At 42.8% G+C, this 1,153,433-nt stretch overlaps 2 protein-coding genes across 5 annotated transcripts; one reads left to right on the top strand and one right to left on the bottom strand.

The window, feature by feature from the left end:
- Positions 1–344,950: 344,950 nt before the first annotated feature.
- TMEM167A (transmembrane protein 167A) lies at positions 344,951–397,551 on the bottom strand. Of its 2 annotated transcripts, none has more exons than XM_077462446.1 (4): positions 397,427–397,551; positions 378,706–378,815; positions 352,413–352,447; positions 344,951–345,331 (listed from the first exon to the last, which is right to left on the bottom strand). In XM_077462446.1, exons 1-4 carry the CDS (start codon positions 397,427–397,429, stop codon positions 345,261–345,263), a joined length of 219 nt encoding a protein of 72 aa, XP_077318572.1. In that variant the 5' UTR covers positions 397,430–397,551; the 3' UTR covers positions 344,951–345,260. The 2 variants fall into 2 exon arrangements, with proteins under 2 accessions (XP_077318572.1, XP_077318573.1); XM_077462447.1 differs by lacking the exon at positions 397,427–397,551 and adding an exon at positions 397,114–397,135.
- A 77-nt stretch (positions 397,552–397,628) lies between these two features.
- On the top strand, positions 397,629–974,830 carry XRCC4 (X-ray repair cross complementing 4). Of its 3 annotated transcripts, none has more exons than XM_077462443.1 (9): positions 397,629–397,777; positions 506,378–506,537; positions 509,451–509,641; positions 716,666–716,832; positions 723,255–723,398; positions 725,302–725,411; positions 820,649–820,802; positions 913,910–914,040; positions 974,484–974,830. In XM_077462443.1, exons 2-9 carry the CDS (start codon positions 506,399–506,401, stop codon positions 974,597–974,599), a joined length of 1,152 nt encoding a protein of 383 aa, XP_077318569.1. In that variant the 5' UTR covers positions 397,629–397,777; positions 506,378–506,398; the 3' UTR covers positions 974,600–974,830. The 3 variants fall into 3 exon arrangements, with proteins under 3 accessions (XP_077318569.1, XP_077318571.1, XP_077318570.1); XM_077462444.1 differs by lacking the exon at positions 397,629–397,777 and adding an exon at positions 494,231–494,250; XM_077462445.1 differs by lacking the exon at positions 913,910–914,040 and having other exon boundaries at positions 397,634–397,777.
- The last annotated feature ends 178,603 nt before the right edge of the window (positions 974,831–1,153,433 follow it).

The following is a 1,153,433-nucleotide window of genomic DNA, read 5'->3' as shown; positions in this document are numbered from 1 at the left end:
AGCCCTACTGGTCAATATTGTGTGTCTGGCTTCCTTGTGCTCCTTTCCTGTGTGTTCTATGTCTGATTCTTGTTACTCATCTTGGTTTGTTCCTGTCCTTGTCTGCCTCATATGCCGAACTTGGCGGGTTCCTTGACTATCCTTACCTGCTTGTTGCCTTGACCTTTGGCTAGCTCCTGACTATCCTTTGTTGTCGCAGTCTGCTGCTTCCTTTCTACCTTCCTGTAGTCTACCATGAGCATGAGCTGGGAGGCCTTGGGGGTCGCAACCTGGAGCCAGACTGCATCTAAATCCACCCCCACCACTAGGGGCCACTGGTGAACATCTGCATGCTCTTAGATTCCGCACCCTGGGAAATCTCATGTTCTAGCCCCCAGTGTCATCCGTTTTGGTGCTCCAGAATACCAGCTCTCCTGAATCTCCTAGAGCTCCATCCGCAGCATGGAGCTTTATGAGCTGAGACCGACAGACAGACAGTTCACTCCTCCAATGCACTCCACTAGGAAGGGATCACTCCATAATTCAACATATAGGTAATAGAGTTTTATTCATGCTTTTTTTTTTTCTATGCACATACACCTTTTCACACATTTGAATGGATGATTTTGGATTTCCTTTTTCGATCCATTTTCACTTATTGTAGACACATTTAGCTCTCTCCTATTTCCTAATCATTCTTGCATATCTCATTTACACACATTTTTCAGTAATTAGCCATATCCATGTAACACATTCAATCCAACACTCAGTGTTTTTTTTTTCTTTTTCACAGATTTGAGTAATACATATACATTCAGAACCTAGTGGACTAATGTTGAGGGCATCTGGGTCGGCCGGCTTCTGTTCCCTCTGGCCTGCCCTCTGACATTATTGGAACCCTGCCTCAACCCCGGATGAGACGGTTATATTTTAGATCATAACAGATCTCATTGCTGGAAGTTCTGCCCAATTGTTGGGCTATATTGTAAGTCATTTTTTTCAATCAAGTGGATCAATTTGATACTCTCTCTATTTAACCGAGGTTCCACATATATTAATACTTGTCATATTCATTTGTCTTTTTAGTAAAAACATACATCCCACCCCTGATGACTGGCAAGAAGCCAAGAAACGCGTTGGGTTCTCAAATTAAGGATGCCCAATTAAGCATATTTTAATCCTTGATAATATCAACGTTGTCCTATAGAGTTTGTACTCATTCATGTGATTTTATGATTTTGATTGGTAATTTATGTATTTCTGATATGAACTGCATTCATCTATGTCCATTGATTTGTCTGTACTCCACATTCTCTGTTTATTATTATGAAAATATATTCATTTATATTACTGTATTATTATTGTATGCATTCAGATCATGGACTACCCCTAGGGGTTATTGACTATAAATTAAATCTAACTAACTCATATTTATCTACTTCATTATTTTTATTTTCAATTGTCATGCTTCATTTAAAGTCCCACTTGCCCACTTTTTTCTTTATACCATTAACCCGGGATGGAAGCATGCCATTGCTACTTGGTACTGCGGCAGGTCACTTCTCTCAAATCTCCATCCGCAGAAGTCCGCCGTAGGCTCCACTACCTTGCAGTGCATTCTTGACCCCAATGGGGTGCATCTGTCACCTGGACTCAGGTGACCTGACACTACACTTATAGGAGTGTTGATCTTCTAGTTTTTTGCAGTGCATTCTAGTTTTTTTGCAGTGCATTCTTGACCCCAATGGGGTGCATCTGTCACCTGGACTCAGGTGACCTGACACTACACTTATAGGAGTGTTGATCTTCTAGTTCCATGCTGAGCTCAGTCATTCAAAGGGGTCAGAAGTAAGAATGATTAAGCACAGCATTCTCTACTTTAGAGCAGTGTTCAGTACAGTGCACAGCAGGAGAGGTATTCACATTCTTCTTGGCATGGAGCCTATAATCTATAATCACCTATAATCTCCTGTCCAGAAGACTTATAGAAGAATGGGCAGCACTCATGCTGACAGGAAAATGAATCAATCTGCATGTAATCTGAGTTGATGACCTATTAGTGATTTTTACTCCCTTATATGGACACGTTAACTGTACCTAGTTGGTACCTTAAAAAAAAAGATCTTTTATCAAAAATATCTCCTTAATAATAACAATGCACTTCCTGCTCTGAGATTTAGAGTGAGATTTGATGATGTTACTACTATGCTGCTCACTGTTCTCCTTGCTGGAGAGGAAGCTGTGATTAAACTACGTTACAAGATGAGATTTGATGATGTTACTACTATGCTGCTCACTGTTCTCCCTGCTGGAGAGGAAGCCGTGAGGACCTACGGTACAAAATTTTCCCTATTTCTGCCTCAATCAATCTACAGATCTGCGCTTTCTGCACCTCTCCTAATGCTTCCTGATCATTAACTCAACAGCCATCAGATGACCAGTCATCAGGAGGAAGCAAAGGCTACCAAGATGGCTGGCCCCCAACAGCGACACAGCACAAGAACAAGGCATGGTTAGTCAATAATTAGGAAAATATCAGTTTCAGGAAGTCTACAGTCAATACTGTTGACTAACTTCCACAGCTCCCCATTTAACTTGGTGTGACCTTCCTGGCTGTGCTGTGTGTATGAATCAAAGGTAGCTCGACAGAATTACAAATCTTTTAGCAAATTAAACTGTTTACATATGTGGATTTCAATTGTTTATTTAGTTCCCATTGAGAAGAGGCTGCGGCAAATAGGTCAATGTGTTTGTGCTAAATAAATTTTATATATATATATATATATATATATATATATATATATATATATATATATATATATATATATACATACACACACACACACACACACACACACACACATTCATCCATTGTTTGTGTTTATAACATGTTCTCCAGTACTTCTAATACTATAGTACTATACCCAATGGAAGCAAGCTGTAAAAGCAAATAGTGACAATTAGTTACAATTAGCTCTCTTGAAAAAAATAACTAAATTAATTGATAATGGGCTTCAAATAATTGGTTAACATTGAAATGTGTAGAAACTTAAAGGAAATAAATGTTTCTAGATTTCCTATTTAAACTACACACTGCGGAAAGTGCTGAACATTTGGCTCTGATTTATGAACAAGGAAATAATTTGCTAACTACTCTTTCATTAACTTTGACCAATACTGTACTACGTTGTTTGAGATCATCAATCAAACACAATCAAGAAGAAAATAGGCATATGTTGATCATTTTCTGCCATTTCCTTTTCCATCTGCTTCCATTCTGGCATCTCATAACGCTCTGAGGGGTATAGAACAGAAACGAAGCACTGCATATTATCTCACTAACACAAAAAGTAAACATGGGTCTTTGCTTTTGTAATCTGGTAGTACTAACCATGCAGAGGGTGCACAAGTTATATGTGATGACTAATTCAAGAGTAAAGTTAAACCACTTCAATAGAGCTACTGGGGCCTCAAGTTGCAATTACTATTTAGGAAAAAGTCCAAAATGTCCCATTCTTATTGCTTGTTCTCACAATATTTCTGCTGTAGTGCACATGTTACATGCACATGGGTTACTGGAGAGTGCCTCAATCCAGATTAGGTGCACTGGTGCAATCATGCCGACAGATGTGCATTGCAGAGAATCATGGGTTATTGCATTGACGTGCATTGCATATGAGAAACATGGTATGAACCGGCCCTTAAAGAACACTATGCTCCATTGCCATATTTTAAAACAACAAAATATTTATAATGTTACATTACCAATTTTTAATACACTGTAGATACTATTTTAATATACAGCAGTGAAGCCAGAAAGAGAGATATAATGAATAGAATACCAAGGACTTTTATGTTTCCAGCCTTGGATATAGCTGGCTTGTGAATTTGCAATCCTGTGCTGCCATATGAGACTTTTTCTTTCTTCCAGCTGAAGGAAAAAAGCAGAAAGCATTTTGAATCGCAAAGTATAAGCAAAAGTGTAACATACATATGGCTAAATTTAGATATCATCCTGTCCTACCATCCATACCTGAATGATGATAACTTTTTGTAAAGATCTTTCCCTTGTGTCATGTGTTTTATTTTTTTATAAAAATAAAATAAAATGATATAAGCCACGATTGGAAGTAGCATATATATTATATATATATATATATATATATATATAATTTATTTATTTAAATGTTGGACTACTTATCAACCATGTAGACTACTAAACATAAGAAAGGAGAGATTGTTTCATGTTTCCAGAGTCTTTTGCCTCCTTTTACCATGCATTATATCCATTTCTCTCTGTAGTTCTTTTGCTGAATTTATCTACAAATATCCAGAAGTGGACAAAATAAAGAGAAGTTTCACAGTTTAGAAATGTTATTGTTTAGTTTTCTCCCTTGTGATCCTAATGCTTTAGGCATTGAGTAAGGCTTATGGTATATATGGTTTTGGCCTTATGGAAGCCTCCATGGCAGCTTGCTATAACATTTTAATCCACAGGAAGCACGCAAATACATTATTGTGAATAAAAATCCTGTTGCATGCCTTGAGATGGAGACATTGAATATGATCAACCTGTACTACCCACATACATACTCCTGAAATACGAAAAAAACCTTCAGAGAAATATGTACAATGTATAAATGTCAAACCGTGCACAGTAATGCCTTGTACACATGGTCGGACATTCCGACAACAAAATCCGTCTGATTTTTTTCAGTCGGATTTTGTCCTAAACTGATGTTGCATACACACGGTCGTACAAATCGGGTCGTCCGGAACGTGATGATGTTGAGGCTAGTAGCCAATAGCTCTGGTCTCGTAATTTGATCTGAGCATGCGTGGCACTTTGTCCGATCGGAATTCTCTACAAACGATCAGAAAAAGTCAAATCTGATTTTTTGTCGTAAAATTTGAGATCCTGCTCTCAAATTTTTTCTGTCAGAATTTCCAAAGGAAAAAGTCTGATAGAGCCCACACACGATCAGATTTTTTGGCAATATAATCCGATCGGACCTGTTCCGTCTGAATTTCCGTGTGTACAAGGCATTAGACCCAAGAATCTTATAGTGGGTGATAATGCACTTAGTACAAACAGGGTAATACAATTATATTTTGCTGGTTTTAGGTGGATGTTATTTTAATGAAAATGTGTTAACGAAAAGTGGGTGTCTCAAAAGTCCACTTATTCTTTCCCCCCGAAGTGATTTCTGGAAGATGTCTACCTCCATATTGTGTTTGTTACACTCAAAACACTCGCTAGACATGCTGGACAGACAGTAAAAGTTTAGAGTGATGAAAGAAATCCCACCTTTGATGAGTGATTAAAAATAAAGAATATCAAGGTCATTAAAGTGGTTGTAAAAATACATTTTTTGTAAACCTTAATTTTTTTTTCCCTACAATAAAAAAAGATGTTATAGTTACCTGGTTTGTGCAATGATTTTGCATAGAGCATTCACTTAAGCGCTCTCTGTCCTCTTCTTCCAGTGATCCTATAGCAAGCTTTATGCTATGGGGACACTCATGTAGGTGCGCTCCTGAGCCGTGCTGTTTGTATTCATAAACATCCATAAACCTGCCCCTCTCTCCCTCACAGAGAATTTGATTGACAGCAGCAGGAGCCAATGGCTCCCACTGCCATCAGAGCAACATCTTGTGAAGTTTTTTTTACCTTAATGCAGAGCATACATTAAGACCTTTTTCCTTTATAACCACTTAAAAGTATTTTTTACTGTTAATGCCATGCTACCCAAACCCAGCATCCCTTTTACTGGCCTATTATGCTCCAGGGTTAGAAAGGTCTGCCTGATCACATGACCACTGAGATTGGTGGTCACATGATTGTGAGCCAGTCCTACTAGATCCCATTCATAACTAGAGACTGGGAACTATAATACAATGTTATTCCCACGCTACTAAATGTGTGCATTTTTTAACAATATGCTGCAACACTGAAGGAAATATCAGAACCCAGAGAATACACTATATAAAGTGAAGGTAGTGCTGCGCTATGAACCTAAATACTGTGCATAATAAAGTGCAAAGGTGCTCAATGAAAGATATGGTTGAAAGAGGCAATGTTCAAAGGTTAATATATATCCAGTCCTAGGCAGTATAAAAACGTGTTGCATGCCCTGCGATTTATTTGGATAAAAAATAAAAGTGTATCAATAAGACAATAAAAGTATATCAAACACTCAAATGATTCTTCGTAGAACAGTAATAGGAAATATATCCATAGGAAATTGCATGCCCTGCCACTTCTTCGGATAAAACAATAAAAGTGTATCAATAAGACAATAAAAGTTTATCAAACACTCAAAAGATTCTTCGTAGAACAGTGATAGGAATTATATCCATATGGTGTGCACATGATGTGAAAAAACGGTGCTCAAAAAGAAGGTGCACTATTATTGCAGTAAATCCTGAAGGATTAGGTAAAATCCCAAAAGGCATATAAAAGCATACAATAAGTTTCCTCCATATAGGTATATGCTGCAAATGTTCTTATAGGTGAAAGCAAAAAAGATAAGTAGTGTCAATATAAGGTGCAAGGTAGATAAATGGCTGTATATTAGCAGTGCTGGTGATGATGACAATCCTCTAGCATTAAAGTGCTGATGATAGGTGACTTCCTGGTTCCTGTGCAGAGTAATGTATAGATGTACCCTTACCTTACCGCTGTAAGGTAACAGCATGTGGGTATATCTCAATGTGTTTCTTGGCAGCCTCCCAGCATGGCGTATCCAGCTCCACTGTTGTGTGACTCTAGTCTGGAATCAGAGTTCCCCTATTGTCCCTGGTGTGTCCGCATCCAATGAAACTCGCAATGGGGCATGGGGGGATGTAAAGAGGGATGCACAATAGTGTAGTATTTCCAAATATTTATTGACAAAACAGTAAAAGTAAAATCAAGGTACTCACAATAAGAAGTATTAAACAGGCATATAACAAACGAGCTGCAAGCTCGCCCACGTCACTTCCGGTGCCTCGTGCTAAGAAACACATTGAGAGACTGGGAACTGTCTTTGGCAGCTTAATCTCTGTGTTGAGAGTGTGTAGTGAGTGCATTTTCATTTGTGGATGCAAATGTGTGACATGTGGGGGCATTTAAGCCCACCCATTTTGCCGCCACATATATGCTTTATGTTGTTGGCAAGAAATGCACTAAAAAGCAATAAAAAAATACAAATATAAAATGCATTAGTGTTCAGGTGTTGTTTTTTCCTAAATAACACATGGATCTTTGAAACACCTGGAGGTCCCCCATATCAGCACCATTGTTGTCTCTGCAAGGCATGTTCTATTAATTAAAATATATAGGGTGACATACTCTTAAAAATGTTATTAGAAATGCACTCCATTGTCCAAAGTGAGTGCAAATGTATAAATGCTTGGGAAATTACCTAGTAATCTAAACAAAGTAATTTTGAGCAGAAGAACTACTGCACCCAATATATAACATTATCCATAAATATATAGATGCATATGAGTATGGAAATAACATTTTATATAAGAAGAGATTAATAATAATACATATATCCAATGTACAAACAGATATTATGTGTTGGCCCTACTTCTTCTGGAGGACTGGCAAGCTGCAATATTTTAACATTTTATCATTGGGTTTAAAACCCATTTACATTATTAGTGAGGTTAAACCTTGTCTACAGCCACTCCACTCTTCATTGTGGGTACTCTTATTGGCCAATGAGGTACTATCCTTGGACAGTAGAATGGCAGTTAGCAGGGCTCAGACACAAAGTCAGGAAATAAGTGATAAGTGATTATATTTTAATTATTACACGTTGAGGATTAAAAGTTGACATATGAAAGTCCTAATTATAATAATTTTTCCACATGACCCATTTGTTCTGTTGTAAAAATAAGCTCCCTAATGCCGCGTACACACGATCGGACTTTCCAGCAAACTAGGTCCGACAGGATTAGTCCGCCGGACAATCCGATCGTGTGTGGGGTAATCTGTTCGTTTTTAGGGAGTAAAATCCGGTGGACCTAGAAACAGAACATGTTTCAAATCTATCCGACGGACTCAATTCCGACGGACTCAAATCGGGGAAACCATTCGTCTGTGTGCTGGTCCAACGGACCAAATACGACGCAAGGGAAGCTATTAGCTACTGCCTATTGAAATTTCTTTTTTAGTCCCATCTTACGTCATCAACGGACTTAGTCTGTTCGTTTGTAGCCAAGTCCGTTTGGAAAGTCTGTCGGAACTTCCGCCGAAAGTTCGTCGGGAAGACCGTCAGCCCTAGTTTGCCGAAAAGTCCGGTCGTGTGTACACGGCATTAGACTAATGAAACACATTGTTTTCAAAATTCAGTTTCCCATTTCTTTTTTTTCTTTTTTTCTCAGCTTTTAGCATTAGAAAAAAGAAAATCAACGGAGTACCTTAATATCTTTCTTCCTTTTTATATTGTAATTTTCTTTAAATGTAATTGTAGATGGAACATTTATTGCAATCTGCTTGCATAATATTTCATTTGCTTAAAATGTTGTCTGACATCATTCGGTCTGTAAACTATTAGCACAGTAAACCTCAAGCATAACCATCTTCATGCCCTCAGTTATAATAATAAACTCATTGCTGTAGGCAGAGCTTTCTGAGTGGTACATTAGGGCTCTGTGAAATTAAAAACGTAAATACTTCATAGAAGGATGTACAAGTTTTCTCTTGGGATTCAGAAAGGGATGTATAGGTGGGTACAGATCTTTTGAAAAATAGGACATTTGGTTGGCTAGTAAATATTTTTTGAACTGCTGATAACTGATTTGGCATGGGAGTTTTAGCACATTTCTTCATACAAATCTGCTGTACTAATAAACCCTAAAAAGTTTTGGTCATTTCCTGGTCCTTACCATCAACCAAAATCATAAGTTTGATCTCATAAACTCATAAACTCTGCTCCGGTGCCCTCTGCCGCTTACCGGAGCCATCGGCAGCGGAGGAGACAATCAGGTCCTTTCACTTTCTGTGCATGGAGACGAGTGAGGGTAAGATGGCCCCAGCCGTCTCCATGACATTGCAGAGCGGAATACGAAAAAGTGTATTTTTTTCTAAAAAAAGTGTGCTTGTAAGACTGCTGCGCAAATATGATGTGATAGAAAGTATTGCAATGGCCGTCATTTTATTCTCTATATAATGTTTGGGGGTTCTAAGTAATTTTCTAGCACAAAAAAAAACTGTTTTTAACTTGTTAACAACAAATCTCAGAAAGAGGCTCAGTTCTTAAGTGGTTAAAGCAAACCTGTTGCTTTGCCTTAAATAGACAAAGCAGAGGTTTGCTTTGACTTTACAGGAAAAGCCAAGATTTGTATATAACATCTTATAAATATAAAGTTTCTCTGTCCAAAATGCCGCATCCTCAAATACATGTAGAATAGAAACATTCTGGTAGCAATGAATGTTTTCTGGGCATATGGAAAATGGTGCCACAAAGTAAATTCATAAGATCATCATCAACATTTTCATCAGGAGCACATGTGAGCAGGATCTATATAGGAAAAGCCAGTAGTATAAAATCAAAAGTTTCCATACAGTTTGCTGGAGTGGAAATTCTCCAATCCAGAAAGGAACAGCCGAGGGACATGAAAACAGTTGTCCAAAAGGTGTAATAAAACTCCAGTATAGTCCTTCACTTTTTTACATCAAAAGCAAAGAGCTTCAAAGATAACTAGCAAGAATCCAAAATCAGTTCTGGTCTGGAGTTAAAACGGAGTTCCAGCCTGTATAAATACAAAATCAAAGTTAACAGCTACAAATACTGTAGCTGCTAACTTTCAATATAAGGACACTTACCTCTCCAGGGTTCCCACAATGTTGGCACCCCAAGTTGATTCGTCGGCTTCGGGTGCAGGTGCCAGCATTTTATATTTCTGAATACACGTAACAGGAATATTGCCTATGCTTGGGCTACTCCTAACCTGTACAGACACTCCTGGGTTGATCGATGTTGGCTGATTAAATCAAATGTCCAGAATGGATGTATTTGTTGATTGACGTTTTTTACAAAGATTAGATCAGCATTGGAATTGTCTGCATCAGTTATGCATGCCTGGACAACATATTTATAATGTGGCAGTGGAGTCTAATGCCCCATACACATGATCAGAACTTCCATCAGAAAAAACTTAGATGTTTTTTCCCGACGGAATTCCACTCAAGCTTGCCTTGCATACACACAGTTACACAAAAGTTCTCGAAACATTCCACTGTCAAGAACGCAGTGGTGTACAACACTACGACGAGCTGAGAAAATTAAGTTCAATGCTTCCGAGCATGCGTCAAATTGTTTCCGAGCATGCGTGATTTTTTTGCACGTCTGTATTGCATACAAACAAACGCATTTTTGCATAGGAACTTTTTCCGACTGAAAAATAGAGAATCTGCTCTCAGTCTTTTGCTGGCTGGAATTCTGGCAGCAAAAGCCAGATGGAGCATACACACAGTCGGAATTTCTGACCAAAAGCTCACATCCGACCTTTGCTGGCAGAATTTCTGATCGTGTGTATGAGGCATTATTCTTTCTTACCGCTGTGAATACATTTAGTCCACACCCTGTTCAGAGAACGTTTTAGAAATTACCGTTTTCAGCACTTTAGTGCAGTTCAAATGGATCCATTTATTTGCAGCAGAATACATTAACTCAGACTGAGTAAAGTCCAATGTAAATAATCTTATCTAAATGATGTATAAATGAAATCATCAAAGCAATATTCCAGCAGTTGGAAAGGACATGATCCAGGAAACTCTCATTTGTATCAACTGAACTCATTGCTTTTAAATTATGATTCACATTGCTTTAAGCAACAGCTGTAGCCAGAGCAACACAACTCACCAGAGTTCGCTTCCATGCACACTGAACTGACTGTCATGAAAGTGCAGCACAGAAATATGATGGAGGCCATTGGACTCTCCAAGATTGTGTGACTAAGCCTGAATATATTGATGTGATCTCCATCTCGCTCTGTTCACTTATTTATATTTTACTTGGGAAAGGATATTCCAAGTTAGAGTAGTGCTATCTCTTCTCATTTCGTGATAGTAGAATTTCCATTATATGAAGAGGATATGAATATTTATATAAATATTTTGGAAGGTTACAGAACGTTTACTGAAAACTGACCGTGTCCATAGTATATTACATACAGTACATACACAATACACTTAGATACATAATAAACAGAAGTCTGTGTGCATTGTTACTACACTGCTAATATGTATTACATTAAACATAAACAATAATTTTTACTTATTGAGCTCAAAGGGTTGACAGTGAAATTTATGCATACAGTACATCGCAGGTAAAATTAACAACACACAGGGATTGATTTGCTAAAACTGGAAAGTGCAAAATCTGGTGACGCTGTGCATGGTAGCCTGACAGCTTCCAGGTTTTTTTGTTTTTTTTTGTCAAAGCTTAATTGAACAAGCTGAAGTTAGAAGTTGATTGGCTATCATGCACAGCTGCACCAGATGTCGCACTCTCCAGTTTTAGTAAATCAACCCCACAGTCAACGTGGATGGTACATAATGTAGATCTTAACACTAAATGGATGGAATTTGGGGTTAATTTACTAAAACTGACGAGTGCAAAATCTGGTGCAGCTCTGCATAGAGGCCAATCATCTTCCGGGCTTAAAGCAGAGTTCCACACATTGTTTAGTTTATTAAAAGTCAGCAGCTACAAAAAGTGTAGCTGCTAACTTTTAATAAACACACACTCACCTGTCCCACGGTCCACCGATGTGGCCGCCCGAAGCATCGCTCCTCTCCCCCTCCTCTCCGCTGGTGCCATCATAGCCACTGTGGGCACTTGGCCGTAACAGCTTTCGTTTTCATGGCCAGCAGCGCACTGCGCATGCGCGAGACGCACTGCGCTCTGCTAGTGGCCAGGCAATCTTCTGGGACCTGTCACATGTCCCAGAAGATTGCTGGCAGGGAGGGGCCACCTCGGGGAAGAGGAGGAGTCGCCTAGGTGGCCAAGAGCAGGAAGAAGGAAGTGGGACAGGAAGTCCCACTCTAAACTAAGTACCCACTCCCCCCCCCCCCCAAAGAAAATTACATGCCAAATGTGGCATGTCACGGGGTGAGGAGTGCTTAAAGTGGAAGTTCCCCTTTTGGGTGGAACTCTGCTTTAATTTAACAAGCTAAAGTTGGAGGCTAATTGGCTCCCATGCATTTTGCAGTTCTAGTAAATCAACCTCTGTGTGTCATAAACATCTGACATACTATTTCTCTTCCCTCTTTTTTTCTTTTTATTTTAAAGAAAATACAATTTTCATCTCTTATTAACTCTTCTTGCTGTTATCTTGTTGTTGACCTCATTCAGCATCTTGGCAGCCACATTTTCTCTATATGCATGCACGCATACACTTGTATAGGTATTTGCAGTCTCCATGGAAGTAAATGTGACAGGGTGACTATATAGGAAAGCAATTGGAAAACAAAGACAGAGCATTGTCACCATAAAACAAGAAGTGCCTGGACAAGGACCTTCATTGCAGGATTGCCAGATATTATTTTAATGAAAGCTGTAGACTTAAAAAAGATTAAGGCTATGTTCACACTTGAGCATAGCATATTTAAGTGGTTTTAAATACTTTTTGTGCTTGTTTTTGCATGTTTTAAAAGTGATATGCTGCACATGAGCTTCTTTGGAACAGGATTATGCCCCATTTTTGCCACCATAGACTTATTATAGGAGTGCCTGAAAAACATTCATTACATAATTTTTCCAGCTGCTGCCAGTGAAGTCCGTAGAGCCAAAAACACCCAAATCTGCCTGAAAAGAAGCTCCTGTACTTTTTTCAAGTGACAGGTGCCTTAGTCTAAAACAATGGCATTTTTAATGGTGACCATTTTGTATCGTTGACCTTCAAGCTACAAAATGCTTAGGTGTGAATGGGGCTTAAAACCTATTTTTTTTAATTAAATTAACATGGTTAAAAATTGTATGAGATTTTGGTGGACGGATTTATTGTACTTTAGAGCACTCTCGTTAAGACATCCTGGATTCAAAGAGTTGCGTGTATCGCCTCTGGTAAGTATAGAAATACCAAGTACCATCATCCACAAATTTTAAGAATCAAAAGGTTTGGTATGGGGGTGTTGGGGTAGCCGTTCACGCTAACCTCATATAACCAACCCAAACCAACAAATAGTGTTTGAACTATACCGGTACTTTTTGTATAAAAAAGCAAAAAGAAATGAATAAAATTTACCAATGTTTAATAAATACAAAAAGAGAAAAAAAAAGGACAATACACAAAACATCATTAATAAAATCATAATATACCACAGAGCGTTTAGCATTTACAGATACTCAAAGAAGAGTTCAGTTCTGGTGGCGTACAAAGGTCTCCTCTACTAGTTTCGCGGACCATTCGCTTCTTCAGGAGGATATCTAAATAAGTTATAATAAACAATATACAGGCCATTAGCAATCAACCAATTGATATATAAAGAAAATGGAAACATAATTTAAACAAAAATGCATGATCACATAAGGAAAAATAAGGAGATCAACTCACCCAAAATTCAAAGAAAGGCAAAGTTAAAGAAATAACAGGTAGATGGACCCCTATTTTCCCCCTACGGCGGACATGGGGGATTGGTGAGAATAGCTCTGGTAAAAGTAATAAAATAAAGTAAATACCCAAACAATGGCAAGAGGAGAAAAAAAAAAGTAAAGAAAAAAGGGGAAAAAGGAAGGGGAGGGGGGGAGGGGGGATAGGGGAAGAGGAAACAAAAAGACATTTTTTTTTCCTCTTCCCCTATTCCCCCCACCCTTCTTTTTTTCTCTTTTTTCTTTACTTTTTTTTTTTCTTTACTTCTTTACTTTTTTGCTTTTTTATACAAAAAATATCGGTATAGTCCAAACACTATTTGTTAGTTTGGGTTGGTTATAGGAGGTTAGCGTGAACGGCTACCCCAACACCCCCATACCAAACCTTTTGATTCTTAAGACATCCTGGATGCTGCCATTCGGCCGCTCCTCTCCTGCCTGTTGCATTGTGTCACTCATTGATGTGCACTGTGTCATTTATTCTGAATGCACTGCCAACAAACATGAGCCTACCAAAAAATATAAATGCAGCATTTTTTTGATGCAGCACACCACAATGAATGGGAGTGCAATAGTAGGTTGTGGTGTGCTGTAATGCCATAATGCATCGGAGGTACATTTTCTTAGCTCTGACACACAACTGAATGACACTACAACACGCTAAAGCACATAACTTGCGCTAAGCCTGAACTATGGAATCTGTATCAGGGCTTACTAAGGTTCAGGGCAGGGTGACTCAACTGTGCCTCCCCCTGGTCTAGAAGATTGGAGGAACTTCTAGGATTAGAGGGTCGAGGTTAGGAGGAGCTGCCTTGACTATAGACATGGGCCCTGCCAGCAGTGGCAGTCTGGTGGAAGATGGAGATACATCGTTGAGGAGGCTGTCGGTGGCCCTCAGGGGTGCCCCCTAGACTGGGGGTGGGCAGGGTTTCCTGCCTTTTGCTGGGGCTCGGGTGCTGGAGGGATCCTGCCATAACACATGGGAGGAAGCTTTCCTGGAGGAACAGGAGCAAGAGAGAGGACAGAGTGAGTAGACAACACTGTGGGGATTATCGGGGAGACACATGTAGCCAGTCTCCCTTGAAAACAGCAGTGTGCTTAGGTCTTCAGCCTTTCCCTAGAGATCTCCTAAGAGTTAGCTGGGTGGGCTGGTGGAGAGTCAGCTGGGTGGGCTGGTGAAGATTCAGTCGGGTGGACTGGTGTTGAGAGTTAGACTGGAGGACTAGTGAATGGGGCAGCTGCAGGCAGACGGGTTGGCAGTGCCTGAAGAGGTGAAGAGTCCTGTGCGATTTTAGGTCCTGTTCAGGTGTGAATTCAAGTAAAAATTTGCACCTGAATTGTACCTGAACCGGTGAACAAAATTGCACCAGACTTTAATAAATGACTGCAAACCGCTGCCAGACATGTGTGAACCTAGCCCTAATCAGACTATCAACCACTACACATTATAAACCAGTGAAACAGAAATACAAGCTGTCTTGTTCAAAGTGAACATTTTCTTTTGGTGGTATTTAATCACCTCTTGGTTTTTTATTTTTTGTGCTATAAGAGAAAAAAGACCTACAATTCAGTAAAAAAAGATTTTTTCTTGATTTCTGTTATAAAATTTAGCAGATTAGTAATTTTTCTTCATAAATTTTGACCAGAATTTATACCACTAAATATCTTTGGTAAAAATAAGTACAAATTGGTGGATATTATTTTGTCTTTGTGAAAGTTCCACAAGCTGCAAATCTCTGAAAATTGATCACACCTGAAGGACTGACAGCCTATCTCATTTCTTAAGACCCTAACATGCCAGAAAAGTACAAATAACCCCCAAATGACCCCTTTTTGGAAAGAAGACATTCCAAGGTATTTAGTAAGAGGCATGATGAGTTTTTTGAAGTTGTAATTTTTTCCCACAATTCTTTGCAAAATCAAGATTTGTTTTCCTTTTTTTTTCCACAAAATTGTCATATTATCAGATTATTTCTCACACACAGCATACCACAAATTACACCCCAAAACACATTCGGCTATTACTCCCGAGTATGGCGATACCAGGTGTGAGACTTTTACACAGCGTGGACACATACAGAGGCCCAACATGCAGGGAGCACCATCAGGCGTTCTGGAGCATCCAGGCCAATTATGACATTTCTTTCCTACATGTAAAAAACATCATTTATTTGCTAGAAAATTACATAGAACCCCAAAACATTATATATTTTTTTAGCAAAGACCCTAGAGAATACAATGGTGGCCGTTGCAACTTTTTATCTTGCACGGTATTTGCGCAGCAATTTTTCAAACGCTTTTTTTGGGGGAAAAAACAGTTTTGTGCTTAAAAAAAAAAAAAACTGAAAATTTAGCCCAATGTTTTTTGCATAATGTGAAAGATGAAGTTATGCTGAGTAAATAGATACCTAACATGCCACTCTTCAAAATTGCAGACGCTCGTGAAATGGGGCCAAACGTTGCTACTTAAAAATCCCCGTAGGCGACGCTTTACATTTTTTTACTGGTTACATGTTTTGAGTTACAGAGGAGGTCTAGGGCCAACGTTCGCAGCGATACCTCACATGTGTGGTTTGAACACCGTTTTCATATGTGGGTGGGACTTACGTATGCGTTGGCTTCTGCATGCGAGCACATGGGGACAGGGGAGCTTTAGAAATGTATTTTTATTTTTTTATTGTTCATTTTACTTTATTTATTTTAGTTTGACATTTTGTTCCCCAAAAATACATTTTTTGATCACTTTTATTCCAATTACAAGGAATGTAAACATCTCTTGTAAAAGGAATATGGCATGACAGATCCTCTTTACAGTGAGATATGGGGGTCAATAAGACCCCACATCTCACCTCTAGGCTGGGAAGCCTGAAATAAAAAAAATAAAAAAAAATATTTTATACGTCACTGGGGAACCCCTGGCTCCCTTCACCAGCGTCAGAGGGGGCGGGGTCAGGTGACGGGTAGCCCCGCCCTCCTAATATAAGAAACGTCAGCGCTGGGATCTCCGCAGTGTCTCCACACTGGAGACAGAAGACGGATGTATGGACAGCGCTGGACTGAGAGATCCCCGTCGCTGAATATGTTCATCCATCGCTGGACCCCGGAGATTCGTCGCTGGATAGCAAGAGTGGATTAGCACCGCTGAAATCTTTTTTTTATTTTTTTTATTTTTAATAAATGAATTTTTCAAAAGTGTGTTTGTCTTATTTAACCATTTTTACACTTTCTTTGTGAAATGGTAGGGGTACTTTTGTACCCCCTTACCATTTTAAACAGGGGGGGCGGGATCTGGGGGTCCCCTTGTTAAAGGGGGCTTCCAGATTCTGATAAGCCCCCCGCCTGCAGACCCTCACAACCACCGGCCAGGGTTGTGAGGATGAGGCCCTTGTCCTCATCAACATGGTGCTTTGAGGGGTCACAGACCCCCAAAGCATCCTCCCAATGTTGAGGGTATGTGGCCTGGTATGGTTCAGGAGGGAGGGGGGGCGCTCTCTCATCCCCCCCCCCTCTTTTCCTGCGGCCTGCCAGGTTGCGTGCTCGGATAAAGGGTCTGGTATGGATATTTAGGGGGACCCCCACGTCAATTTTTTTTTTTAATTTGACACGGGGTTCCCCTTAATATCCATGTCAGACCTGAAGGGCCTGGTAATTGAATTTAGGGGAACCCCCACGCTTTTTTTTTTTTTATGAATGAATGAATGAATTGTCGGCTAATACAGAGAACACTCATTGAGTGTTCTCTGTATTACGGGGAGCCGACAGTTTAGCCGCAAGTGATTTTAAAAGACTTTTTTTCCTACACAAATGACACTTTGTGCAGGGACAGTTCTAAGCACCAGAAACATGCGCCCCTTCACAGGCATACTATAGATACCCCCAGCTACGAAATTTAAAGGAATATTACACTTTTATTGTTTCACTTTAATCATTATTAAAATCACTGCTCCTAAAAAAACGTCAGTCCCCAAACACTTTTTAGGACAGTAACTTGCATATTACCCTTTAAAATGAGCACTTTAGATTTCTCCCATAGACTTGTATAGGGTGTTCCGGCTTTTCGAATTTTCTGCGAACAGCCCAAATTTTTCACTGTTCGCTGAACAGGCGAACAGTCAATGTTCGAGTAGAACATGAGTTCGACTCGAACTCGAAGCTCATCCCTATTACAGAGTATGGCTGGGTATTGCAGGGTATCACCAAGTATGACTGAGCATGGCCGAATATGGCTGGGTATTGCAGGGTATCAGAGTATAGCTGAGCATGGCCGAGTATGGCTGGGTATTGCAGAGTATCACCGGGTATGGCTGGGTATTGCAGAGCATCACCGAGTATGGCTGGGTATTGCAGGGTATCATCGAGCATGGCTGGGTATTGCAGGGTATCACCGAGTATGACTGGGTATTGCAGGGTATCACCGAGTATGGCTGGGAATTGCAGAGTATAGCTGGGTATTGCAGGGTATCTCTGAGTATGGCTGGGTATCACCGAGTATGGCTGGGTATGGCAATTTATGGCATTGGCAGGGTATTGCAGGCTATTGCAGAGTATTGCAGGTTTTTGCTGGATATTGTAGAGTATTGGCAGGGCATTGCTGGGTATTGCAGATTGTTGGCAGGGCATTGCAGAGTATTGGCAGGGCATTGCTGGGTATTGCAGAGTATTGGCAGAGCATCGCAGAGTATTGGCAGGGCAGTGCTGGGTATTGCAGAGTATTGACCAGGTATTGCAGAGTATTGGCAGGGCATTGCTGGGTATTGGAGAGTATTGGCAGGGCATTGCTGGGTATTGCAGTGTATTGGCAGGGCATTGCTGGGTATTGCAGAGTATTGCAGAGTATTGGCAGGGCATTGCTGGGTATTGCAGAGTATTGGCAGGGCATTGCTGGGTATTGCAGAGTATCACCGACTATGGCTGTGTATTGCTGGGTATCACTGAGTATGGCTGGGTATTGCAGGGTATCACCGAGTATAGCTGGGTATCGCCGAGTATGGCTGGGTATTGCAGGGTATCTCCGAGTATGGCTGTGTATCGCCGAGTATGGCTGGGTATTGCAGGGTATCTCCGAGTATGGCTGGGTATCACTGAGTATGGCTGGGTATGGCAATTTATGACAGAGTATTGGCATGGTATTGCAGGCTATTGCAGAGTATTCAAGATTATTGCTGGGTATTGCAGAGTATTGGCAGGGCATTGCCGGGTATTGCAGAGTATTGGCAGGGCATCGCAGAGTATTGCCAGGGCATTGCTGGGTATTGCAGAGTATTGGCAGGGCATCACAGACTAATGGCAGGGCATCGCAGAGTATTGCCAGGGTATTACAGAGTATTGGCAGGGCATTGCTGGGTATTGCAGAGTATTGGCAGGGCATTGCTGGGTATTGCAGAGTATTGCAGAGTACTGGCAGGGCATTGCTGGGTATTGCAGAGTATTGGCAGGGCATTTCTGGGTATTGCAGAGTATTGGCAGGGCATTGCTGGGTATTGCAGAGTATCGGCAGGGCATTGCTGGGTATTGCAGAGTATCGGCAGGGCATTGCTGGGTATTGGAGAGTATTGGCAGGGCATTGCTGGGTATTGCAGTGTATTGGCAGGGCATTGCTGGGTATTGCAGAGTATTGGCAGGGCATTGCTGGGTATTGCAGAGTATTGGCAGGGCATTGCTGGGTATTGCAGAGTATCACCGACTATGGCTGTGTATTGCTGGGTATCACTGAGTATGGCTGGGTATTGCAGGGTATCACCGAGTATGGCTGGGTATCGCCGAGTATGGCTGGGTATTGCAGGGTATCTCCGAGTATGGCTGGGTATCGCCGAGTATGGCTGGGTATTGCAGGGTATCTCCGAGTATGGCTGGGTATCACTGAGTATGGCTGGGTATGGCAATTTATGACAGAGTATTGGCATGGTATTGCAGGCTATTGCAGAGTATTCAAGATTATTGCTGGGTATTGCAGAGTATTGGCAGGGCATTGCCGGGTATTGCAGAGTATTGGCAGGGCATCGCAGAGTATTGCCAGGGCATTGCTGGGTATTGCAGAGTATTGGCAGGGCATCACAGACTAATGGCAGGGCATCGCAGAGTATTGCCAGGGTATTACAGAGTATTGGCAGGGCATTGCTGGGTATTGCAGAGTATTGGCAGGGCATTGCTGGGTATTGCAGAGTATTGCAGAGTACTGGCAGGGCATTGCTGGGTATTGCAGAGTATTGGCAGGGCATTTCTGGGTATTGCAGAGTATTGGCAGGGCATTGCTGGGTATTGCAGAGTATCGGCAGGGCATTGCTGGGTATTGCAGAGTATCGGCAGGGCATTGCTGGGTATTGCAGAGTATCGGCAGGGCATTGCTGGGTATTGCAGAGTATCGGCAGGGCATTCCTGGGTATTGCAGAGTATTGGCAGGGAATTGAGGGGTTAATTGTCGGTGAGCAGCACTGTGGCACTGCAGATCCAGCCCACAATGCTGCTGACATGATCTTTCCACCTCCGCTGTACCAATCGGTATAGAGAGGGGAGGGAGGAACCGGTGTCATAACATGACGTTGGTTTGTTTACAAGTGATCGCTCCGTAATTTGGCGGAACGATCACGTGGTAAACGGCCAAGAGGAGCTGCCGTTTACCGTGATCCATGATGCGCCGGGCCCTGTGGACCCGGCAGTCACGGATGCTCTCGAGTGCGCGCCACAGGGAGGCCGTCATATGACGGCCTCCCAGAGTTAAGCGACCGCCCTGTAGCCGTCATTTGGCTATGGGCCGGTTGTTAAGTGGTTAAAGAATGTACATTTATAATTTCTTACAGTAAAATTTTAGCCCAAGAAGCATTGCTCCCATGATCAGTGCCTGCAATGCACAAGCTCCTGTAGACTCTTATGCCGTGTACACACGGCCGGACTTTTCGACAGCAAAGGTCTTACGGATTCGGACAATTTGATCGTGTGTGGGCTTCATCGGACCTTTGTTGTCCGAGGGACGAAAACCGACGCTAGGGCAGCTATTGGCTTCTGGCTATGAACTTCCTTACTCTAGTCCGATCATTACGGTCGAATCCATCAGACTTTGGTGTGATTGTGCGTGGCCAAGTCCGTTAGATCGGAGAGTCCGTCGGAAGTCCGCCGAAAGGCCGTCAGGGAAGACAGTCGGACCTAGTCTGTTAAAAAGTCTGGTCGTGTGTACACGGCATTATTCCTCGTACACACGATCGGATTCTTTGACAACAAATGTTGGATGTGAGCTTGTTGGCTGAAAGTCCGACCATGTGTATGCTCCATCTAACAAATGTGGGCAAGCAGGTTCTCAAATTTTCGCCAACAAAACTTTGTTGACGGAATTTCGGCTCATGTGTACACAAGTCCGACACACAAAAGTTCACGCATGCTCGGAATCAAGCAGAAGGAGCCGCACTGGCTATTGAACTTCCTTTTTCTCGGCTCATCGTACATCTTGTATGTCACCATGTTCCCACGTTCGTAATTGTTAACCAACATTTGTGTGACCGTTTGTATGCAAGACAAGTTGGAGCCAACAACCTTAAACAAAATTCCACTTTTTTTTTCCAATCGTGTGTACGGGGCATAAGTGTAGCTGCTGGTATGTACCTTGGTACAGACCTTGGATTACAGGGCTGCAGGAAGTGTCAATACACTATGAGTGCTGTGCAGTCACCTCACTTGTGTTACACTGAAAACTACAAGTTCCTCTACCAAAATGTTTTAATTTTCAACTTAAACAGAGCTGCACCAATTTCAAATTTGAGAGGAGCCAACAGAGGGAAAAGCCTTTGTCACCCATGTTGGGGGAGGGGGAGAGGGTCAAGGGTGGGGGTTGCAGATTCTGGCCATGCTTCATATTATACCCTAAATGTGGCTGTAACATAAAATATGGTCAGCATGATGGAGTTAACCTTTAAAAATACTATCTGTGATCAAGCATCCCAAGGTGCATGATATTACTATTGCCCAGAATACACTTTTTTGTTTTTTTGTTCACTTTCTTTTTTTTTGCTAAAGGCTCAGCTTCCCTGAAGGTATGACTAAACTACTCCCCAGAACTAAGCTTTGCCTACCTTCAGTGGTCAGTAAGGGTTTTCTGGTTTTCTTAATTGAGAAGGATTTGGATGGTGAGTTGGGTGTGGTGCTTAGCCTTAGTAACACAGTGCAATTACTGACATTATAAATGTCAGTAATTGCAATAGCTTTAAAGATGTCATCCATGTGAGAACGCTTTGACTAGTTGCTCAGGCACTACACAATTTTTCAGGGCATGTGGAAATGTCATGTGTGCTCTATATCAGATTAAGGTCACAGTCCCCACAGTCCAGTGTACAAAAAATGTGTACCCTTTCCCCCCTCCCCTAATATATATCAAACCCTTAATCTGAGCATGCAGCTTGGTAGCCCAGAAACCATAAAACTCCTGAGCCATACCAGGCTACAACATGGCATAACATATAAGAAGTCTTAGCCCCTGTACACATGGTCGGACATTCTCCCAACCAAATCGGTCGGATTTTGTCAGTCGGATTTTGCCCGTCGGATCTTGTCCGAAACTGTTGCATACACACGGTCGGACTAAGTTGTCGAAAAATCCGATCATTCAGAACGTGATGACATAATTTCGTTACGATGGGACTTGTAGCCAATAGCTTTGATGTAGGAATTTGATCTGAGCATGCGTGGCACTTGGTCCGATCAAAATTCTCTACACATGATCGGAGTATGTCCGATCAAACCAGTTGGTCGGAAAATATTTCCAACATGTTGGAAAATTGGGTCCAACGGAGATTCAGACGGAATCAGTCCGATGCATACCACACACAGTCGGATTATCCGACGACACGGTCCGATAAGACGCATTCCGACGGATTCTCCGACCATGTGTACAAGGCTTTATAAGAATCTAGAACATGCTTACACCTGCCAGCGTCATTAACAGCCATTGACAGTATGAAACTGTCATGTATAACAGCAGTAATAATACCATTATTTTATGTGATATTTAGCTCCTGCTGGATGGGTGAACGTTTGTGCACTTTCGGGAACAGTCAAGGTCATCCCTTAAGCTTATCCTGAATCACACAGTGTAAGTACTGTAGACTAAATTGTAGTCCCTGCATGCAAGGGTGGCTTTATAGGAAGCTGCAAGACAAAGGAGCCAGTATCAGCCCTTCTCCCCTCCCCAATACTTAGATTGCTTCTTTTTTGAATCAGTGCTGTGCATGAGAGCAATATCACTGTTTTCTCCCCCTCATAGGCACAAAGGCAGCAGTGGAAGTCATTGGCTCCTGCTGCTGTCAATCATATTACATGAGGAGGGAGTAAGCAGCAGGCGTAGCTTTGCTGTGCGTGTCTATGGCCACACATAGCCCAGCTCAGAAGCAAGCCTGGAAGTATGCACCCATAGCAAAATCTATATGGTTTACTACTGTTTTACCATCTTGTTATCTGTTATTAAAATGTTCTAATGGACTTCACATATGTAATTCCTATTTTATTGTCCAGCAGTTCAAGGCAGCTCAGTACTCACTCCCGGCTCACAATGGTTATCTTTTTTTTCGCTGGGGAGAAGTGCAGAAGCAGCCCTAGACCTGTCCTTTTTGGTCCACATATTGCCTAGCGGGTAGCCCAGACCAGACAGGCAGAGGAAGAAGCAGAATCGCTTTGAAATGCATCCTTGTCAGATATCCTGTGCATGCCAGTGATGTCAGGCGGTTTCCTGTTCTGGTTTCTGATCTCTGTTGGTGGCATCACATCCACAGCAGTGTACCTTCCTCCCTTGACGGTGGCCAAAGCAGGGAATGTCAATCTTGCTCATGCATATATCCGGTCCAGGCATCTGGGAGCCTGCCTCACTCTAGCACATGCTTACTAATCTTGTAAATGTGTTTTTTTTACTTTTTTTTAAGTAAACTCTTCTAACATCTACACTATGGAGTGTACGCTTTTCTCCCTCCCTTTTTGCATCTCTACAGATTTGCAGCACTCATCTATGCAGTATTAAAGCAGCACCCCCTCAGCTATAGTAGTTTATTAGTGTTAGAACCTTGGTCTACCCATTCTACTACTTAGTATTCAACTTTATGCTATTTCAATTCTTAGTGCCATCTTTGTTTTTATCACATTGTTTGTTGCCACTACTCTCACCATAAAAAAGCATTTGTTGGGAAGTTTATGTTTAGTTTTATACTAAGCCTGTTTTTCTGCAGTTTTTTAGGAGCAGAGAAATATTTTACTGGGGGTGAGCGCAGGGAATGGCCCTGTTGTGTATTGTTTCTCTTCTTTGACAGAAGAGGAGGAGTAAAGAGTGCCAGTGGGGGGCCCCGGAAGGGGAGGTTTAGGGTCAATACCATTGCACAGAGCAGATAAGTATAACAAGTTTATTATTTTATTAAACAGAAAGATAAACCTTTACAATCCATTTAGTAAATTATCTGCTAAAATTGCTTTGAAAATTGAGGGTTTAATATCACTTTAATATAAGGAGAATGAGAGAAAGTGTGGTTCCAGGAAAAGCATTGGCCCTGTGGACCATACGTGTGACAATCTCCTACTTTACTATATTTCAGATATTGACAATTTACAGACTTTTCATGTAACGCTCCCCACCAAACTTACTTTCAAGTGCTCCAGAGGCTCTTCTCATAGTAAGAAAAATATTCTTACTCTAAAAGGAGGCACTGTAATCAGTGGTGGCTGGTGCTCCATTTTTTGGGGGGGGGGGGGGGCGTGGCAAACAAACTCCCCTCCCCGCCAGCCTGGCTCGCTCACTCACCAGCCCCGCTCGCCAGCCCATCTCACCCAGCCCCACTTGCAAGCCCAGTCACCAGCCCCACTTGCCTGCCAGCCACGCACCTACCCCAACCAGGTCCCGGGTGGCTTTGGCTTCCCAGGTCTGCGCCCCGAGCCCTCCGTTTTTGAAGCCAATTAAAGCCGGAGGCTTTTGTTTCACAAAAAAGAAAAAACTGTAAAGCTCTTTAATTCTGGCACCCTACATGGAGATTAAGGGCGGGTTGCTAAAATATGCACCCCTTATGGATGGGCCACCACTGATTGTAATGCTTGCATATACATGCATTAAATGTTATTAACAATGACTTTTCTTTTTCGATCATTTTCTGTAAAATGTTATATGGCAACCTGGGGACCTTCTACACTTAGTTGGTGAACACACTGCTTGTGTGATTGGTTCACTGATTTTCCCAGAAGCCTGTGCTAAAATGCAGGTAAAATTTTAGGTATGGTCTACTGTACAATAGGAATATTTTCAGTGAGTTACTCTCTAAGGCCAGATTCCCACCTGAATCGCCCGGGAATGTGAAACATATTCCTGTGCCATTCCTGTACAATTCAGTGTAGCCAGTTTGCTGAAACTAGACAATGCTTTAGAACATTAGATTCAAAAAAGAAAAAAGAACAAAAAATATTGTACATTGGACAAGAAAGCATTGGGTACATTATACCAATAATAAGCGATAGCTGTCAGGTTTTTATACTTGTACTAGTCATATAAAAGCAGAGAAAAAAAGCAGTAAAGTCAAAATAACGCTGTTATGGTATGGCATAATCTAATAATAACTGGTTTAACCAGGAGTTAAGTAACTATAAGGTACCAAACAATGCAGTCAGATGTGATTTGCAGGAGTGTCACTAATTACATTTATAAGATTATAATATAAGGGGAAAAATGTGTGGCTTCTGTAGTTGGGTGATGGTCAGAAAAAAGAAAGTTATAACTGGAGAAAGAAGAATAAAAAAAGGAGAAGAGTGATATTTGGGCAGAGGGGATAATTATGCAGCATAATCATATTTGGTAAAGTTTGGAATGCCTAGACCAGGGGTAGGCAACCTTAAAGTGGTGGAAATCTACCTAAACAACATGGGAGAAGTCAAAGATCACCGGGCACAGTGTGGCTTCCTCACACCTGATTTAAACTTCTAATTGTCGTACTACCATGGCAATCATGGGTTTAAATCAGGTGGTGAGGAGGCCACATATCACCTCCTCACCACCTGTCAAACAAATTTTGATTGCCTTTCATAAGAGCAGCCGTGCCTGCTGCACTTGTGAATGAGCCCTTAGTTGCATTTGGCAGTGGCACCCTTGGGGCTCGTTCATACATAAAGTTGGTAAAACCCTGCGGTTGAGTTGTGCTTTTAAGCCCTCAGACGCTACCCCTTTAGCTGCTGAGGCAGCAGACAAAGGTGTGCATATGCTGCAGCAGGAATTAAGCCCCCTGTCTCTTTTCGTGGGTGCTACCTCCTGACAATCACGACCCATTCAAGTAAATGGGACTACTCTGCAAGTGCACCGCAACTACATGCTTCTGTGGGGTCCAAAGGGTTAAAGCACATGGTGTGACAGCAAAACAATGCTGCCTGCTTTAACCCCTTGTTTGCTGTACTGGACAAGGTTGCAGGACACTTGCTGAGTGGCTTCATTAACTTGAATGGGTCATGTTTGGCAGGTGCTACACTCACCATCCATGACAGAGCGTATAACTCCTGCTGTGGCTGCAACATTTGTACACCCCTGGCCACTGCAGCTAATGTGTGTGCATTGGTAAAACATGTCTTAATTATGGGGTTTTGCCACTCCCAAACTGCAAATGTAAATTAACCCTTACTGTTCTGGGCCCCCTAGGCTGCAGTGGCTTTTGCTCAATACTACAGCTCCAACTTTACATGTAGTCCCTCTGCATTGCACTGCATTTGATGCTCTGGAATGGCGGGTCAGCAAGCCTAGACTGTGATCTACCAGTCACCTGTCTGCAATCTACTGGTAGATCTGGATCTACAGGTTGCTGACCCCCAGCCTAGACCCCATTGTAGTTTGTGTCCAGAAATTCGGACGTGGGAGACATTCAGTGTATCCCAGATCTATGTTGAGATGTGCCACTGTAATTGACAGAGAAAATAAGCTGGTTTAGGGATAGGCAGAACTCAAAATAGATATTACATCCGGTAGGATGGTCTTCTTGACCGCTGTGATCCTACCCATTCAGGCTGGGGGTAAGGAGGGCCATCTAGCCATAAGATTAGAAAGATGTGCCAGCATAGGAGGGTAGTTTACGGAGAATAAATTGGGTGGATTTGCTGTTAGTTTTATACCTAGGTAAGTGATATAGGTAGGGGACCAAGTGAAAGAAAGACATTTTTCAGTTGGTTTAGGAGGGTAGAAGAAAGAAAAACGTCAAGAGCAGTCGATTGTGGGTATTAACTTGAAAGCCTGAATCTTGTCCACATTGGTGAAGTAAATTGTAGTTGAAATGAGAGGGAAGGACATGAAGATTAAGAAGACATTTGCAAAAAGACAAAGTTTGTGGCGATACGTGACAAGCACCCGACCATGAATATTAGGGTCAGTTTGAATCTAGTGGGCCAAGGGTCCAATGGCCAATGTGAATGGCAAAGGTAAGAATGGGCAACCTTGCCTTATGCCTTGACCCACAGGGGGAAAAAAATCAGATTTGTGGCCTGTGTAGCCAACATATGCTTTGGGTTTCATATAGATAGACAAGATCCAGGTAAGAAAGTGCAAGCCAAAGCTCCAACGGCATAATATCAAGTGCAGATAGGGCCAAGAGGCTGTATCAAACGCTCTTCTTATGTCTCAAGATACAAAGCAAGCAGGTATTTTATGAGTATGCACTAAGTGGACTAAAAGAACTGCTCGGTGAATATTATCTCTGGCTTGACGTGCAGGGATGAAATATACTTGATCTTTATGGATCAAAGAATCTATGATCGAGTTCAGGCGAGTAGAAGGATCTTCGCTAATAGTTTAATGTCGAGGTTGAGAAGGGAAATGGGTCTAAAGTTTGATCAAGATGTGTCATCAGTGTGGCGCTTGAGGAGCAGTTTCAGATCTCAAGGTCTGGCTATTTAAGACAGAGTTAAACGCGTTCACCAGTAACAGAGATAGGAGGTCGGCAAATTCTATTGTAGTAGGTGGCTGAGAGGCCATCTGGACCAGGACATTTATGAGGCTTTAGGGTTTTAATGGCTGCCAAGACCTCGGTACTAGGTATTGGTTTATCAATCTTCTCGTGTTTTTGAGTGGAGAGTGCTAGAAGAGATATAAGAGAGAATAAGGAGCCCGCTTGGGCATGATCAAAGTAGTCAAGAGAAGAGTAAAGTTGTGCTAGGTATGTGCGGAATTCCTGAACAACATTTAGCTGATTGCAAGTATAAGTATCTCTGGAAAGTTTTAAGCGGATCATCTTGGTTGCCTGGTCAGTCTTAAGCAGGGATAAGACCAGTAACATGACAGGTTTATTCACTTTGGTATAAATTTAGTGTCGGGTTCTGTGGAGTGTTTTCTTTGCAAAGTCAGTGAGGAAGAGATCAAGTTCAAGTCTGGAATTGTCTAGTTTTTGTCTGGCAAGAGGGGTTGAGTCAGCTTGGAACGCATCGTGGGCCCGATGAAAGGCATCATCTAGGCATTTCTGAAGAAGTTGTTTCTCTTTCTGAGGATGGGAGGCTTGGCTAATGCAGGTACCTCAGATTACTAGTTTGTGGGCTTCCCAAATCATCAGAGGAGAAACATCTGATATGGAGTGGTTATATAGTTTTTAAGTGCTATTGCTACATCCTGGCAATGAGCAGGGTTACATAGTATACTATAGTTGATACACTAGATTGGGTCTAGACGTAGGTACCATCAAAGATAATGTAGTGATTACAGAATTATGGTCGGGCCAATGGAATGGGTGAATAACTAAAGATAGAATTAAGGGGGAGGATCCAATAGTGAGGAATATTTGGTCTATTTGCAAAAAAACGTTTTATGAGACTATGAATAGTGAGTATATTGGCATCTAGCAGGATGGTGTTACCGCCAGGAGTTTGTCATGGATCCACAGTAATGGTTGTCTGTCAACTTACCTCTCCATGTGTTCAGCTTGAGAGATCAGCCACCCTTCACCTGGCTGCTTAAGTATTCTCTCCTCAAAGCATGGCTCCACCCCAGCCCCTATCAGGGAACTCTATATTAACCTGTGCACTAAAAGCCAGCCCTGCTGGTCAATATTGTGTGGCTTCTGTGTGCTCCTTGCTGTGTGTTCTACATCTGATTCTTGTTATCGATCTTGGCTTGTTCTTGACTGTCCTTGTCTGCTTCATATCCCGATTCTTACCTGCTTGTTGCCCTGACCTTTGGCTATCTCCTGACTATCCTTTATTGTCACAGTCTGCTGTTTCCTCTCTACCTTCCTGTAGTCTACTGTGAGAATGAGCTGGGAGGCCCTGGGGGTCACGACCTGGAGCCAGACTGCAGCTAAATCCATCCCCACCACGAGGGGCCTCTGTTGAACACCCGCTGGCTCTTAGATTCCGCGCCCTGGGAAATCTCATGCTCTAGCTCCTGGTGTCATTCATGTTGGTGCTCCAGAATACCTGTTCTCCTGAATCTCCTAGAGCTCCATCCGCAGCAGTCAGTCATAGGGTCTACTACCTTGCAATTCACTCCTGACCCCAACGGGGTGCATCTGTCACCTGGATTCAGATGATCTGACATTTTGATCAGCCATTGACCCGGCTGACATGCCACTACCCGCAGATGATCGATTGCAGGGCATAGTCTGCAGACTTGAGACCCAGGAATCAAATCAGACTCAGGTGATGCGATTCCTCCAGGATCTGGTTTCCCGCTTCAAGCAGCTTCAGGCCTCCTTGGGAACCCCAGTGTCAGCAAACTCAATTACAATTGGCGGCTGTACCTATTCCAGTTGCAATTGCAGCCACACATTCACTACAACTGCCAGCTCCATTCTGTTTCTCTGGGGACTCCAAGGCCTACAGGGGGTTCCTCAGCCAATGCACCATTCACTTTGAACTTCAGCCTCAAAACTTCTCGTTTGATCTCGCAAAGGTAGCCTATATTATTTTCCTCCTCTCCGGTGAAGCTTTAGCCTGGGCTGCTCCCTGTGGGAGAAGAATGATCCTGTGGTTTCCAGCCTGTACGACTTCTTGAAGCTCTTTCGAAACTTCATTGAGGAACCAGCTTGGGTTTCTTCAGTGGCCGGTGCTTTTTTACGTCTTTGTCAAGAATCTTCTTCAGTAGGACAATATGCTTTTCAGTTTCTTATCCTCACAACTGAGGAACAATGAGGCTCTAGTTGCAACCTTTTAACATGGCCTCTCTGACCAAGTCTAATAAAGATAAATGGTGTAAAAGTTGTTGGAAGGTTAAATTGGATGTATTAGAGGAGGAAAGCTGGGGATTTTCTCTAAGAAAGAATTTAGGCATGGAATGAGAAGTAAAATGAGTCTCCTGCGGGTATTACATGTGAGCTCTAAGGGAGGCAAATGACCAGGAGGCATTAATACATTTATGCAGGGAATTGAACCCTTGCACATTAATGGTAAGCATGTTTAGGGGACCCATAATGAGAAATAGATAGAGATTACAAGCATAAAGCCCATGGGAAGTTAATCTCTAGTTGAAGTGTGGGGGGAAATGGGAGAGAAAAAGGAGAGGGAAGAAAAGGGGGGATAGAAGGTAAAAAGAGAAGAGAAAAAAAGAAAATAGCAACCCAAACTTTAACACATTTGGCCACGGAGGGTTCAAACTGTGTCCAATGGATTGTGAAAAAGGGCACAGCCATGGGACAAAAATTTGCCTGTAGAGTGTCTGATATAGAGAACTCTTGGACTACTAGGTGGGCACCGAGACTCTCGCAAGGATCACACTGCCAAACATGGTAAGGTAACATGGTAACATATATAAATTGAAGATCAAATAGATCAGTACAATGCCTGGTGTAAAATGGGGTGCAAATTAAGGGTCCAAGTGACAAAATTAAGTAAAGAGGCAGGGGTGGGAGTGGGAAGGGTGGGGAAGGCACAGAAATCCATATTCAAACCCGGGTGTGAGCAGATAAAATCAGGGTAGTATGTCCAACATGAAAATTGTACTAGACACATGGGAAATCATATAACAGCCAAATACAACCTGCTACAGAGACTGGAAATTACTTTTAAGAAAGGGCAAGCGAAGTGAAACCTTTAAGAACAAAACATTAGAAAACAATAAGCCCTGTAATAAGGGTAGAGAAGAACCAAATAAAAAAACATTAATATGAGCATAGCTAACAGAGTATGAGCATCAAAACTTGTAGTTAAGACAGTAGGGTATGTTATTCACCTAATACCATGGGCACTTGGGGCAGTGAAGTGTCCAATATTGTAAAGGGGTTAACGTGAGGAAATAAACAACAGAGCTGTTAACATAGGAAGCACTCTGAGGGCTCATGGTGACTAGCCTACAGTAAAGAGGTGACATCCTAATATTCTACATAAAGTGGAAGGGGATAGGAAGGTAAAGGAGAAAAGTGGGAATGAGGTCAAGATAAAATGGGGGGAGGTTAATTGGATAGGGGGAAGGTAAAGGAATAGGTTGAGGGAAAAGGAGGAATGGGAGGGTAACAGGAGGGGTGGGGGGGAAGAAGACTATTGGGACACATTATCTTTGAGGTTAAAGCATAGATAGGTAGTGTCAGGGCTGGGCTCAGCCCTTCCTTCTCTGAGCTGGCCGCATAGCTGTCGGCTGATTGCCAGCTCCTATCTCTCCACAGTTACTCAGCTGTTGATGATATCCTCATCAGTCCTGCCTACTTAAGCCATCTGGCCCAGAGGATCTCTGCCTTCACTTTAGTCAACATCACAGAGACGCTCTCCTGCATTCCTGTTAAAAGACTTGTAAAAAGAAAAAACTGCGCTATTAGTGAACCCAATCCCTAAGCAGAAGCTCAAATCGTTATACAATCGTTATAAAAAACGCAGGTATATGCTCACATTATCCGGATAGTATAATGGCCATAAAAATACATACGAGCTGGCCGGCCCTCAACTACCGCCCGTTGCTTCCGGGACTGGCATAGAACGTGGTGACATCCGAACGTCACTCCTCCCTTCTGACGTCATCGCGTTCTACGCCAGTCCCGGAAGCAACGGGCGGTAGTGAGTGTATACCTGCATTTTTTATAATAAATAATAACTTTTATAATAAATCTAAAAGGTTTTTATGCTATGTGAGCATTTTCTTTTCTATATCTGAAACGGCTTATTGTTGCATGATACCCCGTGGGTGAGAGTGAGTGATCGTATTCCTGCCATCCTGTGTGACAATCTTGATGATTAACTATTGCGTTTCTGGGTCCTATCTAATAGGGATCTAGAGTTCTGGTAAGCAGCCAGAGATTCTATTGGTGGCGGTATTGGCTATACTTCACAGCACTTTTTCGAAAGGGTTTATCACAGAGATTCTGTTGACAAGTTTGCATGCATCTCTCCATTTTGGGATTGGACACTTTATATGGACTTTAATTTGTTTGGACTTAATAATAATAATTTTTTTCACAATTAATTAATTTAATAATTTTTAATTAATTTATTATTGCAAAGCTTTTATGTTGATTTTTTTCACTAAGGATTATGTTGCATAAACATGGGGAGTAATTAATTTATTAATGGAATTTTTTAACTAATTATCATGTTTAATAAAATTGTGGTTTATATTTGTTAGTTTGTTACACTATCAGGGTGTAGGTGACTTATACTATTTTTAAAATTATTGATTTTTCTGTTAAAAGACTTGCTTGGCTGACATTTCTTCTGGCTCCAGATCCTGCTTGCTGTTTTACTACGCTCTTCTCCGGCTCACCTGGAATTTCCCACTGTGGCTGCTCCGGTACAACCTGAGTTGCAGGCCATCCCTGCTGCTGTGCCACTCTCTGTGCAGGCACCTGCCTCGAGTATTACCTCTATAAGTGGTATGTCTGGTTCTGCTCCGCTTCCCCAGCGATTTGAGGTTTTCTCAACCAGGTTGAGATATACTTTGAGATGCTGCCCCAGGCGTTTCCCATGGACAGAAGCAAAGTAGGTTTCATGATATCTTTGCTTTCTGAGAGAGCCTTGGCCTGGGCAAACCCTCTATGGGAGACATAAAACCCTGTTGTCTTGAGTTATCCTGAGTTTGTGGCCTCCTTTAAAAGGGTATTTGACATTCCTACACGCTCTGCTTCTGCTGCCAAGTGCCTCATGTCCATCAGAGTGCGAGAACTGTTTCCGACTTCATGTTCCCTCACTGAAGTTTGCACCTCAGTTTATTGGACCTTTCCGTATACTTCGCAGGATTAACCCAGTGGCTTACGCATTAGACCTTCCTTCTACATGCGTATTTCAAATATATTTCATGTCTCCTTAATAAAACCTCTAGTCTGCAACCGCTTTCCCACCTCAGTGCCATGTTCCCATCCTGTACAGGTTGAGAACCATGAGGAGTATGAAATACAGTCCATTGTCTACTCCGTCTGCTCAGCCCTTCCTTCTAATTGCCAGCTCCTATCTCTCCACAGTTACTCAGCTGTTGATGATATCCTGCTCGTCAGTCCTGCCTACTTAAGCCGTCCAGCCCAGAGGATCTCTGCCTCCGCCTTAGTCAACATCACAGAGATGCTCTCCTGCATTCCTGTAAATAGACTTGCTTGGCTGACATCCCTTCTGTAAAAAAAAACAAGAGCCTGTTTTTGACCTTTATTGTAAAATATCTTTGAGCTGTTTTCTCCCCGAGCTGTCTCTCCTTGGGCGTCTCTACCACTGCCATCTACTCCTGCATCTGTCTCGCCTGGGGCTGTCTCTTCCACAGCCATCTTCTCCTGCCGCTGTCTCTCCTGGTGCTGTCTCTCCCGCAACCATCTTCTCCTGCTGCCTCTCCCGCCGCCATCTTCTCCGGCCACCATCTTTTCCCGCTGCTGGGTTCTTCCTCGCCGGCGGTTACTCGCTAAAAAAAAAAACACAAGCAGGGATCTCCCTGGATGATGTCATCAGATGGCCACGCCTCATGGCTAGATAAGAGATCCCAGACAGCAGGCGACAACCTAACGGCAATAATGTGCTTTCCATTTGCAAATATGCCCAGTTGAAGTCTTAATTGACTTTATTGGGCACTATTAAATGTAGAACGCCCAGTACTTCCTGGGAATCTAAATACATGACCCCCATTGTGTCTTTTGAGTGGTATAAATTATTTATGCTAATAAAGGGTACATTTTATATACCTGTATATCCTCAGGTGGATGGACTGTGTAAATGTTTTTTAATGTATTCTAGTTGTACATTTTCATATGAAGGAATCAGTCCCTGCTGATCAAATATCCTGCAAGTACATTTCCTGAATGATTTGATTGTTTTATGTTTAGCAATAAAATCTTGACAGAGGATATAACACACACTATATCCAAAACTTAAAAAAAAACTTTTCCTATATGAACCTTTAAAGTAGACCTGAAGTAACACACATTCACCTGTCCATCCTGCTGTCCTAAGGAATACTGTTAAAATATTTAGTTTCCTTTAGCTTCATTATTTTTACTATTTTAAATTCAACTATCTGCTATATGAGGTCCTATTACCTCCATTTGGTATTCACAAGCTTTTTTTTACACATTTAAATTACTTGCGGTTTCCACCTGTGCTTACCTCTATAATATAGAGTTTCTGTTCCATGTAATTAAAAGCAATCAAAACCAGTTGCTGAAACATGTATAAGATGTAATGAAGTTTAGGTTTATTTATGTACACACCTGTAAAACACAGTGCAACTGAACACAGAGAGTTCCTTCAAGACAGAGATTTAATTCTTCACTGCTGCATGAATACACAATTGGTAATTGTCAAACTGCTTTGACGTTACCTGTGATGAAGAAAACAGCTGGCTATGAAATAATAAAATATACGGTATGTAATTTATGGGTTTCAAAATAAGAATGAGCTCATGACTGATAGAAAAAGTACAATATATAAAGTATACCTTTAAAGGAAAAAAAATAAGTTTAATCAACAAACCAACAGGAATTTGGCATTTTGCCTCGATTCAATGACAGACCCATCTGGTTTGCTTTTGAAACAAATATAAGAGAACAGCTGTAGGAACAATCCATATAAATATTGATCCAAAATCGTGTAGCTGGGTTTATATTAGAAAGTCTCCAAGCGTGAGAGCAAATATATAATATTTAATATGTAGAACCAGCAATTGTTTCATCACATTTAAGTCCTGCAGTTCTTTTGAGAGCCTGTTTTAATAAGATTTGCATTGCCTTTTGCTACAAGTTCAATTAGCCTTTAATAAGCAAGAACAGAGTTTTCATTGAAAAGAGTAACAAATGATTCATTAAACATAGCCCATAGCAATTATCTGAAGATCTAAAAGGAAAAACCTACACCAAATATGGGTTTAGGACCATTGCAATTCATTTGTGGATATAGGCTTTAGCCTACACACTGTTCAGAGAAGGGATTGCCTCAAACATTTGTGTGCACAGGGACAATGGGACTTCCAAAACTCCAATTAGAGCTGCATTCTGTACTCAGTAAAATGTCTTATGCCCCGTGCACATGACTTTCCAACAACAAAACCATGGAATTTTGTTTGAAGGTTGTTGACTCCAACTTTTCTTGCATACACACGGTCACACAATTGTTGGCAAACAATTACGAACGTGGGAACGTGGTGATGTACAAGATGTACGACGAGTCGAGAAAAAGGAATTTCAATAGCCATAGCCAGTGTGGCTCCTTCTGCTTGATTCCGAGCATGCGTTAAATTTTGTACGTCGGACTTGTGTACACACGATCGAAAATTCAAACAACAAAGTTTTGTTGGCGGAAAATTTGAGAATCTGCTAGCCAACATTTGTTGGCGGAAAGTCCAACAACAAATGTTTGATGGAGCATACACACAGTCGGACTTTCAGCCAACAAGCTCACATCCAACATTTCTTGTCGGAAAATCCGATCATGTGTACAGGGGCATAAGAGTATTGATAGTTGAAAATCTATTGTTTTCATGATTTATAATTGGGACTACCAAGCCCGCAAGTGGTACTGTTAGAAACAGCCTGGAACCTGCAATTTATTTTCAAGGCCTCTAGAATTTATTTTCAAGGCCTAGAGATATTTTATTTAACTGTGGATGTGGTGTGCCCCTGGCATATTTTTGAGTAGCCAATGCTGTTGTATAATATAAGAATCAAGAAGAAATATACCAGCCTGGAGCTGAAAGTACATTGAGCTCTTTTCTATTTCACCTACTATTGAAGCACTAATTGCTAGGAATAATTAATAGATGTTGATATAATTAATAGTACATTTTCCTAATACAATTGTTTGCGCTGAAGACTTATAGCTACCTTGCTCAAGTAGTGTTGGCTGGCTTCACTCCTATGCTTTTTGGTAATTTTTTGATGCAGACCGTGGTAATGCACTGCTGGAAGATATAGATATGTATCTGTTGTGATGGGTTCAAATAGATTGGCTTCTTTAAATCAACACAACTGAACATGCAGCATTAAAGTAAAACACCAGACTGGAAAAGTTTGCTTTAAATTTCAAATTTAGTGAATGAGTAAGAAGTCCAAAAGACCCAATTTTCAATCCACCAGGATCAGAAGATAAAAAACTGCATAACCTCAATAACGCCATTTTCTGTGCATCTTTGTGCCAATATGCGCTTGCCAACAGGGCTTCTCTTATATTGCCCCCCCCCCCCCCCACCCCCACTGGGCAACCTCCTGATGCCTATTTGTAACATTTTATTAGGGTGAGCCTGGAAGAATGCCTGAATTAGTCTCTTGGCTTGGAGATTGGATTCTTGTTCCCAGGAGTTATCTTCTGGTCCGTAGCTGTACGTACTGGATGGTGTCCCTTCTTTTCCTACGGTCCACAATTGTCTCAACCTCATATTCCTCATTACCGCTGATTATTGTAGGCTCTGGTGGACCTGACTCATGACCAGGAAATGGATCTAGCTTTGTGTTTTTTAGTAAGGACACATGAAAGACAGGGTGGATCTTGTAAGTCTCTGGGAGTACAAGTTTGTAGGATGTTGGATTAATTTGTCTCTTAACTGGAAATGGACCAATATATCTAGGTCTGAGCTTTTTAGATGGACAATTTTAAGCTGGCAGTAGATAACTAAACCTTGTCTCCTATTTGAAGCTGCAGCTCTTCTTCAAATATTTTTTTATTGTCCCATTGAGCCTTGGAAATGTCATCTTGCAATACTTTGTTAATTGACTGAAGAACACTTATTCTTTCTTGGACTGCGGGAACCGATAAATCAGGCAGGATGTCAGGTATGAAGACTTGGAAGTACCCGTAATGCGCAAAAAACGGGGCTTGTCCCATAACTGAATGAACCGCATCATTGTATGCAAATTCTGCCACAGGTAGCAGTGATATCCAGTCATCTTGGACAAAGGATGAGAAGCACTGAAGGTACTGTTCCAGAGTCTGATTTGTTTGCTCTGTTTGGTCATTCATCTGTGGATGATAGGCTGACGAGAAACAAGTTTCAATCTTTAGTATCCTGCAAAGAACCCTTCAGAATCTGAAGGTGAATTGTACTCCTCGATCGGAAGTTATACTGCTGGGTACCCCATAAAGTCTAACCACTTCCTTCATGAAGGTATGAGCGGTTTTCATTGCTGAGAGGGTACCTAACACAGGAATGAAATGGGACATCTTCGTTAATCTGTCAATGATCACGAAAATGGTAGTGAACCCTTTGGATGGGGGAAGCTCAACAACAAAATCCATACTGATAATTTCCCAGCGTCTCATGGAAATAGGCAAAGGTCTTAACAGACCCCAAGATTTGGTCTTGTAATTTTTGTTTTGGATGCAGACTGCACAGGTGACGACATAATTCTTGCAATCGGACCTTAAACCTGGCCACCAAAAGGAACGTTGTACTAGTTATATTGTCTTGATTTCCCCAAAATGTCAGGCAGTGCATCAGGCTTGACCTTCTTGGAACCCTGTCTGTAGGTGATATGGAAGGAGAGGCGGGAGAAGAATAGTGCCCACTGGGGTGTGCTGCTCCTTCCAGCAAGTGACGCAATTCTTCTATAGCTGTCTTTATGGCCAGTAACTCCTGATCTCCCACATTGCAGTTTCTTTCTGCGGGGCTGAGTTTCCGAGAGAAGAAAGCAATGGGATGTAACAGAGACTTTGTTCCTTGGCGCTATGACAGGATGGAGAACGCACAGCATTTTCTGAAACATTCACATCGAGGACACACGGGGATGCAGGATATGGTTGTTGCAGGGTAGGTGCTGTATTAAACAGGGTCTTTAACTGACCAAATGCTGATTGTGCTGCAGGTGTCCACTGGAAATGGATATTCTGTTTTATCAGTTGAGTAACAGAAGAAATTATAGCAGAGAAATGTTTATAAACTTGCGGTAGAAAGTGGAAAATCCTATGAACTTCTGTGTGCTCTTTCTGTCTGTAGGAGTGGGCCATTCAAGGATAAATTTAACCTTCGGGGGATCCATGGAAATACCTGAGGTGGAAATGATAGGTCCCAATAATTTTAGCGTCTCTCCTTCAAATTCACACTTCTTTTCTTTGCGTATAGTCCACAATATGTTGATTGGCCGAGAACCATTTTAACGTGTTCATGGTGTGCTGTGATGGAAGTAGATATAAATTCAGGAAACGGTCAAGAAAGTCCCTGAAAATATCATTGATGAAATGCTGAAATGTTGCTGGAGCATTGCACAACCCAAAGGTAATAACGAGGTATTCATAATGTCCGAATCTAGTGCGGAAGGTCTTCTTCCATTCATCCTCTTCGCGGATCCGCACTAGATTATAGATGCCTCATAAGTCAAGCTTCATAAATAGAGTAGAAGCTTTTAAGCATTTAGATCCGGAATCAAGGATCTGTTTTTGACTGTAATTTTATTTAATTCCTGGTAATTGTTGTGATTAAAATGGTATTTCTATATACCTGACAAAGACCAGCTAGGTATAATTACGGCAATTACCACACTTATGGAACCCGTTCAGCACTGCAGTACTGAGGAGACAGCTTCATTCTGAACACAAGAAGAAAATTAGTCAAAGTTGATGTTCAAATCTTATCTGGTTTAATTCTGGGTGGGTATATAACTTATATACGCTATTATTAGCCAATGATTGCATAGAACATGGGTGTGGTTAATACAGAGGTGTACATTACATATCATTATATATCATTAATTATGCCATCTGCTTTCATGACTCATAGTCATGAGTCCTGCTTCCCCATGTCCCTATGTCATGTCTGGGGTGGCCCAGACATATTGAGACGCAATTTCTTTATTTAGACAGTACAGAATAAAACTGCTTATGCAAGCTATATTTTCTTATATGTATGCTTTATAGGAAACTGCTACAGTCTGTAAATACAGAACTTTAAACTAACTAGCAGATTAACCCAAGTTGATCTTATATGAACTTATAAAGATGGAGTCACTCCGGTTCAGCCCTATCACAACAATCCCCTCTTTAAAGCGGGAGTCCACCGGGACTCCGCGTTTTTTTTTTTTTTTAAAAGCCAGCAGCTACAAATACTGCAGCTGCTGACTTTTAAAATAGTGACACTTACCTGTCCAGCGCGCCTGCGATGTCGGCACCCGAAGCCCATCGCTAGGTCGTCTGTCGGGTCCTGCCGCCGCCATCTTGGGTATGGGAATCAGGAAATGGAGCCTTTCGGCTTCATTTCCCGGTTCCCTACTGCGCATGTGCGAGCCGCGCGGCGCAATCCGGACGGTCCCCGCTGCCTCTGGGAACTGTGTGTTTCCCAGCAGGCAGCGGGGCACTTGCGCAAAGGGGCGGGCAGTTGCGGAAAGGGGCGTAATCTACGCCCCTTTCCGCAGACAGCTATCCCGGAAGTGGGTGCAGTTACCTGGATTATCCAGGTAACTGCACCCCCCTGAAAGGTGCCAATTGTGGCGCCGGAGGGGAGGGGATTCCGATGAGCGGAGGTCCATTTTAGGGTGGACCTCCGCTTTAAGTTATGAAATCAAATCATGAACATGACTTATTTCTTCTCATTATGACATACTCATCCTGGTGACCACAGTAAAAGTTAAGATACATTCTATTAGCTGCAGCTGGGTCAGAAGGTCAAGTAACTCGGGAAATCATGCACATAATAAACTTGAAACAGGCATATAAAAGTAATAGCATAAGCAAAATCAGTACAACAAACATAGCAATATCCCTAATCCAGGATTAATCCAAGATCCAGCATTGAAGCCAAACCGCCCATGTTACCCAGGGTGCTCCCAAGCGATTATTTTGCCTTTTCATCATGTCAATACCCCCTTAGGCTCCTGAGGGGAACCATGCCCAGGTCATGTTCTTTTCCAGAAACAATGACCCAGCATAACAGTGTTTGAGGGGGATCCAGGATGAACACTAGCCTTGAGCAAGTGACGTTCCTCATTGTCCCCGAGAATCACCATTATCGGAACCAATGAGGCCAAGTAACACTATCCCTTGGAATCATTCAGAACCCATGGATGTCATGTCCTTTCACAACAAATGTATGTGCTGTTGCCCAAAGCCAGTGGCTGTCTGCTTAAGGACCCGTTGGGCACCTTCAGAGAATCCCGCAAGGGCAAGCTGTGAAAGTAGCTTAGCCATCTCAGTATGGGGGTCAGAGGTATGCATGAAGTGTGATTTAGGGCACAATCTAAGGTGTCAAACACTGTGGAGTTCCTGTAGAATCTGAATACACATCCCCTCTATGTCCAATGAGTGTGTTTTTTGTGGTGTTATCGGGTAGGCCATATATAAGGCTCCCCCTAGAACACAGAGCCAAGTAGATGACATGTGAACCAATACATATATAATACAGTGCCTATGCCAGCATCCCTTCAAACAGTATACACACTGAAATGGTTGAGCATGTCCTGGGCACACTACAACAACAATCCCAATATGCCCCCTGACCCTCACCTGGACTACCTTCTTAAACATGCAAAAACAGAAAACAACAAACACGTAATCTCAGCTGCATAGCAATTGTCCATGGAATGCAAAAGGGAGGAAGGGGTGTGACAGTTCGTAGAAACAAGTGGGAGGGGCATAACAGCCTTTAGGCCAAATAAAAATAGTCCCAAAGAAAAGCTCAAAAAGAAAAGTCTCTTGGATGGCTTCTGAATGTCCATTAAATTCGCAAAAAAGGAAGAAAAAAAGAAATGTCCACATTATAACTCTCATTCTACTCAACTTTTCCCAAAACCTTTTGGTTCAATTCTGTGATCACTCATATGTACAGACATGAGTTCTCTACCTCAAAACACTGCCTCTTTGTAAGGACAGAACTAGATATCCACAGACAGACTGGAACTGATGCGTTGGGTGAGACCGGGGACTTTGGGCTGGCACATCTGGATCTCTCTCATGTGGTGCTCATAGGAATTTTGTACCCTGGGTTTGCGTCATCTGGTTCCCCCTGAAGGTGTCATTCGCAGGAACATTTTCCAGCAGGAGTCCGCCTTTAGTCATCTGAGCATCTCCTATGGTATTTGAACAACAAAGATGAACAACGAAGATTTCCATGTTAAAGCTGTAGTCATCCAGATAGGGTATAGGGCAGGGTATGAATGGGGTATAGGGTATGACTGGGGTGGGCATTTTGCATAGGGCTGTGGGTGAATGCAGGCTGGCTGGGGCAGATACTCCTCATCTGACATGAGTAATCACAGAATCTATCTGATCAATTCAGGTCTTAAAGAGGAAGTAAACTCTCCCACTCTAATGCTTCTTTTCATTTAGTCCATTATAATAAGTAATTATCAGACTATAGCCACTGTAATCCAGCCCAAATAACATATTACTTACTGTTTAAAGAAACTTTAAAAAACTTGTTTCCAGGGGTTAGGCAGCACCATCTTAAGTATTGTTTTCTGAGTCCACAGTGGAGTGTATTTCCACCCTTACATGAGCACTTCCTGTACTGTTAACCAAGCCTCCTTCTCAATCCAACGTTTCTATGGCAACCCTGCTTCCCTGTTCATAGCTTACTTGTTTATTTCATAGTATTTACTTGTGCTGATGTCTAATGTTTTCCTTTGTCAGACTTATCAGCTTCAGCTGATAAGACTGCAGTAATGGCTAAGTGTAGACTGTATGTCATGTCACATGGTCGCATGGTGTGTAGGAGGAAGCTCTAAGTGATTAGCAGAGTTCATTGTTGTGCTGTAGGAAGTCCTGATAACAGATAGAAAGACATAGAGAGTGTGCCTTAAATCAGGGGAGATCTGGGCATGCTCAGTGACTTCATTCTACAGAACAACAAGGATTACAACAATACTAAGCAAGTAAGGAGATATCTACAAGCAGTGATCATTAGGGTTTTTTATGCTGATTTACATGGGACAAAGTTGTGGGGGAGAGTTTACAACCACTTTAACCATTGAAGGTATTAAAAATAATATTCTTCATTGGCTCAAACATAAGTAAAATATGCAGGAATGAAAATGTTTCTCAGCAAGAGTTGTCATTATATAGATTCAATATGTTTAACTAAACATTTTTCCAAATCCAGTATTATAGCAGAACTTCAACAAAACTTAAACCTCTTTAGTTTCTTCTACTCCCGGGACCCAAGTGGACCCAAGGGACTTAGGACAGAACATTTTACCCAAACACATATTCTGACCAACTTTGCAAATATGTCTGATCATCAGCAACAAACAAAACATTGATGGATAGAAAACATTTCATCATCAACACTTCATAACTGACACCCTGGGAATTCAGAAGGTAAATATCCAGAATAGTCATTCTGATTGCTTATTTCAAATAAATCCTTCCCATCACATTTTAGTACCCCATGGACTCAATATATGCAGCAATGTATCTTGATCCCAGTCATTTAATTTCAGTAACTTCTTCAAACGTTTTTTTCAAATTTCACCCTTCCGGTACCAAAATCCCTTTATCAATTCTTTTAATTCTTTTAATTTAATTTAACCTCAACCTTTTAGGGAAAATATAACATGGGCCTAAACACAATATGAGACAACATTCCAGACACACACTTAAAATACTTTACTAATCGAAATGATACCCTGTGTGTTCGTTAAACACAATACAACCACTCTCTCATTTCACAATCATTTGGTCATTCTATTCATCCTTCATTTATCCATAACACCTTCAAACCTTAATATTTTTCTCTCTAGTGTCCGGAATTACACAACACAGTTACTTCTCTTTTCTTTTTACTAACCACAATTCCTCTGGCGTAGCGCCTGGAATATACAACTTCCCTTTGTTTACTTTCGAATTCTGGACTCTTAATTATAATATTCTTAAATTTGTTAAAATCAACATTTTAAAATCCCCAATCATTGTTAATACAGCTTAAACACTATTAAAACAATTTGCACAAATATAGCACATTTGCTGTTATCAGAAAAAACACCTTTTAACTTCAATTATGTAAGGATAGGCAACTACAACCAAAACAGTCCTTAAAGTCAGACTCTAAAAATTTGTATCTGATCAGATTCCTCAAAAAAAAACATTTGGTACCAGCGAATACATATAATTTTATCAGTGACATGTCACATTCCCAATTTACTATGGACTGGGCATGGGCTTAATATGTGCCCAACACATTTCAGGAATAGACCGATACTAGTTGCAACATTTTAACAATAAACATGTACCTTCATAGATAACTTTTCTGAATCAAATCCTTCTTTGACATTCATTCTCCACCTCAGTAAGTCTCTCTGACTCGCTGACTATGGAATGCAAATATAGCAGTATGCTCCCCACAAAAGCGGTAATGAAGGCATGGTTAGTGGTTTGGTCCCCTCTTCCACCCGAAACAAAATAGCAGATCTCTGCGAGCAGATATGTACCTCCATGCATTGTGCTAAACAGTACTTTGGACAGGAGGGATCACTCAAATAGGAATCTGTCTTTGTCCAAATCCGCGATTCAATCCTCTTAAAGCACCACACACAGATGAGTACCCTACTCTGTCTCTCTCACCTGCCCACTTTAGCAACGCTCTCTGTCTTGGCAGGATCATAGAACATATATCAACTGCCCAACAATTTATCTGCATTCAGAAGACATAAACAATCTTATACTCTAAATTGGAATTCCAAGACAAGACAAAAATTCACATACACATAAAATTTCTCTCTATTAACAACTTTCCTCTACCTAGGTGTCCATCTTATGAAACTGTGAACAGCGGCGACCCCAAGGATTGCCACTGATCACAGTCCACAAACAGTCCGTGAAATAGAGACAGTCGTGGGAGAAGTGTTTAAACATGTTCTCCCTCCGATGATCGCTGCACTCTGAGAATCCTCACTGATCGACACAGAAATGGTCAGTCCATGAAGCTGCGACCCTAGCGCCTCACCAGAGATCCATGTCAGAATTCACACCCTCAAACCCACCAGCTCAGAGTTGGAGAATCGGGGAGCGATGAAGAAATCTGAGGGAATCCGAGGGGGAAGGAGGAAGATTCATAATCTCCCTCTACCTCATTCAGACCCCCCAAAACAGTAACCATGTCCCCCTGTCAGTGCATCCAACAGCAATTTAATCACTGCCCAATAAACCAACATCTTGGTGTCTATGAATCTCTGGTACCGTAATCCCGCAAAAGTCTCAATAGACCCCAGCATCAGGGGCTGCTCATTGCACGAGGTGGGGTGCTTTCAACAAGGGTTCTAGCCTCCCCACCAACTCTCTCTCTTTTTACCCTTGGTTGAACCTTTTCCCGTGCCTGTTGCCAAACAGTGATCTAGACTGATCTGCACATTCTACCGACCTACCTGTACCGACTCATTATAACTTCAGCAAACAACAATAAACAAATAATCAACAAACAAATGAACAAACAAATAAACAGACAAACAGGGTAACAGGGTAAGTCTACACAAAAAAATCCTTATTTTAACAACACCTTTTATCTGATAATCCAAATTAAACTAGCTGTGAGACTTTAAAAATCCTTATTTTAAACAAAACTCTCTCTGTGTTAATTTCCTTAACTGCTCAAAACCTCCTATCTCTGCTGTCCTTTAAAATCATTTCCTCAAAGATACTTCATAATCAATAAATGCATGACCACGAATATCTCCACATTGCTATAGGAAACATGAGAAAAAATCCCTCAAGCTCGGTATGTAATGCCAGTAAAATGTCCCCTTTAAATCTCAAAACAACTGACTGCTAACTTCCCGTTTTTAAAAGTACTTTCCTTCACTTTTTTTTTCTTTCTCTATGTGTCAGTTTTAAAACAGCTTTGAAATTGGATTGTCTAAAAAGAACAATGCATTGAAAAATCTTGCAAAATGTACACCTTCTTTTAATAAATAACTCAAATTTCTCTTTTTACCTTCTTATGCCACGTACACATGACTGGACTTTTTGACAGCAAAGGTCCGAAAGAACGAGTCCGTCGGACAAATCGATCTTGTGTGGTCTCCATCGGACCTTTGCTTGCCAAAAATCCGGCGGACTTTAGAAATAGAGCATGTTTTACATTTTTCCACCGGAACTCTGCCGGACCGACGCTAGGGCAGCTATTGGCTACTGGCTATGAACTTCCTTATTCTAGTCCAGTCGTACGTCATCACGTTCGAATCCGTTGGACTTTGGTGTGATTGTGTGTGGCCAAGTCCATTCATTTGGAAAGTCCATCAGAACTCCGCCGAATGTCCGTCGGAAAGACCGTCAGACCTAGTCTCTCGAAAAGTCCGGTCGTGTGTACGTGGCATTACTTAACTTACCTTACCCTCAACAATGTAGGATGTTCTTATTAACACCTTTACTAATCACTTACTAATCTCAAACCACTATTTTAGGGCATTTTCCAAAACACCCACTTACCTTTTCACAAACCCCCTCCCATCTAAACACATTCCTTCCACAAACTTCAAAAAATACCATTCCGATACCATTCCAAGAGTTACCAAAACACATGCTAAACATACCCAAACAAATTATGCACTTTTCAAGCAGAATCAAGCACCTATCATTCCAAAGCTCTATAACCAACATACTAGCAAAAGGGAGAAGTCATATTATTCATACACTATACCATTTTCTCTTCAAAGAAAACCTTAGCAAACTTATATGAACGTGCATATAACAGTACTTTCCACGATACCTGAACATAACAAGGGAAATTTACTTCACTCTAATCTAATTTGCCCCTTTTGGGACATCATATAACAGTGAAAACAGGGGCTGCCTTACCCCATACAGCCCTGTATCCCACACAACACAACAGATATCTTATTACTTTTATGCAAATGTGATAGACAAGAAAAGCCAGATAGAGCAAAAGTTGTGTGGGTCCCGGTAGTAATTGGTAATTGCCCTATTACCCTTATCTTATTCTCTTTACCAAAAAGAGTGCAATATTACGTTTTAAACTTCTCAACAGTCCCACAGGACACAGGCTTCCCAAGAGCCACTTCTTAACAGCCTGGTCCGTCTCACACTTCTCTTCTTAATTAAAATGTAACCGACCAAGGTTGTGTCAAAGCTAAGGCAATAAACAATTATTCGTTTACTTCACCAAAGTCAAAGTTTGACCACCCATTCCGTCAAGTCCTAAATCCAAATCTCAGCAGTGCCTTCAAAACTGTTGTGATTAAAATGGTATTTCTATATACCTGACAAAGGCCAGCTAGGTATAATTACGGCAATTACCACACTTACGGAACCCACTCAGCACTGCAGTACTGAGGAGACAGCTTTGTTCTGAACACAATAAGAAAATGAGTCAAAGTTGATGTTCAAAGCTTATCTGGTTTAATTCTGGGCGGGTATATAACTTATATACGCTATTATTAGCCAATCATTGCATAGAACATGGGTGTGGTTAATACAGAGGTGTACATTATATATCATTACATATCATTAATTATGCCATCTGCTTTCATGACTCATAGTCAATGAGTCCTGCTTCCCCATGTCCCTATGTCATGTCTGGGGTGGCCCAGACATATTGAGACACAATTTCTTTATTTAGATAGTACAGAATAAAACTGCATATGCAAGCTATATTTTCTTATATGTATGCTTTATAGGAAACTGCTACAGTCTGTAAATACAGAACTTTAAACTAACTAGCAAATTAACCCAAGTTAATCTTATATGAACTTATAAAGATGGAGTCACTCCGGTTCAGCCATATCATAACAACAGGGAGTGATGCAGTGTATGATCTTTTTTCTCTACAAAGAAGATTCCAGCGCCATGGAAGGCAGGATGATGCCATTTTCCAAGTTGTCTTTAATGTACTGGCGTAATGCTTTAAGTTCCACTTTGGAAAGAGGGAAGATGTGCCCGAAAGGTATTTCACGCCTGATAAAAGTTCAATTGGTCAGTCGTACGGTTGGTGAGGTAGCAGGATGTCAGATTTCTGTTTATCGAAGACCTCCAGATGATATGCTGCAGGTATGAGGTCCTGAAGTGACAGGAACAGGGTGACATGAGCAGATCCCTTTCTCGCAGAACAGTTGTCAATGTACATAGAGGGAATGGTCTTGGTCCTGGTGGGCCTTTGTGGGCAGTATACCACAGTATAAAAGTATTCTTTCAATGGCAGTCATTTTCAGTGTGATTTTGGTGTGGAGAGAGATAGAACAGGGCTCTGTTCAGTGCTGTTGGTTCGTTAGTGTGCTATACTGTGCTATTTTTCTTAAATTGTCAGTGTAGAATATTAGTTTAGTGTCAGTCTAGGAATAGTGTGAGTGTAGTGAGGAGGTCCAATGCCCTGCTTTACACTGCATGTGATGCCACATGGTCACATGGTAGGTAGGAGGAAGCTCTGAGTGATTATGCAGCCTCCTGGGAGTTCAGTGTGGTGTGCCGTAGGAAGTCCTGATAACAGATAGATAAGCACATAGAGAGTGTGCCGTAAATCAGGGAAGATCTGGGCATGCTCAGTGACGTCATTCTAAAGAACAAAAAGGATTATAACAATACTAAGCAAGTAAGGAGATATCTACAAGCAGTGTTCATTAGGGTTTTTTATGCTGATTTACATGGGACAAAGTTGTGGGGGAGGGTTTACAACCACTTTAACGCCATATAGTTCTGTGTACGTTACTGCCAGTTTAATGCCATATCATTTTGTGTGCATTACTGCCAGTTTAACGCCATATAGTTTTGGGTGCATTACTGCTAGTTTAATGTTGTGTCATTTTGTGTGCATTACTGCCAGTTTAACGCCATATAATTTTGCGTGTGTTACTGCCAGTTTAACGCAATATAGTTCTGTGTGCATTACTAACAGTTTAACATCATATAGTTCTGTGTGCATTACTGCCAGTATAACGCCATATAGTTCTGTGTGCTTTAATGCCAGTTTAACACCATATAGTTTTGCATGCATTACTGACAGTTTAACACCATATAGTTATGTGTGTGTTACTGCCAGTTTAACACCATATAGTTTTGTGCATTGCTGCCAGTTTAACACTATTTACTTCTGTGTGTTACTGCCAGTTTAACGCCATCGCTTTGCGTGTGTTACTGCCAGTTTAACGCTACATAGTTTTGCATGCATTACTGCCAGTTTAACGCCATATAGTTCTGTGTGTGTTACTGCCAGTTTAATGGCATATCGTTTTGTGTGCATTACTGACAGTTTAATGCCATATAGTTCTGTGTGCATCACTGTACTTTTAGCTTATTATATTGCAGTGTATTATAGCATATCAGTGGAGTGTGTCTGTGTAGTGTGAGTACTCAAATGAAAGTGCACCAAACACCTCTTTACATAGATTAAAGTGCATCTACGTACAGATTTCAACTTTTTCTTTATATTTGCTTATAAGCACTGCCCCCTCCCTCCCAGTAATGTCTGGGAGGACAACAAGGAGAAGCAGACGTTCCCTTGGCACTGTAAGGGGGCCAGCAACAAATGTGTCCATGGGCAAAGGTGGACGTGGTGGTCAGTCCTCAGGCAGGGCATTATTTCCTCTGTTTAGTGAGTTTGCCCATGCTATCCAGCCACAGCATGCAGAGGAGTTGGTGGACTGGCTTACTTTCTTACTTACTTCCTCATCCTCCTCATCCTCTATCACACAAACAGAGACAAGTGTGCATTCCCCTTCAGAGTAGATAAACCTGCTTCTGTGTCCACATCTATTCCTGACAAAGCCCCAACTTCAGCCATCAGCCACTTGCACCTTAATGATGCCCAGATTTACTGGATTCAGATGTTGGTTCTGAGGTTGACAATGACAGAAACATGAGCCTAGAGAGAGGGAGGAACACTGGTACACAAATTAGCATTCATGTTCCCCAAGCCACAGCGTATTGCCAAGCTGTCTCCAGTGGTAATGATGAAGATGATGAAGATGATGATGATGATGATGAGGTCACTAATGCATCTTGGGTGCCAGATAGAGCAGAGGAGGAAACTGAAGGTGAGGTGACACAACCCCAACAACTTCCTCATCCTCCTCATCCTCTATCACACAAACAGAGACAAGTGTGCATTCCCCTTCAGAGTAGATAAACCTGCTTCTGTGTCCACATCTATTCCTGACAAAGCCCCAACATCAGCCATCAGCCACTTGCACCTTAATGATGCCCAGCTTTACTGGATTCAGATGTTGGTTCTGAGGTTGACAATGACAGAAACATGAGCCTAGAGAGAGGGAGGAACACTGGTACACAAATTAGCATTCATGTTCCCCAAGCCACAGCGTATTGCCAAGTTGTCTCCAGTGGTAATGATGAAGATGATGAAGATGATGATGATGATGATGATGATGATGAGGTCACTAATGCATCTTGGGTGCCAGATAGAGCAGAGGAGGAAACTGAAGGTGAGGCGACACAACCCCAAGGAGGCCGACATCAAGAAAGAGTAAAGAGCAGCCACCCTATTCCATCACATTCTGCAGCTGTTATCTCCTGGCCCACTCCCCAAAGTTATCTGGGTCTTTTTCAGCGCATCTGCAGCAGATCGCACTGTTGCTATCTGCAAACTGTGTCTCAGGCACATAAATTGTGGTCAAAACACCAACCATTTGGGTACCACATGCTTAACAAGGCATTTAACGTCCAACCATTCAGCCTGTTGGCAAGAGCACCTAAAAGCCACACAAAAGGAGCACAAATCTGTCCCTCCTCCTCCTCCTTACCCACTTCAGTCTGCCCCTGCGATACTGAGTCATTACCTTTCAGCAACCTCCACTGACAGGGATGAGGGTATAGCACAGGGTGTCCCAGGTCTTTTAGCAGCACACCATCAGCTGTAGACTGTAGCTGGCAAATTTCTTTGCTCCATATGCTGAAGTGGAAAAAAAAATACAGTCTCTGCCACCCACGTGCCCAGCGTCTGAATGCAAGTTTGTCAAAACTGTTGGCTCTCCAACTTCAGCCTTTCAGCCTGGTGTATTCTGCCCCCTTCCGTGAATTCTCACAATGTGCTGTACCACAATGGCAGGTTCCTAGTCACTACTACTTTTCACATAAGTCCGTTCCATCTCTCTGCCATCACGTGGAAGAGAATGTTCTGGCATGTTGGGCAAGGCAGTCAGTCAGGTGCCATGCAGTGCCTCAGCTGGTGTGTTTAGGGGACAGGAACCACACTGGACTAGAGATTCTTGCAGCTATGCAGGGACAGGCCCAGAGGTGGTTCACACCATGCCAGCTGGAACCAGGAGTGGTGGTGTCCGATAATGGCTCAAACCCCCTGTCTCTCCTTAGACAGGGAAACTTGACACATGTGTCATGCCTGGCACATGTCCTCAATTTGGTGGTGCAGCATTTCCTAAGTAAGTACCCAGGGTTGCAAGATGTACTAAAGCAGGCCAGAAGAGTGTGTAGCCATTTCAGGTGGTAATACACAGCCAGTGCTCGGTTGGCTGAAATTCAGCGGGGATACCAGCTGCCCCTTAAACCACCTGATTTGTGACATGCCCACCAGGTGGAACTCAACTTTGGGAATTCTGCAGCGGCTATACATGCAGCAGAGGGACGTCAACTTGCACCTGTGCCAGTACGGAACGACGACAGGCTCAGGACACTTCCGCTTTTTTTCCCCATGCCAATGGCTAATCTTTAAGGATGCATGCACGGTATTGTCACCATTTGAGGAGGCCACAAGGATGGTGAGCAGTGGCAGTGCATGCATCAGTGACCCAATCCCTGTTGTGTTCCTGCTGGAGCAGACTCTGCGTGGCATTATGGACAGGGCACTGGAGGCAGAGCAGCAGGAGGAAGAGGAGGGCTTCCTTTCCTCTCAAGGCCCACTTTATCCAGACGCCATCATTCCTATGTCACAGAACACACAGGAGTAGAGAGGGGAGGAGGGTGAGGAAGAGTATTCTCACACCTTCATAGGCTTTGAAGAAGAGGAAGACATGCGTCAATCTGTAAGCGATGGCTTTCCAACCCCAGGACACTTGGGAGTAGCACGTGGCTGGGAGGAGGAAGTTCCAGATGCTGTCATCCTGAGTGACCCCAAGGAGTCTGCTTCTTCTTTTCAAAAGATTTCTGTTATTTCTTATGAAATGAATAAAATATTAATCAAACATATTAAGATAGAGGTAATGAAGCTCATTGACTTTAATGGGGTTCGTTATTCGGGTCTGAACTTTCGCAGTGTTCGAAGGTTCTGATGCGAATCGAACAGGGGTCCGTTCAGTCCATCCCTACTAAAGATGGGTCAGATTGCTGGAAAAGCAGATGCCAGCAGAGACAGCAGACCCGGATTGGGCAGACAGCAGGTGGCAGGTGCTTGACAGGCAGCTGGCAGTTAGAACAGGCAGCAGGCATATAGCAGGTGAAGAACTAGCAAAGACCAGGTAGCATGCAGGGCAGGACAGGTGGATAACTGGATGCAAGGTCAGGTAAGCCAGGTCAGCAACAGACAGTCAGATACAAGCATAGATGACAGGCAGAGAATGGTCAGGATACAAGCAGAAGTCAGCAATGTAGAATCAGGCAGATAAGCAGAAGGCAGAGCTGATCCAGAGACAGGCCAAGGTCAGGCCAGGTAGTGTTCAAGTGAGGTCAGGTCAAGCAGGGTCAGTCACAGAACTAACACAGGAACCAATACAGGAACAGGGGTAATAGCTGTAGATCAGACAGCACTGGCTAATAGAACTTCTGCAGTTTAACCACTTCACGCATAATCACATACCTGTACATGATTTTGCTGCAGTGGTTAACTGGGGCCATTTTTTAGTGCAGACGGACGGCTTTCTTGTAATAACAGCCAATGCGGCTAAGCAGTCACTGATCACATGTGAGGTATCACTGCAATTGTTAGGCCGCGTACACACGGGCGGATTGTCTGCCCAACTAAGTTCGTCAGACAATCCGACAGACAGTCCGTCCAAATTTTGAATGAACGGACTTGACCACACACGATGAACAGACAGTCCGCTGAAAACTTGCGCGATGACGTGTACAGCACGTACGACGGGACTAGAAAAACGACGTCCAATACACTGCAATGCAACCTTCGGCCCTGTAAATCCTTTCTGAGCATGCGCCATACTTAGTCCGTCCAACTTGCCTACACACGAGCGGACTGTCCGCTGAAACCAAGTTTGGACGGACAAAACCAAGTTTGGACGGACAAAACCAAGTTTGGACGGACAAAATTACGGAAATTCCGAAAGACAAAGTCCGTCAGACTGTCCGCTGAAAAAGTCAGCTGAAGCCCACACACGAGCGGATTGTCCGCTGAAACACGGTTCAGTGGACTAAGTTGGGCAGACAATCCGCCCGTGTGTACGCGGCCTTAGAGCGAGAACAATAATTCTAGTCCAAGACCTCCTTTGTAATTCTAAACTGGTAACCGTCAATTTTTTTAAAAGCATCCCCTATGGAGATTTATATTTCTTTACTCAGACTAACATCATCTTTCACATTATACAATAAAAATTGGGCTAACTTTACTGTTTAGTTTTTTTAATTCACTGAATTGTATTTTTCCTAAAAAAAAATTGCATTTGAAAGGCCGCTGCACAAATACAATGTGACATAAAATTTCGAAATGACCCCCGTTTGATTCTCTGGGGTCTCTGCTAAAAATATATATATCATTTTTGGGGGTTCGAAGTAATTTTTTAGCAAAAAAATACTGATTTTAACTTGTAAACAACAAATGCCAGAAATGGGTCTGGTCTTGAAGTGGTTAAATAGTCCCGTTGGCACCAATATTAGCACATATGTATTCATGAATGGTTAGGCACTCACAAACGGGCAACCACACATCTGAGAGGGGAGGAGTATAGTGGTGCTTGGAGAAAGATGGGTGGATGGGAAGCAAAACTATAGGTAAAGGTGATTATGATAATAAAATCAAGTGGTTGGGGGTAGCTTGGACCCTGGGGAGTTCAGTTCAGGCTAGAAGGGGTTAGGAAGAAGTTTGATGGGTTAAAGATGTATATAGTGCTCTAAAGGTGCAGCCAGCTGTGGAAGAGGAAGCAGCTCTGTAGAAATATAATGTGGAGAACAGTGGCGCTCATCTGAGTGCAGTATATTAAAATGAAGATAAAAAATTTCAATAAAAATTAACTAATAGGGTAAGGGTTAAAATGGCTAGTCACAAGGGGAGGCTCGCTGTGTAGTCCTGATCCAGATATCCAGGGGCATGGGGTGCTGCTGCTGTCTCGCTAGCTGCAGGGGTTTCCAAGGCTCTGAGTCAAGCTGGCAGTCGTCTCCCCATCAGCTGTGAGGTCACTGGATGTGGGGCAAAGGACCAGCAGGCACAGGTTATGAGCATGTGGGTATCTTCTTCAGGCTGCGATCAGCCCTTTCTGTGACAAGGGAAGACAGAGATCCTGTGTTTCTGCTAAGTAGGAACACAGATCTCTGTCTTCCCACAGTTAAGGCATCCCCCACACAGTTGGAAAGCACTCCCTATGGACACATTTAACCATTTTATCATGATGTTAACTCCTTCCCTGCCAGTGTCATTAGTACAGTGACAGTGCATATTTTTTTAGTACTGATCACTCTATTAGTGTCCCTGGTCCCCAAAAAAAGTGTCACAAGCATCACTTAGTGTCCGGTTTGTCTGCTGCAATGTCGCAGTCCCACTATAAGTAGCTGCTTACTGCCATTACTAGCAAAAATAAAATACAAATTCAATAAAAGTATCCCACAGTTTGCAGACACAATAACTTTTGTGCAAAACAATCAACATACACTTATTGGGATTTTTTTTCATTTTTTTTCCGTTGGATATGTTTTATAGCAGAAAGTAAAAAATATTGTTTTTTTTTTCTAAATTGTCTGCCTTTTTTTGTTTATAGAGCAAAAAATACTGCAGAGATGATCAAATACCACCAAAAATAAGCTGGGAAAAAAAGGACATCAACTTTATTGGTGTACAGCATCGCATGACTGCGCAATTGTCAGCTAAAGTAACACAGATGGATGTAAATAGAAGCCGGTTATCCGCACTCCTTTTCTCATGCTGACAGCAAGTGACATGTACACTGATAATCAGGGCACTGATTATTAGTGTCCTAATTATCAGAGCAGTGCCAACAGTGCCCACCAGTGCTGCCAATAAGTGCCCATAAGAGGCTGTATAAGTGCCCAGAAGAGGCTGTATTTTATAACGATGGGCAGAGCTGATAAGGACGGGTTACATATATAACACAAGCAATTTCAATACTTTCCAGAGTAAATTTTTATTATGCTTATATCTTAACCCCCTCTTCTGTAGGCATTCGCCCTTTACAGAGTTGCACGAGCATCGGGAGCATGCGGGAGCATGTGGCACAATGTAGTCTTAATTGCACAGGCGCTGTGTACAGCTGATCAACAGCTGTTCATGTTCGGAGACTTTCGACTGCTCCTTTATCCTCCGTACTGCACAAGCACTGCACCTGAACAGTACAGGGTGGGCATTATCCGACGGGGAACCTTTCTCGTCAGAACACCGGCACTTCATGAATATTAATGATTTCCCTGATAAAGATTTGCGCTTTCTCAGTAGCTGAGGGCATTCCTTTCATTGCGATGAAGTTTGCCATTTTGGATAGTCGGCCCACCACCGCAAAGATAGTGGTATGACCCTCTGCAGGGGGCAGCTCTACAATATAGTCTATGGATAACATCTTCCATGGTCTGTCCGGAACAGGGAATGATTTTAACAACCCCCGGGCCTTGGTTCTACTATTTCTGCTTCGAATGAAAGTGGTGCAGGATTCCACGTATCTTCTGTAATCTCCAGCTACTTGAGGCCATCAAAATGTGCGTTGCACAAGATCAGCAGTTTTAGTTATGCCAAAATGTCCAGCCAGTACATGGTCGTGACAGAGTTCCAATATAGTGACTCGTAGATTCTCAGGTATGAAGATCTTGTTTCTGAACCAGAATAGGCCAACTCTTGTTTGTAACTCTGTTTTAATGGGGGGTGCCAACCCCGCGGAGGCTTGTTTGATTTGCAAGAACAAATCTTCTTGTACCAAAAGAAAATTTCCTGGAGACAGAATGGTGTCTGGTGGAAAGATTTCTTTAGATTTATTGAAAATGCGAGACAATGCGTCAGGTTTCGTGTTTTTTGAGCCGGGCCAGTAGGTGACATTTAAAGAAAATATGGAGAAAAAAAATGCCCACTTGGCTTGACGTGGCCTTAATCTCATTGCAGATCTTAGATACTCCAGATTCTTATGATCTGTATAAATCAGGATTAGATGGAATACCCCTTCTAAGAGGTACCGCTATTCCTCCAGTTCGGACTTTATTGCCAACAGTTCTTGGCCTACAATGTCATAATTCCTCTCTGTTGCTGATAATTTAAGGGAGAAGAAAGCAACTGGGTGTAACAGGGCTCTGGTCCCCTGTCGTTGGGAAAGTACTGCTCCAACAGCAATTTCAGAGGCATCAACTTCCAAGACGAATGGCAGAGTAGAATCAGGATGCTTTAAGACAGAGGCAGAGATGAACAGTCTCTTAAGGGTTTCAAAAGCAACCTGAGCCTCTGGAAACCAATGGAAATGGATGCCCTGCTTGGTTAACTGAGTAATAGGAGCGATGGTTGAGAACCCTAAATTTCCAATAGAAATTAGAAAAACCTACAAAGCGTTGGATTCCTTTCTTATCCACGGAGAGTGGCCAGTCTAGGATTGCAGTAATTTTTTGAGGGTCCATCTTGATTCCTTCAATTGAGCTGATTAGTCACAGAAATTGGATACTTTGCTGCTCGAACTTTCACTTTTCGGGCTTAGCATACAGGCCATGTGGCTGAAACTGAGCCAACACACATTTGACATGCTTGCGGTGAGAGTCTAGGGAAGATGAAAATATCAGAATATTGTCTAGATAGAGATGACAAACAGATCCAGATAAGCTCAAAAGATATTGTTGATGAAGTACTGGAATGTAGCAGGAGTGTTACACAACCCGAAAGGCATTACCAGATATTCAAAGTGCCCGAATCGAGTGCGAAAAGCTGTCTACCACTCATCTCCTTCCCTGATGTGGACCGAGTTGTAGGCCCCTTGGAGATCAAGTTTGGTGAAAATAGTAGCAGCTCCCAGTCTTTGAACTAGATCAGGCACCAGGGAAAAAGGGTAGTGGTTCTTAACTGAGATTTTGTTAAGCTTGCGGTAGCCAATGCAAGGCCATAGTGTACCACCTTTCTTTTCTACAAAAAAAGATGCCTGCTCCTGCCGGAGAGGTGGAAGGGTGGATGAAACCCTTTTCCAAATTCTCATCAATGTACTCCTTTAATGTTCCCAGCTCCAGCTCTGTTAAAGGGAAGATTCTCCCAAAAGGAACTTCTGCTCCCGGAAGGAGCTCAGTAGGACAATCATAGGCTGGGTGGGGTGGAAGAGTCTCTGCTCCCTTTTTACTGAAAACGTCCATAAAATCATGATAAGCTTTCGGGACAGATTGGCATATCTTGTGGTCAGTGTCAAGCCACAACAGGGAAAGGTGTTTTTATGGAAACAGAACTCATGGCAATATGAAGAAGGAAATGTGATCTCTCCAGTGGCCTAATTGATATGAGGGTTGTGGGCTTACAGCCATGGCATGCCAAGGATGACTGGGAACAAGGGTGAGCAGATGATATCTAAGCGTAATAGCTCTTGGCGTAGGCTGGCAATGGTGACAGGTAGCGGAGTAGTTTCCTGAGTAAGTGGTTTACTAAGTATCTGCAAAAAATGAGTCCATGAAGCCGCTACAGGCTCCGGAGTCAATAATGGCGGAAACTTGTAAATTCCTTCCTGGAAGCTGTAACAAGATAGGGAGAACAAAGCGAGAAGAGGTGTTGGCCAAAGCAGATGCATGATCAGAGGAAATTGACAGACACTTACAAAGCTTGTTGGGATAGTCTGAGGTCCTGCTCAGGTTCTCCACAATACAGACACATGTTATTCAGCCAGCGATGTTGGGGTTCTTCCACTGTAAGTGAAGGACAGACCACAGCCAGTTGCATAGGTTCAGATGTGTCAGGTATGGAAGCTGGCTGTACTGGAGGAGCTGGATGAGAGAAACTGGGGAGTCTTGGTAACATCCAGGTAGGACGGGATGGTCCTGTTGCCCTCTCCTACCGTCGTTCCCTCAGAACCGGTCAATCTGTATGCGCAGGTTGACAAGTGTATCCAGGGTTTGAGGTATCCCAACACAGGCCAGCTTGTCTTTTAGAGGATCCAACAACCCCATATGGAACTGGTAGTGGAGGGCAGCATCATTTTAGTTAGTGTCCGCACTCCAATGTCTGAACTCAGCGATGTAGTCTTTTGCCGCCCTGCGTCTTTGCTGTAGAGTATGCAGTGCGGCTTCCGCGATTGTGGAAAGCTGAGGGTCCTCGTAAAGCTGGGCCATAGCATCAAAAAAGGTAGTCAGGTTAGTTAAAGCTGCTGCTTTCTGTTCCAGGAGGCAGTGTTCCCAGGTTTGGGGTCCTCCCAGCAGCAAGGGGACTACAAAGCCCAATAGCAGTGGCTTCTAGGGAAAAAGGTACGTGGCTGCAGAGCAAAATATAGTTTGCATGCATTGCGGAATTCCTGTGTTCTCAGGAAAACTTCAGGTGTAGGAACTCTTGGTTCAGGAGGAAGCATAACTATTGCAGGATGAGAGGCTGTACTGGCTGAAGAGGTAGAGTGATGTGGGTACCGGCTGGAGATGATAGTGCTTGAACACGTTCTTCCAATTGGGTATAGCCTTCTTGAAGATTTTTAACAGCCTGTGTTAGGCCTGCAAGATGTTGACATTGTTTCTCCAAAGGAGAGGCTCCTCGTTTGGGCTCAGACATGGCTGTCTGATACTGTCACATACCTAGTAGATGAGCCTAAACTGCAGAGGAAGGCCTCTCTTACGCCTCTGACTTAAGGTCCCTGCTAGAGTAAACAGGAGGCGCAGGAGTGTAGAGTAGCATGAGTGCCTAGAAGGATCAACAGCAAGGAGGTAAGTCCGGCATTCCAGATGGCACTTTGCGAGGTGGCCAGCAGACTGGAACAGCAGACTGGAGCAGCAGACCAGATGCTGGAACAGACTGGGACGAGATGCCCACAGGACTGGAACTCAGAAGGCTCAGACAAGCCGAGTCATACACAGACAGGTATACTGGAACAAGGCAGAGACAAGAGCCGTGTCACTAGAACAAGCCGGGTCAGTATCAGGCAGGCAACAGAAGGACCAGAGGAGCAGACAGGTGACAACGTCAAGTGAAGACAATCCTGGGTCAGATGCAGGCAGACAGTAGGAATAGTCAAAGGCAAGCCGGGTAATACACAGGAACAGATTCAGAATAGCAGGTAACACACGGGAATGCTGTAGATCAGACAGCAATGCTTCTGTGTGTCAGCCTGATTTAAATAGCCCGCTTGGTGTCAGGGATTGCGTTCACTCTCGCTCCTTTGTGCATGCGTGCACGCGCATTGGCACCCGCAATCACGCACCAGCTTGTCAAGATCTTCTGTTTCTGGCAGGCTCTTGCCGACATAAGGTTATTTGCGGTATAAGGTTCGGTGTTGGGACCCTTACTTTTTAATACATTTATAAATGGTATAGGGTCTGGAATTAGAAGAATCATTTCATTCTTTTCAGGTGACACCAAGCTATGCAGTGGAATAACGTCCTTACAGGATGTCTCCAACTTACAAGCCAACATCAATGCACTGTTTAATTGGGCAACTGTGTGGCAAATGAGGTTTAATGTGGATAAATGTAAAGTTATGCAATTGGATGCTTAACATATGCATGCCTCATACATACTAGAGCAAGTTGAGGAAGAATAGTAGATAGAGAAGAATCTGGGGTTTTGGTAAATCATAAGCCTAATAATGCGTTCAATGTCAAGCTGCGGTTTCCAAAGTAAGCAAAAACCTTTTCTTGCATTAAATGAGGTATGGACTGAGGAGAGAAAGATATCATTTTGGCCAGTACAAGTCAGTAATAACTCAGCTGGAATATACAGTTCAGTTTTGGGCAACAGCTTACACAAAAGTATATTAGGGAACTGAAGAAAGTACAGAGAAGTGAAACCAAACTGGTAAGAGGCATGGAGGACCTCTGCTATGAGGAAAGATTAACTGAACTGAATTTATTCTCTCTTGTGAAGATGAGATTAAGGGGGGATATGGTCAACATGTATAAATACATAGGTGGTCCATATAATGAACTTGGAGTTGAGTTATTCACTTTAAGGTCATCACAGAGGATAAAGGAGCACTCTTTACATATGGAGAAAAAAAGATTTAATCTTTAAATAGAAGGCTTCTTCACAGTCTATTACCTTCTGTACCACCACCCCTCCCTTTAGAATGTAAGCTCTACGAGCAGGATCCTCCTGTCCCTTCTGTATTGAACTGTACTGTAATTGTGCTGTCCCTCCTCTACGCTGTAAATCACTGCTTAAAATGTTGGCGCTATATAAATCATGTATAATCTTTATAATAATAAGTAAGATATGTGAAAATGTGGAATAGACTCCCTCAAGAGCTGGTTCTGGACAGCTCATTAAAAAAATTTTTTAAAACAAAATCCTGGATTATTTCATAAAAGCTGATAATATAAATAGATAGTAATATTTATAGGTAAAGTTGATCCAGGGAATATCTGATTGTCTCTTGGGGGATCTGAAAGGAAATTTTTCCTCTGCTGGAACAAATTGTATCATGCTTTATTGTTTGTTTGTTTTTTGCCTTTCTCTAGATCAGGGGTGCCCAACCAGTGGCCCGCGGAGCACTCTGATGTGGCCCGCGACCTCCTGCTCTGGGATAGAATAGAAAGAATACTGTTATTAAAGGTGTTTATTACTAAAATCAGTGTATGTATGGGCATGTTTTTTTCTGCAGTGGTTACTGGGCTGCTTTCAAACTGATCCACAGGTGCAGAGCAGTTTACCTGCAGGTTACCTGTACTGAGCCATAGAGTTCTATTATTACTTGCGAGTTTGGTGATCTTTCTGAAAGTGCACCAAACCTGCAGAATATAATAGAAGTCTATTGCAAACTGCAGGAAAGCCTAAAGGTACACTGTATTGCACACGTGGTGCGGGTAAACCGCAGCCCATTAGTGTGAAAGCAGCCTTGGACCCCTTTCACAGGGTCAGTCCGACCAATTGGACCCTCCATTCACCTCTAAGTAGTGGCAGACATAAACCGACTTGTGTTCTACCTCCAATACGATCCGTTAAAAAGTATTGTGGGCTGCGTCTGTGTCCGCTCTGCAAATGCAGAGTGGTCACGGACATGCCATCCACCCTTGTAGCCCGTGACTGATTACCAAGTCGCTTAAGTGGCCCTCGCTCTTCAAAAGGTTGGGCACCCCTGCTCTAGATCAACTGCAAGTATAGGATTGTGTATATAGAGGTTTTCTATTTGTGTGTGTTGTTATGTTTTTTTTTCTCTCTGTTGGTTAAACTGGATGGATTTGTGTCACTTTCAACCAGATTAAACACTTGTCTACCAGGCACCAACATCCCCTTCCTGTCCAGGCCATTTTTCAGCTTTCAGCGCTGTCGCACTTGTACCCAAACACATTTATTATCATTTACTTCACACATATAGAGCTTTTTTAGTGGTATTTAATCACTGCTGTTTTTTTTTATTTTTTACAAAAAAAAGACCAACAATTTGGGGAAAAAAATGTTTTTTTTACTTTTTTTCTGTCAGTAAATTTTGTAACTAAGTAATTTTTCGCCTTCACGGATGTGCGCTGATGAGGCTGCACCGATGGGCACTGATAGCCTGAACTGGTGGGCATTGATGAGGTGGCATTTTTGAGCACTGATGAGGAAGCACTAATATGCTGCACTTATGGGCACTGATAGGTTGCACTGATGAACACTGATAGGCAGCAGTGGTGGGCACTGATAGGCGGCACTGGTGGGCATGGGTAGGTGGTACAGATGGGCATTGTTGGGTGGCACTGATGGGCGACACTGATGGGTATTGATGGACAGCAGTGATGGGCATTGATGGATAGCACTGATAGGCAGCACTGATTGCCAGCACTGACTGGCATGGCTAATGGGAACTGATTTGTGGCACTTTGTGGGCAGTGGTGGGCACTGAATGCTGCCACTGGTGGGCAATGTATGCTGGCATTGGTGGGTACTATATTGTTACACTTTATTTCTTTATTGTAATCAGGGCACTGATGATCAGTGCCCTTATTACATCCCTAGATGTCCCCCTGTGAGAAGATGCCACTGATCTGCTCTCCTATCCTCACACTCTGTCAGTGTTAAGCGAGGAGAGCCAGTTACCGACATCTCCGTGTTTACATGTGACAGGCTGTGATTGGACATAGCCGATCACATGGTTAAAGAGCCACGCAAATGACTCCAAGCAACACAGTGTGGCCACTATCACTGTCCTGCGTGCCCATTCTTAGCCGCCGTCATGTGACGGCATCCCAGAACAAGAGCTGCACCGCCCCGCTGTCATTTAACAGTGGATGGGCGGCAAGCAGTTAAAGAGGTTGTAAACCCTTGTGTTATTTCACCTGAATACAACCTATGCATTAGGATGAAAAAACACTTGCCAGTGACTGGCCACCTAGCCCCCCCCCCCCCCCCATTTTACTTACCTGAGCCCTGTAATTCCCTCGGTGAGGACGTGCTTTCCCTCTCACCACAGGGTCCTGGCTCTTGATTGGATAGATTGATAGCAGTGCAGCCATTGGCTCATGCTGCTATCAATCAAATCCAATGATGCGGGTGCCAGGGGGCGGGGGCGAGTCCAGCTTTTGTGTCTATGGACACAAATGCTGGACTCCACGCCTACAAGGTAATCCCCCAGGAGAGAGCTTCTCCTACGGGGTTATCTGATGCAGAAAGGAGCTGCAAGAGCCACCACGGGACCCCAGAAATGAACGATCATGGTCACTCTGTGCAAAACGAGCTGCACAGTGGAGGTAAGTATGATATGTTTGTTATTTAAAAAAAATAAAAAAACTAGCCTTTACAATCACTTTTACTATGTAACTACGAAACATGAAAAGAGTCCAATAAATAGAACAAGGCTGTGTTTCAAGGGGGTGTAGAGTGGGGCATATTGGTGGGTGCTCAGGATGCAAGGTAATTGGAGATGCAGGGGCTGCAGAGTGAGGTTTAATGGGGGATGCAAAGGGATATGGGCCTCTGGCACATTCCCCAAGCTAAAGCAAAGCCCAGAAAGAGGTACACTCTATGCTGACATTCTCTCCAGGGAGAAGCTCAGGAGGTAGAGACCATTAGGAAGTTGCACAAAATATTCACCATCTCCCCAAACCATACCTCTGGACAAAGGCTTTCAGGAATTTGTTGGGTCAGAAAAATATTCCAAACTTAATTTTTGGGCTTTCCACTTTGATTTCTGGAGCACCATCAATAGTAACAGGCAGAGGTGATCAAAACACAAAAAATGTAAGCACTGCTCAGGCTGGTTACAGCTTAATTGCAGAACACATTGGATTCAATAAGGGACATCTCAGCTTACGGAAGGGTCCCTACATTTGGAAAACTTCCTAATGTATGAATGTGCCTGTATGCCCTTTTTAATGCATCCAAATAATTTTTGAGTCAGCTTTGGCCACAGTCAACAAGTACATTTCAGCTTTGCTCCAGCTCCTGATTTGTCAGTAAGTTAAAAGGAATAAAAAGACACCTAGGGGTCTATAAATGTTTTTATGCAGGACTCTAAAAACATTTACCCAGATTCACACATTTGAATATGTAGCGGTAACCCCACGGGGCTGCTGAGTTTATTCATTACCTTTTGTCAGATGGCTCCGCTCCCAGTTCCCCATGCAAGTACATGACACCAAACAGTCCAAACTCTGGATTTTATAATGCTTAATTCTGGGTATAAGTCTGTGAGCTAGGCAATAGAGTATATGATATGCCCCACCCAACCCCAGTTTTAGGTCAAAAGGGTACTAATCAGTAGTTGTAGCATTTGTTTGTTAAAATCTCTTTTAGCGATCCTTTCCTGGTTCCAATTTCTATCTTAGGTTGACTTCCAATATGGACAGATAAGCATCACTCTGAATAATGCTGTGGATGTTGACCCCAAAGTCACAGGCCACACTGCCTATTTCCATGACTTATCTTGTCAAACTTCCTTCAGTCCTGGAAAATTGCTTGATACTGTGGCTCTTGGATACACAGTATGAAGTTACAGGTTAGTCCTACTGGGTTGCACCCCCCTTTGCTCACTCCCAATCAACAGTTGATTGCCAGTTTTCTCCTTCCGCTTAGTTCCTACTTCTTCCTCCGCCTCCACGCTATCCGGTACATCCCCACATCGGATGCCCGGTCTTCCTCCAGCACTACATAATGACTTCTCCCTCAGGGGCCAGACTTCGGCCTCCCTGGACTTGCCTCCGGCTATCCGGCTCCTGGATCTCTGAACTCCCGGGCCTTTAAGCCTCCTTCCAGAGGATCCGGGATCTCTGAACTCCCAGGCCTCCGGTCCTGAATCTCTATGCCTCAAACTCCTCTCTCCCAGAGCATGTGACACCCCCTTTTTATGAGAGACCTCCCATTGACCATACAAATGAACCTTTGGTCAATTCTCTCACATGGGTTTCCTGCCACTCAGGTCTCAGCCCATCCTCTCTTTCCAGCAGAATCTACTGTGAGGCAGAGGAGGTATCCCTGAGCCCAAGTGTACACACCCCCTCCTACTCTGACACTCCCTTCCCCAAATAAAAACACAGCCCTAGTAAAGAGTAGGACCCTGGCTAAATTTACCTGTCTCTATATCCTACACTGTCAAAAAACACCACTAAACACCACCTAAAAGTAGAGGGTGCTACAAATACAATTACAAAAATGACATTAAATCTGTGTGAATCTTGGGTGAAAACATTTCTAAATAGACCCCCTGGTATTTCCAGCTCTTAGGAGTTAATATCAGTAAATAACTGGTTGCTTTACATAGACATTCAGATAATTTCATATACTGTCCATTTCATGAATATTGCCAATTTCAGGGTTTCCGATTCATTATTAGGTATAATTCACACATCCTACATTATCCTTTCAGTGTATTTAATATTAATGTTCACAGCTAGACTATGGGTAGATTAGCAAATTCATTAAAATAAATGACCCCTGATGTTAATGAGATGTCACAAGTAAAAGCATAATTAGGTATATTGGTTGCCTAAGGCTAGAATTATATAGCTTTGCTCAATAGCAATTTCCTCTGTTAATCTAAATGATAAGATGTGACCTGTACACTTGATCATCATCTCTCTTTCAAGAAAGTTAAAATGTAGTACTGCATATCTTGTGTCTTAGCCAATATCAGCTGTTTTCTTGGCCAACAATGATGAATTTAAACACGTGTTGTGTCATGTTTTATGGTTGAAACAGAACATATACAGTAATGCCGCAGTAAATAGAGCATTAAAAATCTCTAGACCTATTTAACCTTAAAAAAGAAAGATTCTCTTCATCTCCCAAGAAAATGGCATATGGTTTAATTTTTCTACTTTTTTTACATCCTTTGTACCAAGTTCAGGGCTTGTAGAGGTCTTCTGTTCTGTTGTATCTGATGGGTTTCTTCTGTTACAAATTATGTCCCAAGAATTTGATTGTGCACTTTCATAGAAAAAATTTAATTTTTAAAGCTTAAAGCGGGGTTCCACCTTAAACCACTTCTCCTTTAACTGTCCATTCAATTGCTGGGGCAGCTCCAAGAGGACCTGGGCTCAGAAGAAGTGGTTTGAATGATAGACTCAGAGAATCTACCAGCAGAAAAACAGTACTTCTGGTAAAATCTCTGGACTGAAACTAAATATTGCATCAACAGCTGTTTTCTTTTACATTTTTTAATGTACTGTCTTTTTTTATGTTGTTATTTTTGGCTAGAGTATTGTTTCTAATTTTTGTTAATTGTTTTCATGGTCAATAAAATTTCTAGTGTTAATGACAAATTCACACTATTTTTCCAGAGTATGTTACCAGTTCTAGGGACAGCTGTTATATCCACATCTTGTTATTGGAGAATTTGTACATAGTTGGTAAACTATCCCATAAAGGCAGGACTTTTAAGGATACACAGCTGACACTGAAGTGAGCACAAAGTTGCTTCAAAAAACAAGTTTAATTAATACAAAAGTTAAAAGTTACATACAGAGATATACACATCTCAAGATTGTAGCAATAGCATAACATGGTGTAAGCATTGATACTTAGTCCCAGTTATATGATAACAGTTCATATATATAAAATTATCCAACGCATTTCACAAAGTAATATCTCTGATTCTTCAGGGACATTCAAGGTCTAATTATCATTGATTTAAAGAAACACCATTACTATTCTAGCGCCACCCCCAAAGGAGTCCGTTTAAATTTTGAGTTCCCTGTTCTGCGTCTCGACTCCAAGAACAACCTCAGCCCCCCCGGTACACCTGGTTGAATAAAATGTCTACAAGCACAATTTACAACACAAGTGAGAAATACATTTTGCCTGGCTGTGGGATATGGCAATAAATACACACACCTGTTTAGTGGTAAATACCCTTAATCTATTGATTGATTATTATAGCCTAAGTAACAGTTAAACCGAATTGAACACACTCAGCAGGAGGGTTAGCAATAAACAACGCATATCAACTTTAAATGCAACAAGGGTACTTATAAATCCACACTAGGTTTTGAGTGAACTCAAATGAATAGACAGAGGTATAGTACCTCTTTTGAACTGGCCAGCAGATAGAGCTTCAAGGTAGTTACAACTAGAGGCAGTCCTTAGTCCTAAGTTACATTGGAGTTCGCTGACGCACATTGTAAGGCCTGCAGACAGTATTAGGGCTAAGGGGTCACTGGTTAAGTAGCTCCTAGTGACTTTATTCCCTAGCAGTGGTAGCAAGTATTGGCCCGCTCACCAGTCCCCGTCAAACTGATTTAGTTGTCCCTCTGATCAGGTGTCAACTCTCTTAGGTTGCTTAGGGTGGCTCTGGCAGGCAGCATGGCAAAGACAGCATCCCGGGAGTGGCTCCGTCTCTCCACAATCCGGTCCCAGAACTGCTTCCCCACACTGTAATAGCTTCCAGTGGCGCCTCGTCCTCTCTTCACACTGGCCCCGATAACTCGCTGCAGAATTAGATTTCCCAAATGGCTGTGGATTTCTGCCAACTCAGACTTTCCGTTTCTCTGGCTGACAATCTTGGGCACAGTTGTTCTCTCCTCACTGTCTTTGCACAGTCATGTCAGAGCCTTTTCTTTTCCTGGGCTCTTAGACTCTCTCTTTCTCTTCCTCTGAAATCACCTTGGCCTCTCCATCTCTTCCTGAAATTCCCCTTTTTCCCAGTGTCTGAGTTTTCTGGAAGGACAAGTCAGCACCTCCCTATCTCCATCTTGTGGCCAAAAGGAGAAATTGCATGCCAATAGTCTTTCATTGGTCCATGACAACATGCCTGCTATACACTATCATATTATGCCATATAGTTCATTCATTTATCACATATTCACTTATTTCATTTTCATAAAAATATACCACATTGAAGAAGTGCTCACCAATTTCATTGGTATGTAGCCCAATGCACTCCCACAGGCTCAACATAGATCGAGACAAGTATGCGCCAATGCCCACTCATATCTAACTGATCATTAGGATAGTCCCTAAGTTCCCTAAAGCTCTGACTGATTCAAAGCAATACCTTCCATAACAACTCCCATATAACTCAGTAATAACATCCCACTCTCACGACAGTAAATAAGTAGGGCCAATCATAGTTTATCCATTAACACATCCAAAAATCATTCACATACTTCAGCAATGGTGCCATCATTTACCTTTGAAGAAGAGACACTTCATCAGGCTTTAACGCATTACAGCATCATCTGTCTATGTCGGCCCATATACATCACTTCCTGTTGCCGGCGCCTGAATAGGGCGCATGCACGCGATCCCCACAGACCTGGGGAAAATTCTCCATATCCAAGTCGGCATAGAACACACATACAGTGGTGTGAAAAAGTGTTTGCCCCCTTCCTCATTTCCTGTTCCTTTGCATGTTTGTCACACTTAAGTGTTTCGGAACATCAAACCAATTTGAACAATAGTCAAGGACAACACAAGTAAACACAAAATGCAATTTGTAAATGAAGGTGTTTATTATTAAAGGTGAAAAAAAATCCAAACCATCATGGCCCTGTGTGAAAAAGTGATTGCCCCCTAAACCTAATAACTGGTTGGGCCACCCTTAGCAGCAACAACTGCAACCAAGCGTTTGCGATAACGTGCAATGAGGCTTTTACAGCGTCCTGGAGGAATTTTGGCCCACTCATCTTTGCAGAATTGTCCTAATTCAGTTACATTAGAGGGTTTTCGAGCATGAACTGCCTTTTTAAGGTCATACCACAACATCTCAATAGGATTCAGGTCAGGACTTTGGCTAGGCCACTCCAAAGTCTTCATTTTGTTTTTCTTCAGCCATTCGGTGGTGGACTTGCTGGTGTGTTTAGGATCATTGTCCTGCTGCAGAACCCAAGTTCGTTTCAGCTTAAGTAAACGAACAGATGGTCGGACATTCTCCTTCAGGATCTCTTGGTAGACAGCAGAATTCATAGTTCCTTTTATCACGGCAAGTCTTCCAGGTCCTGAAGCAGCAAAACAGCCCCAGACCATCACACTACCACCACCATATTTTACTGTTGGTGTAATGTTCTTTTTATGAAATGCAGTGTTCCTTCTACGCCAGATATACTTGGACACACACCTTCCAAAGAGTTCCACTTTTGTCTCATCGGTCCACAGAATGTTGTCTCAAAAGTCTTGGGGATCATCAAGATGTGTTGTGGAGAAATTGAGACGAGCTTTGATGTTCTTTTTGCTCAGCAGTGGTTTTCTCCTTGGAACTCTGCCATGCAGGCCATTTTTGCCCAGTCTTTTCCTGATGGTGGAGGCATGAACGCTGACCTTAACTGAGGCAAGTGAGGCCTGCAGTTCCTTGGACGTTGTTGTGGGGTCTTTTGTGACCTCTTGGATGAGTCGTCGCTGCGCTCTTGGGGTAATTTTGGGCGGCCGGCCACTCCTGGGAAGGTTCACCACTGTTCCATGTCTTCGCCATTTGTGGATAATGGCTCTCACTGTGGTTCGCTGGATTCCCAAAGCTTTGGAAATGGCTTTATAACCCTTTCCAGACTGATAGATCTCAATTACTTTCTTTCTCAATTGTTCCTGAATTTCTTTGGGTCTCGGCATGATGTGTAGCTTTTAAGGATCTTCTGGTGGACCTTACTGTGTCAAGCAGCTCCTATTTAAGTGATGCCTTGATTGTGAACAGGTGTGGCAATAATCAGGCCTGGGTGTGGCTAGAGAAATTGAACTCAGGTGTGGACAACCACAGTTATAGTATGTTTTAACAAGGGGGCAATCACTTTTTCACACAGGGCCATGATGGTTTGGATTTTTTTTCACCTTTAATAATAAACACCTTCATTTACAAATTGCATTTTGTGTTTACTTGTGTTGTCCTTGACTATTGTTTAAATTGGTTTGATGTTCCGAAACACTTAAGTGTGACAAACATGCAAAGGAACAGGAAATGAGGAAGGGGGCAAACACTTTTTCACACCACTGTAGCATCCTCTCCCAATTGGAGGAGAACTCCTATGGGAGATAGAAAACACCAGCATTTCGCATGAGCGCCCGAGTGTCCACAACATAACTTGGGCTAGAACAAACAGTCCAGATCCAGCAAAGCCAGGGGAGAGCATAGCCACACACCTAGAAGATCAATTGAAATACACTTAATCACATTTAATTCACTTAACAAATAACAAGCCTATATCCACTATTGGTCTAGTTGTATCTACATTTAGGAGCCTATGGAGAACGCACTTGCATATGGAATCCCATAAAGCCCAGATCTGACTGAGCCCATGTAGAAAGGATGCTGATTACACAAAGGGCTTAAAAGTAAGTATTGTGTTCAACCCCGGAGGTGAGGTCGCTTTTTGATTATATATCCACTTATATCCACTTAGTTTCCTGTTTTAGAATTTGTTTATCAAAATCACCTCCACGTGGGTTCTGGAAAATCCTCACCAGGACAAAGAAGGTGATTACTGAAGGGTCAAAATGATGTCCCACATGTTTAAAAATAGGTGTGTACAAAAGACCCACTTCAATGTAATAAAGGTGATCCTGTATCCGTCGACCAAGGGTGTGTTTTGTTTTACCTATGTAAAATGCTCCACAGGTACAAAGTGATTTATATACCACTCCCACTGATTGACAGTCTTCATATGATTTCGATTTTAAAGTGCCACCTCTTGGAAGAGAGAGGGTATTACCCTCCCTAACCCAGGTGCATTGATCACACTCCCCACACACTGGTAGGTGCCTACACCTCCCACAGCTCCTCCGTTAGAGTCTAGAGGTGAATAATGGCTATGAACCAAACTGTCTCTAACTGAGCAAGCTCGTCGAAACACCATCTCGAGTCTGTTGTTCACATATTTAGAAATAACACTGTCCTCAGACAGAAAGTGGCAATTGTGGGCCAAAATTTCTCTTGATGAGCACTACATTTTGTAATCACCTTGGTGGTGTTTTGAGTGGAGTGGGCCTTAGTTACAAATTAATTTCTCTCTCTGATTTGACTAGGCTCTTTGATACAATCATTGTCTCAAAATTCTCCTCCCTGGCACAATTCTTCCACAGCCTGAAGTATTGGCTGAAGGGGATGCTCTGCATTAGGGAGCAAGTATGAGCACCATTATACTCACTGTATTATGAGTTTATAATTTGAAGCATAACCAAATAAATATAACAAATTAAAGCAGGAGACCAGCATATGTCTGTTCTATCCAATTACTGTAGGCATTATACTTTATGAGCCATTTCTGTAAAATCCTGAAAATGGATTCTGGTAAAGGGAAACTAAGATTTTGGTTAAGATTTATGATAGTAAACTGATTAAATATATTTTGACTGCGTATATAAAATCAATAATCATTTAATACAAAACAAAGGATTTCAAAAGCACCACTGGTGATCTACAATAGTAAACAACAGAAGCGGTTTCATTTCAGGCACACTGTCACTCAGCCACAGAGAGACAGATGCCAAAAGAAGGGGAGGGATTGCCACTCAGCAGCAGTGGCACAGGGGCGTCGCCCCCTAATCCATGAGCCTGGCCCCTAATCTACATGCAGGGTGCCAAACGCATGGGTTCCAATGTTTTTTTTCCGATTTTCCAAAGCACATGATTAGAGCCTGAGGCTCCAATTGGCTAAAAAAAATGGTGGGCTCAGCGCAGAGAACTGCGCCCCCTGAGCCTACCCAGTTGTGTGACAATAGCGAATTAATATTGTCTTCCTGATTCTCCTCCCGGCCAGTCAGAAAACAGCTCCTGAGTCCCAATTGGCCAGGGGGTCTTAAGACTCCCAAACGGGTCTCAGGACACACTTCCTGTTCAGCCTGGAAGGGAACGGAGAGGAGAATGGCCCAGCTATTCATTCCCCCTGCCTCCTATATTAAGGTTAGTTAAGGTTTAACACCAGCCACCACTGCTCAGCAGTCTCCTTTTTTGTGTGTAAACTTCACCTTGAGCTATAGAGATCTGTAAACAACAACCTTTTTTTTAACAGGATCTAAAAGAACATTTTGAATAAACACATAAACATAAAAAACTGTTAAAAATCAATTTCATGTGTAAAAATGAGAATACTAAATATTCATATAAGAAAAAGTTAAATTGGCTGCTCTAATGTGCATTACCATCTTTTCTTTTCATTCAGTAATAATGAAGTAAGACCAGTAATCATTTTAATTCAAAGGAAAGAAAATTATTTTTAAAGAGTTAAATTGGAGTTTTTAACTTTGCTAATGTCATCTCCACATTTTGTTCCCTCAAAACAAGGATGCAGTGGCCTACCTTTAGCTTTGTACATACATCTTCTGTTCTCTCCCAGCATGTGTATATGGACTCCACACTCTGCACAGCAGGCTAACAGAGAATAAGCACAGGATTACAGATGTCCAAACAGGGAATTGTAGTTACATTTGAATTTACTTTTCACAACACAGAATTAGAAGCACATACAGCTGATAAAGTATTCCACAGTTTGTTTTCTCTCCTTCCCTCCTAAAACCATACCAAAGTAAATTTGCTATGAGAGATGTATGTGAGCTGCTATGAGTGACCAGGGATGAGTATACAGAAAAACTCTGGATAGCCGCACTCCGGGTTGAGTAAAAGGTGAAAAAGCCTTTATTTCTTCAAGTGAAAAAACTCCATATTACATAAATATCACAGCAAAGGGAAAAAATAGAACAAGATAACTGACGCGTTTCACGCTAAAACCAGCGCTTACTCATAGCTAACTTTTGTTCAAAATAAAAAGCAAATATATACCATACAGGTGTGGGCACGTGATAGTGAAATCAAGGGTAGAAAACAGTGACAGCTGATGCACCATCATCATGGAGTCTCCACACATGTGTCTCCTGCACTTAATCATGAAATGGCTAAAAGTAAATGAAAAACAATGTATAGTGTAAAATAATTAAATGAAACAAGATGTAAGTATATAAATAAAAGTGCCAGTGTTAAATAAAAAGGGATGACCAGGGATGAGGTTTGTGTTTGCCGCTATCATGGGTTTTGAAATGTTGCCTGAAAAATTTGCTGGTTCGCCACCAAAAATAAGGAACAACTTTTAATGAGGTACCTAGCCTCCCTCAACTCAAAGAACAAATAATTTGTAGGAATCGATAACCCAGCTCCCTTTCTGCAAAAGGGTGGATTTGTGTCAGCCATATTGTCAGTCTGTTTCAGTTTTGTTTTTTATAAATGTTGTCTTTGGTACATGTCCACCATGACAGTGCCTGGCTTCCTATGCATTTTGTTTGACAATAGCTTTGCGTCCCTCTAAACTTGGAAAGTTTGAAAACTATGAGCAAGGCAGATTGCTTATTCCTTCTGGTAATCTTCTTTTAAAATAATAGCTGCCTGGCAATTATGCAACCACTATCTTCAGTTGTGATGCTCCAAATAGCCTGTTTTACATTTTATATTTTCATGTTTTTGTTTGTTCCTCTGTATAGCTATGTCTTTCCTTTGAGACAGAACCTCGATACTCGCTGACCTGAGAGAAGTGTGGAGATAAGGAAACCTGGAGGGAAGTCAAGCTATTATTTCTATACTTGTTCTGGGTCAGTGACTCAAAGCGTTGAAGTCAGGGATCAAGCATGACAACCAGGAACTAGCATTTTCATAAAGGTTGGTCAGCTTTGATAGTCTTCATGCTTCTCTCTTGACAGGTTTTCTTAAAAGCTAACAAAATTACATATTACATTTTTTTTTATTTTGTATTCGATTTGCATGGTAGTTTTAAATAAATCTTTGTCTACTTTTACATTACTCAAATAACCAATGTGATAACTAGTGCCGAGTGCATTTGTCAGAATAAAATACTGACTAACACTGGGCCATAACTCATATTAGCTGGAATCAGGGAGCTTTGTATGTCCCTCTAAAATGTTCTAAGTTGTGTGTGTATTGAGATATATTTGATATTAAAGGCAAAAAAAAGAAACAATAACAAGCATGTCATACTTACCTGCTCTGTGCAGCAGTATTGCACAGAGCAGCTCCAATCCTCCTCTTCTCAGGTCCCCTGCCGGCGCTCCTGGCCCCTCCCTCCTGTTGAGTGCCCCCAGAGCAAGCAGCTTGTAATGGGGTCACCCAAGCAGGCACGTTTCCGAGCCGTTGTTCTATGCGTGCATCCAGACATGGAACCAGGATTCTAAAGAATATTTCAAAAATCTGATGTTAGGTAGATGTTATTGTTATAGTGTATATCATCATGAAAATGCATTAGGTTACTTCATTATATATTTCAATGTGTCTCAGACGAGGGGTTCCCAAGAGAAATATCAAGTATTCACCACAGGTAAAGCTTTTAGCCATGTGTGATAATTTATACACACAACATTTTTTTCTGTTGGCTTAAGGTGTACTTAAACAAAAAAACAAAAATGTATGCAGCTGACCAGTGGTTAGATGTGGCGACTGCACCCTCTACCTAGTGTAGGTGTTATGCCTTGTACACACGGTCGGAAATTCCAACCGAAAATGTCCGATCGGACCATGCTGTCGGAAAATCCAACCGTGTGTGGGCTCCATCTGACTTTTTCCGTCGGAATGTCCGACCAACAAAGTTTGAGATCTGGATCTAAAATTTTCTGACAACATGATCCGATCCGCGTCAATTCCGATCATCTGTAGCCTAGTCCGACGGACAAAGTGCCACGCATGCTCAGAATAAATTCTGAGATGGAAACGCTCCATCAGGTAAAACTAGCGTTTGTAATGGATATAGCACATTCGTCACGCAGCAATGTTAAAAATTGTTTAATGCAGTGCATTCTCTTTTTCTTTATAATGCTAGAAGAATGAAGTTGTTTTGCTGCTCATATTCACACAGACTTCTCCAAAACGTATTTCTTTATTCTTTTTCCGGATTTCATGAATAGAATATTTTTATTCGTCAGATCTCCCGAATCATTTTTTCTTTTTTTTGTTTAAAGTTTGTGGTTGGTTTTTTAATCAAGATCTCCTTGTTTTGACATTTTGCTCATCTCTTTTTTTGGTGTGTTTTGTGTGTCAACTTACCACAACACCATTATTATCTTTTTATTTTATTGTTTTATTTTTTAATCTCATGGCGGTTGTTTGGTGTTGGTGCCCCTTGTTAATTTGACTTTGTATTTTTGAAATGTATCTGCCTACTCACAAATAAACTGTCCTTTTTGAAGTAAAACACATAGGCAAGTATTTCTTGAACCAAAAAAAACCTTTATTAGGTGTCATAAACAAATAAAGAGGGAGGCAACGCTGGAGAAACTGGGGAAATTGGAAAAGCCTTTGGCCCCCAGGGCACACATCAATTATTTAAAGGCAAAAATTGGTGGCCTGAGGAGAACATATCTAAGGGAGAACAGTCTGGCCCAGTAGTCCAAGAGATCAGGAACAGCAGCAGATGACATCTATGTCCCCAGGGTGCAGTCATACAAGAATGTACAAGATATACAAGAAACCAACGGCAATTGGTCGGTGAAATGCGCCAGTAGTGGCATCAGCACGCTACAGCGGGACCACACGCTGCTTGAATCGAAGCTCTCTGCACACAGTGGTGATGGCGTTTGACCTGGATACTTTTGAATCAGGACTGTGGATGTGCATAGACGTGGAAATAAATGCTTATAATGCGCAATTTAAAGTCAAGTTAAGACGCAGCAGCGGTCTACACTCAGATACACCACGGGGTAGAGGAATTAGTCGGATGGACAGAAGTTTAATACGGTAGAGTTGGTGAGAGTATCATAAGCTGTGTGTGATATCATTTGAAAGTGGAAAGATATCGCTTACTTTTACTACTCCCCCGTTGACATTTATAATCAATTGGTGAATCTCTAGAGTCCTATGCATGTCACTATCTATAGAAGAGAAGTTCCCTTTTGTGTTACCAACACCAGCTGTACCTTGAAATTATAATTAAGCAGAGACCTTCTATGGAAGTGGATAATTACTTATTCATTTACTCATCTACTTAGTACACCTGTTATACCATTAGTTACTAGCTGAACTTACTGGTGAAAAATTCTCATGGACTTGAGAGGAGTCGGCGTAATTAGGTTTGGTATGTTGACTGTGGTATGAAAGTGATGTATGCAGCCATGGCCCCGTCTGTATGTTTTTAATATAATTGACAACGTTGTCAATGTTTTTTAAATGAGTTTGTGATATTTGTAAAACCTTTTTTTCATATGGTGTTGTAATAATTAAAATAGTAGGGCTTTTTGTAATAAAATCGATTTTGCACTAATCCCACTGTTCGTCAGTGACCTACTTTTGGAGATATTTTCTTTTCTCCAATTTTTTGTTTTTGTTTATGTGGTTATACAAGAGCCTGCATCTTCTGTCAGACCAGACTGGACCCAGGTCATCGCACTCTGGTTTTCCTTCCACACTTCCTTCCAGGCTGTGGCTGTGGTGCTTGAGGTGTGGCAGAAGGAGGAAGAGGAAGAGCATGGTCCAAGTCACACAAGTGTGTTTTTTGTTTCATTTTTTGTGTCATTTGGCCCAACAACCCCTTATTTAAAGTTTTCTTGCTGATTTCCTCACATATGAGGCGTTGCCCCTCCTCCATTTGGTGCAGTTTGCATGCAGCCAACTCGGCAAAGGCCTCTTGATATGTGGAGTTGGCTTTGAGGACCGCAGAAGCCTCCCCAATCAGCGCTGACTCCTCCACATTCCCCCCTTTCTGGCCCTTTTGGGTGGAAGGCGTGGGGGAGGGACCTGTGTCTTGGCTGCCACTTACCCCTGCCTCCTCCTGGCTGCCACATTCCACAGCCACCTCCTGGCTGTCCACATGTCCTCCTCCTGGCTGAGGTCTTCCCGTGTATGAAAAAGGGACATCGTTTTAGTTTTTGGTTCATCAAACACACACAATGTTCAGCTCTTGACTGTTGCAAATTGTTAACAAATAGAAAAGACTATCATTCTGTGCCCAGCATTTTTCATTCTTGTCCCAAATTTTTTGGCCACTACTGTCCATTGATATGTAAAACACTTTATAAAATCAGCAATTAGTGAGCATAAATCAAGTTAATATCATTAATTTTTACTCCAAAAATATGTAGAACAATACTATACCTGGCTCAAGCCGGGCTCCTCCACACCTTCCTGACTGGAATGCCCTGGTTGGGCGTTGGAAGCCTCAGCAAGGGCGGAATGAAGCGTAGGACGACGCGTAGAAGGAAGAGTGAAGAGTGATTCCCTGACCTCAGTCTGGTCTGACAGAAAATGCATCCTCTCATAGTACCACAGCCTGGGGACATAAACTTCATCTGCTGCGGCTCCAGATTTCATGGACTACTGCACCTTCTTGCACTCCCTCAGATATGTACTCCTCAGGCCACCAATTTTCGTTCTTAAATAGTTCATGTCTGCCCTGGGGACCACTGGCTTCACCAACTCCAGCAGTCTCCATCGCTGCCTGCCTCTTTAATTTGTTGCTGTAATGGGGATGTTTAGCTTGCCAGAGACAGGGCAGCTCCCTGTACTTGTCGATGAACAGGGGGAGGAAACTGTGGTCGTTGAACCCATCCATATTCTCTGCAAGACACAACACAAGACCAACCGTAATGTCAGGCTAAACTCTCCTAATCTTGTCCCAATATAGGCCTCAATCTAGAAGCAGTGTAGGCTAGTGATGTACCAAGTTAAAAATGTACCTTCGTTCTAACTATTGGTGCCTCAGTTCCTCCGCTCACAGATCGTACCTACGACACACACGTGTTGCGTTTTATATAAAGTGCGTATGCGTAAAACTCCGCCCGCCCCTGACATTCTTTCTAGTCTATTCCCCGCCCCTTCTCTTTCGGCGCAGTGGGGAGAGCACATTGCAGAGACACAGCAGGTGCACACTAAGTATACCAGTAATGAGGAGGAGGAGGACGAGGAAAGCCCAGAGCCAGAAACGTCCCGATCCCGGAGGAGAAGATTTAAGGCCTCAAATATGTCTTTTGGAGAGATGTTGGAGATGGTGGACATATTGAAGAAGAACGACTATGATGGGAAGTATGAACCTTACCCAAACCCAAATGTCAGAAAGGCCAAGATCATGACTAAAGTTGTGAAGAGTCTTCAGAAGAATTTTGGGGTACGACGATCCAAGGATCAACTGAGGAAATGCTGGTCAGACCTGAAACTTAGGGAGCACGATCAGTACAGAAGGATCAAGCGAGTTCTTCAAAAAAGTAAGTAGTTGTCGTGTGTTCATATTACTATTATTGCTTGCATACTGCTCCATGTGCTTTGATTTAATGCTGTACCATTTAAAATGGCCACTTTCATGTTCATGGGTTCAATCGTTCGTAATAAACATCGTTCGTTCGCTCACTCCAAAGACATGTTTTGGCAAGTTGCACTTGACTACATTTGTTCAGGCCTATCTATTTCTAGTAAAAGGAAGTTTGTTGTCTAGAGGGCTTTGTAATAGAATGAAATGCAAACTTGATTCAGTGTAAAGGAGAGGACACTCAGCAGCTGTTTACACATCTGGACTCAGGAGCACTAGTGTGGGACACCAGAACACCCTTTTTATTAGGATGTCCCACACACGTGGATACTATAGGGGTGTCTCCATCTGTCAAACTTTCACAAAGCAGGTAAGTATTCCAGCTTTAGTAAGTGTCAAAAATAATGTTTTCAGCTTTGAACTCTGCCAAAAAAGACAATTGTACGACACTTCCAAGCAATGTTTCATATTCCTATTTCTGCCCTCATATATCAGTGTGCTACGTATTCCTTTTTTCCAATCTCATAGGGGAGAGAAGACTCGGAACGTCTGAGGACACCAGGGACTCCATACCTCCCAAAGAAGGGGAAATACCAACACCAGAAGCAGAGGAGGAGGAGGAAGGAGAGATTGTAGAAAGTAGCGAAATTGGCACCACAACAGGTGAGTATCTGAGACCACAGCTTCAGGTAAGCTAATAAATGTATGCCTGCATATTTATAATACAGGTGATGTGGATATTGTGGTCGAAGAATCACATTTTACCAGTGGAAGTGCCCAGATCATAATGGGGTGCAATCGCCATTTAGATAATCTCAAGAAAAACATCAGTGATGTTCAACAAAAAATGAAGAACATCATTGATGTTTTAGGGAGAATCTGAAACACCCAAAACTAGCTAGCATCCATTTTCTTTTTTAAAAACGCCAAATTTGGAAGATGCACACAGTGTGTCAACATGTGTTGTCTCCCATCATGGGGGACCAATGTACGCGTTTTGTGGGTGCAACCCCTTCCTTGCTACTAAAGTGGCTGAGATGAAGGGGTTGTACCCCCAAAACACGTACATTGATCCCCCATGATGGGAGATAGCACATTTGATTCACAATTTGTGTGCATCTTCCAAATTTGGCTTTTCCAGGGGTGACACCCCATGTGATGAAGGCAATATCAACACAGTTTGTACATACTCATGTCTGATATTGTCTTCACTTTTCAAAGTTGAACTTTGTAAGTTCCTGTGTGATGTATGTTATGCTTTGATACATGCCTGTTTACACAAAAACGGCAAGTTATATTAATGTTACCAAAAATAATGCTATATACACCAAATATGTTGGTTTGTTGTAATACCCTTTTATAAACGCACATGTGAATGTGCTTTGAGTAAAAAGTTTAATTATCAACAAGGTGTGGCTTACTTTTTCAATGCGCAAAAGCAGTATTTGTAGTAAAGTTGTTCTTTTCTGTGGCAATGGGTGTTATTTACTAAAGGCAAATCCACTTTGCACTCCAAGTGAAGTTTCAGGTGCACTTTTGCAGTGCACTTGTAGTGCATAGTGGATTTGCCTTTAGTAAATAAAACCCACAGTGCTTTTTAATTTGCCCCAATCACGCCATTTTCATGACTCAACACATTTCTGTCATAGTGCTGAAAATGAGCAATATTTTTGTCAGTAATGCACTTGTTAGAAAAGTTTTAAATGTTTATTGTGTGACTATTAGAAAAACAATAGTCCTGAGACTGATTTGTTAAAAAGCTTACTTCTGAGCACATTATTGTATTAACTCATTGTATTGTTTTGTCATAATTAACTCCATAGTAAGTAGGATGATTAGATTTAACTAAATATGATAGCCTAAGAATGTACAGGAAACATAGCTAAAAGAATAAAGGTACTAGTTCGTACCATGACAACTTAATTTATGTTTCCTCAGCCAATAGAAGCATAGAGATGTTATTCTTATGGGTTATGTGAAGGCGGGACACAGTCTTTTGGCAGACATTTTTCTTCAGCTTTCGTGCTGTAAGCATGTCTCTCTGTTGTGGGCCACATCAGAAAATTTTTTTCCTGCTTCTCAAGAACACCTGAAGTTTTTACTGATCACAAGGGAAGTTCCTAACATTTTTGGTCTTTCGAGCCGGGAGCAACACGCTGGTTTTCAGATCAGATGGCCCGACAACACTTCGGTGAGTATTGGACTTTGAAGCTCACCGACCGATTATAAGTCCCCCCAATCAATGTTATTTGGTGAAAAAGGGGCGGGGCCATAGATCTGAATTCCACTGTCTGTTTCCGAACCTTGTGTGATCCAGTCCAGGTGTTTGAGAGGTAAGATAATTTAAATTATTCTTAATTCTTTCTGAGTCTTTTCTTCTCTTTCTCTTGCTTCTGGTTTAATGTGTTGTAATTGCCGACATTGGTATTGATTGTATAATATCTAGATGATCCAGTGCTCGTAGACAGAGACACTTGGGGACGTTGTCTAAGGTAAAAAATTACGTCGCCCGCTGTCCGGACAGATAACAAAAAGATTTGAGGTATACCGAATGTCAGAGGTTGATTGCCTGACTATTTTAAGCGCTGTTTAGTTAAGTGATCTACAAAGATCGCAAGGCTAATTTTCTTCTGTGTGTGTTTCATGTTTATGTTTATGTGTATGGTTCATGTTTAACCCTTTCTGATTCTCTCGATAGTGTGGGGAATGCTGATGTTTTTTTTTCTCTTGTATTGACATGGTTTTTGTGCTGCATATTTCTAAGCAGATAAGAAAACATTCTTTGCCTAAGCACTGCACTCCCCCTCCCCCTCCCCTCATGGAAGGATGTTTTCTTTAAGAAGTTGTAAAGTTAACCCTTGATTAGCTATGACAATACAGAAGGGTTATATTGTATATATTGAAACTTAGCATAAAAGAAAAAGAAGGTAGATGGCATTTTGGAGTAAATAGAATGTTGTAGAATTATCAGGTGGCTTGATGAATGTGAAAAGAAATGAAAAAAAAAAGGCTGAGGATGTTTTCATTGCTATGAAGGTCAAGAAGCTGTTTCTCAGAAACAAGAAAATGCAGATTGCCTGACAGAGGTTAATTTGTGCATCTGTGAAAATATTAGGACTTTTGGTGGGAAAAAGAGTTTGAAAAATAGTCTTAAAGTAAATATTTATATTGGATTGGAGTTATTTTTAGAATTCATAGACTTTCAACTGTGGAGTGTTAATGATGCAATGCTGTTTATATTTGGGTACATTTATAAAGTCAAAAGGCAAAGTTCAAAAAAAGTATAGGTTAAAAATGGCGGCGTATTGGCTTCAGCATGCTAAAATTAGGGTAGAAGGACAAAGGACAAAGGAAAAATGCAAAGCCCAATTGCCCCTAGTGGACAAAGAGGATGATCTCATCTGCTGTACCCAGAGACCACCTCCCTATGGTGGTCCTCCCCCTCAGGTGCAAGTAACTGCCCAGAGTAACACCTTCCCTGTAACATCCACCCCTGTCAAAGGAACCGCCTCTGAACAAAACCCCAACTCCACTTCCTCAATCTCTCCAGACAGTAGTTCAGTCCTGGAGATGAACAGATCGATCCTTGAAACATTAACTGACGCCATAACTCATGCACTGGGTGCCCCAGCAGGAGCCAAGAGACTAAGTAAACCTCCTATTAGGTATGGTGTGGAGGATGGTGAGGAATGCCCCTTGATAGAGGTCCCAAACCCAAGGGGAGGACAGAATGATGCACTGGGCCAGCCATATCCCTTGACTATCACTGTTTTTCGACCATGGACTGACAGTGATATACAAAAGGCTACAGAACACATAAAACATCCAAAATTAGGTCCAGCTGAATTCATTGAAAACATAGAGGGATTACGGAACAGTTATAAATTGAATGGGGTGGAAGTAGAGAGAGCCCTGAGGAGAGTATTAGGGTCAGATTGGGCTTCGGTAAAGGGGGATTGGGACCCCTGCGCCCCAGCAAATGCACATGGATGGGGGGATCCATTGCTTCCAGAAAGCCCAGACTTAGGAAACAGGTTGACTGCCCTACTGAACAGATGCCAGCTTAGATGGGTACAACGGACTGATTGGCAAAAAAATAAATAAATATGACAGTACAAGAAGACAAAGAAAGTGTCAGTGACTACCTAAATAAATTACGAGAGATTTTTAGAGTGTTCTCCGGGCTCCCCGAAGCTGAAGATGTGTATAGTGCATATTAGCAACAGCTAAAGATTGCTTTTTTTAAATGGATTGAAACAGGATCATAAGGATTACATTGTTTAAAACATGGTTACTTACCGAACTGCATCAGTTTTAGATGTTTTACAATATGCTAAGCATTCTGAGAAGTATTTGAAAGCGAAAGCAAAAAAGAATGTGAAAGTAAAGGTTCTTATGCAAGGTGATGAAAGGGAGGAGGATGCAGAAGAGTACACTGCTGAGGCAGAACTAGAGGGGTCTCATAGAGGAAGGATTACTCTACAGAAATAGACAGTGCAACGAGAGTACTTCCACCCTGTGTACAAGCACTGGTAGCATCAGCGGTGTAGTGGTTAGCACTCTCGCCTAGCAGTGAAGGGGGTCACTGGTTCGAATCCTAATCATGACGCTGCCTGCCTGGAGTTTGCATGTACTCCCTGTGCCTGTGTGGATTTCCTCCGGGTGCTCTGGTTTCCTCCCGCACTCCGGGGACATGCAGGTGGGTTGATTGGCTTCTGTTCCGGTTTGGCCCTGGTATATGAATGGGGACGTTGGATCCTTGGGGGTGGAGAACGATGTGGGTGTACAGGGGTAGAGGCTAGACACTCACTCAGGCTGAACCGGATGGACTGGTGTCTTTATTCAACTTTACTAACTGAAAAGGTACCACATGCAGTGTTTGTTATCCTGTTACAGCAAAAGATATCACATTTGAGCCCAGCACGACACCTTTCCTGTATGACAATACTCTTGACACAACCTCACTTAACAATACAGAGGTGTACTACATTAAAACCATCCATACTACCACTTCCTACTGACGGGTATAAACATGACTGCACTGTTGCCATCGCTGAAAAGGTACTGCCACGAAGTGATCTGAAAGATGTACCATTATCTAACCCTGACATGATACTTTTTGTTGATGGTTCTAGTAAGAAAAATCCAGATGGCACAAATGCAACAGGATATGCAGTAGTGACACAGGATGAGATTTTGGAAGCGGGGCCACTACCAAAACATTATTCAGCACAAGTTGCAGAACTTGTAGCACTGACAAGAGCATGTATACTGTCAGAAGGAAATCTGTAACCATATACACTGACAGTCAATATGCCTTTTCAACAGTGCATGTTTTTGCACAACAATGGAAAAACAGGGGGATGGTCACCTCCAGTGGTAAACCAATTTCACATACGGACTTCATTTTAGAACTCCTAGATGCAATACAGTTACCAAAAAAGCTTGCAATCTGTAAATGTCAAGCACACACAAAATATACGGACCCCATCTCAAAGGGAAATAAAAGGGCAGATGAAGCTGCACATAAAATAATGACGAGAAATCATACTGATAGATCATACAGTCCTTACTGATATGCAGCAAAATGCCCCCCCTGGGGAAAACAATATTGGAAAACAAAGGGTTGCACAATAATTGATGATATTTACACATCACCTGAAGGGAAACCGGTATTACCAAAATCTTTATTTAGGTATGCAGCAGTATTGACACATGGAGTAACGTATGTGTCAAACAGGGGGATGACTGAGATGTTAAATAAAGTATGTACAGCCTATGGATTCACAAATTATTAAAAAAAAAACTTTTTGCTCTCAATGTCTTATATGTGCAAGACACAATGCTCAGGGAGGTATAAGACCACAGAAAGGGAAGTTCCCTATACCACAATATCCATTCCAACACATTTGCATGGATTTTATTGAATTAGACAAATGTGAAAGGAAGAAATATTGTTTGGTACCCAGGCACCCTGACCAAATGGGTGGAGATATTCCCGACAGGAAGTGCAGATGCACAGACTGTAGCCAAAGCATTACTAAGAGATATTATTCCTAGATTTGGAATCCCTGAAAGGATTTACAGTGATAATGGACCCCATTTTGTAATTAAAAAATATACAACATTTGATAGAAGTGATGAGAATTAAAGGGAAATACCATTGTGCCTATCATTCCCAATCAGCTGGATTGGTAGAAAGACATAATGGCATTCTAAAAAGCAAACTGAGAAAAGTTATGGAAGAAATAGGTAAAAATAATTGGATGTATTGCCTACTAGTAGCTGTGACCAGTATGTATATCACACCCCCAAAAGAAGATGAAAAGGTGCATGTGGGAGATTGGGGTCTCAATAAAAAGTAATAAGAAAAAAGCAGTGGTACTCCCCAAGGTGGGATGGTCCTTTCAAAGTCCTTTTAACTACCCCTACTGTGATAAGGATTGTAGAGAGGTCTACCTGGATTCACCAGTCCCATTGTAAAAACGTTTTACAGGCAGAGTAGGGCCAGTTGGCTACAAGAGGTCCAGAAAGTCCGGCTACAAAGGGAGGTCTCACACAAGGTGGGACTTGTCTCAAACCGGTGAAGTCTCCCTCCCCTTCCAACTCCCCTATCCTATCCGCTGGAACTCTGTAGCTGGTTAGGATGAAAGGGACAGTAATTATCCTTGGGTTACTGGTGACTCTAGGAGAGGCATCCATAAGAGGGGGTAGGCGCTATGGAAGAGTAGAGGAACCTTTGGATTGGGAAAGAACAGGAAAAGCATTAAATCCAAAACTTTATAGAGGGAATAACTAGCACTATACTGGTAGACTTCTGTCAGATTGCAGATTGTGGGGATACAACTGGGGCTAGAGGACTTCTATGGGCAGATAAATATATCTGCTGGCTCTGGAATAAGGCAGGATGTCAAGCATGGGATCAGGCCCTGTGGACTACAGCGCATCAAGATTGGGGGTATAATCAACCAGGGGCTAAAAAGAGTGGTATAAAGGAGAGACTCGTAATCACAAAAGCGGCCAACTCCCCCTGCACAAATAGTAAGAACTGTAACCAACTATTAATAACATTAAAGGAGCCGAGGAAGGAAGATCAGCGGTTGTATTCCATGGGAGCATGGGTGTCAGGAACTGACCCCTCAGGAACATTTTTCCCTGAGGTATTACTACCTAATAAAATTAAACAACAGGAAAAAGTAGACTCAGAAGGGAAAGAAGTAGGCCATACTAAAATAGAAGTTCTGAGTATAACTATAAGATTCACTAACCTAACAATAGAAGATGCCATAGCTTTGGAGACGGGCTACCAAGAAAAAATGCGTGGTTAGAATGGTTGAGGTACACGGTTAGAACTCTGAAAAAGGAAAACTGTTTAGTTTGTGCCGGAGCCAGACTACATTTAGCAACAGTTCCTTTTCCTCTAGATCACAATACAGATCCAGAAGGTTTAAAATGTATGTTGCAATTGTATAAGAGCTATAAACCTGAAACAAATTCTACTTGTCACACATTGAGTTTGTTGTTTCCCCCAGTACAGAGACCTCAGATACCTCCAGCGGTTACCGCTTATCCGGGCAACTTTACTTGTTTTGCACTCCCAGGGAACCGTAGCGAGGTGGATCTTGGGTCACTACCTGATGACTACTGTGTGGAGAGGATTAACACGGACAACGGTGACTGGGTTGGACATGACATTCAGAGAGCTGATGTCTGGTGGATGTGTGGGGATAAGAAACTGCGAGCTAGACTACCGGCCAATGCCCAAGGGGATTGTGCTATGGTCCAGCTGGCTATGCCCCTGAGAATCCTGTCAGAATACCCGTGGACTAAGAGTCACCGACAGTATCGTAGGGACACCTCTCCCTTGGGGTCATTTGACTCTCAGATGTACATAGATGAGGTTGGGGTTCCTCGCGGGGTGCCGGACGAGTTTAAAGCCAGGAATCAGGTGACAGCTGGGTTTGAGTCTCTTCTCTGGTGGGTGACTATAAATAAAAATGCTGACTGGATTAATTATATATAATATAACCAACAACGATTTGTAAACTATACTAGGGATGCTGTGAAGGGCCTAGCAGAACAGTTGGCCCCCACATCTCTAATGGCCTGGCAGAACCGAATGGCTTTAGATATGGTCTTAGCTGAAAGAGGAGGGTATGCAAAATGTTTGGTAGCATGTGTTGTACCTTTATCCCCAACAATACAGCTCCTGGAGGGACCGTGACCAGAGCCTTGGAAGGACTGACTGCGCTATCGAATGAATTGGCGGAAAACTCAGGTATTAATGATCCATTCACAACTTGGCTTGAAGGACGGTTCGGTAAATGGACTGGATTTATTACATCATGTTTGATCTCAATCGCTGTGGCTTTGGCCGTTTTGGTCACTTGCGGATGCTGCTGCATTCCCTGTATTCGAGGACTTTCACAAAAACTCATTGCAGTCTCAAGAACAATGTATCAAACCCTCTCTACCTCTGAGGAGACCTATGTGGACATTGAAGCTCAACTTAATGACATACAGTCCGAAAGTGTATAACACAGGGACTTTCATCGAAATGTGTGGAGATAAAATAGTCACACAAAGAGGAGGGAATGTTAGAAAAGTTTTAAATGTTTATTGTGTGACTATTAGAAAAACAATAGTCCTGAGACTGATTTGTTAAAAAGCTTACTTCTGAGCACATTATTGTATTAACTCATTGTATTGTTTTGTCCTAATTAACTCCATAGTAAGTAGGATGATTAGATTTAACTAAATATGATAGCCTAAGAATGTACAGGAAACATAGCTAAAAGAATAAAGGTACTAGTTCGTACCATGACAACTTAATTTATGTTTCCTCAGCCAATAGAAGCATAGAGATGTTATTCTTATGGGTTATGTGAAGGCGGGACACAGTCTTTTGGCAGACATTTTTCTTCAGCTTTCGTGCTGTAAGCATGTCTCTCTGTTGTGGGCCACATCAGAAATAAATTTTCCTGCTTCTCAAGAACACCTGAAGTTTTTACTGATCACAAGGGAAGTTCCTAACAGCACTACATACATTAACAACAAAAACAAGGTGTGTGTGTAGCAGACCCACAACATAATAATAATATTATCTGAAGAAGAGACCTCATCTCGCACAGAAATTGGTTTTGCAATGCTGAAGAAAAAGCCCCCCAAAAAAAAAATATTATTGCAGTTTGAAAGTGAAATTTATTTAAAAAAAATGTCTCTCAGACATTGTCTGGCATATCAATGGCCCCCCTACCCCCAAAGTACTCCATATATTGGTTTCTGACCTTGCGGGAGCTTTGGAGGGGCAAGCCAGGATGGCCAGCTTCAAGGGCAGGTTCAGGTTGGCATGTTCTGGTAAGTCTGTGTCAGGCCCAACTGAGGTCACAAAGTTCGGTGAGTATTTCTTCAAAAAATAGTGCAGAATGCAGCACGAAAGCACAATATGATTGAGTTTATATTCCGACATATGGTTTAGAGTCAAAAATAGGCGGAACTGGCTGGCCATTATCCCGAATGTGTTCTCCACTACTCTTCTGGCTCTAGCCAGCCGGAAATTAAAGACCCTCAGGTCCGGGATGAGGGTCTTCTTCGGGAAAGGCCGCATCAGATGGTTTACCAGTGCAAACGCTTCATCCGTGATGAAGACAAAAGGGAGTCCTTCCACATTCTCCTCTGGAGGTGACAAGACCAGACTGCCACTCTGGAGACGCCAGTAGAACTCTGTCTGAGCGACCACTCCACCATCCGACATCCGGACATTTTTCCCCACGTTCACATACAGGAAGTCATATGTCGCTGACACCACTGCCAACATCACAATACTATTATACCCCTTGTAATTATTAGGTAGGACCCCGAGTTGGGGGGTGGGATGATGCGGACTGGTTTCCCATCAATTGCACCTCCACAATTGGGAAAGTCCCCACGGGTTGCAAAGTGGGAGGCCACGGTCTGCTATTTCTGTGGCGTTGAAGGAAACTGTGGAGTCAAACAAGAAAAATAAATTTGGCATTTTGCATATTAACATTGCAAGCAGATTAGACACAAACATTTTTGGTCAAGATCAGTATAACATTTTTGGAAATTAGTATTTAAAGCCAAAAGTATAAGGTCCCCTTATCAGATTCCTCACCCCCCTGTTTTGGACAGGTAACCCTCTCCACTTCATTGAGAGCTGAATGCATAAATAATGTGTGATACTTTGGCCAGACCCTCCTTACTTACACTATTGGCAGCCCATCGGACAGGTAAGAAGTGTCATAATACAAAAAAAAAAATAATGAACAAATGGAAGCACATTTTTACATTCTGCTATTACCTATCAAGATAATAATAAGAGAAAAAAAATTAAAACAGTAGCATTTGAAAGTATTGAGGCAGGCCCTTGCACTACATGCTTTGGGGAATTCATCCATAAATCTCACCACAAAAGAGGTAGTTATAGTGTTTATTGGGTTTGGCAAAGTCAGCAGATAGAGGATTGCAATCAGCTGACCTAGCAGTTGGGGGAGGGGGGTTCCTAATGAGATTGGCCCACCAAAAAAAATCCTCTGGCACTCTGCATGAATTTAAAGTGGTTCTGCACCTAAAAAAAGAAATATTAAAAGCCAGCAGCTACTAATATTGCAGCTGCTGACTTTTAATAAAATCACACTTACCTGTCCCAGAGTCCAGTGATGTCGGTGGCAGATGACGAGCGATCGCTCGTCTCGCTGCTGCCCCCGCCACCATCCTCTGTCAGGGAATCGGGAAATGAAGCATTGCGGCTTCACTGCCCGGTCCCCTACTGCGCATGCGCGAGTCGCGCTGCGCGTCTCTTCTGGTCCCCCGCTGTGTCCTGGGAACTGTGTGTTTCCCAGAACACAACGGGGGGGGTGTCTGCGGGGGTCTGCGGCGGTCTGCCCGGAAGTGGGTGCAGATACCTGGATTATCCAGGTAACTGCACCCCCTCCCCCCTGAAAGGTGCCGATTGTGGCACCGGAGGGAGGGGAGGAATTAGATTAGCGGAACTTCCCCTTTAGGGTGAAGAACCGCTTTAAGTACACACATAACATTTGTACACATTTTAGGGGAAAGCAGTACTATGGAGCTGACAAAATACATTGCTAAGTGACTAGGCTAGAGTTGTTTATGGGCCCAGAAGAGCATGCTGCAGAGGTTAGTGAAGGCAAATATGCATGAAGGACAAAAAAGGAACTTTAAAAGCTTCCAGCATGCATGAGGACAAAGGGGCACAGCATATCAATTACGGCATATTACAATCATGGTAATTAGGGAATGATGAAAGAAATACAATACATTAGCAAACATTAAATACATAGACTGGGATGTTAAAGGAGAAATCTTACCTTAATGTAGTCCTTTTGCAGGACCTGTATGATGGCAGAACAGGTCTCTTGAATAATGATCTCCAGAGCCTGGGGGGAGATGCCTGTGGAGAACTTGAGGTCCAGCAGGCTTCTCCCTGTCGCCAAGTACTGCAAAGTGGCAACTAGCCTCTGCTCCGGAGTGATGGCCTGCCGCATGCAGCTGTCCTGCCTGCTGATATAAGGGGACAGCAAAGCCAGCAGATGGTGAAAAGCGGGGTCCGTCATCCAGAAATAATTCCTGAAATCATCAGGATTATTCTCCCGGATCTCAGGAAGCAAAGGCATGTGTGAGAATTGGTCACGCTGGAGCAACCAATTCTTGCTCCATGAACCCCTCCTCGCCCTGTTCATGGACTGGGCTGGTGTCAAAGCTAAAAGCCCAACACAAAGCCCCTGCACAGCGCGAACTCTTCGACAAGTACGTACATGAAACATGGCTTCAAAAGGTCGGCTGGTCAGAACGGACTAACAGACAGCACAGATAAACAACATGGTCTGAAAGAACAAACTGAAAACCAGAAACAAGCAGACAATATGCACTGAAAATCAAAGAATACCACATAAAATATAGGCCACAATGACAAACAAATGCGAACTGATAGGGATGAAACGAACACCCCATCCTCCCACCCCGGTTCGGTTCGCACCAAAACTTTCAAACGGACCGAAAAATCGTACAAACTTTAGAACCCCATTAAAGTCTTGAACGTTCGAAATCAAAAGTGCTAATTGTAATGGCTAATATGCAAGATATTGTCCTAAAAAGGGTTTGGGGACCCGGCTCCTGCCCCAGGGGACATGGATCAATGCCAACATTTTTTTTAAAACGGCTGTTTTTTTGGGAGCACTGATTTTAATCACGATTAAAGTGAAAAAAAAAGTGAAATATTCCTTTAAATATCGTGCCTGGGGGGTGTCTATAGTATGCCTGTGAAGTGGCACGTATTTCCTGTGTTTAGAACAGTCCCTGCACAAAATTACATTTAACGGAAAAAAGTAATTTAAAACTGCTTTCGGTTTTAATGTAATGTCTGGTTCCGGCAATACGGATGAAAATCATTGAGAAAAATGGCATTGGTAGCCCCCCTTGCCCATTACCAGCCCCTTTGGGTCTTGTATGGATATTAAGGGGAACCCCGTACCCAAATTAAAAAACGTAAAGGCGTGGGGCCCCCAGGCCCTATGTACCGCAGTATACATACAGGTGGTGCAAACAAGACAGGGACTGTGTAGGTTTGTTGTGTTAAGTAGAATCTGTTTGTAATTTTGAACTGGTACATTTTTAAAGTGTAGCTCCAGTCAAAAAGATCTATTTTTAAGCTTTTTGGAAAACATAGGGAAGGGTTATCACCCCTGTATATATATTTTTTGCTATCTTGGATGTTTGAAAGTAGGGGCCTGCCTTATATGCTCTGCAGAAATGTGGGCAAAGGTGTTGGTGTTGCCACAACACTATAAGCCTCAAAGTGACTCTTGGTGGGCACTGGAGCACCCTGCTGTGAACGATTATATCAAGAATTGTAATTACATGCCATTGTTGAAGGAGGTGGTTCTGGTGCCACAACACTATAAGTCCTCATAGTTACTCTTGGTGGGCGCAGGTACGGTCCCTGTTGTGAAATATTATATCAAGAATTGGAATTACATGCCCCTGTTAAACAGGGCTGAAAAATTGGGCCTTAGGCACTGGTGCTGGTGCCACGACATGGCAACCTCTCCCAGATACTCTAGTTGGTGTGCAGGAATGAGCCCTGCTGCAAAGCATTGCATCAAAAATTTTAATTACATGCCCCTGTTAAACAGGGGCTGAAAAATTGGGCCTTAGCCACTGGTGGCGTCACCCAGAACCAAAAATGTTCTTCCAAGCTATCAGCAGGATCATTGAAGAGGAAGAGGATAGTCAGTCAACATAACAGGACAGTCACTCAGCATCAGCATAGGCAGTCTTGCAGGGATGTGACATTTCAAAAAAAATAATTATTTATCGTACATCATAGGACAAAGCGTCTCAAGTAATTACTTAGTGGGTTATAGGCCTACCTTCAGGTGTTGACACTGGTATAACCAATACAGGAAGTTGACTCCCCTATATAACCCCTCCTCCTTCCAGGAGCACTCAGTTTTTTGGCCAGTGTCTAAGGTGTTGGTCACGAGTGAAGATGTGCTCTAAAGGAGCTCCAGGAGGGATCCATGCTGGATTTAAAGAAACCTCCACAATCAGATCCATCCTCGCCACTGAGGCCATAGGATGGTACCTGGACCTTGATGCAAGAATGAGGTTTTGCCTGTAATGCTTCTCTTTGAGAGCTGGACCCTAGGAACCAGGACACTTTTTGGTCTTGCTTCATTTCCTAAAGTTGTCCTGAGGGGTGCTATACAGAACCCCTTTTAAAAGGGCCCCAGTCTTTGAGCGTGTTTAAACGCAGCCCGCCGTGATGGGTGAAAGTTGGATCTGTCTGTTAAATCAGCAGTATCCTGCAGCAAGGACAAGGTAAGGGAAGAAGCTTTGCTTTTTCCTTCAATATACCTTGTATGCGTTATAAATGTCTCCTCTATAAGGAGTAACTTACACTAACTATAATGTGTCTTGGTGCAGCTCTGTCTCAGAACATGTGTGGTCCCAGTGAGAGAGGGGGGGTTCTTACTATAGATCTTGTGGGATTTGGTAAAAAATACAGCAGTTACTAATACAGAGATGTGTATAAACTTCTATATGGGCAGTGGCTGATTGGTTGACGCAGCTGCTTAAGCTGCATGGTTTAATTACAACCCAGCACTTCCACCTAGTAACATTGGGAAACGCCCTATGCTTCTGTGGTTTAAAAAAAAAACTATAAATCTGCTGACAGGACCCCCCCCCCCCCTCCCCTTCCCCTCTTCCCCTGTCAGTCCTTAAAGGACCAGTTCACAGATGCTCGCAGATGAGCTCCCTGCACAAGAAGCACAGGAACTGGCCGAGCTACCTAAAGCCTTATGCTTTGTTGTAGACGCTATGAAGGATTCTAATCACCAGGCATCACGCCTTACGTTTTGTACTTGTACATATGCAAAGGACCCTTTAGTTAAAGGGTTGTTCAGCTGAGACGCCTTGTAAGAACCTTCTAACTAGTTTCCCCTTTAAGGGAGAACGATTATTTGACAATAGTTTGGATAAATACATTCAAACAATTTCCAGCGGAAATAGTACTCTTTTGCCAGTCAAAAGAAAATATAAGCGTCTTTCATTTAAACTGTTCGGCCTCTGCCATCAGACCAGGCATAAAGGAAGACCTGGGGCTACAAGTCTGCAAAGCAGAATACAAGACCTCCTTATGAAGAGGCATCTCCCCTCACCAAGGTGGGGGGGAGACTTCTGATGTACTCAGAAGTCTGGCAAAGGGAGATTCAGGACAAATGGACTCTGTCCACAGTGTCTCTAGGATACAAGCTAGAGCTTTGAGAGTTTCCACCATCTTGTTTTCTGAGATCAAACGTTCCCAAGGATCCAGGGAAAAGGCAATCCCTGTTGCAAGCATTAGACCGATTATTGGCTCAAGGGGTGATCAGACAGACTCCCAAACAAGAGCAAGGTTTGAGGTTTTACTCAAACCTAATTACGGTGTCAAAGCCAAATGGGGATATCAGACCAAGTCCAGATCTACATAATCTAAATCAGTTCCTGAAAATCCGCTCCATTTGCATGGAGTCAATCAAGTCAGTCGTTTCCATCCTGCAAGGAGAAAAACTTCTGGTGTCCATCGACATCAGAGATGCATAGCTGCTTGTCCATATATTTCCTCCTCACCAGAGGTTTCTGCGGTTATAAGTAGAACAGAAGCATTTTCAGTTAGTATCCTTGCCCTTCGGGCTTGCTACAGCATCTCGGGTATTCACTAAGATATTAGCCTCACCTCTAGTCAGGTTATGGGCACAGGGCATAACTGTCTTGGCTAACTTAGACGATCTATTGTTAATAGACCAGTCAGTGGCTTGCTTGAAGCAAGGTGTGCTTGTGATGGCTTGCTTGAAGCAAGGTGTAGCCATCACAAGCAGTTATCTGGAAGGTTTAGATTGGATTCTCAACCTAAAGAAATCCTCCTTTAAGCCACTAAGAAGGCTGGAGTATCTGGGCCTGATCATAGACACAGCCCAGAAAAGGGGTGTTCTTGCCTCCCGCAAGGATCAGCTCCATACAGGAGCTGGTGAGGATGATCAGGTTGAAGAGAAATCCTTCAATTCACCTTTGCATGAGGTTGTTAGGGAAGATGGTAGCTTCATTCGAAGCAGTTCCCTATGCTCAATTCCTTTTGAAACGGAAAGCAGTATTCTGTCTGCTTGGAACAAAACGATTCAATCTATGGACCTGCCAATGTGGCTGTCCCCATGAGTGTCCCAAAGCCTCAGTTGGTGATTACTATCTTGGAACCTGCTGAAGGGAAAGTCCTTCAGATCAATTATCTGGAAGGTAGTAACGATAGATGTCAGCCTTTCAGGCTGGGGAGTAGGAGCCTTGCCCATCGACATCCTAGAGATTCCGGCAGTGTATCTGGCTCTAGAAACCTGGACCTCCAGGTTAAAGAATTGTCCTGCCAGGATCCAGTCCGACAATGCCACGGCTTATATCTAAGGGGTCACCAAGAGTCTCTCAGCTCAGAGAGAGGTGAACCAGATTCTAACTTGGACAGAAGAGAATGTCCCATGCCTATCGGCAGTTTTCATTCCGGGAGTAGAGAATTGGCAGGTGGACTATGTCGCGGGCAGTTATTCCCAGGAGAATGGTCTCTTCACCCCAAGGTGTTTCAGGCTGTTTGCCAAAGATGCGGGACTCCGGACGTAGACCTTCTAGCATCCAGATTCAACACTAAGCTAGTCAACTTTGCATCCAGGGCAGGGGACTCACTCGCATACGGAAGAGATGCGTTGGCGACCTCGTGGGATCAGTTTTTATTGATCTATGCACTTTTCCGCGATTCAGTTGCTACCTCAAGTTCTTTGCAGGATCAAGCTGGAAAGAAAATCGGTAATACTGGTAGCACCAGCATGGCCCTTAAGGTCATGGTACACAGAGATCGTAAGGATGGCAGTGGAGGGTCCAGGGCTCTTCCCACTAAGGCCAGACCTGCTATCTCAGGGGCCGATATTTCATCCTACTTTATGAAAGCTAAATTTAACGGCTTGGCTATTGAGACCCACATTCTGAATAAACGTGGACTTTCCAGGTCAGTTATCTCTACTTTGATTAATGCTAGGAAGCCAGCTTTTAGAGCTATATATTATAGAGCCTGGAAAGCTTATGTTTCCTGCTGTGAGTCCAAGGGTTGGTAACCTCGGAGATATATCATAAGCAGAATTCTTACCTTTCTACAATTAAGCGTAGAGATGAAGTTGGCCCTGAGAACTATTAAGGGCCAAGTCTCAGCCTTATCAATTTTTTATTTCAAAGACTGCTTGCTATGCATTCTTTAGTTAAGGGTTTCATGCAAGGAGTGCTGTGGATTAATCCGCCAGTTAAATCACTCTTAAGCCCTTGGGACTTAAATTTAGTTTTGTCCGTGTTACAAAAACAGCCATTTGAACTGTTGCAGCATGTTCCCTTCGTCCTTCTGACTAGGAAGCTGATATTTTCGTTTGCTATATCCTCAGCAAGGAGGATTTCAGAATTGGCTGCTCTTTCTTGTAAGGAGTCATATTTGATTATTCATGAGGACAGAGTGGTGTTACGCCCTCGTCCAGGTTTTTTGCCAAAAGTGGTTTCAGGCTTTCATCTGAATGAAGATATTGTCCTGCCAGGGTTTTTTCCCAAGACCTTGTTCCAGGGAAGAAAGGTCACTACATTGTCTTGATGTAGTGAGAGCAGTGAAAATGTATTTAAGAAAACTGCTCAGATTCGTAAGACTGATGTCTTATTTCTTCTGCCAGAGGGTCCTAAGAAGGGACAGGCAGCGTCAAAATCCACTGACGCTAAGTGCATTTGGCAAGTTATAATTCAAACGTATGATTTAAAGGGAAAGATTCCCCCTTTTCAAATTAAGGCACACTCTACCAGAGCGGTTGGTGCTTCTTGGGCAGTGCATCACCAGGCCTCCAGGTCTCAAATCTGCAAGGCCGCGACTTGGCCTTAAGTACATACATTTGCAAAATGTTATCAAGTGCATGTAAGATGGAATGAGGATATCGCCTTCGGGCGCAGTGTGCTGCAGGCAGCAGTATAAGTCCTCAGGTCTGGGGGTTACCCTATGGGTTGTGCCTCCCTCCCCTCAAGTAGCATTGCTATGGGACATCCCACCAAGTAATTACTTGAGACTCTGTGTCCTATGATGTACGATAAAGAAAATAGGATTTTTAAAACAGCTTACCTGTGAAATCCTTTTCTTGGAGTACATCATAGGACACAGAACTCCCACCCCTCTGTTTTATGGGGTAAGAGTATATTACTTATATTGCTTGGCTACAAAAACTGAGTGCTCCTGGAAGGATGAGGGGTTATATAGGGGAGTCAGCTTCCTGAATTGGTTATACCAGTGTCAACACCTGAAGGTAGGCCTGTAACCCACCAAGTAATTACTTGAGACTCTGTGTCCTATGATGTACTCCAAGAAAAGTATTTTACAGGTAAGCTGTTTTAAAACTCCTATTATTCGGTTACATCAGCTAAAGGTGCTTGGTAGCTGGTGGTGATCCAAGACTGATTCATCTTTATGAAAGTCAGTCGATCAACCGAGTCGGTGGACAGGCGTACCCTGTGATCGGTTACAAAGCCTCCAGCAGCACTGAAGGTGTGTCCTGAAAGAACTCTGGATGCAGGACAGGCCAGAAGCTCAATTGCATACTGTGCAAGCTCTGGCCAGTGATCCATCCTCAAGACCCAGTAAGCCAGAGGATTTTCGGTGGGAAAGGTGTCCAAGTCTGACCTTGCCCCTAGGTATTCCTGCACCATGTAAATCAGACGTTGGCGATGGTTGCTGGAACCGATCATACCTTGGGGCTGCGGACTAAAAAATTGTCTGAACGCATCGGTAAAATGGCCACCTTCTCCACCGCTCCTTCTGTGACTGACCGAAACCTCAGCTACATGTTGTCCAGGACAAGGAGTTTGTAACCTCCCAGTCTCTGGGAACGCGTTGCACAGACCTTTCTGCAAAGCCTCCCGGAGATGTCTCATCCTCTGCTCCCTCTGCGACGGCAAGATAAGGTCTGCAACCTTATCCTTGTACCGTGAATCAAGGAGAGTGGCCAGCCAGTAATGGTCCCTCTCCTTGATCCGAAGAATACGAGGATCCTTCCACAGGCTTTGCATGATCAGGGAGGCTATGCAGCGAAGGTTAGCTGAGGCATTCGGTCCGGAGTCCTCTTGGTCACTAAGGACAACTTGATCCGCAGCCACCTCCTCCCAGCCACATACAAGTCCACGGGTTTCTTTGGACTGTAAATCATCCCTAAAAGACTGCTGATGCTGAGTGCCAGGCTCCACCTCCATGCTGACACAATCCTCCTCCTCTTCCTGTGTGAGGGGTGGGACAGCGGGAACACTGTCTGTATAAAGGGGGCCTTGAGAGGCAAGGAAGTCCTCCTCTTCCTGCTTCTGTTCTGCCTCCAGTGCCCTGTCCATTATTCCACGCAGTGTATGCTCCAACAGGTGGACAAGAGGTACAGTGTCACTGATGCATGCACTGTCACTGCTCACCATCCTTGTGGTCTCCTCAAACGGTGACAGGACAGTGCATGCATCCCTGATCATGCCCCACTGGCGTGGCGAAAAACCGAGCTCCCCTGACCCTGTCCTGTCCTGGTGCTGTAGTTGCACAGGTACTCATTGATGGCCCTCTGCTGAGTGTGCAGCTGCTGCAGCATGGCCAACGTTGAGTTCCACCTGGTGGGCATGTCACATATAAGGCGGTTCTTGGGCAGGTTCAAATCCTTTTGGAGCTCAGCCAGCTGAGCACTGGCATTATATGATCGGTGGAAATGCACACAGACTTTTCTGGCCTGCCTCAGGACATCCTGTAAGCCCGGGTACCTGCCCAAGAACCGCTGCACCATCAACAGGTTAAGGGCGTGAGCCACACAGGGCACATGGATCAGTTGTCCCTGTCGGAGGGTGGAGAGGTTGGTGCCATTGGCGCAAACCACCATTCCTGGCTTAAGTCGGCATGGTGTCAACCACCTCTCAGCCTCCCCCTGCAGAGCTGAGAAAATATCTGCCCCAGTGTGGCTCCTGTCCCCCAAACAAACCAGCGCAAGCACGGAATGCATCTTTTTCTCTGCGTACTTGCGTAGCCCATTGAACGCCTACGGAGCACCGCTGGTTCCATGGGCAAAGCACTGGAAGAGGCCATGGAGGAAAAGAAGAGGAGGAGGTGGAGGAGAGAGGTGTGTCACAACCAGTAGTAGCATTTTGGAGGCGTGGTGGCGGAACAACCTCCAACACTACTGCACCTTGTCCTGCATCCTTCCCAGCTGCCAGAAGAGTGACCCAATAGGCGGTGAAAGATAGGTAACGTCCCTGTCCATGCCTGCTGGACCATGAGTCAGCGGTAATATGCATCGCCCTGTCCAGCGAGGCATGGACATTGCCTTCCACATGCCGGTAGAGAGCCGGAATCGGCTTCCGTGAGAAAAAGAGTTTAGGAGTTTGGGAACCTGCCACTGAGGAACCGCACATTGCACAAACTCATGGAAGGGGGCCGAGTATACCAACTGAAAAGGCAGCAGTTGAAGTGCTAGCAATTTAGCCAAGCTAGCATTCAACCGCTGGGCATGTGGATGGCTGGGAGTGAACTTCTTTTGACGGTCCAGCAGCTGGGGCAGGGAAATTTGCTTGCTACAATCGGACATCGGTGTACTGTTAGCAGAGTGCCCGCAAGTACTTGGCTGTGACACACCTAATTCTACACCTTCATTCCTCTCAGTGCAGATTTCAGAGAGGACTGAAGGTTTAGTGGGGTTGGAGATCCCAGCTGATGAGGAGCAAGGAGAGGTCCGCTCTGTTCTTTGGTGTGGGTCTTTAACCACTTGCCGACCGCCGCACGACGATATACGTCGGCAGAATGGCACGGGCAGGCATATGGGCGTATATATAAGTCCCTGCCTTCCCGCGGGTGGGGGGCCCGATCGGGCCCCCCCGGTGCCTGCGGCGGTCGGCATTCGTTCGGGAGCGATCCGGGATGAGGGGGCAGCCATTCATTCATGGCCACCCCCTCGCGATCGCTCCCGACGAATAGAAATGCTCCATGACATCACTTCCTCTCCTCACAGGAGAGGAAGTGATGTAATCTCTCCTCCGTGTCGGTATTTTTCGTTCCGACACCGAGGAGAGAGGATCGGTGAGTTGCACCAACACACCACAAGTACAGTAGAACATGCCAGGCACACTCACACCCCCCCTTTACCCCCCGATCACCCCCCCAATTACCCCTGCCCCCCCCCCCAGTCACAGTGACACCAATTGCATTTTTTTTTTTTTTTTTGCATTGGTGTCATTTGTGACTGTAATAACTGTTAGGGCAGTTAGGGTTAGCCCCCTTTAGTTCTAATGTGCCCCCCTAACCCCCCCAATAAAGGTTTAACCCCGTGATCACCCCCCGTCGCCAGTGTCACTAAGGCTGGGTTCACATTGCAGCGGTTTATGAGAACGAATGTGATTCGCACCGCACTGCAGTGCAAATCACATCCGATCTCTGTGCGATTCGAGTTCAGCCATACAGATAGTATGGCTGAATTCGCGCCGCACCCGCTGCACCCGCCGCACCCGCCGCAAATTCGCACGGGACCCTTTTTTTGGTCCGCAGCAGAATCGGATCGCATGGGTGTTCACACCATGCGATCCGAGTTTGCAGATCGCACTGCGATATGCGAACTGATCTGGGGGTGTCATTAACATTTCACTGACACTCCCAGCAGTTCGCATAGGGCAGTGTGAACTGCCGCCGGGAGGCATGCGATGCGGGAACCCGCCGCGGATTTGTGGCGTTCCTGCATCGCTCCAGTGTGAACCCAGCCTAATAAGCGATCGTTTTTCTGATCGCTGTATTAGTGTCACAGGTGACGCTAGTTAGGCAGGTAGGTATTTAGGTTCGCCGCAGCTTTTTATAGCGCCAGGGACCCCCATATACTACCGCATAAAGCCCCCTGATTGCCCCCTAGTTAACCCTTTCACCAGTGATCACCATATAACGGTTACAGGTGACGCTGGTTGGTTAGTTATTTTTTTATAGTTTCCGGGCACCCGCCATTTATTACCTAGTCTCACTAGTGTACCCCTAAATTTAGGGGTGTCTACTTTCCAAAATGGGGTCATTTGGGGGGCGTTTGTGCCATCTTGGCATTTTATGGCCTTCAAAACTGTAACGCCCTTAGAAAGCCTGAAGGCGGTGCTTGGTTTTCGGGCCCCCGTACGCGGCTAGGCTCCCAAAAAGTCCCACATATGTGGTATCCCCGTACTCAGGAGAAGCAGCAGAATTTATTTTGGGGTGTCATTTCACGTATGCCCATGGCATGCGTGAGCAATATATCATTTAGTGACAACTTTGTGAAAAAAATAAATAAAAAAAAAAGTTTGTAATTTTCCCGCAACTTGTGGCAAAATATAAAATATTCCATGGACTCAACATGCCTCTCAGCAAATAGCTTGGGGTGTCTACTTTCTAAAATGGGGTCATTTGTGGGGGTTTTGTGCCATCTTGGCATTTTATGGCCTTCAAAACTGTAATAGGTAGTGAGGAGTGAAGTCAAATATTTACGCCCTTAGAAAACCTGAAGGCGGTTCTTGGCTTTCGGGGCCCCTTACACGGCTAGGCTCCCAAAAAATCCCACACATGTGGTATCCCCGTACTCAGGAGAAGCAGCAGAATTTATTTTGGGGTGTCATTTCACATATGCCCATAGCATGTGTGAGCAATATATCATTTAGTGACAACTTTGTGAAAAAAAAAAAATGTTTTTGTCATTATTCAATCGCTTGAGGCAAAAAAATAAAATATTCAATGGGCTCAACATGCCACTTATCAATTTCCTTAGGGGGTCTACTTTCCAAAATGGGGTCATTTGGGGGGGTTTTGTACTGCCCTGCCATTTTAGCACCTCAAGAAATGAGATAGGCAGTCGTAAACTAAAAGCTGCGTAAATTCCAGAAAACGTACCTTAGTTTGTAGATGTGACAACTTTTGCGCAAACCAATAAATATACAGTTATTGACTTTTTTTTTACCAAAGACATGTGGCTGAATACATTTTGGCCTAAATGTATGACTAAAATTGAGTTTATTGGATTTTTCTAATAACAAAAAGTAGAAAATATAATTTTTTTTCAAAATTTGCAGTCTTTTTCCATTTATATCGCAAAAAATAAAAATCGCAGAGGCAATCAAATACCATCAAAAGAAAGCTCTATTTGTGGGAAGAAAAGGACGCAAATTTTGTTTGGGTACAACATTGCATGACCGCGCAATTACCAGTTAAAGCAGCGCAGTGCCAAATTGTAAAAAGACCTCTGGTCATTTACCAGCAAAATGGTCCGGTCTGAAAGTGGTTAAGGTACGCTTGCCAACGAGCTGCATGGCAGGTCAACATATGTCTGGTCAAGCATGTGGTGTCCAAGTGGCTGATGTTTTGGCCACGCGAGATACGCTTGAGACATATTTTGCAAATAGCAGCATTGCGATCTGAAGTACTGGTCTCAAAAAAGGCCCACACCAAAGAACTTTTGGAATAACGCGGAGAGGCAGCGCCCTGCACAGGCGGAGCTCTGCGGTGTGATTCAGTCGGTGTGCTGCCCCTAAGCTGGCCCCCGGAGGGCATCCTGCCTCTTTGGAGATGTGCCTCCTCTTCCTCCTCCTCTCTCCTATCAGGCGCCCATGTGGAGTCAGTGACCTCATCATCCCCTCCCTCTTCATCACTGGAGCAAACCTGGCAGTATGCTGCAGCTGATGGAACATGACTGCAGATTGCTCTCCTTCTTGAGCATCAACTCTCTCACGCTACTGCCTTCCTCTAGCTGGGTATCATCAACAGAGCCTTCAAAACACTGGGCATCCTCCTGGAGCATTTACCCAACACTGTGCTCAAACAGTTCGGGGGACTCCTCAGGAGGACATGGTGGGTCTAGGGAAGGATTGACTGATGACATTGAGACGAGGGAAGAGGACGCATTGGCAGATGCTTTGCTAGTCCCCTGAGCCTGGGTGAGAGAGGATGAAGAGGATGAAGATGGCTTGGTCATCCACTACCAAGTCTTCAGCATGATGCAGCTCAACACGTCCAGCTGCTGAAAATAAGGACAAGCGTGCCCCGCGGGCACGTGCTGATGACGATGCACCGTGTCCACGACTAGCACTGTTGTCTCTAGACACAGAGACTGCTTGCCCTCTTTTATTGGCTCGTGACTGTCTGTCTCTCCTTGTTGGCCTTCCAGATATAGTAATGGCCTGCAGGGAGATGGGAAAACCAGCAATTGGGTAGCTTTAGGTGCACACTGAGCAGATGACACAGTACACTGACTGTAATTACTGCAGCTGCCTGCCTGTGTTACAGAAACAGAACAACACAAGCAGTAAGGGGTAGCCTCAGGTGCATACTGTGCAGGAGGCACAGAACACCCACTCTAATTTCTGCAGATGCCTGTATTACAGAAACAGAACACCAGCAATAAGGGGTATCTTCAGGTGTATACTGTGCAGGAGGCACACAACACCCACTCTAACTTCTGCAGATGCCTGTATTACAGAAACAGAACACAAGTAATAAAGGGTAGCTTCAAGTGTATACTGTGCAGGATGCACACAACACCCACTGTAAATGATGCAGCTGCCTGTATTACAGAAACAGAACACCAGTAATAAAGAGTAGCTTCGGGTGTATACTGTGCAGGAGGCACACAACACCTACTTTAACTGCTGCAGATGCCTGTATTACAGAACCAGAATGCCAGCAATAAGGGGTATCTTCAGGTGTATACTGTGCAGGAGGCACACAACACCCACTCTAACTTCTGCAGGTGCCTGTATTACAGAAAAATAACACCAATAATAAAGGGTAGCTTCAGGTGTATATTGTGCAGGAGGCACACAACACCCACTCTAAATGCTGAAGATGCCTTTATTACAGAAACAGAACACCAGCAATAAGGAGTATCTTCGGGTGTATACTGTGCAGGAAGCACACAACACCCACTCTAACTTCTGCAGATGCCTGTTTTACAGAAACAGAAAACCAGTAATAAAGGGTAACTTCAGGTGTACACTGTGCAGGAGGTACACATCACCCACTCTAACTTCTGAAGATGGCTGTATTACAGAAACAGAACACCAGTAATAAAGGGTAGCTTCGGGTGTATACTGTGCAGGAGGCACACAACACTCACTTTAACTGCTGCAGATGCCTGTATTACAGAAACAGAACACCAGCAATAAGGGGTATCTTCAGGTGTATACTGTGCAGGAGGCACACAACACCCACTCTAACTTCTGCAGATGCCTGTATTACAGAAACAGAACACCAGTAATAAAGGGTAGCTTCAGGTGTATACTTTGCAGGAGGCACATAACACCCACTGTAAATGCTGCAGATGCCTGTATTACAGAACCAAAACACCAGCAATAAGGGGTATCTTCAGGTGTATACTGTGCAGGAGGCACACAACACCCACTCTAACTTCTGCACTGCAGAGGCCTGTATTACAGAAACAGAACACCAGTAATAAAGGGTAGCTTCAGGTGTATACTGTGCAGGAGGCACACAACACCCACTGAACAAGCGCTAGGTTCCCAAGCAGTAAAGACACTGTCCCTGCCTATTGTGCTCTTTCCCTGACCGCCACAACATACTACACAAGGCTGCCGCGCTGGTGGCCTTTTATAGTGTGGGGCATGTACTAAACCCCCCTGAGCTATAATTGGCCACATCCTCCCTGTGGCCAATTATGGCTCTCCTCGCTGCCGTCGCTGTGATTGGCCAAGCATGCGGGGTCACAGTGCATGCCATGCTTGGTTAATCATGAGCCAGCAATGCACTGCGATGGCACAGTGCATTGTGGGCCATGAGCACCACACGAATATGGCACGAACGGCCCACAGAGTTCTGGCTTCACCGAACGGGTGAACATGCATTCGACTCGAACACCGAGCTCATCCCTATGAACTGACTACATGCACTGATAAGCAGATGTGCACCCACAAGCACAAACTGTAGGTCAGTAATGATCTGAAGTGCAAGTCTGAAAAGCGCAAATCATCTCCAACCAAACTTATTCTATCACGCGATAAACACAAGATCAGCAGAAGGTGCCAAAAGGGTGCAGCACGTGGTGCTGAACTTCCCTTTTATAGTCCTGTCATACGCAGCTTACGTCACAGCGTTCTCGGCGACCAGAAATTCCGACAACTTTGTCCAACCATGTGTAGACAACACCAGTTTCAGACAAAATCCGTCGGAAATTATCCGACAGATTTGGTGATTGGAATGTCCAACCGTGTGTACGGGAGCTTAGAGTGAGATTGTTTGGGAGAGCGGGTACATTTCATTGTCTTTGGATGTCAGTGCCTCTGACGCTTTTAACAAATCTTTTAAATGGGAGTACTGCACCATGAAGCCTCTTCTCCTTTTTATCTTGTGATACATCCCAATGTTGGAGATAATTAAGAAAGAGCTGCCATCACATTCGTAAGAAATATCATATGTGTATAAGAGCCTGCCGTATCAGAAGGGATACCTGCTTTGGAGGTGTCCCAGGAGGAGTATTCACGAGCTGAATGATCTTTGCTGAGCGAGCTTGATCTCTATAATCTGAGATCCACCGTATCCGGTAAGCAGCCTCTTTTATCATAATTTCCGAACAGAAGTTTCAAGCCTTATCAGGAGTGTTCAACATCATGGTTTATTTATTGGAGCACACCAGTGCACAATTTTACTTTATCCACAAATTTATGAGCTGAATATTCAGGCTATTTGAGTTGCAGCACCATGCACACGGTCACATTTGATTTTGTCATTTACATCTTAATCATTTTTCTTTTTGTTTACCATTTTTTTTTTCTTCACTATTTGTATATATTCATTTTCTTTTTTTAAGATCAGGGGCATCACAGATATTTTACCATACACTAGTCATAAACTAAAAGCTGCGTAAATTCCAAAAAATGTTCCCTAGTTTTTTGGTTTTTTTTACCCGAGATATGTGGCTAAAGGCTTTTTGGCCTAAATGTTTGACTAAAATTTAGTTTATTGTACAAAAAGTAGAAAATATTGGTTTTGTTCAAAATTTTTGGTATTTTTTCATTTATATTGTAAAAAATAAAAATCGCAGAGGTGATCAAATACCACCAAAAAAAAGCTCAATTTGTGGGAAAAAAAGGACATAAATTTTATTTCATTTCTGTGGCCTGGAATGTGTATACTAGGAGTACAATTGTTTATTTCTGTATTAGAGGCATTTATTAATCAACAATATCATACGGATAGGACATGGTTGTGTATATACAGTATCTCACAAAAGTGAACACCTCTCACATTTTTATAAATATTTTATATCTTTTCATGTGACAACACTGAAGAAATTACACTGTGCTATAATGTAAAGTAGTGAGTGTACAGCTTGTATAACAGTATACATTTTCTGTCCCCTCAAAATAACTCAACACACAGCCATTAATGTCTAAACTGTTGGCAAAAAAGTGAGTACACCCCAAAGTCCAAATTGGGAGCAATTAACCATTTTCCTTCCTGGGTGTCATGTCACTTGCTAGTGTTACAAGGTCTCAGGTGTGAATGGGGGGCAGGTGTGTTAAATTTGGCTCTCACTCTCTCATACTGGTCACTGGAAGTTAAACATGGCACCTCATGGCAAAGAACTCTCTGAGCATCTGAAAAAAAAGAATTGATGCTCTACATAGAGATGGCCAAGGCTATAAGAAAATTGCCCTAAAACTAAGCTGCAGCACATTGGCCAAGTCCATACAGCAGTTTACCAGGACAGGTTCCACTCAGAACAAGCCTCACAATGGTTGACTAAAGAAGTTGGGGGCACGTGCTCAGCATCATATCCAGAGGTTGTCTATGGGAAATAGACATATAAGTGCTGCCAGCACAATCTAAAGTTGATGCATAAGAAAGCCCTCAAACAGTTTGCTGAAGACATGCAGACTAAGCACATGGATTACTGAAACCATGTCCTGTGCTCTGATAAGAACAAGATAAACGTACTTGGTTCAGATGGTGTCAAACGTGTGCGGTGGCAATCAGGTGAGGAATACAAAGACAAATGTGTCTTGCCTACAATCAAGCATGGTGGTGGGAGTGTCATGGTCTGGGGCTGCATGAGTGCTGCCGGAAATGGCAAGCTACAGTTCATTGAAGGAACCATGAATGCCAACATGTACTGTGACATACTGAAGCAGAGCCTGATCCCCTCCCTTTGGGGACTGGGCTCCAGGGCAGTATTCAAACTTGATAACGACCCCAAACACACCTCCAAGACAAACACTGTCATGCTAAAGAAGCTGAGGGTAAAGGTGATGGACTGACCAAGCATGTCTCCAGTAGACATGTGCAGAGTAAAATATTTCGTTTCGGAATTTCGTTTTCGTCCGAAAACTTAATTTATTTAGTTATTCCCGAAATTCGTTTTTATTTATTTCGTTTTTCGTTCAAAAATTGCATTCGTCCGAAAATCCACATGAATTACAGTCGAATCTGTCTTTGAAGGCTTATGGTGTCTGTCGAATGTATAAAGAAGATTCGACGGAGCTAGTATATAGCATACTTTAGAACCCTATTAAAGTCTATGGGACTCCAACGTTCAAAATCTAAAGTGCTAATTTTAAAGGCTAATTTGCAAGTTACTGTCCTAAAAAGTGTTTGGGGACCCGGGTCCTGCCCCAGGGGACATGTATCAATGCAAAAAAAAGTTTTAAAAACGGCCGTTTTTTCAGGAGCAGTGATTTTAATAATGATTAAAGTGAAACAATAAAAGTGTAATATTCCTTTAAATTTCGTAGGGGGGGTTGTCTATAGTATGCCTGTGAAGGGGCTCATGTTTCTGGTGCTTAGAACTGTCCCTGCACAAAGTGTCATTTATGCAGGAAAAAAAGTCCTTTAAAATCACTCGCAGCTATTATGAATTGTCGGCTCCCGTAATACAGAGAACACTCATTGAAAGTCATTGATAAAAAAATAAATAAATAAAAAAGCGTGGGGGTCCCCCAAATTCAATTACCAGGCCCTTCAGGTCTGGTATGGATATTAAGGGGAACCCTGCCTCAAATTTAAGAAAAAATTTGACGTGGGGTTCCCCCTAAATATCCATAACCAGACCCTTCAGGTCTGGTATGGATATTAAGGGGAACCCCGCGTCAAATTTAAAAAAAAATTGACGTGGGGTTCCCCCTAAAAATCCATACCAAAAATCCATCCCAGACCCTTTATCCGAGCACCCAACCATTTTTTTATCAATGACTTTCAATGAGTGTTCTCTGTATTACGGAGCCGACAATTCATAATAGCTGCGAGTGATTTTAAAGGACTTTTTTTCCTGCATAAATGACACTTTGTGCAGGGACAGTTCTAAGCACCAGAAACATGAGCCCCTTCACAGGCATACTATAGACAACCCCCCCCCCCACGAAATTTAAAGGGATATTACACTTTTATTGTTTCACTTTAATCATTATTAAAATCACTGCTCCCGAAAAAACTGACGTTTTTAAAACTTTTTTTTGCATTGATACATGTCCCCTGGGGCAGGACCCGGGTCCCCAAACACTTTTTAGGACAGTAACTTGCAGAATCTTTTCTCTCTGTCAAATCTTTTTTCTCTGTCGAATATTTTCTCTATATAATCTTGGACTAATAGAGGTAAGGTTAGGCACATTCGACCACAGGTTCTATAGACAGATTGTTATTGTCAGAGTCATGTCGAATCTCCTATTCTATATCGAACTGTTGTAACAATGAAAACGAAAATAAAGCATTTATTTATGTCGGATATTTCGTTTTTCGGATTTTGTGCTTTCGTTATCGTTTGTCAAAACGAAAACGAAAATAGCTGAAATTCGGACGAAAATGCATTCGGACGAAAACGAATGCACATGTCTAGTCTCCAGACCTAAACCCTATTGAGCATCTGTGGGGCATCCTCAAACGGAAGGTGGAGGAGCGCAAGGTCTCTAACATCCACCATCTCCGTGATTTTGTCATAGAGGAGTGGAAGAGGACTCCAGTGGCAACCTGTGAATCTCTGGTAAACTCCATGCCCAAAAGAGTCAAGGCAATGCTGGAAAATAATGGTGGCCACACAAAGTATTGACACTTTGGGCCCAATTTGGACATTTTCACTTAGGGGTGTACTCACTTTTGTTGCCAGCGGTTTAGATGTTAATGGCTGTGTTTATTGCGTTATTTTGAGGGGACAGCAAATTTACACTGTTATACAAGCTGTACACTCACTGTTTTACATTGTAGCAAAGTGTAATTTCTTCAGTGTTGTCACATGAAAAGATATAATGAAATATTTACAAAAATGTGAGGGGTGTATTCACTCATTTTAAAATTATTTAATTTAGCTTCATAGAGCATGAATGGGTTGTTGAAACTGACCAAATCACTGAAGACTGTTGCAGGATCGAGATGGGAAGAAAAATATGTCTGTCATCAAAGGCAAATTATAAAACATTAAATATGTGTTAAGGTTGGTCAGTTGACAGACTGTGGAAGATAGAATTGAATGTTTTAATGAAATGAGGTTGTATGACACAGAGGACAAGCAGAACACTAGCCCTTCTTTGAAGGTAAATATGGAGGCTGCCAGCACTATTCTCCTTGTCAAAATGCTGTCCGTTGTGTTGACCCTCTGGCTTTAGTACTTTACTAACACATAACAAGTAGGCAGATCAGAAAACGCTGTGCAAAGTTAGACTTCTTTATCTGTATACCGTATTTATCGGCATATAACACACACAGGCTTATAACACGCACCTTCATTTTAGGAGAGAAGTTTCAGGGAAAAAAAACTTAAGTTTTAAATAAAGAACTTAGAAGCAAAATAAGGGTCAGTGCCTAACAATGCAGCCTCACCATTGTCCAATAGCAGCCTGATCAATGCCATCTGCAGCCTCACAATTGTCCATCAATGCAGCTTGATCATTGCCCATATGCAGCCTCATCATTGCCATGAATGCAGCCTGATCAGTGCCAATCTGCAGCCTCACCTCAGATTACTGCTGTCTCGGAGGGGATAGGGAGGGGGTCGGTACGAGTGCTGTCAGATCACATACAGTGAGAATATCCCTTTTACTTGGCGGCCTCTTTAATACAAAGTTCTATTATAGACAGAACATTGGTCCAATGCCAGGCAAGGAGACGGGACTTCCTATTACAGAGGCCACTGAGTAAACGGGAGATTCTTGCTGTGTGTAATCTGATGGCGCTTGTTCCGCCCCCCTCCATGTCCCCTCGTAGGCATCCCAAATTGTAGTATCGGCGTATAACACGCACACACTCTTTGCACCCGATTTTCATGGTAAATAATAAATACAGTATTTGCTCTGGATTAGTGACTTAAAGCATTACTAAATCCAAAAACATAAATATATTATATTACACCTTACAACTTAGTAACAGTCTCGGGCTTGTCTAAGCAAGGGAAGCTGTTACAGGTAAATAACATATATAAATACAAAAGAGGATCTTTAAAGTATAGGTGGCATCAATGACAGTCTACGTGTTTCTCTCAGGAAAGGTTTCCTTTAACTTTTTTTCTGGCTTCCTAAGGCTTCTTTTACTCGGGCGTCCATGTTTAACATTTTTAATATTGTTTTAACATGACTGTGTCGCAGAATTTATTGCCTTGTTTACGAAACACAAGTGGGTGGGACTAGGGAAAAGTTTGAAAAATGTTGGAAAGTGCCAGGTAACAGCCTCAACCCCATTATATTGGAGTGAAGTTAATGACCAAAATCCATTTAACGCAGTGAGAAATATGAGAGAGACGCTTACCCCCCCCCCCCCCGCAGGATCCTGATTGGGTCAAGGGATGAATCCAACACTCTGCAATCTCCATTAGGGTAAAACTTTACCCAAAATTATGAGATTGAATTCAGGACTGGTGAGGCCCTGTATTGGAATTTGGCAAGAATGACATAGAAGAGTCTCTTATGAAATCAGTAGAGAGTAAAGGATCTTCCTTCCTTACATTTCTTGCACAGAGTGTAGTAGTGAGGTTTTCATGTTCTGAACCTTGTCATATAATTTATTTCTATGTTGAGGGGCCCCTGAACTTGAAGTGCCCCAGGCCTCCCAAGATCGAAATCTGGCACTGGCTATAGCCACCGCAAATGTAACTTGCCCTGATGAGTTTGCCAAGTGGCAAGGGACCAGGGGATCCGAGGATCCGGCAGACAGGCAGCACTAATATTTCAAGTAAGCTTATATTGGATTGTCATAAATAACTATTGTTTGTGTTGCTATTACAATGCAGATGTTATAAAATGAGATTGTATGCTGTGACCATAGATCTCCTTTAAAGAAGATCTATCATTGTATATTTGTAACCAGTCTCTTCATTTCTTAATAGTGTGGTTGGACAAATCATTCTGTCCCCAACACCCCCCCCCCCCTTCCATCTGACAACACTGCAAGAAAGGAAATGGGTTTGTGATTGACAGCTCTGGCTTCTGACAGCAGGGTTGATCTAGATACCAGCACTGCCATTCATAAAAACAAATCACAAACCCTACAGCGCTGTGTGTCTTAGGGCTGCTTTTAAACACCCACAGCCCAACCAATGGATAACACACTGTGTGAGCTTTCGATTTGTTAAATGAGTGATCAGAAATGCTGGGCAGCACCAGCACAACATTGCTTATAGCTCATTCCTATATAGGGAAAGCTCACACAGCACTGCAGCACTTTGTGATTCATTTTCCATATTTTGTATATATACAAACTGCCCCAAAATATCACACAGAGAGCTGCAGCTCTGAGAGATCTGTCACTGTCAAGCGCTGCTTGTACATTCATAATAGTCAAAGATCATTCAGAATACGTAACATAGAGCCAAATCACTAAATGATCTATTACTATTAAGAATAAACATGCAGCACTGATTGTTAGTTCATAATAATGACTCAGCATAAAAGGGCAGGGCTCTATGCTGGCTGTAGCCCCTCCCCCAGGAACACCCATAATTTGGGCTTCAAAAGGGGGTGGGGCTACAGACAGCATATACATTTGTTTTAGGAGACTACAGGGCCAATGATCAGAATGGGACCAATTGCTATGGAAAGTTAAATAAATACAAATTAAAATGTTGATCATTTTGATCATAGGCTTCCCCTTGGGGAAAATGTGCAAAAAAAAATAATATTTCAACATACAGGTTAAAATGCAGATTTTAGTTCTAGATATTAATTAAAACACCAAAATATATTTTACGTATTTTATGAAAGCAAAGGACCTATAGAAAAAATAATAAAATAAAAAAAATAAAAATATTGCAAATTTTTATATTTATTTACTCTGGCGAGTGCAGTGGTCCCTAATGTGTCTGTTAGGGTATAAGACTGGCTCAGGAGTCCTGGCACATTTGCTAATATCCAGCATGGTCGCGGCTATTTGCGCAGAAATGCACACATGGAAATTAACTGGCACATGGTCATGCACGTTAGCCCATGCTTTGTGCACACTGGTGCACGCTGCGTTGGATAGAATCTGGTATGACCTGGTAAGGTCAGTTCTTCCATCCCTTGAGACTTTAAATGAAATTGTGGTCCGGTAAGGTCACACATTTCCATCCTTATACACGTCAAAAAAGGGGGGGGGGGGGGGGAAGCAAGAAGGTGGGACTTTAAATGAAGCATGTGGTTGCAATAGAATAGTTTGGTGATCATAATAGGAATTTATTGATTGCCAAAAAATACAGACAAGGTATAAAATGTAAAAATACATTGAAATATTGCATGGGTAGAACAATATATCTTGGTTATAGCTTGAATATACAAACAATGGCAAAACAATCATTTTCCAAAGTGCACCAAAAACAAATTTTAGATAAAACCATAATATATGATGATGCCTGCAAAGTCTCGGGCCTCTTGGATCCTTATATGGGGTATTAAAGGTTAGCTGGCGAAATATATAAAGGCATGGGGGGTGGGAGGTCTTCTTTCCTGATTGTAATGTTTAAAATTATAAACATAAGCTCTATAAGAAAATTTTATTAAAATAACTTTTATATTTTAAAATGCGTTTGTTTGTGTGAACAGTATTGATATATAAAAAATATTATGAACAAAATACATATGTAGATATAAAATACATATGAGAAAAATGTATGTATTAGAGGCATGATAGTATATGTGATAGTACAGTATTCAGCTACTGTACATAACTAGTTTATGTTTTTGCTTAACCTGACATAAAATTAATAGGAAAGGTTATGATGGCTACTGCCCTAGATAACTGAAATTATCTATATGTCATGGGAGTTTATGTGCACCATTTAGCTTATTAGGCTGAACATACTCTGACAAAGAACATGCAGCTTCTCATCTGCTTTCAAGCTCTTAGATTTTAAATAATATAAAAGCCACATGGAAAATAGTAGCACTGTATGGTAATAGGCTACTTCCTTTGTACAGTCATGATGTATTCTTTAAGATGACAACCATACATCTAATAAATCTTATTTTATTTACATCAAATGATTTCTCAATTTTTTCTATAATGACACAAAAACATTGCATTCCTATGAAAACAGGATGTCACAAAAAAACATGAAAAATTGTTTTCATTAGTAGATAATACTATAAATACAGTCACACAATAAAGTAAGGGCACCCTATGAAAATTGTTGAGTTTTTCAACTGTAGCCGGGCGCAGCCAGCTGTGTGAACCCTTGCTTATCCACCCTACATCCTGTGTGAGCAGTGACAGGAGTGAGCTTTGTGTGTGTGTGTGTGTGTGTGTGTGTGTGTGTGTGTGTGTATGTGTGTGTGTGTGTGTGTGTGTATGTGTGTGTGTGTGTGTGTGTGTATGTATGTGTAGAGTGAGATGGCTGAGATGGGAGATGGGAGATGGGAGATCCGCTGGAGAAGCGCTAGACTGTGTGTGTGTGTGTGTGTGTGGATTCCCTAGAATTCATTTTAATGCTGCAAAATCTAAGGACCTCTACATTATTTTTGTGATACAAACCTCGTTTTTCTATAGGGGTAGATAGTAAGTTGTTCTTAACATAATATTTGTGGTCTTTAATCCTACGCCAGAATTGGTTCTTGGTCTTACCCACATAAAACACTTTGCAGGAAGCTCATTGGATTTATTGTCTCAAAGCCACCTCAACTCCTGGCTTGAATGAGGCATTGAGCTTTAAACCATTTTTTTTAGGTCATCAGGTATTAGACATATTTTTATGACCATTTATTATTCATCTGTGATATAAACCTATTTTTTGTGCTATTAGCCTTGAATTTTCATATTGAGCTATGAGATATATAATCTTTACCTTTCTGTGTCTTATACACCATATCTCTGGATAACGAAATTTTGATAAAAGATTGGTATTCAATTTAATGTTGTTTACAGTTGTTGGATGTTTTTTCCTAATTCGAAGACATATGTATTGCTCCGTATCTGATCTTGTGGGGTCTAGTGGGGCTGGGGCTAGTCAGTAGGTGGGCATATGTGTCTCCCTTTGGTAGGGAATTTTTGTTAGCATCATGGTGCCTTTTGGCTCTGCCCTTGTCTCTGGATTGGGGCCTGGGGTCAATGTACATTTGCCACCAGTGCATGGGCCTCTTGGAGGCCTCTCTTCCAGTCTGGTCCCTGCGTCAGTGTGACTGAGCTGCCACATACAGCAATGCTAGATGCTACTGTGCAGGCGCGGCTGGTGGAACACATTTCAGGCAGCCTCCCTGGGTAGAGAAGACACATGGCGGAAATATTACAGGAGGTGGCAGATAGGGTAACTAATATGGCATCTGTGTATTATGGTCTTTGGAGTTTCTATAATTCTTAAGTGCTGGCATACTTATTTTTTTTTTGGGGGGGGGGGTTGTTATGGGTTTTAACCCTTTTAGAGGCAATGACCCGGGAGGCACATTTGTGAGTATTTGGGCCTCATTGACAGCTCTTTATTTGATTGTAAGGTAAGTCCTTTTAATACCCCCATTCTTTTTTATGTAGTTTTACTTAATGAATTCCTTTATAGTCATGGTCATTTCTGTTTTGTTACAGAGCGTACCCAGAGGTTGGGTACATTAGACAGTGCGGATATTATATCTAATAGAGGGTTTATATAAACAAGGTTGGCATTTGGGCATTCATAGAGCTCTTACAAGGCCCCATTTCCATGTGAGTGGCAATGCCATTAGTGGTCAATTTATGTGCTCTATATGTATCCTTGTTCAACAATAGATTATTAACATGCACTTTGGTTATTTTCTTAGATGGGTTATCCCTAACATGTATTGATGCTAGGTTCATGATCTGCCTTCTACCACACAGGATATGTGTAGTCCGAAATATGTGTAAGACGTTCCTGTAAGTAGCCTATTGCATATGAGGGATGGGATGACACAAGAAGGAGTTGATCAGCTGATTTCATTAGCACACACCCTGCATAATCAACCCTCAGCTGGTCAACTCCTTCCTGTGTCATGACCTATAGTCTGTCCAGGAAGTAAGGCAGAAGTAACCAAGCAGTGTTTTTAACCAGCTATGAAGAAAGTGAGGTAAGTGTGTGTAGAATAAATGGAAATCTGTTTTATTTTTTGCAAAAGAATCACACTAATGCTATATTGGTACATAGGGGAGCTGGAATTTTGAAAAAAAGGTGAATTTAACCTTTAAGCTTCAAGAAAATTTTGACAGACAGGCTGTAAACCCCACAGTAGTTTATGATAACTTTATGGAGGTAAGTCAGCTGTTAGAGTAGAGGGGTAGTGTAGATTAGCCCAGGGCTTGGGTAGAGTTACTAAAAGTTTAGTTACAATTTCACCTGTCCTTTTAGTAACGTAATTAGGTCTTATCCATGCCCTGTGAGTATTGTATACGTGAAAGAGAAGCAGCAGATGAGCACTGCAGATCTGCCATTCTGCTCTTTCTTCCAGTCTGCATGTTGCTGTTAGCCCATGAACATTACAGCACAACTGATTGCCTCCTTGTACATATTTTTACAAATTTTGTTTTATTTTTGGCCACAATAAATACATAGAAAAAAATGTTAAATACCATTAGCAGAAATCATTATAACTGAACCCATTAAAACTTGTATAATAATAGTTGTACTGCCAAATCTACTTTTATTAAAGTTTTCTTAACATCACTGTTTGAAATAATAATAATTATGGGATGGACTGAAACTGTAACAGTTTTAAAAAAAAAAAAAGAATAATATGAAGAAAAAGACTAAAGCAGCGTACACATTATCAGTTTCAGCGGGTTGAACAAAAAAAACTGACAGCTCAGGTCGAAGCTGCTGTACTAACAATCTGATGTAAGTACATCGATATACCCTGCTAAGCTATTGTGTTCTGACAGGGGGTGGCCTCCCCGGACCAGCTGCCATACACACAGGCTAAATGTTTTATTGAACCGGCCAATGACGCCTGGCATTCGGCGCATGTGTACTAGGCTTAATCATATTTTGGCTTTTGTTTTATAGCTTATACCAATAACATTAGGGAACTAGATTGGGCAACCATTTTCATTCAAGCTCCAATACATTCCATTGTATCTCTTTATGTTAACAGTTTTAGGTGTTCATTAAGAACAGATTGTAACGTCAATGAAATATTTATGGACTGCCTCATTTTGTATGTGACATTATGAAAGACTGACCAGGAATGTGGCTACTGTCAGGGAAATTCAAGACAGACCTAATTGCATTTTTGTAGCAGCAGTAGTTTCCCTAAAGTGGAAGTGCAGTAAAATTCTAACTACAGGTATACTTAGACCTGCTCCCAACCCTATTCTAAGCCTATTCGAAACTAACCTGTAAAAGAAAGATGTCTTCACTTATCTATTGTGAGGGCGCTCCAATCCAGTCACCTGATCGAATTCCAGCACAGGTTTCGGTGAAGAGAAGGGACAGTCAACAATGGACACTCCATAGTAAGCCTATGGGTTACATCACCGCATCTGCAGCCAATGTCAGCCATCTCTCCTCTTCCCTGAAGCCAGTTTCTAGATAGATCATGTGACCAGACCGGTAAAGTAAGTAGGACATTTTTTTCTTTACAGGGTAGTTAGTATACCAGTTTGGATTGGTATTCCACTTCAAGAACTACCTGTGCCTAAATCAGGCAAGCACTTGTGTGAGTGTCAGTACCATTGCTGACATGTGTCAAATTCAGGTAGTTCTTACTACCACCACTTTAAGAATCTGTCCCTATGGCAGTAACACATTGAAATACAATGATTAATTCTCAGATTAGGAATATGGTGGTAATTAAGACCACCTATTAAGTGCATGTGCTAGGAGGCTGTCATGTATGTGACAGCTTCCTGCACAGAGATGTATCCCCAGCCCCATTCAGCTGTCAGCTGCTGTAAATGGGGATACAGGTGATGTCATTACCATCATTTGTGAAAGTCTAATATTTGGAAAATGACTTGTCACTAAGTGGACAGTGCCTTATGGTCAGGGCTGGTGCAAGGATTTTTGACACCCTAGGCGAAACCTAATTTTGCCGCCTCCCTGGCTCCACCCCCTTTCCTCTGCCCATGTATACCACACCTTGTTAATGAAGCGCCCATCGATGCAGCCTCACCAGTGCCCATCGATGTAGCCTCACCAGCGCCCATCAATGCAGCCTACCAACGCCCATCAATGCAGCCTACCAATGCCCATCAATGAATGTTTACTTGCTTCCATTCATTCGGGAGTCAAGCTGCACCTCTGACACTATGTGCAAAGGTGTCTGCCTGCTGATGCTGAGACTTAGTTGCTTGCTGCAGAGAGAAGAGAGTAGGAACACCAATGGCCCGGTGCCCCCAGGCAGAAGTGCGCCCTAGGCGGCTGCCTAGTTTGCCTAGTGGTAGCACCGGCCCTGCTTATGGTGAACTGAGACACTAGTTTCCCCATCAGGTCAGATCTACTTTTGAGTACATGCAATGCACATATTTGAACTGAACTGAATAGGTGTTATCAGCCGTGCGCTTTCAGTCAAAAGTAAAGTGAACCTGATAAGGAACTAGGCTCTATACTCCCCATCAGTTTCTTCCACCCCCCCCCCCCCCACAAAATTCCTCAGCCATGCATCTATCAGTGTGATAGGCAAAGTAGCCAAGGAAGAAAAGACCAGTCTAGTCCAGTGTAGACAGTCCTTTTTCAGTGCAAACACAGATTTATGCACCTGTTTGCACCGATGTGTGTCTCTGGGTCTTGTTCAATCAGAAAAGTGAGAAAAATGCAAGCTTGAACCCCTGTGGTTACCATTCAGCCGCTTGGCATGACTACATTGCTACAGTAATAGCCTACTTTCAGAATTATCCCATAGGTGTAGCATATGCATACTTACATCAGTACAAGCTATAAAGAAAAAAACATACCTGGAGTTCAGCTTTAAATTATTACACCTATCAACAGACAGAATTGTGCAGTGCTGTCATTTCCTACCAGCAGTGTTTTGACAAAGTGTAACAAATTTTCAAAGTAATAAAATAAACTTTTCATATGTGTGGTTTAAAAAGTAGTCCCTATCCAGAGGAATGTGCAAGATCATGCAGTTTTCAGCTTCCATTCAACCTCAAAAATATTCTCCAATTTCTAAATGAGAAAAAAAACAGTCAACATTTCTGTAGCTGTCACATTTTTACATTGTACGGTAATGTTGAGGTTCAGTAACGCTGGTATGCTAAACATTGAGCAAAACAGGTCCAAAATAAACTCAAAGTCAGCAACTCTTGAGCAAGATCTTGTTTCCTAGATGGGTTTAAAATACCTAAAATAAAACTATATAATTATAGTGAATAAGACCCCTTTTACACCATTTCAATGGGCAGACTGGTTCGGGAGCGGTGTGCACTCAGGCTTTCACACTCAGGAGGCATGAGAGGCACTTTTCAAGCTTTACAGGTGCTATTTGTAGCGCTAAAATGCCTGAAAAGCGCCTCAGTGTGGGGTCTTATTGTTTACCTTGATCTAATTTTAATTTCTGGACCCAACAGTGGACCCTCCCTCATCCACATATTCATTGATGGTAAACATGAATGCAATTGCTGGAATGTGACATTTTATCTTCATTCTAGATACTTATGCAGCTCAGAATAAGCAAAAGAAATCCTAAAGTGTATGTAAAGCAGAGCATAGGGTAGGGTGAACCCCCCTCTAAGGTAATTTTTTTGCTGCTTGCGTGCTGCTGGGAAAATGAACCAAGCTCGTCATCCACCGTGGGTATACTGGGTCCGGCAAGGGAGCCCATCCATGTTCCTTATTCCAAAAATATAATGGAAAGCAGGCCACACTCCAATGACATTACCCCTTCATAAAAGCTTTACTGTACAACAAATAGTGTCCCCCCTTGACAACCGCCCCGCTTGACGCGTTTCACTATAACAGGCTTAAGATGGTACGATTTTCTTTCCTGCAACCCATAAAATGGCTTGATTCCCCATCAACACAGTTGTCCCTGCAGGGAGAACATGGGGATTATTTCTAGTTGCAAAATCCACTGGCAATAATCGCATCTTTAAATTCTGACATACTGATTGTACCCAAGTGGATCAGTGGATCATTGGATCAACTTTGGTGCAATCAGCCATACATGGTTGAAATCTTGGCTGATCCCTCCCAAACCAGCCAAGATACGAACCATCTATGGTTGGCCTTAGTTGTACTGTTTGTGGTACAATAAAGCTTTTGTGCAGTGGTGACATCATCAGTGCACAGCCTGCTTTCCGCTAGATTGCTCTATGACAGTTCTACTCTACTGATGCACCCAGCAATAGCGTTTCTCTTAAAGCATTGTGTTGTTATGAACTATTGTTATCTGCCATACATACATAACATACTCTGCTTATTAACATAACATTTTGTAAGGTTAATATGCACATATTAGAATAGAATACAAGTTGTTAAACATGTATGTTACAATGTATCAACAATTCTAAGGCATCAGGCATTACATTAAGTCCAAAACTGACAAAGTATGCTTTGACCAACTCTCCAAAAGGAAGGGAGCCTAGCATGGCAAAAGAATGCAAGTATAGACAACATGCTGACTAGGAGCAGAACTAATCATAAGAGAGAAAATCAAATGGAAAATCCTAAATCTGAAATTGGCAATGCCATTTCAGCCTCAGAGAATGCAGCAGCTCACACTCAGCTACAAACTGGTTGCCAGTAGCAGGATTGAAGGAGTTGCATGAATTGGAAGGAAAAACACCATTATCAAACAATACATTAGTATTAGTACATTAATGCTAGCCTACAAACAGACAGCAAAACACACTCCTGAGATATAAAGATCGAGCAGGGTCATCTGCCTACAGCATTTCAAAAGGTCAAAATTCACCAGTTCACAAGTCATAAATCACCTTTAAGACAAAATTTGCCAGTTCAAATCAGGTGAATAATTTAAAATGTAAGCTGGATAAATATCTTGTAAATATTACAAGAATTAAATAAATCTACATTCATTGAGCGATAAATAGATTGAATAATATGGTAAAGCAGTGTGCCCATTGAACAACAAATGTCTATGAAAAATGGGTGAAAACCACAGTCATAAATAGAGTGAACTGAATCTTGGTTAAAAAGGTCAAATCTTGGGTGAAAGTTGGATGAATTTATAATTATAATAGTATGTTGGGGGGGGGGGGAGATGTGGAAATGTTTCCCATCTATTGCCCCACCGCAGTTGGGGAAGTCCTACTGCTTGGGCAAACTGGGAAGCCACAGTCTGCCATTCCTGTGGGTTTGAAGGAAACTGTTGAGCTAAACAAGAAAAAATTTGTACATTGCAAGCAGATTAGACACAAAGTATAAGTATAAATTTATTTTAAGGAGTATTTAAAGTATAAGGTCCACTTATCAGATCCCCCCCTCCCCCCCATGGCCCAGTATAAAAATTTGAGGCTGGGGGAGATGTTTTGGACAGGTAACCATCTCCACTTCATTGAGAGCTGAATGCATAAATAATGTGTATTCTGCCCTGTACACACGGTCGGACTTTCCGACGTTAAAATCCGTCTGATTTTTTCCGACGGATTTTGGCCCAAACTTGTCTAGCATACACACAGTCGCACAAAGTTGTCAGAAAATCCGATCATTCTGAACGTGGTGACATAGAACATGTACGACGGGACTATAAATGGGCCAGTAGCCATTAGCTTTTGTCTCATAATTTATTCTGAGCATGCGTGGCACTTTGTCTGTCGGAATTGTCTACACATGATTGGATTTTGTTGTCAGAAAATTTTAGATCCAGCTCTAAAACTTTGTGTGTCGGAAATTCTGATGGAAAAAGTCAATTGGAGCCCAGACACGATCGAATTTTCCGACAACCCGATCCAATCGCACATTTTCCATTGGAAAGTCCGACCATGTGTACATGGCATTACTTCAGCCAGCCCTTCCTTACTTACACTATTGGCAGCCCACTGGACAGGTAAGCAGTGTCATAACCCAAAAATATGAATACATACTGTACAAATTGAAGCACATTTTTACATTCTGCAATTACCTATCAAGATAATAGGAGAAAAAAACTTTAAACAGTACCATTTGAAAGTATTCAGGCAGGCCCTTGCAATACATGCTTTGGTGAATTCATCCATAAATCTGACCACAAAAGAAGTAGGTATAGTGTGTATGCATTTGGCAAAGTCAGCAGATAGAGTATTGGTATTGGTTGACTTAGCGGTTGGGGGGGAGGAAGGGTTCAAAATGAGTTTGGGCCCACAAAAAAAAGTCTCTTGCACTCTGCCTAAATTTAATGGCAACAATAACATTTTTACACATTTTAGGGGGTGTTTAGGGTAAGCATTACAATGGAGCTGACAAAATACATTGTGAAGTGACTAGGCTAGGTGTGTATAGACCCAGGATAGCATGCTGGTGAGGTTAGTGAAGGCAAATATGCATGAAGGACAAAAAAGGAGCATTAAAAGCTTCCAGCATGCATGAGGACAAAGAGGACATTCACCGCATATTACAATCATGGTAATTATGGAATGATTAAATAAATACAATACATTAGCAAACATGAAATACATAGAATAGGATGTTAAAGGATTAAACTTACCTTAATATAGTCCTTCTGCACTTGTATGATGGCAGAACAGGTTTCTGAAATAATGATTCCCAGAGTCTGGGGGGAGATTCCAGACGTGAAAAGGCTTGAAAACGGTCGGCTGGTCAGAACGAACTGACAGAATACACTGAAAATCAGAAAGGTCCTGAGAAGAACGATCTGAAAATCAGAAACAAGCAGACAAGAGCGCACTGAAAAACAGAAGCAAATTATTAAATAGAAAGCACTGAAAGACAGGAAAGAACTGACAACACGCACTGAAGAACAGATACGAACCCACAAGCACAACATGAAAAGCAGAAACGAACTGAAAAGCACAAGATTAGCAGAAGGAGCCCAAAGGGTGGCACACCGGCTATTGAACTTCCTTTTTATAGTCCCATTGTACGTGTTGTACGTCACTGCTTTCTTGATGTTCTGAATTTCCGAAAACATTTGTGTGACCGTGTGTATGCAAGACAAGTTCGAGCCAACATGCTTCGGAAAAAAATCCACGGTTTTGTTGTCGGAATGTTTGATTGTGTGTATGCAGCTTTAGGCTTTTCCTCACCCAATGTCATGACTGTTAAACAGCTATTATGTTTTATTTAATGATTGTGTTCTAACTTACTAGTTATCTTATTGATCATTTAACATTGGTATGCTTGTTTAATCATGCATTGAAAGGTGTATTAGTTTAATCATGTACTGGATCATGTGCCTGCAAACTCCCTAAAGTTGTTCTAAAGGGTTATTGCATTCTCTGCATTAAGGTAAAAAAAACTTCCAATGTCTGTGCCTCCCTTTCCCACCCCTAAAAAATTTCCTAGTTTTTTTTAACCTTCCTCTGGATCAACATTGCAATAGGATTGTGTATATAGAGGATTTATATTTATTTTATCTTTTTCTCTGTTGGTTGAACTAGAATAATTTGTCTCTTATGTAGCATATGAGGACCCAAAATATGTTACTTATAGTGGCCTAGAGTTCCAGAGTTCCATATAGAGCGTTTTTGTACAGGCGTTTAGGAGAAACAGACAGAAAACTCTTCTCAAAAATGGAAACCAGAAGTTTTCTTTCTGTCTCTAAATGCTGAGCCTCCTGCAGAAGCAGCGTTTTTTTAAGCTCTGTGTGCATGGACCCGTTCACATCCACAGTATCCAGTTTGCTGCAATGAGTTTTTGGAAAAGGTGTAGGGAAATTTTTACATGCAGTACGGGGTATTGCTGGCTCCATAGACTTCAATATGACCACATCAAAAACGTATGCGTAAGCATTTTTTGTGTGTTTTGTGGTTAAACACCAGTTTCCTCCACCTACATTATTTATTTTATTTCAGTTACTTATATAGCGCCATCAATTTACGCAGCGCTTTACATATACATTGTACATTCACATCAGTCCCTACCCTCAAGGAGCTTACAATCTAAGGTCCCTAAAGCCCCATACACACTATTAGTTTTTCTGCTGAGTTTTTCCTTCAGATTTACCAAAACTATATAATAGGAGGTCAAACCTTAGGAGTTTACATTTGTATGCAATCAGGCAGGCCCTTGTACTACATGGTTTTGGTAAACCTGATGGAAAAACTCAGCAGAAAAACTGATAGTGTGTATGGGGCATAACTCACATTCATACATACTAGGGACAATTTAGACAGGATCCAATTAACCTACCAGCATGTCTTTGGACTGTGGGAGGAAACCGGAGTACCCGGAGGAAACCCACGCAGGCACAGGGAGAAAATATGCAAACTCCAGGCAGGTAGTGTCCTGTTTGGGATTCGAACCAGCAACCCTTCTTGCTGCTAGGCAAAAGTGCTACCCACTACAACACTACACCACTGTGCCGCCCATACATAAAAAATAAACACAGAAGCATGAAAATGCATTAAAGAATGCATCAGAAACATGCCAAAAAATGCATCAAAAAAGCATCTGATAAAAGTGCCTTGAAAAAGTATTAATTCCCCTTGAAATTTTGCACATTTTCTCATGTTACAACCAAAAACATAAATGCATTTTATTGGAATTTTATGTGATAGACCAACACAAAGTGGCACATAATTGTGAAGTGGGAGGAAAATGATAAATGGTTTTCAAAATTTTTACAAATAAATATCTGAAAAGTGTGGCGTGCATCTGTATTCAGTCCCTTTACTCTGATACCCCTAACTAAAATCTAGTGGAACCAATTGTCTTCAGAAGTCACCTAATTAGTAAATAGAGGCCACCTGTGTGTAATTTAATCTCAATATAAATACAGCTGTTCTGTGAAGCCTGCAGAGGTTTGTTAGAGAACCTAAGTGCCGGTTCACACTGAGGCAGCACGACTTGCAGCGTGACTGCCTCAGGCGACCTGGACACGACAGCAGTGGTGACTTGCAAAATGACTTCTGTACAGAAGTCAATGCAAGTCGCCCTCAAGTTGCCCCCAAAGTTGTACAGGAACCTTTTTTAAGTTGGAGTGACTTGAGTCACTCTGATTAGAACGGTTTCATAGTACAGAACGGGACGGGACTTGTCAAGCGGCTAAGTCACCTGACAAGTCGTCCCAGTGTGAACCAGCTCTTAGTGAACAAAGAGTATCACGAAGGCCAAGAAACACACCAGACAGGTCAGGGATAAAGTTGTGGAGAAGTTTAAAGCAGGGTTAGGTTATAAAAAAAATATCCCAAGCTTTGAACATCTCATGGAGCACTGTTCAATCCATCATCCCAAAATGGAAAGCGTATGGCACAACTGCAAACCTACCAAGACATGGCCTTCCACCTAAACTAACAGGCTGGGCAAGGAGAGCATTATTCAGAGAAGCAGCCAAGAGGCCCATGGTAACTAGGTAAAGGAGCTACAGAAATCCACAGCTCAGGTGGGAGAATCTGTCCACAGGACAACTATTAGTGATGCACTCCACAAATCTGGCTTTTATGGAAGAGTGGCAAGAAGAAAGCCATTGTTGAAAGAAAGCCAAAAGAAGTCTCATTTGCAGTGTGTGAGAAGCCATGTGGGGGAGGCATTCATATGGAAAAAGGTGCTCTGGTCAGATGAGACCAAAATTAAACTTTTTTGGCTTAAAAGCAAAACGCTATATGTGGCGGAAAACTAACACTGCACATCACCCTGAACAGACCATCACCACTGTGGAACATGGTGGTGGTAGCATCATGTTGTGAGGATGCTTTTTTTCAGCAGGGACAGGGAATCTGGTCAGAGTTGATGGGAAGATGGATAGAGCCAAATACAGGACAATCTTAGAAGAAAACCTGGAGTGGAAGTTCACCTTCCAGCATGACAATGACCCTAAACATACAGCCATAGCTACAATGGAATGGTTTAGATCAAAGAATATTCATGTGTTAGAATGGCCCAGCCCAGTCAAAGTCCAGACCTAAATCCAATTGAAACCATGTGGCAAGATTTGAAAATTACTGTTCACAGATGCTTTCTATCCAATCTGACAGAGCTTAAGCTATTTAGCAAAGAAGAATGGGCAAACATGTCACTCTCTATATGTACAAAGCTGGTAGAGACATACCCAAAAAGACCTGCAGCTGTAATTGCAGAGAAATGTGGTTCTACAAAGTGTTGACTCATGGGGACTGAATACAAATGCACGCCACATTTTTCAGATATTTATTTGTAAAAAAAAATTGAAAACCATTTATTTTCCTGTCACTTTGTGTTGGTCACATAAAATCCCAATAAAATACATTTACGTTTCTGGTTGTAACACGACAATATGTGGAAAATTTCAAGGGGTATGAATACTTTTTCCAAGGCACTGTATATAGTATACAGTTCAAGTATATGAAAGCAAATTTTACAATTTAATTATTGCATGAATGATTTTCTTTAATAATTTTAACCTTAAATTGGAAAGATTATCACAGAGCAGTCTGATATGATACATTTTAGAAATAAGTGGCTAAAGTCACAGCTGGTATTGGTATGTTTAATGACCACAAGGGTAGGCCGCAGACTACTCTAGGGGGTTAGAGACTTCCCTTACAATGTAGTGTCTGCCGCTAAGCATTTAATAAGCTCCCTTTGGGTTGTGATTTTTGGTCATCAATAGTGACTGCCTTATCCTGTATACATAACCGTCCTCTGGGTGAGAGCATCTGTTACATCTGCTCATTAGGATTAGGTGACAACTTGTCAGTATGTTCACAGCTGTAAAAAATCTCTGCAAATCTCACAGCTTTTTTCTCAATGATTTGTACTCCATCATGTGTTTATATATACATGTGGTTTAAAATGTGTCTGATGTATCTTACAGGAGCATTACTTATCTTCAGAATGATGCATACTTCCACGTTATGCTTACACCAACCATTGTTTTACAAGACATTGAAACATTTCCTACCAATAAGACATAAGGGTGTAATGAATTAGAGGAGAGAAAGAGTGGTATGCCACTATTCATACTCACCAATCAGAAGTCACTTTTGGGTTCCTGAGCTTTGTTCATTATTCTTTGCTTTAGTAAATAAGCCTGACTTTCACACATACCAGTATATAAAATTTGAAAGACAACATTCCTATCAAATCATCAATATTTGTACGGCACATTCCTCGGCATGTTTTATTTTACACTTTGAAGAAAACGGAGGCTGCCTTAAACCTTTAAAATCAAACAGAAAACTATGAATTCCTGGAAATAGTAGATTACACAGCAATATTCTGTCTATAAAGGAGTAAAAAGTATACCAGACCAAGAGACGAAATGCAGGTACTATGGACAGCCAGTTCTAGCTACACACAGTATGATTTTTCTAATACTGCAATATTGTAATTTTCAATGCAATATGGCAATCTGTACACTATATGTATCAAAGCAGTGCTATAGATCAAAGAAATATTTGCACATAATTAAATATGTAAATAAAAAAATATTTAAACATTCATGTTCCAATAAGAAACAGTAGATAAAGTGCCAGAGAGCGCAATATGGAACAGCATCCAATAAATTGCAAATATACAGTATATCCAACACCTTTAATAAAAATGACAACAAATGTGCAAACAAACATGGTGCATATATAAATGTCCTTATGTCATAATATAAACAAAATTGTGAAGTCCATATTGAGAACAAAGACTATTAGCATGTGTTCTTCTAACTCTGGTGTAAAGAGATCCACCACCATCTAGGAATAATCATCACGCCTCTTACCAGAAAAGATGGGCCAAAGGTATAATGGCCAAAAGCACATAAGATTTTAACACAGGCTGGGCAGTCAGCAGGGAAAACGATGGGCATCACTCCACAGTCAATCCCAGTGAAATGCCAAGGAAGAAATACTAATCTCCACCGTAAAGTCCATCATAAACCTCAAAGTTTATTGAAAGCTTATAGGGTTCACTGACAAGCTTCACAGCAGGGTGTATCAGCAGGCTGATAGTGTAGAGCAGGGAGCACTAGATGGTGCTTGATGACTAGTGCAGACAGACGCCGAGAGTAGCCAAACTCATACAAACAAACTCTGTACACTGTTGGTGAGCAGAACACATCCAAAAATGTCATTGGCTACCTTGGTGAAGAACTCTGCACTTAGGTAAGTCAGATTTTAGGCATCTGGTGCAACAAAATGTAATTTATGGTGAGACACTCCCTAAGGGCTAATTACTTCTAAAGGGATGCAGACACTGAAACTTTTTTCATCAGAAGACAGAAAGCTCACCAGGTGATTATAAGGAACCAGTCACACCCATTTAGAATCACTCTGCACGGTACATAGTCTATTAAAGAGCTATTTCTTCAGAGAAGAAAAAAAGTTTGCTAGAAATCATTGCAAAGTATATTGATCACCAGCAAAGAATCAAAACAACTGAGTTAATCTTTGATATGTATGTGCAGCCAAAATGTTTTGTTTTTGTTTTGGATAAGGTGGGGGGGGGGGGGGGGGGTTAAACAGTTTAGTTTATGCTGCCTATAATTCCTGTTTTGCAGATAAAACAGGAAATGAGGGGGGATCTCTTCAAAAGTCCCCAAACAGATGTCATTAGAATAAGTGACTCCACTGGAGATGTATCTGCACCTCACCTAAATTTTGGCATTTCCTATCACTTTCTGCTCTATGACAATGATTGCCAGGCCAAATACATATGGCAAGAACTTAGAGAGTAATACGAATCTGACAGGGATTCTAAACCTTTCCTACTCTATCCAAAATTAAAAAATAATTTTGACTTAATATACATTTTAATGCACTTAGTAATACTTGTATGCCCTGGATTATTTATAGATTATACATGTATTTATTTATTGTTGTACATGCTTCCTGTTTCAATATTTTTTTATTTATTTTAGCAAGATTTTAAATAGCAAAAAAAAACATTGTTGAGTAGCATAATCGAGTACAAAATAGAACTGTCATCATAGTATACAAAAAGGGAAATTGGTGACAATAATAGGTGGACAATGACGATGGGTTCGCTATGAACCCATGGAAAGTCCCTAAGTAGGCATGGACGCCCATTAATGGATATGATTCTGTCAGCATGCTATTTATACAGACACAGGTGCAACAACCATTCACCTACTGTATATTATACTGTATACACACAATTTCATTTGATTCATCAGAAAACCTACAAATACACTATACTGCTTATTACAAATATATATATATATATATATATATATATATATATATATATATATATATATATATATATACACAGTATCTCACAAAAGTGAGTACACCCCTAGCCTTTTTTAAATATTTTATTATATCTTTTCATGTGACAACCCTGAAGAAATTACACTTTGCTACAATGTAAAGTAGTGAGTGTACAGCTTGTAGACCTGTATAAATTTGCTGTCCCCTCCAAATAACTCAACACACAGCCATCAATGTCTAAACCGCTGGCAACAAAAGTGAGTACACCCCGAAGTGAAAAGTGAGCCCAAAGTGTCAATATTTTGTGTGGCCACCATTATTTTCCAGAACTTCTTTATCCCTCTTCACAGGTTGCCACTGGAATCCTCTTCTGTCCTGTTAGAGACCTTGCGCTCCTCCACCTTCCATTTGAGGCTGACCCCCCACCCCTTCAATCTCTGCTGCAATGCTAGTAGCACTCATACGTCTATTTCCCATAGACAACCTCTGGATATGACGCTGAGCATGTGCACTCAACTTCTTTGGTCGGCCGTGGCAAGGCCTGTTCTGGGAGAAACCTGTCCTGTTAAATCGCTGTATGGTTTTGGCCACTGTGCTGCAGCTCAGTTTCAGGGTCTTGGCAATCTTCTTATAGTCTAGGCTATCTTTATGTAGACAAAAGGATATATATAAGGCAAGGCTGGAGGTCATATTAATCTAGATAATGAAAAAAGTGCCACATCCCAGTTAAGAATTATTTCAAAAGAAGGGGGGAATTTAGAACAAGGGGGACTGGAGGGTAACCAACCCCCGGGACTTTATCAACGGCACCAAGTATAATCAATCAATATTTAAAATCAATTATGAATTTTATTAAATGTACAAAAAAAAAACATTATTTCAAACAAATGAGACAATTACATCCATTTTACATATACAGTACAAAGTGCGGATATACAAAAATAGGTATATGAGCCTATAAGACAAGTGATGGAAGCTGACGTGGGGAGCTGCTGAACGGGCGGATTGAAACCTTTATGACCACTCCATACTATTCAATTGAACAGAGATCAGCACTGAAGACCTTCTGTGCTTGAACTATACTCTATTTAATCGATATCTGACAATACATGGTGTGTGTTGATACTGGGCTTGTTGAACTGGTTCTAGTTTAAAATTACCATCAGGGTTCTATCAGATCCCTAGGGGGTTGATTGGGAGATCCCTAGTGGTGCCCTCACCGTGATCCGCTTATTTGATGACAGAAAGAACAAGACAATCTGTCTTCATTCTAACAATCGATATACATTTCAGATAAACAGTCACGATATTGAAGCATTTTAATCTATTAGACATATGGGAATACTGTATGCTGCAATTGTCCTGAGGAAGCTCTAACTGAGCGAAACATGTAGAAAGAAACAATGCAGTTTCAATTATACATAAATGTGGTAACTTATGTAGTCTTATAGGCTCATATACCTATTTTTGTATATCCGCACTTTGTACTGTATATGTAAAATGGATGTAATTGTCTCATTTGTTTGAAATAATGTTTTTTTTTTGTACATTTAATAAAATTCATAATTGATTTTAAATATTGATTGATTATACTTGGTGCCGTTGATAAAGTCCCGGGGTTGGTTACCCTCCAGTCCCCCTTGTTCTAAATTCCCCCCTTCTTTTGAAATATCTTTATGTAGAGCAACAATTATTTTTTTTCAGATCCTCAGAGAGTTCTTTGACATGAGGTGCCATGTTGAACTTCCAATGACCAGTATGAGAGAGTGAGAGTGATAACACCAAATTTAACACACCTGCTTCTCATTCACACCTGAGACCTTGTAACACTAATGAGTCACATGACATTGGGGAGGGAAAATGGCTAATTGGGCCCAATTTGAACATTTTCACTTAGAGGTGTACTCATGTTTGTTGCTAGTGATTTAGACAATTAATGGCTGTGTGTTGAGTTATTTTGAGGGGATAGCAAATGTACACTGTTATACAAGCTGTACACTCACTACATTACATTGTAGCAAAGTGCCATTTCTTCAGTGTTGTCACATGAAAAAATACAAAAATGTGAGGAGTGTACTCACTTTTGTGAGATACTGTTTATATATATAAAACCAGGGAAATAGGTTAACTTTTATTAGGTCAGTTCCATATTTTTGAATGGGTTGGTTTAACGCCAGCATTTTGACTCTATGCTGTCCTTGTTAATGGGCTCTTTGCCATAATGGTTGGGGTGATGCATTGTTGAATTCTAACTTTTTGATCAGAAAATGGCAAAACATAAAACTGTGATCTTCTCCAGTGACTGAATTGAGTATGACATTGAATGTAGCATAAAAGTGTTCTGAGTGTCCCTTGACACTGCTAATGCTTTGGTGCACATATTTGTGTGTGTATCATTTTCATGAAATTGCTCCTTTGATCTGACACAGGAAGCCTACCCCTGGTCACCTCTGATCTACACCATATTTGGTTCAAATTAGGAAAACATGTAGTAGTATGGGATTTAAATTTCAGTTTCTGTTGTACTTAAATGTACAATGCCTTATATATTCAGTGCTTGCTCTCATTGATGTATTTGTTAGTTCATAACCTTACTCCTGGCCCCTTAATTGACTTGCCCATATTGCATTTGGTTTTTACTGAAGTAATAGGATTAGTTGCTACCTTGTAGGAAGAGGGTCATTGAAAAAAGTGGTACTATTGATGTGCCATATAGGATTTTGACTAAAGTTTTAAAACATGTATTAGTTAGCATTAGAGTCATTTTTGGTAAAGTCCGGCTACCATAGATTTTTTTTCAATGATCCTCAAAAAAAAAAAAGAAAAACCTATCAGGATGCATTTATTGATCTAATTTACCTTAAAATGTTTATTGTATCTGAATTGTATAACTACAAACAATATAAATACATTTTGTAGGCAACAAATGCCTTTTCAAACACAATTATTAGCCTGTAAATGTAGCAGCGACATCATCACTATGCTGTACATAGCTGGTGAAAGCCTAGTGCACACGGGCCCAACGTCGGCTGGCATCGGCTGGTTCAATAGAAATCGGCATCCGGTCCATATGTATTGTAGCTAGTCCAACAGAAGCTGGCCTTTCAGCTGCCTTCTGTCAAAAGCTCATGACCGAAAAAGGTCTGCTGACCGGCTTCCAATCAGCGATCTGAGCTAATGGCGGAGGGCACTAACCAGAGTTTTCTGGCAGGGGCCTGTGTGTAGTAGGCTGAAGAGAACAGAGCTGAAAGAGGGCCAAGAGATCCTGGTGTCCATCAGCCTCTTTAAACCAGAGGTCGTCCTAGCCTCATTGCTGGATTGTGCTCAGTTCTGTTCTCTGTGTTCTGGGTGCCTAAAAACCTGCAGACCTTGCTACTGACCCAGCTGCATCTGGCATGTCTCTTTGGAATCCCCTTGCCTGTTATGTCTGCTACAGAACGGTGTTACTGACCCTGGCTTGCACTTTTTACTAAGATTCTTCCTGCTGACTTTGTGCCTCACTCTCAGCATGTTGCCAACCCCTGCACTTGGCTAGTGACCTGACTCCTAGCTTCTGTTCATCCAACCTCACCATCTCCAAGTTTAAGTTCGCTGAGCCAACTTCCTGGCATCTTTCCACTGCCCTAGTCATCCCCGTATCCACCATCAGGGGTGCTTGGACAGGAATTGTACAAGAGGCCACCTTCATCATCTTGGGCTCCTCAGTCAGGTATGTGATAGGGACGCAGCAGACCCAACCACTACATGCTCCCTGCAGAAAAGTACCAGAGGGAGACAGAGACAAGACCAGAGAGAGCAGCAGTGAATGGTCTTTATTACAGAAAGCTCCTATACAAGGATAACATATTATAATAGATTACTGCAAGGATCTGGAAGAAATGCACAAAACACCCAGATTCAATTAAGAATACGCATGGCTCTTGTATTTAAACAATATTTGCTTGTCCCTGGAGCTTATCTACAAAGCCCAATTGAACTTTCAGTTTAATTTAGCTAAATATATTCCAGTTATATAAAAAAAAAGGTGTGAAAAGACTTAGGGCAAAGACTTAGGGCCTTTTCATATGGGTGATCTGATCAGGTCCGCCTGTCAGTTTTTCAGGTGGACCCAATCGGACCCTCCAGTCTCCACTATGGAGCAGCGGATTTCAGAGGACACATGGCTGCTGACATCCACCGCTATCCAATCCTGCCCGCAAAATCCAGATGGATGGTGGTCCTATTTTCCATCCATCTGGCGGATTGGATAGGATCAGATGAAGACAAACTGGCAGTCCATTTCCACACGATTTCCCCATAGAGGAGAGCGGGACTGTGTCCGTGTCCGCTCTGCACAGTGAGCGGAGACAGACCTGTTATCTGCCTGCTCAGCGGCGAACTGCGGAGCAATCCCCCTGCTGAGCAAGCAGATTCTGCAAAACGGAGGCACCCGTGTGAAAGGGGCCTAATAGTTCATTTTTTTCAGAAAGTAGCCACACCCTGAGTAGAAAAGCCTGTCCTCTGCCAGCGTAATGCAGAGAAGTACTGGGAGCTGTGGACTTTGCTGAGGTCCAACATGCCCCTGCTGAATCAGTTCTACAGCTTTGCAAACAGCAAAGCTCATGCTCACTGCTGATTGGAGAGCTATATCTCTGAGTGAGCAGGGTGAGTGTTGGTCCTCTGCAGAGAGATAACTGCTTCCACACAGAAATAAAAAGTCTTTCTCTTCAGCATGCTAGCAGGAGGTAGGTTTTTCTACTCCTTGTAAAGAAAATGAGAATGTGTAAAGCCCCATACACACTATCAGTTTTTCTGATGATTTCATCCTTCAGATTTACCAAAACCATGTAGTGCAAGGGCCTGCCCGATTTCATTCAAATTGAAACTCCCAAGGTTTGACCTCATATTATATGGTTTTGGTAAATCTGAAGGAAAAAATCAGCAGAAAAACTGATAGTGTGTATGGGGCTTAAGACTTTGCACATATTTTGTTTTGATGCACCTGGAATATATTTAGCTGATTTAAACCAAAAGTTCAACTGAGTTTCAATTACAAGTTTTTTGTAATCTGTTTGAGTTTACATCACTTTTACTGTTTTAGAGTTTGTAATGAAAATCCATACAAATATATATTTATGGCATAAACCTAGCCCCTTTAGAATTTCACGTTTCTCTGTACATATTATTATTAAATGTAAAGTGCATTTATAGATTCCAATCCTGTGGTAGATTAAAGAAAAGTGATTGTTTTAGCACACTGAACAATTTACAAGAAGTATTTTTGAATAGATAAGATCTTTTGTTCTTTAAAAAAAAAAAATGGATACACCTGTTTGCTATTGAGAAAAATGTCAATTATTTGATCCATTTTGCAGTCAACATAATTGTGAAGAGAAAATGAGTGAGAAACTATGCAAGCCATTTTTTACAAAGTGTAACCTCCTGACCACAGAAAGAAGGAATGAATTATAGGAATCCATACTTTCATCTATATGTCTGTATGACAATCCCCCACCTTCATGAAATAAAGCTCACATTGAAGTATGGTGAATGTTCACAGAAAAGAGTACTGAAATCACTGATACTGATATTCACTGTTGTAATAACTTAAGGTAAGGTAACAATGGAGAAATATAGTCCTGCCATTTTTTTTAAAGAAAAATTTTACCACTAAAATGTATAATATTATGATTGTATAAAATACAAAACTATGTTAAATAATCCACACTCAGTGCTCACACTGTAAAACCGTGAGGGTGATAATTTACTTTGACATATTAAATACTTTGAGATGTTCGAGGATTAAAAGGGTGGGACCCTTGGCTGTCCATTTTTCGGTAATTTTCTCTTTTTTTAAGAGCTACACATATTGCTACATGACCTTTTCTCCTTTCCTTCTTTTTGACAAATTGATTTTGGAAGTAAAAATATAAAAAAGACAGACACAGACTTCTGTTTTAGAAGGGTGGGTTGGAAACTGAAAACATTTATTAAACCTGTTTCATTGAAGATTATAGGTCCAAGTGGAGCCCTCCATGAGGCACTGGAACTTTAATAATTATTGATTAAGAAAATTAAATGGAAAGAAGACAATCATTTGAAAAGCTCACTGGCTTTGGTTAGGTGGCTCACTTGCAGCCAGGGTTACCTTCTAATGAGCACCCAGAAAAGTCACTAATGCAGCGTACACACGATCAAAATTCTGGCCAGAAAAAGACAGATGAGAGCTTTTCATCGGAAAATGCGACTGTGTGTATGTATGCTCCATCGGAATTTAGCTGTCTGAATTTCCGCCAGCCAAAAATTGATCGCATGTTCTCAACTTTCTCGACGGAAACATTTTCTATCGGAAATTCTGATCGTGTGTATGCAATTTCGACACGCCAAAAATTATACATGCTCAGATTCAACTATGAGACAGAAGCTATTGGCTACTGGCTATTGAACTTCCTTTTTCTAGTCCCATCGTACGTGTTGTATGTCACCGCGTTATAAACAATCGGAATTTAGTGTGACCGTGTGTAGGAAAGACAGCTTGAGCCGAATTCCATTCAGAGCTTTTCCAGATGAGAATTCCAATCGTGTGTATGAGGCATTAGAGCTTAAACCATAAGGAGTACCAGACCAAAATAATAATGGAGTCCAAATAGCTTTAATGATGCATGAGATGGCCAATGCATTCCCGGGGGGCAAAACAGTCTCCCCTTTCATTAGGGCCACAAGACAAATCCAAAGATATGTGGAAGTGTATACTTATGTAAGTACTTTTTTAGCTACATACTTCTTGATCAATTATGAGAGACGCCAACTTCTCTTTTCACTAATATATCCTACTACGTGATATAAGGCTACTGCCCTTTTTATAGTGCAAAAAACACTACACAATAATACTATTCAAAACAAAGTAAGACACTGTCCTATTACCCAACGACAAATGTGTAAATGGTAGTGCACCTGCTAAATTTAAAACTTGTGAGAAAACAAATGTCAAAGCATAATTTCTTCAAATGATAGGTTCAAAAGTCCATATATAAATCATATGACCAATCAAGGTGCTCGTCTGAAAACGTATTAGTGCCCAAATCTTCAATATACAGTGCTCCACCGAATGTGAGAAATAAATATGCACTCACCAAAACCCTTTGGCCAACAGAGTGGCCAACAAGCAGATAATTGCCAAATCCACCTTTCAGGGGACCAGGAAAAATTCCAGCAGATTCCTCTCTCCCACTCTATACCACTGTAATAAAATGCTCCAGGATGGACCACAAGAGGGAAGTATATAGTCTAGTATATTTTAATAAAATATGGAGCTAAACAGAACAAAACATATGCAACCACATGTTTACATAGAAAAGCAGGCATTCAACATGTGCAGCTTCCTAGCTGGTGTATCCTGCACCATTACTCGCTGTGCCCAAGGCCAGTGTGCATTCCACCTGGTGGAGGGGTGCTTTAACTTTATTTTCAAAAGTGCCAAAAAGATTTGTACCTGCTATGACATGTATCTAAGAGAAGAGTATGAATTGACATTTATTAGTACTGAGAAATCATACATTCATCCAACTATTTACTGCACAATTATATCTGCTATGATATTGGTATCATAAAGTGATTGTAAACCTCAGACATGTCATATTAACAAAGTATTATTAAAAGCACTAAGTGTCATTTTTTTTCTGCTGCCTCGTTCCTCTGCTATCACCATGATTCACTTCTGACAAGTTTTCCTGACACCAAGAGAAAACCGGTGACAGGGGAGGGACCTCCAGCTGATTCACAGCCTCTGCTCTTTTCTTGTGTGCTGTGTGGAAGGAGGGGTGTGGTGTCCCTTCCCTCCAATCAGCTCTCAGAGCTCTCCTCACTGAGGTCTGCAGAGTGTAACTTAAACTCTTCACCAACCTTTATAATTCAGCACATTGAATGGCTGTAGACTGCAGATGGACAGGTACAACTTATGTAGGAGGATTTGCTTAATCTCTGTGTATCATCTGAGGCTAGTCAATTCATTGGGTATATGTAAGGGTTTACAAACACATTAAGGTACCAAGATAATAAGGCAAATCAATGGTTTAATTTGTGTTAAAATTAAGAGGGATTTTGCAAATAGCATTAAATGTTGACTTTACATTTTTCCTTATATAAATATATATTTTAAGTAAATTTTAGATGCAATACTAAATTGAATCTGTTCAATGCACTGTTCATCAACAGTGTTAAAAATGAATGTTTTGTCATATTCTAGTATGAAGCACACACAGATTTCATACAAGGGATTAAATAGGTGTGGTTAAACAGTGGGATATTCAAAATTAATATTTGGAAATTCGAACTACCAAATCATAACATATGGTTTGGCTGAGAAGATCCAGCCTTACTGCTCCTGGTGCCATGTAAATATTTATTTTATAATTGACACCACAATATGTACAATGTCATGTGAATAAAGCTGAAATTGGGAATAAAATGTGGCTAACAAATGTATAATGCATTCCTATTTGATATGATACAGGTTAAAACAGGTAAAGATTTGTTTAAGTGTCACTGACAATGCCCCCATTAGTGTATGAGGCATTTTAAATAACCTGCTACCTGGGCAGTCAGTCTGCAAACTCTGGTATTTTCCAGACAGGAAGTGAAGGGAAATCTCATATGCAGAAATACAAAAGAAAAAACTTTATTTAGCAGAGTAGAAAGGGTTCAGAATCTCTGCCGGGTTTTTATTGCTGCCTGTGCCTACATTAGGAAGATTTATTAGCACTTCCTGACAGGGAGTAAAAAAAAAACAAGTAGCGAAGAAGAAATTATACATGAGAAAGCATAATGCCTTGTACAAACGGTCGGACATTCCAACAACAAAATCTGACGAATTTTGTGCCAAACTTGTCTTGCATACACACGGTCGGACAAAGTTGTCGAACAATCCAATTGTTCGTAACGTGGTGACTTTCGTTGCGTACAATGGGACTACGTAGAGGCTAGTAGCCAATAGCTTTGGTCCTGTAATTTAATTTGAGTATGCGTGGCACTTTGTCCGTCGGAATTCTCTACAAACGAACGGAGATCAGTTTTTTTAGATCAGCTCTCAAATTTTTCCATCGGAATTTCTGACAGAAAAAGTCCGATAGAGCCCACACACGATCAGATTTTCCAACAATATAATCCGATTGGATATTTTCCGTCGGAATTTCCCATCGTGTGTACAGGGCATTATTCCCAGAGAACAATAAGTTAGCTGACAAGCCAACAAAGCAAATACTGCCTGCTTGGAGGTTTAACTTGTCTGACTGAAACTTTGCATTCAGTCCTCTGATAAGGAATTAACCACTGCAGGTCTGTGTGAAAATTTCACCTTGAGCTATTGAGGTATGTTAACATTGGGCTTTTTTTTCCAACAGCCTGTAAATAGATTAAAATGTGTGAAATGGAGCATAGAGATCTAATGCCGCATACACACAACCGGACTTTCCGGCAGAATAAGTCCGAAGGGATTAGTTGGTCGGACAATCCAATCGTGTGTGGGCTAGTCTGATCGTTTTACAAAAAAAAATCAGACGGACCTAAAAATAGAACATATTTCAAATCTATCTGACGGACTAAAATTGGGAAAACCGTTTGTCTGTGTGCTGGTCCGACGGACCAAATACGAAGCAAGGGAAGCTATTGGCTACTGGCTATTGTGTTAGTCCCGTTCACGTCATCATGTTCAAAATGAACAGACTTTCGAACAGACTTAGTCCGTTCATGTGTGGCCAAGTCCGTTCATTCGGAAAGTCCGTCGGAACTCCGCCGAAAGTCCTTCGGGAAGACCGTCGGACCTAGTCTGCCGGAAAGTCCGGTCATGTGTACGCGGCATAAGTGTTGTCTGAATAAAAGACAAAAATTGTTTAAAAATATGTTTTATAAATTTCTTTTAATAGCGCCCCTATCAGTGAACATTGGAGTAAAAGTTTTGCAGTAATGAGAAGAAAAAATTCCATTTACATTCTTCCAGGCTTCTATGACATCTTGTGTAAAAAGTTTCAGTTAAAGCAACTGTGCATTACATGACAGCCAGGTAGCCCAAAAGATTGCTTGTTTGTAGAATATTGATCAGACCTTGTATTATAAAAATAACACATAATAAACAGACATAGAAATAACCTCTTGGTAAGACATTGAACATAGTGGTTGGAGGAGATGACTCTGAGGTTCTGAACATAAGTTTTCAATGATCTTGAAATGCGCCTGATCAAAGGATTCGGACTCATACCTTGAGCCTACATTCTTACTTGTACTTTGCACATGCGTTATTAACAAGAATTGATATGGACTTTGGATTGGACATTGAGGCAGTTCAGTGCACTACATACAGTGTGTAGTTCAAAGCATTATGGGTGATAAAGTGACAGGTCAACAGATAGAGCCGTCATTTGTGCGCAGAATCAGGGCTGGTGCAAGGATTTTGGACACCCTAGGCGAAACCTTATTTTATGCCCCCCACCTGACTCCACCCTGACTCCACCCCCTTTGCCCTGCCCATGTATACCCCACCTTTTTGATGAAGTGCCTATCAAATACAGCCCACCAGCGCCCACCAAATGCAGCCTCAGCAGCACCCATCAAATTCAGCCTCACCAGCACCTATCAATGCAGCCTTACCAGTGTCCAGCCTCACCAGCGCCCATCAATGCAGCTTCACCAGCGCTCATCAAATGCAGCCTCACCTGCGCCCATCAATGCAGCCTCACCAGTGTCCAGCCTCACCGGCGCCTATCAATGCAGCCTCATCAGTGTCCATCAATGCAGCTTCATCAGCGCTCATCAAATGCAGCATCACCAGTACCCATCAAATGCAGCCCACCAGCATCCATCAATGCAGCCTCACCAGCGTCCATCCATGCAGCCTCACCAGCGTCCATCAATGGAGGCTCACCAGCACCCATCAATGCAACCTCATCAGCGCTCATCAATGCAGTCTCACCAGTGCCCATCAATGCAGCCTAAGAAATATAAATAGACAAAAAGTGCAGCACTAGGTAATAAACTAATAATGCAAGTGATTATGAATAGAAAACGGGATTTTACAAAGGTGTATTCTAAATAATCAAGTAATCAAAAAAAAATCATAATAGTCCATATGTGTTAATATGATCAATCCATAAGCAACAAACACTTGTATTAAACGCAAAAACAGTTCATGGGTGAAATAATCCAACAAAGTGTTCACAAACGAAATCCAAATGATACGTTTCCACCACTAGTGCAGCCCGTCATCTAGGAATAAGCAATGGAGGCTTACCAAAAAGCCAGCGACCACCCTTGTTCAGGGGGGGTCACATAAGGCTTAGTGGAGCAGCAGGCTTGCTGTTGACGTACCACCGAATGTCCTCACAGGTAACCGGCCAACGTCTGTGGAATAAAAGATAAAAAAGCTCTGCTAATCTCCAAAAAGATTTTTTTATCTTTTATCCTTGCAAGGAACGTTTTTATGTATTGTGAACCTGTTGGTACCTTTTTTTGAATAAATTAACCGGCCAACGTCTGTGGAAAGTGGTTTCAAAGGCGCTTCTGTCAGGAGATGATCACTGCGCATCAATGGACTTTTACTTCCACCAGTGTAGTCATCCAATGGATTTCCGCAAAAAGTTATAAAGAGAAAAAAAAAAAGACTCCAATAGTGCAGAGATACCTTTGACTAATTTATTTAAAAAAAGGTACCAACAGGTTCACAATATATAAAAACGTTCCTTGCAAGGATAAAAGATAAAAAAGCTTTTTGGAGATTAGCAGAGCTTTTTTATCTTTTATTCCACAGACGTTGGCCGGTTACCTGTGAGGACATTCGGTGGTACTTCAACAGCAAGCCTGCTGCTCTACAAAGCCTTATCTGACCCCCCTGAACAAGGGTGGCCGCTGTTTTTTTTGGTAAGCCTCCATTGCTTATTCCTAGGTGACAGGCTGCGCTAGTGGTGGAAACTTATCATTTGGATTTAGTTTGTGAGCACTTCTTTGCATGTTTTTGCATTTGATACACGTGTTTGTTGCTTATGGATTGATCATATTCACACATATGGACTATTATGATGTTTTTTTGATTACTTGATTATTTAGAACACACCTTTGTAAAAAAATTGTTTTTTATTCATAACAACTTGCATTATTAGTTTATTGCCCAGCGCTGCACTTTTTGTCTATTTATATTTCTTTGTGCCCTATATCGGGGTTATATTGCTTAGCTGCAGGGTATCCTTCACGATTTATTTATTCATTTAATTATGTATTGTTTATTCCACACCTAGCGCAATTCTTTTCTTTTTTTCATTTTTTACACATCATTGCAGCCTGCCAGTACCCAGCAATGCAGCCTACCAGTGCCCATCAATGCAGCCTACCAATGGCCATCAAATGCAGCCCACCAGCGCCCATCAAATGCAGCCTACCAGTGCCCATCAAATGCAGCCTCACCAGCGTCCATCAATGGAGCCTCACCAGCTCCCATCAATGCAGCCTCACCAGCGCCCATCAATGCAGCCTACCAGTGCCCATCAAATACAGCCCACCAGCGCCCATCAAATGCAGCCTACCAGTGCCCAGCAAATGCAGCCTCACCAGCGCCCATCAATGGAGCCTCACCAGCTCCCATCAATTCACCAGCGCCCATCAATGCAGCCTACCAGTGCCCATCAACGAATGTTTGCTGGCTGCCACTAATTCAGGAGTGGGGATACAGACAGTCCTCTGCCATTGCTGTGCCTCTGACACTATGTGCGAATGGAGCGGCGGCTGCCTGCTGATACTGAGACTTAGTTGCTTGCTGCAGAGAGAAGAGAGTAGAAACACCAGTGGCCAGGTGCCCTGGCAGCAGTGCACCCTAGGCAGCTGCCTAGTTTGACTAGTGGTAGCACTGGTCCTGAGCAAAATAATATCCAAGCATCACCGCACACCAATATGTATCCAAGAAGAGCACTGCTATATAGTGCTTTCCAGTTGTTGGTTTAAGTCACCATGTTGTGCTTTATAAAATTGTAGTGCATTTTTCTTTTTTCCTAAGCATCAGTATGATCATACCTCTACTTCTTAAATAAACCACGTACTTGCTCATCGAGTACTGAATTAATTTATGCCATTTTTAATGTCATCTTGCTGTCTGGACACATGTATAATGTTCTGAAACTGTGTATTGAGTTATTTAATTGACACACATTCATTATACATTTTGAGCTGAAGTATTTACTATATATTAAACATAATACAAAAGTGTTTATTAGTAGACAAGTTTCCAAATTTCCCTAATGCATAGCAATATTTGCTAATCATAACAGGACCTCACAGAATTTGTTATATTGCATTAGCCACTGGCAGCTGTAGAATTACTTAATCAATTATGTTGAAAAGGGGCACATGTTCATCAAATTCAACCACAACTCCCACAACTTTTGTATACAAACTTTTTCTTCAAAAGAGATGCAAGTTTCCTCCTTTCACCTAAAAGGCAGCTGGGTTAGTGTTCTTAGCGAATCTAATTTGTTGATTTGAATTTGAAGCATTCACCAGAGGACTATACATCAATTATATTAGGGATGCATCGATATCGATATTAGTATCGGTGCCGATACCAGGCGTTTGAACAAGTATTGGTACTCGCCCAAATGTTCCCGATACCGAAAGTGATACTTTGCATGCAATTTGAAATGGAACATGGAGCGGTTCCCATCCGAATCGCATTTGATTTGTCCTACTGTTCCTGTGTGTGTGTGTGTGTGTATCTGTGTATAGAAGCGTCATCTAGTGGGCAACTTAGATCTCACAAAATCCAGTAGAGGGAGCGCTGTTCCAGTATAGTAGGTAGAGACAGATTAGAAGTTTAAAGCAGCAATAATTTATTGGAAAATTGGAGCTCCTGGGGCGGGCGGCAACCCCAAGACATGCCAGATCGATGGATATCCTCGTTGGTTGCCCGCACAGTACTGTCTCCATAGTAGAGCACTTTCACCCACTTCTGGCATTTACCCTGGCTGGCGGTGACAAGCCCTGACCACAGCTATCATTTCCGGGTGCGCCCCTTGTAACTGGTTTCCGTCCATTTATCCAGCATCCATTGGGCTGACCCCCTGCCCCCAAGAGCTCCAAGGTTAGAGGCAGTCGTTCATTCCACCAGGCTCAGCAGAGTAAACTACATAACCCGTGAGTCACAGTGCCTCACTGGCACACTACCATCTCCCTGCATGGGCCTGTGATCGAGTTACTTCATGTCATCAGTCTGTTCGGTTTTCCAATAAATAATTAAACTTTTGCAGTGCGATTTTTGCAACAAAAATATGCGTTGACGCAAATCGCCCCTGCAAAGTATCGGTACTGGGTATTGGTGATTAGTCATAGCCATAAAAGCAATTATATTTATATACATACATATGCAGATACAAACCCTGCTCCTACCAACACAGGCCATAATAATTGAATAAGACAACTAAGTTCAGACCAAGAAGGCAGCTTAGCTTCTGTTGGGAGGAAAGAAAAAAGAAAAAGGGGAAAAGGAAAACAACAAAATAACAAAAAACAGTATATATATATATATATATATATATATATATATATATATATATATATATAGAGTGAGAGAGAGAGAGAAAATAAAAACTGTCAACTATTATGCAGGTGAAAACTGCAGGAAGATAGGACATCACAAATTTTTTTCTTTTACACAGTGAATTTCACACCAAAAAAACCCATACATATGCTCAATGCACTAAAAGGGTTAAGTGCAGGGCCGTTTTTAAGGCTGGGTAAAAGAGGCAGCTGCTCTGGGCCCTGTCATTATTGTGGGGCCCAACGCAGCTGCTTCATACTTGCCAACTATCCTCGTTTCAATTTCCTCGCCCCTTGAGATTTTAGTCCTGTGCTGTGTCCCGATATCTCAGTGTGAAGTGATGGTACTAATGCTGCCCAGCTCTGCCCTATTGTTGTGTACAGGTGACTCACCTGCAGACCCTGTGTTTACATGTAAATTACCGGCATTCATATGTAAATAGAGGCAGCCGTCGGCATTGATATGTATATCATGCCCCTCTGAGGTCATATCCACAGTAATCTCTAGCAACCAATCAACAAGCAGAAATCATGTGCGGTAACCTCTAGCAACTAACCAGTGAGCTGTAATGTGTTCTGTAACCTCTAGCAACCAGTCAGTGAGCAGTAATGATACACTATAACCTCTGGCAACCAATCGCAATAGCTGCCTGATCTGATTCAGTAAACTGATTTTGAGTCTAGCTGCTATTTATTGTATGTCTGAGAGCAGGTGGAGAGTGAAACTGCATGGAAGGGGGGCCCCCAATAAAAGTTTTGCCCAGGGTCCAATCAATATTAAAGACGGCCCTGGTTAAGTGGGTTCTTTGTCAGAAAGAGGTAAAATGAAAATGGAAATGATCAATGTACAATAATGCAGGATCAAACATGATGAACTAAATGTTTTAAGCGTATGTTCAGTTACTGAATTACGACAGTGGCAATCCAAAAGCAAAACTATTATAAAACATCTGGCAAAAATCAGGAGGTTAAAAAAAAAAAAGACATGTATCTAAAAAAAAGTCTACCTGAGGAAAAGGTCAACATCCCACCTTTGGTTCAAGCCCTGAAGCATGCACTAGAGGACTATACATCATTTATACTGTAACCTACAGAAAGATTGTCCATAGCCAAATTATAGAACTAGAGGGAAAGGTCACACGAAGCTAACCTCCCTGGCAGTATGATTATGTCAGGAATTTTGTACCAAAAGTGGTACAATTTTTTGCATGGAAATTTGGTGTTATGTATTATAGGCCTTCAATTCTTAGTAATTACATACTTAAACCTGACCAAACAAGACTCTAGTAGACATCCCAGAAAGATCTAATTATAATCTAATAAATTTTTGGTTGCACATGATCGGATGATAAAAATCAGCAGAGCTTCCACTCATTTCAGATCTTCCCCTCAGATCTACAGCGACTTAACTTCCAAGTGCACTTGCAGTGCACTTGGAGTGTATAATATATTTGCCTTTTGTAAATCAACCTCACAGTATATCATGCATCCAGTGTTCCGTGATATTGTAGCACAGCATAAATTACATGTTATATTAGATAGGGATACATTGCTAAAAGACCCATTTTTCTATAGAGCATGCTCATACACTGTATTACCTTGTGCCAATGGGCATGTTCTATTTTGAATTGAACGCACTACATATTGTATACACTTCACTGCATTCAGTGACTTGTCCGAAAGTCCAGAGTTAAAGTATATGCAAACCCTCAATATTTGTTTTTCTGATCATTGGAGGAGAGCAGGCTGAGTTCTCAACTAAGCTAGAGAACTGACCACGCTATGCTCTCATGCCTAGTGTGCTCAGTTTTTAAAAGGGAAAGCAGAGGAACTGGCAGCAACACCAGTGATTTCACACAAAGGAAGAAATACAAAGAGAGCAGGAAACTTTTTCATACAAATACACAGCTGTCACTCCCCACCAGCCTGGTCGGGTCGGTCAGTCGGTCAGTGCACTCACCTAAACCAGGTGGCTTCCCCGGCTCTCCTCCATGGGCATCACGAGTGGGCATCACCTTCCCCTGCTTGGTGGCTTCTGTCTCCTCCCTCCTCCTCAGCAGCCAATCAGAATGCTTCTCCTTTCGGCCAATCAGGAAACGTTCCTCACTCCCGTGTTTCCTGATTGGCGGAGAGTCGATTCAGCGTTAGAAAAATATGCAAATATTCATTCGCTATTCTAACACACCTGAGTGGGCTCTGACCGCAATGCTCTGCATCCGGAGCCCACCCTATTTTGAAGCCTAGTAGAGCCTCTGGCTCTAATCAGGTCCTTCAAAAAAAATATTCACATTTTAAAAATCATATGAAATAATGAACTAAAGATTTAAACTAATTTGAAGTTTCTTGTAAAATATTAACTTCTGCTTTGACTGACAATTTTCTGATTTATTTAAGGTATTTGCAGACCCTGAAGACTGTATTAATTCCCAGCAAGATTTTACTCAAAATGGGTTATTATGTAAATAGGTGAGGTATATGTCATAGCAACTAATCATAAATCAGTTTCTAGAAATCTAGAATTGCTATTAATAAATAAGTACTGTATACTTATGTTATTTACATTTCTGATTTCCAGTGCAAGACTATGTTATTTTTAAATATGGCACATATTAAGAGCTTATCTGAATTTTCTTGAGGATTGTTCTGTGTGAGTTAGGCCTTGGCTAATACTAAGCCATATGTTTTACATGTGGTTATTGGAGAAAAATGAGATTAAAGGATTCTGCATAGATCTGATCACTTTGATCTCTGGGTTTATCAGTTTTCTTGGTCAGGGACTGGCTAAATGTAATGTTGTTATATGACAAAAGCTACAAATGAAACAAAGTTGCAATGAAATCCATGTATGCATGTAACTGTATACAATGCAATAAGTAGATAATTTAATACACCTTCCTTACGGTATGCATTTCAGAGAATAAATCTGATTTCACACACTTCAAAAGACCTCTTTGAAGAATGAAGAATTCAGCAATCTTCTAACTTGTCAATAATATTTAAAGAACTTTAAGAGTTCATCTGAATTTGGCCCTTGATGAACATACCATACTGTCTTGAAAGGGCCCTTCTTTTTTGCTCCATAGAGAACAGTACATTCAAATGAATTATTCAAGAAGAAGTTGATGATTAAAGCAGAACTATAGTTCCATAATAGGAAAAAAAAAGCTAAAATATAGAGGGGTTTTTTGGGGGCAAAAGAGATATGCAAAGTTCTGCAAAAAATCACAACTGGAAGAAGGCACACTTGAGGGTAAGTGTGCCATAATGTGCAAGTAAGTGTAAGTGGTGCACTGAAAAAAAATGTCAATTAAAAGGTCAGTTGTACTTTGGCAACCTTTTCAGAATGAATAGGCTGCCTTACTGTAATGCTTGTTGATGTGCTACATGATGAACATTGAAGGTCTGAATATGGCCTAAAAGTTTAGGCTAATGGTTTAAGGCCATAGGTTGATTTTTGCACGTATTATTAAATGTGTTGTACCTTGGCTAACTACTTTAATACCAGGGACATTTACCCCCTTACTGCTCAGGCCACTTTTTCGCTTACAGCGCTGTCACACTTTGAATGACAATGGCACGGCCATGCAACACTGTAACCATTAGGAATTTTATCATATTTTTCACACAAATAGAGATTTCTTTTGGGGGTATTTAACCACTTCCCACCCGGCCAATGTATATATACGGCCGGGTGGGAGCCGCCTGCTCCTGATAGGACGTTCAGGAACGTCCTTCAGGAGCAGCGGGATCGCGCGCGCGCGCGCCCGCGCAGCGGCGCGATCCCGATGTGCTCGTGTCACCCGGACACTGCACATCTCAGATCGGCAGGAGGGCTCTGTGATTGGCCCTCCTGATCACATGACGGCCGTGTCCAATCACGGCCGTCATGTGATGTAAACAAACAGCCGGTTGCTAGGCAATCGGCTCTCCTCTCCTCACACGGAAGTCACCGCTGAGAAGAGGAGAGCAGAACGCTGCAGCCGGCTGATGATCAGTGAGTATGGGCTGCTTTTCACAGCTTTTTACTCACTGATCATCAGTGTAGTGTAAACACACAACACACCACACAGTGAAAACACAGTCCCCACATATGTCCCCAAAACACACATGTCCCCAAAACATACATGTCCCCAAATAATAAAAACACATGTCCCTAATAATAAAAACATGTCCCCCACATATGTCCCACTAAAATCACATGTCCCAATGATTATCTGCACACATATGTACGTGATCACCTGCACACATATGTACATGATCATTTGCGTACATATGTCCGTGATCACACAAACCAATTATTATACACTTAACGGAATTTTTTTTACCAAAAACATGTAGCAGAATACATTTTGGCTTAAATTTATGACAAAATTTGATTTTATTGGATTTCTTTTCAAATAGAAAAAAGAAAATATTGTTTTTTTCCCAAATTTCCGCTTTTTTTGCGCTTATATCGCAAAAAAAAAAAAAAAAACGGAGTCGTGAATAAATAACACCAAAATAAAGCTCTATTTGTGCGAACAAAATGATAACAATTTCATTTGGGTACAGTGTAGCATGACCGCGCAATTGTCACTGAAAGCGCTAGAGCGCTGAAAGCTGAAAATTGGGCTGGGAAGGAAGGGGGTGAAAGTGCCCTGTATTGAAGTGGTTAATCATCGCTGGGTGTTTTATTTTTTGCTAAATAAATGAAAAAATACAGGAAAAGTTTGCAAAGAAAACCCTGTTTTTCTTCATTTCTGTTATAAACTTTTGCAAATAAATTATCTTTTGTTCGTAAAGTTAGGTCAAAAATTAAAGCTATAGAGTCCACAAACTATAGTATATACAGTAGAACTGAAAATTGATCAATTCTCATTTCTTGAGGCCTGAAAATGCCAGGACAGTACAAACAGCCCCCAAAAGTACCCATTTTCGGAAAGTAAACAGTCCAAGGTATTTAGCAAGAGGCATGGTGAGTTTTTTGACGTTGTAATTTTTTGTCACAAAAATTTGGAAATTATGAAATAAAAAAATATATATTTTCACAGTTTTTTTTTACTTACTTTAGCCAGTAGACTCTGACTTTCAAACACACTGTGACTATAGCAATACAGTGTTAACATAGTAATATTGTACTACTCTGATCAGGATTTTTTTTTTGTACACATTATTATGGCTTATACCAATTCATTTTATTGGTAAAAGCAACCAGTTTTAATGAATGAAATTGGTTTATTCAGTGTCTTTTGTTGTGATTAACTGTGATTGGTGAAAGTTATTCACATTGTACAGATGGGCTGTGATTGGCTTGTCTGTACCATGTGTTCACTGTGACCAATCACAGCTAGCAACACAATTGTATTTAATTGATGGCATGAAAGGAAGCCATCCATTGTTTAAAATTGTCTCATGATCTGTTGTTATTGGTCACAGTAATCACATGGTACCAGCAATGGCCCCATGCAGTGATTAGTCATTGGCTGTGTCAGCAGTGTCCCCCCCCAGCTGTCATTTCACAATATGCCAGACGGGAAGGTGTTAAGTTGTACAACCGTATTTGATGCTTAACCACTTCAATACCAGGCACTTATACACCTTCCTGCCCAAGCCAATTTTCATCTTTCAGCTCTGTCGCAAATTGAATGACAATTGCGCGGTCATGCTACACTGTACCCAAACAATTTTTTTTTTCATTTTGTTCCCACAAATAGAGCTTTCTTTCGGTGGTATTTGATCACCTCTGCGATTTTTTTTTTTTTTTTTTTGCGCAACAAATAAAAAAAAGACAGATAATTTGGAAAAAAAAGTTATTCTTTGTTTCTGTTAAATTATTTTGTAAATAAGTATATTTTCTTCTTCAAAGATGGACACTGATATGGCTGCACTGACGGGCACTGATAAGGTGGCACGGATGGGCACCAATGAGGTGGCACTGATGGGCACCAATGAGGTGGTACTGATGAGGTGGCACTGATGATGGGCACTGTTAGGCGGCGCTGATGGGCACTAATAGGCGGCACTGATGGGTACTTAGGGTGGCACTGATAGGTGGCATGGATGGGCACTGATAGGTGGGCACTGATGGGCATGAATGGGCACTGATAGGTAGCACTGATGGGTGGCACTGACACTAATGGGTGGCATTGCTGGGCATCACTGTTTTTTATTGTGCCACAGAGGTGCCAGTCAGTGCATATTTGTGGGCACTGATTGGATTGATTGGACACGGCTGATCATGTGGTAAAGAGCCTCCGCCAAAGGCTCTTTACCGAGATTGGTGTAGTGGTGTGTCAGACTGACACAACGCACCACCAATCGCCATGATGCGTACCCCCACGGGTGCGCGGAAGCTGTTATCCTTCAGGGCGTCATATGACGCCCAGTCAGGATAACTGAACCACCGCCCGGCCATCATTCTGCTATAGGCTGGGCCGGAAGTGGTTAAAGACAGTTGGGTACACATATGGAAGATATTTTCCTGTTTAGGTAGGAGTTTTATCTTGTTAATAACAGGTATTAATTCTACTCTTTATATTTTATTATCCCCATACTAATTCTTACATGATGTAAGTAGATTATTTTTTTAGGTTCTTCTATGAACATTGTAGGTTTACTGTAACAAGCAAAGGAAAGGGATTCATTACCATTAGGTCCTTCTAGGCTCCTTGGGCTAAAATAAAGGAAATAGAAACCATAAGAAATGATATGGCTGCAGATGGCTTCGTTTACGGAGAGCTTGGTATGAAAAAGTCTAATAAATGACATCAGTTTGGCTTTACTCCAAGCCGGGTCTGTAATCTTAAACACAGGGATCTGAAGGCAGGAAGAGTTAATTGTTTAATTCCTCCTAATACATTATGTTTCTCTAGTAAAATATATACAGCTCAGATATAATTATTCCATGTTACGCTTTCTAGGATCTAGTTTTGCTCTGGGTTATATTAGCCTATACACTCTTCCAGGAACTATCTCTCAGATTTCTTAGAACTCCATTTTAGAAAAGCCATGCAGTAGGAATATGAGCAACCTGAATAATGTCAAAGAAATCTGAAAAACAAATTTGAATGTTTTGCTTATTCATCAATTCAGAAAGTCCTGTGTACAATTTTTGGATGCGCATTTTTAAATGTACTTTGCACAAACAATATGGCTCAAAAGGAAAATTAAAATAAATTTTAGGCGAGCATATATTTTAAATTGTTATTGTTTACGTAAAGTCATCCTATTGCCAGGCTATTGATTTTTAAGTGTTTACATATTTTTAGCAAGCTACAGGCACAGCAGGATCGCTCCACTAAAAAAATATATATAGAATATATAATTGCTGTACAGGCTATATCGAAATTGAATATTATTAAAAATGACCTTTCCTTTTCAATCTGAAGCTCTGTTATTTTCTGTAAAAGGCTATCTAATATGGCAACCTGGAGGCATTCTGTACACAGATGGTGTACAGAATGCCCACCAGAAATGTAATTTCCAGCTTGTGTAGTTGGCTTATTGATTTTCCCAGAAGTGTATCATAAAAGTCAGATTTTGAGCATCCCCTTGAACAAAAAGGTAATTTTTGGTGAGATACTCCCAAATGGAGGTGAGATACTCCCAAATGTTAATCATGTCTAAAGGGATACAGACTCTGCACCTTTCCTCAGTAGAACCTGCAGGTGATTGAACAATTATAAAATCACTCCCATTCACGTTCATTTTGCACATGGACACAGACAAATAAGCAGCTATTTTTTTCAGAATAAAAAAAAGGTAGGAATCCACAACAAAGTTATTTTTTTTTAAATTCTTTGCAATGTACATACTGTAAATGATCCAGAGGGGAATGTTAATTTTTTAACAAAAGTTGAGTTAATCTTTACCCCTTCCCACCGACAGTATGCATATATGCGGTCTCGGCTTTAGGGGGTTATCCTGGGGTGATGCATGCAGCTGCATACTTCATCCGGTACCGTTTTTTTCAGGGATAACAACTGATGCGGCTAAAGCTGCTCAGGGTCATTTGGGTAGTTTCTGTTGTCATTTATGATTTAAATTATATTTTAATTTTGAAATAGAAGTGCTGAATTTATATACATCATTATATGTGTTGCATGGTGAGTTCTGCACTAAGGCCAGCCATACACAGAGCAAATTTCTTTCCTGCATAGAAAGTGTTGATGCGGAAATCCCTCCTGCCAAGCCACTGTCTTCTCGTGATGGGGGGCGGGGGAAGCCATCCCCACAGAGAGAAGACAGTGAATATTGCTAGTGGCTATAACAGCCACTAGTGATAATTGCAGGTGAAACCCGGCAGGCTGGATATACCCAAGTTGATCAATCAATACACTCAGCCTGCCCATAAACAGTTCAAATCTCCACTGGTTCCTGCTGAACAGCCGAGATTCAAACTGTGTATGGCCTGCCTAAGTAGTGTGGCTGGCTAGTATTTTATAGGGGGTGTCTGAATTGCATTGTAGGGCAATAAAAATGAAAACCAAACTTAAGTTAATAAAGTCATTATCTCAGTGACTCGGCTCCCCCTGCTTCCTCTCCCAGTAGTGTCTCAGCAGCCTTCAAGCCTTCTAATCTCTAATGGAAGAGAGGGGGAGCAGGGGGGAGTTGAACTGCTGCAGCTACAAAGGATGGGGCATTTATTTCTTTTTAAGAATATCCAAATACTTGAATGTATGTTTGTTATGCAATCCCATTTACTCAGAAAGCCTAAAAGTCATTTTTAAAACAATCATTTATTTTTCTAGCTGTGTCTTTGGAGCAGGCATTTGGGCAAACTGCAAGCTACTTTGAACAAATTGAAAGTAAAGATAGAAAGGTATGGAGGGGGACAGGCTGAGTTTCTTCTCATTAATATATAATGCAGAATCCAAGCTTTTATATTTTAACCCTTAAAGGACAGACAGCGTTCAAATCTAGTTAATAACTGATAATGAGATCTGCAAGCACAATAGAGACAGTTTTAGACAGGTTAGCGCTCCAGCTCCCTTCTGAACATTACATAGAAGGTGAAAACCTCAGTAAAAGAAAAAGGTATGTGATTTGAAAGGAAAAATTTGACAAATACAAAGTAGGACGTATCCCAATTTGGCTAAAAAAGTGGAAGCACACTTTAACCCTGGAAATGAAAAGAAATGTCTGCACACCACAGTAATTATTATTATTATTATACAGGTTTTATATAGCGCCAACAGTTTGCGCAGCGCTTTACAACATGAGGGCAGACATTACAGTTACATTACAATTAGGTACAAGAGGAATCAGAGGGCCCTGCTCGTTAGAGCTTACAATCTAAAAATGATCCAAGATCCTTTATTGGGCATCCCAAGTGACACCATAGGACCAGATTGCCTGGTAGACACGTTTCACACAGTTCAGATGTGCTTAATCATAAAAGCGAAACTAGTAAATACACAGCTCGAATATGTGTGTGTGTGTGTGTGTGTGTGTGTGTGTGTGTGTGTGTGTGTGTGTGTGTGTGTGTGTGTGTGTGTGTGTGTGTGTGTGTGTGTGTGTGTGTGTGTGTGTGTGTGTGTGTGTGTGTGTGTGTGTGTGTGTTTGATGCGTGTACTCGACTTTCATCTATACTTTTTGCATGATCTGAAATGTGGTTGGTTGAGTAAAATCCCTGATAAATAGTTTTCATAATTCTTTATCTAAAACATTTTCTAGCTAAATGGGTGTCTAATCCTAAAAAAACTAAATAGTACTACATATGAGAGAAATTTAAGCAAAACAAAAAAACCAACAATAAATAAATAATAAATAAATAAAACTGTTTTAGTTAATTAATGGAAATCCTTTACTGCATGGAAATATCATTTGTCTTGTTAAAATGTGTATGGCTTGTATAAATGTGACGTGTATGATTGATTTGTTTGAATTATAATAGTTATAAAATAAAAGACCATGCAGGTGCCTTACTCTGTAAGGCTTGTTTGTTGTGACTCTCGGTAAAATATGAAACCGTGGTTTGTTTTTTCTCCTAAGACACATCTCTAAGGACCTGATTAGGTTCAGAGACAGTTTTTGTAGCTGCAGCATGCCAAGAGCGAGCCTGCAGTTAATATTCCTGGTAAGATGTGCCACACACACACAGGGGAGCATTTGCCAGCAGGTTGCCACCTGCCTTGAAGCAACATCAATGGACGGTGAAGACCCTTTCTGCTTAATTGGATCATTTAAATCCATAAGATAGCAACTGCGGCTTTCATCTCTGGAGCGATCATTTGACTTGTTTTAATGATGTTTAAAGATACAGTACCCACCACATAAATGTTAATAGAATTTCAACAGTATTGCATTTGTCTTGTATCTCACTCAGAGAAGCAAGATTTCCTTCTGTGTCCACTTCAATATACAGAAAGAAAGCGATTGTTCTGGGCTATGCTCTGCTTCTAAGATCTAGATGGCTTGAGGGGTATCATGTTTTAAATATGGGTATACTTCTGTTTGACGAGTGACAAAAAACAAAAGATTTTCTACATATAAATTGCTGCGCTAAATATAAAATAATACCAAAAATGCTTAAATAACAGGAATCATCCACAATCTACAAAATATGTGTGTCACCATGAAACAATATCATTATGGCATCAGTCCATTGTAACTAGTGATGGCCGAACGGTTCGCCCGGCGGTCGTTTCGCGGCGAATTTCCGACTTTCGCCGTCCGCGGGTTCGAACGCCTTTTTCCGTCGTTCGCCCCGGCGGACTTACGTGTTTAATGTATACAAGAACTTTAACCTTTCGTGACACGTTTATCATGTGTTACAGGACAACCAATTGAGACATGACAGCTCATGGACACTTGGACATTCCCCCTAACCTATAAATACACCCGATCCGGTGGCCATTTTACATTCTTTCTTCTGTCACTGTAGGGAAAGGATCCTGTGTGGAGTAGGGACAGAGAAAACGCTAGCTATTTGGTACACAAAAGTTCTTTTCAGGACTGGTATAGGTGTTAGGTCAGCAGCCTGAGTTTCTTTTGTCAGTTTAGATAAAGGGACAGAGCGCTGTATGCTGCTATTTTAGGGACAGCTCAGCCAGATTAGTCTTTCTTCATCATCATCATCATCATCATCATTAGCTGTTACTATCAGGTCCACAAAAGAGCTGTTCCAGCTAATCGTTCCAGCCTACTCTTTTCTGCCAATTTGTATAGGGACAGGCAGGAAGCAGTGTGTCAGGCAGTGAGGATAATTTTAAAGACTTGCTGTTACTATTAGTTCCACAAAGGTTCTTTTCAGGACTGGTATCAGTGGTACGGTAATAGGCTTGTACACGTATAATATTCTTTCTTCCAAATATAGAAAGAATATTATACTTGACTGCTGCCCTTCTGCTGCAGTCTGCTAATCATTCACAACTCACTTGTTCCACAAAGCTCTTTATCAGGACTGGTAACTTGGTCTGTCTAGGGTGCTACGGTACATAGGCTTGGGTGCGGTACAGTCTGCTGTTCTGTAAGGACCGCTATCGGTCCACAATACATAGGGTTGCCGTGCACTACTGCTGACCGCTGCCCTATACTGCAGCAGTCCTTCATTGGTATAGGGACTGACGTACAGTCTGCTAATCACTAACACACAACCTGCTTGGTCCACAAAAGTTCTTATAAGGACTGGTAACTTGGTATAGGGTGCTACGGTACATAGGCCTGAGTGCGTTACAGTCTGCTGTTCTGTAAGGACCGCTATCGGTCCACAATACATAGGGTTGCCGTGCACTACTGCTGACCGCTGCCCTATACTGCAGCAGTCCTTCAGCGGTATAGGGACTGACGCACAGTCTGCTAAACACTAACACACAACCTGCTTGGTCCACAAAAGTTTTTATAAGGACTGGTAACTTGGTATAGGGTGCTACGGTACATAGGCCTGAGTGCAGTACAGTCTGCTGTTCTGTAAGGACCGCTATCGGTCCACAATACATAGGGTTGCCGTGCACTACTGCTGACCGCTGCCCTATACTGCAGCAGTCCTTCATTGGTATAGGGACTGACGTACAGTCTGCTAATCACTAACACACAACCTGCTTGTTCCACAAAAGTTCTTATAAGGACTGGTAACTTGGTATAGGGTGCTACGGTACATAGGCTTGAGTGCGGTACAGTCTGCTGTTCTGTAAGGACCGCTATCGGTCCACAATAGATAGGGTTGACGTGCACCACTGCTGACCGCTGCCCTATACTGCAGCAGTCCTTCAGCGGTATAGGGACTGACGTACAGTCTGCTAAACACTAATACACAACCTGCTTGGTCCACAAAAGTTCTTATAAGGACTGGTAACTTGGTATAGGGTGCTACGGTACATAGGCTTGAGTGCGGTACAGTCTGCTGTTCTGTAAGGACCGCTATCGGTCCACAATAGATAGGGTTGACGTGCACCACTGCTGACCGCTGCCCTATACTGCAGCAGTCCTTCAGCGGTATAGGGACTGACGTACAGTCTGCTAAACACTAATACACAACCTGCTTGGTCCACAAAAGTTCTTATAAGGACTGGTAACTTGGTATAGGGTGCTACGGTACATAGGCTTGAGTGCGGTACAGTCTGCTGTTCTGTAAGGACCGCTATCGGTCCACAATAGATAGGGTTGACGTGCACCACTGCTGACCGCTGCCCTATACTGCAGCAGTCCTTCAGCGGTATAGGGACTGACGTACAGTCTGCTAAACACTAATACACAACCTGCTTGGTCCACAAAAGTTCTTATAAGGACTGGTAACTTGGTATAGGGTGCTACGGTACATAGGCTTGAGTGCGGTACAGTCTGCTGTTCTGTAAGGACCGCTATCGGTCCACAATAGATAGGGTTGACGTGCACCACTGCTGACCGCTCACCTATACTGCAGCAGTCCTTCAGCGGTATAGGGACTGACGTACAGTCTGCTAATCACTAACACACAACCTGCTTGTTCCACAAAAGTTCTTATAAGGACTGGTAACTTGGTATAGGGTGCTACGGTACATAGGCTTGAGTGCGGTACAGTCTGCTGTTCTGTAAGGACCGCTATCGGTCCACAATAGATAGGGTTGACGTGCACCACTGCTGACCGCTGCCCTATACTGCAGCAGTCCTTCAGCGGTATAGGGACTGACGTACAGTCTGCTAAACACTAATACACAACCTGCTTGGTCCACAAAAGTTCTTATAAGGACTGGTAACTTGGTATAGGGTGCTACGGTACATAGGCTTGAGTGCGGTACAGTCTGCTGTTCTGTAAGGACCGCTATCGGTCCACAATAGATAGGGTTGACGTGCACCACTGCTGACCGCTGCCCTATACTGCAGCAGTCCTTCAGCGGTATAGGGACTGACGTACAGTCTGCTAAACACTAATACACAACCTGCTTGGTCCACAAAAGTTCTTATAAGGACTGGTAACTTGGTATAGGGTGCTACGGTACATAGGCTTGAGTGCGGTACAGTCTGCTGTTCTGTAAGGACCGCTATAGGTCCACAATAGATAGGGTTGACGTGCACCACTGCTGACCGCTCACCTATACTGCAGCAGTCCTTCAGCGGTATAGGGACTAAGAGTTTTGTCACAGGGTCATTTAAAAAATGACATGCAGAGGAAGAGGCAGGCCCTTCCGCAGGGGTGGTAGGGGTAGGGCAGGAGCAACAGGCTTGAGCCAAAGTGGGAAGTTGCAGAAGGTGCGTTCAATTACTTTAAAGGATGCACCAGACTTGGTTGAGTGGCTCGCTCAGCCTTACTCTTCTGCACCCTCCTCATCCTCTCGATCTGCACCCTCTTCTTCACTCTCTGCTATGTGCACCCCCAAAGACACTACCACCAACAACACGACCACCACCACCACCACCACATACCTTCCGCTTGAGTCACTGGAATTATTTTCCGATCCATATCAAGAGGACATTTCTGATGCGCAGCCACTCTTGGTATTGGATCAGGAAGAGGAGGTAGCAACAAGCGCTACTCAGCAGTCTGACGCCAGTACCCAGATCAGCCCAAGGAGGAGGTTGGTCCCCGGTGTTGCTGCCTACTCTACTTATAGCGGTGGGGAAGGTGACGTTGATGATGACGTGTCTAGTGATGTCACGTGGGTGCCCACAAGAGAGGAAGAGGAGGGGAGTTCAGAGGGAGATATGGACCAGCAGATAGGGAGGAGAAGCAGCAATGACTTACATTGCACAGCAGGGACAAAGCAGACTGCAAATGTATCAGGAGCGAGTCATCGACCATGTACGGTCACATCTGGCGCTCCCAGGACACCGGCACATGGCTCCGCAGTGTGGGCTTTTTTTAACGTGTCCGCTGCTGACAATAGCGTTGCCATCTGCAATCTTTGCAGTCAACGCGTTAGTCGCGGTAAGCCCAATACTCACCTAGGGACGACCGCCTTAAGAAGGCACATGAGCAGCCATCACCGAGCCCAGTGGGAGCAACGGAACACACAAAGCCACACTGCAGGCTCTCACCGTCCAGCCTCGTCTTCTACTTCTCCTTCTCCTCTCTCCTCACAATTGTCCTCCACTCCACCTTCCATCACGCCAAGCTCACATTTTTCTGCAAAAAGGCAGGCTTCCGTGGGCCTAATGTTTGAGCGTAAAAAAATGATGACGCCGGATAACCCTCTTGCCCAACGGTTGGCGGCTGGCTTGTCAGAACTCATAGCCCGCCAACTACTGCCATATAAACTGGTGGACTCGGAGGCCTTTCGCAAATTTGTGGCCATTGGAACACCACAATGGAAGGTCCCAGGAAGGAAGTATTTCTCAGAGAAGGGCATCCCAGAGCTATATGGCCATGTTCAGCGGCAAGTGAATGTATCTCTGGCACACAGTGTCGGTGCCAAGATACATCTGACCACAGACACGTGGTCTAGCAAACACGGGCAGGGAAGGTATATCAGTTTTACTGCCCACTGGGTGAACCTTCTGACGGCCGTCAAGCATGTAACCCGTGGCACCCGTGTAGATTTGGTTTTACCGCCACGGATTGCATGCAGGCCTGACTCTTCTTCTCCTCCTCCTACTCCATCCTCCTCCCTCTCCTCCTCAGCTGCCTCCTCCTTTTCCGCTGCTAGCGTCTCTTCCACTGCACCGCCCAAGCTCCCCAGAACCTATTCCACATGCCAGGTGAGACGTTGCCATGCCGTGCTGCGTCTGTTGTGCCTGGAAGCAAAGAGCCACACTGGCCCGGCACTCCTTTCAGCTTTGCGTTCACAGGCAGATGAGTGGCTAACACCGCTCAATTTGACAGTTGGTAAAGTGGTGTGTGACAACGGTGCCAATCTGCTTAGCGCATTGAAACAGGGCAAAATCACGCATGTGCCGTGCATGGCACACGTCTTAAACTTGGTCGTGCAGCGATTCCTTGTCAAATACCCTGGGGTCCAGGACATCTTGCGGCAGGCAAGGAAAATCTCGGCCCATTTCAGAAGATCTTACACGGCCATGGCTCGCCTTGCTGACATTCAGCGGCGACACCATCTGCCGGTCAGACGTCTTATTTGCGATTGCCCGACGCGATGGAACTCAACCTTCTATATGCTTGATAGGCTGCTCCAGCAGAAACGTGCAGTTAACGTCTACCTGTATGAACTCTGCGAAAGAAACGGTTCTGGGGAGCTGGGTTTTTTTTCACCGCGCCAGTGGCTGCTCATGCGCGACACATGCAGACTTCTGCGGCCATTTGAGGAGATCACCAAACTGGTCAGTCGCAGCCATGGCGCCATCAGTGACATGGTACCTTATGCCTTCTTTCTGGAGCGTGCATTGCGTCGTGTCATTGATCAGGCTGTGGAGGAGCAGGAGCGGGAAGATGAGGAAGTCGCAATGCTGGATGAATTCCCAGGGGGGGCTACTCTATCTGAGACAAGTCAACAACAGGAGTCTGATGAGGAGTCAGAGGAGGATGGTGCCGGGGCGGATGAGCAGGAGCAAGAAGAGCATGCTTTAAACCTTTCTGGGATCCCTGTTGTGCGAGGATGGGGAGAGGAGAATGAAGAGGACGACATTATCCTGGATGATGAGCAGGAGCCAGGCCACCACACCGCTTCCACTTTAGTGCAAATGGGGGCCTTCATGCTCCAGTGTTTTAATAGGGACCCCCGTATAAAAAGCATGAGGGTCAAGGACCAGTACTGGGTGGCAACGTACTTAGACCCCCGGTACAAACACAAAATGGCGGAAATGTTACCGCCGTCGCAGAGGGCTGTCAGAATGCAGCACTTCCAGGCCTTGCTTCGAGAAATGCTGCATTCTGCTTTTGCGTGCGCTGGCAGAGGAGCAATTCCCACTCCCAGAGAAGGATTTGCGGGTACCAATCCAACAGCGCCTGCAAGAAGAGGCCGGTTTGAAGATGTGTTGGTGACTTCGGATATGAGGTCATTCTTTCAGCCGACCCATCGACAGGTGTCATCCGGATCCAGCATCAGGGAACGCCTAGACCATCAGGTGTCCGACTACATTGGGTTAACGGCCGATGTGGACGCTCTGAGGAGTGATGAACCCCTAGACTACTGGGTGGGCAGGCTTGACCTCTGGCCAGAGCTTGCCCAATTTGCAATCGAACTGTTGGCTTGCCCCTCATCCAGTGTCCTGTCCGAAAGGACGTTCAGCGCAGCAGGGGGGATTGTGACCGATAAGCGTACTCGCCTAGCTCACCACAGTGTTAACTACCTCACATTTCTAAAAATGAATGAGGCATGGATCTCGGAGGAATTCAACACATGTGATCAGTAGACCATGTATATGTCTATAAACAATTTTTGGAATCAAGCACACAGACCTTCTTAATTCATTTGGCTCACTTCCCTGACCCAAAAAAGCACACCGTACTATATGCCCCTACCCTCCTCTTTGAAGAGGTTGAGCGGTGTCATATTTCTACTGGGGCTGCTTATTATGAGGGGTTCCCACCATCCCTGTGCTGTGCTGACTTCCTCCTGGGTGTTCTTATTATGAGGGGCTCCCACCATCCCTGTGCTGTGCTGACTTCCTCCTGGGGGTTCTTATTATGAGGGGATCACACCATCCCTGTGCTGTGCTGACTTCCTCCTGGGGCTGCTTACGGTGCTGCTGTCAGCGCTGTATGTCACGGAGCTGCTGTCAGCGCTGTATGTCACGGAGCTGCTGTCAGCGCTGTATGTCACGGAGCTGCTGTCAGCGCTGTATGTCACGGAGCTGCTGTCAGCGCTGTATGTCACGGAGCTGCTGTCAGCGCTGTATGTCACGGAGCTGCTGTCAGCGCTGTATGTCACGGAGCTGCTGTCAGCGCTGTATGTCACGGAGCTGCTGTCAGCGCTGTATGTCACGGAGCTGCTGTCAGCGCTGTATGTCACGGAGCTGCTGTCAGCGCTGTATGTCACGGTGCTGCTGTCAGCGCTGTATGTCACGGAGCTGCTGTCAGCGCTGTATGTCACGGAGCTGCTGTCAGTGCTGTATGTCACGGAGCTGCTGTCAGCGCTGTATGTCACGGAGCTGCTGTCAGCGCTGTATGTCACGGAGCTGCTGTCAGCGCTGTATGTCACGGTGCTGCTGTCAGCGCTGTATGTCACGGAGCTGCTGTCAGCGCTGTATGTCACGGAGCTGCTGTCAGCGCTGTATGTCACGGAGCTGCTGTCAGCGCTGTATGTCACGGAGCTGCTGTCAGCGCTGTATGTCACGGAGCTGCTGTCAGCGCTGTATGTCACGGTGCTGATGTCAGTGCTCTGTATTACGGTGCTGCTGTCAGTGCTCTGTATCTCCTGCACCCTCTTGTTTGCCTACCCTGGTCCCTGACCTTCCCTCTCCTCCATTGCCTTCATTAGCTCCATAGTCCTGAATTGTCAGAACAATTTCCCAAATAAAAAAAAAATGCTTGTAGTTATCGATCCCAAATTCACCTCATACATGTATTATGCTATTGTCCAGGTGGTGGGACTACGTGCTACCCCCTAATAATTACCCCGTGGCCGCAAATTCGACCTAAAGGTTTGCGAAATTCGCCTCCCATTGAAGTCAATGGAGCCCGCGGCGAACGGTCGTTTTCGCGAACGTTTGTGTCCGTTCGCGTTTCGCGTTCGCGAAACGTCCCGTCGGAAGTTCGTCCATCACTAATTGTAACCAAAATAAAATCCAAGAAACAGTCCCACAGATTCTAAGTGCTGACTATTCTTTTTGATTGTTTATAAACTATTTTCTACAGCTGCAGGCCCCCAAGAAAGGCTTTGATTTTGTTTACAACCTTGTAAAATTAGTTGGGGGTTTGGAAAAGGGTGGTAATATTAACTGAGAGTATAAATTATATTTTAATTGGTATTGGGAAAATATTCTCTAGTACTTGGCAAGCAAAGGAATTAGTGCCTAACTGCCTATAGATATGACAATAAGAAAATAAAACATGTTATAAAGCAAATACAGTAATAAATGCACAGTAAACTTGGAGATTGCACTTAAAGTATAAGTCCACCTTTGTTCACCTTTTTTACAGCTTCCCTATGTACCAATATAGCATTAATGTACTTATCTGGCAAAAATAAAACAGCTTTATATTAATTCTACAGTGGCTTACCTCACTGTCTTCATGGCTATTTAAACACACTGCTCGATTACTTCTACATTACTTCCTGGAAAGACTTTGTATTTTTGTCAGTCATGACACAGGAAGGAGTTAGCCAGATGAGGGTAAATGATGCAGGGTGTGTGCTAATAAGGTCATCTGGTGAACTCCTTCCTGTATCATGACCTATAGTCTGACCAGGAAGTAAGGCAGAAATAATCGAGCAGTGTGTTTAAACAGCTATGAAGAGAGTGAGGTAAGAATTAATAGAAAGCTGTTTTATTTTTGCAAAATAAGTACATTAATGCTATATTGGTACACCAAAGTGAACAAAGGTGAACATAGCCTTTAAAATATCATTTACATTGTAAAAGGTGTGCAAGAACTACCAGTGATAACAGTATGCCGATATAGTGAACCAATTCACTAAAATGTAGGAGTTAATTTAACCACTTCAAGACCAGAGGTCAATGCCTAGATGCCCAAGCCAACTTTAGCAGGGTAAGCATGCATCAGTTAACTTGACAACAATATATTTTCAAGGGCAGATAATTATATATAATTATATCTCACATATCTACACTATAGCAAATCTCAGTACAGCCAGAGGATGGCAGTGTGTATCTGCAAGCTGATGGCTTATATTGTAAATTAAGCTTCCAGCCTGCATATGATCACTACTCCATAGATGACATAGTGATCACGTGACAAAGATGTATTCTAATTCATTCCCATTTATTAGTGGTTCAGGATTCAAAGCCAGTAGGGATGAGATTCATATCTGGGACAAGGCCCAGGGGTCCACTACAGGCTGTCAGTGAGTGACAGCAGCAATGTGAGGGATATTTTAGAGGGCATCAGATCAGTCCAGGGCCAGGGGGCAATTCCGGGACACTGTACTGTCCCAGAATAATGGTACCCAGGACCGGGGACAGACCTGCTAATTGGGGGATTGTCCCGGGCAATCCGGGACACATGGGCACCCCAGGCGAGGCAGGGTTCGCCCATGAACTCTTGTTATTCTCAGTTCGTGGATCAGATTAACTAAATTACCAGATTTGGCCATGTTCATTAGCCAAAGCATCCTGCTGCTACTGCAGAAGGAACATATTCATTTGATGACAGTATTATTACCACAAATAAATGTCAACTTACCACTGTGAGGGTTAGATGATGAGGCTACACATATGCTGCCCCTCCCTCTATCGCCAGCCAGGCTGCATGCTAAGAGAAGGGTCTGGTACTAATATTTGGATGGATCCACCAATTTTTTTTGTGGGGTCCCATTGTGATAAATCTAAACCAGGCCCTCATTAAGGATTTGTCTTGTATTGGTTTTTAGGGGGACCCCAACACAAAAAAAATATAAAAAGCAACAACATTCCCCTAAAAATCCATACCAGGCCTTTATCCTTGATGAGGGTCTAATATGTATTTTGGGGGGCCCCACACAAAAAAATTAAAACAGTGTGAGGACCCTTGAAATGTAAACTAGGCCCTCTTTAAGGATGAGGGTCTGGTATGGATTTTGAGGAGGAAAACCCTGGCATTTTTTGTTTATTTTGCTAGCTGATGTCAAACATTATGGCTATGACCATATGCGGCCAATGACTTTTCCTGGGTTTCCCAGCATCTTTGTTTACAAACAAAGCAGGCAGGGGATTGGAAATGCCTGCCATCCTACAAACATTTTCTTTTAAGAATTGTACATTTTGAATGTTTCACTTTAAGCTTTGCTAGAAAAAAAACCTGCCCCCTCCAAATGTGTTTTTTTTGTTGTTAATGTCTTGCATTGGTACATGTCCTCCCTAGCATAGTCCAGCATTACACACAGTGAGTGTTCTCTCTAGTAGATAATATACAGTTTGTTATATTTAATACATGAAAAATACAGAATAGTATAAAAAAAATTAAAATGTAAAAATCCCTTCAAAAACACTTTACCACCAGAAAAAAAAACTTTGCATGTTAACCCTTTCATGCCTAAGCCTATTTCTGACATTTGTTGCTTACAAGGTAAAATCTGTATTTTTTGCTAGAAAATTGCTTAGAACCCCCAAACATTATATATATTTTTATCAGAGACCCTAGAGAATAAAATGGTGATCATTGCAATATTTTATGACCCATGGTATTTGCGCAGTGGACATTCAAACAATTTTTTGGGAAAAAATACACTTTCATGAATCAAAAAAAAAAAAGAAACATTAAAGTTAGCCCATTTTTATTTTATTTTTTATGTTAAAGATGATGTTATTCCAAGTAAAAAGATACCTAACATGTTATGCTTTGAAATTGCACATACTTGTGTAATGGCGATAAACTACGGTACCTAAAAATCTCCATAGGCGATGCTTTAAAATGATTTACGGCTACCAGGTTAGAGTTACAGAGGAGGTCTACACCTTTAGACAGCGGAATTGTCAGTCTGGAGAGAGAGGAGTTTTAGACCCCTTGCCCAAGGGCGTTCAGTTTAGGACCATCTGTCAGTTTTTAAGACGGATCCAGACTGAACCAGAATGTAGGTCTACGGATGTGCGAATGTAAACGGATGATCATCCGTTTAAATCCTTCTACATCCATGTCCATTCAGATCCGTTTTTTTGCTTTTTTTTTACGGAACAGACAACATCCAGATCCGTTGACAAGAAACGCAACAAAAATCATCACATTCATTCTGTTTATGTCCATTTTTAGGCAAGAAGCATTTTTTGTTTATACATTTGTCACCTTTGATTGGCCTCTGCAACAACTAGGAAAAAAACAGATGCAAACACGGATGTAGACTGATGTAAACTGAACTGAACAGAAAACAGATGTGCAAACTGATGTAACCTGAATCGTTTTTTTCTTTGAAAAAAGGTGACTGAATGGATGGCATCTGTGTGATTGGGGCTTAGACTGGCAGATTTAGCTGGGCTTGACTAACAAATTGAAGCTGAACTCCACTTTATAAGCAGCTACAGCAAAGAGTTGTAGTCCTTTTTGTGATAAAGGTTTTAGCCTCGGTTCATACTATGAGCCGCATGTGAATCATATAGGAACTGCACCACATTCCTGTTCAATTTACATGCGATTCAGTGTGGTGAGATTTGAGTCTATTCATTTTGAATGGGCTCAAGTCGCACCTCGCACGAAAGTCATGCATGCAGCAATTTTGGAACTGCACTGCAACCAGATCACTTGGAACTGCTGTACCATGTGATCTGGTGTTGGCAAATGCACTGCATTTGGGGTATCGTTAAGATGTTACTGACACCCGCAGCAGATCACAAAGGCAGTGCAATTTAAATGCAGTTTCCTACACTGCATTAGTGTGAACCTGGGCATTGATAAATGTAAGCACCCCTGTCCGTGCTAAATGATTTGTCTCATCCCTATACCTGCTACTTTGTCTGGACAACTGAGTCTATTAACCATTTGCCGCCAAATCATGTACCTGGTACGTCACTTGTCTTCAAGTGGTTGCAGCTGCAGGCCTCACCCCGACACTCTTTTTTAGAGCCAATGGTCGGCTCTCTTGTAATAGCAATTGGAGTGGCTAACTAGCCACGCGATTGCTATTACAAGCAGTGGGAGGGGATGTCCCCCCCTCCCGTGGCCTTCATCGGCTCTTCTGGGCTCTTCCATCCCACCGAGAGAACCAACCTACTAGCCAGCACATCTCCCGGCTAGTCGGAGACCCATACAAAGCCAGAATCGGCTTTGATTGGGTCTCCACTATGGTAACCTGGTAGCAATGGCATGACATCACATCCAGTTTACCTGGATGTCTATAGTGCCATTTTTTGAAAATCAAATGTATTCAAAAATACAAGTCTTGGCATTTTGAATGCTTTCAAGCACAAAGGAGGGATTTATACCTGTCATATGCCTATTGCTGTTTACATTACTTGTGACAGCAATAAAAGTGATCGAAAAAAATAAAACAGTGTAAAAATAAAAATAATAAATTAATAATTAAAAAAAAAGCTAGCGCATAAAGGCAAACGCGTGCGTCGGTCTCGCCTGCACACAAACAGCAACCGTTCTACACATGTCATGTACTGTCGTGAATGTCAGATGATGGGCAATAATTCTAGCATTAGACCGCCTCTGTAGATATAAAGTGGTAACCGGTAAAGGCCTTTAAAGTGTCACTTATGAATAGTAAAATGTATATCGTTTGTTGCCATTACGTGGGCGGGCGCAATTTTAAAGCATGCCATGTTTGATATCTATTTACTCGGCATGACATCATCTTTTATATGAAAAAATAGGGTTATATATTGTGTTTTTTTGTATTAAAATTTTAAAAAGTATATATTTTCACAAAAATTGCATTTGAAAAACCGCTGCGCAAATACCGTGTGATATAAAAAAATTGCAAAACCCACCAATTTATTCTCTAGGATCTCTGCTTTAAAAATATATAATGTTTGGGGGTTCTAAGTCATTTTCTAGCAAAAACAAATGTAAACAAAACGTGCCAGAAAAAGCCTGGTCTTCAAGTGGTTAAGACCCCTTTCACACCAGGGCGTTTTGCAGGCGCTATAGCATTAGAAATAGCGCCTGCAATCCGCCCTAAAGAAGCTGCACCATTGTGTGCAGTGTGAAAGCCCTGAGGGCTTTCACACTACAGCGGTGCGCTGGCAGGACGTCAGAAAAAAGTCCTGCCAGCAGCTTCTTTGGAGCGGTGAAGGAGAGGTGTGTTTACCACTCCTCCACCACTTCTCCCCATTGAAATCAATGGGGCAGCGCTGTAATGCCACCGGCAAAACGCCGCTATTGCGGCGTATTGCAGGCGGTTTTAACCCTTTTGCGGCCACTAGAGGGGGTAAAATCGCCCGGCTAGTGGCCGAAATGCGCCGCAAATCCACCGCAAATCCGGCGGTAAAATGCCGCTAAAAATAGCGGCGTTTTACCGCCGACGCTATCAGCGGTGTGGTGTGAAAGGGGTCTTAAGGAAGTTGAAAAATAACTTACTGGCCGGTTCTCCAGGGGAAAATAAGGAAAAAAAAGCTGTGTTCTCCCTGTGCCTGTGTGGGTTTCCTCTGGGTGCTCTGGTTTTCTCCTATGCTCTAGTTACGGACCTTAGATTGAAAGCTCCTTGAGGGCAGGGACTTATGTGAATGTATAATATATATGTAAGGCACTGTTTAAATTGATGGCTCTACACCTGCAATTAAGGTAAGTACCTGTAATCAATAAAGAAAAGAAAACAAACACAGCCATTACATCAAAGAATTAGTCAGCTTTAATACCATTTTATTTTTGGGTTTAACATTTCTTATTAATTTGCATTATTTATGTAGCGTCCAAAAACCCTTTGCAGGGCGGCCTTGACTTATTGGGCTTACCAGTTACCTTCTCTTGGCCTGCTCTTCCACGTCTGGGGGTTCCCAGGGTTGATACCCAACGACTTGAACACTGACACAGATGAAGTCCTCTTTAAAAGGGTTTATTTTGCAGCAACAATTTTCAATCACACAGTATCTTAGGGAACAGAGGGCACGGGTGAAGAACTCAGGTACCTTGAACTGCAGGACTAGCAAAGTCTCTATTTCCACCCAGAGAGTAGCCACTTGCAGCTGGGTTCTTCAAGGCTGAACAGATCTCTAGCCAGAGATCATGGCAGCCAGCACGTTGACTCAAAACTTGAACAATCAACTAACAGTGAACAGGAACCTTTTTCTTCTATACCTGGAACGTTTCCTGCCTCCTCAATGGTACTGGAAAAGTGTGAATTTGTCAATGTCCTTCCCAACTCAGTAACCAGGCACTTCCCAGGATGCCACTTGCCGTCCCTCCCCTGAAGAGTCCTTCCCCGGTCACTTCCACGAGCTGTGGTGTCCCTCCAAGCTGAGAGCACACCCGGACACTTTGAATCCTCCCTCAGTTATTGCGCCTCGGACCAGCAGGTTCCGAGACTCGGGAACAGACGGATCCCTACCCCAGACCAGGCAGGTCTATCAGCGGCCACTGACAGGAACATGTTGCGGGATATCAAACACCCCGTGACCGGGACCCCACACAGGGCTACCCTGGTCCTGGAACCAGAACAGACCACACGGGTCTCACGAACACCTCCCCTCACGTGACCCACACCCCTTAAGTACCCCTTCCCAGACTCCTCAGCGGGCCCCAGGACTCCCACTGATTGGCTCAGAGAAGACTGATACCTAAACATCCAACCAGACCTGGTTCTGACCTGTCATGTGCACCTCACCGTCACATGACCAGGCAGAACTTCCAAACACAGTCTGGCCAGACTGGTTTTAAGGCCTACCTACACAATTAACCCTCAGAACCTTTATTGTTCTGAGGCAAAGAAAACTACATTTACATGCGTGTGACATTTCATCCAAAATGTCATCCGCTACATTTGTAATTACATTTTTTATTTATTCAAATTTTTATTACTTTACATTTTTACTATCAGAAGGGGGCTCCTACACTTTCTCCTATGACAGCCACAAACCCAAATCCATTTCTGTGTCTCCAACAAAAGGGAAGGATTGGTGGACAGATGTTCACCAATCCTCCACCACTCTGTCATCCTTAATGCTGCTCGCTATCCTGAATGCCTGGTATCAACGATGAGCATTACTTAGGCTCAGGATCCATTGTTAAAACAGTTTATAGAGAGTTAACTTTATATTGAATTTGAATCCCGAGTAATGCTTGGAGTTAATGCCAGGGAAATTAAACTTAAAGCGGAGGTCCACCCTAAAATGGACCTCCGCTCATCGGAATCCCCCCCCCCCTCCGGCGCCACGATTGGCACCTTTCAGGGGGGAGGGGGGTGCAGTTACCTGGATAATCCAGGTAACTGCACCCACTTCCGGGATAGCTGTCTGCGGAAAGGGGCGTAGATTACGCCTGTTTCCGCAAGTGCCCGCCCCTTTGCGCAAGTGCCCCGCTGCCTGCTGGGAAACACACAGATCCCAGAGGCAGCGGGGACCGTCCTGATTGCGCCGCGCTCCTCGCGCATGCGCAGTAGGGAACCGGGAAATGAAGCCGAAAGGCTCCATTTCCTGATTCCCATACCCAAGATGGCGGCGGCAGCACCCAAATGTCGATCTAGAGATCGGCTTCAGGTGCCGACATCGCGGGCGCGCTGGACAGGTAAGTGTCACTATTTTAAAAGTCAGCAGCTGCAGTATTTGTAGCTGCTGACTTTAAAAAAATAAAAAAAACGCGGAGTCCCGGCGGACTCCCGCTTTAATAAAAAAAAACGAATAAAGAATATGCACACACTGAAAATAGAGTAACTCTTTTAATTGTGCTTCTATAATATATTTCTCTCGTTTATGTACAGTATATTAACAATTCTGTTTTGTTATGGTATATTTTTAATCATGCATTTATATTTGTTATTCCATGCAGCATAACCTTCACACTATACTGCTCAGCATCACCTTTGATGTTTCAAGATCATTTTGTCTGCACATACATTTTTACATTTTTTTTTCCAAATTTACTTACTGCCCTCAAGTTCATAAGGAACCCAATCAACAAGCACGGCTCTATCCCTTTTCCTTATGTTACTCAATTCAATTAAAATTGGATTAATGGTGTGTTGTTTGCCATCATTCTCTGGATAAGAACCGCTCAAACACTTTAATTTTGTTTATACACTGTTTCTTTGGTGGTAAAACATATGGCGAAACTGTCCCCAAAGAATAAATCACTCCATACGAAGCTCCAGACTTCTACAGATGGATGTTGCAGTGGTCGATATTTGGAGAATTCAAAGGCTGGGTGGTCCAACTCCACATCATTTCAACAAAGACAAGAAATGTAAAGAGTAAAGTGTTATGATAACACAAGATAATACGACATAAATATAGTAATGTACATGGGACCTCAATCACTATACTTAGTACATAACCGGCACTGATGCAAGTGGATCAGCCAAAGTTTATGAAATCTGTCATTTTAATAAATAGAATATATTTATATATTTAAAGAAATACAGATGTGTCCATGCATTTTTGTATATAGTAGCTTATATTTCCAGTAATCCATAGCAACAGACAGAGTCCATATTTCTCAAAGCATTTGGGATGGATATTATATGCTGCACTCTGTATTATTGTGTGTGTATTCCTAGAATGCATAGTGTGTTGTAAATTACAGAAGTAGGGAGAAAGCTCTTTTGGCCAAACTTCTCCTGTGGTCACAGGCGTACGCTTAGTTCTGCACACCTGTTACCCAGATCCAGCTGACAGCAGGCTAAAGCCCACTGTTGTCTGACATCACAGAGCCAGTGTAGGCTCTGTAGGGGTCTCTTGTCAATAATGTAGGGATCTGCCTAAATGCCTAACCAGCACCTCGCTCAGCCTCTCAGCACACTGCTGAGAGCCTGAGCAAGTCCCTCCACAGTCCTCTGCTCGAGTAAGCACTGGGGGGGGGGGTGACTTACAATTACATATTAACTGTCCATTTTATTGCCACTCCGCCACCTGTGTGAATGAGGCCTAAGGCTTTGTTTGTGAGCTGCAATGCATCGGCTACATGGAAACAGCCTTATGTCAAAATTTGACATCCATGCAGCGGCTGCATGCACACTGCCAATTCTGACATGAAGCTGTATCTCCCCGCAGCTCAGGGGGAGATGCAGGCGCAAAAACAAAGGTACCCTGTAGGCAAGACAAGTGCCAGTGACTGTCTGAACGAACCCTTACAAATCATAGCAACACTCTGATTAACCCTTTAAAGTTTAATTAAATGCCAGCCGCTGGCAACTGTGCCTGGAGCATGCAGGGCACACACTCTCTATACAGCTGTTTTTGCAATATTGCACGCAAAAGAGGCTGCATATTTGTGTGTTGTCAGCGCCAAGAGGATAAACTGAGACCATTTATTTTAGCAACACTCTGATTAACCCTTTAAGGGGTGTTGGATGCCGAGAGGCGGGGTTTATGATCATGGAACTGCCATGAGTGGCTGTCACAGCAATCACATGATCAGAAAGCTCCCAAACGAAAGCAGCCACCGGGAGCTTTCCATTATCCACAGTTAACTCTTGGGAGCACACAGGGCGCGCACTCTTGGTACATCGTTTTTTGCAATAATGCATGCAAATATGTGGCCGCTCTGCACCAAGGCCCACCCACCAAGAGGCAATTTTTTTTTTTTATTATTACTAATATGGTTTTAATGAATTACAGGTACATTATCAATATAGTGAGTTTGTAAATGATTGCCTTCAAAATCAGAATCTGAGTCTTAATAGTGTTTTACATTTATTTGAACTGGTGACAACACAGTTTTATTCCAATGAAAATCATTATAGTATATTAGACATTTCCACCCTTTTCTAAACAAATTTTCAAGAAGCGGGGCTCCCATGAAAGTGTTAAAGTTCATAGATTAACCCATGGCCACAGGCTGCATATTACTCATTACCACTCGCATATATCACAAAAATTAGGCTTCACTGTAGTTTATGGAAACAATCTGAGACTTCAAAGGCCATGTCCCCTCCAGTGATACGAGGAGGAAGTAAGAGACATAAAAGACGTGGAAACTATAGAGTCAAGAGGAAATGCAGTGCTATGGGTCAGCGCAAGGTCCATAGTAACTCAATTCAAACTTTTTTTTCTTCACGTTAAACAGCTGAACACTAAACAGCTGTGTATTACATTTAATAAGATACTGCTCACATATGTAGTCAGCTTGTTGGGTTTAGTTAATAATAATATAGGTCTCTAGAATTATTTCATAAATGCAACTGCTTGTGAAGGTGGGCTGATTAATAAAGGTTTTGGGGCTCCAATGAAAACAGAAGTGCCAAATTGATCTATAGAGAAAGCCAGTTAATAGAGGACTGTGACTGTCACCAGTGCAGCTAGTCCCTTGAGTCGGTCTGACAGTGTTATCACACAATCTTCTCTGTATGCAGCTGAAACCTTTTAAGATTCTGAGAGGATTAGCTTTACATTTGATTGCAAAGCATAACTGTTTGTGCCGAACACACTATCTTCCCTGCCATGTCTCCTGATATGCTAGTGCAAAGATCAAAATTATTCCACAGCGATGCTAAGATAGTGTCATGTAGCATCTCTGCTTAAATTATTTATGCTGTGATTGATTAAACAATAGGAAAGCTGGCCTGATTAAAGCAAGGAATTAAAATGGCATTAATTCCCTTTTAATTCACATTTCTGCTTAATAACGTAATAATCAATTTATACCTTCAGGGGAATTGCATCCATGCTACATTTCTACTCTTCATTTCACCCCTATACTTGTGCCACTCTTATTGGTAAAAACAATACATGTACAATAATAAATCTGAATATATATATATATATATATATATATATATATCTTTTTTTTCAGTTTTATTGTTCAGCATACTGAATATACCTGGCCCTGTATCTATCCTTTGTATATCAGTAACAATGTCAATATGTTATGCAAACCCACTGAATACAGAACAATATGACTTAACCCTCTGAAAGGGGCATAAAAAAAATAAAGAAAATTGTATTGATTTCGCCTTAAAGTGATTTAAACCTTAATTTTTTTTTTTTTTTTTCAGAATAACATACATGTCATACGTACCTGCTCTGTGCAACGCTTTTACATACAGCAGCCCTGATCATGTCCTTCCGGGGTCCCCCTCCGACGCACCAGGCCCCTCCTCTTCGACGAGTACCCCCCACAGAAACACACTTTCCAAGGAGGCACCCAAGATTGAATAAAGACGCCAGTCCATCCGAGCTGCTCTGCCTATGTCTATTGACACAGAGCAGGCGGCCAATGGCTCCCACTGCTATTACTCTGCCCAATGAGGAGAGAGGCAGCGGCAAGAGCTGCTGCTCTCATGCACATCGCTGGATCGGATCGGGTTCAGGTAAGAAAAAGGAGGGGGGCTTGGGGGATCCTGCAGCACGAAAGGTTTTTACCTTAATGCATAGGTTCATTTCTCTTGATTTTTTCTTTTGATGGTGTCTGGATACAGAATTCTTTAAGCCCTTTGAGGTTCACTGTAATCAACAAATATACCTTTCTCAGCACTCATTTTATACTTTTTTCTTTATAAAATGTATGTATGCCATTTTTTTTTTAAGATTTTCACATGCTTTTTCTTATTATTATAAAAGGGAAAAGATCCTGCACTGATCCACCTATAATGTGTAATAAAACAACACCACTAATCAACCCAAAAATCAATGGATAGGTAATTAACACAATCCACAAATCATGAGCGACATGCGGTGAGGTGAGTGGCGTGTGAGGCACTGGCTAGTATCAGAGTAAGAGCAATAATTTTAGCATTGTACCTCCTCTGTAACTTTAAACATGTAATCTGTATGGATATTTTTAAGTACTGAAGTTTGGCATCACCAAAAAAACACATTTAAAAAACTGCTGCGCAAATACAGTGTAACATAAAAAGTTGCAATGACATAATTTTATTCCCTAGGGTGTCTGCTAAAACAATATATATAAAAATATAAAACTAAAAAAATTATGATTATTACATGTAGGAGAGAAGTGTCAGAATTGGCCTAGGTGGCAAGGGGTTAATTACCATAAGTAATATACAAATAGTTATTATATAAGGACATTTACTTTATTTTAAAAAACTACTCAAGCAGGTGGCATAACGGACAAATTACTGAACTTTGAAGTTGTAGCTTCAAACCAGTAATTTCACAATAAATAGATAAATAATAAATTATTATCTTATAACATATAGCATAATAATAAATTATTTAGCTTGGGATTGTGGGTAAATCTTATACCGTTATATTGTAGTTAAGAAGGCTGGGCTGGAAGGAAGCATTTGTCTTTTAGACACATGCCCCTTCTTTGACACTGCAGTGAGAGGCGTGCTTCCACTGCAGCATTTTTATCAGACAGCTTTGACCAATGGTACTTTACCAGTGGTCCAAGACTCCAAGCTGTCCATTGAGCTCAGTGCCTCTGACAAGAAGTGAGGAGAGGCCACCTCTCAGTCTGCTGTAGAGTATGCCAGCTTGTATTTAAACTGGTGGCTCTGTATGTAGCTTCTGACAGACTGCGCAAGGAGCCCCGTATCTGTGAGAGCCAGAGGGCTTTCACACTGGGATGTTGCGCTGGCAAAACATTAAAAAAAGTCCTGCAAGCAGCATCTTTGGGGTGGTGGAGGAGCAGTGTATACACTGTTCCTGCACTGCTCTTGCCCATTGAAATGAATAGGCACAACTGCCGAAGCACCTGCAAAGCGCTTCTGCAGCAGCACTTCTGCAGCAGCGCTACACGGGCGCATTTAACCCTTAATTGTGCTGGTAGCGTCGGTTAAAAGCGCCCCGCTAGCGGCAAATAGTGGTGCTAAAACAACGGTAAAGAGCTGCTAAAACTACCGGCGTTTTACCATCAACTCCCACCTGCCCCAGTGTGAAAGCAGCCTTGGGAATCTCAGCATGTATGGAACAGCAATCCTCAGCATTTTTTTCATGTAAAGGAAGAGGTAGGCAATTCATAGTGCAGTATTTTGTAGAACTACAATTTATTAAAAAATAGTTACAAATAAAATGATAAAAAACAGTGGTTGATATAACAAACATGGCGGGAGACCTCGGAGACCTTGCCAGTCAGCTCGTATGCACAGACGTCTCAGATGTGGCTCCACATCTGAGATGTCTGTGCACACAAGCAGACTGAATGGCGAAGTCTGCCATGTTTGTTATATCAACTGCTGTTTTTTATCATCTTAATTGTAGGTGCAACTATTTTTTCATAAATTGTAGTTTTACAAAATACTGCACTATGAATTGCCTACCTCAGGGGTGTCAAACTGGCAGCACTCCAGCTGTTGTGGAACAACAAGTCCCATCATGCTTCTGCCTGTGGGAGTCATGCTTGTATCTGTCAGCCTTGCAATGCCTCATGGCACTTGGAGTTCCACAACAGCTGGATGGCTGCCAACTCTTCCTTCACATGAAAAATGCAGATTATTGCTGTTCAATACATCCTGTGATTCCTAATAGAGAAAGTGTTTTGTTTGATGAAGCTGAACCTTCTAGGTGGATGACATGTTATCATCTCTGAATAACACAGGAGTGTGTGGCATACTTAGAAAGTGTGATCTCTATAGTTTGAGATCTACAATCAATGTGAACATCCTACCACTTCATGTTATTATTGCTTTTTGCACATTTTTCCTATTATTATCTGGTTAATTTGGAATTTCATCATTGCTATGCAATAGGTAAAGCCCAGTATATCTCCAGTAGTCATCAATGAATGTGGAAAAACACCTTTTATTTCCTGGAGTCTGAGTAGTGGCATATTGATACCATCCTGACTCTTTTCTGAGCTGCCGCCATGTCTGGAGCCAGATCTTGTATAGCCAGGTGCCACTTGCCATGGGTCCTGCTTCTCTGTGCCATTAGATTTGACAACACACCCTTTGAGAGAAGAGAGGGGAGGAAGCCACAGTGTTATATGGTGGATCAGCAACTGGGAACTTAGGTTAACCCCTCTCTTTACTGAGCCAATAATCTATGTTGAAGCCAGAAGAGAAAGAGAGCAGCCCCAGAGTCTGGGAATGGACTGGCCTACTATATACTACTGGGGAGTCCAAAAACCCAAGAACAGTGTGGAGCAAAGATGTGGGAAGGAGTCTATGAGACTTGGGGGGGATTATGGAGCCTGTATTTACTGCCTCTATCTGACCCATCCACTACCTGTTCTATTAGCTGCCCCCTTGGATTGCCTGTCCCCACTATAGCTGGCCCCCTTCTGTACTGCCTTGCCCCTCCATCATCTTCCCCCCTCTATACAGTGCCTTGAAAAAGTATTCATATCCATTGATATTTCCCAATTATTTGAATGACCAACACAAAGTGGCACACAATTGAAACGTGGAAAGTAAATGATAAATGGTTTTACATTTTTTTTACAAGTAAATATCTGAAAAGGGTGGCGTGCGTTTATATTCACCCCCCCCCCCCCCCCCGAGTCAATACTAGTCAATACTTTGTAGAACCGCCTTTTGCTGCAATTACAGCTGCAAGTCTTCTTCGGTATGTCTCTACCAGCTTTGCCATCTAGAGAGGGACATTTTTGCCCATTCTTTGCACAATAGCTCAAGCTCTGTCAGACTGGATGGAAAGAATCTGTGAACAGCAATTTTCAAGTCTTGCCACAGATTCTCAATTAGATTTAGGTCTGGACATTGATTAGGCCGTTCTAACACATGAATATGCTTTGATCTAAACCATTCCATTGTAGCTCTGGCTGTACGTTCAGGGCCGTTGTCCTGCTGGAAGGTGAACCTCCACCCCAGTCTCAAGTCTTTTGCAGACACTAATGCCTGTACACACGACCGGACTTTCCAGCAGACTAGGTCTGACGGTCTTCTCGACGGACTTTCGGCGGCGTTCCGATGGACTCTCTGAATGAATGGACTTGGCCACACACAATCACACCAAAGTTCAACGGATTTGAACGTGATGATGTACGACCGGACTAGAATAAGGAAGTTCATAGCCTGTAGCCAATAGCTGCCCTATCGTCGGTTTTTATCTGTCGGACTAGCATACAGAGGAACGGATTTTTTGACTGGACTCGAGTCCATCAGAAAGATTTGAAACATGTTCTAAATCTAATATCCGGCTGATTTTTCAACAGCAAAGGTCCTATGAAGCCCACACACGGTCAAATTGTTTGACAGATTCCTTCCGTCGGACCTTTGCTGTCGAAAAGTCTGGTCGTGTGTACATGTGCATTAGTTTTATGCCACACATAGCGTTTTGCTTTTAGGCCAAAAAGTTCAATTTTGGTCTCATCTGACCAGAGCACCTTCTTCCACATATTTGCAGTGTCCCCCAAATGGCTTTTCACAAACTGCAAATGGGACTTCTTATGCCGCGTACACACGTAGCAGACTATCCGGCAGACTTAGTCTGGCGGACTTTCCGCCGGACTGTCCGCCGGTTTTTTTCGAACGAGCTACTTGCCCACACATGGCACTTTTTCAGCAAACTCCTCCACTATCTTCTGCTCTTTTGCTAGCTCTTTCACTAGCTCTTTCACTAGCGGAGGAGCCCGGCTTTCTTTTTCGCTGCCGCCCTCTTCTTCCGACTTCGGGGGTCTTGTCCCCCTCTTCGGGGGTCTTGCCCCCCTCTTCGGTTCTTCTTGCCGGGCCACCGCGCCTTCTTCTAGCTCTTTTACAGGCGGTGGTCTTCGGTCTTCGCTGGCCCGGCTACCGGGAGACGCGCTCAAAATGAGCGGACTTTTCTCCGGGCAGGAAAAGTCCGTTCATTTCAAAAGTACAGCGGACTGGCACACACACGGCCGGATTTTGTCTGCCGAGATGCGAGTCCGGCAGACAGATTGGAGTGCAAAAATACTTTCTTAAGCCGCGTACACACGTGGCGGACTGTCTGGCCAACTTAGTCCGTCAGACAATCCGACGGACAGTCCGTCATACTTTCGAATGAACGGACTTGCCCACACACGGCACTTTTTGAGCGGACTAATACGGCGGACTAAGTCCGCCATACTATCCGTCCTACTTTTGAAATGGTCGGACTCGCCCACACATGCGGAGGAAAGTCCGCTCATTTCGAGCGCGTCTCCAGGTAGGCGGGGCCCGCGAAGGAGACGTCGCTGACCCCGCCGCCTGGTATGGACTTAAAGGGGAAGCACCACGCCGAAAAAAATCGGCGTGGGGGTCCCCCCCAAGTCCACAACAGACCCTTGTCCGAGCACGCTACCCGGCCGGCCAGGAAAGGGGGGCAAGCGAGCGCCCCCCCTCCTGAGCCGTACCAGGCCGCGTGCCCTCAACATGGGGGGTGCCTTGGGGAAGGGGGGGCCGCGCGGCCCCCCCACCCCAAAGTACCTTGTCCCCATGTTGATGAGGACAAGGGCCTCTTCCCGACAACCCTGGCCGTTGGTTGTCGGGGTCTGTGGGCGGGGGGCTTATCGGAATCCAGGAGCCCCCTTTAATAAGGGGGCCCCCGGATACCGTCCCCCACCCTATGTGAATGAGTATGGGGTACAATGTACCCCTACCCATTCACCTGTGAAAAAAAGTACAAAAAAACACAACACAGGGTTAAAATATTTTATTGCACAGCTCCGGGGGTCTTCCGTCTTCGGGGGTCTTCTCGCCGGACTCCTCCGCTATCTTCTTGTAGCTCTTTTGCTAGCGGAGGAGTCCGGCTTTCTTCCTCGCCGCCGGCCTCTTCTCCCGACTTCGGGGGTCTTGTCCCCCTCTTCGGTTCTTCTGCCGGGCCACCGCGCCTTCTTATAGCTCTTTTACAGGCGGTGGCCCGGTCTTCTGTCGCCGCCGTCGCCGCCGCCTTCCGTTCTTCTTCTTCTTCTTTTTCTTCTTCTTCTTCTTCTTCTTCTTCTCCAGGAGATGTTGCCTCGACGATCTCTCCGGCCGGAATGCCAGGGACGCACTGCGTGGCCACTTATATAGGGACAATGGGGCGGTGTCACATGGCTTTATGTCACATGGGTTTTTTTTTTTTTTTTTCTTTGTTGCTCAAATAATTGGCGTTTCACCTAAGTAGTGGGTCTTATTTTTTCTCACTCCTAAGGATATTTTTTTATGTTTTTGGATATTATTTATATAAAATCCTAAAAATCCCCATTCTTCCATTCTTTGATTATGTTTTTTCTTTTATCTATACAGCTCAGGGGATACTAAACAGTATCCATCACCGATCCTACTTCTGTTTACTTACGCCTCAAGAATACTTATTAAACACTGAAGATTTGAAACCTTATGAGCCCAATACACCTTTAACCACTTGACCACTGGGCACTTAAACACCCTTAATAACCAGACCAATTTTCAGCTTTCGGTGCTCTCGCATTTTGAATGACAATTACTCAGTCATGCAACACTGGACCTATATGAAATTTTTGTCCTTTTTTTCACACAAATAGAGCTTTCTTTTGGTGGTATTTAATCACCGCTGGGTTTTTTATTTTTTGTGCTATAAAGGAAAAAATACCGAAAATTCGGTAAAAAAATGAATTTTTCTTTGTTTCTGTTAGAAAATTTAGCAGATTAGTAATTTTTTCTTCATAAATTTTGGTCAAAATTTATACTACTACATATCTTTGGTAAAAATAAGTACAAATTGGTGGATATTATTTGGTCTTTGTGAAAGTTATAGAGCCCACAAGCTATGGTGCCAATATCTGAAAATTGATCACACCTGAAGTACTGACGGCCTATTTCAATTCTTGAGACCCTAACATGCCAGAAAATTACAAATACCCCCCAAATGACCCCTTTTTGGAAAGAAGACATTCCAAGGTATTTAGTAAGAGGCATGATGAGCTTTTTGAAGTTGTCATTTTTTCCCACAATTCTTTGCAAAATCAAGATTTTTTTTACTTTTTTTTTTTTTTTCACAAAATTGTCATATTATCAGGTTATTTCTCACACACAGCATATGCATACCACAAATTACACCCCAAAACACATTCTGCTATTACTCCCGAGTACGGCGATACCACATGTGTGAGACTTTTACACAGTGTGGCCACATACAGAGGCCCATCAGGTGTTCTGGAGCACCCAGGACAATTCTGACATTTCTCTCCTACATGTAAAAATCATCATTTATTTGCTAGAAAATTACATAGAACTCCAAAACATTATATATGTTTTTTTAGCAAACACCCTGGAGAATACAATGGTGGTCTTTGCAACTTTTTATCTCGCACGGTATTTGCGCAGTAATTTTTCGAATGCTTTTTTTTGGAAAAAAAAACAGTTTTGGGCTTAAAAAAAAAAAAAAACACAGTAAAGTTAGCCCAATTTTTCCATAATGTGAAAGATGAAGTTACGCTGAGTAAATAGATACCTAATATGTCACTCTTCAAAATTGCACACGCTCGTGGAATGGCGCCAAACGTCGCTACTTAAAAATCCCCATAGGCGACGATTTAATTTTTTTTTACTGGTTATATGTTTTGAGTTACAGAGGAGGTCTAGGGCTAGAATTATTGCTCTCGCTCTAACGTTCGCAGCGATACCTCACATGTGTGGTTTGAACACCGTTTTCATATGTGGGCGGGACTTTCGTATGCGTTCGCTTCTGCATGCGAGCACATGGGGACAGGGGCGCTTTAAAAAAAAACATTTTTTTTATTGTTCATTGTACTTTATTTATTTTAGTTTGACATTTTTTTCCCCAAAAATAATTTTTTTGATCACTTTTATTCCTATTACAAAGAATGTAAACATCCCTTGTAATAGGAATATGGCATGACAGGTCCTCTTTACAGTGAGATGTGGGGTCAATAAGACCCCGCAGCTCACCTCTAAGCTGGGAAGCCTGAAAAAAAAAAAAAAAAAAAAAAAAAAAGATTCTGTCTTTGATCGTATTAGCAATTCGGTAGAAGCACCGGAGGGCAGCGGGAGGGGGGGGGGATGTCTATGGCTGGGTATTGCAGGGTATCACCGACTATGGCTGGGTATCTCAGAGTATGGCGTTGCAGAGTATTGCATTGCAGGGTATTGGCGGGTGTTGCAGAGCATTGCAGAGTGTTGCAGGGTATTGGCGGGTGTTGCAGAGCATTGCAGAGTGTTGCAGGGTATTGTCGGGTGTTGCAGAGTGTTGCAGGGTATTGCAAAGCGTTGCAGAGTATTGCAAAGTGTTGCAGAGTATTGCAGAGTGTTGCAGGGTATTGCAGAGTGTTGCAAGGTGTTGCAGGGTGTTGCAGGGTATTGCAAAGTGTTGCAGGGTATTGCAGAGTGTTGCAAGGTGTTGCAGAGTGTTGCAGGGTATTGCAGAGTGTTGCAGGGTATTGCAGAGTGTTGCAAGGTGTTGCAGAGTGTTGCAGGGTATTGCAGAGTGTTGCAAGGTGTTGCGGAGTGTTGCAGGGTATTGCGGAGTGTTGCAAGGTGTTGCGGAGTGTTGCAGGGTATTGCAGAGTATTGCAGGGTATTGCGGAGTGTTGCAGGGTGTTGCGGAGTGTTGCAGGGTGTTGCGGAGTGTTGCAATGTGTTGCGGAGTGTTGCAGGGTATTGCGGAGCATGCAGGGCATTGCGGAGTGTTGCAGGGCAATGCGGAGTGTTGCAGGGCATTGCGGAGCGTTGCAGGGTATTGCGGAGCGTTGCAGGGCATTGCGGAGCGTTGCAGGGCAATGCGGAGTGTTGCAGGGCAATGCAGAGTGTTGCAGGGCAATGCAGAGTGTTGCAGGGTAATGCAGAGTAATGGGGGTATTGCAGAGTAATCCAGAGTAATGGGGGTATTGCAGAGTAATCCAGAGTAATGGGGGTATTGCAGAGTAATGCAGAGTAATGGGGGTATTGCAGAGTAATGGGGGTATTGCAGAGTAATGCGGGTATTGCAGAGTAATGCAGAGTAATGGCAGGGTATTGCAGAGTGTTGGCAGGGAATTGAGGGGTTAATTTTCGGTGCGCAGCGATGTGGGCACTGCAGATGCAGCCCACATCGCTGCTAACACCGATCTCTTCCCCCTCCGCTGTACCGATCGGTACAGAGAGGGGGAGGGAGGAACCGGCGTCATAACATGGCGCCGGTTTGTTTACAAGTGATCACTCCGTCATTTGACGGAGCGATCACGTGGTAAACGGCCGCGCTGAGCGGCCGTTTACCGTGATTCGTGATGCGCCGGGTCCCCTGGACCCGGCGGTCACGGATGCTCTCGTGTGCGCGCCCCAGGGGGCGCGCGAGAGCAGAATTCTGGGAGGCCGTTAATTAACGGCCTCTTAGAGATAGCAAACCGACCTGTAGCCGTTAATCGGCTATAGGCCGGTTATTAAGTGGTTAAAGTGATTCCACCAAGCTCAAAATCTATATTTATATTTATCTGCTCAACAATTACTTCCTTTCTTTTTCCCTTTTTTCCCCTTCCCCTTCTTCTCTTCCCTTTTTTTTTTCCCTCTGTGGAGAAATGGTTGTGTAATCAATCGTACCAACTTCCCCATTCTCCTTCGGAAACGGTGGTCTCTCTATATGGGATACACTTTATGAAGGAATGTAAGTATTGATGACTTGACACTATATGATATGAAATAGGAATGTTATATCCGCCCCCACAACGTGGTCCCAGAAAATCCCCCTTTTTCCCTCTCCCCCCCTCCCCCCCCCCTTTTTTTTTTCCTCTCCTTCATCCCTTTTTTGGAACACCTCAGTACTCTGATGGGTGATATAACGAAATATGTTATATATATTTGGATATATGTATTTTATATGTATGCTTATATATGTGTTTTTTAGTATTTTATATACATATATGTTTTTTTCTTTTTTATTTATTTATATTCTCTCCTTACAATTTAAAAACACTGTTATCAGCTCCTGAAGAAGCGTCATCACAGACGCGAAACATGTAGAGCACCAAAGATATATGTAATTGCTGACTGTATGGTTGATATCCTTGATCCTATATTTATATAGATATATATTTTGTTTTTTCCTTTTTGGAAATTTGAAATGGATTTTACTACTTTTGATAGGATGTCAATTAGGTCTTAAATGTGTAGTTATAAGGAGGAAACATTTCTTTTTTTGTGTGTAAAAAGGAAATTTAACTATTTATTTTTTGTTTTTATTTTTTGTTTTAAAAATAAATAGAAATAATTCCTTTTGAATATACTGGTTGTGTTTACAACTTTCTTTATGCCTAAAAAGTCCAACTGAACCCACATTTTTTCTTTTGAGGTCTTTTATGTGAAGGTTCTTTTATTTTTATTTTTTTATTTTCTCCCTTACTCCCCCTTTTCCTTGTCAATATTTACATTCACAAAGTGATAACCAGGACGTGGCATTTTATTTATCAGTGTATCCACAGACACCACCCTGTGATAGATACACATTTGTTCCATTTTAAATATCAATAATAGGATTGTTACTCAGCATATGCAGTCTTCAAGGGATCCCACATCCATAGAAAAATCGATCAGTTACATCAGCATCAGGTGTTTGGTAGCCGGTGATCCAAGACTGATTCATTTTTATGAATGTGAGCCAATCAACAGAGTCTGTGGACAGGCGCACTCTGTGATCGGCTACAAAGCCGCAAGCAGCACTGAATGTGCATTCAGAAAGAACGCTGGATGCAGGACAGGCCAGTAGCTCAATTGCATATTGAGCAAGCTCTGGCCAGTGATTCATCCTCAAGACACAGTAACCCAGTGGATGTTCTGTTGGAACGGTCTCCAAGTCTGATCTTGCCCCTAGATATTCCTGCACCATGTAATTCAGATGCTGGTTGCTGGAACCAATCAGACCTTGGCGCTGAGGACTGAAGAATTGTCTGAAGGCATCGGTCAGCCGGCCACCTTCTCCACCACTCTTTCTGTGATTGAACGAAGCCTCAGCAACACGTTGTCCAGCACCAGGAAGTTGTAACCTCCCAGTCCTCTTCTTCCTCCCGCTGTTCTGCCTCAAGTGCCTTATCCTTTTTTCCACAAAGTACGTGCTCCAACAGGAAGACAAGAGGGACAGTATCACTGATGCATGCACTGTAACTGTTCACCATCCTCGTGGCCTCCTCAAGTGGTAACAGGACATGCATCCTTGGTCAGTAGCCACTAGCGTGGCGAAAAAAAGCCAAGCTCCCCTAACCCTGTCCTGGAGCCATACTCACACAGGTACTTATTGATGGCCCTCTGCTGCGTATGCAGCAGCTGTCGCATTGCCAATGTTGAGTTCCACCTGGTGGGCATGTCACAAATGAGGCGGTTCTTGGGCAGGTTGCATTCCCTTTGAAGGTCAGCCAGCCGAGCACTGTAATTATATGACCGGCAGAAATTACCATAGACTTTCCTGGCCTGCCTCAGAAGATCCTGTAAGCCTGGGCACCTGCCCAAGGACCGCTGCACAACAAAATTCAGGAGTCAAACAGGGAACATGGGTCAAGTGTCCCTGTCAGAGGGAGGAGAGGAGGTTGGTGCCATTGTGGCATACAACCATTCCTGGCTGAAGCTGGCACGGCGTCCACCACCTCTGAGCCTTCCCCTGCAGAGCTGACAGAATCTGTGCCCCATTGTGGCTCCTGTCCCCTAAGCAGACCAACTCAAGCACCGCATGGCATCCAGAGTGCTTGCGTAGCCCCTTGAATGCCTACAGAGCACAGCTAGTTCAGAGGACAAATCTGCAGAGGAAGAGGCCATAGAAGAAGAAGAAGAGGAGGGGTGGAGGAAACAGCTGTGGCAGAATCACCACTAGGGATGAGCTTCGAGTTCGAGTCGAACTCATGTTCAAATCGAACATTGCCTGTTCACCTGTTCAGCGAAGAGTGAACAATTTGGGCTGTTCGCAGCAAATTCGAAAAGCCGGAACACCCTGTACAAGTCTATGGGAGAAATCTAAAGTGCTCATTTTAAAGGCTAATATGCAAGTTACTGTCCTAAAAAGTGTTTGGGGACCTGGGTCCTGCCCCAGGGGACATGGATCAATGCAAAAAAAAGTTTTAAAAACGGCCGTTTTTTCAGGAGCAGTGATTTTAATAATGATTAAAGTGAAACAATAAAAGTGTAATATTCCTTTAAATTTCATACCTGGGAGGTGTCTATAGTATGCTTGTGAATGGGGCGCATGTTTCCCATGCTTAGAACTGTCCCTGCACAAAGTGTAATTTCGCAAGGAAAAAAAGTCTTTTAAAATGACTTTCAATTGTCGGCTCCCGTAATACAGAGAACACTCAATGAGTGTTCTCTGTATTAACGGAGCACAATTCATTCATTGATAAAAAAAATAAAAAAAAAGCGTGGGCCCTTCAGGTCTGGTATGGATATTAAGGGGAACCCCGTGTCAACTGTAAAAAAAAAATTGACGTGGGGGTCCCCCTAAACGCAGGTTTCTGCAGTACATCAGAGGGGGCGGGGTCACCCATACGTCACTGGGGAACCCCATGGATTCCCTCACCAGCGTCAGAGGGGCGGGGTCAGGTGACGGGTGGCCCCACCCTCCTAATATAAGAAACGTCAGCGCTGGGATCCCGCAGTGTCTTCGCAGTGGAGACAGAAGACGGATGTATGGACAGCGCTGGACTGAAAATCACCCGTCGCTGGATCAGATCAGCCATCGCTGGACCCCGGAGAGATGATCATCCATCGCTGGATAGCAAGAGTGGATTACCAACGCTGGAATCTTTTTTTTATTTTTTTTATTTTTAATAAAGGAATTTTTCAAAAGTGTGTTTGTCTTATTTAACCATTTTTACACTTTCTTTGTGAAATGGTAGGGGTACTTTTGTACCCCCTTACCATTTCAAACAGGGGGGGGCCAGATCTGGGGGTCCCCTTGTTAAAGGGAGCTTCCAGATTCTTATAAGCCCCCCACCCGCAGACCCCCACAACCACCGGCCAGGGTTGTGGGGATGAGGCCCTTGTCCCCATCAACATGGGACATGGTGCTTTGAGGGGTCACAGACCCCCAAAGAATTCTCCCAATGTTGAGGGCATGTGGCCTGGTACGGTTCAGGAGGGGGAGCGCTCTCTCGTCCCCCCCTCTTTTCCTGCGGCCTGCCAGGTTGCGTGATCGGATAAAGGGTCTGGTAAGGATATTTAGGGGACCCCCACATCAATTTTTTTTTAATTTGACACGGGGTTCCCCTTAATAGCCATACCAGACCTGAAGGGCCTGGTAATTGAATTTAGGGGAACCCCCACCCTTTTTTTTTTTATCAAAGAATGAATTGTGCTCCGTTAATACAGAGAACACTCATTGAGTGTTCTCTGTATTACGGGAGCCGACAATTGAAAGTCACTTTAAAAGACTTTTTTTCCTTGCGAAATGACACTTTGTGCAGGGACAGTTCTAATCACGGGAAACATGCGCCCCTTCACAGGCATACTATAGACACCCCCCAGGTACGAAATTTAAAGGAATATTACACTTTTATTGTTTCACTTTAATCATTATTAAAAACACTGCTCCTGAAAAAACGGCCGTTTTTAAAACTGTTTTTTGCATTGATCCATGTCCCCTAGGGCAGGACCCAGGTCCCCAAACACTTTTTAGGACAGTAACTTGCATATTAGCCTTTAAAATTAGTGCATTATGGGGCATTACGCGGCGCTCAACTTTGGCACAAACGCCCCATAATGTTAGTTTTTCAATGAAGGGGAGAACACCCAATGTTGGAGTTGAACTCACGTTCGACCTGAACATAAAGCTTCTCCCTACCCTGCTTTAAACTTCTCCACAACTTTATCTTAACTGACCTGTCGGGTGTGTTCCTTGGCCTTCATGATGCTGTTTGTTCATTAAGGTTTTCTAGCCTCTGACGGCTTCACAGAATAGCTGTAATTATACTGAGATTAAATTGCACACAGGTGGACTCTATTTACTAATTAGGTGACGTCTGAAGGCAATTGGTTCCAATAGATTTTAGTTAGGGGTATCAGAGTAAAGAGGGCTGAATACAAATGCATGCCACACTTTTCAGATATTTATTTGTAAAAAATGTTGAAGACCATTTATCATTTTCCTTCCACTTCACAATTATGTGCCACTTTATGTTGGCCTATTACATAAAATCCCAATAAAATAAATTTTTGGCTGTAACATGACACAATTTGGAACATTTCAAGGGGTATGAATACTTTTTCAAGGCACTGTACTGCCTGACCCCACCATCAGCTGTCTGCCCCCTTTAGTGTTGGTCCCTACTATCAATTGTCCCCCTTTGCACTGCCTGTCCCCACTATCAACTGCCCCTTTTGTACTGCCTGCCCCTATAGTCACCTGCCCCCTCTGTACTGCCTACCCCCACCATCAACTGCCCACTCTGTACTGCCTGCCCCCACCATTAACTGCCCTCCTCTGTGTGCCTGTCCCAACCAACTGCATCCCTCTGTATTGCAGGGACATTCTTTGTTGTCCCACTGACACTAATGCAGGGCTAGTTTTTTCCTTTCAGTGGCACTACCAACGCAGGGCAATTTTTTTCTTCCAGTGGTATCACTGCAGCAGGGAAATTTTTTTCCTTCCAGTGACACCACAGATGGAGGGACATTTTCCCTTCTACTGACACCTCTGACGCAGAGGCATTTTTTTTTACCTTCCAGTGACACCACTTACACACAGATTGTGCAGAGGGGTCAGAGTGCTGGGGGGATATCTGGGATGTAGAGGAGTCAAAGTGCTGGGGGGATATCTGGGGTGTAGAGGGGTCAGAGTGCTGGGAGGATATCTGGGGTGTAGAGGGGTCAGAGTGCTGGGAGGATATCTGGGGTGTAGAGGGGTCAGAGTGCTGGGAGGACATCTGGGGTGTAGAGGGGTCAGAGTGCTGGGAGGACATCTGGGGTGTAGAGGGGTCAGAGTGCTGGGAGAATATCTGGGGTGTAGAGGGGTCAGAGTGCTGGGAGGATATCTGGGGTGTAGAGGGGTCAGAGTGCTGGGAGGATATCTGGGGTGTAGAGGGGTCAGAGTGCTGGGAGGATATCTGGGGTGTAGAGGGGTCAGAGTGCTGGGAGGACATCTGGGGTGTAGAGGGGTCAGAGTGCTGGGAGAATATCTGGGGTGTAGAGGGGTCAGAGTGCTGGGAGGATATCTGGGGTGTAGAGGGGTCAGAGTGCTGGGAGGATATCTGGGGTGTAGAGGGGTCAGAGTGCTGGGAGGATATCTGGGGTGTAGAGGGGTCAGAGTGCTGGGAGGATATCTGGGGTGTAGAGGGGTCAGAGTGCTGGGAGGACATCTGGGGTGTAGAGGGGTCAGAGTGCTGGGAGAATATCTGGGGTGTAGAGGGGTCAGAGTGCTGGGAGGATATCTGGGGTGTAGAGGGGTCAGAGTGCTGGGAGGATATCTGGGGTGTAGAGGGGTCAGAGTGCTGGGAGGATATCTGGGGTGTAGAGGGGTCAGAGTGCTGGGAGGATATCTGGGGTGTAGAGGGGTCAGAGTGCTGGGAGGATATCTGGGGTGTAGAGGGGTCAGAGTGCTGGGAGGATATCTGGGGTGTAGAGGGGTCAGAGTGCTGGGAGGACATCTGGGGTGTAGAGGGGTCAGAGTGCTGGGAGAATATCTGGGGTGTAGAGGGGTCAGAGTGCTGGGAGGATATCTGGGGTGTAGAGGGGTCAGAGTGCTGGGAGGATATCTGGGGTGTAGAGGGGTCAGAGTGCTGGGAGGATATCTGGGGTGTAGAGGGGTCAGAGTGCTGGGAGGACATCTGGGGTGTAGAGGGGTCAGAGTGCTGGGAGAATATCTGGGGTGTAGAGGGGTCAGAGTGCTGGGAGGATATCTGGGGTGTAGAGGGGTCAGAGTGCTGGGAGGATATCTGGGGTGTAGAGGGGTCAGAGTGCTGGGAGGATATCTGGGGTGTAGAGGGGTCAGAGTGCTGGGAGGATATCTGGGGTGTAGAGGGGTCAGAGTGCTGGGAGGATATCTGGGGTGTAGAGGGGTCAGAGTGCTGGGAGGATATCTGGGGTGTAGAGGGGTCAGAGTGCTGGGAGGACATCTGGGGTGTAGAGGGGTCAGAGTGCTGGGAGAATATCTGGGGTGTAGAGGGGTCAGAGTGCTGGGAGGATATCTGGGGTGTAGAGGGGTCAGAGTGCTGGGAGGATATCTGGGGTGTAGAGGGGTCAGAGTGCTGGGAGGATATCTGGGGTGTAGAGGGGTCAGAGTGCTGGGAGGACATCTGGGGTGTAGAGGGGTCAGAGTGCTGGGAGAATATCTGGGGTGTAGAGGGGTCAGAGTGCTGGGAGGATATCTGGGGTGTAGAGGGGTCAGAGTGCTGGGAGGATATCTGGGGTGTAGAGGGGTCAGAGTGCTGGGAGGATATCTGGGGTGTAGAGGGGTCAGAGTGCTGGGAGGATATCTGGGGTGTAGAGGGGTCAGAGTGCTGGGAGGACATCTGGGGTGTAGAGGGGTCAGAGTGCTGGGAGAATATCTGGGGTGTAGAGGGGTCAGAGTGCTGGGAGGATATCTGGGGTGTAGAGGGGTCAGAGTGCTGGGAGGATATCTGGGGTGTAGAGGGGTCAGAGTGCTGGGAGGATATCTGGGGTGTAGAGGGGTCAGAGTGCTGGGAGGATATCTGGGGTGTAGAGGGGTCAGAGTGCTGGGAGGACATCTGGGGTGTAGAGGGGTCAGAGTGCTGGGAGAATATCTGGGGTGTAGAGGGGTCAGAGTGCTGGGAGGATATCTGGGGTGTAGAGGGGTCAGAGTGCTGGGAGGATATCTGGGGTGTAGAGGGGTCAGAGTGCTGGGAGGATATCTGGGGTGTAGAGGGGTCAGAGTGCTGGGAGGATATCTGGGGTGTAGAGGGGTCAGAGTGCTGGGAGGATATCTGGGGTGTAGAGGGGTCAGAGTGCTGGGAGGATATCTGGGGTGTAGAGGGATCAGAGTGCTGGGAGGATATCTGGGGTGTAGAGGGGTCACAGTGCTGGGGGGATATCTGGGATGTATAGGGGTCAGAGTGATGAATGATTGTTCATGTAGTTAGTGCAGAGCTCCACCCAAAAGGGGAAGCTCCGTTTGTCTGCCTCCTACATACTTGATGTCTGTTAACCTTAGCTGTCTCCTTTGTAGGGGCCCCAGAGCATTACTTTGCCCAGGGGCCCATGATGCTATTTAGACGGCCCTGAGCGTGGCGCCAGGCTCACGCTGCTGTTAATCAAAGTCAGTGAGCCAATGAGGAGAGAAAGGGGACAGGGCCCAGCCATGGCTCCACATCTAAATGGACACAGGGAGCTGCGGCTCAGCTCGGGTACCCCCATTGCAAGCTGCTTGCTGTGGGGACACTCAACATGGCTGTTATTTTTAACTTAATAAATACAAGACGTTATTATCACTTCAATGTAGAATATGAATTGTCTTGAATAAAAGGCTATTGGCAAATAGTGATGGCCGAACGGTTCGCCCGGCGGTCGTTTCGCGGCGAATTTCCGACTTTCGCCGTCCGCGGGTTCGAACGCCTTTTTCCGTCGTTCGCCCCGGCGGACTTACGTGTTTAATGTATACAAGAACTTTAACCTTTCGTGACACGTTTATCATGTGTTACAGGACAACCAATTGAGACATGACAGCTCATGGACACTTGGACATTCCCCCTAACCTATAAATACACCCGATCCGGTGGCCATTTTACATTCTTTCTTCTGTCACTGTAGGGAAAGGATCCTGTGTGGAGTAGGGACAGAGAAAACGCTAGCTATTTGGTACACAAAAGTTCTTTTCAGGACTGGTATAGGTGTTAGGTCAGCAGCCTGAGTTTCTTTTGTCAGTTTAGATAAAGGGACAGAGCGCTGTATGCTGCTATTTTAGGGACAGCTCAGCCAGATTAGTCTTTCTTCATCATCATCATCATCATCATCATTAGCTGTTACTATCAGGTCCACAAAAGAGCTGTTCCAGCTAATCGTTCCAGCCTACTCTTTTTTGCCAATTTGTATAGGGACAGGCAGGAAGCAGTGTGTCAGGCAGTGAGGATAATTTTAAAGACTTGCTGTTACTATTAGTTCCACAAAGGTTCTTTTCAGGACTGGTATCAGTGGTACGGTAATAGGCTTGTACACGTATAATATTCTTTCTTCCAAATATAGAAAGAATATTATACTTGACTGCTGCCCTTCTGCTGCAGTCTGCTAATCATTCACAACTCACTTGTTCCACAAAGCTCTTTATCAGGACTGGTAACTTGGTCTGTCTAGGGTGCTACGGTACATAGGCTTGGGTGCGGTACAGTCTGCTGTTCTGTAAGGACCGCTATCGGTCCACAATACATAGGGTTGCCGTGCACTACTGCTGACCGCTGCCCTATACTGCAGCAGTCCTTCATTGGTATAGGGACTGACGTACAGTCTGCTAATCACTAACACACAACCTGCTTGGTCCACAAAAGTTCTTATAAGGACTGGTAACTTGGTATAGGGTGCTACGGTACATAGGCCTGAGTGCGTTACAGTCTGCTGTTCTGTAAGGACCGCTATCGGTCCACAATACATAGGGTTGCCGTGCACTACTGCTGACCGCTGCCCTATACTGCAGCAGTCCTTCAGCGGTATAGGGACTGACGCACAGTCTGCTAAACACTAACACACAACCTGCTTGGTCCACAAAAGTTTTTATAAGGACTGGTAACTTGGTATAGGGTGCTACGGTACATAGGCCTGAGTGCAGTACAGTCTGCTGTTCTGTAAGGACCGCTATCGGTCCACAATACATAGGGTTGCCGTGCACTACTGCTGACCGCTGCCCTATACTGCAGCAGTCCTTCATTGGTATAGGGACTGACGTACAGTCTGCTAATCACTAACACACAACCTGCTTGGTCCACAAAAGTTCTTATAAGGACTGGTAACTTGGTATAGGGTGCTACGGTACATAGGCCTGAGTGCGTTACAGTCTGCTGTTCTGTAAGGACCGCTATCGGTCCACAATACATAGGGTTGACGTGCACCACTGCTGACCGCTGCCCTATACTGCAGCAGTCCTTCAGCGGTATAGGGACTGACGTACAGTCTGCTAAACACTAATACACAACCTGCTTGGTCCACAAAAGTTCTTATAAGGACTGGTAACTTGGTATAGGGTGCTACGGTACATAGGCTTGAGTGCGGTACAGTCTGCTGTTCTGTAAGGACCGCTATCGGTCCACAATAGATAGGGTTGACGTGCACCACTGCTGACCGCTGCCCTATACTGCAGCAGTCCTTCAGCGGTATAGGGACTGACGCACAGTCTGCTAAACACTAACACACAACCTGCTTGGTCCACAAAAGTTTTTATAAGGACTGGTAACTTGGTATAGGGTGCTACGGTACATAGGCCTGAGTGCGTTACAGTCTGCTGTTCTGTAAGGACCGCTATCGGTCCACAATACATAGGGTTGCCGTGCACTACTGCTGACCGCTGCCCTATACTGCAGCAGTCCTTCATTGGTATAGGGACTGACGTACAGTCTGCTAATCACTAACACACAACCTGCTTGGTCCACAAAAGTTCTTATAAGGACTGGTAACTTGGTATAGGGTGCTACGGTACATAGGCCTGAGTGCGTTACAGTCTGCTGTTCTGTAAGGACCGCTATCGGTCCACAATACATAGGGTTGCCGTGCACTACTGCTGACCGCTGCCCTATACTGCAGCAGTCCTTCAGCGGTATAGGGACTGACGCACAGTCTGCTAAACACTAACACACAACCTGCTTGGTCCACAAAAGTTCTTATAAGGACTGGTAACTTGGTATAGGGTGCTACGGTACATAGGCCTGAGTGCAGTACAGTCTGCTGTTCTGTAAGGACCGCTATCGGTCCACAATACATAGGGTTGCCGTGCACTACTGCTGACCGCTGCCCTATACTGCAGCAGTCCTTCATTGGTATAGGGACTGACGTACAGTCTGCTAATCACTAACACACAACCTGCTTGTTCCACAAAAGTTCTTATAAGGACTGGTAACTTGGTATAGGGTGCTACGGTACATAGGCTTGAGTGCGGTACAGTCTGCTGTTCTGTAAGGACCGCTATCGGTCCACAATAGATAGGGTTGACGTGCACCACTGCTGACCGCTGCCCTATACTGCAGCAGTCCTTCAGCGGTATAGGGACTGACGTACAGTCTGCTAAACACTAATACACAACCTGCTTGGTCCACAAAAGTTCTTATAAGGACTGGTAACTTGGTATAGGGTGCTACGGTACATAGGCTTGAGTGCGGTACAGTCTGCTGTTCTGTAAGGACCGCTATCGGTCCACAATAGATAGGGTTGACGTGCACCACTGCTGACCGCTGCCCTATACTGCAGCAGTCCTTCAGCGGTATAGGGACTGACGTACAGTCTGCTAAACACTAATACACAACCTGCTTGGTCCACAAAAGTTCTTATAAGGACTGGTAACTTGGTATAGGGTGCTACGGTACATAGGCTTGAGTGCGGTACAGTCTGCTGTTCTGTAAGGACCGCTATAGGTCCACAATAGATAGGGTTGACGTGCACCACTGCTGACCGCTCACCTATACTGCAGCAGTCCTTCAGCGGTATAGGGACTAAGAGTTTTGTCACAGGGTCATTTAAAAAATGACATGCAGAGGAAGAGGCAGGCCCTTCCGCAGGGGTGGTAGGGGTAGGGCAGGAGCAACAGGCTTGAGCCAAAGTGGGAAGTTGCAGAAGGTGCGTTCAATTACTTTAAAGGATGCACCAGACTTGGTTGAGTGGCTCGCTCAGCCTTACTCTTCTGCACCCTCCTCATCCTCTCGATCTGCACCCTCTTCTTCACTCTCTGCTATGTGCACCCCCAAAGACACTACCACCAACAACACGACCACCACCACCACCACCACATACCTTCCGCTTGAGTCACTGGAATTATTTTCCGATCCATATCAAGAGGACATTTCTGATGCGCAGCCACTCTTGGTATTGGATCAGGAAGAGGAGGTAGCAACAAGCGCTACTCAGCAGTCTGACGCCAGTACCCAGATCAGCCCAAGGAGGAGGTTGGTCCCCGGTGTTGCTGCCTACTCTACTTATAGCGGTGGGGAAGGTGACGTTGATGATGACGTGTCTAGTGATGTCACGTGGGTGCCCACAAGAGAGGAAGAGGAGGGGAGTTCAGAGGGAGATATGGACCAGCAGATAGGGAGGAGAAGCAGCAATGACTTACATTGCACAGCAGGGACAAAGCAGACTGCAAATGTATCAGGAGCGAGTCATCGACCATGTACGGTCACATCTGGCGCTCCCAGGACACCGGCACATGGCTCCGCAGTGTGGGCTTTTTTTAACGTGTCCGCTGCTGACAATAGCGTTGCCATCTGCAATCTTTGCAGTCAACGCGTTAGTCGCGGTAAGCCCAATACTCACCTAGGGACGACCGCCTTAAGAAGGCACATGAGCAGCCATCACCGAGCCCAGTGGGAGCAACGGAACACACAAAGCCACACTGCAGGCTCTCACCGTCCAGCCTCGTCTTCTACTTCTCCTTCTCCTCTCTCCTCACAATTGTCCTCCACTCCACCTTCCATCACGCCAAGCTCACATTTTTCTGCAAAAAGGCAGGCTTCCGTGGGCCTAATGTTTGAGCGTAAAAAAATGATGACGCCGGATAACCCTCTTGCCCAACGGTTGGCGGCTGGCTTGTCAGAACTCATAGCCCGCCAACTACTGCCATATAAACTGGTGGACTCGGAGGCCTTTCGCAAATTTGTGGCCATTGGAACACCACAATGGAAGGTCCCAGGAAGGAAGTATTTCTCAGAGAAGGGCATCCCAGAGCTATATGGCCATGTTCAGCGGCAAGTGAATGTATCTCTGGCACACAGTGTCGGTGCCAAGATACATCTGACCACAGACACGTGGTCTAGCAAACACGGGCAGGGAAGGTATATCAGTTTTACTGCCCACTGGGTGAACCTTCTGACGGCCGTCAAGCATGTAACCCGTGGCACCCGTGTAGATTTGGTTTTACCGCCACGGATTGCATGCAGGCCTGACTCTTCTTCTCCTCCTCCTACTCCATCCTCCTCCCTCTCCTCCTCAGCTGCCTCCTCCTTTTCCGCTGCTAGCGTCTCTTCCACTGCACCGCCCAAGCTCCCCAGAACCTATTCCACATGCCAGGTGAGACGTTGCCATGCCGTGCTGCGTCTGTTGTGCCTGGAAGCAAAGAGCCACACTGGCCCGGCACTCCTTTCAGCTTTGCGTTCACAGGCAGATGAGTGGCTAACACCGCTCAATTTGACAGTTGGTAAAGTGGTGTGTGACAACGGTGCCAATCTGCTTAGCGCATTGAAACAGGGCAAAATCACGCACGTGCCGTGCATGGCACACGTCTTAAACTTGGTCGTGCAGCGATTCCTTGTCAAATACCCTGGGGTCCAGGACATCTTGCGGCAGGCAAGGAAAATCTCGGCCCATTTCAGAAGATCTTACACGGCCATGGCTCGCCTTGCTGACATTCAGCGGCGACACCATCTGCCGGTCAGACGTCTTATTTGCGATTGCCCGACGCGATGGAACTCAACCTTCTATATGCTTGATAGGCTGCTCCAGCAGAAACGTGCAGTTAACGTCTACCTGTATGAACTCTGCGAAAGAAACGGTTCTGGGGAGCTGGGTTTTTTTTCACCGCGCCAGTGGCTGCTCATGCGCGACACATGCAGACTTCTGCGGCCATTTGAGGAGATCACCAAACTGGTCAGTCGCAGCCATGGCGCCATCAGTGACATGGTACCTTATGCCTTCTTTCTGGAGCGTGCATTGCGTCGTGTCATTGATCAGGCTGTGGAGGAGCAGGAGCGGGAAGATGAGGAAGTCGCAATGCTGGATGAATTCCCAGGGGGGGCTACTCTATCTGAGACAAGTCAACAACAGGAGTCTGATGAGGAGTCAGAGGAGGATGGTGCCGGGGCGGATGAGCAGGAGCAAGAAGAGCATGCTTTAAACCTTTCTGGGATCCCTGTTGTGCGAGGATGGGGAGAGGAGAATGAAGAGGACGACATTATCCTGGATGATGAGCAGGAGCCAGGCCACCACACCGCTTCCACTTTAGTGCAAATGGGGGCCTTCATGCTCCAGTGTTTTAATAGGGACCCCCGTATAAAAAGCATGAGGGTCAAGGACCAGTACTGGGTGGCAACGTACTTAGACCCCCGGTACAAACACAAAATGGCGGAAATGTTACCGCCGTCGCAGAGGGCTGTCAGAATGCAGCACTTCCAGGCCTTGCTTCGAGAAATGCTGCATTCTGCTTTTGCGTGCGCTGGCAGAGGAGCAATTCCCACTCCCAGAGAAGGATTTGCGGGTACCAATCCAACAGCGCCTGCAAGAAGAGGCCGGTTTGAAGATGTGTTGGTGACTTCGGATATGAGGTCATTCTTTCAGCCGACCCATCGACAGGTGTCATCCGGATCCAGCATCAGGGAACGCCTAGACCGTCAGGTGTCCGACTACATTGGGTTAACGGCCGATGTGGACGCTCTGAGGAGTGATGAACCCCTAGACTACTGGGTGGGCAGGCTTGACCTCTGGCCAGAGCTTGCCCAATTTGCAATCGAACTGTTGGCTTGCCCCTCATCCAGTGTCCTGTCCGAAAGGACGTTCAGCGCAGCAGGGGGGATTGTGACCGATAAGCGTACTCGCCTAGCTCACCACAGTGTTAACTACCTCACATTTCTAAAAATGAATGAGGCATGGATCTCGGAGGAATTCAACACATGTGATCAGTAGACCATGTATATGTCTATAAACAATTTTTGGAATCAAGCACACAGACCTTCTTAATTCATTTGGCTCACTTCCCTGACCCAAAAAAGCACACCGTACTATATGCCCCTACCCTCCTCTTTGAAGAGGTTGAGCGGTGTCATATTTCTACTGGGGCTGCTTATTATGAGGGGTTCCCACCATCCCTGTGCTGTGCTGACTTCCTCCTGGGTGTTCTTATTATGAGGGGCTCCCACCATCCCTGTGCTGTGCTGACTTCCTCCTGGGGGTTCTTATTATGAGGGGATCACACCATCCCTGTGCTGTGCTGACTTCCTCCTGGGGCTGCTTACGGTGCTGCTGTCAGCGCTGTATGTCACGGAGCTGCTGTCAGCGCTGTATGTCACGGAGCTGCTGTCAGCGCTGTATGTCACGGAGCTGCTGTCAGCGCTGTATGTCACGGAGCTGCTGTCAGCGCTGTATGTCACGGAGCTGCTGTCAGCGCTGTATGTCACGGAGCTGCTGTCAGCGCTGTATGTCACGGAGCTGCTGTCAGCGCTGTATGTCACGGAGCTGCTGTCAGCGCTGTATGTCACGGAGCTGCTGTCAGCGCTGTATGTCACGGAGCTGCTGTCAGCGCTGTATGTCACGGTGCTGCTGTCAGCGCTGTATGTCACGGAGCTGCTGTCAGCGCTGTATGTCACGGAGCTGCTGTCAGTGCTGTATGTCACGGAGCTGCTGTCAGCGCTGTATGTCACGGAGCTGCTGTCAGCGCTGTATGTCACGGAGCTGCTGTCAGCGCTGTATGTCACGGTGCTGCTGTCAGCGCTGTATGTCACGGAGCTGCTGTCAGCGCTGTATGTCACGGAGCTGCTGTCAGCGCTGTATGTCACGGAGCTGCTGTCAGCGCTGTATGTCACGGAGCTGCTGTCAGCGCTGTATGTCACGGAGCTGCTGTCAGCGCTGTATGTCACGGAGCTGCTGTCAGCGCTGTATGTCACGGAGCTGCTGTCAGCGCTGTATGTCACGGAGCTGCTGTCAGCGCTGTATGTCACGGAGCTGCTGTCAGCGCTGTATGTCACGGAGCTGCTGTCAGCGCTGTATGTCACGGAGCTGCTGTCAGCGCTGTATGTCACGGAGCTGCTGTCAGCGCTGTATGTCACGGTGCTGCTGTCAGCGCTGTATGTCACGGAGCTGCTGTCAGCGCTGTATGTCACGGAGCTGCTGTCAGTGCTGTATGTCACGGAGCTGCTGTCAGCGCTGTATGTCACGGAGCTGCTGTCAGCGCTGTATGTCACGGAGCTGCTGTCAGCGCTGTATGTCACGGTGCTGCTGTCAGCGCTGTATGTCACGGAGCTGCTGTCAGCGCTGTATGTCACGGAGCTGCTGTCAGCGCTGTATGTCACGGAGCTGCTGTCAGCGCTGTATGTCACGGAGCTGCTGTCAGCGCTGTATGTCACGGAGCTGCTGTCAGCGCTGTATGTCACGGTGCTGATGTCAGTGCTCTGTATTACGGTGCTGCTGTCAGTGCTCTGTATCTCCTGCACCCTCTTGTTTGCCTACCCTGGTCCCTGACCTTCCCTCTCCTCCATTGCCTTCATTAGCTCCATAGTCCTGAATTGTCAGAACAATTTCCCAAATAAAAAAAAAATGCTTGTAGTTATCGATCCCAAATTCACCTCATACATGTATTATGCTATTGTCCAGGTGGTGGGACTACGTGCTACCCCCTAATAATTACCCCGTGGCCGCAAATTCGACCTAAAGGTTTGCGAAATTCGCCTCCCATTGAAGTCAATGGAGCCCGCGGCGAACGGTCGTTTTCGCGAACGTTTGTGTCCGTTCGCGTTTCGCGTTCGCGAAACGTCCCGTCGGAAGTTCGTCCATCACTATTGGCAAATATAAAATTAATGAGTTGAGATAAGATACAAGAAGCAGTAACACACACTGCACTAGCATTGCATTTCATTCGTTTTTTTTTTTTTTTGTGTAGAAAACACTCTCCATTGAAGCTTCCCCCTTACCTGTATTCTGCTGGCTGTACACTACATTTACAGCTTACAACTGTGGCATGCCCTGGATGCTGGGATGAATCAACTTCTTTACATTAAGTGGTGTATTTAGGTTTTGTGCTGCTTTAGGCCTGACTAAACTCATGCATCCCCTAACTTAAATATGACCCATCCCTATCTGTCAAGGCCACACCCCTCCTGTGTAAGACCCACCCTGCCCGTGCAGCCCCATTAGTGCAGTCCTATCAGTGCAGCCCTATCAGTGCAGACTACAACAGAGTATAATGGGACCTGGAGGGGGGTCTCTACCTAACAGTGTCCATTAGGACAGTGATGTGTATGAATGATGTGTGTACGGTATGTTAAGATTTTGCACTCATGCACTCATGAAAACAAGCAGAGGGGTAGGTTGGTAAAAATGTTGCTGTTCTTGCCAGAACCAAGTACCAACATATTAGACCCTTATAGTTGTTTTCATTTTCTAACATATTTTGTGAAAAGGAATTAGTTGTAGCCCAAATGGTGTTCCAATCCTCCAGCTGTAAGTTGAAGTTCAGATCTGAGACCCAACTAGTAGCTTATTTTGGGCAAATAAGAAGCTGTCGTCGTAAGATGGGAATATCATTTTCAAATGATACCTGAAGCATGGGTGTCTGAATTGCAAATATCTTTGATAAACTTCATATTTGTCAGGGAAGTAGTATGAGGTACGAGTAATGAGGTGAAAAAATGGGAGATCTGCAGGTAATGGAAGAGTTTTCTTCCAGGGATATAAAATTGCTCTTGTAAAACAGGAAAGGGTTTCAGAGAAGAGGAGGTAACCAATGCACATAGCCTGGTAAGACCCAGATGTTTTCAAACCAAAAAAGAGGATAGATTGGTATAGGCCGGATTGAACGGGGATGGCTAAAGAAGGATAACAGAGGGCAATATGGTGAAAATAATTTATAGGCCCTTTAAGCCTATCCCACAAGAGTACGGAATGTGCAGTAATTGGATTATCTATTGGACCACATTCTTAGCGTTGTAACCAGAGCAAACTATCGGTCATAAGGGGGTCAAGGTCTATAGCTTCAAGACCCACCCACAGTCGCATGATAAAGGGTAATTTGAGTAAAGGTAATATTTAAATAAACAGCGAACCCCCAGCCCACCATTAAGTCTACCGCATAAGGTTATGCTTTTGTCATTCCTTGTATCTTTAACAATGGGTCTTGCCGAAAGAATGATCAAATGTTACACAAGTCATTTTTAATGAAACTGTAAAGAAGACAAATTTGTGTAACAGGGCTATAACAACAGTGATCCATAACAGACTCATCTTAATGTGTCTCTTGTCTATCCCTAACTCTTAAAGCATGCCCCTAGTCCAGTGATGGCGAACCTTGGCACGCCAGATGTTTTGGAACTACATTTCCCATGATGCTCATGCACTCTGCGGTGTAGCGGAGCATCATGGGAAATGTAGTTCCAAAACATCTGGGGTGTCAAGGTTCGCCATCACTGCCCTAGTCTCTGACCAACTCCTGTTGCATGCCTTTAGTCTCTGACAGATTTATGTAACATTATACTCACCAAACATTATGTGCAGCCCTGTGGTAACGTCAGGGGCCACATTTGAAGCCCGATATTTTTATTAAGCTGTTGACCATCACAGCTATGAAAAATAATAATAACAATAACATACATTTTATAATAATATATACATACAGCAACATATATCTGAACAACATACAGTATCTCACAAAAGTGAGTACACCCCTCACATTTGTGTAAATATTTTATTATATCTTTTCATGTGACAACACTGAAGAAATGACACTTTGCTACAATGTAAAGTAGTGAGTGTACAGCTTGTATAACAGTGTACATTTGCTGTCCCCTTAAAATAACTCAACACACAGCCATTAAAGTCTAATCCGCTGGCAACAAAAGTGAGTACACCCCTAAGTAAAAATGTCCAAATTGGGCCCAAAGTGTCAATATTTTGTGTGGCCACCATTATTTTCCAGCACTACCTTAACCCTCTTGGGCCTGGAGTTAACTAGAGCTTCGCAGGTTGCCACTGGAGTCCTCTTCCACTCCTCAATGACGACATCACATTATTATTAGAGACCTTTGCACTCCTCTACCTTCCATTTGAGGATTCCCCACGGATAATCAATAGGGTTTTGGTCTGGAGACATGCTTGGCCAGTCAATCACCTTTACCCTCAGCTTCTTTAGCAAAGCAGTGGTTGTCTTGGAGGTATGCTTGGGGTTGTTATCATGCAGGAATACTGCCCTGCGGCCCAGCCTCCGAAGGGAGGGGATCATGCTTGGTTTCACTATGTCACAGTACATGTTAGCATTCTTTACTTTCCCTCAATGAACTGTAGCTCCCCAGTGCCGGCAGCACTCATGCAGCCCCAGACCATAACACTCCCACCACCATGCTTGACTGTAGGCAAGACACACTTGTCTTTGTACTCCTCACCTGGTTGCTAACACACACGCTTGATACCATCTGAACCAAATACGTTTATCTTGGTCTCATTAGACCACAGAACATGTTCCCAGTAATCCATTTCCTTAGTCTACTTGTCTTCAGCAAACTGTTTGCAGGCTTTCTTGTGCATCACCTTTAGAAGAGGCTTTCTTGTGGGATGACAGTCATGCAGACCAATTTGATGCAGTGTACAGCGTATGGTCTGAGCACTGACATGCTGACCTCCCACCCCTTCAACCTCTGCAGCAATGCTGACAGCACTCATACATCTATTTCCCATAGACAACCTCTGGATATGACACTGAGCACGTGCACTCAACTTCTTTGGTCGACCATGGTGAGGTCTGTTCTGAGTGGAACCTGTCCTGTTAAACTGTTGTATGGTCTTGGACACTGTGCTGCAGCTCAGTTTCAAGGTCTTGACAATCTTCTTATAGCCTAGGCTATCTTTATGTAGAGCAACAATCCTTTTTTTCAGCTCATCAGAGAGTTCTTTGCAATGAGGTGCCATGTTGAACTTCCAGTGACCAGTATGAGAGAGTGAGAGAGATAACACTAAATGTAACACATCTGCTCCCCATTCACACCTGAGACCTTGTAACACTAACGAGTCACATGACACTGTGGAGGGAAAATGGCTAATTGGGCCCAGTTTGGACAAATTAACTTAGGGGTGTACTCACATTTGTTGCCAACGGTTTAGACATTAATGGCTGTGTGTTGAGTTATTTTGAGGGGACAGCAAATTTACACTGTTATACAAGCTGTACACTCACTACTTTACATTGTAGCAAAGTGTCATTTTTTCAGTGTTGTCAAATGAAAAGATAGAATAAAACGCTTACAAAAATGTAATGAGTGTATTCACTTTTGTGAGATACTGTATATTATTTTGTAATATATATAAGGATATACAGTATAGTTTATTTCAATCACATTGTTATAGTTAAATTGTTTCATGCATACATTTCAACTTCATAAATAACTAATGTATGCAGTATGCTTCTAGGTATAGGTATCCATCATTTTTAATAGCACAGTTGCTATAAAGCTCTAAGTTCCAAAGGGAATATGAGGCTACAGTATGAACGACTGTATTTCCCATTTGTGCATTGTTATGGATTGTGTGCATTCTATAACACAGCCCCAACACAGACACTAGTCATCATCATCTGGAGGGAGACACACACCAGCTTTTTACAGCCATCCCTCAGGGCCCTTTTGTTTGGCTGCAAACAGCAACCAGGATGTTTGTTTAGCCAGATGATCAATGACACATTCAGAAGGAGCTTACAGGGAGCTCTGCAAATGTACATCCTCTCACCAGCCCCATTAATGTAAAGTAGATCATTACTTGAAAATGATTCAGTGCCTCCAGGAGAGCTGCAATGCAAATATGGATTCAATGGAACATTCACATGTGTTGTAATACCCATCCAGAGGACAGGCATTCTGATGAAAGATAATATGCTGGTCCTCTGTAATTCAAGCATGGCACTTTAAATATCAACTCAGTTGTTGAAAAAAGACACACATTTTTTTTTTTTCAGATGAGAGTATTATTTTGCACAGGACTTTGCTAGGGCTCAAGAGCAAAATAAGCAAAGAAAATACAGCAATTGCATTATTATTAACCACTTCAATATAGGGCATTTTCACCCCCTTCCTTCAGGCCAATTTTCAGTTTTCAGCTCTGTAACACTTTGAATGACAATTGCGCGGTCATGCAACACTGTACCCAAATGAAATGTTTATCATTTTTTTCCCACAAATAAAGCTTTCTTTTGGTGGTATTTAATCACCTCTGTGGTTTTTATTTCTTGCGCTATAAACAAAAGAATAGTGACAAGTTTGAAAAAAACGCAATAGGGGTTATTTACTAAAGGCTAATCCACTTTGCACTACAAGTGCACTTGGAAGTGCAGTCGCTGTAAATCTGAGGCCGCGTACACACGCGGGGACTGTTCGCCCAACTTTGTCCGTCAAACAGTTTCGGCAAACAGTCCGCTCAAAATTAGCATGGACGGACATGGCCACACACGACGGACGAACAGTTTGCTGAAACCGTGCGCGATGACGTGAACGGCACGTACGACGGGACGAAAAATACGACGTCCTATACACTGCATTATAACTTTCGGCGTGAAAATCCTTTCTGAGCATGCGCGCAACTTTGTTTGACGAACAAGCCTACACACGCGGGGACTGTCCGCTGAAACAAGGTTTCAGCGGACAGTTTTTCGGAATTTCCGAAAAACCTTGTTCAGCGGACTGTTCGCTGAAACTGTCCGCTGAAAGCCCACACACGAGCGGACTGTCCGCTGAAACTTGGTTTCAGCGGACAGTTTCAGCGAACAGTCCCCGCGTGTGTACGCGGCCTAAGGGGTGGATCTGAAATGAGGGGAAGCTCTGCTGATTTTGTCATCCAATCATGTGCAGGCTAAAATCCTATTTTTTATTGTCCTTGGATCCCCCCCACCCTCGGATCTCCAGCGACTGCACTTCCAAGTGCACTTTCAAGTGCAGTTGCAGTAAACTTGTAGTGCAGAGTGGATTTGCCTTTCGTAAATAACCCCCAATATATTTTACTTTTCGCTTTAATAAATATCCCTTTTTTTTTTTTTTTTTTTTTTTAAAGCAAATTTTTTTCCTCAGTTTAGGCCGATATGTATTCTACATATTTTTGGTAAAAAAAAAAAAATCACAATAAGCGTATATTGATTGATTTGTGCAAAAGTTATAGCATCTTCAAAATAGGGGATAGATTAATGGCATTTTTATTATTCTTTTTTTTTTTACTAGTAAAAAAAAGCGATCTGTGATTTTTATCGTGACTTTGCGGCGGACATATCAGACACTTTTGACACTATTTTGGGACCATTCACATTTTTACAACGATGAGTGCTATAAAAATGCACTGATTACTGTATAAATGTCACTGACAGGGAAGGGGTTAACACTAGGGGGCGATCAAGGGGTTAAATGTGCTGCCTAGGGAGTGATTCTGGCTGTAGGGGGAGGGGACTCACAAGGGGAGGAGACCGATCGGGGTTCCACTTTACTGGGAACACACCATCGGTCTCTCCCCTGACAGGACATTGATCTGTGTGTTTACACACACAGATTCACGGTCCTGCTCTGTTATCGGGCAATCGAGGGTGCTCAGCAGACATTCCGGGTGTCCGGCGACATCACGGCCTCCAGACACGCGCATTGGCTCCCGAGTGACGTGGCAGGCAAGTGTTCACCCCCTAAATGGTCGAGAAGTGGAGGATGTCATATGACACCCACCCAGGATGGGAGATCCCTCCTGCAGACGTCATTTGATGATAGCTGGGATGGGAAGTGGTTAAGGATAAACAAAAAAAGTAAAGTATTAGTTCTTAGGGCACTGAATTTAATTATTTACCCTTTAGAAATAGTAATTTAGCAGATAAATGATCTCTGTTTAACTAAATAGTATTTAAATATAGTCCACATAGTGAGGTGAAAGTTGTTCGCTTTAAAGTAGACCACACTGTGCCTATTGCTATCTAGCAAAGAGGCTGCGGAAAGCTCCTTCTCTTGTGTCTCAATTCTTTAGCATTCAAAAAATAGCATCTGTGAAAACTCAACATAAAAATCTGAAAAATTTTGATGGTAAGCTGTGACATTTCTGCAGCCTGTTTACCACAGCTTACCACAATCTATATGCACAAGTGCTGGTGGCATGAGAAAGCCAGAGAAATACTGTATCATGCTGAGTAACGTTTCACTGACTCACTATGATGGACCATTTTACTTAGTGATCACTGCAAAAGACAATAGGTCACCAGAGAAAAAAAGGTAGCTTAAAGGGGTTGTAAACCCATGTATTTTTTCACCTCAATGCATCCTATGCATTAAGGTGAAAAAACTTCTGGCAGTGACCGCCCCCCCCCCCCCCCCCATTTTACTTACCTGAGCCCTGTATTTCCCTTGGCGGAGTCGTGCTGCCACTCTATGCACGAGGTCCCAGCTCTTGATTGGAGAGATTGATAGCAGCACAGCTATTGGCTCCCGCTGCTGTCAATCAAATTCAATAACATGGGCACCAGGGGGCGGGGGCCGAGTCCGGCATTCGTGTCTATGGACACCAAATGCTGGACTCGGGAGCGTGCCCGCAAGGTAACCCCCCGGGAGTGTGCTTCTCCTAGGGGGTTATCTGATGCAGGGAACAAAAAAATCCCTATCTTTTGTTCTGTATTTGTTAATAAAATATTAATGTTTTTGATTTGTGTGTGGTGTTGGTGGTCACTTATAATCCCATTTATATAGGGGGATTTTTTTGTTCAAAATGTATCAGGGATGAGACCACCACACTAGAATCTTTTGATCCACTGAGAGCCCCCTTCCCTCTTTCGCATCTGATGCAGGGAGGAGCCGCGAGAGCTTCCCAGGGACCCTAGAAGTCGAGGATCGGGGTCACTCTGTGCAAAACGAGCTGAACAGTGGAGGTAAGTATGACATGTTTGTTATTTTAAAGGTAAAAAAAACGAGCCTTTACAATCACTTTAACCTTTTGTATTTGGAAAGGGTTCTTTACTATAAGGCCTGATTCACACAGGCTTCAGCTTGTATAAAAGTATTGTAAACAGCAGTCACAGAGCTTTCACCAAGCTTTTTAGAAGCTTTTAGGCCTCATGCACAAAGGAGGTTTTGCAACTTCTCCTAGAAGCCTTTCCTCCTGGCAGCAACATTTTGGCATAAAAAAAGCCTGATGCTTGTAAAAGTGTTTAAAGCTTATACAAGTTAACTTTTAAGAGCTTGGGCATTAAGTAATTTCATTGGCCAGCATAATAATTTATTCTGGCTATTGAAATTAATAAATGCTCAAATGCTAAATGCACCTAGCTGTTAGGTACGTTTAGGCCACGTACACACGGGCGGACTGTTCGCCCAACTTAGTTCGTCAAACAATCCGACAAACAGTCCGCTCAAAATTTGCATGAACGGACTTGACCACACACGATGAACGAACAGTCCGCTGAAAGCGTGCGCGATGAAGTGAACGGCACGTACGACGGGATGAGAAATTCGACGTCCAATACACTGCAATGCAACCTTCGCCGTGTAAATCCTTTCTGAGCATGCGCGAAACTTAGTTTGTCGAACAAGCCTACACACGAGCGGACTGTCCGCTGAAACCAAGTTTCAGCGGACTGTCTTACGGAAATTCCGAAAAACTTTGTTCGTCAGACTGTCCGCTGAAACTGTCCGCTGAAGCCCACAAACGAGCGGACTGTCCGCTGAAACACTGTTCAGCGGACTAAGTTGGGCGAACAGTCCGCCCGTGTGTACGCGGCCTTAGAAATGTTTAGCAGCATCAAGGGCTTTTTTTGGCAAAACTCTGCTGCTCCTGGATGCACTGCACTGGCAATTGGTGTTTTTTCCTGCCTCTTAAAGCTCCATCCACTAAACACTGCTAAAAGCCTATGTGTGTAGGGGTGTTTAGAGGCAGGAAAGAAAAACTCCCAACGGTCCTAGAAGTAGCTACAAGAACATTCAGTATGCTTGAGGCCTTCAAGTAACAGTCCGTTTCAATTTGTAAATGTTGAACACAGATCCTAATGGGAGCACTGATTGCCACTTTAAACAAGTAGCTAGCAGGCTTCAACACTACTAAAAGCTTGTTGAAAGCCTTCTGAAGCCTGTTAGCAACATGTTTAAAATGACAATAAGCACTCCAATTAAGATCTGTGTATAACATTTCTGAGCAGGTGCTGAAGGAGGTTTTAAAGGCTTAGGCCGCGTACACACGGGCGGATTGTCTGGCCAACTAAGTTCGTCAGACAATCCGACAGACAGTCCGTTCAACTTTTGAATGAACGGACTTGACCACACACGATGAACAGACAGTCCGCTGAAAACTTGCGCGATGACGTGTACAGCACGTACGACGGGACTAGAAAAACGACATCCAATACACTGCAATGCAACCTTCGGCCGTGTAAATCCTTTCTGAGCATGCGCCATACTTAGTCCGTCCAACTTGCCTACACACGAGCGGACTGTCCGCTGAAACCAAGTTTGGACGGACAAAACCAAGTTTGGACGGACAATATTACGGAAATTCCGAAAGACTTAGTCCGCCAGACAGTCCGCTGAAAAAGTCAGCTGAAGCCCACACACAAGCGGATTGTCCGCTGAAACACGGTTCAGCGGACTAAGTTGGGCAGACAATCCGCCCGTGTGTACGCGGCCTTAGACTCCTTTCACACTGAAGCAGTTTTCAGGCATTTTAGCGCTAGAAAATAGCGCCTGTAAAGCATCTGAAAACTGCCTCCCATTCTCTGCAATGGGTGCTTTCACACCTGGGCGGTGCGTTTGCAGGACATTCGGAAAAGTCTTGCAAGCAGCATCTTTGGGGTGGCTTTGAGCGCTCCCAAAACTCCCCCACCCATTGCAATGTTTGGTGAGTGATTCCAAAGCGCCTGGAAGTGCTTCACAAGCACTGCAACATCAGAGGTTTTTAACCCCTTCTTTGGGGTTAACAGCAACCTGCTAGAGGCCAAACAGCAGTAAAAGCGCCACTAAAACAAGCGGCACTTTACTGTGAATGCAGCCGTGGCCCCAGTGTGAAAGGGGCCTTAGGGAAAGCTATTCGAAGTTTGTCAAAAATTTTGCAAATGCTTGCTAAAAGTTTAATAAAAGCTTGCAGTTCACACTGCTCTTATATAAGTTAAAGCCCACGTGAAACAGGTAAGGGCTGTGAACAGAGCTGGATGTGTTGCATTTTCGATAAAATATAATTATCTATTATTTTTGTAAGAATGTTTTCATCTGAAATGCTGTTTATCTATATTGACAAAGTAAAGATGAACAGAGATGACCAGCACTTTGGGTTACTTTCTCCCATGTCTTCCAGGCATGCTCTGACTTTTGAGAGAAGATCATCTGAGGGTCTATACAGTTTACTCCCAAATAATCAGTTTACCCATGTATACTCAATTTAGTAATTGGCTTGAAGTTGAAAAGAAGCTAATCAGCTTTTATTCCCCAAGAACATTCTGCTGGCAGCATCTGCTATATTCCGAAGGTGCCCACAGCCAAAATAATAAGCCAGACTTATCAACAATTATGTAATATAATTTTAGAAAAAATAGAAAGAATTTCTAGTGACACCATACTGTATATAGCAATGCCAGTGATAACTTTACAGAGTGTCCAAACCTAAAACAAAAATAAAATATATTGCATTTCACTGTTCTATTTTCATCTGATGATGCTGTGAGTAACACACTTTGGGGGTTATCGTGTGCAAGCTAAAATGCTGTTTTTTATTTTCCTTGCATGTCCCCTTTGGATCTACAGCGACTTTACTTCCAAGTGCACTTGCAGTGCAAAGTGGATTTTCCTTTCCTAAATAACTCCCTTATTATCATAAAATATGTAAACACAGATTACCAGCACATCCCAATTTCCTCTTAATATCCAACTTTATTGGAACAGATGCGACAAGTATTGCATGTTTTGGACAAACCCTTACTTTGTCATAGCATTTTCCAGCATATCCTTCCAGTGACCAAATATAAGCAGTAATATTAATAATCTCAATGTTAATGTTTTTTACTTCTGAAAAGAAACAGTCAGGGGAATTCAATAGTACCACCAACAATTTTCTGGCACAATGCCCATTTAAAATAGGTTGTGCCAGATTCCTAAATCCCTACCATCAGCTCCTTTAGTAAATCTGCTTACACATGGAACATATTCAGGTAGTTCTTTATAGCGCCGCTTTTACAAATTGGTGCTATTAATGCCCCCAATTCAAAAACAATTACCTCCAGTTCATAGGTAATGGAACAGAGAGTAATTAAGACCTACTCTAACTAAGACTGGCCATACACTTATAGCACAAAATAAAGTGCTAGTGCGCACAACCCGTATAACTAAATAATAATAGATAAAAAATAAAAATACTAAGTTTTTCCGAGCAGTTTGTTTGGAGCAGTTTTACTTCCCACTGCATGGATTTACTATATGATCACAGCATTTTGGAATTTATATTGCACTGATTTTTTGTATGGTTTATGAACCTGCACATTTTGCACTTTTATGAATATTGCTGCTATTTGGACACTGTACTGCACTGATTATTTGTGTGGATATTATGGACTACACTGCACTTTGATTTTATATTTTTAATTGTTTATATTGCACTCTGAATTTTATTGTACTTATCACTTTTCATAGTTATTTCATTTTTTGCTGATTTGCACATTTTTCTCTGTATCAGGGTTATTGTTATTTGTTATTTTTTATATTATTTTAGTTTTTTGAGGAAGTGGGGTAGCGCTGCATATTTCTTTATACATACACTTATAGATTATCTGCAGATTTTCTATGGTCAGATGGAAAAAGTGGAACAGATTCCTCCATCTATGCTGAACTGTGTGGATGGAAGAATTTCCCACTGACCCAAGCTTCCATATCTTGCTAGTTGGTCCTGCTGGCTCTCACAGTACCTGCACATTCTGATTGGGTGCAGGCATTGTTTAGGTTGAGAGCCAGCGGGGCCGACTAGCAAGATACTGAAGCTTGGCCCAGTGGGAGATTCCTCTATCCACACAGTTTAGCATACATGGAGAAATCTGTTGCACTTTTTCCATCTCACCATGGAAAATCTGCAGATAATCTATAGGTGTATGGCCATCTTTAGTTCACTTTTCTCCTTGTACTTTCCAGCAGGCATTGGGAAGATTCTATAGCCAATAGCAGGCTATCTATTGGCTATGGCCATGGATCAGCCTACTGCCTGTTGTCAATCACAAGGTAAGCGGACCTAATGAGGAACCAGTGTCTGTGAATCCCCATTAGGCTCAACCCCCAGGTACAAAATGCTGATAGGTGCAGCAGCAGGAAGCAAGTGCCCTTGTGCAGTGTCTGTATGGACAATCGGCATCAATGTGCCTTCAAACTTAGGGCTTGCCCCCAAATTCAAGTTCTTATGTACAACAGGTTCAAGAATCTGTCACCCACAACCACATTGGACATGACGGCATATCAGAATTATAAAGAGTTCTAATGGTTACCTTGTTGGCATTGCAATGGTTAAATAAATCAAGCTGGCATAGTGGCATAGATTGTAAACACATGAGGTTTCAGACCATCAAGACTATAACTTGAACAGCTTCAACTTAACTTTAAAATAAACATTGACGGAAATGAGAGCGCAAGAATAAAAAAGAAGGTTTAGTAAACAATCCAATCTACATGTAGTCGTATTTATGTCATTAAACTTCATCGGAACATAAGATGCACTTTTTCTTCATAAAGGACGCAGATGGTTTGGAAACACAAGATAAATCATGCTTATTTGCTTATTTAGTGACAGTATATGTTTAAACAATACAGTTTTGTTTTACTTTTTGAGATTTATTATGGCAGACATCTGTTACTGACTTGGGGAAGGCAGACCTAAGGACAGATTAACCCAGGCTAACTTTTATGAAACAAAGCTGTAAAGTTTTAACACTTTCATTGGAGGGCCAACCCAAGTGTGAAAAGGACACGTCCCAAAACCTAATAGTCAGTGGTTAATTGATAGCAATACAGTAGCCCAGCAAGAAGGAATAGAGGATTGATTCCTTCAACGGAGATTAAACCTCCTCGTTTAAGGATCATGGTAAACTAGACAAAGAGGTCAGGAGATTCATGTAAGAGGAATGGAGATTATATATTACTATTACATTTCTGCCAAAAACACTTCAAAGCAGATTCTTAAATCCTCCCATGACCAGACTAAACTAAAAGAAAATGTATCTTGTATGACTAACTTTCTAATATCAACAGCTGTGCAGAAAAACAATTCAGGAGGACCAGGAGAGCTCACACCCTCTAGAATGCTTAGAAATGTGGCTGATAGTGGAAAAAAATTTATTTTGTCGAGTAAATGAAAACAACATTTTTGAAGAAAATAATTATATATTAGCATTTCAATCCTACAGTCATTAAAATCTATGGATGGGCCGAACACCCCCCTGTTCGGTTTGCCGTTCGGACTAGAACATTGAAGTCTATGGGAGCCTAACAGGAAAAATCAAAAAAGTGGCCATTTTGAAGGCTCATATGCAAGTAATTGGCCATAAAAATGGGTATGGGGTCTGGGTACTGCCCTGGGGGACATGTATCAATTTAAAAAAAAAAAAATTGTTTCTTCGGAAAAAGTAATTTTAATTAAAGTGGCTTACAGTGCAACAAAAATGAAAAATTTCTTTAAATATAGTGCCCGGGGGTCCCCTTAATGTGCCTGCAAAGTGGCACCTCTGCAGCATGCATAAAACATGCTACAATAAAAATTAAATTTCAAAAAAAAAAAAAAAACTACTCAAATCCCATTTAAAATGACTTGCGGTTACAATTGCCGACACCCGGCTATTAAAAAAATAAAGAAAAAATGGCATGGGCTCTCCCTCTCCCTAATCCATACTAGGCCATTAGTGTCTGGTATGGATTTTAAGGGGAACCCCATGCCAAAATGAAAAAAAAATGCTGTAAGCCTCCCCCAAAACCCATACCAGACCCTTCTCCAGGCATGCAGCCCAGCAGGTTAGGAAAGGGGAGGGGACGAGCGAGTGGGGGTGGGGGGTTGTTGCTTTGGGGCAGGGCGGTCCTTTTCCCAACAGCCCTTGGCTGTGGTTATTAGAGATGGCCATGCGGTTCACCCCGCAGTTGGTTTGCGGCAAACTTTGCGTGTTCGCTATTCACCGAACCAGCGAACATATGGCTCTATTCGCAGCCGCCATATTCTTTTACATTGTGAAGAACTTTGACCCATGACACATCCATCATGTGGTACAGGACAGCCAATTGAGACATTTTAGCACATGGACATACCCCCTACCTTATAAATAGGCCTGATCCGGCTGCCATTTCAAATTCTGTCTTTTGTCAGTGTAGGGAGAGGTTGCTGTGTGGAGCAGGGACAGACTGTAGTGACACAAATCGCTAACTAATAGGTGCACAAAAGTCCTTTTAAGGACTGGTATAGGTGTACTATTTGGTGTGCAGTATATAGGGGGTAATATACTTATAATATACTTTCAAATATAGAAAGCATATTATAGTGCATTTGCATTGTGACTGCTGAGCGGTTCTGCAGCTGTCTTTTGTCGGTGTAGGGAGAGGTTGCTGTGTAGAGTAGGGACAGACTGTAGTGACACAAATCGCTAACTAATAGGTCCACAAAAGTCCTTTTAAGGACTGGTATAGGTTTACTATTGTTTGGTGTGCAGTATATAGGGGTGTAATACACTTATAATATACTTTCAAATATAGAAATTATATATTATAGTGCATTTGTATTGTGCAGCATTGTGACTGCTGACTGAGCGGTTCTGCAGTGATACTACAACTACAAAGAGTGACAAACGCAATTAGAAAAAAGTATTATAACTGGTGTGATAGACCAGTGGCTCCCCAAAACGACAGATTGAAGCTGGGTGTTATATACCTTCTTACACATATACTGCGCTTCTCTAGAGACTTTTGTCACAGGGTCATTTAAAAAATGACAGGCAGAGGAAGAGACAGGCCCTTCCGCAGGGGTGGTAGGGGTAGGGCAGGAGCACCAGGCTGGAGCCAAAGTGGGAAGTTGCAGAAGGTGCGTTCGATTACGTCAAAGGACGTACCAGACTTGGTTGAGTGGCTCACTCAGACTTCTTCTTCTGCATCCTCCTCATCCTCTCTATCTGTACCCTCTTCACTCTCTGCTGTGTGCACCCCCAAAGACACTACCACCAACACCACCACCACCATATACCCTCCACTTGAGTCACAGGAATTATTTTCCGATCCATCACAAGACCTTTCCGATGCGCTGGCATTGGATCAGGAAGAGGAGGTAGTTAAACCGCCACTCAGCAGTCTGACGCCAGTACCCAGGTCCCCGCTGTTGCTGACGTCGATGATGACGTGTTTATAGACGTCACGTGGGTGCCCACAAGAGAGGAAGAGGAGGGGAGTTCAGAGGGAGAGATGGACCAGCAGATAGAGAAGAGAAGCAGGCCGAACCTACATTGCACAGGAGGAACAAACCAGACTGCTAATGTATCAGGAGCGAGCCATCAACCATGTAGGGTCACATCTAGCGCTCCCAGGATGCCAGCACATGGCTCCGCAGTAAGGCCCTTTTTAACGTGTCTGCTGCTGAAAATAGTGTTGCCATCTGCAGCCTTTGCAGTCACGCATAAGTCGCGGTAAGCCCAACACTCACCTAGGGACGATCGCCTTAAGAAGGCACATGAACTCCCATCATCGAACCCAGTGGGAGCAACGCCGTCAGAACCCACAAAGCCACACTCCAGGCTCTCACCGTCCAGCCTCTTCTACTTCTCCTTCTCCTCTCTCCTCACAATTGTCCTCCACTCCACCTTCCATCATGCCATCCTCACGTTTTTCTGTAAAAAGGCAGGCTTCTGTGGGCCAAACGTTTGAACGTAAAAAAAATGATGACGCCGGATAACCCTCTTGCCCAACTGTTGACCGCTGGCTTGTCGGAAATGATAGACCACCAACTACTGCCATATAAACTGGTGGACTCAGAAGCCTTTCGAGGTCCCAGGAAAGAAATATTTCTTGCAGAAGGGCATCCCAGAGCTATATGGCCATGTTCAGAGGCAAGTGAATGTATCTCTGGCACACAGTGTCAGTGCCAAGATACATCTGACCACAGACAGCCGTCAAGCATGTGGCACCCGTGTAGATTTGGTTTTACCGCCACGGATTGCACGTAGTCCTGCCTCTTCTTCTTCTCCTCCTCCTACTCCATCCTCCCTCTCCTCCTCAGCTGACGCCTCCTTTTCCGCTGCTACCGTCTCTTCCACTGCACCGCCCAAGATCCCCAGAACCCATTCGACATGCCAGGTGAGATGTTGCCATGCTGTGCTGCGTCTGCTGTGCCTGAAAGCCAAGAGCCACACTGGCCCTGCACTCCTTTCAGCTTTGAGTTCACAGGCAGATCAACAGGACGACATTATCCTGGATGATGAGCAGGAGCCAGGCCACCACACCGCTTCCAGTTTAGTGCAAATGATGGGCCTTCATGCTCCAGTGTTTTAAGAGGGAATAAAAGCATAAAGGGCAAGAACCAGTATTGGGTGGCAACATACTTAGACCCCCGGTACAAACAAAAAATGCTGGAAATGTTACCACCATCACAGAGGGCTGTCAGAATGGAGCACTTCCAGGCCTTGCTTAGAGCAATGCTGCATTATGCTTTTAAGTGCGCTGGCAGAGGAATTTCCACTCACAGAGAAACAGTTGCAGGTACCAATCCAACAGCGCCTGCAAGAAGAGAGCGGCTTGAAGATGTTTTGGTCACTTCTGATATGAGATCATTCTTTCAGCCGACCCATCAACAGCTGTCATCCAGATCCAGCATCAGTGAGTGCCTAGACTGACAGGTGTCCAACTACATCGGGTTAACGGTCGATGTGGACGTTCTGAAAAGTGATGAACCCCTGGACTACTGGGTGGGCAGGCTTGACCTCTGGCCAGAGCTTGCACAATTTGCAATGGAACTGTTGACTTGCCCCTCATCCAGTGTCCTGTCTGAAAGGACATTCAGAGCAGCAGGGGGGATTGTGACCAACAAGCGCACTCGCCTAGCTCACGACAGTGTTGACTACCTCATATTTCTAAAAACGAATGAGGCATGGATCTCGGAGGAATTCAACACATGTGACCAGTAAACCATGTTTGATTCAAATTCCTCATGTAAGGCCACAAATATCCGCCACCACCTATAACAATTCATGGTCCCTGTCTTAGGTAAATACAGCGGCATAAAAGGCCTTTTATGTCCGTTGAATGCCTAATTTTTGGGGCCTGTAATGGACGAAACATATTTATCCTGTGGTATGCCTAATGTACCTCCAGCCACAGAACACAATGTTCTTTGCTGTCAGGTGAACGCCTGTTGGCTAATTTTTGGGGCCTGTACTGGCTGACACTTACTTCTTTATCCAGGCTGTGAATGCCTAATTTTTCAGACTGGAATTGAAAATCAATGGGTATGTAAACATTCCTCTAAATTGTGGAACGGATGTGGACCCATTTTACAGACATGTGAATGGACTCTATATGTTGTTGACATGTATTTACCGGCTGCTGTCATTTCCGGCTTATTTAGGCCGAGCTATTGCGCTAAAACCGAGCAATATTACAAAAAACAAAATACACGTTATAACTGTATAAACGATTTATATAACTTAGAAAAAAAAATTTTTATGGAACTTTTCCAATAGCAGGATCGTCTCTGCACCCCCTTCATAGCCAGGCCTTGCCTCTCTTCCATGGCCTTCATGCGCACCTGAATTGACAACATTTTGCAGATAAAAAAAGAATGCTTGTCGATCGCAGATTCGATTAATACTTCTGGTATGTCAGTGTCCATGTTGTGGGACTATGTGTGCACAGCTAGTAAGTATTTCGTCCTTAATGGACGGTGGGCGTGACCGGAGGTGGACGTGGGTGAGGATGAGAGGTGTGGTGAGGTGAGTGTGTGGTGCTGTTCCCCCGCTCTGCTCCGCTTGCTATGAGGCGGTGCTAAATGAACTGTTCCTCTCCCTTGCTCTATTGCCTGGGTGCCCTGTGTGAAGCGAGCCTCCAGAACATTCTGGGACCCTCCTCTAACGTGGAGCAGCCCTCCTTACCTTCTCCTCTCCCACCCCTTCCGCTCGTATAGAAGACCATCCAATGCAACGATACACCGGCTCAGCGTGTGACGACACTGAGCCGCTGGATGAGAGGAGGAGAGGATCTCACGAGATCTCGGGCTTCGCTCCAGTCCGGAATGGTGAGTGTGGCCGTTCTACTGCCGTTCTACTGCTGCTGATGAAAGATGACCCTTGATGTCTAGCGCCATCACTCTCTATCTTTATCTTCTGTGGAGGAAATTAACCTTGGGTCTGCCAGTGAGCCCTTCATGGATGTATAGGCTTTCTATCTGCTAACTGGATTGATTGCATGCTTATATGCCTATATATGCCTGTATGCCTACATGTCTATATGCTTATACCTCTACGCTTGTGAGATAGTTGTGCTGTGGTGACAGTAAACAGAGGAGGACTGCTGGTGCTTTTCTTTTTTGGACTTTGAATTCATATTAATTAATATAGCAAGATAATTAATAAGCTTGACCAGTGTGATTTTCTGTGAGCTCTCTCGGCTGTTTTTTTATTGCAAGCAAAGGATATATTCAATCTGTTAAGCAAGGTAGCCATGTCTAAGAAAAGACCGCCAGAGGAGCATCTACCCCAGGAGGGGCTTCAAATTACCTGCTCTGCGAAGGATAAAAGCAACCAACTGGCATCTGCTGCAGCTACTAAATTGGAGCGATACGCCCACTCAGCGTCTGTGTCACCTAGCAAGCCGAGTTCTCAGCAATCAATTTTACAGATTAAAGAACAGAAAAATTCCTCTGCAGATAGAAACAGCCAAGGGTGTACTTCTTCTAACCTACCTACCCCCTCTGCTACTAAAAAAGTAAGTAACAAGGGATTGGGGAAAGGCAAAACTTCGACTGCTACCACAAACACAGTTGCAATTATTGCATCAACCCCCCACAACAACCTGCCTCTACAATGTTGGAGGGGGAGCCCATATTACGAGAGATACTGAATGCAATTAAGGAGTGTAAAGATTAAATTTCTAGTTTTTATAGCCAATTAAGATGCATTAAGGAGGAATTACTTTCTATGAGACAAGAACTGTATAAAACTGTACAAAGGACTTCCGATCTTGAAGAACGTGTAAGCCTTGTTGAGGATGAGCTGAGCCCAGTGAAGCGTGAAATTAAATGGCTTAAAGACACAAAAAATATCCAAGTCGCTAAGTTGGACAAGATGGAAAATAAGAATCGTAGAAACAATATTAGAATGATAGGCCTCCCCGAGCGTAGTGAGGGTCCTAATTTAATACATTTCTTAGAGGAGTGGTTTAGGGAAATTTTTTGGGGTACCTCTTTCAGTCCTTTATTTGTGATTGAACGAGCGCATCGAACTCCCTCAAAAATCCATCATACGGGGGATCATCTTAGGCCGATACTAATGAAAATCCTCAACTATAATGACAAAGTGACATTGTTGCGAAGGGCCAGGGAGGTGGGGGACATTAGGTTTGAGGGGGCCAGGGTCTGCCTCTACCCTGGCTTTTCGACTGACCTTCAGAAACGCAGAGCTGAATTTACTCCAATTAACCACTTCAGGCCCGGACCAATTTTCAGCCTAAGGACCAGAGGTCTTTTTACAATTTCGCACTGCACTGCTTTAACTGGTAACTGCGCGGTCATGCAATGTTGTACCCAAACGAAATTTGCGTCCTTTTCTTCCCACAAATAGAGCTTTCTTTTGATGGTATTTGATTGCCTCTGCGATTTTTATTTTTTGTGATATAAATGGAAAAAGACCGAAAATTTTGAGAAAAAAATATATTTTCTACTTTTTGTTATAAGAAAAATCAAAAAAAAAACTAAAACTCAATTTTAGTCATACATTTAGGGCAAAATTTATTCAGCCACATGTCTTTAGTAAAAAAAATGTCAATAAGCGTATATTTATTGGTTTACGCAAAAGTTATAGCGTCTACAAACTAGAGTACATTTTCTGGAATTTACACAGCTTTTAATTTATGACTGCCTATCTCATTTCTTGAGGTGCTAAAATGGCAGGGCACAGGGGCGTAACTATAGGGGGTGCAGCAGTCGCGACCGCAACTGGGCCTTGTGATGCAGGGGGCCCATGCAACCCCCTCTACATATGGCCGGCAGCAGCATAGGCAGCTAGGGGTACCAGTGCACCATGCACACGGATGGCTGGAGGTGGAGGGTGACTAGCAGAGCTCCATGCTCGACTATCGCACTGGCTGCTCTTTAGTTGTGCATTCCCCGCATGACCTGTGTCCTCGGCCGGCTCCTCAGAGTATCCCTCTCCTGCTCCATGCATTGCCGCTCAGTCCAATGTCTGTTCTCACCAGCCAGAGTCCCGCCCTCCTGAGTCCAGCCCACACTGCACTGCATACTTCTCCTGGGTAAAAAAACTTTAAGCACACAGATGCAGTGCAGCCCTATGAGAGCCGGCTCCCCGGAGGACACTGCAGGCTTGTCTGCCAGCTCCCCTCCTCCCCCGTCATACACAGATGATGAAAGGTCTTTCTGGGAGATATGCTGATCGCCCGTCCAGCATACTCGATGGAGCCCAGGCCAACATGGAAGGTGGCGCGGCCTGCAGCTTGGTCATGGTGAGTGAGAGGACCCCATCCCCCACACACCATTACATACCCCCTCCATCTCCCCCTGGGGACAGGGACCCCTTCTCACGTGGGGACAGGGACCCCCACCTCCCCTGGGGACAGGGACCCCTTCTCACCTGGGGGCAGTAACTTCATCTGCCTTGGAGAAAAGGACCTCATCTCTTCTGGGGACGGGGACCCCATCCTGCCTAGGGACAGTCCCCCAATGGGGCACCTAAAAATAAAATAAAAATTATAAAAAAAAAAACTACTGATACCAGTGGTGGAACTACAGGGCTCACAAAGGTCATACCTGTGACCACGCCCTGGAGTTCCACCGCCGGACTTGGAGGGAAGGGCCCTATCTGGGGTTCAGGGGGCCCTTCATGGTTTCTTGCATCGGGGCCCTGAAGGTTCTAGTTACGCCACTGGCAGGGCAGTACAACCCCCCCCCCAAATGACCCCATTTTGGAAAGTAGACACCCCAAGGAAATTGCTGAGGGGCAAAAATATATTCTGCTGCTTCTCCTGAGTACGGGGATACCACATATGTGGGACTTTTTGAGAGTCTAGCTGCGTACGGCACCCCGAAATCCAATCACTGCCTTCAGGATTTCTAAGGGTGCAAAGTTTTGATTTCACTCCTCACTACCTATCACAGTTTCGAAGGCCATAAAATGCCAAAATAACACAAACCCCCCCCCCCCCCCAAATGACCCCATTTTGGAAAATAGACACCCCAAGCTATTTACTGAGAGGCATATTGAGTCCATGAAATATTTTATATTTTGCCACAAGTTGCAGGAATGTTACAATTTTATTTTTTTTGCACAAAGTTGTCACTAAATGATATATTGCTCACACATGCTATGGGCATAAGTCAAATTACACCCCAAAATAAATTCTGCTGCTTCTCCCGAGTACGGGGATACCACATGTGGGGGACTTTTTGGGAGCATAGCCACGTACGGGACCCCGAAAACCAAGCACTGCCTTCCGGATTTAAATATAAAACGCTACCAAAAAAACTGTTAGCGATCGCAGGGATCAGGCCTGACTCTGCGAACGCTGCAGTTATGTGTTTAGTGTTTTGTAAGTGACAGTGATCAATCGATACTGCACTTGGGTGGGCTGGGCGGAGGGGCAAAACACAGGTGCTAGCAGGTATCTGGGCTGATCCCGCTAACAATGCGTTTTTTTGGAACCCTAAACTGCTGGGGACGCTAGTATAGATCTGATCAGATCAGATATTGATCTGTTCAGATTCTATACCACTACGGGAGGTGTATGCTTTGCGCGTGGGTGTTAGCAGTACTGGCACTAACCTAGCGCTGCCTGGGGCGACGCAGACCCTGACCCTAAAACCTAATTGATATCACCCGCCGGGTGATCAGGGGGTTAAACCTTTATTGGGTAATAAATGGTGGGTGCCCTGATAAAAAGCAAACTAACTAACCAGAGTCACCCGTAACACTTATACGGTGATCACTGGTGAAAGGGTTAACTAGGGGCAATCAGGGGGTTCAAATTTTTATTAGGTAGTATATGGGGGTCCCTGGCGCTATATATAAAAACCTGACGGGGAACCTAAATAACTAACTGGCTAACCAGCGTCACCAGTGACACTTATACGGTGATCGCTGGTGAAAGGGTTAACTAGGGCAATCAGGGGGTTAAAACCATTATTGGGTAGTATATGGGGGTACCTAGCGCTATAAAAACCTGGCGTGAACCTAAAAAAATAACTAGCTACCTAGCGACACTAATGCAGCGATCAGAAAAATGATCGCTTAGTGACACTGGCAAAAGGGGGTGAAAGGGTTAATTAGGGGCAATCAGGGGGTTAAAACCATTATTGGGTAGTATATCGGGGTACCTAGCGCTATAAAAACCTGGTGATGAACCTAAAAAAATAACTAGCTACCTAGCGACACTAGCGTCACTAATGCAGCGATCAGAAAAATGATCGCTTAGTGACACTGGCAAAAGGGGGTGAAAGGGTTAATTAGGGGCAATCAGGGGGTTAAAACCATTATTGGGTAGTATATCGGGGTACCTAGCGCTAAAAAAACCTGGTGGTGAACCTAAAAAAATAACTAGCTACCTAGCGACACTAGCGTCACTAATGCAGCAATCAGAAAAACGATCGCTTAGTGACACTGGCAAAAGGGGGTGAAAGGGTTAACTCTAAGGGCAATCAGGGGGGTTAAACCTTTATTGGGGGGTGGTAGGGGGCTACCCTGGACCTAACACTAACTGCCCTGACAGTTTTTACTTTTACAACTGACACTGAATGCAGTGATCAGTAAATAAATGATCACTGCAATCAGTGACACTGTGACTGGGAGGGGGAGGGGGGCACGATTGGTGGGGTGATCGGGGGGGGGGGGGGTTGTGTGCCTATGTGTGCCTACATGTCAGTGTAGTGTTGGTGCACACTTACTTTTAGTCTTCTCCTCGTAGTCCGGTGAAAAAGACCACCCCGAGGAGAATGACATCACTTCCTCCCTGCCTGTGTATACAATACACAGTGGGAGGAAGCTTCTCATTGGCCAGGAGCGATCGAGAGGGGAGGGCCAGAAACCAACGGCCGTCCCCTCATCCCGGATCGCTCCTGAAGCAAAACAGACCGCCGCATCCAGCGGGAGGGGGTCCGATCGGACCCCCCACCCGCTGGAAGGCAAGCACGTACATGCTTGTGCCTGTACATGCCATTGTGATGACGTACAATGGCATGCGGCGGTCCTTAAGTGGTTAAGCGCAGTATGATTAAGTATAAGATAGAATATGCTCTCCTGGATTCCGGCTCGCTTGAGGGTGACTGCAGTCGGCAGGACTTTTTTCTTTAACTCTACGACGGATGCAGCTCAATGGCTTGAAGAAAATAAAAAGGATCTATAAATGTATATAATTGGGACATTTGCTGAGATAAATATGCGATCATTAATATCTTGTGGGGACTATATATATATATATATATATATATATATATATATATATATATATAAGGGCAGGGGGGTTGGTTGAGAGCGTGAAATATCGCATCTCTTCTGTCAATCCCACCTTTCCCCCTTCACCTTTTTTTTGTGTGATCTACTTATTTTCAGGGGAACTAATATAATATATTATATAAATATGTATGATTATTTCACTTAATAGGAGTGGGGGGTTGAATAGCACTGGGTTGGGCCAATGTATGTAGGTATGAGTGTAAGGGGGCACTACTTTAGCTTCAATCTATATTAAGTACACTAAGAATGATATTTGCAAGAACGTGGTGGGAGGGAATTGGGAAGGTCATGGGTGTGCCCGTTGGGGGAAGCCCTGATGGGCAGGAATGGAGGGAGATAGGAGGGTGGGATGTGGGTGGATTAGGAGATAAGGGGGGTAGGGTGGGTAGGGATGAAGACAATGAGCAAAAACCAATATCCATGCGATTAAATATTCACTTTATGAGAGGCGATACGAGGGGGAATTACACATATGGGGGTAAGCACCGAAGGCAGGGAGGAGGGAATGGTATATTAGTGACTTTGGGGATCTTTTGTAATTTTTTCACTAATATCATCTTTACTAGTTGGATGGTTTTCTCCGATATTAAAATGTCTTTCTTTTTTTTTTCTTTTTGCTTTCATTAGATTATATCTTTATAAGATTCGATGCAAGCTAAAACGCTCAATGTAATATCATGGAATGTTCGAGGTTTGGGAGATCGGCCTAAGAGAGCCTTGGTGTTGTCATCGTTGGAGGGCAAAGGGTCTGGATTACTATGCTTACGGGAGACACACCTGACCAATGAGACGGTTCCACTGCTCCGTGGCCGGAAATTCCAAACCCAATTCCACTCTGTATACTCATCATATTCAAGAGGGGTGAGCATTTTGATAGATAGAGAAGTGTTGTTTTCTTGCTACAAGAGCCGTATAGATACCATGGGTCGTTATATTTTTCTATATTGCTCAATTGAAAATAAACCATATGTGATATCAAATATTTATATTCCACCCCCATTTAAATTGGAGATCCTATATGAATTAATAACATTTATAATTGATAAAGTCAGAATTCCAGTGATAGCGGTAGGGGATTTTAATGAAGTTTTGGATAGGTTCCTTGATAGATTTCCATTAGTAAACCACCTAGCGGCCATAGAAGAGGGTAGATTCGCTTGTTTCCTGCATGAGGTGGGGTTATGTGACTCATGGCGTATACGGCATCCGCTGGAAAGACAATACTCCTGTTTCTCAAGTTCTTTTCTTACCTTATCTAGACTTGATATGGCCTTAGTCAATAGAGAGGCCCTGGCTTTGATAGGCAATATAGAATATGGTCCAAGGGGGATATCTGACCACTCCCCTCTGACGCTGACAGTTATTATTGGGAAAAAGCTTTACTCTAGAGAATGGAAAATTGATCCTTCTTGGTTAGAGATATTCGACAACCCTGAGGGATTAATGATTGGATTAAAAGAGTTTATAAGCATTAACACAGGCACAGTGTCGGCGGGAGTGGTCTGGGATTCCATAAAAATCAGGGGACTCCTTATTCAGCAACAAGAATTAAAGGTAAGATGAGGGAATGGGAGGGGGAATTAAAAAAGGCAATGATGTTGGTGGAACAACAGTACATTATTAATCCAACTCTGGCCACACAGAGTGGCTAGAAAAACAGCAAGTTTATAAAATGACCACCACAAGAAAGATGGACAACAACAGCATATTCCAGCATCAATCCAACTTTGGTGAAGGTGAGAAAGCGGGCCGCATGTTGTCCTTACTGGTCAGAGCAAATACTCCCCCCTCAACGGTTCTCGCGGTCAGGACCTTACAGGGAGAGATTTCCTCTGACCCTATTGACATAATGAATATATTTAGGCAATATTACAGTTCTTTATATAAGTCTCAGAAGGGGGTGGAGAGGGGAAAAAACATAGTTTTCTTTGAAAATATAAAAATACCAACCTTGTCAGTAGATGACCAATTGATTATGGAGGCTCCAATTACCTTTGAAAAGCTGCGTGGTGCTGTGGCTGGGATGCCAAATTCAAAGTCACCAGGCCCTGATGGGCTGCCAATCTAAATATGTAAACGGTATGGCAAGATTTTATTGCCAGAACTATTGAATACATTGAGCCAGGCATTATCCGTCGAGATTCTGCCCCTCTCAATGACAGAAGCTACCATTGTTGTTATCCCTAAGGAAGGAAAAGATCTTATGGATCCCTCCTCGTATCGCCCGATATCGCTATTATGCACGGATGTAAAAATCCTGGCAAAAATATTGGCAACATTGCCTAAATAGATGTATCCACAAGCTTATCCATTCTGACCAGTCGGGATTTATTCCGACTAGGTCAACTAGTATTAATATACAAAGAAATTATTTGAATATTCAGATTCCAGTGGACAATAGTGGCTCCAGGGCTATTTTTGCACTGGACGCAGCTAAGGTGTTTGACAGCCTTGAGTGGGCCTATCTGTTCAGAGTGCTTGCAATGTTTGGATCTAATTTCATCAACTGGGTGAAATTACTCTACACCAACCCAAGAGCGAAAATTAAAATGAATAATGAGCACTCTGACGTGTTTCAGTTGGAACGAGGTACGAGACAGGGGTGTCCCCTGTCTCCTCTACTCTTTGCCCTTGCATTGGAGCTGTTGGCCATCGCTACTAGAGCTAACTTGGATATACAGGGTTTTAGGAGGGGATTAGAGGAGGATAAGATAGCATTGTTTGCCAACAATGTTTTGTTTTTCCTAGGAGACGTTCAAACTTCACTAAAAGCTGTGATACGCATGGTTGGAGAGTTCGGCCAAATTTCTGGATTGGTCATCAATTGGGACAAATCGACTTTACTTCCGATAGATACACGTGCCAGTTGTATACCACATGACATTCCTAACCTAAAGGTGGTAGAAAAATTGAAGTACCTGGGGGTTTGGGTTGCTAGGGATGTAAATCTGTATCTTAAGGATAACTTAGCCCCCCTATTGCTAAAGCTGAAACACAAGGCAGACATTTGGAGCCGCCTCCCCCTCTTAATGGCGGGACGCTGCAACCTTGTCAAGATGATATGGCTGCCCCAGATTCTATATCTTCTCCATATGCCCCACTATGGATAGGCCTGAAGTGGTTTAAGAAAATTTAACCTTTATTTAGAGATCTAATTTGGAGGAGTGGGCAGTCCAGGATCCGCTTGCAGACGTTGCACCTGCTGCTCGGGGAGGGGGGATGGCGGTTCCACATCCCAGACTTTACTTTTTGGCATCCCAGTTACAGCACCTAGCAGGGGGAGGAGTACTAAATAGGGGCAACCCCAGCGGCAGGTTGATGATGATGATAGGATGCCCACAAAACACACTCATTGAGGCTTTAGAGGCAAATTCATTTGCCATACGTTGTCCAACGATAAACCAAATTGTTAAACTTTGGCAAACAACGAAGGCCATACTAGGATATCAGGGGTATCAGAACTGGCTCCCCTATGGGACAACAGGAACTTGGCTGAGTTAACTAAAATTTAAAGATCTAGGGAATGGGAGAATCAAGGTATCAATCGCTTGAGTCAACTATTTGTAGGTAATGTTATAAAAATCATTTGCTAACTTGAAGCAGGAATTCATCTTGTCCAATAGCTCGTTCTATAAATACCTCCAAGTCAGGCATGCAGTTCAGACACAATTTGGATCTCAAATTCCTATTTTGACACAAATAATGTCTTTGTCGTCCAAGGGAGTAATTTCTCCACTGTATGCCAGACTTGGGGATAGAATGATAGATCGTGGCGGTCCGACCAAGAACAGGAAAAGTTGGGAGCATGATGTGGGGCCATTGTCTACTGTGGAATGGGACCGGATTCTCAAACAGGGAACACTTGTCTCAATCTCTCCCTCACAGAAAGTATCACATCTCTATTTCTTTTACAGAGTATATTATACTCCCAAGAAAATGTTTAAACTGGGATGGCGGGATAATGACCAGTGCCCCAGATGTGGGACACCTGGAGATTTTATCCATATGCTCTGGAAGTGTCCGAAGCTATTCAGATACTGGACGAATATTATAGACGAGATCAGTAAAACTTTTAAGATAGTATTAGAAACAACGTTCAAGACCTGCCTCCTGGGTTTAATTGAGGGGTGTAGTGCCCGAAAGATACTGTTGAACCAGTTCTAAGGTGTCTATTCCAAGGAAGAAAGCTGATCGCCCAACATTGGCAGTCGCAGCTGCCCCCGCTAGTTGAGACTTGGTTAGCGAGTGTAAATTCAACAATAGGAAATGAGAGAGTGTTTTTTATTAAGCAGGGCAACTACAGTAGGTTTACAAGAATGTGGAGGCCTTGGTTGGAGAGACTGGGGTTCCCCCCATAGGTTGAGAGGAGGCTTCAGTACTGGCTATAAATATCTGATATGTTTCCTCCAGACTTGTCCATCCAAGTCTTTTCTTACACAATCCTCTTTTTTTTTCTCTCTCTCTTTTGCTACTTCTCTTTTTCCCCATCAAGTCCACTAACGATATAAAAACTAAATTCAATGGAGCTGTGGGGAAAAGAGAGAGCAAAACAAGGTGCAAAATGGGTGTACAATAATACGATGATGAGATAGGTGGGGGGGGGGCTGGGATGGAGGGGGGCTTAACAACGGTAAGGTGAAGAGGGGAAAGTAACATCAACATAGGCAATCCATTTGATAGTACAATACAAAACTATTCTGTTAGCACTGAGGAATTTATTTATTCTGATGTTTCTATCTTTTCTGTAAAATGTCTGGATGCCCTGATTGTAATGCATGATTGTACAAACAAATAAAAAAAGTAAGTATTTTGTGGCTGCAAATATGACCTGGAGGTTTTTCATGTTCGCCTATCATTAAAATGAATGGGACCCAAACATTTGTGCGCGTTCACGAACCATCCCATTAGATGTTCATCCATTATTAGTGGTTGTCAAGTCTGCGGGTGGGGGGGGGCTTATCAGAATCTGAAAGCCCCCTTTAAGAAGGGGGCCCCCAGATCCTCCCCTGCCTATGTGAATGGGTATCGGGTACATTGTACCCCTACCCATTCACCAAAAAGTGTCACAATGTAAAAACCACAAGTAACTGTTTTTGACAAGTCCTTTATTAACCACTTTCTTACTGGCCACTTAAACCTCCTCAAATGGAAGGTGGATGAGCGCAAGGTCTCTAACATCCACCAGCTCTGTGATGTTGTCATGGAGGAGTGGAAGAGGACTCCGGTGGCAACCTGTGAAGCTCTGGTGAACTCCATGCCCAAGAGGGCTAAGGCAGTGCTGGAAAATAATAGTGGCCACACAAAATTTTGACACTTCGGGCTCAATTTGGACATTTTCACTTAGGGGTGTACTAGTTTTTGTTGCCAGTAGTTGGCTTAGACATTAATGGCCATGTTTTGAGTTATTTTGAGGGGACAGTAAATTTTCACTGTTAAACAAGCTGTACACTCACTACTTTACATTGTAGCAAAGTGTAATTTCTTCAGTGTTGTCACATGAAAAGATATAATAAAATATTTACAAAAATGTGAGGGGTGTACTCACTTTTGTGAGATACTGTATATTGAAAGATAGACTGTGAATGTTTTGAACATTTGTAATATTTTTTTATTAGGGTCACTTGAAATTAAGGCAAATAGATAAAGAAAAAAAGAAATAAATAAAGAAAATGTAAAATAAATTAAAAAAAATGTGTTTGTGGTTGTTTTTCAGGTTTTTATCTATATACCTCGGTAATGATGCTATAAAATATTTTATACTACTACTCCTATACATGAGAACACCACAAATGTATGTATTAGTTCCATGGTGTAAACATGGCAAAGCTCAGAAACAACATCAATGGCTGAAATGGGCACAAATGATTTTTGACACCGAACTGCATTTACAGTGAGTGGCAAAAATTACTCTTTTTAGAAAATTAGACCCTTTAAAGTTTTTGGCATGGGGTATAATGTGAAATGTTAACCCTAATTTTACAGAATACAATTGGCAGCAAAATTAAAAAAGAAAATGTAAATACAACATTTTAACAAAAAACTTTTTGTAAACACAGAGATAGATGGCACAGTAAAAACTGCATCCAACAACATGCGCAAGGATACTATAGGTATGCATTAGTCACTTTGTGGGAACAGTGCAGGGCACAAAAGGGCAAAGTGTTACATTTACAGTATGTGGCTCAGAAATGTTAGGCCACTATTTTGGCGATTGTTTCAGTACTGTAAATTATTTTTTTTAAGTTTTGTAGTCTACTCAAAAGTATGTTGACTTTTTTTATTTAGGACTTATAGGGCTTTAATTTGATAGCACATTTGGATACATGCTGTATATTTTTATTTCTTTAGTATTTATTCTCTTTATCATATTTGGCCACTAGATGGTGGTAAGTTGTATCATTTATATAAGTAGAGCCATCTAGTGGTCAAATTAATCATTTTCTGTTTTAAATCAATTAATAATTATATACCGCAAAGGAAATAGCCTAATAACATTTGTTTTTTGCCCCATTTGCACATAATGAAATGTTGATGCATTTTCAGTAGGCGAATTGCTATGCAATTGTTTTTATAAATGCACCCCTATATTTTTGAACACTCTAGTGTCTAATTTACATCTCTGTATTTAAACCCATGAACACGTGAAAGGCCACAAGAACTGTGGATAGTGTACATTTGCTGACAATACACTTGTACATTAATGTTAATCCAAAGCCAACATTTTTTGTTCTGAAAAGAGTAGAACAGTGTTAGAAAAAGCATTTCCTGTCCCCAGAAACACATTGAAAAGTAGTCCAGGCATCCACATTAGACAGTTTGCCCACTACCTCCTTTCCAGTAATGACTGTAACAGTTAGGATTTCCTCCTCGGTTTCTCTACCTGTGACAACGGTCCCCAAGACAAACAGTCAGGTTTGATGTACCCAATGGGAACACAGACAGCAATAAGATCCTGACAGAGTCTCCAATCATTCCTCAATCTATCCAAAATAAGGAAAAAATTTGGGTAGAAGCATTAAAGTTGACATTGGAATAATACATCAAATGTGTGTGTGTGTATTAAAAATCCACCACGTTTTACCCATACAATGTGTACATATGCTACAGACAGAGTCAATTGTGGGAGTTGTCCCTTAGTAGTGGCTCCCTTTAAATCAGATCTATCGTGAGAGATGTGGAGGCTACTATTGTTGACCTCTTTTGGAAAATGCTAGCTGGCAGGCTCTTATGCTGTGCATTAGCATTAAAACTTTGAGTCAATTACCTGGAACACGTATGTAAATCAGGAAAGTCAAAGGAAAATCAGTAGTCCTTATCTGCATAGTAGATCTGGGTCAGTGAAGCAAAGTGTACATTTTAGAGGATCAGCATGACAACCAGCCAAATCAAACTTTCAAAAGGTGAGGTCAGTAAATCAAAATTGCATGCATCCCCTTCCCTTGACAAGGGGGCTGGACAAGCCCCCAATGTGGAAGCAAATTTTTTGTGACAGATACTGTATCACTTGTGGATATTTTTAAACTGATTAATGATCCATGTCCCCATACATGTGTAATAATCTCTCACCCACAGGTGGTCTGGTAAGCTTTGATGCTGTGTGTTTAAAGATGGCTGCCGCATATCCAATTGACCATGTGTTTTTTTTTGGGGGGGGTGCAACCATGTTGCTGACATCACTCGCAAAACGACCTGTGAGTGGTCAAGAGGAATGATTACATCCTGTGGGGGGTCTCTGGTATACAGGAATATAAACAGAGTCCATAGCATGGGGAGGAGGGCTGTTTGGAGCTGTGGAAAGATGCAGCCAAGACACTTCATTGTCTCATTCAAGTTTTTCCAAATATCCAGTGTAAGCTGTTGACATTCAGCTACCAGAGCTAAGTATTATTTGACCTTTCTTTGGAAATTGGAAATATTATTGGACTTTTTGTAATATTGGGATTAGGAGTGCATGTCTAAGTCTTATTATTTGGTGTAATGTGTATGGTAACTTTTATGTGTAAGGAACTTTATGTCTTTTGATGTCCAGTAAAGTTTTGTTTTATGCTTTTTATCAAAATTGCTCTTGGTGTGTCTGTTCAGTTTAAATATTCACTAGATATTTTCGTGACTGTCCAGTATACCTGTATTTTTATATACAGTATTGTGCTGCAACAATTAACAACTAATTTGCTCAAGAGAATGCAGTCTTTTGCTTTTATAAATTTAGTTGTTTCTCACTTTTATTAGATTATTATTTATAGGCTAAAACAGCCTTGTGTTGTCCACATTTGTTACAGATACTTTTTATGGAGGAATCAGGGGATTATTAGCCACTTGCCAACTGTAATATGCATATATACATTGCGGTTTGAAAGTGGTTTACTAGGTTTATGGCTGAAGCTATCAGCCATAACCCCAGTATCTTTTTTCCAGCCAGCGGCTGGCTAACTCATGAAAGTGAAGCGAGTGGCTCGTTAGCCATTGGATTGCTTTCCAAAGCGACGGCAGGGGACACCCCCCCCCCCCCCGCCATTCACCGGTGTTTCTTGGGCTTACCATTTTTACATCTGATTGCCTCTATGGCGCAGATACACAACACAAACTTAATAAATAGAATGCAGCATAGATAAGGGAAGCATCAAGAGTCCACAAGTGCAGGGTGTCTTCTTTCTACAAAATGAAAAGGGATGATGTGATCCCTTCCACCTGTGGATAAGATGGACTCTCACCTTAAGCAATGGACCCCTGACAAGTCAGACAGGTCAAACAGGCATATCCCCACCGGGGTAAATCACAGATAAAAGCTTTCCAATAACGGTGCTCCAAGGGTTAATCCTTCTCATATCCCGTATGCCAGCATAATTCCGTGAAGTATACATAAAAACATAAAAGGACAACAACTAGTGCTCTCCGTTTTAAAAACAGATTTAAAATGGTACACTCACATGGTATGGCACTGCTCTCCAGTGTCGAGTTGCAGACAGAGTCATAATACAGTCAGAAAAACCATCCATGCACGGATCAGCATTGTAAACAAGCGGGTGACGTCACGGCTAATGTCACGTGGTCCGTACGCGTTGCGCCCCCACAAGGTAGGCGGGACTTCATCAGCGGCGACGGCGTAACGACAAGCGCCCGCTTATATACTAATAACGCTAATCGAGAGCCAATAAGATTCGATGGCCAATAAAAGATTCGATGGTCAATAAAAAATTCGCCCATGCGCAGGTCGAATCCTGAGGCGAATATTACAAACGTGACCCCGGAAATAAGAAACACACAAATGACCAGGCATGGGAGAAAAGTGAAAGGGAGATTCGAAAACTCCACCAAACAAAATAAAATAAACAAAGATGAAACATCGCTCCCTAAAGCCCAAACAATTAATAGGGCAGGGCTATACAAGCCTCGAACAGAAGGAGAGATTTACTGGATCACAAACAAAACCTGTTTCTAATAGGTTTGCCCCATTACAATACAATGGAGCTTGTGAAGGAGGGGATTTTACTGGGGCACAGAGTGGCCCAGGGAGGGGTTCATATGTGCAGCAGGCGACCCACCAAGAGTGGTGGAGGCACTAATCCCAATCAACTCCTCAGCCAAATGGTCAGGTCCGAAAAAGAAAAGAGAGAGAGGAAGGAGAGGGGGTAGGAGAATTCAAAAGACAAAAGCCCCAATAGGAGCTGGCATCTATAATCTAAGTGGCTGCTCTTTGATTGAAAATGAGTTGAAAGTTCTGGACAGGGGACTTAAGTTTGCTCCTGTTAGGAATTTTAATAAATTTCATACGTATATTAACATTCAGAAATTTATTAGACAGAAGAAGTATTTTCTCTCTAATCCAGTAAGACAGGCAACCCTCTGAATACCGATAACAAGTTCTTGGAGGTTTTTAAAAATGTAATATTGAATGATTTAGATAAAAGGAAAATACGTAAAGTCAGGGATTCCGAGTATATCAAACAGGGTATGGAGTCTTTGAGAAATAGGAATGATATTATTATACGCCCTGCTGGCAAGGGAGGGGGGTTGGTCATTTTGGACAAGACTAAATATATGTCTGAAATGAATAGCCTCTTAAATGATGCTGACACCTATCAGGTTCTGAATAAGGATCCCATGTTAATGTTTAAAGATGAGTTACATTGGCTGATTGAAGAAGGGACTATATTTGGATCCCCTCTTTTGTAGGACTCCCATTATATATAGCTTACCAAAGATACATAAAGATTGTGTTGACCCACCTGGTAGGCCTATAGTTAATGGCATTGATTCCATTACCTCCAGGGTGGGCCAATACATTGACAGTTTCTTACAGCCATTGGTGTCTAGGACTGAGGCATTCCTCAAAGATACTAAACACATTATTCAAATTCTTGAGAGTTTGAAATGCTCTACATCATGTATATTTGTTACTGCCGATGTAGGCTCACTGTATACGATTATTGGGGATGATGATGCCCTGGCCTCTGTACAGTGGGCCATGTCTAAATTTTCAGATCTTTCGGAAGGTCATAAAAGGTTCCTTCTTAAGTGTTTAGATTTCTGTTTAACTAGTAACTATTTTTGGTTTAACCAACAGTTCTATCTGCAGATAAGGGGGGTGGCTATGGGAGCCAAGTTTGCTCCCAGTGTGGCCAACTTATTTATGGCCCACTGGGAGGAGGACGTGGTCTTCCGTAGTCGCCCTCCTGAGTTAATCTGTTATAAGAGATTTATTGACGATTTAATAATGGTATGGGAGGGTGACCAAATTAGTTTAGATAGATTTGTGGGTACCATGAATGCTAATGCCAAGAATATCCAGCTGTCCTGAAATTTTAGCCGGGACAAGATGGTATTCTTGGATCTCGAAATTAGAAGGGAGGGTGAGGAATTGCGTCTTAACAACTACTTTAAACCAACTGATCGTAATTCTTACATTCCCCTGGGTAGTTGCCATCACAAATTGTGGTTGTGTAATATCCCCAGAGGACAGTTTGTGAGATTGAGATGCAATTGCTCTAATGTTGAGGATTTTATTGGTCAGTCACAAATTCTGTCCTCTAGATTCCAAGAGAAAGGTTATAATAAATTAGAACTTGATAATGAAATTGCTCGAATTCAACAGCTGGATAGGTCCCTATTGGTCTCTGATAGAGTGAGAGAATCTAGTGTAGATGATTACAGTGTCCAATATAAAAAATTTGAAAAACTGGTGGCAAAAAATTGGTTCATTTTAAGACAGGATCGCATTTTGGGACCTCTCTTACCTGAATGCCCCTCTTTTGTATATATAAAAGGCCCCTCGTTGCGAAATCGATTAGCCCCTGGTGTTGTTGACCCCCCTGTACAAACAGAGAGCAGGCTATTTTCATTTTTATCTGGGTTTTATGCATGCGGACGATGTACTGCATGCAAACATTCTAAATGCAATGTCAAAAAGAGAAAATCTTTTGTGGCCGCAGCCAATAATAGGGAATATAAGATTGACCAATTAATAACATGTGCGACTGTGGGGGTCGTATACATGCTTCAGTGTGGCTGCGGCCTTCCATATATTGGTAGGACCTCTAGGCCCCTCCATGTTAGATTGGGGGAACATGTCAACAACATTAAAAAAGGCCTCAAAACACATAATGTGTCCCGGCATTTTAAACTAGTTCACGTTCAGAGTCTGAAAAGTTTGATCCAGTCGGAGAGAATCATACTGGATCCACGAAACTAAGGTTCTTACCCCTGGGGGCCTTAATGTAGAATTCGATTTAAATTGTTTTATTTCGGATAGGTAGTTCTCCTTTTTTATTTTTCTCATGTACGGATCAGGGTTGCTACGGGTGACGTCTCCTGTTGTTGGTTTATTAAGTACTAAATTAGGCTGGAAGAAATTTGTATATTATATTTTTTACAAATTGCTTAAATTCCAGTGTTTTTATTTATTATTACCCTCTCAGGTAAATATCCTTCTCTCTTTTTTGGAAATGCTTTTTTTTTGTTTTGTTTGAGGCTTGTATAGCCCTGCCCTATTAATTGTTTGGGCTTTAGGGAGCGATGTTTCATCTTTGTTTATTTTATTTTGTTTGGCGGAGTTTTCGAATCTCCCTTTCACTTTTCTCCCATGCCTGGTCATTTGTGTGTTTCTTATTTTTGGGGTCACGTTTGTAATGTTCGCCTCAGGATTCGACCTGCGCATGGGCGAAATTTCTATTGACCATCGAATCTTTTATTGGCCATCGAATCTTATTGGCTATCGAATAGCGTTATTAGTATATAAGCGGGCACTTGTCGTTACGCCGTTGCCGCTGATGAAGTCCCGCCTACCTTGTGGGGACGCAACGCGTACGGACCACGTGACATTAGCCGTGACATCACCCACTTGTTTACAACGCTGATCCATGCATGGATGGTTTTTCTGACTGTATTATGACTCTGTCTGCAACTCGGCACTGGAGAGCAGTGCCATACCATGTGAGTGTACCATTTTAAATCTGTTTTTTTAATACATTTTGAAACGGAGAGCACTAGTTGTTGTCCTTTTATGTTTTTATGTATACTTCACGGAATTATGCTGGCATAAGGGATATGAGAAGGATTAACCCTTGGAGCACCGGTATTGGAAAGCTTATCTGTGATTTACCTCGGGTGGGGATATGCCTGTTTGACCTGTCTAACTTGTCAGGGGTCCATTGCTTAAGGTGAGAGTCCATCTTATCCACCGGTGGAAGGGATCACATCATCACTTTTCATTTTGTTGAAAGAAGACACCCTGCACTTGTGGACTCTTGATGCTTCCCTTATCTATGCTGCATGCTATTTATTAAGTTTGTGTTGTGTATGTGCGCTGTACTGTTGTATTTTTATTTTTGATTGTGGGATTTGGTATTTTGTCCTATAGTATTCTAGCTGCAGTATTTTGCTTTGTGTATATCTTATATGTTCAGCGCTGGTTGATCTGTCTCTGATTGCCTCTATGACCTTGGAGGACCGACGCAAGGTCATGACGTTACTTCCGGTCTAGGGCAGAAGTAAACTATTTTTTTTTCTAAAGCAAAAGATCTATTTTTTGGGGGGATCTTTTGCTTTTAGAGGTAAAGGAGAGATTTGGAGTCTTTTTGACCCCAGATCTCTCCATAAAGAGGACCTGGCATTAATATTCTATTACAAGGGATGTTTACATTCCTTGTAATAGGAATAAAAATCATTAAAAAATCCCCTCATGTTCACGTGCAGAAGCAAACACATGTGTAAGTTGCGCACGCATATGTAAACGGTGTTCAGATCACGCATGTCAGGTATCACTGGAAACGTTAGAGTGAGAGCAGTAGGTCTAAAAAATTGAATGATTGCCATTTTATTCCCAGGGGTCTTGTCAGGGCTGGGCTCAGCCCTTCCTTCTCTGAGCTGGCCCCTCAGCTGTCAGATAATTGCCAGCTCCTATCTCTCCACAGTTACTTAGCTGTTGACGATATCCTGCTCATCAGCCCTGCCTACTTAAGCCGTCCAGTCCAGAGGATCTCTGCCTTCGCCTTGGTCAACATCAAAGAAACTATCTCCTGTGATCCTGTTCAAGACTTGCTTTACTGACATCCCTTCTGGCTCCAGATACTGCTTACTGTTCCACTATATTGATCCCTGACTTCTAGCTTGGCTGACTATCCATTCCGGTTACTAAACTTTGGCTATGTTTTTAATATGTTTGTTTGTTCTTTTTACTTTTATTATTAAACAAGTGTGATTTAACTGTACTTCTGTCTCGGCCTGATTTCATGGTTTCTGACAGGTCTAAAAAAAATATTTACAATATTTGAGGCTTATAGGTAATTTTCTAGCAAAAAAATACTTATTTCAACTTGTAAACAAAAAGTGCCAAAAGGGCTTGGTCTTTAAGTAGTTAGTACACGGATGCCTCCCCTGTACTTAGTCCCAACAGACAGAGACGGTATTGCCACAATACTTACAGCGTATCATGAAATGAGCTACATAAATATAAAGCCTGCCCCCTAATAGTAAGAATGTATGTGTCTTTCTATTCTATTAGAGGGATAGGATATGAGATATGCTACTATAGCAGTTAGGCTCCATTAATTCTACTGTACATTTAGCCTGGTTCACTTTACTGGTGGATCTAGGACCAAATTACCATTTACTTCATAAGCCAAGATTACATACCAGAAAGCAAATGGATATGGCCAGCTTTCTGGTAATCAACCACTTCTGGACTACCACACGACAATGTACATCCTTAATTTGAAGGGGATATTGCTGTTATGGCAGCAGCCAGCTGTCATAACCCCGGTATCCTCTTCTTCAGCCAGTGGTCCAGTTTCCGATAAGAATGGTCTCTGCAGCAGATTCAACGTAAGATCACTTTTATCGGCGGCGGGAGAGGGGGACCCCCCACCCGTCACGCTCTGGTGACCTCTGTCACTTACCGGAGTCGGCAGCGGAAGCAATTGCATCTTCACCCTTGCTGGGCATGGAGACGAGTGAGGGGAAGATGGCCACCCATTTCCCTAACAATGCAGGGTGAAAGTGACGTCAAAATGTCACCGCCCATAGCTCTTAAAGGGCCATTTTTTTTTTAATTACATTTTTTTTTCTTTTTTTGCATTTAAGTGTAAATATGAGATCTGAGTTTTTTTTACCCCAGATCACATATTTAAGCCCTTGTACACACGATCGGAAAGTCCAACGGAAAATGTCCGATCGGACCATGTTGTCGGATAATCCGACCGTGTGTGGGCCCCATCGGACTGTTTCCGTCGGAATATCCGACCAACAAAGTTTGAGAGCTGGATATAAAATTTTCAGATAACATGATCCAATGCGCGTCAGTTCCGATCGTGTGTAGCCTAGTCCGGCGGACAAAGTGCCACGCATGCTCAGAATAAATTCTGAGACGGAAGCGCTCGGTCAGGTAAAACTACCGTTCGTAATCGATACAGCACATTCGTCACGCTGTAATGTTAAAAATTCTTTAATGCATCGCATTCTATTTTTCTTTATAATGCTACAAGAATGAAGTTGTTTTGCTGCTCATATTCATACACACTTCTCCCAAACGTATTTCTTTATTCTTTTTCTTCATTTCATGAATACAATATTTTAATTCGTCACATCTCCTCAATCATTTTTATTTATTTTTTTTGTTTAAATTTTGTGGTTGTTTTTTTTCATCAAGATCTCCTTTTTTGACATTTTGCTCATCTTCGGAATTTTTTTTGGTGTGTTTTGTGTGTCAACTTACCACAACACCATTATTATCTTTTTTTATTTTATTGTTTTCTTTTTTAATCTCTAGGAGGTTGTTTGGTGTTGGTGCCCCTTGTTATTAATTTTATGTATTTTTGAAGTGTACCTGCCTACTCACAAATAAACTGTCCTTTTTGAAGTAAAACACATAGGCAAGTATTTCTTGAACCAAAAAAAAAAACCTTTATTTAGGTGTCAAACAAATAAACAGGAAGGCAACGCTGAGAGAAACTGGTCAATTTGGCGAAGCCTTTGGCCCCAGGGCAGACATCAATTATTTTTTAAATGCAACATTGGTGGCCTGAGGAGTACATATCTAAAGGGAGAACCATCTGGTCCAGAAGTCCAAGAGATCAGGAAGAGCAGATGCCATCTATGTCCCCAGGCTGTGGTCATACAAGAGCCTGCATCTTCTGTCAGACCAGACTGAACCCAGGCCATCACTCTCTGGTCTTCCTTCCAGGCTGTGGCTCTGCCCTTGTAGTTGTGGCAGGAGGAGGGCGATGGTCGACCTCCCAGCTGCCATTTGCCACAGCCTCCTCCCGGCTGCCACTTGCCATAGCCTCCTCCCGGCTGAGGTCTTCCTGTGTATGAAAATGGGACATAGTTTTAGTTTTTTGGTCATCAATCACACAATTTTGTGCTCATGACTGTTACAAATTGAATGTTACCAAATAGAACAGACTATCATTCTGAGCCCAGCATTTTTCATTCTTGTCCCAATCATTTTTGGTCACTACTGTCTATTGATATGTAAACCACTTTGTTAAATCCCAACTTACTGATCAATAATAACATCTAGTTAACATCATTAAATGTATGACAAGATATATGTTGAACAATGCTATACCTGTCTCAAGCTGGGCCCCTCCACATGTTGCTGCCTGGAAGGCCCAGGTTTAACATTGGAAGCCTCAGCTGGGGTTGAAGGAAGCCTTGAAGGAAGACAGTAGAGTGGTGGCCTGGGTTCCCTCTGGTCTGCCTGAAAATGCAGCCTCTCATAGTACAACATCCTGGGGACATAAATGTCATCTGGATCTCCCGATCTCAGGGAATCCTGGAACTTCTTGTGCTCCCTCAGATATGTACTCCTCAGGGCACTAATTTTGGTCATCGCATAGGTCATGTCTGCCGTGGGGAGCATGATCTTCACTAAACCAAGCAGTTTCTCCAGCGCTGCCTTCCTGTTTCTTATTAGGTCCTTAGAAAGGGGGTTTTTCATCTGCCACAGGCAGGGCAGCTCCCTGAGAATATCAATAATTAGCTCCAGAAAATGTGGTTCCTTGAAGGGATCCGTCTTCTCTGCAAGACACAGCACAAGACAAACCCTAATAATGTCAGGCTAAACTCTCCTAATCTTGTCCCAATATAGGCCTCAATCTAGAAGCGGTATAGGCTAGTGATGTACCAAGTTAAAATTATACCTTAGTTTGAATGATCGGCGTGTCAGCTCCTCACTCTGCTCACAGATCGTACGGACGACACACGCGTGTTGCGTTTTATATACAGTGCGCATGTGTGAAACTCAGACCGCCCCTGACGTTCTTTCTAGTCTATTCCCCGCCCCTTCTCTTTCGGCGCAGTGGGGAGAGCACATGGCAGAGATGCAGCAGGGGCATGATAATTCTACTAATGAGGAGGAGGACGAGGAAAGCCCGGAGCCTGAAACGTCCCGACCCCAGAGGAGAAGATTTAAGGCCTCAAATATGTCTTTTGGAGAGATGTTGGAGATGGTGGACATATTGAAGAGGAACGACTATGATGGGAAATATGGACCTTACCCAAACCCAAATGTCAGAAAGGCCAAGATCATGACTAAAGTTGTGAAGAGTCTTCAAAATAATTTTGGGGTAGGACGATCCAAGGATCATCTAAGAAAACGCTGGTCAGACCTGAAATTGATCAGTACAGAAGGATCAAACGAGTTCTTCAAAAAAGTAAGTAATTGTCGTGTGTTCATATTATTATTATTATTATTATTGCTTGCATACTGCTCCATGTACTTTGATTTAATGTTGTACAGTTTTAAATGGGCACTTTCATGTTCATGGGTTCAATCATTCGTAATAAATATCATTCGTTAGCCCACTCCAAACACGATGTTTTGCCAAGTTACACTTGACTACATTTGTTCACACAACAGGTAAGTATTCCAGCTTTAGAAAGTGTCAAAAATAATGTTTCCACCTTTGAACTCTGCCAAAAAACACAACTGTACGACACTTCCAAGCAATGTTTCATATACCTATTTCTGCCCTCAAATATCTGTATGCTAAGTATTACTTTTTTACATTCTCATAGGGGAGAGAAGATTCTGGATGTCTGAGGACATCAGGGACCCCACACCTCTCAAAGAAGGGGAAATACCAACACCAGAAGCAGAGGAAGAGGAGTAAGGAGAGATTGTAGAGATTGGCGAAATTGGCACTACAACAGGTGAGTGTCTGAGACCACAGCTTCTGGTAAGCTAATGAATGTATGCCTGCATATTTATAATACAAGGTGTTTTTTTGGTTTATTTTTAGGGGGTGTGGATGTTGTGGAAGAAGAATCGCATTTTAACAGTGAAAGTGCCCAGATCCTCATTGGGGAGATAATGGGGTGCAATCACGATTTAGAGAATATCCAGAAAAACATCAATGATGTTCAGCACAAAATGAAGAACATCATTGATGTTTTAGGGAGAGTCTGAAACACCCACGGGAGTCTATGCCTCTTCCTGTCCCACCGCACTGTTTGCTGGGACACACACGGGTCCCAGAAACAGCGCGGGCCATTCCTATAGTGCTGCGCGACTCGCGCATGTGCAGTAGGGAACCGGGAAGTGATGCCGCAATGCTTCACTTCCTGATTCCCTCACCTAGAATGGCAGCGGCAGCAGCCGAGAGCCGAGCGATCGATCGGCCTCAGCTGCCGACATCGCTGGATCCTGGGACAGGTGAGTGTCCATTTATTAAAAGTCAGCAGCTGCAGTATTTGTAGCTGCTGGCTTTTAATATTTTTTTTCTAGTGAAATCTCTCGCTAATATTACTACTAATAATACTTAATATTCCCATCGCACACATTCCTGGATGAGCTCTCGAGTTTGGGTGTTGCAGCAACAACCCTCTGGATACTGGTTCAACTCACAGTGAAGATATTTGCTAGCACACCATGAAACGACATAAATAGCGTCCAAATGGGTAATTTATTGCATGATCACAACACAAGGAGAGTGCAACGTTTCGGAGTCATGCAGGACCCGTTGATCACAAGCCTGATGAAGGGGTCCTTCGTGACTCTGAAACGTTGAACTCTCCTTGTGTTGTGATCATGCAATAAATTACCCGTAGTAAAAAAATTATTAAAAGCCAGCAGCTACAAATACTGCAGCTGCTGATTTTTAATAAATGGACACTCACCTGTCCCAGGATCCAGCGATGTCGGCAACCGATCGGCTATCTGTCACATTCACTTAATATTGACGCCCTCTGCAGATCGCAACTCAACTACAGTGCATTTTGAACACAGTGCAGGAAACATAGATTTCCAGCACCACATTCTGATGTGAACGGGCCCTTACAAAAGAATTTTGGCATCCTACCTGTCCTCAAATGTAAACACAAATCATCTGTTGCTAAACTGTTAACCACCTCGCGCCCGCCCTATAGCCGAATGACGGCTGTAGAGCAGGCGCGTTCGTCCGGGTGGTTGTCCCTGGACGTCCTGATGTTTACTTCCGCGATGCGTGCTGCCGCGGGCGCGCATCGCGGAAGTTCTGTGTTCGCCGTGTCCCCCGGGGACAGGCAAACACAGATCGCTGTAAACGGCCAATCACAGCGGCCGTTTACAGCGTGATCGGTGTGTCCAATGGGAGATGATCTCATATGTAAACATATGAGATCATCTCTCAGCGCCGCTCTCCCTCCTCACACAGACAGTGTGAGAGGGGAGAGATGAACAGCTGCAGCGGCAGCCGTTCTGCCTCGAGTTAAAAAAAAAAGTGCCATCCTCCCCCAGCAGTGCCATCCTCCCCCAGCAGTGCCATCCGCCCCAGTGCCATCCACCCCAGTGCTACATGCCCCCAGTGCCATCCACCCCAGTGCTACCTGCCCCCAGTGCCATCCACCCCAGTGCTACCTGCCCCCAGTGCTACCTGCCCCCAGTGCCACCTGCCCCCAGTGCCACCTGCCCCCAGTGCCATCTGTTGTCAGTGCCATTTGTCCCCAGTGCCATCTGTCATCAGTGCCACGTATAAGTGCCATCTGTCATCAGTGCCACGTGTCATCAGTGCCACATAGTGCCATCTGTCATCAGTGCCACGTATTAGTGCCATCTGTCATCAGTGCCACATATCAGTGCCATTTGTCATCAGTGCCAGCTGTCAGTGTCACGTGCCATCTGTTGTCAGTGTCACGTGTCATCAATGCCACTTATCAGTGCCATCTGTCATCAGTGTCACGCGTCACCGGTGCCATGTATTAGTGCCATCTGTCATCGGTGGCACGTATTAGTGCCATCTGTCATCAGTGCCACGTATTAGTACCACGTGTCTTCAGTGCCACGTATTAGTGCCACGTGTCATCAGTGCCACGTATAAGTGCCACGTGTCATCAGTGCCACATATTAGTGCCATCTGTCATCAGTGCCACATATTAGTGCCATCTGTCATCAGTGCCACGGGTCATCAGTGCCACGTATAAGTGTCATCATTGCTACGTATCAGTGCCATCTGTCATCAGTGTCACGTGTCATTGTCCTGGTGCTTCAAAAGTGTAATAGTCAACAAGTTAGATGTGTAATTTAGGTTCCTAGAACACATGATGGCGCTACCTGCATGTTGGGCCTCTCTATGTGGCCAGGCTGTGAAAAAGTCCCACACATGTGGTATTGTAATACTCAGGAGGAGTAGCAGAATTTTTTGGGGGTGTCTCATTTGTGGTATACACATGCCACGTGAGAGAAATAACCTATTACAATGACAATTTTCTGAGCATGCGCCATACTTAGTCCGTCCAACTTGCCTACACACGAGTGGACTGTCCGCTGAAACCAAGTTTGGACGGACAAAACCAAGTTTGAACGGACTGTCTTACAGAAATTCCGTAAGACTTTGTTCGTCAGACTATCCGCTGAAAAAGTCCACTGAAGCCCACACACGAGCGGATTGTCCGCTGAAACACTGTTCAGCGGACTAAGTTGGACAGACAATCTGCCCGTGTGTACGCGGCCTTACTAAATACCTTGGAATGTCTACTTTCCAAAAAGGGGTCATTTAGGGGGTATTTGTACTTTCCTGGCTTGTTCGGGTCACAAGAAATGAGACTTGTTCGGGTCACAAGAAATGAGATAGGCCACCAGTACATCAGATGTGATCAATTTTGTGCGATTCACAACACAGCTTGTAGACTCTCTAACTTTCACAAAGACCAAATAATATCCACTAATTTGGGCTATTTTTACCAAAGATATGTAGCAGTATAAATTGTGGCCAAAATTTATGAAGAAAAATTAATAATTTGCATAATTCTGTCACAGAAACAAAGAAATATGCGTTTTTTTTCAAAATTTTCGGTCTTTTTTCATTTATAGCGCAAAAAATAAAAACCCCAGAGGTGATCAAATACCACCAAAAGAAAGCTCTATTTGTGGGAAAAAAAGGACAAAAATTCATTTGGGTACAGTGTTGCATGACTGAGTAATTGTCATTCAAAGTGTGAGAGCACCGAAAGCTGAAAATTGGTCTGGTCAGGAAGGGTGTTTAAGTGCCCAGTAAGCAAGTGGTTAAAAACCCAACTGAAACATGACTAGAATCATTGTTGCTATCTTTGAGGATCTTTGAGAGTGAATTACTTCACTTACTTGAAACAGTTAATGAGGTCAGGGGTGGCTTGTTTTAAAGCTCTGTTACTATTTGTTAAGAATATGTGAACATGTTAATGTCTATATGATGAACACAGGTGCACTTTAGCATCCTCTTCTTTCTAAATTACTGTGCTTTTTAGGGATTAATGCATCTGGAAATTCATTTTGTGGAAATCATATTTTTGTTCTTCTTGAAACTTCCATTTTGATAAGTCTATTTAGCCAATAATCCCATTTATCAGCCTAGGAAATAATGCTTTATGAATTGTATGGTTATATATTGGTTTTAAAAATTATCATGCATATATTCAGAATGATACAAAATGATCAATTTGCTGATCTGCCTGGTCAGAAATCTATTTTACTATTACTATGACCCTATAACGTATTATCATCTTTCCAGTAGAATAGTCCATTAGCTAATCCTGTAGTTGACAGCAGACTATTTATTATTCAAATCATTGCCCAATATTATGCAATGGGCTACTGATGAAACTGGAGAACTAGAGGCTTTAGCAAGTGGTTTTAAAGAATACAAGTGACATGGAAATGAAATATTTTGTACTGACCCTGAACCTCAAGACAAAATGCTTCTACAAAAACCTGGTTTATCTTACAGTAAATGCTTCCAATTATCCCCGTTTTAAGTGTCTGCCAAAGGCATACTCATTATATATCTGCAAGTCAAGACTAATGACAGCTCTTTTCGCTGAAGTCATTGTATATAATACCCCACTTTCTGAAATTTCCCAATGCTGATCAGATAAGAGGGTTCCAGACTAAAGTAAGCATATTTTTTTCCACCGTTTTGGAGACTGTTGGCTCAATGTGATATCCATTACAAAGCAATATATACCCGTCAGTTCGTTACATTATCAATCACTCTAATCTAATTGAATTCATTACTTTGCAGAATTATATTTACACAGTACCAGCATGTAGGGAGCAGTTAACAAAATTAGATCAGACAGGTGGTCTGCAGTGATGAAATGAAACATTTTAACACAGACATATTCTAAGAAGATATTGTTAAAAAATGTATCTTAAATCTCTTGCATAAACATTGTCATAAAAAATAGATTTTTGGAAGAACCAGCGGTTTGCTGGAAAGAAGCTTCAAAACTGTAAAACATTTGTCAGAGTGGATGTAGAGTTTGGGGCAAAATAGTGGCAAGGTGTGGAGACAGCTCCACGTCATCAATTCATTTTGTTTCTGAAGCTGGTATATGCTACGTAATAAAACAAAATCACAATTATGGAATATAATAGAGATAAATAGTAGAGACTACGGTAATTGGTGCTACTATAATTGACTCCCATAGCCAAAAAGGGTGAGAAAAACTGTTTGAGGGGTGACAAAAAAACTTCTATGCCTACTAATATTGCTGGGCCTAACTTAAATCTCAGCCTAAAGCAAAATGAAATCCACCAATCACTGTTTGCCAAAAGCAGGCTTAAGTTAGAAATGTTCAATAAATAGTATTAAATTCTCACTCAAATATGCCAATATTGTTTTCTGCAGTATTGTAATTGACATTCTGCCTACTAACATGTGCACAGTGTATATGCTAAATTCAAGACAAGCCTCTGGCGAAGACTGTCACTTTCACCATTGTGTAATGACAAGTTTCAACTAAACCTTCAAGCTCCAAATGACTGATCTTTTGGCCGATTATATGCACAGCCCCATTGCAACTAAAGATTTAAATAAAGACTAAGATGGCACTATCACTATCTGTGGCTACAAAAGGATAAGAAAATTTAGTTCCACTTTAACAGTTTTGGACCAGTTATGTCCGATTCCCCCAAGGGACTGTCACAGTTGATTCCCAAAAAGTACACATTTTTAGCTCTAATTTAAAGACTAACTGCAGTCTTCTCACATAATTTGTAATAAAACATCTTTGCCATTCTGAAGCTTCCCTCCAACCACTTTGCATATTATTTAATATATACTGTGATTCTGTACTTGCCAAATATGGTGACGAAATCTCCCTCCACTGAATCTGGCTGCAACCATTTTAACTGTGGGCAGCTAAAGCTGCTGCATGTTCACTTCCTGGATTTAAAAAGACACAGAGCTGCACACATCCAGCTCTGCAGCCCTGCAGCTCTCATTGGCCCTCTTATGACTCACCCCCCCCCCCTCCCCTCCAGGAAAACCCTCACGAGAATGAGAGAGAGAGATGTGCAAGATGTCATAAGTCTAGGCTTTTTACTAGACAAGAGAAAGGAAGTGGACTGTATAAGGTATTTACTGGCAGAAAAATAAATGTTTTACTATCCAAAGTTAAAAAAGCAAGGGCAGACGATTTAATAGACGGAAAGTAGAAAAATGACTGAAGGTCTGCTTTACCATAGGGCGGCCCAGTGGTGTAGTGGTTAGCACTCTCACCTAGCAGTAAGAAGGGTCGCTGGTTCAAATCCCAACCACGACACTACCTGCCTTGAGTTTGCATGTTCTCTCTGTGCCTGCGTGGGTTTCCTCCGGGCACTCCGGTTTCCTCCCACAATCCAAAGACATGCAGGTAGGTAAATTGGCTTCTGTTCAAAAATTGGCCCTAGGATATGAATGGGGGCCTTGGATTGTGGGCTCCTTGAGGGTAGGGACCAACATGAGTGTGCAATGTACAGGGATGGGGACAATTGTAGACACTCACTCAGGTTGAACTGGATGGACTGGTGTCTTTATTCAACCTAACTAACTATGAAACTATGAAACCATGCTTATACACTAGACCTTTACGCTTTCAGTGTTCAGAAGGGGGGGGACATTTTTGAAGATAACAGACTTATTGATCTATTAAACTATACCTGACATTGTTTTAGCAGAATTCCAGTTACAAATTACTTCCTCACAAACGCATGGTTAAATATTTCTTAATTAATTGCACATTTAGCTATGATCTCCAGGCCTGGGAAGGAGTCCCTATAACAGCATAACTCTAAAATGAAACCACTGCTAAGTACTGGTCTACAATTAATAACCAAAATTCTTCCCAATAGCTTCAGCTGGTTCTTAAAACAAGGAAAGATCTAAGGACTCCAACTGATATTGACTTGCACAGATTGTTTAAAACCTTTTCATAAGATTATTTGAAATATATTTTAAGCAGGCATAACTTTCCTCTCTGATCCCTTTCACACTGGGGCTGCTCGAGCATTAGTGCTAAAGCACCACTCATTTTAGCTGGCGCTTTTTGGCCATTAGTGGGGTGGTTTTAACCCCCGCTATCGGCTGAAGAAGGGGTGAAAAATGCCCATGTTGTGGCACTTCTGAAGCGCTTTTCAGTTGCTGCCCATTCATTTCAATGGGCAGGGCATTTTGGAAGAGCTATATACAATGCTCCCAAACCGCCCCAAAGATGCTGCTTGCAGGACTTTTTCTAACGTCCCACAAGCGCACCTCCCCAGTGTGAAAAGTCCTACTGAAATGAATGGGAGGTGGTTTTCAGATGCCTTACAGAAGCTATTTCTAGCACTAAAATGCCTGAAAACCACCTCAGTGTGAAACGGGTCTTGGTGAACAGAACTTTATAAATGCCTATAGAAAAAATAAACAGCGCTAGACACAAAACAAAAAATTATTAAAAATAAAAATCAACGGGCGGCAGCCAGAAGTGGGTCACACACACCAAGAAAGCTCAGAAAAAAGAAAACTAGCTGCACCAAAAAATAAAATTACTAAAAATTAAACCCTTATAAACAATGATTCATATAATCAAAAAAGTTTTTTATAACCGATAATCTCCAATATCAATGTCCTCATCAGTTAATAAAATTTGCAGGAGATGACTTCCACATCACAACAGTTCATTCGCAAGAAGGGGTTATTGCAATAAAACAATCCTCTCAGGTAACTCTTATGCCGCGAACACACGATCAAACAATCGGGTGGAAAAGTCCGGCAAACTCAAGTCCGCCGGACAATCCCCCCGTGTGTAGCCTCCGATGTACTTTTTTTACCCAAAAGTACGGCTGACTCAGAAAGTAGTTTTGCACTCCATTATTGTAACACCAGGGTGATTCACACATATACAGATGAAAAAAGGATGCCCGACCACCAAGATGCAGATATACTTACCAGACAGCAAACAATAGGGAGCATGTAAATATAATTCTTCCACATCCTTAGGATTGGACCAGGAACTATAGATCACCTTGGAATGGACCCTCTAAACCGTGACTATGGGCTCCCATACTTCATGCTTCTATCATCAATTGGGTATATCGCTATGACTCAAAAAGAAGGGAAGCCTCCCATAGTGTAAAATCATTAAAACATTTTATTAAATACGTTCAAATTGCACTTACGAACACAAGTTGTATCAATCGCTTTGGATAGGAACAGACAAAAAAGCCATCCGGCGTTTTTTGAAAGCCCGTCCTCCCTGCGCATGGTGTGGGGGCGTCACTGCGTGCCCTCCCAGATGCATTTCGTCATAGATGATTTTGTCAACATTCCCCATTGAGAATGGGCGGACAGGCTTTCGAAAAAAAACTCTGTTCCTATCCGAAGCGATTGATACAACATCCCCAGGTCCACATGGCCAAATCGCTCAGCCTTGATGACCTTAGAGCAGTGGCAGCAGACATAAAAGACACCCTATCTGCAACTATATCCAACCTCAGATTGGACATGCAAGAGGTAGCATCATGGCTAGAAGAGGTTGAGGAAGCCACAGACTACCATGAGATTGCTATACACCTGGCACAGCAAACCCTGAATGCACATTCCACGCAGCTAAGAGATTTACACAGAAATCTAGAGGAGACACAATATTAGAATCAGAGCTCTCCCTGAAACGATCGATCCGAGCCACCTCTCACAAGCCACTGTAGGCATCTTCAATCACCTACTAGGAAGATCCCCCAGACACACCAATTGAGTTAGAACTAGGGATGGGCGAACGGTTCAGCCCAAGTATAAGTTCGGGCCGAACTTTAGCTGTTCGGACATTCGACTAAGCAGAATCACACAAAAGTGTGTCACACTCTTGATAGTGTGAAACGCGTTAGCTATTGTTGCTTTGCTGCGACCCACTTTTGTGTGCTTTACTGCCAGTTTAAAGCTATATAGTTCTGTGTGTGTTACTGCCAGTTTAATGTCATATAGTTTTGTGTGTTAATGCCAGTTTAACACCATATAGTTTTGTGTGCGTTACTGCCAGTTTAATACTATATCCTTTTGTCTGCGTTACTGCCAGTTTAACGCCATATCGTTTTGCGTGCGTTACTGACAGTTTAATGCCATATAGTTCTGTCCGTCACTGTACATTTGGCGCATTATAGTGCAGTATATTATAGTGTATCCATGGAGTGTGTCTGTGTAGCTTGAGTACTTAAATTAAAGTGCACCAAACACCTCTTTACATTTATTAAAGGGCATCTACGTACAGATTTCAACTGCTTTTTTACATTTGCTTATAAGCACTGCCCCCTCCATCCCAATAATGTCTGGGAGGACAACAAAGAGAGGCAGACATTCCCTTGGCACTGTAAGGGGGCCAGCAACAAATGTGTTCACAGGCAAAGGTGAACGTGGTGGTCAGTCCTCAGGAAATTGCGTCAATGTTTCGCCCTCCCACAGGGCGTCATCTATGAAACTTTATTTCTGGTATTTCTGATGTCACTTCAGGGCCCGTGGAACGCACACCAGGGACTCCATGTTTGAGGCTTGTTTGACCTTACTTGTTGAAAGTACCCACTACCTTGTGCAATAATACATTTTTTAATGGTACTTCACTATCAGTTTCATTCTTTTTCATTTTTGGGTACCTATTTGTTCCACCGAGCAACTTCATTAAGGAAACTTTGATCTGATGTTTTGACACCTACTCGCCATTCCTGGATATCAATACCAAGCCTAAAGTGACCCATCAGACTGAAAAGCTGGGGAGTCGTTCTGATTTGGTGAGTGGGGACACATGAGGGGGTGTTGCACACATGAATATCTCTGAAGCATTTTGCATTTTCTTCACTTGGATTGGAGCACCTTTAGTCACTTTTTTGGACTTTGTTTTGTTTATAATACATTGTTGTGTTTTTTCATCTATGTTTTTTTGCGAGCGCTATATTTATATATTTACATGTTTTTCAACTAGTAGCACTTTGTGTATAGCAGCTGCTTTAATTCATTTTTATATATATTTTTTGTATACACCATTCGTGCGAAAATATATATTTAGCATATATTTTCATATCCTAATAGCTGTCTGACCCCAAAACAAAATCATAGACTTCTCAAACTTACTGGTGATTGTTAATTCAACCTGCCCTAATATTCCTTCAATTCCAAAAGTATGGTAATGTTATTTTTGTGTTGTTGACAAAAAACATAATTTTGGACTGAACATAATTTTGGTATTCCTAATAGTCCGTGAAACTAATACATTTTAGGTATATAACACACCAGCTGCTAGCCTATTGCAGTGTAGAACCCTGCTTTATAATACAACATCATGGAACAGATATTCTACACCGTCTCTGACGACAAAGGCCAAAGGTTTCAACAAACATCCTAAGGAAGTGTCCAGATTTTTTTTTAGATAAGATACCCCCTTTGGGGACCTTACAAATATCAAAACCCCTATGGCATTACCAAAAAGTAAGTTTAAACATTCCCCTTGAGCACCGTCCTGACAACACCCAACAATTAATCTTCCTCACGGCACAATAATTCTCAATCACTATCATTGGGATTATGTCAAGCTGAGATAAGGTGAATGAGGTCTCAAATTAAATGCAGGTCCTTCTTTAAAGGGAACTCTATATATAATAGACCCTCTGAGCAAACATATATGTATAGACCAGTTTGCCTTGGCAATGCACCGAGGCTGATCATATCTTAAACACGCAGAGGTTTTACATGACGTTATTGCTAAATATAAGTTGTACACTAAAGGTTATACCTTATCCTTGTCTCAATTGCCATACAATACTCTTTTTCGTTCCAAATATAACTTATAATGAGCTGACCACAATAAGCATGCCCATGACGCATTAAGATCATAACCTTTCCAAAGAGAAAGCTCAACCTAAAGACAAATACAGTAGACAAAAGCAAAGACAGAAGACAGAAGGAAAAGAAAGGGAGAAAAAAAATGGAAAAGAAAAACCCCCTTTGACCAACACCAATCCATACTGAAAAGCACTAATCCCAGCTTAATTTTAAATATAGAAATGTATAAGACAGACTACCAAACTAACAAGATATAAGAGATGGAATAGAAGTACCTCAAATCCCATGGTTCACCAAAACAAACAACTGGTAAAGTTACTATTTAATCTCTGTTTTAGTTACTCGTGTCTATGCATCTAATGCCGCATTTCACCGGACAATCCGATCGTGTGTGGGCTTCAGTGGACTTTTTCAGCGTAAAGTCCGGCAGACTTAGAAAGTAGTTTTGCAGCACAAACGTTCCAGACTTGGGTTTCAGCGAACAATACGTTCGTGAGTATGCTAGTCTGGCGGACTAAGAATGACGCATGCTCAGAAGCAAGTACGAAAAGGAAGCTATTGGCTACTGGCTGTTGAACTTCCTTTTTCTAGTTCTGTCGTACGTGCTGTACGTCATCGCGCTAGCAATCGCCGGACTTTCCGTGTGTCCGTGTGTGGCCAAGTCAGTTCGGTAGAAAGTCCGCCGGACTATCCGCCGGATTGTTTGCCGGACTAAGTACGCCGGACAATTCGATCGTGTGTACGCGGCATTAGAAGAAGCCTTATATGTTTACTGTGTAGCATCCATATTATACAGGCCCCAGAAAAACACTATTAAACATTAATTATGCAGTGAACATCCTATGGAAAATGATGTTCAATAGTTTAAACCGCCTCTCACAAAAGATGTCTGAATGTCCACTTTGGGAAAAAAGGGAATAATTGTATTATCAATGTTCGTGTTTCTCTCATTCTTTTTAATACAATTAATCATTTTATAGCAAGGTGTCAACATGGATTGATCTAAATTCTGAAATATAAATGCTCTCAAGACCATTTCATTCCTCACACTACCATACAAATACCAACAATGCATTCAGAAAAATAAATTTAGCTCTTAAACCGATCTCTTCTCTTACTAACTAGTGTAATGAATACTCAGACTTCCCCCACCAAGCCCTCACTGCCACCAAACAACACCACTTTGCCCCCTAACACACGCAACCTGAATATACCACCCGCCAATCAACTATTACATATCTAACCTCTAACTCTCCCATTACCAAAAGGCATCTTTTTCAGTCCTACCACCTCCTACACCAGCACAGTCTGACTTTCTGTGCTGACCCACTCAGACACTCTACTCCAATCAAGGCAGGATAGCTGGTCTACCATAGCTGTCGGAATGCAGACGATATCCTACTCTTTCTCTCAGACCCCCACTTAACTCTGCTCAATCTCCTAAAGGACTTTCGTCTGTTCCATTTTTTAGCTCATTTCAAAATAAACTTCACAAAATCACACGCTCTAAATATAACACTAACAGAATCTCAAGTTCTAAAATACATACAAAACTTCCCATTTGTATGGCAACCGGACACCATGACCTATGTAGGAATCAAGCTACCCACAAATCTATCCAATCTCTACTCGACAAACTACCAGCCGATCCTTAAGACTATTACAGAAAACGTCTCTTGGTTTGGCAGATCGGCAATCATTAAAATGAATATCCTACCACACATTATCTCCTCCAAACGGTACCCATCAGACTACCAAACACTTTCATACATTCTTTCAAAAAAGCCTGTAGAACCTTTCTCTGGAACCACAGCCGCCCAAGAATTAGATACACCTAAATAATAAAAAACAAAACTAAAGGTGGGTGGGCTTACTGGACATTCAATAATACTACTGGTCCTGCCACCTACAATGCATCGTAGACTGGAATATCCACCACCAGATAAAGGACTGGGTCATTTTGGAAAATTATTTTTCTATCAACCCCATAGCATGCACTCCATGGATCTACTGCAACCTTATACCAAAGGACCTAACAGACCACCCCACCATATGACCTTCTTTACACTGCTTCACCGATATTTGTCGCAAACTCAATCTATCCACAACTCCAGGCCCTCTATCACCCACTCACAAGCAAACAACTACATATCGACCACGCTCTCCAGAGCAGTACATTGCACTCACAGGAGTTTAAGCCACACACCTCAACATCACATAATTTTGGCTATACACAACATGTTGTGGAAAAATACTCGGATGATGGGAAAGCCTGCAAGGCATGGGCTCAAGATCTATGCATAAATCTAACAAATGCTAACTGGGCAAAAAATATATCGCCATGTCCACAAGGGCTCCATAAAATAATATCCCCAAATATTCTACACATATTTGATGCCACCGTTTCAGATCAATGCTGGAGATGTCAACAAACCAAAGGCGATCTCCTACACATCTGGTGGAAATGCCCACCAATCCAATTCTTCATGAAATAAACATAAACAAAAATAACTACACACTCCGTAGAGTTCACCCCTGCAAACACAGTTCCTACTCTATTACCAAGTCTCACAAGACTAGGGATGAGGCGAACACCACTCACCCCCCCCACCCCCGGTTCGGTTCGCACAAGAACATAAGAACAGCCAAAAAATGTGTGACCATGTGAACCCTATTAAAGTCTATGTGACACAAACATGAAAAATCAAAAGTGCTAATTTTAAACGCTTATATGCAAGATATTGCCATAAAAAGTGTATGGGGACCCGGGTCCTGCCCCAGGGAACTGTATCAATGCAAAAACAGTTTATAAAACAACCAGTTTTTCAGGAGCAGTGATTTTAATAATGCTTAAAGTGAAACAATAAAAATAAAATATTCCTTTAAATATCGTGCATGGAGTCCCCTTAGTCTGCCTGTAAAGTGGCACATCTGTGCAATGTCTAGAACAGTGCTGCAGCAAAATGACATTTCTAAAGGAAAAAATGTCATTTAAACTTGCTCGCGGCTGTAATGTATTGCTGGCTCCCAGTAATATAGATGAAAAATCAAGGAAAAAATCTGTGTGGGTTCCCCCTTCAGGTCTGGTATGGATTTTAAGGGGAATTTTTTTATTTTATTTAAAAACAGCACGGAGTCCCCCCCAAAATCCATACCAGGCCCTTTGAGTTTGGCATCGATTTTAAGGGGAACTTCATGCCACAATTAAAAAAAAACGGCGTGGGGTCCTCCCCCCAAAATCCATACCAGACCCTTATCCAAGCAAGAAGCCTGGCAGGCCAGGAAAGGAGGGGGATAAGCGAGCACCCCCCTCCTGAACCATACCAGGCCCCTTGCCCTCAACATGGGGAGAGTGCTTTGGGGTCCCCCCCAAAGCACCTTGTCCCCATGTTGATGTGGACAAGGGCCTCATCCCCACAACCCTGGCCTGATGGTTGTGGGGTCTGTGGGGGGCTTATGGGAATCTGAAAGCCCTGTTTAACAAGGGGGCCCCCAGATCCCACCCCCCAAGGAGAAGTTTAAAGCCGGATTTGGATACAAAAAGATTTCCCAAGCTTTAAACATCCCAAGGAGCACTGTGCAAGCGATCATTTTGAAATGGAAGGAGTATCAGACCACTGCAAATCTACCAAGACCTGGCCACCCCTCTAAACTTTCAGCTCAGACAAGGAGAAGACTGATCAGAGATGCAGCCAAGAGGCCCATGATCACTCTGGATGAACTGCAGAGAACTACAGCTGAGGTGGGAGAGTCTGTCCATAGGACAACAATCAGTCGTACACTGCACAAATCTGGCCTTTATGGAAGAGTGGCAAGAAGAAAGCCATTTCTCAAAGATATTCATAAAAAGTCTCGTCTAAAGTTTGCCACAAGTCACCTGGGAGACACACCAAACATGTGGAAGAAGTTGCTCTGGTCAGATGAAACCAAAATCGAACTTTTTGCCCACAATGCAAAATGATATGTTTGGCGTAAAAGCAACACAGCTCATCACCCTCAACACACAATCCCCACTGTCAAACATTGTGGTGGCAGCATCATGGTTTGGGCCTGCTTTTCTTCAGCAGGGACAGGGAAGATGGTTAAAATTGAGGGGAAGATGGATGCAGCCAAATACAGGACCATTCTGGATGAAAACCTGCTGGAGTCTGCAAAAGACCTGAAACTGGGACAGAGATTTATCTTCCAACAAGACAATGATCCCAAACATACAGCAAAATCTACAAAGAAATGGTTCACAAATAAACGTATCCAGGTGTTAGAATGGCCAAGTCAAAGTCCAGACCTGAATCCAGTCGAGAATCTGTGGAAAGAGCTGAAAACTGCTGTTCACAAACGCTCTCCATCCAACCTCACTGAGCTCGAGCTGTTTTGCAAGGAAGAATGGGCAAGAATTTCAGTCTCTCGATGTGCAAAACTGATAGAGACATACCCCAAGCGACTTGCAGCTGTAATCGCAGCAAAAGGTGGCTCTACAAAGTATTAACGCAAGGGGGGCGAATAATTTTGCACGCCCCACTTTTCATATTTTTATTAGTTAAAAAAGTTTCAAAAATCCAATAGATTTTGTTCCACTTCACAATTGTGTCCCACTTGTTGGTGATTCTTCACAAAAAATAAAAATTGTATATCTTTATGTTTGAAGCCTGAAATGTGGCAAAAGGTTGAAAAGTTCAAGGGGGCCGAATACTTTCGCAAGGCACTGTATATAGATATACTAAACTGCCGACACTCCACTAACTGACCTGCCTAATCTAGCTCAAGTTCTCCTCCCCACGTTATTATCACACTATACACGGGCCACCAATCAGCAGCCATCAATGCACTGTGATCTTGCAGTGCATTATGGGGCACTCCCTGGTGCTCGAATATGCCACAAACAACCCAAATGTTCGGTTCGTTTGCGAACAAATGAACACCTGATATTCGAGTCGAACTTACGTTTGACTTGACCATCGGGACCATCCCTACACAATACATACCATACCACAAATCTGTAGCCATGATGTTAATAAACGCAGCTAAATTGTGTATACCTAAACTATGGGGCACTCCCAAAATCCCTTCTCTGTCTGACTGGTACAAACGCATTGATAAAATAGCTGTGATGGAAGAACTAATTTCAATCTCACAAGACTCCCCCCACAAATTCACATCTTTATGGGCCTGTTGGATTCACTTCCAGTCGTCCAAGGAATACTCACAAATAATAGGCACACCTTCTACAAACCCGACCTAAACAATTAGATCACCCGTTTCTATCTGCTACCCCAAAACTAGCCTCTATATTCCGCTCAATCTAAGATCTAATTTAAACTGACGCAAAGTCCTGTCCTTATCTGTTCAATCTACCAAATATGTCAAAAACACAACACCCACAAAGCAGTAATCTATCCTCAGTTCTAGAAGCATACATGCATTAATGAATGCAAATACTCAGTCCTATGTCTCACCTCACCTACAACTAATATCACACTTTCCCTTTTCTCTCTTCAACTCCTTACCTTCCCCCCTACACCTCTTCTTACAGTTTCTTGCCTCCTCCCCTTTCCTCCCCTCCTCCCACCAACCCCTATTACAAGATCAGATCTCATGGTAATGCTGGTGCTGGACACAAGCATTCACCCAGAAACAGAGCATCCCACTACAAGATCAATTCTTCAAAACACACCTAACACATTGGAATACCTCCCTGATATAAACCATACCAGGTAATAAGTCGTTATTGAAATATACCTTTTCTAGACACCTCGCTCACTACCAATGACAGTCTAAACATGTTACTCACATCTGTGTTCCTATTTGATTTATCACTGTTATGTTGATAACTTTATTCTTCTCTTTAAACTATCAATTCAATTGTATTTGATGCAACCTACCAGCATGTAACACCAGCATGTCATGTTGCAATTCAATATTTGATCGTGTTACTGTACTACACCCATATACTGTTCTTGTACTTTTGTCAATAACAATTTTTGGGGAAAAAATAGCACATCCTATTAGCTATTCTAATGTTAGATGGTTCAAAATAGCATGGCTACATTTCAAAATAAATTTAATTTGGTATAGCATTTCCCTTACCACAGCACAACCTAATATTACCTAACCCTTTACACATTTAATGTATTTTCTCTCATCTCAGGGCTTATTATCAATAATGAAAAATACATTTCTCTAAATATTTCTTCCCATGCAGCTATAACCTCCCTTCTTCTGGTCCAGTTCATATATCGATTATCTTGGCATCAAGGTTCTGCCTCTTTGCACTCTGCCAGCTGCTTCACATTTTCAATAAAATAAAAAATGTAAAACCTGGATGTCTGTTTTCCTAGTTCCCCATCTTATTTCTTACCCTCTGATCAAAAGCTACTTCTTTTGAAGCTAGAGCACTAAACCCAGGTTCTCTAAGTCCATGTAGTCCCACAGGATCTCTGTTACCCTTGGTGTCCATAGCCTTCATAAATATTTCCTATTCCAACAGATAGCCCCTTTATCTCTACTGTGCATCAATCAATTGCTCCCTTTCTAAGATTATCTTGAATTATTCAACTGCCCCTACAGTATATGCCTATTTTTGATGTCCCCTGGCTAACCTATTCTATAAGGCCATTTGGCCTAAGGTCTTTTTATAATTTGGTATTTGGAATACTGCAAGATAAATTAGTAATCTAAAGTGGACCTTTCATTTACTTGACAAGTCTGCATGAATACACTTTTGACATGCCACAATAATAAAGTAATAATGTAATTTTTTTTAGAAAAGTAACACCTTTTATCAGTCTGCATTTCATCAGTTTCTTCTTGCCAATGGCCACACTACTCCTCTTTTTGAACTATATATAATTGATGTGTAGGTTGAAATACTTACCCATTCATAACTAGAATGTCACTGAATTATGTCTGGAACATCTGAATCTTTTTTAAATGTTATTGTTATTATGTATAACAATTTGTGTAAGTTTGATAATTATCTTTTGTTTTAGTTTCTTCATGTAACTTAGAACATTTAATTTTATTTTATGTATATGTGATTATTATTGTCACGACTATTTAAAACATTTAGTAAAATGACTGAAACAAAAAATTTGAGAAGAGGAAATTGAAATGAAGTACAACTTAACAAACAGGGTTGTCAGTTTAATAAATTTGCCTTTTAGGAAGGTAGAGTTAGATTTGAATATAGAGGGGAAGGGTTGGACTTACAACCTCAGTCAGATAGTTTTTGATTAGCGATGGGTGGATTTTCATTTATTTCCAGTTTTGTCTGATATCCATCAAAAGCCATTTTGATTTCTTGCCACTATCCAATTTCTCTTATTTAAAAAAAAGTAAAAGCAAGCACTGCCTTTAAAGAAAATGCTTAATACTTATCTGCCTCACCACCTGCATTTCCAAACTTTGTCCTCTTTGGGATATAATCTCAATGAAACATCTTCTGCATGCAACAAATCTGAGTGTTGTGGGACGCATGGCAGCCCTTTGTTAGGACCAGATACAGTACTGCCGTAGGAGCCAGTAGAAAGAATGTGTGTAGTGGGACAGGTTAGTGTAGTATTTTCTTTGCAGGGAGTGCTTGTTTTTACCTTTTTAAAAATGAAAAATAGATTATGGAGAGTAGTTAAAATGTCCCAACTCTTTAACACATATATCTTCTTCAAGTTATACAGCTTAATTATTTTAAATTCCAGCTTCTGCACTATTGCTAAAGACACAGTTTTCACTGAAGACATGTTTGCCTTCAAAATGAACTTTGAATTTTACCCTTTCAATTTCAAGAATAATTCAGACTAATGGCCTGAATCTATTTCTTTACAAATGTTTGTTTAAAACTGCATAATGAAAATGCATGTGTTCCATTTATGGGATGTTTTATAGAGTCTGCATAATTCATCACATTTTTATTCGTTTTATGGATATTAACAGCATGAATAAAGATTTATAACACATTTGTAAGTGGCATTCCATTCAGTGCTTATGATACAGTAATTATTGGGTCATAAATAAACCATTTCCAGTAGCAACATTGGGAGACTTTATTTGCATGTGTGCGTACACATATTCTGAATAATGCACCACTAGTGTTTTTGGTCAGCTTTACATTTATTGAGTTAAAGCGCAACTCCAAATTTTTTATTAAAATGAAAATTACCCAGCCAAAACCACGAGTAAAAATGAAAAATTAAGCATTGTATGCATTAATCACCTTGTTTCTGAAGCTATCTATCACCTACCCAATGCAAAACTGATATTTAAGTTTCAGTTGGCCACTGACTTGAGTTATTCATCAGGCATTATGTGTCAGGTTTTTTTTATTTCCCTACAGTATTTTAAGTCTTCACCCACCACCACAAATCCAGGAGTGTCTTGTTGCAGTTTGTCACTCCAAACGTTTATTTATGAATTTATCATGGGAACATAATAAAAATATTATGTGGCGCTACCTGACTAAGAAAAATCAATTTACCAGTAATTAATGAAATAAATAAAAATTGCATCAATATAAATATAAATATGTGCAAAATGAGCAATACTAAACTAAACAATAAATGTGCAGTGTGCAAACCTTGCAAAAACTGTGCAACAATTATTAAAGTGCAAATCTCATAAAGTGCAATAAACAACTCATATAAGATTTAGCTGTGCAATAATCATATCCATGTAATCCTAAAAAAGGATTCCATAAACAAGTATGCAGAAAAGCCCATATAGCACAGCAAAATATGTGATCTTGATGAACAAACGTGCAGTTCAAAAAGTGTAAACTGAAGCCGTGTAAGTCCAAACAATCTCCATGCAGTGAGATCGAAATATAGAAAAACACCAAAGCTGTGACACTCCACCACTAATGGACACTCCAGTGCTCTGTGCACCCCTTTATTTTATATCATGGGAACATGATGCCACCATTTAATATTGAACTTACCTCGATGGGCTTACAGACCTGGGAATTCTGGATGATAGATATTGCCATGAGCCTTTCCAAGTTGTATATCATTTAAGTCTCATTGTAAAGTCTAAAATTATCTCTGAAAAATAAAAGAAAATACAAAAAACAGCTAAACCAGCTGAAAACAATAATTAGTAATAATTAATAATTAATCTCCTTCAACAAAAACCACCTACTTCAGATTTAATTTTTCATAGTTTTATTTCTTAAATACTTTGGTAGAATTGGCCACATTTTGTGCTTTTTATCATAATATTTTGTTCAAGAAATTACATCTGCTGCAAGCATGTGAAATTAATATTTGATGGGGATTCAAAATCTGTTTTAGCTTTGTTTCCAAAGCTTTCCACCATGGTGATTTACTACTGAGCCAATAATCACTACGTCTTTATTATGAAGGAAATGACAAATGATGATAAGGGAAGGCTACACCCATGCATAGCACTTACATTTTCCACCTTAAAAAACATTCTGGTTAATATAATATTTATTTACAATATAGAGCAATATAGGGCACTGTTAGATTTGTAGGACTCCCAACTCCTCCAAAGGACTGCAAATCTCAATTAAAATATATTAGAAAAAAATAGAAAAATAAATGAACAGAATCAAAACGTATGCAAGCTATACTACTTACTAATTTGCACCACAATCATAGTATTCGTTATTAATAAGCCATCAGTGGTATTATAGCCACATAATATCTTAGTCAGTGATAAGGCAATTATATGGTAACATGTATGATTGTTCACCACTTCGTGCTTCGGAATATCCTTATTTAGGAAAGAAAAATAATCCTTAAAATTATTTTACAGGCATTACCTCTGCTTAAAGCATCTAGAAATCTGATATGCTAACAGACTGAGTGTGTTGGAAAGATCTGTAAATATTTAGTGCCAGCTAAGCCTGGATGTTCCCATTTTTCAATAAAGTTTGCAAGTAAATACCAGAACTCCAATTGCCTACCCTCTATCTTCACTGGAACATCTTTGCATTTTCACGTCTGAATGATAAGTCAAGTCTGTGAGGGCAAAGTAAACAAGTACATTTTGTAATAAACACTACCCTACCTTCACGGAGTGGGTGAAGGTGTTGTCGATTGGTGCAGTCTAGTGCCTTTTGCCCAACTTGCTTTTCTAGGAATGTATTTCTAACTTCTGTGCTCATATGACAAGCCTTCGCCCGTCCCTACTCTAGTTATCTGTGCCACTCAAATATTTGCTCTCTAAACAGCACCTTCCTTATGAACTGGATCCTTCTCAGGAGAGTTCCTTCTCCACATAAAAAACCTGATGCCCACATGCTTTTCTACTGGGTCTGAGATAGCCTTTGTGCTCAGAAAAAAGTCTATATGCTGTTTTGTAATAGGCTTTGACACAGGAGGAAAGAGTAACTAATAACTAAGTTCTCTTCAATGCACTGATCCACCCACTGCCTATTTCCCCCTGTTAAGTCCTGACTGGCCAAGAGTTTGTTGCATGCCTCATAATATTTATAGATCTCCCCACCTGCATTCTATCTTTTAAAAATGAAGTGAACCTTTTAAGCAACTCTCCAGGTCTACATGAATGCATCTCTGTATCAGGGCCTGTACTTGAATCTGGGACCTCAGCTGTGTCTGGCAATGACTGTTCTCGCTGCGCTACCTGAGATGCTAGACAGCACCCTGTCTGATCCATTCGACAACCCTGCCTTGTGCCTTGACTTCTGCCGAACCTTGAACTCTTTGCTTCTCCCATGAACTTCCTGATTTAAGCCATGTCTCTGCACTTCCTGTTTGGCAGATTATTGTGCTCTCCAGCCAATATCTCACTCTTGTCTTCCCTGCTGCCGACCTCCCTTTGGCTTGCTTCTGCCTGATCCCAACCTATAACCACTTTTTACCGACCCTTGGCTTGTTTTCTCACTATGCTTCTGTTAGGTCCTTACCTGCTATATCCGTTACTGGACTCTAGCTGCCCACTCCCTGGTGGGGCAATTCAGAGCACCACAACTTGGTACTAACATGCATCAAAACCCAGCTCTAGTGAACACCAGTTAGTACTTATGCCGCGTACACACGACAGGACTTAAGTCCGGCAGACTTTCGACAGAGTTCTGACGGAGTTCTGACAGAGTTCTGACGGACTTTCCGAATGAACGGACTTGGCCACACACAATCACACCAAAGTCCGATGGATTCGAACGTGATGACGTATGACTGGACTAGAATAAGGAAGTTCATAGCCAGTAGCCAATAGCTGCCTTAGCGTCGGTTTTAGTCCGTCAGACTAGCACACACACGAGCGGATTTCTGGGTCCGGCAGAATTCTGGCGGAAAAATTTGAAGCATGTTCCATTTCTAAAGTCTGTCAGACTTTTGCGAATCAAAAGTCCGTTGCAGCCCACACACGATCGAATAGTCTGCCGGAATCATTCCGTCAGACTTTTGATGTTGAAAAGTCCAGTCGTGTGTACGGGGCATTAGACTTCAGGTGAGGCCACATCATCCGCCAGGGTAACCTGCATGTATATCTATCCTGCTGGTTGGTGGTAGTCCCCCTACTGCTATAGCTATTGGTCTCCGAGCTTGACCCCTGATCATGACACCCTGACATCTCACAACATACAATATAAGTATATTTAAAAAGCTATACCTTGTATAATTAAAAAGCAACCCTTGCACTTTGGTCAAGTGACTTTATGCAGGTTGAGATAATATCAACACTTACCTCAATCTTCTTTCCACCAGTGATCAGATTGTAACATCATAGCTTCCTGAAGAAGCCTGATTGGTGAAATGCTTTGAGACAGGCTTTGCCATCACTTCTGGCCCATTAGTGACGTCTTCCGGCTGTTAGAATGCACACAGGCTCTAGCAAATGGAGCGACGCAGCAGTTCCCCAACAATAACGCTGTACATACTAGTGCCAGAATCCGAGGCACTTTTAAATGTGAGCAGTGGCTGTTTTTATCATTTTATAGACCCTAAATTGCAATAAAATACTTCACTATTTACATGTTTTTATCCTTTGGCTTTTCTTTGTGGCTACCTATGAGGATATGGCAGAGATTAACAGAAGAACCTAAGTGTGAAACACCTAAAAAGAGGCCATTGTTCTTAGGTGAATATGTATTTTATAAATCACAAGGTGGTGGATGCATGCTAGGGGCTGAAGAGGATAAGAAGATATACAATTGGCACGTATATTTGGTGTTGGGATAACCAATATTGGACTTTATTTATTAAGTAATTTTGCACTGACTATTTTTTTCCCAAGAATTAATTTAGAAAGTGAAGCGCCTGCACTTTATTCATTTTAAACATCATAACTTTGTTGCAAATCACAATGTGAGGAGCAGCAGCAGCAGCAGGAGGCTGATCTTCTTTACTTTTCTCTTTACTCGTGATCAAACTGTAACATCATATCTTTGTTGCAAGTCACAATGTGAGAAGCAACAGCAGCATGAGGCTGATTTGTGCAAGAGAAAATGTTAACACATAGCCAAGAACTGTACAGTCACCAGGGTATGTATGACTGTGCCATTTCTGAGCTAGCATCTCAGTCCAGGAAGTAGATGATGACTTTGTTCTTCTAGAAAGGTAAAACAATATTAAAGCACTGAAAAGGAGATTATTGTGATCTCTATGAGACATAACTGATAACCATAATTGTTACACATTGTCAGGAAGGTGCTAGCTATAGTATAGATGAAGTCTCAAGATTACATGGGTGTGCAGGCGCAGATGTGCAGGTACCCGTTTTAATGTGCGTAACCGTGCGCAGATGCACGTGCCCGTCGCTAATGGCGCCAATGGGACTATTTAAACTGCAGCAGTTCTATTATCCAGTGCTGTCTGATCTACAGCTATTATCCATGTCCCTGTATCTGTTCCTGTGTTGACCTCTGTTATATTGGACTTTATTTATTAAGTAATTTTGCACTGACTATTTTTTTCCCAAGAATTAATTTAGAAAGTGAAGCGCCTGCACTTTATTCATTTTAAACATCATAACTTTGTTGCAAATCACAATGTGAGGAGCAGCAGCAGCAGCAGGAGGCTGATCTTCTTTACTTTTCTCTTTACTCGTGATCAAACTGTAACATCATATCTTTGTTGCAAGTCACAATGTGAGAAGCAACAGCAGCATGAGGCTGATTTGTGCAAGAGAAAATGTTAACACATAGCCAAGAACTGTACAGTCACCAGGGTATGTATGACTGTGCCATTTCTGAGCTAGCATCTCAGTCCAGGAAGTAGATGATGACTTTGTTCTTCTAGAAAGGTAAAACAATATTAAAGCACTGAAAAGGAGATTATTGTGATCTCTATGAGACATAACTGATAACCATAATTGTTACACATTGTCAGGAAGGTGCTAGCTATAGTATAGATGAAGTCTCAAGATTACATGGGTGTGCAGGCGCAGATGTGCAGGTACCCGTTTTAATGTGCGTAACCGTGCGCAGATGCACGTGCCCGTCGCTAATGGCGCCAATGGGACTATTTAAACTGCAGCAGTTCTATTATCCAGTGCTGTCTGATCTACAGCTATTATCCATGTCCCTGTATCTGTTCCTGTGTTGACCTCTGTTATTGATCTGGCCTGCCTTGACCTTGCTTGAACGTTACCTGCCCTCACCTTGGCCTGTATCTGGATTGGCTTTGCTTCCTGCTTATCTGCCTGCTTCTACGTTGCTGAATTCTGCTTGTATCCTGACCATTCTCTGCCTGCCGTTCATGCCTGTATCTGACCGTCTGTTGCTGACCTGGCTCGTCTGAACTTGTATCCAGTTATCTACCTGTTCTGCTCTACATTCTACCTGGTCCCGGCTGGTCCTTCACCTGTTCAGTGCTGCCAGTCCTTCCGCAGCTGCTACCTGCCAGCTGCCTGTCAAGCACCTGCTGCCTGCTCAATCCTGGGTCTGTTGTCTCTACTGCCATCTGCTGTTCCAGCGATTATTATTATTAATATTATTATACAGGATTTACAGTATATTGTACCAACAGTTTGCTCAGCACTTTACAACATGAGGGCAAACAGTACAGTTACAATACAATTCAATACATGAGGAATCAGAGGGCCCTGATCGTTAGAGCTTACAATCTATAAGGGAGGGTCAAGTGATACAAAAGGTAATAACTGTGGGGGATGAGCTGATAGAGAAAATAGACATACAGTTGTTAGGTGTAGGTAGGATAGGCTTCTCTGAAGAGGAGGGTTTTCAGGGATCATCTAAAAGCTAATAGAATAGGAGATAATCAGACAGATTGGGGTAACGAGTTTCATAGGATTGGAAAGGGTCTGGAAAAGTCCTGGAACGAGCATGGGAGGAAGTGACAAGGGAGCTAGAGAGCAGGAAGTCTTGAGAGGAACGAAGAGAACGATTAGCTTGGTAGTTTGAAACTAGGCTAGTGATGCAGCTGGGGGCTAAGTTGTGGGTGGCTTTGTAAGTAGTTTGTCAGTATTTTGAATTTAATTTGTTGCGTGAGCGGAAGCCAGCGGAGGGATTGCCAGAGAGGTGTAGCAGGTACGAAGCGGTTGGTAAGGTGGATGAGTCTGGCAGCAGCATTCATGATGGATTGAAGGGGGGATAGTCTATGTAGAGGTAAGCCAGTGAGAAGGGAGTTGCAGTAGTTGAGGCGAGAGATGACCAGCGAGTGAATTAAGAGCTTTGCTGTGTCATTGGTTAGAAAGGGGCATATTTTGGAGATGTTGCAGAGTTAGAGGCGGTAAGATTTGGACAGTGATTGGACATGGGGCTTAAAGGAGAGTTGAGAATCCAGGACTACACCTAGGGCCTTGGCATGTGGGGATGGGCTTATAGTTGTGCCAACGATTTTGACAGAGAGATCTGACCCATCTCTGGTGATGCACATGCTACCCACTGCCACAGCTGACGGAACATCTTCCAGGTACTCATACCTCACTGCGCTCTCGTAACCTCTGTCGCAAAAGCAGTGGTCTCAAAGCCGGGGCTGTATGAGAGGCCTCCCTCTACATGTCAGCTTCTGCCACAATGTACACGACACACATATACATAACATAGCATGTGTGCACTTTACATTTATCTGATTTGTATTAAAAATTATGATGCTAGGTTCATTTTACATTTTTCTCTCTTGTACCCTGTCACTGAAAATCACACCCACTTAAGGTTCTGTAATAATACATTCTAGGTTTAGTTTTAGTTTCAGCTGGTAATGGCTGAATTAGAGGAGTCATGTTGATTTATCCAACAGAGTGGGTGTGTATTCTTTCACAACTGTTTTGGCAAGGACAATGTCCGTGCTACATACTGCCACTTTTCAAGGGTAGAGTGTTGACCTTTACTGGTGTAGAAAGAAATACTTGATAGTATCCTATTGAGAAGCAGGAAGAATTGTGAGTTGTTAGATAAGAGTGTGTATTACCAGCCAGTTCAGGGCAAAAACTCTTGTAGCAATGAAGGTGTGTGGTACCTGTCATATGGTGGACTACACAACTGTCTATGAAGTGTGGAAAATAAAATACAATAACGAAGGACAATCTGGTCACCTCTTGTATGCTATAAGCTACTTAGTGATAACAGAATGTCATTTACAACAGTAGCTTAGCAGACATAACAAACAGCAACTTTTTTCCTTCATTTTGCTTACATACATCACTGTCACATTTTCCAAATAAACACATGTTCATGCTTTAGTACATTTAGGCAGATACACGAAAAAGGTGTCTGAGATTTATAACTAATATAAACAGAGAACTACTTGTTGTTACAGATTTTGTTGTTGGCATATCAAGATACTCAAGACAAATATTTCAAATTTGTTTCAACATACACATGAACTGTTTTCTAATTTGGTGACAAAAAATCATCACACCAGGGACTTGATCCTCTTTACAAGCTGCCCGTGTGTCCAGGTGGCACGGCTCCAGACCTGATGAAAACTGTTGGTGTTTATTACCTTCTTAAATTTTTTCCTGCTGACTCATGGCAGTTCCCTCTATTTCCCCAGCGGAATTGTTTGTTAAATGTGCAAAAGCAATACACTGTACAAAAGATCCACTTTGTGTGCTAGGGATTTTATTAACGTAAGAGAGAAAATGCTGCTTATATCCACTAAATGTAGCCAAAGTCTGCTTTCATGTCTTAATTTTAATAAAGACATTTTCCATATTTTAGCATATAAACTGCCTGGGTGTCAAAGCACGCATTAACCTAGTACAAAGTGTACATAATATGTACTTTGTGTTTCACCATTTGAGTGATGTTATTAGAAAACTCTTTTTTTTTTATAGGTCCGAATGGCCACACAATAGTTACGCACTTTCTCAGAGTACACTAGTGACGTGAACCTATCAATACCCTGGAAAACTAGATAGAATATAGGCCTAAGGAATGGAGACAGGTAATAGAGGTAGAGGGGGTACCATTATCCTAACACTTGAAATCTAAAGAGGGAGTTGGGAGCATCCCTCATATGCCCCCAACTAAAGGATAAATGGATAGCTCGGTACCCAGAAATACAATAAAGTTTTATAAAAAGATAAAGTTTTATTTATCCATGATTAAAAAAAATTACTAATGCCCACAACAATAAAGAACATCAATTACAAAAACATTGCAAGACTCCTTAACATTCCAAGCTGGTATTTGCCGATAAAATGTGGTTATTCTTTGGATGTGTGCTGAATCCTCTACGTTTTGCAGTGAAAACTGCTTCTTCAGGAGGGGTGAAACATAATTCATCTTAGAGGAATGGGCAAAAAAAGGGCCAGCGAGGAAATGGGGTGCCTGAGGGCACTCCTCCATGGTGGGCATTGGGGCAGTAAACAGACACACGTAACCAAGTGCTGGAAAGAATTTTGGTAGAAAAAAAATTCCGCCCTGGGAGGAATAGGGGAAGGGGTTGTATTCAGCCTTCACTGAACCGCCACTCAGCAACATGCCATAGAGAGAGAGATACAGTCAGGTCCATAAATATTGGGACATCGACACAATTCTAATATTTTTGGCTCTATACACCACCACAATGGATTTGAAATGAAACTAACAAGATGCGCCTTAACTGCAGACTTTCAGCTTTAATTTGAGGGTATTTACATCCAAATAAGGTGAACGGTGTAGGAATTACAACAGTTTGTATATGTGCCTCACACTTTTTAAGGGACCAAAAGTAATGGGACAGATTAACAATCATCCATCAAACTTTCACTTTTTAATACTTGGTTGCAAATCCTTTGCAGTCAATTACAGCCTGAAGTCTGGAACGCATAGACATCACCAGGCACTGGGTTTCATCCCTGATGATGCTCTGCAAGGCCTCTACTGCAACTGTCTTCAGTTCCTGCTTGATCTTGGGGCATTCTGCCTTCAGTTTTGTCTTCAACAAGTGAAATGCATGCTCAATCGGATTCAGGTCAGGTGATTGACTTGGCCATTGCATAACATTCCACTTCTTTCCCTTAAAAAACTCTTTGGTTGCTTTCGCAGTATGCTTCGGGTCATTGTCCATCTGCACTGTGAAGCGCAGTCCAATGAGTTCTCAACCATTTTGCTGAATATGAGCAGATAATATTGCCCGAAACACTTCAGAATTCATCCTGCTGCTCTTGTCAGCAGTCACATCATCAATAAATACAAGAGAACCAGTTCCATTGGCAGCCATACATGCCCACGCCATGACATTACCACCACCATGCTTCACTGATGAGGTGGTATGCTTTGGATCATGAGCAGTTCCTTTCCTTCTCCATACTCTTCTCTTCCCATCACCCTGGTACAAGTTGATCTTGGTCTCATCTGTCCATAGGATGTTGTTCCAGAACTGTGAAGGCTTTTTTAGATGTTGTTTGGCAAACTCTAATCTGGACTTTCTGTTTTTGAGGCTCACCAATGGTTTACATCTTGTGGTGAACCCTCTGTATTCACTCTGGTGAAGTCTTCCCTTGATTGTTGACTTTGACACACATACACCTACCTCCTGGAGAGTGTTCTTGATCTGGCCAACTGTTGTGAAGGGTGTTTTCTTTACCAGGGAAAGAATTCTTCGGTCATCCACCACAGTTGTTTTCCATGGTCTTCTGGGTCTTTTGGTGTTGCTGAACTCACCGGTGTGTTCTTTCTTTTTAAGGATGTTCCAAACAGTTGATTTGGCCACACCTAATGTTTTTGCTATCTCTCTGATGGGTTTGTTTTGTTTTTTCAGCCTAATAATGGCTTGCTTCACTGATAGTGACAGCTCTTTGAATCTCATATTGAGAGTTGACAGCAACAGATTCCAAATGCAAATAGCACACTTGAAATGAACTCTGGATCTTTTATCTGCTCCTTGTAAATGGGATAATGAGGGATTAACACACACCTGGCCATGGAACAGCTGAACAGCCAATTGTCCCATTACTTTTGGTCCCTTAAAAAGTGTGAGGCACATATACAAACTGTTGTAATTCCTACACCGTTCACCTGATGTGGATGTAAATACCCTCAAATTAAATCTGAAAGTCTGCAGTTAAAGCACATCTTGTTTGTTTCATTTCAAATCCCTTGTGGTGGTGTATATAGACAAAAAGATTAGAATTGTGTTGATGTCCCAATATTTATGGACCTGACTGTATGTAGTTGAACAGTGCTCTCAAAGCGGTGGTAGATGAAAAAATTACCATCAAGAGTCCAGCAGTCTGAGTGTTCCTCTACAGGAGGGGCTCTCAATGGTAATTTTTTTTATTTACCACTGCTTCAACTACATAGTGAGAATGTTGACATCTTAATAAGCCATCTCTCTCTACGGCACATTGCTGAGTGGTGGCCCAGTGAAGTGGGCTGAGTACAACCCCTTCCCCTATTCCTCCCAGGGTGGAATTCTTTTTCTAAAAAGATTCTTTCCAGCACTTTGGTTACCGTATATACTCGAGTATAAGCCGAGATTTTCAGCCTCTTTTTTGAGGCTGAAAGTGCCCCCCTCGGCTTATACTCGAGTCATCGCTGTCTGCCTGCTCGATCAGCGTGTCGAGCAGACAGACAGCGGACATTCTATCCTTCAAACGCCGCGCCTCCGCCTCCGCCTTCGCCTGTGATAGGCGGAACACTGAATTTCCCAGCAGCCTGTGTTCCGCCTATCACGGACATCGTCTCATCCTCGTACTACGGACGAGGATGAGACGATGTCCGTGATAGGCGGAACACAGGCTGCTGGGAAATTCAGTGTTCCGCCTATCACAGGCGAAGGCGGAGGCGCGGCTTTTGAATTTTAGAATGGCCGCCGAGGCGCCGACGAAGAGCGGCGATCCTGGCAAGGCACGGGACGGAGGCAAGGCAAGGCACGGCACGGGACGGACGGAGGCAAGGCACGACACGGGACGGAGGCAAGGCACGGCACGGGACGGAGGCAAGGAGGCAAGGCACGGCACGGGACGGAGGCAAGGAGGCAAGGCACGGGCTCGGGACACAGGTAGGCTGGACACACACACACACACACACACACACACACACACACACACACACACACATGGACACACACACACAGGGATGGATGGATGGATGGAGACACACACACACAGGGATGGATGGATGGAGACACACACACACAGGGATGGATGGATGGATGGAGACACACACACACAGGGATGGATGGATGGATGGACACACACACACACAGGGATGGATGGATGGATGGATGGACACACACACACACAGGGATGGATGGATGGATGGACACACACACACACACAGGGATGGATGGATGGATGGACACACACACACACAGGGATGGATGGATGGATGGACACACACACACACAGGGATGGATGGACGGACACACAGGGATGGACGGACACACAGGGATGGACGGACACACAGGGATGGACGGACACACACACAGGGATGGACAGGCATGTCTCACCCTCGGCTTATACACGAGTCAATAAGTTTGTCAGTTTTTTTGGGGGTAAATTGGGGGCCTCGGCTTATATTCGGGTCGGCCTATACTCGAGTATATACGGTACATGTGTTGGCTTATTTGACACGGTGTTCCTCTTAATATCCATACCAGACCTGAAGGGCCTGGTAATTAAATTTGGGGGAACCCCACGCTTTTTTTTTTATCAATGACTTTCAATGACTGTTCTCTGTATTACGGGGAGCCGACAATTCATTATAGCCGCGAGTGATTTTAAATGACTTTTTTCCTGCAAAAATGACACTTTGTGCAGGGACAGTTCTAAGCATGGGAAACATGCGCCCCTGTACAGGCATACTATAGACACCACCCTGGTACGAAATTTAAAGGAATATTACACTTTTATTGTTTCACTTTAAGCATTATTAAAATCACTGCTCCCGAAAAACGTCAGTTTTTAAAACTTTTTTTTGCATTGATACATGTCCCCACAGGCAGGACCCAGGGCCCCAAACACTTTTTAGGACAATAACTTGCATATTAGCCTTTAAAATGAGCACTTTACATTTCTCCCATAGACTTGTACAGGGTGTTCCACGGCTTTTCGAATTTGCCACAAACACCCCAAATTGTTCACTGTTCGCCGAACAGGCGATGTTAAGCTCATCCCTATTCTTGATGAAGGAGGTATGCAACATCCACACACAACTGCAGAATGGTTATGGAGATGGCACTATAGACATGGGAAAAGTTTTGTGATAGGCGAATCTGGTCAATAGTGTCATTTCTAAACATTTCTAAGCATTCTGGGTTACTATAGAAGAGTCACTCTACAAACCTATGAAGTTTGAATGACCTATGTATGCAGGGCTGATGCAAGGATTTTTGACACCCTAGGTGAAATCAAATTTTGCCGTCCCCTCCATTGGCTCCACCCCCTTTGTGCTGCCCATGTATACAGTGGGGGGGGCTGGGTGGAGTTGTTTTTGTGCCGCCTCTCCACCTATTTCTTCAGCCACATGTGCCTCTAAAACCGGTCTGAAGACAAATAGTGGCAATACAGCACACCTTTACAATAGTGCCCGCTTTACATCACAGACCTCTTTGCTTGGATAGTCCCCCAATTTATATCACAGCCCTCTTTACATCAATGCCCTCTTTACCATTCACATAACAGCCCTCCTCTTTACATCACAGACCCTCCCCCTTTACATCAATGTTCTCAGCCCCCATTCCTTGCACCTCAGTCCCCTTCACACGCCCTCTTGTACCCCAGTCCTTTAAAACCCCTTTTTACTTGTATCCCAGTTCCCAGTACCCTCCACGGACCCCCTCCTTGTATCCAAGCCCCTCCTTCCATGAATTTCAGTCCCCTCCACAGCCCCCTCGCTGTATACCAGTCCCCTCCACAGCCCCCTCCCTGTATACCACTCTCCTCCACAGCCCCCCTCCCTGTATACCACTCTCCTCCACAGCCCCTTCCTTGTATCCCACTCTCCTCCACAGCCCCCATCCCTGTATACCAGTCCCCTCCACAGCCCCCTCCCTGTATACCCCTCTCCTCCACAGCCCCCCTCCCTGTATACCACTCTCCTCCACAGCCCCCCTCCTTGTATACCACTCTCCTCCACAGCCCACATCCCTGTATACCAGTCTCCCACACAGCCCCACTCTCTGTATACCAGTCTCCTCCACAGCCACCTTCCTGTGTACCAGTCTCCTCCACAGCCCCCTTCCCTGTAAACCAGTCTCCTCCACAGCTCCCCTCCTTGTATACTAGTCTCCTTCACAGCCCCCCTCCTTGTATACCAATCTCCTCCACAGCCACCCTCCTTGTATACCATCTTTCTCCAGCCCCCCTCCTTGTATACCAGTCTCCTCCACAGCCCCTCTCCCTGTATACCAGTCTCCTCCACAGCCCACCTCCTTCTATACCAATCTCCTCCACAGCCCCGCTCCCTATATACCAGTCTCCTTCCCAGCCCCCCTTCCTGTATACCAGTCTCCTTCACAGCCCCCCTCCTTCTATACCAACCTCCTCCACAGACCCCCTCCTTGTATACCAATCTCCTCCACAGCCCCCCTCCTTGTATACCAGTCTCCTCCGCAGCCCCCCTCTTTACCTCACACAGCAGGTAGAAGACAGAGGATGTGGCATGTCTGAGCAGAGGGTAGGAGCTGTTCAACTTTCCATTTAACAGAGGATTTGTTGCTAGGACCACCCATCAAATGCATTTTAACTTGAAAAGTTGGACAGCACCTGCCATCTGTCTTCTACCTGCTGGATGAAAGCAGCGGGGGAAGGAGGAATCACACGGAAGAGGAGAGGACACCCAGGCAGGCTGTTCTACAGGTTTACGGTCTCCTGCACATGCTTTCCTCCCCCCACTCCCTCTAGCAATGGCAATACTCTGCAGCCAGCACTCAGTGCAGGGATCTCAGTCTGCATCGCCACACCGCCACCCCGTATACCTGAGCAGAAGAAGGTGGACAGGTGCAGTCATCTTGGAAGTGGGAGCACTTTGTCACCAAGTCTGAATTGAACTTCAAGCAACCTAGGCATGGAGGTTGGGGGTAGAGTTCTCTTTGATTTCTTTGGCAGTCTGTCCGGCAGCACAGCTTAAGTGCTCACTCCTCACCACCGCACGTAGCCAGCATGGCGCCCCCTACTGATGTGTGCTCAAGGCTGGCACCTGCCTTGCCTATTGGTAGCCTTGGCCCTGTATGTAAGTTTTTTAAAAAGTTATTCCCGCTTTTTGTATAGTGTTTAATCATTTTGAAGGGGTACCACAGGCCCTTCCTCTTTAAGAAGCCACATTCTTTTAATATTTCCATGTTGCTATTGGTTTTCTTGGAAGTTAATTTGAAGAAGGTGGGAGATAGGAGGGACTAGTGACGTTTGAGAGGTAAATTTATTTTCTAGTTCTCATTGAGCCCCGTACTGCTGAAGCCCTCTTCTTAAAGGAGTTGTAAAGGCAGAAGGTCTTTTATCTTAATGCATTCTATGCATTAAAGTAAAAAACCTTTTGTGTGTAGCAGCCTCCTCAGCACCCCCTAATTATTTACCTGAGCCCCATTTCTCTCCAGCAAAGTCCACGAATATCGAAGCCATCCGGGACTCTTCCCCTGATTGGCTGAGACACAGCAGCTGTACCATTGGCTTCCGTGGCTGTCAAAGTCAGTCAGCCAATCAGGGGAAAGAGGGGGCGGGCCGGGTCGGTGCTCCGAGTTTGAATGGACACACGAAGCCGTGACTCGGCTCCAGTTCCCCCATAAGAAGCTATTGACTGTAGGGGCACTTGATAGGAGGGAGGGGCCAGGAGCAGCATAGAGGGATCCGGGAAGAGGAGGACTGGGGCTGCTCTGTGCAAAACCAACTGCACAGAGGAGGTAAGTATAACATGTTTGTTATGTTTATTTATTTAAAAAAAAAGAAACTTTACAATCACTTTAAAGCTAAGCCTTGTTCTGGCTGCACTGTGGCTATGGATGTAGCTGTTTCCCAGATCTAATCTATACCCGCTTCTTTAAACTGCGCAAACCAAGAATAGAGGTCCTGTTAAACCTCAAAATTGCTAAATGCTCTCTAGAAAGAGATTTGTTAGAGTATGAGAGGAAGTAGGAAGGAAGAATGGTTTTATACATACTCAAAAAGCCTGTTAAAGGTATATGGTTTTTGGATTGTTAATACATATTACACTGTGCATGTATTGAACTATACTTTTGTTATGTGAAAAAGTCTTATTTTTTTCACATGCTCATGTTGAGCATCATGGTTATTGTACTAATCTTTGACAATAAAAAGAGTTTAAAAAAAATCTATATGCTTCAAAATATACAATACAATACAATAATAATGGAAAATTCCTATCAAAATACTTACCGTAATTTTCCTTTCCTGATGGACTCCATGGCAGCAACGTGTGGGTTAAGTCCCGCCTCCACTACCCATAGGACACTACTCCCATAAATCTTTGCTCCCTGCCCCTGGCCGTGTTCGGTAACTAGCCTACTCCAGCCATTTGGGAGGGAACTCCTGCTACCAGAAAAGAGGTTTTAAGGGTTAATTCTCTGATTGAGAGCGTTTTGTCAAGTTGAGAGAAGAAATCTAGAACCAATGGAAGGTCCCATTTGGGGAATCTAGGCTTCCTTTGTGGCCTAAGCCTGACTGCTCCTTTGAAGAATTGTTGGACCAAGGGATGATTGGCCCATGCGACTCCAGAAAAAGCTGAAATTGCTGAAACCTGGACCCGGAGAGAACTAACCGAAAGGGAGATATCCAATCCTGATTGCAAAAAGCTTAAAACATCCCGGACTGTCAGGGTATTACAGGAACTGGACCTTGAAGACAAGTGATCTGCAAACTTCGCCCAAATTCTCTCATATACCCGGTTAGTACTGCTTCTTCGAGCACTAAGAAGAGTGGGAATGACTTCTTCAGGACAGCCTAAAGCCTTCAACCGTCCCCTTTCAAAAACCAAGCCTTTAGGCGCAGGTGATCCGGGCAAGGATGTAATCTCGACCCTTGAGACAGAAGGTCTGGCCTGGATGGTAAAGGTATTGGATCCCTGACACTGAGGAGCATCAGAAGCGGAAACCAGGGTCTGTTGGGCCAATAAGGGATTATGGCTATCACTTCTGCTGTCTCTGACCTGAGTCTCCTCAGGAACTGATGAATAATAGGAGTTGGGGGAAAGGCATAGGCCTTGTGGAACCCCCATTTCTCTGTCAAAGCATCCACCCCGTAGGCTTGAGGATCCCTGTACCTTGAATAGTACCTCTCCAGTTTTTTGTTGCAAGGGGAGGCAAACAGGTCGACTTCTGGGGAGAGCCCCATTGTCAGGATCCAGTTGAACACTTCCTCGTGGAGAGACCACTCGTTGTTGTCCAGAAGTATCCGGGAAAGAAAGTCTGCCTGAACGTTCTGAATCCCTGGGACATAGGATGCTGTCAGATCCTTCAGGTTCCTCTGAGCCCAGGTCATGATCGGTTCCACCTCCTGGAGAAGGGATAGACTTCGTGTACCCCCTTGCCTTCTTATGTACGCCACTGCTGTGGTATTGTCTAGCCTGAGTGAGACCGAGGCTCCTGAAATCAGATGCCGAAAGGCTAGCAGAGCTTGAAAGGCTGCCCTTAACTCCAGGATGTTCGACACCGTCCCTCTGGAGGGGAGAATCCAGGTGCCCTGAGCCACTTCCGCCAGACAGTGGGCGCCCCAACCCCTGTTGCTGGCATCTGTTGTTATGGTGACCCATGAGATGGGGAGAATGGAATGGCAGTTGCAGAGATTTTCCCGTTGGAGCCACCACAGAAGGGAATTCCTCATGGATAAGGTGATCCGAATCAGCTGGGTTTTGCTGCCTGACCATTGATGAAGGAAACCCTTCTGAAAGGGCCTCATCCTCCACTGTGCCCACCTCACCATCGGAATTGTCGCTACCATAGTGCCTATAATTTTCAGGCACTGGAGAGCCTGGAGATGAGAGGCAGAGAGGGCTGGACGGATTCTGTCCCTGACCACTGACAACTTCTCTTCTGGTAATGAGATGGTGCCTCTGACAGTGTTGAATAGGGCCCCTAAGAACACCAGCTGCTGAGATGGGACCAGCTGGCTCTTCTCCAAGTTCAAGATCCACCCAAATTCCTGTAGGGTGGAGATGACCTGCTTTCTGTGTACCAGAAGTTGATCCTTGTCTTGAGCCAACAACAGAAGGTCGTCTAGGTAGTGATGTAGACGAATCCCTTTGGTTCTCAGAAGAGCTACCACTGCCAACAGTACTTTTGAAAATACACGAGGAGAAGTTGATAGCCCGAAGGGAAGGCAAGTAAATTGAAAATGGCTTTCGCCCACGGAGAAGCGGAGATACTGCTGGTAATTTTCTGCAACTGGGACATGAAAATAGGCGTCCTTGAGGTCTATGGAGACCATCCAGTCCCCTGCTTGGACAGATTGTTGAATTGTGGATAATGACTCCATCTTGAATTTTTCTTTTTTGATAAAACTGTTCAAGTGGGTTAGATCTATGACCGGCCTCCAGGCCCCGCTCTTTTTCCGGACCATAAACAAAGGAGAGTAGATTCCCATGCCTCGCTGAATGACTGGAACATGGATAATGGCGCCTTGAGCCAACAAAGATTCCACGTAGGCTAGAAGAATAAGCCTTTTTTCGTCTGAGGCCGGGAGAGAGGTGGGGACCCATCTGAGTCTGGGAGATTCCTTGAAGGTCCAAACATGACCTGAGGAGACGGTCTTGACGGTCCAGAAGTCTTGGATCGAGGCCGCCCAGACATGGCGAAAGTGGAAAAGACGAGCCCCCACCTGCCCTGTCTGAGCGGGCCCAACCTCAAAAGGATTTAGTTGGTTCCCTCTCTCCCTTCAAATCACTTTTTGTAGATTTTTTAAAAGAGGATTGTCTTGATTTCCAGGACCTGGAAAATTCACGGCCTGGTCTGTAACTGCGAGCTTCCCTGGCTCGTTCCTGGTACTGTCTCTTTGGAAAAGACCTTCTCTGGGCTTGCAAACGCCAGTCCTGGGGGAGGAACCCCGACTTCCCACCAGTGGCTCGGGTAATAGCCTCATCCAACTTATTGCCGAAAAGGGAGGACCCTTCAAAGGGGATGCGGCACCATACTTGTTTTGAGGCTGGGTCTGCCAGCCAAGGGCGGAGCCAAAGAGCCCGTTTAGTCGTAACAGAAGAAAGCATCACCCGAGCCACCAGGCGTATGATGTCGATAGAGGCCTCCCCAAGAAAGGCGGAGGCCAGCCTAAGCTCTTGGATAGGCGAGCTCTTAGCTGTATCTTCAGAGATATTTCTAAGTGTCTCAACTACACTATCTGTCCATATCTCCATTGCTTTGGACATAGCGGCCAGAGCTAGCGCTGGCTTACAGGCCATTCCTGCTGTGAGATACACTCTCTTCAAATCAGCATCAATTCGTCTGTCCAGAACGTCCTTAAAAGACACGGTATCCTCTAAGGGAAGAGTGACATGTTTCACCAGCCTCATGACTGCTGCGTCTACCAATGGCGCTGACTCCAAATGCTTCACCTCTTCTTCATTGAAAGGATAGAGTTTCGAAACCTTCGATAGCATGGAATTTTTCTTCTCCACCTTGCCCCATTCATCTGTGATAATCTCACCTAGCTCAGAGATAAAAGGAAAATTAATCCGATCCTTCTTTAATTGCTTAAAGAATTTTCTTTGTTTGGAAGGAGCAGCCACAGAATCCTCCCAGTTCAGTGTCTCTCTAACAGCTCTGACCAGAGGAGGCAGTAGAGCGAAATCAAAGCCCACACAGGGATCACTTTCATCAGAGTCACTGTCAGATATGGCAGCTGAGGGGTGGCTATGCGCAGAGGATTCCCAAGTATCCTGCAGCTGAGTCTCCCTTCCTGGAGAAAGTGGCGGCTCTGCCGGGGGAACATAGGACTGGCCCTCAATATTTCTGAGGGACTCCTTAACAACTTTTTCCACCAGGGTTTTAAGTTGTTGATCCGCGTCACCCCTTTCATTGGAAGCCTTGGCGTAGCAAGGATCGCATAAAGATTTTCCTGCCGGTACAAGAGCTCTGCACCCCCAACAGGCACTAGCTGAGTGACTAGATTGAGTCCTCGAGGAGTGCGATCTTTCTTCACTACGGTGTCCTGATCTTGAGGAGGAACCATAATGTTTAGATTTGGAAGAGGAGTGCCGGTGATGCGACTTGGAGGAGTCGCTCCCTCTATGAGAGCTGCGATGCTGTTCTGACCTGGAAGGGCTGAAACAGGAACAAGACAAGAAACCACAAGAGACAAGACATCAGGACAGAGCTAACAGATAATTACCCCTCCCCCACCAGACCTTCAGGTGAACATTAGAAATACCTTTTATGAGAGGGCTGGCCACAAACAGGCGGTAAAGAATCCATGTCCTCAGCGATATCCATACGCGCTGAAAAGATGACAAGGGATCAGTGCAAGGGACAGGGAAGGGATAGCCACCCTGTCCCAGAATGCCACTTACCAGTAGATGCAACACAGAGGCAGGGGGAAGTCACCGCAACAGCCCGCAAGCATTCCCAAAGCTTGCAGACTAATTCCCTGTTTAAATAGCCCGCCCCTGTGATGTCACCGCCGTGCCTGTGCGCATGCGCGAAACAGCGGCAATTTGCCGCTATCGCGCATGCAAGCCTCGATCTCAACCGCGTTCGCGCATGCGCAGTACGGCCGAAAACGCAAACCCGGAAGTAGAACGGCGGTTGGAACGCGGAAGAACCAGCCGCCATGCCTGCACATACAAACAAACAGAAACAAACGAAGACAGATAAAAAATACAAAAACTGCTGCCATAAGAACTTTTAGAACCTCTCACCACTCCCACCACGATCGATTACTCGGCCGAAGATAAGGTAAGATGACACCGGACTTTCCAGGGGGCAAAACAGGTCACCTGCTAATAGCTGGCTATCCGACCAATGCGCAGCCTGCCTGCCAGTGGCCAGGACATGGGCTTCTTCACAGCGCCTCTTCCACTGCCCACTCCATACCCTGCTAATAGCTAGGGCTTAGCGGAGTAATGCGACTTTCCAGACCCAGAGTCGCAGACCGGCCGACCTCGATCGTGGGGATGATAAATCTTCAGGTAGAAAGACCACCTCTGGGTCCTTCGGAGGAGGACAAAAAAAGAACACGGCCAGGGGCAGGGAGCAAAGATTTATGGGAGTAGTGTCCTATGGGTAGTGGAGGCGGGACTTAACCCACACGTTGCTGCCATGGAGTCTGTCAGGAAAGTATCCTTGCCCAAAGTCTCCTATTTAAAAAAAACCTCAAGAAATATAATACAGTTATTTAAACACTTCCTAAAAAAGCCTCAACAAAGAACAAATGTTTTTTTCTAATATTAATAACCAGTACTATTCTTCTAACTGATATGCAACTACTAGCATCTAACTTATTGTACATAATGTACATAATGTCATGTTAAGAACCATATACTGCCGTCTGCATTTTAGTGGAAATACAAAAAAAATCTCTAACAGTCCACCTTCTAAATAAGGAAAATTCTAGTATATCTTCCAACTGGAAGTCACCCCTGACTCTTCCATTAGACATGGTTATATTGGCTCCATTCTCTATTTTCCACATCCTATAAGGACGTCTTATTGGAACCCCCCCCCCCCCCCCACTGGCGGCAGTTTAAGAAACCCCCCTATCCCCCCACTTTCATAACCACCTTTTTTCTCTCTAGTGTTGTTTTTTTTGTTTTTGCAATATAAAAAAAAAAATTAAAAATTTGCAGGATTTTTTGTTTGTTTGCCCTGCCAGCAACCTGAAATACCGTACTGTCTTTCTGAGCCATGCTAATTTCTATATTTCATATTATGGCTTTCGTGCTGTCCACTTGTCTCACATCACTTATGTCTCACATTCCTTCTAGATTATAGATGTGTATGTTCAATACACTGCTCTATAAAGTGTAATTGACCTTTGATTGCATTGTTGCCTATAAAATAAAAAAAAACATGTACTTTATCAAACTACTAAATAATTGCTTAGATTTGGTATACAGAAAATAGGTGATTTTAGGACAGAGATTACTGGCTTGGGGAAGCCAATAAATATGACAGAGACAAAATAATAGAAAATGATATACAGGAAAAAGACAAAAAATGGCCCTCTGTGGGGTTTAATGCAGAATATAATGAAATTGCAATTGCTTACCTGATGTGCACTGTGATTTTGAGCATTTTGATTGCCTGAAGTTAGGAAAACAATTTGTAGCTAAAAGAACCTTCACCATGAGTAATTATATGCCCCCACACCCCATGGATACAAGTTTGTAGCTTGGTCCTGTATGAAACAGCTAGCTAGGAACCTGTGTTCCCACCTTCTGGGTATTTTTAGGATTTGGGGTGGAACCTCTCCCTTTTACGGAGGAATGTTCTATCTATAAACGAGAACTAGTTATCACATATTAAAGTGGATCTTCAACCTCTCTTTTAACTTCATGTAATGTTATTATTCAGGCAGTGTTATTTTATGCTTGGATACTTTTATTTTCAGCATTAATACCTTTTTTATTTTCATCTTCTGGTGGTGTCCGGATTCGGCCGCCTAGTCAGTGAAGTCACCTTCATTTTCCCATTGACTCCTGGGATATCTGTGTCATCAATACCAGGAGTCTTTGGGCATCCCCAGTATAGTGTGTGCACCATGCAGTGTGATTTCTGCGCAGGCGCGAGAATTAGCAGTGCATGGTGGGTAGCCAGATGCACCAAATCCTGGAAGAGAGTGAGTTCTGGCTTACTTGGAATGGCCTCCAGCACACTGCAGATCTCGTATGTAAAAACAAATTTAACATGCAAATACTTGATGTTCATCAGATTAAATAGCTTATTCTGACTAAATGAACACTTTGCATACCACAGATGTATTTAATGCAATTACGGCACGGAGACAGTAGCTCCTCTTTAATAAGCAATTATCTAACATTCGGCAGCAATTACACTATGGTTTACCACTTGTATAGCTATTTCAGGGGGGTCATGTGAGATGACTCTCACCCTGAAGTTATTACATACACAAATGCTGTAGCACCAGGGTAACAGGAATCCTGACCCTAAACTAAGTGAGAGTTTTAACTACTTTCCTGAATTCATCATATTTTAGTGCCTCCACCTAAAGGGGACCTTGGGAATACACAAGACACCCTCTTAATCCTACCTCATCCCCAGATGAATCATATTTTCCTTCTCTTCCACAGGTTTGTAGGTCCAGAATTAAAAACAAAGTTCCAAATGGATAATTAAAGTGAATCCTTACTTATTTTAGTGTATGAGCATACTCAAATCCTTAAGTAAATCAGCTTTGTAAGCATAAATACACATGCCCGTGATTCGCATATGTAAGGATTCTGGTGTGAACAAGCCCTGAGTGAATATTCAGACTTATCATTGGCTGTCAAAATACTCTCCCGTTGCTGTTCATCAAGTCATTTATTAAATATACAATTTTTAATCATTTGTGATATGTGTATATCGTCAGCTATACACTATCCTGACAAGTCTTTCCAAGGAAAGCATTAACAGTCTGTATTTTCAGTGTAAAGGCATTGCCTCTCTCGCTAATGAGACTTACAATGTTTGTACATGTTGCGTAATCAGAAAAACTATGTATTCTGCACATTTACAGACATATAATATATCTGTTGATGGTTTGTTAGCGGCAAAAGGACCCCTGACATAATATATTTGCTGACATCGTGTTAACAGGACAAAGAAGCCCCTAGTGTAAGTGACACTTTAAACTGAATTTAATGACTCCCCTAAGCTGTTTGGGAGTCTGATGAATCACTTTTAATATGCACCACTCATTCATAAATAAATAAGCATATAAATCACTTCCCTATACATAACTGTCCCCTATTTATTGAGAATTATTGATGACTTGTCTCTTTCTCTCTTTTACAGGCTCCTTCAGCCATGGACACACATGTGGTTTTGGCCTTTTGCAGAAGATGTTATTGTTCCAGTGAATGACAGAGAAATATTTTCTTAAGCTCATATATCTTCATATTACATTATAATTAACGTTTCCTCTAACTGCTGATTAATTATCCTATTTTCTAAATAATCACTTCCTGTTTGCTGAGGAAAAGGCTACAAATGACTTTTTGATTGATTTTAATTTTGCAGGGTTTAACAGTCAAACAACATTCCCATATAGTAAATAAATTCACAAATTACATTTTAAATAAAGCAACACAGTTAAGCATAAACACATCTAGAATATCTGACTTGAAAAAAATAACTGATTCTGTGTGCTGCAGAGGTCCATGTAGGAGCTGCTACTAGTGTCTGAAAGAAAAGCGTATATTTACATTGTGTTTTTAGTAAATTGTACACCAACTATCTGTATAGGGCAGCCCTGGGTTCCTTCAGGGACCGCAAGGGGATTCCTTTTGCAGGGGTCAACGACCGATTAATCTGCCTGACAGTGTCTGCATAGCTCTAGGATCAGCCCATTTGTGGTGGGACAAGTAGAGCCTCTTCTCTTGTCTCTTGTGTAAATACCCAATAATCCTTTTAGCTGTCTGTAACATTTTCCCATTGGTCACCACTGACCATCAATTAAAAGGGTTGTTCTACACAATGACTTGCAATGTAAGGAGACACATCTCCACTGACCATCAATGCAAGTGGGCTTTTCTCCACTTCCAACAAATGTAAAGGGATTCTATTTTATTGACCAACAGCATAAGGGGACCTTTTCCTCATACCCTCTGACAATCCTCTAAGAGAGAAATTTCTCTCACTTTAAGAGATTTCTTCTAACTCCTTGCAAGGGAAATCTCCCCAACATGTCACAGACATAAAAAAAAAAAATAACCTGATGGCTTTAAATCCTTTTCTACTCTAACCCAGGCTAAAAAACAAACTTTTGGCCACACACAATGTAAATCTACTTCACACATTGTACAATATTCCAGCAGAATCAAAATCTAACCAAAACTGCAGACTGATCAGTGAGAATAATATTCTTACTTCTTCAAGTCTTCTACTTAAGGAACCATATGAAATAATGGTCCATGTTAACTGGGTGGGAATCCTTAAAGGACTGGATCAGTCTTTTAGCAGGAATATTGCGTTCTGGTTCCCACGAGTTTTCATCCGGGCCATACCCCTTCCACTTAACCAAGTACTGGACCTGATTACGCCTCTTCCTACAGTCCACAATAGATTCAACATAAAACTCTACTTCACCGTTGACTAGTATTGGTTCAGGGGGGCCAGTGTTTCAGACGGTGAAGGGATGAGGAACTATGGGTTTAAGTAAGGATAGGTGGAAAACAGGATGCATCCGAAATGACTTCGGTAATTTTAATTCATAGGCGACATTGTTAATCTTCCTTTTAATCGAGAAGGGACCCATAAATTTAAGGCCAAGTTTCTTTGAAGGGCAAGCAAGCTTTAAATTTAAGGTAGATAGCCAAACCTGATCTCCAGGTTCTAGATTAAGCTCCCCTCTTCTCTTCTTATCGAACACTTCCTTGTTGTAATTCTGCATTCTAATCATTGTTTCCTGTAATAACTTACGTTATTTGTATGAAAAAAGTTCAATGTTTCCTGGACAGCAGGTACTCTACTTTCTGGTATACTGTTGGAAAGGAACAATGGGTGAAAGACATAATTCGCAAAAAAATGAGACTTCTTCGTGGTGGAATGGACAGAGTTGTTGTATGCGAATTTGGCTAGAGGTAGTAGCGACACCCAATCATCTTGAGAAAAAGACGAAAAACAACGCAAGTATTGCTCAAGCGTCTGGTTTGTCCTTTCCATCTGGCCTTTCGTCTGCGGATGGTATGTAGAAAAAAGGATAGATCAATGTTTAGGGACTCACATAGTGCTCTCCAGAATTTGGAAGTAAACTGTACCCCCTGGTCGGACACAATATTTGCAGGAATGCCATGGAGCCTCACAATTACCTTAATAAAGATTTTAGCAGTTTCAGGGGCAGACGGTGTACCCTTCATGGGCAAGAAGTGCGCCATCTTTGATAGTCAATCCACCACCACAAAGGTGGTAGTGTAGCATTCTGAAAAAGGGAATTCCACGATAAATTCCATGGAGATCATCTTCCATGGTCTCTCAGGGACAGGAAGTGGCTTCAACAAGCCCCATGCCTTGGACTTTCTACTAGACATGTGCATTTAGTTTCGTTCCGAATCGAAATTCGGATGAATTTTCATTATTCGGACATTCGGATGCACCCGAATTACCGAATTACAATGCTAACGAATTCAAGCGAAATTCGAATCAAATTCGAAAAATTACATTTGGCGACCCGACTTTGGAGCCATTGTATCTCGGGGTCACTTATAGCTAGGAACCCCAAATTTGGTATGCAAACACAGTAGAACTAGCACTACAGCATATCCTAATTTGGGCTTTCTAGCTCCAAGTGACCCCAAGTTATGGGGCCCCAAATTCGGGTCACAAAATGCCATTCACTGCTGCAGAAAAGTGCTTGATATTTTGCGACCCGACTTTGGGGCCCCCGTAACTCGGGGTCACTTGGAGCTAGAAACCCCTATGCTGTAGTGCTAGTTCTACTGTGTTTGCATACCAAATTTGGGGTTCCTAGCTATAAGTGGCCCCAAAGTCGGGTCGCAAAATATCATTCTCTTCTGCAGAAAAGTAATATAAATGAAATAAGGTGTGTGTGTTTTTTTGCACTGTTACACTGCAAGTATATGAAGTTGATGTGACAGATGTATATAAGTAACTAACCATCTTCCAAAATTTCAAATTCAAATAGAAAAGATTAGAAAAAAATATAATTTAATAGAATAAAATAGAAAGAATATACAACCATCTTCTGAAATTAAAATTTCAAATAGAATAAATTTGAATATCAAATAGTATGAATTCAAAATGTTTCATTAATTAATTTTAAATTTGGATAGAAAAGATTATAATAAAATAGAAAATAGACTAGAAAAGTGATAGAACAGAACAGAATAGAATATATTATATTTTATTCTGTTCTGTTCTATTGTTTTTCTAGTCTATTCTTTTATATTCTATTAAAATCTTTTCTATTAAAATCAAAATCATTATATACTAAATTTGAATTTCGGAAGATGGTGGTTTTATAATATATATATATATATATATATATATATATATATATTTCTTTCGGACATTCAATTTTCGTATAGAATGAATTCGAATTTGAATAGAAAAGATTAGAATGGAAATAGAGAATAGACTAGAAAAACAATAGAACAGAATAGAATATAGATACTATCTATTTCATTTTGAATTTCTTTTGCAGATTACTATTTGTTTCCATAAGATCTCCTGCAGGCTGTTAGCATCTATTTAAATGTTTTGCAGATCTCCTGCAGACTATTAGTATCTATTTTGTTTTCTAACCAGATCTCCTGCAGACTATTAGCATCTATTAGCAGACTATTAGCATCTATTTTTTAGCAGATCTCCTGTAGACTATTAACAGCTATTTCACTTCTTTTATTTTTGCAGATCTCCTGCAGACTGTTAGAATCAATTTCATTTTTTTTGGGAGATTACTATTCATTTCCATCAGATTTCCTGCATTTTCCTGGATTTTCATTGTTTGCAGATCTCCTGCAGACTATTAGCATCTATATCTAAAGGAAATGGCTGTTCTAATGCAAAAAAATAAAAATAAAAAATGAAATAGATGCTAATAGTCTGCAGGAGATCTGCAAAAAAATGAAATAGATGTTAATATACTGCAGGAGATCTGATGGAAATAAATAGTAATCTGCAAAAAAAAAAGAAAAATGAAATTGATTCTAACAGTCTGCAGGAGATCTGCAAAAAAAGATGTGAAATGGCTGTTAATAGTCTACATGAGATCTGCTAAAAAAAGAAATATATGCTAATAGTCTGCAGGAGATCTGCAAAAAAATGAAATAGATGCTAATAGCCTGCAGGAGATCTGGTGAAAAAACGAAATAGATGCTAATAGTCTGCAGGAGATCTTATTAAAACAAATGGTTCTATTGTTCTAGTCTATTCTCTATTCTTTCCTAATCTTTTCTATTCAAATTAAAATTCATTCTATACGAAATTCAAATGTCGAATATATATATATATATATATATATATATATATATATATATATATATATATAACCATCTTCCGAAATTCAAATTTAGTGTATAGACTAGAAAAACACTAGAACAGAACAGAACAGAATAAAATATAATATATTCTATTCTGTTCTGTTCTATAATTTTTCTAGTCTATTTTCTATTTTATTATAATCTTTTCTATCAAAATTTAAAATTAATTCATTTAAAAATTTGAATTCATACTATTCGAAATTCAAATTTATTCTATTCAAATTTGAATTTCGGAAGATGGTTGTATATTCTTTCTATTTTATTCTATTACATTATTTTTTTTCTATTCTGTTCTCATTTTTTCTATTTGAATTAGAAATTTTGGAAGATGGTTAGTTACTTATACTTACTTATATATATCTGTCACATCAACTTTTCATACTTGCAGTGTACCAGTGCAAAAAAAACACACACATCTTATTTCATTTATATTTATGGTATCGATGAAGTTGTCAGCATGCCTGAGTGAAGAAGTCACAGATGTTGATCGCAAGGCAAGTGCATATGCTGTATGTCATTGTCCACTTGCCAAAAGTTGTGTATTGTATTTGTCCACTTGCCACGTCACCTGCCACAAGTTGTGTATCGTCCACTTGCCACGTCACCTGCCACAAGTTGTGTATTGTCCACTTGCCACGACACCTGCCATGAGTGCCACGTGGCCTGAGAAGAGCGCCACGTGACCAGCCACGAGTGCCATGTGACTTGACACGGGTGCCATGTGACCGGCCACGAGTGACATGTGACCAAGTTGTGGATTGTCCACTTGCCACGTCACCTGCCACTAAGCGACCCCAAATATGGGCAATATGAAAGTACTTTTCTGCAGCAGAGAATGACATTTTGCGACCCGAATTTGGGGCCAAATATCTTGGGGTTACTTATAGCTAGAAACACCAAATTTGGTATGCAAACACAATAGAACTAGCACTACAACATATACAAATTTGGGGTTTCTAGCACCAAGTGACCCCGAGATACATGGCCCTAAAGTCGGGTCGCAAAATATTTTCGAATCCGGTTGAAATAGTTTCGAATGTGGTTGAAATCATTTCGAATCATGTTGAAATCATTTCGAATTCGATAGAAATATTTTCGAATTTGGTTGAAATATTTTAGAATGCGACCGATTTTTCAAATTCGGTAGAAAACTAAACGAAATACGAAAACGAATTTAACGAATTTAACTAATATAACTAAACGAAATTAATTAATTAACGAACTAAAATGAAACTAAAATGAAAGGAAACTAAACAAATTTTTTCCTTTTGCACATGTCTACTTTCTACCCTTATTCTGGATACAGGTAATACATGACTCCACATATTTCCTACAGTCCTTCAGTAACTGCAGCCACCAAAATGTGTGCTGTAAAAGTTCAGAAGTCTCTGTACACACTGAAGTGGCCGGCCAGCTCCTGGTCATGGCAAGAACTAAGGACAGCAACTTGTAAGTCTTCAGGTACAAAAATGTGATCCTTGTACCACAGTAAACCATCTCTTGGTTGCAGGTCTGTACCCAACGAGGAAGGAGCTCGCATGGAAACTTGCCTGATTTGGGACAACAAGTCTCCCTGAAGCAAAAGAAAGTTCCCTGAAGATAGGATGGTATCTGGAGGTGTGGGAACTTCTGGATCGCTGTAAATGCGGTAGAGCCCATCGGGCTTTGTATTTTTCGACTCTGGTCTGTACGTTATATGGAACGAAAATCTGGTGAAGAAGAGTGTCCACCTGGCCTGGCATGGTTTCACCCTCTTGGCAACTTTTAGATATTCCAAGTTATTATGGTCAGTGTATACTAGAATTGGACGCGCTGCACCTTCCAAGACGTACCGTCACTCTTCAAGTGCTGCCTTCATTGCGAGGAGTTCTCGATCTCCCACATCATAGTTTCTCCCCGCTTCAGATAATTTGCAGGAGAAAAAGGCAACGGGGTACAATAGAGCCTTGTGTCTCTGTCTCTGGGAAAGAACTGCTCCTACTGCCATTTCAGATGCATCCATCTTAATACCTTACACTGAAATAATTAACCCCAGGAACTGGATACTTTGGCATTCGAATGCACACATTTCAGGTTCCATGTAAAGGCCGTGCTGTTGAAGCCGGTTTAACACATTTTTAACATGTTCACGAAGCTTGTCCAGAGATGGGGAAAGGATCAGGATATCGTCCAGGTATATTATGACAAACAGGTCAAGGTAGTCTCTACAAATATCATTAACAAAATGCTGGAATGTGGCAGGAGCACAGGGTTATTGGTGGTGGTAGGCACTGGAACCAAGGAGGCCCATTCAGACCTACGTTCTCTTAAACGTCTGTCGATTTTAATGGAAAGGTTGATGAGGGAATCCAGGGTCTCAGGGATGCCCACTCGAGCCAGCTTGTCTTTTATTGATTCAGGAAGGCCCATACAAAATTGGAAATGCATAGAGGCATTGTTCCAGTTTGTATCGGTCTGCCAGGGCCGCTTCTGTGGTGGAAGTCTGAAAAGGATCCCCATATAGTTGGAAGAAGTTGCTCAGGCTGTTGAGGGAGATGTCCTCTTGTTCCAGGAGGCGGTGAGCCCAGGACTGTGGCTCATCTAGTAGGAGGGAGATACCAAAGCCCACCTTAGTGGTCTCCAGAGAGAAAGTCCGGTGTTGCAGGGCAAAGAAAAGTTTGCAGGCATTATGAAAGGCCCTGAATTTTCTTTGCTCCCCAGAGAATCTCTCAGGCGTAGGGACCTTGGGTTCGGGAGACAACATTACTACTGAAAGCGTAGTAGAAGTCCCAGACAAGGTGGAGGCAGGAGAAGATAAGTCCTGGAGACGTCCTTCCAGCCGGGTATAGCCTCCTTGCAAGTCCTTGGCAGCCTGGGTCAGTCCAGAAAGATGCTGGCAAAGTTCTTCCAAAGGGGAGGCTCCCTACGCGGGCTCGGACATGGCTGTCCGGAACTGTCACATACCTGGTGGTGGAGCCCGATATGCAGGGAGAGGCCTCTCTTACAACACTGACTCGAGAACACCTGATAGCGAAGACAGGAGGCTCCGGAATACAGAATGGGACAAGTGCCTGGCAGGAACCCTGGTGCAGGAGCTGAGCTGTGCTTCTGAAGACTCTGTGAAGATACTGGCAGTGCAGAAGGTGGCTGGAGCTGCAGACTGGCTGAAGACAGAAACAACTGGAAGCTGGACACAGCAGTCAGAGAGGGAGGTGTCCTGTAGATTGGAGCACTAGCAGGTGAAGACAGGCCGGGTCGGTAGCAGGCGGGCGGGTCAGGTACAAGTTCAGAGGCAGAAGCAGAGTCGTGGTACAGGCCGGGTCGGTAGCAGGTGGGCAGCAGGCAGAATGGGGAAGAGGCAGAAGAGTAGTCAGGACAAGCCGGGATCAAAAGCAGGCAGAAGGCAGGGATCGTCAGGAACAAGCCGAGTCAAACAGGAACAGGTATGCAGGAACAAGCAGGTAGCAGGGGTTTCCAGAAAATGCTGTAGACCGGACAGCAAGAGGCTTGGGCATCAGTCTCCTTTAAATAGCATATCTGGTGCCAAGAGTTGTCACAATGCGTGCGCGTGCTCCCATGCGCTTTCGCGCACCGTCTATCATGCATCTGCGCACACGTCAAACGACTCTACTTGCTGGAGGCCTGCACACAGGTGTTCTTCTGCCATCTTGGTTGCTGACTTGCCCTTCTTGACACTATCGTCCTAAAATATAGTGGGTATCTTTCAAGATTCATTCCTAGTAAGGCCATTTCTGGCATCAAATCTATTGACATGCCTTTAACGACTGCTATAAAAGAGGAGATAGAATTCCATAAACATGTTAAATGTTCGCCACAAGTGTAAGGGTCATTCTTCCCACTGACCATCACACTAATTTATCATGAGTTGAAGATATAGTAATTTTAGTAGGGGTTCCCTGAGACTTGAAAGTTATTTAAATGGTTCTTCTTTGCTGAAAAAGTTGAGAAAGGCTGAACTAGGCATATGGGATAGGTTTCTTCATACTGACAGCACTAAGGTGGGGGTTCTCTGTTTCCTTAGGATACTGCAATCTGTGGGGTTTTAGCACTTTTGGATATTTCTTCACTACAGCAGTACCATTAAGAAAACTGGATGCTTGGAAAAGTAAGCTGGTGTATCTATTGGGACTTTAATGTTAATTGTGGTCTCTCAAACACAATTCTTAGTGGGAGAATCAGACAGAAAGTATTGATAGTAATTATTTCATGTTCCATTCACTTCCATCCAAAAGGAAAGGCATACAAAGGATCTCTTTAGCAGTTTTAAATCTATGTTTGCTAACTCATACAGATTACCAATTAAGAATTTCTAAATACGTTTTTTGCTTGCTCATGACTCATTTTGTATTATAAGCTGCTTACATCTGTACCTTATTTGTGCTCTACAAAAAATGTTTACTACCAGTAAATGTGAAACCAATCAGTCAACTTATTTTGTCATATTACATTATGAATACTAAATAGCATAAAATGCTAAACAAAGCAAAATCTGAATAAGCAGAAAGCATACAATATATCCTGGCCTTTGAATAGCTTAGAAATAATGTACTGATATGCCATTTCGCATAAAGTCACTGAGAAATGTGGAACCTGTGTCAGAATTAAGTAAGAAAACACTGGCAGTTAGGGAATCTACCTTTCGGAGCTTTTTTTTTTCCTCTTCTTGTGTGTCCATTGCTGTGGTGAGACGAAATCTGTTTCCCATTTTGTGTTGGCCCTTAAAGTACATGCAATACAATTTCCTAAGGGGATATCAAGTCTGCGATTCTTATGAGAAAGATATTCAAGAGTTCTGACTGACTTTTCTGATTCTGGAATATGTTGGCACAAGCAAATCAGACAATGCACAGTGTTCCAATGTTAGGAATGAGTAAACTCTTTGGGGACCATCTGTCAGCAGCAAATCAGGTGAGAGTAATATATAGCATGGTCACTGTACAGCTTCCCCCAAACGATCAAATTGAGACACAAAACATAGACCAACATTTCCGCAGAAGTCAAAGTTTGTGTCTGCCGTTTGTTATCTGTTACAGGAAATTATAACACTTGTTTCTGTTAGGTCCTTTGTAAGGCATTGGTGTTAAAAGTTAAATAAATCACAATCACAAGTTTGTATGACCTATATACATCATAATTTAGCCAAAACATTTATACAGGGTATTTCTTGTATTGTCAACTTATGGGTGAATATTACATAGTTGATATAAGCTTTTTATAATTATTTGCTTGTTACACTTTAACAGGAATCGGTAAAACATCACTAAATTTTATACTTTCTAATAATTTAACCCACTCCTCTCCCACCTAACTTTGAAGACTGCAATAATATTACAGTGCACTAAAATGAAACAGCTCAGCACTACTTTTCAATTGACCACCATATGTTCACCTCTCTCAGAGGCTAAGTACACAGAAGGGTTGGTTGCCTAATGTTTCGTTTGCCCAACCATGATGTCATCAACCTCCTGAGTTAAAGGAAATATCTTGCACAACCTATACATAGGAACTAGTGCCACGGCATCAAACATCTCAGGTACTAGAAAGATTTTGCATCTATCTATAAAGCTCCACTCCACATTCATGTGTATAAAGCTATTTTACTCAATCCACCACCTAAGTAACAGGGTAGGTAATAGGAACACAGTTTTATTGTTGCCAAACAGAACAGACAAAATTCAAATACATCTGTGCTCAGACTATGAACTTTCAAAGTGAAATTCAGGCTTACACCTAACTAACCATAAAACTGCCCCCTCCCACATCCTAACTAACCTATGTAAGAAATACTTACCAGGCTGCTCCAATCTGGCTACATGATCCAGCTACCCTGTATCAGTGTACCGTATACATCTTTCTTACACAGGTTAGTTAAAATAGGTGCTAAGATGGTGCTAAGATGGTTCTAAGGTGCATTTTAAGGCTTGTCAGGAGTAAGTTGGAAAGTATTAGTATTTAATTATTTATTCCAGGTACTTACTGTATACCGTCAATTTACACAGCACTTTTCAGTGCTGGGACCCTTACTTTTTAATATCTTTATAAATTATATTGGGTCTGGGATCAAAAGTAACATTTCCGTCTTTGCAGATGACACCAAGCTATGCAGTGGAATAACGTCCATACAGGATGTCTCCAATTTACAACCCGACCTCAATGCTCTGTCTAATTGGGCGACTTTGTGGCAGATGAGGTTTAATGTTGAGAAATGTAAAGTTATGCCCTTGGGGGCTAAGAATATGCATGCATCATACATGCTAGGGGGAGTACAACTGGGGGAAGCCATAGTGAAGAAAGATCTGGGGGTTTTGGTAGATCATAAGCTCAATAATAGCATGCAATGCCAAGCTACGGTTTCCAAAGCGAGCAAAGTTCTTTCCTGTATTAAGAGAGGTATGGATTCCAGAGAGAGATATATCATTTTGCCCCTGTTCAATTCATTAGTAAGACCTCATCTGGAATATGCAGTTCAGTTTTGGGTACCAGTTCTCAAAAAGGATATCAAGGAACTGGAGAAAGTGCAGAGAAGGGCAACCAAACTGATAAGAGGCATGGAGGAACTCAACTATGAGGAAAGATTAGAGGAACTGAATTTATTCACTCTTGATAAGAGGAGATTAAGGTGGGATATGATCAACATGTACAAATATATAAGGGGTCCATATAGTGAACTTGGTGTCGAGTTATTCACAGTCAACAAAAAGGACAAGGGGGCACTCTTTACGTCTAGAGGAAAAGAGATTTCATCTCCAAATATGGAAAGGTTTCTTCACAGTAAGAGCTGTGAAAATGTGGAATAGACTCCCTGCAGAGGTGGTTCTGGCCAGCTCAGTGGAGTGCTTTAATAAGGGCCTGGATTATTTCCTAAGTGTACATAATATAACTGGGTACTAACATTTATAGGTAAAGTTGATCCGGGGAAAATCCGATTGCCTCTCGGGGGATCAGGAAGGAATTTTTTCTCCTGCTTTAGCAAATTGGATCATGCTCTGCTGGGGTCTTTGCCTTCCTCTGGATCAACTGTGGGTATAGAATTTTTTTTGTGGTTGAACTGGATGGACTTGTGTCTTTTTTCAACCTGACTAACTATATATATTGCACATTCACATCAGTCCTTACCCTTACAATCTAAGGTTCCTAACCCACACAGGCAAAGGGAGAATGTGAAAACTTCAGGCAGGTGGTGTCGTGGTTGGGATTGGAACCAGCAACCCTAATGCTGCTAAAGTGCTAACCACTACATCACTGTGCTGTCATATTTACATGTCCCTAAAAGCATTGAAAGAGCTTTAATACAAGCACTCTGACATCTCTAGCTACATGTATTTTGAAATACTTGATTATCCAAAATCCTAACAAAATTACAACTAAGGCCGCGTACACACGGGCGGATTGTCTGTCCAACTAAGTTCGGCAGACAATCCGACAGACAGTCCGTTCAAAATTTGCATGAACGGACTTGACCACACACGATGAGCAGACAGTCCGCTGAAAGCGTGCGTGATGACGTGTACAGCACGTACGACGGGACTAGAAAAACGACGTCCTATACACTGCAATGCAACCTTCGGCCGTGTAAACCCTTTCTGAGCATGCGCCATACTTAGTCCGTCCAACTTGCCTACACACGAGCGGACTGTCCGCTGAAACCAAGTTTGGACGGACAAAACCAAGTTTGAACGGACTGTCTTACGGAAATTCCGTAAGACTTTGTTCGTCAGACTGTCCGCTGAAAAAGTCCGCTGAAGCCCACACACGAGCGGATTGTCCGCTGAAACACTGTTCAGCGGACTAAGTTGGACAGACAATCCGCCCGTGTGTACGCGGCCTTAGGCTTAATTTGGCTTCTAACAACTTCTGTTAAAGGGCTGGCAGACAGTTTCTGGCACAATAGAAAACAGATAGGATTTCAACGCTTCTGTTGTGAACTGTACACGTCTCCACAATGTATATAGCTATAGGAGGTACATGAAGGCTTGTTTTAAAATGCGTTTACTGCCGGTTCAGATATCTAAATGCTTTAGCATGCATAATCTGGACTTACTTTAACAACAAGGAGGATTCAACTCAACTCGTCATAGATGTAGCACTCTCCTAGATAGTTGCTAGGAATTAGTAGGTAAAATAGTTGTGTTTGATGGGTAAGTTTAGTTGCCACACTGTAGTCAGTGTGGCTGTATTGGTTTGTTGGGTAAAAGTTTCTGGATGATAAGTGTGAATTTATGCAGATGGTGGCATGAATATTGATACAGCCCTGGCCTATCCTAGAGAAGCAGGCCCTGATGGCATGCTGGGAGACTGTATGTATTCTTTTCCCAAAGTGGATTAGTCCAGCCTGGTGGGCACGCTACCCTCACAGGTAGAAACTGCTGTTGGCAATGCCCTGGGTGGGAAATCTGGGCGGGGGGGCTTGAATGCTGAGACCTGGGAGCAAAAGAGAGCTGACTTAGAGGGCCTGTCTGCTGATGATCTGGTTTGGTATCACTTGAAAGTTGGATGGAAGCTACCAGCTGTCCTTGGGCCTTGTGAGTACAGATGCTTGAGGAATGTAGGGGACTTTTGTGCTTTTCATACCCCTATGGCACTAGTCAACAGTGGGTCTATTTAAAGAGGATGCTGGTTGGTGTCCTGAAGAGCTATGTCCACCTAATTTACTATTTAAAGGGACTCTGTTCACAGTTACCTACTACTACTACTACCTTAAAGCTGAAGTATACTGTTTTCTACAAGCACAGACTTTCACATACCTTGTCCTGAAGAATATCCAAGTCTTCAAACAGAAAAAGGAAAACAGGTAAGGACTTTAACGGTTGCTATAAATAACCCCAAAAGAAGAAACAAGTACTCTTATAAGATATATGAAAATACAAATTGTATTTGAACATTATACTTAAAACCATAAAAGCATATTCACAAATGTGTAGAACACTCTATCCTGCATTTCCCAGCTGGTAGTGGTAAGCAATTTTGTATCAAGTGGCCCAAATACAATTAATGTGTAACTGTATACTGGGCCAAGTGCATGGATCAATAAATCATCCATTGGGATCTCAACGCGTTTCACCAGATGGCTTCCTCAGGGAATTCTATTCATGATATATATGCATAGAGTCAAAAGCTATGGCCATAAAGAAGAGCTTCAGCCAGGACAAAGGGGAGAGAGAGAAGGCAGATAACTTTTCCCATAAACATGGAGTTATAATTTTGGACCAGACCTGGACATGGGTTATGTTAAAGTGATATCCTAGACTCATGCGCCTCCTTCCTTCTCTCTCTCCTTTTTTGTCCCGGCCAAAGCACTTCTTTATGGCTTTAGCTCTTGACTCTATGCTTATATCATGAAAAGGATTCCCTAAGGAAGCCATCCAGTGAAACACGTTGAGATCCTGATTGATGATTTATTGATCCCTGCACTTGGCCCAATATATGAAGATCCTCCTTCAGTTACACAATACATGCATTTCGGACACTTGATACAGGTTTCAATATATAAAATTTCTTAACACTACCAGTTGGGAAATGCAGGCTAGCGTGTTATACACATTTGTGCATATGCTTTTATGGTTTTATGTATGATGTTCAAATAACATTTTTATTTTTATATATCTTTTGAGTACTCATTTCTTCCTTTTGGGGTTATTTATGGCAGCCATTTAAGTCCTTACCTTTTTTCCTTTTTCTGTTCAAATTCTTATGGATGTGGTGCCATATTAATTTAGTCACGTCTCCTTGTTTTAATAATATCCAAGGCCTCAGTTGTACATAATTCTTGTGTTTGTAGTATCCCGCTACTTCCCTCAACCCTATCAAAGTTCTACAAAAATAAATACAGCACCCCTAGACTGGTCATTAAAGAAACATATGAATGAGCCTGTGTGCCCGGCTACCAGGCAAAGCTTGTGAGGAAAACCTGGACAGTAATCCTGCAGCTCCTACGGGAGTAGTGCTACATAAATAATAAATGAGTATGTGAAATTATCTGACTTCTTTGTATGTTGCCATACAGCATTGTGAAAGCTGATCTGATTCCAGAGTGTCCCTATTGTTCAGTGATGATCAGCCAAATTAAAGGTGAGTAGGGGAATTGGACCCATTGAGCTGTAGCATTTTATCTCTGGTTCTACAGATCGTTTTGTTATTGTATTTCCCAGGCTTGGAATAGTTTTATACAAACACATAGTACAAAACCTGGCAGCCTTTTTAATCAGATTACCCTTTCTTTTTTTTAATCAAATTAACTGTAGAGGTTTTGGAAGCTACACTCTTAAAGAGTATATTTAGTAATGGACAGAGAATGGAAATAAGTGACTGAGCTCAGTGTAACAGAAAGCAGTTGTTGAGCCTGAGAAAAACAGTTAAAGTGAAGTGTTTGGGTGGAGCAGCAGTGAGTATGTCACATAACTCTGTCCTCTGTCAGAGGCAGGATGACAGGGTTACAGGAACTGACTACTTCAGTTAAACCAACTGATCATAAACAGCATGCAGTAAACAAAAAGTAACTTTAAAATTCACAAGAGATGTCTGAGAGCCTTTTAGTTTATGAATTGAAGGGTGCGGTTTGTACAGATGGGGGAAATCCTAGGAAGACACTAGCAATAACAAAAATCCTCCTAATTTGAAAGAAAGGCTGCAGAATACAGTAAAAAGGGCTCGTTCACACCATACGTGCATGAAAACTGATGGGAAAAGCACGCAGATTTTACTTGCAGAGGCATCAGTTTACCTCAGTTGTTATGCACGTGGATACCAGTTTTAATGCACTTTAATTATATGCCCTATTCACACAAATGTTGATGTCATACACATTGCAGATTTCTGCGCAGAAAAAAACGCATATTGTGGTGTGAACAGAGCACATAGAGAACCATTGTTTTGCACCACGGTGTGAAAGAGGCCTAAACGATTGATGGATGTGCAAATGTCAATAGATCTAAAAAAACGATTAAACTATAGATATAAGGGAGAACTAAGTTCGCCCCCACCCTTCTCTTACAGAACTAGTACCGGCGGGCCCTCCTGACACCCCTAATGGGAGCTAACTGTGCCAGGCCAGGCCCCCCAGAACCTTTAAAGCTTTAACATAATTGCATGGAGGCTCATATGGGCATATGAGTTTGGAAGTGGAGTGGGCTCATACCAGTCGGCCCCAGGGAGGGAAAAAAACCCAATCCCCAGGCTCCCATTTTGCAAAGCAAGCTGAATCCACTCCGCAACCACAACTCGCCCTCTTGAGGCGGACCAAAAAACAAACTCTTCAGTACCTAAGAATCAAAGAAGGAGAGAGTAGAAAAGGCAGAAGAGCAGGGTATGAGAGAGTAGAAAAGGGGGAAGCCATCCGACAGGTGGTAGGTCAAAGGGAACAAGAAGAAGCTCAAGGATCACCATTGAATACCTGGGATAAGGGAGATGCCAACGTAGTTTGCCCAGGGCTCCCAGACGGACTCAAACTGTGCTTTGGAGTCGAGGAGTACACTGGCCAGTTTCTCCTGGGACATGATCCAAGATATTTTATGTTTGGCTGCTGTGAATGAAACCCTTGGTTTTTTCCAGGCCTTGGCTATTGTTACTTTAGCGCCCAGGAGAATAAAGTGAATCAGTCGGCGGATCCGCCTGGATGCCCCGGGCACATCGGCATTTAGTAAAGCTACAGCTGGAATTCTAGCCAGCTGAAGACCTGTTATTGTGTGAATTAAGGTGAAGATCCTCCTCCAGAACGATCTGATTTTTGGGCATTCCCACCAAGTGTGGGCCATGGTTCCATACAGGGCACAGCCCCTATAGCACAGGGGATTTGCAGTGGGAAACATGCGGGCCAGCTTATATGGGGTGAGATACCATCTCGTCATAATTTTGAGGTTGGCTTCTATTAGGGAAATATTCTTGATACCCTTGTAAGCTCTGGAGAAGGATGTTCGCCATTGTTCTAGGTCCCATTTAATTTGGAGTTCATTCTCCCACTCTGTCATGTAGGGGGTATTACCCATCTGATGAGCAAGGGCTTGGTAGATAACTGATATTCCACCCCTCTGATCTCCGGCCTGACCGGTCCATAGCTCGTAAGGGGTAAATCCAGTTGGAGCGGGTGTTCCTTTTCATAGATTATGAAGAAAGTGTTGTATTTGGTAAAATCTAAAGTGTTCCCTGCCCGGAATTTCCAGCTTGTTTTTACAAAATGTAAGGGTTATTGGACCTGAGGGCGTGAACAAAATAATGACCGATCCGGTACATCCCTTTATCCAGCCACCATTTGAAAGCTTTTATGTCTTGTCCAGGGGGAAACTTGGCATGGAGATCAGTTTTAATGGTTAATATTCCACAAAGCTAGTCCATAAAAAATAAACTCCACCCAACAATTTCTGTGTGTTCTCAACACATCTTAATATTGATGTTCTGTACAACTCAATTTCATCCTGCAGTCTCTCCTTCTCATCACACCTTATAAAATTCTTAATACGCATTTCAGAAAAACAGTGGACTTTGGTGTTTAAAGTACAGTATATATGTAAGGTCACCTGAAGCCAGGTGATAGATGCACACTGTTGGGGTCAGGAGTGCACCACTAAGGTAGTGGACCCTATGGCTGACTACTGTGGATGGAGGTCTGGGTGGTTCAGGAAACAGGTCCACTGGAGCATCAACATGGATCATACTGGGAGCTAGAGCATGAGATTCCCCAGGGCGTGGAGTCTAAGCCCTTGTTCACATGGTCGGACATTCCGACAACAAAATCCGTCGGACAAAGTTGACATAAAAACCGATCGTACCTAACGTAACGACATTATTTTGTTACGACGGGACTACGTTAAGGCTAGTAGCCAATAGCTTTGGTCTAGGAATTTGATCTGCACATGCGTGGCACTTTGTCCAATCGGAATTCTCTACACACAATCGGACAAAGTCCGATCGGATCTGGTTGTCGGAAAGTTTTATAACCCAGCTCTAAAACTTTGTCCATCGGATATTCCGACGGAAACAGTCCGCTGGAGCCCAAACGCAGTCAGATTATCCAACAACACGGTCCAATTGGACATTTTCTGTCGGAATGTCTGACGGTGTGTACAAGGGCTATGTCACGTACCTGGTTGGAGGCCGAAATGCCAAGAGGGCTCCCCTTGCGGCTGAGTGCAGTACACCCCTGAAGTTGGGTACAGAGGGTGTAGTGCCCAGAGAAGCACAGGTTGCCAGATGGATTCCGGAGATAAGAGCTGGTGGGCACCTGAAGGACACCAGGTAATGCAGGAAGCACAGCAGAGTTAAAGTCTATAAGAATCCTTGGTAATACTTGGCAAGGTGTGCATAAGGCGCAGTAGTGGAAGCCAGGCCAGGGGTCAAACACAGTAGATCCAGCAGGAGGATGAGGCAGGTTGCAGAAACGGGACAAACCAAAGGTCTGGTATCAGGAAGCAGGCAGGAACAGGTAACTGTAGCGAAGTCCGTAATACTAGCCGGGATCAGGTATAGGAGAAGACAGCAAGTCGGTAAAGCAAGCCAGGGGGTCAAAACCAGAAGAGCAGATCAGACAGGTCAGGAACAAGCCGGGTCACAACAGGAATCCAAATAGTGCTTTCACAGAGGTTCAGGAACACAGGAAGACTGACAAACCAGCAACTGCAGACACCAGCAGACTTCCTTATATAGGACCATGTGACCTGCTGGTAGAGATACTGGGTCCTAAAGTCCTTCTCCTGCCAGAGATTCTGGGTCCTAGAGCCCTTCTTCTGCTGTTGGCTCCCTGACAACTGACACTATAGCCAGTTCTCCTACGGACATTTCCCTGACAGGCTAAGAGTCAGCAGGTGTTCACCAGAGCCTCTAGTGGTGAGAATGGGTTTGGTTGAAGCTGACTCCAGGTCGTGGTCCCCGGGGTCACTCAGCTCAGGCTCACGGACCAGCTCAGGTGGACAGAGCGGAAGTAACAAGAGATAGTCAGGAAACCATTCAAAGGTTGGGGTAAAGAGCAGACATGGATAGACATGAAAACACACCAAAGATCGGGGTATCAGGCACACATAATTAAAAAACAAGCCAAGGACGGTAAACAGAATCAGATGCAGAGCCCATGGCAAGAAGCACACAGGAAGCTAAATACACAATATTGATCAGCAAGGCTTGGCTTGCAGTGCACAGGTTAGTATAGTGTTTTCTGTTAGAGACTGAGGTGGAGCCATGCTTGAGGAAAGATTACTTAAGTACACACGTGAACAGCGATTCATCTCTAAGCTGAACACAACAGAGAGGTAAGACATTTTTCTGAAAAGATGAGAATGTCATCCAGATAGATGACAACAAATTGATAAAGCAAATCCCTGAAGATTTTGTTGACAAAGATTTGGAACACAGCTGGGACATTACATAAACCAAAAGGCATAACCAAGTATTCATAATGCTCATCTCTAGTGTTAAATGTGGTTTTCCATTCGTCACCCTCCCGTATCCAGATCAGATTGTATGCACCTCAGAGATCCAACTTGGTAAAAATGGAGGCACCTTTCTACCTGCCAAATAGCTCTGATATTAAGGGTAAAGGGTATTGATTTTTGATTGTCAACACGTTTAAGCCTCGATAGTCAGTGCAGGGTCTTAACCACTTGACAACATGGCACTTAAACCCCCCTCGTGACCAGACCAATTTTCAGCTTTCAGTGCTCTCACACTTTTAAGGACAATTAGTCATGTAACACTGTACCCAAATACATTTTTTGTCAGTTTTTTCCCACAAATAGAGCTTTCTTTTGGTGGTATTTGATCACCTCTGGGTTTTTTATTTTTCTCAGTTTCTGTGGTAAAATTTTGCAAATTATTAATTTTTCTTCATAAAATTTGGCCACAATTTATACTGCTACATATCTTTGCTAAAAAACAAAAACAAATTAGTGGATATTATTTGGTCTTTGTGAAAGTTAGAGAGTCTACAAGCTGTGGTGCAAATCATAAAAAATTGATCACATCTGATGTACTGGTGGCCTCTCGTTTCTTGCGACCCAAACAAGCCGGGGAAGTACAAAAACCCCCCAAATTACCCCTTTTTTTTAAAGTAGATATTCCAAGGTATTTAGTAAGATGCATGGTGAGGTTCTTGATGTTGTTATTTTTTCCCACAATTCTTTGCAAAATTAAGATTTTTTTCCCACAAAATTGTCATTTTAATAGGTTATTTCTCTCACATGGCATGTATACCACAAATGACACCGCAAAACACATTCTGCTACTCCTCCTGAGTATTACGATATCACATGCGTGCGACTTTTTCACAGCCTAGCCACATAGAGAGGCCCAACATGCAGGGAGCACCATCAGGTGTACTAGGAGCATAAATTACACATCTAACTTGTTGACTACCTATTACACTTTTGAAGGCCCTGGAGCACCAGGACAATGACATGTGACACTGACTTGGCACTGATGGCAGATGGCACTTATGACACGTGACACTGATGACACTAATACGTGGCACTGATGACATGTGACACTAATGACAGATGGCACTAATATGTGGCAATGAAACATGGCACTGATGACACGTGGCACTAATATGTAGCACTGATGACATGTGGCACTAATATGTGGCACTGATGACACATGGCACTGATGACACGTGGCACTAATACATGGCACTGATGACAGATGGCACTAACATGTTGCACTGATGGCATGTGACACTGATGCGACTGATACATGGCACTGATGACACGTGACACTGATAACAGATGGCATGTGACACTGACAGGTGGCATTGATGACAGATGGCACTGATATGTGGCACTGATGACACATGACACTGATGACAGATGGCACTAATAGGTGGCACTGATGACACATGACACTGATGTGGCACTGATATGTGGCACTGATGAGAGATGGCCCCAATATGTGGCACTAACAGATGACACTAATAGGTGGCACTGATGACACGTGACACTGATGACAGATGCACTTATACATGGTACTGATGACAGATGGCACTTATACGTGGCACTGATGACAGATGGCACTTATACGTAGCACTGGGGAGAGATGGCACTGACATGCTGTAGGGACTTTATTTTCCCCCTTTTTTTTCTACTCACAAGCTGCAACCATTCGCTAAATAAGTGCTAAATGACTGCTGTGATTGGCCATATAGCACGATCTGTAATTTGCTGTGTCCAAGGGACATGGCCAACACAGAACATTTCCGATGCACGCCCGTGGCAGAGCACATTGGGGAAGTAAACAGGAGGAAGTCCAGGAACGCCTTCCCGGCAATTGGAGTCTGCGCTGTAGCCGTCATTCGGCTATAGCGCGGACGCCTAGTGGTTAAGGTACTACCCTTTTTGCAACGAAAAAGAACACAGTAAGCCAAACACACAATATTGATCAGCAAGGCTTGGCCTGCAGTGCACAGGTTAATATAGTGTTTCCTGTTAGAGGCTGGGGTGGAGCCATGTTTGAGGGAAGATTACTTAAGCACACAGTTGAACAGTGATCCGTCTCTAAGCTGAAAACAACAGAGAGGTAAGCAGACAGACATGAACATTACTGCATGTAATATATAATCAAATCACTATAATCTGATAGAAGCTTTGTTATGTTAATGTAATTTCAAAAGTAATTTTCAATATTTTTAATTCTGCATATTTCATTAAAATAATATTTGGTGATCCTGCCATGGAGGTCCTTGTTCAGGCATTTCCTGTGACAACGATCTGTCTCAGACTCTCAGTGTGCTCCTTCATTGTCACACTCTCACACAGGCTTCTGATGAAGATTTTAAGTAGCATAACATACATTATTATTAAGAGGGATTACTTTGCAACAGTTGGACGGCTTAAACATGTATTGCAATATATTTGAACTAAAAATCACGGTTTTTCATTGCATAGTTTGCTGCAGAGGGTCCATCCAGAATTTGTAGTGTTAATATGTGGTCACACCCCTTTAGCACCTGATAGTTTAAATACATGTACAAGCTTTTGGGATTTGAGCACAGGTATATCTTGTCTCTGTTATAACAAATATCTGTTGTCATCATCAAAAAACCCTCCATGAGTAGTGCCATGCAGCTATCACTGGAGTGCCCAATTGTAGACAGGAAGTGACTATAAAGAGGCTGCGCACTGAGATGCAACAAAGGTAGAAAAAAATTGTAAAAAAAGACAAATGTTTATTATAGATAAGGCTTTAACAACCAGGGATTTTGTTACATTACAGCCTTTAGTTCAATGTTTTTTAATCAGAATTATATGTGATGGATCAGAACACAATAGTCTAAGTTGGTGAAGTAAAATTAGAAAAATAAATACATAACACTATTTTTCAGAAATAAAAAAAATGATAATTGGCATATGGGTATGTATTCACCCTATCTGGTAAGAAGTCCATAAAAAGCTCTGGTGCAACCAATTACCTTCAGAAGTCACATAATTAGTGAAATGATGTCCACCTGCGTGCAATCTAAGTGTCACATGATCTGTCATTACATATGCACACCTTTTTGAAAGGCCCCAGAGGCTGCAACACCTAAGCAAGAGGCACCACTAACCAAGCATTGCTATGAAGACCAAGGAGCTCTCCAAACAAGTAAGGGACAATTTTTTTGAAAAGTACAAGTCAGGGTTAGGTTATATAAAAAAATATCCAAATCTTTGATGATCCATAGGAGCACCATCAAATCTATCATAACCAAATGGAAAGAACATGGCACAACAGCAAACCTTCCAAGAGACGGTCGCACACACCAAAGCTCATGGACCGGGCAAGGAGGGCATTAATCAGAGAGATAGCACAGAGACCTAAGATGCAGAGTTCCACAGCAGAGACTGGAGTATCTGTACATAGGACGACAATAAGCCGTTGGGCTTTATGGCAGAGTGGCCAGAAGAAGGCCATTACTTTCAGCAAAAAACAAAATGGCACGTTTTGCGTTTGCGAAAAGGCATGTGGGAGACTCCCAAAATGTATGGTGGATGGTGCTCTGGTCCGATGAGACTAAAATTTCACTTTTTGGCCATCAAAGAAAAAACACTATGTCTGGTGCAAACCCAACACATTGCATCACCCAAAGAACACCATCCCCACACTGAAACGTGGTGGCAGCATCATGCTGTGGGGATGTTTTTCAGCAGTCGGGACTGGGAAACTGTGAAATGGTGTCACCAGCGCAAAAAATAACAATATAAATAAAAAAGTGTATGTTTACAAAATTGATCTGCTGCAGTTAGGATATCCTATACCTTGTATAGGGAGGAATGTGTTCAAAATGGTGTAACTGCACTAATTTAAACAAATACTATTACCACTAATACGGTGTTGATATCTTTATACTTTATGTGACAACCTTACTCTTTAAAGTGCAACGTGACAATAAAAGTGTCAATTATTATGGAGTGCAATCAAAGAAAATCACAATTTTAAACCGTAGACATATAATATTAATCTCAAATGCCCATTGCCCTTTAACATGTATATACAAAGTGCTCTTTTGCTAAATAGCCAAGACTTATCACCACTTCTTGCGCCACCACCACCTTCTAAAATGGTTACTCACCTGAGCCTAGAAAAAAGTTTTGTCTTTGATTCAAATAGGGATAACCACTCCACTACCCTGGCGTTCCTCCAGTTAGTTAGCCACTAGACATTCCTTAATCCTCCGTGCCCAACATTGGTATCTCATAAGAATTTAATATTTATCATTGCGCAGTATGTTTATAAAAAGAGATTTATTTGTAGCCAGTAAAAACACATAAACAATGCTCACTCACATTTTATAGTACCTTAGGTCAGCACTGAGTCTAGTCAGCATTCTATTATGGGTTCTATTATGGGTCTCTGTTGCGTTGCTTCATTCCTTGTTCCAAGCCTCATTTAGGTTCGGGTTAGGTTGGTGCATAAAGTATAAAGGTATCAACACTGTATTAGTGGGACTGGGAAACTGGTCAGAGTTGAGGGAAAGATGGATGGTGCTAAATGCAGGGATATTCTTGAGCAAAACCTGTACCACTCTGTGTGTGATTTGAGGCTAGGACGGAGGTTCACCTTCCAGCAGGACAATGACCCCAAGCACACTGCTAAAGCAACACTTGAGTGGTTTAAGGGGAAACATGTAAATGTGTTGGAATGGTCTAGTCAAAGCCCAGACCTCAATCCAATAGAAAATCTTGGGTCACACTTAAAGCGCAAACCATCCAACTTGAAGGAGCTGGAGCAATTTTGCAAGGAGAAATGGGCAAAAATCCCAGTGGTAAGATGTGGCAAGCTCATAGAGACTTATCCAAAGCGACTTGGAGCCGCAAAAGGTGGTTCTACAAAGTATTGACTTTAGGAGGGTGAATAGTTATGCACATTGACTGTTTCTGTTATTTTGTCCTATTTGTTGTTTGCTTCACAAAAAAATGTATAAAACATCTTCAAAGTTGTGGGCATTTTCTGTAAATTAAATTATGTAAATCCTGAAACAATCCATGTTAATTCCAGGTTGTGAGGCAACAAAACACAAAAAATGCCAAGGGGGGTGAATACTTTTGCAAGGCACTGTACTTTGATTGGACTACCAAAGCTTCACTTTGCACTAACCACTGAGAGGCAGAAATGAAACATCTAATGGTATTATACTCCATATAGTGTATGCAGAATAATTCCAAACTACTGCAGGAGATATTAGAGATGCTGTGGTGAAGCAGGTACACTGTTACATATTTGGTGGAGCTGTAGTACAGTGACTCATATGTGTGTACATGTATTCCACTTCATCATGAAAACCACAAGAATGGTAGAACCTAATATGGAATTAGTATTAGTCATTAAAAATATGTTGACATGTCTAATAACAAAAACTATTTATAATACATACTTTTATAGCAGCTAGAGTTCATTTAGCCACTTTAAAAATAGGACATCCCAATGTTCAGTAACTTACTAGGAATTCTAAATAAAAATACCATCATGTATACTTGTTGGCGAAAAAGAATCAAACTAATAGATAACACTTAAATGACTGGAAAATAGATCTGAGAAGCCTGTGCTCTCCGGCAGGGATATTTGAAAGATTGGTAGCCAGACAGATTATAGCCCAACAACCTGTTAAAGGGGACCCTGTCATGACAGAATTATGTAGACTGCCACTGCTGACCTCTCTTTGGAGAATATTCATTCCCTGGGTGTCATGTTCTGGCTTCAATGCTCTCCGAGTCAGTATTGTGGAACAAATAAACCAATATATAAATAATTTCTGACACTTTTCTGACACTCATTTACCACGTGTTATACTGTAAGTTCCGGATCTGTGAATGTCAAGCTTTTTCCTGAGCTCATCAATGGCAGCCTTTATGATATGCATACTTTGGGAAACCGTTTAACTGATTGCTTTTGAGATTATAATTTTTAGTGAAAAAAACTTAGAAGGCATGCTTTCATATTAAAAGAAGGTTTTAATCCCTCATTGTACTATCTATGGAACACTCGCCGCTATTATCTATTACTTGCATACACGTTAAGATGTATTTTAACCGGTTCCAGACCAGCCACCACAGTTAATCTGTGGCAGGTTGGCCTGGCTGCGTGAAGCGTCGTAGCTATACAGTACGTCGCACGTGGCCGCCTGGGGGGCACGTGCAACGATCGGATTCAATCCAGAACCGATCAATACCCAGGCTCAGGCCAATGGTATGTGGCCTGGACCTGGTGATCGGTCCTGGCGAATTAAATCTTTCCCCTGCATGTGTAAGTGTAAACACAGCAGGGGAGGTGATGCCTTTTCTGTTACAAGGAGAGAGGAGAGAGAACATCTGACAGTAAGTGCACCAACACTACACTAACACCAGTTCATGTAGGTACACTTGCCACCCCCGAGTTAACCCCTTCACCCCCTGTCACTGTGTCACCCAGTGCAGTGTTCATATTTTTTTTGATCACTGAACTGGTGTCATTAGTGACAAAAATCAGTGTTAGGGCACTTAGTGTAGGCCCAGATAGGTCTAGGGACCCCCCCTAATAAAGGTTTAACCCCCTGATCACCCCCTGTCACCAGTGATCACTGTATTAGTGTCATGGGTGATGCTGTTTAGCTAGTTTATTTTTATAGTGCCAGGGCACCCACCGTATATGTTACCTAAATAAAGGTTTAACCCGCTGATTACCCAGCAGGTGATATCAGTTAGGCTTAGTGTCAGATAGGGTCTGTGTCGCCCCAGGCAGTGCCAGATTAGTGCCAATAGCGCTAACACCCAAGCACGCACCATACACCTCCCTTAGTAGTATAGTGTCTGAACGGATCAATATCTGATCTCCTCAGATCTAGACTAGCATCCCCAGCAGTTCGGGGGTTTCCAAAAACGCAGTGTTAGAGGGATCAGCTAGCACCTGCGTTTAGCCCCTCCGCCCAGCCAGACCCACCCAAGTGCAGTATCAATCGATCACTGTCACTTACAAAACCACAACACACATAACTGCAGCATTCGCAGAGTCAGGCCGGATCCCTGCGAACCCTAACAGGTTTTTTTTTGTATCATTTAAAGCAGTCAGTCAGAAGCTCTTTTTCCTGTGTGTCTCACTACTGTGCCAGTAAATTTAGAGACCAAAATGTAAAATCGAGGGTACACTAGTGAAGAGGCCTACATGTTTATGAGCATGACAGATAGTGAAGAGGAAATCACTCATCTGTCAGATTCAGGCTCAGAATACAAACCAGTAGACAGCAGCTGCACCCTGACAGATAGCTCTGACGACGGGGTAGTGGTCTGTGCCAAGGTCAGGTGTACCTAAACTCGTTCTTCTGCTGTCGTAGAGGTGCAAGAACCGCAGGGCTCTTGCATGGAGCAGAGAGACAGTAATAGTGCCGCTCATCCTTCTGGTGAACTGGCAAGCACCAGCAGCCTAGTACATCCTGGTCATACATCCAGCACTGCAGTAACACTTGCTGATATGGCGAGCCCCATAAGTGCAGTTCAAGCTGGTGAGGTGGCCTGCAGGAGTAGTGTCCCGCTGCCACCAAGAAGAAGACAAACAGGCCCGTTGAGCGCATAGTGCCCTTCCTGCTGTTGATACAGTTGATTTTACATCACTTGATTTTTATTCGCTGTTTTTCATGGAAGATCTCTATAGATCTATTGTGGACCAAAGCAATTTGTATGTTGGTCAATTCATCGCCGCTAATCCCCAGTTGACCCTTGCCAGAGATTGGAGACCTATTACGGTCTCCGAATTTAAGACCTTTCTGGGCCTATCCCTCCTCATGGGCATAACTAAAAAGAGTGAGTTGCGGTCATATTGGTCCATTGACCCAATTCACCATATGCCCGTGTTCTCTGCCTCCATGACCAGGACATGATATGAGCAGATCTTGTGGTTCATGCACTTCAATGATAATGAACTCTGTCATCCTCGGGGTTACCCTGGATTTGATCGGCTGTACAAAATTTGGCCCCTCATATACCACTTCAACCAACAGTTTGCAGCCTTGTTTACTCCTGATCAAGTTGGTCCCTTTGGGGAACCTATGTGTCTATAGGGATAACCCCACAACAGGACTTGGTAAGCTGATCCCTATATTTAGGGATATGAATAAGCTTATTCCAGTCCAAATGTCCTAGTCTTGGTAATTTCACTCTTTTTCCCTTCACATTATATATATATATATATATATATATATATATATATATATATATATATATATACGTATTTTTAATCCATTCCAGTTTATATGTTTGTGGTTTTTTTTGTCACTTCCTTTTCCCTTTTCTTCTTTTGTTTACTACTATTTACCCTAAAAAGCTGACAGTTTACATTAGTGAAGCTAATCAAATAATGATTTAAGCTGTTTGGATTTTTCGGCGTTTATTGGCCATTTCTTCAAGCTCATCAATCACTACTCTGCACTTGTTCCTTTAATACATATTGATAGACAGCATCCCCACAAAGAAACTGACGATAAAAGGGAGTGAGGATTGCCGTCCAATCATCGTCCAGATGAAGCTATGTTGTTCTTAATAGCGAAACGCATTGACATCCCAACTATGACGCCGCTTTCACCAAGCTCCCAGCATTGAGGACGCTAACAGCAGCGTGGACACATCTGATCATGCGCAGCAAACAGCCGAATGCACAGGACAACTCACAGCCAGCTATACATCGGTACTACTGTCGAAGACACGCTCAAAAAATATCCGCGGTGGGGATTACGGAGGACGGAGGCAATCTGCATATTCAAGATTCCAGATGGTAAAGTACCTCTGTTACAGAGTGATCATACAAAGCCCATAATGGGAAACTTTAACCACTAGGCATCTGCGCTATAGCCGAAAGACGGCTGCAGCGCGGACGCCAATTGCTGGGAGGGCGTCCCTGGACGTCCCCCTGTTTGCTCCCGCAAGCGCACATCAGTGAGATTCTGTGCTGCCCGTGTCCGTTGGACACAGCCAGTCACAGATCGCTGTAAAGGGCCAATCAGAGCGGCCATTTACAGCGCGATCTGAGCTTCCAATGAGAGATGATCTCATATGTAAACATATGAGATCATCTCTCATCACCGGCTCTCCCTCCTCACACAGAGACAGCGTGTGAGGAGGGAGAGACAAACGGCTGCAGTGGTGAGTGAAAAAAAACCTCAAAATAAAATGCCCACAGAGTATGTCAGTGCCATCTGTCCCCACTGCCACCTGTCAATGCCATCTGTCCCCAGTGCCACCTGTCAGTGCCATCTGTCCCCAGTACCACGTATAAGTGCCATCTGTCATTAGTGGCACGTATAAGTGCCATCTGTTATCAGTGCCAAATCAGTGTCATGTGTCATCAGTGATACATATTAGTGCCATCTGTCATCAGTGCCATCTGTCATCAGTGCCACCTGTCAGTATCACATGCCATCTGTTATCAGTGCCACCTGTCATCAGTGCCACATATTAGTGTCATCTGTCCTCAGTGCCACGTATTAGTGCCATCTGTCCTCAGTGCCATGTATTAGTGCCATCTGTCATCAGTGCACTGTGTCATCAGTGCCATATATTAGTGCCATCTGTCATCAGTGCCACTTATTAGTGTCATCTTTCATCAGTGTCATGCACCATCAGTGCCACGTATCAGTGCCATCTGTCATCAGTGCCACATCAGTGTCATTGTCCTGGTGCTCCAGGGCCTTCAAAAGTGTAAGCCCTTGTACACACGGTCGGACATTCCGCCAACAAAATCCGTCTGATTTTTTCCGACAGATTTTGTCCCAAACTGGCGTTGCATACACACGGTCGGACAAAGTTGACGGAAAACCCAATCGTTCGGAATGTGATGACGTTATTTAGTTACAATGGGACTATGTTCAGGCTAGTAGCCAATAGCTTTGGTCTAGGAATTAAATCTAAGCATGCGTGCCACTTTGTCCAATCGGAAATTCTCTACAAACGATCGGACAAAGTCCGATCTGATCATGTTGTCGGAAATTTTTTATATCCAGCTCTCAAACTATGTTGGTCGGACATTCCGACGGAAAAAGTCAGATGAAGCCCACACACAGTTGGATTATCCGACAGCACGGTCCGATCGGACATTTTCCGTCGGAATGTCCGACCTTGTGTACAAGGGCTCATAGGTAGTCAACAGGTTAGATGTGTAATTTATGCTCCTAGAACACGTGATGGTGCTCCCTGCATGTTGGGCCTCTCTATGTGGCCAGGCTGTGGAAAAGTCCCACACATGTGGTATCGTAATACTCAGGAGGAGTAGCAGAATGTATTTTGGGGTGTCATTTGTGGTATACACATGCCAGGTGAGAGGAATAACCTATTACAATTACAATTTTGTGTAAAAAAAAATAAATCTTAATTTTGCAAAGAATTGTGGGAAAAAATGACAACATCAAAAAGCTCACCATGCCTCTTACTAAATACCTTGGAATGTCTACTTTCAAAAAAAGGGGTCAGTTGGGGGGTATTTGTACTTTCCTGGCTTGTTCGGGTCGCAAGAAATGAGATGAGCCACCAGTACATCAGTTGTGATAAATTTTTTATGATTTGTACCACAGCTTGTAGAATCTCTAACTTTCACAAAGACCCAATAATATCCACTAATTTGGGTTATTTTTACCAAAGATATGTAGCAGTATAAATTGTGGCCAAAATGTATTAAGAAAAAATTATAATTTGCAAAATTTTATCACAGAAACTAAGAAAAAAATGTTTTTTTTCAAAATGTTCATTTTTCTTTTCATTTATAGAGCAAAAAACAAAAAAGGTGATCAAATACCACCAAAAGAAAGCTCTATTTGTATGAAAAAAGGACAAAAAATTAATTTGGGTACAGTATTACATGACTGAGTAATTGTCATTCAAAGTGTGACCGAATACATGACTGAGTAATTGTCATTCAAAGTGTGACCGAAAGCTGAAAATTGGTCCGATCACAAAGGGGGGGGGGGGGGGCGGGGGGTTTAAGTGCCCAGCTATCAAGTGGTTAAAAAATATATAATTTGCCTATATGAAGCCTCCTATCCCTCAGCTTAGAATGGCTTGATGACAGAATCCGTATTCATATTATCCTGAAGGGATCAAAACCTAATCCCAAACTCAGGTTATACAGTACTTGGATTGAGTAATTTTTTCATTCAAGGATTTATTTACCATCCTAAACATTGTTGTCATCTGTACCAGGACTTTTCATGAAAAAACCCTTTCATACATACTGGACATTCACTTGATATTTTTTCTAGTACCAGAGCAAAAGTTACCTAAGCAATTTTTCTGATAGAATGATCCGGATTAGTGTCCCCCACTACCATGCACTCTTGAGCATCCAATGCTCTTTCATAACTACTCTATTCTCAATTAGCCTTCCCTTTTCCATTCCATGTTCCCCAACCTATCCTTCCTTAGAGCCACACACAGTTTAGGCTGCCATTTATTCATATAGCCAACTGCTTTTTTCTTAAAGATAAATTTATGATGATTTTTTTTCATCTGACACTCTAACCTGTGTGATGGTACACGGTGTCTGGATGCTTCTTTTTAATTATATGTAGTGTTTTGTACCTGCATGTATGTGTGATGATTTATTCATAATAGTGATTTACTATGGGCTATTAATGTGAAGCTGTCTTCTTCTTTGACATTGGCCCATGATTGTGCCAAATCTGTTTTAAATTAATTTAATAAATTAGAATTTTTTAATATGATCGATTTCTGTTGCCACAAGTAACTCTTTCCTGGTGTTCTATACCGGACTTTTATTTGTTATATGCTTTTCATTACCCCACATGGTGAACGGTTTATCAGTGACCACCTCACTTGTTGAAGTGGACAAATATGCGCTAAGCCTGCTTTCTTGTTTTCTTCTCGTGATCAAGTTGTCTGTGTTGATGAGTCCCTGATTAAGTTTTATGGTCGCTTGTCTATCAAACAGTATCTTACCAGTAAGCATGCCAGATATTGGGGCAAGATGTATAAGCTCTGTGACAGGGCAACAGGCTATACATATAGTTTTATGGTTTACAAGTGAAAAGCTAGTCACTTAGAGCCGGAGAACTGCCCAGACTACATAGGGAGTGCTGGTAAGATTGTGTGGGACTTGTTATCACCCTTATTCGGAAAGGGGTACCACTTGTATGTTGACAATTATTACACAAGCAGGACACTTTTTAGTCACATTTTTGATTATGGAATTGGCGCATGTGGCACCGTGCGATCTAATCTACTGGGTTTCCCACAACGGCTTGTAGAATCCCAACTTAGATGGAGTAGAGAGCCTTCTTGAAGTGTAATAATTTGTTAGCAGTGAAGTGGAGGTATTCACGGAATGTTTTTGTTCTGTCCTCCCTTCACACAGATACAACAGTCAAAATTTCTATGGTGGCTGGTGTTGTGGAGAAACCCCTCTGTGTCCACGAATACAACCTTAATATGGGAGGGGTGAACCTCAATGACCAGTTGTTGGCGCGGTACCTAATTGCCCGTAAGGCCAGACGCTGGTACAAAAAACTGTCTGTATACTTATTTCAATTCGCTCTGCTGAACGCTTTTGTGCTGTACAAAGCTTCAGGATGGACTGGATCCTTCCTCAAATTCCAGGAAGAGATCGTCACAGCCCTTCTGTTTCCAGATGGTGCTATGGCCCACCTTCCCAACGCAAATGCAGTGAGCCGGGTGCATGAGAGGCATTTTCCGTATGTCCTCCCTGGTAACCCCACCCAAAGAACACCCCAAAGAACACCCCAAAGAAGATGTTGTGTCTGTAGAAAACGCAGATTTAGACATGACACTCGCTTTTATTGTCCCTTCTGTCCTGACCAACCTGGTCTTTGCATCAGTGACTGTTTTAAACGCTACCACACACTAGTGGAGTATTAACGTAGGGTACAGCACTACACAGTCCTAGGGTCTCGCAAGATGTGATGGCTATCACATTTTGAGAGACCCCAATCTGCAACATTCAGTTTACAGTTTTTATAGAAGTGAAAAAAGTTAAAAAACAAAAAAAAACAAAAAATATGTATAAAATAAAAAAGCCAAAAATTGTTTTTATTTTTCTTCTCTCTCTCTCTATTGTTCTATGTTTGCTCTCTACTGTCCACTCTATTGTACGCTCACTATTGTTCTATATCTATTGTTCTCTCTCTTTTTTATTTTTACTATGTTTTATTGTATTTACTTTGCAGGTATGGTATTGTCTTATGCCCTGTACACACGGTCAGACTTTATGACGGATAATGTGCGATCGGATCTTGTTGTCGGAAAATCTGATCGTGTGTGGGCTCCATCTGACTTTTTCAGTCGGAATTTCTGACACACAAAGTTTGAGAGCAGGATCTAAAATTTTACAACAACAAAATCCGATCGTTTAAATTCCGATCATGTGTAGACAATTCCAACGGACAAAGTGCCACGCATGCTCAGAATAAATTACAAGATGAAAGCTATTGGCTATTGCCCTCTTTATAGTCCCATCGTACGTGTTCTACGTCAACGCATTCTGAACGATCGGATTTTCCGACAACTTTGTGCGACCGTGTGCATGCGAGACAAGTTTGGGTCAAAATCCGTCTGAAAAAATCAGATGGATTTTGTAGTCGGAATGTCCGACCATGTGTATGGGGCATTACTGTTATACTGTAATGTTACTTTGGTTTATTGTTAACCATCATTTGCTTAGCGGGTACGCCATTCAGCTGCAGCACAATTTTTTTTTTCTATTATAAAAGTTTGCAAATAAATTAAGGAAAACATGTTTTTTTTTTAACTTTTCTTTTTTCATTTATTTAGCAAAAAATAAAAAATGGTGATTAAATACCACAAAAACAAAGCTCTATTTGTGTGAACAAAATGATCAAAAAATTAGTTTGGGTACAGTGTTGTATGACTGCGCAATAGTCATTCAAAGTGTGATAGCTGAAAATTGGCCTGGGTAGGAAGGGGGTAAATGTGTCCAGTATTGAGGTGGTTAAGGTGCAACGCTGTGTCTTGGCCTAGGCCGACAAGGCCTAGGGCGGCACTTTGCAGGGGGGGGGCAAAAAAAGCCACCCCCCACATGAAAAAGCAGCCTCCTCCTAGGTCTTGCACAAAAATAGTCCCTGCCAGCTTACGCTACACTTTTGGTGTAGTGCCAGCAGTGGCGTTACTATGGAGGTGCAGACCACACCCCGGTGACACCCACCGTAGGGGTGACGCCTGCCCACTGGGCCGCATGTGCTGTGGCGTGCGTCACTGGCGCTGAGGGTGCTGCCCGCATTCTGACAGGACGGGCTAGACAGAATCTGATTGGCAAGCGTCATCCATGTGACAGTGCTAACCAATCAAAACTCCTCTTCTGCTGAGAGTTACAGGTGTAGGTGATGCCGCAGGGTTTTCAAATCCCCGGACTTGTGATGTGGCATCCTGAGAGCAGGGGACAGCAGGACACTACAAAAGGGGGACTGGGGGGAATGGGGAGGGTGTCCGGTGAACTTACACTTTAATGTTATGCTGAGATCCAAGGATGGCACAGGAGGGCAGGGCTGTGCTATATACACAGTGGATGATCCTCACTGCTCTCTACCTGGGACTCACTCCATCAGTCCTCCTCATCTGACATTGACACCGCTGACATGGATCTCAGGGGGTTTCTATTAGGGGGACCCAGGATGTGTCCCCCAATAGAAGAAGAATGTAGGATGCCTAGCTCAGGGATGTGCTGCCATACTACACAGGCTCTAACTCTGCCTGCTAGGAATAATAACCTCTGACTTACCCCTCTCTCCTGCATCTTCTAGGATGTCTTCCAGCCTGTGGTAACCTGTTGGGTTCTTCCAGGACTGGGAGTGATGGGACTGTCCTGATCCCTCGCCCCTCTATCATCTTGAAGACGAGTATAGGGGGGACTCAGCACACCTGCAGCCTTCCCCACATCGACCATGGCTGCGGCTATAGCCAGTGCTCTCATCCGGCAGAAGAGACAGGCCAGGGAATCCAACAGTGACCAGGTGTGTACCTCCAAGAGATGCAACAGCCCCAGCAGGGATGACCGGTCCCTGTGTAAAATGCATGTCCGGGCGTGTTCACTAAGTCCACCTCTGCAGTGGGAGGAAGAAGCCGGTCTGGAGAAAAACAGGTCAGTGCATGACAGCTACTCACACCCCATACTTCCATCCATACATCTGTCCCCCATAACCCATCCATTCATTCCTCCATCCATAAATATGTCCATCCTTCCATTCATTCACAACTACTTCCATCCATCCATTCATCCCTCTACCTATCCACCCCTCCTTCCCTTTCTGATGACAATATATTCTACAATTAGACTGTACAATCTCCATAAAACTGAAAAAAAATCAGATTGAACATTCTCCTTTCGATTTACCAAAACCATGTAATATAAGGACTTGGCTAAACATACTGTCACGGTCCCTACCGTGCCATGCAGACAGCCAGGGGTGGTCACACCCCCAAGTGGCTCAAAGAGGTATTGAACCTATTACTGCATGTTTAGTGCCCCTGTTACCTTGCCTATGAGCCACACTTCAGTTCCTTTCGCCTGCTTTCCAGCTTTGTACAGTTCTGCATAAACTACTAGGACCATACTCTGGATCTTGTTGCAATTAGTACCTTTCACTCCTGGTTCAGCTGAGGCAGTTTATCCAAACAGCTGGGTATAAAGCACTGCCTCACTCAAAGGGCTTTGTCAGTTCATTGTCTCTTGTCGCCAAATGCTCCTGTGTTTCTTGTTTTGCCTAAGTGTTCCTGTGTTCAAGTTACAGTGTTCCAAGACTGACCCCGGCTTCTGACCCGGGCTTGTATATCGTTTATTCTGACTTCTGGAATCCCTAACTACGGTTTTACCTGGACAATCCTTTGGCAAATTCCTGTCAAGCCCCCGTGCACAGATTCACAGCCCAGGTAGCTTATCTCTTTGTTACCGTGGGTTGTGTCTATTTGCAAGGGTGAGCCTACAACTCTGCGCCATGGACTCCAACCTAGGTAAGCCCTCACACATACATTCACTCTGTGAATCAATCAGGCAGGCCCTTTTGATGGCAACACATTTGATGGCAACTCAAAAGGAGATTGTACAATCAGATTGTATAGAATTTGGCCAGCTTAAGCCCTTGTACACACGGTTGGAGAATCCGTCGGAATGTGTCCTATCGGACCATGTCGTCGGATAATCCGACTGTGTGTGGTATGCATCGGACTGATTCAGTCGGAATATCCGTCTGACCCAATTTTCCAACATGTTGGAAATATTTCCCGACCAACTGGGCCGGTCGGACATACTCCGATCATGTGTAGCGAATTTTGATCGGACCAAGTGCCACGCATGCTCAGATCAAATTCCTACATCAAAGCTATTAGCTACTAGCCTGAATGTAGTCCCATCGTAACGAAATTACGTCATCACATTCTGAAAGATCGGATTTTTCGACAACTTAGTCCGACCGTGTGTATGCAACAGTTTTGGACAAGATCCGACGGACAAAATCCAACGGAGAAAATCCGACGGATTTGGTTGTCGAAATCTCCGACTGTGTGTACAGGGGCTAAGGCTCACCATGCATGTTACAAAAGGTGGAATCTAAAGAGGAAGGGGTATGGTTTACAGATGACAGGGTGGGGTGTGGACTTGACAGGAAGTCATATTTAAATTAGCGGTCCATGAGTTTAGTCAGGCCTAGGGCTGCACAAAACCTATATACACCACTGTTAGGTGTATTCTTAAACAAGACTTTTGGTTTGTTTTGGATAGAGCAGGGAATAGTTAAAACCCCTGTGAGTTTACCTTTTTCTGTCAATGTCTCATGGTCTTCTCTCAGACACAGAAGGAAGTGAGAGGAAACCTCTCCAAAGTGAGGAGAAATCCTCTCCTACACAGTTACTGTATCTCCAGAAGAAGTGTTCTCATTGAAAGATCTCCCTCTGGCTCCTCTTGTGGTGACAACTGTAACATTTTGGATTTCTCAACACTTTCCATCCCAGTAAAAATGGTTACCACAACAAATAGAGAGGGGGACCCCAGCAGGGACACAGACCGCAATAAAAACTACATAGCTGCACTACCCCCTTCTGTACTATGACCAAATCTAAAAAAAAAAAAGGCAGAGATGCATTTTAACTATTACTGTAGCTCAGCAAATTAAGGTCATTGTTTTAAATCAGACGTCACTTGCTCACTTACCTCCAGGGCTTCTGTAGCAGGGTCTATTTGGCCTTCCAGAAGAAATATATGTATGTTCACATCTGGCATTCAACCAGTGCTGATTTTTTTGTAATATATTGTAACGTGTCACGGGATCCACAGGGAAAACAAAATGTTCAGTTTACAGAACAGGCTACACAGTAAAAAAAATGATCCAGTAATATTATTTGCAGATTTTTATGCACTGTCTTTTTGCTTTATAAGCCAGAGTACCAGTGAACAAATCATACCTTAAGAGCATGTTGTAAAATAATCTGATGTTGCAAATGTAACAGCTAGCTTGGCAATAAAATGATAATTTTAGGAAAGAGAAACTGCATGTTCTGAGAGTTTTTAGTGTATACGTGTGCTGCATGTTACTAAGGCAAATATAAACACAATCTGGAAATATGACTAAATAAAAAGTTTTCCTCCCATTTTTGCAAGGTCTGGAAACAAGTTCCTGCACTTGAGAAGATACACTTGGCATGTTCTCAAGTTCTTTAAATTGAGAACTTCCCAGTCGAGATCCAACTATCATGTTATATAAAATAAACAAGATTTTAACTTTAGAATGCATAACTGAATTTTTAGTTTTACTCAGTAAGGACTATTTTCTAAGTTATTTAGTAAATAAATGAGTGAACATATATGGGTACTTATCAAAACATAAGGGAACCTTATCATAAAAGTGTCCGCAAAAAGGACACGTTAACCACGTTATGATTCCCATATTGGATTTACTACATAACAGAAGCCCGACTTGCTGCTATAGACAAGAACTTTTCTTCTTAAAACAGAAGTTTAGTGAAATTGATGAACATGGTCCCATGTGATGTGTCTGCTGTGTTCAGTTGAAGACCTCTGCCCCATAATACTCCCACAGAGGTTATCTTCCCATACTGTAAGGGTTAATACGAGAGGCTGCACCTGTAACGGACACTCATAAAGTGTTAACTATGCCCATCCTTTGAGCCCCCGAGCTCCATTCATAAAAGCAATACTGTTGTTTTTCAGAGTGAAAAGCACTCTATGAATGGAGGACAGCCAGATGAATGAAAGGTCCACCTCTTTGAATCACAGAATGCTTTTCATTATGGAAACCAATGGTACATCGTCTTTAAACAGAGCAGGGGTGGAAAGGTTAGGCATAGTTGGTACTTAGCAGGAAGTTATTTTACAAAAAAATACACTGCACTTTTGTTGGCAAAGTTAAATGCATAGGAAACTGCAGACACAATTCATGATGACATCTGTGCCATTATAATCAATGGCACAGTTCACAACTCATTTTCTTTAAGCAGTTCTAGTGCTAATGGCCGTAATGGCATACATTTCATCATGCATTTAATTGTAAAGTGAGACCAATGTTTAAGCAATACCTTATATCATGACTACACTATTCCTTATTAGGTAATAAAAACAAGGGGGGAGGTAGGGGTAAATCCTTATCTTTCTGGGCTCTGTTTAGGTAAAAAAATTTTTGTTGGCATGCTTTGCTTCTCAGAATCTAACTTGTTTTGCCATTGCACATTTGGCAGTATTGGGTGATGTGCTCACGTGTAAAGGAAGTGAGAAAGATTATTTGTGATTAGAACAAACTTTTTTTTTTTTTAGCATTTTATTTTATTTTGTTTAGTCTATGCCATATTAACAGAATAGTCACCTTGTTCAGCTCTTCATCATCCTTTTGCAATTCTTAAAATTCCTTTTCTAACATATATACCATAGCAAAAGTGAAAAAGGTTTGTCACAATAAAGACATTCACCTTTTAGCATTAGACCAGTGGATATATTGAAGCATCCCTACTATGAAAAGGCCAGCAGGTTGGGACCAGTGAAATATTATGGTACATCGCAATCTTCTACATTAGGGTGTAAATGTTTTCAGTCCTTTCCCAATATTAATATAGAAGATTGTAATGTCCCATAATGTGTCCTAAGTGCCACTGGGGCTTTGGAAGCCTCGAAAAATAAAGCACCATGCCCTTGATATTCAAATATGTGTCATTCTAGATGCAAAAAAATGCAATAATTTTTATCATCATGGGAGGAGTAGCTATGATATTTGCTGTGATTTAACATTCACCTGCAAAAAGTATTAATAAAATCTTGAGAAGGCAGAAGGTGCGGAAGGTGGGTAATAGGTTCTTGCAGCCATAAAGGTTTTAGTGAATGCAATTGTAAGCCCTAACGGGCAGGGCCCTCTGCTTTCTCCTGTATTGAATTGTATTGTAACTGTACTGTCTGCCATCATATTGTAAAGCACTGTGCAAACTGTTGGCTCTATATAAATCCTGTATGATATTAAGAATAATAATAGCCTATAATTTGTATCGCTCGCCAGCATAATGCAACAAGAACAGGCTTAAGGCCTGTACACATGGTCGGAATACCAGCCGACATTGGCAGGTTTAACAAAAACCTCCCGAAATTCAGCCCACGTGTATGCCAGCCGGTTCGGCGTTTGGCCAGCTTCTGTCAGATGAGCATGTTGGAAAACCAGCAGCCGACCAGTTTCCAATCAACACTCTGGTTAAGAGAGCTGACTGGAGTGTTCTGGTGGTGGTGGGGCATCCCCGTCACAACACAACAGCTCAGTGGGGGAGATTGCTGTACTAATGTTGAATCGTTAGTACAGCGGCTCCGGCCAAAGCTGACAGGTTTTTTTTGGTTTGAAAAAACTGAAAACCACTAATAGTATGTATCAGGCTTTAGGTATAACAGATCTGAATTTCATTCTCTCTGAAAAATACTTTGACACCAATCTTCTACATAACCTACAGTATTCATTTTACAAGGGCTGTAGGTGAAATTGACCCAAAGCCATTATAGTTCACCTCAAAGGAAAGAAATGGGACTGAATCGGAATGAGTGGGTGTGGTTTAGCAGAGCTAAAGATCAATGTTTTAAAAATCATCAAATAATAATTGATAAAAAGGAGGACGGGGGGGAATTTACTAAAACTGTTGCACACAGAAATCTGGTGCAGCTGTGCATAGTAACCAATCAGCTTCTAACTTCTGCTTTTTCAGTTATGTTTGACAAAAAACCTAGAAGCTGATTGGTTACTATGCACGGCTGCACTGGATTCTGTGTGCACCAGTTTTAGTAGACCTCCGCCAAAGGGCGATGTTGCAATGTCTGCCTTCTCTACTAGTATTCTTTGGAGCATATTTTTCCCAGTGTTACATCTCTTAAAATGCTTAGCTCTAAGTTCATTAATATGGGTGGAGGTTTCATGACAGGACCTTTCAGTAGCGCTGATGTAACATAAATGTAAGAAAAAAAATGCCCAAAAAACATAGTTTCCATGTGGTATTATGTCATCTCTGACTTGTTTGGGTAGAGCCTTCTTCCCTTGAGACAGAGAAAGTTCACATATTTGGCTATGGTCTTTTACACTTTGACATGCGGATGCAGCAGCTGGGCCAATTATTGGGGGATGCTGTTTGCCTCTGTGTATAATAGTATTTACTCCCCTGTTTATAGAACTAAAGCAAATTTCTTATTGAGAATGCTCAGAAAGGCAATTTCATACAATATAACGAACAATACACCACAAATAGCTACATACAGTATCTCACAAAAGTGAGGTACACCCCTCACATTTTTGTAAATATTTTATTATATCTTTTCATGTGACAACACTGAAGAAATGGCACTTTGCTACAATGTAAAGTAGTGAGTGTACAGCTTGTATAACAGTGTACATTTGCTGCCCCCTCAAAATAACTCAACACACAGCCATTAATGTCTAAATCGCTGGCAACAAAAGTGAGTACACCCCTAAGTGAAAATGTCCAAATTGGGCCCAAAGTGTCAATATTTTGTGTGGCCACCATTATTTTCCACTGGAGTCCTCTTCCACTCATCAATGATGACATCACGGAGCTGGTGGATGTTAGAGACCTTGCGTTCCTCCACCTTCCATTTGAGGATGCCCCACAGATGCTCACTAGGGTTTAGGTCTGGAGATATGCTTGGCCAATCCATCACCTTTAACCTCAGCTTTCTTTAGCAAGGCAGTGGTCATCTTGGAGGTGTGTTTGCAGTCATTATCATGTCGGAATACTGCCTTGCGGCCCAGTCTCCAAAGGGAGGGGATCATGGTTTGCTTCAGTATGTCACAGTACATGTTGGCATTTATGGTTCCCTCAATGAACTGTAGCTCCGCAGTGCTGGCAGCACTCATGCAGCCCCAGACCATGACACTCCCACCACCATTCTTGACTGTAGGCAACACACACTTGTCTTTGTACTCCTAACCCGGTTGCCAGCACACACGCTTGACACCATCTGAACCAAATAAGTTTATCTTGGTCTCATCAGACCACAAGACATGCTTCCAGTAATCCATGATCTTAGTCCGCTTGTCTTCAGCAAACTGTTTGCGGGCTTTCTTGCGCATCATCTTTAGAAGAAGCTTTCTTTTGGGATGACAACCATGCAGACCAATTTGATGCATTGTGCGGCGTATGGTTTGAGCACTGACAGGCTGACCTCCCACCCCTTCAACCTCTACAGCAATGCTGGGAGCACTCATACGTATATTTCCCAAAGACAACCTCTGAATATGATGCTGAGCATATGCACTCAACTTCTTTGGTCGTCCATGGCGAGGTCTGTTCTGAGAGGAACCTGTCCTGTTAAACCGCTGTATGGTCATGGCTACTGTGCTGTAGCTCAGTTTCAGTCTTGGCAATCTTCTTATATCCTAGGCCATCCTTATGTAGAAGAGATCCTCAGGGAGTTCTTTGCCATGAGGTGCCATTTTGAACTTCCAGTAACCAGTATGAGTGAGAGCGAGAACACTAAGTTTACCACACCTGCTCCTCATTCACACCTGAGACCTTGTAACACTAATGAGTCACATGACACCAGGGAGGGAAAATGGCTAATTTGGCCCAATTTTGATATTTTTACTTAGGGGTGTACTCACTTTTGTTGCCAGCGGTTTAGACATTAATGGCTGTGTGAGTTATTTTGAGGGGAAAGCAAATTTACACTGTTATACAAGCTGTACTCACTACTTTACATTGTAGCAAAGTGTAATGTCTTCATTGTTGTCACGTGAAAAGAGAATAAAATATTTACAGAAATGTGAGGGGTGTACTCACTTTTGTGAGATACTGTAGATATACTATATTACTTTTACTACTTTATATATAATTTATTTGTAAATAAAGCACATGAGGGATTTTATCAGCTAATACTTATCTTCTCAGTTGTAATGTACACTATTGATAATATATTTTTTATAGGTTAACTGAGACACTACTAAGACCTTTAACCCACTATTTTCACAATACACAGAGTATTTACGCAACTGGGACTCTTACATATTTGGTTGTGTTACAACCTGAAAGTAAAAATAATGAAATTAGAATTTTTGCCGTTTGATTATTTCATTATGCTGATCACGTACAGGGCTCATTCTGTCCAGGTGCACTGAACAACCTTGCTCAGTGCAGTCTCAGCACAAGACAAGGCAAAAATCCTTTTACATTGTGAGCGCAGTTACATCACTGTGTTGCAGTAGTGTACACTGCAAAATAGTACTGCGTGCAGTATGTTTTCAGCTCAGCCGGTTGTCACATAAATTACAGCATCACAATACTTCTGTATTTAATGAAATGTCCCTTCTGACATCTCATTAAAGTTCTAACAAAAAATGCTTCTGCTGTGAATTTTAAGGATGAATTGCTCCATGGTGCCTGAAGCTACAAAGGTCAATGATGGCTTGTTCTAAAGACCATTAACAGCTTGTTAGGAATATGTAAAAACATAAATGCTCATAGCCTGTACACTGGTTCACTTTAAGTTGGCTTTTCAGAAAGAGATGATTCCAGCAACTCTCAAGAAGGATGGTCTGATTTTGGTGTCCTTTTTATTCATACTGAATGGTGTTTGCAATACATTTTTGTTATCCTTGCATGTAAAACGTGTGAAGTGAGTAATTTTTTTTGGGTCATACAGTGGGACCAGTGACTCTAAGCTAAGATATTCTGTTCTTGGACAATACCAATACAAATTTTCCATGCTGCTCAGCTTTTGGCCATCAGTAATGTTTTTAATTGACATGGTTTGTAGGCAAGATCATGTGAATAGCATTTGGCTGAACATATGAACTTCACACTTACAAACCAAAAGCTAAACTGAAATGCTATTTGTGCCATGTTTTAAAACAATAAATAACTGCTGAATGCATGTATTTTTCAAATAAATCTATGTACAGTATAAGTAGCAGGGAAATGTATTTTACCATGTTTACAGATATAATAGGTACAGATACATTAGTCAGTCCCTTTTACAAAAGCGTGCGTTGGTAAATTCAGCAAATCACCTGGGATAACAATAAAATGTTAGCCAAAACAGTTAATTTCACGTAGCATATTCCCTCCTGCAGACGTAATTTTGACACTTCCCTTTACTAGGACACCATGAGAGACTTACAGTGGTGCCATACCAATAATTTCAGGCTAAGTGGTTGTCAAAATTTTAATTCCAATAGCTCCCAGCCTATAGGAAAGGAGTTCTGAAGTTCATTCCCCTTTAGATATCGGTAGCTGGTGAACTCTGCCAATAAATTGATAAGTACACTGCAAACTTACATGTGAATTGCTAACGTAGATGCCTCAGTCTCATTCTTCTCTGAGTAGCTGCATGTGTTATGCACAGTACATAGGGTCTGTTATGCCACTAGACTTTGAAATGCATAAAATGGTCTAAGAAGAGAGACCCTTACATGTACACAATGCTTAGCATGCATAAGAATGAAGAACAAGATTGTTCGTAACTGTGTGTTTATCTACAGGCTTGCCCTTTTAAATAGGAAACTGAACATTGGCTTTTCTTTTTAAGTTTATACATTCTTAAACATATATTTTATTACAGTATCTCACAAACGTGAGTACACCCCTTACATTGGGGTGGGGGGGGGGGTCAGCCAGTCAATACTCTGACCATACGCCGCACAGTGTATCAAATTGATCTGCACGGCTGTCGTCCCAGAAGGAAGCCTCTTCCCCTCCCTTCAGAAACTGGGCCGCAGGGCATTATTTCAACATGATTTGACCCCAAACACAACTCCAAGGCGACCACTGCCTTTCTAAAGAAGCTGAGGGTAAAGGTGATGGACTGGCCAAGCATCTCCAGACCTAAACCCTATTGAGCATCTGTGGGGCATCCTCAAACAGAAGGTGGAGGAGCGCAAGGTCTCTAACATCCACCAGCTCTGTGATGTCATTGTGGAGTGGAAGAGGACTCCAGTGGCAACCTGTGAAGCTCTGGTGAACTCCATGCTCAAAAGGGTTAAGGCAGTGCTGGAAAATAATGGTGGCCACACAAAATATTGACACTTTGGGCCCAATTTGGACATTTTCACTTAGTGGAGTACTCACTTTTGTTGCCAGCAGTTTAGACATGAATGGCTGTGTGTTGAGTAAATTTGAGGGGGCAGCAAATTTACACTGTTATACAAGCGGTACACTCACTACTTTACATTGTAGCAAAGTGTAATTTCTTCAGTGTTGTCACATGAAAACATAATAAAATATTTACAAAAATGTGAGGAGTGTACTCACTTTTGTGAGATACTGTATTCTTACCAAAGACAGGGTGGGCTGACATTTCATCTTGGGGGGTCAATTAGCTAAGCATAATGGGACATGTAGACACATGGGCACCAGCTACTTTTCGTAGAAACAAAAAAAGAATTGTTACTCACAATCCATGGTAGAGAGGGTTAGGGTTGCAGATGCTCAGTATTTTGGCAAAACTCCATTACTTGACTTTTCATAGCCCAGGAAAGGAGCCTTTAAGTCCAGACCAACACTCCATTAGCATCCTTCTGTGAACAATATGAGCAGCAACCATCTATTTCTCCAGTAGTGTCAAGCAGCTAATACGAGGTTCCAAGGTAAAAGCCCTGCCAACACCTCCAGCAGGATCTTCCTCTGGGATACAGTCCTTTACCTGGAAGGAACAGTCACAGGCCTCAGATCCAGGCCTAAGCACGTCTAGGCTCCTTAAAGGCAGACAGGGCTAAAGAAGTAGCTCCAGCACATGCACCCTCCACAAAGCCAGAGTTTGGGGGGAAAGAGAGCTTGTATCAACCAGCCCCAAATACTTAAACCCTTTACCATAATGCTCCACTGGCACAGGAAAATCCTAGTAGTGAGCTGAGAAAAGATATGCATATTCATAATCCAGACCTACTGTATGATCCCACACAATGCCACAGATGACAGTGCCACCTACTGACAGAAGGGAGAACTAGCAGCCAGGTGGACTTATGGGAAGCTGAACAAGACACAGAATATAATTGGCATTGGCTGAGTGCAGCCATGCAGAAATAAATTTAAAGACGCTCCTGTTTGGGGCAGGGTGGCTACATTACTTTTTTTTTATAAATTCTCTGTTTTACAAAGAATCAGTTAATAAAGAGTGGCACCTATAACAAATTTGTTACAGGCATTATGGGTTTCTAAAAAACAAAAACAAAAAAAAAAAACGCATAACAGGATGATTTTCTTCCATGCTGCAATTAAAACATTATAGATGCCAAATAATGTATAATATAATAATATTGTGTATATATAATAGCTTGAACTAATGAGCTCTGTACGGCAAGTCTTTTCAGCTACGCATACAAAATAGGTGCCAAGATCTGATTTGAAGTGTTTGATGTAATATTTAAAAGTGGAGCTATACTCATTTTTTTTTTTCCAGTGCTGTGATGTCCCAGAGCTCTCCACCAGCCACTGACATCTTCAGCCCAGCCCTTTCCATTGGTCAGGCCAAGGTGACCTCACTGCCGCGCATGGGAGTTCAGTCATCTTTGTATTGCCGAAATTCAATACTGAGCGTGTGCAGCTCAGTGTACAATGTGGACAGCCAGGAAAGTAACAAGTAACCTTAATGCAGAAGAGACATTGGGGGTTATTTACTAAAGACAAATCCACTTTGCACTGCAAGTGCACTTGGAAGTAAAGTCGCTGTAGATCCGAGGGGGACATGCAAGGGAAATAAAAAACAGCATTTTAGCTTGCACATGATTGGATAATAAAGTCAGCAGAGCTTCCACTCATTTCAGAATTACCCCTTAGATTTACAGCGACTGCACTTTCAAGTAGACCTTTAGTGCAATTTCAAGTGCATTTTGCACTTGTAGTTTGCACTTGTAGTGCAAAGTGGATTTGCCTTTCGTAAATAACCCCCAAGGTGTACTCACCTTTGTACTCTTGTATAAAAAAAGAAATCCCTAAAGCAGTATTAAACTCAAAGACAAAAATAATCCCCTGCAGCTTACCAATTCTTGGAAATGGCGGCTGCATTCGTTTTGATCTGGCCAGTGAGTCTGTTATTTTTCGACTTTAACAGACCAAATTGTCCAGCAAAGGTTGTCAGCTGGAAGGCTGAGATAAACTATTTGAAGAGAGGGGTGATTACAATGGTCAGCTTTTATTCATTTATGTAAACGTTATCCCAAAAGAAAAAAAAAAAAAAAAACAACGGCTGATGTAACAACAGTTACATGCAAATGGCCACAAATGGCTGCAGGTGCTGTCAGCCTCTTATTGCTTTGTATGGGGCTTTCCACCCACAGCTGTTCTCAGGAAATCCCACTGATTCTCCCACAGGAAAGTGTAGTCGACCTCAAATGTATGTGTGAATGAGCCATGATTTTTAATTTTTTTTAACAATAGTTAGTATTGAAGGGAGGCCATTGAAGAAGACTTCTTTTTACACCATGAAAAAAAAAACCTTTCCAGATCCTAGTATAAATTAATATGTTAATGTACTCACCTCTTCTGTTATTACAAATGAATGTGTAAACACTCTAGAATCAAGTAAACTAAAAAGCGCTTACATGTGTTCCCACAAAATTACATAAGGAAAAAAGGGCTGCGTTACTTATACAAATATACATTGAAAAGTCAAATTGTAATAAAAAAAAAAAAAAAAAGCACAAATAGAACTCTGCATATATAACTCACATAAAAACTTTCACGCTGACTGGTGAACATATACAATATATCAAAATTATGTTTATCAAAGAAAATCTTAATAAAATTCCAAATGTTTATTGTGTTCAGTGTATCTCAGTCCCTTGCTGCAATCAGTATACTCAGGACTTTCTTATACAGTACATCTGCAAGTGGACACCTTGTGATCCTTCAAGAGGAAACGTGCTTCGTCTGGATGAATCAGGACATGTAAATATGCATCCTATTAGATCCAAAGTGATGATGAATACCTCCTTTAGGAGCGTTTGTGCATTGTGGAAATATTTTCCATCTTGAATTTTTTTTGTACTCCAGGAACTTTTTCATTTTCTTCAAAACGATAATCATTTGGTATTTTCCCAACAGTTTTTGGACAAGTGATGGTAAGCTCAAAGGATCTGGTTCATTGGTACTGGAATAATGACTTCCGGTTTAGCAAAGGTCTCTATGTAGTCCTATAGGGCAGCTGCAGTTACCAAGTCTCTGGTTAAGAAAAAGGGGAGCTATAAACAAGAATCCCCTTTCAAAAGTTGTAAATATGGGCTGTTTGAAATGTATTCCCACCGTTGGGTCACCTGGGACAACCCCCCTGATGTGAATCTTGGTGTCACTTAGTTTTACAGTGTTCGGTTCTGTAGGTGTAAAAATCAAATCTTCTTTAGGCTCGGTTTATACTGCAGCCAATGCGGCTCACAGCAGGGCTCCTGTGCATCCTGGTTCACCGTTTTAGGTCCAATTTCAGCCTGAATTCAGAGCTGAAATGGACCAAACGACACACAGGGCTCCTGTGCAGCTTCGCACCAGAGCTGCATCAGAGATATGTGAACCGGCTCCATAGAGAGCCGGTCACAATCTCCTGCTATTGTGTATTGGATGGGGATATTCTGCATCCAATTCACAATAGTGTGAACCCAGCCTCAGGCTTCATCCTATAAAAGGGACACGTTTTTCTTTAACTCTTGGATCTCTTTTGGAACAGATTCTGTGAGCTATGAAAAAACAAATGGCCACAGCTTAATTTCTTCTTCTCTGGAAATGTCTTAGATCTGGAAAAGTTTGTATCCAACCCAAAGCCAAAAACTAATTTACCTTACCCGGGGAAGATTTGTTACAGGCTATTTCAACCAAGGTGTATAAATATCTACAGGCCTAATTTCTTCCCTTGTATCATCATAAGGGTCAAAAGTTTCCCCTTCCTTCACTGAACTTTCAGAGAAGGAATTTCCATCTGCTTCCGCTTCATCCTCCTAAGTAACCACACTGTAAAAAATTATTGGGCAAGGAGATGAAGGACCAGTCATATACCCCGTACACACGATTGGAAATTCCGCCAGCAAAAGTCTGATGTGAGCCTTTGGTCAGAAATGCCGACTGTGTGTATGCTCCAATTTTTGATCGGAAAAATTTAGGATCAGAAATTACGATCGTCTGCACCAATTCCGACACGCAAAATTCCTATGTATGCTCAGAAACAATTTGACATATTAGAGACTGAAGTCAAATAATTAAGGACTTGCTTAGTATTAGATGTCAACATTTTACATAGAAATTTCAACAGCGTTTCTCAGGGCAACTAGACCCTGAGACTGGGGCTGAAGGTGGGGCAGATAGAGTCTGGACTGAGTGTTTATCAACCATTTGAGCCCTGCAACAAAAAAATTATAGCAACGTGCCTAAAAGTCCAGATCAAGGGGGAGGGAAGTGCCTACAGTCCATATCGCCTCCCACTTCTTGAGTGAATCACTATTAGCTTAGCAAGCAAGAAGCCGATACACAAAAGAAGGGACACTCATTCTCCTGCCACATGGACTTGGCCATGGTGATCATCATCATCATCATCATCCCTCTGCCATCCTCAGCCTCTGTATTTTCCATTGGTATGCCCACCCCATGCTATTCAGTGTTCAGTGTGTGTTGACGTGGATGTATTTCACCCCATTGCCAGAAATGTCTTATGGACTCTCAAAGCTTGGACCACAAACCCCACCTCTAAGCCACTTAGCCCCTTTCAGAAGTGCTGATTTAAAAAAAAAAAAAAAAAGTCTGCCAACAGACCAGCACACTGGCAGCCAGAAAACCTCAGGCACCCTCAACAATCTTACTAGAATAAGAAAACGCGGTCAAATGCACTCGAGGCTTCAGGATTTGACCGTTGATAAAGGGGCAAGATTGTGGTATCATAAGAAAAAGGAATACCCTCTGGCACAACTGAAAATGGCAATGGCTGTCATTCATTCTTTTTCATTGAACCCGTGGGTTAAGGTAAAAAAAATAATTAAATGAACCAATTCCTCTATCCACACATTTGATGTGGATAAGGTAATCCTCCCACTGTGCTATTCTATTCTGCTGGCAGAATACAATAAGTAGTGTTACAAGCTATAGCTTGTTCAGAAAAAAAACCTAACAGGCTGGTTGTACACAAGTCAATCATACATACATGTATGCCATTCTTAAGAAACACAATCTAATTGGAAAAATGAGGTGGATGGGAGGATTTTTACTCTTCTGCTTCCTGTAGAAAAACAAGCTCTCATGTCCTGGAACATGATTGGGCAAATACAATAACCCTTTACACTAATACAATATTAGCAGTACACAGATTTTACTTGTTGCATGCAATTGTTCTTTAATAAGTGACAAAATACAACAGGAAACAGAAAAATATTATTGTAAGTAAACAGTGTGTGCAAACCATGACAACGACACAACTAGCTACGTTTGTCTATGATGAGACACGTATCTCAAAGTTCACCAGATTTTTTTTTTACCATTTGTTACATCCCTGCTGCTGATAGTAAATATTTATGTAGCTCTGCTGCCTTTCAAACACAAATAATTTTTTATTTTCCCATATTGACGTGAAGATTTTTAAGTTGTTTCTATAACGCTCATCAGCAAACCACGCAAATCAAAATGGTTTCTTTGCCTAGGAGCATTACAAATAATTTGTTTGCACAAATATCTTAAGATACCTCTTTACATACAGTACATGCATGTATTTATCTGTTCTTCTTTTGAAATGAGTAAAAAGTACAAGGACATAAGAAAAATAACTGCATTGAAGAAATGTTTGAGAAACAATTTTGATCATGAGACAAAGTAAGAATTGTGTCTCTACAGGTGTGATATATTTCTTATAGTCTGCAGCTGACTTCAGCTATTGAGGATACATAGAAGAGTATGCGGCGGCAAAGGAGACATCTTTGAGCCATTTTCCCCAAAAGGCAAAAAGATGAAAGCGTTCGTTCAATTGCTGGTCAGAGGTTTGAATCCCAGTGATTTATCAATATGCACAGAAAAACAAGCATACCTTATTAAGATGGATCGTATCCTTGAAATGCTGTTTCACTTAACTCTGAGGATTAATAAATCACTGGTATTCATAGCTCTGGTTTACATTGTGTCTTTCTCTTTACCGTTTGGTTTTTACCATAAACTGGGGTGATTGGAAGCTTTGCCACTGCTCTTTTAAAGTTATTGATTTTTCTTTTAGAATGGAGTTTTAGTCACTTGTATTTGGGGGGAGGGGGTTATTTTTGATGGAAGATCTGCTTTAAAAAATTATCTGTAGAAGAGAAATATGCAAGTTGCTATTCCGTAACCCACCTTCTAAAAAGGCAATGTACTTAGCTGCTTTCCCAATCCAAGAGCTTGGTAATGTCTAACTTTTCATGAGTATGTAAATATGATTTAAACCGATTCTAAAGGGTACTTTTTTTTTTCTTTTTTTTTAACCACTTCAGCCCAGAAGGATTTACCCCCTTCCAGAGCACTTTTTGAGATTCGGCACTGCATCACTTTAACTGAAAATTGCACGGTCGTGCGACGTGGCTCCCCTCACAAAATTTACGCCTTTTTTTCCCCCACAAATGGAGCTTTCTTTTGGTGGTATGTGATCACCTCTGCAGTTTTTATTTTTTGCGCTATAAACAAAGAAATTGACAATTTTGAAAAAACTTTTTGCTATAATAAATATTCCCCAACAATATATTAAAACATTTTTCCCTCAGTTTAGGCCGATATGTATTCTACATATTTTTAGTAAAAAAAATAAAATAAAATAATAATATCGCAATAAGGTTTTATTGAGTTATAGCATCTACAAAATAAGGGATAGTTTTATGGCATTTTTATTAATTTTTTTTTACTAGTAATGGCAGCGATCTTTATTGTGACTGACATTATTGCGGACATATCGGACAATTTTGACACATTTTTGGGACCATTGGCATGAATACAGCGATCAATGCTATAAAATTGCATTGATTGCTGTAAATATGTCACTGGCAGTGAAGGGGTTAACCAATAGGGGGAGGGGTTAAGTGTGTCCTGGGGGAGTGATCCTAACTGTCTGGGGAATGGGCTAGCAGTCACACGACACTGATCGCTGCTTCCGATGACAGGAAGCAGAAGATAAGTGTTCTGTCACTAGGCAGAATGGGGAGATGCTGTTTACATCGGCATCTCCCCGTTCTTCAGGTCCATGACACGATCGCGGGTATCCTAGCGGCGATCGAGTCCACGGGTCCCGCAGGCAAGGTGCGTGCATGGCGGGAAATTCAAAGTAATGTACGGGTACGTTACTTTTCCCAGCCATGCCATTCTGCCAAAGTATATTTGCTGACAGTGGTCGGCAAGTGGTTAAATAACAAACATGTTCTACTTACCAGCTCTGTGCAATGGTATTGCACAGAGCAGACCTGATCCTCCTCTTCTTGGACCCCCTGTCTGGGCTTCTGGCTCCCCCCACTAAGTGCACCCACAGTAGGCTGCTTGCTATTGGGGCACTCTTGGGTGCTCACTCCTGAGCTTACCCCATCCCTTCCTTACTGGCTGTGATTAACAGCAGCAGGAGCCAATGGTTCCAGCTGCTGTCTCTGTCCAATCAGAGAGAAAGAGCCACGAGAGCCGTTCCTCTTGTGCACATCGTTGGATCGAGATTGGGCTCAGGTAAGTATGGGGGGGGGGGGGGGGGGGGGGTTGAGCTGCATGCAGATTTGTTTGTCTTATTGCAGAGAATGCATTCTGGTAAAATACTTAGTAACTTTAGAATCCCTTTCAAATGCGTGCTGTATTTCTTTTCCAGGTAAACAACTCAGTAGGGTAAATTTACTAAAGGCTTTTCATTTTGTATGTGTAGTTGCACTTTGCAGGGGAATTAGCCCGGGAACTTGGGGAATATGGTAAAATTCCATGATGCAACAAAAACCTAATCAGGTGCAAGGAAAAAAAAAAAAAAGTAAAGCAAAACAGAATTTTTGCTTGTATATGAATGTATTATGAAAGTCAGCAGAGCTTCACCTCATCCACTAAGCTATTCCCTTGCAAAGTGTACAACATATTTACCTTTAGCAAATCAATAACAGTAAATTTTGGAAAGACATCAAGGCAGTTATCAGGAGGAGATCAGCAATGGCAGACGTATGCCCTGTACACACGGTCGGACATTCCAACCACAAAATCCATTGGATTTTTTCTGACAGATTTTGGTCGAAACTTATCTTGCATACACACGGTCGGACAAAGTTGTCGGAAAATCCGATCGTTCAGAACGAGGTGATGTAATTCACGTACGACGGGACTATAAAGAGGCCAGTAGCCAATAGCTTTCATCTCGTAATTTATTCTGAGCATGTGTGGCACTTTGTCCATCGGAATTCTCTACACACGATCGAAAAAGTCAGATCGGATTTTGTTGTCGGAAAATTTTAGATCCAGCTCTCAAACTTTTTCCGTCGGAAATTCACACTGAAAAAATCCGATAGAGCCCACACACGATTGGATTTTCCGACAACATAATCCGATCAGACTTTTTCCATCAATTTCCGACCGTGTGTACAGGGCATTAGTGTTCCTCATAGGACAGGCATCTATTAAATACAACTATTAGAATTAAAACTCTACAAAAACAAACGACTGAGGCATCAAAGGTGAAAATCTCAGCAGAACTACTGGCTGACATTTAATTTATACATAAAGAAGAAAAGGTTATGATATTTAACAGGGGTCTTGTGAAAAGTCTCACATCTTTTGTTCCTCATTTGTAAAGCACATTACACCATGAACATAATAAAATCAGTGTGAAGCTCCCAGAAAACAATTATATTAGCTCAATTCAAGTTTTCGGTTTTGGTTAGTGTGCGTTTTTCCTTAGCATTGGTAATGAACAAGGTTTTAAAAATAACCGGTGCTTTGATAACTTGTAGAGTAGAATGCATAGAGAAAAGTTGCTATTTTGACCGACCACACCACGCACCCTTGAGTGATCGACCAAGCACTGACCTCAAGATATCTTCCAAACCAAGAACAAAACTTCCACTCTTGGCACACTGAATTTGTAGTATTGTTTATTAAATGAGTCCCACAAAAAGATTCCTACTTGGCATTCCAGTGCCCAGAACCCAGTCACTAGTACTGCTTAGCTTGGTGGCTTTGGCACAGGGAAAAAAAAAAAACTAGGCTGCGTGCCTTGACCCCTTAACTTAACCCTTACATTGACCATTACACTAAAAGACAGTGGGGTTTATTAAAACTGGAGAGTGCAAAATCAGGCTCACTTTTGCATAGAAACCAAAACGATTTCTAACTTCAGCTTTTTCATTTAAGCCTTAACAATAAAACCTGGAAGCCGATTGGGTTTAATGCAGAAGTGAGTCTGATTTTTTACTCTCCAGCTTTAGTAAATAAACCCCAGTATCTTTTTTTAGCATAATGGTCAATGTAAGGGTTAAGTTAAGGGATCAAGGCATGCTGCCTATTTTTTTTTTTTTCTGTGCCAAAGCTACCAAGCTAAGCAGTACTAGTGGCTGGGTTCTGGAACACCAAGTAGCAATCTTTAAAAAATACAAATTACATGTACTAGTAAAATAAATGTACTATACATACTAGTGCGACTTCCAGTGAAGAGCATCTTCACTCCCTTTTAGTGCTAAAAATGCAAGTAGAATTTTGAACATTCATCTCTTCCAGATGTGTCATATGCCTGTGTTTCTCCGATACCTGCTGTGGTTGGACCCACTAACAGCTACGTCATGAATCTGTTATGAGTCTGAGAGTGGATGGAACCACAACAGCCAATGGAGAAATGCAGGCATCCCACACCCAATGAAAAGGATGCTTAAAGTGGATGTAAACCAGATTCATAAAATTTGACCTGGGCATATACATCTGTAGTGTTTACTTATCTCTCTCCAAAGCCCTAAGTCCCGTGTCTGCCGTTTTGTTCTTATCAGCATAACTTCTGACAAGTTCTCAGAGACGGGACCTGAAATTTGTGTTGGGGAAGGGGGGGTGGGGTGTTTAAATAGATTAGTAGAGAGCTTGTCTTATCTTGTCACAGCTCTGAAAGTATCTTCATTCTTCTGCCTATGTGGGGGGTGTTAGGGGGTACCTTTCCTCCAATCGGCTGTCTCCCAGTGTAAGCCAAGACGCCACTCCTACTGCTAAATAGGGAAGTACATATTCTAACACTATGTAAGAATTCTAAAGAATATAGCAAGCTGATGACAGCAGATATGCATGTAAAACTTATGTAGGGAGACTGGTTTCATCCCTGTGTATCGAAGGCCATCAACTTCACTGGGTATAGGAGAGTGTTTACATCCACTTCAACCCTGGAAGATTTTACCCCCATAATGACCAGGCCATTTTTTGCGATATAGCACTGTTACTTTAACTGACAATTGCGTGGTCCTGCAACTCTGTATCTAAATAAAATTGAGGTCTTTTTGTTCCCCACAAATAGAGCTTTCTTTTGGTGGTATTTGATCACCTCAGCGATTTTTTTTCAGGATTGTGGCAGACAGATCTGACACGGACACTTTTTATGCACCAGTGACACCAATACAGTGACCAATGCTAAAAAAATGCACTGTCAATATATAAATGACACTGGCAGGGAAGGGGTTAACATCGGGGGGACTCAAAGGGTTATGTTCCCTGGGAGTGTTTTCTAGCTGTTTTGGGGATGAACTGACAGGAAGAACACAGCTCAGTGTTCCTGCTTACAAGGAACAGAAGATCTCTATGTACTTCTTTGTCAGAATGGGGATCTGCTTTGTTTACATAGGCAGAGCCCTGCTCTGCCTCTCTGTGGAGCGATTGCGGGTGGTCGGCGGACATCGATTCCATCAATTGCCCTCTCCCGGCCATGCAGCGGCCCCGCCCACAGTATCTATTGCACGAAATGACATACAGGTATGTTTCGTGCAATAGAGCCGCCCTGCCGCATTATGTCATGGGCAGTCTTTAAGTGGTTAAATGCCAAGTTCACCCCCCCCCCCCCAAATCTCAGCTTCCATATGTACCATTAATGTGCCTCTGCTGCACAAAAGAAAAGACTATTTTTATATTCTAGAATGGGCTTTACCCTCAGCCTCCAGGTTCTCCTATAGAAAACGTCTCCATTACTTCCTGGTATTTGGGACATAAAAGGTTAGCGATTAAGGAAGTAGTATAGCAGCTGACCTCACCAATACATACTCTGCACCTGCCCTCCCCCCCCAGGAGATTGCTCCCACTCACCTCTGCAGTTACATGCTTCACTGATGCAGCCATTGCCAGCAAGAATGGTTCTCCCCGAGTACACAATCGGTGTCTTCCTGTGCGATCAATTGTTTTGTACTTTACATTTTTCTTGCATAGATAGTTCATTTTGCAGGAGCTGAATAATCACATCACAACCTATGTGGATCAAAGCTATAGTACTGAAAATGGGAGAAGAAATGTGTCCCAGGAAGTCTGTGAAATGCACCGTACACTATATGATCAGATTGCAAAAATCTCCTTTAGATCTACCATCAACTATATATAATGGAAAAGGCTTCCCGACTGCACTGGTCATCACAGCTATCACAAGGTACAGAACCAATCTTTGAACACTGTCCATGAACCAAGCTAATAATGGCTCAGTTCACATCCATTAATCAGCACGATGGCCATCCATTGCAGTGCCTTATACAGTGTCATTCAATAATGACACTAAGTAAATACCAGTCCACCGCTTTGCAGTTGATAAATGTACTGCGGGAGAAAAGTGGTTAGAAAGACAAAATGTTGTTTGGCCATGTGTATTCTATTGACATTCTCTAACCCCCCCATCTCCCCAAAAATTAAAATTGAACCCAAGATTAACCTAACCCTTAACCAAAAACTAACATTTAGCCTAACTAATATTAACCATAAGCTTAAACTAACCACTTTACACTAGCATTAACACCTAAAACACCAGACTACCAGTCAACAAATTATCACAGTTCTGTATCAAACACTACCAAACGTAATACTGTATGAAACCAACTGCTTCACAAAAGGCTTCATTTATTCCACAAATATCTTACAGCATAAAAAAAACATTCCATTTTAAAAGAGTAAAAAAAAAAATAGTTGGTAATTTTTCTCCAAGTAAGCAGTTTATGTTATACGGACAGTTTGGTATAATGCCTCTCTATCCCAGAGGACACGTGTTGCCAGACAAAAGAAGCCTTTATTCACGTCCTCCACATTTCATGTCTAACCAATAACCCATGCCAATGTCCCAGAAGACAAATGAAACAAACAAGATAATCTAGAGCTGGATGAAGGGGAAACTTGCTGAGTTTATATTCCAAAATTTTATTTAAATGGAAGCATATTTTACCACAAATCACACTTTATGCTGTAACTATTCCCATGTTACCACATAGCTACATAGAAACACATCTACACAGAGATCTAGATTGCAAATACAGAATATTGGTCGTCAGCCAATAGATGGTCACTACACTCCAGGAGAACCTGGATCCATGCTGCATTTCTTAACAGAAGTCACACAAAAGCCTAATAGAATACTAGCCAACAATTTCGCTATACGAGTATTGTAGTCAAAACATACCCATTAACCACTTTCAGACCGGACCATTTTGCTGGTAAATGACCAGAGGTCTTTTTACACTTTGGCACTGCGCTGCTTTAACTGGTAATTGCGCGGTCATGCAATGTTGTACCCAAACAAAATTTGCGTCCTTTTCTTCCCACAAATAGAGCTTTCTTTTGATGGTATTTGATTGCCTCTGCGATTTTTATTTTTTGCGATATAAACGTAAAAAGACCGCAAATTTTGAAAAAAAAATGATATTTTCTACTTTTTGTTATTAGAAAAATCCAATAAACTCAATTTTAGTCATACATTTAGGCCAAAATGTATTCAGCCACATGTCTTTGGTAAAAAAAAAGTCAATAATTGTATATTTATTGGTTTGCGCAAAAGTTGTCACATCTACAAACTAAGGTACGTTTTCTGGAATTTACGCAGCTTTTAGTTTACGACTGCCTATCTCATTTCTTGAGGTGCTAAAATGGCAGGGCAGTACAAAACCCCCCCAAATGACCCCATTTTGGAAAGTAGACCCCCTAAGGAAATTGATAAGAGGCATGTTGAGCCCATTGAATATTTTATTTTTTTGCCTCAAGCGATTGAATAATGACAAAAAAAAAATTTTTTTTTTTTTTTTACACAAAGTTGTCACTAAATGATATATTGCTCACACATGCTATGGGCGTATGTGAAATGACACCCCAAAATAAATTCTGCTGCTTCTCCTGAGTACGGGGATACCACATATGTGGGACTTTTTGGGAGCCTAGCCGCGTACGGGGCCCCGAAAACCAAGCACCGCCTTCAGGCTTTCTAAGGGCGTAAATTTTTGAGTTCACTTCTCACTACCTATTACAGTTTTGAAGGCCATAAAATGCCAAGATGGCACAAAACCCCCACAAATGACCCCATTTTAGAAAGTAGACACCCCAAGCTATTTGCTGAGAGGCATGTTGAGTTCATGGAATATTTTATATTTTGCCACAAGTTGCGGGAAAATTACAACTTTTTTTTTTTTTTTTTTTTTTCACAAAAGTTGTCACTAAATGATATATTGCTCACACATGCCATGGGCATATGTGAAATGACACCCCAAAATAAATTCTGCTGCTTCTCCTGAGTACGGGGATACCACATATGTGGGACTTTTTGGGAGCCTAGCCGCGTACGGGGCCCCGAAAACCAAGCACCGCCTTCAGGCTTTCTAAGGGCGTAAATATTTGACTTCACTCCTCACTACCTATTACAGTTTTGAAGGCCATAAAATGCCAAGATGGCACAAAACCCCCACAAATGACCCCATTTTAGAAAGTAGACACCCCAAGCTATTTGCTGAGAGGCATGTTGAGTCCATGGAATATTTTATATTTTGCCACAAGTTGCGGGAAAATTACAAACTTTTTTTTTTTTTTTCACAAAGTTGTCACTAAATGATATATTGCTCACGCATGCCATGGGCATATGTGAAATGACACCCCAAAATAAATTCTGCTGCTTCTCCTGAGTACGGGGATACCACATATGTGGGACTTTTTGGGAGCCTAGCCGCGTACGGGGCCCCGAAAACCAAGCACCGCCTTCAGGCTTTCTAAGGGCGTTACAGTTTTGAAGGCCATAAAATGCCAAGATGGCACAAACCCCCCCCAAATGACCCCATTTTGGAAAGTAGACACCCCTAAATTTAGGGGTACACTAGTGAGACTAGGTAATAAATGGCGGGTGCCCTGAAACTATAAAAAAATAACTAACCAACCAGCGTCACCTGTAACAGTTATATGGTGATCACTGGTGAAAGGGTTAACTAGGGGGCAATCAGGGGGCTTTATGCGGTAGTATATGGGGGTCCCTGGCGCTATAAAAAGCTGCGGCGAACCTAAATACCTACCTGCCTAACTAGCGTCACCTGTGACACTAATACAGCGATCAGAAAAACGATCGCTTATTAGGCTGGGTTCACACTGGAGCGATGCGGGAACGCCACGAATGCGCGGCGGGTTCCCGCATCGCATGCCTCCCGGCGGCAGTTCACACTGCCCTATGCGAACTGCTGGGAGTGTCAGTGAAATGTTACTGACACCCCCAGATCAGTTCGCATATCGCAGTGCGATCTGCAAACTCGGATCGCATGGTGTGAACACCCATGCGATCCGATTCTGCTGCGGGCCAAAAAAAGGGTCCCGTGCGAATTTGCGGCGGGTGCGGCGGGTGTGGCGGGTGCGGCGAATGGCTGAACTCGAATCGCACAGAGATCGGATGTGATTTGCACTGCAGTGCGGTGCGAATCACATCCGTTCTCAAACCGCTGCAATCTGAACCCAGCCTTAGTGACACTGGCGACGGGGGGTGATCACGGGGTTAAACCTTTATTGGGGGGGTTAGGGGGGTACCTTAGAACTAAAGGGGGCTAACCCTAACTGCCCTAACAGTTATTAGTCACAAATGACACCCGCCGGGTGATCAGGGGGTTAAACCTTTATTAGGTAATAAATGGCGGGTGCCCTGAAACTATAAAAAAATAACTAACCAACCAGCGTCACCTGTAACAGTTATATGGTGATCACTGGTGAAAGGGTTAACTAGGGGGCAATCAGGGGGCTTTATGCGGTAGTATATGGGGGTCCCTGGCGCTATAAAAAGCTGCGGCGAACCTAAATACCTACCTGCCTAACTAGCGTCACCTGTGACACTAATACGGCGATCAGAAAAATGATCGCTTATTAGGCTGGGTTCACACTGGAGCGATGCGGAAACGCCGCGAATCCGCGGCGGGTTCCAGCATCGCATGCCTCCCGGCGGCAGTTCACACTGCCCTATGCGAACTGCTGGGAGTGTCAGTGAAATGTTACTGACACCCCCAGATCAGTTCGCATATCGCAGTGCGATCTGCAAACTCGGATCGCATGGTGTGAACACCCATGCGATCCGATTCTGCTGCGGGCCAAAAAAAGGGTCCCGTGCGAATTTGCGGCGGGTGCGGCGGGTGCGGCGGGTGCGGCGAATGGCTGAACTCGAATCGCACAGAGATCGGATGTGATTTGCACTGCAGTGCGGTGCGAATCACATTCGTTCTCATAAACCGCTGCAATGTGAACCCAGCCTTAGTGACACTGGCGACGGGGGGTGATCACGGGGTTAAACCTTTATTGGGGGGGTTAGGGGGGTACATCAGAACTAAAGGGGGCTAACTCTAACTGCCCTAACAGTTATTACAGTCACAAATGACACCAATGCAAAAAAAAAAAAAAAAAAAAAAAATGACATTGGTGTCACTGTGACTGGGGGGCAGGGGTAATTGGGGGGGTGATCGGGGGGTAAAGGGGGGGTGTGAGTGTGCCTGGCATGTTCTACTGTGTGTGTAGAGTGTTGGTGCAACTCACCGATCCGCTCTCCTCCGTGTCGGAACGGAAAATACCGACACGGAGGAGAGAATACATCACTTCCTCTCCTGTGTTTACATTACAGGAGAGGAAGTGATGTCACGGGGGATTTCCATTCGTCGAGAGCGATCGCGAGGGGGTGGCCATGAATGAATGGCCGCCCCCTCATCCCGGATCGCTCTCGAAGAAATGCCGACCGCCGCAGGCACCGGGGGGGGGCCCGATCGGGCCCCCCACCCGCGGGCAGGCAGGGACTTATATATACGCCCATATGCCTGCCCGTGCCATTCTGCCGACGTATATCGTCGTGCGGCGGTCGGCAAGTGGTTAAAGCCTACTCATAATGCATACTACTGTTTAATGTTTAAAATGTTAATTCTGAAGTAAAAGATAATTTTGGATTTTGTTTGACAATCATTAACCGGTTCCCGACCAGCGCACGCCGATGTACATCAGCAGAATGGCACGGGCAGGCATATTGGCGTACAGGTATGTCCAATCTTCAATGCCGTCCACGGCGCGCTCGTGTGGCGGTTGGGACCCCCCGTGAGTCCAGTCGCGGGTCCCGCGGACTCAATTGCCGCAGGCATACCCACGATCGTCTCACGGGACGTCTGAATGGAGGAAATGCCGTGTAAACAGCATTTCTCCATTCTGCCTAGCAACTAGTGATGCTGATCTCTGCTCCATGTGATTGGAGCAGAGATCAGTGTTCACTAAATGAAAGCCCAACCCCCCCACAGTTAGTAACACACCCCTAGGAACACTTAAAACCTACACCGCCACCCACTGGTTAACCCCTTCACTGCCAGTGTCATTTACACAGGAATCACTGCATTTATATAGCAGTGATTGCTGTATAAATGACAATGGTCCCAAAAATTTGTCAAAAATGGCCGATGTGTCCGCCAGAAAAAAAAAAAAAAAAAAAAAAAAAAAAAAAAAAAAAAATCGCTGATCGCCGCCATTACTTACTAGTAAAATATTTAAAAAATTTATAAAAATGCCATAAAACTATCCCTATTTTGTAAACTCTATAACTTTTGCGCAAACCAATCAATCGCTTATTGTGATTTTTTTTTTACCAAAAATATGTAGAAAAATATGTATCGGCTTAGCTGAGGGGAAAAAAAATGTTTTTTTATATATTTTTGGGGGATATTTATTATAACAAAAAGTAAAAATAATGGGTTTTTTTTCAAAATTGTCGCTCTATTTTTGTTTATAGCGCAAAAAATAAAAACCGCAGGGGTGATCAAATACCACCAAAAGAAAAAAAGGACGTCAATTTTGTTTGGGAACCATGTCACACGACCGCGCAAATTGTCAGTTAAAGCGACGCAGTGCCAAATCGCTAAAAATTGGTCTGGTCTTTGACCAGCAAAATGGTCCGGTCTGTAAGTGGTTAAAGGGACACCTGAAGAAGGAATTGGACACTGGCAAACAAAAACCACTGGCCAGCAAGGCATTATCCCTACCACTGCCAACATGCGTCAAATTTTCTAGGAAAAAGGTACATAGGAGAAGATCATAAACACAGAGGGGTTGAGCCGGTGTCTCTTAATAGACTTCAAGAAACCGATTTTACAAATACAAAAACTGTTTTCTTTATTTTTCATTAAGTGACACAGGTTACATAGTTAACCTGATACAATTGAATTACATTGCCCCCTTTATGAGGAACTGAACACTGGTAAACAAAAAAAAAAAAAGCTGCTGGCCAGCCAGGTGTAACGCTCCTACAGTTTTTTGCTGCTAGTGTCCTGCAAAGATGTTCTTTTTCATTGGCCAAGACTTTGGCTGCGTGCTGCTGAATCAAAGGAGGAAAGTAGGGAGGCACACCCAAGTGTAGTTTTTTTTGTTTAACCACTTAAGGACCGCCGTATTGCCATTGTACGTCATCGCAATGGCACAGGCAGGCACAAGCACGTACATGTACGTGCCTGCCTTCCAGCGGGTGGGGGGGGGTCCGATCGGAGCCCCTCCCGCTGGATACGGCGGTCCGGTTCGCTTCAGGAGCGATCTGAGATGAGGGGATGGCCGTTGGTTTCTGGCCACTCCCTCTCGATCGCTCCTGGCGAATGAGAAGCTTCCTCCCACTGTGTATTGTATACACAGGCAGGGAGGAAGTGATGTCATTCTCCTCGGGGCGGTCTTTTTGACCGGACTACGAGGAGAAGACAAAGTAAGTCTGCACCAACACTACTCTAACACATAGGCACACAACCCCCCCCCCCCCCGATCGCCCCCTGATCCCCCCCCCCAGTCACAGTGTCACTGATTGCAGTGATCATTTATTTACTGATCACTGCATTCAGTGTCAGTTGTAACAGTAAAAACTGTCAGGGCAGTTAGTGTTAGTTCCAGGGTAGCCCCCTACCACCCCCCAATAAAGGTTTAACCCCCTGATTGCCCCTAGAGTTAAACCTTTCACCCCCTTTTGCCAGTGTCACTAAGCGATCGTTTTTCTGATCGCTGCATTAGTGTCACTAGTGCCACTAGGTAGCTAGTTATTTTTTTAGGTTCACCACCAGGTTTTTATAGCGTTAGGTACCCCCATATACTACCCAATAATGGTTTTAACCCCCTGATTGCCCCTAGTTAACCCTTTCACCAGCGATCACAGTATAAGTGTCACTGGTGACGCTGGTTAGCCCGTTAGTTATTTAGGTTCCCCGTCAGGTTTTTATATAGCGCCAGGGACCCCCATATACTACCTAATAAAAATTTGAACCCCCTGATGGCCCCTAGTTAACCCTTTCACCAGATATCACCGTATAAGTGTTACGGGTGACTCTGGTTAGTTTGCTTTTTATAGCATCAGGGCACCCACCATTTATTACCCAATAAAGGTTTAACCCCCTGATCACCCGGCGGGTGATATCAATTAGGTTTTAGGGTCAGGGACTGCGTCGCCCCAGGCAGCGCTAGGTTAGTGCCAGTACCACTAACACCCACACGCAAAGCATACACCTCCCGTAGTGGTATAGAATCTGAACAGATCAATATCTGATCAGATCTATACTAGCATCCCCAGCAGTTTAGGGTTTCAAAAAAACGCATTGTTAGTGGGATCAGCCCAGATACCTGCTAGCACCTGCGTTTTGCCCCTCTGTCCAGCATTGATCGATCACTGTCACTTACAAAACACTAAACACATAACTACAGCGATCGCAGAGTCAGGCCTGATCCCTGCGATCGCTAACAGTTTTTTTGGTAGCATTTTATATTTAAATCCGGAAGGCAGTGCTTGGTTTTCGGGGTCGCGTACATGGCTAGGCTCCCAAAAAGTCCCCCACATGTGGTATCCCCGTACTCGGGAGAAGCAGCAGAATTTATTTTGAGGTGTAATTTGACTAATGCCCATAGCATGTGTGAGCAATATATCACTTAGTGACAACTTTGTGCAAAAAAAAAAAAAAAATTGTAAAATTCCTGCAACTTGTGGCAAAATATAAAATATTTCATGGACTCAACATGCCTCTCAGTAAATAGCTTGGGGTGTCTACTTTCCAAAATGGGGTCATTTGGGGGGGGGGGGTTTGTGTTATTTCGGCATTTTATGGCCTTCGAAACTGTGATAGGTAGTGAGGAGTGAAATCTAAAATTTGCACCCTTAGAAACCCTGAAGGCAGTGATTGGTTTTCGGGGTGCCGTACGCAGCTAGACTCCCAAAAAGTCCCACATATGTGGTATCCTCGTACTCGTACTGGGGTGCAATTCCACATATAACTATGGCATGTGTGAGCAATATATCATTTAGTAACAACTTTTTTTAAACTTTTTTTTTTTTTTGTGTCATTATTCAATCACTTGGGACAAAAAAAAAATATTCAATGGGCTCAACATGCCTCTCCACAACTTCATTGGGGTGTCTACTTTCCAAAATGGGGTCATTTGGGGGGGGGGGGTGGGGTCTGTACTGCCCTGCCATTTTAGCACCTCAAGAAATGAGATAGGCAGTCGTAAATTAAAAGCTGTGTAAATTCCAGAAAATGTACTCTAGTTTGTAGACGCTATAACTTTTGCGCAAACCAATAAATATACGCTTATTGACATTTTTTTTTTTACTAAAGACATGTGGCTGAATACATTTTGGCCTAAATGTTTGACTAAAATTGAGTTTATTCGATTTTTCTTATAACAAAAAGTAGAAAATATCATTTTTTCTCAAAATTTTCGGTCGTTTTCCATCTATATCGCAAAAAATAAAAAAATCGTAGAGGCAATCAAATACCATCAAAAGAAAGCTCTATTTGTGGGAAAAAAAGGACGCAAATTTCGTTTGGGTACAACATTGCATGACCGCGCAATTACCAGTTAAAGCAGTGCAGTGCGAAATTGTAAAAAGACCTCTGGTCCTTAGGCTGTTTATTGGTCCGGGGCTGAAGTGGTTAATGCACAAGATATTGCACTTACAGAATTGAAGAAATCATAGGCATATCAGTAAAAAACAAAAAACGCCCTTCTCGAGGAGTGCTTGCTGTCCGGTGTCCAGTTGGTGTTAGAAAGCTGAATAGGACACTGAATCCAAACAGGAAGTGCAGGGGATCCAAGCTGCCAGGCATGGAGGGAAGGACAGGTAACTAGGCTACGTACTCTGAGCACACAGCTCCTTCTACTGACCTAACACATTGTAAGCAACAGCTTAAATAGATGCTCAGGGGTATAAACAAAAGAACATCCAACCATACCACTTGGGGTTGCCAACATCCCTTATATAGTCAATTCAAGAAGGAGGTACCCCTCCAAGAAACTGGGACTTTAACGGCAACAGAATACAAAAGTTACAAAAAATACAATATATTTTATTGAAGCAAATATACAAATTTAGAATTATCAAACCAGATAAAAATTGGATGAAACTTGAAGATGAATTCCCATAGTCCAGACAGCCCGACGCGTTTCAGGACACAAACGTCTCTTCGTCAGGGGAAATAGTCAGGAAGGGATCACACTTTATAGGAATCAACTACAATCAATGAGTAAAAATAATTTCCTCACAAAAGGGCTTATATTCTAGGACATCCATCATGAAAATTACATAAGGGCATATCATCAAGTCATCATATAGTAGTGCTGTTGGACTGAGGGCATATATGACACTGCAGACATACACCAAAGATGTCACAAGGACACAGAAGTGCCGAGTGGACCACCAATCATTCACACAAGTCCCACATAGAGGTAGCAAAGAATGGCACACAAATTAGTGTCTGCTTCTGTAGGAAAAGCTCTGAATTATACGATCTAATCAAAAATAAAAGAATAATGTGCAAGATAATTATCAAGCTAAACTAAACCAAGTCCAGGGAAAATCCCTTATATGGACGTGGGCAGTGAAGAACCTGAATTGCACCAAACACATCATACCTTAGTATAATCCACAGTAAATATATAGCCAAGAGGCCGCAATGTTCATGGGTATGGAGTCAAACAACAGTAAATCTATAGAAGAAAGGGAGAAAGACAGACATCTCATATTAAACAGCCGCTATTGGTTACAAATCATGTCAGAGGATATCATCCTCTTTAGGGATGAAAAGAAGGGGCTTTAAAAAAAAAAAAAAAAAAAAAAGTTAGCCCCTCTGTGTCCTTTTTTCTTTGGTGTATGTCTTCATTGTCATATATGCCCTCAGTCCAGCAGGCACTACTATATGATGACTTTTGATGGTATGCCCTTACGTAATTTTCATGATGTATGTCCTAGAATTTAAGCACTTTTCTGAGGAAATTACTTTTACTCATTGATGTATTTGATTCCTATACAGTGTGATCCCTTCCCGACTATTTCCCCTGATGAAGGGATGTTTGTGTCCTGAAACGTGTTGGGCTGTCTAGACTTTATGGGAATTCATCTTCAAGTTTCATCCAATTTTTATCTGGTTTGATACTTCTAAATTTGTGTGTGTGTGTTTGCTTCAACAAAATATATTGTATTTTGGGTAACTTTTGTATTCTGTTGCTGTTAAAGTCCCAGTTTCTTGGGGGGTACCTCCTCCTTGAATTAACCACTTGCTTACTGGGCACTTAAACCCCCCTCCTGCCCAGACCAATTTTCAGCGCTGACGCACTTTGAATGACAATTGCACTGTACCCAAATTACATTTTTATAATTTTTTTCCCACAAATATAGCTTTCTTTTGGTGGTATTTGATCACAGATGGGGTTATTTTTTGCTAAACAAAAAAAGATGGAAAATTTTGAAAAAAATAATAATCATGTTTAATAGTTTGTTATAAAATTTTGCAAACAGGTAATTTTTCTGCTTCATTGATATGTGCTGATGAGGCGGCACTGGTGGGCACTGATAGGCACAGTTAAGGTGGCACTGATGGGCCCTGAGAGAGGACACTAATAGATGACACTGATGTGCAGCACTGTCCAGGCACTGATAGGTGGCACTGTGGGCACTGATAGGTGGCACTGTGGGCACTGACAGGTGGCACTTATAGGGGGCACTGAGGATCTGGCGGCACATCCAGTGATTGGGACATCAGTCACTGCCGCCGGTGATCACTGCTGCTGGTGATCGACTTTTTTTCCTCGCACTGTCAGCACGAGATGAAAAAATAGCCAATTACCGGCTGTGTTGACATCACGCGATCAGCTGTCATTGGCTGACAGGTGATCACGTAGTTAGGGGCTGGGATCGACCCCTTACTCCGATCTGTGATCCAGAGAGTCTGACTCACTGATCACAGAGCACGTGCCCTTCAGGGGGTGCACAGGCCTCTCAAGCACGGGACGACGTCAATAGATGTGGTCCCGGCAATACAGGTCCACGCTGTAGCCGTCATTCGGCTATAGCACAGATCCCCAGTGGTTAAATAGATGCTCAGAACCGGACCATAGCCATGGGACGAAAAGGACCAGTGGACCAGGAATATGTAAAAAAAAAACATTAGGATTATCAAAAAACATCAATAACAATAAATGTGAAAAAAATAAAAATAAATAACTGATGGATGGATAGAGAAATACTAATAATCATTTTTTTTTTTTTTTTTTTTTTAATACACATCTTCCTGGTCTGCTGGTCCTTTTAGTCCCATGGCTGCGTCCTAGATAGTCCAAATGGTGTGTTAGTTCCAGCAGTGATATTTAGAACTTCAGGATCAAACTAAACCTGTGACATCTGAACTGTCTGTATTAGGTTTTATAATAAGTGTTCCTGCAATAGAAGGTCATCTAGGTATCCCACAAGAGGAATTCTGGGAGAGTAGAAAGACCAGCACCAAGGCTAGAACCTTGGTGAACACACAGGGTGTGGACAATAGTCCAAACAATAGGGCTACAGACTGTTAATGTTGAGTGCTAGTAACAAAACAAAAAGTAGCATTAATGCACTGGAAAAATGGGGACATGTAAGCATGCATCTGATGTCCACAGAAGCTAGAAGGTCTACCTGATGGAGCGAGGCTATACAAGACTAGTTGAATTCCAAACATATCTTTGGAAGCAAATTAAGACATTTAGAACCTTCTGGTCTAAGAGGAACTAGAACGGAGAAGAGGTTAGAGAAGTCTTTCTGCAGAGGAAGTCATTGCAATGACCGATTCGTTTAAAAAGATCTGCAAGTCTGAGTAGAGACACAGGCAGGTTGGATGACAGGAATCTGGGTGAATGCAGAGAGCTGAACTAGCTTGTAGCAACTGGACACCACATCCTTTCTCAGACAAGATGTCTGCAAAGACCAACAGATATCTCGCCACTTTGATAAGTGGGGGAGTCCCTTGATGCCAAAGAATATTTTTTTGTTTGATTTTGGCTTCAGTTGCAGGAGAAGATACACTAGTTTGAGGCTTATGCCAAGTACACACTGGAAGTTTTTTTTTTTTATGTTCAACCCAGTGGGCTGAATGGAAAAAAAAAAAAACACCACAACTTACAGATCGCCATACTAACACATCCAATGTTAGTTGCGGTGATCTTCCCTCTGAGCTATTGTGTTTTTCCAACAGCGTCGCTGGCATGGGTCACATTACAAGGTAACCTTACAATCTTCAGTCCATCGGAGACCAGGTATAGCCGCAAAGTGGCACAGAGGATCAGTCGATCCAGATAGCTGCATAGTGTACTTGGTTCAAAAAGCATGCAGAAATCTTGACTGAAGAAAACTCTTAGAATGCTGAAACTGGAAGTAGGCAGCCACACACTGCAACGGGATACCAATGAGGACTTCTTTACTGTAATAAAGACAAGTACAGTCACAAGAGTCAATGGAAGGTTCACAATCTTATGCTTAAAAGGAGATCACCACACCTTTGTACAAAAATAATAAATGCACATTTTGCAGGTAAAAAAAGATATGCATTATTTTTTTGTATTAGGATCCTGTAAAGCATTGCACCAGCAATCAGCAGATCGTTACTGCCATACAGGTCTCCTGTACACTCTCAGTGCATCTGCTTACCTGTACACCCCTTACGGGTAAACCGACACTCGCTGAAAGGAAGACTGTAGTAGTTAATTGAGAACTACAAGCCGACAGCCGCTAAGTCCGAACTTGTAGTTGATTCATGCACAGAGCTCTGTGTACGAATGACACGGCCATGTAGACAGAGCCCTGCACAACTGCGCTGCTTTCAAAAACAGATATACTATATGGCCAAAATCTGCAGACACCCAACTAATACACCCATATGGCTTTTTGAACATCTCATTAGAAAACCCTGCATATTGCAAGTTCTCTTTCCTGGTGTGATTTTTGTGCTATGTCAATTTAGTTTTGTATATTTGCTGAAATAGGAAATAGTATCCTTTTATGAACAAATGTTTTCTTTTCATTAAAACCATTGTACTCTTGTAGCCATCACTGCAATTTTTTTCACTGGATTTGCTGCATAAAACAATTTTTTTTTTTTTAACCCATAATAAATGGAAAAACAACACAAACAAGTCCTGAAAACTACAATATCAAATTCATTTTATTTGGTAATTCAGTCTCCATTTGAACTATAAAATATCATCACATTGAAATAATTTACCAAGCTTTTCTGAGTTTTTTTCCTCCACAAGAAAAAATAGGAGTTAACTAAAACAAAACAAAATCAGAACAATATTTGACAAACGGTATGTCTGCTTAGTTGTCTTCCAACTGTCAACATTTGGAGAGTTTTCTCTGCAAGACCGGTTGGTCCCGATTTTCTATACGTGCACATTATCGAAGGTTAAAAATATATTCCACAACAAAAATGAGCATCTGAAGTCCCTGTGAGTTCATTGCATAAAGAGGATACTGAACGCCATCACCACACAACATACGGCAACGTAAGGACTTTTCCGTTCACCTGGAAAGTAAAATATATATTAAAATATGTAATGAGAGGAAAAACAAACAAAAAAAAGACCAGACTGATATGAAAATCAAATAAATAGAGAATCAGCTATCATTTAAAAAAAATTACAGAAATTATATTAAAATGTCAGCCAATGACACATTAAACCACATGAGTTCATTTTAAAAAGGTAAATAATAGCAAAGTCAGCACAAATCATGGAATCAATCCAAGGCTGCAATGTTTTTGGCAGCAAAAGTCACCCTGAAATATACTGCATGTTCAAACTCCAGTTACTTCCAAGATGAAGTGTCAATCATAGCTGTAAACATTACAATACATTGCTCTAATGTCTGGTGAACAACTAAACAACATCTGATGAATTTAGACAAGTGCGGGTATCGTGTGAAGCCAAACTGTATTTAAGGCTATTTATTCTGTGGTTTAAGATGCCAGTAAAGCACTGCAAAGATTAATGTACACATTTATGAAAATGCACTTCAGATTCATAGGCCGTTCCTGTATGTGACCGATTAAAACTCAATATAGGTAAACAGGGTGCATACTATGTGTGCTTTGGTAACTTTCAAATAAACATGGCTCTCATCAGTTAAAATGTTAAAGGCTTTATATTAACAGCTACATATGCAAAGTTTAGAGAGGAGGCTGTGTGAAAAAAAAAAATTGTATCAAGTATAAATGAACATGGATCCCTTAGCTTTGCATGTGAATAGTGTTACCGATATCAATTTCCTAGTAGAAAGAGCCAGACCCCATCCAATGCATGCTATCGACTGCAACTTAGCACATCTCAACGTCAAACTGATAATCTAAACCAGTGGTTCTCAACCTCAGTCCTCAAGTACCCCTAACAGGCCATGTTTTGAGAATTCCTCTAAGGCCTCATGCACACGAGACGCAGTTAAACGCGCGTTCAGATGCAGTTGGACAGTTTTTTCAACTGCCCCTGAACTCATTCAATGTTATCCTATGTGTCCATGCACAGAGTCTCGTTTTTTTCCGTTTATATGCAGTTGCGTTTAATCTCGTTTTTCCAGAAGCAAAAAAATGCGTTCAGAAACAAAAATTTCTGCGTTTCAGACGCAAAACGCGGCTAAACGCGGCTAAACGCGGCACCCGCGTTTAGCCGCGTTTGCGTTTATATGCGTTTTTAAAGGTGACCTTTTTTTTTACATTAAAAATCTCAAAAATGATTGCAAATGATGAAAAACCATTAGAAAAATATTTTAAACAATTGCAATTGGAAGTGGACAATCCACAACTTGTGGCAAGTGACGTGGCAAGTGGACAATCCACAACTTGTGGCAAGTGACATGGCAGGTGGCAAGTGATGTGGCAAGTGGACAATCCACAACTTGTGGCAGGTGATGTGGCAAGTGGACAATCCACTTGTGGCAGGGGACGTGGCAAGGAACGTGGCAAGTGGACAATCCACAACTTGTGGCAGGTGATGTGGCTGGTGACGTGGCAAGTGGACAATCCACATCTTGTGGCAGGTGACGTGGCAGGTGACATGGAAAGTGGTGTGGCAAGTGGACAATCCACAACTTGTGGCAGGTGATGTGGCTGGTGACGTGGTAAGTGGACAATCCACAACTTGTGGCAGATGGCATGGCAGGTGACGTGGAAAGTGGACAATCCACATCTTGTGGCAAGTGACGTGGCAGGTGATGTGGCAAGTGACGTGGCAAGTGGACAATCCACAACTTGTGGCAGGTGACGTGGCAGGTGATGTGGCAAGTGATGTGGCAGGTGATGTGACAAGTGGACAATCCACATCTTGTGGCAAGTGACGTGGCAGCTGACGTGGCAAGTGACGTGGCAGGTGACGTGGCAAGTGATATGGCAAGTGGACAATCCACATCTCGTGGCAAGTGACGTGGCAGGTGATGTGGCAAGTGACGTGGCAAGTGGACAATCCACAACTTGTGGCAGGTGACGTGGCAGGTGATGTGGCAAGTGACGTGGCAGCTGACGTGGCAAGTGACGTGGCAAGTGGACAATCCAAAACTTGTGGCAGGTGACGTGGCAAGTGACGTGGCAGGTGACGTGGCAAGTGATGTGGCAAGTGGACAATCCACAACTTGTGGCAGGTGACGTGGCAAGTGAACAAACCACAACTTGTGGCAGGTGACGTGGCAAGTGAACAAACCACAACTTGTGGCAGGTGACGTGGCAAGTGACGTGGCAGGTGAAGTGGCAAGTGACGCGGCAAGTAGACAATCCACAACTTGTGGCAGGTGATGTGGCAAGTGACGTGGCAGGTGATGTGGCAAGTCACGTGGCAAGTGGACAATCCACAACTTGTGGCAGGTGATGTGGCTGGTGACGTGGCAAGTGGACAATCCACAGCTTGTGGGTGGTGGCATGGCAGAGGACGTGGAAAGTGGACAATCCACATCTCGTGGCAAGTGACGTGGCAGCTGACGTGGCAAGTGACGTGGCAAGTGGACAATCCAAAACTTGTGGCAGGTGACGTGGCAGGTGACGTGGCAAGTGATGTGGCAAGTGGACAAACCACAGCTTGTGGCAAGTGACGTGGCAAGTGGACAATCCACAACTTGTGGCAGGTGACGTGGCAAGTGACGTGGCAGGTGACGTGGCAAGTGATGTGGCAAGTGGACAATCCACAGCTTGTGGCAGGTGACGTGGCAGGTGACGTGGCAAGTGAACAATCCACAACTTGTGGTAGGTGACGTGGCAAGTGACGTGGCAGGTGATGTGGCAAGTGACGCGGCAAGTAGACAATCCACAACTTGTGGCAGGTGATGTGGCAAGTGACGTGGCAGGTGATGTGGCAAGTCACGTGGCAAGTGGACAATCCACAACTTGTGGCAGGTGATGTGGCTGGTGACGTGGCAAGTGGACAATCCACAGCTTGTGGCAGGTGGCATGGCAGATGATGTGGAAAGTGGACAATCCACATCTCGTGGCAAGTGACGTGGCAGGTGACGTGGCAAGTGGACAATCCACAATTTGTGGCAGGTGACCTGGCAGGTGATGTGGCAAGTGGACAATCCCCAACTTGTGGCAAGTGACGTGGCAAGTGGACAATCCACAACTTGTGGCAGGTGCCGTGGCAAGTGACACGGCAAATGCAAGTGTACAACTGCTCTCTATGCTGCTGCTGCTCACTCTGATCAAAATAGCAGAAATAGTTTAAAAAAATGCTTTGAGAGCTTGGGGAGGGTCTACATGATGTTATCTTTATAAACGCGTTTAAACGCAAACGCGGCATGCAAACGCGGCAAAACGCGCGTTTCTAAACGCGCGTTTCTAAACGCGCGTTTCAGCTTTTTTTTTAACAGAGGTTTCATCTGCGTCTCGTGTGCATGAGGCCTAATGCCACGTACACACGATCAAACAATCCGGTGGAAGAGTCCGCCCGTGTGTAGGCTCCGGCAGACTTTTTTACCCAAAAGTCCGGTGGACTAAGATTGGAGTTTTGCACACCAATCTGTCCACCGGACTCGCATTTCGGCGAACAGTACGGCCGTGTGTGTGCCAGTCTGCCGTACTTTTGAAATGAACGGACCTTTCCCCGCCAGAGAAAAGTCTGCTCATTTTGAGCACGTCTCCAGGTAGCCGGGACCAGCGAAGGAGGAGTCGCTGGCCCTGTCACCTGGTATGGACTTAAAGGGGAATCCCTACGCTGAAAAAACGGCATGGGGTCCCCCCAGGTCCATATCAGACCCTTAACCAAGCACGCTACCCGGCCGGCCAGGAAAGGGGGTGGGGACGAGCGAGCGCCCCCCCCCCCTCCTGAGCCGTACCAGGCCACGTGCCCTCAACATGGGGGGGTGCCTTGGGGAAGGAGGACCCCCGAAGTCAGAAGAAGAGGGCGGCGGCGAAGAAGAAAGCCGGGCTCCTCCGCTAGTAAAAGAGCTAGCAGAAGATAGCGGAGGAGTCTGGTGAGAAGACCCCCGAAGACGGAAGAAGACCCCCAGAGCTGTGCAATAAACTATTTTAACCCTTGTGTGTTGTGTTTTTTTTTTCCTTTTCTTTTTCACAGGTGAATGGGTAGGGGTACATTGTACCCCATACTCATTCACATAGGGTGGGGGGCCGGGATTCGGGGGCCCCCTTATTAAAGGGGCTCATGGATTCCGATAAGCCCCCCGCCCGCAGACCCCGACAACCAACGGCCAGGGTTGTCGGGTAGAGGCCCTTGTCCTCATCAACATGGGGACAAGGTGCTTTGGGGTGGGAGGGGCGCACGGCCCCCCCTTCCCCAAGGCACCCCCCATGTTGAAGGTATGGCTCAGGAGGGGGGAGGGGCGCTTGCCCCCACCCCCTTTCCTGGCCGGCCGGGTAGCGTGCTCGGATAAGGGTCTGATATGGACCTAGGGAGGGTACCCCCACACCGTTTTTTCGGCGTAGGGATTCCCCTTTATGTCCATACCAGGTGACGGGGCCAGCGATGTCTCCTTCGCTGCTCCCGGCTACCTGAAGACGTGCTCAAAATGAGCGGACTTTCCTCCGCGTGTGTGGGCGAGTCCGTTCATTTCAAAAGTACGGCGGATAGTCCGCCAGACTAAGTCCACCGGATAGTCTGATACGCGTGTATGCGGCATTAGATAAAAATAGCTGTCCAAAATACCAAGCCATTGACTCTGATTTAAAGCACCTGTGCAAGATAAAGGAAAACCTGCAAACATGGCCTGTTGGGGGTGCTTGAGGCCTGAGGTTGAGAACCACCGACCTAAACCACCACAATTATCTCTGCTGGCTTTGTGAAGAGTGATACCAGAAACAGCTCTATCCTCAGGTATGGCTTTACAATGATCTCAGCAGTCAGGGAGAACTGAAACTCAGAAGTAAATGCTCCCAGTACAGTTTGAGAACATTCAAGCACAGCAGTTCTAGGATATACCCTTCAACATGAATGTAAGCTGCAGGCCATGTTTTGACATGGGATATTATTTACCAATGCTGCCTAAATGAGCTTTTCAAGTGGTTTAATTTAAAATTAGGCAATGACATTATGAATGCACTCTGCATGTTTTTCACACCAGAAATGCATATGTATAAAAAACAAAAAAAAAAAAACAAACACACAACACAAATACAAATATAAAAACGTACCCAGAACCTATAAAGTGTTTCATGGCCACAAATGTGGCACAGATTTTACCAAGCTGTTTAAAGTCATATTGTGCTAGTATGCATTGCATATAGCACAATTTGACAGTCTAGTCTGAAAACGAAGCCATCGCGGAGCACGCTGTCACCGCTTCTTCGCCTGGTCTTCGGCAATCTGAATGGCTGAACCAATGATTAGATCACGGTTTATGGCACGGCTCTGAAGGAAAGGCACGAGTATGCACATTCATTCAGAGTGAATGCGCCGGAGACGTCACCAGCTGCACCGAAAGTAAATATCTCAATGGTGCATGTTTAGGAGAGGTTTACTGTACCTATAGGTAAGCCTTATTATAGGCTTACCTGTAGGTAAACATCATATATGGGGAGTTCACTCTGACTTACTACTTCCATTCCACCCATTGCCTATAAAACGGCAGACGGGAAGCAGTTAATGTACCCGTACATCACCTTGCATCCCCGGCTCCTGTGCGACTTAAGAACAGGCACCCGGGAGCGCAAGGGTAGGTAGGTCACCCGGGGACAGCAGATCACACTACCACTGTGTCCGGGTGATAGGAAGTTGTTTTACCATGTTGAAGGTAAAGACCAGTTCTCTCTGTTCTCACTGTAAGAGCAGAGAAAACCGATGCTGCAGCCTGTGAATGTACAGCAGCCTGTCAGGCTGCATGCAGTATCAGCCTGCCCCAGTGTCCCCGATTACAGTCCCCCAGAATGTAATAAAAAATGCAGCCAGCCCTGCCACCTGTCCCAGTGCTCTCAAAAACACTGTCATACACCATACCAATGTTCTGATCACCATCATAACCCATACCAGTACCACGATCACCAGCATTGGCCATACCAGCATCCTTACCACCATACACCATATTAGCGCCCCGATTACCACCATACAATATACCAGCATCCTGATCACCACCATACCCTATATTAGCATTCTGCTCATCCCCCTATGCCATATCAGTGTCCCGATCATTGCCATACCAGCATCCTGATCACCGCCATACCCCATACCAATGTCCTGATCACTTCCATGCCCATTCTAATGTCCTGATCACTGCCATAAGCCTTACCAGAGGCCAGCATTTTAGGGTCTCAACTGATCAATTTTCAGATATATATCCCCTAGTTTGTAGACTAACATTCACACAGTTATTTTTACCCAAAAATGTAGCGGAATACATTTATAAAGAAAGATTATTCAAATTAGCAAAGTCTTATAAAAAAAACAAAAAAACAAACAATCTTTTTTTTATCTTCAAAAATGTCAGTCTTTTCATTTATATAGCAAAAAAATAAATAAAAAAACCCAGCAGTGATCCAATACCACCAAAAGAAAGCTCTATTTGTTTGAAAAAAAAAAAAAAAAAGGGAAGATAAAAAATTTCATATGGGTACAGTGTTGCATGACCGCATAATTGTCAAAGAGCAACAGTGCTAAAAGCTGAAAATTGGCCTGGACTGAAAGGGGGTGGAAGTGTCCAGACTTAAAGTGGTTAAGGCTGTGCTCACATCTGAGCATTCCAGGAACATGCAAAACATGCATGTCACATTTGTGGTGCCCCAAACACAAACAGAAAAAGGCTTGTTTTTGCACGTGGCCAACATGCTAAAATGCCACTAAAAACATGCCAAGCTCTATGCCTAAAAAAAAAAAAAAAAAAAAAAAGAAGGTGTCACATGTAGGGTAAATCTAACTAAATATAAAAGCAACTTACTTTTAGAAATCACAAAACGCAAAGCAGCACTACAATTGTTACAATTACAATTTAATGATCATCATGGAATAGTTAATGTGGCAAGTTCAGTTATCTGTCCTAACTGATTTCATGTTACATTTTGCAGTGTGTGTAAATCTTATATGTAAAGTTTTATCATTATTACTTTAAGATTCATGATTATATGCAAAAAAGGAGTTTTTTTTTTGATCGGTAGACTCACACCTGTCTACATTAAAATGTTAACTTACCAATCCGTGCACACTTCCAAAATATTCCAAGTACTCTGCAACAAAAACACATAAAGATTACTTAAGAATAAGCAGAAACATAAATTACGTATAGGAAACAATGTATTTGAAACATTCATAGTGTCTTGGAACAGTTTAGGCGAGTGTATATTAAAGATGTGAGATACCATTAGAGCTGGCCATACATACAGTGGTGTGAAAAAGTGTTTGCCCCCTTCCTCATTTCCTGTTCCTTTGCATGTTTGTCACACTTAAGTGTTTCGGAACATCAAACCAATTTAAACAATAGTCAAGGACAACACAAGTAAACACAAAATGCAATTTGTAAATGAAGGTGTTTATTATTAAAGGTGAAAAAAAATCCAAACCATCATGGCCCTGTGTGAAAAAGTGATTGCCCCCCTTGTTAAAACATACTATAACTGTGGTTGTCCACACCTGAGTTCAATTTCTCTAGCCACACCCAGGCCTGATTATTGCCACACCTGTTCATAATCAAGGCATCACTTAAATAGGAGCTGCTTGACACAGTAAGGTCCACCAGAAGATCCTTAAAAGCTACACATCATGCCGAGACCCAAAGAAATTCAGGAACAATTGAGAAAGAAAGTAATTGAGATCTATCAGTCTGGAAAGGGTTATAAAGCCATTTCCAAAGCTTTGGGAATCCAGCGAACCACAGTGAGAGCCATTATCCACAAATGGCGAAGACATGGAACAGTGGTGAACCTTCCCAGGAGTGGCCCGCCGCCCAAAATTACCCCAAGAGCGCAGCGACGACTCATCCAAGAGGTCACAAAAGACCCCACAACAACGTCCAAGGAACTGCAGGCCTCACTTGCCTCAGTTAAGGTCAGCGTTCATGCCTCCACCATCAGGAAAAGACTGGGCAAAAATGGCCTGCATGGCAGAGTTCCAAGGAGAAAACCACTGCTGAGCAAAAAGAACATCAAAGCTCGTCTCAATTTCTCCACAACACATCTTGATGATCCCCAAGACTTTTGGGACAACATTCTGTGGACCGATGAGACAAAAGTGGAACTCTTTGGAAGGTGTGTGTCCAAGTATATCTGGCGTAGAAGGAACACTGCATTTCATAAAAAGAACATTATACCAACAGTAAAATATGGTGGTGGTAGTGTGATGGTCTGGGGCTGTTTTGCTGCTTCAGGACCTGGAAGACTTGCCGTGATAAAAGGAACTATGAATTCTGCTGTCTACCAAGAGATCCTGAAGGAGAATGTCCGACCATCTGTTCGTGTACTCAAGCTGAAACTAACTTGGGTTCTGCAGCAGGACAATGATCCTAAACACACCAGCAAGTCCACCACCGAATGGCTGAAGAAAAACAAAATGAAGACTTTGGAGTGGCCTAGCCAAAGTCCTGACCTAAATCCTATTGAGATGTTGTGGTATGACCTTAAAAAGGCCGTTCATGCTCGAAAACCCTCTAATGTAACTGAATTAGGACAATTCTGCAAAGATGAGTGGGCCAAAATTCCTCCAGGACGCTGTAAAAGCCTAATTGCACGTTATCGCAAACGCTTGGTTGCAGTTGTTGCTGCTAAGGGTGGCCCAACCAGTTATTAGGTTTAGGGGGCAATCACTTTTTCACACAGGGCCATGATGGTTTGGATTTTTTTTCACCTTTAATAATAAACACCTTCATTTACAAATTGCATTTTGTGTTTACTTGTGTTGTCCTTGACTATTGTTTAAATTGGTTTGATGTTCCGAAACACTTAAGTGTGACAAACATGCAAAAGGAACAGGAAATGAGGAAGGGGGAAAACACTTTTTCACACCACTGTAGATTGAAATTGGGCGGGACAGCAGGGACCAGTGAAATGAACATGCCCAGGGAAAAATAAAAAATAAAGTTATGAAAAAATGTGCAGTCAATAAAGAATCAAGACTTTTTTTTTTAATTTGTGTAAAGTGGTTGTAAGACATGGAATTTGAACAAAGTATATCCCTCAATAGTGTGCACTTGTCTCAATCCAGAGCACTGTGTTATTTCTGTCTGCTGCTTCATTAGAAAAAAAAAAAAAAGTGAACGGGAGGGACCTCCAGCAGATTGACAACTTCAGTTTGTATGCTTTTGTGGGGGGTTGTCCCTGCCCTCTAATGTGGATGTTTACCATAGAGATTTCTGGCAGACCAGATGGTCGCTGGAGTCTCTATGATCGTTCGGAGGCCGGGCGTGATGTTATGATGGCGCGGCCGGACTTTGCATTCAAACAAATAGCGCTGCCTCGGCCTCAGGCTTTTCAGCCTAGAGGTGAGATGTGGGGTGTTACTGACCCCATATCTCACTGTAAAGGAGGACTGATTATGTCTTATTCCTATTACAAGAGATGTTTACAAGAAAGTAAAATTAACAAAAAAAATAAAAAAAAGTAAAGCGCCCCTGTCCCCTTGTGCTCACATGCAGAAGCGAATGCATATGTAAGTCCCGCCCACACAGGAAAACAACGTTCAAAGCACACATGTGAAGTGTCGCAGTGAATGTTAGAGCAACAGCAATAATTCTAGCCTTACAACTCACCTGCAACTCAAAACATGAAATCAATAAAAAATGTTGAAGCTCTGCCTATGGGGATTTTTAAAGTACTGAAGTTTGGAGCCATTCCACATCCGTGTGCAATTTTGAAGCGTTGGGTATCTACTCGACGCAACTTCATCTTTCACATTATGAAAAAAACATTGGGCTAACTTTACCTTTTTTTTTTTTTTTTTTTTTTTTTTTAAAGCAAAAATTTTTTTTTTTTTTGGAAAGAAAAAAAAAAAAAAAAAAAAGTGTTCAAAAGTTTGCTGCGCAAAATAAAAAACGACCACCATTGTATTCTCTAGGTCAGGGGTGCCCAAACAGTGGCCCGGGGCCACATGTGGCCCACGGAGCCCTCTGATGTGGCCCGCGACCTTCTGTGGGATGGCAGATTGGCAAGCCCAGATCATGGTCTGGGATGGCAGGTCTGCAACCCATCTGTGTTGTTAAAGTGGAAGTAAACCCTCCTATCGTTTTCAGCCAAGGAAGCTGCCATCTTGGCCTCTGTTTAATCTTCAACTGTCGTGATGCTGCATATGTGATCAGTTATGACACCAGCCATTGGATGGTTTGACAGTTTGGTTGAGAGCACAACCAATGTGACAGTTAGCATTTCCGGCATGCCGGGATTGTAACTGTTATTTTTAATCCTGCCTAAAACACAATGTGTTATTTACTATAGTGCTAATATGCATTTGCACAAATGCTCTCAAAATAGCAAAATCACATTAATTAGCACCCAAACGAAATTTACTATAGCGCTGGAGAAAAAAATACTCCCAAAATCTAATTCGCTATAGCTCCCAGAAAACAGATAGCGTCCAAACAATGACTCTTACTAGGACCTTGATAAATTGCACATGGAAATAATTATTATACAGGACTTATTTAGCGCCAACAGTTTGCGTAGCGCTTTACATCATCAGGGAAGACAGTACAATTACAATACAATGCTCATTAGTGCTTACAATCTAGAAGGAAACAAAGGGTAGTAGCTGTGGGGGATGATCAGATGGACAAAATGAAAAACACAGTTGTAAGATGTGGGTAGGATAGGCTTCTCTGAAGAGGAGAATTTTCAGGGATTGTCTTAAAAGCTAATAGAGTAGGAGATAGATGGACATATTAGGGTAAGGAGTTCCATAGGTTTGAAGAAGCTCTGGAAAAGTCGTGGAGATGAGCATGGGAGGAGGTGATTAGAGAGCAGGAGGTCTTGAAAAGAACATTTAGGTTATTTAGAGACTAGGTCAGTGATGTAGCTGGGGGCAGAGTTGTGGATGGCTTTGTAGGTAGTTAGTATTTTGAAATTAATTTGTTGGGTGGGCGGGAAGCCAGTGAAGGGATTGACAGAGAGGAGTAGCAGAGACAGAGCAGTTGGTAAGGTGGACGAGTTTGGCAGCGGCATTCATGATGAACTGAAGGGGGGATAGAGTAATGATTTGATCGCCTAAATAGTACTGAAATATGTGGTATATTGTTTAAAGATAATATGCTATTAAACTGTGTGAAAAGTGATATATACACTGAAATAGCTTTAAAATTCTGAGAAGAGAAAAATTCCCGTCTCTGTACAACTAGGAGCCAGCACAACTGAGCATGCTCAGACTTGTAAACAACTCTCATGCCCTTTTTACAGGGAGCTATAGTAAATACCAAGATTAGCGCTGGGCTAAAATGCATTTTTGAGAGTGAAAATTTGCACTATATAGCCCAATGCACGTTTCCACCATTGATTCTAATGGTACAATTGTAACTTCCCCAAATAAATAATTTTAATGTTGAGATGAACTTTATCTTTCTCTCAAATAAAAATTGTCCTTGTGATAATGTTGCTTCTTAATATAATTTTGTTTTTAATAATGCTAGAATGTGTAATGTTTTCATGCTTTGGTAAAATATATTTTTCTCTGCATCTCTCATTTGTTCTCAATCTCACAAAAAGCTTTACCTAAACTCACACAGTGCATCTGCATTGATTAACTTCTTGCACCCCTGGGACTAAGGACAGTTTGACACCACAGAGATGCAGCCTACAAACCTGACAGACCCTTGCATCTTTCATCCAGTGCTGCACTGACGTTTCTGGAGTCTGAGTCATGGGGAAAGCAAAAAGAATTGTCAAAGGATCTGCGGGAAAAGGTAGTTGAACTGTGTAAAACAGGAAATAGATATAAAAAGATATCCAAGGAATTGAGAATGCCAATCAGCAGTGTTCAAACTCTAATCAAAAAGTGTAAAATGAGGGGTTCTGTTGAAACCAAACCATGTTCAGGTAGACCAACTATAATTTCACATCGGTCAGGAAGATTGTTCAAGATGCAAAGGAAAAAACCCACTTCAACTTCAAGTGAAATACAGGACTCCCTGAAAACATGTGGTGTGGCCATTTCAAAATGTACAATAATGAGGCACATGAAGAAAGATGGACGGTACGGTTACAATACGCCAAACAGCACAGAGACAGGCCTCAAACCTTCTGACACAAAGTCATTTGGAGTGATGAGACCAAATTTGAACTTTTTGGCCACAAACACTACATTTGGAGAGAAGTCAACAAGGCCTATGATGAAAGGTACACCATTCCTACTGTGACACACAGAGGTGATCGCTAATGTTTTTGGAATGTGTGCGCTACAAAAGTACAGGAAATTTGGTTAAAATTGTTGGCAAGTTGAATGCAGTATGTTATCAAAAAATACTGGAGGAACATTTGTGTTCATCAGCCAGGAAGCTGCACATGGAACATACTTGCACATTCCAACATGACAATGATCCAAAACACAAGACCAAGTCAAGCTGTCATTGGCTACAGCAGAATAAAGTGAAGGCTCTGGAGTGGTCATCTCAGTCTCCCGACCTCAATATCATTGAGCAACTCCGATCTCAAAAACGTACAGTTCATGCAAGACGGCCCAAGAACTTACAGGAACTGGATGATTTTTGCCTACAGGAATGGGCAGCTTTACAATCTGAGAAGATAAAGAGCCTCATCCACAAATACTACAAAAAAGACTTCAAGCTGTCATTGATGTTAAAAGGGGCAATACACGGTATTAAGAACTGGGGTATGTAAACTTCTGATCAGGGTAATTTGGGTAGTTTCTGTTATGATTATGATTTAAAGACTCAGCCCTTGAAGGACTCATGGGTTCAAATCCCACAGAGAGATACTAAAAGATTGCATTGCTGAAAATAGGCGAATGCCAATTAGCCAATGCATTTTAAGTTTGGTTGAGTCTATCATAATAAAAAGAAAAGTATGGGTTTGTTTTTGTGGAGATTCATACTTGCCTAGGTGGATGCAGCATCAGACCGATGCTGCATCTGTCCCCCGCCACCTGCTCACTGAGAAACGAGCCACCGAACATTGCTGATAGCTCGGTTCACTCGCCTGCCCAAGGAGAGAGATGCTGCCTGTCAGTCAGCATCTATCTTGCTCTGCTCCTCCTCGTTCATTGGAGCGCTGAGCTGTGGAGGGGCAGGAAGCGTCCACCTCAGCGGCTTGCTGAGACTACCATCTGTCCAGGCAGCTGGCGGATCCAGACTTCCTAAGTCCGGATGTCACGCTGCCCGGACGAATTACAGTGACATCAGCGGAGAGTGGACTTCAGACCGCTCTCCATTGAAAATGGGTCATAGGAGTGCATAACAAATTGCACTCCTGTGACCCATAGGAGAAGCCCAGGCTGGACTTCTCCTTTAACTCTTCAAATGCATGCAATGGTATGCAAGTACTCAATATTATGGTGTGGAATTCCGAACACCACACACTAGTTAGAGGGCAGTTTAAATTTTTTGTTTGTTTATTTCAATGTGTTTGTGCACTGTATTTATATATAGAAAAAAAAAAAAAAAAAAACAGCTGGTGGGTGGTAGGTTGGCTGGGATTTGAACTCATAGCCTGAGTGTTTTGGAGACATCTGAGCAGACCATCAAGCCATTGTGCCAAGTACTCCGAGACCTGCATAATAGTGTAGTATGATTAAAGAATGAACATACCGTATTTTTCGGACCATAAGACGCACTTTTTTCCCCCAGAAATATGGGGGAAAAATGTGCCTGCGTCTTATGGTGCGAATATATACGCTTGGCACCGCCCCCTCCCCCCCGGAGCGCTCCGCGACTTCGGCCTTAGGAAAGGCCGCAGCTTCGGCCTAGCTCCGGAGCGGCGGCCATCTTGGTGCACCCGCCGTTTGCAACGTGATCGCTCCGTCAAATGACAGAGCAATCACTTGTAAACAAACCGCAATGGGAGGTACGCCCCATGAAAAAAAAAAAAAGCCCACTTCCGTGAGGTCACATATACATGTGCAGTTGGCACAAAGGGGTTAAAGTAGATGCTTCAGCATGTCAGACAGAAAATTAGCATTTCTTTTAAAAGTGGACATTCAGATTCTTACAAATGCACATTTCTTTCTGGTCCTTTTTAAGCCAGGATACATAAACAATCGAGTCAAAGAACATTTAAGTGTATAAGAAAGTACAGTATATAAGCATACAGGGTTGAAAAAAAAGTAATGTTCATTGGAAATTAAGAATGTATAAAATTAAAATTTTCAGTATAAGTGACACATACGAGTTGTCCTCAATTTTTCCAGGTATAGAATACACTCCATTTGAGCTATTCCATTACTTTTTTTTATCCAACCCTTCAAGCCAATATTAACAAAAAAGTAAAAGATTAATTTTATGGGGAGAAAAATAAATAAAAGTTACACGTCAAAAGACAACCCGCATCCGAATCTTTTGTCCATCAGATGTTATCAGCTACATTCCACAGTCTTGATCTAATTGACCTTATAGAAGGAGGTGATCAGTACCCTGCAGGGAAAAGGTCTTCCTGGCTAGCACCCAGCAAAAGAGCTGGCAGCATTTAAGATTACTGAAACAAGTTTTAAGTCCAATAGCAGATCCTAAAACTGCTATTACCAAAAAAAAGGGGTAGAAATCAACTTTAGCAAGGCTTTTGAGGGCATTGCACTAAGAGTTCCAGTCATGCTTTTTCTAAATCAGTCATGTCTATAAGACATCTGATACACACTTCATTAACTTCTACCAATTAAAGTGGAGGGCCACCCTACAAAAAACACATTAATATATATATATATATATATATATATATATATATATATATATATACATACATATATATACACACACACACACACACACACACACACATACATATATATATATATACACACATACATATATACACAGTGACTACAAGTAGTATTCAACCCCCTGCAAATTTAGCAGGTTTGATAAGATGCAAATAAGTTAGAGCCTTCAAACTTTAAACAAGAGCAGGATTTATTAACAGATGCATAAATCTTACAAACCAAAAAGTTATGTTGCTCAGTTAAATTTTTTTTTTTTTGTTTTTTTTTTTTGCTCAGTTAAATTTTAAACATAAAAGTGTGGGTCAATTATTATTCAACCCCAAGGTTTAATATTTTGTGGAATAACCCTTGTTTGCAATTACAGCTAATAATCGTCTTTTATAAGACCTGATCAGGCCGGCACAGGTCTCTGGAGTTATCTTGGCCCACTCCTCCATGCAGATCTTCTCCAAGTTATCTAGGTTCTTTGGGTGTCTCATGTGGACTTTAATCTTGAGCTCCTTCCACAAGTTTTCAATTGGGTTAAGGTCAGGAGACTGACTAGGCCACTGCAACACCTTGATTTTTTTCCCTCTTGAACCAGGCCTTGGTTTTCTTGGCTGTGTGCTTTGGGTCGTTGTCTTGTTGGAAGATGAAATGACGACCCATCTTAAGGTCCTTGATGGAGGAGCGGAGGTTCTTGGCCAAAATCTCCAGGTAGGCCGTGCTATCCATCTTCCCATGGATGCGGACCAGATGGCCAGGCCCCTTGGCTGAGAAGCAGCCCCACAGCATGATGCTGCCACCACCATGCTTGACTGTAGGGATGGTATTCTTTGGGTCGTATGCAGTGCCATCCAGTCTCCAAACGTCACGTGTGTGGTTAGCACCAAAGATCTCGATCTTGGTCTCATCAGACCAGAGAACCTTGAACCAGTCTGTCTCAGAGTCCTCCAAGTGATCATGAGCAAACTGTAGACGAGCCTTGACATGACGCTTTGAAAGTAAAGGTACCTTACGGGCTCGTCTGGAACGGAGACCATTGCGGTGGAGTACGTTACTTATGGTATTGACTGAAACCAATGTCCCCACTGCCATGAGATCTTCCCGGAGCTCCTTCCTTGTTGTCCTTGGGTTAGCCTTGAATCTTCGGACAAGCCTGGCCTCGGTACGGGAGGAAACTTTCAAAGGCTGTCCAGCCCGTGGAAGGCTAACAGTAGTTCCATAAGCCTTCCACTTCCGGATGATGCTCCCAACAGTGGAGACAGGTAGGCCCAACTCCTTGGAAAGGGTTTTGTACCCCTTGCCAGCCTTGTGACCCTCCACGATCTTGTCTCTGATGGCCTTGGAATGCTCCTTTGTCTTTCCCATGTTGACCATGTATGAGTGCTGTTCACAAGTTTGGGGAGGGTCTTAAATAGTCAGAAAAGGCTGGAAAAACAGATAATTAATCCAAACACGTGAAGCTCATTGTTCTTTGTGCCTGAACTACTTCTTAATACTTTAGGGGAACCAAACAGAATTCTGTTGAATTGAGGGGTTGAATAATAATTGACCCTCTGAATAAACTTTTCACTAGTTAAAAAAAAAATTAAACAAAGAAATAACATTCTTTTTTGCTGCAGTGCATTTCACACTTCCAGGCTGATCTACAGTCCAAATGTCACAATGCCAAGTTAATTCCGAATGTGTAAACCTGCAGGGGGTTGAATACTACTTGTAGGCACTGTGTATTATATATATATATATATATATATATATATATATATATATATATATATATATATATATATATATATATATATATATATATATATATATATATATATATATATATATATATATATATATATATATAAAAATATTTATAATATTATAGGGCTTATGGCGCTACCTATACCAGAATGACTAATCTATAATATAATACCCAGGTTATATTTCCCAGTGCTCGTGCAAGTGTATAAACAATGGAATTAGCTTACCCACACACAACGTTACCAGTCAGAATATGCACTGTACTATTGTAAAGGATATAGTAACCCAAAAAAGAAGAAAAGGAAGGGGAAGGAGGCTCAAATCAATATCTTATATGAAGACAGAATCGCTAACAAAAAGGCCCCTTTAATGCGAATGCGTGCTCACTTCCCACCTACCCCCTTTATGTATACCCCTCTGTGGTGCGCCCAAAATGTATTGTGCCTGATGCACAAGGAACTAGGAAGAGCTGTGAAGAAAATAGGACAGGGGAAACGCTGTACGCTGGGACTGCAGACCAGAATACAGGAAACACCTGCCCGCTGATCATCATTTGAAAAGGAGCGCCATCTGGGTATCAACTACACAGCAAGGAGGTGGAAGTATTCTATACAGGGCGTACACAGGCGGAGATACTACATGCCCGTAACCCCTTAGGGGGAGAGGAATCTGGTGAGTGGGGTCCCAAAGGGGCACGAGCACAGAAGTCACTGGATTTATGTGAACACAAAAGTCACCTTTGCTCCCCTTTTTTTGAGGCATCTGGAACTTCATGAGACATTTATTGAACTTTATATATACAGCTTTCACTAAGCACTTTTTGGGACATTACTGTTGTATATTTTAGCAAACTTTATAATCTTTGCACTTGATTATTGTGGATTGCTGTTTAGTATTGACAACCTAATACGGTTGTCTGTACGGTCTAAAATATTGTTGCAATTATCGTTTTTTTTCTGCACTGTAGCTTTTATATTTTCTAATGGCGTTGGATTCTATAGTATCTGTGAGATAAGGATCTGGAGTTTGTACTACATCAGATACAATAGAACATTCATGTGGATATTACCTAGATCCTTCCTGTAAGAAGGATACACTAAACACGTATAGTTATTGGTTTATTGGGATCTTCTATTTTCATTATTTTTTAACTTTTCACATTTCACCACTTATATTTGAAGAAATACTTATTTAGTTTACGCCCATTACCCACCTCGGGTACAATACATTTTGGGTGCACCACAGAGGGGTATACATAAAGGGGGTAGGTGGGAAGTGAGCATGCATTAGCATTAAAAGGGCCTTTTGTTAGGGATTCTGTCATCATATAAGATATTGATTTGAGCCTCCTTCCCCTTCCTTTTCTTTTTTGGGTTGCCATCTCCTTTACAATAGTACAGTGCATATATGACTGGCAACGTGGTGTGTGGATAAGCTAATTCCATTGTTTATACACTGGCAAGAGCACTGGGAAATATAACCTGGGTATTATATTATAGATAAATTAGTCATTCTGGTATAGGTAGCGCCATAAGCCCTATAATAACATTATAAATAGCTAAACAGCCATAGCTCCCTAACAGGGGCTGAGGGCTTAGAGGTTGGCAGCAACCCAAAAATATTCTGCTTCCTAAGCGCGGCTATTATATATTTTTTCTAAATAAATATGTTTTACTCACCAGAAAACCCTGTTGCTAGGCAGTCTGCCTAATTTGCCTCAAGGCTACACTGCCTATTTCCCTTAGTTAGGATGGCGGTGCCGGCTGCCCTATCCGGTGGGCAGATCGGCCTCGGGGCGGCCGACATCGTGTGCTCGCTGGACAGGTAAGTGTCCTCATTAAAAGTCAGCAGCTACAGTGTTTGTTTTTAATGGCTGGAACGCCCCTTTAACTGGGTTTTCTTTTTTTAGGAGAACAAAGAAAAATTGTAAAAACAAATAAAAGGGAAGCTATAGAGGTAAAAATTATTTAGGGTAGTCTTTCATATTTCAAAACTGTTAATATATATAATATTTCTAACTATATACCTGTGCAAAAAGACTTCACTTCTTTTTGTAAAACGAGAAATACCTAGGTGGACTACAATACACCACCCCTCAGAGATATTAATATCTATCTATCTATCTATCTATCTATCTATATATATATATATACACACACATATACATACACACACACACACACACACACACACACACACACACACACACCAATGTGACTAATCAGTACAGTACTATTCAATGTACCCCCCCCCCCCCTTTTCTTTCTTTAGGCATTTGCGCTTTAAATTAGTTTTTTCAGTGCAATATAGAAAAGTTCACAATTTAATTTTAAAAGCATTTGTGTAATCACTCCACGAAGTTTAAGAAAAAAAAAAAAAAAAAAAAAAAAGCGCTTGAGAATTAGTGCCATCTTCCACTCTCTATTAGGTGACCACGATCGCTCCCCTCTTGAACACCTCCCTCACCAAATTTCCATGAGCCCATAGCTAATAAGAGGGCCTTTTTGCACTCAGATATTTTTCCTCCATCCACTGGACTCTGCATTCACCAGGGGGTCCCAGCTCTGGATTATAAAACTTCTACCTCCTTCCATTACTCCTCAGGGCCAATCATATAAAAGAAACCAGGAAGGCAGCATCCAATAGTGTAATGCCGCTTGATTTAAGAGAGTGTTAAAAAACAAATAAAATCCACTTACTTGTATGGCACAAGGACTACTGGGTTCACTCCGCATGACAAAAGCATAAGTGATGCAAGAAGATTCGTCCAACACATTTTGACGGTCTGATGTTATCAGGGACGGTGTGGAAGATGCCACTAATGCCCTGTACACGCGGTCGGACATTCCGGCGACAAAATCCGTCGGAAAAAATCCCAAACTCGTCTTGCATACACACTGTTCCACAAATGACGGCTACAGGGCGGTTGTTGAACTCTGGGAGGACGTCATATGACGTCCTCCCAGAATTCCGCTCTCACGCGCCCCCCTGGGGCACACACTCGAAAGCATCCGTGACCGCCGGGTCCTGATCACGGTAAACGGCCGCTCATCGCGGCCGTTTACCACGTGATTGCTCCGTCAAATGACGGAGTGATCGCTTGTAAACAAACCGGCGTCATGTTAGGACGCCGGTTCCTCCATCGGTACAGCGGAGGGGGAAGACATCGGTGTCAGCAGCGCAGTGGGCTGCATCTGCAGTGCCCACATGGCTGCTCACCAAAATTTAACCCCTCGATTCCCTGCCAATACTCTGCAATGCCTGCCAATACTCTGCAATACCCTGCCATAAATTGCCATACCCGGAGATACCCAGCCATAGACATCCCCTCACGCTGCTTCTACCAACTCGCCAATACAATCAAAGCCAGAATCTTTTTTTTTATTTTTTTTTCAGGCTTCCCAGCTTAGAGGTGAGATGTGGAGTCTTATTGACCCCATATCTCACTGTAAAGAGGACCTGTCATGCCATATTCCTATTACAAGGGATGTTTACAGCATCAGCAGCACAGTGTCCTGGAAGAGGATGCCTGTGGGCTTCACATGCCCACAGGCAAGATGACAACCGTCATACCAAAAAAAAAAAAAAAATGACCAGTTACACTTACCGGTAACGGCTTTTCTAGGAAATCTTCCAGGACGGCACACCTGAGATGACTGGTTCACCTGACAGGAAACACAATCAACAACAAGTTTAAACGTTCCCACCCCTCCCTCAGACCCTCAGTTATGGTAAAGAAAAGCCCACACCGGTGTCAGAGGGAACATTCTGTGAGGAATAAATATACCACACCAATAAAACAAGGGTAGGGAAGTAGGCCTGCCGTCCTGGAAGATTTCCTAGAAAAGCCGTTACCGGTAAGTGTAACTGGTCATTTTCTCCAGTCATCTTCCAGGACGGCACACCTGAGACGATAAGCAAGAAGTTCAGGCCTACCTTTAGGGCGGGACAACCGCATGTAGGACCTTCCTGCCAAATGCCAAATCCTGAGGGGACAACAGCTCCACTCTGTAGTGCCTCAGAAATGTTCTATGGCTCGTCCATGTTGCTGCTTTGCAGATCTGGTCGATTGAGGCGCCTGCCCTTTCTGCCCAGGAGGTCGCCAGGGATCTGGTTGAATGCGCCTTAAGGCGGGTTGGCACTGGTTTACCTGCCTGCCTATAAGCAATAGATATGGTTTGTCTGACCCATCTAGCTATCGTTGCCTTAGAAGCTTGTAGACCCTTTCTCTTCCCTGAGAAGGTGATCAATAAGTGACTGGATCTCCTAAAGTCTCTCACTCTTTCCAAATAGACTAGGAGACAGCGCCTGACATCTAAGAAATGGAACCTTTCCTCTTCCTTATTCTTGGGATTCTGGCCAAAAGACGGGAGAATAATCTCCTGTGTTCTGTGAAATAGCAAAGCCACTTTTTGAGTGAGGATTACCCTATCCTCTAGGATACGCAAAAACGGCTCTTTAATCGAAAGGGCCTGTATATCACCCACCCTTCTGGCCGTAGTGATAGCCAGAAGGAAGGCCAACTTAAATGATAAAAGCCTAACAGAAATTTGAGCCACCGGCTCAAAAGGCCCCTTTGTTAGGGCATCTAATACCAGGGACAGGTCCCATGGAGGGCAACTGACCGACCTGACTGGAACTACGCTTTCCCTGGCCAACAAAAATCTTTTTATCAGTGGTTCTTGTCCTAGCCTCCTGTCAAAAAACACGGACAGGGCTGCCACCTGGACTTTGAGGGTGCTGACTGCCAAACCCTGGTCCACCCCCTCTTGAAGAAAGTCTAGGATGGTAGGTATCATCTGGAGAGCCCCCTCCTTAGACTGCAGCCAATGGGAGAAAACTTTCAAGACCTTTGCATAAATCTTTCTGGTGACGCCTTTCCTACTGAGGAGAAGAGTGTCCATCACTCTCTCTGAACAGCCCCTGTCACGGAGTATTTCCCTCTCAATAGCCAAGCTGTCAGAGAGAGACGTCCCGGGTCGGGGTGAAGGACTGGACCCTGACTGAGCAGGTCTCGTTGCACCGGCAGATGCAGCGGTGGAGCTACCGAGAGACTCTGAACGGTGGGAAACCAAACCCTCTTGGGCCACCAGGGTGCTATCAGCACCAGATCTGTCCCTGAGTAGGTTAACGTCTGTAGGACTCTGGGAAGGAGTACCAACGGGGGAAAGGCATAAGCCAGCCTGAAATCCCACACCTGTACAAGAGCGTCTATCCCTTCCGCTTCCTGATCCTTGTAAAGGGAGAAAAATCTGCGGACCTTCGCATTCCTCCGGGAAGCGAATAAATCTATTTCTGGCTTGCCAAAATGTCTGCAAACCAGGAAGAAGATTTCGTTGCTCAATCCCCATTCCCCTTGAAGGATGGGCTGTCTGCTTAGGAAATCTGTCTGCAGATTGAGTGAGCCTTTTATATGAATAGCTGACAGTGAAAGGACCCTCCTTTCTGCTTCCCCAAGGATTTGCTGTGCTAACTCCCTCAGTTTGCCAGACCTTGTCCCCCCTTGGTGGTTTAGGTATGCAACCGTGACCTGGTTGTCTGAGAGGACCTGAACCTCTCTGTCCTGCAGCTGCTGTTGGAAATACTCTAGGGCTTTGCCTACTGCCAGGAGTTCCTTGAAATTGAAAGATTCCCTGGCTTGGCTGCGGTTCCAGGACCCTTGGGTATATCGGTCTCCCAGATGAGCCCCCCCCCAAGCGCTGGTGTCCGTGGTCAAGACCAATGGGTTTACCTGGGACCAGGGGCGACCTTTCAACAAATTGTGTGGAGAGACAGAGAGACAGAGAGACAGAGAGACAGAGAGACAGAGAGAGAGAGACCTCCTCTGTGAGGGACACTCTCCTCTCCAATGTTTCTCTTTTTCCTCCCCATGAGGCAAGTAGGAAAATCTGAAGCTGCCGAGAATGGAGTTGTGCCCAGGTTACTGCCGGTATGCAGGCCGTCATGAGACCCAGCAGTCTCATTAGATATCTCGAAAGAGCCTCTCTGAAAAGGGTGACAACCGCATTCTGGACCTTCACTACCTTCTCTGTTGGTAAGAATACCCTCTGTGCCTGCGAGTTTAACAGGTAGCCTAGGTATAGTTTGGACTGAGATGGTGTCAGTGAGGACTTCTGCCGACTGACCATCCAACCCAAGGTCTCCAGAGTCTCTAACACGATGTCTCTGTCTATCCACACTGTAGATCAGCAAGTCGTCCAGGTAGGGTATTAACCCTATCCCCTGCAGGTGTAGGTATGCTACGACTTCGGCCATCACCTTTGTGAATACCCTTGGGCTTGCCGCCAGCCCAAAGGGAAGAGCTCTGAACTGCCAGTGTTGTACCTTCTGCTGTATGCAAACCGCAAAGCGTAGGTACTTCTGGTGTTCGGGAGCAATGGGTACGTGTAGATATGCGTCTTTCAGGTCCAGAGTGACCATAAAAACTCCTGCCTGAAGATGTTTTCTTACTGAGTAAATACTCTCCATCCCGAACCTCTTGTGAGGTAAGTAACGGTTGAGTCCTCTCAAATTTATTATTTTTTATTTTTTTGCTACATCAGCGAATTTATCGGCGAGGCTCCAATCAACTTAGCGTTCATTTAGTTTTCCTCGTCTTCACATCATTGTAGCCCATCTTTTTATATTAGCATTACAAACAATAGTCTTTATTCAATCATAAAAAAAGAAGAGCCCATCTATTCCATACTATCCCCAATAGTTGGACCAAACAACTATCTCGCTTCATCTTTAAATTATTTTACCCCCTCCCCACACCCCTCCCCTCTTTTATTTCCTATGCGGGGAAAAGAAAAAACCAAAAGAAATGACAAAAATCAAACCGCCTCCCATTATCCCTTTATATTCTGACCTGCTCTGCGTAGCTCCAAGTTTTTTTAAACTTTTTCCACTTCTGCTAGTTATCTATCGACAGGTCCTTATCGTCATATCTGTCCCTACGTCTGACCATTTGGTAGGTTTCTTCTACAGCATCAATCCATTCCCAGATTGGTGGGCTTTCCTCTTTTTGCTAGTTCTTAGGTATCAATCTTTTTGCTGCATTTAAAAGATGCGGGACTAATGACTCTTGATACTTTTTTATTTCTCCTTTGGTGCCATGGAATAAAACAATCCACGGATCCTCCGGAATTATGATATTAGTAATTTCTTTTACATAATATAAGATCTTTTTCCAATAAGTATTAATTTTTGGACAACTCCACCACAAATGAGTCATCGTCCCTGCCACTTTACACCCTCGCCAGCAATCCCCTGACCTGCTCGGCTGGAATTTATGGATTTTATCTGGTGTAGCGTACCATCTTGAAATACATTTATAGTTCATTTCTGCAGTAAAGCTATCCGCTGCCGATCTATGAGTAAGTTAAAAAAAAATTCCCTGTGTACCTTTATCACATTGTGAACCTAGTTCCCTTTCCCATTTTTGTATATAAGGCGGGCTCTCTAGCCCTTCCCCCTCGGTCAGGAGCCCATACAGCCTAGAGACAATCCTCTTTGGGTTGTCAGTTAAACACAGCCTCTCCAAAGGAGAAAGCTTGCTTTCCGTTCTCAGTGGCTGCGGTAGGCTCCCCACAAAGTGGGCCATCTGGAGATATCTCCACTCATCTATTTTTCCTATTTCTCCTTTGTGTTTTAACTCATGCAGTGACCTCATCCTCCCGTTTTTTATAATATCTTTTACCTGTACCTTCCCCTTTTTTAACCAACTTCCACTATTAATTTTTAACCCCGGTGGGAAATATTCGTTCTCCGTTAACTCAATAAGTGGCAAGTTATACTGACCATTCAATTTCTTGTATACCCCATTCCAAACTTTGAGTGCATTTAGTGTCAAAACATTTGTATTCACATCAAGTGTCCTATACTTTGGTGGATTCCACACTATCTTATTCAACTGTGCCTTACTAAAAGTGTTCTCTACATCTATCCATCTTTTCTCCTTATTATTTTCCCTAACCCACTCCACTACTCTTGACAGCACAATTGCTTTATAGTATTTCTGAATGTCTGGTACCGCTAATCCCCTTTTCCTTACTTCGTTTTAATGTAGTAAAGGGTACTCTCGGTTTCTTATTATTCCAGATGAACCCCATTAATAAGAAGGATTTCATCTTAGTAAGATAGTACTTTGGGACTGCTAAGGGGATCATCTGTAATTTATATAAAATTTTTGGCACAATATACATCTTCAGTGCGCTAATACGTCCCATCCAGGTTAATGATCCATTAGCTAGTCTTTTACTTTCTTTCTTGACTTCATCTAATAAGATAATATAGTTTAATTTATACATTTTCTCTATAGAGGTCGCTAATTTTATTCCAAGATAGTTCAGTTCCTTGCGCCAAGGAAACTCGAACTGTTTTTGAAGCTTCTCTTTATCCAATTTACCAATATTTAAATTCAAAATTTCTGATTTTGCTTGATTAATTTTAAAATTCGAGAGTTGGCCATATTGTACTATTACTTCCATTAATTTGGACATGGAGACACCGGGGTTGCTAATGTAAAATAAAATATCATCTGCGAAAGCAGCCAATTTATGTTCTTCCTTTCCTATTTTGATTCCTCTAATCTGTGGATCATTGCGGATCGTGGCAAGCAGTGGTTCCAGGGACAACACAAACAAAATGAGTGATAGAGGGCATCCCTGCCTCGTTCCGTTTTTCAACTCTAAAGGTAAGGACAACCTACCATTGACCTTGACCCTAGCGGTCGGATGGCTATATAATGTCCTGATCCTCTTAACCATTTTGGGGCCTACCCCCATCATTCCCAACGTCTGAAGCATAAAGTCCCAGCCAACTCTGTCGAAAGCCTTCTGGGCATCGCTCGACAAGAGTAGGCTGGGGCCCCGCCCCCCATTTACCTGGGACAGAAGGAGCACCGTTCTCACCCCATTATCCTTTCCTTCCCGTCCTGGTATAAAACCCACCTGGTCTGGGTGTATCAATGTGCCCATCAAGGCCTTCATTCTTCCCGCCAACACCTTAGCAAAAAGCTTTGTATCGGCGTTGAGCAATGATATAGGCCTATAGTTAGGGCACCTTGTCTCATCCTTCCCCCTCCTTCCGGATTATAGTTATAGAGGCAGAAACGGCATCTTTGCTCATCTCATAATCCATACCCAGTCCATTCATATAACTACATAAGTACGGAATTAATATTTTCTTATATTTTTTATAATAATATACCGTAACCCCATCCGGGCCTGGGCTTTTCCCCGTAGCTGATTCCATAAGTGCCTTATTTAATTCCTCCTCTGTTATGGGTCTATCCAATTTTCCTTATCTGATTCCGTAATTTTTGTTAGCTGGGCCTTTTCCAGGAACTCTGCTCTTTGTGCTTCCTTATCCTCCCCCACCAGTCCCTCCAGCTGCTCTACTGAGTATACTTTCTCATAATAGTTTTTAAATATTTCCGCTATCTCGGTTGATCTGAAAACCATTTCTCCCTTTCCTGATTGAATCTTTTCTATAAAATTCCTAGACTTTTCCTTTTGTAGCTTTCTTGCTAGGCATTTGGTAGGTTTATTCCCCCCATAATACCTTTCCCTGGTTCTCTGACTGAGGGTTTTTTGAGTTTCCTGTTCCATTAAAGTTTTCAATTCATCCAGTTTGGATATTAATTTTTTGGAGGATCGTTTTATCTTGATTCCCATTTTGTTTATGTTGTTTTTCGACAATATGGATTTCCTCCATTATGGTTCCTATTTTTACTAATCTCTCTTTTTTCTTCCTAGCTCCCTGAGATATCAGGATCCCCCTAATATAAACTTTGTGGGCCTCCCATAAATTTTGCCTAGATATATCCTCCGTATTATTTATAGCAAAGTATTGTTCTAATTCTTTCTCAATCTCTTTTCCTACCTCCTCATCTTGGAGTAAACCCTCATTCAGACGCCATGAGAAAGGTATCCTTTCCTCTCCCCTTACTACCATCTTCATTCCCACCGGGGCATGGTCAGATAAAGTAGTTATCTCAATCCTGGTCTCCACGATCCTTTCTAAAATTCTATGTTCAACATATATATAATCAATCCGGGAGTACGTCCCATGCACAGGGGAGTAAAACGTATAATCTTTCTCATTTTGGTGCTGTACTCGTCATGCATCCACTAACTGGGATGCATGTAGTTTTTGTTTAGTTCTTTTAAGTTGAATCCTACTAGTCCCCTGTGCACAGGACGTACCATCCAATCCCGGTTCCATACTGAAATTTAGATCTCCCATCAGAATTACCGGGCCTTCCTTAAAATCCCTCAACTTACTAAGAAAATTAACCAAATATTTTGCAGAATCGCGATTGGGTGCATATAAATTAGCTAAGGTACACTCCATTTCTCCCAGTTTCCCCTTTAAGAAAAAGTACCTTCCCTCAGGATCAACTAGTCTATCCTCCAACTTAAACTGCACCTTCCCTGCAAACCCTATAGCCACTCCCCTACTCCTATTTGTTATAGCATCTCCATAGTAACATACTGGGAAGTCTTTGGAATATAATTTAGTATTCGCTTCATGGGAAAAGTGGGTTTCCTGTAAACTGATCACATCTGCTTTATAATATTCAAGCTCTTTTAAAATCTTATACCTCTTACTAGGCGTGTTCAGCCCTTTGACGTTATACGTCATAAAATTTATAACCGACATCTAATGTCCCCTTTTTGGTCCTGTCGCTTCCCCTTTCTCCTTCTAAACCTCAATTTACTTTCTTCCCCCGCATAGGTTTCTCCCCTCTCCCCCCCTCCCAACTCCCCCTCCCCCCACCTCCCCCCATCCACGGCCCACAATCGGCCTTTAACTCGCTGATGGTTCTATACAACTTCACCATCATTGAGTCTCCTCTCCAGGGTAAACCCGCACAAGTGCTCCGTCCCCCCTCCCGGCCCCCAACATATGGGGGGGCCGGGAGGGGGGACAGAAGCCCACCGACTCTCCCACTCTCCACCCCATCCTCCCCCCCTAATACCCCATCCCCCCCATCTCCCCATCCCGGAAGATCTGGCACCCGCAAGTCCAATTTTTTACAAAAATCCTCTAGTTCCTCCGGGAATCTCAATCTCGCTGACACACCGTCCCCAGAACCAATTAGACATGCGGGGAAACCCCAGTAATATCTAATATTTTTCTTCTTCATCTCTTCCAACAATGGTTTTAATAATCTTCTCCTGGTCAACGTCTCAGGGGCCAAATCCGTGAATATTTGTAGTTCTGTGTCCATATATAGGGGAACCGCCCCTCTCCTCAACTTCACCCCAATATCTTCTTTGTCCTTATAAAACCTAAATCTCACGATAATATCCCGGGGCCTACTCGCACCGCTAATTTCTCCATTGACCGATCCGATGTACTCTCTCAATTGCTGGAAATTCCTCCTTTTCTTTCTCCAAGAATGGGCCAAATATTATTTTAAATGATTTTGTTTAAGTCTTCCCCTCTAGATTCTGGTACTGATCGAATTCGCATATTTTTCCGTCTATTACGATTTTCTTGGTCTTCTAATCTATATAATAATCCCCTCTGATTTTGCTGGGAAAGTTTAACCATTTCTTTCAACTTTGTGACCTCCTGGGCCTGGTTCTCTAATCTTTCCTCCGTCGCCTCTACTCTTGTTAACAGATGACCCAAGTCGACCCGTAGCAGATTAATATCTGCTTTAATAGACTTTTCCATTAGTGTGAGCATTTCCATCAAATCGCCTTTTGTTGGCAATTGGTCCTCCGTTCTTCCTTCCTCTAATTTACTTATTTCCGTATCACTACCATTTCCTAATTCTTCTAAGGACTGATCTGGGGTCTCCCCGGGTTTATCTTCCCATCCCTTTCTCCTCACTGTCTTGGGGTGTTGGTGTCTGGTTCCTTCCTGGTCTCTGGGACTCAAGCCTTGTGTCATGAACTGTCTTATTGAACTGTCGTTCCCTCTATCCTTTGGGGTTTTCAGGGGGCCCGCCTTTGTTTTACTTGTAGATTTACTCATTGTAACTTCCTTTCCTTTTCTTATTCGCTTCCCCAGTTTCCTCTACTAATGGGCACCTATCCCCTTCTTAGACCAAGGGGGCCTTTTCCTTACTTCTACTTTTCCCCCCAGAGTATAGCCTTTCACAACTTATGTATTGTTACGCTCAGTGTCTCCCATACAGGGGCCTCCTTTATATTACGGTACTACTTTTCCAGCGGGGGTTTTTTATATATATTTTTTTAGAATATTAATGGAACACTATCCGGGTTCTTCCAATTTCCCCCTCTAATCTCCTATTGCTGGGCCACCGAGTTTGTTTGCATGCCAGACAGTCCACTTGTAGATTCACCTTCTATAATACTTGAACTTTTGGGTGTTTAGGCATTTATTTCCTGATTCTTTGATTAGACGTCCAGACAGAGTTATTTTTATGTATTGACTCATGTAGGGTTATTGGGTATCCAATTCTTTAGAGAACCCTTAAACTTATAGTCAACTCTTTAAGGATACAAATTCCTTTCCTCTGCCCTTTATTCCATGCCTTCTACAGGAGGATCCAGGACAATGGGCTTAGTTGCAGACCTTTAATATTTTATCGGGTTACTAGCACAAACCTTCCGCTAGACCTCTTTTGAATTCTCCTGTTTTTCAGAGCGGTTCTCCCTAAATCCCCTATTCCTCCTACTCCTCAAACCACGTACCATTTAATAGGGTTTTATGTGTACCATATATACTCTCAATCCTCCTAGTAGGGGGTAAGATTGCCACTAAGCGATTCCGCCATTTGACTTGTAAATGTCGCATAGTATTCTTCCACATTCATATATTCAAGTATTTTTCATATTTTCCAAGCAATTGTACACATAGGGGAAAAAGAAAAAAGAGAAAGAACCTATACACCTCGCACTTCTCCTTTAAGGGGGCTGCTCCACTCAGTTTCCTTCACAGGTTTAAAGATGTCAGAAAAGTCTTACCAATCCTTCCAATTTTCAGAAATAGTCCCCAGCTTTCACCCAGCGGGTCTCTCAGGTCCCCTTAGTTTTGCTCATACCTTATTATTCCGCTCTTCAATCCAGGAGAAGATCTTATCATATCCAGGTCTTGCTTCCCTCTCTTGTCCCTTGATCTTCTAGACGAGCTTTGACTCGGCATCTATTGCATACAGGCAGATAGAAAGAGAAGGGGGGGAGGGCATACGAGCCAGCAGCCGCCTCACCGCTCCGGAGAACAACCGATCTTTTTTCCTCTCCCGGGTCGCAGAGTCAGCCCCTGCGTCTCATCCGACGGTGCTGGTAGTGGTTTCCTCTCACGCTCCGATGCCGCCAGACCCTCGTGGTCCCTCGCTCACGGGCTTCCGCAAGCACATGCCGGCTCCTCCCCCCTGGTCAGAGGTCACGTCGTCAGCTCGTCATGACGCCCAGCTCAACTGGGCCTCTCTTAGGCCCGGTCCAAAAATAAATTCAGCTCAAATTTATTATTAACCGAAATTTGCCTGAGGGTTTTGGAACCACAAATACGTGTGAGTAAAAACCCTGGGCTAACTGACTGGCTGGTACTGAAGCAATAACCCCTTGCTCTGCCAGCTCCTTTAAATTTCTCAGTAACCCCTCTGCCTTGGCTGGGTCCCTGGGAGGAAAGGTAAATCAGAAATTTCTGTGGGGGAAGATTTGAAATTCCAGTCTGTACCCCTCTTCTAAGAGATTTAAAATATATGGACTCTGCGTAATCCTTTCCCACTGGGGAAGGAAGTCGCCGAGTCTTGCGCCTACCTTTATGGTGGCGTCATTTGCCTTCTTTCTGAGAGGCTCCGGAACTGGAGAAAAGAATTGCACTTTTTTCTTTTCCTTTTCCAAGGTTCCACTTCTTCCTCTGTTAAACTTTCCCTTTATGATGAGTCTTTGAGTGGGGGCCACGAAAAAATCTCTTACCCCTTTCCCTCTTGGGCCTCACAGGGAACTTCTTTCCCTTTTCAGTAGACCGGGACAAAACCTGATCTAGGCCTGACCCAAACAGCAGGGAACCCTCAAAGGGAATGCCGCATAAGTGAGACTTGGAAGTGAAATCTCCATCCCAGGTCTTTACCCATAGGGCCCTCCTGGCGGAGTTTAAAAGTGCTGCTGCCTTAGCTGTGGTCCTAACAGTCTCCACCGCTGCATCTGCCACATATGCTACCGCTCGACTGATTACCTCCAGCGAGTCTACAATTTCTTTAGTCTCCTTACCCCGGGAGACTTGATCCATCAATCTGCCAAGCCAGGTGTCTGCATTTCTGGCTACACAGGCGGAAGCTAGGGCCGGCGCCATCGCCGCCGCATACGCCTCCCAGGCCCTTTTGAGTAATGTCTCAGACTTTCTATCCATCTGATCCTGGATGTGTCCAGAATCTTCGAAGGATAAATCAGACCTCTTAGACACCTGTGCTAGGGCTGCATCCAAACGAGGAGTTTTAAAAAATTTCTCCTCCTCCTCATCCTTAAAAGGGACACCTTCTCTTCCAAGCTTTCAGTTTGAGGAGCTTACGTTCAGGTTCCTTCCATTCTCTGAGGACTATATCCTTCAGAGACTGGTGGATGGGAAAGGTTCTGGCCTGCAACCTTCCTAGGCCCCTATACACCTTGTCCTGTGCTGAAACCTGAGCAGAGGGGACCTGGATATCTTCTGAGGTGTAAATGGCCTTTAATAGGCCTTCCATGTCCTCAGTCGAGAACAAAAGTCCCCCAGGCTTAGCCTCCCCCTGGCTATCCTGGTCTGAATCTTCCTCCCCAGTACTAAAATCTGGGACCTGACCTTCCTCCACCTCAGACAACAGGGAGACCTGGCCCTGGGAACTTTCCGTATAGGATGTGGAAAAATTCTCTTGTGAATGAGGAGTCTCTCTCCCAGAAGGACCCTCATCCTGACTCTTCACTAGAGTAGTTCGGAAACATTGAAGGGTGGCTAACATCTCTTGACTGTAAAGCCCTACATTTTTTCACAACCTGGGCGGTCTCCTTGCCTGCGAGCTTAAAGATACATCTATCGCAGAAAGGCTTGCTGTGGTCTTGTGCTAATTTAGAATTACAATAACCACAATGCCTGGACTTTGAAGTAGCCTTTCCTTTATACCTACAGGCTGACCCCTGGGCAGAGCCTTCAGTCCCTGGAAATAGTAAAAAAATAGGCAATTAGCTACTCATGTCCTAAAAGGGCCAAGGGGGGTCTGCCTCAGAGTACCCTGCCCCTAAAACACAGCTGGATCACCCACCCCCTGTGGCGACCTCAATGGCTGTCTGCTCAGACGGACCTTCCACTTCCATGGCGATTTAGCTACCCTGCAGGATCGCTGGATCAGGTGTAGTCTTGAGCGTTCCCCTGTTTGCCTTGGAGATGCTGCAATGCACAAAGCGCTTCACCGGAATGTAGCCTGGGTGCTTTCCCCTGCACCCTCTGTGTTTAAATAAACCGCTGATTGGCGCCGTCTTTGGGAGGTCCGTCACCCGGAAATGACGTACGGCCCCTCCGGTGGACTTCCGGTCTTGCGCCGTGATGCTGGAACGCACGCCGGTGCGTCCAGACAACACTGTACCAACGAGGTCTCAATCCGGAAACTCGATGCCCGGAAGGGACACGTCCGAACTTCCGGACATGCGCCGTAGTGCTGGAACGCACGCCATCCGCGTTCAGCACTGCCTGGAAGGATGCAGCTCACCTCACTCCACCAACAAACAACGTTCAAGGTAGGCACACAGCATAAATGGGGAGCAGCACAATTAGGACAACTCCCCTGTCCCATGTGGCTGAGAACAAGGCTCTCCTAAAGAGACCTTGAGTGAGGACTATTCCCCCCAGGTGCCCCTGGGGGTTACAAGAGACTATCGCAGACCCTGTCTGCTGAGTCCCAGGGAAAATAATCCTCTTTACAGAAAAACGAGGTCCCAGACCCCTCAGCAAAAAAAAAAAAAAAAAAAAAAAAGGAGAAACTTGGTTTCGCTGCCATCCTGTGGGAAACACAATCAAGAACTGAGGGTCTGAGGGAGGGGTGGGAACGTTTAAACTTGTTGTTGATTGCGTTTCCTGTCAGGTGGACCAGTCATCTCAGGTGTGCCGTCCTGGAAGATGACTGGAGAAAAAATTAACTTCTTTTGTGTTGGGAAAAAGGACAGCTGACTTCACTTGAAAAGGAACATGTGAGTTACATATTTAAATAGATAAATCTTTGTCATTATGCCAAAAAAAAAAAAAAAAAAAAAAAAAAAAAACCTTGGAGACAGTGGAACAAAAAAAACAAACAGACAAGAAAACAAAACAAAAAAATAAATTTTAAAAAAAAGGGAATAGCTGAGCCCTTCAGCAACATAATAAAACCTACATAAAACCACTCAATAATATTCCTTATTAACCCAAATAGAACCATATAAAAAAAAAAACAAAAAAAAAAAAAAACACACAAACATTCAGCCCACATGAAATTTTATTACTTTCAATAGATTGTACTTACTGTAAACTACAGAACAATGGAGGACAGAGAAATGTTACAGCAAAAGCACATATTTAGTACAGATCAGGGATCTTCAAAGTATGGCCCTCCAGCTGTTGCGAAAATACACATCCAATGAGGCATTGTAAAACTCTGAGATTCATAGACATGACTGGGCATGATGGGAATTGTAGTTGCTGAACAACTGGAGGGCCGTAGTTTGATGACCCCTAGTACAGATTTTATGTCTCAATATATACACACTACAAATCCTACCCAAGTGCTGTGCAAACTGTTGGTGCTATATAAATCCTGTATAATAATTCATAAACTATTTGGATCTGAAGTGTATTAAGATTGATCATTCCTTTCTCTAAATGAAGTCGTTTCATTATGAAAAAGGTGACTCTTCCATCGCCTCCATACATGAGCAAAATTGTGAAATGGTAAAAATCTAAAATTTAAAAAGTGTCTTACCCAGTTTTATTTTTGTCCAGAAGATTGGGTACCATAGCTCGGAGATAAGCACATGTGCAAATCAGCAGTAGAATCACTGTCAATAAGCTCTGGAAGTTAAAAATGGCAGACTGGCAAAAAAAAAAAAAAAAAAAATATATATAAAATACATGGTTAGTAAATTTAAACCCAGGTAGGTTGATTTGACATTGCCAACTTTGAGAGGCCATAAATTCTAACATGATAAGTTGGCCTATACGAGAGAATAATACATATGAAAATAAGACAACATTCTAGCAACTTTTTCATTTTTGAACAGTGTAGGGAAAAGTTACTGTACAACCCCTAATTTTCTGCCCTAGAAACACAACAGGAAGTGAAAATGTCTGAGGGGAAATTCCCCCGCTCCCCATCACCAGAACAGACGTTTCCCAAGGGAAGATTTCCCCTTCACCTCCTACTCTGGTGACAACTATACAATTCAGGCTTTCATATTAGTAAAATGTAAAACATTTATCCCAAAAGGATAAAACTATCTGCTGTAACTACTTAAAAAGTGTTAACTGGAGTTTGGCTTCAGTTTGTTCAGTGAATGCTAGTCGACCCAACACGCCCTTCTCCCCAGACTGACATTGCTGCTGTCCAAAAGGTGCCCCCGTGTTCCTTCATCCACAATGGGGGCAGCCTAGTATAGGTGGTGCGTTAGTGACCAGTTCACCAGGTTAAAACAGAGGGAAAAGAGCCTAGAACAGTGATGGCGAACCTTGGCACCCCAGATGTTTTATAACTACATTTCCCATGATGCTCTGGCACTCTTCAGTGTAGCGGAGCATCATGGGAAATGTAGTTCCAAAACATCTAGAGTGCCAAGGTTCGCCATCACTGGCCTAGAATAAGAAAACAAAATGTGGCTACCACATCCAACGATTGGCAAGCTGCAATACACACACATTTTTGGTTTAGGGTTTAATACCGCTTCAAGGTGACAAACATCACCATATATAAAAAACACCCATGATACTTTGAACAGGAGGGGAGTTGGTGAAGCACTAGAAACTTCACAGGGTTGGTACCCCTTCCCTACTGTTTAAAGCGGTATTAAAGCCTGCTTTGTGGGTTTTAGCTACAGGTAAGCCTATAAAAGTCTTACCTGTAGGTAAAATGAATATCTCCTAAACATGCACAATGTCAGCCCTCTCAGTGGTTCAGCAGTCAATTTTCCACCTAGAAATTAAGAAATGTCGGACAGGAGGCTTCAAATAGGTTAGTCAGAAACTGCCTGAAATTCAGTGCCTGGGCCAATCACAGATCACTAGTGATCACATCTCGATACATTTTAACACAATCCACATAATGCAAAAAATCCTTAAATTAAAAAAAAAAAAAAAAATCCACATAAAGCAGTACTTTGCGTTACAACCACCATGTCTCTTAATGAAAAAGTGCTCAAAGTTTGCTGCAGTTCGTGCTCCATCACTGTGTGAACAAGATGGACTCTTACGAGCAATACACACACACACACACACACACACACACACACACACACACACACACACACACACACTACAATTAATAATAAAATTATATACACACACACACACACACACTTTTTTTATAGTGCACTATATAATAATTTTTTTTGGACACAATAGCTGCATTATTTACATTTAAGTAAACTTGGCCAACAGGAGAAGTTCCCGTTATCACAGCTAGAATGCGTTTTTACTAGAGAGTTAGTAAAATACTCCTATGATGGAAATTCTGTAACTGCCTGAATCAAAGTCATATGGGTTAATAAACGGGTCGCAAAAAAATTACGATCACATGTGATTTTCTAGGCAATGCAAAAGGGGAAAAAAAAATGCACATGACTTTTCTTCTTATGAAACATACAGAGGTCAGAGTGACAGAAAGACATAGAAGCATAATGATTATCCATGGGCAGACTAGTTGCAATTGCTCTCTTGTTGGAATACCTCGCTGGTCAGATTGATGGACTCTAGGGGAAGCAGATCACTTTCATTTTGACTTTGTTTGACCTCACTTATACCTCACTGGAAGCTCGAAATTGAATTTAACCATTTGATATGCTCTAAAGACAAAACATTAACATTGCTTTAGGCACCAGTTGGAAAGCTGTCAATGCAATGGATACCAGAGTCTGGCTATCAGAACCATCTCTCCCAAGTCTAACCTTGTGTCTTATCTGATCAAGGAGAAAAGAGACTTCTGGCTTCCATCTTTGTGTCTCAATGTCTCTTTCAACACAAAGAGCAAAAAGAATGACTCTACTCTGGATGTTATCAATGAATATTCTGACCTTCCCCTCTACATATAAAATTTACATGTTAAAGGATGTGCAAAGGAAAGCCATGGTCTCCTTAACACATGTCCTGAAGAGTAATGAAACAAGGAGTGTGGAAGCCCTTTCTGACACCCCCCGCCCTATGCTATGGACAAATGTAATACCTTATATTGCAGCCAGAGGAAATTGGCAGTGATCTAAACCCTTTACTACACATACATGCTTAATGGTAAAGAGTAGGGTACTGTATTATCACATGTTCTGAGTTACTGCAGTGTTTAAAGTTAGTGCAGACTTTTTTTTTTCGATGCAAATCTTCACTTTTATGTTACCCTTTCCTTAAAGGAGTTGTAAAGGCAGAATTTTTTTTTTTTTTAGAATGCATTAAGATAAAAAGCCTTCTGTGTGCAGCAGCACCCCCCCCCCCCCCCAGTACTTACCCCTGAGCCCCTTCCCTGTCCAGTGATGTCCATCTGGGACTCCCCCCCCCCCCCCAATTGGCGGAGACACAGCAGTGGAGCCATTGGCTCCCACGGCTGTCAAAGTCACTTAGTCAATCAGGAGAGATGGATACACAGAGCTGCAGCTCAGCTTCCCCCATAACAAGCTGATTGCTGTGGGGGCACTCGACAGGAGGGAGGGGCCAGGAGCAGCGACAAAGGAGCCAAGAAGAGGAGGATCTGGGATGCTCTGTGCAAAACCCATGCACAGAGGAGGCAAGCATAGCATGTTTATTTTTTTGAAATAACAAACTTTTACAAATCACTTTGACCACTCAATACTGGCCACTTTCACCCAGTTCTGCTGTCACACTTTGACAAGTGCGTGGTCATGCAACTCTACCCACATTTTTTATAATTTTCTTCCCACAAATAGAGCTTTCTTTTGGTGGCATTTATTCGCCGCTAGGATTTTTTATTTTTGCAAAAAACAACAAAAAAAACAAAGAAGCAAATAAAAAAAAGTTTCTTGGTTTCTGTCCAAAAAAATTGCAAATAAGTAATTTTTCTCCTTCACTGATAAGTCTGCACTGATATGCAGCACTGATGGGCACTGATTGGCACAGTTTGGCTTCACCGATAGGCACAGGTTAGCATCACAGATGGGCACTGTAATCAGGGCACTGTCAGCGTAAGGTGAGGAGAGCTGATCAACGGCATTTCCTTGTTTATAGGACACAGCTGATCACATGGATAAAGAGCCGCTCTCTGCGCTGTGTCCCTGCGCTGCGCACCCTCCGCGGCGAGACTGGGTGATGTCATAGGATGCTGGCCCAGAACAAGAGAGCATCCCCCCTGCCATCATTTGTCTATACGGTGGGTGGATAACCACTTGCCAACCAGCCACCGTCATACCGCGGTAGATCGGCTCTAGTTCGCAAATCGTTATAGGTGTACGTCACTTTGTGCAATAGATGGATACAGTGGGTGCGTCTGCGGCGCCAGTGCGCGTGGCCACAATGTCTGCTGACCACCCGCAATCGCTCCACAGAGCCAGAATGGGGATCTGTCAATGTAAAGAAACAGATCCCCATTCTGTCAGGGGAGTAGAGAGACATCGTCTGTTCCTAGTGATTAGGAACAGTGATCCCTCTGTACTCCCTGTCAGTCCCCTCCTCCCACAGTTAGGAACCGATCCTAGGGAACATTTAACCCGTTGATCGTCCCCTAGTGTTAACCCCTCCCCTGCCAGTGTCGTTTATTCAGTAAAAATGTCCCGCTAAAAAATAAAAAGAGAAAGTGATCACCGCCATTACTAGTAAATAAAAATGCCATAAATCTATCCCCTATTTTGCAGGTGCTCCAACTTTTGCGCAAACCAAATATATGCTTCTACATATTTTTTGGTAAAAGAAAATCGCTATAATACATAATGGCCTAAACTGATGAAGAAATGGGTTTACTTATTTTTGGATAATTATTATAGCAAAAAATATAGTTTTTTTCAAAATTGAAGGTCTTTTTTTTTTGTTTATAGTGCAAAAGGAGGCAATCAAACACCACCAAAAGAAATCTTAATTTGTGGGAAAATAAGGACATACATTTTGTTTGGTTACAACGCCGCATAACGGTGCGGTGTCGCAAAAAATGGCCCGGTGAGATGGAGAGAGAGAGATGGAGGGAGGGAGAGAGAGATGGAGGGAGGGAGAGAGAGATGGAGGGAGGGAGAGAGAGATGGAGGGAGGGAGAGAGAGATGGAGGGAGGGAGAGAGAGATGGAGGGAGGGAGAGAGAGATGGAGGGAGGGAGAGAGAGAGAGAGATGGAATAGTCTATGTAGAGGTAATCCAATGAGGAGGGAGTTGCAGTAGTTGAGGCGAGAGATAACCAGGGAGTGAAATAGGAGCTTTGTGGTGTCATTGCTTGAAAAGGGGCGTATTTTGGAGATGTTGCATAGGTTGAGCCGATGACTTTTAGAAAAAGACTTACCTATTCAGGGATCCAGTGCTGCCCTCACCTGGGATAGTGCTGGGTCCCAGGTGCCAGCATATTTACCAAGAGAAGCCAGATGGCTTTCCACTGTGCATGCGGGAGTCGTGCTGTGTTTTGTGAATGAACCTGCAGCTTTCTGGGAACTGTGATGTGAGAGCCGATCGCCTAGGTGGTCAGAGCACAAATGGGAGCAGGTACCTGCTAAAACTAGGATAAAGTTCTGCTTTAATTTTGTTATTGAATTAAATGCAGATATTAAAAAGGAGTTGTAAAGGCAGAAGGTTTTTACCTTAAAGAGGGAGTTCACCTAAATTTTTTTTTTTTTATTATTATTAAAAGCCAGCAGCTACAAATATTGCAGCTGCTGACTTTTAATAAATGGACGCTCACCTTTCCTGGAGTCCAGCGATGTCGGCAGCCAAAGCCAAGCAATCTCTCGGCTGCTGCCAGCACCATTCTCGGTGAGGTAAAAGCTACCGTTTTCACAGCCCCGGTCTTCAGCTCAGCATTTTTATGGCCTGACCCCCTTTGGCCTGGCAAACCAGCAGAAGTTTAAAGTGTGTTTTGAGAGCTTGAGGTGATGAGAAATATGCCAATTTCAGAAAGGCTGGGCAGCCTAACTTAAATTAACTTTTTTTTTTTTTCCTTCCTTACAAAAAAAAAAAAAAAAAAAAAAAAAAAAAAGGAAAAAAGTACATTCATCCAATATCCATCTTGAGAATACATAAAAGAAAATGAAGGAATAAAACAAACTGTCATATACAATAATATTTTAAAGGAATGACAAAAAAATTTAAATAAATAAATAAAAGAAGGATCAAAGAAGATCTGACAGTTTATGATGTACGCAGACAAACTGACAGTATCTGGAAGACTCATTTCTTTTTAACCTATTAATCTTGTGGTTAGATAACTTTCATTTTTACTTAAAGTGTATTTATGGTCAAAAATAAAAATGAAATATTCACTTGCACGCTGTGAATGTGAATGAACTACAAGTACCATCCCTACGGGGGTGAGTGAGTGCTCTCCTAGTCCAATATCAGAGGTGTGGGTAGACAATGTACTGAGAGTCTGCTGGATCCTGGAATTGCACCTGTGATTTGCCGATTGTGTGTGCAATGCTCTACAGACTGCAAAGTAAAATAAAAATAAATACACGTTTTACCATTTATTTTTTTAAAGGTGAACTTAGCCTTTTTAAATTCTATGACTTGTATTGACTATACCTTGTGAAAAGGCACTGTTGTGTCACAGAAGTCACACAGCCTGCCTTCTGAACTACAGGGGTGCTGAGAGTAGGAGTTTCAGGAGTCAGTGCTGGAATGATCGCCTGCAGTCAGCAAGCTGCTATTCCTTAGAAATGTAATCTAAAAAGCAGAGAAGAAGACACTGCAAAGCATGGAGGGAATCTAGGAACTTGCGGAACGAAATGGTCAGCAGACAGGCAGGACTCCACATAAAAGCATATTTTTCATGCAAGTTTATATTAGATTGTCAAAACTAACCTTGTTTTATTGCTTTTATGATGCTGATACTATGAAATGAAATTGTATTCGGTGACCACAGAACTCCTATAAAGAAGTATAGCCAGGGCTATTTTGGCTATTCTTCTCCTATGGATCACAGGAGTGCAGTTTTCTCTGTACTTCTGTGACCTGTTTTCACCCAAAAGCGTGCTAAAGCCGACATCACTCAGCTGGTCCAGGCTTGGGAAAGGATCCTGACTTTACAGTCAGGATCAGCCCAGATGCCCGGGCGGCAGCTGGCTGAGCGAGCCACTGAGAGACTAAGCCAGCCACTCCCGCCTCCTCCACAGCCATCCTTCTCTTTTAACACAGCAATGTTATGGGTGTTCACTAGTGGGATCTTAGTAAAAAACATGTTATGGGTGTTCACTAGTGGGATCTTAGTAACAAAAATGTTCAAAGACAGGCTATGGGTATATGGTTTGTACAATCTACAATCCATTACACAATTAGACTTGCATAGGTGTGCACCTTAAAGCTCAAAACACAGGTGTGTGTAATAAAATTTTTATAATATATATATATATATATATATATATATATATATATATATATATATATATATATATATATATATATATATATATATATATATATAGAATTTTAGCAGAGACTAGGGAATAAAATGTCAATTGCTGCAATATTTCATGTTGCACTGTATTTGCCCAGCAGTCTTTCAAATGCAATTTTTGAGGGGAATTTTTTTTATATTATAATATATATATATATATATATATTCCTTGGAACCCCAAACATATTTTTTATATATATAAAAAATATATGTTTGGGGTTCCAAGGAATTTTCTAGCAAAACATATTGATTTTAACTTAAGGAACAAGTGTCAGGAAAAGATTTAGACTTTAAGGGCCGGTTCACACAGCGAGGCGAGGCGACACGGCTCGCCTCGCCTCGCTCCCGCAAGTTGCCCCCGTTCTGTACAATGGAACCGTTCTGAGAGGAGCGACTCGAGTCGCTCCGACTCAGAAAAAAGGTTCCTGTACTACTTCGGGGCGACTTGCATTGACTTCTATACAGAAGTCCTCTGCAAGTCGCCGCTGAGCTCCCCGCAGGTCGCGGCGAGGTAAGTCGGAGACGCCTCGCTGTGTGAACCGGCCCTAAGAGTAACTTCCTGCATTTACATGTTGTTAAAAACTTGGCAGACTGCCTGCATTTTTTTTCTTTACACACAGAAGTGTATCCCTTTGATCCAGGAAGGAAGAGTTACAATGTTTCATGTTAAAAACTTGTCAGACTGCCCGGGATGTTTTCTACTTGTATAAAATAATCAGCAAACTCTGTTATAGAGATCGTCAGGGGGGTTGAATCGAGATCACAATTTAACAATTAATTGTGCAGCTCTAAAAATATAACTAACATACACACACACACACACACACACACACACATATATATCAAATACATTTTAAAATGTATTAAAAACAGGTCAGTAAAATAGTGGATGGTGTCAGTCAGTAAAGCAGTGGAAGTGTCCGTGGGGCAGTTGTTGGTGTCAATAGAGCAGTGGACTTTGCCAGTAAGGCAGAGATTGGTTTACGTTAATAATAATAATATAAGGATTAAATTATTATTATATTTTACTATAATAATTTTCTATAACCTTTTTTTTTTTTTTGGAGCAGCATTGGGGGGCTTTGGTGAAATATCAAGAGTGTAAACAGACCCCTGATGTCTCACTTTTGACATGGGGGGAAATGGACTGAGAACAGAGATTCCCCAATCCCTTTCTCTTCAGGCTCAGCTGCACCGGACAGTGAATGAATGGGAAATACTCTGAGCAACTTCCTGTTCATTCACAAATGGAAGAATCAAACTAGGTTTACTATGCTTCAGTTATGAATGAACACAGTGAGTGATCGGTACCAAACAGAAAAGGAAGGAGCCTGTAAATGACATTTACCAGCCCTTTCCCCACGCTCCATTCTGAAATATGCCCAGCAGCAGCCAGCAAAAGGAGGAGAGGAGGGAGGCCGCAAACGCTGCAGAGTGGGCGATACGGGGGGGGGGGTCAGGCAGCAGATGGTGATTGGGGTGCATATCTTTACAACAAATGTGGTGATTTAACCACCTCTCCTACTTCCAATACAGAATTTTGTGGTCCCACTCTTCATCTTTGTCGTTGATGGGAATCTCCTACTAAATCATGGGACTGAAAGTTTTTACCTCAAAACTGGTCAGCTGTGACATGCTTTGGGTAAAAAATGACCATGTGACGTGGTGTTAAAAAGGCATGTGGACATCATAAAATCAAGCTTGTTTTCACAGAAAGGGTTGCACTTTAATTTCTCCGCATGCTTTAGACAAAATGCCTGGTGAAGTTCTTTGAACAGTTTTGGTTGCTCTTCACTCCATAGCTATTTTGGCAAAGTGACACATGTGAAATGAGAGATTTTCGATATGGATAAATTTAGCTGTCCTCTAGAAAGAAAACACCTTTTAGATTTCTCTAGTAAAGCACAGGACACAATCTAATCAAAACAAAGCATTCTTGAGTCTCCCATTTACATCTCAGGCCTCACATACTATCTCTCTCCAGAATGCTTTTAAGAGCCTCTCAGCTACCTATCACTCTCCTCCCAACTCCTTTGCTCATCTCATAAAATCTTCTTCCACTTAAGATTTGGATGTTTGTGATCAGGAAGTACCTTAGGTTTTATCCCGACAAGGTCAGAGGGAAACAACAGCCATGGGTGTCAGGAGACATCTAAAATTTATTTTCCTGAAAGAAATGTACAGCACCATGTCCTGCATACGGCCCACTCATAAAACGTTTGTTGACCCCTGACCTTATAAATCAATCAAATTTACATTAGAACATGTCCTGTCAATAAGTTCAAAAAAAGTGACATTCACGTTCATGTTAACAGCTGGCTTTAGGATGAAAAGAGTGAATTCCATGATGGTCATCATGGCTGTGGTCCTACTTGTTGCACAAAATACTAGACAACGGACTTCGCTAAAGGACTTGTAAAGGCGGGGTTTTGTTTTAAATGTATTTTTTAACTTAAAAAGTGGAGGTCCGCCCACCACTGCAAAAATTAAAGGCCGGCAGCTACACATACTGCAGCTGTTGGCATTTAATAATAAGACACTTACCTGTCCTGGAGTCCAGCGACGTTGGCACCCTAGCTGATGTTTCCATCAGCTGTCGAGCGCTGCCGCCGCCACTGCGGGTGACGGAATCTGGCAGTGTAGCCTTACTGCTTCATGTCGGGAACCCCACCTGGGGGAGAGGAGGAGGGAGCCGAGTGGTGACGTCAATAGCCGTGGCTCCTGGAAGTGGGAACAGGATACCTGTCAAACGTGGCACATGAGGGGGGAGGAGACAAATGAGCAGAAGTTCCACTTTTGCTTTAAGATAAAAAAAAACCTTCTGTGTGTAGAAGCCTCCCCAGCACCTCCTAATGACTTACCTGAGCCCCAGCGATGTCCACGAGTGTCTTAGCTGTCCGAGACTTTTCTTCTGATTGACTGAGACACAGCAGAAGCGCCACTGGACCCCACGCTGCCAAATCAAAATCAGTTAGCTAATCGGGGGAGAGGGGGAGGGTCGGGGCTCTGTGAATGGACACACACAGCTGTGACTCAGCTCGGGTGCCCCCATAGCAAGCTGCTTGCTGTGGGGGCAATGAACAGCAGGGATGCGCCGAGAACAGGAGGAGCCGGGCTGCTCTGTGCAAAACCAACTGCCCAGAACAGGTAAGTATAACATGTTATAACATGTTTATTATTTATCGTTTTTAAACAAGATTTTACAATGGAAGGGGGGGTGGCTATCTGGCAACTATCACTGATACACTAAGCTCACATACGGAGGCGGAAGGAGGTGCTGGACGAAAGGGACGACAATAGTAGGCTGTGGCGCCCTATTCAAACTGCATACTCTGCTGTGGGGAATCAAGCAGGAGACGCAAGGAAGGGTGAGAGAGAGCAAATTATATATATATATATATATATATATATATATATATATATATATATATATATATATATATATATATATATATATATATATATATATATATATATATATATATATATATTTTTTTTTTTTTTTTATATTAATACATTTTTTGGGGGGGAGTTGCAGCTTATATTGTGACTCACAAATATTTCATGTATAAGTAATTGTATGTTATGTTTATGTTCACTGTTAGGAGTGGATATTTACTGTATTTTTTTGTGTGTGTATTCTTATTTTTACAATTAGCACAAAGTAAGATTTGATAGGTCGAGTGAATTAATTTTTCACACAGTACTAGCACTACTAGGTACTATCTATTTGGCAATTACGATTAACAGATTTATATGCACCTACTATTTTCTATAATTATATGTTTAAGTAGCAGCTAAAGATTTAGAGGATTTGATGTCAGCGTGGTGATGATACACTAAGTGAGCGGTTTAATTTTTGTGTATCCATTTGAAATATATAAGATTTTACAATGGCTTTAATGTGGTTTTAACTGCTCTAGGTTAAAAAACAAACAAAAAAACAAAACAAAACACAACCTTCTGTGTGCAGTGGCCCCCCTCAATACTCACCTGAGCCCCCTCACGATCCAGAGATGTGCACTATAGCGGAGCTTCCCTTGGGTCTCTCATTCCTCATTGGCTGAGACAGCAGCGGGAGCCACTGGCTGGAGCTGCAGCTCTATGTGTCCTATGAACACAGAGCAGGGCTTGGGAGTGAGCACACACCAGTGCCCTCAGAAAAAACTGCTTGCTATTGAGGGCACTGGCTGAAGAGGAGCCAGAAGCACCGGTGGGGGACCCAAAAAGGGGAGCATCGGGGCTGCACTGTACAAAACCACTGCACAGTGGTTGCATGTTATGTTAAAGAAAAAAATACATGCATTTTATTTTATTTTTTTATTGTGCATTTAGTTGTTTTTGTTCTAAGTGCAATAAACTAAAATTGGTTTTAATAAAAATTATGAATTGGGAAAAAAAAAAAAAAAAAAAAAAATGTATGTTAATCTAATGCTGGCCACACACTACTCAGTTCTGTGGCAATTTAGATGCTTTCAGTGACGTTGTTTCTTAATTTCCAGTAATGACAGAAAATGGTATGGGACCTGATCAGAGACACCCTCTAATGTTTTCCAACCTGAATTTTAGCATTTGGTCACATGGAACAAGGAAATTTGTGTTATTGGAAGCGGACTGAAATTGACAAAGCCACCATGTGTAGACAGCATTAGGGTCGGTTCACACTGGGACGACTTTTCAGGCGAATAGCCGCCTGACAAGTAGCATCCCGTTCTGTACAATGGAACCGTTCTAATCAGAGGGACACACAAGTCGCTCCAACTTAGAAAAAGGTTCCTGTACGACTTTGGGGGGCGACTTGCATTGACTTCTATAAAGAAAACGTTTTGCAAGACGCTGCGGCGGTTGTGCTGGAATTCGTGCTGCCTCAGTGTGAACCGGACCCAAGAGTCGACACAACACCACCAAAAAAAAAAAAAAAAGAAAATTTTGATTTTAGATGGAAAAAAAGGTCATGGTGTACAAGGTCTGAAATTGAATAAAGGGGGGAATCTGGAAATCAGCTGGAGAAATAAAATGCTACACCTCCTTTTAAAGCGGTTGTAAACCCTGGGGGGGAGAAAAAAAAAAAAACATGTAAAACAAAAGGCATAATGAGCCAGTATGCAATGCAGACTTTAGAACAAAGCCCTTCAGTGGCACTCGCACACCGCTGACATATTCCCGTGTTTTTTTCCCCGGGTTTGTGGGCTCCATAACGGCGATGCTGTCACTGTGCGTGGGAGCGCCCGTTTGCGGCATGGGCTCTGAAGGTCCGGCACGGTAAGCTGGACTTGCAGAGTGCATGCGCCGATGACGTCATTGGCTGCATGCACTCTGAATATCTCCTAAACAGTGCAAGTTTAGGAGATATTCACAGTACCTACAGGTAAGCCTTATTATGGCTTACCTGTAGGTACAAGTAAAAAAATAAGACTTTACTTCCACTTTATAATTAGAATACACGAGGAACAAGTTATAGATTATGCCCTGAAGCACTAGCAACTGCTAAAAAAAAAAAGACCAATGAATCACTATCTAGATTTATTTCCATAACTCTATAAAGATATTGCTGATAAATGGGAATTGGGTTGTTTATTAAAATACTCATACTTAAAGTTGAATGTTTCTAGGCAGAGAACATAAAAAAAGAAAATCCATCAATCAACGCCCATCTAAACACAACGCGAGTGCACAATGGCTGACCCAGGGTTAGCCAACAGCCTTTATAGTGACATCTGGCAAATATTTGACATTAGCAATTTTTGCCCCCTCATCCTTCCTTTCTTCCTGCTTTCATGACATCCCAAATACTAATAAAAAGTAAACATGCATGCAAGCAATAAAACCTAATGTTTGGCAAAACTATCCTTGAAAAGTAAAATGTGCAACAGTTTTCCCTGAATTCAGCCTCGACCCATCCCCCCCCCCCCCCCCCCCCAAAAAAAAAAAAACACAGAATAACTGGGCAGCACTACAAATCCAAACATAATAGGATCAACCAATACCTAAAGTACTGCCAGCTATTCTACTAATGGTATCCCATAGCCTTGAACATGGATGGAGGCCACATTATCCCAGTGACTTTCTTTATAAACCATTTACAATTGACCCTGGGTCCAATGCTTTGGCATTTTATTACTCTACGTTCACATCATGCAGATGCAACAGAGGATGTGGGCTGTTCCCACATGTAGGACAGCCTATTTAAAGTGGCTGTATACCCTTATTTTTAGGCAAGGCTTACCTGTAGGTAAAATTAATATCTTCTAAACCTGTATGGTTTAGGAGATATTCCCTTTGCATGCAGCCGCTGACGTTAGTGGCGCATGCGCTGTGAAGGTCCGGCAGACGTTGACCTTGCCAGAAAGAAGTCTCCCGCTCACGCATTTGCGTGAGTGATGACATTGCGGCTCCAGCCACTCACAGCGCTAGAGCCGCGAACCTGGAAGACACGCCGAGGGGAACCGTCAGCTCCCTTGGCGTGGACCAGGAACAGCTGCCGACGCCTCGTTCTAAGGTAAGCATTTCATAATGAGCTAGTATGCAATACTCATACTAGCTCATTATTCCTTTTGCCTTACAGGTTTAAAAAAATAAAATAATTTTTTTAAAGATTTGTGCGGTTATACAACTGCTTTAAATGAACTGCCCTACGTGCAAGAAACACACAAAATAATTCCCTGACCATTTTGTAAAATTTTAGCACCAAACCGCATGGTGCTCCAGAATCAAGCCTTTTGATTTGATTTGGCAGATGTGTTGGTGCCATTAGCCTCCTGCTGACCATTCACAGTAAATACTCTGAGCGAGTGGCAGGTGTAACAGCTCCCAGGTTTGGGGCGTGCGCCCCCTGCTGTTATGGGACACAACACATGTTTGGCAGTAGCTTTCAGCCAATGATTTTGGCTGAAACCTGCTGATTGGCTGTGTCCAATCATACACAGTGTGTGTTTGATTGTGTTTACAAGCATTAAAAGAAAAAAGGTTAGATTAGTAAGTAAACGACCAGCTGAGTGATGCAAGCCGACAGTGGACATCAGTCTGCTGTTGGCAGCATACTGGTCACAGGAGTGCAGAACAAAGTACACTCTCTTGTCCCACTGGAGAAGTAGGGCCAAAAGAGATCTGAAAATTAATGTCACTGCCACGCATCTGCTAAAGGGTAGCACATTTCTGTGCGTGTCAGGAAAGCAGGTGATCTTGCATACGTTCCAAAAAACTCAAAAATATAAACATAGGCTTAAAAAGACTGATGCAAGATAAGTAAAGCGATAGTAAAGGCTTATTTTTTTAGGGGGTTAAATATAACAAACACGTTATACTTACCTGCTCTGTGCAGTGGTTTTGCATAGAGCAGCCCAGATCCTCCTCTTCTCGGGTCCCTTCCTCCTGCTGAGTGCCCTCACAGCAAGCAGTTTGCTATCGGGGTACCTGAGCCGCTGCTCTGTGTGTGTCAAGGCTGGGCTCGGCCCTTCCTTCTCTGAGCTGGCCACTCAGCTATCGGGTAATTTCCAGCTCCTATCTCTCCACAGTTACTCAGCTGTTGTTCATATCCTGCTTGTTAGTCCTGCCTACTTAAGCCGCCCGGTCCAGCGTGTCTCTGCCTTCGCCTTGGTCAACATCACAAGAAACATCTCCTGTGTTCCCGTTTAAAGGCTGGCTTTGCTGACATCCCTTCTGGCTCCAGATCCTGCTTGCTGGCTTGGCTGACAATCTGTTCTGGTTACTGAACTTTTGCTATGTTTTGACTACGTTTGTTCGTTTTACTTTTATTATTAACCACTTGAGATCCACGCTATAGCCAAATGACGGCTACAGCGTGGATCTCCTTTGCCGGGACTACGTCTATTGACGTTGTCCCGTGCACGAGCGGCCTGTGCGCCCCCTGAGGGGTGCGCGCGGTGCACTCTGTGATCGGCAAGTCCATGAGACTCGCCTGATCACCGATCCGTGCAAGGGGTCGATCCCGACCCCTTATCACGTGATCAGCTGTCAGCCAATGACAGCTGATCATGTGATATAATGGAGCCGGTAATCGGCTATTATTCCTCCTCGCGCTGAGCATCAGTCCCGATCACGGCCAGCCCTGCTAGTGCCCACCTGCCCCCTGCCAGTGCCCACCTGCCCCCTGCAGTGCCAAATGTTTAAAAAGTAAGTGCCCCCCGTCAGTGCCACCCAGCAGTGCCCACAATCTGCCTCAAAGGTGCTGCACCCCAGTGCCACTTATCCGTGCCCATCAGTGTCATCTACCAGTGCCCAGCAGTGCCGCCCATCAGTGCCCAGCAGTGCCACCTATCAGTGCCCATCAGTCCCATTTATCAGTGGTACCTATCAGTGCCCATCGGTGCCGCCTTATCTGTGCCCATCGGTGCCCACCAGTGCAGCCCATCAGTGCCCACCAATGCAGCCCATCAGTGCCGCCTAATCAGCGCACTTCAATGAAGGAGAAAAATGACCCGTTTGCAAAATTTTATAACAAACTATTAAACATGATTTTTTTTTTTTGCATTTTTTTTGTTTGTTTAGCAAAAAATAAAACTCCGAGCTGTAACTAAATACCACCAAAAGAAAGCTCTATTTGTGGGAAAAAAATGATAAAAATTTCATTTGGGTACAGTGTTGTATGCCCGCGCAATTGTCATTCAAAGTGCATCAGCGCTGAAAGCTGAAAATTGGTCTGGGACTGAGGGGGGTTTAAGTGCCCAGTAAGCAAGTGGTTAAACAAGCGTGATTTAACTGTACTTCTGTCTTGGTCTGATTTAATGGTTTCTAACAGTGTATCCATTCAGACAAGGAGCTGCAGGCCCAGTCCACCCCTGATAGCTCATTCGCTTTGATCAACAGCAGCGAGAACTAATGGCGCCCACTGCTGTCTCAGCCAATGAGGAGGGAGAGTCCAGGACAGCTGAGCCTCTTGTACAACATTGCTGGATTGATAAGGGCTCAGGTAAGTATTAGGGAGGCTGAGGGGGGAGCTGCACACAGGTTTTTTTTTCCTCATACATAGAATGCATTAAGATAAAAAAAAATAAAAAATCTTCTGCCTTTACAACCACTTTAAATATTTATTCAATGACAACAAACTGAGCCTACTCTTCTCCACGTCCACCCAAACCATTGTTAAAAAGTAATTTGGATACATTTGTTTTGTTTTTTTTATTTAAATCAGTTTTTTTTTTAAATAAAATTTATTTTAGTAAAATGCTTTTGGAGTAAAAAAATCTATCTAAAGATAGTTTTCTATTTAAAATACATGATTAATTTAGTTTATTCAGCATGAAATGGATCTTAATTATGTTGCATGAGGCTGTATATTCTTCAATATTTACATTTTTGCTAAACACATTTAATAAATCCAAGCTCTGCAAGCTGATATAACACGCACTGGCAATGTTATTGATTTAAATAAAAGAATACGAGTAGTTTGTCAACTATGTGGGTCGGTTCTGATATCGCTGCTTTACTAACCTGACAGCTTATTATTCTAAATAGGAAATCTTCATTTTGCTTGCAAATATTAAAGATTCTAACTACCAGCAATTTAAAGAGCACCTGTCATTTCAGATCCATCATCGCAGCGCCTGTTAGTGGGCATTCACTCACCTTGTTGTCCCTGCCGCATCACCAGCCGTCCCATTAAAGTGAATGTGACTGTCGGTGAGTCAACAGCAGGTCAGAGGAGGAGCCCCTGCAGGACAGAGATAACAGTTGCTCTTCAAAAATTATGATTTAAATAGACTTGATTTATCGTTGCGATCACCATTTACATATGTGTGCCGGACTTTTAAAAAAAAAATTGGCACTAGAATTATTATTGCTTTTGTTTGGATGTTCGCAATGATTCGTGTGCAGAATTTTTTATTATTATAATACAGGGTTTATATATGTATGCATTTGCATCTGCGCAAAAGCACAGAGTGCTTTGACTTTTTTTTTTTTCCCTTTTATTTAATTTGAGTAAAGAGCAAATGACGTAAACACTTTACCATGTGATCAGCTGTGTCCAATCACAGCTGATCACGTGTCCAAACACAGCTAATCAAATGCAGGTTATTGGTATTTCTTTCCTCAGTGCTGTCACTGTCTGAGGAAAGGAATGCTGATAACTGGCTTTACCATGACAGGGGATATTTACATCAGGGCACTGATCATCAGTGCAGTATCATCAATGGAGAAGAAAAATTACTTATTTACAAAATTTTCTCTTTTTTTTTTTTTTAGCAAAGTGTAAAATGGGTACAGTATTGCATGACTGCATTTCCTTGCAGAAGGCACTATAATCTCAAAATATGTTAATAACCAGCCAGAGATAGTGTTTAGGTGATGACGGTCTATCAGGGAAGTCTGGTCCACAGTCATCATGCACTTTCAGAAAATGCCTGACTTGAACTCATCATTGCACATCCATTACATATGCATGTACGGGACACCCCATACATCACATACAAGCACATGGACTGGATGCAAGAGGTGGATCAACAGGAGGAGTGTGCCAGGACAGGAATATGTGTATCATCTCTGCTTCCTTTCACCACTCTGCAGATCATAGATGAGAAGAGGGTACAGCAGTGGAGCAGATGAGGGTACAACAGTGGGGAAAATGAGCAGGAGGGGTTCAGAGGTGGGAGAGATGAGAAGGGGGTTCAGCATTGGGACAGATGAGCAGGGGGTACAGTGATGGGCCAGATGAGAAGGGAGTTACAGTGGTGGGACAGAAAGCATGGAGGTAGAATGGTGGGGTACATGTGAAAGGAAGTGTATTGGTGGGACAGATGTGTAGGGGTTCCAATGGTTGGGCAGGGAGGTTACAGAGGCGAGACAGATGTGCAGGAGGTATGTGCAGATGAGAATGGGGGTTACAGTGGTGGGGCAGATGAGAATGGGGGTTACAGTGGTGGGGTAGTAATCTGAGGTGTGAAGGTGCAGGAATTGGGGCTCATCTGAGATGTGAGAGTCAAAACTCGTTTACAGCATTTACTTTATGAAAAATTATTTTCATGATTGAGAGTGTGAAGTTGGCATTTTGTTTTGTTATAAAATCGGCAATTTCTTTGAAAACATTATTTCGGCACACTATGCTCAAAAGTTTGCCCACCCCTGGCCTAGAGGGAGATTGCTATGATTTGCCATCGCTATATTACGGAGCTAAATCACTTATATTAGGAATCATTTGAAAAGCATTGATTTAACAGATAGAATATACACATTGTATATGAGAAATGCAAGATATTTTTATGTATTGTTGTTGTTGTGTGGTCCTTCAGGATCGCTGGGCTTTTTCTGATCCACTACCTGGCTTAGTTGCATGGTGAAACATTTGGGAGCCCCTGGCGGATGAGGAGACCGTCCTTCTCCTTGATATCCGTCCGATGTAATCCATTATTTATGGGCAGGAGGCCACACAAATTTCATTGAAAGTGTGACAGCGCTGACAATTGGCCTGGGCAGGAAGGGGAGAAAGTGCCCGGTAGGCGAGTGCATGCGTGTGTGTGTGTGTGTGTGTGTGTGTGTGTGTGTGTGTGTGTGTGTGTGTGTGTGTGTATATATATATTTTTTTTTTTTTATCTATGTTTTTATATTAGAAAAACTGCTACACAAATTGCCACACCCACCATTTTATTCCTATTTGGAGGGTTCTAAGTAGCTTTCTAGCAGAAGCCATAGGTGCCGATTATTCTAGGCATATCAGAATCGCCCTGGGGGTGAGGTGGGTAATACATATAAGCCGGGTGTGCTGCACCTTCAGGAATCCAGGAGAGAGAAGCTGCCAGTGACAGATCTGCAGTCCTGAGCCATAAAGGGGACACCCATGTCTGTACGGACAGGTAATAATAAGAAGCTCAGTATCAGTACACAGTACAGAAGATCATACAATACACGGAGTACACACAGCGGTACCATCCCCCGTCCACACACAAAACTCACCATGGTTCTACAGATCCACTCAGCCACATCACACTTCCAGGAGAGTCGCTGCCGTGACGTCACCTCCGCCTCTTGTTATTGGAAAATGACCATTACCAGCTTTCCAATCAAACATGTCCCCGGCGGCCATTTTCCTGTAGCCTACAAGTCCCTGTCATCCACACGTGTGCTGAGCTCTGACAGACGGCTCCTGCACTGCAGACACTTAGTACCGCTTCTTCCCCCTCACACTTCACCCTGCTCACGGTTGCTATGTGAGGTGACGTCACTGTAATTAGAATTCCCATTGGCTGGGAGGAGACCGCGCTGTTTTTGTGGATCCGGAAGAGAGAAGTTGCTGTGGTCAGTGAGGTAGGAGAGTCTCCTCAGAGGATTATAATGCGGACCTGTGTTCGGGGTTATTATACATGGCACCCCGGCACCCCTCTGCTCACTTAGTGAGAAGTGTCTGGAGCGCAGCCAATCAGCTTCTACATTTTTCTAAGCTATGTGGGAATAAAAATGAAAGGCAGGAGCTGATTGGTTGCTATGGACAATGGCAGCAGGTGAGATAGAACTGATCTCACTTTGTATTAATCACTTCAACACCAGCCACTTTCACCCCATTCCTGTCCAGATCAATTTTCACTTTGAATGACAATTGCGCGGTCATGGAACACAGTACCCATATGACATTTTTTATCTTTTTTTTTTTTTTGACAAACAGATTTTCTTCTGGTGATGTTTAGTCATCACTGGGTTTTTATTTTTTGCTAAACAAATGAAAAAAGGCTGATTGAAAAAAAAAACAAAAAACATTTTCCTTCATTTCTGTTAACCACTTCGCGCCCGCACTATAGCCGAAAGACGGCTCCAGTGTGGATGCTATCTGCCGGGGAGGCGTCCCTGGACATCCTCCTATATACTTCCGCAATGCGCGCTCCTGAGAGCACGCATCGGGGAAGTTCTGTGCTGGACCCTTGGACACAGCCAATCACAGATTGCTATAAACGGCCGTTTACAGCGTGATCGGCGTGTCCAATGAGATATGATCTCATATGTAAACATATGAGATCATCTCTCAGCACCGCTCTGTGTGAGGAGGGAGAGATGAATGTCTGCAGCGTCCGTAAGTTACAAAAAAAAAAGTAAAATAAACTGCCATCTGCCCCCAGTGCCACCTGTTAGTGCCATCTGTCCCCAGTGCCACCTGTGGTCAGTGCTATTTGTCCCCAGTGCCATCTGTCATCAGTGTCATCAGCGCCACCTGTCAGTGTCACGTGTCATCAATGCCACGTATCAGTGCCATCTGTCATCAGTGTCACGTGTCATCGATGCCACGTATTAGTGCCATCTGTCATCAGTGCCACGTATTAGTGTCACGTGTAAGTGCCACCTGTCATCAGTGCCACATATTAGTGCCATCTGTCAGTGTCACGTGTCATCAATGCCCCGTATTAGTGGCATCTGTCATCAGTGCCATCTGTTATCAGTGTCACGTGCCATCAGTGCCACGTATCAGTGTCATTGTCCTGGTGCTCCAGGGCCTTCAAAAGTGTAATAGGTAGTCAACAAGTTAGATGTGTAATTTATGCTCCTAGAACACCTGATGGCGCTCCCTGCATGTTGGGCCTCTCTATGTGGCCAGGCTGTGAAAAAGACCCACACATGTGGTATCATAATACTCAGGAGGAGTAGCAGAATGTATTTTGGGGAATTATTTGTGGTATACACATGCCATGTGAGAGAAATAACCTATTACAATGACAATTTTGTGGAAAAAAAAATAAAAAATATAAATCTTCATTTTGCAAAGAATTGTGGGAAAAAATGACAACATCAAAAACCTCACTATGCCTCTTACTAAATACCTTGGAATATCTACTTTCCAAAAAGGGGTCATTTGGGGGGTATTTGTACTTTCCTGACTTGTTCGGGTCACAAGAAGCGAGATAGACCACCAGTACATCAGATGTGATCAATTTATTAGGATTCACACCACAGCTTGTAGACTCTCTAACTTTCACAAAGACCAAATAATATCCACTAATTTGGGTTATTTTTACCAATGATATGTAGCAGTATAAATTGTGGCCAAAATGTATGAAGAAAAATTAATAATTTGCATAATTTTATAACAAAAACAAAGAAAAATGCGTTTTTTTTTCAAAATTTTCAGTCTTTTTTCATTTATAGCGCAAAAAATAAAAACCCCAGAGGTGATCAAATACCACCAAATGAAAGCTCTATTTGTGGGAAAAAAAGGACAAAAATTTAATTTGGGTACAGTGTTACATGACTGAGTAATTGTCATTCAAAGTGTGAGAGCAACGAAAGCTGAAAATTTGGTCTGGGCAGGAAGGGGGCGAAAGTGCCCAGTAGGCAAGTGGTTAAACAATTTTGCAAATAAATAGTTTTTCTTCTCCAGTGATGGGCGCTGACAAGCCGCTATGATAAGGCGACACTGATGGGGCTGCACTGATTATCTGTGGAAATGTCCCCTGTAACTGGAACGCTGCCTCTGTACACTGACAGTGCTGAGGAAAGGAAACGCAGAGAACCTGCATTTGTTTACATGCGATCAGCTGTGATTGGATACAGCTGAGCACATGGTAAAGAGCCAATGTTATTGGACGCAGCTGAGCACATGGTAAAGAGCCAATGCTACTGGACGGAGCTGAGCACGTGGTAAAGAGCCAATGTGTCCGAAGGACCCAGCTCACCACTGATTGCCGCGCTGCGTGCCACGATGTGCAGGATGTCACATGCTATCCAGTCAGAACAACAGAGGTGTTAAAGTAAAATTAACCTTTTTTTTTTTTTCATTTTGGATAGAGAAAGGGGTCCCCTGTCAGTTCTTTTTGCCATCCGTGTGCTGTAGGTGAGACTTCTCACTTCCTGTCCCATAGCCAAAACAGGAAGTGAGTGAGTCCCTGGTTGTCACTAGAACTAGTTGTCCCCATTGGAATATTTCCCCTCTATTACTATTCTGATGTCATTTTCTTTTACTTTCACATTTTAATGATGAAGGTGAACAGGACACAGAGAGGGTGAGTCTCAGTAATACAAACTGGCTGGTGTTCTAATCCTTCTCAATTCTATCCAAAACTAAAAACTAAAAGTTTTGCTTTTAGACCCCTTTCACACGGGGGCACTTTGCAGATGCTACAGCGATTAAATATAGCGCCTGCAAAGCGCCAGAAAGAGCCGCTCCTCACACTCCAGTGTGAAAGCCCGAGGGCTTTCACACTGGAGCGGTGCGCTGGCAGAACGGTAAAAAAAAGTCCTGCTAGCAGCATCTTTGGAGCGGTGAAGGAACGGTGTGTAAACCGCTCCTGGCCATTGAAATTGGAATTGGGCAGCGCGGCTATACCTCTGGCAAAGCTCTGCTGCAGCGGCGCTTTGCAGTGGTTTTAACCCTTTCTCAGCTGATAGCAGGGGGGTAAAACTGCCCCACTAGCGGGCGAATACTGCTACTAAAACGACGGTAAAGCGGCGCTAAAAATAGCATCTAAGGGGCCTTAGTTGTACTTTAATCCCCCCTCCCCCAATGTGTTCCTGCAAAGCTGTGTATTCCTCTGATTACAGTATACACATATCCACATACAGCGGGATCCTGAAGTGATATTTTTATAAAAATCATTTTTTTCAGTTAAAATGAAATTTTACCTAACCACTTTCTGCCAAGTCACATACCTGTACTTCATGTCATTTGACTTCAAGTGGTTGTACCGGAATTACGTCTGAAGCTGAGGCTCCCTTGTAATAACCGATGCAGCTAAGCAGCTGCTCAATTGTTATCACAAGCAGCAGAAGGGGACCCCCCCCCCACCTTTCCTGCCTGAGCGACCAGCCGACACATCCCCCGGCTGGACGGGGACCCAAAGAAAGCCGGTATCGGCTTTGATCGGGTCTCGAATGTAGTAACTTGGAAGCGACGTCTTGACATCACTTTGTGTTTACTGGAATTTTAAAGGCACCAGTTCTAAAAGAAAAAATATTCAAAAACAAAGATCTTAGCATTTTGAATGCAAAGGAGGGATTTAGGGAAAAAAGGATATCAATTTTGTTTGGGTGCAACGTTGCACGACCGCGCAATTGTCAGTTAAAGCGACTCCGATTTTTATTTTATTTTTTTATACCAAAAATATGTAGAAGGATATATATCAGCCTAAACTGAGAAAAAAATCACTTTAAAAAAAAAAAATGGGGATATTTATTATAGCAAAAAGTACAAAATATTGTGTTTTTTTTTTTTCAAAATTTCCGCTCTTTTTTTGTTTATAGCGCAAAAAATAAACAGAGGCGATCAAAATGCCACCAAACGAAAGCTCTATTTGTGGGGAAAAAAAGGATGTCAATTTTGTTTGGGTACAGCGTTACACGACTGCGCAATTGTCAGTTAAAACGACACAGTGCCGAATCGCAAAAAATGGCCTGGTCATTCAGCAGCCAAATCTTCCAGGGCTGAAGTGGTTAATATTACTTAATGTTTCTTAAAACACCTTTTTGAAGTCCAGATCTATGTTAGAGTATAACTAAAGGTAAACTTTTTTTTTTTTCTTTTAAGATTTGGGTAGAGTGGTAAAGGGTTAAAGGAATGATATTCTCTCACTTTTTCAATTGAGTCTACAGGACAGGAAGATAAGGGAAATTATCCCTAATGGGACACAGATAGGGAAAAAAGTCCCCTTTTCTAAGCAAAATGGGAATAAAAAAATTGGCTTTAGATTACTTTAATGATTATAGAGATGCATTGATTGGTGTCTGCCTAGACTGCAGCTTTAAACAAAGAGAAAAGTGAAAAGATTGCAGCCTAGTTTGTATCTGTTCCAGGGATCTGTCAGGCCTTGTTATTTATCGATAATAACCTAATAAACATGGGAAAATGTTTGATTGTGATCTTCCAGTGTGGATTGTGTCAACTAGTCTCTTTGAAATATTCGAGTTTAACCACTTGAGGACCAGCATTTTACACCCCCTTCCTGTCCAGTCTATTTTTCAATTTTTGGAGACCAAGCATTCTTCTGGTGGTATTTAACAACTACTATTTTTTTTTTGTTTGTTTGTTTGCTTTTTAAAGTGGACCTTTAGTCATTTTTCAACTTTCCATCTATTAAATCTTCTGCTTTTGTTGTTTTAACTTTGGATAGTAAAACATTTTTTTTTCTGCCAGTAAATACCTTATACAGCCCACTTCCTGTTTCTTGTCTGGTAAAAAAGCTTACAGCTCTCTCTCTATCTCTCACTCTCAAGAGAGTTTGCCAGGAAGGGAGCAGGGATGAATCATAAGAGGGCCAATGAGAGCTGCAGAGCTGGAAGTGTGTCTGTGTAAATCCAGGAAGTGTACAGGCTGCAGCTTTAGCTGCCCACAGTTAAGATGGATGCAGCCAGACTCAGTGGAGGGAGATTTCTGCAGCATATTTGGCAAGTTCAGAATCACATTATATATAAAATAATATGCAAAATGTTTGGAGGGAAGCTTTCGGATGGCAAAGATGTTTTTATTACATATTATGTGAGCAGACTGCAGTCCCTCTTTAATATAAAAAGAAAAAAATACCAACAACTAAAAAAATAAAAGTTTCCCTTACTTTCTGTTGACAAATAAAATGCCATCACAGAATAAAACCCCAAGGTGATCTCAAAGTGAATGGATGAGGAGGTGGGGGAGGGGAAGTTGAATGGCATTATCTCTTCCTCCTATTCACAGAACTAGATGCATTGTGTGATAGTAGTACAATGAGTCCTATGAATGGAGGAAAGGGCAGATGGGGGCAGGCAAGCAATGCAACTTTTGTGAGTAGCAGCAGCTCCTGTTATCCTCTATAGCAGGCGGAATCTCAGGGCAGGATCTGGCTGCAGTGAAGGAGCAAGATTTTTATCAGAAGCCGCCTCCTGTAGGTTTTAAGTTATTAAAGCGGGAGTCCACCGGGACTCCGCGTTTTTTTTTTTTTTTTTTAAAAGCCAGCAGCTACAAATACTGCAGCTGCTGACTTTTAAAATAGTGACACTTACCTGTCCAGCACGCCCGCGATGTCGGCACCCGAAGCCGATCTCTAGATCGTCTGTAAGGTGCTGCCGCCGCCATCTTGGGTATGGGAATCAGGAAATGGAGCCTTTCGGCTTCATTTCCCGGTTCCCTACTGCGCATGCGGGAATCGCGCTGCGCAATAAGGACGGTCCCCGCTGCCTCTGGGATCTGTGTGTTTCCCAGCAGGCAGCGGGGCACTTGCGGAAAGGGGCGTAATCTACGCCCCTTTCCGCAGAGAGCTATCCCGGAAGTGGGTGCAGAATACCTGTACTGTACAGGTATCTGCACCCCCTCCCCCCTGAAAGGTGCCAATTGTGGCGCCGGAGGGGGGGAGGGTTCCGATGAGCGGAGGTCCAATTTAGGGTGGACCTCCGCTTTAAATATATACAAGGATTCTTGAGGTTTTTTTTTACCTTCCTTCAGGCATTATAACTGTATAAAGCTAGCCTTAAAGTAGTAGTAGAGGCTAAAGGTTTTTTACCTTAATGGATTCCCTGTATTAGGGTAAAAAAAAAATCCTGAGCCCGATCTTGAGCCAGCACTGAGCCCTAGAGCAGCACCACTACTCTCACTCTGTCTTCACAGGGACTGAGGCTGCATCGAGAACTATTGGCTCCTGCTGCTGTCAGGGAAATCCTGTGAGGAGGGAGAGGGGGGCGGGGCCAAGTCACACTTGTGCCACCATAGGAACAGGCATTACACAGATAAGAGGAGGAGCCGAGAGTGCTGGAAGGGGATCCCAGGATTGGGGTCACTCTGCGCAAAACCATTGCCACACAGCAGGTCAGTTTACCATGTTTGTTTTAAAAAAATAAAAAATAAAAATAAAATAAACCTTTACTATCACTTTAAGGCCTCATGCACGTGGGTATGCGCCAAATATGTTGCCAGAAATTGGCAAAAATGAAAGCCTCTAATATTGTGTTATTTGCGCGGCCCCTAGCACTGGCATTTTGTCTGCCCATGTGCATGATCCCTAAGTCTTAACCACTTCAGCCCCGGAAGTATTTACCCCCTTCCTGACCAGAGCATTTTTAGCGATTTGGCACGCGTTGCTTTAACTGACAATTGCATGGTCGTGCGACGTGGCTCCCAAACAAAACTGACGTCCTTTTTTCCCACAAATAGAGCTTTATTTTGGTGGTATTTGATCACCTCTGCGGTTTTTATTTTTTACGCTAGAAACAAAAACAGAGTGACAATTTTGAAAAAAAACGCATTATTTTTAACTTTTTGCTATAATAAATATCCCCCAAAAATATATATAAAAAAAACATTTTTTTCCCTCAGTTTAGGCCAATATGTATTCTTCTACATCTTTTTGGTAAAAAAAAATCGAAATAAGCGTTTATTGATTGGTTTGCGCAAAAGTTATAGCGTCTACAAAATAGGGGATAGTTTTTATTAATAATTTTTTTTTTTTTTTTACTAGTAATGGCGGGGATCAGCAATTTTTATCGTGACTGTGACATTTTGGCGGACACGTCGGACTATTTTGACACATTTTTGGGACCATTGGCATTAATACAGCGATCGATGCTCTAAAATTGCATTGATTACTGTAAAAAATTTCACTGGCAGTGAAGGGGTTAACCACTAGGTGGCAGTGTAGGGGTTAGTTGTTCCTAGGGGCCTGTTTCTAACTGTATGGGGGCTGTGTGTGACACCACACTGATCACTGCTCCCAATGACAGGGAACAGACGATCAGTGTGCTGTCACTAGGCAGAACAGGAAGATGCTGTTTACATCGGCATCTCCCCGTTCTTGAGCTCCATGACACGATCGCGGGCATCTCCACGGCGATCGAGTCCGCGGGACCCATGATCATGGAGCTCTCGGCAGGTACATTACTTTGCCCAGCCGTGCCATTCTGCCGATGTATATTTACAGGAGCCGGTCGGCAGTTAGCCAATAAAGGGTATTACTACAAACATTCTGCATTATAAAATAACAATAAAACCCCTATAATTTTTCATTTCTGAGGTGAACAAATTGAGTGTCAATCCAGTACTTTGCATGCAAAACCATATCCAAACCATGCTAGGACTCCACCATATTCAGTGAAGCTTCCTGATGACATTTTAAAACGAAATGTACGTTGAGGCGCACTTCCGGTCACATCACTTCCGGGTCCCCTTGGCTTTCCCAGTGTCGGGACCAGGCACTTTTATGTTTTGTATTTTTTTTATAATAAACAGTATCATGCTATTGGCTCCGCCCCCTTTTTATTTTGCTTTACTGTGATGTTGCGGAGGAGAGGAGCACTTTGGATACACTTTAAAGAAGTGGCATAAAGGATTCAAGACCCACCACACAGGTGTTTTATTGATCTTCTTTTTAATTAAAGGGGTCATATCTTTCTGGTGAGTGGACATCCAACTGAGCACTCCTGGGGGGTGATTCTGAATACAGTTAGTTGGTGATGGTCTCCCACTATTTTACGTGAAGATTGAATATAGATTTGTTGAATATTTAAAAAGGACACTCTGATCATTTATTTTATGTGTGCTTAATTCATCCAACAATTTTTCACTTTTTTCCAATAAAGATTTTTATTGAATTTTCAAAAGTAAAACAAGAATATTCCAGTTACATATTGAAACTGTGTTGTCATAAAAATACCTATATAGGATACCAAAATAAAGAAGAAATGCGTAAAGTTACCATCAAATACTATAATCAAACTAGAAACTCCGAGACTCAGTTCACACTGGGGCAACTTGTCAGGTGACTTAGCCGCCTGACAAGTCGGGCTCCATTCTGCACAATGGAACCGTTCTAATAGGAGCGACACAAGTCGCTCTGACTTAGAAAAAGGTTCCTGTACTACTTTTGGGGTGACTTCAGGCCACTTGCATTGACTTCTATACAGAAGTCATTTTGCAAGCCGCTGCTGAAGTCAAGTGCAGGTCGCCTGAGGTAGTCGCGCTGCAAGCCGTGCTGCCTCAGTGTGAACCGACCCTTAAGGTGTTTAAACATTTATATAATCCCTATTTACCACAAAGGGAACTCGCTGTAAACGAGGGATTGTAGATTAATGTATTAGAAAGCAGAGGAAGGAAAGGAAGAGGCAGGAAAGGGAAGATGGTTGGAAGTTACCATACTAATCAGAGTACTTTGGAGAAGTTAACGGTTCAGAAACAAATTGAATAGTTCTTATTATTTTCCTGAAAATTTGAAGCCCTAGGAGGTAAGATCCATTCGTTACAGAATTTAAGGAATTTTGCTGTGGAGCCCTTTTTGTGCGCTAACATTATTTCATAGTGAGCCTGAGTGTTAAGTCTCCAAATAACATCTGATAGGTTAGACGCTAAGGTAGATTTCCATATTTTAGTTATGGTGAGTGTTGCGGCTATTAGAACATTAGCAACAATAGTTCTCTTTTGTGGTGGGTATAGGTCTAGCTTTAGACATAATAAGGTTGTTTCTGGTGTGAGTGTCTTTTTAAGTTTCCTGTGAGGGACACAATAAAGGAGAAGGTTGTTTTCCAGAAACTAGATAAAGCCTTACATCCCCATAGTGGATGTATTAAGTTGGCAGTATGGGGATTACATCTCCAGCATGTGGAGGAAGAAGAGGGAAATATTTTGGAAAGTGGCCTGTATGGGGTCAGATCCCAACGATTTAATATTTTTGGGGCGTTTTTTTAATGTTCAATACATGATGATGATGTACTTTTCCCATGAGAAGGTTTGAGAAAGGTCTTTCTCCCATTTAATCATATTTGTAGTTTTTGTTTAGAGAGGAGTTTATAGATATGGGATGTGCCTCTTTTCTTTCTGCTTTTATAAGAACTGAGGAATTCCCATAATTCGCAAGGGAGTTCTAAATTCTTTTTGAGGTTAAAGTTTTTATTAAAAGTTTTAGTGTTAAGCTTATTTGTGATTCTGGTTTTATGTTCATCAGGTAAGTGATAGAAAAAGTTGATTCCCTGTTTAGACCAGGATGTTATATTAAGATGCGCTTTGCAATACTCAATAACTCTTAATGGTATTGGAATGTGAGCTGGAACGTTTATTGGTTGTAATTTAGTTAAAGGAAACTTCCAGGTTGATAAGGTAGATTTAATTGTTAGGAAATTGGGTATATTTATTTTTGGTAATAGGTAGTGAGCTATTGCTAATGAAAATAGATCATTTCCTCTAGTTATTTCCCTTTCAATGTTCAACCACAATTTATCATTAGAGTGCATAAACAAAAATCTCATTTGGTCCAGAAGTGAGACGTGATAATATAGACGCACATCAGGGAGGTTCATGCATCCTTTGATTTTAGCCATAGCCAAAATTGATAGTGCAATCCTTGTTTTTTTTTTTCCTTCCAGATCAAGTTGTTTAATTTTTAGTTGATTTGTGTAAAAAAAAATGTTGTTGGTAATGGGATTTTACATCTCCCCGTTCTGCCTAGTGGCATTTTAAATGTTGCTATCCTTCCGATCCAAGATAGCTGAGTTTTTTGTATCGATTGGTTAATTTGGGCTAATAGGTTGGGGTAGTTAACCTCATATAGTTTAGATGGTGGGTAGGCAAGTTGGATTTCCAGGTAAGTCATAGAGGGATTATCAGAATTTTATCTAGAATTTTGTCGCAAGTTGTCAACTTGATCTGGTGTAATATTCATAGGTAAGACAAAACATTTGTTAGGATTCATTTTATAATAGAAACTGATGCAGAGGCATCCAGGGCATTCCTTACTTCACTTAGTGAGGTGTCAGGTATGGATAATGTTAAGATGATGTCACCTGCAAATAGTCCTAGTTTATGGTCTACTTGTCCGATTTTAATACCTGTGATATTGGGGTTACATCTAATGTTTATTGCAAGGGGTTCAATTGCTAACGAAAATATGATGGGCGATAGAGGGCATCCTTGTCTGGTTCCATTAGATAGATTAAAGCTTTTAGAAATATTGCCTTATGTGAATACTCTGGCTGTAGGTACCCTGTAGAATGACATTATGACTTCATAGATTAATCCAGAGAATCCAAATTTCCTAAGGGTCTCCGCTATATAGCCCCAATGCACTCTATCAAATGCCTTCTCTGTGTCTAAACTAGGAGCAAAGAAGGAATTTGGTTATGATCTATATGATTGAGCAGGTCAATCATTCTTCTAGTACTATCTGGGCCTTGTTGTCCTTTAATGAATCCTACTTGGTCCGGTTCAATGAGATATAGGATTTTAATTCTAATAATCGGTTGGCTAGAACTTTAGCATTAATCTTTAGATCAGAATTGAGTAATGAGATTGGTCTGTAATTAATGGGTGATGAAGGGTCTTTCCCTTGTTTTGGTATTGTAATAATTGCTTCAAGCATCTCCTTGGCAAATGAGTGAATATTCACAGTGTAATTAAATCCTCTACATAGATACGGAGATAAAAAAAATTCAAATGCCTTGAAGTATTCGCTGGACAAGCCGTCTGTTCCAGGGGCTTTATTTAAGGTCAACATTTGAATGACTCATTTATTGGTTCATTTAACTTTTCCAGGTTAGTGGAGTCTATAGTAGGGACATTCATCTTATTTAGGAATTGAGTTATATCTAATGGTTGAGGTTGGGGAATATTTTGGTCATCTTTTAGATTGTATAAACCTTCATACGATTCTGCAAACGTGCCTGCTATATTTTGTAGGTTGTATATGACTATTCCTGATTTATGGTGAATTGTTAGATGAATTTTCTGTTTTCTCTGTCTGTTACGTAATTGAAAAGCTAGACATTTATCCACTTTGTTCCCTTGTGAGTAGTGATTTAGTTAAAAAAATTTTAAGATATTTTTTGTGGTAGGAAATCGGTATTGCTTGAAGTTCGTTTCTGGTATTGTTAAGTTGGCGAAGAGGAGGATGTTTAGGGGAGGCTTTATGTTCTTTTTCAAGTTTAGAAATTTTGGTTAGTAGATTGCTTACTGCCTGTGGTCTTCTTTTCTTTTACCTAGAGGCCATTTGGATCAGTAACCCTCTGACGTATGCTTTATGAGCACACCATACACTAGAGACAGAGTCATTATCATTTAGTTTAAAGAATTCTTCCAGTCTTTCTTTCATCACTGTCAGAGCTTCCCTTTGAGATAGGATATAAGTATTGTTTCCCTAAAGTATATAGTTGTTTTTTGTTTCCCTTAGGTTAATGACCATTGAAATTGGGGCATGGTCAGACCATGCTATATTATAGATACGGGCATCTGTGAATTTTTTTGTAGGAGAACTCTGCTATTAACGAAGAAATCAATCCTAGAATAGGACTTATGAACATTGGAATAAAAAGTGAAGTCCTTTTCTGTTGAATGGAGGCACCTCCATGGGTCATGGAGGTCTTCTTGAGAGAGGATGTCTTTCAACCCCTCCCTCTTGGATTAAGATCCTTTAGTGGTGCCCAGAAGCAGATTCATTGTGGCATTAAAGTCTCCTAATAAAATAACATTACCTTTCTGTATTTTTTTTCTTATTTTGTTATTTTGAGTACTTTTTGGAGGAACTGTTGTGGGTTTTTGTTAGGTGCATAAATGTTAGCGATTGTCAATATTGAGTTTTCAATATTTGCAACCAGGATGACATATCTTCCCTCACGATCAATTTTGGAATCAATAAGTTGAAAAGAAATTGAGTCTTTGATCATAAGGATTCCTTTTTTCTTCCTACGACTGTGAGATGAGAATATATGAGGAAATTTTAGGATGGGCGAAATGAGGAGGGTTATATGTTAAAAAATGTGATTCTTGATTGCACAGGATGTCGCTGCCAAATTTGAAGGCGTCATTCGTTAGGGCTTTTCTATTAAATGGGCTATTGAGACCTTTCATATTCAGTAATAAAAGGTTTAGATTAGCCATGTTGTATATATTTCTCATGTGTGAATGTCTTAAGACTTAAAGATAATAGAACCATAAAGTTATTGTGAGTTCCAGTGTAGTTGTAACTTCCATTCAGAGAAAAGATTGTCCGAGAAGTCTTGAGGAGGAAAATAGTAAGAGAACGAGACTTGTGGTCTAGAACAAAGGGAAACATATAGCCAAGCAACTCTTGTGTTCATTACAACTTGCACTTTCAGTGAGGGGACATGTTTAGCCTGAAGTTAGAGGTTATGAGATTTCCCTGTGTAACAAAAAGCCTGAGGTGGTTAGGTTGTGGCATTTTTGGAGGAACAGGGATGGTATGGTCTTCATTTATGGTTAGTAAACGGATAAATCATCCACGACTAACATTCCATTGAGATGTAATTTTTTCCTTAGGGTTTTTACTGGAAGAAATGTTTTCTTCATTGGGGAGTAGTCCCCATGATTTCAGCGTTTTGAGGCCTTCTTCGATCGTGTAGATTGAGTAAGACAAGTTATTTCTTTCTATAACCAGTTTAGTTGGGAATCACCATCTATAGATTATTTTATGGTTTTGCAGTATTTTAGTGATAGAGTTCAAATTTTTACGCACTAGGATAGTAGGATGTGCAGTGGCTTCGGCAACTTGTGGGCTCTATCAACCACTATTTCTTGACTTTGTAGAGCGGGAATGAGATCTATAATAATTTTTTTGCAAGAATTTTTTCAGGTCATTATTTTTGATGTTCTCAGGGATGCCACAGAATTTGACGTTGTTTCGTCTAGATCTGTCCTTGAGGTCTGCTGCTTAACTTCCTCTTCAAGTACAAAATGGTCATCCACTAGTTCGTTATGAGCTTCAGTAAAATCGGTCATTTTATTTTCTATGTAGTCTATCCACTCTTTCATCTATTTCTTTTATTTCCATTTTGGATTTTTGCATATATGCCTTCATGTCATGCTGAATTGCCCCTCTTAGTGTTTTCAGAACTTATTTCATATGTCGATAATTGCTTTCCAGAGGTTTGGCGACAATCCAACTTTTTCTCATAAGGGTTAACAACAGCAACAGAATCACCGGCAATGTTAATATCACTTACTTACTTATCTGAAATAGACAACTTTCTTCTCTGCTTCACGGGGCTGGAGCTGAGTCTGTTGTATCTCTCTCCCCACAGAAGGAGCTGCCTGCTTGTCTGTGTGAGGGAGGAGAGGCCAGCGCCATATTCCTTCCTAGGAGATTCACCCGGGCTGTTGAAAGCCCCTAATTTGCGGGGTTTCGTCCGTGAATTACGTTTCCCCATTGCAGGGGAGAGGTTTTCTGTGCCTTCCAGGGTATTACTGTGTCCTCAGGCACGCTGGATGTCGCCATTAGTTGCTTCAGGGAAACTCAGAGAGCAGGAGCTCTATTGATAATCGGCCATTCAATTCCACCAATGGCCACGCCCCCAACAATTTGCACATTTTGACTATGTCACGATTCCCTATTTATCACGTGTGATAGTAGTTAAAAAATAATAATAATAAAAATGCCATAAATCTATCCCCTATTTTTTTTACCAAAAATATGTAAAAGAATACAAAACTGATGAATACATTTGTTTTTTTTTACATTTTTTTATTAGATGTGTATTATAGGAAAAAGTAAAAAATATATATTTTTTCAAAATTGTTGCCCTTTTTTGTTTATAGCGCAAAAAATAAAAACCGCAGAGGTGATCAAATACCACCAAAAGAAAGCTATATTTGTGGGGCAAAAAAAAGGACATACAGCGTCGCACGTCCACGCAATTGTCAGTTAAAGTAAAGCAGTGCCATGTCGCAAAAATAGCCTGGTCATTAAAGTGGTGTTGCCACCAAAAAAATAAAACTACTTAAAATTCTTTAAAAAAATCGAAAAAAAATAATTGGCAAAAAAAAATTTTTTTACTCACCTCTAAATACCGGTTGCTAGGGGGTCCCTCGTAGTCTGCCTTCTTCATTGCCCGGGCTGGTGACATCACTTCCCCTCGCGCCGCACATTCACCTGGGACCTGTCATGTGTCCCAGGTGACTGTACGGCGTATCACGGCGCCCTGCGCCGCTCGCGCATGCGCAGTGGGTGCCCGGCTGTGAAGCCACAGCCGGGTGCCCACAGTATGCATGACGGCGCCGCGAGCGGAGCGGGGAGCGAGGGGGGGCTTCGTTCCCCCACATCGCTGGACCCTGGGGCAGGTAAGTGTCCGATTATTAAAAGCCAGCAGCTGCAGTATTTGTAGCTGCTGACTTTAAATTTTTTTTTTTTAGGGGGTACCCCACATTAAGGGGATAAATCCTTCCTGGGCTGAAGTGGTTAACAGAGGTTTGCTTATTTACTAGCGCCCCCATTTCACGTGTATATATATATATATATATATATATATATATATATATATATATATATATATATATATATATATATATATATATATATATTATGCATAATAGACACTACACTATCAGGGGGCAGCTTACATTCACGAGTACTAAAACCATTTTTTATTATTATTTGTTTATACACCTAAGGGTGAGGTACCCCTTAACTGTTATAGCATCTTCAGTGATTATCACATAATAGCTAGCCCAACCGTGAGGCCTGAAGGAGTTGACTTAAAGAGAAAGCGGCATTAAAAAAAATAATGGGTAATTACATTTCCAAAAGTAATGCGTGCCATGACTTTGCAGCTGTAAAATATCTCGAAGTTGTAAAGATGGGTAACAGCTGTTTAAAGATGTTTAACATGCCCTTGAGAACACTACTGTGAGTGTGTCTTAATGCTCCCCCACACAAACGAACTATAAAACCTCTTTGCAGGTTAACAACATTGTGATAACAGACTGGAGCTCATTTTCAGACCATAGGTTACTAGATGGGGGAAAAATATGTGGTGCACCATCTGTTACACAGGAATCCTTCAGCTAACTTTCATCAGCTTTAGGAGAACTTCAAGAAGTGCATTCAGCTTTATTTACAAGCCCTGTCAGTTCCGTTTGTTCATTCATGATTGCCCTTCCCACTAGTGTTTAGTCCTGTTTATAGTTTCACCTTCTTTTATAGGAAGAGCTTCACTGAAGATACAAGATTCTCTGTGTTAGCAGCTGGTAAAGGGGGCTCCTTAAGCCTGCATTCACACTTCTGCAGGGTGTTGTACATATGCAAATGTTTGCATTTTTCATGCATTGTCACACTTTGAGCATAACTTCAATTGACTGTCCTATATGCAACAATCCCAGTAATGTATCTTTTTTGGGCTTTGTGCATTTTTTTTAACCCCAGGTTTTGCCAAATTTTTCATGTACAAAACTAGGGCTGCAACTAACGATTATTTTCATAATCGATTAGTTGGCCGATTATTATTTCGATTAATCGGTTAATAACCTTAAAAAAAAAAAGTGGGTCAAAGTGACGTTCATTTTCAACCACAGTGACGGGAAAATTTAGAAATAATAGAAAACTTCTTAGTCAAAGGAATTTTCAGACAGTGTATGTGGTTTTCGTTCAGAAATTACATTCATTTTAAAAACAAGTGAAAATTTTAAACAAAATTCTTTCATTCAGCGAATGTACAAAGATTTTTTTGCCTGAATATTCTCATCCGAAAATTGATCTGTGTGGCCAACATAAGGCTCCGGTACACACCTATGCAGTTTGCTTTTGATCTGTTTCTGCAGTGTGTTTTGATTTTTGCAAATGTGATTTTACTGCAATTTGCATTTTTTTTGGGCAGATGATAAAACACAAATTGCTGCAAAAATGCATTACCGTATATACTCGAGTATAAGCCGAGATTTTCAGCCCCTTTTTTTAGGCTGAAAGTGCCCCCCTCGGCTTATACTCGAGTCACGGAGATCAGGTAGACAGACGGCGGCCATTCCACTATTCAAAAGCCGCGCCTCCCTGTCTGTGATAGGCGGAACACTCAATTTCCCAGCAGTCAGTGTTCCGCCTATCACGGACATCCGCTCATTCTCATACTACGGACGAGGATGAGAGGATGTCCGTGATAGGCGGAACACTGACTGCTGGGAGATTGAGTGTTCCGCCTATCACAGACAGAGAGGCGTGGCTTTTGAACAGTGGAATGGCCGCCGTCTGTCAGACGAGGAGGAGAGGTGCGGCATGGCACACAGAGGCTGCAGATTGGCACAGGTAGGCAGGGATGGACACAGGGATGGACGGGACACAGGGATGGACGGGACACAGGGATGGACACAGGGATGGACGGGACACAGGGATGGACACAGGGATGGACGGGACACAGGGATGGACACAGGGATGGACGGGACACAGGGATGGACGGGACACAGGGATGGACACAGGGATGGACGGGACACAGGGATGGACACAGGGATGGACGGGACACAGGGATGGACACAGGGATGGACGGGACACAGGGATGTCTCACCCTCGGCTTATACACGAGTCAATAAGTTTTCCCAGTTTTTTTGTGGTAAATTAGGGGCCTCGGCTTATATTCGGATCGACCTATACTCGAGTATATACGGTACATTCTTTTCTGCAGCTTCTCCATTGAAGTATATTGAACCAATAAAGCAACATTTTGCGTTAAAAGTCTCTGACCCTTTCAGATGTGAACGTGTCCCATAGGAAACCATGTAAATGAACTGTAGTGCATTTATAGAACCAGATCTAGCATGTTTACTAACATAATGGGGATAAAAAAAAACTAAAATTAGCCCTTTATAGTAGAAAAAGCAGATAGTCATTACTGGAAGGGGTTCATTTTTTTACTGTAGAACAGTGAAAGTAATATTTACAGTAGCAATTATTTGCTCTATTTGTATTATAGAGGGCTCATTTTAGTTTTTTTAACCCATTATGTTATTGGCCGATTAATCGATTATGAAAATAGTAATCTATTAATTTCATAATCGATTAGTTGTCTATTAATCGATTAGTTGTTTCAGCCCTATACAAAACCATGCAAGTTGCAGCGCTTGGGCTGCCAGAAACAATGAATGACACCGCAAGCTTGACATGCAAGTTTTGCGTATTTTGTGAATGCTCGCAAAATCCACAATTTTGTGTACAAATGCTACACAATGTTATGCTACAGAAGTGTGAATGGATGCTAAAGGTGCCAAGTCTGAGTAGTGTCTGGTCCTCACTAGGAGCCTCCTCAAGGAGGTATGGATTTCTCTGCATCACACTTTCAGGTGGAGGCCCTACTGGTAACTACTAACATGCATGCAGAAAACCAAGGCAGACTATAAAATTTGCAGCACAAATGAAATCCCAATAATAAGCGGTGGCAGGCAGAACCATAAAACTGGAACCACTCTGAGCAGGCAGAAGATGATTGAACAGCATAATGCAGTTGAAAGGTTGAGTTTGTTTGTAACCAGTATTACCAGGGAAGAGAACAAACCTTTTCACTCCAGCAGTGTTCCTGTGCCTGAACTTAATTCTCACTTTATACCAGCAGATGATATGCATTTAGAAACTGAACATTTGGCCAAATGAGCAATCACTCTGAGCCTGAAATTTAGCTGTTCCGTTCATTATAAATCACCTGACCAGTGGTTATGCATTTTGTCATGTGATTGACATTGGAGGGAGCTTGAAACACTAGTTTCTGCAAGAAAGTTACATTTTAAAGCACCTTTTTTGTATTTATTGATTTATTATAGGGAGAGAATGTATGTTTGAGGGATGATTACTAAGAAAAAGTTGAAGCTAAGGGCTGAGAAAAAAAACTCACTAACTTGGCATGGTTGCACAGCTTAAATTATATCATATATGAGAAGTGTCCCTATGTTTTATATCAAGGCTTTGCTAAGACTCTAGGAGCCAGCTGAAAAAGTTAGAAGCCAGTTTTTTAACTCCTCTGCCCAGCACCCAGAACTGCATGTCTGGGGCATCGATCAATAAGAATTGCTCATGTCTGATGACAAGCGAAAAAAGAACAATATTTAAACAAAATAAAATATAAAAAACAACTTTTGGTTTGTTATAAGGTTTTGCAATTACGTTTTTTTTCTCATTCACTGATGTGCTCTGCTGCACTGATGAGGCAGCACGGAGGTTGGAACTGATGGGCACTGATGGGCAGCACTGAGGTGCAACTGATGGGAACTGACAGGTGGCACTGATAGGCAGCACTGAGGTGGCACTGGTGGGCACTGACAGGTGGCACTAATGGGCACTGATATGTGGCACTGATGGGCAGCACTGGCAGGTGGCACTGGATGGCACTAATTGGCACTGGCAGGTGACACTGGTTGGCATTGGCAGATGGCACTGGCAGGTGGCACTGGATGGCAATGGCAGGTTTCACAGCCGATAGTGTAACTGTGTGAAACTGAATGCTCTCTGCAGCGCCGTGGTGTGTGAAAGTGTATGGAGAGAGAGAGGAGCTGAAAAATTTGGCGTGATGTCAGAGGTGGTCGCCCATCCTGACATGCAACCTCAATTTTTTAAAGCTCCTCTCTCTTTCCATACAGTTTTACACACCGCGGTGCTGCTCTGCCAACAGAGTGTGGAGAAGGGAGGAGGAACCTCTCGTGATGTCAGCGGCTGCTGCGCTGCTCTCTTCCTGCTCCATTCCCACTACCACCGCTAATCACGTTACCAGACAGTGCTTTGTGTCTGGAGGGCCTACGAGGCCCGTGAGGTCCCTCCACTTTCCCGGCCAAGACCCCACAGCCCGCCCTGTAGCAGAGGCACCTGTTACTGACAAAAGCCCAGGCGCCAGGGCACAATTTCTAGTCGCAGCGGTGACCTAGCGCCTAGGATTTGTCGAGCTCTGTTTTATATATTGATGCTAATTATGTGATTTGGCAGTGTGCGGAGAGCTAATTGATAATGCTCGGCAGAAAGTTCTGTCTACCATTGCTAGCTTCATACAATATCAGGCCTAAAACCAACCTGAGCTGACGTTTCCATTTCGATGACTTAAATGGCTTCTCTGTGTTAATGCTCCTAATGTAGTTTGTATTTATAGTTTGTGAAGCTGCAATTTAGTTCTCATTTTCAATAACTTTCTAAATATTATTTATCTTTTTGGTCCTAATGTCTGTAGTTACCACTGCTAAATGAGACCTGATCATTGTTCTTTGACTTCTCATATTGCATGTACAGACTCATGTTCCTGTTGACCTTTGTTGGTTTCCTTGAGATGCTATGTTTTGATATACTCTATCTTGTACGTGCTGTTGTATACTCTATATTGGTGGTCTCCAAACAACGGCCGAGGCCCAGATGGGGCCTTTGGTTTGCCTTTGTTTGGCCCTTGGGACATTATTCCCCCCACTGATACAAGGCACTCTTTGTTTCGCTGATAGCATTATTCCTTCCACAGACACTAATGATGAGGCACTAGTCCTCCTACTGACTGCAGGCACAATGTCAGCTGGTCACCAAGCCTGAATAATGTTTAGTCCCACTGATGCCCGAACATTTTCTACTCTCCCTCCGACCTCTCTGAGGTCTGAAGGACTGTATATTAGCCATTTGTTTAAAAAGTTTGGGGATCCCTGCTCTTTACCATTGCTGCAAAGAGCTCTTCAGGGTCTGTCAAAAAGGTAGTCTATGCCTTTCTGTTCTTCAGAGTGATTGTCTATCACATTAATGGATTAACATAAAGGATCCAGAGATGGGTTGGTGTACAGCCAGTCTTGACTTACAGGTATCTCTGTTGCATATGCTCAATTAGAATTTACTATGTTTGTGACTGATGTTTTTCTGAAGCCCAGAGCCCCTAAACAGCGAACGGCATTGTCCTCATCTATGGGTGTGGTAAGGGAATTTATTTGATCTTGTAATTTGAAATTTTTATGAAAATGTAATAAACTCCTGTTTTATAAATTAAGTCTGTGTTGATGCCGCATAGTTTGATATAGTAACCGCTTTTTGAGACTACAATTCTTTTATAAGGTCTATGTCCCCAATCAGTCTTTTTTCAACCTATGTAAGTAATGTAATTTGGGTAACAAAGCACTGCTTTTCTATCCTATTCAAAGTGGCACTGGAGCAAAGCACACACCTATTCTGTAAATAAATTATAAGAAGGATATATTTGATTCTTTGGTTTTGGTATAATCAGATTTTATTTTATATATAAGGCTGGTCATAAATTACTTAATTTCCCCATCCACACATTTGAGGTGGATGGGGGACACTCCCCGATCAGATATTGTATTCTGACAACATGGAGGTTTCCCTGCCATATGAATACACCGATCTACGCTGCTGGCAGTAGCCTGCGGTGCTGATCAAGTGGCAAAAAATCCGACAGGCCAGTTCTACAGACCTTGACCAGTAGATCGACTTCTTTACAACCACCCTGCCCATACATTAGAGCTGCCCGATTCTGGACAAAAATGAGAATCACCATTTTTTTTGCTCAGAATAAAGATCACGATTCTCAGCATACCATCATCTTTCACATTATACAAAAAAGTGGCTAACTTTCCTTTTTTTTTTTATTCATTGAAGTGTATCTTCTCCCCAAAAATTGCATTTGAAAGACATACAATATTTCAACGATGGCCATTTTATTCTCTATGGTTTTTGCAAAAAAAAAAAAAATATATATAAATATATATATATATATATATATATATATATATATACATATATATATATATATATATATATATATATATATAAAGAATACTGATTTTAACTTGTAAGCAACAAATGTCAGACAAAGGCCTGGTCTTTAAGTGGTTAAACTGACCTCATTTGCAGACAGAAGTTCATCCCTTTGGTTTAAAAGAACCAAATGATACATGGTTTCTCTTTATCTCTCAGCACTAAGCAATGTTGAAAAGCATTTGCCGGATGGTTGCTTTTTTTTTTTTTTTGACAGCTGTGAACAGAGAACTGCTCTGCACTTGCTAGATAAATCATAGAAATGGCATATTAAGATCGCGAGGGGGGTTGAATCAAGATTGCAATTTTTTTAAACTATTAATCATGCGGCTTTACCATACATGGATAAAAATTTGGCCCTGCTGAACTGACCGAATTTCAATCCATGTATGGCTGGCTTAAGGGAAACATACAGAAATAGACAATTATTACACAAATAACAATAATCAGAATAGTGCTTTTTAAACTAGTACAATGGAAAGGCAGAGCTATTACAAAATAAGTCTAACTAGACAGCAGCCAGTATTATTCTTCTTATTATTCAGGATTTATATAGAGCCAATAGTTTGCGCAGCGCTTTCCAACATGAGGGCCGACAGTACAATTACAATACAGTTTCTTACAGGAGGAATCAGAGAGCCCTGCTTGTTAGAGCTTACAATCTAGGAGGGAGAGTCAAGTGATACAAAAGGTAATAGCTGTGGGGGATGAGCTGATGGAGAAAATAATTGTACATTTGTTAGGTGGGGGCAAAATAGGCTTCTCTGAAGAGAAGGGTATTCAGGGATCGTCTAAAAGTGGACAGAGTAGGAGATAGACAGATTGGGGTAAGACTAGGTTTGGGATGAATTGGAGCAGAGACTGCGAGCCAGGCCTTCTGGTCCATGTCAGTGCCTGACCTCACAAATGCGTTTCTGGAAGAATGGTCAAACATTCCCATAGAGACACTCCTAAATCTTGCGAACAGCCTTCCCAGAAGAGTTGAAGCTGTTATAGCAGCAAAGGGTGGGCCAACTCAATATTGAACCCTATGGACTAAAACTGGAATGCCATTAAAGTTCATGTGCGTGTAAAGGCAGGCGCCCCATGCTTTTAGTAATATAGTGTGTATATATATATATATATATATATATATATATATATATATATATATATATATACTGTATAAACTAAAAAGATTCCAGAGCTGCCTGTTTGTTTTGGGGAACCCTGTAAGCGGCACCTTGTTAGCCAGGAAGTGATCTCAGTTTAGTTAGTGGCTCAGACAAGCAGTTGTTTTACATGTTCTATACTGTGGACTTTGCTGATCAAGGTCTTCCCACTGTGAAACTGTTTGTTTGCTGCATCACTGAATAAAAGTCCAGGCAAACCTGCTTGGACTGTTCTGGGGTGTCCCAGTCTCATGCATGGTTTACCATTGCTGCTTCTACCGCTTCTACTCTCTACATATGTATGTATGCAGTATTTTTTACATTTGAGGTTTGCCTGAAATATTGTATCACTATTGTACTTTATATCCATTAAAAGTTGCAAATAAAGTGGAATTGCACAGCATCTGAGCATCACAATCAAAAATGGTATTTAATTCATTTTTAACATTCAAACTCACCCACCCATCCATCCATCCATGTCTTTGTGTTTAAAGCGGAGTTCCAGTCATTATAAAAAGTGTAACTGCTGACTTTTAATAAACACACACTCGCCTGTCCTGGGATCCAGCGATGTGGCTGCCTGAACCCCCGGTTCTTTCCCTCGCCTCTCCCCGACATCACAAGTGTGGGCACCTGGCTGTGACAGCTTGTGACAGCCGAGTGCGCACTGCGCATGTGCGAGTCGCTGTGCCTCCTCAATGGCTGGGCAATCTTCTGGGACCTGTGATATGTCCCAGAAGATTGCAGGGAGGAAGAGGGAGAGAAGATCTTCTGCTTGAATCTCCTTTGAAAAACACCCTCAGCATTTCTGTCCATGGCCATCTTAAGTAAGGGCAGATGATCCATATAACATTGACTTCCTGAAATCCATCTGCATGTAGGCAGGGGGGTCTGCTTGTGCCTTCCCTCCTGAAGACTCCTAGGATGTATGACATCATTTGCCTAGGCCTTAAAAACAGGAAGTAACTGAATAAAAAAAAAGTTTAAAAAAAGTAAATATGATATACTTTCCTAAATATTTACTAATGCTAGCAGCATAAAGATTACAAATGGTCAAAGTTGATTGAGAAAGTGAAGTTCCACTTTAGGTACACTTTTAAAGGATGAGTGTAAGAATACTCAAACCCTACTGAACTGTGATATAGTCCCTGGGCAAGTTTCTGATTACCAGAAATGTATTCTGTATTTTCATTGGGGGATTCTAATCCCAAAACCGTGTCGGTGACCCAGAACAGCTCTGCTCTTATGGACTGGTGACGATTTCCTTTTAACTTCACAAGTCTCTTGCTGCTTCTATGTGGTCAGAAAATAACGTAAAGGAGGAAGCTTTCCCCAGACATGGTGTCTGTTCTATACTCATGTTAATAAAAATACCAGCGCAGAGCGCCTCTGAGGAGCAGTACAACATCTAAACTGGAAGTCAGATATTTTCCTATATATGAGATATTACATTTCATGCATTATTCTTGAGACACTTCATTATATCCAGTTTAATGAACTACATAAACATGATCCATTTACACAATACATGGTGTGTAGCTTTGTACAAGCATGGTTCTGTTATAGTAGATGGATAATTGCACAGCAAATTAGGAACGGGTCACATTTGGCAGTTGTGACAACAACATTAGACATCTACCCAAGGAGAGGGCAGAGTATGAGAATCCATGGATCAGAATCTTCTCTATAGCTCAGTCTGTGATCCATATACACAACTAGAAAATGACTGACGGTGTTTATTGATGCGCTACTGTGAACCAGATTTTTCAAATATGTTGCATGTAAATACAGTTATTAAACATGGAGAAAAATGGAATGGCCGCACACTGCAACAAAGTGGATGTTGTTCAAGTAATCTTTATTGTCACCATGCCAGACGGATGTCTCAGGAACACCGCTTGATGCGTTTCACACGAGCAGTTTGTGAAATGAAAGATTACTTGAACAGCATCCACTTGGTTGCAGTGTGCGGCCATCCCCTTTTTCTCTGTGTTTGCTATTGATGGTAGTGAGCCAGGACCAGGGGCGGACTGACCATTCGGTCACTCGGTCACAGCCCGAGGGCCCCGGCCACTAGGGGGCCCCATGAGGGTTGTCAGCCATAATAAAAACCAGGGACAGTATGTAAAAAATCAGTGTTTTTTTTTTTTTACTTCTGTCCCTGAAATGTCCCTTACCGACATACTTTTAATGTAAAAATCCCGAGATTGTAGTTGCCCCGCCTCTCCACTGCCTCCTCAGCCAATGGGAAAACAGTGTACCCGCCCCCTTCTCCAGCGCGGCTTATTTGAGATATGAGCAGGAGATGCCGACAGCTGGAGGAGAGAAGAAGAAGAAGAAGGAGGGGACAGCCTGCAGCCTGATAGAAGGTAAGCAACTGAGCTGAATGTATTATTATGAGTGGTTTACCCTTGTCAGCAAAGTGGAGGCTGTGTTTGCTCTTCCTGTCTCTGAAGCAGTTAGATCGTTTGTCTGAGGAGAAGTGAACTGCTTCTGGAGGAAGTACATGTGCTGAATGTCTCCCCCCCAATCTCTGCTACACCTCCCTACTCATTACCTGCCCACCAGTACACAGGCACAGTCCCCTCCCATGCATTACTACTTCCTGTGTCTGTGAGCTGCTGGGGTACTACAAGTCCCAGCATGCCAGGAGATGGAGGCAGCAGTGTGTTCCATCAGACTTTTTTGGGTTAAAAGTCCTGGTGTGTGTATATGTATACTGTATGTGTACTGTGCATGCTTGTGTTTGTATACTCTGTGCATGTGTATATACTGTGTGTATGCTGTGCATGCATGTGTATACTGTTTGTATGTATGTATGTGTGTATATATATATATATATATATATATATATATATATATATATATACTGTGTGTGTGTGTGCATACTGTGCATGTATGTGTGTGTGTGTATACTCTGTGCACGTGTATATACTGTGTGTGTGTGTATATACTGTGCAGGCATGTGTCTGTGTCTATACTGTGCACTACTATGTGTGTGTATCTACTGTGTGTGTATATATATATTATATAAAATATACTGTGTGTGTGTGTATGTATGTATGTATGTATGTATGTGTGTGATATATATATATATATATATATATATATATATATATATATACATATATACTGTGCACTAGTGTGTGTGTGTGTGTGTGTGTGTGTGTGTGTGTGTGTATACTGTGCAGGCATGTTTCTGTGTCTATACTGTGTGTGTGTATACTGTGCAGGCATATGTGTGTGTGTGTGTGTGTGTGTATACTGTGCACTACTGTGTGTGTGTGTCTGTAAGTATACTGTGCACGTGTCTGTGTGTTACTGTGCATGCGTGTATGTATACTGTGCATGCGTGTGTTTGTGCATATACTGTGCATCTGTGTGTACTGTGCATGCGTGTGTGTATACTGTATGATCCATGTGTGCTCATTGCCGCTCAACAGAATTTGATCAAACAATCCTGTGCATGTCAAAAGTGTCCCATCTGTCTGCCATAATGTCGCAGTCCCGCCGTCATTACTAGTAAAAAAATAAATCTATCCCCTATTTTGTAGACGCTATAACTTTTGTGCAAACCAATCAATATACGTTTATTGTGATTTTATTTTTTAACAAAAATATGTAGAAGAATACATATTGGCCTAAACTGTGGAATTTTTTTTTTATGTGTGTGTGTGTGTGTGTGTGTGTGTGTGTGTGTGTGTGTGTGTATCTATCTATCTCTCTATCTATCTATCTTACTTTTTTTTTTTTTATAGTATAAAGTAGAAAATATTGCTTTTTAAAAAAAATTGTCTGCCTTTTTTCGTTTATAGCGCAGAAAAAATTAAAAATCCCACAAAAGAAAGCTCTATTTGTGGGAACAAAAGGACATCAATTTTTTTGGGTACAACCTCGCACGACTGCGCAATTGTCAGCTAAAGCGACGCAGTGCTGAATCACAAAAAGTGCTCTGGTCAGGGAGGGGGTAAATACTTCCGGGGCTGAAGTGGTTAAGACTCTCCCATTGACCATGCCCATTGTTCGCCATGGTTCACTATGCATGCCACAGATCAACATCTCCCTGGTAGGGGTGCCAGTGCAGTATTTTGGCCAGGGGCCCATGATGTTAAGGTGGCACTGCCCATGAGAGGCTTGTGGTGCCTTTACTGGGTCACCAGCTCTAGGTCTCCTGCCACCCTGCATGTCGCCGAGCTTGGTGCCCCTCCTCTAAAAAAAAAAAAAAAAAAAAAAAATGGCTGCCACGTGGCGGCCATCTGTAAGGCTGGGGGCCCCATAATCTCTTATTGCCCGGGGGCCCCATAAGTTGTCAGTCCGCCCCTGGCCAGGACGAGCCCTTCCATTGATCTGCTGATCACCCGAATGCTTGAGTGGTGTGTAAATTTTTTTTTTTTCTGGACTGAATACAAATATTGCTGGTCTTATTGAAGTGCAGACCATAAATTTATGAATTTTACAAAAAGCAGAAGGTTTTGTGGGAGAATAATAATAAAAAAAAAAAAGCATTCAGCAACCTTTCACCTTGCCCCTTTCCCTATTTGGGTAATCTATCATTGCTCTTATATCCTTTTATGCTGTTCCACATCTGCAGAATTCCAGAGGCGTGGACGGGAAAGGGAACTGCCAACTATAATGTTCAGCACTGAATTCACTAAAACTAAAATACTGCACCAAAAATAGCAGTAAAATAGTGCATGCGGTAGTTTCCAAAAACTATATTAATTCATTAAAAAATGCTACTTAAAGGGACTTGTGTGGATTTTGGCGAGGACCTTGTGACTTTTTTTGTTGTTGTGGCCTCCCTTGAAGTGTTACTAAACCCACAACAGTAAAATCAGTCTGCATATGCAGTAAAGCATTCTTGTTATACTCACTGTGGAATCTAAGGAGATAATCCTCTGCATTGTGTAAAAAGGCTGTTTGATCCTGTCTTCTCTGATCCTCCCCTTCTTCCACAGTCCCCAATCTATCTGCTAATTAAACTGAGCCTTGTGGCGGGGCCAAACTGCATATGTTCAGTTTGATGTGCATTGCTAGAGCGTTTTTTTTTTTTTCTTGGGAGACTGCATGTGATTGGCACAGGGCCTATCAGCACAGTCCAGACAGAGAGTCAGGGGTTATGCAGCCTCATAGGAAAATTGGGAGAATGAAAACTACTTCTACAAGCTTTAACCAGACACTGTTAGCTCCCAAAACCGTGTCGGTCACAAGACTGCTATATACTGCTGATGAGAAAAAGTATTTAGCAGTTGATTATATTTACTAAAATAATTGCATTTCCATGTTTTCTGTATTGTGGGGAATCCAATATAGTGAATGCAGTGTCCTGGGTTTAGTGTCACTATAAAATCCATAAGCAGCTTTAAAAGCCGAAGTGCCTTGTATGGATTGGGTGGGTGGGGGTACCCCCATGCTTTTTTTTTTTTCTGTTTACATTCTGCTGTCACATTGCACACCACCTGCATCACACAGATCCCTTTTTTGTTTCAACTTTATCTGAAGTGCTCAAAGTGACCCTCCATGTCACTGCACAGCAGCACGGTGTGATCACTTCCTTTACGCTGTGAAATAATGCAACATGTCTGCATTTTATCGCAGCTCTGGGCTGTGTGAACAGGACACATAAAAAGCAATTGTCTTCTGTGTGTCCTAGCAGTGAATGCGGAATAACACAGATTACTGTCACTGAAAAAACAATGTTGCTGTATCAATGGTGTATTTGAAAGAACAAAATGTCCCTGCATTAGTGGTGTCACTGGAAGAAAAAATGTCCTAGTATTGGTGTTATCACTGAAAGAAATAAATTATCCCTGCGTCCATCATAGGTGACATGCACCAGTAATTTTAAGATCACAATTTTAACCTGTTCCTGCCGGTTTTACACATATATGCAACAGCTGGGTGGGTGGAATTTATTGCTTGCTGGCTGCATATATGTCCATGAGGAACAATATTTCTGCAGATCACACTCCCAGCACAGTAACTAAGATGCTACAGGCAGCCCCCGATGCATAATTGTGATTGGGAGCTTGATCATGTGACTGCTGTGACATCCAGTCACAGTGGCTACAACATTTGAAAGACCACTTCCGCCACTTGCCATTTAGATCCTCTAAAGCATGGGTCTTCAAACTATGGCCCTCCAGTTGTTCCGGAACTACAATTCCCATCATGCTTAGTCATGTCTGTGAATATCAGAGTTTTACAATGCCTCATGGGATGTGTAGTTTCGCAACAGCTGGAGGGCCGTAGTTTGAGGATCCCTGTCCTAAAGGCAGGTGATTACATTGATTCTAAAGCCTGGCCTTTTTTTTACCGTAATACATTCCCTGCATTAAGGTAAGCAATGTCCCAGTGCTTGTATCGCCCCTCACCCTGCTTTATATTTGTCTGAGTCCTATCTTGATCCAGTGCTATACCTGTCTGTAGTGGCTCCTCTTTCTTCCCGCATTTACAGGACATAAGCAACAGCGAGTGCTGTCGGCACCTGCTGCTATTTACATACAATGCATTCAGATAAAAATAACCTCCTGCCTTTACAACCCTTTTCAGCTTGAGCAAAAATTTGAATGTGGTGGTTTTCTTTATTTTCCCTTTTTATTTTCATCTGATGATCCAATCAGTAAGTCTGTATTTTTCAGCAGAACAAGCTCTCCTGCAAATGTATCAGTGAGAGAGTTGTGACAAACCATTTACCTCTCACATTGGTGCTTGAAGTGATTAGCCTTTATTAATTCATGTAAAACCTTTATCCCACAAGATTGTTGAGCAACTAGTGATAACCAGCATTTGATTGGTTACTGTGGTCAACAGCTATCTTTGTCTGTTTTTGTAGCATATCTGTTTATATGTGGGCAGTGACTGGTATTTCTCTTATGTATAGGCTGCTTGTGCAGAGCCACTGTATGCAGAGAAAGCTAAACCCTTTAGTGTCCTATGTGTTACCAACCTCGCATCTGTACATTGCATTATAATAATATACTTAAAAGAAGGGGTTAATTTAATTCCCCCTCAGTTTAGAGGGTTTTTAACATCTGTTTCCCACATTTCCAAGCAGACAAATGGGCAGCTCTGCAAGGCACATATACAGTATTTGTACAGTAACATCATTTGCAGGAGTTATTCTTTTTATTCGCATAATATAGAAATTCAAATAAACATCCTTGTCAGTTTTGTATATTTTTAGGGTGTGTGTATAAGTTGTTGTTTTACATGCTTTTACAAAGGTTTTATAAATAACACTTTTTATTACAGAGCTGTCCTATAATATCGCAATGTCTGTAAAAGAGAAATATGGACTTTTTTCCCCCCGGAATCATATTTACCTATGTGCATGCTGCGTCTGTCCCCCACCGACTCTAAGCTCTTGTACACACGGTCGGACATTCCGACCACAAAATCCGTCTGATTTTTTTCTGACGGATTTTGTCCGAAACTGGTGTTGCATACACACGGTCGGACAAAGTTGTCAGAAAATCTGATCGTTCTGAACGTGAGGACGTTCGTTCGTTACGACGGGACTACGTTCAGGCTAGTAGCCAATAGCTGGTCTCGTAATTTGATCTGAGCATGCGTGGCACTTTGTCCAATCGGAATTCTCTACAAACGAGCGGTACAAAAGTCCGATTGGATCATGTTGTCGGAAAATTTTATATCCAACTCTCCAAACTTTGTTGGTTGGACATTCCGACAGAAAAAGTCAGATGGAGCCCACACACAGTCGGATTATCCAACAACACGGTCCGATCGGACATTTTCCATCAGAATGTCTGATCGTGTGTACAAGGGCTAAGAATGCATTCACACGACAGCGTTTTGAATCTGCCCGCGATTCGACAGTGCCGATGTGTGAATGACAAATCGTGGGACTTGCATTTGAGATGCTGTTCATTTGAATGACACCTCAAATGACGTTGCAAGTCTTCAGCTCGCTGTCTGCTGAAAACTGGTCACAGGAGTGCAAAATGAACTGAAGTCCTGTGATCCATAGGAGAAGTACAGCCAAACAAGCTCAGTCTGTACTTCTCCTTTAAGAAGAGTTAAAGCTAAGCTCTGGGTGGGTGTAAAATGTAACCATTTATTGTGTTCCATCTACCCAGCAGAATACCCTGGCATCTTGCCTTTTTAACAAAAAAGATCAGTAATGGCAGCTTCCGTGTATTTGCACATATTAAAGCAATATTAAAAATGTGTTTTAGTATATGTACCTGAATTTCTCTTGATAATGGCCACCTGTAACTATTTGTACAGTGTCTTTGACATTTGACAGATGAATGGCCTGAACTAGAAGTTGTCATGTTCTGCTGCATGATAGGTAGCGATGAATGAATCTGCTGGGGTTCGATTTGATGAGGTACAGGAAATCCTGTTTAATTGGCGAAACTGATCTTTGTGGTAAATCCCATATATATTTTTAGGGGCTATATTTTGTTAGTAAATTCTGCCCATTTTTGGGGGCTAATAGACACGTTAAAAAAAAAAAAAGGCTTGGAAAAACTGGGCAGTGCACTCAGTGAGAGATGCCAATGGCAAAAACATTTTTTAAAAATACTTTATAGCAGGGAGATGGTCCTTTTCATGTGGCTTCAAGGAGACATGGACAAACTGAAATCCTTTGAATTACAGATTTGGGGGGAATGCCTTAATGTGTGCTCTACTGTAGCTATTTATTTCCTGTGCGTGTATTAACATATGTGTACTTTCTTTATAAATCATAGTCTTTGTTAGAGGTTGACCGATATGGGTTTTTCTCTGGCCGATACCGATATTTAGAAATCGTGGCGGCCGATTATATTTTTTTTTTTTGGGCCGATATGTTAGGCCGATTTCCCCCCCCCCCATCTCATAAAATCTAACAGTTAGACACCTTTCACACTGGGGCGTTTTTCAGGCGCTTTTGGGCTAAAAAAAAAAGCACCTGTAAAGTGCCTGCAAAACGGCTCCCCTGCAGTCTGTGTGGAAGCCTGAGTGCTTTCACACTGAGGAGATGCGCTGGCAGGACGTTAAAAAAAAGTCCTGCAAGCAGCATCTTTGGAGTGGTGTATACCGCTCCTCCACCACTCCTGCCCATTGAAATGAATGGGCACCACTGCCGAATCGCCTGCAATGCGATTTGGCAGCGGCGCTTCACGGGCACATTTAACTCCTTCCTCACCCGCTAGCTGGATTATAAGTGCCCCACTAGTAGCCGAATAGCGCTGCTAAAATGATGGTAAAGCGCCGCTAAAACTAGCAGCGTTTTACCGTCATCGCCTGCCCGCTCCAGTGTGAAAGCAGCCTTAAGTAATAAGTGATACAGAAAATTTCTTACATTTAAACATTTATTAAACAAAACAAACCTCCAATCAGTTCACTTGTATGTATAATTTAGATAAAAACAAAAAAAAACTATATATTAAATACACAAAAACAGGTAATCAAAACTTTTGGATGAAAAAAAATGGGTAACTTTACTGTTTTAGTTTTTTTTTTTTTTTTTTTTTTAAATCATTAGTGTATCTTTTAAAAAAAAAAATGCTTTTGAAAGACCTCTGCACAAATACCATGTGGCATAAAATATTGCAACAACCGCTATTTTATTCCCTAGTGTCTATTATATATATATAATTTTTGGGGTTTCTACGTGATTTTCTAGCAGAAAATACAGGATTTTTACTTGTAAGCATCAAGTGTCAGAAAAGATTTAGTCTTTAAATGGTTAAACTGAGAACTCTACACATAGAGCTCAGTTCATTGATATTTATAAACATTGTATCTCTTTGCTCTTTTCTTGGCAGACTATGAAAATCCTATTTTTCTATCCGTCTGCAGAGCGGATCGGATGAACACAGACAGACGGTCTATGCTCATCCGATCCCCCATAGCGGAGAGCTGACGGGGCGGTTCCTGCACAGTGTGCAGGAACCGCCCTGTTATCCGCCGGCTCAGCGGGGACAACGGAGCGATCCCCGCTGAGCAAGCGGATCATCACTGGGCGGATCATTACTGATCCATCCCGTGTGAAAGGGGACTAAGTCCACTGAAAAAAAAAATATATAATTTTTTTTTTTTTTTAGCATGGACCCTAGAGAAAAAAATGGGGGTTGTTACGATATTTTATGCCATACTGTATTTGCGCAGCTGTATTTCAAACGCATTTTTTATTTTTTGGGAAAAAATACACTTTAATTAATTTAAAAAAACAAAACAATAAAGCTAGCCCAAATTTTTGTTGTATAACATGAAAGATGATGTTATGATGCGAGAATCATGAGATAATTGTGACCTTTACCAAGTAAAAAAAATTGTGATTCTAATTTTAGCCAGAATCGTGCAGCTCTATATTAAAGCTTGTTACTTTTTATAAAAACCTGTCATACTTATCTGCTCTGTGCAGTGGTTTTGCACACAGCAGTATAAACAGAAAAGTCAGTGCTACTACCCATACACCACATACAAAAAATTATCCACACTCTGGTCGTTGCTCTTAAAATTTCTTCATTTTATTGCATAGCCGCAGTGAACAAATGCAGATTAAGTCAGTTGAAGCGTTTCAGCCTATAAGGCCTTAGTCATAACCTTGCACAAAGCAGCCCAGATCCTCTTCTTTTTTGGTCCCCCGTCGGCGCACCTGGCTCCCCCCCCTTGAGTAGTGCCCCCAGAGAAAGCTGCTTTCCCTGGGGGTACTGCTGTGGGCTTGGTGCCGAGACGCTGCTCTATGCATCCATAAGACACATAGAGCCATGGCTCATCCCTGCTCTCTTCTCATTGGCTCACTGGCTGTGATTGACAGCAGCAGGAGCCAACGGGCTCCCGCTGCTGTCTAATCCAGCCTTTACAATCAATTTGACTGTTTGCCGATCGCCAAACACCGATATATATCGACAGAAGGGCTCGTACAGGCAGAATCGCGTACCTGTACGTTGCCCTTTAAGAGGCGGCCAGCGGGATACCCGCGATTGCCTCACGGGGAGGAAGAACGGGGAGATGCTAATGTAACCAAGCATCTCCCTGTTCTGCCTAGTGACAGTGTCACTGATCTCTGCTCTGTGTATTCAGATCAGTGACATGTCATACACAGCCACGCCCCTCACAGTTACAAACACGCCCCTAGGATACACTTAACCCCTACACTGCCACCTAGTGGCTAACCCCTTCACTGCCAGTGTCATTTACACCGGAATAGCACTGATTGCTAAATAAATGACAATGGTCCCAAAAATGTGTCAAAAAATTTCCGATGTGTCCGCCATAATGTCGCAGTCACGATAATTATTTTTTTTAAAATGCCATAAAACTATCCCCTATTTTGTAAACGCTATAACTTTTGCACAAACCAATCAATAATAGTTTATTGCGATTTTTTTTTTTGTACCAAAAATATGTAGAATACCACCTATTGGCCTAAACTGAGGAAACAATTTCTTTTATATAGTTTTGGGGGATATTTATCATAGCAAAAAAAGTATTTATGTGCTTTTTTTGTTAATAGCGCAAAAAATAAAAACCGCAGGGGTGATCAAATACCACCTAAAGAAAGCTCTATTTGTTGGAAAAAAAAGGACGTCAGTTTTGTTTGGGAGCCACGTCACACGACAGCGCAATTTTCAGTTAAAACAACGCAGTGCCGAATCGCAAAAAGTGCTCCGGTCAGGAAGGGGGTAAATACTTCCAGGGATGAAGTGGTTAGGCTTTTAGTTTTGTTGTTTCCATGGGTCAGTTGCTTTAGAGTCATTTAACAGCTGATATGTCTATACAGCAGGTAAAGATCTCAGAATCAATGTTATCTGCCTTATATATGTGCCCTACCTATGTTTTGAAGCTGCAAAGTTCAAGAGCAACCTTCTCCCCCTGAAATCTTAATAAAGGTACTTATTAACGTGATATTAATGTAATAGGTGGCTCTGATAAGACCACTGAGTTTCTGCTTTCTTAGTCCCCTCTCCTTCTATTACCTGCTAGCTAGATGAATGAGGAGCACATCAATGAGGTCATCTTGGTATTCCCTCCTCCACTCATCATGCTCCTTGTACTATACTGATAGCACTGTGCAATTCCGTAGTGCCGTCCTGTAAGGCTCCGAGTCTTGGTTCTCATTCTTATTCTGAGTGTTGCTGTAGAGAGGATTACAGAAAGCTAATGCAAAAGACAGGTTTGAATATTTACAGTATACTAATTATATCCAAAAAGGTTCAACAGTTTCTAATGAGTGCATAACTACAATGTTTTATATACGTTTCTGAAGTTTACTGTTAATGTTTAAAAAATAGTTTATAGCAACACAGTAAAAACGCATACCCCCTCCCATAAAGATTTCTTTAGAAATATTCTGTAAACATACATTAGTCCATTATGTTGGAGAAATCGCTTTGAATTTCTGCAACAAATTGCTTCATAAGCTTTTATTGTTTTTGCATAAGTGTTTCTGAATCCTAAGGTTTCCTGTAAGTTTACAAATGATATTTTCCAACTGTATAATTTTTCAGAAATGACTTCAAATTGAGCGCAATTCATTGTGTTTTCACAATTCATGTTTTAATGTTGAATTATGGCTTGTAAGTCATTCCTAGAAAGCTTTCCCTACTGAAAAAGGTCAGCAATGTCAGACAATTCAAAAAAAGAGGATCCTCTTTGCTCCTTGACCTGAAATGCTGTCACATTAACCTCGGGGGAATATTTCATGAACTTAAAGACAGTTAAAAATGTAGTACATGACCTTTTGACACCCCATAATGTGTTTCTGGTCTGTTAACAGATTTTCTGCTTCCCAATTAAATGCCATTCAATGCCATTGTGCATACCAGCAGTGAATTAAGCAGTTATATTCTGAAGGTTTAAATATCTCCTATACTTTTACCAAAATGCATGTACTGTATTTAAGTGAGTCAGAAAAGCATTTGGTTAATGTTATGGAACATATATTTACCAAAATGGCTTAAATGTAATTTTAACCGCTTAGTGACTTCCCCACGCACATATACTGCGGCAGGGCCACCGCTCTGTGCCAGATCACATACCTAGTACATGATCTGACACTTCCAGGTCTCAGGGGTGCATGCACCGCCAGTGGCCTGCTCCCACTGTGATTGGACACAGCAGGAACCAATCAGCTGGTCCAGCAGATGCAATGTCTGCCAGGACCCACCGATCATTTGGGAGTAAGGCAGAATGGCGGTCTGTGAGAGGGGAATGTACTGATCCTGTATTCCTGCTAAGAAGGAACATGGCTCTTTACCTTCCCCCAGTCAAAGCCCCCCCCCCCCCCCCCCACAGTTAGTAAGCACTCCCAGGGAACACATTTAACTAGGGATGCACCAATACCAAGCATTTGCAGTATCGGTACTCGTGCAAATGCTCCAATGCCTAATCCGATACTTGTTGTATTGGACCAGTTATCTTCAAGCTCAGCATGGGGGCCGGGCAGCCTCAAAGGTGATCGGTGTGAAGGTGGAAGCAGTTATAAGCACCGATCTCCTCCCTGTGTAACTTTTTTGACATCTGCTTCTCCTCCTCTCCCTCCCACAACTATCAGGTGCTATTAAAAGTTTTATACAGGGAGATCGGTGCTTGCAAATGCCCCCACCGCCACACCAATCATCCCCAACTTTCCCCTGTATCCTCCTCCGGTGTCCTCCCTCCGGCTCCCTGGGTCCTCCTACCTCTCTCCGGTGTTCTCCAACCTCTCTCTGGGTCCCTGTGTCCTCCTCCCTTTTAGCAGTGTCCCCCTCCCTCTCTGCTCCCTGAGTCTCCCGTGTCCTCCTCCGGTCCCCCCCTTTCCTGGATCTGTCTGGATGTAGAGCGGAGGAAGGAGCCAGTAAATATGTCATTTACCGGCTTCTTCCTTTTCTGAATGAACAGTCAGTGATCACTGACTGTGCATCCATTTTTATTTATTTTTTTCAAAATGAATTTTATTTTTATTTATTTTTTTGTAAATGGGAAAACGGCTCATACATAGTGCATGTTACAACCATCTCATACATCTCATAATCTCATCTCATAATCAAATAATTATAACATTACATCTGACTTGCATGTATATATATATATATATATATATATATATATATATATATATATATATATATAATAATAATACAATACATAACGCTGAATCTTGAGATTGAAGTCAGGGCTGTAGTATGAGATCTTTAATTTGAGAAATGTATAACAACATAGCACAAAAGCGGTTATTGAAAGCTTATAGATTTGTAGAACAGTGCAGGAGAGGGAAGGGCCGGGTGAGAGGAAACGAAAGGTTTATAGAAATGACAGTTTCTCCAACCAAGGATAGAAGCGTGCATAATGCCACACGCGACCGGACTTTCCAGCAGACTAGGTCCAACAGAATCAGTGCGTCGGACAATCCGATCATGTGTGGGCTAATCCGATCGTTTTTTGTAAAAAAAAATCAGACGGAACTTAGAAATAGAACATTTTTCAAATCTGTCCGACAGACTAAATTCCTATCGGGAAAACCGTTTGTCTGTATGCTGGTCCAATGGACCAAATACTCTGCAGGGGAAGCTATTGGCTATTGGCTACTGGCTATTGAACTTCCTTTTTTAGTCCCGTCTTACGTCATCACGTTCAAAACAAACAAACTTTTGAACGGACTTCGTCCGTTCGTGTGTGGGCAAGTCTGTTCGTTCGGAAGGTCCATCAGAACTCCGCCGAAAGTCCGTCGGGAAAATCTTCGGACCGCTCGTATGTACGCACCATAATATCATACTTTGTGTTAGGACTATTGAAATATATCCACTCTGGCCAGCATTGTCCTCCTATCATTGTAGAGTTCCTAGATTTGGGAAAACTCTCTAGTAGGATATGAGGGTTCAGGGAAAGGTAAAGAGGAGAGAAAAAAAAAAAGGGAGGGTGTTGAACATATTGGATAGAGAGTAAGGTGAAAATGGGTAACCTGTGTCCCATGTATTCATAACAGCATCATAACCTGTGTTTATGATGTCTCATTTTATGAATGGAGGGGAGTCTCTGTCTCCTCTCCATCCATTTTCAGTGCAGCTGAGGCTGCTGAGGAAGAGACTGTGGAACCTCTGTCCTTTGCCCCTTTCTTTGTCTCAAAGGGGAGAGGTCAGGGTCTGTTTAGACCCCTGATATCTCACCAAAGCCCCCACAGGGAGGATAAAAAGATTGTAATAAATATTTCAAGGTGAAATTGTAAAAATAATAAAAAAAACATGGACAGTGTCCACTCCCCCCCCCCCCAAAAAAAAACAAAAAAAAAGAAAGCAATGTAAATAAATAACAAAAAAATATATAAATTGTAAAAAAATAAAATATATATATATTTTTTTTAAAGTTAAGATGTAAAAAATAATAACACTACTGACACAGTCCACACCTTAGCAGGGCCCATCAGTGCCACCTATTTATGGTCTTATGGCAGGACCATCTTTATGCATTTTTTTATGGTGTGCCCCCCAAATATCTTGTTTGTCTATTAGGGTCACTGTCACATGACATAAAAAAAAAAGTATATTAATATATATTTTTTTTTTTTACCAAAAATATATAGCAGAATACTTATTGGCCTAAATTGTCGCAGAGGTAATCAAATACCTCCAAAACAAAGCTCTATTTATGTGGAAAAAAAGACATGCATTTTATTTGGGTACAGCGTCACACAGTCGAGCAACTGTCAGTTAAAGTAACGCAGTGCATATCGTAATAACTGGCCTGGTCAGCTCTGGAAGGTTTACCCTCCTTCATGAAGTAGTATGTATGTAATTATCTCTGATTCCCCCTGAATGTGTCTTCATTTGTTTCTCTCATCTGAAGAATGGCTCAATAATTGTTTATTACCCAGGGACACTTCCTGTAAGGCAGAAATAAAGTCCCACTTAAAAAAGCTGCGAGCAGTTAGGCTTTTTATTGCAGACATGTGCTGTCTCTTGTGCAATAAGAGATTGCCTGATTGCCATCTCTGGAAATGTAGACTGAGCTGTGTATGTGCAGATCAGCTTACAGTGCTGGGCCAATTTCTATGTGCTAGGATCTTGATGGCCTCTGAACATGCGCAGGAGTGACATCATCTCTTGCTGGCCAATGAAAAGGCCCAAAGACCGACACACAGAGGAAGATGCAAGCACAGGACCATTGGACATGAAAATATTGACTAGTTCCACTTTAATGCATTCTCTGCGTTAAAGTTAAATTCCTTCCTTTGCTTGTTCTCCCGCTCCCCCTCCCTAACAATTACCTGACTCATACTTGGATCCAGCATTGAGCCCGGCTGTAGGTCTTCGCTCCCTCTTTCTGGTCTCACAGGCTTTGCTGAGAACAGTGGGAGTCACTGGCTCTTGCCGCTGTCAGTCAAATCCAGTGAGTGTGGGGGAAGGGCCAAACCGCACTGTGTGTGTCTATGGACACACAAACCGGCTCAGGAGCAAGCCTGCACAACCCCCATAGCAAGTGACTTGCTATAGGGGCAGACACAGAAGAGGAAGACAGATCGCTGGGGAGCCCCCAGAAGAGGAGGTAAGGGGCGGCCAGAGCAGGTAAGTATAAACCTGTTTATTATTATAATAAAAATAGACTTTACAAACACTTTAACCACTAGCCGACCAGCTGCCGTCATTATACTGCGGCAGGTCGGCTCTCCTGCGCATATCGCCGTAGCTGTGCCTGATTGCCTAGTACAGAGGCAGAGTGGGGATCTGCCTTAGTAACAAGGCAGATCTGACAGATGACATGACAGATCTTCTGTTCCCAGTCATCCCTGTCATGTCCCTGCCAGCCCATCCCCCTAGAGTTAGAACATGCTTAGGGAACACACTTAATCCCTTCATTGCCCCCTACGGTTTACCCCTGCCCTGATAGTGTCATTTTTACATTAATCACTGCATTTTTATAGCACTGATCAATGTAATAATGTCGCTGGTCCCCAAAAAGTGTCATTTGGTTTCATATTTGTCCGCTGCAATGTCGCAGTCCCGCTAAAGATCGCAGACAGTACCAGTAAAAACAATATATTAAAAAAGTCCCTAAATCTATCCCATAGTTTGTAGGCACAATAAGTTTTGTGCAAACCAATCAATATGCACCTATTGCAATCCCCCCTCCCCCCACCAAAAATATGTAGAAGAATATATATTGCCCTAAACTGATGAATACATTTTATTTTTTATTACATTTTTTGGGATATGTATTATAGCAAAAAGTAAAAAAAAAATATATATTTTTTTCAAAATTGATCAAATGCCACCAAAAGAAAGCTCTATTTGTGAGAAAAAAGGACGTAAATTTTGTTTGGGAGCCACGTCGCACGACCCCGCAATTGTCAGTTAAAGCGACGCAGTGCCGACTCACAAAAAATGCCATGGTCATTAAGGGGGCAAATCCTTCGGGGGCTCAAGGGGTTAAAGGGATTCTAAAGCCAAAAGGTTTTTTTTACCTTGAAGTGATATGAAAGGTTAAATTCTTATTATTTATTTAATTTTTTTTATAACAAACATCTTACCTGCTCTGTGAAATAATTTTGCACAGGGCAGCCCTGATCCTCCTCTTTTTGAGTCCCCCATAGCACTTGTGTTTGCGCCCTCGCCCCCGCTCTGTGATTGACAGCAGCCAATGAGGAGGCAGGAGGCTTTATACGTGGTGAAGGGCAGCAATGTCTAAAGAGAAATATCGCTGTTTAATAAACGTACACCATAGATGCCATAGTCACATGGTGTAGAAGTATGGTTTATTTCCAGGTAGAGGACGCTCTGTTATATGAAGATAATGTACATTTTGGTAAAGAGAATGGTACGGTAAAACACTCAGAAATCCGATTCAGTGCCGCCTATATACACTCTGTAAAAAAACAAGACAAGAATTTCAGTATTTAAAATATTTACATATTCACAGATTGAAGAAGTTTGATGAAATGATTGAACCCTACCAGCTTTCTTTACACACCAGGGATGTTGTGTTATTGTAAAACGTAGGAGAAATATTGGTTGCTTATGCTCTGTTAATTAGAGTAGACAGCACACATAAAACTTTGCCTGTATTTAAAAACATCAAATATGCCTTTGAAAATAGAAGGATATGACTTTTTACATCTCCCACTGCTTAAGGAGGATGCCCCCCCCCCCCTTTATAAACCTAGAAATCTTAAAAAATAAAATAAAACCCTGGCAAAATCTTGGCAGTAGTTTGCTACCAGCAAATTAATATGTCATTTTTTACAGCGCATGCTTGAAATGAGGCGAATGACATGCTCTTCATCTTGCACATGTGCAGTATGACAATACTGCACGATCTCACAGTTTAATGCAAGATTTCCCTGAAGGCAATTGTGCCATTGCCTTTCTAGGGGCATCTGAGAGGCCGGGGCTACGTCACCACTGCTTTCAGGAACCAGGAAGTGGAGAAGAAAAAGCAAAAAGTCAATCAAAATAAATAAATAAAATGCTAGGTGATTTCACATTCGCATGCAGAGATGACTTTTAAGAAAAGAAAAGTGGGAAAAGGTCTGCTTTAAAATGGAAGTAAACCCTTCCAAACAACTTTGACCTACAGGTAAGCCTAGATTAAGGCTTACCTGTAGGTCCAAGTAATATCTCCTAAACCTATATGGTTTAGGAGATATTTGCCCGAAAATGGGCACCATGCGCCGTAGACAGCGGCGCGCAGGCGCACTAAATGCGGCAAGTCCAAGAATGGATTTGCCAAATTTGTCTACTCCCGTGCGCATGCGCGGGAGTGACGTCATCGCGGCTCCGGCGAATGGCAGCGTCGGAGCTCCGAGACGCGACTCCCGTGCGCATGCGCGGGAGTGACGTCATCGCGGCTTCTCCGCTGTCATTCGTCGGAGCTGCGAGAGACGCCACAACCAAGATGGATGCGGCGGACTACAGGTGACAGCGGCGACTTCGCTGGCTCCTGTGTCAGGTAAGTGACACATAATGAGCTACTATGCGATGCATAGTAGTCCATTATGCTTTACCTTTGCAGGGAAAAAAAGAGGAAGTAAACCCATCAGGGTTTACTTCCTCTTTAACTGCTATTTCATGGACCTTTCTAATTAAAATGACTTCCTTAACAGTTTCACCTCTGATTTCGCTGACATGCAGACTTGATCACAGATCCTGTTTTAAAGCAGAACTCTAATGCCGCGTAGAGGCTATCAGAATTTCCAACAATAAGGCCTCATGCACACAGACATTTTTACAGCTGCTTTTTTGAGCGTTTTTTGCAGCTTAAAAACGCCTGTCCATGTTAGTCTATGGCTTCATGCCCACCTAAGCGTTTTTGAGCTGTGAATGACATAGGCATTTTTAAGCTGTAAAAAAACCCATTAGGACTAGTACATTCTGAGGCTCTAGCATTAGAGCTTTTAAAACGTCAGACACCAGCAAAAGGTGTTAAATGCGAATTAACGAGGCTTATCGCTGTGTTAAGCCTCGTCCGGTGTTTGTCTCAACTCAAAACCAATGGTTCCCTATGGGAGCCCATTGATTTGAATAGACATCGTACCAGAAGTCGGATCAAGATGATCCGACTTGTGGTGCGACTTGTGTGCTGAGAATCTTGAAGGGGAACCCCACGGAAATAATAAAAAAAAAAAAATTGCGTGAGGTTCCCCCCAGGACGATACCAGGCCCTTCAGTCTGGTATGGATCTTAGGGGGAACCCCCAGACCGAAAAAAAACAGCATGGGGGTCCCCCCATGATCCATACCAGATCCTTATCCAAGCACGCAGCCCGGCCGGTCAGGAAAGGGGGTGGGGATGAGCGAGCGCTCACCTCCCGAGTCATACCATCTATTCAAATCAATGGGGAACCATTGGTTTTTGAATAGAGACAGAGAAACGTGGTTGAAAGCTAGTGTGGCTTAACGTGCATTGAATTCAATGCAAAACGCAGAAAAAAAAACGTTTTTAACACTGCTTTTTTCCTGGCATCTGTACTAGCTCTACAGCCCGTTTTTTAAAAGTTCCGTGTGCATGATGACTAAATGTTTGATGTGAGCTTGTTGTCAGAAATTCTGACCGTGTGTATGCTCCATCGGACATTTGCTGTCAGAATTTCTGACAACAACTGTTTGAGAGCTGGTTCTCAAATTTTCAGACAAAAAAACTTCGCAAATTCCGATCATGTGTACACAGTTCCGACGCACAAATGTCCACGCATGCTCGGAATCAAGCAGAAGATCCGCACTGCCTATAGAACTTAATTTTTCTTGGCTCGTCGTACGTGTTGTATGTCACAGTGTTCTTGGCGATCAGAATTTCTGACATTTGTGCGACCGTGTGTATTCAAGACAAGTTTAAGCCAACATCCATCGGAAAAAAAATCTACGGTTTGGTTGTCGGAATGTCCGATCGTCTGTACGCGGCATTAGGGTACTTTCACACTGGGCGTTGGGGACGTCGCCGCTATTTTTAGAGGCGCACATTTAACCCCCGCTAGTGGCCAAAAAAGGGTTAAAAGCATCGACAAAGCACCATTGCAGCAGTGCTTCGGCGGCGCTGCCCATTGATTTCAATGGGCAGGGCGCTTTAGAAGTGGTGTATACACCACTCCTAAAGCGCCTCAAAGAAGCTGCTTAAAGGACTTTTTTTGACATCCTGCCAGTGCACCGATCCAGTGTGAAAGCCCTCGGCTTTCACATTGGAGTGACAGGAGAGGCGCTTTGAAGGTGCTATTTTTAGCGCTATAGCGCCTGTAAAGCACCTCAATATGAAAGGGCTCTAAAGGCAAATACATGCCTCCCTCGGACACTGCTGATTTTCCTTTTTTATATTAAAAAAAAAATATACAGTGCATTTTGTAGGAGAGCTTGTTCTTTTGGAAAACAGACCTACTCGCCATCACCATCACCTACATCACCAAATGAAAATAGAAGAAAAAAAGTCTAAAAAAGAAAATAAATGCAACCATCACATCTAAGAATTGATAAGCTGCAATATAATAAATGTTTGCTTTTGGGTTTATTACCAATTTATTATTTATTACCTTTTTATTTTTTAGGAACTTAGCTTAGAATTGAGGTTAAGGGCTAGTTTAGATTAGACTTAAAGCTCCGGTGCCCAACCTTTGACACTTATTGTGTGACCCCTCAGGGCCCCTGTAAATAGTATTTTGTGTTTTGGTGCTCCATAAAGTGTATCTCTAGACAAAAAACTATTTTTGGGGGGTTGGCATGGGGAAGAAGGGTAAGGACCTTTGTTAAAAAAATTTTTGGGACATAGACAGCATTGACACATTGTCACTGAGAAAGAAAGTGAAGAGAAATGCAAATTTCTAGAGTTGTCCCCAGAAGAGGTGAAGGGACATCTTCCAATGGGGACACTTGTTCTGGGGCAAATTGTCAAGCGTCTCACTTTGGGAGAATTCCGGTTCTATTTCTGGAACAGAAAGTGAACGGATATTTTTCCAATGCTACACAGCCAGCAGAAACATAACCTGGCAGCTTTTCCCCTACTTTATAACTAAAAATAATTGGCAAAACAAGCAATAGTAAACAAAAATGTTATATATTGCACCTTACCAGTTAATAGATGTGATGGCAGTGTTTGTTTGTTTTATTTTTTCAGGTTTTTTCCCTTTGTTTTCACCTGGTGATCTGGCCAGTAACACACCTCCTATATTGGAGTGCCCCAATCAATCGAAAGCTGGCTGCCACGTCTTTCACAACCAGTGAGTCATTCATCAGTGTCGGCGGGGTTCCCCACTGACCGCTAAATGTAAAAATAAATAAATAAGGAATTGTGAAAAACTGTCTCTGTGTTTATTTATTTTTTACACTTGTTGGTGAATGAGTAGGGGTACTATGTACCCTATACTCATACACATGGGGCTTGGGACCTGGGAGCCTTCTTTGTTAAAGGTGGTGTCCAGATTCTGACGAGACCTCCACAATCACAGGCCAAGGTTGTGGGGAAGATGTCCTTGTCCCCATCAAACATGGGGACAAGGTGCTTTGAGGAGGCAGAGTTCCCCCCAATGTTAAGGGCATGTGGCCTGGTACAGGTTCAGGAGGAGGCACCCGCTCGCTCACCCCCCCCCCCCACCTGACCTGCCGGGCTGCATTCTCGGATAAGGGTCTGGTATGGATTTTTGCAGGGCCCCATGCCATTTTCCAGCTGATAAGTGATGCAGAACATTTCTTCTTTTAATGGGAGGCCATACTTTAATGATGGGGGGGAGGGGGGGGGAGAGGTTCTGGGATTGGACTGGCTCTCTTGTATTTCTAGTAAATAGTAGTATGTTTTAGAATATATTTTCAGCCCATGAGTATACTATTGCTACTCCTTGTTGCTTAAATAATTTTCAAATACGTTTGTCCATATGTATGTACTTGGCCTGATCTCTCACCACAATTTCAGCATGTTGGGATTAGGTAGACATGACGGATCTGTGCTAGACTTTTGATAAATGTAGTGTTAATAAATGACTAGCAATTGGAATGCTTTGGTCATTTTTTTCCCCTTTCCAATCATTGTGCTAATAGCAACTCAACTTATGTCTGTTATCTTCATACAAATATTTTGCTCACTGTTAAACAGGCCCAAAAAAGCAGTCTTCAAAAGATGTTTCCTGAACCCATAAAACTAGGAGCTTCACGTAAATTACTAAAGCCAAGGACAGTAAAATATTTTACTTCAGCACAGTGTCCCATTATGATCGAGCAGATGTTCCTGGATATCCTGTCACTACAAGCTAAATATTTTTCTCTCTGTTTATGAAGACTATGACATAGCCCGGTAGATGTTCTGAGCGCCCATTGTTTCAATCGGTAATGCTGAATTTAAAGAATAAAACTCACCCGCAGCTTGATTTACAAACTTGGTGAGGACTAACAGCTTGGGCATATCTGAATACAAGGACTGTGTTTGTTCCAGTTGGCGCAATAAGATTTACTTAGACTTGTCGGACGTGCACACATGTACAGAACAGTTGCAGGTGCCATTTTTGAAATGTATTGGTTTATGGAGTGAAAGCCATTGTTGCTGCATACACATTTGTGTGCCCATGACAAACATTCATCAGAAACATCAGCTTAAAGTGCATGTTACCCAAAATATATATTTTTTTCTATGTGTGTGTTCACATATGTGTATTTTATAAATTTTATTTAGTCTTCATCATTTGATATACTTTTTTTCATCTGAAGTACCGACTTTTCTTGTTCTAAACCAGTGGTCTCCAAACAGCGGCCCAGGGGGCAGGTGCAGGCAGCTCTTTGCTTTTATCCAACCCTTGGGGCACTATTTCATCCATTGATACCAATGATGGGGCACAATCCCCCCATGATACCAACAATGGGGCACAATTCCTTCCATTGACACCCATGATGGGGCACAGTTCTTCCCAGTGACACCAACAATGGGACACAATTCCTCCCAATGGCACCAACGATGGGGCACTATTACTCTCACTGAAACAATTGATGGGGTGTTATTTTTTCCCACTGACATCAGGACCTTTTGTACTCCCAAAAGCCACAGTCCAGTCCATCTGAAGTCTGAAGGACAGTAAACTCATCCTTTGTTTAGAAAGTTTTGGAGATTCCTGTTCTAAACTGACTACACAAAGTAAAGAAGCTGATCTCTATTAGCATGGTAAATTTTCATCTTTTGTCTGGCTATTCAGCATGCCTGTATTTGGTAGTCTGTTCAGCCACCACACCAATCACAGGCTATCTGCACACATCCCCTTCCAATCACAGCCTGCTTCTTCAAGCTTGCTATGGAACACTGGCACACTGTGTGTCTGCATAGTGTACTGTAGCCTCACCCCACTATCGGGAAGAAGAGATGTGTGATCACATGACAGAACTTTTTAACCTTGTGAAAAATGTAAGAAAGATAATTTCTGAAACGAAGCAAAAATATAAGATAACATGACCTGATGCACGTCAATTCCGATTGTGTGTAGCCTAGTCCGACGGACAAAGTGCCACGCATGCTCAGAATAAATCCTGAGACGGAAGCACTCGATCAGGTAAAACTAGCGTTCGTACTCGATATAACACATTCGTCACACTGCAATGTTAAAAATTGTTTAATGCAGCACATTCTCTTTTTTTTTATAATGCTACAAGAATTAAGTTGTTTTGCTGCTCATATTCACACACACACTTCTTTATCCTTTTTCCTGATTTCATGAATACAATATTTTTATTCGTCAGATCTCCCCAATCATTTTTGATTTTTTTTTGTTTAAATTTTGTGGTTGGTTTTTTTTAAACAAGATCTCCTTTTTTTCATTTTGCTCATCTTCATATTTTTTTTGGTGTGTTTTGTGTGTCAACTTACCACAACACCATTATTATCTTTTTATTTAATTTTTTAATCTCTAGGAGGTTGTTTGGTGTTGGTGCCCCTTGTTTTAATTTGACTTTGTATTTTTTAAATGCACCTGCCTACTCACAAATAAACTGTCCTTTTGGAACTAAAACACATAGGCAAGTATTTCTTGAACCAAAAAAAACTTTATTAGGTGTCATTCACGTAAATTTATGGTAGAAGGGAGTGGGGATGGAAGGAGAGGAATCCCCACCTTACACATATCACAAATTGAAATTAAGAAAAGGAATCACGTGGGAGAGGCAATAGTAAGGGTAAGATAAGACCACAAGAGGATAATTTTGAACACTGAGGTGTGGAGGGTTTGTCCCCCCTCTCCCCCCCTCCCCCTTTTTTTTTTTACATTTTCTTAGGTATATTAAGGATCAATCCGGTCGGGTACCCAATGTGTATTTTCTTACTTTCTGTTTTTATATGAATGTTGAAAACACTGACAGCCCGTTCACACCTGAACGTTTTGTAGCCCTACGCCTGAAGCTACAAAACGCTGGAGGGGAAAAAATCCATTATTCTCAATGGAGATGGTTCACATCTCCACTCCATGTCGCCTGAAGCCCTACGCCTGAAGCTCAAACAAGTTCCGGACCCTTTTTTGTCGTGCGAATTGGGCTGATTTGGGCGTTTTCATTCCCATAGAAACTAATGGAAACGCTCCATTCGAGCGTTTAGCGTGACAACGAGTGTTTCTACGGGCGTTTTGACGCTGTATCTGTTCAAGAAAAAATAAGCAGATGAAAAATATTTTTCCTATTGGCTGAAAAAAAATGCCGAAGTTAAAAAATGCTCGTTGTCGCGCGTTGTAGTGTGACAAAACGCTCATTGTCGCGCGTTGTAGTGTGACAAAACGCTCGTTGTCGCGCGATAAAACGCCGGTAAAAACGTTCAAACACGCTACGCTCAGGTGTGAATGCATACCGAAATACCATGAATGCTAAACAAAGTGATTTGTAAAAGTATGTATAAGAAATATTTTTTTTTACTGTTTTTTGTAAATGTGGAAAACGAAATAAAAAAATATTTAAACAGGTGTCATAAACAAACAGGAAGGCAACGCTGGAGAAACTGGTCAATTTGGCAAAGCCTTTGGCCCCCAGGGCACACATCAATTTTTTTTTTAAATGGAAAATTCGTGGCCTGAGGAGTCCATTTCTAAAGGGAGAACAGTCTGGTCCAGAAATCCAAGAGATCAGGAAGAGCAGATGACATCTATGTCCTCAGGCTGTGGTCATACAAGAGCCTGCATCTTCTGTCAGACCAGACTGAACCCAGACCATCACTCACTGATCTTACTTAGGCACTTCCCTCCAGGCTGTGGCTCTGCTGTTGTAGTTGTGGCAGGAGGTGGAGGAGGAGGAGGGCGATAGTCGACCTCCCGGCTGCCACTTGCCACAGCCTCCTCCCGGCTGAGGTCTTCCTGTGTGGGAAAATGGGACATAGTTTTAGTTTTTTGGTCATCAATCACACAATTTTGTGCTCATGACTGTTGCATTGAATGTTACCAAATAGAACAGACTATTGTTCTGAGCCCAGCATTTTTCATTGGCAATCATTTTTGGTCACTACTGTCTATTGATATGTAAACCACTTTGTTAAATCACAACTTACTGATCAATAATAACATCTAGTTAACATCATTAAATGTACGAAAAGAAATATGTTGAACAATGCTATACCTGTCTCAAGCTGGGCCCTTCCACATGTTGCTGCCTGGAAGGCCCAGGTTGGACATTGGAAGCCTCAGCTGGGGGTGAAGGAAGCCTTGAAGGAAGACTGTAGAATGCTGGCCTGGGTTCCCTCTGGTCTGCCGGAAAATACAACCTCTCATAGTACAACATCCTGGGGACATAAATGTCATCTGGATCTCCTGATTTCATGGACTCCTGGAACTTCTTACCCTCCCTCAGATATGTACTCCTCAGGGAACCAATTTTGGCCATCACATGTCTGCCATGGGGAGCATGATCTTCACCAAACCAAGCAGTTTCTCCAGCACTGCCTTTCTCTTTCTTAGGTCCTTATAAAAGGGGTTGTTCTTCTGCCACAGGCAGGGCAGCTCCCTGAGCATATCAATAATTAGCCCCAGAAAATGTGGTTCCTTGAAGGGATCCATTTTCTCTGCAAGACACAACACAAGATAAACCCTAATAATGTCAGGCTAGACTCTTCTAATCTTGTCCCAATATAACCCTTAATCTAGAAGCAGTATAGGCTAGTGATGTACCAAGTTAAAATTGTACCTTCATTCTAATGATCAGTGATTCAGCTCCTTCCTCCACTCACAGATCGTACGTACCACGCGCGCGTTTTGCGTTTTATATACAGTGCACATGCGTGAAACTCCTCCCACCCCTGGCGTTTTTTCTAGTCTATTCTCCTCCCCTTCTCTTTTGGCACAGTGGGGAGAGCACATGGCGGAGACACAGCAGGGGCATTATAATTCCACTAACAAGGAGGAGGACGAGGAAAGCTCGGAGGAAGAAATGTCCCGATCCCTGGGGGAGAAGATTTAAGGCCTCAAATATGTCTTTTGGAGAGATGCTGGAGATGGTGGACATATTGAAGAGGAACGACTATGATGGGAAGTATAGACCTTACCCAAACCCAAATGATAGAAAAGGCCAAGATCATGACTAAAGTTGTGAAGAGTCTTCAGAAGGATTTTGGGGTATGATGATCCAAGGATCAACTAAGAAAACGCTGGTCAGACCTGAAACTGAGGAAGCACGATCAGTACAGAAAGATCAAGTGAGTTCTTCAAAAAAGTAAGTAGTTGTCGTGTGTTCATATTATTATTAATGCTTGCATACTGCACCATATGTTTTTCTTTAATGTTGTACATTTTAAAATGGCCACTTTCATGTTCATGGGTTCAAACGTTCGTAATAAACATCGTTCGTTCGCCCAATTCAAAGACAATGTTTTGGCAAGTTGCACTTTTAACTACATTTGTTTAGGCCTGTTTCTAGTCAAAGGAAGTTTGTTGTCTAGAGGGGTTTGTAATAGAATGAAATGCAAACTTGATTCAGTGTATAAAGTAGAGGACACTCAGCAGCTGTTTACACATCTCAGGAGCACTAGTGTGCGACACCAGAACACCCTTTTTTATTAGGGTGTCCCACACACGTGGGATACTATGGGGTGTCTCCATCTGTCAGACTTGCACAAAACAGGTTAAGTACTCTACTCTAGCTTTAGAAAGTGTCAAAAATAATGTTTTCAGCTTTGAACTCTGACAAAAAACACAATTGTACGACACTTCCAAGCAATGTTTCATATTCATATTTCTGCCTTCAAATATATGTGTGCTAAGTATTCCTTTTTTACATTCTCATAGGGGAGAGAAGACTCCAGACGTCTGAGGACACCAGGGACCCCACACCTCCCAAATAAGGGGAAATGCCAACACCAGAAGCAGAGAAGGAGGAGGAAGGAGAGATTGTAGAGATTGGCGAAATTGACACCACAACAGGTGACTGTCTGAGACCACAGCTTCAGGTAAGCTAATCAAAGTATGCCTGCATGTTTATAATACACAGTTTTTTTGGGGTTTATTTTTAGGTGATGTGGATGTTGTGGAAGAAGAATCGCATTTTACCAGTGAAAGTGCCCAGATCCTCATCGGGGAGATAATGGGGTACAATAGCGATTTAGATGATATCAAGAAAAACATCAATAATGTTCAACAAAAAATGAAGAACATCATTGATGTTTAAGGGAGAATCTGAAACACCCAAAACTAGCTAGCATCCATTTTCAATTTTAAAAAACACTTTTATATTTTTAGAAAAGCCAAATTTGGAAGATGCACACAGTGCGTCAACATGAGCTACCTCCGTTCATAGGAGATCAATGTTCACGTTTTGTGGGCGCAACCCCTTCCTTGCTACTAAAGTGGCTGAGATGAATGGGTTGCACCCCCAAAACACGCACATTGATCCCCCACGATGGGATATAGCACATGTTTATATGAGGCATGGGATCAGGAGGAAATGCCCAGTTGGATTGACAATTTGTGTGCATCTTCCAAATTTGGCTTTTACAGGGGTGACACCCCATGTGATGAAGGCAATATCAACACAGTTTGTACATACTCATGTCTGATATTGTCTTCACTTTTCAGAGTTGAACTTTTTAAGTTCCTGTGTTCTGTATGTTATGCATTGGTACGTGCCTGTTTATACAAAAATGCCAAGTTATATAAATGTTACCAAAAATAATGTTATATACACCAAATATGTTGATTTGTTGTAAAACCCTTTTCTAAACGCACATGTGAATGTGCTTTGAGTAAAAAGTTTAATTATGAGCAATGCGTGGCTTCCTTTTTCAATGCACAAAAGCAGTATTTGTAGTAAAGTTGTTGTTTTCTGTGGCAATGGGTGTTATTTACTAAAGGCAAATTCACTTTGCACTCCAGGTGCACTTTTGCAGTGCACTTGTAGTGCATAGTGTATTTGCCTTTAGTAAATAACACCCACCGTGCTTTTTAAATTTCCCCAATCACGCCATTTTCATGACTCCACACATTTCTGTCATGGGGCTGGAAATGAGCAATATTTGAAATGAGCAATATTTTTGTCAGTAATGCACTACATACATTAGCAACAAAAACAAGGTGTGTGTGTAGCAGACCCACAACATAATAATATTATCTGAAGAAGAGACTGTCACCTCATCTCGCACAGAAATTGGGTTTGCACTGTTGAAGAAAAAGGCCCAAAACCCCCCCAAAAAACCTAGCAGACACCTAAAATAAACCCAAGCAGTAAATTAAAACAAAGATTATTGCAGTTTGAAAGAAAAATGTATTAAAAAAAATGCCTCTGGCATATCAGTGGCCCCCCTACCCACAAAGTACTCCATATATCTTGTTCTGACCTCGTGGGCACTTTGGGGGGGGGGGGGCAAGCCAGGACGGCCAGCTTCAAGGGCCATCATGTTGGCATGTTCAGGTAAGTCTGCATCAGGCCCAGCAGAGGCCACATAGTTTGGTGAGTTTTTCTCCATTCTGTGCAGAATGCAGCAGGAAAGCACAATATGATTGAGTTTATATTCCACCATGTGGATTGGAGTCAAAAATAGGCAGAACCGGCTGGCCATTATTCCGAAAGTGTTCTCCACTACTCTTCTGGCTCTGGCCAGCTGGAAATTAAAGATCCTCTGGTCCGGGGTGAGGGTCCTCATTGGGAAAGGCCTCATCAGATAGTTTGCCAGAGCAAATGCCTCATCCGCGACAAAAACTAAGGGGATACCTTCCACATTCTCCTCTGGAGGTGGCAAGCCCAGACTCTGGAGACGCCAGTAGAACTCCGTCTGCGCGATCACTCCACCATCCGACATCCGCCCATTTTTCCCCATGCCCACATACAGGAAGTCATATGTCGCTGACACCACCGCCAACATCACAATACTATTAAACCCCTTGTAATTATAATAGTAGGACCCCGAGTTGGAGGATGGGATGATGCGGACGTGTTTCCCATCGATTGCACCTCCACAATTGGGAAAGTCCCAATGGGGTGGCAAAGTGGGAGGCCACAGTCTGCCTTTCCTGTGGCGTTGAAGGAAACTGTGAAGTCAAACAAGAAAAAAAAAAAGAGTAATTTTGCACATTAACATTCCAAGCAGATTAGACACAAACAAGATCAGTATAACATTTTTGGAAATGAGTATTTAAAGCCAAAAGGGGCTAATATTTTGGACAGGTAACCCTCTCCACTTCATTGAGAGCTGAATGCATAAATAATGTGTGATACTTTGGCCAGCCCCTCCTTACTTACACTATTGGCAGCCCACCGGACAGGTAAGAAGTGTCATAATACAAAAAAACAAAAAACTGAACAAATGGAAGCACATTTTTACATTCTGCTATTATCTATCAAGATAATAATAGGATAAAAAAACTTTAAACGGCATAAGTAATAGAAAGTAATACTATGGAGCTGACAAAGTACATTGCTAAGTGACTAGGCTATAGGTTTATGGGCCCAGAAGAGCATGCTGGAGAGGTTAGTGAAGACAAATATGCATGAAGGACAAAAAAGGAACTTTAAAAGCTTACAGCATGCATGAGGACAAAGGGCACAGCATATTAATTACAGCATATTGCAATCATGGTAATTAGGGAATGAGGAAATAAATACAATACATTACCAAACATTAAATACATAGAATGTGATGTTAAAGGAGAAAACTTACCTTAATATAGTCCTTCTGCAGGACATGTATGATGGCAACCCAGGTCTCTGGAATAATGATCCCCAGAGCCTGGGGGGAGAACTTGAGGTCCTGAAGACTTCTCCCTATCGCCAAGTACCGCAACGTGGCAATGAGCCCTTGCTGCAAGCAGGTATCCTGCCTGCAGATACAAGGGGACCGCAAAGCCAGCAGACGGGGAAAAACAGGGTCCGTCATCCGGAGATAATTCCTGAAATCATCAGGATTATTCTCCCGGATCTCACGAAGCAAAGGCATGTGTGAGAATTGGTCACACTGTAGCAACTAATTCTTGCTCCATGAACTCCTCCTCCCCTATTCATGGACTGGGCTTGTGTCAAAGCTAAAAGCCCAACACCAAGCCCCTGCACAGCACGAACTCTACGAGGAGTACGTACATGAAACATGGCTTCAAAGCGGTCGGCTGGTCAGAACGGACAACAGAAAGCACTGATAAACAGCAAGGCCTGAAAGAACGAACTGAAAACCAGAAACGAGCAGACAATAAGCGCTGAAAATCAAAGCGTACTATACCAAAATATAGTCCGCAATGACCAACAAATGCAAACTTCTACTAACACGCAGTAAACACGAGATCAGCAGAAGGAGCCCAAATGGTGCCGCACATGGTGCTGAACTTTCCTTTTCTAGTGCCGTCGTGGTTTGCGTCACCGCGTTCTTGTCGACCGGAAATTTTGTCCGACCGTGTGTAGGCAACACCAGGTCTGGACTAAATCCGTCTGAAATTATCTGACGGATTTGGTCATCTGAATGTCCGACCGTGTGTACGGGGGCTTAGTGTTAGTGGATGATTCCGGCTTGGTGGTGCGACTAGCTTTAAATCAAGTATATGATTAGAGGACATAGGAACTAAACATTAGGCAGCATTTAACTCCTGTGTAACCTTGAGAATGTAGCCTAATATTTTATCTGTTTAACAAATTGTTACATTGTGAATTTGTAGGCAGGGGATATATTTCAAGTACTGTATAGTTAAACATATTGTAGTATAATTTGCCATGCATTTAAATATTTCAGGAATTGTTTTTAATATACTATTTGATACCAATTTTTTTCTGTGTTTTTAAAAGTAATCAATTTGCGATAATATATTGTTTATATTAACTTTTATGTTGGTATATTCCATCTGTTTTATCTTCAGACATAAATTTCCCATGTTATCCTAAACCATGTCCTTTTTCCCCCTCTCTTATCAGTTACTTAGCACATACTAAAGAGAGCTTAGCATCATCTTATCACTGGCCTGAGTGTCTGCACAGGGATTTCTTTACAATCCACTGGACAGAGGCCTTTCAGAATCCCTTCTATTTCTGTTCATCCCAATTGTGTGAGCTCCAACAGTCTTTCACGGAGAACAACGCAAATGTTTTCATAAAAATAACCTGCAATATATCCTGGACCTAATTTGGACATATTGCAATTTCTTGGTCATCCTATGTATTATACAATATATATTTACTCTTGAAAGAAGTAACTACTAAGTGAACGATATTTAGTTTGCTTTATAGAGTTTAATTTTGCCTTTTCAAAAAAACTGGCTGTGCAGGTAAGGGGTGCTTGTAGATAAAAAACAAACTGTGCAGCTTTGAACTAAAATAGAACTATAGCCAAAACTTTTTATTTTATTTTGGATATAGTAAGGGAGGCATATAAATAACCCCTGTAAAGTTTATTTTTGCCCTCTCTGTCACATTAGGGAGATTTACCTTCACTTCCTGTCCCGTATCCAAAACCAAAAGTGAGAGGAAATCACTGCAAATATAAGGGAATCTCTTAGGGACTCCCAGAATTAGTGTCCCCATTAGAAGATTTCCCTTTATTACTTTTCTGGACAAGACAACTAGAAAGGGTGAATCTCCCTAATGCCGCATACACACAAGTAGATTTTGCTTCGGAAAAAAACTTGATGATTTTTCCGACGGAATTCCGCTCAAGCTTGGCTTGCATACATACGGTCACACAAAAGTTTTAACCGCCAAGAACGTGATGACGTACAACACTATGACAAGTTCAAAGCTTCAGAGCATGCGTCGAATTGTTTCCGAGCATGTGTAGGAATTTTGCAAATCGTAATTCGTACAGACGATCGGAATTTCCGATTGGAACTTTTTCCGACCAAAAAATTGAGAACATACTTTTGCTGGCGGGAATTCAGCCAGTAAAAGTCAGATGGAGCATACACATGGTCGCATATTTCCATCCAAATGCTCTCATTGGTCTTTTGCTGGCTGAATTTCCGATCGTGTGCACGGGGCATAACAGTAACAGACTGCAAAAAAAACCTGACAGGGATTCTAATCACTCTCCACTCTATCCAAAACTAAAATAAAAAGTTTTGCCTTTAGTTATACTTCAGGACGGCCATACATGGATCAAAATTTCAATCCATATATGAGCCGATTGATTGTAAAGAAGTTGATCTACCGATCAACTGTTGTATAACCAACCTTTTCATTTCTTCCTGAATAATCAGTGCTGCTGGCTATAGCTGGTGACACTGATTAGTGTGTTCTGATGATGGGGTAGGCTCCCTGCTGTCAGAACACAATAGCACAATGGGAGTGAACTTCTTTCAACCTGTTGGTTGGATGAAAAAAAAACATGAAATAATGTATGGCTGGCCTCAGGATGCACTCAAACTTGTGAATGCACTTGCTCGGTGATTAGATGTGAGAACCCCCAGGGGGACGTTTTCACAATTAGCTGCAAGAGGCAGCCCCATTGCCGACTCCTGCAGATAAACATGCCCACTAGTAGGTAATCGTTAATGCAACTAGGGCACTCCCATCAGTTACTGCTCATCCTCATCACAAGAGCGAGCTCTCAAACCCCTGATTGTGTGTGTGTGGTCCATGAATTCCTCAGACACACCATCGTTGAGCAACATCCAAGCAATAACCCAACACTGAATTTTTTTGGGCCAGTTAAATATTTTATTAAATGTTAGCAGGGTGATTTGACTTAGTAACAGCAAGGTAGGCACTGCCGGTCCTGAAGCACTGATGTTTCCCTCACTATGTCAATGTGTAAACAAAATGATTCCCCGCTATATAGCACTTGGTGCACATACACAGGATTGGTGGAGCACTCGGCGCTGTAGCAAAGGATCATAAAGTTTGCTTGTTGCCATAGTATTGGCAAAATAATTGACGCGGGATTGGCAGAATTTACAAGGTATAAACAAAATTATCCCAGTTAATGCGTGAATGCAGGATGTAAGCCGTGGTAATCCTGTGCATGGGTGCCCATTGCAACTGACATTATTCAAACCTGGGGAGAAATCCAGGAGCAAGATCAAAAACAATATTTCTTAAAACAAAACAAATTGTCCATTAAGATAGCTGTTTTCACCAAGGTTAACATTTGAACTGTGTCTTGAGGAGATCCTGGACACCTTAAGCGGGACTCAGACCTTCTGGTCTACTTATATAACAAAAATGTTACCTCTGCTTTTGATTCCATTGCTCCTGTCAAGATCAAGCCTCACCTCTCACACCAGTCAATGCTGCAGAGAAACACCCTCATAACATAATATTACTACCTCCATGCTTTACTGTAGGAATGCTGTTATTTGAATGATGAGCTTTATTAGATTTCCGCCAGACATATCATTTGGCTCACAGGCCAAATAATTCAATTTAATCTCTTATGACCAGAACACCTTTTTTCCATGTGGCCTAAGAATCTTCAAGGTGCATTTAGGTGGTCAAATGAGAATAAAATTGAATTGTTTGGCCTCAACACCAAATGGCATGTCTGGTGGAAATCCAACACAACTTTAACTTCTCCTTTAAATATTGACAAACCATCATTGCTCAAACACACACAAAATTACAACAGCATGCAACAGCTCTGCAGTAAGGAAAAATTGTGTAACCCATTCTCCCTAAGGCCTCTTTTACACGGGATGGATCCATAATGATCCGCCCCATGAACATCGGCTTGCTCAATGGGGATTGCTCCATCGAGTAGATGACTCACTGTGCAGGGACGGACCTGTCAGAGCACCTCTCTCCCCTATGGGAGATCGGATGACGACGGACCGCAGTGCCCGTCGTCACCCGATCCGATCCGCAGACGGATGGAAAAGTAGGTTCTTCCTCCGTCACGCTTTTTGGGATCGGAGCGGGTCGGATGTCAGCGGACATGTCACCGCTGACATCCAACGCTCCATAGAGGTCTATGGAGCATCCGTTCAGGTCCGCCTAAAAAACTGACAGACGAACCTGAACAGATCGTCCGTGTGAAAGGCCTAAAGCTAATTCTGAACCTCCCACAGGCAAGATATCATTTATTTATTTATTTATTGTTTTGTCAACAAAGTCTCCTCAATCAGAGCTGGAATAATGCCTGAAAAATCAGCAGATGGCATTTTGGCCAATGTCCATTTTTTTTTCTAACCTAATTTCTGCATGCTTTTTATGGGTCAGTGACTTGGTACTGAGAATCCAAAAAATTGCCAGACCCTTAGCATTTTCAGAATATCAGGTCAGCCAATATTTCTGCCATTACAGTTAACCTTAATGAAGGCAAAATTGAGTAATTCTAGGTAACATAGGGAGCAGCAGCTGTTTTTAGATAACAGTCAGAAAACTTTGGTAGGGCATGATGGGATTTATAGTTCCAAAACATCTGCCAAGTCATTGGTTTTTAAGCCTGACATGGACAGATAGAAAGCACTGGCTGTAATACATGTAGCTTGGCAACAATTAGGTTTTGTCTGAGTACAGTTGCCACTTATTTCATGCTTTATATCTTAAAACACTGGACAAATTGCTAAATGTGTGCCTTGACCACTGATGAATGAAAGTTATCAATACTGAATTCCAGAACCAACTTCCTGCCTTTGCCATCACATACCCCTAACTGCTGCAACCACACATATGTCTGATACACCCATGGAACACAACTTCAGATCTGCAGTTACTTGCTCTATACAGTAATCACAACACTGTAAAGCTCATTAACATAATATTTAATCAAATGATACTTGTTCAGTACCTGACATGGGGCATGTTTGCATGCATATATGAGTAAAAGGTAAAAATCTGAAATATTCTATTAAGACATGAAAGGTATAGCATATTTTCAGTATTTACATATTTTGAATTGGTATTCATGTTTTAACCTTTTTTTACTTGAATTTAAAAATGTTCACTCATTATTTTATTTATTTGCAATTATTTGCCTCCTGGGCTACATAGGATTTTAGTACTTGCTTTGCAAAGAAAAGAAAAGGAGCTGTAAAGTTGGCCGTACACCTGGCAAATTTGAGTAATTTTCTAACTACTTTTTAAGCCACTAGGACTTGTAAATACAGTATTTTTTGAAAATAATCACCAGGAATAAAAGAGGAACTTCTCTCCATGTTTTTTTCTTATCTTATTCTGTGGGTTGTCTACAAAAAAAGAACACCATACTTGCACACCCAGCAATCCAGTGATGTTCTGCAGTAATATGCTGCTTTCCTACTGCAGACCTAATCCCATGTCACTATTTTCCTCTCTGACATCCTCATGGCCCAGCTTTTTCTTCTATATTTTTCATCTGGCCCTGGATGACATGCGTGCTTCATTGGAGGGCCAGTTGCAAGACCCCCCCCCCCTTTACAACGCTGGCACATGTGCCTTAGAGTACCGTACGGCCTACTGGGATGCATGACGTAAGTATACCAGAAGACTGCTGGCAACTGATTATGTCATTCTCCTCTTCATGAGAATCCCCATAGTGCCCCAAAAAAAGGTATTTAAAAAAATATCCACTTGTGAGAGAGGAGGGGGTAGAAGTGAAATGAAGTAGGCGCACAATCAACCCTTTGATCGCCCTAGATATTTAACCCCTTCCCAGCCAGTGTCATTTGTACAGTGACTGTACATATTTTTAACACTGATTGGTGTCACTGGTTCCCAAAAAAGTGTCAGTTGGTGTCCAATTGTTCGCCGCAATATCACAGCTATAAGTTGCCGATCGCCGCCATTACTAGTAAAGAATTTATTTTTTTTAAATCTAAAAATATACAGTGCCTTGAAAAACTATTCATACCCCTTGAAATTTTCCACATTTTGTCATGTTACAACCAAAATTGTAAATTTATTTTATTGGGATTTTATGTGATGGACCAACACAAAGTGGCACATAATTGTGAAGTGGAAGGAAAATTATAATTCTTTTTTTGGTCAAATATTTTTTTACAAATTAATATCTGAAAAGTGTGGGGTGCATTTGATTTCAGCCCCCTGAGTCAATACTTTGTAGAACCACCTTTCACTGCAATTATAGCTGCAAGGCTTTTTGGGGATGTCTATACCAGCTTTGCACATTTAGAGAGTGACATTTTTGCCCATTCTTCTTTGCGGAATAGTTCAAGCTCCATCAGATTGGATGGAGGGTGTCTGTGAAAAGCAATTTTCAGGTCTTGACACATATTCTCAATTGGATTTGGGTCCAGACTTTGACCGGGCCATTCTAACACATGAATATGCTTTGATCCAAACCATTCTATTGTAGCTCTAGCTGTATGTTTAGAGTGGTTTTCCTACTGGATGATGAACCTCCTCCCTAGTCTCAAGTCTTTTTCAGACTCTAAAAGGTTTTCTTCTAAGATTGCCCTGTTTTTGGCTCCATCTATCCTCCCATCAGCTCTGACCAGCTTCCCTGTCCCTGCTGAGGAACAGTATCCCCACAACATAATGCTGCCACCACCATGCTTCACGGTGGGAATGGTGTGTTCATGGTGATGTGCAGTGTTAGTTTTACGCCACATATAACGTTTTGCTTTTAGGCCAAAAAAGTAAAATTTTGGTGTCATCTGACCAGAGCACCTTCTTCCACATATTTGCCATTTTCCCCAGATGGCTTCTCGTAGACTGCAGCCAGGACTTATTATGGCTTTTTTTCAACAATGGCTTTCTTTTTGCCACTCTTCCATAAAGGCCAGATTTGTGGAGTGCACAACTAATAGTTGTCCTGTGGACAGATTCTCCCACCTGAGCTGTGGATCTCTGCAGCTCCTTCAGAGTTATCATGGGTCTCTTAGCTGCTTCTCTGCTTAATGCTCTCCTTCCCTGACCTGTTGTTTTAGGTAAACTGCCATGTCATGGTAGGTTTGCAGTTGTGCCATACTCTTTCCATTTTCAGATGATGGATTGAACAGTGCTCCGTGAGATGTTCAAAGCTTGGGATATTTTTAATGACCTAACCCTGCTTTAAATTTCTCCACAACTTTATCCCTGACCTGTCTGGTGTGGTCCTTGGCCTTCATTATGCTGTTTGTTCACTAAGGTTCTCTGACAAACCTATGAGGGTTTCACAGAACAGCCATATTTATACTGAGATTAAATTACACACACGTGGACTCCATTTACTAATTAGATGACTTCCGAAGGCAATTGGTTCCACTAGATTTTAGTTAGGGCTATCAGAGTAAAGGGGGCTGAATACAAATGCACACCACATGTTTCACATATTTATTTGTAAAACATTTTGAAAACCATTTATCATTTTGCTTCCACTTCACAATTATGTGCCACTTTGTGTTGGTCTATCATATAAAATCCCCAATAAATATATTCACGTCTTTGGTTGTAACATGACAAAATGTGGAACATTTCAATGGGGTATGAATACTTTTTCAAGACACTGTATCCCATAGTTTGTATATGCTATAACGTTGGTGTAAACCAATGAATATACGCTTACTGGGATTTTTTTTTTCCCCAAAAATATGTAGCAGAATACATATTGCCCTAAATGTATGGAGACATTTGATTTTTTTTTTATTATTATTACTGGGAATGTTTTATAGGAGAAAGTAAAACATTGTTTTTTTTCAAAATTGTTGTAATTTTTTTATAGTGCAAAATAAAAAATAAAGTGGTGATTAAATACCACCAAAAGAAAGCTCAATTTGTGAGAAAAAAATGACAGAAATTTTATGTGGGTAAAATATCGCACAAATTTCATTTAAAACAATGCAGTGCAGTATTGCAAAATATGGCCTGGTCATAAAGGGGGGTGAATCTCCTGGAGATCAAGTAGTTAATATATTTTCCTGGTGTTCGACTTTAAAATGACACAATCAACAATAAGCTGTTATCTTTACCAAGGTATAATTCCAGGAATATTATTAAATTTGTCCATGGACCTGCCATAACAGATGTCTGAACACAAACTGACAGCCTAGAGTGAGCATAGAGTCAACGCTTTGTTCACAAGGGAGCAGAGGTCACATCGCATATCAGCACTTCTCCATGTAAGAAGGAGATACTCTTAGCTAGCTTGCAGGTGGGCACAAGTACCGTCCACTCTGTAAGTGTAATCACCAGTTTATTTAGGCTTTCACAGATGAAGATTGAGTTTATCTACTGAGTTTAGTGTCTCTTCATTTCCTTTGGCTCATGTAAGCTAAAATAAGTAATGTTAGCAGCAAAAAAAAAAATCAGCTGTTGGCTGATTTGCAATTGACAGGGGTTTGCACTGAGAACAATTGCCTTATACAGTGTCTTCTGAATAAACAAGACATGTTTTAAATTAACTTACAAAGAATATCCTATCTCCTATTGAATGATTTCAGGGTAGAGTGCGGAAGCCAGCATTGCAAGATCTACTGCAGCTACTTATAACAAAGTGTCATTGATTGCAAAAAAAATTCGTTTTCTTCATGTAGTCTTTTTTTTCCCCCCTTTCCTGGCTGCTTTGGCTGCAGGTGTCTCCCAAACCTCTATGGTCAGACCCATTCAACCCTGCCTTTTAGAAAGAGCCAACTGTGTTTTTCTAATGAAGCAATCAGATTGAGCTTTATTCATTATAAATACTGTAGGGAAGAAAGGGAATCAATCTTTTCATTTTATGAATGCTTCCAACAGTAGAAGCTGAATGGTCCTAACAGTATTTATATTCAGATGGAACACAAGGCCTGAGAAGACAGAATTACTGTAAGCACTGCTGTGGCATGATTATTAAAGGGAAAGTGTATACTTTCAGAGGGGTTATCCAAAAGAGAGAGTCTATATTTATCCTGAAAGTTTATTTAATAGGTGCAGAGTGAGTGTGATTGAATTTAATCAATGAAAACAACAATGTTCACCTAGAATACAATAAAAAAAAAGGAAAATCTCATACTCCTTACGCTTGCAACCTCCTCCCAACTCAACCTGGAAATTACTGGGGAGGGGGGTTTGGGGCAAAATAAATTTAGCTTGTTCTGCCTCCAAGTGATGTCCTTAATCATCACCCGCTGGACTCCCAGTAGTGCCTCATAGTAGAGTGGATTTGATTTAAATCAAGTCAATTCAAATCACAATTTAAATCCCGATTTAAATAACTAGTACATAGTTACATGGTTATCAAGATTGAATAAAGACACCAGTCCATCCAGTTCAACCTGAGTTAGTGTCAAAAAGTAAAAAGGCTTGATTTAAAATCAACTAGATTTTCTTTATTTTTTTATTATCGATTTTTATCCATCCTGCCTCATAGTAGAGGTGCTTTAATAGAGCAATATAAAGGTGTCTGTTTATGAAGCAGTGAACAGCGGTGATCCCTAGGATCGCCACTGATCTGTCTCTTAACGGTTTATGAACCAGAGATAATCAGGGAGAACAAGTTTGAACATGTTGAACACTCCCGCCGATGATCTCCGCACACTGAGAATCCTCATTGACTGACACAGAAACGGACAGTTTATGAAGCTGTGATCTCAGAACTTCACTGTCGATCTGTGTCAGAATTCACCTCCCCAATTCACCAGCTCAGAGGTGGAGAATCGGGGAGTGAAGAGAGAATGCTGGGGGATCTAAGGAGGAAAGAGGAAGATTATTAACTTCCTTATACCTCGTTCAGACCCCCCAAGACAGTAACCATGCCCCCCTGTCATATTTATATGTGTGTGTGTGTGTGTGTGTGTGTGTATGTATATGTATGTATATATATATATATATATATATATATATATATATATATATATATATATATATATATATATATATATATATATATATATATATATATATATAGTGTGTATATATATATATATATATATATATTATAGTGTGTGTGTGTATAAATATATATATGTATGTATGTGTAGGGGGACTCTTTATTTTATTAGCATTAACCACGCCATCTGTACGTGTATTGAGCAGTGATAATTTATTACTGCTAATAAACTGACATCTCTGTGTTTCTGTGAATGTCTGGTACTGTAATCTCAAAGTCTCACAAGATTCCAGTATCAGGGGACGTTCTCCACTGTTTGAAGCGTTTGTAGATCTCTTCACTCCTCCAAAGGAGAAGGGATCTACAAAGCTTCATAAGATCTTCTCTGAGAATGCTGGAGAATGAAGCAGTGACATTTTTTCACTACTTCATAAACGGACACCAAAATACGTGATATAATCAAAAATTATAAGTGAATTACCAGTAATTTCTTATCGTAATGTTTATTCTGATGTCTGATGACTAAATAATCCAACAGCTCTTAAAGTGATATTAAAGCCTTGTGTTTTTGTTTTATTTAAAGATAACAAACATGTCATATTTACCTACTTACCTTACCAGTGGTTTTGCACAGAGCAGACCAGATCTTCCTCTTCTCGGGTCCCTCGCCGACACTCCTGGCCCCTCCCTTCTGCCGAGTGTGTGTACAGCCCATAAGGATGACTCTTGGAGCTAATAAATAGTCAGAGGTGAGAGGCCCTTGGGGTCTTTTACTTCCATGTTAGCTGTATAGGTAATGCTGTCTTCCAGTTTCTAAGTAACCTCAACAGTGTCGAACACAAAACTCTGTAGTTGTGTAAGTTCTTATTACAAGGTTCTGTTATGCAAGACTGTTACATTAGTGCTTTAAAGTTTACAAACCTTTGGAAATGTTCAATATTTTTGCATAAATATGATCCTAAACCTGATCTGCTCTTCAAGCAAGCCCTAAGCCTACATATTGAGAATCCCCATAAACCAAGTCAAAACATTGTATTTGTTCATATATGTAAAGCGGAAAATGTTCCAAAGTTACATATTAGTAGGGAAATTATATGTGAACCTTTTAGTCTCTGTTCATTTAACCACTTCCCACCCGGCCAATGCACATATACGGCCGGGTGGGAGCCGCCTACTCCTGATATGACGTTCAGGAACGTCATTCAGGAGTAGCGGGATCGCGCGCGCGCGCGCCTGCGCAGCGGCGCGATCCCGATGCGCCCGTGTCACCCGGACACGGCGCATCTCAGATCGGCAGGAGGGCTCTGTGATTGGCCCTCCTGATCACATGACAGCCGTGTCCAATCACGGCCGTCATGTGATGTAAACAAACAGCCGGTTGCTAGGCAATCGGCTCCTCCTCTCCTCACACAGAAGTCATCGCTGTGGAGAGGAGAGCAGATCGCTGCAGCCGGCTGCTGATCAGTGAGTATGAGCTGCTTTTTACAGCTTTTTACTCACTGATCACCAGTCTAGTGTACACAGTAAACACACCACACAGTAAACACATCACACAGTATAAACACAATGTCCTCACACATGTCCCCAAAACATACATGTCCCCAAATAATAAAAACACATGTCCCTAATAATAAAAACATGTCCCCCACATATGTCCCACTAAAATCACATGTCCCAATGATTATCTGCACACATATGTACGTGATCACCTGCACACATATGTACATGATCATTTGCGTACATATGTCCGTGATCACACAAACCAATTATTATACACTTAACGGATTTTTTTTTACCAAAAACATGTAGCAGAATACATTTTGGCTTAAATTTATGACAAAATTTGATTTTATTGGATTTTTATTGAAGTAGAAAAAAGAAAATAGTTTTTTTTTTCCAAATTTCCGCTTTTTTGCGCTTATATCGCAAAAAATAAAAAACGGAGTCGTGAATAAATACCACCAAAATAAAGCTCTATTTGTGCGAACAAAATGATAAAAATTTCATTTGGGTACAGTGTAGCATGACCGCGCAATTGTCACTGAAAGCGCTAGAGCGCTGAAAGCTGAAAATTGGGCTGGGAAGGAAGGGGGCGAAAGTGCCCTGTATTGAAGTGGTTAAAAAGAAAAGAAAATGTAAGGGTTTCAATCAATGTGATAATAGGGTGTATGTATGAGAGGCTTCCCTTTTTAAGATTTATAAGAACCTCCAAAAAACATGGTGTTGCTGTTCACTAGGCTCGAAAAAGTTGGAAAACTTTTCTAAAGATTTTAGACTAAAATGATTTAATGGCAGGCAGATTTTGTTCAAATTAAATAAATTCAACACTCCTTCCCAAGAAGTGGCTGAGAAGCAAAGATGACATCAACCGTGGGAGATCTCAAAAAACCTTATGCTACCGTCTAAAGTGTCAAAGCCTCACTTGTGTTGGTAAACATCAATGTTCATTAGAAAACTGAACAATGGTGTGCATGCAGGGTTGCAAGGATAAATTTACTATTCTCTAAAAAGAACATTACTTGCCATCTATAGTTTGGTAAAGACCATGTAGATAAGTCAAAGTGCTATTCTAACAATGCTGAATAAGACCAAATTAGAACTTTTTAAAAGCGTGTGGCAGTATCATGTTTTGGGCCTGCTTTGGGAAAGGATGGCTTGTTATCAATAATGGAACTATAAATTCTGAATTGTACCAGCAAATTCTGCTGCAAATATAAAGGTACAGTGCCTTGCAAAAGTATTCACCCCCCTTGGCTTTTTACCTATTTTGTTACGTTACAGCCTTTAGCTCAGTGTTTTTTTTTATCTGAATTATATGTGATAAATCAAAACACAATAGTGTAAGTCGGTGAAGTAAAATTAGAAAAATGAAATACATAAAACTATTTTTCAGAAATAAACTGATAATTGGCATGTGCATATGTATTCACTCCTTTTGTTATGAAGCCCATAAAAAGCTCTGGTGTAACCAGTTACCTTCAGAAGTCACATAATTAGTGAAATGATGTCTACCTGTGTGTAATCTAAGGCTGCGTACACACGGGCGAACTGTATGGCCTACTTAGTCCGTCATACTTTCGAATGAACGGACTTGACCACACACGGATGCACAAACAGTCCGTCGAAAGCTTGCGCGATGACGTGTACAGCACGTACGACGGGACTAGAAATAGGAAGTCCAATACATAGCAATGCAACCTTTCGCCGTGTAAATCCTTTCTGAGCATGCGCCATTCTTAGTCCGTCGAACTAGCCTACTGACGAGCGGATTGTCCGCTGAAACCAAAGTATGACGGACAGAATTTCGAAAAATCCGAAATACTTAGTACGCCAGACTGCACGCTGAAAAAGTCCGCTGAAGCCCACACACGAGCGGACTGTCCTCTGAAATGTATTTCGACGGACTAAGTAGGCCATACAGTCCGCCCGTGTGTACGCGGCCTAAGTGTCACATGATCTGTCATTACATATACACATCTTTTTGAAAAGCCCCAGAAGCTGCAACACCTAAGCAAGAGGCACCACTAACCAAACACTGCCATGAAGACCAAGGAGCTCTCCAAAAAAGTAAGGAACAATGTTGTTGAGAAGTACAAGTCAGGGTTAGGTTATTAAAAAAAAAATCCATATCTTTGATCCCTAGAAGCACCATCAAATCTATCATAATCAAATGGAAAGAACATTGCACAACAGCAAACCTGCCAAGAGATGGCCGCACACCAAAACTCATGGACCGGGCAAGGAGGGCATTAATCATAGAGGTAGCACAGAGATCTAAGGTAAACCTGGAGGAGCTGAAGAGTTCAGCGGCAGAGACTGGAGTATCTGTACAGGACAACAATAAGCCGTAGGCTCCCTAGGGTTGGGCTTTATGGTGTGGAGTGACCAGAAGGAAGCCGTTACTTTCAGCAAAAAACAAAATGGCACGTTTTTGAGTTGGCGGAAAGGCATGTGGGAGACTCCCAAAATGTATGGAGGAAGGCGCTCTGGTCTGATGAGAATAAAATTGAACTTTTTGGCCATCAAAGAAAACGCTTTGTCTTGCGCAAACCCAACACATCACATCACATCACCCAAAGAACACCATCCCACGGTAAAACATGGTGGTGGCAGCATCATGCTGTGGGGATGTTTTTCAGCAGTCAGGACTAGGAAACTGGTCAGTTGAGGGAAAGATGGATGGTGCTAAATACAGGGATATTCTTGAGCAAAACCTGTACCACTCTGTGTGTGATTTGAGGCTAGGATGGGGATTCACCATCCAGCAGGACAATGACCCCAAACACACTGCTAAAGCAACACTTGAGTGGTTTAAGGGGAAACATGTAAATGTGTTGGAATATCCTAGTCAAAGCCCAGACCTCAATCCAATAGAAAATCTGTGGTCAGACTTAAAGATTGCTGTTCACAAGCGCAAACCATCCAACTTAAAGGAGCTGGAGCAGGTTTGCAAGGAGTAATGGGTAAAAATCTCAGTGGTAAGATGTGACTTTGACTTTTTTTTTCTGTTATTTTGTCCTATTTGTTGTTTTCCTGACAATAAAAAAAAAAACATCTTCAAAGTTGTTGGCCTGTTCTGTAAATTAAATGATGTAAATCCTCAAACAATCCATGTTAATTCCAGGTTGTGAGGCAACAAAACACGACAAATGCCAGGAGGGGTGAATACTTTTGCAAGGCACTGTATATGTCTGTAAACTGAAGTTCAAGAGAAATCTTTAGCTGCAGTTATTGCTGCTCAGGGGACATGTTGCATAATATTTCTCTATCAGTGGTGGGTCAGAGTTAAACATACATCTGTGATTTGTAATGAGACTGAATTTTCAGAGTTTCGCATATGCCTGATCAGGACTGGTTCTGTTTAGGTTGATGAAACATGAAATTAAACAGCTTGCTCTTTGTTAGGTCAAACAAAAGCTCTTAGGTATATAACTCTTTTTGGTCTACCAGTTGACTGACAAGACCATCTTCACTCTATTTCTGAAGGAATAGAATTTGGAAGTATTTCCCAGTATGCATCTCAGATGTGTTGAATATATGCACAACTCAATGTATTATCCTGTTTTGAACACTTGCGTAACCTATCATAAATTGATATAGAAATATAGAACCTGAGTCTTGCAAGTCTATTATGTGAACCAAGTTATCATGTAGCTATAAGGAGAATTTATAACACATGTGATTCATTGAAGTTTTTGCATGCCTGCAAACTTCATTATGCCATTGAGGACAAGTCCCATGAGAGCAATGTGTTGCAGTTTATTTTTAAATATTCTTCTTGCTGTACTTCTGGCGGAATTGAACTGCAGTTTCTCATGGAAGTCGGTTCAGTGGAGTCTGAATTGCATAAAATATTTACATACAATTTAAATTGCAGTGGTAGGATGCAAACGAGTGCTAACATGTTTTACTTCACTGCACAATTGTTGTTGGAAACATGTGTGAGCAGACAAAATGGAGCGATATCCACAGAATAGACAAAGGGGCAAGAGAGTTTTCACAAATGGCTGCTTTGAGTGTTCATTTAAAGGCTGAAGGGACAAGTACGATTGGGAAGGGGTAGGTTGAGAAATTCAGTCATCACAGAGGAAGAGTAGAGAGGCACAGAATAGATGTGGGAAATTGGATAAAGGAAAACCTTGTCTTTACCTACAGTTGCAGTGTTAAAAAAACTGCTTAAAGCGGAGTTCCACCCAAAAGTGGAACTTCCGCTTTAAGCACTCCTCACCACCTGACATGCCACACTTGGCATGTCATTTTTTGGGGGGGGGGGGGGGGTGTGTACACCCTTTTTTTTTGTGGGACTTCCTGTCCCACTTCCTCCTTCCTGTTCTTGGCTGCCTAGGCGACTCTTCCTCTTCCCTAGGCAGCCCCTCCCTGCCCGCAATCTTCTGGGACACAACACAGGTCCCAGTAGATTGGCTGGCCAATAGCAGAGCACAGCATGGCTCGCGCCCGGCCATGAAGCCGTAAGTTGTCACAGCCGGGTGCCCACAATATCAATGGACACACCGAGGAGAGGAGGCGAAGAGGAGCAAGGCTCCGGGCGGCTGCATCGTTGGACCGTGGGACAGGTAAGTGTCGGTTTATTAAATGTCAGCAGCTATGCTTTTTGTAGCTGCTGATTTTTAATAAACGAAAAAAACGGATGGAACTCTGCTTTAATATAGAGTTATGGTTATTTGGCGCATGTGGTTTACTGCTGTGTTCTGTTAAAGAGGAAGTTCAGGCTGCAGAAAAAAAAAAAGTCAACAACTACAAATCCTATAGCTGCTAACTTTTCATAAGTGGACACTTACTGTCCAAGGATCCAGCGCCATCCTCATCTTGGCTAGCTCTTCACTAGCCTCCAGCTTCACGGCGCCGGCCATGCTGCAGTTTGTGATTGGTCACACAGTCTTCTGGGATCTCTGACATATCTCAGAGGACTGCGGGAAAGGAGAGGGAATTAGGACTTCCATTTGGATCTCCTAGGTGTTCCGAGCAGAAGTGGGAGCGGGTACCTGTCAAAACTAGATACCAGCTCCACCCCCCTCCAAAATCACATATACTTTAGGCAGAGAATGGGGGAGGATGGTTTATAGCAGAACTTCCCCTTTTAGGTGGAGCTCTGCTTTAGGCATCTGTATGGTACAGTTTTGCTTTAATATGTACTTTATAGCTGCGACTTTAGTCTCTGAAGTCCTGTTCATATCTGTACAGTTTATGTGCTTACATAAAATTCCACTTTCATCAAAATGCACATTTTATACAGTTCACTGGTAATGCACATAAAACACACTTCACAGATATGAACTAGACCTAACGTTACACTGTGGTATTTTTCCAGCTAAACAAGTGCCGTTGTCAGCAGCCTATATTGGTTGGTTTCATTAGCGTTTGACATGCCATGATGCGTCAAAATCAATATGCTGTAAATGTGGTGATTGCTAACAAGTGGTTAAATCGATTTAATCAACCATGTGCTACTAAAACCTGACTCTACTTAACACAGTGGCTGGATTTATTTTTTGTCCATTGCATTTAGCTTGTGGTGACACACAATAAATGAACTTAACTTGATGTGCATTGACGTCTGTTTAACCACTTCAGCCCCAGAAGATTTTACTCCCTTCATGACCAGAGCATTTTTTGCGATTCGGCACTGCGTCTTTTTAACTGATAATTGCGCAGTCAGGCATCATTGTACCCAAACAAAATTGATATCCTTTTTTTTCACACAAATAGAGCTTTCTTTTGGTGTTATTTGATCACCTCTGCAGTTTTTATTTTTTGTGCTATAAACCAAAAAACGTCAATTTTGAAAAAAAAAAGCAATATTTTTTTTTACTTTCTGCTATAATAAATAACCCCAAAAAATATATAAAAAAACAAATTTCTTTCTCAGTTTAGGCCAATATGTATTCTTCTAAATATTTTTGGTAAAAAAATGTTTTGCCTTTTTTATTATAATTTTTTTTATATTAGTAATGGCGGTGATCTGTGATTTTTTTTATTTTTATCGGGACTGCGACATTACGGCGGACAGATTGGACACTTTTGACACTATTTTGGGACCACTGACATTTATACAGCAATCGGAGCTAAACATAGCCACTGATTACTGTGTAAATGTTACTGGCAGGAAAGGGGCTAAATGTGTTCCCTCAGCGTGTTCATGTCACTAGGCAGAACAGAGAAATGCCTTGTTTACATTTCCCCATTCTGCCTCCTCGTCGCGATCGTGGGCCACTGGCGGACATCGAGCCCATGGGCATGCTCCCGCAGTGGGTGCACACGCCTGCTAGCCTGGGATTACGAATGTATGTACAGGTACGCTCTTTTGCGCACCCGTGCCATTCTGCCGATGTACATCGGTGTGTGTGGTGGTCGGGAAGTGGTTAATGCATTGCATTGTGTTGATATGTATTTTTATTAACTCGTTGCATTGATGTTCAGAGTTTTTTTTTCTTTTAACAGCAGGACTCAATACTGTATACAATGTTCCTAGCTGTACAGTACAGGACACAGGATCTTTTGTCTTTAACTATGGGTTACTCTGTTGAGATTTTTGGTTGCATCTTAGCCACTGTGGTCCCTTTTGCATCTAATGCATTGGTTTTCTCAATGGTTGAGCTGTGGGAGACTGTACCTGGACTCAGCTTGGATAAAGATTTGGGGGTGGACTGTAATGTTGCTTTGGCTGTTCGTCTGCTTACCTGTCTCCATGTGTTCATCTCTAGAGACCAGCCGACCCTCACCTGACTGTCTATGTAATCCATCCTCTGGCATGGCTCCACCCTAGATCCTATCAGACAACTCTATATTAACCTGTGCACTGCAGGCCAACCCTGCTGATCAACCTTTGTATGTTAGCTTCCTGTTACCTGCCATGTGCTCTGCTGTTATTCCGCTACCGACTTTGGCGTGTCCTTGACTATCCCTGTTTGCCTGTGATCCTGACCTTTTGGCGTGTCTCTGACTAATTCCTGTCTGCTTGTGGCTCCGACCTTGGCTTTGTCCCTCACCATCCCTATCCTCCTGTTGCCTACTGTGGGTGTGAGCTGGGGGACCCTGGGGGTCGCGATCTGGAGCCAGTTGCAGCCAAGTCCATCCTCACCACTAGAGGCTCTGGTGAACACCTGCTGGCTCTTAGACTCCGCACCCCAGGGAATCTTACACTCTAACACCGTGGGATCCATCTTGGTGTTCTGGCGGCCCTGCCTTCCTATCACCTTGACCTCCGTCCGCAGCAGTCAGCCGTAGGGTCCACAACCTTGCGGTGCACTCCTAATCCCTACGGTGTGCATCTGTCACCTGGCCTCAAGATGACCTGACAGACATGTTGTTGCAGTTCCTGAGACTGTTCACTGTGCTCCCAACCAGTCCTTGAACACCTATCCTTCCTTTCTCTTTCAGCACATATTGTTTGTTTACAGGAGACACATTCCTCAGCTACCTCAACACCTAAACACTTAGACCCCCAATACTAACAAGTTTACGCTGCTTCAGCCTCTACCAAACAAAGAGGTGTTCTCATCACCTTTCACCGCACCACCCCATTCACACTCCTGGTGGAGTTTATGGAACCCAGAAGGCTGCTACCTTATCCTAACTGGTCACCTCATGGACTGCAAAGTCACAATTGTTTCTTGTTATACCTTTAGTAAGAAACCACATGTTCTCTGTAATAGCCTCCCACAAGTGAGGTAAATTTCTTTGTGGTGACTCAAATCAAGTAATGTATCCATATTTGGATAAATCTCCAGTGCCACACACTACACATCAGCTCTCCTTTTAACAAGTCTTGTAGCAACACTTCTTGCTTGACTCCTGGAGGGAACAACATCCCGCAAAGAAGCAGTATACCCACTACTCCCATTCACACAAATTATTCTCCAGAATATATCACATTCTCATCAATGTCAGCTTCTTCCCACTTGTTCCAGCTTCAACTATCATACCTTACCCCCTGGTCCAACCATAATGCGGTCATTACCTCCTTCTTTTCCCTGGTCCCTAGACAAAACCATCAATCCTGGACCATCAATGACAGTATACTAGCCAACCCAACCAATCGCCTAGTAAAATAAGCAGCTATCAAACACTACATATCTAACAGCCTTCCCACAGATACTCCCCCCCCCCCCCCAACTTAATGGGAAGCCCACAAACTGGTCATAAGGGGGGTATGCATTAGCCAAGCATTGTACTTCCGTAAGGGGAAATGCCTTCTCTATGAACAGCTCGAAGAAGCCTCTTCAGAACTTCACCCTCCCCATCAAACAAGCGTGACTACGAGCAGTGGACCTCTTCCTGACAGAATTAGATGAAAAACGCATCCGCAGATCTCAATGTACCTTCTACATGAAATCAAACAAGCCTGATATGTTTTTTGCCCTGCAACTTCACAAGGTTGAATACACCCCTAAACTGGTTTGTCTGAAGCGGCCTGAAGATGTGTACACCAGTAATCCCGCAAAGGTACTCCAGGAGTTCCAGAAAAGACTCTCTACCCTCTATAAAGACTCTAGGCAGTTTGACTAAACTCAACTAGATGACCTCCTTTCCCCCGTTCATCCTCCCTTCCTTACTACTGCCCACTGAGAAGCCATGGAACAGCCCATCACAACAAAGGAGATCCAACTCGCCATCAAACAGGGTGGATAAAATCAATGATTTGCTTTTGGAGTAAAAATCTATCTAAAGATAGTTTTCTATTTAAGATACATTAATAATTTTGTTTAGCATGAAATGGAGCTTAGTTATGTAGCATGAGGCTGTATATTCTGCAATATTTACATTTTTTGATAAACTCATTCAATGAATTCAAGCTCTGCAAGCTGAAATAACGTGCACTGGCATTGGCTCCAACTATGTGTGATTAACCTATTAACCTAAGATCGGTTCTGATATTGCAGTTTTACTAATCTGACAGCTTATTATTCTCAATAGGAAATATTAAATTGCAAATATTAAAGATTCTAGCTACCAGCAAGAATGAGTCCTTGAGCATCTGTCATTTCAGATCCATCATGGCAGCGCTGGTGAGTGGGCATCCACTCACCTGCTGCCACCACATCCCTCACCTTGTTGTTAGCATGGGTGGGGAGAATAAATATTCTCAAAATGTCCGTATTTCCTAAAATCCTCGATCTTTTTAGGGTACTTCTGATCCCTGTCCCAGCCTACTACCTGAGATTGCTACAGCGTAGGGCCTCCCAATTCATATGGGGCAAACTCATACCCCGTTGTATGGATATATTACTTGATTTGAGTCACCATGTTCATATCTGGTGGGACTGCCCCATTATGGAAGCATTCTGGACCGTAGTGTTTCAAATTCTATTGACACCCATAGCTCCAGATCCAACTGTGGCTCTCCTGAGCAACAAACCATTAGCCGTAACACACCACCAATTCAAACTCTTAGGCCGCGTACACACGCGGGGACTGTTCGCTCAACTTTGTCCGTCAAACAGTTTCGGCAAACAGTCCGCTCAAAATTAGCATGCACGGACATGGCCACACACGACGAACGAACAGTTTGCTGAAACCGTGCGCGATGACGTGAACGGCACGTACGACGGGACGAAAAATACGACGTCCTATACACTGCATTATAACTTTCGGCGTGTAAATCCTTTCTGAGCATGCGCGGAACTTAGTTTGACGAACAAGCCTACACACGGGCGGACTGTTCGCTCAAACAAGGTTTCAGCGGACAGTTTTACGGAATTTCCGAAAAACCCTTGTTCGTCAAACTGTCCGCTGAAACTGTCCGCTGAAAGCCCACACACGAGCGGACTGTCCGCCCAAACACTGTTCAGCGGACAAAGTTGGGCGAACAGTCCGCGCGTGTGTACGCGGCCTTATGCCCCAAACACATGATCAGATTTTCCGACAACAAATGTTGGATGTGAGCTTGTTGCTGTAAATTCTGACCGTGTGTATGCTCCATCGAACATTTGTTGGCGGACTTTCTGCCAACAAATGTTGGCTAGCAGGTTCTCAGATTTTCCGCCAACAAATGTTGGCTAGCAGGTTCTCAGATTTTCTGCCAACAAATGTTGGCTAGCAGGTTCTCAGATTTTCTGCTAACAAATGTTTGTCGGACTTTCCGATCCTGTGTACACAAGTCCATAGGACAAAAGTCCACGCATGCTCGGAATCAAGTACGAGCCGGAGATATAACTATATAACTATAACTCGTAATGGAGATATCACGTAATATCCCATATGTCTTGTACGTCACTACGTTCGTAATTGTTGGCCAATATTTGTGTGACCGTGTGTATGCAAGGCAAGTTGGAGCTAACAGGCTTCGAACAAAAATCCACGGTGTTGTTGTCGGAAAGTCCGATCATGTGTATGGGGCATAACTCTTTGTCACCACTGCAGCGATACAAACTATTGTGAAGGCATGGAAATCCCCCTCCCTAAGTATCCTAGCAACGAAGCACAGAATCACCCAATCGATGATCCACTCCAAGACTGAAGCAGTCATCCTGGACAAAACTGCTCTTTATGAAAAACGATGGAAGCCGTAGGTCATCCATTTTTTTTACCCCCTGATTTTAACAATTCACTGCTGTTGTCCTAACCTACTTACTGCTTTGGTAGAGTTCCTCTCTAGGGTATCACCCCCCTTTTTCCCATCCTACTCCTACCAATCTCCTCATATACCCCTAGACACTTTCATGCAACCTTCTATTCTAAAACCTTTGTTGACATTCCTTACACTATGCCTGCTTTGTTACCTATGCTTCCTATCCTCAGGGGCCTTCTCTTTTATACCTCATATTGCCTAGGTCCACACAGCAAGGCACGGCCCCTTACTGTTATTGTTAATACCAATTTTTAAACGTTCTTTACAATTTATAATTAACTTGTTATATACTTTTGAGCCTCTCTGAAGTGCTCCTCTTTGACTACTTGGCAAATGTAAAATTATATTTACATTGTTAAACCTCAATAAAAATATTTGAACAAGATATGTCTGGGTTAGTTGGGCTGATAACAAGGCAGCACCACATCCTCACATTTACTAGAAAGATTTTTTAAATCAAAAAGAATGGATTTTTCAGGTGCCAAACCATGAAAATGTTAAAATACACTCTTATTTCATATAAAATATAAAACCAAACATATTAAACAATGTAACCCCTGTCCTAGACAGGTATGTTCCAAGTACCTACAAGAATTATTACTTTCACAATGGTACTCATATACATGTACTTTAATATGCATTTGTTCAACAATGCAAAACATTAATGTAACTTATCAAAGTGAAAAGGGTAGATTCTTTACGTGTTTTGTCCCCGCTTCATAAGGAGACAGGGTAACCTGGAAATTACATAAAAAGAAACCATAGAAAAAAAACATATATACATAACAACAAGCATAAGTTAAAATAATCATGTAATTATAATATACACATAGGTTAATATTGGCTCACCAACACTGTATCCAAAAAGAGGGCCAGGACGAAACTTGGCAAGGGAAGTCCAGAGGGGTTCCTCTGCCAGCAGGTGTGGGGGAACACACGAGGGCCAGGCTCCTGCGAGAAGCTAGGAGGAAGGGATAGAAGCCAGGCAAAATTTCCATCAATGAGGACTGTAAAAAATAAAAAAACAACTTTATTATCACAGTGAGGCTTACAAACCCTCATATGCTTGGACAGGTGGCAGGTACTCTTTCTGGCGACAATGGGGTATTATTATACTCCCAATATCTCTCCTGTCCATCAATGCAGTGTGTCCATGTGAGGAATTGTTTTGATTTTCTTATTATTTTCTCAGTGGGCTAACAGGCACTGTAATCCATAGGACAAAGGCAGTTACATGCATTCTTTGTAGAGCCTTCTCTGCCTCAAGCCTATGCAGACTGGAAACCAAGAGCCTCAGTTTTTCATCTTGGCTTGCTGCTGATATATTTGAGCCTTTGTGCTGGTAAAGCCACATTTTTTTTTAAAGGAAGTGAACCAAATGATTACTGCTGCTGTTGCTATGAAATAAATTGTGCAGATGCTTTGTAATGCAGTGATTTGGCAAAGCAAAGAGGTTACACTTCAGAAATGGGTGATGACAGACCAGGAAATGCTTTGTAGTTTTAAAAGGCACAATGAATCTGTCTGTAAGCAGACAGTGGTTGAAGTGCAGACGCCTCTTGTAAGAGGCAGTGAGGCTAGTGCCAGTTTCTTCTCAGTCCTATAAAAAGCAATGTGATAGAATTAGATTGAAGTCGTATATGAAAAGTAATAAAAATGTCAGAGCAGCAAGGAATGAGCCGTCATTTGTGTTTTAAATCGATGACAAATAGGGCATTTTGACACTTGTGCCACACCGTTAAGCATGGCTTAAAGCAGAGCTCCACCCAAATGTGGAACTTCCTCTTTAACCACTTTAATGCAGGGCATTTATACACCCTTCCTTCCCAGACCAATTTGTAGCTTTCAGCGCTCTCACACTTTGAATGCCAGTTACTCAGTCATGCAACACTGTACCCAAACAAAATTTGTATCATTTTTTCATACACATAGAGCTTTCTTTTGGTGAGATTTAATCACCACTGGGTTTTTTTTTTTGCGACATAAGTAAAAAAAGAGCGAAAATTTACAAAAATTAACAAGCACTTTTTTTAGTTTCTATGATAGAATTTTGCAAATAAGTCTTTTTTTTTCAGAAATTTGGGACAAATTTTATACTTCTACATCTCTTTGGTAAAAATACCCAAATTAGTGGACATTATTTAGTCTCTTTTGAAAGTTATAGAGTCTACAAGCTATGGTGCAAATCATTGAAAATTGATCACATCTGATCACACCTGATGCACTTACATCCTATCTCATTTCTTGAGGCTCTGACATGCCAGGAAAGTACAAATACCCCCCACATGACCCCTTTTTGAAAAGTAGACAGTCCAAGGTATTTAGTAAGAGGTGTGGTGAGTTTTTTGAAGTTGTAATTTTTTCCCACAATTCTAGGGAAAAAGAAGAATGTGTTTTTTTTTTTTTTGTTTTTTTTTTTTTACAAAATTATCATAATAAGTTATTTCTCACACACAGCATATGCATACTTCCACTTACACCCCAGAATACATTCTGCAACTCCTCCCAAGTATGGCGATACCACATGTGTGGGACTTTTACACAGCCTGGCCGCACAGAGAGGTCCAACATGCAGGGAGCACCGTCATGGGTTCTAGGAGCATAAATGACACCTCTAATTTCCTAACGACCTATTACATTTATGAAGGTCCTGGAGCACCAGGACAATGGAATTACCCACAAAATGACCCCATTTTGGAAAACAAACACCCCAAAGTATGTTCTATGAAACATTATGACTCTTTTGAACGGTTAATTTTTTTACACAAGTCTTCAGAAAACATGGAAAGAAAATGAAAATATTTTTATTTATTTATTTATTTACACAAAGTTGTCCATTTATAAGATATTTCTAACACATAGCATGTATATAGCAAAAATTACACCCCAAAACACATTCTGCTACTCCTACTGAGTATGGCGATACCACATGTGTGAGACTTTTACACAGCCTGGCCATATACAGAGGCCCAACATTGAAGTAGTTCTTTTGAAGGTCCTGGAGCACCAGGACAATGGAATTACCCCCAAAATGACCCCATTTTGGAAAGCAAACACCCCAATGTGTATTCCATGAGGTATGGGCTGCCAATAGGTATTCGGGTACTCTTATGGACTGGAGACAGGTACTCGGTTACTCCGATGGGCTGGTGACAGCTACTCGGATGGACTGTGACAGGTATTCGGGTACTCAGATGGGCTTGGACAGGTACTCAGGTACTCAGATGAACTGTGGCAGGTACTCAGGTAATCAGATGGGCTGTGACAGATATTCAGATGGACTGTGACAGGTACTCGGGTACTCAGATGGACTGTGACAGGTACTCGAGTACTCAGATGGGCTGTGACAGGTACTCGGGTACTCAGATGGGCTGTGACAGGTATTCGGGTACACAGATGGGCTGTGACGGGTACTCAGGTACTCGGATACTCAGATGGACTGTGACAGGTACTTGGTTACTCAGATGAATTGTGACAGGTACTCAGATGAGCTGTGACAGGTACTCAGGTACTCCGGTACTCAGATGGATTGTGACAGGTACTCGGGTACTCAGATGGGCTGTGACAGGTACTCAGATACTCAGATGGACTGTGACAGGTAATCAGATGGACTGTGACAGGTACTTGGGTACTCAGATGGACTGTTACGGGTACCCGGGTACTCAGATGGACTGTGACAGGTAATCAGATGGACTGTGACAGGTACTCAGGTACTCGGGTACTCAGATGGACTGTGCCAGGTACTCGGGGTACTCAGATGGACTATGCCAGGTACTGGGGTACTCAGATGGGCTGTGACAGGTACTCGGATACTCAGATGGACTGTGACAGGTACTCGGGTACTCAGATAGGCTATGACAGGTACTCGGGTACTCAGATGGGCTGTGACAGGTACTCGGGTACTCAGATGGGCTGTGACAGGTACTCGGATTCTCAGATGGACTGTGACAGGTACTCGGGTACTCAGATGGGCTGTGACAGGTACTCAGATACTCAGATGGACTGTGACAGGTAATCAGATGGACTGTGACAGGTACTTGGGTACTCAGATGGACTGTTACGGGTACTCGGGTACTCAGATGGACTGTGACAGGTAATCAGATGGACTGTGACAGGTACTCAGGTACTCGGGTACTCAGATGGACTGTGCCAGGTACTCGGGGTACTCAGATGGACTATGCCAGGTACTGGGGTACTCAGATGGGCTGTGACAGGTACTCGGATACTCAGATGGACTGTGACAGGTACTCGGGTACTCAGATAGGCTATGACAGGTACTCGGGTACTCAGATGGGCTGTGACAGGTACTCGGATACTCAGATGGGCTGGGACAGGTACTCGGGTACTCAGATGGGCTGTGACAGGTACTCGGATACTCAGATGGACTGTGACAGGTACTCGGGTACTCAGATGGGCTGTGACAGGTACTCAGATACTCAGATGTGCTGGGACAGGTACACGGTACTCTGATGGGCTGTGACAGGTACTCGGATACTCGGGTGGGCTGGGACAGGTACTCAGATGGGCTGGGACAGGTACAGGTGCTCGGGTACTCAGATGGGCCGGGGCGGGTGATGACAGGTACTTTGGGTGATGACAGGTACTTTTTATTGGGGGGGGGGGGTAATCAGTGTGTGTGTTGGTGTACACTAAGCTTTAACGAGATGTTACCGCAATCTCCTCACACACGATTGGTTCATCATCGTCCCTCTCGGCAATCTTCTGGGACACGTCACAGGTCCCAGAAGATTGCCTGTCCACTTGGAGAGTGCAGCACGACTCGTGCATGCGCAGTGCGCACCCGGCAGTAAAGCCGCAAGCTGTCATGGCCCGGGTGCCCACAGTTTCAGTGGAGGCACCATGGAGAGGAGGGGGAGAGAAGCGAGGCTCTGCACGGCTGCATTGCTGGACTGTGGGACAGGTGAGTGTCTGTTTATTAAAAATCAGCAGCTATACTTTTTGTAGCTGCTGACTTTTAATAAACTAAAAAAAGCCTAGATATCAGCTTTAAAGGAAAACTATAGTGTATTTTTGGGAAGTACACCTTGAGAGTCTTTGTTTTGATATTATTAATATTATAAATTTATATAAGATTTATATGGCACCAATTTATAAAATAAAGCAAAAGAGGACAGCTTTGATACAAAAAGGTTAGGAGGGGCCTTCCCAAAAGAGCTTACTGTCTTAAAAGAGAGGAACAAGTGGTAATAACTGAGGAATGAGCTTATGGACAAGCTAGAAGTACAACTTTTAGGTGGAAGTGAAATAGGTTTCTCTGAAGAGAAAGTGTTTTCAGGAATTGACTAAAGGCAGACACAGTATGAGATAGGCAGAAATATATGAGTAGAGAGTTCAAGAGGTTGGAAGAGGCTCTGGAGAGGCTATGGAAGCGAGCATGGCAGCTGGTGATGAGGGAGCTAGGGAGAGGTCTTGAGAGGAGCAGAGTGGATTATTTGAGTGATATTAACATTTTGAATTTTAAACGTTGAGCATTCAGAAGTCAGTAGAAGGAAAACCATAGAGGCATCCATGAATTGATTGGTAAGGGACAGTCTAGCAGCAGAATTCAAGATAGACTAAAGAGTAATTATAAAGGGACCCATTTTGGAGATTCTGTGGAGGTTAAGGCAGTAAGATTTAGTAAGTGATTGGATGTGAGGTCCAAAGAAGAAGCCAGAGTCCAGGATTACACCTAGCACCCTGGTATAGGTGGAGGAACTGATAATTCTGCTATTGATCTTGATGGTACGAGAAGGAAATATTATGAGCTTGGTTTTTGACAGATTAAGTTTGAGGAAGTAGTGTGACATCCATACTGCTACGTCAGTCAGGAAATTTGTGATGTATGAGATGATTAAAAGGGTGAGCTGAGGAGTAGAGAGAAAGATTTGTGTATTGTTGGCATAGTGATGGTATTGGAAGCCATGGGAGATTCTCAACTATCCCAGGGATAAGAATAGAAGGGGAAACAAAGATGATACCAAATAGATATCAACAGGTCGGACTTTTAAGGCATGGAAGCAAATAGGGAAGTAAAAAAAAATATAAAAAAATGTAAATAAAAAAAATCTTTTTTTATGTTAGTACTCATCAGAATGTGGCACTTGCTGTCCACTCTATCACAGCGTGATTGACCGCTCCATATATTTGAATCTGTCCTGGTTGCTATGACATTTGTACTTGAGGCACAGCTCATTTGAAGGTATATTCACTTTATATATAATTTTTTTTTCTCCATCATTTTTGATTTTGATTTTTGCCTCCCTGCTTTCTGGATAGTTGAGCACATGCTTTTTAAATGTGACATACAATGCAAAGTTTATATATATATGCTTTGTTTTTGAATTTTAACTCTGATATATCTCATTTCAGATAGTGAGATTTATTGTTCTCTCTTGCTACGTCTTTGAACCTTTTTCCGTGTCCCGAGGAAGCCTTTACGGCAAAACACGTAGACGCGACGCACAAGGGTTCACTGTACAAATTATATAATTTCATTTTTATATTGTTTTGAACACTGTTATGATATTGTATTTTTCAATAAGATAAATATTTTTTTCCTACTTTCCTATTTGCTTCCATGCCTTAAATGTCCGACCTGTTGATATCTATTTGGTAACATCTTTGTTTTCCCTTGATACATTACGGATGTGGCATTGTGGGTGCCCCCTTCTTCCTATTTCTCAAGAATAGAAGGGGCTCAAGGGCAGAGCCTTGGGGGACCCCAAAGGAAAAAGGAAGAGGAGGGGAGGAGTTGTAGGAGACACTGAAGGTGTGCTGAAGTAGGTAGGAGGAGAACCAGGAAGTGCAGAGTCAGAGAAGCCAATTGAATTAGTGGCGTTTTCTCAGGAGCAGTGCATGGTGACCTGTATTGAAGGCAGTGGAAAGGTCCAAGAGTATTAGTATAGAGTAGTGGCCATTGGTTTTAGTAGTTTAGTTAAGTACGTTTTACAGGGGAATTGTCCTTGGAATATGGTGGCCTGAAGGTTGTTATAGGTCTGAGGGTTGTTATATTGGTGGGGTTAGAAGCATAGAAAATTGTAGACAAGGTGCTCGAGAAGTTTAGAGGCAAATGGGAGCATAAAGATGGGTTGTAAGTTGTTCAAATTGATGGAGCTCTAAAGAGGTTATTTTTTTAACAAACACCGTTGGTCTTTATTGAAAAAATATGGCATGATACAATCCATATATTGAAATTAATGACAAAGCAGTTCTTATAGTGAGACAGTAATGTTTGGAAAACATACACAATATGCAATTATACATTCAGGTGTCAGAGGACTATAACATAAGACAAGGAAATTGAGTAACATATATCCTCCTGGGGGGAAAAGGTTATTTCTCTTTTGTTCATCAACAGACACAGCGTCTCCTTAATCTTGACCATTGGGTTATACCGCCTCTGCAGGAGTAGGACTAAGAGGACTAAGGCCGCGTACACACGCGGGGACTGTTCGGCCAACTTTGTCCGTCAAACAGTTTCGGCAAACAGTCCGCTCAAAATTAGCATGGACGGACATGGCCACACACGACGTACGAACAGTTTGCTGAAACCGTGCGCGATGACGTGAACGGCACGTACGACGGGACGAAAAATACGACGTCCTATACACTGCATTATAACTTTCGGCGTGTAAAGCCTTTCTGAGCATGCGCGGAACTTAGTTTGTCGAACAAGCCTACACACGAGGGAACTGTTCGCTGAAACAAGGTTTCAGCGGACAGTTTTTCGGAAATTCCGAAAAACCTTGTTCAGCGGACTGTTCGCTGAAACTGTCCGCTGAACGCCCACACACGGGCGGACTGTCCGCCGAAACACTGTTCAGCGGACAAAGTTGGCCGAACAGTCCCCGCGTGTGTACGCGGCCTGAGAAGAACAAAAAACACCTGGCTACGCCCGTAGCTGTCCTCAGTCAGTATATAACCCCCTCCCTGCTTTAGCTTTTTAGTTTATTTCTGTCTATTCAGGAGTAAGGACCTAGCTCCTTGCTGGGATCTTTTGGTCCTAGCAAATTTTTACTTTTTGTCTTTTTTTCCATGCATTTTCTCCTGGGAGATCTGCAATCAACTGCCGAACTTGGGCAACAGGCTGGATAATCTAGATCCAGTGGTCTCCCTAGTCCAGCCAGCAAGCGCATACAGACCACAGCTATGCGCTAGGTTGGCCATGACAGATAGGGGATCCTGGAAGCATGCTTCAGCATGTCAAATGACTGGCTGCCATTTTTGGGTGGTCTGATGACATCACAGTGGCCATTTTCCGTTGGTCTGGCTTTTCTCCTGCTGGTGGCCATGTTTGTGTAGTCGATGATGTCACTGCAGCCATTTTTCGTTAGTCTAGAAGCTAGAGACAGCCAGAACCTCGTGGAGATACCAGAACTCTTCCTCTTCCTCTTCCTCCCCTGTGCTTCTCTTCCTGTCCCGGGATATATGAAATGGACACCAGCATTGGTGTTGCTGGGTCTGAATTGTGGTGCTCCTCCATTTGGTAGGGTGAGTCTTTGGGGGTCCTTGTGTATCGCCCTCTCTGCTGATAGGTTACCTGGTCATTGGGGTGTCCCTTAGTGGTGCCAAAGTTCCTTTGTACTACAGGGTCTTCTTCCTTATGGAGCCTCAGGGTCACATCTCACCCACTGATACCCTCATGGAGATGGCAGGTCCCTCGGAACCCCAGCTTCACATGGTTGCACTGATGGCAGTCCTTGAGTCATCAGTATCCCTGGTGGAAGTAGCGTGTGGGCAAAGACCCGGGAGGAAGCGTCCCCCACCTTCCCCTGCTCTGTCGGTCTCATCTGATTTTGAGCCCGTCCAGGGTGGTTTAATATCTCGCCCCCTGACCCGTCCAATAGTGAGGATAAGTCCTCTGTGGTCTCAGCAGTGAGTGAAAAAGCGCTGGCTGACGCACACTTGTTACTGCGGTATGGGAGACTCTAAAAATGGGGGATGCAGCTGACAGGGCCACAGACATAGCTGTGTCCTTTGGTACACATAAGTCACCTCGCACACCAAGGGTGTTTCCTTATTTGCCTTATTTTGATGGGTTTACCTATAAGGAATGGAAACAACCAAAATCACCCTTTGTGCTCCCCAAACGTTTCTCATTACACTACTTCTTTGAAGATTCGCTGTTAAAAATGTGAACTACCCCACCAGTGGTGGACCCTCCTGTTTCCAGTTTGAAGAAAGCAACCATCCTCCCAGTAGAGGAATCCCCGTCCTTTAGGGACCCGGCTGATAGGAAAGCGGAGGCTGTGGCACGCAGCATGCTTACTGTGGTTGGGTCGACATTGCGTCCAATCTTGGCCCCGGCCCTGATGTCGTAGGCCCAAACTGAATGGGCTAAGCTTTTGCACCAGGGTCTGGGTAGTGAGCAGATTCCCAGACCCTGATTCCCTGCTTATGTTGATTTAGTGGACCAGTTGGTCCATGGGCTACAGTATATTTGTGATACAGCCTTGGATGCAGCTCCTGTGCTGTCCAAGCTTTCTGTTTCAGTGGTGGTGATTAGATGTGTGCCGTTACTTAAGGATTAGTTGGCAGACCAAGCCTCTAAAAAAGCTCTCATTGATCTGCCTTTTCAAAGCGACTGCCTGATTGGGGCTACCCTGGATGATATCATTAAGGGCGTCACAGGGGAAAAAAGTACATTCCTGCCTCAATCTAGGAAAGGCAAGGAGCCTCTTTGCCTTCCTTCTCAGCCCATAAAATTCTTCCGGGCTCCCGGGACGGCAGATAAAGGAAACATCTCTCAAGTCTTCCCCGGGAAGTTCCAAGCAGTCTTAGTCTGGTAAGCCTAGTCCAGGCTTCTCTGGATCCACTGACAAGACTCCTTCAGCACGAAGATCTGCCCTCACCCATTGCTGGAGTGGGTGGACATCTTCGCTGATTTCCAGATTCATGGACCTCCTTCGAGATTGTCAAGGAGTTCCACGGATTGAACCTTTTTCGGGGTACCAAAGAAGGGGGGCAGAATTTGTCCATTTCGGGGGGGGGGGGTGCCCTGTGTCTCCTTGTGTGGGTATAATTCCTGTAAAGGTTCGGGTGACATCCGAACTACCCAAGGTCCCCTCTAGCCCTGTCCAGGAAATTGGGCTACCTGGGTCTGACTCTGGAGTGAATGCTGACCAGGTCAGTAGTTTTTCTTCTCAAATGTCGGCCCCTTCAGCAGGTTCAGTTCAATGGGAAGTAACTGAGGCTCGTGGAAATCTCGCAAGTTCCTCTGGTTGACGCCGCAGGCATCGTAGTGTCACTGCGGGGCTAACGCCTTCCTCTTCTGCGGTGCCTACGAAGGACCGAGGGCGAAAGTCTTCCGGTGGCCATGAATGTCTCTTGGAAGCTACCTCTAAAAGAGGACCAGTTGTACCGAGGGCTGAGCTTCCATCCTGCTTTACAGTAACTGGTTTTAATGGCCTAGCCATTGAAAGCTAGATACTGAGAGATAGAGGTCTGTTGGGATCAGTGATCCTTACTATGGTGAAGGCGAAGAAGTCGACTCCTAGTAAGATATACCATCGTACGTGGAAAGCGCACATTTCTTGATGTGAGTCGATTGGCGTTCGTCCTCGATCCTTTTCTGTGGCTCGGATCTTATCTTTCCTTCAAAAGGGCATTGAGCAGAAGTTGGCTTTGAGCACCATCAAGGGCCAGGTGTCTGCCTTAGCAGTCTTCTTTCAGTGACCCCTAGCCACTCACTCTTTAGTTCGTTCATTCAAGGAGTCCGGCATGTGGCTCCGCCTGTACGGTCTCTTTTACCGCTATGGGATTTAAACTTGGTGCTACTGGTTCTCCAGAAATCTTCATTCGAGAATAGTTGGGAGATTCCCTTGCCTACATTGTCCCAGAAGATGGCATTCCTGGTGGCTATTATCTCAGCCTGCAGGGTTTCGGAGTTGGCGGCATTATCCCGTCGTCCCTATTTAGTACTCCATAGGGATAAAGTGGTTCTTTGTCCCTGTCTGTCATTTTTGTCCAAGGTTGTCTCTGACTTCCATTTGATAGAGGACATTGTGTTGCCATCTGTGTCCCAAGCCGGCTCATCCCAAGGAATTTGCTTTGCATACCTTGGATGTGGCTTGTGCGATTTGGGTATATCTGGAATCCACTGAGTCCTTAGGGAGGTCAGATTTATTTTTTTGGTTACACAAGGACCAAGGAAAGGGCTGGCCGCTTCTTCGGCTACCATCTCCAGATGGATCAGACAGCAGACTGTGACTCAGGCCTATTCTGTTAAGGGTCGGGTTCCTCCTTTCCCTGTCACAGCGCATTCTACTCGGGAGCTAGGTACTTCTTGGGCCTTCCGTCATCAAACATCAATATCACAGATTTTCACGACGGCCACTTGGTCATCAGTGCATACCTTCACTAAATTCTATAAAGTAGATATTTTGGCATCTGCGGATGCTTCTTTTGGCCGCAAGGTTTTGTAGGCTGCTGTTTAAAAGTAGGTTTCCCTATAAGGGGGGGTTTTTTCTTTAAATATTTTTTATTTCAGATGGGGCTCCTGTGACCCGATTAAGGCTCCTGTGTCCTGGTTAGGGCTCTTGTGGTTAGTCTTGGGTTATTTTGCCCACCCCTCATTTTTCTTTGGCAGTGCTTTTGGAAATCCCAGTTGTCAAGATTAAGGAGGCGCTGTGTCCGTGGATGAAGGAAAGAGAAAATAGAATTTTTGTACTCAAGGTAAAATCCATTTCCTGAGCTCATCGACAGACACTAGAGCAGGGTACAAAAATCCAATTTATTTTAAGTATGGCAGTGACTAGTATGTGTTTGAGAGGGGAGGGAAAGAGATGATTGGAGAGATTGAACATCTGAGTTAGAGAACATTGCATAGACTAGGAGGGTGACTGTTTAGCTGTGAGAGAATCATTTGGTTCAGCTGTGAGAGAATCATTTGGTTCAGGGAGGGGGTGGTTAGGTGGGCTTCAGAAAGAAGATTAGTGAATTTGTCAGCTGTTACAGGGTCCGAAAAAGAAAATAGTAAATGTGCTGATTTGATAGAAAAGATAGCTGGACAGTAGAGATTTTATCACAAATTGAGATCAATTGGAAATCTCCTGGACAGTAAGGGGTTTATTTTTTAAAGCTGGCGAGTGCTCACTTCCACATAGAAAGAAATCGGCTTCTAACCTCAGCTTGTTTAATTAAGTTTTGTCAATAGCACCTGATGACCCCCCCCCCCTTAAAACAACACACAGGGACAGAGCTGAGACTGTCACCATTTTTCTCTTGGTGTCAGGAAAAATTTGTCAGAAGTGATTCATGCTGATAACAGAGGAACAAAGCAGCAGACAAAAGTGACATTTAGGCTGGGTTCACACTGCTGCGGGGGGAGATCCGAATGTGATTCGCACCGCAAATCACATCCGATCTCCGTAGCGATGCGAGTTCAGCCATACAGATAGTATGGCTGAATTCGCATCACTCCCGCAGCAAACTCGCACGGGACCCTTTTTTTGGTCCGCAACAGAATCGGATCGCATGGGGGTTCACACCATGCGATCCGATTCCTGTGCGAGTCGGCAGATCGCACTGCGATATGCGGACGGATCTGGGGGTGTCATTAACATATCATTGACACTCCCAGCCGTCCGCATAGGGCAGTGTGACTTGCCGGCGGGAGTAATGCGATGCGGGAAAACGCCGCGGATTCGCGGCGTTCCCGCATCGCAGCGGTGTGAACCCGGCCTTAGTGCTCTTAAATGAAACAAATACACACTAGATAGTGATATGCTTTGTTCATATATTGCATGTCTGAGGTTTACAACCACTTTACTTTGACTATTTGACTTGCGTCAATATATGTCGGCAGAAGGGCATGTACAGGCATATTAACTTTCCTACACGTTGCCCTTTAAGACGCGGCATTGTGGGCTCGAGCGCCCGCCGCAAGCTCCGCGAATGTGGGTTACCAGCGATCGTCTCACGGAGAGGAAGAACAGGGAAATGCTGATGTAAACAAGCATTTCCCCATTCTGCCTGGTGACACTGACACTGATCACAGCTCTCTGTGATCGGGAGTGGTGATCAGTATCCTGTCACACATAGCCCCTTCCCCCTCACAGATAGAATCACACCCTAGAACGCAGTTAACTCCTGCAGCGCCCCCTAGTGGTTAACTTCACTGCCAGTCACATTTACAGAGTAATCAGTGCATTTTTAATCGCACTGATCGTTATATAAATGTGAATGGTCCCAAAATAGCACCAAAAGTGTCCGATCTGTCCGAAATAATGTCAGTCACGATAAAAAACACAGATTGCCGCCATTACTAGTAAAAAAAAATTATATTAATAAAAATGCCTTAAAACTATCCCCTATTTTGTAGACTCTATAACTTTTGCGCAAACCAATTAATAAACGCTTATTGCGATTTTTCTTTTTTTTTACCAAAAATATGTAGAAGACTACATATAGGCCTTAACTGAGGAAAAAAAATGTTTTTTTTATATATTTTTTGGGGATACTTATTAGAGCAAAATGTAAAAAATATTGCAGTTTTTTTTATTCAAAATTGTCGCTCTTTTTTGGTTTATAGTGCAAAAAATAAAAAATGCAGAGGTGATCAAATACCACCAAAAGAAAGCTCTATTTATGGGGAAAAAAAGACATAAATTTTGTTTGGGAGCCACGTCGCACGACCGCGCAATTGTAAGTTAACCACTTTCAGACCGGACCATTTTGCTGGCTTAAGACCAGACCACTTTTTGCGAGTCGGCACTGTGTCGCTTTAACTGACAATTGCGTGGTCATGCGACAAAATTGACGTCCTTTTTTTCCCACAAATAGAGCTTTCTTTTGGTGGTATTTGATCACCCCTGCGTTTTTAATTTGGAAAAAAAAACATTTTTTTTTTACTTTTTGTTATAATTAATATCCCCCAAAAATATAATAAAAAACATTTTTTTCCCTCCGTTTAGGCCAGGGGTCTCAAACTGGCGGCCCTCCAGCTGTTGTGAAACTACAAGTCCCATCATGCCTCTGCCTGTGGGAGTCATGCTTGTAACTGTCAGCCTTGCAATGCCTCATGGGACTTAGTTTCACAACAGCTGGAGGGCCGCCAGTTTGAGACCCCTGGTTTAGGCCGATACGTAGTCTTCTACATATTTTTGGTAAAAAAAAATCACAATAAGCGATTATTGATTGGTTTGCGTAAAATTTATAGCATTTACAAAATAGGGGATAGTTTTATGGCATTTTTATTAATAATTTTTTTTAATAGTAATGGTGGCGATCAGCAATTTTTATTGTGACTGCGACATTATGGCGGACACATAGGACATTTTTGACACATTTTTGGGACCATTGTCATTTTTACAGCAATCAGTGCTATACAAATACACTGATTCCTGTGTAAATGACACTGGAAGTGAAGGGGTTAACCAGGGGGTGGCAGTGTAGGGGTTAAGTGTGTCCCGGGGCGTGTTACTAACTGTGGGGGGCATGGCTGTGTGTTAGTGAATACTGATCTCTGCTCCAATCACAGGGAGCAGAGATCAGTGTCACTTCTTGCTAGGCAGAATGGGGAGATGCCGATGTAAACAGCAGTTCAGCCTCCCCGTGAGACGATCACTGGTATCCCCGTGGCGATCGAGTCCATGGGACCCGCAACCGGACTCACGGGGGTCCCGACTGGCAGGTGCACGCGCCGCTGCCGCCGCCGGCGCCACACGATGGCAGAGCTGCAAATACAAATGGACGCACCTGTAGGCCAATTTGCCTGCCCATGCCATTCTGCTGATGTACATTGGCGTGCCCCGGTCAGGAAGTGGTTAAAGCAACATAGTGCCGAATCTCAAAAAACGCTCTGGTCTTTGGGCAGCCAAATGGTCGGGGGCTGAAGTGGTTAATAAAGCACATATTGCTATTCATGCTTGCAGCCTTTCCCCATAGATTTTCTCAAATGTTTAAATCCTGTAAAATGTGACAGGTCATCCTCTAGGGTCATGCATGTCCCAAGTTTCTAGGAGACAGTGTTTGCTTTATGTTTGTCTGTGTAACTTTCATTTTGTTGCATGTTGTAAACTATGCTAAATTCTGCTCTTTTGACCTCAAGATTGTCTGCCACTGTATGTGATTTATTTTATCTAATGACCCTGCTGACATTTTAAAGCTATGATCTTCATACTTTCTGTCTTCTTGAGTTGAATGCTCTTCAGGAATCAGGATTGTCTCACATCACATGGAATGGATATATGGGTAGAACAAATGCTAAATAATAACCATAATACAGATAAAAAAATGAATAAGAAAGGGGTGAAATCACTGCCCCAAAGAAACTACAGCAGTATCATACTAAGCTGGTTGTACACAGAGGAGTTTTTTTTTTTGTGAATTTATTTATTTATTTTTTGGAAATTGAAAAAAAATATAGAGATAAAACACATGCCTTTTTAACCACTTAAGCCCTGGACCAATTTGCAGCCAAAGGACCAGGCCCCTTTTTGCGATTCGGCACTGCGTCGCTTTAACTGACAATTGCGTGGTGTGCGACGTGGCTCCCAAACAAAATTGGCATCCTTTTTTCCCCACAAATAGTGCTTTCTTTTGGTAGTATTTGATCACCTCTGCGGTTTTTATTTTTTGCGCTATAAACAAAAATAGAGCAACCATTTTGAAAAAAAATGCTATATTTTTTACTTTTTGCTATAATAAATATCCCCAAAAAATATATATAAAAAAATGTTTTTCCTCAGTTTAGGCCGATACATATTCTTCTACATATTTTCAGTAAAAAAAATATCGCAATTAGCGATTATTGATTGCTTTGCACAAAAGTTATAGCGTTTACAAAATAGGGGATAGTTTTATAGCATTTTTTATTAATATTTTTTTTTTTACTAGTAATGGTGGTGATCAGCAATTTTTATTGTGATTGCTACATTATGGCGGACACATCGGACATTTTTGACACATTTTTGGGACCATTGTCATTTATACAGCAATCAGTGCTATTTAAATTCCCTGATTCCTGAGTTAAGCACTAGGGGGCGGGGAGTGGTTATGTGTGACGTGTGTGTTTTTTTTTTACTGTTGGGGGCGTGGCTTGGCATGTGACGTCACTAATCGTCTTTCCCTATAACAGGGAACAGACGATTGGTGACAGCCACACTAGGAAGCACAGGGAGAGGTTTGTTTACACTTACCTCTCCTCGTTCTTCAGCTCTGTGGCCCGATTGCAGGACACCAGCGGCGATTGGGTCCACGGGTCCCACTGCCACGGTCACGGAGCTCAGGACCGGGTCGCGAGCGCGTCGCTCACTGCTGGGCACTTAAAGGCAATGTACCTGTATGTTGATGTGCCCAGCCGTGCCATTCTGCCGAGGTAAATGTGCAGGAGGCGGTCCTTAAGCGGTTAAATACAATTATTCTATAGCTTAGAATCCTATATCAAGTATAGACGCAGTCAAGGCAGTGATGAAACAAAACATATCTTGTACAAGTACAAAATTCTGTATTATAAAAAAGTAGAGAAAAAGGTATAGGATATATGGTTTTATAAACCTTGATGCTTACATGATTAAACAATGTCTAACTCTCTCCTGAGTCCTTTACATAAAGAATTGCATTTTGGACTACATTTTCCAAGCAGCTAAATCCTTTGCAACTGTAATATTTACCAATAGGATTCAGCGCCCTGTACAATGGGAGGAATATCTTACGATTACAACATATATCAAAGTCTTTATACTGTGCAGTCTTCTTTCCGTATGGGTAGTTACACTGGATTTCTAAATAGGGAGAGATTTACTAAGACTGGAGCATGCAAAATCTGGCGCAACTCTGCATAGCTATAAGCTCAGTTTAAAAAGCTGAAGTTAACGGTGGATTGGCTACCATGCACACATTCGAAATGCTTCGGTTTTAGGACTCTCTTTTCCTTAGAATCTGGGTTCATATTAGGATCCATTCACACTGGGCTTAAAAAAAGCAATTTCTACTGGTGTTTTGCATTTTGCCTGTAGACGCGGCTCCGTGTTCTCCTATATGTCCATGCACGTTAGGACGTTTAGCGGCATATTTTAAGCTCGGCCTTTGGAGGCAGAAAAAACCCATTTGGATTGCGTTTTTGAGAGGAGTTTTCTGGCAGACAAAAAACACAAAATTTTCCTAACATTTGTAAAAAATCACTCTATACACTTTTTTTTTTCTGCCAGAGGAACTGGCTTTTATTAAAAGAGAAGTATAGGCAAAGCTTTTTTTGACTGTACTTCTCCTTGAGATCACAGGAGTGATAAAGCCTGCTGTCAGCTGACATCACAGAGCCGGTCCATATGGTTGGGATCCACACAGATGTCTGAATCGGTACTTGGCTCAGCCTCGCAGCGAACTACTCCGTTCACGGTCTTCATGTTTTGTAGGCACGTCTCATTTTTTATTTTTTTTATGAAACCAGTATTTCTCTTTTGAAAGCCCAGTGTGCATAGATTCATAAACCTCGTATGCATGGGCTGAATATCAGGTGACATCGGCTGGTTCATTAGAAACTAGCCATCATTGGCCTCGCTGGCCCGAGTGTACGGTAGCCCGTCTGACAGAAGGGTTCAATGAAAAAAAGCTACTAGTGTGCATTAGGTTTTAAACTGCCTGTTACTCTTGACTCATGTATGTGCCAGAGTCTGCCATAGAGAATATTGAATCTTCTCCAGAGGGGTATCTAGGATTTTTTAAGGTTACTGTTGAAGATGTCTGTGAATGAACAAAGTTCAATACATTTTGGAAAAAAATAGCAGATAAATTGCTAGATAACAGTATAACTTTAACATAGGCTAATGCCGCGTACACACATCAGACTATCCGCCGGAGCCCACATACGGGCGGATTGTCCGGCGGACTCTTTCTTCCCAAAAGTCTGTGTGCTAGTCTGCCGGACTTTTGAAATGAACGGACTTGCCCAGACACGGAGTAAAGTCCATTCATTTTGAACGTGGCTCCAGGTAGACGGAACTAGCGCAGGAAGTGAATGCCGCTGCCTCCATCGGCGAGATTGACACTAGCCCCGTCACCTGGTATGGATTTAAAGGCAAACTCCTAGGCCGAAAAAAACGGTGTGGTGGTCCCCCCAAAGTCCTTAGCAGACCCTTTTCCAAGCACGCAGCTCAGGAAAGGGGGTGGGGACAAGCGAGCGCCCCCCCCCCCCTCCTGAGCCGTACCAGGCTGCGTACCCTCAACATGGGGGGGTGCTTTGGGGAAGGGGGGGCCCTGCTGCTCCCCCACCCCAAAGCACCTTGTCCCCATGTTGATGAGGACAAGGGCCTCTTCCCGACAACCCTGGCCATTGGTTGTCGGCCTCTGCGGGGGGCTTATGGGAATCTGGGAGCCCCCTTTAATAAGGGGGCCCCAGATACCGGCGATGTACCCCTACCCATTCACCTGGTGAAAAAAGTGTAAATAAAAAAAAACACAACACAAGTTTTTAAAATAATTTATTAGGTAGCTCCGGGGGGTCTTCGTCCGTCTTGGGGGGTCTTCTCACTGGACTCCTCCACTATCTTCTGCTCTTTTGCTAGCTCTTTTACTAGCGGAGGAGCCCGGCTTTCTTCTTCGACGTCGCCGCTATCCGGGGGTCTTCTTCCGACTTCGGGGTCTTGTCCCACTCTTCGGTTCTTCTTGCCGGGCCTCTGCTATCTTCTTATAGCTCTTTTACTCTCGTTGGCCCGGTCTTCTCGTTCGTCGCTGTCACCACCGCCTTCTTCTTTGAGGCAGATACAGGCCTTTTTCTGCCTTTTACATTGGTGACCTGAACAAAATCGCAGCAAAAACATGCCAAAACCACGGTAAAAATGCGCAACTTTGAAACACTCAGTGGGAATGCAGCCTCAAGTGCGTCAAGCCATTAACGTGAGCCCGATTCTTCCTTTAAGGTTGGGGGTTATATTGCCTCAGTTGAGAATCAGTTTGCATTATTTATAAGGTATAAGACCGAGTTTTGTATCGCATTATTTGTACAATAAATATTTGGTCATTGGCACATTCACAAAGTTAACAGGTTTAAGATGCAAAGCTAGTTTAATTTTTGTTTTGGGAATAATATGGTAATAGTTATTATGAGGGGATTTTAAAATTGGTCCAACAATACATCAAAAGATCACTAAGCCCATATGTTTAGGGGATTTTCCTTATCTTCTAAATCTATCTTCCTTTTTTTCCTGTATTGGATTACTGTCTGTGGCATTGCAATACACCTGACACTTGAGTTTGATCTTCAAAAACATATCACTCTCACAATCTTTATGGATAATCATCTTACCTTTGATCAGAGAAAACAACTCATTATACTAAATTGGGCGTGTGGCAAGACTAGCAAAACTTTTACTAGAAGAAGATATTGTTCTAAACTGCTGAAATTCTTATCATCTGTGATGTGTGTTTGTGTTTTTTTTTAACATTACTTTATTTGAGTAGTAAATGCATATCTGGACCTGGCAAGTTAAAGTGATTGTAAAGGTTCATTTATTTTAATTTTTTTAAATAACAAACAAGCTATACTTACCTGCTCTATGCAAGGGTTTTGCACAGAGCAGCCCTAATCCTCTTCTTCTGAGGCGACGTGGCGGAGCTCCTATCTCCTCCTCTTCATCAAGTGCCCCCACGTAGAGCCGCTTTCTCTGGGGGCACCCATGCAGGGCCCCCAGATCCTGCCCCCCCCCATTTGAATGCATGCTGGGTACATTGTACTCCTACCCATTCACCAAAAAAAAGTAGTGTAGTGCGAAGGAATACAGTAGACAGTTTTTGACAAGTCTTTTATTAAAAAATATCTTCTTCCCTGCTTCTTTCTTCGGTATTCCTTCGTCTTCTCCCGCATCTTCATCCTCCGGGCTTCTCCTGCTTAATTTTTAAATTATGGCGTGGGGGGTCCCCTCCAAATCCATACTAGACCCAAGGTCCTGGTATGGACCTGGGGGGGACCCTGTGCTGTTTTTTTTCACAATTTTTTTTTTAGCCAGAAATTCTTTTTTTTTACATTCAGCAGGGAAGCCCACTGAGAGCTAATGACTCATCGGTTGTTAGGGATGCCGCGGCTGGTTCCCCGGCCCCCTCCTTAGCAACCAGCTACATACAGTGTAAAAAAAAAACGCAAATTACTCGGGGGACACTGTCCTGTTGGCCAGATTTTTTGCCCTGTTGCAACAAGAACTGTCCAAAGCATGTGATGTAATTACAACAGCCATGAAAAACGACTTTCAAAACATTGGAGAAAGGCTAGACACCATTGAGTCTAAAATGGATGGTACGGTGAAGCGTGTGAACCAGAACTCTAGAATGATTACATCTCTCCAAGATCAACTTGACCAAGCGAACGCAAAGATCGAGGATCTGGAGAACAGATCTCGGAGATACAACTTTCGAGTACGAGGCCTCCCAGATACAGAGACGAATTTAGAAGAATCGATCCACGCCCTGATGATGGAATTGTTCCCGGATATCTCCCCCCATCAGCTAGAGCTGGACAGGGTCCACAGAGCCCTGACTGCCCCATGAGCGGATGGACTACCGCGAGATGTGATAGTCAAACCTCACTTTTACCGGATTAAAGAAAGATTAATGTTGGAAGCAAGACAGAGGGGAGACATTTCTATGGCGGGACACTCGATCCAGATTTTCGCGGACCTAGCTCCATCGACGATCCAAAAGAGGAGGACACTAAAACCGCTTCTGACTCAACTTATCGATCACCGCATCAAGTATCGATGGTCTTTTCCTTTCAGATTGACATTCGCCTACAAGGGTAAAACCCACTACTTCACTGATTTCCAGTCTGGTGAGGAATTGCTCCAGAATCTGGGTTTGCTTTCTATGGAACCTCACGCCCCCAACATCCCTATGGACGAGAGTCGCCCAGTGTCCCCCTTGTGGTCATGGCAAGGCAAGTCCAGGGCCAAGAAGTCTCAGTCGGTCACCTGACTTGTCGTGGGACCTCCATACCCCAAATCGGCCCTGATGGGCCTTTTCCAAAATTGTACTTGATATGGTTCAGGGATTCGGACGCTGTCCTGTGACTCTTCAGGGTTTGTCTTGTTTTGTTTTACTATTTTTTCCTTTTCTTTTTTTGTGTGTCCCCCCCCCCCCCCCCCTAGACTGAGCGAAGTTATTTCTCCTCTGATGGCCCTTTTTTTTTTTTTTTTGGGGGGGGGGGGGGGATGCTGTTTCACGGTTGCCTGGGGAGTTACTTTACTTGAGTTTATTCGTTTCCTCTTCCAAATAGCTTGAGGATGACTATGTTAAGCTCCCTAATGTTACCTTGCTTTTGTTTTTCTTAGCATGCTCTGATTCCGATGGCGGCCTGGCCTGACCCCTTCAACGGCCGTGTTCTCAGAGCCGGAGGAGGGCGCACGCCACTCGTGGTGGACTTGTTACTACACTATTAGTGGGGACAACTCCACGAAAAACAAAGGGGACTTGGTGCCCCAATAGGTGCACTGTCAGACAGTGCACGGGTTACTTTTAGTTGTAACTTTAGTTACCTCTGCTATCCTTGTGGTGGCACTGAACGCGCAGTTCTACGGTTATTATTATGCTTCTAACCTCATGTCTTTCCTCTTTTCTTTCCTTTCTCCAACCTCTTCCTCTACGGATGCGCTCTGGTTCCAGGACTGGATCCGGCCGAGAACTCCTGGCGGCCTCGGCGGGGTCCACCTCCAGCGGCAACACAGTGAGTACAACCTGCTAAACCATCATGGCCAATAATCCACAATTGAATTATTCCATAGTGACACATAATGTACAAGGCCTTAACTCTCCGACCAAGCGAGCAAAGGCTTTTCACCAATACCATAAAATGGGGGTAGACGTTTTACTATTACAAGAAACACACTTTTCACGAAACTCAGCCCCTAAATATCTGAATGCCAGATACCCCACAGCTTACCTGTCTAGTGGACCCGATAAGAAAAGGGGGGGTGGCCATATGCTTTGCGAAACGCGTCCCTTTCACTCCGACAAATGTTATAAAAGATAGGGAAGGTCGATATATTCTGGTGGTGGGGAAGATAGACGACAGCGTTGTCACCTTTCTCTCCTACTATGCCCCTAATACGGGTCAATTATCCTTCTTCCGGGCAATGTTACAGGTGGTAATGCCCCATGTAACCGGTCATGTGGTGTTAGGGGGCGACAGCAATGCTTCCCTGGATCGGACCTTGGATAGGTCTAACCTGGGGAAGCCTATTCTGAAACACGCCCCAAAACACAGCTGCGAAATAGCTCGTTTATTGCACAGCTATGACCTCATCGACCTCTGGCGCAATGCACACCCCTCTGTTAGAGATTATACGTTCTATTCTCCAGTGCACAAAACATACTCCCGTATAGATCACTTGTTTACTCTGTCCCCTTTGTTCCCATATGTTTTGGAGTCCAAAATTATCCCTGTGGCATGGTCTGACCACTCTCTGGTCCAGGTGGTCCTAACGGGCTTATGGGCCAGACCGTGTTCGACCGCGTGGAGATTTAACGAATCCTTGTTGAATGACCCAGTCATTGCTGATGAGATAGAAAAAACTCTACGTCATTATTTCCAGGACAACCCCTCTGAGGATACCTCTCCCTCCATAGTGTGGGCGGCCCATAAGGCCACTGTTCGGAGCAAACTAATACAACTATCTGCCAGAATCAAACGGGAAAGGGACCGGTTGATTCAGCAGCAAGAGAAGGAGCTGTTAGACATAACTCAGGCACAAAAATCCAACCCGCAAACAGATCTTAGGAGCCAGATTGACGCAGCGCGATTGGCTCTAAATCTGAGCCTCACAACAAGAGCGGACAAATACGTCAGATGGAATAGGCACCGGTACTATTCTCTCGGAGACAAGCCTAACACCCTACTGGCTAGGAAACTCAATCCAAGACCTTTTAATCCAGCACCCCCCAAATTGAGACTACAAAATGGCCACGCCTCCCAAAATCCTCAGCTCATTATGAAAGAATTCCACGCATTCTACTCTAAGTTGTACGATTCTCCCAATGATCTTAATGTACAGGAGGCGGAAGCATTCTTGCGGGATCTACCGCTCCCCACATTATCTAGAGATCATGCGGAAATAATGGAGTCAGAGTTTACAGAGCGGGAAATAGCGGCGGCCATCAAATCCCTGCACCCGTCAAAATCGCCGGGCCCGGATGGTCTTTCGGGCCACTATTACCGCAAATATAGCGAGATTCTAACTCCTCATCTCTGCTCCTTCTACAATGAGCTACGCAGGGGCTGCCCTTTGCCTCCACACGAGAATAGGGCTTACATACACGTAATTCCCAAGCCAAACAAGGACCACGGGGATTGCACAAATTATAGGCCCATTTCTCTAATCAACGTGGACCTTAAATTAATGACCAAGATAATGGCTACGCGTTTGAATGGGTTCCTAGCACACTATATTCACCCGGACCAGTCGGGGTTTGTCCCTGCTAGACAGGCCCCAGATCAGACCAGACGCGTCATTGATCTTATCTCTGCATTAAATTCAGGTTGGGATGGAGGGGGACAGAGAGGAGCACTACTGGTCTCTCTTGACCTGCATAAAGCATTTGATTCTTTGTCCTGGAATTATTTATTCTTTATTTTGGGTAAATATGGATTCGGACCGAGCTTCTTGGCCACGCTTAAAATGATTTATGACACCCCCACGGCGAATCTAATGATCAAAGGTTACCAATCACCGAACATCTACATACGCAGGGGGACCCGTCAAGGGTGCCCCCTGTCCCCCCTATTGTTTATACTAGCTTTGGAGCCATTGGCAATTAAAATTCGTGAACATCCAGACATACTGGGTATTAAAAGCGGCGGACGGGAACATAAATGCGCATTGTTCGCAGACGATATCTTACTGCTCCTCTCCTCCCCGGTCACCTCTTTACCTACCTTGCACAGGGTATTGCAACATTTTACAACATTCTCAGGGTTAAAGGTAAACCATTCCAAATCTCAGGCACTTAACGTATCCTTACAACCACACATAGTCCGAGCATTACGGAGCTCTTTTCCCTTCCAATGGCAAGATAAGGCCTTACAATACTTAGGTATCACACTGACCCCTACTCTTACATCATTGTATAAACATAATTTCCCCCCACTGTTTAAGAAAATCTCGGCAGATCTCAAAAGATGGTCGAATAACCCTCCGTCATGGTTTGGCAGGTTGTGTTCAATCAAGATGACAGTCTTGCCTAAGGTACTCTACCTATTCAGGTCTTTACCGATCTCTATTGATAGGCGAGAACTCCAGAGGTTCCAGAGTAAACTGTTGGACTATATATGGGAGCACGGAAGACCCAGGGTGAATAGACAGACGATGTTTACACCAAAGGCGAGGGGTGGCCTGGGCATGCCGGATTTGCTTAAATACCACCAGGCGGCACTAATTTCCCAATTAATTCGGTTCCAGACCGCTCTGGATGCTGTTGGAATCCTCTCAATTTCCAGGAAAAGAAATTAGTCACTTAATGTGGTTGAGGGCAAAAGATAGGCCTAAGGTGATGTGCCCGACTTTGTCCCTCTCTCTAAATTTGTGGGATAGGCTAGCTACTACCCACAACTTCAGATCCGGACATGTCCCACTAGCCCCTTTGCTTAACAATCCCATGTTTGCCCCGGGTCTCCGCCCCCAAGATTTTTCATGGTGGACCAACAAAGGTTTACTACGTATAGCAGACTTATGTGACCATAGGGGGGCTCTGTCGCGAACATCCCTACAAGAAAGGTATCAGCTCCCGAGGTCGGAATTCTACCGCTATACTCAAATAGCGCACTTTTTGGCGACATTAAGTCGCATCTCTGCACTCACTGCATACACCCCGATGGAAACTATTTGTAAGACACACGACAACCTCACGGGTCACATATCTCTGCTATACAATATTTTATTCCCTCCTTCTCAGAAATTGTCTTATATGGAGAAATGGGAAGGGGATATGCATACCACTTTGAAGATGGAAGAGTGGAACAAAATAATACAAGGTGCTTCTAAATCTTTTATTAACACTTCCTTGATTGAAGCAAACTATAAGGTGCTGATGAGGTGGTATATGGTCCCGGCTCGATTGGCCACCTTCGCCCCTGGGGCGTCCCCGAGGTGTTTTAGGGGCTGTAATGCGGATGGTACCATGTATCATATATGGTGGTCGTGCCCGAAGGTGCGACGGTTTTGGATCCGTACGTACAACTTTATATATACTTTGACCCGTGTGAACCTCCGCAAATCGCCCCTGCATGCGCTGCTGGGACGCCCCGTAGAAGGGGCTTCAAAGCCAATGAGCAAGCTTATAGCTTTTATCTTTGTGGCAGCAAGGATCTCCATAGCCAAATCGTGGAGATCACCAATTGTCCCGTTTTACTTACTTAAAACAAAATTGTCCTGGATAATGGTGAATGAACGTTTATCGGCAATACTTGCTGATAGAATGGCCTGGTTCAACAGAGTGTGGGAACCTTGGATTACAGATCTCATAACTGGGTAACGGGGTTTTTCTGGTGAGTGGCTGGAGGGCGGTCCCTGGGAACTGGAGTGCATCCCCCTTTTTCTTCCTCTTCTTCTTCTTCTTCCTCTTTTTCTCTTTCTTTGCTTTTTATCCTCTATTTCTTTACCCCATCTTACTATAGTTACTTTTCTTCTTTTCCTTCTTTATTGGAGTACACCTGAAAACAAATGTGCCAGTACCTTTTTTTTTATTATCATTTATTTAGGATTTATTTTAGTACTGAAGTCAAAAGGGAGGGTTGGATAATAAGCGCTCAGATGTGTGCCTCTTGACCCCTAAATGAAGCAAGATCCAGGGCGACTACCTGGAGGGGGTGGGCCAGTAACTATTTGAAGTGCCCTCGCAACTTTACACATGTACTGCCAGTTTTTCCTTCTTCGTCTCTCTACTTGAATTGTTTCGTAATGTTTTCTTGTACTTTTAAGTATCTTCATTGTCAGATACTGAACTTGTAATTTCTCTTGTCGAAAATTTGAATAAAAATATTGGAAAAAAAAAAAAAAAACGCAAATTGCGGTAAAAGCACGGGACTTGTGTTTTGAATGCGGGTCCATTGATGTCTATTACATGCAGAACACTGCATTTTGCGGGAAAAAAGTCCCGCCCCTTTCCAAAAAAAGCAAAGGCACAAAAATGCATTGATGTGAACATGTTCCATAGGAATCCATGTTAAAAAATGTCCCTGCATTTCTGCAAAATGCATCAAAAAACGCATTAGTGTGAATAGAGCCTAAGGGTGCAGTTATACAATACCACGACCATGGCCTACATCGGCCACCTGATTCACACTTATGCATTTTTAGTGCTTTTAGCATTTTGCAGATTTGCATTACAGAACGTGTTCCATAGGAAACCATGTTAAATGGGCTGTAGTGCAAATCTGCAAAATGCAAAAAGCACTAAAAATGCATAAATGTGAATCAAAACAGGACACCAGCAGTCATGCACCTTTGAAGGAAGCGTGTCAGATCATCTGTAAGCCTCTGTTCACACCTATATGTTTTGGGGCAATTTTCTGCTGTAAGCCTTATCTCTAAAAACGCCCAAAAAAACAAATCCCATTCACTTCAATTGCCCCTGTTCATAGCTGAGTGTTCTGTTGCCTGAAGCAAAATGCATGTTGCTCAAAAAAGTACAGGAGCTTCATTTTTGGCAAATTACAGGCATTTTCTGCTTTTTACATTAGTGACCTTTTGACTTATACAAAATCGTGCGACTTTCTGCCTGAAAAAGATACTCTCAGGTGTGAACCCAGCCTTATGCCCCTTTCACACTTGTGCTACTTGTCCTGCGACTTGAGACTGCAAAGTCGCATGACAAGTCATACCCCATGATCTCCAATGAGTAGCATTCATATCTGTGCAACTTAAAGTCGCAACAACTTCAAAGTAGTCCCTGTACTACTTTGGTTCGACTTTGATGTGAGTTCCGGTCCATAGACCTCACGTTTACACAGGCATTCTCTGAAGTCGCATGACCACAAAATCATGGTAAAATCACGGAAAAATCACGTTGCTTTCAAGACGCGGCAGTGTGAAAGGGGCCTTAGGCAAAAGCACGCTGTCCAGTAGCCTCTGCAGTCCACATCCCAGAAGTGGACAACTGGAAAATGTATTACCCCTGCTTTTGCTGCCTGGACCAAGGGGTATAGACCCTTCAAACTGATATGTCAGAGATGGTAGGGCCAAAGAAGTTGATATCCTGGCCTCCAGATTCAACAACTAGCTTCCTCTGTTTGTTGCCAGGTCCAATCCTACTGTAAAATAATCTTTTTCCAAAATCTTTTTCCAAATTTTTTAAACGTAAAAAACAGTGACTGATCTTTTTTAATAGTTTACTGGTGCAAAAGAGAGAAACCAAAAATGTCTAGAGAGATGTTTTACAGCATCTATGAAAAGTTATATGTTGTCTTCTGATGAGATGTTCCTCAATGTGGCAACTGAAAGATCAGACTGGCCTAAAAGCTTTGTTGGATTCGTTATGTTACTTTGTGGTATTGGTGTTGCTGCAGCATGAAAACCTTAAAAATGGCACAAGGATTATATAAATGGCTTTGGACTGCATCACTTTACTGCAACTTTAAGATCTTTTTAGTTGACTTGAGCATTTACTGTGCAGTATATATTTTTTTCAACATCATAAACACATTCTCATTTCTGCAACCAAAAGAGAAGAAATGAAAACAAAAGTTTGTCATTATTTCTTCCTTCATAAAACAAAAAAAACCTGTGATGATAGTTGGTATTGCAATGATTAGCTTCTTATTCCTTTTTATGTATTATGATTCATTTTTCCTCTTTATGTAGAGTGATTCATATTTGGTTCTTTTAGAAAGTGCAGAAGATAACAATTTGGGGCTAATTTACTAAAACTGGAGAGTGCAAAATCTGGTGCATAGAAACCAATCGGCTTCCAGGTTTTATTGTCAAAGCTTAATTGAACAAGCTGAAGTTAGAAGCTGATTGGCTACCTTGTACAGCTGCACCAGATTCTGAGTGCTTCGGTTTTAGTAAGGCTCGGTTCACACAGGGGCGGCACGACTTGCAGCACGACTCACAGACTGCAAACGACTTCAGCAGCGACTTGCAAACCGACTTCTGTATAGAAGTCAATGCAAGTCACCTGAAGTCCCCCAAAAAGTAGTATAGGAACCTTTTTTCTAAGTCGGAGCGACTTGAGTCGCTCCTATTAGAACGGTTCCGTTGTACAGAATGGAGCGCGACTTGTCAGGCGGCTAAGTCGCCTGGACAAGTCGCCCCTGTGTGAACTGAGCCTAAGGCTGGGTTCACACAGGTCCAGCTGCGGTTTGTAGTCTGGTGTCCTATGCGTTTTGTGTTTAACCAGACCCAAAAACGCAAAGGACCCTTTTCCAATTCGCACCGCTGCCTCCCCAAGCATGTGTGAATCGGCTCCTTTGAAAGCTGGTCACACTCACATGTTATGCGATTTGGATGCGGTGTAAAATGCATCCAATTCGCATATATGTGAGCCCAGCCTTAAAGAGGTTGTACAGTTAATTTTTTTAAAATAACAAACATGTTATACTTATCTCCACTGTGAAGCTCGTTTTGCACAGAGTGGCCCCGAACCTGCTCTTCTGGGGTCCCTCGGCGGCTGTTTCGGCTTCCTCGTGCAAGTACTTCACACGTTCATGCGAGCTCCCTCGCATGGTGAGAAGCACTTGCGGGCACACTCCCATGATACAGCCGGCGGCTATAGCCGCTCGCTGTATCACTTGGCCCCGCCCCCCTCGGCGCGCTGCATCATTGGATGTGATTGACAGCAGCGCGAGCCAATGGCTGCGCTTCTTTCAATCCATCCACTCTAGCCAATCAGCGGCCAGACTGAGCGGTGAAGAGGACATCTGGGGCGAGTGTGGGACTCTCGAGGGGTCAGGTAAGTAAAACGGGGGGCTAGGGGCGCAGGCACTGTGAGATGTTTTTTCACCTTAATGCATAGAATGCATTAAGGTGAAAAAATATTTACCTTTACAACCCCTTTAATCTCCCCCTTTATGTCACATAATAAAACAAAAAAACTTTTTTTTTCTTCTAGCAATTTAAATGCAAATATGTAGCATTTGTTTGTTGAAAATATGCACACAGATATCTTTGTCTTCTTAACTATTCTATTAATTTGTATATTGTGTATTTTTTTATTTTTTTATTTAGCATACTATAGCAGTAGCATTCTGAATATAAAGGTGTGAACTTTCCACTAGAAATGAGACAATTGTTCTAACATTAGGGTAAAATAAACATAGTAAAGGAGGTGAAATGTGTCCACCACAAGCGTTGGAGTCTTGTTGTCTGCCCCATGTTTATTTGTCTGATATTCAATACCTCAGTGAAGCTGTTTTCTGAGACATTAGGATCCTCTGAAGCTGGCCACACATGTATCAGTCTATGTTTCTTAATGTAGACACAGCTAAAGATCACATGTTTTAAAACAGATTAAAGCTGGTGAGTACATTAAAACGTATAGGTCTATTACAGAAAGAGAGCCTTGAAACCATATCACACAGGACACAATTCCAGGTTGGTTGGCAACTGCAGGTCGGTCACTATTCAACTTTATTGTGCATGGAGGTTGTCCTATATATGCACATGAAAGTCAGCAGTGTTGGTATGCTGAGGTTTTCAGATTTAGCCTTCAGAAATACATTCTGCAGACCGAAATTTACAAATCATCCTAATAGGGTAGGGTGGGATTAGGAATCCTGTAATGTTATCTTCTCCTGAGAGAGGATGGTAGGATGGTGGAAGAACTCTTCCAGCCGTACGGAAATGTAATGTCATTCTAGATCAGAGGAACATTTTTCTTTGTATTTATTACAGGTACTTATATACTTATCAATTTACACAGCACTTTACACACACACACACACACATATATATATATATATATATATATATATATATATAAAAATATTACGTTCACATCAGTCCTTGCCCTCAAGGAGCTCACAATCTAAGGTCCCTACCTCCCATTCATTCATACCAGGGTCAAATTACACAGAAGCCAATTACCCTACCAGCATGTCTTTGGAATGTGGGAGGAAACCTGAGTACCCGGAGGAAACCCACACAGACACAGGAACATGCAAACTCCAGGCACTGAGTCTTCATCTTTGATAATAAGATATTATAGCCGGATTGGGCCCCAAGATGGAAAACTGATATGTTTTTTTTTTGTTTTTTGTGTGTATAGAAACCCCAACAGTATTTTGGGAAATATTTTGTTGCCCTTTATCCTAAAAAAAAAAACTTGCCAAGGGTGCTAACAATATATAAAGTGCTACTTATATTGAAATGGTCCCATATTATTATTATTATACACTATTTATATAGCGCCAACAGTTTACGCAGCGATTTGCAGTGTAGAGGGGGACATCGCAATTACAGTACAGTTCAATACAGAAGGGACAGGAGGGCCCCGCTCATAGATTAAAATTTCAAGTTCCAAATATTATAAACATCAATGTCCAAAACACATGTGCTCTGTGCCACTCCAAAAAGCATCAGCACTGGTGATTGTATTGTGCTCCATGATGACTCCAATAGACCCGTTGTGTCCCGTATACATACCGCACTCACCAGGTGCTGGAAAGGATCCTCACGGATCTTGAGCTCCTCAACATACAGCACAGAGAGCTGAGGAGGGCCTGTGAGGTAGCCTGGGTTCCTGTGTCATGCAAAGGAGCATCCAAGGACACCATTAACAAGCTGGATTGAGGATTAACATGAGGGCAGCGTTTGTGTGAACCTAGACTACATTGGGTGCTTTTTAACTCGCTTGGTTATACAAGGAGTCAAATATATTTGGTGAGTGCGGTGTAGGGCTACAACTAACGATTATTTTCATAATTGATTAGTTGGTTGATTATTGTTTAGATTAATTGGATAAAAACCTGGTGTTTATTTTAGTTATTATGTAAAATTAAAAAAGACAATTTATTCTTAAATACAGTATCTACAGTATATGCAGTGGTAAATATAAATAACCAGCTATATGGTTAGGGAACAAAATATTGAATCCAGTGCGTGTGTGTGTGTGTATGTATATGTATATATGTGTATGTGTGTGTGTGTGTATGTATGTGTATAATATACATCCTTTATGTTAAAGTGGTTGTAAAGCTCTGATTGTGACTTTTACCTAGAGGTAAGCCTAGAATAAGGCTTACCTCTAGTTAGTGGAAATATCTCCTAAACATGCGCCGTTTAGGAGTTATTTGCTGTACACTGCAGCAATTATGTTTCTTTACTCGCAAGTGCCGTGATTGATGTCTCCCACTCGCACGTGACTCTGACCAGTCACAGAGCCAGAGTCTGCCCCGAAAGGAAGAGGGATGCAGCCACCAGCAGGAACAGCGCAGGCTTCGTTTGCAGGCAGGTGCCACATAATGGACTAGTATGTGATGCATAGTAGCCCATTATGCTTTTACTTTTGCAATGGAACAAAGAGGAAGTAAAACCCATCAGGGTTTACTTCCTTCTAAAGTAGTACAAAAAAAAAAGTCTTTTTTGCATGGATATAATAATTTTTTTAATATATTGCACAATACTGGTAAACTTATTTTAAATGTAATTGTAATGCCTTATATTACCTCCAGTCTATCAGCCTCCAGCTTCTTTGGGTTCAGATGCTGATCTTCTATACACAGAGTCCTTAAAGTGATTGTAACCGTTGTTTTTTTCTTTTTTAAGCAAACTTGTCATTCTTACCTGCCCTGTGCAATGGGTTAGCAGCCCCAATTCTCCTCTTCTGGGGTCCCCTTGGTGCTTCTGGCTCCTTCTGCCTTCAGAGTGCCCCTATAGCAAGCCACAAATTATAGTAAGGAGTGCCCTATACTGTAGCAAGGAAAATTAACTTTTGCCCTTAGAATCACTTTAAATCACTTCCTTCTGCCCAGGACTACATGTCCCATGAAGCATTGCTCCTCACACATTCACAAGTTATTAGGCACTTACTGACATATATAAACAATGTACCGAGCTGTAGGTGTGTTGCACTGTGTATACTGTACTGACATGTAAACAAATAATGCATTCTGTATGCAGGCCAACTAATCAGCTGACCAACTAACTTTTTTGAAAATAGTTGACAACGATCGATTATGTTGAGTAGTTGTTTCAGGCCTAGTGCGGTGTGTATATTGGACGCAATGGGTCTATTGGAGAGATTTCATTGTGCAGCACAATAGTTTGTGTGTCGGTTCACACTGAGGCAGCACAACTTTCAGCGCGACTGCCTCAGGCGACCTGGACGTGACCGCTGCGGCAACTTGCAAAACAACTTCTCTATAGAAGTCAATGCAAGTCACCTCAAGTAGACCCCAAAGTGGTACAGGAACCCTTTTCTAAGTCGGAGCGACTTGTGTCGCTCCGATTAGAACAGTTCCATTGTACAGAACAGGACACGACTTGTCAGATGGCTAAATCTCCTGACAAGTCGACCCTGTAGCACACTACAATCACCAGTGTCGATGTTGTTTGGATAGCACAGAGCTCATTATCACATTTTGGACATTGATGTTTAATATATTTGGGACTCTAATATTTTTATATGTCCGTTATGGGACTTTTGCAATATAAGTAGCACTTTATATATTGTTTGCACTGATAACATTTGGTATTTCATGTTTTCAGTTGTGCCTTATTTTTATTGTATGGGTTATGATTATTGTTAATATATTTATACAGCATATGCTTTCTAGTCAGCTTAGTTGATTGCATTTCTTAGACCCCTTTTACACTGAGGCGCTTTACAGGCACTACAGCGATAAAAATAGCACCTACATAGCGCCTGTAAAGAGCCTCTCCTGTCTCTCCAGTGTGAAGACCCAGAGGACTTTCACACTAGATCGGTGCGCTGGCAGGGCACTAAAAAAAGTCCTGCAAGCAGCATCTTTGGAACGGTGAAGGAGCGGTGTATACACCGCCCCTCAACCGCTCCTGGCCATTGAATTGAATAAGTAAATGGGTACCGCTACCGAACCGCTTTGCGGGTCGTTTTAACCCTTTTTCGGTTGCTAGCGGGGGTTAAAACCACCCCGCTAGTGGCTGAAAACCCTGGCAAAAGCGGCGGTAAAGCGCCGCCAATGGTAGCAATTCTTTACTGCTGACGCCCCAGTGTGAAAGGGGCCTAAGTGCACAGCATATACAGTAACTGGCTAGTAATATCACAAGAGGTTGTTGATCCGGGAGATTTCTGATTGCCTTAGGATTGTCTTTATTTCCATCGCTGAACAAAGCCTTAAAAATATTTTTTTCCTCTGGATATATAGGGGGTTTCGATGTATTTAGTTAAACTCGATGAACCTGTGTCTTTTTTAAATCTAACTTTGTAATTATCTCTTTGCTGGGGGTAAGTATTTTCTAAAAAACATAAGAAGATCAACAGTTGTAACTAGGTATACTTTATATAAGTTGTTTTCCAAGTATGAATGATTTCTGCTGAATTTTACAAGAACCTCACCTTGGATGTACCACAAATGAATGGGGCCCTTTAGGAGACCATTGTCATCTTTGGTCTGAAAATGTTCACTCATAAGTATACAGTCGGATCTGTCTTGTTAACAAACAACTTTGGGTTGGATGAAAGGAGTTGGAATGCAATCTGGGAAGGCATTGCAAGGTCTTTGGGAGCAGAAGCTTGATGAACTAACAGTGCACAAATGTGCGATATTTTCACACCTCACTAACCTGCCTTTTTTTTTTTGTTCAACATATAATTTATTCAAAGCAGTTTTTTGCTGATTAGTTTAAATGCGCTAATTTAATGTGTTTTTTGCTTTGTAGTTGGTGTTCATAATACAGACCATGGAGAAAACGGTTCAGAAGATTTCTATTGCCTCTAACCCTGGAAGAACATATTTCTTACAGATTGGCTGGGAAGAAGATTTAGAGAAAGGATTTAGTGTAACACTTTGTGATGGGCAAGCTGCATGGATTGGTAAAGGTAAAAATACTTTAAAATGTATAAAACTATAAAACTATGGACAATGTGTGCATGTATGGACCAAATGGATATTCTAGGTATAGTTGGGCCATATATTTATACTCAGCCCATGATGCAATACCATCATCTGGCCAGATAATCCAGTCACAAAAGCATGACTGATACCAATATACATTTAGGCAACACAGGATAACATTTTAGAATACTAGATTCAACTTCATATGCAGCTATTAAAAACTAAATGTCAGCTTACAATGGAATCATTACAACAATTCTATTCTATATAATCGTTATCTAGATAGTATAATTAAAGCACCTACCCTTATAATAGTGACATATGTGAAGCTGCTCTCTTTAAAGAGGAACTGCAGTCTACTCGCATAATTTGTAATAAAAACATCTTTGCCATTCTGAAGCTTCCCTCCAACCACTTTCCATATTATTTTATATGTATTGTGATTCTGTACTTGCCAAATATTCTGCAGAAATCTCCCTCCACTGAGTCTGGCTGCAACCTTTTTAACTGTGGGCAGCTGAAGCTGCCGCCTGTTCACTTCCTGGATGTACACAGACACACAGAGGCACACCTTCAGCTCTGCAGCCCTGCAGCTCCTATTTGGACCTCTTATGACTCATCCCCCCTCCGTTCCTGGCAAACTCTCACAAGAGTGAGAGCTTTGCATGATGTCATAAGCCTAGGCTTTTTACCTGACAAGAAACAGGACGTGGGCTGTATAAGATACTGGCAGAAAAAAAATGTTTACTATCCAAAGTTAAAATAACAAGGGCAGAAGATTTACTGTATTTATTGGCGTATAACACTCACTTTTTCACCATGAAAATCGGGTGCAAATAGTGTGTGCGTGTTATACGCCAATACAAATATTTAAGTTTTTACCTGAAACTTCCCTCTTAAAATGAATGTGCGTGTTATACACCTGTGCGTGTTATACGCCGATAAATACGGTATGGAAATATGGAAAGTTGAAAAAATTACTGAAGGTCTGCTTTAAAGTGAAAAATGCCACCTTTAATATGTGTAAAAAAGAAAAGAATATGGCGAGCACAGCCAAATAACCAAAAAATGAAAATAATATTAAGGTCCATAAAATATGCATAATAGTCCTCACACCGTGTGGAGAAATTCTTCTGTATTTTGATAGGCGTTCTTCCAATAGTAAACAGTAAACCGAAGAAAACTAATAATTATTAAATATTGCACTGCACTTTTCTTCTGTTTTATATTGACTTTTAAGATTTTGTTATTTACCTTTTGGTGTTCAGCTTGCAAACATTTTTAGTATTTTATGGTTTGGTGTGTGCTGATTGCTTTTTGTTTTAGGTTCTTCCAATAGTGCAACACTATTCATCACTACCACCATAAAAAATGCTCACTCACCGCCAATCCAGTGACCTCTAAACTAATAAAGGTCAACAAGTGCTGTATGATCGGCAATGTTAACATCCAAATTGGTAACGCAATTCTTCAATAGGTCTTCTGAGATAACACACTATCCTCCATTATCGCTGCATGAACACCACACCATCAAACAACCAAAAGTGTACTAAATGTAGTATTTTATTAAACCAACTATATTCAATTTTAAAGTATTCCACTTACTTGTAAATGTGCCCAACCTCTGCACCAATGTAAATAGCCCCAATGTAAGCTTGCGCCGCCGTACCTCCGACTGGGGATCGGTACATTCCAACCACTGGAAGTTCAGGCTGGTAATGAGGAAGGAAGTGGGGAGGAAGATAAGTGTTTAGGATAGTAGGCTTCACTTAGTCCTTTACAGCAGTGGTCATCAACCCGGTCCTCAGGGCCCACTAACAGGCCGGGTTTGCAAGATAACTGAAATACATCACAGGTGAAATTATTTGCTGCTCAGTGATTGCAGTATTCTAGTCTGCATCTCCCCAAGCTAATACATAAAACCTGGCCTGTTAGTGGGTCCTGAGGACAGGGTTGGTGAACACTGCTTTACAGGGTTTCTGTGCTTGTATTTAGCTTGGCCTGAGAGGCAGGTGTGCAGCAACACAGGTAGCATGTTCACCCTTGTAAAAAGCACTATTCATACGCTTTCTACCACCAAGCAGGTATAAACTTTTTACCCCTGGAGAAACTGCAGATCGCAATAGACCAATCCTTTTCAAACAATTCTATTCATAAAGTAGTAACCTATCATACGGAATAACAATAATAAAATACGGTATATCCGACTAGATGATGTTAAAAAAAAATCCTTGAAAGGAACATGATGCAATGTGATTAGTAGGCTGATACTACAAATATACAGTACATGAAAGTGAAAAGTCTTTTAAATATTGTTTTGATGTGACAGTACCATGATGGAATCTTTTTGTAGTTTTCTATTATTTGGGTAACGTATCTTGGTCCATGTTGGTGGTCATAGTGAACTAAGCTTCCACTATACGGTCAACATATTTTATAAAGCGTGTTTTACTTTAAATATAAGAAAATGTTATTGTAAGAGTAGGATACGGGAGAGGTATATTTTGCAGCAACATAACAATATGTCAGTCTATGCTTTATGCTGTCATTTGCCATTATTTATGTTACGGAGATGCAATAGATCTGGGCAGCAAAAATATGATGCAAGTTCCCGTGTAAGTCTTGCAGTCTTCATACAAGACAGAGGAATCAGTCCTTGTATTCTTTTCCCTTCTGCCTGGGTATCTGATTGCTGTAATCAATGTTAAATCATTTGAATGCCTTTAAAAAAACAGTGTTTGAGGAGTCAACACAATACAAAGTTCTAGAAAAGTGATGCAGTTAGTAGATGATAAATAAGAAAGAACAAAAAAATTGGGTTATTCATAATGTTCTAAGATCACAGAATGATCCAGGGACAATTTTACCTCCTGAAAGTTTTTTTTCTTTTTTAAAAGTTTCGGCAGAAGACATATCCAGGGAAGCAGTAGATATGGAGATGGAAAAGCTAAAATATGTGGAGGAGTTAAAAAAAGCCCTGGTTACTACAACACTGACAGCTACCAAATATAGTTTTGATCTTGTAAAGGATGGAGACCCTTATGACACATATTGCTTTACATATGAGAAAAATTTAAAGGATGTTTCGGTAAGTAGCACTTTTAATTGTTGATAGAAATAAGAACTTAAGTTTATACTTGAGTATAGTGAATATACTGTACTTGGTAGTTTGCTCATGAGATCTTGAACTATATGGAGGAAAATTTAAGTTAACATGAACAGGTTATATTACAATTAAGCCCATCGTCCTCCTGTTGTTTTTGCTCTCCTATTAAAGAAAACCTATAATGATTTTAGCTAATTTTTATTTTAGTTGTGTTTTTAAACTCTGGTTTTAAATTAGTTATTTTTTTTAATCTATCTATACTAAAGGTAAGCTGGCCATACATTATACAATTTTCTTATTCAGTTATCCTTTAGATTTACTAAAAAACTTATAACATTAGGTAAAACCTAAACACTTTCAATGTATATGTAGTCAGGCAGGCCCTTGCACTACATATTTGAAGGTAAATCTAAAGATAATTTAATTAGAAAATTGTGTAGTATATGGGCAGTCATACATCAGTAGGACCCAGCTTGACATCTCAGACTTGGCCCTCTGATGAGTCACTGCTCTGATTTTTTGGGGATCTGTAAACAGGAGGTTTAGTGCAGCACAGCTGAAAAGTAATCTTGCAAATATGTGAAAAGAATACTAGAGCTTCCTCCTGACTGGATTGAGGATTACATAATATTAACATACAATATTTTTTATCATAACCATAATAAAAAAAAGAATAATAGAATATGTGCAACACTACACAGTTAAGTCAGAAGTGTTTACTTTACACATTGTACAATAGAATGAATTAGCCAGTCAGACCAGCAAAGTTAGTGTTACGGTAATGCTGCTTATTTCTGGAATTATGTTCATTTGCTTATTTTACAGCAGAATTGCTGCTCCTGTGGGCACACCCTTAATACCATGTATCCTGGGTACATCTATAGTCAAAATCTGAGAACCAGAAAATGAATTAGCAGAATGAATTTAGGATTAGTTGGATACCAAATATGATACATCTACTGGGAGGTATAATGTGTCTTACTAGCCTTCTGGCCAGTTGTAATATAGTGTCTACCTGATTGATATCTTCTTATACATTAGTGTATAATAGTTTGAATGTATAAAAGTTCAGGCTCACAAATGTGTATTACTGAATGACATAGAAAACTACTTTTTTTTTTGCATTTTTATTAAGGTTTTATGAATTACAAACAATGCGTGTCATGCACAGTAAAAGTACGGTTACATTTTACAAAGATGTAACGAATGCAAGTAGATTGAATTCAAGCATGTTAAGGTTGTGATCTACTCGTGAGGAACAACATGTAGACAACAAATAAACATTTGAAAGCATATCAGTATAAAAGTACAGGAAAATATGCACCATGGGTTTATAGAATGTTAAGCTGCATACTTAGACTGAATCTGCACAGGAGAAAAGAGGGAATGTAGAGGCAGGGTGCTGTGGTGCCAAAATAATACATAAGGCTCAGTCAGGATTAGGGAGGGGAGCCAACCTCAGAGTTGGCAAGTAGATCCCAAATTTTGTCGAACCTGGCCACAGCATCCTCCGCTAGGGCTGTCATATGCTCCATTCTGCATATTTCAACAATAACCTTCGAAAGTTGATCCTGAGGGGAGGGGGGGTGGGTAGGGGATAACCAACACATTGGGATTACTCTCTTGGCAGCCAATAAAATATATTCAGCTAGCTTGTTTGAAAATTTCCCAATTTCAGGAAAAGGTAGGCCTAGGAGGAAGATGTAACGGGTCCAATGGGAGAGAAGACTCAATATTCGTTGGAGCAAAGACATCACCATAGACCAAAAGGGTGTGATTAACTCACATTGCCAGAAGATATGGTAATGGGTGCCTCTTATTTTACCACATCTCCAACACAAGGAGGATAGTGAAGGATTAAGGCGGTGTTGTATCTCTGGTGTCCTATACCAGAATAATAATACCTTAAACGCTGTCTCTCTCTGCGCCACGCACCTGGATACTTTGGGAGTTGAGGACCAAATCTTATCCCATTGTGGCAGAGAAATTGGCTTTTGTATGATTTGGGACCATTTCCACATGTAGGTTTGAAATTCTTCAGAGAGTGGGGAAGACTCGTAAAGTAGCTGATATATAACAGAGATTAATCCTTGGGAACAAATGAGTTCAAAAGCTCATGGTTTAGGTAAGACAAGAGATGGGGAGAGGGTTGCTAAGTAGTGATTTATTTGAAGGTAGGAATATAACAGTTTTTTTGGTAGCTGGTATTTGGACTGAAGGTCAGCAAAGGTTAGGAATTTACGAGTGATTGGGTGAGCAAAAAGGCAAAGTTGAAACAGACCGGCCAGAATCCAAGGAATCATTTGAGGATGGGATAGGCCTTCTGGGATTAGAGGATTGAAAAGCACATTAGATGGGGGGGGGGGGGCATGGTGAAGTGAGAGATATCTGGGTGGCACTGGCACGCCAAATTTTTAAAGTAAACAATATAGAGCCTAGACATAACCTATGGAGCTTGGGGTCTTGATATAAGGTGACCAGGCAGATACGAGAGCAGGGGTTGGCAGGAAACAAACAGCCCATCTCAATCTCTATCCACCTATTTGGTGCTGATAGACTGGACCAGGAAACCACTGCATGAAGATAATGCAAGATGATATTTATAAATATCTGGGGAACCTAGGCCACTGCGGTTTCTAGGAGAAAAGATCACTGAGCTTGCTACGCTATGGGTCTTATAACTCCAAATAAAATTAAGGAACCAGCGTTTGATTATCTTTAGTTGAGCCAAGGTAATAGAAACTGGTAGAGTTTCAAAAAAATAACAATTTATGCATAAGTCATTTTCCACAATTTGGTCCTTCCCAGCCAAGATACTGGAAGTGGGTTCCAACGTTCCAACATTTCACTAATGTCCCTGAGCAATGGAGTGTAATTAGCTGAATATAGATATGTATAGGTGGGGGTAATTTGTATGCCAAGGTATTTCAGTGAAGTACACCAACAATAAGGGTATGAGTTTTGTAGAGATAATAGATCGTCAGGGGGGACATGGAGGGGCAGAGCTTCCATTTTAGAGGTATTGATTTTGTACCCAGATAGAGAATTGAACTGGGATAAGAGGGCATGAAGAGATGGAAGGGATATATGTGGGTTGGTCAGAGTCAGTAATATATCATCCGCAAATAGGGATAATTTATATTCCATATGATGCATGGGAACCCCTCAAATGTCTGGGTGGGACCAGATTGCCTCTGCTGGGGTTTCTAGGCACAGGATGAAAAGTAGTGGGGAGAGAGGAAAGCCCTGTCTAGTACCATTTGACATTGGAAAGGTCTGGGACATAAGAGGACATTTGGACCTGAGATGAAGGGTTAGAATAGAGAGCTTTTAAGGCAGATATAAAGGGGCCTTGTAACTCAAATTTTAGTAAGGTTGGCAAACCTGTAGGGCCAGCTTAACCTGTCAAATGCGCTTTGGGCAACTAAGTTTAGAATCAAAGCAGGCCTACGCACTTTATTAACATATCAATGAGATCAATGGTACATCTAGTGTTGTTTCCTGCGTGTCTAGTAGGGACAAAGCCCACTTGGTCCCCATCTGTCAGTTTTGTCAAAAATTGGGATAAACTATTGCCCAAGATTTTTGTAAAGAGATTGCAGTCTGGGTTTAGAAGTGCAATCGGTCTGTAGTTATCTGGAAGGGACGGATCTTTTATCCGATTTAGGTATGACTGAGATATAGGGGTGCATAAACGACTGATGTGGGAATTTGCCTTGTAGAAGAGAACTGTTTAGGGACAGTAAATGGGGCGATAGAATTGGTAGGAATGTCTTGCAATAGGAAGACTTTCTGGTCCTGGGGATTTGTAGGGTAGTTGTTTAATAGTGTTATAATGTTGGCTAACATCCACGGATATGGGGGCGTTTAATTTTTTTTAAGTCTGTCTCAACCAGTTTAGTTAGCTTTATATCTGCCAGGAAGGTGTCAAACGGGGGGGGGGGGGGGGGGTTAAAGACCAGGAGTTAAGCAGTTATAGAGTTTATCGAGTCATGGTCTGTGGAGAGTGGGTAGGCGTACCATTTGACTGTTTAAGGTGATCAGAGAAGTAGTAGAAGGGTCTAGGATTGAGTCTGGAGACAAACATCCTATGTGGTTTGTTGGAGAACTAATAGAATTTTTGTTTCACCCAAAGGAGGGATTTAGCTATACCCGATTATCTTATGGGGAGGAGAATAGAATGAAAACTGTCTGCTAGTGGGATGTTTAATCCTCCATATGGTGAACAGATGGTGGGCACGTGTAATTTACGAAAGGTAACTAAATATTGTATTGGGAGAGGCAGTTTAGTTTGGAATAAAGATCTCCTGTCCCGTGTGGGGGGAAAGAGCAATATTGAAATCTCCTCCTACCATTGTGAAAGGCTGGGAGAATTGCTTCAACACTTCAAATGCCTCAGAAATTGAATCTGACCTGACTTAGGTGCATATACATTCATAAGTGTACTAGGAATGGACATGAAATTGCATTTCAGTATTATTTATTGACCATGTGGAAACAGATTGACTTGATCTGGAGAGTCTGCGTAATACTGCAACGCCAGCCTTACCAGATGAGTCAGACACCATATAAGAGACCGGGAAGTAGTTGGAAGCAAATTTAAAGGAACTTCGGCATGGAAGTTAGTCTCCTGAATAAGAATTGCATCCATACCAGAGGCCCTGAACTCTTTCAGAGCCAGCCATCATTTTTGTTGATGGAATTCAAACTTTTCACATTATAAGACAATATTTTCAAAGCCATAATAGGATGGAATAGTGGAAATATGCCAATGTGAGTTTGGTGCAATGGGCGATGACCCAATGGTGTTATGTATAGATTGATGACCTTATATCAGATAACATAATATAGTGTAACATGAGAGAGAAAAAATAAATTACACAAAAAAAAATAAAAAGAGGACAAAAAAAGTCCAAAAAAGATCCATGAGGAATTTTGTTGCCTTATAACTGACGTAAAAGGCAAAACATGAGCAACAGTTGTATGCCTGAGAGGCAATGGCTCTCAGGAGTCCACGGCTGCAGCCATAAGACATATGGGGGAGCAAGGCGGCTTCCAACGAGGGTGAGATGATTTACTCTGCCTCGCTCCTCCAGTCTCCTTAAACCTTATATAGATTATCAAACAATAAAACAAAGCCCTCCATATCTGAATATGAGGTGAAAAATGTATCAAACCCGTGTGAGGAGTGACAAGGATCCACAACCCCAAGAAAAGAATCTTGAAAGACTCACAGATGATCAGGTAGGCTGTCTGGGAAATTTAGAACGTTGGGGAGTGGAGTAGGAATTCGTTCCTCTTACTCTCACAGGGGTCTAGATCTTGGATGGGACTTTTGGGGCCTGGGGGGTTGAAGGTGGTGGTTGCCTATCTTCTGGTGGGGGGGGAGGTCCAGGTTTTTATAGAAGGAATCCCCTTCTTGTAGGTCTCGGATGACATGTTGGGCTCCATCCTTTGTGACACTGAGGAAAAACGGGAAGCTGCAATAGTAGGGGATTTTGTGTAGTTGAAGATAGGAGGTAATGGGCCGTAGAGAGCACCTTTTGGCCAGGGTGGTTGGAGAGAGGTCACTGAAGATTTGTATTTTGTCTCCTTTATATAAGCACGGTTGCGGGTGGCCAGGGTAAATGCTCCTTTGCTGTCATAGTAGTGGAACTGCACAACTATATCTCGTGGTCAAGCACCTGCAGAGGGTTTAGGAGCCAAGGATCTGTGAGCCTGGTCCAGGCTCCAGTCTATGTCTGCAATATCAGGTGCAAGATTGTTAAACAGGCCTAGAAGGTACAGCTGGATGTTGTCAGTCACATTTTCTGAGACTCTTCGGAGGCTTAAGTTTTGGCGTCTTTCTCTATTTTCCAGGTCTTCTTTCTGAAGTTGTAGTTGGGATACAGAGTGTTTAAGGGAAGCATTCTCCTCTTCTAGAGCTTGAACATAGTCAATCATCTCATCAAATTTAGTCTCTAATGTGGCTGTGTGCTCACCAAGCTGGTTTATCTCCCCTGATGATCTTCCCTACCTCTTGGGATATGCCTCTTGTTAGCTGCTTTACAAGCGCTTGAAGTTTCACATCTAGCAGTTCTGGGGAGGTGAGGGGTGTTACGAGGAGAAAGCTGGCTGTGAGTTTTAATTCACCGTGAGATCGCTGATGTATTTCTCCAGGTCCCCCTGTGAAATCGAGACGGGGGATTGAGGCTGTTGTGATTAAAATGGTATTTCTATATACCTGACAAAGACCAGCTAGGTATAATTACGCCAATTACCACACTTTCGAAACGCTTAGCACTGCAGCACTAAGGAGACAGCATTTTTCTGAACACAAGAAGAGATGAGTCAAAGTTGGTGTTCAGAGCTTGTCTGGTTTAATTCTGGGCGGCTGTACAATTTATATACGCCATTATTAGCCAATCATTGCATAGAACATGGGTGTGGTTAATGGGTGTGAGTCCTGTGGCCCAGACATATTGAGACACAAGTTCTTTATTTAGACAATACAGAATAAAACTGCTTATGCAAGCTATAATTTCTTACATGTATGCTTTATAGGAAAACCGCTACAGTCTGTAAATACAGAGTTTAAACTAACTAACAGGTTAACCCAAGTTAATCTTATATGAACTTATAAAGATGCAGTCACTCCAGTTCAGCCATATCACAACAGAGGCGTGGTCAGGAAGTGGTCCATAGTGGTGTAGGCCGCGGCACTGGCTGGGTACATACTATCTCTTTCATATAATACTTTATAAAAATTAACCTATCACTGTTTTTAATTTATCCAGTGTCTTGAGATATATGCACTTTAGTTAAGTCTTTTATTCTATGATAATACTGACAGCATATGAGATCTAGAAAATATTTATACTCATTACTGGTATACAACTACCTTTTTTTAGAGCTGATGTTCTACACTATCTTTGTCATCCGCTCTGTGCAAGAACAAAAATTATTTAAAATCTTACTTGATTACCACTTTATAGTCAACAGATACTATCAATATTTACTCTCAGACTTTATGTCTACATTTTACAGGGCTTCTCTTTTCCTGACCTCAGTGTGTCTTCAGGCTCTCCCTGCCCTCTGTCTTAGACTATCTCCCCCATTGTGGAGGAAGGGGGCTTGTTAGGCCAGTGGTGGTTTCCCTCTTGGATGTGACAGCTGCAAATATCTGTATATACTTGTACAACTAAGGGTCTCCAGGGTGTGAGCTGAAAGGAACCTGTACCCTTGCATGATTTTAAGCTAAACTTACGAATATTATAGCAGCATAATTAACATTCCAGTAAGTGCTTTCTTTGTTTGATACTATACTTTAAAATACTATATGCTATGAAATGTCATTATTTATTTATATATTCATCAATCAATTACTCTAGTTTTAGAAATATGGTCTCTTTCCGCATATACCCCTGAAGAAGGAGGCAACTTGGCACTCTGAATTGTGTTGGGCGCGTTAGACTATTAAACTGTATTGTATGGCTTTTACATGTATAGCAGTGTATAGATTCATAGATACGCTCTAACATTCCTTATTTTTATATATGAATATTGCTTCTATTTACATATTTTCTAAATAAATATTTTTTAAATAATAAATATACCTCACTAAAATCCTTTGAAACAATATTGTGCCTTAAAAGTTCACCAAATAGAGGATTTTTTGTCTTTCTTGTTTATTACTGGATGTGGCACTACCCCCTACACAAGATCATTGGCATAATAATCCCTTTTTTTGACAATAATTTGCACATAAGCCTTTAAAATTAGCATTTTTGATTTTTCATGTTCGTGTCCCGTAGACTTTAACGTGCGTGTGTTCGAACAAATTTTTTGCCTGTTGGCATGTTCTGCTGCAAACCAAACCGGGGGTTTTTTGTCTCTTCTCTAACCTAAACTCATCCATGGGTGACTCTTTAAAATCTTTTATGATTCATCAGTTTAGAGTTAATTGAGAATTATTGCTTTCACTTTGTTTGCAGCGATACTTCACATGTTTGGTGCAATAATTGTTTACATGCCAGATCTACAAGCTTGTTTGCATTTGCATGGGGGTAAATGGGTGCTTTATTTTTTTTTTATTATTACTATTTTCCTTTATTGTATTTAATTTTTTTTTACACTTTTTGTTCATTTAACTTTATTGTTATGACAACGGGGTGAACAAACCCACTTGTGATCTCTTTGGGCAGAGACAGGTACTCTTTATGGAGACATCAGGGGTGTATTAACACCCCTGATGTCTCCCCTGCCCTTCAAAGCAGCTAATCAAACACAGATTGTGTTTGATTAGCTATTTTCTTGTCTGCAACAGCCAGAAAATCACTGCTCTTAAACCAGAAGTGACAAAATCCTCATTGCTTCTGGGATCATAGAGGAGATTGGGTAAAGGAATTTACTCCGTCGTCTTTGTAAGCAGCGGTACTGACTGCTTACCAAGGTCCCGGGCTCCCAGATGGAATCAGAGAGCCCAGGATCCACAGCGGGCAGTGGAGGAAAATGTGGGTGGATTTCAAGCACTTTAAAAGCGGTTGGCAGTTGGAACGTAAAATCCGATCACCAGCTTTAAAAAAAAAATCATGATATGGCAGCTGCAGCTGTGATCCTGATATAACCACTTGCCATCCAGGACATTTATACAGTATATGTACACTGGATGGCAAGTGGTTAAGCATTGCTGCCTATGCATAGACTCGAAATGTAAATCTAACCATTTTTTTCCCCCGACTTTTTGAGAAAATGAGTTTGACACTGTTTAGAACTACTTCCACATTATCTCCACGCAGTTTTGACTTTATCAGACCTCACTTTCCACATACTAAGAATATAGGAATATCATTCAGTAAGGAATAATCACCAGAGAAAATTTATTTTTTTTCCTACACAAGTATTTGGAACAGACTGCTGGGCCAGGCACATTTTTTAATGCTTTTGATTACCTTTTGATCGAATGCCGTGTACACACGGCCAAACTTTTCAACAGAAAAGGTCAGACGGAACAAATCCGTCAGACAATTAGACCGTGTATGGGCTTCATTGGACCTTTGCTGTCAAAAAATCAGATGGACTTTAGATTTAGAACATGTTTCAAATCTTTCTGACGGACTCGAGTCCGGTCGAAAAATCAGTTCGTCTGTATGCTAGTCCGACGGATGAAAACCAACTCCAGGGCAGCTATTGGCTACTGGCTATGAACTTCCTTATTCTAGTCTGGTCGTACATCATCACGGTCAAATCCGTTGGACTTTGGTGTGATTGTGTGTGACCAAGTCTGTTCGTTCGGAAAGTCCATCGGGAAGACCGTCGGACCTAGTCTGCCGGAAAGTCCGGTTGTGTGTACGCAGCATTTGAGCCATGGTGATGGTATTTTTTTTTGTATATTAATTAAAATAGTGACTTTATGTAACGTGATCAAAAATATATTAGAAGTTCACGTTACAATTGTCTTCAAAACTACTATTCCAAAAAAATCGTTGTACTATTCAATTGTTCAATGGCTTTGGTAAATAATCATATCTATAGAGAACTCTTCATACAGCCCCTGTCCAACTTGTTTTAGGGGGAAAAATTCTCATTTGTTGTAGATTTTTTGCAAAGGAGCACTTTGAATGTTATTTTATGTCTCCGTAGGCTTGAATTTCCTGCTATAAATGTACTTATTACAAATGTGTGATAGGGTTCATATAAAAAAGATTTCCAGAAGTAACTGCCTCTATACCGCATATTTGTCTCTCACTAAATTAAAATACATTATGTATTGACCTGCTGATTTACTTTTTTGAAACAAATCCCATTCTGGTCCTTTTACCTCAAAAAAGCTCTTTGTTCACATGAGCATGAAGGAAAGGGGAAAAGCTCTCTGTTCACATGGATTAGAATATAAATAATCAACAGGAAATGGATGTAGTGTATTTTCTTATTGTTTAGAATTGTTTACGTCCTGGATCAAAAAACAAAGAGATCCAGCAGGGGGTTCTGCATACGTTTCAGCATGTGTTTTCCGTTAAGCTCTCACACTTCAGACACAGAGATGTTCAATGATGGTTTATTAACATATATCATCTGTGGTTCTCAAAGGAAAATCCCTGTGTGTCATATTCATTTTTGTATTGTGGAGAACGCTTAGGATGACCAAATGTCATTTTCAAACCACTTCCACTAAAAAAAAATGTACGGCACACAGAAGTAATTTTTAAGTTATTTTGTGGTTTATGTAAAGATTGCAATGAATGTTTTTGAAGATTTTCTTTCTGGTTTAGTAACTAGAACTTTGTGTATGTGCTATACATGTAATGGCTAACATGTTCTATAATAATTGCATATTTTTAGGGCACAGAAAAGACATTTCCAAAGCTAGCCAAACAATGGAGTGATGGAGACTGTACCTGAACAGTGTCCATCTTAGATTGTCTCTCCTGCAGAACACTGTCCTATATAAGCTTAACTTCTAATCCCTGTTCTACATTCTCCTAAAGCTACTCACCTCCTCCATGTTCCAAAGTTTTGCACTCCCGTTTCCCTACAAGAATCCCTCGTTTTCTTTCTACCTCTATCTTCCTTGTTCTGTACTGCCCAGTCCCTTCAATATCTAAACCATTTTCTGCTTCAACTTCCCTCTTGTGTACTCCATCCTTTTTGTCTCTGTCATCAGTACACACTCGTGCTTACTTCAATATCTACGTCTTCCCTATTCCTTGTTTTGTTATACTTTCTCTTGAAAATATTTAGTTATGCTGGTAAAAATACATTCTCCTCCCCCCCCCCCCCTTTTTTATTTTATGCAGAATTTTAACAGTGAGCAGCTTTACACTACTTCCCAAACTTTGAACGTTTAAACTTGGGGGGGGGGGGGGGGGGGAGTTAAGCATTTGGAACTGTATGTATTAACCTGAGCGGTGAAATTACACGTGTCATGTTTTTCTGGGGAATTTTGAGTTCCATGGCTTACTGTGATCAATGGGCTAGATAACCAAGCTACATCAAACATTAGACTCTTCATATTTTGTAATATTTCTAGTCAAAGCATTCTGAGACTTTTGATTTTGCAAAACATAGGCATCTTCTAAATAATTGATGAACTAGGTAAGAGGATAGATAGCATAGAGTACAGAGACAGGTAGCAATGGATAAGGTAACTTGGGCTGTGGGAATAGAGTATGGAGAAGGAGGTAAGGAGCAAGTTGCAGGTGGTATAGGAAGAGTAGGTAGGGGTCAAGTAGCAGGTGGTATGGAAAAGGGCAAATGAGAAAACCTTTGCAAGGAGGGCTGAAGGAATTTGGAAGTAAGGGACAGAAATTATAATTGTTCAGCATGGGTTGAAGAGTTTTGCTAAAAGCAAGTGAAGAGATTTGTAAGGAGAGAGCAATAGTGATTAGTGTGAGTCAGGAATTTGATTATAGGCTTTCCATAAAATGACATTAAGCCAGTAGTCCTGTACACTTTAGGAGAGACTTGCTGGCAGAGTTTCTGGGAGAACATTTGGCATAAAGCTGATCTCAATGCAGATATCTTTATTGTTTTATAAAATTAAAATTCATGAAGTGAGACGGCAGCTAGCAGGGAGTCCTTTCACCTGCACATGTCCGTAGGAAGTAGACAGCGGAGTAATCCAATGACTCTACCTGTACAGTGCAGTAAATTGAAGTCACCAGGTGCTGCCCATAGCCTTGCAATGGGCACAGCTCTGCATCAGGCCCCCGTCTGTAACCCTGCCCCACAACCTGGTACTAGGACCTACCGACAGCCCGCTATTGGGCTTCACCCACAATCCAACCTTCCAACTTTCTGCCTCTTACTATTTCCCTTTTCATAAAGGGGATGACAGCCTTCCTTTGGACAAGGGAATGGGTTGGCACTCCCGCTAGCTTCAGAGGTCTTTACAGTGTGCATATAGCCAGATGGCTCAATGCATATTAACATGTAGTAAAGTATTAATCTTTATTCTTGAGGTCTTGCTTTGCTGAATGTTTATATACATTAAGTTCTGCGTCATGTCCGGTTATTACATGTTTCGGTTGTGTCACTTGCTTTTGTGGCACAGTGTGATGCACCAGATTCTCAGTGGCCGCCGATGGATGCAGGCAGTTTACTGCTTGTCTCATTTTGTCACCTGTTGTTTGGTGGGCTTTCTGATTATTGTGGGTGGGATGAGTGGTCTCTTGCAAGGTCTATATTAGATGCAGTCTCCAGGAGCGCTTTCAGTGTCTGTGCTGAAGTATGGTGCTTTTCTATGACGGATGTTTTTCGCCTATCAACTGGGGTGCTGGGGGTTTCCGCCCCGTCCCCCTTTTTTCCAGCATTCGTCTTCAAACTAATCCCAGATCTCAAGCCCAGCCACAGCTGAGATCCAGCAGAGTGGTAACTACGTCCAAAAAAGAAGGGCTCCAGGGGCAAGCAACCCCCTAAAATTCACGGAACTCTCACTGATGGGGAAAAGAACAGTCTCCTCAAGGCTCCAAGCTGTTCACTACCTGAGCTTTTCATCCATGGAGAGATGTAGGGCACCAATTGAACAGTCACCTTTTGTTGGTAATCTGGTGATCTTAAAACCCATGTGATTTAGGAAATCAATTCTCAAATATGGCCATTTGCAGGCTCTAGACAGAAACACTGTTTTTAAACATATATCTATACTAAGATTTTTCTAATTGCCACCAACCAAATTCAAACCTGGCTTAGACTTTTCACAAGTTTTTAATAGCAGACCTCCATCTATAATGGTATTCTTTCTATGACTGTAACACTGCTAAAAATATGCACAGTATGCAAGAGTAAGGACCTATAACACTGCACTGGCTAGAATAATATCAATAAAAAAATATTTCTGTAGCACTTTTCTCCCTGGTGATTCAAAAGGCAGATTCAAAATTGATTTTGGGATCTTTAACTTTTTGTGATTCGGCACTGCGTTTCTTTAACTGACAATTGCATGGTCGTGCGACGTGGCTTCCTAACAAAACTGATGTCCTTTTTTCCCACAAATAGAGCTTTCTTTTGGTGGTATTTGATCACCTCTGCGTTTTTAAATTTTTTGTGCTATAAACAAAAAAGAGTGACAATTTTGAAAAAAGCACATTATTTTTTACTTTTTGCTATAATAAATATCTCCCAAAAATATATATAAAAAAAAAAATTCTTCCCCAAGTTTAGGCCAATACGTATTCTACATATTTTTGGTAAAAAAAAATCACAATAAGCGTTATTGATTGGTTTGCGCAAAAGTTATAGTGTCTACAAAGTAGGGAATAGTTTTATGGCATTTTTTTTTATCATTTTATTTTTTACTAGTAATGGCGGCGATCAGCGTTTTTTATCGTGCCTGCGACATTATGGCGGATACATCTGACAATTTTTGTATGCCAGGGAGTGATTCTAACTTTGGGGGGGATGGGGCTACGTGTGACACATCACTGATCACCACTCCCGATTACAGGGAGCTGTGATCAGTGACAGTGTCACTAGGCAGAACGGGGATATGCTTTACATCAGCATTTCCCCCTTCTTCCTCTCCATGAGACGATTGCTGGTATCCCCGTGGACATCGAGTCCACGTGACCCGCAATCCTACTCGTGGAGCTTGCGGCAAGTGCGTGCGCGGCAGGCGGTGCGCACGTGATGGCACAGCGGCAAATTCAAAGGGACATACAGGTATGCCCATTTGTGCAGCCGTGCCATTCTGTCGACGTATATCTACATGCGGCGGTCAGGAACCGGTTAAAGTAATTGTCAGGTTTTGCTAAAAGCCTCTGTGAATTGTATTAAAGTGGTTATAAATTATTTGTGGTAATAAAGTATTTTTTACCTTCATGCATTCTCTGCAATAAGGTAAAAAACTTACCACTACTTGACCTACCCATCCCCGCCCCACTCACCTGACTCCTGTCACTGATCCAGCACTGTTTTGACTGCAGCACCTCTCCCCTCTCCTGGTCTCATAGGAGACACTGAAGGAAGCAGAGCCATAGGCTCCTACTGCTATCCGTCAAAATTCTGTGAGGAGGGAGTGAGGGCGTGGTATAACGGTGTTGTGTTTGTCTATGCACGTACAAATCCTGGCTCAGGAGTACATGCGCATGGGTTCCTCCTAGCACCAGTCTTGCTGAGGAGGCACCCTCACACAGTGCTGGCAGCATACTGCCAAAGAGGAGGTACGTATAACCTCTTTTTTTTTATTTTAACAAAAAACTTTAATATCCATTTGGGACCACTTTTAAAGACATCCAGAAAGGAGGCTTACTGGTTATTTGATGGCAGAGAGTTCCATATTATGGGTACAGAATAATATAATTCATATTATCCAAAATATTATAATTGACTCAACTTTGCAACCAGCATACACGGGAAAAAGGAAAGGTCTGAATTCCTGTCCTGCCTATTTTCGCTAGGTCAGCTACTTAAAAATGCCTGTTGCTAGGGGGTTCCTCGTAGCCTGCCTCCTTCAGTACCTGGGCTAGTGACATCACTTCCCCTCCGCGCAGGAAGGGCTCAGCTCTGCCCCCTCTCTCCTGTCAGTCATCTGGGACACATGAAAGGTCCCAGATGACTGCGCGGCCAATCACGGCGAGCATGCGCAGTGGGTGCCTGGCTGTGAAGCCACAGCCGGGTGCCCACAGTTGCAATGGTGGCGCAAAGAGGAGGGGGGGCAAGCGGGGCTTTGTTCCCCCCCATCACTGGACCCTGGGACAGTTAAGTGTCCAATTTATTAAAAGTCAGCAGCTGCAGTATTTGTAGCTGCTGACTTTTCATTTTAATTTTTTTAAGGGAAACTCCTCTTTAATAGGGAGTGGCGTATGACTGTCCCAGAATTTGCATCTTTTAAAAACAAGTTGGCAATTTATTTGTTCCTTTGTTTGAATAAAGTTTTGACATTTAAAGTACAGTATATAGTACTGTATATGTGAACCCTAACACAGAAACTTCTCTTTTCTGCCTGTTTTGTCCTGATAAATATGCCATTGAAAGTGTTTTGTTATATTTGTTTAAGTGTAAGCGGAGTCAAAGGGGCGGGCTGATAACGTCACACTCTTGACCAATCAGAGGAATCTTTGTACACACCACTAAATGGTTATTACATTTGTAAATGTCTTACCATTTAGGAGAGCTGCCTGATTTCATTTCAGGAAGTCAGCTCTGTGATTCAAAAAATGCATCATCTTCTGGCAGGGAGGATCTCTTAGAACAGTGATTGCATCATATCCTCTTCTTTCTCTCTCTAAACTGTAATCAGCCTACATTTCCCATGAATCCTTGAGATTGGAGTAAATGTGGGAGGTAGACTAGGTTTGTACATGTAAATGTGAACTTGCCCACTTCACCATAAATCACACCCCTCATCCTGCAGCCAGCAAGCCATACATAACACACGGTATGATAGGTTACAGCCTTATAAATGCACAGCATTTTAATATAAATGCATAATAATATGATATAAATTTGATGCATTTAATATATATGCAAACCAGTGCAGCTTATCAGTGTTCAGCATTGCACCAGGGACCACTAGTCAGGGACTACCAGTGCTGCTTGTCGGAGACCACCGTGTCAAGGATCACCAGTGCCAAATGTCAGGGACCACCAGTGCTGAATTTCAGGGATCATCATGTCAGGGTCCACCAGGGCCGCTTGTCAGGGATCACCATGTCAGGGACCACCAGTGCCACATGTCAGGGACCACCATGTCAGGGACCAGCAGTGCTGCTTGTCAGGGGCCACAATTTCAGGGACCACCAATCTGGGACCACCCCTCGGGGGGGGGGGACAGATTGGAGGGGCAGTGACTTTCAGGGAGGTGAGTAGGAGGAGGACACCACCTCCATCCAGACCGGGGACTGTGAGACCCCCTCCGTCCACTACATCTATGCTTCCTCCCTGCTTGCTTTCAAAGGACTACAAGGGGGCACGACAAACAGGAAGTCACCAGGCAAGTTCAGCAGGCTATTGCAGAGGATCTACAGAGCTCAGAAGAACATGGATGACATATTTGGTGAACGAAGGAGATCAGCAACAAGGACATAGAAAAAGAAATTGCCCGGAGTTCTGCTTTAAGTTTTAGTTCTTCCGCTAGGATATGTTTTAAGCAGCTTTTAGTTTTCACCTTGGAGAATGAATTGTACTTCATTCCTTACTCATGCATACATTTAGACAAAGTTTTTTTTCCTTGAACAGTTATGACAGATAAATGTGAACATTTATTTTTCAGAGTTACACCGACAGAATGTGTCTAGTATGCACTGATGTTGATCAATCGATTCCTAGAAGTTTATTTTTCAGCAATGATTAAAGTGGTTGCACTTTTCCACACCACTTAACAATTTAAACAGCTTTTCATTTTTGATTTAAAAGAAGAAAAAAAACCACCTCACCAGCTTTCTTTTCCTTTGCACACAATTTCCTTAGTGTCTTCTGTTTAATCCTTACAATTTGTGTGAGAGTTCATTTATACAAAGCAGCAGCTGCATCATTGTATAAAAATAATTTAGAAATTTTCTCTTTTCAGTTAATAAAAACAAATGATTGAAAGCTATATACATTATTATAGGTATTTGTTTTAGACAGTTATTGATAAGCATATTTTAACCACTTCAATACCAGGCACTTTTACCCCTTCCTGCCCAGGCCGATTCTTTTAGTTTCAGCACTGTCACATTTTGAATGACAATTGCGCGGTCCCAAACAAAATTTGTATCACGTTTTTTGAGACAGATAGAGTTTTCTTTAATCACTACTGTTTTATTTTTTGCTAAACAAATAAAAAAAGACAGAAAATTTTGAAAAAGAAAAAAGTTTTTCTTTGTTACTGTTATAACATTTTGTAAATAAGTAATTTTTCTCCTTCACTGATCTACGCTGATGAGGCTGCACTGATGGGCACTGGGAGGCACTAATATGCGGCACTTATATGGAGCACTGATGGGGAGCCTTTATGGGTACTGATAGGCGGCAATGATGGACACTGATAAGGGTCACTGATGTGCACCGATAGACGACACTGTTGGGCACTGAAAGGTATCACTGGTGGGAATCACTGATGGGGCTGCACTGATAATCATTGCACTGACCCCCCGTCAGGAGAGCCACTTATCGGCTCTCCAATACTCACTCGCTGTCAGCCTGAATAGAGGAATGCTGATAACCGGCACTTTACGATTGGATCATCTGTGATTGGACACAGCTGATCACATGGTGAAGAGCCTACGTCATACCGTGATAGGGATGTGGTGTTCCTGACACACCACACCACCATCACCGTGTTGCACCCCCCCCCCCCCCCCTGGGCATGCATGAGGGTCATGTTGTGGAGGGCATCATATAACATCCAGTCACAACAATTATACCATCGCCCGGTCGTCATTTTGCTATAGGCTGGGCGGGATGTGGTTAAGCTGTTTTGCAAAAATACATAGATTATCAGAGAGGCTGGGGGAACTGATAAAGGGTATTGTAGACTGGAATCCTGTTAGACAGCTGCACACTCAATTAATTTACAGGTCAAACCTGGTACTGAGGTCAGAGTGTCCTTTCTCAATGTGCCTCCTCCCCAGCCACTGTTCCCTTCACACTGACGGGCACATGACTGAAGACTTTTAGGTGGGCAGAGCCAAGGGGTGGGCAGAGTCTGATGGGAAACTGAGAAACGAGTTTCCATTGAGGACCTTCTTGCTGTTGATCGACAATGACATTGTGGGCTGAATAGCTGCTTTCCAGTCCACCGTGCCCCCTACACACCATCAATTTGCATATCTGTTTGCTGAACAAACACCACTGGTCTTTTTTTTTTTTTTCCAGGAAACTATAGTCATTTTCTTGGAAGACACAATTAAAATGAATAATTTTCACCCTAAGAAAGATTAAACATAGTGCCATGCTAGAATCTGAAGGAAGGTACATTTAAAGTGGTAGTAAACTCACTTTTACCACTTCTACCTACAAGTAAGCCTATAATAAGGCTTACCTGTAGGCACTGTAAATATCTCCTAAACTTGCACTGTTTAGGAGATATTCACACTGCATGCAGCCAGTGACCTCATTGGCGCATGTGCTCTGAAGGTCTGGCCTACCGATCACCCAATGCTGTTGGAAATTCCGAATGTCAACAACGCAGTGACGTACAACACGTACGATGAGCCGAAAAAAATTGAAGTTCAATAGCCAGTGCGGCTCTTCTGCTTGATTCCGAGCATGCGTGGCACTTTGTGCGTTGGAATTGTGTACACACAATCAGAATTTACGCAAACAGATTTTGTTGTCGGAAAATTTGAGGACCAGATCTCAAATTTTGTTCGACGGAAATTCCGATGAAAAATGTCCGATGAAGCCTACACACGGTCAGAATTTCTGACAAAAGGCTCCCATCGAACTTTTTCCGTTGGAAAATTCGACTGTGTGTGCGGGGCATACGAAAAAAGTTTTTAAAGCCCTTCCTGTTTGCAGGGTATCTGTTCAAAACAGACGGATGGTGATACGTTCGCCATCCGTCCAGCGGATGGGATCTGATGAAAAGGGACAGGCGGTCCGTTTTCATCTGATCTCCCCATAGAGAACAGTGGGGCTCTGACAGATCCGTCCCTGCACAGTGAACGGAGACGGACCTGTCATCCGCCTGCTCAGCGGGGATCAACAGAGTGATCACCCGCTGAGCTAGTGGAGTCCGTCCAGCGGATCTGCCTCATGTGAAAGGGGCCTAACTAAAGTTTAGGATGGGAAGGTTTTTTAACCAGTTGCCGACCGCCGCACGACGATGTACGTCGATAGCATGGCACGGGCAGGCATATTGGCGTACATGTACGTCCCTTGCCTCCCGCGGGTCGGGGGCCCGATCGGGCCCCCGCCCGGTGCCTGCGGCGGTCGGTATTCGTGCGGGAGCGATCCCGGACGAGGGGACGGCCATTCGTTCATGGCCACCCCCTCGCGATCGCTCCCGACGAATAGGAATCCCCCGTGACATCACTTCCTCTCCTGTAATGTAAACACAGGAGAGGAAGTGATGTATTCTCTCCTCCGTGTCGGTATTTTTCGTTCCGACACGGAGGAGAGCGGATCGGTGAGTTGCACCAACACTCTACACACACAGTAGAACATGCCAGGCACACTCACACCCCCCCTTTACCCCCCGATCACCCCCCCAATTACCCCTGCCCCCCAGTCACAGTGACACCAATGTCATTTTTTTTTTTTTTTTTTGCATTGGTGTCATTTGTGACTGTAATAACTGTTAGGGCAGTTAGAGTTAGCCCCCTTTAGTTCTAATGTACCCCCCTAACCCCCCCAATAAAGGTTTAACCCCGTGATCACCCCCCGTCGCCAGTGTCACTAAGGCTGGGTTCACATTGCAGCGGTTTATGAGAACGAATGTGATTCGCACCGCACTGCAGTGCAAATCACATCCGATCTCTGTGCGATTCGAGTTCAGCCATTCGCCGCACCCGCCACACCCGCCGCACCCACCGCAAATTCGCACGGGACCCTTTTTTTGGCCCGCAGCAGAATCGGATCGCATGGGTGTTCACACCATGCGATCCGAGTTTGCAGATCGCACTGCGATATGCGAACTGATCTGGGGGTGTCAGTAACATTTCACTGACACTCCCAGCAGTTCGCATAGGGCAGTGTGAACTGCCGCCGGGAGGCATGCGATGCGGGAACCCGCCGCGGATTTGCGGCGTTTCCGCATCGCTCCAGTGTGAACCCAGCCTAATAAGCGATCATTTTTCTGATCGCCGTATTAGTGTCACAGGTGACGCTAGTTAGGCAGGTAGGTATTTAGGTTCGCCGCAGCTTTTTATAGCGCCAGGGACCCCCATATACTACCGCATAAAGCCCCCTGATTGCCCCCTAGTTAACCCTTTCACCAGTGATCACCATATAACTGTTACAGGTGACGCTGGTTGGTTAGTTATTTTTTATAGTTTCAGGGCACCCGCCATTTATTACCTAATAAAGGTTTAACCCCCTGATCACCCGGCGGGTGTCATTTGTGACTAATAACTGTTAGGGCAGTTAGGGTTAGCCCCCTTTAGTTCTAAGGTACCCCCCTAACCCCCCCAATAAAGGTTTAACCCCGTGATCACCCCCCCGTCGCCAGTGTCACTAAGGCTGGGTTCACATTGCAGCGGTTTATGAGAACGGATGTGATTCGCACCGCACTGCAGTGCAAATCACATCCGATCTCTGTGCGATTCGAGTTCAGCCATTCGCCGCACCCGCCGCACCCGCCACACCCGCCGCACCCGCCGCAAATTCGCACGGGACCCTTTTTTTGGCCCGCAGCAGAATCGGATCGCATGGGTGTTCACACCATGCGATCCGAGTTTGCAGATCGCACTGCGATATGCGAACTGATCTGGGGGTGTCAGTAACATTTCACTGACACTCCCAGCAGTTCGCATAGGGCAGTGTGAACTGCCGCCGGGAGGCATGCGATGCGGGAACCCGCCGCGCATTCGTGGCGTTCCCGCATCGCTCCAGTGTGAACCCAGCCTAATAAGCGATCGTTTTTCTGATCGCTGTATTAGTGTCACAGGTGACGCTAGTTAGGCAGGTAGGTATTTAGGTTCGCCGCAGCTTTTTATAGCGCCAGGGACCCCCATATACTACCGCATAAAGCCCCCTGATTGCCCCCTAGTTAACCCTTTCACCAGTGATCACCATATAACTGTTACAGGTGACGCTGGTTGGTTAGTTATTTTTTTATAGTTTCAGGGCACCCGCCATTTATTACCTAGTCTCACTAGTGTACCCCTAAATTTAGGGGTGTCTACTTTCCAAAATGGGGTCATTTGGGGGGGGTTTGTGCCATCTTGGCATTTTATGGCCTTCAAAACTGTAACGCCCTTAGAAAGCCTGAAGGCGGTGCTTGGTTTTCGGGGCCCCGTACGCGGCTAGGCTCCCAAAAAGTCCCACATATGTGGTATCCCCGTACTCAGGAGAAGCAGCAGAATTTATTTTGGGGTGTCATTTCACATATGCCCATGGCATGCGTGAGCAATATATCATTTAGTGACAACTTTGTGAAAAAAAAAAAAAAAAAAAAAAGTTTGTAATTTTCCCGCAACTTGTGGCAAAATATAAAATATTCCATGGACTCAACATGCCTCTCAGCAAATAGCTTGGGGTGTCTACTTTCTAAAATGGGGTCATTTGTGGGGGTTTTGTGCCATCTTGGCATTTTATGGCCTTCAAAACTGTAATAGGTAGTGAGAAGTGAACTCAAAAATTTACGCCCTTAGAAAGCCTGAAGGCGGTGCTTGGTTTTCGGGGCCCCGTACGCGGCTAGGCTCCCAAAAAGTCCCACATATGTGGTATCCCCGTACTCAGGAGAAGCAGCAGAATTTATTTTGGGGTGTCATTTCACATATGCCCATGGCATGTGTGAGCAATATATCATTTAGTGACAACTTTGTGAAAAAAAAAAAAAAAAAAAAAAAGTTTGTAATTTTCCCGCAACTTGTGGCAAAATATAAAATATTCCATGAACTCAACATGCCTCTCAGCAAATAGCTTGGGGTGTCTACTTTCTAAAATGGGGTCATTTGTGGGGGTTTTGTGCCATCTTGGCATTTTATGGCCTTCAAAACTGTAATAGGTAGTGAGAAGTGAACTCAAAAATGTACGCCCTTAGAAAGCCTGAAGGCGGTGCTTGGTTTTCGGGGCCCCGTACGCGGCTAGGCTCCCAAAAAGTCCCACATATGTGGTATCCCCGTACTCAGGAGAAGCAGCAGAATTTATTTTGGGGTGTTATTTCACATACGCCCATAGCATGTGTGAGCAATATATCATTTAGTGACAACTTTGTGTAAAAAAAAAAAAAAATTTTTTTTTTTGTCATTATTCAATCGCTTGAGGCAAAAAAATAAAATATTCAATGGGCTCAACATGCCTCTTATCAATTTCCTTAGGGGGTCTACTTTCCAAAATGGGGTCATTTGGGGGGGTTTTGTACTGCCCTGCCATTTTAGCACCTCAAGAAATGAGATAGGCAGTCGTAAACTAAAAGCTGCGTAAATTGCAGAAAACGTACCTTAGTTTGTAGATGTGACAACTTTTGCGCAAACCAATAAATATACAATTATTGACTTTTTTTTTACCAAAGACATGTGGCTGAATACATTTTGGCCTAAATGTATGACTAAAATTGAGTTTATTGGATTTTTCTAATAACAAAAAGTAGAAAATATCATTTTTTTTCAAAATTTGCGGTCTTTTTACGTTTATATCGCAAAAAATAAAAATCGCAGAGGCAATCAAATACCATCAAAAGAAAGCTCTATTTGTGGGAAGAAAAGGACGCAAATTTTGTTTGGGTACAACATTGCATGACCGCGCAATTACCAGTTAAAGCAGCGCAGTGCCAAAGTGTAAAAAGACCTCTGGTCATTTACCAGCAAAATGGTCCGGTCTGAAAGTGGTTAAGGAAACAGAATGAGACTTTCTCTTGTGTTCTATAAAGGCTCTACTGTGTTTATTTTGTCAGAAAATGAAAGCAAGTACATGGTTGGCCAATTACAGTTTTTTGTTTGTATCTTATGGCTGAACCACAATCATCTACATCACATTTTAATTATGTTATGGCTTATACATGACTATGCTAAAAAAATTAAATTAAAGCAGCCAGATCAGAAGCCCCTGACTGTTTTATTTGATGTCTGACGTTAGTGTGCAGGGGGCATGTTAAGGTTGTAAAAGCATCCCAGATGTACTTGTAATTACTGACCGGTGGCATGACGCTTGACTTCTTTTGAATTATCACCACACTTTACATACTTAAGGAAGTATTCAATAAATTCTTGAAAAGTGTAGACAGTTATATGCACATCTCAACATGCAGACTTTATCTGGATTTTGTAGACCAATATTAGTTACTGCTTCAACAACAAGGTTTACAAGGCCTCATTCACACAGGCATGGAATACATTTATAATAATTTATAGGACATTTATAAATGCATATAAACACATGTAATCATTTTAAATGCTATAATGCACGCTTTGCTTTTACTTTCATTTAGATGAATTCAGTTTAATTGTGCTTTGAAGGAATAAAAATGTGTACATTCAAGGTCAGATTGGGTAATGTGAACATGATAAAATGCATGCAAATGCAAACACGAGATAGTTTGCAAGCACTGTACTTCTCATTATTATACAGGTTTTATATAGCGCCAACAGTTTGCTCAGCGCTTTACAACATAAAAGGCAGACATTACAGTTACATTACAATTTGGTACAAAAGGAATCGGAGGGCCCTGCTTGTTAGAGCTTACAATCTAAAAAGGAAGGGTCAATTGATATAAAAGGTACCGTATATACTCGAGTATAGGCCGACCCGAATATAAGCCGAGGCCCCCAATTTACCCCCAAAAAAACTGGCAAACTTATTGACTCGTGTATAAGCCGAGGGTGAGACATGCCTGTCCATCCCTGTGTGTGTGTCCGTCCATCCCTGTGTGTCCGTCCATCCCTGTGTGTGTGTGTGTGTGTCCATCCATCCATCCATCCCTGTGTGTGTGTGTGTCCATCCATCCATCCATCCCTGTGTGTGTGTGTGTCCATCCATCCATCCATCCCTGTGTGTGTGTGTCTCCATCCATCCATCCATCCCTGTGTGTGTGTGTCTCCATCCATCCATCCATCCCTGTGTGTGTGTGTCTCCATCCATCCATCCATCCCTGTGTGTGTGTGTGTGTCTCCATCCATCCATCCCTGTGTGTGTGTGTCCATGTGTGTGTGTGTGTGTGTGTCCAGCCTACCTGTGTCCCGAGCCTCCGTCCCGTGCCTTGCCTCCTTGCCTCCGTCCCGTGCCGTGCCTTGCCTCCTTGCCTCCGTCCCGTGCCGTGCCTTGCCTCCTTGCCTCCGTCCCGTGTCGTGCCTTGCCTCCGTCCCGTGTCGTGCCTTGCCTCCGTCCCGTCCCGTGCCTTGCCTTGCCTCCGTCCCGTGCCTTGCCAGGATCGCCGCTCTTCGTCGGCGCCTCGGCGGACATACTACAATTCGAAAGCCGCGCCTCCGCCTCCGCCTTCGCCTGTGATAGGCGGAACACTGAATTTCCCAGCAGCCTGTGTTCCGCCTATCACGGACATCGTCTCATCCTCGTACTACGGACGAGGATGAGACGATGTCAGTGATAGGCGGAACACAGGCTGCTGGGAAATTCAGTGTTCCGCCTATCACAGGCGGAGGCGGAGGCGCGGCTTTCAAATTGTAGTATGTCCGCCGTCTGTCTGCTCGATACGCTGATCGAGCAGTCAGACGGCGATGACTCGAGTATAAGCCGAGGGGGGCACTTTCAGCCTCAAAAAAGAGGCTGAAAATCTCGGCTTATACTCGAGTATATACGGTAATAGCTGTGGGGGATGAGCTGATGGAGGAAGTAAAACAGTGTTAGTTAGAAGCAGGATAGGCTTCTTTGAAGAGAAGGGTTTTCAGGGATCGTCTAAAGATGGATAGATTAGGGGACAGTCGGACAGATTGGGGTAGGGAGTTCCAAAGGATGGGAGAAGCTCTGGAGAAATCCTGGAGGCAAGCATGGGAGGATGTGACAAGGGAACTAGAGAGCAGGAGGTCTTGGGATGACCGAAGAGAGCGGCTTGGTTGGTATTTTGGGACTAGGTTAGTGATGTAACTAGGGGCAGAGTTATGGATGGCTTTGTAAATTATTGTTAGTACTTTGCATAAATTTCTCCTATGTTTAAATGAAACAAACGTGAGTGAGGCCCTACTTTTAACCACTTAATGACCTAGCCTCTTTCTGAGATTTTTTGTTTACGAGTTAAAAAGTTAAAACTTTTTTTTTCTAGAAAATTACTTACCCAAGCATTATATATATTTTTTCTAACACCCTAGAGAATAAAATGGCAGTCGTTGCAATACTTTCTGTCACATCGGATTTGCGCAGGTTGCATGTTTTGCATTACAAAGGAGGTCTATGGCTAGAATTATTGCTCTCGCTCCAACGATCGTGGTGATACCTCACATTAGTGGTTTAAACACTGTTTTTATATGCACATGAGCTGGGTAGGACAGGGCGCATTTAAAAAAATAGGATTTTTTTTAACAGCTTACCTGCTAAATGCTTTTCTTTGAGTACATCACGGGACACAGCCACAGTATTTACTGATGGGTTATATAGGCACCACTAGGTGTTGGACACTGGCACACCCTAGACAGGAAGTTTAGCCCCCTATATAACCCCTCCCCTTACTGAGAGTACCTCGGTTTTGTAGCAAAGCAATATATATGTATTAGAAGAGGGAAGGGACGACTGTGTCCCGTGATGTACTCGAAGAAAAGGATTTAACAGGTAAGCTGTTATAAAAATCCTAGTTTCTTTTTTCGTACATGATGGCACACAGAGCCACAGTATTTACTGATGGCATGTCCCAGAGCAATGCTATCTGAGGGGAGGGAGACACAACAAAGTAGGGTGCAATCAGACCTGAGGACCTTGTACAGCTATCTGCAGCACACTGCACCCAAAGACGATATTTGCATGTCTTCTCATATCCACCTGATAGAATCTGGTGAATGTGTGGACTGAACACCAAGTTGCGGCCTTGCAGATTTGAGCCATGGAGGCCTTGTGATGCACTGCCCGTGAAACACTAAGGCCCCTTTCACGCCGAGGGCGTTTTGCAGGCGCTATAGCGTTAGAAATAGCGCTTGCAATCCGCCCTTAAATTGCTGCTCCATTGTTTCCAGTGTGAAAGCCCGAGGGCTTTCACACTGGAGTGGTGTGCTGGCGAGACGTCAGGAAAACTCCTGCCAGCAGCTTCTTTGGAGCGGTGAAGGAGCGGTGTGTTTACTGCTCCTCCACCACTGCTCGCCATTGAAATCAATGGGGCAGCGCTGCAATACCGCCGGCAAAACGCCGCTATTGCGGGCGGTTTGAACCCTTTGACATAGTGGGGGGTAAAAGCACCCCACTATCGGCCCAAATGTGCTGCAAATCCGACGGTAAAACACCGCTAAAAATAGCGGCGTTTTACCGCCGATACTATGGGCGGCTTGGTGTGAAAGCCGTCTAACAGCCCTGGTGGAGTGCGCTTTCATTTAAAAAGATGGAACTTTCCTCTTCAAACCATAAGCTTGAACAATTACCTGTCAAATCCACTTAACAATGGTAGATTTCAACGCTGCCTGTCCTTTTTTAGGACCTTCAGGCAACACAAGCAAAACATCTGTTTTGTGAATCTGAGCAGTCGCTTCCCAAATAGGTTTTGACTACTCTCACTACATCCAGATGTAGTGACTTTTCTTCCGTAGAACAGGTATCTGGAAAAAATGAAGGCAGAACATTATCCTGGTTTAGATGAAAACATGAAACCACCTTCAGTAGAAAGCTAGGATGAGGACACAATACTACTCTATCCTTGTGCAAGATTAAATATGGCTCTTTACAAGAAAGAGCCGCCAATTCTTATACCCTTCTTGCAGCAGAAATGGCTACCAGAAAAATTACCTTCCTTGTCAAAAGGACCAAGGAATATGTTGTATCCGCTCAAAAGGCTGTTTCTGTAATGCCGACAGAACTAAATTCAAGTCCCAGGGGTTCAGGGGAGCTCTAACCGGTGGATTAAGCCGCGTTACCCTCTGTATAAAGCTTCGGACCAAAGAATGCGAAGCAAGCGGATGTTGAGATGATACCGACAAGGCCGAGATCTGGCCCTTGATAGTACTCAAGGCCAGCTTCATCTCTAACCCCATTTGCAGAAAACCAAGGATTTTCCCTATGACATACTTTCTGGGATGCCAACCCCTGGATTCACATCAGGAGACATATGCCTTCCAGACTCTATAATAAATAACCCTGGAAGCTGGCTTCCTTGCATTAATCAAGGTAGAAATTACTGAGCCTGAAAGCACACGACTCTTCAGAATGTGGGTTTTAATAGCCAAACTGTTAAATTTAGCGTTTGTAATGCAGGATGGAACATTGGTCCCTGCGATAGCAGGTCTGGACGTGGTGGGTAGGGTTCATGGGGACCCTACCGCCATCTTCACTATTTCTGCATACCAAGATCATCTGGGCCACTAGAAGTACGACTTATTTTCCTGCTTGATCCTGCGAAGAAGTCATGGTAGCAGAATGGGAGGGAATGCATAAATCAGTGAGAACTGATTCCACAGGGTCACCAACGCATTTGTCCCGCATTCAAGTGGATCCCTTGTTCTTGACACAAAGTTGTCGATCTTGTTGAACCTGAATGCAAACAGATCTACATCTGGAATCCTCCATCTTTGGCACATAGCCAGGAAGATGTCGGGGTGAAGAGACCATTCCCCTGGGAACAACTGCTGGCAACTTAAGTAGTCTGCCTGCCAGTTCTCTCCCCCTGGAATGAAGATTGCCGATATGCATGGTACATGCTTTTCTGCCCAAATTAGGATATGGTTTAACTCTTCCTGGGCTGCACGACTCGTGGTGCCTCTTTGGTGATTAATATAAGCCACTGCTGTGGCATTGTCGGATTGGATCCTGACAGGACAACCCTTCAACCTGAATGTCCAGGCCTTTAGGGCAAGGTACGCCACACAAATCTTTAGAATTTTGATGGATAATGTCCTCTTGGTTTTGGACCATTTCCCTTGGACAGTCATCTCTTCCAGAACTGCTCCCCAACCCGAAAGGCTGGCTTCTGTTGTTACCACCTTCTAGGTAACTGGTAAAAAGGATTTCCCTTTCCACAGATTCTCAGGTACCAACCACCAACTGAGGCTCTGACGCATTATTGGTGACAAGCGCATCAGAAAATCTAGCTCCTGGACTTTCTTGTTCCAGGCAGACAGGATACTGTTTTGTATCAGTCTCAAATGAAACTGAGCATAGCGAACCACTTAGAATGAAGCCACCATCTTTCCCAACAACCATACAAAGGCGAATAAAAGGACACTTCTTTGCCCTGACTACCTGAACCAGCTCCTTTATGGCACTGATTTTTGCCTGGGGTAAAAACACCCTCTTCTGGGTTGTATCTTTGACCAGACCCAAGTACTCTAGACTTCTTACTGGTTTTAAAGAAGACTTCTCTAGGTTGAGGACCCAACCTAGGTATTCCAAGTAGTTGACTGTGGTGACCAAACGCTATAACCAGGCCAGGACCTTTGTAAACACCCAAAATGCAGTAGCTAGAATGAAAGGCAGAGCTACAAACTGAAAATTAAATTTTTCCACTTCGAAACGCAGATATTTCTGATGAGTGGGGAAAATAGGTACATGCAGGTATGCGTCCTTGATGTCTATAGATGCCAGACGTTCTCCTCCTTGTAGGATGGAGACTACTGATCGGATTAATTCAATGTAATTGATTCCGTGGAATTTTTAGGAACTGGTTTAAATATTTGAGATCTAGGTTGGGTCTGACATCTCCATTTGGCTTTGGCACCGTAAAAAGGTTTGAATAAAACCCCAAGCTGCTGTTGCATGGGAACCACCATGATTACTTTTTGCGACAAAAGTCGCTCCAACGCTTGAAAAAGAGACTTCTTTTTCTCTGGGTCTTTGGGAACATTTGATCTGAGGAAATGAGGAGACAGGAATAACTGGTTTGTAACCTAGAGTTAGTAACATAGAGTTACCTCGCGCTAAAGCTCCACCCCCCTCCTGCGACCACCCTTTCCACCCCCCCTCATCTTTTTCAAAAAAAGACTGCTTTTCCCGTGCAAGCCAAGGGCTCCGATCCTGATCAGATCGCACATGGAGGGGAGGCTGGGGTGGAGGAGAAAGGAGGGCTGGTGGATGGGAGTCGATGCGGCATCCGCCGACTGCCCTATCGCTTCTTGCCTGAAGGAAGCTGTGGGGGGACATTCCCGAAAAGAACCCCCCCTTCCCACATCCTACCTGGAGCATGGGCTCGGAGAAGCGTGCAGCTTGTGACACAGCGAGGAGACTAACAAGCATGGAAAGGTATGTGCTCTTGACAGCCCCCGGTGGTTACTTTAGGCATAGCACACATTTACTTAAAGGAGAAAACCCACAAGGATTAGAAAAATTCATTAGGAATCTGCTTTACCTTATCCAGCTGCAGGGTTCTGTGGTAACAGACCAAATCTTCACCTCTCATGGTGGCCTCCGTTTAGAAAAGGACATTTTTTTTTTTTAAATGGGGGAAAACAGCCCTAGGCCTGTAAAGCACCCCGCCAGGAATATGGCTAAAAAAAACAAATACTGGATCCCGGGGTCCAGCTCTCTAAAAAGAGAAGCGTTACAGGTAAAACCTTGTTTTTTTCGGACACAAGGCCCGGTTACCATTCAATTTGGCCTGGAAAAGACACTTTGAATGGATTTGGTTGCATGGCTTGCCCCAGTAAGGAATATTCCAGTGGAGCTCAGCACAGCACATCTTTACTCGTGACCAACAGCTAAGACACTGACAAAAAAAATGAGGTACTCCCAGTAAGGGGAGGGGTTATATAGGGGGATAAACTTCCTGTCTAGGTGTGCCAGTGTACATCACCTATATGCCTATATAACCCATCAGTAAATACTGTGGCCATGTGTCCCGTGATGTACAAAAAAGAAATGTTTTTTTTTTTCTTATTTTACCATTTATTTTTAATTTTTTCACTGTTCTAAAAAAAAAAAAAAAAAAAAAAAAAAAAGTGTCACTTTATTCCTATTACAAGGAATGTAAACATCCCTTGTAATAGAAAAAGAAAGCATGACAGGACCTCTTAAACATGAGATCTGGGGTCAAAAAGGCCTCAGATCTCATAATTACACTAAAATGCATAAAAAAAATGTTCCTTTAAGAGCTATGGGCGGAAGTGACGTTTTGATGCCGCTTCCACCCTGCTATGGTATGGATACGGGTGGGGGCCATCTTCCCCTCACTCGTCTCCATACCAAGCAGGAAGAGGACCTGATCGGTAGTGGCGGAAAACACTGGAGAGCGTCAAAAGGGGGGGGGGCCCTCTTCCGCCGCTAATTAAAAGTCATCTCGCAGTGAATCCACCGCAGAGGCCACTTTTATCAGAAACCGGACCGCTCACTGAAGAAAAGGATACCAGAGTTATGGTAGTTAGCTGCTGCCATAACGACGATATTCCACTTCAAAATATCGGCGTGAGCCGGTCCGGAAGTGGTTAAAAAGCATGCTTACAGTATTTGGTGGACTGCTAAAGGCTCAGCAGTGAAATTCTCATATATTATAAATGGCATACAGCATTTAGTTTAAAAGTATTGTGTATGTTACAATAATATTGTTCTGCATCTATTTTAAAGTGGAACTTCAATCTCCCAATTAACATTGATTATTTTTAATCCTCATGTTGCTAGCATTAGTAAATAGATAGGAAAGTATAGATATTTACTTGTTTTAAACTTTTTATTTATTTATTTATTTATTTATTTTTACACATTTCTTCAGTTACTGTTTTCTTGCCTAGGCAAATTATGTCACACATTCCACAAGTCTTTGGGAGGGGAGGAGAGGAGAGGAGAGAAGGAGGGGTTTTCTCAACTATGCACACTCTCCTGTGTGCATGCTTGAGTTATGGACAGAGGAATTCCAGGAAGTAAATGCTACATGATACATCTGCCCTTTCTCAAGATGGCCATGACCAGAAATGGTAGGGGGAGTGTTTTTCAAACAGATTTCTCAACAAAATAAAGTATAGAGACATGGATGGGGAAGTTTGCTTTGAATGTTAAAGTGTAACTCCACTTTTTGAAAACATTCCCCTCTGGGTGATCTCTGTACATTGCAAGGAGTATAACAAACTTTGTTGCAGATTACTACCTTTTGTTATTCTGAAGAATCCATGTGTGTTTGTCTGTGCCTCAGTTCTGAGTGGGTCTAATGGGAGTAATTTCATAATTAACTCTCAGGTGTGGCAGCAGCAGGGCACTAATGAAGAAATATGTTGGGCCTGCATCCCTTTAGACGGGTACCTATTGAAAGTATCTCCAAATTTTTGAAATTTTTGTTGCAGGGGATGCCTGAAATCTGACCTGTATCTTAGTGCAGATCTTTGGGAAAATTGGTGAGCCAATCACACAAGCAGGAAATTATGTTTCTGGGGAGTGGTCAGTACACACCCTGTGTACAGAACAACCCCAGGTAGCCATATTGAAAGGCATTCTAAGAAAATTACAGAGCTGCAGTTTGAAAAAGAAAGGTAATTTTTAATAACATTAAATTACAATATGATTCGTGTCACAATTATATGCACTATATTATTTTTTTCTTTATTTGCTATTTTTTTCCCCCATGAAAGTAGAGTTACCCTTTAACCACTTCAATACAGGCCACTTATACACCTTCCTGCCCAGGACAATTTTGAGCTTTCAGCACTGTCGCACTTTGAATGACAATTGCGCAGTCATACAACACTGTACCCAAACAAATTTTTATAATTTTGTTCCCACAAATAGAGCTTTCCTTTGGTGGTATTTGATCACCTCTGCGGTTTTTATTTTTTGTTAACAAATAAAAAAAGACCGAAAATTTTGGAAAAAATAAAAGTTTTGGTTTTGTTTCTGTTATAAAATTTGTAAATAAGTAAGTTTTCTCTTTCACTGATAGGCACTGATAAGGCAGCACTGAAGGGCAATGATAAGGTGGCACCAATGAGCAGGCACTGATGGGCACCGACGATGGACACTGATATGCAGCACTGGTAGGGGTCACTGATGGATGGCACTGATATGCAGCACTGATGGGCATTGATAGGCGGCACTGGTGGACACTCATGGGTGGCACAGGTGTGCACTGATAGGCGACACTGATGGTCACTGAAAGGATGAAAAGATGGGTACTTATGGGTGGCACTGATAGGTGGGACTGCTTGGCACTGATGGGCATTGATACGTGGCACTGATAGGCACTGATATGAGGCACAGATGGGCATCCCTGGTGGCACTGGCAATGGTAGGCATTGTCAGTGGGCACTGATTGGCAGCTGCCTGGGCATTGATTGGCAGCTGCCTGGGCACAGATGTGCATTTACCTGGGGTCTAGGGGGGCATATCTTGTGGTCCAGTGTGGTGGCATCCCTGGTGGTCCTGGGTGGCATTATGGTGGTCCTGGGCGGGATTTGAGTGGGGCTGTGCTGATAAACAATCAGAATGACTGGGTGTCATATGACGGGAGGCGCTCATCGAGGCGATCGTTTTTGCGGTATGTCAATCTGACACCCTGCAACACCGATCTAAGTAAAGAGTCTCTGACGGAGACTCTTTACCTAGATTGGTGTTGCAGGGTGTCAGATTAACATACCGCAATAACGATCGCCTCAATGAGCGCCCCCCGACATATGACACCCAGTCAGGATATTGAAACCACTTTTCTGCGTCATTCTGCTATATGGCGGATGGCAAGTGGTTAAAAATTAATTCGTGTTTTTGTTAACTAAAAATGCTTCTTTATAGATTAACCTCACCACTTAGTTACATCTAAAAGCCCTGTCCCCTCATGATGTGGTTTACCATGAAACGTGTTGGAGGCTGTTTGTGATCATTATACAGAGATTCTTGTGAGTGACCTAGCTTTAATGTAGCACTGACCCCCGAAGGAGCAGCTGATTGTTTTTGGGCTTACCGTTACCTTCTCCACCTCGTGTGCATCTAGGGGTTTCACGAGGTTGATGGCCCAATAAGCTGTAGAGACCGACACTTGAATCCACTTTAGGGATTTTTATTTGCAAAACGTTGAACAGAACACAGTTTCTCAGTAAGGAATAGAGGGTATGGGTAGTAAAGCTCAGGTACTCTTGAAACTGCTGACACTTGAATGTCTCTCTCTATGCAATCCAGGGAATAGCCATTCGCAACTGGATGTTACAGATATCGGATAAATCCCTTTTTTGTGGATTTAGCAACCGACAAGTGATTCAAATAAAGCATAGTCTCTGCCACAGACTTAGTTGTAGCACTTTAGAATGAGAAAAGTCTCTGCCACAGACATGGTTGTAACTGATGTATGAAATTAGGAACTTTCATACGGTACCAGTGTCTTGCAGCTGGTCCGGCGATACCGTAAGAGTGTGGATTGACCTGGTGTCCTTTCCAGCTTAGCTTCCAGGCTCTTACCGACCAACCAGCCCTGTGTGTGGCCTTCTTCCAAAGAGTCCTCCCTGGGTTGCGTTTTCAGTTGCTGAGCCTCTCCAAAACCGAGATGGCACCGGACCACCTTGGAACACTCCTTCCAGTTACTGTGCCTCGGACTAGCCAGCCCTGAGACTAAGAAACGGATGGATCCGCACCCCAGGCCATGAGGGCCTCTGGGGCTGGTCAGGAGGACCAGGACCAGGAAGTCATAACATACTTCTGGACCGGAACCCCGAACCACGTGACCTCTGCCGCTTAAGTACCCTCTCCCGGAATACACAGCAAGACAATGCACCCACTGATTGTCTCAGAGAGAGAGATTGGTACCCAATGCATCCAACCAGACTGCGTTCCTATGCCTGCCAAAGGTGACACCCACACCTATGTCCAGGCAGAACATAATACAGTCCAGCCAAACTGGTACTGAGACCATAATTTACCACAATTAACCCTAAAACCCAACTATGGTCATAGGAACTTTTAAATTGACAAAACATGGATGCCCCACAGATGCTCAGTAAGCTTTAGGTCTGGAGACATGCTTGGCCAGTCCATCACCTTTACCCTCAGGTTCTTTAGCAAGGCAGTGGTCGTCTTGGAGGTGTGTTTGGGGTCGTTATCATGTTGGAATACTGCCCTGCAGTCCCGTCTCCAAAGGGAGGGGATCATGCTCTGCTTCAGTATGTCATAGTAAATGTTGGTATTCATGGTTCCCTCAATGAACTGTAGTTCCCCAGTGCCGACAGCACTCATGCAGCCCTAGACCATGACACTCTCGCCACCATGCTTGACTGTAGACAAAGACACACTTGTCTTTTTGTACTCCTCACCTGGTTTCCGCCACACATGCTTGAAACCATCTTCCAGTATTCCATGTCCTTAGTCTGCTTGTCTTTAGAAAACTGTTTGCAGGCTTTCTTGTGCATCATCTTTAGAAGAGGGCTGCTTCTGAGATGACAGCCATGCAGACCAATTTGATGCAGTGTACGGCGTATGGTATGAGCACGGACAGGCTGACCCCCCACCCCTTCAACCTCTACAGCACTCATACGTCTATTTCCCAAAGACAACCTCTGCTGAGCACGTGCACTCAACTTTTTCCGTCCACCATGGCAAGGCCTGTTCTGAGTGGAACCTGTCCTGTTGAACCTCTGTATGGTCTTGGCCACCATGCTGCAGCTTAGTTTCAGGGTCTTGGCAATCTTCTCATAGCCTAGGCCATCTTTATGTCGAGCAACAATTATTTTTTTCAGATCCTCAGAGAGTTTTTTGCCATGAGGTGCCATGTTGAACTTCCAGTGACCAGTATGAGACAGTGAGAGCGATAACACCAAATTTAACCAAATTTAACACACCTGCTTTCCATTCACACCGGAGACCTTGTAACACGGAGTCACATGGCACCAAGGAGGGAAAATGGCTTATTGGGCCCAATTTGGACATTTTCACTTAGGGGTGTACTCACTTTTGTTGCCAGCAGTTTAGACATTAATGGCTGTGTGTTGAGTTATTTTGAGGGGACAGCTAATTTACACTGTTCTACAACCTGTACACTCACTACTTTACATTGTAGCAAAGTGTAATTTCTTAGTGTTGTCACATAAAAATATATAATAAAATATTTACAAACATGTAAGGGTTGTACTCACTTTTCTGAGATATATATGTTCTTTGGTTAATTCTTTATGATTTATTGAATAAATTTTTATTTTTATTGAATTGGGCACTTGTGCTCTTTTGAATATCGTGTCAACACATTTAAAGGGGCAGCACACCTTTTCAAATATAAGTTGTACATATTTGGTTTTCCAATATCTAGTTTGGAGCAGTCTTGAGTGCAGATTTTTCTTTTTCTTAGAGGCCATATGCCACATAATTATGGCTACAAAAGTCAAAGTTGAGGGGAAAAGCAATTTACTCAAATGTACAGATAACTCTGCATTTTTACTTACTTACTTCTTCAATCTGAAGTGTCACCTTTGAACATTGTTTTTCCCATCAATCTGTTTGTTACAGCATAAAACTTTGTTTTGATGAAATATGGCATTTATTGAGTTACTTCTTCTCATTCCTCTGTTTTCATTGAATGTGTCCTTATCTCTAAAACGTGTCAGAAGTGATTCATGCTCATAGCAGAGGAACAAAGCAGCAGACGAAAGTGACACTTAGTGCTCTTAATTGAGACAAGTACACACTATAGAGGGATGTGCTTTGTTCATATATAATTTGAGTTTTATAAGCATTTTTAATAAATTTTTAATAAATTGCATTTTGACATACAGCACACACACACACACACACACACACACACACACACACAAGCGTTTTCATCTAGAGCCATAAAAATATGGTCGTTCCTCTTAAAGTAAACCTTAAAGTGCTCCTGTTGTGAGAAAAATAAAAATATAAGAGTGGCCATTGCTAGCTCCTTTTTAAAAATGTTATTTGCTTGGCTATGCTGGACCTCAATAAAAGTGTAACACTTCCTTATTTCTATACCTGTGCCATTCCAGCAACTTAAAAAGTGTTGAATTATCAACATGACAACCAGGGAACTAATATTCTCGAAAGAAAGAAAATGGTCCATCTTATATAATTTTCTTATGACCGGTGTACTTTAAGTAGAAACTGGTGGAATTAATCATGGTCTGACTAAGGTCCTGTTTAGAGCTACCTTTTTTTCTAATAAATATACAGCTGTCACATGATCCAGATCTTTCCCAGCCTATCTGCAGGGAAGCTAGCGCAATTATGTATGGAAGAGCGCAGTCTGTAGAGAGTCGGGTCTGACTACAGTAATCAGTATATTTAAATTTCAGTTGGGTTTAACATGCCATCTAATTCAATTAGTCGGTACAATTTGTTTCATTAACTTTCAACTGGTCTTTGCTTAATTAATCAAACATTTAGTCATCTCCACACCTGCAAAGTCAGTGCTCTCTGATCTGGATGCCATTTGGCTCACTAAATATCTGGGAGCTGCGATGCACACCGCAGGATCCCCTCCCCCTGTTCACCTGTTGATATACCGCCGCGCTGTGCATCAACATCACGCCTTACACATCGAGTACGCTGTGTCCTTTTGAGCGCCGTCATGCTGTTAGTGTCTTCCACCTGCATCTTATGGGAGGTGCTTTTGGCGCCAAACTCCGAGAGACTTGACCGCTCCGTTACTGGCGCCTCCCCCTCACTCTGCACGAGAGCGTGGCGTTCGGGGGTGCCTGGTGTGTGAGCCCTTATGGGTCTCACTTGGGCTAGTTTCTCTTGAGGGTTTCGAAGTTGACAAAGATATCTAAATTATATATATATATATTTCTGCTGTGCTAGATGTCATGCCTGTCATGGGTGGATCATGCTCTGCATTAGAAAAGCTGCTGTATGATGTAATTGAGTGTACTCATAATGACTAAGGATCATCTATGCAAAGGGTAAAATGCCTAGCATAAAATGTTTAATCTGTTCTACAAGGACATTGTCTGTGGCCTTTATGCTTTTAAAATGATTATAAACAATGTGGTATAACCCAGATATTTTGTAGGTTTATTGGGTATTTTTGGAACATGTGAAAAACTTTGCAGGTCTCATTCTGCTCGTTTCTCTTGAGGGTTTTAAAGTAGTGCTCACAGCAAAGGCTGTGAATACGTATGCGATTTTATTTTCTTACATCAGGGGACACAGAGCCATAGTAATTACTATGTTGGTTATATATCGGACCGACAGTTGCTGGACACTGGCACGCCCCTAAGGCGTGTACTTCCCCCATATAACCCCTCCCATTACTGGGAGTCCTCAGTTTTTTTGCCAGTGTCTAAGGTTTTGGACATGACTAAAGATGTGCTGTGCTGGGCTCCACGGGCAGTAATCCTTGATGAGAGCCAGCCATGCTGACCGGATCTGTTCTGATGTCTTTTTCATGGGCAAAATGAATGGTACCCAAAAAAAAACAAGCTTTTGCTTGAGAATGCTTCTCTTTGAGAGCTGGGCCCTGGGATCCAGTACTTTTTGGTAGTAAGCCCATAAAGTTTTACTGGCAGGGTGCTGTCGCAGGTCTAGGATTGTGGGTTAACCTCAGAGTTCCCCAGTTCCTGGAGGTTTCCTTTAAGGTCTCTGAGCCTACTGTGAAGGGTGAAGATTGGGTTTTTATCTTTGATAAAACCCTGCTGCAAGGATAAGGTAAGGGAGATTTTCTCAGGAATTTCTCCTTCTATGTATAGTGTTATATCTATGTGTCACCACTGTGGGCTGTATTGAGCACTCACCATACTGATGCTGGAAACAGCCTTCACTCTCCTCTCCTTCAGCCAGCACAGACCCTCTGGTAAGAAAGGGGGGTCTGGTCTCTTCCTGCGCCCCCAGATTGGTGTTATTTCTCTTCAGTGGACATGCCAGAGAATCTGCCTTGTCTTTTTTAAAACAAAAAAATATTTTTAAAAGAGGGCAGATCGCGGCCGATCTAAAAAGTAGAGGATTTACCTCCACCATGCTGCAGACGCTGCTCGCGCGTGAAAATGCTCTCCTTTCAAAAAGGAAGAGGGGGCATATTCCGCGCGGGGGGGGCGTAGCTAACGGCGTAAGGCACCTGCCACGCGTCCAGGAAGTCTTTAAAGCACTGTGAATGAAGCTGCTGCCTGGCGGTGGAGGGACAGAGTAGAGAGGTTGGCTGGATCAGGTTTCGTGACACAGGCATTTGCCTTTTGTACACATTGTACTGTAAGAAGCTAGGATTAATAGCAGGTATTGTGCTGTACTATAGTTTACATTATTTTGCTGGTAGTGCCTCTGCTTTGTGCTATAAGCTGTCTTTTGCAGTTTCTTGCTGCAATTGGTGTATCTCAGTTCATTAACCCTTTGATGTCTGCTCCACCACTTTGATGGAGCACATTTTGAGTCACACTAACTCATTGAAAAATGTGGACTTCAAAGGGTTAAGGAACAGTTTGTGGCGATACCTGAGATTCTGCCTGATCAACAGGCCCAGCAATGGGTTGGTGTATGTGATGCACTATGTCTCACAGTAGATGCTATGAAAGACTCTATCGTTTAAGCCTTACGGCTTATGCTTGGACTAGTCTATTCTCGCAGAGTTCTGTGGCTGAAGCACCATGTAAAAGCTCTTAGCCAGTTTGTTTCCCTTCCTGGGGTACGGTTATTTAGAGTGGATGAGTACATCCAAAAGGGTAAAGCTCTCTTTACCAGTAAAAGGAGGTTCAAACATTTCTCCTTTTATCGTGCTGACTCTCCTATGCCTGGGACATCTGCCTCTAGACAGTCTTGACGGTCTCAATCTTCAGGTTTAAGGAAAGTCCCCAAGGGCAGCACCAGGATCTTTGGGGCAGAACGCCCACAAAGCAGAATGCTAAAGCCTTCTCATGAAGGAGTACCCCCACTCGTCTGGGTGAGGGGAAAGGTCCTGTGATTCTCAAAATCTGGCAGGAACAATGTCAAGAGCAGATGGATTTATGCAGTTTTTTTCTCTAGGTTACGACTAGAGTTCCGAGAGCCTGGATGGCTCAGTCGGCTTTTGATCTGAGGGTCCGGGGTTTGGGTCCCTGTTTGGGTGCTGCCTGTGGGCTCCTTGGGCTGCTGATGGGGCAGCCTTTATGCAAGAGTTTGCGTCTCTGAGAATGTTCCTAAGGATCCAGAGAAAAAAGAAGTCTCTCTTTCTGGCCTCTGGATCAGTATTAGTGGAACAGGGAGTTTTGGCTCAAACCTTTTAAGATTCCAGAACCAAACGGAGAGGTAAGACCCATTCTAGATCTTGAACATCTGAATTGGCACTTAAATATCCGATCCTTTCATAATTCGATTTGTTCATATCTCCATGTGCTAAAGTTTCCCGCTTATAAGAAATTACTGTGGTTTGAAATATAAAATATTTTTTCAGTTGTGGCCCTGCCATTAGGCTTAGCCACAGCACCACAAGTGTTCTGAAAGATTCTGGCACCTCCTATAGCCAGGTTAAGGGCTCAAGGCATAGCGGTCCTAGCCTGTTAGAAGATCTACTTTCAATAGATCATTCAGTCTCATGTCTAAAACCAGAGTCTGATCTCAGCCGTAAATATCTGAAATCTCTAGTTTGGATTCTCAACCTAGGAAGATTCTCCTTAAAACCATCAAGGAGATTAAGGTACTCGGGGCTGGTTATAGATACCATACAGGAGAAGGTATTCTTACCCCTGACAAGAATCCGTTCCATTGTAAGACTAATTCAACTTATCAAAACAAAGGAAAGTTCCTACATTCGGCTGTGCAGGAGATTTTAAGGGGAAATGGTGGCCTCTTTCAAGGCCGTCCCTTACGCGCAGTTTTACTCAAAGACTGCTTCAAGACACCATCCTGTCGGTCTGGAATACAAATTCAGGCCTTGTTTGTTTACAGTACGCTTGGCTCCCGACATATGAAGAGCCTAAATTGGTGGTTGTTATCCAGCAAAAGGGAAAATCTTTATCCTGCAAGGTGTTAACAACAGATGCCAGCCTTCTAGGCTGGGGAGCAGCCCTGGAAGAAGATTCTGTCCAGGGGAGATGGTCCAGGTTAGAGGACCTTGCCTATCAACTTTTTTGGAAGTTTCAGGCAGTACGTCTGGCCCTAGAATCTTGGCGGTCAGACTACGGGACTGTCCTGACAGGATTCAGTCTGACAAGGCAACATCAATCACCAGGGGGACACGAGAGGTTGTGCAGCCCAAAAAGAGGTGAATAATGTTCTAGCTTGGGCAGAACACAACATTCCTTGCCTATCGGCAATTCTCATTTTTCAGGCGTATTACTTGAGTCGCCAACAATTATTTCCGGGAGAATGATCTTTTCACCCTGACATCTAACTTGCGATATGTCAAAAGATGGGGTATTCCGGGCATGGACCTATTCGTGTCCAGATTCATCAACAAAGTCGACAATTTTATGTCAAGAACAAGAGGTCCGCTAGTAGGCGGAACAGACGCATTAGTCTTCCCACGGGATCAGTTTACACTGATCTATGCATTTCTTCCAGTTCTGCTACTTTCACGCCTTCTCCGCAGGATTAAGCAGGAACAAAAGGAGATGATTCTGGTGGCCCCAGCGGGTCCCAGAAGATTTACTGAGATCATAAAGATGGCAGTAGGAGTCCTTCGGACTCTGCCATTATAGCCAGACCTTCTTGCCCAAGGTCCGGTATTTCATCCTACCTTACGGACAACATTTTTTACAGGTCTGACTGTTGAATCCCAATCTATAAAAGAACGTGGGTGATCTACTTTGGTAGTGTCTACTTTGATTAGTGCCAGGAAGCCGGCTTCCAGAATCACTTACTATAGAGTCTGGAAGGCATATGTTTCTTGGTGTGGATCCAGGGGTTGGAACCCCAGGAAGTATGTCATAGGCAGGATTCCTGATTTCCTGCATATGGGATCTGAAATGAAGCTGGTCTTGAGCTAGATCCCGGCCTTGTCAGAGTTTTTCCTATGGCCTCTTGCTTCCCTCTCTTGGTGCATAGCTTATTCAGGGGGTAAAACGTTTATTCCCCCTATCAAGACACCTTTAAATCTTTGGGATTTAAGATTGGTTTTATCGGCTTTGCTGAATCAGCCGTTTGAACCTTACGAGAAATTCCCTTGGTCCTTTTGACAAGAAAGATAATGTTTTTCTGCTTACCATTTCTTCTGCTAGAAGAGTATCGGAACTAACAGCTCTGTCTTGTAAGAGCCATATTTCATCATACATAAGGATGAGGTGGTTTTATGTCTTCATCCTGAATTCGTACCAAAAGTGGTAACAGGTTTTCATTTAAACAGCACTACATTCTCTTGATGTAGTATGAGCGATCAGAGTCTATTTAAAGGCGACCGCTCAGGTTCGCAAAACACAGGTTTTGTTTGTACTGCCAGAGGGTCTAAGATGTGGACAGGCAGCGTCAAGATCCCTATTTTTCAAATGGATTTTTCAAGCGATTGTTCAAGGTTCAGCTTAAAGAAGAAAATTCTTCCTTCTCAGATTAAGAGCACACTCATCCAGGGCGATTAGTGCCTCTTGGGTGGTGCATCATCAGGCCTCTATGACTCAGATCTGTAAGAACACGACTTGGTCTTTGGGTCATACGTTTATCAGTATGTAGTCTAATCTGGCAGAGGTATGCACTCAAAACAATTGATATGCTCACCTCTGCTCCCAGCGCTCAAAGGGTGCAGTCAACTTACTCCCACCTGGGGATGGTTCTTAATACTTAGCTGCCATTATAAAATAAAACTTATCATGCATAAAAAACAAAAGAATTGGTTAACCTGAGGATTCAAATATAACCACTAACAGCGCTGATACCACATCTCCATATACAACAAACAATTTGTCTATGTTAAGCATGTAGTACTTTTTTTTAAAAACCAGCAAGTCTTTTATCAAAATTGGTGTCCAAACACCAAGTATTAAAGAACCAGCAAGACTTTTGTCAGGAATTAATGTCCATACACCAAGAGATCACACTCTATTCCTCATCAATGAGTGCAGTCCTTCATATTCATATTCATACAATCTTCTCAGATATCTGGGTGTGTATGGGTATGGTCCTACACCTTCACCATGTGCTGTTCCACCTCCGTGAATATGTATATAGATGGCTGCTTACCAGATTCCAATCACTTTAGAGCCTGTCTCCACTATGTGGAACTCCTCTGTCTGGTTCTGTGTGTCCCACTGATTGCTCTCACATTGGTAGTAGACATGCAAAAGATTCAAGGGGTCTCATATAGTGTGATACCTTTTATTTAGGATTGAAAAAATTCCTTTCCCCCCTTTACATAATATGCTTACATTTAAAACAACTTAAAACCAGCGTATAACATATGTGGTGTAAGTGCTGCCGCATGATCGTCTCACCGGTAGGCTGCAGATCTCATCCAACACAGTCTCCGTGTGTGAACCCGGGTCCTTGTCGGCTAACACTCACCCTCTTGCTCGTGTGATCACTATGGCTCTGTGTCCCCTGATGTACATCAAAGAAAAGGATTTTACAGGTAAGCTGTTTTAAAAGCCCTATTTTTTCATTTTTAATAATATTACATAGAGTTCAAGCTTCATTCACATTGTCATTATGAGGTATTGTTTGCAGAATTTTGAGGAAAATAATGAATTGAATCCATTTTGGAATAAGGCTGTAACATAACAAAATGTGGAAAAAGTGAAACTACGTGAATACTTTCTGAATGCACTGTATGTATATGAGCATTTTAAACTGTTATCACACTGGGGTATACTTACTAAAAAGAATGCTAGTAAAGAGAAGGTTCAATAAGCTTACTGAATTAGATAAAGCTGCATTCACTTCAATCAACAAATAAAGTACAAGCAAAAATATATTTTTTTCAATTTACCGTGAGCGTGATTGAGTATTTAAAGCGGAGCTCTATACACTATGCCACATTACCCCTAAGTGAAAATGTCCAAATTGGGCCCAATTAGCCATTTTCACTTCCCGGTGTCATGTGACTTCAATGAAAATCCATTACAGCTCACCGTCCAAATAACACCATTCCTACAGTAAAGCATGGACTCTCTGCAGCAGGGACTTGTCAGGATAGAAGGAAAAATGGATGGTGCAAAACACCGTCAAATTCTTTGGGAAAGTCTGCTGCCCTCTGCCAGAAAGTTGTCAGTGGAAAGGTTTACCTTCCAACATAATGACCCAAAGCACACTGCAAAAATTACCGCACAGTGGTTGAAGGAGAAAAAGATGAATGTCCTTGCATGGCTTAGACCCCTTTCACACCGAGGCGATTTTTAGGCATTTTAGCGCTAGAAATCGTCTCTAAATAGGGCCTGAAAATTGCCTCCCATTCATAAAAGCACCCCGCTAAAAGGAGCCGCACTTTAGCGCTAACGCGGTCGTGGCCCCAGTGTAAAAGGAATCTTAGTCAGAGCCCAGACTTAAACTCAATTTTAAATCTGTGGAATGACTTAAAGACTGCAGTCCACAAATGGTCACCGTCACATTTAATTCAACTTGATCAGTTCTGCAAAGTAGAGTGGGCAAATATTGCAAAGTCTAGATGTACAAAGTTTAGTAGAGACATATCCCAACAGACTAAAGACTATAATTAAAGCAAAAGGTCATTCAACAAAAATACTGACTGAGGTGATCCTTTTTCTAACTCAGTGATTCTGTATTTGAATTTTTTTTGATATGCTGGTGTTATATCTTTCCCTTGGAAGTTATAAGTTGCACTGAGCAAATACAAATACATACAAATACATATTATAAGTTGCACTGAGCAAAAAAATAATGTGTGACATCATTTCAGGGTGCAAAGCAAAGTGGAGAGTGGGGTTACCCTTTAGGCAGGGTAGAGATGCATCAAAAGGCTAATTTGCATATAAGTTGCACTTTCAGCTCTAAAAACTAAGACATTTGTTAATAGGTTATTTTTAGAGATCTAAACAGCTATATAATTAAAACTAAGTAAAGGTCTATGAGAGTAATCTAAAATGGCTACTTTTCAATTTAACTGAGAAGTCCTGTTGCAAAAAATTGCTTCTGGCTATGAACCTGATTTGTCTCATCTTTGGGAACCCTCAATAGACACATTGATATTTTTTGTTAACGCACAGTGAGGCAGGATGAAGCTATTTAGTAATTATTCAGTCAAAAAAATTGTTTCAATTAACGTAAAGGTCAAAATGTAACACAAATATTTATTTGCAGTGAACCACGGAACTGTGATTCCCATAGACTCTGTCTTTCTGATAAACTATTTTCTTTATTATAAATGGTTTAGCTGTAGGCAAGAAGTACTGCTATTAGGGTAATTAGAAGAGAACCAGTTGTAAAGTGTCACACTGAAACAACAATGGCTTAGGTGCCTTGGGTACACATAAGTGCTAGTGTGTCAAGCCAGCTGCAAACTAGGCCACACACACTATGCTGTAAGGGGTCATTGAGCCATTGCCAGCTAAACTATTGCCACCTAAGCAAACAATGTTCTCAGCGCAAGGGTTTATTTCTCTATCTTAAAAGATGAGGAGATGTATTTGTCCAAGTACACAACTGCACTTACTATTTTGTTGGCTTATCTAAAAATATAGAAGGCAACAAGCGCTCATTATAGGGGGTCATTATATATGTACAATCACTTATTAAAATATGTCATCTCTCTGGCATCATTCAAAGCAAAAACCCCCAAGGAAACCTGCACTTAAAAGGCTTGCCAAAGGCTTTTAAGATTCAAGCAGTGGTGCCAGGCCATGATATATAATGTTATATCACATGAACTCACCACAGCTTCTTGGCCATCACATGATAGTTCTAAAAAAAAAGGATGTCTATCCTCTAAACAGGGACAAGATGATAACAACATCACCTGCTCATGCTGTACTAGTGGCTGGTACTACATAGGATCATTTTGTTTGACAGTCATTATTGCTAGTCCCAGCATCTTGTGGCATGTACATAAATATGGGTGTGATGTATGCAGGGCTTTGTATAATATCTTATGTCATACTTTTATACTTTTTTCCTATTTTTGTCTATTGCATGAGGGTATCTGTTGACCAAGTATGTATCAAGACCTGTATTTATATATTGTTGATGTAAAATGCTGCGCTGATCAGAAACAGTGGCACTGCAGTTGTAACAACACTAACTAAGCTGACTATTGATAAACATTTAAAAGGGTGTGTATGTAAAATTATTGTAAAGATTAAAAAAAAAAAAAAAAAAAAACTGTTATGTACCTGCTCTGTGCAGACGCTCCTAGCTCCTCCTCTTCTGTGAGTGCCCCCATACCAGGTCATTCATACGTGTGTGGGCTCTGCCCCACCCCCCACTGCCATGTCACAGGATTTGACGGACAGCAGTGGGAGCAAGTGGTTCCCATTGCCTCAGTAAAGCCTGTGAGAGCAGGAAAAGAAGCCTGTGAAATACTGTGTGTGTGTGTGTATATATATATATCTACAGTATCTCACAAAATGTTTTCTTGTGACAACACTGAAGAAATTACACTTAGCTACAATGTAAAGTAGTACAGCTTGCATGGCAGTGCACATTTTATGTCCGCTCAAAATAGCTCAACACACAGCAATTAATGTCTAAACCACTGGCAACAAAAGTGAGTACACCCCTAAGTGAAAATGTCCAAATTGGGCCCAATTAGGCATTTTCCCTCCCCGATGTCATGTGTACAAGGTCTCAGGTGTGAATGGGGAGCAGGTGTATTTTAATGTGGTGTAATCACGCTCGCTCTCTCATACTGGTCAATAGAATTTCAACATGGCACCTCTTGACAAAGAACTCTCTGAGGATCTGAAAAAAAAAATTGTTGCTCTACATAAAGATGGTCTAGACTATAAGAAGATTGCCAAGATCCTGAAACAGAGCTGCAACACAGTGGCCAAGACCATATAGTTGTTTAACAGGACAGTTTCGACTCAGAACAGGCCTCGCCATGGTCGACCAAAGAAGTTGAGTGCACGTGCTCAACTTAATTTACAGAGGTTGTCTTTGGGAAATAGATGTATGAGGGTTGCCAGCATTGTTGCAGAGGTTGAAGATGTTGACAGGCTGTCAGTGCTCAGACCATACGCAGCACACTGCATCAAATTGGTCTGCATGGCTGTCATCCCAGAAGTAAGTCTCTTCTAAAGATGATGCACAAGAAAGCCGACAGCAGACTAAGGACATGGATTACAAACTTCTTTGGTTCAGATGGTGTCAAACGTGCGGCGGCAACCAGGTGAGAAGTACAAAGATATGTGTGTCTTGTCTACAGTCAAGCATGGTGGTGGGAGTGTCATGTTCTGGGGCTGCATGAGTGCTGCCAACACTAGCAAGCTATAGTTTATTGAGGGAACCATGAATGCCAACATGTACTGTGACATACTGAAGCAGAACAAGATCCCCTCCCTTTGGAGAATTTTGATCGTCATTGTAGAGGAGATGAGAGCGTTCGTATGGTGGTGGTGTATAGGTACTTACTGTTCCAGCAGGGTTTTCTCTTGATTGCTGTCATGTCATGTGAGGAGGGCATCTGGTGCTTATCTTCTTCCTTGATGGAGTACATGTTGCTTCGCCTGGGACTGCGTATATCAAAAAAAAAAACTGTAGGAAGAACAAAAAAGTTGTAGCTGCTACTGGAAGTATAGGTGTGTAAAGGAGAATCAAATTGTGATAACTCAACCCCAGAGATATTTGTGTATGATTGTGAATCATATTTATGAGTGCCCACCGTTTTTTTTTTCTTACTGGAATGCTTGTGGGATACCACCTGCCATTCGTTTTGCATGGGTTGCAGGCCTGTGGAAGATGGTGGTTGGGTGGTTGGATCCAGAATTATGCCCCATTGATGTAGGGCTCCCAGTCCTTCCTCCAACTTGAACACAGAGATGGTGACTCCATTGTGGGTAATGGATAGGGTTGCAGGGTATTTCCATTTGTGGAGGATGTTGTGATTCCTCAGTGCTTTGGTGATTGTCAGCAGATTGCGACGGCGTTGTAATGTGTTTCTGGAAAGATCAGGGAGCAGTCTGATGTTCGCATATTGCGGAGGGATGTTGTCTGGCTTATGTGAAGTTTGTAGTATTTGATCATTTATGTGATAAAAGTGTACTCTCAGTAGTACATCTCTAGGAGTGTCATCAGGGAGGAATGATGGTTTTGGAACCCTGTGAATTCTATTCACTAGGAGATCTTGTGCTGTTACGTCTGGCAGTAGAGTGGAAAACAGGGTCTGGGCAAATTGTAGGAGTTGGTTAGGGGGACAGATTCTGTTATGCCTCTTATTTTGAGATTGTTCCTCCTGGACCTATCCTCGAGGTCCGCCATTTTGTTTTTTAGCCATGTTATGTCTTCCCCCTGTGCTGTGTGCGCCTCCTTCATCAAATTGTATGAAGAAGTGTATTCTTCCATTTTAGTTTCCACCTGATTCACTCTGTGACCTAGGGCTTGAACTTCCCACTGGCATTCATTTATCCCACTTGAACATATCCATTTGTAGGGAGGATCTCAGGGACAGCAGCATGTCCTTTAACATTGTGTCTGACACTGGCCTGTCTACTGTGGCAAAGTCTGCTATGGGGTCCCCTCCCTGTGTATACTGGCTTGTGGTGGCATGTTGGGGCCTGCTTACCTCCATAGTCGGATCGGTCTGCGGACTGGGTGGAGAGTCCCTCCTTGGCTTAGATTTGGCTGGGCTCTTTGTAGACGGATTGAACGTCCCAAAGGAGGACTCACTGAGCAGTGTAGCCAGGCGGGTGGCACTGGATGGCATCCCGTGGCTGCCGAATTGCAATCCGGGCCTTTGTTACTGCTGTGTATCTCGAGCACCGAAGAAGTTGTCCAGTTTCTGCGGCTACTGTGGATTTTTGCGGTTCCTGGTCATCCTCGTTATGATCAGCAGGGAATTACTGATCTGATGGAGGTGTGTGGGGCCGTGGATGTCGCCGGTGGGCTCTGATGGCTGTGGATTATCTCTGGTAGATGAGTGGAGCTCCTGGGTTAAGCGGCCATCCTGGAGTCCGGTCGCCACGCCCCCGTGTTGCGTTATTTTGAGGTCCCCTTTACACAGCATGTGTGATCCCCCTTCACACAGCATGCACATCTGTTATTCAGTGCATGAGAGCTGATCTACCTGTTTAAAGTAGTACTGCATAATGCTTCCATCATTCAGCATATTCATTCCTGCTTTAGATAAGTCTGTTTCATACTAGACAGTCCGCCGTGTGTGCGGAGCCGTAGACGCTCTTATTATGCCAGTGGGATCTCCCAGGTCTGCATCTCATTTTTCCTAAGGTTTCCCTTTCCCCTGAAACTTTCAGCTGTCTGCTCTGTGTTTCACTTTGCATCTCTGAGTATGTTTAACTCTTGAAATTAAAAAAAAATAAAACTGATTTAACCACTTCCCGACCAGCGCACGACGATGTACGTCGACAGAATGGCACGGGCAGGCATATTGGCGTACATGTACGTCCAATATTCGTTGCCGCCGTGCCATCGGGAGCGCGCCGGCGGCAGCGCGCTCCCGTTCTGGTCGGGACCCCCGTGAGTCCAGTCGCGGGACCCGCGGACTCGATCGCCGCGGGCATCCCCGCGATCGTCTCACGGAGCGGCCGAATGGAGGAAATGCTGTATAAACAACATTTTTCCATTCTGCCTAGCAACTAGTGACGCTGATCTCTGCTCCATGTGATTGGAGCAGAGATCAGTGTACACTAAATGAAAGCCCAACCCCCCCACAGTTAGTAACACACCCCTAGGAACACTTAACCCCTACACTGCCACCCACTGGTTAACCCTTTCACTGCCAGTGTCATTTACACAGGAATCACTGCATTTATATAGCAGTGATTACTGTATAAATGACAATGGTCCCAAAAATGTGTCAAAAATGTCCGATGGGTCCCCCACAATGTCACAGTCACAATAAAAATCGCAGATCGCCGCCATTACTAGTAAAAAAATAAAAAAATATTAATAAAAATGCTATAAAACTATCCCTATTTTGTAAACGCTATAACTTTTGCGCAAACCAATCAATAATCGCTTATTGCGATTTTTTTTACCAAAAATATGTAGAAGAATACGTATCGGCCTAAACTGAGGGAAAAAAATGTTTTTTTATATATTTTTGGGGGATATTTATTATTACAAAAAGTAAAAAATAATGCGTTTTTTTTCAAAATTATCGCTCTATTTTTGTTTATAGCGCAAAAAATAAAAACCGCAGGGGTGATCAAATACCACCAAAAGAAAGCTCTATTTGTGGGAAAAAAAGAACGTTAATTTTGTTTGGGAGCCACGTCGCACGACCGCGCAATTGTCAGTTAAAGCGACGCAGTGCCGAATCGCAAAAAGTGGTCTGGTCTTTGACCAGCAAATTGGTCCGGTCTGAAAGTGGTTAAAAGACTTCAGCGATAAAATCTTCATGCTATAGTTCCAGGTTCTGTTTCTATCCATCTTTTGCATTTGGCTGTCTCCACCCACCCTGGGATGTTCCCACTCTTTTTGTTTGGTAATGAATAAGTACAAATTATGCTCAATGACACAATGAAAAAAAGTTGAGGAGAGAGCTCCAGCTGATTGACAGCCTTTGTTCATGTGTGCTGTGTGAAAGGAGGTTTGTATCTTCCCTCCAATCAGCTCTCAGAGCTTTCCTCACTGTGATCTGCAGAGTAACATTTCTGCTCCCATCTCCCCCCCCCCCCACCCAGATTTTGAGTGGATCTTGAGAAGATTGCAGATAAACAAGTACAACTTATGTATCACCTGAGTATAGTCCCTTCACTGGGTACACGCAAGGGTTTACAACAACTTTAATTGATATTTGAAAAAAGAAACAAGAGCGATGAAATTTTTTTTTCTTTTGAGGGGGGAGGGGGGACATGCTTTGCCTGGGCTTTAAATGTTACAGCAGCCCAAAGTTGGCCTTTTTAAACAAATTACAAATCCAGCAGGAAAAATGGAAACCCCTTATAATGACAAACATACCTAAGAAACTGTTACAAAACTGCGATTTAATCTCTGCAGTGCCCATTATACACTAAAATATCAGATTTGGGTGGACTAAACCTTTTAGGGCATAATGTATAATTTTCTGTATTTCTTTATTGTGTCCCTTTTGACTTGTCTCCAGGGAAGCTTGCAGTTTATGGAAGAGTGCAGTTTGTAGTTTATAGAAGAATGCTATGATTACACTTTGTAAAACACTGCACAGTGGGCTACTCTTCATGTTGTGTATAAGCTGTTGGTTGTTTTGTAGTTTACCCTACATTAAACAAACATGTTTTCTATTATGCAGCTGGTAGAGGCGGAATTTTTATCTTCAGATCCTGTGAGTAGGAACGTCTCCCTGTGTGCCGGAAAATGTGTTCCAATTCATGTGTTTAACTATCTTGAGAATGAATATGTTGTGTTCTAAATTAATTTCTTATTGTTTTAATTACAGAACTTTGTGTTTAAGGGTCTCTTCTTCAAAAAACAGTTTTGAGTAGCTATTACCAATTGCATCTTCTGACGACTTCTTAATTAAAAAAAATATGTATTCAGGTGAAGAGACTGGCATCTTTGCATCTAAGTGCCCGGCTTCACTCACCTGCTTACAGCCATTACTGGGAGATACTTTCAGTCTTTGGATTAACCATCTATTTTGCATTGTGGACAAAACAGCAGGGACAATGATTAGCTCAGAAAAGAAGGTTCCGTGTGTGTGTGTGTTTGAGTTAATAAGGAGTGTGCAGAGCCAAGAACTGTAGTTAAAGCTGAACTCCAGGCTTCAGCTAACTTTACAATTGCAGATCCCTCTCCTTAATGCTAAACCACTGATATAGTTCAAAGGAGTTGTAAAGGCAGAAGGGTTTTTATCTTATTGCATTCTATACATTAGGACATCCGGCACTCTCCCCCTGATTGGCCGAGACACAGCAGTGGCACCATTGGCTCCCACGCTTGTCAAGGTCAGTGGGAGAGAGGGGGCAGGACCGGGATGGAGCTCGGTGTCTGCATTTGGCACACAGAGCTTTGACCGGCTTGGGTGCCCCATAGCAAGCTGCTTGCTGTGGGGACAGTTGGCAGGAGGGAGGGGCCAGGAGCAGCAAAGAGGTATCTTTGAAGAGGAGGATCCAGGCTGCTTTGTGCAAAACATACTACACAGAACAGTATAACTTGTTGTCAAAAAGGGTTAAAATCCTGTGCTTATCCTACTCTCCTGGTGAAGGGAGGTGTGACTATTGTAATGGAGAAATCAAAGACATAAATAAATACATTAAAATATATAGATAAAGAAAAGCTGCAACCCAAAAGGTCTGAACCCCTATCATAATCATAGATAATTAAAAGAAACCGGTGGGCTAATCTATAAGAATATTCACAGTGAAAACATACACATGACAAAAATGTAAGGTCATAAAGCCCACTCCTACAAAAACAATTGTATAAAAATAAATGTAAAAAATGGAATTGAAAAATTGGATGAAATTACTCATAAAGTGAAACATATACAATTCAGTTCATAAAAAATGTGCATAAAAAAATGTCCAACTAGCAAACCCTCATACAACAGGGAACTTAAAGTGAACCAAGTATGTGAAAAACTTCTGTGCTCTCAAGGGAATTGGGTGAACCAAATATAAGGCAACTTCAGTGCTCACAAAACACAAATGCTTTAATATCCCATCACCACATAGATTCACTTCTTACCAGATGGCAGTAGTTTCAAGCATTGGATAATAATCCCACCATGATCCAACAGACTGGGCTGTAAAAACGAACCAAATTCCAGATAATAGCAGTATCACACACTGGACAATGATCCCATCAGGCTCCAACACCTTAAGATGTAAAAGTGGACCTGGTTTTTCAATGGGCGCAGGAATCTCTGTATCTTTGGAAGAGCTGAAATCCAATTTAGCAGCTCGAGGATAAATCCCAGAGCATGAGGGAAGAAGAGGAAAGCCTCGTAGTGCTATATGTTTCAACAAAAGGGTTTATTAAAGCAGCACACTAAAAACTTACATCAAGGTAACCAAACATCAGCAAAAATAAATGCACATAAAAAACAGAGCGGTTGTTTTCACTAGCCAGCTCAAACGGTTAGATGTCTCACATTTTTTTACACTTCTTCTTTTATGAACTGAATTGTATATTTTTCACTTTGAGTGATTTCATTCCATTTTTTTTATCAATTTATTTATTTATTTTTATACACGTGTTTTTGCAAGAGTGGACTTTATGCCCTTATATTTTTGTCATGTGTATGTTTGCACTGTGAATATTCTTATAGATTAGCGCACCTGTTTCTTTTAATTAAGTATATCTTGTTTGTTATTTATTTTACATTTTTTTAAACAAGACTTATAGTGCTTTACTTTTCTTGTAATCCTGTATTTTCTGCCTGATATCCCTTGGACTAACTCTCTTACTGTAGTCACATCCTTCTGGGGAAAGAAGACTACATTTCCCATGACGCAAGAGGAAATGCAGGAAGCAACAGGCAGTGATCTTGAGGAGGAGCAAAGGGTGGAGTTTGCGCTGAGGGCTGTATCTCGGTCTTGCTCTCATAGCCAGCCATTACACTAACTCACACAGTGAGCAGCTCAGACCGGGATTCTGAAACTTCTGAGTCCTCCCACTACAGTGAGTGGGGACATAATGTCATTGCTCTCTGTAAAGAACTTCAGAGGGCAGAGAAAAGACAGGTAGCCAAGGGGGATACACAGCGTAGCAGCCACTGGTCTTGCAACACATAGTTTTCAGTCATGATTTTACATGGTTAGTAAGGTTGAATAAAGACACCAGTCCATCCAGTTTAACCTGATTGAGTGTCCACAATTTTCCCTATCCCTGTACATTGCACACTCACATTGGTCCCTACCCTTGAGGAGCCCACAATCCAAGGTCCCCATTCATGTACTGTATTCATATACTAGGGCCAATTTTGGACAGAAGCCAATTAACCTACCTGCATGTCTTTGGAGTGTGGGAAGAAACCGGAGTACCCAGAGGAAACCCACACAGGCACAGGGAGAACATGCAAACTCCAGGCAGGTAGTGTCGTGGTTGGGATTTGAACCAGCGACCCTTCTTACTGCTAGGTGAGAGTGCTAACCACTACACCACTGTGCCCAACACAGATGGGGCAAAAAATTAAACCCTGATTCAAAAATGCAAATTGGATTTTTCACAGATGACATAGTGGTGAAAGAAAAAACAAATGCAAAAAAAAGTTTCAAAAGCACCAGTAATGACAGTTAATACATTTTTTCATGGAGTTCAGCTTTGAAGTAAATGTCCAGCCAAAACTTATTTTTCAAAGTTTTGGATAGATTGGGGAAAGGTTAGAATCCCTTGCAGGTTCTTATTGCTCTCCAGTGCTATGTTAGGGCCCATTTACATCTTCAGCATTAGTCGGTGTTGCCTAAAGCAAGAGCAAGGCAAGTTTGTCTTATACCTTATTGCCTTGGTTGACACCAATGCTCCCTTTTAACATTTTAAATAGTGGCTGTTTGTTTTTGTTTTCATTTTAGTTCTTGGAAACATATGTGCAGTGGACCCATATCTGTTCTAACCCATGCATGCTGTTTTTAGACACTCAGGGGTTGATTTACTAAAACTGGAGAATTCAAAATTTGGTGCAACTGTGCATGATAGCCAATCGTCTTCTAACTTGAGCTTGTTCAATTAACCACTTCAGGACCGCCGTATTGCCAATGTACGTGAACACAATGGCACAGGCAGGCACAATCACGTAGATGTACGTGCCTGCCTTCCAGCGGGTGGGGGGTCCGATCGGACCCCCTCCCGTTGGATACGACGGTCCGGTTCGCTCCAGGAGCGCTCCGTGATGAGGGGATGGCCGTTGGTTTTCGGCCACCCCCTCTGGATCGCTCCTGGCCAATGAGAAGCTTCCTCCCACTGTGTATTGTTTACACAGGAAGGAGGAAGTGATGTCATTCTCCTCGGGGCAGTCTTTTTGACCGGACTACGAGGAGAAGACTAATAGTAAGTGTGCACCAACACTACACTGACATGTAGGTACACACAGGCACACAAACCCCCCCCCCCGATCGCCCCCCGCCCCCCCCCCCCCCAGTCACAGTGTCACTGATTGCATTGATCATTTCTTTACTGATCAATGCATTCAGTGTCAGTTGTGACAGTAAAAACTGTCAGGACAGTTAGTGTTAGGTCCAGGGTAGCCCCCTATCACCCCCCAATAAAGATTTAACCCCCTGATTGCCCCTAGAGTTAACCCTTTCACCCCCTTTTGCCAGTGTCACTAAGCGATCATTTTTCTGATCGCTGCATGTGTCGCTAGGTAGCTAGTTATTTTTTTAGGTTCACCGCCAGGTTTTTATATCGCTAGGTACCCCGATATACTACCCAATAATGGTTTTAACCCCCTGATTGCCGCTAGTTAACCCTTTCACCCCCTTTTGCCAGTGTCACTAAGCGATCGTTTTTCTGATCGCTGCATTAGTGTCGCTACAGTCGCTAGGTAGCTAGTTATTTTTTTAGGTTCACCGCCAGGTTTTTATAGCGCTAGGTACCCCGATATACTACCCAATAATGGTTTTAACCCCCTGATTTCCGCTAGTTAACCCTTTCAACCCCTTTTGCCAGTGTCACTAAGCAATGATTTTTCTGATCGCTGCATCAGTGTCGCTAGTGTCGCTAGGTAGCTAGTTATTTTTTTAGGTTCACCGCCAGGTTTTTATAGCGCTAGGTACCCCGATATACTACCCAATAATGGTTTTAACCCCCTGATTGCTGCTAGTTAACCCTTTCACCCCCTTTCACCAGCGATCACAGTATAAGTGTCACTGGTGACGCTGGTTAGCCAGTTAGTTATTTAGGTTCCCCGTCAGGTTTTTATATAGCGCCAGGGACCCCCATATACTACCTAATAAAAATTTGAACCCCCTGATTGCCCCTAGTTAACCCTTTCACCACTGATCACCGTATAAGTGTTACGGGTGACTCTGGTTAGTTTGTTTTTTATAGCAACAGGGCACCCACCATTTATTACCCAATAAAGGTTTAACCCCCTGATCACCCGGCGGGTGATATCAATTAGGTTTTAGGGTCAGGGTCTGCGTCGCCCCAGGCAGCGCTAGGTTAGTGCCAGTACCGCTAACACCCACACGCAAAGCATACACCTCCCGTAGTGCTATAGAATCTGAACAGATCAATATCTGATCTGATCAGATCTATACTAGCGTCCCCAGCAGTTTAGGGTTCCAAAAAAACGCATTGTTAGCGGGATCAGCCCAGATACCTGCTAGCACCTGCGTTTTGCCCCTCTGCCCAGCCCACCCAAGTGCAGTATCGATCGATCACTGTCACTTACAAAACACTAAACACATAACTGCAGCGATCGCAGAGTCAGGCCTGATCCCTGCCATCGCTAACAGGTTTTTTGGTAGCATTTTATATTTAAATCCGGAAGGCAGTGCTTGGTTTTCGGGGTCCCGTACGTGGCTAGGCTCCCAAAAAGTCCCCCACATGTGGTATCCCCGTACTCGGTAGAAGCAGCAGAATTTATTTTGGGGTGTAATTTGACTTCTGCCCATAGCATGTGTGAGCAATATATCATTTAGTGACAACTTTGTGCAAAAAAAAAAAAGTTTGTAATATTCCCGCAAATTTTGGCAAAATATAAAATATTCCATGGACTCAACATGCCTCTCAGTAAATAGCTTGGGGTGTCTACTTTCCAAAATGGGGTCATTTTGGGGGTTTTTGTGCTATTTTGGCATTTTATGGCCTTCGAAACTGTGATAGGTAGTGAGGAGTTAAATCAAAAATTTGCACCCTTAGAAATCCTGAAGGTGGTGATTGGTTTTCGGGGTGCCGTGCGCGACTAGACTCCCAAAAAGTCCCACACATGTGGTATCCCCGTACTCAGGAGAAGCAGCAGAATGTATTTTGGGGTGTCATTTCACATATGCCCATAGCATGTGTGAGCAATATATCATTTAGTGACAACTTGGTGCAAAAAAAAAAAAGTTTGTAATATTCCCGCAACTTTTGGCAAAATATAAAATATTCCATGGAATCAACATGCCTCTCAGTAAATAGCTTGGGGTGTCTACTTTCCAAAATGGGGTCATTTTGGGGGGTTTTGTGCTATTTTGGCATTTTATGGCCTTCGAAACTGTGATAGGTAGTGAGGAGTTAAATCAAAAATTTGCACCCTTAGAAATCCTGAAGGTGGTGATTGGTTTTCGGTGTGCCGTGCGCGACTAGACTCCCAAAAAGTCCCACACATGTGGTATCCCCATACTCGGGAGAAGTAGCGGAATATATTTTGGGGTGCAATTCCACATATAACCATGGCATGTGTGAGCAATATATCATTTAGTGACAACTTTTTGTAAAAAAATTTATTTATTTTCTTTTTGTCATTATTCAATCCCTTAGGACAAAAAAAATAAATATTCAATGGGCTCAACATACCCATCAGCAATTTCCTTGGGGTGTCTACTTTCCAAAATGGGGTCATTTGGGGGGGATTTGTACTGCTCTGCCATTTTAGCACCTCAAGAAATGAGATCGGCAGTCATAAATTAAAAGCTGTGTAAATTCCAGAAAATGTACTCTAGTTTGTAGACGCTATAACTTTTGCGCAAACCAAAAAATATACGCTTATTGACATTTTTTTTACTAAAGACATGTGGCTGAATAAATTTTGCCCTCAATGTATGACTAAAATTTAGTTTATTCGATTTTTCTTATAACAAAAAGAAGAAAATATCTTTTTTTTTCAAAATTTTCGCTCTTTTTCCATTTATATCGCAAAAAAAAAAAATCGCAGAGGCAATCAAATACCATCAAAAGAAAGCTCTATTTGTGGGAAGAAAAGGACGCAAATTTCGTTTGGGTGCAATATTGCATGACCGCGCAATTACCAGTTAAAGCAGCGCAGTGCAAAATTGCAAAAAGACCTCTGGTCCTTAAGGTGTTTATTGGTCCGGAGCTGAAGTGGTTAAGCTTTGACAAAAAAAAAAAACAAAAAAAAAAAAAACTGGAAGCTTAATTATTTCTATGCACAGCTGCACCAGGTTTTGCACTCTCCAATTTTAGTAAATGAACCTCTCAGTGCTGGTTAACACATAGCATCTAATTATTATACTGGGCTCTTATATCGCTAACAGTTTACACATCGCTTTCTAGAGGAGGACAGGACAAATACAATACAGTAGTAATAGGAGGGCCCTGCTCATGGAGCTTGTCAAACACTAAAACAACGTGTATGTACCAGCATTTGGTTTGGCTAATGCCCGGTACGCACAATGAGATTATTAGATGAATGATTGTCCATTTTTATTTCCTGTGCTGATATATCAAAAATTATATCAAAAATTAAGAATTTACTAAAGTTACAAAAATTCTTGTACATGCGAATAAAAATTTGTAAGTGATGTTGTGTAGTGTATTTGTGTTGCATTTTCGAACGACGACTGTACTGATTAAACTATATAACAAAAAGAAGCGTGGCCGGTTCCTACAAAACAAGCGCTTATGTAATGGCAAAATAAGTAAATACCCTCAATGGATAAAGAAAGAAGCCAATTAAGGCGACAACTGCTACCATATAGCCTGTCAAATGGCAGGTGACAAATGTAAAACAAAAATAGATAAAAGGCAGCGCTGTACACACACCACCTATAGTATTTACACTGTGCTAACTTAACGTACATACATAAAAAAACCATTTATTTAGTTCATAATCGATTGCAGAGAGATGGTGTGTTAATAGCATCCAAAATGGCCGATCACGTGGTAAACAGCCATACCCAATGGCTGTTCACCCCCCTCGGTGGCGAGCGGTGTCTCCGTGACACGCTGCCACTGAAGGAACAGGGATGCACGCGCACAATCGCAAGCATTCCCTGTTTAAATGGGAGGACGTTATATGATGCCCTCCTGCCACAAGAGCTGCGCCGCCTGGCCGTCATTTGACGGGCAGCGGTCGGCAAGTGGTTAAAAAAACGCATCTCAGAACATATATATAACATACAGGTCGGTTTTAAATATTGTAGCGTTTCCTTACATTTTAAAAACCATCATAATCAAGACTCGTCCGGTTTAACATTTTGGGGAGTCGATGGGGTCCACCCAAACTGGAGGGGGTCTAATTTAATATGAGAAATATCCAGGAGTGAAACACGTTGGATATTTCTGATGAACACAGTGATGCCCCACGGTTTGAACGTAGAATTGAACATTCATTTTTTCATCAGTGACTATTAAAATAGTTTACAAGTAAATTTTTTGTTTTTTAGTTTTGTTTTTACTTTTAGAATATTAATTTTAATACCGTAAGTGGGTTAAAATGAGTGGGAATCGACGCATAAGGTCTCACTAATTTTGGCCCAGTTATTAATTCATTTAATATTTAAGATTTGTACTTGCCTCTCATCTTACATCTAATGGCTTCATCGGCGGATGATTGTCCATTATTATTTAAATATGTAGTATTTGCTTAATATCACATAAGGTGTTAAGAGGGCTTTTTATATGACGTTAAAGTTGTTTACCTTTTATATGAAGTCAAGCTGTTCACTCTTTACTTAATTCATTAATATCATTGACATATTATTTTTTTCTAGCCTTCCGTATATTCAATGTGGTTTATGTGATTCCAGTATGTAATTTTGCACATTATGTGTTTTAGATAGAGAATGCACTCCATATCTTAACCACTTCCCAACCGGCGCACGAATATGTACAGGTACGTACATTTGTATTTGCCGCCCTGCTATCGCGAGCGCGCCACCGGCGGCATGCGCGCGTGCTGGTCGGGACTCCCGTGAGTCCAGTCGTGGGTTCCGCGGACGTGATCGCTGGGGGGATACCCGCAATCGTCTCACGGGGAGCCTCTCCCTGTTCTGCCTAGCAACAAGTGACACTGATCTCTGCTCCATGTGATTGGAGCAGAGATCAGTGTTCACTAAGACATAGCCCAGCCCCCCACAGTTAGTAACACGCCCCTAGGACACACCTAACCCCTCCCTACACTGCCACCCCCTGGTTAACCCCTTCACTGCCAGTGTCATTTACACAGGAATCTGTGTAGCACTGATTGCTGTATAAAGGACAGTGGTCCCAAAAATGTGTCAAAAATGTCCGATGTGTCCGCCATAATGTCGCAGTCACAATAAAAATTGCTGCAAAATAAGAGAAAAAAGACAATCTTATAAACACAATCTTATAAAATGACCAAGTGTAAATCAATGTGAGAATATGTGAAACATCAAAAGTGGTCAATAAAAAAGTGGATCAACTCAAACAATTAAAAATTGCGGGTATGTGCAAGAACTAATTAAGATTACTACATGCAACAAAAAAAGTGCATAAAACCTGTGCATATAATACTCGAAACAAATCAGTGAATCACAGCGGTAAAAAAATTAAATAAAATGCAATATGATGTAAACCATATATGTGAAGCACAATCGTGTCAGTGCATCAAACTAAAGTGTCCCAAATAGCATCCAATAAAGACATGCCACTAAAGATTAAAAAATCGCCGCACAGATAAAGCGTCAATCGGGTTGAAGTGCAAAGTGCCAAACGTGAAACGATCCTCTGGTGGTGATCCGTGCCAGTGGTTGTGCTATCACTAGGTAATTACCTCCCTGCTGCGGGATTAAGCAGCAAAACAGACACACGGGGCAATCAGGAAACAGAGGATGATCCAGGTGATGGCTGTACAATGGAATCTTGGAGATGACACAAATATATCCAGTTTCCTTGTGTATGGTCACCAGGCTCAAAAGGATAAACCGAGAGATACCGCCATAGTGTAGTATTTTTAAAACAATTTTATTAAAAGTAAAAATAACTACTCACAAGAGGATGGACATGTAAAGCACAGCAGACCGCCGAGCAACTAGCCCGGATGTAAACGTCACTTCCGGCTCCTACGCGTTACGTCAACAATAGGACTTCAACTGGGATAGTCCTATTGTTGACGTAACGCGTAGGAGCCGGAAGTGACGTTTACATCCGGGCTAGTTGCTCGGCGGTCTGCTGTGCTTTACATGTCCATCCTCTTGTGAGTAGTTATTTTTACTTTTAATAAAATTGTTTTAAAAATACTACACTATGGCGGTATCTCTCGGTTTATCCTTTTGAGCCTGGTGACCATACACAAGGAAACTGGATATATTTGTGTCATCTCCAAGATTCCATTGTACAGCCATCACCTGGATCATCCTCTGTTTCCTGATTGCCCCGTGTGTCTGTTTTGCTGCTCAATCCCGCAGCAGGGAGGTAATTACCTAGTGATAGCACAACCACTGGCACGGATCACCACCAGAGGATCGTTTCACGTTTGGCACTTTGCACTTCAACCCGATTGACGCTTTATCTGTGCGGCGATTTTTTAATCTTTAGTGGCATGTCTTTATTGGATGCTATTTGGGACACTTTAGTTTGATGCACTGACACGATTGTGCTTCACATATATGGTTTACATCATATTGCATTTTATTTAATTTTTTTACCGCTGTGATTCACTGATTTGTTTCGAGTATTATATGCACAGGTTTTATGCACTTTTTTTGTTGCATGTAGTAATCTTAATTAGTTCTTGCACATACCCGCAATTTTTAATTGTTTGAGTTGATCCACTTTTTTATTGACCACTTTTGATGTTTCACATATTCTCACATTGATTTACACTTGGTCATTTTATAAGATTGTGTTTATAAGATTGTCTTTTTTCTCTTATTTTGGGGTTTAATAAGTAAGCGCACACACCCCCCTTTTTTTAAATTTTTACATATTGAGAGTCCACTCATATAGTGATTGCTGCTGCTTTTTGTTTTTACCTCCCCCCATTTTACATAGAGCGCGGAAGCTTACAGATATACAATAAAAATTGCTGATCACCGCCATTACTAGTAAAAAAAAAATATATAAAAATGCCATAAAACTATCCCTTATTTTGTAAACGCTATAAATTTTGCGCAAACTAATCAATAATCGCTTATTGCGATTTTTTTTAATCAAAAATATATAGAAGAATACGTATCAGCCTAAACTGAGGAAAAAAAAAAAATTTCTATATATTTGGTGGATATTTATTATAGCAAAAAGTAAAAAAGAATGCGTTTTTTTTCAAAATTGTCGCTCTATTTTTGTTTATAGCGCAAAAAAAAAAAACGCAGGGGTGATCAAATACCACCAAAAGAAAGCTCTATTTGTGGGAAAAAAAGGACGTCAATTTTGTTTGGGAGCCGCGGCGCATTGCCGTGCAATTGTCAGTTAAACTGACGCTGTGCCGAATCGCAAAAAGTGGTCTGGTCTTAAGCCAGCAAAATGGTCTGGTCTGAAAGTGGTTAATATGTTAACATCTTAAGATAGAATTATAAAATAGTACTGTCTCAACTGTTTCTGAGATTGGGTTGTGCAGTGGCTCAATCCCTGTACATTGGTGCATTTGTGGAGCGACCTGCGCTCTGTTCACAGGGCTATTTGTGCTGGTTGCTCCCGTACGGCGCTTTCTATATGATCAGATATCTTGGCAGCCATAGTGACACTTCAGCTAAAGGATGAATATGCATAGCGTGAAGGATTAAATGTTCCCAGCCAACCACAGTATATAAGGGTACGTCGTATTGTATGGCCACACCCTCAGATGATGTCATCGATGATGAAACACGTCAGTTTGGAGCCATGCGACAAATAGGAGTGACGTCAGCATGTAGTTTGAGGACACGGCTGTGACTACTGCTGGAGAGATAAGCTCAGTGGGGGTAGGAGACACCATAACGATCCCCATTCGTTCTCGCTGAGTTAATACAATTATGTGCCTGCTTTATTTCTAAATATTGTAAGTGAAAGTCTTAAAGGGGGAGTATGGTTGTTAAATTTTAATTGAAATAAATTGTGTCAATGGGATTACGTTATGGTGTTTCCTCCTTTTATTTTTGAATGATCCCTTGATTGCGAGATACAGATCTCCGGTAATAAGGAGTCTTGGAGCGGAAATATCCCAGGATAGATTGTCTGTATAACATTCTGGTATCTATGCGGATTGATCCAGTGATTTATGGTAAGAGTTTTATACGCAGGGGGGATTTGGACCCCCCTCCAGCATTCGTGCACATGTGGAGGTGTTGGTGACAGCAGCTTTCTTCTTACTGAATTTGGAATATCATTGGACTTTCTTACCATCTATCTGCAATCTATTATGGACTAAATAAATGTTTTTTATGTATGCACTTTAAGTTAGCACACTGTGAATACTATAGGCGGTTTGTGTATAGCTCTGCTTTTTATCTATTTTTGTTGTACTGATTAAACGAAAATCATACAATCTTGCATTGTACAGAATTTTTTTCATGCATGTCCGATTGGATAATATCGGATGAACTGTCATGATTGGCTCTCGAAAGCTGTGTCCTAATGATCCGATTATCGTATGATTGCTCAGAAAGCATTTTTTTTTTTTTTTAGAATGATTGTCTGATTGTGTGTACGGGACTTAATGGTACCCACCACCACAGTGCATTACCTTCACTGTCCCAAAACTTGAAAAACCAATTGGAGGATTTTCTGGGGGTAATCGTAGATTTCCCTCCATGTTTCACGCCATGGATAGCAATTGGAAGAAGCATTATGTGCAGCCATTTTATTTAAAAACTGTTAGAAATTTGTTGAGGTATGTGGTTGTGTTACTTTTTTGACAATATCTTGTTAACTATTGATATTAAGTGCTTGCCTTATAGCTCAAATAATTCAGTCTGTTAAGTTACTTCTTTTTAACACCGTAGTTGGAATATAGATTTAGGATATAGAAGATCCAGAAGGGAGATGAAAGAAGAAGCTGATCTACATGCATTGTATACCATGTAAGAAAGAGGAGGGGGTGAAAGTGTACATCCAACAGTCATGTCAGAACTTGGTATAAGAGTTGCTTATTATTCCCATGACAGCTCTCAACAGGAAGCTTCCTGATAGGGGAGTTTGTTATAGAGAAAGCATCTGGAAAACATGCTTACAGCTGGAAAGTTTTCTAAAGAACCAGATTTTATCCTTGGATATGTTCTGAATGAATTCTTACATCATGTTCCACAGAAAATAATATCACATTAGTCTAGTCTAACTAAAGTAAACAACCATGCTCATGTTCCATTTGATTAGGTACAACTTTTAGATGATATACAAGGATTAGATGGTAGACAACAATTAACACTAGACGTTTTTTTAATGTGTTGGATAAAAAGTAGGAGGAAGAGTCGGAACCTTTGTCGGGTTTTTGTTACTGCCTTTGAAGAGATCACTCTTATGCCGTGTACACACAACCAAACTTTCCAGCAGAAAAGATCATGTGTGGGCTTCATCTGACTTTTTCTTCAAAAATTTAGACGGAGTCAATTTCTATCGGGAAAACTGTTTGTCTGTATGCTGGTCCGACGGACTCAATACGACGCTAGGGCAGCTATTGGCTGATGGCTATTGAACTTCCTTTTCTAGTCCCATCGTACGTCATCACGTTCAAAACAAACAGACTTTGGTCTGTTCGTGTGTGGGCAAGTCTGTTAGTTCGGAAGTCTGTCGGAACTCCATCGGGAAGACCGTCTGACCTTTTCTGCCAAAAAGTCCGGTCGTGTGTACGCAGCATTAGGGCTCATTTACACTAAATGTGGTGTGGAAAATGCACATGTCTGTGTGACTTTGTCTCTCCCTACATGGGAACACGCTGCCCTCAACAGACACACCCGGGGACCCCCTGGTAATTGTTAATGGCCCCCAAAAACATGTAGCAAACGTGCACATGTTGAAGCCACCAAAATGCATGGTACCGCAGTACTATATGGTTTAGTGTAGCAAGATTTGATAAGTCATGTCTACTGTATTTTTTTGTGCATTCTCAAACATTTGGCAGTCCATTGAAATGATTAGGCTGTCAAAAATTCATAAGTTCCCACAGGTTGTGGTGTGAACCGATCTTTACTTTTTTTTTGTGGTTACCAGGAGAGGAAATGAAGGGGAAGCTCCCTAATAGGGGCCTAGGCAGCAATAAAAACCTAAGGTTCTAATCATTTCTCACCCATAGCCCTACACTGGAAAGGAGGGTGCAGAGGAAGAGTACACCGCTGGAGCATAGGGGAGTGCTGTCTGCTGGGAGAGTGGAGAAATTGGTAAGTCATTTGGTTTTCCTGTTCCCTAGACTTAAACAAGCATTTAAAGTGGTTGTAAACCCTTACAAACCACTTTGACCTACAGGTAAGCCTAGATTAAGTCTTACCTGTAGGTCCAAGAAATATTCCCTAAACCTACACGATTTAGGAGAGATTTACGAAAAGACAGTCACAGCTGTCTACGGCGCATGCCGTTATCGGCATGCCTCTGCTAACGGCGATATACCGTTAGTGACAGCTCCCGTGCACATGCGCGGGAGTGACGTCATCGCTGCTCCGGCGCTGTGAGTGGCCGGAGCAGCGATATCCGGAAGAAGATGGGCGCTTCGGTCTACAGGGGACATCAGTGACATTGCTGGCTCCTGTGTCATGTAAGTGACACATAATCGGCTACTATGCGATGCATAGTGGCCCATTATGATTTACCTTTGCAGGGAGACAAAGAGAAAGTAAACCCATCAGGGTTTACTTCCTCTTTAACCCTTGCATGGTGGAGAACATTCACATAGTCATAGTAGGCAACAGAACCAGGTTAGTGACCTGACTTTTCTCTGATGCAGTTAGGCAATGCAGCTGGTCACTTCTCTGCCCTCAGCCTGTGATTGGACAGTGAAGGAGAAATGCTAAACTGATGAGCTCACTCTTCTGCTTCCATTCTTTTCCCTCCTGTCAGCATGTTTCTTTTATGCAAATGTTCACGCAGCAGAAACTGCTGGTCTCTAGGGCTGTTCTTTCCTCTCCCTTTCTTGGTGTAGAGAATTGTAAGTGGCTAATACTAAGTCAAATTCAGGTACTTACACTAGCTTTTAAAAATACATTCACTCATTCTTAATTCATATATACCCCCATTAATTGTTTTTACACGTTATGTATACAGATTTGGCTGAGCATGCTAATGACTGATTCAGATACCCAACGCATGACCTTTTAGGCCTCATGCACACATTCTGAATGACTTCAGGCCAAGGTCACGCTGTGCTGCCGTCACATAAATGACCCATTCAGGGGAAGATGTAAATGTTGACAACATGTAGGCAGAGGTGCAGAATGACTAAAGGCTGAGGTCCTTCTGCACTGCTGCCTACACGTTGCTTACCTGTATGTAGGCAGCTGTGGCAACACATATTGTCTATTTATACTGTATGCATGTAAATGCTTGCACAATTGTTTACATGCGTACAGTGTAAAATACAGTTCAAATTTAATCGCCCAGAGTTTTCTTGTCTTGGTTTTTCACAGCAAATCACTACAGATCAAAATGAAGCTCTGAATGGGCCCATAGCTTACAATAGTACTGCTTTAGTTGTGAATACATGATGTATCTGAACACAGTGTATTGCATGCCCATGTGCATGAGCCCTTAGAAGTGGAAGAAAACTTTTGTATTTTTTTTTTATTGTTTAACTATATTTCAAATGAATGGTCCACATGATTATTGGAAAACAAAATAACTTTCTTTACTTTTGCTTGGAGAGTCTATCTTGACTGTGCATTTCTTGTGGCTGGCAGTGGTTGCTAAAGTAGGAAGACGTTTTATCATTTCTAGTTGGAGGGTCACTTTGCTGCAAGCCTTAGAAATAAGGCTTCCGAAGTTGGACCATGCTGTGTGTAGTCTCTGCATGCACAGATTTCACATAACAAAAAGGTAGACAGCCACTTAAACAAAGGCAGGCCCTCTTGTGGGAATATATTGTACATATGTTTTGGAATGAGAGATAGACATAAAAAGCAATTGAGATTCTGAGAGGTAGTCTGATTGTCCTTTCAAATTCAGTATTGATAAGCTTCATCATTCACATTGACATGGCAGGGTGAAGTAAGTAAGAGATATATGTTTTGTTAAGGTGAATAGTGGCAATAGGTTATCAGAAGTCATTGATTAGTGCTGATATTTAATCAAGAGGCCAGTTCAGTGCATGTTCAGTGTAAAGCTATTTCAATCCATAACTGTAGAGCTAGATTGTACTTGGTCACAAGATAATGCTCACAATGCCAGTAAAATCTGGATAAAAAAACAAAAAAAAACTTTAAAGCAAAACTCCGGGATTTTCAAAAAATCCCCTATTCGTACACCACACACACACATACAACACTAAACAGTTATTACATTTGTGAAATTTCTTACCGTTTAAAAGAGATGTCTGATTGAATTTTCAGGAAGTCAGCTCTGTGATTCAAAAAATGCATCATCTTTTTTAGCAGGAAGGTTCTCTTAGAACAGTGATTGCATCATATCCTCTTCTCTCTCTCTAAATGTAATCAGCCTACATTTCCCATGAATCCTTGGGATTGGAGAGAATGTGGCAGGTAGACTAGGCTTGTACATGTAAATGTGAACTCGCCCACTTCAATATAAATCACACCCCTCATTCTGCAGCCAGCAAGCCATACATAACACACGGTATGATAGGTTACAGCCTTATAAATGCAAAGAATCTTAATATAAATGCATATTGATATACTATTTAATGCGTTTATTAAATACATTTAAATTAAATTAATAAATTGAATGCATTAATATAAATGCAAAGCAGTGCAGCTTGTCAGTGTCCGCCGGTGCTGAATGTCAGTGAATACCAGTCAGGGACCACCAGTGCTGCATGTCAGGGACCACCAGTGCCGCTTGTTAGAGACCACAAGTCGGGGACCACCAGTGCCGCATGTTTGTGACTACCATGTGAGGGACCTCCAGTGATGCATTTCACGGACCACCAGGGCAACTTGTCAGGGACCCGCCAGTGCTGCTTGTCAGGGACCACCATGTCAGGGACTGCCAGTGCCGCATCTCAGGGAACACCAGTGCCGATTGTTAAGGACCACCAGTCAGGGACCACCAGTGCCGCATGTTCGGGACTGCCATGTCAGGGACCACCAGTGCTGCATGTCAGGGACTACCATGTCAGGGGCCACCAGTGTCGCATGTCAGGGGCTACCATGTCAGGGATCACCATGTCAGAGGCCACCAGTGCCGCTTGTCGGGGGCCACCATGTCAGGGACCACCAGTGCCGCTTGTCGGGGGCCACCATGTCAGGGACCACCAGTGGCGCTTGTCAGGGACCACCAGTGTAAAGTGCCGGGATCATTATCAGAAATTACTTGTATGACACAGCGGGACTCTCCTGCGGTGTCAGGTATTGTATGTGAGAGCACCGATCGCTGATGCCATGCCCCCCCCCCCATTATTATGATTGACAGCACACTATTCCTATACAGGCAGAAGGCGGACATCAGGGATCGGTGTTCTCATATATAATACCTGTGACACATCGGAAGATCCCCGCTGTGTCATACAAGTAACTGATGATAATCCTCGCTCTGCTTGGAGATAGCAGGAAGGCAGCAGCGGGGGGGGGGGGGGGGGGTGGCAGTGACTGGCAGGAGCGGAGGAGGGAGGAGAGAAGGAGGACAACTCTTCCATGAGTGACACAGACCGAGGGCTTTGAGAAGCCTTCCGCCATCAACATCTCTGCTTCCTTCCTGCTTGCTTTCAGAGGACTAGAACTGGGCATGTCAGACCGCTGGCTGAGCTTAGGAGAGGGATAGAAGCCAGCGGTCCTACAAACAGGATGTTACCAGGCAATAAAGTTTTTTCAGCAAGTTCAGCAGCCTATTACAGAGGAACTACAGAGCTCAGAAGAACATGGATGGCAAAGTTGGTGAAGGTAGGAGATCAGCAACAAGGACATGTAAAAAAATTAGCTTTTGGTTGGATTTTTCTACTTTGTCTACAATAAAAAAAAATTCAACAAAGACAGCATTTTTTACAGAGTTGTCATGAAGTTGTGTGTTTTTTATTGTTTTGAGGTGCACCAAAAGAAATCTAAAATTCCTCTACTGAAATACTGTAAAGAACCATATACCCAATCTTCTTATATGTTTCTCTCTGATTCTCTTGTTTAATGCCAACTGAAGCAAAAACTTTTTTTTTTTTTATAATGGGGAATGGTTAGAACCTGTGTAGGGTTTTTTTTGTATTATTGCTTCTTCTGTAGCTGTAAGGCCCCTTTCACACGGACGATCCGTTCAGGCCCGCCTGTCGGTTTTTCAGGTGGACCTGAACGGATGCTCCATAGGGGTCTATGGAGCGTCGGATGTCAGCGGTGACATGTCCGCTGACATCCGACCCGCTCCGATCCGAAAAAGTGTGACGGAGGAAAAAGCTATTTTTCCGTCCGTCATTGGATCGGGTGACGACGGACACTCCGGTCCGTCATCATCCGATCTCCCATAGGGGAGAGCGGCGCTGTGACAGGTCTGTCCCTGCGCAGTATGCAGAGACGGACCCGTCATCTTCTGCTCAGCGGAGATCGCTCCGGCGATCCCCGCTGAGCAAGCGGACATCCACGGGGTGCATCAGCACTGAAATGCCCCCCGTGTGAAAGGGGCCTTATGGAAATGTTTCCTCAATTCTTGTGTGGTACCTAATAAGAGGGGGATTTACTAAAACCAGTGCACACAGAATCGGGTGCAGCTGTGCATACTAACCAGTCAGCTCCTAGATTTTATTGTCAAAGCTTAACCACCTCCTGCTCATCGTATAGACAAATGATTGCGGCAAGATCCCCTCTTGTTCAGCGACATCTCCGCACAGGGGAGAGCTGAACAAATAATAATCAGGACACTGATTATCAGTGCAGCCCCAACAGTGCCCATTAGTGATGCCAATCTGTCTCTATCAGTGATACCAATTTTTGCCCAGCAGTGATACGCCAGTGCTGCCTTTCAGTGCTACCTCACTTATGGCTCATTGTCCATAAGTGTCGCCTATCAGTGCCCATGAGTGCCGCCTATCAGTGCTGCATATTAGTGCCTCCTCATCACTGTCACCTCATCAGTGTCCATCAGCGCTCATCAGCTAATGAGTAAAATTACTTATTTACAAAATTTTCGGACTGAAACAAAGAAACATTTTTTTCAATTTTTTTTCCGTTTTTTTTTTTTTAGCAAAATACCAAAAAGAAAGCTCTATTTGTGGGGGAAAAAAATCTAAAAAAATTATTTGGGTACAGCAATGTATGACCGCACAATTGTTATTCAAAATGTGACAGCTCTGTAAGCTGAAAATTGGCCTGGGCAGGAAAGGGGTGCAAGCTCTGTAGGCAAGTGGCTAATTGAACAAGCTGCAGTTAGAAATTGATTGGTTACTATGTACAGCTTTGCCAGATTTCATCTGAAAATAGAATTCAAATACGCTATATTACATTAAAAAGAAAATGGACGGTCATGCGTCCAATAATCTCATTGTGTGTGCTAGGCTTAAGTGGAATATGGACATTTCTTCCACATTCACTCACCATATGTTTTAAAAAGAAATGAGACTCAGCAGTTTTAAACACCCTACAAAAATGGAAAGTTATCTAAAACATGGGCCTCCGCTTAACAAGACCCCCTTAGTGCAGATATTGCTATTGCTTCACCTGGAATTAATGAAGTCCTATGCTATGGTGAGAACTGAGAGATATTACTACATAGAAATAATGTTGCATAACAAATAACACAGACGTGAATGAGTATAGTTCAAAACGTAAAAAAATGTTTGTTTGAGGGCAGCCTATAGATAGGGAATAAATGTTAATTATTATATTTACATTATTGTGTAAAACTACCAAATCTGCCCTCTTAACATGACAATAACAACTCTATTTTTTGTTGGTTAAACTTTATGACATATTCAGAGGAATATAGTAAATACTTACCAACTGTTTTCTTGTGCTGTGGCCTTTTAAACTGGCCCATGCCAGATCCAAAAATACCTGCTGCCTGTTTTGACATCTTTACCAACATGCGGGGCAGATTCACTATTAATACACCAAATTCCAAAATAATTACCATGATTTCATAGATAATGAAAGTGGAGGTAATTAAAGGATATGTTCATCTTTAGTTACATGTTAGCCCCCGTACACACGGTCGGAAAATCCGTCGGAATGTGTCCTATCGGACTGTGTTGTCGGATAATCTGACTGTGTGTGGTATGCATCGGACTGATTCCGTCTGAATATCCGTCGGACCAAGTTTTCCAACATGTTGGAAATATTTTCCGACCAACTGGTCCGATAGGACATACTCCGATCATGTGTAGAGAATTTCGATTGGACAAAGTGCCACGCATGCTCAGATCAAATTCCTACATCAAATCTATTGGCTACTAGCCTGAACGTAGTCCCATCGTAACGAAATTACGTCATCACGTTCTGAAAGATCGGATTTTTTGACAACTTTGTCCGACCGTGTGTATGCAACAGTTTCGGACAAGATCCGACGGACAAAATCCGACGGATTTGGTTGTCGAAATATCCGACCGTGTGTACAAGGGCTAACACCCATATTCAGATTCTAACGTGTTACAGATGCAGCGCTCCTGTTGTGACAGCAAGCAGGGATCTTCTACCCGCACTCACCGTCACAATTAAAAAAAAAATGTGGCCCTGCAAGGCTCCACCCATCTGGTTGCCTCATTCATTCACAGAGTTCTGTGAACGTGAGAACTGCAAATACCGACAGTCTTTGAGGCTTTTGTTTTGTAGTTCTCAATGAACTACCAGAGCACTATTGAACTCTCTAGGAAGTTCATGGATGCTTCCTGTCAGTGTAAAACTGCGTGCTCATATGAGGTACAAGCAGACAGCTTACACAGACAGTCTCCAAGAGACTAAGACCCAGAGATAGGCAGAGTATCTGTCTCAGGATGCAGCGTAGCAAGGCAACATATTTGCTGTTGCTTCCCCTGACTGTCACTGGTTGAGGGACCTGTTCAGCTTCACAGCAACCAATGATGCTGCAGTGTGAAGGGCATGGTGGGGAAGCTGAGACAATAGTTCCCCATCAAGTCTGCTCTCTCCTTGTGATTGGCAGTGGCCAGATTCTATAGCCTAGCCTTTTTCAACCATGGTGCCTTGAGGTTTCTTTGAGGATGCCATGGAAAAATGCCTAAATATTGTATACAAGCCAGCAGGTGGATCAAGCCTGCCTTTTAGTTATGCAAAGCCACAGGTTTTTATTGTGCATTATTACAACCTTTTAGCCGCTGGCATCCTAACAACCAGTGACATCATCAGACGATGAGGAGGATGTCGGTCTTCTGCACAGCATCCTCGTCAATTCTCCCCTACCCCTCTCTGTCAGTGCTAGGGTCACATTAGCTGAGTGATGGAGAAAAACTGAGGAAGAAGAGAAACACTGCAGTACTAGCAATATCAATGTTGCAAAGTATTTGATTTGGAAGAATAAACCACATCTAAGGCCCCTTTCACACAGGCTGTAAGATCAGGTCCCCCCGTCAATTTTTCAGGCAGACCTGATTGGACCATCCATTAAGCCCTGTTAGGCAGAGGATGTCAACGGTGACATGTCCACTGACATCCACTGCTATCTGATCCTGTCCACCAAATCCAGACAGACAGTGGTCCTATTTGCCATCCATCTGGGGGATCGGATCATTGAAAATGGACAGGGGGTCAATTTTTATCTGATCTCCCTGTCTGACTCTGTCCGTCTACGCTCTGTACAGTGAGAGGAGATTAACCCGTCATCTGTCTGTTCAGCGGGGATCAGCAGAGCGATCCCCACTGAGCAAGCAGTGTCTGTCAAACGGTGTGAAAGGGGCCTAACTTTGTGTGTCCTATGTGTGTGGATATTGATGCATTATGTAAAACTATTAGAATAACTTTTTACATTTTAGAATGGGGTGCCTTGAGGCTGTCCATAATATTAAAGGGTTCCCCAAGACTGTCCATAATTTTAGAGGGTGCCTGGAGATTGTCTATAATTTTAAATGGTGCCTTGACTGAAAAAAAGGTTGAGAAACACTGCTATAGCCAACAATAGGCTGTTTTGTGTACTCTTGTCCTGTTTTGCCCCTGTAGTAAGTCCTGACCAGCACAACAACTGGATCTGGTGGTGAAGTAGAACCTGAAAACTGGAAACTTCGCAGGATGTCATCACGAAACTTGCAGAAGCAGGAGGTAGAGATGTGGTCAGACAGGCAGGAATTTACAGCACACAACATAAACAACAAAAAAGAGTCATTGGCGCACAAACGAATATTTCCTTTGTTCAAAACGGTTATCCATGTATTAAGATACTCGTTATTTAACACGATGTCCAATTGTTGGTATCAATGTGCAGCTGTTAGACCACTTTGGACTTGGTGGAATACGATAAAAAATAAAAAATAAAAAAACAGCGCAACAAAGAGACTTGTGATATGGTGTAAGAAAACACATAAAAAACATTTATTAAATATGAAGAAAACAATGGCAAAGACATCTGATCCTCCTGGGATCTTAAAAGCATAAAAATCATCAGTCATTAATCATAAAAAGATATATAAACTGACAGATGTTTTGTGACGAATCACCCCTGCAGTCTTTGTTTGTGACTTTAAGATGATAAAAAAGCTGCACTGCCACCAATCAGCTGGAATATGGGGACTTGGTAATTGTGAACAATCCTCCAGGAAGGGGAGAGGAGAGAGTTAATGAAGTGTAGGTAAATGGAACTATGTTCCTGGAGTCACTCACTGTTAGTAGATGGACTGCGGCGCCGCCGCTCTGAGCCTGTGTAGTGGAGGGGAGATGTACAGTCCTGCTCCGTATGTTAATGCAGACTCTGGGACGGAGGTGCGGTGCACGCTGAGTGGTGTAAACTAAAGTTGGGCGCGAGGTGGCGTCCGCCTGGCGTGACAGAAGACCTGGAGCGCAATGCACTGGTCTGACGTGTCGTGCCATCTGTCCGAACGGCTGGGTGTCACGTGAAGAGCTCCGTAGTGAGGAGGTTTGCCATGCCGACAGGAATTTACAGCAGGTGGGCAGCAGAGGAGTTTGTAGGTAGACAGAGGTCATTATAACAATCTGAAAGTGTGTTCTTCCTTTTATCAATAGAAGTTTATGCAAAAACCTGCTAATTCTGAGGCCGCGTACACACGGGCGGACTGTTCGTCCAACTTTGTCCGCTGAACAGTGTTTGGGCGGACAGTCCGCTCGTGTGTGGGCTTTCAGCGGACAGTTTCAGCGGACAGTTGGACGGACAAGGTTTTTCGGAAATTCCGTAAAACTGTCCGCTGAAACCTTGTTTCAGCAAACAGCCCGCTCGTGTGTAGGCTTGTTCGTCAAACAAAGTTGCGCGCATGCTCAGAAAGGATTTTCACGCCGAAAGCTATAATGCAGTGTATAGGACGTCGTATTTTTCGTCCCGTCGTACGTGCCGTTCACGTCATCGCGCACGGTTTCAGCAAACTGTTCGTCCGTCGTGTGTGGCCATGTCCGTCCATGCTAAGTTTGAGCGGACTGTTTGCCGAAACTGTTGGACGGACAAAGTTGGGCGAACAGTCCGCGCGTGTGTACGCGGCCTGAGAAGGGATATTTTTGTTTTCATCACACTTTTAATAAATAGCGTTGCACATTATTATTCTTGCCTATTATGTTTTCATAGTATCATACATGCACTAAAACTTTCCATACAAGTCTGTTGATTTGAGGTGACATTGGACATAGGTTGTACAAAGCACATTTGTTCAGCAGCTCCCTTTGGGGTACATGAGCAACAATGTTATGTGTTGTCGTTCCAGCTTTTGACAGGCCTGTGTCTGGTGTGTGTTCACATTCTAATTTAAATCTCAATGTATTCCTTTTTGGCTAGATTTTAACCATATGTTTAGTAACTTAATAATGATCACAGCAGAGCAAAAGTAAATGATATATAATACTGTATTTTCAGATCTCTTGTTTTCTGCAATGCTTATTGAAACTATGGACATCCTTACTGGAAAGTTAATGTAAACAGGTGACCCTGATGGAGAAATCAGGAACATCTGTTTATAGCAATAGGAGCCAACATTTCTTTAGGAGAAAATGTACATGTTGCTATGTGTTCGTGTAAATAAAATCTGTTCACACAGTAGTACTGAATTAGTGTGTGCATTATTTGTCGACAATTTCCTGCTTTTGTAGATTATTTAGCTGTGTAAAAAACTGGCTCTTCGACTTTTACACGAAACGGCTGTGTCTACACTTCAAATTTTTTTTTTTTTTTAATATTGAGGTTCATTTACTAAAAGGCCTCATGCCCACAGACATTTTTACAGACACTTTTAGGAGCATTTTTCACAGCTTAAAAATTCCTCTCCATGTTGGCCTATTGCCAAAAAGCTCCAAAAATCTCTTTTTTAAGCTCCCAGGACCAGCGCGTTCTGAGGCTCCAGCACTAGAGCTGTAAAAATGGCAGACACTGGTAAAAGGTGTTAAACGCGATTTAACAAGCTTTAACGCTTGTATACACAGCGTTAAGCCTCTCACGGTGTTTCTCTGTCTCTATTTAAAATCAATGGTTCCCTATGGGAGCCCATTAAGTTGAATAGAATTCGCACCAGAAGTCATATCAAGATGAACCCCACCCCAAAGCACCCTGTCCCCATGTTGAGGAAGACAAGGGCCTCTTCCCGACAACCCTTGCCCAGTGGTTGTCAAGGTCTGTGGGCGGGCACTTTAACAAGGGGTCCCCCAGATCCCGGCCCCTCACCCTAGGTGAATGAGTATGGGGTATATGGTACCCCGATGACGTAAGTTGGAGGCCATGCCCCTTGTGACTTCACCAACTGGGGCATGATGGGGCGATGGCGTCACGATAGGCGTGGCCTCCAAATTACATCATTGGATGGCCCCGCCCTATGCCGATATAAGTCATTGCACACGGCGGACCCAGCATTACATCGGAAGATCGCATTGAGTCAACATTGCAAGAAGAACAGAGGCAGAAGGCCCAGCAGAACAGCGAGAAGACCCTGCAAAAGAGAAAAATATAGCGCAGAGAGAAGACAGCGCACAGAGGAGAAGGACTGGCAGAAGGAGAAGACGTCGCCAGAAGAGCCGGAGCTGCCTTATCCAGGTAACCTGAAGAAGGGGCATGGCCCCATAACATGTATTATCTCCAGTCAGCAGTGTGTGTTCCCTCTTGTTCCCCTGGTATCAGCAGCGTTTGATCGGCTTCAGCAGCAGGGTTTTGCCCATAGCCTAAGATCTCCATGGCTGTGACGTCACTTCCGAGCATCTGTGGGATGTGGTGGGGAAAAAAGTACAATCCATGCAGGCCATACCTTGCAACTTGCAGGACTTAAAGGATCTGCTACTGATGGCTGGGTGCCAGATACAACAGCATACCTTCATTGGTCTAATGGGAGTACATACCTAGATGGGTTATGATGGGTGAACATAATGTTCTGGGTGATAGGTGTATATAAACATATCACATGAAACCCACAAACTGCTTATTGTGAAGCAGCATTAAATATTCAGACTGATTATTTGGTTGAAAATACAAAACCACTACGTAAAGATAAAAAATAGTTATACCCTCATGAAAAAAACAAAAAAAAAAAACAATAGCATGTTGCTTCTTTTAAAGCCAAGCCTTTGCTCTTGCTTCCTTTCAGTACAACCATAAACATTGGCTAGCTGCAGTTCTTGTAGCTCTACACAATACTGAAGACTTCACTTGCCCTAATCAGAGATATTAAATATAAAATCTCTTCCTTTTAAAGGGGTTTTCTGCCTCAGATTTTTCATTCTAGTGACATGATCTTAAAGTGGAATTGAATAGCAGAAATACTTAGTAGATCCCTTTGGGGGGGCGTGTTCAAGACCCCACACACCCCCTGAAGTTGTGAGTAGCTCCGGCAGCACTCCACACATGTCCAAGTTGGTGGCAGGAGTGGCCATGTAGGGGATGAGTTCCGCTGCCTCTCTCAGCAGCATATCTATGTTTCACTCAGAGATCCCAGAGCAATGGCCGGCCTTGCACACTACTTTCTGATCCGGGGTCTGGGTGAAGCTACTGTGTGGGAAGTGGAGGACAAATCCCCGTAGGAGTCTGCACATCACCTGAGACTGTGAGTAATTCTAACAGCGCTGTCCAAGATGGCAATAAAAGCAACCGCATGAGAGCTGAGCCCCGCTGCCTACCTCAGCTTCATATCTGCTGTACTCAGGGATTCAGTGCAAAAGCCTGCATTGGACACTCCCTGCTGTTCCGGGGGTCTGTGCGGGTGATGCCAAGGGGGAATGTTTTTCTGTAATATGTGATACTGCTGAGCCGCAGCTGATTTCAGTCATTTGAAAGTTATTTGGTATATATTGTTCATTTACCTTAGCGCAGTTTTCACCTTATTTCTTTTTTTTTTTTACAACCTGAGGATCATTGGGTTACTGTCAGGGCTGGCTTAGCCCTTCCTCCTCTGGGCTGGCCGCTCAGCTGTCAGCTAATTGCCAGCTCTCTTCTCTTTCCACAGTTACCAGCTGTTCCCGATGATGCTAGTCTGACCTGCCTATTTAAAGCCTTCCTGCTCACTTTTTCATTTGCCTTCACGTTGGTCACATCACAGGGAACCATCTCCTGCTGTTTGTTCCAAGACTGGCTTGCTGACATCCCACCTGGCTTCTTATCCTGCTTGCGGTTGCTCTCCTTGGATCCCTGACTTCCGGCCTGGCTGATTACCTGATCTGGTTAATGTGGTCAATGAACTTTGGACTGGTTGACTACCCGATCTGGCTACAGGACTCTGGCTATGCTTGACTATGCTTTTTTCTATTTACCTTTTTATTTTCATTAATAAACAAGTGTGATTTGATTGTACTTCTGTCTCAGTCTGTTTCATGGTTTCTGACAGTTACCTCAAGGAGCAGAAGCCCAGGATCCTGACGCTTTTTATTGAGCGCCTTCTTAGGACAATATTGCCTCAAGCCCAGTTTTCACCATACTTCACGCTGCAGAGGGCACACAGAATGCACTCCACTAAAGGGCCAGTAGGCTCCCGGCACCCTTATCCTGTGACTCCTACACTTTAGGGATAGAGACCAGGTCCTCCGGGAGGCTCGGAAACAAGAAGAGTTGCAGTATAAGGCGGCTAAATTGATGATTTTTCCTGATTATTCTGTGGAGACACAGAGACTCCGCAGATCCTTTGACTAGGTGAAGCAAGCACTATGCCGCAAAGGTCTCAAATATAGTATGCTTTTCCCTGTTCAGAATGGCAATACTGTCCAGTTCTTTACATCACCAGATGAAGCCTCCAACTGGATCGAGACGATACCTAGATTGTAAATAAGTCAGCCTCTGTTCGAATTAGCCATCTGGAACTCTGTTTCTGCTGAAACACTGGTACCAACAAGGAGGGAGAATTTTCTTCACACGTGGAGACACTGGCTCAAACCCTGCTATTGAACTTTGACCCTGCATCCCATGGATTACATTTCTTACCTATAGGAAGGAAATATTTTTCCCCTCTGAGTGTTAACTACAAGTTTTGACCCATCTTTTAGTCAGAGGAAGACTCTCTTGTTTTTACTGTTTATATCGTTTTCAACTAAGGTCAGTGTCCTCGAGGACTTCTTGAAATAATTCTTCAGAGCTCCCAATAGTCAAACAGCAGCGTGAATGACTCTTTGGGCACTTTATTTACCCTTAAGTGACTTCAGCTCCCCCTTCTTCTTTGGTTCTTAACCCACTAGTGGTGCTCTGCCATGTTACTGTTTGGGATCCAAGCAAATCACAATTGGGGTGATCTTGCAGGGTGGGTGGGGGTGGGAATGTTATGAATGGTTTTGATTTTTTGGGGTTTTGGTTTTTGGTCCTCCTTTTTTTCTGGATAGTAGATGCCCTTTAGAATTCTGTTGGGACACAGAACCAGAAGTGTTGGTGCTTGCGGCTGATTCCTGTACTGTTCACACACAGGTATATAAATTTGTCTGTGTCTGCACTGAGAAAGGTGTGTCCTCAGTGCACACTCCTTCCTCAGTGTACTCTGTCATCCACCCTCCCTTCCCAGCCACTGTAGCTGTTACACTAACAGGCACATGGCCAAGGAATTTGGTATTGGGGTGGGCCAGGCATAATTGTGAATGAACTCCCCATCAGGACCACTTTACTTTTGAATGACAGCACATGACAGTGGGCACATCCATAGTGATATTGTCAAGAAGAGCCTGCCAGAAGCAGAATATCCAGACAAGCTGGTGCATGATTGCAGGTGCCAATGCGAGGCCAGGTGGGCTATTTAAACCAGGTTGACGCATAAAATCATTGCTGTCTGATCTACAGCATTCCCCATGTGTTATCTGCTATCTGAATCTGTTCTGGTGTATTACCTGGCTTGCCTTTGACTATTCATGCTGTCTGCCTGCATCTGACCCTGGCCTGTCTTGACGTTGCATCTGCCTGCTCCTCTGGTCTTTCTGCCGCCTGCCTGATACCGACCTGGCTTGTTCCGGTGACCCTGCTCCTGCCTCCTCTCCAATATACCTGTCTGTGTATGACTCGGCTTGTCTGACCCTTCTAAGTTCCAGTCCTGTTGGTTTCTCCTCCCAGTCTTCTGCTATTCCAGTCTGCTGAGCACCCTGCACAGTGCCACCTGGAATTCCGGACTGACTTCCTTGCTGTTGATCCTGTCAGACACTCGTGCTACTCTACACTACTGTGCCTCCTGTTTACTTTATCAGGGGCCTTGAGTCAGAGGCATAAGATAGGCCTTCCACTGCAGGTCGGGCTCATCTACTAGGTATGTGACAGTATCAAAAAGCCATGTCTGAGCCCGAACGAGGAGCCGCTCCTATGGAGGAACTATGTCAAAATCTGGCAGGCCTAACACAGGCTGTTAAGAATCTTCAGGAAGGCTATATCCGATTGGGAAAATGTGTCCTAGCACTATCATCTCGAGCCAGCACCCAGAAGTCCCCGCATACCTCTGCTTCTTCTGCCAGTACAGCCTTTCTCCTACAGTAGTTATGTTCCCTCCTGAACCAAGAGTTCCCACACCTGAAAAGTGTTCTGGAGAATGCAGTAAGTTCAGGGCATTCCGCAACGCATGCAAACTATGTTTTGCTCTGCAGCCATGTACCTTTTCCCTAGAAGCCAGGGAGCTTCGTAATCTCTTTGCTGGGCACACAGCCTCTGTGAAAAGAAAGCAGAAGTTTTAACCTGACTACCTTTTTTGATGCCATGGCCCAGCTGTATGAAGACCTCAGCTTTCCGCAACCACGGAAGCTGCACTGCATATGCTACAGCAAGGATGCAAGGCAGTGGAAGACTATGTCGCTGAGTTCAGGTGTTTGAGTACGGACAATTACTGGAATGATGCTGTCCTCTGCTGCTAGTTCTGTATGAGGCTGTGTGATCCTCCAAAAGATGAGCTGGCCCGACTTGGGATACCCCAAACCCTGGATGCACTTGTCAACCTGTCAATGCAGATTGACCGGCGTCTGAGGGAGCGAAGATCGGAGAGGGCAACAAGACCTTCCCGTCCTACCCGGATGTTACCCAGAGTCCCCAGTTTCTCTCATCCGGCTCCTCCAGTTCAGCCAGCTCCCGCACCTGATATGTCTGAACTCATGAAACTGGGGGTGCGCCATCCTTCACTTACAGTGAAGAACACCGGCGTCGCCGGCAGAATAACCTATGTCTGTATTGTGGAGAACCTGGACATTACGTCCAAATCTGTCCTGCCCAGCTTCGTAAGTGTCTGTCAATTTCCTCTGATCATGCATCTGCTTTGGCCAACATTTCTTTTCACCTTGATCTTCCTACCTTGTTGCAGCTTCCAGGAAGGGATTTACAGGTTTCCACCATTATTGACTCCGGAGCCTGTAGCTGCTTTATGGATTTGTCTTTTTAGGCAAACATCGGATTCCCTTACAACTCAGGGCCCAAGGACTTTCTATACATCTGGCCGATGGATCTGCTATTAAGTCTGGTCCAGTTACACAGGAAACCACTCCACTAGCTGACACCTTGCCAGTTTACACCAGGAGCTATTAGGCTTAGATATAATCATCTCACCCTTGTTCCTAGTCATTCTTGGCATGCCGTGGTTGCAGGCCCACAACCCTCATATCAATTGGGCCACGGGAGAGATCATGTTTCCCTCTTCATATTGTCATCAGTTCTGTCTCTAGAAAATGCCTGTGAACCATCTTCTCTGTTGTGCCTGGACACTGAGATATGCCAATCTGTCCCAAAAGCTTATCGTGACTTTATGGACGTTTTCAATAAAAAGGGAGCAGAGACTCTTCCGCCCCACCGGGCTTGTGATTGTCCTAGTAAGCTCCTTCCAGGAGCCAAAGTTTCTTTTGGGAGAATCTTCCCTTTAACAGAATTGGAGCTGGGAACATTGAAGGAATACATTAACAAGAATCTGGAAAAGGGTTTCATCCGCCCATCCACCTCCCCAGCAGGAGTAGGCATCTTTTTTATAAGAAAGAAAGATCACACCCTACGGCCTTGCATTAACTACCGTGAGCTTAACAAAATCACCATTAAGAATTGCTACCCTCTTCCCCTGGTGCCCAAACTATTTCAAAGACTGGGAGATGCTACTATTTTCACCTGTCAGGGCTGGGCTCAGCCCTTCCTTTCTCTCCACAATGACTCCCCTGTTGATGATAGCCTGCTTGTCAGTTCTGCCGACTTAAGCCATCCAGCCCAGATGATCTATCTCTGTGTTCACCTTGGTCACATCTCTAGAGACGCTCTCCTGTGTACCTGTTAAAGACTTGCTTGGCTGACATTCCTTCTGGATCCAGATCCTGCTTGCTGTTCTAGTACGCTCATCTCTGGCTCCCTGACGTTTTGGCTTGTCCGACTCTTCCGGATCCTGAACGCTGGCTATTTTTTTACTACATTTAACGCAGAGGGTTTCTCAACCAGGTTGAGATATACTTTGAGATGCTGCCCCAGGCATTTCCCGTGAACAGAAGCAAAGTAGGTTTCATAATATCTTTGCTTTCTGAGAAAGCTTTGGCCTGGGCAAACCCTCTATGGGAGATGCAAAAACTTGTCTTGAGTTACCCAAAGTTTGTGGCTTCTTTTAAAAGAGTATTTGATGTTCCTGCACGCTCCGCTTCTGCTGCCAAGTGCCTCATGTTCATCAAACAGAGTATGAGAACTGTTGCCGATTACGCCATGGAATTCCGTACTCTGGCAGCAGAGGTTGCTTGGAACAATGAGGCCCTAATGGCTGCTTTCTCTCATGGTCTCTCGGATGCCATCAAGGATGAGATAGCAGCCTGAGATATAGAAACTGAGCTGGAGAAGTTGATCAGGTTTGCCAACCTCATTGACTCCAGACTCAGTGTAAGACTTCATTTTAAGGAGCGCTTGCCAAACTTTGCAGTCCCACCCTTGCCTCCTTCACCTCTCATGCCTCCTGGTACCGTGTCGGTCTGTGAAAATGAACCCATGCACTTGGGCTTCACACGTCTCTCTGTGGATGACAGAACCCTTAGGAGCAGGGAGAGATTATGGCCAGGCAGGTCACTTTTTGAAGTCTTGTCCTACCCCTCCAGGGAATATCCGAACCTTGAGGTCCTGTCACAGACAGACCTTTTAGGTGGCGTTGTTTCGTCCCCAGTTATCCAGAAGGATAAGCCCCCGATTTCGGTTAACCATTCTTGGGCTTAAGTCGTCCGTCGAGATACAGGCTCTAATTGACTCTGGGGCTGCAGGCCTGTTCATTGATGCTGCCTTTGTATCCAATTCTAATTTATTTCCTCACCTAAGTTTCTGCTGGTTATTGGTTATCCTTGGTTACAGAGGCACAACCCCTCTTTTGATCCATGCTGAGGTTCTCTCCTAGTCGCCACAATGCAGTAAGACATGCTTCCAGAAGGGAGCCAAGGTTCTGTGCACCTCTTCACTCTCCTCCCTGTCGGAGGAGTACTGTGATTTTAGATATGTCTTTGACAAAGGTCAAGCCGGTAGCTTGCCTCCAAACCGATGGTATTATTGCACAATTGACCTTCAACCTGGTGCCATACCCTCTCGTGGCTGGGTTTACCCTTGGTCAGTCCTGGAGGATAGGGCCATGGAGGAGTATGTTGCAGAGGTCCTCGAGGTTTCATCTGCAAATCCTCGTCTCCTGCTGGTGCTGGTTTCTTCTTTGTGAAGAAGAGCAGTGAACTGAGACCTTGTATTGATTATAGCGATCTCAATCATTTCACAAGTTATTTGACCACCTCAAGGAAGCAACGGTTTTCACAAAGCTTGATTTGAGAGGGGCATACAATCTCATGAGGATTAAGGAGGGAGATGAGGTGGAAAAATGCATTTAATACCAGAACAGGCCATTATGAGTACCTTGTAACGCCTTTTGGCCTTTGTAACGCCCCAGCAGTTTTTCAGGAATTTATTAACGGTGTCCTCTGAGATTTGTTGCAATTATGTGTGGTGGTTTATCTCGACAATATTCTCATATTTTCCAAGTCCCTGGAGAGCTACCACACAGATATCTGCCGTGTGCTTTAGAAACTGAGAGAACAATCTCTATTGTAAATTGGAGAAGTTCGAATTCCATTGTGAAAAAGGTTAAATTCCTGGGTTATGTCATTTCCACTGCTGGTTTTTTGATGGACCCAGAGAAACTTTCAGCAGTCCTACAGTGGCCTCGACCCATGGGTTTATGTCCTCTGCAGCGTTTTCTTGGCTTTGCTAACTATTATCGAAAGTTTATTCATAACTTCTCGTCTCTGGTCAAGTCCCTCACTGATATGACCAGAAAGGACGTTAACCCACAGAGTTGGTCTCCGAAGTCCATTTAGGCCTTTGAGAGTCTCAAGGCTGCCTTTGTTTCTGCTCCTGTGTTGGTACATCCTGATCCTACTGTATGTTACTTTTTATCCTTGAAGTTGATGCTTCTGAGACTGGAGTTGGCGCCCTTCTGTCTCAACGTCCTACCTTTTGAGAGCGCTATCCATCCTTATGGCTACTTTTCCAAAAAAATTGTCACCTGTGGAGTGCAATTATGAGATTGCTGACAGAGAGCTGTTAGCGATCATTTTAGCCCTGAAAGAATGGAGACATCTCCTCGGAGGTACCACTGTGCCGGTTCTCATTCTTACTGACCATAAGAATCTCACATTCTTGTCTGAGGCTAAATGTCTCTCTCCCAAAAGGGAGCGATGGGGTCTTTTCTTGCCTAGTTTCAATTACATTGTCTCATTATTACCCGATACTAAGACTGTAAGGCACTTTGTCATGACAATTTTCCTCCACTTCCAAGATGGAGTTGGTTCCAGTTCCTGTGATTCCTCCTGATCACATTCTGGCTACGGTTCACACCAGTCTCACTTCTTCTTTGGGTGACACAATTTTTGCCGCTCAGATACATGCTCCTCCTGAGAAACCTTGTGACCACTGCTTTGTCCCAGAGAGTCTCTGTACTGCCGTGCTCCAGACTTGCCATTGTCCAAAGGCTGCTGGCCACCCTGGGAAGAATAAACTCTTTTGGGCCATTTCTCAACAATTCTGGTGGCCTAGTGTATGTGCTAATGTAACCGCCTTTGTAGCTGCCTATTCCATGTGTGCTCAGAGTAAGATTCCACAACACCTTCCAGTGGGCCTCCTACAACCCATACCCAATGGAGAGGGGCCCTGGACCCACCTGTCTATGGATTTCATTCTGGAGTTGGCCCAGGGCAACACAGTTATCCTTATGGTGGTTGACTGTTTCTTTGAAAATGTCCCATTGTATTTCACTTAAGAAGTTGCCTACTTCTAAGGAACTGGCTTCCATTTTTGCTTGGTAGATCTTTCGCTTACATTGGCTACCCAAGGTGATTGTGTCGGACAGGGGTAGTAAGTCTGTGTCCTGGTTCTGGTGAGCCTTTTTTGCACAGTTGGAAATTCAGCTTACGTTCTCCTTTGTGTATCGTCCGCAGTCTAATGGGGCCGCAGAATGAGCCAATCAGTCCTTGGAGCAATTCCTACGTTGCTATATTTCTGACCATCATAAAAACTGGTCAGACCTCTTACTGTGGGTGAAGTTCGCTCACAATAGTGCCTTGAATTCTGCTTTCCGATTGTCCCCGTTTATGGTGAACTATGGTTTCCAACCCTCCATGTTGCCTTACTCGTTTGTTCCACAGAGTATTCCTGCATTAGAGGAGCATCGCCGTGGCCTTTGTTTCACTTGGGTATAAGTCCAGAAGGCTTTGCGACATGCTAATGATAGGTACAAACTCCATGCTGACCACAGACGCCTGCCTTCACCTTCCAACCAGGTTGTGGTCTGGCTGTCATCTCCCAGCCTCTGACTTGGTGTTCCCTCTCTGAAGTTCACACCTTGGTTTATTGGGCCTTTCCGTATTCTTCGTAGGATTAACCCAGTGGATTACGCGTTAGACCTTCGTTCTCATATGAGTATCTCGAATGTATTTCATGTCTCCTTATTAACACCTTGGGTCTGCAACCGCTTTACCACCTCCGTGCCTCGTCCTCACCCTGTACAGGTTGGGAACCATGAGGAGTATGAAGTACAGTACATTGTTGACTCCCATAGGTTCCTTGGATGCATACAGTACCTGGTGCATTGGAAAGGGTATGGTCCAGGGGAACACTCTTGGGTCTCATCCTTGGACGTACATGCCCCTGTCCTCCTCTGTGATTTCCATAGAAATTTTCCCCTCAAGTCTGGTGGTCCTCTGAGGGGTCATTGAGGAGAGGGCACTGTCAGGGCTGGGCTCAGTCCTTCCTTCTCAACTTTCGGCTTGTTGCACGCTCCTTTCTCTCCACAGTGACTCACCTGTTGATGATATCCTGCTGGTCAGTCCTGCCTACTTAAGCCGTCCAGCCCAGATGATATCTGCCTTCGCCTTAGTCACATCTCTAGAGACGCTCTCCTATATTCCCATTAACGACTTGCTTGGTCGACATTCCTTCTGGCTCAAGATCCTGCTTGCTGTTCTACTACACTCATCTCTGGTTCCCTGACGTTTTGGCTTGTCTGACTATCCGTTCCGGTTCCTAAACTCTGGTTATATTTTGACTACTTTTACGTTTACCTTTTTATTATTATTATTATTATTATTAATAAACAAGTGTGATTTAACTGTACTTCTGTCTCAGTCTGATTCATGGTTTCTGACATCACCAAATGTGATCTCTGAGGGGCCTACAACTTGGGCCACATCAGAGACGGAGATGAGTGGAAGACGGCTTTTCCCACCCGATTCGGGCACTTTGAATATCTGGTGATGCCCTTCGGGTTGTGTAACGCTCCTGCTATCTTCCAGTACTTTGTCAATGATATCTTTCTAGATTACCTGGATCTGTTCGTCATCGTCTATCAAGACGATATCCTGATCTTTTCATCTTCCCTGGACTCTTAGCATGCCAGCATGTCAAATGCACATTGGCTCGGCTCTGGCATCATGGCATGTATGCAAAGCCTGAAAAGTGAGAGCTTGAGCAGCAAAGTATCCCATTTCTTAGACTAATCATCTCAATTAAAGGACTCAAGATCAACCCTCAAAAAATCACTGCAATCCTAAACTGGCTTGTCCCTGTGGATAAGAAAGGAATCCAACGCTTTGTAGGATTTGCTAATTTCTATCGATAATTTATTAAAGGGTTTTCAGCCATCATCGATCCCATTACTCAGTAAACCAAACAGGGCATCCGTTTCCATTGGTCCTCGGATGCTCAGGTTGGCTTTGAAACCCTTAAAAGACTGTTCACCTCTGTCTCTGTCTTAAAGCATCCTGACTAGAGGTCGACCGATATATCGGTCGGCCGATATATCAGCCGATATTTGTCATTTTTTAATTATTCGGCATTGGCCGATTGTGCTGACAAAAAGGCCAATTATATGTTCAGCCCGACTTACAAAAGACTTCTGTAATAGAAGTCAATGTAAGTTGCCTGAAGTTTATCAGTGAAGCGACTTTCCTCCTCTCTGGGCAGTCTGCCAAGAAAAGATCAAAGGGATACAATGTTTCTTCTTCAATGGACTGAACTTCCTGTGTAGGAGTTCTCAGTTTAACCATTTAAAGACTAAATCTTTTCTGACACTTGTTGCTTACAAGTAAAAATCCTGTATTTTCTGCTAGAAAATCACTTAGAACCCCCAAAAATTATATATATATTTTTAGCATAGGCCCTAGGGAATAAAATAGCGGTTGTTGCAATATTTTATGTGACGCGGTATTTGCTTAGAGGTCTTTCAAACGCTTTTTGTTTGGAAAAAATACACCGATTTAAAAAAAAAAAACGAAAACAGTAAAGTTAGCCCTTTTTTTTTCCATCCAAAAGTTTTGAGTACCTGTTTTTGTGTATTTAATATATAGTTGTTTTTGTTTTTGTTTTTTGTTTATTGGATTTAAAGACTTTTATTGAGAACAGAGAAGAGTGTACATCAATTGCTGTACAGGATCTGTAGTACAAGGTATATATAAAAAAGAAATCACAACAAAAAAAACATTGGAACTGGACGAAAAACAAAGTAGCCATCAGTCATGAGTGAATTACAGTCATGGCGATTAATAACTACTGCAAAGAGAGAGGAGTCTCCATTTTCTCTTTTCCAGAGCCTCTAAAAGGGCCTGGAGTGAGGGGAGACAGAAAAGGAGGAGAGGGGTGAGAGGAAAAGAAAGAGGGGATAGATGATAAGGGACCCCCCCAAATGACCCCATTTTGGAAAGTAGACACCCTAAGGAAATTGATAAGTGGCATGTTGAGCCCATTGAATATTTTATTTTTTTGCCTCAAGCGATTGAATAATGACAAAAAATATTTTTTTTTTTGTTTTTTACACAAACTTGTCACTAAATGATATATTGCTCACACATGCTATGGGCATATGTGAAATGACACCCCAAAATAAATTCTGCTGCTTCTCCTGAGTACGGGGATACCACATATGTGGGACTTTTTGGGAGCCTAGCCGCGTACGGGGCCCCGAAAACCAAGCACCGCCTTCAGGCTTTCTAAGGGCGTAAATTTTTGATTTCACTTCTCACTACCTATTACAGTTTTGAAGGCCATAAAATGCCAAGATGGCACAAAACCCCCACAAATGACCCCATTTTAGAAAGTAGACACCCCAAGCTATTTGCTGAGAGGCATTTTGAGTCCATGGAATATTTTATATTTTGCCACAAGTTGCGGGAAAATTACAAACTTTAATTTTTTTTTATTTTTTTTTTCACAAAGTTGTCACTAAATGATATATTGCTCACACATGCTATGGGCATATGTGAAATGACACCCCAAAATAAATTCTGCTGCTTCTCCTGAGTACGGGGATACCACATATGTGGGACTTTTTGGGAGCCTAGCCACGTACGGGGCCCCGAAAACCAAGAACCGCTTCAGGTTTTCTAAGGGCGTAAATATTTGACTTCACTCCTCACTACCTATTACAGTTTTGAAGGCCATAAAATGCCAAGATGGCACAAAACCCCCACAAATGACCCCATTTTAGAAAGTAGACACCCCAAGCTATTTGCTGAGAGGCATGTTGAGTCCATGGAATATTTTATATTTTGCCACAAGTTGCGGGAAAATTACAAACTTTTTTTTTTTTTTTTCACAAAGTTGTCACTAAATGATATATTGCTCACGCATGCCATGGGCATATGTGAAATGACACCCCAAAATAAATTCTGCTGCTTCTCCTGAGTACGGGGATACCACATATGTGGGACTTTTTGAGAGCCTAGCCGCGTACGGGGCCCCTAAAACCAAGCACCGCCTTCAGGCTTTCTAAGGGCGTTACAGTTTTGAAGGCCATAAAATGCCAAGATGGCACAAACCCCCCCCCAAATGACTCCATTTTGGAAAGTAGACACCCCTAAATTTAGGGGTACACTAGTGAGACTAGGTAATAAATGGCGGGTGCCCTGAAACTATAAAAAAAATAACTAACCAACCAGCGTCACCTGTAACAGTTATATGGTGATCACTGGTGAAAGGGTTAACTAGGGGGCAATCAGGGGGCTTTATGCGGTAGTATATGGGGGTCCCTGGCGCTATAAAAAGCTGCGGCGAACCTAAATACCTACCTGCCTAACTAGCGTCACCTGTGACACTAATACAGTGATCAGAAAAACGATCGCTTATTAGGCTGGGTTCACACTGGAGCGATGTGGGAATGCCACGAATGCGCGGCGGGTTCCCGCATCACATGCCTCCCGGCGGCAGTTCACACTGCCCTATGCGAACTGCTGGGAGTGTCAGTGAAATGTTAATGACACCCCCAGATCAGTTCGCATATCGCAGTGCGATCTGCAAACTCTGATCGCATGGTGTGAACACCCATGCGATCCGATTCTGCTGCGGACCAAGAAAAGGGTCCCGTGCGAGTTTGCGGCGGGTGCGACACGAATTCAGCCATACTATCTGTATGGCTGAACTCGAATCGCACAGAGATCGGATGTGATTTGCACTGCAGTGCGGTGCGAATCACATCCGTTCTCATAAACCGCTGCAATGTGAACCCAGCCTTAGTGACACTGGCGACGGGGGGTGATCACGGGGTTAAACCTTTATTGGGGGGGTTAGGGGGGTACCTTAGAACTAAAGGGGGCTAACCCTAACTGCCCTAACAGTTATTACAGTCACAAATGACACCCGCCGGGTGATCAGGGAGTTAAACCTTTATTAGGTAATAAATGGCGGGTGCCCTGAAACTATAAAAAAATAACTAACCAACCAGCGTCACCTGTAACAGTTATATGGTGATCACTGGTGAAAGGGTTAACTAGGGGGAAATCAGGGGGCTTTATGCGGTAGTATATGGGGGTCCCTGGCGCTATAAAAAGCTGCGGCGAACCTAAATACCTACCTGCCTAACTAGCGTCACCTGTGACACTAATACAGCGATCAGAAAAATGATCGCTTATTAGGCTGGGTTCACACTGGAGCGATGCGGGAACGCCATGAATCCGCGGCGGGTTCCCGCATCGCATGCCTCCCGGCGGCAGTTCACACTGCCCTATGCGAACTGCTGGGAGTGTCAGTGAAATGTTAATGACACCCCCAGATCAGTTCGGATATCGCAGTGCGATCTGCAAACTCGGATCGCATGGTGTGAACACCCATGCGATCCGATTCTGCTGCGGGCCAAAAAAAGGGTCCCGTGCGAATTTGCGGCGGGTGTGGCGGGTGCGACACGAATTCAGCCATACTATCTGTATGGCTGAACTCGAATTGCACAGAGATCGGATGTGATTTGCACTGCAGTGCGGTGCGAATCACATTCGTTCTCATAAACCGCTGCAATGTGAACCCAGCCTTAGTGACACTGGCGAGGGGGGGTGATCACGGGGTTAAACCTTTATTGGGGGGGGTTAGGGGGGCACATTAGAACTAAAGGGGGCTAACCCTAACTGCCCTAACAGTTATTACAGTCACAAATGACACCAATGCAAAAAAAAAAAAAAAGCAATTGGTGTCACTGTGACTGGGGGGGCAGGGGTAATTGGGGGGTGATCGGGGGGTAAAGGGGGGGTGTGAGTGTGCCTGGCATGTTCTACTGTGTAGTGTAGTGCTTGTGCAACTCACCGATGCTCTCTCATCGGTGCCGGAACGAAAAATACCGACACGGAGGAGAGAATACATCACTTCCTCTCCTGTGTTTACATTACAGGAGAGGAAGTGATGTCACGGGACATTTTCATTCGTCGGGAGCGATCGCGAGGGGGTGGCCATGAATGAATGGCCGTCCCCTCGTCCGGGATCGCTCCCGAACGAATACCGACCGCCACAGGCACCGGGCGGGGGCCCGATCGGGCCCCCGACCGGCGGGCAGGCAAGGACGTACATGTAAGCCCTTATGCCTGCCCGTGCCATTCTGTCGACGTACATCGTCGTGCGGCGGTCGGCAAGTGGTTAAAGGTGAAAAAAAATCCAAACCATCATGGCCCTGTGTGAAAAAGTGATTGCCCCCCTTGTTAAAACATACTATAACTGTGGTTGTCCACACCTGAGTTCAATTTCTCTAGCCACACCCAGGCCTGATTATTGCCACACCTGTTCACAATCAAGGCATCACTTAAATAGGAGCTGCTTGACACAGTAAGGTCCACCAGAAGATCCTTAAAAGCTACACATCATGCCGAGACCCAAAGAAATTCAGGAACAATTGAGAAAGAAAGTAATTGAGATCTATCAGTCTGGAAAGGGTTATAAAGCCATTTCCAAAGCTTTGGGAATCCAGCGAACCACAGTGAGAGCCATTATCCACAAATGGCGAAGACATGGAACAGTGGTGAACCTTCCCAGGAGTGGCCGGCCGCCCAAAATTACCCCAAGAGCGCAGCGACGACTCATCCAAGAGGTCACAAAAGACCCCACAACAACGTCCAAGGAACTGCAGGCCTCACTTGCCTCAGTTAAGGTCAGCGTTCATGCCTCCACCATCAGGAAAAGACTGGGCAAAAATGGCCTGCATGGCAGAGTTCCAAGGAGAAAACCACTGCTGAGCAAAAAGAACATCAAAGCTCGTCTCAATTTCTCCACAACACATCTTGATGATCCCCAAGACTTTTGGGACAACATTCTGTGGACCGATGAGACAAAAGTGGAACTCTTTGGAAGGTGTGTGTCCAAGTATATCTGGCGTAGAAGGAACACTGCATTTCATAAAAAGAACATTATACCAACAGTAAAATATGGTGGTGGTAGTGTGATGGTCTGGGGCTGTTTTGCTGCTTCAGGACCTGGAAGACTTGCCGTGATAAAAGGAACTATGAATTCTGCTGTCTACCAAGAGATCCTGAAGGAGAATGTCCGACCATCTGTTCGTGTACTCAAGCTGAAACGAACTTGGGTTCTGCAGCAGGACAATGATCCTAAACACACCAGCAAGTCCACCACCGAATGGCTGAAGAAAAACAAAATGAAGACTTTGGAGTGGCCTAGCCAAAGTCCTGACCTAAATCCTATTGAGATGTTGTGGTATGACCTTAAAAAGGCCGTTCATGCTCGAAAACCCTCTAATGTAACTGAATTAGGACAATTCTGCAAAGATGAGTGGGCCAAAATTCCTCCAGGACGCTGTAAAAGCCTCATTGCACGTTATCGCAAACGCTTGGTTACAGTTATTGCTGCTAAGGGTGGCCCAACCAGTTATTAGGTTTAGGGGGCAATCACTTTTTCACACAGGGCCATGATGGTTTGGATTTTTTTTCACCTTTAATAATAAACACCTTCATTTACAAATTGCATTTTGTGTTTACTTGTGTTGTCCTTGATTATTGTTTAAATTGGTTTGATGTTCCGAAACACTTAAGTGTGACAAACATGCAAAGGAACAGGAAATGAGGAAGGGGGCAAACACTTTTTCACACCACTGTATATCTTTGGGGTTTGTTAGTTTATGGCCCTTTTGGTTCAAGAGAAATGGGATCCTGTTCTGCGCTGCTCTCTTTTTGTACTGTTGGGCAAGGTGTTTCCCAGCTTTATTGCCTTGGGAGTACCAGGTGAGTCGGAGGCGTCTGAGATAAAAATAGTAGTTTTTATGAAGAAAGGAGCTAAGGTCATTCCTTAGATCGCTAAGCTCTTTTGCAACTGTTGGGGTGGGGTTACATTTGTTTATGGATTCAAGATTGTGAATTTTTTTTAAAAGGAATTAATCGTGGCGGTTTTCTTTTTCTTCTCCTGGGCGCCCAGTTTGAGACAGATTCCGCGGATAACCGCCTTGTGGGCATTCCAAAGCGTAGTTGGGTTAGAGATAGAGCCAGTATTGGAATCAAAGAAAGAGGAGATCTCGGACCGGATCTATTCTTGAGTCTCCGGCACACTAAGAAGTGCAGCGTTTAAACGCCAAAGTGTATGTCTGGAGGGGGGTGGGGAGGTGGTGATAGTAATGGAAACCGGAGCGTGGTCTGACCAAGTGATGAGGCCAACATTGGCTTTACTGATTTTCTGGAGTAGAGTTTTGGAGACCAATAACAGATCAATCCAAGAGTGTGATTTCTGGGCATGAGAATAGAAAAAGTAATCCCTCTTTGGTACCATGAAGACATCTCCATGGGTCATGGAGGTCTTCTTGCGAGGCCACTGAGGATAGAACAGTATCATACAAATCATAGTTTATATTGGACGTGTCCATCTGGTTCATCTGGTCCATCTATGACTTCATTAAAGTCCCCACAGAGCAACAGGTGCTCTTTGGGGTAGAATTGAATTTTACACATTATGGACCTATAGAAATCTTTTTGACCAGTATTAGGGGCATAGATATTCACTATGACCAGTGGGTGGTTATTGAATGTAGCCGAGAGGATTAAATACCTGCCTGCTGGGTCTTTTTTCGATGTGAGTGAGAGAAAAAGTTATGGATGAACGTACTCCGATCATCACTCCTCTCGTTTTCTTGTCAGCACGTGCATGAAAGCAATGGGGGAATAGCTTATGAGAACACTGTGGGGGATTGGGGTCAGGAAAGTGCGTTTCCTGTACACACAGTATATCCGCCTTTTGGGTAATGGCTTCCCGCCAAAGTAGTGATCTTTTGAATGGGGCTGTTGAGGCCTTTGGCATTCAAAGACACAATTGGGAGAGACATCTCTTTTTGAGACAGGGGCCCGATAGTATTGTCCGCTGTGGTACCGAGAGAGATACACTCCTATGTGGAGGGGGAGGAGAGGAGGAGGATAAGGCTGTCAGAGCAAAAGTGTAGCTGAAAAGGATATAGTAGTTGGTGAAAGTTTGGGTACAATGTGGTGTGTGATCAGGTCAGGCCGGATCCGTAAGATGGCCTGAGCCAATCACACAGGTTAAGAAACGAATACAACAAGTACGCTTAAGTGAACTAATAATGAGTAATTTGAAGATAATGATAGGATGTTTAGCCCTTTAACTAGAGAACTTGAACTAGTGGATGTGCGTAGCACATTAAAGAAAGTGGACCGTGGAAGGGATATCTTATCGGCTTCCACTCCTCCACAGCATCATTGTTTAAATGTTATATAACAGAATGAAAATAACCAGCATCAAATAGGTACAATATCTAGCAAAAAAGTCTATAACGGATATTACGTGTTACCTATTGGCGGTGGACATGTTACAGTTAAGTGAGAGCATGGGAGTCCCAGGGGGTGGTAATTCTGGATGATGGCCTCGCACTTGGAGTGGTGGGAGGAGGTGCTTGGGTGATCAAGCCCTAGTTGTGGAGTTGCTTGAGGCCTTCCTTCGGAGACATAATGGCGACCTGTTGATTGCGATATGTCACTAAGAGCTTTGTGGGATGGCCCCATTTGTAAACAATTTTACATTCGGTTAGTATAGAGGTAACCGGGGCGAAAGCCCTGCGTGTCTGAGCAGTGGTTGCAGATATGTCATTGAAAAGCAACACTTTGTTGAAAGGATCTGGCAGCGATCGCAAGGATCTCGCTGTGTGCATAATTTCCTCCTTAACATGAAAAAAGTGCACTCTTGCTAGTATGTTTCTGGGTAAAGAAGGAGGGAGGTGTTGTGGCTTGTGTATTCTATGCGCATGGTCTATGAGCATGTCCTGCGTTGTTAGCGATGGGACAAGTTTGCAGAATAACTGGTGCAGGTACGGTATTATGTCCGTTGTTGCCAGGGATTCTGAGACCCCCCTTATTTTTATGTTATTCCTTTGTGAGCGATCTTCAAGGTCTGCGACTTTTAGGCGGAGTTGGATGATCGCTGCGGCTTGCTCGTCCTGTATGTCTACCATTGTGTTATGCGCGCTAGTGGCTTCAGAGAGATGTTGTTCAATATGTTCTGTGCGCTGCTCTAAAGAGTTAACTGATTCTTGGATTTGGTTTACAGATATTTTAAGCTCCCTGTGTAGCTCAGCTTGTAGGGACATAAGCATGGCTTTAATGGAGTGCTCAGATGCTGGATTATCTGTTGTTGGGAAAGCAGCAAGTGACTGTGCAGATGTTTGGGCTGTGGAGGGACTACAGGTCCCAGCGCCATGCTGCTTCTTAGAGGGAGGCTGTTTGTCAGGGGATGGTGCAGGGAAGTCAGCTAGCCTCTTACCTCTATCTCCTGGGGACATGGCATGATTGTCAATCTGATCCATGGTGTCCAGCTGCTCAGGGAGTACAAGTGGATCAACTTTCTGTGTGCTCGGCGGATCCTCTGGGCTTCCTCGTTCCCGGTCGGTGCCATCTTGCAGCACCTGCCGTGGCGGCTTCATGTAGAAGTCTAAGAGCCTGCGGGATCCCTTTAGCTTTTTTCCGGGACATAGTCCGGGGGATGTCCCGCTGCTGTGTCCTCCATTTAGGAGGTTATTTGGCTGTTTGAAAGCTGCTGGCAACGCTCGTCTGGGCTGTGGAGGAGCGGAGCAGTTGGTTCAGGCGGCCATCCTCACCAGCGGCCAGGCCACGCCCTGTTTTTTTTAATCTAAATTATACATACAAGTGAACTGATTGGAGGTTTGTTTTGTTTAATAAATGTTTAAATGTAAGACATTTTCTGTATCACTTATTACTGAAGGCTGCTTTCACACTGGAGCAGGCAGGCGTTGACTGTAAAACGCTGCTAGTTTTAGCAGCGCTTTACCGTTATTTTAGCGGCGCTATTCGGCTGCTAGCGGGGCACTTATAATCTAGCTAGTGGCCGAGGAAGGGATTAAATACGCTTGTGAAGCGATGCTGCCAAATCGCATTGCATGCGCTTCGGCAGTGTTGCCCATTCATTTCAATGGGCAGGAGTGGTGGAGGAGCGGTTTACACCGCTCCAAAGATGCTGCTTGCAGGATTTTTTTTAACGTCCTGCCAGCGCATCTCCTCAGTGTGAAAGCACTCAGGCTTTCACACTGAGACTGCAGGGGAGCCGTTTTGGAGGCAATTTACAGGCACTATTTTTAGCCCAAAAGCGCCTGAAAAACGCCCCAGCGTGAAAGGTGTCTAACTTAGATTTTATGAGATGAAAGGAAAAAAAAAAAATCGGCCTAACATATCGGCTCAAAAAAATCGGCATCATACATCGGCCGCCGCGATTTCTAAATATCGGCATTGGCCAGAGAAAAACTCATATTGGTCGATCTCTAATCCTGACTCTACTCTGCCATTTGTCCTGGAAGTTGATGCCTCAGAAATTTCTGTGGGAGCAGTACTTTCCCAGTGGCAGGGGACCAGAGCCCTGTTGCGCTCAGTTGCCTCCTTCTCCCATAAATTATCAGCAGCAGAGAGGAACTATGACGTGGGAGACCGAAAACTGCTGGCAATAAAGTCCGCCCTGGAGGAATGGTGGTACCTGTTAGAAGGGGCAGCCTATCCAATCCTGATCTATACAGATCATAAGAATCTGGGGTATCTAGGATCTGCAAAGAGATTAAGGCCATGTCAAGCCAGGTGGGCATTATTTTTCTACAGATTTTCTTTCCATGTCACCTACTGGACTGGCTCAAAAAACACGAAACCTGACGCATTGTCTGTGATGTTCCATAAATCTAAAGAAATCGCTCCCCCGGACACCATCCGATCTCCAGGAAACTTTCTTTTGGTACATGATTTGTTCTCACGAATCAAACAGTTACAGGCAAGAGAGGGTCTATTCTGGTACAGAAACAAGATCTTCATGCCTGAGAATCTATGGGTCACTATACTGGAACTTTGTCATGACCATGTACTGGCTGGACATTTTGGCATAACCAAAACTGCTGATCTTGTGCAACACACATTTTGGTGGCATCAAGTAGCTGGAGATTGCAAAAGATACATGGAATCCTGCACTACCTGCATTCAAAGCAAAAATAGTAGAACCAAGGCCTGGGGAGTTGTTAAATCCATTACCTGTCCCAGAGAGACTGTGAAAAATGTTATCCATAGACTTTATTGTAGAACTGCCTCCTGCAGAGGGTCATACCACCATCTTTGTGGTGGTGGACTGACTGTCCAAAATGGCTCACTTCATCCCAATGAGAGGAACACCCTCAGCTCCTGAGACAGTGCAAGTCTTTATCAGAGAGATCGTCACACTTCATGGAAGTACCAGCTAATATTGTCTCGGATTGGGGAGTACAATTCCCTTGTGTGACTGTGTGAGTCTCCTGGAATAAAATTATCCTTCTCCTCTGTCTACCATCCACAGACAAATGGGCAAAGAGAGAGGACCAACCATACCCTTGAGCAATACTTGCGCTGTTTCTCCTCATTTTCCCAAGATGATTGGATCTCCCTGCTTCCGTTGGCCGAGAGTGCCTACAACAACTCAACCCATTCTGCCATTAAACAAACTCAGTTTTTTGCCAATTACTGCTTGCACCCATAATTTTTGCCCAGTACCATCCCAGAATGCTCAGTACCCACTGTCCTTGAGACTATAAATTTCTTCAGTTCCAATAACAAATTATTACAGGAAACCATGACAAAAACGCAGAAACATAACCAATACATCTTTTACAGATCTCAGAGATCCCACCTGAAAAATTGGCCTGGTTGGGTATCCGGAGGCTGCCCTTTGGGGGGGGGGGGGCAATGTCAGGAAAAACCTCCCAGAAACAGAAGATGTGGACAAGCTGGTGCACAATTGTGTGTGCCAATTACACGAGCATTGGAGTGAGCCCAGTCCCTGACGCCAGGCGCACTATTTAAACCAGGCTGACACACAGAAGCATTGCTGTCAGATCTACAGCGTTTCCACTGTGTTATCTGCTATCCGAATCCGTTCCTGTGTATTATCCGTTTTACCTTTGACTATTCCTGATGTCTGCCTGCATCTGACCCTGGCTTGTCCTGATGTTGCATCTGCCTGCTCCTCTGGACTTTCTGCCTCATACCGCCCCAGCTAGTGACCCTGTTCCTACCTCTACCTTGTCTCCAATATACCTGTCTGTGTATGACCCGGCTTGTCTGACCCTTCTGAGTTTCAGTCCTGTGGGTTACTCCTCCCAGTCTGCTTGCTTTAAGTCCTGGCTTACCTCTTAATTCGTGTTGAATTTGTTGCTGCCATAGCAACAGATTCCTAAAGTGGCAATAGTAAGAACAACCTGAATTTGGTGCACATGTCTGTATACAGACATACCCATACAGGTAGACATGCTTGCCTAAATTAGGCAGCAGTAGGTCTTGGGGAACCATCTCCAGAAAACTGCAGTTAGGGCTGTTTTGAATTCTCCTTATTGTGTCTCTCTTGTACAATAAAGAGCCTGCCTGTGTGTAAGTATTGTTTGCCTTTTAGTTCTGTTTTAACATGCTCCTGTGCATGCAGTCCTGAAATCATAATTTCTTTTCTGTATAGTCCTGGATTCTCCTGAAGTGGGTGGGAGAATTTACACGTATAAAGAGAAGGAACTATTGAGGAGGTAGAGGGAGAAAAGTTGCATTGATTTATACTTGCAGTCCATATTCTATAAGAGAAGGCATCTTTGTCATCCTTTTAATTGTACCCTCACTTTGTTCACCTTTTGTGGGCCAATAGCTATGGGGCAATTTAGCCCTAAAAGTGTCTTTGCTCTTGAACAATGAAAACATAAGTATGAAATCCTCAATTGTTATGTTGCATTTTATGTTGCATTCAGCTTTTAGTGTTTATTCTTATTGACATTTCAAAGACCTATGTTTAAATGTAAAAAAAAACTGAAATAAAAAATGTTTTGCATTATATGATAGGGACCAATTTTTTTTTTGTATAATATGACATTGGGACATGCAGATCAGAAGCTCCAGGAGTGGGAATGAGAAACAGGGCAAAGGTTACATTTGCAAACTTGATTGATTGTCCTGGTTATATTAAAAGAGCTAAGGTGTGTTAGAATGCATTTACTCTCAAAGTCATGCTTTGGAGTGAACACCACATTAGTCAAGCTAGTTAAAGTGGAGGGCCACCCTGAAAAAAAAAATACATAAAAAATTAGAAAAAAATCCTAAAAAAATATGATTTTTTTTTTTTAACTTACGAGAAATGCCTGTTGCTAGGCACATCATCCTAATCTGCCTCTTCCTCCTCCGCGGAGATCTTCTTTCTTCTCTCCTCCGTGCAGCGTCTTCTGGGTAATGGGTCGTGCTGTGTTCTGGGAACTGTGTGTCCCAGAACACAGCGCGTCCCATTCACAAAGAGCTGCGCGACTCGCACATGCGCAGTAGGAAACGGGCAGTGAAGCCGCAAGGCTTCACTGCCTGTTTCCCTTAGCCAAAATGGCGGCGCCGGGACCCGAGATTGAGGGACGAGTCAGCCTCGGGCGGCCGACATCGCGGGCGCCCTGGACAGGTAAGTGTGCTTATTAAAAGTCAGCAACTACAGTGTTTGCAGCTGCTGACTTTTATTTTTATTTTTTTTTAATCGGCCCGCCTTTTTAATGTGTATCATGTTTACCTTGCAAAACAATGGTGATTATGCAGTATAGCTTGGATTGAGCTATCTATATCAGTGTTGATGGTATGTATTTGTGTATAGTCCTGTGTGGCAGAGGACTCTAAGTAAAAAAAGGTGTTTTTACTACTAGGACAATAACCTATTACTCACGTTTTCAGGATTCGGGTTGCAGTATTCTGAATATTTCAGGTATTTTTGCCTGGAGAATTCATGGATTTTACACTGAAATGTCACTTGTGTTCCAGACATTTGGGAGCCATTGGTCATGTTTATTCTACTCTGTGTGATAGGGCATCGTGTGAGTGTGATAGGTAGGCCAGTCTAATGCAAATCAGGTCATATTCTAAGCCTTTTGACAAATCAAGTCTGCAATGACATGGAGTTCAATCATTTAGTGTATTTGTTGAGGGTAAACATGCTTCTATGCAACTCTGTGTGGTAAAATGTGCAATGTTTTACTATTCACTTTAGTTGTATAATCATGGGCATTTTGGGTCATATGTATTAATCTCAAGTACAGTCCAGTACTTTAACTTTACTTCTATCATTGTTTTTTGGGTACTTTGTCAATACTGAAGCCATTAGCCACTTTCACCCTCTTTCTGCCCAGACCATTATTCATCTTCTAGTGCTGTCACACTTTGAATGGCAATTACTCAGTCATGCAGTACTGTACCCAAATTATTATTTTTTTTTCTAAGTTTTAAGGCAGATACTGTATCTGGCTGCACTGGTCTAGTGACATTGTACTGCTATGGCAGTGATAAGAGATGATGGCTGGCATCACTGACATACCATGATATCAAACCAGACAGCCATTAAACATGTCACCATATTGACTCATGCAGATAGCAGGTGCAGGCATCATCCCGGTATAACCACTTCAACCTGAGGACGTCATTTGATGTCATACGGGCAGGAAGTGGTTAAAAATTTGAGTTTAAATCGGCTTTAAATTAAGTTGATAACAGATTTACTGTCTGGATCAACAGATGATAAAAGCCTAAAAAAGGCAATGCAGATACCACAGGATGGGTAAACTGTGATATATAATTGCATTTACGTACTTTAATTCAATGTGTTTACGTTTTTCTAAGACACAGTTACTACTTTTACATTATACAATAATGGGAATCTTGGTGAATGAAATTGCAAGTTGGGGTGAGAGAAAACAAACTTCCTTTCCTGTCTTAGGGTGTCTCCACTCTACTGGAGGAGCAACAGACACCTTTGGACAGCTGCATTGTCAATCTGGGGAGACAGTAGTGTTAGGTACACTTAGCATATTTAGATGCTCTTGACTAACATAATAAAGTGGAATTCCAGCTACAATTTTAAGCACTATTTTTGTTTTGTTTTAGGATACAAGTCATTGCAGGCCTGGTTAGAGTTGCAAAGTATCAATCTGATTTGTTACTTTATTTTTTATTTTTTTTACGTTATTAGTTAAAGTGGATGCACATTAATGGACCGCTGCATTCACTTTTTTCTTACATTTAAGTGCTGGGTGCATTTTTCATTGATGACACTGATGTATATTTAATTGAAGACATACCAAGCTTTGCTCATGTTGTAAGAAGGAAAAAAAAAAAAGTAAATGTGACTACAAAGTCTCTATGATACATAGGGAAGTGCACATCATTTTGTTAGTATAAACATACATATTACTTAGGAAACGAGACAGTAGATAGCATTGTATTGTAAAATGACGTTTACTGAAAGTCATACATTCTTTAGAGCATGACGTGGTAACTAAAGGCCTTGCCAGGCACGGCAGGGTAAAGCAGTTTTCTGCAAGTACAGTGCACGACAGATAAAAACTGTGTGTTCTTAATGTCATCATAAAGTATTGGTTCAGACATTACTAAGTAATGAGAACAATTGTACAATTTAGTAGTTGAGTGGCCTTTATCATGCTGGCCGACATAAAACATGAGTGGGAAAAGCCCCAGGGGCAATGCTAGGATTGTGAAAAACTTGGGGCCCCCTTGGGCTCACTGAAAAGAGTAATCCACAACATGCTTAAATTGACATACTGAACAGTGAGTGTAGCCTTTCTGAACAATGAACTGGGCATGATTACATAAAGCCTGAAATTGCTTAATTTGTGAAATTTGTATAGCGAACACACATACCATAGTCCTTGTACCCACAAATCATGCATTAGGGACTGTTTCGCACCATCAGCTGCGCTAAACACGAGTCTGCTGTTGTGTCATGAGGGAATAGTACATTGTTTACTTTTTGATTAGAACTTTATTGAAATGTCAGAAGTGGCATTTCATTAAGTTCTATTGGCTGTAAAGTGTTGCTGTGTGGTGGATTTCAGTGTACCACGCTGCACTGAAAAAAAGTCCTGCCTGCTGTATTGTGAACTGGCCTGTTAGGGATCAACCATGCCCAGCTTAGTTCCAACACACCTGGTGTGGGTGGACCCTAAGCAAACCTGTCAGTCACCTAACAATACCAAATTGAGGTTCCCTGCAAGAGCCATTACACCCACCTCTCTAGCAGCCTGTGTCTCCTACCTACGCTCAGTTTTAGCGCTGCAGCCTGTCACCTTTCATCACCACCTGGATTGTTGGATGCCTGTGTCCCTCATCGTGGGATATGGTTCCATACACGAAGATGCAGCATGTAGGCATAAGATAATGGAACCACTTTGTGAAATAGATGGACAGGCAATTTGGCACTTCCAAGAGTTTTGAATGCTGAAGAGTGTGATGGAGGCTGTTACTGCTGGAATGGAGTGAAGGTAGGACACACAGGCCTTAGGAGTGGAATAGGTATTCTATTGCATGGAAACGTAATTACATTTTTTGTAAACAACTTACAGGGTCACTTTAATTACTATGTCAAAAACCAAAGTCTCACACACATAATCTTCAAGACTAAAAAGCATTTTACAAAAAAAAAAAAAAAAAAAAAAAAAATATATATATATATATATATATATATATATATATATATATATATATATAACTCTACATCTATATTCAGTGTTTGGGAAGTATATATATATATATATATATATATATATATATATATATATATATATATATGCTTCCCAAACACAGAATATAGATGTGGAGTCAACATGTTTAGTCTATGGTAAAGGACAATAGCATAAAAAAAATAAGATCTACTTAGCAACTAGCAGTTGTTGAAACAATGAATATTTTGATATTGTATGGCAGAGCATTGACCATATGAATAATAGAACATATGCTATAGCTGGCAAATGTCAAATTTTATGCTATGAGAAGAGTTCCCAAAAAACAGGGGCTCACCTTCCAAAAGCCTCTCCTGGGTACTGAAAAGCAATTGTGCCTAGTGGCCAGCTAAGGTACAGTTCACATGCTACCGCCTGTACACACGGGGGACAGGTAAGCCTCCTCCTGCTTTGCACCCCTAACCGATCCAGAAGGCATGCCGGTCAACAGTAGTATAACCCACAAACACACACCTTTTTTTAAACTTTATTAATTTACTACTACTTACCTTCTAGGTTCCAGTGGTGTCTAAATGTCCAGCAGTCTTCTCCAGCACAGTAATCCCAAGAGAGGGATCTCTGATTTGGCAGTGAGGATCCTAGCATGTTTATAGTTTTAAGCTCACAGGGAATTTTGTAGTGGTGTTTTTCTAAAGTTCCCGGAGACATCAGTGACTGCAAGATCATTTTTGGAAGTAGCCCAAATATGAGTAATGATGTAATTTTCTTCTAATTTTTTTAAATATAAAATACACCACACATAGCATTATAAACACTGGCAGATGAAGTAAATAACATTGATTATCCTGTTACAATGGCATCTGAAAGTGGGTGGGATATATTAGGCAGCAAGTGAACATATTGTCCCTGATGTTGATGTGCTGAAAGCAGAAAAAAATGGGCAAGTAAAAGGATTTTCGCCTCTTTGATGAGGGCCAACTTGTAATGGCTAGATGACTGGATCAGAGCAACTGCAAAACTGCAGCACTTGTGGGATGTTCCTGAGCTGCAGTGGTCAGCACCTACCAAAAGGGATCCAAGGAAATAAAAGTAAACAAAAAATACCCCCCCCCCCCCCCCCCAAAAAAAAGGGATGTGACTTTAAGGGCAACAATGTGTAATGATAAAAAATCTGTTTTATTCAACAAAATACATATATAGATACATAAATAATTGCAACAATACTCAAGAAGTATAAAAACAGATGGTGATGTTGGTAGGTTCTCCTATAGATCCAGACAGCCCGATGCTTTTCGGGACCAGTTATATCCCTTCATCAGGGGCACTTGTCTGGAAGAGAGTCATACTATATAACAAAAATTCAAGAAAACATTCATGTGTAATACAAACAAGTTCACATAGTCTTTGCTAACAATTGAAAACTAAAACATATAGCGTGGCAAATAACAAAACATACAGCACGCAGCATGTAAAAAGACATACCCATAGCACACAAAACAAGTGTTGACTGTCAGACCAAGAGCAAAAAGCGTCTGCGACCCGAACCGATTGCCAACTTCTCCACGTGGTTCCTCCAGTAATGCAATGTAACAAAAAAAAACTGTGTTCTCTAGATAGATAATGATGGTGTGTCTATGGTCCTATAAGGGCTCCACAAACACCAATCTATAGAAATAGTGTTGGTATTTTTTGAGGCCGATAAGGCTATTACATATGAGACATTAGATATAACATGGACACAATTAATTAAAGGAGAAAACATTGCCCACCTCTAGCTAGGCTTCCACCCCAAGAAAAAAGGGAGGGCAAATTGTAGAGGACCAGACCTCAACTGAAGAGAGGAACACACAAAAGGCACCAATCCGCAAAAAGATCTGGTGAAGAAAAATGACAAAAAAGCATTTTCATAATATAAATGTATATGAGGCTTGTAAAATTAATTCAAAAGGGGAATGGGCTGCCGGACATGATCACCAAGCAAAATGTGCCCACAAAACAACAATTGAAGAAAAAGTTTGAAAGACAAAGCTATATCTTGTGCAGATGAGTGGTCTCATACAAATATCAACAAGATGCACGTCCGTCTCCACCGTGTGAGCAGCAACAGGACAAGCACATCAAGCGCTGGCATTTAAATGCGCCAGAAACGTAAATGGCGTGTGACATCATCGCGCACAGAGTTGTGCAATTGACACGCGGCCATGGATGCCGCCGTGCGTATGTGCAAAGCCGTGTCGCGAAAAACGTCATTGCGCGCGGCGACGCGCAACAATTACATCAGACATCATCCCTGCAGCGGTGCACAACCGTGCGCAAGGAAATAAAAGTGCCAGATAGGCGACAGTGTCATGGGCAGCCAAGCCTCATTGATCCATGTGTGGAGGAAAGGTGGGTCCATGTTGTCCAATCCAATAGAAAAGCCACTGTAGCTCAAATTGCTTAATAAGTTAATTCTGGATCCAATAGAAAGGTGTCAGAACACACAGTGCATTGCAGTTTGTTGCGTATAGGGCTGCTTATCTGCAGACCAGTCAGGGTGCCAATGCTGACTCATGTCCACATCCAAAAGCACCTACGTTGGGCACGTGAGCACCAGAACTGGACCACATGAGCAATGGGAGATGGTTGCCTGACCTGATTAATACAAGAATTGTTTTAGGAATACAACTATGAGTTTGTGGTGTTCATTTAGCCTCCAAATTCTCCAGATCGCAATTCAATCAATCATCTGTGGGATGTGCTAGAAAAAAAACAGTGCAATCCATGAAAGCCCCACCTTGTAACTTACAGGACTTAAAGGGCTTAGTGCCAGATACCTCAGCATACCTTCAGAGGTCTAGTGGAGTCCATACATTGACAAATTATGGTGGGTGGTCATAAGATTATGGCTGATAGGTGTACATTTGTGTTCAGAAAGACATGGTGCATAATTATGCCTTTTTTTTTTTAACAAATATATTGCTTGAAAATAATAGGTTTTAAGTCACTTGATTTTCTATGCAAATTTCTTTAAAAGTTCATCCTGGCCCTACCCCCTCTTAGCGGGAGCTAGGAGGAGGGAAAAAAAAACATCTAGACTTCAGGAGACCTTTGCAGAAAAACTCCTGATTTGCTTACAATTTGCCTCCATCATCTCTATTTACTGATCTCTTTGACATTAGTTTTCACTTAAACTTTTTTTTTTTTTTTTTCTGTGTGCTTAGTTTGAAATTCCCATAGTTTTGACAGTTTTACACTAATGTTGTGCATCAAACCTGATATTTCAAAACTAAAACTTTTAAGTTGCATTGTGATTGAATTTTGCTACTTTTTTAAATTGTTTTTAACTCTTGCAGATGAAGCTTGGACCACCCTAGTGAAAGGTCAGTCAGTCTTCTAAATTGGCAGCTTGGGGGGAGTTTAAAGGAAGTATGGCATAATGCAGGGACCATAAATAAACATAGTACAAAGGATCCCCGGTGATTACATGTTAAAGCTGTATGAGAGCTAGGTAACACACTGGGGGGATTTGGAGAAGGAACAAAAAAGTTAAGTAAAATAAATAGCTCAGGGAGCAAGGTGACAGAGGTACATTGTTTTTCAGTAGGTTTAAATCGACTGCACACCACCTCATGCAGGCAATAGCGTCCTAGTTCACAAGCTTATTTCCTGTTGTAGAGAAACATATTTACAAACTGGGGAACGTAATGTGCATTTTTTTGTATTACAACAATAAATTAATATAGTTACGGTTATTTGTCACATTAATACAGAAAGTTCAAAGAATATGGTGATGAGTGTAGCTAAAATAACTTAAAACATTAAGCGTAAAGGTTATATAGGCTACCTTCAGGCTATTGGAAACCGTCCCTAGAGTACACTCATATAACCCCACCCACTCTGTGAGACTCAAGTTCTTTGTTAGTGTCCTTAGATGTTGAAACCTATTTTTCTTTTTAAACCTTACAGTTTTTTTTTCTCTGAAGCGTCTATCAAAATCTGAATGCCCTCAGCTATCTAGAGGCTTCCATATCTTTTACACCCTGTTAGGTGCTTGTCTTGGGTTTAGTGCAACATGCATAGTTAGCCTCAGGATGCCATACAAATGCAGGGCTGGGGCCCATTTCTATGATTCCCAGACCCCGACGACCAATTTTGGGGTATGCCCACCTTGATGGGTGAAGCTTGGACATGCAGTAAGCCCAGATTTATGGATCAGCTACACTGATTCTTGGTCTTCAGTGCCTAAAACTCTATGCAATTTTATAGGCAGAAAAATTTGTATTTGTGGTAGCCCTTGCCATTTTGTTGCTGCACTCCTGCTGCCATCTTCTACAGTGACACTGCCTCAGGAACATGGTCATCACCTGAGTTATAGCAGTCCCTGTATCTGTATACGCAAAAACTCATCCATTCATACCTCTATTCTGCTAGTACCCCACTGGTAATCCCCTCAAGTAGCAATGGCAGATCACATGGGAGCTGAACAAAGGGACCCAGAAACAAGTCTAATACTCTACTGGGAAGAATCTTACATTTCAGCTGTCTGCATCCCTGGTGTGAACAATTGACAGGCAGACTCCCTAAGCCTAAACCCTTGGGTGAATATGAAGGTGTGCCCGGTTTGAAAAAAAAAAAGTGACACTTGATGGATTGTTAAAACATTTATTGAAGATGTGTACATGTAAGTAAAGCCAACGTGTTTTGGGGTAACAGCCCCCCCCCCCTTTTCAGGGCTAATATGTAAATACAATAAAAATTGAAACGGGTATACCTAATACATTTCAATGCAAACTACATACATAGTTAAATAACTTAAAAAATGATTTGAAAATGAATATTACAAGTAGAAAGAAAATAATAATAATTATCATAATTAAGAGAGAGAAAAAAATAATACACAAATAAAGAAAAAATTAAATATTGGCTTATGAAGAACCAGGCTATGCATGGATTTTGATATGTGTGGACACTTGATAAGGATAAACAACACATTTTTCAATATGAATGTACAAAGATGAGATGAGTGATATAGAAAACATGGAACCTTATCTTACATATATATAAAACACGTGTAAGCTTTATATTACCCATAAAATATATATCCTAATCTGTATACATGCAGACACATCACAATCATTAGATAAAAGATACTGCCTAGAACCGGGGAATTGGTCTGTGTACCCTGAGATGCTTCAAAATCTCTGTCAATTGTAGGGAAATTGAGTCAAGGACATCCAGGACCCCAGGCTCAACAACAAGCTGAACAAATGTGTGGTCAAAACCAAGGGCCATCTACCCTCCGCAGTGTGTGCTCTGGTGATTCCTTAGCCTCCATTAAAGCTGGATTATGCTTTCCCTCCAATGAAGATTCTCCCTTAACTGTTCCACAAGATAAAGGCTAGGTAGGCTGTGCTCCCAAGTAGAATGGCTGTGGCTGTGGTAGGCTGTGCTCCCAAGTAGAATGCACAGAAGCAAACTGGCCACGCTAGCATGGATGTACAGTATCTCACATAAGTGAGTACACCCCCTCACATTTGTGTAAATATTTTATTATATCTTTTCATGTGACAACACTGAAGAAATGACACTTTGCTACAATGTAAAGTAGAGAGTGTACAGCTTGTATAACAGTGTAAATTTGCTGCCCCCTCAAAATAATGCAACACACAGCCATTAATGTCTAAACCGCAAGGAACAAAAGTGAGTACACCCCTGAGTTCCGCTCAGAATAGTCCTCGCCATTGTCGACCAAAGAATTTGAGTGCACATGCTCAGCATCATATACAGGGGTTGTCTTTGGGAAATAGACATATCAGTGCTGTCAGCATTGCTGCATGGCTGTCGTCTCAGAAGGAAGCCCCTTCTAAAGATGATGCACAAGAACTGCAAACAGTTTGCAGAAGACATACAGACTAAGCACATGGATTACTGGAACCATGTCCCGTGGTCTGATGAGACCAAAATAAACGTATTTGGTTCAGATGGTGTCAAGTGTGTGTGGCAGCAACCAGGTGAGGCGAACAAAGACAAGTGTGTCTTGCCTACAGTCAAGCATGGTGGTGGGTGGGAGTGTCATGGTCTGGGGCTGCAGTTCATTGAGGGTGGATGGCAACGTGTACTGTGACATACTGAAGCAGAGCATGATTCCCTCCCTTCAGAGACTGGGCTGCAGGGCATTATTCCAACATGATAATGATCCCAAACACACCTCCAAGACAACCACTGCCTTGCTAAAGAAGCTGAGGGTAAAGGTGATGGATTGGCCAAGCATGTTTCCAGACCTAAACCCTATTGAGCATCTGTGGGGCATCCTAAAATGGAAAGGGGAGGAGTGCAAGGTCTCTAACATCCACAAGCTCTGTGATGTCATCATGGAGGAGTGGAAGAGGACTCCAGGGGCAACCTGTGAACTTAGGGGTGTATCACTTTTGTTGCCAGTAGTTTATATATTAATGGCTGTGTGTTGAGTTATTTTGAGGGAACAGTAAATTTACACTGTTATACAAGCTGTACACTGACTACTTTACATTGTAGCAAAGTGTATTATTTTTTTTTATTTACAAAAATGTGAGGGGTGTACTCACTTTTGTCACATACTGTACTTCCATGCCCTGGCATGGTCAGTTTAAAATAGAGCAGACGGACTGGCAGAATTACCAGGTATTTCCTACAAAGGAAGCAGTGTAAATAGAGCAGGATACTTTTTAATACAGCATGGTAGCACAGATACGCAATAGAAATATGAAATGTTGGGGTAAAATATCCTTTAAGGGACAGATTTCTGTCTATTTTATTCCAGAAACCTTACAAAGCTTTTCTTCAGGGAGTTAGTCATATATAAGGCTTAATTTGACCCGTGTCACCTTGGGATCTCAACCAATTGCTACATCTATTTTACATTCGCCCCCCCCCCCCCCTCCTTTGAACCAAATAAAGACATTTTTTTTGGCAGATCTCACAAACTCACAAGGTTGTCTTCTTTGTGGCCATTACATCTGTTAGGCATGTTTCGTAGTTGGCAGCTCTTTCTTGTAAAGAGACTCTTTTCTTTTAAAGAGACAAGGCGGTTTTGAAACCAAAATATTCCTTCCTAGTCACAGTCTCTGTTCGCAAGACTTTGCCAGGTGGATCAGACATCTTATCACCACAAGTTACACCCTTAGGGACAGAATTTCTCCTTTCCCTATCAGATCTCTTTCCACCAGGGCTGTTGGTGTTCCTTGGGCTTTTTAGCATAAAGCATCTACTTCCCATATTTGCAAGGCTATCACCTTGTCCTGTGTTCATACAGTCTCCAAGTTTTACCAGGTGGATGTTCAGGCCTCTTCTGAGGTGAGATTCAGCCACAAGGTGTGTCAAAGTGTTATCTGAATGTTTTGTTTGGGTTCTTTAACCCTTGCTTCTTGTGCGTATGTTGGCAGCTCCATTTGTCAGGTTGTTGCCCACATCTCAGTTTATTGCTTGAGTACATCCCATGGTGTATGGATATAAAGTCTTGTACAATTAACATTTTTACTTACCTGTAAATTCCATATCTTGGAGTACAGTACAGGACACAGCCCCCTACCCACTGGAGTTTCACATAGTGGGCATGGTTACATGAGTGCGCTCTAGGAGCAACCCTATCAAGTTATTTGCTAGTGTCTAATCATCTTAAAAGGTAACTCCACTTTTGTGAGGAAAAAATAGCAAATGAAGAAAAAATTATATAGCTTATACAATTTCAACACAAGTCATATTATAATTGAATGTTATTAAAAATTACATTTCCTTTTTTGCAGGACTGTAGTTTTCTGAAAATGTAATGCAATATGGCTACCTGGAGGTGTTCTGTACACAGAGTGTGTACAGACTGCCCCCCCAGAAACATAATGTTCTGCTTGTGTGATTGGCTCACCAATTTTCCCGGAAGTCTGCACTAAGATACAAGTCAGATTTCCGGCATCCCCTGCAACAAAAAATGTCATTTTTGGTGAGATATTGTCAATAGGAAATCACGGCTAAAGGGATGCTGACCCTGCAATTTCCCCCATTAGAGGCCTGCAAGTGCACAGCTAGTTGATAATCATAAAGCCGCTCCTATTAGACTTACTCCGCACAGGGGCACAGAGGAACAGTGATTTCTTCAGAATAACAAATGGTAGGAATCTGCAACAATGTTTGTTAAAATCCTTACAATGTACATAGATCAACCAAAGAGTATTTTTATTTTTTTTTCCAAAAAATAGTGGAGTTACTCTTTAAGTCAAAATTCCAATTTTTTTTTTAGGCAAAATTACCACTTGACTGGAGGGGAAGGAAAAGTAAGGATGAAATTCTTGGTGCCTTCCAAGGACATGTTGGAAAGAGGTGGTCAGATACTTGCTAGTTCCTCTTGTGGGGATCTCTAGAGTTAAAACTTATAATCTCTCATCCTTATCATTTCTTCGTGATTTCACTGACCTGGAACAAGCATTTCTCAATACTAGGGAACATGCACATGTGACTCATCTTATAGTGAATAAAGGATAACAGCCTGGGAGCTTCCAAAATCAAAAAGAAAAGCTTGCTAAAAGTTTTGTAAATCCTTGCTTTATTGTGTGATCTTCAGACTACTGATTAGGTTGGAACCTTTGTGTTCTACAGTAGGTGTAAGCCCCCGTACACACGGTCGGACATTCAGATGGAAAATGTCCGATCGGACCGCGTTGTTGGATAATCCGACTGTGTGCGCTCCATCTGACTTTTTCCGTTGGAATGTCCGACCAACAGAGTTTGAGAGCTGGATATAAAATTTTCCAACAACATGGTCCGATCAGACTTTGTCCGATCGTTTGTAGAGAATTCCGATCGGACAAAGTGCCACGCATGCTCAGATCAAATCACGAAACCAAAGTTATGGCACGGGCAGGCAAAGAATGGCACAGGCAGGCATATTGGCGTACAGGTACGTCCAATCTTTAATGCTGCCCTGCCATTGCAAGCGTGCTGGTCGGGACTCTCGCGATCGTCTCACGGGGCGGCTGAACGAGGAAATGCCATTGTAAACAGCATTTCCCCTATTCTGCCTAGCAACTAGTGACGCTGATCTCTGCTCCATGTGATTGGAGCAGAGATCAGTGCTCACTAAATTAAAGCCCAGCCCCCCACAGTTAGTAACACACCCCTAGGAACACTTAACCCCTACACTGTCACCCAATGGTTAACCCCTTCTCTGCCAGTGCCATTTACACAGGAATCACTGCAATTATATAGCAGTGATTGCTGTATAAATAACAATGGTCCCAAAAATGTCCGATGTGTCTGCCATAATGTCGCAGTCACAAGAAAAATCGCTGATCGCCGCCATTACTAGTAAAAAAAAAAAATATTAATAAAAATGCCATAAAAATATCCCCTATATTGCAAACGCTATAACATTTGTGCAAACCAATCAATAATCGCGTATTGCGATTTTTTTTTACCAAAAATATGTAGAAGAATACGTATCGGCCTAAACTGAAGGAAAAAAATGCTTTTTTATATATATATATTTGCGGTATATTTATTATAACAAACAGTAAAAAATAATGCGTTTTTTTCAAAATTGTCGCTCTATTTTTGCTTATAGCACAAAAAATAAAAACCGCAGGGGTTTTCAAATACCACCAAAAGAAAGCTTTATTTGTGGGAAAAAAAGGACATCAATTTTGTTTGGGAGCCATGTCGCATGACCGCGCAATTGTCAGTTAAAGCGACGCAGTGCCGAATCACAAAAAGTGGTCTGGTCTTTGACCAGCAAAATGGTCCGGGCCTGAAGTGGTTAAGCTGCACTTAGAGAAAATATCACTCTGTGAGTCCAGAAATTTTTTAGACCCCTTTCACACTGGGGCGTTTTTCAGGCACTTTTGGGCTAAAAATAGCTCCTGTAAAGTGCCTGAAAAACGCCTCCCCTGCAGCCCCAGTTTGAGAGCCCAAGTGCTTTCACACTGGGGTGGTGTGCTTGCAGGACGTTAAAAAGAATAATACACTGCTCCTCCACCAGCCCTACCATTGAAATCATCAGCGGCACTTTTAACCCTTTATTTGCCCACTAGCGGGGGTTAAAAGCTTTACTGCTAATGCCCCCCCCCAGCCCAGTGTGAAAGTAGCCTTAGTAACTCTGAATGTGGCTAAACACGGCTTAACCTGCTTAACCTTAACCTTAAAGCAGGATCTTCTAAACATAGGAAAAAGTGATCTTGGAGGTATAAAAGCTGTTTATACTTCCCTCATGATTTCTCCTGTTTGTGGAAAAGCTATATGTGGGAGTGAGGCCTTATGCCCCGTACACACGAGAGGAATTAAGTCTGACAGACCTCCAAAGGAGTTCCGCCGGAGTTCCGCTGGAGTTCCGACGGAGTTCTGGCGGACTTTTCGACCGAACGGACTTGACCACACACCATCACACCAAACTCCGACGGAGTCGAACGTGATGACGTACGACTGGATTCGACGTAGGAAGTTCATAGACAGTAGCCAATAGCTGCCCTAGCGTCGGTTTTAGTCCGTCGGAGTAGCACACACACGAGCGGATTTTTCAAAGGGGATCGGGTCCGGCGGAGTTCCGTCGGGAAAATTTAAAGCATGCTTCATTTCTAAAGTCCGTCAGACTTTAGCTTCGCTAAAGTCCGTTGCAGCCCACACACGATCGGATAGTCCGCCGGACTCAGTCCGTCGGAGTTTGGATGTCGAAAAGTCCGCTCGTGTGTACGGGGCATTAGACAGTTTAACCACTGCAGCCCCGGATAAACACCTTAAGGACCAGAGGTCTTTTTCCAATTTCGCACTGAGCTGCTTTAACTGGTAATTGCGCGGTCATGCAATATTGCACCCAAACGAAATTTGCGTCCTTTTCTTCCCACAAATAGAGCTTTCTTTTGATTGTATTTGATTGCCTCTGCGATTTTTATTTTTTGCGATGTAAATGGAAAAAGAGAGAAAATTTTGAAAAAAAAAAGATATTTTCTTCTTTTTGTTATAAGAAAAATCGAATAAACTAAATTTTAGTCATACATTGAGGGCAAAATGTATTCAGCCACATGTCTTTAGTAAAAAAAATGTCAATAAGCGTATATTTTTTGGTTTGCGCAAAAGTTATAGCGTCTACAAACTAGAGTACATTTTCTGGAATTTACACAGCTTTTAATTTATGACTGCCTATCTCATTTCTTGAGGTGCTAAAATGGCAGGGCAGTACAACCCCCCCCCCCCCAAATGACCCCATTTTGGAAAGTAGACACCCCAAGGAAATTGCTGATGGGTATGTTGAGCCCATTGAATATTTTTTTTTTTGTCCTAAGGGATTGAATAATGACAAAAGAAAATTACAAAAAGTTGTCACTAAATGATATATTGCTCACACATGCCATAGTTATATGTGGAATTGCACCCCAAAATATATTCCGCTACTTCTCCAGAGTATGGGAATACCACATGTGTGGGACTTTTTGGGAGCCTAGCCGCGTACGGGACCCCGAAATCCAAGCACCACCTTCAGGATTTCTAGGCATACATTTTTTTATTTTACTCCTCACTACCTATCACAGTTTTGAAGGCCATAAAATGCCAAGATGGCACAAAACCCCCCCAAATGACCCCATTTTGGAAAGTAGACAGCCCAAGCTATTTGCTGAGGGCCATGTTGAGACCATTGAATATTTTTTTTTTGTCCCAAGGGATTGAATAATGACAAAAAATAAAAAAAAAATTTTTTTTTTACAAAAAGTTGTCACTAAATGATATATTGCTCACACATTCCATGGTTATATGTGGAATTGCATCCCAAAATATATTCCGCTACTTCTCCCGAGTATGGGGATACCACATGTGTGGGACTTTTTGGGAGTCTAGTCGCGCACGGCACCCCGAAAACCAATCACCACCTTCAGGATTTCTAAGGGTGCAAATTTTTGATTTCACTCTTCACTACCTATCACAGTTTCAAAGGCCATAAAATGACAAAATAGCACAAAACCCCCCAAAATGACCCCATTTTGGAAAGTAGACACCCCAAGCTATTTACTGAGAGGCATGTTGAGTCCATGGAATATTTTATATTTTGCCACAAGTTGCGGGAATATTACAAACTTTTTTTTTTTGCACAAAGTTGTCACTAAATGATATATTGCTCACACATGCTATGGGCTTAAGTCAAATTACACCCCAAAATAAATTCTGCTGCTTCTCCCGAGTACGATATACCACATGTGGGGGACTTTTTGGGAGACTAGCCACGTACGGGTCCCCGAAAACCAAGCACTGCCTTCCGGATTTAAATATAAAATGCTACCAAAAAAACTGTTAGCGATCGCAGGGATCAGGCCTGACTCTGCGATCGCTGCAGTTATGTGTTTAGGGTTTTGTAAGTGACAGTGATCGATCAATACTGCACTTGGGTGGGCTGGGCAGAGGGGCAAAACGCAGGTGCTAGCAGGTATCTGGGCTGATCCCGCTAACAATGCGTTTTTTTGGAACCCTAAACTGCTGGGGACGCTAGTATAGATCTGATCAGATCAGATATTGATCTGTTCAGATTCTATACCACTACGGGAGGTTTATGCTTTGCGTGTGGGTGTTAGCGGTACTGGCACTAACCTAGCGCTGTCTGGGGCGACGAAGACCCTGACCCTAAAACCTAATTGATATCACCCGCCGGGTGATCAGGGGGTTAAACCTTTATTGGGTAATAAATGGTGGGTGCCCTGATGCTATAAAAAGCAAACTAACCAGAGTCACCCGTAACACTTATACGGTGATCAGTGGTGAAAGGGTTAACTAGGGGCAATCAGGGGGTTCAAATTTTTATTAGGTAGTATATGGGGGTCCCTGGCGCTATATAAAAACCTGACGGGGAACCTAAATAACTAACTGGCTAACCAGCGTCACCAGTGACACTTATACTGTGATCGCTGGTGAAAGGGTTAACTAGGGGCAATCAGGGGGTTAAAACCATTATTGGGTAGTATATGGAGGTACCTAACGCTATAAAAACTGGCGGTGAACCTAAAAAAAATAACTAGCTACCTAACGACACTAGTGACACTAATGCAGCGATCAGAAAAACGATTGCTTAGTGACACTGGCAAAAGGGGGTGAAAGGGTTAACTAGGGGCAATCAGGGGGTTAAAACCATTATTGGGTAGTATATCGGGGTACCTAGCGCTATATAAACCTGGCGGTGAACCTAAAAAAATAACTAGCTACCTAGCGGCACTAGTGACACTAATGCAGCGATCAGAAAAACGATCGCTTAGTGACACTGGCAAAAGGGGGTGAAAGGGTTAACTAGGGGCAATCAGGGGGTTAAAACCATTATTGGGTAGTATATCGGGGTACCTAGCGCTATAAAAACCTGGCGGTGAACCTAAAAAAAAAAACGAGCTACCTAGCGACACTAGCGACACTAATGCAGCGATCAGAAAAATGATCGCTTAGTGACACTGGCAAAAGGGGGTGAAAGGGTTAACTAGGGGCAATCAGGGGGTTAAAACCATTATTGGGTAGTATATCGGGGTACCTAGCGCTATAAAAACCTGGCGGTGAACCTAAAAAAATAACTAGCTACCTAGCGACACTAATGCAGCGATCAGAAAAATGATCGCTTAGTGACACTGGTAAAAGGGGGTGAAAGGGTTAACTAGGGGCAATCAGGGGGTTAAAACCATTATTGGGTAGTATATCGGGGTACCTAGCGCTATAAAAACCAAGCGGTGAACCTAAAAAAATAACTAGCTACCTAACGACAGTAGCAACACTAATGCAGCGATCAGAAAAATGATCGCTTAGTGACACTGGCAAAAGGGGGTGAAAGGGTTAACTCTAGGGGCAATCAGGGGGTTAAATCTTTATTGGGGGGTGATAGGGGGCTACCCTGGACCTAACACTAACTGCCCTGACAGTTTTTACTGTTACAACTGACACTGAATGCAGTGATCAGTAAAGAAATGATCAATGCAATCAGTGACACTGTGACTGGGGGGGGGGGAGGGGGGGGAGGGGGGGATCGGGGGGGGGTTTGTGTGCCTGTGTGTACCTACATGTCAGTGTAGTGTTGGTGCACACTTACTTTTAGTCTTCTCCTCGTAGTCCGGTCAAAAAGACCGCCCGAGGAGAATGACATCACTTCCTCCTTCCTGTGTAAACAATACACAGTGGGAGGAAGCTTCTCATTGGCCAGGAGCGATCCAGAGGGGGTGGCCAGAAACCAACAGCCATCCACTCATCACGGATCGCTCCTGGAGCGAACCGGACCGCCGTATCCAACCCTATCTGACTCCAAAACCTAATTGGTATAACCCGCTGGGCAATCAGGGGGTCAAACCTTTATTAGAAAATAAATGGTGGGTGCCCTGATGCTATAAAAAGCAAACTAACTAACCAGCGTCACCCGTAACAGTTATACGGTGATCACTGGTGAAAGGGTTAACTAGGGGCAATCAGGGGGTTAAAACCTTTATTAGGTAGTATATGGGGGTACCTGACACTATATAAAAACCTGACGGGGAACCTAAATAACTAAATGGCTAACCAGCGTCACCAGTGACACTTATACGGTGATCACTGGTGAATGGGTTAACACTAGGGGCAATCAGGAGGTTAAAATCTTTATTAGGATGTATATGGGGGTACCTAACACTATAAAAACCTGGCGGTGAATCTAAAAAATAACTGGCTACCTACTGGCACCAGTGACACTAATGCATCAATCAGAAAAACGATTGCTTAGTGACACTGGCAAAAGGGAGTGAAAGGGTTACCTGGGGGGCAATCAAGGGGTTAAACCTTTAATAGGGGGGGTAGGGGGCTACCCTGGACCTAAAGGGCCTAACACTAAATGCCCTGATACTTTTTACAGTCACAACTGACACTAAATGCAGTGATCAGTAAATAAATGACCACTGCAATCAGTGACTGGGGGGGCAGGAGGTGATCTGGAGGGTGATCGGGGGTGACTGGGGGTGAAAGTGTGCCTATGTGTACCTACGTGTCAGTGTAGTTTTGGTGCACTTACTGTGATGTCTTCTCTCCTCGCCGTCCGGTCAAAAAAGACCGCCACGAGAGTGACATCACTTCCTCCTGCCTGTGTTTACACTACACAGGCAGGGGAAGCTTCTCATTCGCTAGGAGCGATCGCAAGTGAAACGGACCGCCGCCAGCGGGAAGTGGTCCGGTCGGACCCCCCACCCGCTGGAAGGCAGGCACGTACATGTACGTGCTTGTGCCTGCCTGTGCCATTGCGATGACGTACAATGGCAATACGGCGGTCCTTAAGTGGTTAAAGGATCTCTAGTCTAACAGAAATGCCTCATGTTGCCTTAGGGTCTCGTTCACATGGGCAATGATGCCAATATGAATAGGCCATTTTTTTGCATTGTCTGAACTACTAGGTGCTGCATGCAGTCAGCCTATTGAAGTGTTTTTAGACTACAGACTGATGGACATAGCAGCTGGTCCTAATGTGGAAGGAATGTGGGTGAACTATTGAGTGCCCATTGTCTGTGTTCGGGGACATTCAATCGCACTCCTCTCACATTAGGACCAAGGGCTGTGTAACTTCAGTGTCTGCATCTTTCTAGACTCCAATCGGCTTCCTGCACACAGCACCTGGAAGTTGAGATGCTGGAAAAAAATTGACTGTTCACGCTATGAGGATGTTATCACCCATGTGAACAAGGCTTAAAGTCGACCTAAAAGCCGGTAATTAGAATTTTGATTCCTTTCCTCCCAGTGAGAGAACTACAAGATAAAAACTACTAGCTGACACCTCTGTGTCACCCCCCCCACACACACACACAATTTATTTTATACTCGTGGAAGGCACAAGCGTACACAGGGAAGAATGTTGCATTATTAGGTCTGTATTTTTCCATATTTATAGGGGGTTGGGGAAAAATTTCTACTGCACAAACTAGCTACTGCAGAATTCACCGGGTCATTTGTGTCTTCTTAATCAATGGCTGGATGTGAGCAAAGAAACTGATCCCATGTGTGGGCTGTTAGCAATTAAAGATCCTCTGCATGGTAGATCTGCTGCAGCATTTGCTTTTCCTCTATTCAAACAACTGCTACTTAATGTCCCATGAACAAGGACTCACATTATTAGCAATCATAGGCTATATCTACATTCTGTACATCATTACTTAGGATGTGGATGACAACCAATTAATTATCAGGTATTGAAAGGCTACTTATGTAATCTACACAGTCAGTTTTTTTTTTTTTCTATCACCAATTTGTTGTAAATTAATACAACCTGCGGATATAGGAATGTAATGCCCGGTACACGCGAGATTATCAGACGAATGATCGTCCATTTTTTTTTGCATGCTGATCTCAGATCGAATCTGATGAGTTTACTAAAGTCACAAAACTTCCTGTACGACAGATAAAAAAATCAAACTGAAGTGATGTCATGTGTTGTAATGCATTTGTATTGCATTTTCGAATGGTAGCTGTACTAATTAAATGAAAATTGTAAGATATGGCATTGTGCGGAAAAAAAAATTGTGCATGTCCGATAGAATAATATAGGAGGAACTGTCATGATCGGCTCTCAAAAGCTCTGTACTAAAGATCAGATTATCGCACGATCGGTTTGAAAGCGGCATTTTCCATACAATTTTCTGATTGTGTGTATGGGGCATAAGGAAAAGCATTGGGGCAAATAAATGAAAATTTGAGAATTTCAAGATAATGAGGCTGATTTACAAAACGTTCACTTTGAAAACAATACCCAATTATGTACCAGAAAAATACAATAAAAAATGTTTTCATTCATTAAAGCATCACTAAACAATTCAGTACTTAATAACCCTGTAATACATTTTTCTGTTTACTTGTAAAGTACTTTGTAAAGTACACATCTGTTTGTTTGGAATGAGCAATGCGTTGTGGGCATGTGCACTTCTCTATGTACACTGCAAATTCCATGGTCCCTAGTCCATTTCAGAAATGAGCTGTAGTGGGTAGCTATGTTAGTAGGACAATGGAGAAGAATGAATGTAGCCACCCTCCAACAGGAAGTCAGATCACACCAGCAAAGAAAAAAATAAGAAATATGGAGATCTGGAGGAGGCTGAGAGCAATAGAAGGCATTTTTAAGTTAGAAATACATACTTTAATAGATTTTTTTTTATTTTTAAACCAGGGTTTAGCCTAGGTCTCAGACATTGCATGTGATTCGCACCCACACCTCAGGTGCTGATCACATGTGATGTCTCAGAAAAGCGAGTTCAGCCATACAAAGTATGGCTGAACTCGCATTGGATTCGCACAGAAAAAAGTGCAGGGAATTGTTTTTCCCCTCACTGGAATCGGTTTGCATGGGTGTTCTTACCCATACAAGCCGATTCCTGTATGAATACACAGTTCGCACTGTGAACTGATCTGGAGGTGTCATTAACTTTGTAATGACACCCACAGCAGTTCACAGAAGGCAGTGTGAAAAGCCTGCGGGAAGCATGTGATGCAGGAACCAGCTCTGGAATTGCACCAGTTCCTGCCCCGCACAAGTCTGAACCTGGGCTAAGTGTCACTTTAAGAGCTGGTTCACACTGTCCTTCTGGGCCAAGGGGGCCTTGTGCTTTTAAAGTGCACACTACTGTTTGCTGTTTTTTTTTTTTTTACACAGTGTGACATTTAGTTTGTTTCTCTGCAATGCAGCCGAGATGCAGTGTGTAGAAATGCAGACAGAAATGGAGCTCCAGATGACCTGTGGTGCCGGATAAAAAAATAAGCTAACTTGCTGCAAATTTCAGCACTGCAGCACACCCAATGGCTGCAGTGGCAACAAATAAAACAAAATGATGGCCAGTTAAGAATAACACCACCCCCTTCTGCCATGCCTCAATTTTCTGCTAGTGGTAAAAGCACTATTATAAGGTATATATAAAAAAAAAAGCTATCAATGTCATGTAAATTGCCAAATATGGGCAACATAATTCAAAGAGCATAGCTTGTTGTGATCTATTCAGTAACACACTGTATTGTGTACCAAGTTGAACAAAATGACAACCAACATTGAATTAAAACATCTCCAAACTGCAAGCCCACATTGCTCAGCTGAAGCAGAAGTTATGCTGAACAAGAAAAAAAAAAAATACACAGTAGCTAGAGAGCATGCAAGCAGTTTGATTGGGGCTAAGAAAAAACAATTTGATTATGCTATTCCAAACACCTCAACACTCAATCAAGTAGTCTTGCCACCCACTAAGCAAGCATTTGTACTTGTCCACTATGTGAGAAGAAAAGATGAGGCATATTTTCACTGTAGATGTAGAGCATGCAAGAAGTTTGAGGCTCAAGGCAGCAATGGTAAGAGGAAAGATGTGTTTTTCTAAGAAAAATATATTTGAGTATGATATTCCAAACACTGCAACCCTAAATATTGTAGAGTCTTGCAGCCCATTAAGCAAGCATTTGACAATATGTGAGAAGAGATGAGACATATTTTATTTACAAAAGTTTATATGTCACAGTTGAGGCAGAAATATTGTACAAACACGCAACAAACCATGTAAATGTATTTACTAGGTCGCAAGTAAAATGTAGGATGTTGGGTTCGATCCTCCTAAAATATAAATTTGAGTTTGATTTTTAAGACACAAATTAGAAAAACTGTGTTTTGAAATTCACAATTTCTCAAAACATTTTTTTCTGTCCCAAGGAGAACATTTTTTATTTTTTGGATCTACAGATTGAGCCTCTGATGAGAACTATTTACGGTCTGTTCAGAATGTAACATGCTGTTACATTCAGAACAGCATTATCTGAACAATATTCTCTCCTTTATTTGCCAAGATTTGATGACAGCGGGAGATCCAGCAGATCTGATCTGGGATATACAAATCACAATGTTTTTTTTTCCTTAGATCGTAGACTTAAACAATTGTAACAAATGTATTCAGACATTTAATACAATCAGCTATTCCAGAGAGAGAGAGCAGGCAGGTTACATGTGTAAAAATAAAGAAAATTTAGCACAATTCTCTAAGTTTGAAGCCTGAAAATGTGTAACAGTTTTGAAGGACAACTTTTAAGTCTGCATCAGATAAGCAATTTTTGAAAGGAGAGAGAGAGGGATACAGTGCCTTGCAAAAGTATTCACCCCCTTGGCTTTTTACCTATTTTGTTACATTACAGCCTTTGGTTCAATTTTTTTATTTTTTTTTTTATCTGAATTATATGTAATGGATCAGAAAACAACAGTCTAAGTTGGTGAAGTAAAATTAGAAAAATATATACATACAGCTATTTTTCAGAAATAAAAAAAAAACAATAATTGGCATGTGCGTTTGTGTTCACCCCCTTTGTTATAAAGCCCATAAAAAGCTCTGGTGCAACCAATTACCTTCAGAAGTCACATAATTAGTGAAATGATCTCCACCTGTGTACAATATGAGTGTCACATGATCTGTCATTACATATACACACCTTTTTGAAAGGCCCCTGAGACTGTAACACCTAAGCAAGTGGCACCACTAACCAAACACTGCCATTAAGACCAAGGAACTCTCCAAACCAGTAAGGGACAGTGTTGTTCAGACGTACAAGTCAGGGTTAGGTTATATAAAAAAAAAAAATCCAAATCTTTGATGATCCCTAGGAGCACCATCAAATCTATCATAACGAAATGGAAAAAACAGGGCATAACGGCAAACCTGTCACGAGACGGCCGCACACTAAAACTCATGAACCGGGCAAGGAGGTTGTTAATCATAGAGGCAGCACAGAGACCTAAGGTAACCCTGGAGGGGCTGCAGAGTTCCACAGCAGAGACTGGAGTATCTGTAAGTAGCTTGACAATAAGCCGTATGCTCCATAGAGTTGGGCTTTATGGCAGAGTGGCCAGAAGAAAGCCATTACTTTAAGCAAATAATAAAATGACACATTTTGAGTTTGTAAAATAGCATGTGGGAGACTCCTGAAATGTATGGAGGAAGGTGCTCTGGTCTGATGAGACTAAAATTGAACTTTTTGGCGCAAACCCAACACATCACATCACCCAAAGAATACCATCAGCAGTCGGGACTTGAGTGGTTTAAGGGGAAAGATGTAAATGTGTTGTAATGGCCTAGTCAAAGCCCAGATCTCAATCCAATAGAAAATCTGTGGTCAGACTTAAATATTGCTGTTCATAAGCACAAACTATCCAACTTTAAGAAGCTGGAGCAGTTTTGCAGGGGGGAATGGGCAAAAATCCCAATGGTAAGACTTGAAGCTGTGTTAGCCGCAAAAGGTGGTTCTACAAAGTTTTGACTTTAGGGGGGGGGGGGGGGTGAATAGTTACACACATTGACTTTTTTTTTTTAACATCAAAAAGCGTTTATTGAAAAAAGTAAAGAATATTAACATGAAATGTAACATCACAGCTGGAGTAAGTGGTACATAGAAGCAATGAAGGGTTTTATGAAGTCTTACCTGCTGTTATACCTTTCCATTATGTAATCCAATTTATACAATGCGGGGTATTACATTGAACGAATCTCCTGTACATGTGTATTCACTGGACTGGGCAAAACCCTCCTAAACCTGCTGAAGGGGTATTGTTACGCCCTCCTGGGTCCCGTATCTCTGCTTGTTTACCCTTCATCCAGTAATAGAACCGTAACTTTGTGATTGTAATTAACTTTGTGACTATGTAATCACTTGTACCATATAGCTGGGCAATCTGTATTATCAGGTGAAATCTGAGATTTTACATATATAGAAAATTAAACAGGTTTGGTAAAGACAAAAAAGAGAGAATACGTAGGTGGATGCTCAACGTGAGCAAATTAAGTCTTAATTATCCTTATGAATATCAGCATATTTTTTGGAGTATCGGAACACAATCCACGGTGTCCAAATGTCATGAAATTGTTCAACAGCTTCATGGGCCTGGGCCACCGTTTCTTCCATCGCATAGGTATCTGCTACCTTATTCAACCATTCTACCACTGTAGGGACTCTGGGGGAATGCCAGTACATCGGCACCAGTGCCTTAGCAGCATTCAGAAGATGCTTAAGTAACGAATGTTTGTATCTCTTCAGGGGTGTGTCGGTAATGTGTAGGAGGCAACAAGCCGCGTCTAATGTGATAGAAGTATTCGTCATTTGGGTAATTAATGTTTTCACCTCGTCCCAATAGGGAGTCAGCTTGGGGCAGCTCCACCAGATGTGTGTGAGTGTACCCACATCTCCTTGGCACCTCCAACACTCCGACACCTGTGGGAACCATCTGTGAAGTTTATCTGGAGTGTGGTACCATTTTGTCAGCAGTTTGTAGCACATCTCTTGTGTTCTCTTACTGACTGAACACTTGTGGGCCAACGTACAGGCGCCCCCCCACTGCGAGTCCGTAATATTCCTCCCAAGCTCAAGAGACCACTTTCTTTTGAAATTGTCCTCAGAGTTCCTAGTCAGGTTCTGCAGCCAGGAGTAGGCCATCGAGGTTGCCCTGTGTTGTCGCTCGCCAGACGCACAGACCGATTCAAAACCCGTCATTTGTCTATTAAATACTTCTTTGTGTCTCGGGGAGCCAGCAAAACTCCTAATCTGAAAGTACCTCCAGAGAGGGATTTTGGGGGCCGCCCAATCTGTCCTAAGTGCCTTCAAGTCTTTAATTTTACCATGGGGAAAGCAGTCCTTCACTAATCTCAGGGTATCAGAGGTTGCATTATGGAAGAGGGCGTTTCCCATTCCCAGAGCAAAGTCCGGGTTGTCTCGGAGCGGTGTCAAGGGACTAAGTGGAGTAGTCACTGCAAAGTGCTTTATCGCTGCGCGTAGTAATGTCAACGTAGTCTCTGTCAGAGGATTTAGGCTGTACACTTCTTTAAGTCTGCTCATGGAAATCCATGGAGAGAAGCGTAATCTGTTATCAGTCAGCATATCTTCCAGTCGCACCCAGTCCTTATCATTCCTGTGACAGTGCCAGTCAATAATCCTGGTCAGGTGTGCTGCCAGTTGATATTTCTTGAAGTCCGGTAGCCCCATCCCTCCCAATTCCTTGGGTTTTGTCAGCAAAGTGAATCTAATCCTCCCCCTCTTATTATTCCATAAGAATCTCAGTACTAGGAAGTTTAATTTACCGAAGAAGCTTCTTGGAACATGGACCGGCAATGCTCTGAACAAGTAGATCAGATTTGTCAGGATTGACATCTTCAGGATTGCCGCTCAGCCGAACCAAGAAAACAACCCCGAGCCCCAAGATAGTAGGTCCTTTTCTATCATCTTCAACAACGGGGGGAAGTTGTGGTCAAAAATGTTTCTAATGTCTGGAGCCACCCACACCCCAAGGTACTTAAGTGCCACCTTCTCCCATTGAAAGGGACAGTTTTCCTTAGTTCTGTTTAACTCCTCTGGGTTTAAATCTACATTTAGAGCTTCGGACTTGGAATAGTTTATTTTTTAATTTGAAATAAATCCGAATTTCGCAAATGCTTTAAGTAAATTGGGGATCGTCGTGTGTGGGTCAGTCAAATAAAACATCACATCGTCAGCGTAAGCTGCGACCTTGAACTCCCTGTCCCGAACCCAGAATCCTCTAATCGAATCATCCCTGTTAATTGTTCTAATGAACGGCTCGAGGGATAATATAAACAAAAGGGGTGACAAGGGACATCCCTGTCTGGTCCCATTTGCGATAATCACTGGTTTCGATAAGGAGCCGTTAGTCCTTACTCTGGCAGTGGGATTTTGGTATATTGCCGAGATCCATGACATCATCCGTGCTTTCAGTCCCACCTGTCTGCACATAGCCATCATATAGTCCCACGCTTCCCGATCGAAGGCCTTCTCTGCGTCCGTGGACAGGAGAAGGCCCCCGATCTTCCGCGAACGAGCCGTCTGCATCAACAGAAGCGTTTTAATAATGTTATCTTTGGCCTCTCTCCCCTGCACAAAGCCAACCTGTTCCTGCCCAATCAGTTCCGACAACAGAGGGCTCAACCTATTGGCCAGGATTTTTGTCAGGATTTTAAGATCCAGATTTAGTAGTGATATCGGCCTATAGCTTGCACATAAAGATGGATCTTTATTGGGTTTGAACAACACCGCTATATGGGCCGACAAAAAATCTGGGGTGACTTTCCTAGGTGTGGACAGGGAGTTCAAGGCCTTTTTCAATGGGGTTGAGAGGATGTCTAAAAAGGTTTTGTAATAAATGGCCGTATAGCCATCTGGCCCAGGGCTTTTCCCTGTCTTCAGATCGTTAATAGCCCGCTTAACTTCCACGTCCGAAATCTGCTCATCAAGTGATGTCAGATCATGTTTCGCAAGGGTTGGGAGCCCGCTCTCTAGTAAAAAGTCTGTGATAATTTGAGATCTATTTCCTTCCAGGTTGGAGGGTTTATGTTGTGGGGGTAAGTTATATAACCCGTATAGTATTTGTGAAAATGGGCAGCAATAGTTTAATTGTTCACATCTAAGGACCCTTCCGCATTCCGAATACCATTAATGTTCTGGCTAGAATGATGTTCCCTTAGGGCCCTAGCTAGCAGTCGACCTGTTTTGTTTCCCCCTTCGTAATATATCTTTTTTTTTTGAAGAAAAGTAGACGTTTAGATTTAATGTGCAACAAGTGGTGTAATTGTTTCCTGGTCGTCAATAAGTCTGTGGCCGTTCATTCGCACAATGTGCGTTTGTGCAGCGTTTCAAGTCTAGCTATCTTGTCAAGTAGGCCTTTCACCTCTTGTTCCTGTTTGCGTTTGCGTCTCGTTCCCAGTTTGATTAATACCCCCCTGATATTACACTTGTGTGCTTCCCAAAGAATGAAAGGGTCTGTGTCGGGTAGATCATTATTCAAGAAATACTATTTAATAGCATCTACAATTTGAGGTAGGGTTTTGGGGTCCGTCGGGAGAGACGAATTTAGTCTCCAGGTATTGGTCTTCTGACTCAGCATGCCAAAGTCCAGTGTCACCGCTATTGGGGCATGGTCGGAAATAGCTTGTGTGCCAATTTTGGCTCCACTAATCACAGGTAGATCGCATTGAGTCACGAACAAATCGATATGGGAATATTTATTATGCGGTATCGAGAAGTATGTGTAATCCCTACCTTCTGGATTTAGAAGGCGCCACGAGTCTACTAATTGCAGGGACTGTAGGAGTTTTTTGATCCCTTTCAATATCTGAAACGTGACACACGACTTTCCCGTAGATGTATCTGCTAGCGGATCTAAGGGGATATTAAAATCCCCACCCAAAATGATACAGCCTGAAGCAAAGCCTTGTAACTTCTTTACCAGGTGTCTGCAGAATTGTAGATGATTCTTGTTGGGGAAGTATGCATTAGCTAGGGTGAGGGGTCTACCCCTGTAGGAGCCCTTTAGGAAGATCGTCCCTCTGGGTCCGAGACTCTCTCGGACACTTCAAAAGGAGTGTCCTTGCCAAGGAGAATCGAGACTCCCCATGTCTTAGGCTATTCGTGGCATGGAAAGATTTCGTAAAGAATTTATTTGTCAGTCTGTGCGTCTGGCGAGAAACAAAGTGCGTCTCCTGAAGAAAAACACAATGTGGCCTACCTCTTTGCAGTTCTCTGAGTACTGTGGATCTCTTTTCTGGGATGTTCAGCCCCTTTACATTATGTGAGATCACCAAGGGCGTGGGTCCCAGTGTTGTGTAAGCCATTTAGTTAGTTATACGAGCCGATTTCACAAGGAATGTTGTCAGAACTTATCCAACCTACAACAGTATGAGATTCCAAAATAAGAAAATAACAGATTATTAACAATGTTCAAACGACTGTTGCACCCGCTGACAATGTGTTTCAATGCAGTGTTAATAGTAGAAAGAACAGAAAAAGTGAGGAAAAGGGGAGAGGAAAACAAAACAAACAAAAAAAAAATTAAAATTAGGAGGGAGGAAAGTGGGGTGAGAAAGTGTAAAAGGGTAGAGAAGAAATAAGGAACCTTTCGCTCTAAGTGCTCTGTGCGCTCGCACAAATTCTATGGCACAAATTCTATGGCGGTGTCCTCCTGTCTGTCCAATAGACTATTAAAAAGCCTCTGTAAAGCAGGAACAATTTGATCGGGTTCCACAGACTCGGGTATCCCCTGCACCCTAATATTATTCCTCCTCCCCCTATTGTCCAAATCCTCTAAGAGACCAATTTGAAGACAGAGAGTCGGCTTATTGGAGCCTGACATTGTATTTGTGCGCACACAGGTAATGTCGCGTACACACGATCAAACAATCCGGTGGAAAAGACAATCCGCCCGTGTGTATGCTCAGGCGGACTTTTTTTTACCCAAAAGTCTGGCGGACTAAGATTGGAGTTTTGCACATCAATCTGTCCACCGGACTCGCATTTCGGCGAACAGTACGGCCGTGTGTGTGCCAGTCCGCCGTACTTTAGAAATGAACGGACTTTTTCCGCCCGGAGAAAAGTCCGCTCATTTTGAGCGCGACTCCAGGTAGCTGGGACCAGCGAAGGAAGTGTCGCTGGCCCCGTCACCTGGTATGGACTTAAAGGGGAATCCCTACGCCAAAAATACGGCGTGAGGGTACCCCCCTAGGTCCATATCAGACCCTTATCTGAGCACGCTACCTGGCCGGCCAAGAAAGGGGGGGCGAGCGAGCGCCCCCCCTCCTTAGCAGTACCAGGCCGCGTGCCCTCAACATGGGGGGTGCCTTGGGGAAGGGGAGGCCGCACGGCCCTCCCACCCCAAAGCACCTTGTCCCCATGTTGATGAGGACAAGGGCCTCTTCCCGACAACCCTGGCCATTGGTTGTTGGGGTCTGCGGGCAGGGGGCTTATCAGAATCCGGGAGCCCCCTTTAATAAGGGGGCCCCCGGATCCCGGCCCCCCACCCTATGTGAATGAGTATGGGGTACAATGTACCCCTACCCATTCACCTGTGAAAAAAATGTAAAAAAAAAACAAAAACATCACAAGGGTTAAAATAGTTTATTGCACAGCTCCGGGGGTCTTCTTCCGTGTTCGGGGGTCTTCTCGCCGGACTCCTCCGCTATCTTCTGCTAGCTCTTTTACTAGCGGAGGAGCCCGGCTTTCTTCTTCGCCGCCGCCCTCTTCTTCCGACTTCGGGGGTCTTGTCCACCTCTTCGGTTCTTCTTGCCGGGCCACCGCGCCTTCTTCTAGCTCTTTTACAAGCGGTGGCCCGGTCTTCTGTCGCCGCTGCCACTGTCGCCTTCTTCTGTTCTTCTGAGAGGCATGTTGAGTCCATGGAATATTTTATATTTTGCCATTAATTGCGGAAATATTACAAACTTTTTTTTTTTTTGTTGCACAAAGTTGTCACTAAATGATATATTGCTCACACATGCCATGGGTATATGTGAAATTACACCCCAAAATACATTCTGTCGCTTCTCCCGAGTACGGGGATACATGTGTGGGACTGTTTGGGAGCCTAGCCACGTACAGGACCCCGAAATCCAAGCACCACCTTCAAGATTTCTAAGGGCATACATTTTTGATTTCGCTCCTCACTACCTATCACAATTTTGAAGGCCATAAAATGCCAAGATAGCACAACCCCCCCCCCCATCACCCCATTTTGGGAAGTAGACACCCCAAGCTATTTGCTGAGGGGCATGTTGAGCCCAAGTGATTGAATAATGACAAAAAAAAAAGTTGTCACTAAATGATATATTGCTCACACCTGCCATATGTGGAATTGCACCCCAAAATACATTTTGCTGCTTCTCCTGAGTATGGGAATACCATATGTGTAGGACTTTTTGGGAGCCTAGCCACGTACGGGGCCCCGAAAACCAATCACCACCTTCAGGATTTCTAAGGGCGCAAATTTTTGATTTCACTCCTCACTACCTATCACCGTTTCGAAGGCCATAAAATGCCAAAATAGCACAAAACTCCCCCAAATGACCTCATTTTGGAAAGTAGACACTCCAAGCTATTTGCTGAGAGTCATGGTGAGTATTTTACACCTCTCATTTGTTTTTGAAAATTAAGAAAGTAAAGAAAAAAACTTTTTTTTTTTCTTTTTTAAAATTTCAAAACTTTGTGACAAAAAGCGAGATCTGCAAAATACTCACCATACATCTCAGCAAGTTTGGGGTGTCTACTTTCCAAAATGGGGTCATTTGGGGGGTTTGTGCCATCTGGGCATTCCATGGTCTCCGAAACTGTGATGGGCAGTGAGGAGTGAAATAAAAAAAATTACACCCTTAGAAAGCCTGAAGGCGGTGCTTGGTTTTTTGGGGTCCCGTACGCGGCTAGGCTCCCAAAAAGTCTCACACATATGGTATCCCCATACTCAGGAGAAGCAAAATTACTGCCCTTGATCTGACCTTTTGCGGTGTTAGCTCACATGCATGGTGCAATTGCTGTTTACATTTTTTTTTTTTTTAAACTGTTCCTTCCATTTTTTTTTTTTTATCATTTTTACTGTTATTATAGGGAATGTAAATATCCCCTATGATAGCAAAAATGGGTACTCTTTTATTTTTTTTTAAATTGGGCTCTTTTAGACCCTAGATCTTTCCTCTGCCCTCAAAGCATCTGACCACACCGTTCAGTGTGATAAAATGCTTTCCCAATTCCCCATTGGAGCTGTATATATCCGGGAGGGGGGACATTCCCTCCCACTGCTTGTAAAAGCAGTCTAGAGGCTAATTAGCCACTAGGATTGCTTTTACATGAAAGCTGATCACTGGCTGAAAAGAATAATACCAAGATGATACCTAAACCCGCAGGCATCATTCTGATATAGATTACTACCTCAAATTATGTACATTTTATCAATAATAGAAGGATTTCCTCCAGAGACAGCTGTTCTCGCGGATCCTCTCAACCAACAAGGAGAGAAGCCCACTGGGTAGGAGGGGAAAACAAAAATACCCAAAGATATCCAATTTCTCGCAGATTTATCAGAGATGCAAAGGATGTGCACCGAGTACCCCCCTAGACTAAGTTTTCAAGAGATAAGTGTATTGTACTAATATACCTAATATAGATAACAGATCATGTGTAGTATGCACTAAACCTATATTGTTTTATGCCAGACACTCTATGTGCAATATACACAATAGATGGGCTATAATTAAAGAAGTATGAGAATAGGTAGTCACACTTTATACATAATTGCACGGTTACAATGAAGGTGCTCCTCTGGCGTCAAGCTTCTCCACAATATATATGTATATAAGAGGGGCAACCAACATCAACAAATTGTCCATATACCAGTGAAGTCCAAAATAGTGCAAAACTAATTTTTTTTATAAAGTACAAAAATATATATAATATATATATATATATATATATATATATATATATATATATATATATATTGTCACGGTCGTTCCACTACCCCGATCGTACAGAAGAGACGTACCTGCAGGGTTCCTGTACGACGGGATCTCCGACGCCCTCGGACGCGGGTCGACGCGAACAAACACGCGCGGGTGCACGCAGGTTCCAACAGACGTTCGCAGGTGCGCGCCGACACAAGCGGGCGTTCGCACCGTACGGACGTGCGCGGGGTCACGAGCGTAACCACGGCCACCTGCGGGGGTACGCAAACGGGCCGTACGACCAATCCTGTTGCCCAATAGACTATTTAAGGCCACAGCTCCTGCTCCTCGGCGCTGTTCGGTCTACAGCGTTCCTGAGACTTCTGCTGTTTGTTCGTGATTGTGTTCCTGATATTATACCCGACCTGTTCCTGGACTCTGCCTGTATTCCGCCTGCCCTTGACCTTTGCCTGATTGACTACGCCTCTGCCTCCCGCTTCTGTACCTCCGCTGCCAGATAGTTGCCGACCCTGCCTGACTGACCACGCCTCTGCCTCTCGCTTCTGTACCTCCGCTGCCTGATAGTTACCGACCCGGCCTGATTGACTACGCCTGTCTGCCCGAAGTCCGGCACCCATTGACTCTGCCACCTTGCCGGTCCACTTGTGCCAGCCGCCCAGCAGTCCTTGACTGACATCCAACGCCAGGTGCACCTGCCGTTCCTGTTACCATCTGTTCCAGTTGTATCCGCTATCTGCTATCCGGCCAGGCACTTGTGTCCTCCGGGCTCCTGAACCCCTGTCTCCATCACCAGGGGCTCGAGAGCCGGTGGTTTACGAGGCGCCGCTCCCTGCACGTTGGGGCTCTCTAACCAGGTACGTGACATATATATATATATATGCAAAAAAGATATACAACAATTCAAAAAACTATATACTAACTATATAAAAACTATATAATATGTCCAAGATAAATAAATAAATTAGAAGTGACCTTTTTGTGCTTGAGCAAAAAAATTTGGTGACTTGCGTGCTCCCCCTCTCAGGTCCCCACTCACCGAATCCTTATACCCGAAGGGGGTAAAGTGCATATAATCCGTCTGTGTCCAGCTGGTTCCATTCAACTCCTTCTCCTCCTTTCTCTGATCCGTACGCTTACAATAGATCCTTGTATCTGGGAAGGTTCCCTTTAAAATTGTAACTTGTAGCGATATGATGGATCCTGCAGCCATGTGCGGGATACACAGGTCACGTCACCTTCACTGGTCTCTCCAATACACAGCCCCCTTTAGTGACTTAAGTAACGTCCTTACGTCTCAATGAAGACGACAAAGTTCATTGTCGTTGAAGTGCAAGAACCGCAAGATCTGCTTGTATCATTTCCTGGACATGGAGGTAGAGAACACGGACGTATGGACAATTGGATGAGTGGACCAATACGTCCGCAACGTCAGGAATTTATGTATGCCCATGTTGAGGGAAAGGCCCAGAAAGGTCTTAAATTCGTAAACCGTAATTGGTTTCCAATCTCTGACAAGGGAAGGCAACTGGGGATTAACGGCGATGTGTTGACCAGCATATAAATTAGTTTGGGCCACAATAGATCTATAGAGATCTTCTGTGAAAAACAGCAAAATAAAATCAAGTGGTGTAAAATCAGCTGTTTCCACCTGAATACTGGGTTGGCCAGTGAATGGGGGAAGTGCGGGTTCTGCAGAAGTGGTGGGCACCCAATCAGGATTGGCGAATTCTGCAGGAAGGACACTATGGGAACGACGGGCCTGCCTTTGTCTTCTTCATGGTGGCAGCGGGACACTACTTGTGCTTGCCACCTCGCCAGCTTGAACTGCACTTATGGGACTCGCCACGTCACACCATGTTAATGCAGTGCTGGATGTACGTCCAGGGTGTACTAGGCCGCTGGTGCTTGCCAGTTCACCAGAAGTAGCAGTGCTAGTACTGGCTCTCTGCTCCATACGAGGGACCTGCGGTTCCTGCACTTCAACAACATCAGAAGATAGAGATCGGGTACGCCTGACCTTAGCAGGGACCTCACTTTCGTTATCAGAGCTATCTGTCATGGAGCCGCTGTCTACAGGATCGTATTCTAAGCCTGAATCTGACAGATGAGTGACCTCCTCTTCACTATCTGTCATGCTCAGAAATGTGTAGATCTCTTCACTAGTGTACCTTCGATTTGCCATTTTGGCCTTTTAAATTAAGTGGTACACTAGTGCGATTCACAGGTAAAAAAAAGCACCTAGGCTGTCAGCAACTGTACAAAACGCTACCAAAAAAAAAAACTGTTAGCGATCGCAGGGATCAGGCCTGACTCTGCGAACGCTGCAGTTATGTGTGTTGTGTTTTGTAAGTGACAGTGATCGATTGATACTGCACTTGGGTGGGATGGGGTGGGCGGAGCGGAGGGGCAAAATGCAGGTGCTAGCAGGTATCTGGGCTGATCCCACTAACAATGCGTTTTTTGGAACCCTAAACTGCTATGGACGCTAGTATAGATCTGATCAGATCAGATATTGATCTGTTCAGATACTATACCACTAAGGGAGGTGTATGCTTTGAGCGTGGGTGTTAGCTGTACTGGCACTAACCTAACGCTGCCAGGGGCGACGCAGACCCTATCTGACTCCAAAACCTAATTGGTATAACCCGCTGGGCAATCAGGGGGTCAAACCTTTATTAGAAAATAAATGGTGGGTGCCCTGATGCTATAAAAAGCAAACTAACTAACCAGCGTCACCCGTAACAGTTATACGGTGATCACTGGTGAAAGGGTTAACTAGGGGCAATCAGGGGGTTAAAACCTTTATTAGGTAGTATATGGGGGTACCTGACACTATATAAAAACCTGACGGGGAACCTAAATAACTAAATGGCTAACCAGCGTCACCAGTGACACTTATACGGTGATCACTGGTGAAAGGGTTAACACTAGGGGCAATCAGGAGGTTAAAATCTTTATTAGGATGTATATGGGGGTACCTAACACTATAAAAACCTGGCGGTGAATCTAAAAAATAACTGGCTACCTACTGGCACCAGTGACACTAATGCATCAATCAGAAAAACGATTGCTTAGTGACACTGGCAAAAGGGAGTGAAAGGGTTACCTGGGGGGCAATCAAGGGGTTAAACCTTTATTAGGGGGGGTAGGGGGCTACCCTGGACCTAAAGGGCCTAACACTAAATGCCCTGATACTTTTTGCAGTCACAACTGACACTAAATGCAGTGATCAGTAAATAAATGACCACTGCAATCAGTGACTGGGGGGGCAGGAGGTGATCTGGAGGGTGATCGGGGGTGACTGGGGGTGAAAGTGTGCCTATGTGTACCTACGTGTCAGTGTAGTTTTGGTGCACTTACTGTGATGTCTTCTCTCCTCGCCGTCCGGTCAAAAAAGACCGCCACGAGAGTGACATCACTTCCTCCTGCCTGTGTTTACACTACACAGGCAGGGGAAGCTTCTCATTCGCTAGGAGCGATCGCAAGTGAAACGGACCGCCGCCAGCGGGAAGTGGTCCGGTCGGACCCCCCACCCGCTGGAAGGCAGGCACGTACAGGTATGTGGTTGTGCCTGTCCTTGCCATTGTGCCGACGTATAAGTACATGCAGCGGTCCTTAAGTGGTTAATGCTTCTTTTTTAAGTATAGGCAATTTAGAAATCAGAAAGATGTTATATTTCAGACAGCAATAGTGTATGAGACTATTATTTTTCTGACACACAATTTAGAAATCATACTGATTTTCTGAACAGAAAGTAAAAAAATTCTCATCAGAGGCTCCATCTGTAAATCCCCCCCAAAAAAAATTTTCTCCCTGGGACAGAAAAAAATGTTTTGAGGAATTGTGAATTTCAAAATACATTTTATGGACCAGAATTTTAGAGGTTAAGCGTAGGGAATCACTGTTCACAACTGAGGAGCAGCATGAAGAAGCATAATCTGTTGTTCAGTTTTAATTATAATTCATTGTAACTCAACCAGAAATGAATGGCCAACCCAGTATTTGCTCAGTATTTACTGGAACAATTTTTAAATCTACAAAAGAAGCTTTATAAAAGTGGAATGCATCGACCCTGACAACAACAAAAAATTGTATATTTTGTGCTATAGATACACAGCTGCAAAAAATACTGTAGAGGATGTTGGTGTTAACAATACAGAAATAAAATTCCTGCAGAAGACAGGATAGACCCTGCTTTTAAAAGTATTCACCATATCTGCAACTGTCACACAGCTGTGAAAAAATGGACAAATGTCAGCTAGTTAGCAGTTTTTGTGGACAGAAGCTCTTTTTATTTCTGTCCCAAAGCACCCCCCCCCCCCCCCCAAACACACTGAATGCATGCTTAGAGAGTATGCTGCAGCTCAGTAGCTTAATTGTATCTTTAAAAAAAAAAGTAAGCTTGCATGCAGTGTAAAATAAAATAACGATTTCAGAACCTAAAAATCTATTTGAATGCAAGACTTGCTTAAAAATAACTATACAAATTAAAGGTGCACTGCCTCTTTAAAATAAATGCAAAACCCAGAAAATTGATCAATACATAATATATATGAAATCAAAATATAGTGAATAAATGAAACAATACATTTTAATAATAAAATTCCCAAAAGAAACAAAAATGTGCAAGGTGCTGTATGATCTCTTTGTGGGATCAGTTCTTTTGGTAAGGAGCGTGTTTTAACACTGTGATGGCATGGTTTTGGAGCACTTTTGCCTTTCCTGCAGCACCCAGCTGATTTCAGTTGTCACGTCAGCATATTATTGTCACTTTTGGGACTCTTACATTGGGGCGTTCATTATTTAACGCTATTGTTTCACATATTTACTATTGAGTGTTTTCACATCATATATATTATGTATTGACCTCTTTACTGAATTTTGCACTCATTTTAAAGGGGCAGCAGCACACTTTTAATTTGCATAGTTATTTTTAAGCTTAAATGTATACTGCGGAAGCTCTGGCCAGTGACTCATCCACATGACCCAGTAGTTGAGGGAGGGTCTATATATCCACTACTGTCCCCAGTTAATTGACTATCATGTGAGGCAGACACTGCCAATAGGTGCTGGTAGTAGACCGCTATGAGTGCTGAGGACTGAAACATTTTTTAAGGCATTGCTTGGCCAGAAACTTCCCCCCCCCCCCCCCACTCCTCATTTCACCAACAGTATGCTCAGTGATATCTTGTCCATGGAACTTCATTCTGCCAGCCTCTGGAAATTAGCGAAACTGATTCCTCTGTAGTACATCCTCCGAGATGTTTTATCCTGTGCTCCCTCTGCAAAGGCAGGATGAGCGCTATATTTGTCCCCTTGTAACATGGATCAAGGAGAATTGCCAATCAGTATTGGTACCTCTTCTTGATGTCATGAAGCCTAAGGTCCTTTTACAGGCACTGGAGCATGAGGGAGCCCATTGTGCTGCAAAATTACTGGAGGCAGAGGGACTTGAGTCCTTGTGGTTGATGAAGACGGCATTGTCCTGAGCTACCACCACCCAGCGATATACTACTCCTTGAGTCAACAGGTCCCTAGTTTGGGATTTGCCCGACGTGTCAGACATGTCTTGGATGGAGTTAGTGACCCTATGTTGGAAGGAACCCTTTTTGTATTACACTAAAATAAGGTCATCTTGTGGCCTGGGGTTTCCTTTCTTCCTAGGGTGGTTTCCTCCTCCTGTCTTAGTCAGGAAATTGCCCTTCCCTCTCTCTGTCCTGCTGCAAAAATATCTAGGCAAATTTCTCTCCACTGTCTTGATGTAGTACTCACTATGTGAATATATTGCTGCCTTCAAATTCACCCTCTGTCATTCCTGAATAGGGGGCATCCTGCTTCTGGTTCCACTATTGCCAGTTGTATTAGACAAATCCCCTTTCAAACCTATAGTGCATGGTTTTATGTGCAGATCTTATTTTATACTCTTGTGTAATATTTGTTTTCATATTTGGTAGGAAAGAAACAAATGCTTGGGTATTAAACTATACAGTACCTGATTTGTGTCCATTAATTTGAAATGCTTTGGAGAATATAATGATCATTCATTAACTATTTTAGCAACCAATATTTTATCAATAATGCATATACAGTGGTGTGAAAAAGTGTTTGCCCCCTTCCTCATTTCCTGTTCCTTTGCATGTTTGTCACACTTAAGTGTTTCGGAACACCAAACCAATTTAAACAATAGTCAAGGACAACACAAGTAAACACAAAATGCAATTTGTAAATGAAGGTGTTTATTATTAAAGGTGAAAAAAAATCCAAACCATCATGGCCCTGTGTGAAAAAGTGATTGCCCCCCTTGTTAAAACATACTATAACTGTGGTTGTCCACACCTGAGTTTAATTTCTCTAGCCACACCCAGGCCTGATTATTGCCACACCTGTTCACAATCAAGACATCACTTAAATAGGAGCTGCTTGACACAGTAAGGTCCACCAGAAGATCCTTAAAAGCTACACATCATGCCGAGACCCAAAGAAATTCAGGAACAATTGAGAAAGAAAGTAATTGAGATCTATCAGTCTGGAAAGGGTTATAAAGCCATTTCCAAAGCTTTGGGAATCCAGCGAACCACAGTGAGAGCCATTATCCACAAATGGCGAAGACATGGAACAGTGGTGAACCTTCCCAGGAGTGGCCGGCCGCCCAAAATTACCCCAAGAGCGCAGCGACGACTCATCCAAGAGGTCACAAAAGACCCCACAACAACGTCCAAGGAACTGCAGGCCTCACTTGCCTCAGTTAAGGTCAGCGTTCATGCCTCCACCATCAGGAAAAGACTGGGCAAAAATGGCCTGCATGGCAGAGTTCCAAGGAGAAAACCACTGCTGAGCAAAAAGAACATCAAAGCTCGTCTCAATTTCTCCACAACACATCTTGATGATCCCCAAGACTTTTGGGACAACATTCTGTGGACCGATGAGACAAAAGTGGAACTCTTTGGAAGGTGTGTGTCCAAGTATATCTGGCGTAGAAAGGAACACTGCATTTCATAAAAAGAACATTATACCAACCGTAAAATATGGTGGTGGTAGTGTGATGTTCTGGGGCTGTTTTGCTGCTTCAGGACCTGGAAGACTTGCCGTGATAAAAGGAACTATGAATTCTGCTGTCTACCAAGAGATCCTGAAGGAGAATGTCCGACCATCTGTTCGTGTACTCAAGTTGAAACGAACTTGGGTTCTGCAGCAGGACAATGATCCTAAACACACCAGCAAGTCCACCACCGAATGGCTGAAGAAAAACAAAATGAAGACTTTGGAGTGGCCTAGCCAAAGTCCTGACCTGAATCCTATTGAGATGTTGTGGTATGACCTTAAAAGGCTGTTCATGCTCGAAAACCCTCTAATGTAACTGAATTAGGACAATTCTGCAAAGATGAGTGGGCCAAAATTCCTCCAGGACGCTGTAAAAGCCTCATTGCACGTTATCGCAAATGCTTGGTTGCAGTTGTTGCTGCTAAGGGTGGCCCAACCAGTTATTAGGTTTAGGGGGCAATCACTTTTTCACACAGGGCCATGATGGTTTGTATTTTTTTACACCTTTAATAATAAACACCTTCATTTACAAATTGCATTTTGTGTTTACTTGTGTTGTCCTTGACTATTGTTTAAATTGGTTTGATGTTCCGAAACACTTAAGTGTGACAAACATGCAAAGGAACAGGAAATGAGGAAGGGGGCAAACACTTTTTCACGCCACTGTACCTGTAGCGTGAAATGCCCCTTAAATTGAGCAACAGTGTCCAGCTTCTGTTCATTGAAGTTCTCTTTCCTGGTTTCATTTACACTATCTTTGCGACTCTTTGGAGAAACATTTAATGAACTCTGTAGCATTGCAGCGTGGAAAGACCCACACAATTACATTTACATGGTCGAGAAAATGACTATCACATGTTTATGCTTTCATTAGGAATGGTAATGTTTGAATAATCTTCTCTTACCCTTGGTGGAACAATATTGTTAAAATGCAGCATTGTATATTTCCAGCACTATGTGAAAGTAAATGCATTATTTTAGAGACAGAACATGAGTATGCATTTAAGAACTGCAATTTGCTTCAAGTTAGGACTGGCAACAATTCAATGTAAACACTCTACCAGGGAAAGAGAGCAAGTCATATCAGCCTAATTCCCCTTTTTGGATAATAAAGCAGACTTATGAATAACTGTTTCTATATACATCTGACTAAAACATTCATCTTTGGCGCCCATCTTTGTCTCCTAGAATACAAATATATATTTCATAAATCATTACAAACAGATGTTATAGGAAATATAACACCAAAAATATTTGGTGAAATAATGTGCATTGCCATGGAACTTTCTTGTCATTTTCCTTAGGTTGTGTCATTATAATTCATACTTATAAAAACTACACTTAAACAAAATCTGCACTAGTTATATTATATGTTTATACCCATAAAATCACTCTATTATAAAGTATAGTAAACAAACAATACAGAAAAAATTAAACCTAAAAAAAATAATCTTTTGTACCTTGTCGTGATTTGATCAATAAAGAAAAATTGAAAACAAAGTATGATAAACTATAGACTCTGACTTTTTGTGATTATTTTTACCGCACCTGGATTGTCCTGGGAAGGGTGTTAAAAGTTTTGATTGATATTGGCATTTCCCAAGATCAGATAGTTGTGGCATTTGCAGTTAGAGCACTAAGCCCCTTTTTAAATTTGTAACAGCAATAACGCTATGTACTACAGAAAACTATGTCCCATTACTAGGTATGTGTTCAAAGCAAAGACTTTCATTGTTTGGTCTAACCAGTGCTCCAGTTACTAGATCCACCTTCCCAGGTCTTCCTTCCAGTTTAGGTCTGTTCGGTTGTGATGATGTTGCTCCCATTCATAAGCACAGAGTCTCCCACGTGCCCTTTCGCAAACTCAAAATGTGCCATTTTGTTTTTTGCTGAAAGTAATGGCTTTCTCTGCCATAAAGCCCAACTCTATGGAGCGTATGGCTTATTGTCGCCCTATGTACAGATACTGCAGTCTCTGCTGTGGAACGGTATAGCTCCTCTGGGGTTACCTTAGGTCTCTGTGCTGCCTATTTGATTAATGCCCTCCTTGCATGGTCCATGAGTTTTGGTGTGCGGCTGTCTCTTGGCAGGTTTGCTGTTGTGCCATGTTCTTCCCATTTGGATATGATAGATTTGATGGTGCTCCTAGGGATCATCAAAGATTTGGATATTTTTTTTATAACCTAACCCTGACTTGTACTTCTCAACAACATTGTCCCTTACTTGTTTAAAGAGTTCCTTGGTCTTCATGGCAGTGTTTGGTTAGTGGTGCCTCTTGCTTAGGTGTTTCAGCCTCTGGGGCCTTTCAAAAAGGTGTGTATATGTATATGTAATGACAGATCATGTGGCACTTAGATTGCACACAGGTGGACATCATTTCACTAATTATGCAACTTCTGAAGGTAATTGGTTTGCACCAGAGCTTTTTATGGGCTTCGTAACAAAGGGGGTGAATACATACGCACATTCCAATTATCAGTTTTTAATTTCTGAAAAATAGTTTTATGTATATATTGTAATTTTACTCCTCCAACTTAGACTATTGTGTTCTGATTAAGGATGAGTTCCGACGTGTTCGCACACCCCATGTGCAGAGACCACCATGAAGTTGGCACTGCGCTAATCACAGGCAGTGAGACATTTCCCGATATTGGCAGCTGTGCATCGGGACAATGTCTCACTGCCTGCGATTGGCGCACCACAGTGCCGACTTCCTGGTGGGCTCTGCACAAGGGGTGTGCGAACACGCCAAAGCTCATCCTTAGTTCTGATCAATCACATATAATTCAGACTAAAAAAATTTAACTAAAGGCCAAGAGGGGTGAATACTTTTGCAAGGCACTGTAACTAATCTTTTTTTTTTTGTATGATGCTTGTTTAAGGGGACATGGCAGGGGGTTTATCCAATACCAACATACAGGAGGATATAAAAAGTCCACACACCCCTGTTAAAATGTCAGGTTTCTGTGATGTAAAAAAATGAGACAAAGGTCATTTCAGAACTTTTTCCAACTTTTACCACTTGACAACCAACCACCACAGTTATATTGCTGCAGGTTGGCTCGGCTGTGCAGATCGCCATTGGTGTACGTCAGGTGCACGCGTGCTGCCGAAGGCACACTTCCGTTGGCCAGCGGGGGAACCAATCAGCGGGTCCAGCAGACTCAATTGTCCACCGGTCACCCTCCATCGTTCCCCGCAGTGACAGAATGGGGATCTGCCTGTGTACACAAGGCAAATCTCCATTCTTACAGGGGAGATCACACAGATCCAGTCTTTCTGCTATGCAGGAAGATGGGTCTGTGTGTTGTCCCAGTGAGCCCTTCCCCCACTCAATTAGAACACACAGTGAGGAAACACTGTTAATCCCTTGATTGCCCCTTCCCTGCCCGTGTCATTAGTACAGTAACAGTGCATATTTTTTATCACCGATTACAGTAACAATGTCACTGGTTCCCAAAAAAGTGTCAAAAATGTCCATTAGGTCTCCGATTTGTCTGTCGCAGTCCCGCTAAAAATCAATGATTGCAGCCATTACTAGTAAAAAAGAAATAAATAATAAAAATGTCAGAAATCTATCCTCTTTTTTTGTAGACACAGTAACTTTTGCACAAATCAATCAATATACGCTTATTGGGATTTTTTTTACCAAAAATATGTAGCAGAATAGAAATTGGCATAAATTGATGAATACATTTCTTTTTTGACATTTTTTTTTTTTGTTTGGAAATGTCTTATAGCAAAAAGTACAAGTTTTAAAATTTTCTTTCCATATTGTTGCTTTTTCTTGTCTATAGCGTAAAAAATAAAAACCGCAGAGATGATTGAATGCCACCAAAAGAAAGCTCTATTTGTGGGAAAAAAAAGAACATCAATTTTGTTTGGGTACAGCATTGCACAACCGCACAATTGTCAGTTAAACCAATGCAGTGCCGTATTGCAAAAAATGGCCTGATCATTAAGGGGGTAAATCCTTCTGGGGCAGAAGAGGTTAATCTCGATTTAAAAACAAACAAGCTAAACATGAAGAGAACTTCATCTTTCAGCATGACAACGACCCAAAGCATACATCCAAATCAACAAAAAAATGGCTTCACCAGAAAAACATTAAAGTTTTGAAATGGCCTGGCCAGAGCCCAGACCTGAATCCAATTAAAAATCTGTGGGGTGATCTGAAAATGACTGTGCACAGGAGATGGCCTCGCAATCTGACAAATTTGGAGTGTTTTTGCAAAGAAGAGTGGGCAAATATTGCCAAGTCAAGATGTGTCATGCTGATAGACTCAAAAAGACTTAAGAGTGCTGTAATAAAATCAAAAGGTGCTTCAATAAAGTATTAGTTTCAGGGTGTGCACACTTATGCAATCATATGATTTTATTTTTTTATTTTTCGTTTCAAATATTTTATTGAAAAGTCAAGTAAGATACATAGAAATAAGCAGAACAGTTTACATTAGTATCTGTAACGGATTATAGTTAAATGAGCTGTTACTAAAATTCGCAAATGCAAATAATCCAAAGAGTGCTAAAGCACGTTCGCGTGTCCTTCGTGCAAGAAAGCTAACAAAAAGCATCCAGGAAGAAGGTCAAGGGAAAATATAAATAAAAGAAACTAATAATTACCATAAGAGAAAAAACATGTAACGAACAGTGCTGTAGTGACAGCTATTACTACAGATGATATCATAGCATAAAGTTCCGCTAGGTGAATATTGTCTATGTAGTAGGGAGAGAGAGAGAGAAGGGAGAAGAAGACAGGGTGAGAGGAAAGAATAAGAACAAGAAAAGAGGTTCAAGGTGGAGCAGGAAGCAAAGAAAAAAAAAAAAAAAAAAGAAAGAGATATGGTCGGAAGGCCTGAGGGAGCCCCAACTCTCAGGGTACTAAAATACAAGGGCTAAGGGGCCAAGAGACGTGGGTCAAAATCTTTTGGTAGAAAATGATCTACCCATGGCTGCCATATTTTGTTAAATAATGGGATCTTATCTAGCACAACTGCTTCTATTTTAGCGTGTATCATCGCTTGTGTGATTCTATGTTTAGTTTCAGTTATATTCAGGGATGGTGTCCTCCAGGCTCTCGCGATCGTTTGTTTAGCTGCAGTTATCACTTGAAGGAAAAGTCGATTTTGGGCTTTATTGAGATCTTGGGGCAAACAGTTTAACAATGCTGAAGCTGGGTCTGGGATTACAGGGAATTGTAACAATGTAGTTAGCAGGTGGAAGACCGAAGACCAGAAATTTATCACGACGGGACATGTCCACCAAATGTGGAGGTGGGTGCCCCGTTCCTTACAGCCCCTAAAGCAATCAGGCGAATAGCCAGGTACGAATTTAGAGATTCTAGAGGGAACCAGATACCACCGCATCAGAACCTTGTAATTTGCTTCAGATGCCACAACATTTTGCGATGAATTTTTAGTATTAGTCCATATATCGGTCCATGACTCTAAGTCAAGGTTGAGTGATAAATCCTTGGCCCATGCGGTGGCATAAGGTGGGAGGTCTTCAGCTGTATCGGAAAGGCAAGAATATAGACAGGAGATAATGCCTGGGGCGTGGGGGTCAGAGGAACATATGGATTCAAATGAGGACTTGGAGTTAAGATTGGGGTGAGGGGTAATATGCGCTCGGAAAAAGTGAATTATCTGTAGGTAGCGAAAACACTCTTCGGGGGGCAGATGGGCCCGAGCCTGTAGATCAGAAAATGTTACAAAGGTCCTTCTCGAGGAAAAGTCACAAACTCTTGTAAGATTTGCTCGGGACCAAGCTGTAAAAGTAAGCGGTTCTGCAAAAGCCGGATAAAAATTCGGGTGACCTATAAATGAAAGCAGAGGAAAATGTGGAGACAGCAATTTGAAGGGAGTACATACCTTATGCCAAATTTTAAGGGAGTGACTCGTCACGGGGTTTGTAAGTGATCTACAGGTCTGTGGGGGAAGCCAAAGTAAATTAGAAACAGAGATGGGATGTGCCTCGACTGCTTCCAAACTGACCCACAGAGGGATTTCGGACACGGCGTGGTATAAGGTCAATTGTGATATCTGAGCTGCATAATAATAATTCCTAAAATGTGGAATACCCAGGCCCCCACGGAGTTTATGTCGGAAAAGAACAGCCTTAGAAACCCTGGGTCTGGTGTCACCCCATATATATTTGAAGGCTCGACTTTGAATGGCTTTGTGAAAGTATAATGGAACCATAACCGGGAGTACTCTATATAAATACAACAACTTGGGTAGTAGGGACATTTTAACAGCCGCAATGCGACCAAGCCAGGACACACATAGGGGTCGCCAGGAGTTAAGGAGGGAAGATAATTTACGGAGCATGGGTAAATAATTGATTTTGTATAAATCTGCTGGATTACTGGTTAATTTCACACCTAGATAGGGAATATAGGAGGTGGACCATTGAAATGTGTAATTTGTGCGTAAAATTTGAAGCGTCTCAAGAGGAAGGGATACCGCTAAAGCCTTAGACTTAGCCTGGTTCACTTCGAGGCCTGAGATTTGCGCAAACGAGTCAAGGAGTTTAAACAAATTAGGTAAAGTAGTATGGGGTGAAGTTATAAATAGGAGGGCGTCATCCGCAAAGAGACATAATTTATGGGTTGTGGAGGCTATTTCTAATCCCCTGATATCGGGGTTAGATCTAATCAGAGCTGCCAGGGGCTCAATGGCAAGGGCAAAAAGCAGGGGCGACAAAGGGCACCCCTGCCGAGTGCCACATTGGATCGGAAATCTGTTAGAGTTAAAGCCGGAGTATCGAACGAATGCTTGGGGATTGGCATATAGAGTCTCAATCCAGCGAAGGAAGTGAGGGCCAAAGCCCCATTTAGACAAAATATACATAAGATAGGGCCAGGAGACGGTGTCGAACGCTTTTCGAATGTCGAGAGATAGAAGATGCATAGGGACACCCCGAGCTCTCGCTAAATATTGTAATAGAATAACCCGGCGCACGTTATCACTGGCTTGACGTTTGGGAATGAATCCTACCTGGTTTCTATGAATCATCCCACCAATATATGGGTTCAGGCGTGTGGATAAGATTTTTGCTAGAAGTTTAACATCTAGATTCAAGAGTGATATCGGTCTGTAGTTAGACCATACAGAGTGGTCAGCATCAGGTTTGGGTATCATAGAGACCGAAGCAGTAAGCGTCTCGTTACCGAATAGTCCCCCTTTCAGCAAGGCATTAAAGGAGTTCGCCAGGAGAGGGGCCAGGACTTCCATACATTTTTTATAATATAATCCTGTGAATCCATCAGGACCAGGTTGTTTGTTAGGTTTAAGTAGTTTTATGGCTTGAAGTACCTCGGAAGGCGAAATTTCTTCTTCAAAGGCATTGCGAATGGGGGTAGAGAGGGTAGGAATCGGTAAATTACCAAATAAAGCCTCGGCTTTATCTAGAGGAAAGGGGGCAGGAGATTCGTATAATTTAGCTAAGCGTTTGGAGAATTCGTTTACTATTCTGGCCGGGTTGCTAGTATGGGTCCCATTGTGGAGTTTAAGCCTAATTGGTTTATGAGTACGCTCCGGTTGTCTGAGGCGAAGGGCTAAAAATGTGTCAGGTTTGTTAGATTTTGTGTAAATAGAGTGATAGGCCCTGCGCAAGGATTTGTCAGCTGCTTCAGAAAAGAGCAAGTCCAACTCGAGACGAATGTTGTCTAAGCTAGACTTGTTCGCCCCCGAAGGTGTAGCCTGGAACAGCAGGAACTGGCGCTGATATTCGGATTCTAGGCGCTGTATACGTTCAAGTCTATCTTTTTTGAGGAAAGAGGCGGTAGAAATGCATTTACCCCGTATAACAGGCTTATGTGCTTCCCATAAAAGAACAGGGGAGGTGCCTGGTACGGCATTGTGCACGAGATAATCACGTAGAGCTACTTCGATATCGAGCCGAAAAGATTCGTTCGTGAGATATTTATCGTTCATGCGCCATACCCTTTCGTTAGATTGCGGTATGAGCGAGGATATAGTGGTAATCACTGCACAATGGTCGGACCAGGTGATAGGGTGGATAAGGGATTGAAGCAAAACAGGGGAGGATGCTACAGGGATTAATATGTGATCTATCCTGGAAAATGAATTATGAGGATAAGAGTAGAAAGAATAATTTTTCTTTGTGGGATTGCATTCCCTCCACGTATCTAATAAGTAGTATTGTTGGAGTAAAGATCGGAACTTAACCGATAAAGAAAGGTGGTCTGGTGCATAGGGAGATTTATCCATAGAGGGGTGTATAACTAGGTTTGAGTCTCCACAAATAATCAGGGTACCTTTAAGGTGGGTTTTAATTACCTGGAAAAGGTGAGAAAAGAAGGGGATGGGATTAGAGTTGGGGGCATAGTAGGAAACTAAGGTTACTTCAGATTCTTGAAGAGAGCCCGACAGGATGATGTATCGTCCCTCAGGGTCTTGGATAACTGAGGCAAAAGTAAACGGGAGGGAACGATGGAGAGCCAGGAGGACCCCTCGCTGCTTTGTAGCCGCCGAGGCCGTATACACCAAAGGGTAACTGCTACTGAAGAATTTAGGGGTACTACGCGTGGAAAAGTGCGTTTCTTGTAATGCTACTATTCCCGCTTTTAAAGATACGAAAGAGCGGAATGCCTTGACCCGTTTATTAGGGGAATTAAGACCTTTTGCATTAAGTGACAATATATTCAGGGGGGCCATGGGTCAAAACATAGATGGATCCTATAGCGGAACCCGGGGTCCCCCCAGGCCAACCGACAAGAAGTAGTAAGGAAGACAAGAAAAGAGAGAGCATTAGGAGCGAAGAGAGTGTAGGAGGAAAAAGATAGGAAAACATCAGAGCAAGTATGTAAGGCGAGTGATAAGTAAGCTGGTGCGAGTCGGAAAAATCCGGGTCGCCCGACTCTTGCGTGCGCGGTCCCGAGGGCAGACATATCCGCCATGGGGAGGGTGCACTAGGTGAGGGGGAAGCAGTGGCTGTCCCTCGCAACATACCGGGACATAAGAAAGTAATATTAGTAGTAACATAAAACTGGCCAAGACGGCTTAAACCATTCAAATAGAGGTATAAAGCATACATGTACAATGAACTACAAAGGACATAGCATAATAAAGGAATATAGATAACAATATTAATATCAAATCCTGTGTGCAGGGGGGAGATGAGGGATGGGGGGGGGGAAGGGAAGAAAGAGAGGGGGGATGAGGGGGGGGTTAAGGAAGGGGGAGGGGAGGGAGGAGGGGGGGGAGGGAAGGAAGGGGAAGGGATAATTGACTTATAAGGGTAACATTGAAAAAGGGGTATTAGGCATAGCAAGTGCACTCTCCTTAGCTAGTGAAAGCTCATAATCCATGGACCTTACTGATAAGTAAAAGGTCAGCATACTAGACAAGGGGGTCCATGGGTGCAATACAAAAGGAGGAGAGAGAACCTGCTGTATTGTGTAGGAATAAAGACCCCAGGTCAAAGCAAAAAATCGAGAGTCAAAAATCAAGATTCAAAATATCAAAAATCAAAAATCGCAAATCAAAAATCAAAAACCAAAAACAAAGTCAAATGTTCACCCAACACACAGGTGTCCGATAACCGTAACAAGCTATTCAAGCCATTGGGCTAAGGCTCAGAACACCCGCAGCACAGGTGTAAATAAGAAAGTAATCGATGAGGTGGAAGAAGCCATTCAGCGGGGCACAAATACTCTAGGACTAAAGGGGTGTGTGGTAGAAGCTTTCGCTGGCGTACCCTTCCGGATGGATCTTGGAGAGCGCATGTCCCTGGGATCTCGTTTAGGGGTTGCTGAGTGAGGATAAGGGATGAGACGAGCAGGGGTGCGTGGGAGTGAAGTCTCAGATTGCTGCTCTGGCGTTGTTAGATGAAGAGACTCAAGGAGGCGTTGGAGAGCATCTGGGGAGGCACAAGTGTACTGTTGACCATTATAGGTGAAATGGAGTGCAAAAGGAAAACGCCACATGTATTTGATTTGATGGTGAATGAGCACCTGTAGCTGTGGCTTCATGGCCCTACGTTTCGCGATTGTAAGAGGGGCTAAGTCAGTAAACAACTGGTATGTGTGGCCTTGAAATGACAGGGTCTCTTCTTTGCTGCGGGCAGCTGCAAGTAGTTGCTCTTTAGACCTGAAAAAGTGAAGTTTTACAATGATATCACGCGGTGGCCCATCAGGCTGACGGCGTGTCAGGGCTCTATGTATCCTATCAAATTCCAGGCGTTCAATCGGAATTGATGGGGAGAGCTCCTGGAACAGAGCTGTAGTAAAAGATTGTATGTCTTGCACTGTTTCTGGAATGCCACGGAGGCGCAGATTCGCTCTCCTGGAGCGATTTTCGGCGTCTTCAAGCCGAGAAAGAAGCATAGCGTTTTCCTCACGAAGGGTGAGATGCTCCTGAGCATGGTCTTTAAGGGTCAGTTCCATATCATCTGCCCGGGACTCAAGGTCAGCAGTGCGCTGTCCTAATTCACGTGTCAGTTTAGTAGTTATTTGCTCGGAGGTCGCCTTCAGGGCCTTATGGAGCATTTTTTCAAAATGGGCGAGAAGGTCAGCTTGCGGCATACCTGGGGTTGGGAGTGCGGGGAAGTCCTCCATACTGGTTCTATCCTCCTCATCGGAATCGTCGCTGTGTGGGTCAGCCGTGTCAGCGGGGTCAGCGGGAGATCTGGGGCGTTGTGAGAGAGCCTGAGCCTGTGCCTGTGCCTTCGCGGCCATCTTGGACGAGACCCGCGCGAGCGCTTCCTTTATCGGTTTCGGCTTCGATTTACCTCGGTGTCCCGTCAGGACCATCCCGGGGGGTGCTCGGGGGTATCGGCGAACCGTACCGGCGGGATGCCTGGTAATTGCGCTGGCGATAGCTCAATAAAGTCCCGGAACCGTTGCGAGGAGTGCGGAGCTCTAGTGGCAGACGTCCATCACGTCGAGCTGCGCGCATGCGCCCCCCTATTTTTTTATTTTTAATCCCTCCACCTAAAAGATTTTAGTTTGTTGTTCAACTGATTTGTACAGTTTGCAGGTCACATTAACCACTTCCCGACCAGCGCACGACGATGTACGCCGACAGAATGGCACGGGCAGGCATATTGGCGTACAATAAAAATCGGTGATCGCCGCCATTACTAGTAAAAAAAAAAAATAATTAAAATAATAAAAATGCTATAAAACTATCCCTATTTTGTAAATGCTATAACTTTTGAGCAAACCAATCAATAATCGCTTATTGCGATTTTTTTTACCAAAAATATGTAGAAGAATACGTATCGGCCTAAACTGAGGGAAAAAATATGTTTTTTTATATATTTTTGGGGGATATTTATTATAACAAAAAGTAAAAAATAATGCGTTTTTTTTTTCAAAATTGTCGCTCTATTTTTGTTTATAGCGCAAAAAATAGAAACCGCAGGGGTGATCAAATGCCACCAAAAGAAAGCTCTATTTGTGGGAAAAAAAGGACGTCAATTTTGTTTGGGAGCCACGTCGCACGACCGCACAATTGTCAGTTAAAGCGTCGCAGTGCCGAATCACAAAAAGTGGTCTGGTCTTTGACCAGCAAAATGGTCCGGTCTGCAAGTGGTTAAAGAGGAAGTAAACTCTGACGGGTTTACTTCCTCTTTGATTCCCTGCAAAGGTAAAGCATAATGGACTACTATGCATCGCATAGTAGTCCATTATGTGTCACTTACCTGCCACAGGAGCCAGAGAAGTCTCCGCTGTCCCCTGTAGTCTGGAGCCTCCGTCGCTGGTGGGCCTCGCTGCTCCGGCGCTGTCATTCGTCGGAGCCGCAATGACGTCACTCCTGCGCATGGGAGTGGCCACTCGCGGCATATCGCCGTTAACTGTGGCACGCTCAGTGCGCTTGTGCGCTGCTGTCTATGGCGCATGCCTATGGTGCCTGTCTTTCGCCAAATATCTCCTAAACCATGTAGGTTTAGGAGATATTTCTTGGACCTACAGGTAAGCCTTAATCTAGGCTTACTTGTAGGTCAACGTTGTTTGTAAGGGTTTACAACCACTTTAAAGGTGAAAAAAGTTCTGAAATTATTTATTGTCTCATTTTTTTACATCACAGAAACCTGACATTTTAACGGGTGTGTAGACTTTTTATATCCACTGTACTTTTGCTATTAGACGCCCATCATTGCCATCTCAAAAAGTTGGGAGGTATGGTGTCCGTCTTATTGACAGACATATTCTAGACACACCCTCCAGCAGCTCCATCAGCAGGACAATAATCTGTTTAGAATAAGCGGGGTTGGAGCCAGTCCAAGGGTAGCTAACCACATATCCTGTATCTTTTCAAATCGTGTAAGGCATTTCCTGTGCTGAAATACATGCTTCTCTCTAGACAGCTTAGTGTTAATCCCAAGTAAGGGGATGTGGTGCCACTAACTTCTTTGCTTGAAAGAGGACTTACGATTGGTGCATAATCATTGTCAGGCAGAGCAGTTTCGTCTAAAATGCTTTACAGGCAAATACTTGGATCTGTTGCCAAATTTACCTGAAACAACTATACGTTTTCTGCTGTCCTTTAAGACAGTGGTCATCAACCCTGTCCTCAGGACCCACTAACAGGCCAGATTTTATGTAATACCTTGGGGGAGATGCAGACTAGAATACTGCAATCTAGGGGTGCAATGGCTCGTCACCGATCCGTGATCCGAACGGGTCACCCCGCTCGAATCGGCACATGCCGCGCTCCGCTATCTCGGCCTTAGGAAAGGCCGCGGCTTCGGCCTAGCTCCGAGGCGGCGGCCATCCTTCTACACCCAGGCTGTTTACACTGATCGCTCCGACGGAACGATCACTTGTAAACAAACCGGCGTCATGTAATGACGCGGTTCCTCTCTCCCCTCTCTGTACTAACCTGTACAGTGGAGGGGAGAGATCCTGAGATGGAAGCAGCCATCCCTCCATACCCTGCAGTACCCAGCAATACTCTGCCAATACTCTGCAGTACCCCAATACTCTAGCAATACTCTGCAATACCCCAATACTCTGCAATACCCTAATACTCTAGCAATACTCGGCAATACCCCAATACTCTAGCAATACTCTGCAATACCCCAATACTCTGCAATACCCCAATACTCTAGCAACACTCTAGCGATACCCTGCCAATACTCTGCGATACCCTGCCAATACTCTGAGATACCCTGCCAATACTCTGCGATACCCTGCCAATACTCAGCGATACCCTGCCTGCCTATACTCAGCAATAGCCTGCCTGCCAATACCCTGCCAATACTCAGCAATACCCTGCCTGCCAATACCCTGCCAATACTCAGCAATACCCTGCCTGCCCATACTCTGCGATACCCAGTCATGCCCAGCCATACTCAGCCGTGCCCAGCCATACTCAGCCAATATTACAGTGGGGGAGATTGTGGATATTACAGTGGGGACTATATGGTGGTGGAATTTTCACAGGTTTTTGCTAATTATATTATTATTTGCTGATCCGAAAAAGATCCGATCCTTGACTCTGATCTGAGGAACGATCTGATCCATGAGCAGCAAATGATATCACCTGTGATGTATTTCAGTTATCTTGCGAACCTGGCCTGTTAGTGGGCCCTGAGGACAGGAGTTGATGACCACTGCTCTAAGATGTCTGACATGGCCTGAGCATTTTCCTGAAATTATAAATCTCCTTCAGGTTTAGCATCTATGAGAACATGGCAGCTACGCCTTTGAAAAGACAAAAAAAAATTGTCAATACAAGTCACACATGATATTAAAAGTAGGGCAAGTTTCATTTTTTTCCTAAGATGCTTATATAATTAACAGTTTCATGAGGTGGAGTCTCTAAAACAGTTCTTAGAATAGTAGAATGAGTGCAAGCAAACAGTCCATTTTTTGTTCACATTAAATCCATCCTATTACTCATTCTGGAAAATTGTTTGTAGTGCACATTTTGGTAAAACTTTTATTTTTCCTCAGTCTAGGCATTATCTCATACTTAATTCACACGGGCATACAACGTAGTTTCCAAGCAGAGAAAAGAAAAAAAAATATTCTTGCTAACAATTCTCCTTAACCCCCAATATGCCTGAAGTGGGGCATAGAGGAAAGGGGAAATGCACTGTTCTGATAAGATTCTGTTACAAATGTGTAAACATGGATGTTTTCCAGTTTGATTTATGCATAAAGCATATGTGGTAAGTTACTCGCCAAAATAAGCTATGCACGTATCCTGTGGAAGTTGGACTTCTTTTTTTTTTTTTTTAAACACAGAAACTTTTACATTTTTGCTTATGCGTAATCACAGTTTGTGTGACAATGGGGGTTATTTACTAAAGGAAAATCCGCTCTGCACTACAAGTGCAAACTGCACTTGAAATTGCACTGAAAGTGCACTTGGAAGTGCAGTCACTCTAGATCTGAGGGGGACATTCAAGGAAAATAAAAAACAGCATTTTAGCTTGCATATGATTGGATAATAAAATCAGCAGAGCTTCCCCTCATTTCATATCTACCCCTCAGATTTACAGCGACTGCACTTCCAGTTTAATTTCAAGTACACTTTGCACTTGTAACTTGCACTTGTAGTGCAAAGTGGATTTGCCTTTCATAAATAACCCCTAATGTGTTAATTTAGTATTTTTTCCTTAACCACTTTAGCCCCGGAAGAATTTATCCCCTTCCTGCACTTTTTGCGATTCAGCACTGCGTCATTTTAACTGAAAATTGCACGGTCATCCCAAAAAATATGAATGTCCTTTTTTTTCCCACAAATAGAGCTTTCTTTTGGTGGTATTTGATCACCTCTGCGGTTTTTATTTTTTGCACTAACAAAAAAAGAGCGACAATTTTGAAAAAAAAGTATTATTTTTTACTTTTTGCTATAATAAATATCCCCCAAAAATATATATACATTTTTTTTTTTCCTCAGTTTAGGCCGATACATATTCTTCTACATATTTTTGATTATTGATTGGTTTGCGCAATAGTTATAGCGTTTAAAAAAAAGGGGATAGTTTTATGGTATTTTTATTAAAATATATATATATATATTTTTTAAATGGCAGCGATCATCAATTTTTATTGTGACATTATGGCGGACACATCGGACATTTTTGACACATTTTTGGGACCATTGTCATTTATACAGCAACCAATGCTATACAAATGCACTGATTCCTGTGTAAATGACACTGGTAGTTAAGGGGTTAACCACTAGGTGGCAGTGTAGGGGTTAAGTGTATCCTAGGGGCGTGTTGCTAACTGTGGGGGGCGTGGCTGTGTTTTACAGATCACTGATCTCTGCTCCAATCACAGGGAGCAGAGATCAGTGTCACTGTTGCTAGGCAGAACAAGGAGATGCTTGTTTACTTTAGCATCTCCCCATTCTTCCTCTACGTGAGGTGATCGCGGGTAACCCCGCGGCGATCGAGTCCGTGGGACCCGCGACCGGACTCACGGAGCTTCCTGCGGGCGCGCCCCCACCGCCTCTTACAGGGCAACGTACAGGTACATGATTTTGCTGCTGCTTGTAGTCTATACTTTTGGTGTATACAATACTTGCTTCCCTGTCAGCTCACAAATCACTATAGGACATAAAAGCTGGTGGGATGAACCACAGTAGCCAGTGTGGAGAGCAAGTATTCATCCCATCCAACTGGCTGTGTGTGCAAAACAATTCACTAATGTGCATTTTTTAAAGAAAAATTGCATTTGAAAAACTGCAAATTCAGCCCCACTAGTGACTAAATATACATTTAGTTCATTAAATAATGATTTTTCCACCTTTACAAGTGATAAGGCCGTATTATATTGGATCCTTCGTGTTACCAGGCCCTTCAGCAGTCATTGAGGTCTGTAATGCCTGTTGTTATAGGCCCACATTTAAAAAGATTGAGATAAAATAACATACGCCTACTTTGGCATCCTTGCAGAATATGTAAACACAGAGCACTTAAATACATATCATTTAAAGTCATTTCTAGAGCTAACCACAGAGATTAGATGATAGTTGCCTTTGCTGGCTATTATTTAGCCAGGTTGGCTGATGATCTCATGCCAGTTAAACCTTTGATGCTACTGGCTAGCCATTGCTGTGAGGAACATTTAAGTCAAAATTCCCATGATGTAAGTCTATGACCTTTCCATTTGCTTAAAAAAAATATTCTGACACTTTGTGCACTACAGTCCATTGGTGAATGTACAATGTTGGATCTTGTGTGCTTGTGTTTCTGACCTCTGAGGTCACTGTGTACACGGCAACCCAGCAAGAGTTTCTAGAGATTACTGACAACAATATCTAGAATACTAATTAGTCCATTTGTTTGCATTTGCAGTTTTATATATATGCAAACAATATTATGACATTTTAACATGTTAAATATTTCAGGTCTGCATAAATGTGGGGTAGGCGGAACACTTTGGTGGGGGTGGGTCAGCCTGACACTTGACCTTTGGGGGAGGTCGCTATTCCAATCCCTGAGTCCTAACCTTGTTCTTCTAGGGGAAACCCTAACCCTAACCCCAAGTCTTAACCCTAAGTCCAACTAACATTTCACATATGAACTTTAACCCTAACTCTAAGTGTATCTCCACTTTGACTCCCCCACCCTAAAACCCCTACCTTTCCCAGATCCTGCTCGGTTTGTCGGGAAAAGGGTAAAAAAAAAAAAATTTTGTAATGAAAAGGCTGGGGAAAGAGTTTACATTTCTGTCTGTAATCCCATTTTACCTTAACATGGTTCTAAAGGCTAAACATTTTTTATCTTAACATATTCCTTCCATTAACCACCTGACATTCGCACTATGGTCGAATGACGGCCACAGCGCGGATGTGACGGCCTCTCCTTTGCACGCTTCCTGCGCGCGCTGTGATCACCGAGTCACCGGTCCCGGCCCCTTACCATCTGATCAGCTGTCAGTCAATGACAGCTGATCACATGATGTAAACAAAAGCTCAGTGATCGTTTGTTTTTTTCTCCTCATGCTGACAGCTGAGGAGAAAAAAAAAGTTGATCACCGGGTTATCTTAAAGGGACATCGGTCCCTAAGAGGAAGAGGCAATTATGCCTAATTTATACCGCCCAACAGTTCCCACAAGTGCCACCTATTGATGCCCACAAGTGCAACCTATTGATGCCCACAAGTGCCACCTATCAATGCCCACCAGTGGTGATAATCAGTGCCACCTAGAGGTGCTGCCTATCAGTGTAATCGATCAGTGCCCATCACTGCCAGCCATCAGTGCCCATCACTGCCAACCATCAGTGCCACCTATTGGTGCCCATCAGTGCCGCCTCATCAGCGTACATTAATGACAGACAAAAATTACCCATTATAAAATTTTAAAACAAAAAACAAATACGTTTTTTTTTTTATTCGGTATTTTTAATTTTAAAAAAATAAAAAATCGCACAGGTGATCAAATACCATCACAAGAAAGCTCTGTTGAATGTGACCAAGAGAACCTGATTTACATATTCACACAGGTAAACCAGAAAATTAGACCAGCCTTTTTCAACCAGGGTGCCCAGGTACCCTGGGGTGCCTTGGCAAAATGCCTAAAAAATTTACCAAAAATTGAAGTCAAGCCAACAGTTGGATGAATCATGAATTTTATTTATACAAAGCCACAAGTTTTTATTGTGCACGATTACAACTGTCTCACCTCTAATGTTGGGTGTCCTATTGTATGTGCGTGGATGTTGCTGTGATATGAACCCATTTGTTTACTTTTTTTTACATTTTAGAATTGGGAGATTTGATATTGCATCTTAAAGGGTGCCTTGACTGAAAAAAGGTTGAAGTGGTAGTCAAGCTCAGACATGAACAAAGCAGGACACGTTTGTGTCCCGTTATTTTTACTCTGGTTTCTGCATGAAACACTTGACAAGTATTCCTGACACCAAGAAAAAAATTGTGAGAGGAGAGGGACATCCAGCTGATTGACAGTCCCAGCTATGTTCCTGTGTGGAGGGGGGGTGTGTCCCTTCCTTCCAATCAGCTGTCAGAGTTCACCTCACTGAGCTCTGCAGAGTGTAACTTCAGCTCTCTGTCCCCTTTTTCTGAACTCTCAGAAAATCTTTATTCCTCTAACACAGACCACGATGACAGGTTCTTCTTGTGGTTATGTTGAAACGTCTCAGCACTGTATATAAGCACTTTACCTGATATGGCAGGGATGTAGTAATCCCATACTGTGCAGTTCCCCTGCTGTGTTTGTAGCATATTAAAGTAGTTATTTTTTTTCCATGTGAAGGTAATATATGGAGGGTCTTCCCTGGGGGTTACACTCCTGCTGCATTCCTAGAAGTTTCCTTCTTTACTGGGTGGGCTTGAAGGTAAAATCGTTAAAATAATCCCACTTATTGGCTTTGAGAACGGTTCCTTCCTTCTTGGTGGGCGGTAATTAGTGCTGGTTCAGTATATTGTAAGTGAAGAACTCATTGTTTCTGGGATAATATTTGGAAAGCAAAAAGATCATCGTAAGTGCTTGGTGTATTAACATATAACACATTGTTCCTGTTTATTGGTACATGTTGATTTTACATCTGCCATTAAAGGTTAGACAATCTGAATATAACTGAAGACACAGCATATCAAAGACTGTGTTCCCTAAAACTAGATTCTTTTTGCGTCAAACAAAAAAATAAAACTTCACATGAATGATGGTTCATATCTAAGGCCTTTCTTTACTGAATTCTAGCTGTACAGGTATGAAGTGGCAAATAATATAAAAATTCTTCTTCTATGATGAAAAGTGAACTCTGAACCTGCAAGCTGTGTTGTCCATCAACATGAGGATATGTAGGAGCATGTACAACCACAAAGTCTCTGAGATTTTGGAAACATTGCACATTTGTATATTAGCTGTGTGGATTAATAGATGTTATATTTAATAATTTCATGTTCTTATTTTAAAATATTTTACTTTTTAAAAAGGCTTATTTGGTTGGAATAGATAATATTGGTAAATTTACCCCGTGCAAAAAGTGTTGAAGGCGGTTTCAATGCCTTTCTTTCGCTAACGAAAGTTTTTATTATAGACATATTATTAAATACATTTCTGACCCCTTGTTTGATGTACAGTAACTAGCGGTTGTGAAAGGAAAATCTACTTATAACCCCAACCATATTTGCAAAGATTCCACGTTAAAGGAAGTACATACAACCAATGGCGGTTCCTATGTGGTGTCAGAGTTGTTATCAAAGGAATCCACAGCAGTGACATGGAACTAAATAAGCATGACACTGTCAGAGGAACTCCTTGTAGCTTTGATTGCAAGACATGGTTCTACCCTGCTTTCAGTAGTTTGACTATATTATTCAGCTTTGTAAAGAGCATTCTAACAAAAAAGTATGGATTTAAATAATGCAGTTTGTTCCTTTTTGAGACCCACGTACAAGTAGTGGTATTGAGAGCTTTGTTTCAAGCCTGTAAACTCTTATGCAGTGGCAGCCCCTGAATCAGCCCACTCTTACTGAGTGGAAGCAATAACTTAAAGTGGTTGTAAACACGTACATATACCCACTGAAGTAACTAGCCTCGGGTGATACACAGAGATGAAACAAATCCTTCTATATAAGTTGTACATGTTTTCTGCAGCCTTCTCTCCTCTACAGCCTTCTAAAGCACACAATATACATAGCATTCCTTAGCTCCAGCAGGCAGGGGGCAGAGATCTGATGTCACACACTTTACAAAATAGAGCAGAGAGCTGAGTGTAATCTGAGACCTCAGTGGAGGGCAGACAGAGCAGACAGAAATGACAGTAAGTGTTTTGGATCAAGGCAAGTACACGCTATTGAAAGTTATGCTTTATATTTCAGAGTTTTACAACCACTTTAATAGTATACTTTGTATGAAGGAATTTATATATGCCTGCTAAGGTATACCTGGGAAATTTGATTTGATAAACTTGACTTGAGTGAGATATTCAACTGTAGGTCATAACAGAATAGCACAATCATAAAACAAAATGTGGCAAAAGTAAACAAATCAAATGACCCTTGTTCAAAAGTCTGCATACCCTTCATTCTTATTGCTCCCTTTAGCATCAATGACAGCGTGCAGTATTTTGTAATAGTTGTCTATACGGCCCTGAATTGTTGCAGGTGGTATAGCTGCCCATTTGTCTAGCCAAAATGCCTCCAGGTCATGCAGTCTTCACCCTTCATGCATAAACCGCACATTTGAGATCTCCCCATAGTGTCTCGATATTAAGGTCAGGAGACTGTGATAGCCACTCCACAACCTTCATCTTTTTCTGCTGTAAACACTGAAGGGTCAACTTGGCTTTGTGCTTAGGGTCTGTGTCATGCTGGAAAGTCCAGGAGCGTCTCATGCGCAGCTTTCGTGCAAAAGAATGCAAATAGTCTGCCAGTATTTTCTGATAACATGCTGCATTCATCTTACCATGAATTTTCACAAGACTCTTCATGCCTTTAGAGCTCACACACCTCCAAAACATCAGTGAGCCACCACCATGCTTCACAGTGGGGATGGTATTCTTGTCGCTTTAGGCCTTGTTGAACCCTCTCTAAACAAATAACTTATGGTTGTTGCCATAAAGCTCTATTTTGGTCTCGTCATTCCAGATTACAGTGTGCCAGAAGCTGTGAGGTCTGTCAAGGTGTCGTCAGGCATATTGTAACCAGTTTTTTTGTGGCATTGGCGCAGTAAAGGCTTCTTTCTGGCAACTCAACCGTGCAGCTAATTTTTGTTCAAGTATCATCATATTGTGCCAATTGAAACAACCACACCATCTTTTTCCAGAGCATCCTGTATTTCTTCTGAGGTTACCTGTGGGGTTTTCTTTGTATCCCAAATAATTTTTTCTGACAGTTGTGGCTGCAGTCTTTCTTGGTCTACCTGGCCTCGTTATTGAGAGATCCCCGTATTTACACTTCTTAATATATGATTGAACAGTACTGACTTGCATATTCAACGCTTAAGCAATTTTTTTATATCCTTTTCCATCTTTATAAAATTCCTTGACTTTTTTATGCAGGTCTTTTGACAGTTCTTTTCTGCTCCCTGTGGCTCAATATAGCCTATTCAGTGCATCCACGTGAGAGCTAACAAAGTAATTGGCTATTTATACACAGATATTTCAAAAAGCCACAGATGTAGGAACTTAACCTTTAATTGTCATTTTAACCTGTGTGTGTCACCTTGTGTGTCTGTACCAAGGCCAAACATTCCAGGGGATGTAAACTTTTGATCAGGGCCATTTGGGTGATTTCTGATATCATTATGATTTAAAAAGGAGCCAAAAAATAATGTGATAATAAATGGCTTCATATGATCTCTATCCTTAAATAAAAGACAGTTTTTTGGTGTGATCAGTCATATTTTCAATATCAATGGCAACATTTCTGGATTCCTGCCAGGGTATGCAAAATTTTGAGCAGAACTGTATACTGCATGTTGACCTGCGGTGCTGACGACTAGACCCAGAAATGTAATGGATTGTCTCCAATGTTCTGTTGAATTGCATTGTGTGAACTGTCCCTTTTATGATATCTTCATTGTGAACCCACATCAAAGATTTGGGGGTGACGCTTCATGCTCCCGTGTGTCCAAAGCTGAGAGTGCAGGCTAGGAGTGGAGAGCCTTTCCCGGCTCAATGCATGCAAAATAAAGGAAAAAAACACCCCGAATGCCGCACAAGGGCACAACATAACAATCACTATGGTAAGAACAGCCTTAGCCCAGACTTCAGGCTGGCCTGGGCTGAGGCTGCTCTTACCTTAGTAATTGTTGGGCTTTGCCATTGTGCAGAATTCGGGGTCTTTTTTGCTTTACATTACAACCAATCTTGATGTCAGTATTCAACCAGGGCAGACTTGTTGTGATAACTTGCTGTATATTAGCAATGCATACCTATAATGTTAACTGTGGAACCCTCAATAAAATTTAATTAAAAAAATGCAATTTGTTTCTAATAATAATAGGACAATAATTTAGTTACATGAAGCAATAGCTCATCTTTAATTGCAAACTGTAACTGCAATTACAGTTTACAGTCCTTTCTGCCAGTACACAATTCTGCTGTTCTTGGCACCAAATCTCGACTTGCTTTCCACGTTTTGCCAGTAAATAGTATAAGCTACTGTATTTTCATGACAATGTAACACTCAGTTACCGAGGTTCCACACCACACCTATGAGCGTCATGGCTACTCTTGCACAATTTCCCCTGAGAAAATAGTGGCTCAGAATTTTTAAAAAGTCAAACGCACTTCACTGACTGATTAAGGAACTAAGAAATCTTAATGTTTTCCAGACTAAAATCTGTTAGAATAATAGTTTTACTGTGCGACTAGCAGACAGTCAGCATTGCTCAGAGGCACAATGATTGTTTGTTTATTTAACTTGCAAGTCGCTTTGTGAAAAACCAGTACCGGATTCTGAAGATTTTTACAAAAAAAAAAAAAATAATTTGTAGCCATTTTCATTATTGTTATTGCTGGGAAAGACTTGGTTTTACAGAAAGCGTTTTTTTTTTTTGTTTTTTTTTTATTTAAATAAAATCGGTTACCTTCACAGAATGTAAAATTCTGTACTATTCCATCACTTGTATAAACAAAAATGAAAAAAATCTGTTAGCTCAAAGCTAAACTCCAGGCAAATATTAAAAAATGCATATCAATGCAGCTCCATAAATATAAATTGCAAACAGTATAAGTATACAAATTTGACTTAGTATCAGCCTCCTGCAGTATAGCAGAGAGCAGAGACCAGGAGGGAAGAAGAGCAATGAGCCAATCAAGTGTGCTGCATTACAAGGATGCGAGAGGAGGCAAGAGAGATGAGCTCCTCTTTGTGCTGTTTTCCTTTCTTATTCAGTTGAGAAGGTTGGAGTGGGAAGGAGATCCTTAAGGCCTTGTTCACACGGGTGTACTAAAGCATACAGGGCTGTGTTGACCCGCATGGGATGCACAGGTGCCCCGTGCATCCACATGCAGACAGTCCCATTTATGTCAATTAGGGCTCATCCACTATGTCCTAATCAACGTGAATGAGACTGCCTGCACGCAGATGCATGGAACACCTGTGCATCTTGTGAGGGCAAACACGGCCCTTTACAATGGCGTACTAAAGTGTACACCTGTGTGAAGGAGGCCTAAAGCTGGCTATACATAGAACAGTAATAGTAGATTTTCATTTGAAATGATTTCTTTCAAAAACATTTGATTTTCTAATGGTTAGTGGAGTCAAATCGCTGTTATTATTCGACCGCAGCATCGAGAAAATCCAAAGGAGCAGGATGGAAAACTTTTTTTTCAAACTAATATCTAACATATGTGATTTTGATTTAGGAAATTACATTTATTCCCAAGTCAAATGTTAAAAGCAAACACAACTAGTTTCAAATAACATTTGTTCAGGCATCAAATGTACAAAGAATGTTTGTCATTTCAGAAATCGGTTGATCTGAGGCAGGGAGTATGTCTATGGCCAGGGGTTGGATCAGGAGCTGGCAGTGAGAATGTGGCATTAAGTTGGATAGATGCAGCTTTACCCCGCTGAGGCTTTGATTTGGCCGGGCTAGCTGTGGAGGGAGAGGCAGGAGGAGACAACTCACCGTCTGCCGATGTTGGAGAGGAGGGAAGCAGTTGCTGCTGGTTAGTGAGACCAGTGTTAGGCAGGAGCGGCTGCCGGCGCCATCTCGGCTGTGGCCCGTGCTGGCCGGCTGAGAAGAAGTCAGTCAGCTTCTGTGGGCCCTTGAGTAGTTTTCACCGCTGCAACATTGTGCTCTGTTCACTTTCGCCTAGGAGCCGCTAGATGCTGGGTAGTTTGTGGAACTGGGAAATCGGGCGTCCACCCACTCCAATGGCAAGCTACGCCCTCCAACAAATAATATTTATATGAATGCTTGTATGAATATTCTATATGAACATTCATTTCAAAATATACTAGCGTATAGCCAGCTTAAATCAAAGTGAAACTGCACCAGGAAAGGTAATATATCCTCCTCTACCAGGCAGGACTGTGAATTTGTGGACCCCATCCTTCCCACATCTTCATGCACAAATACGAACATACACCTAAGTCCTGCATGCATATGTAAACTGTGATTGCACCATACATGTAAGGTATGGCCGCAAACATCAGAGTGAAAGCAATAGTTCTAGCACCACAGGACACTTTGAACTCTAAACTAGTAACCTGTAAAGGCTATAAAAGTGGTGTATGTTTTTTTTTGTTTTGTTTTTTAGACTTATGAAAGTTATAGAGTCAATATGGTATCTATCTATATCTATATCTATATCTATATATATATATATATATATATATATACACACCATATTGACTCTCTAACTTTCATACAGTCTAAAAAACATACACCACTTGTATTATTATTATTTTTTTTAATCAAAGAAATGGCAGAATAGATTTTGGCCTAAAGTTTGTGACAAAAGAGCATTGATTTGATATTTTCTATAACAGGAAGTACATTTTTTTAGAATTTTTATTTTGAGTTCTTCAAATGATTTATTCTTGTTTTATATAGTAAAAAAAAAAAAAAAAAAAAAAAAATGTTTCCAAATGCAACCCAAAGAAAGGACTGAAAAAAAAGTTTACAAACTCAGTTTGGGTACAGTGTTGGGTGTCAAGTTGGGTACAGTAATTGTCAGCCAAAGTATCACCACACTGAAAACTGAAAAATGGCCTGGCCAGGAAGGGGTTTAGTAGGCCAGTCCTCAAGTGGTTAGGTTCCAATGGAATAGTAGATAAGTTACCCTGTTCGGCTTCAGAGCACTTTTTTGTATTTGTGGCATACATGTAAAAAGCTTAATCTTTGCAATAAAATTATTTAAATCCCCAAAACAGTATATATTTTCTGAAAGCAGAGGCACCGTAGAATAAAATGGCAATAGTTTCAAATTTTTATGTTGCATACTGTTTGCGCAACTGTTTTTTTAAACACGAATAATTTTTAGGAAAAAATATAATAAAATTAATTTTAGTGTAAAAACACACCATAAAATACCAATTTTTGGTTAAAATTTAAAAGATGAGGTTGCATCGAGTAAATAGATATCAAACAGTGCTGGTTGTAAAATTGCCTGCGCCCACGACATCGTCAAAAATTATGTTGCCCAAAAATCACCATAGGTGACGCTTTAAAAGCCTTACAGCTCATCAGTTTAGTGTTAACTAGGAGCTCTTATGCTAGAATTATTGTTCTCACTCTGAGGTTCGCGGCAATATATCACATGTGTGCTGCGATCGCGGTTTACATTTGCATGCACACTCTGGGCTTGCATTTGCTGTGTGGGACAATGGGGGTTTCAGACTTTTTTTTTTCATTTTAATACATTTTAATATAATTTTATTTTTTAAAAACGTTTTTATTTTATTTTTGTATTTATTTTGCTTGATTGCTTTCACAAGGGGTTAATAAACCCCTATGTGATAGCATTGGGCAGATGACAGGTACTCTTTAGATCCCAATGTCTCCCCTACTCTTCACACCATCTAACCAAGCACAGATCAGCTTTGTTAGATGGTTGCACTGGCCAGGAAATGGTGCATCTAAAACCGGAAGTGACGTCACTTCCAGTTTCATTATTTGCATGTGAGATCGAGGCATGGATTTGCCTTGATTTCACAGTGATCTCTCCCTCCTAGCTGGCAGTTGTGTTCCCGGGCATCGGTCAGAGCAGGAGAGCCCAGGAACCATGGGAGGATGGGGTGAGGCACCAGCAGAAGGGGGGTGGCACCCTGTTGCAGACTCTGTGAAAGTGATCTGCTGCTATGGAGCTGCTGAATCACTTTCAAGTCGGGAGCCGGCTAAACAAAACCTGTGCAAGCTGATGGCTGCTACTGGGAAAGCCTCTCCTCCTTTATCATGCCCAGCATGACGACGTAGGCCACCTGTGGGCAGGCTGGACGCCTTAAACACGTTTTACTTTTCATGACTTTACCTGCACTATGGGCCATGCCACACTCTTTACGCAACTTGTTGCCTGATACACCTACACACTAGGTAACTCTTCTGGGCTATATTACATCCTGCACTATTCCTTGGTCCTTCACCTACCTTTCCCTTCCACAACTTGTCATACACTCTGTGCCCTTAGTATAACCTTCTTGGGATGGCTTTATGGTTGCTATTGGTCCATCTCTGCACTCCCCACACCCATCTCCCCATTGGACACATAGTTCTCCTTTAGTTTACACTATCATTATTATATAATAGCCCCATGATAGCATAATAATTTTTCAGACTCCCTCGGAGCCTCACTTGGTATTACCACTTACACCATACGTAATTTCCTGGGGATCTTGTGTTTGGGCCTCTGCCCCTGTGCGTGGTCTGGCTTTCTCAGCTCCCGTGGCGATCGACTTACCCTAGCGGCTCCTCCCAGTTGCAGCATTACATGCTCATGCTATCCAGTCCCATGTAAGTAACCAGCTCTTTACCTTTTTCATTCCCTTTCCCTTGATGCTGGGGTTCTTACCTGAACCAGTATTTGTTTATCTATATTTTTTACAGACCAATGGTTGCATTTGGTTCTGATGAAGTCTGTTTACACAAAACACGTTGACGTGATGCTGTTTTAGTTGATCATCAGTGCAGATAATCATTATCATTGTTATAATTGGTCATTTATGATATGGAATATATACTCTTTCATTGGCAACTGGACTGTGCTGCTATTCTGTTTTTAAGGTTATAACTATTTGAACTGTTTAGAATATGTAATTTTACATTCTATTGTAGGTATTTATGAACTGTACTTTATTCCAAGTTGCATAATTGGTGGTTTCAATGAACTTCATACCGAGTGTGATTCTATACACTCTGTGTGACAATAAACTCATTGGCCTACCATGTATGCGTTATTTTTTCTACTCCCCACCTGCCTCCTTCAAAGTTCCAATTTCCCTCTTTAAATTTCATTCAACCATCAGATTGTGATTAAAGGTTCCGTCCAAAGAGCTGCATTGGTTAAGATGGTTTTATGGGCCAATGTATTTTGTATATTGTAGCCTAGGTTCTCTCCGTGCTTTTTTACAGGTTTGGTCTGACTTGAATGACTCACAAATATGTTCTAAAGCTATATAAAAATCACATCTGGTTTTGGATGTTTTGATTAATTAGTTCTCTGAAAGGAATATAAGAAATCTCATGGTGACGAAAGCAAAAGTAACTACAAAGTGCTAAAGTAAAATGCAGCATTGTTTTATCAAAACAGAAGATATTTTTATGACATCACTTTCATCTAATAATCTAAATTAAAGGTCTATACTCATCTAGGGATAGCAGACAGAGCCTTTCTAATTATTCCTTTATGCCTCATCAACCCTCTGTTTTCAAATTGATTGTTTTATAGCACAGAAACAGTCTGAAGTATAGCACCTTATATTCATTTACATACAGATCTTTAGTGCCTTTTTAATCCTCATTTCAACAGAATGAGAATTGGAACTTGTATACCATGCGACCCGGTGCAGGCCAATGCACTGTTTGCGACCTGCGTTTGGGCTGTCATTACCGTAACATTGACACCCAATGCAGATCGCAATTGCAGTGCATTTTTAATGCGGTGTGGAACCCGGAACTCAAGTTCCCTGCACTGCGAGAGTGAGTACTGTAGAGTCCTCTTCTTTTTCATCCTTATGATTTGGCAGGTGGTGAGCTTATTATTCTGTTCTCTTCTTCTATGGTCATGTTACTTGTTAGCATATTTGCATGCACCACACCTGATTGACTCCTAGTACTACCCCTCCCTTACTCAATATGAATGCTGATATAAAGGGAATTAACTGTACCATGTCAAGTTCAGGTACTTACACTAATTGCGAAAAAAATAAATTAATACATTTTAAGATGTATTAGTGAATACAGAGCTGTAGTTTAAGAAAAGAGTGGGAAAAAAATAAGCCCCTGTAGTGTTCCCTGGAGCGTCAGGCTGTGCAGGGGTGGGAGCGGCTGGCTTAGGCTCTTAGTGGTACGCTGAAAAGGCTGATCCAGCTGCCAGTCAGGCATCTGGGTGGATCCCGACATTATTGTTGCATACCCTGCAGAGCTTGGACCACCCTGTGACATCAGCTGACAGTGGACTTTGGTCCACTATCTGCTGAATCTGGGTCACAGGAGTGTACTCCTGTGACCCACAGGAAAGGTAGGGCCAAAAGCATATGGACAAAATAATGTCTTTTTTTATCTGCCAGTAATTCAGCTTACCCCCCTTTCTTTTTTTCTTTTTTTATGTACCCCTGCTTACCTGGTGGTGTTGTAGGCACAGTATGGCTACTCACCCAGCCACCAGATCCAGCATTTTCTTGCTGAGAACCTTCTGAGACCAGACACAGCCTGCCCGCTCTTCCAGGTTCAGCCCATGGGGACTCTGGATAATGTGCCGCTAGGCCAGCCCCCCTCCTATTAGCTGAATGGAAGACTCACGGCCTCCTGGGATATGTAATGCATATCCCAGATGTCCCAGCGAGCACTATGCGCCTCATTAGTCTAGGCAAATGATGTACACAGAAGGGTGGGACCACGCTTTTATGAAGAAAAAAGGTAACAAAGAGAAAAAAAGAAACACTGCCCTATTTGTGTAGAGTTGGGTAGAAAGGGTCAAGAGGGGGAACTTCCCCAGGAGGGTGAAGGTCCACTTTAAGTTCCACAATTTATTGAATTTTAACAATGAGCTTTGTTAAGTTGTATGCTAATCTCCTATGATATATATGTTTTAGTAACTTAACGTGTGGATGAAATACAAACCAGAAATGTAATATATGGCAGCTTACCAATTATTAGATGTAGTGGCCGTATTAGTGCTCCTTTTTTATATATTTTTCCCCTCTGTTTTCACCTGGTGATCTGGCCAGTAACACAGCTCCTGTATTATACTGTACACTCACCACTCTGGATGAAGGAGCACAGGGGGCAGATTCGGACAGCAGCATTGTCAGTCTGGGGGTAGGGAAGTGTTAGAAGTACTAGCAGATTTAAATACACTAATACATTGAAGCCAAGCTCCAGCAAATACTTTATAATCAGTTACAGCAAACAGTTTTTCCTTTTGGGTAAAAAAGGTTTTATATAAATAAAAGCTGATCATTTTAAGCACTGTCAGTGGTAAATGGTTTATCTCATCTCTGTAACTAAAACATTCTGCTGGAGAGTTTGTTCTTTTTGAAAAACAATCACATCTAAGAATCACATGTAAGAATTGGTAAGCTGCAGTATAATACACGCTTGCTTTTGGGTTTATTACTGCATTAAGTGATGAGTATATTGGGGTTTTCAGTTAAATACAGCATTTCATCAGGGAAAAATGATAATAAATGTCATGGCATTTTTGTGGCTGTGTTTTATGATTACTGCAGACTAGAGATGAGCTTGGTGTTCGTGTCGAATGCATGTTCAACTCAAACACTGGCTGTTCGCCCGTTCGGCAAAGCCAGAACTCTGTGGGCCGTTCGCGCCAAATTCGTGTGGTGCTCACGGCCCACAATGCACTGCGCCATCGCAGTGCATTGCTGGCTCATGATTGGCCAAGCATGCACTGTGACCCAGCATGCTTGGCCAATCACAGCGCCGGCAGCGAGGAGAGCCATGATTGGCCACAGGCAGGATGCCTGTGGCCAATCATAGCTCAGACTGTGTAGTACACGCTCCACACTATATAAGGCCGTCAGCGTGGCGGCCTTGTGTAGTGTTCCGGCGTCTGCAGGAGTTAGTGGGTGTTGTATGTGTACCTTCAGCGCAGTATACACCTGTATCTACATATTTTGCTATATTGCTCTTCTGTAATTGAGCTATCAGCCATCTTCAGGAGTTTGTGGGTGTTGTCTGTGTGCCTTGAGTGCAGTATATACCTGTATCTACCTATATAGCTATATTGCTCTTCTCTAATTGAGCCATCTGCAGGAGTTAGTGTTGTGTGCATCCAGCACAGCACAGTATACACCGGTATCTACCCTTTAATTCCTGTTGTTCTATAATAAAGGCATCTGCAGGAGTTAGTGGGTGTTGTGTGCCCACAGCACACAGTATACACCGGTATCTACCCTTTAATTCCTGTTGTTCTATAATAAAGGCATCTGCAGGAGTTAGTGGGTGTTTCTCCAGCACAATATATACTACCCAATTGCTGGTTTTCCCATCTCCCTTCAGGCCATTACCATGTCTGGAAGGCCAACAAGGAGAGGCAGACAGGCACGAGCCAATAAAAGAGGGCAAGCAGGCTCTGTGTCTAGAGACACCAGTGCTGGTCATAGACGCGGTGCATAGTCATCAGCACGTGCCCATGGGACATGCTTGTCCTTATTTTCGACAGCTGGACGTGTTGAGCCGCATCATGCCGAAGACTTGGTAGAGTGAATGACCAAGCCCTCTTCATCCTCCTCATCCTCTCTCACCCAGGCTCAGAGTACTAGCAAAGCAGCTGCCAACGCATCCTCTTCCCTCGTCTCAATGTCATCATCAATGACTCCTTCCCTAGACCCACCACATCCTGAGGAGTCCCCTGAACTCTTTGAGCACAGTGTTGGGTACATGCTCCAGGAGGATGCCCAGTGTTTTGTAGGCTCTGATGATGATACTTAGCTAAAGGAAGGCAGTAGCGTGAGCGCAGAGAGGGGATGCTCAAGAAGGACAGCAATCTAGCAGTCATGTTCCACAAGCTGCAGCATACTGCCAGGTTTGCTCCAGTGATGAAGAGATAGGGGGTGATGAGGGCACCGACTCCACGTGGGTGCCTGGTAGAAGGGAGGAGGAGGAGGCACATCTCCAACGAGGCAGGATGCCCTCCGGGGGCCAGCTTAGGGGCAGCACACCGACTGAATCACACTGCAGAGCTCCGCCTGTGCAGGACGCAGCCTCTGCGCGTTATTCTAAAAGTTCTTTGGTGTGGGCCTTTTTTGAGACGAGTGCATCAGATCGCACCGCTGCTATTTGCAACATATGTCTTAAGCGTATCTCGTATGGCCAAAACATCAGCCGCTTGGGCACCACATGCTTGACCAGACATATGATGACCTGCCATGCAGCTCGTTGGCAAGCTTACCTCAAAGACCCACACCAAAGAACTAAGTGTACCTCTCCTTACTCCTCATCATCTGGGATCTCCAACCCCACTAGACCTTCAGTCCTCTCTGAAACCTGCACTGAGAGGAATGAAGGTGTAAAATTAGGTGTGTCACAGCCAAGTGCTTGCAGGCACTCTGCTAGCAGTACACCCACGTCCGATTGTAGCAGGCAAATTTCCCTGCCCCAGCTGCTGGGTCGTAGAAAGAAGTTCACTCCCAGCCATCCACATGCCCAGCGGTTGAATGCTACCTTGGCTAAATTGCTAGCACTTCAACTGCTACCTTTTCAGTTGGTAGACTTGGCCCCCTTCCGTGAGTTTGTTCAATGTGCGGTTCCTCAGTGGCAGGTCCCCAAACGCCACTTTTTCTCACGGAAGGCGATTCCGGCTCTCTACCAGCATGTGGAAGGTAATGTCCTTGCCTCGCTGGACAGGGCGGTCAGCGGTAAGGTGCATATTACCACTCACTCATGGTCCAGTAGGCATGGACAGGGACGTTACCTGTCTTTCACAGCCCATTGGGTCACTCTTTTGGCAGCTGGGAAGGATGCAGGACAAGGTGCAGTAGTGTTGGAGGTTGTTCCGCCACCACGCCTCCAAAATGCTACTACTGGTTGTGACACACCTCTCTCCTCCACCCCCTCCTCTTCTTCTTCCTCCATGGCCTCTTCCAGTGCTCTGTCCTCAGAACCAGTGGTGTTCTGTAGGCGTTCAAGGGGCTATGCAAGTACGCAGGCAAAACGATGCCATACCATGCTTGCACTGGTTTGTTTGGGGGACAGGAGCCACACTGGGGCAGATATTTTGTCAGCTCTGCAGGGGCAGGCCGAGAGATGGTTGACGCCATGCCAGCTTAAGCCAGGATTGGTGGTTTGCGACAATGGCACCAACCTCCTCTCCGCCCTCTGACCTGGTGGTGCAGCAGTTCTTGGGCAGGTACCCAGGCTCCCAGGATGTCCTGAAGCAGGCCAGGAAAGTCTGTGTGCATTTCCGCCGATCATTTAATGCCTGTGCTCGGCAAAAGGAGTTGAACCTGCCCAAGAACCGCCTTATATGTGACATGCCCACCAGGTGGAACTCAATGTTGCCCATGCTGCAGCGGCTGCACATGCAGCAGAGGGCCATCAATGAGTACCTGTGCGACTACGACACCAGGACAGGGTCAGAGGAGCTCGGTTTTTTCTCACCACACCAGTGGGGCATGATCAGGGATGCATGCACTGTCCTGTCACCGTTTGAGGAGGCCACAAGGATGGTGAGCAGTGACAGTACATGCATCAGTGACACTGTACCTCTTGTCCACCTGTTGGAGCATATGCTGCATGGAATAATGAACAGGGCACTTGAGGCAGAACAGAGGCAGGAAGAGGAGGACTTCCTTGCCTCTCAAGGCCCCCTTTATCCAGACCGTTTTCCTGCTGTCCCACCCATCACACAGGAAGAGGAGGAGGAGGATGATTGTGTCAGCATGGAGGTGGAGTCTTGTAGGGATGGAGGTGGAGTCTTCTAGGGATGATATACAGTCCCAAGAAACCCGTGGACTTGTACGTGGCTGGGAGGAGGTAGCTGCGGATCATGTTGTCCTTAGTGACCCAGAGGACTCCGGACCGAATGCCTCAGCTAACCTATGCTGCATGACCTCCCTGATCCTGCAAAGCCTGTAGATCAAGTAGAGGGACCATTACTGGCTGGCCACTCTCCTTAATCCACGGTACAAGGGTAAGGTTGCGGACCTTATCTTGCTGTCGCAGAGGGAGCAGAGGATGAGACATCTCTGGGAGGCCTTGCAGAAAGGTCTGTGCAACGCGTTCCCAGAGACTGGGAGGTTACAAACTCCTGGTTCTGGACAACGTGTTGCTGAGGCATCGGTCAGAAGGAGCGGTGGAGAAGGTGGTCGTCTGACCGATGCGTTCAGACAATTTTTTAGTCCGCAGCCCCAAGGTATGATCGGTTCCAGCAACCATCGCCAGCGTCTGATTTACATGGTGCAGGAATACCTAGGGGCAAGGTCAGACTTGGACATCTTTCCCACCAAAAATCCTCTGGGTTACTGGGCCTTGAGGATGGATCACTGGCCAGAGCTTGCACAGTATGCAATTGAGCTACTGGCCTGTCCTGCATCCAGCGTTCTTTCGGAACACACCTTCAGTGCCGCTGGAGGCTTTGTAACCGATCACAGGGTGCACCTGTCCACCGACTCGGTTGATCGACTGACCTTCATCAAGATGAATCAGTCTTGGATCACCACCAGCTACCAAGCACCTGAAGCTGATGTAACCGAATAATTTTTTTTGAAATATCACATTCCTTCAAGACTGCCTATGCTGATGTTGAGTGACTGTCCTGTTATGATGTTGATTGTCTATCCTCTTCCTCCTCCGCTGATATGTTGGAAGAACATTTTTGGTTCTGGGTGATGCCACCAGCCCAATTTTTCAGTCCCTGATTAATAGGGGCGTGTAATTAAAATTTTTGATGCAATGCTTTGCAGCAGGGCTGATTCCTGCACTACAACTAAAGTATATGGGAGAGGTTGCAGTGTATAGGCCCAATTTTTCAGCCCCTGTTTAACAGGGGCATGTAATACAATTTTTGATGCAATGCTTTGCAGCAGGGCTCATTCCTGCACTCCAACTAGAGTATCTGGGAGAGGTACAGTGTTGTGGCACCAGCAAGCAGTGCCTAAGGCCCAATTTTTCAGCCCCTGTTTAACAGGGGCATGTAATTACAATTCTTGATATAATATTTCACAGCAGAGCCCGTTCCTGCGCCCACCAAGAGTAACTGTGAGGACTTAGTGTTGTGGCACCAGCCCCACTACCACCACCACAACCACCAAAAGCTCTATTTTTCTACCACTGTTCAACAATGGCATGTAATTACAATTCTTGATATAATTGTTCACAGCAGGGCTCTCCAGCGCCTACCAAGAGTCACTTTGAGGGCTTACAGTGTTGTGGCAACACCAACACCTTAGGCGCAAATTTCTGCAGAGCATATAGGGCAGGCCCCTACTTTCAAACATCCAACTTGCAAACGTCTCCTACTTGCAAACGGAAGGAGACAACAGGAAGTGAGATGAAAAAAGACGGACGGCAAAACAAATTATACAGGGGTGATAACCCTTCCCTATGTTTTCTAAAAAGCTTAAAAATAGATTTTTTGACTGAAGCTACACTTTAAAAATGTACCAGTTCAAAATTACAAACAGGTTTTTACTGTATACTGCTGTTCTGAGTATATAAGGCCTGGGGGCCCCACGCCTTTCCTTTTTTTAATAGGGGTTCCCCTTAATTTCCGTAAAAGACCCAAAGGGGCTGGTAATGGGCAGGGGGGCTACCCATGCCATTTTTCTCAATGATTTTAAATGACTTTTTTCCGTTAAATGTCATTTTGTGCAGGGACTGTTCTAATCACGGGAAACACGTGGCACTTCACAGGCATACTATAGACACCCCCCAGGCACGATATTTAAAGGAATATTTCACTTTTTTTTTCACTTTAATCGTCATTAAAATCAGTGCTCCCGAAAAAACTTCTGTTTTTAAAAACATTTTAGGCATTGACCCATGTCCCCTGGGGCAGGAGCCAGGTCCCCAAACCCTTTTTAGGACAATATCTTGCATATTATCCATTAAAATTAGCACCTTTTATTTTGAACGTTTGAGTCCCATAGACTTCAATGGGGTTCTAAAGTTCGCACAAATTTTCGGTCCGTTCGAAAGTTCTGGTGCGAACCGAACCCGGGGAGGGGGGGGGGGGGGGTTTGTGTTCGGCTCATCCCTACTGCCGACATAAACCATCTGAGCTAGAAAATTGAGGGAGCTGGGTGGAAAATACTTGGTTGTACAGTGACTGCAGCCAGTCAGACGCGGCACTGCTGCAGGTACCATCTCTCAGAATGCAATAGCTGGTAGGGGAGATTCCTCCATCCACACTGGTGGATGAAGTAATTTCTCTCGATCAGCCTGCAGGAATCTTAACATGTATAGCTAGCTTAAAGTGCCAATAAACCCTTCAAAAAATTTAATATGTTGCAGCTTCCCAATCCTTAAGGCTTCATGCACACTGGAGCTCATAAACTGCAGTTTATTGGAGTATGGGCGTTTTTTTTAAAAAGCCCATACACTCCACTCTATGTTAGCCTATGTGTCCATGCACACATGGATGTTTTTTTAGCTTTAATGAGCAGTGGAATTTATGGGCTTTTTTTCTGAAAGCCAGAAATTCGCGTTCAAATTGCCGTCTTTCACCGCCAAAAAAAACGACAAACGCTGATAAACGCTGATAAATGCTCATAAACACACGTTAATTAGTGTTCTGCATTCTATTTTTTCAATGCATTGTGGGAGTTTGGAATGCGCTGTGGGATTTTTGGAGTGTCCTCTGTGTATTTTTATTGAAAACGGCCATAAACGCTAACGCTAATAAACGCTAGTACAAAACGCTGTTAAAAGCAGGTTTTTCAACCAGCGTTTTCTGCCAGCAATCTGGCGTCCAGAAAAAGCTTTTTTGAGCTTCAGTGTGCATGGAGCCTTAATGTTGTGGCTGCCTTAGGGTTTTTTATAGGCTTTTTCCTTTTATTTGGTGATTCCGCCAATGACACGTATCCTGTCTTAGGGTGTCTCCATCCTAACAGAAACTATGAGAGGGGCTTAAAGTGTTACTAAACCCACAACAGTAAAATTAGTCTGTACAGCGGTGTGAAAAAGTGTTTGCCCCCTTCCTCATTTCCTGTTCCTTTGCATGTTTGTCACACTTAAGTGTTTCGGAACATCAAATCAATTTAAACAATAGTCAAGGACAACACAAGTAAACACAAAATGCTTTATAACCCTTTCCAGACTGATAGATCTCCATTACTTTCTTTCTCAATTGTTCCTGAATTTCTTTGGGTCTCGGCATGATGTGTAGCTTTTAAGGATCTTCTGGTGGACCTTACTGTGTCAAGCAGCTCCTATTTAAGTGATGCCTTGATTGTGAACAGGTGTGGCAATAATCAGGCCTGGCTGTGGCTAGAGAAATTGAACTCAGGTGTGGACAACCACAGTTATAGTATGTTTTAATCACTTTTTCACACAGGGCCATGATGGTTTGGATTTTTTTTCACCTTTAATAATAAACACCTTCATTTACAAATTGCATTTTGTGTTTACTTGTGTTGTCCTTGACTATTGTTTAAATTGGTTTGATGTTCCGAAACACTTAAGTGTGACAAACATGCAAAGGAACAGGAAATGAGGAAGGGGGCAAACACTTTTTCACACCACTGTATATGTAGCAAGGCATGCTTGTTATACTCACTGTGGAATCTAAGGGGTTTATCTGCTGCATTGTGTAAAAAGACAGTTTGATCTTGTATGCACAGATTTCCCTCTTCGTGTATTGTCCCCATAACATGTCCGGATAGGACAGAGTTACTGAGTCAGGCTGCACATGCTCAGTTTGGTGTGTATTACTAGAGAGATTTTTTTTTCTTGGGACAGTGCATGTGATCAGCAAAGGGCCAATAAGCACTGTCCAAACAGAGGGTCAGGGGTCCTGCATCCTAATAGGACAGCCAGTGTAGTATGAAAACTCATCCTACACACTTTTAACCAGGCACGATAGAAGTCATAAGACTGCTATATACTGCTGATGAGAAAAGGAGCTGTTTATATTTACTAAAACGATTGCATTTGCATGTTCTGTGTACTGTGGGAGACCCGATATAATAAATGCAGGGTCCTGATTTTAGTAATACTTTAACTAAAAAAGTTTAAATCAAACTTCAGCTAACGTTTTTTAAGCAGTGCCAGCAACAGTTTTTTTTTCTCTTGATTTTACATAAATGAATAAAAGCTGATCATTGTAGGCACTCTGTCAGTATTACATGTTTTTTGTCAACCCTCAAACTGCCACTTTTACTGGTTAGCTTGGTCTATTAAATAAAGTTGAAAAATAACCAAATTAGTGGCTGGATCAACATACAAATAAATGTAAAAGGGGCTAAAAGAGTAAAGCTATTGTATCCTCCACATGTAAGAATTGGTGAGCTGCAATATAACAAAATGATGTTTTTGGGTTTAATACCGCATTAAGGCTTCATTCAGACATTATATCTGAACCATATAGGGGAAAACACCCGAGGTTTCAAAGTTCAGGTCCTTGTGATGATAAAACATCCAAATTATACCTAAATTGCTGCATGCAGTAGTTTTGGCACATACTGTCAAATGTAAAGCCACACCACTGCTGAGTGATGTACGAATAGGAGTTTATACATGTAGACAGAAACATCTGACTGATCCCTTTGGAGGAAATACTAAAGCATACATCGATATATTCTGTGAACTACACAATTGTGTAGAATATGAAAGCAAATAATCTCTAGAAAAGGAGTGAGGGTAGTCCTTATGCAGATTACATTGTTAAAGTAATATACTGTAGCTGTAATGGAATATTTGTTGTTTCCATTGTTGGTACTTCACTGCATTTCTGTACTCCTTTCTATGTCCTTAGAGTAGCTTATTTTGGAAATTGCAATGAACGTAAAGAATATGTTAACCCAACCTTTCATATTCCTGATATGTGCCTGCTCTACTGTGTACTGTGTAAGGGAAAGTATCCTGTTCTCTTTGTATTGCTTCCTTTGTGTGAAATCCCTGGTGTTCCTGCCAGTTCCTCTGCCTTCCTATTACAAACTAACCACACTAAGGCCCCTTTCACACATGCGGACTGGATCGTTCAGGTCCACCTGTCAGTTTTTAAGGCGGACCTGAATGGACACTCCATACATCTCTATGGAGTGATCGATGTCAGCGGTGACATGTCCGCTGGCATCCGCTCCGATACGCTAAATTCAGATGGATGCAAACCCTATTTTTCCATCCGCCTGGCAGATCGGATCAGATTAAAACTGACAGGCTATCTGTTTTTCATCATCTGATTCCCCCATAGAGGAGAGCGGAGATCTGACAGGTCCGTCCCTACACAGTGAGCATAAACGGACCTGTCATCCTCTGTCTCAGCCGGGATCAACAGAGCGATCCCTACTGAGCAAGCGGAGTCCATCGTAATGGACATGTCTGCGTGAAAGGGGCCTCACACCATGGTCTGTTCTCTATCTGCGCTGGGAACTCGGTGTGCTATCCTCCAATGATAAGACTTGTCCTGACCTCCCCCCCCCCCCCCCGCATAGCCGTTCACTGGGAACATCAATGTGCCGCTGTGCTCCTTATGCAGCTGAAAACAGAGGTTGTAATTACTTATTAAAAAGGGGAAACAAGGTATTTAGAATGTATTTTTTTTTAGAACTATACACAAAAGCCTTTCAATTCTGTTTTAAACTGAATGAGTTGTTTTACAAGGTGATCGTTTACATATACTTTAATCTGTTACTGTGTTAGAACTGGAGCTATTTCCCTAGCCACCAATCAGATTCAAATTTTTAGGGCAGATTTTAACTTGATCAGTATGAATACTTCTGGGTTGTGATGAAGTATTCACTAGATTTCATTTAACCACTTATGGACCACCCGTTGTTATTATACATTTTGAAGTGGAATATCGTTGTTATGGCAGCAGCTAGCTGCCATAACCTCGGTATCCACTTCTTTAGCGGGCAGTCCGCTTTCAGATAAAAGTGGTCTCAGCGGCGGATTTGCTGCGGGATCACTTTTATCGGTGGCAGGAGAGGGCCCCCCTCCTGCCACGCTCCGGTGCCCTTTGGCCATTACCAGGACCGCCGAGCTGAGTAAGGGGAAGATTGCCCCCACCCAGGTCCATACCATTGCAGGGCGGAAGCGACATCAAAACGTCGCTTCTGCGAATAGCTCTTAAAGGGACATTTTTTTTTATTATTGCATTTTAGTCTAAATATGAAATCTGAGGACTTTTTGACCCCCAATCTTTTATTTAAGAGGTCCTGTCATCCTTTTTTTCTATTACAAGGAATGTTTACATTCCTTGTAATAGGATTAAAATTGACACTTTTTTTTTTTTTTTTTTTAAGAACAGTGTAAAAATTAAAAATAAAGCGCAAAATAAGTAAGAAAAAAAATTTACATTTCTTTTTTAATGTGCCCCGTCCCGACGAGCTTGCGTGCAGAAGCAAACTCATACGTGACTAGCGCTCACATATGAAAACGGTGTTCAAACCACATGTGAAGTTTTGCCGCGATTGCTAGAGCGGGAACAAAAATTCTAGCCCTCCTCTGTAACTTGAAACATGCAACCTGTAGAATTTTTTAAACGATGCATATGGATATTTTTAAGGACAAAAGTTTGTCGCCATTCCACGAGCGGGTGCAGTTTTGAAGCGCAACATGTTGGGTATCAATTTACTCAGTGTAACATTATCTTTTACAATATAAAAAGAAATTGGGCGAACTTTACTGTTGTCTTATTTTTTAATTAAAAAAAGTGCATTTTTCCCCAAAAAGTGTGCATGTAAGACCGCTGCATAAATATGGTGTGACAGAAAGTATTGCAATGACCTCCATTTTATTCTCTAGGGTGTTAGAAAAAAAAATTATATATATATAGATATATATATATATATATATGTTTGGGGGTCCTAAGTAATTTTCTAGCAAAAATAAATGATTTTAACTTGTAAACAACAAGTTTGAAAAATAGGCTCGGTCAATTCACTGCCTGTGTCTCCTGGGATGAATACTATTTTCTCCCCTCCAGGATTAATAGTGATCACTACTCAACTACCTATTTATATGGGGGGTGTATGGCCATGCGTGGTGGTGATCTGTGTATGAAGACTACGGCGTCTTATTTTAATGGATTGTTGGTGGTATTTTCTAAGTACATGTAATTGTTGATTAACGTTTAAGTGAATTTGTACAATAAAAACTTTATATTTTTGTCTAATTAGTTGTTCCTCCATGGAGAATTGCTTTTTGGAACTATTCTTTCAGTTCCTATATGTTTTCCTATATGTTTAACAATTCAGAGGAACTCGCCACAGGATCATTTTGATCAACTACTGGTGGTGTGTGCATTTAGCTAACCAGTAGTAGATATTGACTTTTTCAGCTACTTTATTTATATAGGTTGAACCTTTGAGTCATTTTTTTTTATCCACCTTGTGTTCTTTATGGGTCTTGAAGTGGTTAAACTGGATGTGAACCCGAGGCACATATACAGTACCTCACAAAAATGAGTACACCCCTCACATTTTTGTAAATATTTTGTTATATCTTTTCATGTGACAACACTGAAGAAATTACACTTTGCTACAATGTAAAGTAGTGAGTGTACAGCTTGTATAACAGTGTAAATTTGCTGTCCTCTCAAAATAACTCAACACACAGCCATTAATGTCTAAACCGCTGGCAACAAAAGTGAGTACACCGTAAGTGAAAATGTCCAAACTGGGCCCAAAGTATCAATATTTTGTGTCGCCACCATTATTTTCCAGCACTGCCTTAAAGCGGGAGTGCACCTAAAAAAAAATATATTAAAAGCCAGCAGCTACAAATACTGCAGCTGCTGACTTTTAATAAATGTACACTTACCTTTCCTGGAGTCTAGCGATGTCGGCAGCCAAAAGCCGATCAATTGCCGCCGCCATTCTCGGTGAGGGAATCAGGAAGTGAAGTGTTACGGCTTCGCTTCCCGGTTCCCTACTGCGCATGAGCGAGCCGACCTGCGTGTATTAAATGGCCCCCGCTATCCCCTGGGGCCTGTGTGTTTCCCAGGAGACAGCGGGGGGTGATGTGAAGGGGCTTGACTCCTGCGGGAGTCTATTCCCAGAAGTGGGTGCAGCTACCTGTATTTTACAGGTATCTGCACCCCACTGAAAGGTGCCAATTGTGGCACCGGAGGGGGGGACAGTTCCGATGAGCGGAGGTTCCACTTTTGGGTGGAACTCCGCTTTAACCCTCTTGGCCATGGAGTTCACCAGAGCTTCACAGGTTGCTACTGGAGTCCTCTTCCACTCCTCCATGATGACATCAGGGAGCTGGTGGATGTTATAGACCTTGCGCTTCTCCACCTTCCGTTTCAGGATGCCCCACAGATGCTCAATAGGGTTTAGGCCTGGAGACATGCTTGCACAGTCCATCACCTTTACCCTCAGCTTCTTTAGCAAGGTAGTGATCATCTAAGTGGTGTGTTTGGGGCCGTTATCATGTTGGCATATTGCCCTGCTACCCAGTGCCGGAAGCCTCAGGCCATGACACTCCCACCACCATGTTTGACTGTAGGCAAAACACACTTGTCACCTGGTTGCCACCACACATGCTTGACATCATCTGAACTAAATAAGTTTATCTTGGTCTCATCAGACCACTGGACATGGTTCCAGTAATCCATGTCCTTAGTCTGCTTGTCTTCAACAAAAACTGCAGTCTTTTCATGAAAATTTTCATGAAAATCAAGCAATTTAGATTCACTTGAATTGGGAATCGATTTGCTCTTTACTATATAAGACTAAATGACATAGGCTCATCCTCAAAATTGTACATGTTATACACCTTTTCAAGAAATATGATAAAATAACATCTGATATTTACACAGTGAATTGTTTTTTTGTTTTGGAATTTTATGTGATAGACCAACACAAAGTGGCACATTGTGAAGTGGAAGGAAAATGATAAATAGTTTTCAAATAAATGTGTGAAAAGTGTGGCATGCATTTGTATTCGGCCCCCCTGAGTCAATACTTTTGTAGAACCACCTTTTGCTGCAATTACAGCTGTAAGTCTTGGCACATCTAGAGTGTGATATTTTTGCCCATTCTTCTTTGCAAAATAGCTCAAGCTCTGTCAGATTGGACGGAGAGCGTCTGAACAGCAATTTTCAAGTGTTGCCACAGATTCTCAATTTGATTTAGGTCTGGGCTTTGACTGGGCCATTCTAACACATGATGATGCTTTGATTTAAACCATTCCATTGTAGCTCTGGCTGTATGTTTAGGGTCATGGTCCTGCTGGAAGGTGAACCTCCGCCCCAGTCTCAAGTCTTTTTCAGACTCTAACAGGTTTTCTTCTAAAATTGCCCTGTATTTGGCTCCTACCATATTCCCATTAACTTTTACCAGCTTCCCTGTCCCTGCTGAAGAAAAGCATCCCCACAACGTGATGCTGCTACCACCATGTTTCACGGTGGGGATGCTGTGTTGAGGGCGATTTGCCGTGCTAGTTTTTCGCCACACATAGCCTTTTGCTTTTAGGCCAAGAAGTAAAATGTTCGTCTCATCTGACCAGAGCACCATCTTCCAAATGTTTGCTGTGTGCCCCACGTGGCTTCTCACAAACTGCAAACGGGACTTCTTATGTCTTTCTTCCAGCAATGGCTTTCTTCTTGCCGCTCTTCCATAAAGAGCTGTCGATTTCTTCAGCTCCTCCAGAGTTACAATGGGCCTCTTGGCTGCTTCTCCGATTAATGCTCTCCTTGCCCGCCATGGTCAGGTGGATGGCCATGTCTTTGTAGGTTTGCAGTTGTGCCATAGTCTTCATTTTCGGATGATGCTCCATGAGATATTCCGTGCACCATGAGATTCTCAAAGCTTGGGATATTAGTTTATAACATAACCCTGTTTTAAACTTCTCTATTATTATTATTATGCACGATTTATATTGCGCCAACAGTTTACGCAGCGCTTTACAATGTATGGGGGGGGGCAACACAATTACAGTACAATACAAAAGGTACAGGAGGGCCCTGTTCGTAGAGCTTACATTCTAAAGGGAGGGGGTGGTGGTACAAAAGGTAATAGCTGCAGAGAATGATTTGATGGGGGTGGCTCAGGGACAGTTAGGTGGGTTTGGGATAGGCTTACCTGAATAAATGAGTTTTCAGTGAACTCCTTAAGGTGGACAGGGTAGGGGCTGATGGGACAGACTGGGGCAGGGAGTTCCAGAGGATGGGAGAGGCTTTGGAGAAGTCTTGATGGTGAGCATGAGAGGAGGTCACAAGGGAGCTAGAAAGCAGAAGGTCCTGGGAGGAGCTGAGAGGACGATTTGGGAGATATCTGCAGATGACGTTGGTGATGTAGATGGGGGCGATGTTGTAGATGGCTTTGTATGTTATGGTTAGCATTTTGAATTTTACACGTAGGGTAGGGGAAGCTAGTGAAGGCATTGTCAGAGAGGGGTAGCAGTCACGGAATGATTAGTGAGGTGTATTAGTCTAGCAGCAGCATTCATAATAGACTGAAGGGAGGATAGCCTGCTTAAGGGTAGGCCATTAAGGAGAGAGTTGCAGTAGTCAAGGCGGTAAATAATCAAGGAGTGAACGAGTTGCTTTGTGGCGTCATTAGTCAGGAAGGGTTGAATTCTGGACATGTTGCGGAGGTGAAGGCGGCAGGATTTAGCCAGTGATTGTATATGGGGGCTGAAGAAGAGGTCAGAGTCAAGGATTACACCCAGGACCCTGGCATGTGTGGAGGGACCAATGGTTGTGTTGTTGATATTAATGGTGAAGTCACGGGGGGGATCGTGAAGAGGAAATATAACAAGCTCAGTTTTAGAAAGACTGAGTTTGAGGAAATGGTGTGACATCCATGCTGATATGTCATTCAGTAAGTTGGAGATCTGTGAGGAGATTGAGGGGGTGAGTTGAGGAGTGGAGAGATAGATCTGGGTGTCGTCTGTGTTCTCTACAACTTTATTCCTGACCTGTCTGATGTGTTCCTTGGCCTTCATGATGCTGTTTGTTCACTAACGTTATCTAACAAACCTCCGAGGGTTTCATAGAACAGCTGCATTTATACTGAGATTAATTTACACACAGGTGGACTCTATTTACTAATTAGGTGGCTTCTGAAGGCAATAGTTAGGAGTATCAGAGTAAAGGGAGCTCATTACAAATGCATGCCACACTTTTCAGATATTTATTTGTAAAACATGCAGAAAGCCATTTATCATTTTCTTTGCACTTCACAATTATGTGCCACTTTGTGTTGGTTTATCAAATAAAATCCCAATATATTTACTTTTTTATTGGAACATACAAGGGGTATGAATACTTTTTCAAAGCACTGTAAGGGAATACATGTGCATTTACCATTGTCCATAGCAACAATAATTTCCAAAATGATGGGTGTATCAATATTCTATTCCAATGTTCTCCTGTGTGATCCACCAAAACGTGCTTTTAAATAGGGCACACACATGGCTCACAGCCACCCAGTTTAAAATACCTCAGTAGGGTGGATTAACCTACTTATAAAAGGTCATTATGTGATTTTCCCTCTCTGCAGAGTGAATTATATTTCCCATAAACCGCTTTCTGCTCTTTCAGTATTCCATAAAAAACTATGAGTATTAAAGGAGAAGTTTGGGGTTTGCAAAAACATAAATATATATATATATTCACCTCTTGCACTACAGCATTAGTGTGACAATGCAGCTGTCCCACATCGGCTCTAAGAGAATTAAGCAATCACATGACTGCTGATCACATAGTTCTTGGTCTGCACAAAGCAAAGTGCAGTGACCATCAGTCACTGCTCTCCGCTCTGCTCCTGCAACATTCACTGGAGTGCCGGGGTTGGGGCAAGCACAGCTGACTCCAGCTATTAGCTGTGCCTTGAGAGGCAGAGGCAGCTGTCATTTAGGCAGCTGGGTGGATCCTGACAAAATTGTCAGGACTTTCCAGAGCCTGGCGTGTCTCCACCATGTTAGCTGATAGTGTGCATAGCGTGCTGTCAATTGATTCTGGGTCACAGAAGAGCAAAAGTAAGTGCACACTTGTGACTCACAAGAGAAGTGTGACCAAAAATAATACCTTACTGGAGAGAATATGCCAGTATTATATTATGTCTTTATTATTGAAAGCAAAAAACTAAATTCAGCTTTCACTCAATGGTACTACCCTGGCACTAGATACTGTGCCCAGTCCTTACAATCCCCCGGTCTTCTGGGTGTGGAGTGAATTCCAACTGAGCATGATGACATTGCTGACTTCGTCCTATGCATTTTGTTACTTTTAGATAACAGCAGGAGTAGTGTATTCCCCTTACTTTCACTTCCTCTTTTTTTCTCCAGTACAGGATGTTATATTAAACTGCCTTACTGGCAACACAGAAAGTGATAAAAACCTGGCAGCAGTTCAAACACTTCCCCGCTGTAACCAAAACTAGGCTGGGGTTCCACTCACACCCCTGTTAAAATGTCAGGTTTCAGTAATGTAAAAAAAAGAGACAAAAATAAATAATTTCAGAACTTTTTCCACCTTTTAATGTAAACTATAAACTGTATAACTCAGTTGAACAACAAACTACATTTAAAAAAAAAAAATTTTGGGGGGGGGGGGGGGGTAAAACTAAAGTAATGTGGTTGCATAAGTGTGCACTCCTGCTTATAAGTGGGGATGTAGCTGTGTTCAAAATTAAGAAATCACATTCAAACTCATGTTAAATAGGAGTCAGTACACACCTACCATCATTTAAAATGCCTCTGATTAACTCCAAATAAAGTTCAGCTGTTCTAGTAGGTCTTTCCTGGCATTTTCTTAGTCGCATCTTACAGAAAAAAGCCATGGTCTGCAGAGGGTCCAAAGCATCAGGGGGATCTCATTGTTAAAAGGTATCAGTCAGGAGAAGGGTACAAAAGAATCTCCAAGGCATTAGATATACCATAAACACAATGAAGACCGTCGTCATCATTAAGTGGAGAAAATATGGCACAACAGTGACATTAACAGGAACTGGATGTCCCTCCGAAATTGATGAAAAGATGAGAAGAAATAATAAATAAATATCCTGAAAAAAATATATAAAAAAACACATTTTTTCCTCATTTTAGATCGATATGTATTCTTCTACATATTTTTGGTAAAACAAAAACTGCAATAAACATATATTCACTGGTTTGCGCAAAAGTTATAGCATCTACAAAATAAGGGATAGATTTATGGCAAAAAAAAAAATGTTTTTTAATATATTTTTTGGGGATATTTATTATACCAAAAAGTTTTTCAAAATTGTTGCTCTTTTTTTGCTTATAGTGCAAAAAATAAAAACCGCAGAGGTGATGAAATACCACCAAAAGAAATTTCTATTTATGAGGAAAAAAAAGGATGCCAATTTTGTTTGGGAGTCATGTCGCAAGACCGCGCAATTGTCAGTTAAAGTGAAGCAGTGCCGAATTGCAAAAAGCGCTCTGGTCTTTAGGCAGCCAAATGGTCCGGGCTGAAGTGGTTAAAGAAGCTGCAGGGATATCTGACAAGTACTGGCTGTGTGGTACATGTGACAGCAATCTCCCGTATTCTTCATACGTCCGGGCTATGGGGTGGAGTGGCAAGACTTTTCTTTCCAAGAAAAACATCCAAGCCCAGGTAAATTTTGCAAAAACATGCCTGAAGTCTCCAAAAGCATGTGGGGAAATGTGTTATGATCTGATGATCATAATTCCAAAAGAAATGTTTGTCACAAAAACAACAATGCACATCACCAAATGAACTCCATACCCACCGTGAAGCATGGTGGTGGCCGCATCATGCTTTGGGGCTGTTTTTCTTCAGCTGGAACAGGGGCCATAGTCAAGGTAAAGGGAATTATGAACAGTTACAAATACCAGTCAATATTGGCACAAAACCTTCAGGCTTCTGCTAGAAAGATGAACATGAAAAGGAGCTTCATCTTTGAGCATGACAAAGACCCAAAGCATACATCCAAATCAACAAAACAATGGCTTCACCAGAAGAAGATTAACGTTTTGAAATGGCCCAGACAGAATCTGACAGATTTGGAGTGTTTTTGCAAAGAAGAGTGGGCAGATATTGCCAAGTCAAGATGTGCCATGCCAAGACTCATACCCAAAAAGACTGAGTGCTATAATAAAATCAAAAGGTGCTTCAACAAAGTTTTAGTTTAATGGTGGGCACACTAATGCAACCATATTATCTTATTTTTTTTTACTTTTACTTCCCTCCACCTAAAATATTTCAACAGGGGTGTGTAGACTTTTTATATCCTCTGTAGATAAAAATATCATCTAAGCATCTAGCATAGATATGGTCATAAATATACACATGATATCATCACTTAGACCCCTTTCACACTGGGTCGTTTTGCAAGCGATAGTTTGCCAAAAAAAAATAGCGCCTGCAAACTGACCTGAAAGAGCCGCTCCTGTGTCTCCAATGTGAAAGCCCCAAGGGCTTTCACACTGGAGCCGTGCGCTAGCAAGTCGGTAAAAAAAGTCCTGCTAGCAGCATCTTTGGAGCGGTGTATACACCGCTCCTGCCCATTGCAATCAATGGGGCACCGCGGCTATACCGCCGGCAAAGCGCTTTGCGGTGGTTTTTAACCCTTTCTTAGTCACTAGCGGAGGGTAAAACCACCCCACTAGCGGCCGAATAGCGCTGCAAATCCGACGGTAAAGTGGTGCTAAAAATAGTGGCGCTTTACCACCGTCGCACTTCCCGCCCCAGTGTGAGTGTGTGGGCTTTAGTGTATACATTTTTTTGGGGAATTTTGACTACTCAAGTGGATAAGCTAAATGTGTTATGATGTTTTCCTTCCATTGTGAATTTAGAGCTCTGGAGATCTGTAAACGAATCTAATGTTTATGTATTGGGATACAATCTCATTTTATATGGACTGGTAGCAAATTACTCCTCTTTTTACTTGGGCTTCAGTATAACATTTCTGTGTAACGATGATGCGAGAGGGGCTAGCTATAAACATAGATTTTCTCCTAAAAATCACAAGAACTTGTGTAATTCTTATCCTTTTTCAAAATCCAGTTTTGCTATTTGTCAGAATGTCTCCAAAGAGATTATACAAGGTTTTCAAGCTGTGAGCTTCTGTTACGTTTTAATCGAATAACATACATATTTCACAAGGCACGCTGGGAATACAGATGGTAACTCACTAAAACGCCTTTTAAGCAAGCAAGAAACTGGCAGTAGGAATGGCAGTGCCTTTTCCTCTAGGGTATATAGTAACAGACCAAACAGTCACATTCATATCTAATGCAATATGCAGCATTATGTCTTAAAGAGGCCAGCATGTTGTCATTTAGCCAATGGGTGGACACCTTGCTACCTGCCAATAGAAGGATTTGATTTTACCATTGCAAGTAAAATGAATGTTGTGTGCCAAGAGAGGGATTGGGGAATGCTGTATGTCAAATAAACTTTCTTGCTCTTAATTCAGCAAGTTTTTTATTTTGTTTATTTAATAAACCACAAATTTCATGTATTTATTGGCAATGTCTTAAAGCTGCAGTTTAATCTGTCTTTATTTTGCCATGCGTGGTTCCAGCTTTCAAATTTCATCAATATTGTAATGAAATGTTTACATAAAACCTTTTCTTTTTCATGACATACCTTATCGTAGACCCAGTGACATCATCACTGGCTCTCTTTATTTCTTTGTACAATGCAGGCTGATGGGAGGGACAGCCGGGTGCTATACATATAGCTTCCTTAAAGAATTACAACTCCCGACTCAGTACTCATCTCAAGAGTCCTCAGACCATAATACAAATAGTGGGCTGGCTTTTGCAATGAGTTATGCAAATATCACAATACCTTTTATGTGTGGATGTGAGTGTGGAGGGGTGGGCATTCCTAGGCAAGCTTCACTTGCATGCAGACTGCCCATCATTGAAGGAACTAAAATCCAGTGAATGAATGGGATAGACCAAAGACAGTGGGGAGAGATGGATTTTTTTTTTCTAAGCCCGTAGTGTGTGTGATACACACTCTAACTAACATACGGTGCAAAAAAAAAGTGCACACACAAAAGTGAGAACACAAAACAGTGCACAGGGTGTATACATGGACCTCGTCCGAAGAGGAAGGACCCTCTTCCTGATCCCCGGGTTGCAAGGCTCCTTACAGGAACTAAAGTACTCACTGGCCCACCTACCTAAAACCATGCAGACCCCATTCTCTGGGAGGTCTGCCGAAACAGACCAACCCCAAGTACTAGGTGGGGCTCTCCCGAAGGGAGGCCCCATGAGAGAGAGCCCTATCCACTCCCTCTCAAGACTTTCAGGGAAGCCCAAGGACCAACACCCTACTAATCAGGGTGAGTAAAGTGCACAAACACACAAATAAAAGTGGGAAAAGGGAAGTGGAGAAGTGCAGTAGTGTCATAGTGCAATATCATGGCAGGCCCTTTGGCCAGGAAACAAAAAAAGAGGCAGGTGTTAAAAAAGTGTGTATATGGTGCAGTGACCTTGGTGCCAAAAAAACTCAAGATGAGCGTCACTACCTGTGAAATTTACAGTACCCCTGGCCAGCCACCCCAGGGCACATACACCACTGGCTTCTTTCACAGCCTGACCCTCCACCAGACCAGTGCCTCTCCATCCTACCTGGAAGGTATCCGAACTTAGAGAGCTTAGGGAGAGCCTTGCCTACGGGGGGATGGGATAGATGATTCTGAATGTCCTATAGTGAGGAAATGAGGTGGCCTGTCTCTGACGTTCTACAACTTTTAACTCATACTTTGAAGAAGCTCATAGTGTGCAGTGAAATCAGACTAATAAATTTTAGTATAGGAGAGGAACCTGTACAACTGTCTAAAACTGAAGGTAAAGCTACAATTCAGCGGTTGTAAAGGTAATTTTTTTTTTATTTCATATTAAAATAATAAGCATGTTTCATTCGCCTGCTCATGCAGTATAACTACCTTGTGTCTTGTTGCTGTGCTCAGTCTTGCCATAGTGTGTATGGCCTGGGACATGAAACCTAACTTTCACAGCAGAGTTTGACTGTTCATCAATCAGTTTTAACCTTCCTACATCAACTGTTTCTGTTTCAATCGTTTTTATTAAGTTTGTAAACAAAGTACTCACCAAAAGCTCACCAAAATTGCACAATTGAAGATTGGAAAAACATTGCCTGGTCTAACAAGTCTCGATTTCAGCTGGAACATTCAGATGGTAGGATCAGAATTTAGCATAAACAACATGAAACCAGGATCCATCCTCCCTTGTATCTACAGTTCAGGCTGGTGGTGGTAGTATAATGGTATGGGGGATATTTTCTTGGCACACTTTGGGCCTACCTGAGTATTACTGTCCAGCCCTTTATGACTACATTGTACCCATCTTCTTATGGCTACTTCCAGCAGGATGATGCACCATGTCACAAAGCTCAAATCATCTCAAACTGGTTTATTGAACATGGCAATGAGTTCACTATACTCCAGTGGCCTCTACAGTCAATAGATCTCAATCCAATAGAGCACCTTTGGGATGTGGTGGAACAGAATATTTGCATTATGGATGTGCAGCCGACAAATCTGCAGCAACTGCGTGATGCCATCATGTCAGTGTGGACCAAAATCTCTGAGGAATGTTTCCAACACCTTGTTGAATCTATGCCATGAAGAATGAAGGCAGTAAATTATTTTCTCCTCTCTCCTCCACCCCACATTTAACATTTTGTTTTGGTGGTATGATTAAGAGATATAACAAATAAAGATTTAATAGGGGGGAGGGGGAGATAGCCTCTCTGGGTTGGATAATGCCTTTATGTGTTTTTTTTTCTGATGGAGGGGGACACATGAGAAGTATACAACAATAACATTTTTTATTTATTTATGTATTTATTTTCCCTGACATTAGTGGTGGTGGGACAGGGTAGAGGTGTATAAGACTGATTTATATTTATAATATGACATATTTATAGGTTATTTTTTCTTCGTGTGAAAATACAAATGACTGAGGGAAACACTACATAGGGATGGGTGTGTGTATATAATAAAGATAAGTACGGGGGGTATATGGGTAGACACTAAAGTGAGGATGAGTGTTGAACATTGCAAAGTAGTGTAATATTAGGATAATTATGTTTTATTTATTTATTCTTTTTCACAAAGGGGGGTCAATTTATAAATAGCGTACACTTTTTCACATTGTAAGGGGATGGGGATAATTAAAAGATGATGGTGGTTTGGATTTTAGATATGATGGTTTTTGGGTGAAGGGATTGCATATTATAAGGGGGGGGGGGCAAGGGGAAGGGAAGGGAGAGAAAAAAGGGGAAGGGTGGGATATCCCTCCTCATCATGAGTAGTAACACTCCTAGAGTGTTAAGGTTAAAATCTATTGTTAGGAGACTGGGAGTGAGATAAATGAACTGGCATTAATAGTGTGAGATCTAAACACCAGAAGACAAAATGGAACCCCCAGCCCCACCCCCCCCCCCCCCCCCATCCCCGCTTTGTGTTTTTTTTTTTTTCTCTCTCCTTTGAAAAACGCGAGTACCCTTTAAGTATGATATGATAGGGTGATGAGACATAAGTACAACGATTAAGGAGAAAGGATACTAAGAGTACTAAGATAGGTATGCTAAAAGGAACGGGAAGAGAAAAAAAAGAAAAAAAGGGGAAGAGAAGAAATCTGGGCGTTAAAATATGGATATTGTAAGGGGGTATTTAGGTAGATTATAGGGTGCATGTGGATAGATATCAGTTCAGATCGCTGAGCTGCTTACTTACTCTCCCCACTGCTAACACCTCTCCTCCAAGTGGGGGATAGTCGGAGGCGTATTTTTTTTAGAGTAGGCGGCCTGGCTTATTGCATTGGCACCAAATGGTTGCCGAGTATATACATTACTTGGGGTTTCTGGAAAGGTTGCCAAAGCCTTGTTTTTTTGTTTTTTTCCCCCTCCCCCTTCTTCCTCCCCCCCTCCTCGCCATAAGACATCAGTACTGGTGGTTTAAAGAATTAAACGTAATGATGACCAGGATAACTATGACCTCCTATAATGTGAAGGGGCTAAATAGCCCAGAGAAACGTAATAGACTGCTGGCACAATTGAGGAGACTTAAATCTCAAATTATTTTTTTACAAGAGACACATTTTAGAAAGGATAAAATTCCAAGACTAGGGAATCAGAAGCTTCCAACAATGTACTATAGTGCCTCTCAGACCTCAAAAGCAAGTGGAGTATCAATTATTCTCGCAAAATAGATACCGTGGAAAGAATCGAAGATAGTCACGGATGACGCAGGTCATCTCCTGATTATAAAAGGATGGTTGGGCGAACAAAAGGTTACATTAGTTAACCTATATTTACCGAATGAGGACCAAGTTACAGTTCTGGAGACATATTTAAATATAGTACTTCAAAATAAAGAAGGGATCTTGATATTGGGAGGAGACCTGGATATGGCGCTAGATCCTGGTCTGGATGTTTCAAGGGGGGCCTCACATCTTTCATATGCAAAATTGTGCAGAGCCAGGAGGCTACTTCAGGATTTACAATTAATGGACAGCTGGAGAACCCTCCATGTACACGACAGGGACTATACATTTTTTTTTCTCCAAAACACAAGACATACAGTAGAATTGATTCAATTTTTATACCTCAAGATGCCCTGTTATGTATATCCGAGGCCTCCATAGGTTAATTTACATTGTCGGATCATGCACCGACTAACTGTGTAACAGAATAGGCATATCCAGGTCCCCGAGAATGGAATTGGAAGATTAACGAAACATTATTGAGGGAATCGGAGTATGAGAAACGGATAGCCCAAGAATTGGAATTCTTCTTTGTAACTAATGAATCTGATGAAATAACCCCACTATGTGTATGGGAAGCTCATAAATGTTACATGAGAGAAGTTCTCATTTCTCTGGGAGCGTATAGGAAACGGACTCTGAGTGCTAAGTTAGATTCCTTGGTCAGTGAAATCCGGGTATTGGAATTGGCACATAAGAAATCCCTGGCACAGCAGACCAAGGAGAAGCTCGTATAGTTACGGGAAGAATTAAATATGCTATTAATGGATAAAGCAAAAGCTAAGCTAACCAGATGTAGACGCGTTTTCTATGAATATGGGAACAAACTGAGTAAGATGCTGCCTAACACACTCAGAGAGCACGGAACCACATTGAACGTATCAAAACTCAGGGGGATGTATTAGTTAACTCCTCACAGTCAATTGCAAAGGCATTTAGTGATTATTATTCTAGTTTATATCAAATAGAGGGCCAGGCAGCTATATTAAAGACATCTAATAAAGGAGAAAAAGCAAAAGAATACATAATAACATCAGGAATGCCTAGGCTGTCAGAAGAGAGAGCAGGGGATATAGATGGACCGATTACGTTAGAGGAACTCCAAGAGGCTCATAAATCGCTAAAACCATGGAAAGCTCCAGGCCCTGACTGGTACACGTTGCGGTATTATAAGACCTTCTTTGAAAAACTGGCACCAAAATTTCTAGCCGCATTTCATTCGATACGGGATGGGCAGCAGTTGCCAGCAGAGACATTAATGGCCCATATAACAGTAATTCCTAAGGAGGGGAAAGACCCATCACAGTGATCTAGTTAACGTCCAATTTCACTGTTAAATGAAGATCTGAAAATTTTAATGAAAATATTCGCTACTAGACTACTGACGCATATTCCCTCCCTAATACATTCGGACCAAGTGGGGTTTACTCCTGGTAGAGAAGGCAGAGAAAATACGCAGAGGGTTGTAAGCGCCATACACTTCTCCCAACATCATCAAAAACCATTAGTACTTTTATCTACAGATGCAGAAAAAGCATTTGATAGGGTGGATTGGACATTCCTGAAAACCACGTTACAACATATAGGACTGGGAAGGGGGATGCTGAACTGGATTACAAACTTATAATTGGCCCCAGGGCAAGGGTTAAGATAAATTATATAATGTTGGAACCCTTCTCTATATGTAACGGGACGCGGCAGGGGTGTCCACTCTCGCCTATCATTTTCGTTCTAACATTGGAACCTTTTTTAAGAACTATACGAGCCAACCCAGATATTAGGGGAATTGCAATAACTGGAAAAGAACACAAATTGGCTGCATACGCAGACGATTTGCTATTTTTTATAACTTCTCCACTTATATCTCTCCCTTCTTTAATATCTGAAATACGCATATATGGGGGAATGTCCAACTTTAAGGTAAATTATGATAAATCAGAAGCGATGGGAGTGGGAGTGAGTGCTGACTTTCAAAATCAGTTATCATCAGACTTTAGATGGACAGACTCCCACATATGCTATTTAAGGACTAAAATACCAAACAAATGAAGTAGAGTATTCAAATAAAATTTTGTACCATTGGCACAACAGATTAAATTAGACTTCCAGCGATGGGATAAGGAAATCTTTACTTGGTTTGGTAGAATTAATATTATAAAAATGAACATAATGCCAAGAATACTATATCTATTCCAGACCTTGCCGAGGGTTCCTGGAGGACCTGAGAACTAGGTTTATGCAATTTATTTGGGCAGGAAAATCAGTACGAGTTCGTAGAGATATCTTAACCCTGCCAAAAGAAAGAGGAGCGGTCCGACTCCCGGATCCAGTTGGTTACTATGAAGCCTCACATTTAGCACAAGTATTGGACTGGTGTAGGTCAAAAAGATAAGCCTTGGATACATATGGAACAAGCATTGTTTTGTCTACCCTTGGAGGGAATTGCATGGCTCAGGGACGAAGAAATACCTCAGACAGCGAAGAAACACCCGATAGTGGGAGCCACGCTGCAAATTATTAAAAAGATATTTAAGAAAACTGAGGTGTCAAAATATCCAAGTCCCATGATTCCAATATTGGGCAATCCGAGTTTTGAACCAGGTATGATAGATCAGGGCTTTAAAGACTTGAGGCGGTGGGGAATTAGCAGGGCTCTGCACTTCTCTGTAGACAACCATATGATGACTAATGAGGAGATTGAACAGGTGTTTGGAGAGGAACTAGACCCATTTAGACGAACACAGTTCGTGTAATAACATCACGAATGCCAGTAGTACATGCACCATCAAAGTTCGAGCAAATATGCTTGCAGAGGGAACCAGTGAGGCATTCATTATATTTCATATACTCCTTGTTAATTGAGCTGCACCCCCACAAGAACTGGCCTTTGTCCAAGCATGGGAAAGGGAGCTAGGTGTAATTTTCTAAAGCACAGAAAAATAAGATTCTCTTGTTTACGCATAAGGCCTCAATGGCTACTAGATACCAAGAAGGGGGGTATAAAATCTTGACCAGATGGTACAGAACCTCAACAGTATTGAACCGGATATTCCCAAAGGTATCGAATTCATGTTGGCGATGCCGGGGGGCAGAGGGAACTATGGTACACATATTTTGGCAGTGTCCGAGATCAAAAGAATTTTGGAAGATGGTCTCTGATACAATTAAGGAAATTACGGAAGTGTCTCTTGGAGAAAATCCAGTAGCTTTCTTACTAAATGATATTCCAGTATCTATTGAAAAATACAAAAACTCCCTCTTGAGGCATTTGCTGATGGCAGCAAAAGCATGCATTCCCGTTCTCTGGAAAAATACTGCATCTCCAACTAGATCACAATGGCTAGGTAGAATATCAGAAATCCAGCAAATGGAAAACCTTACTATGATGCTGAGAGAGCAGGAGGATAAATATTGGAAAGTCTGGACACCCTATATTAAATATAGGGAGCAAAATCCCTAAATAAAATCATCGGAATAATCTTGGGGTGTTCATTCTGGACGACTGAATATGGCGATTTGGGGGGGGGGTGGCTAGGGGACAGATTATACAGAATTTTTATTTATTTTTGTATTATTTTTTTTTCGGTATGTTTGTTATTTTTAGATAGTGGAGAGAGGAAAAGGGGACAAGGGTAGAAAGTAAGTAGTTGTAGAGAGAATTATATGGAAATGAGAATAACTGATGAAGCAGATTAAAGATAATACAATAATATAGTAATTAATTCCTTTGGGAGGAAGAATGTGATAAATAGAGGAGATGTTGTATAGTTGTATTCACATGCAATGTTGTATTATTATCCTTGTTAAAAAAATAAAGAATTTATAAAAAATAAAGAATGAAGGCAGACGGGGGTCCAACCTGGCACTAGCCAGGTGTACCTAATAAAGTGGCTGGTGAGTGTATGTGTGTGTGTGTGTGCGCATACAGTGAAGGGAAACTTTCACTAATGTGATGATTTTCACTAATCGTTAAGGCATGTTCTCATAGTGCCTGATTTTTCATTCTACCATTTCAATATACTGGTGAATATTGATAAGAGGTAGATCATGTTTGCCATTTATACATATTTATATATTATCAACAAATTTGATCTAAGTTAACCTAATCTTTTAAATAATTTACCTGTGTACAGACCCAAAGATTTGCATTATATTGGAATGTATATAACCTGAGAAATCTCAGAATCTAACACTGATGAAACAATGTGCAAATAAAATCTTGCTTTTATTTCATTTTTTTGGGAAGGGATAGGCAGTTATCATAATTTCACTGATATCTGATTTTTTTCACAAAATTTGTTTTACTGTTTTACTCAAATGTTTCTTAGTAAGTCAGAGGATTATTTTCAGTTGAATAAATTGTTTTTGATTTCCTCTAAAATGGTAAAGTTAGTTTAGTGTAGAATTTCTTTCTTCTTTCTGAAATATTTTAGAAAGTAACATAAAGTGAAAAGCAGACTAGAATAGTTCATTTAGCATGCCCTTTTAAAACGATTCTGGGTAACTTTATTTAACAGTAGTTGACTTTTCCAGGAATCCATCCCCCACCGTGTTTTCTTGGAATTCTATATGTGAGTTCTCTTTCCCATAGGGTTTATGTTCTGTTTCTTTAATTCAGCATGTTGCTTCTTGTTTAATGTCCTAAACAGTTTTAAATAATGTGGTTCTAACTATGTAAAACATAAAATGACTTTAAATATATGAATATGCTATTTTGGAGGTTTTAATAAGTGGGCTATCTGATAAAGGCTTTTGTCTTTATTTTAATGTCCTTCTCATCGGTATGGCAAGAAATTCTTCAAAACTGTCCCTTGTCTCCGTTTGTAGGAGCTGGCATTGACTCTGAAGCTGATTGTCTATAGTGATTAACCACTTGCTTACTGGCCACTTAAACACCCTTCCTGCCCAGACCAATTTTCAGCTTTCGGTGCTCTCACACTTTGAATGACAATTACTCAGTCATGCGACACTGTACCCAAATGAATTTTTTGTCCTTTTTTTCCCACAAATAGAGCTTTCTTTTGGTGGTATTTGATCACCTCTGGGGTTTTTATTTTTTGCGCTATAAATGAAAAAAGACCAACATTTTTGAAAAAAAAATGCATATTTCTTTGTTTCTGTGACAAAATTATGCAAACTATTAATTTTTCTTCATAAATTTTGGCCACAATTTATACTGCTACATATCTTAGGTAAAAAAACAAAAACAAATTAGTGGATATTATTTGGTCTTTGTGAAAGTTAGAGAGTCTACAAGCTGTGGTGCGAATCGCACAAAATTGATCACATCTGATGTACTGGTGGCCGATCTCACTTCTTGTGACCCGAACAAGCCAGGAAAGTACAAATAGCCCCCAAATGACCCCTTTTTGGAAAGTAGACATTCCAAGGTATTTAGTAAGAGGCATGGTGAGCTTTTTAATGTTGTCATTTTTTTCCCACAATTCTTTGCAAAATTAAGATTTTTCATTTTTTTTATTTTTTTCCACAAAATTGTCATTGTAATAGGTTATTTCTCTCACGTGGCATGTGTATACCACAAATGACACCCGCAAAAAATTCTGCTACTCCTGAGTATTACAATACCACATGTGTGGGACTTTTTCACAGCCTGGCCACATAGAGAGACCCAACATTCAGGAAGCGCCATCAAGTGTTCTAGGAGCATAAATTACACATCTAACTTGTTGACTACCTATTACACTTTTGAAGGCCCTGGAGCACCAGGACAATGACATGTGGCACTGATGACAGATGGCACTGATACGTGGCAATGATGACACTTATATGTGGCACTGATGACACGTGGCACTGATGACAGATGGCACTAATATGTGGCACTGGTGACAGATGGCACTTATACGTGGCACTGATAACACGTGGCACTGATGACAGATGGCACTAATACGTGGCACTGATGACAGATTGCACTAATACGTGGCACCGATGATAGATGGCACTAATACGTGGTACCGATGAAGCGTGACACTGATGACAGATGGCACTGATAAGTGGCATTGATGACACGTGACACTGACAACAGATGGCACGTGATACTGACAGGTGGCACTGATGACAAATGGCACTGATACGGGGCACTGATGACAGATGGCACTAATATGTGGCACTGATGACAGATGGCACTATGTGGTACTGATGACACGTGGCACTGATGACAGATGGCACTTATACGTGGCACTGATGACAAATGGCACTGACAACAGGTGGCACTGGGGACAGATAGCACTAACAGGTGGCACTGGGGACAGATAGCACTAACAGGTGGCACTGGGGTGGATGGCACTGGGGAAGGATGGCACTGGGGTGGGTGGCACTGGGGCAGGATGGCACTGGGGTGGAAGGCAGTTGGGCAGGATGGCACTGGGGGAGCATGGCACTGGGGGAGCATGGCACTGGGAGAGGATGGCACTGGGGGAGGATGGCACTATTTTTTTTTACACTTACGGCCACTGCAGCCGTTCATCTCTCCCTCCTCAGACGCTGTCTGTGTGAGGAGGGAGAGCGGCGCTGCGAGATGATCTCACATGTTTACATATGAGATCATCTCACATTGGACACGCCAATCGCACTGTAAACGGCCGCTGTGATTGGCCGTTTACAGCGATCTGTGTTTGCCTGTCTCCGGGAGACACGGCAAACACAGAACTTCCCCGATGCGCGCCCGCGGCGGCGCGCATTGCGGGAGTAAACATCAGGATGTCCAGGGACGGCCTCCCGGACGAAGGCGCCTGCACTACGGCCGTCATTCGACTATAGGGCGGGCGCGAGGAGGTTAAAGCAAACCTCAAGCAAATATAAGATTTGCCATCTGCCACATACTTGCAAAAATCAGGGACCTCAAGGTGTCTATATATATAATTTCACCTTCTTTCTAGTTTGTCCTGTGAGTTTTGCAGTTGCATATGTTATAGCAGTGGTCTTTCTGGGATGTATAGATAAAGGGTAATAAAGGATTCAAACATTTCATCAGGGATCAGTCATCAGATCCAATTCCAGAGAAAAAATAGTGCTTGAGACCCTTTTTTAAGGCTAGGATTGATACAGTAAGGCTCCATGCACACTGGCTTAAAAAAATTTAGTTGCTTCTACAGTCAGAACACAAAACTTCTGTAGAAGCAACAATGTTATCCTATGTGTCCATGCACATTAGGACTATTACAGGCATATTTTGAGCTCAATGTTTAGAGGCAGGAAAAAACTGGTTTGTGGACTTTATAGGAGCTTACTGGCAGAAAAAAACTCCATAATACTCTCCTAAACTTGTCTAAACTTTGTAAAAGACATTTTCTATATAAGTGTTTTTTTACTTTCAAGCCCAGTGTGCATGGAGCCTACACACGATTGGATTTTCCTACAACAAATGTTGGATGTGAGCTTGTTGGCTGAAAGTCCAACCGTGTGTATGCTCCATCGAACATTTATTGTCGGATTTTACACTAACAAATGTTGGCTAGCAGGTTCTCAAATTTCCGATCGTGTGTACACAATTTCGATGCACAAAAGTTCACGCATGCTCAGAATCAAGCAGAAGGCGCTATTGAACTTCCTTTTTCTTGGCTCATCATACGTCTTGTACATGACCACGTTCCCACGTTTGTAATTGTTGGCCAACATTTTTGTGACCGTGTGTATGCAAGACAAGTTGGAGCCAACATCATTCGAACAACAATCCAAGGTTTTGTTGTCGGAAAGTCTGATTGTGTGTACGGGGCATTAGTGGAGCTAGATGCTCAGGTGAAGTATTATGGCCAGTGGAATGACACAGAGATATACGAATCTGGTAAATTATTAAGTCTACTAGTATCCTTCAAAACTAAAATACCAGTTTTGTAGGCGTTAATTAATTTAAATTATATTGACTAGAAAACCTAATTGACCCTATAGATTGTACATTCAACATCAACAAGGCATCAGAAGACAGGTAAGTTGCCCATACACATCATGAGGCTGGGCTTACACTAGGGCGGATTGGATGCGGTTTCCGGATCCAATTTGCATGTCAGGAGACTGTGACCGGCTTTCAGTGGAGCCGGTTCACACAGCTCTGGGACGGCTGTGGAGCAGTTTGAAGAAGAGTCCTGGGCATCTTCTGGTCTGTTTCAGGTTCCAATCCAGCCAAAAATTTGGGCCAGATTCATCCCTGTAATGAAGAACGTGGGTGCATTGGACTCCTGATGTGAGCCACTCTACACAGCAGTGTGAACAAAACCTAAAGGGCTGAGTAAAAAAAAAGCAGGAAGGGGCCAGCAGGGTTTATTTTGTACAGTTTATCAAGAACCGACTGACATTCACACACGATATGGTCAGTTATAGCTCAGTGCAAAGCATATTTATTCTTGAAAGAGGTGCTTTCATTGGAGCACTTCTTTAAATAAGATCTCCATGTTTCTTTCAATTGAAATGGTTCCTTTGTACCAAACTGGTCCAAATGAACTATTTCCTTCTCTAAGTGCTACAGCAGCTTTATGAAATGTATGTACTGCGTGTACATAGGATATGTAAATGGCTGAAAAGCATTCAGCCCGACTCAATTTAGTTCCGGCAGCAGACGGCAAGTCTAAGTGGATGGATCCATTGGTAGAACTCAGCTTCTAACTTCAACTTGTTCAATTGAGCTTTGACAATAAAATCTGGAAGCTAAACAAAATATATTCTAAATATATAAACTCCTGCCTAAAGTGAGAATGTGAACAAGATATTAAATAGTGTATAAATTGCAGCTGCTGTACACAAGGTGCTAATCACTTGGCAAATTGAAAAATTGATAAAATTACAGCGCTCACAATAGTGAAAAATATTAATAAGCAAACACATAAATGAAAACAGTTAATCAATGAGTAAATGTCCATATAATAGTGAATGATGTGCTCCAATCGATAAAGTACAATAGTGCTCCAAAATTCAAGATGTGCCACACCCCATCCTGTGTCCCCACTCACCGGATGGAATGGACCCCTAGATTTTCATTCTAGGAGTCGTGCAGACTTCAAGTGTTGGCCAGGGATGGCGGATTCACTTCAGGATGCAAAGATCTCCCATATCATAACATTCATACGTGGATATTAGTGTCCAAAAAGAGATAAAAGAGTGGACTAATAGTGAAGTACTGTTTGGCAAATTGTTTATTGTGCAGCTTAAAAATGAGTACTTGAAAAAGATAGGTAAAATCAAGCATGTAATGGTAAAAGATTACAATAAGAAACGCTGCTGGTGGTGTGCGTTTCACCGACAACCGCAAAAGACACTGTTTGAACTCAGAACCGGAAATTGTGTCAACGCATTTTGCCCTCCCACAGAGCGTCATCAAGAACCACATTTCTGGTTAAAAGAGCCGCCTATATGTACAGAATTATGGTCACATCCCCCTTATTTGGCCAATAGAATAACGCATAGCACCCATTTTTTCAGGAGGCAAAAAGTGTCTCCTCCACAAATGCTAAATTCTATTAAGGGAGACTAGTGGCCATTAGGCCATTTGCACTATTGTGAGCGCTGTAATATATCAATTTTTTCAAAATCTGGAAGCTGATTGATTTCTATGCAGACCTGCACTAGATTTTGCATTCTCCAGTTTTAGTAAATAAACCCCATGGAGGTGCCTGTATAAGGAGCATTTTTGAGCTCAAATGTGCATGAGCCCTTAGTCATAGCTATTTCAACTGCCTGGCTCTGGATGTTTGTTTTAGCTAACCTATTCAAACTTATAAAAGTGAACTTTTTATACCGATAAGATGATGAAAGTAGGTATCTGGTTGAAACAGCAACACTTATGTTCTTAGTCATTTACAAAATGTCCATTGCCCATGAATAACCCAATTTAATAGGTAGGAGATAGGATACACTTGTGCAGTGCCTTTTACAAAAATATTTGACAATTACAAGTAATTTGTAGAGAATACTTACTGCTGCTTATAGCAGTGTTCCAACTGAAATTATGATTATTTTATTTTTTTTAAGTCAGCAGCTGCAAACACTTTTTTAATGAGGACACTTACCTGTCCAGGGAGCCAGCGATGTCAGGCCCCCGAGGCCATTCCAACTAAGAGAAAGCGGCAGTGGAGCCTTGCAGCTAAACTGTCGGTTTCCGACTGTGCATGCGTGAGTCCTGCGATGCGCTTTGTGAATGGCCAGTTTGTCTTCTGGGACACGCACATGTCCCAGAAGAAAACGGGGGGCTTGCCGCAGAAGAGGATGGGACTTCCTCAGCCGCGGCTCGGTTGGATTGGAAGTTCTCTTAGTACTTCCAAAAAAAGGTAAGTTAGTAAGTTTTTTTTTTTTTTAAATATCCAAAAACAAGGGGTAGAGAGGTGGTCTTTCGTTTAAGACCACCTCTCAAAATTGGGTGGACTTCCGCTTTAAGCCAGCTAGAGGGTAACGCAAGTGAGTCTATTGCTTTATTACTGAACTATCAGGCTTGAGAAATAGGATTTTTTTTAAAGTGAACCTTTAGGTGCATTTATGGCAAAGTAAATGGGTTACTTTCGATCAATGAGAGTGAGTAGTGTGTATTTGTTTTCATCTGCTCCTTTCACTGTTAAGCAAAGCAAAAAAAAAATGAAAGTGCAGAAATTGAGTGTATGTGCCTCCTTTTTATTTTTGTGATGATGCCACAATTGGTTGAGTGATAATCTGCCCAGCTGAGACACTTTTACCCGGACAAGGATGAGGGTCTCTAGCCCTATGTAATCTTCAAACCTAGTGCTGGGTTAGAATTTATGCAGCAACGTTGTGGGACCCCAGCTAGTTGGGTAATACACAGAAGGTAAGTGCTCCTACTCTTTTAGGTCAACCATTACTTTTCCCTAAATGCACTAAGGTAATGGGTTTTGCAACAGATGAGGTTTTTATCTTTTTTTATTTTTGGAATTTATCTTGATTCCTTACACAGTGCAGCAGTCATCTGACCTGCTAATGGGATTACTGTGGATCTGATCCCTGGGTCCTGCCATTCTGCATCCCCCCAATGATATGTCACCATTAGTCCATATAATCACCAAGAAACACTTCACTTCCCGCTTTCACTCATTCACAAATCTGACATGTCTGGACTTATTAGGTATTTAATCCTTCACTTAATTTGGGAGATTAGACACAAGCACTTATCTATTCTCATATATTTACACAGCTAATTTGACTTAACCCAGCGTGTGGCATGAATTTTTTATCCGTCTCCAGTGAGTGTGCCATGTGGGTGTTAAAAAGTGGTTCCTTCCTTCCAACAAGTGGTCATCCTTTTTGATAAGCCTGAACAGTGTTACGCTGATAAATTGCAGCAAATTGACAGGATGCCCTTAGTTTAAGAAGTACAGTATGTAGCTTACTTCAGCCCTTTAATGCATATAGCATATATGTACAATATATATATATATATATATATATATATATATATATATATATATATATACTGTATATGAATATAAAAGTTAATATATAGGCTTATTTTAAAATATTTTAACCCTAAAATTGATATTAGTGATTCTGAAGGTACTTTACTTTATATAACAAACATATTATGCTTACATGTTTTGTGCATTGGTATTGCACAGAGCAGCCACGATACACCTTTTCTGGGGACCACTGACAATTTTCTAGTCCCCCCCCCCTTCCAAGTGCCCCCAGAGTAAGCTGCTTGTTCTGGGGGCATTCATGCGAAAGGGGTGGGAGCTACACACAGAATTTTTTTTTTTTTTAACTTAATGCATAAAGTTAAAATAAGTCTCCCTTTAGAACCACTTTAATCATACAGTATGTATGTGTGTACTGACATATCTTCTTGTAAAGCCCAAATTATACTTTAATTCTCATTCATTCACAAAAATACCTGCTGGTCTTGACAGTTCACCTTGTTTCCTCTTGTTATTTGACTACATAAAGTACAGAAGCAGTGGTCAGTTTGTGTCCCTTAGTTTGTTGCTTGGAGGTACAGGATGTTGTGGTGACACAGGATGTGCCTATGCTCCCGTAGTCTACTTTGCCACCACTCCCCCACCCAGCGCTCTTATGTTGGTTGACAGCAGCTCCAAACAGGAGCCACACTGTCAAAGTGCTCCAACTGCTGCCAATTGAGATGCGTCCTTGGCAACTGGGTTAGTTAGATAGTCTGTAAGGTCACATGATCGTATAATAAAAGCTCAATAAAAGTTATGATTTTTTTTTAAAGGTGGGGCACGGGGACTCTTCTCGGCAGGCAGAACACAATGGTTACTGCTAGCAGCTATAGCCATCGGCAGTTGGCAAATGTAAAAAATTCCAACAGGCTGGTGGATTGACTTGAGTACAATCAGCCTGCCCATACATTATTATTATTATTATTATACAGGATTGCGGAGCGTTTTACAACATTAGGGCAGACAGTACAGTTACAATACAATTTAATATAGGAGTAACTGGGGCTTTGCTCGTTAGAGCTTACTGTCTAGGAGGGATCAAATTTCGATTGGTCCCTGCTGGACTGGCTGAATTTTGATCCAGGTATGACTTGCTGAATTTTATGGAGTGTCTTCCAGTCACTGATTCAGGAACAAGTATGCAAATTAGGTTCTCTGATTTCCTCTCTCTACCTTTGTATCTGCATGCTTGTTTCACATTGGTGACTCATTGCACGGAGAAACAAGCCAGGTAACTTGAATTTTCTAATGTGGTCCGCAATGGCAGGATCTGCATTTCTCAATACAAAAAGCCTCAAAGAATACTGGATATTATTGCAATCCTTAGTAAGGTTTGCTAAACGATTAAAGGATAATCTAAAAACTTGCAGTGATGAAGTAACTGATCTGATTTCTCTTCCATTTTGCTTTTCTGTTTGACAAGTATGATTTATAATTGCACTTATACTGGCTAGTCATCGGTCTTTAGTATTCTGAGTAAAAGATGATATGTGATCGACATACTGTGAACATACAAATAGTTACTTTGGTAATAAAAGACTAAGACAAGTCACAGACAGTACTGTTAATCATGTACATTGAGTTTTCCTAGTATGAAACTGAAAGTTCAGGTTGACATAACATTAATGAATACTTCAAGTGAAATATGAAGGACTATCAAAGAATGACATTTCCTGGCTATATTTTTGAAAAACTATGACACGGTTTCATAATCACGTTACACATGAAATGTTGAGGGATTAATGATGCAGCCTAGAAATATGTACTTGTAAATCAGAGATACAGTACATCAGTGCAATATATGGTTGGCTCACCTAACTGGTTTCAGCAACCATCTCTGTGATAGAATATCTGCTTTACATAGTTGTTCTATCCATGCTGTCTATAACATTTTCCCTTTCACCCCATTTTGTCTGTGCAAAGAATTATGGATTAAACATAAAAGGCTACATCAGGATAATTGCTATGAAGAACATTCCCAGCTTGTCAACTATATCTGTATATTTTATATATACAGTATCTCACAAAAGTGTATGTCATTACCCAAACCAAATAAATGCTATCTCCCCAATCATATACAGTATCTCACAAAAGTGAGTATACCCCTCACATTTTTGTAAATATTTTATTATATCTTTTCATATGACAACACTGAAGAAATTACACTTTTCTACAATGTAAAGTAGTAAGTGTACAGCTTGTATAACAGTGTACATTTTCTGTCCCCTTAAAATAACTCAACACAGCCATTAATGTCTAAACCGCTTACAACAAAAGTGAGTACACCCCTAAGTGAAAATGCCCAAATTGGGCCCAAAGTGGCAATATTTTGTGTGGCCACCATTATTTTCCAGCACTGCCTTAACCCTATTGGACATGGAGTTCACCAGAGCTTCATAGGTTGCCATTGGAGTCCTCTTCCACTCCTCCATGAAAACATCATGGAGCTGGTGGATGTTAGAGACCTTGCGCTCTTCCACCTTCCATTTGAGGATGACCCACAGATGCCTCAGCTTCTTTAGCAAGGCAATGGTCATCTTGGAGGTATGCTTGGGGTCATCATCATCTTGGAATACTGCCCTGTGGCACAGTCTCCAAAGGGAGTGGATCATGCTCTGCTTCAGTATGTCACAGTACATGTTGGCTTTCATGGTTCCCTCAATAAACTATAGCTCCCCAGTGTCAGCAACACTTATGGAGCCCCAGACCATGACACTCCCACCACCATGCTTGGCTGTAGGCAAGACGCACTTGTCTTTGTACTCCTCACCTGGTTCCCGCCACACACGCTTTACAGCATCTTAACCAAATAAGTTTATCTTGGTTTCATCAGACCACAGGACATGGTTCCAGTAATCCATGTCTTTAATGTGCTTGTCTTCAGCAAACTGCGGGCTTTCTTGTGCATCATCTTTGGAAGAGGCTTCCTTCTGGGATGAAAGCCATGCAGACCAATTTGATATAGGGTGTGGCATAGTGCCTGAGCACTGACAGGCTGATCCCCCCCACCCTTTCAACCTCTGCAGCAATGCTGGCAACACTCATACGTCTATTTCTCAAGACAACCTTCGGGATGTGCACTCAACTTCTTTGGTCAACCATGACGAGGCCTGTTCTGAATGGAACCTGCCCTGTTAAACAGCTGTATGGTCTTGGCCACCATGCTGCAACTCAGATTCAGTGTCTTGGCAATCATCTTATAGCCTAGACTATCTTTATGTAGAGCAACAATTCTTTTTTCTTTGCCATGAGGTGCCATGTTGAATGTCCAGTGACCAGTATGAGAGAGTGAGCGTGATAACACCAAATTTAACACACCTGCTCCCCATTCACACCTGAGACCTTGTAACACTAATGAGTCACATGACACTGGGGAGGGAAAATGGCTAATTGGGCCCAATTTGGACATTTTCTCTTAGGGGTGTACTCACTTTTGTTGCCAGCAGTTTAGACATTAATGGCTGTGTGTTGAGTTATTTTGCGGGGACAGCAAATTGTCATCGTTATACAACTGTACATACCCTACTTTAAATTGTAGCAAAGTGTATTTTTTTCAGTTTTTTTTTTTCTTTTTTTTTTTAGATATACACTATTTAAAAACATGTTAGGGGTGTACTCACTTTTTTGAGATACTGTATATATATATATATATATATATATATATATATATATATATATATATATATATTATATATATGTTACTAGTGCCAGTGCAGGCAGGCAAATTTAGGCTTATGGCTACGTTTTGTTAGAAATTAGGTCAGGGTTACTGCAGGTCAGGCTGGATGACTCACAGATGCAAGTCGCTGGTACATCCTTGATCTGGAAGTTTCTAGAAGTTAGTGAGCAGAGGCCAGGAGGGCTGATTTGCATACTTTAGGGAACTTGGCCAATCCTCAGGCAGAATGTCCTGCCAGGGTGGTTGAGTCAGCCCTTAAATATGGGGGAGCCATGCTAGCAAGACAGTCAGATGAAAAATGGAGTGCTGAGGAGGCTGTCGTGGGCCTAGTTGGGGTCCCCTAGGTCTAGGAGGGCCTCTGCCTCCAGGCTGGGCTTGGGTTGTCTTAGGAAGATTCTATCAGCAGAACGGTTTGAGGAAGAATCTTGCCTGAGAGCAGTGGGAGCAAGGTGGACAGATTGAATATGTCAGTACACCCAGTGATTCTAAAGGGGAGAGACTGTTACATGTAGCAAGCTTTCAAAAGGACAGCAGTGTGCTTCAGTCATTTTTTCATCTTTCCATCTATTAAATCTTCTGCCCTTGTTGTTTTAACTTTGGATAGTAAAACATTTTTTTTTTCTGCCAGTAAATACCTTATACAGCCCACTTCCTGTTTCTTGTCTGTTAAAAACCCTAGGCTTATGACATTATGCACAGCTTTCTCTCTCACTCTTGTGAAAGTTTGCCAGGAAGGGAGGGGGATGAGTCATAAGAGGGCCAATGAGAGCTGCAGAGCTTGATCTACGCCTCTGTGTGTCTGTGTAAATCCAAGAAGTGAACAGACAGCAGCTTCAGCTGCCCACAGTTAAAATGGATGCAGCCAGACTCAGTGGAGGGAGATTTATGCAGCATATTTGGCAAGTACAGAATTACAGTATATATAAAATAATATGCAAAGTGGTTGGAGGGACGCTTCAGAATGGCAAAGATGTTTTTATTACAAATTATGTGAGAAGACTGCAGTTCTTCTTTAAAGCGTTTGTTACCCCAATACTTTGTATTCCTGATTTATGCCTGCTGTACCATGTACTTGTATGGGAAATTATCCTGTACAAATAAGTTTCCCTTATTTGTATTGTTTCCTTTATGTGAAATCCCTGGTGTTCCTGCTAGTCCCCTTGCTTTCCTATTAAAAACGGACCACACTTAGCAGGAGAGCACAGCATAGTCATGTCTCTAGCTATGCTGGGAACTTGGTGTGCTCTCCTCCAATGATCAGACTTGTGCAGAGTGCTGCTGCTTCTTCTCCTCCCCCAGCTCTTATACAGCTGAGAACAGAAGGAATGTGATTACTTTAAAAAAAATATATATATCTATACAAAAATTTTTTGCCTTTAATTTCTATTTTACACTAAATGGGTTGTCTTACAAGGTATGGGTTTACAATCACTTTAACCCTTTTATCCCTTGCCCTGAGAGATTTTCAGGAGGTGGGTGGTGATAGTACCTACAAGCAGTGAAGCTGGGAGCAGTTCTACAAAGGAAATGAGATACTCCTGCTTGCAGTATTTCAACCTTTTGTGGTGTTTTCCAAAGCGGACGAATAGCTTCTAGTCTGTAAGGGAGTTTTTCTACTGATCCTTTATATATATATATATATATATATATATATATATATATATATATATATATATATATATGACGATACCCTAGAGAATAAGTTGGTGGGTTTTGCAATTTTTTTATGTTACGCTGTTGCACAGTGATTTTTTAAACTCAATTTAAAAAAAAATACAAGTTTTTGAATTTTAATGGTAAAAAACCCACAATACATAACCCAATTCTTTTGTAGATTATAAGATGTTATGTCGAGTAAATAGATACCAAACATGTTGCGCTTTAAAATTGTACACTCCCCCCATGCAACGGCGACAAATGACGTACATTTTGCTGTTTATAGGTGATACGTTAAAAGCCATTACAGGTTGCCACTTTTGATTTACAAAGGAAGTCTAGTGCTAGAATGATTGCCTATGATCTGACTTTTGCGGCGATAGCTCACATGTGTGAGATGGATCAGCAAGTTTGGGGTGGAGGAACTTGACTGGCCTGCACAGTCTTGACCTCAACCTGATAGAACACCTTTGGGATGCGTTAGAGTGGAGACTGGAAGCCAAGCCTCCTTGTCCACATCAGTGCCTTACCTCACAAATGCGGTTCTGGAAGAATGGTCAAACATTCCCATAGACACACTCCTAAACCTTGTAGACAGCCTTACTACAAGAATTGAAGCTGTTATAGCTGCAAAGTGTGGGCCAACTCAATATTGAACCCTGTGGACTAAGACTGGGATGCCATTAAAGTTCATGTGCGTGTAAAGGCAGATGCCCCAATACTTTTGACAATATAGTGTACTTTTCTGGGGGGCTTTGACTGGAAATAGGTTGAGAAACACTGATTTATAACCTTATTTACAGTCTATTCCATCACAAGAATAAGGAGGGTAATTTCTCAAAACTGGTGTAGATGGAATCTAGATTCACCAATCTGCTTCTTTCTTCAGTTTGCTCAGTTAGAGTGGAAGTAAACCCACTGATTTATCCAGTTCCCCAAATAGTTATGCCGCGTTCACACTACCGGACTTTCCGGCAGACTAGATCCGAAGGGATTAGTCCATTGGACAATCCGATCGTGTGTGGGCTAGTCCGATCGTTTTTTCTAAAAATAAATGCGACGGACCTAGAAATAGAACATGTTTCAAATCTATCTGACTTTTAATCTAACTTCAGCTTGTTCAATGAAACTTTGTCAAAAAAACCTAGACGATGATTGGTTTTTATGAAAGCTGGACCAGATTTTGCACATTTCTGTACTAGTAAATCAACCCCATTGTATACTGTTTTAGTATATAGTTGTTAAGTGTGCTGTAATTTTGCCATTTTAGCATAAATACTATCTTTTTACAAATACACTGGACAAAAAAATGTAGTGGCAGGAACATGCTGTTAACCACTAATTGTGTTTTTACTACCACTGTAAAAAATGGAAGTCCCTTTTCCTATTTTGTGTTTCCGCAGCAGGTTTGGAATATGCCATGTGCAATTGCACTTAATGCCATACTGTAATTCAGCAATATACACCGATCAGCTATAACTTTATGACCACCCACCTAATATTGAGTAGGTCCCTGTGTTTGCTTGCAAAATAGTCTTGACCCATCGAGACATGGACCCCACTAGACTTCTGAAAGTATGATTTGATATCTGCCACCAAGCCATCAGTAGCAGATCCTTTAAGTCCTGTAAGTTGCTAGGTGGGGCCTCTATGGATCAGACTTGTTTTTACAGCACAGCACACAGATGCTCAATTGAACTGAGATCTGGAGAATTTGGCAAAGTCAACACCTTAAACTTATTGTGTTTCTCCATTCTTTGCAGTGTGGCAGGTGCATTATCCTGCTGGCCACTGCCATCAGGGAATATAGTTTCCATGAAAGGGTGTACTTGGTCAGAAAAAATATTTAGATAGGTAGTTCATTCCAGGTAACATCCACATGAATGACAAGACCAAGGTTTCCCAGCAGAACATTGCCTGAAGCATCACACTGCCTCCGCCGTCTTTACTTCTTCCTATAGTGCATCTTGGTTCCATCTCTTCCTTAGGTAAATGACGAACATGCACCCGGCCATCCACATGATGTAAAAAAAAAAAAAAACATGTTTCATCAAACCAGGTCACCTTCTTCTATTGCTCTGATTCTTACATGTCCATTGTAGGCACTTTTGGCTGTGAACATGGGCCAGCATGGGGTACGCTGAGCGGTCTGCAGCTAAGCAGCCCCATACACAACAAACTGCGATGCCCATTTTATTCTGCTTTCGAAACAATAAACTTCCAGGGTAAAACATGTACTTGCTACCTAATATATCTCACTGACTTTCAGATGTCCTTATAATGAGATAATCAATGTTATTCACTTAACCTGTCAGTGGTCACAAAGTAAGGCTGAACAGAGTATTTGTGTGGGGTATTAAATTCTAAGCAAAATGTAATTTTAAATGTTCACTGATCTGCATTAATTGTTGTTGTTTTTTGTTGTTGCATTTTTCAGTTTAAACTTGGATCACTGCAACTCAAAATGATCAAAGAACCAGCAGAAATAATCAACGAATTAATTACACATTGCCTAAACACTGCAACAGAATTACATAGCAGAAATGAACATCTTCAGAAAGAAAATGAAAGGTTGCGTTGTGACTGGGTTGATATGCAAGAACAGTATGTTTTCATTTTTTTTCTTAATTTTTTTTCTATGTTGAGTCAAGTTTATAGTAATATCCTTTGCTGTTACTGTGTTGAGGAAAAATATTGGTTATGTAAATTATGACATCCCTACCAGGGATGAGCCAAACACCCCCCACACGGTTTGTTTCGCTGCAGAACATGCGAACAGGCAAATGATTAGTTCAAACACGTGAATACCGTTAAAGTCTATGGGACACGAACATGAAAAGTCAAAGGTGCTAATTTTAAAGGCTTATATGCAAGTTATTGCCATAAAAAGTGTTTGGGGACCCGAGTCAATGCAAAAAAAAAGTTTTAAAAACTGACATTTTTTCGGGAGCAGTGATTTTAAAAATGCTTAAAGTGAAACAATAAAAATAAAATATTCCTTTAAATATCATGCCTGGGAGGTGTCCTTAGTATGCCTGTAAAGTAGCGCATTTTTCCTGCGTTTAGAACAGTACCACAGCAAAATTACATTTCTAAAGTAAAAAATGTCATTTAAAACTACTCACAGCTTTAATGTATTGTCGGGTTCTGGCAATATAGATGAAATCATTGAAAAAAACTTCATGCGTTGCCAGGCCCTCTGGGTCTTGAAGGGGTATTAAGGGGAACCCTGCACTCAAATTTTAAAAAGTGGCGTGGGGGGGGACCCCAGGCACTATATACTCTGAACACCAGTATATATACTGTATGGCTTGCCCTATATACTCTGCAGAAAATTGGGCATTAGGTTTGGTGGTACCAGAACACTGTAAGCCCTTACAGTTACTCTTGGTGGGCGCAGGAACGGGCACTGATATGAAATACTAATATCAAAAATTGTAATTACACGCCCCTGTTAAACGGGAAGAAAAATTGGGCCTTTTGGTGGTGGTACCAGAACACTATAAGCCCTCACAGTTACTCTTGGTGGATGCAGGGATGGGCCCTTCTGTGGAAATAGTATATCAAGAATTGTAATTACATGCCCCTGTTAATCGGGGCAGACAAATTGGGCTTTGGGTGGTGGTGGTTGTGGGGCCACAACACTGTAACCCCTCACAAATACTCTTGTTGGGCCCAGGAACGGGCCCTGCTGTGAAATATTAGATCAAAAATTGTAATTACATGCCCCTGTTAAACAGGGGCAGAAATAATGGGCCTTGGGTGGTGGTGGTGGTGCCCTAGCATCATCAAGATTGAGGAGGAATAGGATAGTCAGCATAGGCAGTCTTCAAGGGATCCCACATCCATAGCAAATTTAATCAGTTACATCAGCATCAGGTGCTTGATAGCTGCTGATCCAAGACTGATTCATTTTTATGAATGTGAGCCTATCAACAGAGTCTGTGGACAGGCACACTCTTTGATCCCTTACCCTCCAGCAGCACTGAATGTGCGTTCAGAAAGCACGCTGGATGCAGGAGAGGCCAGTAGCTTAATTGCATATTGAGCAAGTACTGGCCCGTGGTCCATCCTCAAGACCCAGTAACCCAGTGGATGCTCTGTTGGAAAATACTCCAAGTCTGCCCTTGCCCCTAGATATTCCAGCACCATGTAATGCAGACGCTGGAGATGGATGCTTAAACCAATCAGATCTTGGTGCTGAGGACTGAAAATTTGTTTAAAGGCATCGGTCAGCCGGCCACCTTCTCCACCGCTCTTCCTCTGACTGAACGAAGCCTCAGCAACACATTATCCAGCACCAGGAAATTGCAACCTCCCAAGGTCTGGAAATGGCCTGCAAAAAACCTTTCTTCAAGGCCTCCTGAAGATATTTCATCCTCTGCTCCTTCTGCGAAGGCAGGGTGAGTTCTGCAACCTTACCCTTCTAACGTGAATCAAGAAGGGTTACCAGCCAGTAATGACCCCCCTCCTTGATACCACAAATCCCAGGGTCCTTTCGCAGGCTTTGCAGAATCAGGGAGGCCATGTAGTGTAAGTTTGCAGAGGCATTCAATTCTGAGTCCTCTGGATCACTAAGGATCACATGATCTGTATCTACCTCCTCCCAGCCATGTACAACTCATTGGGTTTCTGGGAACTGACATCCATGCTGACACAATCCTCCCCCTCTTCCTCTTCTTCCTGTGTGTTTGGTTGGCCCACAGGAATACTATCTGGGGGGGCCTTGAGAGGTAAGGAAGTCCTCCTGTTTCTCCCGCTGTTCTACCTCAGGTGCCTGTCCATGATTCCACAAAGCGTGTGCTCCAACAGGAAGACTAAAGGGACAGTGTAACTGATGCATGCATTGTTACTGCTCACCATCCTTGTGGCCTCCTCAAATGGTGATCAATAGCCACTGCCGTGGCAAAAAGAAGCCAAGCTCCCCTGACCCTGTCCTGGTGCCATACTCGCACAGGTACTCACTGATGGCCCTCTGCTGTGTGTTCAGCCACTGCAGTATTGCCAACATTGAGTTCCACTTGGTGGGCATGTCATAAAGGAGGCAGTTGATGGGCAGGTTGCATTCCCTTTGAATGTCATCCAGCCAAGCACTGGCATTTTATGACCGGCAGAAATTACCACAGACTTTTCTGGCCTGCCTCAGGAGATCCTGTAAGCCTGGGTACCTGCTCAAGAACTGCTGCACCACCAAATTCAGGACGTGTGCCAAACATGGAACATGGGCCAAATGTCCCTGTGGGAGGGCGGGGAGAAGGTTGGTGCCATTGTTGCATACAACCATTCCTGGCTGAAGCTGGCATGGCATCAACCACCTCTAAGCCTACCCCTGCAGAGCTGACAGAATCTCTGCCCCAGTGTGGCTCCTGTCCCCTAGGCAGATCAACTCAAGCACTGCATGGCATCTTTTAGCCTGACTGCTTGCATAGCCCCTTGAACATTTACAGAGCACTGCTGGTTCAGAGGACAAATCTGCAGAAGAGGCCATAGAGGAAGAAGAAGAGGTGGGGGTAGAAGAGAGAGCTGTGGAAGAATTGGCACTAGCATTTTGGAGGTGTGGTGGCGGAACAAGCTCCAACAACACTGAACCCTGTCATGCATCCTTCCCAGCTGCCAGCAGAGTTACCCCGTGCGCCATGAAGGAATGGCAATGTCCCTGCCCGTGCCTGCTGGACCATCAGTCAACGGTAATTTGCACCTTACTGCTGACTGCCCTGTCCAACAAGGCAAAAACATTGCCTTCCACATTCCTGCCTCTCCTTGGTGGCCTTCCGGACATGATATTTATTTTGTTTTGCAACACCACACTACACTGTATTAGAAACGGTATAACGGCTGCACTGCATTTTATACTGCGTCCACCACCAGAAGTGTAGTAGACCCTGTACACACTGTATTAGATACTGTGTACACCGACTGAAGTGTATTAGAAACAGTACACCACAGAATGCACCATAGATATAGGCTACACTGAATGCAGAGTGTGTGTATATATATATGTATATATCAAATACACTGCCACTAACTGAATAACTTGCCACCAAACAACACTACACACGGCCGTCGTGTTAGCAGTCTTATATAGTGTGGAGCGTGGACTTAGTCCCCCTGAGCCATGATTGGCCAAAGGCACCCTGCCTTTGGCCAATTATGGCTCTCTTATCGGTCTCTTAGCAGAGGGTCAGGTGCATGCTTTGGCCAATCATCATACAGAAATGCACTGCAATCTCACAGTGCATTATGAGGCTTTCCACGGAGCTTGAATTTGTCACGAACGCCCGCATAATGTTCGCTCTTCGGCGAACACCCGATGTACGATTCAAACTTTGTTCGACCCGAACATCAAGCTCATCCCTAATCCCATTTACTACCAACACTTTCAGTAGTGTTAAAGTTTACATATACTGTGCGCTATGCGCTAAGCACTGACACGCCACATGTGACCCCTGAACACAGGTGTTTGTTTTTTAAGCTTTGCCGGCTCTTATTATCTGTTTTTTATTTTGTGTTGTTACGGTTTTCAACGCTTGCCCTCTTTTAATTGAGAAAAGGCTCTGTTTCATACTGTATTTCACTTTTGGGGTCCTTTTTTATCCTCCTTTACATTCGTGGCTTTTGGTTCGAGTGTATAACCCTAGATTGGATTGTTTGTGTGCCTGGTTCCATCGAGCTCTGCTGAGTGGCTGTTGATCACAACAGGAGGATTCTGGAGGTGCCCGAGATCTACCAGTCCCCACAGAGGGCTTCATCTGTCTGCACTTACAACCTCGCTCTTGAGGGGGTCCAAAGGTTCGGATAAGGGTTCCCACACATAGAGTGGGATCCTCTCCCCAGACTGAGAAAATCTCTCCTTCTCCCCCTCTTCTTCTTTTGGTGAAGGTGGACAATATTGGAACTTACTACCTCAATGGACTTATTTTTTATTAAATTTTTTTGTTTCTTTTGTCACAGTCAATTTTTTCCTTCGCTTATTTTGTGCATATTGACTTTTGTGAATGTTCACTATTTATCAAATTTCATTGCATTATATGTCACGTATTGTGTGATTTTTCATATTAAGTGCAACTTATGTTTTCTATTATTTTGTTTACACCATAGAGATATTTGGTGGTTTTTGTTGCAGCTATTTTCTTATTTGTTTATACTCTAGTGTGGTATTAACCCATTGTTTCTATATATGCTGTACCTGCTATGGGCATCGATCTAGTGGCTAAATGGGACAAGCACAGCAGATTCACATTAGGGTGGTGCAGGGGAAACATGTTTCATCTATGACTTTGTCCTGCCAGTAGAACACAGAAGTAGTCACACAAAATCTTGAAAGACAAATTCTTCTAAAAACTGTTTTGTCAACAAGTGAATACATAAAGTTTTTTTTATTTTTTTATTACATAAGCACTGACTCTAAATAGTCATATAGATGTACATACCCTTCCTTTTGTTCTACTAAAAAGAAGAATCCCTCCATTTTTCGATATGCAAGGGTTGTGAATTACAATGATGTCTGCTCCCATGTTAGAGAGAAGCATTGTAATACTTTTCACATGATGTATCATGTCTTTTTTTTTCTCTCTATAATCACACACACACATCCTATTTTTCTAAAGAGTTTTTCTATGTGAAATAGGACAAGATTTATTAGTTATAGTAACTCAAGTCATATTGTGATTGAATGTTATTAAAAATGAACTTTCCTTTCAATCTACAGCTCTGTCATTTTCTGTAAAATGCAATGCAATATGGCTACGTGGAGGTGTTCTGTACACAGAATGTGTACAGCGCGCCTCCAGAAATGTAATTTCCTGCTTGTGTGATTGGCTAATTAATTTTCCCAGAAGTCTGCACTAAGATACAAGTCTGATTTTTTGGCATCAACTGCAACAAAATTTTATTTTTTGTGATACCCCCATAGGCAATTACGTGTAAAGGGATGCAGACCCTGCAATTTGCCTTATTAGAGCCCTGCAGGTGCAGCAACTGATCAATAATTATGAAACCACTCCCATACAGGTTCACTTACTACATGGATACCGACAGACAAACAATGATTTTTTTCAGAATAAGAAAGGTAGGAATCTGCAACAGGGGAATATTTTTTTCTCAACAAAAGTGGAGTTACTCTTTAAAGCCTAACTCCAGTCAAAGTTGCCATTTTAGTTTTTTGTAGATAAAGAAAGAGTTAAGATTACTATCAGGTTTTGATTTCTCTCTGTTACCCCATTGAGGAGATTTTTCCATCACTTCCTGTCCCTGCGATTCCTATGCAAAAAATGGAGAGAACACTTGTCAGCAGGACAAAAGGGATAGCCAACAAAATAATGGTGTCAAAAGGTTATAACTTTTCCTGACTGCACTAATAATGCGCTTTTGTTTTTGTCTGTTGTACTGTTGGGAAGGACTTTTCATAACTTCTTTTATTGATAGGAAGTATGGGTAAATCTCCCTTCTAGGGACATAGATGATAATAAAAAACTGACCTAACGGAAATCATAGGTTTTTGTATTGAGTTAAGCATTGCATTAAAATAGTGAAATTGGAAAGTACTGGCTCTGTGTCTTTTAAAGTGGTTGTATACCCACTTTTGTAAAAAAAAAAAAAAAAAACACCTGCAAGACAAAGGCATAAGGAGCTAGTATGCATTGCATCCCGGGGGTTACTTCCAGGTATGGCGGCTCCGGCGCTTTGATTGGCCAGAGCTGCAATATCGTCACTCCCGCGCATGAGCACAGGAGCTGTCTGTAACAGCACAGTCTAGCTGAAGCAACGGCATGTACGTGCCGTTGCTTCAGTGCACATGTGCCGATGACATCGGCACATGCAAATACAGGGGATATCTCCTAAACCGTGCAGGTTTAGGAGATATCCTGGGTAGCTACAGGTAAGCCTTATTATAGGCTTACCTGTAGCAAAAAGCAGTCTGTAAGGATTTACAACCACTTTAAACTTTGTCAAGCTGATTATTTCTAGTGAATTATTTATAATAGCAAATACATTTGATGAATACAAAGCATTATTTTCCTTTTCAGGCTTGAGAAATGTGTGAGCAGTAAGGAAGAATTAGAGCAAGATCTCTATACTCGATTTACCTGTGTGCTCAATGAAAAAAAAGCTAAAATAAGGAGTCTCAATGAGAAGTTGTCACAGTCTCACAAGAGAGTGCCAGAAAAAAGGTAATTTTTGTACTTTTACTCTTTTTTCCCAGTCTGCGCAAACATAAAATTGGACAAAATGTAAAGCAATTATAAACATTTGCTACATGTTTGTCATTCCAAGTGTTATCATTTTTATTTTTTATAGATTACTACTGTTCTGCTTCTGCAGTCTAAGCACAGAAAGTGTGATCCTTATAACTGATCCAGTTGTGGTGAGACAGCTTAACCGCTTCAGCCCCCCAGAAGATTTTACCCCCCTTCCTGACCAGAGCACTTTGTGCAATTCGGCACTGTGTCATTTTAGCTGAAAATTGCGTGGTCGTGCGACGTTGCACCCAAACAAAATTGGCGTCCTTTTTTTCCCACAGATAGAGCTTTCTTTTGGTGGTATTTGATCACCTTGATCTCCTCTGTGGTTTTTATTTTTTTGCGCTATAAACAAAAAAAAGAGCGACAATTTTGTAAAAAACTCATTATTTTTTACTTTTTGCTATAATATATATCTTCTAAAAATATATATAAAAAAATAGTTTTCCTTCAGTTTAGGCCAATATGTATTCTACATATTTTTGGTAATAGTGCATCTTTACTATTATATCATGTGGAGGCCCATTAACAGGTTTCTTGGTCAGAGTCCCATGGATGTGAGCAATTTCTAAACGATCGATAGGTAGATCAGGCGCAAGTTTCTGGAACAGTGCTCCGAGTGTTGATTGTAAATCGCTTGTAGTCTCATTACGGCCCCTGATTCTCAGGTTTGATCTGCAGTCCCTGTTCTCCAAATCTTCAAGTTTGTCTTTTAGGAAGATTCTTTCTGATTTGAGAGTTATATTTCTTCTTGGTGATTTTTGATAATCTGTGGTCCAGTTTCTATAGTTCCTTAGACAGATAGTGAGTGATCTTCGGAAACAATTTGTCCAGGGCTTTTTGAAGCATAGTTTCAAACTTGTGCAAAATTACACTGTGAACTGAAGAATGTTGTGGTTTGAGTTTTCCTTAGTAGCAGTGTCCCCGAGACTGGTTGTCGGCCATCTTGGTTGCATGTGCTAGGGCCTTAATGGCTATGTTTACCTTTTGGCTTTAGTATTCAGAAGAACCATGTTGCTAGATGAGTAGAAGGGGTATTCCAAACCTATTAGAAGTAGGTCAAAGAGTCATAAGGCACAGAGAAGCTAATAAAGCCATCAAGTTTCCCCAGTTCATGTGGAGCTCCTTCAAGCTGCTGCAGTCACGATCGCTGTACAGATGTGCCCCCCTTCATTAGGACAGGTCACACCTTATCACAGTAAACTGTGCCTCAGATTCATGACAAGTAGCATTATGGATACATAAATTGGCATGTCCCTATAATTAAAGCAGTAATACAGTGATGTTTGAAGCCAAATATATGAATTGCATTGAAAAGTTTTAACAGTAAGAAAGACCAGTATGCTAAAATTGCAATTCGTGTCTGTGCGCAAAATAGTAATTTTATAATTTAGGTAAATTATATTTAGGTTTATCACTCAATGATGGACACGTAAATACTATTCATTCTGTACCTTTTATCAGCCATCCCATCTTCAAGAATGGATACAGAATTATAAAAATGTGTTTAAACATGGCATAACAATTACAATATATTTTTAACTTTCATCAGCTTACTGTCAACTATGATTGAAACCAGCAGGATCAACCTGCCAAATGTTCAGATGTAAATGAAGACAGATAATGCCAATGTTTATGAAATGGTGTGAATAGAAAAATACATGAACTGTGCTGCAGTTTCCTGTCAACACAAAGTATTGCTTACATTCTTATCAAAAACTGATGTGGAAAGTGTGCTCTTACCTTTACAATGGAATGAATTACAAAAAGACATAAGTACTGTTATATGCATGTTACTTTTAATTTTCCTTGGTCTATACTTTATTCTCAACAGCAACAGTTCTACTCCATTTGACACTGTTCCTGTCAGCGACATAAAGACTGATGACTATGACGCCTCAACTGATGAAGACAGTAAAAGTCCCAAAGTCACAATTGAAGCTGGTATGAATGAAAACCTCAATAACTTAAAAATCATTGTCTGTATTTTAAAGTCGAGCTCCAGGCAAAAATAAACTCTTTATCCCAACTGTAATCCTATCAGGGCCTGTTCAAGTACAATAATCCAATCAGTCTAACATAATTTGGACAGCCAGAGGCGGTGTTTAGGTAACATACAGGAGATGAAGTATGATAATACTTATATACTTCATAATCTATAAGGAGGCCAGTGGCAGAAGCAGCACCAGTAGTGAAGAGTACTGTTACCTGCTGGCCTTGCAATTTAGCAGACATATGTGAATCACAAAAGTGCTGACCAGATTTACAAATATATGCAGTGTAATGTTCGGGGGACCAGGTAGATCGTAGGACACAGGCTTTTCATACAACAAAGGGTTTATTAACTTAAATAGCTTTACAGCAGCCAAAAACAAAAGGAGAAAAGGTTTGTAGTCTCACCGACTTGCAAAGTCCAGAACAGCTGTCCTTATCAAAGCAGAGCTTGATCTTGATGGCAGGTAGCTTCCCCTGCCAGGAGCCTTCCAAACAGGACACTGCTGTCCACTTCAGTTGCTGCAGTCCAAAATAAACACCATCCACCATGTCTTCTCCACTCCTCCACACCCATCTACCACTTCCTGTCTTGTTTTTTAAAGACACTTCCTTAACAGGTGGGTTAATCAATTTTTATTCCCTTAAAGAGACCACAACCCAAACAGAGGGGAAATATAGCGTCCTTCCAGGACCCAGCCACGGCGTCCTGTACATATCCCCCCCCTGTGCCCCAACGCCAAGGAGGTGGAGGCAACAGTGGAGCTCAAACAATGGACTCGGGAGAGGGCATCTGCATTTTGATGCAGTCTCCCGGGCCTATGCTCCACTACAAATTTAAATTCCTGGAGTGCCAGGAACCACCGGGTAACCCTGGCATTAGTCCCTTTTCCCTGCCTCAGCCATGTTAAAGGGGCATGGTCAGAAATCAACCTAAACTTCCTCCCCAAAAGGTAATATCTGAGGGATTCCAGAGCCCACTTAATGGCCAGACACTCTCGTTCAATTATGGCATAGTTTTTCTCCGCTGGTGTTAACTTCCTGCTGAGGAAGACTATTGGGTGTTCCTCGCCATGAATAACCTGTGACAACACCGCTCCCAATCCTACATCGGAAGCATCAGTCTGGACAACAAACTCTTTTGAAAAATTGGGTGCTACCAGGACAGGGTGTTGGCACAGCGCCGACTTGAGCTCCAAAAAAGCCTTCTCAGCGTCTGCATTCCACTCCACCATGACCGATTTCCGACCCTTAGTCAGATCGGTCAACGGAGCCGCCAACGTGGCAAAGTTGGGTACAAACCTCCTGTAGAATCCCACCATGCCCAGGAATGCACGTACCTGCTTTTTTGTGAAGGGGCGGGGCCAATTCTGTATAGCCTCTATCTTGTTGACCTGAGGTTTCACTACCCCTCTACCCACGATATAACCCAGGTATTTCACCTCCTCCATTCCCAAAGCACATTTTTCAGGGTTTATTGTAAACCCCTCCTTCCAAAGAGAGTCCAGCACTGCCTGCACTTTGGGCAAATGTGATTCCCAGTCTTTGCTAAAAATGACTATATCGTCCAAGTACACTGAGACATACTTCCGGTGAGGTCGTAAAATCCTATCCATTGCTCTCTGGAACGTGGCTGGAGCAGTTTGCAATCCAAAAGGCATCCTTTTGTACTGAAAACTCCCCTCTGGGGTAGAAAAAGCAGTTTTCTCTCTAGCGGCCTTAGTCAACGGTATTTGCCAATACCCCTTGGTAAGGTCTAACGTAGTGATATACCTGGCTGGACCTAGTCTCTCGATAAGCTCATCTACCCGGGGCATGGGGTAGGCATCAAACCGGGAAACTTCATTAAGTTTCCGGAAATCATTGCAAAATCGCAGAGTCCCGTTGGGCTTCGGTACCAACACAATCGGGCTCGACCACTCACTCTGCGATTCCTCAATAATCCCTAGGTCTAACATCTTTTTAACTTCCTCTGAAACGGCCTTCCTTTGAGCCTCTGGGATGCGGTAGGGCCGGACAAAAACTTTGACTCCTGGTTCTGTGACAATATCATGCTCTATGACACTAGTGAGCCCTGGCAAGTCTGAAAATTGTTCTTTATTTCTCTGCAAGAACTCCTTTGCCTGCTGACTTTGGGTTTTAGACAGGGTATTTGCTACTTGGACACTCTCCACCCCAACCCGAGGCTCAAGTTTTGTACTAGCCAGGGAGGTCACTGGTTCCCTGTCTGTCCAGGGCTTTAACAAGTTTACATGATATATCTGGAAGGGTTTCCTCTTGCCTGGCTGGTGGACTCTATAATTTACCTCTCCCACTTTTTCTACAACCTCGAAAGGGCCTTGCCATCTGGCCAAGAACTTACTTTCCACAGTGGGAATCAACACTGCTACTCGATACCCCACTTGGAAGTTCCTAATTTTGGCTGCCCTATTATAGACCCGTCGTTGAGCCTCCTGGGCTTTTTGTAAATGTTCCTTAACTAGCGGCATCACTGTTCGGATCCTCTCCTGCACTTGAGAGACATATTCAAGAACACTTTTATGCTGAATTGGTTCACTTTCCCATTCTTCTTTAACAAAGTCCAGTAATCCACGAGGTCTCTGCCCATATACCAATTCAAAGGGCGAAAACCCAGTGGAGGCCTGGGGCACTTCTCGGATAGCAAATAGGAGAGTTGGTAACAGGCAGTCCCAGTCTTTCCCATCCCTTTGTACCACTCTCTTGAGCATAGACTTAAGGGTCTTATTAAAACGTTCTACCAATCCATCTGTTTGGGGATGGTAGACCGATGTGCGCAGCTGTTTTATCCGGAACAGTTTGCATACATCAGCCATAACCTTCGACATAAATGGGGTGCCCTGGTCTGTGAGAATTTCCTTGGGAAAACCTGTCCGTGTAAACAACTGGAATAACTCCCGTGCAATAGCCTTAGAGGAGGTATTCCGCAGGGGTAGCGCCTCAGGATATCGAGTGGCATAGTCGAGGATCACCAGTATGTAAGAATGACCTCGCGCCGACTTTACCAAGGGACCCACTATATCCATGGCTATCCTCTCGAATGGGACCTCAATTATGGGCAGAGGGACCAACGGGCTCCGGAAATGGGTCGCCGGAGCGGTCAACTGACAGGTGGGACAAGAGGTACAGTATCTCCTTACCTCTGCTTTCAAGCCTGGCCAGTAGAACCGGTCGGCGATCCGTGCCTCCGTCTTTTCAACTCCCAGGTGTCCCCCTAAAACATCATCATGGGCCAGGTCCAGGACCTTGCGTCTATACTGTTGGGGTACCAATAATTGTTCTACCACATTTTCTCTCACTTTAGTAACCCGATAAAGCAATTCATTACATATTGAAAAATGTGGCCACCGCTCATTAGCACCTGGCTCTTGGGGCTCCCCATTTATTACTACAACCTGTTCCCGTGCCCTGGCCAAAGTGGGGTCCTGCATCTGGGCAGTACCAAATGCCCCCTGGGGAACACCCAAATCTGGCAAGTCAGGGGTAGAGGCCATTTCCTCATCCTCTTCCCCCAGCATTACCTGAAGCGGGGAAGGTTCCCCCCCCCCTCAGTGTTCAGGTAGGTCTGAGAACCCCACAATTTGACATCCTTAACAGTATCAGCACTATTTTCATCATTATTAACCAAAGTCTTGGCGTTTTTATCAACTGGGTCCATATTACGAATATGTGGCATCTCAGGGTTATTACCCTCAACAACAGGAACAGAGGTACTAGTTTCTTCCCAGTCTATGGACCTTTCAGATAGTTCTCCTTGTCTCCAAAGTTTTGCAAATAATGGACAGTCACGTCCTATGATAACGTCATGTACCAAGTTCTTTACCACCCCCACCTCTAGAGTACCAGTGCCACATGCTGTGGATATGGACACCGAGATGAGAGGGTACTCTCTAGTGTCACCATGAATGCACACAACCCGCAAAATTTTGCTTACCGGACCGATCTTCCCAATTACTCTAGGGTGAACCAGGGTTACCATGCTTCCAGAGTCCAGCAAAGCCTGTGCAGGGTGGTGGTTCACTTGGACTTCACACTCAAACTTCCCCTCTCCAAGGTCAAGATGTGTTGTACGCGCTTTATGGGCATAAAAAGCCCCCCTCCGAAGAACCCTGCATTCCATGGGTTCTTCCTGCAATGGGCAGTGGGCCCGGGTATGGCCCCAGGCATGATATCGCCAACATTGTACATCCCCTCCTCTCTGATCAGGAACAGGTCCCTGAGGGGGTAACGGGTGTGACTCTTGGCCTTCCGGGGTGTTGGTTCCAGGGCTCCTGGGGACATCCTTTCGAAGGGCGGCAGTTGGTCGGAAAGGCCTTGGCAGACTGGGCCCTTGACGCTTGGCGGGGCCAAGCAGATCCTCCACCACTGTATATCGTTCCACCATCTCGACAAGGTGGTTTACGGTTTTGGGGTCTCCATGGCTGACCCACCGTTGAAGGTCGTCTGGCAGTGACCTTAAGTATCGGTCCAGCACGATCCGCTCCACAATTTGGGGGCCAAACAACACTTCGGGCTGCAGCCATTTTTTTACAAGTTGCACCAGGTCATGCATTTGAGATCGCGGTGGCCGGTTTGAACGATACTTCCATTGGTGCACTCGTTGGGCCCGGACAGCCGTAGTCACTCCCAACCGAGCCAGTATTTCTGCCTTTAGTTTTTGATAATCTTTAGCATGTTCTGGTGGTAGGTCAAAATAGGCTTTTTGAGGATCTCCGGTGAGGAAAGGAGCAATTAAGCCGGCCCACTGGTCCTGGGGCCACCCTTCTCTCTCTGCCGTCCTCTCAAATGTTGCCAGAAACGCCTCTACGTCATCACTCAGGGACAACTTCTGCAAGAAATGGCTTGCCCTTATGGTCACCTGGTTGCCAGGGGCAACGGCCACTTGTTCACGGCCCTGAGAAAGCTGCTGCACTGCTTCTTTTAAGGCAGTTATCTGAGCCTGCATCACCCCTTGTTGGGTCGCTTGCTGGGCTGCTAACTGGGCCACCAACAGGCGAGTATTTTCTTGCTGCAGAGCCAGCGCCTCATTGTGGTGCGTTTTTTGGACCTCCAGCTGGGTTGCTAAGCGCTGATTAGCTTCCTCATGGCGAGTCTGCGCTTGCATATTAGCCAAGGACAGCTGTTTAATTAGCTCCTCCATTGTTTCAGCTTTCAACAGTTGTGCAGCTTTAACCCAGAACATAAATTCACTGTACTGTCCCTTTAAAGAGGAAGTAAACCCTGATGAGTTTACTTCCTCTTTTTTTCCCTGCAAAGGTAAAGCATAATGGACTACTATGCATCGCATAGTAGCCCATTATGTGTCACTTACCTGACACAGGAGCCAGCGAAGTCGCGCTGTCCCCTGTAGTCCGCCGCATCCATCTTACTTGTGGCGTCTCGCAGCTCCGCCGCTGTCATTCGGTGAAGCCGCGATGATGTCACTCCCGCGCATGCGCACGGGAGTCGACAAATGCGGCAGCTCCATTTTTGGAACTGCCGCGTTCAGTGCGCCTGCGCGCCGCTGTCTACGGCGCATGCGCCGTAGACAGCGGTGCCTGTCTTCAGGCAAATATCTCCTAAACCGTATAGGTTTAGGAGATATTGCTTGGACCTACAGGTAAGCCTTAATCTAGGCTTACCTGTAGGTCAAAGTGGTTTGTAAGGGTTTACAACCACTTTAAATGTCAGTTCGAATCCAATGCAAAAAAAATAAAAATAGCAAGAAAAATGCCTGTTACTTTGTCCTGCCCGCATTCTCCACCACTTGTAATGTTCGGGGGACCAGGTAGATCGCAGGACACAGGCTTTTCATACAACAAAGGGTTTATTAACTTAAATAGCTTTACAGCAGCCAAAAACAAAAGGAAAAAAGGTTTGTAGTCTGACCGACTTGCAAAGTCCAGAACAGCTGTCCTTATCAAAACAGAGATTGATCTTGATGGCAGGTAGCTTCCCCTGCCAGGAGCCTTCCAAACAGGACACTGCTGTCCACTTCAGTTGCTGCAGTCCAAAATAAACACCATCCACCATGTCTTCTCCACTCCTCCACACCCATCTACCACTTCCTGTCTTGTTTTTTAAAGACACTTCCTTAACAGGTGGGTTAATCAATTTTTATTCCCTTAAAGAGACCACAACCCAAACAGAGGGGAAATATAGCGTCCTTCCAGGACCCAGCCACGGCGTCCTGTACAGCAGGTAAAACAGTATGTAAAACCCTAATTCCAAAAATGTTGGAACGTTGCGTAAAATCTACATAAAAACAGAATGCAGTGATTTGCAAGTCTCTTAAACTTATAATTTATTCACAATAGAAAACATATTAAATGTATAAACTGGAAAAATATACCATTTAAGCACGTCAGCCCTGGAGGATATGGCAGCTCAATGAACGGAGGACTTTTTACAATTTGACACTGCGCTGCTTTAACTGGTAATTGCGCGGTCATGCAATGTTGTACCCAAACAAAATTTGCATCCTTTTTTCCCCACAAATATAGTTTTTTTTATGGTATTTGATTGCCTCTGCAATTTTTTTTTTGCAATATAAACGTAAAAAGACCGATAATTTTAAAGAAAAATGATATTTTCTACTTTTTTATTTAAAAAAATGTAGTAAACTCAATTTTAGTCATACATTTAGGCCAAAATGTATTCAGCCACATGTCTTTAGTAAAAAAAAAAATTAAATAAGCGTATATTTATTGTTTTGCACAAAAAGTTATAGCGTCTACAAACTAGGGTACATTTTCTGGAATATACACAGCTTTTAGTTCATGACTGCCTATCTCATTTCTTGTGCTAAAATGGTAGGACAGTACAACCCCCCCCCCCCCCCCCCAAATGACCCTATTTTGAAAAGTAGACGTCCCAAGGAAATTGCAGAAAGGCATGTTGAGCCTATTAAATATTTTATTTTATTTTTTTTGTCACAAGTGATTGAAAAGTGACAAAAAATAAATAAAGAAACTAAAAACTACACAAATTTGTCACTAAATGATATATTGCTCACACATGGTATGGTTATATGTGGAATTACACCCCAAAATACATTTTGCTGCTTCTTTTGAGTATGGGGATCACTCATGTGTGAGACTTTTTTGGAGCCTAGCTGTGTACAGGACCCCAAAAACCAATCACCGCCTTCAGGATTTCTAAGGGTGTAAATTTTTAATTACACTCCTCACTACTGATCACAGTTTTGAAGGCCATAAAATGGAAAGATAGCACAAACCTGCCCCCCAAATGACCTCATTTTGGTAAGTAGAACCCCCAAGATATTTGATGAGAGGTATGTTGAGTCCATGGAATATTTTAGATTTTGCCACAAGTTTCTGGAAAATTATTATTATTTTTTTACACAACGTTGTCACTACATGATATATTGTTCAAACATGGCATGGTTATATGTGGAATTACACCTCAAAATACATTCTGAATGTTAAGTATTTTGCAGATCTCACTTTTTGTCACAAAGTTTTGAAAATTGAAAAAAGAAAAAAAAAGTTTTTTCTTTTCTTTCTTCATTTTCAAAAATAAATGGGATCCGCAAAATACTCACCATGCCTCTTAGCAAATACCTTGGGATGTCTACTTTCCAAAATGGGGTAATTTTGGGGGATTTTGTGCTATCTTGTCATTTCATGGCATCTGAAACTGTGTTAGGTAGTGAGGAAGTGAAATCACCATTTTACGCCCTTAGAAAGCCTGAAGGCAGTGATTGTTTTTTGGGGTTCTGTACACGGCTAGGCTCCCAGAAAGTCTCACACATGATGTATCCCTGTAGTCAGGAGAGGCAGCAGAATGTATTTTGTTGTGTAATTTCACATATGACCATGCCATATTTGAACAATATATCAGTGACATATTGACAACTTTGTGCAAAAAAAACTATAATTTTCCAGAAAATATAAAATATTCCATGGATTTAACATGCCTATAAGCAAATAGCTTGGGGTGTCTACTTTTCAAAAAGTGGTCATGGGGGAGGTTGTGCTATCTTGGCATTTTATAACCTTTAAAACTGTGATAGGTAGTAGTGAGGAGTAAAATAAAAAATGTACACCCTTTGAAATCCTGAAGGCGGTGATTGGGTTTTGAGGTATCCCCGTACTCAGAAGAAGCAGCAGAATGCATTTTGGGGTGTAATTCCACATATAACCATGCCATGTTTGAACAATATATAATTTAGTGACAACTTTGTGCAAAAAAAAAAAAAAGTGTAATTTTCCCAAAACTTTTGACAAAATATAAAATATTCCATGGACTCAACATGCCTATCATCAAATATATCAGGTTGTACTGTCTACTTTCCAAAAAGGAGTCATTTGGGTTGGTTTTGAACTGTCCTGGCATTTTATGCACAACATTTAGAAGCTTATGTCACACTTTACCCACTCTTCTAACCACATAAAGACAAAGACCTTTCTGACACTTTTTGTTTACATGAAAAAATATATATATTTTTTGCAAGAAAATTACTTTGAACCCCAAACATTATATATATTTTTAAAGCAAAGGCCCTACAGATTGAAATGTTGGGTATTGCATTTTTTTCTTTTTCACACAGTATTTGTGCAGCAATTTTTTTCAAATGCAATTATATTGGAAAAAACACACTTTTTTTTTTTTTTTTCATTTAATGCACTAAAACACACTATATTGGCCAAATGTTTGATGAAATAAAAAAGATGATCTTATGCTGAGTACATGGATACCAAACATTTTTAAATGCCTTTACAGGTTACCATTTTAGATCTACAGAGGAGGTCTACTGCTAAAAATTACTGCCCTCGATCTGACCTTCGCCGTGATGCCTCACATGCATGGTGCAATTGCTGTTCACATATGACACTAGACTGACACTTGCGTTTGCCTTTGCGTGTGAGCACAGGGGGACAGGGGTGCTTTTTATTATTATTTATTTTGCTTTTTTATTATATTTTTAAATTGTTCCTTTCATTTTTTTTATTTTTTTTTATCGCTATCTCAGTTAATGTAAATACCCCCTATGATAGCAATAGGTAGGGACAGGTACACTTTTTAAAAAAATCTATTAGACCCTAGATCTCTTCTCTGCCCTCAAAGCATCTGACCACACCAAGATTGGTGTGATAAAATGCTTTGCCAATTTCCCAGTGGTGCTGTTTATATCCGGCGAAACCCAAGTCATGAAATGCTGGTAGCTTCCGGTTTCTTAGGCCATAGAGATGATTGGAGCCGTTCTGGTCTCTGATCAGCTCTTTGGTCAGCTGGCTGAACCACCAGCTGCATTTTCGGGTTCCTTGTTGGGACAGGGGAGCCTGAGAAAACCATGGAAGACAGTGGGCGGGGGAGGAACGTTAAAACATTCCAATCTGTGCCTAAAAAAATATATGCTAAAGCATGGGGGCAATTCACCCCTAATGTTAGGAGCAAATTGCTCCTCCACCCCTGCTGCCCCAGTGCTTCGGCATATGTGCTCTTCTTTTAACTGTGGTGGTGAAATTATCTCCGACAGCGATGGAGTCACGGCTGTATGTATCGCAGGAGCAAACGCTGTTGCTGTCAAGATAAATAAACCCATGCTGCAGCTGAATGGTGTACCTGCTTAGCAAATGATGGTTAACAATAAAACAAACATTACAGTATAAAATAACATACCTGCAAAGCAAATATGATAAAACATAGTAAAAATAGAGAGAACGATACATATAGAACAATAGCGAGCAGACAATAGAGACTAAACCTAATAGAGAGAACAATAGAGAAATAGGAGAAAAATACAGCCACAAACTTTGGATTTTTTATTTTTTATTTTTTTGTATTTTTTTTCCGCACTTTTTTCACTTTTATAAAAACTGTAAACTGAACGTTACAGATTAGGGTCTCTCAAAATGTGATGGCCATCACATCTTTTGAGACCCTGTGTTAGTGTGCCTAGGACTGTGTGGTGCTGTACCCTACGCTAAAACTCCACAAGTTTGTGGTAGCGTTTGAAACATTCACCAATGCAGAGACCAGGTTGGTCAGGACAGGAGGGACAATAAAAGCGGATGATATACCTAAATCCACGTTTGCTGCAGACACAACATCTTTTTTGGGGGTTTCTTTGGGTAGGGGTACCAGGGAGAACAAAAGGAAAATGCCTCTCATGCAGCCGGCTCACTGCATTTGGATTGGGAAGTTGGGCAAGAGCACCGTCTGGAAACAGAAGGGCTCTGACGATCTCTTCCTGGAATTTAAAGAAGGATCCAGTCCCTCCTGAAGCTCTGTATAGCACATGAGAGTTCAGCAAAGCCAATTGAAATAAGTATACAGACGCTTTTTTGTACCAGCTTCTGACCTTATGGGAAATTAGGTACGGCGCCAACAACTGATTGTTGAGGTCCACGCCTCCCATGTTAAGGTTGTATTCATGGACACAGAGGGGTTTCTCCACAACACCAGTCGCCGTAGGAATTTGGACTGCGGTGTCTGCGTAAAGGGAGGACAGAAAGAAAACATTCAGTGAATCCCTCCACTTCACTGCTAACAAATTATTACACCTCAAGTAGCCGCTCTCTCCCCCTGTCGGAATTCTACAAGCTGTTGGGGGAAGCCCCGGGGGTTAGAACACACGGTTCCACAGGCGTCAATTCCATAATCAAAAAGATGACTAAAAAGTGGCATGCTCGTGTAATAATTGTCCACGTACAAGTGGTACCCCTTTCCGAATAAGGGTGACACCAAGTCCCACACTATCTTTGCAGCGTCCCTATGTAATCTGGGCAGTCCTCTGGCTCTACGTGACTATTTCTTCTCATAATCCAAAAAATGTCTATATGTATATAGATCGCCCTGTCACAGAGCTTATACATATTGACCCCGTATCTGGCACGCTTGCTGGGAAGATACTGTTTGATAGACAAGCGGCCAGAAAACGTAATCAGGGACTCATCAACACAGACAACTTGACGGGGAGTAAACAAGGCTGCAAAATGTTGGTTGAAGTGGTTTACGAGGGGCCGAATATTGTGGATCAAATCCAGGGTCACCCCGAGGACGACAGAGTTCATTGTCACTGAAGTGCATGAACTGCAAGATCTGCTCATATCGTGTCCTGGTCATGGAGGCAGAGAACACGGGCGTATGGTGAATTGGGTCAGTGGACCAATATGACCGCAACTCACTCTTTTTGGTTATGCCCATGAGGAGGGATAGGCCCAGAAAGGTCTTAAATTTGGAAACCTTAATTGGTCTCCAATCTCTGGCAAGGGTCAGCTGGGGATTAGCGGCGATGAATTGACCAGAAAAAACGACTCATGTTGTTTTGTTTTGTTTTTTTCATTTTTAGTGTGGAGTTTCCCCTAAAGATTCAGACACAGTGCCTGGTATTGTCGGGGATCAAAGTTGGATACCCGTTCATTGAAGTCGGACGGATGTCGGACTTTAAGTTGCAGGGCAAAGTCAGATCTACAGTCGTTCAACTGTTGTGTCGTACCAGTGTGAAGCTGGCCTAAGAGTTTCAATTTGTATGCAATCAGGCAGGCCTTTGTACTACATGGTTTTGGTAAATCTGAAGACAAAATCTGCAGAAAATCTAATAGTGTGTATGGGGCTTAAGAGAATCAAAGTGTCTTAGACTACATACACACTTTTAGATTTTCTGCAGATTTTTGTCTTCAAATTTACCAAAACCATGTAATATGAGGTCAAACCTTAAGAGTTTCAATTTGTATGCAATCAGGCAGGCCCTTGCACTATGTGGTTTTGGTAAATCTGAAGACCATAATCTGCAGAAAATCTAATAGTGTGTATGGGGTCTAAGAGGTAAAGATGGGCAAAGGTTCACCAATCTGTGAAAAGCTACATCTAACAGCTGCAGAATAATGTTCCACAACATAAAATTGCAAGAACTTTGAATAAAACATCATCTACAGTGCCTATCATTAAAGGTTCAGAGAAATCTGGAGGAATGTCTGTGCACAGTGGGAAAGACCAAAACACAATTTTAGATGCCCATGACCTTCAGGTCCTTAGATGGCATTGCATTAAAAAAAAGACATGGTTGTGTGATGGACATAGCTGCATTGGCTAAGGAATACTTACAAAAAACACTGTGAACGTAATTTGATGTGCCATCCAAAAATGCAAGGTAAAGCTCAATCATGCAAAGAAGAAGCTATATCTCAACATGATCCAGGTACACTTCCATCTTCTCTAGGACAAAGCTCATTTGAAATGGTCTGATGCAAAGTGGAAAACTGTTCTGTGGTCAGACAAATCAAAATGTGTCCTTCTTTTAGGCAACCATGGGAGTCGTGTCCTCTGGCCTAAAGATAAGAGGGACTTTCCAGCTTATCAGTGCTCAGTTCAAAAGCCTACATCTCTGATGGTATTTGAGTGAATTAGTGCGTATGGAATGGGCAGCTTGCACATCTGGAAAGGCACTATCAATGCTAAAAGATATTTCTAGGTTTTAGCGTTGCATATGCTCCCATCCAGACAATGTCTTTTACAGGGAAGGCCTTGCATATTCCAGCTGGTGAATGCTAAACAGCATCTATGATAACAGCACGTCTTCATAGTAGAAGAGTCTGGGTGTCTAACTGGCCTGCTTGCAGTCCAGACCAGACCAAATGAAAATATTTGTTGCATCTTGAAAAAGTACAGCAAAGAAGACTCAGGACTGTTGAGCAGTTAGAATCCTATTCAAGCAAGAATGGGACAACATTCCTCTCCAAAAACTCCAGCAACTGGTCTCCTCTATTCCCAGAATTTTACAGAGTGTTGTTAAAAGAAGACAGGATGCTACACTGTGGTAAATATGGCCTTACCACAACTTTTTGGAGATGTTTTTTCTGCTATCAATTTCATTTATTTATTTTTTTTTAATGGTACATTGTCTCGGATTAAATATTTGATGTGTTTTCTTTTTTCTATTGTAAATAAAATATGGGTTTATGAGATTTGCAGATCATTGCATTCTTTTTTTATGTAGAATTTTTTTGGAATTGGGGTTGTATATTTTAGCTGTGTGTTTGGACGGAGCTCTGCTTTAACCACCTCAATACAGTGCACTTACACCCCCTTCCTGTCCAGACCAATTTTCAGCTTTCAGCGCTCTCACAGTTTGAATGACAATTAGTCATGTAACACTGTACCCATATGAAACTTGCGTCCTTTTTTCCCACACAAATAGAGCTTTCTTTTAGTGGTATTTAATCACAAGGTTTTTTTTATGTTTTGTGCTATAAATAAAAAAAAGTAAATTTTGTGAAAAGAATACCTTTTTATTTGTTTCTGTCATAAAATGTTGCTAATTAGTAATTTTTCTTCATAACATTTGGCCAAAATTTTTACTGCTACATATCTTTGGTAAAAAATAACCCACATTAGTGTATATTATTTGGTCTTTGTGAAAGTTAGGCCGTGTACACACGCGGGGACTGTTCGCCCAACTTTGTCCGTCAAACAGTTTCGGCAAACAGTCCGCTCAAAATTAGCATGGACGGACATGGCCACACACGACGGACGAACAGTTTGCTGAAACCGTGCGCGATGACGTGAACGGCACGTACGACGGGACGAAAAATACGACGTCCTATACACTGCATTATAACTTTCGGCGTGAAAATCCTTTCTGAGCATGCGCGCAACTTTGTTTGACGAACAAGCCTACACACGAGCGGACTGTTCGCTGAAACAAGGTTTCAGCGGACAGTTTTTCGGAAATTCCGAAAAACCTTGTCCGTCAAACTGTCCGCTGAAACTGTCCGCTGAAAGCCCACACACGAGCGGACTGTCCGCCCAAACACTGTTCAGCGGACAAAGTTGGGCGAACAATCCGCCCGTGTGTACGCGGCCTTATAGAGTCTACAAACTATGGTGCCAATCACTGAAAATTGATCACATCTGATCAGGCCTTCAGTACATCAAGTTTATCTCATTTGGTGAGACACTAACAAGTCAGGAAAGTACAAATGCCCCCAAATGACCCCTTTTTAGAAAGTAGACATTCCAAGGTATTAAGTAAGTAGCATCGTCAGTTTTTTTTAAGTTGTCATTTTTTTCCCACAATTCTTTGCAAAATGAAGTGTTTTTTTTTTTAGTTATTTTTTTTTACAAAATTGTCATATTATCAGGTTATTTCTCACACACAGCATATGCATACAACAAATTACACTCCAAAATACATTCTGTTACTCTTCCCGAGTATGGCGATACCACATGTGTGAGACTTTTACACAGCCTGGCCACTTACAGATCACCAACATTGAAGTAGCACCTTCAGGCGTTCTACGAGCAAAAATTACACATCTCATTTTACAACCACCTATTACATTTTGAAGGCCCTGGAGCACCAGAACAATGGAATTGCCCACAAAATGACCCCATTTTGGAAAGAAAACACCCCAAAGTATAATCTATGAGGCAGAATGAGTCTTTTGAATGGTTCATTTTTTTCCAGAAGTTTTTGGAAGAATTAAAACGCATTTTTTTTTTACACAAAGTTGTCCATTTATAAGATATTTCTAACACATAGCATGTATGTAGCAAAAATTACACCCCAAAACACATTCTGCTACTCTTCCTGAGTATGGCGATACCACATGTGTGAGACATTTATACAGCCAGTCCACATACAGAGGCCCAACATTGAAGTAGTACTTTCAGGCGTTCTAGGAGCATAAATTACACATTTCATTTCATTCCTAACTATCACACGTTTGAAGGTCCAGGAGCACCAGGATAGTGGAATTACCCACAAAATTACCTTATTTTGGAAAGCAAACACCCCAACGTATATTCTATGAGACATGGGCTGCAAATAGGTACTCGGGTACTCTGATGGGCTGCAGATAGGTACTGGGGTACTCTGATGGGCTGGTGACAGGTACTCGGGTACTCTGATGGCCTGGTGACAGGTACTCGGTACTCTGATGGCCCGGTGACAGGTACTCAGGTACTCATATGGATTGTAACAGGTACTCAGATGCACTGACAGCTACTCAGATGAACTGTGACAGATATTCAGGTACTCAGATGGACTGAGACAGGTACTAGGGTACTCTGGTGGACTGTGACAGGTACTCGGGTACTCTAATGGACTGTGACAAGTACTCGGGTACTCTGATGGACTGTGACAAGTACTCGGGTACTCTGATGGACTGTGACAGGTACTCAGGTACTCGTATGAATTGTGACAGGTACTCAGGTACTCTGATGGACTGTGACAGGTACTCAGATGGACTGTGACAGGTACTCGCATACTCAGATGGACTGTGATAGGTACTCGGGTACTCATATGGACTGTGACAGGTACTTGGGTACTCGTGGACTGTGACGGGGACTCGGGTACTCTGATGGACTGTGACTGGTACTCGGGTACTCTGATGGACTGTGACAGGTACTCGGGTACTCTGATGGACTGTGACAGGTACTCAGATGGACTGACAGGTACTCGGGTACTCTGATGGACTGTGACAGGTACTCGGGTACTCTGATGGACTGTGACAGGTACTCGGGTACTCTGATGGACTGTGACAGGTACTCAGATAGACTGACAGGTACTCGGGTACCCTTATGGACTGTGACAGGTACTCTGATGGATTGTAACAGGTACTCTGATGGACTGTGAGTGACAGGTACTATGATGGGTGGTGACAGGTCCTCTTTATTGGGGGGGGGGCAGTCAGTGGGATTGGTGTGTACAGTAAGCGGTAACGAGATGTTACCGCAATCTCTTTCTCACACACGATCGGTGTGTGAGGAGGAGAACCCGGTAACATCTCGTTACCACGGTTTGTTTACATTTAGTGATCAGCTGTGAAAGGATCACCGCCGATCACATGGGTAAACAGCCGGCCAATGGCTGTTTACAGGGCAGGTGCAAGTATTTTGACACCCTAGGCGAAACCTCATTTTGCTGCCCCCTTGACTCCACCCCCTTTGCCCTGCCCATGTGACAGGAGGTAGCGATATACAGGAAGCATCGGCTTTGCTTCCTCTAGCACTTGCTCAAGTGCTGCACCTCCAGTTACGCTACTGGTCGCCGGTCGGACAGAGCAGCTGCCTGAGACTGAGTTAGTTACATGCTGCAGCTTGCAGAGCATGCAGACGTGGAGGGTAACCAGCGGCCAGGCACCCCTAGGCAGCAGTGCGCCCTAGGCGGCTGCCTAGTTTGCCTAGTGGTAGCACCGGCCCTGGCTGTTTACCAGCATCGGCGAGGAGCAGTGTTCCTGTGAACACACCACCAACGATGTGCACGCACTCGTGATCGCGCACATGTGCCGTGAACAATGGGGGTGGAACCATCTGTGATCGGCCATGACTTCATCACGGCCAATCATGCGCACACACAATCGCACGCTTTCTCTATTTAAATGGGAGGCCGTCATATGACACCCTCTCACCACAGCAGCCGCGCCACCTGGCCATCATTTGACAGCCAGCGCTCGGCAACCAGTTAAAGTAAGCCTGCTAAAGAGGATTACATACAGCAGGGGTGCCCAACCTTTTGAAGAGCGAGGGTCACTTAAGCGACTTGGTAACCGGTTGCGGGCCACAATGAGGTGAGAAGGAGGATGACAGGTCCCCCGACATACAGTATATTAAAAGTACAAATAGTATTTCCTTTGAAATTAATAAAATCCATAGAAATTGGAGGCAGGTCAACTATCACTTTAACAATATTACATTCAATTATTAGTCAGGGGAGGACTTACAATTCCAAAAAGTGGTCTTTGTGTAAATGTGTATAACGTAACCAAATAAAGAGGAATAAACTCCCACATACACTCATCAATTTATAAAGTGTTATAATCATCTTATCAAAATGGTTATTTTCAATGCTATTGAAGTTATCCTTCTCTGTTTGCCCCCTTTAAAAAAAAAAAAAAAATGTTAGAGACCTTGTCCTTGTCTCTATCCCATGTATATAAGTATCAATCTAACTGCCATTCAAATGTACATGCAGTAGAATAACTATGGAAACCATTATTTTCAAAATCCGGGCTGCTTGTGTGCTGCAAACAGTCCCTAACATTTTCCATCCCCTCTGACCCTACCTAAAAGTTCCAACCCATGTCTCTGTGCCCATCCCCAGCCTCAGTGTCACTCTGCTGGAAAAAATCTTACATTTTTTGTAAAGACTGTGAAACAGAGAAATGTAGTCATACAGTGTGTGGCTGGAGTGTCAGAATGATTTGATGATGGCATTCAAGCATCTTTGAAACCCAGCAAAAGAAGCTTGACCATCCAAAAGAAGCAGCATCCAAACACAGGTGAAATAGTCTATGTCAGACTTTTGGCAACAAGCGATGTGATTATTTAATTATAACAGGTTTGTTCCACAAATGTTCTCACCTCCCCTCTTGTTCTTAAATAATCAACATCTGCCTTGACACATTCCATAGTGATTAGATTAGCGGGACTGATTTACCTATATAACTAAATGCTGGGGTATGTTCAACACGCTCCTTAGAATTTAGATAAGCCATTTTTAACAGTCTGTTTGAATATGCTAAAGGTGTATTTTTCGTCTTGATATAATTAATGTGTTAGATTTTCAACCAACATGTTACATATATACATAGTTAATCTGGCTGAAAAAGACACAAGTTCATCCAGTTCTACCAACAGAAAAAAAAAAAAACACATACAAATTAAAACTTCCATATACAGCACCCTATATCCACAGCTGATCCAGAGTAAGAAAAAAAAAAAAAAAACAATAAAGCATGATCCAATTTGGTCCAGCGGGGAAAATAAATCCTTCCTGATTCCCCAAGAGACAATCAAAGATTCCCTGGATCAACTTTACCTATACATTTTAGTATCCAGTTATATTTTGTGCATTTATAAAAAAAATCCAGGCCTTTTTTAAAGCAATCTACTGAGCTGGCCAGAACCAGTCTATTCCACATTTCCCAGCTATTAATGTGAAGAGGCCTTTCCGAATTTGAAGAGTAAAGGAGTTGTAAAGTCTTAAGGTTTTTCACCTTAATACATTCTATGTGCTGCAGCAGCCCCCCAGAGCCCCCATTTTTCTTACCTGAACCCAATCGTTTCAGTGAAGAGGACAAGCCCAGCAGCTCCAGCCGCTGTCTCGGGTTCTCATTGGATAGATTGATAGCAGTAAAAGCCATTGGCTCCCTCTGCAATCAATCAAATCCAGTGGCACGGGGGCGGGGCTGAGTCCTGCTGTCTGTGTCAATGCATGCAGCAGCAGGACTCGTGAGCATGTCTGTACGAGTGCCCCCATGGAAAGCAGCTCTCCGTAGGGGTACTGGATGAGGAGAAGGAGCCAGGACCCCAGAAAAGGAGGATATACAGGTAAGTATAACAGGTTTGTTACCTTTAAAAACAAACAAAAAAAAGAACCTTTACGAACACTTTAACTCTCTTTTTCTCCAGACAAGAGTGCCCCCTTGTCCTCTGTGATGACCTTACAGCGAATAACTCAACACCAAGTCCTCTATATATACAGTATTTATACATGTTGATCATATCCCCCCCCCCTCCTCTAATCTTTCCTCATAGCTGGGCTCCTCCATGCATCTTGTCAGTTTGGTTGCTATTCTCTGCACTTTCTCCAGTTCCCCGATATCATTTTTATGAACTGGTGCCCAAAACTGAACTGCATATTCCAGATGAGGTCTTACTGGGGATTTGTACAGGAGCAAAATTATATCTCGCTTTGCAGTCCATACCTCTACAATAAATTATGTTTAGTGTTTTGTTCTATAGTAAATATTATTTAGTGCATTACGTTATAGTATTATTAGTTGCAGAAGCTATTTTGCATATTCACATTTGGAGTATTGAGATTGGATTGCAGGGAGGTTTTTTTTCCTACCAGTTGTCTACCACTGTGTATGTTCAAATCATTAAAACATTTTTTTTAAGTTTTAAACAAGGCATGGCAAACAATTTAGGTTCTGACAATGGCTGACATCATGAAATAGCTATTGCTTATTCATGTTTTCCTGGTAAGAATGTGCCGATATGTTGAATGATTTTAGAATGTGCTTGTGGCGTTACAATTGCTGATACAGCCAGAGAGAGGGGATGTGAAATATGTGTTGTGCAATGTCAGCCCTGTAATATAGCAGGAAAAGCAGGATGGCAAGTCATCCCCAAACTGTGAATTTTGTTGAGAGATGTAAATATAGCTTTACACCTGCTTCCTTTTCAGGCTATTACTACAATCTATCTATACTGGAAAGAATTTGTGTAACTTGTCCAGAAAACAGCAATGCTTTAAACATTTCCAAGGCAGGTCAGCAAGTAACCTGCTCCTAACTGGCAGTGATGTGCTGACCACTTGAATACATTTATTTCTGTTCTGCAGGCTTTCTAATACTTTGCAGTCATTTCATTCCAGCGTTCATTATCCATATAAGTTATGACTAAGCGGTAAGACCCTTGAAAAAACATTTTTTTTCATCTAACATGCAAATCTATTTGGCAGTGTGCATGTCTAGCATTCTTCTTGTGGACTTTAATGTTAGATGCCACCGTATATAGAGCTGAACCATATGGAGGATATGGAGAAGCAGAAAACATTTTCTTGCTTGATTTAGGTTATTTTGCTTTGTTAAAATGTAGAGCATATGTTCTAGTGGGCTCCATAAACTTTACATGGCTGCCCAAGGGGGCGTGGCTTGGTGATGTGCTAGAGCAGACGTGTGCTCTGTGTGCTCCGCGGCCGACACCGAGAAAAACACCTAAAATCATCCAAAAATCCATATTTGTGCTACCTGAGCGATGGGCCGGCGGACGGGCAAGTCTCTGCCCAAGAAAGGAGCCTCGACGGGGTCAATTAAACGATTCCTTGCCGTGGAACCGGACGAGGTGGAGGAGCAGGACGACCTAGGCCGCAAGCCGCGGGGTGGAGTGGATCCCGCCTCCCGCGATGGGCCGGACCGGAGGTCGCGCTCGCCCGAGTCCTCGGCGGGCTCGGGCGATGAGGGGGAGCAACATCCTTCCGCCGGAGCGGCGCCGATAGTGAGCGGTCTCCCTACCACCTCCGATCTCGCCTCCATGCTTCTGAACCTCGAGCGGGTCATTAAGAAGGAGGTCTCCGCAGTTCGTTCGGATCTCTCGCAAGTATTGGTTCGTGTCGAAGAGTCGGAGCAACGTCTAGATCGCCACGCGAACGCTATCCGATCCTTACAGGCGACTACACGACAACTTGCCATTTCGCATCATACGACCGTTTACAAGCTCGAAGATCAAGAGAATCGTAACAGACGTAATAACGTTCGGATTAGGGGACTTCCCGAAGCGACCGGAGACGACGACCTGTTACCGTCCGTCCGGGGTATTTTCAATAGTCTTCTGGGCCGAACGCCTGACGCCCCCTTGAGGATTGACCGGGTGCACACAGGCGCTCCGACCACGCAATCTTGCTACCGACGTCCCACGAGACATCATTTGCCGGATCCACCATTATCCTGAAAAGGAACTGATTATGCAGAAAGCTAGGGAAGCTAATCCGTTTGATTTTCATGGAGCGATGTTATCCTTTTTCCCGGACCTAGCTAAGGAAACCTTGGATCGTCGCAGGGCCCTACGACCCCTCACGGAACTGCTTCGGGCGGCGTCCATTAAATATAAGTGGGGCTTCCCTGCGGCCTTGATCGCTTCTAGGGATGGCAGAACCGCAATACTTCGATTTCCGGAGGAGCTGCCCAAATTCTGCACGGATATGTCCGTTCCTGTCCCGGAACTGCCTGGATGGCAGGACGGCATCCCGCCCCTGCCCGCTGGGGCCGACCAGGGCTGGCAGAGAGTGAGCCGTGCCCGCCGTACTTCCGCACATGATTACCGCCCTTGAAATGGCAACCTGCCCGTCAACTACTTGCATTTGTGGGACATACCGCCTGACCGCAATTGGGGGAGCTCCCTTACCAAGTTTGTGCGAGGAAGCTGACCGCCTCTGGCGACAACGAGTTTTTGCAAGGCCACGGCTGGGTCTCCCTTGGCCTTGTGGCCCATACCCCGGTCCCTCCTTGGGAGCCTCAGTCTGGATGTGAACGTTACTGTTCTTTTGCCCTACTTACTGGCGCGTTATTTTTCCATCTCCCTCTGGGTGCCTTTGGAACATGACTGACTTACAGTACCCCCCCCCCCAATGTGTATCTTATCGCCTTAGCTTCATACCCATATTGTTCTTTACCGGCGTTGTACCATTTTATGTTTTGGATGATGTTATTTCTAGATTTTTATGCCTCGGTGTCGGCACCGGACCGCGGGGCGCTACCTGTACCCTTATGGTGTGGTTTGCGCCCGGCTGCCTGAGTCCCGTCTCCCCCCTTTTGAGCGGGGGCTGCCCGGCGCGGGGCCCTGGCGTCCGTTCCCCTGCTGGGGTGGCGGGCGTGGGGGCCCTGGGGCGGCCACGCAGCCCGCTCTCGCACGGCATGGAAATGCGTGCACTACCGGCTGTTCTCCGACAGCACCTTTTTTGGTTCATTTGGTTTTTCCCACTAAGGTGGGGCCTTTCATGTTCTTGTTGCCCTTCCTTCTCCTTTCCTTTTCTCTTTCACCTTTCTTGTCTATTGCCTCCACCTCCTCTGATCCCCTCCCCCCTATTTGGCGGCAGACCGCCTCTCTATTGCATTGGTAATGTTGTGGTGACCGCGGTTCCTCCTTCTGAGACCCCATGGCTACTGTGAACCTTGTATCTTTTAATGTACGGGGCCTTCACGCCCCGGGGAAGAGACACAACTTATTTAGGGAGCTGGACCGTTTGCGGGGGGACGTGGTCTTCCTCCAGGAGACCCACCTCACGCAGACGACTCAAGTTAGATTGCACTCACCGAAGTACCCCACGTGGTACTACAGCCTCTCCGACATTTCTAAAGCAAAAGGTGTGGCCATTGGGATTCGTGGGGGAACCGCGTTCACGTTTGAGGAAATGTTGTGTGATTCTGCGGGACGTTTTCTGTTTGTGCGGGGCACCCTGGGCAGCATGCAGTGTACTTTGGCCACCTTATACTCCCCTAACAAAAACCAGGTGCGTTTTCTGGCGTCCACACTCAACTCCCTGCGGAATTTTGCATGTGGATGCATTCTTCTAGCGGGCGATTTTAATGTTCCCTTGGAACCTACTTTGGACACCTCTAGAGGGGGTTCCTCGCTTTCCGGCAGGGGAGTGAGATATATTCGTTCTCGACTCCATGACCTACAGTTGATGGATGTCTGGAGAATTAATCACCCGCGGGAAAGGGACTTTACCTACTTTTCTCCGGTGCACCAAACCTACTCTAGAATAGATTTATGCTTCATTGATCACCAGCACCTCCCGCTCATAGTGAAGTCAAGCATTGACTCATCCCCCATTTCGGACCATGCTCCGATTTCTTTAACCATTAACGTGGCGTCCATACCCCTGAAGTCCACTAACTGGAAGTTGAACGAGGACCTCATAGCCGAAGAGGCGGATAGAAAGGTGATGGGTGACAGTTTGGAGTTTTATTTTAAGACTAATGTCAGTCCTGAAGTCTCACCGGGAGTGTTATGGGAGGCCCACAAGGTGTATATTAGGGGAAAGTTCATGGAATTGGGTTCTAGGAAAAAGAGAGAGCGCTTAACTCAACAGTCTGACTTGTTGCGTGACATTACCGACTTGGAACGCCGGCATAAGCTGAACCAGACTCCGGCCCTTTTCCACGCCTTGACGGAAAAGCGAGAGACCCTGAAATCCCTCCTTCATTTAGATCACAAGCGACGCGCGCGGATAGTGGCTCACCGATTTTATGAGTGGGGAGATAAGCCCAGTAGGCTGTTGGCCAACTCGGTGCGACAGCGTAAGAACGCGGCGTTTATTGCCAAAGTTAAAACCCCCTCGGGAGACCTGGTGTTCGAGACCCCCCGTATAGCCAAGACATTTAGGGACTTTTATCAGCGCCTGTATCAGGTGCACCAGGGTGTCCATGATAGAGAGGCTCGGGGACGCCTTATTGGGGACTATCTGGCCCGTGCCGCCCTCCCGAAACTCTCCGAGGAGGTTTTGACTTCCTTGGAGGGGGAGTTTACGGCTGCGGAGCTTCTGGGCGCCATGAAAGCTATGGCGCGCGGTAAGGCACCGGGACCAGACGGCCTCACGGTATCTTATTATAGAGCGTACGCTGACATACTGTTGCCGTACTTGACCAGATATGCTAACGTGACCTCGGACGGCGGGGACCTTCGCCCGGAGACCACTCATGCTCATATTACGGTGTTACCCAAGGAGGGCAAGGACCCTAGTGACTGCGCGAGCTACCGCCCTATTTCGCTCTTGAATATTGATGCGAAGATTTATGCTAAAGCCATAGCGAATAGGCTGCTCCCCCTGGTGCCACGGTGGGTTTCACGGGATCAGACAGGATTCATCCCCGGGCGGGAAGCGCGGGATAATTCTCTCCGCACACTTTCCTTGATGGCTTATGTGCGGCGGACTTCCCAGCCCACCCTGTTACTTTCCACGGATGCTGAGAAGGCGTTTGACAGGGTGGACTGGGACTTCCTTATGGCTACGCTGACTCACTTGGGTATAGGACCCACTCTGCGCTCCAAAATAGCGGCGTTGTACCACTGCCCCACAGCTCAGATTCGGATTAACGGTACCCTTAGCGACCCCTTCACCCTCTACAACGGCACTCGCCAGGGTTGCCCGCTCTCGCCGATTTTATTCGCGATCTCCCTGGAACCATTTTTATCCCTTATTAGGCGAAACCCGAATATACGTGGCGTAACAATAGGTACGACGGAACACAAATACGCGGCGTACGCGGACGATATTTTGTTTTATGTGCAACAGCCTCTGATCACCCTTCCAAATCTTCTGTCCGAGTTTTCGGCCTAAGGCGCGGTGTCAAATTTTAAAATCAATATGTCCAAATCGGAAATGTTAAACATCTCTGTCCCCGCCAAACAGGTATCTCACCTGAAGAAGAACTACCCCTTTACCTGGCAGTTGAGCTCCATGAAATATTTGGGCATTCAACTTACGCCCTCACTATCGTCCCTTTTCCACGCTAACTTTCTGCCTCTGCTCAACACACTTAGGTCAGACATCCAAAAGTGGTCCCAGCTCCGACATTCTTGGCTAGGTAGAATTGGTCTGGTTAAGATGAACTTGCTGCCCAGGGTGCTCTTCATGCTTCAGATGGTCCCGTTTGGGATACCGGTGGGGTTTTTTACAACTTTGACATCTCTGGTATACCGGTACATATGGAATAGGAGAAAACCCAGGCTGAATAGATCTCTCCTCATCCGCCCTAAGTGTAGCGGGGGTTTAGCTGTACCGGACTTTAAGCTTTATTACAGGGCCGTTGTGCTGACTAGACTCTCTGACCTGAAGTATTGCAAGGGCTCAAAACTCTGGGTAAACTTAGAAACGGACCTTTGTGGCGCTGAACCTTCCACACTGATGTGGATCCCGAGGAAGTTCCGGACCCTTTTGCCTACCACGTCACCGCTTACACACTCCTCCTTGATGGTGTGGGACTCTATCTGTAAGATGAATGGCTGGTTGTATAACTCCCCCCTAATGCCCTTGGTGGGTCACAATTTTTTCCCACCGGGTAACATGGACCCTCAGATTCACCCGTGGCGGCTGGGCACTAACACATGTCTACATCAGTTCACCGGCCCATCCGGGGTGTTGCCTCTTTCTTCCATCTTGGGTGACTCCTCCATATCCTACATGGATCGATGGAAGCATCATCAACTACTGAACTTTGTTCGCATGCTCCCAAAGCCCCTGCGCACCTTGGCGGAGCTTACTCCGGTGGAAACCGCATTCGCTGACTCTGACCCGATTGAGAGGCCGGTCTCGTACTTTTATCAGGCATTGCTGTCCCTCACCTCTACGGGTACTCCCTCCTTCCTACGGTACTGGGAAAGGGAACTACATACGGCCCTGTCTCCGTCCCAGCAGTCACAAATCCTAACCCTGGCTCATACCTCCTCTGGATCCTCTAAGACGTCAGAAATGGTGTATAAACTTTTGACCAGATGGCACTACACACCGGTTGTTTTACATAGGTTTTCTCCTCAGTCCTCCCCACTTTGTTGGCGGGAGTGCGGGGAGGTAGCCACTCATGCTCATATTTGGTGGTACTGCCCGAGGATCCGACCATTCTGGCTAGCGATTTTCTACACGATCAAAGAAATCCAGGGGTGGGAGGTACCTAATGACCCGTGGTATGTTTTGTTCCATTGCACGGGGAAGCCGACGGGCCCCTATAAGAGGTCGATTACGCCACACCTCTTAAACGCTGCCAAAACCCTCATTCCTCAGTTTTGGAAGATTACTTAACGTGGATACCACATATTACATGGAGGACATGACTCTCTCCCTCCGGGGTAAATCTGAGTTGGCAACGAAGATCTGGGCCTGTTGGGTTGCCTTTAAATATTCCTCTAGTTATGCAGCCATAATGTCTCAACCAGTGTGATGTGATCATAATTTTTGTTTTTACTATATCTACTGTACTTTTGCAATTGATTGTCTGAGGGTGGTCTGCCCCCCCCCCCCATCCCCTCCTCCCCCCCCCCCCCCTTCTTTCTCTTTTTCTCTCTCTTCCTGTTTATTTTCCCTTTCCTTTGCTTCCCCTCTATTTCTGTCCACTATATTCCCTCTTTTATAATAGAAGAGGTGGGTGTATTTGTCTATGCCATGGTAACTGACGATATACTGTTGCTGCCCTTGATGTTGGTTTATGTATTGATCGTTATGCTTTGTACACGCCTCTCTTCTTTAATAAACATTAATAAAAATAAAAATAAAAAAAATGGCTGCCCAAACATGGTGTATTTTTGAAAAGCATTGTTTACGTCTGTCACGTGGAGGAAAAAATAATTTAAGCTGAGGTCCATACTTTTTATTGATAATATGGTGGGGGCAAAGGGGGTGAAAACCATACTTGAATTTATCCCATATATTTTTCTGTAATCTCCTAAAGCCATAGGTTAATATCAATATACACTCACTTGCCACTTTATTAGGTTCACCTTGCTAGTACCGGGTTGGATCTCCTTTTGCCTTCAGAACTGTGACATAGATTGAACAGGGTGTTAGAAACATTCCTCAGAGATTTTGGTAAATATTGACATGATTGCATCAAGCAGTTGCTGCAGATTTGTCAGCTGCACATCCTTGATGCGAATCTCCCTTTCCACCACATCACAAATGCTCTATTAGATTGAGATCTGGTGACTGTAGAGGCCATTGGAGTACAGTGAACTCATTGTCCTGTTCAAGAAACCAGTTTGAAATGATTTGAGCTTTGTGACATGGTGCATTATCCTGCTGGAAGTAGCCATCAGAAAATGGGTACACTGTAGTCATAAAGGGATGGACATGGTCAGCATCAATACTCAGGTAAGCCATGGCAAATACAGGATGCTCAATTGAAACTAAGTGGCTGAAAGTGTGCCAAGAAAATATCCCCACACCATTACACCACCACCACCACCAGCCTGAACCATTGATAAAAGCCAGGATGGATCCTTGCTTTCATTTTGTTCATGCCAAATTCTGACCCTTCCATCTGAATGTCACAGCTGAAATCAAGACTCATCAGACCAGGCAACATTTTTTTTTTCCAATCTTCTGTTGTCCAATTTTGGTGAGCCTATGTGAATTTTAGCCTTAGTTTCCTGTTCCTAGCTGACAGGAGTGGCACCTGGTGTGGCCTTCTGCTGCTGTAGCCAATCTGCTTCAAGGTTCGATGTGTTGTGAATTCAGAGATAGTATTCTTCATAACCTGGTTGTAACGAGTGGTTATTTGAGTTACTGTTGCCTTTCTATCATCTCAAACCTGTCTGCCCATTCTCCTCTGACCTCTGACATCAACAATGAATTTCCATTCACACAACTGCCACTCACTGGACCATTCTCTGTAAACCCTAGAGACGGTTGTGCATGAAAATCCCAGTAGATCAGCAGTTTTTAAAATACTCAGAACACCCTGTAGGGCACCAACAACCATGTCACATTCAAAGTCACTTAAATACCCCTTTTCCCCATTCTGATGCTTGGTTTGAACTTCAGCATGTTGTCTTCACCACATCTAGATGCCTAAATGCATTAAGTTGCTGCCATATGATTGGCTGATTATCAATTTGTGTTACCAAGCAATTGAACAGGTGTACCTAATAAAGTGGCTGGTGAGTGTATACTATCAATTTGTCACAAAATTCCATCAAACTTTTTTCTAAGATACAGCAAATCTTAATTTCCTGGACCTCCCCATGTCAGTGTATATATATACAGTGGTGTGAAAAAGTGTTTGCCCCCTTCCTCATTTCCTGTTCCTTTGCATGTTTGTCACACTTAAGTGTTTCGGAACATCAAACCAATTTAAACAATAGTCAAGGACAACACAAGTAAACACAAAATGCAATTTGTAAATGAAGGTGTTTATTATTAAAGGTGAAAAAAAATCCAAACCATCATGACCCTGTGTGAAAAAGTGATTGCCCCCTAAACCTAATAACTGGTTGGGCCACCCTTAGCAGCAACAACTGCAACCAAGCGTTTGCAATAACGTGCAATGAGGCTTTTACAGCGTCCTGGAGGAATTTTGGCCCACTCATCTTTGCAGAATTGTCCTAATTCAGTTACATTAGAGGGTTTTCGAGCATGAACGGCCTTTTTAAGGTCATACCACAACATCTCAATAGGATTCAGGTCAGGACTTTGGCTAGGCCACTCCAAAGTCTTCATTTTGTTTTTTTCAGCCATTCGGTGGTGGACTTGCTGGTGTGTTTAGGATCATTGTCCTGCTGTAGAACCCAAGTTCGTTTCAGCTTGAGTACACGAACAGATGGTCGGACATTCTCCTTCAGGATCTCTTGGTAGACAGCAGAATTCATAGTTCCTTTTATCACGGCAAGTCTTCCAGGTCCTGAAGCAGCAAAACAGCCCCAGACCATCACACTACCACCACCATATTTTACTGTTGGTATAATGTTCTTTTTATGAAATGCAGTGTTCCTTCTACGCCAGATATACTTGGACACACACCTTCCAAAGAGTTCCACTTTTGTCTCATCGGTCCACAGAATGTTGTCCCAAAAGTCTTGGGGATCATCAAGATGTGTTGTGGAGAAATTGAGACGAGCTTTGATGTTCTTTTTGCTCAGCAGTGGTTTTCTCCTTGGAACTCTGCCATGCAGGCCATTTTTGCCCAGTCTTTTCCTGATGGTGGAGGCATGAACGCTGACCTTAACTGAGGCAAGTGAGGCCTGCAGTTCCTTGGACATTGTTGTGGGGTCTTTTGTGACCTCTTGGATGAGTCGTCGCTGCGCTCTTGGGGTAATTTTGGGCGGCCGGCCACTCCTGGGAAGGTTCACCACTGTTCCATGTCTTCGCCATTTGTGGATAATGGCTCTCACTGTGGTTCGCTGGATTCCCAAAGCTTTGGAAATGGCTTTATAACCCTTTCCAGACTGATAGATCTCAATTACTTTCTTTCTCAATTGTTCCTGAATTTCTTTGGGTCTCGGCATGATGTGTAACTTTTAAGGATCTTCTGGTGGACCTTACTGTGTCAAGCAGCTCCTATTTAAGTGATGCCTTGATTGTGAACAGGTGTGGCAATAATCAGGCCTGGGTGTGGCTAGAGAAATTGAACTCAGGTGTGGACAACCACAGTTATAGTATGTTTTAACAAGGGGGGCAATCACTTTTTCACACAGGGCCATGATGGTTTGGATTTTTTTTCACCTTTAATAATAAACACCTTCATTTACAAATTGCATTTTGTGTTTACTTGTGTTGTCCTTGACTATTGTTTAAATTGGTTTGATGTTCCGAAACACTTAAGTGTGACAAACATGCAAAGGAACAGGAAATGAGGAAGGGGGCAAACACTTTTTCACACCACTGTATATATATATATATATATATATATATATATATATATATATATATATATATATATATATATATATATATATATATATACACACACACATAGAGTATACATATATGTGTGTGAATATATATATATATATTCATAAAGAAAATTTAATTATTTTGGATCAGCCTCTCCCAAATCAGATGACCCCCCCCCCCCCCCCCATATGAGCTGTAAATCTTCTGAGGAGGTGGGTTCCCTTGGTGCTGGGGTTTGTATTTATGCAGTATAAAATGCTATTCAGTACAAAATGTTATGTCATGGACAGAAGTTACACAGTATAAATGACTGTGTTTAGTACCTGTAATGGCGGTCTGGCAATCTTACCTTGTTTCAGGGGCTTCTGGCGCTTGTAGTCCCACACTGGCCTCCCCACGTGCAAGCTGGCGGGGAGGCCATCCTAGCTGAGCGGGTGACACCATGGAGGCGGTTGTCTCGGCGGGTTGCCAAGCAAGGTTTCTGTGGGGATTCTGCCTGCCTTTTAAGCACCAGAGACTCGAATGGAGGTTGTTATTATTTTTTTTATTTTTTTCGGATGGTGGATCAATTATCAAAAGAGTCAGATGAATCCAATTCAACACAGTCGGGGTTGTGTTTTTCTTCCCCAGAGGAAGATCAAAGAGGTCCAGAATCAGACAAAGGGAATGATGGCCAGGTCATTTCTGATAGCGAAGGAATGCATGCAGTATCTGGGAGTTCTATCAGCTACGACCCCAGTGGTTTCGTGGGCCAGGTAACGCAGGAGGAGGTTTCAGTGCAACTTTCTTCTTCAATGGGTTTGCCACTCCTTAACCCAGAAGATCTATCTACTGATTCCGATAATTCGTTCTCTGACTTTGTGGACGGAGTCTCACAATCTTTCTCGAGGAGTGCTGTTAAAATCCCCAGAACCAATAGTAGTGACGACCGATGCCAGTCCTACAGGTTGGTGGCCACACTGCTTGGGGCAGCAGGTTCAAGGTCGCAAAGCTCAAACTGCCTGAAGTTGGAGGCCATCCGGCATGCTCCCTTAGCGTTCCAACTGGTATTGCAAGGTCGAGCTGTCACAGTCCTCTCAGACAAAAAGACGATGGTGGCTTATGTGTCCCCTCAGGGGGGAACCAGGAGTCGGTCCCTTCTTCAAGTGGCATGTCAAATCTTCATGTGGGCGGAGAGGAATCTCGACTCACTTATGGCAGCCTATCTCCCAGGACCCGAACGTTCTAGCTGATCACTTGAGTCTAAGCTTTGTGGATCATAATGAATGGGGCCTCAACCCCAAATACCTTAGCAAGATTTTCAAAATCTGGGGGATGCCTTCAATAGATCTTATGGCATCAGAGAAGAACTTCCAACTTCCTTGCTTCTTTTCTCAGACCTGGCATCCACAGGCGTTCGTTCAGGATGCTCTGTCCAAGCCTTGGAGTTTCCACTTGGTGTGTGTTCCCTCTACTTCTGTTGGTTCTCAAGGTCCTGTTGAAGGGGTGAGAAAGGGTCACAGCAATAGCAATTCTGCCGTACTGGCCCAGAAGGCCTTGGTTCCCTCTGGCTTGGAGGATGAAGATATGCCAACCAAACACACTACCTCTTTGTCAAGATCTCCTTCTGCAGGGCGAAGTCTGTCACCCAAATCCCGGAAGTTAATGGCTTGAAGATTGAGCGGAGATCTTTCAGCGGATTGGATCTAACGGAGTGTTGGATACGTTATTTTGCAGGCTCGTAAGAAGTTCACGAATTCAACCTATTACCAGATTTTGAATGCCTTTTGTCACATGTCTATGAAAAGGGGTTAGGCCATGAATCTCCTTCAGTATCGAACATTTTGGAATTTCTGCAAAGTGGTCTTGATAAGGGCTTAGCCTATAATTCCTTGAAGGTCCAGGTCTCTGCCCTGTCAGCTGTGTCAAGTAGAAGCATTCTTTGGTAGTCCGTTTTTTGAAGGCAGCCATGTCAGAAACCATGAATCAGACTGAGACAGAAGTACAATTAAATCACACTTGTTTATTAATAAAAATAAAAAGGTAAATAGAAAAGCGTAGTCAATCATAGCCAGAGTCCAGTAACCAGATTGGGTAGTCAGCCAGGCCAGAAGTCAGGGATCCAAGTAGAGCAACAGCAAGCAGGATAAGGAGCCAGAGGGGATGTCAGCAAGCCAGTCTTTAAACAAACTGCAGGAGATGGTTTCTAGTGATGTGACCAAGGCGAAGGCAGAGGTGAAGTGCGCTGGAAGGCTTTAAGTATGCAGGTCAGACGAGCATCATCAGGAACAGCTGGTAACTGTGGAGAGAAAAGAGAGCTGGCAATTAGCTGACAGCTGAGCGGCCAGCCCAGAGAAGGAAGGGCTAAGCCAGCCCCGACAAACCATAAAGATTAGACCTCCACTGAGATTTTTTTTTCTGAAATGTGACTTAATGTTGGTCTTGACTTACTGACTTCTCCTTTTGACCCTGCCTCTATTACAGAGTTGGAGTAGTATTACCTGTTGGAATTTGACTTAATTTGTATTCCCACCCCCCCCCCCCCTTCATAGTACGTCCCATTGTAGGCTGACATGGGGAAGTCCAGGAATAAGGAAAATTGTTATCCATACTTACCGTAATTTTCCTATCCTGGATCCTGTCAGCCGGGATTTTCCACCCGATTTTCCGTCAGGAGGCTGTGTATTTTGAACACTGCTGTGGCCAGACAGCCGTCCTTTATGGGCTAAGAAAAAGGTGGTCCTGGAGGGGTCAGAGAGGGTGGAGCTGACCCATTGTAGGCTGACATGGGAAGGATCCAGGAAAGAAAAATTACGGTAAGTATGGATAACAATTTTTCTTAATCTATGCATTGATACCTTTATTTTAGAATTGAAAAATCTATTTAATAACAACATTGTTGAGAAAACTAGTTTACCATGGATTGAAATATGAAATTTTCCCTTTGACAGGTGTGCAAAGTTGTTATGTTTATTCATGGTTCAACTACACCACTTTACAAGTTGTATTTCTCTTAACATAACATTTTGTGCTCATTCACTATTCTTAGTAAAGTTTGGCAGCTGTGCTATTGGTCTAGTCTCACAGAGAGCTAACGGGCTGCTTGTTTTTCATCACGTTCAGGGAGATAGTTTGTTTGAACACAACATTGGTAATTTTGGTTATTATTTTTTTTTTTTTTAAATAATCTATCCTTTTAAATAATTTATTACTTTTCATGGTCATACATCCATCTATGATTTTACATTGCAGTTTTGTCATTTTATTTCATAATTTTATAATATAAAAAAATAAGTCTGTGTGGATTTCTTTAGACATGTTTTGCAAAGTGCATTTAGGTATTGCTTGAGAATTCACGCTCAAAATAATACAGCAGGTGCCAGAGTTTACATTATCTCTTAAGATTGCCATGTTATGTGTGCAAAAGAATAACTTATGTGAAGCTTTTCGTGCTTGGGTTACAACGTATGTGCTTTTTATGGCCGGCATGCTCAGGAAACTCCAGTGGCCTTGTAATAAATCTCTATCCCCCAAATTTCTTGCTTATCTCCTGTACAAAACAGCCCCTCTGTAAGTCATAGGCAGTGTTTGAAAAATCAAATATTGCTTTTAGCTGCTTTTTTGTGGCTTCCAACAGTCCCTAAAAACATGACAGTACTAAACTGAATGCTTGCGACTTCATAAGATATATACATATTCTGAATTCTCTTTCTCCTGATTAGTGTAGCTTTATTTTGCTTGTGATACTGGTCAGAGTGGTTCACAACCTCAGAAAAAGCTTGATACACTTTCACAGTGTTGCTTAAGGGGTAAGTGCTCTTTTAGGGTATTTATTCTTTTTTTTTGCCATACCCACTAAATTCCAAAAAAACTATAGCTATTAAGCAGTATCCTTTAGGTCATGTTTATAACAGGTGGTCCAAATGTGCCTCCATTGCTTGTGTACTCATCCCAGGGGCTAATAATTTCACTCTGCATGCCTATAGCTCTGAAAATAAAGACAGGGCTGGTCTGCATGTTGTGCTCATATTTTTAGTTGATGTACAGTAAATAAAATGCAGTTTTTTTTTATATCAAACACTAGTATTTTAGCTTTGCTAGTCAAAATTTCTTCATATGCTCTGCCTATATGGCATTGAAGAGTGAGGAACCTATATACACTATATCACCAAACGTATTGGGATGCCTGCCTTTACAGGGCATATGAACTTTGTTTTAAGAGTGTTGAGGACTCTGTGCAGGCCAGTCAGTTTCCTCCACCCCAAACATGCTCAGCCATATCTTTATGGACCTTGCTTTGTGCACTGCCTGCAAAGGGTCGCCCAACTCAATATTGAACCCTACGGACTGAGATGCCATTAAACTTCATGTTTGTGTAAAGGCAGGCATCCCAATACTGTATATAGTGTATATGGACTTTCCTTCATCAGAAAAGAAATACAACATGGCCAGGAATTACCATTACTGTCTGGCAGGTCTCATGTTTTACAACTAAGTAAATGTAATTTGCTGGCTTATGGGTCTAAATATATTGACAAACAACAGCTGCAAAACCCCTCCTCCCTCACCCTAAAAAAGGGCGCAGTGATCGTATATTTCCCCTTTCATCGTATTGGACCAGATGGTCAAATTTATTCTGTGTGGGTACTATGTACTGGTAATCATTATATGTTTGTGCAGTTACATATTGCGACCCCCTTCTTACTCCTTTAACTCCCTGTGTTCCCCTTTATTTATCTCCCCTACCTCTAGCATTCTGGAGGAGGTCTGTGCTGTACAGAATTTTTTGAGGTTGAATGATTTTCTGGGTTTGTGTTTCCAGATCTTATTCTGGTAAGAGGGGTCACAGGTGGGTCTATAATAATCTCACTTATAGTAGGGGCTCATGTTGTAGAGATTTTATTCTGCCATAGATATATAGTTTCATTTTTAAAGTCACCCACATCTCTGAAATTTCTTAACTTTTTTCTTTTGTGTGTCCTTATCAATTTTATCCAATTTTTTGCTTATACTATTATCAAAATCAGTCCACTGTTGGGTATCTTTTATAGGGTCTAATTTGTTAAATAATTTGTTGATTTTGTTGTCTATTTTAACCATTTTCCTTTGCTTCCTTCTTAATACTAGCTGCTGTAATTAAAAAAAAAATCAAGCCATTCAGTCATAGAATATACATCATCAAGTCTATCTTGGGTAGGGGGGGGGGGGGGGTCACCTCACATCTTACTTACTTCCTTACTATTATTTTGTCCTTGATGTATTGTTCCATGGTGCAAATGTCCCACCTGGTAACCAACTACAAGAGAAATTGTATCTCTGTTCTTGCCTTGTTCTTCACACCCAAGGTGTGGCTAGAACGTGCTGACTTGATCACGTTGGGATCCTGAGCGAACAGGCACTCGCTTTCAGCATACATGCTGTTTTTACCTTGTGTTTGTAAGCGTTTCTATTTACTATTTATTAAAGTGATATATCAGGTCTACACCATGGGAAGTCCCTTTGCTTTTCTTTCTAAGTGACTATTGCTCTACGATTTGGAGTCTCCCGGCCTAGCATTGGGCGTGTGTGTCCCTGACCTGCTGTCCTCTGAATTGCTAATGTGGGATCTGCTATTGGGACCCTGTGGTCTACACTTACTGGTGATGGAAGATTGCATGATTCATCATATTCACTTATCATTTGGTCTATTGGCCAGGTTCAATGTTGTGCCAGTGACAGAGGCGGGCTGGGGGTATTACAGTTCAGCATGGCTGTGTAGAAATGCAGGAGGCGAGTGAGGCACCTATACTGAGAAGGAGGTGGCTTTTCAGTTGGCGCTCTCCTCTTTTCCACCCACAGTAGTCTACTATTGAAGGGAGGAAAGAGCAGAATCCTCCCTCCAAAAGCTATCAAGGCTCTTGAGATGCCAGGGCTCCTACACCTGTCAGTGAGGCATCCAGAGAATGGAGAAGTTGCAAGCTCCCAGCGCACCACTCCATCCCTTCTACATAATAATATTATATATATAGGCACATGCTACTTTTCCCCCTCCTCCTCCCTCCCCCTGCTCCCCCAGCCTGGACAGATACCTCACCTATTTGAAGTTTCTCCTAACAACTACGTGACTGTTTAATTGGCTGCCAGATCATATGTATTGTAACATGCAGTACATGGCTGTTAGTTGATGACATTTCTTTAGAAAACTAATACTCAATTTATCTGGGTTATGTTCTGCATTAAGGATTTACATGTGCATTGTATTAGAAGGCTGATAACTTTGTATGTTGGTTTTTATAGAGCTGGTGTTACCCTTTGCAACTGAGAACCAAACTAGCTAACTTGCCCCTACTGCCTGTTGTTTGATAGCAGACATTAGGGGCTGTTTTTTGTTCCTAACTAATATTCAAAGGCCAATAGAGCTATATGCAAGAATTCAAACTGAACCTCTTTGTTTTCATGCTATGGGATCCACTGGCCCAAATTCATTTTGACCATGTACACTATTTTTAGAAATCTACTGGTCATACTCTGTTACACATGTGCATGGTGTATTGTCAAGTGATATTACTGTACTGTATAGTGTAATAAGGTGTTTGGAAAATGTGAATTTACATTCTGCTTATGTGATGTCATATATTATTCACACGCCCGGCATTGATGGGAAAGTGTGTAAGTGTTGACAAGTGATGTTTTTCTGCAGAGTTCATTAAAGTAACCCATCACACAGCTGCAAACTCTGTTTTGTCATATACTGTTCAGGGAAGTACATACTTTGATGACCCATATGGTTTTGTTTTTTTCACGTTACATGAATAAGATGTGTGTTTTGTAGTCATATTTTACAGTAAGTAATTACCTGTTTGATGTAAATGACTCCCTGGAGTTCCATTTCTATTGGTGAGAATCAAGCAAGTTATAGCATTTCTGGAGGATTTGCTGCTCCAAGAACCTAGTGCTAAAATTAATTGTTAAGGTTTCTACTCATCCAAATGTTAAATCCCTGAATCTGTGATTTTCATGCATTTCTCTGTATTAACATATAAAATGACACAGCTGAGAAATGTATAAAAACTGCATTCAATCTCATGTTCAATATGTGTTTGGGTTTTGAGTCTCTACAATATTCAATATTGCCCATGCTGTTTTTAGCAAAATCAACAGATTTGATTTTTGCATCTTTAAAGGTAATCTGGCTTCAGTGGTCATGTACTACTTTTTTCTTTTTGTATACAGATAACCATAAATAAATAGACAGGGTATTGTTATATACATATAACAATACAGTGTATTTCACCTGAAACTATTGAAATAAGGTAACTAAAAGTGAATTTGATAGAAAGTAATGTTAGATCTCTGTCACAACTCATAGCACTCAGACTGCATACCTAGGTACCTAGTATAAATAATTTTCTTTATACCTGACAATATTATAACTATATAGCCAGTTGACTCATGATTCTAGCAAAATACTATTTCTGGAGACGACAAAACATTTTATACCCATTTGTGACATTTTTAAACCGAGACCCTCCTACTTCCAGCATACCTTAGTTTTTTTCTAGTGTCCTTAGGATATGGACATCTTCTATCTACTGAGAACAGCATATTTCTTATGTTGAAATTACTTCTATCAAGTTCCAGGCTGCACCATAGCCACTGCGACTTTCTGGATTAGTTAATGTTGACTGGCATGTAAAGTGCCTTTGGGCACTGGATCCTGTATGGTTGCTCTCTTTGGCACAAGGTGCATGATTTCACCATAGCAGCAGGGTGGTATACACATCCAGGGCCATAGTCATACCATTATTACTCTTTGTTAATTTTATTGACTCAGTGCACTCATGTTTATTGTTAGAGGAGTCTCCTCACCCTATCGTCTCTAGTATGGGCTCCCTGAAGTTATGTATGCTTGCTCTTTAAGCCTGTGACTGGTCTCGCCTTGAAAAAACTTGTTTCCCCTAATACGTGTTTTGCTCAGCAATATCCTGTTGAGTGTTTCCAGCAGAAATTGACTGTCCCTGTGGTTGGCTCAGCCATATTATATTAGGTGCAGAGGACTTGATAGTTGGAGGAAGCTTGATTTCCAGTTCGGATCCTGGAAGACCAATTTGGTTGTCCCTTTAACACTGGACTTTTCAGCTTTAAGGTCACCCAACCAGATTCCAGTAGAACAATGCCACTGCAGTGGCCTACATCAACCATCAAAGAGGCACCAGAAGTTGCATGTTCTCAACCTGTCAACTATCCACATACCAGGGGTGGAAAATTAGCAGGCAAACTTTATTGGCCATCGGTGTCTGGATCTGAAGGTCTCTCTGCCCAAAGATGTTCCAAGCCCTTTGCTGTAAGTGGGGGATGCTGGACATTGATCTACTGGTGTTCATATTAAACAACAATCAGAAAAGATTTGTTGTCAGCTACAGAGGCCTTCATAGTGGGTGCTCTGATGACTCCATGGGATCAATTCCACCTGATCCACATCTGTCTTCCTTTACAGCTCCTTCCTCATTTGTTCGGCAGGATTGAGATGAAGGTTATTCTGGTAATTCTCATTGCACTGAACTGGCCTAGGAGGACGTGGTACTTAGACATACTCAGACACCTGGCAGACTCTCTGTGTGCCCTTCTGGGCTGTCTGCACCTTCTGTCCCAAGGACTGGTCCGCCACCCGGCTTCTCCGTTACTAGTGTTAATGGCATAGCTGTTGAAGCTAAAGTCCTAAAGAACAGGTTCCTGTTGGATTAAATCATCCTTACCCTCCTAAAGGCTAGAATTATGAATTATGAAGAAGTCTACCATTGCAATTGGAAAGCCTATTATGTGTGTTGTGGGGGTAGGAAGTTCCTACTTAGGAAGAAATGCATGGGGGGCATCCTTTCTCCAGTCAGTGCCTGGTCTTGAGTACCATCAAGGCACAAGTCTCACTCCTGGTCTTTCTGTTGCTTCAAAGGCCATTGGCCTCTCATTCCATGTTTAAGACATTTGTGCAGAGTGTCACACATCGTTTCCTTCTGTAAATTCCCTATGACTGTATGGAACCTTAACCTTGTTCTCTTTAAACCCTTGAACCTATTATGGTATTTGTGATGGACTCCGGACACCCTATTGGGTATTTCCGCCAAGAAGCTGCTTCCCAAGTCCTGGAACACGAGACCAATGGATCTATATAGAAACTCCATGGACCAGACAACACCAGTCTTGGCGTACACCAGAAAATTAACTGCTTTATTTTTAGAAACACACTGAATTTTATACAGCAAACCATCAGATAAGGGCTACTCCCATTATCTCAGACAAAGGTCACCTTACACAGTAGAGCTAGTCCTATTATCATAACAATGACCTCATGAGACAGTCCGGCTCCCAGGACTAACTTGCATAAGAAGCCGCAAGCAATTAGTGACCAGCTCTGGATAACTTAAAGAGGGATTCCACCAAAAAAAAAAAAATATTAAAAGCCAGCAGCTATAAATACTACAGCTGCTGACTTTTAATAAATGGACACTCATCTGTCCCGGGTTCCAGCGATGCCGGCAGCCGAGGCCGATCGATCGCTCGGCCCTCAGCTGCTGCCGCCACCATTCTAGGTGAGGGAATCAGGAAGTGAAGCGAATCGGCTTCACTTCCCGGTTCCCTACTGTGCATGCGCGAGTCGCGCAGCGCAATAGGAATTCTCTGCGCTGTCTCTGAGACCCATGTGTCTCAGCAGACAGCGCGGCAGGACAGGAAATGGCGTAGACTCCCACGGGAGTCTATACCCTGAAGTGGGTGTAAATACCTGTCTTTGACAGGTATCTCCACCCCCCTCCCCCCTGAAAGGTGCCAATTGTGACACCGGAGGGGGGGAGGGATCCGATCAGCGGAGGTTCCACTTTAGGGTGGAACCCCGCTTTAAGCACATTATAACACCGAGTTCCCCAGGCCATGGTTCTCCTGCAGCCCACAGTCCATGACAGTATTACCTTGTCTGACTTGATTTACAATGTTTTCTTTTTGTTTCTATGCCCCCTCTACCAAGGTTCTCTGAGTTAGTGAGCCTTTCCAATGTTACACAAGGACAAGGTTGTCCTGAGGCCACAAGTCCCCTTTCTCCTCAAGGTGGCTTCCTCCTTCCTGGATTCGGTCATTACTACCTTCCCGATGGGGGTGCACAGGGAGCGTGCAAAGGGGAAGACGTCTATTGACAGCCTCCCAGCAAAGCAGATCTGTGCTGTAGCTTTCATTTGGATGACGCACGGATCTGGAGGGGTTAATTCAGAATGCAGGTTCTGTGAAATGTGTGACACATCAGTGCATATTCACAGGGCATATTGAATATGTAACACAGAATTCAAGGAAATAAATGTGTGGAATTCCTCACAAATTAAGTTTACAAGTTTGAAGATTGTTTATATTAATAAGAGTAGACTAGAAATAATTGAAATTAATTGTGAAAAATAACATCATTTTTTGATTCAATTTCAGTTTGTAACATTACAAAATAGGGAAAGACCCCAGGACTGAGGGTTTAATTATACAAAGCACTGTAGGTGTGTCACATAGAGAATTCGATGAAAATTGTACAATATATCTTTCATATTACATTTCTTCAATTTAAAAAAAATACAACAGCAATGTAACATGCTTGTAATTATTTTCAGACTAGTTTTTTGCCAGTGATTACATTTTTAATTTAGCTGGATTAACCACTTTGCACCTGCACTAAAGCCGAAAGATGACTACAGCGCGGCGCTCAATTGCCGGGAGGGCATTCCTGGACATCCTCCTGTTTACTTCCCTAATGCGCACCGCCGCGGGTGCGCATTCGGGGAAGTTCTCTGTTGGCCGTGTCCCTTGGACACAGCCAATTGCAGATCATGCTAAACATCCAATCACAGTGGCCATTTAGCACTCAATCGGCGTGTCCAATGAGAGGTGATCTCATATGAGATCATCTCTCATTTCCGGTTCTCCCTCCTCACACAGAGACTGTGTGAGAGGAGGGAGCGCGAACGGCTGCAGATCTGTGAGTGTACACAATTTTTTTGGGAAAATCTATCCCCAGTGCCATCTGTCCCCAGTGCCACATATCAGTGCCATCTGTCCCCAGTGCCACCTGTCCCCAGTGCCACGTGTCAGTGTCATGTATCAGTGTCATCTGTCAGTGTCACGTGCCATCAGTTATAAGTATCATGTGTCATCAGTGCCACATCAGTGTCACGTGTCATCAGTGCCACATATTAGTGCCATTTGTCTTTAGTGTCATCAGTGCCACATATCAGTGCCATCTGCCACCAGTGCCACATCAGTGTCACGTGTCATTGTCCTGGTGCTCCAGGGCCTTCAAAAGTGTAATAGGTAGTGAACAAGTTAGATGTGTAATTTATGCTCCTAGAACACTTGACGGTGCTCCCTGCATGTTGGACCTCTCTATGTGGATAGGCTGTGAAAAAGTCCCACACATGTGGTATCGTAATACTCAGGAGGAGTAGCAGAATGTGTTTTTGGATGTCATTTGTGGTATACACATGCCATGTGAGAAAAATAACCTATTACAATGACAATTTTGTGAAAAAAATTTTTAAATAAAAATCTTCATATTGCAAAGAATTGTCTGAAAAAAGGACAACATCAAAAACCTCCCGATGAATCTTACTAAATACCTTGGAATGTCTACTTTCAAAAAAGGGGTCATTTGGGGGGTATTTGTACTTTCCTGGCTTGTTAGGGTTGCAAGAAATGAGATAGGCTGTTAGTACCTCAGGTGTGATCAATTTTTTATGATTTGCACCACAGTTTGTAGACTCTATAACTTTCACAAAGACCGAATAATATCCATTAATTTGGGTTACTTTTACCAAAGATATGTAGCAGCATAAATTGTGGCCAAAATTTATGAAGAAAATTTTATAATTTGCAAAATTTTATCACAGAGACAAAGCAAAATGTGTTTTTTTTTCATTTATAACACAAAAAATAAAAAACCCAGAGTTGATAAAATACCACCAAAAGAAATCTCTATTTGTATGAAAAAAAAAGGACAACAAATTTGTTTAGGTACAGTATTACATGACATCATGAAGTAATTGTCATTCAAAGTGTGAGAGTACTGAAAGCTGAAAATTGGTCTGGGCAGGACGGGGGTTTAAGTGCCCAGTAGGCAAGTGGTTAAAGTAATTCTGCGGTTGGTCTCTTCCACACTAAAATAAAAACTGTCTCACCGTTCTTGTAAATATACCAGCTATGTATATTCTTACATCATTTACAGACCTTGGCTGCGTGATTTAAAACAAACAGCTTATGGTCTGTTCTCATGGACATATTTAGTAAGTCAATTAAATAGAAAGCCAGACATTTTTAATTCTATTTTTAAATATATAAATGTTCTCTTCACTAATAAGATGGTTATTCCTTTATCTTTAAAAAGTTATTCACCGTCATGTTGAGGTAATTGCAAATGCACTTAAAACACAAAATTTGTATTAAAGTCTCAGCTCAGCACAATCGTGAAACTTTGCGCTTCCAGCAGTGACTGTGACAGTGTCACAGATTAAGCCTGGCCCCAATGCTTTTCATTTGACATAGAACATCCTCAGGGAATTGGAGCAAGGTTCAATCCCCTGACAATGTTCTATGCCAACAAAACTCATCTTTTGAGGCTTAATCAGTGACGTCATTACTCCCCCTGACTGCGGGAAGCATGCCATTTTATGCTGGTCTCTATCTTTACTGTAGTACCTGTCTTTTACGGAATAAAGGTAGTTTACAAGGCGGTTTTACACTATGTGGGCTCCTGCTTTTTTGATGTTTTGGAAGACTGTTGGAATCTTCGCTTATTGTTTTGGTCGTCTTCCGCTTGTGCAATCTACTGCCTTGAAGTTTGTTGTGCTGTTTGAGTTGCCTTTCCAGTGATCTATTACTCAAGTGTTCTGTGATCTCTATTCACTTGGAGATCATGGGGATTTGGTAAGAGGCTTTGTAAATGGTGGTGGAGGACTACTGATCAGAATATTTACCTGCTGGCTTAATTTTCACACTTGATGATTTGCATGGACTTTTGAATCACAATTTGTGCAATAATTGTAACTAGTGATGGGCTGCACACCTCCTGGTTTGGTTCGCACCAGCACTTCCGAACATGGAAAAAGTTCAGAACTGAACCATGAACCCTATTAAAGGCTATGGGACCCGAACTTCAAAAATCAAAAGTCCCAATTTTGAAGGCTTATATGCAAGTTATTGACCAAAATTGACCATAAAAAGGGTATGGGGGCCCGGGTACTGCCCTGGGGGACATGTATCAATGCAATTTTTTTTAAAAAAGGCTAATTTTTAAAGGAGCAATGATTTTAATAATGCTTAAAGTGAAACAATAAAAATGAAACATTCCTTTAAATATAGTGCCTGGTGTCAAAATTAATTTGGGTACAGTGTTACATGACTAAGTAATTGTCATTCAAAGTGTGAGAGTACTGAAAGCTGAAAATTGGTCTGGGCAGGAGGGGGGTTTAAGTGCCCAGTAGGCAAGTGGTTAGACTCTCTGCTTGATCCCAACCTGCAACCACTTGTTACCAGCGGGTTAAACCAAAAAAGTGACAGATCGCCATACCAACACAAGCAATGTTGGTGTGGCAATCTTCCCTGCTGTTCTATTGAATTCTGACAGTGCGGAGGCTCTTCTGCCCCCAACACCAGAATTCCCAGATCAGGATGCTGGTTTTCCAGCATGTCTCCAGCAAAGCCAATCGCTAGGCTTCTGTTGGACAAACAGCTGTACACACTGACCGAAAGTCGACTGGTCCTGCTAGACTGGCCAATTTTCAGTCAGTGTGTACCTAGCTTTATTCTGCTGGTCGGTGTGAACCTCTCTTCTGCTATAGCTACTGGTCTCCGAGCCTAACCTGTGCCCGTGACTAGCACTTTTCTATTCAACACCCTAACTGCATGGCTTCTGTTTATGGAAAATTAGTGACTTTTTCTTTTCCTTTTTACCTCTATGATAAAATCATATATGTCCCTTTTAGCGAACAATCATTTGGGAACAGTGAGCTGAACAATTTAACAGGACGAGCATGTAGTTAGATAAAGCAACCTCAAAGTAGGGTAATCGGTTCTGCATGGCTTTGCCTTGTAAACCTGTGGTTTGTGTTATCCGGGAAATAGGTCGTGCTGTCCATGCCATAAACAAGCTTTATTACTTAAAACTGCTACGTCATTTACAGTGTGAATTACATAATAAAATGCAAGTTAACAAGCACCAGATCTGAATGATAATCCCTACACCCAATGGGTTCATCCCTTTAAGCTGAACATGAGACTTTGTTTATGTGTTTCTTATGCCTAAGTCTGTAGCACAGTATTTATAATAGGACTTGTGAACATATAGAATGTCATTTAAAACACATGTTTGGACTTTGTATAATAGGATTCACAAACATATTCTAAGATATAGAGATTTCATTCAGAAGTTCAGATCTTATTCCCAAATGTACAATATTAAGTTTTACATGTATAAGATCAAACAATTCACATCTGTTATGCTTTAACTTTCAGGTTAACACATTATCAAGAATCTTAAAGCAGATCTTCACCCCCCCACACACACACACACTTTTTTTTTTACTTGCTTACCTTGTGGGGGGTTCTCCACAGTACTCACCCACCCAGCAGATCCAGTGTTGTAATGTTGAGATCCTCTTCTCTGCAGCCGCTACTCAGTTCATGCACCACCATGCTTGTGTGCAGCATCAGGATGCCCACCAGCTCTTTCAGAGTTTAGCTGGCAGGTCTCACACTACTAGGCCTGCACCCCTCCTATATAGATGAAAGACAAGGCCTCCTAGGATATTTGATCTACATATCCCAGGAGGCCAAGCGCGCACAGTATACATCATTCGCCTAGCCGAATTACGTGTATAGGAGATGGCACCGAACCCTTTTTCAATTAGAAAAAAAACAACATATTGAGATAGTAGAGTGAAGGAGGGATAGACAAGAGGGGCTTTTAATTTGAGGGTGAAGATCTGCTTTAAGGCTACCTGTGTTACTATTAATGTTATTTGTAAAACATATTGGGAGCTTTTGAAAAGTTTGATGATCAAGAAGAAAGTATGTGTTATATTAGGTTTTTCTTGTGCTTTCCATCAGAAGGTATATTTTATTACTTATAGTGACTTATAATAACATTTCCATGTGAACTAAAATGGGATTTTTATATACAGCTTACCTGTAAAATCCTTTTCTTGAGAGTACATCACGGGACACAGGAGCTTCATTAAATAGCGGGTTATATAGGCACCTCTGGTGATTGGACACTGGTTAACCCCAATTAAGGAGAATTCCTCCCCTATATAACCCCTCCCATATGGGAGGCACCTCAGTTTTGTAGCAAAGCAATAAGAAACCACGTAAAACCCAAGAGGGGCGGGAGCCCTGTGTCCCGTGATGTACTCTCAAGAAAAGTATTTTACAGGTAAGCTGTATATAAAAATCTCATTTTCTTGATCATACATCACGGGACACAGGAGCTTCATTACATAGTGGGATGTCCCAAAGCAATGCTCAGATTGAGGGGAGGGAGACACAGATCATAATTATAGACCGCCAGGGACCGGAGGACCTAAACTGCAGCCTGCAGTACACTGCACTCAAAGGCGATATCCTCTTTCCCTCTGACATCCACCTAATAGAATCTGGTGAATGTGTGGACTGATGACCAAGTTGCAGCCTTACAGATCTGAGCCAGGGAGGCCTGGTGATGCACTGCCCAAGAAGCACTTACAGCCCTAGTAGAGTGCGCTTTCACTGGAAAAGGAGGGATTTTCCCTTTAACACTATAGGCCTGAAAAATAATCTGTCTAATCAACCTTGATAGAGTGGATTTTGACGCCGCCTGGCCCTTCCTAGGGCCTTCCGGCAAAATAAACAAGCAATCGGTTTTCCTTATCCGAGCAGTTGCTTGAAGATATATACTGATTGCCCTAACCACATCCAAAGTGTGCAAAGATTCTTCTTCTGCGGACTGTGGGTCTGGAAAAAAGGATGGTAGGATTACGTCTTGATTCAAATGGAATCCCGAAACCACCTTAGGTAGAAAGGACCTGTTGGGACGCATGATCACCCGGTCCTTATGAATAATTAGATACGGCTCCTTGCTGGAAAGAGCTGCTAGCTCTGATACTCTTCTAGCCGTGGATATGGCTACCAAGAAAACCAATTTTTTAGTCAGGAGAACTAATGAAGCCAGGTGCAAAGGTTCAAATGGTTGCCCCTGCAAAGCTGAGAGAACCAAATTCAGATCCCATGGGCATACCGGAGGTTTGACTGGCGGTCTTATCCGCATGGCCCCCTGGATGAAAGCCCGCACCAGGGAATGCGATGCAAGTGACTTCTGAAAAAACACTGACAGGGCCGAAATCTGCACCTTGATAGTGCTTATGGCCAAATTCATTTCTAGGCCTGACTGGAGAAAGGCCAAGATCCTCCTAATGACATACTTTCTAGGATGGCATTTCCTGAGTTCACACCAGGAAATATATGCCCTCCAGATTTTGTAATAAATAAGCCTGGAGGCCGGCTTTCTGGCATTGACCAGAGTAGAAAGGACTGGCCCCGAAAGGCCACAGTCTCTAAGAATGTGGGTCTCAGCAGCCAAACCGTCAAATTTAGACTGTGTAAAGCAGGATGGTAAATTGGACCCTGTGAGAGCAGATCTGGCCGGAGAGGGAGGATCCATGGCCTGCCTACTGCCAACTTCATTATCTCTGCGTACCACGGTCACCTGGGCCAAGCCGGGGCCACTAAAAGGACCGATTTTGTCTCCCTCTTGACTCTTCCCAGGAACCGAGACAGAAGCAGGCTCGGGGGGAAGGCATAGATCAGATTGTACTGATCCCAGGGAACTGTCAGAGCATCTGACCCCTGCGACATATGTTCCGAAACACGTCGGGGTGCAGAGCCCATTCTCCTGGGCACAACTGCTGGTGGCTCAGAAAATCCACCTGCCAATTTTCCACTCCTGGAATGAAGACTGCAGAAAGACACGGAACATGCTTTTCTGCCCAGACAAGTATGCGATTCACCTCTTTTTGCGCAACCAGACTCCTGATACCGCCCTGGTGATTGATATAGGCCACTGCTGTGGCATTGTCGGACTGAACCCGAACAGGGAAACCTCGTAGTCTGTAAGACCACTTTATGAGAGCCATATAAACTGCCTGGATCTCTAAGACATTTATGGGCAATAGCCTCTCAATCGCAAACCATTTCCCCTGTGAGCACGTCTCCTCCAACACTGCTCCCCAGCCTGTCAGGCTGGCATCTGTCGTGATAATCCTCCATGGAAGAGGAAGAAAAGTTTTGCCCGTCAGCAAATTCTCGGTTTGTAACCAGCAGACAAGACTCTTGCGTGTCCCTGGGGATAGACGCATAGGAAGATCCAAGGATTGGGGCTTCCTGTCCCAAGTCGCAAGGATGCATCTTTGCAGAGGCCTTGAGTGGAACTGGGCAAATGGGACGGCCTCGAAGGAGGCGACCATTTTCCCTAACAGTCTCATGCACAACCGAATGGGGGAAGATCTCCTGCCCAGAATTAGGCGCACCAGATCCCCAATGGCCAAGGCTTTTGGCCTTGGAAGAAACACCTTGCACTGAGCGGTGTCGATAATCATACCCAGGTATTCCAAACTGGTGGCAGGCTGTAGGGACGACTTTTCTAGGTTTATAATCCAACCTAGGCATTCCAGGTGTTCTAGAGTTCTGGTAACGCTGTGGTTCAGGAACGCTACTGTTTTCTCCATGAGAAGTAAATCATCTAGATAAGCCATGACGGCTATACCCTGAGCTCTTAGGTTTGCCAAGAGAGGGTCCAGAATCTTTGTGAAGACTCGAGGGGCCGTAGCAAGCCCGAACGGCAAGGCCACAAATTGAAAATGGCGCTGCTCTACCGCGAACCTTAGAAATTTTTGGTGTGCAGGAAAAATTGGCACATGGAGATATGCATCTTTGATGTCTATTGATGCCATAAACTCTCCCCCTTGCAGGGAGGAGACCACAGTGAGGATTGACTGCATTCGGAAGGACCGGATGCGTAAAAAACGGTTCAGGTCCTTCAGATCTAGGATAGGTCTGACACTTCCATATGGTTTCGGAACGGTGAAGAGATTCGAGTAAAACCCTGAACCCTGTTCTTTTGGGTCCACTTCTACTATCACCCCCTGGGATAGTAAGTGATCTAAGGCCAGAAATAACGGTTTTTGCTTTACTGGATCCCTGGGGATCCTTGACCTTAGGAAACGAGAAGGTGGAATCTCCTAAAACTCTAGCCTGTAGCCCAGAGATACCGAAGAGATCACCCACTTGTCCCGGATCTCTTCCCGCCAGGCTCCTGCAAACTGCAGGAGCCTTCCCCCCACTCGGCCGAGCGGGGGCGCCCCTTCACAAGGAAGCTTTTGGGCTCTGCTTGGCAGGCTTCTGCCCCCAAGTCTTTTTCTGCCCCTGGGCTCAGCCCTGAGCCTTTCCTGTAGAGGAGGGTTGAGAAGGCCGTTGCCACTGCTTAGAGCTTGATGCTCCGGGCGAGAGAGCACGCCTAAATGAAGGACGCTTGCTCCTTTTGACTGGAAGGAGAGTAGATTTACCTCCTGAAATTTTTTGGACGAATTTGTCGAATTCTTCCCCAAACAAACGTTCCCCTTTAAATGGGAACCCAATCAAATGCTTCTTGCATGACAGCTCAGCTGCCCAATTCTTTAGCCATAGGGCCCTTTGCATGTGTACCAACATGAGAGACAAACGTGATGCTTGTTTGACAGAATCCAAAAATCGCATCAATCATGAAACACAGAATATGAGGCAATTCTGCATAATTTTCTACTTCCTCACTGGGAAGGAGCCCAAGCATCTGCTTAACTTGTTCCTTGAGGAACTGACACAACCCCACGGCTGCGACTGTAGGTTGCGCTACAGCGCTAGTCATGGAAAAGGAGGCTTTTAAAAAGGTTTCCAGCTTCTTATCAGTTGGATCTTTAAATACCTGCGCATTATCCAAGGCACAAGTCAGGTTTTTATTCACGCAAGAAACAGCCGCATCCACAGATGGGACCCCCCACTTCTTGGTGAAACTTTCCTCCAGAGGATAATGCATAGAAAACCTTTTAGGAGGAGCAAACAGTTTATCGGGATGTCCCCAATCCTCATACAACAATTCATCCATTAAGGGATGAATTGGGAAGGAATAGGCAGTCTGTGGGGCTTTCCTGACTCCCAGGGAAGAAACAGAGGACGTAGCAACTTCAGCAGCAGGCATCCTGAATGTGGTATGCACCAATTCAGTATAATACTGCACCTGTTTTCTGAGCGCCTGGGAGGAGGGGACTCTCTCCTCTTCCTCTGATTCCTCCGACTGCTCATGATCCCTGTCCCAAGATAGGGATCTCTCCTCATTGTCAGAAGAATCATCTGAGAGAGGAATTTCAGCAGAGGGAGGAGATCTACCCCTTTTCCTGCTATCTTTCAGGGAAGCAGAAATAAAATTCATTATTCTCCCTTCAAAACCCTCCAATGTAGCCCTAAGGGAGTCCTCAGCGACATAAACCGGGGCTGGGACATTAGGAGAGGCTGCAAAACCTGACAGGGGCACTGACTCGTCTTGAGAGGCTGGCTCCAGTCTTGCAGGGGGGGATGGTAACTTACAGGCACTTTTAGAACCCCTGGACCTAGGCGGTGATTTACCAGTGCTCTTGTTACCTCCCCCTGAGACCCTCTTACGAGGAGACATAGTCCTAAGCTAAAAAGCAGAGGTACTAGTACAAAGTGCAATCACTGTTGTGCTTAAAGTCTCACAATAAATATATATGCTTAAACTGCACAACCTGATGCTGAGTAGGTGTCTAAGGTTTGCCTGGATCCAATCCCCTCGGAAGCTTACTGCCCACAGCTCCTGTGTCTTCACTTACAGCCCCCTGACGCTCTGGGCTTTTTAAAACTGCCGCCTGGTGCCTGCGCAGTACAGCGCTGTGCACACTGACATGCACGGCTCACAACCACACTCCCCCCTCGTCCATTAGGCTGGGAACGTGCCCGGCGCACATGCACGAGGACCGCAGAATCCAGGGGGGAAAGGAAAACTCCATCGGAGCTGCGTGGGACCCCCAGACTACGTGGGACCCCTGTATTACCTCTATTGTGGCAGGGACTGCAGTGGAGACGTGAGACAGCTGGAGAACCAGGCTTCACTGAGCGTGTGTACTGAAAGGCATGTAAGTATGCATCAGGCTGCTCTTACTCCCTCTAGTGGTGGAAACCAGGTTAGACATGCAACTACTCAAAAATGAAGAAATCCATCATATAATTATATATATAGGATTAACTTCCCTTACCTGTCCCTGTCGCAGGAATTGTTGAAACAGACAAATTCCAGCCTTCACCCATCACGGCGGGCAGTGTTAGCCAACCTTCAGGTTTATCTGGGGCTCTTTCTCGGAAGAGCCCCATACCTGGACCATGTAAAAGACTCTGCCAGAAACTTTTGTGCGCTCTGTGTAAACAGTACACCAAGTCTGGTTTTCCCAGAGCCCAGTCTTCCAATAGGAGAGGACTTACAGGCCAAACCTCGTTTCTTCGGCTGACGAGGCCCGGGTACCATACCATCTTGGGAGTCAAATATCGGCCTGAGATATGGATCCGGTTTGTTATAGCCCTTAGGCCCCCGCAGGGACCTGCACAGAGCTAAAGTTTTAAGTGACCAACCACCATAGACACTGGCGAAAAAACTGAGGTGCCTCCCATATGGGAGGGGTTATATAGGGGAGGAATTCTCCTTAATTGGGGTTAACCAGTGTCCAATCACCAGAGGTGCCTATATAACCCACTATGTAATGAAGCTCCTGTGTCCCGTGATGTATGATCAAGAAATGTATTTACCGCTGAGCCTACTGATCCTAACAGTGACTTTACTAAACATCTACATGTTACAGCCAGTAGATGTGCATTCAACAGCAAGACTGTAATTTAGTGTGAAAGGCAAACTCAGCAAAGCCTTCCCCCCATCCTTGTGTACTGCCAGTCCCTGTCTCTTCCCAGATTTTCTGTGCCTACACTCCACCACTATACCAACATATACCCAGATCCACTTATCCCACCATGTACTTCATCCAGAAGATGCCAAAGTTCTGTGCAGCTCTTCTTTCCTCCCTGCCGGAGGAGTACTGCAATTTTAGAGTTGTCTTTGACAAAGGTCAAGGCGGTAGTTTGTCTCCACACCGGTCATATGTTTGCACAAGTGACCTTCAACCTGGTGCCATAACCCCTTGTGGCCGGGTTTACCCTTTGTCAGTCTTGGTGGATAAGGCCATGGAGGAGTATGTTGCAGACGCACTTTCTCAAGGTTTTATCTGCAAATCCATGTCTCCTGCTAGTTCTGGTTTCTTCTTTGTGAAGAAGAAGAAGAAGAGTGGTGAGCTGAGAACTTGTATTGATTATAGGGGTCTCAATCATTTCACGATTAAGAATGCCTATCCGATTCTGTTGATTATGGAATTATTTGACTGCCTCAAGGAAGCAACGAACGTTTTTACAAAGCTTGATTTGAGAGGGGCATGTAATCTAGTGAGGATTAAGGAGGGCGATAAGTGGAAAACTGTGTTTAATACAAGAACAGGCCATTATGAGTACCTCGTAATGCCCTTTGGCCTTTGTAACGCCCTGGCAGTTTTCCAGGAATTTATCAACAATGTCCTCCGAGATTTGTAGCTATGTGTGGTGGTTTATCTTGATGATATCCTCATATTTTCCAAGTCCCTGGGGAGCCACCACACAGATGTCTGTCATGTGCTTCAGAAACTAAGAGAGAACAATCTCTATTTTAAACTGAAAAAGTGTGAGTTCCATCGTGAACAGGTTAAATTCCTGGGCTATGTCATTTCCACTGCTTGTTTTTTGATGAACCCAGAGAAACTTTCGGCAGTCCTACAGTGGCCCGACCCATGGTTTTATGTCCTCTGCAGCATTTCCTGGGCTTTGCCAACTATTATCAGACGTTTATTGGTAACTTCTCGTCTCTGGTCAAGCCCCTGACTGATATGACCAGAAAGGATGATAACCCACAGAGTTGGTCTCCAAAGTCCATTAAGGCCTTTGAGAGTCTCAAGGCTGCCTTTGTTTCTGCTCCTGTGTTGGCACATCCCGAGCCTACGTTACCTTTTATCCTTGAGGTGACAAGATTCTTGCTGCTCTGGTCCATGCTACGCCTGAGAAACCTTGGGACAGCTGCTTTGTCTGAGAGAGTCTCTGTACTGCCGTGCTCCAGACTTACCATTCTCCCAAGGCTACTGGCCACCCTGGGAAGAATAAACTCTTTTGGGCCATTTCCCAACAATTCTGGTGGCCTAGTCTACATGCTAATGGAACTGCCTTTGTAGCTGCCTGTTCCATGCGTGCTCAGAGTAAGACTCCACTACACCTTCCAGGGGGCCTCCTACAACCCATACCCAATGGAGAGAGGCAATGGACCCACCTGTCTATGGATTTCATTGTGGAGTTACCCAACTCCCAAGGCAACACAGTTATCCTTATGGTGGTTGACCGGTTCTCAAAGATGTGTCATTGTATTCCACTTAAGAAGTTGCCCACTTCTAAGGAACTGGCTTCCATTTTTGCTCGGGAGATCTTTTGCTTACATGGGCTACCCAAGGTGATTCTTGGACAGGGGTATCAGTTTGTGTCCTGGTTCTTGCGAGTCTTTTGTGCACAGTTCCGAATTCAGCTTGCTTTCTCCCCTGCGTATCACCCGCAGTCTAATGGGGCCGCAGAATGAGCCAATCAGTCCTTAGAGCAATTCCTATGTTGCTATATCTCTGACCAGCATAACAAGTGGTCAGACCTCTTACCGTGGGCAGAGTTTGCTCACAACAGTGCCTTGAATTCTGCTTCCCGATTGTCCCTGTTTATGGCGAATTATGGTTTCCAACCTTCCATGATGCCTGACTCGTTTGTTCCGCAGAGTATTCCTGTGTTAGAGGAGCATCTCCTTGGTCTTCGTTCCACTTGGGCACAAGTCCAGGAGGCTTTGTGTCATGCTAATGATAGGTACAGACTCCATGCTGACCGCAGATGCCTGCCTGCGCCTTCCTACCAGGTTGGGGACAGGGTCTGGCTGTCATCCCGTAACCTCTGACTTTGTGTTCCCTCACTGAAGTTCGCACCTCCGTTTATTGGGCCTTTCCATATAGTTCGCAGGATTAACCTAGTGGCTTACGGCTTCCTTCTGATATGCGTATTTAAAAAATATTTCATGTCTCCTTATTAAAACCTTTGGTCTGCAACCACTTTACCACCTCGGTGCCACATTTGCACCCTATACAGGTTGAGAACCATGAGGAGTTTGAAGTACAGTCCATTGTTGACTCCGTAGGTTCCGTGGGCGCATACAGTACCTGGTGCATTGTAAAGGGTACGGTCCAGAGGAACACTTCCCCTGCTCTCTGTGATTTCCATAGACGTTTTCCCATCAAGCCTGTGGTCCTCCGTCGTTGAGGAGGGCATACTGTCAGGGCTGGGCTCAGCCCTTCCTTCCTTCTCTGAGCTGGCCGCTCAGCTGTCGGCTAATTGCCAGCTCCCATCTCTCTTCACAGTTACTCGGCTGTTGATGATATCCTGTTCGTCAGTCCTGCCTACTTAAGCCGTCCAGTCCAGAGGAGCTCTGCCTTCACCTTTATCAACATCACAGAGAAGCTCTCCTGTGTTCCTGTTTAAAGACTTGCTTTGCTGACATCCCTTCTGGCTCCAGATCCTACTTGCTGTTTCTCTATGTTGATCCCTGACTTCTGGGATGGCTGACTATCCATTCCACTTACTGAACTCTGGCTATGTTTTGACTACGTTTGTTATTTTTACTTTTATTATTAAACAAGTGTGATTTAACTGTACTTCTGTCTCAGTCTCGTTTCATGGTTTCTGACACTGTAAAACAAAATTGTTCCCTAGTATAGTGTTGGACCGCCTTATCCACCCAAGAAGGGCTGAATTATCCTGGGTATTGACAAATATAAGTATTTGTTGGTAAATAATGGAATCTGATCCCACTCTTCATGCAGATATCTGGGTCACAATCCTGCGCAATGTCCTTTTGTCTCTTTCGGTCAGTTGACAATGTTGACCAAGCTTATGCTTAACAGACAATGTTTTCACCGAAACTGTATATGCCATCATAACCTTTGATACTGTACCTCGCTACACTGCAAATAAATTGGCAATTTCAGTCACAAAGATAAGGCGGCACCAACAATTTTCGTTCTTTGTAACTCAGTAAGCTTTGACTTGACTCTGTATTACTAACAGTGCATGCAGTGAATGACGAAAGTGAGGCTTCTCATCTGTTAGCTAGGTGTCCCATCACACAGCAGAAGCAAAGGAATGTTAAATCAAGTCCGCTTTCAACGGAAAACATATCATCACTTTCACATCTGAAAATCATGTAGTGTTTCCATATTTTTGTACAACCCCTGTAAATCCCAAAATTAAAATTTAATATGTTACAGAACATCAGTTCTTAGATGTGGTGGCTGTATTCATTTTCTTTCTTTCAAGATATTTTCTCCTTATTTTTTCACGTAGCAATTCTTCCAGTAACACACTTCCAGTCCAACACTTAAAGGCTAAGTTCACCTTTGGAATATGTCTCACCCACCTGTTTTTATGGTGGAACATGTAACATGTTCCAGCATCTGCAGCCTTCCCTCACACCCGCTGTCAGAAATTAAAAACTGCACAGCCGTGTGGGACTCTAGCATCACTTGTAATTCCTGATCTCTTTCTCCATGTCTAAATTCATGTTACTACAAGATGATCAAAGCTTGACACACAGAGTTCATTTATTCCTTTCTGTAGTATGGCTGTCAGAAGAGAACACAAGACAAAAGGGCAGAGTGATTGGAAGTATTCTCACATAGTATCTTGGTTCATCGAATGCTTCCACTGCTGCTTCTTTGTAAATGTACAGTCTTGATATGCTATGAGCAAAAATGTATTGTTGTAGCAGATCGTGTACTGAGCATGGTATTGAAAATGAAATAAATATCCCTTAGCTGTTCGGTAGGATTAATATAACTAGGCTGATAATCTGCTTATGAAGGTTGCATCCTGAAGACAGTAAAGATTCTGAAGTATCCTTAGTCTACTGGTGATCTGAGACACATTATATGATTGTTTCTAGTGTACTGGTTTCAGATATTTAAGACATACAAAAAAATTGTCTTTGCTTTTTCTTGTGTCAAAGATGTTATAAGAAACTATTTAAACTTGCATACTATTAGAGCATCATCTAGTAGAGTTAATGGCAAGCCCAAGACTGGGAGAAAATAGTACTATGGCTTACATTAAAATGGGCAAATAATTTGTATGTTCTCCCTACTTACATGCAGGTCCTGCTATGTGGAATAGTGTGATATGAGCATAAAGGAACGTGGACAGGGCTGCAGAAGACATTACCTGACTTACAGTGCAACAATGGCTGCATTATTCTGTTGTAAAATGCTCTCTGACATGGGTCAGAGATAGAGGCCCCAATTATACAGCCGGTGAAAGCTAAGAAGTTGTATTTCAGTTATCTGAAACCTATTATCCACTAAAGTGCTTTTCCATAGTTTATTATTTATAGTATCTTGACAGATTGAATGGTAATGTTGGCATTTCTGCATTCTTTCTTCTCTCCTAACTAGCCAGATACTGCACCTAATTGTTGAAGCAGTAACATTTAGTTTTACTGCTCCATATTGTATTTTCAGAATGGTTTCCCATGTCTAATTCACAAAGAATTTAAAACAATTGTTTAGTACTTTAATTGTTATGACTGTCCACTGGTAAGTGATATGGAGGAATTTTGCAACCAAAGTGTGATTTTAAAGGTAATTATTTTTCAGAGTAAATCATAAAAACGTATATAATTGTGTTATTAAATACTACTACTATGCAAAGTTCTTTTTGGATTAAACTGATCTCTTACCGATTACAGCATAACAATATAATTCAGTTGTTACAGCTACAGAATTGCTTTTGTCAGCCTTCTTAGACAGAGAAGAAGTTATAAAGACATTGAACAAATGCTTCTGGGGGCCTTTGGGGGTCACCCTCATATTCTGTAAATTGTATTCTGTGGCCTTTACTACCTGGATGAAAATTCCACTTATTACAACATAGTACTGCCCCATCTCCTCAGGGTTACTAGGCCTGTACATTAAACAAGAAGGCTGTAACTAGTCCATATTCATCCATGTATCAGGTACTTGCTTCTCAAGGAATGCACAGTAAATTGAACCCCCTCTGAAAGCAGAAGTCAGGCTCTGAGCTTTACTATTCCAATGATGACCCAAGAATTTGTGCAAACATCAAATGAAGAGACTAGGAAATTGGGTGCAACTTACCTGTTCTTGATGAAACCCCTTTAACCAAGTTAAATTACTGCTATAAGTGAACTACTGACCAAAAAAATAAAAATGACATAGCCTCTTCATCTACCGAATGTTCTTCTTTAAGTTATTTTTATGATTTTTATTATTTTACAGGGCTTATATAGTGCCAACAGTTTACGCAGCGCTTTACAATATAAAAGGGTGGCAGTACAGTTACAATAATACAATAAAATACAAGAGTGTTAGGAGGGCCCTGCCCATAAGAGCTTAAATTCTAATAGGGTGGGGCAAGTGGTACAAAAGCTTGTAACTGTGGGGAATGAGCTGATGGAAGTAATAAAATATTAGTTGGAGGCATGATAGACTTCCCTGAAGAGATCATTTTTTTCAGGGATCTCCTAAAGGCAGCCAGAGTGTCACGAATGTCACGTTTACCTCAATGCAGGTGGTCAGACACTATAGTTAGCTACTGTGTGCTTCACCTATAGCGTACTAATACTTGGTTGCCCCCAGGGACCTGTACACAATGCTATAGTGCCTGGCCACCACACTAGGACAGACGCGAACAGAGCTAACGGACTACTTGCAGTTTAGCAGACAGATAGCATGGTTCTACGGCGGTCCAGGTAATAAGGCAAGCTGAGTTCAGAGAATAGTCCAATATCCGATCCACTGACAGTCTAGGTAATAAAGCAGACTGAGTTCAGGGAATAGACCAATATCCGATCTGGGTCATAAACAGGGAAATCCAACAGCAAAGCAATGCAGACAAACAGGAGGCTTGATCACGAACAATGCAGGTAAGTGTCTGTATCACAAGCACGGGATAGGGTGTTCGGTTTGCTTATATCAGGTGACTGATCAGATCTTCTTGCAGATGAACACAGACAGGGGAAAAGCAACCGCCAACACATGGGTGCTGGAATGAGGAACAGGGGCACTAAGCCATCATGACACAGAGTAGGAGATAGCCGGACAGATTGAGGTAGAGAGTTTCAGATGATGAAAGAGGCTCTGGAGAAGCCTGGAGATGAGCATTGGAGGAGGTGACAATGGAGCTTGAGAGCAGGAGGTCTTGAAAGGAGCGGAGAGGACAATTTCAGTGATATTTGGAGACAATATTGGTGATGTAGCTGGGGGCAGAGCTTTGAATGGCTTTGTATGTTGCTAGTATTTTGATTGGTGGGCGATCGTAAGCCAGTGTAGGAATTGGTAGAGAGGGGTGGAAGACACTAAGCGGTTGGTAAGGCAGATGAGTCTGGCAGCAGCATTCATGATAGACTGAGGAGGGGAGAGCCTTTGGAAAGGTAGGCCTATGAGGAGGAAGTTGCAATTGTCAAGGCAAGAGATAACAAGGAAGTGAATGAGAAGCTTAGTGGTTTCGTTAGTTAAAAAGAGGAGAGTTTTAGAGATGTTACGAAGGTCTACAAGTCTACAAGCTTTTGACAACGATTGGATTTGGGGCTGAAAGGACAGGTCATGGTCTAGGATTACACATAGTACCCTAGCGTGAGGGGAGGAATTGATGCATTATTGACCTTGATGGAAAAGTCATAGAGGGGTAGCGATGGGCGGGGGGGGGGGGGGGGGCCGTGTGTTACTATCAACTCGGTTTTAGAGAGATTTTGTTTAAGGAAGTGGTGCAACATCCATGCTGATATGTCCAGTTAGTAATGCGAGAGGAGACTGAAGGTTTGAGGCGAAGAGTAGAGAGATAGATATGGGTGTCATCGGTGTAGAGATAGTATTGGAAGCCATGGGAGGTTATCAAGTGACCAAGGGAAGAGGTGTAGACAGAGAAGAGAAGGGATCCAAGAACAGAGCCTTGGGGGGACCCCTACAGAAAGAGAAAATGGAGAGGAAGAGACAGAGTTTTAGGTAACACTGAAGGAGCGATGTGATAGGTATGAGGAGAACCAGGATAGAGAAGAATCTTGGAGGCCAAGGGAGTGGGGTTTATTTAGAATGAGTGGATGGTCAACAGTATCAAATGCTGCAGAGAGGTCTAGTAGTAGGAGTATGGAGTAGTGGCCGTTGGTTTTAACAGTTAGTAAATCATTAGTGAGCTTACGTGGCAAAAACAATAAATATTTAGTAGTGCTAGTCAAACAATAAAATGTTATGTTATCTAATTAAACATAAGGAAAATATTATAAACTGCTACATTGAGATTTTCTAAGTCCAAGTGTACCTTGAAAAACCAGACCCCGTCAATAGCATCCCCACTTTCAGGGATGCTGCAGCACTCTACACAACTACAGCCTGACGTGCTGCAGGAGTGCCCACTGCCTCCATTGATACACCACTGTGTGACCACTACACCGCCACATTTCTTTGCCTGGTGCTTGCTAGATGCCAGGTGTCATTCCGAAAAGCATCTACTGGGACTCGATGCACTCTATAAAAAAAGTTTGGTTACTGACAGAGCCTGGTATTCTCAATAAAGCTCTGTTTGTGTGAGCCATTCATTGATAAAAAAAGTGGATCTTAGAAGAATTTTAATAGAGAATAATAGAGCTTGAAAATGCTTCAGAAGCATTGGAAAAGGTCCGGATGTTCATTCAACTCAAAGCATACCTTGACCCAGAAACAAAAATATATTGCAGTTTATCAATCCTTAGATGTCTATAGAAAGCATAAAGTGCATTAGACATTTAAAGTGCTTCAAATAAAAGTCATTGTGCCCTTCTGGAATATTCTTGATTCTTCAGTGTGAGAGATCATCAAACCATCACCACTATTAATATTCGCACCCAATGTGCTCTGGTGGAATATCACCAGATTGCCATGACCTCTTTAACTAAAAAGAAGGTCAATAATCGCTTAAATGCTGATTTTATTTTTGGCTCTTCACATATATAACACAATTGTCATGGATCTAATACTTAACTCCCCCACTCCGGCATGTCACCATAAATAAAAAAACGATATAGTGTAATACCGATTATTAAAAATTATTATTATTATTATTATTCAGGTTTATATAGCGCCAGAAATTTATGCAGCGCTTTACAACATAAAAAGGAGACCATACAGTTACAATACAATAAAATACAAGAGGATTAAGAGGGCCCTGCTCAGAAGAGCTTACAATCTAATAGGGTGGGGCAGGTGGTACAAAAGGTTATAACTGTCAGGAATGTGCTGATGCAAGTGGTAGGAGATTAGTTTGAGACGTGATAGGCTTCCCTGAATAGATGAGTTTCCAGGGATCGCCTGAAGGTAGCAAGAGTAGGGGATAGCCAGACCAGTGGAGGTAGCGAGTTCCAGAGGATTGGAGAGGCTCTGAAGAAATCCTGGAGACGAGCATGGGAGGAGGAGACAAGGGAGCTTGAGAGTAGGAGGACTTGAGAAGAATGGAAGGGGCGATTTGGGTGATATTTGGAGACACGATTGGTGATGTAGCTCGGGGCAGAGTTGTGAATGGCTTTGTATTTTGTGGTTAGTATTTTGAATTTAATTCGCTGGGTGATCGGGAGCCAGTGTAGGGATTGGAGAAGAGGGTTGGCAGACACTGAGCGGTTGGTAAGGTGGATAAGTCTGGCAGCAGCATTCATGATAGACTGCCTATGGAGAGGCAGGCCAATAAGAAGAGAGTTGCAATAGTCAAGGCGAGAGATAACAAGGGAGTGAAGAGGAGCTTGGTGGTTTCGTTTGTTAAAAAGGGGCAAATTTCAAAGATGTTACTGAGGTGAATTCTACAAACTTTTGACAACGATTGGACTTGGAGCTGAAATGACAAGTCAGAGTCTAGGATTACAGCTAGTACCCTGGCTTGAGGGGAGGGCCTGATGATTGCATTGTTGATTTTGATGGAAAAGTTATGGAGGGGGGCATGTGCAGGGGGGAATATTAATAGCTCAGTTTTAGAGAGGTTTAGTTTAAGGAAGTGGTGTGACATCCATGCTGATATGTCAGTTAGCAGGATAGTAATGCGAGAGGAGACGGAAGGAGTGAGGTGAGGAGTAGACAGATAGATTTGGGTATCATCGGCGTATAAGTGGTATTGGAAGCCGTGGGTGGTTATCAAGTGACCAAGGGAGGAGGGGTAAATAGAGAAGAGAAGGGGTCCAAGAACTGAGCCTTGGGGGACCCCCACAGAAAGAGGCAATGGAGAGGAGGAGACAGATTTGTACGTGACACTGAAGGAGAGCTGTGATAGATAGACAGAGAACCAGGAAAGAGCAGAAACTCGGAGGCCAAGGGAATGTAGTTTATTGAGGAGGAGCGGGTGGTCAACAGTATCAAAGGCAGCAGAGAGGTCAAGTAGTAGGAGTATGGAGTACCGGCTGTTGGTTTTAGCAGTTAGTAGATCGTTAGTGAGTTTTAGTAAGGCAGTTTCCGTGGAGTGCTGTGAGCGAAAGCCAGACTGTCATGGGTCAAGAAGGTTATTTTCACTGAGGTAGGAGCTAAGACAGTTGTAGACTAAGCGTTCTAGAAGTTTAGAGGTGAATGGGAGCAATGAGATAGGTCTTAAGTTGTTCAGGTTGGTGGGGTCCAGTGAGGGTTTTTTAAGTATGGGGGTGATCTGCGCGTGTTTTAGAGGGGAGGGGAAGGTGCCACTTGAGAGGGAGAGATTGAAGATGTGAGTGAGGGTACATAGGATAGAATTAGAGGGTGACCTTAATAGTTGTGAGGGAACAGGATCCAAGGGACAATTGGTTAGGTGAGCATCTGCGAGAAGTTTTGTAACCTCTTCAGTAGTAGCCAATTCAAAAGAGGAGAGTGTTGAATGTGCTATTAGGCCAGGTATGTTGGGTGGGGAAGATGTTTGCACAGTGGAGGTGTCCTCACGAATTGCATCAATCTTGACTTTGAAGTGATTGGCAATCTCTTGGGCAGTGAGTGAGTTAGTGGGTAGAAGGGGTGGGGGACGAAGCAGAGAGTTAAAGGTTGAGAAGAGCCGACGGGGACTGGATGACAAAGTATTAATAAGATAAACAAAGTAGGCTTGTTTGGCAGCATGGAGGCAGGAATTGTACTTTAGAAGGGAAGATTTATATATGGTGAAGTCTTGGAGGCATTTGGTTTTACGCCACAGCCGTTCAAGAGCACGGCAATGTCTCTTGAGATTTCTAGTGTTGTCAGTTTGCCAGGGTTGTAACGGCCGGGGCCTGATTCTGCATGTTGTTAGAGGCGCAAGTGCATCTAGTGATGATGAGAGTGAACTGTTGTAGACAGAGATGGAAAGGTCAGGTCATGACAGGGGAGAGATAATTTCATATAGGTGGTCAGTAGCAGAATAGAGAAGAGAAGGCTTAAGGTGGTGAAGGTTCCTACAAGTAATTGTTTGCTGCTTGGAGATATAGGTGGTTGGAGGCAAGGATACAGTGAAACTAATGAGGTTGTGATCAGAGAGAGGAAATTGGGTGTTTGTGAGGTTGCCAGGGTTGCAGAGATGGGAGAATACAAGGTCAAGGATATTACCATTGGAGTGATTACTCTGCTGATTTTATCATCCAATTATGTGCAAGCTAAAATTATGTTTTTTATTTTCCTCGCATGTCCCCCACGGATCTACAGCGACTTTACTTCCAAGTGCACTTGCAGTGCAAAGTGGATTTGCCTTTCATAAATAACCCCCTATGTGTTGTAGCATACACATTTAAGGGCATGTAAGTACATCTACTCAGGTTAGCCACTCATTTATCTGTAGCATCCATAGGTGCACCTAGTACGTTTTGTGGGATCCATGAGTGCACTTAGTATTTTTTGTGGCATTCATGGGTATGCCGTGTACATTTTGTGTGAACCATTACACCTTTTACATTTTGTGGCATTTATACTGCTTGAACACTTGTGCTATAAATCTCAAAAAAAATACACTTCTGCTTTTTTCATGGATAACTCAGTTGTCTCATTAAATCATTAAATATAGAGGGTTTAAAAAAACATTGTGGGCACAGAACAAGGGAGCGCATTACATGGCACTATAAGAAAAGCAAGACCTGAATTTACAAAAAATGCATGTCAAATGAAGGAAGTATAGGATAAATTGCTGTTTAAATATACATAAAACACTGTTCATTTTTGCTTTTTGATAGTCTTGGTTTATTTTGACAGTTTTATGACTCTACCCTTAGGACCAAGAGTGTTACATTTCTCCAAATATCTCAGGTTACATTAGATAGTTGGGCTTATTAAAAAGCTATCCCCAGCTGTGCTGGGTGACTGGAGCTTGACTTTTTTTTTCAGAGACCTATAAATGCGTACCCCATTTATCACGTCAGTAGCTCAAGAACAACTTCACTGAGTCTTTTATACTGTCACTTCATGTGCCATTTAATATATAGCAAAATTCTGGAAACCTACAAACTCAGGAGCAAGTTCTATATTAACCCTATTTTTGCTACTGTTAATTAGAAGTTTAATTTCCTGCATGCAGCTGTAAATATTTATTGTCAGAAAATTTGGACTGTTGGATCCGTCGCCCATTTAAAGGGGAACTAAACTTAACTATTAAAGATCTGTGAACAGGCAGCTCCTTATCGCATCAGCATGCATTCCCTCCAGACTCTAGCTGTGCTGGAATGACTGACACCCGCATGCATACGTGTACTGATGTCATCCCACCACCAGCCAATCAGTTCATCTTCAAAAAAAATTGTAACAAAAGATGACAACTTAAAAAACTTGCATTCTTCTTACTAAATACCTCGGTCTACTTTCTAAAAAGGAGTCATTGGAATATTTGTACTGTCCTGCCATTTAAGATAGGCTGTCAGTACATCAGAATTGATCACTTTTCAAATATCTATACCAAAGTTTGTACTTTCACACAGACTAAATAATATATTTGTTTGACTATTTGTTTGCTAAATTGTATAACAAAAACTAGGAAAAAAGTGTTTGTTTTTTCAAAATTTTTGGTAATTTTTCGTTTATATAGCAAGAACATAAAACACCCAGTGGTGATTAAAGTGATTGTAACGCTTTGTTTTTTTTAGCAGCCCTGATCCTCCTTTTCTGGGTTCCCCCCACGGCGCTCCTCCTCTTCTCAAGCGCCCCCCCCACGAGAACTGCTTTCCATGGGGGTGCTCCTACGGGTGAGCTCCCAAGTCCTGCTGCTGCGTCCATTGACACAGACAGTAGGACTCAGCCCCACCTCCCGGCTCTCGTGTCACTGTATTTGAATGACAGCAGCAAAAGCCAATGGCTCCTGCTGCTATCAATCTATCCAATGAAGACCTGAGACAGCAACTGGATATGCTGTGCTCGTCCCCGTCGCTGGAATGGATGGGCTCAGGCAAAAGGGGGGTCTGGGGGGCTTCTGCAGCACAAAAGGTTTTACACCTTAATGCATAGAATGCATTACGGTGAAAAACTTGAGGGTTTGCAACCCCTTTAAATACCACCAACAGAAAGCTCTATTTGTGAGAAAAAATTATACAAATTCAATTTGCGTACAGTGTTGCATGACCGAGCAATTGCTAGTTACCGTGCTGAATAGCAAAAAAATGCTCTGGTCATGAAGGGTGTAAAAACCTTCCAGAGGTCAAGTGGTTGAAATAGATATAAACCCTAACTAGATGACTTTTAGTTTGCCAAAGCAAAATGTTGTTATTTTATTCTTTTTAGCATGCCCATGCTGCTGATTTCCAACCTTTCAGCTATTGTGTCTACATGCATGTACTCCAGCAGCAGCTTCATATTAATGCTCATGGTGGTGAACGACTCTAATGGAGGTCACAGTTGATAAAACAAAAGAGCATTTGGAATACAGGGATGGACTCTGCCCATAACAAGAAGTGCCTGAACAAGGCCCTTCATGGCAGTATTAACAGACATTATTTTAATGAAAAAATTCCAAGAGCTAACTTGCTATTAAAACGTGTTGGCTTACAATAAGTTAAATCAAACACGATGTATGCCATCTTGTGGATTTCTCTCATATATTTACAATTTACTTTTTTCCTGAGTGCTGACAGTATAGCTATTGCTATACTCCCAGTGCTCTAGCAGGAAAAAATTAACTCTACTACACAGCCCTCCCCTCATCTTCCCTGTCCATTTACAAAGAGCTTTATATTTTGGCTTACATAACACAAATTTTTTTCTGATTGGGTAAGGCCCCTTTCACACTGGGGCATTTTTCAGGTGCTACAGCGCTAAAAATAGCACCTGAAAAAATCGGGCCCCCTTCACTCCACTGGAGCGATGGACTAGCAGGATGGTAAAAAGTCCTGCTAGCCGCATCTTCGGAGAGGTGAAGGAGCGGTTATTTTCTGCACCTAAACCGCTCCTACTCATTGAAATCAATGGGGCAGCGCAGCTATACCGCCGGCCAAGCGCCGCTGCAGCAGTGCTTTTCGGGCTGCTTTAACCCTTTTTCAGCCGCTAGCGGGGTTAAAACTGCCCCGCTAGCGGCCGAATACCACCGCTAAAACAATGGTAAATCAGCACTAAAAATAGCGCCGCTTTACCGCCAACGTCGCTCCCGCCCCAGTGTGAAAGGGGCCTAAGAGGATAGAAGGAGTGGGCAGTGTACTCTGCAGCTGCTGTGTAGGAGACCTGAAGGTGTCCTTGTTGGGACTTGGGAAGTATAGCTATTAACCACTTGCCGACCATCACATGTACATTTATATCGGCAGAATGGCATGGCTGGGCAAATGGGCAGGAACGCCCCTTTGAATTTGCCGCATGGTGGTCGCTCGAGCGATCCTGCCGTGAGCTCTGTGAGTAAGATCGTGGGTCCTGCGGACTCGATATCCGTGGGGATACCCATGATCATCTCATGGAGCTGAAGAAAGGGGAGATGCTAATGTAAACAAGCATCTCCCCGTTTTGCCTAGTGACACTGTCACTGATCGTAGCTCCTTGTGAACAGGAGCAATGATCAGTGATGTGTCACACGTAGCCACACCCCCTAACAGTTAGAATCACTCCCTAGGACACACTTTTTTTTACACTTAACCCCTTCCTAGCCAGCTAGTGGTTAACCCCTTCACTGCCAGTGTCATTTTTACAGTAATCAGTGCAATTTTATAGCACTGATCGCTGTAAAAATGACAATGGTCCCAAAAATGTGACAGAATTGTCCCATGTGTCCGCCATAATGTCGCAATCATAATAAAAATCGCAGATCACCGCCATTACTAGTAAAAAAAATATTAATAAAAATGCCATAAAACGAACCCATATTTTTTAGATGCTATAACTTTTTGCACAAATCAATAAATAAATGCTTATTGCGATTTTTTTTTTATACCAAAAATATGTAGAAGATTACGTATCAGCCTAAACTGAGGGGAAAAAAAGATTTTTTTTATATATATATTTTTTTGGGGATATTGGCAAAAAGTTAAAAATAATGTTTTTTTTTTTTCAAAATTGTCGCTCTATTTTTGTTTATAGCTCAAAAAATAAAAACCGCAGAGGTGATCAAATACCACCAAAAGAAAGCTCTATTTGTGGGAAAATTTTGTTTGGGAGCCACGTCACAGGACCACGCAATTGTCAGTTAAAGCAGTGCAGTGCCGAATCACAAAATGTGCTCTGATTTTTGGCCAGCCAAATGGTCCGAGGTTTAAGTGATTAAAGACGAGCACACATTTGGGCAAATTTGTTCTGAACTTTTGTGTATATGCAGTTGTGGGGTAGGGAGGCAGTCGTGGGTGGGAATGGCATCACCCTTCGAGGCTTGGTACAAACCCAAGTTTAGCCTGAACCCACGCTTATCCCTATTAACTAAACTGTCAGAACTCAGAAAAATGTAAATTGCCAAGCTGAAAATCCAATGGGTGAAATGTATACGCTCGTATTGATGCTAGTGCAATGTTTTTTCTGTTTCATTAGTTGTTTACGTTAGTTGGACTCAACTGTCCTCCTTCCGCTTTAACCAGTAATGCTGATTTTAGCTTCTTTCACAGGGGGAATGTGGATAGCCTTTCTCTTTCTTTAGTTCATACCCAAGGAATTTCCTACATGTTTTCTCTTTGGTAAAATCAACTGTAATGGATGTTCAAGCCTCGAGTAACTTCATTGCTTTGCATTGTGTAGAATGACTACACAGTATGTTGTTCTCAAGTCATTTTCCATTAGGTACAATGGAGCTTGACACCTGATTGTGTAGTTCTCTTTTATTGTCACTATGTGCTTGGATGGATACCTTGGGTGTATGTACTTATGTTATTTTGGTTGGGTTGGTTCTTTTTTTTTCTCGACTGTAGTATGGGAAGGTCCTTCTAGTTCCCATGTTTCTCCCTGGTGGTGTAGACCCTTACCAGGGTCGTAAGGACTTCCAGCAGGGGGATCTAGGGGAAGCAACAAGTCAGCCGACCATGACTTCAGCAGTGGATCAGCAGTCTATACTCCCTAAGGAGTCTGCAGAGGATCATGTAAAGTGCAGACCAGTAAGAAAATAAAGGGTTTATCTTTGTATTTGTTTTAAAAAGAAAAAGGACAGGTGGTGCGGGAGGGAATGAGGATATAATTTTATTATGGGGGTTGCTAGATTACCTTGCAAAGGGTTTATAATTGTATGCAGTCAGTTCACTCCCTAAAGCCCCGTGCACACGAGCGGACTTTTCAACATCCAAAGTCCGACGGAATGATTCCGTCAGACTATTCGATCGTGTGTGGGCTGCAACGGACTTTTGATTCGCAAAAGTCTGACAGACTTTAGAAAATGGAACATGCTTCAAATTTTTCAGGCGGAACTCCGCCGGACCCAGTTCCTACCGAAAAATTTGCTCGTGTGTATGCTATTCCGACGGACTAAAACCGACACTAGGGCAGCTATTGGCTACTGGCTATGAACTTCCTTATTCGAGTCCAGTCGTACGTCATCACGTTCGAATCCGTCGGAGTTTGGTGTGATTGTGTGTGGCCAAGTCCGCTCAGTCGAAAAGTCCGTCAGAACTCTGTCGGAACTCCGGCAGAACTAGTTCGGAAGTCTGTCGGACATAAGTCCTCTCGTGTGTACGGGGCTAAAGTCATACACTCCCAACTTGCTTATTGCATACCTCCCCAACTTTCTGAGAAGGGAGTGAGGGACACCTATTAGCAAAAGTATGTTGGCAAAGCACACACCTCATGGAACTACAATTCTACAACTGAGCAAATTTCAGTGTTTTTGATTTGATTACATTATTGAATAAATTGTATTATTATTATATTATTATGTGTTATAATTAGTTATAGGTATTTATATTATAATTTATGATTTCATGTTTCAAACTTTATCATACCAGGGATGTCTACTTGACTCTTGTTTGGACAGATTTAAGTGCGTTATTCCTAAGAATTACAGGCCTACAATATAAAACGCCAAATTTCTATGCAAAACAATGTACCGCTTTCAGCATCAAAAATCTGACATAATCATACCGCCAGGGAGGTTAACTCACCATCAACATTTATCAGACTTTTTCAACCAAGGGTGCCTTTGGGTGTCTGTAGGGGGGCCTTGGCAAAATGCCTAAAAAATGCCCAAAAATTGTATACAAGCTAGTGGGTGGATCAAGCCTGCCTTTTAGTTACACAAAGCCACAGGTTTTCATTGTGCACCATATAACCTTTTAGCCACTGGCATGCTAACAACCAATGATGCCAAGGAACGAGAAGATAAATGCAGGAATACTAATCAGTACCAGGGTGCAATTGTGCATTTGCTTTGGAAGAATAAATCACCTCTAATGTTTGGTGTCCTCCATGTGTGGATGCTTCTGTGTAACACTATGGGTTTCCTTTTTTACATTTTAGAATGGGGTGCCTTAAGATGTGCAGATTTTTACAGGGTGCCCCAACTGGAAAAACGTTGAGAAACACTGACATATATAGTAGTACCATAAAATACATCAAAAGATAAACTTTATAGATATTCTCTTTTGTGTTCTGGTTAGGCACTTCATTGTTTGGCTAATTTTAGATAACAGCAACATCCAAAGGTTTTTACATAATTTAAAAGTCATCTGTCCTCCATAGAGGAGATTTTTGTTTCTTGGCCTGTTGTGTCTGACACCTATCAAATGAACAGGCAGTAAAAATTTCCCTCATAGGGAAATAGACTGCATTTAACCGATTCGCACCCGCCCTATAGCCGAAAGACAGCTACAGAGCGGACGCTAACTGCTGGGAGGCCGTCCCTGGATGTCCTCCTGTTTACTTCCCCTCTGCGCGCCACCGAGGGCGCACATCGGGGAAGTTCTGTGCTGGCCGTGTCCCTCGGACACAGCCAGTCACAGATCGCTGTAAACGGCCAATCACAGCGGCCGTTTACAGCGCGATCGGCATGTCCAATTAGAGATGATCTCATATGTAAACATATGAGATCATCTCTCAGCGTCGCTCTCCCTCCTCACACAGACAGCGTGTGAGAAGGGATAGATCAATGGCTTTAGCGGCCGTAAAAAGAAAAAAGAAAAGTGCCATTCTCCCTCAGTGCCATCCTCCCTCAGTGCCATCCTCCCTCAGTGCCATCCTCCCTCAGTGCCATCCTCCCCAGTGCCATCTGTTAGTGCTATCTGTCCCCAGTGCCACCTGTTAGTGCTATCTGTCCCCAGTGCCACCCGTTAGTGCTATCTGTCCCCAGTGCCACCTGTTGTCAGTGCCATTTGTCCCCAGTGCCATCTGTCATCAGTGCCACATAGTGCCATATGTCATCAGTGCCACATATTAGTGCCATTTGTCATCAGTGCCACCTGTCAGTGTCATGTGCCATCTGTTGTCAGTGTCACGTGTCATCAATGCCACTTATCAGTACCATCTGTCATCAGTGTCACGCATCATCGGTGCCACGTATTAGTGCCATCTGTCATCAGTGCCACGTATTAGTGCCATCTGTCATCAGTGCCACGTATTAGTGCCACGTGTCATCAGTGCCACGTATAAGTGCCATCAGTCATCAATGCCACATATTAGTGCCATCTTTCATCAGTGCCACATGTTATCAGTGCCACATATAAGTGTCATCAGTGCCATCTGTCATCAGTGTCACGTGTCATTGTCCTGGTGCTCCAGGGCCTTCAAAAGTGTAATAGGTAGTCAACAAGTTAGATGTGTAATTTATGCTCCTAGAACATGTGACGGCGCTCCCTGCATGTTGGGCCTCTCTATGTGGCCAGGCTGTGAAAAAGTCCCACACGTGGTATTGTAATACTCAGGAGGAGTAGCAGAATTTTTTGGGGGTGTCACTTGTGGTATACACATGCCATGTGAGAGAAATAACCTATTACAATAACAATTTTGTGGAAAAAAAAAAAATCTTAATTTTGCAAAGAATTGTGGGAAAAAATGACAACATCAAAAAGCTCACCATGCCTCTTACTAAATACCTTAGAATGTCTACTTTCCAAAAAGGGTCATTTGGGGGGTATTTGTACTTTCCTGGCTTGTTTGAAGTAAGAAGTAAGATAGGCCACCAGTACATCAGATGTGATCAATTTTGTATGATTCGCACCACAGCTTGTAGACTCTCTAACTTTCACAAAGACCAAATAATATCCACTAATTTGGGTTATTTTTTACCAAAGATATGTAGCAGTATAAATTGTGGCCAAAATTTATGAAGAAAAATTTATAATTTACATAACTTTGTCACAGAAACAAAGAAAAATGCGTTTTTCTCATATCGTCTTCCAGGACAGCCTTTGAGATATAGGGCTCCTCCCTCCGGGACAGGAAACACGTCAAGCCAATTAAATAAAAGGTGTGGTCCTCCAGGCCCTCCTCAGTTTTTGTGTTTCCTGCCGGACGGGAAGGAGCACGTTTGGAACTGGTAAGGGGAGCTCCTTCTCAGGGGTTTTGCCTGGGGAGAGCACCTTGATGGACCTGACCCTTAGCACCCCTCGGTCCGTACGAAGGGAGGAGAGGGTAGCTTTCAGTCCCCGCTGCCATTTAAAACGTTCGGAGAGAACGGGACCCCGATGCGCGGCAATCTCCCCCTTGGAGCACTAACCGCTAGTACCTGTCGGTCGGATGGCGGCGGGAGACGTTCGTTCCACCGACCGGCGTCCGGGTACTGTGAGCGGTGCGTTCGTAAGGAACGCACGGCGTCGGGGCGGAGACTTTGCGTTCTGGCGTACGGAAGTGGGAGAGATGCACTTCCGCCGGATTCGCGTCATCAGGGGGCGCCGCAGGACCTGTTCCAGTCCTTTGGGCGCGGCGGTGTGACTACAGGGTTGCCTGGAGCGGTGTGAAGGCTCAGAGAGACTGAGTGAGACACAGGAACCATGGAGAGTGCAGTTGTGCAGGTGGACTCCGGTTCAACAGGCTCCAGTACCTCTCAGGTAAGCCTGGTGAGGGCAGACCAGGACTTACACTGGGGGGTGGGGGGTCACTCTGACCTATAGTACCTTCCCGGGGTGGAGAACCTGCTGGTGAAGGGGGGCACTTCCTAGGCGGACCCTAGAAGCACAGTGGTGTGGTCAGGGGTGGTATTTTAATGGGACCCTGTTTTTCTTTGTTGGTAGGTTAAACAGGACAGAGCCCAGATACCTTTGCCCAGAAGGAAATGTGCCGTGTGTGGGCTAAGTTAGGCACCGGTTGGGGGAAGCCGCTTGCCCGGATTGTGTCAGTAGCCTGGTGAAAGAGGACTCGGTGGCAGCTTGTCACAATGTTTTAACATCCGTAAAGGATGAAATTGCATCCACTTTCCAGTCATTTAAAAGCATGATGGATAGGGTGCAGGGTCCCTCTGTCTCTTTACCCAGGGCTGTGAGTTTGCCTTCCTTATCCGAACCAAGTCAGGTGGATAGGGAGAGGTTACCCAGGTCATTAGCCTCCTCTAGGACAGAGTCTACTTCTGAATCTGAGGGGGAGGAAGAGGCCATTAGATCAACAGGTCCAGCTTTCAAAACACGACATGATGTATCAAGGGTCGATTGTAATGAAAGACAGGGTATTCCCCGTCCATAGGTCGCTAGTGGAGGCGATTCTGCTGGAGTGGGAACAACCGGAAAAAAGGCAATTTTTTTCAAGTAGCCTTAAAAGGAGGTTCCCTTTTGAGTCGGATGCGGTGCATCCCTGGAACAAGGTTCCCAAATTAGATGCTCCCTTGGCTAAGGTCTCTAAGAAGACAGATTTGGCCTTTGATGATATGGGTTCACTCAGGGATCCTACGGATAAGAGGGGAGATGTGCTGCTTAAGAGAGCCTGAGGATGCCTCTTCCAGCGGGCTTAAACCGGCCCTAGCAGCTACCTGTGTGGCCAGAAACTTGGAGTGTTGGCTTACACAGTTACAATCGCATATTTCTGCGGGTACTTCTAGGCAGCAGCTGTTGAAGTCCTTTCCGCTACTGTTCAAGGCTGTGGGCTTTTTAGCTGATGCCTCTGCAGAATCAGTCAAACTGGCTGCTAGATCTGCAGCACTAGTGAACGTTGCCAGAAGGGCCGTTTGGCTTAAAACCTGGTCAGGAGACACCGCTTCAAAATTGAGGTTATGTGGATTACCCTTTTCAGGGGACCATTTGTTCGGGCCCGGCCTGCAAGAGGCGTTAGAGCGCACGCAGGATAGGAAGAAAGCTTTCCCAGAAAGGAAAAAGAGACCAGAAGGGAAGCGCCTTTTTCGAAGCCCCAGGCAGCAGAACCTACAGGAACGGGAGGTTCGCCCCAAAAAGCATTGGCAAGGGAAGGGGCAAAGGAGGAATCTTATTCAGTCCTCCTCAACCCTCCCCTAAAACACAGTGACTCCTGTGTCCCGGTGGGAGGAAGACTGGGGAAGTTCCTCCCACACTGGGAAGCTTCAACCGAAAGTCCGTTCATTCGAGATATAATAAGGAACGGCTACAGGTTGGAGTTTGGTTCAGTTCCCCTCCCAAATTTTCAAGTAACAAGGTTACCAAGGGACCAAGAGAAAGCAGAGGCTTTGGCTCTTCTTCTGGGGGATCTGGTGGACCAAGAAGGAATGGCGCAGGTGCCTCAGGAGGAGCGAGGCTTGGGGGTTTACTCCCACGTATTTGTGGTAAAGTAACCTTCGGGAAAGTTCAGGTTAATACTGAATCTCCGCCCCCTAAACAGATTCATAAAATACAAGCGGTTCCGGATGGGGTCAATCTTCTCGGTAACCAAGTTCCTGTTTCAGGGCTGTCACATGGCCACAGTGGATCTCAGGGATGCATATTGGCATATCCCGATTCATCTGGAATCTCAGAGATTTCTCAGGTTGGCGGTGAGGTTGAACACGGGTGTGTTACACCTCCAGTCTCGGGCTCTCCCCTTCGGGCTTTCAGCCTCACCAAGAATCTTTACAAAGGTTCTGGCAGAGGCACTGGCCCCATTAAGGCTCAAGGCTATAACAGTGATCCCATATCTGGACGATCTACTGTTCATAGCCCAGTCGGCCCAACAGCTGCAGAGGGACATACAGGAGGCCTTGGTTTTTCTGCGCTCACTGGGGTGGCTGATAAACCAGGAAAAATCCCAGCTGACCCCCTCACAGGAGGTCCTGTATTTAGGATACAGGATTTCTTCGATGGAAATGAGGGTATTCCTTCCGGAGGAGAAGATCTGCAAGCTAGAGCAGGCGGTAGCCCAGCTTCAATCTGGTCGGGAAGCCCAGATCAGGGAGGTTATGAGAGTCCTGGGGTTGATGACATCATGCTTTCCAGCGGTGGTCTGGGCAAGGCATCATCAGCGCCCTTTACAGAGACTCATGCTCCGTTATTGGGATGGCAGGCAGGAGAGCCTGGATCAGGTTATGCCCCTATCCTCGGCAGTCAGGAGGTCTCTTTGGTGGTGGCGGGCCCAGGTCAACCTAGACAGGGGTCTCCCCTGGTCCCCACAAGCTACGGTGGTGGTCACGACCGATGCCAGTACGCTGGGTTGGGGTGCCCACCTAGAGGGAAGCTTAGCCCAGGGTTCCTGGTCGAACCTAGAGACAGGTCGTTCCTCAAACCAGAAGGAACTTCTGGCAGTTTGGAAGGCTATAGAAACCTTCCAGTCCCAGTTACATGGCAGGGATCTGCAAGTTCGCTCAGACAATGTGGCAGCAGTAGCCTACCTGGACAAGCAAGGGGGAACCAAAAGCCCTGCACTCCAGGTAATTGCGGACAGAAGCTTCTGCTGGGCAGAGAAGAACTTGTCCGCAATATCAGCCATTCACCTAAAGGGAACTCAGAATTTACTGGCCGACTTTCTCAGTCGCCAGAAGATAGGTCAGGACGAGTGGTCCCTCAACAAGGAAGTGTTCGAGGAGATTGTGTCATGCTGGGGAAGGCCAGAAATAGACCTATTTGCAACAGAAGGCAACAGGAAGGTGACGCACTTTTTTTCGGTTCACCCACAGGATCGGGCCAGGGGGATAGACGCCCTTGCCAATCCATGGCTGTTCGGCCTGTGTTATGCCTTTCCTCCCGTAAGGATGGTGGCGGAGGTCCTGCAGAAGTTCCGTTCGGAGACTACGGACCTCATTTTAGTAGCTCCTTTTTGGCCAAAGAGACCCTGGTTTGCCAGCATAAAGAGATTGGCCGTCCATCCTCCGCTGTTTCTACCAGTCAGGGAGGATTTACTTTCCCAGGGGCCGATCCGGTGTCCTCAGATAGAGAGGCTCAAGCTTGCGGCCTGGTATCTGAGGAACAAATCTTAAGGTCACAGGGTTTCTCAGAAAGAGTGATTATGACCTTGTTAGAATGCCGTAAACCAGTTGCTAGGGCAATTTACGCCAAGGTAGGAAAGAGGTTTAATTCCTGGTTGCGAGAACAGGGAATTGCAAGCCCCGGGGTCCCGGCAGTCCTGGACTTTCTACAAGCAGGGGTAGAGCTGGGCCTATCTATCAGCACTCTAAAGGTACAGGTGGCGGCCTTAAGCGTTTTCCTTCAGTCCTCCCTTCAGCAGAATCCATTTGTCAGGAACTTCTTCAAGGCTCTGTCTAGATCCAGGCCTGTCAGAATGAAGACCTGTCCTACCTGGGATTTGGCCTTGGTTCTTAGGGCTTTGACCCAAGACCCATTTGAACCATTAGAGGGAGCATCACTTAAGTGGATGGTACTAAAGACTGTGTTTTTGATAGTGATCACGTCAGCTAGAAGGGTCAGTGATCGGCAGGCACTCTCGGTCAGAGAGCCATTTTTGTTAATCTTAGAGGACAGGGTAGTACTTAAGACTGACCCTAGTTTTCTTCCTAAAGTGGTGTCCACTCTTCATAGGACACAGGATATTATTTTGCCAACTTTTTTCTCAACCTCAGACGAGGACGAGGCGAGATCTTTAAGTTTGTCGGACGTCAGGAGAAGTCTATTAATTTTTCTAGAAGCCACTAGGGTCTTCAGGAAGTCAGACTCACTTTTTGTTAATTTTTCGGGCGCCCGCAAGGGCTGCAAGGCGTCCAAAGCGTCTATCGCCAGGTGGATACGGATGGCGATAGTTAAAGCCTATGAGTTAGAGGGGAAGCAGGCACCCTTAGTTAAGGCACACTCTACAATTGCGGTTTCCACATCGTGGGCAGAGAGGGCTGGAGCCTTTCCGGAGGAGATCTGCAAAGCAGCAACGTGGTCCAGCTACTCAACGTTTGCAAGACATTACCGTCTGGATTTATGGTCTGATAAAGAACAGACTTTTGGACGTAAGGTCCTCCAGGCAGTGGTCCCGCCCTGACAAGGTGAGCTCCTTGCTTATCATCTCAAAGGCTGTCCTGGAAGACGATATGAGAAAACCGGAGTTAGACTTACCGGTAACTCTTTTTCTAGGAGTCTTCCAGGACAGCCTGGCTTCCCACCCAAAGTTGTTTAAATTGGACTAAGTGGTGAGGATGTGTATTAACGTGATTGTTAGTGTGTTATGTCTTTCAGAGCCTCCCGGCGGTTCTTGGAGTAAAACTGAGGAGGGCCTGGAGGACCACACCTTTTATTTAATTGGCTTGACGTGTTTCCTGTCCCGGAGGGAGGAGCCCTATATCTCAAAGGCTGTCCTGGAAGACTCCTAGAAAAAGAGTTACCGGTAAGTCTAACTCCGTTTTTTTTCAAAATTTTCAGTCTTTTTTAATTTATAGCGCAAAAAATATAAACCCCAGAGGTGATCAAATAACACCAAAAGAAAGCTCTATTTGTGGGAAAAAAAGGACAAAAAATTCATTTGGGTACAGTGTTGCATGACTGAGTAATTGTCATTCAAATTGTGAGAGCACCGAAAGCTGAAAATTGGTCTGGGCAGGAAGGGTGTTTAAGTGCCCAGTAGGCAAGTGGTTAATTGCTGCCCAGCATAACAGTATAACCTGAGGCCCAACATGCCTCAAGTTCTAACCTTCCTTACTTTATAAAAAAAAAATTTAATTCCTGCTTTTTGGTCAGCAAACAACTATTTCGGCTCTTTCCCTTCACATTTGTTTAACACTTGTTAATCGACAGGAAATGTGGACATTTTCTTATACTTGCTGCTCTTTCTGGCATCCATCCAATAGACAGGAAGTGTGGAAAATCTGTTGAATGTACTCAAAAAAGTTAGTAGAGGTTTTAAACCTACTCACATTGTTCAAAAAAGTTATAACTATTTTCTTTAATCTTATTTTCTTCTATTTCTAATACATTTTGTTACATGTAACTTTCCTTGCAATTTTGGAGACAGCAATTGAGGCCAGTTGGTTCAGGTGGTTTCTGACCCTGGAAACTCAAGCTGTTGGGCCCCTTTCACACTGGGGTGGTTTTCAGGCACTACAGCGCTAAAAATAGCGCCTGTGTAGCGCCTGAAAAAACTGGCCCCTTTCACTCCAGTGTGAAAGCCCGAGGGGCTTTCACACTGGAGCAGTGCGCTAGCAGGACGGTGAAAAAAGTCCTGCTAGCCGCAACTTTGGAGCGGTGAAAGGAGCGGTTTATTCACTGCTCCTAAACCACTCCTACCCATTGAAATCAATGGGACCGCGTGGCTATACCGCCGGCAAAGCTGCGCTACAGCGGCGCTTTTCGGGTGGTTTTAACCCTTTTTCGGCAGACCGCCGCTAAAACGACGGTAAAGCGGCGCTAAAAATAGCGGCGCTTTACCGCTGACGGCCGCACCACCCCGTGTGAAAGGGGCCTTAGTAAAGCTAAGCAAGAGCAAAGATCTAACTTTTTTCATAAATAACATTGTATAGCTGTAATAATGTAAAACCTAATACTCAGATTTTTTCCTAAACTAAGTTAGGCCCCTTTCACACGGAGCGGATCAGTAATGATCCGCCCCGTGATGATCCGCTCGCTCAGCGGGAATCGCTCCGTTGTCCCCGCTGAGCCGGCGGCGGACAGGGCAGTCTCTGCACACTGTGCAGGGACCGCCCTGTCAGCTCTCTGCTCTCCTCTTTGGGGATCGGATGAGCATGGTATAGTATTTTCCTCCGTCTGCAGAATAGGACAATCGCGGAGGCGGACAATAGCGGGTGTCTGCGGATGTTCTGCAGTGTCTTCATCCAGCCGATTTTTCAATCGGCTCACGGGTGCTGCCGTTGCCATTTGTTGTAAGTGAAACCGACGGATGCATGAAGCATAGTGCGCTTTGTGAATTGCCCAGCTGTGGGGGAAGGAGGAGGGGGGCCGAACTTCTGAGTGATTTTGCAATGGCAAAATTAAAACCATGTACCCGCTCCCCTCTTCCCCCGAATGGTGCCAAATGTGGCAGCGGAGGAGGAGGCGGCAAACAAGCAGGTGGAGGGCCGCTTTAAAGTCTGGGGAAAAAATAGACAGATTGCGACAAAGAAGCTGGTGACAAACCAGGCTCTTATATTTCGAATTTGCAAAGAACATTTTTTTTGTTTACTTTAGAACCAGGTTTTTAGTAGTTGACTTAATAAACCACTATATGGGTCAAACATTTTGATCATGTTTAAGCCCAATATGTGTTTTTTCAAATACATCAACATGATTTACACAATAACTGCTTTGCTTATAGTCTGAGTAGCCTATTGTCTGCTAGCTCAGCAAAACTTAAAACCATAACATATTACAAAATATCAACAGCATGTAAGTCAACAGTGTGTGGTTCTAATCACGATTTGTTTACTTGCGTCTAGTGTTCAAACATATGTGGCAGCGATCCCACTGCTATTCTACAATCAATGTACAGTAAACTGCTTGCATGCTTTACCTCATGATCTGTGTTTTTGTTTGCTTGCTGGAAAAAATTAGACGGCATAAGAATTTTTCCTTAGGGTTAATGTTATTTTCTGACACATATGTGTTACTCTGGTCTGAATGAACAAATTTAAATGAGGTGCACCTTCTTTATGGTATCTTTGTTTGTATGATTACAATTGTTGGTAGCCACAAAGTTCCCAAGTTTGTCTATCATTTTTAAATGGAGAAAAATCTGTAACATAGAGAAATATACTTTTATATACTGACACAAGAATGATTTGTGTTGAAGCCCAGGCCCAGCATGTCAGGTCACCTGTGACCAGGTGACAGATGCACTCCATAGGAGATGGAAGTGCACCGCTAGGTAGTGGACCTTAGGACTGACTGCTGCGGATTGTACCCAGGGAGATTCAGGACACAGGTCTACAGGATCACTAACACAGATCCCAATGGGAGCTGGAGCATAGATTCCCCAGGGCGCTGAGTCTAAGAGCCAGCAGGTGTTCACCAGAGCCTCCAATGGTGAGGATGGACTTCGCTGCAGTCTGGCTCCAGGTCGTGGCCCCTAGGGTCTCACAGCTCACACTCACAGTAGACTGCAGGAAAAGGAAGCAGCAGGCTGGAACAACAAGGATAGTAAGGTATAACCAGGAAGTAATGGAGAAGTTGTTTTATACAGCCAGCAGGACACTGAGGTTTGCTCACTGAAGAACCTTCATATATGATAACCTATCAGAGAGCTTTGCATAACTCCGGAAATTAACTGTGATTGGACGGCCACCCTGCCTATCTGCTTCGTGTCGACTGAGAGGAAAGCAGGACGATCGGCTGGTTATGGAATCCTTCGGCCTGTGTCGGTAATCTTTGGAAGATCCGAACGTACTCACGCCCTCAGCGGTGTGTGAGAACGGAGTACGCATCTGTGATCCCTGCAGAGAGTTTTGTCTGCCAGCGCAAACGACCCCGTTGGTCCGAAGTCCATCCATTGTGGTAAGAGTCCAACTTTTTTCCGATCTGGAAGTGATACTGGCAAAACCAGGAGTCTTTCATCAAACCTTAGGGAAGGACTGATTTCCCTGTTCTCTGTTACTTGGGGACTTTAGTTATATCCAGGATTTTTTTTCATATAAGGACTTTTTTTGATTGAATCTTCTTACATGGTGTATTTTTTTGATTCATGTTTTATATATAATCTATATTGGATTTCATTACATTTACACTATAGATTTCACGTATACTCAGCGCAACTTTATATATAATTTTTTCTGCTTTAATCCATAATTGATATTTGATGGTTTTTAGTTGCAGCTTTTAGGTTTTGCCCCAAGCGTGATATATTTTTTTTTTTTTGTATATAATAAGGGGATAAGGCAGAGGTCAGGGCAACTAGCAGACAGGAACAACAGAGTACACGCCAAAGGTTAAGGGTCACAGGCAGACAGGGATGGTCAGGGACATGCCAAAAGGTCAAGGTCACAAGCAGACAGGAATCGTTGAGAACACGCCAAGGTTGGTAACAGAGACAAACATAGAGCACATGGCAAGCAGGAAACAGGAAGCCAAACACACAATGGATACACAATGGTTGATCAGCACCGCTGGCTTGCAGTGCACAGGTTAATATAGGGTTCCCTGATAGGGCCTGGGGTGGAGCCATGCTTAGAGAAGAGGTTATAAAAACCACCAGGTGGAAGTGGCTGGCCTCTTAGTCTGAACACATGAGGAGAGGTAAGGAAACAGAGGAAGATTACTGCATAACCATGACACAGCAAAAGCTGTTAATTTTGTTTTAGGTAGAGCAGGAGAGGGTTAGAGCCTCTGTGAAGTATTTTTCTCAATTGTTCATTAACCACTTGACCTTCAGAAAGGTTTTACCCCTTCATGACCAGACCATTTTTTGCTATTAATCACTTCGCTACTTTAACTGGTAATTGTGTGGTCATGCAACAAACTAAATTTATAGGGCCGAAACAACTAATCGATTATGAAAATAGTTGTCAACTAGTTTCATAATTGATTAATCGGTCAGCCAGTTAGTTGGACTGCATACAGAATTATTTGTTTACATATCCGGAAATACAGTGCATAACACATACAGCTGCAGCTTTGCGGGCGCTTTTAACTCTTTTTTGCCCGCTAGCAGGGGTTAAAAGCACCCCGCTGGCGGCCGAAAAGCAACTCAGTGTGAAAGTGCCCTAAATGTAATTGTTATGTCTTATATTACCTCCAACCTGTCAGCCTCTACCTTCTCTGGGTTCAGATGCTGATCTTCCCTGCACAGTCTTTAAAGTATTTTATTTTTAAACAACAAACATGTTATACTTACCTGCTCTGTGTAATGGTTTTGCACAGAGCAGCCCTGATTCTCCTGTTCTGGGCTCCCCATCCGACTCTTCTGGCTCCTCCTGCCTTCAGAGTACCCCAATAGCAAGCTGCAAAGTATAGGGGCACTCTATATTACAGAGTGCCCCTATAAGGTAAAAGAAAAAACTGCCTTTATTACCCGAGTGCTTTCACACTGGAGCGGGGGGCACTTTGCCGGCACTGCCCATTGATTTTAGTGAGCAGGGGCGCTTTAGGGGCAGTGTATACACCGCTCCTAAAGAGCCTCAAAGATGCTGCTTGCAGGACTTTTTTTAGCGTCCAGCCAGCTCCCCACTCCAGTGTGAAAGCACTCGGGTGACAGGAGAGGAGCTTTGCAGGTGCTATTTTTAGCGCTATATCCACTGTAAAGCGCCTCAGTGTGAAAGTAGCCTTAAAGTAAACTCTTACCAGTATTGTGCATTATATTTAAAATGATCATATCCATGAAAAAAAAAGTCTCAGCTTTTAATCCTACTTTTAATATAAAAGATTTATATCTCCCTCCCACCCTCATAAAGCTTCATGTCTGACTCCCAGTTAAAATGCCCATACATCCTACATCTGGGTTGTGTGTGTGTGTGTGTGTGTGTATATATATATATATATATATATATATATATATATTATTACTTACACTGTTTCACAGTATAAATGGACCCTTTATAGTAGCGGTTATCTACTATTTTTGTACTATAAAAGGCTAATTTGAGTTTTTTTTAACCCCATGATGACAGATGATACAAAAATAAAGCATGCTGCTGCTACTAAATGTCTTGGGCCTATGCGGTTTTTGGTGCTTTTTTCAGAAATACACCATTATTCTCAGAGTGGATTCAAGATTTTGCTCCCTAACCATATAATTTTTTTTTAAAACTTTACATATTAATTATATTATACACCACACTTTTTTAAGGTTATTATCCGATTAATCAAAACAATAATCGGCCAACTAATCGATTATGAAAATAATCATTAGTTGCAGCCCTTTAAATTTATATAATTTTTTTTCACACAAATAGAGCTTTTTTGGTGGTATGTAATCACCACTGGATCCTTTTTTTTGTACGATATAAACAAAATATATATATATATATATATATATATATATATATATATATATATATATATATATATATATATATATATATATATATATATAATATATATATTTTTTTTTTTATTCTCTGCTACAAAACATATCCAATAAAAACATTTAAAAAATGAAATGCCTTCACAGGTTGTGGCCAAAATGTATTCTGTTATATTGACATTTTTGATCAAAAAAAAAAAATCACAATAAGTGTATATTGATTGGTTTGCGTGGAAGTTATAGAGTCTACAAACTAAGGGATATACAGTTGTGCTCATAAGTTTACACACCCTGGCAGAATTTATGATTTCCTGGCCATTTTTCAGAGAATATGAATAACACAAAAACATTTATTTCACTCATGGTTAGTGTTTGGCTGAAGCCATTTATTATCAATCCACTGTGTTTACTCTTGTAAAATCATAATGGCAACAGAAACTACCCAAATGACCATGATCAAAAGTTTACTTACCCTGGTGATTTTGGCCTGATAACATGCACACAAGTTGACACAAAGGGGTTTGAATGGCCATTAAAGTTAACCATCCTCACCTGTTTGCTTGTAATTAGTGTGTGTATAAAAGGTCAATGCGTTTCTGGACTCCTGACAGACCCTTGCATCTCTCATCTAGTGCTACACTGAGGTTTCTAGAGTCTGAGTCATGGGGAAAGCAAAAGAATTGTCAAAGGATCTGTGAGAAAAGGTATCTGACCTGTATAAAACAGGAAAGGAATATAAAAAGATATCCAAGGAATTGAGACTGCCAATCAGTAGTGTTCAAACTCTAATCAAGAAGTGGAAAATGAGGGGTTCTGTTGAAACCAAACCACATTCAGGTAGACCAACTAAAATTTCAGCCACAACTGCCAGGAAAATTGTTCGGGATGCAGAGAAAATCCCACAAATAACTTTAGGTAAAATACAGGACTCTCTGAAAATGTTGTGTGGCTGTTTCAAGATGCACAATAAGGAGGCACTTGAAGAAAGATGGGCTGCATGGTCGAGTCGCCAGTAAAAAGGCATTACTATGCAAATGCCACAAAGTATCCCACATACAATACGCCAAACAGCACAGAGACAGGCCTCAAACCTTTTGCCACAAAGTCATTTGGAGTGATGAGACCAAAATGTAGCTTTTTGACCACAACCATAAACTCTACATTTGAAGAGGAGTCAACAAGGCCTATGATGAAAGGTACGGAGGTGGATCGCTGATGTTTTTGGGATGTGTGAGCTACAAAGGCACAGGAAATTTGGTCAAAATTGTTGGCAAGATGAATGCAGTATGTTATCAAAAAATACTGAAGGAACATTTCCATTCATCAGCCAGGAAGCTGCGCCTGGGACGTACTTGGACATTACAACATGACAATAATCCAAAAAACAGGGCCAAGTTGACCTGTCATTGGCTACAGCAGAGTAAAAGGAAGGTTTATGGAGTGGCCATCCCAATCTCCTGACCTCAATATCATTGAGCCTCTCTGGGGAGATCTCAAACATGCAGCTCATGCAAGAAAGCTCAAGAATTTACCGGAACTGGAGGCTTTTCATCAAGAGGAATGGGAAGTTTTACCATCTGAGAAGATAAAGTGCCTCATCAACAAATACCACAAAATACTTCAAGCTGTCATTGATGTTAAAGGGAGCAATACACGGTATTAAGAACTGGGGTATGTAAACTTTTGATCAGGGTCAGAGTAAACACAGTTGTTTGATAATAAATGTCTTCAACCAAACACTAACCATGAGTGAAAGAAAAGTTTTTGTGTTACTCATATTCTATAAAACATGGCCAAGAAATCATAAATTCTGCCAGCGTATGTAAACTTATGAGCACAATTGTATACTAGATTTTGAATTTTTTTTTTTTTACTACTAATGGCGGTGACAGAAATTTATAATGGCACTGCAATAGTGTGGCGGCCAATCTGACACTAACTGCTGGGAGAACTTGACTATCTGCCGCTGATATCACCAGAGAAATTAATACAGTGATCAGTGCTAATAATATACACTGTCACTGTATTAATGACATTAATTATGGCTGGGACTTACTGACAGACTCCCACTGTATACAATCACAGCGGAAGTGGGTGGGTGCACGTACATGCCCTAAACCCAGAAACAGGCAGCGACCTCCAGGTACATCGCTTTGCCTGTGCGGGCAACCCATCTGAAATACATTACATGCAAGTGGTTCACAAGTGGTTAAGGGACACAGGGTTAGAAGGAATTTTGAGGTGTATGGATTATACAACTGTTTACAGGAGAATTGGACAAAACAAAAAAGTTGTTGGTCAGCCAGGTATAACCCTTCCCACTCTCATCATGCTTCCATTTTCTGCTAGGATCCTGGGGTAATGAACGGACATCTTTTCTCCTCAAAGAAAAGCAAACCCATTTTGCTTGACATTTTTCTCCAGGTATTTTGTCTTCAAGCAAGAGTGTGGCCTTTGCGCACTGAGCTCAGCTTGTGGCGCTCTTCAGATACCTGAAGTTCTGTTAGCTGCAGAGTAATTGACAGGTCTGGTTTGTAAGTACACCAGTTCCCAGTTCACAGCTCCCCTGGTTAAGTGTGCATACACAGAGTGGGGCCCACATGTCAAATCTCTAGTAAATTACACATCCAGCATGCACTAGGATGTTCATTTCTATTTGGATATTTCATTTTGTGGGCAGTTTTATGGAGGGTCTGATGTCCAGTGGCAGGAGATAGGCAGGCATGTAGAAAGACAAGCAGGAGGTTGCAAAGGAATGTTGAGAGTACCACTCACTGTTCCCTGAAATGCTGACATGATGACGTCGGTGTATTTCCAGAGAAAACTATACAGAGTCCATGAGGGGAACAGCCGCCCTGCTAAGGAGAGAATAAACATTACAGCCTGGTCCTCTAGACAGGAACTTACAATCCTACAGACTGTAAAAGACAGATTTGACAGAAGTTTCATGTAAAATGCTGCTTATTGGAGATAAATGCAGCTAATGTTTGTACTAGATATCAATGTTCCTAACTGACCATTAACCGCTTCAACCCCGGAAGATTTTACCCCCTTCCGGACCAGAGCACTTTTTGTGATTCGGCACTGCGTTGCTTTAACTGACAATTGTGCGGTCCTGCGACTTTGCACCCAAACAATATTGATGTCCTTTTTTTTCCCCACAAATAGAGCTTTCTTTTGGTGGTATTTGATCACCTCTGCATTTTTTGTTTTTTTGCGCTATAAACAAAAAAAGAGCGACGATTTTGAAAATAACTCAATATTTTTTACTTTTTGCTATAATAAAAATCCCCCAAAAATATATATAAAAAAAATTTCCTCAATTTAGGTGATATGTATTCTTCTATACATTTTTGATAAAAAAAAAAAAAATCGCAATAAGAGCATATTGATTGGTTTGCGCAAAAGTTATAGTGTCAACAAAATAGGGGATAGTTTTATGGCATTTTATTATTATTTTTTTACTGGTAATGGGGGCGCTGCGATTTTTATCAGGACTGCGACATTATGGCGGACACCTTGGACAATTTTGACACATTTTTGGGACCATTGCCATTTATACAGCGATCAGTGCTATAAAAATCCATTGATTACTGTAAAAATGTCACTGGCAATGAAGGAGTTAACACTAGGGGTGATCAAGAGGTTAATTGTGTTCCTTACTGTGGTCTTTTGACTAAAATGCCATTTTAGTTTTAGTTGTATTTTAGTCATCTAAACTGTTTTAGTTTTAGTTGTATTTTAGTATATAAATAGTAAATAGTATTAATTTAGTCGACTAAAATATTTTAGTCTACGAAATTAATACTGGCCACTACACTGATTCTCTGCTTGTAAGCTCTAACGAGTAGGGCCCTCTGATTCCCTTTGTCTTAAATTGTATTGTAATGTCTACCCCAACGCTGTAAAGCGCTGCGTAAACTGTCTGCGCTATATAAATCCTGTATTATAATAATAATAATAATATACATGGATTCAGGCAGGTGTGGAATATGGCCAGGCTGGACCAATGTAGCTATGCAAAAAAAAAACATAACTGCACAAACGCTTGCTGACCAGCCCATAGAAAGAATATGTCATTACCTTGATGTTTAATACCAGTGATATGGCAGCAGCTAGCTAGCTAACTGCCATAACCCTCTATAATTGTTTGCTGTGGGCAAATTCACCTGGATAAAAGTGGTCCCTCGGGCACATTCGCCAAGGAAGACCTCCTCCATAGCTCTAAACAGATAACCTGTAAAAAATGTTTAAAGCGTCACATATGGCGATTTTTTGATATAGTAGTTTGTCGCTATTCTGTGAGCATGCACAATTTTAAAGCTAATGATACGTTAGATAACTATTTACTTGGCCTAACGTAATCTTGCACATTATACAAAAAAATGGGGTAACTATTCATTTATTATTATTTTTAATTCATTAAAGTGTATTTTTTTTAAAAATTGTGTTTGAAAGACCGCTGCGCAAACACATTGTGATATAAAATATTGCAACGAGTTTATTCTCGAGGGTTTCTGCTAAAAAAAATATATATATATTGTGGGGTTCTGAGTAATTTTTTTGTAAAATGAGACTTTACAATCACTTTAACTGCTGATTTGCAGCAGCTAAAGGAATTAATAGAAATTGTGAATGGAATTGATTGTATGACCATTCCTCAACATACTTCTCATAATTAAAAAAAATAAATAAGAAAAAATAAAAAGAAATCTATTAATAAACTTAGATCCATTCAAACAAGCCATTATGCTTTCTTCACTACATCATGTTCACTTTTTCTTTGCTTCTCTCAAGAGCTTTCTGCACTTCTTCAAACCAAAATCCTGAGAGAAAAAAAGAGACAGAATACACTACAGGAAATGAAAAGGCAGATAAGTGAGCAAGGAGGTGGCCACTATTCTGTAGCATATGCACTGAATCAAATCCTTTCATCTTACTGTACACTTTAGTCACTAATGTGGATGATTTTTAATCATTTTGAGATATAGTCCAGACATTTACATAAGAAGGGTATATGTGAGGTCTGTTTTAGACGTGGTTATTTGAAAGCAGAAGTTTCTTTTTGCAGATCTGACATGTATGTCAAAAGACTTCAGCAACTTTTTTTTGCTCTGGTTCTTGGTTCATTTGAGCACTTATCAAGGCACCCAAGAAATCAATGTGTCTGCTCTAAGAATGCCCTTATCTAAAAGGAAGGGAGATTAAACAGGACAAGTTGACAGTTAATGAGTGGGGGAGATGCTTGTGAACTTGAAAGATTGTCTATTTTCAAAGTTAACTCCTTCTGCGGAAGGCATAGTTAAATCATGTGCAACATGGGCTTCCCTTCTGAGTGGTCTATCCATTTTCCAGAAGCCCACCCTTTCACTTTCACACAAGTTCTTTCTCATAAATGCGCACAAATGTCTCTACAAAGGCCTTCTCTTAGAAATTTACCAGGCATTCCAAGAGTATAATATATATGGTGTTGTATGTAAAAATTACACTTTTTCAGCTATTTTTTATTAAAACATGTATACAAGTGTACCATTAACATGCCATTATAATCATTGAACATAAAATAGAAGAATTTGCGTGTGTGTAGACGTTGTAGACGATAGGTGCATATACCTTTACAGTCAGTCTGCAGTAAAGAAATTGGTAAAGAATCTCAAGTTAATTAATCACATATAGCATAGAATTGTCCATGAAATATATTTTTTGACATTACATTTTAACAGATTTTTATCATATTCAGATGTCTGGTACAGAGATGCATTACAAATAATGTTATGAAGTAACAAAAGTTGTACTTCCTTACAACAAAACTGATAAGAATGAAGCAAAACAAGACTCCACCCCTTCAACAGTGCGGAAAATAATAATTTGATCCCCTGCAGATGTTATACGTTTGCTCACTTACCATAGGTGTATTATAAAAGATAGAGACAGAATACCAACCAAAAATCCAGAAGAAACACATGATACAATAGTTATAAATTGAGTTGCAGTTCAGTGAGTAAAATACGTTTTTGATCCCCAAGCAAAACATGACTTAGTGCTTGGTGGAGAAACCCCTGTTCTCAAGCACAGATGTTTCTTGTAGTTGGTTACCAGTTTTGCACACATCTCAGGAGGGATTTTTGGTCCACTCTTTTTTACAGATCTACAGCCTCAAAGCATAATGTTTCTACCTCTGTGCTTGACTGTAGGGATGGTGTTCCTAGGGTCACAGTCAGCATTGTTCTTCCTCCAAACAAGGTGATTCAAGTTAATGGCAAAGAGCTCAATTTTGGTCTCATCTGACCACAGCACTTTCTCCCAATCCTTCTCTGAATCATTTAGATGTTCATTGGCAAACTTCAGACGGGCCTGTACATGTGGCCTTCTTGAGGAGGGGGACCTTGCAGGTGCTGCAGAATTTCAATCCATTGCGGCATATTCTGTTACCAATGGTTTGTTTTGGGGACTGTGGTCCCAACTGCCTTGAGATCATTCACAAGCTCCTCCTGTGTAGTTCTGGGCTGATCCTTCACTTTTCTCATGATCATCCTTCCTCTATGAGGCATAATCTTGCATGGAGCGCCAGACCGAGGGCGATTGATGTTTATTTTTTATTTCTTCCATTTGCGAATAATCGCTCCAATATTTGTCTCCTTCTCGCCAAGCTTCTTGCTGATGCACTTGTAGCCAATTTCAGCCTTGTGCAGGTCTACAATCTTGTCCCTGACATCCTTTGATAGCTCTTTGGTCTTGCCAATGATGGTGACGTTTGACTGGAAGAAAGATTCTGTGGAACGGTGTCTTTTATACATATGACAAGTTGTCGGGGGAGCACTTTCCTAAATTGACAGGATTAAAATTAAAAATTAAATTGACATTTTTCAGTGTACTGCTTAAGCACAATAACATGTCTAAATTATCCCAATAATGTAGAAAATGACTAAGTTTCCATCATCATTAATTTAACAACTAGCTAAGCCCGCATAGCTCATTTTCAGCACTGCTTTTGTTATGTTACAGTTGCAGTGCAGGACATTAAAAGGGTTTTATCACTTTTAGTGCAAGTGATTGAGGAGAAGTTTCTACCTCCTGCATCACCAAACTATTTAAGGGTACATTGGACCCCTTTACCTGCTCACCCTGATGCTAGTTGCTACCAATAGTTTACACAAAATGAAAAACACAATATCACCCCCAATTCACTGTTTTATTGATGTATTTATTACCATTTACAAAAAAAAAATAGCTCTGTATAATCGTCTTCCTTCAATGCTCTGCATCTAGGATTTCATTTAGATGGAGTAAAACTCCTTCATGTATTTATTTAGGGCTTTACAGCCTCAGTGTGAATGTATGTCACGGGGGTTCATTACAGTAGTATATATGTTTTTGGAAGATTTCCACAATGCAGGTTTCACACTGTTAATCTTAAAGTCATCCATGTCAGTCCCCTTGCTATCCTATTTAGCAAAAATGTGCATAGAGCCTGTTGTATGTATTTTAGGCTCTAAATTGAGCCCCTCTTATGTCACAAATTTCTAGCAATGCCTATATAGCAGCTGTGAAAAATCAGTTTTGAATATTCGTACACAGTCTAAATACAATAACATCATCTTTTCTTTCCCAATTGTCTGATGTCTTTCTTTTTTTTTTTTTTTTCATAAAATGTTTATTTATTTTCAAAGAAAAAGGTATAACAAGCATGACTTGATGTACTAAGTAAGAAAAGTACAAGTCGGTATCACAGACAATAACAATGGCATAAATAAAACAGGTGAACAGTCAAACAGGGCATGGTTTCATAGTGGGGAGCGAAGGTGAGTCCTTCCCAGCATCTCCTATTCAAACTTAACATAGTGTCATATCCCTTACGTCTCTACTCCTTTCCTTTTCCTCTCCACGATTGCAAGCATAATAAGTGTTAAGGGGCATCAGGTCAGTAACATTATTGCTCGACCCGGGGATGTTCAGTCTCCCATGTCATTCGGTCCGTTACCCCCAGTCATAATGGAGGGAAGTGGTGAGAAGGTGGTAAAACTTCAGCCAGAAGAGAGGCGAAGGGGGCCGGGGAGGGGTTCACTTAGTCAGTGGGAAGTCGTCGACCGTTCTCAGGGATGGGTGTCTGCGTCAAAGGTCTAATCCCCGTACAGGGCGGTAGCAAAGTCCAAAGAAAGAAGGAAAGAACAGGTATGAAAGGGAGAACAACAGAGGAGGGGATGGGGGGGGTGGGTAGTGGGAGCCCCGGTTGGGGAGGGGGTATTCTCTCCGGGCTCCCCCCTTTGTCCATGTGCAGAATGAGGGGCGAGAACGATAAAGCGATCTAGCCTATACATCCTGGGACCGCACGATCGGTGTGAGTCGAGGCAGGTGGGGTTACCCAGTTCAGACATGCGATCACCCATCAAGTGAAGGACTAGTCGGGTTAGCTCCGGAGTTCAAGGGGTGACAGCTTTGAAAAGTTATCCATTTATCCCAGATCTGGGCGAATTTGTGCGGTGAGTCTTTGGCAATGTAAATGAGTTCCTCCATCTCAGCTATCTTAGCTACCCTTTTTAACCAGTCAGAGGTGGAGGGGACAGTGGGAGATCCCCAATGGATAGGGATGCAAAGCTTGGCAGCGTTAAGTAAATGCAAGCCTAGTGAGTGCATATAGGAGCGGTTTGGGATTGAAGTGTGGTGCAGGAGCATGCGGGCTGCTGTAAAATCAATAGGGCTGTCAGTGATGGAGCTGGCTATGCTATTCACCTGGGTCCAGAAATTCTGGATACGGGGACACGACCACCATATGTGTAGTAGGGAGCCATCATTACCGAAGCACCTCCAGCATTTGTTAGGGATCTCTGGGTTAAACTTGTTGATTAAAGCCGGTGTTCGATACCATCTAGAAATAAGTTTAAAATTGTTCTCTTGGGTATGTACGTTCAGGGAACCTTTGTGCGTGATGATATAGATTTTTTCCCATTCTTCTTCCGAGATCTCCATATGCAGATCTTTTTCCCATGCTAAGCATGCTTTCCAATGTTTTGAAGATTTGGGCTGAGAGAGGAGTGAGTGGACCTCTGAAATTAGGTGGCGCTTAGGCGAGGCTTGAGAACAGAGAGTCTCAAAAGGTGTCAGCTGCCTAGAGAGTTCAGCCTCTCTTTAAACCTTTTTAAGAAAATGGCGTATTTGAAAGTAAGACCATTTGGGTACGGGGGGAATATCCCTATCTGTCGGAAGTGTAGAGTAATCCAGGATCTCCCCATTTTTATAAAACTGGTGCGCAAACATTTCTGCATGTGGCCAGTTATTTTTAAGGAAGGTTACAGACATGCCCGGGGGAAACGCGGGGTTAAGCCTAATAGGCGTGAGGGGCCCCGGATTGGATGAGACATTACATTTTTTGCATGCTTCTTTAAAGTTAATCAGGGTAGCGTGCACAAGGGGATGGTCTTTTAGGGCCCTAGGTACAGAGGAAGGGGGGATCCAGGGCGTGTGCTTGACGGGAATGTTCGAGAAAGCGTTTTCTATGGAGACCCAGTCCTTATCTGACCCATGGGCTGACCAGTCAAAGATTCTGACCATTTGGCAGGAGAGGGAATACAATTTGAGATCCGTAAGACCTATACCTCCTGCGGTTTTAGGGCTCGTAAGTTGATTATAGCTGATTCTTGGGCGTTTATGCTTCCATAAAAATTGTGTGAACGCGCGTTTGAAGAGCATGAAAAAGGAGGCAGGGAGTTGAATGGGAATCGTCTGTAGAAGATATAGGACTCTGGGGAGCACGTTCATCTTGAGAATGGCTGCTCTGCCAAACCAAGAGAAGTGGGGTTTGTCCCACCGTCGTAGGTCTTCAGTAATGGAGCGTGACATCGGGAGGAGGTTTTTGGAGTATAAGTTGGACAAATACTTGGGGAGTTGAATTCCTAAATATGTGATAGCGTCCTGTTTCCAGGAGAAGGGGAACGTTGTTTGGCATTGGGATACTAGTTCGTTAGGTAAAGTGATGTTTAAAGCGTTGGACTTTGAAAAATTGATTTTCAAGTTGGATAGTTTGCCAAAGGTTTCAAAGTCCTTGAGCAGATTAGGGATAGACGTTAGCGGCTCGCTGAGGAACAGAAGGATGTCATCCGCGAATGCCGCTAACTTATGGGTGTGTCCTGCTACCTGAATTCCCCTAATGTCTTCATTAGATTGTAAGCGTCGAAGGAGAGGTTCAAGCGTCAAGATAAATAGAATAGGGGACAGAGGGCATCCCTGTCTCGTTCCATTTCGGATAGTGAAGGCATTTGACAGGTGGCCATTAACCCTTATGCATGCAGTGGGGGTGGCATAAAGGGACAGGATCAAAGTCATCAGTCTGTTGGGTAGACCTAAGTGTCGGCGTACCGAAGCTAGGTAGTCCCAGGCCAGCCTGTCAAATGCCTTCTCCGCATCCAGTGACAGGAAAAAACCTTTTTCATTGCGGGACGTAAGCCAGTGGTGTAGATTAATGGCCTTGGTAGTGTTGTCCCTGGCTTCCCTGCCAGGGACAAAGCCCACCTGATATTTGCCAATAAGAGAGGGGAGGAGCGGGAGTAGGCGGTTGGCTAGTATTTTGGCAAGGAGCTTGACGTCTGAATTGAGTAGAGAAATGGGTCTATAACTGGTGACTGAGGAAGTGTCCTTCCCTGGTTTGGGGATGACCGTGATGTGTGCTTCTAGAAGCCGATGGAACTGGATTTCTGAGTTACTAAGGGAGTTAAAGGCCCGCAGAAAGGGTGTAGTGAGGATCTCAGTAAAAGCTTTGTAATAGGGGGCAGACAGGCCATCCGGCCCCGGGCTTTTGCCAGGTTTTAATTGCTTGATGGCCTGCCTGAGCTCCAAATCTGAGATGGGATTATTCAACCTAGAGGCCAGTTCACTGGAAATTTTTCCAGGGCCGAAGGTGTAATCGTTGGGTTGTGTAGGTTGTAAAGGCTCTTGTAATAAGTTTCGAATTGAGACGCTATATCCTCCGATGATGTGTGTGCAATGCCCCCTGGATCCTTTATGGTGTGAACAGTAGTGGATATGCGCTTAGTGCGAATGGCTTGGGCCAGGACTCTGCCATTTTTATTGCCCTGTTCATAGAACAGTTTCTGGTTAAGAATAAACTTACGGTGAGTGTTACGGTTCAACGCTTCCTGTAAGAGCTTTCTCGTGTCAGTCAAGTCTTGAAGTGTGGCCTGAGCTAACGAGTGTTTGTGGGCTCGTTCGAGCTGTTGGATTTTGTGGACTAATTCAGAGATACAGGCTTGGTTTGCTTTTTTCCACAATGCGGCAAGTTCTATAAACTTCCCTCTTACGGTGCACTTATGGGCTTCCCAGATCGTTATAGCGGAGATCCCGGGGGTTATATTTTCTTGGAAATAGTGAGTTAGGCTGGAGGTGATAGCATTTAGATCTGTCTCAGAGGAAAGGAGAGAGGCGTCCAAGCGCCAGATTTTCGTGGCTCTATTTTGAATCGGGAATGTAAGGAGCATGGAGATCGGGTGGTGGTCTGCAAAAAGGAGTGGTTCAATCCCTGCCGATTGGAGCAGAGGGAGGTCTCTTTGGGAAATGAATAGGTAATCTAACCTGGAGTACCGATTGTGTGGCGTGGAAAAAAAGGTGTAATCTTTTGTGGTGGGGTGTAGAGTGCGCCAGGCATCGTGTAATGTGAGAGCTTATAATAAGGTCCTGATCTGCCGTAGAGAACTGTATGGGAGGGAGGACGTACCCGACGAGGAATCTAGGAGGGGTTGGAGTACAACATTAAAGTCACCGCCCAGAATTGTCAATCCCACGTGGAAGTTCGTGAGAAGATCCACAACCGTTCGGAAAAAACTCACCTGCGCCGTATTAGGGCTGTATATGCTCGCTAATGTAACTGGTCTGTTAAATAGGGTTCCCTTCAAGAAGACGTATCTGCCATCTGGGTCTATGATTGAATCTTCCAACTGCCATGGGATATTCTTAGCGATGAGGATTGAGACACCCTTAGTTTTTGCAGAGGGGTTTGTAGAGTGGTAAGCTGTGGGAAATTTTCGGCTGAGAAAATTAGGGACTTGTCCAGTACGGAAGTGTGTTTCCTGTAGGAATGCTACATCTACTTTCTGTTTGGATAAAAGGTTTAGGACCTGGCTACGTTTTTCGGGGATGTTGAGGCCCTTCACATTTTGAGACCAAATTTTTAGAGTGGAGGGGCCCGGGGTAGGAGTCGGGTTAGACATGGTTGCGTAAAGTAAAGTGGGCGAAATCGTGTGTAAAGGTGTGGCTGAGCCCTGTGATCAGCGGTTCGAGCTCCCCAAAATCAAGCGGGGTGATGTGCGAATAGTTAGGTGTAAGCCCCGCGCTAGCAAGGAGATCCTCCCCTTGAGGGGTGGCGTGCGATTTGGGGGAGGCCGGAGAGAAATACGTGGGGGGGAAAGAGCAAAGGGTGTACAAGAAAGAGAGCGGGAAGGGGGGTAAAGGGAAAGATAAAGGTAGGAAAAGTAGGAGAGAAAGAAGGAGAAAAAGGGAACAACGAAGAAAGAGAGCCGGAGGGTTGTGTAGCACAGCTACCTTACCCTGACCTAGTGTGGTAAGTCCGGAATGGGTCAACAGTCGGGGAGTCCGTCCGTTGTGCGAGTGCGTGGAAGGTCGTCCGGGTCGTATTCCTGTCAGGTTCAGTCCAGCGGGAGTCCTTGGGAGGCGTCTGTGGGTTTAGCAGGAGCCTGCTATACTAAGCAAGAAGGGGGTAGATGATAGGTTATAACACCATGACTACGTAGCCTGTGATAAACATAACAGTGAAACAGCAACAAAAGGAAAATAAAATAAAACAGCACAAGGGGGGTCCAATAACAGTATGGCTCCTTGGAACAGTGCCTCATATAGAGAAATAGAGCCGTGAGGGATATGCGAAATGCAATAGCTAACCTGCATCGATCAATCCCCCTCATTCCTGATATCTCTGTGGGCTATCTTATACGTAACCTGACACATAACTTTCCATCCCCCCATCCCCCCCCCCCGCCACCCCCCCCCACCCTCCACATAGTCATTATGGCAGTTTATAGCAGGTATTGGGGACCCCACTGCCTATCCCATGCAAGAAATAATGTTACGTGATATCAAATCGCAGGCGGACTCGCAAGAGATGTCCTCTTCAAGTTGGCGGGAGGTAGCGGCATGGTCTTGCGAATGGTCCCGCTGTGGGAGCGGGAGAGAGAGGGAGCATAAAAATTAAAAATAAAATAATGGGGGGATGTGGGGGAAGAGGGGGAGCGTAGCAAAAACGGGGGATTCCTCGCCCCCCCCCCCCCTAGGATAATAAAGACAGTACATGTAAGTAAAGAGAAAAATCCCTTAGTGAAATAAATCCAGCCTTAACTTATGCGGACGTGAGCGTTCAGCATACTCAGCAACCGGAGTAATTTGCTCATCAACTGTTAACTGATCATGGCAACAGATCCGGCTAAGTAAGAACGGGCAAGTAGCTGAAGTCCTGTGGAATACATGGGTTCAAGGGGGGGGGGAGGGACACCCCACTGAGCAAGGCAAAAATAGAAACAAAAACAAAAATGGGGGCATACGATTGAATAAACCAGTGTCAGTATATCCCCAGCCCTCCAGTTCGGGAGGGGGGGAGGGAAGATCCACTAATAAGCGTCGGGACCGAGTGAGAAACTCAAGCAGGGTAAACAAAGGTGCATGAACCTGTAAACTGGAAGTATGAAACGTGGCGATGAGTTAAGGGCCATCTGGTCGCGCTCGCCTGTGAGCCGGTGATGAAGTAGGGCTATTGTAGGCCCTGTCTCCATGTTCCCTCTGCTGAAGCGGGTTCGGTGATGACGATCTGCGCCTTCTGATATGGAAATCATCTCTCTCAGGGATGGTGTCCATCGAGTCAGATCTGCGGAGGTGGGTGGAACGAAAAGCTTTGTACCGATCTGGCAAGTCCACTGGGGGCAACTGAAGCATATCGCAGAACCTGCCCAATTCTTTTGGTACTCTCAAAATGGCAGTGCGACCTGAAACAGTAGCTGAAAGTCCAAAAGGGAATCTCCATTTGTAGGGAATGCCTTTGCGGCGCAGAACCTCCAAAAGGGGGCGCAGATCTCTCCTGTTTTGTAGAGTCACGGGAGACAGATCTTGGAAAATCTTCACTTCTGTTCCCTGGAACAGCAGCTGCCGTCTCTCTCTGGCCCTCCTCAGAATTTCCGCTTTGGTTTTAAAGTTAACTAAGCAGCAGACAACATCTCTGGGGGGGTCTGTATCTCTGCCCCTGGATTTCAAGGCTCTGTGTAGTCGTTCAAATTCCAGGGAGGTTTCCGGGGGTCTGCCTAGGACATCATTAAAGATCTGTGTAGTGGCCTGGGTCAGATGTGCGGGTTCCAAATTCTCGGGGATGCCTCTTACCCTCAGGTTGTGACGGCGTCCCCTGTTGTCGAGGTCCTCCATGTATCTGTTGACATCTCTCAATTGCGCGTTGTAGGAAGAGGAGGTGTGCTGCAGCTGTCTAATGGCGGAGTCATGGCGGGCTGTTGCTTCCTCCACACCAGACATTCTAGTGTGCATGGCCTGGATATCCCTGCGGAGCTCCCTTATAGCTGCTGCGAGGGAATTTTTAATATCTGTGGTCACATCTCGGAGGTCCGCCACAGTAAGGGTCTGCCTGCTGTGTGGGCTTGGCGATCCTTCCGTTCGCGGGGAAAACTCCGCCGGCGTTGAACTCCTGGAGGGAGATGCGGCCTCCGGGTAGGCCCGAGATGAAGCCTCGGCCTCGCGTGAGCAGGGACGGAACAGCTCCGGTATTCCGCGCCCCGTCTGAGCTTCGGAACTCCTCGGGCAGCGCGAGCGGGACTGCGAGCGTTGTCCCCGTGACTTCCCCATTGATATGCGGCGGTGGCTCCTGTACTAAGGGCTAAAGAAAGGACTCCCGCGGATGGAGCTTCTCTAGCAAGCGGCCATTGCGTCCCGGCTCCAAGCCACGCCCCCCTGCATTTAAAAAGCCTGATGTCTTTCAATAGAAAAAAAAAATATCATTCCAGGCAACGGGCAAAGGAACGGTGAAGGAAATAACTAATGTAGCGTTTCACAGCTGCTGTTTTAGGATTGCTAAATATCTGTGACATAAAAGAGGGGATAATGAAAGAAACGTCAGCAGCCTCTATGCACAGATACGTTTGAATTGGATAGCAAGACAGATAGCCTGGTTTACGTTAAATACTTTTTATATATTTATTAGGTGCTGACTTACTGAACATGATTTCCATCTGTTTTCCATACCACTTTCATGAGACATCCAGTTTGTTGGGCCCACTGTTAAAACACCCACCTGAAAATGGTGATACTAACAGATCAGAAAGCATGTTTGTTTCAGAAAGAATGTTTGCTGGCCAGTTACTATGGGATTGGCAGCCCATCATCTTGCAATCCTGAAAACACACTACATACCTGTGCATTTTTCATGCCACAAATACCTACCTAAAGTATACTGTTGCCGCATATAAAATATGTATGCATAAATACAGAAAAATAAATCTAAAATATTAATCTAATACAAAAATTGAGTTTATAGATTTATGTTATTTTTATTTTGTATTTTATAGTTCCACCTCCTTTATCAAGACGACGATCTCTAGTGCACAGCCCTGATGATTCTCCAGATATTGCTCCAAGCAGAAAGCGTAGACAACGTGGGCAAAAAATATTGTATACAGAAGTAAAGGAAAATGTTAATCAGCCTGAAGATGTAAATCAAAGGTACAGTAATTTTACCATGATAGGTGTGTAATAGGCCAATGTTTTGATCAAAATTAACTGTATTCATGTCCTCAAAATGATGAGGTTTTTTTTGTTTTTTAAGGGTGCCATACAGTAGGTTTATATGGCTCCTGAGAATTACTGTAGCACATTTCAAGTAGACAGAACCTGTTCTTGTGCCAAAATGTCACTTCCCCACCTGTCTGCTCCCTTCTCTCCCTTTTCTGTTTTTTTTTTTTCTTCCCTTTTTCTTATATGCCCGAGTAAATAGTATATTTCTAACACCATATTTTACCTTCCATATACCTTAGTGATACCCCCCTTAAACTCTTATATTAACAAAAATTGGTTGTTGGATTCATAGACATACTGTACCTTCCAAGGGTGCTAACGTGTAGTAGGGGGGTGCTCTTTATAGCTCTGTAATTTCAAAGCCATTGTATCTAATTTTTCAGGACTTATTAATAATGGGAATAGTACCACTGGATTGGTGTAGGGCTAATGTGGTGCCTATATTTAAAAAGGGGACATAGTCTTTACCAAGCACCTATAGACCCGTTAGTTTAACTTCTATAGTCATGACGATACTGGAGAGTTTAATAAAAGACCACATAGACGAGTTCTTGCTGGAAAAAAATATTTTAAGCAACAGACAGCATGGATTCATGAAAGACAGAAGTTGTCAAACCGAATTTCTTTTTATGAGGAGGTAAGTAAAACCTTGGACAGAGGGGTGGCGGTGGACATGGTATACTTGGATTTTCCAAAAGCTTTTGACACAGTTCCCCTCACACAGCTAATGTGTAAGGTAAAGTCTACAGACTTGGAAATATCAGTTTGTAAACGGATAGAAAACTGGCTAAAAGACAGAATTCAGAGGTTAATGATTCCTACTTTGAATGGTGTAAGGTTATCAGTGGTGTACCACAAGGTTCAGTGTTGGGACCCTTACTTTTTAATATCTTTATAAATGATATTGGGTCTGGGATTAAAAGTAAAATTTCTGTCTTTGCAGATGACACTAAGCTATGCAGTGGAATAACGTCCTTACAGGATGTCTCCAATTTACAAGGCGACCTCAATGTACTGTCTAATTGGGTTACGATGTGGCAGATGAGGTTTAATGTTGATAAATGTAAAGTTATGCACTCGGGGGCTAAGAATATGCATGCATTGTACATACTAGGGGGGGTACAACTGGGGGAATCAATGGTGGAGAAGGATCTGGGGGTTTTGGTAGATCATAAGCTCAATAATAGCATGTAATGCCAAGCTGCGGTTTCCAAAGTCCTTTCTTGCATTAAGAGAGGTATGGACTCCAGAGAGATATAACTTTGCCCCTGTTCAAATCATTAGTAAGACCTCATCTGGAATATGCAGTTCCGTTTTGGGCACCAGTTCTCAAAAAGGATATTGGGGAACTGGAGAAAGTGCAGAGAAGGGCAACCAAACTGATAAAAGGCATGGAGGAGTATGAGGAAAGATTAGAGGAACTGACTGTATTCACTCTTGAGAAGAGGAGATTAAGGGGGGATATGATCACCATGTATAAATATATAAGGGGTCCATATAGTGAACTTGGTGTTGAGTTATTCTCTTTACGGTCAACACTGAGGACAAGGAGGCACTCTTTACGTCTAGAGGAAAAGAGATTTCATCTCCAAATACGGAAAGGTTTCTTCACAGTAAGAGCTGTGAAAATGTGGAATAGACTACCTCCAGAGGTGGTTTGGGCCAGCTCAGTAGATTGCTTTATGAAATGGATTCTTTCCTAAATGTACATAATATAACTGGGTACTAACATTTATAGGTAAAGTTGAAAATCTGATTGTCTCTCTAGGATCAGGTGGGAATTTTTTCCCCTGCTGTAGCAAATTAGATCCTGCTTTTCTGGGGGGGGGGGGGGGGGGGGGGTTCGCCTTCCTCTGGATCAACTGTGGGTATAGGATTGGATATATGGGATTGTATGATATTTTTTATTTTATTTTTATTTATTTTTTGATGGTTGAATTAGATGGATTTTGTCTTTTTTCAACCTGACTGACTATGTAACTATGTTATACTTTGCACCAATACAAGTATGTTAACGTTTTCAGAATGCTCGACATTAGGTGCTCTGTAACTTCAGTTGATGTGTTCTTGTGAAAACCTCTAAATACAGATTAAAAAAAGTCACCCTCATTAGCCCAATTATTTTACATAAAGAAAAACACATAATAGAAAAAAAGAGCACAAAAACAATAATTAAATACACTGACCTACCCTAAATGTACTCTCCAATAAACACACTCCTTTAGTAAATTAAAAACAGTATTTACCTAAGCAAGTTATTAATCTTAAAAATGTGATTTTACAATTAAGTGAAATTTCACCAACATCGCTCTACTCATCAATAGTTGTGAGAGTGCTAAAGGGACGTGTGGTGAGGTCAGTGGCTGATGAGGCACTGGTTAGTATCAGAGCCAGATACACACAGGTTACATATGCCACGAACGTTAGAGCAAGAGCAACAATTCTAGCACTAGACTTCCTCAGTAACTCTAAACATGTAACCTGTAAAAAAATTGAAAGCGTTGCCTATGGAGACTTTTAAGTACCGAAGTTTGGCGCCATTCCACGAGTGTGCACAATTTTAAAACGGGACATTTTGGGTATCTATTTACTTGGCACAACACCATCTTTCACATTATGCAAAAAAATGGGCCTAACATTCGTGTTTTTTTTTTTTTTTTGTTATATATTCATGAAAGTTTTTTTCCCCAAAAAAGTAAGTAATATACAAATAATTATTATATATTGTTTTTAAGGTAATTTTACTATATTTTCAAAAACTGTACTCAAGCAGGTGGCTTAACAGACAAATTACTGAAGTTTGAAGTTATCACTTCCCCCAAATACCCCCAACATGCCCCCCACTTTTCTGAAAGCAAATATTCCAAGGTATTTTCTAAGAGGCACAATTAGTTTTTGAAAAATGTGGAAAATGTATTTTTTAAAACAAAGTTGTCAGTTATTTCTAACACATAGTATAGGAATACTTATATCCTAAAACACATTCTACTACTCCTCCCCAGTATGGGGATACCACGTGTGAGACTTTTTCACAGCCTAACCACATAGAGGGACCCAAAATCCAAGGGACAACATCAGGCTTTCTAGAGGCATAAATTACGCATATCATTTCCTGACTATCACATTTTTTGAAGGCCCTGGAGCACCAGAACAGGACAAACTGACACATTTTGGAAAGCAACCACCCCAAAGTATTTTTAAGAGGCATGTATGAGTCCTTTAAAGACTTCATTCAAAAAAAGACGAAAAATTTAGCAAAAGGGTAATTTTTCTCCTTCATTGATATTCGCTGATGAGGCTGCACTGATGAGCACAGATAAGGCGACACTGATAGGCACACATAAGACGACACTGATGGGCACTGATAAGATGGCATTAATAGGCACAGATAAGATGACACTGATGAGCACTGATAAGAAGGCACTGCGTGGCACTGGTGGGTGGCACTGATGGGTACTGCTAGGTGGCACTGGTAGATGATATTGATAGGCAGCACTGGTAATGACACACTGTGGGCACTGATGGGTGGCACAGTGGGTACTGATGGGTGCAACTGGTAGGTGGTGCTGGTGGGCACTGGTAGGTGAGGCTAGTGGGCACAGAAGCCTCTCCACGATCGGGACCGATGTCCCTCTCGCAGCCGTCGCCGATCGACTTTTTTTTTTTGCGGAGAAGAAAAAATAGCCGATTACCGGCTCTGTTTAGGTCATGTGATCACCTGTCATTGGCTGACAGCTGATCACATGGTAAGGGTCGGCATCGACCACTTAGTCAGATCTGAGTTCAGGTGAGTCTCATAGGCTCGCTGATCACAGAGCGCGCTGTGAGCACCCTGCAGGGGGCAAGCAGGCCGCTCAAGCACCTGGACGTCCTCCCGGCAAATTAAGTCCTCGCTGTAGCCATCTTTTGACTATAGCACGTACGGCAAGTGGTTAATAGAGTGAAGAGAAGTTAAAAAAATCTGTCCAGTTTTTATTTCCTGTGGGGAGATTTCCTCTGACAACAATACAAACCTGACCAATGCTAATCTTTCCCCACTACATCCACTTAAAAACAAATGTTTTAGTTAGGGTTAGGACTTTTCTCTACATGAAAAAAGTTAAATCATTTTCAAATCTGTGTTTTTAATTTGTTTCACAACTCTCCTACGCGAATCGACGTCATTGTACGTCGGGGCGCTTACACAGCAATCTATGGGCGTGCCCATTCGCTAGTGGGGAGCCAATCAGTGGGTCCGGCAGACTTGATGTCCCTTGACCACCCGCGATTGCTCCTCAGAGAGACAGAATGGGGATCTGCCAATGTAAACAAACAGATCCCTGTTCTATCAGGGTAATAGAGTGAGAGTGTCTGTTTCTAGTGATCTCTATCTACTCCCTGTCAGTCCCCTCCCCCCCACAGTTAGAAAGCACCTTCCTAGGGAGCATTTAACCCTTTGATCACCCCTGGTGTTAACCCCTTCCCTACCAGTGTCATTTATACAGTAATCAGTGCATTTTTATAGCACTGATCGCTGTATAAAGGTCACTGGTCCCAAAAAGGTGTCCGATCTGTCCGCCACAATGTTGCAGTCCTGCTAAAAATCACAGATCACCGCCATTACTAGTAATAAATAAATAAAAATGCTATAAATCTATCCCCTATTTTGTAAACGCAATAACTTTTGTGCAAACCAATCAATATACACTAATTGGTATTTTTTTTTACCAAAAATATGTAGAACAATACATATTGGCCTAAACTGAGTAAGAAATTAATTTTTTCTACATTTTTTTGGGATATTTATTATAGCAAAAAAATAAAAAAATATATATTATTTTCAAAATTGTCACATATTTTTGTTTATAGCGCAAAAAATAAAAACTTCAGAGGTGATTAAATACCACCAAAAGAAATCTCTATTTGTGGGAAAAAAGGATATCAATTTCGCTTGGGTACGTCGCACAACCACGCAATTGTCCGTTAAAGCGTCACATAGCCTGGTCTGGTCAGGGAGTGGGTAAATCCTTACGGGGCTGAAGTGGTTAAATAATAATAATCATACCTGGTGATCCTGCCATGAAAGTCCTTGTTCAAGAACTTCTTTTCATTTTGCAAAAGCTTACTGAAAGTTTCATAAAAGCTTGCTGTTCATACCGCTCTTATACAAGCCGAAGCCCGTGTGAAACATGCCTTTGAGACCAAAGAGAATTCTTGTTTATTAATATATTAAAATGAAAGCCGGAGTCTAACTGGTTAATACTGATAACAATTCGACTATTGTGCTCATTTCTTTTTTTTTTTTCAGTTCTAATGACCCGCTAAGTGAGTGTTCTCAGAACATGAAAAGCAGTATCGTGCTTGACCACATTCTGGTGTGTGGTTTACTTGTGATGTACAGTATGATTTCATGGGATACCATGAAACTTCAGCAGTTTAAGTGGCAGGAAGCCTGTAGCACTTGACATTACAGGACATACTCGAGTAATAGCTTTGTACCTCTTCCTGTTAGGACATCTTCTACATAAATCAAATAAAGACATCCAGGTGGAAGAGAAATGTTAATGTGTTGTTGTCATTTAACAATCTAGCAAGTGCCATTGTAAGTAAAATAGCTGAGGCTCAGTGTTTGATGTTATAAGTGGAAATATAAACCATGTTCAAGTCCGCTAAAGATATTCCTCATCTGTTTCAAGGTGTGACAGTTGTGTCAATTTCCGCTGTTATTCTTTTTTGGATAACTTTGTGAATTTCAAACATCAAAATTAAATCCTTCCCAGCAATCTCTTTTTAAACAAAGTGATTGTTTGGTAGTTTAGCCAATGTCTCCTGTTCTGGGCCATTCAGGGGTCATCTAAGGTAGATTCTAGAAACTGTCAAAGTTCAGTTTGTATGGACTGTCAATCAGACGACTTGTCATCGCCCCATTTGAAACCGGTCTGGCAGACTGGTGTATGTTACGGTCACCCAGATGTTTCAGTGCAAAATTTAAACATTCATCAGCATCCAAAGTGAGGAAGAATAAAGTGGTTATGGCTGTAATTTTAGGCTAAGGGTACATGGAAAGATGGAAGATTAAACAAGACAGCTCTCAATTTTTCAGAGTTGTATTAGCCCATTTCCTAACCGCATAGATGTTTGAGTAAATATTTCTGTAGCCAGATCTCAGCTCTGCAGACTTCATCCTGTAATACCTTTCACAGAACATAATCTTTCTGTGATTTTTCAGAGTTTGGCTACTATTGAAACTTTCATTTTTTTTTTCTTTTTTGCTGACGCTGGCACTTTTGCAGATTTAGACTTACGCAATCTTCAGTGTACAGACTGTGTGAGCAGTTACTGATTTTTAAGCTGAATGAGAACGTGGCACAAAAGTGTAAACTGGTTATGGATATTTTAGTTTTAATTAAAGTATAACTAAAGGCAGAGCTTTTTTTAGTATGGCTTAGAGTGGCGAGGGAATGCAAAAGCGGACGAAAGCATTGGGGCCCGCTTTCCTGGGAATGTGGCCACTTAGACCCTCATTCCGGTAATTTAGGGGTTAAGCAGGTTCAGGTCGGGGTGGGCGGTTCTGGTGGGTGATTAGGCAGGTGTGGGGCAGCCAATGGGTAAGCTAAGGATAGTTTCCCCACCTAGCTAGTCTATATAAGGGCTGCAGAGGGTCTTGTGCGTCCTCTGCAGCGGACCTGGGTGAGGTAAAGAAGCTCCCTCCCTTTCTGTCGCAGCATTTTTATGTGGCAGGGTCCCCCAGAATCCGGGGGCACATATTCATTGTTGGTTTAGTGAAGTTGCCCGAGTTCCAATAACTGAGCAAGGTTAAGTGATTTATGGTGTATTAGTGTTTGATTTATATGGTAAAAATGTTAAACCAATAAAGTGTCGCGGCCATTTTCTGACAACTTATATGGTGTTTTTCTTGTGGTGGTATGATTGGTATGATTGTATCTGGCTATTTAGGTGGGGGCAGGTGTGGCCTACAGTCCCATAGAAAACCTGTCAATTTTTATTGGTTTCTATGCCCTTGAGGAGATTCACTCCTCACTATTTTTGTCTTGTTTACCATTTTCATTGAAAGTGACAGTAAAGGAAAATCCCAAATTTTGGGTTGTTACCAGAACAGCAATAGAGGGGGAATCTTCCAATGAGGACAATGAGTCCTCGGAACCCTGGTGACAATCAGAGATTACTTCACTTTGGTTGGATTTCCTCTCAACTCCTATTTTGGCTATGGGACAATAAGTGAAGGGGAATCTTCCCAATAGGGCACAGATTGCAAACAATAAGTACTGTATTTTTACGGGCGTATAAATCACGCACCCCAAGTTTAGGAGGGAATTTTAAGGGAAAAAAAAGTTTTAAGGAAATAAAAAAACTTACATTTAAATGTCCTTCACTACATCCTTGTCCAGTGTTTTTTGCAGCCTTGTCCAGTGTTATTTGCAGCCTTGTCCAGTGTTATTTGCAGCCTTGTCCAGTGTCATTTGCAGCCTTGTCCAGTGTCATTTGCAGCCTTGTCAGTGGCATTGCAGCCTTGTTCAATGACATTGATGCCTTGTCAGTGTCACTTAATGTTTAAATGTGGTGCCTCCAAGATACATCGAGCCGGTCCTGCATTTCTCAGCTCCTCTCGCAGTCCCGATGGACATAACACAGGTCCAATGGCAGGACTGGGCGTGGCTGAGAGGAGCTGAGCACCGCCGATATACACATAGCCAAGTGTACTTGGCTAGGCTGGGCTCCTCTTGGCTCCACTCACAGTCACGCCCAGTCCCTGTGTTATGTCCATCATAGGGCGGGACTGGGTGTGACTGTGAGAGGAGCCGAGCCTAGCCAAGTACACTCGGCTATGTGTTTATATTGGTGGTGCTTGCTCCTACGCTCACAATCAGCGGGGGGATCGGCGTATAACACGCACCCACAATTTCCCCCTGATTTTAAGGGGGGAAAAGTGCATGTTATATGCCGATAGATACGGTAATTAAATACAAACTGACAGGGAGTATAACCCTGCCATACTCTTTGCAAAATGGAAACAAAAAGTTTTGCCTTTAGTTCTACTTGAAAGTATAACTGTATTTAATTTTACTTCCACTCCCCCCCAACTAGCGGTCAGTGTCTCAGTTGGCTGTCTCTGACCTAAGAGTAGATATATTACTCCAGCATGCCTATCTTTACAATAACAAGTAATCATTAAAAGATAATGGATAGATAATCAGCCATGAATATTTACCAGCTTTAGGTCTAGTACCCAAAATTGGACAAAAAATACAGCTTTCAAAGCAATCTTACAATAATATGATCATACACCACTTTTGAGAACTGATCACAAACGTTTATCTGAAATTATCCAAAGGGACAAACACGAAAAATATTTTTGTACAATACCGCATCATACTATTTTCATTTAATCAGTACAGTATTCATCCCAAAAAATTGGAATAGCAAGTCCACATATCCACGGAAATGAAATAATACATTACAATACATTACATCACTTCCGAAATTGTATTCTGACGTACGAGAATTTTCGTAAGTCGAGTAACCCCTTAATTTTAGATATGAGACTAGTATGCAAAAAAACAGACGATTGGTCTACCAATATTCTCATGGTGTGTGCGAGGTTTGTTTCCTCTGTTTTGTTTCTTGTATCTGTGACTTTGATTTGTATGGGTCAGAGACATTGGTGAAATAGTTATGTCTAGAGACCATGCACTGTAATAATGTTTTCTTATGTGAGACATTGACCCTCTCACCTTTTCCTTTTCTGAGATGACTCATGTTTGTCAAAGGAAAACTATCTCAAAGTAAATTTTTTCCTTACCTTGGTTGGGCTGTAATGTGCTATAATTCTTTTTTCATCAACACTCAAGGGGGAATATAAAATGGACAAACAATGCAGCTCTGTATATATCAATATGTTATTAAAATTATTGTTTTAAATGTAGGCTGTATTAAGGTGGGGATCTAAGGGGGGGTCCTAGTGTTTTGGAATTGAAGAATTTCGCCATGGGGGGGGGGGGGGGGTTAAGATTTCCCCAAAGACCTTATAGTAAGGTACTGAGAGACCATCTGGCCCTGGGGCTGAACCTGTCTTCAGACTTTTGATAACCTCCTTTATCTCTTCCACCGAAAAGGCTTCTTCCATTAAATCTTTGTGTTCCTGAGATAGGGTGGGCATCTGAAGGTTCTGGAGGAAACTAGTGGTTAAACCCCTTTCTGTAGGGGTAGTGCTGTAAAGCTTGATGTAGAAATCGTGGAAGGCATTCAGAATTTTATTTGGGTTGGCTGTTGGAGGTTGTCCTGCTATTCTTAGTTTAGGGAGAGTGTGTGTGCGATATTTGGGGTAAGTTTGGAGGCTAGCATTGTGCCTATTTTGTCTTTTTGTGAATAAAACTTTGCTCCGCTTCAGCGGATGTGTTTCTTCAATTTACCTGTTAGAGCTAAGTTGAGTTCCAGTCTGGTGGTATCTAATTGGACTGCTAATGCCTTAGAGGGTCGTTTTTTGTGTTCGGATTTTAAACCCGCAAATGTGTTTTCCAATTTGTGGATGTCAATCAGGCGCTCCTTTTTGACCTGAGTCGCTATCCAGATTAACAAGTCTCTAATGGTGACCTTGTGGGCTGCCCAGAGGATTTCGGGGGAGATATTATCTACATCGTTGAGACAAAAATAATCCTTAAGGGTGTCTGCTATCTCCTTAGCTTTTATAGGGTCGCTAAGAAGCGATTCATTGAGTTTCCAATGTGTTTCCTGCTCCCTGGTGAGGATGTTCAGCAAGGAGAGTAGAACTATTGAGTGGTCCGACTGTGCCGTGTCTACAATAGTTGCCTTATTAGTTGTTGGTATGAGATTGGGGGGTACTAGAATGTGGTCAATCCTGGCGTAGGACTAGTGGGGGGAGGAGTAGTGTGTGAAGTCTCTTCTCTTGGGGTTTAGTTCCCTCCAGATGTCAACTTGGCTGAGGGGTGAAAAGTTATCGTATTCACAGTCACTTACCCTTAGTCGTCTTCTACCTTTCAGGGGAGAGTTTAGAGTGTTGTGAGTGACGTTGGTGGCTTGGAGTCTGAGAAGAATCTTCATTTGTTGATAGGCTTGAGGAGAAAAGAAAGTTAGAAGGGGGAACAGAGTAGAGGGAGCAAAACATAAACACATGTTTTCTTCATGCAACAACATGTAAATAAAACATAAACTATGCACAGTTAAAAAAGATTTGTTTTCAGTGCTATCTATTAACCATAACAGTAACTTTGTTACTCTGAAAAATTTGTATACATAATAAGCCCCGGGATCCCCTTCAGTCTTCCTGAACTCCCCACAGGTGGGGCGTGGGAGAGGAAGGAGACCTTTAGTTAAGGAGCAAAACTAGTTCAAGGTCCAGGATCAGTAAAGGAGCAGAGAGGGCTCTCGAACTGAGACTCGCCAAGCATCCCCCTGTGTTTTCGATCCTTTGTTTCACAGATTCTTGGAGACTAGTCCGAGCAGGTGGAAAGGTCCCCGCAACTTGGGGCTCAAGTCCAGCCCAACTTCGAGTCCCTGTGGGAAGAAACAAAACAAACCGTTTGATCCCAACTTGTTCTGTGGGATGGGTAGGCGGGTTGCTATGGAAGTCTATCCGCCATGGCCCTGGGTTAGCTTGTGGGAATGGGACCTTGAAGAACTTGGCGGGTCAGGTAACTGAGGGCTAACAGAACTGCAACTTAGGTTTGGAGCGCCTAGCTCCATCAAAGGAAGGGACTCCCATCCCAGTGGAAAGTGCCCAAATGAGGGCTGTGTGGTGAGGGATTCAGGATGTCATCTTATGGAGGTCTTCCATATTTGTATTTCTTGGTCCTTCCCTTGTTCCACAGAGGAGAGACTGGGCTAGCCGGGGGGGGAGGGGTTATTTGGAGGATCCAGCTGAGGCCGTGGAAAAATCCATGGGCGCTTCCTTCGAGATTAACTTGAGGTGCAAGAAGAGTTTCTTGCCATCCAGTAGATTGGACAAGGAGTGTGCTTTGCCTTGGATTGTGAACTTCACTGCGAATGGGAAGGCCCAGCGATACTCAATGTCCTGTTGAGTGAGGACTGTAAGCAGTGGTTTGAGAGTTCACCTTTTTTGGATGGTGGAGAGAGAAAGATCAGCGAAAATTTGCATCTGGTGTCCCTGGTACTGTAGGTTTCGTACGTGATTGGCGCATGACCTCCTCCTTAACAGCATAAAAGTGAGGTTTAATGATGATATCTCTCGGTGAGCCATCTTTTCTGGGGGGTCCCAGGGTTCTGTGTGCCCTGCCTAGCTCCAGGCGATGTGGTGGCGTATTAGGAATGAGCTTTGTGATAATGTCCATGATAAACCACTGTACGTGAGGGGGATATCGGTGATTGTTTCTGGGAGGCCACATATTCAGAAGTTACACCTCCTGGACCTGTTCTCAAGGTCATCAATCCTAGAAAGGGCTGTATCTAGTTGATCCTGCAGGGTCTAAATATACGCTGCATTCTGGTTGGTTCTGGACACTGTAATGTCCAATTTGTTTTCTATGACCTCCATTCTAGACCCAAGATTAGCAAAGTCAGATTTGATGTTGCTTGTCATTTGAGCTGCTGTGTTGGCCAGTCCTCTCTCTAAAAGATCAGAGAGTTTAAAGAATAGGTCAGCTTGTAAAGTGGTGTTGTCCTGGTCTGATAAGCCTGGGGAGAGGGTAGCATGTAGGCGGGGTAGCGCAGGCCCAGCCGGGGACATAGCATATTCCTCCATGTTGAGGCACAGTAAAGACTCTGTAGAAGCCGGGGAGGGAGCCTGGGGTGGGTGGGGGCTATTTTGTGCCGCTTGGGAGTGGTGGGGACTGTTTTGGGCCACTTGGGAGTAGGTCAGGGTCGATGAGGCAAGGACTTGCCTGATGTCTTGTGTCCTGTCCGGGTAGGCCGCATGTGGCTTTATTGTGACGGCTATCTTGGTACACCCGCCTTCCCTGGCGGTGTTAAACTGCAGCCCGAGATCCCATCGTACGGGTGGACAGGACATTTAGGGGTGGTCCCTGTGTTCTCCCGAGTTCGGGAGGATTGGTGGTGAGTGTCCCGGGGGAATAGCTCTGTCTGTGCGGCTCGATGGTCTGGGGTGGAGCGGAGCTCTCGGCTCAGGCAGCCATGTCGGAGCTCTCGCGCATACGCCCTCTACAGTTTATTTCTTTATCCAACTGTATATGACAAAACTAGACAAAAATTATCTCATGGCTATGAGCTCTTGAGACAGGCTCTCTATGCCTGTGTAATTAATGGATTTCCTTATATACACACACAAGCGAGGTGGATGGACGAATAGAATATGTATGTTAGAATACACTGATCAGCCAATTGGCTGTAGCACTGATCGGACAGAAGTGTTCCAACTAGCCTGTTCATGAGAAGTCGATCGTTAGACATACTTCCCATGAACGGGAACATCAATAAATGGATCGAAATTCGTCCAGCCCCTGCTGAACAAGCTGAATTTTGATCCATCTATGGCCAGCTTACCAGTGTAATATGCGATTAACATATTTTTGCTCTAAAAATGGTAGTAATCAATTTCTGACTTATCAAACCAGAGTTTGACAAATTTGCTTAGAATCTAGGAGCCAGCTGAAAAAGTTAGGAGCCAGTTTTTTAAATCCTTTGCCCAGGGTCCAGAACTGCATGTCTGGGGCATCAGGCAATAAGAATTGCTCATGCCTGATGCCAAGCGAAAAAGAATATTTAAAAAAAAAAATCAAAAATCAACTTTTGTTTTGTTTGTTATAGGATTTTGCAAATAAGTTTTCTGGAAGGTGTCACTGGCATTTGGCAATGGTTGGCGATGGCACTGGCAGATGGGACTAATTGGCATTGGCAGGTGGCACTGGTTGGCACTGGCAGATGGCACTAATTGGCATTGGCAGATGGCACTGGTTGACATTGGCACATGGCACTGGCAGGTGGCACTGGGTGGCAATGACAGGTTTTACAGCCAATAGTGTAACTGTGTGAAACTGAATGCTCTCTGCAGTGCCGCGGTGTGTGAAACTGTATAGAGAGAGAGGAGCTGACAAATTCAGCATGATGGCGGGGCTCAGACAGGGGGTGGGCGGGACCCAGCAGCTATCCAGCCAATGATTGGGTGTTTAAGAAAGGGTGGGGCATTACAGTGCCTTGAAAACTTATTCATACCCCTTGAAATTTTCCACATTTTGGCATGTTACAACCAGAAACATAAATGTATTTTATTGGGATTTGATGTGATAGACCAACCAAGTGGCACTTAATTGTGAAGTGGAAGGTAATGATAAATGGTTTTCAAATTTTTTTTACAAATAAATATGTGAAAAGTGTGGTGTGCATTTGTATTCAGCCCTCCGGATTCAATACTTTGTAGAACTACTTTTCCCTGCAATTATAGCTGCAGGTCTTTTTGGGGATGTCTCTACCAGCTTTGCACATCTAGAGAGTGACAGTTTTGCACAGTCTTCTTTGCAAAATAGCTCAAGCTCTGTCATATTTGATGGAGAGTGTCTGAACAGCAATATTCAAGTCTTGCCACAGATTTTAAATTTAATTTAGGTCTGAAATTTGACTGGGCCATTCTAACACATGAATATGCTTTGATCTAAACCAAGGGTCTCCAAACTTTCTAAACAAAGGGCCAGTTTACGGTACTTCAGACTTTGGGAGTAGAATTTGTCCCGGCATCAGTGGGAGTAAACAATGCCCCCTTCTCGGTGTCATTGGGAGAAATTGTGCCCCATCATTGGTGTCATTAGGCCTAATTGATGTCATTGGGAGGAACTGTGCCCCATCAATGATGTCATTGGGAGGAATTGTGCCCCATCATTGGTGTCATTGGGCCCGTTGTTGGTGTCATTGGGGGGAATTGTGCCCCTTCGTTGTTATCAGTGGATGAAATTGGTGTCATTGGGCCTCATTCTTGTTATTGGGAGGAATTGTGCCCTATAGTTGGTGTCAGTGCATGAAATAGTGCCCCAAGGGCCAGATAAAAGCAAGCAAAGGGCCACATCTGTTCCCCCGGGCCGCAGTTTGGAGACCACTGATCTAAACTATTCGATTGTAGCTCTGGCTGTATGTTTAGGGTTGTTGTCCTGCTGGAATGTGAACCACCGCCCCAGTCTCAGGTCTTTTGCAGGCTCTAACAGGTTTTCTTCTAAGATTGCCCTGTATTTGGCTACATCATCTTCCCATCAACTCTGACCAGCTTCCCTGTCCCTGCTGAATTAAAGCATCCCTACAACATGATGCTGCCATCACCATGATGTATGGTGGTGATGGTGTGTTCAGGGTGATGTGCAGTGTTAGTTTTCCACCACTCACAGAAAAAGTGTAATTTTGGTCTCATTTGACCAGAGCACCATCTTCCGCATGTTTGCTGTGTCCCCCACATGGCTTCTCGCAAACTGCAAACCAAACTTCTTATGGCTTTCTTTCAACAATGGCTTTCTTCTTGCCACAGATTTGTGGAGTGCACGACTAATAGTTGTCCTGTGGACAGATTCTTCCACCTGAACTGTGGATCTCTGCAGCTCCTCCAGAGTTACCATGGGCCTCTTGGCTGCTTCTCTGAATAATGCTCTCCTTGCCCGGCTTGTCAGTTTAGGTGGACAGACATGTCATTGTAGGTTTGCAGTTGGGCCATACTCTTTCCATTTTCGGATGATGGATTGAACAGTGCTCCATGAGATGTTCAAAGCTTGGGATATTTTTTAAAACCTAACCCTGCTTTAAACTTCTCCACAACTTTATCCCTGATCTGCCTGGTGTGTACCTTGACCTTTATGATGCTGTTTGTTCACTAAGGTTCTCTAACAAACCTCAGAGGGCTTCACAGATCAGCTGTATTTATACTGAGTTTAAATTGCACACAGGTGAACTCTATTTACTAATTAGGTAACTTCTGAAGGCAATTGGTTCCACTAGATTTTAGTCAGGGGTTTTAGATATTTAGATACTTTTTAGATATTTATTTGTAAACAATTTTGAAAGCCATTCGTAATTTTCCTTCCACTTCACAATTATGTGCCACTTTGTGTTAGTCTATAACATAAAATCCCAATAAAATACATTTCCATTTTTGGCTGTAACATGACAAAATGTGGACAATTTCAAGGAGTATAAATACATTTTCAAGGCACTGTAAGTAGGAGATAGTGTGAACAATGACTGAGGCCTGGCTTCATTAGCCACTTTCAGACCGGACCAATTTGCTGGTCAAAGACCAGACCACTTTTTGTGATTCGGCACTGCGCCGCTTTAACTGACAATTGCGCGGTCGTGCAACGTGGCTCCCAAACAAAATTGACGTCCTTTTTTTCCCACAAATAGAGCTTTCTTTTGGTGGTATTTGATCACCCCTGCGGTTTTTATTTTTTGCGCTATAAACAAAAATAGAGCGACAATTTTGAAAAAAACACATTATTTTTTACTTTTTGTTATAATAAATATCCCCCAAAAATATATAAAAAAACATTTTTTCCCTCAGTTTAGGCCGATACGTATTCTTCTACATATTTTTGGTGAAAAAAATCGCAATAAGCGATTATTGATTGGTTTGCGCAAAAGTTATAGCGTTTACAAAATAGGGATCGTTTTATAGCATTTTTATTACTATTTATTTTTTTACTAGTAATGGCGGCGATCAGCAATTTCTATTGTGACTGCGACATTGTGGGGGACCCATCGGACCATTGTCATTTATACAGTAATCACTGCTATACAAAACCAGTGATTCCTGTGTAAATGACACTGGCAGTGAAGGGGTTAACCAGTGGGTGGCAGTGTAGGGGTTAAGTGTTCCTAGGGGTGTGTTACTAACTGTGGGGGGGTTGGGCTTTCATTTAGTGAACACTGATCTCTGCTCCAATCACATGGAGCAGAGATCAGCGTCACTAGTTGCTAGGCAGAATGAAGAAATGCTGTTTACAACGGCATTTCTTCATTTGGCCGCTCCGTGAGACGATCGCGGGGATGCCCGCGGCGATCGAGTCCGCGGGTCCCGCGACCGGACTCACGGGGGTCCCGACCAGCGCAGAGTGTGCCGCCGGCGGCGCGGGAGTGTGCCGGCGGCGCGCTCCCGATGGCAGGGCGGCAAATTTAAAGGGACGTACATGTACGCCCATTTGCCTGCCCGTGCCATTCTGTCGACGTACATCGTCGTGCGCTGGTCGGCAAGTGGTTAAACAGTGTAGCTGCATTCGTTTTCTTTTTCCCCCTTTTTTCACCTGATGATCCAGCCAGTAAGTCTGTTATTTTTTTAGCTTCCTTTAACCACTTAAGCCCCAGACCATTTGGCTGGCCAAAGACCAGAGCATTTTTTGTTATTCGACACTCCGTCTCTTTAACTGACAATTGCGCGGTCGTGCAACGTGGCTCCCAAACAAAATTGACGTCCTTTTTTCCCCACAAATAGAGCTTTCTTTTGGTGGTATTTGATCACCTCTGCAGTTTGTTTTTTTTGCACTATAAAAAAAAAAATAGTGACAATTCTGAAAAAAGCACATTATTTTTTACTTTTTGCTATAATAAATATCTCCAAAAAATATATAAAAAAACATTTTTTTTCCTCAGTTTAGGCCGATATGTATTCATCGACATATTTTTGGGAAAAAAATCGCAGTAAGCGTTTATTGATCGGTTTGTGCAAAAGTTAGCGTCTACAAAATAGGGAATAGTTTGCTGGCATTTTTATTATTTTTTTTACTAATAATGGCGGCGATCACCGGTTTTTATCGGGACTGCGACATTATATTATAGCGGACACATTGGACATCGGAATGCAATTAAAAATGCATTGATTACCTTGTAAATGTGACTGGCAGTGAAGGAGTTAACCACTAGCTGGCGCTGTAGGGGTTAAGTGTGTCCTAGGGAGTGATTCTAACTGTGGGGGAGAGGGGCTGTTTGTGACACGACACTGTTCACCACTCCTGATCACAGGGAGCTGTGATCAATGTCATTAGGCAGAATGGGTAAATGGTTGTTTACAGTAGCATTTTCCAGTTCTTCCTCTCTGTGAGACAATCGTGGGTATATCCACAGACATCGAGTCCACGGGACCCTCGATCACGCTCACGGAGCTCCCGGTGGGTGCGCATGCGCACGCAAACTGCCTCTTAACAGGCAACGTACAGCTACATTAATCTGCCTGTACATGACCTTCTGCCGCAGTATATCTGCGTGAGGTGGTCGGGAAGCAGTTACAGACCAAGCTGTTCAGCAAAAGTGTCAATTACAGGGTTAAAATAAACCATTTACCACTGACAGGATCAGCTTTTATTCATTTATGTGAATCCTTTATTCCAAAAGAAAAAAAAAATGGTTTGCTGTCGCTGCTTATAAAGTGGTAGCTGGAGATCTGCTTCAAGTTGCTAGTCAAGTCCATCTAAATCTAATAGCCTAATTCTGCGTACACACGACCGGAATTTCCAGCAGAAAATGTCCGACGGTCTTCACAACAAACTTTCGACTGAGTTACGACAGACTTCCGAACGAACGCACCAAAGTCCGTTCAAAAGTCCGTTCATTTTGAACACGATGATGTATGATGGGACTAAAAAAGAAAGTTCAATAGCCAGTAGCAAATAGCTGCCCTTGCGTCGTTTTTGGTCTATTGGGCCAGCATACAGACAAACAGTTTTCCCGAGAGGAATAGAGTCCATCAGACAGATTTGAAACATGTTCTATTTCTAGGTCCGTCTGAATTTTTTAAATAATAACGATCGGATTATCCCACACACAATCCAACTATCCGACGGAATGATTCCATCTGACCTATTCTGCCGGAAAGTCCGGTCGTGTGTACGTGGCAAAACACAACCCTCCCTCCAGAATGACAATGCTGCTGTCCAAGGAGGTTTCTGTGGAGACACTGTTAAGACAGGAAGGATGGTACTTTCTGTATCACCAGTTAAAAATAAAGGCAAAAAGCCTAAAAAAAAAAGAAAACGAATGCAGCCACCACATTTAAAGAATATCAATCTGCAATATATTTTATATTTATATAATTTTTTTTTGGGGGGGGGGGGGGGGGGTTTAATACCACTTTAAATTTTAGTACAACAGTATGAATTGTATATGTATGCTGTAGGGTGAATGGAATGATTGCAGGTGGCAGTTGAACATGGCAGAGGTTGTGATGGCCTTATATTACCACTTCAGGTTAAGGAAACTGTGGTCTACAATTAAGCATCTGGGATAACAGGAATGATCTATTATAATCCTATTGATTAAAATTACATCTAGCTACCAATTTCTTGTAAGTTCTGCTATTTTTTTAACCACTTGCTTACTGGGCACTTAAACCCCACTTCTGCTCAGAGCAATTTTCAGCTTTCAGCGCTGATGCACTTTGAAAGACAATTGCGCGGGCCTACAACACTGTACCCAAATGAAATTTTTATCATTTTTTTCCCACAAATAGAGATTTCTTTTGGTGGTATTTAATTACAGCTGGGAGTTTTATTTTTTGCTAAACAAACAAAAAAAGATGCAAAATAAAAAAAATAAAAAAATCATGTTTAATAGTTTGTTATAAAATTTTGCAGACAGGTCATTTTCTCCTTCATTGAAGTGCGCTGATGAGGCGGCACTGATAGGCTGCACTGGTGGGCACTGATAGGCATAGTTAAGGTGGCACCAATAGGCATAGCTAAGGTGGCACCGATAGGCACAGATAAGGTAGTACTGATGGGCACAGATAAGGCGGCACTGATGGGCACAGATAAGATGGCACGGATGGGTGGCACGAATGTGTGGCACAGATGGGTGGCACTAAGGGGCACTAATAGATATCACTGATAGATGGGACTGATGGGCACTGATAGGTGGCTCTGATAGGTGGCACTGCTGGGCACTGATGGGCACTGGTAGATGACACTGATGGGCACGGATATGTGGCACTGGGGTGCAGCACCGTTGTTGAGGCAGATTGCGGGCACTGCTGGGTGGCACTGTGGGCACTGCTGGGTGGCACTGTGGGCACTGCTGGGTGGCACTGTGGGCACTGCTGGGTGGCACTGATGGGGGGCACTTATTTATTGATGGGTGGCACTGGCAGGGCTGCCCGTGATCGGGACTGATGTCCCGATCACGGCCGCCGGTGATCGGGACTGATGTCCCGATCACGGCCGCCGGTGATCGGCTCTTTTTTTTTCTCCTCGCGCTGACAGCGCGAGGAGGAATAATAGCCGATTACCGGCTCCGTTGTATCACATGATTGGCTGACAGCTGATCACGGGGTAAGGGGTCGGGATCGACCCCTTTCTCGGATCGGTGATCAGGCGAGTCTCATAGAGCCTCATTAGACGTTGTCCCGGCAAAGGAGGTCCGCGCTGTAGCCGTCATTTGGCTATAGCGCGGATCTCAACTGGTTAAGCAATCTTTCATAAAATGTTGCAGTTGAAAGAACTGATGAAACTGCAAAACTGCCTCTCACTTCTTGGGTTGATATTTTTGTCTATTTTTGCTGAAGCTTTTTGCCATTTAGGAAAATGTATCCTGAAAAAAAAAAAATGATAAATGAGCCTAAATTTTTTTCTGATTAAAGAAGTGAAAGCTGCATTAGTTGTCAGCCGATGAACTCCAATGATTAACAGGGTCCATTTACAGCCAGGACAACAAAATCAATAAACGTATCTGTTTTGTTTATGGACACAATAATCCTGGTCGTGTGTACACTTTCATTCTGCATTACATATTGAACTTAAAACAAGATATGAAGAAGACAGTCTCTCCCTGTAAGAATAGTTCATAATTAATACTGAAAGGTAAATTGTATATTTTGTCAGAAATCGACCTAAGCAGCAGTTAACAATGCCGGGGGATACATGTAGCCTTTCTTTACAAGTCATTTACACGAGCAAAGACATGTGCATTGACAAATAAATATTCACTGGTACCAGTTAAAAATACACTTACCATCACAACTCAATATTGGCATGGCACATACCTACAGCTTCTATGTTAGTGATTTTGAAAATAATAAAGCATTTGAATCCGCAAGACAGTCAGGCAATGCATATTTTAGGTAACTCTACTTTTGTTGAGAAAAAAAAAAAACTCTCCCCTTAGGGTGATCTATGTACATTGGAAAGATGTTAACAAACGTTGCAGTTTCCTACCTTTTGTTATTTCGAAGTAAAAGCTGTTTGTTTGTGTCCATGAATGTGAATGGGAGTGGTTTTAAAATAATCAATCAGCTGTCTCTAATGAGGAAAGAGGCAGGGTCTACATCCCTTTAGACGTGATTTTCCATTGGGGGTATCTCACCCAAATCAACATTTTTGTTGCAAGGGATGCCAAAAATTTGATATGTATCATAGTGCAGACTTCTGGGAAAATCAGTAAGCCAATCACACTAGCAGGAAATTCAAATTTTCATAGGCCATTCTGTACATCTGTGTACAGAATGCCTCCAGGTAGCCATATTTCATTGAATTTTACAGAAAATTGCAGTGCTGCAAGTTGAAAAGGAAAGATAATTTTTAATAACATTTGATTAAAATATGACTTGAGTCAAAATTGTATACGCTATATTAATTCTTTTTATTTGCTCATTTTGTTTCCTAGTGAAAGTGGAGTTAGGCCGGATCGTTGAATTGTGTGTGGGCAGGCTGTGAATGTACCAAGTTGATCAATCGATCAACTTGGGTACAACCAGTCTGCTGGATTCACTTGTGATTATCATTAATGGGGAAATCATGCAAATTTCTTTCCTGGTGGCATTTATATGTGAGAACTAAGCGACAATTAAAGGATAAGTCCAGTTGAACACTAAAATTGCTACATCTACAGACATCCACAATCTAACACTAACCTATCTAGCCCTGTAAAGAAGAAATCAGTATACAGTGCCTTGCGAAAGTATTCAGCCCCTTTGAACTTTTCAACCTTTTGCCACATTTCAGGCTTCAAACATAAAGATATAACATTTTTATTTTTTGTGAAGAATCACCAACAAGTGGGACACAATTGTGAAGTGGAACGAAATCTATTGGATTTTTGAAACTTTTTTTTTTTTAAAAAATGAAAAGTGGGGCGTGCAAAATTATTCGGCCCCCTTGCGTTAATACTTTGTAGAGCCACCTTTTGCTGCGATTACAGCTGCAAGTCGCTTGGGGTATGTCTCTATCAGTTTTGCACATCGAGAGACTGAAATTCTTGCCCATTCTGCCTTGCAAAACAGCTGGAGCTCAGTGAGGTTGGATGGAGAGCGTTTGTGAACAGCAGTTTTCAGCTCTTTCCACAGATTCTTGATTGGATTCAGGTCTGGACTTTGACTTGGCCATTCTAACACCTGGATACGTTTATTTGTGAACCATTCCTTTGTAGATTTTGCTGTATGTTTGGGATCATTGTCTTGTTGGAAGATAAATCTCTGTCCCAGTTTCAGGTCTTTTGCAGACTCCAACAGGTTTTCATCCAGAATGGTCCTGTATTTGGCTGCATCCATCTTCCCCTCAATTTTAACCATCTTCCCTGTCCCTGCTGAAGAAAAGCAGGCCCAAACCATGATGCTGCCACCACCATGTTTGACAGTGGGGATGGTGTGTTGAGGGGGATGAGATGTGTTGCTTTTACGCCAAACATATCGTTTTGCATTGTGGGCAAAAAGTTTGATTTTGGTTTCATCTGACCAGAGCACCTTCTTCCACATGTTTGGTGTGTCTCCCAGGTGGCTTGTGGCAAACTTTAGACAAGGCTTTTTATGGATATCTTTGAGAAATGTCTTTCTTCTTGCCACTCTTCCATAAAGGCCAGATTTGTGCAGTGTACGACTGATTGTTGTCCTATGGACAGACTCTCCCACCTCAGCTGTAGTTCTATGCAGTTCATCCAGAGTGATCATGGGCCTCTTGGTTGCATCTCTGATCAGTCTTCTCCTTGCCTGAGCTGAAAGTTTAGAGGGACGGCCAGGTCTTGGTAGATTTGCAGTGGTCTGATACTCCTTCCATTTCAAAATGATCGCTTGCACAGTGCTCCTTGGGATGTTTAAAGCTTGGGAAATCTTTTTGTATCCAAATCCGGCTTTAAACTTCTCCACAACAGTATTATGGACCTGCCTGGTGTGTTCCTTGGTCTTCATGATGCTCTCTGCGCTTTCAACAGAACCCTGAGACTATCACAGAGCAGGTGCATTTATACAGAGGCTTGATTACACACAGGTGGATTCTATTTATCACCATCAGTCATTTATGACAACATTGGATCATTCAGAGATCCTCGCTGAACTTCTGGAGTGAGTTTGCTGCATTGAAAGTAAAGGGGCTGAATAATTTTGCACGCACCACTTTTCAGTTTTTTATCTGCTAGAAAAGTTTAAATTATCCAATAGATTTCATTCCACTTCACAATTGTGTCCCACTTGTTGGTGATTCTTCACAAAAAAATAAAATTTTATATCTTTATGTTTGAAGCCTGAAATATGGCAAAAGGTTGAAAAGTTCAAGGGGGCCGAATACTTTCGCAAGGCACTGTACATGCCTTTTTTAAAGCTGATCTGACCCGATCCGGACTGCGGCTTTGCTGTGGAGGTGGGTGCAGAGGACACAGCCATCAACGGAAGCCCCATAGCAAGTCTATGGGTGACATCCCTTCCCATTCATTTCACAGGTGTGGTGGGCTATGTCCTCTGCAGATCTTCTGTCTCCGGAGACCGGACCGGAGCGGCTTCAAAATAGGTATGTATACTGATTTAGTCTTTACAGGGCTAGATAGGTTAGTGTTAGATCGTGGATGTCTATAGATGTAGTGATTTTAGTGTTAAGGTGGACTTCCACTTTAACTGTGAGCGATCGGCCCTGGATGTAGTGATCGACCCTGGATGTAGTGATCGACCCTGGGGTTCTCACTGTACACACCATTGGGGCAATAAGCAAGTGTGAATATAGCCTTACGCTTTCTTTTAGAAAAAATAATAGCAGCTAATGGTAACACAAAACACAGACATTGTTCATGACATTGTATTTGATTGTCCAGCTTTTTTGAGTTTAAGTCAATAATTAAGTCATCAGACAATTAGGGTTACCATAACTCTTCTTTAAAACGAAAAACACATATGTTTTAAACAGGTTCTGTGGCTGATAAAAGTGGCAGTCAGAATTAGTCAGTTCTTTTTCTGTGATTAGTAGCCATGGAGCATGTATAATGCCTTGGGTCTAAAGGAATGCTGTACTGAGCGAAATATTGCAAGCTGCCATATTACATGTTGCCATTGCTGATGTCCTACAAATTAAACATTTTCGGCTGTCTGTGGCTTCACTACTTTTTGAGTCACTGATCCAGAACAAACCTGCAGAAAGAAGCTTCAAGTGACGTTAGAACTTCAGATCAGCATACTTTCTTATGAAGTTATTGATTTACCATGACAGTCTTGCATATGTATATTATCACATGTGCTCCACATGTTTGCGGGCCACATATAATACCATGCACACACAGGTGTGAATAGGTCCTTATCATTTCCATAAAATAACGTATATAGATGTAAACCAGGCACATAAGGAATTTCTACTAGTGGATGGTTATGTAGTAAAATCCACGTATCTCAATACAGGAATAATAAAAAGTATAGAACCTAAAGGGATTGATAAAACATATTTCATCAGCAATTATAAGCTTACCTCCAGCTGTAGGAAGCTAGATTGTGAAAAGTAATAGTATAGTGTATGTTACCCCAATGTTTTTCTTTTATCTATGTACGTGTTTGCTAGTCATTTGATTCAATTCTTAACCACTTGCTTACTGGGTACTTAAACCCCCCTCAGTCCCAGACCAATTTTCAGCTTTCAGCGCTGATGCACTTTGAATGACAATTGCGCGGGCATACAACACTGTACCCAAATGAAATTTTTATTATTTTTTTCCCACAAATAGAGCTTTCTTTTGGGGGTATTTAATCACAGCTGGGAGTTTTATTTTTTGCTAAACAAACAAAAAAAGATGCAAAAAAAAAAAATCATGTTTAATAGTTTGTTATAAAATTTTGCAAACAGGTAATTTTTCTCCTTCATTGAAGTGCGCTGATGAGACGGCACTGATAGGCTGCACTGGTGGGCACTGATAGGCTGCACTGGTGGACACTGATAGGCTGCATTGGTGGGCACTGATAGGCTGCACTGGTGGGCACTGATAGGCATAGATAAGGCGGCACTAATAGGCACAGATAAGGTGGCACCGATGGGCACAGATAAGGCAGCACTGATGGGCAAAGACGGGCACAGATAAGATGGCACGGATGGGTGGCACAGATGGGTGGCATGGATGGGTGGCACTAAGGGGCACTGATAGGTACCACTGATAGATGGGACTGATGGGCACTGATAGGTGGCTCTGATAGGTGGCACTGATGGGCGGCACTGCTGGGCACGGATATGTGGCACTGGGGTGCAGCACCTTTGTTGAGGCAGACTGTGGGCACTGCTGGGTGGCACTGTGGGCACTGCTGGGTGGCACTGTGGGCACTGCTGGGTGGCACTATGGGCACTGCTGGGTGGCACTGACAGGGGGGACACATTTTTTATTCAGGCAGGCAAAGCAGGGGGCAGGTGGGCACTGGCAGGGGGCAGGTGGGCACTGGCAGGGCTGGCCGTGATCGGGACTGATGTCCCGATCACGGCCGCCGGTGATCGGCTTTTTTTTTTTCTCCTCGCGCTGTCAGTGCGAGGAGGAATAATAGCCGATTACCGGCTCCGTTATATCACATGATCAGCTGTTATTGGCTGACAGCTGATCACGTGATAAGGGGTCGGGATCGACCCCTTGCACGGATCGGTGATCAGGCGAGTCTCGTAGACTCGCCGATCACAGAGCGTGCCGCGCGCGCCCCTCAGGGGGCACGCAGGCCGCTCGTGCACGGGACTACGTCAATAAACGTAGTCCCGGAAAAGGAGATCCGCGCTGTAGCCGTCATTCGGCTATAGCGCAGGTCTCAAGTGGTTAAAGGATAAATACCTGGTTGATCCTGCCAATCCTGCTTTTCCCTTTTTGTAAGCTAACAATGCAAAACACGAAAAAAGATCAATTCTTGCGCGATTAGTATGCATCTCAGGGCTCATTAAGAAGTAAAGGATGCTGTGCCAACACACAACATGCTGGTATCTCTGTTTACCCGCTCTGCCCATGCCCAGTCCTGCCTGGTTGATTCACCACTATATGATCACTGTCATACTGCTGCTGCTCTATGCCAGTAGTTCCATGACCCACGATCCTGCTCACGGCAGGGTCGCGTGCCGCCGGCGGCATGCACGTGCCCACGCGGTGGCAAATTCAAAGGGACGACCCTGTACGCCCATTTGCCCAGCCGTGCCATTCTTCCAACGTAAATATACATGCGGCGATCGGCAAGTGGTTAATGGCCCAAGTAGTAGTACACACAAACACAGTAGGGTCACCACGGCTAGTCGCACAGACCACAGCTGACGCGTTTAAGGAAACTCCTCATTTCAGCACGTCCATCTCCCACTTGCCTGGCTACATCTATGCTGTGCGCTCAATCTCCTGGGGGGGGGGGGCTAATCTGCCCTGTTCCATCGCCTTTCTGATCAGGTAACATTTGTTTTTGTTTTTTTAGGAGTTTACTGCCCCCTTATTTTTCATTTACTGCTACCTGCAAGCTCCATAGACATATCTTTTATCTCACTATCCTTTAATCTACCTTTCGACTTTTAATACCAAGCGTTTCATCTGCCCTGGACATTAATTCCAGCAGCACTTCCCTTTTGCTTTTAGCAGCATCCATATGGACGGTATATATTATACACTATGGTCCCTGTCTATGCATATATATATATATATATATATATATATATATATATACACACACACACTTACTCGCTGTGTATATATATATATATATATATATATATATATATATATATATATGTAAAAATAAAATATACAAATACTCTTTGCTATACTCCTCTATACACTCATCCTTTCTTATGTTTAAATAGAGTTCCTTCTCCACATCTTTTAGGGATGTAGGCCCAGCCCATCGGTCAACCATATCATCCTTCTCCTCTTTGCCCCCTGCTGGATGGAAGAGGACAGGATATAATGCTGTGTGGCCATGTGACTGCAAAATGTAATTAGCAAAATAAGGATAAAAAAAATATCTTTTAAAAAAAGTGATTGCAAGCAAGGTCAGAAGAGATTATGAATTGTATTAATGGTTACCTATGCAAATGTGTGTCACATACAGTGGGCATAGAAAAGAATCACCCCCTTTAAAATAATGACATTTTGTTGCTTTGCAGCCTGAAATTAAGATGGACAACGTTTGTTTCATCCAGCTATATTTACTGCAACTTATAACATCCAAATGAAAGATATAACACCAACATGTCATAAAAAATAAAAAATAAATAAAAAAATTGAATCACTGAGTTGAAAAAAGGATCACCCTCTTTTGTCAGTGCTTTGTTGAACCACTTTTGCTTTAATTGCAGCCTTTAGTCTGTTGGGATATGTGTATACTAACTTTGCACATCTAGACTTTGCAATATTTGCCCATTCTTCTTTGCAGAACTGATCAAGTTAAGTTAAAATTGATAGTGACCATTTGTGGACTGCAGTGTTCAAGTCATTCCACAGATGTTCAATGGGGTTTAAGTCTGGGCTCTGACTAGGCCAAGCAAGGGCATTCACCTTTTTCTCCTTCAAGCACTGTGTGGTCATTTTTGCTGTGTGCTTTGGGTCTTTATCTTAAACCTTCAACAACAACAGACTTATTGGCCACAGCCAGGCATGCGCATCAGCTCCGGCGTCGAGATGCGGGCACGCATGCACACCCTAGTGGTTAAAAGGCGAACTGATGTACAGTTACGTCAGTTCGCCCAGGAGAGCCAACCTATCGGTGGCTGGTCGGGAAGGGGTTAATGACAACATGTTAAAGCTCGATGTTCAGAACTAATGGTACCAACTTGAAACAAAAACATAAAACTACTGACACCAGTGCTATACATGCAGATTCTGTAGGTTAAATTAGGGAATGTGGTTTTGGTTCTTTGATGGCTGACTCCTGTCTGAGTGTGTCATGCTTTGCAGATTTCCTGGTTCTAGTGCAGGACTTTTTCAAGATATGGTGATTCAGGTAACGTGTTTATCTTAAAATCCAACTTGGCATACACATGCAAGTTTTACTGTCTGAAGCATGAAATAATTATTTCCAGTAAGAGTTCACTTGGGTGAAACTTGACCCTGTCTTCTGTGATATAATCACTTTTCTTCACCCACAGAGAGTATAACGTTTACGCCATGCTCACTGCTTCTGCTTACTTTTCTTACCTTTTATTTGTAAGCACATGAATCTCAATATGTCCCTTGCTGGCTATCAAACACATGTATGGCGCATCTATTCTTCAGCTTCCAGATGTCACCCAGATGATATATCACTAGACATATGGTGAACCAGAGCGTTAGTTCAACATCTTATAGACAACCATTTAAGCATGAACAAGCTTGGAGGAATATATTGGCAGCAACATTTCATTCCTTTGGGCTGGCAATTTTTGATCATATAAATTAAGTTTCTGTTTTAATTCAGAAAAGAATGTGCTTCCATAGCTAGTCATGCTGAACAGTAAAGGCCCGGAGTGTTGCTCTACATTTCTCTGAGCTGAATTTAGTTTTATTTATTTTTTATTCTGTTCTCTGTATTCAAATTAAATGAGAACTCTAGGCAGATATAAATTAATCTACTTAACGCAGCTATGTAATTATTAGTACATTTAATGAAATTAATTTTTTTAAATGAAAGCAGTGTAAGTACCTGAATTTGACCTAATATCAGCCTCTAGCAGTCCCTGTAAAGCAGGGCTGGAGCGTGAGAGAAAGAAGCAGCACAAGCAGCCAATCACTTTATGGGCTGACAAGCTTTGCTTCTTCTCCTTTCATAGTCCAGTCACATGTTGGGATAAGTTCAAATGGCCTTGAACGCAGGGAAAGTGCTTGGTTGGTCATCAGATTAAGGACATATAGTGGCAAAAATAGTTCTCTCAAGATTAAAGCTAGATATTGCGGCTGAAGCTAGTTATGTTTTTTTTTTTAGCTTTAACCACTTGCCAACCGGCCACCGTATATATACGGTGGCAGGTTGGCTCTATTGTGCGAAGCGCCGTACGGCGGTCCGTGCATGTGACACTGTACGTGGGTCCCTCGGACTTGATGTCCACCGGCGTCCCATGATCACGGTAAACAGAGGCAGAACTGGAATCTTAATAAGGAATGTCCTGTGCTGATGGCAATTAACCTAATACTCTGATGCTAGTAGCTGCTGCCTTCACTGTTACACCTTCTAAGTAGGGTCTGAGAATGAAAAATAGTATTTGTAAATGTGGTGCTAGTGGCGCTGCTAGGTATTGGTATAGATTATTAAAGTGACACATGCTCCTAACCTGTGAGTTGATGTAAACCAATACAAAAAATATCAAATGACACGCCTCAATAGTGCAAACAACCTTAAAGGGGTAGTAAACCCTCTTTTCTTTTTTGAAATAATAAACATATCATACTTACCTCCACTGTGCCTTTTGTTTTGCACAGTGTGACCCTGATCATTGTCTTCTGGGGTCCCCCAACGGCGATCACGGCTCCTCCTCGCATTGGTAAACCCCCTAGGAGAAGCGCTGTCCCTGGGGGTTTCCTTGCGGGCACCCTCCAAAGTCCAGCACTTCCATAGATGCAGAATGCCGGACTCGGCCCGGTGCCCGTCATTCGATTTGATTGAAAGCAGCGGGAGCCAATGGCTGTGCTACTATTAATCTATCCAATCAAGAGCCAAGAACCCTGGGCAGAGAGGTAGAGCGCAAGTCTCTGCCAAGGGAACTAATGGGCTGTGGATGTTTCTGGGCCTTTATGTTGGTAGCGAAAGGTGTAAATGTGTCATACCTCCTCCTGTGTCATTACTGTCTTGCAGTATTCCAAAGAATAAGGAAGGGCTATGGGAGTATATTATGAAGGTGTGTCTTTCATAAGTAAATGAATCACTTCACGGATAGTAGGGATCTGAGGGGCAGGACTCTCTGTTCACACTGGTCAGCATGTTTAACTGGGCAGAATTGATTTCTAATTGTGATCCATTCAATCCTGCCCAGCAAAAAGCACGGCTAGCTTTCAGAACAGACTGTGTATGAAGGGGGTTCCTTTCTGAATAATGCTGTGATCTGTGAGGCGGCACTTGGGAGGTTTGGACTCTTCCTGTAGGTGTGACTGGGTGGGATTGAATGCTAATTAGGATGTATTCAATCCCACCCACCATCAGAGCCGTGAAGGAAGTTACAGACTTTGGGCTCTGCAGGAAGTGGCTGTGGAAGGGACAGAGTCTATCAGCAGCATATACATTGTGTCGCATAATACAAAACCACAATTAAACCCAGAAATCAGGGGATTAGCAGACAACAGAGCAACATGGTTCAGAGGTATACCATATGCTGGTGTTAATCATTCCATTCAATTTTAGTGAAAAAAAAGGTGGAATTCGGCTTTAACATGAAACTAAATGTAGCACTAACACCTGAAGGAGTTGCTGGTTATTTTTGGGCTTACCGTTACCCTCCGTTTTCCTTGTTGCACGTCTAGGGGATGTCCCTTGGTAGATGGCCCAGTAACTTGAGATTGATAATAGATCCACTTGAATGGATTTTGTTTGCAAAACTCAGACAATTGAACAGTCTCAACTTGGGATCAGAGGGTTGGAAAAGGAAGTTCAGGTACTCTTAGTCCAAAAAACGTTAAAGAACTTGCTTACTTTGACTGCATCCAGAGAATAGCCATTCGCAGCTGGATGTTCACTCAAATTGGACAATCCCTCTCTCACAAGGCCTAGCAGCCAACTTGGTGCTTACTCAGGAACAAAGTCTTTGCCACAGACGTTGTTGCAGAACATGTAGGGAAACGAAACTTTAGAACACTTGTAGGATACTTGGATCTTTCAGCCTGATTGGCGATATCCACAAGTCCGGATTCTCTCGGTTACTTCAGCCCTTCCAGGCTCTTGCTAAGAAAATCAACCCGTATGTGGTGTTCTTCTGAAGAGTCCTCCCCTGGAATGCTCGAAGTACTCCTTCTTTAATTTCCTTGCCTTGGGCTAGCCAGCTCCAAGGCATTAAAGTCGGATGGATCCACACCCCAGGCCATATCCTTCCTGGGGGCTGGTCAGGAGGACCAGGACCATGTACTCAACACATCATACTGGACCGGAACCACGTGATGTCCGCATCTTATGTACCCTCTCCCAGAAGCACAACGAGAGCGCCACTCCCACTGTGCGGGCTCCGAGAGAACTTAAACACCTGAGCAGACCACAGTTCCATGCCTGCCAGAAGAGACAGTGCCCCCTGTGGCCAGGTTGAACATCTCACAGTCCAGTCAGACTGATGCTGAGGCCCAATTTAGATAATTACACCCAAACCAAACTGCAGTTTAGGCAACTTTAATTTTATAAAAACCGCATAGCGCGTGCTCTTCAGGAGCCGCCGCTACACAAACAATGGGGGTTATTTATATATGGCAAATCCACTTTGCACTGCAAGTGCAGTCGCTTTAAATCTGAGGGGTAGATCTGAAATGAGGGGAAGCTCTGCTGATTTTATTATCCAATCGTGTGCAAACTAAAATGCTGTTTTTTTATTTTCCTTGCATGTCCCCTTTGGATCTACAGCGACTGCACTTCCAAGTGCACTTTAAGTGCAATTTCCAGTGAACTTTGCACTTGTGGTGCAAATGGAATTTTCCTTTCGTAAATTACCCCCAATGTCTCATGAACTCAACCATACACATGACCTTCTAAATGATGCTGTATCTATTTCTCATAAAATCATTGCTTATTTTATTTTTCTGCCTTTTTGTAATACCTTCTGCCCACTGTATGTGTCTCCCCCTCACTTCCATTTGTTTGAAATGAACAGTGCATGTATTTTCATGTCATGTTCACTGCTCTATGCACAGTGCAAATATCATAGTTCATAGCGCCATCCTATGTTGAGAGCATGTGCCGATTTGAGATGACATGAGATATGTGGTAGGTGATTAGACTGACAGAAGACCTAAGGTGTGGATACGTGCTGGCACTAAGTGCATCTGCACATACGGTACCTCACAAAAGTGAGTACACCCCTCACATTTTTGTAAATATTTTATTATATCTTTTCATGTGATAACACTGAGGAACCTACAGTTTTCTACAATATAAAGTAGTGAGTGTACAGCTTGTATAACAGTGTAAATTTGCTGTCCCCTCAAAATAACTCAACACACAGCCATTAATGTCTAAACTGCTGGCAACAAAAGTGAGTACACCCCTAAGTGAAAATGTCCAAACTGGGCCCAAAGTATCAATATTTTGTGTGGCTACCATTATTTCCCAGCACTGCCTTGGGCATGGAGTTGACCATAGCTTCACAGGTTGCCACTGGAGTCCTCTTTCACTCCTCCATGAGGACATCAAGGAGCTGGTGGATGTTAGAGACCTTGCGCTCCTCTACCTTCCATTTGAGGATGCGCAATAGGGTTTAGGTCTGGAGACATGCTTGGCCAGTCCATCACCTTTACCCTCAGCTTCTTTAGCAAGGCAGTGGTCATCTTTGAGGTGTGTTTGGGGTTGTTATCATGTTGGAATACTGCCCTGCGGCCCAGTCTCCAAAGTGAAGGGATCATGCTCTGCTTCAGTATGTCACAGTAAATGTTGGTGTTCATGGTTCCCTCAAGGAACTGTAGCTCCCCAATGCCGGCAGCACTCATGCAGCCCCAGACCATGACACTCCCACCACTATTCTTGACTTGTAGGCAAGACAGACTTGTCTTTGTATTCCAAGCCTGGTTGCTGTCACACATGCTTGACATAATCTGAACCAAATAAGCTTATCTTGGTCTCACGAGACCACAGGACATGGTTCCAGTAATCCATGTCCTTAGTCTGCTTGTCTTCAGCAATCTGTTTGCGGGCTTTCTTGTGCATCATCTTTAGAAGAGGCTTCCTTGTGGAAAAACAGCCATGCAGACCAATTTGATGCACTATGTGGCGTATGGTCTGAGCACAGGCTGACCCCCCATCCCTTCAACCTCTGCAGCATTGCTGGCAGCACTCACATGTCTAGGGCGAACGAGAGACTTGTGACACTAGAAGGAGCACGGGAGTGGTTTCTATCCTGGTGATAAAGAGAAATTGGGATATATGATCTTCTTTGATTCAATCCTACATGCGTTTGATTTGCAGACTGATGGTAAGAGTCAGTAATTTCGGGTGCTGGTGGTGGTTCCCTTTGTTCTTCATATGAATTTGAACACGATCATTTTGACCAGATTACCTCACTGGAATCCGTACATTAATAATTTGAACTTTATATTTGTTTTTTAAACCGCTATATCATAATTTAGATCTGTTTTTATATTGTTTCCAGCAATATTTGTGTTAGCTGCTATATTTTCTTTGTTTATTGCTTTTTTATGCTTTTAGCGCAACAAAATTTATTTTTATAGCACTCACATGTCTATTTCCTAAAAAAAACTCTGAATTTGACGCTGAGGGCGTGCACTCATCTTCTTTGGTCGACCATGGCGAGGCCTGTTCTGTGTGTGGAACCTGTCCTGTTAAACCACTGTTTGGTCAGCTCAGTTTCAGGGTCTTGGCAATCTTCTAATAGCCTATGCCATCTTTATGTAGAGCAACAATTCTTTTTTTTCAGATCCTCACAGAGTTCTTTTTCCATTAGGTGCCATGTCGAACTTTCAGTGACTAATTTGAGAGAGTGAGAGCGATAACACCAAATTTAACACACCTGCTCCCCATTCAAATCTGAGACCTCGAGGAGGGAAAATAGGTAATTGGGCCCAATTTGGACATTTTCACTTAGGGGTGTACTCACTTTTGTTGCCAGCAGTTTAGACATTAATGGCTGTGTGTTGAATTATTTTGAGGGGACAGCAAATTTACACTGTTATACAAGCTGTACACTCACTACTTTACATTGTAGCAAAGTGTCATTTCTTCAGTGTTGTCACATGAAAAGATACAATAAAATATTTACAAAAATATGAGGGGTGTACTCTCTTGTGAGATACTGTACGTTTGTAGTCCATCTTGGGAGTGAGCAAGAGACTGTGGCTATGTTCCCACATACAGTGAGGCCATGGTGGACAAATGTAGCTACCCTCTAACACAAAGTTTGAAGTTGGATCACAGCAGCAGGAGAGAAGAAATTTAAAGATTTGGAGGTGGCTAGGGGCATTAAAAGGTGCATGTACACTATATTGTCATAGTATTGGGACTCCTGCCTTTACACAGTGTACAACTGAGGGAATCCAAAGTGGAGAAGGATCTGGAGGTTTTGGTAGATCATACGCTTAACAATAGCACATAATGCCAAGCTGCGGTTTCCAAAGTGAGCAAAGTCCTTTCTTGTATTATGAGAGGTATGGACTCCAGAGAGAGAGATATAGAGCGCATTTGTGAGGTCAGGCACTGATGTTGATGAGAAGGCCTGGATCGCAGTCTCCACTCTAATCCAAAAGGTGTTCTATCGGGTTGAGGTCAGGACTTTGTGCAGACCAGTCAAGTTCTTCCACCCCAAACTCGCTCATCCATGTCTTTATAGACTTTACTTTGTGCAAAGGTCCAAATCATTTGGTGGAGGGGGGTTATGGTGCGGGGTTGTATTTCAGAGGTTGGGCTTGGCCCTTAGTTCCAGTGAGGTCAGGACTCTGTGCAGGCCAGTGAAGTTCCTCCACCCCAAACTCACTCATCCACACTATATTGCCAAAAGTATTGAGCCACCCCTCCAAATCATTTGGTAGAGGGGAGAATCTAGGATGGAAAAGGACCTGTGGGTCCTAGTAGATGATAGGCAATGCCAAGCTGCTGCTGACAAAGCAAACAGAATATTGGCATGCATTAAAAAGGGGATCAACTCCAGAAATATAAAATGATAATTTTCCCGCTCTACAAGACTCTGGTCTGGCCACACCTAGAGTATGCTGTCCAGTTCTGGGCACCAGCCCTCCCGAAGAATGTACTGGAGTGAGTACAAAGAAGGCCAACAAAGCTAATAAAGGGTCTGGAGGATATTAGTTATAAGGAAAGGTTGCGAGCGCTGAACTTATTCTCTCTGGAGAAGAGATGCTTGAGAGGGGATAGGATTTCAATGTACAAATACTGTACTGGTGACCCCACAATAGGGATACAACTTTTTTTGCAGAAGGGAGTTTAACAAGACAGGTGGCCACTCATTAAAATTAGAAGAAAAGAGGTTCAACTTTAAACTACGTAGAGGGTTCTTTACTGCAAGAGCGGAAGGATGTGGAATTCCCTCCCATAGGCGGTGGTCTCAGTGGGGGGCATTGATAGTTTCAAGAGACTATAATGCCCCATACACACGATCGGACATTCCGACCACAAAATCCGTCAGATTTTTTCTGACGGATTTTGGCCGAAACTTGTCTTGCATACACGCAGTCGCACAAAGTTGTCAGAAAATCCGATCGTTCGGAACGAGGTGACGTACAAAACATACGACGGGACTATGTAGAGGCCAGTAGCCAATATCTTTCGTCTCCAACATTTTTCTGAGCATGCGTGGCACTTTGTGCGTCGGAATTCTCTACATACGATCGGAAAAAGTCTGATCGGATTTTGTTGTCGGAAAATTTTAGATCCAGATCTCAAAATGTTTCCGTTGGAAATTCCGACAGAAAAAGTCTGATAGAGCCCACACACGATCAGATTTTCCGATAACATAATCTGATCGGACTTTTTCCAGCTGAAATTTCAACCGTGTATATGGGGCATTAGATAAGCACCTGAACGACCACAACATACAGGGATATACAATGTAATATATATAATCACACACATAGGTTAGACTTGATGGACTTGATGTCTTTTTCAATCTCACCTACTAATTAACCACTTTCAGACCGGACCATTTTGCTGGCTTAAGACCAGACCACTTTTTGCGATTCGGCACTGCGTCGCTTTAACTGACAATTGTGCGGTCGTGCGACATGGCTCCCAAACAAAATTGATGTCCTTTTTTTTCCCACAAATAGAGCTTTCTTTTGGTGGTATTTGATTACCCCTGCGGTTTTTATTTTTTGCGCTATAAACAAAAAATAGCGACAATTTTAAAAAATGCATTATTTTTTACTTTTTGCTATAATAAATATCCCCCGAAAACATTTTTTTCCCTCAGTTTAGGCCGATGCGTATTCTTCTACTTATTTTTGGTAAAAAAAAATCTCAATAAGCGATAATTGATTGGTTTGTGGAAAATTTATAGCGTTTACAAAATAGGGGATAGTTTATGGCATTTTTATTAATCTTTTTTTTTACTAGCAATGGCGGCGATCAGCTATTTTTATTGTGACTGCGACATTATGGCGGACACATCGGACATTTTTGACACATTTTTGGGACCATTGGCATTTATACAGCGATCAGTGATATAAAAATGCACTGATTACTGTAAAAATGTCACTGGCAGGGAAGGGGTTAACACTAGGGGGCGATCAAGGGGTTAATTGTGTTCCCTCTCTGTGTTCTAACTGAAGGGGGGATGGGACTGTCTAGGGGAGACAAGCTTTTATATAAAGCCCTTAAGGTGAAGGTACATCTGGTGGAGGGTGTGTGCACACTGCATGAAGGTATTATCACCATCATCACGTTTTATGTTTTCATAATGGATTTTTGAAATATTATCATTAATGATTTTTTGTGCAATACACGTGCACTTTATATATTTTTTTGGACACTTTACCTTTGTATCACAGAATAGTACATTATTAAGGATCTTTATGCAATACATGGAGCACAAGCACTTTATTATATTATTAATATTTTTTTTATTAATTACCTTTACATCACAGGATACATTTTCTGGTTATTTGTCATTGTCATTTATACAGCAATCAGTGCTATACAAATGCACTGATTCCTGTGTAAATTACACTGGCAGTGAAGGGGTTAACAAGGGGGTGGCAGTGTAGGGGTTAAGTGTGTCCTAGGGGCGTGTTACTAACTGTGGGGGCGTGGCTGTGTGTTAGTGAACACTGATCTCTGCTCCAATCACACAGAGCACAATTCAGTGTCACTTGTTGCTAGGCAGAATGGGGAGATGCTGTTTACATCGGCATCTCCCCGTTCAGCCTCCCCGTGAGCGGGTATCCCCACGGCGATCGAGTCCACGGGACCCGCGACTGGACACATGGGGGTCCCAACCGCCACGCGCACCGCCGGCGCCAATTTGCCGGCGCCAGTCGGGAAGTGGTTAACCTACTATGTAACTATGTAGATTATGGTGTGGGGGTGTTTTTCAGGGGTTGGGCTTGGCCCCTTAGTTCCGGTGAAGGGAACACTTAATGTGTCAGCATACCAAGACATTTTGGACAATTTCATGCTCCCAACTTTGTGGGAACAGTTTGGGGAGGCCCCTTCCTGTTCCAACATGACTGCGCACCAATATACACTTTTTTTTTAACCCTTTTTTAGTGTCACTTTAAATGGGTCTTTAATTTTTATCTTGTTGTTTTTGGCTGGAGTTCTACTTTAAACATATCATGGATCTGATTATCTGCATTGTAATCCCAAAAATAACTTTTTTTGTTGTTGTTTTTTTTTTGTTTTTGTTTTAAATCTTTGGTTCATAGTACACAGAGCATCAGTACTTTATCATCCAGCTAAGTTTTCTCTTTGTCTCTAGGACAACATTACAAAAATCTGGAGGTTGTATTACTTCATAGCTTCAGTCTCAACTTGGGTGGCTATTACACCCACCAGAAGGTCAATATTACAAAAGAGAAGGTTTCTTTTTATAAGGAGGTTATAAAATGAACAATCAGGCACCTTTGTGTTGCACTTTACAAGCATCCCGATAGGCACCTTTTGTATTCATACTCTGTACAGTACGGTTGTTTTACTCAGGGCATGTTTGTCAAATTGTGAACGTGCTTTTATGTTGTGTTTCTCAACACTAAACAATCCACCCTAACCTGACAAAAGCTGCATTTGGACTCTTCTAGCTTAGATAGCTCATCGTAGACTTGTCATGCATATAATTCTTTTCTACACTAGAACTATCAGGTCACTGTTTATGGTCTATAGAAAATGCTATAAGCATGTAAAATAATATTCCCTTTTAAGCCTTCTTCCACATTTCCAAAATAAATTTGGCAAACAGGACACAAAGGAAAATCTGCTGCTACACTTTGACAGTGTTAGTTGGAAGCTTTTGTGCATGCAATTCCATCTCTGGAAACTGAAACAGTATAAGCCTCAAGCTTTTATCTCAAGCTGGTTTGTTGAATTGGCTGCTACGTAGCTTGTGGTTTCCTGAAGACTTCTGCAACTCTAATGGAATTACATCATTTTTTGGGTTACAGTTTTCTCTCGCCGCCTTCATCATGTACAGCATGACGGCATTAATTGAATTGAGTTGTTGGTACCCAGTGTGGCTGCATAGGGTGTCATTCTATAAGGATCTTTTGGGGTCAGATTTCTTGTTGGTCTGCTGCTTTGCCCACTATCTCTGTCCTCAGAACTAAAGTATTATTTTTATTTATTTGCACTTTGGAAAAATTACTATTACTAATACTGATAATAGAGTACCAGGTGGAGCACTGTACTAATAATTTTGAGCAGGATGCCTGGCAGCTTAAAGTGATTCTAAAGGAAAACATTTTTTTTGTTTTAATTAAAAAAACAAACATGTTATACTTACCTTCTCTGTGCAATGGTTTTACACAGAGCAGCTCCAACCTTTTTCTTCTCAGGTCCCCTGCTGGCACACGCCACTCTTTCCCCCTGCCAAATGCCCCTATTGCAAGCTACTTACTCTGGGGGCACTTGTGCATGCTCGCTCCTGAGCCGAATCTGTGTGTCTTTTGACACATAGCTTGACTCAACCCTGCCCCCCCTCTCCTCACTGGCTGTGATTGACAGCAGCAGGAGCCAATGGCTCCTGCTGCTGTGTCTCTGTCCAGTGAGGAAAGAAATAGAGATGCTGCTCTTGTGAACATTGCTGGATCGACATAGGGCTAAGGTAAGTATTTAGGAAGGCCTGGGGGGAGCTGTATGTAGATTTTTTTTTACCTTATTGCATAGAATATAGTAAGGTAAACACCTCCTACCTTTACAACCACATTAAGGCAAACCCTGAATTGTAAGTGTTTCTAATTAGCTTTAAGTAGAGCCTAGAAAAAAATTCCCATAGTCTCAAGCAGCAGTTGATCAGAAGGAGCCTTCTTTTCTCTAATCCAATAAAACTAGTCCTGTGTCTTTCAAACAAAGAACATAGTATTGACAGATATCTTTATTACACCCCCCTAGAATGCTTCCCTCCAGGCTTCAGCAGCAGTCACCCTTTGTAAAGAGCTCTATTTAACCTGCGACCAGTCACAGATACAGTACCTGCCATGGGGTGATAATGAGGAACTGCCATAAAGAATAGTAGCGGTTGCAAGTTTGACAGACTGCCATTAGTCCCCATGGCAGTCCCCTCTCCCCCCTCGTCACCTCTGGGCATGTAGGTAGGCAGTATGTGGGCGGAGAGAGTGTAAATAAAGGGAACTCTTGCTAGTGACCCAAAAAGTGGGCTGAAGCTGCCATACGATGCAAGGCTGGCCTTTAAGGCAGTACTCCATTGTAAAAGAGATGTTTCTACACAAGTATACATCATTAACTCGGTTATCACTAGGGAGGGAGCCTAAGCACAAAAGCTCCTTCACCATCAGGGCCTTTATCACCTTTGCCAAGTCACCGCTTCCCAACTAGCTGATTGCTTATGCATTTGACACTAGTATGGTAGTCATTAGTAACGGCATTAAAGCCTCCTCCAAATGTTAGTCATTTGTACTGTATCATCTGTAACTCGTCTTGTTGCTTAATTAAGCCCTGTTCTTTGTGATACGCTATACATGAAATGCACCGCTTTAAATGTGTCCTCAAGTAACTTCAACGGGCCAAGTTGAATAACCAAACATTTTTTTACTAAAGTTGTTCAAAAATTAATACATATACCACTTACATCATATCTTCAATCTACATTCCCATACATTTCTGTTAAGTGCTCATAGCTGTTCTCCTTGTGCCCCTGAATGTCCATGAGGTAGTCATACCTCATAAAGGTGAGAAAATCCTTAAGTCACAAAGTCTATTTAGCACTGGCATATCCCTGGAGTCCATAACCCTGGAACCCCGACTGGGTTCCCACAAGGCGTGGTTAAGTGCAAAGCAGTGAATCACATCCTTAGCAGCATGTCCTTGGCTGGGGAGACCTGGAACCATACCTATTGCTGTACTACATACTGTGATGACCCTGAGAGGTGGTTTTCCCCAGCAGAGGGCAAACCAAAAAAAGCCCATGAAAACATGACCAGCAGAGTCAACCCTTGCCTCCCAGGGATTACCACCTCAGCAGGGCAAGCACAATTAAACAGTGCAATTAACTCACATTAGGATATATCATTTTACAAAGACATGCAGATAAAGTAATCCAACCCACAACTGTCAAAACATATTAAAAAAAAAAAATACACTATGCAGCAAACTCCTTGGAAACACCTGCTTTCAAGCATGCTTATAATTCAGATGAAATTGAGTGCAACCTGTGGCCAGGCAGGTTGCACAAAAAAGGCATAATTTTTGCTTTGCATACCAGAATGAAAAAAATCAGTTTGTTAGTTTAATTTAAGATACAATTTTGGCAACAGTGCCTCGAAATTGGGAACATTTGGCAGCTATGCAATGTCCTGTATAGCCTAGTTCTTTATAATTAAAGTTGTGAAGACCTGTATCTTTAAAGCCATTTCCAAAAATATGTAACAGTGACTTTACTTACATACATGTGACTCCCTGAATAGATAATGGTGAAACTCACTTAAAGAGTAACTCCACTTTCGTTAAGAAAAACATTATCCTCTGGGTGACCTGTGTACATTGCAGGGATTTTAACAAACTTTGTTGCAGATTTCTACCTTTTGTTATGCTGAAGAAATACCTGTTTGCCTGTTTCCATATGCAAACTGAATGTGAATGGGAGTGACTTTATATTATCAATTAGGGATGCACCGAATGGGTTTTTTGGTGCCGAAACCGAAAAAAAAATTTCCTTGATCCCAAAAACCGAAACAGACACCAAAACAGCACTGATACCGAAAATGACTGTTTTTAAAAAATATTTTTATACAGGAGATGGTCATAGACTGGGGACATGCTTCAGGAGATGGTCAGAGACAGCAGGCATGGTACAGGAGATGGTTAGAGACTGCAGGCATGGTACAGGAGATGGTCAGAGACTGCAGGCATGGTACAGGAGATGGTCAGAGACTGCAGGCATGGTAAAGGAGGTGGTCAGAGACTGCAGGCATGGTACAGGAGATGGTCAGAGACTGCAGGCATGGTACAGGAGATGGTCAGAGACTGCAGGCATGGTACAGGAGATGGTCAGAGACTGCAGGCATGGTACAGGAGATGGTCAGAGACTGCAGGCATGGTACAGGAGATGGTCAGAGACTGCAGGCATGGTACAGGAGATGGTCAGAGACTGCAGGCATGGCACAGGAGATGGTCAGACTGCAGGCATGGTACAGGAGATGGTCAGAGACTGCAGTCATGGTACAGGAGATGGTAAGAGACTGCAGGCATGGTACAGGAGATGGTCAGAGACTGCAGGCATGGTACAGGAGATGGTCAGAGACTGCAGGCATGGTACAGGAGATGGTCAGAGACTGCAGGCATGGTACAGGAGATGGTCAGAGACTGCAGGCATGGTAAAGGAGGTGGTCAGAGACTGCAGGCATGGTACAGGAGATGGTCAGAGACTGCAGGCATGGTACAGGAGATGGTCAGAGACTGCAGGCATGGTACAGGAGATGGTCAGAGACTGCAGGCATGGTACAGGAGATGGTCAGAGACTGCAGGCATGGTACAGGAGATGGTCAGAGACTGCAGGCATGGTACAGGAGATGGTCAGAGACTGCAGGCATGGCACAGGAGATGGTCAGACTGCAGGCATGGTACAGGAGATGGTCAGAGACTTCAGTCATGGTACAGGAGATGGTAAGAGACTGCAGGCATGGTACAGGAGATGGTCAGAGACTGCAGGCATGGTACAGGAGATGGTCAGAGACTGCAGGCATGGTACAGGAGATGGTCAGAGACTGTGGACATGCTACAGATGATCACCAGTGCCCATCATATGCAGCCTCACTGTGCCCAGCAGCCTACCAGTGTCCATCATGTAGCCTGCCTGTGCCTCACCAGTGCATATAAACATACACATATAAAAACATACACACATACACACACATACACACACACACACACACACACATACACACACACACACACACACACACACACACACACACACACACACACACACACACACACACACACACACACACACATATATATATATATAAACATACACACATATAATACACACATATAACACACACATAACACACACACACAAATATACACACATATAACACACACATATAAACATGCACACATATAACACACATGCATACACAGAGGCATACAAACATATATATAGACAGTCTTTTTAAAAGTTGGCAGCTGCAGCTCCTGTACCTTAATCTCCATGCTGGGTACTGCACTCTAGGTGGAGTCAGAGAGCACAGCACACACTGCTAGACGCCTCTCCCTTGCTTTCACTTTCATAGTAAATGGCGTGGCCAAGCTCCTGCACAGCCAATTTACACATCGGTTGAGGAGCCATATGCAGCCACCACTGAGGAGAGGGGGACTTTACACTGAGACCCCACGGGCTGCCTGCAGCATGGGTGAAGAGGGAGGGGAGGAGGAGAGAGTAAAGATGAAATGACACCCCCATGATGGGCGGCACCAGGGGGCGGGGCCAAGCCCAGCAGGTCCCGCCCCATTATTGGCACCAGTATTGGTGAAAAATCTCTTTCGGCTTTTTGCCAAAAGGGACATTTTCGGCCGATATGTGCCGAAATTTCAGTGCATCCCTATTATCAATCAATAACTGCACCTGCAGGTTTCTAATGAGGAAAGTTTCAGGGTCTGAATACCCTTAGACATGATGAACCCTTTGGGAATATCTCACTAAAACTAAAATTCCCTGCTACATCTTAGAAAATATGGCATCATTATTATTATCATTATTATTTTCCTTTCATACTGCATACAGGGTGTAAATAGGTTTTCAGTTTTGATGATTATGGGTGTATTTTGTGTTTTGCCTTTAATTGAATTGGGGTTTTTTTTTCCTTAAAACAAATCTTTAGGCCTGGTTCACACTTTTAGTGCTTTTTGCATTTTGCAGATTTGCACTACAGTCCATTTAACATGGTTTCCTATGGAACACATTCTATAGTGCAAATCTGCAAAATGCAAAAAGCACTAAAAATGCATTGGTGTGAATAAGGCCGTACTGTGAGAAATATGTAGGTTTCCACAGCTGACCTCTCCCACAGTTGGTCTCTATAAACATATTGTCTATGTGCTTGTTCTGGGTCAATAACTAAGACAATATTGAAGTCAGGCAACTAGAAATTTCAGGAGGTCAACAATGACAGCCGCCACATTATCTCCTAGGAAAAGTTTACTTTAGGTGAGCCTAATCATTATCTCTGAGGGTAGACACCTGTGTATGAGTCATTATCACACATTGTGGGGAAAAAGTTTAAGAAATAAAGGTCCTCTGCATTCTTCTCCACATGGTCATCACTGTATGTTTATTTCTTTGTGTAACAGTTCCATATTATTCTGTATGTGTAGACACTTCATTCATCCTTCAGGCATATTCCTGGATGAATCTCCTATTACTTCCTCCACAAGGGAGACATTAGTAATTGTCTACCTGGAGTATATCAGAGACTTGTGAAATGTGTGCAGTGTTGTACATAACATTATCTGGCTGTCTGTGCAGACACAGTGGTGAGAGTCTATCAGTAGGTTCCAGCAATTGGAAGAGATAGACAGTAAAAAAAAAAAAAAAAAAAAAAATACTGGCACCAAAAAACTGACAGTTTGACAAAAATAAAATGGAAGTTTACCAAAAATTATTTTATATGTAAAATATAATTATAGGTCCCTTTTAACTAAACCTGTCTTGAGAAGCATTACTAATCTCCCTTTGAAAATGCTTATTAGCTGCCTCACTTACTAAGTCAGTTGAGGTTGATTTACTAAAGAAAGGATGTTAACTTTGCAAAGCAAATTTCTTTATCGTACATCACGTTACGCAGAGCACCATAATAATGACTATCTGGGTTATACGCTACCTTCAGGTGATTGGGCACTGGAACCAATAGTAAGAAAGTTCCTCCCATATAACCCCTCGCACACGGGAAGTACCTCCGTTTTTTCAGCAGTGTCTTGAAGGCGATGGTCATGGCTGTTGAAGCTCTTCAAATTCTTCAATAATGTCCCAGTGAGGATGTTATAATCAGATCTGTTTGGATGCTACAAAAGCTAATATGGATGGTACCCGAGCCTCTGTAAAAGTGTGAGGTATTGCCTGTAATGTGTCTTATTTGGCACTGGACCCTTGTAATGATTTCCTGGTCTATTACTTACCCAAGGTAAACAGAAGGGTGCTTTACAGATCCAAGGGTGTGGACACCAAGTAAAGGAGGACCTAGTCCTTGAAGGTCCACAGAGGCACAACCCACTGTCATGGGGGAAAATTGGACCTGTGAAAACAGGTCCTGCAGTGTGGATCAGTGAGTACTCCCTCTGGAATAACTAAACTATTCCCTCTCTGAATTGCTGCACTGTGGGGCCTCTAGGATCTGGGTGCACTTTGTGTCTTGGTGTGTGGCCGAGGTTACAGACTGATGGCAGCGGCGTGCACTTGTTGGCGGTGTACGTGCAGCGATTGTGCACCGCATGTGTCTGCGTGTTTGGCATGCATGCCGCGGGTCGCGGCACACGTGACATGGGCGTGCACATTTGGCGTGCATTTGCGGTCGGCTGTTAGTGCCAATTCAAGCTCCAGGACAAACTTGATAAGAAGCCTGAACTTGTGGCGCACACTAAGAGGACACAGAGCAGTACTCGGGTACGTGAGCCTGAAGGTTTTTGGACACAGTTGCAGCAAGTTTGGCGGGGGGGTTTGTATAGAGGTCTGTGATAGCTGCTTTATGCTGGATTATAGCCTGGGCTTGGAGGGAGTATATTTTCCTTGTCACTTGTAAGCAATGTCTTCCAGAAAACGAGGTACGGGGAGCAAGGCATGTCAAGGGGCAATTGTTCTTCCTTTAAAATCAGGAGACCATCCCCATGTTGCTGCAGCCTCAGCCTCCCCTGAAAGACCTGCGCCTGCTGGCCTGGCTGAACCATTGCACTTGACAGGCATTGTGGCCACTACCAACGTCCCTGCCTCGGCTTACGTTACTAAGAATGACTTGGCATCAGGCCTAGCGGGCCTTGAGGGCAGAATAGCGGGTATGATTGCCACAGTAATGCAGGGAGGGAAAAAACTTATTAGATCTCCCTCTCCTGAGGCTGGCACCAATGTGGACCCACCTGAGCACCAGGACTCTCTTAGCCAGATGAGTCCATGTGAATTGGAACCTGATTGGGCAGAGGATTTGGAGGAAGTGGCCGAAAAAGACCGGGAAAAAGGAGATGCTGAGGAATCTTGTTCCGAGGAACCACTTTCGGCCCTCCATTCCCAAAGAGTGTATATCCAGTCTCTGGCTGAAATGGTAAGGGCTGGGTTTAAGTTACCCCCCGGTTCAGGAGCCTGAAATCTCCTGTTCACCTTTAGGATCCTTGCAACTTCAGCAAGGTTCCCAGGCATTCCCTTTGCATCCCTTATTGGAGCAGGTGATTTATGCTGACTGGGATCACCCTGACAGTATATTCCTACCTCCAAAAAGGTTCTCTTTATTGTATCCTATGGAGGAGAAATTCAGGAAGAAGTGGGAAACATCTCTGGTTGATGCTGCCATTTCTTCAGTGAATAAGAGTTTAACCTTTCCAGTGGACAATGCCCAAGTGTTTAAGGATCCAGCAGATAAAAATGTTGAATCCTTGCTGAAAGCATCCTTTGCGGTGGCTAATTCATTTGTACAGCCGGCAATTGTAGCTATCGGTATTTGCCAGTCTTTGAAGGACCGTTTTAAGAGTTTGGTTAAGAACATACCTTCTCAGGAGGAATCTACTGAGGAGTTGTTGGAGGTTCCTTGCACTTTATGCTTTACAGTAGATGCAATGAAAGACTCAGTCCAGCAGATGTCTCGTTTCACGCTACTGTCAATACATGTGCGCAGGGTCTTATGGTTAAAGAACTGGTCAGCCGAATTGCCATGCAAAAGGCTGCTCTCGGCTTTCTCTTTTCATGGAGAACGCCTATTTGGAGAGGATCTGGATAAGTATATCCAAAAGCTCTCAGGAGGAAAAAGCGCATTGCTTCCTGTTAAAAGAAAGAATAAGCAGCCTTCCTTTAAGATTCCTAATGCTCCAGGGCCGAGTGTTTCTTCTCCCAAGCGATTTTGAAGGCCACAGCCATCTGGGTTCAAAAGCTAACTCGAAGTCTGCCTTAAGAATGAGCACCCCTGCTCTTACGGGTGGGGGGGAGACTATGGCTATTTTTGGAAACTTGGGAAAGACTGATGCAGGACAGGTGGGTGATTTCCAATGTAACCCAGGTTACAAAATAGAGTTTTAGAAATGTCCTCCATCTCGGTTCCTGAGCTCCAGAGTTCCAACAGATCCAGAAAAGAAAAAAATGTCTGTTCCTGGCCTTGGAGCATCTGGAAAAGCAGGGAGTAATTATAAAGGTTCCACACGAAGAAAGATTCAAGGGTCTTTACTCTAACCTTTTCACAGTGCCCAAACCAAACGGAGAGGTAAGGCCTATTCTGGACCTCAATGCTCTCAATCAGTTTCTAAACATCCGATCCTTTCATATGGAGTCGGCTCATTCAGTGATAGCGTCTCTGAGGAAAGCGGATTATTTAGCATCCATAGACATTAAGGACACATACCTACATATACCAATCTTCGGTCCACATCAGATGTTTCTACGCTTTGCAGTAGAAGGGCGTCCTTTCCAATTTGTGGTGTTGCCATTTTGTCTAGCCACAGCCCCCAGAGTATTCACAAAGATTATGGCCCCGGTGTTGGCGTCCCTAAGGTCTCAGGGAATCTCTGTGGTAGGATATTTGGATGATCTTCTGCTAAAGGATCGATCTCATCCTGTCTTAGTCCAAAACGTAGCCAGGATCATTCAATTTTTGGAACTCCTAGGCTGGGTCCTAAACGTGGATAAATCAGCCCATTGCCCAGTTCAGGTCCTGGTATACCTGGGCCTGATCTTGGACACTATTGAAGGGAAAGTGTTTTTACCTCCCTTAAGGGTCATAAGGCTCCATAGTGTAGCTTGTCTGGATTGTAAAAGCAAAAAGGAGGCCTTCTATTATTCGGCTGTGCATGAGATGGTGAAAGATGGTGGCATCTTTCAACACAGTCCCTTATGCACAGTTCCACTCCAGGTTGTTCCAAAACAATATCCTGGAAGCCTGGAACAAGGCCGCTCACTATCCCCGCATGTAAGACAAGCTCTCTCTTGTTGGTTGAGAACCAGCAATTTGAGAAGCGGGAAATATTTTCCACCTATAACCTGGAAAGTGGTAACCACAGAAGCCAGTCGTTGTGGCTGGGGAGCAGTCCTGGAGGAAGCATCAATCCAGGGAGTATGGTCCCAATTAGAAAAGACCTTGTCCATCAACCTCTTAGAGATTCGGGCAGCCTGTTTAGCTCTGCTCTTCTGGACAACCAGGTTAAGGGTCTTCCTATCTGGGTCCAGTCCAACAACTCTCCACGGTGCATATATTAACCACCAAGGGGGCACCAGGAGCCAGGCAGCCCAGAAGGAGGTAAACCATATTTTGGTTTGGGCAGAGAAGCATGTGCCGTTTCTCTTAGCAGTGTTTATACTGGGTGTGGACAATCGGCAGGCGGATTTTCTGAGTCGCCAACAATTGTTGCCCGGGGAGTGGTCCCTTCAACCTGAAATGTTTCTTCAGATCTGCCAGTGCTGGAGAACCCCAGATGTAGATCTGTTGGTGTCCAGATTCAATGCCAAGCTTGACAGGTTTGTGTCCAGGACCAAGGATCCACTTGCTGTCGGGCAGACATGTTAGTGGTTCCGTGATTCTGTCACGCCTGCTGTGCAGGATACAGGAGGAACCGAAACTGGTAATGCTGCTGGCCCCAGCTTGGCCCAGGAGACGTTGGTACACAGAGATTGGGAAATTGGCAGTGGAGGGCACATGGCTTCGTCCATGCCATCCGGACCTGCTGTCTCAAGGACCCATATTCCATCCTTCTTTACAGTCACTAAATTTGACGGCTTGGCTATTGAAACCAGAATCCCGAAAGACCAAGGTATTGGGGGTTCAGTCTTGTCTACCCTGATAAATCCTAGAAAACCAGTCTCTAGAAATATATACTATAGAGTCTGGAAGTCATACATTTCCTGGTGCGAGGGGAAAAAAATGGCACCCTCGCAGGTATACGATTGGGAGGGTTCTTGCCTTTCTACAAACAGGGGTGGATTTGAAGTTGGCCTTGGGGACAATTACAGGGCAAATATAATCCTTAGCGGTTTTCTTCCAGAGACCGATTGCATCTCATTCCTTAGTGCGAACATTTGTTAAAGGGGTAACACACTTGGGACCACCGATTATGCCCCTGGGATTTGAATTTGGTTCTATCAGTCCTGCAGAGGCATCCCTTTGAGCCTATTGGGCATATTCCTTTGATCCTATTTACTAGGAAATTGGTCTTTTTGGTGGCTGTAACTTCTGCAAGAAGAGTGTCAGAATTGGCCGCCCTTTCTTGCAAAGAACCATTTTCTATTTTTCATCAGGACAGGGTGATCATACGTCCCCGTCCTGAATTTTTGCATAAGGTGGTTTCCAATTTTCATTTGAATCAGGATTTTGCCCTTTTTTCCAAACCCTAGATCTGTGGAGGAAAATTTGCTGCACTCACTTGATGTGGTGAGGGCAATCAGAATCTACTTAAGGATGTCAGCCCCATTTTGAAAGACTGACTCCTTTTTTATCCTGCCAGAAGGCCCTAAGAAAGGACAGGCAGCAACAGGTTCAACTATTTCTAGGTGGATTTGCCAGATCATCATCCAGGCTTACATATTAAAACACAAGGTTCTGCCTTGGGTTTTAAAAGCACACTCCACTAGAGGGGTTAGTGGATCTTGGGCAGTGCGCCAGCAGGTGTTTATGGCTCAGGTTTGCAAAGCAGCCACTTGGTCTTCGGTTCATACATTTACTAGGTTCTACCAGGTGGATGTTAGATTTTAAAAATAGGTCATAGCATGCTGCAAGCAGCAATATAGATCCTTGACCCAGATGGGGCTTATGATTACTGTGTTCCCTCCCCTCAGATGCATTGCTTTAGGACATCCCAGATAGTCATTATTATGGTGATTTGTGTCCCGTGATGTACAATAAAGAAAAATGGATTTTTAATACAGCTTACCTGTAAAATCCTTTTCTTGGAGTACACCACAGGACACAGAGGTCCCTCCCCTCTTTACTGGGATCTTCATTGCTTGTTACAAAACTGAGGTACTTCCTGTGTTGGAGGGGTTATTTAGGAGGAACTTCCTTACTATTGGTTGCCAGTGTCCAATCACCTGAAGGTAGCGTATAACTCAGATCACCTTTTTATGGTGCCCTGTGTCCCATGATGTACTCCAAGAAAGGGATTTTACAGGTACACTGTATTAAAAATTAATTTTTTCACCTTGACAAATGAATATTGGTGAATAAGATGAAATTGCACTGACTTTATATACCCAATTATGGGCAAAAATTCTTACGTTGTTTGAAGTTCCCTTCACTGGTGCTTGATTAGATATTCAAAAAGAATACAATTACACCTTTTCCATGAACATTTGCTTTGAAAAGTGAACAGCCTCTAACTTCTTTAGTAAATTAGCCCCAGTGAGTCACTTGATCACAAGCAGCACGCAGTTGAGGTTTTATTTTTCTTTGACTTGCCTGATCTGGATGCTTGTTTCAGCTCGGTGATTGCAAGAATTGAAGCAAAGGGTTCACCATGACAGTTAGGCAATTAGCATTTTCCAAAAGATAGATTAATAATGGCAGCCTCTAAATTTCTTACATAGCAATTTTGCTTTAGGCAAGTAGCATTTTCCAAAAGATAGATTAATAATGGCAGCCTCTAAATTTCTTACATAGCAACTTTGCTTTAAGGGATGCCCAGATAAAAAGAGGACCCAGGCCTTTACCTAATAGAATCAGTTGAGATCTGTCGTTGTTTAAACAAAAAGGGTATAACAAAAAGTATATTGATAAGAACATATATATATATATATATATATATATATATATATATATATATATATATATATATATATATATATATTGTATTTCTTGGCATATAACACTCACTTTTTTCATCATGAAAATCGAGTGCAAATAGCATGTGCGTGTTATACGCCAATATCTGCCTTATTTAAAATGTACGTTTTTTTCCTGAAACTTCCCTCTTAAAATGACTGTGCGTGTTATACGCCTGTGCGTGTTATATGCCGATAAATACGGTATATATATATATATATATATATATATATATCAACATATCATATTGCACCCTTCACTTTAAAAACAAGACAACGATGTCCACTGTCAGATCTCTGTCAAAGAAAAGTAATTGGATTCATTAGATTTATTTGTTACTAAAGAAGTTTGTCTTGTTTGATATTACAGCATCGGAAGCAAACATTTAACTTTTTTAATTTACATTTCTGCTCTTTCTGAATTGTTATTAGCCATTATTGATACAAAAACTGGTAGTATTAATATGTCAAGATCACACTTGTGGGATTTCCTGCATTTGCCCACAATCAGGGGCAAAAGAAAATAAAGGAGAAAGGAAGTAACTATTATTCTAATCCTTTATTATGATTTTCTGATTCACATTGGAGACATCTGTCACAAATCTCTATCTTTCCATATATACATTTTCCATTTGTGAAATCCATGCATATGCAGTAAAGAAGCATGTTTTGTGTTATATGTACATTCCAAGAAGACAAGTCTCATCATGTTACCGTAGAAATAGCGGAGTGATGGGACATAGGACACAAAGACATCTATAGACATCACTGGGGGCTTGTAGATCAGTTAATAAGAAGCAATCATTCATCCTACTGAGTGCACCAGCAGAGCAGACTACCAAATATCATCTAAATCATCAGATTTGCCTATTGTAGTGCAATACAAAGCAGCCCCTGACTTATTTTGCCCTGTCTGGATACCCACTGCAAATTCTAAGGTAATATGGTAGCTGCAGACCTTGGGGGTAAATGCTTTGTAGCAGCTGTATGTGATTGGCCTATTGAATCACTTGGGGTCCAAATAACTTTGTAATTTACGTAGGTATTAAGCTGTTGTCATTATTATGCTGTGTGTCATATTTCAAAGGCAGCCAAGACTTTCTAGGTCTCCAATAGGGATTGTTCTACATAAGTAGTGGTGAACTTGGTAAATATAAGGGGCTTCAAGTGTGACCCCTGACATGTCCAGACTGCTACAATATGTGAATTGTTAGTATGATATTGTGCTCAATGAAGTGAGCTTTTGGTGCTGGCTAGAGGGATGTATGATATTTTTTATGTATTTATTTATTATATTTTAATAACTATATAAGAAAATCCCTGCTCTAATACCAATAACTTAAATCCGTACTATCTCTTTAAGGGAAAATACTGGTCTCAGAGCAGCTGCCACTAAATGGTGCAAACACCACACTAAATAACTAAATACAAAAAAACTCAGTGAAGTGCTCTAATTCCTTCCATGTGCATAAAAAATATACATGTGTATATATGACATATAAGTGCTTAAAATGTGAGAAACATTCATAAATCCTCTGTACCCAATATATAAATAAATATAGTGCTGTAAATAATGTAACAACATATTCATAAATCCTCTTTATAAGAAATACAAATATACAGTATCTCACGATAGTGAGTACACCCCTCACATTTTTGTAATTTTGTATTTTATTATATCTTTTCATGTGACCACACTGAATAAATGACACTTTGCTACAATGTAAAGTAGTGTGTATACAGCTTGTATAAGCCTCTTGGGCATGGAGATCACCAGAGCTTTACAGGTTGCCACTGGAGTCATTTTCCACTCCTCCACGACGACATCACGGAGCTGGTGGATGTTATAGGCCTTGCACTCCTCCACCTTCCATTTGAGGATGCCCCACAGATGCTCAATAGGATTTAGGTCTGGAGACATGCTTGGCCAGTCCATCACATTTACCCTCAGCTTCTTTATCAAGGCAGTGATAATCTTGGAGGTGTGTTTGGGGTCTCTGAATTGGAGGGGATCATGCTCTGCTTCAGTATGTCACATTACATATTGGCATTCATCGTTCCTTCAATGAACTGTAGCTCCCCAGTGCAGGAAGCACTCAGGCAGCCCCAGCCCATGACACTCCCATCACCATTCTTGACTGTAGATACACTTGTCTTTGTACACCTTACAGGGTTGCCGCCACACACGCTTGACACCATCTGAACCAATTACCTTTATCTTGGTCTCATCAGACCACAGGATATGGTTCCTGTAATCCATATCCTTAGTCTGCTTGTCTTCAGCAAACTTTGTGCATGCTTTCTTGTGTATCATCTTTCAAAGAGGCTTCCTTTTGGGACAACGTCCATGCAGACCAATTTGATGCAGTGTGCAGCGTATGGTCTGAGCACTGACAGGCTGACCCCCCCACCCCTTCAACCTCTGCAGCAATGCTGGCAGCACTCATACGTCTATTTTCCAAAGACAACCTCTGGATATGACGCTGAGCACAATGCTCAACTTATTTGGTCAACCATGGCGTGGCCTGCTCTGAGTGGAACTTGTCCTGTTAAACCACTGTATGGTCTTGGCCACCATGCTGCAGCTCAGTTTCAGGGTCTTGGCAATCATCTTATAACCTAGGCCACCTTTATGTAGAGCAACAATTCTTTTTTTTTCAGATCCTCAGAGAGTTCTTTGCCATGAGGTGTCATGTTGAACTTCCAGTGTCCAGTATGAGAGCGTTAATACCAAATTTAACACACCTGAGACCTTGTAACACCAATGGTTCACATGACAGCAGGGACGGAAAATTGCTAATTGGGCCCAATTTGGAGATTTTCACTTAGGGGTGTACTCACTTTTGTTGCGAGCAGTTTAGACATTAATGGCTGCATGTTGGGTTATTTTGAGGGGACAACACATTTACACTGTTATACAAACTGTACACTCACTACTTTACATTGTAGCAAAGTGTAATTTCTTGTTGTTACATTAAAAGATATAATAAAATGTTTACAAAAATGTGAGGGGTGTATTCACTTTTGTGAGATACTGTATATATTAATATATCCCAAATTACATGACTGTTATTATAGTATTCACCTCCTGTTAATATACTGAGAAGCCTCACTTCACACTTTTATACATTCTACTTAACTATAAATCTATTGTATGACTCTTTTTATTGCATTATATTCAATAAAATATTTGAAAAGAGATACTGTATATATAAACAAAATATGTACAGTGCTCAGCATAAATTAGTTTATCCCTTTTGAAGAGTAAGATTTTCATCAATATCTCAATAAGCACAAAAATTCTTTCCAAAATTTTGACAAAACTGAGTTTTATAGAACATTTGTTTAGCTCATTACATTAAAGTAAGGTTAATATAACTTACATTACAAAATGTTCAGTTTTACTCAAATTAGTTGATGCAAAAATGAATATACCCCACAACAAAAACTACTACATATAGTATTTTTATGACCTAAATGATTTGTAAGGACAGCATCAAGTCTTGTAGACATGGAATAAACAAGTTGGCGACATATTGCAACATCTATCTTTTTCCATTCTTCAAGAATGACCTCTTTTAGAGTCTGGACGCTGGATGAAGAGTGATGCTTGTCTCTTCAGAATTCCCCATAGGTGTTCCATTGGGTTCAGATCAGAAGACATACTTGGTCACTGAATCACTTTCACCCTGTTTTTCTTCAGAAATGCAACAGTGGCCTTAAGATGTGTGTTTTGGATTATTGTCATGTTGGAAAAGTGCACGGCAACCAAGGGCACAGAGTGATGGTAGCATCTTCTCTTTCAATACAGAGCAGTACATCTGTGAAGTCTTTCATGAAATGCAGCTCCCCGACACCAGTAGCACTCATGCAGCCCCACAGAAGGACACTGCCACCGCCATGTTTCTCTGTAGGCACCATGCATTTTTCTTTGTACTCCTCACCTTTGCGATGCCATAAATTTGTAAACAGTTCCAAAAACATTTATCTTGAGCTCGAGAGTACAGAGTCCCAGTAGTCTACTTCTTTTTCAGCATGAGCCCTGGCAAATTATAGGTGTTTTTTTTTGTGCATGGGCTTTAGGAGAGGCTCCCTTCGTGGACGACACCCATGCCATTCCTTTGCGGTGTACGCCATATTGTGCCATGGGAAACAATCACCTCAGTTTGGCTTTCTAGTTGTTTAGCTAACTGCAGTGAACGTGCTTCTGTCGAGGTGTTAACTTCCATGGACAGCATGGGCAACTCTATGAGATGGTTGTAGTTCCATCTTTGTTAAATATTTGTATGTTTTACTACAGTATTCTGACTGATAAGTAAAGCTTTGCTGATCTTCTTGTAGCCTTTACCTTTCTTGTGTAAATAAAGGATTTTCTTTCTCAGGCCTTGTGACATTTCTCTTCCATGTGGTGCCATTGCTGACAGTATGAAATGGGAAGGGGTTTTATTTGTTAAGTAATGCCCTTTTATAATCAACTGTCTGCTGGACACCTGTTTAATAAATAATTATACTCAGCTGTAGTTGAATTCGTGTTAATTAGGATTTAGTTGTCTAAAATGTAGCTTTGCACCTAAGACTTTCATTGGGGTGTATTCATTTTTGCAACATGGTTTTGAATGGATTTGCTAGGAAAATAACTTTTTTGTGTGTGCAAATACATATTGGTTGCAATCAATAACCTGCATTTGTGGGGGTATTTTGTAGTATAGTGTCCCATTGAAAATGTTGATTCTGGAAGGAAAGGAAAGGTTTTCTGACAAATCTGTTGGGGTTTACTCATTTATGCTGAGCACTGTATATTTGCAAACATCTTGTTCAGTATTTCATAAAAATATTAAATATGTGCTAAAAAATATATTGATTTATAAATGTGCATATACAATACTGTAAATGTCTCATGAAATGCAAAAGCCCATGAAATTTCCAATTTCACCGCATATAGGTGAACCGATCTTCATAAATCTTCACACACCAAACATCAACGTGCCTGTCACCAAAGCCCCTTTCGGGTTTGTGCTCACCTCATCCAGTGGACCTTTCAAACAAATTGGAGGTCATAAACGCTTGTGGGGCCGCGTACACACGGGCGGACTGTTCGCCCAACTTTGTCCTCTGAACAGTGTTTGGGCGGACAGTCCGCTCGTGTGTGGGCTTTCAGCGGACAGTTTCAGCGGACAGTTTGACGAACAAGGTTTTACGGAATTTCCGAAAAACTGTCCGCTGAAACCTTGTTTCAGCGAACAGTCCGCTCGTGTGTAGGCTTGTTCGTCAAACTAAGTTCCGCGCATGCTCAGAAAGGATTTACACGCCGAAAGTTATAATGCAGTGTATAGGACGTCGTATTTTTCGTCCCGTCGTACGTGCCGTTCACGTCATCGCGCACGGTTTCAGCAAACTGTTCGTTCGTCGTGTGTGGCCATGTCCGTCCATGCTAATTTTGAGCGGACTGTTTGCCGAAACTGTTTGACGGACAAAGTTGGGCGAACAGTCCCCGCGTGTGTACGCGGCCTGAGACTTATAGGTCTCTTAAATCCACAGTAAATCCACTGTGATTCCAAACAGATTCATACAGGATATTCATGCAGGATAAAAAGGAGAAGCTAATAGTGCAATATGTCTGCTAAAAAAACTTTTTATTCTAATAAAAACATACAGATGTAAACTCACATAGATTGATCTATATAGGTGCATATAATACCAGCAGTTCTTCCAACAAAATGGCGTTCGGCCCCCGCCTAGCGTGATGACGTCAATGTCTGCCTGACGCATTATGCCCAATCAGCTTTCTCAAGGCTGAGCAATCAGCACAGTTTTTACTGTTGGTTTACTGTTTTTAGGGCTGCTCACACTGTACAGCAGTGGGGGAGGGGGGCACATTCCTTGTGCGTTTCCCATGTTTCATGTCAAACGCACTAGTCTTATGAGACATTTATGGGTGCCAATTAATTGTTAATGGCACTCCAAACACATGTTGCAAACTTAGCATGTTTGTGGCCACCAAACTGCATGGTAATGCAGCACCATGCAGTTGGTGTGGTGCGATTTTCAAAATATAGAGCTTGCACTACTTTTTGCATGTTCCAGTGCATTTTGCAGCCCAGTCAAATTAATGGGTTGTCAAACCTGGAATGCGAGGGACCACACAGGAACACGTCTGTTCCAGTGTGATCTGGTCCTTACTCAGTTTCACAGATTTTACTCTAGGTTTACTGAACCCACTGTAGCTGCCTGACCTCTGCATTATTAGCCTCAGTGCACAGTTAGGGAAGATCGCTTTAATTTCCTTTCCCGGTGACCATTGTCAGTGGGGCAGGAAGTAGGAGTAATTTACAAGTAGGGACACAGACAAAAATCCTGACAGAGGACAAGGACAGAGCAATATAAATGGAAGATAAGCCTTAGAAATAACTTTTCGATACAACGCTGTCCTGCAGAAATGATTTTGAGTAAAAGTCTACATATTACCCTTTTCCTACCTTTTTTCCATTTTGTTCATATACTGTATGTGTATGCATTGTACATGTATTTTCCAAAACCTGATTCCTACTGTTAACTGGATTATTATTTTTTCTCTTCTTTTCTGGAAAATGTTATGCTGCATGTTATATAATACATAAACCCCACTGTTAACGAAAATACTGGTAATTTGGAGCTTAAATTTGAGCTGAACCCTAAGGAACACAGGCTAAATCCATTCAGCAGTAGTACTGAATTTACAGAATAGAAGAAATGTTGAAACTGATATTTCTGTGAACTATAGAACACCGTCTGTACCTATTTCAGCATGACAATCACCTTGTAAAATAACCCATTCAGTTTAAATTAGAAATTAAATGCAAAACATTTTTGTATAGATATAAAAAAAGATATATATAAATACCTTTTTCCCTTTTCTTTTTCTTTTTTATTATAAAGGATCACATTCCCTCTGTTCTCAGCTGCGTCAGAGCTGGGGGGAGGAGGAGAAGCAGCAGCACACTGAGCTTCCCAATGAATGGCTGACCACAGTGTGCTCTCCTGCTTAGTGTGGTCCGTTTATTATTAGGAAAGCAGGGGAACTAGCAGGATCACCAGGGATTTCACATAAAGTAAGCAATACAAAAGAAAACGGGAAAATTGCTTAATACAAGTACATGATACAGCAGGTACATATCAAGAATATGAAGTGTTGGGGTAACAAACGCTTTAAGTACTATTAGATGCAATGAATGCTTCCTTAATTTGTATAGAAATAATGGAACAAGATAGGTAATAATACAATTTGCTCCAGTATGCCTTATGACTTTTTTGCCATGCAGTGCCAAATCCTAAAGTCATACTGTAAAGATAATATGTTACTATCTGTGACATTTTAAGAGCTCTATTCCAACTAAAATGCAGAATATAGTTTTAATACAAGTTGCTGCTCCCTGCTTAATGCTACTGCACATTGCAGTAACAGCATTTTGAGTTTAAATTTGAGTTTGAAGTTTAAACAGGCCATGAAAGTTTGCATTATTTTTTTTTTTTTCAAAGATGGGCTTATTTTTTAGCTTTAGTTCTTAGCTGAAGAAGGCTAGTGGTTCACACAAATGCAAGCTTCTCCACATTTTATGCCCTAATAAAGACACAAGGAGACCATGAAAAAAGAAGAGGTGCAGTTTATCTCTATAAAGTGCAGTTCAGATATCAGTTCAGTTACTTAATCATTTTTATTCTCAGCTCAGATTTTGCCTCTAACTGCCAGTAGCTTTCTCTATATCCATTCTAGCTGGCACCCAAGTGAAATTGCCACAATAATTTACCCTTATCTCAAAGCCATTACATAAACAGAAGTAAGAGTTGTGACACAGAAACCCTTTTCACTTTGATGAGAATTTATAATCGTTAGTAGCTGTATGTACAATCATACTTTATTGTGTGAAGCAACTTAAGGTATGAAACCTCTTGCATATTAAAGTTTGCATGACTGACAAAATTGTTTTGTCACTTCAGGGAATGAGCATTGAAATGACCCTGGATATACCTCCAGTAAATGCAGCTGCTTGTCTTTGACTTTGCTTGCCTGAAATTTCTGTCCACATCTGAAACATATTTTGGTCTCAGCACCTCCATGAACCTTCTGCTGTAAATTTTCATGGTGAGTTCGCTTTTCCCAGGAAAAGGCTGTTGCTTTGATTCATGACTGTCTAATCGAATGCACTGTATCATGTGCCTTACTCTTAAGTATTTGAAGGAGCTCTGCCTCTGAAGTTTGACTTTGAGAACTAGCTACTTTAGTCAGTTGTAATATTAAAATAATGTTAGAAGACATTATCATTATTTTTATTACTTTATTGAGGTAGTCATTTAGTTAAAAATACAGCCGTATTAGTAGATTTGTGTAAGCAAAAAAAAATGTCCTGGAACAATTGACTCTAAACCCAAAAAATCAAAATTCACTATATTGCAGCTTATTTGTTTTTAGATGTGGTGGCTGTATTTTTTTCTTTTTTTTTGCTTTTATTTCTTAATTTTCACCCGGTGATCATTCATTGTCATACATAATAGTTTCTTGGTCTTAGATAATGGATTTGGTTGCTACCTTCAAGTGACTAAACATTGCCAAAAAAAGCTGCAAGGACAGTCTTCTCTCTGCACCTCAGGGGACTGCACCTAGACTTCGTTAAGAATAACATGCAGGGCCATTCTGCAATGTTGCTTAATGCAATGGTTCTTGCATCTGATGCTCACCTTGGCATTAGAGCAACATAAATTAACCTCAGAATGCTATACAAGTCAAGGGTCCCATCAGGATTAGCCAACTTGTGTTGCTTTTGTTAAGGGTCTGTTGGCTCAAGTGTTGGTTTGCAAGAAGTAGCTCATGAATATGCCCTCAGAAGGGAAATGTCAGTTTGGTGACTCCTTGGACATCTACATAAAGGAAGTCACAGGTGGTAAGAGTACTCTCCTACAGCAGAAGAAGAAGGCAAAAGTGCCCGCATGCAAGTCTTCAGTTCCGAGGCATGGGATGTTTCAGATGTCTGGGTCCAAAATGTTGTATTCAGGGGCTACAGACCAGTGTTTTGGTCTTTGCTTTGACCCTGTTTCATACTTGCCATCCTCCCCACCAAATCAATTCCAAACAAACTGTACTCAAATAGGGTCATTGCTCTGGTCCCAGAACAGAAAAAGTTTTTTTTTTTTTTTCTCAAATCTGTCTATTTATCCCCAAAGCAAAAGGAGGCATTCAACCCATTCTGAATTTGAAGATTATAAACAGGTTCCTCTGGGTTCAAAAATTCTGTATTGAATCAATGAGGTGTTTCATCACTTCTCTTTGGACAGGAGATCTTCTGGTCTCTGTAGACATCAAGAATGCCTACTTGCACATCTCCATCTTTCCTCTGCATCAACACTACCTGCGCTTACGTGTGGGCTTGCAACATTAACAGTTTGTTGCTTTTATTTTGGCCTGTCCACAGCACCTTGGGTTTTTACCAAAGTGTTAGCTCCTATCCTAGCTCTGCTATGTTCTCAGGCTATCCCCTTGGTTGGATACTTATGTAGATCACCTAAAGGAAACAGTCTCAGATTTTCATTGTCCATTGAATGGTGCAGAGCCAGCAATCCAGTAATCTTGAAAATTCTAAATAGAAAATCAAATAACAAAGAACTGCACAGTCCACGAGAAAGCATCAAGTCTTTGCTGAAAAACTCCAACCACCGTGTTCCTGGTGTTAAAGTGCCTTAAGTGCTCCTTAGATTAGTGCTCCACCACAATATATACAAAATACATACTTACGACCACATCTATAACATAAGCCTTTGGTGTCTTAGGGTACCACCCTTTTTCCAGTTGTATTCATGATGTCCCACCTTTGTAATAATTAATAGGAATCTGCCAATCTTTACTTTGAAATGGTCATCCTCAAACATCAATAACCGAGACCCAGGAAAAATAATAATATTGATTATTTTGAAACAGATAAAATACGAATTTTACACTTACATTTGCAGGTGCTTTAGTCAGCACCAACACAAACAGCCTGGTATTAGTTGTCCTGAAAACTGCTCCATCCGTGCCAGTGTGTGTTCCAAATGGCTGAATATCCTAACCAGATCCAACAGGAAGTGACGTCACATATGGCGGACACCCAGCCTCAATGCATTTGGCTTATCAGCATCATTAGGAAACTCGAGCTCGAGCTGTGCTATTTTTTTTATTTTTTGTTATTTTTTTTTTCTATTTAGAATTTTTAAGATTACTGGATTGCTATTCACGTATTACTGAGGTAGATTTCCCTGTTCCTGCAACTCTGGACCTCTCAATTTCATATTAAATGCAGCTAAAGAGGTTGAGTTGCTTGCAGTTAATCCACTGCTTGTTAAGAACAGCACAACAGAAAGTATGTTAAAGAATAACTACTCTTTTGTTGAGAAAAAAACATTCCCCTTTGAGTAATCTATGTACATTGCAAGGATTATAACAACCTTTGTTGCAGATTCCTACCTTTTTGTTATTATGAAGTAATCCATGTGCGTTTGTCTGTACCTCTGTACTGAGTGGGTCTAATGGGAGTGGTTTTATAATTAACTTTCAGGTGTGTAGCAGCAGGTCACTAATAAGGAAATCTGCAGGGTCCGCATCCCATGAAAGTGATGTGCTCCTATTGAAAGTATCTCTCCAAAAATGACATTTTTGTTGCAAGGGAAGCCTGAAATCTGACTTGTATATTCAGCAGACTTCTAGGAAAATTGATGAGTCATTCACACAAGCAGGAAATGTTATTTCTGGGGAGTGGTCAGTACACACTCTGTGTACATAACAACTCCAGGTAGCCATATTGCAATGTATTCTCAGAAAATTACAGTGGCTGCAGATTGAAAAGGAAAGGTATTTTTTAATAACATTCAATTACGATATGATTTGTCTCGCAATTATATGCGCTATATTATTTTTTCTTAATTTACATTTTTTTTTTCCCCACGGAAGTGGAGTTACACTTTAAGCTGTGATACTGTACCAGCTTTTATCATTTAGTGTTATTAAAATTCTTATTTAAAGTGTTACTAAACCCTCTTTTATTTGCATTAAAATAACACACGTTATACTTACCTGCTCTCTGTAATGGTTGTGCACAGAGCAGTCTGGATCCTCCTCTTCTCAGGGTCCCTTTGCTGGTGCTCCTGGCTCCTGATGGGTACACCCACAGCAAGCAGCTTGCTCTGGGGCACCCAAGTAGGCATGCTCCCAAGCCACAGCTCTTTGTATCCATTCACACATGGAGCTACGGCTCAGCTCCACCAATGGCTCCTGCTGCTGCCAAAGCCAATCAAGAGGGTGAGTCCCCAGAGAGCAAAGGTTCTTGTGGACATCGCTGGATCAAGAGGGGCCCTCCGGTAAGTATTTTTTTTTTGGGAGGGGGGGCTGCTGCACAAAGAAGTTTTTTTTCTTAATGCATAGATTGCCTTTACAACCACTTTAAGAAAAGAGTGTTGTCAGGTTGCTTGATATGAGGCATGGACACTTTTCTGAGTGTAAGTCATTATCTGTGCCCTGCATGCATTGTTTCCTAATACAGTACATCTATCAGACTGGTTGATATTTCCCCAGCATACCACACATAAATTAGATAATATTGCTGTATGTGGATTTAACCACAAATTCCTTTGGATGCAATCTTTAAACAACATTTGTGGAATATATACACATTCCTCTGGGCACATCATTAGGAATACAGATTTATTGTTATCATAAAATCCATAACCTTTGAAGTACTCTTCCCTTTGCAGACCACAACCCTTACTGTATCTAAATCAAATCTGGATCAGTTGCCTCTGTAACAGCTGTGGCTAGGAGGCACGTCACAGCAGCCAGTTATTGTTCCCACACTGTTTCCTGTACTGGCTGAAGATATATGGGGCCTGTGTTGCTACAAATATTGGCTCCCACTGGGAGAAATAGTGGGCTTCTAAACTTTAGTGGTGTCCATAATGGAGCTTCTAGTGATGTCTGCTATGAGCAAAGATAAAAATAAAAAAACCCTGTAACTTGTGCATGCATGATATGAGAGCGGTGACGTAATTACAAAAAAAGTTGCAATTATTTTGCAGTTCCTGTTACCAATTGTTTGCTCTTTAAAAGCATATCCATGGAGTTTTTAAATATAATATCCATCCAAGGGTAGTAGACTGCTGGCTACACTGGCAAATGAACACAGGTAAATGGTTCAATAGGGAATAAAAATGTAACTTCTACTCCTTAGTAAAGATACATATACTGTAAAATTGATTCATAATCCTTCACTTTGTATTTTCTATTTGCAGCCAGCAATTCTGAAAGCTGTATCTGATCAGCTATTTGAAGTACATTTTTAGTAAATAAGATCTCAGTGTAAACAGGACATTCAGAGTATTCTTTTTGAAAGAACTTGTATTGAGTGCATCTTAATCACTTAAGGACCGCCTCACGCCAATGTACGTCGGCAGAATGGCACGGCTGGGCACAAGCACGTACCTGTACGTTGCTTTTCAAGTGCCCAGCCGTGGGTCGGGAGCGCGCCGCTGGCAGCGAGCTCCCGACCCAGTCCTGAGCTCCGTGGCCACGGGACCAGCGGCCCCGATCGCCACTGGTGTCCCGCGATCGGGTCACAGAGCTGAAGAATGAGGAGAGGTCTGTGTAAACAAACCTCTCCCCGTGCTTCCTACTGTGGCTGTCACGATCATCTGTTCCCTTTTATAGGGAAAGAAGATCAGTGATGTCACATGCCAAGTCACGCCCCCTACAATAAAAAACACATAACGTCATACATAACACCTACACTGCCCCCTAGTGGTTAACTCCTTCAGTGCCAATGCATTTAAATAGCACTGATTGCTGTATAAATGACAATGATCCAAAAATGTCCGATGTGTCCGCCATAATGTCGCAGACACAATAAAAATCGCTGATCGCCACCATTACTAGTAAAAAAAAATTAATCAAAATTCTACTTTTGCGCAAACCAATTGCTAATTGCGATTTTTTTTTTTTACCAAAAACATGTAGAAGAATATGTATCGGCCTAAACTGAGGGAAAAAAAATGTTTTTATATATTTTTGGGGGATATTTATTATAGCAAAAAGTAAAAAATATTGAATTTTTTTCAAAATTGTCGCTCTATTTTTGTTTATAGCGCAAAAAATAAAAACCGCAGAGGTGATTAAATACCACAAAAAGAAAGCTCTATTTGTGGGGAAAAAAAGATGCACATTTTGTTTAGTAGCCACGTTGCACGTCCGCGCAGTTGTCAGTTAAAGCGACGCAGTGCCGAATCGCAAAAAGGGGCCTAGTTCTTTGGCTGTAAATTGGTACGGGCTTAAGTGGTTAAACAAGCTCCTCGTTGACAGTGCTTATCTGTGCACCATATACAGAAAACCATCTACAGATATTTTCCAAGCATTGTGCTTTTTCATTGCATTCTGTCTTTCTAACATTTTTAACAGATGATCAAAGCTCACCACAGCGCCTAGAGGCGATTCAGTTCGCATTGTGCGCTATACAAGTATTTCATTCATTCATTCATTCATAACATTTACTAGAATCATTTTGCACTGTTGTGCACCTAATCCTTATGATGCATTGCACATCAATATTATGCCTACCAATTGTTCCCATTTGGTCCCTAGAAAATGGCATATAAAATGTGTTTTGTTTTGGATTGGGTCTGTAGAAGGGTTGACATTGTTAGCTTTTCCTTATGTTAACATGTATGTTAAGCTTATTACTATGAAATTAATAAAACAATCTTTTGACAAGGAAATTGTTAGCTTTTCCTTGAATAGATAATTCTACAGATTTTCTTCAGTTCTGTTTGTATACCCAGAAGACTTTGCTCACCTGACATTTGCTGAAGAGGAGGGTTGGTCCATGCCAAGGCTTTTGTGTATGTGAGCAGTACTGGTATCGACCTGGAAAAGTATATTTATCAGGAAAAGTAAGTATTTCAGCTCCCTATTCTTTAGGTAATAATCTCAGCAAGGTTAGATCTACTTTAAACTGTTGCTACACGTAGATTGTCATATGTTGGGAGTTATACATTTTCTCTTCGTATGGGTATCTAGGCATAACTAGGCCTGGTTGTAAATTATATAAATATCTAGTAACAGTTTTAGCTAATACAGTTATTTGTCCCGAGAACACTAAAACGTTTAGGCAGTGTTTCAAGTGCTTAACATTGCAAGCCTGTTTTGATATTATTATATCCAGGCCTTAAGATGTGAGGTAATGTGAATACAAGCATATTAAAGGGCAGTGACCATGTGACCTGAGCTGGAGCTATTTAACAGATGATTCTTGTTACACCAAATTTCAGCTAATGTGCACTGAAATTGTATCCCTGATATAATTTTTCAAAGAGGTCGTTTCCAGATACCCCAGAAAGATAAAGATGTCAATTGTTTTCATCGGCCTAATTTAGCAGTCATATTTATATATAATAACCCTTTAAACAGTGCATATGTCTTCAAAGATTCTAAGCATTTGCATCTGTTTCATTCATCCTTCCACACATGGCTACTAATACAGATATGCTCTGTTTTAAACAGTTTACGCTTTTTTTTATTTATGTCAATAAATATAAATACATTAAAATATCATATACTGTTTGTACTGTGCTGACTTATAAAAGCTTTGTTCTATGATTTGTTTCCTTCTTTGGGTCACACTTTTTACAGTTTTTAACTTTTGCAAGTGCTCACATGGCAACCCTAGAGGACCACCGTCATCTCTCCTAATCCATTTTTGCAGTTCTTAGTACTAGGGCTCAGAATTGTAGATGACAGCATAGGCATATGGCATTCCAGGGAAGAGATATCTCTTGTGAGTGTCTTAAAGTGGCTCTAAAGCATTAAGGTTTTTCACCTTAAAGGGGTTGTAAGCCCTATTTTTTTAAAATAAAAAGAACAAACATGCCTATACTTACCAGCTCTGTGCAATCATTTTGCACGGAGCAGCCTCAGTCCTCTTCTTCTGGGGTGCCCTGCCAACACTTCAGGCACCTTCTCTTCATCGGGTGCCCCCACGCAAAGCCGCTTTTCATAGGGGAACCCATGCGGACTCGGCCCGCTCACTGGATTTGATTGACAGAAGTGGGAGCCAATGGCTCCCGCTGCTATCAATCTGTCTAATGAGGAGCGAGACAGCGGCTGGACCCGCTGCACTCGTGCACTTCACTGGATCAGATGGACTCAGATAAGAAAAGGGGAATCTGGGGGGAGCTGCAGCACAAAAGGTTTTTAACCTCGATGCATAGAATGCATTACGGTGAAAGTCCTTGAGGCTTTACAACCAATTTAATGTATTTGGTGCAGTAAGGTGAAAAACCTTCTGTGCTGCAGTTGCCCCCCCTGTCAGACAAATCCAATGACAAGTTAATGAGGGGCAGGGCCGAGGCCAAGTCCCACTGTCTGTGCTGGAGCACATTCTGTTGAGTTGGTTTTACCATGCCTGGTGGAAAAGTGAGTTCCTGGATGTCTTTGTGAAAATTGTTTTATGACTCAGTTACTTATAAGGGGTCACAATTATCCGGTAAACCTTTTTACCTATCCTGAAATTATTGAGTACAGAGGTGGAAACACTTGGATTGTCTAGTTAAGGAATAAAGACTTTATACCTTATTATATGGACAATTTTATCCATGATATTTACACTGAATTCACTATATTGTTGGGTGTATGTTCTGCACTAATATACTCTTGTCACTATAGTCTGAATGTATATTTTGCATTATATGGTTTAGTGGTTTGTTTAGAATTTTTGTCACAAGCACTGTTTTTTTCATTTTTATATATTAAAACCACACAAGGTTTAAGTGTGCCACCAGCAGCTGGGCGTGTATGTTTTTTTTTTTTTCTTCTTTTTGCTAAGCTCAGGGTTTAAGATACAGTATACAGTATTTGTACACCTATGGAAAGTAGAAGACCCAACAAGGCTGTGTTGTCTGTATGCATTTCAAAGCATAATTTTCAATTTTGACTGAGGTATGCTATAATTTTTGTCTGTATTGATAAGCAAAAGAAGAAAACGTGTAGCTATTAAGTTAAGTGGAAGGCCATGTCTGAGACCCCTAAAATGTAGCTGATTTGCATCCAGAGCTAATCACACTATAGTCACTTTTGTATAGGTCAACATTTTATATATGTTTGTAGAGATGCTATGTCTGTTATACAGTACATTATATTTTGACAGGATTAGAGAGCAAACCTGCCATGTATGGGAATTTTGCACTGTATCCTTGGATCACCACTTTCTGTCACAGTAATAAAAAAAAGGTGCCTTTCAGTACCTGAATCATTTAGCATAAATGTGTACAATAAAGCTAGGTACACCCTGAAAACTGAGGAGCTCGCTGTACTAACTATCCGATGTTAATACAGCGAGCTCCCTACTATTTTGTTCTGATAGGGGGAATTCCCCCCTGCCAGAACACACCGGTCAGCGTTCGCAGCCATTGGTTGAGAGCATTGATCAGATATTTTTTGATAATGCCACTTGGACAGAAACTGGACTTACAGTTGACTTATGTCAGACAGACTGCTGTGCACACAGGCCGAATATTGTGCGTACGGGGCTTAAGTTAGTGAAAATGTTAAATTATGTTTGGCATGGTGTTGCTGCTATTAAAAGCAAATAAAAAGGGAAGACAAGTACTCCCCACATGTCCTATCCCCTAACCATAACCTAATCCTTCATAACCTCCTGTTCTTTAGAGTTATAAAACTCACCTAACCCACCCTATAAAATGGTTTCTTAACATTTTTATGAGTTGGCTCATGCTCGGGTGTAGGCGTCACTTCTGGTATCTGACGCGTTATGTCACTTCCCGACACAGTTGAAGTCACGGGAAGTGACGTAATGGGTCGGATACCGGAAGTGACGCCTACACCCGAGCGACACGCTCGTTGGTCTGTTTGCTGTGCGCTCTGTCCTCCCCTATTTTTGTGAGTAGTTTAATATTACTTTAATAAACTCTGTTAATATTTTAAACCTACTACACTATGGTGGACTCTATCTATTCCTTGAGTGTATATGCTGATAGTATCCACGGAGGAATTTGATGGATGACGGTGACGCTAGAGAAGTGTGAAGTTCCCTTGTCCATCTTCTGAATCTAAAGGCTATTTCGCTGTATACCTTACAGCAGTAAGGCAATTACCTGGTGTGGCCAGCACTAACACGTGGAAATCACCTAACGGAGAGAGTTGGATTGGCACTGTGAACACACAACTACACTATGTTTACTTGGTTGTGATATTTCACCATATTTTTCACGATTGGACTATCTATGGGTCACCTTGATTAAACCCAATTGCTTTTGAAGTTTTCTGTTATATGCACTTCATCACTTTATATTACACATCTTACCACAGCACTATTGCCGTAAATATTTAAATACTTGTATATCACCTTCAAGTTTTAATATTTTGATATGCTATGCACATATGCACTTTGTTTTACTTTTTTCCTGAAATCATTATTTTAGATATATTAAGCACGTCTGCACTGTGTTTTTTAGTTATTATTATTACCGTTTTAAGATACAGATTGAGTATTTAGTAGCTGCTGAGTTCTATTTAGGAGCGCAACACCATTGTTTACTTATCTATATTTAAATGAGAGCCAACTCATAAAGTGTTTGCTGCACCTACTAGGATAGAACCTCATTTTCCAATTTCTATATACAGCGCAGGAGCCCCCACATAAATATTTATCCTGGCCATTGGTTGTCGGGGGGTCTACTGGCGGGGGGCTTATCGGAATCCGGGTCTGATATGGACCTGGGGGGGGACTCCCACGCCGTTTTTTCAGCGTAGGGCTTCCCCTTTAAGTCCATACCAGGTGACGGGGCCAGCGGCGCTTCCTTCGCTAGTCCCGGCTACCTGGAGCCACGCTCAAAATGGACGGACGTTCCTCCGTGTGTGTGGGCAAGTCCGTTCATTTCAAAAGTACGGCGGATAGTCCGGTGGTAAAGTACCGTATGTGGGCAGGTCTGCTCGTTCGGACAGTCCAGCCGTACTTTACGGTGGTTTGTCCGCCAGATAGTCTGATCATGTGTACGTGGCATAACAGTTCCATCCACCCTTGCCCTTGAATTAAGAAACAATAGGTGCCCTCCCTTGTGGTTTAACATCTGCCATATGAGCTAATTTAACATTTTTATCCTCTGCATGCATGAAGAGTGCAGTTTCCCTTTTGACAGGCCCTTAAACCCCTGTATGATACAACTCAGAATTTTCTCCAGGTCAGACCAAGACCTTCCTTCCTGACTGGCACTTGATCCAAATCTGGGAGCCTGAACATTCTTCATCAAAGGTAAGCTCTGTGAAGGGCACATATTGAATTTCATGAACAAAGACAGCCCTGTGCCAACCTGTCCTACTGCCATGTACCTGGGTATCTTTGAACCAGGATGTTCCTGGTTCCACAGCTGCAGTCTTACCTGTTGTGCCACGGAGGAGCTCTGCAGTTATTGCAATGTTCTCCGAGCTTGATGTATTGCCTTGGACTCGCTAGCCCCACCTGCTGCCAGCTGCGGACAATGTACAATCAAGCAGCCCATAAATAGCAGCACTTCCTGTTACTCAGTGCCCGTTTGTTTGGACTAGCTCTCTGGGTATATTGATAACTCTGTGATTTGGAATACCATGTATTGAATTTGTGACATTCTCCAGCCTGCTGATTTGGTACTTCATCACCAGCCCATATATGACCTCCACCTGTCTGACCATTCTTTTGATTTTGTACCGCTTTGCCTAATCTGTTTTGCGACTTACCTGCCTGACTATGTTTTCATCTGAATCCTCAGCATACAAGCTCCACTTTGGACACTACCTACCACAAGTACTGATTTGATTTGTCCTGTATAACAGTTCACGTTAAAACCAGGGGCTTAGTAGGCACACATTTACAAATATATGCGTAAGCCGCAGAGCCACTTCATGGCACCCCAGTGTACTACAGTCCTAAGTCTATACATTTTGAGAGTCATTGGAGCACATATATAATAATGGATATATTAAGGGCAGGTATGCCTGGAGAGAACCCACCCCTCCTTAAAGGTACAGGAACACACGAGATACCCAGCATCCTATTGGTAAGGGGACACAATGCCTACCATCGCTGCCATTGTACCTTTAAGGAGGGGTGGGCTCCCTCCAGGCATACCTGCCCTAATCTATCCATGTACTCCAACTTTGAACAGGAGGTCTGTCAGAGAGAGCTTTTAGAATTAATAATATACCATTGATATGAGTTGAGACAATAGTGTGGAGGTGATGCAAACTGTTGTTTTTTGACATGCATCACCCTTCCATGTAATCCCAGCTGCAAAAGCTAGTTAGGGGTTGGGATGGTGCTATTTGTTTGTACTGTTGAAAAAATCTGGAAATTAACTATAAGCTTGGATCCAGATGGTACCAGACCCTGGTAGTTTCGCACCACATTTTGTCTGCTTTACCTGACATATGCTGGCAATGCAATAACCAAACTTCTACATATATGGTAGAATTTCCTTGATTCAGTTGATTTGAAAGCTACGGGAGCCTGGCATTGATTTTCACAATCTCTCTCCCTTCTGTATACCTATATTTACTGAAACATGTAAACAGATTTTTAATGTAATATCTTATTTGTCAATAAAAGATAAATATTGACTACAGATTGGAAAAACAAATTAAAAAAAGCATTAATTTCCTTCTGAAGTTCTTTGAATAAACTGATTTTTTTTTACTCAAGGTAAGATACGTTAAATTACATTTAAATATAGTATTCCTTATAACTATTAATTTACCCAATTAGGAACAGTTAAACGGCACTGGGAATTGGGAAACAACTACAGATTCTCAAAATACTAGGGGGGTGGTAATTTGCATTACATTTAATAATCTTAAATCCTTGTAGAATTGTGTAGCCTAACAGTTCAACTGGCACGATTATCAGGGAACCAGGTTGTTTGTATTTGGTAGAAGGCCCAGACAATCATCTGTTCCATGGAGTCATCTCTTCTTACTGTTTTAACCAGATATAAACAAGTAATCGTGGTTACACAAGTGAAGATGTAATTCACAGTCTTTCCAACACATCTAGATTGTTGCTGTTAGTAACCTTGCTTTTTTTGTCCTTCATACAGAGGTGCTGTCATGTGAAACTCTCTGATCCAGCTGAATAACTGTATACAATTTTAGCTTGCCTTGGAAATGAGAATAGCATTTAAGTTGTTTTTTTAAAATGTAATGAACTAGCAAGGACAATTTAACAATAATCAGACCTTCTCCATTGTGACTGAACTAGGCAAGGTGAATGAATTTTAGATGTATATGTGCAGAGCTTTCCTTTAATGTTACATTTCTTACTAGTATATGTGTTTGAAACTATAGACAGCTTTTGCTGTGTAAAACCACATACATTTAATGGGAATACATCTCCAACTACCCATCCCTATATAGGATATTTTCTTAACATATTACCTTTCAGATGCAAATATAATTTTGGAAATCAGCACAATAGTGTTTGGGAATTATCATCATCTTTGTGTTTCTGAACTCTCATGTCGTCAGTACATTTACAGATTCATATTTACAAGAAGTGGAACCAATCTAAACTGCGATGTCCAGCCAAAACAACTATAAAGGACTTGCAGCTGTGTGTGCTTCTGAAGTTCTAAAGTTTATGTACAGCCATTTTTTTAAAATGATTTTGAATAGAGTAGGGAAGGGTTACAACACTTTTTCACTTCCTGTCCAGAGACACAACAGGAACTTAGAGGAAATATCCTAAAGTGAATGAAACTTCCCTTCTTAAATAGTTGTCCCTGAAAAAAAGTATCCCCATCAGATGATTTTTCCTTACCTATTGTTCTGGGGGACAAATGAAAGATTTCTTCCCACTTCGTGTTTTGGTGACAGCGTTCACCAGTACAAATGCAGGGGTGACTCTTACCAATGGGGACATAGACAGCTATATAAACTTGCCAAGTGTTCTAGTTTTTACCCACACTAATGCTAAAACAAAGAACTTAGAGATAGTATGAAGTATGAAACATTGATGCAAGTGTGAATCATGAAACATAAGTGACAAATGTATAATTCAAAAGTTGCTTCAACCGCATTTAATTTCCCCCTTAAGGTACACTATAACCAGGCTAAGTAGAGTGCTGTTAGTGATGTGCAACTGTTGGCCTTTTGTTAATAGTCAAGAGCTGAAACTGCATCCCCAATTCTAACCACTCCCCTTGCTGTCATATGAAAAGAGCAAGGAATGTTCTAGGGAGTTGGGGTGTCTTTGAGTTTAGAGTTGTGATGAATCAGTCTGGCTTCACCTTCTTTAGGTTATTTCTTTAATCGTACATCACGGGATACAGAGCCATAGTAATTACTATGTGGGTTATAGTCCACCTGCAGATGCTGGACACTGGCACTCCCTAAACAGGAAGTTGCCTCCCTATATAACCCCTCCCATACCGGGAGTATCTCGGATCTAACCACTCCCCTTGCTGTCATATGAAAAGAGCAGTGACTGTTCTAGGGAGTTGGGGTGTCTTTGAGTTTAGAGTTGTGATGAATCAGTCTGGCTTCACCTTCTTTAGGTTATTTCTTTAATCGTACATCACGGGACACAGAGCCATAGTAATTACTATGTGGGTTATAGTCCACCTTCAGATGCTGGACACTGGCACACCCTAAACAGGAAGTTGCCTCCCTATATAACCCCTTTCATACTGGGAGTATCTCTGTTTTTTTGCCAGTGTCTAAGGTGTTGACATGAGTGAAGATGTGCTGTGCTGTGCTGGGCTGTGCTGAGCTCCATCGGAGCAATCCTTGCTGGGGCTAGCTATGCAGCCGGAGCCATTCAAAGTGTCTTTTTCTGGGCCAAATTGAATGGTACCTGGGCCTTGTGTGCCCGAAGAAATTAGGTATTTGCTTGTAAACGCTTCTCTTTTTAGAGAACTGGACCCCGGGATCCAGTACTTTGGTATTTTAAGCCATAAAGTTTTACTGGTGGTGGTGCTATTATAGGTCCAGGATTGTGGATTCCCTGAGGGTCCCCGGTTCCTGAAGGTTTGTTAATGGAACCCACCTTGAAGGGTGAAGATTGGGTCTGTTGGTTTTACCACAGAAAACCTTGCAGCGGGAAAGGTAAGTGGAGTTTTTCTAAGGAATTTTTAAATTTTCTTATGAAATGTCTCCTTTAAAAAAGTAAATGTTGTCATGCCTAAGTGTCACCACTGGGGGTTGTATGGAGCAGGCACCTTCTCATGCTTTCCTCAGAGATCACGGTGTGTCACAGAAGCAGCAGGTTCTTTTCCTCCGGCTAGCAGGCAGACCTCCGGTAAGTTTGGGGGGTTTGCTTCCAATAGATACCCCCACCTGGGCTGAACTCTTCCCCTCTTCACGAGGCTGAGCATTGAGGGAGAACTAGAAAAGCAATCGGCGGTGCCATTTTCTATCACCGCCCCTACACGGCGGCTGCTTTCAGGTCTCCTCCTCATCATCCCTCCCTCATACACAAGCCGATCCCGTCGGATCGGAAGCACGCGCTCGCGTGGGAAAACTAATTTTTCAAAGAGAAAGGGGGGTGCGATGCAACGGAGGAGCAGGGCTTAACACTGCGTTGGCTTCCTCCAACACTGTAGTTTGTTTGAAAAATAAAAAAAATTATTTGTGCTGACTGCAAAAATTGTCGGAGAAAAGCGCAAATAGGGGCAGGAAAGAGATTGGTGACACAGGCATTTGCTATTTGACACATTTACTATTTGCATCAGGCTGAGCGTTAATAGCAGCGGCAGTGGCTGACTATTTCTCAAGCAGTGGGTGCGTTTCCTTCTGGTAGTACCTCTGCTTTGTGCATCAGGCTAAGGTCAGAAGGGGGGTTGAAACACCCCCAAAAAAGAGCTAAAAGGGCCTCAAGCTCTGGAAAGCCTACTCATCTCTACAAATGGCATCCTCCCCTGAGAGGGGGTGGCTGGTCAGAGTGAGCATCGGGGCCATGAAATCTTTGCAATTGTTTTTAACACTGCAGCCCCTGTTTGTTATTAAAAAGATCTTTTTTCCTTAGCCAGGATAGGATTGAAAAAAAAAGGTTAGCGGCTTTAATCGCATCCGAGTGTAGGACTAAATGCGACAGATTCTCTTCCATTACCCAGGACTCTCAAACTAAGGAACTAGGGGCATGAGAAGATGAGTTCCCTCAGGGGATTTTGGTGAGGCTGATGACTCCTCTTCTGAGGTGTAAAATGCGGGAGGATCAGCATTCACAATCTGCAAGATTGATGGTGCAATTTCTTGCTGAATAGTCCGCTCCACATTTATGTAACTTTAACTGAGTGTTTGGGTTCGCTAAAGCCTCCTCAAGCTGTGCATGCCTTCTCCTGTCCATTCATTGCTGGAAATTTTTTTTTATATCTGAGTGGATCACCCAGATAAGCATTTTATTCCCTCCTAAAAAGTTTTCACACTTTATCTTATGGTGGAAAAAATTCACTAAGTAGGGCATACCAGTAAATAACCCTGCTATATCCTCTGTGAGTAAGAGTTTGACTTCTCCGGCAGACAATGCTCAAATGCTTAGGGATCCAACGGATAAAAAGTTGGAATTCCTATAAAAGAAAAAGAAAAAACTTTTTTTCTCTGGCAGATTGAGTGTCTCAGCCTGCGCTGACATTAACTGGTTAATTGTTGAGAGACCAGTTTAAACAGGTGTTCAAGGTTATCCTGCTCAGCAGGCCCAGGATCTGGGAGCTTTATGTTTGCAATAGTTGCTATGAGAGATTCTATCCTTCAGGCCTTGCACCCTTTGCTAAGCGCCATACAAGAAGCTCCTGGCTAGTCTTCCTTTTTGCAGGGAAACAGCTACTTGGGGATGTTTTGGATAATACAGACAAAGAAATTCTAGTGGGCTGTCAGGTTCAGTGATTTCTACCTTGGTTAATGCAAGGGAGCTGGCCTCCATAATTATATAGTATGGAGTCTGAGAAGCATATGTCTCCTGGTGTGAAACCAGGGGTTGCACCGCAGGAAATAGGTCACAGGTAGAATCCTTGAATTTCTGCAGATGTGGCGAGAAACAAAGCTGGCCTTGAGTCCTTTCTAAGGACAGGTCTCGGCCTTATCGGTATCATTTCAAAGACCACTTGCTTTGCATTCTTTGGCTCGTAACTTTATTCAGGGGATAACACAGTTTAATCTCCGGTTAGGTCACCCCTGAATCCTTGGGACCTGAATTTAGTTTTGTCGGCATTACACAACAGCCTTTTTTTTTTGAGCGATACAACATATTCCCTTGGTCTTTTTTGAGAAGGAAACTATTTATTCTGGTAACCATATCTGCTTCAAAAAGAGTATCAGAATTGGCTGTTCTTTCTTGAAAAGAGCCATATTATTATTGTTTTCAAGGATAAGGTAGTATTGCGTCCTCATCGTAACTTTTTATCAAAGGTAGTATCATGTTTTTATCTAAACCAGGATATTGTTCTACCTTCATTTTTTTCCAGAACCCTGTTCTATGGAAGAAAAATCCCTACATTCTCTTGATATGGTGAGAGTAGTCAAAGTCTACTTAAAGGCGACTCCTCATATTTGGAAAACTGGTGTTTTGTTCATGTTGCCTTCGACAAGTAATCATTCAAACTTATGGTTTAAAGAGGTAGTTTCCACCCTCTCAAATTAAAGCACACTCCTCTAGGGCTGTTAGTGCTTCGTGGGCAGTGCATCACCAAGCCTCCATGGCTCAAATCTGCAAGACCGCAACTTGGTCTTCAATACATACATTTACCAGATTCTATCAGATGGATGTAAAAAGAAATGAGGACGTTGCCTTTGGGCGCAGTGTACTGCAGGCAGGAGCATAAGTCCTTTGATCTCATGGTTCCCTACTTTTGTTGTGTCTCCCTCCCCTTAGTTGGTATTGCTCTGGGACATCCCACATAGTAATTACTATGGCTTTGTGTCCCGTGATGTATGAAGAAAATAGGATTTTTATAACAGCTTACCTGTAAAAATCCTTTTCTACATCACGGGACACAGAGGTCCCGCCCCTCTTTCTAGTATACACATGTATTGCTTTGCTACAAAACTGAGATACTTCTGGTATGGGAGGGTTTATATAGGGAGGGAACTTCCTGTTTAGGGTGTGCCGGTGTCCAGCACCTGAAGGTGGACTATAACCCACAGAGTAATTACTATGGCTCTGTGTCCCATGATGTACTTCAAAAGAAAATAATTTTGCAGGTAAGCTGTTATAAAAATCCTATTTTTAGAGGCAATGCGCTGGCACCCAGTGATGGAAAACAGGTGTCAGGGGAAAGACTGAGGCTTACATTTTTGTTTGATAATTATGCATCGGGAAGCTGTTTTTCAACTGAATATTTCATTGTTTGCAGTGGTTTCTAGAAACAATGGCAAAGAAAATAGTGGGTGTAGTTATGTTTTTTCAATATATTAGAAAACCTAATGCTATAAAACCAGATTTCTCTGCTTCCTCTCCCCTATAAAGGCTGGACATAGATTATACAGTGCTGCAAGAGTCAAAATTATAGAAATACACATAGCCTTCTTAGTTAAGACACTTAGTGGTTTATTTATTAAAGGCAAATCCACTGTGCACTACATGTGCAAGAAAAATAAAAATAAAACTTTTTGCTTGCACTTGATCAGATCACAGAAATCAGCAGAGCTTCCCCTCATTTTAGAGCTTCCCCTAAGATCTACAGCAACTGTACTTCCAAGTGCACTTGTAGTGCACAGTGTATTTGCCCTTAGGAAATCAATCTCATATGCTGCAGTTGTGGAGCTGCAGCCTAAACTAGTTGTAAACATATGTTACTGGAATTGGGGTGGTAGTGGTAAAGGCTGGGGAATAGGAGTTTTATTGAGCAGTGTAGGGGGCACAGCGCTATAGTTACACACTTCTGTTGAAACATACATTTATGCACAGGAACTTTGATATGTGTTGTTCCTAGCACACCTTTTTACACGTGATCTATAAAAATATCTAATATTGTCTCTGCACAGCTTTCCTTAGATAAATAACTGCACTACTGACATTAAGCTAAATGGAACTCACTAATTCTTTCCAACGGCCCTGCAGGAATATTGACATTTTTAAGAAATCTGTTTCTTGACATATTGAGGTATGTGCAAGGTAAGATACTGAAGACACAGCATTAGAAGAGGGAAATATTGCATTCTGTTTCTACATTTTATCTAGCAGTCTTGTCCCCAGTCAGCAGAAGATTGGTAGTTTCTCATCTGAAGGTGTCGCTGATGTTGAGATATGTCTTCTCTTCCAAAGCAGTCTTGTGTGGAGGCATTCAACCAGGATGAATAGTTTCTCCCTGATGACTGGGTGATTTCATACAGCTAATATGGAATTACTGAGCCATGCTGGGTCTCATATAACTGAATAGGGTCTAATAATATGTTATAAAAAGCATACTTATCTGTAGGTCTCATTGAGGTAGTTTATTATTAAGGCTGACAAAACGGACACATCTACCATCATTTTTAAAGACAGATGGTCCATTTTACAATGGTCTGGCCACTGAAAACATTAGGACATTTTGACTTGATTCTAGAGACTTTACTTTTCAACCAAAGGTAAATAAAATGTGCAATTTCTTTTTACTACGGAGTAAAGAGAGCATGACTTAAAAGGAATCCATCAGTAGAGAAATATGGAAGTTGCCATTGTGATGCATTGTGAATTCTGATGCAGGGCCGGTATTCATATCCGAGTCCGAACCAAGGATAAGGATGGCAGTTCCAGAGCTTGCGCATTAAAAAAACAAATTCACAATGGCAGCTTTCATATTTTTGTCCTGGCTATTCTCACTTTAATGCAAAGAATTCTTTCACATGCTGGAAGGCATATTTAGTAAATATTCATAACGAGCCAGTTTTCTACATGTACATGTCACCACTCAGTCATTAACCCTTTCATTGCATGATTGCTGTTCGTGATCCTCAAATTGGCCTCATTGACTTACAGATTATGGTTATTTGTTGTGTTGCTTTTTTGTCAAAATTTGTGTAAAATGGAGCAACATTACTGAATACTTGAATTCTGTGGATAAATGTCTACAGAAAAGTAGAGTTTAGAAGCTGAACTATCCAGGTCTTAAAAACACAGCCTCTATGGTTGTTGCAAATCCAGGAAACTTCTGAATTTCCTGTCAAATTTTACAGCTATATACTTGTTTATGGCCTTTTATGAACGTGCACGTGTAAAAGTTCTGTGTATCTTGTAAAACATAAATTTGGGAAATCTGTTTGTTCTTTTATTTTTTTGTTCTTTTAGTCAAAAATGTTGGAGATTTTCTGCAGAATATTTTAAGTCGGCTATGGATCACAGTCAGTTTTATGTAGCTATGGAATGTTCCTGATCCGTAGCCTGCTTTTTGAGTATTACTTTTTGGTGTAGCTGCTGAATGATGTTAGTGATGAATAGGAAAGTTAATTTGTCCTCTCTACCTCAGTCATTCTGTACTGCAGAGTCTGAAGATTTTAATAGAAGGACGATCTGTTTTTTCCTTTAAAGCTGAAGTTGAGCTAAAAAAAAACATTTTTTTTTTCTCTCTATGGCTTTATTTACATTAGTTACCTGTAATGAGGCATGTTTGATGATGTGCAGACATCTGGATTCTGTAAAAATCTTCACTGCAGGGTTGCCCTGTCTTCTTCCTGCTGCTGAAGCTTCCAGCGCTGTGGGCATTATCATCTTCCCTGGGCTCAGCTGCACAACAGATGATCCGACAAGGACATGTCCTCTCCTCTGCCCTCCCCTCCATTTAGAAAAGTTCTGCCTGTAACACAATCTGTAAATGGGAGAAAGAATCCTGTGTCTGATCAGACCCTTTCCCCATTCACAGTTTGTCTTGAGGGTAGTATAATTGGTGAAGGGACTTTTCTCAGTGGAGAAGGATGAGGGGACATGTCATCATTCCATCATCTTTAGTGCAGCTGGGTCTGGAGACCTATGGCAGAAAAGGAGTGCTGTGTAATGATCTGATCCTCAGTGTGCAGAGACTGGGGCAAGCTGCAGGACACTGACTAGAAATGGAAATTTGAACTTTTTGATGTGCATGCTATTACTTATAGTGCTAATGTGCACTAATAGTATGAGAGTGCATGTTTATTTTTTTAATAAACATTTTTAAGCTTTTCTGCTTTCTCGATTTATGGTGGTTATGTGATATTGGAGGAACCAATAAAAGCAACCTATCTTATGTGATTGTATGCTGCTGGAATTTAACCTATCAAACTAGGAAATGCCTAGGTTTGAAAAGCACTATTGCCTATGACCAATATACTGACCAGCTGTCAGCAGAACCTAAACTGTTTCAGCCAAAACATTGCTGTTTGTACCACAAGTATGTTTGTTTCAGTTTAAAGCGGTAGTAAACCCGCTAATGTTTTTTTTTGTTTTTTTTTACCACCTGCAAAGCAAAAGGCATAATGAGCTAGTATGCACCGCATACTAGCTCATTATGAAATACTTACCTTAGAACGAGGCCCCGACATCTGGCCCGATCCACGCCGAGGGAGCTGACATGCTCCCTCTGCGTTTCTTCCGGGTATCGCGGCTCCGGCGCTGTGAGTGGCTGGAGCCGCGATATCATCACTCCCACGCATGCACGCGGGAGATTTTATCCCGGCCGGTCGGCCACTGCCGGATTTTCAGCCGAGAATCCCCTTGTGCGCATGCGCCGCTGCAGTCAGCGGCGCATACCGAGGGGAATATCTCCTAAACCGTACAGGTTTAGGAGATATTTTTTTTACCTACAGGTAAGCCTTATTATAGGCTTTCCTGTAGGTAAAAGTAAAAAAAAAAGAGTATACAACCACTTTAAAGTGTAAGTGTGCTTTCAAAAGAGTGGCCAGCAAAGGCCTCCCTGGGTAGGAAATTAAATAGAGGTGTAGACTTTAGATTACATCTTTGATGTAATATATCATACGTCTATGATAAATACAGCTCCTTTCAAATTGTTAATAGGAATTTTTAACATTATTCAGGGCAGGATTGAGAACGTGTCAGACAAGAGAGTTTGACTGATCGATACTCAGACATGAGTAAGGCCCAATGTGCCTGCCAGTTACAAAGCTTTAGATCAGCAAAGCGGTCACTTCTCATTGGACCCATCTGCCTCTTTTGCTATAAGAGAGCATTACTGTTGTGTCAAAATTTTCCTATAGCTGTAAAAGCCATCAAAATGCAAAAATTGCAAGTGTGAGAAAAATAAGAATGAACAAATGTGGTCTACTAAAATATCCGTGCAGTTGGTGGTCTGAGTAGTAAATGTATGTGTTCAAAACCACAGACTAGTTCCATTCTGTTGATGTTGTCTTAGTAAATAACTCCTCCTATGTACCATTTACTTGACTTTTATGTTTAGCAGGGGAAGAGCAGGTCAATTTTGATTGCACAGTAATTTTCTGGAACGCAAGATCAGCCTTCTGTGCTGATCAGCTGGACTTTCACCCCGCATGGCAGCATCAATACGTTGTACACACTACATGAAAGCAGCCTGCAGTTTATTAATCAGGGCATTTTCTGAAAGCCGTGTAATCCTTTTATTCATGGCTCAGCCTAAAGTACAAAGGTGAAATCTGCAATTGATGTAGGAGCTAACAGGATGAAATGGTTAAGGAAATGGTAATGGCTCATATGTTTACCTTCTCTCAAACATGGAGGCCCTGTCAAGGTATAATGGAGTATATACATGACTTGAAGCATAGGATATGTCAGATGGAGGTGCTCCTTCTTTCCTTCATTTTGTATACCACATATGTGAAATAAAACTGTGTTTTGTTATAAAGCTACAGAGTTGTTAGCTGGAATCCTCTTCAAACAAATGCAAAGGCTTTGTGAACATGCATAAAAAAAAAAAGATAAACAGCAGTTCTCCTTTAATGGGTCAGACAGTGAGAGTATAAAGGATACACAGTAATGCTTTATTTGTCTTAGCTTAAGTGCAATTGAAGTTCTTAAACAAGAGACAATTTCCTCTTTGTATCCGGCATTCACATAGTGGCTTTATCATTTTGGTAAGTTCTAGCAGTCATGTAGAATGGGTTGAATCACTTGATAATTTATCATTAGTAGCCTTAGGTTTTGCAGCCACATTATTTTGTGGCTTATTTTTTTTTCAGCTGCCTGTTTTACTGCTGGAACATTATATCCATAAACAACTGAATAAAGAGCCTGTGAAATAAAAATACCTTGTAAAGATATATCTTCAAAGTAAGCAGAAGCATATAAAAAAACAAAAGGGCATTGGCCAAAGCCAAATTAAGGTCATTCTTTCTGATTATTGAAACATTTGAATGAATTGTCTGAATAATTGCATTTTAACCTTCTGTATTGTGTTTTCCTTACATAGTGATACACATAGCCTTCAGTTGTATTCACAAAAGTTACTCCAGATAATATCTAAATATGTATTTAAAATGCATTTATTTGCTTCACCAAAAGAAGTGTAACATGTGATTCACACAAGTGGGTAAAACCTCATGAGCTGCCAAACTCCTCCCTTAACCACTTGGGTACCGCGCTATTGCAAAATGACGGCAACAGCGCGGACCCACATTTCCGGGACGACGTCTATTGACGTCGTCCCGGATACGAGCGGCCTGCGCGCCCCCTGAGGGGCGCGCGCGGCGCGCTCTGTGATCGGCGAGTCCGTGAGACTCGCCTGATCACCGATCCGTGTAAGGGGTCGATCCCGACCCCTTATCACGTGATCAGCTGTCAGCCAATGACAGCTGATCATGTGATAAAACGGAGCCGGTAATCGGCTAGTATTCCTCCTCGCGCTGACAGCGCGAGGAGAAAAAAAAAAAGCCGATCGCCGGCGGCCGTGTTCGGGACATCAGTCCCGATCATGGCCAGCAATTTAAGCGGACACCTGCCCCCTGCCAGTGCCCACCTGCCACCCGCAGTGCCATCCTGAAATAAAGTAAGTGCCCCCCTGTCAGTGACACCCAGCAGTGCCCATAGTGCCCACAGTGCCACCCAGCAGTGCCCACAGTGCCACCCAGCAGTGCCCACAGTGCCACCCACAGTGCCACCCAAAATCTGCCTCAAAGGTGCTGCACCCCAGTGCCGCCCATCAGTGCCCAGCAGTGCCGCCCATCAGTGCCCAGCAGTGCCGCCCATCAGTGCCCAGCAGTGCCACCTATCAGAGCCACCTATCAGTGCCACCTATCAGTGCCCATCAGTCCCATCTATCTGTGGTACCTATCAGTGCCCATCCGTGCCACCCATCCGTGCCACTTATCCGTGCCACCCATCCGTGCCATCTTATCTGTGCCCATCTTTGCCCATCAGTGCCGCCTTATCTGTGCCCATCGGTGCCGCCTTATCTGTGCCTATTAGTGCCGCCTTAACTATGCCTATCAGTGCCCACCAGTGCAGCCTATCAGTGCCCACCAATGCAGCCCATCAGTGCCCACCAATGCAGCCCATCAGTGCCCACCAATGCAGCCTATCAGTGCCGCCTAATCAGCGCACTTCAATGAAGGAGAAAAATGACCCGTTTGCAAAATTTTATAACAAACTATTAAAACATGATTTTTTTTTTTTGCATCTTTTTTTGTTTGTTTAGCAAAAAATAAAACTCCGAGCTGTAACTAAATACCACCAAAAGAAAGCTCTATTTGTGGGAAAAAAATGATAAAAATTTCATTTGGGTACAGTGTTGTATGACCGCGTAATTGTCACTCAAAGTGCATCAGCGCTGAAAGCTGAAAATTGGTCTGGGACTGAGGGGGGTTTAAGTGCCCAGTAAGCAAGTGGTTAAAGTGAAAATCTAAAATAAAATAAATATAAAAATAAACTAAAAAACAGCTGCCAGCACTACCCACATATCGCCAAATGTGACAATGCAAACTGATATATCAAATGTGCAGTGCTTAAATAGCTATACAACTAATATACTTATGTAACGCAAATACAACAGATAACCAGAAAATGTATCCTGTGATGCAAAGGTAATGAATAAATGTCCAAAAAAAATATTAATAAAATAATAAAGTGCTTGTGCCCCGTGTATTGCATAAAGATCCTTAATAATGTACTATTCTGTGATACAAAGCTAAAGTGTCCAAAAAAATATATAAAGTGCACGTGCTCCGTGTATTGCACAAAAAATCCTTAATGATAATAATTAAAAAATTCATTATGAAAACATGATGGTCATAATATCTTCATGCAGTGTGCACACACCCTCCACCAGATGTACCTTCACCTTAAGGGCTTTATATAAAAGCTTGTCTCACCTAGACAGTCCCATCCCCCCTTTAGTTAGAACACAGAGAGGGAACACAATTAAGCCCTTGATCGCCCCCTAGTGTTAACCCCTTCCCTGCCAGTGATATTTTTACAGTAATACGTGCATTTTTATATCACTGATCGCTGTATAAATGCCAATGGTCCCAAAAATGTGTCCGATGTGTCCACCATAATGTCGCAGTCCCGAAAAACAAATTGCAGATTGCCACCATTACTAGTAAAAAAAAAAAAAATACAAATGACATAAATGATCCCCTATTTAGTAGACGCTATATCTTTTGCGCAAAACAATCAATATATGCTTATTGTTATTCTTATTACCAAAAAATATGTAGAAGAATACATATCGGCCTGAACTGAGAAAAAAAACTATTTTTTAAAAAAAAAATTGGATATTTATTATAGCAAAAAGTACAAAACATTACGTTTTTTTCAAAATTTTCGCACTTTGTATATAGCGCAAAAAATAAAAACTGCAGAGATAATCACATACCACAAAAAGAAAGCTCTATTTGTGGGGAAAAAGGGACATCAATTTTGTTTGGATGCAGCGCCACACGACAGTCAGTTAAAGTGTCGCAGTGCCGAATCGCAAAAAATGGCCTGGTCATTCAGCAGCCAAATCTTCTGAGGCTAAAGCAGTTAAAGGCAGAAACTGATCACCAGGAGAACTATTATTGATGAATTCACTGACTCACCTTAATACAGGTTTGGATTGTCGTACGCAAATAGACATAATATAAAATAATAAATCCAGGGTTAAAGCCCTCTATTTATATGTAATTGCTCTCCTTTTATAGCTTTAGTTAATTCATTGCTCAGCATTAAAAGGATATGACCTTGTGTTACATTTTCATATGGCATTTTATGCTTATGATCATTGTGCTGCTAGAAATGAGAGTGGAATTAAGCTATGTTTAGAGCAGTCACAGCCTCCTTTATCTCCAATAACTTATGCCACAATATAGCTAATTGATTGGGAGGTACCGACATGAAGTTTACATTCCTTGTAATAGGAATAAAAGTGACACTTGTCCTCTGTTAACCATGGAGGTGCTTCCTGTGACGTGTCATGAGGATAAACATTGCAGTTTTCGTTACTGAAGCCCCCCCGATTCCCTCGTGAAGACTGAGGAGAAGAATAAATTCAATACCTTCACCATCTCCCCATCCTTTGTAACCAGACGTCCTTCCTCATTCTTTATGGGGCCAATATGGTCTGTCCTCCTTTTTTTACTGTTTACATACTTAAAGAATTTCTTGTGATTTTTTTTGCTCTCCTCCGCTGTGTGTCTTTCATGTTCTATCTTAGCCGTCCTTATTGCGCCCTTACATACCTTGTTGCATTCTTTATAAAGTCTGAATGCTGATCCCGATTCCTCAACCTTGTATTTTTTGAAGGCCTTCTCCTTATGCATTTTTACATTGGAGTTAAGCCATCCAGGACTTTTATTCGCTCTTTTAAATGTATTACCCAATGGGATGCATTGACTAATGCCCTTATTTAAACTGCTCTTAAAGCAAACCTATCTCTCCTCCATGTTCTTTGTTTCTAAGATGTTATGCCAATTTATACCTTCTAGCAAGGCTTGTAGTTTAGGGAAGTTGGCTCTTTTAAAATGCAATGTTTTGTATTCCACGTATGTTTCCTATTTGTGTGATTTATACTGAAGCCAATGGACCTGTAATCGCTGTTACCTAAATTGCCCTGTATTTCCACGTCCGTGATCAGGTCTGTATTGTTTATAATCAGTAGGTCCAGTAACACTTCGTTTCTAGTTGGTGCGTCTACCATCTGACCCATAAAATTGTCCTGCAAGACATTTAGGAACTGGCGATCCTTATATAAATGCGTGGTTCCCTCTGCCCAGTCTATGTCTGGATAGTTTAAATCCCCCATTATGATAACACTTCCCATCCTTGCTGCTAATCCAAATTGTGATAGGAGATCTGTCTCCCCTTCCTCCCTCAGGTTAGGGGGCCTATAGCATACTCCCAGTATTATTTTCCCCTTAGCTTCATCCCTTTGGAGCTTCTCCCATAAGGATTCCACCTCCTCCCTAGCTCCCTTAGTGATGTCATCTCTCACATTCACTTGTAAATTATTCTTGATATATAGGCATACCCCTCCCCCATTTGTACCCTCTCTATCCTTGCGATAAAGGGTATACCATTGAATGTTTGCCAGCCAATCATGAGAGCTGTTGAACCAGGTCTCTGAAATTCCCACAAAATCCAAATCCTCCTCGTACAACAGTATCTCTAGTTCACCCATCTTGTCAGCCAGGCTCCTGGCATTGGTGAACATGCCACGTAGTTTAGATTGCAACTAGGACTTGCTACTATACTTACCTTGGGTATCAATTTACTTGGCGTAACATTATCTTTCACAATATAAAAACAAATTGGGCTAACTTTACTGTTGTCTTATTTTTAATTTAAAAAAGTGTATTTTTTTCAATAAAAGTGCGCTTGTACGACCGTTGCGCAAATACGGTGTGACAGAAAGTATTGCAACAACCGCCATTTTATTCTCTAGGGTGTTAGAAGAAAAAAATTATAATATTTGGGAGTTCTAAGTAATTTTCTAGCAAAAAAACAGTTTTTAACTTGTAAACAAATCTCAGAAAGAGGCTCGGTCCTTAAGTGGTTAAAGATAAAGCTCTTTTGTAACTAAATTACACTGCTTTGACTCTCTGTATCAGTACTGTATTTCAGAAACTCTCAGTTTGTGTTGCAAATGATTGCAGCTCGAGAAGAGCGTATTCATTTACAAAAACACAAGCTGACAATAGCAAAAGCTAGATACAACACTAGGCTGTTTGGAAATTGTGTGTTGTCAGCTTGTGTTTTTGTGAATGAAAGAGCCTTTCTCAAGATAAAATCATTCACAACACAAGGTCACCTTTTCCACTCTCTCTATGTCCTGGATAGCAAGCTGCAGCTTAGGACTCTTTGTAAACTAAAGAGGAGAGATAAGGGGAAAGGAATTGCATGGAGAGGGGGTGGGGCTCAGTGCTGGTTGTATTTAACCCCCCTTCCCAAGAGGGAACGCCAGTATTTTTAGCATATAGGAGGCGTGGTGCTACAGTTGGTAATGACAGAAAAGAAACGTGTGTGTGAGCTACTCAGGCTGTATGGGAATGAAGTCCTGTGCACACCACTGTGAGTGCTGGCCAGGAAGGGAGCTTGTCAATGCTCCAGGCAATGGTAGAAAGTGATAGGTGCCCCGGAGCCACACAGGTGCCCATCGAAGCCTGTTGTGTAATAGTGAATGGCAGTCTCAGCCTGGACCCCCTGCCAGGCTATGCCCCAACACATTTCACTCCTCCCAAGAGAGCTTACTCATGAGTAAACTCTGGTGGGCAGAGTGAAATGCATTGAGGATGTAGCCTGGTGGGGGGTCCACCTATCACTCTCTAGAAAAGAAAGCTGCTTGGATTTTATTGGTGACAGATCTTTAATGCATTCTAGCACACTGCAGCTGTGCTAAATGCTTATGTTCACTAAATTTACTCTAATAGGAATGTATAGTGTTTTTTGAGCTATAAATAAGCAACAGGAAAGGTGTGAAAGGATTAGTTGTGCTGTATCTGTTACCTCCATCTTGCTATATGAATTGTCATTTTACATATATGGATCCAGACTTTCTTTCACTATATACTCTATAGTGGTTTTGTACAAATGTTATTCCATAATGGTCAGGGCTAAAAAAATAAACCTTACAACAATATTTTATTTCATTTTTTTTCTTTCATCGGATACATTTTTCCCTTACCACCAATTATAAAAAAAAAAAAAAAAAACACTTGCATATCCAAGTAATCCACTGCACCCACAGCACAAACAGACGACATCACAAGATAAATGTGAGTGCACTTCTGGAAGCCTGTGCTGCGTAAGTTCCTCTCTCTTGGTGCTTCCTGAATCACCAATCACATTCAAACTTCCACCTTCAAAACGCTAAGGCTGGTTTTGAAAACCAGCTTAAAGCAAAACTATACTCCTTTCCTCTCTAGTGCTGTGGCATCCTAGAGCTCCCTCACCAGCCACTGACATCTTGGGCCATCGTCTTCTGTGTTCTGATCTTCTCCTGTTTTGATTCGCCAAGCCAGTGCATGGGTGTTCCTTTATCTCGCCAGATGCTGAATTGAAATAATGCAGAAGAGACACGCAGCTCAGTGTACAATTTCACCATCTGGCGGGATAAAGGAAGATAAAGAAACATGCATGTTCACAATTATTCTTTTTAAATGAAAGTTCTACTTTAACTATTGACATTTTCTTACACGAGGCCTTCTGGTTGTGAAAAGCAGCATGAAGGTGGTCTCTGCATCACAAACACCATTTTACCAAAGAGGAATGAATGCAGTGATGCTCAACAGCAATGCCAGCATTTGTTGCAAGGATGCCTAAATGTGTTGCTTGTTTTTCAAACACTTCTTAAAATAAAATTACAGTATGTACTACTTTGTTTAACTTGGGGCGATGAATTGTCATGATATAGTAAGGAGGTTTTCTCATAAAATAAAAGCTTTAGTACATGAAGCACTCCATGGTGACCTTTCTGTGAACATGAATTAACCAAACACAAAAATTGATGCATAAGCAAGCACATCGAGAGGCATGTCCAGCATCAAATTGTACTTTTGCTTTTCTGGTTATTTTACTTAACAAAAACAATAGAAATCATTAGTGAAACAAGCAGAATCATGAAGGAAGAAAATACTAAGCAGACTGTAGACTGGTAGCATAAACTAGGTATCTGTTTATACTGAAAGCTACTTTAGAGTGATAAGTTAAGAACTGTACTTCTCGTTAAAGGATTATACGTGCAGTGCACATGATCATAAACCGTCCAAAGTAACAGTTATATCAATGAAAGAAGCAAATATTTCAGTAGCTATTTGTATTTTTAACATAAATAAATGAGTCCTGAAGTTTCAACTCAGTTTGTGTTCATGCTTTTTTCCTTGTGTAATTTATTTTTTATTTTTGAAAGAAAATTATTTGGTTTAATTAATTTCAATGCCTCCTCTAAATTCTTATGGCAGTTATAGTTTTCTTTGAAACAACATATGTTTCATTTACCAGTAGAAACAAAAATGTTTTTGCGTTAATTTTGTAAAAAATGTAAAGGCCTTTCAGTTGAATTTCAAGTACTACAATTCAGATACTGTATAATCAGTAAATAGCTCATTGAAGAATTTTCCCATGGACCAGGTCAATCATGAACATCATTCACAGAAAATTAACTTAATGACATGTTTTCATTACTAACAAACACCGGATGAAAGTAAGACTTTTTTTTTCTTTAGTGTGACATGTAGTAACATATGTTTAGGGAATGATCCAATTGGCTCAGAGAAAACAGAATGACACAGACAGTATTTGGTGTGGAATTCTCTCACTTAGGAAATAATTACAATGTTTCAGGCATTCTTCCCTGTTAAAATGATGTTGTGTTTAAGGTGTCAACCAAAGGAATGATAATAAGAAGGCAAAGTTGTGCTTTTGTAGAAAGTTACAGCATAGACATGCTTACACTAATTTGCAAATTAGTATTGGATTAAAATACTGTACATGACATAATTGAGAACAGTCACTAATTGAAATGATTGTGAAGACAATTTGATCTTATCCATGTGTGTTTGTACACCCTAACTTCAACTAGGAGAAAAAAAGTTGCTTTATTGTGTTCTCATGGTTGCAATGTTATACCATTATTTAAAGAGGAAGTAAACCCCAGCTGATTTTCTTTCGCTCACAGTAATTTCCCGACATGCAGCAAATACACAAACGGCACAATTTACATGCCGTTAATGAAAGAGCATATTACACGATCGTGCACAATGTCATTGACGATAAAAAGACGATTTACATTGAAACTACACAAGTAAGCGCACTTTCACAGGCAGCGATTAGCTACCTGTGTTATCTAGTATTTGCTAAGATTAACTTGACTCTGAGGGGTTACAACCACTTTAAATCAATCGTTATCCCGCTCAATTTAAAAAATGTATATTTGCTTGATAAAACGGTGCTGACATTTGATCCTGTGTTTAGTAGAAATTAATCAAGGCGGTTATTGAGCAAAAGGCAAATGACTTTGCCTAGACGAAAATTGTGTCATTAGTCAGCTACAGCCAGGTCTCCTCATCCTTAGCTAATACGACTTTACCATTATAAGTTTGAAGAAAGGTGAGAGGCTGTAACAGGCGCTCATTTGTTGCAGAGGCATCACAACTTGCATGACATGTAATTGATGAACTTGCATTTAAGGCTGGGTTCACACTGCAGCACGGAGCAGCTCACAGCAGATGTCCAGTGGGTCCTTGTTCATCGGTTCAGATCCGATTTCAGTCCAAATTTTTAGCTGAATTTGGACCTGGAACAGACCAGAAAATGCACAGGACTCCTCTGCAATTTGCAGCAGAGCCACTCCGGAGATGCATGAACTTGCTCCATAGAGAGCCGGTCACAATCTTCTGACATGCGAATTGGTTGCAAGAAACCCACATCCAATTCACACTAGTGTGAACCCAGGCTCAATCCAGAGAGCACACAGTTACACTAGATGATATCTAGATGATCTCTGAACAAATAATACTTCACCTTCTGAACAGAAAAGCAGATGAAGGCATGGTCAGGGGAAGTAGTGTTCTCCAAAGCCATTTTAGAAGGGCAAGAAGCGGGGAAGGGCAAGCAACCCTGCGAATCTTTAATTTCTGAACTGAAATAAAGAGTCTTCCAATGGTGATAAATGTGGTAGTGCCAACTGTCCAAGAGACAATTCCCCTCTCTTTGGAAAGCTCGCCTTTGACTTCTTAGTGTGTCTATGGTACAAGACGTGAAAGGAACAAATGAAAACCCAACTTTTTTAAACTTTTCTTTACTACACTTAAACTTAAACAAAAATTGCCAAAGATCAGCTGTTTCCCTGCATACATGCACTTAACATCAAAAATATTCTGTCCAGCCACTTTTGTAAATCATTCATTCAGCATGTAATTATTTTCACAGCAAATCCAGGAAGGTGACACCACATTCTTTTTAGAGTAAATAAATGCAGCCATGACACTTGCATGCACTGTTTAATTGGGCGGCTATGAAGCAAATGAGGTTTAATGTTGATAAATGTAGTTATGCACTTGTGAGATAAACATATGAATGCTTCATACATACATGGGGGAGAAGAAATGGGGGAATCAATGGTGGAGAAGGTTCTGGGTGTTCTGGTAGATCATAAGCTTTTGTTTGTTGTTGTTTTTTTGGTTTGTTGTTGAACTGGATGGAGCACAAAGCACAGATGCACCATCGAACTCTTCCAGCCATTTGGAGGCTGCAGAGACGGCCAATGCATCTGCACATGCATGGCAAAATTCCATATGTGTGGATAGCACTTTAGTACCCCATGGCATTTGAGTGCATGTGTGGACTTCCAGGGCCCAGCCTAGGCAGGAAACTTGAAGTGAAGGAAAATTCACCAGGAAAAAAAAAAACGGTAGAAACTACAAAAAACATTTTCAGCACTTGTGGAAGAGGAGGGGGGGGGGAGAGACCACAAAGGGCATTGATGTTTAGGTGAATTTGGTTATGTTTTAACTCTGCTTACTCTGTGCTCTCCTTTTGTCAGCATGTTTCCTTTTAGCACATGTGCATGCAGCAGAGCCTGATTAGCTACCAGTTCTTCCCCTTTCTCTCCCAGTCTGAGTGCTAGTTTACCAGAGATGATAGGAAGCCTGTTGTTAAGACAGATGGCTGAATGTTTAGTTCTTTTTTTATAGGAATACACAACTACGTTAAATTGTGATTTTATTTAATGCCTGCCTGTAGCACATCTTTAAATGAAATATAAATTTAGGAAACAAACCAGTCAGTGAACTGCTAATATTCAACAGGACAAGTGGTTAAAAACGTAATATCAGCCAAAACATTTTAGAGAGGGGGGTAACAGCCCTTTTAGGTGTTTATTGATGTCTGTGACCCTATTGTAAAGCCCCACTTCCTGCAGGAAGGTAGACAAATTCACAATTGAAAAAAAAAAAGTATACCTTAATTGTATCAGATAATTACAGTATTATACAGATACCCGCTTCCACCTTCAGGCTGCAGTAGCATCAGAATTAAGACTTCAACCAGCATGTGATCACTATTTTACAGCTGAAATTGTAATCGCGTGATTGGAAAACAGTTGATTGGTTTCCTAGTGAGACTGGAGCAATTAGTGACAGCCGTGTCTGACATGTGGCACCATGCAAGATGTCAGACGCTGCCTGTCAATGGGAATATAATTGTACCTTCAACACGAGGAACGTTTTTTTTTTATTCTTAGATAAAAGAAACAAACCTTGTTATTTTAATAACCGTCCCATGATGTATGAAAATGTGTTCCACTAATGAAATTATTCTCTAATGCAGTTGAGGCTCAAATCCTTCAGGAGTATTTAAACAGTATATCTTATGCACTCTAGTAAATGTAACAAAATAGCATCAGCAAATTCTTTTCTACTTTTGTAAAAGCATGTACTCTAATAATAAATTATAACGTAGCTTTCAAGGTATCATTTCTATGATTTAACATTCGATTTTTAGAGATTGTTCCAAAGAAACCATTGAATTGATTTTTTGCTGTTGCTAGCACTTCTCAGGCAAACAGTTGCTACTCATATGGATGTCATAAACGTATATTTAAGAGAGTACAAATGCCATCATAAATGACATGAGTTTTAACCTTGAGGATGTATTAAAAGTCATAAGGAATGGTGGCAAGTCCCAGAAGGCCTAATTTTCACAACGGGTATTGAATGGGAACAGATGGCATCTTTCATCGGTTGAAGACATGATTTTATTGCTAACATGATGTTTCAGATTATATCTAACCACTGCCGTGTTTAATTTATTCTCCTTAGAAGTGAGCTAACACCTAGAAATGTAAAGTCTCATTCAACCTGGAATAGTTTGTCCTTGAAATGATCTGATAGTAAATGTAGACTTTCCATAATCTTCAGATTGTCAACACAATATTGGTTGCATTGTCACAGAATGTTGAGCCATCATTTATTGCCTTTGCCTTTTTAATGCATAGAGCATATATTGTGTAATTTGCTCATGCTTTAGCTTGCATTAGGAAAAATGAGAGTTGACAAACATACAGAAGGTTTCTATGGACATTTTGTTTTTCTCTGCTGTTTTTCATACTTGTTTTTAGTTTACCTACTTTTCTTGCTGCTACTTCACTTTCCTTGGTGATTTCTAGGGGTGCAACTGATCAAAAAACTCATGGATCGGATCGTTCCTCGGATCAGAGTCACGGGTCGGATCATTTTTCGGGTCAGCAAATAATAATTGAATTTGCAAAAACCTGTGAAAATTCCACCACCATATAGTCCCCACTGTAATATCCACAATCTCCCCTACTGTAATATCCCTGTCATCTCCCCAAATGTAATATTGGCTGAGCATGGATGAGTATGGCTGGGTATTACAGAGTATTGGCAGAGTATTGGCAGGGTATTGCAGAGTAAGTATTGGCAGGGTATTGCAGAGTATTGGCAGGTAGAGTATTGGCAGGGTATGGCAGAGTATTGGCAGGGTATGGCAGAGTATTGGCAGGGTATTGCAGAGTATTGGCAGGGTATTGCAGAATATTGGCAGGTAAAGTATTGGCAGAGTATTGGCAGGGTATTGCAGGGTATGGAGGAATGGCTGTGACTGTACTTGTCACAGAGCAGCGCTGTGGGCTCTACAGATGCAGCCCACAGCGCTGCTGCCATCCGATTTCTCCCCTCCACTGTACAGATCAGTACAGAGAGGGGAGAGAGGAACCAGCGTCATCATTTACAGGTGATCGCTCCGAAATGACGGAGCGATCACATTGTAAACACCGAGGGGTGCAGAAAGATGGCTGCCGCTCTGGATCTAGGCCGAAGCTGCGGCCTTTCCTAAGGCTGAAACCGCGGAGCGCTCCGCGGATCGTGGTATGTGCCGATCCAAGCGGGGTGACCCGTTCGGATCACGGATCGGTGCCGATCCGTTGCACCCCTAGTGATTTCACTGCAGGATTGTAGCTGATAATTTGAAGGGAAACTTTGTGGTTTAAGGCTGGATTCACACTGGAACTGGCTGTGGATCGCACAGGAGCACTGTGCGTCCCTGTTCCCCATTTTAGGGATGAATCAGGGCTGAATCTTTGCCTGAATTCGGCCCTGAAACTGAGCCAAAGACGTTTCTGTGCAGTGCGCTCTGGAGCTGTCCAGGATATATGTGAATCGGCTCCATAGAGAGCCGGTCACATTCTTGGATTGTGGATGCGGGGAATTGAATTGGATGCGGGGAACAGCCTTACTGTTTTTTTTGCCATAATTAGTGGAACTTGTGCAGTGCTACTGTACAGACGTTCAAGTTGCTAAGGTTAAAGCGTCACCTCTGCCTTTATCTTCCTAAAATATACAACAATCACCTAAAATGCAACTTATAATTTATATTTTATGTTGCTTAAAGGTTCTGAATATTTCTCTTCATTATTTTTTACAGATTTTTGTTTAGAAATGCCCTTAAATACATTGCTTTCTCTGCTTCCTGCCTTCACACAGCAGTACTTTATGCAGGCATAGCTGAGTAATGTAAAACCCTAAAAATCCAATGTCCTTACACAAAATTCTATGGCAATGCAGTGCCGCGTAAATGTGTTACTGAGTGCCGATTACTGAGGGCACAGAGTTTAACAGTGATCCCTATTGGGCTGCATAGTCAAATTAAGACATTCTGTGCAACTGCTAAGGAAGCCAATGCGGGGCTCCTGTGCACACAAGCAAGCTGATTGGTTACTATGCACAGTTAATCCAGATTCTGTCTACTTCAATTTTAGGCTCCATTCACACAGGCGGAATAGCCACGATTCCAAATCACTGTGTTTACAATGCCAATACTTCTTAATGACACCTCAATCACGGTACGATTTTGCCACCATAAATCCCGTCGCAATTGCGGCAGAATCACAAAACACAAGAAGCTTTTCGCTCAAAAAGGAGCAGGAGCTTCTTTTGGGCGACAGCATCATGCGTTGCGATTTTTTTGCGATTGCAGCACAATTTATTGCACGACAATCGTAGCAAAATCGCACTGCGATTTTTGTGACATTAAGAAGTAATGGCATCACAAATGTTGCTGGGATTTTGAATTGCGGGCAGATTTGCGGCAATTCCGCCTAGGTGTGAATGGAGCTTTAGGGAATTTCCCCACTATGTGAATGAATGAATGAATGAATGAAATACTTGTATAGCGCACAATGCGAACTGAATCGCCTCTAAGCGCTGTGGCGAGCTTTGATCATCTGCTAAAAGAGGAAGGTCTTGAGTTTTTTCCTAAAAGCCAGGTGATTTTATTCCAGGCGGATGTTGATTGGTAGAGCATTCCATAGCCGAGGCCCTTGGACAGAGAATCTCCGATCCCCCTTGGATTTATACTGGGCTTTGGGCACGAGGAGGAGGTTTTTGTTGGCTGATCGAAGACTGCGGTTTGGTGTGTAATGATTTATTTTCTCCATTAGGTATTGCGGAGCTTCTCTATGCACGATTTTTTACGGTTAGCCAATGTAAACTCCTCAGCGAAGGAGAAATGGATTCCCAGGTTTTTTTTCCTGTTATCAGCCTTGCTGCCGTGTTTTGGATCAGTTGTAATCGCGCAAGTTGATATTGTGGTAATCCTATGTAAAGCGAATTTGCGTAGTCCAGTCGTGAAGTAATAATTGTTCCAACTACCACTGCTTTGTCATTCTTTGGGATAAAAGGGATGAGTCTGCGAAGCATGCGCAGCAGATGGTGCATAAGCAGAAGTGAGAATCCTCAGCTTTTCTTCTGTTAAGGTGACTTCAATGCCTGTACATTTTAGGACTATTGATATACCTGAGAATTATTTATACTATGTTTCCAGATTACTCTTCAATCTTTTCTGTTGAGGTAAAATGAAATTTTTACCTTTTAATATTTTTCTGTAAAAATAGAATTTCTGCATCTTTACCTGTATTTGTAATTAGCCAAATTAGTATTACTAAATACTAATCCTAGATAAAAAAAAAAATTCTTGTCTGTCACTAATCTTCCAGCCCTAAAGACTGATTGTAATTCACCCAGCTCCTAATCGCATATGTTTTTGGCTGTGCAACTGTATTAGATGCATTTTTGTTTACATTAGATATCATTTTACATTCTACAATTGTAGTAGTCTTCTATTTTCCATTTTTGTGGTTTATTCTTTCAATTCCTCCTTTAACAAGGGCCTGGATCATTTTGTGTAATTTCACCCCCTGCTCCTATGAGTTCTTTCTAATTATTATGTTTTTTTCATAGTACTGTATTTTCTTTTTTTTTTCTGAATGCCCCTTTAAAGGTAGAAGGCAGTCTAAATCTAAAATGAAATCTTGTGATGCATACAGCAAGTAGTGCCTACCTGGTCAGTACATTAGTTTTTCATACAGTCCTTTATGCCATGCACCTCTTACTTATTTGTATTAATGGGCTTGGTCGTGTTCAGATCAAAGCCATCACTGCACACCACCAATCACAACTCAGATCTAGCACAGACTATTTGCCTTTAGTAAATAAACCCCAATGTCTAGGTTTTTAAGTAGTTGTAAAGGAAACTTGTGTTGATCAGTCTAATGCTGCGTACACATGGTCGGATTTTCCGATGGAAAATGTTTGATGGGAGCTTTTTTTCGGAAATTCTGTCCACGTGTAGGCTCCATCGGACATTTTCCAAAATTGTCGGAAATTCAGATCGTGTGTACACAATTCCAACGCACAAAGTTCTACGCATGCTTGAAATCGAGCAGAAAAGCCGCACTGACTATTGAACTTTAGTTTTCTCGGCTCGTCGTACATCACTGCGTTCTTGACGTTCGGTATTTCTGACAACATTGTGTGACCGTGTGAATGCAAGACCATTCTTTGGCATGCCAAAGACCATACCATAACGTATGTCTTTTTGCAGATTACATCTTACTCTTCATGTTATCTCCCCATATCACAGCACCTAATCTCTCTGTCCAAAACCATTTTGCACACATTTCGGGCTTAACAGTTACCTATCAACAATTAACTGCACTCAACATTTTCTTGCCTCCTTCAGACCTTCAGCTAAAGATTCACTTCCCTTTTCTTGGACACCTCATAGACTTCCTTACCTAGGATTATAACTCACTCCTAAAATAACTGACTTATACTCAGCTAACTTCCCTCCATTACTAAAACAGGTTACTGAATTATTATCACAATGGTCCTCTATCCCTCTACCCTGGTAAAATTAAGATGGCTATATTGCCCATCTTTTTAGAGTCTTGCCCATCCCAGTTCCATCTAATTTTTTACAGCTTATACAGCGCAGAATTATCTCCTTTATCTGGGTTAAAATGAAACCTTGAACCTGTAAATCCACTCTCTGTCTCCCACAATGCTGCGGAGGTTTAGATCTCCCAAATATTTCTTCTTAGTATCATGCTGCACACCTTGCACATTTACCAAAATACCATGCAATCAAAGAAATTCCTTTATGGGTAACAATTGAGTCTATTGACGGTGACCCTATTTCAGTATCTAACATGCTATGGTTAAGACCAACTGATCTTACTTTTATTTGCAATCCTATCACAAAGCATTCTTTATCCAATAGGCGCCGCACGTCAGGCATGGGAATGCGTGACGCTTATGCTCTGTAGCGCCCACACTCCCCCAGGCATGGCAAAGGCGGGGGCGGCAGGGGGCCCACCAGCCACATCACAGCTCCCGAATATGAAAACCAGAACCAGCGGCAAGCAGCCCGTCTACCATCTCACACCACCACTGCAGGAGAACCGAGGCATATTTAAAGGTCTACTGTAAACAATATAAGGGTATATAAAAAAGAATATAAGCAAGCAAAGTTACTAGTAATAAAACAATATGTCAAATGGATCCAAGGAGGCTAACCTGAGGTCAGAAATATTGCAAAAGAGGTAGCAAAACTATAATGATAGAGCATAACCACATGCTTCCATCCCTGATACTAGTATTAATAAAGGAGCTGGTTTTAGGGACTTTACATTAAGGCATGACCTGGTAAGGTCAGTTCTTCCATCCCTTGGGACTTTAAATGAAATTACGGCCCGGTAAGGTCACACGTTTTCATCCCTATAATGAACAAAAAGGGGAGAGAGCAAGGGGGTGGGACTTCTCCTATTATGTTCACCAATTATTCTATTGCAACCACGTGCTTCATTTAAAGTCCCACCCTCTTTCTCTCTCCCCTTTTTGTTAAACCTAAAACCTGATGGATCACACAATCAATTTCACCTTCTTTTACAGCTCATAACAGCTGCAACTTTGATGACACACTATTATTGCCTTGGTAATTTTACTCTATTTGCCTTGACTATACTTTCTATTCACTTGGGATCGCATCACCACTTGTAATTTCCTTTCCCCTTCATTTTCTTCCCCCCTCATTCCCTTCCCCGCTTTTTTCTACCATCTTCTCTCTATCTACCCCTATTTTTTTGTTTTCTAACTTTCTTTTATATTGTACTTATAAACAGACTCTTTTAATATAAATCTATTAGATTTATATTCTTATTGCTGCTCTTGCAAAATGAACCAATAGTCACTAGCTTACTTTTTTCCTTCTGATTGAATTTTAGAATGCTTTCGTTGTAATACTTTATTGGTTTATTCGTTGCTCTACTCATTACATTTTTACATTGTTATGTACTAATCCTGTTTATAAATCGTTATGTTTAGCTTTATTGCTATTTTAATATCGTACCACCATCCTTATATGTACTCAATTTGTCAATATTTTCTTATATTTAAAAAATAATAAACAAATTTGACAGGAAAATATTTGGCACATCATAAAATATAACAAATCCAATCCAGGGCTGTTGAGCAGTTAGGCCTCATGTGCACTGCTGCTGGTTAACGGACGTTCAGAGGCAGTTGGCTGCTTTTTTCAGCTGCCCCTGAACTCACCCAATGTTATCTTATCAGTACATATACACAGGTTTGTTTAATGTCGTTTTTAGGCAGTTGAGTTTAGAGGCCTTTTTTGAAAGCAAAAAAATGAGTTCAGGCGCTGAGTCCCTGTTCTGCCTCTCATGCCCGCGATCGCTCATGGGCATTGGCCATTGCTACCGCCGGTCACGAGCATCATCACCCCCGCTGTGCAGCGGGCACGCGCCTGCTGTCCTGCTTAAAGGGGCCGATGTATAGCTACGCCGGTTCGCGGGATCGACTTGCTGCAATATAATGATGGAGGCTGGTCGGCAAGTGGTTAATGTTGTATACAAGCTGTTACCCAAGTGTTGGGATTGACACACAGATAATGTAAGTGCAATAGTTTGTGGATTTTTAATAAATAGAAGATTGGCTTAACCATTTCCTCCACGGAGTTGCTAGATTAAAAAGGTGGTGCTTACGCAAGGATAAAAATTTGACATTTCGGACAGATGAAGATATGTACACACTTTATTGGAGCAAAAAACACTTTAGTTGATATACGTTTTTTGACGTACTGAGAGTACGGGACACTTTTGGGTATTTATGAACTTTGAGATTAAATGAATTTTGAGAAGGATGTATTGCAATAAATAAATTGGCATATATTGATTTGGGCATGTCACAATATTGTGACATGCCCAAAATATATTAAACATATATTTTTATTTATTTGATGACTTATCATATTCTGTAGCAATATAAACATTGTCAGAAGTCCTAACCTTTCCTCACTGCTATAAATATGTTTTTGTCTGTGTCCCTCTCTGAGCGATTTTCCCCATAGGAATCTTCTCAACAGAGAATCTGGCCAAAAGGACACAGCAATTAACTAGACAAAGGCTATAACCACTCCATCAAACAAAACAAATGATTTTGGCTGGGGTTGGGTTTTAAATTGATTGCTTTAGACATTTTTACTTATTTATTAACATTATACGAGGGATCTTCAAAACGTTTCCTTAAAAATGTTAAAAAAAAGTGTGGAAACTTTTTGAAGAACCCTCATATTATTTTACATTTTAGTTTTACTTGGTTACTATTTTTTTCCTTATTATAAACGTAGATAAAACTTGCAGGGTGTAAATAGATGGTGGGTAATTTCTCACAAGAAATACTAGGCATGCGCTCCAAGTTTTACTCCAGGTTTGAAGGATAGTTTTCAAGGATTATTACTGTCATTTTTTTTTTAACTTTATTTTATGAAGCCCAGCTATAATTTAGCACCTGTCTTTAGAACAAGCATCCACTGCATTAGCTGCTGCAGAAATTGATTCAGTCATTAAAATGAAGTATTCGTAATGTTCCCTTAAAATCATTCAGAACTTAATGACATACACTTACTGCGTGCAAGGTTCTTGGAAGTTCATTGCTTTTAATGCACGCATGGTACCTTGCATGCACTTCATAGGATAATGTAATGGCTCCCATTACAGTTTCTAGAGTGTGCCATGTGTGAAATTCTTGGTAAATGTATCTTAAGGGATTTGTTAACTGTTTATTGAGTTTATGAATTACTGATGTGAATGTTATGTTTTGAAATACTTAATTTTATGTAAGAAAGCATATTTGTTTGCAATAAAATGCTGTAAAATTTACCCATAGCTATAGTGTAAATTACAAAATGCTGTTTCATCATATTCTTTAATAACCTAGATTAAATGAAAATCTGATTTTCTATTCATGGCTGCTGATGAATTGGAAAAATATCTGAATTGTGGATAAGTAAAGAGAGGATTTCTCGAGGTTCAAGTACCTAAACATTATTATGCATAAGGAGAAGCTGTGACAGAGAGCAGTCAGTGACAGCTCAGTCAGTGTGCTGGGAGCATGCAGTGAATCCACTTTCAGCACACAACCTCAGGCCGCCATGGACACACATGTACCGTGGCTAGGTGTTAAAGTCTCCACACCCCTCTCATGTCATACTACCCACCTCTTTACTCTCCGCACCCCTCTCATGTCATACTACCCACCTCCATACACTCCACACCCTTCTCATGTCATACTACCCACCTCCTTACACTCCACACCCCTCTCATGTCATACTACCCACCTCCTTACACCTCTTATACTACCCACCTCTATACACTCCACATCCCTCTCATGTCATACTACCCACCACCATACACTCCACAGCCCTCTCATGTCATACTACCCACCTCCATACACTTCACACCCCTCTCATGTCATACTATTCACCGTCATACACTCCACACTCCTCTCATGTCATACTACCCACCACTATACCCTCCACACCCCTCTCATGTCATACTACCCACCACCATACACTCCACACCAATCTCATGTACATGTTATCCACTGCCATGCACGCCACACCCCTCCCATGTACATACTCCCAGCCTCCATACAATCCGCACTCCGCTCATGTACATACTACCTACCACCATACACTCTGCACCCCTCTCATGTGCATACTACCCACTGCTATACACTCCGCATCCCTCTCATGTATGTAGCACGCTCTAGTGTGCTAAAAGAGTAATGTAGTTTTTTGAGAGAAGGTACATTTCCAGGCTTGGCTTGGCTGGCCTTTGAGAGAGCTCCCCAGTCTGGGGGGAGGCGGTGACCTTGGGCCTGGGCTCAGATGCGGACGGGACCCTCTGGGAACACATGGAGGTGTCCTAGACTGGAGGTACGGGAGCAAGGAGAGGACAGTGGGATAGATTACTGCCAGGCAAGTCTCCAGGGAGGAACTACAGATCACAGCCGGGAGGGCTGGTAAGTGATGCACAGACAGGAGAACTGGGGAGGCTCGCCTGAGAGGACTGGGAGTGAGCAGTCTGAGATGGGTGCAGAACCAGAAGAGTGGACTGTGGAAGTATGGGCAGGAGAACGAGGCAGCTACAGCCATGAGAATTGGCAGGGCCCGAAGAGGTGGTGCTGGGAGCAGTAGCCATGTGTAGGACAACTAGCACCAAGGACTATCATATATTTGCTACACCACAGGGATCCTAGGTCCCTACCCGCAAAGGGAACTTGCAAGGCCTGGCTGAGTCAGTGTCAGGCCTAAACCTATGCTAGTTGGTCCTGAATGTCCAAGCAAGTGATGCGCTGGAGTGAATACTGTAGTGTATATACAGGGAGTATATATAGTTGGCCCCATGTAAATATCCTGCAAATTTAGTGGTCATCCCATATTTCCTTACCCAATCCAAGTTATTTTCCCTTAATAAAAAAACAAAACAAAGTGCATGGACTGTTTTCTGTCTAAGCCCTTGTACACACGGTCGGACATTCCGACGGAAAATCCAACCGTGTGTGGGCTCCATTGGACGGCTTCCGTCGGAATATCCAACCGACAAAGTTTTAGAGCTGGGCTATAAAATTTTCCGACAACATGATCTGATCGGACTTTGATCGTTTGTACAGAATTCCGATCGGACTAAGTGCCACGCATGCTCAGATCAAATTCCTAAACCAACGCTATTAGCTACTAGCCTGAACGTAGTCCCGTTGTAACAAAATAACACCATCACGTTCTGAATGAATCAGTTTCGGACAAAATCTTTTGGTTGTCGGAATGTCGACCCTGTGTACAAGGGCTAAGTGTGACTGAAAATCGTGTGCCTGGTTGGGCAGGGTGACAGGAGGACTACTATACTCAGCAACACTCACAAAGGTAGCACTACATGCGCATACTACCCATTGCTATACACTCTGCATCCCTCTCATGTACATACTACCCACCTCCATACACTCTGCACCCCTCTCATGTCATACTACCCACCACCATACACTCCATACCCCTCTAATGTACATACTATCCACTGCCATACACTCCGCACCCCTCTCACGTACATACTCCCAGCCTCCATACACTCTGCACCCCCTCAACACTACAATGCACCCCTCTCATGCCAATACTACCCACCGCCATAAACTCCGCACCCCTCTCGTGTACATACTACTGGCCTCCATACATCCCTCTCATGTACATACTACCAGCCTCAATACACTTTGCACCCCTCTCATGTCATAGTACCCATTGCCATACACTCCACACACCTCTCATATACATACTACCCACTGCCATTTACTCCACACCCCTCTAATGTACATACCACCCGCTACCATACACTCCACACCCCTTTCAAGTACATACTACCCACTTCCATAGGCTACACACCCCTCTCATGCACATACTATGCTTCAGTTATGAATGAACACAGTGAATGATCAGTACCAATACTAAGAATATTTACCAGCCTCTTTTCCCACCCTCCATCCTGAAGTTCCCCCACAGCAGTCAGTGGGAGAGAAGAGGAGGGAAGGTGGCAGCACTGTGGGGGGGGGGGGGGCACACTGTTATTTTTTACTGCTTGAATTATTTTTCCCATTATGGGTGTGAGTGGGGCCTCGTGTCCAAGTTTTGCCTAAGGCCTCACAAAACCTAGCGCCGCCTCTGGTGAAAATGAAATCTAATGAAGTGTTGCATTTTTACAAAAATAATAAGTGGTAACAATTTAAAACTTAAAGTAAAAAAATAGAAATGCTGTGACTATACCTTACTAGCTTTAGGAGACCCAGCTCAGGAGAACACTGTAAGAACCGGCTGTAAAAATCTGGTGAAGGCTTGATATTTTTCACACAATACAACCATTGCACAGAATGGGTATGCAGGGAAGCTATACATGTGAACAGATTGCTGAATCCAGTGCTTGTAGAAGATTGTGGATAGTGTTGGTTCTAAACCAGGGATCAGTAACGTGTTGTCCGCAATCTACCAGTTGACCTCATGCAAGTGATAATAGACCACAAACATGTCCTTGCTTTACCAGACCTTCTCCTCAGCAACCACCGCTCTCATTCTTACAGCAGAGTGCAAAGCGGAAGACAGCACACTACTGGATGGAGAGCGGGAACGGGAGCCTGCCAGAGTTAGCCTTTTAAGTTAATCAGCCCGGCATCCTAGCAACCAATCATCAGTTTGTTAATATAAATAGTTACCCCCAGTAGCTCCCGTTCCCACCCCTCACCCAGTACTGTGCTGTTTCCCGCTCTCCACTTTGCTGTACACCCATTCTGAGGTAGGAGAGTGCTACTTACACATTGCTGTGTGTTTGTGTTGGGGGAGGATGTAAAGGGGGCAGAGGACACTGCTGGGGGGGACAGAGAACACTTCTGTTGGGGGTAGATAGAGGACACAGCTTTGGGGGTGGCATATGACACTACTGTGAGGGGGGCAGACAGTGCTGCTATGGGGGGACAGATGGGCAGAGGACATTAAAGTGGGGGGGTGGGTGATGAGAATGAGCAGAGGACACGGCTATGGGGGGCAGCAGAGGAGTAGAAGACACCACAGTGGGGAGGTGATGTGAAGGGGGCAAAGGACATTACTGTGTGGGGGGCAAAGGACACTACTGTGTGTGTGTGTGGAGACCGGGTGTAAAGGGGTAGAGGACACTGCTGTGGGTAGGCAGAGGACATTGCTTTGGGTGAGCAAAGGACACAGGATACTGTGGGGGATGATATAAATGAGGACTACTACTGTGGGGTGGGTGGGGAATGATGTGAAGGGGGCAGAGGACATTACTGTGACACACTATGTTCTTCAAGTCGTGTTTTTATTTGTAAAAAAAAATGGCACCACCTCCCTGGGGATCTTTGATTTCTTCCATGTTGTCCGGGTAGAACTCAACCTCTGAAAGGTTGCCTATCCCTGATCTAAATCAATGCAAACCTTTTTTCCAGGGGGTCTACAGACCTGGCATTCTCCCAATCTAGCAGTTTATAGTTGGGTCAGAGAACTTTTGTCTGTAATCCCTAACTCCTAACCAAGCCTTAACATTCACTGTCAGGGGGTGGATTTTCCTGGCCAATTGCTATTGATTACCCCTTGATGTGTCAGCGTTATGCTCCCTCTTTCTGCTTCTAATGCTAAAACTGGAGAATTTGTATGTTTGTACAATAATACTTAATTAGGAAGATTGGTTGAGGGCTTAATCAGGCTTGCTTGGCTGACCACCATCTGTTTGTAGGCAATTTAACATACAATGGCTAGAAGGAAAGGTTAACATACAAGATTTGTGTCTACAGAGCATTTACATTAAATTATTATATTTGAAGGCTTTTATAGGATTGTTATTGAAATACTGTAATTAGTATTTTCTATTGCTAGAGAAATTGCCTTCGAGATAGGGATTATAGAGCTGGGGGAAGCTTAATCGATTTACTATGGAGCACCATCACACATGGCATGCCCCTGGTAGCAACACTCAGTGCATCTCATTTGAAACCAGGCAATATTGGATAAAAATGCAAGTTGCAAGCACCAAAGTTGCCCTTCCTGATCAGCACAGCCTCATATTTCCGGTAATATAACGTTCGACTGAGTGTACGTGACACAGATCAACTCTTAGTCCATCAAATGTGGTTCTCTCACAACACAGTCCAAGGAATAATTCTGAAATCTAGCTAGTCAACTAAAATGCATCACACTAATAGAGACATGTTTGTTAATGTTCCATATCATTTTTACATATGAAACACAAACCAGGCCACAAATAAATATGAAAAATATAGCTTTCCTTTCACCAATAGGTACTTTGTAAGTCTACAGGAGAATATAATAGATTCTCCTGAGGTCAGCAAAGACACAAAATAACCATCCGATGAAATGACATGAAACATTTTGATCTTTTTTTTGTTAATGATGCCCTAATTTTAAAGTGAGGTGGAGTCAAAGATGTGATACTTTATATCTCCTGAACTATATTTCCTACACTGAGAATTGGGGTGGTGTCTTCATTGTATTGTGTTTCAGCAGGCTCCCCTTATTTCTGTAGATAGCATGCTGTTAGTCATTTGCTGACTCAGCTGGTCTTACTGTATGTAATTCTTAAGTGAAAATATCTAGTCAGGTATATTCATACAGGCAGAGAGACCTGGCTTAATAAATACTTTAAATATTAAAATAATGGCAGGTCTCCGTTTGCTTTTGTTTGTTGAGTTGTAATTAGAGCTGTTTTTTTTTTTTTTTTAGCCTTGCAAGGCTTTTAGAAAAATCAGATTGCATAACATTAGACAAAATGTCCAAATTGGGCCCAAATTAGCCATTTTCCCTCCCCGGTATCATGTGACTCATTAGTGTTACAAGGTCTCAGTTGTGAATGGGGAGCAGGTGTGTTAAATTTGGTGTTATTGCTCTCACTCTCTCTTACTGGTCACTGGAAGCTCAACATGGCACCTCATGGCAAAGAACTCTCTGAGGATCTGAAAAAAATAAATAATTGTTGCTCTACATAAAAATGGCCTAGTCTATAAGAAGATTGCCAAGACCCTGAAACTGAGCTGCAGCACAGTGTCCAAAATCATACAGTGGTTTAACAGGACAGGTTCCACTCCAGGCAGGCCTCAACATGATCGATCAAATAAGTTGAGTGCACATGCTCAGCATCATATCCAGAGGTTGTCTTTGGGAAATAGACGTATGAGTGCTGTAAGCATTGCTGCAGAGGTTGAAAGGGTGGGGGGTCAGCCTGTCAGTGTTCAGACCATACGCCGCACACTGTATCAAATTGGTCTGCATGGCTGTTATCCCAGAAGGAAGCCTCTTCTAAAGATGATGCACAAGAAAGCCCACAAACGGATTGCTGAAGCCAAGCAGACTAAGGACATGACTAAAGACATGAATGTGGTCTGATGAAACCAAGATAAACGTATTTGGTTCAGATTGTGTCAAGCATGTGTGGCGGCAACCAGGTGAGGAGTGCAAAGACAAGTGTGTCTTGCCTAAAGTCAAGCATGCTGGTGGGAGTGTCATGGTCTGGGGCTGCATGAGTGCTGCCGGCACTGGGAAAATACAGTTCATTGAGGGAACCATGAATGCCAACATGTACTGTGACATACTGAAGCAGAGCGTGACCCCTCCCTTCAGAGACTGGCCCCCATTGCAGTATTGCAACATGATTACGACCCAAAACACACCTCCAAGACGACCACTGCCTTGCTAAATAAACTGAGGGTAAAGGTGATGGAGTGGCCAAGCATGTCTCCAGACATCTACCAGCTCCGTAATGTTGTCACGGAGGAGTGGAAGAGGACTCCAGTGGCAACCTGTGAAGTTCTGGTGAACTCCATACCTAAGAGGGTTAAGGCAGTGCTGGAAAATAATGGTGGCCACACAAATATTGACACTTTGGGCCCAATTTGTACATTTTACCCTGGGGGTGGTACTCACTTTTGTTGCCAGCAGTTCAGACAATAATGGCTGTGTGTTGAGTTATTTTGAGGGGGACAGCAAATTTACACTGTTATACAAAGCTGTGCACTCACTACTTTACATTGTAGCAAAGTGTCATTTATTTAGTGTTGTCACATGAAAAGATATAAAATATTTACAAAAATGTGAGGGACATACTCACTTTTGTGAGATACTGTATAACAATCTGCTGATATCATACAATGCAGGAAGAGAGGAGAACTACTGCGTACAGTAAGGTATCAGAAGATCCACTTCATTTCTGGACTCATTTCAGGAAAAGGGTTCTCTTTGGTGACACAGGCAGCAAAAGAATTAAGCATGTATTCTCCTCGTTTCTAGGGACAGCATTTTGCAGAATTTTTTGTTGACAGGGTAGATTAAAAAATAATTACAATTATTAAAGTGATACTGAAGTCTCGTTTTTTGTTTCAAAATAACAAACATGTTATACTTACCTGCTCTGTGCAGTGGTCGCGCACAAAAGCAGTCCAGATCCTACTCTTCTTGGGTCCCTCTTCAACGATCCTGGCCACTCCCTCCTATTGAGTGCCCTCACAGCAAGCAGCTTGCAATGGGGCCCCTGACTGGAGCCCCAGCTCCTTGTGTCCATTTAGACATGGAGTGGCCACCTGGCCCCGCCCCCCCTCCTCATAGGCTCACTGACCTTAAATGACAGCAGCGGGAGTCAATGGCACTTCGCTGCTGTCTCAGCCAATGAGGGGGGAGAATCACGGACAGCTGCAACATCGCTGGATCAAGAAGGGGCTAAGATAAGTATTGGGGGGGCTGGTGCACACAGGAGGTTTGTTATCTTAATGCATAAAATGCATTAAGGTAAAAAAAAACGTCTGCCTTTACAACCACTTTAAAGCTATTATTCAGCCACTGAAAAATCTAAGGGTATACATGCATAATCAACTACATAATTGAATATTTGTAGTCCCCACTTCTGAAAAAAGGTCTGCTATGTTGTAGGAAAATGTAAAAAAAAATTATTTGTGCCAAAGCTGTACCCTAAAAAATTTATATTTTCTCTGAAATTCCTCCTGAAAACTAGCAGCGCGCTTCCTCATATGTGAGGGTACCCTGAGATTCCTTTGCCTGCATAGATATAGATGTATATCTGCAATGTAAGATTAAGGAACTACTGCATCTGACTGCTAGTTTCATGATTTTAAAAAAGCTGAATACATCTAAATGTATATGACTTAGCACATAACCTGCATGGTCCAATGACCACCAAATTAATTAAATAAATTACTGAAAATAATAATAGAGGCTAATAAAGTGCTAGAACAATAAAGTGCATTAACAACAGTGCATATAATAATCAAATCCAATATCTGTTTGTATAAAGTCCTAGTGATGACACTGTGATGCATTCAATATGCATTCAGCATAGTCCAGTGATATACAGTGTTCTTAAAGTGGTGTTGCCACCAAAAAAAAAAAAAAATATCTTAAAATGTATAAAAAATAAAAATAAAAAAAAATGTTTCACTCACCTCTAAATGCCTGTTGCTAGGGGGTCCCTCATAGTCTGCCTCCTTCATTGCCCGGGCTGGTGACATCACTTCCCGCACAGTCATCTGGGACCTGTCACGTGTCCCAAATGACTACGGTGTGTGGCGCCGCTCGCGCATGCGCAGTGGGTGCCCGGCTGTGAAGCCACAGCCGGGTGCCCACAGTAAGAATTCCAGGGCCCCGAGCGCAGTGCGGAACGAGGGGGGCTTCGTTCTCCCGCATCGCTGGACCCTCTGACAGGTAAGTGTCCAATAATTAAAAGTCAGCAGCTGCAGTATTTGTAGCTGCTGACTTTTAAATATATTTTTTTTAGGGGGCACCCCACTTTAAAGTGGTTAAAGTTCCCTTTTATATTATTTTATAGTTTCATGATTTGCTAAGGTCACTACTGTGCTGCTCACTGTTCTTCTTCTACCTTCTTCCTGGAGGCTCTGAAATGAGTAGCATAAGCCATGCCAATTCCAACATGGCCAGTTCCTCACAGGGACAGTGTAGAGCAAGGCAAAGTAAGTAATTTGAAAACATATTCTAGATTTCACCTCCTTTCTAAATACAAGTTAACATGCTAATGTTTGTAACCTCCAGAAGTTCATGCACCAAGCATATGATATAGCACTAGTCCATGGAGAAATAATGAGCAACCAAAGGTCTGTGACCTTTACATGTGACTTCTCAACTCTGAAACAAATATAGTGTAAGTATTTTATAGCACAATCATTGTGGAGCCATTCTTTCTTCACAGGTCAATATTTTCTAAAGCGTCCTTCTGAGTATATATAAGTAAATACAAGCACTTCATGCAAAGAAAATCCTTAAAATTATACCAAATTCTGTTTTTTAAGAAGAAAATCTATTTTAATATGTATTCTTAACTAGAAAAGTATCTTCTTGCTTTTAAGCTCCTTCAAATCTCCAAATTCCTTTTGTCTTGCTGTTATGATTGAAACATAGGAACCTAGCCTCCCTTGCTTGTTTCTGAGATTGACTAGGGACTACGTACTGTATGTCATTTCTACTGTGCATATAGCAGTGCTGAGCAGTGACTACAACTAACATGCACTGTTCCTTCCAAATAAACAAAAGAATAGTGTACAGGGCCAATAGTGGATGTGTATGGATTATTTATGGAGAATAAGGAAATCATTTAGTGTCACTTTAACTGTCTAAATACCAGCCAATTTTAAGAGCATTACCACATACTTCCATCTTGAATCCCCCCCCCCCACCCCCTATGTTTTTTACATAATTTATTATATCTGACATTTAAACTTCAAAATAGATGATAATGCAGATAAACATTGCTGTCTGCAAGTGGCTGTGTTTATCTGCAGGCTATAGCCTTTTTTTCGTCAATGGAGCCTTCAGCCTGCATACAATTACTATGTCAGAGCTGACATAATGATCACATGATCTGTATGATTCTGTTTGCCAGTGGACACCCTGGCTGTCATTGACAGCCGGAATTGAAAGCAAGCAGCAATGTGAAGTGTCAGCTACTGTTAGTTCTCAAAGACTGGGAAAATGTAATCATGTATCCTTGTTCTTGGAACAGGACATTATTCAGAGGCACATTAATATACAGACTGCACACTGAAAAGGGTTTAATACTTACTTGTTCAGCCATCTGCACCAATTAACCTTGCTTCCTCACACTTTCTTCAGTGTCCTACCAACGACCAATGTCCTACCAACATTTTACAATAGGCTTTTGTCTGTGACCATATATGGCTGAATTTTGGTAGCTAATGCCATTTTGCTCATAAACTAAGTGCACTTTCCTTTACATGCAATATGTGTAAAATATTTGAGTTCATTTTAAGTGGAACTCCTTCTACTCCTGTACCGTAACATGGTGCTCAGTTACTACCACTGTAGTTGGCTGCCTTAAAAATAAATTATTGCCACAGTATGAAGTACAATAAAAATAAATCATAAAGATGCTACAGGGAAAATAAAAAATATGAGGCCTGAGATAGTAAATAGATTGATTCAGGCTCATGTGCTTCCTATTTGCTGTCCTACATCTTTATGAGGATGTTACAACAGGATCACCATAAAATGTGGCAATATGCTTTAATGAAAGCATGGTTGCAAAAGGGAGAAAAGTATTACCAGCTGGTTAAGCCAAGCGGTACTCTCATACGAGTGCATATGTACTGTATTTGTTCTGCTTTAAAGACTGGACATAATTTTTATTGGTGAATGACAGCAGCAATAACATCACAAACCTTGAATCTGTTTCATGTTATTTCCTTTAATATTTGGTCCTCTTTAATTATAAAATAATTTTAAAATAATGATTTCAAAGGTTTAATACTGATCATCTTTGTCTATTGTAAAATAAAATAAATTTGAATTCAGGGATCAGAGATACTGTCCTGTGCAGTTCGGCCTTATCTTAGGTGAGGACTGAGATCCAGCATGGTCCTTTACCAAATCTCTGAGAAGTACACATGTGATGGCTTGCTCCTTCTATATAGTAGAGGTAAGTATGCACCTGTTGGAAAAACATCCTGCGCAGTAACAGATAGTTGTAGCATAGTGAACAGAATAAGCCTGTTAATCAAAGTGCTTTTATCAAAGGCAGCTGTAACATTTGGCAAAAAAAGTTGAATCAAAGGTAATGTGTTTTTAGATCGGGCATCTCTATCATATTGCCATGGACATTTTTAGCGTACTGCAGTTTGAGTCATCACATTAGATTGTCCCAGAAGTCAGAAAGAATTGTACTGAAACAGAATCCATTGGAATAAAACTATGCGAGTTGCCATTTTTGGTTTATACAGGTTCTAGGGCATGCAAGCAGAAAGGATACCTCGTATACACATCCTTTTTTTGGGTCAGTCATTTACAAATGAATCTTGTGAAGCCACAGCCCAAACATCTTTTGGGAATTTAGAGCATAACGTGTGACTTATCTTTGCTTAGGAAGGAGACAAGACTAGGATGTTGTCCAAAGATTTCTAACCACTCAGTCAAGCTAAACTATTGTCTCTTTATTGTCATCTTTATTATATTTCATACATTGTTTCTTTTTTTTTCACGTCTATGATCTATACCAATGAAATTTCACCTTTCACCACTCATACTAGGTATTTATATGTACCGTATTTATATTATCCACATTTTCATTGTTAACATCACCTTTATTAATGATATTTAATTGTTACTGCTGATAATGATGGTATTATAATTACTAATAATATTTCACCATTACCACTCAATCTTAATGTTAAAATAGTAGAACTATAGGCAAGATTTTTTATTTTTTTTTCTCATTTTGGATAGAGTAGTGGAGGGTTATAACCCCGTCAGATTTTTTTTTTTGCTATCTGTGCCCCATTGTGGAGATTTCTCTTCATTTTCTTTCCCATAACCAAACAGGAAGTCAGAGGAAATACGTGCAAATTACCTATTGCTTTTATGGGGACAATGCAAAAATTTGGGATTTTCATTTACTTTCATTTTCAATGATAATGATAAAGAGTACAAAAAGAGAGGGCGAATCTCCTTAACGGGAGCACAGACAGCGCTAAAACCTGACGTGGTCTAATCGTTCTCCACTTTATTCCAAAACTAAAAATTGTTGCTTTTAGTTATATTTTAACATCGAGTACAACTCATAATTTTACCACCACCAATACATATTCTTACTAGTTTCAAATTACCCTGGTTTTTTATTCTGATGCCTATTATGATTTTATTTTTGTATCTGTTACATTTCTGTATATATTTAAGAATAAAATTATATCTGGAATTTAATATTATGGTGAGGCACTTCAATTCTAGACTTATTGATCTTCAGCATAACCCAAGGTGACCATGGAAACCCCTTCCCAGTGTAGAAGCAGATAGACACATTTTAAGATCACCTATAGTCACAACAATATTGTATTAATGTATAATAACTAAATACATATAACAAGACTCCAAAATTCCAGTCCCTTTAATTCTGTCTTTCAAGAAGCTTCAAGTGACTGCCAGCCATCCTTTAGCATCACTTAAAGCCATCACATGCTCAATAATGTGTTGCAACAAAAAAAGTACAATTATTAAAGGGCCTAGTTATCTAAATGATATAACACTTATGTCATGTACACACGACCGACGGACTGCGGTAGTCTTCCCGAAGTTTTTTCTGCGGAGTTCCGGCGGACTTTCTGAATGAACGGACTTGGACACACACAATCACACCAAAGTCCGGCGGATTTGAACGTAATGACGTACGACCGAGCTAGATTAAGGAAGTTCATAGCCAGTAGCCAATAGCTGCCCTAGCGTTGGTTTTTGTCCATTGGACTAGCCTACACACAAACAGATTTCTTGGTCCGGCGGGAAAATTTAGAACATGTTCTATTTCTAAAGTCAGCCGGATTTTTGGCAAGCAAAGGTCTGATGGAGTCCACACACGATCGAATTGTCCGACTGACTCGTTCCGTCTGACCTTTGCTGTCAAAAAGTCCAGTCATGTGTATGCGGCATAAAAAAGTAGATTCTGCCAAATATGTTTAAATACTTTATATCTGAATTCAAATTTGATTTAATTTTAACATTTCATTTAATATTAAGTGGTGTATTGGGAAATTAGTTATTTACAGAATGCAGATGACATTTTTTCTCCTTTGCCCATGGAAAATCTAAAAGCTAATTATGGTTTTGGCACACTCTTTTTATCTAGGGTAGCTACCATAGGACTATAAATTTAGCAAAAAAGTTGAAAAACATTTTGTTCAGTGTTTTTGGAGGTAAGGCCAGATTTTTAATTATGCCACATAGGCCCTGGTCTACAGCAGCAGGCATGTCGGGGGAAGCATATTGCTAGTGTGCACTTGTCACTGCTGGCAACAATTTATGTATTCCTTTGTGCCCTTCATTTCAGTACACGTTTTAGAGAGCTTTGGTGAGTCACTGAGTCACACAGACTGCGTATTGGTGTCTTTTGATGTCATCTTGATGATTCAATAAACGGCAATTGGACTTTCATAAATGTACAGCTCCTTCTTCTTTACTTCATTTACCCACGGAGGCATACCAGGCTAGCACTTGATTGAAGTTCTTATCAGGCACAGTCCATTCACCTGGAGTGGTGGTTTCTTTGTTTCTACTAAACTGCTGTATGGTCTTGGCCACCATGCTGCAGCTCAGTTTCAGGGTCTTGGAAATCTTCTTATAGCCTAGGCCAGTGATAATGAACCTTGGCACCCCAGATGTTTTGGAACTACATTTCCCATGATACTAATGCCTTCTGCAGTGTAGTTGAGCATCATGGGAAATGTAGTTCCAAAACATCTGGGGTACCAAGGATCACCATCACTGGTCTAGGCCATCTTTATGTAGAGAAACCATTCTTTTTTTCAGATCTTCAGAGAGTTCTTTGCCATGAGGTGCCATGTTGAACTTTCAGTGACCAATATGAGAGAGTGAGAGCGATGACACCAAATTTAACACACCTGCTCCCCATTTACACCTGATACTTTATAACACTAATGAGTCGCATGACACCGGAGAGGGAAAATGGTTAATTGGGCCTAATTTGGACATTTTCACTTAGGGGTATCTCACTTTTGTTGCCAGTGGTTTAAACATTTAGGCTGTGTGTTGAGTTATTTTGAAGGGACAGCAAGTTGACACTGTTATACAAGCTGTACACTCACTACTTTACATTGTAGCAAAGTGTCATTTCTTCCATTTTGTCACATAAAAATATATAATAAAATATTTACAAAAATGTGAGGGGTATACTCACTTTTGTGAGATACTGTGTATGTGTAAATATACACTCTATAACCAAAAGTATTGTGACGCCTGCCTTTACATGCACATGAACTTTAATGGCATCCCAGTTTTAGTCTGTAGGGTTCAATATTGAGTTGGCCAACCCTTTTCATCTATAACAACTTCAACCCTTCTGGGAAGGCTGTTCATAAGGTTTAGGAGTGTGTCTATGGGAATATTTGAACATTCTTCCAGAAGAACATTTGTGATGTCAGGCACTGATGTGGACAAGAAGGCCTGGCTCACAGTCTTTGCTCTAATTGCAAAGGTATTCTATTGGGTTGAGGTCAAAACTCTGTGCAGGCCAGTCAGGTTCCTCCTGTTCAAATGCACTCATCCATGTCTTTATAGACCTTGCTTTGTGCACTGGACTGGGCGCCACAGTGGTGTTGGGCGGCACAGTGGTGTAGTGGTTAGCACTCTCACCTAGCAGTAAGAAGGGTCGCTGGTTTGAATCCCAACCATGACACTACATGCCTGGAGTTTGCATGTTCTCCCTGTGCCTGCGTGGGTTTCCTCCAGATACTCTGGTTTCCTCCAACACTCCAAAAACATGCTGGTAGGTTAATTGGCTTCTGTCCAAAATTGACCCTAGTATATGAATGGGGACCTTGGATTGTGTGCTCCTTGAGGGTAGGGACCTATGTGAGTGTGCAATGTACAGGGATAGGAACAATTGTAGACACTCATTCAGGTTGGACTGGTGTCTTTATTCAACTTTGCTAACTATGTAACTATGCAACTATGTAAATCATTTGGTGGAGGGGGATTATGGTGTGGTGTTGTTATTCAGGGGTTGGGCTTGGCCCCTTAGTTCCAATGAAGGGAACTCTTAAGGTGTCAGAATACCACGACATTTTGGACAATTTCATACTCCCAACTTTGTGGGAACAGTTTGGGTATGGCCCCTTTCTGTTCCAATATGACTGTGCACAAAGAAAGGTCCATAAAGACGTGGATGAGCGAGTTTGGGGTGGATGAACTTGACTGGCCACATCCGTGCCTAACCTCACAAATGTGCTTCTGGACAAATGGTCAAACATTCCCACAGACACACGCCTAAATCTTGTGGACAGCCTTCCCAGAGGAGTTAAAGCTGTTATAGCTGCAAAGGGTGGGCCAACTCAATATTGAATCCTACGGACTAAGACTGGGATGCCTTTAAAGTTCATGTGAGTGTAAAGGCAGGAGTCCCAATACTTTTAGCAATATAGTGAATACACAGTGCCTTGTAACAGTATTCATACCCCTTGGAAAATGTTACAACCAAAAATGTAAATGTATTTTATTGGGATTTTATGTGATAAACCAACACAAGGTGGCACATAATTATGAAGTGGAGGGAAATTGATAAATGGTTTTCAATTTTTTTTACAAATAAATATCTGCAGTGTTGTGTGTTTTTGTATTCAGCCCCTTTTTTACTCTGATACTCCTAACTAAAATCTAGTGGAACCAATTGCCTTCAGAAGTCACCTAATTGCTAAAAAGAGTCCACTTTTGTGTAATTTAATCTCAGTATAAATACAGCGGTTCTGTGAAGCCCTCAGAGGTTTGTTATAGAACCTCAGTAAGGTGGCCTTCATTAAGCTGTTTGCTTAATGAAGGCCACCTAAACTGACATGCCAGGCAAGGAGAGCATTAATCAGAGCAGCAGCCAAGAGGCCCATGGTAACTCTGGAGGGGCAGCAGAAATCCACATCTAAGGTGGTTGAATCTGTCCACAGGACAACTATTAGTCATCTGCTCCACAAATCTGGCCTTTATGGAAGAGTAGCAAGAAGAAAGCCATTGGTGAAAGAAAGCCATAAGAAGTGTTGTTTTCAGTTTGTGAGAAGCCATGTGGGGACACGGCAAACATATGGAAGAAGGTGCTCTGGTCAGATGAGACCAAAATAGAACTTTTTGGCCTAAACGCAAAATGCTATGTGTGGCAGAAAATGAACACTGCACATCACTCTGAACACACCATCTCCACTGTGAAATGTAGTTGCAGCATCATGTTGTGGGGATGCTTTTCTTCAGCAGGGACAGGGAAGCTGGTCAGACTTGATAGGAAGATAGATGGAGCCAAATACAGGGCAATCTAAGAAGAAACCCTGTTAGAGTCTGCAAAAGACTTAAGACTTTAGTAATGAAAACTGTATCAGCAGTAATCCACATGGATTCGTTCTTGCCAAACAAATCTATTAACCTTCTATGAGGAGGTGAGCTGCCATCTAGATGAAGGAAGGCCCGTAATCTTATTGTATCTGGATTTTGCAAAGGCATTTTATACAGTTCCCCACAAACGTTTACTATACAAGCTAAGGTCTGTTGGCATGGACCAAAGGGTGAGTACCTGGATTTAAAACTGGCTACAAGGGTGAGTTCAGAGGGTAGTGATAAATGAAGAGTACTCGGAAAGGGTCCAATGTGGAAAGTGGGGTGCCTCTGGGTTATGTCCTGGGACCAATCTTTTTTAATTTATTCGTAAACGACCTGGTCGATGGGATAATAAGCTCAGTCTCAGTATTTGCTGACAATACTAAGCTAAGCAGGGCAATAGCTTATCCGTGGAATGTGGTAACCTTGCAAGAAGATCTCAACAAATTAATGGAGTGCGTAACTACATGGCAAATGAAGTTTAATGTAGAAAAAGATAAAATGTATGCATTTAGGTGGCAAAAAATATGAATGCAATCTACTCACTAGGGGGAGAACCTCTGGGGAATCTAGGACAGAAAATGACCTGGGGGTCCTAGTAGATGGTAGGCTCAGCAACGGCATGCAATGTCAAGCTGCTGCTAACAAAGACAATAGAATATTGGCATGCATTAAAAAGGGAATTAACTCCAGAGATAAAACGATAATTCTCCCACTATACAAGACTCTGGTCCGGCCGCACCTAGAGTATTCTGTCCATTTCTAAGCTCCAGTCCTCAGGAAGGATGTGCTGTAAATGAAGAGAGTACAGAGAAGGGCAACAAAGCTAATAAAGAGACTGGAGGTTCTTAGTTATTAGGAAAGGTTAGGAGCACTGAACGTATTCTCTCTGGAGAACAAACGATTGAGAGGGGATATGATTTCAATGTACAACTACCATACTGGTGACCCTACAAGAGGAATAAAACTTTTATGTGAAAGGGCATTTAAAAAGACTTGCAGCCATTCACTAAAATTACAGGAAAAATTATTTAACCAGAAACTGCATAGAGGGTTCTTTACAGTAGCTAAGCCCTAAACTACCGCAACATACAGGGATATACAATGTAATATTGACATAAAAGTGCACACACACAGGTTGGACTTGTGTCTTTTTTTAACCTTACCAACTATGCAACTGGGACGGAGGTTCACCTTCTAGCAGGACAACAACCCTAAACATACAGCCAGAGCCACAATAGAATGACTTAGATCAAAGCATATTCATGTGTTAGAATGGCCCAGTCAATGTCCGGACCTAAATCCAATTGAGAATCTGTGGCAAGACTTGAACATTGCTGTTCACAGACGCTCTCCATCCAGTCTGACAGCTTGAGCTATTTTGCAAAGAAGAATGGGCAAAAATGTTAGGCCGCGTACACACGCGGGGACTGTTCGCCCAACTTTGTCCGTCAAACAGTTTCAGCAAACAGTCCGCTCAAAATTAGCATGGACGGACATGGCCACACACGACGAACGAACAGTTTGCTGAAACCGTGCGCGATGACGTGAACGGCACGTACGACGGGACGAAAAATACGACGTCCTATACACTGCATTATAACTTTTGGCGTGTAAATCCTTTCTGAGCATGCGCGGAACTTAGTTTGACGAACAAGCCTACACACGAGGGGACTGTTCGCTGAAACAAAGTTTCAGCGGACAGTTTTTCGGAAATTCCGAAAAACCTTGTTCAGCGGACTGTTCGCTGAAACTGTCCGCTGAAAGCCCACACACGAGCGGACTGTCCGCCGAAACACTGTTCAGCGGACAAAGTTGGGCGAACAGTCCCCGCGTGTGTACGCGGCCTTACTCTCTAGATGTGTAAAGCTGATAGAGAGCCATTTTTTAATGAGAGCACTAGGGAAAATAGTGTACCGTATATACTCGAGTATAGGCCGACCCGAATATAAGCCGAGGCCCCCAATTTACCCCCAAAAAAACTGGCAAACTTATTGACTCGTGTATAAGCCGAGGGTGAGACATGCCTGTCCATCCCTGTGTGTGTGTCCGTCCATCCCTGTGTGTCCGTCCATCCCTGTGTGTCCGTCCATCCCTGTGTGTCCGTCCATCCATCCCTGTGTGTGTGTGTGTCCATCCATCCATCCATCCCTGTGTGTGTGTGTCTCCATCCATCCATCCATCCATCCCTGTGTGTGTGTGTCTCCATCCATCCATCCATCCCTGTGTGTGTGTGTCTCCATCCATCCATCCATCCATCCCTGTGTGTGTGTGTGTCTCCATCCATCCATCCATCCGTGTGTGTGTGTCTCCATCCGTGTGTGTGTGTGTGTGTGTGTGTGTGTGTGTGTGTGTGTGTGTGTGTGTGTGTGTGTGTGTGTGTGTGTGTGTGTGTCCAGCCTACCTGTGTCCCGAGCCTTTGTCCCGAGCCTCCGTCCCGTGTCGTGCCTTGCCTTCGTCCCGTCCCGTCCCGTCCCGTGCCGTGCCTTGCCTTGCCTCCGTCCCGTGCCCTCTTCGTCGGCGGCCATTGTAAAATTCAAAAGCCGCGCCTCCTCCTTCGCCTGTGATAGGCGGAACACTGAATTTCCCAGCAGCCTGTGTTCCGCCTATCACGGACGTCGTATCATCCTCGTCCGTAGTACGAGGATGAGCGGATGCCCGTGATAGGCGGAACACAGGCTGCTGGGAAATTCAGTGTTCCGCCTATCACAGGCGAAGGCGGAGCCGGAGGCGCGGCTTTTGAATCAGAATGGCCGCTGTCTGTCTGCTCGACACGCTGATCGAGCGGGCAGACAGCGATGACTCGAGTATAAGCCGAGGGGGGCACTTTCAGCCTCAAAAAAGAGGCTGAAAATCTCGGCTTATACTCGAGTATATACGGTATATACTATATTGCTGATGGGATATATTAGTGTGGAGAGGGTAATGTGTATATATAGGGCATAGAAAGGGAGGATAGCATACATATGGTTGGGGTATGAGGGTAAGGTATGTATGGATACTGGAGAGTTGGGTTTGTATAAGTGGCTGCTGAGGGGGTGGCACTCAACTTTACTTTTAGATCAACTGTAGGGCCTCTATGATTAAGCCCCAAAAAAAGGGCAGAATGTGTCTGAGGAGTTCTCTACAGGTGGAGAACAGGAGCTGAAGATATCTTTTACTTTTTTTATTTACATTCATGCAACAGGGAGTCGGTGTCTGTGTGCAGACTACTGCCATTTAGTTTAAATGAAAGCCAGACCCATGCCTGTAGATAATGTAGATTGTTTTAATATGTTATCTATTTATAAAAATACACAAAAGGCTAAAACCCATCACATTTCTTTGTTATGCCTATCTTTTTTTAAATGTGTGTTTTCTTCCTAAAGTACTATCTGTAAAGTATGATTGCATAGATTTCTTTATTGTGTGAGATGAATAATGAACAAACAAGCACATTTTTTATAAAGTGCAAAAATAATACAGTCTCAAATATATAGCCCAGTTCTGAAGAATTGCCTTTTTTACCTCGAGAGTGCTTTCACTATCTCATGACTGAATTTTGGCTTTTCCGCTTCCCACACAACTACATATATTTGTCTTACAGAAAAAAAATGGACATTTGATCTGATTATATTAACACTGTTTTTATTCAAACTCACAAAGGCAGCTCTGAATACTAAAGAATCAATTACTGAATCAATTGTGGTTGAAATTTCTCGGCTTAGAGGCAAAACAGAACACTTCATTGCTCAAGTGATGTCAGAATACATTTAGCCTAGCCAAGCAAGGGCTCTGATCAAGGAGAACCAAGCTGAGAAAAGTTGTCCACATGCCGAGCATTTAATACCATTTTAATGTCGCCTCAGTGGACGATTACATTGGCACATGTGTTTGAAGGCCTGGAATTATGTATTGACTAAAATCAACTTCTATATTTATTAACAGCATTACTATAGAATAATGATAATGTTACAGTACATATGCAGAGGGTAAGTTTGCAAGAATACACACTGTAGGCCAAGAAAAATTAGGAGCGGAGTGGTAAACTTGGTTATGCCACACTTTGTGGGAGCAGCTATGGGCACTGCTGAGGGTGCAACAAATAAATGCAGAGGGCAAGTTAGTTATTGCATAGTATGAATAGGCCAGATTACCACCAATTGCAGTACAAGATTAGAATGCAAATGCCATGAATGGTTTACACTTTTATTAAAGGACGCCTTTATCCAACATAGGTTGCTGTAGCTGCATGCAATGGTTGTGCTTCAGTTTGTCCCACCCTGCATTACAGTCTCTTTTGCTGGACTTTATTTAAAAAAATAAAATAAAAGCTTGCCTGCAAGAAAAAAATTAATACTTACCTTTAACACTTTAACAGCTAGGCTTGCTGAAGAATCGTCAGCATCTGAATGTAAGACCATTTCATTCAATCCATGATTTGCTTACAGGTTTGTTGCAGCTGTGAAGTGTATGTAAACCTACAAAATAAAGTTCTGGGAATGGCAGCTTTCCCCATAGCTGCTTGCTTTTTCTTCTAATGGTACCTGGTGGCCCTGTCAGTAAGTAATTGTATATCAACATCCTCCTATTAGGGTGGCAGATTTCATCGAATGACTGTCAGTGTAGGAGCACCCGTGTCAAACTCAGCCTCATTTCAATCTAGATTTGTGTTGTCAATTTCACCCTCTATGCACACAGTAACTAGATAACGTTTGTGGAAATGCTATGTCTGTGGGATAGCCTGTATATTAAGGACATGATATAAATTGCTGAACTTTGTTATTAGTAGCTCAGCTTACACTTCTCCATTGCAGTTATAGCAGACTTCCCTTTACGCAAGGGGTGACCTCATAACATGCTATTGAGTCTGTAATCACAAGATAATATAAGTTACTCCATCTCTCTGAGTCATCAGAACCATAACCCACACTGGACGGTTTGTGTATCTGAGTAAACCAAAAATTGCATGTAGAACATACTTCTGAGTAGGTAGCCTTGCTGTTACTGAGATTTTAAAGTCAACCCAGAGGCTAATAACAGAAGAACTTCAAGTAACTTCTCCTGTTTTACTAAGAGTGAAGTCTGAAGTGTAATTGCGTTTTCAGTGATTCATCTGTATAACACCCTGGGTTATTTTACATTAGCAGCATCTGGTTTCAATGTGTACAGGGGTTCCTGAATCGTGATTGACATCTGCACTCACCTAATAAAGCTGGTAGTGCAGATGTATGGTCAGGTCCTCTCTCTTTCCATGAGCCTGTTCAGGCATATTTTGTTTTTAACCCTAGGTCAGTACAAGCATTAAAACAGCTCATACTTTCCACTAAATAAATAAGTTGTTACTTACAAACAATCCGCCCACTGAAGGTTTTCCTTCTGCTTTCGGACCACTTCCATTTTCAGAAACATTGAACGGAAGGGTGCAGGTTTGACACTCTCGTTCTGTTCTACTAGTTTTGTATTGGAATGAGTGCTATGCTTTGATATTCCATCATTTTATGTCCTTTAAACCAGGTGGCACAGCAATTCACTGTCATGTATTCGTGCTCATGAAAGTAAGTTTAAGGAGAAAATTATGTCACTCACTATTTTGCAGCAGTTTGGCAGATTTCCATTAAGCTGTTCTATTTTTTCCCCTCTTTATTTTATTTTTTCAACAAGAAAATGTTTCTGAGACTAAACATTTCATACGTTCTGCCTCATTTGTCAAATTCACATATGCCATTTAGGCCTCTGACATATATCTATGATCGCATACCATTTCAATCCACCAAGCTAATTCTGACTTAGGGAGTTCTCAGAAGCCAGACAAAAGGGTTATTTAGAACCCATAAGTGTGTATTTGGTTCATATTTAATGCTTTTGCTGCTGTGCATATTTCTATTTATGTACGTGTAATGTGTTGTGTGCATTGATTGGAAATCAAATTTGTTTACAGTAATGCGTTAAGCTAGCAGAAGGGTGACATTTGTATTGGTTATGGTTCAGTTTGGCTTAATAAGGGAGTGATCATGGTGGTTATGTAACTGAATTGTCCCCTAAGTTTTGTATAACAAGGAATTTTGAGATGGTTGTAGCTATTTCTCATCATTGTCACACTGAAGTACATTTCACATTTGTGCCGCTTTTATTTTACAAAATGGCATATGTAGAAATTCTATACTTCAAAATGGACTTTTCCTTTAAAAACAAAAAGTGTTTCTTGGGAGATTTATGTGTAATGGACTGAACAGCATTTAGATTATTTGTTTTACATTTGTTAAAGTATAACTTTTTTACATTTTGGATAGAGCGGAGATGGATTAGAACGCCTCTCAGTTTTTATTGCTGTCTGTACCCCCATAAGGGAGATTCATCCTCTCTATTTGTGTTGTTTACCATTATCAGTGAAAGTATAGAACAGGGGTGCCCACCCAGGGACCCAGGGGTCACATGGTGCCCACCGAGCCCTCTAATGTGGCCCGCGACATCCTGCTCTGGGATGGTATGGAATAGAATACTGTTAGTTAAGGTAAGTTTATTACTAAAATCACAGTGTATATATAGGCATATCTGTTCTGCAGTGATTACTGAGCTGCTTTCAAACTGATCCGCAGGTGCAGAGCAGTGCACCTGCAGGTTACCTGCACTGATCCATAGACTTCTGTTATAACCTGCGAGTTTGGTGCACTTTCTGAAAGTGTACCACACCTGCAGAATATGATAGAAGTCTATGACAAAGTGCAGCTAACTGGCAGGAAAGCCAAAGGTGCACTGTGCTGCAACCATGGTGTGGATAAACCACAGAGCATCAGTGTGAAAACAGCCTTAGGCCCCTTTCACAGGTTCAGTCAAACCCAATCGGACCCTCCATTCACCTAATGAGTGGCAGATGTAAACGGACTTGTGTCAGTTTACAACCACCTACCTTCAATCCGATCCGCAAAAAAAAAAAAAAGAGTAGAGTGGGCTGTGTCCATGTCCGCTTTGCATATGCAGAGCACGGACCTGCCACCCGCATATTGTGCCTCCCAACCTGTTACCAATTTGCTTAAGCTGCTCTTGCTCTTCAAAAGGTTGAGCACCCTGGTATAGGACATCCCAAATTTTGGGTTGTCCCCACAAAAGTGATAGAAGGGAAATATTCCATCGGGGACACTAGTTTTGGGTCCCCAAGGGATTCCCTTAATTTGCAGGGATTTCCTCTAATTTCCTGTTTGTTTAACTATGGGACAGAAAGTGAAGGGAAATCTCCAAAATGAGACACCGATGAGGAAAACAAATCTGACAGGGGTTATAACCCTCCCTTGCTCAATCCAAAATAAAAAAAAGGTTTTGTTTTTAGTTTTACCTTAATGTTAACCCCTTCCAGCCACCACTTCTTGGCCCTTTAGGAACTTCTAGATGCCGGAAGGCAGGCATTATGGGTCATGTGGCCAATTTGATTGGCTGTCACAGTGGTCACATGATGGGAAAGCTCCAGATCGCAAGTATGCTTCTGGATCTTTCCAGTCCCCGCTGCAGAGCGAGCACAGTTTTGTGTTTACGTAGGGCCGCATATATGCGTGTGCCCATGGGAAGAGGTCAACATTATGCCTTTTTCCACAAATCAACCTAAAACAGTGCATAATACAAAACTGGAAGTGTATTTAGTCATGGCTACAATGTTTTACATAAATGCAAATTATAAGTAAAGCTGTACTTCAACAAATCGTTAAAAACATATGCATGAATTGTTTTACGTATCAAAGGAAATGTATTTGGGCTCATCTTATCCTGTGATCCAAGAACCCCTGGCAGAGACAGTCTTGCCATGTTAGTGACTTTCTTTTCTCTGCTATGGCTAAGAAATACTGCTTGGTCAACAAGCTACCCCCAGGCCACAGACATTAATGTGTGGTCAGTGCGAGAGAAGCAACACACTATTGAAGTCAATTCTGGGCCCCCCTTTTTTGTAGGCATTCTCACACTGCTGACTGACCATGATAATCAACAGAGCTCTGATTGGCTCAGGTTGCTGACTGTCCCTTTTCCCAGCATGAGCGTAGCTAAGCCTGACATTATAAGAGGTTGTATTAAGAGCATATTCAGGCATTATGCTAGTACTGTTTAAAAATAGATTTATTTTTAATGGTATTTTTATCGCAGATTAGAGTTTACTTTTAATTACATGTTTATGGAAGCATGTGAACTCCAGACTTTGCACCTGTGTTCACTGTGTTTAATGTCTTCAATTTAGGAACTGCAAATAATAATTGGCATCACATCACAATTTTTCCCAGCTGTACCAGTTCAGGGGATAACCTGTCATTTAAATCATCCAGTAAACATAAGCCAGGTCTTGTAATTTACATTTTGAATAATCAGGTTCCCAGCTTTAGTAAATGAAGAAAGGAAAATGCTGACCTTAATTTGTAGTGTAACTGGTTTCTTATGCATGTTTCCATGGACTGTAATATATTGGTTTAACTATTTTATGATCTGTTCATTAGTCATTCAGGTAACCATATCCATTACCACTCACTAGATTTTTGGTAGGGCCAATGCTTAGTGTGGAAAACTGTAAGGCCGCGTACACACGGGCGGACTGTCTGACGGACTTGGTCTGCTGAAACGTGCTTCAGCGGACAATCTGCTCGTGTGTGGGCTTCAGCTGACTTTTTCGGCGGACAGTCTGGCGGACTAAGTCTTTCGGAATTTCCGTAATATTGTCCGTCCAAACTTGGTTTCAGCAGACAGTCCGCTCGTGAGTAGGCTAGTTCGACGGACTAAGTATGGCGCATGCTCAGAAAGGATTTACACGGCGAAAGGTTGCATTGCAGTGTATTTGAGCGTATTTCTAGTCCCGTCGTACGTGCTGTACACGTCATCATGCAAGCTTTCGGTGGACTGTCTGTTCATCGTGTGTGGTCAAGTCCGTTCATTCGAAAGTAGGACGGACTGTCTGTCGGATTGTCTGACGGACTTAGTTGGATGGATAGTCCGCCCGTGTGTACGCGGCCTAAGAGTAATGTCCCATACACCCGGTCAGACTTTCCAACAACAAAACTGGATTTTTGTTCGAAGGGCGTTGGCTCCAAATTTTCTTGCATACACACACGGTTACACAGATGTTGGCCAACAATTACGAACGTAGTGACATACAAGACGTATGTGATATCTCCGTTACAAATGCTAGTTTTACAAGACCAAGCGCTTTACGACTCGTACTTGATTCTGAGCATGCGTGAACTTTATTGCGACGGACTTGTGTACACAGGATCATAAAGTCCGACAACAACGTTTTGTTTGCGGAAAATTTGAGAACCTGCTAGCCAACATTTGTTGGTGGAAAGTCCGACAACAAATGTCCGATGGAGCATACACGCGGTCGATCAGGTTTCAGCCAACAAGCTCACATCCAACATCTCTGTGGTTGTTGCTCAAACAATTTCCAATTACATCTCCTACACACTAAATCCCTGGATTTAGGGATTCCACTTCAGCAGTTAGTATGTCATTCACAACAGTGTCTGTGGAGTGTAATGCAAATAGTTTTTTAGTCTGAATGACCCTCGCTGTGCATACTGAATCCAGAAACCGAAGCTGATAATGTATGTTGCTATTGATGCTAAAATGAGTACAAATGACTTGCACATGATTGGAGGATAGAAGTCAGCAGAGCGTCACCTCATTTACTAAGCTAAGGGAAAATTTCCTTGCAAAATGAATAGCCTATTTTCCTTTAGTAAATCAAATGACTCTGAAGAAAATTCTGTTTATTTCATTGTGTACTTTAGATAATTAAAGCAGAGTTCCGCCTGCAAAAAAATAAATAAAAGTCAGCAGCTACAAATACTGCAGCTGCTGACTTTTAAAATAAGGACACTTACCTGTCCAGGGCACCCACAATGTCCTCACCTGAAGCCGACCCGTCCCTCAGCTCTGGGTGGAGCATCTTCAGTAAGGGAATCAGGAAGTGAAGCCTTGCGTCCCTTCTGTCTTCTGGGACCTGTGTGTCTCCCAGAAGACAGCGGGGAGCTGGAGGAAGAGCCAGTCATGGCATAGTTCACTGCAGATTCTGCTGCGTGTTTTCCCAGGGAGTGAGAGCAAATACCTGGGTTAAACGGGTATCTCATCCCCCCTCCCCTGAAAGGTTCCAAACGTGACACTGGAGGGGGGATGGAACCGGATCAGCTGAAATTCCATTTCTGGATGGTCTTGTTTATTATAATCAGCTGGTGCATTCTTTGTGCTCTAATATGAAAAGCTGCAGTGTCTGCATTCTAGTAGAAGTAGTTAACCTTTGTAAAATATCTCACCAAAACTAAGGCCACCTGCTCCCTAGCTCCCTCATCACCTCTTCCCATGTTTTCCTCCAGAACTCTCTAGAGCCTCTCTAATCTTCTGGGTCTCCTTACCCCAATCCAAGTATCTCTTACTCTATCCACTTTTAGACGATTGCTGAAAATCCATCTCTTTAGGATAGCCTATCCTGCCTCCACCTTACAGCTAAACTTTAATTTTCTCCATAAGTTCACCCCCGAGAGTTATTACCTTTTTGTATCACTTGACCCTCCCCTTTAGGGTGAAAGCTCTAAGAAGTAGGGCCCTCCTATTCCTCATGTATTTAATTGTGTGTAACTGAACTGTCTGCCTTCATTTTGTAAAGCACAGAGCAAACGGTTAGCGCTATATAAATCCTGTATAATAATAACTAAAACATATATAGCAAGAGGCATCAAAATGTTGCCTTGTATCTTGGTGCAGACTTCTGGGAAAATCAGTGAGCCAATTGCACAAGCAGGAAAAGATATGTCGTGGGACATTCTGTACACTGTACACAATGCCTCCAGGTTGCCATACTCAAATGTTATAGAAAATTACAGTGGCTGCAGATTGAAAAGGAAAGGTAATTTTTACTAATAAATTGCAATGTGGCATGTGTAGCAATTGTATATACTATATTATTTATTTATTTATTATATTTTATTCAAGAAAATTGATTTACCCCTTAAGAATTATCATTTGGCTTGTTAATTTTTTATGTTTAAAAAGCATAGTTTAAAAGGACAGCCAGTTGAAACATTAATCAACAAACTGTGGATCCTCAGTTTAGTTTGTTTGCTATGCTGCAGCTACCTTAAAAGAGAACTACAGCCAAAGCTTGTTTGTTTGGATCACAGGAGTGCAGTTCGTTTTGCACTCCTGTGACTCATTTTTAGCAGAGAGTGGGCTGAAGTCCTCTCTCTGCTGACATCACAAAAGTCAGTTCAGGCTCCACGTCATCACAACCATGGAGTCGGGATCCACCTGACCCCTGGGCCGACACCCGGCTCAGGCTCTCAGCGAGCCAGTGATAGCCGGAGCTGCCTGCCCCTTCCACAGCTCAATGCTCCAGTGAGCATGGGGTAGAAGAGCAGAGAGCTGCTGACTGACAGCAGCTCTGTGATCACTGAGCTGTGAGAACCGAGCGATCAGCAGTGTTCGATCGCTCAGTTCTCAGAGGCACCGGGGGACAAATGCAGCTTTGGATCAATGCTACATCCACCTAGGTAAGTTTGATTCCGAAAAAAAAATGTAAAAAGATTATCGGTTACCATCAACTAATCAGACTGTGATTAGATCCTTCTAATTCTTAACAGCCGGAGCCCTGATCCTACAGATGTTTTCGCTGTACATGTTTTGCAAACCAATATGCACATTTGGCTCCTACTACAACTGTTTGTATGATACAGGCAAAGTAGATGTGGTTAGGGCATAGGATTTTATGTATACATACTACATTTTGAAACACTACAAGTTTATATAGTAAAAATGGCTAAATTAATATATTTAATTAAATAGTACATTTAAAAAATGTGAATGGCTGTAACATACACATTACTGAAACAGGTTTTATTAATGATGCAACTTTTCATAGATTCACAAGCTATGAATAACTTTAGGCACAGAAAGGGCCAAACAAGCCATATTTTTCTTAAATTTTGGTAAAAGTCTTTGCTTTTCATTAAAGGGTCAGACCACCAAAAAAACTGATATTTCAGTTTTTGGTAGATTCTGGAAAGTCAAAAACCAGACAGTGCTTTATATCTATTGGGAGCTCTTATTGGTCACATAATTAAACTTGAGTTCCTGGGTCTGTACACCCAGGCCATTATGTGGCCATTATGAGGGGTTTCCACTATCCCTGTTGAATTTGTTTACTTAGTTTTACAATATGGAGATGCTAGAACACACAAAGGTGGGCAGTAACACCTAAAACTCCCCTGTAGACAGGATCCAAGTCAGAAATTATGTCAGGTAAATCTCACTCTTACAGAAAACGAACAAAACTCTGGACAGCCGCACTCCGGATTAGATAAAAAATGAAAATGCCTTTATTTTTTCAAGTAAAAAAACTCCATATCACACGAAACATCACAGCAAAGTGCAATCAGCCTGCACCTGGAACCCCCATCTATCTGGAGAGTTGGTAGTCTGCCGGTGGATTGACCTGGAGCGGTGAATTTTTGTTTTCTAAATCTCACTCTTGGTGTATACAAACCATATAAGAAAGATCATATATCTATCTATCTATATCTATCTATCTATAAATATATATATATAAAGCCTAATTAAACTGGTAAGTGTATCTCAAAAATCTTCCCGGCAGCTATCAAAAAAGGTGTACCCCTATAACACACCCCAAGATCAGATTATATATCATAAGAAAACATTAAATGAAACTGTAATATCAAAATCACATTTCTGTATTAATTTGTGTTCTAGAAACAACTGTGCATATAATTTCAATATATATAGCAATCAATGTGCCTAGAAACCTTAAAGCGGGGTTCCACCCTAAAGTGGAACCTCCGCTGATCGGAACCCTCCCCCCCTCCGGTGTCACAATTGGCACCTTTCAGGGGGGAGGGGGGTGGAGATACCTGTCAAAGACAGGTATTTACACCCACTTCCGGGCATAGACTCTCGTGGGAGTCTACACCATTTCCTGTCCTGCCGCGCTGTCTGCTGGGACACACACGGGTCTCAGAGACAGCGCGGACAATTCCTATTGCGCTGCGCGACTCGCGCATGCGCAGTAGGGAACCGGGAAGTGAAGCCGATTTGCTTCACTTCCTGATTCCCTCACCTAGAATGGTGGCGGCAGCAGCTGAGGGCCGAGCGATCGATCGGCCTCGGCTGCCGGCATCGCTGGAACCCGGGACAGGTGAGTGTCCATTTATTAAAAGTCAGCAGCTGTAGTATTTATAGCTGCTGGCTTTTAATATTTTTTTTTGTAGGTGGAATCCCTCTTTAATATTGTGCCAAAAATAAAAATGCTCTTAGAAAATACAGTATCTCACAAAAGTGAGTACACCCCTCACATTTTTGTAAATATTTTATTCTATCTTTTCATGTGACAACACTGAAGAAATTACACTTTACTACAATGTAAAGTAGTGAGTGTACAGCTTGTATAACAGTGTACATTTTCTGTCCCCTCAAAATAACTCAACACACAGCCATTAATGTCTAAATCGCTGGCAACAAAAGTGAGTACACCCCTGAGTGAAAATGTCCAAATTGGGCCTGAAGTATCAATATTTTGTGTGGCCACCATTATTTTCCAGCACTGCCTTAACCCTCTTGGGCATGGAGTTCACCAGAGCTTCACAGGTTGCCACTGGAGTCCTCTTCCACTCCTCCATGATGACATCGCATAGCTGGTGGATGTTAGAGACCTTGTGCTCCTCCACCTTCCATTTGGGGATGCCCTACAGATGCTCAATAGGGTTTAGGTCTGGAGATATGCTTGGCCAGTCCATCACCTTTACCCTCAGCTTCTTTAGCAAGGCAGTGGTCATCTTGGAGGTGTGTTTGGGGTCGGTATCATGTTGGATATGATCCTGATTTCACCCTTCTCCTCCAATGATGTGTATATATACATACAGTGGACAGGAAGTGGTTTTAACTGTGTCTCAGTGGAAACTAGTCTGGTTAATTTGTTAGAATAACTTTACTTCGGGTGTTTATAGTGGAAGCTGGTCAGGTATTATTGTAAACCACAGAACAGTTTTATACCATTGATTCTTCATCAGCAACGGACTCCTCTCTGGCCATCTGCACACTTTTCTTACTATCAGGTAATTTATATTTGAAACAACTTTTAAGTGCCTCTATAGTCAACATGCTAGGTCCATTTAGGTGAAAAGCAACTAACCCTTCTTTCAGTTGTGGTAAGCAGTCAGATCATGTGGAAGATGGCCACAAAAATATATGGAGAACATATGAACTACATCCAGATATTGTTCTTGGTGGGAATTTGACCCAGGAGCCCAGCATCATGCTGTTTTAGGTGTAGTGCAGGTGCAGTGAGTTAGAAAAGTTCTAAGGCCGCGTACACACGGGCGGACTGTTCGCCCAACTTTGTCCGCTGAACAGTGTTTGGGCGGACAGTCCGCTCGTGTGTGGGCTTTCAGCGGACAGTTTCAGCGGACAGTTGGACGGACAAGGTTTTTCGGAATTTCCGAAAAACTGTCCGCTGAAACCTTGTTTGAGCGAACAGTCCGCCCGTGTGTAGGCTTGTTCGTCAAACAAAGTTGCGCGCATGCTCAGAAAGGATTTTCACGCCGAAAGCTATAATGCAGTGTATAGGACGTCGTATTTTTCGTCCCGTCGTACGTGCCGTTCACGTCATCGCGCACGGTTTCAGCAAACTGTTCGTCCGTCGTGTGTGGCCATGTCCGTCCATGCTAAGTTTGAGCGGACTGTTTGCCGAAACTGTTGGACGGACAAAGTTGGGCGAACAGTCCACGCGTGTGTACGCGGCCTAACTGCCACATGTTACAATCACATAAGAATTCAATGGTAACACACTTAAAATGTGCAACAAACAACACCTTAGAGTCCATTCACAGCTGGGTGATTTGAATCACGTGCGAAATTGCCGCAATTGTGCCCGTGATTTAGAATCGTGCCAAAACACAGGACGCATTTGCAATGCCATTTTTTCTTAATGCCACCCTAAATGCGATGCGATTCCACCCACGCTTCAATTCACCCAGGTGTGAATGGAGCCTTAAACATTCAGATGTGATTGTGCTTAAGCCCTTATTTTGTTGTTGCCTTTTTATTGCAGGTTATTGGGTTGGCGAAACAAGCAGTTCTGTGTGACTTGTTTTCATTACCTCCTGTTTATCATCAAAAGTACCTCAATAACCATAATGCTATATTTTACAAACCTCTATAGGGCATTGCTGCTGGTCAGTGTATGTATTTATAGGTTTACAGAGGCTCATGCTGATGGCAGATAATGCCATGCATGCAGGCAACTATGACTAAGGGAACCCTGGTTTAATCATTTAATATTTTACTGTTTCTTTAGATGTTTTTGAAAGCAACATGGAATGAACTGACTTTGCTGTTTAATAATTCAGTACAAAAACTCTTGAAACATAAAAAAGCTCTACCACACATTAGTGAAACATCCCCAACTCATGTTTAATAACTGGATATGTTATTATACTGGAATACCTAGACATTATTTTCATATTTTATTGGTGTTGTAGGCTTACTTGTATGAAAAGGCCTGTATTTAGGGAGAGATGTCTAAACATATACTTACAGCAGCCAGATTTTCTGCTTGTTTTGGTAAGCTGCTTGTCTCCATGAGATAGATTTCAGCCTGCTTCCAGAAACATGTTCCAAATTGGCCAAGGAGAAGATTAAAAGCAGATTAGAAGTATGCAAGTGCCAAAACCTATTTGAGCTTTTAAGTGCTCTGTGATTTATCATTTTCATTTTATCTTTTAGTATCTGCATAGGGTGCCGCTAGCTAATTCTGTCTGCTTTGTTCAAGCCGGTCCATTTACCCTTTATTTTGTTTTCATGCTAAACTCTCTATTGGATACAAAAGGCGAAAAAAAAGCACAAGTATATTAATTCTTTTGGGTATAGCTTCCTTGTGTTTTGGATGTCTTACTGTGAAAATAAAAGCTGTGCATGATGTAGGAATATGTGTGCATTTTCTTTATCCAGCAGATTGTATATTAATGTGTTCCATTATATATACTGTACGGTGTGGCTCTAAGTTTTTGTATGGAGTGTCAATATCTCACATAAATACATATCAATGACTGGATCCTGGGGTTGAGGCTTCAATGTTTGATATATGATGGGATATTAACAAAATATCAGAAAAAATACATCCTATGTATCTATTGGTCTGCCTGTTGAGCTTTGTGTTATAGGCAGCTGCTACAAACCTCAGATGAGGGTTCTGTACACCAAAAGTATCTTTGACCCTACTGTTTGCCCAGAATTTACTGCACATGGTAAATACATGTAAATATTTCTAATTCAATAAGTGCAAATATTCTTAAGAAATGGAAGGGGTATATTTATAAAGCCGTTAATGTGACTTTCCCCAGCAATTCAATGATAATGAATTAATCACTGTCATTTAAAATAATTGCACCTGTTTCTTGTTAAAAAAATAATAACTGCACCTGAAACATTCACATCAGTGAATGTCTGAATAATTTCAGATTCACTACTTTATAAATATGCCCTAAAGTGTCAAATACTGTTAAGAGTTTAAGTTGACAAAGGTTCCAAAGAAAGGCTTATGAGACAGAGTTTGGGGAAATAGGGGATACGTTTAATAAAACACATATGCGTCAATTATGCACTTATAAGCTGTATAAAAAAAGTGTGTATCTAAATAACGAGCCGGCCGTTACGCTATGGGATCTTTTCTGTTTTTTATCTGCTCAAATGATCATATGCTAATATGGCTGGGGGGAGAGATTAAAGCAGGAGGTATTTGGATCCAAGTGGCTCATCGTATGCAATCCAGCACAAAGACCCAGGCTGGGGGATAAGCCATAGGCACGTTGGATCTCCCTAAAAAGAGATCTAGCTAGCTGGTAAGCTGCAGTAGATTTATTGGTGGAGGATCTTCCCCTTGGCGTATTCTGTCACTTCTTGTGGGTGTTGTGTGCAGTGTCACTATAGGAGATTGAAGTTCTACCTTTACATTTCTTTACTCCAATTGTGGACTTTTCATTAAACTGTGGACTATGTGCACTTGTTATTCACTTTTATTTTTGATTTACACGGTTTATTTCACATTGGTTATTGAAAAATTACACAAATGTGATTTTGATTGATTAATATTTTTGCACGGTAGCAGTGTTTATTCATACTGCAATTTGTAGCACTTATTGTTATATAAGTGTATAGTTTATCACGTACATTTACGATTTTCAGCGCAGCTTTTCTTTTGAACTAAACTATCTAACCCTGTAAAGAAGAAATCAGAATACATGGGGGGCGGGGGGGGGGCATGGCCAGGAATAGCATGGTAGCAGCCGCTTATCACAGAGCTCCCACCAGTCACCCTGTGTTTGATCCTGTTCTCGGCTCCACAGGACTGATTCTTTGATGCCCGAGGATTCCAGATCTCTCGGGGACTTACAAGCTTTGCTTGGCAGCCGCCTGAGATGATGGTTACCCAAAAGAACAAGGAGGGAACCGAGTGGCCCGAAATCCAACATGGCGCTGCAGTGGCCCTCCAGCAGCGTGGCTCGCACAGCACAGAGAAGGACACTGTTAGTAAGCCACCCCAAACCCCTAAAACTGCTGCTGGTGACCAACCCAGGGACATGAGATACTATGCCAAAAAGCTCTCTGGGCTGGCAGACTTGGCTGATGCAGCAGAGCCGGAGGCTTTGGCTGAGGGGGAGGACACAGTGCTAGAGGAAGTGGAGAGGGACTTGGCACAGGAGGCCATTTCAGCACAGTCTGAGGCACACAACCTTCTGAGGAGGAGGAGATAGAGGGAGAAGAGGAGACTGAACAGCCGACCCTGGCTGCTATATTATGGGCAGTTAAATGTACTGCTTCAGTCAACATTTTACAAGATCATTTTAGTGGCCTGAAAGAGGAAGTGGCCCTGATCAGACAAGACCTGCAAAAAATCAGGGAAAGAACAACTGCAGCTGAAAGCAGGATCAGTGACTTATAAGACAAGCTCCCTGGTCTAGTCAGGGAAACACAAGCTAACACCAGGCTGATTAAAACAGTTGATAAGCGGGCTGATGACTTCGAAAATAGAATGCGTTGTAACAATGTGCTAATCATGGGTCTCCCTAAGAAAGTGGAGGGTGGAGACCCCACAGACTTTGTGGAGCAGTGGCTAATTTTTATATATGGGAAGAAGGCCTTTACCGTGTTGTATGCAATTGAAAGGGCCCATAGAGTTCCCCTGAAGCCCCTCCACCTAGCCATCCAGCAAGAGCAATGTTGGCTCAGCTCCTACACTACAGAGAGAGAGATTTTGTGACTGGCCCGGGAAAAGCAAAACATCCAGTTTAATGGAGTGCGGATCTCCTTCTACTCTGACCTTTCTTTGGATGTGCAGAAGCGTAGGGTCCACTTTACCAAAATCAAAAGGCATCTACAAAAATTGCAGGCCCCATACGCTATGCTTTACCCTGCCAGGCTCTGTATCACAGCACGAGGACAAGCACATCACATCAGATGCATTGGCATGGTTGGATGGCAACGAGAATGCTTTCCATCAGGCCAGCGGCAGAGGACTATTGAGCCTATTCTATGCTCCTTGGAGTTCCACATGAGGGCTTTCAGGGCCTCATCAAACTTTGCTACTTCTGTGCCTGCGCAGAGATGGGAACATACGTACCTTTTGTTCACAAAGAGCGTTTTCTACAAAGTGATTTTTTCACTCTTTATTATGGTAGGAATTCAATCCCTGTTGGATCTTACTCAGCATATGAGGATGAGGACCGGTTGTCCTACCAAAGTTTGGGATGTGCTCGAAACTGTAACAGGTGATCACTGGGCCCTCCAGACCAGGCTGGGGGCAAGTGAATGGCAGCCTCTGATTCTTGGTCTGCCTTTTGGGCACAATCCATGGGGTGAACTACCTGAGTTTTTAGTGGCGTGCCACTCTTATGTTCATTTTATCTAATTTCTTTAGAGCTTTACTTCTTTTTACAAGACAATTTTCCAGAGTTAAAATTTGCATCTGTGCATCTACATGACAATTTGCTTGTGCTTACTAATTACCTTGCTATGTTTACACACATGTATCTAAGATGGCCATGGTTACAGTGATTTAATGGGATGCTAGAGGGATACATGACTCCCTGAAGCAATGGTATTTACCTCCCTACGTAAGTATCTACCTGCTATTTGCTTATTGCAATAGACCCACCTGACTCCTGATTTAATTTCTTGCTTGAAACTTTCGTGGGTGGGGTGGTCTAATCATTATGGGAGATTTTACCTGTTATTTGGACCCTGCACTATATAAACATCCCCCAGTGAGCTCGGTATGTGGCTCTTACTGTATGCCCTTGAAAAAATGTATTGAGGAAGTGGGCTGGACTGATCTCTGGCATGACAAAACACAATTCCCCTGCTTTTATAAATCATACATGTCCCTATCCAGAATAGGTCTTAGTATTTGCTCAGCTAAAGCCTCCCGGTATGTATCAGAGATTAAATACGCTGTCCATGGCATCTCTGATTACTCGCCTGTAATTATTAGCCTGGAGGTGAGACCAATCTCGACCATGTCCAGGGCCCCTTGGAAACTGAACGCCTTCTGGCGTAATGTTTTTCCATCCCATAGGCAGATAGTAACCAAAATTGGGAAATTCTGGCAAGTACATGGCGGTCATTCTAAGATGGAGAGCGTGTGGGAGACCTTTAAAGCCTTCCTTCGAGAAACATTTATCAGGGAGATCCACATGATTAAGCAGGCCACATGTGCCCAAAGGGGGGGTTTGGAGCGACTGGTAAGTGAGCTGAAGACAAAAATTATCTCTGATCCTACAGAGGAATGCAAAGACTCATGGCTATCTGCTAGTGAGGCACTTAGTCTTCGTGCTACTTTGGCAGCAGAGCGGAAATGCTTCTTTAATAAACTAGCATACTATGATGAGGGGGAACAGACCAGTCGCCTGCTAGCTAAAATTGCTCATTTGCAGCAGAAGTCACCCTCCCATGGTGCAATAAGGAATCAGGTTGGAGCAGTGTCCAATGCACCTAACCTCATTATGTCCGAGTTGGTCGCCTACTACTCCACTCTATATCAGTCTAAACAGGCTTACTCAGCAGACTCCCTGCAGACTTGCCTTGAGACAGTGGACCTCCCTACTTTATCTGTTACTGCTAAGAATCAATTGGATGCTCCTCTGATTTTGGAGGAGCTTCAGAAGGCGACTGGGATGTTTCCTAACTCTAAAGCACTAGGGGAGGATGGTTTTCCAATTGAGGTGTACAAGCAATATATGAAGTATGTTTCCAAAGCTATTGGCTGTGTTCAAAGAAGCTAAGGAGAGCAAAAGTCTTCACTTGTCCATGACCAAAGCTATTATAGTACTGTTATTAAAACCAGGTAAGGATCCACTGGATCCAGGTTCATATAGGCCTATATCCCTCTTACAGAATGATGTGAAGATTCTGGCAAATGTCTTGGCTGTGTGACTGAATGGGGTGATATCCTCTATCATGCATTCTGATCAGGCAGGGTTTATGCTTCAGAAGTCTACGGCGATAAACCTGCATAGACTTTTTCTCAATATAGTCAAAGGCCGACAACAAGGGGAATAGAGCGCTCTTATCTTTAGACGCCCACAAGGCGTTTCACAGCATTGAGTGGACATACTTGTGCTCCATAATGAGAAAATTTGAGTTTTAAGAAGAATTTATTTCTTATCCAGTGGCTATTCAATGCCCCCAAGGCTGCCATTAGAGAGGCTGGTAGATTGTCCTCCAACTTCAGTTTGTACAGGGGCACCAGGTAGGGATGTCCTTTGTCCCCACTCCTGTTCGCTCTGGCCATTGAGCCTTTAGCAGCTCTCATCCGTTCCAACCCTGATATCCAAGGCTTTCAGTATGGGGAATTACAGGAAAAGTTAATGTTATATGCAGACGATACCATGTTGCTTTTAGGGGATACCACAACGTCAATAAATGAAGCTATGAGGGTGGTACAAACCTTTGTTCATTATTCTGGGCTGGTTGTAAACTGGACTAAATCCTCACTTATGTTTGTGGATAAGTGCCCAGAACAGCAACTAACAACAATCCTTGATATTCCAGTATCTAGGAACATTACATTTTTAGGTATACAGGTCACTCCAGACTCTTTAGACTTCTTAGGGTAAACCTCACCCCTTGATCTGATTCGCAATCGGATTAAGGTATGGTCCAGATTGAAAATGTCACCAGTAGGCAGGATCAACCATATAAAAATGGCCCCAAATTTTATATGTGCTACATAATTCACCGCTAGTTATCCCACTGAAACAGTTCAGAATTATTAACTCTGTTTCGATCTCTAATATGGCACTCTTCTACCACCAGAGTGAGATTGGAACGGCTTCAGTGGCCTAAGGAATCAGGTCTGTTGGCACTGCTAAATCCATGTCTGTACTACCTGGCCTCCCAATTGCAACATATAGCCAGAGCAATTAACCCAGCCCCTGCCCTGGAAATGAACTTAGCAGACACAACTACTAAACTCCTTGAATGTACAATTGGGACAGGGGTTGCTGAGGGTTTGGAAGCCTTGCAGTTCGGTAAATCAAACAAATTATACCCCACGTATTACCTATTGCAAAAAATCTGGAATAAAGTCAGAACACTACAACAGGTCACTGGGTTTACAAAGTTTAGTCCTATATGGCAACAACCAGTACACTGGGAGGGAAATTGCAATATAGTAAAAAATGGCAGCAATATGGGGTTAATTACGTATATCAAATATTCCGTAATGGAGAGCCGCGTGCCTTTGCTTCTTTTCAGTCAGAATTTCAGCTCCCCATGCCCATGCAGTTCTATTTCTTCTAACTCCAGCATACGATAAAGGGCCAAAATGACGTGGACACATGGATACAAAACACTACTCCTATTTTCAATTACATGCTAGAGGTATCGTCTTATAAGGCTTTCATATCCTGCAGTTTCGCTATGCTACTCAATCTGTCCTTACTGGATTCTAACCAAAAAGTGATATCCCAACGGGAGCAGGATGTTTGGCCATTTAAAGAGGAACAATGGTAGGAGGCGCTATTGGTGGTTTCTTTGAATGTTACCCAGCACTTGTCCCAATTGTATACACTCCTGTGGGTGCATTATACTCCTGCTAAGTTGGTTAGAATGGGAGTGCACGATGATCCATCATGTACTTGCTGTATGCGTGTATTACATGTTTACTGGACGGAGGTTATAGGGGTTATTAACCGGGTTTTCCAGGTTCTGATTAAAAAGGATCCCAAACAATGTCTGTTGGTATAAACAACATGGCATGTAATTATCATCTGTTCCTTTATCTGTTGTCTGTACAACTTTGCGTAGATTCATATTAGATCTCTGCACATATGTCACATGATGCTGTTTATTATTTCTAAGGTGTAGATGTTTATACTGCACATGTTCATTTGAAACTTTCAGTACCAATGTGGAATTAAGGATTGTGAATGTATAACACATTGTATTGCTCTGAAGCCAGTAATGGACGTATTATGTATGTTTAATAAAATAATTTTGTGTTCAGTATAGATACCCTTTTTGAAGCTGATCCCACGCTCAGCTGTCAGCTGTGGCTTCGCTGTGGAGGCAGGTGCAGAGGAGGCAGCCGACAATAAAACACCCATAGTAAGTCTATGGGTGACGTCACTTCCCATTTATTTCACAGCCGTTGTCGGCTGTGTCCTCTGGAGAGTTTCCACCGCTGCAGACTGGGCTGGATTGGCTTTAAAAAAGTTAAGTATACTGATTTTGTGGATGCCTGTAGATGTAGAGATTTTAGTGTTAGGGTGGACCTCTTCTTTAAGATAAAAAAAAATTATTATTTAGAACCACTCAAATAAAGCAGAAGATGGAAGGTGCATGTGAAAGCTTTCTCTTCAGCATATAGAACATTGAGCAGCACAGTAGTAACACCACCAAATCTTGCCCCAAATCCCTTTAAATTAGTACTTTCAGGCATTGCCTTGGATGTTTTTACACTGAAAATATATAGCTTGAAGGCTGTATGCACATAAATGCTTGGGCACAGGAAACACACTGCTAATTTTAAGGAATTCACTTTCTGAGTTCAGGTCCACTTTAATACATCAGGTTCTGACACTTGGGTACCATGGTATACCATCAGTATATCCAGACAGAACATTCGTTTCCAACACTTATTAAGTCACAACACACCATAATAAAGCTTAAAAAAATTCATGGCACAGCATCATACAGCATAATGTTATCCCTTGTGTACTACATCAGAGCAGATGATATCCCTGAAAAACTGAAGGGATATTGTTCTTCTTTTTCTGTGTTTGGGGACCACCTTCCAACCATTTCTGTAAAAAACCTAAAAAAAATCTACCTTTTTTTACTTCTGTTTCCAGAAGCTCAGGAATAGCAAAATTATGTCTTTTTTTAAAGTATAGTGCTAACAGTCATATTAGGTTTCCTTGTGCCAACGAAGTTTTTTTGACAAGAATCCTAAACCACAGAACACTTCAATATAACTATTACAAGCTGACAAGATTGATACAGCATCAGCAAAATCAGAATGTTAATGCACAAGTAGGGGCATTTGTAAAAAAATGACTTGCATGCCTAAGCCCACTATCCACAAGAAAACAATAAATGACTAGATTTTTGATTTAAAATGGAAGTAATAACATGCCCAGTAAATACCTTATGTTTTAATAAAATCACATCTGTATACGGGCTTTCCTTGCTGTTTCATAATATTCTCTTGTGCCTTATTCAGCAATAATTAAATTATCTTTAACCACTTCAGCCACGGACCATTTTGCTGGTCAAAGACCAGACCACTTTTTGCGATTCGGCACTGCATCGCTTTAACTGACAATTGCGCGGTCATGCGACGTGGCTCCCAAACAAAACTGACGTCCTTTTTTTCCCACAAATAGAGCTTTCTTTTGGTGGTATTTGATCACCCCTGCGGTTTTAATTTTTTTGCTCTATAAACAAAAATAGAGCGACAATTTTGAAAAAAACGCATTATTTTTTCCCTCAGTTTAGGCCGATACGTATTCTTCTACATATTTTGGGTAAAAAAATCGCAGTAAGTGATTATTGATTGGTTTGCGCAAAAGTTATAGCGTTTACAAAATACGGGATAGTTTTATGGCATTTTTATTAATAATTTTTTTTTACTAGTAATGGCGGCGATCAGCGATTTTTATTGTGACTGCGACATTATGGCGGACATTTTCGACAAATTTTTGGGACCATTGTCATTTATACAGCAATCACTGCTATATAAATGCAGTGATTCCTGTGTAAATGACACTGGCAGTGAAGGGGTTAACCAGTATGTGGCAGTGTAGGGGTTAAGTGTTCCTAGGGGTGTTTTACTAACTGTTGGGGGCTGGGCTTTAATTTAGTGAACACTGATCTCTGCTCCAATCACATGGAGCAGAGATCAGCGTCACTAGTTGCTAGGCAGAATGGGAAGATGCAAGCCAAAAAAAGGCACCCTTAAAGGGTAATTTCACCTTTATACCTGGAAAAATAAATATCATTTTCTAACACCTTCGTCTCTATTTATCTGCATGTGCCGAGAATCATTCGCTGCCCACATCTGCCATTGTACTGATCCATACAATTGTAAACGCCACACACAGCCCCAGTGGCTGTTTAGCAGCATAATGTGGGCAATGGCAGGCGGACATTGGTCAGCATGTTCATGTGACAACCCAGACCAATGAGAGTCTTTTCTTTTGTCCCTGAAGTAAGAAAGGCAGATGATTCTCAGCACATGCAGATACGTCCAGTAGGGACAAGAGGTGCGGGGAAGGTGTTAGGAATTCATCTTTAGTTTTTTGGTATAATGATGGAGCTACCCTTTAAGGGTTGTTGCCTGGCCTTTAATACTCTGAATCATTAACCCAGAAGAATTACACAAATAAGGACAGCTATTTTTTTCGTACTTGCCCACTATGCATATTTTTTTTTAGAGTAAAATGTTTTGAAGCCCATCGTTTAACACTTTCAGGTGAAGGCAGCAACTAGCATAATCAGGAGAAGGTCAGCAATGGTAGCCTCTGTATTTAAGTACAGATTTCACTTACACTGAAAAAAGATTAAATATTACAATAAAACTCAATCCAAAGCATGCATCATTATCAACTATGTAACCATGAACTTCTTCTCTCGCAAAATATGTTTTTTTTAGTGGCCTTCATATTCCTCAGGCTTAAAAATTATTGAAAACCTTTGGACACATATCAGTCATGATGCACATACAAAACATAATACAGGGGCGTGGCTTGGACGCCGAAGGGAATGGACGCTGCGTGCTGAGCTGAGCTCCGCTCCGTCGGACCGTGATACCAGCTTCCCCTCCAGCCATACCGAATTGTGCGATGGACGCCATACCGAATTGTGCGATGGACGCCGCTTGCTGAGCTTTCCCTCCAGCTATATCGAATTGTGCGATGGACACCGCTTGCTGAACCCCCCCTCCAGCTATATCGAATTGTGCGATGGACGCCGCTTGATGAGATCCCCCTCCAGCTATATCGAATTGTGCGATGGACACCGTTTGCTGAGCTCCCCCTTCAGTCATATCAAATTGTGCGATGGACACCGCTTGCTGAGCTGAGCTGAGCTCCGTCGGATTGTGATACCAGCTTCCTCACCAGCTATATCGAATAGTGCGATGGGCAGACGAGATAGACTGCCTGAGAGTCCTGAACCACAGAGCTCCTATCCCACCTCTGGAGTACGCCGTATAGCGGACATTTTCGACCCTCAAGCACAGAGGATACAGAGGATTAGGGGCCGCCCTGCTAGTAAGATGGCGCTGAGAAGCCACGAGGCAGAACACAGCGAGGACTCCAGGTCGGCTTCAGAGGATAGGGTAAGGGAGCAGGATTGCTCAGATCACCCTCTTAAGCTTTCAGAAATGACAAAAATAGCGGCTGACATTAAAGGCACTTTGTTTTCTGCTATTAATGACCTAAAGGCTGACTTTATAGCTCTGTCGGATCGACTGTCCCAGAATGAAAGAGCAGAGGCAAAAAGGGATAGAGCGGTGGAGAGGCTGTGCTCCACTGTCTCATCCCACACCATTCATCTTATTCAGATGAACAAGCACCTCGAGGAACTTGACAATCGGGGGCGCAGACAGAACATTAGAGTGAGGGGGATCCCCGAGAAGATTGAGCCTGCGCAGATAAAACAAGCTTTGCAGTCAGTGTTTAACGGAGTGTTGGAGAGACCTAAGGATACTGATATTGAGTTTGTAAGAGTGCATAGAACGTTAGCATCAAAGCCAAGTGACACAGCCCCCCCAAGGGATATTATATGCTGCCTGCAAAGCTACCTATTGAAGGAAGAGATACTGGGGAAAGCAAGGAGGAATGATCAGATCTTTTTTAATGATCATGCTGTGGCACTATACCAGGATCTTTCTTACATCACACTACAGAATAGGCGAGCTTTGCGCCCATTGACTAACGTTCTAAGGGAGAGGGGTATCCCTTATCGATGGCGCTTTCCTTTTGCGTTGAACGCCACGTTTTCGGGAAAACAATATTATCTGCGCATGCCTGAGGATATTTCAAGCTTCTGTGCACAGCTACAAATTCCATTGACTGAAGTGCCGGAATGGTATAGGGAGTTTCATTGCCCCCTGCTGGAGACCTCTCCACCGCATACCCCACAGCCATCTCCGTCGAAGCTAGCAGCCAAAAAACCTCGCCCGGATAAACCTCAGAGCTTGAATAGGGGCAGACCTTCACAACTTGGGACAGAGCATTGGCTACAGCCACATGGATGAGCTTAGAGTGGGAGCTTGTCTTCCTTCCTTTTTTTTCCTTTTTTTGGCTTTTCTCCATACGGACATTTTTGTAGTCGAACTGAATATGTTTATAAGGGGAATGGTCTGAGTGTTATAAGGATATGACTATTTCTTTTTTCAGATATAGTAAGCTAGGGAAGGAATCACACACCGCTATAGGGGGAATGTGGGGGTGTTAAGAGTGGCAGTTGGGGGTATAGTGAGCACTAAGATCAGTCAGAGTATTATGGGTGGTTTGGTAGTTGGTGACTATGGCAGTTCTCATTATAGTTTTTATTATAGTTGTTGTTTATTAAAGGCGCCTATAGCGCAATATTAGAATAAATCTCATGTACTTAATTTTGTTCATGATCTCATCCTTCTGGCTGGAAGGGTATATATGTGGCCTTAATATGTGCTTAATTTTTGAATCACGGAAGGACTGGAGTGGTTTTTCTTTATATTTAAACAGATAATTAATAGTTTTTGTATTTTGGGTTTTATTTTATTACCATTTTCTGAAGGAAAGTCCTCCCATTGCTTCCACATGTGCATCGCTGTCTGGTTTATCCAGACGGGGATTCACAACGTTTTTTCTTTCTTCTCCTCTCCTACAGTTGATAGGAGGAGACATTTTACCTAGCCACTCCATTTGGGTGTCTATCCACCTAGGTGTTTTTTTTTTTTTTTTTTTTCTTCTCTCCTTTTTGTATTTATTTAGTTATTGTATTTAATATGGCGTACTCTATGCTAGATGAACATGCTTTTGTGATCTCCCATAACGTTAGGGGTCTAAATACACCGGAGAAGCGATTGGCGGTGCTTAGGGAACTCCACAAGCAGAAACCGGTAGTGGTGTTTCTTCAGGAGACCCACTTCCGGTCCGGCAAGACTCCTAGATTGCATGATAGACATTATCCATATGTTTTCCATGCAACAAATCCCGAGGCCAAATCTAAGGGGGTGACAATTCTGCTACATAAAAATGCTGATTTCATTGTACACCAGCAGATGGCGGACATTGCCGGAAGGTATTTATTTTTGAAGGGGATCTGGGCGGGAACTCCGGTTACCTTGGCCAACGTTTACTTCCCCAACACTGCACAGGTTACTTTTTGTCAACATGTGGTAGATGAATTGAAGGGCTTTGCATCTGGATGTGTGGTGCTGGGGGGAGATTTCAATTTAGCGCTAAATCCCCTTCAGGATACATCAGATGGCAGGTCCAGCATTCCGTATAAAAAGTTGCGTAAAATCAAGACACTTTTAGCTTCCCTTACTTTAGTAGATACTTGGCGCTTGGCAAACCCCTCAGGTAGGGACTACACATATTTCTCACCCTTGCATAATAAATTTACACGCATAGACTACATTTTTGTTACTCAAAGGGATATACCCCGTATAAAATCTGCTAAAATAGGTGCGCAGACCCTCTCTGACCACGCCCCTATATCGTTGCAATTTCACAAAATAAACATACATCGCGGCCCCCACTCGTGGAGATTAAACCCCTCCCTGCTCACGGATAAGGACAACACTGACAAAATAGCAGATATAATTAAATTATATTTTACAGAAAATGTCTCTGAAGAATTGTCGCCGTTTACAATTTGGGCGGCCCATAAATGCGTGGTTCGGGGGGAGCTCATACGGCTGGGGGCCACGAGAAAAAGGGTTGCAGAGAGGGAGATTAATGATTTGATACAGACCATTAGAGACCTAGAGGGGAAGCATAAACAATCCTTAGCAACTGATACAGCAGTAACTTTATTAGATTTGAGGAAAAAATTACAAGCCCATTTGAACCTTAAAGCACAAAAGATCCTTTTCTTTAAGAAGGGGTTCTTCTATGAACACAATGATAAAACAGGCAAACTTTTAGCAAAGGCCCTTAAAGAAACATTATTATCGACGAATATTGCTGCAATTAAAACCAGTGCTGGTCAGACAACACAGGATGCTGCGAAAATCGCGCAAAGATTTCAGGAATATTACTCCAATTTGTATAATTTACCGCAGTTACATAAACCTAGCGACCTAAGGAGGACGACAGCAGAGATTACTAATAAATTCCTGGCTGACAGCGGACTCCCCAAACTTACTGAGGAGGAAGCGCTGTCGCTGGAAGAACCGATAACTGAAGGTGAACTCACCGCAGCTATTAAGGAATTAAAAAAGGGGAAAAGCCCTGGACCGGACGGTTTAACAGCCCACTATTATAAAATCTTTATGGAATTATTGATTCCATACATGATTAATACATTTAACCATTTTCGAGACCCACAAACGTTACCAGAAGATTTCCTGAGAGCGCACGTTACAGTATTGCCTAAACCTAATAAAGACCCTCTAGATTGTGCCAGCTATAGGCCGATTTCTTTATTGAATGTGGACCTAAAAATTTATACGAAAATACTAGCGAACAGACTGCGCCCATTGTTGCACAAACTTATAGGTCCCGAGCAGGTAGGTTTTATGCCTGGTAGGGAGGCGAAAGATAACGTGATTAAAGCCCTTAATCTTATACACAGGGCCCAAACAGAACAATTTGAAGGCATGCTCTTATCTACAGATGCAGAGAAGGCCTTCGACCGTGTGTCGTGGGACTTCCTGTATGCGACTTGCTCTCATATAGGTCTGAGAGCACATATGCTATCCTGGATTAAAACTATTTATTATAATCCTACGGCACAAATTAAGGTGAATGGGACACTGTCAGACAAGGTGCAGATACGGAATGGGACTAGGCAAGGGTGTCCTCTTTCGCCCTTGCTGTTTATACTCACCTTGGAACCGTTAATCCGCACAGTTAATTTATCATCCTCTATACATGGCTTCCACGTAGGCGATAAGGAATACAAGTGTGCTGCGTATGCGGATGATCTATTGTTTTTTATAACTCAGCCGCATGTTACTATGCCCAATTTGTGCACTATATTTAAGCATTACAGCTATATGGCGAATTTCAAAATTAATTATAAAAAATCTGAGGCCCTCAATCTTACGCTACAAGAGACCACACGGGAGGCTGTTTTACGTAACTGTAAATTTAAGTGGGAATCCCGCTCCCTTAAATATTTAGGAGTTCATTTGACTCCCAGTCTAACTGAGATATATATAGCCATATATATGCGTGCAAGGGGGGGCGTGACCGGATGTGCAAGATGGAGTGAGTGAGAGATGTGAGACGCCGTGTGTGACTCTCTCCCAGACCCCCTCGATGAGAGCGTGGAGCGCTTAGTGCCACGGTCGGACGTAGCGTGCGGTGGGCTGGAGCTGTACATTGAAGCTGGACGGGAGGAGGAGTGACAGCGCATTACTGTACGATCGTGCCGAGCCCTCGGAGATCCACGCTTACTTCCGGGTCTTGAACCCCAGCGAGCACAGCCAAAGAAGCACGAGTACCCCCGACCAAGCCGAACGCTTTTGAACCCTGCCGAAGAGACGCCGCACACTGTGGACACCAAGAGGCCCTCCCGCTCTCCAGTAAGCCGCGATAGGAGGAAGGAGGTAAGCGGCAGGATTGCGGGGGGGGGGAAGAAGTCGGAGGTGTGAGGGGCATAGCAGGTGGAGGTCTGGCAGAGCAAGTTATGGACATAGCGATGCCTGAGAACTGGTAACAAGTAAACAAGAGGGCGCCGGCCGGGGGTGAGAAGGACCTATAGCTCTTGTTCCCTGGAACTCATTGCTTCGTTTTGTGCTCTAAGACGAACGAATGATAACCCAGGCAGTATAAGCAAAGAAGTACCTGCTGTAAAAACGAACGTCTGTAAGCAGCGAACCAGGAAGTCTGTGATATGTGAATGGAGTGCTTGTGGACTGACTGACTATAAGATAAGATCAGTATCGCATTAATTGATTAACTGAGGGATGGTGGCTGCTCTAAAAATCAATTGGTTGAACGGTATCTGAACTAAGTGCGTGCAAATAAATGCCTGCTTTGAAGCATTAAAACAGGAAGTTTTGGTGATACATGAAGTGAATACTGGAGAACTGGTTATAAGATACGGCTAATATTGCACTAAGCGATCAACTGAGCGAGGGGCGGCTGGGTTAAAAAGTTAAAAATATATTAAAATACGATATATCCAGGACTGTTCTGTGGAAGGGGGCGAGAAAAGGAAATTAAGATGCAGCACTTGCGCTCTGCAAAGGAAAGAGGGGAAAAAAGCTCGCAACAGCCTACCACAGCAGCTAAATTAGAACAATATGCTCATAACCCTGCACAGTCATCGCAGACCCCTCCAAAAAAAAGGGCAGACAAAGGGGCAGCATGGAGAAATATCTGAAAGGAAAAGCATGGGTCAATCGAATATTAACATTAATACGCAGGCCGGAGCAGTGGCCAAATGCTCAGTTAATAAAAAAGCGGGTGCAGGGGAACAGAATATGGAGATCACAACGGGTGACTCTCCTCCGTTAGAAAAAGAGCCAACAATTAAGGACGTGTTATTGGCCGTAAACGCATGTAACATCTCACTGAAAGAACTCTGTAATCAAATGAAGGGAGTGAAGGAAGATCTAATGCTGGTAAGGCAAGACCTACAGAAAGTGGTGGAAAGGACGACAGAACTTGAGTTAAGGACTAGCAGATTGGAAGACGATACAACATTCCTAATTAAAGAAATAGAAAGCCTGAAGGAGCAGTTCGGCGGATATAGAACAAGAATGGACGAAATGGAAAATAGGCTCAGGAGGGACAATGTGCGAGTAGTGGGACTTCCCGAAAAAAGTGAGGGTGTAAACCCTGCTGAATTTATGGAGCATCTTCTGGTTGAACTGTTTGGGAGGGATGTTTTTTCAACAGCGTTCTCAATAGAGAGGGCGCATAGGGTACCCTTTAGAGCACCATTGGAGGGGGGCCGTCCTAGGCCATTATTAATGAAATTACTGAACTATAAAGATAAAGTGGTATTATTACGGAAGGCAAGGGAAATGGGGAATGTATTGTATAAGGGTGTTAGAATTTCATTATATTCTGATTTTTCCCCAGAACTTCAGAGAAAAAGGGTAGAGTTCCTCCAGGTGAAACGCAGGTTACAGAAGCTCAGGGTGCCGTATGCTCTGCTTTATCCTGCAAAGTTACGGATTAATGCACTAGGGCATACTCAGGTTTTTTGTTCCCCGATAGAAGTGGAAAAATGGATAGAAGAAAATAAAGAAAAGTTGTAGTTGCTGGGGTTTCTAGTACTGAGTGGGATGGGAAGATGGAAGGAGAGGGGGGGATGAAGTATGTGTGTCTTTGGGGTTTCTTTTTTTTTTTTTTTTTTTTTTTTTTTTGCTGGGTGTGTGCTGTCTGTGTCTGTATGGGAGGGGGGTGGGAGGGAGGTAATACACGGCGAGCGCACTAGGTGAGGGTGGTAAATAGGTTGTGAAGAGAGTGGTATAAGGTCACTAATAGCCCCTAGGGTAACACCTAGGAAGGTGGGGGAGGGGCGGGAGGGAGGTAGAAAGGGGGGAGAGGGGGTGGGTGTAGTAGGGAAAATAGGGGGGAGGTCGAAGGGGGAAAAAAAATATAAGTATGCACTAATAAATGGAGTACAGGAAATAATTCAAAGCAAAAAAGGACACAAACTGTGGGGTGGTAAAACTTGGGGTGGTAAAAAACAAGGAAAATTTATTGGTCACAAGGGGGAAAATGGTAATAAACAATCATATAGTATAATGTATATTCAAAGACACATAACATACGAGTTAATGGTGACGCCTAATAAATTTGTTATCATACAAGGGAGTAATATATGGGGAGTGTGGTATAAGGTAATAAAAGAAGTTAGAGGGGAGTTGGTGGGTACTGGGAGACAAATGGTTCTTAATAGTGTCATCAGTAGACTGGTTATTTCGCTCTCTTTCTTTACTACCTTAGGTTTTTCTTTTTTTTTCTTTTTCTCCTCTTTATTTGTTTATGGCTATGCAGGATGGTAAAATTAAGATAGGCTCCTGGAATGTGAGGGGTCTGGGGACGCGGCTGAAACAAAAAGCTGTGCTATCCTTGTTGGAGGGATGTGGAGTAGAGTTGCTCTGCATACAGGAGGCCCATTTAAATAGAGATACAATATATCGGCTGCAGAGCAGAAAATATCAATTTCAATATCACTCTGTTTATTCGACATATAGCAGAGGGGTGAGTGTCTTGGTAAAAACGGGGGTGAATTTTGTATGCAAACGGGTTAGCCTGGATGAAAAAGGCAGATACATTTTCTTACAGTGCCTAATTGAAAATAGAGAATGTATGCTGGCAAACATCTACATCCCTCCACCATTTAAAATGGAAGTGCTTTTTAAATTACAGGAATTTTTAGTGGGGATAGATGGTGTCCCTATAATAATAGTAGGGGATTTCAACACGGTATTGGATATTAAAATTGATAGATTCCCAGAAAAAACACTGGCGGAACCAGCTTGGCAGGGGAGGTTGGGACAGTACCTGGAAGAAGTAGGATTACGGGATTTATGGAGAACTGGGAACCCGGGAGTTCGGCAGTATAGTTGCTACTCGTCCACACATACTACGTTATCCAGGATTGATATGATACTGGGGAATGACCTGGCCTTACAAATGGTGGAAAAGGTTGAATATCAGCCCAGGGGGATTTCAGATCATTCCCCAGTGACAGCAGTATTAAAAATGAGAGAACGTAAGGTACAGAGGTTGTGGAAAGTGAACCCGCTCTGGTTAGAACTGATAAAAAAAGAGACAGAAGAACGCCCTGAGAGAATACAGTGGGAATTAAAAGAATTTCTAAAAAATAACCGGGGTACAGTAACATCGGGGATCCTGTGGGATACTCTGAAAGCTTTCCTAAGGGGCCTTATGATCCAATCAATAGCAAAAATAAACAGAAAATCTAGGGAACAGGAGGTACAAATAGGGAGAGAAGTGTTAGAGGCTGAAAGAGATTTTATTAGTGACCCCACGCAGGGCAAAGAAAAAATCTGGTTAGATAAACAAGAAGAACTTAGGTTATTAACCCTAAAGAAAGCAGAGATTCAGCATATGTTCCAACGCCAAGCCTCCTTCGCGGAAGGGGAAAGCGTGGGAAAAATGTTGGCACAACTGGTGAAGAATAACTCGGGTCCTTCCTCAATCTCGGCGATTAGGATATCTGAGGGAAAGGTTATAACAGAAACGGGGAGTATTTGCCAAGCATTTGAAGGATATTATAAAAACCTATATACTGCACAAAAAGTGGGGATGGATGAGCAAATGGAAGCATTTTTAGGTCAATTAGAGGTACCATGTTTGAAACAAGAAGAAAGAGAGGAACTGGAAGCCCCAATAACTTTGAAAGAACTTCAGGAAGCAGTTGCGAGTATGCCAAATCAGAAATCGCCTGGGCCGGATGGACTACCGATTGAAGTCTATAAAAACTTTGGCGAGATACTGATTCCTGAACTCCTGGAGATGTTAAGAGGAGCATATGGGGAGGGTAAATTGCCTCCATCAATGATGGAGGCGGTTATAGCCCTGTTGTACAAAGAAGGGAAGGACGCCTTAGATGTTACAGCGTATAGGCCAATCTCTCTCCTGTGTACCGATACAAAGATACTGGCCAAGGTATTAGCGACTAGGCTTAATCGAGTCATAGCAAGATTGGTCCATATGGACCAAACAGGGTTTATAGCCAACAGGTCAACGAGTATAAATATTAGAAGAGCCTTTTTGAATTTGCAGGTCCCAATGGATAACGATACTCCGGGTGCAGTGGTGGCATTGGATGTAAGGAAAGCATTTGATAGCGTAGAATGGGGATATATATGGAAAGTTTTGGAGAAATTTGGCCTGGGTCCTTCCTTTATAGGATGGATTAGGATGCTATATGACAAACCTAGTGCGAGACTAAAAATTAATAATGAGTTATCCGGGAAAATAGAGTTGGGGAGAGGGACGAGGCAGGGGTGCCCATTATCACCCCTGCTCTTTGCATTGGCCATAGAGCCCCTGGCATGTGCAATTAGAGCAAACCGGGATATTGTCGGTTTTGTAAGAAAAACTGGAGAGGAAAAAATCTCACTTTATGCACGATATCCTATTGTTCTTAGGGGATATGAGATACTCACTACCAAGGGCAATGGGACTGGTGCAAGGGTTTGGAGGCTTCACTGGGCTGGAGATAAATTGGGAAAAATCGGAATGTCTCCCTTTGGACCCAATTGGTCAGCAAACGGCCCTGGGAACCCCCCAAATGCCAATAGTGGATAAGTTGAAATATCTGGGAGTAACCTTGTCAAGGGATCCTAAGCAATATATAAGTCATAACTTAGTCCCATTATTGGCTAAGTTTAAACAAAAATTTGCTATATGGAAACGAATGCCTCTCTCGGTCGCTGGCAGATGCAATCTGATAAAAATGATATGGATGCCCCAACTTTTATACATATTACACAATGCCCCAATATGGATTAACAAAAGCTGGTTTGATAAAATCGAGATGCTGTTTAGGGAGCTAATATGGAGGGGAGGACAGGCTAGATTGAGATTGCGGATGCTTCAGCTACCGGGAGAGGAAGGAGGATTCGCGGTCCCTTACCCGGAGTGCTATTTTTGGGCGTCCCAATTACAACAGCTAGGGGGGGATCGATGAGAAGAACGGAGGAACCCCAAATGGGAGATTAGTATTAACAGGCTCCCCACATAGTACCCTGATTGAGACCCTGGAAGCGGACTCATTCCAGTGTAGATGCCCTACAGTAAAAATGATGTTAAAGCTATGGGGTACAGTTAAAAAAAAAATGGGATACAGTGAAATAACAAAGTATACGCCTCTATGGAACAATAAGAAGCTACAGGAAATATGGCGGGTTGGAAAAATTGCAGATTGGGAAAAATGTGGCATTGTAAGGCTAAGCCATTTATATGGCGGCAGGGGTATTAAATCCTTCGACCAGCTGCAAAGAGAATTTAAGATATCACAAAATTCATTCTATGCCTATATACAAGTGAGGCATGCTTTAAGGACCCAGTTTGGAAACCTGTTATTAACATGGGAGGAAATGCCCTTGCTATACCCAGTAGCACAAGCAGGACCCACTAAAGGATTAATATCTAAATTCTATGCCCAGCTGGGTGAACAGATTAATAGTGAGAGGAAAGGGAGGGTTGAGAAAGGGAAATGGGAGCAAGACCTAGGTAATATAACACGAGTACAGTGGAAAAATATCCTAGCGGCATGCCCAAAGGTCTCGGTCTCTCCTCCTCAGAGGATTTCCCATTTAATGGTAATTAATAGAGCATACTATACTCCCCAGAAATTATTTAAATTTGGTAAGAGAACAGATGACTTTTGCCCCAGGTGTGGGGGGTCAGGGAATTTAATGCACATGCTTTGGAAATGTCCCAAATTATTTAGATACTGGGAAGGAGTGGTAAAGATAATAAGTAGGGTCTTTGGGACGGTAATAGAGTTAAATCCCATAGTGTGCATTTTAGGTTACAGAGAGGAGGAAGTAGAAAGGAAGGGAACAACAACGGCAATCCTAAGATGTTTATTTCAAGCTAGAAGGATGATAGCTAGGAGATGGCAATCAAAGCTACCCCCTACAGTAGAGGATTGGACAAGGGCGGTAAATGACTATCTATGTAAGGAGAGGGCAGTATATGCAAAACGAAATAACTTAAAGGAGTTTAATAGGAACTGGCGAGAGTGGATAGAAGTGATGCATACCCCAGTTTAAACCATGATAGGAAAGGGAAGAGGGGAGGGGGAGGGGGGATGGGTAATGGGAAGGAGTAGGGTAGGGTACATTAAAGGTTCGGGAATCATTATAACACAATTATGCTATACTGTAGGATAAAAGCACCAATATATATATAAGAGGGGAGGGGAGGGGGGGCGGGGTTGATAGAAAGGATGGGAGGGAGGGGTGGGGTTATAACAATAGGAAAAACGTAGGAATTGCAAAAATAGTGATGGTAGGAGAAGGGGGGATATGGTACTGTTTAGATAATGTGCTTTTTTTTTTTTGCTAATTATATGTGATGTATGGATGTATCTTCATGTCCCCCTTCCCTTCCTAGAACTCTAAAACTCAGATCTCGGAAGGGAAGAAAGAGGTATTTGAACCCTGGTAATGTTATTTTAAAATGTGGTCTGTATAAATGTGAAAATTTAATAAAGATTAATAATTAAAAAAAGAGATATATAGCCAAAATTTTTTGCCATTGTTACAAAACGTGAAAAAAGACCTGGAGAGATGGACACTCAAACATTTCTCCTGGTTTGGTAGGGCAGCGATCGTCAAAATGACAATCCTGCCCAGATTTTTGTATTTTTTCCAGACTTTGCCAATATGGCTACCTGCAAAATTTTTTCAGTCATTGAATGCTATTCTTAGACACTTCTTATGGGCATCTAAAAAGCCACGCATAAGCCTTGCAATACTCACTAGAGATAAAGGCAGTGGGGGAATGGGATTCCCCAATTTCAAAAACTATTATAAGGCCACTCATCTTACCAGAATGATTGACTGGACCTGCCATGCGGATAATAAAGATTGGGTGAAACTTGAAAACGATGTAGGTCCTATTCCAGTGACATATTCCCCTTGGATTCCGTGGGACTTGTGCCCTAAACAGCTTAAGCAACATCCCCTTATAGGGACCACTTTAAGACTATTACAAACAGTGGCTCAAACAACGGGTTTGACTACTTCACCTGGCCCATTAACACCGCTAGTAGATAATCCTGACTTTATACCAGGCATGCATAAACCTATCCGGCACTTTATATGTGGGAATCTGCCCTTATTAGCCACTCATTGTCTTGAGGGTAATAAGATTAAATCAATGTTGGACTTGCAACATACTTTGGGTTTAACCGTTTTGGGGCAATGGACGTATAGACAAATACATGATTATATTTTGAGCCCGCGGAGGATCAAACATTTTATACGACCATTAACGCCATTTGAGGCGGTTTGCCTTCGTGCCAAGGCTTCTACGAAAAATATCTCTCTCACGTATGCGTGGTTACAATCCGCAGCACGTCTGGAACCTAATAAACATAAGCTTTTCTGGGAAGCAGCATTAAATGCATCATTTACAAACGACCAATGGCTACAGGCATGTGTATTTGCTCATAAATGTGCAATTAGCACTAGATTACAGGAAACTTCTTTTAAACTTTTGACGAATTGGTATAACACGCCAGTTAAATTGCATAAGTGGTTCCCCGATGTTCCAGACCTATGTTGGCGTTGTAATCAAGCTAAGGGCACTTTACAACATATATGGTGGGAGTGTGACCTAATCAGACCATTTTGGGGCCAAGTGATTAGTATTATACAACAAATAACTGATACACAGATCCCCCTTGACGCTAAATGTTGTCTACTACATATTACTGACCTTTCTATGAGTAAATATAAAAAATCGCTGATTAGATTTCTTCTAACTGCCGCCAAGACAGTGATACCGAGATATTGGAGGAACACTACGACTCCCTCAATTATGGAATGGCTGGGGGAGATAGGATATTTGCATAAAATGGAAGAAATTAGGGCTATAGCCCATGAAAGCACGGGCAAGTATATAGTTATATGGCGACCTTGGGTAGTGTTTAGCTATTCCTCTGTAAACGCCTTTCTGATACAAACATGAGGTGGAGGGGGCGTTGTGTGTTCGGGCTAGCAATGCCCGCTTGATTATTTAGGGACAATTGTATTATCTTTTTTTTTCTTTTTTTTTTTTTTTTCTTTTTATTTTTATATCTATTAGTCACATTTGGCCTTTGTATGATAGGCAATAGGGTGTATTTAGAGTGGTATAAAGTTATAAGGCAGATACGCCGGGACAGGCTTTTACAACCCATTGATATATATGTTTAGATCCTATTGACGCTTTGGGAATGGTAGGGTACCTATCCTTTTACTAATGGGCCTTTCCATTTTTTTTTTTTTTTTGGAGGGGCTTATTAGTCTAATAGGGATCTTCTGTCAATCTGTTTATATGCAAACAAGAGGACTAAAAGTATGAGTTTGAGTCTGTAACGCTATTGCTACCCTATGGTACACACAGGCAATTGTATTTGCGCTTGTTATGTATTGCTATATTTGTATTGTAACTGGCTAATTCTTTAATAAAATCTAATTGTTAAAAAAAAAAAAAAAAAAAAAAAACATAAGACAATTTCTGAACTAGAACTGTTCAGCAATGAAGAGTGTTAGAAATTCCTGACGCAAAAGTAAAATGACTTTTAGCAACCAGAAAAATGTAATATTATTGTGCCTTAACATTTGCAGAGAAATGCCATATTTAATTGTATTACTTGTAGATTTAATGATGCCAACATTTTGCATAAAAGCATACATGTATGTATGTATGCATGTATATATATATATATATATATATATATATATATAACACACAAACTGATATATGTTGCATATTTATGTACTTAATATACTGTGTATATTTCTTAATGTATTAACTGATGCTCAAAAATATGCTGAGGAGAAAAATAACTAACAGTTTTCACATTCATTGTTCTTACAGATGTGCAGCGGCCCCTTCAAAGACAACTGGCAAGAATCCTTCACCAGAAAATCTGTCCTTACCAACATCAAAAAACACTCCAGATACAGATGACCTTTTCACTGACATTTAGCTAAACCCCTAATCCACTTCTGCTTAAATAAACAGACCTGGAGCAATTATTTTGTGATAAATATATAATGTTTCTACAAATGGACCACTTGTGACATATACAGGCTCCATTTTTGTGATGTTAGAGTGATCTCCAGGATATTTTTGTAGGAACTTTAAATGTTAACATTTTTTTTTTAAACATATGGTTTTATTTCAATATAGAATAAAAATTTGGTAAACATCTAAATGTAAAATATACGTATAAGATTCGTTTTTTTCCCTATTTTTTTTCTCCGTTTCAAAGTAAAAAACATAAAAAAGGTTTAGTTGGTGTTGTGTAAATGGCACTTTTTTGGCTAAAAAATAATGTGAATGTACCACTTCAAATGGTATTTCAATGATCCTGGTCATGGAAACTTTGCAGAATTAAACACTTAAATGTTAACTAATGTGAAGCTCAAATGATGCCAAGGTGAATGCGTTTGCATTCATGACAACATACAGTATATACAACACACTGACTGCTAGTAAGACATTTTCAATGTATTACTCAGGTTTCTACATATTGGACAGGAAGTGAAAGTTATTCTTATCTCTTCTTGCCAAGAACCGTCAGAGAGAAAATGTGATAGTTTATTAGCTTAATAACTTATATGTACAATTCTTTCTTAGAACTATTTGAAAAAGACTCATTGACGGAATCACATACTCTATTAGAAGGTCATCGTGGAAAATTGTGCTTAAAGATAAAATGTTTTTCAGTGTACTTCATTCCCTTAATCTTAGAGCAATGTTTCCCAATGCATAGGACATATTTCAAGGATGATACACACCTTCAGAACTAAATATGTGGATTGTAGGAGAATAGCCTATTTTGTATATCATTACTTTATTGATTATAGCAGTGTCTCTCAACCTTTTTTCACTCAAGGCATCCTTTAAAAATTATGGACACTCTTGAGGCACCCTTTCAAAATTATGGACAGTCTCGAGGCACCCTTTAAAAATTAAGGACAGCCTCGAGGCACCCCATTCTAATGCAGCAACATCCACGTCCAAGTAGGACACCCAACATTAGCGGTGATTCATTTTTCCAAAGCAAACTGGTACTGACTAGTGGAGCGGTGCGCTTGCATGACGTTGCAACAAATCCTTCAAGCAGCATCTTTGGTTCAGGTTGGGAGAACTGTATTTAGCACTTCCCACAAATTGGAATGAATGGGCAGTGCTTTCAAATCGCATTAAAAGCGATTTGAAAGCACTGCAAAACTGTATTTTTTTACCCTTTTTCTTTGATAAAAAGCACCCTGCTAGGGTCCAAAAAACGGTGCTTAAACAGCTCAAAAGCGCAGCCAAAAAGAGGGGTGCTTTAGTGCTAATAGCCAGTGCTTACGTTGTGAAAGCAGCCTTAGTGTTCTTAATTGAGACAAGTACATGCTATAGAGGGATATGCTTTGTTCATATTTCATGTCCGAGGTTTACAATTACTTTGGCTTGTCCTTTTGAAAGTTTATGACGAAAACAAACTCTTCATGGTCTCTCAACATTTGATGTAATGCTCCTATTTCATCCTGTATCTTTCCAATTAATTTTATGACACCTTAATAAAAACAAAATGTCAATCCTTTCACATTTTCCGTTGTTCAAAACCTCTCAGCAGATAAAACATATCTGTTTAAAAAAAATTCTAAGCGTAAAAACAAGTGAAATTGAAACAAGCCCCTTTAATACTCCAAATGTATAAATATTCAAAGCACCAGACTCTTGATGTGGTTTATGGCATGCATAGATTGAAGACTCTGACATATAATGAACAACTCTGTAAGTCATTAACTAGATTGTATTTTAGGTATAAAAGACCATCCTTTGGGTAGATTTAGATGTGTGCCTAAATCTCCCTTGTTTCTGAGGCTAGATCCGGATCACACTTCAGAGGCTACTGACAGGCAGTGAGGATGCGATGCCTCCACACTGTCTGTTTTAACCCCATTTTTGATAATCTCGCCGCAATTGCGTGCATTGCACACAGTTGTGGGGCATTTACGACTCTTCCCCATTATTTTACACGTGTAGCATTCAGTAGGCTTGCCACCCACTGATTGCTACATGACAGATCAACTTAGCCACAGTTGCAAAGCGAAGCATCGCAGCCACAGCATGTAAACATCCCCCTTTGTTGCCTATTGCAGCTTAAGGGGTGGCAGTTGACCCAACCGCAAGTCTAAATGAGGCCTTTAAAATTTATGAGTTTATTCTTATCTTTATTATTTAGGGGTTAGTGTTAAGAAGCAATTAATGAATGTATTCTTTTTCTTTAACACAGTAAAGGACAGAAGGTTATGGCAGCATACACAATGTAGAGGCAGTGTGTTTAAGACATAGAAGGAATGGAATGGAAAGTGCTAGGGGATAGGTGGCTCAGGATTGGATACATATTTTTCTTATTCATTAAGAATGCAGGAAGTTATTCCGTTTATACTGCCATCTATAGAAAGTTAGCCAGTCAGGCATATTACATATTATAGTGCCCTAAGAGAATAGCCATCTTTCCTCTTAGATTAAAAGTTTACCCATTGTTACTAGACATTTTTTTCTTTTGATATCAAAATGTGTTGTTTTTTTATCAGGATCCCATCACTATACTGCTAAGGTTCTTTTTCTATGCAGTTATCTGATCTGATCTGATAATCCCTAGCACCACCATGAAGGCCATACTCCGACCCTGCTGTACTCGACTTAAGATTGTGGGGTCTGCCTTTAATGTGACTCTTGGGCACTGGGATCTGCTTGTGGCACTCCACAGACACGTAGTGGTGTGTTTACTGCAGAGCACTTAACAGATCCAAGGCCGTGGCACAGTCTCTGTTGTGCCCCAAACTCTGAGGACTTTGCCCTATTTATCCTGTTTTTTTTTCACTGTTCAGCATTACCATTGCTTTCTCCGTATTCGATTAACTTTCATGGAAAGGATTAACACATTAGGGAAATGAGTGCTGCTTCACTACCTGCAGTGTTGTATGCACACTCTACACTATCTTTTCCAACATTCAGAATAGAGGTTCAGAAGTAGCTCTTCCCACCATTGCTCCAATTGCAAGGTATACATGGTTATTGCATTGGTTGTCTGTGTGGTCCTCTAAATTGACTACATCACCTCCATCCATTATTTACATGTTGTCAAGTGCCTGGTTATTTAGCCTGACGTGAAGAGGAAGCCCTTTTTTACAGCACCGGCTCAGGAGCCACTTAGAGTGGAACAGTGGCTGCAAGAGCACGGTGAGGTATGAGTGCCTGTAATGAGTCCAGTAGTCTGTGCTGGTAGTAGCCAATGCTTCACTGGGAAGGAGACAAAGACAGCTGACAGCAGACAGATGCAGCAGGCAGTGGGCTGGCTGGTAGCAGACTGGCAGGTGCTCTGATGACTGGCAACAGGCTGCAGTTGCTTGGCAGGCAAGGTACCAGATGAGAGCTTACTGAACGGAAGTTGCTGTAACAGGCTACATGAGAAGGTTGCAGTGTCAGGGAAACCGGGTCTGTGACTGACAATGAGATCAGGAAAAAGGGCAGGCAGAAGAGTGGTCATATCACAGGCCAAGGTCTGCAACAGTGAAGCAGATCAGGCAAAACAGGAGGCAGTAGCAGATTCCAGAGACAAGCCAAGGTCAGGGCAGGTAGCATACAAGTGTGGCCAGAGGAGAGCAAGGTCATTATCAGAGGTTAGGCATAGGAACGGGCAAAGAAGAACACAGAATGATGTAGACCAAACAGCAATGAGCCAGTGCTTCCGCCCTGTTTAAATAGCCCATTTGCTGTCAGTATTGGTGACAGGCGCGCTCATATGGGCACATCTGTGCACAGCTGCCTGGCCAGTTGACGGCCTGTGCACACATAGGCTCCTGGAAACATTGACTGAGCTATGGGCAAGCCTTCCTTGACACATGTCCTGCTCTCAGCAACTGGTCATGAGTAACCACAGTTACCACTTGGTGTGTGTGCATAAGTTGCTTCAGTTGAAACGCAACATGCCAGATCCACAATGCCAAGGTAATGGTCCCTCCATCTCTCAATCCATTAACAGCTTTGAGGTGGCTTGCAGCGCCCCTCCTCAGGGTCCTGACACTAGAAATCTGGATTGTTGTCATGTGGTATGGATTGTCCAGAAAATACAAACATTTGGTTAAATCCCAAACGCTCATAAATCTGCATTAAAAAGTGGAGTATCTGGGTCTCATTCTGGATACAGTTCAGTCCAGAGATTTTCTACCACAAGACACACTGCAGACCCTCTGCTCCAAGATTGCGACTTCACAGCCCAGGAGACATCCAGTTCTCCTCTTTTGCATAAGAGTTCTGATCTTGATGGTAGCCCCATTTTAGTCCAATCTCCCTTATTCTTCTCCAGACCATTCCAACTAAATATTCTGGCTGCATGGGACTCCAGAAGAAGCTAATCTTCTGATCAACCTACTGGATCTCCAAGGGATATGGTTGTCCTTTCAACACTCAATATCTCAAGCCCACTGATCAGGACTCAATTGGTCATGCTACAGCAATGGCATACATTAACTAACAGGGTCAAACCAAAGTCCTGTTGCAGAAAGAGAGACAGAAAAAAAAAATGTGTCTTAGGCAGAACTTCATGTTACAGCTTTGTCCACTGTTCACATTCCAGGCGTGGACAATTGGCAAGCCGACTGTCTTAGCTGGCAACGCCTGGACCCTGAAGAATGGTCTCTTTACCAAACACTACATGGAAGTGTTTCAAGACTTCTGTCATGGGTAGAGGATAACAGATGTGGCTCTTCTGGCCTCCCGATTCAACAAGTTAAGTGTGTTTTTCTCCATATGTAGACTACCTCTGGAGGTAGCAGTGGAAGCTCTGTTTGCTCCATGGGATCAGTACAATCTGATCATTGTCTTAAATTCAATGAAACACCTTCCTCATCTGTTCCTCAGGGCCGTTTAAGACCAGACTTTCTCTCCCAAGGACCAGTTTACCACCCTGCTTCATGATCAATAGCTTTGTGGCAGTGTTAAACTCCAGGTCCTAAGATTTGGGAGACTTTCTGAATTGGTGGTTCTTATGTTCCTAAAAGCTAGGAATTCTATCTCTCATAAGGTATATTAATACACCAGGAGGACATACTTCGCTTGGTACAAGACATGTTCATTCCAGGAAATGCTTCATGGTTAAAACTGTCTTTTGTTCATTCTGTCCTGGATCAGCATTTGGCCTTCAGTTCCAGAAAGGGTCAAATATCAGCCCTTGCTATCTTGTTCCAAAGACTGCTTGAGTCTCATCCTTTGGACAAGAAAGAACAGGGTTTCTCATATACTATATAGTCTTACTTACTCTAAAAAAAACAGCATTTTAAACCCATCGGGGCTACTTCCCTTTCCTCTATTAGGCAAGAGTTTATCTTTCTTGTTGCCATCACCTCAACAAGGCATGTGTCTGAGCTAGCGGCATTGTCTTCCAAAAAACTTTTCTGAACTCACACAAGGAAAACATTGTCGTGAGGCCCAATGCTTCCTTTCTAAGGTAAACTAGAGAATAGTATTTGTGGGAATGAGTTTGTATCAGTTAGTCATAGCGCCATAGAAGTGTCATCCCGATAAATTGATATGAGAAGGGAAAGAATATAGTTCAAAGTCCCAACTATAACCTTTCTCTTCCCATATCCGTTCTTTTTTTTCAATCAGATACTTTTTTATTAATTTTTTTTTTACATTTTGCAACAAAACAAATACATACAAAACATACCTGACCATTTAAAACTACAATTAACACACCAAAAAAAAAAAAAAATCCAAGTAGACTATGCAACTTCCTGATTATACAATCACTGTTACTTGAGATGTTTCAACATAACAATGAGTTAATAATTATACTCTTCATTTATAAAATTGACTGCATTTTAGGTCAAGCCTTTATATTCAGTTTAATAATTACATCTATCCCTCTCCTAACTTTCAATAAACTCATCGGTAGGCTTAGCATATTAACACGAATAGATTGGAATCTAACCATCAAGACCACATTTTCTGGAATTTTTGGGGACATTTTCTACCACCCTGTGTACTAGCGTTAATTGTTGTCTGTAGAGAGGAATATATATCACTAATAAGAAACTCTGATTAGACACTGCTAAAGTTAAACTTGTAGAAAGATTATATTTTAATGAAAAAGTCAGTGCCTGACTCTGCAGAGCATGCCACACCTGCAAGTACTGAAAAAAATGTTTGTTAAATAGATGCTATTTCTCTGCCAGTTTATTAAATGGTTGTAGAGCCTCTTTATCAAAAAGCTGATGAAGGACAATACCAGCCCTTTTCCATGAGTCAAAGTTTTTAAGTTTCGCTACTGCTGGTAGTCGTGGATTATTCCATATGGGCATAAATTGAGTATATTCCTCATGAGAAGTTGTTGGACTGTAGTCCAAACATTATGAATGAAATAAAATGTAGGAAAGCAATGTTTACTATAAAAATAATGAGCTACTATTAACTGCAGCGGAGGCTCCACTGGAAGTTCAGAAAATATAATTTGTTATTAAGGGTCCTCAAAGTCTACAACATTCCAACCATGTAAATGTTGAAGTAGTGATGCCAAGTAGTACAGCTATTTGAGACACGGGGCTTGGCATTTTATCCACCAGAGAGTCTATGGGTAAAAGAACCGCCTTGTCCCAATTTATTGTAAACCCCGAAAAGGAAACATATGTAGTAATTAGGGACATCCCTGCTACTAGGAAGTGTATCTAGTGTACTAGGAGGTATCTCCCAGAAATAAAATATAAGGCGATCTTATCCTCTCTTAAAAATCTGCAGAACCCGATAATATTTGGCGACTGATGAATAGCAGCCGCCACAGGTTCAAGAGCCAGATCAAAAAGGAGAGGTGATAATGGACATCCCTGTCTTGTTCCTCATAATGAGAAGGGGGCTGATATATGTCCAATCACCTGAACCCATGCCACCTGTGAAGCATAAAGAAGCTGTACCCAGCATATAAACTGGGGTTGAAATCTAAATTTCTGTAAACAGTGCCATGAAAAATTCCACTCTATGCTTTTGAAAGCTTTTGCCACATCAAGCGACAATATAGCTGTTACCTAAATGATCGATGGAACCTCCAGATTGAAAAATAAACATCTAATATTTGTTGCAGTAGATCTGTCTGGAATAAAACCAAACTGATCTAAATAAACAATCTTAGAAATTACATTCGCCAGTCTAGTGGCTAACACTTTTGCCAATAGCTTTACATCTGATGTAAGTAATGATATTGGGCGATATGATTCTAGATTGTTAGGGGTCTTGCCAGGTTTTAATAGGACTATAATAATTGTCTCATTAAATACCTCTAATAGTTCAGGCAATAAATTGGCTCCATACTTTTTGTAAACCTCCCCTAGTAGCCCATCATCACCTGGGGCTTTATTGTTAGGTACGCTGGCAGCAGCGGCCCAAAGTTCCTCTAGAGTCAGAGGTTTATCCAAAGCCTCCCTATCAGCTGCTGACAGTTCTAGTAATATAATGGAGTCAAGAAAAGATTGCAGTTCAGCCTCTTCATAAGACACTTTGCTGCTATATAAATCTTTAAAGAAATCACAAAACACAGATGAAATCTCCAAAGTAGTACCTGCCATTTTAATTGAAGATTCTTGCAATTCCACTACAAGGGCCAAGAGTTTTTGGGCTTTTACGATTGTAGCTAAGAGGTGACCCGTGTTTTCCTCCTCCTCAAAATAAGATTGCTGAAGGAAAGCTTTTTTTGCGAGAAATTTCTGCATAAGACTGTTGATTTCGTATCCACTTCTGCTGAGTTTCTACAGTTGGATTCGCTATATATTGGGGTTCGGCCTGCTGGACAGCTTTGGTTACAGAGTATTCCCAACCCCTAGATTTATTTTTAATCTTTGCAATTTGAGATATAAATATGCCTCTTCTATAGGCTTTTAGAGAGTCACAATAAATCTGCAAAGATACAGAGCACTTATTACAGACACTATAAGCAGATACGTTGAGCAAATTATCTTCCGTTGAAGGAAAAAGATCTAGCCAATAAGAATTTAATTTCCATAAAGTGCAAGTCTGGACAGAATGCATGGTTAACTTGAGAACTAATGGAGAGTGATCAGATAGCCTTCTAGATGCATAAGTCACTTCAGTTATCACTGGTAGCATTGTCGATGTGGCTAATGCCAAATTTATTCTGGATAGAGTCCTGTGGGTACTGGAGAAACAAGAAAAAGCTTTATCACAAGGATGTAACATTCTCCAGACATCCAACAGGCCAATCTCCCTTACAAGACCAGCAAATGAATTACATGTAGAACTCACCTGTTTCATAGCTGTACCATATTTATCTAAGGAGGGATCAAGGTAGTTATTAAAGTCTCCTACCAACAACCAAGGGACATCAGATTTATCAGAAGTGAAATGCAGGAAATCTTTAAATACCTCTGGTGAATATGGGGGAGATATATATAAGTTAGCTAGCAAATATGGTTTTCTATATATTGTACAGTATAGAAAAATATAACGGCCTCTGTTGTCTATTCTTTCTAAGACAGATTCTGCTTTTCACCTTAACTGGGACATTTTGCTTCCATCCCTCTGTCCAGCCCCAATACATCCAAATGAGATTTCCCTTCACTGACTGAATATGTTTGTTGTGTTTGGTTATCTTGCAGCCTCTACTTCCTTTAGCAAGACTGACTCTCTTTTTGTCATTCTTGATGGTCTCTAAAAAGGGTACCAGCTTCTCAACCATCTCTTGGTGCCTCATAGATCATCATTGAAGCCTACTGGTACCACCTTTCCTTTCACTCTGCTATGTCTGTAAGTGCTTTTTGGACTTTTCAGCAGCGGGCTTCTGTTCCCCAGATATGCAAGGCAGACACCTGGTATTCTGTTTATACATTTTTACCAGGTGGATGTTCAGGCCTCAGATGATACAAGCTTTGGGTGTAAGGTCCTCCAAGCAGTTATTTGAGCTTTCAGGCTTCCAGTTTTTACCGTTGCTATGTTGGATTTGAATGGTTTGTATTGGTTTCCACACCTGTCAGTCACTGAGCTCACATCCTGTTAGCTTTGCAATCACCAATGATGTAGATAACTACTAGTATTATTATTACAAATTTTTAAAAATACAAAATAAACTTTAACATCTCTAAGCTTGTTTAAAATAGAACTCCTAGAATAGAAATCATGATCTATAAACGATCTGACTCTAAATGTTAACACTAACGTTGTTAATGTTAGAAGCATCTTCCACAGTTTAACACCCTTTCCACTTCAAATAATGGTATTGAACTATACGAAAGAATGCCTACTGAAGTTCTTCTTACATAGTCAATCCTCCTTCCATAGCATAGAGACTAGACAGCAAAATAGCAGAAGCATATTGAGGTCATCCCTGTGCATTTTCCTCATGTTGCACTGCTAGCATTGTGCAAAGCTATAGAACCCAGACACTGCCAGCCCCTCTTGTACCATACAAATACAAACAGGAAAAAGATGCAGGTAGCTGCATTAGTTTTTTTTTTTTAAATACACACGACTTACATGATTTGTAAATTAATACATTAACTATATAGGAACTCCTACCAGAGTATTAGCTTTGAGAACCTCAGCTCTGCCCTTCCTCTTTTTATACTGTCTTTTATGACCGAATTAAGGTTAAACATGGTAATATTTGGAAGAGACAGTTTGCCCACTCTAGGTCAGAAATCCTAGTGATGGCTACATAGAGGACCCAGCCTGATGGCACTGGCAGGCAGAGCAGAAGTCTGGAACCATGTAATATACATGGCAGAATGTTGATAAATGTCAGCAAAATGATGTGGCAGTATGTCCTGCTCCTGATCAACCTTGGTCAGGAGTCCCAAACCCCTGGGCCACAGATCAGTGCCAGTTCATGGCCTGTTGATGACTGGGAAGTGCTGCAGATCAAAATGGAGAACCACACTGGTAACCACACGCTTATTAACATCAAAGGTTGGGAAGCTCCTGCCCTCTTTCCAGATTTGCAGCTCCTCCCACCCCCTGCCCTGATGATAGGATGATATCATTGGTCCGATGGGCAGTGCAATTGGGAGAGGACACATGGACTGATAACAGCCTTTGCCCTGCCAAAGGTGTGAGAGTCCTTTGTACAGGAGTCAGAGATTGGAATGGGCAGTGATGTTAGAGAGAAAAGGAGGGGGCAGAATATAGGGGTGCTGTGATTACTAGGGGCATTGTAATATAAATGGGAACTGCACTGTAAACGGGCACTGTAATTATTACAGTGCAGTCCCGTTTACATCACAGTTACCCCTTACAGTGCATTCACTTTTATATCACAGTGCCCCCTTTACAGTGCAGTCTCCTTTACATCTCAGTCCTACTTTACATTACAGTGCCCCCTTTACAGAGCAGTCCCCATTACATTAATGTAACATGAACTGTACTGTAAAGGGGACTGCACTGTAATTTAAAGGGGTGCTGGGATTTGAAGGGGAACTGAGGGCACTGTGGGACTACTTTAAAGGAGGAACTGTGATGTAAAGGGGGGGTGTGGCCACTCAGATAAAGGGGGCATTATGCTGTAAAGGGGGTTGTGGGGTGAAGGGAGCTGAGGACAGACTTCATGAATATCCAATCCCCCGACCTAACCAAACCACCCCCCCCCCCCCAGTCCCTGGTAAAATTGGCTGCCCTGAAACCGGACCCCACTGCAAAAAAGGTTAGGGACTGCTGCCTTAGTGCATGGCCCATGTTGGTTATGCATAAACCTGGCAGTTGGGAGTCTGCTGCTGAATTCTGCATTAACTGCATTTTAAAATGTGGCACACATTTATATAGTCACTTAGGAACAACATCTGACTATTGTGACAGGCAGATAAATGGACGTCAAGAAAGAAATTTCCCAAAGAGGTAACTATCTACTTAATATGAAAGGTTATGACTTCCTGGAGCATTCTCCAAACAACACCATTCATTAAACAGATTCTATGAGGTTGCTATCTCCAGTAGATTTCTTTTTCGCATATGACACTTATGCATAGCATGCACTTTGGCATTATACATAGTGAACTAAAATTAATAAAGGAACACAAAGGGGGTTATTTACGAAAGGCAAATCCACTTTGCACTGCAAGTGCACTTGGAAGTGCAGTCACTGTAAATCCGAGGGGGGCATGCAAGAAAAATAAAAAATAAAACAGCATTTTAGCTTGCACATGATTGGATGATAAAATCAGCAAAGCTTCCCCTCATTTCAGATAATACCCCTCAGATTTACAGCGACTGCACTTCCAAGTACACTCGCAGTGCACTTGTAGTGCAAAGTGGATTTGCCTTTCCTAAATAACCCCCAAAGTGTAAAACTGATCAAACCCTCAAATGGTAATAAGACCATTTTGTTACCATTAGTAAACCGATAGTAACTGAGCATAGAACTAAGTGTTCCAAGAGGTTTGTAACTGATTTAATCGTATACAGCCCTCTGTGTGATGCCAGCTTGGGGGTGGAAAACTTTACAAGGCATCCTCCTGGAAGTCTAGTTCTTCCTTAGGGTCAGATAAGAGTTTAGTGAGTCCAGATTCCAAGTCACGGATCTGTAAATTGTTGTACAGCAATTCAGCCATATCTGCCATCTGCAGGAAAAGTTGAAAAGTCAAATCAGATGTGCTTTTTACTAGATATTTTAACTTTACTGAATGGTAAAGCCATATATCATTCTTCAAAGGCTGCCAGGCAACCACTAGCTGTTAGGAAGCTAGTTCCTATGATCATTTTACTGACAAGGAAATATTTTTCTTAGACTGTTGAATTTAAATAAAAAGACCAACACAAATTAATAATGTATCAAACAGACTTTTATAAAGTAAAAATATTTACTTTTAAAGCTAATAGGCAAGGAATAAATATAAAACATTTTAAGAAAATGAACAAATAAAAGTGAAAAACAAAAAGGTCTAAATATAATTTAAAGTGGACTGTAAAATGGGGGAAGCCTGAGATCACCATCCAATCCGACTTGTTAAAAGCAAACAGTTGTCACGTTTACCCCAAAGGCAGGTGGCCAGACACTATAGTTAACTTCTGCTTTCTTTGCCTATAGCAGCCCCCTTTCCCATAAGGCAAGCAAGCCTACCGATACTCAGTTGCCCCCAGGACTTATACACAATGCTACAGTGCCGGGCCACAACGCTGGTGCAGCCGCAAAACTGAGAAAAGCAAACATGTACTTGCGGTTGGCAGACAGGCAGAGTGGTTCTATAGCAGTCCAGGTAAAAGGCGTGCTGAGTTCAGGGAATAGTTCAATATCCTGTCCAAGGTCATACACAGGGAAATCCAAACTAGCAGGGCAGGGCAGATAGACAGAGAGGCTTGATCAGGACTTACATCCGTATCTCTCTCTATCACAAGCACAGGACTAAAGGCTTGGTTCGCTTATAACAGGTTTGGTTTCCACCCAGAGACTGACTAGATGCTCCTGACAATAGTAATTTCATTTTGAAAACAGGCAAGGAAAAACAGGAAAAAAACAAAATAGTGCTCCCACTTCTGGTACGCCAAAAGTAAATTACAGCTCACCTTCAGTAACATTTGTGCTTTAACAGCGTTTTTTTTTGTAAAGTCCATGCCCGAAAAGTTAGCAAGAGCCTAGCAGATTCTCAGCCGATCATCAACTTACAGTTCTTTCACAGCTGTTGCTGTCCCGTACTCCACCTCACAGACACCTGCTGGCTGGTTCCCTTTCCTTTTATGGACTGAAGAAAGGTTAACGCTTCCAGGACAAAAGTCCCTGTAGTCAGAGTTGGAGGCTCTTTCCCACGCAAAGTGTCTCCAAACCACTGAATTCTGGGTCCCCAATGAGGACTTACCAATCCTGAGAGGACTGTAAATGAGTTTTCCCCCCTTAAAGGGACCACAAGCCAAATTGCAGGGAAACATATCTGCCTTCCAGGACCCAACCTTGGTGTCCTGTCCGGGATGATTATTAAAATTTTAATTATTAGGGAATGTCAGCATGTACAAATTACATTTTATTTTATTTTTTTGGAAGTAAAACACTTTCTTTCTTCTGACACAGATACACATCACAGGGTTTCTATCTGCCACATTTTTTTGTGTTTCATGCCATTTGTGACTACCAAGAGTATATTGCTTTCAATGAAAAGATCCTGTCTGAATGACTTGTGATGCGGTTAGAGAATCAGTAGTGTAAGCAGGAGTCATAGCCTGCAAATGTAATGTACAAATATGGCTACCATATAAACAGGCTAATTGTAAATCCAGGTACCAAGTTGCATATTTATAAAGCAGTGAGTAATGATTTTCCAGTTATTTTTTTTTTTCAGTCCCTCGGACTTGTTCAACCTTTCAGGCACATTTTCTACTTAAATTTGTCATATGTTAGTCCAAGAGACTTTCCCCAACGTTATCTAACATTTTCTTTATCCATTCAAGCATTTGTTTGGTGTTTGAAAGATTTAATTTACTTTTAACATTTGATTTTGGAATGAATCGGCTTTACTGAGCGAAAACCCAATACACTGTTAGAATATTAAGATACATTTTCCATCTTGCTCCTTAGAATTTTCTCATCATTGCAGTTGAAAATTAATGTCCATTTGACCAACTAATGATTAGAAAAGTGAACTAAAATTCTTTGAACCATCTTTTCCCAAGAATTTACATTTGAAATTCTACACGTATATGTCCAGGTTTACTGACAACTATGAAGTACAAGGGACTACTTGTTTGGGTTAATTTGAATTTCCTGCTCACACCTGCCCCTCCATTCACATCCACTCGCCGCGGCAGGCCCTGCAACCCACACCGACCTGACCCCTCCCCATCCGCAAAGACCCCTCATCAAGACCGGGAGGACGAGTCTGGGACAGCCCGGGGCTTCAGCCTAGCCTGGAGCCCATATTAGTCCACCCAGCTACTGCAGTCCGAGCCAGAGTCTAGGCTCCGGCCTAGCCCGTCAGCCATCTTGGTACACCCAGCACCTCCAGTCACTGCCTCAGCTCCACCAGGACCTGGAGGCAGCCCCCAGACCCCCTCTCAGCAGGCTCCATTGGTGACCTGGTCCCCTTCCTACCAGCCATCAGGGGGAGCATCAACCACAGCCACCATTGGTCGTCTCCAATGCTCTAGCTTGCTAGACAAGGAAGACCGTGGCTGTGGCTGAACCCCAGCACACTTGAGCGCCCTGCCCAGCTCACCACGTGAGCCCACCTCCCAGTTTACCCTACCTCTCTCCTCTCCGTAGGCTTGCGGGCTTTTCCCGAATCAGTACACCGCTGCTTGTCACTACCGGACCGCTCCGAAGAGACACCAGGAGACAGCAAGACAGGACCACCACAACAGGACCGTCGCACAGCAAGCCAGAACCATCACCTTCAGGTAAGCTCGTGTGATCCCCCTCCCCCAGCGGTTGATCCAGGGTCTCACGGTCCGACTGCCTCCGGGGTTCAGGAAGGAATTTTTTCCCCCTATTGGTGCAATTGGCTGGCACAGCTAAGGGTTTTTTCAAATACTCAGCAGAAGTTTTCCACAGACTAAGGAATACCACCTCAACATTGCCACCCTCTTTACAAATAAATCCTACGAAAAGAACGACTACTAAATACCAGCCTACAATCACCCGTCAAACACAGTAAGACAGCTACTCATCCACAACAATTAGTATGCGCCTTGATCAACACTAGGGATGAGCTTCAAGTTTAAGTCAAACTCATGTTCGACTCGAATAATTACCTGTTCGCCTGTTCAGCGAACAGTGAACAATTTGGGCTGTTCGCGGCAAATTCGAAAAGCCAGAACACCCTGTAGAAGTCTGTGGGAGATTGGCCATCGCTGGACCCTGGAGAGATGATCATCCATCGCTGGATAGCAAGAATGGATTAGCACTGCTGGAATCTTTTTTTTATTTTTAATAAAGGACTTTTTCAAAAGTGTGTTTGTCTTATTTAACCATTTTTTACACTTTCTTTGTGAAATGGTAGGGGTACTTTTGTACCCCCTTACCATTTCAAACGGGGGGCCGGGATCTGGGGTCCCCTTGTTAAAGGGGGCTTCCAGATTCTGATAGGCCCCCCGCCTGCAGACCCCCACAACCACCGTCCAGGGTTGTGGGGATGAGGCCCTTGTCCCCATCAACATGGGGACATGGTGCTTTGAGTTGTCACAGACCCCCAAAGCATCCTCCCAATGTTGAGGGCATGTGGCCTGGTACGGTTCAGCAGGTGGGGTGCTCTCTCGCCCCCCCTTTTTTCCTGCGGCCTGCCAGGTTGTGTGCTCGGATAAAGGGTCTGGTATGGATTTTTAGGGGGACCCCCACGTTCCCCTTAATATCCATACCAGACCCGAAGGGCCTGGTAATTGAATTTAGGGGAACCCTACGCTTTTTTTTATCAATGAATGAATTGTCCGCTCTGTAATACAGAGAACACTCATTGAGTGTTCTCTGTATTACGGGAGCCGATAATTGAAAGTGATTTTAAAAGACTTTTTTTCCTTGCGAAATGACACTTTGTGCAGGGACAGTTCTAAGCACGGGAAACATGTGCCCCTTCACAGGCATACTATAGACACCCCCCAGGTACGAAATTTAAAGGAATATTACACTTTTATTGTTTCACTTTAATCATTATTAAAATCACTGCTCCTGAAAAAACCCAGGTCCCCAAACACTTTTTAGGACAGTAACTTGCATATTAGCCTTTAAAATTAGCACTTTAGATTGTGAATGTTCGAGTCCCATAGACTTTAATAGGGTTCTAAAGTTCACACGAAGTTTGGGTCTGTTCGCAGGTTCTGGTGCGAACCGAACAGGGGGGTGTTCGGCTCATCCTTAATCAACACCAGGTTGGCAGTCAAACACAGACTGGAAGTACACAACTTCATCATTGATAACAACATAGATTGTCTCTTCATAACTGAAAGCTGGCTTACTCCCGACTGCAACACCATCCTCACCGAATTGGTGCCAAAGAACTATAGGATCCTAATGGAGCATCGGAAAGGGAAAAAAGAAGGAGGCCTAGCAGTAATCTTTAAATCGCACCTGGCGCTCACCAAACTAATGGCACAGAACCCAGTGGCTTTTATGGAAACACTGACGCTACATCTTCAATCAACACCCCATGACACCACTCACATTCTTCTATGCTACAGACCGCCTGGGCCACAGACTAATCTTCTTACACCCCTCACAGAATTCATGGCAATACACACCCTGAAATCCAAAAACTTCATGGCACTCTGGGATTTTAACCTTTGGGAAAATGACTCAAAAGATCACATTGCGACCACCTGCATGAACCAACTAGAAGAACTGGGTCTCCAGCAACTGATAAAGACTTCCACACACGGGTCAGGACACACCCTGAACCTCATCTTCAAACAAAATATGGACATTGACCTACTCGACAACATAACACTACCATGGACGGACCACCATGCCATCAAATTCCAAATCTCCTCCAATACCGTACACCAGAAACGGAAACCTGCAACAACAACGCATTGGACCAGATCGCAGAAGAAACGACAGTCCGAAACATTCAAAACCATTTTATCCAACAAAATAGCAACGCTGGGTTTAAGTCACTCATCTGAGCAAATACTCAGCTCCCTTAGCAAGGTATTACTACAATCAGCAGATGCAGTAGCTCCAAAACGCAGGACACGCTTCAGGAGGAAAAACTTGGGATGGTTTAATGACCACCTCTCTCTACTAAAGCAAGAACGTAGAAGAGCTGAAAGAACATGGAGAAGAAATCCCACCGAGGAAAACCACTCAAACTACAAAGGACTCATGGTGAATTATCGCAAAGCAATCTTCAAAGCTAAAAAGGATAATTTCTCAAAAGCAATCTCAACGGCCTTAAAACGCCCTCGGGAACTTTTTAAAATAGTCGTTCAATCGATGAACCCGGTATGCTTAGAGCCCCCAGCAAACGAAACCCAAGATTTCTGCAATGAATTATCAGATTTTTTCATAAACAAAATCGAAACCATCAGGAAAACGATTCATCAGAAAAAAACAGCCAACCACAGTCAACAAAAGCAAAAAGAAGATCTCTACACCAACATCCCACAACCGCCAAAGTTTTAGCTGACCCCAATTACCACTGACCTCACTAAAAACATTGTCAAAAACCTTCAAGACAGTACATCACCAATTTACATCATCCCCACAAAACTCCTGAAAGAATGCTCCGACATCGTGGCTCCCACCATAACCCACCTCATAAATCAGTAGTTTAAAGAAGGGATTGTTCAGGGCGCCCTCAAACAAGGGATCATCAAACCCCTGCTAAAGAAACCTAACCTCGACCCTCAGGACCCAAACAATTGCAGGCCGATTACAAACCTCAACACCATCTCCAAGATCATGGAGAAAGCGGTAGTTCAACAGATACAACACCACCTGGATACACACAAGCTCCTAGATCTGCTGCAATCAGACTTCCGTCCGGGCCATGGAACAGAAACAGCACTCCTTAAGATATGGGATGACGCCATTGAAGCAGCGGATGACAGAGAATCATGTCTCCTGGTACTGTTGGACCTCAGTGCAGCATTTGATACAGTGGACCACAATACTCTACTCATCCGCCTCACAGAAGTAGCAGGAGTCGCAGGCTCAGATCTTCAATGGTTCGTATCCTTCCTAGGAAATCGGTCACAGACAGTGAAACTAGGAGAATTCACCTCTGAAACTTCGGCAGTCTCCTGTGGAGTCCCCCAAGGATCGCCCTTGTCACCAGTGCTCTTCAACATATACATCCGCCCACTCCTCAATATCATCAGATCATCAGACCTCTGCTTCCACTCATACGCTGACACCACACAACTTTACTTTTGTATCACTGAACAAAAAGACCATCATCAGCAATTAGAAAATTGCCTCGCTTTGATAGAAGACTGGATGACCACTAACTCCCTCAAACTCAACGAATCAAAAACAGAGCTTCTCATCCTACACGCAAACCATAAGTCCCGAAGCAAGATCCCGTGGACACCACCCACCATTTTTGGGCAGACCATCATCCCAAAGATCAAGGCAAAGAGTCTTGGGGTCACCTTTGACTCGCAAATGTCAATGGCTGCCCAAATAGGAGCAGTAGTCAATGGCTCTCACCATCTGCTCCGCCTGCTACGTAGACTAATCCCGTTCATCCCACAGAAGGACAAAGCAGTGGTAGTTGGAACAGTCATTAATTCGCGACTTGATTACGCAAACTACCTTTACTTAGTATTACCCCAATATCAACTTGCGCGCTTACAACTTAGCCAAAACACGGCAGCAAGGCTGATAACGGAAAAAACCCTGGGAATCAATCTCCCCTACCCTGAGGAGCCTACACTGGCTAACTGTAAAGAATCAAATCACATTCAAGACCCTCTGCCTCACCCACAAATGCATGCATGGAGACGTTCCTCAATACCTATTCAAGAAAATAAAACACTATACGCCCAACCACAGTCTTCGATCCTCTAACCAAAACCTCCTCCTTGTTCCCAAATCTCGGTACAAATCAAAGGGGGTATGGAGATTCGCTGTCCAAGGACCACGGCTATGGAAAACTCTACCAACCAACATCCGCTTGGAAGAAAACCTCCAGGTCTTCAGGAAAAAACTCAAGACCTTCCTCTTCTAGAAGCTGGACAACAAAGCTCCGCACAGCGCCTTGATGTGATTCAGTTCGCTTTGTAAGCTATACAAATTATTCATTCATTCATTAAATGTATGTTGATATGCTGTTTGCCTATGCTTGTTCTGTAAAGGTATGATAACTAGACATGCGTACATTCTTACTGATGGGATATAACTTTATCCACAAGTTTTACACCCTACTATGATAGCTTCCACACACTATTCTTACTTTATAGCAGATATACAGTATGTAATTCCTCATTGCTAAACTGTAATATGAAAATATCTATATCACAGTGATCAAGTTCTCATCCTATCTTATGCAGACACACATGCAAAATGCTAGTAATAAAAAAGGCTCTATTGGACTAGTACAAAAATTAATCATCCAGCAACTTTGCCCAGCTTTGGAATTGAAATTTCCAGGATCTTTTGAACTTTAAAATACTGATAAAGTGTTTTGATTTGGAAAACAATATTTCAGATCTCGGAAAAGAAAACAATATTTCAGAGATTGGCTGATTACTATGGAATGATTATAGAAGAACGATTAGCCTGACAAGAAGGTGTACTCACAAAATATGTATTTACCATCAAATCGTTATTTTTGGGTAGAATACAAGGTGGTATCAAAAAGTTTTGAGACTAGCTTTGCAACACAACAACAGATGTCAGCACAATGCTGCACGCACAGTCACAGGGAGGACCGACCTTCATAAGTCAGTGTGCCCAAAGACATCGTCCTGTGTACAACTGTGCAACTGGTGCTATTCTGACCATGTGCAATGCATCGCCTGCTATTTCATCATAGACAGCAGGTTAGAACAAAGAGTAAGCTTGAAATTATGCATGAAACTGGGCAAATCTGCCACAGAGATAGTTGACATGATTCGGCAAGTTTACAGAGATGCTGCAATGAGTCATTCGAGGTGTTTTGAGTGGCATGCACACTTCAAGATCGGATAAACATCACTGAAAGACAACGAGGGATCAGGAAGACCTTCAACTAGCTCAACCCCCGAAAATGTGTAAACCGTTCGATAACTTGTGCTTGATGATCGTTGGAGAACAATCCACAACACCATTGTTGGTGTGTCATGCGGAACAGTCCAGGCAATCCTGAACATGCGCCATGCTGCTGCCAAGTTCGTCCCCATGATGCGCTGATGGAGTACTTGTCAGGCTTCATTGCTGTGTTCCGTCTGCTCCTGGGTTAGCAGCCTGGGGACACCTTGAACTCAAAACACCTTGAATGACTCATTGCAGCATTGCCGTAAACTTGCCCAATCATGTCAAACATCTCTGTGACAGATTTGCCAAGTTCCACGCAGAATTTCATGTTTGCTCTTTGTTATAGCTTACTATTTGTTATAGCTTGCTGTCCATGATGAAAGAAGACATGGTAACAGAATAGCACCAGTTGCATGGCTCCCTATGTACACAGGACAATGTCTTTTGGCACACTAAATTATGAAGGTCGGTACTCTCTGGGACTGTGTGCAGCCTTGTACTGCCATCTGTTTGCGTACTACAAAACTAGTTTTGAAACATTTTGATACCACCTCATATGAATAGTCTAACAAATCCATAAACAGTACTAACCAATCTCCTGCTGTAATGGCCCTAAGATATAGCCTATAGCCACAAAGTTGACTACAAAAGCTTCAGAAACATCCTCAAGCTAGTGAAGACTGATGGCTTGGCCTGTTCTGCTTGTTTTTGGCACTGGCTGAGGACCCTTGTGTGCAGTTAAAGGAGCAGTACATATGCACTGTGAGGGCAGATCCTTACACAATGCAGTGAATATAGAGTTAACAAAAGCTCCAACATCAATTATAAATAACCAATATTTTTGCCCATGACAGTGTCTCTACTCCTATGCCTATATCAGTAACATGTACCTGCAATGTTTGCAAATGCCCTGCCCGATTTGTGAATAAATGTTGGCATTTGCAGTCAGTGCTACAGGTAAGATGGAATGTCCTGAAAAACGTAATCTTAAAACTCTTCTTGCTTTAGCCAAATCCAAGACTGTTATGTGATGCAAGTGTTGGGCTGCTCACATGCGCAACATGTCAAGGCACAAAGGAGTAATGGAAAGCAAACAAAGACAGCAAATAGTGTACCCTCTACTCCAATCCAGATGGGTAAAGCCTTGTTTCATCATGGTTTGCATTTGTCTAGTAGTGCCATGAAGTCCTTTCACCAACTTAATTTTTCAAGGCATCCATACTGCATGAACATCCTTAAAGTGTTGTACACACAAGTACAGTTTACAGGCTCTACAGAAAAGCCTTTATGTTCTGATTCTGACATAACATGGGCTAGCACAAAGGAGTTATTAAAACAATAAGACACCAGCAACAATTCTTTCTTTCAACAATTTATTGATTTTGGTAATTCAATTTTTTTGGGCCCTGGTGTTGTTCAAGTGGTAACCTGCTAATGTATTATGAAAATTCAACTAAATATGTAGCCATCTTGGCTAGAATACAACAACCCAAAATTGTATACGTTGTCCATCCAGACAATTCTGGATGACTATTCCCCCACTAAACAACACCAGGACTATTACATGAAATAGGGAGGGCTGGTCCTGTGCCACACGGTCTGAAGGTAATGGCCGGACTGACCCTTTTATCTCCTCTCGATTCACGGGCTTTTCCACCCGCCAAATTCTTCCAATCCGTTGCTGTTGCTACCTTGGGGAGCTGCTGCTGTAACCAATAGCAATCCTGTAAAACATATAAGGAACATGAGCATTCACCTTTGGGCTCTCCCATGTGGGTCCTGCATATTGCATGGACCTGTCATGGGCTAGCACACAGGAGTCATTAAAACAATAAGAGACCAACAACAATCCTTTCTTTCAACCATTTATTGATTTTGGCAATTACATTTTTTTGGGCCCTGGTGTTGTTCAAGGGGTAACCTGCTAATGTATTATGAAAATTCAACTAAATATTAAGCTATAATCTTGGTTATAATACAAAAATCCAAAATTTTATACGTTGTCCATCCAGACAATGCTGGGTGACTATTCCCTACCAACCGAGTCCAGGAAGGAAGCTGCTGGCTGAGGTCCCCCCCCCAACACCATGGCACTCTCAACTAAGCTTTGAAGACCCATACTAAATATATCTGTGGCAATGTCTGACAGGTGAACTAAATCTTCCCTAAATAAACCAGGTATAAAACCCTCCAGCTCTAAGTGGCGAAATGACAAACCACCCAAGGATACTAGAAAATTATGTATGGTCCTATTTAGACGTCTCCTAATTCTATCCACATAGAACAAGTTCCCCCAAGGAAACCAAAGGAATCGAGGGACCATTTCAGAAAAGGCCAAAGTAGTACCTGGAAACAAAAGCTTGATGGCATAAATATCCTTCTTCATTTTGCAAAGCAGTTCCCAAGTTCTAACTTTACCAAATTTTATTTGCTCCGAAGTGAATAACTAGAACCTTAGGTGAGGGCCAAATGGAAGATAAATGAATCAAGTGGCCTCTAAGATTACGCCATCTTAGGCCCCGAAAAACAGACCATAAAACTTTAAAGTCATTAAGATCCAGATCTAAATTGCTTGAATAAATCCCGGATGCAGCCTGCTTACCAGCCCAGAAAACTGATTGTCTGTATACTATGTGCAGTCTCTGATCATCTACCTACTATCCAGATTGTACATTTAGATGGATCTGAAATTAGAAAATCATACAATAAATCATAAATCTTGTATCTACTACTAGCCCACCTACCAACCCTGTTTTGACCTTCCCAAGGGAATCCCAACAGATTGGCAGTTGTGGCAGTCCCAATCCTAAAGGAATGAGATGAGAATTTAAGACCAGAGAGTTTAAGACAGGAAGCTAGCACAGCGGAAAACTGATATTTAGGTCATTATCAAAACCAGATATGTGATGTGCTTTCAACCAAATATTGAAATGCATGCAGTGCAATACTAAGAAACATAAAAGCTTACTGACTGGCTCCGATCTGGATGATAGCATATTGATAACAAAGAGTACACCTTTGTTATCAGTCATGGTTTCTGTGGTAGCATGAGGTTCACCCATAAACCCACATCCTTGCATCCCCATTGTAAGGCTGGATGAACCGCTAATTTTTGTCTAAAATTTTCATCATAGGGGAACCATGCTGTACCACCAAAATTACGAAACTCTTCAGCAATCATATCCACATGCTGAAATAAACCTGAGCATTTTTCAGGAAATCATTCTCCCAGCACAGCTGCATAAATGCAGAAAGCTTGCAGCCAATTCTGAAAAGTTCTGGGGACGGCCCTCCGCATATTCTCCCCAGAGTGGTCCTCTGCCTTCTTATCAGATTTAGCTAGGAAATCTTTGGAAGCAGCCAATAATGACTGTAACTCAATAAATTCACCCCTCCAAATTTTTTTCTTTAACAGAGTTGGCTAAGTGGAAGCCCAAAGGTGAAATGTCACATGGCATAGGAACCTTAAATGAGGACAACTATATATCCGCAACTATAGGATGAGTGGGTCGCGGAGAGGGAATGACAGACTTGTGCACCTGAACAGGTTTTTGTGACGGTAAAATTGGACTACCATCTGTAACATTTGTAACAAGGGGCACCTCTGATAAATTTTGCCAGATTGGACTGACATCATCCGTATTATGTTGTAACATGAAGTCATTAGACTGAAGAATAGCACCAGGTAACTGTGCCCTCTTAAAAACAGTATTATGATTAGTATCATTCAATGCACCAGAATACTGTGCAACTTCAGTTTCTTTAACCCTTTCATGACTAATGCCGCGTACACACGGGCGGACTGTATGGCGTACTTAGTCCGCCGAAACACATTTCAGCGGACAGTCCGCTCGTGTGTGGGCTTCAGCTGACTTTTTCAGCGTGCAGTCCGGCGTACTAAGAATTTCGGATTTTTCGAAATTCTGTCCGTCGTACTCGCATTTCGGCGGACAATCCGGCCGTGTGTATGCCAGTCCGCCGTACTTTTGAAATGAGCGGACTTTTCCCGCCCGGAGAAAAGTCCGCTCATTTCGAGCGGGTATCCAGGTAGGCGGGGCCCGCGAAGGAGACGTCGCTGGCCCCGCCGCCTGGTATGGACTTAAAGGGGAACCCCAACGCCGAAAAAAATCGGCGTGGGGGAACCCCCCAAGTCCACAGCAGACCCTTGTCCGAGCACGCTACCCGGCCGGCCAGGAAAGGGGGGCGAGCGAGCGCCCCCCCTCCTGATCCGTACCAGGCCGCGTGCCCTCAACATGGGGGAAGAGGCCAGCGGCGCGGAAGAAAGCCGGACTCCTCCGCTAGCAAAAGAGCTACAAGAAGATAGCGGAGGAGTCCGGCGAGAAGACCCCCGAAGACGGAAGACCCCCGGAGCTGTGCAATAAACTATTTTATCTCGTGTGTTGTGTTTTTTTTGTACTTTTATTTTACAGGTGAATGGGTAGGGGTATATTGTACCCCATACTCATTCACATAGGGTGGGGGGCCGGTATCCGGGGGCCCCCTTATTAAAGGGGGCTCCCGGATTCCGATAAGCCCCCCGCCCGCAGACCCCGACAACCAACGGCCAGGATTGTCGGGAAGAGGCCCTTGTCCTCATCAACATGGGGACAAGGTGCTTTGGGGTGGGGGGGCCGCGTGGCCCCCCTTCCCCAAGGCACCTCCCCATGTTGAGGGCACGCGGCCTGGTACGGCTCAGGAGGGGGGGCGCTCGCTCGCCCCCCTTTCCTGGCCGGCCGGGTAGCGTGCTCGAACAAGGGTCTGCTGTGGACTTGGGGGGTACCCCCACGCCGATTTTTTTCGGCGTTGGGGTTCCCCTTTAAGTCCATACCAGGCGGCGGGGCCAGCGACGTCTCCTTCGCGGGCCCCGCCTACCTGGAGACGCGCTCGAAATGAGCGGACTTTCCTCCGCGTGTGTGGGCGAGTCCGTTCATTTCAAAAGTAGGGCGGATAGTACGGCGGACTTAGTACGCCGTATTAGTCCGCTGAAAAAGTGCCGTGTGTGGGCAAGTAGCCCGTTCGGAAAGTCAGACGGACAGTCTGGCGGAAAGTACGCCAGACTAAGTACGTCATACAGTTCGACCGTGTGTACGTGGCATAAGCCTATTTTTGGAATTTGGTGTTTACAACTTAAAATGCATATTTTTTGCTAGAAAATTACTTGGAACCCCCAAACATTATATATATATATATATTTTTTAGCAGAGACTCTAGAGAATAAAACGGCGATTGTTGCAATATTTTATGTCACACGGTATTTGCGCAGCGGTGTTTTAAACGCAATTTTTGGGGAAAAGGGACACTTTCATGAATTAAAAAAAAACGAAACACTAAAATTAGTCCAATTTTTTTGCATAATGTGAAAGATAATGTTATGCCGAGTAAATAGATACCAAACATGTCACACTTTATAATTGCACGCACTCGTGGATTGACGACAAAGTACGGTACCTAAAAATCTCAATAGGCGAAGCTTTAATTTTTTCTTTTACGGTTACCAGGTTAGCGTTGCAGAGGAGGTCTAGTGCTATAAATATTGCTCTCGCTCTGACGATCGCGGCGATACCTCACATGTGTGATTTGAACACCGTTTACATATGCGGGCGTGACTTCCGTATGCGTTTTCTTTGCTTTGCGAGCTCGCGGGGACGGCGGGTGCTTTAAAAAAAAATTTTTTTTTTATTTTTTTTTTTCTTTATTTGAAAATTTATAAATTGTTTTTAAAAAAAAATAAAAAATGTGATCACTTTTATTGCTGTCACAAGGAATGTAAACATCCCTTGTGACAGTAATAGGTGGTGACAGGTACTTTTTATGGAGGAATCGATGGTCTAAAAGACCCCCCACCCCTCCTTTACACTTCAATGTATTCAGATCGCCGAAAACGGCGATTCTGAATACCGTATATATTTTTAAAACCGGCGCCATTGGCAGCCGAGTAAACGGGAAGTGACGTCATGACGTCGCTTCCGTGTTTACGATTAGGATACTGGAACGAAGCCGATTACGGCTTCGTTCCAGTTCCTCCCCGGCAGCCGTAGCACCGGTAACAGCGGCGGGAGGGGGGGACGTCCCCTCCCGCTCCTCCGGCATAACTGCCGAGCGGCTTTTAGCCGCTTCGGTTGTTATGGCTGGATAGCCAATCGCCAGCTGAACAAAACGGTACCGGGATGATCCCTGCAGGTGCGGGCATCATCCCGGTATACCCCCAGAAGCCGAGTACGCACATCTGCGTACGCTCGGCGAGAAGGGGTCAATACCAACACCATATAAACTAGACTGCTGTAGCATAGCACCAGATAGCTGTGCCCCTTTAAATTCAGTATAAGTATCAGGTAACGCAGTGGTCATCAACCCTGTCCTCAGGACCCACTAACAGGCCAGGTTTGCAAGATAACTGAAATACATCACAGGTGGTATAATTTGCTGCTCAGTGATTGCAGTATTCTAGTCTGCATCTCCCCAAGGTCTTACATAAAACCTGGCCTGTTAGTGGGCCCTGAGGACAGGGTTGATGACCACTGATGTAACGCACCAGAGTAAGCGCTCCTTCAGTTTTGCCAACACAAGCACCAACTGTGCGTATCCTTTTAAGGTCATTCACAATACAGAATATTTAAATCAGTGTCATTAATAGTAGAACATGTCTCACCAATAGGCGAACTCCTATAATGCTCACTGTTGGCTGCGCCTGGCTGAGTAGCACTATCTTGGTAGGGGGTTGCATTCCTAGGATTGTGCCACACAATCTGAAGGTAACGGACGGACTGACCCATTTATTACCTCTCGATTTGCGGGCTTTTCCACCCGCCAAATTCTTCCAATCCGCTGCTGTTGCTACCTTGGGGGAGCTGCTGCTGTAACCAATAGCAATCCTGTAAAACATATAAGGAACACAAGCATTCCCCTTTGGGCTCTCCCATGGGGGTCCTGCATATTGCATGGACCTGAGATCCAACAGCAAAACATATACAAACTCCAAAATATGAAATTGGGTATTACACTGCATAAGAGGCAATGCAACATACCTGTGTACGGAGAATGCTATCCCTGGCACATCTTTATGACAAGATATTTGCACATCTAAAGGGATGCCAGTACGCAGAGCACTGTTTCCTATTACAGCACTTTAGCTGATTGTATGAAAGACAGAACCTTACATCAGAGCTTGTAATCAATGATTTTAAAGTTTAACTAAAGGCAAATCTTATTTTTAGTGTTGGATAGAGTTCAGAGGGATTAGAATCCTTGTCAGTTTTTATTGCTGTCTGTGCCTTTGTTAATGACATTTTCCCTTTCTGTTTCTCCTGTTTATCATTGAAAGTAAGAATAAAAGAAAATCCCAAATTTTGAGTTGCCCCCGGAAAAGTAATACAGAGCAAATCTTCCATTGGGGACACTATTTCTGGTGACCTGAAGGTCCCCAACAAAATTCCCTTATTTTGCAGTGATTTCCTCTAACCTCCTGTTTGGCTATTCAACAGGAAGTGAAGGGAGATCTCCACAATGGGACACAGATGTAGAAAAACAATTCTGACAGGGGTTATAACCCTCTGTACTCTATCCAAAATGTAAAAAAAATGTTTTGCCTATAGTTCCACTTTAACAAGTGCACCTTAGTACCGTATGGTGCAGTATATTAGTAAAACACATGCAGGGAAGGATCTGCAATTGAATTTCCTAATATTCTAATATTATAGTTTTCCTGCAGCTATTACTTTCCAATCAACAAAACTGGAGTTTTGAGTTATACCTGTTTTTTTGCCATAGAGCAAACTGGAAAATTGTATACTTACCTTTCCTTAATTTTCCTTTCCTGTCGCGTCTTCATGGCAGCATACACTCTGGGTTGTGACTCCGCCTCCACAACCTGATAGGACCACATAACTATAAGAGGACGATACGGCCCTTGCCCCAGCATTCTCCATATATATAAATCACCTCAAATGGGACATTGTATGCTGCCATGAAGATGCGACAGGAAAGGAAAATTACGGAAAGGTAAGTATACAATTTTCCAGGCCCTTCCAAAATCTACTGTTGAAAGCCATGCAGAATCCACCCTATGATGTGATATAAAGGTGTTTCTAGAAGACCAGGTGGCTGCTTTGCAGATAGTCTCCGCCGAGACCCTACAATAGGCTGCCCAAGAAGTTGCCACTGCCCTGGTGGAATGCGCCTTTAAGCCCCCCGGAACCTGTAAATTACTCAGTAAATAAGCCTTCTTGATTGCTTTAACCAGCCATGAAGCGATGGCACGAGCTGATGCCGCTTGACTTTTCCTAGGGCCATATGGAAGAATCAAGAGGTTCTCCGATCTCCTGAATGACTCGGTTACTGAGAGATACTTCAGAATGTTGCCCCTGACATCCAGAGGATGAGGATCACCCTGATCTATGATAAGGGCTGGAAGGTTAAATCTCCTGATTAAAATGAAATGATGAGGATACCTTCGGTACAAAACGATCTGATGGTTTTAGCACTATCCTGTCTGGGTAGACGACCAGGTAAGGCTCCTTGGCCATCAAGGCTTGCATCTCTGAGGCCGCGTACACACGCGCGGACTGTTTGCCCAACCTTGTTCGTCAAACAGTTTCGGCAAACAGTCCGCTCAAAATTTGCATGAGCGGACTTGCCCACACACGAGCGGACTGTTTCAACGAACTGTTTGCCAAACAGTCCGCTCAACTTTTGAAATGAACGGACTCGCCCACGTAAGGCGGAGGCAAATCCGCCCATTTCGAGCGCGTGTACAGGTAGGCGGGGCCCGCGAAGGAGACGTCGCGGGCTCCGCCGCCTGGAATGGGCTTAAAGGGGAACCCCAACGCCGAAAAAAATTGGCGTGGGGGTTCCCCCAAAGTCCACACCAGACCCTTGTCCGAGCACGCTACCCGGCCGGCCAGGAAAGGGGGGCGAGCGAGCGCGCCCCCCCTCTTGAGCCGTACCAGGCCGCGTGCCCTCAACATGGGGGGGTGCCTTGGGGAAGGGGGGGCCGCGCGGCCCCCCCACCCCAAAGCACCTTGTCCCCATGTTGATGAGGACAAGGGCCTCTTCCCGACAACCCTGGCCGTTGGTTGTCGGGGTCTGCGGGCGGGGGGCTTATCGGAATCCGGGAGCCCCCTTTAAGAAGGGGGCCCCCGGATACCGGCCCCCCACCCTATGTGAATGAGTATGGGGTACAATGTACCCCTACCCATTCACCTGTGAAATAAAGTACAAAAAAAAACACAACACAGGGGAAAAAATATTTTATTGCACAGCTCCGGGGGTCTTCCGTCTTCGGGGGTCTTCTCGCCGGACTCCTCCGCTATGTGTGTGTAGCTCTTTTACTAGCGGAGGAGTCCGGCTTTCTTCCTCCCCGCCGCCGGCCTCTTCTCCCGACTTCGGGGGTCTTGTCCCCCTCTTCGGTTCTTCTGCCGGGCCACCGCGCCTTCTTGTAGCTCTTTTACAGGCGGTGGCCCGGTCTTCTGTCGCCGCTGCCTTCCGTTCTTCTGTCGCCGCCTTCGGTTCTTCTGCCGGGCCACCGCGCCTTCTTGTAGCTCTTTTACAGGCGGTGGCCCGGTCTTCTGTCGCCGCTGTCGCTGTCGCTGTCGCCGCCTTCCGTTCTTGTTCTTCTTCTTGTTCTTCTTCTTCTTCTCCAGGAGATGTTGACACGTCGCTCCCTCCGGCCGGAATGCCAGAGCCGCGCTGTGCGGTCACTTATATAGTGACAATGGGGCGGGGTCACATGGTATATGTCACATGGGTTGGTCACATGGGTTGATGTCACATGGGGACTATGACATCGTAAGGGGGCGGGGTCACCATGTGACCAACCCATGTGACATATACCATGTGACACCGCCCCATTGTCACTATATAAGTGACCGCACAGCGCGGCTCTGGTATTCCGGCCGGAGGGAGCGACGTGTCAACATCGCCTGGAGAAGAAGAAGAAGAACAAGAGGAAGAACAAGAACGGAAGGCGGCGACAGCGACAGCGGCGACAGAAGACCGGGCCACCGCCTGTAAAAGAGCTACAAGAAGGCGCGGTGGCCCGGCAGAAGAACCGAAGGCGGCGACAGAAGAACGGAAGGCAGCGGCGACAGAAGACCGGGCCACCGCCTGTAAAAGAGCTACAAGAAGGCGCGGTGGCCCGGCAGAAGAACCGAAGGCGGCGACAGAAGAACGGAAGGCAGCGGCGACAGAAGACCGGGCCACCGCCTGTAAAAGAGCTACAAGAAGGCGCGGTGGCCCGGCAGAAGAACCGAAGAGGGGGACAAGACCCCCGAAGTCGGGAGAAGAGGCCGGCGGCGGGGAGGAAGAAAGCCGGACTCCTCCGCTAGTAAAAGAGCTACACACACATAGCGGAGGAGTCCGGCGAGAAGACCCCCGAAGACGGAAGACCCCCGGAGCTGTGCAATAAAATATTTTTTCCCCTGTGTTGTGTTTTTTTTTGTACTTTATTTCACAGGTGAATGGGTAGGGGTACATTGTACCCCATACTCATTCACATAGGGTGGGGGGCCGGTATCCGGGGGCCCCCTTCTTAAAGGGGGCTCCCGGATTCCGATAAGCCCCCGCCCGCAGACCCCGACAACCAACGGCCAGGGTTGTCGGGAAGAGGCCCTTGTCCTCATCAACATGGGGACAAGGTGCTTTGGGGTGGGGGGGCCGCGCGGCCCCCCCTTCCCCAAGGCACCCCCCATGTTGAGGGCACGCGGCCTGGTACGGCTCAGGAGGGGGGGCGCGCTCGCTCGCCCCCCTTTCCTGGCCGGCCGGGTAGCGTGCTCGGACAAGGGTCTGGTGTGGACTTTGGGGGAACCCCCACGCCGATTTTTTTCGGCGTTGGGGTTCCCCTTTAAGCCCATTCCAGGCGGCGGAGCCCGCGACGTCTCCTTCGCGGGCCCCGCCTACCTGTACACGCGCTCGAAATGGGCGGACTTTCCGAGCGGGAACAGTTCGCTCATTTCGAAAGTACAGCGGACAGGCCCACACACGGGCGGACTGTTCGCTCAAACACAGTTTCAGCGGACAGTTTTTCGGAATTTCCGAAAGACTTTGTCCGTCCAACTGTCCGCTGAAACTGTCCGCTGAAAGCCCACACACGAGCGGACTGTCCGCCCAAACACTGTTCAGCGGACAAGGTTGGGCGAACAGTCCGCCCGTGTGTACGCGGCCTGAGACTCTTTTTGCTGAAGTAATAGCGATCAGAAAATAAACTTTTAACATCAGGTTTTAAAGGGAGATGTTGTTGAGCGGGAAAAATGGTTCTTTAGACAGAATTTCCAGGACAACTGAAATATCCCATGTTGGGAATGAAGGTTTTCTAGGTGGCCTTAGCTTAAGGCAAGCTTTCTAAAACTGGATGACCAGGGGGTCGTGTGCCCATTTTACCCCAGTCATAGTGGATATGGCTGATACCTGAACTTTCAGGGTACTGGATCAAAGCCCTTTTCTCTAGGCCTGACTGCAGGAAATCCAGGATTTTTGGGGCTGTCAGAGAAGATATGTCCCAACCTTGTTGTTGGGAAAAGGTGGTAAACCTCTCCCAGATCCTTCGGGATGTGTTGTTGGTAGTCGGCTTCCTAGTCTGAAGTAATGTCTCCACTACCTTCTGAGAACAGCCCTGTTCTAGGTACCTAGTCCTCTCACCCTCCAGGCTATCAGATGTAACCTCTCCGGGTACGGATGTAGAAGCTGGCCCTGGGAGAGCAGGTCTGCTGACAGTGTGAGAGGGAGCCATCCCATTGACGCAGAAAGGATGTCTGAAGTGGTCTCGTGTTCCATTAGGCCCAATAGACCATAGGAATGGTCGCAGACAGAGTGCCTAGAAGACTAAGACACGCTCTGGCCGGCAGGGATGTTGCTGAGATTGCTCTTCTCACCTTCTGAATCAGTAGGGAAATCTTGTTCCACCATGTTTGCCTGAGTATCCAACTCTGCGCCCAGGAAGATAATCCTCTGGGTAGGATGAGCATTGCTATTTTTCCTGTTTATCAACCAGCCCAGGCCTTGTAAAGTGGCCACTAGAACCTCCCGATGTTGGATAAGGGACTCCTGGCTGCTTGAGAGGAGAAGAATGTCGTCCAGGTAGTGATGGACTCTCAATCCTTTCTCCCTTAAGGACGCTATCACTGGAAGCAGTACCTTCGTGAAGGTTCTGGGGGCGGTAGAGATCCCGAACGGGAGACATTGAAACTGGAAGTGGCCCTGATTCACCGAGAACCGAAGGAACTTCAGGAAGACGGCATGGATCGGAACATGAAGATAGGCGTCCTGAAGATCTATGGAGAGCATTCAATCCCCCAGATTTATGGCTTGGAGGATCGATTGTAAACTCTCCATCTTGAATGTCTCCACTCGGATGGAACAATTGAGTTTTTTTAGATCTAGAACTGGGCGAAGGTCCCCTGATTTTTTCTTGACCAGAAATAATGGGGAGTAGAATCCTCGTCCCCTATGTGAAGTGGGTACTTCTCTTATTGCTTTCTTTTGAAGAAGCTCCTGAACGTAACTGGGCAGCAGAAACCGTTTTTCCCCTGACGGAGGAAGCCTGGTTGGACAAAAATGATCCCCTGGGGGACGTCCTCTGAAAGACCACCTGTGCCCGAAACGGACAGTGGCCACTATCCATGGGTCCTTTTTTTGCTTTCGCCCAAGCCAGCTTGAATTTTGAAAGCCTTGCCCCCACTACTGCTGGCTGAATGGGCGTTCCTTCAAAAAGACTTTTGGTCACCGGGAGCGGGAGTCTTGGGCTTCCGGAACTTCATAAAAGAAGTTTGAGGGTTCTTTCAGCTCTTCCTGTATTCTTTTCCTGGCCTATAAGCTTTCGCATCCCTGTATCTGTCCGGCAGATTATGCCTAAAGGGAGGAGGTCTCTGCTGCTTCGGTTTCCTGTCTGATGGTATCAGTCCCGATTTTCCACCAGTCACCTTCGAAATTGCGGAATCCAGCTTTGCACCAAAGCGATTCTCGCCGTCATATGGAATGCGGCACCAATTGGATTTTGAGACAGGATCCGCCGACCGGGGTTTTAGCCACAATGCCCGCCGGACCATTACAGATGCCAGCATGGCCCTTTATGCTGATTTAATCACATCCACCGATGCTTCTGCAACAAAGTCCCCTGCAAGACTTAGCTCCTGTAGCTCCTTCACAATGCAGTGTTACGTGCCTGGCCAGTCGCATGAGAGATGCATCTACTATGGGAGGAGAAACGAGAGACTCACTTTAGGCCCCTTTAAGGGATATAATTTGGTAAGCCTATTATTTAGGCTCGATTTTTTCTCAGGACCTTGCCACTCTTTCTTGATCAAATCGTCCAATTCCTCAATGAATGGAATAGCCTCTGAGTCCCTTTTGAGATTCGGGAAGTATTTTTTCCGTTTCGGTTGCACTTCTGGCGGTTCTTCCCAGCCAATTGCCTCTTTCACCGATTTAACAAATGGTTCTATTAAGGAGAAATCAAAACCAGCAGATGCATGCAACCCCTCATTGTCAGACAGGGAATCCTGCTCTCTTGCCGAGCTGGGAGGAGCAGGTGAGGCACTTCGAGTTGACAACTCTATCTCTGGAGTAGGGATCAGTGAAGCAGCAGGCTCCTTAGAGTGTAGTTCTCTCTCCTTAGTAGCCTCCTCAAAGCATCTACGGCAAGCCAGTTTGTTGGGGAGAGCTGAAGCCCCACATATCCAACATGCGTTTCCAGAGGGTCGCACAGGGGATCGCTGTCTATGAACAGGTGGAGATTTTCCATGGTAGGAACGGCTGTATCTAGAATAAGATCTGGAGCAACTTCTTCTGCGACTCCCTCTGTGGCTTTAGGGATTTCTCCTGTGACTTGAGTGGCTCCGTCTGTGGCCGGAATGGCTTCACCTGCGTGAAGTCTCTCTGTACCTTGGTTCGGGTGAATTTGCAGACCTGGTAGGGCTAACCATATAGGCCGCGTTAGGATTGCTCTCTTTTTTAAATCTTCACTACTTACCAAAGTCCTCCCCCCTTACCTATTAGGCTGATGGTGATCTGCTAGGGCAGTGGTCTCCATGGAAAGGAGAAAAAGGCAAGCCTAAGAAAATACACAGTACAAACAATTGGCATGTAGAGGAACAGGAAAAGAGGAAACACAGATGTAAAGGCAAAAAAATACATTGATAAAGTAATAATCAGCCACTTACCTCAGTATGGTGAATGAGGATCTTGAAAAATGAAAGGCAGGAAAAGTAACTACCGCAATCTAGGCTCTGGACACCAAGTGCAATGCAGCTTTAGTCAATCGGCTTTTTAAATTGGCCGCTGAGATCACGTCCTGCTCGGACATGTGCAGTAGCGTCGTGTGGCGGCCGGCGCCATCTTAGATACTGGCAAAACTAACAAACTGCTCAGAGCAATCATACTGTGCATGTGTGGAAGCGCTGGGACTCTCAGCACACATCCCGGCGACCCTGGGAGGACTACAGCGCCCAGCAGAAAGCCCAACACAGATGGGAAAAGAAGGAAACAAAAACAGGTACATAGGGAACAGATAGAATGGAGACCACTGCATTATGACCAAGCCTGTTTAAGGCTTATATGTCGGAGTGCTCAATAGCATGTTGCAAAGCCTGTTTAAGGCTTATCATGAATAGGAGTCGACACCCGAGTCTATTTAAGACTCAACTGAAGATAGCTGAGGACAACTTGAAGCAGTTTTAAGCCTGTTTAAGGCTTTTCCCAAGATCACAGAGAGAGTTTTGAAACATACCCCTGAGATCACCAGAGTGGGGTTCCTTCCATTTAGCTTTGTTTAGAAGCTGTATCGGTCCTGTAAGGACTTCCAACCAGGAGAGGCTAGAACCTGGCTGGTGTGAAGCGGTAAGGGGATGCTGATCCGTGCAGTCCCAACAGGTGAGGAAAAATAAGAGAGTGTATGCTGCCATGATGCGACAGGAAAGACACTTCTTCTAGAAAACACTAATAAATAAAGTTTGGTGCAAGCATGCTTTTTATATTCAAAGCTCAACATCAGGCAAACAATTATATTCTGTATGTGGCCAAGCATAACTACTAGGCCTTACACAGACCCTAATCCTTAGGCCGCGTACACACGGGCGGACTGTTCGCCCAACTTTGTCCGCTGAACAGTGTTTGGGCGGACAGTCCGCTCGTGTGTGGGCTTTCAGCGGACAGTTTCAGCGGACAGTTGGACGGACAAGGTTTTTCGGAAATTCCGTAAAACTGTCCGCTGAAACCTTGTTTCAGCGAACAGTCCGCTCGTGTGTAGGCTTGTTCGTCAAACAAAGTTGCGCGCATGCTCAGAAAGGATTTTCACGCCGAAAGCTATAATGCAGTGTATAGGACGTCGTATTTTTCGTCCCGTCGTACGTGCCGTTCACGTCATCGCGCACGGTTTCAGCAAACTGTTCGTCCGTCGTGTGTGGCCATGTCCGTCCATGCTAAGTTTGAGCGGACTGTTTGCCGAAACTGTTGGACGGACAAAGTTGGGCGAACAGTCTGCGCGTGTGTACGCGGCCTAACACTTAACCTAACTCTAGAAATGTTTCCTTAACCTAAAACCTGAAAACCCCTAACCATAACTTCAACTCCAGCCCTTAACCCCAAACCCTTGACCCTAACTCTTAAAAGTAAATTTTCTTGTGTTAAAATTCTGCACTTTTATTGCTGTATTTATTTCTGCTGGTTAGGTTTCATTTCACAATTTGCCTTTGAGATCATTGTCTTCAGTACACTAAAAGTGGTGAGAAATCTAAAATGTAAGAACTGTCACAGGAACAGGTGAAGGGAAATCCCACGTCACGTGACATGTGAAATCCTATTATAGTCAATGAGAGCTGTCTTAATTAGCACTACTGAAGTCGCTCCGACTTTAGAAAAGGTTCCTGTACTACTTCAATTCGACTTCTATCTGACTTGTCCCCATAGACTTTAATGGAATTTGCCTCCAAGTCATCTTAACGTTACAGCAAGATTACACAGGCATTCCCTGAAGTTTCTTCAAAGTCGTGCTGAAGTCACCCGCCTGTATTTAGTGCAACTTTCAGGCCTCGGCAGTGTGAACTGAGCCTAAGCCCATTTCACATCGGGGCGATTTGACATGTCAAATCTGTGACTGTTTTGCCAGGAGTGGCACTGTCTGTTCTTATACTACTTTTGGCCACTTCGGGTGGGCGATTTCTTACCCGCAGTCAGTGTGAACCTACGCTTAGAGAAGCTTTCCCCTCAGAGACCATCTCTTTCTCCCTGCGCAGGGAGAATGAAAACTGTTGAATGGAGCACAGTGCAGAAAGGGGAGATCAGACTGCTGGAAACCCAAATCGCCGCATTCTCTATTAGGCTGGGTTCACACCGCTGCGGGGGGAGAACCGGATGTGATTCGCACAGCAAATCACATCCGATCTCCGTAGCACTGCGAGTTCAGCCATACAGATAGTATGGCTGAACTCGCAGCTGTCCCGCAGCAAACTCGCACAGGACCCTTTTTTGGGTCCGCAACGGAATCGGATCGCATGGGGGTTCACACCATGCGATCCGATTCCTGTGCGAGTCGGCAGATCGCACTGCGATATGCCGACGGATCTGGGGGTGTCATTAACATAACATTGACACCCCCAGCCGTCCGCATAGGGCAGTGTGAACTGCCGGCGGGAGGTATGCGATGCGGGAAAACGCCGCGGATTCGCGGCGTTCCCGCATCGCAATAGTGTGAACCTAGCCTTAAGCAGCAGCCTGGCTTTCTAACATGCTGCTGGCACATTTTACCCTAGCTGCAGTAAATATACACTGCTCAAAAAAATTAAGGGAACACTTTTTAATAAGAACATAACATCAAGTCAATTAAGCTCCTGGGATACTGATCTGGTCAGTTACAGTAAGTAGCAGAGGGGGTTGTTAACCACTTCAATACAGGACCCTTTTTGACCAGACCAATTTTCAGCTTTCAGTGCTCTCACACATTGAATGACAATTACTCAGGCATGCTACACTGTACCCAAACAAAAGTTTATATATTTTTTTCTCACGAATGGAGCTTTCTTTTGGTGGTATTTAATCACCACTGGGTGTTTTATTTTTTGCGATATAAGTGAAAAAAGAGCGAACGTTTTGTTTCTATTGTAAATTTTGGAAATATAAGTAATTTTTCTTCATACATTTGGGCCAAAATTTATACTGCTACATATCTTTGGTAAAAATAACCCAAATTAGTGGATAAAATTTGGTCCGCGTGAAAGTTATAGAGTCTACAAGCTATGGCACCAATCATTGAAAATTGATCACACCTGATGTACTAATTTCTTGAGACACTAACAAATCAGGACAGTACAAATACCCCTCAAATGACCCCTTTTTGGAAAGCAGATGTAGCGCTGGCTCCTGACGAGCAGGTGCTATGGTTTTTTGAAAAGTTAATTTGCCTGAAACCACAGTTGGGTTTTGGGACTATTTCTCAAAATTTCTGGTTTCAGTACAAGTCCAGCTGGGTTGAACTGGGTTCTCCTTGAACGCAGGCGTCGCTGTCACCGCCGGCAAGAGTAGAAACGCAGTCTATCTGGGTGAATTGAATGCCACTATTCTCTCGGAACCAGCCCAGTGGGAGTGTTTTCCTGCTGTGCATTCTGGGGGGGGGGGGGGGAGTCACTGGGTGGCCCCATCCTCCTTTATATAAGAACTGTCAGAAGAAGAGAAGCGTCACACAGCGGGAGCCTCCCATTGCGCGGAGCGGCCCTAGAACGAAGAAGAGACGCCATGGAGGAAGATGCCAGACGAGAACACCAGAGCAAGAAGAAGCGGATCAGAGGAAGAAGAGGATCAGAGGAAGAAGAAGATGGAGGAAGAAACCGAAGGATGAAGAAAAGAAGAAGGAAGAAGACCAGAAGAAAGAAGATGAAAGAAGACTTTAATAAAGGACTTATCAAAGACCGTCTAATGTCATTTTTAACACTTTTGTCACTTTTTTGGTGACCCCCTTACCATTTCACACAGCCGGGGAGGCCGGGATCTGGGGGTTCTCTTGTTAAAGGGGGCTTCCAGATTCCAATAAGCCCCCACCTGCAGACCCCCACAACCACCGGCCAGGGTTGTGGGGATGAGGCTCTTGTCCTCATCAACATGGGGACAAAGTGCTTTGGGGGACCCCAAAGCATCCTCCCAATGTTGAGGGCATGTGGCCTGGTACAGTTCAGGAGGGGGGCTGCTCTCTCGCCCCCCTCTTTTCCTGTGGCCTGCCAGGTTGCGTGCTTGGTCTGGTATGGATTTTGAGGGGGACCCCCACGCCATTTTTTTTGCTGCGGGGTTCCCCTTAAAATCCATGACAGACCTGAAGGGCCTGGTATGGATTTTGAGGAGGACCCCCACGCCATTTATTTTTTTTGGCAAGGGGTTCCCCTTAAAATCCTCCATGCCAGACCTGAAGGGCCTGGTATGCTCTTGAAGGGGAACCCATGCCCCTGTGTGAATGGACTGTTATGATAGAAGTTCAATAGACAAAGATTGTTATTGTCAGAGTCACGTTGAATCTCCTATCTGTATCGAACTGTGTCAAAATAAAGCATTTATTTATGTCGCATCTTTTGTTTTTCGTGCTTTTCGTTATCGTTTGTCAAAACGATAACGAAAATACCTGAAATTCAGACGAAAATGCATTTGGACGAAAACGAATGCACATGTCTACTGTTCACATGTTCTGGTGCAAACCAAACTGGAGCCCATCCCTACAGGTCAGGGATAAAGTTATGGAGAAGTTTAAAGCAGGGTTAGGTTATAAAAAATTATCCCAAGCTTTGAACATCTTACAGAGCACTGTTCAAACCATCATCTGAGAATGGAAAGGGGATGACACAACTGCAAATCTACCAAGAGATGGCCATCCACCTAAACTGACAGGCCAGGCAAGGAGAGCATTAAACAGAGAAGCATCCAAGAGGCCCATGGTAACTCTTGGGGAGCTGCAGAGATCCGCAGCTCAGTTGGGAGAATCTGTCCACAGGCCAACTATTAGTCGGGCACTCCACAAATATGGCTTTTATGGAAGAGTGGCAAGAAGAAAGCAATTGTTGAAAGAAAGCCATAAGAAGTTCCATTTGCAGTTTGCGAGAAGCCATGTGGGGCACACAGCAAACATGTAGAAGAAGGGGCTCTGGTCAGATGAGACCAAAGTTGAGCTTTTTGTCCTAAAAGCAAAAAGCTATGTGTGGTGGAAAACTAACACTGCACATCACCCTGAATACACCATCCCCACCATGAAACATGGTGGTGGCAGCATTATGTTGTGGGAATGTTTTTCTTCAGCAGGGACAGGGAAGCTGTTCAGAGTTGATGGGAAGATGAATGGAGCTAAATATAGGGCAATCTTAGAAGAAAACCTGTTAGAGCTTGCAAAATACTTGAGATGGAGGTTCACCTTCCATCAGGACAATGACCCTAAACATACAGTCAGAGCTACAATGGAATGGTTTAGATCAAAGCATATTTATGTGTTAGAATGGCCCAGTCAAAGTACAGACCTAAATCCAATTGAGAATCTGTGGCAAGACTTGAAAATTGCTGTTCACAGACACTCCCCATCCAATCTGAGAGAGGTTGAGCTATTTTACACAGAAGAATGGGTAAAAATGTCACTTTCTAGATGTGCAAAGCTGGTAGAGACATCCCCAAAAAAGACTTGCAGCTGTAATTGCAGCGAAAGGGGGTTCTACAAAGTATTAACTCAGGGGGCTGAATACAAATGCACGCCACACTTTTCACATTTACTTGTAAAACATCTTAAAAAACATTTATCCTTTTCCTTCCACTTCACAAATATGTGCCACTTTGTGTTGGTCTATCATATAAAATCCCATAAAATACATTTACATTTTTGGTTGTTACATGACAAAGTATGGAAAATTTCAAGGGGTATGAATACTTTTTCAAGGCACTGTATAATTTTCTAACTACCTATTACACTTTTGAAAGCCCTGGAGCAGTAGGGCAATGCAAATGCCCACAAAATGACCCCATTTTGGAGCGCAAACACCCCAACATGTATTTTATGAGGCATTATGAGTCTTTTGAATCGGTCATTTTTTTCCCACAAGTTTTCAGAAACCGTGGAAAGAAAATGAAAATGTATTTTTTTTACACAAAGTTGTCAATTTAGAAGATATTTCTTTCACATAGCTTGTACACAGCAAAAATGACACCCCAAAATACATTCTGCTACTCCTGAATATGGCGATACCACATGTGTGAGACTTTTACACAACCTAGCCACATAGAGAGCCTCAACATCCAACTAGCACATCCAGGTGTTCTAGGGACATAAATTACACACATACATTCCTGCCAACCTATCACATTGTTGAAGGCCTTCATATTTCTAACACATAGAATGTACTGTACATAACAAATACACACCAAAATACATTTTGCTGAGCAAAGGGTAAACAAACACCTACCTGTGGTTTTAGTAGTGCAGTGGTACACAAAGGAGAGCATCGGTCCAGGGAGCAGGCAGGAATGTGGACAGTGATAGCAAAACAGGCAGCAGGCAGGAATACTGTCCATAGTCAGTACAGGTAGAGATATTGTCAGCACAGTCAAAGCATTGGTCCAGGTAGCAGGCAGGGATGTGGTCAGCAGCATTGAAAAGGATCATCCATGCAGCAAGCAGGAATACTGTCCATAGTTAGTACAGGCAGCAGTCAAAGATAAGGTTAGTACAGCCAAAGTATTGGAACAGGCACATGGTACATAAAATTTCCTGGATCAGTGCAGGCAGAGATAATGTCAGCACAGCCATAATATTGATCCAGGCAGGGCAGGACCATCATGGCATTGTCTTCCGGTTTCTGATGGTGGAATATTGTCAGGAAAATAGTGCTCATTCAGTCTGCTGACAAAATCAGAGTGAATGCTTTCTGGGGGGATAATTGCTGATAGATCAGGGCAGTGACAATATCTTTGATAAATTTGAGGAAGGTGTTGGGTATTTCCGTTGATTTTTGATAGGTGACGTATACATTATAAATGGCCAAATGGAAAAAGTAAATTGCGACTTCTTTTTACCAAAAGAGGGACTTTTGTGTTGATAGATAGGGCTGCAGCATTTGATCATTTAAATCCAACCCATCCCCCCATAAACATATTGTACTCGTGGTTACAGCAAGGCTTTTGAACGGGTGAAACTGATGAAGTAATTGTCCATTTAAATGTGATACCCCTTTTGGAAGAGTGTAAATACCAACTTTCAGAAAAGTTTCTTGTTTATTCCCATGTACGTTGGACACTCAGGGGGCTGGAGGGAGCTGGGAGTCTTTGCCTTCATACATGTGGAAGGCGTGCACAAATCCAGTGGTGCTTTCACAGAGCTTGTTGAGCTTCAATCCATATAGGGATGAGCTTCGTGTTCGAGTCGAACATACGTTCGACTCGAACATCGGCTGTTCGCCCGTTCGGCGAATTCCGAACGTTATGGGCCGTTCATGCCAAATTCTTGTGGTGCTCACGGCCCACAATGCACTGCGTCATCGCAGTGCATTGCTGGCTCATGATTGGCCAAGCATGCACTGTGACCCCGCATGCTTGGCCAATCACAGCGCCAGCAGCGAGGAGAGCCATGATTGGCCACAGGCAAGATGCCTGTGGCCAATCATAGCTCAGGCTGTGTAGTGCACGCCCCACACTATATAAGGCCGCCAGCGCGGCGGCCTTGTGTAGTGTGTTGGCGTCTGAAGCAGTTAGTGGGTGTTCTGTGTACCTTCAACACAGTATACACCGATCGTTATCTGCCGATTTTCGATCTTGCTCTTCTGTAGTGGTTGTTGTCTGTGTGCTCTGACCTCAGTATACACCGCTATATTCACCTCACCTATATAGCTAGTGATCTATCTTTTATAATAGAGCTTGCAGTCAGTAGTGTTAGGAGCTTGTGCGTGCTGTCTGCATGCTCTGTACCCTGTACACACCGCTATATCCACCTACATAGCTCTTCTCCATTTGAGCCCACTTGCCATCTGCAGGAGTTATTGGAAGTTGTGTGTGCCTCCAGCACAGCACAGTATGCATCTGTATATACCCCTTTATCTCTGGTGTTCTATAAAAAAGGCATCTGCAGGAGTTAGTGGGTGTTTTGTGCCTCCAGCACAATATACACCTGTATCTACCCTTTATTGCTGTTCTCTAATAGAGCCATCTACAGGGCTTAGTGGGTGTTGTGTGACTCCATTACAGTATACCCCTTTATCTCTGGTGTTCTATAATAAAGACATCTGCAGGGCTTAGTGGCTGTTGTGTGACTCCATTACAGTATACCCCTTTATCTCTGGTGTTCTATAATAAAGGCATCTGCAGGAGTTAGTGGGTGTTGTTGTGTCTCCAGCACAATATACACTACCCAACTGCTGTTTTAACCAACTCCCTTCAGGCCATTACCATGTCTGGAAGGCCAGCAAGGAGAGGCAGACAGACGCGAGCCGATAAAAGAGGGCAAGCAGGCTCTGTGTCTAGAGACAACAGTGCTGGTCGTGGACGCGGTGCATTGTCATCAGCACGTGGCCATGGGACACTCTTGTCCTTCTTTTCGGCAGCTGGACATGTTGAACCGCAACATGCCAATGACTTGGTAGAGTGGATGACCAAGCCCTCTTCCTCCTCCTCATCCTCTCTCACCCAGTCTCAGGGTACTAGCAAAGCAGCTGCCAACGCATCGTCTTCCCTCGTCTCAATGTCATCATCAGTGACTCCTTCCCTAGACCCACCACGTCCTCCTGAGGAGTCTCCTGAACTCTTTGAGCACAGTGTTGGGTACATGCTCCAGGAGGATGCCCAGTGTTTTGTAGCCTCTGATGATGACACTCAGCTAGAGGAAGGCAGTAGCGTGAATGCAGAGAGAGGGGATGCTCAAGAAGGACAGCAATCTGGCAGTCATGCTCCACAAGCTGCAGCATATTGCCAGGTTTGCTACAGCGATGAAGAGGGAGGGGATGATGAGGGCACTGACTCCACGTGGGTGCCTGGTAGGAGAGAGGAGGAGGAGGAGGAGGAGGCACATGTCCAACGAGGCAGGATGCCCTCCGGGGGCCAGCTTAGGGGCAGCACACCGACTGAATCACACCGCAGAGCTCCGCCTGTGCAGGGCGCTGCCTCTGCACGTTATTCTAAAAGTTCTTTGGTGTGGGCCTTTTTTGAGGCGAGTGCATCAGATCGCACCGCTGCTTTTTGCAACATATGTCTCAAGCGTATCTCGCGTGGCCAAAATATCAGCCGCTTGGGCACCACATGCTTGACCAGACATATGTTGACTTGCCATGCAGCTCGTTGGCAAGCGTACCTCAAAGACCCACACCAAAGAACAAAGCGGACCTCTCCTTGCTCCTCATCAGCTGGCATCTCCAACCCCACTAGACCTTCAGTCCTCTCTGAAACCTGCTCTGAGAGGAATGAAGGTGTAGAATTAGGTGTGTCACAGCCAAGTGCTTCCGGGCACTCTGCTAGCAGTACACCCACGTCCGATTATAGCAGGGAAATGTCCCTGCCCCAGCTGCTGGACCGGCGAAAGAAGTTCACTCCCAGCCATCCACATGCCCAGCGGTTGAATGCTAGCTTGGCTAAATTGCTAGCACTTCAACTGCTGCCTTTTCAGTTGGTAGACTCGGCCCCCTTCCGTGAGTTTGTACAATGTGCGGTTCCTCAGTGGCAGGTCCCCAAACGCCACTTTTTCTCACGGAAGGCGATTCTGGCTCTCTACCGGCATGTGGAAGGCAATGTCCTTGCCTCGCTGGACAGGGCGGTCAGCGGTAAGGTGCATATTACCGCTGACTCATGGTCCAGCAGGCATGGACAGGGACGTTACCTGTCTTTCACGGCCCATTGGGTCACTCTTCTGGCAGCTGGGAAGGATGCAGGACAAGGTGCAGTAGTGTTGGAGGTTGTTCTGCCACCACGCCTCCAAAATGCTACTATTGGTTGTGACACACCTCTCTCCTCCACCCCCTCCTCTTCTTCTTCCTCCATGGCCTCTTCCAGTGCTCTGTCCTCAGAACCAGCGGTGCTCCGTAGGCGTTCCAGGGGCTACGCAAGTACGCAGGCAAAACGATGCCATGCCGTGCTTGCGCTGGTTTGTTTGGGGGACAGGAGCCACACTGGGGCGGATGTTTTGTCAGCTCTGCAGGGGCAGGCCGAGAGGTGGTTGACGCCATGCCAGCTTAAGCCAGGAATGGTGGTTTGCAACAATGGCACCAACCTCCTCTCCGCCCTCCGACAGGGACAACTGACCCATGTACCCTGTGTAGCTCACGTCCTTAACCTGGTGGTGCAGCGGTTCTTGGGCAGGTACCCCGGCTTACAGGATGTCCTGAAGCAGGCCAGGAAAGTCTGTGTGCATTTCCGCCGATCATTTAATGCCTGTGCTCGGCTTGCTGAGCTCCAAAAGGAGTTGAACCTGCCCAAGAACCGCCTTATATGTGACATGCCCACCAGGTGGAACTCAACGTTGGCCATGCTGCAGCGGCTGCACACGCAGCAGAGGGCCATCAATGAGTACCTGTGTGACTACAGCACCAGGACAGGGTCAGGGGAGCTCGTTTTTTTCTCACCACGCCAGTGGGGCATGATCAGGGATGCATGCACTGTCCTGTCACCATTTGAGGAGGCCACAAGGATGGTGAGCAGTGACAATGCATGCATCAGTGACACTGTACCTCTTGTCCACCTCTTGGAGCATACGCTGCGTGGAATAATGGACAGGGCACTTGAGGCAGAACAGAGGCAGGAAGAGGAGGACTTCCTTGCCTCTCAAGGCCCCCTTTATCCAGACAGTGTTCCTGCTGTGCCACCCATCACACAGGAAGAGGATGAGGAGGAGGAAGAGGAGGAGGAGGATGATTGTGTCAGCATGGAGGTGGAGGCTGGCACTCAGCATCAGCAGCAGCAGCAGCAGCAGCAGCAGCAGTCTTGTAGGGATGATTTACAGTCCCAAGAAACACGTGGACTTGTACGTGGCTGGGAGGAGGTAGCTGCGGATCATGTTGTCCTTAGTGACCCAGAGGACTCCGGACCGAATGCCTCAGCTAACCTACGATGCATGGCCTCCCTGATCCTGCAAAGCCTGCGGAAGGATCCTCGTATTCTTCGGATCAAAGAGAGGGACCATTACTGGCTGGCCACTCTCCTTGATCCACGGTACAAGGGTAAGGTTGCCGACCTTATCTTGCCATCGCAGAGGGAGCAGAGGATGAGACATCTCCGGGAGGCCTTGCAGAAAGGTCTGTGCAACGCGTTCCCAGAGACTGGGAGGTTACAAACTCCTGGTCCTGGACAACGTGTTGCTGAGGCATCGGTCAGAAGGAGCGGTGGAGAAGGTTGGCCGTCTGACTGATGCTTTCAGACAATTTTTTAGTCCGCAGCCCCAAGGTATGATCAGTTCCAGCAACCATCACCAGCGTCTGATTTACATGGTGCAGGAATACCTAGGGGCAAGGTCAGACTTGGACACCTTTTCCACTGAAAATCCTCTGGCTTACTGGGTCTCGAGGATGGATTACTGGCCAGAGCTTGCACAATATGCAATTGAGCTACTGGCCTGTCCTGCATCCAGCGTTCTTTCGGAACGCACCTTCAGTGCTGCTGGTGGCTTTGTTACCGATCACAGGGTGCGCCTGTCCACCGAATCAGTTGATCGTCTGACCTTCATCAAGATGAATCAGTCTTGGATCACCCACAGCTACCAAGCACCTGAAGCTGATGTAACCGAATAATTTTTTTTGAAATATCACATCCCTTCAAGACTGCCTATGCTGATGCTGAGTGACTGTCCTGTTATGTTGATTGTCTATCCTCTTCCTCCTCCGCTGATAAGTTGGAAGAACATTTCTGGCTCTGGGTGATGCCATCAGCCCAATTTTTCTGCCCCTGTTTAACAGGGGCGTTTAATTACAATTTTTGATGCAATGCTTTGCAGCAGGGCTCATTCCTGCAATAAAACTAGAGTATATGGGAGAGGTTGCAGTGTGGTGGCACCAGCACCAGTGCCTAAGGCCCAATTTTTCTGCCCCTGTTTAACAGGGGCGTTTAATTACAATTTTTGATGCAATGCTTTGCAGCAGGGCTAATTCCTGCAATAAAACTAGAGTATATGGGAGAGGTTGCAGTGTGGTGGCACCAGCACCAGTGCCTAAGGCCCAATTTTTCTGCTCCTGTTTAACAGGGGCGTTTAATTACAATTTTTGATGCATTGCTTTGCAGCAGGGCTAATTCCTGCAATAAAACTAGAGTATATGGGAGAGGTTGCAGTGTGGTGGCACCAGCACCAGTGCCTAAGGCCCAATTTTTCTGCCCCTGTTCAACAGGGGCGTTTAATTACAATTTTTGATGCAATGCTTTGCAGCAGGGCTAATTCCTGCAATAAAACAAGAGTATATGGGAGAGGTTGCAGTGTGGGGGCACCAGCACCAGTGCCTAAGGCCCAATTTTTCTGCTCCTGTTTAACAGGGGCGTTTAATTACAATTTTTGATGCATTGCTTTGCAGCAGGGCTAATTCCTGCAATAAAACTAGAGTATATGGGAGAGGTTGCAGTGTGGTGGCACCAGCACCAGTGCCTAAGGCCCAATTTTTCTGCCCCTGTTCAACAGGGGCGTTTAATTACAATTTTTGATGCAATGCTTTGCAGCAGGGCTAATTCCTGCAATAAAACAAGAGTATATGGGAGAGGTTGCAGTGTGGGGGCACCAGCACCAGTGCCTAAGGCCCAATTTTTCTGCCCCTGTTTAACAGGGACATGTAATTACAATTCTTGATATAATATTTCACAGGAGGGCCCGTTCCTGTGCCCACCCAGAGTAACTGTGAGGACTTATAGTGTTGTGGCACCAGCACCACAACCACCAAAGGTCAATTTTTCTACCACTGTTCAACAATGGCATGTAATTACAATTCTTGATATAATCGTTCACAGCAGGGCGCTCCAGCGCCCACCAAGAGTCACTTTGAGGGCTTACAATGTTGTGGCAAAACCAACACCTTGTTCCGCCTTTTCTGCAGAGCATATAGGGCAGGCCCCTACTTTCAAACATCCAACTTACAAACATCCCCTACTTGCAAACGGAAGGAGACAACAGCAAGTGAGATGAAAAAAGATGGACGACAAAACAAATTATACAGGGGTGATAACCCTTCCCTATGTTTTCCAAAAAGCTTAAAAATAGTTTTTTTGACTGGAGCTACACTTTAAAAATGTACCAGTTGAAAATTACAAACAGATTCAACTTAACACAACAAACCTACACAGTCCCTGTCTTGTTTGCACCGCCTGTATACTGCTGTTCTGAGTATATAGGGCCTGGGGGCCACACGCATTTCCTTTTTTTAATATGGGTACTGGGTTCCCCTTAATATGCGTACAAGACCCAAAGGGGCTGGTAATGGGCAGGGAGGGCTACCCATGCCATTTTTCTCAATGATTTTCAACCATATTGCAGGAACCAGATATAACATTAAAACCGCAAGCAGTTTTAAATGGTGTTATTTCCGTTTAATGTCATTTTGTGCAGGGACTGTTCTAAACATGGGAAACACGTGGCATTTCACAGGCATACTACAGACACCCCCCAGGCACCATATTTAAAGGAATATTTCACTTTTTTTGTTTCACTTTAATCGTCATTAAAATCAGTGCTCCCGCCAAAACGGCCATTTTTAAAAACATTTTAGGCATTGACCCATGTCCCCTGGGGCAGGAGCCAGGCCTCCAAACCCTTTTTAGGACAGTATCTTGCATATTAGCCGTTAAAATTAGCACTTTTAATTTTGAACGTTCGAGTCCCATAGACTTCAATGGGGTTCTAAAGTTCGTACGAATTTGGGGTCCGTTCGAAAGTTCTGGTGCGAACCGAACCGGGGGGTGTTCGGCTCATCCCTAAATCCATACCTAGCCCTCTTACTGGGAATATACTGCTTGAATCCCAGCCTGCCTGTAAAATGGACCAGGGATTCGTCCCCGCGTATTTTATAGAGTTTATCAAAATTGGGATGATCTCGGGGAGGGTACTGTGAGTTATCACTGAAATGCAGAAAGTGCATTATCATGTCATAGTGGGACCTGGACATGACAGCTGAAAAAAATGGTTGGTAGACCAATATGCATGTACTTCATTTTTTTGTAAGCCTCATGTTGATTGTAAGGCCCAAAAATAATCTAAGTTCCTCCACTGTTAGGCTTCTCCATTCGCAAGGATGAGCATACCGTAGCTTGGGTTGGGGTTCTCTATATATTGATGGGCAAAAAGATTTGTATGGTTCACGACAGAGGCAGCTCTCTAATTAGGCAAATTAGGCAGTCGCCTTAGGCCTTGCCCCCCGCAGGGGCCTCACACCTAATTTGCCAATACCGCAAGCTCCATGATTCGCCGGGACTGCCTTGCATTCTTGACCCAAAGTCCAGGCGAATCAGATTCCCGTGGCTTGTGCGGGGTGTCTCCGTTCCCGCACTCCGCAAGCTCCACTCCACTCCACTGTGCATTGCAGCCGGGATCTCTCTCCAGCTGCCTGACACACAGTGTCAGTGTGCTCCCTCCATCCCCCTGATCCCATCTCGGCTCCCTCCATCCCCCCAATCCCATCCTGGCTCCCTCTATCCCTCCAATCCCCTCCCAGCTCCATCTACCACCCCGATCCCATCCTAGCTCTATCCATCCCCCATTCCCATTCTGGCTCCATCCATTCCCTCGATCCCATTCCAGCTCTATCCCCCCCCCCAATCCCATCCCTGCTCCATCCATTGTGACAGGTTAAGGAGGGGAGCCACACCAGCACACAAGCCTGCTAAGTGCAGGGGGTGACACCATGTTTTACTACACCAGATGACACCAACCCTAGTGGTGCCACTGTGTGCTGGGGGGGCTTTAGGACTTGTGCTACAAGGGGGCTTGGATATGAAATCTTCCCCCAGCACATATCTTCTTTCCTCCCAAAGCCCCCCTAGCACATATCCTCCCCCCAATCAAACAGATGCTGTCTGCCACAAAGGGATTGGCATGTATTTGATGGGCACAGTGGCTGCATTTGATGGGCACAGAGGCTGCATTTGATGGCACAGTGGCTGCATTTTATGGGCACAGTGGCTGCATTTGATGGGCACAGTGGCTGCTTTTGATGGTCAAAGTGGCTGCACTTGATGGTCACAGTGGCTGCACTTGATGGGCACAGTGGCTGCACTTGATGGGCACAGTGGCTGCATTTGATGGGCACAGTGGCTGCACTTGATGGGCACAGTGGCTGCACTTGAGGGCACAGTGGCTGCATTTAAGGACACAGTGGCTGTATTTGATGGCACAGTGGCTATATTTGATGTTTCTTTTTTTTTTTCAGCTTGTTTGCAACCCCCCCCCCCCCCAAGAATTGTAAGCACCAGCTGCCACTGATCTCTTGTATCATGTCTGAAGCCTCTGAACATCTCATGTATCACGTCTGCAGTCGCTGATCATCTCCTGTAGCAATTCTGTTGTCTCTGATCATCTCCTGTACTATGTCAGCACAGTCTCTGACCATCTCCTGTGTCATGTCTGAAGTCTCTGGCCGTCTCTTGTGTCATGTCTACAGTCTCTGACCATCTCCTTTATCACGTCTGCAGTCTCTGGTCATCTCTTGTATCATGTCTGCAGTCTCTGATCATCTCCTGTATCATGTCTGTAGTCTCTGATCGTCTCTTGCATCATGTCTGCGACTCTCTCACTCTGCGGAAGGAACTCCAGAGCCCCCTCCACATTAGAGTTTGCAATTTAAATGCAAGTTGGAACTCTGTGATGTAAAGGGGAATGCAGTGGACTCTGATATAAAGGTAATCTTTGGTCTCCAGAGCTCCCCCCTCCCTTACATTAGAGTATCCCTTTACACCAAAGTCTGCAGCATTCCCCTTTTATATCAGAGTCCCCTTGCACTGCAAGGGGGAATCCTGCAGACTCTGATATATGGGGAAACTCTGTGCTGGCTGGGTTATATTAACCTGACCTTCATGTCAAAGGAAAAATATGCGTGATATATATGTAATATATATATATATATTTGATTAAAGAAGAATTGGTTAGAGAAAATTCTATAAACAGTGAATTCATAGTTCATAGAATTTAAAACTCTTATTATATGCAATTTATACAGTTAAGTTTTATCGCTTGAATTCTTTTTCCCATTATAGATGTGAATGGGGCCTCATGTCTCAGATTTGCCTAAAGCCTCGCAAAGCCTAGAGCCGCCTCTGATACTTTGAAATAACTCATCAGGAAAAAATAAAGTAAAAAAATCTATTTCAGAAACATTTTTGGTATTGGCCTGCACACCTGGCTGTGCTGTGAAAAGGGGTATTGTGGCTGACCCTGTGCTAGAAGGTAGCCACAATGGATTTGCTAAGGCATCCGTAAGATGGGTTTAGGTCCTAATTCTTTGGATCTGGCATGAAATTCCAGTGCTTGTACTAGGCCTCTTCTCCTGGGGTCTAGCACTGTTTGCATTTGCTCAGGGCCGTCTTTAATATTGATTGGACCCGGGGCAAACATTTTCTTAGGCCCCCCCCCCCCCCCCCCCCCATGCAATTTCACTCTCCACCTTCTCTGAGACATACAATAAATAGCAGCTAGACTTAAAATCAGTTTACTGTATCAGATCAGGCAGCGATTGCGATTGGTTGCCAGAGGTTACAGCATATCATTACTGCTTACTGACTGGTTGCTAGAGGTTACAGCACTCCTTAAGGCTCACTGATTAGTTGCTAGAGGTTACAGCACATTTCTGCTTCTTGATTGGCTGCTAGAGATTACTGTACAGTAATACTGCTCACTGGTTGCGATAGGTTACAGCACATCTTCTCCTCACTGCAGGGGGGCATGATATACCTATGAATGCTGCCTTTATTTACATATCAATGCAGTTTGCCTCAGCTATTTACATATGCATGTGACTGCTATTTACATATGAATGCCAGTATTTGCATGTAAACACAGGTCTGCAGGTGAGTCATCTGTACACAACAATAGGGCAGAGCTGGGCAGCATTAGTAGCAGCACAGGACTAAAACTTCAAGGGACAAGGGAATGTAAACTGGGATAGTTGGCAAGTATGAGGCAACTGCTTTGGGCCCCACAACAATGACAGGGCCCTGGGCAGCTACCCCTTTTGCCCTGCCTTAAAGACAGCCCTGCATTTGCTCATTGGCCATTGGGGTGCCTGGTGATGCTGGTAGCTTCATATTCTTCAGACCGTCTTCTTTTAGGACGGACTGCTACCTCCTCCTTCAGATGCAGATGTACTGCCTTCGATTGGCTTTTATTCTGAACTGGAATCGGAAATTTTTAAGTGGTTGTAAACCCTTACAAACCACTTTGACCTACAGGTAAGCCTAGATTAAGGCTTACCTGTAGGTCCAAGCAATATCTCCTAAACCTATATGGTTTAGGAGATATTTGCCCGAAAACAGGGACCGCTGTCTACGGCGCATGCGCCGTAGACAGTGGCGCGCAGGCGCACTGAGCGCAGCACTCTCAGCGACGGAGCTGCCGCGCGTGTCGGCTCCCGTGCGTATGCACAGGAGTGACGTCATCGCAGCTTCGCCGAATGACAGCGGCGGAGCTGCGAGACCCTACCAACAAGATGGATGCGGCGGACTACAGGGGACAGCGGCGACTTCGCTGGCTCCTGTGTCAGGGAAGTGACACATAATGGGCTACTATGCGATGCATAGTAGTCCATTATGCTTTGCCTTTGCAGGGAATGATAGAGGAAGTAAACTCATCAGGGTTTACTTCCTCTTTAATGTGGCAGTAAGAGCTCGCTGCTGTTCTCTTTGGTCAGGCTTAGTATTTGATATGCCTCTTCTGGAGTGTAAACTTTTTTGGACACGGTGGCTCTATGACAGGTGACACTGATGGGCTGCAGGACAGGTAGTGATAGGCTGCACAACAGGTAGTGATGAGCTGCATGCTAGGTAATAATGGGCTGCACATCAGGTAGCAATTAGATGCATGGCAGGTAGTAATTGGCTGCACGTCAGGTACTGCTGGGCTGCACAAGAGGTACTGCTGGGTTGCAGGCACTACTGGGCTCACAGACAGGTACTCTGATGGGCTCACAGCACAGGTACTCCTGATGGGATGATGAACAGGTACTCCTGATGGGATCATGGACAGGTACTCTAAAGGGATGACAGGTACTCTGATGGGATGACATGTACTCTGATGGGATGATAGGTACTCATATGGGATGAAAGGTGCTCTGATGAGCTCACAGACAGGTACTCTGATGACCTCACAATCAGGCACTCGGATGATCTGGTGACAGGTCCTCTTTATTCAGGGGAGGCAATCTGGGCACAGTTGTACACACAGTAATCTGTAACTCACTGTTATGCGATCTCCTTCTCACACTGGATCGGTGTGTGAGGAGAAGGAGCCGGGAACAGGCAGTTATTCGCGGTTTGTTTACATTTGTGACCGGCAGTGATTGGACACAGCCGGTCACGTGGTATTTCATTGGCTCTTTACCCTGATCATGGCTGGGCTTTGTCCAAGGGACAAACTTTGTCCCAAATCACCGCCATGTGGGCCCCCGGGGGGGGGGCGCAAGAACAGGTGGACATTGTATGACATCCACCCCGAGGTAGAGAGTGTTCCTGCCGGGGTCATTTGACTGTGGCCCAGTATGGAACTGGTTAATCAGTTTCAACGCGTACGAGTTGCATGCACACAGAGCTCCAAAGTGACTGGCTGTGATTGGACACCGGTCATGTGGTAAAGAGCCAATTTCATTGGCTCTTTACCCTGATCGGGGATAGGCTGTTTTCCGAGGGACACGCCTGATCCCCTATCACCACGCTGCAGGCCCCCGGGGGCGCCCAGGAGCGGCGAGAACAAGCGGACGTTGTATGACATCCACCTGGAGGGAGAGAGTGTTCCTACCGGTGTCATTTGACTATGTCCCAGTATGGAACTGGTTAATCAGTTTCAGCTGCTTTGGTGTTAATGAAATTACCAACATGTGCACTAGATGGGCAACAATGAGATGACCTCCAAAATAGGAATGGTTTTACAGGTGGAGGCCACTGACATTTATTTTTCTTCGTACTCCTCTTTTCTGACAGTTTTTCACTAGTTTTGCATTTTGACTAGGTTTATTGTCACTACTACTAGCATGAGGCGATACCTGGACCCTATAGAGGTTGCACAGGCAATCCAACTCTTCCAGGATGTCACATAAATACATGCCATTGCCAGAAGGTTTCTCACTCCCAGCACAGTCTCAAAAGCAAGGAGGAAATTCCAGGACACAGGCAGTTGCTCACAGAGAGCTGGACAAGGCCGTAGAAGGTCCTTTACCCATCAACAGAACCGATATCTGTTCCTTTGTGCAAGGAGAAATAGGATGAGCACTGCCAGAGCCCTACAAAATTACCTCTAACAGGCCACTGGTGTGAATGTCTTCATGAGTGCCCACCTTCCTCTAGTGGGCCCTGTACTCACTGCCTGGTACCATGGAGTTCGAGTGACATTTGCCATTGAACCCCAGAATTGGCAGGTCCCCCATTGGTGCACTGTGCTTTTCACAGATGAGAGCAGGTTCACCCTGAGCACATGTGATAGGGTCTGGAGAAGTCATGGAGAATGTTATGCTGCCTATGCCTGTAACATCATTTAACATGACCCTTTTGGTGGTGGATCAGTGATGGTCTGGGGAGGCATATCCATGGAGGGACGCACAGACCTCTACAGGCTAGACAATAGCACACTGACTGTCATTAGGTATGGGAATGAAATTCTTGGAACCATTGTCAGACCCCACGCTGTGGGTCCTGGGCTCCTCCTGGTGCACAACAATGCCCGGCCCCATGTGGCAAGATGAAGGAATTGATAGCATTGAATGGCTCCCATGTTGGCCTGACCTAAATCCAATAGAGCACCTCTGGGACATTATGTTTTGGACCATCCGACGCTGCCAGGTTGCACCTCAATCTGTTCAGAAGCTCAGTAATGCCCTGGTCCAGATCTGAGTTGCTGCAGTGAACATTCAGTGAAATGGACTTGCCTGCTGCATAATTTTTTCACTTTGATTTTTGGGATGTCTTTGAATTCAGCCATTTGTAGGTTGATCATTTTTATTTCCATCAAACAATGTGGCATCCTTTCGTTCCTAACACATTACCCAGTACATATCAGTATATATATCCAGCATGATATTTTTCCCCATTGAGGCCTGATGTGTTTTCAAAGTGTTCCTTTAGGCTGGGTTCACACTAGAGATCGCAGCGACTCACAACAGGAGTCTGGTGCGTCCCCATTCATCGTTACAGGTCCAATTTCAGCCCGAATTTTGGTCTGAATTCGGTCCTGATACGGACCAAAAGACTCACAAGACTCCTGTACAATTCGCACTGGAGCCGATGTGGAGATGTGTGAACCGGCTCCATAGACAGCCGGTCGCAATCTCCTGCTATATAAATTGGATGCGGGGAAAACTGCATCTAATTCTCAATAGTGTGAACCCAGCCTTAATTTTTTTTGAGCAGTGTAGTTAAAGAAAAAGACGCCCACGGTAACGAATGTTTATGCATGCGGCCTGCATTACTCTAATAATACACAAAGCTTCAGTTGGGTTTTTAGCGACAAGAGTGACAGAGTCCTGATGAAATATATTCTACAGTGTGAATTTTCTCTAAATTTATCTTTTCACAACATAAAGAAAGGGAAAGATGAATTGTAATTGTATTGTTATATGTTATGTCTATGAATAAATTAATTCAAGAAGAACCGAAAACACTGTGCTATTCAAATGTGTAAACGATATACAAACAGCAGCTAACACAACATCTAGGTGTATAAATGTGACATAATAAATGTGGTAAAAACAAATAAGCGCTACACTATTTTCCACAAAATTTATTATGTCTATGAATAAAGCAAATTGTGAAGAAAAATTTTAGATAATTAATGTAAATGTTCAATTTTTCAGGCTGGGACTAATTTAAGGAGCACTTTGAAGTTGGGTGAGCCAGAGCTTCCAAACATGTGGCTGCAATGCCTTGAGAGTGCACGCAGGTAAACACTATAGCAAAAAAAAAAGATATTAAAAAAATTATTGAGAATAAAAAGAGATTAATGTTGATCTAAAAGATTTCTATTTTTCCCTGCACTATTAAAATGACAGGATAAAAGTATCATTACAGAATAAACCAAGGCTCTAACATTTTTATCTCTAGGGGGCATTTAAACATGATACCCCTGGCTGTCTTCTGCTTTCTTCTTTTTTTTTTTTAAGCTCTTCACAGAAAGCTGGTAGCAACACAGCAGGGTCTTATGGATTAGCATTTCAGTGAATGCTCTAAAAATTTATTGTGGCTGTCAACAAACTGTAACATTTCCTATTAATCCAGAGACTACCTATGGCAAAGCAACAGCTTTTAAGAAGAAAAATTCCAAAGTCTGTTTTGTGTTTCACAACATTTTAACAGCACTTAATACCCCAACCTCTGTAATTTACAGAGTCTATAACTAGTAAAATAAATCTACGGAGATCTTCAATTGAATCATAGTCCAATGAGAGAAGCAAAGTGTTCTTAAATGCAAAGAGATTGTTTCTTTTATAGCCATGCGAGTTTTTATAGGGAAGGAGATTAGGTGACCTTACAAGAGCATCGGCATTTAACAATTAAGCTAAACTCTCGGCAGATGTATAAAAAAAAAAAAAAAAAACACAAAATCACGCAGTTATGTTATTCATTTAAAAAAAACATTAAATAAAATGGACAACAATCTAAAAATGCTATTTAATCCATGTTTTATTATTCACAGCAAACTAACTCATCCATCCATCTCGCCATACTTTATTTTGATGAGAAATCACTATGAAAAACACTCCCTTAGCATTTCTAGCTGTGGCCATCTTGAGTAAGGGCAGATGATTCATATAGCAATTACTTCCCGGAATCCGTCTGCCTCTAGCTCAGGTGTGCTTAGCTGGGAACCCCCCCCCCCCTCCTTCAGAAGAAAGAAAAAATGCTCATGAGGACAATTTTGGCCTAGGCCAGAAACCAAGAAGTAGCTAAGAAAATGTAAAAAAAAAAATCCTACCTTCCTATTAACCAAAGCTAGCAGCACAAAAATAAAATTAGCTAATGCTGATTTGAGAGAGTTAAGTTCACAGTTAACTGCAGTAGAAAAAGCTAGGTCACCAGGCTGGCTATGCCACCTGACAGGGCAGTGTAAATCTCAGAACTGGATGGACAGAAATGCAAACCATTTGGTAGGTAAATCAGCTACCTTACAGTATATGGATTTTTAACAGTGTACAGTATATATATATATATATATATATATATATATATATATATATATATATATATATATATATATATATATATATATATATATATATATATATATATATATATATATATATATATATATATATATAGCAATACCCCTGAAGGAGCTGTTTTTGTTTGTTCAGTCCATTAATCTGCCTCTCAACCCCAAAGAACTGCCCCAGCCCCTCTGGCGTACCTAGCAATGTGATTAATGGAATAACACGGTAATAACACACAGACACAGTTCTTCTGCGCTCTCAAGTTTTCTTGGACCAGAGAAAGGTTTAAAATGATATTAGTCAGCCAAGTCCTGTATAAGTAGCCAGGACTTGGTTGAAACAATTTCTGTTAGCCACTTCAGTCCTGGAAGAATTTAACCCCTACCTGACCAGAGCACTTTTTGCGATTCTGCACTGTGTCACTTTAACTGACAATTGCGCGGTCGTGCGTTGTGGCTCCAAACAAAATTGACATCCTTTTTTTCCCATAAATAGAGCTTTCTTTTGGTGGTATTTGATCACCTCTGCAGTATTTATTTTTTCCGCTATAAACAAAAAAATAGCGCCAATTTTGAAAAAAATTCATTATTTTTAACTTTTTGCTATAATAAATATCCCCCCCCCCCCCCCCAAAAAAAACATTTTTTTCCTCAGTTTAGGCCGATACGTATTCTTCTACATATTTTTGGTAAAAAAAAAACGCAATAAGCGTTCCTTGATTGGTTTGTGCAAAGGTTATAGCGTCTACAAAATAGGGGGTAGTTTTATGTCATCTTTATTGATCTTTTTTTTGTTTTTTACTAGTAATGGTGGCGATCAGAGATTATTATTATGACTGCAACATTAAAGCGGACACATCGGACAATTTTGACACATTTTTGGGACCATTGGCATTAATACAGTGATCAATGCTAAAAAATTGCATTGATGACTGTAAAAATGTCACTGGCAGTGAAGGGAATAAGCACTAGGTGGCGCTGTAGGGGTTAAGTGGGTCTTAGGGAGTGATTCTAACTGTGGGGTGGAGGGGCTGTGTGTGACACATCACAGATCAGCACTCCCGATTACAGGGAGAGCTGATCAGACATTAGCATCTCCCCATTCTTCCTCACTGTGAGAAGATCGCGGGCATGCCTGCGGACATTGAGTCTGCGGGACCCGCAATCATTGTCACGGAGCTCGCGGCAGACAAGTCACCTCGTAAAGGGCAGCGTATAGGTACGTTAGTCTGCCTGTACGTGCCCTTCTGCCGCAGTATATCTGCGTGAGGTGGTCGTGAAGCAGTTAATGTAATAAATGGCAATTAGCAACAACAAAAGTAACACCAGTTAGTACAGTGTTAACCACTTCAATACCAGGCACTTAAACACCTTCCTGCCCAGACCAATTTTGAGCTTTCAGCGCTGTCGCACTTTGAATGACAATTGCGCGGTCATGCTACATGGCACCCAAATTAAATTTTTATCATTTTTTTCCCACAAATAGAGCTTTATTTTGGTGGTATTTGATCACCTCTACGGTTTTTATTTTTTGTGCTACAAATAAAAAAATACCAAATTTAAAAAAAAAAAATATGTTTTTTTTTGTTTCAGTTTCAAAACTTTGTAAATAAGTACGTTTTATCCTTCACTGATGGGCACTGATGGGGCTACACTGATGGGCACTGATAAGGTGGCACTGATGGGCACCAATGAAGTGGCACTGATGAGGTGGCATTGATGGACACTGATAGGTGGCACTGATAGGGGGCACTGATGGGCGACACGGATGGGCGACACGGATGGGCACTGATCGGTGGCACAAATTGGCACTGATAGCTGGCACGGATTGGCATGGATGGGCGGCACAGATGGGCATGGATAGGCGGCACAGATGGGCATGTGTGGGCACTGATAGGCGGCACGGATGGGCACTGATAGGCGGCACAGGTGGGCACTGATATGCGGCACAGGTGGGCACTCATAGGCGGCACAGGTGGGCACTCATAGACGGCATTGTATTGTTATACTGTACTAATGGATGCCTATCAGTGCCAAACAATAATGCATGCCAATCAGTGATGCCCATTGTGGGCACTGATTGGCATCCATTATGGGCACTGATTGGCATCCATTGTGGCACTGACTGGCATCCCTGGTGGTCTAGGGAGGATTACCTTTTGTTGGACATCCCTGGTGGTCTGGTGGCATCCCTGGTGGTCCAGTGTGGGCATCCTCGGGGGGGCTGTGCTGATAATCGATCAGCACAGACCCCCCCTGTCAGAGGAGCAGCCGATCGGCTCTCCTCTACTCGCGTCTGACAGACGCGAGTGAGGAAAAGCCGATCACCCGCTCTTCCTATTTACACTGTGATCGGCCGTGATTGGACATGGCTGATCACGTGGTAAAGAGTCTCCGTCGGAGACTCTTTACCGAGATCGTAGTTGCCGGGTGTCATACTGACACCCCGCAACAACGATCGCCGCGATGCGCGCCCCCGGGGGCGTGCAGCGGCTCATAATCCTGATCACGTCATATGACGTCCGATCAGGATTATGCAACCACTTTGCCACCGTCAATTCCCTATAGGGCGGGCGGCAAGCGGTTAAACAGTAATAAGCAAATCTTTAAGCAAGCTAAGAATATTTGCAGACATTAATATCACTAAATGGGTACCCCGGGCCAACCTATAATATCTCAAAATCTATTGGGAATAATAGACTATAGGTATCAGTGACATGTCCCCTTTAAGAGCATTAAATAACAGTGTCCTAAGAGTGAGGCCTCACACTATCTTCAGCGGCACATTGGAGCTCTAAGAACAAGGGTCCTTTGATGCAACATAGTGATAAGGAACTGGGTAAGATAGCTGTCTTGTGATATAACACTCTTTTACATGATAGGGTAACAGATGTCTGTGCACAAATGTGTAATTTATAAAATGTGTAATTTATAAAATGTGTAATTTATAAAATGTGTAATTTATAAAATGTGTAATTTATAAAAGGCAATGAGATTACCGGGCAAGAGCCCCCTCACCAATCCTATACACTTTCAGCAATCCTCTGAAGAGTGATCAAATGATTCTCCTAATCGCAGGTGTGTTGCAATGGCATTCAGTCTGCTGACCTGGTGAATTGGCTGATTCCGTGGCATACCGCATCGCTGCAGAGTGTCCTTCTGAAAGCAGATGGCGTCCTGAACCTCTGGATTGGGGCTGTAGGCTGTGTGCCCGCAATCCCTTCACACAGCAACAGGATGGTGTTCTCACAATGGGATCCAGGAAGCAACCACACTAGGGCCTTGTCTGCAGACCTTTTTATAGTCTTTCCCATCATCCTCTACTTTTATTGCAGTTCAGGCAGGGTTTTGTAGTTCTGTGCCTTTAAAAATCAGTGAACAGCTTTGTACTGCAACTTCATATTCCAGACTACTTTTCAGCTGCTGCTTGTTAAAACCCCAGGCATTGGTTCCTGTAACTGCTCCTACCATCGGCTTCCTTCTTCCTGCCAATAGGAACACAAGGGAGGAACAGACTAGCCTGTGTGTGTGTGTGAGGAGAGGAAGGGGAGTGAAAAGCCCATGCAGCTGCTAGCAGGCAGCTCTCTCCTTCATGGATTCAAGTAGCTTTGAGAGGTACCCCGCTACATATTTATATATATAGAATTTTTTATGTTTTTATACACGTGAAATATAACAACTTAAATTGATTGTAAAGGATCGTTTTTTTATTTTGAAAAAATAACAAACATATCATACTTACCTCCACTGTGCAGCTCGTTTTGCACTGAGTGACCCCGAATATCCTCTTCTGGGGTCCCCTGGTGGCTCTCACGGCTCCTCCCCGCATCAGATAACCCTCTAGGAGAAGCGCTCTCCCTGGGGGGTTACCTTGCGGGTGCGCTTCCAAGTCCAGCATTTGCATCCACAGACACAAATATCAGACTCGCCCTCCTCCCCCCCGGCGCCGGTGTCATTGGACTTGATTGACACCAGCGAGAGGCAATGGCTGTGCTGCTATCAATCTATCCAATAAAGAGGCAGGACCTCGTGGAGAGTGGGACAGAGGAGATGAAGGGGTTCAGGTAAGTAAAACGGGGGGCTAGGGGGCCGGTGATTGATATGTGTTTTTTCACCTTAATGCATGGGATGCATTAAGGTGAAAAAACACGAGGGTTTACAACCCCTTCAACCACTTGACCACTGTCAAATGACAGAGGTGCTGCTCTCATCTTGGGAGGATGTCATATGACGATGCCCCATCACGGGGAAGATTTCCCCTCTATCTATGCTCTGGTGACAACTAAACTTTTGAGATTTTCCATCACTTGTGGTAATGTTAACCAGGACAAAAAGAAAGGGGCACACTTCCCAGCAGTTAGCTGGCAATCTCCCAATCAACTTGAACAACTTAGACACTTTTGTTGTGAAATTTGAGAATGCATTGCTCTACAGTGCCTACACTTACAGATTAAAGTGAGGGCTAGTTTTACAGCACTTCTGCCAAACAGCATAGCGAAGTTGGTGTCCTCACTCTTTTGCTAACTAGAATCAAGTAATAAAGGTTGGTTCTAGGTCAGCCCTCAGTTTGCTGTATGGACTATGAAAGAGCATAGCTAACCTTTACAACAGGAAACTGTAAATGAATCATTCTGCTCTTTTATTATTTTCTTACAAGCAGGGTCCCATTTTTTTTCTTTTCTTAAGTAGAGTAGCAGAATGCTAAAACCTCCATTAGCTTTTAATAGCTGTCTATGTCCCTTTTGTAAATTTTCCCTCACTTCCTGTCTGGTAAAACTAGTTTTTACCAGGACTGAAAATGAGCAGTAAAAAACAGTCAGGAATCCTAACCTTTCTCCAATCTATTCATATTTAAAAAAAAGAACACACAGTTTAACATGCACAATTTGGATCACCCAGGTAAAAGGCAACATTTTAAACCTGGTTAGTTCGTTGGGAAGGAACAAGGAAATCCAGTTATCAAACTAGGGTTGTCAGTTTTAGCCAACATGTTGCTGGGGTCAAGTGTTTTTGCTGACATATGTTGATAATCTAGGTGAAAGCATTATTACACATACAACACAAATACATTTGAAAATATTTACACATAATAACTTTGTTGTCTTGGTATGACAAGATAATTGGCCATACATAACTGATGATGCAAAACAGCCCAGGGGTCCAAATTGAAATAGGACCGTGACCATATTTGTTGAAAGAATCCATTCTTTCTGTTTATTTTGCTACTGAGAGTTTCCCAATGTATACTTACGTAAACACTAATGTGTGTGTGTGTCAGCAGGTCATATATGCTCAACACCCAAAATGGATTACTAAAACAGATGTTAGTAAAAAGAGAAAGTTTAACAGTTTCATTGCTCCCTTGGGTGATAACATGGACTATGGGACAATGATGCATTCATCCTTATCAGCATAACCCAGCACCAGTGATCCATCAGTCGTATGCTGGAATCCATGGTAGATGATTTATGTCTTTGGCATATGTGGTTGTCAATTATGATGTCATATTATGATGCCAAATTGATATTTCTTGGAAAGGAAAAACTGGATAATTGGCAACTGCTTAATAGGCAACTGCTTAATAGGCAAATCTATAGACTTGGGCTGGGCTTTGTGCTTACAAACACTGGATCCTATGTTTGCAGTTTATGGTGAATATACTTCACAAAGGTCCAAAAGACATGGAGTCATCAGGGTCCAGAAAAACAGCATTGGTGGAACATGTCATGGTGATCTCGAAAGGCCCTCATTTGGTTTCCTGTCTGGTCAAAGACTTATTGTCAGGCACAATCCATGCAATGGATCCTTGGGACTGTAGTTGTGGAACTACAATAAAATGTCAGTGATTTTGCCACTTAAAGGACCACCACAGCTAGGACTGGAAGAGGAATTCTTCAGTTACATCAGTGGCTGTACACTCCTCCCTCTGTTGTCAATTGGCTAAAAAGAATAATTGAGAGCATAGTATGGCAGCATACTTTCCTATATCATTGATTGACACCATAATACTTTCCAGAATCACTGGTTGACTGCATAGTACCTCCCTGTGTAATGCCTATTTCAGAGCAATCCTCCCAGTGTCATGTAACTACATAACACGCTCCCATCTTGAGCTTCTGCACTAACCATTCAACTTTTTAAAAAAGAAGCAGGGCATCCAAATCATATGACTTTATTTTATTCTATGTTCACAATGTATATTTGTACTGTTACTGCTTAGAATTCTCTATTGTTCTGGTGTCTGGTGCTATAGATTGAGAAAGAGATTGATTCAGGGACCATGGTGGCAATGCCAACTAGAACAGGAAACAATGGGTAAGTTAATGATGAGATGGACAGTCATAATGTAGACCTAATGTATTGTAGGTACCACATAAAGTACCAAAAAGGAGCCTTATCAACTGGCTGCTCAACATAGGAGGAACAACAATGCTGAGCATCAAATGGGACCCAAATTTAAAGACCGTCACCATGTGAACAGGATAATCTTAGAATCACATGAAGTTTTAAATGACGTGCAAATTAAAGCCATAATCCAGCTAACACTGTTTAAGCATTTTCAACAACAGATTCTCATGTTGATTTAGTAAAAAAGGATCTCTCCAATTTATGTTTACCTCTACATCACATGGAGAATGAGTCTAGTCTCAGTATGAATGTTGCAAATCCAGCCAGTACAAACTGTAGACATATAGCTTGACCGACCAATAAATTCCACCACAAGTATCACACTATTTTGCTATGGTAAAACCCAGTCATGATTTGGAGCGAGTTCAGTTGCTATGTTATTTAAGTAGAGGTTGGAAAAGTTATGTGATCCACATCTACATTGATTGTCACCAGAAAGCTTTTGGGGCCAGACTAAAGACTAGATATAGTATCCACTACAGAACAACATTGGCTTAGGTAGCTGTATGTTGCTTGTTTTCTAGTTACCCACAGCTGCTGTCTTACATACTGATTCTGTCTCATATTGCCCTTCCACTTTTGTAAGCATATTGCCTTGCCATTGGCTTTGTTTTCATACTTGGCTGTTTTGTTCAAAAAAAACCTTTCTTTTCTAAGGACTTCCCAAAAGAATATGTTAGGGTTGAGTTATTAAATGAAAATAGAATGTGCACTTTTAGAAGTGCAGTTGCTCCAGAACTTAGTAAACAAGGGAATCTCTGCTGACTTCCATCATTCAATTATGTGCAAGCATAAAATGCTGTTTTTTTTTCCTTTTATGTGATTGGGTATTCTTTGTAAAATGAAGCTTTACCTCATTTACTAAGATCTGGAGCAATTGCACTTGCAAAAGTGAAAAGTCTATTTGCCTTTAGTGAATTAACCCCATTGCTGGTTCTCTTCTCAATTTCTGTAAGCTTTAGTAAAGCCAAAAGAGTAAGAATCTTCCTTGTATTTTCTTAGTAGTAATAGGCTTTTGAAACTAGGACCAAGTCTCCTCACCTAACAATCATTTTTGGGTAACTGGCACGCACTCTAGCTCCTGATACATGTCCGCTCTGTCATTGTCCTATCACTTGTCAGTGATGAGATGATTTGGTGCTTGGACAAATAGGTGTTTGTTTACTCAAGACAAATAAGCTGCTCACTTTGCAAAGGAAGTTGCACCCTGTAAAGGAATTTTCCCCACTGCTTAATGAATGTGGTAAAATTTCACTTTGCAAAGATTACCCTATCACGTCCAAGAAAAATAAAAATAAAATAGCATTTTTGCTTGCGCAAGTGTAGCACTAACCCACAAAGGAGCTGATGGTTAGATTTGGGCTTACTGTTACCGTCTGTTTTCCTCGTTGCACGTCTAGGGGTGTCCAGTGGTAAATGGCCCAGTAACTTGAGAGACCGACAACAAATCCACTTGAATGGATTTTATTTGCAAAACGTAGACAATGAACAATCTCTTAAATTGGGATCATAGGGTTGGAAAGGAAAATTCAGGTACTCTTATGCCGCGTACACACGATCAGACTATCCGGCGGACTTGGTCCGGCAGACCGGAGTCCGCCGGACAATCCACCCGTGTGTGGGCTGCGGCAGATTTTTTTTCCCCCAAAAGTCCAGCGGACTTAGAAAGTAGTTTTGACTCAAAAATTGTCCGCCGGACTGTAAGTCTGGCGGACAATCCGGCCGTCTGTGTGCTAGTCCACCGGACTTTTGAAATGAACAGACTTTCCCACACACGGAGAAAAGTCTGTTCATCTTGAACGTGGCTCCAGGTAGCCAGGACTAGTGAAGGATGTCGTTGTCGCCTCCTTCGGCGGCGAGATTGACACGCCACTGGCCCCGTCACCTGGTATGGACTTAAAGGGGAAGCCCTACGCCGAAAAAACGGCGTGGGGGTCCCCCCAAAGTCCATATCAGACCCTTATCCGAGCACGCAGCCCAGCCGGTCAGGAAAGGGGGTGGTAATGAGTGAGCTGTACCAGGCCATGTGCCCTCAACATGGGAGGGTGCTTTGGGGAAGGGGGGCCGTGCGCCCCCCCCCAAAGCACCTTGTTCCCATGTTGATGAGGACAAGGGCCTCTTCCCGACAACCCTGGCCGTTGGTTGTCGGGGTCTGCGGGCAGGGGACTCATCGGAATCCGGGAGCCCTCTTTAATAAGGGGGCCCCCAGATATTGCCCCCCCACCCTATGTGAATGAGTATTGGGGTACAATGTACCCTACCCATTCACCTGGTGAAAAAAGTCAGGGCCACTGCCTGTAAAAGAGCTAGAAGAAGGCGCGGTGGCCCGGCAAGAAGAACCGAAGAGGGGGACAAGACCCCCGAAGAGGGGGACAAGACCCCCCAAGTCGGAAGAAGTCAGAAGAAGAGGGTGGCGGCGAAGAAGAAAGCCGGGCTCCTCCGCTAGTAAAAGAGCTAGCAGAGGAGGAGTCCGACGAGAAGACCCCCGAAGACAGACAGAAGACCCCCGGAGCTGTGCAATAAACTATTTTAACCCTTGTGTGTTGTATTTTATTTTTACTTTTTTCCACAGGTGAATGGGTAGGGGTACATTGTACCCCATACTCATTCACATAGGGTGGGTGGCCGGTATCCGGGGGCCCCCTTATTAAAGGGGGCTCCCGGATTCCGATAAGCCCCCCGCCCGCAGACCCCGACAACCAACGGCCAGGGTTGTCGAGAAGAGGCCCTTGTCCTCATCAACATGGGGACAAGGTGCTTTGGGGTGGGGGGGCCGCGCGGCCCCCCCCTCCCCAAGGCACCCCCCATATTGAGGGCACGTGGCTCGTCCCCACCCCCTTTCCTGGCCGGCCGGGTAGCGTGCTCGCACAAGGGTCTGATGTTGACCTAGGGGGGGACCCCCACGCTGATTTTTCGGTGTAGGGATTCCCCTTTAAGTCCATACCAGGTAACAGGGCCAGCGACGCCTCCTTCGCTGGCCCCGGCTACCTGGAGACGTGCTCAAAATGAGCGGACTTTTCTCCGCGCGGGAAAAGTCTGCTCATTTCAAAAGTATGACTGACTAGCACACACACGGCCGTACTGTCCGCCGAAAAGCGAGTCCGGCTTTACTTTTGGGTAAAAAAAGTCAGCCGGAGGCTACACACGGGCGGATTGTCTGGCGGACTTGAGTTTGCCGGACTTTTCCACCGGATTGTTTGATCATATAAGAAGCTTCATAAGAATCTGCTGGCAGGACTTTTCCTGATGTCCTGCCAGCGCAGCACTCCAGTGTGAAAGCCCGAGGGCTTTCACACTGGAGACAATGGTGCAGCAGTTTGAGGGCGTATTGCAGGCGCTATTTCTAACGCTATAGCGCCTGCAAAATGCCCTCGATGTGAAAGGGGTCCAAAGAAGGCCTGATTTCTTTCCTAACTATACATAATATAACTGGATACTAACATTTATAGGCAAAGTTGATCCAGGGAATATCTGATTGCCTCTCGGGGATCCGGTGGGAATTTTTTCATGTGCTGTAGCAAATTGGATCATGCTTTGCTGTTTTTTTTTGCCTTTCTCTGTATCAACTGTGGGTAAAGGATTGTGTATATGGGATTGTAGTTTTTTTTTTTTTATTGGTTGAACTAGACAGTCTGTTTTCAACCGATGTGAATATGTAGATAGATATGTAGTTGAAAATCATGAACAAATTAATGCCCAAATCCAGCTAAAACCTTTTAAGCAGTTACGTAGTTAGTCTAGTTACACCAATAGAAAAAAAAACATACAAACAAGTAGAAACCTCATTATACACAATCCTATGCCCACAGTTGAGTCAGAGGAAGGCAAAAAAATCCAATAAAGCATGATTTAATTTGCTCCAGTAGGAGAAAACAAATCATTTTTTGTTGTTTCCTTTTTGGAATATTTTTTTTTAATCCAAATGGATAAAAGCTGACCATTATAAGCACTACTGACAGTGATATACAGTTTTTCCCAACCCTTGTAAATCCCACATTTGCTGGTCAGCTTGGTATGTAGGGCTAAGTTTACACTTGCGGTTGGGACAGTAAAACAAGTGGTTGAGCCACATTTTTTTACCACCCTCAACTGCTCTCTTAAGTTACAAAGGCAGCCATATGGCAGCCATATTTTCCATGACTGCAATGCTTTGGTGCAGGCTTTTAGGGGTTAAAACAGATGGTAAGAGGTGACACCGCATATCAAACGCCCTCTGAAAAACAATCGACCGCAGATTGCTCAGGAGAGGGCAACGCTTATGTAAATAATCCCTCAGGAAATGGAAACATAACTGATCTACTAGCAGGATAAGCAAGTAATAAAACTATGATGTAAGGCCGCGTACACACGCGCGGACTGTTCGCCCAACTTTGTCCGTCCAACAGTTTCGGCAAACAGTCCGCTCAAACTTAGCATGGACGGACATGGCCACACACGACGAACGAACAGTTTGCTGAAACCGTGCGCGATGACGTGAACGGCACGTTCGACGGGACGAAAAATACGACGTCCTATACACTGCATTATAGCTTTCGACGTGAAAATCCTTTCTGAGCATGCGTGCAACTTTGTTTGACGAACAAGCCTACACACGAGCGGACTGTTCGCTGAAACAAGGTTTCAGCGGACAGTTTTACGGAATTTCCGAAACCTTGTCCGCTGAAACTGTCCGCTGAAAGCCCACACACGAGCGGACTGTCCGCCCAAACATTGTTCAGCGGACAAAGTTGGGCGAACAGTCCGCCCGTGTGTACGCGGCCTAATAGTTCTATTTTTTTTTTTTTTACATATATTGTAGTTAGAGATTGTATTTTAAATATTACTTTATTTCCTATTCTTAGAAAGTAATATTCTCTCAGCTGTCAATGTAAACACATTGTTAAAGAGATGCAGAACCTAGATATACTATACATATCCAAATGAATCTGGACAGCTGGGATCAATGATTATTCTCCGGAATTGCACATTTGTCTCTGCTCCAGATTTGTTCTCAGATATTAAACTGAATTGTCAGGACCCCAAAGAGTTAGGATACAATTCTTGATTTTGCTTTGCATTTTGAAGTGTCTTCAGATGGAGTTATGTCAAATGGGATATTTGTGTGATTTGTGAGTGGAAAACAAATGTTAAGTTCCTTTTCTTATTAGATGTTGTGGTCCATTGGTATGAAGGGTATGGAACTGCTCATTTCTAATGTATTTTATGAAATAGGTAGTGGTCTGTCATACAGAAAGCACACATACACTAAAAGATCCCATACATAATGTACATAGGTCATCTGGCCTTGACTAGACACCCAGAACAGACAACAATGGTAAAACAATCTAAAAAAAAACCTAAGGTAATTCCTGTGTGGTGTACCAAGGGGCTCTTTCCCCTGATGATGTCTATTTAGGGGAGACAGGTATGTTACATCATCACACACGCAGATGTGGTTTGCGGCTGTGCTGGTTCCTTTGCATAGGCCTTGGTGTATCATCCTTCTATGTGAGTGGCTTTTTAATAAACATATTACATATACATATAACATATTACGCTTTTGGATTTGTTTACTTTTCTCCTTAAATGTCCATTGCGAGTATGATTTAGGATTACTATGTAATGGTGATAGTGGAGTGAGTTATAGCTGCGTGGCACTAAGGCGCATTTGATCTCTGGCGCAGATCATTTGTTTGCAATGTTGGCATATTTTTACTGTCACAAATGATCCAATAAGTGGATTGCAAGATTTATCTAAACATTGAGACTTCCACTTATATTATTTTGCACTTCATAATATTTTAAATACATAAGAATTCATGTAAAGCTATGGTTATTTATTTCTGGTCTGACACAATTTATTTAATTTAACCACTTGCTTACTAGGCACATATACCCCCTTCTTGCCCACTGTCACACTTTGAATGACAATTGCACGTTCATGCTACACTGTACCCAAGTGAAATTTTTATCATTTTTTTCACACAAATAGAGCCTTCTTTTGGTGGTATTTAATCACCACTGGGGTTTTTATTTTTTTGTTAAACAAGCAGTTTTCATAGTCTGTTATACAATTTTGCAAACAGGTAATTTTTCTCTTTCATTGATGTGCACTGATAGGCTGCGCTGATAGGCACTGATGGGCACTAATCAGGAGGCACTGATGAGGCTGCACTGATAGGCTGCACTGAAGGGCATTGACAAGCGGCACTGAGAGATGGCACTGATAGGCAACCCTGATAGACGGCACTGATGATGAGGCACAGATGGGTACTTTAAGCCCTCGCTGTAGCCATCTTTCGTCTATAGCGCAGGCGTAAAGTGGTTAAAAGGATAGGGCACCTATTTATGCTTGAACAATGGTAAAACAGCATAAAATTCCCAATTTCAGTCTAATATTTGTCCAGCTATAATGTTTGAGATTATGTGGCACCATATACATTGTCTACCTTTTGAGCAGAGCTGCCAAAAGTTCTAATATTAGGTACCTGTCTTTTAACCACTTCAGCCCTGGACCATTTGGTTGGCCAAAGACCAGAGTGTTTTCTGCGATTCGGCACTGCGTCGTTTTAACTGACAATTGCGCGGTCGTGCGACGTGGCTCCCAAACAAATTTGACGTCCTTTTTTGCCACAAATAGAGCTTTCTTTTGGGGATATTTAATCACCTCTGCAGGTTTTATTTTTTGCGCTATAATCAAAAAAAGAGCGTAAATTTTGAAAAAAAAAAACACAATATTTTTTACTTTTTGCTATAATAAATATCCCCAAAAAATATATACATTTTTTTTTTCCTCAGTTTAGGCCGATACGTATTCTTCTACATATTTTTGGTAAAAAAAAAAAAAAAAAAATCGCAATAAGTGTTTATTGATTGGTTTGCGCAAAAGTTATAGTGTCTACAAAATAAGGGGTAGTTTTATGGCATTTTTATTAATCTTTTTTTTTTACTAGTAATGGCAGTGATCTGCGATTTTTATCATGACCTCAACATTATAACGGACAGATCGGACACTTTTGGCGCTATTTTGGGACCATTCACATTTATACAGTTATCAGTACGATTAAAAATACACTGATTACTGTGTAAATGTGACTGGCAGTGTCCTGTCACTAGGAAGAATGGGGAAATGCTTATTTACATCAGCATTTCCCTGTTCTTCCTCTCCGTGAGACGATTGCGGGTGTCCCTGCAGACATCGAGTCCACGGGTCCAGCAATCACACTCACGCAGCTTGCGGCGTGCATGCGCTGGCGGCTGTGCACACGCGCCCACAATGGTCCGTCTTAAAGGGCAACCTTCAGGTATGTTAATATGCCTGTATGTGCCCTTCTGCCTATGTATATCGACATGAGCTGATCAGCAAGGGCTTAAAATTGCATGCTGCTTGAGGTAAATCGGAGTACTGCTAGGACCTTGAAGAAGTAGACTTACCTGAAAGTCCTGAAAAATTGTATGTTAGTGCAAATAAAAAAAAGTATAACTTGTTTCTGAAAATTGTATCTAAACCTCAAAAAAAGGTAAAATATTGCAGCTTACCAAACCTTATTTGTGGTGGCTGCATTTGTTTTCTTTCATTAGCATGATTTTTTCCCTTTATTTTCACATGTAATGGTGCCAGTAACACATTACCTGTTATCCAAAAACACAAATTTCCAAAGCTGTATCTATGGAGGAACAGTGTTGTCACCTTTTGCCTTTTTTTTTTTGTTTTTTTTAGTGCTCCTTGAACGCTGCTCTAAAATATGAAGCTAAATACTTTGGCTGAAATGGAGCTGTGTTCAGAGGCATAAAAAAAAGATAATTACCTCTGAAAGCAATGCTTTCTCTGCCCATGTGCCATGAGGTCTTACTTTGATGCCCCTTTGTTCACCCCTCCGTCCAGGGGGGAGCTCATAAATCCGAACTAGCCCTGCGGAAATGCAGCTATCTTCAGTGACAGTGAGCAGATGCTGGGGGGCGATGACTTCACATCAGCTGTATATCAAGTGAATCAGCATACAACCCAAATCCTGTTCAGTTTAGGCCAGTTCTCTATACCCCCTTCTTCAAACAATGGCAACAAGCACTGGCACCAAATTGCACCCAGGTACAATGCAGATAATCCATATAATCCACAAATTATACAATTGTCTTCTAAACATTCCCCTTTCAATAAATATCAAAGCCAAAATCAGCAAATAGTCAAACATTGGAAGTAAAACAAAAAAACAAGTTTATTGCCAGGATGACCAGTGTTCAAATGCAGGATCTGTTCTGGGGAAAACATTTCCCGTGATGAGTTTTTACAGTGGAATAGCTCTTGGAAAGCAGGGATTATAGCAGCCAATAGGGTTTTTTTTACATGAGTTTTTTTATTACATTGTGCTGATGATGAATGAAGTCTGATTGGGTGTTTTGGGTAAATGTACAACATTGAACTTCCCAGCATGTTACTACTTAAAGCAGTATTAAACCCAGAAGCAAGGATGCCATTTATTGCAGTTTACCAATCTACAGTTGTTGTTTTTTTTGCCTTTTTACCTGATGATCTCACCAGCAATACATTTCCTGTTTTAGGCCTGGTTCACGCCTATGCATTTTTAGTGCTTTTTGCATTTTGCAGATTTGCACTACAGTCCTATGGAACACTTTCTGTAAAGCAAAGCAACAAAATGCAAAAAACACAAAAAATGCTTAGGTGTGAATCAGGCTTTAAGGTGTCTCCACTCTGGATGGAGAAGCAACAGACACACCACTAGACAGAAGCAAACAATTGATGGATGAAGGGATTATAGTGGTGCTAGTAAAGTCCCGTAAATATGATCAGAAATCCCGCTAGCAAAAGTCTGATGTGAGCTTTTGGTCGGAAATTCCGACCGTGTGTAAGCTCCATCAAACTTTTGTTGGCGGAATTTACACCAGCAAAAGATTCAATCAATCTCAATCTCGGAAACAATTTGACGCATGCTCAGAAGCATTGAACTTCATTTTCTCGGCTTGTCGTAGTGTTGTACGTCACCGTGTTCTTGACGGTCAAAACTTCAGAGAACTTTTGTGTGACCGTGTGTATGCAAGCCAAGCTTGAGCGGAATTCCGTCGGGAAAACCATCCAAGATTTTTTTCCGACGAAAACTTAGATCATGTTTACGTGGCATAACAATGTCAATCAAAATATAAAATATACAAACTTTTATTGATACGTATTTAAAACATGATCATTGTAGAAAAGACAGAGTTAAAATATACATGTCCATACAGATACTCCTTGTTTAACGACTCACCTGTTTAACAACCAATCAAACTTACGACCAGCTCTCCCCACCTGAACGACGTGCTATAAATCATTGTATTGTACAGTACAGAATTTGTTCTGTACTTATGCAAATTAAAACAACATTGTTGATCTTGAGCTTTGTGTTTAGATTTTCACAATACAGTATAGTACAGTAATTAAGAATGTTTAAAATATTGATTACTTGTGTCTCCTCGTTTAACAACCAATTTGTTTAACGACCTGGTCATTGGAACGGAACCTGGTCGTTAAGTGAGGAGTACCTGTAATGTGGTCATAATGATTCAGATAAATGCTTGTATTGTGGTATCTGTTCCTGACATGTTTCTCCAATAATGGCTTCCTCAGGAGACTTAAAGACCACTAATGATTAAATGACCGAGCAATCACCAACAGACTATTACTTGACTGCCAGAATAAGAAAATGGGAGAGGATTTCACGTGGCTACAGGAGTCATATTTGGATTAAGATAGTAAACAAAAGCAGGTTGAACCGAGAGCACCTGGATCAAAAACCACTGCTGCCAATCACCCTGCAGCAGTGGTGTGAATTATTGGACACCAGTATTGTCAATCAGAGGAGAGGGTATTATTAGATGCACTAGCAGATTTAGATTGACTTGACTAAAAAGAGAAAGCCAAACTCCAGCTAGCACTCATTAAAGTGGTTGTAAAGACTGAAGGTTTTTACCTTCATGCATTCTATGCATGAAGGTAAAAAACCTTCAGTGTGCAGCTCCCCCCTCAGCCCCACTAATACTTACTTAAGCCTGATCTTGATTCAATGATGTGCACAAGACCTTGGGCTCTTCCAGGTCTCTCCCTCCTGATTGGCTGAGATGCAGCAGAAGGAGCCATTGGCTCCCACTTCTGTCAATGCCAGAGGTGAGCGGGGGTGGGGGGGCGGTTGCTGAGCCAGGCTCTCTGTGTCTTATGGACACAGGGAGTTGGCTCGGGAGCGAGCACACATGAGTGGCAAGGGGGAGGGGCCCAGAGCACTCCAACTGACACTTTGTCTGGACAGATTGGTCTGTTCCTTAAAAGAATAAAACAAATGCAGTCACCACATTTAATAATTGGTAAAATGCAATATATTATATTTTGAATTGAATTAACCTTTGTTTTGAGACAATAATTTGACTTCCTGATCGTTAATAGCGTCAAATCAACAATCATTTTCAGCCGTAGTGATGAAAAAAAAATAAAAAATCAAAGGAGCTGGTAAATTTTTCTCAAACAAAAAAAAAATTCTAAGGCCTCGTTCACATTGTGTACTTTAAGTGGTTGTAAACCTCAGACATGAAATATGAACAAAGTATATCTCTCTATAGTGTGTACTTGTCTCAATCCAAAGCACTAAGTTGCATTTTTTTTCTGTTGCTTCCTTCCTCTGCTATCAGCATTAATCTCTTTTGACAAGTTGTCTTGACACCAAGAGAAAAAAGGTGCCAGGGGAGAGAGCTCCAGCTGATTGACAGCCTCAGCTCTGTTCCTATGTGCTGTGTGAAGGGGGTGTGTCCCTTTCTTCCAATCAACTGTCAGCATTCTCCTCACTGAGCTATGCAGAATGTAATTTCAGCTGTCAGCCCCCTGTATTCTGACAGTTTAGACAAGCTTTATAAATGCTGGGCTTTAAACGGATGTAAAGAAGAGAAAACAGCAGATAAACAGGAACAGCTTATACAGGAGGATTTGTTTCATTTGGGTAGCCAATCACATCACTGGATATATGTAAGGGTTTACAACCAATTTAAGCATACATCTGTTCAAAGGGCACAGCTTACACACAGGATATACAGGTGTTCCGTGCATCCACATGCACGCAGTCCCATTAATTTCTACAGGGACACAGCAGCTGCACCTAACTAGATGTCAAATTAAGAGCAGTGTCCCAATAGACATTGATGGGACTAACTGCATGCAGATGCACAGTACACCTATGTGTAAGCAGGGGTTAGTTTCCCTTTTAGTAAGGCCCCTGTGTCATTGGTGGGCAGAGTCAGTAATCCTTTATAAACCAGGCTGGTTAGAGCTTCTGTCATATGGGAGTATAAGAACAGGTTACCCCTGACTTACAGAATGTGAGTTTGTGACCTGGGCAGGAGAGAGGGCCCTTCAGAGGTTGGACTGGAAGGAAGCTCCAGTGGAGGACTCAAAGTGAGGAGAACATGGGAGAATTGGCTGAACTTCTCAAGTTCTGGGTTGATTGCATTACTTTTGAAAAAAGGGGCAACCACCCCAACTTATAATTGGCCTTTGCAGCAAGGTGCACATGGAAGGGCAATGCATATCACAAACAAACAAAAGATTTTATAGCACACTTACCAGTCAGCCTGCAAAACAACCAAATTGGCCCTGTCTAACAGTTTACATTAAAACAGAGGGTTTTGTTTGCACACATTCATCCTTAAAGGCACAGGGGCGCACATGACGTCCAGCAAGAGCACAATGGCAGCAAAGGAATTCAGTGTGTCCCTGTACCCAATTCATCCAAGTCTACAAAAACATGGCACTACCTTGACTGTTCTGCAAAGTAACTTGTGTGGACATTCTTTATTCAAGAAGGTGGCCTCCTGGCCAGGATAATCTGTGTACTATGCGAGGAGTGGCCTGTAGTATGTGTGGCACAATATGGCATAGTTTTTCTTAAGGGCAGACATTATTATTATTATTATTATTATTATACATGTTTTATATAGCGCCAACAGTTTGCTCAGCGCTTTACAACATGAGGGCAGACATTACAGTTACATTACAATTTGGTACAAGAGGAATCAGAGGGCCCTGCTCGTTAGAGCTTACAATCTAAAAAGGAAGGGTCAATTGATACAAAAAGTAATAGCTGTGGGGGGATGAGTTGATGGATTAAGTAAAACAGTGTTAGTTAGAAGCAGGATAGGCTTCTTTGAAGAGAAGGGTTTTCAGGGATCGTCTAAAGATGGATAGATTAGGGGACAGAGGGAGTTCCAAAGGATGGGGGAAGCTCTGGAGAAATCCTGGAGGCGAGCATGGGAGGAGGTGACAAGGGAGCTAATGTGTGCATGTGTGCATCCTATTTCAGGAGGAAGCGGGGGCATATCCCTACGCCAGCTTGGTGGGAACCAGAGGCTAATCCAGATCACCAACATATGCATCCAATGTAAGAAAACATGGCCCCTCTCATTGACGTATAAAAATGTGAACGAAGATTCACAGTGAATGTGGTTTTCATTTAGGAAATTTCATTCCAAAATTAAATGTTTAAAACAAATTATATTTTAAAAAACAACATTTGTCAAGTCTCCGGTGGCATTATCGAAAGAGATTTTTCATCTGTATGAAAATGTACCAGTGTAGGGCCAGCTTTCTAGGCCATGTGATGTTCTCCAGCTCCTCTCCTCCTTCCATGTGCTTATCAGGCATCCTGTGTGGAGATTTCATCGCTCTGACAGCATTTTTTGTCAGAAAGAAGCGTCAGGTCATTGTAAATAAGAGCATTTAGAGCAAACAACAAAAACACAGTTTACTTAAGGGACTGACAAAGATAAACAGTAGGAGACATCTGTGAGTGAAAAAGTATTCTCCGAGGTCTGTTTGACAAAACGTGTTTCAGTTTCCTTCTTTGAAATAAAAGAAAATATTTACACTCGTTGAGGTCCGAGGGAAGCCCATGTGGGAAAATCCCATTCCTTTTCATGAAATGACACATCCACTCCCTCTCATCCTGTGCGTTTAGTGTTGTCAGTCAATAAAAGCCATAGTCTGGGCCAATCTAATATCCTCCCTTTGGCTGAATATTGATAATGGTACAGGGCCCTCCGATAGCTTGGCAAAGCTTGATTTCCCAGAGTGCACAGTACGTTGTAGCTTTAAATAATATCCTACATTGCAGCCAGAGCTTAATAAAAATCTATAAAATGAGTAATAAAATACCAAGTCATTCTGCTGCATTGGCATTACGGATTTTCTGTTTCCACAGAGGTATGTTCATTATTCTGAAATAGATCTAGTGACAAAAATGTTCACCTTCCCCTCTACCCCTTAACTTTCAAGACCTGGAAAAAAAATATAAATGGATGATTTGAATTCCTTGTGCTTGTAATAAGCTTTCTTAAATTGTAGGGATTGAGCAGTTGTTCTAAGTGAAGTCATTCCTAGGCTGCCACACCACAAATGTAAATGGCATGGTCTTTTCAACTTTCAAGAGCTGCATGAGGTGATCTGGTTGATGTAAGATATGTTTCCAGTGTTAAAGCAATCCTTATACTGAAAAGCACGGTCCACAGAAAGCTGAACTCCAGCAAAAAATAAGAATATAAAAATGAATAGCCTGTTAAAAAATAAAATAAAATAAAAAATTTTTATCAGCATAGGGGCATCTTTTCAAAGGTATGGGGTAGCTGGTTGGCTTCCCTTGGTTTGGCTCCAACCTATTTAGTAATGGACATGTTATTAATGTGAAATATGATATCACAACCATTGATATGTTTAATTTAGCTGGTAATGCTATGGCTGAAATTTGTATGCCCTTGCTTTCCAAATGTTTAATGCTGCGTACACACGATTGGACTTTCCGTCAGAATAAACTCTGACGGTCTTTCCGACGGGGTTCTGCTGAAACTGACTTGTCTACACATGGTCACACCAAAGTCCGTTCATTTAGAACGCAATGATGTACGACGGGACTAGAAAAGGAAGTTCAATGGCCAGTAGCTGCCCTTGTGTCGCATTTGGTCCGTCGGAATAGCATACAGACGAAAGGTTTTCCCGATAGAAATTAATTCCGTCGTAAAGATTTAAAACATCTTCTATTTCTAGGTTCGTCAAAATTTTTGAAAAAAATAGTTTGATGAAGCCCACACACGATCGGAATATCCGATGAAATGATTCCGTCTGACCTTTTCTGCTGGAAAGTCCGGTCGTGTGTAAGCAGCATAATGCTTGCCTACCTGCTTTGTTATGGTGGCCCTAGTATCCTGGTTGTGCACGGCCCTACATACATCTCTAAAGGGTGCTTAAAGCATTCCGTGACGTGAATTACAATACTGGTATGCAGAATTGATATCTTATATGGACTGCATTTACTTTTAATGTCTTGTTGTGCAAATTTGTGACATTTCAATAAACTTTTACCTGATTTAAAGAAATATATATATTTTCCTACAAGATTCAACTTCAGTCCAGAGATTTCTCCTGCAGTACTTTTTTCTGCCACTAGATGTCCTGAGGAGCCTAGGTTGTCTTGGACCTGCCCCAGTCTGTGGGCAGTATTGTCTATATGCTTTCTCTTCCTATCAGCATGTTTCTAATCAGCAAAATAATTGATAGGTTCCTTGTGATGATTCTTCCTTGGACACACCAGCTCTGCTGTACAAGAAATGCAAAAGGCTGGTACTAGGTCAAATTCAGGGACGCACACTGCTTGTAATTGAAAAATATAACTTTGTGTCTTTTATTTCTGCCTAGAGCTCAACTTTCCTATATCAGCCTCCCCAAATAGTAAATTGCAGCGCTAAGGTTAAAAGCAAAAAAAAAAAAAAAACAAGGAAAAGAGTTAGTAAATATACTTACTCTACCCCCCAACAGCAAGGGGGATTTCACTATCCTTTCAGAGCAATTCTGGGAAATACTGAGTATCTAAAATCTCAAGCAGAGTGGATGGACAACTTCTTTTCTTTTTCCAATAACTTCTTTCTAGAATTGGGATACTCAGCGTTCTTCTGGGGGATATCTCCTGAAGATCATGATGCCACTTTCACTCAAGCACTCCAGGCAGACGCAAGGGGTAAGGTTAATATATTTACTAACTTCTTTTAATAACTTCTATCAGGGTGTGTATGGATGGATAACACACTGTTACCATGCATCTAATTAAATTACCATGCAACATTTATTTGCTAAAATGCTAAATAAGTGTTCATATAGAAATTGGCATTGCAATCTGTGTGAATCCCCCGGAGTTGGTTACAAGAGAGCCACCTACTGCTCCCAGACCTTTTCCTTTGGAATTAAAGAGGATCCCCAAAATGTAAAGGCTTACCTGTAGGTACAGTGAATATCTGCCAACATGAACTGTTTAGGACATATTCACATTTGCTCCTCTAACCCTCTTGTTTTGAATTGTACTGTTGGTGTTGTTTTTTACAGACTTTATTGGTGCTTTAAGAGCCCTAAGCACAGACCCAAGCAGTGGACTGGCCTTGGGAGGAATTATGCAAATATTAAAATGGGTACATATTAGTAGAGGAGTGGGCATTTCATTTGCATGCAGACCACTCTCACTTGTGATGCTGAGCCACCATGATTGAAATCATTGACGTCCAATGGCTTCTGGTGGGCCAAAGGATTAAATTCAAAATACTAACAACTACGTACAAAGCCATCCACAATTTAACCCCCAGCTACATCACTAGCCTAGTCTCTAAATACCAACCTACTCGTTCTCTTCATTCCTCTCAAGACCTTCTGCTCTCCAGCTCCCTCATCACTTCCTCCCATGCTCACCTCCAGGACTTTTCCTAAGCCTCTCCAATCCTATGGAATGCCCTACCCCAATCTCTCCACTTATCTCCTACTCCATTAGCTTTTAGACGATCTCTGAAAACCCTTCTCTTCAGAGAAGCCTACCCTACCCACACCTAACAACAACTGTTTTTTCATTTTCTCCATGAACTCACCCCCCACAGTGATTACCTTTTGTTTCCACTTGAGCCATGTTTTCATTAATCACGCTTATTGATTATTTGTATAATTTATAAAGCACTATGCACTTTATGAGATAGTGCAACACATTTTTCTTTTAACTTAATACACAAAGTGGGTTAATTTATGCTTTAACTGTGGCATTTCAGGATTTAGTTCAAAATGATAGGATAACAAAAGTTCAGATTGCCAAGAAATAAGGTATTGCCCTTTAATTTCCACTCACATGTTTTAACCTAGATATGGCTAATTTATTAGTAGGCGTTTAGTCTACGTTACCATGAAGACTTTTTTTGTGCAGGGAAATGTGTTTTTCTATTCCTAATCAGCGTTTTCTGCTGCAACTGAGAGCTTTAAAAGTCCAGTGAGCCACATTTTCCACTCGTTGTATGCTGGATCGTGAACTGTGAAGGCTACTGATCGCTGTTTGTGCCAGCCAGTCTAATGATCCCCTCTTCCTAGTCATAAAACTGCCAGTCTGGCCTTACCATCACCCGAAAATTAATAAAGCAACAATTCACACTATATTCAAGAATAATATTATGCACTCATTTCTAATCTAATCACATGCATGAGAAATGGAAAGGAAACAGTGACCCAACTTATGTGAATTACAAAAAGTGTATTGAATTTATTCAGAAGGCGTGTGATAAGAAAAGCAGCTGGTACATCCTGTGTGTTAGAGCCACAAAGCCCGCTCTGTCAGCCGTCATTGCATTGGGGACTCTGCAATCTCCACCTCCAGTTTTTTCGTTACCAGACATTTTATTTTCTTTAATCTGTTTTATCATATTTTAACTACTGTTACTGTTTATAAGGCGTTGTTCAGTAATATTATATGCAAATCAGTGCCTTCAAAGAAGAGATTTCTCTTGGGTAGAATTGTTCTTTTTGACCATAGCAGAAAGTTAAAGGAACCAGATTATCCAAATTGAATAAATAGAGTACCATATACATTACGTAAAAGCTGTTTCAACATAACTGCAATTATTTTCTCATGACATTTTTTACATTTCCTAAACTAGAGATCTAAATATATCGACTTCCTATTTCGTGCATTCCTAGGTCTGTTTGAAGTACAGTCTTACTTCCAGGCTGCTGTGAAATGTACCTGGCTTTAGCTCAGAGCTGAGAAGGCCCAGGAAGAGATCCAATGAAATGTCACATTTTTAGCACTGCCTCCCCGATTACATGACTCTTCCACTTTTTGGTCCAGACTTGCCAGCTTTCCCGCTGCTTTTGTAAATTTCTTTCAAATATAAAAGCAAAGACAGAAGCCCAAATATATTTGTGTACATATAGACATTGAAGAGCAAAGAGCAGTCAAACCATAGTTACCTTCTTGCTCCCCTGGCAATCGGGCACTCTCCGACTCTGCCTGATACTCCTAGTGTACAGTGAAGGACTGTCAGTCCTGCATTGTATGTGATTACTTCAGAGAGCTGTGACTGGCCAGGCAGTGAAGTAGAATGGCTTTGGGGGACTGGTCACACAAAGAAGAGGAAGCCTGCTAAATAATATACCTTAGGAATAAGGTAAGTATTAGTACTTATTTCTTTGCCCTCTAGCCCAACAAGCAGTTATCCTATGGAGTTTGAGGGACCCCACTTCATAGGCAAATTATATTAGTCAGTCAAAGTAGGGATTTAAACATATTATTGGATAGTGTATTGTATTAAAATCATGCTGTATGTATTTAACAACTTGCTTACTGACATAAATTTTTATATATATATATATATATATATATATATATATATATATATATATATATATATATATATATATATATATATAATTGTTTTATATCTTGTTAATACATTTTGCAAACAGGTAGTTTTTCTTCTTCATTGATGTACGCTGATAAGGCTGCACTGATAGGCTGCATCGATGGGCACTGATAAGGCGGCACTGGTGGGCACTGATAAGGTGGCACCAGTGGGCACTAATAGGTGGCATTGGTGGGCACTGAGAGGTGCTACTGATGGGTGGCACTGATGGGCATTGATAGGTGGCACTGAAATGTGGCAGTGATGGGCACTGATAGGTGTCAGTTATGGGCAATGTTCGGCACTGATGGGCGACACTGATAGACAGCACTGCTATGTGGCACTGATGAGGCACTGATTGGCACCACTGGTGGGCATAGATAGGTGGCAATCATAGCATTGATAGTCCCACTGATTACTGGGACTGTTATGCACTGGTGGGCACTGATTCATGGCACTGACAGGTGGTACTGGTTGGCACAGATGAGGTGGCTTCGCCTCTTTCTCTTCGGGACCATTGTCCCTTGCACAGAAGCCGTTTATCGACTTTTTTTTTCCTCGTGCTGTCAGCATGAGGAGAAAAAAAAATGATTACCGATCTTTTGTTTATAGCACATGATCAGCTGTCATTGGCTGATCAAGGACATTTTTTGCGATATGGCACTGCGTTGCTTAAACTGACAATTGCGTGGTCGTGCAAAGTTGTACCCAAACAAAATGTATGTCCTTTTTTTACACACAAGTAAAGCTTTCTTCCGGTTTTAATTTTTGCGCTATAAACAAAAAAAGACCAATCATTTAAAAAAATTTTTTTTTTACTTATTGCTATAATACATATCCAAAAAACAAAAACAAAAAAACAATGTATTCATCAGTCTATATATATTCTTCTACATATTTTTGGTAAAAAAATTGCAATAGGCATATATTGATTGGTTTGTGCATTTAGAAACTATGGGATGGATTTAGGGACTTTTTTTATTATTATTGTTTTTACTGGTAATAGCGGTCAAATCTGCCCCATATTACACTTTTTGGGGACCAGTGACTTTATTACATTGATCAGTGCTATAAAAATTCACTAATCAATGTAAAAATTACACTGGCAAGGGAAGGGGTTAACACTAGGGGGTAATCAAGGGGTTATGTGTGTTCCCTGGGTGTGTTCTAACTGTAGGGGGGGATGGGCTACCAGGAACATGTCCCAATCACTGGGAACAGTAGATCTCTGTCATGTCAGTAGGCAGAACGGGGAATCACCTTGTTTACAGTTCCCCGTTCTGCCTCTCCTCACTGCGAACGCGGGTCGCCAGCGAACATTGAGTCCATGGGACCCACGGGCACCCAACCACGGCGCACTATCCTCCTTGCATGGACTGATGTACAGGTACAGTGATGGCGAACCTTGGCACCCCAGATGTTTTGGAACTACATTTCCCATGATGCTCATGCACTCTCCAGTGTAGTGGAGCTTCATGGGAAATGTAGTTCCAAAACATCTGGGCTGCCAAGGTTCGCCATCACTGTACAGGTACGTCGATTCACGCAGAAGAGCTGACCTGTCGTAGTATATCTATGTGAGCTGGTTGTCTAGTGGTTAAACATTTGCTAAGTGTTATATGTTATACTTTGTACAAGTTTATATCAATTTCTTTATACTGTACATTTAAACAAAAGATAATCACAACGGATTGTGTTAAAATGTTAAAATAAATATTGCTACAGAATCCAGAGCAAGCTATTAAAAAAAAAAAGCTCCTAAAATTTAAAGCAAATAGATTATTGAGAATTCATGAAGGATTGTCAACTGAAAGCACTTTAGGAGTCCAAGGAAATAGGTCAAGGTCAAGGAAAAGGTGGCCTGGAATGCCAGGAAAGCAAGGGTCAAACGTTGGACATAAAAACGCTTGACTAGACTTGGCTGTGATTACATTGGTTTATGGGAGCTATCTGGTCCACTCTAGGTCTACAGTAGGAACATTTGTTGATGGCTTTTTTTTCAAAGAGTATTGCGAGTTCTGTTTGAAACTTTGTAAATATATGCAATGAGTTTTGAGGTCCCATCCCACAAGTGGAACACTACTGTTGATCCTGGAGGAATCCTTCAGTCACAGTGTGTTTTGTACTAGATCGGTCCTCAGGCCATGGTCAAGAAGTTCAGGAGAATGGATATAGGTGATTTCCCCAAGACAGCTTCTTGTGGAAGGACCATTGTATAATATATTGTAATGTAAAGATTTACATGATTAGTGGAAAAAAAATCAAACAATTTCCTCCATCCACACAACTGCAGATGTTGATTGATGGAAAATTTACAACATGTCCCTTCCACAGAAGTAAAAAAAATCAACTTATGTCAAGTGGGGCAGCCCAACCACTGATTGTAATTTAGCTAGGCCTCACGGACTGGACAAATTTAAGTCAGTGTATGGCCAGCTTACGTCTTCTGGTTAGATGGCCATCATGGTATCAGACATCTGTAATGTAGCCAATTGGGATAAATGAAACTGATTGAAGCTGGAATTTTTAATTCTTTCAAATTTCAGTAAAAAAGAGATTTCATTTGGACAATATACATTGAAATTAAAATGTATCTAAACCTGGAAACAAACATGTAATATATTTACCAATCCTTAGATGTGGTGACTGCATTTTTTTTTTCAGGCTTATAACATTTTTAGCAAGTATGGGAATCGTTTTTCTCAGGAGCACAATATCCTTGTCACTTCTGGAGAACTGAAAATGGTGTATAAACAATGTCATGTCTCTTTAGTAAACTACCAGTCCCCTCAATCCACCATGTAATGGAGGCGCTACTAGTTCCATCAATCCATCATGAATGGAGAGGAGCAAAGGCACACATATTCAAAATGACTGTCTGCCTAACAAAGGGGCTGTAATGTGCTCCAGAAGTGCACTAATCAGGAAAGGACATGAAGTGTGTTTTTCACATAATTACTTGATAACATTTTCGTTTTGAGTTTAGATAAGGTCGTTTTTGGTGATTTTTATGAGAGGGCTTTAAATGGTACCTTTTAGCTTAATTTTTTTAATTTATTAGTTTCATTCGTTTTTATTTGGACAAATATAGAACAGTGTAAATACAACAGATTTAAAAGAAAATAAACCATATGTACCCCAGAGGAGTGTACAGGTGGTAAATTATAAAGCCAGAACATGTCTCTTTTCCGGTTAGATAACGCATAACGTGTCCATGCACACATAGGTTTTTTTTTTTAACAAAAGGCAAATCCACTTTGCACTACAAGTGCACTGAAAGTACACTTCAGTGCACTTGTAGTACACAGATCAGAGGGGAAGATCTGAAATGAGGGGAAGATCTGCAGATTTTATCATCCAGTCATGTGCAAGCTAAAATTGTGTTTTTCATTTTCCTTGCATTTCCCCCTCAGATCTACAGCGATTGCACTTCCAAGTGCACTTTCAAGTGCACTTTCAAGTGCACTTTCAAGTACACTTGCAGTACACTTGCAGTACACTTGTAGTGCAAAGTGGATTTGCCTTTCATAAATAACCCCCATAGGCTGTTATCAGCAGTTTTTGGCAGGGGCATTTTCTGGCTGGAAAAAACTCCCAGAACTAATGGGTTTTGAGAGGAGTTTTTTAGCTGTACAAACGCTCTAAAAAGCTAAAAACAGCTGAAAAACGCTGATAAAACACTACTACAAAAAACGCTGAAAAACACACTCTACAGCTACAGCTTTCTACAGCTAACGTTACTGGCTTTTTTTTTATAACATCCAGTGTGCATGTTACAAGGGGAACATATGAGTTATGTCCCCATGTACATCTGCCCCACCACTGTACGTACCATCCTGCTCAACTGCCCCTTCAATGTACCTCCTTTCTCATCTGCCCCACAAATGTACCCACTTTTTCATCTGCCCCACCACTGTAACCCCCTGCACATCTGCCCCACCACTGTAAAGCCCTGCACATCTGCCCCACCACTACCAACCTGCTCTTCTGTCCCACCCCTGTAACCCCCTGCTCACCTGCCCAACCACTGTACCTCCCTGCACATCTGCTCCACCACTGTACCCCCATGCTCTTCTGTCTCACTGCTGAACCATCTTCTCATCTGTCCTAACACTGAACTTATGTGCTCATCTGCCCCACCACTGTAACCCCCTTTCTCATCTGCCCCACCACTGTACCCCCTGCTCTTTTTCTCTACCACTTTAACCCCTGCTCATGTGTTCCACCGATGTACCTCCTTTCTCCTCTGCCCCAACACTGAACCCCCCTGCTCATCTTTCCCACTGCTGTAACCCCCTTCTCATCTGCCCAACCACTGTACCTCCCTGCACATCTGCTCCACCACTGTACCCCCATGCTCTTCTGTCTCACTGCTGAACCATCTTCTCATCTGTCCTAACACTGAACTTATGTGCTCATCTGCCCCACCACTGTAACCCCCTTTCTCATCTGCCCCACCACTGTACCCCCTGCTCTTTTTCTCTACCACTTTAACCCCTGCTCATGTGTTCCACCGATGTACCTCCTTTCTCCTCTGCCCCAACACTGAACCCCCCTGCTCATCTTTCCCACTGCTGTAACCCCCTTCTCATCTGGCCTAACACTGAACCCCCCTGCTCATTTTTCCCACCACTGTAACTCCCTGCTCATCAGTGTGCCCCATTTTCTCATCTGCCCCACCACTGTACCCCTGCTTTTCTGTCCTACTGCTGAACCCTCTTCTCACCCCTCCCACACTGTACCTCCTGCACATCTGCCCCACCACTGTACCCCCCCCCGCTCATCTGTCCCATCAGTGTGCCCCCTTTTCTCATCTGCCCCATCACTGTACCTTCCAGCACATCTGCTCCATGGCCATATCCCCATGCTCTTCTGTCTCATTACTGAATCACCTTCTCATCTGCCCCACCACTGTAACCCACTTTCTCATCTCTCCCACCTCTGTTCCCCCTGCTCTCCTGCCCCACCACTGTAACCCCCTGCACTCCTGCCCCACCACTGTAACCCACTGCTCTCCTGCCCCACCACTGTAACCCCCTGCTCATTTGTCCCAACCAACCTCCTTTCACATCTGCCCCACTGCTCTACCCCCCTGCTTTTCTTTCCCACCACTGAAACCCATTCTCATCTGCCCCAAAAAATGCCCCTGCTCATCTGGCCCAACACTGAACCCCCCCGCTCATCTGCCCCAACACTGAACTACCCTGCTCATCTGCCCCAACACTGTACCTGCTCAAACATGCACTGGTTACCCCCATACTTAACCACTTGCCAACTGGCTCACGCCAATATACATCAGCATATGGGCACGTACAGGCAGATTAACATACCTGTACATTGCCCTTTAAGAAGCAGTGCACCCGCTGCAACCTCCGTGAGTGTGATCGCGATGACACCCAGATCTATCTCTATTTTGTAGACGCTATAACTTTTGCGCAAACCAATCAATAAACGCCTATTGCAATTTTTTTTACCAAAAATATGTAGAAGAATACGTATCGGCCTAAACTGAGGAAATGTTTTTTTTTTTAAATATATTTTTGGGGGATATTTATTATTAGTGATGGACGAACTTCCGACGGGACGTTTCGCGAACGCGAAACGCGAACGGACACAAACGTTCGCGAAAACGACCGTTCGCCGCGGGCTCCATTGACTTCAATGGGAGGCGAATTTCGCAAACCTTTAGGTCGAATTTGCGGCCACGGGGTAATTATTAGGGGGTAGCACGTAGTCCCACCACCTGGACAATAGCATAATACATGTATGAGGTGAATTTGGGATCGATAACTACAAGCATTTTTTTTTTATTTGGGAAATTGTTCTGACAATTCAGGACTATGGAGCTAATGAAGGCAATGGAGGAGAGGGAAGGTCAGGGACCAGGGTAGGCAAACAAGAGGGTGCAGGAGATACAGAGCACTGACAGCAGCACCGTAATACAGAGCACTGACATCAGCACCGTGACATACAGCGCTGACAGCAGCTCCGTGACATACAGCGCTGACAGCAGCTCCGTGACATACAGCGCTGACAGCAGCTCCGTGACATACAGCGCTGACAGCAGCTCCGTGACATACAGCGCTGACAGCAGCTCCGTGACATACAGCGCTGACAGCAGCACCGTGACATACAGCGCTGACAGCAGCTCCGTGACATACAGCGCTGACAGCAGCTCCGTGACATACAGCGCTGACAGCAGCTCCGTGACATACAGCACTGACAGCAGCTCCGTGACATACAGCGCTGACAGCAGCTCCGTGACATACAGCGCTGACAGCAGCACCGTGACATACAGCGCTGACAGCAGCTCCGTGACATACAGCGCTGACAGCAGCTCCGTGACATACAGCGCTGACAGCAGCTCCGTGACATACAGCGCTGACAGCAGCTCCGTGACATACAGCGCTGACAGCAGCTCCGTGACATACAGCGCTGACAGCAGCTCCGTGACATACAGCGCTGACAGCAGCTCCGTGACATACAGCGCTGACAGCAGCTCCGTGACATACAGCGCTGACAGCAGCTCCGTGACATACAGCGCTGACAGCAGCTCCGTGACATACAGCGCTGACAGCAGCTCCGTGACATACAGCGCTGACAGCAGCTCCGTGACATACAGCGCTGACAGCAGCACCGTGACATACAGCGCTGACAGCAGCTCCGTGACATACAGCGCTGACAGCAGCTCCGTGACATACAGCGCTGACAGCAGCTCCGTGACATACAGCACTGACAGCAGCTCCGTGACATACAGCGCTGACAGCAGCTCCGTGACATACAGCGCTGACAGCAGCACCGTGACATACAGCGCTGACAGCAGCTCCGTGACATACAGCGCTGACAGCAGCTCCGTGACATACAGCGCTGACAGCAGCTCCGTGACATACAGCGCTGACAGCAGCTCCGTGACATACAGCGCTGACAGCAGCTCCGTGACATACAGCGCTGACAGCAGCTCCGTGACATACAGCGCTGACAGCAGCTCCGTGACATACAGCGCTGACAGCAGCTCCGTGACATACAGCGCTGACAGCAGCTCCGTGACATACAGCGCTGACAGCAGCTCCGTGACATACAGCGCTGACAGCAGCTCCGTGACATACAGCGCTGACAGCAGCACCGTGACATACAGCGCTGACAGCAGCTCCGTGACATACAGCGCTGACAGCAGCTCCGTGACATACAGCGCTGACAGCAGCTCCGTGACATACAGCACTGACAGCAGCTCCGTGACATACAGCGCTGACAGCAGCTCCGTGACATACAGCGCTGACAGCAGCACCGTGACATACAGCGCTGACAGCAGCTCCGTGACATACAGCGCTGACAGCAGCTCCGTGACATACAGCGCTGACAGCAGCTCCGTGACATACAGCGCTGACAGCAGCTCCGTGACATACAGCGCTGACAGCAGCTCCGTGACATACAGCGCTGACAGCAGCTCCGTGACATACAGCGCTGACAGCAGCTCCGTGACATACAGCGCTGACAGCAGCTCCGTGACATACAGCGCTGACAGCAGCTCCGTGACATACAGCGCTGACAGCAGCTCCGTGACATACAGCGCTGACAGCAGCACCGTAAGCAGCCCCAGGAGGAAGTCAGCACAGCACAGGGATGGTGTGATCCCCTCATAATAAGAACCCCCAGGAGGAAGTCAGCACAGCACAGGGATGGTGGGAGCCCCTCATAATAAGAACACCCAGGAGGAAGTCAGCACAGCACAGGGATGGTGGGAACCCCTCATAATAAGCAGCCCCAGTAGAAATATGACACCGCTCAACCTCTTCAAAGAGGAGGGTAGGGGCATATAGTACGGTGTGCTTTTTTGGGTCAGGGAAGTGAGCCAAATGAATTAAGAAGGTCTGTGTGCTTGATTCCAAAAATTGTTTATAGACATATACATGGTCTACTGATCACATGTGTTGAATTCCTCCGAGATCCATGCCTCATTCATTTTTAGAAATGTGAGGTAGTTAACACTGTGGTGAGCTAGGCGAGTACGCTTATCGGTCACAATCCCCCCTGCTGCGCTGAACGTCCTTTCGGACAGGACACTGGATGAGGGGCAAGCCAACAGTTCGATTGCAAATTGGGCAAGCTCTGGCCAGAGGTCAAGCCTGCCCACCCAGTAGTCTAGGGGTTCATCACTCCTCAGAGCGTCCACATCGGCCGTTAACCCAATGTAGTCGGACACCTGACGGTCTAGGCGTTCCCTGATGCTGGATCCGGATGACACCTGTCGATGGGTCGGCTGAAAGAATGACCTCATATCCGAAGTCACCAACACATCTTCAAACCGGCCTCTTCTTGCAGGCGCTGTTGGATTGGTACCCGCAAATCCTTCTCTGGGAGTGGGAATTGCTCCTCTGCCAGCGCACGCAAAAGCAGAATGCAGCATTTCTCGAAGCAAGGCCTGGAAGTGCTGCATTCTGACAGCCCTCTGCGACGGCGGTAACATTTCCGCCATTTTGTGTTTGTACCGGGGGTCTAAGTACGTTGCCACCCAGTACTGGTCCTTGACCCTCATGCTTTTTATACGGGGGTCCCTATTAAAACACTGGAGCATGAAGGCCCCCATTTGCACTAAAGTGGAAGCGGTGTGGTGGCCTGGCTCCTGCTCATCATCCAGGATAATGTCGTCCTCTTCATTCTCCTCTCCCCATCCTCGCACAACAGGGATCCCAGAAAGGTTTAAAGCATGCTCTTCTTGCTCCTGCTCATCCGCCCCGGCACCATCCTCCTCTGACTCCTCATCAGACTCCTGTTGTTGACTTGTCTCAGATAGAGTAGCCCCCCCTGGGAATTCATCCAGCATTGCGACTTCCTCATCTTCCCGCTCCTGCTCCTCCACAGCCTGATCAATGACACGACGCAATGCACGCTCCAGAAAGAAGGCATAAGGTACCATGTCACTGATGGCGCCATGGCTGCGACTGACCAGTTTGGTGATCTCCTCAAATGGCCGCAGAAGTCTGCATGTGTCGCGCATGAGCAGCCACTGGCGCGGTGAAAAAAAACCCAGCTCCCCAGAACCGTTTCTTTCGCAGAGTTCATACAGGTAGACGTTAACTGCACGTTTCTGCTGGAGCAGCCTATCAAGCATATAGAAGGTTGAGTTCCATCGCGTCGGGCAATCGCAAATAAGACGTCTGACCGGCAGATGGTGTCGCCGCTGAATGTCAGCAAGGCGAGCCATGGCCGTGTAAGATCTTCTGAAATGGGCCGAGATTTTCCTTGCCTGCCGCAAGATGTCCTGGACCCCAGGGTATTTGACAAGGAATCGCTGCACGACCAAGTTTAAGACGTGTGCCATGCACGGCACGTGCGTGATTTTGCCCTGTTTCAATGCGCTAAGCAGATTGGCACCGTTGTCACACACCACTTTACCAACTGTCAAATTGAGCGGTGTTAGCCACTCATCTGCCTGTGAACGCAAAGCTGAAAGGAGTGCCGGGCCAGTGTGGCTCTTTGCTTCCAGGCACAACAGACGCAGCACGGCATGGCAACGTCTCACCTGGCATGTGGAATAGGTTCTGGGGAGCTTGGGCGGTGCAGTGGAAGAGACGCTAGCAGCGGAAAAGGAGGAGGCAGCTGAGGAGGAGAGGGAGGAGGATGGAGTAGGAGGAGGAGAAGAAGAGTCAGGCCTGCATGCAATCCGTGGCGGTAAAACCAAATCTACACGGGTGCCACGGGTTACATGCTTGACGGCCGTCAGAAGGTTCACCCAGTGGGCAGTAAAACTGATATACCTTCCCTGCCCGTGTTTGCTAGACCACGTGTCTGTGGTCAGATGTATCTTGGCACCGACACTGTGTGCCAGAGATACATTCACTTGCCGCTGAACATGGCCATATAGCTCTGGGATGCCCTTCTCTGAGAAATACTTCCTTCCTGGGACCTTCCATTGTGGTGTTCCAATGGCCACAAATTTGCGAAAGGCCTCCGAGTCCACCAGTTTATATGGCAGTAGTTGGCGGGCTATGAGTTCTGACAAGCCAGCCGCCAACCGTTGGGCAAGAGGGTTATCCGGCGTCATCATTTTTTTACGCTCAAACATTAGGCCCACGGAAGCCTGCCTTTTTGCAGAAAAATGTGAGCTTGGCGTGATGGAAGGTGGAGTGGAGGACAATTGTGAGGAGAGAGGAGAAGGAGAAGTAGAAGACGAGGCTGGACGGTGAGAGCCTGCAGTGTGGCTTTGTGTGTTCCGTTGCTCCCACTGGGCTCGGTGATGGCTGCTCATGTGCCTTCTTAAGGCGGTCGTCCCTAGGTGAGTATTGGGCTTACCGCGACTAACGCGTTGACTGCAAAGATTGCAGATGGCAACGCTATTGTCAGCAGCGGACACGTTAAAAAAAGCCCACACTGCGGAGCCATGTGCCGGTGTCCTGGGAGCGCCAGATGTGACCGTACATGGTCGATGACTCGCTCCTGATACATTTGCAGTCTGCTTTGTCCCTGCTGTGCAATGTAAGTCATTGCTGCTTCTCCTCCCTATCTGCTGGTCCATATCTCCCTCTGAACTCCCCTCCTCTTCCTCTCTTGTGGGCACCCACGTGACATCACTAGACACGTCATCATCAACGTCACCTTCCCCACCGCTATAAGTAGAGTAGGCAGCAACACCGGGGACCAACCTCCTCCTTGGGCTGATCTGGGTACTGGCGTCAGACTGCTGAGTAGCGCTTGTTGCTACCTCCTCTTCCTGATCCAATACCAAGAGTGGCTGCGCATCAGAAATGTCCTCTTGATATGGATCGGAAAATAATTCCAGTGACTCAAGCGGAAGGTATGTGGTGGTGGTGGTGGTGGTCGTGTTGTTGGTGGTAGTGTCTTTGGGGGTGCACATAGCAGAGAGTGAAGAAGAGGGTGCAGATCGAGAGGATGAGGAGGGTGCAGAAGAGTAAGGCTGAGCGAGCCACTCAACCAAGTCTGGTGCATCCTTTAAAGTAATTGAACGCACCTTCTGCAACTTCCCACTTTGGCTCAAGCCTGTTGCTCCTGCCCTACCCCTACCACCCCTGCGGAAGGGCCTGCCTCTTCCTCTGCATGTCATTTTTTAAATGACCCTGTGACAAAACTCTTAGTCCCTATACCGCTGAAGGACTGCTGCAGTATAGGTGAGCGGTCAGCAGTGGTGCACGTCAAGCCTATCTATTGTGGACCTATAGCGGTCCTTACAGAACAGCAGACTGTACCGCACTCAAGCCTATGTACCGTAGCACCCTATACCAAGTTACCAGTCCTTATAAGAACTTTTGTGGACCAAGCAGGTTGTGTATTAGTGTTTAGCAGACTGTACGTCAGTCCCTATACCGCTGAAGGACTGCTGCAGTATAGGGCAGCGGTCAGCAGTGGTGCACGTCAACCCTATCTATTGTGGACCGATAGCGGTCCTTACAGAACAGCAGACTGTACCGCACTCAAGCCTATGTACCGTAGCACCCTATACCAAGTTACCAGTCCTTATAAGAACTTTTGTGGACCAAGCAGGTTGTGTGTTAGTGTTTAGCAGACTGTGCGTCAGTCCCTATACCGCTGAAGGACTGCTGCAGTATAGGGCAGCGGTCAGCAGTAGTGCACGGCAACCCTATGTATTGTGGACCGATAGCGGTCCTTACAGAACAGCAGACTGTAACGCACTCAGGCCTATGTACCGTAGCACCCTATACCAAGTTACCAGTCCTTATAAGAACTTTTGTGGACCAAGCAGGTTGTGTGTTAGTGATTAGCAGACTGTACGTCAGTCCCTATACCAATGAAGGACTGCTGCAGTATAGGGCAGCGGTCAGCAGTAGTGCACGGCAACCCTATGTATTGTGGACCGATAGCGGTCCTTACAGAACAGCAGACTGTAACGCACTCAGGCCTATGTACCGTAGCACCCTATACCAAGTTACCAGTCCTTATAAAAACTTTTGTGGACCAAGCAGGTTGTGTGTTAGTGTTTAGCAGACTGTGCGTCAGTCCCTATACCGCTGAAGGACTGCTGCAGTATAGGGCAGCGGTCAGCAGTGGTGCACGTCAACCCTATCTATTGTGGACCGATAGCGGTCCTTACAGAACAGCAGACTGTACCGCACTCAAGCCTATGTACCGTAGCACCCTATACCAAGTTACCAGTCCTTATAAGAACTTTTGTGGACCAAGCAGGTTGTGTATTAGTGTTTAGCAGACTGTACGTCAGTCCCTATACCGCTGAAGGACTGCTGCAGTATAGGGCAGCGGTCAGCAGTGGTGCACGTCAACCCTATCTATTGTGGACCGATAGCGGTCCTTACAGAACAGCAGACTGTACCGCACTCAAGCCTATGTACCGTAGCACCCTATACCAAGTTACCAGTCCTTATAAGAACTTTTGTGGAACAAGCAGGTTGTGTGTTAGTGATTAGCAGACTGTACGTCAGTCCCTATACCAATGAAGGACTGCTGCAGTATAGGGCAGCGGTCAGCAGTAGTGCACGGCAACCCTATGTATTGTGGACCGATAGCGGTCCTTACAGAACAGCAGACTGTACTGCACTCAGGCCTATGTACCGTAGCACCCTATACCAAGTTACCAGTCCTTATAAGAACTTTTGTGGACCAAGCAGGTTGTGTGTTAGTGTTTAGCAGACTGTGCGTCAGTCCCTATACCGCTGAAGGACTGCTGCAGTATAGGGCAGCGGTCAGCAGTAGTGCACGGCAACCCTATGTATTGTGGACCGATAGCGGTCCTTACAGAACAGCAGACTGTAACGCACTCAGGCCTATGTACCGTAGCACCCTATACCAAGTTACCAGTCCTTATAAGAACTTTTGTGGACCAAGCAGGTTGTGTGTTAGTGATTAGCAGACTGTACGTCAGTCCCTATACCAATGAAGGACTGCTGCAGTATAGGGCAGCGGTCAGCAGTAGTGCACGGCAACCCTATGTATTGTGGACCGATAGCGGTCCTTACAGAACAGCAGACTGTAACGCACTCAGGCCTATGTACCGTAGCACCCTATACCAAGTTACCAGTCCTTATAAAAACTTTTGTGGACCAAGCAGGTTGTGTGTTAGTGTTTAGCAGACTGTGCGTCAGTCCCTATACCGCTGAAGGACTGCTGCAGTATAGGGCAGCGGTCAGCAGTGGTGCACGTCAACCCTATCTATTGTGGACCGATAGCGGTCCTTACAGAACAGCAGACTGTACCGCACTCAAGCCTATGTACCGTAGCACCCTATACCAAGTTACCAGTCCTTATAAGAACTTTTGTGGACCAAGCAGGTTGTGTATTAGTGTTTAGCAGACTGTACGTCAGTCCCTATACCGCTGAAGGACTGCTGCAGTATAGGGCAGCGGTCAGCAGTGGTGCACGTCAACCCTATCTATTGTGGACCGATAGCGGTCCTTACAGAACAGCAGACTGTACCGCACTCAAGCCTATGTACCGTAGCACCCTATACCAAGTTACCAGTCCTTATAAGAACTTTTGTGGAACAAGCAGGTTGTGTGTTAGTGATTAGCAGACTGTACGTCAGTCCCTATACCAATGAAGGACTGCTGCAGTATAGGGCAGCGGTCAGCAGTAGTGCACGGCAACCCTATGTATTGTGGACCGATAGCGGTCCTTACAGAACAGCAGACTGTAACGCACTCAGGCCTATGTACCGTAGCACCCTATACCAAGTTACCAGTCCTTATAAGAACTTTTGTGGACCAAGCAGGTTGTGTGTTAGTGATTAGCAGACTGTACGTCAGTCCCTATACCAATGAAGGACTGCTGCAGTATAGGGCAGCGGTCAGCAGTAGTGCACGGCAACCCTATGTATTGTGGACCGATAGCGGTCCTTACAGAACAGCAGACTGTACTGCACTCAGGCCTATGTACCGTAGCACCCTATACCAAGTTACCAGTCCTTATAAAAACTTTTGTGGACCAAGCAGGTTGTGTGTTAGTGTTTAGCAGACTGTGCGTCAGTCCCTATACCGCTGAAGGACTGCTGCAGTATAGGGCAGCGGTCAGCAGTAGTGCACGGCAACCCTATGTATTGTGGACCGATAGCGGTCCTTACAGAACAGCAGACTGTAACGCACTCAGGCCTATGTACCGTAGCACCCTATACCAAGTTACCAGTCCTTATAAGAACTTTTGTGGACCAAGCAGGTTGTGTGTTAGTGATTAGCAGACTGTACGTCAGTCCCTATACCAATGAAGGACTGCTGCAGTATAGGGCAGCGGTCAGCAGTAGTGCACGGCAACCCTATGTATTGTGGACCGATAGCGGTCCTTACAGAACAGCAGACTGTACCGCACCCAAGCCTATGTACCGTAGCACCCTAGACAGACCAAGTTACCAGTCCTGATAAAGAGCTTTGTGGAACAAGTGAGTTGTGAATGATTAGCAGACTGCAGCAGAAGGGCAGCAGTCAAGTATAATATTCTTTCTATATTTGGAAGAAAGAATATTATACGTGTACAAGCCTATTACCGTACCACTGATACCAGTCCTGAAAAGAACCTTTGTGGAACTAATAGTAACAGCAAGTCTTTAAAATTATCCTCACTGCCTGACACACTGCTTCCTGCCTGTCCCTATACAAATTGGCAAAAAAGAGTAGGCTGGAACGATTAGCTGGAACAGCTCTTTTGTGGACCTGATAGTAACAGCTAATGATGATGATGATGATGATGATGAAGAAAGACTAATCTGGCTGAGCTGTCCCTAAAATAGCAGCATACAGCGCTCTGTCCCTTTATCTAAACTGACAAAAGAAACTCAGGCTGCTGACCTAACACCTATACCAGTCCTGAAAAGAACTTTTGTGTACCAAATAGCTAGCGTTTTCTCTGTCCCTACTCCACACAGGATCCTTTCCCTACAGTGACAGAAGAAAGAATGTAAAATGGCCACCGGATCGGGTGTATTTATAGGTTAGGGGGAATGTCCAAGTGTCCATGAGCTGTCATGTCTCAATTGGTTGTCCTGTAACACATGATAAACGTGTCACGAAAGGTTAAAGTTCTTGTATACATTAAACACGTAAGTCCGCCGGGGCGAACGACGGAAAAAGGCGTTCGAACCCGCGGACGGCGAAAGTCGGAAATTCGCCGCGAAACGACCGCCGGGCGAACCGTTCGGCCATCACTATTTATTATAGCAAAAAGTTAAAAATAATGCGATTTTTTCAAAATTGTCGCTATTTTTTTGTTTATAGTGCAAAAAATACCACCAAAAGAAAACTATTTTTGTGGGTAAAAAAAGACATTAATTTTATTTGGGAGCCACGTCGCACGACCGCGCAATTGTCAGTTAAAGCGACGCAGTGCAGAATCGCAAAAAAACTTTCTGGTCTTTTGCCAGCCAAATGGTCTGGGGCTTAAGTGGTTAAAAAAACCTCACTAGACCCCACCTGTTTGAATAACTTAAGACCATCTCCCTGCTCCCATTTGCCTCCAAGCTCATCAAATGCCTTGTCCATGACCGAATGAGTCGCTACCTCACGGACAACAACCTTCTCGACCCCCTACAGTCCAGCTTCCGTCGACAACATTCTACTGAAACTGCCCTACTAAAACTCACCAATGACCTAATAACTGCTAAAACCAATGGCCATTATTTCATACTCATACTCTTAAGCCCCATACACACTATCTGATTTTCTGCTGATTTTTCCCTTCATATTATATAGTTTTGGTATTACCTGAGGTCAAATCTTAGGAGTTTCAATATGTATGCAGTCAGGCAGGCCCTTGCACTACATGATTTTGGTAAATCTGAAGGAAAAAATCTGCAGAAAATCTGATAGTGTGTATGGGGCTTTAGACCTCTCTGCTGCCTTCGACACAGTTGACCACCTGTTCCTTCTCAGCAAACTACACTCCCTTGGCCTCTGTGCTTCTACTTAATTCTGGTTCTCCTCCAACCTGTCTCAGCGCACTTTCAGTGTCACTTACAACTCCATTTCCTCTATTCCTCTTCCTCTCTCTGTTGGGGTACCCCAAGGCTCTGTCCTTGGGCCCCTCCTATTCTCGCTTTTTACCTCTTTCCTGGGCCAGTTGCTAACCTCCCATGGCTCCCAATACCACCTCAACGCCGAAGACACCCAGATCTATCTCTTCACTTCTCAACACACCCCCTCGATCTCCTCACAGATCTCAAACTTACTGAATGACATCTCGGTATGGATGTCATACCACTTTCTCAAACTCAGTCTTTCTAAAACTGCGCTTGTAATATTTCCTCCTTCCCGGTCCCCACCCCCATGACTTTACCATTAAGATCAACAGCACAACCATTGGTCCCTCCACACATGCCAGGGTGCTGGGTGTCATTCTTGACTCTGACCTCTCCTTCAGCCCCCACATCCAATCACTGGCTAAATCCTGCCGCCTTAACCTCCGCAACGTCTCCAGAATTCGACCCTTCCTAACTAATGACACCACAAAGCAACTTATTCACTCCTTGATTATTTCCCGCCATGACTACTGCAACTCTCTCCATAATGGCCTACCCTTACGTAGGCTATCCCCCCTTCAGTCTAATATGAATGCTGCTGCTAGACTAATACACCTCACTAATCGATCTGTGACTGCTGCGCCTCTCTGCCAATCCCTTCACTGGCTTCCCCTACCCCACCGTATAAAATTCACAATGCTAACCACAACATACAGCGCCATCCACAACATTGCCCCCAGCTACATCACCAGCCTCATCTGCAGATATCACCCAACTCATCCCCTCCGCTCCTCCCAGGACCTCCTGCTCTCTAGATCCCTTGTTATCTCCTCTCATGCTCGTCTTCAGGACTTCTCCAGAGCCTCTCCCATCCTCTGGAATTCCCTGCCCTGGTATATCCGATCAGCCCTTAACCTGTCCACCTTTAGGAGATCCCTGAAAACGCACTTATTCAGGGAAGCCTATCCCACACCCACCTAACAACCCCATCAAATCATTCCCCGCATCTATTACCTTTTATACCACCACCCCCTCCCTTTAGAATGTAAGCTCTGTGAGCAGGGCCCTCCTGTCCCTTCTGTATTGTACTGTTCCCCTCTACATTGTAAAGTGATGCGTAAACTGTTGGCGCTACATAAATTGTGAATAATAATAATAATAAATTATTATTTTACATTTTTCACAGAAACAAAATGAACAGATAAAAAAGTTAAATATAACCATCCCATAAAAAGAAATCCACACCCTCTAAATAAAGCAACATTTTGCAAATGACTAAATTAATTTTGCTGAAATTACTGGAGAAGATGTATTTTGTTTGCAAAAACACAACACTGAGGACCAACATTAGTGGATGTAAGATGTATAGATTAATTGTTGCAAATTAAGATTCATTTTGTAAACTGCTGCTTTATTTTGTTGGGGCCATTACAAAAGACTTTTGGGGCACAGATAAGAATTGTGGTACAAGCACTTGATGGGCATATTGAATGAGCCATGATGCAGTTATCTGGTATCTTGTTACAGTGTATTGAGAAGACTTTTTGATAAGTGAAATGGGTTTTATTTACTAAAGACAAAGCAGATGTTCACTTTGAAAGGAAATTTCCACTTAGCTAAGTAAATGAGTTGAAGCTCTGCTGACTTCTATCATCCAATCATGTGCAAGCAGAAATACTGTATTTAATTTCCTTGCACATGATTGGTTATCCTTTGCAACGATAAGGGAAAATCTTTAGCAAAGCTACTGTAAAAGCCTATTTGCCTTTAGTAAATCAACTTCTATGTGTTATCTTCATTTACCTAGTCTAGGGCTCTCATTTTTGGAAAGATCCCCCAGCTTGGCGTTTTTTAAGTTAGTGCACCTTATAAGTTATTTTAAAAGTTACATAAGTGTTAAAATGAAACAACCAGTATCTTTGGAAAATTTAATTCTGAGGATTTCTTTATATCTTTTTAAAAAGTTACTTTGGTTTACACTAAATGTTAAATGATTCTGTGCCATTGTAATTGTTCTTAGCAAGTTATTCAGTTGGAGGTTACAATGTACATATATGTTACCTGATCTCATCTTCTTTTCACATTGGTGTCTACCTTTGGACATTCTTCAGTTTCTTAGTATAAAGCTCAAAGCATTTCCTGGGCTCTTATCTACCATGGTCTTTGGTTGTGATTACTTCAACAACTCTTTAAAGAGTATAAGCAGAAATTCTATCTGTAGAGGCTTAGGGATTAAACACAATTATGGACTTTAAGAATGTTCACGTTTCCCATATACATTGTTTGCTGCAGTAACATGCAAACAGGAGATAACTATCAACTATGGAACTCCAAGTTCCAGCATATCCCTTCATAAGATGAGCCAGGAAACTGTATCCAGAGCACGTACATAGGTAATATAGACATCCCTAGCACTACTATTGTATGTAAGGAATTACAATTGCTTTTCCACGCTCTTATTTAATGGTCTTTACTCCACCTTAAAGGTGACCTATCCTGTATAAAATTATAGAAGCCAAATCACTCGTTTAATGATTAAAATGTCACATATCATAAATGCTTATTTTTTTCTTTAATGGTCTTTACTTCACCTTAAAGGTGACCTATCCTGTGTAAGATTATAGAAGTCAAATCACTTGTCTACTGATGATTAAAATGTCAGATATCATAAATGCTTACTTTTTCTTTAAATCATTGGATTTCTTCTTCCTGCCATGAAATGTATTAAAAATGAACATTTGCTTCTACCAAGATGAGGAATGGTGTTCATATTAAACTGGTGATTGGTTAGCTCTGACTGAACAATGCTCCACTAAGGAGCTCAAGATAGCATGAAAACACTACAAATCAGGTTATAGCTTTGTACCCTACTAACCCTATCACCCCACTTAATCTGTGCATTTGCCTATTTGGGAGGTCTGTCTAGCTTGATCTTGATCTGGTGTTTTAGGTAGGTGCCCTACTCACACATACCAAAGCATTTCCCTCACTATCTGTAATGCCCTGTACACATGATCGGACATTCCGACAACAAAATCCATTGATTTTTTTCAACGGATGTTGGCTCAGACTTGTCTTGCATACATATGGTCACACAAATCTTGTTGGAAATTCCGACCTCCAAGAATGCGGTGACGTACAACACGTATGGCGAGCCAAGAAAATTGAGGTTCAATAGCCAGTGTGGCTATTCTATTTGATTCCGAGCATGCGTGAAACTTTGTGCATCGGAATTGTGTACACGCGATCTGAGTTTCCGACAATGGATTTTGTTGTTGGAAAATTTGAGAGCCAGATCTCAAATTTTGTGGGTCGGAAATTCCAATGGAAAATGTTTAATGGAGCCTACACATGGTCAGAATTTCCAACAAAAAGCTCCAAATGAAATTTTCCATCGGAAAATCCGACTATGTGTACTATGTGGACTATGGGCATTACAGTTTCTATGATGCAATTTCCTTGGACAATAAAGGCTATACGCTGCCAAACTGGAAACCATGGGAGAGATTTACTAAATCTGGAGCATGCAGAATCTGGTGCAGCCATGCAGAGAAACCAATTAGATTCTGGGTTTTATTGTCAAAGCTTAATTGAACAAGCTGAAGTTAGAAGCCGATTGGTTATTATGCACAGCTGCACCAGATCACAAATGCTCAGGTTTTAATAAATCTCCCCCATGTCTCAATGGAGAAATTAGGACAGCTGCATAAATGACCTAATGTCATCCGTTTATAGCTGCATCTTATACGCCAGCTATCCAAGCAGATATGTGTCAGTCTTGAACGTATGCAGTTGCCCATATGTGGGATTAATATTTAATAACTGGTAAGTGTAAAGGTACCTCTACAAACAAAAAACCTTCCTACTAAAATTACAGTTATCATCTGCTGTGTTTGCCTATGTGATCCATGTACCATGTGATCAACCTACAAATTGGAGCTTACTAAAAACTTTTCAGTTTTTTCCTCAATATGTCTTAAAGCTTTGTATATAATTTCCATTTAGGCCCCTAAATGTCAGTATTGCATCTTACATGTATGCCAGGAACACCTGCTAACCTTATCTTTTCATGCATTCTTCAGTCACATTCTAAGCATATTTGCCTGAATTCCATCTTGATGTGTAAAACCTAACACAAGTATGCCAATGACATGAGAAAATTAATTTGATGATCATTAACCTAATGTATAGTAGCAACCATTAAAACTTGATTTGACCTGCTAAACTGAGATGTGTTGTGTGACGTCTAATGCATATCATTTGACTTCTAAAATTCAAAAAGGGAAGTCAAAACTAATTTGTAAGAATGAAAACGTAAGTGGTTACACTTGAGTAAAATGTTAACTGTTGGGCAAACAATGATGACAAATGATAGACTCATCATTTGTTTGCCTAACAGTTAACATTTAAGTTTATATCAGTAATGTATTACTGAGAGGTCAGAGTAGAAATATAATTTTAAACTAAGGTGAAAAAAAAGTCAAAAGTAACAATTGTATTAATATTCAGACAATAATTATAATATTGTATCATTATTAATAATTTTGCTAACATTCAACTCAATAATTATCCCCATGGTAAGTAAATGTATTATATAAATACCTATGAGTATGAAGCTAAATGCTGACCTAATGCTTCTAAAGTAAAGTTATCAATTTAAAAAAAAAATCTTGAAAGATCACAACAAAGACACTAAAGTAGAGTTCCAGTTAACTTCAATGGCTTGGAATTAGAAATTAGAAGGCAGCGAAAATCAGTTTTCACAAAGAAAAGCTGGGATTTTTAATCTAATTTCTACACAATGTCTGAAAATACAGAGGCAAATGAGGGCTTGTTGTTTTAAATAGCTTGTTTAGAATACATAAATCAGAGTGCATGATCTGAGCACAGGTTCACTTTAAATATATCAGCCAGGATGCATATATTTTTCTTGTCTTGGACCTTCACTATTCACAGCAGCTCTAACATTATTGACAAAATGTCCCACAACATGCCATGAATGACCTATTGCTTTAAGACAGCAACCAAATGTAATAGTGGAACCACATTATGCATTATATTAAAAGGTACCAATTCAAAAGGCTTAACCTTTTTTTAAAAAAAAAACAAAAAAAACTTTTTTTTTACTGAATGGGTCCCACTCAGCAAGAAACATTATTATGCAGTCAGTAAAATGTTAGAATTCAGATTTCAGTCGTCCCCTCACTCTCTGCTGATGATGGAGGTTGGCAGACACAACAACTTTGCATAGTGAAAAGAGCACACAGACACACTAGCTCTGTACAAATTGTCCACGCAGGGTTTGTTGGGACCTTAACGTTTGCAGCACTATTAACACTATAAGGAAGCTAGCAACTGAAAAACTGTGATCAAGATAACCTTCCTTTTTGTTTGAAGTTTGCAAGTCAGAGTCCTGTTTTAGGATTGGACTGTATAGCCATAAACTACTCCAATGAGAAGCCAAAAATGTGATGGACTCAACTGCAGGACACCACAGCATTGTCGACTGTCGGCTCTAAACAACAGGAAAAAAACAATTCCACAGCCACAAATGTGTTCCAAGACTATGTTGTCAGTGAGCCTGTCAGTGAAAAGTGTACTGTTATGTGACACCATGTGCAGTTTTAAGGTATTCCCTATTCCCTAAGCCTGTCAATTAGGAATTCATGTTTTCCAATGCTTTACTTGAAGCCACATAAAAAGGGCCCTCTCCCTGTGGTACAGATTTTTGTTAAAATTCCTTTGTTTGCCTTGGTACATGCCCCCCAGAGCAGTGAGAATTGCCCAATAGCCCTAGAAATGGCCAACATTCACCAGCAGGATTTGCCCCACCTCAGACCTCAATGTGATTCGCTGCTCTGAATATTAAACAATGTTTGCCCTTTGATGTCCATCATTAGTTGGGGTAACATGCATTTTGTATTTTACCATGCATTACCCCAATGCACGTGCATGCATGGTACTATGTGCCTTGTGTTATGGTGGCATTTGTTTAGAGTGCCACCTAAATACTCACATATATGGCAGCTGTTAATGAACCTGTTGTACAGCACATCTCAATGCACATACCATGTGTTGAGGAGTGCTGCCAAAATTGCTGCAGGTGCATTTTTTATGTGTTACCAGGACATTTTAGAATGTGTGAACTGTCTTAGCACAGTGCACCTCAATGTATGAAAATGTGCGTGTTAAGGCATGCACAAAGAGACTCTAAGATTTAGCTGTACAAGACCCAATGACAAAGTAATAGGAATATAACCATGTTTATGCAATAAGAAAGGAAAGGAGCATATGCAAATTGCAAACGCTATAGTGATTAATAGTAAACAATGAGAGCACCAAAGTCTGTATGTGATAGATTCTGATTGGTTGGTAGAGTTACAACAATTTGTACTCTCCTTTTTGCCTTATTTTAATGTATAAACCTAACAGACTGGGAGACCTCAATACAGGTATATGCTTAGATACAGGAAGATATACTACTGCAATTTAGAAGGATTTACACTTTTATGAAAGCCTGAAATGATCCCATACACATGCCTGACATCCCAGCACTACTTTATTAAGATTACAATTTTAGTGTGACTTTTTCTGTAAAAAAAATTTTATGATAGTAATTCAATGCCGCTGCTAGGATATAAAATGGATCCAGATTTTTTTTTTTTATTATTATGAACAGAAGCATATTTGAATTCCCCTATTGTCTTTGGTTCCCTCAATCCACTTTCCCCTTGACCTGCAGCTGTACCACATGACCTTGTATCCCAGCAAGCTTGCTTCAAGAAATGAGCTTCCGTCCTGTGGTTTGCTAAATCCGTTAATGCATTTCAAACCTCTGCCATATCTTCAATCTCATAACTCTCCTCCACAATGTACTCATTAAGATTACACTGTACTATGTCATGCCAAACCATGGAGAAGAGCCTTGGAGGCAGATATGGAAAATCTAGGCTTGGCTGAATGAACTTATGAGCAACTGTGACTTAAATCTAGACTAACTTAGACTGAAAATGAAATACAGTCACACAGTAAAGTATTCTGGGTGCTATTTAAGCATTATTGATGTCAGGATAGAGTCTAGAATATGACATTTTTTTCTTCCAAGGTCCTCCAGGCTAAGCTTAGAAATGCAAATATATCCACAGATCTAGCCACCAATAACAAATTTATGGAGACAGCGTAGAAGGAGAGTCATGAATCCAGTCAAGTATTTAAAGAAGTGTAAAGCTTGGAAAAGTGGAGGTTTTGTCTGTAGCAACTGCTCAACTATTTAGTTTAAGTTGCAATCTGATTTGTTTCTAAGCCCTTGTACACACGGTCGGACATTCCGACAACAAAATCCATCGGATTTTGTCAGACGGATTTTGTTCGAAACTTGTGTTGCATACACACGGTCGGACAAGGTTGTCGGAAAAGCCGATCGTATGTAACGTGATGACGTTATTTTGTTATGACGGGACTATGTTCAGGCTAGTAGCCAATAGCTTTGATCTAGGAATTTGATCTGAGCATGCGTGGCACTTTGTCCGTTCGGAATTCTCTACACACAATCTGACAAAGTCCGATCGGATCATGTTATCGGAAAGTTTTATAGCCCAGCTCTCAAACTTGGTCCGCCGGATATTCAGACGGAAACAGTCTGATGGAGCCCACACACAGTCGGATTATCCGACAACCCGGTCCAATCGGACATTTTCCGTCGGAATGTCCGACCGTGTGTACAAGGGCTAAGAGTAACACCTTTATTATTATTATATTTTATGGTACATAGAATATAATGTAAGCTATGTATAGGAATACATATTCTGAATTATGTCACCACAGAGGAGTTTTCATTAATCCTCAAATTTTATTGCATGCAGTAAAACCAGCATTTTAAGGCAATACGGAGTACTAAAGGTTAATAGGCTGTTCAGTTTGCAAGGAAAATTGCACTGCGTAAGCCGAATTTCCCTAGAGCTTAGTGAATGAGGTTAAGCTCTGCTGACTTTCAACCAAGCATGTGCAAGCAGCCTTTTTTTTCCATTTTGGATAGAGCAAGGAAGGGTTAAAACCCCTTTCAGATTGTTTTACCATCTGTGCCCCATTGAGAGAATTTCCTTCACTTCCGGTCCCATAGCCAGACAGTAAGTGAGAGGAAATCCCTGCAAAATAAGGGAATTCCTTGGGGACCCCCAGGTCACCAGAATTAGTGTCCTCCGTAGAAGATTCCCTCTCTATTACTTTTCTGGGGGCAACCCAAATTGAGATTTTCTTTTACTTTCACTTTCAATGATAATGGTAAACCGGACAAATAGAGAGATCTCCCCAATGGCAGCACAGACAGCAATCAAATCCCTCCGCACTCATTCAAAAATGAAAAAAAAGAGGGTTGCCTTTAATTATACTTTAAGTCAATCAACCCCATAACATAAATTCCTTATTAAAGGAACAGCGTGTGGTGCCAAAACATTGGTCCCCTTTATAAAGCCAAAGACATCAGTATGTTAATTTAAACTGGTTGAAAAAAGACAGTTCATCTATGTCAATCAACAGAAAAAAAAAACACACACACAAATAGAAAACTTCCATATACACAATCTTATACTCACAGTTGATCCAGAGGAAAGCAAAAAAATAAATAAAAAACCCAATAAAGCATGATCCAGTTTGATCCAGCAGGGAAAAAAGCAATCATCTTGATTTCTTAGGAGGCAATAGGATATTCTATGGATCAACTTCCCCTGGTGATAATACCTATAAACATAAATATCTAGTTATATTTGTTCCATTTAGGAAAAGATCCAGATCTTTTTAAAACAATCTACTGAGCTGGCCAGAACCAGCTATTTAGGGAGTCTATTCTACATACCGTGAAGAAGCCTTTCTGTATTTGGAGGTTAAATCTCTCTTCTTACAGATGTAAAGAGTGCACACTTATCATTTGTGATGATCTTAAAGTGAATAACCCTATACCACTTTTCACTATATGGACCACTTATTTATTTGTACATTTTGATCATATCCCCAATTAACCTCCCTGGCAGTATAATTATGTCAGATTTTTGATGCTCAAAGCGTTATAATGCTTTGCATGGAAATTTGGCATTTTATATTGTAGGCCTGTAATTCTTAGGAATAACACACTTAAATCTGTCCAAACAAGAGTCTAGTAGACATCCCAGGTATGATAAAGTTTGAAACACAAAATCATAATATATTAAATAACTATAAATAATTATAACAAATAATAATATAATAATAATAAAAATGATCCAATAATGTAATCAAAAACACTGAAATTTGCTCAGTTGCAGAATTGTTGCTGTCATTACTTTCAGTTAGACAAAAAGGAGAGATTTTTTTCCTATTCTTGTGTGCCACTATAGAGGGTAGCACCCAAATAACAGGAAAAAATAGCAGCTACTTATGGCATCGGCGGACACATAAGACATATTATGTGTTCACCGATGCCATAAGTAGCTACTATTTTTTCCTGTTATTTTGGTGCTACCCTCTATAGTGGCACACAAGAATAGAAAAAAATCTCTTTTTTGCCTATGTGTTATTTTGGCTACGGCTTCGGCCTCTTATGATTTGAGGAGTGACATAAGGACATATATTTCTTTCAGAAGGGCCTTCTGACGCTGCCAAATCTTGGAAGCAGCAACAGAGGACGTGGTCAATTAGTGTTTTTGTGAGTTATGTCATTACTTTCAGTGTCTGATGGCGGATTTCGCCACAAATCACAGTCACTCAATTCTGCAAGTGATTCCAATTTAGTATCACTGTTTTCTAGCTGTTCTAAAACCACTTTTGACATAAAGGGATGCTTTTTTGGTTGCTATGGACATTTTCATATCAATATTACAGTGTACTGTATGTATTGTGTATTTTTAACTTTTGGAATATGGTGCCTTGCTCCGTCCTTGTGCGTCACGACACTTAGAACCACCAAACATTATATACCGGTATATATTTTTTAGCAGAGACCCTAGAGAATAAAATGGACGTCATTGCAATATTTTATGTCATACTGTATTTGCGCAGCGGTCTTTCAAACACAATTTATTTTGGAAAAAATACACTTTAATGAATAAAAACAAAACAAAAAACTAAACAGTAAAGTTAGCCCATTTTTTTGTATAATGCGAAAGATGATGTTACGCCAAGTAAATAGATACCCAACGTGTCACTCTTTAAATTGTGCACACTCATGGAATGACAACAAACTATGGTACTTAAAAATCTCCATAGGCAACATTTTAAATTGTTTTAACGATTACCTGTTTAGAGTTACAAAGGAGGTCTTGCACTAGAGATATTGCTCTTACTCTAATGATCACAGTGATACCTCATATGTGTGGCGTAAACACTGTTTACATTTGTGGGCACGACTTTCATATGCGTTTGCTTTGGCGTGCAAGCACGGATGGATTGGGGCTTTAACATTTTTCTTTTCTTTTCTTTTTTTATATTTTACACTGTCCCCTTCAGCTGCTTGTAATAACAGCCGAGTGGCTGCTTAGCCACATCTGTTATTACAGGAAAGCTGACTGTCGGCTCTAAACAACAGTACCAGGGTGATGCCTGCTGCAGGCATCGCTCGGGTACAACGACTTGAGAAAAATAACGTACAGGTATGAGATTTGGAGGCAAGTGATTCTAATTGTCATAAAAAAAATAAAAAAAATAATAATAATAAATACCTGCTCTGTGCAATGGTTTTGCACAGTGCAGCCCCGATCCTCTTCTTTTGAGGTCCCTGATGGCAGTCCTGGCTCACCCCCCCCTGCCGAGGGCCCTCATAGCAAGCCTCTTGCTATGGGGACACTCGAGCAAGCTTGCTCCTGAGCTGCACTCTTGTGAATGTAGATTGTCCCACAGAGCACGGTTTGGCCCTGCCCTGGTCTCTTCTCATTGGTTCACTGGCTTTGAATGACAGTAGTGGGAGCCAATGGCTGCCACTTCTGTGTGAGCCAATGAGGAGAGAGAGACATTGTTTGATCAAGACAGGGCTCATGTAAATATAAGGTGGTGCTGGTGAGAAGCTGCACCCAGAAGGTTTTTTTAACTTATTGCATAGAATGCATTAAGGTAAAAAGCCTTCTGCCTTTAGAACCACTTTAACAATTGGTGGCCTATAACAAACAACAATGCAATGCAATCAGATCCTCTGCAGCATGTCAATGTAGACATTAATGGTCATATTCATGTGCAATCTATGTCAATGCTGTCTAGTAGATCATAGTTTGGCCTATATTTAATATTTTATGGGAAAATGTCATGAGGGGTTTCTTTCAGTTGTGATCATCATTTTTATTATTTGTCTCCAGTTCTCCAGTGACAGTTATCGATTGGCATGAGACGTTGGACCTAGTCATTTTGTTTTGGTGCCAGTACATCAAACTGTGTATAAGTATATGAAAGTGAGATCAGAAGGCTATTCGTTGTGTATTGTGCATGATGGATACATTTGGAAAAAAAGAATAGTAGCTGGTGCATAACAGTCAGTGTGTGGCATCCCAGCAGAATGGTTATGCATTTAGATGCCATTCACCCTGTAAGAAGACAGTAAATCCTTGTGTGGTTAAAGCTGAAATGGAGGTCCACTGTAGATTTGCTGTGTATTGGGGAGAAAGGTTTAACTCTGTGAAACTTGACTCCCAAAGAGTAGAGACCATATGCAGTATTAGACTACTGTCAAGAACAGTTTGGCAGTGAGGTGGAGAGATTAAGTGTCTTAAACTGTGTAAAATTGTTTCAAAGTACCAAGCCTGGCAGAAAAGATACATATTCCACTTCCAGTCCATTGGAAGTACTGGGTTTTTTGAGACATACCAGAAGACCCGTAAACAAAGATGGTAATCAGGATGACGTGTTTCGAGTCACGCCCCTTTCTCAAAATCTTTATTAGAGTTTAAGAAAGGGGTGTGCCCTGAAACATGTCATCCTGATAAACAGCTCTGCACAAGTCTTTTGGTTTGTTTGAATAAATCCATGCTGTGTGGCTGATAATTTCCGTTTTCCGTTGACGTCACCTTCAGTCACAATTCTCCCCAAGCCTTTCCACTGCGGTTGGCCGCTATCTGTCACTCTGGGCTCTGCATTCACATTATACCTGCTTCACCCAGCTTTAAGTCACCTGCTCTGGTATTCCAGTGCTGCGCCATGTAAGACTCTTGTAATATGTTATTAATAAATGATGGCTCTTTCTTTGACCATCATGGTTCAGCGTGAATTATGAGCCTAAGACTGTCATTTGCATTTATGGGTGCCTATCGCTCATTTATTGCTAGTCATACAGTCTCATGGAGTGTTATGGAGCACCTTTATTGTGTTTGCAATCACAAGGCAAGAAATGTGCAGGTGCATATTTTTGTCCATTTTGGCTGCTCATTCAAGTAAATATCTTTTTCCAGTGCTCATTAATGTATGCGCATTTAAGCACACAGTGCATCTTTTCTGACTCATATGCACAATTTCCCCTGTGAAGCTGATTAAACTCTAATGTTGCCCATTCACACCAGTTTAATCCAGCTAATTGAAGAAATGAAGGCTAATTACCACCAACAGTGCCAATTGTTTCATATTTTTTAGACTTTGGGGGTAGACTGCATTGATTTGTTTCGTTGTTTTTGCAAACAAAAACGGCTTTAACCACTTGACCTCTGTAAAATTTACCCCCCTTCATGACCAGGCCATGGTTTGCTTTTTGGCACTGCGTTAATTTAACTGACAATTGCGCGGTCATGCATAGCTGTACACAAATTAAATATATATCATTTTTTTCCCTCACAAATAGAGCTTTTTTTGGTGCTCTATAAACAAAAAAGACCAAAAAGTTTGAAAAAAAAACACAATATTTCTTTACTTACTGCTATAAAACATATCCAATAAAAAAATTGATTCATATATTTAGGCCAATATATATTCTGCTACATATTTTTGGTAACAAAATCCCACTAAGTGTATATTGAATGGTTTTCTCAGAAGTTATAGTGTCCAAAAACGATGGTATATATACACTGAAATTTGTATTTATTTTTATATTAATAATGGCGATGGTTAGGGACATATAGTGATACTGCAATAGTATGGCAGGCGATCTAACACTAACTGATACTTTTGACACTTTGTGGGAACCACTGGCTGGGAAGGGTTAAAGCGGCATTCCACCCAAAAATGTAATTTCTGCTTTAAGTGATGGTGACCCCCTGGTATGCCACATTTGCATATCATTTTTTTGGGGGAGGAGCGGATATCTTCTTTTTAGAGGCATGCAGCTCCCACTTCCTCCCTGGGCTCCGCAGCACTAGAAGGAAGTTCACCTCTGCCACCTCCCTCGCTACAATCTTCTGGGACATGTAACAGAACCCAGAAGATTGCCTGGCCATTCACAGTGCGCAGCTCAGCTGGCGCATAAGCAGTGCATGCCCAAAGTTACAATGCCGGCGCCACAGAGAGGAGGGGGGAGGAGCGAGATTCCAATCGCCTGCATCGCTGGATAGTGAGACAGGTGAGTGTCTTATTATTAAAAGTCAGCAGCTACACTTTTTGCAGCTGCTGACTTTTAAATGGGTGGAACTCTGTTTTAAAGATCTAGGTTGATTAAAGGGTTATATGTGTGCCTAACCAGTGTTTATGTGCGTAATATGAGGTGCTTTTACTAAGGGATGTGCCAGTTTTTATCCCCTGTTTTACAGGGAAAAAAATCAGCACATCCCCGCTGACAGGACAGAGCTCTGTATTGCTTACATTGACAGATCTCTGTCCCGTCTTCCTCCTCAACGTTTGGCAGGTGTCGTTGATCATACTTTGGCCGGCCCCCGCTGATCGACTTGTGCTTTGACTAATCACAGCACAGCCGGTGCGCCCTCTACCTGGAAAAGCAGAATCATGTACTGTATACAGTATATATGTGATTCTGTGCAGCCGGCCCGCACTGTAGTATTAAAGCTATCAAAAAGTCTATGAATTTGCTTTGTAATCACTGTGTAGGACCAGAATAGCATGATATGACTTGATGTTCTTCTCACCCAGGGCCGCCGATAGGGGGGACCACCGGTCATCCTGTAGGGGGCCTGAGCACACAGGGGGGCCCAGACATCAGGGGAATCGGTGCATTGGGGCAAGTACAGGAACAATACACTGTGTCTCTCCCTCCAGCAGCTGAAAGCCGGTTTCTCTCTCTCTACTTCTGCCAGCTTTCAGCTGCTGGAGGGAGAGACACAGACACAGTGCATCATTCCTGTACTTGCCCCACTTCCACCCTGTGCTGTGCCGATCCTCCTCTCTGTCCTTCCCACACATAAATGTGAGCACACCCTAATCACCCCATGCGCTTTTAGGTCAGGCTGGCGACTGGGGACAGTATTCCATCCAGGGACAGGGCTCAGCAGACACAGTTGACAGGGAAGCAGTGTGGATGGCCAGTGGAGTGGCCTCAGAGGGGAAGCAGCAGCTAGCCTGGCACACACAGAGCCACCACACAGATCCCTCTGCTCTTCACCTGGCATTTCCTCTTCTCTCTCTCTGATCCTGGGGGACAGCTAATAGGAGTACTGGGGTGGGGACAGCGACTGTCACTCATCCTGTACAGGGAGAGGAGGGAGTGGGGCCAAACACTGTTAGTCTAGCTGTATGAAGAAAATGGGTGGGGGAGGGGGGCAGGATTTGTCACTCAGGTTTTATGGAGAGCAGATATTACATATATTATTTTAGAGGAGTTATATATAGTTACATAGTTACATAGTAGGTGAGGTTGAAAAAAGACACAAGTCCATCAAGTCCAACCTATGTGTGTGATTATATGTCAGTATTACATTGTATATCTCTGTATGTTGTGGTCGTTCAGGTGCTTATCTAATAGTTTTTTGAAACTGTCAATGCCCCCGCTGAGACCACCACCTGTGAAAGGGAATTCCATATCCTTGTGGCTCTTACAGTAAAGAACCCTCTACGTTGTTTAAGGTTGAATCTCTTTTCTTCCAATTTTAATGAGTGACCACGTGTCTTATTAAACTCCCTTCCATGAAAAAGATGTATCCCCATTGTGGGATCACCAGTACGGTATTTATAAATTGAAATCATATCCCCTCTCACGCGTCTCTTCTCCAGAGAGAATAAGTTGAGTGCTCGCAACCTTTCCTCATAACTAATATCATCCATGCCCTTTATTAGTTTTGTTGCCCTTCTTTGCACTCGCTCCATTTCCAGTACATCCTTCCTGAGGACCAGTGCCCAAAACTGGACAGCGTATTCCAGGTGCGGCCGGACCAGAGTCTTGTAGAGTGGGAGATTTATCGTTTTATCTGTGGAATGAATTCCCTTTTTAATGCATGCCAATATTCTGCTTGCTTTGTTAGCAGCAGCTTGGCATTGCATGTCATTGCTGAGTCTGTCAGGTCCTTTTCCATCCTAGATTCCCCCAGAGGTTCTCCCCCCAGTGTATAGTTTTCATTCATATTTTTTCCACCCAAATGCATTATTTTACATTTTTCTACAATAAACCTAATTTTCCATGTAGTTGTCCACCCCATTAATTTGTTCAGATCTTCTTGCAAGGTTTCCATATATATATATATATATATATATATATATATATATATATATATATATATACATATACACACACATACATACACACACAGATACACTGTATATACTGGTTCTCTGGCCCATACAGTGTGAATGAACCATTTGTTGCCGGCTCTTACTCTATGGGGATGCAGCCAGGGTTGCCAACCACCAGTAAATTTACTGTCAGTTTGTAAAAGTCTGTGATTTTTTTACAACTGTCAGTAAATATCAGGGGCTTATAATTTCATGCTGTATTGACTTTCAGGTAATCAGGTAAATTACTTTGTTAGGGTATTGTCAGTGTTTCCATATCATGTTTATACTGTTCAAATATTCACTGTATTAGTTTTCAATAGGAGTTCTGTAATTGTTCAGGTTGCCAGTAAAAAATGTGCTCCGTCAGTAAATTTTCCATGTTTTGTCAGTAAAAAATGTTGCCGGAGGTTGGCAACCCTGGATGCAGCAGCTGAGAGTACTAATCCGATAGGTGTGCAGGTGTTGGGGAGTGGCCCCGAATGCATACTGTTGTATTTGGGGCCATACACCTGTGCTAGCACGCCTGTCAAGTTAGGACCTGCGGCTGTGTTCATACAGCTGCTCCATCCCCATAGCTAACATATGCTGCTTGAACACAGCAAAGGGGACATTTAAAAAAAAAGCCAAATCAGTCTGCCCAGACCTCAGCACTCATGTGAATGAGCCCCAAGACCTTGCTTACACACATATCTTTATTAACTCCATACAACTCTTTTAGATTTAGCAGGAATTTTGTAAGTTATGCTATGTTTGTGTCTGCTAATAATTCATAGTTAAAATCTTCAGGGGTGAGGGCTGTCAGGTAGGCTGTATGGGGCCCCCTGATTTTTAACAGCAGTCCTGTTTTCACCTAATAGCTAGTGTTGCTTGGCTGTCCTTTTTTCTCCTTATATACCTGTATATTATTTGTCACAAAGTCTTGCAACAGGTATAGATCGCAGGTGGAAATTTTAGCTTTCACTGCTGTTGAAATTGTATACATGCATGATGGAGCGTTTCATACATTTTTTATGATATTTACCTAAGGAGAAAGACAGCAGACATAGTAGTGAAGCTATATGTGATGTACAGTATAACAAGTGGAGTAATGTCACACATTTCAAACATTCATAAGCAGTAAAGTATCAACTCCAGCACTTTAACTATATACCACACCTATATACAGTGACTTGAAAATGTATTCATACCCCTTGAAATTTTCCCGTATTTTGTTATGGTACAACCAAAAATGTAAATGTATTTTATTGGGATTTTATTTGATAGACCAACACAAAGTGGCACATAATTGTGAAGTGGAAAGTAAATGATAAACCGTTTTCAATTTTTTTTACAAATAAATATCTGAAAAGTGTCGCTTGCATTTGTATTCAGCCCCCTTTACTCCGATACCCCTAACTAAAATAGAGTGGAACCAATTGCCTTCAGAAGTCACCTAATTAGTAAATAGGGTCCACCTGTGTGTAATTTAATCTCAGTATAAATACAGCTGTTCTGTGAAGCGCTCAGAGGTTTGTTGGAGAACCTTATTGAACAAACAGCCTCATGAAGGCCAAGAAACACACCAGGCAGGTCAGGGATAAAGTTATGGAAACTTTTAAAGCAGGGTTAGCTTTTTTAAAAATATGCCAACTTTTTTTTATTTTTTTATTCTGTTTATTTTGAACTTGAGGATAACGTAGTTTTACAATACATAGCCTAATGGGCATACCCAGGCTTAATAAAAAGAAAAAGAAAACATGCGATCACAGTAAAACACATAACAGAGTATCTTTGTCTGCTACTATTCCTTTTAGAGCACCGTTTATGAGATAGCCAGTTACCTGGACCCCCCTTATTCCTTGCCAAAGTCTTTGTTAGAGAGGGTACCCAACCTATTCCGCACATTTGTGTCGGTACTAGGGGGTCGCACGGTGCTTGTTTGTACTATCGATATTTTTTGACCAAGCCTTCTCTGTGCTTCTGAAGCATGAGCTATCATTATTGGTCAAGACCTCCGTATTCCCCTCCCATGATGTCGTACCCTTGCTTGTGGAGCTGTTTGTGGTCCATGCGGAGATTCAAAACCATTTATTGGTAAGGCATGGGGAAATTAATAATCTCCACGTTACCTATTCTACTGAAGGGGCATGCGAAAGTGGAGAGTTTAAGAGTAAGAAAAAAAAACAACAAAAAGAAAAAAAGAAAAAAAGGAAAGAAAAAAAAAGGGAAATAAGGGGGAGGGAGAAGGGGGGATGGGGGAGGGGCCCTTCCTTCAGACCCATCCTCGGTTTCTCTGCTATTGTATCAGGCAGCGTCGTCCCTTTACACTTCAGCGTCAACCTTGCGTATTCTTCTGAGTAGCCAATAGAACCACTTCTTGAGAAACTGTTCTCTGAGTCCCCTATCGGTGGCTACCAGGCATTCCATTCTATATATCTCCGCTGCCTTCCTCAACCATAGCGCTACCCCCGGAGGCTCCCTCCTCTTCCAGAAGAGGGAAATGCAACTTTTTGCCACTGTAACCAGTAGGGGAACAATGGACTGCCAGTAGGCTTTACTCGGTATGTTGTGATAGTGAATTAGGAAGAACCCGGGGGTTCTGGGCAGACTCCGATCCGTGAACATTTGAATAATACGGTGTACCTTCGTCCAGAAAGGGGTAAGTAACCTGCACGACCAAAAGAAATGGAGAAGGGTACCCGCCTCCTCCCCACACCTCCAGCACAAGTCCGAACACTGTGTAAACATCCTGTGCAATCTAACTGGGGTATAGTACCATCGTGACAATGCTTTTAATCCTGCTTCTTGGTGGTTAGCACTGATGGATGTTTTAGACGTGAAGAGGATTATTCTCTCCGCCTGCTTCTCTGTGAACCACACTCCCAGATCCCTTTCCCAACTGGCTATATAGGGAGGTCTGGATCCCTTGGGGGGAGACATCAGCAGTTGATAAGCTAATGAGGGTGTGTGCTGTATTGGCTCTTGCTCCGAACATAGGAGCTCAAAGGGTGTCAGAGGTCTGAGGAATGGCCCGGGAGAGGGCTGAGACTTGATAAAGTGGGCCAGTTGGACTTTTTGCCAGAATGGGAGACTAACCAAGAGAGGTTCCTCCATTATACTTTCTCTGGGCATCCACTGTCCATTTCTGGTGAAATGGCGTAGTTGGTGTCTGTCCATATCTTTCAGGACCCGGAATCTGGCGTCTCTCATTCCCAGTGGGAAATCTGGGTTCCCCACTATGGGCGCCAGTGGCGTGGGGCCGGGTGCAATAGAATGGGTGTTGAACGCTTTTTGGACCAGTCGCCACGTCTCTCCTACCGTCGGATGTTTCAATACCCGCGCTGACAGGCCCTTCTCGCACCAAGGCAATATCTCCAAGTCTATTCCAGCCAGGCGCTGCTCTATTTGTACCCATTGTTTTAGTGCCCCGTGACGACACCAGTTAATAACCCTTGTCAGGTGTCAGGCCTTGTGGTACAGTGCCAAATCCGGTAGGGCCATTCCCCCTAATGCTTTTGGTAAGCGTAGGATGGACTGAGCTAGTCGCGGGGGTTTCCCTGCCCAAATGAACACATTCAGTGTTCGGTTTACTGTTTGAAGAAAAGAGTTCGGGATTCTAACCAGGAGGGCCTGTAGGTGGTACAGCAGCTGGGGCATGATGTTCATTTTGATTATGCTACATCTCCCAAAACACGAGAACAATTCTGTCTACCACCTCCGCAAGTCCTTTTTAATGTCTGCCATCAGGGAGGGGAAATTGAGGGAGAAGGTGTCTTCTACCGTGGCTGGGAGGCGGATCCCTAGATATTTAATGTGGGAGTTCGCCTATTTGAAGGGGAAGTCCGCTCGCAGCAGGTCAGATAAGGAGGGTGGTATCGAGAGCCCCATAGCCTCTGACTTCTGGAAATTGACCTTAAAGTAGGATAGCGCACCATATTTCTCCAGTTCTGATATTATGTTTGGCATCGAGACTAGGGGATTTGAAATACAAAACAATAAGTCGTCGGCAAAGACCGCTATTTTAGTAGATAGGGAGTCGTTTACCCGTTTCCCGATATGTTAGGATTGTCCCTCACTGTGCAGAGGAAGGGTTCCAAGGAGAGGATAAATATCAGTGGGGACATTGGGCAGCCCTGCCTCGTACCATTGGCTATATCGAAAGGGAGGATAACTGACCGTTGACTTTTACTTGGGCCGATGGTCTAGAGTAAATAGCCTGAATCCAGTTTATCATTCACCTCCCTAGGCCTACATGTTTAAGGGTCTCTAGCAAAAAGGGCCAGTGCACCCTGTCGAATGCCTTTTCTGCGTCAGTCAACAGTAGCAACGTCGGGGTCCCCTGAGTTTTGGCGGCATGGATAATATTACTTGCTTTAGTAGTATTGTCCCTTGCCTCTCTTGAGGGCACAAATCCAACCTGATCTGAGTGGACAAGCAAGGGAATCCACGCTGTCATCCGCATTGCTATGGCCTTAGTAAAAAAATTTTAGGTCCACGTTGAGGAGAGAGATTGGCCTATAGTTTTGGCACAGTAGGGGGTCCTTTCCCTCTTTTGGTATAACCGAGATAAAGGCTCGCAACGAGTCCGCTGGCGGAGTCACCCCCTCCCCAGCCTCATTATAAGCCGCCAGGAAATGTGGTGTCAAAATATCACCGAACTTCCTGTAATACATTAGCGAGTACCCATCTGGGCCTGGGACTTTACCATTCTGTATTCTAGCAATGGCCAGCCTTACCTCCTCGCCTGACAGTGGCTCCTCCAAAGCCACCAGTGCCTCGTCTGAAAGTCGGGGAAGACCCGACCCCCGGATGTACTCCCTGATCGCCCTCCTTTCTTGGAACTTTTCTCTGTCCGAGGCAGCGCTTGGCAGATTGTACAGTGTGGTGTAATATTTATGGAACAGCTCTGCGATTTCTTCCATCGTCTGAGCTTTAGATCCGCAATCCTGCACAAGCACTTTTAGGGCCCGTGCTAATGTCTTGCCACACTTGTTACTATGTTCGTAAAAGGAACATCTGCATTTAGCTATAGCTGCCTTAGCCTTATCCAAGGCCAAAAATTTGAGCTGGTTTCTCAGTGTTGTTAGTTCCTGTAGCGCCCGAGTGGCTAGTGACTGCTTGTGAAGAGATCCCAAGGTTCTAATCTTCCCCAGAAGGTCTATGGTTTGTTGAGCTCTCGCCTTCTTGAGGCGAGTGCAAATTTTTATTAGAAGCCCTCTGATGGTGCACTTATGGGCCTCCCATACCACCAGTGGGCCGCTGCCTCTGTCAGCATTAGAGAAAAAAAATTCCTCAGTTCCCTTGAGACCTCATCCACCACCTCCGGTGTTTGGATCAACATGTCGTTCAGTTTCCACTACCACTGTTTCGGCACCGGAGACAATATATCAATGTCCACGGAGACCGGGGCATGGTCCGAGAAAGTGATGGACCCTATGTAGGCTGACTTCACTCTTGAAAGTAGGGATTGGGGCAACATGAGAAGATTCTGGTGTAGGAATTGTGAGGGTGCGAGTAGAATGTGTAATCCCTCTGGGTTGGGTTCAAGATCCTCCATAGGTCCATCAATTGGAAAGTGTGGAAGTTTTTATTTAGGCGTTTGAGAGTTGCAGAAGAGATCTGTGATGTTTGCCTAGATGAATCTATGGAGGGATCCATAGTAAAGTTGATATCGCCTCCGAGGATCACTGCCCCTTCCGCAAAGTCTTGTAGTTTTATCAGCATGGATTCAAGAAATCCTATTTGGCCTGTGTTAGGAAGATACAGGTTCACCAGAGTCACCCTGTTTCCGCCCAACACCCCCTTCACAAACAGGGCCCTACCTTCATTGTCGCTCTACTGGTCCAGCAGTGTCCATGGCATCGAGTTGCGTATCAGTACGCATGCCCCTTTGGCTTTGGACTCGGAGGAGCATCCGTTGTAGGCCACTGGGAGGCAGCGGTTATGGAGTTTAGGTATTCTATCGGCTTGAAAATGGGTTTCTTGTAAAAAGCATATAGGGTATTGTGGATAGTACCATGGACCGTTTCTCCAGTGTATTAAGGCCCTTAACGTTAAAAGACGTAAGTCTAAGAGTCTCTGTGGTGGGAGCCTGTCTGGGGGGGGGGGGGGGGGTAGGGGAGAGGAAAAAAAAAAGGAAAGGGGGGAGGTGGGACGTGTGAGTAGTGGGGTGTGGGAGATGGGCAGGAGAAGCAAAGACAAGTGGTGAGAAAAGGTTAGAGAAGTCAGAAACTAGGAAAGTTTGAAGCGGGAGTAGAAAGAAGAGTTTTAAATAGATACAAAAAGAAGAAGACCAGTGTCACACTGGGAATCAGTGAACCCAAATAAACTAAACGCCACTGGCGTTTGTGAGACCAATTCTCACAACACCCCCTGGACTCACGAAGTGGGCCCTAAGGGGGTGATCACCTATTTGGGGAAGTGGCTAGACACCACGGTGGCCAGGAGCCCCCTGACCAGTCCCAAACTAGAAAAAACAGCAACTGTTAAACATCAGCATTAACAAATTAACCTGCAAGATAGATAGGAAAAACTGAGTATGAATTAGTAAGTTGCTAAGGTTTACCACTGTCCTGCTCCTTCTACCGCACCCCCCCGCCATATGAAAGTAACCGTAGTCCTCACTTTTTAGCCTAACCCACTGTCTGGGATGCCCGGATCATATAACCTTGTATGCTTGTGCCTCATCCTACATAGCGGTGGAGCCAGCTGCCCCCCCATCCATCACCGCCGGCCCTCCAGGGAGCTCCTTACCGAGGGAACACTCCCCCCTAATCGTGGGGGTGAGAAGACCACCTCAGACAAGCAGCAGTCCTCCCCGCCAGCCCCGGAGGGCCCAGGCGTCGGATCACATCACTCCAACTCTAAGGCCCACACCCCTCCCCCCGGATTCCTTGTGTTAACCAGTCTCTATATGCTTGTTAAATGTTCATGTTCTGAGCCAGGTCCATACATGATGGTGGTTCTGATGACTTTGTGCGAGTATCCATCCACAAGTCCTGGCCCGAGGGCTCCCCTGCCTAATATAAAGCAATCCTGTTTCTGCGTAATGAGCCCCCCACCTCCAGACAGCATGAACAGCCCCCTCCCTGGGTGTTAAATGCCTGTCCCGCTGGGGTAGTCCCAGTACTCAGTTCCCAGCATAGCTGTCCATATCCAGGTCTGGTATGGGGGAGGCGAGAGCCAGCCGACCACCCAGCTGCCTCATCTCAGGTAGTCCGACACGTGCTGGCACCCCCGCATGCCCCCCGGCTAGCATACCACCCCCGGTATGAGCCCACACAGCTGTTATATCAACCTAAACCATCCGCAATCGTGGGGGGGAAGCCCACAGTTCCAAATTCCGAGTTCCCAGTGAGCGCCATTTAACACCAGTCTCATAACGCAGTTCATCTGCACTCGTCACTTACTTGTTAGCGACTGAGGAAAACGTACTGCTCCGGGTCATCCCTCCCGATCGGAGTGGGCTCTCTCTGCCTACACCTGGATGTGCGTCTGGGAAGGCCCACCTGAGCAGCCTGGGAGACGGGGCGCGGGTCTCTATTTGGTAGGGGCCCCAGCCAGTCCTGCAGCGGAAAAGGCTCCATCCCCAGGAACTTGAAGAGGTCCGGAAGCTTGGAGTGGCATCGCAGGGTAAATGAAGAACTCCCTTTGCGGTCGGTGAGCTGGATGGGGAAACCCCATCTGTACATCATGCCTGCCCGGCCGAGTCTCTCCAGCAGGGGTTTCATCATTGCTCTCCTCAGCAGGGTTACGCGTGATATATCCGAGTAAATAGCAATTTGTGCCCCATCGAAGTCCACCGGGCCCTTAAGTCTCGCCGCCTGCATAATATGCTCTTTGTGGGTATACCGATGCAGGCGACACAGCATGTCACGAGGCCTCTCTGCATCTTCCTGTCTAGGGCCTAACGCTCTGTGCACTCGGTCAAATTCTAACGATGCTGGGAGCTCTTCATCCAACAGCTTGAGTATGATCGCCCTCAGGTCCTCCGCTCCGATCGCCTCCAGTATTCCCCGGAACCGAAGATTTTGGCGGCGGCTTCTGTTTTCTAAATATTCGGCATGGAGCTGTACCTCCACTAGCTGGTCTTGGCATCTTTGTTGGGCTCTCTCCAGTTGCGTTATTCTTGACTCCAAAGCCCCCACCGATTCTTCCTTTTTGGTCAGCCGCTCCTCTATCACGTGTACCTCCGAGCGGATTTCTTGTAGGTCTCAGAGGTGCTGCTCCTCCACCCTGAGGACCAGTGCCTCCATGTCTGCCTTTGTAGGGAGGGCCTCCATATATGCCCTAGTAGGAAGGGCCCTCAGTAGTGCTCAAATTTCCATCTCCTCATTCGGCGGCCTCCCATAGCAACCTGCTCCTGTTGGGCTTTGCAGCATGGGATCTAACAAGGCTGGAATTCCCGTCAAATTCTGAGAGCCCGTTTGTTGTGAGGTCGCCATGTCTCCCTGTGGTGGTGGTGTCCAGGCCTCACCATGTGGTGGATCAGCACGGGCCTCCGGCCCTGTTTTGGCTTTCTGCTTAAGGTATCTGTCTAGCTGGGCTGCCGGAGTGGCCTTTGCAGATCCCCTGTATTTGCCTCTCTTGCGACAGCTCATGGCAGGGTCAATTCGGGTTGTAAAATAGCATAGCAGCTGTGTTTGGGGACTCTGGTCTCAGGAGCTCAAGCACCATGCGTCCTTACCCTGCCGTGTCCAGGCCACGCCCCCCCTCGAAAAATATGCCAGCTTTTAACATCTCTCTGAGCACTGTTCAATCCAAAATGGAAAGAGTATGGCACAACTGCAGACCTGCGAAGACATGGCTGTCTACCAGTGGTGGGGCATCCATAAACGGCGCAGGAGCGTCGCCCCCTCTCTCCTGGCACCACTCTATCACCATAGATAGATTCATGCATTGCATGAATCTATCTTTGGTCGCCGCAAACACCCCCTATTCAGATATCCGGCCCCTTTTTGGCACCTGGCACCTGAATTACAGCGGCGGGCGTGTTTTTGGAAGCACCTAATTAGAGCCGTAGGCTCTAATAGGCGCACAAAAAGGTGCTGTGCATTCCCTGTTCACTCAGCTGTGTCTTAGCAAAGCAAAGGAATTTGCTTTGCTAACCGCCTCTCAGCCAATCAGGTGCTCAGGTCTGTTACCTGTCACCTGACTGGCTGAAACGTCAGGTGCTGTGATTGGACACCTGATAGAGAGGACGGAAGAAGACAACAAGGAGCATGCAGGGCACCGCTGCTGACCCGCTGCGAAACAGGTAAGTGCCAGGCGATGCACACTGGCAGCATTTGATGGGGCACAGTAGCAGCAATTGATGGGCACATTGGCAGCATTTGATGGGGCACAGTAGTAGCAGATATTGATGGGCACACTGGCAGCATTTGATGGGACACAGTAGCGGCAATTGATGGGCACACTGGCAGAATTTCATGGGGCACAGTAGTTGTGCACTCCACAAATCTGGCCTTTATGGAAGAGTGGCAAGCAGAAAGCCATTGTTGAAAGAAAGCCATAAGCAAACTGTTTGCAGTTTGCGAGAAGCCATGTGGGGGACACAGCAAAAATGTGGAAGAAGGTGCTCTGGTCAGATGAGAGCAAAATTGAACTTTTTGGCCTAAAAGCAAAATGCTATGTGTGGCAGAAAACTAAAGCCCCGTACACACGAGGGGACTTATGTCCGACAGACTTCCGAAGGATTTCCGTCGGAGTTCTGCTGGAATTCCGACGGAGTTCTGACAGACTTTTCGGCTGAGCGGACTTGGCCACACACGATCACACTAAACTCCGACAGATTCGAACGTGATGACGTACGACTGGATTCGAATAAGGAAGTTCATAGCCAGTAGCCAATAGCTGCCCTAGCGTCGGTTTTAGTCCGTCGGAGTAGCATACACACGAGTGGATTTTTCGAAGGGATCGCGTCCGGCGGAGTTCCTTCGGAAAAATTTGAAGCATGTTCCTTCGGACTTTGGCGAGTCAAAAGTCCGTTGCAGCCCACACAAGATCGGATAGTCTGACGGACTCAGTCCTTCGGACTTTGGATGTTGAAAAGTCTGCTCGTGTGTACACGGCATAACACTGCACATCACCCTGAACACACCACCCCCACTAGATTAAGGCTTACCTGTAGGTCCAAGAAATATCTCCTAAATATCTCCTAAACCTACACGGTTTAGGAGATATTTGCCGAAAGACAGGCATCGCTGTCTATGGCGCATGCGCCGTAGACAGTGGCGCACAGGCGCACTGCTGAGATTGGCGATATGCCACGAGTGGCGGCTCCCGTGCACATGCGTGAGAATGACATCATCGCGGCTTCGCCGAATGACAGCAGCGGAGCAGCGAGACCCACAGAGAAGATGGATGCGCCGGACTACAGGGGACAGCAGTGACTTTGCTGGCTCCTGTGTCAGGTAAGCGACACATAATGGACTACTATGCCATGCATAGTAGTCCATTATGCTTTACCTTTGCAGGGAATGAAAGAGGAAGTAAACTCATCAGGGTTTACTTCCTCTTTAATAAATGTTACTCAAATGCTACCTCTTCTTTTCAGGTTTTTTTTTCACAAAAGGAAGGGAACTCTTCAAAAACACATGATAAACATCACTACTGGTGAGTTTTTGGTGTGCAGCAGTTGAATAAAATGGAGAAAGTAGCTGCGGAAAAGCCTAGACAATATGAAAAACTGATTCACTGGTGCAGTGGCCTCGTTAAGGGGTGGCTTTTGGGGCTATATCCCCCAATCTGGGGCCCATAGCCCTGAGTTTCTGCAGGGGTCCCCAAGGGGAGGGGAGGCTCTCTGGGAACCCTGATACAAGAGGGAGGCTCTCTGAGGACCCCGATGTAGGTGGGGGTCTCTCTGGGGACCCTGATGTAGGTGGGGGTCTCTCTGGGGACCCTGATGTAGGTGGGGGTCTCTCTGGGGACCCTGATGTAGGTGGGGGGTCTCTCTGGGGACCCTGATGTAAGGGGGGGCTGGAGGGCTGGGGATATATACACATACACACACACACACACATGTATATTACTGTATATACATGTTTAACCCTTTCTTTACTACGCTGCTATGGACTCTAGCCCCTTATCTTTTGTAGACCTAGCAATGCTCCTGCTGATGTGCAGGGGCGGACTGACCATTGGGCCACTCGGCACTGCCATCAGGGTTGCCAGCCTCAGTAAAACCAGGGAAACTATGTAAAAAGCTTTTTTTTTTTTTACATCTGTCTCTCCAGTACCTTCTCAGTCAATAGAAACATGTCTGTGTATACTGTGTGATTGTATACTGTGTGTGTGTGTGTGTTTGTGTATACTGTGTGGCCCCATAATGTCTGATTGCCTGGGGGCCCCATAATCTCCTATTGCCCGGGGGCCCCATGAGTTATCAGTCCACCCCTGCTGATGTGTATACTGTCCAATCTTCAGCAACTATTTGAAATACCTAACAAATTAGTAGATAGTATGGGAGCATTAAAAATGTGGAAAAATGCTTGTTTTTGCCACATCCCTAAGCCCATCTGAAGAAGGCTTTAGCAATACAGCCATTGGGAGATGAGAGATCTGCAGCACCAATAATGACCAAAGTGGGAATGCAATATCTTTTTTTTCCCATAGTACTAAAGTACTATTTTTAATGCTACCATACCATCTGCCAATGCGCTAGGTAATTAAAATAGTTGCTGGAAGATTGAACAGTATACACATCCCTTTGCTCTGTGCTGCAACAAGAATTTTAGGGTATGTAATTTTGTCTAGGCTTTTCCGCAGCATGCTTTCTCCATTTCATTCAACTGCTGCACACTAAAAACACGCCAGTAGGGATTTTAATTTTTATGTGTTTATCGTGTGTTTTTGAAAAATTCACTTCCTTTTGTAAAAAAAAAAAAAACCTGAAAAAAAGAGGTGGAATTTAGGTAGCATTTATTAATGCACTGTAAAACATGTATAACGCATTTTGAATGCAAGTTAAACGCTATAGCTGAGTTTGTCATTTTGCCACATCTCTAAATGGGGCATCTAAAAGAGACCTCAGGGCAGGTGACAGGGGACAGTTTACTATGTCTGTATGATGTAAGCTAAATGCCATTCAGTTAAGATTTGCATCTACTTAATAATTGTGTCACTACCAACCTTAGATCTTTTGCATAGCCTATGTATGGCACACAGCTTTTATTTGTATCACAGACAATGAAATTCATTGTACAGTTTAATGCATTTATGCCGGCAAAATACGGGCTTTGGTTAAAAAGAAGAACCAGTGGTGAGAAGGTTTATACATTTTTTTTTGGTAGCATGTTTTACAACTTATTTAACTCTTGCCTACAAGGCTGGATTCCAGCTTCTCTTCCTGTTTGACGTGGCGTCACTGTGGTCTGGATCTCCTTTTATTCTTCTTTAATGATCTGCAGGTGTTCTCCTTTAATTAAGAAGCACCTGCACTCCTCTTGAACTGGCCATAGTTATTAGTGGGACATCTGCCCACTCCACCCTGTGATTAATACTTTCTTACCAGCGTGTCACAATGACTGTACTGGAGAAAGTTATATGTGGAAATGAGGATTGTGAAATTACAGTACAAAGTACTGTTGTTAAAATAAAATACAGTGTACTTGATGTTCTGCTTAAAGGTTCATTATATGTAAATTAGAAAAGGGATAATGTAAAAGCACTTTCATAAAATGCTTTTATGAACACATACACGTTAAAGGAAATAACCAGAACTAAAGATATTTAAAATGGCAGTGGAGTATTAAAAAGTGAGTTTCTGAAAGTGGACTTTCACCTGAAAATGAAAATGCTCTTATTGTCCCCCCGCCCCCAGCCAGGATCTAAATTCTTAATTGCAGCTTTTTTCTTTCTTTCAGGAAACGAGTACCTTTTTTTGATAGATAAATATTTTTTTTACCTGCAGCTTTAGTTACATTATTTTTCAGTATTGAAGTATGTCCGTCGATTTTCAGGTGTCCAGAGCGTGTAGCGCTCCTGCTTCTTATTCCAGCATCCTGGTTTTGGCTGTGGCATTTTTCCTGTCTGTCTGTCTACCTGCAAGGTGATTGGTGTGGCCAGTTTCTGGCCTGTGACGGGACTTCCTGTCTGTTCTGCTACAGAATTCTGCTGCGTTGTGCAGATATGTACATTTCTGGTTGCTTCCTTGCAGCCTCGCGGACTCCTGGGGAGGGTGGAGCACACTTGTCACTTGGATAGAGCCCTGAACTATGACCAGGCCTGGGAATATAATATATCATTGTTATTGCAAATAATGATAAAGCTTAGTAAATGTACCTTTTTTGTCAGATATGGTACTCGGTTGAATGATGTTTTTCTAGAGGAGATGACCCTCTGCCGTATATATTTGGAGGCATCAAAGTTTGCCCGTTTGTATTTACAAAGTCCGATTTCCAGCAGATGACACTTTCCTGAAAGTACCACTTTCCATTTTACTGCAGGTCTGTCCAAAAAAAAAAAAAAAAACTCAAAATACCTGCTTGCCAACAACTCACTGGGGAACTGCTTTAAAACCACATCATAGTGACTCCAGTGTCTAGCCTTGTTTGACAGTATAGTGTGGTTTATTTGACTGGCACCCCCACCCCCAGCACTGAGGAATGTGTGAGCCAAATCCACAAAAACTGGAAATTGTGCAATTAAATAAATGAATAATGAGTAAAGCCATATGAACTGTTGGTGTAAACATTGGGGGTTATTTACTAAAAGCAAATCCACTTTGCACTACAAGTGCGCTGCAAGCGCACTTGGAAGTGCAGTGGCTGTGGATTGGAGGGGGACATGCAAGGAAAATAAAAAACAGCATTTTTGCTTGTACATGATTGGATAATAAAATCAGCAGCACTTCCCCTCATTTCAGAGCTTCCCCTCAGATCTACAGCGACTGCACTTACAAGTGCACTTGTAGTGCAAAGTGGATTTGCCTTTAGTAAATAAACCCCATTGCTCATCAAGAGAACATTGATCATGGACCTAACAAACAAGTAAGTGGGCGGTTGGTTACTATCACAAACTCAGACTTTACCACCTAATGCTCCATACACATGGGCCAAATTTCAAGAGACATTGGCCGGTTCAATAAAAACCAGCCAACATTCAGCCCATGTACAGTATATACCAGCCAGTCTGACATAAGCCGGCCATTTGGCTGGCTTCTGTCAGACATGCATGCTGGAAAATCAGCATCCGACCAGCTCCCAATCAGCACTCTCAGCCAATGGAGCGTTGATTGGAGGTTTCTGGTGAGGGGCATCTCCATATGAGAACACAAAATCTCAGCTGGGGAGATCGCTGTACTAACGGCGAATCTTTAGTATAGCAACTCCAACAGAACAAAAAAAAACACATAGGGGTTTATTTACTAAATGAAAATCCACTTTGCACATGCAAGGAAAATAAAAAAAACAGCATTTTAGCTTGCACATGATTGGATGATAAAATCAGCACAGCTTCCACTCATTTCAGATCTACCCCTTAGATTTAGAGCGACTGCACTTCCAAGAGCACTTGCAGTGCAAAGTGGATTTACCTTTCGTAAATAACCCCCATAGTGTGTATATACCAGGCTTTACCATGAAGGGAGGCTTGAACCCCAGTTTTGTAAACCATCCAAACTGACAAATAGCAGAATTTACAAGGCAAAAGCAAGTTCACGAAATATGTAATATTGAACAGAAGTACTTTGTCCACACTTAGAAGATGATGCAGTTGTAGATATAAGATTTATTTGGCTCCTAGCCACTCACCGATCACCCCACTGGTAAACATGTAAGCTAGCTGCAGGACCCCTGTACCATTTAAGTGCATGCATTAGCTCAGCTAGCATATCAAGGACCAGTTGGAAGCATGTGCTTGCCACAAATTAGGGTTGTATCCAAATTCAGGGGGACTATCTACTCTTCAGTAGTGTTAATCATGTTCACTACACTGTGTCAGGTGCATTGCACGCAGAGAGTCCTGGCAAATTTAAAGTTACGTTTATGATTCACTGCCTATTGTTCATTCGTGGCAAAACAATTTCCTGCCTTTAAAGCATGTCTATCTTCTCACCGACTGTACAAGAAAACAGATCACACTGCATGCACAAGAACACAAGAACATCTAGGAGACTCTCATATTAGCACAACATTGTAACATTTACTACAATGTGTCTCAAAGCTAACTGAATCTATAGGAAAAACCGTGCTGAGCATAAAATGCCATTGCTGACCTCTCCTTTTTAATACGTATTCCCTGGATTTAATGCTATTCCTCCATCTTGTGTACTTTCAACTAAGGACAAAAAAAAACAGAAGTTTTGAATTGACTTTGATGGCATACTTGATCCAGGTCAGTGATTCAGAATGTACTGAGGTCAAAGGATCAGCATGCCTGATTTGAATTTCATTTTCAGGTCTGAAGTCTAAAGGCCCTTAAACACGATATGAATATCAGATGGTACAATTTGTACGACGAGCTCTCTGACAATTTTCGGATTGTTAGTACGATTCTTTCGACAGCTGATTTAGCTTTTTCATCAGACAAAAGCTGGATGTGCAGAAATTTTTTTTTTTGTCAGATGTGAACTCACCGTCCGATTTTCGTATCATTAGTACGGTTTTCATACGAAAAAAATCATAAGAGCAAGACTACGCATGCTCAGAAACAAAAGAATACATACAAAACAATTCAACACATTATGTGACTACTGATGTTGTACTCTGTCGTAGGAAAATGTTCGTATTGTTAGTAACCTCTTCACTTTCAACATGAGACTAGCATGCCACAAAAATCGGATGTTTCGGTCGTGGAAAAATCTAAGCATGTGTACGAGGCCTAAGTTTGTATACTTTTTAAAGTGATAGTAAGCTTTCATCTTTTGCTTTTACCTATAGGTATGCCTATAATAATAATAATAATAAGGCTTATCTATAGGTAGTGTAAATATTCCCGTAAACTTGCACAGTTTAGGAGATATTTACTGTACATGCAGCCAGTGATATCACTGGCGCATGCGCTCTGAAGGAACGGCCACCGGTGCCGTTAATTCAGAGTCCCGTCCCATGAACAGCGGCTCCCGCATGCATGAGCAGGAGTGATGTCATCACGGCTCTGGCCAGTCACAGAGCCGGAGTCCGCAAACCCGGAAACAAGATGAATGAAGAAAAGAGCGTCTGCAGTGCTGATATCTCGTCGCTGGAAGAGCTTTGTTTTAAGGTATTTTTAACATAACGTGCTAGTATTCAATGTATACTAGCACATAATGCCTTTACCTTGCAGATAAAAATAAAAAATAAAAATTGTCCAGCAGTTTACAACTGCTTTAAGCACATGTTCCTGTAAAGTGCAAACTCAGTGTATGTCTGATTAAAAAAGAGCATTATGAACGCTATGTTGTACTTAAACATTATAGTTATCAGTCTCTACTAATAGATTAAATGGAAAGATATATGTGAAACCAATTTTGCCACAGAATTATACATTTTAGCTGCCATTAGCAGCTCAGCTTAGGTAAAATGTTTTAATCTTTCTATTTTATGTTTTTTCCTCTATTTAGAATTTCTATTTATTTGAGGTTTATTTAGGGTAGATTATTTTATTCAGTGTTCTTTGTTTTGTGTTTTTTTCTACATTCTCTCCTGTATTTTATTGCTGCTTGTGTAATGTCACTTTCGACTTTTTATTAGGCTGTTATTTTTAGTTTTGTTTTGTTTTTCTGTGAAATAAATGTAAAAAAGAAGGCTAATGAAGGGCCCTTGTTTGATAAAATAACAGATCTACAAAAGCAGCTTCTTTAACCCTCAGAATCAATTTGAATCCCACTGCATGCTTCAAAACCACCCTAATTCACCTTAAACCCCCTTCCCCATTCCAATGCATTTTGACAAAATTTTGATAAAATCTCTTGATTTTTGATGAAATCTTGGGAAAACGAAAAAGTCAATTTCAGCAATTCCTGTTCTCCAAACCTATTAAAATAAGAAACATGTTACCAATGCATGTAGCATGATGTTAACCACTCTCTTTATACTACTACCTCCCTCCGTACATGGGTGTGGATAAATTGGTTCTTGAGCCATGGGGGCTTACCCAGGAACCAAGGGTCTTTTGACGTGCTCTTTAAAGTATGTGTAAATCTAATCATTAAAATGTTATTGCTCTTTACTATGCTAATGTGATTCAAAAGGTAATTTTTTATATTTAATGCACAGACATTGTTCACTGTTATCACCATAAAGAAACCTGTCATGAGAAATTCCATGTAACCATCACTGGTAACAAAGCACACTACCAATATCCTTTGGGTCTTTAAGGCAGCAACAAAATATTAAACATCTTTAAAAAATATCATTTTATATATAAAGGTACTATACAGTATACAGCAATCCTTATGAAATAATGTTGATTGTGGGTTCAGAGCTAATTCTCATACGATATTCAGCTGAAATGTATTTTGATGAAAAGAGTCTAGATTTTCTTCAGGGGGCATAGTCGGATATCATAATCTATAGAAATAATGAATGAATGTGAACAGAACTATTAAAAGAACAGACACTCCCTCCAGACCACCAAACACCGGAGTGGACCAGAATACCCAACAAGGAACCCTTAAGGATTCATGTGGACCTAAGATGCTAATGGAGGAAGAATGAAAAGGGCCATCATCCCCATGCAACAAATACAGAAGACAAGCCCAATGATGACATCAGGTAGTTAGACCTCCATGTTTAAAGGATTTAATCATCTTGGAAATCCTCAATTCACTAGTCCAAACGTGTCTGTATGTGCTTAGGTAGTGTGGATCCCATGGAGAGAGACACTAAAATGTTATTTCATCTTTACCATGTTAATATAATTTAAAACATTATTTTGAATATTTAATTCACAGATATGGTTCACTGTTGTCACCATTAAGAAACCTGCCCTGAGAAATAGCATGCAGCCATCACTGAAGTGCATGAAGTTAGACAGGCTGCAAAGATGCTACTAGGGATGAGCCAGTGAAACAATGAAAGTGAAATATTGCTTTAAATTTCGTATATGGGGGTGTGTCTATAGTATGCCTGTAAAGTGGCGCATGTTTCCCATGTTTACAACAATCCCTGCACAAAATTACATTTCTAATGGAAAAAAAAGTAATTTAAAAGTATGTGCGGCTATAATGAATTGTTGGTCCCGGCAACACAGATAAAAGTCATTGAGAAAAACGGTATAGGATTCCCCCACAGTCCATTACCAGGCCCTTTGGGTCTGGTCTGGTATGAATATTAAGGGGAACCCTTGAATCAAATTTGTTTTTAAAAATTGTGTGGGGGTCCCCCAAATTCCATACCAGGCCCTGTGCCAAAATAAAAGAAAATGTGGGGGTCCCCCTCAAAATCCATACCAGACCCTAATCCGAGCATGCAACCTGGCAGGGTCTGGTATGGATTTTCTGGGGGACCCCACACCATTTTTTATTACATTTTGGCACGGGGTTCCCTTTAAACCCCATGCCAAAATTTAAACAAAAAATGGCGTGGGGGTCCCCCCAAAAATCCATACCAGACCCTAATCCGAGCACGCAACCTGGCAGGGTCTGGTATGGATTTTCTGGGGGACCCCATGCCATTTTTTTATTACATTTTGGCACGGGGTTCCCTTTAATATCCATACCAGACCTGAAGGGCCTGGTATGGAATTGGGGGGACCCCCACACAATTTTTGTTTTTTAAATTTTGGTTTGGGGTTCCCCTTAATATTCATACCAGACCCAAAGGGCCTGGTAATGGACTGTGGGGGAATCTCATGCTGTTTTTTTCAATTACTTTTATGTGTAATGCCAGGACTGACAATTCATTATAGCCGCGAGTACTTTTAAATTACTTTTTTTCCTTTAGAAATGTAATTTTGCTCTCGGACTGTTATAAACACTGGAAAATGTACCACTTTACAGGCATACCATAGACACCCCCAGGTATGAAATTTAAAGGAATATTTCACTTTTATTGTTTCACTTTAAGCATCATTAAAATCACTGCTCATGAAAAAAATTCTGTTTTTAAAACTTTTTTTGCATTGATACATGTCCCCTGGGGCAGGACCCAGGTCCCCCATGACAATACCATGCATATAAGCCTTTACAATTTGATTTCTTCCATAGACTTTTAAAGGGTGTTCCGCAGCTTTCGAATTTGCTGCAAACACCCCAAATTGTTTGCTATTCAGCAAACAGGTGAACACGCCATGTTCGAGTCAAACTTACGTTCGGGCTTATCCCTAGATGCTACAGAAGATTAATGGTGCAATCCTAATGGCATTCATTTAGGGTCAAATTATACAGTATACAGCAATCCTTATGAAATAATGTTGATTGTGGGTTCAGAGCTAATTCTCATACGATATTCAGCTGAAATGTATTTTGATGAAAAGAGTCTAGATTTTCTTCAGGGGGCATAGTCGGATATCATAATCTATAGAAATAATGAATGAATGTGAACAGAACTATTAAAAGAACAGACACTCCCTCCAGACCACCAAACACCGGAGTGGACCAGAATACCCAACAAGGAACCCTTAAGGATTCATGTGGACCTAAGATGCTAATGGAGGAAGAATGAAAAGGGCCATCATCCCCATGCAACAAATACAGAAGACAAGCCCAATGATGACATCAGGTAGTTAGACCTCCATGTTTAAAGGATTTAATCATCTTGGAAATCCTCAATTCACTAGTCCAAACGTGTCTGTATGTGCTTAGGTAGTGTGGATCCCATGGAGAGAGACACTAAAATGTTATTTCATCTTTACCATGTTAATATAATTTAAAACATTATTTTGAATATTTAATTCACAGATATGGTTCACTGTTGTCACCATTAAGAAACCTGCCCTGAGAAATAGCATGCAGCCATCACTGAAGTGCATGAAGTTAGACAGGCTGCAAAGATGCTACTAGGGATGAGCCAGTGAAACAATGAAAGTGAAATATTGCTTTAAATTTCGTATATGGGGGTGTGTCTATAGTATGCCTGTAAAGTGGCGCATGTTTCCCATGTTTACAACAATCCCTGCACAAAATTACATTTCTAATGGAAAAAAAAGTAATTTAAAAGTATGTGCGGCTATAATGAATTGTTGGTCCCGGCAACACAGATAAAAGTCATTGAGAAAAACGGTATAGGATTCCCCCACAGTCCATTACCAGGCCCTTTGGGTCTGGTCTGGTATGAATATTAAGGGGAACCCTTGAATCAAATTTGTTTTTAAAAATTGTGTGGGGGTCCCCCAAATTCCATACCAGGCCCTGTGCCAAAATAAAAGAAAATGTGGGGGTCCCCCTCAAAATCCATACCAGACCCTAATGGACTGTGGGGGAATCTCATGCTGTTTTTTTCAATTACTTTTATGTGTAATGCCAGGACTGACAATTCATTATAGCCGCGAGTACTTTTAAATTACTTTTTTTCCTTTAGAAATGTAATTTTGCTCTCGGACTGTTATAAACACTGGAAAATGTACCACTTTACAGGCATACCATAGACACCCCCAGGTATGAAATTTAAAGGAATATTTCACTTTTATTGTTTCACTTTAAGCATCATTAAAATCACTGCTCATGAAAAAAATTCTGTTTTTAAAACTTTTTTTGCATTGATACATGTCCCCTGGGGCAGGACCCAGGTCCCCCATGACAATACCATGCATATAAGCCTTTACAATTTGATTTCTTCCATAGACTTTTAAAGGGTGTTCCGCAGCTTTCGAATTTGCTGCAAACACCCCAAATTGTTTGCTATTCAGCAAACAGGTGAACACGCCATGTTCGAGTCAAACTTACGTTCGGGCTTATCCCTAGATGCTACAGAAGATTAATGGTGCAATCCTAATGGCATTCATTTAGGGTCAAATTATGAAATTCTACTGAATTCACACTGGATGGGAAATTAGAACATTTTGGTTTGGTATGGACAAATCTGACCCTTTTTGATTTGCCAATGGTTTTGTGAATCCTGTTTGCAATTCAGGAAACCCAAACTTAGTGGCCAATCCCAATAAAGTCTTTGTGGTGTGAATACTGTTTTTCCATCATGGCCATTTTTAGTACTAACAGGCAAAATAGCCTAGCAGCAGTAAAAAAAAAAAAAGAAAAAGAAAAAAGCTATTTACAGGACAGAAGGTAAAAGTATACCCTGATTTCAATTCCACTTCAAAATAAAATTAAAAATAAAAGACCCCCAATAATAAGAACAAATGAAAAAAACAGCAAAAGGATTGATTGCCAAAAGAGTTAGCAATCAGAATTTAAGTATAATTTCTTGACTGACCCTAATCTTTCCCTAATCATCTTTCCCCATGCTTTCCTTGCAGTAGCTTGCAATAAAGCAACACCCTCAGCTCTGCGCCCCCCTTTTCATAGCGAGGGGCTGGCTTATCCAAAAAAAAAAACCTTTATGTCCTTTCTAAACCTGCTGGCCATAATTTATAGGCCATGGAGTACATAGAGTTCTTGAAAAATTTGCACAAAAAATCACGAGAACAACAAATAATAAATTTAGCAGGATTTTACTTCAAACCCATGGTAGCAACCAATCTGAACCTCATCCCTAGTTCTTGTATTTGGCCTGCTGGCCATAGCTTAAAGGCCATAGAGTACATTGTGATTAAAAAAAAAAAACTCCTGAGGAAAATCTGTACAAAAATTCACCAGGACCATAAGAGACAAGATTCCCCTCAAATCAACGGTAGCAGGAAATCGTATTCCTAGTTCTAGAATAAAATACTGTTCTTCAGTGAAAATGCATGTCATATTATTTTTTTTTCTGGAAACATGCTTCCTCAGTAGAAGCATTGATTGGACATAACAGTGATGTAGGCATTTTGGCTATTGCTGATTGCTTCAATTTTACTTGCATAATTACCTTCTGGGATGGCAAAGCAATAGCTTTTTGGCACCACACTGACAAAAAGGTATTACAGTCCTCAAGTGTCATGTATCTAAAAACAAAAATGCAATATATTGCAGCCTACCCATACTCAGATGAGGTGGTTGCATTCTTTTTTTCCAGTAACAAACAAAAGGTCCCTGCCCCCACCTATAACTGGCCTTCATAGCAAGGAGCACATGGAAGGGCAGACACATGAAAAACAAAGACAGGACCTACCATAGCTCAGCTTATCAACCAGTCTGCTAACTGACCAAATTAACCTGTCCAACAGTCTGCGTTAAAAACAGGGGTTTAGTTAGCACACATTTGCAAACGCATGCATAAGCTGCAAGGCCTCTTCACGGCACCCTGTGTATTCTTGCAGTCCTAACGCTAATGAATTTATGTTTATAAGCGTCTCCACAATGGAAGCACATGCATTAATGGATAGATGAGGGGCATCTGGTAATCCTGTGAATAACACACTTTCTGTCCCTGGGTATCTATGCTCACTCCTACACAATGGTTGCCATCCAGTCTGGACTTCAGACATGTCTACTTTTGTTCATCTCCATTACCTGGAGGAAAGGTAAGAGGGGGTGATGAGATTAGTAGTTTACATAGGAAATACCAAAGACACTACATTTCAAGGAAAATCAACAGATATTTTCTGTGCTTGCTGAAAATGTTCTTCGCTAGAGAAAAAAAAGTAATGCATCCAACACATCTAAGCACCAATTACTGCAATTTATTACATTTTTCTTATTGTATTCAGTTATATTTTAATAATTTTCTCAGTTGGTCTGAAGGTACCCTGGACTAGAGTAAATAAAATGGATTCCCCACTGGCAAGTAAAAGCACACATCTCTCTTCACATTATCTGAAACAACCTACTAAGAAATACAATGCCTTAAAAATACAGACCTGAGCTTTGTAATTATAGTGCGGCTTTGCTGTCTGTTTATAGAAATTCATATCTTCATTTCAATTCTCATGGGGTGTTATTTTATATTAAAAACTCTAAAATATATATTTGAAATTAAATAAATAAAATATTTATTATATAAATAAATCAGTTGCATTTTTTTATAGTGGACTGTATAAATATAAAATTGGATTTCATTGGTAAAATTCAATCTGTTAAAATATACTGTATCTCTTTGTTTTGACCCTTAGGAAACAAAGCAAAATGAGCCTTGTGGATTTTGGATACTGTAACCATGAAAACATCACAGAAAGCCCTGGGATTTTTCTAGAAGTGTATGAACACTATAGTGATAAGAAATTAACGTAGATAATTGCAAAATACTCACAAAAAAGGGAAAAAGGGATTAAAACATTCACTTTCACACTAACCATTTCCTCATCTATCACTACGAACAGACATGCCTAATTCCAATACAAACAGAATGATTGCAATAACATAACTATGGCTTAGTCATATACTGTATTATAAGATCTTTGTTGCCTTACTCAGACACTGAGAATTTCCACATAAATATATATATATATATTTTTTTCATTTTTATCTAATTGCATTTTTAGAAAAAATGAGATGGTCTTCTCAGATAGTTGCACAGATGTCTTGTCCTTTTTACATCCTCCAATTTGTGTATACAGATGCACAAAAAATATTTGTGCCAAAGCAAACATTGAGCCTGAATCTTTCTGAGATATTGACTCCGCAACTTAAGGACACATTTCCTTGCTTAAACAGCATCCACTGTGGCAATTTTTCACGTTCAACCATGACTATAGAGTGAAATTCTGACAAACGAGAAGTATATTGTACTGGTGTTCCTGCACCTACACTAAACTCTCTGCAGTTCTGGCTGCGGATAAGTGGGTACATAGGATCCAAATATGGGCCGGTTCAGCAGAAACATTTGGACAGTGTGTACAACTCTCACAACTGGCTTCTGTTGAAAGGTCTTGTTGGAAAACCAGCAGCTGACCAATAGCCAATTAATGTCTGGTCAGTGTGTTCTGGGGGCAGTCTACCTGTCAGAATGCTAAGGCCCAGCAGGGGAGATAAGCACACCAACATTTCTTGTATTGGCACGTGAACTGCCAGAATGTGTGTACCCACCCTAATGCCTAGTACACACTTCAAGTTGTTTTTCATTCAACCCAGCAGGTTGAGCAAAAAAAACTGACAGCTCCAGTCTGAGCTGATGTACTAATCATCTGAAGTTAGTACAGCGATCTCCTCCACTGAGCTGTTGTGTTCTGACAGGGGGCGACCCCCCCGCCAGAACACTCCGATCAGTGCTCTCTGACATTGGCTGAGAGCGATTATCAGGAGTCGGTCAGCTGCTGGTTTTCCAGCATTCTCATCTGACAGAAGCCGGCCCTCTCCTGTTGGACAGACTGACATACACAGGGGCCGAATGTCGGACGATTTTTATTGAACTGGCCAATGTCTTCCAACATTCGGCCCCTGTGTATGGGGCTTTAGGCTGGCCATACATGGATCAGTAAGTGTGATCAGATTACCCCATTCGCACAAGCGAGATGAATGGAGAAATCCTCCTCCGCTGTTAGACCCCTTTCACACTGGAGCCGTGGCTGTGTCAGCGCTAAAGTGCCGCTTATTTTAGCAGTGCTTTAGCAATGTTTAGCAGAGAGCTTTAACCCCAAAGAAGGGGTTAAAAATTCCTGTGTTGTGGTGCCTCCAAATTGCTTTTCAGGCGCTTTGGAAGCATGCCCATTCATTGCAATAGGAAGGATGTTTTGGGAGCGCTAAATACAGCGCTCCCAACCCACCCCAAAGATGCTGCTTGTAGGACTTTTCCTTTTCCGCGAGCGCACAGCCCGAGTGTGAAAAGTCCCACTTGAATGAATAGGAGGCCTTTTTCAGGCCCCCGGCAGAGGCTATTTCTTGCGCTAAATAACCTGAAAACCGCCCCAGTGTGAAAGGGGTCTTAGAATGAATTGGCTAATCAAAGGAAAATTTTTAACAAGCCAGTTCGAGATAATAAAATACTTAGATTGACTTTTCTGGAACCTGAAACAGCCATAGATGGATTGAAATTCAGCTGGTCCCTATGGAAGTGGCTGAATTTCATTCTTATGGCCAGCTTTAAAGGGCCAGATTGGTAATCACAATACTCAAATTCAGAGACAAAATGGCAATTATTATATAACCTGCTGTGTTATCCAGCCCTATTGTTCTAGAACAGTGGTTCTCAACCTTTCTAGTGCTGTGACCCCTTGATAAAATTTCCCAAGTGGTGTGGACCCCTAACAGTAAAATTATTTTTGTAGCGGGGGTTGTCAGCACCCAAGGCAAGACAAGTAATTTGCGCCCCTAACCAATGGACATTCCACATGTATAGTATTAAAACCCCTTATGTTACATTTTAGGATGTACCACTTTCTCTTTGTTTTCCTTTCTTTCCCTTTTATCTCTCTCTATCCTATTTTTCCCCATCCCCCTCTCTAGCCATCTTTCTTGTTCTTTCTCTTATTCTTTCTCTCCCTTTTTCTTTGTTCCTCCCCCTCTTCCCCCCCCCCTCCATGTAGTCTCTATTTGTATTCCTTCACTTACCCCTTGGTGGGGGGAATGGGATGAGTGGCAGTGCTGGCGGGGAGTTGGGATGAGTGGCAGTGCTGGCGGGGAGTTGGGATGAGTGGCAATATTGGGGGGAGTTCTGATCAGCCAGCTTAGGTGCTCTTGATCAAGGTCATCTACTGATCTGAGAACTGTAGTGGGAATTTTAATGGCAACTATAATCACAGGTAGTGTTACTCACTGTGTCTTCGAATTTTTGGTGTCTCGTAGCAGTGACACCTATGCTGAAATCAGGAGATAGGGTCTCCTCCAGCCCCTCCCACTTTCCATTCCTCACTAGTCAGCTGACCTCTAGTCTCTGCCCCCCAGCCATGCCGTGAAGTGAATGGGTGACTGCGAAGTGAATGGGCGGCTGTGAAGTGGCTGAGTGGGCGGCCATGGGCTCCAGGGACAGCCCTGCTGGTTGGACACAAAAAAGGCTTGGAGAGGGGCCCAGGATTCGGTGACCCCTGGCAAATCATCATTCGACCCCAGGTTGAGAACCACTGTTCTAGAAGTATATTCTCGACACAAAAGAGATATTTACCAAATAGTATGTTTATAGGTTAGAGAAAACATTTGAATTTGGTTCCTTAAAGTGGATGTAAACACGATTCATGAAATTTAAGCGGGGCACATATATCTGCAGTGTTTTGTTATCTATCTTCAAAGCCCTATGTCCTGTAGCTTTCTCCTGCTCTGTTCTTCTGTTATCAGCCTGATAACTCCTGACAAGTTCTCCATCACATATGATAAAAGCAGCTGGAGTTTTGTGTTGGGGAGGATGCTATAAATTATCAGAGCCCTGAACTATTCAATGAACAGAGCTGAAAGTCTATAACTATGAGGAGAAGGGGTGTGTGCTAGACATGTGCATGATGAAAAAAAATATAATTTTGATTTGTTAATCTAGGTATTTTGTTTTGTTAAATTTGGTTAATTCGTTCAATTCGGGATTCATATTTGGAATTCGTATTTGAAATTTGTTTTTGGAATTTTTTGAATTTTCTTAGAATTTACTGTTTTTTTTCGATTCGAAGCATTCGAATTGATAAGTGTTGAACGGGTCAAATCGAAAACTTTTTCTTTTTTCGATTCAAATGTGGCAAAGTGAACAAACAAGAAAAATCTTCATCAAATAACTCTTTAAATCACCTTTGGCTTAACTAAAACAGCATTATTTAGAAATGGTAATCACACAATCTTTGATTTCAGCAATATGTGTACAGTTATGCCCCATACACACGACTGGACTTTCCGACAACAAAACCATGGATTTTTGTTCAAAGACGTACGGTATATCTCCATTACGAATGCTGGTTTTACAAGACCGAGCGTTTCTGGGTTGTACTTGATTCCGAGCATGTGTGAACTTTTGTGCGACGGACTTGTGTACACACAATCGGAAAGTGCAAAGTTTTGTTGGGGGAAAATTTGATAACCTGCTAGCCAACATTTGTTGGTGGAAAGTCTGACAACAAATGTTGGATGGAGCATACACACAGTCAGACTTTCAGCCAACAAGCTCACATCCAACATGTGTTGTAGAAAAATCCGATCGTGTGTACAGGGCATTAGAATTTGACTGGAGTTCGATGTAAAATTTGAAATTCAGACAAATTTTGTTTCGTTATTTGGAGCATTTGGTAAAAAAATAATTATATTGTAATTCCGTTATTCAGATATATCTGAATCTCTGAATAATGAAAAATTTGTCCAAATATTAATTTGTAAGGAAATAAACCGCACATGTCTAGTGTGTACCTTTCCTCCAATCAGCTGTCTTGGCTGTATGCACAGGCTTCACTGCAGTGTTGAACAGGAAGAGAAAATCTCATAACATGAAGTGCACTTTCTAAACAGTATATAAAGATGAAGACAGCAGATATACATGTAAAACTTATGTACGGAAATTTGTTTCATCTTTGTGTATCATCTGAGGCTGTTCACTTCACTAAGTATATATGAGGGTTTACATCCACTTTAAGCATAGTATATATGGGCCGAATGTTGGGCGACATCGGCCAGTTCAATAAAAACTGTCTGACATTCGGCCTATGTGTATGGCAACCGGTCCAACAGAAGTCGGCTTCTATGGGAGGGGCATGACTGAAAAAGGGCACTGACCAAAGTGTTCTAGCGGAGGGGCCATCCCTCTGTCAGAACACAATAGAACAGAAGGGGAGGTCGCTGTACTAACATCGGATAGTTAGTGCAGTGGCTCCTACTGAAGCAGTGCATTTTTTTACCTTATTTGCTAAAATGACAGGCAACATTCTCATTCTGGGTTACACAGCATCCAATCCATATCTTACAATTTCTTTTATGTTACATCACAAATGTGGGAGTTGGATCTAATTACAGTTACAGCGGAAATCAACTGTATCTGAGCTCCACAAACTGAAAAAGTACTCTTATTCATTTTTAATATCCACAGTAAACTCACCCATTCATCTACGCCTCCATGCTTTATTTTGTTGAGAAATCACTTTGAAAAAAAACTTCCTAGCATTTCTAACTGCGGCCATCTTGAGTAAGGGAAGATGATTCATGTAGCATTTATTTCTTAGAATCCCTCTGCTCTTACCTCAGGCATGCAAGTAAGAGGGTGTACTAAGCTGAGAAAGCCCCTTCTCCAGATAAAGAAAAAAAATGCCACGAAGACCCTTGGGATGTATGACATAATTTTGACCTAGGCCATAAACCAGTAAGCAACTGAAGAAATGTAAAGAACAAAAAAAAGAAGGTTAAAACAAGTAATTATATTATTCTTTCCTATTCCGGTTAATAATACTAGCAGCATAAGGATTAAAGATAGTTAGTGTTGATTGAGGGAGTTTAGCTCCACTTTACCTACAGAACACTTGACTGAGAGACCCAGGGATTGTGTGATATGTAATTCTTCACAGGAAGTGTCAGTTCTCAGACTTTAGACAGAGTTCATGCATTAACCTGTGCAGTGCTAGGTGAAGATCTACTTTTCTATAGGTTGTGCATACAGGACAACAAATGACACCATGAAACTACGTGATTGAGGTACATCTTATGGTAGAAAACACAAGGTACACTTTGGGTGGTCTATAATGTCTTTAATTGCCCTGAAACCATTATGTTAAATAGTGAATATGATCAGGGTCACTTGTTCTGACTGGGTTTCCTTTGTATTTCCATTTTCATGATTAGCTTTCTACAATGTTGTTTAATATTTGACTTTAGCTCATTTTCCCATCAGAGATTTTGCTAGCTTTTCTCAGTAATTTCAGTCCTTTTTTGAACATAGATTAGTTCAACAGCTTGGTCACTCTCTACTTATTGTACAAAGCATTGTCAGAGAGGCTGACCACACCATTGATATGTATATGTTTGTTTTTACTAGGTTAGGCAGCTGACCTTGTAATATCACTAATCCAATCTTGGCTCCTGTATTGTGCACTGCAATGTCTGAAATGGTACTCTTCTATCCAATGAGAGTGCTTCCTAGAATGGCTACTAGGCTGTCACCATCGTCTGGCTATGACTCTTATGGGTTGTTTATTATGGTATGTCTGAGCAGAATTTAATATTCATAAAACAGGCTGAACTTTTGCCTGTGAAGGTTCTTATTTTTACAGGTCATGGTATTGCTAGAAGTAGTTAGCCACATTTAACGGAACTTGTTCTGCAATCTTAAAGACGTTTCTCTGCTTATCCAATCAGCTTCCTCAATTCTAATGACTATCACTATTAGTTAAATGTGACTAACTACTACTAGCAACAAACACATTTAGTATCATTCAGGACTTGCATTTGTTTGCTTGGATATTTTTTCAAAACAATACAATTCCTGCCAAAAGCCCCTTTTTGTAACTATAGTAACTAGTACAGATTGCAACTAGATTAAAGACAGCAGTGACTTAAAATAGAGGAAGTTTGCAGAATACATCTACAGAATTCCACGCCGTACAGTTTCTGTAGATAGAAAGGGGAATTTTGTGTAACTATTGTATTCAACAAAAATCTAAAAAAATCTAAGGCAACATTAGCACTTTTTTTTTTTTTTTTTTTTTTTATGCGTAAGCACTTATCTTTAACGGCTCATTTATATCTTTGCTTTGCTGTGTTTTTTATTTTGAACGGCACCCCAAAGGTAACACACATGTGCCCCACAGTGCATTGCATTACTAATTTTGTGTGATGTCTGATTTTCATGACATTTTGTTACATTGGCAACACAATAGTTTCACTTTCAATAAATTTTCATTAAAAAATTTCAGGATACAGATCATAACATGAGAAAACAGATAGGCATGAGGAATGTACTATTAGTCACTAGGACTGCAGCCATGAATAACACAAGTTCATTTATCGGTTTAACAAGCCTCCCTAAATGTACAAACAATAGGCCAGTGATATAAAGAAGATCCATAACTAACTGATAGGGGTTTTACAGCCAGCAAAGCACTGGCCAGAATTAGGGTTGCCATCTTTTCTTCAATTCAGTTATGGGTCTTCTTTATTGCCCCCACCAGAGTCCCTCCCTACATTCAGGGTCCACATCAGAGTCCCTTTTTACATCAGGTACCCCATCATAGTCTCCCTTACATCAGGTGCCCCCGTCACAGTCCACCTTACATCTGGTGTCCACATCAGAGTCCCCCTTACATCAGGTGCCCACATCAGAGTCCCCCTACATCAGGTGCCCCTCTCAGAGCCCCCCCTACATCAGGTGCCCACTATCCGAATCCCCCATATATCCATTTCCCCTATCAGAGTTCCCCTTAGAACAGATGCCCCATCAGAATTCCCCCTTACATCAGGCGCCCCATCAGAGTCACCCTTACATCAGGGACCGGGCACGCGGCGACTTATATAGGGACAAGGGGCGGGGTCTTCGGTGGATGTCACAGTCCCGGAGGATGCTGGGACTGTCACCATGTGACATCAACCCATGTGACCCTTGTCCCTATATAAGTCGCCGCGTGCCCGGTCCCCGTCATTGTGAGTGGAGGACTCGGCGAGGCAACATCTTCTGAAGAAGAAGAAGAAGAAGAAGGAAAGAACAGAAGAACGGAAGGCGGCGGCGACAGAAGACCGGGCCTCCGCCTGTAAAAGAGCTAGAAGAAGGCGCGGTGGCCTGGCAGAAGAACCGAAGAGGGGGACAAGACCCCGAAGTCGGAAGAAGAGGCCGGCGGCGAGGAAGAAAGCCGGGCTCCTCCGCTAGTAAAAGAGCTACAAGAAGATAGCGGAGGAGTCCGGCGAGAAGACCCTCGAAGACGGAAGACCCCCGGAGCTGTGCAATAAACTATTTTATCTTGTGTGTTGTGTTTTTTTTGTACTTTATTTTACAGGTGAATGGGTAGGGGTAAATTGTACCCCATACTCATTCACATAGGGTGGGGGGCCGGTATCCGGGGCCCCCTTATTAAAGGGGGCTCCCGGATTCCGATAAGCCCCCCCGCCCACAGACCCCGACAACCAACGGCCAGGGTTGTCGGGAAGAGGCCCTTGTCCTCATCAACATGGGGACAAGGTGCTTTGGGGTGGGGGGGGCGCGCGGCCCCCCCTTCCCCATGGCACCCCCCATGTTGAGGGCACGTGGCCTGGTACGGCTTAGGAGGGGGGCCGCTCGCTCGTCCCCCCTTTCCTGGCCGGCCGGGTAGCGTGCTCGGACAAGGGTCTGATGTGGACCTGGGGGGACCCCCACGCCGATTTTTTTCGGCGTTGGGGTTCCCCTTTAAGTCCATACCAGGTGGCGGGGCCAGCGACGTCTCCTTCGCGGGCCCCGCCTACCCGGAGACGCGCTCGAAATGAGCGGACTTTCCTCCGCGTGTGTGGGCGAGTCCGTTCATTTCAAAAGTAGGGCGGATAGTACGGCGGACTTAGTCCGCCGTATTAGTCCGCTGAAAAAGTGCCGTGTGTGGGCAAGTAGCCCGTTTGGAAAGTCCGACGTACAGTCTGGCGGGAAGTCTGCCAGACTAAGTACGTCAGACAGACGGCTACGTGTGTATGCGGCTTTAGGAAACCACAGTCCTGTCTGAATAAAGTGTCCAGTTTTCAAGCGGACTGAAAAACGGACACATGATTCAAAACCCGGACTGTTCGTGTGAATCCTGGACAGGTGGCAACCCTAGCCAGAATATGCTGCCGAGACCAGGTGAATAGTAAAATCTGTTTTAAGATGGAGATAAGAAAATAAATATATGGAGCTCCACAGCAGGGAGGTATAGGAAAATGTTGAAATAAAGTAGAAAAGAAGGGAGATTGTGGGGGGGGGGGGGGGGGGGGGGGGCGCAAGAGAATGCCAAAGACACCAAGCTAGGACCTTAAAGGCCTATAAATAGAGAGATGTATCTTTCTGTGGGCATGGAGAGATGGGCATACTGAATCCACAGAATCCAGAGTCTGGTTTTAAGGAAGCACAATGTCTGAGTAAAAGGCATCAACCTGCATTTATTGTTTGTGTCCTGGTGGCAGCATGTACAGTCTTCAATAAATATTGTTGGACTGGCGGTGATGTGCAGCTGAATCCATTTGTTTTCCGCATTACGGAGGCAAGCCATGTCTAGCACCCAGACTACCTGGTCCATTTGGACATTGTATTCACCTGGAGCTGTGTACCGTCTCGTTCCCTCCTGTCCACAGAGTCCATACCTTGAGGAATGGCATCCCAAGTCTTTCAGTGGGTTGCTTTAATGCAACGCATGTTAACAAGCAGAAAAAATGAACAACAAAAATGTAAATCGGCCCTTTTTAAATTTTTTACATTTATTTTAGGTAGACTTAAGCATGTGAATTCAATGCTTGCACACAACTGAAATCTACATTATGAATATTAAAGTGTATGTCACAATAGGTAGTGAGAGAAAATCTCCCCAAAGGGGGGGGGGGGGATTCCCATTGTATTCAGTTGTCAGCAGAACATGTGTCTTAAGCCTTAAGCTCACTTATTGTACTAGTGACAATTCTAAAATGATGGATGTTCCCTCATGGTTGTCATCATGGATTTTTAAGTGGGCTGGGGGGGGGGGGGGTAATTTTATAATTTATGCACACTTCTGCTCTATTTTTTGTTACTTTTTATAGTGAAAATAATTGACAAACCTTCCTGACATCTTTCTTCAATTTTAAATGTATAACCGTTTTCAGTTCTTGGTTTAGAATTTTCACATTCTTCCTTGGCAACAGCTTTTGGTTTAGAAATATACATAACTATAGTCTTGCATATACTGCATGTGTGAGATCAACCTCAACAATGCCAAGTCTGGGGACTGTGATGACCATTGTATTCTGTTTTTTGAAGCACATCATCTTTGATTTTCATATGTGCTTAAATTTTGTTCCTTGAAATACCCAACCTCCTTTCAAATCTATGAATAACCCAACCTCCGTTTAGCTTCATGATATTAGTTACATTAGCCGCTAAGCTTTACTATTTAATAGAATACATTCTTCTCTCTATCACTTTATATTTCCTGTGCTACTGGCCACAACACAACCCTGAAGCGTAACAGACTCACATACAAAAACATGGACAACAGTGTATCCTATATTTCTCCAAATGTGCCAATAGCTATTTTTGATTTACAGGGCCACAGGAAAGAGTTCCTTAGACCTCTTTCACACTGGAGGTGCTTTTCGGGCATTTTAGCACTAAAAATAGCGCTTGTAAAGGGCCGCCTGAAAACCGCCTCTCAAGCCTCCCCAGTGTAAAAGCCTGTGTGCTTTCACAGTGGGGCGGTGCACTTGCAGGACTGGAAAAAAAGTCCTGAAAGCAGCGTCTTTGGGGTGGTATTGGAGCGGTGTATAAAAAGCACCCTGCTAGCAGCCGAAAAGCGCAGCTATAACAGCGGTAAAGTTTTAGCTCTGCTTTACGTGCCCTGCGCCCCAGTGTGAAAGGGTTATAGATCTAACTGGCTATTTTTAAGGCCCCTTTCACACTGACTGCATAGAAAAACCCACTCCACGTGTCTGATTCCAAAAGATCTCCTATGTTTTCAGGTGTGGTTGCGGCTCAATATGCAAACCATATGCAAGGAAAGAACAAAAGTCCAGCTGGCCACACTCCAATGAAATATAAATTCTTTATTGATATCAGTCCATACAGCAAGGATAAAAGAAAATCTGCTAACGCGTTTCACACCGTCACACCAGATGCTTACTCATAACTGGCTATTCTTAAGGCCCCTTTCACACTGAGGCGCATCTAAACAGTAAAATACTGAGTGCTTTTTAAGAGCTTTGTATTAATTTCAATCAGAAGGGGCATTTTTTCACCGCCCTGCCAGCGCACTGACACAGTGTGAAAGCATCCACTGATTTTAATAGAAAAAGGTTTTTGCAAGCTTTTCGGGCACTTTCTTTTAGTTTTCCCCTCTATTACTGTTTTAGGGACTACACAAAGTTTGGGATTTTCTTTTAGTTTTACTTTTGTTAAAACTGGTAAACAGGACAAATAGAGAGAATGAATCAGGGGCACAGACAGCAATGCAAACCTGGCAGATATTCTAATCAATCTCCACTCCTGTCCAGTTATACTTTAACTAAATAGTTTAACTAGATTGTGCCCAAACAAATTCTAATGCCACATTATATGTTTTATTTTTTTCAAGTCTGCTAAAGCCCAACTCCAATTTTAGATTGAGAAAGGGATTGAGAAAAGTTGGTGATATTTACAGCCTTTGAAAGCCTTTGGGCTCACTGCTGATGGTGGCTTGCATGTGGAATTTGTGAACACGAGTGGCGAGTTAATAACCAGGAGTTGAAGACAGGAGATTAAAAGTACCATTTCATTCTTTGCAAATTACACTAAGCTATTCAGTGGAATAACGTCCTTACAGGAAGCCTCCAACTTACATGCTGACCTCAATGCACTGTTTAATTTGGCGACTAATGAGGTTTAATGTAGGTAAATATAAAGTTATGCACTTGGGAGCTAAAAATATAAATGCATCATACATACTGAGGGGGGGGGGCACAACTGGGGGATTCATAGTGCAGAAGGATCTGGGGGGTTTTGGTAGATTATAAGCTTAATAATAGCATCCAATACCAAGCTGCAGTTTCCAAAGCGAGCAAAGTCCTTTCTTGTATTAAGTGAGGTATGGACACCAGAGAGAGACATATGTCATTTTGCCCCTGTACAAATCATTAGTAAGACCTCATCTAGAAATATACAGTTCAGTTTTGGGCACCAGTTCACAAAAAGGATATCAGGGAACTGGAGAAAGTGCAGAGAAGGGTAACCAAACTGATAAGAGACATGGAGGAGCTCAGCTATGAGGAAAGATTAGAGGAACTGAATTTATTCTCTCTTGAGAAGAGGAGTTAAAGGGGGATATGATCAACATGTACAAATATATAAGGAGTCTATATAGTGAACTTGATGTTGAGTTATTCACTTTAAGGCCATCACAGAGGACAAGGGGACACCTAGAGGAAAAGAGATTTCATCTCCAAATACAGAAAGATTTCTTCACAGTAAGAGCTGTTAAAATGTGAAATAGACTCCCTACAGAGGTTGTTCTGTCCAGTAGATTGCCTTAAGAAAGGCCTGGATTCGTTCCTAGGTGTACATAATATAACTGGGTACTAACATTTATAGGTAAAGTTGATCCAGGGAATATCCAATTGCCTCTTGGGGGATCAGGAGGGATTTTTTCCCCTGCTGTAGCAAATTTGATCATGCTTTGCTGGCGTTTTTTGCCCTTACTCTGCATCAACTGTGGGTATAGGATTGTGTATGTGGGATTATATGTTTTTGTTTGGTTGAACTAGATGGACTTTTTCAACCTGACTAGCTATGTCACCTTTCCCCTATTCTGGAGATTTACCCTCATTCCCTGTCAAAATAGAACATTTGTCCAATGGGGACATGATAACACGAAAACATGTTTATTTGTGGTGTGAGAAAGAATTTGAGCTCTTGGCACTGTTCTAAATGCTTCCCATGCCTATTCCAGTTGTGATCACACCTAATATTCTTCTACAGGTATCACTAGGACAGGTGGCAAGGGAAAACCTCCCCAACGGAATCACAGACCAAAATGTTTCAACTGAATTTCAGCCTTTTTTCAAGTTTCCTGGAGTTGGGTTTCAAGTGTTTTACAATAGAGAGTAATCAGAGGAAAAACAACTGTGAATTGAATATCATGAAATCACATGAAATATCTGATAAATAGACACATCAACTTCCTTCTAGGACAGTTGACTTTTCCACAGTAAGGACCTTGAAGCCTTAGATGTGGGGGACTTTAGTTAGTTAGGGTCATAGTGATTGTTTTGTTCCCATTTACATCTTTACGCCAAGCTGTCTATGGAATGTAAAGCTTACCTATAAACTGACATGCCAACAGCAAAATGAAAACCAAAATTCTAGCCTAGAAGATAGGTAAGTAGCAATTGTGCAGATACCCTGTCCCACCATACTGTCCTGCAGTATGTTTATAAATAATGTAGTGTACAGCAAGTGGATGTGCTGAATCTACTATCAAAGAGTTGCACTAAAGTTACAGTGCTGCCTTCCCGCTTGTATCCACTTATGCATATGACATCATATTACATGACCAAGTGCATGGGAAGCCGGGAATACCCTTCCACCAAGGATTGGCTCTAGGGCACCCCATGTGCAGCGCATTAGCTTGGTGCGCTGCACTTTGTTTTGTATGGTATGCTTACAGCAGGGCAAAAGGGGTGATTGTATCGTGAGCGCAAAAATATACCACAAAGATAGATAGACGTTTCTTGTTTGCAAGTATTTCCTTGTAAAATCGACATGTTTTTACCTGATTTCTGAAATTGGTATGCAGTGGCTGTAGAAAATGCTTGCCTTATAAAGGGTGTTTTAAACCATAAGAAAAGGCACCAGGCTTTTTCCATCCTAGACGGGAGCGCCCGTGTATCTGTCACATTGTAAAATTGGTGCGGTCATTTTAACTGGCTGGAAAAATGCATAAAAGGTTTGTTAAGTTCCTTCCTTGTTTGAATGAGCACACAGAGGATTTTATGCATCACCAGAACATAAAACAGTGATAGCAGCAGACAGCATTAGCAATGCCTAAACTCCTGGGTGATCCTCTGCTGTGATTTAGATTCCTGGGTCAGAGGCAGTTGATTATCTGGCATAACACACAAAAAGCATCAGCATCACACAGTGTTTTGGTGGGATTTATCCTTTTCCAAAATGATAGCTTCATGGTCTGGGAATCTGGGCTTCAGCCAGCAATATAAGGGAGTTAGACATTCTGTATCCAGCCATATATCTAGGTGGGACTCAGCTGAATCATGACATGAGTAAGTTTTGTGGTTTCCTTTAATGGTACTTCTCATATTAAAGAACTGTTTGGCCATATTCCTGGATTTAAGATGCTGTGAGATAAAAATAGATCTTGAGAGGGAAATCTCTTTGCAGACAATCAGCTGCTTCAGAGAACAAAGACAGTATTTGTTTAAACGAAATTTCTTTTAAATTCTGTAAATGATAAAATGCCAAATGCCTTACAGGTTATTCCGTCGAGCCAGAGAGAATGCAGGCAGTTTGGTAACACCGCTAATATGTAGCAGGGCTCTCCAGTGTTGAAGGATTTCTTAAAGTGTACGTCAGGGAAAAATAATGAAAAAAATAAACATATGTCTATATCTCTGCAACACATCCATGTCTCCCTATTACTTTTTTCCTTTAACCTCCCTGGCGGTATGATTATGTGTTTTTTGAAGCTCACTGCGGTACATTGTTGCACATGGATATTTGGTGTTTTTTATTGCAGGCCTGTAATTCTTAGGAATAACTCACTTAACCACTTCCCGCCCGGCCTATAGCTAAATGACAGAAGGGTGGTGGTTCCATTATCCTAACTGGACGTCATATGATATCTTTCAGGGTAACAGCCGGCATGCGCCCACAGTGGGCGGTGGTGTGGCGTGTCAGTCTGACACACCGCAGCACCGATCTCTGTAAAGAGTCCCTGATGGAGACTCTTTACCTCATGATCAGCTGTGTCCAATTACAGCTAATCATGGTGTAAACAGGAAGAGCCATGTATACGGCTTTTCCTCACTTGAATTTGACAGATGTGATTAGGGGAGAGCTGATTGGCTGATCTCCTAACAGGGGGGGTCTGCGCTGATTTATTATCAGTGCAGCCCCCCCAAGGATGCAAACCCAGGACCACCAGGTATGCCAACTGTGCCCAAAAATGATGCAAATTTGTGCCCAAAAATTATGCCAATAAGTACCCATCAGTAATGCCTGCTCGTGCCTCCTTTACAGTGATGCCTATCAGTGCCACCCTAAGAACCCATCAGTGCCGCCTTTCAGTGTCCACCAGTAGTGCCCATCATCAGTTTCACCTCATTGGTGCCAACATATCAGTGCCCATCGGTGCAGCCTCATCAGTGCCCATCAGTGAAGGAGAAAACTTACTTATTTACAAAATTTTAAAACATAAAAGAAGAAAAACTTATTTTTTTTGGTCTTTTTTTAATTTGTTTAGCAAAAATTAAAAACACAGAGGTGATCAAATAGCAACAAAAGAAAGCTCTATTTGTGTGAACAAAATGTTAACAATTTAGTTTGGGTATAGCGTTGCATGACCGTGCAATTGTCATTTAAAAAGCAACCGCGCTGAAAGCTGAAAATTGGTTTGGGCAGGAAGGGGGAAAGTGCCTGATATTGAAGTGGTTAAATCTGTCCAAGCAAGTGTCTAGTAGACATCCCGGGTATGATAAAGTTTGAAACACGAAAGCATAAATTATAATATATAACTATAAATAGTTATAACACATAATATTATAATAATAACTTTTATTCAATAATGTAATCAAATCGAAAAAACACTGAAATTTGCTCAGTCACAGAATCATTGCTGTCGTCACTTTCAGTGTCTGATGACAAATTTTCCCGAATCACTATCTCTCAATTCTGCAAGTGATTCTAATTTACTATCGCCGTTTTCTAGCTGGTATAAAACCGCTTTTGAGGTAGAGGGACGCTTTTTGGATGCCATGGACGTTCTCAAGTTTCCAGGCAGAAAGAACAGTATATATAATATAAAAATAGCACTAGGGACAAAAGGGAGGTGAAATGTTTTGATCCAGTAATGCGATCTTACAGATTACAGTGTATTGTGTGTGTTCTGTTTTTTTCACTTTTTTGAATTTGCCACCGGGATCCGTTCTCATGCATTGCAACGTTTGCAGGGAACAGAGCCAGGCACAGTGATGAATTGGGCAGAGGACACTGCCAGCGGATACAGCAAAAGGACATTGCAGGGTCCTGGGGACAAGGTAAGCAACTCTACCAGGATACTGAGATGCAATTCCGAGTGTGGCTCGGGGGTTACCACTTTTAGTAATGAAAATTCCCCCCGAACCACTCTCAGGAATACCGCCAGGGAGGTTAAGGACCCTGTAGATACAGAAAAATAAGTGTTCAGCTACTGGAAATTCACTAAATTTTTAAGTTCTGTTGTGAGCGACAATTGTTTTGAGCAACAATTATTTTTGTTGACTATGGGGTGTCAGCCCTTCCCAGTTGTCTTTTGCTAAACTACCTAAACTACTTACATTTCTCAGCTCTAAGGCTCGGTTCACACAGGGGGCGATGCGAGGCGACACGACTTGCCGCGCCGTGACCTCAGCGGCGACTTGCAAATGACTTCTGCATAGAAGTCAATGCAAGTCGCCCGAGGTCGCCCAAAAGTAGTACAGGAACCTTTTTTCTAAGTCGGAGCGACTCGAGTCGCTCCTCTTAGAACGGTTCCGTAGTACAGAACGGGGGCGACTTGTCAGGTCGCGGCACGGCAAGTCGTGTCGCCTCGCGTCGCCCCCTGTGTGAACCGAGCCTAAGGCTCTAGGACTAATCAAATCCCTTGTGATAACATAGGAAGTGTGCAGCACACAGAGAAGATTTACGAATTTCTGACATGATAAACAGATATTGTTCCCCACAAGTATAACAAAGTGCTTTCAATAGTATATTTAACAGAGCAAAAGGAAACAAATAAGAGAAGTTCATTGTTAGTGATTACTTGCACTTTAATACAAGTATCTAGTTTAGTTTCAATATTTTCCATGTGAAAATAGTGCATTGTGTGTGGTAGGCTGCTTTGTGGTCTTTCCTTTCTACAGTCATAGAAACACTGACCTTGTCACAATTTGTCTCCTCAACTTGGGTGATGGTTAAAGTACAACTGCTATAGCAGAAATAATGGAGCTACCACTATTGGCTGATAAAAGTGTCACTTGCCTGACCGTGTCAATATTTCTGATAAAAAAAAACCACAAAAAGTAAAAAAACAAAAACATAATGGAGCCGTCCCCACCCCCACATACACAGGCATACTAGAGCTGCACGATTGATTGTTAAAAAAAAAAAGATCTTGATTCAACCCCCCTTTCCATCTGATATCTCAGGGAAATAAAGAATTCTACCTTATTACAACCCTTATTAACTTTTATCATACATTTTGTTCTGGTTTTATATTGTTTGAGATCACTAAAGTCAACTGAATGAGTAGACTGTGTTAGAGACATACCATGTGAAAACACAGGCGCTAAAACCACATAATATGCCATCATTGCCTGTTTGACCATAGTGCAGATACCACTCCCAGAATCCCATTGAGGCTTCTCTGACTAATAAGTGTACTGGTACACTTGCGGCTTAATCAAAGGACTTGTATTGCTCCTGCCCTAAAAAATGGTTTGCCATTACACCCTTTTCTCAGACAACACACCACCAACTTTTTTTATAGCTTACACAGTGCCTCATATATTGACAAACTTTGAAATAGACTGAACTTTTCCATGAACTAAGAGCTTCAGTTTATGAGGTTAACATTTTAAATTTTTTGTGAAAACGCAATCGCAATTTGAATAAAGGGCTTTCTTAATGTAATGAACTAAAAAATAGCTCCTTACTTCACATGTGAGCTTTAACATGTTGATCAAATTTAAAAGTTGTTTTCAATATTTTTAAATTTGCACATTTTATTAAAATAATACCTGGTGATACTGCCATTAAGTCCCATATTTCCTCTCTTCCACTTGTGCTACATCATTATCAGTAGAGTCACTAGGGTTGGTGCCACCCAGTGGGGGAAAAAATTGTATCATCCCCCCACCACAAACTATAGTCCCCCCTCAATACAGAACTCACCTCAGTATAGACCCCCTCAGTACAGACCCCCCTCCACTAACTATAGACCCCCCACTAAGTATAGATCCCCCATCAGTATAGACCCCCCCAAGTGCAGACCCCCCTCAGTGCAAACCCTCATCAGTATAGACCCCCCTCAGTGCAGACCCCCCTCTCCCCTCCCATAGCGCCCCCCCCCCCCCCGCACATGTCCATCTACTTATATAGTAGTGTACAGACCTCCGAACAGTGTGGATGGATATACACAGCAGACAACAGTGTGTGTCCCTCGGGCTAATCCTCCACCTGTGTGGATGTAAACAGAGAGGATGGGGAGGCAACTTCGGTCCGCTCCACTGAGGAACACAGCCGCAAGACCCGAGAGGTGCAGATCAGTGTAGGGCAGCAGGCGGTGTTAGTGGTGCCACTACTCATGGGTGTCACCCCTCTAGCGGGTGTTACTCGAGTTGCGGCCTGCCCCATTCAGCAAGGCCACTGTTCATTATTATCCTGTTTCAGGGGCTTCTAATGGAGACACCAAATTGCAGCTTTAGCATACATTATGCAGGCATGGTCCGCTGTTGTCATGGTTGTCATGACATTAACCATATGTGGTCAATGTCATTGACCTAATATGGCCTTGTGGCCACATTAGGTCCATGGCATCACATGTATCCTTCGCCCGTTGTGTACATGTAGCTATAGGGTGGGGAATTTGCTGTCTGCAGCTTATTGGACTTACTGGAATGTGATTATGTGACAACTCCCCATGGGTTCTGACAAACCCAGGTGATCTCCACGTATAATGTCTCTAAACTCGATTGGCTGATAAGTTGGCTGGCAATTTCAAAACAGGTGCCAAAGTGCTAGCCAGAATCAGATAGAAGTGTAAAAAAAGACATTCCTCACCACAGAGAGATAGAACAGAGATACAGTGTATCTCTCGGTTCTTTAGATCAAATGAATAAACTTTGGTCTTTAAATGAGGTCAGTTTAACCACTTAAAGACTAACCTTTTTCTGACATTTGTTGCTCACAAGTTAAAATCAGTATTTTTTGATGGAAAATTACTTAGAATCCCCAAACATTATATATAATTTTTAGCAGAGACCCTAGAAAATAAAATGGCGGTTGTTGCAATATTTTATGTCACGCTGTATTTGCACAGCAGTCTTTCAAACGCAATTTTTTGGGAAAAAATACACTTCTATGAATTAAAAAAACTTAACAGTAAAGTCAGCCCAATTTTTTTGCATAATGTGAAAGATGATGTTACGCCACGAGAATCACGAGAGAATCATGAGAGAATCATGATCTTTATTCTAAGCAAAAAAATCGTGATTCTTATTTTATCCAGAATCATGCAGCTCTAATATAAACCAAAAATTTGACTGAAGTGGTTAAGTGGATGTAAAAAACTGATGTAAAAACTGATGAAAAACTGATGAAAAACCGGTGAAAAACCAATGTAAACTGATCAGTTTTTTTCTTTGAAAAAACGTGACTGAACTGATGAAACAAACTGAAGGCATGTGTGAAAGGGGGCTTAATATCTCTGGAGAGATCTGAAAATGGCTGTGCACTGAAGCTCCATCCAACCTGATAAAGCTTGAGAGGTCCTGCAAAGAAGAATGGGGGAAACAGACCAAAAATAGGTGTGCCAAGCTTGTAGCAATCTACTCAAAAAGTCTTGAGGCTGTAATTGGTGCCAAAGGGGCTTCAACAAAGTATTGAGTAAAGGGTATGAATACTTATGTACATAGGATTTTTTTCCTTTTTTATTTTTAATAAATTTGCAAAGATTTCAAACAAACTTCTTTCATGTTGTCATTATGGGGTATTTTCCGTAGAATTTGGAGGAAAATAATACATTTTATCTATTTTGGAATAAGGCTGTAACATAACAAAGGGGGGAAACGTAAAGCACTGTGAATACTTTCTGGATGCACTGTTAGCTTTTTCTTTTTAAGCTATTACTAATTATTATATATAATATAATATAATATAATATATTATATAACTAGTTTAAGTGATATTGAAAGTTATTGAAAAGGAATAGGTCAAAATCGGGTTCAAGTCTGGGCTCTGGCTGGGTCACTCAAGGACATTCACATAGTTGTCCTGTAGCTTCTCCTTTGTTATCTTGGCTGTGTGCTTAGGGTTGTTGTCCTGTTGGAAGATGAACCTTCACCCCAGTCTGAGGTCCAGAGCTCTCTGGAGCAAGTTTTCATCAAGGATGTCTCTGTAGATTGCTGCATTCATCTTTTCCTCAATCCTGACTAGTCTATCAGTTCCTGCCACTGGAAAACATCCCCATAGCATGATGCTGCCACCACCATACTTCACTGTAGGGATGGTATTAGCCAGGTGATGAGCAATGCCTGGTTTCCTCAAGACGCAATGCTCGCAATTCAGGCCAAAGAGGTCAATCTTTGTTTCATTAGACTAAAGAATTTTGTTTCTCATGGTCTGAGAGTCCTTTAGGTGCCTTTTGGCAAACTCCAGGAGGGCTGTCATGTGCCTTTTACTGAGGAGTGGCTTTCGTCTCCACTCCACCATACAAGCCCAATTGGTGGAGTGCTGCAGCGATGGTTTCTTCTTTTTTTACATTTTAGGCATCTTCTGCAACAGGAATTACAATTTTGTTGAGATACTCCCTAAGAGTTAAATACTTCTAAAGGGATATAGGCACTGCAACACTCCTCATTAGGCCACCTCAAATGCATCAGCTGATTATATTGAACAAAGACACTCAGGAATAATACTTCAAGGACATAGTAGATCTAAGGCCTCTTTCACACGGGACGGATCCGTAATGATCCGCTCCGTGATGATCCGCTTGCTCAGCGGGTATCGCTCCATTTATCCCTGCTGAGCTGGCGGATGACAGGGCAGTCCACCGCCCTGTCAGCTCTCCGCTCTCCTCTATGGGGGATCGCTATCCCATAGGGATGCATGTATGTCCGTATTTCATCCGCAAACGGATGGATGAAATATGGACATACGTTCCGCATGTGTGAAAGGGGCCATACAACCTCCTTTTTTAAGTGTAGAAATAGGTCGGAATCTGCTACAAAGTTTGTTAAAACTCCCCAACATTGTGCATAGATCATATAGGGGAGATTGTTTTTTTTCTCAGCAAAAGCAGAGATAAAGATATTATTTCATGATATGAGATATTGATTAGGCCCCTTTCACACATGCAGACTGTTTGATCAGTTCAGTCACTTTTTTCAAAGAAAAAAGTATACAATTTACATCAATTTGCCGTTTTTACATCAGTGTTTTACATCTGCCAGCTAGAGTCCTTAACCACTTGAGTCCCAGAGCCAATCATTCTTACAAAAACAGACTGTTTACATCCGTCTTTTGTCCGTTTTTCGTCCGATCCATTTTGTACGGAAGAAAAATAGGGCTTTGATCCATTCCAAAAAACGGAATTTGACAGAAGTGGATGTAAGGGTTTGATCATCCATTTACATCCATTTTTTCATTGAGATGCATTGATGTCCATTTTTGATCTGTCAACGAATGGATGAAAAACAGACCAATGGTCCGCATGTGTGAAAGGGGCCTTAGTTTTAATTTTTACATATTTTTATACAATACAGTGTCAACTGAAAGGCAGACATCTGGTAGTAACAATGGTAAACCATACAAGACTGGGACACCCAGTACCAGTCCATGTAGGGTTGTCCTGCATTTTCTGCAGCAAGCCAGAAAATAGTTTCAGTGCAACAGGCTTAGCAAAGCAAGTCCCTAGCAAAAATTACAAGCAACATCTCTTTGTCCACGACTAAGTAACAGGGCACCTCCTAATGGGTTCCTCAAATCAATTTGGGCAGCACTTGTACATTTTTGTGTTATGTTAGTACATGGCCTTTTCACCCAGCAGCAGGCTCCCACAGCAGAGAGAAAAAGTTAGGCCCCTTTTACACGGGCACCTCCGTGGAATGGATTCTGCTTGCTCAGGGATAGCTTGGCTGATCTCCGCTAAGCAGGCGAATGACAAGTCTTGTCTGCTTCACTATGCAGTGGATACGGACCCAGTCCAGCTCTCCTCTATGGAGAAATGCCGGGGTTTTCCGCGCATGCGCAGTGCGCGCACGTACCGTAGCCACGCTAGTATGGCGTTAGGGGTGTGGCCGAACGCTCCCACTCGGGGATTTAAGCTGGGGGTTCAGACATGGCGAATTTTCTCTTTTTTTTTCTCTCCTTGCACTTGGATTGTCCTCCCATACTTGAGAGGCTTCATACTGCGGTAAGCACACTGGAGATACTTAATATATTACCCCAACCCATTTTTACTTACCCACACACACTGTGTGCTTTTTGTTTTCACTCATCACTATTCATAGGACACATTACTTATTTTTTTTCTTTCTCTTTCTTTATCAGTTTGACTGACTTCTTTCACGTTTCATACCTTCTTTCCACTCATCCTTGTCTATGCTCCTTTCCCGTACCAGCATATTATATGGATATTATAAATATATTTATATTTTTCTATACTGTTACTTCACCACTTTTGGGTGATTACTTGAATATTTACAAACAATCTCTGGCTAATGTGTGTATCTATGCTGTGTATGGATAATTAGGCACACCCAGGATCAGCATTTCCTCTTTCTCCTCCTCCAATCACTTGTTCATTTCATTCATTCACCTCTCTTCCCCTTATCTTCTTCCTTTTCCCCTTGCACACTTCTTCATTCTTTCCTTTTGCTTTCCTGCTCCCATCCAGGTCCATAATATCACAGCTCTGTTGACAAAACAGTGATACTACATTATACTTATCTGATTTTATCTTACTTAGATACATATATAATTCTATTACAGCTACCATTACATCTATGGTCTATGGAGCAGTTCAGGATATACTTCACTCTCAGCCTTTGCTCTCGCCTAGTCCGCCCCCTGCTGGCCCCCGTTTTGGTTGCTGTTGGTTACGCCTCTTCAGCTCCCATTTGGAACATTTTCTGCCGCTGCATACATGGATCGGTGCCTTGGACCCACTGTCCATATTGTAAGTATGTAGTGCCTCTTATAAGGCCACATGCTTTCTTTCAACCTAAATTACCATCGAATGTTATATCTTACTGTTATCTATTATATATATTTTTTAGAAACCCCGCATATACACCAACTCCTGAGGAAGCGAGCCGTGCTCGCGAAACGCGTTGAGTATTATGTTGTATATGTATATGATCTATTTTACTACTATGTCAATGGTTAAATCATGCCTGACGATGCTACTATGTTTATGTGCATTCAACCATGTCTCTCTTGAAATTGAATAAAAATATTTTTATACTTATCTAAGTTGACCTATATGACCAACTCATTTAAAGTCCCACGGGCGAATTTGTTTTCTATGCATGAATTACAGGGATGGAGTTGTGTTGTATTAAGAGACAGCAGCCAGATCACCCCCTCTTTCTCTTTGAATATTAAGGTGGAAGACACCTACTAGCCCACTTAAAGGTCTGCCTGCTGCTCTCGTGTTCATACCCATTATTACTAATTGTTATTTTATAGGTACTCATGATTACTATATTATCTGCTATGCCATCCTGGTTGAAGTATGGCATTGTTCCCATTGCACTGTAACCATAGGCAGCTGCGGGTTTTTTCCGTTCCAGGAGCTGCGATGTGCAAAAGGGAGGTTTCTCTTCTTTTTTCCCCCCTGCTGTCCCCTCCCTTAAAGAAAATCTCTTAATTGGGCGGGGCCACCTGCACATCGGCGCCATACATCTCCGCCAATCGTGGGACGTCCGCAACGCGCCGTCTCCACGTATTGGTGTGCAGTGCGTCATCCTGCTGGCCGGGGTTTTCCGCGCATGCGCAGTGCACGTACCGTAGCCACGCTAGTATGGCGTTAGGGGTGTGGCCAAACGCTCCCACTCGGGGATTTAAGCTGGGGGTTCAGACATGGCGAATTTTCTCTTTTTTTTTCTCTCCTTACACTTGGATTGTCCTCCCATACTTGAGAGGCTTCATACTGCAGTAAGCACACTGGAGATACTTAATATATTACCCCAACCCATTTTTACTTACCCACACACACTGTGTGCTTTTTGTTTTCACTCATCACTATTCATAGGACACATTACTTATTTTTTTTCTTTCTCTTTCTTTATCAGTTTGACTGACTTCTTTCACGTTTCATACCTTCTTTCCACTCATCCTTGTCTATGCTCCTTTCCCGTACCAGCATATTATATGGATATTATCAATATATATATATTTTTCTATACTGTTACTTCACCACTTTTGGGTGATTACTTGAATATTTACAAACAATCTCTGGCTAATGTCTGTATCTATGCTGTGCATGGATAATTAGGCACACCCAGGATCAGCATTTCCTCTTTCTCCTCCTCCAATCACTTATTCATTTCATTCATTCACCTCTCTTCCCCTTATCTTCTTCCTTTTCCCCTTGCACACTTCTTCATTCTTTCCTTTTGCTTTCCTGCTCCCATCCAGGCCCATAATATCACAGTTCTGTTGACAAAACAGTGATACTACATTATACTTATCTGATTTTATCTTACTTAGATACATATATAATTCTATTACAGCCAGGGCTCGAGTGCTGCGGGAACGCATGGGAACGGCGTTCCCGTACTATTTCCACAGCGGGAACGCCGTTCCCATTAGCTGTCTGAGCAGGGCCGGCTGAGGCTATGCAGCGCGTAGTCCGCGCCGCTCCTCAGCCGCCGAGTGACTGGTTGCTAGGCAGAGGCCGCTCCGCATCTAGCAACCGGTCACATGACTTCGGCGTGGGCACGCACTGGCACGAGCCCGTCAGTGTGACACACGCTGCGCGCCGGACTGTCCTCCCGCTCCCCTCTACCCAGTGCCTCCTGGGGAAACAGCCGCTGCAGTGCACTTTGAGTTTACTTCTTCTCCCCCCAGAACAGAAGGGAAGAAGAGAATACCAGGAGGTCAGTCACTAGTAGTGTCATGTGTAAGTAAGTTGCATTCTGCAATACCCTGCCAAATTGCCAATACTCATCCATACTCTGCAATACCCTGTCAATACTCATCAATACTCTGCAATACCCTGCCAATACTCATCAATACTCTGCAATACCCCGCCAATACTCTGCAATACCCCGCCAATACTCTGCAATACATACCCTGCCAATACTCTGCAGTACCCTATCAATACTCTGCACTACCCTATCAATACTCTGCAATACCCCGCCAATACTCTGCAATACCCCGCCAATACTCTGCAATACCCGCCAATACTCTGCAATACCCTGTCAATACTCTGCAATACTCTGCCAATACTCTGCAATACATACCCTGCCAATACTCTGCAATACCCTGCCAATACTCTGCCAATACACACCCTGCAATACCCTATCAATACTCTTCAATATTCTTCCAATACTCTTCAATATCCTGCCAATACTCTGCAATACTCTGCAATACATACCCCGCCAATACTCTGCAATACCCTGCCAATACTCAGCAATACATACCCTATCAATACTCTGCAATACCCTGCCAATACTCTGCAATACATACCCTATCAATACTCTGCAATACCCTGCCAATACTCTGCAATACATACCCTATCAATACTCTGCAATACCCTGCCAATACTCTGCAATAAATACCCTATCAATACTCTGCAATACCCTGCCAATACTCTGCAATACATACCCTGCCAATACTCTGCAATACCCTGCCAATACTCTGCAATACCCTGCCAATAGTCTGCAATACCCTGCCAATACTATGCAATACCCTATCAATACTCTACAATACACACCCTATCAATACTCTGCAATACATACCCTGCCAATACTCTGTAATACCCTGCCAATACATACCCTGCCAATACTCTACAATACTCTGCCAATACTCTACAATACATACCCTGCCAATACTCTGCAATAACCTGCCAATACTCTGCAATAACCTATCAATACTCTGCAATACTGTGCCAATACTCTGCAATACCCTGCCAATACTCTGCAATGCCCTATCAATACTCTGCAATACCCTGCCAATACATACCCTGCCAATACTCTGCAATACCCTGCCAATACTCTGCAATACCCTATCAATACTCTGCAATACCCTGCCAATACATACCCTGCCGATGCTCTGCAATACTCTGCCAATACTCTTCAATACATACCCTGACAATACTCTGCAATACCCTATCAATACTCTGCAATACCCTGCCAATACTCTTCAATACTCTGCCAATACTTATTCCTGTTTGTGGGATATTTTCTAATGGGCTGTGTAACAGAATTTGGAACAGGGTGTATTTGTGGTAGAAATTCCCTGCGAGGGAAAGATCATCACCCATTGTGTTGATTGTTTTGTTTGACACGTTATTTTGTTTTTGTAAACTGGCACTTTACAATAAATGTTGTACTGTATTTTCTGTGCAGTATATATGCATATGAGCGTACCTTTTTTTTTTTTTTGGTGGGGGAATGGATCTTGGGTGGGAGTTCCCACACTTTTTTTCCCAGGACTTGACCCCTGATTACAGCTACCATTACATCTATGGTCTATGGAGCAGTTCAGGATATACTTCACTCTCAGCCTTTGCTCTCGCCTAGTCCGCCCCCTGCTGGCCCCCATTTTGGTTGCTGTTGGTTACGCCTCTTCAGCTCCCGTTTGGAACATTTTCTGCCGCCGCATACATGGATCGGTGCCTTGGACCCACTGTCCATATTGTAAGTATGTAGTGCCTCTTATAAGGCCACATGCTTTCTTTCAACCTAAATTACCATCGAATGTTATATCTTACTGTTATCTATTATATATATTTTTTAGAAACCCCGCATATACACCAACTCCTGAGGAAGCGAGCCGTGCTCGCGAAACGCGTCGAGTATTATGTGGTATATGTATATGATCTATTTTACTACTATGTCAATGGTTAAATCATGCCTGACGATGCTACTATGTTTATGTGCATTCAACCATGTCTCTCTTGAAATTGAATAAAAATATTTTTATACTTATCTAAGTTGACCTATATGACCAACTCATTTAAAGTCCCACGGGCGAATTTGTTTTCTATCTATGGAGAAATCGGATAGAAACAGACTGCCTGTCTGTTTTCATCTAATCCTATCCAATCCACCAGACGGACGGAAATTAGGACCACCATCTGTCTTAGTTTTGCAGACAGGATCGGATCAGATAGCGGCGAATGTCACCACTGACATTCGCCGCTCCATAGAGGAGATTGCAAGGTCTGATCAGGTCCGCCTGAAAAACTGACAGGCGGACCTGAATGACCAGCCCATGTGAAAGAGCCCTAAGGCCCCTAAGCATTAATCAACTCAAATATCTAAAGGGCTTTACACAGCTAACAGTAATAACAAGGTCTGGCTACCATTTAAGATGTCGACCTAAGAATGAAGACTTATTTACATTCAAAGCTTATGGGTTACAGAAACCATAGAGTAACTTATTAAGATTCTGGGAAAACAACAAGTTTATTTTCTCCATATCAGCCATAAACCCTGATGCCACTCACCATGTGTTGGTGGGAAACCTAGATGACACATATGCACCATCCACAATCCTGCTAGACAGTGCCTCACAAATTACAATATAGGCTAAATAAATTGGGGCTTTGTCACGTATCTGATGGTTGAGACCACGGATGCAGGGAGTGGCCTCTCATATTCCTCTGGCTCAAGAACTCTTGGTAGAGCAGACAGATGTTCAGGAGCACAGAATGGGCACAAGTGCCTGGCAGGTCACAAATGCAAGGGCTGGTTCCAGACTCCAAGAAGCAGATGGGGAACCGGATGCAAGCTGGAACTGGGACCAGCGGTGAGCAGGAGCAGCAGAAACACTCACACCGGATTCAGAGAGGAAGATGTCTTGTAGATCAGGATACTAGCCGATCTTTAAGCAGGCTGGGTAGGATACTGGTAGGCAGGAACAGCTCCAAGGCAAGGCAGGCAAGGCAGGCAAGGCATAGTCATAGTCAAGCCGGGTCATACACAGGCGTGCAGGATCGGTACCAAGGGCCTGACGTGGTTTCAATCTCTTTGCGACTTTCAAATACTCGAGATTCTTGTGGTCAGTGTAGATAAGGATTGGATGTGCTGCTCCCTCCAGAAGGTACCGCCATTCTTCAAGTGCTGACTTGATGGCCAATAGTTCCCGGTCTCCCACATCGTAGTTCCTCTCAGCTTCAGATAGTTTATGGGAAAAGAACTCAACTGGGTGTAAGAGAGCCTTGGATCCTTGTCTCTGAGAAAGTACTGCCCCTACTGCAATCTCGGAAGCGTCTACCTCTAGAATGTAAGGTAACGCTGGGTCAGGATGCTTCAGGACTGATGCAGAGGTAAACAGGTTCTTGAGGGTTACAAAAGCTTTCTGGGCTTCGGATGACCAACGGAAACGACTGCCTTGCTTCATGAGTTCCGTGATGGGAGAAATGATAGCGGAAAATCCCTTAATAACCTGCAAAACGCTGAATGCCCTTCTTATCTGTAGGGCCAGGCAAGTCCAAAATGGCAGAAACTTTTTGAGAGTCCATCTGGATACCTTCCACAGAGAGGATTAATCCCAGGAACTGAATGCTCTGCTGCTCGAACACAAATTTTTTGGGTTTAGCGTATAAGCCATGGCATCGCAGTCTTGTTAACACTTTCTTAATGTGTTCATGGTGCTCGGTCCGAGAAGGGGAGAAAATCTGAATATCGTCTAGGTAAACGATAATGAACAGATAGAGGTAGTCTCTGAAAATATCATTCACAAAGTGCTGCAACGTGGCAGAGGCGTTTCACAGTCCAAAGGGCATGACCAGGTACTCAAAATGCCCGAATCGGGTGCAAAAGGCAGTCTTCCACTCGTAGCCACTCCGGATGCAGACTAAGTTGTAGGCCTGCTCCTGCAGGGGAGGTAGAAGGCCAGATGAACCCCTTCTCAAGGTTTTCATCAATATAAGTCCTTAGGGTCCCTAAATCCAGCTCCATTAAGGGGAAGATTCTCCCAAAAGGAATTTTGGCTCCAGGAAGGAGCTCAATCAGGCAGTTGTATGGCCTGTGAGGAAGAAGAGTATCTGCACCCTTCTTATTGAAAACATCCAGGAAACCATGATAGGCTTTGGGAACAGATTGGCGGATCTCATTGTCTGCTTCCAAACCTAATAAAGACGAAGGGTCTTCAGCAGTCTTTAACAGGCAGTGTTGGTTACAGTAGGGAGAAGGGAAGCTGATTCTCCCAGTAGACCAGTCAATCTGTGGGTTATGGGCCCTCAGCCAGGGCATGCCAAGGATGATGGGAAATAAAGGGGTTTCAATAATGTCCAGGCACAACAATTCCTGATGGTTCTTGGAGATGGTGGTGAACAGAGGCATTGTTTCCTGGATGACTTGCCTGGATTTAAGAGCAGAACCGTCAGCCAAGTGAACTGAAAGTCCTCTCGCTCTGGGACGCAAAGGAACATGGTGTCTGGTGGCAAAAGTCAAGTCCATAAAACCGCTGCAGGCTCCGGAGTCAATAATTGCGGTGACCTGGATATTCCTCCCTGGGAGCTGTAAGAGAGCGGAGACAGCCAGGTGAGAAGCATTGTCCGACAAAGCGGATACAGGAATGGAGGATGTGGCAAGGCACTTACGGAGCTTGGCGGGACAGGTCCTCACATAGTGCCCAGGTTCAACACAGTAGAGGCAAATGTTGTTAGTTTGCCTGTGTTGCCGTTCCTCTGGTGTAAGAGAAGGTCGCAGAAGGCCTAGCTGCATAGGCTCGGAGGAGTCTGGAGTAGAAGTCACTGGAGCAGGAGGGGCCGACTGAGAGAAACTGGGTACACGAGAGAGCATCCAGACTGGGCGAGAAGGACCAGCAGAATGTTCAGATCTTCACTCCCTTAGTCGCCTATCTATCTGGATGGATAGATTAATGAGGACATCTAAAGTCTTTGGAATTCCCACTCGGGCCAGTACGTCCTTCAGGGATTCTGAAAGACCCATGCGAAATTGGTAACGCAGGGCCGCGTTGTTCCAGTTGGTATCGGAACTCCAGTGCCTAAATCCTGACACATAGTCCTCCATTGGTCTGCGGCCCTGCTGTAAGGAGTGCAGAGCTGCCTCCGCAGTGGCTGTCAGTTGCGGGTCTTCGAAAGCTGAGACATGGCTTGGAAAAAAGAGTTCAGATCATTAAGTGAAGCGTGCTTCTGCTCCAGAAGGCGGTGGGTCCAAGACTGTGGTTCTCCCAGCAGCAACGAGATGACAAATCCCACTTTAGTAGATTCAAGTGAAAAAGTCCGGGGCTGCAGAGCAAAGAATAGTTCACAAGCTTTGTGAAAAGTCCTGAATTTACTTCGGTCCCAGGGAGCAGAGGAAGTTCCAGATGAAGATGGTGAAGGTGCAGACAGGGCCTGAACTCGCTCCTCCAGTCGGCTGTAACCTTCTTGTAGGTTTTTCGCAGCTTGGGTAAGTCCGGCAAGATGGTGGCAAAGTTTGTCCATTGGAGACACTCCCTGCGTGGACTCGGACATTGCTGTCTGCTACTGTCACAGAGCTGATGGTTTAGCCCACTGATGCAGGTAGCGGCTTCTCGTGTTCCTCTGGCTCAAGAACTCCTCGTAGAGCAGATAGATGTTCAGGAGCACAGAAGGGGCACAAGTGCCTGGCAGGTCACAGATGCAATGGCTGGTCCGGACTCCAAGAAGCAGATGGGGAACCGGATGCAGGCTGTAACTGGGACCAGCGGTGAGCAGGAGCACTCACACCGGATTCAGAGAGGAAGGTATCTTGTAGCGATCAGGACACTAGCGGATCTTCAAGCAGGCCGGGTAGGATACTGGTAGGCAGGAACAGCTCCAAGGCAAGGCAGGCAAGGCGTAGTCTTAGTCAAGCCGGGTCATACACAGGCGAGCAGGATCGGTACCAAGACGGAAGGCAGAAGAATAGTCAGCACAAGCCGGGGTCGGTGGCAGGCAGGAAACAGAGTAGTCAGAGGCAAGCCAGGTAACAGATATCAGGTAACGAACAAGGTAATAACAGCGGGGTCTCTCAGGAACGCTGTAGAACGGACGGCAGGGAGGTAAGGTGACCGGTCCCTTTAAATAGCCCCTTTGGCACCAAGATCTGTCATAATGCATGTCTGCAAGTGTTTGCGCGCACGCCTCGTGTGCATTCGTGCGCTTACATTAACATTACCGCGCACCCGCGTGCACCCACCTGCGTTAACGTGCACCTTTGTGCGCTGGTTGGCTTTTCTGCTGGGGATTCTGCAGGTAAGACTTCTGAGAACAGCAAGGTGATCAGAAGGAAAATTACATTATGCACCAAACATTATATATTTCCTGTCTTAAAGACTATTCTTGCTAATTTCTTGCCAATCTTCCTCGGTGTTGATCAGTGTTTTCTGACAGCAGAGGAGACCTCACTGTCAGAATACAATAACACAGCAGGGCTGATTCCTCCACCCACCTCACCTGATGACTGATTGCCAAAAACCGATCCAGCTTTACTGGCCTGATCTTTACCTGATTATTTGGATCTCATGAACAAGAGCTCAATTGTGCCTGGCTACCACACAGCTATGATATCTTTAGACTCCCTGGTGATCCAGCTTAATTCACATAGAGCATAGGGAGAACATAAATGCATGCCCCATATTGTAGTACTTTTAAATAGAGTCACTTTTATTCAGAATGCCACTTGCATTTTGGAGATGAAAGACCGGCAGGTACAATAAATAGCTTTGCTGCGAGTTCACCAGTGGGCATGATAATGCTATGAAGAAAGCCCCGACCAACATGTTTTGTCTTTACATAGACATCTGCACGAGGCAAAACGTATTGGGTGGGGCTTGCTTTGTGACATCACACCTGCTGGTTGGTTCACAGCAAAGCTGTTTATTGTACTTGCCAGTCTGGTATTCTGAATAGATGTAATTTTATTTAAAACTACTACACTATGAGGTATGCTTTTATGTTCTCCCTATGCTCTTATGTGGAGTTCTGGATCAGCAGGGAGTCTAAAGATATCACAGCTGTGTAGTAGCCAGGTGTAATTGATCTCTTGTTCATGATATCAAAATCATCTTGTAAGGAGCTTTTGCACACAATTGAACACCGTGAAACATATCAGTTTACTGTGTTGCCGTAGGCACACTGGTTTATTCACAAGATTGGATGTTCTGATTATCACAAGATTATCACAAGTGGGGCTTGCACTACAAATTGTTAGCACGTTGCACAATGATATTTTTTTTATATAGGGATTTGATATATACACTACTGTGCAAAAGTTTTAGGTAGGTGAGAAAAAATGCTGTAAAATAAGAATGTTTTCCGAAACAGAGGTGTTAATAGTTTATTTTTTATCAATTAACACAATGAAAAGTAAATGAACAGAAGAGAAAATTAAGTCAAATCAATATTTGGTGTAACCACACTTTGCGTTCAAAACAGCATATGTTTCTGAAGGAACACAGCAGGTAGGTTGTTTCAAACATCTTGGTGAACTAACCACAGATCTTCTGTGGATGTAGGCTGCCTCAAATCCTTCTGTCTTTTCATGTAATCCCAGACAGACTTGATGATCTTGAGATCAGTTTGGGGGCCAAACTATCACTTTTATGCATTTATGTCTTCTTCTTATTCTTTACACTGAAGATAGTTCTTAATGACATTAGCTGTATGTTTTGGATGGTTGTCCTGCTTTTAGAATACATTTTGGGCCAAACACATACCTCTTTAATGGTGTGGCATGATGGTTAAGAGGAATGGGCTCGGGTGTGTTCGGATCGAACCCGCCAGGAAGCCTGCACTGCACACCACCAATCATAGGCAGCGTGTGTATGTGCAGCTGACCATCGGGAAATGCCTCACTGCCTAGGACAGCTTACTGGTGGGTTCCGTCTGAACATGCCCAAGCCCATCACTAATGGTTAGGTATCTGCCTGTATTTTGTATTTATCTGCCTGTGTGGAGGACACCATTGGCCTGATCACCAGGTGAAAATAAAGGAAAAAAGCCCCCCCCCCCCCCCAAAAAAAAAGAAAAATAATGCAACCACCACATATAAAGATTGGCAATCTAAAAATATACAATTTTTGCTTTTGGGATTAGATTTGCTATGAGCAATGTAAATTAAAATTCACTTCTCAATAAAGCTAGAACATGGAGCTCTTAATTGTACAGTATTTCTGCAAAAATAAAAATAAAAGGCATTTTTAAGAACATGTTAAAATGCCTTTGGTGAATTTTATTATTTGAGTTGCACTTTGACAATGGAAAGTGAGGGCTGTACTCTGTAGCACACAGCAAATAAATGACACTAATGATTGTCAATGTTACATTATCTGAGGAAGTTGAAAATTAAAATCGGATCCAGATAGCTGTTGTTTCATTTGCGTTGTGTAAAGACGTGCCTGTCAACTAGCTGTCAGCACCCATTGTGCGCTCTGTGAACAGCTGAGCAGCTATATCACCATCACCTCTCCAGAATCAAGAGTGGCCCAAGCTGTATTATCATCTAAATGGCAATATAGTACGTCACGACTGGTGTCTGCTTCCTATTAAAGTAAGACATTGAAAATTTCTTCTAATGTCGAGTGAGATAGGGAAATTAGAAAAATATGTGTTGCAGTGTATGCTGATGACATTCGGACAGTTAGGAAGTTCATTCTAATGTTGCTGGTGAACCAAAGGTGCTGAAGTTCAGGCTTGAAATTCAGTAATAATATGGACTTCAAATTGAGTCTGACTTTAGGTTGAAAGGGTATTTTGGCAAATAAAGGTTAACAAAAAGTAAATAAATAACTTGGACTCCAGTGAAATATGCACTGCAGGTTAAAGGACATCTGTAATGGGGTCACACAATGCAAAATGACCTGATAGAAAGCACCCCATCAGGTTACACAATGCCTTTAGTGTGCCTTCTTATTGCAATGGTAGGCCACCAAAGATGCTAGACTTTTCTGAGAGTTGCTGCTTGCATATGATTTGGCATGCTGATCCCACCAATCTGCACCCCCATTTGATGGTAATGGCAGTGAATACCGCAGTGTGCATTAAAGCTTGAAATATGCACATTTGCCCTATATCAGAATGTTTGGTTTTCATTAGTTGTTGTGGATGATCAGGATAGTAGGCAGGTACACGGAAAGTACTATGTAACACTATTTTACTTTTACTTTTAATGGACTATATGTATTTTTATTATGCAAGTTTTATAAAGCACCAACAGTTTGCGCAGCGCTTTACAACATGAGGGCAGACATTACTATAGCACTAACCCCCGAAGAAGCTGCTGGTTTGATTGGGCTTACCTTCTTGATTGTTACCTTCTTCTCCTCAATTTGTGTCTAGGGGTTTCCCGTGGTAGATGGCCCAGTAACTTTAGAGACTGATGACAGATCCGCATAAAGGGATTTTTATGTGCAAAAACAAAATCAACGAACAGTCTCTTAAAATAGGATCAGAGGGTTAGGAAGAAAGTTCAGGTACTCTTATGCTGTGTACACACGATCGGACTATCCGGTGGACAAACTGCCGGACTTTTCAGCGGAGGTCCACCGGACTTTCCAAACGAGCGGACCTGCCCACACACGACCGGACTTTTCAGGCGGACTAGGTACGGTGGACAAACCGCCAGAAATATGGCGGGAGTCCGCCAAACTTTTGAAATGAACAGACTTTCATACGGAGAAAAGTCTGTTCATTTTGAACATGGCTCCAGGTAGATGGGACTAGCGGAGGAGGTCAATGTCGCTGCCTCCATCGGTGAGATTGACACCTCGCTGGCCCCGTCAACTGGCATGGACTTAAAGGGGAAGCCCTACACCGAAAAAACGGCGTGAGGTCCCCCCCAAAGTCCATATCAGACCCTTATCCGAGCACGCAGCCAGGCCGGTCAGGAAAGGGGGTGGGGACGATCGAGCGCCCCCCCCCCCTCCTGAGCTGTACCAGGCCACGTGCCCTCAACATGGGGGGTGCTTTGGGGAAGGGGGGCCCTGTGGCCCCCCACCCCAAAGCACCTTGTCCCCATGTTGATGAGGACAAAGGCCTCTTCCCGACAACCCTGGACGTTGTTTGTCGGGGTCTGCAGGCGGGGGGCTTATCGGAATCCAGGAAACCCCTTTAATAAGTGGACCCCCAGATACCGGCCCCCACCCTATGTGAATGAGTATTGGGGTACCATGTACCCCTATCAATTCACCTGGGGGGAAAAAGTGTAAAGAAAAAACACAACATATGTTTTTAAAATAATTTATTGCACAGCTCTGGTGGTCTTCCATCTTGGGGGGTCTTCTCGCCAGACTCCTCAGCTATCTTCTGCTAGCTCTTTTACTAGCGAAGGAGCCTGGCTTTCTTCTTCGTCGCCGCCACCGTCCGGGGGTCTTCTTCCGACTTCGGGGGTCTTGTCCCCCTCTTTGGGGGTTTTGTCCCCCTCTTCGGGTCTTCTTGCCGGGCCTCCGATTTCTTCTTCCAGCTCTTTTACTAGCGGTGGCCTGGTCTTCTGTCGCCACCTTCTCTTCTCTTCTTCTTCTTCCTTGAGATGTTGACTCTCTCACAAGGCCTAGCAGCCAACAAGGTGCTTAACTGAGGAACAAGTCTCTGCCACAGACGTTGTTGTAGAACATTTAGGAAACTAAAACTCGTGTGATACCTGGATCTTTCAGCCAGTTTGGCGATACCCACGAGACTGGATTCACTTAGGTACTTCAGCCCCACTAGGCTCTTGCTAAGAAGCCAACCTGTTTGTGGCTTTCTTCTGAAGAGATAGCAACAAAGTTACTGGGCCTCTCCTACGACCGGTGACGGCACTGGACCACCTCGGAATACTTCCTTAGTTTACCTGCCTTGGGCTATCAAGCCCCGGGACATAAAGTCAGGTGGATCCGCACCCAAGGCCATAGCCTTCCTGGGGGCTGGTCAGGAGGACCAGGACCATGGAGTCAAAACATACTTCTGGACCGGAACCCCGAACCACGTGACATCTGCATCTTAAGTACCCTCTCCCAGAAAGCACAGCAAGAGTGACACTCCCACTGGGCGGGCTCTGAGAGAAGGTTACCTTAAAGTACCCAACAAGACTGTGGTTCCATGCCTGCCAGAAGAGACAGTGCCCCCTATGGCCAGGCCGAACATCCTATAGTCCAGTCAGACTGATGCTGAGGTCCAAATTTGGAACAATTGCACCCAAACCAAACTGCAGTTTAGGAGTAACGTTAATTTTTAAAACATATAACACATGCTCTTCAGGAGCCGGCGCTACATTACAGTTACATTACAATTTGGTACAAGAGGAATCAGAGGGCCCTGCTCGTTAGGGCTTACAATCTAAAAATATACTGCATGTATACAGAGTTTAGATGTAATATACTGTATGGTGGATTGATGTGACAATGTAAAACTGGAGAAAGTGGTACCCAAGCTACCTAAAGTGAAACCTTACCTCTTGGTCGACATTGTTTCTTTAGTAGTAACACTCTTTGGATAAAACATTGTATCTTCAATTCTGTTACCTAGCTACACATTTTTTTATAATTTTATCATTTATAATTTATCAAGAAAGTAAACTAATACATAGTAAAAAAAGGCTCAAAATACTGAGCACAGAAAAAAAATCATAATCATTAAAACATCAAGTTTAAACACTTATTATACTATTTTTTTCTTTTATCATTCTCAATCCTTGATTAATAACTTGGTTCAAACATTTTAGGCATTAAAACTAAGAAATTAAGAGCTTGGTCAAGGACTTAAGTCCTAGCATATCTAAAAGAATAATGGCTTGTAGGAATCAAATAAAAATCAGCTTGTACTCTTTCATTAAGTAAACTAATGACACTTACATACACATTTGATCAGTTATGGAAACTCAGCTGTTATATATACACCTTCTTAACACCATTACTTTGGCAGTTCATCTATTGATCCCCAGGAGCACCTGATCCATTTGACTTTCACTGAAATGTGTTACATAGAGGGGAGTTTCTTGTTAAAACGGGAGTCCGCCTGGAGTCCGCCGTTTTTTTTTTTTTAAAAGCCAGCAGCTACAAATACTGCAGCTGCTGACTTTTAAAATAATGACACTTACCCGCCCAGCGCGCCCACAATGTTGGCACCCAAAGGCGATCTCTCGATCGTCTCTCGGGTGCTGCTGCCGCCATCTTGGGTATGGGAATCAGGAAGTGGAGCCTTTCGGCTTCATTTCCCGGTTCCCTACTGCGCATGCGCGAGTCGCGCTGCACAATAAGGATGGTCCCCGCTGTCGCTGGGATCCGTGTGTTTCCCAGCAGGCAGCGGGGGACCTTCGGAAAGGGGCGTAGATTCTGCGGAAAGGGGCGTACCTTCTTTAGAATCTACGCCGGAAGTGGGTGCAGATACCTGTACTGTACAGGTACCTGCACCCCCTCCCCCCTGAAAGGTGCCAATTGTGGCGCCGGAGGGGGGGGGGTTCCAATGAGCGGAAGGACAACTTTAGGGTGGACCTCCGCTTTAAGCTGGCCATACACCTATAGATTATCTGCAGATTTTCTATGGTAGGATGGAAAAAGTGCAACATATTTCTCCATGTTTGCTAAACTGTGTGGATGGAGGAATCTCCCACTTTTTCGATTGAACCATAGAAAATCTGCAGATAATCTATAGGTGTATGGCCAGTCTTACTCTTTAGATTAGTCTTTTACTACTTTTTTAATGCAGAGGAACCCTTGAAATAATTTTCTGGTCTTAAGGAACTCCTGCTTTATATAATATTATATCTACACCTCACAGTACATTAACGTGATGGCCAGTGGAAAGAATACTTCTTACACTGGTGGAAATGGTCAGTGGGAATAATGTTCCTTACTATGGTGGTTATTGGGAAAGAATGTGCCTGACATTGGTGGTCATTAGGAAGAATGCTCTTTACCTTGGTGGTGGTAAGAATGCTTCATAAGTTTGAGGTCATTGAAAAGAATCCGACCCCTCAACTTTACAGACAACTTAAAGCAGAGTTCCGTCGATTTTTTTTTTTTTTTTAAAAGTCAGCAGTTACAAATACTGCAGCTGCTGACTTTTAAAATATGGACACTTAACTGTCCCTCGGCAACCGATGTTGGCACCCAAAGTCGATCTGTCCCTCAGCTCTCGGGTGCTGCCACCATCCTCGGTAAGGGAATCAGGAAGTGAAGCCTTGCGGGTTCACTTTCTGGTTCCCTACTGCGCATGCATGACTCGTGCTGTGCTATGCCACTAGTCCCTGCTGTGTTCTGGGAAGCTTGTGTATCCCAGAAGACAGTGGGGGTGGGGGTGGGGGGGTGATGGGAAGTGGCGTAGATACCCACGGGAGGCTTGGGTATCTATGCCCAGAAGTGGGAGCAAAATACCTGTATTAGACAGGTATCTGCTCCCTCTTCCCCCCTGAAAGGTGCCAAATGTGACACCGGAGGAGGGGTGGAAACGGAAAAGCAGAAGTTCAATTTTTGGGTGGAACTTTGCGTTAAAAGATCTTTGTTGTCAGAGGTTATATACAGTACCAGAGAGGCAGAAATAACTCTCTAGAGGAAAAACAGAATGAGAAAGGCTTCTCTAGATGTTTTAGCCATTCTGTTCTTATACAATCATTTTTGTACCTGCATATATATATATATATATATATATATATATATATATATATATATATATATGTATATATATATTGTTTAATTAAAGGATAAAAAGCACTTACATTTATTTTATTAAAAGCTTCTAATATTTTTGGGGGAATCCCAGCTCAGACAGATTTCCATAATGAGTGTGTCTCCTATGGTTTTATTGTACAATAGCAAGATTTACAGTTAATGTCAGTCCAACATTCCACCCTGGCTCCTCCCTCCTGTGGAGTGCCCCCAGAGCAAAAAGCTTGCAATGAGGGCGACCAAGCAGATGTCCATTCAGACATGAACCTACGACTCAGACCCACACCCTCTCTCTCCTCATTGGCTCACTGACTGTGCTTGACAGCAATGTAGGCCAATGGGTCCCACTGCTGTCTCAGCCAATGAGGAGGGAGTGTCCCCAGAGAGCTGATACTCTCGTACACATTGCTGGATCAAGAGAGAGCTCAGGTAAGTAGTATGGGGGAGGGGGTACTGCTGCACACAGAAGATTTTTTTTAAAACACCTTCAGCCTTTAGAACCACCTTAAGCTTGACACTTGCCATTGCCAACCCAAACTTTCTGTCAAAGGTTTGCAAGGTTGTATTTAATTCCATTGCTACGTTAATTATCTATAACTAGAAAGGCTATATAATAACTGTACCCCATCCTTCCATATTTGTCTCTTTATCACAGAGGGTATACAGTACAGTGCTATCAATAACATTCTAAGCAGGCGGTGATGTAGGGTTGCTGTGATCATTTTGGGAAAGTTACTTTATCTCCTTTCCGTGTCGAAATGATTCCACCTGAACATACATTTAATAACCACATGCAAATTGTGCTGAATGACAGGTAGAAGTAATCTATTGTAAATATACTATTCCCAAAAGGGAGTGGGCAATATAAATATCTTAGCCTGGAAATGGGTTCACTTAACTAGGACAACAGTTTAGCAAAACTTATTCTCATTTCCTGCCCTCTCCATTCTTGCCAATAGCCATTTCTTTGCCTCGTTCCCAGGCTTCCTTAAGTTCTATCTGCATATATGGAGCAAATAATGTTTTCTTTACAACCTCTCCCTCCTCCCCCCGCCTATAATATCTTTTCCTAATGACTGGAGTTCACTATATCATATAACAAAGAGCACTTCGTATTTTCTCTTTTCATTTTTTTTCTTCCAATATTGTAGATGAGAAGAAAAAATAAATATGAGGGACCACCTACTCCAGTCTGTTATGAGAGACTTTCTGCCTGAGAAGCTGGGAATATACTGGTCAAAGAATGTGTTTTCTCTGTGCAATCTATGCCAAGAGTATCCAGCCCATACCAGATACTATTGGTAATGTTTCTATTAGTACATTGCTAATTAGAATTCTGATATTTCATCAGAATAGGGAGCTGTTGAAATCCCTAAATAAAATCAACTGCCATTGACTTGGGACAGTAGCTGACATGTGCTGTACTTGTAATTGTCTGACAACCTGAAAAATTCTGTTCCTATTTCCACTCTACTGCATACATAGACTGACTACTGCCGCATTCACACGACCAGACTTTTTGACAGCAAAGGTCCGATGGAACGAATCCGTCGGACATTCCGATCGTGTGTGGGCTCAATCGGACCTTTGCATGCCAAAAATCTGACGGACTTTAGAAATAGAACAAGTTTTAAATTTTCCCGCCGGAAACTACGCCAAACTCAGTTCCTAGAAGAAAACCCGTTCGTCCGTTCGGACCAAATACGACGCACGGGCAACTACAGCACCTGCCCGTGAGAATGTTTCCAGCGCGGTCCTATCGTGCTGGTTCTCGTACATCCCGCGCTCGCTACAATAGAAAAAACACATTTTCCTATCGCCGCGAGCGTAAGAGGGAATGCCCCTCCAATGCCCTTTGGTTTGGTATGGATTTTAGGAGGAAGCCCTTACGCCGAAAAAACGGCGTGGGGGTCCCCCAAAATTGATACCAGACCCTTATCCGAGCACACAGCCCGGCCGGTCAGGAAAGGGGGTGGGGATAAGCAAGCACCCCCCCCCCCTGAGCCATACCAGGCCGCATGCCCTCAACAAAGGGGGGTGGGTGGGTGCTTTGGCCCCCCACCCCAAGGCACCTTGTCCCCATGTTGATGAGGACAAGGGCCTCTTCCCGACAACCCTGGCTGTTGGTTTCAGGGTCTGCAGGCGGGGGGCTTATCGGAATCCGGGATCCCCTTTAATAAGGGGGCCCCCAGATCCCAGCCCCCCACCCTATGTGAATGAGCATGGGGTACATAGTACCCCTACCCATTCACCTGGGGGAAAAAGTGTCAATAAAAAAAACACACTACACAGGTTTTTAAAATAGTTTATTAGGCAGCTCCGGGGGTCTTCTTCTGACTTTGGGGGTCTTCTCGCTGGGCTTATCCGCTATCTTATGCTCTTTTGCTGCTCTTTTGCTAGCGGAGGAGCCCAGCTTTCTCCTTCGTTGACACCATCTTCTTCTTCTTCTACTTCTTCTTCCTTCTTCTGTTCTTCTGATGTGGACACAAAGCTCACTCCCACTGTAATGCTGTGGGCACACTGCGTATCGACTTATATAGGCATAAGGGGCGGGGTCAATGGGTGATGTCACCCGATGACCCCACCCCTTATGACGGCACAGTCCCAGGATGCACGGAACTGTGACGTCATAAGGGATGGGGCCATCATGTGACATCACCCAGAGATCCCGCCCCTTATGCCTATATAAGTCGATATGCAGCGTGTTCACAGCATTACAGCGGGAGAGAGCGTTGTGTCAACATCGGAAGAACAGAAGAAGAAGAAGACAGGGACCATGAAGGAGAAAACCCGGCTCCTCTGCTCACAAAAGAGCAGAAGATATCGGAGGAGCCTGGCGGGAAGAACTGGAAAGCACGGAAAAGTCAGAAGAAGACCCCGAAGTCGGAAGAAGACCCCAGGACGGCGACAACAACGAAGGCCGGGCTCCTCCGCTAGCAAAAGAGCGGCAAAAGAGCAGAAGATAGCCTGGCGAGAAGACCCCTGAAGTTGGAAAAAGACCCCCGGAGCTGCCTAATAAACTATTTTAAAAACCTGTGTAGTGTGTTTTTTTTATTGACACTTTTTCCCCCAGATGAATGGGTAGGGGTACGATGTACCTCATACTCATTCCCATATGGTGGGGGGCACCCTTATTAACCACTTCCCGACCGGCGCACGCCGATGTATGTCGGCAGAATGGCACGGGCAGGCATATTGGCGCACAGGTACGTCCATTTCTATATGCCGCCCTGCCATCGCATGCACGACGGCGCTCTCGCGTGCTGGTCGGGATCCCAATGAGTCAGGTCACGGGTCCCGTGGACTCGATCGCTGCGAGGATACCCACAATCGTCTCACGGGGAGGCTGAACGGGGAGATGCCGTTGTAAACAGCATCTCCCCATTTTGCCTAGCAACAAGTGACACTGATTTCTGCTCCATGTGATTGGAGCAGAGATCAGTGTTCACTAACACACAGCCCAGCCCCCCACAGTTAGTAACACGCCCCTAGGAACACTTAACCCCTACACTGCCACCCCCTGGTTAACCCCTTTACTGCTAGTGTCATTTACACAGGAATCAGTGCATTTGTATAGCACTAATTGCTATATAAATGACAATGGTCCCAAAAATATGTCGAAAATGTCCGATGTGTCCGCCATAATGTTGCATTCATGATAAAAATCACTGATCGCCGCCATTACTAGTAAAAAAAAAAAAAATTAATAAAAATTAAATAAAACTATCCCCTATTTTGTAAACGCTATAACTTTTGCGTAAACCAATCAATAATTGCTTATTGTGATTTTGTTTACCAAAAATATGTAGTAGAATACATATCAGCCTAAACTGAGGGAAAAAAATGTTTTTTTATATATTTTTGGGGGATATTTATTATGACAAAAAGTAAAAAATAATGCGTTTTTTTCAAAATTGTCGCTTTATCTTTGTTTATAGAGCAAAAAATAAAAACCGCAGAGGTGATCAAATACCACCAAAAGAAAGCTCTATTTGTGGGGAAAAAAAAGCACTTCAATTTTGTTTGGAAGCCAGATCGCACGACCACGCAATTGTCAGTTAAAGCGACGCAGTGCCGAATTGCAAAAAGTGGTCTGGTCATTGGCCTGCAAAATGGTCCTGTCTGAAAGTGGTTAAAGGGGGCTCCCGGACTCCGATAAGCCAAGATTGATGGGCGGAGGCCCTTGTCCACATCAACATGGGGACAAGGTGCTTTGGGGTGGGGGGCCCGCAGGTGGCCCACCTTCCCCAAAGCACCCACACCCCCATGTTGAGAGCATGCAGTCTGGTACGGCTCGGGGGGGGGGGTGCTCACTCGTCCCCACCCCCTTTCCTGACCGGACGGGCTGCGTGCTTGGATTAGGGTCTGGTATCGATCTTGGGGGGACCCCCATGCAGTTTTTTCAGCGTAGGGGCTTCCCCTTTAAATCCATACCAGGCGACGGGGCTAGCAAGGTGTCAATCTCACCGATAAAAGCGGCGAGATTGACTTCCTTTTCTAGTCCCGTCATAACTCATCACGTTCAAAATGAATGGACTTTAGTCCGTGTGTGGGCAAGTCCATTCTATTGGATGTCCGCTGGAACTCCATCGGAATTCCGCCGGGAAGTCCGGTGGACCTAGTCTACCGGAAAGTCCGGTCATGTGTGAGCAAGTCCATTCGTTCAGAAAGTCCGCTGGAACTTCGTCGAAATTCCGGCGGAAGTCCGTCGGACCCTAGTCTGCTGGAAAGTCCGGTTGTGTGTACAGGGCATAAGGCTTATACAAAGACAAACAGGAGTACTGCTTAAGGAACTTCACTCCATCCCTCAGGTTTTTGTTCTCCACTCATCTTTTTCAATGTGTTATCCACAAAAAACATACTCACATGCCCAACATACAGTATACAGGGGTGTTCTGTAGTAGTCCACTGTTCCACAGCTGCACAGCAGGTCTTGTACCTCAATCTTTTTCTCTGATATCATCAGGAATAGTCAGCAAGATTCAGAAAGAGATAGCCATCTCCCTTGTGATGCACTGTGGCGCATACACTACAGGATACCCCAAGTCCTCCTGGCATGCAAAACACAAGTATCCCAGGAGTCGGTAAGTAGCTGAATATGCCATTCTCGCATAGGCAATAATCCAGGAAATGTTCCCAAAAAAAGGTGATAAAAAAAATGTAATTGTTAGAGGGGGTTGTAGTGGAATGAACGAAACTGGGGAGGAGGGGAAGGTCCACTTTAAATAGGGAGAATTGAGCAGAAATAGGCAATTTCAATTCTTCTGAATATGTGTGAACATTGGAAGCATGGTGACTTTAAAAGAAGTACATTCATTTCACATACAGGGGTGAATTTGGGCTTCAATATTTTCTAAAGGTTTTATATTCAGCATATAGAAAATACTCAGAGAACCTAAATCTATTATAAGCAAGTCAACAGTACAGATATACAGGGCCAGATTTACCATTAGGCACAGTAGACCTGTGCTTGTAAGGCCGCGTACACACGGGCGGATTGTCTGCCCAACTTAGTCCGCTGAACCGTGTTTCAGCGGACAATCCGCTCGTGTGTGGGCTTCAGCTGACTTTTTCAGCGGACAATCTGACGGACTTAGTCTTTCGGAATTTCCGTAATTTTGTCCGTCCAAACTTGGTTTTGTCCGTCCAAACTTGGTTTCAGGGGACAGTCCGCTCGTGTGTAGGCAAGTTGTACGGACTAAGTATGGCGCATGCTCAGAAAGGATTTACACGGCCGAAGGTTGCATTGCAGTGTATTGGACGTAGTTTTTCTAGTCTCGTCGTACGTGCTGTACACGTCATCGCGCAAGTTTTCAGCGGACTGTCTGTTCATCGTGTGTGGTCAAGCCCGTTCATTCAAAAGTTGAACGGACTGTCTGTCGGATTGTCTGACGAACTTAGTTGGGCAGACAATCCGCCCGTGTGTATGCGGCCTAAGTGATAGAGACAAGGGTGACTTTTCCTGGTATATATTTGTCACATATTTATTTCCCATCATCAGAAGAAATAGAATAATCTCTTATGGACTTATTTACACATTTGTCACAATATTCTAAGCTTGTTTAAGAATTAAAAATTAAAAAAA

This window comes from Lithobates pipiens, unplaced genomic scaffold, assembly GCF_037356315.1.
Source record: "Lithobates pipiens isolate NorthernLeopardFrog02 unplaced genomic scaffold, aLitPip1_a1.2 Scaffold_3, whole genome shotgun sequence".
Taxonomy (NCBI): Eukaryota; Metazoa; Chordata; class Amphibia; order Anura; family Ranidae; genus Lithobates; species Lithobates pipiens.
Note: the sequence above shows the minus strand (reverse complement) of the source record. Positions and strands in the feature narration are given on the sequence as shown.

Bases quoted from the DNA above. Each gene is read 5' to 3' on its own strand.
- TMEM167A (XM_077462446.1), bottom strand. The intron at 352,448-378,705 runs GTAAGACACTTT...TTTTTGTTGCAG, and splicing joins CTGGACAAAAATAAAACTGG to AGTACTTGGAATATTTTGGA. The intron at 345,332-352,412 runs GTAAGTTAACAT...TTTACTTTCCAG, and splicing joins TTGGAAGTGTGCACGGATTG to GTGAACGGAAAAGTCCTTAC.
- XRCC4 (XM_077462443.1), top strand. From the start codon at position 506,399: ATGGAGAAAACGGTTCAGAAGATTTCTATTGCCTCTAACCCTGGAAGA. The intron at 725,412-820,648 runs GTATGAATGAAA...TGTATTTTATAG, and splicing joins CAAAGTCACAATTGAAGCTG to TTCCACCTCCTTTATCAAGA. The intron at 914,041-974,483 runs GTGTGTAATGAT...TTGTTCTTACAG, and splicing joins TGATCGAAGACTGCGGTTTG to ATGTGCAGCGGCCCCTTCAA.